General features: G+C 44.4%; 7 protein-coding genes across 18 annotated transcripts; 4 read left to right on the top strand and 3 right to left on the bottom strand.

The window, feature by feature from the left end:
- The first annotated feature begins 5,799 nt into the window (after positions 1–5,799).
- Positions 5,800–30,425, top strand: RHEB (Ras homolog, mTORC1 binding). The gene is made up of 8 exons (XM_073581557.1): positions 5,800–6,087; positions 20,816–20,887; positions 22,744–22,811; positions 24,190–24,272; positions 26,944–27,000; positions 27,071–27,118; positions 27,293–27,374; positions 29,870–30,425. The coding sequence occupies exons 1-8, from the start codon at positions 6,036–6,038 to the stop codon at positions 29,960–29,962; spliced, it is 555 nt and encodes a 184-aa protein (XP_073437658.1). The 5' UTR covers positions 5,800–6,035; the 3' UTR covers positions 29,963–30,425.
- Positions 30,426–158,028: 127,603 nt separating this feature from the next.
- Positions 158,029–209,483, top strand: CRYGN (crystallin gamma N). The gene is made up of 5 exons (XM_073582249.1): positions 158,029–158,353; positions 176,549–176,772; positions 205,441–205,689; positions 207,532–207,677; positions 209,254–209,483. Exons 1-5 carry the CDS (start codon positions 158,029–158,031, stop codon positions 209,387–209,389), a joined length of 1,080 nt encoding a protein of 359 aa, XP_073438350.1. The 3' UTR covers positions 209,390–209,483.
- Positions 209,484–324,017: 114,534 nt separating this feature from the next.
- WDR86 (WD repeat domain 86) lies at positions 324,018–408,387 on the top strand. Of its 2 annotated transcripts, XM_073581555.1 has the most exons (8): positions 324,019–324,304; positions 326,651–326,725; positions 330,887–331,198; positions 340,666–340,807; positions 342,607–343,027; positions 392,984–393,119; positions 402,874–402,977; positions 403,153–408,387. In XM_073581555.1, exons 3-8 carry the CDS (start codon positions 330,970–330,972, stop codon positions 403,360–403,362), a joined length of 1,242 nt encoding a protein of 413 aa, XP_073437656.1. In that variant the 5' UTR covers positions 324,019–324,304; positions 326,651–326,725; positions 330,887–330,969; the 3' UTR covers positions 403,363–408,387. The 2 variants fall into 2 exon arrangements, with proteins under 2 accessions (XP_073437657.1, XP_073437656.1); XM_073581556.1 differs by lacking the exon at positions 326,651–326,725 and having other exon boundaries at positions 324,018–324,304.
- Positions 408,388–410,859: 2,472 nt separating this feature from the next.
- Positions 410,860–555,804, bottom strand: NUB1 (negative regulator of ubiquitin like proteins 1). The gene is made up of 15 exons (XM_073581545.1): positions 555,665–555,804; positions 550,198–550,315; positions 549,422–549,589; positions 519,692–519,750; positions 510,075–510,145; positions 494,923–495,117; positions 487,054–487,142; positions 471,547–471,653; positions 469,859–470,045; positions 455,198–455,305; positions 450,990–451,142; positions 450,284–450,430; positions 428,747–428,836; positions 424,233–424,407; positions 410,860–415,390 (listed from the first exon to the last, which is right to left on the bottom strand). The coding sequence occupies exons 2-15, from the start codon at positions 550,312–550,314 to the stop codon at positions 415,236–415,238; spliced, it is 1,821 nt and encodes a 606-aa protein (XP_073437646.1). The 5' UTR covers position 550,315; positions 555,665–555,804; the 3' UTR covers positions 410,860–415,235.
- On the bottom strand, positions 444,165–445,822 carry LOC141095518 (uncharacterized). The gene has a single exon (XM_073581544.1). It carries the CDS (start codon positions 445,813–445,815, stop codon positions 444,250–444,252), a length of 1,566 nt encoding a protein of 521 aa, XP_073437645.1. The 5' UTR covers positions 445,816–445,822; the 3' UTR covers positions 444,165–444,249.
- Positions 530,420–862,118, top strand: XYLB (xylulokinase). Of its 10 annotated transcripts, XM_073581549.1 has the most exons (23): positions 555,915–556,069; positions 581,151–581,302; positions 612,150–612,313; positions 612,855–612,949; positions 616,710–616,827; positions 619,850–619,932; positions 624,357–624,426; positions 625,811–625,891; positions 630,352–630,438; positions 630,524–630,652; positions 636,780–636,845; positions 644,800–644,872; positions 645,812–645,930; positions 648,795–648,876; positions 651,676–651,716; positions 673,218–673,333; positions 677,241–677,356; positions 677,774–677,847; positions 681,289–681,385; positions 817,332–817,390; positions 840,307–840,394; positions 855,375–855,469; positions 861,978–862,118. In XM_073581549.1, the coding sequence occupies exons 5-23, from the start codon at positions 616,780–616,782 to the stop codon at positions 862,047–862,049; spliced, it is 1,596 nt and encodes a 531-aa protein (XP_073437650.1). In that variant the 5' UTR covers positions 555,915–556,069; positions 581,151–581,302; positions 612,150–612,313; positions 612,855–612,949; positions 616,710–616,779; the 3' UTR covers positions 862,050–862,118. The 10 variants fall into 10 exon arrangements, 9 of the variants coding, with proteins under 9 accessions (XP_073437649.1, XP_073437651.1, XP_073437652.1 ...); XM_073581550.1 differs by lacking the exons at positions 555,915–556,069; positions 612,150–612,313 and adding an exon at positions 530,466–530,567; XM_073581547.1 differs by lacking the exon at positions 612,150–612,313.
- Positions 584,773–601,565, bottom strand: CUNH9orf152 (chromosome unknown C9orf152 homolog). 2 transcript variants are annotated; one of them, XM_073581543.1, is made up of 3 exons: positions 601,478–601,565; positions 600,876–601,399; positions 584,773–587,094 (listed from the first exon to the last, which is right to left on the bottom strand). In XM_073581543.1, exons 2-3 carry the CDS (start codon positions 601,111–601,113, stop codon positions 586,577–586,579), a joined length of 756 nt encoding a protein of 251 aa, XP_073437644.1. In that variant the 5' UTR covers positions 601,114–601,399; positions 601,478–601,565; the 3' UTR covers positions 584,773–586,576. The 2 variants fall into 2 exon arrangements, with proteins under 2 accessions (XP_073437644.1, XP_073437643.1); XM_073581542.1 differs by having other exon boundaries at positions 600,876–601,549.
- Positions 862,119–1,125,175: the final 263,057 nt, after the last annotated feature.

Below are 1,125,175 nucleotides of genomic sequence, written 5' to 3'. Positions count from 1 at the left end.
CTTAAACCTGTGACAGTACACCCCCCCGCCCCCCTTTTTAAGAGAAACCTCAAGGCCAGGTCTATCAGAGTGTGCTGCATGAAAAACTGGATCAACCTGACCACATTGACGTCAGATGCTGATACCCACATTCTCTGTTCAGGACAGTAACCCCTCCAGTGTACCAGATATTGAAGAGACCGATGAACCAAGTGAGAATCAACGATCTTAACTATCTGAAAGTCCAAATTCCCATCAATAATGACCAGGGATGGAGGTGGTGATGATGGTTCAGAGGACCAACTTATTTTTTGAGTGGAGACTGGGGAAACACATTATGAATCCTAAAAGTTGGTGGCAAAGCAAATCGGAATGCTACAGGATTGATGACAGCCACTATCTTATAAGGACCGATATATCTGAGTCCCAGTTTCCAAGAAGGAACCTTCATCTTGATTTTCCTCTAGGACAACCCCACTAAATCACAAACACACAGGTCCAGATCCATCATAGAATGGTAGAGTTGGAAGAGACCTCCTGGGTCATCTGGTCCAATCCCCTGCTCAAAGCATTATTCACTAAATCATCCCAGACAGATGCATGTCCAGCCTCAAACGTCTCTGATCAGCCATACACTTACATTTAGACCCCATCCTCTTGATGAATCCCCAAACGAGCGCAAAAAGCCACCACCATGGGCCTTGAATCATCTTGTGATCATCCTTAAGCATCTATACCCCTCATGAACATACCAGCCTCCTGATGAACGACCGAAGGAGAAATGCGTCGAGGCAGAGATGCATCTGATTTCCATATGCATCAGCACGATAAGTAACCTCTATATTTACCACATGTAAACCCAGTCTCTCGTCCCCACCTTTAGTCTAGTTGATCATTGTCTAGCCAAGGCTCCCAGCACATATATCAGTACAGGGAGGGCAGTGAGTGAGGGAAAGCCATCGTAGAGCGGGGGGCGCCAAAACATTGGTTTTAGGGTGCCAACCTCCACTGGCAGGTAGGGATGACAGTGAACACGTAGGGTTTCCTAGGCCATGTGTGGGTGTACATGGGAACTACCGTATTCCAATAGAAATGATCTAATCCGCATTGTGCCCCCTGCCCTCCCACAGGCCTGACATCCCCGGCCCACGGAAGGGAGGAGGAAACAACACAGTGGCTCTCTTTTTGGAATACGCGTTAGACTGCATAATAAATAAGATGTATCTGAGCAGTCACATGAAATATGTGATATATCGTTTAATCCATCACAATTGTTGTGCACTTGGGTTTTCTTTTGGTGTTATTTTTATAACTGTTGTAATAAAGGTACTTTTTAAGTGTTATATGTTCACACTCCCAATCCCTTAATATTATTTATATACCTTCTAGCATTGAAATTCCAAATTCCCATCAATAATGACCGGGTATGGAGGTGGTGGTGATAGTTCAGAGTACCAACTTGTTTTTTGAGTAGAGACTGGGGAAACACATTATGAATCCTAAAAGTTGGTGGCAAAGCAAATCGGAATGCTACAGGATTGATGACGGCCAACATCTTATAACACACAGGTCTGATCAGCCATACACTTATATTTGGACCCCTTGCTCTTGATGAATCCCCAAACGAGGGCAAAATCTTTCCAAAAATTTTTAACAAATTTCACCCCCAAGTCATAAACAATGTCGGTAGCAATCTCATGTAATATCACGATTTATTTGATAAAAATTTGCTTCAAGGTCTTGGCATTGGGCAAAGCAGGTAGCGAAATTAAATGAGACATCTTGCTGAATCTGTCCGCCACCACCAAAATAACTGTATTACCTGCAGATATGGGTAGATCAGTGATGAAATCTACAGACAAATGAATCCAAGGTCTGCTGGGACTCGCCAATCCTTGACAAGACACAGATGGACAATTATGAGGACTCTTAGAACGCACACAATCACAATCTGTGTACCCCAGACCACCAAAAACGACAAGTAAGGTGATATGTTGTGGCTTTACTACCAGAATGCCTGGCCGCCAAGACCGAATCATGATGTTAACTTAAAACTTTAAGACAGAGAATCACAGGTAGAAACAGTTTACATAAAGGACAGGCAGCATGGGCATCCCCCTGAGCCAAGATCAGAACATACAGCGAGATCTCATCTCCCGAGATCTTGGTGACGAGAGCTCCATTTGCGTATGCGCAGTCCCAGGCAGCCACTTTCCTGGAGTCCACCGCATAGGAAATCATGGAACTGCGGGGGCTCTGGCCTTTCACAAAATGTCGGCAGAGCCCCCGCAGCACCGGAGACACTCGAAGCACTGGAGACACCCGCAGCGGTGCGCCGCACATCCGAACACCCCTTCATCCCAACCTGCGGCCTGCAGCAACGCTGCACTCTTCCCTCCTCCAGCAGCATCCCTGGGACCCTGCTTCACCGCGGCCACCACCCCCGGTAAGCAATAAGACGCATGGACTATAAGAAGTATCAACATTTTATTAAAAAGTTTTTTTTCCTATTTTTATCCTCAAAATTTAGGGTACATCTTATAATCCGGTGCATCTATAATTCGCAAAATACAGTATGCCCCTTTGGGAATGTATCTACTAGAGGTGTCGTGATGATTTTGACTCTGTGGGTGTTTTCCAGAAACAAACAGCAATTGATGTTGCAGTGAAAATTGCTAACTGCTGTTGTAGTGACTAAGGCTGTGTTCACACGTAGCGGGTTTTTTGCGGCGATTTTGCTGTGCTAATGCTGCGGATTTTTCCGCGGCGGAATTGCATCGTGGAAAAATAGGCAGCATGCTCATTCTTTATGCGGAATCGCGGGAATTCCGCACACATAGGAATGCATTGTTCCGCTTACTTTCCGCATGTGGCTATGCCCACCATGCGCAAAGTAAGCGGAAAATGTGCGGATGGTACCCATGGTCTGGAGGAGAGGAGATTCTCCTCTAGGCACCATATCCCTGTAAAAAATAGAATTAAAATAAAAAAATCTTCATATTCTCACCTTCCGATGTCCCTCCCAGCGTCACCAGGCCTCAGCGATGCTCCCGGCAGGTCCCGTTCCCAGTGATGCATTGCGACAATGACCTTTGATGACGTCGCGGTCTCGTGAGACCGCAACATCATCAAAGGTCATTGTCGCAATGCATCACTGGGAATGGAACCTGCCGGGAGCATCGCGATGATCGGGAACGCTGCGTGGGACGCCGGAAGGTGAGAAAAACACCATTTTTAATTTTTTTTATTTTTAACATTAGATCTTTTTACTACTGATGCCGCATAGGCAGCCTCAATAGTAAAAAGTTGGTCACACTTGTCAAACACTATGTTTGACGAGTGTGACCAACCTGTCAATCAGTTCTCCAAGCGATGCTACAGATCGCTTGGAAAACGCTAGCATTCTGCAAGCTAATTACGCTTGCAAATCGCTAGTTTTTCCGCGGGAAATAGGCGGGAATTAAAATGCGGTTTTCTCGCATATTTCCCGTGGAATCGAATTCCTGCGGAAATTTCCGTGGCAATTCCGCAACGTGTGCACATAGCCTAATAGAGATGAGTGAATTTGTTCGGGTTGCTTACCGAATAAGCTGCAGAGGGAACCCGGCTTCCTGGATCGCAGCGGCTGAACAGCTGTCCAGAGCCACTGCTGCATGTGTCGCGGCTGTGTCAGTCACAGCACTTGTTTGGAGAGCGAACACATAGGCTCTCCATGCATGTGCTGTGACACAGCTGCGACACATGCAGCAGTGGCTCTGGACAGCTGTTCAGCCGCTGCGATCCAGGAAGCCGGGTTCCCTCTGCAGCTTATTCGGTAAGTGCTATAGCTTGCCGGATAAGAAGGAACCCGAACAAATTTGCTCAACTCTAGTAGTGACCAGTACATTGTGCCCAGCATGTGCTTCTGGGGACACGCACCTGTAAATTAGACAGGCTCACATTACTACAGAAATGCCAAAAATGTGGATATTAAAAGTGGATTGGGCACACTGAGGCTCAGAAGGGAGGGGAGCATTGGATTTGGGAGCACACAATTTGCTGAATTTCTTTTGGGGGGGGGGGGCGAGGATCCATTTCACTTTTCCAGAGCCTTTGTGCTACCAGTAACGTGGAAACCATTTATAGCGAACCTGTCACCAGGTTTGGCCAATTTACGATACGGCCAGTGCCTTTCAGGGCTTATCTACAGCATTGTATAGAGCAATACCTTAAGGCCCCGTCTCACTAAGCAATCTCGGTAGCGAGATCGCTGCTCAGTCACAACTTTTGTGACGTAACAGCGATCTCACCAGTGAGATCGCTATGTGTGACAGCGATCAGCGAGCGGCCCCCCTGCCGGTATCGCTGATCGCTGGAAGAAACCTCTGGACATTTCTTTGGTCGCTGGTCTCCCGCTGGCCAGCACGCATCGCTGTGTGTGACAGCGGGAGACCAGCGATCAGGTGTAAAAAATAATAAAAAATATAGTTATTCTCACCTTCCAATGTCCCGTTCAGCCATCCTGCCTCTCTCCACGCTCCAGTCCCAGTGATCCTTTGCACGAATGACTGCGAGACTTTGTTATCCCTCGAGACTGTGACATCTCGCGGTCATTCGTGCAAAGGATCACTGGGACCGGAGCGTGGAGAGGCAGGATGGCTGAACGGGACGTCGGAAGGTGAGAATAACTATATTTTTTATTTTGATTCTATTTTTTACAGGGATGGCCAGCGATGCCGGGCGCTCGGCATCGCTGTGCTGATCGCTGGTGAAGCTGTCTGTGTGACAGCTCACCAGCGATCACATAGCGACTTACTAGCGATCCTGACACCTTGATATCGGTGTCGGGATCGCTGGTAAGTCGCTTAGTGTGATGGGGCCTTTATAGCCCGTCAGCCCTGCAGACACAAGTTAGTTAGATCATAACTTGCTAGTGCCTGCTTACCCGGATGTCATCATCAGGTCACCATGGCAAAGATCGGGACTCCATAATGATGTTCCATGGTAAGAGGGGCTTTTTTCCCTCTGCCTGCTCTCTATATGCAGCAATCGCAGCATTTAGGGGGTTAAAGTGCCGGGAGTGGTGCGGGCACAGCTCCTGACACTGAGAGTTGGGTGTTAGCTGTCAGATTCAGCAGACACTTGCCGACGCAAGCGGTCGCCATGACGTACATATACTGCATTGGTCGGGAAGGGGCTACAAATAATGGCTGCTTTCAGGCCATTTTTATGCAATCTAACCCCATTTTCCAGCACAATGAACAGCAAAATGAATGGTGTCATTCAAAACTACAACTTATCCCGCAAAAACAAGCGGTCAGCCGGAGAAAGTATGCTTCTTGGGAGGAAAATGAAGTGTCCTGGTCCTCACAGGGTTGCCTTCCTGTAGACTACAAACGAAGGGTCAGTCGCGACCCCAGGCTCAGAGCCGTGCAAGTGACTGTCCGCCCGGCACTGCGTGCAAAACCCCATGGTCACCTTCACCACTGCACGCCGGCACTGACATTCCTGCCACAAATACACGACGGTGTCTCCGTTTGTGGAGCCATTTTGTCGGAGCCTCCCCCATGCGCGCAGTGCACCTCGGTCTCCAGAAACATGTCCGCGCCGCCGTCAGTCACCTCCACGTTTCAGAAGGCAGCCACGTGAGCCGTTACGTAGCCACACACCCAACATTTCAGCATCCTGTCAGAAAGGCACAGGCAGTGTCCAATAGAAGAGCCGCACTTGATATACGCTCCGCCCCCTGCCACAAGTATCCACCAATCACACTGCTCCCCGCCACAGTGCTCGGCCTGGGATGACGCAGCGAGTATTTTCCGTACAGCCGGGAGGGCGGGCAGAATAATAAAAACAAATCCGTGCCGAGGACGGAGGAGGCGGGATATAAAGCAGAGCTGACGCCTGACGTGTGCACGCAGCAGCTAGCGAGGCCGTGGGCGGGAGTGAGTGCAGGCTCTCCACACCGGTGAAGTGCAGCGTGTGCGCGGCTCCCGGCGCTCCTCTCCCTCAGCAGCAGTCGGTGGATGCAGCGCCTTCGGGTCTGAACCAAAGGCAAAACAGTGGAGGCGCCAAAGATGCCGCAGCCCAAGTCGCGGAAGATCGCCATCCTCGGGTACCGCTCCGTGGGTGAGTGTCCGGGGGAGCGGCGACCTGTACCCCACGCACTGCAGGAGTCACGTGTCCCTGAGGGGACGGCCCCTCTCCCGTGCTGTGGCCTCCGCTGCTGGAGCCCGTACAGGCAGAGCTGGAGGGGTGGCACTGCCAAGAAAGCCCTGTGCCGGCTCCTGCCTGATCGGCAGTGGATGGGGGGGCTGCCCTGCACATGTGCCCAATGCACCCGCCTCAGGAGGGGAGCCCACTATGAGCCAATGGCCGTGTGCCCTGTGCGACCTGCTCGTGTACTTGGACTGGACAGACTGACTTGCAGGACTCTGGTGTATCGTCCCTGTCGGTCTCTGGCTGGCCTGGAGGCCTCTCTGACTCCCAGCTCTTCTCTTGGTTAGCCGGCTGGCCTATTGTCATCTGAGTCATTCATTGTGCCAGCCCGGCTAACCAAAAGCTGTGCTGTTCTGCAAGGTAAGACATTTGTGATCTGCCTATCTCTAATACCGGTCACCTGTTCCAGATCGGAGCATGTACAATCAAACTTCATCAGAAGAGGAGGCTAAGGCTGTGTGCACACGCTGCGGAAAAGGTGCGGATTCATCCGCGCAGATTTTGTACAATCCGCAGGTGAAACCGCAGGTCAAAAGACCTGCGGATTGCTCTGCGGTTTTTCATCTCAATGGAGGAGATGGCAAACCGCAGGAGAATCCGCAGAAAGAATTGACATGTCAATTCTTTCTGCGGATTGAAAACCGCAGATAATCCGCGCGGAAAATTCCGCACCATCTGCACTGCGGTTTTTGATTCCCATAGGGAATCATTGTACTGTACACCACAGCAGAAACTGCTGCGGGTCCGCAGCGGCCAAAACCGCTGCGGAACCGCAGCAAAATCCGCAGCGTGTGCACACAGCCTTATGTTTCCATGTGGCTATATGCAGCGTCCAGATGTTACAGCACAGTGGAGGGACTTTTACGAAATCCCATGTGTACAAAGACGCGAGCGGCGGACCTGCGTATATGCACATGCAGCGTGTCTATTTATCTTGCGGAGCTCCGCGATTAATAGCGCAGTTCTATGTATAGGATGTGGTGATTCCGCATGGTTCAATGAACACATGCCGAATCACTGCGCGTACAACAGGGGGCAGTGGTCTGGGCGGGGTATCCGCTGCATTTAAACCACTGACAATCCAGAACGTGGAGACATGACTTTACTAGAAGTTGGGAACCTCAGGGTTGGCAGCCAAGCTTGGTGGTTTTTTTTTTTTTTGTGGATTTTTTTTTCTAGTAAATCACCCACCCTTCTTTCACTGACGTTCAGCAATGGATTAGTTAATAAAATGTGAATGGGATGTGCTCTGTCAAATGACACAGATCTGTCACAAGTGCTGTCTTAGCTGTACTGGGATGCTGCAGATGGGGTACTGCTTGTTTCAAGTACAGTATATCACAGGGCACATACAGGGCTGGCTAAGATGTCAGGGCAGGATGTTATAGAGCAGTTTCTACCAGGTCTGTGGAGTCTTTAAACCGAACTGACTGACTCCTCAATTTCCCTGACTTCTGACTCTCCAGCCCTGGTCACTACTGAGCATGTACATAAAGTGCAGCACAGATTCATCTCATCTATGACCCCACAGTACTGGTCACTACTGAGCATGTACATAAAGTGCAGCACAGATTCATCTCATCTATGACTCCACAGCACTGGTCACTACTGAGCATGTACATAAAGTGCAGCACAGATTCATCTCATCTATGACTCCACAGCACTGGTCACTACTGAGCATATGCATAAAGTGCAGCACAGATTCTTCTCATCTATGACCCCACAGCACTGGTCACTACTGAGCATGTACATAAAGTGCCGCACAGATTCATCTCTTCTGACTCCACAGCACTGGTCACTACTGAGCATGTATATAAAGTGCAGCACAGATTCATCTCATCTACGACCCCACAGCACTGGTCACTACTGAGCATGTACATAAAGTGCAGCACACATTCATATCAACTAAGAGCCAAGATCCTTAGATCAGCAACAGACATTTATAGGACATCTCATAACATTCCCAAATTCTCATGAAAACCTTTACAGCACTGTACTACTGTACCCAATGAACTTATTTTAGGATTCTGTCCATTTTATACCAATTTTGACTCCACCAAAATGGATTTTGTGCCTGCAACTTTAGTTATCTCAGGTACCACGTGGGGTAAAAGGAAGTAATGCTCTTTACAGTCTGACTAGACTATACCTTTCTATTAGGGTGGTGGTTGCTGTATGTACTCTAATGGTTTGGGGTATGACGGTGGAGACCACTGTGGTCTCAGAACTGCAGTGCCTGACCCCAGTCACCAGGTAATGACAAATGCCATTGCTCAATTTAATTCTGCAATAAAGTGGAATTGTTTGGTTGCATGTTTCTTTGGGTGAAAAAAAAAAAGCTGAAGGAATTGACAAGCTGCAGATATGAAAAGGCAAACTAAATGGAAGTGCTAATAAAAAGTAGCGTGAGTTATCGCTCAATATGCTAATTGGCCCTAAAGGAGGTTTCAGCCAGTAACCATCAATCTAACAGTGTTTGCTGTTCTGTTATATTGGGTAACCAAATGTGACTAAGAGGCAGACCTGTATTGTCTGTTAAGTAGACTAGCAAAAGATCTGGTAGGCCCTGTTAAGTGTAGCTCCCTGGTGCCCCACACAGCTGAGGCCTTGCAATGATGGCAGTGCATACAAATAATTAGTACCATATTTTAGACATTCTCTAAAATCGCTGCCCACAGTACATAAAACACTTATGGGGTGGTTGTAGGGACACATTTCTGCAAGAAAACCATTAATAATGGCACATGCCTCACTACCTGTAATTGGGTAAGTCTGCTTTCCCTTTAGGTGACTGTTGGTTCAGTGTGGTTTTTGTGTGGAGGTCTTTCTTTTCTCTTCCCAGTAGGACTGTGGAGTGGGTGTCAATTTTGGTGAAGTTGGTGTAAAATGGAACAATGCCTAAAATATAATTGGGCACAAGAGTTCAGTGCGGGATATGCTATATATATATATTTATTTATTTATTTTCCTGAATGAGTAAATTATAAAGTGTTCAGTTCCTGATCTAAGGATCTCTGCTTTTTAGTTGAGACTAAAGGGGGTTTTACACTAAGCGATATCGCTAAAACGTCACTGGTTTTGTGACGTTATAGCGATATTGCTAGCGATATCGCTATGTGTGATACTTACCAGCGACCGGCTCCCCCGCTGTCCATCGCTGATCGCGCGAGAATGTCCGGCTCCATTTCTCGTCGGGCGCTTCCTGCTGAGACTTCCTGCTGTGACGTCCAGCGACGCGTGGAGGCGGGCGGGAGGACGCAGGATCGCTGTGTGTGAATGGTAAGTATCGTGCGCTGCGTCGCTGCTGCATCGCTGTGAGATCTTTCTGTATGAAAGCTCACTAGCGATCATTTAGCGATGCACCAGCGATCCTGACCGGGTCGGATCGCTGGTTGGATCGCTGGTGCATCGCTAAATGTAAAAGGGCCTTAACCTGTGTTGCACTTTATGTACCTGCTCAGTTGGGAGTCAGGGAAACTGAAGTCGGAGGTTTGGCTTGCTGACTCCACAGCCCCAATTACCAGATTTTGGTCCTCTTGCATGGGTGTGAACCTAGTCTAAAGGGCATGTCGCACTAAGAGATATCGCTATAACTAGTGACGTTATAGCGATATTGCTAGCGATATCTGTGTCTGATACTTACCAGCGACCGGCTCCCCCGCTGGTTATTGCTGATCGCGCGAGAACGTTCAGGACTGTTTCTCGTCGTCAGCTTCCTGTGGCGCTTCCTGCTGTGAGGACGAGCGACGCGTGGAGCCGGGCGGGAGGACGCAGGATCGCCTGGTGTGACAGGTAAGTAGCGATCCCCGTCCCCAGCGATGTCGCTAGTGAGATCTGCCTGTGTGGCAGCTCACTAGCGACCACTTAGCGATGTACCAGCGATCCTGACCGCGTCATATCGCTGGTCGGGATCGCTGGTACATCGCTAAGTGTGACAGTACCTTAACTGATTTATACCATTAGCTTTCAGTTATGTGGAAGATATGTAGTTTAATTGATCTGCATGTCTGAATAACTTTCAAGGAGTGATCAGCTTACAGCCAATTTTAAGGGTTGGCAGTATAGTATTGGCACCCTAATGATCTGCTGATTAAAAGGACTAGGGCCACTTGCTTTTGTTTCAACACACCTACGGTAAGGACTTGTAGTAGTTGCTGTGCTTGGAAATGAAGCCTTAGGAGCCTGGAGCACATGGTCTGAGAACACAGATGTGCACATACCCATTCATTTGAATGGGTCTACTTGTCAGTGTCTCTAGTAGGTGTGAAAACTGTCACCACACATAATGGAGAGACACTGTGAAAGAGGCCTTAAGGAGGCTATCAAGGACTATATGGACCTGTTGTCAGGATAAGCCATAAACCTCAGACAAATACCAGTGGCCGTCTGATTTGTAAAGAAGTAGTCCACTTCTTGGACAACTTGTCATGCCCCAATAAAATAAGGCTTGTACTTGCCTCCTGTGCCATTCCCATGGTGTCAAAACTCGCTCTCCCCGGGGCTAACATGCGGCTGGAACCTCCGGCACCCAGTCGGTGCTGGTCATTCTCCCTGTCTTCTGTCGAATTAAGCATTAAGGCCTTCTTTACACGTACTGGAGACACTTTTGCACGTAGACCCGTTCAAGTTAATGGGTCTGTGTACATGTCAGTGTGTTTCCTAAGACTGTGTCCGTGGACATAATACACTAGTTTTTTGTTTTGTTTTTTTTTTTTTTACGGCGAGGGCTGCAAAATGTCCCCAACACAGATGTCCTCTGTGTGACACGAAGCAGCAGTACAGGTAGCACTGTTCCCCAGTGTTGGGAACTGAAGGCTGCTTGCATCATTCTCTCCTACTCTGCAGGTGATGAGCATGAACAGGGGAGAATGAGTTATAGTTAACTGATAACAGTGAGAGCAGGTGGTGGCTGATGGGAGTATTAATCACCTGCTGGCTGTGCAACAAAAAAATCCAGCATGGGTTCCCCTTTTTTTTTTTTTTTTTTTTTTTTTTTTTTTTTTTTTATAACCAGGCTAAACTGACAGCTGGGAGCTGCAACCCTAAGCTGTCAGCGTTAGCAAGGCTGGTTATCTAGAATAGAGGGGTCCCTACACTATTAAACTAATTGGTGGCAAGTGGGGTTGATGTCACCTTTTACCCTTCGCCACGACAGCACCCACTGGAGGTATCGTATCTGCCCCATCTGGAACAGGAAACCCTACAGGAAGATAAAATGGGGCGGGCCGCCTTTCCTCCTCAGTTTTGGTTTCCTGTTCCCAGGGAACCTCAGGACTAATCCTTCAGGAAGACTTATCTGGATTTGCTCGCCGCCTGCGCAGTATTCATGAGAACGGCAGGTACTGCGATCTGGAAGCAGCGTCAGGGGAGACTGTTAGATGGCTCCCCCCTCGTCTGATGGCTAAGAGGTGATGACCGGGTCCGGGAAGGGCCGCCCGGTCTCGCCTAGGAGTGTGCCAGGGGCACCAAACGCAGGAGCCGCCGCTGCAGGGAGTGGTAAGTATGCCTATGGCGCAAAGAAAAAAGAGCAGCGATGGCGGCAGCGTGGGCCGCATACAGGAGCGGTGGTGTGGTAGCCGGCCGGTGCAGAGGCTCCTGAGCCCCGGAAGTAATGAGTGAACTTCTGGGGCAGGATGGCTGAGGAGCATGACGGCGCATGTGCGGGAACCCGGGGAAGAGGAGCAACTTCCGGGGGCAGGAAAAAAGGAGCAATCTATTTAAACAAGTGCCGCAGCTGAGCGGCAGGAACCATGTTGTCCCCAACAGAAGTGCACGCTCCAGCAGGAGACTCTGCGGGGGGCAGCTCCTCCAGGGACCGCACCACCAGGACAGACACCGCCCGCAGGAGCGAGGTGGGAGAGTCAACCTAGGACGGGATCTCAGCCATCTGATCTGGTAATATAAAGCTTCACTGGGTGAGTGTGCAATGTATATACTCTGCCTACTAAGCTGACCTCTCCCCCCCCCCCCTCTCCTTTCGCCATGTCTCCCCTCTCCAGGCGAAGAAAAAAAAAAATTCAAGCATAAAGAATGCGCTTTATGCGCTGAACCTCTCCCTGACTCCTACCCCAAAAAGCTCTGTAAATGGTGCACCAGAGACTAGGCAATGGTCGGAAGTATCATCAAAGGACATTCGAGCCATAATTGGGGAGGAAATACAGGCTATCACCCATGCCAGTACTCCCTCAGAGGCTAGGAGCAAAAAACAGGGGACCCTCAGTCAGAGGAAGAACAGGGGTTAACCTCCGATTCCTCACATCCTCTTCATCGTCAGACATGGAGGTACGGTCATGTTTTCCCCTGGATAGTGTGAATAATCTGGTCAAATCTGTGAGGAAGCAAGGGGTGCCCAAACCGCACAAGAAATAATGTTGGCAGAAAAGAAAATGAGAGCGTTCACAGTAATACCGGCAGTTAAGGCTCTAATAAAGAGAGCGTAGGAAAAACAACGATCAAAGAAACTTTCTCCCATCGGCCTCAAAGAGAAAATATCCATTTAGCGATGACGAGCTATTAAAATGGACCAAAGTGCCAAAGGTTGATGCCGTTGTAGCCTCTACCTCAAAACAGTCTACTATTCTGGTAGAGGATGCAGGCTTGTTGGCAGACCCGCTAGACCGTAAGGCGGAGTCGTCATTGAAAACGTCTTGTGAGTCTACCACGGGAATTTTTAAGCCAGCACATGCACCTCCAGATCTATGCTCGAATGGTTGGATCAACAAATCGAGCAGAAAGTGTCAAGAGGAAAAACTACGGGCCGCTATTCCATTAATCAGAGGGGCAGCAGCCTTCATGGCCGATGCATCGGCAGACACTCTGCGGCTGGCAGCGAGATCGGCGGCTCTTGTAAACAATGCCAGGCGAGGCGGGCGCTGTGGATGAAGAGCTGGAAGGGGGATGCGCAATCAAAATCCTAAGATTTGCGCAACCCCGTGCGAGGGTGAGTTTCTCTTTGGGAAAGCCCTAGACGACATACTTGCCAAAGCAAAAGAAAGGAAGAAGGCCTTCCCTGATTCTTCTATCCCTTTCTACAGGAGAACCTTTAAAAGGCAGCTGTCTGGAAGGAGACAAGCGGATAGATCAAATAGATGGCCCACAAAGGAGGAAAAGCAAAAGGGTAGCATGTTCAGGGATTCAACATTCCGGAAGGAAAATATATAAGAATTAGACCCACCAGTAGGGGGTAGATTAATTTTTTTTTTTTTTTTTTTTTTTTTCAAAATGGGAACAAATGACTTTGAGCCCATGGATTCTAAGTACTATTAAAGAAGGAATGAAAATGGAATTCCTTCAAACCCCTTATGATTTCTTTATCATAACCTGCCTAAAACTCTATAGTTCAACAAAAGGCCCTCGAAGAAATTCAGAGCCTACTATCCAAGGGGGTTTTAGTAGAGGTCCCAGAGGGACAGGAAGGTAGAGGATTCTACTCTCCTTATCTTTAATTTCCAAACCAGATGGTACATTTAGGACAATTATGAATTTAAAGATGCTTAATGCGTTTATAAAAAAAAAAAAAAATTTGATTCCATCTTAAACTTAATCAGCTCCACCATTTTAAAGCTTCTTTCCAAACTGTGTAATGGCGGGGATTGACTTGAAGGATGCTTACTGTCATCTTCCTATTCATAAACACCAAAAGTACCTAAGGGTCGCGGTGGTATTCGAAGGCAAGATCCGTCACTTTCAGTATACAGCCATGCCCTTCGGCCTCTCTACAGCACCAAGAATCTTCACCAAGGTGATGGCCTATCTTTGTCAAAAAGACACTCTAATCGTGCCTTACCTAGATGACTTCCTACCAGACGTGTTGCTGACGTGATCTCATCTTTGCTGGATCATCAGTGTCCAGACTCGCTCCACATTCCCTTCAGATGTTCTTAGGGTTCCAATTAGACTCCACAACCCAGAGATGTCTAATCCCTCAGGTAAAGATTGCACTCAAAAGAGAAAGTAGAGGCAGCCATAAGTAGACCACGCATGTCTGAGAGGGGCAATGTCGCTATTGGGGTCGCTCAGTTCTTGTGCCCCGGCAGTCTGGTGGGCCCATTATCATATCTGCACATTTCAGCATCAGATCCTCAGAGGACAGGTGACATGGTGGTCACCTGGAGCAAGATAACCTTATCACAGGAGGTCTTGACTTCTCTAGAATGGTGGCTAGATGATAACCATCTATCCTCAGGAGTCCCATGGGTTATAGTACCATCTTGTATCCTAACCACGGATGCTAGCCCCCACAGCTGGGGAGCCCATATGGGGAGTAGCTTTTATCAAGGAAGGTGGAATAGAGATGAATGGGGATACTCGGCTAATTTGAAAGAGCTGACGGCGGTATATTATGCTCTACACCATTTTCTTCCACAGCTCCAACAGAAACATGTCAGGATCTTGTCGGACAACACCACTACAGTGGCCTACATAAACGGGGAGATACTCTATCAGAGACTGATGTCTTCTGTGGCAAGAATCTTAAACTTGGCCGAAAGTTATTTGTTGTCCCTCTCCGGCTCTTCATATCAGGGGAGAGAACAACCAAGAGGCAGACTTCTTAAGCCGACACACCCACTTCAGCAAGGGGAGTGGTGCCTCAATCGCCGCGTCTTCAAGGACATAGTAGCCTTATGGGGGCAACCTCAGGTGGACCTCTTTGCCACAAAGGAGAACAGACAGATAAAGGTGTTTGCTTCCCTGTCTCCGTCAGATCACCCAGACATACTGGATGCCCTCCAGGCCACATGTAAGTTCAACCTGGCATATGCCTTCCCTCCGATAATTCTCCTGCCACAGGTCATTCGGAAGATCAGAGAGGACAAGGCGAGAGTGATTTTGATACCAAGTGTTATTGCATCATATTCACTAAAAAAAGGGAAGAACATTGACAACTTAATAAATCGCTGCTGAAAAAAGTGCAGCGTGCATATACACAAAAACCACCATATACAATCATAACAAAGAATAAGTGACTCAGAAGATCACTGCCATATAAAGCGCAGTGTGCATGTGCAAAGACCATAAACATTCATAAACCACAGTGACTCTTTATAAAGTGCAAAGATAGAGGATTGCATAATCCCCCCCCCCGACCCTGCACCTTTGAGGCATAAATACCTTTTTCAGGTTGGTGGGGATGCATGCAAATTGCCACGGTCCAATGGGTGTGGCTTACTAGTCTTCCCCCACCTCGACTTGCTTCACATAATCTCTGTGAATACCACAGACGCCGTTGGTTTCTGCACTTGCACAATGTAAAGGCGCCTGTGCAGTATGCTATGCCCCGGAAGTGTCCTGCATGTGAAGACTTCCGGGGCATAGACCGTGCTGGAAAATACTGGCGCTTGCACAGTCACAATTACATGCTTTTCCCACCAGGGCTGTGGAGTCGGAGTCTGAGTCGGTGCTCATTTTGGTGGAGTCAGAGTTGGAGTCGGTATAAAATGGACCGACTCCAACTCCTAAAATATAATAAATTGGGTACAGTAATTCAATGCAGGATGTGCTGAATATTTTTTCATAGGAGTTTGGGAAAGTTATGAAATGTCCTATAAATGACTGTTATATTCCTGATCTAAGGCTACATTCACACACAGCATTTTTCCTGTGTTTTTTGAGGATATGTTTTTCAGCTGCAAAAACTGATCTTTTTAAAAAAAACCATCACCTGAAAGGTTTTTGAGCTCATAGATAATGTTTTCAATAGCAAGAGCATCTATCCATTTATCCATATCTGTCTATCCATATCGTATCTGTACCAAAAAGAATGAAAACCGGGTAGTACACCAATATATATTCTGTTCTATCTAAATATCTTGATTATTGGATCATAAAAATGATTAAATGTCTGAGGTTCACATAGTACTACAATAAATTTTTCACTTAAATATAAGCAATATGTGTGGGAGGTGGAGTCGGAGTTGGAGTCGGTGTAAGGGAAATTGAGGAGTAGGAGTCGCAGGGGGGGGGGGGGAGACTAGTAAGCCACGCCCACCAGACCGTGGCAATTTGCATGCATCCCCACCAAGCTGAGGTGCATGGTCGGGGGGAGTCAAAAGCCCTCATAGTGCATCCCATAAGGATTCTATTTAGTGATATCTTTACATGATATCACTAAATATGGGTGACAGATTCCCTTTAAGGCCCACTAACACTGGCAGACCCTGGCTGTCGAATATCTGACAGTCTACGACAATCTGAATTTGTCATTTAAAGGGGGTTATGGCCTCTTAGGCTGAGTTCACACGTTGCATTTTTTTTCGCATTTCCGTGGCGGTTTTAACCGCGCGATTTTGCTGCGAAAAATAAGCATCCCATGCATTCCTATGGGATTCCGCAATGCTGTGCTAATGCTGCGGTTTTTACCACGGCAGAATCGCTTCACGGTAAAAACCACAGCATGCTCATTAATTTGCGGAATCGCGGAGATCCCGCACCCATAGGAATGCATTGTTCCGCTTATTTCCCCGCATGTGGCTGTGCACACCATGCGGAAAGTAAGCAGAACAGTTGCGGATGGTACCCACGGTCCGGAGGAGAGGAGACTGTCCTCCGGGCTTTGGGTACCATATCCCTGTAAAAAATAGAATTTAAAATAAAAAATATTGTTATTCTCACCCTCCGTCCCGCGCAGCCTTCCCGCTTCTCTTCACGCTCCGGTCCCAGTAATCCTTTGCGAAAATGCTCGCGATGACATCCGTTCTCGCGGGATCGCGGAGTCTCTCGGTCATTCGCGCGACGTCATCGTGAATTACCACGAGACGTCGCGATCCCACGAGAACTGACGTCATCGCGGGCATTTTCACAAAGGTTTACTGGGAACGGATGCACGGGACGTCGGAGGGTGAGAATAACACTATTTTTTTTTTTTTTTTTTTTTTTCATTCTATATTTTACTACTGATGCTGCATAGGCGGCCTCAGTAGTAAAAAGTTGGTCACACTCATCAAACACTATGTTTGACGAGTGTGACCAACCTGTCAATCAGTTCTCCCAGCGATGCTACAGATCGCTTGGAAAACGCTAGCATTTTGCAAGCTAATTACGCTTGCAAAATGCTAGTTTTTCCACGGGAAAATCGCGGGAATTTAAAATGCGATTTTTCCCGCGGACTGGAATTCTCGCGGTAATTTCCGCGAGAGTTCCAGTACGTGTGCACTTGGCCAGTCCAGGTAACAGTGTAAGGCTATCAATATGGAAGTCCCACAACCCCTCTTAAACATTCATTTGACTTCTGCTAAATCAGGCTTCAAAACTTAGTTTTTCTTGTGAAATGTGTTTAGAGGCTCACCTGTGAGTTCATCTAGATTCAAAGTGAAGTACAAGCTACACTATAAACCATTCTATCTAGTACTGCATTGGCAGTGTTTGAACGTGTTTTGTATGGAAGTGATTCACTCATACATGATTATGGATATGAGCCAGGTAGGTCTCTTGGTAAGTGCATGGGGTGGGTGTTTTTTTTTTTTTTTTTTTTTTTTTTTTAAACCTTTTCTGTACACTTCATTTTAAGAACCTTCCACACAACAATGGTAATTCCACATTGTCATGTTTCCTGAACAAAGGCTGCAGATGACATTTCAGGTCACTTTGCTGATCCTGGTCTGGAAACATCCCTGCAGTACTTCAGTGATTCCACCCCTACATGGCTCACAGGCTGTTCTGTAGCTTTGTAATGCTGACCTCCCACATCAGCTAGCTGTCCAGGGCACAAACACGTGCACAGAAAGTTCCCCCAAAGTGCATTTTACCATACAGAACAAAAACCAGGGCAGTTCATGCTCTACTAATGGTTAGGTCTGGGTAGCTTACTTCCCACATTGGGACATAGTGCTTTGTAAACAATTCCTTGGAATTCCAACAGCTTTTAGAAAGTGGCTGTGGCAGATCTGAATTTGAAGTTATCAATTGTGGGAAAGTGTGAGCCCGCAGCTGTGATTGGGGGTATAAAGTTTACTTCTGGTCACTGGAATGAGCTAATGGGATTACTGCTCCCATCAGCCAACACTTGCTGCTGCTAAAAACAGCAAGAGCAGGAGCTGCTGATGGTGGCATTCATCAGCTGGCATCTGTGCTCTAAATAAGAAAAAAAGTATCTGCTGCATTTTTAATAACCAGCCAAACAAAACTGATTGGGGGGGGGCTGCAACTCTTAGCGGTCAGCATTAGCAAGGTTGGTTCTCAAGTAGAGGGATCCCCATGTGCCCTTCTCTTTTAAATCAAAGTGTGGGTTCCCTACCTCCTTGACAACCAGCTTTAATAATGCAGACAGCTGGGTATGGTATTCTCATTCTTGGAAGGGGCTGTGAGTATTGCCCCCAGCCTAAGAATAGCTCTCTAGGTGGCTGCTAATCTGTTGTGCTTATTCCGACACTTTGCCCAGCTCTTCCCATTTGTCCTGTAGTGATGGCAATTGGGGTTCATATTTGTGGGGTTGATGTCACCTTTGTATTGTCCAGTGACATCAAGCCCACTGCTTGGTAAAGGAGGTGTCTATAAGATGCCTATCATTACTAATCTTAGTTTTATTGTAAGAGACACAGCAAATATAAATCTTTATATTTGAAATAAAACTAAACACTTTATTTTTAAATTAGAAAGTTATGCTCTCCACCCATTCTCTTTGAATACCTCATCTCCTGGAATAAAACTATCCCTCACCTGTCCAACATCCTGTCCCATGCTGTAATCCATGTCTGGGGATAAATGGTTTTTCAGCCTGGATGGTGCCAGGCTGAGAACCAGCTGGGCCAATGAACTACAGTGACCTCCCTCCGATGAGATCAGAGTCTCTCCATACAGAGGTGCGTTCACCACAGTGAAACTCCCAGTGAACTCGTAATAAAGGAACCACAGTACTCGTCCTGTTCATTTTGTCCAGACTCCTTTAAAGGGAACCTATCACCAGGTTAGGCCTGAGTTACAGCCACCATCTTTCAGGGATTATACACAGCATTCTATAATGCTGTATATAAGCCTTCAACTCTACCTGTGAGAAGAAAAATAACTTGTACTTGCCTGCAGGGCAGTCCGGTCCTGAGGGTTGTCCCTCGTTTTGGTTCGGCACCTCCAATCTTCGTTCAGTGCTGCCCTCCTTGGTTTGTGTGGATGACGCATCCCTGCATTACTCTTTTACAGGTCAGGTTGTGTGTGTATATATCAGACCTGTAAGGGGGTGGCCGTATCTCATCTTGGCCAAACCTGGTGAAAGGTTCCCTTTAATGAGATCCCCCCCCCATGGCTAGACTTCCCTCTTCCTCCATGGAGCCTTAGCATCTCAACATCCGCTCAGCCTGTGAGGGGGTCCTAAGCGGTGTGGTGACTGACATGTGCTGTTCTGCCCCTGTCCCGGTGCCAGTGTTCAAATAGTTTCATGTCTGATAGGCTCGACTACATTTGAGTATAGGAAGAAGGGAGCTGTCTCCAGCGCTCCAGGCCGCACATTGCTTGGTGGGCCATATGTTGTGCAGGCTTGACCTAGAGATTGGTGGAATCCTTAGTGGTCAGGCTTGTATCTCCTGATCCTAGATGGGTGTAAAGGCCCCGTCACACATCACAATCTCGCTAGCGAGATCGCTGCTGAGTCACAACTTTTGTGACACAACAGCGATCTCACCAGCGAGATCACTGTGTGACAGCGATCAGCGACCGCCCCCCCCCCCCCCCCCCCCCCCGCCGGGATCGCTGCAAGAAACCTCTGGACATTTATATTTTCGTCGCTGATCTCCGGCTGGCCAGCGCACATCGCTGCGGGAGACCGATCAGCTGTAAAATAATAAAAAAAAAAAAAAAAATTTTATTCTCACCTTCTGACGTCCCGCGCAGCATTCCCACCTCTCTCCACGCTCCAGTCCCAGTAATCCTTTCCAAGAATGACTGAGACTTTGCGATCCCGCAAGAACTGACATCATCGCGGTCATTCTCTCAAAAGATTACTGGGACCGGAGCGTGGAGAGAGGCGGGAATGCTGCACGGGACGTCAGATGAGAATAACAATATTTTTTTATTTTAATTCTATTTTTTTACATGGATCCATGGCATCAGCGCTAACTAACACAGCAATGCCGCGCGCTCAGCATCGCTGTGCTAATAGCTGACGAAGCTGTCTGACAGCTCACCAGCGATCCTGACACGTTATCGTTGTCGGGATCGCTGGTAAGTCGCTATATGTGACTCCAGCTTAAGATGTACAGTGTATTAAAACATCTTGATGTCTGAGAAGGTTACCTCTACTTTATCCTGTGATCACTTTTGTGCTTGGTGAGGGCTGGCTGGGGGCACTACCTATTTTGACTACTGGTGGTGAGAACAAAGCTTTGTGATCTCTAGCCCTAGCTCACTTTCCCAGTTTAGCATATACTGGGTATAGTGTTCTGCCAGCATCTAATCCTGGAAAACATTAGTACAGGCCTCCTGCAAACTCAGTCTATTACTGATCCCAATCAGGACTGACCACTGCTATAATGGGTATCTGTAGGCTGCATTTTTTTTTTTTTTTCCTAGCAAATGGGGTGCTTTGACAAATAATCCTATGGCTTCAGATATCCTCCCTACTGATCAGCAACTGTATGCATAGATTATATAGAAACTTGGTTCTAAATCTGTCCAGTGACTGCAATTTTTTTTATTTTTTTCTTTTCTCCAGGAAAGTCTTCACTCACCATTCAGTTTGTTGAAGGACAGTTTGTGGATGCTTATGATCCAACTATAGAAAACAGTAAGTGACCCCTAATTTGTTTTAACCTCCAAATTGAAGTTTCACTATAACCAATCAAATATTCCTAGTGTCAATTCTCTAAGCTCTGCAGACTTTAAAGGGCATGTAAGGGTTAGCTAATATAAAGATCACTTGTGCATGCTCCCATGTAATATATATCAGTATGTATTGGGCATGTGGGAGGTACCAAGTGGAAACCCACACACAGGGAGAACATATAAACCCAGCATTGCAAAGCTCCTATGCTATCCACTGGGCTGATGTCTGACAGATGGGCTCACAATCTGTGTGGGTGAAGATCTCCAAATGTATAGGTAGAAGTCTATGTAGCAGAAATTCATTATCTGCATATAACAGCCCTCAGTGTATGTTTGCAAACTACCAAAGTCTTTGAGTAGTTTTTTTTTTTTTTTTTTTATATAGATTTTATAGTAAATCTGATGCTCATTTGTTACTAAATTACACCAAAGTATTCTGTCCTGTAGAATGTATTCTGAGGCTAAAGAAACACCTTTTTGGGCTTTAGTAACACATCATATCTTATATGCTAAAACCAGGAGTCTCCAAGAAAATGCAGACCCGGTGTCAAGCTTTCGATTAGCTTTTCTCAAGTGCCACTCCTGGTTGTGGCATGTAAACACCGATGCAAACTCCTTGCGTGTGAATCAGCCCTTACACTGAGGGTGAGCAGCATGTTATTACAACCTGACCCCTCTGAACTTGTATTATTCCATGTTCTGCTCTCAGCCATCTGGCTGTTCTCCCTACTCCGTGCAATAAAAAGGAAAATGCTGAACTTGGTTCTGTTTCATTATTGAAACTCCTCGCTCCTCTAACATCGCTTGGAAACTGAAGTAGATTGGAGGGCACTGCGATAATTAGCTGTCCATAGGTTAGTCCAGCTTTAGTTGTGTTGAGAAGTAAAGTTAATAAAGGCATCTTCTTATATTATAATATTTTTTTTTTTTTTTTTTTTTTTTTTTTCAAACCTAGTGAGACTTGTGACTGAAGTGATCTGTAATCCCTACCTTACTGGGGATCATACCTGTCAGTATAGCCTCCTACAACTGCCTCTAAAGCTATGTTACTCTGAAACTACGTGTATTACTTGGTGGTACCCCAATCTGCTGGCTTAGTTTTGCTTATCATGTCACTTGTAGAAACAATCCAATACACTAATCAGACGCCTTTGGCCCATCAGTCTTGTGTGGCTGATTACTGCCATAACAGATGCTAGCTGTAGATATCCTAATGGTTGTGGTCTAGCTCTGCTCCAGGCAGTATCATCTGAGGAAACCACAGCTAGCATCCCCTTGTGACAGACTTCCATAACTTTCTGTACACTGCCGGTTATTGATGACGGGTGTCTCACTGATCCAATTGGGTTGTCCCTGCTCTAACGTTGACTTGCCCTTAGGATAGGTCAGTGTCTGGGTGTGCGATCAGCTGTACTCGGTGGTGCTCGGTTACAGAGCAGCTGAGTCTGATTGTAGCTGAGGCCAGGTACTGCACATCTGGCTGACTTGAGTAGGGGGTAGATGTGCAGTACTTGACAGCTCCAACTGTTCTCAGTGCTGGAAGTGCTCAGTTAATTGGGGATGCTGGGTGTTGCACCCACACCTATCAGGCATTGATTTATCTAAGGATAGGTCATCAATATTAAAGTGGCACATCCCCCTTTTAATTGTTCTGTAGAAGGTAATCAAATGGAAGTGAGGCAAAAACCCTCTAGTGGTGAGCATGATGGTAGAAGAGCCAGAGATAACTGATTATCATTAGATTGGAGAAACCAAGCTTTGGTATCTTAATATTCTCAAGTAATATCTTCTGCTTGACACTCTCTCTATATTTTCTAGCATTTACAAAACAGATATCTGTAAACGGCCAAGACTACCAGCTTCAACTAGTGGATACTGCTGGTCAAGTGAGTATAGAAGTAATTGGGAATGTTTCTTCGTAAAAAAGGTTCAGTGGGATAATTTTGTCCTCCTATATATATATATATATATATATATATATATATATATATATATATATATATATATATATATATATATATATGCATCCTATTACCCCCTTAAATCTACATCCAAAGAAATGAAGTATACAAATCAGGTTGGAAGTGCACTAGGGCATTTAACTACACCTGAAAGAAGCATATGCACTTTAAGGTGATCTCAGATCATAACTGGCACATATTATCTGTACAAAAATGGTGTAAGTGTTTTTAATATGGATGAAAAAGACCTCCTGCAAGGGCTATAGCTTTGTTAGTTTTTTGGGGGGGGGGTTTTTCCCATAACTGTATGAGGGGTGTGTTTTTTTTTTGTTTTTTTTTTTGAGATTACACCTCTCTTTACCAAATGTACTGGAATTTACCGACTTATCTCACTTCAAGTGTTCTGGGGTGGACTGCCCCCATGTTGCATTCTAGGAGGCTGGTGAATGTCTGATCACTTTACTAGCAGTACTTAAAGCTTAAACTGCAGCGGTCAGAGCAAGCTGTTTGCACCCAGCCCTCCCTACCTCATGTTGTGAATGTTTAAGATTAACATTGGCAATTTATATAAAGTTTCAGAACTGAATGTCTGGTATGAAGGGATGTGTAGAAAAGTCACGTTCTCAAAGCTTTGTTTTTCCATCTTGACATGTATGGAGGCTTTTTGCACTGTCCAGCAAAGGGATGACTGGAGGTCACCTTAAAGGGTTGTTTCTTTTAAGTAAATGTTAAACAAAACTGCTCTGTACATGCCTTCTTGGAGTCTGAACCACAGCTGCCTGGCACTGACTGAAGTTGTCGACAGCGCAGCATCCCATCCATGACCTCTGTCTGAATGGGACGTTCCCATGTAGAATAAACACAGAGATCACAGGCTGTGGATACTCTCGCCACTGCACCCGGAAGGTAAGAACATGGAAGTTTGTTTCTTAAGCCAGGGTCACACTTGTAAGTGTTATGCGAGAAACTCTCATCAATACCCAGCACTGCTGCCGGCACTCAGGACCAGAGTGTTCAGATGCATAGAAATACATGCAGCCACTCCGGTCCCGAGTGCCGGGTATTGATGCGAGACTTGTGAGTTTCTTGCATCACACTTGCAAGTTTCACCCCGGCCCTAGAATAACCTGCAGCTGAGGATTGACACTTACTGAAAGAACAGCCTCTTGGCTCACTGCTGTAACATTCAGTAGCGTGGAACCAGTTGATCTCTTGGATCCAGTGCACATACTTGTTACTATGAATTCATGTGAAACCTTTTAAATTATATGCATATGTGATGTCTTTGTAAACTCTTTTCTAGGATGAATTTTCCATTATTCCTCAGACATACTCCATAGACATAAATGGATACATCCTTGTATACTCCGTTACCTCCATCAAAAGGTATAGTCAAAGGGTGGTGTCATGGCAGATAACAAGAAATGTGACCCTCTCGTGTAGCTGCAGTTGGGGGCAGCAGAGGTTGTGATTTGGAGACATATATTACACACTAAATGGAGGCCCGATGCTATCACATCGGGAGGGCACAGCGCTCTGCACGCGGGATTTCCGTTACAAACAGATACTTGCCTTCCGACGGCGCCCGATCTCTCCACGCTCCCTGCACTTTCCGGTCCCAGTAATGCTTAGCGTGAAGGACCAGAGATGACGTCACTCTGGCGAGGGCGATGTCATCAGCGGTCTTTCGCTTAAAGCATCACTCGGACTGGAAGATGCCGAGCGCATGGTGAGAGGAGGGAAAGAGTCTGGGGGCTGTCAGAAGATGAGTATATCACAATTTTTTTTAATTTTACAGGTTTATGGTACCCAGGGCCTGGAGGACAGTCTCCTCTCCACTGGACCCTGGGTACCATCCACACATTGAGCGCTGAGCCGGTCATCTCCCAGCTACATTGCCGCTGACCCGCGGCAACCATAAAGATCAGCGGCTAGTGCCGCAGATCTCCTGGCGGTGGCATGCGTCCGAATGCCGCACCAATTCGCAGCCGGACTGCGCCTGTTGCTGATTAGTCGTGGCCGGCCATGAGTAATCAGCGACGTGGGATTTGTGAGACAGAATTAGACAATTATTTAGTAGATTTATATATTACTGCGCCACATGAATTTCCCCAACTGGCTAAGATTCTCAGGATTTCCCTAGTATTGTATAGAATTCTTGCCTGTCTAGGTGACACAACTATCACCTGGGCAATACTAAGGAAATCCAGAAAACATGACCTGTTGGTGTCTCTTAACCCCTTAGTGACAGAGCCAAATTTTTTTTAAGTCTGACCACTGTTATTTATGTGGTAATTTCAAAAATCTTCAACATATCCCAGTGATTTTGAAATTTTTTTTTCATGACACATTATACTGTATAATGGTAAATTTAGGTCTGTTTAAAAAAAAAAAAAAAAATCAGAAATTTGACAATTGCAAAAAAATTAGCAATTTTCAAACTGATTATCCCTTTAATCGAAATGGTCATAACAAACTTTAACATTTCCCTCATCTGCTTTAAATCGGCACCATTTGTAAAATATTATTCTTTTAGCACTTCAGAAGGTTTAAAAATGTAGCAGCAACTAATTCATTTTTCCAAGGGAATTTGAAAAACTTATGTTTTAGGCAACTATGCAGGTTTGAAGTGATTTTGGGGGTCCTATATATTGGACCCCCCCCCCCCCTTCAAAAGTGATACGATTATAAAAACTGCACCCCTTGACATATTGAAAACTGCGGTCAGGTAAGATTATTTACCCTTCAGATAATTTTCAGGAATTAATGCAAAGTGACATAACAGGAATGAAAGTGTATTTTTACCATCTGAACATGTTACTATAGCCGGTAGACTCTAAGGCTGCTATTTAGTCAGGAACTGCCATGGCAAACATCAGGGACACACAATCATGATCTCAGGGTGGTGATGGGGATAAAGAGGGAGCCCCCCACTCTGTTAACTATTTATGTGATGGTCATTATTGACAGCAGCATCTGGGGGGGATTAAACAAGTATGGACAGTGCAAACACTGATCAGGGCTGATGCAGCAAGTTGCTGCTATAGTGTACAGCTGCTGGATTGTCACCTGTAGGGGGAGGCTATTTTCTCAGATCAGTAAAGACATATTGGCTGTCTTCATAGGGTTAAGGACTAGAGTTGTGGGGGGCACTGATGTAGAGGAACATGACGACTACTAATGCCACCGACACGTGTCACAACAGTAAAATCGAGGCAGTGATATGTGATGTATTTGGGGAAGCCTTGGGAGCACATGCTGCGTTTGGTTCACACCTTGCGGTATTAGAAGGCTGAAACAATGTACCTTTATTGATGCTGCAGTCAGGTAAAACTATTTATTATTATTATATATTTTTTTTTTTTTTTTTTTTAATCAACTTTTGCTAAATAAGCTTAAGTGGTTCTTTTGGAACTTGGTGATGTAAAAAAAAAAACTTGCCACTAGTCCAAAGATAAGTAGCCATCATACTCCTGTTGTCTGCATCTTTCATGTTTTAGTGATCTTTAAAACAAACCTGTCTGCCTGTAGTCTACTTGGCAATATCCTGCTTTGTCATATTGGTGCTGTTGGTGATTACAATGATACCTGGGGTGAAGAAATCCATCTTGTGCAAACCGGAAGATCTGACTCTCCCTACAGTCCCGCCCAAAAGCGCAGGCATCTCATTAAGGCCGGGATCACACACAGCGAGATACGGCCGAGTCTCGCAGGTTAAAACCAAGCTCTGGTGCCGGCACTCCGGAGCGGAGCGTGCGGCTGCGTAGAAATAAATGGAGCCGCACGCTCTACTCCTGTGTGCTGACAGCAGTGCCGGGTATTACTATGCGAGACTCGGCCATATTCCTCGCATGTATGATCCTGGCCTAACTGAAAATGTAACACTGATTATACAAGAACTACAAATCCGATTTCTTCACCCCAGCTATCACTTTAATCAGTGTCAGCCTAGTGCAGGACATTAAGTTCTAGCACACTTCCTAGAAGAGCTTTCCATGAGTGACCTGTGAATTTCCCATTATTGCATGTATTGTAACCTGTGCTGCTTCTCTTCCAGCTTTGAAGTAATTAAAGTTATTCATGAAAAATTGTTGGACATGGTGGGGAAAGTCCAGTAAGTCATAGCTTCCTAAAATCTAAGACTGCATGTGTGATCACCACCTCTAACCACACCTCTCTTGCAGGGTTCCTATAATGTTGGTTGGAAACAAGAAAGACTTGCACATGGAGAGGTTTGTGATGTCTGTTATGTTTTTAAGTCAGTATTGCGTCCAGATAAGGTCTTTCTGTAGTCTGCCTGGAGCAGCAATACTAGCAGTTAATTTTTTATTTTTTTTTTTTTTTCCCCCTTTGCATCTTGGCTACTTTAACCGTCTTAATGCACTATGTCCTGGACTGTTTTGCAGAGTGATCAGCTGTGAAGAAGGTAAAGCCTTAGCAGAGTCCTGGAATGCAGCGTTCTTGGAATCTTCAGCTAAAGAAAATCAGGTCTGTTTTCTGGGTTTAGACTTTTTATGCTGAAGGGTCCTAGATTTCTAGGGACTTTTCTTTAGTGGAGTGTTTCCCTCTTGCCTATAGTAATGGTGCTCAGGGCCTTTTGTACATCTCTTATCCACTAACAAGCCCAAGCCATTGTAAATTTAGGTTCTGTCTCTAATGTCGCTACATGCTGACTAATATGTGAGACTAATTGTATAATGGATTATGTCCTTGTGACTGAGCTGTATTGACTACTCATAAATGACATGGGGCTGGGAGCTGAGGTCATAAGAGTAATGTCTACAGCTGTAGGTACCTAATGCAATTTTATGTTTACAGCTGCTCTGATGTGATGCTGGTTCTTTTGCTCGTTTCAGATTGTGAAACTTGGCAAATGTTTATTTGAAAGTCTGTTGGGTTCATATAACTAAGGCTAGTTTCACACTAGCGCTTTTGAGCGCAGCGACGGCCTGCGCACGGCTGCTGCTAAGCCCCGCCTCCGCCAGTAGCTCCGCCTACCAGCGCATGACGCTGCATGCGTCCTGCGTCCCCTATCTTTATCACTGGGGGCGCAGGCCGTGCGCAGTATGCGTTTGGCGGCACATGCGCCTTCTTGACGGTGCGCCGAGCACAACCAAACTGCAGCAGGTTGCGTTTGGCGCAGGTCGGCGCGCAGTCAAAAGGACGCATGCACCGCCAAATGCATACTGCGCACGGCCTGCGCCCCCAGTGATAAAGATGGGGGACGCATGCAGCGTCATGCGCCGGTAGGTGGAGCTACCGGCAGGGGGTGGGGCTTAGCGGCGGCCATGTGCAGGCCGTCGCTGCGCTCAAAAGCGCTAGTGTGAAACTAGCCTAACGTAACAATTTTCAGCTATGTTTCATGACTGAGCGGTCAAAATGATGTTATGGCAGTACAGACCAAAAGTTTGGACACACCTTCTCATTAAGAGTTTTCTTTATTTTCATGACTATGAAAATTTTAGATTGACTCTGAAGGCATCAAAACTATGAATTGACAAAAAAAGTGTGAAGCTGAAAATCTGTCTTATATTCTAGGTTCTTCAAAGTAGCCACCTTTTGCTTTGCACACTCTTGGCATTCTCTTGATGAGCAAAGCAGTAATCAAAGCAAAAGGTGGCTACTTTGTGAAACTGAAAATATGTCTTATATTCTAGGTTCTTAACTTTGTTTGTTAATTATATAATTCCACATGTGTCAATTCTTAGTTTTGATTCCTTCAGAGTGAATCTACAATTTTCATAGTTATGAAAATAAAGAACTCTTTGCATGCAAAGGTGTGTCCAAACTTTTGGTCTGTACTGTATATCCATATGGGGTCTGTATGTTTCCCATCTTGTCTGCATGTGGCCATCATGACATTGACTAATCATCACTGGAACGTGATCGTCAGTATCTTGTGCAATACTGCTCTGTATAGCACACCACGTTCTTGTATGAGCACCAGACAGAAGCTAGCATTCACAGGAGTACAGTCATGACAAGCGCAGGTCTTCAGCAGACCACAGCTGTCATTGCAACTAATCAGTACCCCACAGTCGCATAAGGGTGTCAGTGAGACACAAAATGATTCACCACCACCAGTGCACAGTAAATGCTGCTGTCTGACAGTGGCATTTAACAAGATAACAAATCCACTCTAACCACTGGTAGATGAGGCCTGGAAATATCATCCATCATATGCTGGGAAAGAATCGGGCTCAGTTCCTGAGCCCACATGGGTCTTGGACCTGGCCTATCATATCTGTACATCATGTTGGTAAGGGGTTAAAGAGTCATCCCCCCCCCCCCCTCCAGCGACTTATGCTGTAGGAACAAGAGGAGCGCAAATGGGGTCTTATCCGATAATACTATATATCTACATATATTTTATCAACTCACCCCTTGCAGGAAAGGTAAAGCAGGGATGTGCAGCAGCTGATGATTTACAAGGGCCAAACCAGTGACCACCGATATATAAAACCATACAGAACTTCTTTTATGGACTTTGTGCACTGCCGAACAATAGACACAATTCCAGTTATAATTGTTTTATTCCCAACGTGTTTCTAAGTAATAGTTACTTCTTCCTCAGGGGATGACAATACTTCGAAATAAAACAATCTTTTATTATAACTGGAATTGTGTCTATTGTTCGGCAGCGCACAAAGTCCATAAGTTCCGTATGGTTTTATAGATTTTCCCCCCCCCCCCTTTTTTCTTGGGACAAAAGCCAATGCAGTTTTGATGGGCGCACAACTGTCTGCCGTGAAGATGGACACTACACTTTACTTGCCAAGCCATGTTTCATAAGGGCTATAACTCTCCCCTGGAGTGTGTAGACATCCCTAGAGTATGCTGCAGTGGAGGGGTAATGTCTGCCTAAACCTCATATCCTCTTGACTCTCGAGCACCTAAACTGCCATGTATGAAACCAGCCATATGGCTGTATCTCTTCTAAAGCATTCTAGTCTTATGCTAAGTTTGTAACGCTTGTTTTCCAGACTGCTGTTGACGTCTTTAAAAGAATAATTTTGGAAGCAGAAAAAATCGATGGTGTAGGTTCACAAGGGAAGTCGTCCTGCTCTGTAATGTAATTCCACTACTCAAGCTGCGGACACTGGGAATATATTCTACTTGAATAAGCAAACTGCCTGTTCTACGTCAAAACTAGGCTTTTCTGTTAACTATTCCCCTCCCAGCAGATGTTAATGCTAGTAATGCCTTGGAACATTTCCTGGGACTGGAGAGTTTACACGGATGTTAAAATAGGGATGGTCACAGCCGCCTTTTTGTTTTTTTTTTTTTTTTAATCGATTATCCGAATATCTGACTTCTGTGCAGATGCCATCATAATCTTCAATCACACATTCAATTTGTATATCATATTTCTTAATATGGCCGATACTTTTACTGGCATTAATTTTTCAGTGTAGATTGTTTATAATGTAATCACTAATGATGCTATTGTTACATTGCCCTTTACTTACCCAGGCTTGAACGTCAGTGTTTCTTTCATTGTTCAGTGTAAACTTGTAAATAAAACTGCTGCAGACCTTGTCTTCATGTCTTCTGTTGTATTTAAAGCAGGGCTGTGGAGTCGGTAAGCCACAGTTGCGACTCCGACTCCTGGATTTTATCAGGCTCCGACTCCTTCATAAATGGCCAATTCAGAACAACAAATTTACTGTTGTAATCAGACCACTTAGAGCAAAAACTACATTTATTAGAATACAATTAGAATATAGCAAATAACTTATAAACTTTTCTAAACTGTAAGTAAATATGCAATAAATAAACACTTTTATGCAGTTAATAAGAAGAAATCTATAAATTTGTCCTCAGAAAAAGTATTGCCTCTGTCAGATCCTCCTTCATGGATGCCCTCAAATCTGATCTAATTATTTTGAGAGCAGAGAACAACCTCTCTACACTAACTTGTGTTGGTGGCAAAGCAGTAACCACTCGGGCAACATCTCTGACAATGTCAGGATACAGAGGAATCGCTTGTTGCACTGTTATTTTTGATGAACGGTCAAATTTCTCAATTTCTTTTAGTGCACATGAAAAATTCTGCTGAAATGTACTGGCTGTGTTCCTTGATGGGGATGACTCTTCTATGCGGGAACGCTTTGCACGGTCCTTGTGATCCAATATTTTTCGAAATTAAATTCTACATCAGTTGAGGGTGAAGATGTGGCAGGACGACCAAATTCTTCTTGTTCCTCCTGACTGTTCTGCAACCCTTTCATCCTTACTGCTATTTCAAACAGAGCTTCTTTTTACTCTTTGCCACGACAGCACCCACTTGGAGAGAGGGATCCGCCCATAGGAACAGGAAACCTATAGAGATAAAAGAGGGCGGTCCGCCTCTCCCCATCAGTTGGTTTCCTGTTCCGAAGGGAAACCGCCGGATACGCTACAGTCTTACCTGGGCCAAGGAACCGCCTGTGCAGTGTCTGCGAGAACGGCAGGGGTTCCGGTCCAGAGGCAGCGACGGGGGAGTGCTGGAATCTGGCTCCCTCCTCGGCTGGTATGGATGACGGGCAGAAACCCCAGTACCGGGTGGCGCCGACCGGGGTTCTTCTGTGGACAACATGACACGGGGCGGGAGGATCCATTCCGGTCCATGTGGGGGCGCAGGAACCGGAGAAAACGGCAGCCTCCGGCGTTCCTAAAGGGCTTCAGCGTCTAGGAGGACGCACAGGCAGCGTGGCAGGAAGTGGTAAGGAGGCACTTCCGGGTTACCGGAGGTTCCTCGGCTCAGAGCGCACGCGCGGCTGGGCGGCGCTGCAAGCATAGAGGCGCTCCCCGCCCCCTCCAGAGAAAAAAAGGAGCGACTTGATCTGCAGAGCTCCGGGCGGCTAGTCTCGGCGCTGTAGCGAGGAGCCGCAAATAGGCGCACCTGGAGGGGGAGGTACCAGGTATGAAGGGGCTTATAAAAGGCCTGGGGCACAGAAATATGGCGTGCAATCATGTCTTCACCAAGGCAGGACACATCCCCAGGCAGGCGACGCAGCAGCAGCCAAGGACCACGCAAGACGAGGGTCCTCGGATCATAGCCACAGAAGCCATGCCAACAAGCCTCCTCAGCCTCCTGAGCCGGTACCTGCAGCTTCTCTGGGTGAGTGGACGACACTCTTCCTATCAAGCTGATAAAATGTCTCTCTCCCCTCCGTCATGATGTCTCTATCTCAGACTAAGAGGAAGGAAAAATCAAAAAATAATGTGCCCTGTGTACACGTCTGCTACCGGACTCTTACACAAAAAGACTGTGCAAAGGATGCATAAACGAAACGGCAAAGCAGGCGTCAACATCAGCCGCAGACATAAGGGCTATAATTAGGGAAGAACTACAGGCCCTAAATCAGTCTTGCAGGCCTACTAATATCGAAACAACTAGGCCAGCAGATGCCGTAGACACCGATGAGGGCGAAATAGCCTCGGATAGTTCTAATGCATCTACATCGGCATCCTCCTCAGAGATGGAGGGCCGTTGCTGTTTTCCATTAGATCATATGGATAATTTAGTTAAATCCGTGAGGAATACAATGGGTTGCACAGATACAAAAGAGCCACAAACGGCTCAGGAAATTATGTTTGCAGGTCTAACAGACAGAAAGAGGAGAGTTTTTCTGGTTATTCCAGCAATAAAAGCTCTGGTTAAGAAGGAGTGGGAGAGACAGGACCAGAGAGGGTATCTTCCCTCAACTTCAAAGAGAAGGTACCCCTTTAACGACGAAGACTTGTCGACATGGGTCAAAGTCCCGAAGGTAGACGCGGCAGTGGCCTCCGCCTCAAAGCAAACAATCTTACCAGTGGAGGACTCTGGCGTGCTAAAAGACCCTCTGGACCGTAAAACTGACGCCTCATTAAAGAGGGCATGGGAGGCAGCTACCGGCACGTTTAAACCGGCAATAGCTAGTACTTGCACAGCTCGCTCTATGCTGGTCTGGATCGACCAACTAGACCAGCAAATAGACCAGAAGATCTCCAGAGACAAGCTACGTGCCGCCATACCTCTAATCCGCGGCGCAGCGGCATATATAGCAGATGCTTCGGCTGATTCCTTACGTTTGGCAGCCAGAACAGCAGGGTTGGCTAATAACGCCAGATGTAGCCTATGGCTAAAAAGCTGGAGAGGTGACACCCAATCCAAAGCAAAGCTTTGTACCATTCCTTGCGAGGGTGAGTTCTTATTTGGGAAAGCCTTAGATGAAATCCTTACGAAGGCAAAAGAAAGGAAAAAAGGATTCCCTAACCCTCCTCTCCCATTTTATAGGAGGGCGTTTAGGAGAAGACCATTTGGCCGAGGAAGACCAGCAGAAAATCAAAACCGCTGGTCCACAAAGGAAGGAAAGGGAAAAGGTGCCATGTTTAGGGGATCCTCCTTCCGCAGGGACAGGAACTGAGGAGCCAGTCCCTCCAGTAGGGGGGGAGGCTAAAAAATTTTTTTCGAGAATGGGAGAAAATTACGCTTAGCCCTTGGGTCCTGGGCATTATTAAAGAAGGGTTAAAGATAGAATTTCATCAAGTACCCCATAATTCGTTAATCATAACATCCTTCAGCTCGCCAATTCAACAGCAGGCCCTGGAGGCTGAGATTTGGAGCCTTCTGGACAAAAAAGTTTTGGTCCATGTGCCTAAAAGGCAGGAAGGGAGAGGATTTTACTCCCCTCTCTTTCTGATACCTAAACCAGACGGGTCATTCCGGACGATAATCAACTTAAAGAAATTAAATTCATTTATAATAAATCATAAATTTAAGATGGAATCCATAAGATCCACGAATAAGCTCCTCTTCCCTAATTGTATGATGGCAGGCTTGGATCTGAAGGATGCTTATTATCATATTCCCATCCATTGCAGATATCGGAGATACCTCAGAGTGGCGGTCCTCCTCGATGGCACCATACAGCATCTCCAGTTCACAGCCATGCCATTCGGCATTTCCATCGCACCACGAGTATTTACAAAGGTGATGCTGGAAGTGATGGCTTTTTTACGCCAGAAGGACAAACTAATAGTACCCTATCTGGATGATTTTCTGATAGTAGGGAATTCAATTCGGCAATGTAATGAGCGGGTTGCTGATACAATCTTGTCCCTACAGGCCCTAGGGTGGATAATAAACTTCAAGAAGTCCAGAATCGAGCCGCAGTCTGTTCAGTCCTTCCTAGGTCTCGAGCTAGACTCCATACACCAAAAATGTCTACTGTCTCAGGTAAAAATTTCAGCAATTAAAAAGAGAGGATAGCACTACATCGGCCACACATATCTTTAAGGGAAGCAATGTCCCTCCTGGGATCCCTTACTGCCTGCATCCCCGCAGTTCGCTGGGCCCAGTTCCACACGAGGGAACTACAACACCAAATTCTCTTAGAGGAATCCCGGGATCGGGGTAATCTGACAGAAAATCACGCTATCCCAGGAGGTCCTAACCTCCCTTACATGGTGGCTAAGGGATGATAACTTAGCAGGAGGAGTACCTTGGGTTATAACACCCTCCCGTATAATTATCACGGACGCTAGCCCCACAGGATGGGGAGCCCCTATGGGAAATAGTTTTGCCCAAGGCCTATGGGATATAGGCGAAGATCAGGATTCGTCAAATTTAGAGGAACTAAAAGCAGTCTATCATGCATTGTGTCATTTTCTTCCGCAGTTACAAGGGGAAAACGTGAGAATCCTTTCGGACAACACCACAGTAGTCGCATATCTGAACAGACAAGGCGGAACTCGATCAGTCTCCTTACTGTCTTCCGCAAGAAGGATTTTATCCCTAGCAGAAAAACAATTTTTTGTCTCTCTCAGCCCTCCACATAAGGGGAAGAGACAATTGGGAGGCAGATTTTCTAAGTCGCCATACACTGCGACAAGGAGAGTGGTGTCTAAGCTGGGAGATATTCACACGCATCGTGGCACTATGGGGTCGTCCCCAAATAGATCTCTTCGCCACCAGAGAGAACAGACAGGTGCGAAGATTCGCCTCTCTAAATATGACAGACAATCCGGAAATTCTGGATGCCCTCCAGGCCCCGTGGCAATTCAAACTGGCATATGCATTTCCCCCAATCATACTTCTACCGCAGGTGATCAGGAAAATCAGAGCAGAGGAAGCACGAATAATCTTAGTAGCACCATTCTGGCCCAGGAGGCCTTGGTTTTCTTGCCTGCAAGCAATGTCAGTGACAGACCCGTGGGTGCTTCCTTCAACCCCCAGGCTCCTCTCACAGGGGCCATTCTTCCATCCTCAAGTGGACAATCTCCACTTGACGGCTTGGAACTTGAAAGGGAAATGTTGAGATCAAGAGGATTCTCGGAGGGATTAGTCAATACACTCCTACAAAGTCGAAAAGTGACAACGACAAAAATTTACACCAGAGTATGCAGAAAATTCCTAGAGTCCCACGCAGAGCCGGATTTCAGAGAAATTCCGATTACAGCGATCCTAGAGTTCCTACAGAAAGGGAAGGAATTAGGGTTAGCTGTTAACACACTAAAAGTACAGGTGTCGGCTCTAGGGGCCCTCTATAGTTATAACGTGGCAGGCAATAGATGGGTAAGCAGATTCATCTCGGCCTGTGAGCGGAGTGAGCCGGTGCACATACCTAGAGTTCCTCCTTGGGACTTAAACCTGGTTCTGGAGGCTCTAACACGTCCTCCCTTTGAACCTTTAGATTCAATATCCCTTAAACACCTATCCTTCAAAACAGTACTGCTAGTTGCACTAACCTCAGCCAGAAGAGTTAGCGACATACAAGCCCTTTCAATAGAACCCCCTTTTCTGTTGACATTTCAGGATCAGTTAATATTAAAACCAGACCCCTCATACTTACCAAAGGTAGCAGGGAAGTTTCATAGATCACAAGAGATCCACCTCCCTTCATTTTTTAGTAACCCTTCTACTCCAGAGGAAGAAAAGTTCCATACACTAGACGTTAGAAGAGCTGTATTACAATACATCGAGAGGTCTAGCAGCTGGAGGAAGAGTAGGGCTCTGTTTGTTTCCTTCCAGGGCCAAAAGAAGGGATATGAAGTCACAAGGGGTACTTTGTCTCGGTGGATCAGAGACGCAATTGGGCTGGCATACTCCGAGCAATGAAAATCCTCCGGAGGGTATCAGAGCACATTCCGCCAGAGCTATGGCTTCCTCCTGGGCAGAGAGGGGAGACGTTGCAATCGAGTCTATATGTAAGGCGGCAACCTGGTCTACACCCTCTACCTTTTATAATCACTATAGGCTTGATTTATCATGCTCATCCGACCTAGCCTTTGGTAGAGCGGTCCTCAGCACAGTGGTCCCTCCCAGGTGAAAGTCTCTGAAAGTCTCTCCAAGTGGGTGCTGTCGTGGCGAAGAGTAAAAAGCCGGATTACTTACCGGTAATGCTCTTTTAATGAGTCCACGACAGCACCCGTTCACTAGCCCTCCCTAGAAGTTAACATAATGTATATACACCTTCTTAGTTGTAAAGTTAATAAATTTAGAATACTGGATAATATAATGGCCTAATAATTGGCGGTCCTCCTGGTACTCTGAAATCCAACTGAGGGGGAGAGGCGGACCGCCCTCTTTTATCTCTGTAGGTTTCCTGTTCCTATGGGTGGATCCCTCTCTCCAAGTGGGTGCTGTCGTGGACTCATTAAAAGAGCATTACCGGTAAGTAATCCGGCTTTTCCTTTACTTAGCTGTTGATCATCTAGAAGAATCCGATGCATTGGGTCTACATAAACAGCTGCCAAAAATGTTATTTTGTAATAGCTCCTCTCTCCGTTTCATTGATGTAGCAATGCCACTTGCAATTAACCGTCCTCTTTGGGACAGGCGAAACATCAGGTTCTTCCACTCCTTTAAGAAAATACCTGGAGTTAAGTCCTCTGCTTGTAATTTTTTAGTCACTGTAAATGGGTGCTCTAGCAATTTTTCCAGCTCAGTCACCTGATTCCACTGACTTTCATTTAGCGTCAGTTGAGGGTTAGCCATGTCTACAAGAAAGGTTTTCAGTTCAACCAAGCGCTGAATCATTAAGTAAGTACTGCCCCATCGTGTGGCTTGATCAATAATTGCCCCTTTTCCAGCACATCTCTTCAAAATTGAGTCAACTTTAGGGGTTCTGGCAACAGTAGCCAATTTTCTCACCTTGCCAATCAGTGCAGCAGCATGTCCTTCTTGCAGTCTATCTCTTATAGCCAGCTGTAGCGTATGTACAACACAGCGCATGTGATGAATGAAAGAACATATTGACACAGTTTCAACAAGATCATCTAAACTATCATGTTGCTGTTCATCTGAAGCAACTCCAGTTTGCTCCTCAGTTACAATACTGTGTTCCTCTATTTCAAACATTTCTGTGTCTGTGGACCCAGAATGTTCTTCTAGCTGCTGGTCACCATCATTACTCTCATTCATTAGCTTAATAGTACTTATCATATTTGAAGCATTGTCAGTTACGACAGAAAGAACTTGCTCTTTTTTAAGTTCATAGTCTTGCAGAACCTTTTCCACCAAGACCTGGAGACGCACTGGTGTGATGAGCTTTGGTGTCTTTTACTGCCAATGTCTTGGTAACTATTTCATTTTTGTCACAAATCGGACATTGATGGCAAAATAGTTCACTCCAGTGACGTGTGCAGGCATCCATTTTAAGAAACAGAAAGCGTCCCTTGAGAGTTTTTTTAAGTTCTTCCTTTTGTTTAAAAGCTTCTTCGATTACTAATTTTCTAATACTCTCTCTCTCCAGAGAAACACCAAGCTTGCGGGCCATTTCCCCATTCAGACACATAAAAGCTGGTCGTGAAAATAATGAAATGGGCACACTATCCTTTACAACAAGCTCTATGATCTGTTTTTTAAATGTATCTACTGTCATTGTCACAGTAACTTTGTCACTGACAAAATATCTTGCAACTGATGGCTGCAAAGTTCTCTGCTCCTTTGTTTGGCTGGAAGAGCTGGGCACTGGTTCATTGGTTTGGATGCAGTCTTTCTCATCCCCTGCTTCCAGAACTTCTAGATGAAAGCGCTGTAAATGTCTCTTTAGATTAGAAGCTCTGGTAGGAGCATTTTTATCTTTGCCTGAATATGCACTCATCTTGGCTTCACAGCATTTGTTTTCGTCTGGATCATTTGTCATACACTGACAGACATAATGTTTTCTATCTTGAGTGATGTTGAAATGTTCAAATACAGCTAATTTAGTGTGATGCTTCTTTGACATTCTCAGGTTTTTAATTCTGCATTCACAATCCAAATGACAATTGTTTTTCCTAAAAACAATTGTACAAAATTATTGCCAGGTTGTACAACTGATATAGTGGTCAGTAATACTGTTATTATTCCTCATGTACTCACAGTTAACTGATGCAAAGTTTGTTGAAAGGATAATACAGTCTTCCTCTTCTGAGTAGCAGGCAGCTGTGAGATGCTTGGAAGACGCACACCTAGTATGATCTAGTCTAGAGGAGGAGCTTTACTACTAAGAATTTGCAACACATTTTCACTTTCAGTTTCATACATTGTAAGTAGGGGGGTTGGGGCAGCATGAGGTTAACCAAGTATAAGATTAGATAAGGGCAGTGGAGAACAGTGACACACAAGAAGTAAGAAATGTCTCTATCTCCAGCAGAACTGCTTATCACTGTTCATAGTTTGATAGAACATATATATTTGAGTAACATTTATAAAATTCATATGAAAGTTCAATTATGAAATATTAATACATTTTTTTTAAAGCTGGAGTCGGTACATTTCTACCGACTCCAACCAAAACTAACTCCTCCACAGCCCTGATTTAAAGTTTGGGGATACTAGAATAAATCATGGCAACTGACTTCTAGAAGAGAACATACACTTTTGTCAAGGAGTAATATGTATTCTAATATAAAAAGTATCTGGTGCCATTCAGTGACCTGGTTACACTGATGGGTTGATTCATCACTTCTGATCCCGCAGTCTCTCATCCCCAAGTCTTCATAAGCATATGACAAGACCCACAGGTAACCTGCATTGGAGGCTATAGTTGGACTGAGACAGATGTTGGAGTCCAGCATTACTTTTTATTTTTATTTTTCTTCAGGATGACCTCCAACTTGATGGATTTCATCAACCAAGGTATCATTTTAATCAGTATAACTGTACCAACATGACACTGTAGGTTGTGCTGAAGTACAATTGCACTAAATTATTTACAATTGTGGCCTTTAACATTGCATTTGCAGCTATTCATCCAAAGGATGACCTTTCACAAGTTTTGTGCCAGAGCAAAAGGGCTAAGAAATGGTGTGGTCTTGTAAGGCTACTTTTACACTTATCGCTGTCTTTGCAGGCCGTATCACTGCATTTTTTTTTTTTTTTTTTTTTAAGATCGCCGCAATAAAGGGCCACACAAGCTTGCGGATCGCCTTTTTTTCCCAAAACTATTGAAATGGTATGGGGGGGTGGAGGAATGGCCTTCCACAAAACCAGAAGTCAGTGGGGCTGTGTCCATACGCCATATAAAAGATTGAGCAAGCTTTTTTTTTTTTTTACGGCCGTGTGGTAAAGTGTGGTAAAGCAGACTTACTACTTGGAGCAATGTATGTTGGAACTTGCAACTGCTGAATGTCTTCACTTCTCAGTTGTCTAGCTTATTTTGCGTGTGCAATGCGAGAAACTTGCGCCTCACTACCCGGCACTGCCGCCAGCACTCGGGACCAGCAGAGTGTGTGGCTGCAAGTATTTCTATGCAGCAGCACACTCCAGTCCGAGTGCCGGCAGCATTGCCGGGTATTGATGCGAGTTTCTAGCATTGTACATGGAAGTGTGACCCTGGCCTTAGACTGATTTCCTTTAATCTGCTTGGGCATTGTTTGGATATGCTATTAAATTTCCAGATGCAAAAAACCCTAAAATCCACTTGAGTGGTGCTGATATCGGTGTGCAGCCTTATTCAAAAAATTACATAAAGGGGTATTAAGTCTTAGTTACCCCTATCCATGGAATGAGGGATAACTCTCCAATTTCTTGAGGTCTGGCCACCAGAATATCACGTCAACCAAGTTGCAAAAAACAAACTAGTTCAGACTGTTGTGGCATCTATCATAATGTGGGCCCGATTCACCTATCTTTGGCTATATTTAATGTGGCCAAAGCTGTCATCTAGCTCCCAAAGTTAAAGGTGTTCTTTCAACTTTTTAACCCCCCCCCCCCCCCCAAAAAAAAAAAAAAAAAAACCTAACTGTGGCCCATGAACATTGTTCAGATGCGCTATACAATATCCATTGCCACTGCACATCTATGTAACCACAGTGGGCAGCACCACAACAATACTGCAATCAGCTGGAGCCCCACAGTCCATCACAAGTGGGCTCATGCCAATCAAGCATTGGACAGTCCTCTCACTTAAAAACATTAGTCAGCTTCAGTAATTTATAAAATAGAGGGTGGCATTTCAGTAAAAAAGATTACATACCTCCCCAAAAAATACCATATGTAGGGTGATTCTATTTTTTACTACACAGAATAAAATGTGGAGCCTGTAGGCATGTCAGTATTGGTTAACATTACTTTCCTAGATGCAATAGACAGGCCTTATGTAGTATCACATTATTGCCTTATGTTAATCGAGGTAGATGGTGTTGACCATATAGTCAGGGGGCTTCAAACAAGCCATCGAGCCCCTGAAGGACAAGGCCTGCAAAACCTTCTATGCCATCCGAAGGAAACTACTATCAGCTGCCAGTGAGGGTCTGGCTAAAAATCTTTAATGCCATAATCACCCCAATCCTCCTTTACAGCAGTGAAGTCTGGGGCCCTCTCACATACCCAGACTGGTCAAACTGGGATTCCAGTCCAACAAAAATATTCCACCTGGAATTCTGTAAACTCCTCCAGGTCCATCAGAGCACCACCAACAGTGCCTGCTGGGCAGATTTCCACTGCACCTAGCGGTACTGAAGAGGGCACTGTCCTTCCAGGCTCACCTACAGAGTAGCAACCCAAGCTCCTATCACCATAACGCCATGCTACATATAGGTCTCCACAAACCAGGACCCCTGGAACAGCTCACCCAACCCAACCTGATCGAACCTTCGACCATAGGAACCTGACAAAAGCCAGAATCGGGTAGATGAGGGGCAGGAGAGGTACGTAAGTGACTGGAAGAGTGAGATCAGCAGCTCTAAGAAACTGACCATGTACCAGAGACTACAGTCTGGCTCCATATCTGGAGAAACTCTCGGATCCCAGAGACCACAAGATCCTGAGCCGGTATAGACTCGGTGCCCACAATCTGGCCATCGAGGTCGGCTGGCACAAACAGAGCTACGTGCCCAGGGAAGACAGACTGTGCCTACACTGTGACCTGGAGGATGAGACCCACTTCCTGCTACACTGCACCAAATACTCAAGGCCCTGTCACACATAGCGATCTCTGCTGAGTCACAAGTTTTGTGACACAACAGTGATCTCACCAGTGAGATTGCTGTGTGTGACAGTGATCAGCGACCAGCCCCCCTGCCGGTATTGCTGATCGCTCTGGGAAACCTCTGGACTTTTCTTTGGTCGCTGGCCAGCACGCATCGCTGCGTGTGACAGGCGGGAGACCAGCGATCTGCTGGTAACTAACGTACACATCTGGTATACAAGGGACGCACGTCCCTTGGATACCCAATGTGTATGTTAGTTACCAGCTTCCTGCATCAGCACGCTGGTAACTAACGAACACAGCGACGCCACGCTGATCGCTGGTGAAGCTGTGTGACAGCTCACCAGCGATCCTGACACGATATCGTCGGGATCCCTGGTGAGTCGCCATGTGTGACTCCAGCTTTATTAGCAGGGAGGGACACTCTCCTCAGGAGACTATCCAATCTCTTCCTGGATTTCAGCTCCATGAAGGAGGAAGAGAAAACATCCTGCTAGGGGAAGAAGAAAGTGCGGTGGAGATAGCGCAATAGGCTGCGAGAAAGACAACCATGATATGCCATGGACTTCCTTACCCCCACCCTGTACCCCATCCATCGTTCCTACAGTCCCCATTCCCTACTGGACACATGCTTTAGCAAAACTAATGTTTATTTGGTCCTGCCAATAAAACTTCTTTGAATTGAATAGTGGCTTTGCTTATCTACTCCAGAGTGACATGGGTAGATTCTCGCTAAGAAGCTGCTGTGCACTGTATGGAATCTGCTTTTACAATAGAGGTTGAGTGCCCTGTTTGTAGCAAAAGATGATGGACTCTTTCAGCTGGAGAGGGAAACTACTTCTTGACCTTCAATTTTTTTTTTTTCCATGGAACTATATTCCATGTAATGGTGGTATGTTAACACTACCCTTGTAACGTCCTCACTAGAGATTGAGAAGGCCTCTCCCAATATCTTGGCTCATATAGTCAATTGACAAATTATTTGAGAGAAAACGTGGCATGGTTTGAAGAACCAGTCATCCAAGTCTTGGAGCTAGGGCTCTCTACAGGATAGGACTTGAATTTCACTGACCTTTTGCTGATGAGATGGCCAATACAAATAAGGTTTTCCAGGAAAAAAAAACTTTAAACTAGTTTCTAATAGTGCCTCAAATGGAGAGTTCAACAGGACCCCTAATGCGACTAAAAAAAATCTCATGAAGGAATGGGCAGAAAAAATTAAGCTGATGCTTTTCACTGCTCTGAAAAATTGTCTGACCAGTGGATAGTCAGAAAAACAGCCATCTAATTTTGCACTGATCTCAGAAAATTGAACTTAAAGGGTGTTATGTTTTGAGACCCCTCTCCAGACAGTTGGAGATGGGAATCTGGCTATAATAAAAAAAAAATTAAATTCTAGTGGCTGCTATGGTCTCTTCAATTTCCTCCAGTCCCTCCTTTACAAGAAGTACTAGTTTATACTCCATGCTGAAAGGTGAAGTTTCAGGTTGAAGTGGCACCAACCTTTCAAGTTAGAATGTCATAACTGAATGGAAGCGTCCAATATCTGTTTTTTGATATAGCAACATGAACAGGAGCCAGGTTCTGTGGGGCTAAAACATAAGTGACTAGGGCCTTGCATTGTTTCCTTTTTTTTTTTGTTCAAAGTTCTGGGAATCGGAATCGGCAGAAATACGTACACAAAGATGTTCTTTCAGGACACCAAAAGCCAATCCATCGAGATCTTGGTGATTTAGAGAAAATACTTGCAAGGTTTATCCTTTACACAAGACCTCTACCTGAGGTTAGCTGAACTTAACTTGAAGCTGAGCGAATACTTCTGGGTTCAGACTCCATTCTCCTGGATATTGCTGCTCATCCCTTTATATGGATTGCCGAGGTACCAGCTAGGCTGATCTTGCATTTTACCTTTAGGGGGAATGAGGATTGGCCTTCTATGTGTTGAGGTAAAAATCAACAGCTTATCCAACTGTACTACTTCCACACTTTGTAAGAGTGTAGGAAAATTGAGTGCTAGTTTGACCACACATACTTCTCTGAGTTTCGAGGACAGGAACTTTTCATGGGTTGACCACATGCTATGAACCCATGTATACAGGACATGGGCACCCCAGCTGAAGGCTGAGGCATAAGTAATATCTTCCGACAGGGACTCAGAGATTGACTTTGGGATACAGGTGTTTCTCACAAAATTAGAATATCATCAAAAAGTTAATTTAATTCAGTTCATCAATACAAAAAGTGAAACTCATTATATAGAGTCATTACAGAGTGATCTATTTCAAGTGTTTCTGTTAATGGTGATGATTATGGCTTACAGCCAATGACTCTATATGAGTTTCACTTTTTGTATTGAACTGAAATAAGTTAACTTTTTGATGTTCTAGTTTTGTGAGAAGCACCTGTAGATTCTTATCGCTTAACCGCAACTTCAGGTACTGTCTGGTCTGAGAAGTCTGAAGATGGACATCTAAGGAACTGAGAGGTTTGCTCTATGATGACAGAATGTTGATCTGGAGACACCAGATGTGAGCGCGAGCCCAAGGAACCACATGTACCGAAGAGGTAAGGGAGCCAGCACGCATCGCTGCGTCTGACAGGCGGGAGACCAGCGATCTGCTGGTAACTAACATACACACCTGGTATACAAGGGACGCACGTCCCTTGGATACCCAATGTGTATGTTAGTTACCAGCTTCCTGCATCAGCACACTGGTAACTAACGAACACAGCGACGCCGCGCTGATCGCTGGTGAAGCTGTGTGACAGCTCACCAGCGATCCTGACACGATATCGTTGTCGGGATCGCTGGTGAGTCGCCATGTGTGACTCCAGCTTTATTAGCAGCGAGGGACACTCTCCTCAGGAGACTATCCAATCTCTTCCTGGATTTCAGCTCCATGAAGGAGGAAGAGAAAACATCCTGCTAGGGGAAGAAGAAAGTGCGGTGGAGATAGCGCAATAGGCTGCGAGAAAGACAACCATGATATGCCATGGACTTCCTTACCCCCACCCTGTACCCCATCCATTGTTCCTACTGTCCCCATTCCCTACTGGACACATGCTTTGGCAAAACTAATGTTTATTTGGTCCTGCCAATAAAACTTCTTTGAATTGAATAGTGGCTTTGCTTATCTACTCCAGAGTGACATGGGTAGATTCTCGCTAAGAAGCTGCTGTGCACTGTATGGAATCTGCTTTTACAATAGAGGTTGAGTGCCCTGTTTGTAGCAAAAGATGATGGACTCTTTCAGCTGGAGAGGGAAACTACTTCTTGACCTTCAATTTTTTTTTTTCCATGGAACTATATTCCATGTAATGGTGGTATGTTAACACTACCCTTGTAACGTCCTCACTAGAGATTGAGAAGGCCTCTCCCAATATCTTGGCTCATATAGTCAATTGACAAATTATTTGGGAGAAAACGTGGCATGGTTTGAAGAACCAGTCATCCAAGTCTTGGAGCTAGGGCTCTCTACAGGATAGGACTTGCATTTCACTGACCTTTTGCTGATGAGATGGCCAATACAAATAAGGTTTTCCAGGAAAAAAAAACTTTAAACTAGTTTCTAATAGTGCCTCAAATGGAGAGTTCAACAGGACCCCTAATGCGACAAAAAAAATCTCATGAAGGAATGGGCAGAAAAAATTAAGCTGATGCTTTTCACTGCTCTGAAAAAATGTCTGACCAGTGGATAGTCAGAAAAACAGCCATCTAATTTTGCACTGATCTCAGAAAATTGAACTTAAAGGGTGTTATGTTTTGAGACCCCTCTCCAGACAGTTGGAGATGGGAATCTGGCTATAATAAAAAAAAAAATTAAATTCTAGTGGCTGCTATGGTCTCTTCAATTTCCTCCAGTCCCTCCTTTACAAGAAGTACTAGTTTATACTCCATGCTGAAAGGTGAAGTTTCAGGTTGAAGTGGCACCAACCTTTCAAGTTAGAATGTCATAACTGAATGGAAGCGTCCAATATCTGTTTTTTGATATAGCAACATGAACAGGAGCCAGGTTCTGTGGGGCTAAAAACATAAGTGACTAGGGCCTTACATTATTTCCTTTTTTTTTGTTCAAAGTTCTGGGAATCGGAATCGGCAGAAATACGTACACAAAGATGTTCTTTCAGGACACCAAAAGCCAATCCATCGAGATCTTGGTGATTTAGAGAAAATACTTGCAAGGTTTTTCCTTTACACAAGACCTCTACCTGAGGTTAGCTGAACTTAACTTGAAGCTGAGCAAATACTTCTGGGTTCAGACTCCATTCTCCCTGATATTGCTGCTCATCCCTTTATATGGATTGCCGAGGTACCAGCTAGGCTGATCTTGCATTTTACCTTTAGGGGGAATGAGGATTGGCCTTCGATGTGTTGAGGTAAAAATCAACAGCTTATCCAACTGTACTACTTCCACACTTTGTAAGAGTGTAGGAAAATTGAGTGCTAGTTTGACCACACATACTTCTCTGAGTTTCGAGGACAGGAACTTTTCATGGGTTGACCACATGCTATGAACCCATGTATACAGGACATGGGCACCCCAGCTGAAGGCTGAGGCATAAGTAATATCTTCCGACAGGGACTCAGAGATTGACTTTGGGATACAGGTGTTTCTCACAAAATTAGAATATCATCAAAAAGTTAATTTATTTCAGTTCATCAATACAAAAAGTGAAACTCATTATATAGAGTCATTACAGAGTGATATATTTCAAGTGTTTCTGTTAATGGTGATGATTATGGCTTACAGCCAATGACTCTATATGAGTTTCACTTTTTGTATTGAACTGAAATAAGTTAACTTTTTGATGTTCTAGTTTTGTGAGAAGCACCTGTAGATTCTTATCGCTTAACCGCAACTTCAGGTACTGTCTGGTCTAAGAAGTCTGAAGATGGACATCTAAGGAGCTGAGAGGTTTGCTCTATGATGACAGAATGTTGCTCTGGAGACACCAGATGTGAGCGCGAGCCCAAGGAACCACATGTACCGAAGAGGTAAGGGAGCCTAAGGCTCACTGTCATGTGTAGGTGGTGAAGAAGGGATGAAATTTGGTAAATGATCTTCTGAACACGGATTGATGACAGTCTCACACATCTGCTGTGAATTCAGGATGTACCCCCATGCACTGGATTATCCGAGAGGTTAACTAAATTTTGCAGTTGATCAGAAATCAATGATGCTGCAAAAGATTGAGATGATTTGAGATGAGAGATTAATAGACATTCTGAGGAAGCTTTCATGATATGGAATGACTATGATCCTTTCATGCTCAGAGCTGCTGTAGAGACCACTGTGATTTTCGTAAACGCCCTCAAAGCTTCTGACAGGCCAAAAGGGAAACATTTGTACTGATAATGATGTACTTGGTCTTTGTACATGACCGCAATCCTGATAGATTTATGTGCTGGGAGAATCGGGATATGGAGGTATGAATCGGAGTCATGAGTCTATTGAAGTCATGAAATTTCCACATTGGAGTAGAGTCAGAAACAATTGCTTCCATTTTGAAATGCTTTTTGGCTAGAAAATTTCTTCAGAAATGTAAGTTCTATCACGAGTCTCCATTTCTTCTTAGGTTTGGGGACTAAGTTCATGGAGTGAATCCCTTGTCCCTTTTAAGTCTGAGGGACCAATTCCAAGCCTCTTTTGGAATCAAATTCTTGAACCATTTCCCAGACTTGCAGGTTGAGGGGAATATTGAGATGAAACTTGTCTGTAGGAGGGGGACACAGACTCCAGAAAGTACCCTTTTAGAATGACTGAATGCACCCACATATTATCGAAAGTTTGTAGCCCTGCTGGTGAATAGGCAGATAGCCTTTCCCAAACCTGGAGTTTGATTTCATAAATCCATTTTTTTTATTAGGGGTCAAACTTCATTCTAAAGAGGTTAGTAAATGTGGGTTTCATTTGAGATGATGTTTCTGAGTCTGTTTGCCAGGTCTAAAGTTTCTATGGGTTCTAGGCAAGCTCCCAGATGGATGAAAATTTCTAAAGCTTGACCTCCTCCGTGAAGGGAACGCAAGTCCTTTTTCTTCATACAGTTAGGTCCATTTATATTTGGACAGAGATAAAAAAAAATTCTAATTTTGGTTCTAGACATTACCACAATGAATTTTAAGCAAAACAATTCAGATGCAGTTGAAGTTCAGACTGTCAGCTTTCATTTGAGGGTATCCACATTAAAATTGGATGAAGGGTTTAGGAGTTTCAGCACCTTAACAAGTGCCACCCTGTTTTTAAAGGGACCAAAAGTAATTGGACAATTGACTCCAAGGCTATTTCGTGGACAGGTGTGGGCAATCCCTTCATTATGTAATTCTCAATTAAGCAGATAAAAGGCCTGGAGTTGATTTGAGGTGTGCTTCCATTTGGAAGGTTTTGCTGTGAAGGAAACATGCAGTCAAAGGAGCTCTCCATGCAGGTGAGACAAGCCATCCTTAAGCTGCAAAAACAGAAAAAACCCATCCGAGAAATTGCTACAACATTAGGAGTGGCAAAATCTACAGTTTGGTACATCCTGAGACAGAAAAAGCACTGGTGAACTCATCAATGCAAAAAGACCTGGGCGCCCACGGAAGACAACAGTGGTGGATGATCGCAGAATAATCTCCATGATGAAGAGAAACCCCTTCACAACAGCCAACCAAGTGAACAACACTCTCCAGGAGGTAGGCGTATCAATATCCAAATCTACCACAAAGAGAAGACTGCATGAAAGTAAATACAGAGGGTTCACTGCACGGTGCAAGCCACTCATAAGTATCAAGAATAAAAAGGCTAGACTGGACTTTGCTAAAAAACATCTAAAAAAAGCCAGCACAGTTCTGGAAGAACATTCTTTGGACAGATGAAACCAAGATCAACCTCTACCAGAATGATGGAAAGAGAAAAGTATGGCAAAGGCGTGGTACAGCTCATGATCCAAAAGCATACCACATCATCTGTAAAACACGGCGGAGGCAGTGTGATGGCTTGGGCATGCATGGCTGCCAGTGGCACTGGGTCACTAGTGTTTATTGATGATGTGACACAGGACAGAAGCTGCCGAATGAATTCTGAGGTATTCAAAGCCATACTGTGTGCTCAGATCCAGCCAAATGCAGCCAAACTGATTGGTCGTCGTTTCATACTACAGATGGACAATGACCCAAAACATAAAGCCAAAGCAACCTAGGAGTTTATTAAAGCAAAGAAGTGGAATATTCTTGAATGGCCAAGTCAGTCACCTGATCTCAACCCAATTGAGCATGCATTTCACTTGTTAAAGACTAAACTTCAGACAGAAAGGCCCACAAACAAACAGCAACTGAAAACCACCGCAGTGAAGGCCTGGCAGAGCATCAAAAGGAGGAAACAGCGTCTGGTGATGTCCATGAGTTCAAGACTTCAGGCAGTCATTGCCAACAAAGGGTTTTCAACCAAGTACTAGAAATGAACATTTTATTTACAATTATTTAATCTGTCCAATTACTTTTGGTCCCTTTAAAAACAGTGTGGCACATGTTAAGGAGCTGAAACTCCTAAACCCTTCATCCAATTCTAATGTGGATACCCTCAAATGAAAGCTGAAAGTCTGACCTTCAACTGCATCTGAATTGTTTTGTTTAAAATTCATTGTGGTAATGTCTAGAACCAAAATTAGAAAAACGTTGTCTCTGTCCAAATATATATGGACCTAACTGTACATATTCTTCAAAATGTTGGTGAGTTGAGTTTCAAATGGCTTTCTGGAAGTGAACAAACATGTCTTTTCTTAGAAGAAATGGGAGAAGACTGGGACATCTAAAAAACTATGGAGACCATAAGTACTGATATACAAATAAACCATAAGCATAGTGTGTATAAGGCACTCATATGTAAGTAACATCAAGGTACAACTCCAATACTATTAGGTAGAAAGAACATTGCAGAGCCACATGCCTGAATATATTCTCATACATTGGCACAAATTCTTTGTACATTTCTGAATCCGCTGTCATCAGTCACCTGATGCAAGAGAGAAAATGTGTGAATCACTTAAAGTGTAGGAGACTTACAAGATACAGTCTCACGCATGTGCAGACGGACCTTTCAATGGCCTGATGATGGCTCCTCCTGGAGCGAACATGTTATCCAAACTGCGTCACAGTCATGGACAGCGCACCATGGCTAGCCCAGCCTGAAACCCTCCGAAGTATGAAATGTGCAATGACTTTACAATTTAGTGCAGCCCATGTCAGAAATCACTTCCAGACAGTGGGGAGGACATCCACCACAAAACCTTCCCATCTTAAGATCACTCTTAGGGTCTGTAACCAGATTAGAGATCACGCTCCAAAATGAAGGATGATATTCCAACAACAAAATGGCACCAGAGGACTACCACAGGTTGTCTCTTCATTCAAAACAGTAGAAATAAAAACTCAAGCCTGGTTTAATGTCATGGCCTTATATAGTATTAATTGTAATTGCTGATAATAATTGCTGATTAATTGTCTCTTCAGTTGTATCCACGGAAGTAATCTTAACCCATAGTGTCCCGCCATATGACATCCAGGAAGTTATAATGTGAAATCTGGCTGAAGTATATTTTAATATAAAAAAAAGTGACTCAGCTACATTAAGGCCTTGTTTAGACATTTGCGAGTCATGTTCTAGCTGTGTTTTTCCCAGAACCCATACTCATTTTATTTTATAAGGCTATTTTCACATGTCAAAGTCACAAATCAAAAGTAGCCATACAAGTCCATGTGTCTGTGAAAATCACGGATGGCATACAGATGGCTTCAGTGTGTAAAATGCGATTAATATCTCAAGGGATAGGAGAAGCGTTGCTGTTTTTTTTTCATCAATGAAACTCTGATGGTAAAAATTGACGCCCTGATGAAACGCTGATCCAAAACACTAATGAATAATGCATATATGCATGAGAAAGTCACAGATGAGGCATTTGGATGTATCAAACTGTGCAAAATGTGTCCAAGGGGAGTCTGTCTATATATCCTGAATAATGTTCTCTTTATTCCATTCTTTGCCTTTGACCACAATGCGAACATGGCTCAATAGTGTTTAGTTATATTGCAGTTTTTGCTGCTCTCAGATCTTTAAAAGTTTCCCTGAAGGCTATTTCTCGAAAAACAGGGTCATGAATATTCTGATTTCCGAGCATAATCTGGTGCATATGGGGTGTAGATAGGAACTATTCGCCCACATCATATTTGTTTGAGGTCTGAGATGCATTTGGACTTTATTTGTCTTCTACAAGTCTGATTACCAAATGCCTTCAATAGCAAATGTTTTATACAGAGCACATTTACTTTGGAAACTCAAACAAGGGTAAATCAACAGATCGTGATAACGAAAAGTCTACGCTGTTTCCCTTCACACAGGATCCATCGTGCACCTGAATAAACTGCTTAGTAAACCGAGCGGTGCATACTGGGGCAGAGCTGGAACAGCTTCTCTGCGCTCTTAGGAATTTGTCCCATTCGAGAAGACACTGGCCTGTGGGCTTCTAACAAGCCTTTTGAGATTAGTCAGTATTTAGGCTAGTTTCACATTAGCGTTTTTTTGCGCAGCGCATCGTGCGCATAAAAAACGCAAAGAAAAACGCAAAACAAACGCGCGTTTTTTTAACGTCATGTGCACGCTGATGCGTCAAAAAACGCAGCGTTGCTTGCGTTTTACATGCGTTTTTGCATGCGTTTGCGGTTTTTATGCACATGCGTTTTTAGGTGTGACATTTTTTCCATTTTCTAGAGAACATTCTAGACTTGTTTCACTCAAAAACGCATGCGCAAAAAAACGCAACCGTGCGCAAGACCATGCGCACGCATGCGTTCCCATAGACTTCAATGGGGTTTTTTTGCGCATTCCGTGCGCAAGCGTGCGCATGCGTTTTTTTGCCGCGACAGGGCGCACCAAAAAATGCAACATGTTGCGTCTGGCGCGCCTGGCGCAAAAGACAAAAAACCGCATGCGCACGAAAACGCAAGTGTGCGCAAGACCATGCGCACGTCATGTTAAACACAGGTGCGCAGTGCGCATGCGCACGGACGCGCACGATGCGCTGCGCACAAAAGCGCAAATGTGAAACCAGCCTTAGCGCACCTAAATCAGTAAAGCACATTTCCTGGCAATTGTATGGCAGCACAAGAAAGGTTAAGCTTTCTCGTGCCCTAAGACTAGGGTTATACGGCAACATTGAGATTGTAGCGTCTCATTGCTACCTATAGTGACTGCATCTGATAAGAACCACATTAAATGGAGTCTGCAAAGTATAAAAAATTAACTTATTGAAGAATATATTTACAACTATCTTAATATAATATGCGGATATTCACAACAGCCCACCCATATAATAAGGTAAATACTTAGTTGTAATATCACCATGCAAGGTCCCAATTCATCAATACCAACGATTTTCTCGTTTGTCTTCCTGATCGGGTAAGTGGAGTTAGAAACTAGAGTCAAGCACATGCCTCTTCATGAATCAGAAGCATCTGATGAGCGGTGTGCTCCTCTGTGCGCCGTGCCAGAAAGAATACAACAGGCACTGATGGGTATAAGACTTGTAGTGAAGGTAACGCCAAGGCTCATCATGAATTAACTGAGTTGCGTCATCACATGCCCACCATGCCCCCGTCATGCCCCAACTCCGCCCATTTTGTTGTAGCTGGGAAAAACTGGCATGAAAACACCAAAAATCACAACATTTTTGCGACTTCAAAGTGGCAAACATTGCTTTGATAAATCGAGGCCAGCAGACATAGAATGGAGAATAAAAAAAAATCAATACCACATGATGAATAACAGATACTTATGTGCAAATAGCAGAGATCAAAGGGCTGACGGAATAGGATGACCCAAGATGTTGCGCTGTCACCAAGTGCAGCTTCCTCATAGCTAACTCTAAGAGTGAAGGTTGTACCTTTATATATTGCCTTTAATTAGAAATAAACCAATAGAGAGAGTTAATCAGAATAGCTATGTAAAGCCCCGTCACACATAGCGATCTCGCTAGCGACATCGCTGCTGAGTCACAAGTTTTGTGACGCAACAGCGATCTCACCAGCGAGATCGCTGTGTGTGACACTTCTCAGCGACCGGCCCCCCTGCCGGTCATCGCTGATCGTCCTGGAATGGCCAGGACATTTTTTTGATCGCTGGTCTCCTGGCCAGCACGCATCTCTGCGTGTGACAGGCGGGAAACCAGCGAGCTGCCGCTGGTAACTAAGGTAAACATCGGGTTTCTAAGCGGTGCGCAGTGCTTATAAACCCGATGTGTACCTTAGTTACCAGCGTGCTGGTGCAGGGAGCTGGTAACCAAGGTACAAATCGGGTTTCTAAGTGCCGCGCACCGCTTAGAGACCTGATGTGTACCTTGGCTACCAGCTCCCTGCACCAGCGCGCTGGTAACTAAGGTACACAGTAGGTAACTAAGCGACGTGCGTCGCTTTACCCACGTCTCGCTGGTGCTGATCGCTGGTGAAGCTGCCTGTTTGACAGCTCACCAGCGATCATGTAGTGACACACCAGCGATCCTGACAAGGTAATATCGTTGTCGGGATTGCTGGTGCGTCGCTATGTGTGACGGGGCCCTTAAGCCCTGCCCATATGAGGACTCCTGGTAAACTGGAAGTTATATTGATAACAGCAAATAGACCATGTTAGCACCCTTCTGTTGGCACCCTTGTTACTGTTCCAGAAAACAAAAAATTTCTCCCAGAAAATTATTGCAATTTCACATGTTTTGTTATACACACACGTTTATTTCATTTGTGTGTATTGGAACAACATAAAACATACTGAGGTAAAAAAGGCAAATTGGACATAATTTCACACAAAACCCCAAAAATGAGTCAGACAAAATTGTTGGCACCTTTCCAAAAAAAGGGGGTAAACAACTGTTTAAAGCATGTGATGCTCGTTTAAACTCACCTGTGGCAAGTAACAGGTGTGGGCAATATGCAAATCACACCTGAAACCAAATAAAAGAGAAGTTGACTCAGTCTTTGCATTGTGTGTCTGTGTGTGCCACACTAAGCATGGAGAACAGAAAAAGAGAAGTGTCTAAGTACCAAAATTGTTGAAAAATGTCAACAATCTCAAGGTTACAAGTCAATCTCCAGAGATCTTGATGTTCCTTTGTCCAAGGTGCGCAACCTAATCAAGAAGTTTACAACCCATCGCACTGTAGATAATCTTCCTGGACATGGAAACATTTATGAAAAGTTGCAAAGCGGGATAGTCCAGAAGGGGGACAAGCAGCCCAACTGAAGTTCAAAAGAAATTTAAGCTGTCCTGCATGCTCAGGGTGCATCAGTGTCAGCACGAACTACCCATTGACATTTGAATGAAATGAAATGCTATGGCAGGATGACCCCACTGCAGACACAGAAAAAGAAGCTAGATTGCAGTTTGCCAAAATGTACTTGAGTAAACCAAAATTCTATTAGGAAAGCATCTTGTGGATGACTGAGACAAAGAGTTTTGTGGTAAAGCACATCATTCTGCTGTTTACCAAAAATGCAATGACCAATAAAGAGAGTTAATCAGAATACCTCTGTAATGCTCTGCCCACATACGAGGACTCCCTGTAAATAGGAAGTGATGTTAATAACAGCAAATAGATCATGATAGAGTCAATAATGTCCGCTATTACCCAGTACCCAAATCATAGATGGCGCCCGCACATGGGCAATACAAGCAAATAAAAAATGGCTCCTGATCAAATGTGGTATTGGTTTTTTTAAACCCCAGTCTTTGCCTGGAATTACATTGATGTTTCCATCTAAAAGCCAATTGCTTTTCAAAATCCATTTTATTCCTGGAAAATGTAGAAGTTTTTTGTCAGGAGATAATATATTTTTAAAACTGATCTAAAATATCCTCAAATTGTCCAGGACTTTTTTTTTTAAAAACTATGGACCTAAATACTAACAGGCAGGTAGTTGCTAAAAGAGGCATCTAACTACCTGTTCAACCCAGCGCCAGCTCAGAGCAGTCACAAACCTCTCCTGACAGCAATTCAGCAGCTCCACGACAATAGAGCAGCTCTTCTTGTGGGCTGCTCTGTCGATGTCATGCTGATTGACAGCTGGCTTCCTGCAGTTAGCAGGAATCCAGCTGTCAATCAGCATGATATTCGCGGTCACGCCCTTGTAGGGTTCTAGCAGGTTCGCAGGATGCAGTGACGAGACACGAGACTCAGTGTGGTTTGTGGAAATAACTTTTATAAACTGTAGCCGCTGGGGCTATATTGAGCAACCAAAAAAAAATAACAGCAACCAGTCCACGCAAGGACTCAACAAACCTAACAACACTTTCTTATGGGTAATGCGACTAACCCGGCTGGCCCGGGTGCTATAGGCCACGTATGACCAAACTGTGGGGTCCTTATCTCTTATAATAAACTTATCCTTCCAGGGGTCTGTCAGGATCACAGGCGTGGCCGCGTAGAGGTCGCTGATGCGGCTGTCTTGATGCCTCGATATTCCAGGATGGAGCTGGGTGCAACAGGCCCTGAAGAAACGTCGGTGGTTCGCAACAGGCCCCGAAGAAACGATGACGGTGGGGCGCAAAAGGCCCTGAAGAAACGATGACGGTGGGGCGCAACAGGCCCTGAAGAAACTGTGACGGTGGGGCGCAACAGGCCCTGAAGAAACTGTGCCGATGGGCGCAACAGGCGTCTCAGGCGTCTCCTTGCGGCTCTCATCTCACCGCGGGGTTATGACGCAGTCTCAAAATATAACCGTTCACCAACCTCTGCTCAGGGTCCCTGAGCAAACCGGACGGGGGCCTCTACTACCGCCTGTAGCGAAGTGGCGCCCCCTGGGGCCGGTGATGACAGGGCCGCAGCTGTGGGAGAAGGCAGGGGGGCAATGTCCTGACCGCTGTAAAGGAATGGTCTGTCGTCGCTGCGGTCGCCTGAGGTAGCCGCCTTGTCACAACAGGGTGGGAAGCAGTGGGAGTCGCTGTATGGGTCCGTATGCAGGGAGCGGCCGCCGGTGCAAGTCTCTCGCGTGTCACTAGTCGGTGAGTCCGCAGCTTTCCTTTCACAGGCCCCTGTCGGTCTCTCCACAACACACCGTCTGCTCCCTCGGTCCTCTCTGTCTCACACGGCTTCCTGTCTGTTGTCCTGCTCTCTGTCAACTGCCACTTCAGCATGCCCCCTGCTCCTTTTAAGCTTGCCCCGCCCCGTTTCCCTGACAACTTCAGTCAAGTCTTTCCTTTTACTGTCTTCCCAGTATTGTTCCCTCAGGAACCCTGATGGCGATCCCCTGGGTACCTGTCCTTTCACTGTCTGGGAGTCCTCCTCCCCACACACCCCCACCCTGTAAGCTCGCCAGTCCTCAGGCGAGGGCCTTAGTCTATTGAGATTGGTCTGTAGAGGTTTCAATGTTCGTTGCCATATGAATTGATCTTGCTCATATCGTTCAGGGGGTTTGCCGGCTGTTGACCGCTCAGAGCATCTAAGTTCGACTGAGGTAGAGTTGTCTGGGGTGGTGGACATCGGTGGGCTGGTTGGTGCGGGCGGGCTAATTGTGTCAGATGATTCATTACTGAGTGGAGGGCCTCCGGGTCCTGGGAGACAATCTTCGTCGTCGTCCGGGTCCCAACATACAGAAGACGGTTCAGATGTCGACGGGATAGGCTCTGGTTGCTTCGGGTCGAGGGAAGTACATGGGCGTAACATATTATGATGCACAACATGAGTGGGCAGTGTTTCATCCTCCTCGGGTCGTATTTCGCACACTGGTCCGTCCGGATGGATACGGCGTAAGAACCGATAAGGACTTTCTTCCCAATGCGGCTCCAGTTTGTTCTGGGGGCATTGATCTAGTACAAGCACCCGATCCCCGCTTTGGAGGTGAGGAGGCGGGGTTGCATTCTTCCTTGGGTGCTCCCAGTCTCGGAGCTTGGTGTACAATTCGGTGAAGAGTTTGCAGCCGATGGCGATGATTTCGGACTCAAGACAACACTCCAGTCCAGGGCTGAGGGTCTTCGGGGTCTAACTCCAACTCCGTGATCCCTTTACATTCTCGCCCAAACAACAGGGAATAGGGGGTATAGCCAGTCACTCGATGTACCCTATTGTTATAGACCCAAACTAATTCGGAAACATATTCGGGCCAATGGGCCTTCTTGTCACTCTCCAGAGTGCGCAGCATCTGAATCAATGTCCGATTAAATAGTTCACAAGCCCCATTCCCTTGTGGGTGATACGGTGTGGTCCGGGATTTGTCAATTCCATAGAGGTGATGTAGTTCTTCCATGACTTTCCCCAAAAAACATGCTCCCTGATCAGAATGTATTTGTTGAGGACAGCCGTATACTTGTATAAAGTTTCTACAAATGGCAGAGGCAGCTGACTCTGCAGTCTGATCCCGAGTGGGGGTGACCGCAGCGAACTTGGTGAAATGATCTACCATAACGAGACAGTGTTCATATCCCTGAAATGAGGGCCCAATGGTCAGATAATCCACCGTCAGGAGCTCAAGGGGCGCTGAGGTCACAATAGTCTGTGTTGCGGCTCGCTGAGCGTGTGGTTTGGCTAGTTCACACAAGCGGCAGGTCCGGCAAATTTCGTCCACAACAGCCGGCAAGCGCGGGTGGTAAGCTTTTCTGTTGCAGCCATTGCAAAGTTTTTTTTTGTTCTGAAATGGGCCCCTTTTTCGTGAGCCTTCCGAGCCAGTATGTGAAGTTGGGCTCCTGGCGTAACCACCTGCCAAACCGTCATTGAGGTTGTTTGTGATGTTATTTTACGATACAATAATCCCTTTCGGATAACCAACCTCTCCCATTGTCGCAGCATAAGCAACAGGTCTTGAGTCAAATTTTGCCATTGAGAGTCAGGGGGTAATTGCCCAGCGGCGACCCATGTCCTGAGAAAGCCAACCTCTTTGTCTTCTTGTTGCTGTTGTATCCACTTATCCCGGGATTATTCTAATATGCCCCTTGGGGTCTCAGAGGAAGATATTTTTTTATTGTCAGTTGTGAGCACGGCAGCAGTGAGAGCGAATGGTATTTCCTCTCCTTCTAATTCTTCGTCTCGATTTTGTCCTGGAGTTGTATGTAGAATCCTGGAGAGGGCATCTGCATGGACATTCTCGGCCCCTCTTTTGTAGATAATCTTATAATTGTACTTCGCCATCCGGGCCACCCATCGCTGTTCCAGAGCCCCCAATTTGGCGTTTTCCAAATGAACCAGCGGGTTGTTGTCAGTTCGCACTACCACCTCGGAGCCCGCTAGGTACTCTGCGAATCTCTCCGTCATAGCCCACACCACTGCGAGGAGCTCGAGCTTAAAAGAACTGTAATTGTCAGGGTTACGCTCGGAGACATGGAGTGAGCAACTTCCATATGCGATCACTCTCTCCCGGCCATCCTGAACCTGTGACAACACAGCCCCCAGCCCGTGAAGACTCCAGTCAGTGTGCAGGATGAACGGTTGGGAGAAATCTGCATAAGCCAACACTGGGGCATCCGAGAGCGCAGCCTTGAGGTCTCGGAAGGCCTCTTCCTGAGGGTGTTGCCACTGGATTTTTCGCCCATTGGCCCCAGCGGAAGCCCCCTTCAGCAGGTCATGCAGGGCTCAAGCTCGACATGCAAAATTCTTTACGAAGCGACGGTAATATCCGGCTAACCCCAGAAAAGCCCGCACATCTTTCACCGTCTCGGGGGTAGGCCATTCCTGGATAGCAGCAACCTTCTCCCGGGATGGCCTCACACCCTCTGCCAAAACGACATGACCCAGATACTCAATCTGAGAGCGAAATAGGTGGCATTTCTGAGGCTTCACCTTCAACCCGTACTTTTGCAACCGGCTGAGTACCTGTCCCAACCGCTTCAGGTGGTCCTCAAAGGTGGCGGCATAGACGATGATGTCATCCAGATAGATCAACGTAGCCTCAAAATTGAGATCTCCCAGACACCGCTCCATCAATCGCTGAAAGGTCCCGGGGGCGTTGGCCAGCCCAAACAACATCCGATTAAACTCAAACAGTCATTTGGGCAATATGAACGCCATCTTGGCTCTATCTTCTTCTGACATGGGCACCTGCCAGTACCCACTGGCCAAGTCCAGGGTTGAAAAATATGTAGCTTTTCCCAAGGCGGACAGGGATTCTTCTATGCGGGGCAGTGGATATGAGTCTTTAATAGTGCAAGCATTCAGTTTACGATAATCCACACAAAATTGTAGTGTACCATCTTTCTTCCAGACCAACATGATTGGGGTCGCCCAGGGGCTTTGACTTTCCCGTATCACCCCTTTTCGCAGCATTTGGGCCAGCAAAGTTTTCACCTCTTGATAGAGTTGTGGCGGAATCTGTCGATATCGTTCCCGGATAGGGGCCGCTCCTGCTGTGGGGATTTCATGAGTGATGGCGGTGGTACACCCAAAATCATCCTCATGACTAGCAAATACTTCATGGTACTGTCCCAGCAATGTTTTTATCTGTGAGAGATGGGCTGCAGTTATTCCAGAAAGCTCGGCCCGCATCTGCTCCAAAATATTTCGGCCCTTCTCTTGTGCCGAGACTTCGTGGGCCTGTAAGGTTCGTATTGTTACTTCCCAAGGATCCTCGGGGTGTACTTGTAATTGAACCGCAGGAGCTGGCAGCACTTCTTCTAAAGGCCTTACTAGTTTGGCCAGCACAGTCCATGCTTTCAGAACGGTGTCTTCGTATTCAAGGTTAACGCAGCGCACCAGGACGGCTCCTTTTTGCACCATAGCCAGGGAACGGGCCACCAGTATGCCAGGAGGTAAGCGCTCCGAGTGACATGGCTCCACCTGCACCTCCACGCCCTCCAAGGGTATCGGGGCTCAAATGGGCAGGGCCACCACAGTCTGTCCAGGAGGTAACACAAGCAGGGGAGTCGCTGGCGTGATGACCTTACCCAGAGCCTCGCCTTCCTGGCGGTCCTGATATACCCGTGCTCCCCGCACCAGCTGCTGGAATACCTGTCCCTGGGCTGTGCGAGAGCCCCACTGCTTCAGAATCCTCTGTGTAGGGTCATTGAGCAGTAGGTTGCCGAACTCTCGTAGAACATTCATGCCTAGGGTGACGGGGTGTTGCTTATCAGCTTCTCCTTGAGTCAGTACCACCCCTCTGCGACCAAGGGATTTGCCGCACAGCGTCACTTGCACCCACACCACCTTGGCAACTGGGATCGGTAGTTGGTTGGCAGCTACTAGTCTGATCACGGGCCCCCACTGAGGTCTTGCTGCTTCCGGGAAGTTCTGCTGAAAATACGTTGCGGGCATAGTGGTTATTTGTGACCCCGTGTCCACCAGGCACCGGACGGCCCGGCCCTCCACTTCTGCCCAAACCACCGGGCATTTTGCTACCAAATCTTCAGGACTTCCACCACCCCTAGTTGTGGGTTTTGGCTCCAAGCGGCGTCCCCCCAGCCCGGAGCCCTTTAGTTTAATGGCAGCCGGGGTGGGTATCTCCCATGCCGCGGACACTCTCGGGCAAAGTGGCATGGTTCTCCACACTCAAAACACCGGGCCTGTGTAGGTTGACCACCCCGCGGGGAGCGTGATCCCCAGAAGCTGGGGTTAAAGCCAGGTCGTCCTGTCCCGGTCTCGGTTCTTCTCTTTACTTCGGCCAACTCGCCCTTAATACTTTTCAGCTCTTGCTTCATCTCTTCCACTCACTGAGGCTCCTTGACTACATTCGCGGAGGCCTCCACACCTCGGACTTTCCCCATGGGGACCGCCATCCCCTGCTCCTACTCTCGAGCACGTGCCTGACTTCCCACCTCTGAAAAATCTATTCGGGGATTCATCCTGATCTATTCCCGCAGTGCCTGTCTGACTAATGGATCTTGCAAACCAGTCACCATTATGTCACGTAGGGTAATGTAAACAGGTCCTGCTCCTACCCCGTCCTTTCTTTCTATAGCCGTATGCAATTCTTGGAGGACATTCATATACTCTGTGATCGTCTCCCCCTCTACTTGCATCCGACTAAACAATCGGGTTCTTAACTCTCCCACATCAGTAGGGTCCCCATGGGTCTGTTCTACTATCTGTAACACTTTTTCAAAAGTGTTGCGGTGACCCGGAGGTTTCAACATCACTGACCTCCGCGCCTCCCCGTTCAGTGCAATGAGTGCCACCTCAGCCTCCAGATCAGGGGTCATTGGGTGCATCCAAAAGAGCCCCCGCATCCGCTCTGTCCAGCTCCATAACATAGTATTGGAGCCGGAAAATCTAGGCAGGTTGTTCAGCATGGTCCCCAATGATATACTGGTACGAGGACCCTTATCATTTGTAGAGTCTACAGCTCTACCCTGATCTGGGGCACCACTGTCTGTGCTTGGAGACTGCATCCTGCCGACGATGCCAAGTGTAGGGTTCTAACAGGTTCGCAGGATGCAGTGACGAGACACGAGACTCAGTGTGGTTTGTGGAAATAACTTTTATAAACTGTAGCCACTGGGGCTATATTGAGCAAACAAAAAAAAGTATTAACAGCAACCAGTCCACGCAGGGACTCAACAAACCTAACAACACTTTCTTATGGGTAATGTGACTAACCCGGTTGGCCCAGGTGCTATAGGCCACGTATGACCAAACTGGGGGGTCCTTATCTCTTATAATAAACTTATCCTTCCAGGGGTCTGTCAGGATCACAGGCGTGGCCGAGTAGAGGTCGCTGATGCGGCTGTCTTGACGCCTCGATATTCCGGGATGGAGCTGGGCACAACAGGCCCTGAAGAGACGATGACGGTGGGGCGCAACAGGCCCTGAAGAAGCGATGTCAGTGGGGAGCAACAGGCCCTGAAGAAACTGTGACGGTGGGGCGCAACAGGCCCTGAAGAAACTGTGCCGATGGGCGCAACAGGCGTCTCCTTGCGCCCATGCGCTCTCGTCTCACCGCGGGGTTATGACGAAGTCTCAAAATATAACCGTTCACCAACCTTTGCTCAGGGTCCCTGAGCAAACCGGACAGGGGCCTCTACTACCGCCTGTAGCGAAGTGGCGCCCCCTGGGGCTGGTGATGACAGGGCCGCAGCTGTGGGAGAAGGCAGGGGGGCAGTGTCCTGACCGCTGTAAAGGAATGGTCTGTCGTTGCTGCGGTCGCCTGAGGTAGCCGCCTTGTCACAACAGGGTGGGAAGCAGTGGGAGTCGCTGTATGGGTCCGTATGCAGGGAGCGGCCGCCGGTGCAAGTCTCTCACGTGTCACTAGTCGGTGAGTCCGCAGCTTTCCTTTCACAGGCCCCTGTCGGTCTCTCCACAACACACCGTCTGCTCCCTCGGTCCTCTCTGTCTCACACGGCTTCCTGTCTGTTGTCCTGCTCTCTGTCAACTGCCACTTCAGCATGCCCCCTGCTCCTTTTAAGCTTGCCCCGCCCCGTTTCCCTGACAATTTCAGTCAAGTATTTCCTTTTACTGTCTTCCCAGTATCGTTCCCTCAGGAACCCTGATGGCGATCCCCTGGGTACCTGTCCTTTCACTGTCTGGGAGTCCTCCTCCCCACACCCTCTCAACAGAGCAGAGCAGAAGAGAAGCCGCTGCTTTGTCAATGTGACGTTAAGCAGAAGCCACTGAACAGCCACTGGCAGGAGATCGGTACCACGTACAACAGGCAGGTAGATAGCAACTGTTAGTTCTTCGGCTCATACTGTAAAAATGTAATAATCCTGGACAACTCCTTTAACCCCTTCATAACATTTACCATAAGTTTACATTATGGTCGAGAAGGGGTTCCCACAAAATTACGTAAATTTACATCATGGCGAACATGCGGGTCTCCAATGTTTTAGACTGCAATTTCAAATGTGTATGTAATATATGATCATGACTTATCTAAACACGTACATTGTAAAAAGGAGATTCAGAATGGAAACCATGTGATCTGTACTGACAGTCATCCAATACGGTGATTTTTTAGCAATATAAACCTCCAAGACACACATCTGCATATTCCAGTCCTACCAGCCCACAGATGATTTCTTCGGAGATACATCAGTCTAGAGGAAATCTTTAAAACCTACTTGCAAGCAACATGTCATAGTTCAGTCAGACAACATGGCAACTGTATGTTATATAAACATACTAGGGGGATCAAGGAGAAAGGTCCAATCTCAAGTATGCAAACAATGTCATTGGAAGAACATCCCTTCCTGTTGCTGCATGTATAAGGGTCATTGAACATCAAAACAGACTATATCAGTCAATATCAATCAGAAAGAATGGAGTCTCAATCCAGAGGGTTTTTTTCACAGATAACTAGACAAGATTTTTTCATTGAATGGACCTGATCAGCCACTTGCTTTGGACCATTTGTCAATCAGCTCGGAGTGAAGATTTATGTTCATTAACCCCCCCTCTTCTCCATGTCTTCTCATTCCATGTGTCCTGGAGAAGATCAGTCCCAGATCTTTTTTCCAACCATATCCAGCCAGACTACATCTGACTGAATGGAAACTGAGAAGAGGGTATTGATGGACTTTGATCTTTCCTCGGAAATTGTCAAGTCTCTTCTTGCACCTAAGAAGCCCAGCACCAATAAAATCTACAACAATAAAAATCAATTTTTTCCTGTTGCTCAGTGAATTGTTTCATCTCCTTCTGTATCTTCTATTTTGCCCTCATTACAAGATGGTCTAAATAAGAGTCTTAAATTGAATACTTATAAAGTTAATTTTTCAATCATTGTCTTGTCTTTGGTGGGTAGCTTTTCAGGCCATCCATTAATCAATTGGTTATTTAAAACAGTAGATAAAAATATGACCGAGTTTTAATCCTACTGTTCCATCCTGGGATCTCTCATTAGCGCTGAAGACTCTGGATAATCAGTAATTTGACCCCAAAGATTCTGTTGCTTCGAAGTTTGTATTCTGGAAGGTTTAATTTTTACTTGCTAGAATTTCTGCCAGAGGTACAAGTGATACCTAAGCCTTACCCTATAAAGGGCGTTATTTTTGGGTGACTGTAAATTCTGTAACGTGGAGAACTATGCCAGGTTTCCTTCAAAAGATCTGCTCCAAGGATAATATTCACTAAGGGAACATGTTGCTATCTTTTGCTGGATCATCTGAGAATGAAAATCTTCACTTATTAGGTAGGCTATACTTACCTATCTATCCTTAGAAAATCTGAAGCCCTATTCTTACAACATCAGAGAAAAAATAAAGGGCTCAGGGATAGTAAACCATTTCTGGCCAGATGGATTAAATCTGCTATTTTCATCTGCTATCAAGCAGAAAGCCTGGATTCCAATGCGAGAGCACATACCACCAGATCTTGAGCTAAGCAAACCTTCATGCCCCTGGACCAGATCTGCAAAAGCTGCAGTATGGTCATCCTACTCTACATTCACCAAATATTACTGACTTGATATGGCTGCCAATGATAAAGCAGTTTTTGACAAAAAGTTGATGGAGTTGGCTGCTTCATAAAAAATTTTCCCTTTGCTTCTTCTTAAGTCCGATTTCTGTGCAATTTACTTGGACAACTTCTCCTACCCTTCACTTGGTCCCGATAAAATAATAAAGTTTATACGCACCTCCCATGCTGGCGCAGTTCCCACAGTGTCGGCACTCTCTCTCCCCGGGGCTCCAGTGCTGTTTTAACACGTGACCCCGCCACGGTTTCGAAAACCTCAACACATAATTTGAGTACAGATTGTCCTCAGATTGGATAGTGATTTGGCCACATAATTCATGACGAAATCTGTGTCAAATTTGACCCTTTTAAACATGGCCTAAGAAGCTAAACAGCTAGAGTTGTATGCTACCACCTAGTCTTTATAAATCTGGACTCGGTACAGTTAAGTGTTACAATTAATCTCACAAGAATGTGTTTTATTTTGTAATCCATGGATTTTAAACTTTATCTTCCTAGTTGAAAAGTTAAAATTACTCTGCACATTCCTAGCGTTCCCAAAGCATTAGAAGACCTACTAATAAATAATTTTTTTTGTGGCGAGATGCTAAGGGCAGTAATAACAAAATCCTTTTCATAATCGGCACATTGTGTTATGTATTTGTAGCAACACGTGCAGCAACATATTTTATTTAAAGGCCCTGAGACTTAGGAAAGATTTAATTAGAAGGAGATGTGTGTAAGAGGAGGCCATATGTTTGCCGGGTACAGCTGTTGCCTATTTTTATTCTCCTACTTATCAAAATAGTAATGATTTAGAGAAAACTATTACCTATAAAGGCTGAATAGAAGCAAATGTTATACAAATCTAAGCTGATAGTGGGCATTTAATGGGTTTTCATACGTGACTTACAGTGGGGAAAAAAAGTATTTAGTCAGTCAGCAATAGTGCAAGTTCCACCACTTAAAAAGATGAGAGGCGTCTGTAATTTACATCATAGGTAGACCTCAACTATGGGAGACAAACTGAGAAAAAAAAATCCAGAAAATCACATTGTCTGTTTTGTTTTCATTTTATTTGCATATTATGGTGGAAAATAAGTATTTGGTCAGAAACAAGCAATCAAGATTTCTGGCTCCCACAGACCTGTAACTTCTTCTTTAAGAGTCTCCTCTTCCATCCACTCATTACCTGTAGTAATGGCACCTGTTTAAACTTGTTATCAGTATAAAAAGACACCTGTGCACACCCTCAAACAGTCTGACTCCAAACTCCACTATGGTGAAGACCAAAGAGCTGTCAAAGGACACCAGAAACAAAATTGTAGCCCTGCACCAGGCTGGGAAGACTGTATCTGCAATAGCCAACCAGCTTGGAGTGAAGAAATCAACTGTGGGAGCAATAATTAGAAAATGGAAGACATACAAGACCACTGATAATCTCCCTCGATCTGGTGCTCCACGCAAAATCCCACCCTGTGGGGTCAGAATGATCACAAGAACGGTGAGCAAAAATCCCAGAACCACGCGGGGGGACCTAGTGAATGAACTGCAGAGAGCTGGGACCAATGTAACAAGGCCTACCATAAGTAACACACTACGCCACCATGGACTCAGATCCTGCAGTGCCAGACGTGTCCCACTGCTTAAGCCTGTACATGTCCGGGCCCGTCTGAAGTTTGCTAGAGAGCATTTGGATGATCCAGAGGAGTTTTGGGAGAATGTCCTATGGTCTGATGAAACCAAACTGGAACTGTTTGGTAGAAACACAACTTGTCGTGTTTGGAGGAAAAAGAATACTGATTTGCATCCATCAAACACCATACCTACTGTAAAGCATGGTGGTGGAAACATCATGCTTTGGGGCTGTTTCTCTGCAAAGGGGCCAGGACGACCTATCCGGGTACATGAAAGAATGAATGGGGCCATGTATCGTGAGATTTTGAGTGCAAACCTCCTTCCATCAGCAAGGGCATTGAAGATGAAACGTGGCTGGGTCTTTCAACATGACAATGATCCAAAGCACACCGCCAGGGCAATGAAGGAGTGGCTTCGTAAGAAGCATTTCAAGGTCCTGGAGTGGCCTAGCCAGTCTCCAGATCTCAACCCTATAGAAAACCTTTGGAGGGAGTTGAAAGTCCGTGTTGCCAAGCGAAAAGCCAAAAACATCACTGCTCTAGAGGAGATCTGCATGGAGGAATGGGCCAACATACCAACAACAGTGTGTGGCAACCTTGTGAAGACTTACAGAAAACGTTTGACCTCTGTCATTGCCAACAAAGGATATATCACAAAGTACTGAGATGAAATTTTGTTTCTGACCAAATACTTATTTTCCACCATAATATGCAAATAAAATGAAAACAAAACAGACAATGTGATTTTCTGGATTTTTTTTTCTCAGTTTGTCTCCCATAGTTGAGGTCTACCTATGATGTAAATTACAGACGCCTCTCATCTTTTTAAGTGGTGGAACTTGCACTATTGCTGACTGACTAAATACTTTTTTTTCCCCACTGTATGTTATTTATAAAATAAACCAAAAACATCATATACTGCAGGTGGCGGGTGTGACGACACAGCATTTCTTAATTATCCCCAACGTAAATTAAGTAGGCCTAGAATCATAAACTGCTATCTGAAGTGTTGACTCTTCTTGTAGGACGAATATTTGCCTCTATTATAGTATCTCCTACAGTTTATCTTCAGCTATCTTTGCAAAACAGTAAAGGGCCCGTTACACATAGCAATATCGCTAGCAATATCGCTATAACGTCACTGATTTTGTGACGTTATAGCGATATTGCTAGCGATATCGCTACATGTGATACTTACCTCCGTCCGGCTCCCCTGCTGTCCATCGCTGATCGCGCGAGAATGTCCTGGGCCGTTTCTCGTCGGCCACTTCCTGCTGGGCTTCCTGTGGCGCCGACGAGTGACGCATGGGCGCGGGCTGGAGGACGTCAGGATCGCCTCGTCTGACAGGTAAGTAACGACCCCCGACCCCTGCTATGTCGCTGGTGAGATTTGCCTGTTTGGCAGCTCACTAGCGACCACTTAGCGATGCACCAGCGATCCATATTGTTGTCAGGATCGCTGGTGCATTGCTAAGTGTAACGGTACCCTAAGGCATGGCCACTGAGCAATGATGTGTGCTGATATCTTGATTACTTACATTGTTTATGCTAGCCAGTTCCTTGGCATTCCCAAACAGAGGAGGAAAAACTATTCAAATAGATTAGATAATTGAGCAATGCAGGTTGGCCTCATTTGCATCTCTCTCTGACCTCTGGATGCTGGTTGAAGGCCAGTTGAGAGACTTTTTCTTCTGGTCAGTGTGACTCTTCAGGATCTCAGCTTAGGGTACTACGGACCTGGCTGGAAGGACACAGGACTTCTTCATTGACCATCATTGAAATCCCAGCAACATCTTAAAGAATCCAGGTTGCGACAGTCAGGTCACCTGGCCACATACCTTACTGCTCTCGGTTAGCTTCTTAAACTTGTCACTACATCTTTGCTCTGGGGACCAATCAAAAGCGGGTAGCCACTGGAAGGAGTATGCAACACTGGCAGCAGCTCTAATCCTGGTGAGTCAGCGGAAGGGTAAGATGTTGTAATTTGCACCATCTTGGGTATTTGCTGGGAGGGATCTGTATGCTATTGTGTGTCGGTGGTTCAATAAATTATTGCCAAACTGTTTTACCCTCCCCTGTGCTCTGCCAACTTGGAGAGAGAGCGGGCGTTCAGTGGTGCGAGTCCATACAGTCTTTCTAAAGACTGCCGGGCCAGTGGTCAAGAACACCCACTGACCGTGGCTCCCCAGCGGATATTTCTCTTATAGGGAATGTGCCATTTTTTTTATTATTTAATACAGTTGTGGCCAAAAGTATTGATACCCCTGCAATTTTGTAAGATAATACTCAGTTTCTTCCTGAAAATGATTGCAAACACAAATTCTTTGGTATTATTATCTTCATTTAATTTGTCTTAAATGAAAAAACACAAAAGAGAATGAAGCAAAAAGCAAAACATTGATCATTTCACACAAAACTCCAAAAATGGGCCAGACAAAAGTATTGGCACCCTCAGCCTAATACTTGGTTGCACAACCTTTAGCCAAAATAACTGCGACAAACCGCTTCCGGTAACCATCAATGAGTTTCTCACAATGCTCTGCTGGAATTTTAGACCATTCTTCTTTGGCAAACTGCTCCAGGTCCCTGATATTAGAAGGGTGCCTTCTCCAAACTGCCATTTTTAGATCTCTCCACGGGAGTTCTATGGGATTCAGGTCTGGACTCATTGCTGGCCACCTTAGAAGTCTCCAGTGCTTTCTCTCAAACCATTTTCTAGTGCTTTTTGAAGTGTGTTTTGGGTCATTGTCCTGCTGGAAGACCCATGACCTCTGAGGGAGACCCAGCTTTCTCACACTGGGCCCTACATTATGCTGCCAAATTTGTTGGTAGTCTTCAGACATCATAATGCCATGCACACGGTCAAGCAGTCCAGTGCCAGAGGCAGCAAAGCAACCCCAATACATCAGGGAACCTCCGCCATGTTTGACTGTAGGGACCGTGTTTTTTTCTTTGAATGCCTCTTTTTTTCTCCTGTAAACTCTATGTTGATGGCTTTGCCCAAAAAGCTCTACTTTTGTCTCATCTGACCAGAGAACATTCTTCCAAAACGTTTGAGGCTTTTTCAGGTAAGTTTTGGCAAACTCCAACCTGGCTTTTTTATGTCTCGGGGTAAGAAATGGGGTCTTCCTGGGTCTCCTACCATACAGTCCCTTTTCATTCAGACGCCGACGGATAGTACGGGTTGACACTGTTGTACCCTCGGACTGCAGGGCAGCTTGAACTTGTTTGGAAGTTAGTCGAGGTTCTTTATCCAACATCCGCACAATCTTGCGTTGAAATCTCTTGTCAAGTTTTCTTTTCCGTCCACATCTAGGGAGGTTAGCCACAGTGCCATGGGCTTTAAACTTCTTGATGACACTGCGCACGGTAGACACAGGAACATTCAGGTCTTTGGAGATGGACTTGTAGCCTTGAGATTGCTCATGCTTCCTCACAATTTGGTTTCTCAAGTCCTCAGACAGTTCTTTGGTCTTCTTTCTTTTCTCCATGCTCAATGTGGTACATGTTGTGAGTTCATTTTCCCCTTCATTACTGAGGCCCGAGGAACTCCCTCTTCTGGTAAAGAAAGGTAGTGAGCCTGATTATCAAACACCTGAGGCTGATGATGATGACTGGCTGAGTGGAGTTACTGACTGGATATAAGGCTGCCGACGCCCTTCTGCCCTGCGGGTGATTTCTCTGTGGGATCCTTGGAGACCAGTCTGAATTCCTGCTCCTCTAAAGCTAAGTTTGCTGCTCGACCTTTTGCTTTGGTGCTTTGACTTTGTTTTGCTTTGTTTTTCTGGATTTCTGCCATTCCCTGCTGGGGTGTGCTGAATTCATTTAGCTCTGTCTTCTGAAAATACCTGAGTGCTGATTTAGTTTTTGAAGCCTAGCTGCTTCAGGGCCTTTTTCATATCAGCTTGTTGGCTTATGTCTTTGATAGGGTTTTGGCAGATTGCAGACAGCAGCCTTCCTGTCCTTTCCTATCTAGGTAGTTTTGGGCCCCGTCTTTGCTCAGTCTATCTTTCTGTCTGTGTTAGTATTTTCATCTTGCTTCACCGTCATTATATGTTGGGGGCTGCCTATTGCTTTGGGGTCTGCTCTGGGGCAGTTTAGATTTCCCCTTTCTTTCTTTAGGCCTATGTAATTCTCCGGCTGTGATCGAGGGGTCTAGGGCATCGTAGGAACCCCCCCCCCGGCTACTGCTAGTTGTGTTGATAGGTTCAGGGGTCTGCAATCTGATAGTTGCCAACTTCTCTGGTTTTCTGGACTTAGCTTGTATTTCTGCTTTTGCCTCCTACGGTGACTCATTCATAACAGAATCACCCGCCATACCGCAGATTCTAGGGTACTCAATAGCAGGAAAGAATTGTAAAAAAAAAAAAAAAAAGTGTATATTTTTTCCTCTATATCTCTGAGGCCGTAGGGAGAATTTTTTTTTTCTCTCAATGGAGATAAAGCAATTGTCTGATCGTGTGGAGCAGCTCGCTGCGGAAGTGCAGGGAATTTCCGCCTACCTTGCTCATTCACATGCTGCTGAACCAAAGATTCCTACACCTGATGTATTTTTTGGGGATCGGTCTAAATTTTTGAATTTCAAAAATAATTGTAAATTATTTTTTGCCTTGAAGCCTAACTCGTCAGGGAGCTCCGCGCAGCAGGTTAAAATTGTCATCTCTTTGCTGCGTGGCGATCCCCAGGATTGGGCGTTTTCTTTGAAACCAGATGATCCTATTCTGACTAATGTGAACGCATTCTTTCAAGCTTTGGGGTTGTATGACGAACCTAATGCCATTGATCAGGCTGAAAAGACCCTGCTGGCATTGAGCCAGGGTCGTGATTCTGCAGAATTGTACTGTCAAAAATTCCGAAAGTGGGCAGTACTTACTACCTGGAATGATAATGCCTTGGCTGCTCTCTTTCGGAAGGGGTTGTCAGAAGCCGTAAAAGATACTATGGTGGGATTTCCTGTTCCCTCTGGTCTTGACGATTCTATGTCATTAGCCATTCAGGTTGATCGGCGTTTGCGCGAATGCAAAGCTGCACGAGAGGTGTTGCCACCTGTTGAACAAATGTCTGAACCTATGCAATGTGAGTTTTTTTCCAGAGAGCAGCGTCAGGAGTTCAGAAGGCGTAATAAGTTGTGTTTTTTCTGTGGAGATGCCTCGCATATTATTTCTGTCTGTCCTAAACGAGAGAAACGCTTTGCACACACGTTTTCTGTTAGGTTGAACACCCCCAAGTTTCTTCTGGCTATTACTCTGATCTGCTCCCTGTCCACATTTTCCGCCAAGGCTTTTGTGGATTCGGGAGCAGCCCAAAACCTAATTGACTTGGATTTTGCTAAACGTTGTGGATTTCCGATGACACCTCTGTAGACGCCTATCCCTTTGAGGGGGATTGATGCTACTCCTTTGGCTAAAAATAAACCCCAGTTTTGGACCCAGGTGGTAATGCGGGTTGCCCCAGACCATCAAGAAAATTGCAGATTTTTGGTGTTACATAATCTGCATGATACTATTCTTCTGGGGTTTCCCTGGTTACAGATTCATAATCCAGTTTTGGATTGGAAATCTGTGTCTGTGGTGAGTTGGGGTTGTCGGTGTGCCTTTAGTGAGGCTCCGGTGTTTTCCACCTCTCCTCAGTCGCATGATGTTCCTGATTATTTGGCGGACTTTTATGATGTATTTAGTGAGAATGAGTCTGCGTCTCTGCCTCCTCATAGGAGTTATGACTGTGCAATTGAACTGAGCCCGGGGTGTAAATTTCCCAAGGGTCGGCTCTTCAATTTATCTGTACCCGAGCACGAGGCTATGCGATCCTATATTAAGGAGGCGTTGGAGAAGGGTCACATTAGACCATCCTCGTCACCCTTAGGTGCCGGGTTTTTTTTTGTAGCCAAAAAGGATGGATCATTAAGACCTTGTATTGATTATCGTGCCCTCAACAAAATTGCTGTTAAATATCAGTATCCGTTACCCCTGATTTCTGATCTATTCTCCAGAGTTAAAGGTGCTTGCTGGTTTACCAAGCTTGACCTCAGGGGGGCGTATAATCTTATTCGCATTAAGCATGGGGATGAATGGAAGACGGCGTTTAATACTCCGGAGGGACATTTTGAGTACCTGGTGATGCCTTTTGGGCTCACTAATGCCCCTTCTGTCTTCCAGTGCTTCATGAACGATATTTTCCGAGATTTTGTGGATAAATTTTTGATTATCTATCTGGATGATATTTTGATCTTCTCCAAGGATTGGGATTCTCATGTGGAACATATTCGGACTGTGTTCCGGATCTTGAGGGAGAATTCCCTGTATGTCAAAGGATCTAAATGCCTTTTTGGAGTACAGAGGATTTCTTTTTTGGGATTTATTTTGTCCAAGTCAACTATTGAAATGGACCCGGCCAAGGTGCAGGCCATTCACGATTGGGTTCAGCCCACTTCTTTGAAGGCCCTCCAGAAGTTTTTGGGTTTTGCTAATTTTTATCGGAAATTTATAGCAAAATGTTCTAGTATTGCCAAGCCATTGACTGATTTGACTAAAAAGGGTGCTGATGTATTAAATTGGTCTCCGGAGGCTGTTTCTTCCTTTCAGGAGCTGAAGCGAAGATTCACCTCTGCCCCGGTTTTGCGGCAACCTGATGTCTCACTTCCATTCCAGGTAGAGGTGGATGCTTCTGAGATTGGTGCAGGAGCTGTTTTGTCCCAAAAGGATCCTGTAACATCTAAAATGAATCCCTGTGCTTTCTTTTCCCGAAAGTTCTCTCCATCTGAACGTAACTATGATGTGGGGAATAGGGAACTGTTGGCCATGAAATGGGCATTTGAGGAGTGGAGACATTGGTTGGAGGGAGCTAAGCATCAAGTCGTGGTCCTCACTGACCACAAGAATTTGATTTACCTAGAGTCGGCTAGGCGCTTGAACCCTAGACAGGCTAGGTGGGCCTTGTTTTTTACACGTTTTGATTTTGTGGTTTCTTTTCTTCCTGGAACAAAGAATGTCAAGGCAGACGCCCTCTCTAGGAGCTTCTTTGCTGATTCTCCTGTGGTGACCAAGCCTGCTACCATCTTAGGCGAAGGGGTAGTTCTTTCTGCCATCTCGCCCAATTTGAGACGTGCTCTGGAAGAGTTCCAGGAGGACAAACCTGAGCGTTGTCCCAGTGGAAAGTTGTATGTTCCGGACCAGTGGAAGAAGAGAGTGATGTCTGAAGTTCATTGCTCTGCTTTGGCTGGTCATCCAGGTATTTTTGGTACTAGAGATCTGGTGAGTCGGTTTTTTTGGTGGCCCTCCTTGTCTCGTGATGTCAGGAATTTTGTGCTGTCCTGTGGGACGTGCTCCCGGTCTAAATCGTGTTCTCGCTCTAGTGGGTTGTTGATGCCTTTGCCTGTCCCCAAGAGGCCATGGACCCATATTTCAATGGATTTCATCTCTGATATGTCTGTCTCTCAGAGGATGACTGTTATTTGGGTGATTTGTGATAGGTTCTCTAAGATGGTTCATCTTGTACCACTCCCTAAGTTGCCGTCTTCCTCTGAGTTGGTGCCCCTGTTTTTACAACAGGTGGTTCGTTTGCACGGGATTCCTGAGAACATTGTATCTGACAGAGGAGTCCAGTTTGTGTCTAGATTTTGGAGAACTTTCTGTTCCAGGCTGGGAATTCAGTTGTCCTTCTCCTCTGCTTTTCACCCTCAGACCAATGGGCAGACAGAGAGAACAAACCAGACCTTGGAGTCATATTTGAGATGTTTTATTTCTGCTGATTAGGATGATTGGGTTTCATTTTTGCCCTTGGCCGAATTTGCTTTAAATAATAGAGCTAGTTCTGCCACTTTAATGTCACCTTTTTTTTGTAACTTTGGGTTTCATCCTCGATTTTCTTCAGGGCAGGTGGAGCCCTCTGCCTGCCCAGGTGTTGACACTGTGGTGGAGAGAATGCACCAGATCTGGGACCAAGTGGTGGATAAGTTATCTCTCTCCCAGGAAAAGGCCCAGCGGTTTTCCAACCGACATAGGACCATTGGTCTCCAGTTTAAGGTTGGTGATATGGTGTGGTTATCATCAAAAAATATTGCTATGAAGGTGGCTTCTCCTAAGTTTAAACCTAGATTTATTGGACCTTTCAAGATTGTGGAGATTATTAATCCGGTCTCTTTTCGTTTGGCTCTTCCTGTCACATTTAAAATCCATAATGTGTTCCATAAATCTTTGTTGAAGAGGTTTGTTGAACCTGTTGTTCCGGGGGTGGCACCTCCAGATCCTGTATTGGTTGAAGGTAACATGGAATATGAGGTAGAGAAAGTACTGGATTCCCGTCTGGCTAGACGGAGACTCCAGTATTTGGTTAAGTGGAAGGGTTATGGTCAGGAGGATAATTCCTGGGTCTCTGCCTCTGATATTCATGCCAAAAGATTGGTGCATGCCTTTCATCGGGCTCACCCTGATCGCCCTGGTGGCGCAGTTGAGGGTTCGGTGACCCCTCCTCAAGGGGGAGGTACTGTTGTGAGTTCATTTTCCCCTTCATTACTGAGGCCCGAGGAACTCCCTCTTCTGGTAAAGAAAGGTAGTGAGCCTGATTATCAAACACCTGAGGCTGATGATGATGACTGGCTGAGTGGAGTTACTGACTGGATATAAGGCTGCCGACGCCCTTCTGCCCTGCGGGTGATTTCTCTGTGGGATCCTTGGAGACCAGTCTGAATTCCTGCTCCTCTAAAGCTAAGTTTGCTACTCGGCCTTTTGCTTTGGTGCTTTGACTTTGTTTTGCTTTGTTTTTCTGGATTTCTGCCATTCCCTGCTGGGGTGTGCTGAATTCATTTAGCTCTGTCTTCTGAAAATACCTGAGTGCTGATTTAGTTTTTGAAGCCTAGCTGCTTCAGGGCCTTTTTCATATCAGCTTGTTGGCTTATGTCTTTGATAGGGTTTTGGCAGATTGCAGACAGCAGCCCTCCTGTCCTTTCCTATCTAGGTAGTTTTGGGCCCCGTCTTTGCTCAGTCTATCTTTCTGTCTGTGTTAGTATTTTCATCTTGCTTCACCGTCATTATATGTTGGGGGCTGCCTATTGCTTTGGGGTCTGCTCTGGGGCAGTTTAGATTTCCCCTTTCTTTCTTTAGGCCTATGTAATTCTCCGGCTGTGATCGAGGGGTCTAGGGCATCGTAGGAACCCCCCACTGCTACTGCTAGTTGTGTTGATAGGTTCAGGGGTCTGCAATCTGATAGTTGCCAACTTCTCTGGTTTTCTGGACTTAGTTTGTATTTCTGCTTTTGCCTCCTACGGTGACTCATTCATAACAGGTACACACAAGGACACAGGACAGAGGTTGAGTCAACTTTAATCCATGTCAACTGGCTGCAAGTGTCATTTAGTTATTGCCAACACCTGTTAGGTGCCACAGGTAAGTTACAGGTGCTGTTAATTACACAAATTAGAGAAGCATCACATGATTTTCTGAACAGTGCCAATACTTTTGTCCACCCTCTTTTTTATGCTTGGTGTGGAATTATATCCAATTTGGCTTTAGGACAATTATTTTTGTGTTTTTTCATTTAAGACAAATTAAATGAAGATAATAATAACAAAGAATTTGTGTTTGCAATCATTTTCAGGAAGAAACTGAGTATTATCTGACAAAATTGCAGGGGTGTCAATACTTTTGGCCACAACTGTAAATATATTTTTTTTTACATAACGTTGCTTTAACCTGTGCTTTATTAAATTGTATTTATTTTTTTTTAAAAAAAATAAATATTTAATGCAGCCACTGGGGACGGCCATTTTACTTTGCAGGTTTGTAAATACAGCAGACCCCGGGCATAGGAGTCAGCGGTCGGACGCTGACCCTATTGCTTGCATTATAACCACATCAACAGTGAGCTGGGCACGTCTCTGAGGGATGCCCAATTAACAGCTGTAGGTGTTGCCGGTCGCCACTCTATTGTAGCCCAGCACTACCTGCTGAGATCCACTTGCCCTTTATCGCCAGGACCTGTAACAGGAATCTGCACTGTTCACTTCCAGTATAACGGGTCCTGGGCTGCGAGGAAATTAGAGGAGCTGTGGAGACCGGAGGAGCAGCAAACAGCAGTGAAGATCGTGGACCATAGGAGCAGCAATGACTCCATTTATTGGTAAGTATCGGGGCTGCGGTGGGGAAGGGACAGGCATGGAGCTTTTATGCAGAGGTAAAAATATGAAGGAGAGGAAACATGCATAGTATGGAAAGCGCTGTGGGCGGAGAGACGTGAAAAGTGCTGTAGGTGGAGGGACATATTCTCTGTGGTGTAGTGACCACTGTGTCCCCTAGGGGGCGCTGTGTGGATGTCCCAGGACGAGAGTATAAGCATTTCCAGTGTCCTGATAGGTGTAGGATACTGAATGACCGCTATGTATCCCAAGGTGGGTGGCCTTGAGATGGAGACATATGTGTGTGTGGATCAGCAGTGATACTGCTGAGGTGCTGTTTCAATGTGTCAGGGATCAGTTACCTACAAATCCACCCAGGTGTGTGGTTAAGAACGCTATTGTAAAATGTGTATGAGTGGTTCAAGGACCTGTGATGAGGTCATAGCCATGTGACCCGGTGGGCGTGGCTATGGACCATATAAGGTGGCCAGGGTAGGTCACAGGGGTGAATGCAGGGACCTGGTTGGTCCGTTTTGGAAGGCCCCATCTGGGAGAGATGGGGGCTGTCTTCCTGACAGCAAGGAATGCTGTGTTTAATGGCTGCACTGCCTAATGATTCCCTGGAGGGAATGGACTTCTGCAGCATGGTGAAGGAACCATGAGGAGACCCTGACGTGGGTGAGATAACTGAGGCTGAAGAGCCTGTGTATGCATAACCTGTGTGACCACAGGAGTTACAGAGCTGAACTCTGTCATGGACGCTATGCTGATGCAATGAAGTTTATGTTGCTGCTGTGGGTTTATGATGCTAAATAAACCACATGGACTATGATTGTTTATGGAAAACCTGTGCCAGATCTGGTTTTGTGGCGGCTAAGCGAGTATCCCCTATTTGAATAACAGCGCTACCTTACAATTGGTGGAGAATGCTATGGGCAGTGTTGTAGCCTTGTTGCTAGGGGCAACGGACGAGGACTGCAAAATTCATAGAAAGAGACTGTGGATTGCTATAGGGTGGCTCTGTGGATACGAGGTACCTGAGAACCTGTGTGGCCGACACAGGTAACGGACAGATGTTTGTACTGACCTAGGTCAGTTGGAAAGACTGTGTGCCTGGAGGGTTCAGTGAGCAAGGTCCTGGAGGGTCAGTGTTAGGAGGTTCTGGGAGAAGAATCGGATCCCTGGAGCATGTGGTATGACTTTGGACCAGGTGAGGCGTGAGTGTTGGGCAGTCTCAGGCAGAGACAGATGTCCTGAAGAGCACCCGCTGAGGCCCTGGACCTGGTGAGGCCGGTGTGTTGGGAACCCCTGGGAGGGTCGGCTCCCTGAATAGCACCCGGTGCGCCCTGTGTGTTAGACAGTCTCAGGCGGAGACGGAACGTCCTGAATAGCACACAGACAGGACATGTGAGTTTTGTGTGGTGTTTTTTTTTCTTTTTCTCAACTCAGCCTGCGGTGGCTCAGTGGGAGTCAAGAAGGTGACAAGCGGCTTCCTGTAAGTCAGCGGGGTTACGAAGGGGACAAGCAGCTTCCTGTAACTCGGCGGGGTTGCGAAGGGGACAAGCGGCTTCCGGTAACTCGGCGGGGTTACAAAGAGGACACCAGCAGCTGTGTGTGAACAGCAGCCGGTGGTGTCAGTGATCGGTGACAGCAGGAGCTGTGGTTGTGCCAACAAGGACTTGTGTGGTATCGTAAGAAACATAAACTGTGTGGTGTGAACTGTAGTCTGAGAAGACCTGTATAACGGACATGGGGAAATCCCGAAAGGGGGCAGTGGCCCAAATCGGGGTGGTAGCCCAAAAGGGGGTGAAGTCCCAAATTGGGTTGGTAATCCAAAAGGGGGTGGAGTCCCAGAGGGGGGCGGTGACCCAAGTTGAGATGGTAACCCAAAAGGGGGTGGAGTCCCAGAGAGGCGGTGGCCCAAATTGGGGTGGTCCAGAAAGGGGCCGGTGTGTCAAAAGAGGAAATGGCAGCACTGGTTGCCTCAGTGGGTATGTCTGGGAAATCGCAGTGTGTGTGTGTATGTCTTTTGAGGAGTGCGGCATGTATTTTCCTGATAATGACTGGCCACAGGTGTGTACCGTGATGCTGCACCGGGAAGGAGTCTCTGGTAGACTGGACTCAGAGTCAGGTGACTCTGACAGGAACTCCTCTCGTTTTATCTCTGGCCAGGAAAAACGTCAGGGTTCGCTGTAAACACGGGGTCACGGTGAACTATGCCGTAGACAGAGTAATGTTCGAGGGGACCAAAGGTGGTGAGTGCCAAGGGGGCAGGATACCATGGGACTTAGTCTATGCCTTGGAAAGGGGCCGGGACTTTGTTTTGTTTGATGACGTATGGTTGGACGATGGAGACGTTTGGACTGTGGGGCCAGCAGACACTGAAACGGTGACACCTCCTAAAGTGGACAGGTCAGAGGTAGAACTGACCGGAAGAAGAAGTACATCTGCCCAACGTACAGACCTGACGTCTCGTGACATGACCAGGCACGGGCTGGGCCGGGTGGCAGGGAGGCATTTGCCCCCCGGGCCGGTTAATTGGCAAAAGACAGGGCAGCCCCGCTCGCCCGCCCCGCAGCGTGTATGTACATACATATTTATGACAGAGTCAGTCAGCATCACAGCAAACATGGTGGCCGTGGGCCGGCCATGTCAGAGGAGACAGGAGGAGAGCGGCTGCACTACCAGACACAGGGGGGGCCGGGCGGGTGGGCGGGCCGCGACACACACATAGCATTAGCTGACACAGGGCTGCCGGGCGGGTGGGCGGGCCAGCGGGCCGCCGTACACATAGCACTAGTAAAGTCTGCAGACATATGGGGGAGGGGTGCGCGGGGCCGGGCAGGTGGGCGGCACTCAGTCACTGCACAGACTGCAGGCTGAGACCGCAATGATGTGGCAGCCAGCGGCACTCTGTGATTGGAGGATCTGGCTGGGGTCCAGAGAGGCGGGCGGGTCATGTACAGCGTGCTACGTAAGCATGCCTCTGAACCCCAGCCAGATCTGAGTGAAGAGGCAGAGAGCAGCCGCCATTGCTCACACAGTGACAGCCTCAGCCAGGCCACAGTCCACTCGCTCCACCGAGTCAGTGCACTGCTGATTGAGTCAATTGCTGCTACTTAACTCACCTCACACAGGGGTCCCGACGTGTGTCCTCCAGCCCAGGCAGGCTCCTCCAGCAGCAAGTATGGGAAAATGTGTTTTATTCATCGCCACAGACATCAATAATGTGGACGTGGCCCTCTAAAATGTTGATGTGATGTGTCCCTCTAAGGCTACTTTCAGATTTGCGTTCGGAGGCGCAGGGCCACCGCTAAGCTTTGCCCCCGACTGCGCCTCCTCCGGTCAGCTCCTCCTCTGATTGCATGACGCTGCATGCGATCAGCGTACCCTATAGTTAGCTTTGGGTACGCTGTCGTGCGCTGGTATACTTTTGCCGGTGCTTGTGCCCTTTTGGCGCTGCGCCGAGCGCACAAAAACGTGTCGTATTGCATTTTTGTGCACTCGGCGCTGTGCCGAAAGGGCGCAAGCGCCGGCAAAAGTGTACCAGCACACGACCAGCGTACCCAATGCTAACTATAGGGTACGCGGCTGATCACATGCAGAGTCATGTGATCAGAGGAGGAGCTGACCGGAGGAGGCGTCGCCGGGGGGCGGAGCTTAGTGGCGGCCCTGCGCTGCACCTCCGAATGCAAATCTGAAAGTAGCCTAAAATGTGGATGTGATGTGGCCCTCTAAAATATGGATGTGAGTCATGTGACCCTCTAAAATGTGACACTCAAAAATGTGGATGTAGGTGACATCCACATTTTAGAGGGTCACATGAACATTACAAGACTAGAAGGATACAACTTATTTGCAAGAAACAGACTTGATAAACGAGGAGGGGGTGTCGCATTGTATGTTCGAAACGCGTATATCTGCACAGAGATTGAAGCTTCAGAGACTGGGAGTTCTGTGGAAACTGTTTGGGTAAGAATACAAGGACACAACAATGGAAAGGACACCATTGTAGGCATTTACTACAGGCCTCCTGTGCAAGCTGAAGATATAGATGAACTCTTTATGCATCAGATGGCCAAGTTCTCCAAAAAATATGACATAGTTGTCATGGGAGATTTCAACTATCCAGACATTTGTTGGGAATCTCTCTCAGGCAAAACTAACAGGTCAAGGAAATTCTTATCCTCTCTTGCTGACAACTTTATCTTCCAAAAGGTAAGGGAGAAAACAAGGGGAACTGCTACCTTGGATCTAATCCTTATAAACAGGGAGGAAATGGTTGAGGAGGTAAAAGTGGCTGGGACCCTAGGAGGTAGCGACCATGCTATTTTAGAATTTTGGATTACTAGAGGTGGAAGACCTGTGAAGACTCAGACGTCAAGGTTAGATTTCAGAAAGGCAGATTTTAAGGGATTCAGAAAGAGAATTGGAGGGATCCAATGGCTGGATATCCTTAAAGACAAAAATGTCCAGGAAGGATGGGAAATTTTGAAAAATGAAATTCTCAAAGCACAGTTGTTAACAATTCCGAAAAGAGGGAAGAATAGGAAGCATTTAAGGAAACCAGGATGGATGAACACAGAACTTAAGCACATGCTAAAAAGGAAGAAAAAAATGTTTATAAAATGGAAAGAGGGAGGCATATCTAAAGAAGAATATAATGCTGTCTGCAGAACCTGCAGGGCACAAATCAGATTAGTAAAGCTGAAAATGAACTGAGGCTTGCAAGAGATGTCAAAAGCAATAATAAAGGATTTTGGGATATGTCAAAAGTAAAAGAAAAGTCAAAGATGCTATAGGATTTTTACAGGATGAAAATGATGAAATGGTAAGACAGGATGTTGAGAAGGCTGAACTTTTAAATTCCTATTTTGCATCTGTTTTCTCTCAGAAAGGAAATGCAACATCAACTGTTATTCACTGTCCTATTAAGGGAATAGAAGAATCCAGGATATCTATAAACAGAAAGATAGTGAGGAAACACTTAGCTAACCTAAATGAATTCAAGTCTCCAGGTCCAGATGAATTACACCCCAGAATACTGAAGGAGATAGCAGAAGAAATTTTTGAACCCCTCTCCATAATCTTTGAAAATTCTTGGAGAACAGGAGAAGTGCCAGAAGACTGGAGAAGAGCAAATGTTGTTCCTATCTTCAAAAAGGGGAAGAAGGTGGACCCAGGCAACTATAGGCCGGTGAGTCTGACTTCTATACCAGGAAAGATCTTTGAAGAAATTATTAAACAACATGTATGTCAATACCTGGATAAGAATGAAGTGATTAAACAGAGTCAGCATGGGTTTCTAACTAATAAGTCATGTCAGACTAACTTAATTTCCTTCTATGACGGTATCACTGATTGGGTGGATCAAGGAAATGCTGTAGATATAGTATATCTTGACTTCAGCAAAGCATTTGACAAAGTCTCTCATACAATCCTTATTGAAAAAATGACTAAGTATGGAATGGACAAGGCAACTGTTAGGTGGATTCATAACTGGCTTAGTGATCGGACCCAAAGAGTGGTCGTAAATGGCTGCACATCCAGTTGGAAGAATGTCTCAAGTGGGGTACCACAGGGCTCTGTCCTGGGCCCTGTATTGTTCAACATCTTTATCAACGATTTAGATGAAGGAATTGAGGGTAAACTGATTAAATTTGCTGATGACACAAAGCTAGGAGGGATAGATAATACTAGAGAAGAGAGAGAGAGGATTCAAAAAGATTTAAATAAACTGGAGAAGTGGGCAGCAACTAACAGAATGGTTTTTAACAGGGAGAAATGCAAAGTACTACATCTGGGCAATAAAAATGAAAAAAGCATATATAGAATGGGAGGAATAGGGCTAAGTGACAGCACATGTGAAAAAGACTTGGGTATACTAATAGATCACAGACTGAATATGAGTCAACAGTGTGATGCAGCAGCAAAAAAGGCAAATGCAATTCTAGGATGTATTAACAGAAGCATACAGTCTAGATCACGTGAAGTCATTATTGCCCTCTACTCCTCTTTGGTCAGACCTCATCTGGAATATTGTGTCCAGTTTTGGGCACCACATTTTAAAAAAGACATCAACAAACTGGAGCAAGTTCAGAAAAGAGCGACCAGAATGGTGACCGGTCTGCAAACCCTGTCTTATGAGGAAAGGTTGCAGGATTTGGGAATGTTTAGTTTGCAAAAGAGAAGACTGAGAGGAGACTTAATAGCTGTCTACAAATATCTAAAGGGCTGTCACATTGTAGAAGGATCAACTTTATTCTCATTTGCACAAGGAAAGACTAGAAGCAATGGGATGAAACTGAATGGGAAGAGACACAGATTAGATATTAGAAAAAACTTTTTGACAGTTAGAGTGATCAATGAGTGGAACAGGCTGCCACGAGAAGTGGTGAGTTCTCCTTCAATGGAAGTCTTCAAACAGAGGCTGGACAGACATCTGACTGGGATGATTTAGAGAATCCTGCTTTGAGCAGGGGGTTGGACCAGATGGCCCAGGAGGTCCCTTCCAACTCTACGATTCTATGATTCTATGATTTTAGAGGGCCACATCCACATTACAGATTCTGTGATGTGGCCCTCTAAAATGTGGATGTGACCCTCTAAAATGTGCATGTGACGCTCAAAAATGTGGATGTAGGTGACATCCACATTTTAGAGGGCCACATGCACATTTTAGAGGGCCACATCCACATCACAGATTCTGTAATGTGGATGTGACCCTCTAAAATGTGGATGTGATGCGACCCTCTAAAATGTGGATGTGAGTCATGTGACCCTCTAAAATGTGGATATGGCCAGGGTGTGGATGTGGGTGACATCATCCACATTGCAGAGGGCCACATCCACATTGTAGAGAGTCACATCCACATTTTAGAGGGTCACATCATGTGACCCTCTAAAATGTGGATGTGACCTTCTGTAATGTGGATGTGACCCTCTATAACGGGTGGGCAATTAATTTTCCTGGGGGCCACATGAGAGATCATGACTGTCGTGGAAGGCCGAACCAATAGGCCAAAATTAATTCTTCTCAATATTAATATTGATATTTTATTCTTATACTATTGATAATTTTATTAATATTAAGAATTTAATATATTGAGCAGAATTAAGCATGCAGACACCCCCTATATATCGTTTGAACCCAAGCACAACCCCTTCTGTACATTTTATGAGCCCCCCAACAGCCTCCCTATATACACTGTATGAGCCCCACACAGCTTCCCTATATACACTGCATGAGCCCCACACAGCCTCCCTATATACACTGCATGAGCCCCACACAGCCTTCCTATATACACTGCATGAGCCCCACACAGCCTCACTATATACACTGCATGAGCCCCACACAGCCTCCCTATATACACTGCATGAACCCCACACAGCCTCCCTATATACACTGTATGAGCCCCACACAGCTTCCCTATATACACTGCATGAGCCCCACACAGCCTTCCTATATACACTGCACGAGCCCCACACAGCCTCACTATATACACTGCACGAGCCCCACACAGCCTCCCTATATACACTGCATGAGCCCCACACAGCCTCCCTATATACACTGCATGAGCCCCACACAGCCTCCATCCATATATATGGCATGAGCCCCACACAGCCTCCCTATATACATTGCATGAGCCCCACACAGCCTCCCTATATACACTGCATGAGCCCCACACAGCCTCCCTATATACACTGCATGAGCCCCACACAGCCTCCCTATATACACTGCATGAGCCCCACACAGCCTCCCTATACACTGCAAGAGCCCCACATAGCCTCCCTATATACACTGCATGAGCCTCACACAGCCTCCATCCATATATATATGGCATGAGCCCCACACAGCCTACCGCATATGTGGCATGAGCCCCACACAGCCTCCCTATATACACCATGTGCAGCAGCAGCACCATATCACCCCCTCATGTCACCCCAGATGTGCAGCACCATGTCATCACCCACCCCAGGTGTGCAGCACCATGTCGTCACCCACCCCACGTGTGCAGCACCATGTCGTCACCCCCATAGCTTCCCCATGCCCACCCAAATGGCCCATACACATATGGAAAAAAAACACCACATACTCACCTCGTCCCGTTCCCTGTCACTGTGCTTCTCTCTCTGCTTCCGGTGCGCGGACTCTCCGGAGTACACTGCTGATGCGATGACGTCATTTCATCGTGTCAGCTGTTTCACACACTGGTGGAGAAAGTGGCCGGAGGCCTATCCTCCATCAAAGTAGTCAGTAGAGCCGCGACGTACATGGAAACAGCGAGAGGCCAGGCGGGCATCGTGCGGCTCGTGGACCTCTGATTTTCAGCCTCACAGCTGTCTTGTTCCAGATGTAGCCCCCGGGTCTCACTTTGCCCAGGTCTGCTCTATAATGTGGACGTGACCCTCTGTAATGTGGATGTGACCCTCTGTTATGTGGATTTCAACCTCTGTAATATGAATGCGACCCTCTATAATGTGGATGTGACCCTCTAGGTTACAGTGTGCCACAGCTCTATAATGTGGACGTGACCCTCTGTAATGTGGATGTGACCCTCTGTAATGTGGATTTCAACCTCTGTAATATGAATGCGACCCTCTATAATGTGGATGTGACCCTCTAGGTTACAGTGTGCCACAGCCCACAGGCCAGTCTGAGTCCCACTCCTACTCCAGTCCCTGCTGCCCAGTGCCTGCGCCCTGCGGTAAGTGGTGTCCATGTCCAATATTATCCCTATTTGATAAATGGGTGTTATCCCTGAGGGTGCTTCAATACTGTAGCTCATAGCACACTATAGCTGATTGTAAAGAATATATATACAGTATATACATCTCTGGAAAAAATTAAGAGACCACTTTAAAATTTTCAGTTTGTCTGATTTTTCTCTTTGTATTTTTGAATAAAATGTAAATTGCTCTTTTATTCTATAAACATCTGACAACATGTCTCCAAATTTCCAAGCAATACATTTTGTATATTTTTTTCTGAAAATGAGAAATAGTCAAAATTAGAAAAAAAATGCAGTGCTTGCAGACCTCAAATAATGCTAACAAAACAAGTTCATAATAATTTAGAAACAACAATACTAATGTTTTACCTCAGGAAGAGTTCAGAAATCAATATTTTGTGGAATAACCATGATTTTTAATCACAGCTTTCATGCGTCTTGGCTGCTTTCCACCAGTCTTTCACACGGCTTTTGGGTGACCGTATGCCACTCCTGGTACAATAATGTAAGCAGTTCTTCTTTGTTTGATGGCTTGTGACTATCCATCTTCTTCTTGATTACATTCCAGAGGTCTGGGGTTCAGGTCTGGAGAATGGGCTGGCCATGGCAGGGATTCGATGTGGTGGTCTCTAATTTTTTTTTCCTTAAAAAAAAAAAAAATAAAAAAAATAAAAAAATAATATATATATATATATATATATATATATATATATATATATATATATATATATATATCCAACAATGTAGACCAGCTCACTCCTGTGAACCACCTGGAACCTCAGCTGACCTGGTTAACTCCGTTGTGCCCGGATCTGGCTGTAGGAGTCCATCCATACAAATGTGAACAACGACAAAGCAAAGTCCAGCAATAACGTGAGCAATCCAGGATGCTGTTAAAATTTTTTTCCAGATTCTGGACCGTGAAGAAGGCGGATTCTACCGCTGAAACGCGTAGTCCTATCTGCACGACTTTCCTGCGTTATTGCTGTTTTGAACTGCTTGGACCATTGCATTTTAATGGATTTATGAATAAAAAGAAAAAATTTTTTAACAGCATCCTGGATTGCTCACGTTATTGCTGGACTTTGCTTTGTCGTTGTTTATATATATATATATATATATATATATATATATATATATATATATATATATATATATATATATATATATATAACCACGCTGAGAATATGGGCCTGAGATATCTGCTGGTTGTATAGGCGCTACTACAACCACTACCAATGATTTAGTAAAATTACAGTAGTATTACCATGTACTGATATTGGTGGTGTAGCGTGCCGAGGGTTCAGAGAGCTGGACCTGCAGCAAGGCAGGATTTGTGCTGATATCAATGTTATGGTATGCTGTGGACCCCTGGCTGACACGCTGATATGAAGCAAATGAGAGAAATAAATTTGTTAATTGAGCACTTACTTAAGTTTTCGGTGGCGATACTCTAACAGAGCCTTTTTTCTATTGATAAGTATTTATTGTTCCTCAACCATCTTTATGAAATGGGTTGTTAGAAGGTGTACCTCTGTCACACATGTGCTATACTCAAGTGCTACTACAGGAGACCCAAACCTTAAAGGGAATCTGTCACCTCTTTCTTCGAATATGAGCTGCCGGCACCGATATCAGTATCAGGGGCTTATCTTCAGCATTCTGTAATGCATTCTGTAATGCTGCAGAAAAGCCCCCGATGTAACCTGAAAGATAAGAAAAATATGTTAGATTATACTCACCCAGGGGCGGTCCGGTCTTGGTCCGATGGGTGTTGCGGTCCGGCGCCACCCATCTTCATGCTATGCCGTCCTCTTCTTTCCTTCCTGTCATGGCTCCGGCACAGGCGCACTGCCCTCAACAGGGCAGAGCAGTGCGCCTGCGCAGGAGCCACAACAGGAAGGAAAGAAGAGGACGTCACCGTTAGAAAATTGGAGGCGCCGGACTGGATCGCGACACCCATCGGACCCGGACCGCCCATGGGTGAGTATAATGTAACTCATTTTTCTTATCTTTCAGGTTACTTCGGGGGCTTATCTACAGCATTACAGAATGCATTACAGAATGCTGTAGATAAGTCCCTGATGTCGGTGCCGGCAGCTCATATTCGAAAAAAGGGGTGACAGAAGGGCCGCGGCCCGCGTCACAGTGGGCCACTGCATTGTGTTTGCCCCCCAGGCTAAAATTTGCCAGACAGCCCCTGGACATGACGGATGGTGGGCTGGGAGATGAGACGACTGGACTAGACACACGGTCAGAGTGTAACTGTAGGGTTCACTCGACTGACAGGACTGACCCAGTTGTACCCTTTGACAATATAATTAAAGAGGTATTAGTGTGACACGTGCTGGCCCAAAGAGAACAAGATCATGAGATACAGTTAATAAAGGAGACAGTGGAAGGACATCTCGAACGAGAAAGAGTCCTGAGACAAATGGTCGTGCACAGAGTTGAGGAGCTCGAGAAAGAAGTCTTGGAGCTCAAAGAAACTGTAAGTGGTCTTCTGCGGGAGAAGAGCTTGGACAGTGAAGTACAGCGGCTGGGTCCGATTGGTGGTGGGACGAAGCTGCCGGTGCCCATCTTGGCAGAGGGTCATGAAGCGATGAGATCTCGAGAAGTTGAGGAGCTGAGAACTGAAGAAGACAGTCACCCGGTCGGGTCAACTGTAGTGAGGGAAGTGTCCGTGGTAAAACCAGAGCCTCCTGGCCTGGAAGAGAGCAAGGCCACGACCTTCGAGTTTGTGATTGATGTACCAGAAGACATGCAATAAGCTTGTGCTGAGGAAGGTTTGCATGAGGCTTTCAAAGAGGCGGTCAAAGCGTGTAAGGTGCACTGGGCGCCTAAGACTCAGCAGTTGGTGATAATATCAGCCGGGGAAGACAGCAAAGCAGGTGGCTGTCCTGGAAAACATGCATCTGCAATGTCTTCACACCAAACAGCTGGTTAGGTGGAGTAATATGAAAGCTGCTCAATGCCTAGAGTTAGCAAGTGAGGCTATGGATCGGCTGGGTTTGCGGAAAGATGTAGTTCCGGTACCGAAAGGTCTGATTGGGAGAATCATTGGAAGATTCAGGAAGGTAATGCAAGACCTTGAGAATATCTCCGGTGTGGTGAGGGTGAGGATCCCTCCTGATGATGAAGACCAGGTATCCAGTGAAGAGGGTAGGATTCCCATCATGGTGGTTGGCTCCGTGGAAAGCCTGAGAAATTTTTGGATGCTCTTGGAGTATCGAGTGGGGTACCTGCAAGAGATTGAGCAGTTGAGGCTGGACCGTCGGCGAATCAATAAAGAAGTACGGAATACCAGGTGGCAGCCGCCTGCAACCCAAGATGTAAGGACCCGAAGGGTTCCTCCAAGTAGTGACATGGCAGATGGCCGAAGAATGTCAGCGATTGGCAGTTTGACGGGCCGTACGAGGCTGAGAGACCTTAGTTCCTGTGAGACGCTGAATGGATCAGACTCAGGCCAGACAGTAGGCTCGATTAAGACTTATGACCGCACCAATCGGATGAGTCGGTCAGCGAGAGAGAGGAATGTGGTGACTAAACAGTGTCTGATGACGCAGACAGGCTGTGACTGGAGGGCCAAAGATCAGGGCCGATATTCTGACCGCTGGGGGCGGGGGAGGCCTAACGTAGAGATGAGACCATATGACAAATGGAGATGTTCTCTCGACCTGTGGGGCAAGGTGTAATGAGTGCCCGGTCGCGAGATCCTGGGGTAAAGTTGTGTGTTCAACCCCACAAGTTTGAACAGAGGGGGGAGGTATGTGGTGTAGTGACCACTGTGTCCACTAGGGGAGCGCGGTGTGGATGTCCCAGGACGAGAGTATAAGCATTTCCAGTGTCCTGATAGGTGTAGGATACTGAATGACCGTTATGTATCCCAAGGTGGGTGCCCTTGAGATGGAGACATATGTGTGTGTGGATCAGCAGTGATACTGCAGAGGTGCTGTTTCAATGTGTCAGGGATCCGTTACCTACATATCCACCCAGGTGTGTGGTTAAGAACGCTATTGTAAAATGTGTATGAGTGGTTCAAGGACCTGTGATGAGGTCATAGCAATGTGACCCGGTGGGCGTGGCTACGGACCATATAAGGTGGCCAGGGTAGGTCACAGGGGTGAATGCAGGGACCTGGTTGGTCCGTTTTGGAAGGCCCCGTCTGGGAGAGATGGGGGCTGTCTTCCTGACAGCAAGGAACGCTGTGTTTAATGGCCCGCACTACCTGATGATTCCCTGGAGGGAATGGACGTCTGCAGCATGGTGAAGGAACTATGAGGAGACCCTGACGTGGGTGAGATAACTGAGGCTGAAGAGCCTGTGTATGCATAACCTGTGTAACCACAGGAGTTACAGAGCTGAACTCTGTCATGGACGCTATGCTGATGTAATGAAGTTTATGTTGCGGCTGTGGGTTTATGATGCTAAATAAACCGCATGGACTATGATTGTTTATGGAAAGCCTGTGCCGGATCTGGTTTTGTGGCGGCTAAGCGAGTATCCCCTACTTGAATGATAGCGCTACCCTACATCTCATATTCCATGTCTTTTTCCACCCCTCACATTCTTACCTCTGCTGAAAAGCACAATGCCTGGCCCTGATACACCACCTCACCAATGGTCCATGCTGCTCCTCCGGCCAATTAGCACATGTAGATCACAGTGCAGTCGCCAAAAAAAGGCTCTGCACTGTGATTCTTGTCTTTTTTCTGTATTGAGCACTAGATGGGACACATTACACAGTATGGTGCACTATTAGTGGTCCATTGTACTATATGAAGGACTATATGGGAATCTAGGGGGTTCAATACAACCAAAAATACTGCAAAGTTATGAGATATGCTCTTCTGTGATCCCGCCAAATATTTTTTGTTTTTGGGGTGGGGGGGTGTCAATAAATGTGTGACCCTACTCTGTCCACTTCTATGGATGCAATGGTGTAATGTGTGACCCTGTCTACTTCTGTGGGAGTAAAATACGGATTAAAAACACATGTGACATGCACAAATGTGAACAAGTCGGTAGGACAGTGTTCACACCACCCACTGACTGAAACACAACAAGAAAGCACAGAATGACAAATTTGCAAAAATACTCTGCAGTAAAAATATGACAATAATCAGCAAGTGCTGGATAACAAATACAGGGTATTTAAGTCGATATGTTTTTTGCAAAAAATGTATATCAAGCTGCTCCACCTCGTCACGGTAACCCTTAACGGAGCAGTCCCTATCTAATGTATTTAAAACCTGAACATATGAACAGTGTCTAAATGGACAGGATTCAGACAGGCGCTTCCTAGTATGGGCTCGTGGTGTAAGACAGCTCTTTATATGCATGTCACACAAGAGAGGGGTGGGGTCTCCCAAACCATGCTAAGCAAGGAAAAAACGGATTAAAAACACATGTGACATGCACAAATGTGAACAAGTCGGTAGGACAGTGTTCACACCACCCACTGACTGAAACACAACAAGAAAGCACAGAATGACAAATTTGCAAAAATACTCTGCAGTAAAAATATGACAATAATCAGCAAGTGCTGGATAACAAATACAGGGTATTTAGTCGATACGCTTTTTGCAAAAAACATATACCAAGCTGCTCCACCTCATCACAGTAACCCTTAACGGAGCAGTCCCTATCTAATGTATTTAAAACCTGAACATATGAACAGTGTCTAAATGGACAGGATTCAGACAGGCGCTTCCTAGTATGGGCTCGTGGTGTAAGACAGCTCTTTATGTGCATGTCACACAAGAGAGGGGTGGGGTCTTCCAAACCATGCTAAGCAAGGAAAAATCGGATTAAAAACACATGTGACATGCACAAATGTGAACAAGTCGGTAGGACAATGTTCACACCACCCAGTGACTGAAACACATCAAGAAAGCACAGAATGACAAATTTGCAAAGATACTCTGCAGTAAAAATATGACAATAATCAGCAAGTGCTGGATAACAAATACAGGGTATTTAGTCGATACGTTTTTTGCAAAAAATGTATACCAAGCTGCTCCACCTCGTCACGGTAACCCTTAACGGAGCAGTCCCTCTGGGAGTAGTAATGTAGTGGACGAAGCGGGGTCACACATTACACCACTGCTTTGATAGAAGTGTACAGATAGGGGTCACACATTAATTGCCCCCAAAAAATAATATTCAGCAGGGTCACACATTGCACTACTGCTCCCTTAGAGATGGGTGTCCCCGCTCCGTCCACTTCTATGGGATCAGTGGTGTAATGCGTGACCCCGCTCCGGCCCTTCTATGGAAGCAGTGGTCTAATGTGCGACCCCGCTCCCTCTACTTCTATGGGAGTAGCAATATAGAGGACGGAGCGGGTTCACATATTACTCCACTTCTCCCATAGAAGTGGACGGAGTGGTGTCACACAATACATACATTAGATACTGCATATCTAGTCTAATCAAATCCTCTGTGATACACTTTCCTGAGCTCAATATCTAATCCTATCATGTGATACACATTAAGCGTATCTAGTCACGTATGTGATACACTTCACATATCTAACCCCAGCTTATGATACAGCGAGCAGCACCAACTAACAGAATCGGTGCTGCCGGCCATTCTCGGTGACACTGCCTACTTGTCAGTATCACTTTGCAGTCACCAACAAAATGGCTCCTCACTGTGATCCTGAGCTTTATCTCTCTCATCCTTTTACAAACACCCAAAAGGGGAGGAGAGGAGACATCACACCCATGTGAGCAGACTCCGCCCTCATTTACAGCAGTCGTAATGTGAGCTAGTTGTACACTAGGTTTTCATGGTAAATTGCAGCAGGTGCCCCCCCCTAGTGTTTAAAAGTGGAAATATCAAACCTTTTTAAAACAATTTTCATATTTTACTTAATTAAAAACAAATTAATATTTTTTTACAAAATTAAAACATTAATACTATACATTTTTTTAATTGTTGGAAAAACATTTTTTATGGTACCTTCTCTTTAAATTTCTATATTTTGGAGAAAGGAGTTAACACCAATGTCACGATCCCGCCGCTGACACCGGTATGTCACGGTCGGAGGGACGCGACACACTGCAGACACATGGCTATCAAAGGCACAGGGGGCTTATCTTAGTTATCCCACTGCTGACATCATGTGATAAAAAACAGCAAGCTATTCTTGCCCTAACAATTTACCACAGGGGGGTTTATTTTGGTTATCCCACCACTGCCTCAATATGTTACGAACTGTGGGGATTTATGAGTAACCCACTTTCTCAGTTCCACTTTGGAACTCGCAGCTCTCCGACGCCCCCCCTTATCCTCAGGTCAGTCAGGGAACTACACCTGGGATAATTGGTTGCCGGACAGGCTGCTTGTTGTGTACTGGCGATTAGGCCACTGTAGTGAGGGAATTATAAATGCTTTGGGTGCAGCCACACAATCAGCTTATAAAACCCCTTTCTGTCACTGCCAGCCAGTCCACCCGGCCAAATCACACTTCGCTGCCACCAGCTACGATTCTCCTAATCAATGACTTAATTAAGAGGGTCCATAGCAAACCCCCAAATTAGTAGCATAATTATCTTAAAGGCACGTAAATTCATTTTTAGAGCGTGAAGACAAACTAATAAAGTTATAATTTATTCCCAAAAGACAGGCAATGCTTACAGAGATAAAAAGATCTTACAAAGTTGAGACATTAGATTTGTACGATGCAAATATAAAATAAAAGGTTTAAAAGCAGAAATCAACACTTACATTTGCTTAGATGGTCTTAGGCTAACTGTGGCGCCCCTGAGGCTCAGTCGCCACAAAGGTACTGCACCTCCTCCTGAGGTGTGGTGCCCCACCATCGAGGCTCCAGACCACGCTCCAACACTCGCACCCCATGCAACAGAGTAGTTCAGCAAAGCCACATTGCGGCTCCCTGCTTGGAGTGTAGCAGAGCACCTTTGGTGGCTCCCTGCTTGGAACACGAAACGTGCTGGGAGGCAGGTGGAGTTGAGAATACATAAAAGAGCGGGAATGTTTAGGATTACAGGTCAGTCTGGGGAGGAAGCCACTCAGAGGAGTGAGGAAAGAAGATCCCTGAGAGAGGAATGGAAGAAGGAGGTGCTGCAGCAGACCTCAGTGACCTGGGTCTGCTGGCACGGGAAAGGAAAGAAGGAGAAAGACATTGAACTGAAACCTGATCTTCCATAAGAGAGAGAGATTAGTATGGAACGAAGGAGAAAAAGGGAACAGAGAGGACGTGGGTTAGGAGAGAATCCTGCCTAGAAGTTCTAAGCGCGATGCTGGGGCCCGGTCCCCGAGGTTGTATGGATGCTAATGGTCCTGCAGCAGACACCGGTGGAGTAGTGGGCTGTAAATGCACTACTCCCATCTAAGACTTGGGGGCACAACAGCAACTTGGATAGAGAGGCGGGACTCAGGAGTGAGGAGTCCCCGAAGCAGGCTACAGCTGTCTGACGTACAAGTAGAGTTCTTGGGAACATCTGTCAGGAGGAACTCCAGTGTAACTCAGTACTAGGAGATCTTCACACAAAAAGGCGCTATAAGAGGAGACGTTCAGAAAGGTACATGTTGGCGGAGCGTTGGAAGGGAGCATTCCATCTGACCTGGAGGTTGATTGAGCCTCTGACCCGGAGGACACGGTACGGAGGCAGGCACCTGTGTGTACTACAGACTGTGAGTAAAGCTTTGGAACTACAAGCCCTGGTGTCCTCCATTGATTCTTGCGCCAACACACCCAGCACTGCTACATCTGGATACCAGCTTCTACACTGCTTGTGCCTCTCCTCTAACTCCACATCTACACTGCCCTGGGGCTACAGCTTCACCTGTGGGGAGCTTCACCATCTTGGCTACAACACACCACCAGCCCCAGAGGATCTGCAAGCAATGTCGGCTTAACATCTCGCTTGCCGAACACCACAGGTAGCGTCACAAACTATTCCATTAACTACATTCCACCATTCAAACTCCCCTTATTAATTGGGCGCCCAGGGCCACGGACCGGGTCCCCGCTGCTGTGACACATCCCGCTTACACCGGCCCGGTACCGAGTACCCCATGGCCCTGGGGGGGGCGACCCATAACCATGTGGGGAAAAGGTGGAGCCAAACATCTCCACTCATCTGAGTTCCTTTTGGCATGGAATATCCAGCTCGAATGACCAATTTTAGGGAGGGAATACCTTATCCCTTTGGGTTTGTGACATTACTAGAGGAGCAGTCTGATGAGGGTCCTCCACCTGCTCTAAGTACAGATGTGGGTCTGGAAAACTTATAACCATCATATCTGGACGTGAGAACCTAGCAGAGTATTGGCAGGAACATCATTCATCTTATATTGAAATTAGCTTTGTAATGAAATCAAACACCAGCTGCTTATTCCACGCTGTATAGGAGAACTCCGTTTCTCTGGTTCTGTCAGGGCTGGAACTGTGAAAATTATGGGCCAGAACGCTGGTTCGGCGCCCTACGCAGATATGCAATTTTCATACCTCTGCCGCGTATGGTTTTCAAGATCTGGCCTCTTTAATATTTCCCATACTTGTCCAGGCACATGTTTGAGGAGAACAAAAGAAATCCTTTCCTGGCTAATTAACCTTCCTAGCAGTGGGAAGCAGAGGGGGGGGGGGGAATCCTCACTGGAATCTCAGATTACACAGGGCTGCACAGTGGGACACTGGTTGTGTGAGCCATGGGTGAAGAAGGGGGGGTTGCAGCTGTGTGACAGGCAGGGTCTCATCTGTAGTTTAGAGAATGGAAGATTCTGGAATATTCCAGAGAAGTCATATCTTACTTATCATTACAACCAATACCATTTTTGCTACTCTGACATTAAGGGGAAAGATGACTATACAGTATACTGTCACTCTCCCTGTTGTTTATGTGAGTAGTAAATCACTTGTATTTTTCTCCTGTTTCCTGCTATTTGGCCATCCCAAAAATGGGACCCTTGCTAGTCAGACATTTATAACATACACTGTTCAGCCAAGAAAACTAATGATAGATGACAGCTGGGTCACATTATTTCCAGAACGCAATTGTTACTACCTACTAAGAGTGATCCAAAGGACACCTGGTAATTGGACAAGTGAGTTATGGGTGCCACAATTTATGAATGGACATGGTGGGGGGGGAGGTAGCCGGTCTGGTCTGATCCTACAGAGGAGCTAATGTACAGTTGTGGCCAAAAGTATTGACACCCCTGTAATTCTGTCAGATAATACTCAGTTTCTTCCTGAAAATGATTGCAAACACAAGTTCTTTGGTATTATTATCTTCATTTAATTTGTCTTAAATGAAAAAGCACAAATTACTGAAAAAGTAAATGTTGGTTACTGTTCAAAATAGCTACCACACAGTGCTGTTCAGAAGTGCAAAGGCCTACAGGTATGCACCCCCCAAAATGCTGACCATGGGCTCAGGAGTCAGAATTGTACCATGGAGAAATAAGACGAGGGCTGCCTGACCTGAATTGTCCTGGTTTTCTTTATACAATGGGGATGGCCAAGTGCTTGTGTGTCACTTCTCTGTGGTAAAAAGCAAGGATGAAGGCAAAGTCAATGGAATCTATCCTGCTAGAACATCTGGCATTTATGTGGATGTTGCTTTATCTTGTATTACCTACCTAGACATTGTTACAGACCAAGTACAAACTTTCATGACAACAGTTAACCTAAATGGCAGTGACCTCTTTAACGTGGATAATAGTTCCTGCCTCCAAGCAAAAAAATGTTGGTTTTTGGAAAAATAATTGTAGAACTGACCACTTTTGTTATGGCTGCTCTCCTGCTCCATAGTCTCCCATCACACAATTATCTCACAAGGGCTGAGTTAGATCCTGCTGCAGCTACTTTAATACTAACAAGGATCAGTCTTTGCCAGGACCTTTTTTGGGGACTGCTCGATACCTCTAGCCTATTTTCCTTCTCACTTACAGGGGACCTCCATTTCCCATGTGGCTTCAGACCCACACTGACTCACTTCCTGTTAGCAGCTCCCCTTACAGAGCCTCCTCCTTGTGACTGCTACAACAGAGCCATCTAGTGGTACCCAGTCAAGCAATGAGATAAAAGCATCAAATATTTCCCATATCCAACTGATTTATGCAAAAATATTTAAAATTTGGATAGACATACCGTATTTTTCGGACTATAAGACGCACCGGACCATAAGACGCACCCCAATTTTCAGAATGAAAATAGGGAAAAAAATAATGTGTCAAATGGGGGTCCGTCTTACAGTCCGAATTCAGCTTACCTGGGAAGGGATCCGGCACAGGTGGAGGGGTGGTCACAGGGGTCATTCAGTGCTCCAGGCTGGTGCGGTAGCAGCAGCTCTATGCTGGGGCAGGTGGGCTGTGCTGGGGCAGGTTGGTTGTGCTGGGGCAGCTGAGCTGTGCTGTGGCAGCTGGGCTCTGCTGGGGCAGGTGGGCTGTGCTGGGGCAGGTGGGCTGTGCTGAGGCAGGTGGGCTGTGCTGGGCTGGGGCAGCTGGCCTGGGCTGGGGCAGGTGGGCTGTGCTGGGGCAGCTGTGCTGGGGCAGGTGGGCTGTGCTGGGCTGGGGCAGCTGTGCTGGGGCAGGTGGGCTGGGCTGAGGCGGCTGTGCTGTACAGGTGGGCTGTGCTGGGGCAGCTGGGCTGGGGCAGCTGTGCTGGGGCAGGTGTGCTGGGCTGGGGCAGCTGTGTTGGGCTGGGGAAGGTGGGCTGTGCTGGGGAAGCTGTGCTGGGGCAGGTGGGCTGTGCTGGGGCAGATGTGCTGGGCTGGGGCAGCTGTGCTGGGGCAGGTGGGCTGTGCTGGGATAGCTGTGCTGGGGCAGGTGTGCTGGGTCAGGTGGGCTCTGTGGGGTTAGGGTGGCGGTGGGCTGTGCTCCGGTGCAGGGGCGGCGGCTCCGCCGGCATTTCTTCGAAGCCCGGAGGCCCCCGCACATCCGTTGCTGGCTGCTGCCATGTTACGGTGGCCTCTGGGAACATGGACGCCGGGAAGATGGCTGCCGTTCCGGGGACAGCGCATGCGCAGGTTCAGATCTCGTCCCGAGATCTCGGGGGACGAGATCTCGTTGCCGAGATTTGAATCTCGTCTCCCGAGATCTTGGGACGAGATCTCAACCTGCGCATGCGCCGTCCCCGGACCGGCGGCCATCTTCCCGGTGGCCATGTTCCCGGAGGCCACCGCAACATGGCAGCAGCCAGCAACAGACGTGCGGGGGCCTCCAGGCTTCGAGGAAATGCCAGCGGAGCCCCCCACGGAGCACAGAGAGCTGCTACCCCTGCACCGGAGCACAGCCTGCTGCCACCACCACACCACAGAGCCCCGCAGCACCCGCACCAGCCTCTAGCCATGATCGGAGGTTAGTATATTGCGACCATAAGACACACCTTATGGTCCGAAAAATACGGTATATTGTAAGGGAAAATATAATTTTAGTATACGCCTGATAGTTAACTTGGTACAAAGTGCCATCAAGTCTGTTAATTTTTTTTTAGCAGGTCATGAAGATAACAGGAACTCAGAGCCAAGGGGGGTATCCCTAGGAGTACAGAGACCGTCAATCCTGACACCTAGGGCCTGACATTATCTATTCCCTAAAGTAAGGGGAGAATGCTGAAGAATAAAGTATTTAATATTTAATGTACATGCCACCTTATTCACTCTCTGTCCAGTTACAGATTTGAGATTTCCATATTAAAATGCATTGCCATCTTGGCAACTTGAGACCAGGACTAGGAATAGAAAAAGATGGGGTGATCAATTGGAAACGATTCACATTTTGGGGGTCCGACAAATCTAAGTGTGATTCATAACTCCCTCTACCCTCACGGAACAGAATAGCAACTATAGATGTAGATATTCTGACACTTTCTTCCTTTTTTTTAGAACTGTTTTGCATATTTGTGTGTCGCCTTATTTTCTATTTTACTTTTTTTTTAAAGTTCTGAACTTTTTATATTAAAGCTTAAACTGCGCTATCCCCCCTCTCCCCTGCAGCTTCCTGGCCTAAATTTAGTCCCCGGCTTCTACTACGGCCTACAACAGCACTAGGCCACCCCCCCCCACAGGCTGCCCAATCACACACGCTGCAGCTCCGCTCTAGCTCCGTCCACTCCTCCCAGCTCCGCCCACTCCGGCCGAACGAAAAATCTGCGCACCTCTCTCTCCTGATCCCGGCGTCACAACGTGTCGTGCATGGAGAGCGGGGCTGTGGAGAAAGGTAGACAGCGGGGCTGTAGAGGGAGAGAGCGGGAGAGCAGGGCTGTGAAGGAAGAGAACGGGGCTGTGGATGGCGAGAGCAGGGCTGTGAAGGAAGAGAACGGGGCTGTGGAGGGAGAGAGCGGCAGAGCAGGGCTCTGGATGAAGAGACCGGGGCTGTGGACGAAGAGACCGAGGCTGTGGAGGGAGAGAGCGGGACAGCAGGACTGTGGAAGAAGAGGAGAGCGGGGCTGTGGAGGGACACCGGGACACGGATGTAGAGCGCAGCTGCGGAGGGATAGAATAGGACGGCGGGTGGAGAGCGGGGCTGCGGAAGGAGAGAGCGTGATGGCGGGTGGAGAGCGGAGCTGTTAAGGAAGACAGCGGGACCCACAGTTATGTACTATGCCTGGGCAACGCCGGGCTATTCAGCTAGTACAGATATAAAGAAAAAAAATCTCCACGTTAATTAATTAATTAATCGTAGTAATTAATTTACTATGATGGAGACCATGTAATTACTGTCATATGGAACTATGCTTTGTTTACCACAATACAGGTATAAAAAAAAAAAAAATATCCACGTGAATTAAATTAAATTTATCATTTTCTCTATCAGAATCATTCTTTCCCATGAATTGTCCTTATTAAAGTACATTATTTCTTCCTGGGTCTAGCGGTTGACACAACACTTACCAATAATTTGTACTCTGTCAGACAGCAAATGTTAACATGAAATATATCAAATTCTGTCATCTTATTACCTGACTACACAGGGTAAATGTGTCCCGTCCTGAGAAGCTACCGACATGCAGTGTCACTTGTCAAAATACATTGGCAAAGTGACACTAGAACGTGAATGGGAATTAACAATTGTGCTACATTTGTATGGAAACTTTCACATGACTAGGAGGCCACAGAAATATCTCGCAACTATTCAAGAACCTAATTTATGAAAGCATACAGGTACGTTTTTCATATATAGAGTTACAATTAAAAGTATTTAATGCCTACTGCAAATTACATTCTCTTATTATTGCTCCCACAATTGATTTCATCACACCAAGCTACTTGCCTATTGCAGAGTCAGTCTTCCCAGCCTGGAGCAGGGCTACAATTTTGTTTCTGGTGTCCTTCAACAGCTCTTTGGTCTTCACCGTAGTGGAGTTTGAAGTGTGACTGTTTGAGGTTGTGGACAGGTGTCTTTTATACAGGTAATGAGTGGAGGACAAAGGAGCCTCTTAAAGGGAACCTGTAACCTGTTTTGGCTGCTATAAGATGCGGCCACTGCCTTTCAGGGCTTATCTACAGCATTCTATAATGCTGTAGATAAGCCCTTGGTCCGACCTGAAAGATAAGAAAAATAAGTTTTATTATACTCACCCGGGGGTGCGGTCTGATGAGGTCTGGTCCGATGGATGTCGTAGGTCCAGGTCTAGCGCCTCCTATCTTCTTGTGATGCCGTCCTTCTGCTTGCTTCAAGGCTCCCGGCATTGCGCTTCTTCGCAGGCATACTTATCTGTCCTGTTGAGGGCAAAGCAAATTCCTGCAGTGCGCAGGCGCTAGGCCTCTCTGACCTTTCCTGGTGCCTGCGCACTGCAGTACTTTGCTCTTCCCTCAACAGGGCAGATAAGTATGCCTGCACAGGAGCACGATGCTGGGGAGCCATGAAGCAACAGGAGGTCGGCCTCGCAAGTAAATGGAAGACGCCGGACCCAGACCTGCGACACCCATCGCACTAGACTCCCCCGGGTGAGTATAATAAAACTTATTTTTCTTAAGTTGCAGGGCATGGGCAGGGCAGCTAATAATGAGGGCAATCTGGCCGGTTTCTCCGGGCCTGAGGCTCCGGGGGGGGGCACTGGCCAGATTGCCCTCATGTGCGGCGTGCAGGGAGGGATCTCAGCAGCTCCGCTGCCTGCAAGAGAAAGTAGCAGGAGCGGAGAAGCAAGGATCCGTCCTGCTTCCTGCCCGGTGCGCCCGCGCTTCCTTCTCTGACACAGAGAGCAGCGCCACTGGATGACGTCATCATTCAGCGGCTGGCTGTGCCAGAGCGAGGAAGCACGGGCGCCGGTGATGCTGCAGACAGGTGAGAGGTGCTGTGTGTGTGTCTGCATGTGTGTGTAGGTGGAGGCAGGGCTGCCACTAGGAATTTCGGGGCCCCATACTGGCAAAATATTCGGGGCCCCCTTGAGACTCCGCCCAGGCTCCACCCCAGAACGGTCCACAGTCCCACGGCTCTCTCTTGGAAAAACTCCACTTCTCACCAATCACATACTGTATTAACAGGTCCCATCTCCAGATCACACACATAGCCAGCAGCTCTTGTTTTGGCCAAAAGATTTTTTAAATCTGCCACCACGACAAGGTAGACTCTTTTGGCCAGGCCCTACTCTACTCTATCCTATTAAACATTTGTTAAAATATCCAATACAATTTAGGTATATATTTTATTTTTCAATTTTTAAAATGACCAATAATATCACGTCAAAAAGGGACAAATACCACCGCACCATGTCCAGACACCATATTACCAACACATGGTGACCAATAATAACACATACAAGAACAAATACAGCTACACCATGACCAGGCCACAAATTACCACCAGTGACAGAATAATAGCACATACAAAGGACAAATACCACTGCATCATGCCCAGACCACATATTATCACCACAGTGACAGAATACAACAATACTGATCATTAATAAAAAAAAAAATAATATTATCACCATAAGTGTCATTATACACAGGAGATCTGTAACTTAGTATGCAGTGTCTGTGTACAGGTAATACAGTGATCACCGGTGACATTATACACAGGAGCTCTGTATATAGTGCCAGTGTACGGGTAATACAGGGATCACCGGTGACATTATACACAGGAGCGCTGTATATAGTGTCAGTGTACAGATAATACAGTGATCACTGGTGACATTGTACACAGGAACTCTGTATATAGTGTACAGTGTCAGTGCACAGGTTATACAGTGATCACTGGTGACATTGTACAAAGGCACTCTGTATATAGTGTCAGTGTACAGGCAATAAACTGACTCACCAGTGTCGTGTCTAGGTGAAGTCCTTTATCTTCGCTTTTCATCTTTCATTCAGCACAGAACGCCATCACGTCTTCCAGCCAGGGCTTGTCTCTGCAGGAAATAACACAGTTATCTAGAGCTCCACTTGCAGAACACATTACTTAATTTTTTTCCCAACTTCTACTCTACACCAGATGAAGAAAAAAAGGTGACAGTGTCGCTCTGCACAGTAACAGGACCCCCCCCCCATTTAAAACAGTATCCTCAAAAAAATAAAATAAATACATCACCGCAGTAATAATATCCCTTAATTAGCCCCTATGGTAATAATATGCCCCATACTAGCCTCCAATATCCCCCATCCTGTCTCATTCCTGACTCCAGCCATATTTTCTCTCATCTTGCCCTCATGAGTATCCTTTCTGCCCCATATGATCTCCCGATCCTGCCCCATCTGTCTACATCGTATCCATCCTGCCCCATGTGTCTCCCATCCTGCCCCCTCATGTGTCTCACATTCTGTCCCCGTATCCATTCTGCCCCTCCTGTGTCTCACTGTCACATTCTTCCCCCCCGTGTCTCATATTCTACCCCCATATCCGTTCTGCTCCCTTCTGTGTCTCACTGTCACATTCTGGCCCCGTGTCTCACATTCTGCCCCGTATCCATTCTGCCCCTCCTGTGTCTCACTGTCACAATCTTCCCCCCGTGTCTCATATTCTACCCCCGTATCCATTCTGCCCCTCCTGTGTCTCACTGTCACATTCTTCCCCCCCGTGTCTCATATTCTACCCCCGTATCCATTCTGCCCCTCCTGTGTCTCACTGTCACATTCAGCCCTCATGTCCATTCTGCCCCCGGCCCCCTGTGTCTCACATTCTGCCCCCATGTCTCACATTCTGCCCCCATGTCTCACATTCTTCCCCCGGGGTCTCATTCTGCCCCCATGTCTTACATTCTGCCCTCATGTCTCACATTCTGCTCCCAGCCCCCCGTGTCTCATTCTGCCCCCATGTCTCACATTCTGCCCCGTGCCTGCCCTGGGGCCCTGTGGCTGTGGTGGGACTCCTGCCGTGCGGCTGGCTGCACAGGGCCCCCCCTGGCCCCTGCCTGTTCTGGGGACCTATGGCTGTGGTGGGACTGCTGCATTGTGGCTGGCTGCGCAGGGCCCCCCTGGCCCCTGCCTGCCCTGGGGCCCTGTGGCTGTGGTGGGACTGCTGCCATGCGGCTGGCTGCAACGGGCCCCCCCTGGCCCCTGCCTGCCCTGGGGCCCTGTGGCTGTGGTGGGACTGCTGCCGTGCGGCTGGCTGCACGGAGCCCCCCCTGGCCCCTGCTTGCCCTGGGGCCCTGTGGCTGTGGTGGGACTGCTGCCATGTGGCTGGCTGCGCAGGGCCCCCCCTGACCCGCCTGTTCTGGGACCCTGTGGCTGTGGTTGGACTGCTGCCGTGCGGCTGGCTGCACAAGGCCCCCCCCTGGCCCCTGCTTGCCCTGGGGCCCTGTGGCTGTGGTGGAACTGCTGCCGTGCGGCTGGCTGCACAGGGCCCCCCCTGGCCCCTGCCTGCCCTGGGGCCCTGTGGCTGTGGTGGAACTGCTGCCGTGCGGCTGGCTGCACAGGGCCCCCCCCTGGCCCCTGCCTGCCCTGGGGCCCTGTGGCTGTGGTGGAACTGCTGCCGTGCGGCTGGCTGCACAGGGCCCCCCCTGGCCCCTGCTTGCCCTGGGGCCCTGTGGCTGTGGTGGAACTGCTGCCGTGCGGCTGGCTGCACAGGGCCCCCCCCTGGCCCCTGTGGCTGTGGTGGAACTGCTGCCGTGCGGCTGGCTGCACAGGGCCCCCCCTGGCCCCTGCTTGCCCTGGGGCCCTGTGGCTGTGGTGGAACTGCTGCCGTGCGGCTGGCTGCACAGGGCCCCCCCCTGGCCCCTGCCTGCCCTGGGGCCCTGTGGCTGTGGTGGGACTGGTGCTGTGTGGCTGGCTGGGCCCCCCTTGCCCTGAAACTACTCACCTGCTCACTCGCCTGCTGCCTCCACGTCTGGTCCGCTGCGCACGCCGCCGCCTCTTCTCTCCTGGTGTCTGCCGCCTGTCCACCGCTCCCAGCCACCCACGTGCACACACGCTGCACGCTCTGCTCCGAATGAGGAAGTGGAGCAGAGCTGCAGAGCAACGTGTGACGTCACAGGAGGCTGGCCGGATGGGACCCATAATGCACTGGGGCAGGCCGTAGCTTAAAGCGCCTGCTGCTGCCTGAACAAATCATCGGGGGGGCCCGAGCGCGCGGCCCGGGCTGCCAGCGTGCTCGGGCAGCCGGGCCCCCCCAATTCATGGGGCCCCATACACTAGTAAGGGCTGTAATGCCCTGATGGCGGCCCTGCTCACCAGTGTCGTGTCTAGGTGAAGTCCTTTATCTTCGCTTTTCATCTTTCATTCAGCACAGAACGCCATCACGTCTTCCAGCCAGGGCTGGTCTCTGCAGGAAATAACACAGTTATCTAGAGCTCCACTTGCAGAACACATTACTTAATTTTATTCCCAACTTCTACTCTACACCAGATGAAGAAAAAAAGGTGACAGTGTCGCTCTGCACAGTAACAGGACCCCCCCCCATTTAAAACAGTATCCTCAAAAAAATAAAATAAATACATCACCGCAGTAATAATATCCCTTAATTAGCCCCTATGGTAATAATATGCCCCATACTAGCCTCCAATATCCCCCATCCTGTCTCATTCCTGACTCCAGCCATATTTTCTCTCATCTTGCCCTCATGAGTATCCTTTCTGCCCCATATGATCTCCCGATCCTGCCCCATCTGTCTACATCGTATCCATCCTGCCCCATGTGTCTCCCATCCTGCCCCCTCATGTGTCTCACATTCTGTCCCCGTATCCATTCTGCCCCTCCTGTGTCTCACTGTCACATTCTTCCCCCCCCGTGTCTCATATTCTACCCCCATATCCGTTCTGCTCCCTTCTGTGTCTCACTGTCACATTCTGCCCCGTATCCATTCTGCCCCTCCTGTGTCTCACTGTCACAATCTTCCCCCCGTGTCTCATATTCTACCCCCGTATCCATTCTGCCCCTCCTGTGTCTCACTGTCACATTCTTCCCCCCCGTGTCTCATATTCTACCCCCGTATCCATTCTGCCCCTCCTGTGTCTCACTGTCACATTCAGCCCTCATGTCCATTCTGCCCCCGGCCCCCTGTGTCTCACATTCTGCCCCCATGTCTCACATTCTGCCCCCATGTCTCACATTCTGCCCCCATGTCTCACATTCTGCCCCCGGGGTCTCATTCTGCCCCCATGTCTTACATTCTGCCCTCATGTCTCACATTCTGCTCCCAGCCCCCCGTGTCTCATTCTGCCCCCATGTCTCACATTCTGCCCCGTGCCTGCCCTGGGGCCCTGTGGCTGTGGTGGGACTCCTGCCGTGCGGCTGGCTGCACAGGGCCCCCCCTGGCCCCTGCCTGTTCTGGGGACCTATGGCTGTGGTGGGACTGCTGCATTGTGGCTGGCTGCGCAGGGCCCCCCTGGCCCTTGCCTGCCCTGGGGCCCTGTGGCTGTGGTGGGACTGCTGCCATGCGGCTGGCTGCAACGGGCCCCCCTGGCCCCTGCCTGCCCTGGGGCCCTGTGGCTGTGGTGGGACTGCTGCCGTGCGGCTGGCTGCACGGAGCCCCCCCTGGCCCCTGCTTGCCCTGGGGCCCTGTGGCTGTGGTGGGACTGCTGCCATGTGGCTGGCTGCGCAGGGCCCCCCCTGACCCGCCTGTTCTGGGACCCTGTGGCTGTGGTTGAACTGCTGCCGTGCGGCTGGCTGCACAAGGCCCCCCCCTGGCCCCTGCTTGCCCTGGGGCCCTGTGGCTGTGGTGGAACTGCTGCCGTGCGGCTGGCTGCACAGGGCCCCCCCTGGCCCCTGCCTGCCCTGGGGCCCTGTGGCTGTGGTGGAACTGCTGCCGTGCGGCTGGCTGCACAGGGCCCCCCCCTGGCCCCTGCCTGCCCTGGGGCCCTGTGGCTGTGGTGGAACTGCTGCCGTGCGGCTGGCTGCACAGGGCCCCCCCTGGCCCCTGCTTGCCCTGGGGCCCTGTGGCTGTGGTGGAACTGCTGCCGTGCGGCTGGCTGCACAGGGCCCCCCCCTGGCCCCTGCCTGCCCTGGGGCCCTGTGGCTGTGGTGGGACTGGTGCTGTGTGGCTGGCTGGGCCCCCCTTGCCCTGAAACTACTCACCTGCTCACTCGCCTGCTGCCTCCACGTCTGGTCCGCTGCGCACGCCGCCGCCTCTTCTCTCCTGGTGTCTGCCGCCTGTCCACCGCTCCCAGCCACCCACGTGCACACACGCTGCACGCTCTGCTCCGAATGAGGAAGTGGAGCAGAGCTGCAGAGCAACGTGTGACGTCACGGGAGGCTGGCCGGATGGGACCCATAATGCACTGGGGCAGGCCGTAGCTTAAAGCGCCTGCTGCTGCCTGAACAAATCATCGGGGGGGCCCGAGTGCGCGGCCCGGGCTGCCAGCGTGCTCGGGCAGCCGGGCCCCCCCAATTCATGGGGCCCCATACACTAGTAAGGGCTGTAATGCCCTGATGGCGGCCCTGGGTGGAGGAGAGGGGAATGATGAGGGTGATGGGGAGAGGGCAATGATGGGGTGATGGGGAGAAGGCAATTATGGGGGTGAAGGAGAAGGCAATGATGGGAGTGATGGGGAGAAGGTAATGATGGGGGTGATGGGGAGAAGGCAATGATGGGGTGATGGAGAAGGCAATGATGGGGTGATGGAGAAGGCAATGATGAGGTGATGGAGAAGACAATGATGAGAGTGATGGGGAGAAGGCAATGATGGGGAGAAGGCAATGATGGGAGCGATGGAGAATGCAATGATGGGAGTGATGGGGAGAAGGCAGTGATGGGGAGAAGGCAATGATGGGGGTGATGAGGAGAAGGCAATGATGGGGAGATGGAGAGGGCAATGATGGGATGGTAGGAGAGATGGCAATAATGGAGGTGGTGGAAAGGGCAATGATGGGGTGGTGTGGGAAAAAGAAATGATGATGGGGTGGTGTAGAAGAATGCAATAATGGTGGTGGAAAGGGCAATAATGAGGGTGGTGGGGGAGAAGGCAATGATGAAGGTAGTGATGAGGGCAATGATGGGGTGGGGGAGAGGACAATAATGGGATGCGGGGGAGGAGGACAATGAGGGATGTGGGGGATTGGGATGGGAGAAAGGGGGACTTATAAAGGCCTTAGGAACAGGGGGAGGTGGAGGAAGACATTATTGCTTATTATGTCTAACACAGTCCCTTAGTATATAGTGTATTCACTTACTATGTCTAACACAGTCTCTTAGTATATAGTGTATGTACTTATTATGTGTAACACAGTCCCTTAGCATATAGTGTACGTACTTATTATGTATAACACAGTCCCTTAGCATATAGTATACGTACTTATCATGTATAACACAGTCCCTTAGCATATATTGCACTCAGTAATTCTCTATAGCATCATCCTTAGTTATATAGTTTCCTCTTTTATTATGTATAACACCATCTCTTATTATGTACCATCCTCTCTAGTTATATATGGTGCCGTCCCCTAATATATAGCTTCCTCTGCTGTTATGTTTAGTGCTGTCTCTTACATAGTGTATTCTTGTTAATTTTGTTATTCACAGCGCCCTCTTTTATTACATAGTCCCTTCTCTTTTTAGATATAAAATGACTGCTGAGGAGCCGGTGACCAGACTACCAGTCCATCAGCTCCTCCATTAGAAAGGAAGCTTTCCCATGCTCTCTCAGCCATCATTGCATTATACAGCTAACAAGACAGGACGGTATGTAATAAAAAACAGGGCTCTATATAATCCAATATGCAAGGGACAGTACTGTACATAACAAGAGAGGGCACTGTAAAAGGGACAGCAATATACAGAATAAAGGAGACTAAGTAATATATATACATGTATGTGTGTGTAAATCAATGAACATATTGATCTTACAGTTGCTAAACTATTGATATGATCAAGAAGTGTCAAGCACAAGATAATAATAAAAAGAAATATTATTGAAAATAGCACAAAATGAACACAAAAAGATAAAAAATATTAGTTGGTGCCTCAAACCAGGCAAAAAATTAAGGAATTAGGTAAAAGGGAAACAAAACACACCAAAATCCTCAGGGAACAGGGTATACCATATCATGCATGCATATCATTACATTGCTCAGTATATTACACAAGGTGTGCCTGTTGGGCTAAAAGACCTCAAAAAATGAGCCAAATGTGGCGCCTCTGAGGGTTCAGTCGCCACAGAGGTACTGCACCTCACCCACAGGTGTGGTATCCCACTTCCCAGGTAAGGGAGAGACACCCAACCACACTCAGAACACCTGACAAGTGTTCTGACACTCACCTCACACTTACACTATGGCCAGACAGGGATTGACTTGCCCTGTTTGGATAGGAATGGGTGCTGGGAGGTGGGTGGAGCTTGTAGGCTGAGCGGGAGAGCAGAAGGGGAAGTGAGGGAGATTCTCCTTAGGGGGAGGAAGTGAACGGACGTGTGGTCCAGCAGCTCCTATGCTGGAGGAGCTGCTGGGGGAAGATAAGGACGGAAGGAATGTTCCCTGGAAGAGGGAAGAGATACTAGAGGCACGGGATAGGCAGAGCCCACCCGTGGGGCTCGTTCCACGCTGATAGCCATCAGGTGGAGGAATCAGGTCGCAGTAGAGACTCGGCCCCTTAGCCTAGTGGAGTGGAACTAAGGACCAGTGGCGGATCTTAATAGGGGCGGATGGGGCGGTCGCCCCGGGCCCAAGGTTTTTAGGGGGCCCACCCGCCCAGGCAGGGGCCAATCCGGTCGGTCGGCATCGCATCGCATATGATCTGAGACTGTCATGTCACTGCTCACTGTGTGAGCCGCCCGCCGCCGCCCAGTGGCGTAGGAACTTGGAAGGGGGGCGGGCAGTCCCAGGCAGGAGCAGAAGTTCCTTCCTCCTCTCTCTGTGTGCTGTGGGCGGTCAGGACTGAGAAGCGTGGAGGCGGCGGCCGGCCGGCCGGCCGACTGGCAGAGCACAGTGAGGAGGACTCGGAGAGAAGAGAAGAGGCTGCAGGGAGGTGGGTCACTGACAGTCTGACTCTGACACTCACCGTCGGTCGGCGTCACCATTTGGGAGGAGGATGCTCTGCCTCTCCCCAGCCTCCCTGGCTGCTCCCTCGGCTCGGCTCGGCTCCTGGGGCCTGTATATGATGAAGGGGGGGTGACTGGGGCCTGTATATGATGAAGGGGGGGTGACTGGGGCCTGTATATGATGAAGGGGGGGTGACTGGGGCCTGTATATGATGAAGGGGGGGTGACTGGGGCCTGTATATGATGAAGGGGGGGTGACTGGGGCCTGTATATGATGAAGGGGGGGTGACTGGGGCCTGTATATGATGAAGGAGGGGTGACTGGGGCCTGTATATGATGAAGGAGGGGTGACTGGGGCCTGTATATGATGAAGGGGGGGTGACTGGGGCCTGTATATGATGAAGGGGGGGTGACTGGGGCCTGTATATGATGAAGGGGGGTGACTGGGGCCTGTATATGATGACGGGGGGGTGACTGGGGCCTGTATATGATGACGGGGGGGTGACTGGGGCCTGTATATGATGAAGGGGGGGTGACTGGGGGCTGTATATGAAGGGGGGGTGACTGGGGGCTGTATATGATGAAGGGGGGGTGACTGGGGGCTGTATATGATGAAGGGGGGGTGACTGGGGGCTGTATATGATGAAGGGGGGGTGACAGGGGCCTGTATATGATGAAGGAGGGGTGACTGGGGCCTGTATATGATGAAGGGGGGGTGACTGGGGCCTGTATATGATGAAGGGGGGGTGACTGGGGGCTGTATATGATGAAGGAGGGGTGACTGGGGCCTGTATATGATGAAGGGGGGGTGACTGGGGTTGTACAGGATGAAGGGGGTGAGTGGGGGCTTCACAGGATGAAGGGGGGATGAGTGGGGCTGCACATGATGAAGGGGGGGTGAGTGGGGCTGCACATGATGAATTGGGGGTAAGGGGGACTGCACATGATGGTGGGGGTAAAATTAACTGCACATGATGATGGGGTAGTGGGGCTGCACATGAAGTTGGGGGGGAAGGGGACTGCACATGATGAAATGGAAGGGGGGATAAGGGGCTGCAAATGATGAAGCGGCACTGCAGATGAAGTGAGTGGGTGATAGGGGACTGCAATGGATGAAGTAAGGGGACTTCAAATTAAAGTGGGGACATTAAAGTGGATCCCCTATGGCCAGGATCACGTTGGGCGATTTTGTGCGTATTGGCCGTAGGCCTACAGCTTATGTGCAACGTCTTTTTAGGCCATGTCCACACGTGGTGGAATGGTGGCGGGTTTTCCGTATGGACCCGCAGCAAACCAAGTGCTGCGGTCCGTACGGCTGTCAATTCCCGCACTGGGACCGCAGCGCTCAGGTGGGAAGGGGGGTACAGGGGCCCAGGTTTTATGAACAGCCCCGGGCCCATAGTCCACTTAATCCGCCACTGCTAAGGACTTAACTAGCAAAGCCGACAGCTGTGGTCACTTTAGGGGCCACAGCCACTATCCACAGTTATCTCGCCGGAAAGGCAGCAAGGAGTAGGATCAAGGAAACGAATCGTGCACGTTATCCGGCAGGATCCGCAGCTGCTAGCCTGGGACACTGACTGTGAGGTGTTGCGTAGGAGAAGGCGGGAAAAGCAACACAGTGAGACGGCCAGGAAAGGTACATATTGAGGGGAGTGCTGGAAAGGTGTACTCTATCCGTCTGGGAAGTTTGTTGGACTCCTGGCCTGAAGGACGCAGCACCAAGTGGGCATCTGCATGCAACTGAGCTGTGAGTAAACTATCGGAACTGCACTCAGCTGTGTCATTGCCTTCTTCCTGCGCCAACCCACTCAGCACTGCTACATCTCTGTGCCTAACACTACACCATCTACCTCTACTCCTTCTAATACTGCCCTGGGACTACAGCTCTACCTGTGGGGAGCTATTACATCTCTGCTGCCTTATACCATCTGTCCCAGAGGATCTGCCCTGCAGCGTCGGCTTAACACCTTCATTGCCGAGTACCACAGGTGGCGTCACGTATCATCCACCTATAAACTTTATTAGCCACATTTCACCCCTTTTGCATGGATGCCCAGGGCCACAGACCGGGTCACCGCCACCATGACACGTCCCTCTGAGACACCGGCCCGGTACCGAGTAACCGCACTGCCCTGGCGGGCGATCCATTTTTGGCGTCACGAACAGGATTTACGAAGCCCGGTGCCACCAGGTCCTGTGTTCCGAACATTTGACTGATTTGTGAAATGCTGAACCTAAAACGTGCAAAGGAATTGATTTACTGAACTATGACTTTGACTGTAAAGATGGCCACCATGGCGGTGAAGTAGGGTGTGTCTTCGTGGGCGGCACCCAAGAAAGAGCGCGAAACAATATGAACGCCCCCTGCCTTTACTTCTACATGACAGCATCATGGCCGACAGTCGGAGGGGTCCGCCTCCTAGCCGGGTCTGGCGGCAAAGAAAAGAGACACCACACAGGGAGGGCGGAGAGAGGCCCCATGGCGGGAAACAGGGCAGAAGAGAAGGGAGAGCACCAGGAAGACACCATGGTGAGCGGTGAGAAGATGCCTGCTGGGCGCGAGGTCAAAGCTGGAGGCTCCCCCGGCCAAGAAGATGGAGGCTACAACTGGTCATCGGTAGATGACCTGGCGCTCCTGGAAGGAGAAGTTGAGGAGCTGCAGACGCAACTGACAGCGGTGTCGCAATCATAATAATAATAATTTTTATTTATATAGCGCCAACATATTCCGCAGCACTTTACAATTAAGCGCAATCGAATGAGTCCGGCGCCTGAGGAATGCAGGTAACCGGCGATGACATCATTGCTGCAGATGATGACACCCTGGTGGAACCCCTGACACCCCCACCAACACAGTGCACACCAGACACACAGACACCGGGTGTGGAATCCATGATCCTGTTGCTAAGCAATGTGCCTATGGACAGAAATGGTCCTGTGCTTGCACAGCCATCAAGTGGCAGCACCCAAATTTTACCATGTAAGCGACCAAAACCTGATGCTTCTGATCAATAGAGCAATGCTAATCAGGAGAACTGAACTGACTTGCACTAATGTACATAAGTTACCCAGGAGGGTTTTTGCACGTTTCCCATTAAAGTGAACCGTACTCTTTTTGCAAAATTCTTGTAAATAGTTAACCCCAGGAAAATAAGATTTCCATCATTGCACAACAATGACAGACCTGAAGAAAAACCCGTTAGGTGTGGCTGAAGATGAGGTCTAATGGGGAAGGCCAGTTATGTCTTGCAGCCCACCTAAGACCACCATTGGAGGTTTGGAGCGGGTCCTCCACACACTACAAGGACATTAGAAGATACCCCAGCTGGTAGAATATCTGCCATTTACCATTGCTAATCACTGTTTCTTATTGTAATCAATAAAAATGTTAATATATCTGTACATGTAAATTGATAGTATACAGTATTGTAAGATAGGATTGATTATGTCTTATAGGGAAAAATAGGAATGTTTTGATATATTTGTAGTATTGTATAGCACTAGGAAGTATAGCGTGCCGTCTGTTATAATGTATATAATAGTATAGAATTTTTGAAGTGATAGTAGCAGCACTTAGTGGAAAGTGGAAACAGTGTTGCGGGGACGGTGTGTCCAGATCTGGTGGCGAACCTGATAGGAAAGCGGTTGCCCCAGTAGCACTTTAAGAGTAATGACAATGTGACAAGAGTTAGATAACACTTAGGGGATAAGAAATATAGGATAGGTATTGGCATAGCGTAAATAATGTAAGATAGTATATGGGACATAGATTGTTGTTAAAATGTAACATTCAAGAGAAAGTGCCTCCCATAAAGGGAAGTTGAGTTGAAAATGTTTTATCTGATGACACCTGTTAAAAATATTTTTGTATGTTCCAGTAACATCATGTTTTCTTACTTTGTTTCAGCCCGCGGACGTGTTGCGTTTAACGGGGGGGGTATGTGGCGCCTCTGAGGGTTCAGTCGCCACAGAGGTACTGCACCTCACCCAGAGGTGTGGTATCCCACTTCCCAGGTAAGGGAGAGACACCCAACCGCACTCAGAACACCTGACAAGTGTTCTAACACTCACCTCACACTTACACTATGGCCAGACAGGGATTGACTTGCCCTGTTTGGATAGGAATGGGTGCTGGGAGGTGGGCGGAGCTTGTAGGCTGAGAGTAGAAGGGGAAGTGAGGGAGATTCTCCTTAGGGGGAGGAAGTGAACGGACGTGTGGTCCAGCAGCTCCTATGCTGGAGGAGCTGCTGGGGGAAGATAAGGACAGAAGGAATTTTAGAGGCACGGGATAGGCAGAGCCCACCCGTGGGGCTTGTTCCACGCTGATAGTCATCAGGTGGAGGAATCAGGTCACAGAAGGTACTCGGCCCCTTAGCCTAGTGGAGTGGAACTAAGGACTTAACTAGCAAAGCCGACAGCTGTGGTCACTTTAGGGGCCACAGCCACTATCCACAGTTATCTCGCCGGAAAGGCAGCAAGGAGTAGGATCAAGGAAACGAACTGTGCTTGTTATCCGGCAGGATCCGCAGCTGCCAGCCTGGGACACTGACTGTGAGGTGTTGCGTAGGAGAAGGCGGGAAAAGCAACACAGTGAGACGGCCAGGAAAGGTACATATTGAGGGGAGTGCTGGAACGGTGTACTCTATCCGTCTGGGAAGTTTGCTGGACTCCTGGCCTGAAGGACGCAGCACCAAGTGGGCATCTGCTTGCAACTGAGCTGTGAATAAACTGTCGAAACTGCACTCAGCTGTGTCATTGCCTTCTTCCTGCGCCAACCCATACAGCACTGCTACATCTCTATGCCTAACACTACACCATCTACCTCAACTCCTACTAATACTGCCCTGGGACTACAGCTCTACCTGTGGGGAGCTATTACATCTCTGCTGACTTATACCATCTGTCCCAGAGGATCTGCACTGCAGCGTCAGCTTAACACCTTCATTGCCGAGTACCACAGGTGGCGTCACGTATCATCCACCTATAAACTTTATTCAGCCACATTTCACCCCTTTTGTATGGATGCCCAGGGCCACGGACCGGGTCACCGCCACCATGACACGTCCCTCTGAGACACCGGCCCTGTACCGAGTAACCCCACTGCCCTGGCGGGCGATCCACAATCATTCATATATAATTCAGAAAGTTTAACTGCTGGTAGGCAATAAAGTGCATATGCATAAATTAAGGTGCAATGATTACACCACAAGTCCAGATCGGACTAACAAAAATTATTGCCATAAGCCCTAGCTAGTGATGCAAGCCTATCGGGCGTTCAATACACCAATGTGCTCCATAACCACATCAAGGATGAAAAACGCAGATCAAAATCATAATACCTGAGATGGCGTTTCCACAAACGTATAGTGTCAAGTGACACGCTGATCCTCCAGACCCCAAATGTATGCATGATATCGTATACCCTGTTCCCTGAGGATTTTGGTGTGTTTTGTTTCCCTTTTACCTGATTCCTTCAGTTTTTGTCTGGTTTGAGGCACCAGCTAATATTTTTTATCTTTTTGCGTTCATTTTATGCTATTTTCAATAAAATTTCTTTTTATTATTATCTTGTGCTTGACACTTCTTGGTGTGTGTGTGGCTATATATATATGTAGCTATGTTGCCATAAAAGGAAGGGGCTCAGACACATTTCTTGCACAGGGGCCCCAAGCTGTCAGTGTTCGCCCCTGATGCAGGGATAGTCTGTTTGTTAGACAATCACTGCATGTGTTGCGGCTGTCGAACAGGCGTGAGACTTGCAGCCTCGGGGTCGCAAACATATTATTTGAGCACGCCGAAGACACTCGGTTGGCACCCGAGCATGCTCGGATAACACCTTATGCAAGCACGTTCGCTCCTCACTATTTACCAAGTCCCCTTTGTTATTTACTTGTACTATTACCATTTACTTACTACAGGGCTCATGCTCATTTTGGGTTTTATCCATACTGCATGGTCTGTGCCATTGTGCCCTCCACAAAGAATTGCCATAAAATTATTTTTTCACATTGCGACCTGTATGAAATTATTGCACAAAAAGTCTACAGAGTAGTCAATGCTACAGCCGTGCCAATAATTATGCCGGGGGCAAACTGATCTTCTTCGTGGTCCTGTACTGCATAAACTACCATTACTGGAACTTATATTTAGCAAGTTAATTAGTAGCACTATGCTTGTAGGCATCCTTTCTGACGCTGATCTGCTCAGTCAGTGAACTCCATCAAGTCAGTGATGTATGTGACATGGTATATCAAAGCTCCAGTACAATATTTTATGGCCAGTATATCAGTATTGAAAGGGCATGTGAACATCATATAGAGGAGTTTGCTTCATTGTTAACCTCCAGCTATGAGCGGACGCATAGAGAGGCTCTAGCTCTGGGTGGTCTGGCCCTTCCATGACTGACATGGATGGTCCTTTATTTGGGAGGCTGACATGGAATATAACATTTCCCCATCATTGGCTGCTGATTTTTGGACCTGCATTAGTATGGAAAGACTTGTCATGTGTTCGTCTTAACATGATATGACAATTTTAATGTTTCGGAGTCGTTGCTGTCTTCTGACCTTGACACCGGAGCTTCAACCATACATTTTAGGCATTCACTAATGAAAAATATGCCATTGAAAGGTACCACTTACGGCAGAGAACTTACTCATCATGCACAGATGGATCACAGAACAATCTCTGGGTTTTATTTTTTTTTTTCTCGGAGCCACCTCAGCAGGACTGACAAAACACGTACTTTTCAACAGATGGGAGAACTGTGACGAGAAAACATTGACTCAGACCCGGCAGTCACATTCAATAAATACTTTGAGTCACTCGTGATTAAGCAAATTCTTGAAGCAAAGCCATGTATAGATCCCCAGAATTTATTGGTTAACTTCTTCTTTTCTCCAATAAGTGATAATATTCTATGATGTTATGGAGACACTACCTGCATTGCAATATTAAAATGCTCCTCGCATAATATCTCAATGTTTCTTTGCTGCCATAATCTATGATAACTGCATGGAATACTTGTATCATTGTTATTTCCACCCATTTTTGCTCCTGCATAAATATTAAATAACATGTATTGTACTGCTCCTCTAATGTAAAGCGAGCCCAGGAGCTCTATTTTTTAACATGTGTATTATATACAGTAAGTTATTAAGTATCAAAGTTCACAAAAATGGCAATATAATGCGTTTTAGCCTAAAGAATTTCAAGATTGTCCCCCATCCACGACTTTTTCTAATTTTATAGAATAATATACTGGTAGTCCAATAGACATAGCTAAAATGGGGCAAATTAGTCTGTAGTCAAATAAAGAATAGGATAGAGAGCAAACTCAGAGGTTTCAGTGGACCGAGGTGGAGAGGTTGCCAATTTGCCAGAGGCTGAGGCCAATTAGGTGGAGAGTGGATTCCCCCTATAAAGAGGCTGAAGAACAGAATTTCCTCACATCAAGAATAGAGACGTCTATGGAGAGAGAAACCTCCAGAAGGAGGTGATTATGGCCTGGGGGGGGATTGAAAACTCAAAGGTGACAGATAGCACAGACTAAGTTCAGAAACAGATATGCGAAAAGTCAACTGTAAATACAATAAAAAGTCACGATGAAAAGACCCACAGGTACCGCATTCCTGGTTTGTAGTTGTACACAAATCTGTCACTTACTCAAGAAAAAAATTAAATGCCTTGTAAAAATCCCCGAGGTCTCCTGATTCTTTTGTTATTTTTCTTTTTGCACTGCGTCGCTCCATTGCAGAGATATTCACATATGTTTCTTCTGGAGCACAGGATGTGAAATCTCTGCTTGTAGTGCAACTGAGCGTTTTTATAGAGCCTTCGCTGTGGGCATGTCTTTTCACCTCTCTCTCCCAGACACGGCTAATCACAGCTAGATGTCATCTGATAGTGGTAGATCAGCTGCCTAGCTGGCTGGGATTGGCAGCATTTGGGAGTAAAGCACACACCCCACGAGAAGACTGAAGAAACGCTCAGTTGTTCTGCAAGTAGAAATTTCACATAGTGCGTTTAAAAAGCAAAAAAGTAAATATCTCTGTATTGGGCGATGCAGTGCATAATACAAATGAGTGGCAGAATCAGGGGAGCCCAGGGATTTTTAAAAGGCATTTAACTCTATTTTTTGTGCAAGTGACAGGTCATTTTTAACCTCTTCGTGGCCGATGACATAAATTTACAGAATCAGCCGTGTCCCTGCCTTTGATGCTGGCTGGCATGTTTCCCTGCACTTGATAGCTAATTAAATTCAAGTCTCCTAAGGGGACTATTAAATACAATAAAAAGTAAAAAAACGGGTTTTAAAAATATCAAAGAAAATAGAAAACACACAAAAGTTCAAATCACCCCCATTAAAAATAAAACAATTAAAAAATACACATATTTGGTATAGCCATGTTCAAAAATGTCCTATCTATCAAAAAATGATAACTTTATGGGTCTCTGAAAATGGCAACAAAAGCAAATAATCTTTTTAGACAAATTTCTGAATTTTTTTCACCACTTAAATAGGAAAAAAAAAAAAAAAAAAGACACAGAAACAGAACACAGTATGACAAACGTGCATAAATACTCTGCTGTAAAATATATGTAACTGTAAGTAGCAAGTGTGTGTTCTGTTTCTGTGTCTTAGTTCTTGGGTGGTGTGAACAGGGTCTTATTGACCCGTTCAGTTTTTGTGTACGTGTCATGTGTTCTGTATCCATTGATTTCTTGCTTATGCAAGCTTTGGGAGATCCCCGCCTCTCTCCTTTGGGACATGCATAAAAAGCCATTTTGCCCAGCGAGCCCATACCGGGCAGCACCTTTCTGAACCCTGCTCATGAAGGTATTATTCACATGTTCAGGTTTTTAAATATATTAGATAGGACTGCCCCGAGAAGGGTATGCCTTGACGCGGCGGAGTGGCTTAGCGTACATTTTTTTTGCAAAAAAACGTATCAACAAAATACCCTGGTTTTGTTAACATCTATCACTAGCACTTGCTACTTACAGTTACATATATTTTACAGCAGAGTATTTATGCACGTTTGTCATAGTGTGTTCTGTTTCTGTGTCTTAGTTCTTGGGTGGTGTGAACAGGGTCTTATTGACCCGTTCAGTTTTTGTGCATGTGTCATGTGTTCTGAATCGATTAAATAAAAAAAACTATACATGTTTGGTATCTGTGTACTCATACTGACCTGGGGAATCATATTTTTAGGTCAGTTTTACCATATATTGAATAAAATAAAAATTTTTTTTTGCAATTTCACCACACATGGAATTTTTTTCCCGTTCTCCAGTACACTATGCGGCAGAATGACTGGTCCCACAAAAAAATCAAGCAGTCATATGGCTGGAAAAATAAAGTCATGGCTCTTGGAAGACAGGGAGGAAAAAAACAAACAGAAAATCGTTCCTGGGTGAAGGGGTTAAGTGTTCTGCCTATTGAAAATCGTTGCACTTTTGTGCCTAATTGACAAAAAAGAACTCTGCAACTAATTGATCCTGTGTTCTCAAACCTCTTGTGGCAATAATCCCGGTTTCCCAACCATTGCAGAACTACTGAATCTGTAACATCCTCTGCAGGCGGACCATTCCCAATATGACTGGCAAGGCACCAGTCCTGGACGACACGTTCAATCCTGTGAACCTTCCAGTTACGTTACCTTTTCTGCCCTATGTCTCATTTTTCAAATCAGAGTTTACTTTGTTGAATTGATAATTCCCCTTTAAGTTTTTTGGGATTTTCTGGTGTGTAGTGCTGTTATAGTAACACAGTAAGTCATGTCACTGGGATCGGAAGAGATTGGATTAGGCCTCAGATGTGGCTTCATAACCACATTAATGTAGTGGATGTCAGGCCTCTTCCCCCTGGACATTGTGGAGCGGCAGCAGGTTCAGGAGAATAATAACAACACTTGCGCTGACGCCAGCACTTCAGCTGTTTTTATTGCTGACTGAACTTTCTGAGCCCTGTATGTTCATTTTATTTTCCTGATAAAAATCATGGACGCTGGTTCCAGAAATAACATTTGCTGAGCGTTTCTCTTTTGCCCTTGGCATTTCTTAGTCCGGACAGCGTCCTCTTTGTTTACCTTTGTCCTGATATCTCAGGTCTGAATTGTTTAGCACATCAAAAACTTTTCATTTACCAGACGACGCTTTAACTTATTCTCTATCCATGCATCCCACCATAAACACTACAGCCCTCTCCTGCCATAACGCTTCAAAAACTCCTAAAGGGGGTGTCTAGCAATATAAAAAAGTTTTGTGTAATGTTTTGCAGAGGGATATTAGGTAAACTTTCTATTGACGGATACAGGCTAGGACTGGCCCACAGGGTAACAGGGGAATCCCCCGGTGGGCCCCAGTGCAGACCCGTGCCCCCAACCCCACTGTATGGGCAGTACATGGCATAATTCACTTGACTCACTTTGTACAGAAAAAAAAGAAAAAAAGCAGCATCTCATCATTCGGTAACCAAGCTATCTAGTTTATTATTATATAGAAACTAGCTGAAGAGCCCGGCGCTGCCCGGGCATAGTGAGTAACTACGGTTAGTTATAACAAATTATAATGATTATATCTATACAGGGGTGGATTAAGGGTAGCCAGGGCCCGGGGCAGTTCAGACTCTGTGGGCCCCCCTCGTCACGTGACGGGGGTCACGAATCGTAGAGCCACACTCTACATAGAGAATAATGGGGCCTCCAGCACCGACCTCCACCTGCAGAGCCGCACTCCACATAGAGAATAATGGGGCCTCCAGCACTGACCTCCACCCGCAGAGCCGCACTCCACATAGAGAATAATGGGGCCTCCAGCACCGACCTCCACCCGCAGAGCCGCACTCCACATAGAGAATAATGGAGCCTCCAGCACCGACCTCCACCCGCAGAGCCACACTCCACATAGAGAATAATGGGGCCTCCAGCACAGACCTCCACCCGCAGAGCCGCACTCCACATAGAGAATAATGGGGCCTCCAGCACCTACCTCCACCCGCACTCCACATAGAGAATAATGGAGCCTCCAGCACCGACCTCCACCCGCAGAGCCGCACTCCACATAGAGAATAATGGAGCCTCCAGCACCTACCTCCACCCGCACTCCACATAGAGAATAATGGAGCCTCCAGCACCGACCTCCACCCGCAGAGCCGCACTCCACATAGAGAATAATGGGGCCTCCAGCACCGACCTCCACCCGCAGAGCCGCACTCCACATAGAGAATAATGGAGCCTCCAGCACCGACCTCCACCCGCAGAGCCGCACTCCACATAGAGAATAATGGGGCCTCCAGCACAGACCTCCACCCGCAGAGCCGAACACTCCACATAGAGAATAATGGGGCCTCCAGCACCTACCTCCACCCGCACTCCACATAGAGAATAATGGAGCCTCCAGCACCGACCTCCACCCGCAGAGCCGCACTCCACATAGAGAATAATGGAGCCTCCAGCACCTACCTCCACCCGCACTCCACATAGAGAATAATGGAGCCTCCAGCACCGACCTCCACCCGCAGAGCCGCACTCCACATAGAGAATAATGGAGCCTCCAGCACCTACCTCCACCCGCAGAGCCACACTCCACATAGAGAATAATGGGGCCTCCAGCACCGACCTCCACCCGCAGAGCCACACTCCACATAGAGAATAATGGAGCCTCCAGCACCTACCTCCACCCGCACTCCACATAGAGAATAATGGGGCCTCCAGCACTGACCTCCACCCGCAGAGCCGCACTCCACATAGAGAATAATGGAGCCTCCAGCACCGACCTCCACCCGCAGAGCCACACTCCACATAGAGAATAATGGAGCCTCCAGCACCGACCTCCACCCGCAGAGCCGCACTCCGCATACAGAATAATGGAGCCTCCAGCACCTACCTCCACCCGCAGAGCCACACTCCACATAGAGAATAATGGAGCCTCCAGCACCGACCTCCACCCGCAGAGCCGCACTCCACATAGAGAATAATGGAGCCTCCAGCACCTACCTCCACCCGCAGAGCCACACTCCACATAGAGAATAATGGAGCCTCCAGCACCGACCTCCACCCGCAGAGCCGCACTCCACATAGAGAATAATGGGGCCTCCAGCACTGACCTCCACCCGCAGAGCCGCACTCCACATAGAGAATAATGGGGCCTCCAGCACCGACCTCCACCCGCAGAGCCGCACTCCACATAGAGAATAATGGGGCCTCCAGCACAGACCTCCACCCGCAGAGCCGAACACTCCACATAGAGAATAATGGAGCCTCCAGCACCGACCTCCACCCGCAGAGCCGCACTCCACATAGAGAATAATGGAGCCTCCAGCACCGACCTCCACCTGCAGAGCCGCACTCCACATAGAGAATAATGGAGCCTCCAGCACCGACCTCCACCCGCAGAGCCGCACTCCACATAGAGAATAATGGAGCCTCCAGCACCGACCTCCACCTGCAGAGCCGCACTCCACATAGAGAATAATGGAGCCTCCAGCACCGACCTCCACCCGCAGAGCCGCACTCCACATACATGGCTGCTCTCAGTGCTCTGTGCTGTGCGCACAGGACCTGTGATGAGGTCACAGGAGGGGAGGAGACAGGGGTCACATGATCGGGGGCCCTGACACCTTCCCTCCTGTGATCTCATCACAAGCCTTTGCACGCTACCAGCAGCACCAGCGTTCACGCTACTTGTAGATGCTGCTGGTAGCAGAGCACATAATGCCGCCCCCACGGTCACTCACTTTTAGGTGGGGAGAAGATGGAGTGCCATTGCAGCAGCCAGCAGGAATGTGGTGGGGGCCCCCTTAGAAGCTCTTGTGGTGGGGGCCCCGGGGCTGAAGCCCCGCCTGCCCTGCCTATAATCCGGCCCTGCGCGGTGGCGGATTATAATGGGGCAATTTACTGGACTGGGCTGTGGGCCCCTTAACCCCACTGGGCCCGGGGTAACTGCCCAAATTGACCTCATTATAATCCGCCACTGTATCTATATATATAAAGCTGAGTGTCGAGCCCTGCCCACTCCGCATAGCCACATTCACTATAATATCCCACATCATCCCATCAGCCAGAGCCACCGGACTACTACCCCTAATATTCCACATCGTCCCGTCACCCAGAGCCACCGAACTACAACCCCTAATATCCCATATCATCCCGTCAAAGCCACCTGACTACTACCCCTAATATCCCACATCATTCCATCAGCCAGAGCCACCAGAAAACTACCACTAATATCCCACATCATCCCATCACCCAGAGCCACCGAACTACAACCCCTAATATCCCACATCATCCCATCAAAGCCACCTGACTACTACCCCTAATATCCCACATCATTCCATCAGCCAGAGCCACCAGAAAACTACCACTAATATCCCACATCATTCCGTCACAGCCTCCGGACTACTCCCCCTAATATCCCACATCATCCCGTCAGAGCCACCGGACTACTACCCCTAATATCCCACATCATCCCATCAGCCAGAGCCACCGGACTACTACCCCTAATATCCCACATCATCCCATCACCCAGAGCCACCGAACTACAACCCCTAATATCCCACATCATCCCATCAAAGCCACCTGACTACTACCCCTAATATCCCACATCATCCCATCACCCAGAGCCACCGAATTACAACCTCTAATATCCTATATCATCCCGTCAAAGCCACCTGACTACTACCCCTAATATCCCACATCATCCCATCAGCCAGAGCCACCAGAAAACTACCACTAATATCCCACATCATTCCGTCACAGCCTCCGGACTACTCCCCCTAATATCCCACATCATCCCGTCAGAGCCACCGGACTACTACCCCTAATATCCCACATCATCCCGTCATCCAGAGCCACAGGACTACTAACCCTAATCTCACATCATCCCATCAGCCTGGGGTCAGAACCAGAGCGCTGAGTGGAACGGTCCTAACTTCCATACCGGGGATCCCTTTAAGAGAGGCCTGGCGTCAGAACCAGAGCGCTGAGTGGATTTGCCCTGACTTCCATACCAATGATCCCTTTTATAGAAGCCTGGGTGAGAATCAGAGCGCTGAGGGATTTGCCCTAACTTCCATGCCAGAGATCCCTTTAAGAAAGCCTTGGATCAGAACCAGAGCGCTGAGTGGATTTGCCCTGACTTGCATACCAATGATCCCTTTTATAGAAGCCTGGGGTGAGAATCAGAGCGCTGAGGGATTTGCCCTAACTTCCGTACAGGAGATCCCTTTAAGAGAGCCTGGGGTCAGTACCAGAACATTTGAAGGCAATTGCCCTGACTTCCATAGCGGGGATCCCTTTAAGAGAGGCATGGGGTCAGTACCAAAATGCAGAGTGGATTTGCCCTCACTTCCATACCGGGGATCCCTTTAAGAGAGGCATGGGGTCAGTACCAAAATGCAGAGTGGATTTGCCCTCACTTCCATACCGGGGATCCCTTTAAGAGAGGCCTGGGGTCAGTACCAAAATGCAGAGTGGATTTGCCCTCACTTCCATACCGGGGATCCCTTTAAGAGGGGCCTTGAGTCAAAACCAGAGCGCTGAGTGGATTTTGCCCTAACTTCCATACCGGGGATCTTTTTAAGAAAGCCTGGGATCAGAATCAGAGCACTGGATGGATTTGCCCTGACTTGCATACCAATGATCCCTTTAATAGAACCCTGGGGTCAGAATCAGAGCGCTGAGGGATTTTCCCTAACTTCCGTACAGGAGATCCCTTTAAGAGAGCCTGGGGTCAGTACCAGAGCATTTGAAGGCAATTGCCCTGACTTCCATACCGGGGATCCCTTTAAGAGAGGCATGGGGTCAGAACCAAAGCACTGGATGGATTTGCCCTGCCTTTCATACCGGAGATCCCGTTAAGAAAGGCCTGGGGTCAGTACCAAAACGCTGAGTGGATTTGCCCTAACTTGCATACCAATGATCTCAAAACCAGGGGAAGAGTCTTGAGGAGATCATTTGCATATTCCCAGTGCCTTCTGGGATAAGTGAAGAGTCTCCGCGAGCTCAACGATCACTGGGTTTTGGCCGTTGCAGCTGAAAAGAGGAAATCGGAAAACCAGGGGAAGAGTCTTGAGGAGATCATTTGCATACTGTATTCCCAGTGCCTTCTGGGATAAGTGAAGAGTCTCCGCGAGCTCAACGATCACTGGGTTTTGGCCGTTGCAGCTGAAAAGAGGAAATCGGAAAAACCGCGACATTTTGGCTCATCTTTCATCATTTTTAAGAAATCTCAAGATGGAAGAGGCCAGGAGCCATTTGGTGAGCTGCATTTCTTGCTACATGTTCACAGATTTACCAGTGGAAAAGCCAAACTTCACATGCCACAAATGCAAGCTTGTGTCCCTGTTGGAGGAAAAGTTGCAAAATCTCGAAGAGAGGTTGGCTACGTTGAAGATCATTAAGGAAGGTGAAGAGTTCTTGGACAGAGCAGAATTATCTCTTCATGTTACAGAAAGAGAAGAAATTCGAAGTGCACCTGAAGAAACAGAGGAATGGAGACATGTGACCCAGAGAAGCAGGAGGATCAGGAGGCAGTCAGCACCCATACTGCTCAGAAACCAGTACCAGGCTCTCACGCAGGAAAACGATGAAGGAATACATCAGGATAAGACTTTGCCCACAAACAGCAACCTTGTACGCCTTCAGAGTCCTCCTGGATGGAGAAAGAAAAATGTTGTGAAGAAGAAACGGAGAGTGGTGGTCATGGGGGATTCCCTGTTGAGAGGAACAGAGGCCGCTATCTGCAGACCGGATATAACTTCAAGAGAAATGTGTTGACTTCCAGGTGCAAAAATTAAAGATGTGTCTGACATGATAGCAGGACTCTTCAGACCTACAGATGACTACCCATTCCTGCTACTACATGTGGGGACAAATGACACCGCAAGAAACGACCTGGAAACCATCTGCAGGGACTTTGAAGACTTAGGCAAGAAAGTGAAAGAACTGGGAGCGCAGGTGGTCTTCTCTTCCATCCTCCCAGTGGATGGCCATGGAACAAGGAGGTGGAATAAGATTCTGCAGGTGAACAACTGGCTACGTCGATGGTGCCATCAGCAACGATTTGGATTTCTGGATCACGGAGTGAACTACTTATACGATGGACTACTTGCTAGAGATGGGGTGCACCTTACAAAGACTGGAAAGCATGTATTTGGAAGTCGCCTTGCTACACTTGTAAGGAGAGCTTTAAACTAGAACAACATGGGAAGGGAAGCAAAAGACCAGAAAAAGCCATACACCTGACAAATGCTATTGAGAACTCTGCTATTAGAAGTGGAAAGGAAGAACAAAGACGAAAGAATCTAATTAATAAAAATATTGGAGAAAGAGAAACCAATCACAAACTAAAATGTTTCTATACTAATGCACAAAGCATGGGCAACAAACAAGGAGAATTGGAACTACTAACACAGGAAAAGAAATATGATGTCATTGGAATCACTGAAACTTGGTGGGACAATACACATGATTGGAATACAAGACTAGAAGGATACAACTTATTTGCAAGAAACAGACTTGATAAACGAGGAGGGGGTGTCGCATTGTATGTTAGAAACACGTATATCTGCACAGAGATTGAAGCTTCAGAGACTGGGAGTTCTGTGGAAACTGTTTGGGTAAGAATACAAGGACACAACAATGGAAAGGACACCATTGTAGGCATTTACTACAGGCCGCCTGTGCAAGCTAAAGATATGGATGAACTCTTTATGCATCAAATGGCCAAGTTCTCCAAAAAATATGATATAGTTGTCATGGGAGATTTCAACTATCCAGACATTTGTTGGTTATCTCTCTCAGGCAAAACTAACAGGTCAAGGAAATTCTTATCCTCTCTTGCTGACAACTTTATCTTCCAAAAGGTAGGGGAGAAAACAAGGGGAACTGCTACCTTGGATCTAATCCTTATAAACAGGGAGGAAATGGTTGAGGAGGTAAAAGTGGCTGGGACCCTAGGAGGTAGCGACCACGCTATTTTAGAATTTTGGATAACTAGAGGCGGAAGACCTGTGAAGACTCAGACGTCAAGGTTAGATTTCAGAAAGGCAGATTTTAAGGGATTCAGAAAGAGAATTGGAGGGATCCAATGGCTGGATATCCTAAAAGACAAAAATGTCCAGGAGGGATGGGAAATCTTGAAAAATGAAATTCTCAAAGCACAGTTGTTAACAATTCCGAAAAGAGGGAAGAATAGCAAGCATTTAAGGAAACCAGGATGGATGAACACAGAACTTAAGCACATGCTAAAAAGGAAGAAAAAAAGGTTTATAAAATGGAAAGAGGGAGGCATATCAAAAGAAGAATATAATGCAGTCTGCAGAACCTGCAGGGCACAAATCAGATTAGCTAAAGCTGAAAATGAATTGAGGCTTGCAAGAGATGTCAAAAGCAATAATAAAGGATTTTGGGGATATGTCAAAAGTAAAAGAAAAGTCAAAGATGCTATAGGATTTTTACAGGATGAAAATGATGAAATGGTAAGACAGGATGTTGAGAAGGCTGAACTTTTAAATTCCTATTTTGCATCTGTTTTCTCTCAGAAAGGAAATGTAACATCAACTGTTATTCACTGTCCTATTAAGGGAATAGAAGAATCCAGGATATCTATAAACAGAAAGATAGTGAGGAAACACTTAGCTAACCTAAGTGAATTCAAGTCTCCAGGTCCAGATGAATTACACCCCAGAGTACTGAAGGAGATAGCAGAAGAAATTTTTGAACCCCTCTCCATAATCTTTGAAAATTCTTGGAGAACAGGAGAAGTGCCAGAAGACTGGAGAAGAGCAAATGTTGTTCCTATCTTCAAAAAGGGGAAGAAGGTGGACCCAGGCAACTATAGGCCGGTGAGTCTGACTTCTATACCAGGAAAGATCTTTGAACAAATTATTAAACAACATGTATGTCAATACCTGGATAAGAATGAAGTGATTAAACAGAGTCAGCATGGGTTTGTAACTAATAAGTCATGTCAGACTAACTTAATTTCCTTCTATGACGGTATCACTGATTGGGTGGATCAAGGAAATGCTGTAGATATAGTATATCTTGACTTCAGCAAAGCATTTGACAAAGTCTCTCATACAATCCTTATTGAAAAAATGACTAAGTATGGAATGGACAAGGCAACTGTTAGGTGGATTCATAACTGGCTTAGTGATCGGACCCAAAGAGTGGTCGTAAATGGCTGCACATCCAGTTGGAAGAATGTCTCAAGTGGGGTACCACAGGGCTCTGTCCTGGGCCCTGTATTGTTCAACATCTTTATCAACAATTTAGATGAAGGAATTGAGGGTAAACCGATTAAATTTGCTGATGACACAAAGCTAGGAGGGATAGCTAATACTAGAGAAGAGAGAGAGAGGATTCAAAAAGATTTAAATAAACTGGAGAAGTGGGCAGCAACTAACAGAATGGTTTTTAACAGGGAGAAATGCAAAGTACTACATCTGGGCAATAAAAATGAAAAAAGCATATATAGAATGGGAGGAATAGGGCTAAGTGACAGCACATGTGAAAAAGACTTGGGTATACTAATAGATCACAGACTGAATATGAGTCAACAGTGTGATGCAGCAGCAAAAAAGGCAAATGCAATTCTAGGATGTATTAACAGAAGCATACAGTCTAGATCACGTGAAGTCATTATCTCCCTCTACTCCTCTTTGGTCAGACCTCATCTGGAATATTGTGTCCAGTTTTGGGCACCACATTTTAAAAAAGACATCAACAAACTGGAGCAAGTTCAGAAAAGAGCGACCAGAATGGTGACCGGTCTGCAAACCCTGTCTTATGAGGAAAGGTTGCAGGATTTGGGAATGTTTAGTTTGCAAAAGAGAAGACTGAGAGGAGACTTAATAGCTGTCTACAAATATCTAAAGGGCTGTCACATTGTAGAAGGATCAACTTTATTCTCATTTGCACAAGGAAAGACTAGAAGCAATGGGATGAAACTGAATGGGAGGAGACACAGATTAGATATTAGAAAAAACTTTTTGACAGTTAGAGTGATCAATGAGTGGAACAGGCTGCCACGAGAAGTGGTGAGTTCTCCTTCAATGGAAGTCTTCAAACAGAGGCTGGACAGACATCTGACTGGGATGATTTAGCGAATCCTGCTTTGAGCAGGGGGTTGGACCAGATGGCCCAGGAGGTCCCTTCCAACTCTACGATTCTATGATTCTATGATTCTTTAAGAGACCCTGGGGTCAGAACCACAGAGCTGAGTGGAACGGTCCTAACTTCCATACCGGGGATCCCTTTAAGAGAGGTCTGGGGTCAAAACCAAAGAGCTGGATAGATTTGCCCTGCCTTCCATACCGAAGATCCCTTTAAGAGGGAAGATGTGCCTATGGGATGGAGGAAGTGTGATGGGGATATGGGCAGGGAGGGGGGATTCATTTCTGTCATGTGCTCTGTGCTCCTGTCTGGGGGGCAGACAATGGCTGGGAGCTTATGTTCCCAGGGATGCTGAGGTGTTGTCAAGTGGGAAAACTTGCTCATAGCAACCAATCACAGCTCAGCATGTTTTAACCAGCTCTGGTGAAATGAGAGATGCTTAGTGATTGGTTGGTGATACACACATACATACATACATTCAGTTTTATATATAGAGATATAGGTATATTTGTGAACAAGGGTAGTGTAATATTTGTATGCAGATGAAAAGTGGGCCCCCCAAAGTCAATATTACTGGAGGACCCTTGGCACCCCAGTCTGACGCTGGACGGATAATTTCACCAATGTTCTGATTTCAGATCCTCTCTCACACATGGTCAGTGCTTCGTCCCCTTTATATTGGCGACATACTTGCAAGATTCTGTCTGTCTCTGTAGATCAATAACTAAGCCAGTCCACTGTGCATTACTTTTATGGAGCAAACATTCAAGGGGTTAAGCATTACTCACTCCATTGCAACTCATTTTCTGCAATATATTTTAAAGAGAACTTGTAATATTCTTGATCACTCAGGGTCCCAAAATTTATACCTTCCCCAATCATGGGGAAGGGGTTCTGAAGTTTCCCATTTGAAATAATAGCACAGGTGTGCCACCACTCCATTCATTGGCAGTTGCGTTCACAATAAATGGAGCGATGCACAGCTATTGCTCAAATGGGGCACGTCACAGGGTAGGTGGGGGTCCCAGTGATCAGCAGATCATCATTTATCCTGGGAATGGGAAATAACTTGCCAAATTGGGACAACCGCTTTTATAAAACACTTCCTATCATTTTGTGTCTACATATCCTTTGCAAATGTACAGAAAAGGAAAGAATTATTTGATCCCTGGCTGATTTTGTAAGTTTGCCCACTGACAAAGACATGAACAGTCTATAATTTTAAGGGTAGGTTAATTTTAACATGGAGAGATAGAATATCAAAAATAAAATCCAAAAAATCACTTTGTACAAATTATATAAATTTATTTGCATTTTGGGTGAGAAATAAGTATTTGATCCCCTACCAACCATTAAGAGTTCTGGCTCCTACAGACCAGTTAGACGCTCCTAATCAACTCGCTACCTGCATTAAAGAGAGCTGCCTTACATTGTCACCTTTATAAAAGACTCCTGTCCACAGATTCAATTAATCATTCCGACTCTAACCTCTACAACATGGGCAAGACCAAAGAGCTTTCTAAGGATGTCAGGGACAAGATCATAGACCTGCACAAAGCTGGAATAGGCTACAAAACCATAAGTAAGACGCTGGGTGAGAAGGAGACAACTGTTGGTGCAATAGTAAGAAAATGGAAGAAATACAAAATGACTGTCAATCGACATCTATCTGGGGCACCATGCAAAATCTCACCTCATGGGGTGTCCCTGATCATGAGGAAGGTGAGAGATCAGCCTAAAACTACACAGGGGAACTTGTTAACCCCTTTCTGCCATGTGACGTACTATCCCGTCCATGTGCCCCGGGACTTAATTCCCAGGGACGGGATAGTACGTCACAGCGATCAGCGGCACCCACGTGTTGAGCGCCACTGATCGCGGCCGGGTGTCAGTTGATTATCACAGTTGACACCCGGCAATATGTGTCAGGGGTGGTCACAGACCGCCCCCGACATGTTAACCCCTTGCACACCGCGATCAAACACGATCGCGGTGTACCGGGGGTTTAGGGAAGCATCGGCAGGGAGGGGGCTCCCTCCGTGCTTCCCTGAGCGCCCCACAGCAGCGCAATGTGCAGCGCTGCTGCGGGGGGCTCTATCCCTGCTGGTCCCGAATCCAAGATGGCGACGGGGACCTTCGGGGGCCTGCAGGGAGCTGGCTTCCTCAGTGCCTGCAAAGTGCAGGCACGAGGTAGCCAAGTGCAGTGCCAGTGACAGATCGCTGATCTGTCACAGTGATCTGTGATGTGACAGATCAGCGATCTGTCACATGACAGTTATGTAACCCCCTGGGACAATGTTATAAAGTTAAAAAAAAAAGTGTAAAAATAATTTAAAAAAAAAATCGCTAAATAAATAATAATAAAAAAAAAATATTCCCTAATAAATTCATTTTTGGAAATAAAAAAAAACAGTAAAAGTACACATATTTGGTATCCGTAATGGCCCGCTCTATAAAACTGTTCCATTAGTTAACCCCTTTAGCGAACCCCTTAAAAAATAAAAATAAAAAACGAAGCAAAAAATTATTATTTATTATCATAGCGCCGAACAAAAAGTGCAATAACGCGCGATCAAAAAGACGCATATAAATATCCATGGTACCGCTGAAAACGTCATCTTGTCCTGCAAAAAAAGAGCCACCATACAGCATCATCAGCAAAAAAATTAAAAAGTTATAGCTCGCAGAATAAAGCGATGCAAAAATAATTATTTTTTATATAAAATTGTTTTTATTGCATAAAATCGCCAAAACATAAAAAAGGACCTAAATGAGGTATCTCTGTAAGCGTACTGACCCGAAGAATAAAACCGCTTTATCAATTTTATCGCACGCGGAACGGTGTAAACGCACCCCCCCAAAAGAAATTCTTGAAACGCTGGTTTTTGTTCATTCTGCGTCCCAAAAATTGGAATAAAAAGCGATCAAAAGATGTCACGTGCCCGAAAATGATACTAATAAAAACGTCAACTCGTCCCGCAAAAAATAAGACCTCACATGACTCGGTGGGTCAAAATATGGAAAAATTATAGCTCTCAATATGTGGTGATGCAAAAACTATTTTTACAATAAAAAGCGTCTTTTAGCGTGCGACAGCTGCCAAACATAAAAACCGCCATAATAGTAAATCAAACCCCCCCGTTATCACCCCCTTAGTTAGGGAAAAATAATATTTTCCCATAGGGTTAGGGCTAGATTTAGGGCCAGGGCTAGGGTTAGGGCTAGGGCTAGGGTTAGGGCTGAGATTAGGCTTAGGGGTGTGTTGGGGTTCGGGTTGGAGTTAGAATTGGGGGGTTTCCACTGTTTGGGAACATCAGGTGCTCTCCAAATGCAACATGGCGTGATCTCAATTCCAGCCAATTCTGCGTTGAAAAAGTCAAATGGTGCGCCTTCCCTTTCAAGCTCTGCCATGCGCCCAAACAGTGTTTTACACCCACATATAGGGTACCAGCCTACTCAGGACAAAATGCAAAACAACTTTTAGGGTCCAATTTCTCCTGTTACCCGTAGGAAAATAAAAAATTGGGGGCAAAAAGATCATGTTTGTTGAAAAAATACGATTTTTTTATTTTCACGCCCTGTTATAAACTTTTGTGAAGCACTGGGGGGTTCAAAGTGCTCACCACACATCTAGATAAGTTCCTTGGGGGGGTCTAGTTTCCAAAATGGGGTCACTTGTGGGGGGTTTCCACTGTTTAGGTACATCAGGGGCTTTCCAAACGCACATGACACCCGCAGACCATTCCATCAAAGTCTGCATTCCAAAACGTCACTTCTTCCCTTCCGAGCCCCGACATGTGCCCATACAGTAGTTTTCTCCCACATATGAGGTATCAGCGTACTCAGGACAAATTGGACAACAACTTTTGGGGTCCATTTTCTCCTGTTACCTTTGGGAAAATAAAAAAATTGGGGACTAAATGATCATGTTTGTAGAAAAAATGCGATTTTTTAATTTTCATGCCCAGGCATTATAAACTTCTGTGAAGCCCTTGGGGGTTTAAAGTGCTCACCACACATCTAGATAAGTTCCTTAGGGGGTCTAGCTTCCAAAATGGTGTCATTTGTGGGGGGTTTTCACTGTTTTGGTACATCAGGGGCTTTCCAAACGCGACATGGTGTCCGATCTCAATTCCAGCCAAAAGCGTCAATTGGCGCTGCTTCCCTTCTAAGCTCTGCCATGCGCCCAAATAGTCATTTACACCCACATATGGGGTATCAGCGTACTCAGGACAAATTGCACAATAACTTTTAGGGTCCTGTTACCCTTGGGGAAAATAAAAATTGGGGGTGAAAAGATCATTTTTTTGGAAAAAATGATTTTTTAATTGTACCGCTGTACATTATAAACTTCTGTGAAGCCCTTGTGGGTTCAAAGTTCTCACCACATATCTAGATAAGTTCCTTGGGGGGTCTAGTTTCCAAAATGGGGTAACTTGTGGGGGGTTTCCACTGTTTAGGTATATCAGGGGCTCTCCAAACGTGACATGGCATCCGATCTGAATTCCAGCCAATTTTGCATTGAAAAAGTCAAACGGCGCTCCTTCCCTTCTGAGCACTGCCATGCGCCAAAACAGTGGTTCTCCCCCACATATCAGGTATCAGCGTACTCAGGACAAACTGCACAATAACTTTTGCAGTCCAATTTCTCCTGTTACCCTTGGTAAAATAAAAAAATTGAACCTGAAGTATTTTTTTTGTGAAAAAAAGTTAAATGTTCATTTTTTTTTAAATATTCAAAAAATTCCTGTGACGCACCTAAAGGGTTAATAAACTTCTTGAATGTAGTTTTGAGCACCTTAAGGGGTGCAGTTTTTAGAATGGTGTCACTTTTGGGTATTTTCTATCATATAGACCCCTCAAAGTGGCTTCAAATGTGATGTGGTCCTAAAAATAAAATGGTGTTGCAAAAATGAGAAATCGCTGGTCAACTTTTAACCCTTATAACTTCCTAACAAAAAAAACTTTGGTTCCAAAATTGTGCTGATGCAAAGTAAACATGTGGGAAATGTTACTTATTAAGTTTTTTGTGTGCCGTATCTCTGTGATTTAAGGGCATAAAAATTCAAAGTTGGAAAATTGCGAAATTTTAAAATTTTTTGCCAAATTTCCATTTTTTTCACAAATAAACGCAAGTTATTTGAATGAAATTTTACCACTAACATGAAGTACAATATGTCACGAGAAAACAGTGTCAGAATCACCGGGATCCATGGAAGCGTTTCAGAGTTATTACCTCATAAAGGGACAGTGGTCAGAATTGTAAAAATTGGCCTGGTCATGAACATGCAAACCACACTTGGGGGTTAAGGGGTTAATGATCTCAAGGCAGCTGGGACCACAGACACCAAGAAAACCACTGGTAACACATTACGCCATAAAGGTTTAAAATCCTGCAGTGCCCGCAAGGTCCCCCTGCTCAAGAAGGCACATGTGCAGGCCCGTCTGAAGTTTGCCAATGAACACCTGGATGATTCTGTGAGTGATTGGGAGAAGGTGCTGTGGTCAGATGAGACAAAAATTGAGCTCATTGGCATTAACTCAACTCGCCCAAAGAACACTGTCTCCACTGTCAAGCATGGAGGTGGAAACATTGTTTTGGGGTGTTTCTCTGCTAAGGGCACAGGGCTACTTCACTGCCTCAGTGAGAGAATGGATGTTCTTCCCTTCGCCAGGACATTAAAAATGGGTCCTGGATGGGTATTCCAGCAAAACAGTTGGAGCGCCCTTCAGGGCTGTGAGTTACTCGATACCCGGCCGGTCAGTTCTTAAAGGGGGATGTCACGGCAGCAGTGACCCGGTCCGTGGCCCTGAGAGTCCAGTAAAATTAATAAAATATGATGATGATAGGGTAGTTTGTAGAGGAAATAGTTTGTGACACCACCCGTGGTATTCGGCAAGGGTAGCCGACGCTGCAATGCAGATCCTCTGGGATGGTGTTAGGGCAGCAAATATGGTTAAGCTCTCCACGGGTAGAGCTGTGTCCAAGGGCAGTTAGGATGTTAAAAGCGATGATAGTGGCAGTTGTGGTGAGTGCGGTGCAGGGCAGGTGAGACCTAAATGACTCAGGTAACACAGCAGGGTGCAGTTTCCAATGCTTTACTCACAGTTCACTTGTGCTTAAATGCCCACTTAGTGCCATGTCCTCCAGGTGAGGGGTCCAGCAAACTCCCAGATAAATTGGGATACACCTTCCCAGGACTCCCTTTTGTGTGCTTCCCTCCTGGCCGTCTCACTGCGCTGGTTTCCGCTCTCCTGCCCAGCACCTTCACAAACAGTGTCCCCAAGGCAGCAGCTGCGGACCTTGTTGGGTGGCGTGCTCTGAGCCCCCTTGATCCTATTTAGCTGCCTTTTTGGTGAATGAATGAGGTTGTGGCGGAGGTACGTACAGCTACCCCAGCCTCCAGTTTGCTAGCTGAGTCTTGTAGTCCTCCACTAGTCTTAGGGGCCGGCTCCCCCACTGCGACCTGGTCCTTCTACTTCTGGATATGGGCCCCACAGGTGGCCTCCACACTTCCCGTGCCCCAAGGACCCCTTCTGTCCTCCCGGGAGCTTTCTTGAGGCTCCCCTCACAACTCTTTCTCCAGCTCTTCCTACTGCACTCCTTCTCCTTCTCTGTCTCCTCACGTTCTCATTAATTCTTCCCAGACTCTGTCAGCCCTCATTCCTTCTCTCACTCCCCTCTGACTGACTGACTGACTCTTTCCAGAACAATCTTCTTACCTCAGCACTAACTCCTCCCACCAGCTGCCACTGCTCACTCACTCTCACCTTCTAAGCTCCTCCCCTTTTTCCTACCTTCCCCACTGACTCCCCAACACCTTTTACTAGCCAGCCTGGGATGAGGCCATCCTCCCCAAGGGTACACCCAAATGCCCTGACTAAACTGGTGTGAGTTGGTTGCAAGTGTTAGAGTCCTGGGTAGTGCTCCCTCCTTACCTGAGAGTTGGATACCACACCTCTGGATGAGGTGCAGTACCTCTGTGGCGACTGGACCCTCAGGGGCACCACACAATGACCCAAAACAGACAGCCAAGGCAACAAAGGAGTGGCTCAAAAACAAGCACATTAAGGTCATGGAGTGGCCTAGCCAGTCTCCAGACCTTAATCCCATAGAAAACTTATGGAGGGAGATGAAGCTCCGAGTTGCCAAGTGACAGCCTCAAAATCTTAATGATTTAGAGATGAACTGCAAAGAAGAGTGAACCAAAATTCCTCCTGACATGTGCGCAAACCTCATGATCAGCTACAAAAAATGTCTGACTGCTGTGCTTTCCAACAAGGGTTTTGCCACCAAATATTAAGTCTTGTTTACCAGAGGGAACAAATACTTATTTCGCACTGAAAATTGCAAATAAATTTATGAACAATGTGATTTTATGGATTTTATTTTTGATATTCTATCTTTCAATGTTAAAATTACCCTACCGTTAAAATTATAGACTGTTCATGTCCTTGTCAGTGGGCAAACTTACAAAATCAGCAAAGGGTTTAATAATTATTTCCTTCACTGTATGTATCTCCATAGTAACAGACTACATACAAACCTTGTGTAGTCAGGACTTGCAGTCATACTCCTCCTTTCATCTGTTCCCTACTTTTTACTAATCTACTAAATGTATTGTAGGAAGAGGGAAGAGATAGCAGGGGACAGATACAACGGAGTATCGCTACAGGATCAGAATAACAGGGTTTAGTTGTCTGTCAGTAAAAGTATGGATAAGTCTGCATATGAATTGTATAGATAAAAGCCTAGCGTGTTCTTGTCTATATGTTTTGTAAGATAAGCCCTCACTCTTCCCCAGAATACCTCCAAAGTCCTCTAGAATCTTAAACAATTGCAAGGGTATTCTCAAGTTTGAAAGTTATCCCTTATCCATTGAATAGGGAATAACTTCTTGATCACTAGGGTTCCAACTGACAGGACCTCTACTGATCCTGAGAACTGGGGTTCTAAAGAGCCTCATGTGAAAGGAGTTGTGATTAATCATGCGCAATTCCATTCATTCCTAATGTGACTGCCAGAGACACCCGAGCACTGTGCTTGGCTGGTCTTCCGCATTCCCAAAAGAATGACTGGAGCGACAGTGCACATGATTGCCCATAGCTCCATTCACACAGGTCCTCGGGATCTGTGGAGGTAATAAAGTGGGACCCTCAGAGGTTGGGAAGCTATCCGCTATCCCGTTGATAGGGGATAACTTTTCAACTTGAGAATACCCTTTTAAAGGGAATCTGTCACCCTTTTTTTCGCCTTGCAGCTGCTGGCATAGACATCGGGGGCTTATCTACAGCATTCTGTAATGCTGTAGATAAGCCTCCGATGTAACCTGAAAGAGAAGAAAAACACGTTATATAATACTCACCGGGGTGGGCGGTCCGGTCCGGTGGGCGTTGCGGTCTGGTCCGACGCCTCCCTTCTTCATGCGATGACGTCCTCTTCTCCCGTCCTGTAATGGCTGCGGCGCAAGCGCACTGCTCTGCCCTGTTGAGGGCAGAGCAGAATTCTGCAGTGTGCAGGCGCCGGACCTCTCCAGACGCCTGCGCACCGCAACGCCCACCGGACAGGACCGCCCTCCCCGGTGAGTATAATATAACGTGTTTTCTTATCTTTCATGTTACATCGGAGGCTTATCTACAGCATTACAGAATGCTGTAGATAAGCCCCCGATGTCTATGCCGGCAGCTGCAAGCCGAAAAAAAGGGTGACAGATTCCCTTTAAATGCTTTTCAATAAAAGTTTCATAAAATACTGCTGTCCTCACTCTGAACTACAGTACTTAATGCTGGATAAGAAGACACCTTGTTCATTTTGATCTGTATGATAATTACATATATGTATTATATTTTAATAATGTCCAGACAGGACACATATCTCCTTAGTTATCTTCTATTATTTTTTAAATTGTTCCAAAATTTTCCTGCAAACAAAGACTTGTCATTACTGGGAACAAGTCCTCGTCTGAACTGTGACCAAATCCAATATATGTGAATGAATTCCCAACATGACCTCAGCAAACATTTGATCCAATCTAGGATATTTATAGAGAGACGTGTCAGTTTGCCAGCTCTAATTTTAGGATTTACTTTACAATGGAGAGATTGTGTTATCACTGCAGAAATAGCAGCCATGCTTACACTTCTACTGTATGTGTGATTCTTCTCCAGTGGAAAGATACTATAATAATATTGGATCACAGTGGTTCCACAACATGGGACAGCAAACAATGGAAACAGCCACAGGCTGAATGGTTCAGCAGAACAGAGGATGACTATGTAAGGTGATGGACATATTGCCTTGCTCCCCCTTAGTGACGTCAGTGCTGTGTATAATGTGATGTGTAATGTGAATAATGTCATGTGTCTGTGTACATATTGAGTCATGTGAAGTGTAAGATGTTTGCCTATGTAATGTGATAATGGAAGGTGTTATAATGTATAGTGATGTGATGCATAAAAGACACAGGTTAGGACTTAGGACATAAGGTAGTTTTTTCATAGAATGTAGGTGAAAGGGTATGTTTACCCAGCAACAGACTGCAGGTAAAGCCCCCGTCACACACAGCGATCTCGCTAGCGAGATCGCTGCTGAGTCACAAGTTTTGTGACGCAACAGCGATCTCACCAGCGAGATCGCTGTGTGTGACACTTATCAGTGACCGGCCGCCGGCCCCCCTGCCGGGTATCGCTGATCGTGCTTGAATGGCCTGGACATTTTTTTTGATTGTTGGTCTCCCGCTGGCCAGCATGCATCACTGCGTGTAGCAGGCGGGAGACCAGCGATCAGCGAGCTGGAGCCTGGTAACTAAGGTAAACATCGGGTTTCTAAGCTGCGCGCGGTGCTTAGAAACCCGATGTGTACCTTAGTTACCAGCGCGCTGCTGCAGGGAGCTGGTAACCAAGGTGCACATCGGGTTTCTAAGTGTCGCGCGCCACTTAGAAACCAGATGTGTACGTTAGATACCAGCGCGCTGGTGCAGGGAGCTGGTAACCAAGGTAAACACTGGGTTTCTAAGCACCGCGCGGCGCTTAGAAATCAGCTGTTTACCAGCTCCCTGCACCAGCGCGCTGGTATCTTAACGTACACTGCAGGTAACTAAGTGACGTGTGTCGCTTGTTACCCGCGTGTCGCTGTCCTGATCGCTGCTGAGATCTGCCTGTTTGACAGCTCACCAGCAATCATGTAGTGACACACCAGCGATCCTGACAAGTTTATATTTTTGTCGGGATCGCTGGTGAGTCGCTATGTGTGATGGGGCCCTAAAGGAGAGAGTTAATGTTGGGACCAGCCCACAGGGGGAGGGTTTAATGCTAGGACAAGTGACCTGCTTCCTGAAGTTAGTCAGAGAGAGGAGTTAAGACCCCGTTACACATAACGATGTCCCAGCAATCCCACCAACTATCCGACATAGATGGGATCACTGGTACATCGTTAGGCTGATTGCTGGTGAGCTGTCACATAGATGTGGGAGGAATGGCCCCCGTAGAGTGTCCGGGCCGGAACCAAGGGAGCCGTCATCTGGGTTCCGGGGGAAACTGTCCCCAGGGGACAGAGTTCGGGGACGGACCGTTGTGACAGACAGATGGGCTGGGGGAGGGACCAGTATAAAGGAGGCTGGGAATTCCCAGGACGATGAGTCAGCAGACCGGGACAGAGGCAGCAGGAGCCCGTGGGAGCGACTGACAGCTAGAGCGACTTACCAGTGCCAGGGAAGATGCTCACTGAGGACTCCAGAGGGACGGTGCCAAGGCGATCATCCGAGACTTGCTGCCCTGCTCCAGCCCGCGGCCACTGCGGCCCCAGTTCGAGCCGCTGCCGCCTAACCTCAGCCCGCGGGTAGGCTGCCTACCCGCGGCCGCCCACGGCCGCTGCGTCTCGTTCCCACCCGCGGCTGCGGCCTGTTCCCCGCCACCCGCAGCCGCCCAGCTCTCACCAGCGGCCGCGGTAAGTACAGTGCCGTCTGCGGCCCCAACTGTCCCGCTCCGGTCCACAGCAGGGGCCGAGTCTCTGCTGGCCGCGGACTCCTCGTCGCAGCCGTTAGCTGCACAGGTGGCCTGTCATCCACCACCCCACATCGCTGCCGCTTGCCCCAGTCCGAGGGTTGCGGCCCATCCGTCCAAGGACTCCGCCGGGGCCTGTGGGGCTCCAGTGTCATCGGCGCGCCGGAGCATGCGAAGACTTCTCCAACGCCTCAGCAACTAGGCCCAGCGACTACTACGCAGAAAGACCACCATCTCGAACGGTGAGGGACGACTGGACGGCTAAGTTGACTATATAATTAAGGACCCATAGTTGGCCATACTGCGGCCCTATAGTGACAGGCTATTGACGGAAGTAGTCATGTTCTACCCATTTGTGTTTGCTTGTATAGAGCCCCTGCGAGGGCAACCCATGTTACCCCTTTTGTTGATCAGGCAGTGACTGAGGAAAGTCCCCTCTAGTCTTATAAACGTTATTCTAGAAAGCACCAAATTGTCTCGCGACTCGTCACTGCATCCTGCGTACCTGCACCACCACATAGCGAGCCCCTCCAGCAATCATGGCCAGCGAGCAAGCTGGTTTCGGGTATCTAAAAGCTGCATGGCTCCTGGATACCCGCTGTTTACCTTGGAAACCAGCGTGTACGCCGGTTTCCAAGGTAAACAGCGGGTATCCAAGAGCCGTGGCTCCTGGATACCTGATGTTTACATTAGAAACCAGCGTCCAGTGTCGCTGATCGCTGGTCTCTCGCTACCACACTCAGCGATGCGTGCTGGCCAGCGGGAGACCAGCGATCAAATAATGGCCCAGGACGATTGAGTGATAGGGAGAGAGTTAAATTAACCCTTCACGGTTGAGCCAGTGATGTCCAAATTATTCCACAGAGTGTTGCTAGCAACACAAAACGCAAACGGAGACGTGTCTCTGTATGGGACGATCCAAAGAGATCGGTAACCCGTTTATTGTAGTCACTTCTTTTATAATATTTTGCTTAACTATGCAAGGTTCTCAACTATCAATAAAATCATTTCACTTTATAAGCCAATAATATTGCAAGAAAACTGGAAACTACATATATGTCCGTATATAGATAGCGTAGAAAGTAGTATAATGGCATATTCTTCAGAGTTTTACACTCCCGCCTCCCTTATCTTTGCACCTGATGAGAACAATCTGGTTTCATGACAGCCCATGCCAATTACAAAAATTTATCTTACAGCAACAAAAATTAAGAAACTAAACCTACAGAGAAATGGAGAAGTGAAACTTAAGCTCTGATTTTAGTATTAACCCTTCACATGAGCACGATCAGCGATACCCGGCAGGGGGGCCGGTCGCTGATCCCCGTCACACACAGCGATCTCGCATTTGGCGTAGTCAGCAGGATGCAGTCTCCGAGCGCAGATGGCGGTGCACCTGATCAGAGTGGGGCTGCGGGCGCTGATGATGATGTGGGCCCCCGCTCCAGCATCTCCCTGGGGGCTATGCTAAGTAACTTGCCCCGGTTTTCTGGCTCCGATACGCTGTTGTGGAGCTGGACAGAACGTATGCGGGGCCTTTTTCGCATGCACCCCATGACCCCCGATTTAGAAGCTGAGGTGACCCTTATGGCGCTAGATGGGGAAGCCCGGAAGTCGGTAATGTTGAGACCCCCGGGGCGTCGCAACACCTTCTCCAGGGTCTTGCAGATCTTGGAAGAGATCGACGGGGATCCAACAGACGTGGGGGAGTTGAGAACCCGGTTGTTCAGTCGGATGCAGGGGGAGGGGGAGACCATCACCCAGTATATGAACACCCTCCAGGAGCTATACACCGCCATAGAAAGGAAGGACGGAATAGGGGTGGGGCCCATCGACATTACCCTGCGTGACCTGCTAGTGACTGGACTCCGGGACCCGTAATCAAGCAGGCATTGCGGGAACAGGTCCGAGTGAACCCACGTTTAGCCTTTTCCGAAGTGGGGAGTCAGGCCCGGGTGCGAGAGCAAGAGCAGGGGATGACGGCTCCTGTGGGGAAGACCCGGAGCATGGAGTCTTCCGTAAGTATTGTCAAAGAACCTCAATAGATTGAGGAAATGAGACAAGAACTGAAGAGTATCCGGGGAGAGCTGGCTGAAGTGAAGAAGAGAACGGAACCCGCGCCCGGCCGACCTGGCCACAATTCCAGGCCCTGGGGGCCTCGCAATACCCGGGGTGGCCGAGCCTCACCGCCCCGGTGTTATGAGTGTGGAGAACTGGGCCACTTCGCACAGGAGTGTCCGCGGTATGGGAAATACCCAGCCCGGCGGACATTAAATTAGAGGGCTCCGGGCATGGGGGACGCCGCTCGGAGCCAGAAGCCACAACAAGGGGTGGTAGAAGTCCCGAAGAACTGGTCGCTAAGTGCCCTATAGTATGGGCCGAAGTCGAGGGTCGTGCTGTGCAGTGTCTAGTGGATACAGGGTCGCAGGTAACAACCATGCCGGCAACGTACTTCCGGCAGCATTTTCTGGAAGCGGCAAGGCCCCAGTGGGGGCCCATGATATGGCTAGTGGCCGCAAACCAACTGCCGGTACCTGTCGTCGGAGTGGTGTGGCTTCAGATGACATTGTATGGTAAATCCCTCGGCCGCCGTGGAGTGGTCCTAACCCAAGGAGAGACTAACGTCCGACATCCGATCATCTTGGGCATGAACATACTGCGGGAGTTCAGCAATCTACTCCTCAACGATTCCAAGCAGGAGACCCTAAGTCAGTGGGGTTCTCGCACGGCCCAGGGGCAGGTATTCCAGCGGTTGGTGCGGGGGCGCGAGTGCTCCAGGAGTGTCAGGAGGGCAAGGCGCTGGGCAAGGTCATCGCGCCAGCGGCCCCCCCCGCTCGTGCTTCCTCCGGGGCAGACGGTAGTGGCTCTGCTGCCCCGATGCCACTGGAGGGCATGGAGGTGCAGGTGGAACCATGTTACTCAGAGCGCCTGCATCCTGGCATCCTGGTGGCCCGCTCCCTGGCCACAGTGCGGGAAGGGACCATCTTGGTACATTGTGTCAACCTGGAAGATCATGATATCGCCCTGAAGACCCGGGCCGAAATGGACAAACTAGTAAGGCCCTTGGAGGAGATGCTGCCGGACCCTGCAGTACAGTTGAGGGTGCAACCCGAAGATCCCTGGGCAATAACGGTATGAACCCAACAGACTGCCGCATCCTCGGCTCAAGAAAAAGGGCGAGTCATCCTGGAGAAAATGCGGGCTGAACTTTCCGGTCTAGCGCCAGCCCAGCTTCTCCAGGTAGTGACACTTCTTGGACAATTTTACAATGTCTTCGCCAGCCACGAGGATGACTTCGGATGTACCACGGCCATCACGCATGGGATCCCCATGGCAGGAGCTGCCCCCATCCGGGAGCGATATCGGCAAATACCACCGCAGCTATACCAGGAAGTGAAAACTCTATTAGCCCAAATGCTCCGGAAGGCGGTCATACGAGAAAGCCAGAGCTCTTGGTCGGCAACTATTGTCCTGGTTCGGAAAAAAGATGGCACTCTGCGTTTTTGCATGGATTATCAGAAGTTGAACGCCTGCACCATCAAGGATTCGTATCCATTGCCCCGCATAGAGGAGTCTCTGTCTGCCCTGGGGAACGCGACGTACTTTTCAACCCTAGACCTAGCCAGTGGGTACTGGCAGGTGCCGATGTTGGAGGAAGACAGAGCCAAGATGGCATTCATCCTTCCCATGGGACTGTTCGAGTTCAATCAGATGCCGTTTGGGCTGGCCAACGCCCCGGGAACTTTTCAGCGGTTGATGGAGTGGTGTCTAGGAGACCTCAACTTTGAAGCCACGTTGATATACCTGGACGATATTATCATCTATTCCGCCACGTTCGAGGACCACCTGAGGTGGTTGGGGCAGGTGCTCAGCCGGCTGCAGAAGTACGGGTTAAAGGTAAAGCCCCAGAAATGCCACCTGTTCCGCACCCAGATCGAATACCTGGGGCATACCGTCTCGGCAGAAGGCTTCCGACCATCCCTGGAAAAGGTCGCTGCCATCCAGGGGTGGCCTACTCCCGAGATGGTGAAGGACGTGTGGGCCTTCTTGGGGTTGCCAGGCTACTACCGTCGGTTCATGAAGAATTTTGCATGCCAAGCTCGAGCCCTGCAAGACCTGCTGAAGGGAGCTCCCACTGGGGCGAATGGACGGAAGATCCAGTGGCAGCAACTGCAAGAGGATGTGTTTCAAGATCTCAAAGCTGCCCTCTCAGACGCCCCGGTATTGGCGTATGCGGATTTTTCGCAACCGTTCATCCTGCATACCGACGGAAGCCTCCAGGGACTAGGAGCTGTGTTGTCACAGGTGCAGGACGGCCGGGAGAAAGTGATCACCTACGGTAGCTGGTCGCTGCATGACTCAGAACGCAACCCGGACAATTACAGCTCCTTTAAGCTCGAGCTCCTCACGGTAGTGTGGGCAATGACGGAGCAATTCGCACAGTACCTGGCGGGCTCTGAAGTAGTAGTGCGGACCGATAACAACCCGTTAGCCCATTTGGAGAATGCCAAACTGGGGGCCCTAGAGCAGCGGTGGGTGACTCGGATGGCCAAATTCAATTATAAGATCATCTACAAACGGAGAGCTGAAAACGTGCACGCCGACGCGCTGTCCAGAATCTGACATACCACCCCAGGAAGAAGTCGAGACAACGAATTAGAAGCAGACAAGACGCCGTTCGCCCTCACCACCGCCGTGCCTACAGTCAACACGCAAGAAGCGCCTCATACGGGACTCCTAGGAGGGATGCTGGAACAGCCCCGTGACAAATGGATTCAGCAGCAACAGGAAGATACAGAGATTGGGCTCCTGCGCCGATGGGTGGCCACCGGTAAATTGCCCATGGGCTCACAGAGACTGACTTTGACCCAAGATATGTTGCTGATGTTGCGCCAGTGGGAAAAACTAGTCATCAAAAAGGGACTTTTATATCGAAAAGCATTGTCACGAACCACGTCAGCTGCGATATGGCAAGTCATCGTGCCCGGAGCCCACCAACTGGCCCGGGAAGCCCATGAGAAGGGGGCTCATTTTGGTGCTCAAAAGACTTTACAATGGTTGCAGCAGATAGTGTACCACCCACGCTTGCATGCTGCTGTAGAAGAAGTTTGTCGAATCTGCCGCCCGTGCGAGCTCGCTAAACCCCCCGCGCAATGAGCCCCGGTGCAAACTATTGTAACATCAGCCCCTCTGGAGCTTCTTACGGTGGACTATCTGACCATAGGTCCGGCCTATCAGGGGTATGAACATTGTCTCATTATGGTGGACCATTTCACCAAGTTCGCCGTGGTCACCCCCACCAGAGACCAAACTGCGGAGTCGGCCACCTATGCGATTTGTAAGAACTTTATTCAAGTGTACGGCTGTCCATAACGAATACATTCGGACCAAGGAGAGTTCTTCCTAGGAAAAGTCATGGAAGAGCTACACCATCTTTACGGTATTGATAAATCGCGGACTACGCCGTACCACCCGCAAACGAGCCTGCCAACGATCCAATCGTACGCTAATCCAAATGCTGCGCACCCTGGAGAGCGACCGCAAGGCCTGCTGGCCTGAATTTGTCCCCGAGCTGGTGTGGGTATATAACAATCGGGTGTATCAAGTGACTGGTTACACCCCCTACTCATTGCTGTTCGGACGGGAAGGCAAAGGAATTACGGAGGTGGAATTGAACCCAGAGGAACCCCAACCCTGGACCGGGGTATCCTCGTGGGTCCAAAACCACCGGCACCAGCTGCAGACCCTCCACTGTATCGTCCATACGAAGCTCCAGGATCTAGAACACCAGGGGGAGCACTGCCCCCACCCATTGACTTTCAGACTGGGGATCGGGTACTCGTACTTGATCAACGTCCCCAAAACAAGTTAGAACCACGGTGGGAGGTGAACCCATACCGAGTGTTGCGCCGAATAAGCCCCAACGGGCCTGTGTACGAAATACAATCTGAAGGAAACAACGCGCTTCTCACTCGGGTTGTGCACCGTAACATGTTACGGCCTTGTATGTCTACCGATCCCCTGCGGCTCTAGCCGACCCTCCAGGTCCCCGGCCCCCCACCCACGGTCTGGGACCTGGATGACGAAGAGGACTTCCCTGTCCGCATCTGCGAGTCGCCCCAGTAGTGGCCCTACAGTAGACCCGGTAATCTCATCAGAACCAACTATTCGACCACCCTCCACCACCCCAGAAGACTCCACTACACCCGAGCTTCGACGCTCTAAGCGGTCAACAGCTGGCAAACCTGAACGTTACGAACAGGACCAGTTCATATGGCGACAAGGACTGTCATCCCAAAAAACTAACCCGAGTCTACGAAAAACCTCGCCGGAGGACTGGCGAACATACAGGGCGGGGGAGTGTGGGAGGAACGGCCGCCGTCGAGTGTCCGGGCCGGAACCAAGGGAGCCGTCATCTGTGTTCCAGGGGAAACTGTCCCCGGGGGACAGAGTTCTGGGACGGACCGTTATGACAGACAGATGGGCTGGGGGAGGGACCAGTATAAAAGAGGCGGGGAATTCCCGGGACGATGAGTCAGCAGACCAGGACAGAGGCAGCAGGAGTCCGTGGGGGCGACTGACAGCTAGAGCGACTTACCAGTGCCAGGGAAGACGCTCACTGAGGACTCCAGAGGGACGGCACCAAAGCGATCATCCGAGACTTGCTGCCCCGCTCCAGCCCGCGGCCACTGCGGCCCCAGTTCGACCCGCAGCCGCTGCCGCCTCACCTCAGCCCACGGCTGCGGCCTACCCGCGGTCGCCCACGGCCACTGCCGTCTCGTTCCAGCCCGCGGCTGCGGCCTGTTCCCCGCCACCCGCAGCCGCCCAGCTCTCACCAGTGGCCGCGGCAAGTACAATGCCGTCGGCGGCCACCACTGTCCCGCTCTGGTCCGCAGCAGGGGCCGAGCCTCTGCTGGCCGCGGACTCTCCGTCACAGCGGTTAGCTGCGCAGGTGGCCTGTCATCCGCCACCCCACATCGCTGCCGCTTGCCCCAGTCCAGGGGTTGTGGTCCATCCGTCCAAGGACTCCGCCGGGGCCTGTGGGGCTCCAGTGTTATTGGCGCGCCGGAGCGCGCGAAGACTTCTCCAACGCCTCAGCAACTGGGCCCAGCGACTACTACGCTGAAAGACCACCATCCCGAACGGCGAGGGACGACTGGACGGCTAAGCTGACTATATAATTAAGGACCCGCAGTTGGCCATACCGCGGCCATATAGTGACAGGCTATTGACGGAAGTAGTCGTCTTCTACCCGTTTGTGTTTGCTTGTATAGAGCCCCTGCGAGGGCAACCCATGTTACCCCTTTTGTTGATCAGACAGTGACTGAGGAAAGTCCCCTCTAGTCTTATAAACGTTATTCTAGAAAGCACCAAATTGTCTCGCGACTCGTCACTGCATCCTGCGTACCTGCAAACACCACATAGACAGCCCTTCCAGCAATCAGGGCCAGCGAGCAAGCTGGTTTCGGGTATCTAAAAGCTGCACGGCTCCTGGATACCCGCTGTTTACCTTGGAAACCAGCGTGTACGCCGGTTTCCAAGGTAAACAGCGGGTATCCAAGAGCCGTGGCTCCTGGATACCCGATGTTTACATTAGAAACCAGCGTCCAGTGTCGCTGATCGCTGGTCTCTCGCTACCACACGCAGTGATGCGTGCTGGCCAGCGGGAGATCAGCAATCAAAAAATGGCCCAGGACGATTGAGTGATAGGGAGAGAGCTAAATTAACCCTTCATGGTTGAGCCAGTGATGTCCAAATTATTCCACAGAGTGTTGCTAGCAACACAAAATGCAAACGGAGACGTGTCTCTGTATGGGACGATCCAAAGAGATCGGTAACCCGTTTATTGTAGTCACTTCTTTTATAATATTTTGCTTAACTATGCAAGGTTCTCAACTACCAATAAAATCATTTCACTTTATAAGCCAATAATATTGCAAGAAAACCGGAAACTACATATATGTCCGTACATAGATAGTGTAGAAAGTAGTATAATGGCATATTCTTCAGAGTTTTATACTCCCGCCTCCCTTATCTTTGCACCTGATGAGAACAATCTGGTTTCATGACAGCCCATGCCAATTACAAAAATTTATCTTACAGCAACAAAAATTAAGAAACGAAACCTACAGAGAAATGGAGAAGTGAAACTTAAGCTCTGATTTTAGTATTAACCCTTCACATGAGCACGATCAGCGATACCCGGCAGGGGGGCCGGTCGCTGATCCCCGTCACACACAGCGATTTCGCTGGCGAGATCGCTGTGGCGTCGCAAAAACAGCGATCTCGCTAGCGAAATCGCTGTGTGTGACGGGGCTTTTAGAGTTTGAAGAAGTGTCAAGTGTGCAGTGCTGTCGTTTGGGTGTAGTACAGCAAAGTAGACCATGAGACAATGAGATGGCGCAACTAGAAACTGACAGAAGAGACAGAGGGGCCTTCTGCCTTAAATGGGTCCTTGAATAGGACGACATGTCACGAGAAATCTTGAGCTTGATAAATGCCAAAGGCCCTAAAGAGGACTGAGACTGTTGGACTAGTGAGGGTCATGAGCGGTAGATCCAAGGCGTCCATAGCCATAGGACACGGAGCCGCTGAAGGCGCATAGAGAAACTCAATAGGACTGTGGTGACAAGCTAGGCTGTGATGAAGTAGGGCAAAACTGTGTACTATACCGGCCCTGGAGTAGACTACAGTGGAAGGAAACAATGTCAGTGAAAAGGCTTCTTGCTGTGAATGAAAAGAGCTTAAGGGTACCGTTACGCTTAGCGATGCACCAGCAATCCCGACAATGATATGACCCAGTCAAGATCGCTGGTGCATCGCTAAGGGGTCGCTAGTGAGCTGTCAAACAGGCAGATCTCACCAGCGACATAGCAGCGGTTGGCGGTCGCTACTTACCTGTCAGTCGAGGCGATGAAGACGTCCTCCCGCCCGCGTACACGCGTTGCTCGTCACCACAGCAGGAAGCCCAGCAGGAAGCAGATGACGAGAAATGGCCCAGGACGTTCTCGCGCGATCAGCGATAACCAGCGGGGGAGCCGGTCGGAGGTAAGTATCACATGTAGCGATATCGCTAGCAATATCGCTCCTGTGTCACAAAACCAGTGACATAACCTTCATCAAGTTCAGTAAAGTTTCCATGTTTGCACTCAAGTCTCCTTTACTAATCTGTTGAACTCATGGTCCTGGCCAGCCAATACCATCAGCTACAGACAGCCTGCACGGGCACAAGGCCCTTACAACACTAACACCCAGACAGCTGAGGTGTCGTACACATGACACTTGCCTGCGGCTACCACCCTGGGAACCGGTACAGCTACACCAAAGCATTCCACAGTTTTACCACTCTATCCTACCACTTCCACTGTAGGGGAACCACTGACATCTGGACCTACTCACAACTCTTTTAGTTGTCAGTTCCCATGGGACAAGTTTGTTATAGGAAATATTGAGGTGGACTTTAAACAAAAAGGCTCTGATTCATCAAGACATGCATTGTCTTCTCTGGTTTTGATGAAGGATGTGGTAAAGTCAGAGATGCCTGAATCATACCTCTATAAATCAGGTTTGTCTTAAAAGTGGCGTTCACCTCCATGCTCTTTGCCACAAATATCACTGAAGTAAGAGACAAAAGGAAGATTTTTGGTGTAAAGTACACTACAACTTGTCATGAATCAGATAAGTGAGTGTCCACACGCCCCATCCCTATCTCTGACAACTAGTAAGGCAGACACCACCAACCATGTACAAGGAGATCAAGCCTATGCATATATAGCTGCTTCTCATGAAATTAGAATATCATCAATAAGTTGACATCTGTCAAGTCAGCGGTCTTCCCTATGATTGTGAAGCCTACTGAAACAGACTAAGGGACCTTTTTAAACACTTAGTAAGCCTTTGCAGGTGTTTATTGTTAATTATTCTAATTTACTGAGATAACGACTTTTGGGTTTTCATTGGCTGTAAGCCATAATCATCAACACTAACAGAAATAAACACTAGAAATACATCACTCTGTTTGTAATGACTCTATATAATATATGAGTTTCACTTTTTGTATTGAAGAATTGAAATAAATTAACTTTTGATGATATTCTAATTTTGTGAGAAGTACCTGTAAATTAAATCTAGTGAATAAAGAAAGAAAAAAAAGATATGCATAATTAGGGATCTCACAAAAATGAAAATATTTATTTTATTTAAAATGCAATTCATAAGCTGACTACAAAAAATGTAAAAGCAGTTAAAAAACCCACAGACCAAACAACCCTTAATAAAGTTGTGGAATATCCAAACGTATTAATAGACAACAGGTATAGAATTATGTAAAGTCAAATAGCGGGCCATTAAAGCAGGATACAAGATCATAAAGTCATTCCTAATGCCATAAACCTGATGTAAGCAATCAAGGGATGAAGAAATAACCAGATACTAAGGCTAACTAAAATTAATGATTAACTAATCCCTATATAAAGTGCATATGAATAAACAAAGTGCAAATGTGTAGACGTGTGCAAATACACACATCACTATAAAAAATACATTATGGTATAGAAAACCTAAGTGCCAATAAATGAATGAGACCTCCTGATAACAACCGGCTAACCTGCGAATGGTTGATCCATAACCTCAATACAAGGTGAATACTCTGCATAGGTATATAATAAACCTATGTGAGAACCTGGATCAAGGATTGTGGACTTGATATTCCACCATTTCAAATGAGTTCATGTAAAACCTGTGTCATAAGGTAAGGGTGGAGGGAAGACCCCACAAGTATTGCTGCAACTGGTGCAGCTTCCTCAGGGGCAATAGTAATTACTATTACTGCTCATCTGAAAAGGTGGATGTAATGGGGATGGAAACGGAAGCAGAGGGGCGCCATTTATTTTTATGGTGTCTGTCATGGTTCCATTATGTAAAAAAGTGTTTGAATTTTATTTCACACAGATTATCCACTGTATATGATATGAATGACGTTTTGGCCAGTTATATGGCCTTCTTCAGAACAGGGATACCTCGGTATTGTATTTGATAGCAAAAGGGGGACTGCGCTGGAGAGGTGCCGAAGAATGGCCAAAACCTCAACCATATTATATACAGTGGATAACTTGTGTGAAATAAAATTCAAGCACTTTTTTTGCAGCTACTTTGGAGTGGCAATTTTATATTTCATACTGTTTGTGGAATGGAATCCTATTTGTGCACCCATAATTAGTAGTTCCACTCTGCCTTTTTTAGCCTGGTTCCATTATGTGTCTGCTTTTAGCATGGAAGAAAAAACGCAGCATGCTCTTTTTTTTCCAGTTCTAAAACTGGAGACAAACCTTACAACAGTGCCTACCACCATTCCCCCCTACAGACAATATCTCCCCTTAAATTAATGCCAGTGTCTACTACCTGCGTAACTTTTTCCATTCCTCTAGGTGTAAAAGCACCCTAAGGCCTCTCATACAGTAGAATATAAATCAGTATTTTGCATCAGTATATTTGTAGGGAGAATAATATATTATACGGTTATACCTTTCTTTTCTCGTTCATCCCGGTGCCATATATTATCAGAGTAGGTATATTTGTTAATATATAATGGTACTGCTACACTGATATGTGTATTACCGTTTCTTGCTAAATGTATATATGTGTAAAATGTTATACTGTTGTAATGCTGCTCTGTTTAATACGGTAAGTGCAGTTACAAAATTGGCCACTAGATGGGGCATAGAGTTCAGGGGAGTGTATATAGTATAGTAGGAATAAGAAACCAGCATGGGAATAGTTAAACTGTAGGAGGGGCTGCTGTGTGGTAAGGAAGGAGAGATGAGAGATAGAGTGAGAAGACCCCGGGCCACCCAGAAGTGTCCACATGGGTCATAGGCCCAGGATGCCACACCAGACCTGTAACGTTAGAGAAACAGTGAAGCCCAGCAATCCGGGGATCCTTTCGGACAGAACTACAGTATTAAGTATCAGTGTTGTAGCAGTTTGGAAAAGAAGAAAGAAGGTGGTCCGGGAAGAGTACAGATTGTCCAATATGTAGCAGGTCATTGCGTGGGCTAATGCTCTTCGATCCGGGGCGAAACGGACAAGGGGATCCCCAAATACAGTGAGTCTGGACAAGGAGGATGCTGCGGTACCGCCAAAGGCGCTATTATCCCGTAATGTACTGGAGGACATGGCAAGTAGTGCAGGGAAAGATAAAGATACATCTGATGTGCAACCTGTGATTAATGCAGTGAAATACTTGGATGTGCTGAGAAATGGAAACAGTAAAGATGTTCAGTTTCAAGTTGAAATGGACTGTGTCTCAATTTTAGCTAAATTGTCTGCTGACTGTTTTCAGTGGCACAGAAGACAACCTGATGATGCTGGACCTGGAGACACAGGTATGCTGACTAAGGGACACTATGATTATGTGAGGGGAGGCCAGGGTGTGATGGAGCAGAAGTCCTCAGCCACGACTACCACTCTGGCCGAACATTACATATTAACCCAAAAATAGTAGTTGATCCAAAGAACAGAGAAGGTGCAACTATTTCCATGTTTATATTTTTCTCTTGGTTTTAGCTTACAAATAATGATGAAGTATACTGATCAAAATACTGCCATGTGAGGGTGTTCCCAGTAAAGGGAAGCTGTGCTGGTCGCCCCGATTGATCTCTCCTGGTACAGTGCATATTTCTTCTGCTTACAGAGATCATTAAGCAGCGCTGAACCAGGATACAGCAAATCTCTGCTGATCTGAGCTTATCCGGCTCTACATATACATCGTGCAGGCACTTAGCAGCTGCAGGATGTCAATACCTCACTGTGTCTAATACCTGCTGCCACTTCCTTTCCTGATAAAGCGATCATCTGTCAGACTTATTATTGACAAAGGATTACCAACAGGAAGAACAAATCAGGTGTACACAGCCCCAGAGGCTCGGATTTGTCTTCTATGAATGATAGCAAAATGTAAATAATAAGTGTGTCAGTGCTGTAGAGAAAAAATAATATAGAAAAGGTGTTGTGTTGAAAAATAAGAAAATGCTCCTTTTTTTCCTTTGGCAACTGTAAAAATGCACACACCGATTTTTCCTTGGACAGGGTTTATCAAAAGAAAACAGTCAAAGTGGGTCACCCTCCCAGGGCTGTGGGATACTCGGTACCGGGCCGGTGTCAGTGGGATGTGTCACAGCAGCGGTGACCTGGTCCGTGGCCCTGGGCGCCCAAGTAATGGGGAAATGTAATGGTGTAATGGAATAGTTTGTGACGCCACCTGTGGTGTTCGGCAAGGGAGATGTTAAGCCGACGCTGCAGACAGCTCCGCTGGGACAGATGGTGTGGTGCAGCAGTGATGGTATAGCCCTCCACAGGCAGGGCTAATGTCCCAGGGCACTGTAGATGTGGTTGGCATGGGGATGTAGCAGTGCCAAAAGGGTAGGAAGCAGACAAGACACAGCGGGGTGCAATTTCTGTACCTTTACTTGGTAACTGCAGTTCAGGGTCCTGATTACAGATGGTAATGGAGCAGGCTAGCCTGGAAGCAATTCAGGGATTCTCTCTCACAGACGGGCTGTGCAGTCTCCTTCCTAGCGCCTTGTGGTGTGAAGCACTCCAGTACTTAGTTACTCTAGAGTTCCTCCTGTCAGATGTTCCCAAGAACCTCACTTGCACGGCAGACAGCTGTAGCCTCTCTCGGGGACTCCTCTCTAGTCCTGGCTCTCTATCCAAGCTGCTGTTGTGTCTCAAGTCTTAGATGGGAGTAGGGCATTTACAGCCTCCTACTCCTCTGGTATCTGCTGTAGGACCTTTATTATCCGTACAGCCGTGGAGACCAAGCTCCAGTTCGTGCGCTCTCAGCTGAGGGAGCTCTCCTTCCTAGCTCAACCTCCAGCTTCTTTCCACACGTCTGCACACTTCACCCTCTGCAGACTAACTGACCACTCCTTCCTCTTGGCCCTCAGAGGGCACCCCTCCCCTTAATCCTGGTTCAGAGTTCCCCCTGGTGGCCTGGAGTGGCACTGTGTTGCATGTATGGATTGACTGCGAGAGAGACCAATCATTGCCTCCAAGACTGGCATTACCCTCCCTTGGAGGAAGGCAAAGCCACTGTGGCGACCGTACTCCTGGGGGCGCCACAGAAGCATGCTTGATTTGCATCCGATATTCACATTGTACCTGGCCATGCAAGTCAATAAGTCCACTGAAAGAATTGGACTGCACTCAGATGACATATGAGTGCAGTCCGTTTTTCATGGACTGTCCGAATTGGGAAGCTTCGTCCCACTGAAAGGAACCCTGACAATTACAGCTCCTTTAAACTGGAGTTCCTCGCCATAATCTGGGCTGTGACCGAGCAATTCAAACACTACCTAGCTGCGGCAAAGTTTACCATCTTCACGGACAATAATCCGCTGACTCACTTGGAAACCGCAAAGCTAGGTGCGCTGCAGCAGCGATGGATGGCCCGGCAGTCCAACTACGAGTTTACCATCAAGTACCGAGCGGGACATAAGAACGCCAATGCTGATGCGCTGTCCAGAATGCTCAACTTGCCAGATGAGAAGATTCAGAAACACCTGAAGAAATAGAGATAACAGCCTTTCACTGGCCAGTTGTGGCCCAACGCGTCCAAGGGGTGAAAAACAAGCGCTACTTCGTGAAAGAGGCCACGTTAAACCCATTGCCCCACCATGAGTGGGCAGAGATGCAGGATAGCGACCCAGCAGTCTGCCTGGTAAAGGAGCTACTGACACAAGCTGATTCGCGCCCCGGTCCAGATGCTCCGCAAGAGACCCAACAGTTGTGGAAGGAGAAGGGCAGGCTGTTCATCTACGAGGGAAAGCTGTGTCGGAGGAGTGTCAATGCCCGAACTCAGGAGCTGGTCTGGCAGGTGGTAGTCCCGAAGCAAGATGCGCCAATGATCTTGAAAGCGTACCACAATGGAGCTGGACACTTCGGATGGAAGAAGTTGGAGGCTCTTCTCCGAGAGAGATTCTACTGGGCTGGTATGAGGAAGGCCATTGAAGATTGGTGCCGAGATTGTGGACCATGCAACCTGCGCAGGAAGGACCGTAACAGCCTGCGAGCCCCATTACAGCCAATAATCACCAAACAGTCGCTGAGTTGGTAGCCTTAGACCATGTGAAGCTGGTCTCAAGCCGTTCAAGCTATGTCTACGCCCTCACCATCGCTGACCATTACTCAAGATTCTTGGTAGTAATGCCTGTCAAGGACCAAACAGCAAAGACAGCTGCCATTATAAGGGATACACAGCAGAATCACCCGTGTAACTCACCGTCGTAAGAAAAAATGGGGAAAAAAATATAATAGTAAAGCCACAAAACAAACACAGTATATAACATATTAAGGACGCGTAAAGTGACACTAGTATGATAATAGTATAATGTAGGGCAAAATGCAAAATACCAGATTTGATGAATCACCCACCAAAAAGTGCTGATAGTTAAAGTGACAATAGTACAAAAATTATATGTAAATAATTAAAGATTAATCAGAAAAAAGCTATACAAATTGGGATAAAAATATACAGCACACAAGAACACAAACATAAATAAATATATTGCAAGAAAATTTGAGGCAAAGAAGTGCCAGAAGGAGCAGATGGAAAATAGGTCCGGAACGAATAGAAAAAATCCAAGGTCCAGAGGTCAACATAATATAAATACAACACTACAAAAAGAGACATATACAAATTAAAAATAAAAAAATAAAAACAAGGTGGAAAAAGACTCATATTCAGGAGCAGAACAGATTAAAACATGAGACCAGATAAGCACTGCAAGACGGGCGAAGTGGTGAGGAGACTGCCGACAAGTATTTATACTGTTTATGTGCACATTAAATATAGAAAGGGGGCGCACACCTATAAGAAGGGGACAAAGCTCAATTTCTCGTTGAGTCCCTTAGGGGACATGGTGTCAAGAGTCACATTCCACCTATACCCTACACTCACGTTGTGCCAATACCTGAATCAGATTGCCACCCCTGACACCACCATGGATCCTATCAATGCCCCTCACCTTTAAGCCACCGGGATCACACCAGTGACAAACCCTGAAATGTTTAGGGAAAGTCTTAAGTGCCGATATATCTTGCACATCCCTGATATCCAAAATGTCCCGTACGTGCTCCTAACCTTCAATTCCCTATATGTGACACCCACATATATAAGAGAGCAGGGACAGGTCGCATAGTAGATCACATGTGTGGAGTTGCAAGAAATATAATCGCAAATCTTATATTCCCTGCTCCCATCTGAAGAAGTAAAGGTCTCACATCTAAGGATTTTAGGGCACGCGACACACGAGCCTCAGGGAAACAACCACGTTTGGGTCCCCCTAAATTAAACAAAGTATTCGACTTGGCAACGTAGTGGCTCTTTACCAAATGGCCCCTCAAATTTTCCCCCCTACATTGCATCATTCATGGGTATGGGGACAGATGGGCCACCAGGGTACTGTCAGTGCGTAACACTGACGAGTGTTTCATCAGGATCTCACGGATCCGATCCCAGCGGCAATTAGAGGTGGAAATAAACCTCGGGTCATAATAATCATGCTGCTTATGTTGTTACCTTTTGGAGCCCAGTCAGACACCTCTCATACAGCCAAACCAAATCTCACACTTTACACTGATGAGGGGCAGTACCCAGAAACACATTATCCGCAAACTGAGGTTCTGGTTTGACCTTTTTCTAAGTCATGTGACAAGGCTCCTTAAAGGGTTGATATTGACTTTTAGAATTTCTACTTCCTAAAGGTGGCACTAGAGTTCTAATTCTGTTTGTTCCTCACTGAAGAGACAATTTGTATATAAACCGCAGATGGCATACATCTTTGTGATTTCTGTAGTGATGAGAGACCACTTAATTTGCGGGGATCATGTCTCCAGAAGCATGAGGTGAGCACAATATAGGGGTACTACAATGTATGGGCACTACAACGTCCAAGCAGTGAATGTTTCAACGCTGCTTGTTTCAAGAAAACACCCATGGAGTCAAAATCGTCACTGCACCTGTAGATAAATTCCCACAGGGGTGTAATTTCCAAAATGGCATCACTTGAGGAGAGATTTTGCTCTTCTGGCACTTTGATGCTCTCTATATGGAGTCTGTAAACTATTCTGCCACAATTTGTTCTCCAAGAGTCAAATAGCGCTCTATCCGTTCTGAGTCAAACTGTGTGGCTAAGCAGCACTGTACAGCCACATATGGAGCATTGCCGTGTTCAGCAGAAATTGTGTGACAAATTTTGGTGCAATGTTTCCCCATTTCCCCATGTGACAATGTAAATTCTGGGGCTAAAACAAATTTTTTGTGATACAAATGTAATTAGTTTTTCTTCACCGCCAAATGGTATAAAATTCTTTGACACACCCGTGGTTTAAATATGACCACTGCAGCTCTAGATTAATTCATTGAGAAGCGTAGCTTGTAAAATAAGTTCACTTATGGGAGAGGTTCCACTGTTCTGGTACCTCAGGGGCTCTGCTAATGTGACATAGCACCCTCCAGCCATTCTATCAAAATGTGCACTACAATAAGGCGCTCCTTCCCTTCTGAGCTTTGCACTGTGCTGTAAAGTAGTTTTCGACCACATATGAAGTATTGCCATACTCAGGAGAAATTGCGTAACATACTTTGTGCTCCATTTTCTCCTATTATCCCTTTTGAAAATGAAAACTTGAGGCCAAAATAACATTTTTGTGGGAAAAATGGTAATTTTCCATTGCCTCAGCCCAATGTTATGCAATTCTGTATCTAACGCTTGAGAGTTAAAAATGCTCACTACACCGCTAGATGAATTCCTCAGAAGGTACAATTTTCCAAATGAGGTCACTTGTGGGGTTTATGCTGTTTGGGCATGTCAGGAGCTCTCCATATGTGACATGGCATCTGCAATCTTTCAGCCAAAATTACGCTGCAGAATTCAATTAGCGCTGCTACTCTTTTGAGCCATTCTGTAGTTTTCCACCACATATGGATTATTTACACTCACTGGCCACTTTATTAGGTACACCTGTCCAACTGTGTGTTAAGACTTAATTTCTAATCAGCCAATCACATGGCGGCAACTCAGTGCATTTAGGCATGTAGACATGGTCAAGACAATCTCCTGCAGTTCAAACCGAGCATCAGTATGGGGAAGAAAGGTGATTTGAGTGCCTTTGAACGTGGCATGATTGTTGGTGCCAGAAGGGCTGGTCTGAGGATTTCAGAAACTGCTGATCTACTGGGATTTTCACGCACAACCATCTCTAGGGTTTACAGAGAATGGTCCGAAAAAGAAAAAAAATCCAGTGAGCGGCAGCTCTGTGGCCGGAAATGCCATGTTGATGCCAGAGGTCAGAGGAGAATGGGCAGACTGGTTCGAGCTGATAGAAAGGCAACAGTGACTCAAATTGCCACCCGTTACAACCAAGGTAGGCAGAAGAGCATCTCTGAACGCACAGTGCGTCGAACTTTGAGGCAGATGGGCTACAGCAGCAGAAGACCACACTGGGTACCACTCCTCTCAGCTAAGAACAGGAAACTGAGGCTACAATTTGCACAAGCTCATCGAAATTGGACAGTAGAAGATTGGAAAAACGTTGCCTGGTCTGATGAGTCTCGATTTCTGCTGCGACATTCGGATGGTAGGGTCAGAATTTGGCGTAAACAACATGAAAGCATGGATCCATCCTGCCTTGTATCAACGGTTCAGGCTGGTGGTGGTGGTGTCATGGTGTGGGGAATTTTTTCTGGGCACTCTTTGGGCCCCTTGGTACCAATTGAGCATCGTTGCAACGCCACAGCCTACCTGAGTATTGTTGCTGACCATGTCCATCCCTTTATGACCACAATGTACCCAACATCTGATGGCTACTTTCAGCAGGATAATGCGCCATGTCATAAAGCTCGAATCATCTCAGATTGGTTTCTTGAACATGACAATGAGTTTACTGTACTCAAATCGCCTCCTCAGTCACCAGATCTCAATCCAATAGAGCATCTTTGGGATGTGGTGGAACGGGAGATTCGCATCAGGGATGTGCAGCCGACAAATCTGCGCCAACTGTGTGATGCCATCATGTCAATATGGTCCAAAATCTCTGAGGAATGCTTCCAGCACCTTGTTGAATCTCTGCCATGAAGAATTGAGGCAGTTCTGAAGGCAAAAGGGGGTCCAACCCCTTACTAGCATGGTGTACCTAATAAAGTGGCCAGTGAGTGTATGTACTAGGGACAAATTGCATAGCAAATTGTATGGTTCATTTTCTCCTGTAACCCTTGTGAAAATGAAAAATTTGTAACAACATTTTTGCTGGAAAAATTTATTTTTTCATTTTCATGGCTCAACATTATAAAATTCTGTGAAGCACCTATGTGTTCAAGCTGCTCGCTACACCTCTAGATAAATTCCTTGAGGGGTCTAGTTTCCAAACTTGGGTCATTAATGGGTGGTTTCCACTGTTTTGGCATATCAGGAGCTCTGCAAGCACAAGATGGCGTCTGCGATGTATTCCAGCCAATTTTGCGTTTCAAAATTCAAATAGCTCTCCTTCCCTTCCAAGCCCTGCCATGCACCTAAGCAATATTTTTGTCCACATTTGGGGTTTCGGCATACTCAGGAGAAGTTGCAGAACAAATTGTGTGGTTCATTCTTCCGTTACCCTTGTAAAAATGTAAAGTGAACATTTTTGTCGTTTAGGATGAAAATCATCATTAGCTTTGGACCACCCCATTAAGGCTGGGGTCAGACTTGCAAGAAACTCTGACAAGTCTCGCACGTCAATACCCGTCACTGCCGCCAGCACTCGTGAGCGAAGCGTTCGCCTGCATGTATTTCTATGCGGCTGAACGCTCCGCTCCCGAGTCCCGACGGCAGTACTGGGTATTAAGATGCGAGACTCGTCCGAGTTTTTCGCATGTGTGATCCCGGCCTAAAGTGCATTTACTGCACTTAAATGTACCTCTAAAAGGGAACCTGTCAGCTGCCCTAACTCCATAACTGCCACCATAACTGTATTGCACCATATTTCTTTATTTTCATTAGCTCCTTTTTGCTGCTTAGTGATTGATGATAAATCGATATACCTAATTTGGACGTGCCCATGTGTCTGTGCACAATGAGAAATCCACAGCCTAACCGTCTGTCTGTGCACAATGAGTCATCCACAGCTCAACAGTAATGTAGGTATCCATAGTTACTACCACTAGCAGCTAACTGACTATATATGTGGGCGTAACCATTGATACCTAAGTACTGTAAGGCCCTGTATAGGAGTTAAGTGACATATCTAATAAGGAGAGTAGCTCTCCCTGGTGACGAGTGAAGGCATAAGCCTTTTTTGAACGTTAGCCTGTGAGGCAACACTGTGAGGCAACATTGGGAGGCAACACTCAGGCAACAGTGTGAGGCAACATTGGGAAGCAACACTCAGTCAACAGTGTGAGGCAACATTGCAAAGATTGATCAAATTGATCGCGCTGCTGCACGTAGAGAAGCGAATCGCATACGGATGCATAACCTGTGTCTTAATGAAACAGGAGACGAACGAAATTGTCGAAGAACTGCTGATGCAGCCCGACAGAGGGCGGCCAGAGCAAGAGAAACGAATGAAGTAACTGAATCACGTAGAACATCTAATGCTACACGACAACGAGCAACACTCAATGCACAAAGTGATACACAAATTTCACAAAGACGAGAAAAAGATAGAAGACATGTCCAAAATGCAAGAGCCACTCGACGACGGCAAGTTACATTTGCCGCTAGAGGGCTTCCTAATCAAATTGATGAGACACGTATTGAAGAGCACAATGCTGGCGAACTGACATTTCGAAGTCAGTTCTGCCAATCTAAAAATTTCAAAGACAAAATGGCGCAGGACAAAACATTTCCTTCCTGCTGCAAGAGAGGGTGCATCCAATTACGTCCCATTTATATGGATGATCAATTAGTCAAGTTGATGAAAGGAGATGTCATGGTCACGCGTGGCTGGACACAGCGCCTCCAGCAGGGCGGATTTAGATGACACATATGACCCTGGATACACCGCCTCCAGTTGGGCGAATTTAAATAATAAAACGTACAGCTGGATACGCCGCCTCCAACAGGCGAATTTCGGAAATACTCGTATGTATGGAAACCCCGCCTCCAGTAAGGCGAATTTAAACAATAAAAGGGAAAACCTGGGTAACAATAATAATGGTGGCCCTGTGATAGGGAACGGGGACGTGGAGACCTCCTGCACTCCCCTAAGTCAGTGTCTCTACACTCCTAACGTTCCCTAGGCTGGTTCCGCACCGGGCGCCAATCAGGAACCTAAAAACCCTGACTCGCCCTGCACCTAAACCCTCACTAGTGAAGTGGACGGTGCGGAAACTAATTCCACCACTGCACTAAAACACACATAAGGAAAAGAGACAAAACACCACTTAGCTTTGCTCTGTTGCTTACGCTCCCAGCAACAGAGCCCACCACCTGCGTGCATCTTTTCCTCCGACCGGATCAAACACCATAGTGCAGCCTTGGAGCAAACAGAGTCCACCACCTGCGTGCAGCTGTCCAGAAACAGAGTCCAGCATATGAGTCCAGCTTTCCAGCAAAAGAGTCCAGCATCTGGAGTCCAGCTTTCCAGCAACCGAGTCCAGCATCATGAGTGCAGCTCTACACCATAGCTGCCACTTCACCAACCCATGCAAGAACTCCTTGCTGACACCATAGCTGCAACTCCACCAAGCCATGCCAGCCCTCCTCGCAGACACCATAGCTGCCACTCCCGGACTCTCACTGAGCTGCACGGAACTCTCCTTCAGCTCCATCATTCACCCAGGCTTTCTTGTAACTGAGGACTATCACCAACAGTGATTACCACACCTGACACTCTTTTATAGAGAAATCACACCTGTTAATAATTACGTGCACAAAACTAAAGTAACCAAGTGCAATGATGCTTACCACCACCGGGGGGCAAATTTAGAACAAAAGACACCACAGTGCAATAATCCTAATGGCCACCGGGGGCAAAAACCAAACCTAAGCACAGAAAAAAAGGTTACCTGTGCTTTATCTCTGTCATATCCAACCTGGATCGTGACAGGAGAGCATCAGCACTCCAATAACTTTATGGCTAATATAAGGCAATACAATAGTTCTCTTGCTTTGGCATCAATGGCAGCACAAGTAGCGCCACCTCCTGGGCATGGTCCATACTGTTTTCGAGTTCATGGGCAAATTTACCACAGAAATGCCCCACTGCATCCTGCTGTGGGTAGTACTCCTAAGTATGCCCTGATTTATATCATGGACAGTGAAGAAGCATTAAGCACAAGAAGTCAAGCAAATAAAAAGTGCCTCCCAGCACTGCTGTCATCTCTTGGAGAGAAAATGAAAACATTTAACCCACTCGCAAGAGCCTTCACAAATTGATGAGGGAATTTGAAAGAGAGGAAGAGAGGATTGCTGAATTAGAAAATCGCGATCCACTCGAAATGACAGTGTCAATTATAAATGACTACAATGTTGACCAGAGGTGCTAAAATGCACCAAGGTGCAATGAAGTAGCTATAATTTATCAAAATGCATTGGGTGAACCCCCATTTAATAGGGACATCAGAGTTCACCTGAAAAGTGAAAACCAAACAGTTCAAATCAGCTTTCTTCACAGAAAGGGTGATGCAATTACATATCCACTTCTATTCCCATATGGGGACAGTGGATGGACAATAAATTTGACAACTCCAATTGCCCTAAGTGTGCAACATCAAGGAATTGGTTACATTGATCTTTCAGGCAGGGCCTTGGGGGCAGATCCCAAGTGCGCGCAACCATGTGAAATAGCTTACGCTCAGGAACATTGAGGGATAGCGCCATCGGATAGCTCTACCCATTCATTTCCTTTAGGAATAGAGCTATGAGATAGCTCTACCCGTGCACTTTCTTCATGGATAGCGCTATCGAATAACTGTACCCAAACAGTGTTAACTGCAGATCTTTTTCATACACAAGGTAGGAGTGGCAGTAGAGGTACACCAGGTATTCATGTTTGCGGTTAGTTTGCACATACTCCAGTCTTGTGTGTGGTTACACCCCATTGTGAGGTCAGTCTGATGCGTGGTTACACCCCATTCCGTGGTTCGTAATCCCAGCGGTCGCCCGAAAGGTGAGCAATCACTCGTGTAAAACTAACCCCTTAATGTCAAAAGATGGGCAGAGTCCGTCATTGGACGCCTCCCCCTGTTTGGTGTGGGCTCCGACGATGAGCCCGCACCTTTTCCGGCACATGACAGCTGATCTGATCAGTTGACATGTGCCCCTAACAGCCGCGGGTGGAATCGCGATCTATCAAACTCTGACATAGGCATTTAGCATGCATGAGCAGGAAGCGTGTCATTACCTCCTCCCATCGGCGCCCGTGTCACATGACCGTGCATCGCCGATGGGTTGACATGACAACCCGTGGTCAGCAGGAGACCCCTATGGTTGTCATAGCAGGATAGCTATGCGCGCCACCCAGCGATCGGCCCTCATAGCAAGTGAGCATATCTGCTAAATAGAGCAGGGCTGCAGCCCTGCTTTATGAAGCACAAGTGATCGGATGATCGCAGCTTCTAGTCTCCCATGAGGACTATTGAAGCAAGTAAAAAGTAATAAAAAAGTTTTTAAAAAAATATAAAAGTTCAAATCACCCCCCTTTCGCCACATTCAAAATAAAGCAATAAAAAAATCAAATATACACCTATTTGGTGTTGCCGCATTTAGAATCGCCCGATCTATCAATATATAAAAGAATTAATCCAATTGCTAAACGGTGTAGAGAGAAAAAAAATAAAAATTCCAGAATTATGTTTTTTTGGTCATTGCAATATTGCAATAAAATGCAATAACAGGTGATCAAAAGATTGTATACACACCAACATGGTATCAATAAAAATTTCAGATCGGAGCGCAAAAATTAAGCCCTCACCTGGCCCCAGATCCCGAAAAATGGAGATCCTATGGGTCTCGGAAAATGGCAACTTTTTTTTTTTTTTTTTATAAACTTTGGAATTTTTTTTCACCACTTAAATAAAAAATAACCTAGACATGTTGGTTGTCTGTGAACTTGTAATGACCTGGAGAATCATAATGGCAGGTCAGTTTTAGCATATAGTGAACACAGTAAAAAAAAATTCAAAAAACAATTGTGGAATTGCACTTTTTTGCAATTTCACCGCATATGGAGTTTATTTTCCCGTTTTCCAGTACATGATATGGTAAAATCAATGGTGCCATTCAAAAGTATAACTCCTGCAAAAAACAAGCCCTCACATGGCCATATTGATGGAAAAATAAAAAAATTTATGGCTGTGGGAAGAAGAGGAGCAAAGAATGGAAGCGCAAAAACGGAAATACCCCTAGTCCCTAAGGGGTTAAAGTGGTTGTCCACTACTCGGACACCCTCTTCTCAATCACTGTTATTTTATTATTTCCAGTAAAATAATGGAACTTATACTCACCTCCGGTGCCAGTGCTGTTCCATGCGATTCCTGCGGCACTTCAGTGACTGCTTCTCTCTCCCCTCCTTTGGACATAACTGACATCCAACGGAGGTGAGAAAGCAGCCACAGCTCTAACTTTCTCTAGATGTCTGGATTTGTCCAAAAGTGAGGAGACTAAAGCCAGCAATGATTGGCCACAGGGATCTCGTGACATAACAATGTTATGCTATCCCCGGAAGAGCCAATGCTGACAACGCTAGAACTGCCCTCTGCCGCGGAGGTGGATATAGGTTTTATTATTTTACAAGGAGAAACATTGGGATTGAAAAGGGGTTAAATGTGCTTTTGAGCTACGTAAATCAGTGGGTGACTAATTAATCAGGGGCACTGATTTACCTGGACTATTCCTCCTTCTCGTTGCGAAAGCACAACCCTGTGGGAGTGAGTGATAACGTTTGGACCAAACAGCAGGTGGAAAGATAGCTTGACCAAAGGCTGGGAGCTCAATAATGTCACAAGGAAGGATGTGCAATGCCAGGTTTAAGTTGGGGTTCAATCAGGAGATTACAGGATAGACCCAATCAGGAACTCAGGGTGGAGACAATCAGGAACAAAACAGGTACTAGTATCTGGGTTAGCAAGGAACTGTCCAGCGAGCTAAATAGCACAGAAGGAAAAGCTGCTGCCTGGCACACAAGAGCTGCTGGGATCAAGTCCTGACACAGCCTCTTATATTGTCCACATTGCCAGCCTCTCATAATGTCCCCGCAGCCAGCCCATCTCTCTTGTATCCCCACAGCCAGCCACTCAAAACGTTCACAAGGCAAGCCCTTCATAATGTTCCCAGAACCAGCCCCTCAATGTCCACACAGTCTACACAAAAAGCCCTTCATAATGTCCCCAGAGCCTGCCACTCTTATGCCCTCACAGACAGCCCCTTTTATGTCTACATAGGCAACCCCTCTTAAGTCCACACAGCCAGCCCCTCAATGTCCACACAGCCAACCCGTCATAATGTCCCCACAGCCAGACCCTCTTCTGTCCCCACAACCAGCCTCTCATAATGTCCCTACAGCCTGCCCCACAAATGTCTACACAGGAAGCCCCTCTTATGTCCACACAGCCAACCCCTCAATGTCCACTCAGCCTGCCCCTCACAATGTCTCCACAGCCAGCCCCTCTTAAGCCCCCACAGCCAGTCACTCTTATCTCGCCACAGCCAGTCCCTCTTATGTCCACACAGCCAGCCTCTTATAATGTCCCTACAGCCAACCTCTTGTATGTCCCGCACAAACAGAACCTCTAATGACGCCACAGCCAGCTTCTCATAATGTCCCCACAGCCAGCCACCCATAATGTCCCTACAGCCAGACCCTCAATGTACACAGAGCAAGACTCTATTGTGATAGCTCCTATTTATTGCAAAATAAAATAAGAAAAATAAAAAACTCATACTTATCTAATTCAGGCTAATTCCCCGTCCATTGCAGCCTCCATCTCCTCTCTTGTCTAGTTCAGCAGTGTGCATTGGATGTCGATGACGTCACTGTATTGCTTCATACAACGTCCCTGTGGGCATTGTCTCCTTCAGTGTGCAGTCTGGGAGTGGCCTGTATGCTAAGGGAATTCCCGGAGGAGCAGAGGGCTGATTCAAGATGGGAATACAATTGCGTGTAGGGAGGGAGTGATGGTCAGGGTGCATGTAGAGAGAGGGATGAGTGGTGTCAGTGACTGACACTGGTCCCCTGTGTGGCCACACCCCTTGCTTTTACTGTGCTGAATGCCTATGGCTGTATATTGTCAAAACACAAACAAATACAGAAAAAAGGCAAATTGAGCATAATTTCACTCAAAACGCCCAAAATGGGCAGACAAAATTGTCGGTAAACAACTTTGTTTCAAGCATGTGATGCTTGTTCAAACTCAACTGTGTCAAGTAACAGGTGTGGGCAATATGAAAATCACACCTGAAGCCAAATAAAAAAGGGGAGAAGTTGACTCAATCTTTGTATTGTGTGTTTGTGTGTGCTACACTAAGCATGGAGAACACAAAGAGGAGAATAGAACTGTCTGAGGACTTAAAGGGAATCTGTCACCACTCTTTTGGCATATCATGTAAAAATATCATTCAATTTAGTGTCAGCTCTGCATTATACGAGTACTTTTTATATCCCTTGACTCCCCACCAATATTACATAAATACCCTTTTTATTCCTCCCGCGATGTATGTAAATATGCTCGGTCTGGTCCAATGGGCTTATTTTCCGTCTCTCCCCCCCTTCTTGGTTGCTATACGTATTCGTTTCTGTGAAATTAAATGATATTTTTACATGATATGCCAAAAAAGTGGTGAAAGATTCCCTGTAAGAACCAAAATTATTGAATAATATCGTCAATCTCAACATTACAAGTCCATCTCCATAGATCTAATATACAATGACAAAAAATTAGCTTGGAAGTGCCAATCAGTTTTTTTGTCATTGTATATTAGCTCTCTGACCGAGCACTCCACCCTTCAGCATGTGGTGGATTTTAATTGCAACAGGGTCCTACCTATCCATAAAATAAGACTTGGAAGAGAGGTATTCACATCTACCCAGGACTTCAGACTCCAGTCTTAGAGAGTTATTCACACTAGACATGTTAGGACCCATCAGTTTTGATACCACCTTGTCGTTGGTTGATGAGCATGCATGAATTGGCCAAATTATGTGCTAAGCATCTCTTTTTTTCACAGTATCCAGAAGCAGTATTGCTATTCATATTTCATATATTTCCCATTGACATGCTTTAGGACTACAGAGTGCAACTTTTTTTGTTTATCATCTCCAGAGATCTTGATGTTTCTTTGTCCATGGTGGGCAACATAATCAAGAAGTTTACAACCCATGGCACTGTAGCTAATCTCCTTGGACATGGACGGTAGTGAAAAATTCATGAAAGACTGCAACACATTATAGTCTGGATGGTGGATAAACAGCCCCAATCAAGTTCTGAAGAAATTCAAGCAGTCCTGCAGGCTCAGGATGCATCAGTGTCAGCGCAAACTATCCGCATACATTTGAATTAAATACTATGGCAGGAGACCCAGGAGGACCCCACTACTGACACAGACAGAGAAAAGCTAGACTGCAGTTTGCCAAAATGTACATGAGTAAGCCAAAATCCTTCTGTGAAAGCATCTTGTGGACAGATGAGACCAAGATAAAGCATTTTTGTAAAGCACATCATTCTACTGTTTATCAAAAACAGAATGAGGCCTACAAACACAGTTCCTACAGTCAAATATAGTGGAGGTTCAAAGATCTTTGTGGTTGTTTTGCTCACTCTGTCACTGGGTTCCTGAAGTCTGAAGATTACCAAAGTATTTTAAGTCGCAATGCAGTGCCCAGTGTCAAAAAGCTTGGTTTGTGTCTGAGGTCATGGGTCTTCCAGCAGGACAATTATTCCAAACATACTTCAAGAAGCACCCAGAAATGGATGGAAACAAAGCACAGCAGAGTTCTGAAGTGATCAGCAATGGGTCCGGATCTAAATCCCACTGAACACCTGTGGAGAGATCTTAAAATTGCTGTTGGGAGAGGGCAGGGCTGCCACCAGGAATTTCTTGACCGCACACTTGCTAAATTTTTGGGTCCCCTTGAGACTCCACCCAGGCTCCATCCCAGATCCTCTTCCACCCATTGAACCTTCCACAGTACCTCTGCCCACTCTTGTAAAAACTCCACTTCTGCACCATGTCCTCATCAATCCTACATTAACAGTTTCCATCAAACACAATATCACATACATAGCCATCAGCTTTTGATTTGGGTGAAAGATTTTTTAAGCCTGCCACCACCACCATCTTCATCCTGTTATACATAGCCCCCATCCCCATTCTGGTATAAATGGCTACCATTCTCATCCTCATATAAATGGCCCCCATTCACCATCCTGGTATACATGGCCATCATCCCCATCCTGGTATACATGGCCCCCATCTCTATCCTGTTATATATGGCCCCCATCCCCATCTTGGTATACATTGCTCCCATCCTGCTATATATGGCCACCATCTCCATCCTGGTATACATAGCCCACATCCACCATACTGGCATACATGGTCCCTTCATCCCCATCCTGATATACATGGTATATATGGCCCCATCCCCATCCTGGTATATCTGGTCCCCCATCCTTGTATACATGGCCCCCTATCCCCATCCTGGTATATATTACCTCCCATCACCATCTTGGTACACATGGCCCCATCCTGCTATATATGGCTATTATCACCATCCTGTTATAAACGGCCCCATCTTCATTCTGGTATACATGGCCCCCATCCACCATCCTGGTACACATGGCCATCATCCTCATTCTGGTATACAGTAGTGGCCAAAAGTATTGACACCCCTGCAATTTTGTCAGATAATACTCTGTTTCTTCCAGAAAATGATTGCAAACACAAATTCTTTGGTATTATTATCTTCATTTAATTTGTCTTTAATGAAAAAACACAAAAAAATTGTCCTAAAGCCAAATTGGATATAATTCCACACCAAACATAAAAAAGAGGGTGGACAAAAGTATTGGCACTGTTCGAAAAATCATGTGATGCTTCTCTAATTTGTGTAATTAACAGCACCTGTAACTTACCTGTGGCACCTAACAGGTGTTGGCAATAACGAAATCACACTTGCAGCCAGTTGACATGGGTTAAAGTTGACTCAACCTCTGTCCTGTGTCCTTGTGTGTACCACATTGAGCATGGAGAAAAGAAAGAAGACCAAAGAACTGTCTGAGGACTTGAGAAACCAAATTGTGAGGAAGCATGAGCAATCTCAAGGCTACAAGTCCATCTCCAAAGACCTGAATGTTCCTTTGTCCACCGTGCGCAGTGTCATCAAGAAGTTTAAAGCCCATGGCACTGTGGCTAACCTCCCTAGATGTGGACGGAAAAGAAAAATTGACAAGAGATTTCAACACAAGATTGTTCGGATGCTGGATAAAGAAGCTCGACTAACATCCCAACAAGTTCAAGCTGCCCTGCAGTCCGAGGGTACAACAGTGTCAACCCGTACTATCCATCAGCATCTGAATGAAAAGGGACTGTATGGTAGGAGACCCAGGAAGACCCCACTTCTTACCCCGAGACATAAAAAAGCCAGGCTGGAGTTTGCCAAAACTTACCTGAAAAAGCCTAAAACATTTTGGAAGAATGTTCTCTGGTGAGATGAGACAAAAGTAGAGCTTTTTGGGCAAAGGCATCAACATAGAGTTTACAGGAGAAAAAAAGAGGCATTCAAAGAAAAAAACACGGTCCCTACATTCAAACATGGCGGAGGTTCCCTGATGTTTTGGGGTTGCTTTGCTGCCTCTGGCACTGGACTGCTTGACTGTGTGCATGGCATTATGAAGTCTGAAGACTACCAACAAATTTTGCAGCATAATGTAGGGCCCAGTGTGAGAAAGCTGGGTCTCCCTCAGAGGTCATGGGTCTTCCAGCAGGACAATGACCCAAAACACACTTCAAAAAGCGCTAGAAAATGGTTTGAGAGAAAGCACTGGAGACTTCTAAGGTGGCCAGCAATGAGTCCAGACCTGAATCCCATAGAACACCTGTGGAGAGATCTAAAAATGGCAGTTTGGAGAAGGCACCCTTCTAATATCTGGGACCTGGAGCAGTTTGCCAAAGAAGAATGGTCCAAAATTCCAACAGAGCATTGTAAGAAACTCATTGATGGTTACCGGAAGCGGTTGGTCGCAGTTATTTTGGCTAAAGGTTGTGCAACCAAGTATTAGACTGAGGGTGCCAATACTTTTCTCTGGCCCATTTTTGGAGTTTTGTGTGAAATGATCAATGTTTTGCTTTTTGCCTCATTCTCTTTTGTGTTTTTTCATTTAAGACAAATTAAATGAAGATAATAATACCAAAGAATTTGTGTTTGCAATCATTTTCAGGAAGAAACTGAGTATTATCTGACAATACTTTTGGCCACAACTGTACATGGCCTCCATCCCCATCCTGGTATACATGGCCACATCCCCATCCTGGTAGACATGTCCCTCATCCACCATCCTGGTATACATGGTTATCATCCCCATTCTGGTATACATGGCCATAATCCACCTTCCTGGTATACATGACCATTATCCCTATCTTGGTATACATGGCCCCCCATCCTGGAATACATGGCCCTCATCCCCATCCTGGTATATGTTTGACACATGTTGCATATATCGTATAGTGTACAGGTAATACCATGATCACCAGTGACAATATACACAGGAGCTCTGTTTATAGTGTATAGTGTACAGGTAATACAGGGATAACCAGTGACATTATACACAAAAACTCTGTATGTCAGCGTACAGGTAATACAGTGCTTACCAGTGACATTATACACAGGAGCTCTGTATATAATGTCAGTGTACAGGTAATACAGGGATCACGGGTGACATTATACACAGGAGCTCTGCTTATAGTGTATACTGTACAGGCAATATAGTGATCACCAGTGACAATATACACAGGAGCTCTGTATATATTGTGTCGTACACAGATAATATAGGAATCACCAGTGATATTATACACAGGAGCTCTGTATATATTGTTTAGTGCACAGATAATATAGGAATCACCAGTCACATTATACACAGGAGCTCTATATATAGTGTACCATTTGCTGTTCTCCACCCCCAGTCTCAATTCATCATCATTTGCTGTACCCAGTTCCAATTCATAATCATTTGCTGTACCCCACCCCCAATCTCAAGTCATTGCACAAGTGTGGGAACTGCTTGGAAATTGAGATGATGTTGGGAGCAGGGAAGCGAAGGAATTATAATGTGATGGGTGTGGAGAATTTGAAAAGGTATATGGGGCAATTATCAAAGTATAAAAAGTGATTTTTGAGATAAATACTGGGACCTTTTGCTTGAGATAATACATGTTAGTGATGCAATGTGCATCACTAACAATACATTGGGGCAGTTTAATAGCAAAAATGGAAGTGACCCTTTAAGTTGAGGGTACCAACAATTTTGTCTGGTCCATTTTTTAGGGTTTGGTGTAAAATTATGTTTAATTTGCCTTTTTTTCCTCTGTTTTTTTTGTGTTGTTCCAATACACTCAAAGGAAATATTAATAATAATTTTATTTCTATAGCGCCAACATATTCCACAACACTTTACATTTTAGAGGGGACTTGTACAGACAATAGACATTAAGCATAACAATAATCACATAGATCAACAGATACTTAGAGAAATGAGGGCACTGCTCACAAGCTTACAATCTATGAGGAAATAGGGGAGACATGAAAGGTTGATGGTAATGATTGCTTTCGTTATTCGGAGAAGCCATAATGTAGGAAATCGGGTGTTCATGTAATGCTGCATGAACCGGTTATCAGCCAGAATACATAAAAGTACAGACACAGAAGGCTATTAAATGCATAAGGCGTATGAGAACATGATACAAGGATCCTCGTTATGGTAAAAATGTTGAATGGACAACACAGGGATAGTTAGATTAATGTGTTGAGGCAGTAGGCCAGTCTGAAGAAATGCATTTTTAGTGCACACTTAAAACTGTGGGTATTGGGGATTAATCGAGTTAACCTGGGTAGTGGATTCCAAAAAACTGGCGCAGCACGTGAAAAGTCTTGGAGTCGGAAGTGGGAGGTTCAGATTAATGAGGATGTTAACCACAGGACAATAGCAGAACGGAGGGCACAGTTAGGGTGATTTACTGAGATGAGGGAGGAGATGCTGGGTGGTGCTGAGCTGTGGAGTGCTTTGTGGGTGAGGGTAATAAGTTTATATTGAATTCTGGAGTGGATAGGTTACCAGTGTAATGACTGGCACAAGGTAGAGGCATCGATGTAACGGTTGGTGAGGAATATGATCCTGGCTGCAGCATTCAAGACAGATTGGAGAGGGGAGAGTTTTATAAGATGGAGACTGATTATTAGAGAATTACAATTGTCCAGACGAGAATGAATAAGAGAAACAGAGTTTTTGCAAAGTCGAAAGTAAGAAAGGGTCGAATTCTAGAAAGGTTTTTGAGGTGCAGATGACAAAAGCGAGCCAGTAATCGGATGTGGGTGGAGAATGAAAGCTCTGAATCAAGTATGACCGTAAGACAGCGGGCGTGTTGCTGGGGAGTAACTGTAGAACTACACACGGAAATATCAATGTTGGGCATTGGTAGGTTAGTAGAGGGAGGAAGCACAAGTAGTTCTGTTTATTGCTAGGTTCAGTTTAAGATAGAGGGAGGACATGAAGTTGGAGACAGCGGTAAGACCATCACTGGTGTTTTCTAAAAAGGCAGGTGTAATGTCAGGAGAGGAGGTATATAATTGGGTGTCATCAGCATAGAGATGGTACTGGAAACCAAATCTACTGATTGTTTGTCCAATAGGGGCAGTGTACAAACAGAAGAGGAGGGGGCCTAGGACTGATCCTCGAGGAACCCCAACAGTAAGGGAAGATGAGAGGAGGAACCAGCAAAAGATACAGTGAAGGAGCGATCAGAGAGGTAGGAGAAGAACCAGGAGAGAACGGTGTCCTTGAGGCGAATGCAACGGAGCATAGTGAAGAGGAGCTGATGATCAACAGTGTCGAATGCTGCAGAGAGATCCAAGAGAATTAGCATGGAGTAATAACCATTAGATTTATCTGTAAGTAGATCATTAGAGACTTTAGTGAGGGCAGTTTCAGCAGAGTGTAAAGAGCGGAAACTGGATTTAAGAGGTTCGAGAAGAGAGTTATCTGAGAGTTAGTGGATAAGACGGGAGTGGATCAGGCCTTCGAGGTGTTTAGAGATGGAGGGAAGATTAGAGACAGGTCTATAGTTAGCAGCACAGTTATGGTCGAGGGATGTTTTTTTAAGTAATGGATGTATGACAGCATGCTTAAATGAGGAGGGAAAGATACCGGAAGAGAGAGGTTGAATATTTTTGTTAGGTGAGTGGGGACAGCAGGGGATAGGGACTGGAGGAGATGTGATGGAATAGGGTCACTGGCGCAAGTAGTAGGGCGAGAAGATGTAAGGAGCCTGATCACTTCTTCTTCTGTGACTGGTAAAAAATCAGAGAGTGAGCTAGATGCAGTGGGGGAGGGAGGACAGTGCATGGTATGAGGGGATTGGGAGAAAATTTCCTGTCGGATATGGTCAATTTTTTGCTTGAAGTAATTGGCCAGATCGTCAGCTCGGAGATCCGTGGTTGGGGCCTGCACTCTAAGGTTGAGTAGGGAATGAAAAGTGTCGAAGAGATGTTTAGGGTCATTGGATAGTGAGATGACGAGGGTGTTGAAATAGGTTTGTTTGGAGAGGTGAAGGGCAGTGTTGTATGTTTTAAGAAAAACTTATTATGGATGAAATCTTCGGGTAGATTTGATTTTGTCCTCAGGTGTTCGGCGCACCGGGAGCACCGCTGCAGGAAACGTGAGAGGGAGGAGATAGGGGCTACTGATGACTGCAAGTATTTAATAAGTTTCTGGGTGTTAATGACCTGTATATTTTTTTAAGTATGGAAATTGGTGGTGACCTGAGCAGTATGGCAGTTCTTGATAGAGACTGAATGAAGGTTGTGGTCAGAGAGTGGGAGAGGGAGTTTGTGAAATCATCCACTGAGCAATGCCGGGAGAATACCAGATCAAGGGAGTTTCCGTCTTCATGCGTAGGAGAGTTAGTAAGCTGCGAAAGGGCGAAGGAGGAGGTTAGAGATAAAATGTGAGTAGCAGTTGGGGAGAGGGAGAAACCAATGGGGATGTTGAAGTCTCCCAGGATAAGGGTGGGGACTGGGGATGTCACAGGAGAGATAGTGTGGAAGCCAGGTGGCAAAGTGATCCAGGAACTGATGGGAAGGACCCGGAGGACAGTACACCACCTCCACTCGCATTGAGAAGGAGATGTAGAGTCTGACAGCATGGACCTCAAAAGACAGGAAGACAAGTGAGGGTACTTGAGGGATAACCTAAAAGGTACATTTGGGTGATAGGAGCAGACCAACGCCTCCACCTGCACTGTTGTCCGATTTGGGAGTATGAGAGACGTGTAGTCCACCATATGAAAGAGCAGCAGCAGCGGTAGTGTCTGACTGCTGGATCCAGGTTTCAGTAAGAGCCAGAAGGTTAAGAGAATCAGAAAGGAAGAAGTCATGAATGAAATAAACGTGTATAACAAAACATGTGTAATTGTAATAATTTTCTGGAAGAAATACTTCATTTTCTGGAACAATTTTAAGGGTGCCAACACTTTCATCCATGACTGTATATGTTAACCCTTTATGTGGAAGATGCTGCAATTGTAATTCCATACACATATTTTAGTAACTTTACAGTAAACCTAAAGGAAAGAATGAACATTGTATTTTGCTATAGCAAACACGTTGCTGTGTGTATTTTTCAGTTATACGATTGCCATTATATATCTGGTATAGTTTAATAATGATGATAATAATAATGATTATAATAATTATTATAATTGCAGCTAAAATAACTAATCCTCATTACCATTAGTTCGATTTTATGTTAGCTCCATGCACATCTCTTGATAACCTGAAGGTGTCAGCAGAGTGCAATGCAGTAAACTAAAATCGGAGGCTTGCTCATGTCAATCATTTACCAGCAGTTACATTTAACTTTGTAAAAGTGTGAATTTGTCATGGGGTGAGTTTTTGATGTCAGTTTTGTGTTTTGACATTGACATTATTTGCGCATAATTCATCAAATTGTCACGGCATGTTTGATAATGTGACGCATCTTTAAAGGGAATCTGTCATCAGATTTTTGCTATATCATCTTGGAGCAGTATAATGTAGGGGCAGAGATCTTGATTGCAGCAAACTTAGGGTATCTGCACACATTAAGTATTTTCTGCAGTCATTTCTGAATCAAAAACAAGTCTTTTAGTAGCAAAAATGATGCATAAAAAACATTGGTTACAACAGTTTTGTTTAAAAGACATTTTATCTGCTGCAGATATACCAGTTCTCTGAATGCTCAGCTCTGTAGAACCTCGCCCACCACTGATTGGCAGCTTTCTGTCCATACTGGGCATAGGCAGAAAGCTGGTAATTAGTGGTGAGAGTGGGGTTGGGCAAATTGCCAGAAGGTAAACTAGTCCTCTAGTAAATAAAATTCTGAGATTTTATTAAAACTGCAACAATCAGCCCAATAAATGACAGATCACTGGAATCTGGGTCTCTATCTCTGCGTCATGCCACTTTCAGAATAGGTGGAAAAAAGTGATGACAGATTCCCTTTAATTAAAATTCGGTGTAGCAAAGAAGATTTTCCACTTTTACACTACCCTCCTATTTGCCTAATTTCCCCCATATTTAATGAAAAAAAATTCACACAAAATAGCAAATAATAACATACCATGAGGTTATGAGAGAGTACTACAACATGCCCCCCAAAATATTAGAAATGGAGGATGGGATTCAGGCCTCGAGATTACACATTATAACAAAATCATATATAAAATCTTAAAACTTTATTCCCATCTGGGCATCTCATGGCGTAACTGATTCTAGGCTTGGCCATGAAAACAGACGAGCACAGCTGCGCTGCACTGTTTGCACAACTCTCATTGAAATGAATGAGGGCTATGGAAACAGAGCAGCACATAGATGTTGTTGGCGTCACTCTAAAGTTGTAGAATCATCATTAGTGATGAGTGAGTATACTCGTTAATCGAGATTTCATCTCCGAGCATTTGGATGCGCTTGGAGATTTAGTTTCTGTCACCGTAGCTGCATGATTTGTGGCTGCTAGACAGCCTGAATACATGTGTGGATTTCCTAACAAACAATCCCCACATGTATTAAGGCTGGCTAGCAGCCGCAAATCATGAAGCTACGGGGACAAAAACGAAATCTCTGAGCACATCCAAACTACTCGGAGAACACCTGAGCATGTTCGGGTAATCTTGAGTAACGAGTATACTCGCTCATCACTTATCATCATTGCTAGCTGTGCTACACTGTTTCCGTAACTCCTGTTTAATTTTTATGGTAGCATTCGGTTATTTCCAGTGGTCTCATTAAGAATGAATGGAGCAGCAGCGCACATGATCGACTACCATTCCATTGATATGGGAATCTTCCGAGCTTTGGATCTCAGGATCACTGGGTCCCCGCCAGTCAGGGCTGCCACTAGGAATTTCGGGGCCCCATACTGGCAAAATTTATGGGGCCCCCTTGAGACTCCGCCCAGGCTCCACCCCAGTTCCGCCTCCACCCTAGCTCCTCCTTCACCATGCGATCCTTCCAAAATCCCTCCGCGCTTTCATCGAAAAACTTTACCGTGCAGACGGTGCAGATTCTGCTGCAGATACGCAGCAGAACTGCAGGTGATGTACAGTACCATTATTGGCTATGTAAAACAAAATCCGCTGTGCACATGCTGCAGATTTTTCTGCACGGATTTTGTGCGGAATTAAAAGAAGCAGCATGTGACTTCTTTTGGGCGGTTTTGCTGCAATTTTCCACCTGCTCCATTCTTGAAATCCGCAGGGAAAAACTGCACAAAAACTGCAGTAAATCCGCACAAAATATGCACTAAATCCGCAGGAAAAATGCTGGTCATTTGACCTGCGGATTTAGTAAAATCTGCGCAGAAAAATCCGCAGCAGAATCCGCACCGTGTGCACATAGCATTATATAGTCAGAATTCAAAAACTCTTTTGGCTATGTTCCCACGGTCAGTAAACGTTGTATAATAGCAGAACAGGGAGGGCACCATCAGGAAAAACAAACCAAATATATCAGGGATCCAACCGCTGTATGTCAAAAAGTAGATCCAAATAGAAAAAAAAGAAAGCAAAGTAGACATACACACATGCAGGGATCACCCTTATAAAGTTAATTTTTAGTACATATAGATGTGCAGAAAAACACCACAAATGATAAAAACATGTAAAATATATGCAGGTGTCACCAAACGTGACCTGTATATAAGGGAGCGGCTAGACGGTCCTGGGCAATATATACAGTAAATGTATAACAATATTCAATAAAAGTTCAGTATTCTATGTAGCATGCCAGAGCAACAAGTATATAATAAACACATATATTCAGTGTATTCGTTGTGGCCAATGAAATCCTCCGAATTTCAAATAACTCTACAATCAAAAAAGTCTTATGCTTATGATCATATTACAACAAGCCACCTTATAAACAACAAACAGCCATGTTAGCAATAGGATTGGCACCTAATAAAAACCAAATACAAGCGGATAGTATGTTAATCAAAAGCCCAAGACAATAGAAAAGGCTTTGTATTACCCTTTTCTTATGATAAGCCACCCTTGCTACTAGTAGAACAAAGATATGCTCACTGAACATGAAGAGCCATAATGAATGCCCTGGTCCCAGGAAAGGGATGCCACTCTTGTTACTTGACACGTTTTGTCACTAATGTGACTTCATCAGGAGTGGAAGAAGTCACTTTTCATAAGAAAAGGGTATTATCATAGTATTTCTAGTAACCCTTTTTTTTCTACTCTATCTTTAACCCTGTTTACAAAGCAGCCTTTTCTATTGTCTTGGGCTTTTGATTAACATACTAACCGCTTGTATTTGATTTTTATTAGCTGCCAATCTAAAATCTAATCTTATTTTCACAAAAATGATCTTTTCACCCCCAATGTTTGTTTTTCCCCAAGTGTAACATGAGAAATTGGACCCTAACAGTACTTGTGCAATTTGTCCTGAGTAGGCTGATACCCCATATAGGACTACAGGCTGAGCTGCAGGTGGAGACAATGTGCCTACTAATCTTGGCACTGGAGATCTGTCCCCCTGGGCCCTGGCTCACCCCATCAGCTGGGCCTCCTGGGTCCCCCCCCATCATCAGCCCCTCAGACCCCCCCTGTGAACAGCCAGGCCCTCCCCATCATCAGCTGGGCCCCCCAGACCCCTCACGGACAGCCGGGCCCCTTGGTGCCCCAGACCCCCCAACGGACAGCCGGGTGGGCCCCCACGGACAGCCGGGCGGGCCCCTGGGTGACCCCCCACGGACAGCTGGGCGGGCCCCTGGGTGACCCCACACGGACAGCCGGGCGGGCCCCTGGGTCCCCACCATCATCAGCTGGGCCCCTGGGTGACCCCCCACGGACAGCCGGGTGGGCCCCTGGGTGACCCCCCACGGACAGCCGGGCGGGCCCCTGGGTCCCCACCATTATCAGCTGGGCCCCTGGGTCCCCCAGGCCCCTGGGTGACCCCCCACAGACAGCCGGGCGGGCCCCTGGGTCCCCACCATCATCAGCTGGGCCCCTGGGTCCCCCAGGCCCCCCACGGACAGCCGGGCGGGCCCCTGGGTGACCCCCCATGGACAGCCAGGCAGGCCCCTGGGTCCCCCACCATCAGCCGGGCCCCTGGGTCCCCACAGGACCCCCAGACTCCCTCCCATGATATGACACAACTGGGCCCCCAGAGACTCCCCACAACAACCGGCCCCCGGCGCCGGGGCCCCCAGAGACTCCCCCCAACTTCAGACTGAGACAACAGGCCCCCCTCGGCCCCCAATGTCCCCATCCCCATGAATCATGATCAGCAGGCTGCAGCCAGACAGACATAAAAAGAATTCACTTACCTGCTCGCTGGCCGTCCACTCCTCCACAGCACCGTCAGACCGTGACCCGCCGTCCCCGGGACCCGACGTCGTCTTCTGCTCTGGTGCAGGCCTGCAGCCGCTCCCACGCTGACACCACGTGCATACCGCTCTTCAAATTTCTCAGGAATGAGGACGTGAAGAGGCAGCGTGTGAAGTCACATCACGTGGTGAGCCGGGGGCGGTGCTGGGAGTGACCATGATCCAACCATGGTGCACTGGGGACTGGGGAGGAGGAGCCAAGCGCTGGCCGGCTGTCCTGTCACAGTCAGACTGAGTGAACTGAATGTACAGGCAGAGGCGCAGAGGCCTGGGGGAGAACGGGGGGGCCCGAACCGCTGAAATATTTGTAGGGGGGGCCCGGCCGGGACCCGAGCGGCGAGCGCGGACCAAGCTGCAGCGCCCAGCTTGCTCAGGCGCCGCCGCAGCTGCCGGGCCCGGGCGGGCCCCCGGGGCGGCGGGGCCCCATACAGGTGTAATGCCTGTCATGCCCTGATGGCGGCCCTGCCGCCAGTCGGATCCCCAGTGATTGGACATTTTAAACTTTAAGCAATGGAGCTCCCAGTGAATAAAGTCACCACTAGGGATGGGCGAATCTACTCGTTAGGACTCGTTACTCTGTGAGTAGTAGGGGACTCGCAGGAGTCGGTACTCTGCGAGTTTCCAAGCGATTACTCGCACAGTAACGAGTCCAATGCAAATGAATGTCAATCCTAGTTTTTGCAGAGTTTCTTAGCGATTTTGTGTCAGTAGCTGGACACAAAATCGCTAAGAAACTAGGATTGCTTGTATTAAACTGTGAAACAACTAGCTAGGAGTTCTCTCTCTCTGTTTTGCAGCAATTCCTGTGCTGGGGGATTCCTGTGCTGGGGGATTCCTGTGCTGGGGAGGAGGAGAATGGGGATGCGAGTTTTGCAGCGATTCCTGTGCTGGAGGGGAGAGAGAGAGAACTCCTAGCTAGTTTTGTGTGTCCTAGCTGGAGACAAAATCGCTAAGAAACTAGGATTGCTTGTATTAAACTGTGAAAAAACCAGCTAGGAGTTCGTTCTCTCTCTCTCTCTCCCCATTCTCCTCCTCCCCAGCACAGGAATCGCTGCAAAACTCGCATCCCCATTCATTAACATTGGACTCGCTAGACGTGCAACGAATAGCGAGTTTCCAAGTCGGACTCGTTACAGCCTAGCGATTCCGAATATTTCAGGATTCGCCCATCCCTAGTCACCACTTTTTGATTTGGTTTTGTGGCCTGGCCTTTTCACATTTTCCCTGAGTGGGGAACCATCTCATACCAATGGGCCTTTTCATCTTGATCACCTTTAATGGGAACTAGTGATGAGCGAGTATACTCAATGCGCGGGTTTTTCCGAGTATGCTCAGGTGTCCTCCGAGTATTTTGGTGTGCTCAGAGATTTAGTTTTTGTCGAAGTGGCTGCATGATTTACGGCTGCTAGACAACCTGAATACATGTGGGAATTCCCTAAAAAACAGGCATTTCTCACATGTATTCAGCCTGTCTAGCAGCCTCAAATCATGCAGCTGAGACGACGAAAACTAAATCTCCAAGCACGTGAAAATACTTAGAGGACACCTGAGCATGCTCGGGAAAACCCGAGCAATGAGTGTACTCGCTCATCAGTAATGGGAACCTATCAGGTTCCCCATGCCCTCCAACCCATCATCATTCACATACATATGACTAAATTTTCTGCCTAACCAGCCCTGTATAATGTTATTCAGTTTAATTAATGTTTAAAAAAAGCATTTATAACCTCCTCTTTTCCTATGCTAATTAGGGCTTCGACTAGTCCATGGGGCATTGGTTTCCCCCACTAGCCAGCTATATCTCCATGTTATAACGCCCGTGTGGGTATGATAACATAACTTGCACGAACCAACGTCATATCCAGCTCATACAAATCTCGCGCATGCGCACCGCTCATTTTGGCAGTGTCACTGTGCCTCTGTAGCTCTGATGGCTCTTCTGAACTTCTGATCATGGGCAATGCTCCTCTGAAGCTGGGAAGCGTACACCCAGCTACAGAGGCGCAGTGATGCTGCCGAAATGAGAGTCACGCATGCGCAAGAATTGAATGAGATGGCAATGATGCCATCTCATGCAAATTATGTTGGAGCGTGACAACATGGAAAGAGTGTGACAAGTCTTGGGCAACTAACGCCCCATTGACTAGTCGAACCCCTTCTTAGGAAGAGCGTATCTTATAAATGCTTTTTTACAACATTAGTTAAGCTGAATAACATTATACAGAGCTGGATAGGCAGGGAATTTACTTATATGTTTGTGAATTCTGCTGGATTGGAGGTCATGGGGGACCTGACAGGTTCCCTTTAAGGGCACACCTCACCACCCACCCATGCAAACCCTAAAATGTGTATTGAGAAGGTTATTTGCCATTCTATTTTTTCCTCTCTTTTCCTTAATCAGATATCAAACCTGAAAATGTATTAAACAAATAAGAAATGAAAACAGAACGCGCTATATAGAAAATGGGCTCCAAGTTGTCAGCTGGAGGTTATCTTCAGGATTATACTGATATGGAGAGTGAGTGAAGTAAAGCCATGCCAGGATATTACAATATGCTCATACCAAGAGTAAGATCAGATGTGGCAGAATTGCAACACAACCCTGATGGTGATAATATAACCCACATTGACAATAAACACTGGAAGCAATTAAGTAAATATCCTCAGATTTAGGACTTTCTCCTATCATAATCTCCTGCAGGCATTGCTATAAGGAGGCTGCTAACAGCAAGTTTCTGTAGAAATCACAACACATCATTCATGAAGGTCAATGTTCGTTACTCCTTACTCATGTCCGGTGCAAGAGGTCTATTAAGGAATTTTATGATTTAATGGATTTAGCTTATTTCTTTTTTATAATGGGGTTCATGTTCATGTATGCAGTCTACTGGACCGCCATGAATGCTGATAATGGCATTTTGGGTATTTGTTTGATAATACACAAAATAGGTGGTAACTTGCTGTTGCTGGGGTCTGAGCCCTGGGGCTGGCACCAATCACAAGAACGATCAGCCATTTAATACCTATCCTGTGCTAAGCTAAATAAGGCTAAGTTCACATTGCGTTAGGGGCATCTGTGTAACAGATCCTTTAAAAGGATGCGCTAACGCAGATGTCAGTTTTGAGATCTTTTGTGCACCTAGCGCTAACGTATGCGCTATCGTGGAGCGCCCCCACAGGGTCTTTGGTTACTCGGTACCTGGCCGGTCAGGTTCTTTAAAGGGGATGTGTCACGGTGGCAGTGACCCGGTCCGTGGCCCTGGGCGTCCAGTAAAGATGGATATTTAATGAAGGATGATGGATGACAAAGGGGAAAAGATGATGGGAAAATGGGAGGGAAAATGGAGTCGTGACACCATCTGTGGTTTTCGGTCAGAGATGACTGGCGCTGCCAAGCAGATCCTCCGGGGCCGATGATGATGCAGCTGAGTTGTTACCGCTCTCCACAGGCAGAGCTCTTGTCCCGGGGCAGCCAAGATGTTACAATTGAATCGGTGTTTGTGATGGTGCGTGCGGTGCAGGGCAGGCGAGCCAAGAATAACACAAGGGACACAGCAGGGTGCAGTTTCACAGTTTTTACTCACTGTTTTAGTACAGTTACCCACTTGGCACTGTGTGTTCCAGGTCAGAGGGCCAGCAAACTCCCAGGTAGTTTGGGAAGCACGTCTCCAGGACTCCCTTTAGTGTCCGCCTTTCTTGGCCGTCTCACTGCGCTAAGCTCCACCTCTCCTACCCTGCGCCTTCACAAGCAGTGTTTCCAAGCCAGCAGCCTTGGACCTTGCCGGATGACGTGGGTCAGGCCCCGGGATCCTTTATCTCTATGGCTACCTTTTTGAGGAACGTTTGTGGCTGTGGCTGAGGCACTTAAAGCTACCTCATCCTCCGGCTTGCTAGCTGAGCCTCGTTTGTTAATCTCCAGTAGATTTAGGGGCCAGCTCCCTCACTGCGAACTGGTCCTTCCTTGGATATGGGCCCCACAGTTGGATTGCTCACTATCTGTGCCCCTAGGACCCCTTCTGTCCTTCCGGAAGCTTCCTTCAGTTCTCCTCCCTCCAACTGACTCCTCCACTCTGCCCTCACCATTCGACTGACTGGATCTTTCCAGAACAATCATTTCCTCCACCTTAACTCCGCCCACCAACTGCAATTGATTGGATACCCTCTCTCACACCACTAACTAAGCTCTGCCCCTTCTCTACCTTTCCCACTCACATACCAACACCCTTTCCTAGCCAGCCTGGGATGAGGTCATCCTCCGAAGGGTACACCCAGATGCTGTGGCTGAACTGGTGTGTGTTTTGTGCAAGTGTTGGAGTCCTGGGTGGTTCCCTGTTGTGAACACTCTTGACCTGACTTCTGAGTTTGGGCTCCCTCTGGTGGTTGCTGCACGTAGTGGAGCTGGTCCGGTTGACAGAAGTCCATCACCTGAAGACAATGAGTGGAAGTCAGGTGTTACAGACTGGGAAGATTTAAGTGAGCAAGCTTTCCTCAGTTGCTGCTGGTGATTTGGTTTTCTTCCTGTGCATCTTGAAGTCCGCTTGTCCCCTGCTTGGTTCTGCATCATTCCGATAAGTTATTTGTTTGCTGGAATCTTTTTGCATTTTATCCAGTTTTGCCTTTCTCTGCTTTCTGCTTTGCTGTGTGGGTTCAGCATTGTTCCCTGCTGGGACCGGTGCTGGACCCTGTTCCATATGCCACAGCTTATGTCAGTCCGTTCAGTATTGCTAGTCCATTGTTATATGAGTGTCTTTTGTTTTGCTTCCAGTTCACACCATAATGCTGATCTAGTGGGGGAGAGGTCGTTTTTTGCATATCAGACGTGGTGGATTTTTTTGGTTTTTTTGCGTGATTGCAGACAGTGTCCTTTCCTTTCCTGTTCTATCTAGACAGTCTGGGCCCCATCATTTGCTTACTCCATTTTCTGTCTGTGTTTGTACCTCATCTTGTCTCACTGGCAATATATGTTTGGGGGCTATCTATTCCTTTGGGGTTCTGCTCCGGGGCAGTTTACCTTTCCCCTTTCTTGCTTTAGGCTTAGTTAACTCTTTGGCTGTGCCGAGGCGTCTAGGGCATCGTAGGTACATCCCACGGCTAGTTCTAGTTGTGTTGTTAGGTTTAGGGGTCTGCAATCCGCTAAGTTACCAACCTTTCTGGTTGCCTAGCTTATTTCTTGGCTATCCTCCTCGGTGACCTAATGATAACAGTTCCCCCTCCTTACCTGAGGGTGGGATACCACACCTCTGGATGAGGTGCAGTACCTCTGTGGCACCTGGACGCTCAGGGGCGCCATAACCACATGGTAGCACTTTGCTACCATGCGTTAGCCATACAGGTCTATGCACGCATCCGCTCGCTATGCGTTAGACCCGACGCACCAGAAAACGCTGCAGACCGCGTTCTCGGGTGCATCTCAAAGTAACGCATCATCGCTAACGCATCTGTTCTCTACCCAACCTCAAAACCTCTCCCTTCCCCCTATCTGATCACCATCTAATCACCTTCTCACCCTTGTCCTTCTCACCTGCCCCCCATGTCCAGCCACTAGCACATCCTCGCAGAAACCTCGCACAGCTAGACATTCACAGACTCTCAGACAGTGCCCCCGCTTTCTACAACGCCACCCTCACATCAGCCATAGACTCAGTTGCCCCTCTCATGCATGGCAAAGTGCGACAAATCAATAGGCAACCCTGGCACAGCAACCTGACCAAAAAACTTCGACAAGCATCCAGGGTCGCGGAGTGGCATTGGAAGAAAACACGCCTGCCAGACGACTTCACTGCTTTCAAACAAGCTACACTTGCCTTCAAATCAGCCCTAACCTCTGCTAAACAGACCTATTTCACAAACCTTGTATCTTCATTATCCCACAACCAAAACAACTGTTCAGCACATTTAACTCTCTCCTCCGTCCACCACTGCCACCTCCAACTCCCCTCATCTCTGCTGAGGACTTTGCCACCTACTTCAAAAGCAAGATCGACCAAACAAGGCAAACCTTTACTGTTCCACCACCCCAACCACTCCACATGCCTGACCTCTGCCTTTCCCTAATAACCTCCCTCTCCAAAATAACTGAAGGAGAGCTTACTTATCTCCTTTCCAAATCAAACCTCACCACCTGTGCACTTGACCCCATCCTTCCCACCTGCTCCCCAACCTCACTAACATAATCATTCCAGCCCTAACCTATCTCTACAACCTATCCCTATCTTCTGGTACCTTCCCCTCTGCCTTCAAACATGGCACCATAACACCCATCCTCAAAAAATCAAACCTTGACCCAACTGCTATGCCCATCTATCGCCCCATATCACTGCTCCCGTTTGCTTCCAAACTCCTTGAACAGCATGTCTATGCTCAACTTTCCTCCCACCTCTCATCTAACTTCCTCCTTGACATCCTCCAGTCTGGCGTCTGCCCCCATCACTCCACTGAAACTGCCCTGACCAAAATTACTAATGACTTACTCACAGCCAAAGCTAACAGACAGTTCACCATCCTCCTCCTTCTCGACCTGTCTTCTGCCTTCGACACAGTCGACCACTGCCTACTGCTACAGATTTTTTCTTCCCTTGGCATCAAAGACCTTGCCCTGTCCTGGATTGCCTCATACCTTTCTGACTGCACATTCAGCGCTTCCCACTCCCACACTACCTCCTCATCCCGCCCTCTCTCTGTTGGAGTCCCACAAGGCTCTGTCCTGGGGTCCCTACTTTTTTCCATCTATACTCTTGGCCTAGGACAACTAATAAAGTCCCATGGCTTCCAGTACCACCTGTATGCAGACGACACTCAGATCTACCTCTCTGGCCCAGATGTCACCTTTCTGCTGTCCAGAATCCCGGAGTGTTTATCAGCCATATCCTCCTTTTTCACCTCTCGCTTCCTAAAACTCAATGTAGACAAAACTGAACTCATTATCTTTCCTCCATCTCACGTATCTTCCCTACCCAATCTATCTAGTATGGTAAACGGCATCACGCTCTCTCCCGCACCTAAAATCCGCTGCCTCGGAGTAACTCTCAACTCTGCCCTGTCCTTCAAACCACAAGTCCAAACTCTTGCCACCTCCTGTCGCCTCCAACTCAAAAATATTTCCAGAATCCGTCCCTTCCTCAGCTCTCAATCTACTAAAACTCTTGTACATGCCCTCATTATTTCCCGCCTTGACTACTGCAACACTTTCCTCTGTGGCCTCCCTGCTAACTCTCTTGCACCACTCCAGTCTGTCCTCAACTCTGCTGCCCGACTAATCCACCTGTCTCCTCGCTACTTCCCTGTCTCTCCCCTCTGCAACTCCCTCCACTGGCTCCCACTTAACCAACGAATCCAGTTCAAACTAATAGCACTGACCTACAAAGCCATCCACAACCTGTCCCCTTCTTATATCTCTGAAATAATCTCCCAATATCTTCCCTCACGTAATCTTCGATCCTCCCAAGACCTCCTACTCTCCTCCACACTTATTCGTTCCTCACACAACCGCCTCCAAGATTTCTCCCAAATATCCCCTATCCTCTTGAATTCCATGCCTCAACACGTCCGATTATCCACCACCCTCGGATCCTTCAAACGGAACATGAAAACCCATCTTTTCAGGAAAGCTTACAGCCTGAAATAACCATTCTGCCGCCTCACCACCACCCGAGCTGCCGCCTCGAAACCACCAGAGCTGCTGCACCCCCGACCTTCTGTCTCTTCCCCACTATCCCACAGAATGTATGTCCGCAAGGACAGGGTCCTCTCCCCTCTGTACCAGTCTGTCATTGTAAATTTGTTTACTGTAAAACGATATCTATAGCTTTGTATCTAACCCCCTTCTCATATACAGCACCATGGAATTAATGGCGCTATATAAATAAATAATAATAATAATAATAATAATAATAATGTGAACCCAGCCTAAGTGAGGACTGAACTTTATAAAAGCTGAACTACCTGGTCATTGCAGGAGAAATTTAGTTTTACCTACTATTCAACTATACAAATGCATGATCATGTTATATTCTGACGTGCTTTAAAGTTTGTGAACTCCTCAGAATTTTCCAGATTTTTAGCGTGCAGTGTGCATGCTGTAAGGATTCAGAAGTCTGCAGTGACAGCAGACTTTCATAGGAAAACTCAGCGCAGGAGACAGGAGAGCATGCACACAGCGCAGAGTAGATTCAGTGAATAGAAAGTCATAGTTCAAATCTATATATATAAACGCCTTATCGTGTCTGTCTGTAACCGAAATCGCGGGCCGCTGATTGGTCGTGGCCGCCAGGCCCCGCCAGGCCGCAACCAATCAGCGACAGGCGCAGCCGTTTGTAACGGTAAGCTGCGCCTGCCGCTGATTGGTCGTGGCCGCCAGGCCGCCACCAATCAGCGGCAGGCGCATGCCTTAATCTGTAAAAAAGAGAATTCAAATAAAAAAAAGTTATTCTCACCTTCCGACGGCCCCCTGTCTTCTTTCCACGCGCCCGGCCTCGTGTTCCCAGTAATGCTTTGCGGCTTAGACCGCTGATGACGTCACTCTCGCGAGAGCGAGAAAGGAGACCGTTGTCACTCTCGCGAGAGTGAGAAAGAAGACCGACGTCATCAGCGGTCTAAGCCGCAAAGCATTACTGGGAACGCGAGGCCGGGAGCGTGGAAAGAAGAAAGGAGGCCGTCGGAAGGTGAGAATAACTTTTTTTATTTTTTAATATTATTTTTTGTACAGGGCCAGTGATTGGTCGCGGACAGAGGGCCGCGACGCTGATTGGTTGCGGCTACATGGAAAGGGGGGTGAGGGGACCATGCATACCAGGAAAGGGGGGTGAGGGGACCATGCATACCAGGATAGGGGGGTGAGGGGACCATGCATACCAGGATAGGGGGTGAGGGGACCATGCATACCACAAAAAGGGGGTGAGGGGACCATGCATACCAAGAAAGGGGGGTGAGGGGACCTTGCATACCAGGAAAGGGGGGTGAGGGAACCATGCATACCAGGAAAGGGGGGTGAGGGGACCATGCATACCAGGATAGGGGGGTGAGGGGACCATGCATACCACAAAAAGGGGGTGAGGGGACCATGCATACCAAGAAAGGGGGGTGAGGGGACCATGCATACCAGGAAAGGGGGGTGAGGGGACCATGCATATCAGGATTGGGGGTGAGAGGACCATGCATACCAGGACTGGGGGGTGAGGAGACCATGCATACCCCAAAAGGGAGGTAAAAGGACCATGCATACCAAGACTGGGGGGTGAGGGGACCATGCATACCAAGAAAGGGGGGTGAGGGGACCATGCATACCAGGATAGGGGGGTGAGGGGACCGTGCATACCACAAAAAGGGGGTGAGGGGACCATGCATACCAAGAAAGGGGGGTGAGGGGACCATGCATACCAGGATAGGGGGGTGAGGGGACCATGCATACCACAAAAAGGGGGTGAGGGGACCATGCATACCAAGAAAGGGGGGTGAGGGGACCATGCATACCAGGAAAGGGGGGTGAGGGGACCATGCATATCAGGATTGGGGGTGAGAGGACCATGCATACCAGGACTGGGGGGTGAGGAGACCATGCATACCCCAAAAGGGAGGTAAAAGGACCATGCATACCAGGATTGGGGGGTGAGGGGACCATGCATACCAGGATTGGGGGATGAGGGGACCATGCATACTAGGATTGGGGGGTGAGGGGACCATGCATACCAGGATTGGGGGGTGAGGGGACCATGCATACCAGGATAGGGTGGTGAGGGGACCATGCATACCAAGAAAGGGGGGTGAGGGGACCATGCATACCAGGATAGGGGGGTGAGGGAACCATGCATACCAAGAAAGGGGGGTGAGTGGACCATGCATACCAGGATAGGGGGGTGAGAGGACCATGCATACCACAAAAAGGGGGTGGGGGGACCATGCATACCAAGAAAGGGGGGTGAGGGGACCATGCATACCAGGATAGGGGGGTGAGGGGACCATGCATACCACAAAAAGGGGGTGAGGGGACCATGCATACCAGGAAAGGGGGGTGAGGGGACCATGCATATCAGGATTGGGGGTGAGAGGACCATGCATACCAGGACTGGGGGGTAAGGAGACCATGCATACCCCAAAAGGGAGGTAAAAGGACCATGCATACCAGGATTGGGGGGTGAGGGGACCATGCATACCAGGATTGGGGGGTGAGGGGACCATGCATACCAGGATTGGGGGGTGAGGGGACCCTGCATACCAGGATTGGGGGGGGTGAGGGGACCATGCATATCAGGAAAGGGGGGTGAGGGGACCATACATACCAGGAAAGGGGGGTGACGGTGAGCATACATACCAGGATCGGGGTGTGAGAGGACCATGCATACCAGGATTGGGGGGTGAGAGGACCATGCATACCATGATTGGGGGGAAGGGGACCATGCATTCCAGGATTGGGGGGTGAGGGGACCATGCATACCCCAAAAGGGGGGTAAGAGGACCATGCATACCAGGAAAGAGAGGTGAGAGGACCATGCATACCAGGATTGGGGGGTGAGAGGACCATGCATACCATGATTGGGGGGTGAGGGGACCATGCATTCCAGGATTGGGGGATCAAAGGACCATGCATACCAGGATAGGGGGTTGAGGGGTAGCATGCATATCAGGATTGGGGGTGAGAGAACCATACATATCAGGATTGGGGGTGAGAGAACCATACATATCAGGATTGGGGGTGAGAGAACCATACATATCAGGATTGGGGGGTGCATTATTACATTATTATTGAATCTTCAAAAATAAACTGCATATATATTATAGAATACCCGATGCGTTAGAATCGTGCCACCATCTAGTGTTTAATAAAGCTCCTGCCTAGGTCCAAGCAGTACTTTGATACCTGTATGGTTCACAAGTCTGATGATACCTGGTAACAACAACTTCAAGCAAAAGGAAAAAAATTTCAAGTGCGGTGAAATTGTAAAAAAAAGTGCAATTCCACAATTGTTTTTAGGATTTCTTTTTCACCATGTTCACTAAATGCTAAAACCGACCTGCCATTATGATTCTCCAGGTCATTAAGAATTCACTGACACCACACATGTCTAAGGCTGGTTTCACATTAGCGCTTTTTAAGCGCACGCACGGCCGGGGGTAGCTCCGCCCCCGAGCCGGCTCTCTGCCCGGCGTGCCCGCCCCTTGCTTGTAGCGCCGCCTCCTAGCGCACAGCGGCGCCTGCGATCGGCGCACCCTATCTTTAGCATAGGGTGCGCAGATCGTGCGCAGGCCGTGCGCTAGTTGCGCTTTGACCTGCGCTGCGCACTTTTGACGGTGCGCCGTGCGCGCCAAAATCCGAAAAGTTTGATTTTGGCGCGCACGGCGCACCGTCAAAAGTGCGCAGCGCAGGTCAAAGCGCAACTAGTGCACGGCCTGCGCACGATCTGCGCACCCTATGCTAAAGATAGGGTGCGCCGATCGCAGGCGCCGCTGTGCGCTAGGAGGCGGCGCTACAAGCAAGGGGCGGGCACGCCGGGCAGAGAGCCGGCTCGGGGGCGGAGCTACCCCCGGCCGTGCGTGCGCTTAAAAAGCGCTAATGTGAAACCAGCCTAAGTTCTTTTTAATTTAAGTGGTGAAAAAAAAAAATCAAAATTTTGTAAAAAAAAAAAAAGTCTCCATTTTTTGTGAGCTGGGTAAGGGCTTATTTCTTGCGCGACGAGCTGATGATTTTAATGATACCATTTTGGTGGATATATGATCTGTTGATCACCTGTTATTGCATTTTAATGCAATGTTGCAGCCGCAAAAAAAAACGTAATTCTGACTTTTTGATTTTTTCATCTTGCTATGTCATTTACCGGTCGGATTAATTCTTTTTATATATTGATAGATTTGGCAATTCTGAATGTGTGCATATTTGATTTTTTATTGTTTTATTTTGATTAGGGCAAATGGGGGGTTTTATGAACTTTCATATTTTTTAATTTTTTACATATTTTTAAAAACCTTTTTTTACTTTTTACTTGCTTCAATAGTCCCCATGGGAAACTAGAAGCTGAGATTTGCTTTTGCTACATTGTACAGGGCTGAAGCCCTACTCTATGTAGCAGAAATGCTCACTTGCTATGAGGGCCGACCACTGGGTGGTGCTCATAGCTATCCGGCTATGACAACCAAAGGGATCTCCTGGAGACTCCAAGTTGTCATGCCAACCCATCGGCGACCCGCAGTCATGTAACACGGGTGCCGATGGGAGGAGGTAAAGATGAGCTTGACAGCGGCATTTAACATGTTAACAACTGAGGGTGAATCACAATTCCACCTGTGGCTGTTAGGGGCACATGACAACTGATCAGATCAGCTATCATGTGCCGGAAAAAGTGTGGGCTCATCGCCGGAGTCTGCACCAAACAGGGGGAGGCGTCCAATGTCGGATATATCCATCATGTTAAGGGGTTAAGGACATAGTGGGAGCTGTAGGTTAATGCGATACAATTATAGTTGGGGGTGACCTGACACTACAATTGATTGCTATACTAAGCTTAGCAATATATTCAAGTTCTGGTGATGTATTACTGTATTGACGGTGATTCTGATGATGTTTTACTGTACTGATTGTGGTTCTGGTGATGTATTACTGCACTGACAGATGTTCTGGTGATATTTTACTGGACTGACAATGATACTAGTGATATTTTACTGCACTGACGGTGGTTTTGGTGATGTATTACTGTATTGACGGTGGTTCTGAAGATGTTTTACTGTCCTGATTGTGGTTCTGGTGGTGGATTACTGCACTGACGGTGGTTCTGGTGATGTATTACTGCACTGACAGAGTTCTGGTGATGTATTACTGCACTGACAGTGGCTCTGGTGATGTAATACTGTACTGAATCATAGAATCATAGAATTGTAGAGTTGGAAGGGAACTCCTGGGCCATCTGGTCCAACCCCCTGCTCAAAGCAGGATTCGCTAAGTCATCCCAGACAGATAACTGTCCAGTCTCTGTTTGAAGACTTCTATTGAAGGAGAACTTACTACCTCTCGTGGCAGCCTGTTCCACTCATTGATCACTCTGACCGTCAAAAAGTTTTTTCTAATATCTAATCTGTGTCTCCTCCCATTCAGTTTCATCCCATTGCTTCTAGTCTTTCCTTGTGCAAATGAGAATAAAGATGATCCTTCTGCAATGTGACAGCCCTTGAGATATTTGTAGACAGTTATTAAGACTCCTTTCAGTCTTCTCTTTTGCAAGCGAAACATTCCCAAATCCTGCAACCTTTCCTCATAAGACAGGGTTTGCAGACCGGTCACCATTCTGGTCGCTCTTTTCCGAACTTGCTCCAGTTTGTTGATATCTTTTTTAAAATGTGGCACCCAAAACTGGACACAGTATTCCAGATGAGGTCTGACCAAAGAGGAGTAGAGGGCAATAATGTCTTCACGTGATCTAGACTATATGCTTAATACATCCTAGAATTGTATTTGCCTTTTTTGATGCTGCATCACACTGTTGACTCATATTCAGTCTGTGATCTATTAGTATAACCAAGTCTTTTTCACATGTGCTGTTGCTTAGCCCTATTCCTCCCATTCTGTATATGCTTTTTTCATTTTTATTGCCCAGATGTAGTACTTTGCATTTTTCCCTGTTAAAAATCATTCTGTTAGTTGCTGCACACTGCTCCAGTTTATTTATATCTTTTTGAATCTTCTCTCTCTCTTCTCTAGTATTAGCTATCCCTTCTAGCTTTGTGTCATCAGCAAATTTAATCAGTTTACCCTCAAATCCTTCATCTAAATCGTTGATAAAGATGTTGAACAATACAGGGCCCAGGACAGAGCCCTGTGATACCCCACTTGAGACATTCTTCCAACTGGATATGCAGCCATTTACGACCACTCTTTGGGTCCGATCACTAAGCCAGTTATGAATCCACCTAACAGTTGCCTTGTCCATTCCATTTTTTCAATAAGGATTGTGTGAGATAGTTTGTCAAATGCTTTGCTGAAGTCAAGATATACTATATCTACAGCATTTCCCTGATCCACCCAATCAGTGATTCTGTCATAGAAGGAAATTGAGTTAGTCTGACATGACTTATTAGTTACAAACCCATGCTGACTCTGTTTAATCACTTCATTCTTATCAAGGTACTGACATACATGTTGTTTAATAATTTGTTCAAAGATCTTTCCTGGTATAGAAGCCAGACTCACCGGCCTATAGTTGCCTGGGTCCACCTTCTTCCCCTTTTTGAAGATAGGAACAACATTTGCTCTTCTCCAGTCTTCTGGGACTTCTCCAGTTCTCCACTAATTTTCAAAGATCATGGAGAGGGGTTCAAAAATTTCTTCTGCTATCTCCTTCAGTACTCTGGGGTGTAATTCATCTGGACCTGAAGACTTGAATTCATTTATTTTAGCTAAGTGTTTCCTCACTATATTTCTGTTTATAGATATCCTGGATTATTCTATTCCCTTAATAGGACAGTGAAGAATAGTTGATGTAAGATTTCCTTTCTGAGAGAAAACAGATGCAAAATAGGAATTTAAAAGTTCGGCCTTCTCAACATCCTGTCTTACCATTTCATCATTTTCATCCTGTAAAAATCCTATATCATCTTTGACTTTTCTTTTACTTTTGACATATCCCCAAAATCCTTTATTATTGCTTTTGACGTCTCTTGCAAGCCTCAATTCATTGTCAGCTTTAGTAATCTGATTCGTGCCCTGCAGGTTCTGCAGACAGCATTATATTCTCCCTCTTTCCATTTTATAAACATTTCTTTCTTCCTTTTTAGCATGTGCTTAAGTTCTGTGTTCATCCATTCTGGTTTCCTTAAACGCTTCCTATTCTTCCCTGCTTTCGGAATTGTTAACAATTGTGCTTTGAGAATTTCATTTTTCAAGATTTCCTATCCTTCCTGGACATTTTTGTCCTTAAGAATATCCAGCCATTGGATCCCTCCAATTCTCTTTCTGAATCCCTTAAAATCTGCCTTTCTGAAATCTAACCTTGACGTCTGAGTCTTCACAGGTCTTCCTCCTCTAGTTATCCAAAATTCTAAAATAGCATGGTCGCTACCTCCTAGGGTCCCAGCCACTTTTACCTCCTCAACCATTTCCTCCCTGTTTATAAGGATTAGATCTAAGGTAGCAGTTCCCCTTGTTTTCTCCCCTACCTTTTGGAAGATAAAGTTGTCAGCAAGAAAGGATAAGAATTTTCTTGACCTGTTAGTTTTGCCTGAGAGAGATTCCCAACAAATGTCTGGATAGTTGAAATCTCCCATGACAACTATGTCATATTTTTTGGAGAACTCGGCCATTTGATGCATAAAGAGTTCATCCATATCTCCAGCTTGCACAGGCGGCCTGTAGTAAATGCCTATAATGGTGTTCTTTCCATTGTTCTGTCCTTGTTGTTAGGCATCAGGTTTCTGCGTCTGCTCTGCAGGAATTCAGAGCCTCACATTCTGCGGTCTCCTGCTGTCTATCTACTGCAGAGAAGATTACCTTGCAGCAGACCGCTCCAGAGACTAAGTTCCTCTGTGCTCATACTGGGCATGCTCATGAGACGATCTCCCATTGGAGATCGGGAGTCATGTGCCCAGGTCTTGCTCCAGATCTCATTGGTCCATCTCGGAGATCTGGAAGGTCCCGCACGGCTATAAAAAGCGCGCATGACCGTTCGGCCATGCGCTAGTATAGACTATACTTGCTATGTGTGAATGGTGACGGATGCATGATTCTGGTGACTGACTCATTTGAAACCCCATTCCCTTTGATAATACGCATGTGGATAGGGAATTAGTTTAGCAGTCAGCGCCAGTCAGTGGCAAGCCTTAAGCCACTGTGCTCACCGCACCGCTATGCTAGCGTCCGACATCGCGCTTGCATTCTGGCTTTGTCGTCGAGCGGCAGTGTCCTACGCTGCGCTGCAGTTGCAGCCCTCCTTGGCGTCCGCAGAAGCGACGCTGCACACACGGTAGGTCTAGAGGGACGCAGCTCCTCTGTCTTGGGTCCTGCTCCTGTGACCAGATACCGTGTGTGCATCTACCTGAAGCCTGTGTCACTAACAGGTTCAGCGTTTTGTATGTTTTTTGCTGCGGCACCTCTGTGTGTGAACAGAGGCCACTCTGAGCACTCCGGGTGAAGTTGAACCCATGTGCATCATACCGCCATATTGCTTGTCTGCCACCACTTAGCAGCGGTTGTAACACCTACTGCACGGTGGACCCCGAGCGGCGAACGCACTTTATTATTATTTTTATTTTGCGCGTTCCGCCGTTCCTAACATTATACTAGCGCCAGGGTCTGGCTAGTGATGGCAGATCAGCAGCAACTCCTTCAGTGCATTCGCCAGCTAGGGGGCCGTTTTGCTACTCTTGAGAGTGTCATCGCAGCGGCGAAGTCTTCGGAGGCTGCTGTACAGGCGATCGCCGAGGCGGTTTCCCGTATGTCCACGTCCTCCCACGCGCCGACAGTTACCCGCCTCCTGTTGCCCGATAAATTTTCTGGCGATGGCGCCTCCTGTAGGGGTTTCGTCAGCCAGTGCTCTATCCAGCTGGAGTTACTGGCTGTGCGATTCCCTACGGAACGGGCCAAGGTGGGGTTTATTGTTTCCCTTCTGTCGGGCAAGGTGTTGGAGTGGGCTACGCAATTATGGGAGCGTGGTGACCCAGAGGTTCGGACCGCTGCTCACTTTCTAACAGCTATTAAGCAGGTCTGCCTAGGACCACGGGTCACACACGACACCTCTCTGCAGCTACTTGCTTTGACTCAGGGCTCCCTCTCGGTTAGTCAGTATGCCGTTCGTTTCCGGACACTGGCTTCCGAGCTGGAGTGGTCTGACAAAGCCCTCATCCCTGTGTTCTGGAGTGGTTTGGCGGAGCATGTTAAGGATGCTCTCTCTACCAGAGAGGTTCCTGCAAGTTTGGAAGAGCTGATTGCTATTTCCACCAGCATTGATATCCGTTTTTCGGAGCGCGGCCTGGAGCGTGCTCAATCCAAACGGAAGGTTACCTCGGCTCCCAACTTTTTTGAGCCTCTGGAACCACCCCAGCCAGAGACTTCACTCCCAGAGCCCATGGAGGTGTCTCGCGCCATTCTCAAAGCGCGTCTGGCACAAAACTCCATCTGCGGTTGTCATTGTCAACACTCTGTCCCCCAGGATAACGGGGTCCCGTAATGGCCAAACTCTGTGCCGCCGGGCAAAACCTTTGTCCCCCTCACCTTCGGCCGAAGGCTCTCGCGTGGGCGCACGCGTCCAGGGCGGGTGGTCACTGTGGCTACATGCTGACCACAAAACTCCTGGCAGGGTCTTATTGGTGGCCGCACAGGGCTCAGGACATTAAAAAATATATTCGGGCATGCGCCTCATGTGCTCGGGATAGCCTCCTTAAACAGAGAGTGGAAACGTTCGCCGACACACCGCGGCGTTCCACTTCAACCTATGCTCCGGGCGATTTTGCAGATCCCGTTGTCTCCCATGTGTCCCTTCTTAAACCTGGCAATCTTGCCGCCTCTGATACTTTCCACGTATCCCGGTTTTCCGTGTCACCTACCGGGACATCAGACTTGCCTTTGGACGAGTCTGAGGCCTATGCCTCTGATGGGCACAAGGTGGTGGATTGGAAGGCTCAGAGGGGAGGGGGCCCTAGGAGGGGGGGTAATGTTAGGCGTCAGGTTTCTGCGTCTGCTCTGCAGGAATCCAGAGCCTCACATTCTGCGGTCTCCTGCTGTCTATCTACTGCAGAGAAGATTACCTTGCAGCAGACCGCTCCAGAGACTAAGTTCCTCTGTGCTCATACTGGGCATGCTCATGAGACGATCTCCTATTGGAGATCGGGAGTCATGTGCCCAGGTCTTGCTCCAGATCTCATTGGTCCATCTCGGAGATCTGGAAGGTCCCGCATGGCTATAAAAAGTGCGCATGACCATTCGGCCATGCGCTAGTATAGACTATACTTACTATGTGTGAATGGTGACGGATGTATGATTCTGGTGACTGACTCATTTGAAACCCCATTCCCTTTGATAATACGCATGTGGATAGGGAATTAGTTTAGCAGTCAGCGCCAGTCAGTGGCAAGCCTTAAGCCACTGTGCTCACCGCACCGCTACGCTAGCGTCCGACATCGCGCTTGCATTCTGGCTTTGTCGCCGAGCGGCAGTGTCCTACGCCGCGCTGCAGTTGCAGCCCTCCTTGGCGTCCGCAGAAGTGACGCCGCACACACGGTAGGTCTAGACGGACGCAGCTCCTCTGTCTTGGGTCCTGCCCCTGTGACCAGATACCGTGTGTGCATCTACCTGAAGCCTGTGTCACTAACAGGTTCAGCGTTTTGATAAGCATAAATGAGAGACCGCAGGGCTGAGACAGAGTAACATCATATGATATTTGTTAATAAATTCGGAAAGTAAGAAACACTAAAATCAGCCCATAGCAAATCAGTGCAGGACACACTGCAAATAGACATAAGCAAAGAGGAGAAGAACCAGTGCATAGACGTCCAATATAGTGAAAAAGTCACACAGCTTTTATTGAAAAACAGGTTAAAATTGGCACAATGGCAGGCAAAGGGTGACACAAAAAGAAGCAGAGCTAAAAGGTACACAGTATCTATAGGACCCTCATATCCAGAATTATGTATTATAACACCTGGTAAAGTGGGTGGAAATAGTTAAATCTGTTTACCTGATAACTAATAGTAATGATCTAATGGCCACAGCACATAATAAATAGCAGGCCAGTTTATACTGCAATATAGGGTATAATCCCCAACAAGACTGCTATACTCAAGGTGATCAAAATTGCTGAGACCAAAAAATACATAGACACATACCAGGAGGGGAGGACACTGAACCGCAAGCTCTGTTATAATACATAATTCTGGATATGAGGGTCCTATAGATACTGTGTACCTTTTAGCTCTGTTTCTTTTTGTGTCACCCTTTGCCTGCCATTGTGCCAATTTTAACCTGTTTTTCAATAAAAGCTGTGTGACTTTTTCACTATATTGGACGTCTATGCACTGGTTCTTCTCCGCTTTGCTTAGGTTCAGCGTTTTGTATGTTTTTTGTTGCGGCACCTCTGTGTGTGAACAGAGGCCGCTCTGCGCACTCCGGGTGAAGTTGAACCCGTGTGCATCATACCGCCATATTGCTTGTCTGCCACCACTTAGCAGCGGTTGTAACACCTACTGCACGGTGGACCCCGAGCGGCGAACGCACTTTATTATTATTTTTATTTTGCGCGTTCCTAACACTTGTATTCTTACCCAAACAGTTTCCACAGAACTCCCAGTCTCTGAAGCTTCAATCTCTGTGCAGATATGCGTGTTTCTAACATACAATGCGACACCCCCTCCTCGTTTATCAAGTCTGTTTCTTGCAAATAAGTTGTATCCTTCTAGCCTTGTATTCCAATCATGTGTATTCCAATCATGTGTATTGTCCCACCAAGTTTCAGTGATTCCAATGACATTATATTTATTTTCCTGTGTTAGTAGTTCCAATTCTCCTGGTTTGTTGCCCATGCTTTGTGCATTAGTATAGAAACATTTTAGTTTGTGATTGTTTTCTCTTTCTCCAATATTTTTATTATTTAGATTTTTTTGTCTTTGTCCTTTCCTCCCATTTCTAATAGCAGAGTTCTCAATAGCATTTGTCAGGTGTATGGCTTTTTCTGGTCTTTTGCTTCCCTTCCTGCATTGTTCTAGTTTAAAGCTCTCCTTACAAGTGTAGCAAGGCGACTTCCAAATACATGTTTTCCAGTCTTTGTAAGGTGCACCCCATCTCTAGCAAGTAGTTCATCGTAAAGGTAATTCACTCCGTGATCCAGAAATCCAAATCGTTGCTGACGGCACCATCGACGTAGCCAGTTGTTCACCTGCAGAATCTTATTCCACCTCCTTGTTCCATGGCCATCCACTGGGAGGATGGAAGAGAAGACCACCTGCGCTCCCAGTTCTTTCACTTTCTTGCCTAAGTTTTCAAAGTCTCTGCAGATGGTTTCCAGGTCGTTTCTTGCGGTGTCGTTTGTCCCCACGTGTAGTAGCAGGAATGGGTAGTCATCTGTAGGTCTGAAGAGTCCTGATATCCTGTCAGACACATCTTTAATTTTTGCACCTGGAAGACAGCACATTTCTCTTGAGGTTATATCCGGTCTGCAGATAGCGGCCTCTGTTCCTCTCAACAGGGAATCCCCCATGACCACCACTCTCCGTTTCTTCTTTACAATATTTTTCTTTCTCCATCCATGACGACTCAGAGGGCGTACAAGGTTGCTGTTTGTGGGCAAAGTCTTATCCTGATGTATTTCTTCATCATTCTCCTGTGTAAGAGCCTGGTACTGGTTCCTGAGCAGTATGGGTGCTGACTGCCTCCTGATCCTCCTGCTTCTCTGGGTCACATGTCTCCATTCCTCTGTTTCTTCAGGTGCACTTCAAATTTCTTCTCTTTCTGTAACATGAAGAGATAATTCTGCTCTGTCCAAGAACTCTTCACCTTCCTTAATGATCTTCAACCTAGCTAACCTCTCTTCAAGATTTTGCAACTTTTCCTCCAACAGGGACACAAGCTTGCATTTGTGGCATGTGAAGTTTGGCTTTTCCATTGGTAAGTCTGTGAACATGTAGCAAGAAATGCAGCTCACCAAATGGCTCCTGGCCTCTTCCATATTGTTATTATTAAAGAGATTTCAAAGCAATGAAAAATGAGCCAAAATTTACCTCTTTTCAGCTGCAATGGCCAAAATCCAGTGATCGTTGAGCTCGAGGAGACTCTTCACTTATCCCAGAAGACACTGGGAATATGCAAATTCTCTCCTCAGGACTCTTCCCCTGACAGTGGTTCTGGTGAGATTTTACTGTACAAACGGTGCTTCTGGTGATTTATTACTGTACTGATGGTGGTTCTGGTGATGTGGTCATGTAGATGCTTTAATCTTTAATTTATGAGACTTGAAACTAAAACATTATAAGGTCAGTGTGCTGGACTAAAACTACAACAGTCTGAATGTCTGTCAGCTGAAAAAGAAATTGACATCTACCATATGTTACCTACAATATCTCTAGCTTAGCTGTAAAAAAGGACAGATAAACTAAAAGATCTCAAAAACAAGTAAGTACAAAGAAAAACTTATCTGTGGTCACTGTATGTGGAAATGACCAACCATGAGTCACCATGAAACATGTATTTTAATGGTAATTTTATTTTCAGACTTCCCGTGTTGCCAATAAAAAAGTGGCCACACGTGATAACTGACCATCATATGCACTGAACAGCCATAACAGTAAAACCACCTACCTTTTTTTAAAGGTCCATATTGACAATATTATATTTCTGACCTATTGAGGAATGGACAGCACTTTTTCGAAGTGTCATGTTGTATGTGTCACCAAGATGTTACCAGCAGATCCTTTAAAAGGTTATTCCCAAAATCACAATATTGTCTTTTAGTAACGTACACATATATTTATTAATTTGTGCCAATATAACCCATTTTTAAATCTTCTTATTTTGCATATGTAAAGATATGGACCACATTTCCCTCTTGAAGAAACAAGTTCATTACTGTAAAATGTTATGTGATGCAATGTGAACTGTGATGTATAGTGGGACTTGTGATGTGTGTTAAAGGTGTTAGCAATACTGATAGTGTGTGTAGTTTGACAATAGGAATAGTAAGAGTTAATGTTTGGGACTAGCCCAGAGTGAGGGGTCCTGGGTTGCATGGAAAGAGACAATTTCCTGTCAGAGGGTTAGATAGGGCCTGGAGTGCATAGCGAGTGCACCTAAATGTCCAATGTGAGCAGTGCCGCATTTTAGGTTGTTCCTAAGTGAAAGTAAACCAAAGTAGAGGGATAGCGAGATGCCGAAAAGAAGTGACTAAGAGACAGAGTGACCTCCTGGAGATGAGTCTTTAGAGAGGACACCTAGCGGAGAGGCCTAGAGTTGATAGCTCGCAATGTAACGGACCTAGACAGGACTGAGTAGGAGAGTCGAATAGATTGCCCCCAGGGGGAGTTCCAGAGCGTCAGAGAGCTTAAAGCTAAGTTCAGACATACTGGAACCTAAAGGGGAAGGAAGACGTGGAATCCCGGGGTAAGCAAAGGACTCTTGTTAAGCAGAAACTGGAAAGTTAACACTGGGTTGTGGTCAAGTAATGAGAAACAGTGGACAGAGAGAGCAATAGAGAAACTAAGGAAACTGTGTAGAAAATGAGTAGAAAAGGAAACGTTCATAAGACTGTGTACCTGCCATCTCTTGTATATATTACCTACTAAGTTTCCGTTCAGTAAAAAGTTTATTTTTGAATGGTGGTCTCCCTCATTGAACTGTGAAACATCTGGTTTTGGCAAACCAGCAACGTCCATTACATGCGGCCTGCACGGGAGGAGCGCCCCCACAGCACAAATTCACACACATAGCCAAGTCCCGCACTTTCATATAGCGTGCTGGAGTGTGACAAACGAAAGCCTCACTCATGGCTTCCCCTGCCACGTTACAAACATACCAACCCAGTTTTAGGATGACTTTTCAGGGTCTAGTTATCCTCCGTTTGCCATTAGAACCGCACTGTAGTAATTCCAGTGTTTATGATCAATCAAGTGCAGTGCAGTCTTTCTCTCAGCTGGATTTCCCCAGCATAGTTGTGCTCTGAGATGTGTGTAGAGTGCAGTTTATAATGTGAGGAATAATGTCACAAGAAGGAGCAGAGCCTCCTTCATTACACTGTTGGAGCTCATAGCAGGAAGCATTGTTGCCTGTGTGCTGTCAAGAAAGAAGAGCCATGTACTGCAGGATGTAGCTCCATACAGGGGCCAAGAGGAAAGCTATCCTGCAGGATGGGGCTGTATATAGGGTACACAGAGGAAATATATACCGCAAGAGGGGTCTGAAAAGAGCGATATATTGCGGCAGAGGTATATCTAGGTATCCTGACACCCGGGGCAAGAATTCAGTTTGGCGCCTCCGCCCCCCAAGCACATATGCCATTTCACACTTAGTCACGTGCTGACGACCTGCTTGCCCTAATTCAATGTTCAGTGAAAAACTGAGAGAAGCAGAAGAGAAGATCATTGTCACATAACAGTGTAAGTATGAAAATCGCATATGAGTGAAGCAGCGATGTGTTGACTACTGGAACCTGCATGCACTGCACATTTTTAGGATTCTCCATTGCACAAGTATGTAATTTGTACACTCCTTGCCACATTCCAACTAGATGTGCCTGGCCTCGCTCAATTAATTTTCATTGAGTGAGACTACGCATGTCTAGTCAGCAAGTGACCGCATGTATGCAAATCACCAGCAAGAAAGAATCCTGACATGCAGTGTGGACTCTGAAAATTCAGAAGTCTGTAGAATGACTGCAGACTCATCGCAAGCTTGGACAACCCCTTTAATGCTACTAGCAAATCATAATATGTGAATTGTAAAATTGTAAATAAAAAGTTAATAGTCTCCAAAGCAGAGGACCATCATCTAGAGATATCCAGAATCTTGTCGAAAAAAACTCGAGAATTGATCAAGATTTTATCCTTATAGTGTTACCCTGGAGTAATTTATTTTTCTCTTATGGGCCTAAAAAGTTACAGACAATTAGTTGCTAACTACCTGTCTGATTTGTCTGCTGCCGATCTCTGCTAGCTTAGAGTGGTCATGAATTACTCCTGCCGGTGATTCTGTTGCTTTCAGTGACATTGTTAGTGTTGATGTTGATGTCATGCTGATTGACAGCCGGCTCCCCACTGCATAACTTCGAGGAGATGGCTGTCAATCAGCATGACATCAGCAGTCACACCACATTGACAAAGCAGCCCAGAAGAGAAAGAGCTGCTCTGTTAATGTGAAGCAACAGAATCGCCAGCACGAGCAGTCAATGATTGCTCTGAGCTGGAGGCAGAACAGGCAGGTACTTAGCAACTACTTAATTCTTAGCCCCATGAAAAAATAGTCCTGTATAACCCTTTTAAATTCTATTTTTGGAGATGTTTTATTTATGTAATATATTCAGAAGAGGATTCTGAAATACGGACATATTTATTACATATTTATTACATTGTACATCTTTATCAATTGATAAAGTTGATATTGTAACAGTAAAATTTCTATTTTTGACTTTCAGAATTTTTTTATGCTTTTTTTCCCCAGAATATTTTCCTTAAAATTGGCTTTAGAGTAATGTGCACAATTAATGTTACACTGACAGCAGGTTGTGAACTTGGATTCCTGTTTCTGTGCCTCATTCCCAGGATTTATTAGTGGATTCATGTGTATTTCTATAAGTTATTCGCAGCCTATGGTAAACTTCTCTAAAACTCCCGTGATACACACTGAGCAGTTCGCCACTATATGCTTTATGCTCTATACATAAAAGGCGCAGCGACACTGCCATTCTCATCAGCCAAATTCCTGCAGAGCAAATCTTTTGTCTGCATGTCTACAATATGGTGAAAGTCTGGGATCAGCAGTGTTAGATAGAGGGGATTGTGTCTACCAAGCAAAAATGTTAAACCTTCTATAGTTGCTGTATTGTTCTATGGGGCTCGCGATCTCAGCCTCTGTCTGAACTGTCATATATATTGGAGTGTCCAATTTTTCTGCTGGTCACATTAGTTGGCTCCTGTGTTCGTTTGGACACTGTCCAGTACAAAGATGTCTCAGTATTCTGGAAAAGTAAGTAAACGCTTCTGCTATACACGGGTGTATAAGTACAGGCACACGTACACACATAAATACACACGTATGCAAACATACCATCAAATACACACATATATACAAACACACACACATGGATGCTGAACATAACTGCTATCAGTTATAATAAGTCCTACTATTACTAAGCTAGTAGTTTATGGTTAGGTTGATAAAGAAGTTAAATCAAGTAAAATTTAGTAATTGGTGGAATAAAGCCAAAGTACAAAATTTACAATTAGACTTTGGAAATTGTTGCTTGATTTTTGCCATAGTCTTACTTTACTTTACAGGGGAAATATATATTTGTGTAAAAGGCAAGAGGACATGTTGTATTATCTATTTTTTTTAGAAAAGCTATTTCGTGACATACTGTATATATAATGATAATAATAATTACAATTCTATGTATGTATGCAATAACTATATATATATATATATATATATAAAAAATAATAAATATATGTATATATACTATATGTATATATATATATATATATATATATATATAGTACAGCTTTGGCAAAAATTAAGAGACCACCACATCACAACCCTGTCATGGGCAGCCCATTCTCCAAGACCTGAACCCCATTGAAAACCTGTGGAATGAAATCAAGAGGATGATGGATCGTCACAAGCCAGCAAACAAAGAAAAACTGCTTAAATTTTTGCGCCAGAAGCAGCATCAAAGACTGGTGGAAAGCATGCCAAGACGCATGAAAGCTGTGGTTAAAAATCATGGTTATTCCACAAAATATTGATTTCTGAACTCTTCCTGAGTCAAAACATTAGTATTCCTGTTTCTAAATGATTATGAACTTGTTTCCTTTGCATTATTTGAGGTCTGAAAGCACTGTTTGTTTGTTTTTTTAATTTTGACCGTTTCTTGAGGTCTGAAAGCACTGTTTGTTTTTTTTTTTTTAAATTTTGACCGTTTCTCCTTTTCAGAAAAAAAACAAACAAAATTTATTGCTTGGAAATTCGTAAACGTTGTCAGAATGTTTGTAGACTAAAAGAACCATTTACATTTTACGCAAAAATATACCTATAAAGAGGAAAATCAGATAAACTGAACATTTGAAAGTGGTCTCTTAATTTTTGCCAGAGGTTTATGTATACGTTATTATTTTTTTTTTTTAATTCCTAAATTGAATCCCCACCTCAATGATGAATTGTATAACTGCCTGATCCAGTCATCATTCATGAACACAATTTCAGCTTCATGCTCATTTTTTATGTATCACTACAATAAAAGATCGGAGAGGAAAGTCAATGAAAGCCTATCACACTGTAAACAATGAAAGATAGATTTTTGCCTTCAGCCAGCATGTATGCTTAGATACACTTCTATTAATGTCAGTATGTTTGCACTGTGAGAGGTAAGAATAAGAGACTTTCAGGATCATCGAGAAAGTCTCATTGGTCCCAATGCAAAATCTCCAAAAGGACCTCCAACTATCAAAGGTCTTGAATAATATTGGCCTTTTTGTATGGTCCAATGAAACTTTTCGGGCACCCTAGGCTACGGGAAAGGAAAGTCAACAAAAGCCTATCACAATGCAAACATCCCTAGATCTGTAGCTCAGATACATCTAGGTATGTATATATATACTGTATACTTTTCAGGCATTATTTGTTTTATTGAGGTAAGACATGTGAGAACATTGATTCAACAATTGTAGGAAGATAGCTGTGTGCCTGCAGCCAGCGTCATGCCCGGATACACTGCTAAGTATTAGGCCTCTTTCAGACATCCGGTGTCAGGGGTCCGGCGGCCTGCGGCGAATAGCCGGGCCGCCGGATCCGGCCTGCAGCGGTGACACCGGATGTACATGCGGCCCCTGATGCGGCTTGGAGGACATTTAAAGGAGCCGCAGCACCGGGGGTCGAGAGAGCCAGCCGGAGAGAGATCGGGAGGCGAGAGAGCAGCCAGAGAGACAGCGGGGGACAAGAGAGCAGCCAAAGAGACAGCGGGGGACGAGAGAGCAGCCGAAGAGAGAGCGGGGGACGAGAGAGCAGCCGAAGAGAGAGCGGGGGACGAGAGAGCAGCCGAAGAGAGAGCGGGGGACGAGAGAGCAGCCAGAGAGACAGCGGGGGACGAGAGAGCAGCCAGAGAGACAGAGGGGGACTAGAGAGCCAGCCAAAGAAAGGTATGGAGCGTATGGAGAGAGAGAGAGAGAGAAGGGGAGGGGGAGAGAGAGAGAGAGATGCGCGCCGGGCACTTGTGGGGTTAAAACTCATAGTGCCCGGGCATGCGCAGTTGAAAAAGCCGCTCCGGCGCTGCAAAAAAACGTTGCAGCCAACATTTTTTGCAGACGCCGGACGGCGCATGTTTGCCGTATCCGGCAAAACCCGGAGGCGCCGCATGTCCATCCGGCATGATGCGGCGATCATTATATTCTATGTGAAAAAACCGGATCCAATTCCGGATCCGGTTTACACAAATTTCGCCGCATCATGCCGGATTTAAAAAAACGGATGTGTGAAAGTAGCCTTAGAGGTAAGAGAAAGAGACTTTCAGGATCCTAGAGAATATACAAATTCCATGCTGCCATGAATGAACTATAAACTAAAAAATGATAGTGTTGGCCCCCTCAAAAACAGTCTGGGCGAAACGGTGGAAAAGGATGATGGAAAGGCCAATCTGCTAAACTCCTTCTATACTTTAGTTACACAAGAAAATCCCACGACAGGTGACATGATCAGGGATACCATAACTTTTTAATGAAATGTCATCTACTTATCCTAGCAGGAAGTACAGAGTCGCCTCAAAAACACTAAAGTAGACAAATCCCCGGGCCCAGATGGCACCTCCGAGTACTGCAGGAATTAGGTATAGCGATAGACAGACCATAACAACCATTAAAAAATGGGTCAAAACTGTGTCTGGAGACTACAGGCTTATAACCTCTATTGTGGGTCAAATCTATGACAGTTCTTTTAGAGATGGTATCCTGGAATATCTCCATAATTAATAATCTTATGATCCAGTATCATGGGATTATGTGGGATCAGTGCTGTCAGACTACGCTTATCAGCTTCTGTGGGCAGGAGGTTTCAGACTGGACCAAGGTAAGGTTGTGGACACTATGTAATTGAACTTTTCAAAGGTATTTGATGCAGTGCCACACAAAACGTTAAAACTAGGAAACGACAAACTACTTGATGAACGGGCCTTGTAATATACTAGGTCATCTTGTATCGCCTTGTACTCTTTGTGTGTTTTTTTAGCAAAATATAATTCTATAATTTTCTTACAGTTTGATTCATTGCATTAAAACCCACTGTATCCTATTAGAAATCAGTCTTTGCCCTATTGACGATGATGCACTAATGTTGATACATCATATCATTTATTGATGTCACCACATCCCTGAAGTAATATTTTCCATTTGGTCTTTCACTGCCAGTTATGATAATCATTAGTGCAATCATAAACCAGAAATGTAACTAATTATGTAATATATTGTATAGGATTTACAATATAAAAATACTAATCAAGAAAACATCAAGCACTGAGATCCATACAAAGATGTGGGAAGTTTCCAAGTCACTAGCTGTTGCTTCTCTTCATCTACTTCCCTTGGTCAATCATACAACATGCATTACTCAGCAAACACTTCTCGGAATCAATGTCTTTATCCTTGAATTTAAGGTTTATTTTACCATTGGTAATAGGAGTTGTGACTGGAATTGCTTTTTATGTTTTGATGATGGTTGTCCCAGGGGCTATGATGAAATATATATCAGCACAAATGACTATATGACTAATAATGACCATTTTCTAAGACATCCAAATGTTGAAATATTTCTCCTAATGTCCTTGGGAGCTTCCCAACATGAGTTCATGCGCAATGATGGGGGTAGATATTAGTAATTCATTATCATTTTTTAAGATCTGAGTATATATGTTGATAAATATTTGGGTTTGTGTGATTTCTTTGGTAAATCCTTCAGAGACATTAAACATTTTTATTTGACAGAAGCATCTGCAAGTCATTTCCTAAAAAACAAATCTTCTTTCTTCACAGTTTCGTTTTATATACCAATCGCATATATTACATTTCCACAAGACGAGCAGTCAGTGCCACCTATTACATTCTTGGCCGTATATGTAACGAGATTTTCTCTCTTTTTGTGTTAGATCATTTTCTACGAGGGAAAATGTTTCACGGGAAGGAAACTGGAGGTCTTTGGAGACTGCGATAACTTTCAAGACAGGGGATTCATGAATCGTGTCAATTCCATCCGTGTGGAAAATGGAGCCTGGATCTGTTATGACCATCCTGACTTTAAAGGACAGCAGTATATTCTGGAACGAGGAGAATATCCAGACTTCCATCGCTGGAATGGGCATAATGATCACATGGGATCCAGCAGACCCATCAGAATGGTTTGTTATCTTTCATACTTTTTCTTAGTAACCATTTTGTTTTTTACTATTTGCTGCCCATGGTCCAAGTCATACTCATCATATGTCTTTTGTTCATGTAGAGAAGTTATAAAGGGGATTAATCACTCATAAAAAAGCCTCTCCAATATGCAACTGATCACTGTGGGTCCAGCTCTGGAAATCCTAAGGCTACGTGCACACGCTGCGGAATGGGGTGCGGATTTGGCCGCGTGGATTTTGTAAAATCCGCAGGTAAATCTGCAGGTCAAAAGACCTGCGGTTTTACCTGCGGTTTTGCCCTGCGGTTTTTCATCTCTACAATGGAGGAGATGGCAAACCGCTGCGGATTCCGCAGAAAGAATTGACATGTCAATTCTTTCTGCGGTTTCAAAACCGCAGAAAAACCGCGCGGAAAAAAACGCACCGTCTGCACTGCGTTTTTTTATTCCCATAGGGAATAATGGTACTGTACACCACAGCAAAAACTGCTGCGGACCCGCAGCGGCCAAATCCGCTGCGGAACCACAGCAGAATCCGCAGCGTGTGCACACCCCCTAAATGTTCACCATACAAATGAATGGCTGCCATGTAATGAGTAGGCCCTGTCTGTCCAAGTGGGGACTGCTCTTACTTGGAAGGTTTCTGGTATAATTCATACCTCCCGAGTGGAGAAATCCCTTTACCATACCCATACAGTATGTAGCATTTCTTAATAAGGCATAAGGCTTTACAGACACATTGGAAAACCAGAATAAATCACTATAATTATCAATGATACATGTCCATAATTCTGATATGTAGACAACAGCTGCATTCACTGTGAACTGTGAGATGATAATTATGGTCAAAATAAGCTGTATACATTTCTTCAGCTTAAAAAACATCATGGATGCCTTAAACTGATGCCTTAACGTGCCCTATTTTTTATTGACTGTCCTGGAATTTCTGCACGGTTGGCAACCCAGATGTAAGGGTATGAGCACATCTGAATTAGGAATTACGTTTTCGTGTTTCATCATAGGGACAGAAGAATGGATGTCATGCAATGGATAAATCCATCACATGTAGGCCTGTAGCAGTGCTAGACAGAATATCATTATCATATCATGGGATCCATTGAATTTCCATCATGTCAGTCAATATTTTACTGGAAAAATTTAGTAGGATACTGTTATTTCATCCATTAAAACTGATTGAATCTATGACTGAGCCACCGACAAATGTGGGAACAGATCCTTGTCCCACGCTTTTATTGTCTTACCCACAATGACCAATATTAATGACTTTTCTCTATGGTGGATATATGTGGAAGATGATACCTGCAACTCATCCAGTTAGTTTGGTTTATTTGAAAATCATATTATTTGGTGGCTACAAACTTGGCAATTTTGCCGGGGCCTTCAGATAACCTTTCATCTACTGATCTAATGTTCAATCTTAACTCTTAAAGATATATCTCATCTACAACACATGATACGGTTACATGTGTTTTTCATAGATGAGGTCCTGTAGCCATGAAATAGGTCTCCAGAAACATTATACACTGCTCAAAAAATAAAGGAAACACTAGACACTCTTACTGAACCGACTCATGGATGTTAGTGACCTCCCTATCATTTTCATTTGTTGTTTATTCCATTAGCACAACAGCAGGATTAATTGAATCACAATCAGTGCTGATTTCACAGTGTGACTGACTTGGAGTTACATTTTGTTGTTTAAGTGTTCCCTTTATTTTCTTGAGCAGTATAAAATTAAAACTATATAACAAAGAAAGTTTTGCTGGACTGGATAAAAGCACGGCTGTATTTGCTCCTTCAGACTTTTCTCTGTGTTTTGTAGCATGGAGAACATTACAGACTGGAGCTGTTTGAGGGATGTAACTTTACTGGTCAATGTATGGAGTTCTGTGAGGACTGTCCTTTCCTCCAAGGACGGGGATGGAACAAGAACTGTGTAAATGCCATCAAGGTCTATGGTGATGGAGCGTGAGTATCACATTAAGAGGAGCGTAATGCAGACAACAGAGTCCTCCTAGAATGAGTGTAAAATACTGAAGGAATAGTCATTGCATGTATACAGCAATATGCAATTCTAAAACGTCTTGGTGGCCTGGTTGCAGGATCTGTATACATGTATACACAGGAGCGGACACACACAGAAGTGGCACCTGTGCAAGAACAGTATATGGGCCCTCTGCCATCCAGTAACCCATCATATGGCACAATTCCCCCTGCTTTGGACGTAGAAGTGGGCCCCCTTATTTCTTTGGCCGCACAAGCTGCATCAATAATATTTCTACCCCTGTGCATGCATGGAAACAGCAGATTCTGTTCTGAATTTTTTTCATGGAGGCCCACAAAGTGAAGAAATATGCTTGTGGCCTGTTAGTAAAAAGTCAAGAGGGCCCCATACATGTAAAGTTAGAAATTAGAAAATGGCATTGTGATAACTTGTTGATCAATGGGGGTCCGATTGCTGCTGCCCATACCAATCGGCAGAACAGGGAACCTTTATTCCCTCCTCCTCCATTCTCCATTAATTTGCTATTGGTGCTGCTAAGGCTGGTTTCACACTTGCCTTGGGCAAAGCTGCGGAGGGCGGCATACTTCCTCTGTTAACCCCTGCCCACTGCCACACCTCTTCCATTCAGCTCCGCCTAGGTCTGCCTGCGTCCTGCGTACCTATATTTAACATTGAGTACGCAGGCCATGCTGATGTATGCAGATGCCTTCGCTTGCGTCGTTTTGACGCTGCGCTGACCGCAACAAAATGCAATATGCTGCGTTCAACACAGTTCAGTACAGCGTCAAAATGACGCAAGCGGAGGCATCTGCATACATCAGCATTGCCTGCATACCCAATGTTAAGGATAGGTATGCAGGACGCAGGCAGATGTAGGCGGAGCTGAATGGAAGAGGTGCGGCAGTGGGCGTGGCTTAACGGAGGAAGTACGCAGCCAAGTGTGAAACCAGCCTGAGTGCTGCACTCGGCTTTCTCTTGGCAGCCCCATAGTGATGGGAGGGATCCTCTGTTGGGTGTCTGACCTGACTCATCATTTTGTAATGAGGATAAACATTTTGATCTGTGCGGGTCCCAGCCATAGGACGCCCACCCAGAATCAAGCTATAACCTATCCTACTGATAGTTTATAACTTATTTAACTGGACAACACATTAAAATTTTGCTTTGGGGTCCTATGATTTATGTGTCCGTGACTCCCTGTGACTGCCATGCTTACATTTGCTATGCAATTACTCGCAACTACTAGATGCCATTCTTGAGGTAACGTTATTACAAAATCTCGTTACTAAATTACTAGATTGGCTATAGATCTACAGATTTATGCTGACTGACATATTTAAAGTCGGGAAGCAAATTTATTGGCTTTTGACCCATGGGGTTTTCTTTTGCTTTTCTCGGGATTAACATTACAGGAGGGTAAGCTAAACCGAATTAAGTGGACAAACGTTTTTAGAGTTACAAACTACGCTACCATAAGTTTCTGTATAAGCAAAATTAATTAGTTCAAGTTAATATGTATTTTTTATATGTATATTTTAGCTGGGTACTGTATGAAGAGCCCAACTACCGTGGACGTATGTACATTGTGGAGAGAGGAGACTTCCGCACATTCAATGAATGGCAGGCCCAGAGTGCGAATATCCAGTCAATCAGACGGGTCGTAAACTACTTCTAAGTGCTGAATTTCAGCTCAGTGAAAGGGACAATCGAACTCTTAATAACATTTACCTCTTCTTTATGAAACATGCTCAATAAATTCCTAAATTGTGTGTGTGTCATCTTCATGATTTATTTCCTTTGAATTAATATGTTCTCTGCAGGATGTGTTGCTAGCAGATTGTGATGGTAAAAGGTGTGATATTTGCACATTTACAGGATTGTCTTGTTAATTCCGAAGCGTTTCACAATGACTCACTTTCTAAATGTCAATATTCACGTAGCTAAGTGGTTAACCTTAGATTATAGACTTACCCTTTCTCACCGTAACCAATTTTAATTTTTGCGCTTTTGATTTTTCCTGCCTTTCTTCCAAGAGTAATAACTTATTCAAATTTCCATTGGATGAGAGCTTGGTTTTTGTGGGATGAATTGTAGTTTTGATTGACATCATGAATTTTAATATACAATGTATTAAAAAAGCAAAACTGTGATAACAAACCTGTATAGGTTTTATTTAATTTTGACCAGTTCATTTTAATCATTGCGATAGACCCTATCACAGTGATCAAAATAAAAAAAAAATAGTAAATTAAACTTCCCCTTGACACCCCCTTAGTTAGGTAAAAATAATGAAATAATGTATTTTTTCCATTCTTTGCAGTTAGAGTTAGGCCAGGTTCATACTGCGTTAAGGCAGCCTGTTCAACGCATAGTGTTGACGGGCTGCGTTAATGCTATAGCATAATGCGATCGCGTTATGCTATACCGCTAGTGTAGATTCTTCATCTGAACTAGCGGTGACGGAGCCTCAGACACTGCAGCCTGCGTCCAAGGCTCCATCACAGAATGATGGCACATCACTAGCACATGCCGATTATGGCATACGTTAGCGATGCGCCCAATAATAGGGGTTAATGGCAGCGTTAACAGACAGCGTTACACCGCGTTATGCTGCGGTGTAAAGCAGTCCATCTAATGGACTGCCATAACGCAGTATGAACCCAGCCTTAGGGTTAGGGTTGGGGTTAGAGCTAGGGTTCGGGTTAGCTTTAGGCTTAGAGCTAGGGATGGGGTTAGGTTTAGGCTTAGGGCTGGGGCTAGGGTTAGTGTTGGGGCTAGGGTTAGGCTTAGAGCTAGGGTTAGGGTTGGGCTAGGGTTAGGGTTGGGGTTAGAGCTAGGGTTAGGGTTGGGGCTAGGGTTAGGATTGTGCTGGGGTTAGGGTTGTGGTGTTGGGAATAGAGTTGTGTTGAGGTTATTGTTGTGGTTGGGGTTGGGATTAGGGTTATTGATGTGTTGGGGTTAAGGTTGGGGTTAGGGCTGGCGTTAGAATTGGGGGGTTTCCACTGTTTAGGTACATCAGGGAGTCTCCAAACACGACCCTTGTAAAAATAAAATGCTTGGTTCCAAAGTAAATTTTTTGTGAAAAAAGTAAAATGTTCATGTTTTCCACATTGCTTTAGTTCTCGTGAAGCACCTTATGGGTTAATAAACTTCTTGAATGTGTTTTTGCGCTCCTTGAGGGGTGCAGTTTTTAGAATGGTGTCATTTTTGGGTATTTTCTGTTATACTGACCCCCCAAACTCACTTCAAATGTGAGGTGATCCCTAAAAAAATGGTTTTGTAAATTTTGTTACAAAAATGAGAAATCGCTGGTCCACTTTTAACCCTTATAACTACCTTACAAAAAAATTGTTTCAAAAATTGTGCTGATGTAAAGTAGACATGTGGGAAATATTATTTATTAAGTAGGTGGTGTGACATATCTTTCTGATTTAAGGGCATAAAAAAATCAAAGTTTGAAAATTGCAAAATTTTTGCTACATTTCCATTTTTTACATAAATAAATGCAAGTCATATCGAAGAAATTTTACCACTATCTTAAGTACAATATGTCATGAAAAAACTCAAAATCTCAGAATCAGTGGGATCCGTTAAAGCGTTCCTGAGTTATAACTACATAAAGTGACAGTAGTCAGGATTGTAAAAATTGCCTTGGTCATTAAGTACCCAATTGGCTATGTTACTAAGGGGTTAAAGGTTATAGTTCAATGTGATTTTTTTTATTGAATTACATAAACTTTTAAAAATAAAACGGATTTGCAATTGTTTTATTTTCATTAGATTACATAGTTTGCAGAACTTGCATATAACAAACTAAATTGCAGACTGGCCAATTCTGTTTAATTTTGCCCTTAGCTCACTGTCGGCTCAAACCTGTATCCCCTCACTGACCACTTCTACAGCTAAGCTAAGCTCAAATCCCATTCAATTTGTTTTGTTATATTTTTGCACCATCTGTGAGCAGTCTGACTGAATGTGCTCTAAATAGGATTGTGTTGCCTGCATTTTGCTACATTTCATGCAAGTTCTACAAGAGAAGCCAGATAAAAGTTTAATGAAAATTTAACGCTAATCTGTTTTATTTCTAAATTTGCATACGACCCAATACAAAATAAGTTTAAGGGTGCATATAGTCTTTAAGCCAGGTGTGGGATTCAGCCAGTTCTTATCGGTTCAGAGGAACCAATTGTTAAAATTACAGCCGTTTCCCCCAAACCGGCAAGAAGCAGTTCCCTGATCCAATTCTAAAGACCGCAGGACGCCGGTAACAGTGCTGGTGGTAGCTAAATGTATTGCAGTGCACAAAGCTATTGGCTTCCCGCACTGCAGTAGTTAAAATGGCCTATTAGTGACACATGACTGAAGAGGCGGAGTTGCACTGAGGCCCTGCCCCTCCTGCTCAGAACTTCCTGATTCCATCACCATGGAGACTGAAGCCGCCTGTTGGTCCTGCAGGAGCTGAGTGTGAGTTTTGGGGCCGGTCATTTAGGGCTAACTCACACTAGTGTATAAAGTGGACGAGTTCAATGCAGGAAAAAAATCAGATTGCACTCAGACCAATGTGATACTCTGAGACAGTGCAGATCAACGTATTTTTTTCTCAGCTGTATTTGGCATAAGCAAAAAAATCGCAGCATGCTAGGATTTTACTACTAGATCTGATGGGTGTGAGAAAAAAAATTGCATGCCATATAGACCATCAGTATGGCATTTGATTTTTATGGATACATTACAATTCTGTAACATGGAAAACTGTAAATGGTCCTGTAAATGATTAATAGCTGCTGAGCAAAAAAAACAGACAACATATGGACAGCACACGAACAGCACACAAATGACATGTGAGAAAAAAAATCATCCCACTCTCCAGGATGAGAATGGGACAGATTTCTTTTATATGCTAGTGTGAGGGTGTTCTTATCGTGAGGTCTGCAATGACAACACCCAGTGTGAGGAGTGGATAGGTGCACTGCTGCTGTTGGAACTGCTTCTTTGCAGTGTCACCATTACATCCATCTACATGACATGTACTTCTACATAGGGAAATAGAATCTAAATTATACATGTGTGGGTCAGTCTAATATTCCACATTCCTGTGTGTGGCAGTCCCAGATGACCCATACCTTTGTGTGCCAATCCCAGATGTCTCCATACATGTGTGTGCCTGTCCCAGATGCTCCATACCTAGGGGTTCATTTGAATTAAATGAAACATTATGGCAGGAGACCCAGCAGCCTCCACTGCTGACACAGAGACATAAAAAACTAAATTGCAGTTTGCCAAATTGTACATGAATAAACCAAAATTCTTCAGGGAAAGCATCTTGTGGACAGATGAGACCAAGCTAGAGCTTTTTTGTAAAGCACATCATTCTACTGTTTACCAAAAATGGAATGAGGCTTGGAAAGAAAAGAACACAGTACCTACAGTCAAACATGGTTGAGGTTCAAAGATGTTTTGTGCTTGTTTTTCTGCCTCAGGCACTGTGTGCATTGACTGTGTGCAAGTCATCATTAAATCTGAAGATTACCAAATGATTTGGGGTCATAATGTAGTGACCAGTGTTAGAAAGCTGGATTTGCGTCCTGGGTCTTCCAGCAGGACAATAACCCCAAGCATAATTCAATAAGCACCCAGAAATGGATGGAAACACCCATGAAAAACTCTGAAAATGATGCAGTTATGGGCTCAATTGATGAGATTCTTTAAGGTATAAGTCAAGGTGAACAGCATTGATTGGAGGAGATGATGCTGTGCATATGGATATGCTGGATAGATTGTAGATAAGCAAGGACCTGGAATGCAGGTGATGCAGGATGGCAAGTGGGCAAGCAAAGCTAGATGCAGCAGATAAGTTTATTAATATTATTATTTACTTTTAGAGCACCATTTATTCCATGGTCCTGTACATGTGAGAAGGGTTTACATACAAAATACAAATACAAAATTGTAATGAGCAAACTAACAGAGGAAGAATGGTACAGAAGGTAGAAGGCATTGCCCTTGCTGGTTTACAGTCTACAGGGTGATGAGGAAGGAGACAGTAGGTTGGGGGGTTGCAGCACCTCTGGTGGTGGTGAGGTGACAGTGGGTCATTGCAGACTGGAAGCTTTCTTGAAGAGATGGGTTTTCAAGTAACGCCTGAAAGTTCTGGGTGTGGTGGATAATCGGAAGTGTTGGGACTCAGAATCCCAGAGTATAGGAGATATTCAGGAGAGGTCTTGTAGACAATTGGATGGGAAACGGACAAGTATGGAAGAGAGAAGTTCTTGGGAGGACATGTGGGAAGATATTGGAAGATTAGTCTAAATGTATATGGAGGACACAGATTATACACAGCCTTGTTGGTCAGTATTACTAGTTTTTTAATTGGATACATTGGGGAATTGGAAGCCAATAAAGGGATTTTTAGAGGGGAGAAGTAGAGGAGTAGCAAGGAGAGAGGTTGGTTACTCAGGCATCAGAGTTAAGGACGGAATGGAGAGAGTTAGCTGGGAGACCACCAAGGAGGATATTGCAGTGGTAGAGGCAGGAGATGATGCCAAATGCAAGTGTGAACCCGGCCTTAGTCCAGGTCCACCTATTTCTTCTCTTCTGCATGACCTCGACCATTACTTCCCCGTGATCAGAAATGCCAGTCACCATCAACGCCCGTCACTGAAGCTGCAGAAGCTCACTGTGTACTGGTTTTCAGCGTGAACGGTTGCATCATGGCGCTGTTCATTTTGAAAATCAGATGTTACACAGATGGATTACAGCGTGGGACAGTCTTGATTATCCTCACTTTGGACAGGTGAGGGATATGGTTGTTTATTATTTTTGTTTTTTTATAGCAGACATGGGCTTCAATGGATTTTAGAAATAAATGTGTAAAGCAAGGTGATGAGTTTTATTTAAAATAAAGAACTTTATTCTGGCTGTGTATTTTTTACAATATGACTATGGGATTAGTAATTGAGGCGTCTTATAGACGCCTCTGCATTACTAACCCTTGGGCTTGATGTCACCTGACAATACAAAGGTGAAATCAACCCCAAAGCTATTACCCCTCTTGCCACTGCTAGAAGGCGAGTGGGAAGAACGAGGCTAAGCAACATATTTGGCTCATCTTATGGGATGGCTGAGAGCTGATGTTGGCAGCCTATGAGGGGTGGCAATATCACTGGCCCCTTCCCAGGTTATTAATATCAACCCACAGCTGTCTGTTTAGGCTTTGGTGGTTTGAAATTATAGGGGGAACCTAGGTAATTTTTTTCTGTGGTCCCCTATAAATTCACCAGGAAAGGCTAAGCAAACAGCTGTGAGCTGTTATAATTGGCCTGGGAACCTTTTGGGATATTGCCCCTTTTCCCAGATTATTAACATCAGCCCTCTGCTGTGAGCTTTACTTCTGCTTGCTATGAAAATGTCACTGGAGCCCATGCCATTTTTTTTAAGAAGGTGGGGGAATGATAACAGCATGCTTACTGTATACTAAGGTCTGATTACTCACAGACATCAGCGCCGCCCCAATGAATGGAAGAGAGCAGCTGCATTGAGAGCATAATTCCATTTTCTCCCTGCAGATGCGCTTCCAATTTGACATCTGCACATGATTAAAAAGGACCTGTCATTTGCAATCCCCACAAAAAATTGTTAAATAACTTAAATAGCTCACCAAATTATGTTGCTATTTTCCATTTTTTTCACTCCATTGCGAAGATAGTGAAACTCTTTGCTCTTGGACCGTAGTAAGTGAAATCTCTGCTTGCTGACTAACTGGGCTCTTCTTCAGTCATCTCTGGGGGGCATCTGGGGGCCTCCTTCCCAGGCACTGCCAATCACAGGTCAGCAGTTGATCTAGCGGTATCAGATGATGGCAATGTCTAGAAGGAAGGTAGGTCTGCTGGCAGACATTTAACATGCTCCAAAAACAACAAATGTGAATCTCTGAAGTGAAGCTGCGCAAAAAAAGGAAAAGAGAGTTAGAATCAGAGGAGCTTGGGGATTTTCTTAGAGTTTTTAACTCATTTTTTAACAAGTGACAGGTCCACTTTCAAATGACATGTACATAAAAATTAGCATGTTTAAGGCTAAAATTGTCTTGTTTTTTAAGGTGCTAAATAGCATATTAGTTAGAAGGTATATGTATGAAAGAAAATAAGATGTTGCCTTTTATTTTTGATGGAAAAAAAATGATTGGAACAAACTGAAATATACTGTTTTACAAAATTTTTATGTGGTTTTCCCAACCACACTCAACATCACTGTGTAAACTTGGCCTAAGGGCTTCTTTATTCAGCTACAGTTTTGGTTCTGTTTTGTCCACATACTTCTAGCCAAAAACCTGAGTTAACCCCACTGGGAAGTAGGATAATGGTTTTCCTTGTTAACTCTCTGTATTTATGTTTTTTTTCCAAAATATTTTGCAAGGTTAAAAAAGGATATAAATCCATCTAGTTCAACCTATTTTAATGCAGTATTTAGTCTGAGGAAACTAGAATATGCTCTTTGAGGTCTTTGCTAATGATCATTAGTTAAGAGGCAAATTAGTAATTTCATAAATGCCCACAAATATGAGAATTAGCTATGAAGGTGTGAGAATGAAAATATACTGATAGTCTCAGAAAAAAGGAACCTCAGAGCATAATTTGGTGTTAGTGCTCGCTCCCGCTTGTGATTAAATCGGTTGAATGTAATCCGATAAAAAAATCAGATTGCATTCGTACCAATTTAATCCTATGCTTGTGAAATGTTATTTACCTTAAGATTATCCCTAAGGCTACTTTCACACATCAGTTTTTTGCCGTCAGGCAGGATCCGGCTATTTTTAGAAAAAACGGATCCGGCATAAATTTTGGAGAACTGTAGAAACGGATCCGTTTTTTTGCTGGATCCGTCTAGCAGGTTATATCTGTTCCTGGGGGCTGGCCAATTGGATCTGAGCATGCGCAGACTTAAAAAACCGGATCCGGTGGCTGGATCCGTCTTTTTCTGGATCCGGCGCATTCCGGCGCCCATAGACTTTCATTGTAGCAAAAAGCTGGAAGCGCCGGATCCGGCGCTTCCGGCTTTTTCGCCGGAGACAAAAAACGTTACAGTAGCCGTTTTTTCCAGACGCCGGAATGAGACAAGTTGCCGGATCCGGCAAAAAACGGATGAAACGCAATGCCATCCGGCACGATCCGGCGCTAATGCAAGTCAATGGGGAAAAACTGGATCCGGCATTGCATTTTGCCGGATCCGGTTTTACAAAAAAAAGCCGGATCGCGCCTGAAGGCAAAAAACTGATGTGTGAAAGAGGCCTAAATCTACAGGTAAATAGCATTTTTCAAAGTGTAAGAAAGGAACATAATGTGAAGGCCATTTTTTTTTTATTTTTCCCTGGAGTGTTCTTTAAAGCGCCTTAAAATACATTTAATCAATAGTTCTTGGAATAAAAATAAGTTCCACAATTGGATGTATTAAAAAATGTTCCTGTGCTGAGATAACCTTATAAATGTGCCCCTATTGCGTACTGTTATTTGCTGTGACTGAGCATGCAGAGCTGCTCTAGTTCAAGGGCAGAACATAACAAAGATTCTGGCTGGGGGGAGCATAAGTAAATTATGATAAGTGAGTATACACAGGGTTGGACTGCGGTGTCTGGGGCCCACCAGGAGAATGGACTCTAGGGACCCACCCTACAGCTATATGCGAATATCTGTCAGTCGTTATCCCCATTATAGTGGAGCATTGGCTGCAAAACACAGGCGGCTCCTGCACATCTACTGTGCGCCCCCATAACTGGGATGTATAATTACGGTGGTTTACATTAATGGGGTTCTTTAGTTAAAACGAGTTATCACCGATCCATGGGCTCCACAGGATAAGTGATTGCTTAGGTCCGACCATTAGAAACTGCACTGATCAGAAGAATGAGGAAGTTTTATCGTTGATAGGACATTTATACCCATTTTAAAATGCTGCGGCAGGTGGGATATCAGACTGCAGCTCCATTCTTTGGGGCTTCTATAAAAAAAAAGTGCAGCCACTGAGGGAATGAATGAATCAGTGGTCAAGTCGGACATGACACTCCAGTGTAATGGGGATAAAAAGTTCCACATTTTGCTGAATGGGTCCAAGTAGTTAGACCTCCACCAATCAATACGTTATCAGTCACTTATCCAGTGGATAGATAACTACCTTTTTCCACAGGAAACCCCCTGTAAGTGCATCTCTGCCACTGTGTACAAAGTATTTAAACTCTAATGGAAATAAAGAATCTTCTCCTAATTAATATCAGAGAGAACAAATGACCGCCACACACAAAACAATCCCCTATACCACCACATACAGGAAGAAATACCACCACTCCAAGACGAGACCACATAGTGACCAAATAATACTACATATAACGGACAAATATCGCCACACCATGACCAGACCACATATTACTATCACATAGTGACTGAATAATATGACATTACCAGCATATAGGGACCAAATAATACCACATACAAGGAGAAATACTGACACACCGTGACCAAACCACAAATCACCACCACATAGTGACCAGATACTACAATACTGATTATGAATAAACACCACAATACTAACAACACTGTTATTACCACCAGTGACTTTATACACAGTACCTCTGTATATAGTGTCAGTGTACAGGTAATACAGTGACCCCGAGTGGCATTCTACACAGGAGTTCTGTATATAGTGTTAGTATACAGGTAATACAGTGATCTCAGGTGACAATATGCACAAGAGTTCTGTATATAGTGTCAGTGTACAGGTAATACAGTGATCACCAGTAACATTATACACAGGAGCTCTGTATATAGTGTCAGTGTACAGGTAATACAGTGATCACAGGTGACATTATACACAGGAGCTCTGTATACAGTGTCAGTGTACAGGTAATACAGGGATCACCAGTGATATACACAGGAGCTCTGTATATAGTGTCAGTGTATAGGTAATAGAGGGATCACGAGTGACATTTTACACAGGAGATCTCTATATAGTGTCAGTGTACAGGTAATACAGGGATCACCAGTGACATTATACACAGGAGCTCTGTATATAGTGTCAGGTTAGAGGTAACACAGGGATCACCAGTGACATTATACACAGGAGCTCTGTATATAGTGTCAGTGTACAGGTAATACAGTGATCACAGGTGACATTATACACAGGAGCTCTGTATACAGTGTCAGTGTACAGGTAATATAGGGATCACCAGTGATATAAACAGTAGCTTTGTATATAGTGTCAGTGTATAGGTAATACAGTGATTACCAGTTGCATTCTACACAGGAGCTCTGTATATAGTGTCAGTGTACAGGTAATACAGTGATCACTGGTGACATTATACACAGGAGCTCTGTATATAGTGTCAGTGTACTGGTAATACAGGGATCACCAGTGAAATTATGCACAGGAGCTCTGTATATAGTGTCTGTGTACAGATAATACAGTGACCACCATTGACATTATAGACAGGAGCTCTGTATATAGTGTCAGTGTACAGATAATGCAGAGATCACCAGTGACATTATACACAGGAGCTCTGTATATAGTGTTGTGGCGCCCCTGAGGGTTCAGTCGCCACATAGGTACTGCACCTCCTCCTGAGGTGTGGTACTCCACTATGCAGGTAAGGTGGAGACTCCTGACCACGCTCCAACACTTGCACCCCCCACACCACAAAGTAGTGTAGCAAAGCACCTTCGGCGGCACCCTGCTTGGAGTATAGCATAGCACCCCTTGGTGGCTCCCTGCTTGGAACACGAAACGTGCTGGCAGGTGGGTGGAGTTTAGTTCACATAAAAGAGCGAGAAGAGTTGGGTTAGTCAGTCAGTCATTCACTCAGTCAGAGAGTGAGGATGTAGACGGATGGAGTGTGAGACAGAGAAGATCCTCGGGAGAGGGATGGAAGAAGGAAGTGCTGCAGCAGGCCACAGTGATCTGGGTCTGCTGGCACAGGAAGGAGACAGAGAAAGGAAGCTTGATTCTCCATTGGGAAGAAGGATTAGCACGGAATGTGAGGAGAATAAGAGAACAAGGACCAGGGTTAGAGGAGAACCCTTTTCAAGTTCTAAGCGCAAGGCCGGGGTCCGGTCCCCGAGGTTGTACGGATACTAATGGTCCTGCAGCACACACCGGAGGAATAGAAGTAGTGACCACTTTATTCCCACACAAGACTTGGGGGTACAACAGCAACATATTAGTGAGCTGGGACTTAGTAGCAAGGAGTCCCTGAAGCAGGCTACAGCTGTCTGCCGTACAAGTAGAGTTCATAGGAACATCTGACAGGAGGCACTCCAGTGTAACTCAGTACTGAGAGTACTTCATTCTTAGGCGCTATAAGAGGAGACGTTCAGAAAAGGCACATATGTTGGCGGAATGTTGGAAAGGAGTACTTCATCTTGTCTGGAAGTTGGCTGGGCTCCTGACCCGGAGGACACGGCACGGATGCGGGCACCTGTACCTGCAACAGACTGTGAGTAAAGCTTTGGAACTACATGCCCTGGTGTCCTCCGCTTATTCCGGCGCCAACCTACCCAGCACTGCTACATCCCTTGTGCCTGACACTACACCATCTACGTGTCACTTCACTTACACTGCCCTGGGACTACAGCCCTGCCTGTGGAGGGCTATAACATCACTGCTGCACCACACCATCTGTCCCAGAGGATCTGTCTGCAGCGTCGGCTTACATCTCTATTGCCGAACACCACAGGTGGCGTCACGAATTACTTATAAACTTTCACCACCATAAGCACACTGAAACAACCCCCTTTGCAATGGAGCCCCAGGGCCACGGACCGGGTCACCGCTGCCGTGACAACCCCTGTTGAGAAGATCAACCGGCCTGGTACCGAGTACCCCACGGCCCTGGTGAGTGAGGTTGCTCCAGTGTCAGTGTACAGGTAATACAGTGATCACTGGTGACATTATACACAGGAGCTCTGTACATAGTGTCAGTGTACAGGTAATACAGGGATCACCAGTGAAATTATACACAGGAGATCTGTATATAATATCAGTGTACAGGTAATACAGGGATCACCAGTGACATTATACACAGGAGATCTGTATATAGTGTCAGTGTACAGGTAATACAGTGATCACCAGTGACATTATACACAGGATCTCTGTACACAGTACATAATGTACAGTGTGCGTGTGCACATAATACACTGACTCACCAGTGACGTCTGCAGTTGAAGTCCTTCATCTTCACTTTTCTTCTTCAACCAGCATAGACCGCTGTCATTTCTTCCAGTCAGGATTTGTCTCTGCAAAAAAATAACACACAGTCATCAATAGGTGATTGCTTCCAGAGCACGTTCCCCGCTTTTTTCCTGACTTCTACACTATGTAGATAATAATAATAATAATCTTTATTTATATAGCGCCAACATATTCCGCAGCGCTTTACAGTTTAACAGTTTCAAAACACAAGTCATAAGTAACAACGTTAATAATACAATAATTAAAGCAAAATAAGACGACCCTGCTCGTGAGAGCTTACAATCTACAATGAGACGAGGGAGATACAAAGTACAGGTGTGTATTTACAATTGTGTATTTACAATGAAGGTCCAGCCATCTTGTGGGAGTGAAGGATGGATGGAGATAGTGAATGGGCTACACACGCACACTTACACATAGAATGACTTTGATTAGTGAACGTGATAGGCCGCTCTGAACAAGTGTGTTTTGAGGGAGCGCCTAAAACTATGCAATTTGTGGATAGTCCTGATTTCTTGGGGTAGAGCATTCCAGAGGATAGGAGAAGCACGGGAGAAGTCTTGGAGTCGGGAGTGGGAGGTACGGATTAGTGCAGAGGTTAGTCAAAAGTCGTTTGCAGAGCGCAGCGACCGGCTAGACCGATAGACAGAAATGAGGGAAGAGATGTAAGGGGGTTCCGCACTGTGGAGAGCTTTGTGGGTGAGAACAAGTACTTTGAATTGGATCCTATAATGAATGGGCAGCCAATGTAAGGACCGGCGAAGAGCGGACGCGTCCGAGTACCGATTAGCCAGATGGACGATCCTGGCCGCTGCATTAAGTATGGACTGGAGAGGGGATAGTCGAGTGACAGGGATGCCAATTAATAGAGCGTTGCAGTAATCCAGGCGGAAGTGGATCAATGCAACAGTGAGCGTTTTGTTGTTTCCATAGTGAGAAAAGGGCGGATTCTAGAGATGTTTTTTAGGTGTAAGCGGCAAGAGCAGGCAAGAGATTGTATATGGGATGTGAAGGAGAGATTGGTGTAGATGAAGATGAAGAAGAAAAGCAACGTAGTGCCGCCCTGCACAGTAACAGGAACTCCCTGTTGTTCCTTCCATGGGAAACCATTTCCTAAAAAGTAAATTATATTACAGTAGTAATAATGTCCCTAATTGGACCCTAAAGAAATTATGTTCTCCACTTGTCACCATAAACTAATATAGCATGGTTCTCATTCTGGCCCTCGAACACTAATTAAGTCCCTCATCCTGGCCCCCTTTATTTAATAATCTCGCCCAGCCTTGCCCCTATATTTTATAATATGCCCCAGCTTGGCCCCCTTTATTTTATAATATGCCCCAGCCTGGCACCCTTTATTTTATAATATACTCCAGCCTGGCCCCCTTTATTTTATAATATGTCTCAGCCTGGTCCCCTATGTCCCTTGCCAAGCCTGGCACCCAGATATCCAGATAACCATCCCTCTTCCTCAGTTATACATACTGGCCCTCATATGTCCCTTCTCCTGCCCCACCATATATTTCTCCTGGACCCTTGTCCTGTTCCCCCCCATATATACGCTTCCTGGTCTCTTATTCTGCCCCATATATCCATCCTGGCCCCACATATATGCAACCTGGCCCCCCTATATATTTCCATCCTGCCCCCTCATATATATGCATCCTGGTCCCTTGTCCTGCCCCCTCCCCCATAAAACTACCTTGGCCACCATACATGTGCATCCTGGCTCCCCATATATCCATCCTGGTCCCTTGCGCTGCCCCTCCCCATATATCCATCCTGGCCTGCTCATATACATCCATTCTGCCCCCTCCATATATCCATCCTGGCCTTCCCATATATCCATCCTAGCCACCCCATATATGCATCCTGGCCCGCCATATATATGCATACTGGTCCCTTGTCCTGCCCTCCATAAATCCATCTTAGCCCACAATATATATGCATCCTGGCCCCCCATATGTATCCATCCTGGTCCCTTGTCCTGCCCCCCCATATATCCATCCTGGCCCCCACCATATGTATCCATCTGGCCCCTTGTCCTGCCCCCCATATCTCGATCATGGCCCCCCATATGTATCTATCCGGCCCCTTGTCCTGCCCCACATATCTCCATCCTGGCCCCTCACGTGTATCCATCCTGGCCCCTCATGTGTATCCATCCAGGTCTCCTGTCTTGCCCCTGGACCCCCGTATATGTATCCATCCTGGCCCCCCGTATGTGAATCCATCCTGCCCCCCCGTATGTGTATGCATCCTGGCTCTTAGCCCCCTGGATGTGTATGCATCCTGCTCCCCCATATGTGTATCCATCCTGGCCCACCATATTTGTATGCATCCTGGCCCCAAGTTTGGACTGGGTAACAGGAGAATCCCCCAATGGGCCCCTGTGCAGATCTGGGCCCCCAACCCCCTGTATGGGCAGTACTTGGCATAATTCACTTGATTCACTCAGTACAAAAAAAACAGCGTCTCATCATTCATTAACCCCTTTCTGATATCTGACATACTATCCCATCCATGGGACTCGGGCCCCTATGCCCATGGACGGGATAGTACGTCATAGCGATCAGCGGCGCTCACAGGGTGAGCGCCGCTAATCGCGGCTGGGTGTCAGCTGATTATCACAGCTGACACCTGGCACTATGTGTCAGGGGCAGTCACGGACCGCCCCCGACACGTTAACCTCTGGCACACTGCGATCAAACACGATCGCAGTGTACCGGGGGTTTAGGGAAGCATCGGCAGGGAGGGGGCTCCCTCAGTGCTTCCCTGAGCCCCCGCAGCAGCGTGATGTGCAGTGCTGCTCCAGGGGGCCTCCTTCCCTGCAAGTCCCAGAATCCAAAATGGCGGCGGGGACCTGCAGGGAGCTGGCTTCCTCATGCCTGCAAAGCACCGGCATGTGGAAGCCTCCAGCACTGCCTGTGACAGATCGCTGATCTGTCACAGAGATCTGTGATGTGACAGATCAGCGGACAGTATAATAAAGTTTAAAAAAAAAGTGTAAAAATAATTTATAAAAAATCGCTAAATAAATTTAAAAAAAAAATCCCTAGTAAATCCATTTTTTGGAAATAAAAGAAAAACAAAACAATAAAAGTACACATATTTAGTATCACCGCATCTGTAACGGCCCGCCCTGTTAAACTGTCCCTTTAGTTAACCTCTTTAGTGAACCCCTTAAAAAATGAAAATAAAAAACAAATAAAAAAAAAGCTTTATTATCATACCGCCGAACAAAAAGTGCAATAACGCGCGATCAAAAAGATGGATATAAATAACCATGGTACCGCTGAAAACGTCATCTTGTCCCGCAAAAAAACGAGCCACCATACAGCATCATCAGTGAAAAAATAAAAAAGTTATAGCTCGCAGAATAAAGCGATGCAAAAATAATTATTTTTATATAAAATTGTTTTTATTGCATAAAAGCGCCAAAACATAAAAAAAGACATAAATGAGGTATCGCTGTAATCATACTGACCCGAAGAATAAACTGCCTTCTCAATTTTACTGCACTCTGAACCTTGTAAACGCACCCCCCAAAAGGAATTCTTGAAATGCTGGTTTTTGTTCATTCTGCGTCCCAAAAATCAGAATAAAAAGCGATCAAAAAATATCATGTGCCCGAATATGGTGCCAATAAAAACGTCAACTCGTCCCGCAAAAAATAAGACCTCACATGACTCGGTGGGTCAAAATATGGAAAAATTATAGCTCTCAAAATGTGGTGATGCAAAAACTATCTCTACAATAAAAAGCGTCTTTTAGCGTGTGACAGCTGCCAAACATAAAAACCATCATAAATAGTAGATCAAAGCCCCCCCGTTATCACCCCCTTAGTTAGGGAAAAATAATAAAATTAAAAAAATGTATTTATTTCCATTTTCCCTTTAGGGTTAGGGTTAGGGCTAGGGTTAGGGCTGAGATTAGGGTTAGGGGTGTGTTGGAGTTAGGGTTGGAGTAGAATTGGGGGGTTTCCACTGTTTGGGCACATCAGGTGCTCTCCAAACGCAACATGGTGTCTGATCTCAATTCCAGCCAATTCTGCATTGAAAAAGTCAAACGGTGCTCCTTCCCTTCCAAGCTCTGCCATGCGCCCAAACAGTGTTTTACCGCCACATATGGGGTATAAGCCTACTCAGGACAAATTGCAAAACAAGTTTTGGGGTCCAATTTCTCCTGTTACACTTAGGAAAATAAAAAATTGGGGGCAAAAATATCATTTTCGTGAAAAAAATTTATTTTTTTATTTTCACGCCCGGGCGTTATAAACTTCTGTGAAGCACTGGGGGGTTCAAAGTGCCCACCACACATCTAGATAAGTTCCGTGGGGGGTCTAGTTTCCAAAATGGGGTCACTTGTGGGGGGTTTCCACTGTTTAGGTACATCAGGGGCGTATCTAGGGGGGGGCAGCCGGGGCAGTTGCCCCGGGCGCAGCCGGCAGGGGGCGCAGTCCGGGCCGCCTAATGCAGCGGTCCACAGTGTCCTCCCCGGCGGCTGCGTTCTGCCGCCCCCCCTGGCCTGAGAGTCGGCGGTTCTCTCTGTCAGCTGTCAAGCTGACAGCTGGCGCAGAGAAGGTGCGCGTACCGGCTCCCAGGGAACAATTGTACTGGCGTCTGTATAGACGCCAGTACAATTGCAGCTCTGACCGCCGGGCCAGAGCGACATCAGCAGCGTGACATGTCATGTGATCACACTGCTGACGTCACTCCCCGGTGCCCAGAGTGAACGCTCAGCGCTGGTGGTAATTGAAACCACCGAATATGGGGGGTGTTAATGTGTGGCGATGGGGTTAATGTGTAGTGGGGTTAATGAGTGGGGATGGGGTTAATGCGTGGGGGGGTTAATGAGTGGAGATGAGGTTAATGTGGGGATGGGGATTAATGTGTGTGGGGGGTTAAAGAGTGGGGATGGGGTTAATGCGTCGGGGGGTTAATAAGTGGAGATGAGGTTAATGTGGGGATGGGGATTAATGTGTGTGGGGGGTTAAAGAGTGGGGATGGGGTTAATGGATGGGGGTTAATGAGTGGGGATGGGGTTAATGTGTAGTGGGGTTAATAAGTGGGGATGGGGGTTACTGTGTGGGGGGTTAATGAGTGGGGATGGGGTTAATGTGTGGGGGGTAAAGAGTGGGGATGGAGGTTAATGTGGGGATGGGGGTTAATGTGTGGCGGGTTAATGAGTGGGGATGGGGGTTAATGTGTGGGGGATTTGGGAGTATGGACAGGGGGTTATTGAGTGGGGATGGAATTGAGTGGGGATGGGGGTTATTATTTGGGGGGTTAATGAGTAGGGATGGGGTTAATATGTGGGGGATTTGGAGTGGGGGGTACATAATGTGTGGGGGGATTTGGGAGTGGGGATGGGGGTTATTTAATGTGTGGGGATTTGGAGTGGGGATGGGGGTTAATGAGTGGGGATGGGGTTAATGTGTGGGGGGATTTGGGAGTGGGGATGGGGGTTATTTAATGTGTGGGGGATTTGGAGTGGGGATGGGGGTTAATGAGTGGGGATGGGGTTAATGTGTGGGGGATTTGGAGTGGGGGTGTGGGGGGGATTTGGGAGTGGGGATGGGGGTTATTTAATGTGTGGGGGATTTGGAGTGTGGATGGGGGGTATTTAATGTGTCTGAGGGATTTGGAGTGTGGATGGGGGTTATTTAATGTGTGTGGGGAGATTTGAGGACACAGAGTATGTATGAGGAAACAGTATGGGGGTTGGGTGCAGACAGTATGGGGAGCGAATGGGTTAATGTATGTGGGCACAGTATAGGGAGTTGGGGATATGTGTGAGCAGACAGTATAGAGAGTGAGGGGGTAAATATATGATGAGACAGTATGGTGAACAGAGGGATGTTAGAGGAGGGAGGGAAATAGTGTGAGGCCACAGTATATTGCAGATATTTTTATTTAGGAGCATTATAATGACACTTCTATCTTTAAGGGTATCATGTGGAGATTTGCTGCAGAAGACTGGAGAAGATGGACGTCTACAGAGACAGCTGTGGATGAGAAAACTCATCATGGGGTCTGGACAAGAAGAAGAAAAGGAGAATGACTGCAGAGACGTCATCTATAAGGTACCTGGATGTAAATGTTATTTGTGCTACTGACTTATTCTCATGTTTTTATTTGTTAGGAACATTAAAGGGGTTGTCCAGGTTTGTGCTGAGTCTGCAGTCATTCTATGTGACTGCAGACTTCTGAATTCTCACAGTGCTCACTGAACGCTGTCAGGATTCTCTCGTGCCAGTAATTTACATACATGCGGTCACATGCTGACTAGACGTGTGTGGCCTCACTCAATGAAAATGAACGGAGCGAGGCCGGGCACATCTAGTCGGAATGTGGCCAGAAGTATATAAATCACATACTTGTGCTGACATGACTGTACACCGGCAAGGGAGAATCCTAAAAGTGTGCAGTGCATTCGTTGTGAGAATTCAGAAGCTGCAATGTCAGGATTCAGCATTGCAGGTTCCAGTAGTCATCACACGGACACTTCACTCATATGCGATTTTCATACTTGACAACGAGCTTCTCTTCCTGCTTCTCAGTTTTTTACTGAACATTGAGAGCATTAGGGAGAGCAGCTCGTGGGTACATGGCTAAGTGTGCAAGTTGCATATGTACTTAGTGTGGGGGGGGGCGCCGAACCAAATTCTTGCCCCGGGTGCCATTAAGCCTAGATACGCCTCTGTCAGGGGCTCTCCAAAGGCAACATGACACCCGCAGACCATTCCTTCAATGTCTTCATTCCAAAATGTCACTACTTCCCTTCCTAGCCCCGACGTGTGCACATACAGTAGTTTTCTCCCACATGTGGGGTATCAACGTACTCAGGACAAATTGGACACCAACTTTTGGGGTCCAATTTCTTCTGTTACCCTTGGTAAAATAAAAAAATTGGGGACTAAAAGATCATATTTGTGGAAAAAATATGATTTTTTTATTTTCACGCCTGGGCGTTATAAACTTCTTTAGAGCACTGGGAAGTTCAAAGTGCTCACCACACATCTAGATAAGTTCCTTAGGGGGTTTAGTTTCCAAAATGGGGTCACTTGTTGGTTGTTTCCACTGTTTAGGTACATCAGGGGCTCTCCAAAGGCAACATGACACCCGCAGACCATTCCATCAAAGTCTGCATTCCAAAACGTCACTATTCCCTTCCAAGCCCCGACGTGTGCCTATACGGTAGTTTTCTCCCACATATGGGGTATCAGCGTGCTCAGGACAAATTAGACAACAACTTATGGCGTCCAATTTTTCCTGTTACCCTTAGGAAAATAAAAAAAATTGGGGAATAAAAGATCATGTTTGTGGCAAAAATATGATTTTTTTATTTTCACACCCGGGCGTTATAAACTTCTGTGAAGCCCTTGGGGGTTCAAGGTGCTCACCACACATCTAGATAAGTTCCTTGAGGGGTCTAGGTTCCAAAATGGTGTCATTTGTGGGGGGTTTCCACTGTTTAGGCACATCAGGGGCTTTCCAAACGCGGCATGGTGTCCAATCCCAATTCCAGCCAAAAAAAGTCAAATGGCGCTGCTTCCCTTCCGAGCTCTGCCATACGCCCAAATAGTGGTTTACCCCCACATATGGGGTATCAGCGTACTCAGGACAAATTGCACAATAACTCTTAGGGTCCTGTTGCCCTTGGTAAAATAAAAATTAAGGGTGAAAAGATCATTTTTGTGGAAAAAATATGATTTTTTAATTGTACGGCTGTACGTTATAAACTTCTGTGAAGCCCTTGTGGGTTCAAAGTTCTCACCACATATCTAGATAAGTTCCTTGGGGGGGTCTAGTTTCCAAAATCGGGTCACTTCTGGGGGGTTTCCACTGTTTAGGCACATCAGGAGCTCTCCAAACGCGACATGGCATCCGATCTGAATTCCAGCCAATTTTGCATTGAAAAAGTCAAACGGCGCTCCTTCCCTTCTGAGCTCTGCCATGCGCCGAAACAGTGGTTCCCCCCACATATCAGGTATCAGTGTACTCAGGAGAAATTGCACATTAACTTTTGCTGTCCAATTTCTTCTGTTACTCTTGGTAAAATTAAAAAATTGGACCTGAAGTAATTTTTTTGTGAAAAAAAGTTAAATGTTCTTTTTTTTAAAAAATTCAAAAAATTCCTGTGACGCACCTGAAGGGTTAATAAACTTCTTGAATGTGGTTTTGAGCACCTTGAGGGGTGCAGTTTTTAGAATGGTGTCACTTTTGGGTATTTTCTATCATATAGACCCCTCAAAGTGACTTCAAATGTGATGTGGTCCGTAAAAATAAAATGGTGTTGTAAAAATGAGAAATCGCTGGTCAACTTTTAACTCTTATAACTTCTTAACAAAAAAAAATTTGGTTCCAAAATTGTGCTGATGTAAAGTAAACATATGTGAAATGTTACTTATTAAGTTTTTTGTGTGCCATATCTCTGTGATTTAAGGGCATAAAAATTCAAAGTTGGAAAATTGTGAAATTTTTGCCAAATTTCCGCTTTTTCACAAATAAATGCAAGTTATTTGAATGAAATTTTACCACTAACATGAAGTACAATATGTCATGAGAAAACTGTCAGAATCAGTGGGATCCATGGAAGCCTTTCAGAGTTATTACCTCATAAAGGGACAGTGGTCAGAATTGTAAAAATTGGCCCAGTCATGAACGTGCAAACCACCCTTGGGGGTAAAGGGGTTAACCAGAATACCCAGTGTATTATTATATAGACATATAGGTAAATTTGTGAATGAGGGTAGTGTAATATTGGTATGCAGGTGAAAAGTGGGCCCCCCAAAGACAATGTTACTGGTGGGCCCTTGGCACCCCAGTCCAACACTGCTTGGCCCCCCCGTATGTGTATCCATCCATCCATCCATCCTGGCCCCCCCATATGTGTATCCATCCTGGTCCCCCCGTATGTGTATCCATCCTGGCCCCCTCGTATGTGTATCAATCCTGGCCCCCCATATGTGTATCCATCCTGACCCCCCCCTGTATGTGTATCCATCCTGTTTTGCCCTTCTCCCTAACACACCCCGTGACCTGCCACTCCCTGCATAGAGTATACTTGTTAATAAACCTGTTAACTCTTGATCTGCCTCCAGTCCGTGATGGCATCCCACGTACCTGCGATATCTACATATCCATCCTGGCCCCCTGTATGTGTATCCATCCTGGTCCCCCCTTATGTGTATCCATCCTAGCAACCCCCTATGTGTACCCATCCTGACCCTGCCATATGTGTATCCATCCTGGTCCCCCCGTATGTGTAAGCATCCTGGCCCCCATGTATGTGCATCCATCTTGGCCCCCCGCATGTGCATTCATCCTGGCCCCCCCTGTATGTGCATCCATCCTGGTCCCCCGTGTGTGCATCCATCCTGGCCACCCCCCCGTGTATGCATCGATCCTGGCACCCCCTGTATGTGCCACCATCCTGGCCTCCCCCCGTATGTGCATCCCTCTTGCCCCTCCCGGATGAAAGAGAGAGAAGAAAAAAAAATTGCTCTTACCTGCCTGCGCTCCCGGCAGCGTCCTCCTCCTCTGCAGGTCCGGCGCGCTCATAGTAAAATGGCCGCCGACCTAGCAGAGGTCGGCGGGGAATGTGTGCACCCGTCGCATGAGGTGCATGACACTGACATCATACGCTGGTGATGACGGGCGCACACTTGCCAGTATCGATCAGACATGCTCCGTAGCAGTTCAGGTAATGAACGCTGTGTGCGCGCGCTCCTGCACATATGTGGCCTGCGCTTTTAATGGGCCCGCGCCCCTAAAACCTGCAGACTTTTTTCTTCCTTCTCCTCCTCCTCCTCTCCTTCCCACAGGCAAGTGCCCACCAGGGATTCCCTTCGTAACCCGCCTGGCCAGTCCGACCCTGAGTACAGAGACAAAACAGCAGGGGATCGCAGGTGCTAAATCCTGAAGTAACACACTTTTCTGTTTTGTCACAAGTGAGAGTATTTCTACCACATCTCCGGCCCTCTGAGCTCATCATATATCAAGTCAGTGACCTAGGTGCACTATTGACTGCTGAGTTTATATGTCACTGACTTGATTTATGATGGCGCTCACAGGACTGGTGACACGGCAGCAATACTCAATCCTGTGATGAAACACACACAAAAAATGTGTTACCTCAAAATGCAGCAGCTACAATCCCCTGATATTTTGTCTGTATACTTACTTATCATAAATGATTTATGCTTCCCATTGGGCCAGGAGCTGTAGTGTGTGCCAACTATGAACTGTAGCACCTCTGCATGGAAAGACACAGCCATTACACAGCAGGGCACATGTATAAGATTATCACAGCATAGGAACATCTTTATTTCACACATCCAATTGTAGGATGTATTTTTATTCCCACACCTATTAATTAAAATGTACTTTTCTCACGGGGCAACCCCTTTCAGTTATTTTACTTAAAAAAAACATATGGAAATACATAGTACATTAATTGTGCAGCATAAACAGCTCTTCCCTATGTTTTCTTGTATACAGGAAATGGTGATTAATCTTCACCAGTCGCGTAAACACAACTCGAAATTTGGGGACACTCAACTTTGGCTTGTTAACGTTTGTGAAGCAGTGAAATAAACCATGTACAGTTTATAGTTGTTTAATGTGATAAGCCAGTAATTGATGTAATAGTGCAGTGTGCTAAGTGTTCTTCAAGATTATTGACTCCAGACTGAAGTTATTTATCATACTTTGTCAAGCATATTTAAAACTTTCGTAATCAGTCTAATCCTTCAGGGACAGTCACATCTGTTTACCGCAGTAATTCATAGATTCCTCTAATAAAGCTGTTTTATATTAATTGTAAACTTAATCTACAGCTCAGAGTTTATTAGGAATCGAAGACAACGCTAGAACAATAAAGCACATGTAAAGTGTATGCTGGACTGATAAAAATAACGACATATTTGGACATACAGTGGGTACGGAAAGTATTCAGACGCCTTTAAATTCTTCACTCTTTGTTTCATTGCAGCCATTTGGTAACTTCAAAAAAGTTCATTTTTTATCATTATTGTACACTCTGCACCCCATCTAGATTGAAAATAAAAACAGAAATGTAGAAATTTTGCAAATTTATTAAAAAGGAAAAACTGAGTTATCACATGGTCAAAAGTATTCAGACCCTTTGCTCAGACACTCATGTTTAAGTCACATGCTGTCTATTTCCTTGTGATCCTCCTTGAGATGGTACTGAGATTGCAGTCCAGCTGTGTGTAATTAAACTAATAGAACTTGATTTGTAAAGGTTATCTTTATTGATTAAAAAACCATATGCAATGGTCATGACCTCATTGTAGTTATAAGTTGGTTTAGCATTGGTACTCATCTGTGTCATTAACAATTGGCATTAAAGAGCAGTATCTATTGCAGCAGTTTTTTGAACTCAGTCTGCATGCTTAGAAACCACTTCCATTTTATACACGTGGTTAATGATGGGGTTATAACTTCTTTTGGGCAACATCATGCAGCATTTTTTGTCACATTTGAAATGTGGCATTGTTGGTCTTTTTGTTGCTATTGGAAAGAGTGTGAACATACACTGCATGCTTAGAAAACACTGATTTAACCAGCATTAGTTTTTTCCTACAGTGACCACATCTGAGTTGGTTCTAATAGTTTTCTGAGCACCATTTTTTCATCTATGCCAAATATTAGTTGGCAGTGTAAGCATTATCTAATTTCTGTAGCAACTTTTGAAATTTAGTCTGCATGTTAAGAGACTACAGTCTATTTTGGAAAACCAAGGGCCCAAACCCCTGGAGCATTGTTATCCTTTGACCACGTTGTGAAATTATGTCAATCGTCACCAATTGCCTATTGTGTTCTTTTTTGTTTTTAATTGGGGTCTAGGGTCCTCTTAGATATAGGATCGTCTATGTCTATTGATAGGGGTTCCTTTAGGCCATCGAGTAGAAGGGTTCCCTTAGTGGCTGTAGGGTGTTACAGGGCTCCCAGGGTCAGCCATCGTGGAGCGGGGGCGCCACAACCTTCCCCCCTAGGGTGCCAACCTCCGCAGCCAGGAAGGCAACAGCCTAGTTTACAAGAGGGACTTCTAGCTTACCCATTTTTAATTGGTAATTTTGGAACACAGTTGTTTTTGTTTGTGCACTTTTTTTGGTGTGAACCATTGCATATGGTTTTTTAATCAATAAAGATAATTTTTAGGGATATATATGATTTAACAGTTGGATACCCTTTTTGAATCAATTTTTGATAATTTTTTGATTTGTAAGGGTATGTGCACACGTAGCTTTTTAGGTGTGCGGATTTTTCAGAGAAAACCGCAGAAAAATCCGCAGGACAAAAGTCCTGCGGTTTATCTGCAGTTTTGCCTGCAGTTTTGCCCTGCGGTTTTACACCTCATAATGGATGAGGTGTAAAACTGCAGCGTTTCTGCACCAAACAATTGACATGCTGCGGATTGTAAACTGCAGCAAAACCGCGCAGAAAAATCCGCAGCATGTGCACAGCATTTTTTAATTTCCATAGGAAATAAAGGTACTGTACAATGCAGCAGAATCTGCTGTGGACCCGCAGCTGCAGAAACGCTGCGGAACCGCAGCAGAATCCGCACCATGTGCACATACCCTAAAGGCACACACCTGTCTATATAAGACCTCACAGCTCACAGTGCAGGTCAGACCAAATGAGAATCATGAGGTCAAAGGAACTGGTCAAGGAGCTCAGAGACAGAATTGTGGCAAGGCAGAGATCTGACCAAGGTTACAAAAGAATTTCTGCAGTACTCAAGATTCCTAAGAGCACAGTGGCCTCCATAAACCTTAAATGGAAGAATGTTGGGACCACCAGAAATCTTCCTAGACCTGGCCTTCCAGCCAAACTGAGCAATTGTGGGAGAAGAGCCTTGGTGAGAGAGTTAAAGAAGAACCCCAAGATCACTGTGGCTGAGCTCCACAGATGCAGTAGGGAGATGGGAGAAAGTTCCACAAAGTCAACTATCACTGTAGCCCTTCACCAGTCAGGCCTTTAAGACAGAGTGGCCCGATGGAAGCCCCTCCTAAGTGCCAGACATATGAAAGCCTGCATAGAGTTTGCTAAAAAAACACATGAAGGACTCCCAGACTATGAGAAATAAGATTCTCTGGTCTGATGAGACAAAGATAGAACTTTTTGGTGATAATTCTAAGCAGTATGTGTGGAGAAAACCAGGAACTGATCATCATCTGCCTAATACAATCCCAACAGTGAAACATGGTGGTGGCAGCATCATGCTATGGGGGTGTTTTTCAACTGCAGGGACAGGACGACTATTGCAATTGAAGGAAGCATGAATGCGGCCAAGTACAGAGATATCCTGGATGAAAACCTCTTCCAGAGTGCTCTGGACCTCAGACTTGGCCAAAGGTTCACCTTCCAACGAGACAATGACCCTAAGCACATAGCTAGAATAACAAAGGTGTGGCTTCAGAACAACTCTGTGACCATTCTTGACTGGCCCAGCCAGAGCCCTGACCTAAACCCAATTGAGCATCTCTGGAGAGACCTGAAAACGACTGTCCACCAACGTTCACCATCCAACCTGATGGAACTGGAGAGGATCTGCAAGGAAGAATGGCAGAGGATCCCCAAATACAGGTGTGAAAAACTTATTGAGATAACAGAAAAAGGAACCAGCTCACCAGTATGCCAGGGGTGCATGGAACTCCGCAAGATCAAGCGTGTTGCAGCATAGAAGAAAGAAAAAAAAATTTTTTGTTCCAGCTCCCATAAAATCTTCAATTTTATTTTTCCATTAAAAGCATCAGGTAAATCGGCATGCTCACTGCATCAGCTCAAAACTGGAACGAAATATTTTTTTTTTCTTTCTTCTGCGAAAAACTTGTTTCATCATTCCCAAGAAGACTCATGGCTGTATTAGCTCAAAAGGGCGCTTCTACTCAATACTGAGCAAAGGGTCTGAATACTTATGACCATGTGATATTTCAGTTTTTCTTTTTCAATAAATTTGCAAAAATGTCAACAATTCTTTTTTTTTCTGTCAAGATGGAGTGCAGAGTGTACATTAATGAGAAAAAAAAGAACTTTTTTGAATTTACCAAATGACTGCAATGAAACAAAGAGTGAAAAATTGAAAGGGGTCTGAATATTTTCCAAACCCACTGTAGCACCATGTACTTACAATTGCTCATTTTGCCTTTTTACCCAAATAATTATTTTCTTTTCCATTAGGTATTTTTTGGTGAAAAAGAGGGTTACTTTATGGGTCTTTGTTACCTTAGTCTTTGACCCATTCCTTTACTTGGGTGGTAAGGGTCCATCACCTTAATCTGACTAGGTCACCAAAATACCTTGTCCCGGCCCTGAGCGTGTGTATCACATTTCTAAAATCTTACAGCTGTTGCTGGTACTGTAAAATACAGCAAAAATAAAACTAAGCAAAAAAAAAAAAAACCTCTACTGCAAAAATGCTGCTTGTGAACATAGCCTTAGGAGAACATGCACACATTGACTATTTGCAGCAGATTTTTCTACAGCAAAAACAAGAGTATTGGCATGAATAATATGTGTATTTTATGTGTTTTTGCATGTGTTTTCTTCCCATTCAATTGAGTGGGTGAAAAATTCAGCAAAAACACAGAAAGAATTGAGATGATACAGATATGAAAAAAATGCTTTGATGTTTCAAATTTGCAAGAATAAAATAAGTAGCATGTGCAGAGGCATAGCTAGGGTATTGGTTCTGGGTCTCTGATTACAGCTATAGTGGCGTAATTTAATAGAGGATGTAGAAAAACCTCAGCAGATGACCGTGCTGCTACTATAATAAAAATGCAAAGACCAACACTGATAGTACCATCATAGAGTGACCATATAGTAGTAGATACCAGTGCTGCAGGACATATAAGTGATTACCATCCAGTTATAGGTAGTGACTTACAGCTGATGTTCTTTCTAGTGGAGTTGTTTCCTTTCCCGTCTTTTCCATCTGGCCCAGACTGACATGACAACTTCTCCATCCAGGACTCAGCTGCAGAGATTGCAGCAAAGACACATCTGACTTCATAGCCAAACAAACCACACATCCACGATTTGATCACAAAATACAGTTTAAACATTAATTTTCATAAACATGCAGTAAGGAAAAATGACCTGCAGGTGGCACTACAGTACCCCAAAGCACATTACCAACACATTTGTAAACATGCAGTACTTTTTCGCTGATTACTTCGCCCCACACACACACATGATACACCATTTGAAAGGTAAACTTGCTCCCTTCAGCAAGAAAACAGCTAAACAAACCACATTCACAATTTTATCACTAAATACAGTTTAAACATTCATTTTCATAAACCTGCAGAAATACACAATGATCTTCAGATGGCACCTCAACCAGAAAACATTTCTCGGCCTCTGCTTATCAAAACAATTTATTGTATTACCAATCTACATATATAAATACCTGTCTGTGTTCATCATCTCATGAAATACATTTACATTTGACCAGCTTTCTTTTTCTGAAAATTGCCTCTGCCCCCGATGACCAATGTGCCAAAATTTTGCACGGGCCAAGCTAGTATAGTATATTGCACACTCCATAGACTTCAACCCAGTATTATGCACACCCATAAAAAATTAGAATACTCATCACTCCTCCGCTGCTCTGAGCACCCGCATATCTCAGAACAACGGGGCACCATGAACTGACATCATGAGACTACAAAAAAAAAGAGGGCACCACCTCACAATAATCATGGATCATCCTGTCACATACAGAAGAGGTACATGAAAAATGCAAGTGAGAAAGACAGTATGTAATGACAGAGATCACCAAATGCAAGTAAATATTTTATTAACAAAAACAAAATGAACAAGACATTAAAAACAATTAAAAAACATAGATACCTAACAAGTACTCAGGACAACAACATTATAAGGTAGTAAATCCAATCCTAAGATTTGCTAGATGTCAAAAAGTAGGTTAACAAACCAATTCATCCACGATATATAGGAGGCTATAAGTGCATAATTTCATGTTAGATATGTGCCCCCCAAAAACATACTGTATGAACGATGTTGGATATACTAGTTAGCCAAGATTACCAATCATATAGCATAAACATATATATAATGCAACTATATAGGGCTCCTAAACAAGCAGCAAAATAATCACATGCAATCCAAAATATCAATTCAGAATTGCCTCATAAAGTGCTACACATGCATATAAAGGTAGTAAATGCTGCTAACACAATAGTAAAGAGACAATGGAAAAAAAATATATAAAAGAGGATGTTGGAGATGCATCAATGAGCGGGGAAGGAAAAACAACCCGAACCCCACACGTATCGCCACTCAAACTTTATCAGGGGTGGCATGGAATGATGGGAGAGGGAGCAGGACGTTCTCTGTGTCATCATTGCTTTCAACTGTATTGGCATCCAGCCGATACAGTTTAACTTTCGATGACGGGTGGGGGGCCCGGTGCTGGACCCGCCCCCCCTCCTGCTCAAGGGCCCATAGTGGCCGAGTAGCCATGTAGGGAGATCAAATCTCCCTGCTCTGCTGCAGAGTGTAACTGTATGAACGTACTGCGCATGTCTTTATAGTTACAGTAGCGTAGCTCCGGGTGGACCACCCCTATGCCCCTCCAGTAGCTACGCTACTGAGCATGTGCATGAGATTTCAGAAATCTCATTCACTTGGCTGGTACTGTAAATGCTGTGCTGTTTACAACTAGAAAATGCGCTGAAAAGAAGCAGCAAAATGCGTGAACTAAGTCCTAAGACCAAAAATGTAGATGTTAAAGGTGAGGATGGTGATTATGGTGCAGGGCAGGTGATGCAGGAATGGTTCAGAAGACACAGCAGAGTGCAGTTTCCTTTGCCTTTTATTGAGCAGTGCAGGTACAGTCCAGGGCTCAGGTTACAGAAGGTTCTGGAGCCGGTCAGCCTGGAAGCAATTTGGGAATTTCCTTAATCAGGTGGGTTATGAAGCCGCCTTTCTAGCGCTATTCTCTGAGGTACTTACTGCTGTATACTCTATTAAAGTCCCTCATTCTGTCTGATGCTTAGGTACAACTCCACTCGCATGACAGGCAGCTGGAGCCTGCATCAGGGATCGCTCCTGTCTGGCATCTCCGGCTCACACATGCTGCTATGTCGTCGAGTATCTGATCTGTGGTCTTCTGCTCTCCGGATTCTGCTGTCTGGACTTTAGTACCCACACAGCCTCGGGCTCCGGTGCCCGGTCACTGGTGCTCAAGCCTGGGGTGAGCTCAGATGGAGCTACTATCCCCAGTTCCTCTCCACACTTCCTCTCTCAACCTTGTTCAGGCTCTAACTCTCTCCACTAACTTCCTCCTCCTGACCAGAGAGAGCAGCTACCCTGAAGTCAGATTTAGAGCTCCCCCTGCTGACCTGGAGCAGGAACTGTGTTGTATGCTGGATCTACCTGGTAAGGGGATTCCTTCTTTGCTTCCAGGCATGACATCACTCCCCCTGGAGGGAGGCAAGGGCATTGTTGCAACTGAACTGCACGGGGTGCCACACATGCAGGTCATAGGAAATGAATAAAATGATATCTTGATTACAGAGAAATCAACGTTTTTCTAATGTCACGGTCACGTGTGTCTGGACGCAGCGAGAACCGCAAGCGAACCCATATGACACACGTGACCCTGGATACACCGCCTCCAGTTGGGCGAATTTAAATAATAAGACATGCAGCTGGATACACCGCCTCCAACTGGCGAATTTAGGTATTACACGTATTTATACACTAGTCTGGAAACCCCGCCTCCAGTAAGGTGAATTTAAATAATAAAGGGGAACCTGGGTAACATTAACAATGGTGGGCCCTGCAATAGGGAATAGGGACGTGGAGACCTCCTGCACTCCCCTGAGCCAGAGTCCCTGCACTCCTAACGTTCCCTATGCCAGTTCCGCACCGGGCGATGCACAGGAACCTTAAAACCCTGACTCGCCCTGACATTAAACCCTCACTAGGGAATTGGTCGGTGCGGAAACTAATCCCACCACTGCACTAAACACACACAAGGGAAAATGACAATACAGGGGAAACACCACATAGGTTTGCTCTGTTGCGTACACTCCTAGCAACAGAGCCCACCACCTGCGTGCATCTTCTCCTCCACCCGGATCCATGACCAATATCGGATCCACCAAAATAGTGCAGCCTTGGAGCAGAGTCCACCATCAATTGCAGAAGTCCAGTAACAGAGTCCCAAAGATCAGTTCAGCTCCTGCCCAAAAAGTCAAGCATGCTTGAGTCCAGCTCTCAGCAACCAAGTCCCGCATGCTGAGTGGAACTCTCTCCATAGTCGCCACTCCACCAAGCCATGCAAGCACTTCCTGCCGAGACCATAAACTGTGACTCCACCACGCCATGCCAGCCCTTCTTGCAGACCACATAGCTGCCACTCATCCCCTCTGGCTGGGCTGCGCAGGACTCATGTTCAGCTCCTTCTTTCACCCAGGCTTCCTTGTGAATGACTAACACACAATATCACCAACAGTGATTGAACACACCTGACTCTCTTTTATAAAGCCTAACACCTGATTTGTAATTAAGTGCACATTAAACCAAAGAAACTAAAGTGGCATCATATGTACCAATAAGCCTGACCACACTATCATCAGATGGATTCTCCTTCTTTGAGAGACGGAGTGAAGGCCTATCTGCTGCGAATGCTTCATGTTGCGGTCCATCCAGAATAAGAGGAGGATAGCCTCTCATCCTAAATCTGCTGTATAGATCATTTGCCTGCCTCCTGAAGGTACTCAACTCAGAGCAATTCCTCTGGATCCTAAGGAATTGCCCCTTAGGTATCCCCTTCCTCAAGGGTTCTGGATGGTGGCTTGTCCATCTCAGCAGACGATTCATGGCAGTTGGTTTCCTATAGGTACATGTACTGATGCCCCATCAGCCTTTTTAGAGATAGTCAGATCAAGAAAGTTGATACTTGTAGTGCGGCACTCAGATGTAAACTTTAGTCCTACCACGTTCTTGTTAATACATTCAATAAAACGGAAGAACTCCGCCTCTGGGCCAGACCAAAATATCAGAATATCATCGCTATATCTGGCCCAGAGGTTAATAAACGGAGTCCACCATTCCTCTTCCCCCCCAAAAAATATGGGTCTCCTCCCACCAGCCCAGGAAGATGTTCGCATAAGTGGGGGCACAGGGGCTCCCCAGTGCGGTCCCCCTGAGCTGGTGGAAGTACTTGGAATCAAGCAGGAAGTAATTTCTGGTAAGGACAAAACTCAATATTTTTTTAATAAAGAGATTGTGTGTCCGACATTCAACTGCTCTTGTTCGTAAAAAATGAGCCACTGCTTTGGAACCCCACTCATATGGAATGCAACTATATAGTGCCTCCACATCAATCGATGCCAACAGGGTATTTTCCTCCAAGGTGACCCCTTCAAGCAAATTCAACAAATGTGATGTATCACGCACATATGATGGCACTGTAATCACAAAAGGTCTCAGAATCTTATCTAAGTATATCCCACTGTTCTGGGTCAAAGAATCAATTCCAGAAACAATGGGACGACCTTTTAATGGTTCGAGACCTTTATGCACCTTTGGTAGTGCGTAAAAGGTTGCTGTCACAGGACAGTCAGGCAATAGGAATCGATATTCATTATCCGAGATCACCTTATTCTCCCTTGCCTCATTCAAAATAGACAGTAATTCATTTTTATACCCAGATGTTGGGTCACCCCGCAGTATCTCATAAGTGCCTTCATGATTCAAAAGTGCATAACACATAGCCCGATATTTTTCATGGTCCATGAGCACCAGATTACTGCCCTTATCTGAGGCTTTAATGATTATATTAGAATTTTTTTCAAGGCTCTCAAGAGCCTTCTCCTCACAAGGAGAAAGATTTGATGGATTATTCCGATTAATATTTGGAATTTTACGGAGATCTTCCTCCATCATCTTAATAAAAATATCAATACTCATAACCTCATTATTAGGCGGCATCCTGGTGCTCCTATTTTTTAGCGTAGTAAATGGGCCTAGACCTCATGGTTGTTCATTCTCCCTAAGGAGACTCGTCAGGGCTTCCAGGCCCTCCATATCCTCCTCTGATAAACCTAAACGGAGGCACTGTTCTCGGTCATGCTGTTAAAAAAAGAGCTTCCATTTCAAATTTCGACCAAGCAAGTTCAAATCTTTAACCCAGTTGAAACAATTAAATGTATTAGTCGGCACAAAATTAAGACATTTCTGCAATAGAAAATATTCATCACCTGACAGAGCATGTGATGACAGATTAATAATTTGTCCCTGTTCAATCACATTCTTTTCCTCAGGTCGTGTCCCACTGTTGGACCTTTGTCCAAAAAAGATTGCGGTGCAGATGAAGAGGACCCTGAGGATGATTGTTGCACCCCCCTTCCCGTACCCCTTTGTCTGTAATAATTTTTTGGTTGACGCCATCTTGTTCTATTTTGTCCACCCCTCCTCCGGAAACTACTGGAATTGTCCACACGTTCAGTATCAGATGTATCAATATCTGAGGAGGAAACCTCAGTCTGATTTCCACCTTGGTACTCGTATGCCCTGTTATCTTTAAACTCCGCTAAATCGCGTGTAAATTGTGAATGCTTCCGGTCCTTAAGTTTAGTTTGAAATTTTTCGACGGATGCCTGGAGGATATCCTCCCTTCGCACAAAATCAGGGTCAGTTTTAAATTTCTGTACCTTTTCAATTAGACCATTCAGCCTCTTGGTGGAATCCTAAAATAATTTTTTCTCCTCAGTCAAGAGGAGCACCATAAACCGAGTAGATGACTCAATCGACTCCTTTGTCCAGGCTGCTAAAAGGTGAGGACTAGCAGTACGGGGCGAAGGTTGTATATTAATGCTTAAACCTTTGGGTACAATTTTATTCTTAATGTAACTCTCCAGACCTCTTATCTCCCACCAGGATTTTATATTCTCCTTGTATGCATAATACAGGTCTTTAAAAAGAGTCTTCAAGAAGGGATTATCAACACTCTCTGGTGATGAATTAATAGAAAACACCTGATTGGTATCTTGAGCCCACAACTGAGTATTGATGGGGGCCAACAGGAAACTGGCCATATCAGACAAAAATTATTTATTTAGAAGAAAACTAATATTGAGGAGATTTAGAAAAAAATATGTGAACATGCAAGTCCCCTTTAAAAAACAATTTATTTGGATAAATGTTAAAAAACACCTTCCCAGTGAAAAAAATGGCCAATGCCAATAATATACAAAAAAACCCTAATCTAGAGTGCTGCACAGCCCTAAGATAAGGCCTCAACTGATACCTTACTAGCCGTGGAGGTTGGCGCCCTATAAGTACGATATTGGCGCACCCACTCAACGAAGGCTATCCCTCGCTCCCCTAACGATCCCTGGTACAATAGAGAGAAAAACAATATTCAAATAGTGCAGGGATGAAAGGATCAGACTGCCCTAGAGCTAGTGCAGATACCCAGAAAAAACAACAGTTAAAAATATGATACCCACATCATGAAAACATGTGACCCAAGATATGCTGCCGAAGCCAATCCCACTAGGGGGAAATATGCACTTGAATAAACCAAATTACATATGGGTAGTCACTTATCATGTCTGTGGAGAACCCTTAACGCGTTTCCCCGCCGTGGCGGTTCATCAGAAGGAGTGACCAATGCTGCTAATGATGCTGTTGCCACCTCATGTCTGATGTCACGATGTTACTTGATGGCACACAGACATGTAACTAACACAGGACAGCAGAACTGAGCTGTCTCCTTACACACATATTTCCTGCAGCTCTCACAGCTCTGATGTATTGTACTGTCTGCCTCTGAACTGGAAACTGAGAGGAACCTGCAAATGTGTCAGTTATAATCATACACAGCTCTGCAGTGAGATCAGGCTAGCAGAGAGCGGCCATCACACATCACACTGGTAATGCCGCCTTTTATTTAAAATAATCTCTGTAGTCAGATTCACCAGGAGATCTATGTCCTGCACATAGTGCTGTACAGCTCATTTGCATATGATAAAAATGTGGATCTCTCTGGAATAAGACATTGGATCGCAGATATCAATGTATCATTTTATGCAGATTCCTATGACTTACATGCCTGTCTACATGGCCTAGATGGGTTGATCCTACTGACCGATGCCCTTTAATTATTTTTTATATACACATATTTTTATATTATGCAAAAAATGAAAATGGCGGCTCCCCCACAAAAAATAACTTTATAAGAGAGCATACTGAAGTGATGGATGATCCCACATCGAGAAATGCATTTAACTTCTTTGCTACTTGAGCAACTTCTGAGAACAATAAATGAAAGTAATACATGTATAACAATGCAGAATAAAGATGATCAGTTTACAAGCGGCTTGGCTTGAAAACTCAATGATGAGTCAGGAAGATTTAAGCCAGATGGATCTCGCTTTGACCCCTTGCATCCTTTAGTGTACATTTTTCCCAGTGGTTTGGCTAAGAGCTCTGTAAATAAAGCCAGATCCCTCTCATTCTGACTGCAGTGCAATCCTCACATTTCTTAGTGAGTGGGGAATTACAGAAAAAAAACATCCTCACTTCACCACAGCAGAAACCTTGTATACAGTGTCACTTAGGTAGAGAGGGGGGAAGGAAGAACTCCAACAAAGAACAATTGATGCAAATAATATAGAAAAAATATATAAAACTTTATTAGAATATGGAGGACAGATAAAAAATGGCAGTAAGACACATGAGTATTAGTAAACCCTCACAAACAAGGGCAGACTAGGTCCACATAGAGATCAGACATAGGCGAACAATAGCCTATATATATATATATATATATATATATATATATATATATATATATGTATATACAAAACCTCATGAAGATAGTAAAAGACTAAGAGTAATTGCCTATATTCATGAATGTAATGTGTAGGTCACATTCATAATGACCAAAATAAGGTCATGGCGGTATAAGAAGGTAAATTAGCTGAAATGGAGGTACTCAGAGTCTGATAACAGAGGGCCTGCCTGCCACCCCTACGTACGTTTCGGATGAATGCTCCTACATCAGGGGTTGGTTTAACCTGAAAGTGAATCCTAAACAGAAGAAAAGTGTAAAGGAAAGACATGTTTTTGATTTTTGAATACATTTACTGTTTTGGGCAAATCGGATTGCACTCAGACCAATATTATTCTTCGGGGCAGTGCACGTCTGATTACTCGGACTGACTCGGTCCAATGAAATAAATCGCAGTATGTATGAGCTGCATCTGATCGAATCGCGCTCGGCCATTCAAGTCTATGGGTTTCTGGAAAACGTCGGACCACAGTCAGATGACATTTTCGTGCAGTCCAATTTTGATAGACTGAAAGATTGTAGAAGATGGAGAATTAGTTTTTTTTAGGCCACGTTCACACATTCAGTATTCGGTCAGTATTTCACATCAGTATTTATAAGCCAAAACCAGGAGCAGTTGAAAAATTTTTCTATTACACTTTTCAACAATATTCTTTTTATTTGGGGGATTTTTTAACAATTTTTGGGAAGGGGATTATAGCTTTAGTCAATAAGCTGAGTGATAAAACATAGAAGAGTAATCTAAATCTAAAACTTGTTCAATTAAACGAGTAAGTAAGAAGATATATCCAAAGAAGAATCAACAGAGAAAAAAAATGTTAATACAAGGAAAAGAAAATAATGTGGAAGGAAAAGTTAGGAAAGGTAGAGGGGAAGGGGAAGGAAAGAAAAGGGCATAGGAGAGGGTTGGATCAGATAAAATACTTTGTTAAATATGTAATTGTACTTGTACTTCTTGGCTTATAATAAGGATTGCTACCTAAAATGGGGCATTCCGAATTGAGGAAAGAAATAGGTTCCAAGACGACCATGTGGAATAGCATTTTGTTTAAGAATTATTTATTAGAGCGCAAGAATGTTCAAAACAATTATGGGTAGACATTCTTTTCATTATTTCTGAAATGGAGGGAGCATCTATTTATTTCCACCTAAATGTTATAAGTATTTTTGTTACAGCAAATAGACGGATTGTGAAATATTTAATTTTGTTGGGAGAGTCTATTTGAATCAAGCGAGAACAAAGCCAGTTGAGGAGACAATGCAACTACAGAGTTGTTGATATTGCTCAATACATTAGCTACTTCTTTCCACAGGTCAATTATTTTAGGACGTAACCAGAAAATATGTAATTTGTTAACTTTTTGAGTACAGTTCCTCCAGCATAAGTCCAATCCGTCCTCAAAAATCTTCTTTAATCTGACATCTGTATAGAACCAACGAGACAAGATTTTAAAATAATTCTCATGAATATTAGCATTTACATTTGATTTGTATGTTAATTCAATTGCTTCTTTCCATGACTCAAGTGAAAAACATATATTCGTATCTTCTTCCCACTTAACCATGTGTTTTGATTTTTCAATAGTTATGTCACTATTGAAGAGTGTATACAGATTTTTAGTGTTCCAATACTATTTTTTAAGGGATTTTCCAGAAGAGATATAATAACTCTTGGAAGAGATATGGGGAGAGAGAATTTCATCCTAATATATTTCCTTAGTTCTAAAAAGTTATATATTTCCACTTTTGGAAGGTTGTGCGATAGAGTCATGGATAGAAAATTTATGATTGGATCTTTTTTAGGTTCGGTAAATAAAGCCGAACAATTTGTTATACCATTCTTTCTCCATTTAGCTATAGGGAAGTCGGGAAGGGCAGGGCGGAATATAAATAAAGAAAGTTTTTCTAATGGGTTACTAATTTGGTTGTTGTAAGAAATGTTATATAATTTGCGCAATGTCATAATTGTAGATTTTATTAGTATATTCCTTAGTAGAGGGAGAGATTGGTCTAGTAAATTCGCACCAATAAGAGCGTCTAAGGGAGAATTCTCATTGTAAGATTTTTCCATTTCTGCCCAGCTGGTTTTGGCTTCATCTATTATACTTTTCGGAAGATTGTTCCACTCCTGATTTTGGCTTACAAATACTGATGTAAAATACTGATCAAGTATCGAACGTACGAGCATGGAGTTACGTACTCTCCACATCGGAAAATCAGATCACACTGTGATCACACTCTGATCAAACTCCAATCAGAGTGTGATTTACAAATCAGACCGATTTTCTTATATGAGAGAAAATATGGTTGTGGGGCCCTAACCTAAGTCTCAGGGCATGAGGGTGTCCAAGAGGTCTCTGCTCCATATGAGGATTCAGGTGAAATAAACAAAATGTACTACAGGAACGCAGTCTGGCTACAAGGCCAGGTTCCCAGGTGGAGTATATTCTGCGTTTTTCTGCAAATCGGCTGCATTTAACTGTCAAGTGCATGTGATTTAAAAAAATTATGCCCACTATGTATTCAAAGATGCTGCTGAATTGTGCATTTTTTCTTTATGAGGAAGATTGAAAAAAAAACGCATATGAAAAAAATGCTGTTACTCTTCGGTATCCAGCGCCGTTCTTCTTCGACTCTCAGTGGCGTCACCGTTCCGCTCCTCGGAGTCTCCAGATCACGCCGCATTCTGCATCATTCGGAAGTGACTTTTACAAGGTACTGTAAGTCTATGGAGCATAGAGTGAGCTGGCTAGTCAGAATTGTGGTTAATGTCACTGAGAAGAGCCGAATGGCACTGGACACTGGAAAAGCAGCGGTAGTAGAGTATATTAATACACTCACACTACACTACATGCAAATAGAGACAAATTTAATAAAAAAAAAATATACACAGGGAGGGCTTCTTTACCATAAAGATCCACTTTGGGAACTTTTTAAACTTTTAAGCTCAAGTCTAATTATGGCCTTGATGACCAAGCAAAATTGTCTTAATTGCTTTGCATTTAACAATTTTTTTTTGCTGGTTTTACGGTGATCAGATTATCAGTCATGTAATTATCGGGATCAGTAGAGGCAGATCAGATTATCAGTCATGTAATTATCGGGATCAGTAGAGGCATGGTGGTGGGAAGCCACATATGGGCTTCTTTAAAGCAGCTCCTGACACTTCTTCCTCATGACAACCATATGTCCATGACTCATTTAGACTGTCCTGGATTTCTGGCACTTTTCTGGAATGTCACACATCATGATAGGAGAAATAAATCATAGTTTGCTTTGCCAAATATTATTCTCACTGTATAGAACGGAAGAGGAAAAGATGAAGGCATTCTAGTGACTACTGACTCAGCGCTTAAGTGGAAATGCTCTACAGAAAAGTAACTAGCTGTGTAGACTCACGAAGAAAAACAAAATAGTATATTTGATACATGTGGATCAATGGATGCTGTTATATACTCTACAGTCAGGATCGGGCAGCTCAGCAGAGTCCTGAAAGGAAACATTTCAACAAAATTTTATTAGAACTCTTCCATAAATTCTTTGCCTTGACCTTCTCTGCACCACTCCCCTTAACTCTCAATGGTGGCTACACTCTCACAGGCAACCGGTCTTTCATACCCGGGACAGTCACAGAAACATGCAAGCCATCAACATTGTGCCTGGCACCCACCTGCCCATCGTGGGCTATCTTATGCTGCATGGGACCCACCTGCTGCTCAAACCTTCTGCATATGATCCTAGACTGTGGTAATCACACTGCTATAAGCTCTCAACCCAATAACACACCCCACACAAATGAGTCATGTGCCTACCTAGTTCCAATCAACTCAATGTATTTTTGCGCCACTCGGTCATCTTGTACCCCAACTCCCATGTGTACTAATTGGGTCATCTTTGGCTCACCAACACACTCATATAAGACTAGTGTCAGGAGACAGGTGCCATCCATGCTCATCTTTCACTCATCCCATTCTCCCAATGTATATCTCCAAGTATCGCACAATAACAAAACGTTAGTGTGAAACATCATGGAAATATATTGGATACCATCAATGAATCATGCACAAAATATTGGTTGGCTTTAAACTAACTTTTTTGCACCAAACTTGACAAAATGTGCCAAAATTTTAAAATTAACGTTTCTCCTTTAAGTCATGCCCTCTTGTCTTTTGAGAAACAAAGGGTCAAAAACACCTAATAAATGTGCCACATGTTGTTCTTTTTGCTCTTCAATAGACAAAAGGCATGGCTAAGACAAAAAAAGTGGAATGACTTAATGGAAAGGGCATAACCTAAAGGGAACCTTTTATAGATTTATGTTATCCGAACCATGGGCAGAATGAGTTAGAGTCTGGCTGTTTATTTACAACCAGGGATGTTTAAAACGCTGGCTGGGAACTACACGGAGAGACCTGACAAGTCCGGTGTGGTTCCTGACCAGCTTCTCCCCACCACTCTCCAGTTGGGAGAGATAGCATCCAGGTATGTCTTTCTCAAAAAAGTTACTGCGTTTCAGAGAGAAAATAGTCTAAAAAATCTCTAGTGAAAAATCACTCCATAGCTTTGGTGCAAAGCGCTGGTCTAAGGTTAAGAAAACCAAAAGGCGGCATAACGTTTGACAATGTTGTGTAAAGTTGTGCAAACTTTATCATCCAGCATGAGCCTTTGTGATGAATTTGGTGCAATTGGTCTAATTCTAAGCTGTCAAAATTTAAGTGATCACTGTCATTTCAACAAACCATATAAGATACTTTGTGGTTTCAAATATCTGCTTCTTTCTCCACGTATTAACCACTTCATCACCTCTCCTTTGCCTCCTGAACCTACCATCAACATTGAAAACACAGCTCAGATACTTCTTAGTCAAAGCAGACTGTCAGTACAGTGAGGTATCAGGTTACACATCCTAATATATGGAAAGGGGGAGGGTGGATAAGGAGTGAAAAGCACTCAGCACAGTGAGGGACAGGGCAGACATAAGCAGATTGAGTAGAGTTGAGCGACTTTTGTTTTTTTAGGGTCGCGTTTCGTTTCGTGAAACCCGACTTTTCCAAAAGTCGGGTCGAGCAAGATCGTCCGATTATAGGGAAAAGTCGGGGTCGTACCGAAACACGAAACCCAATGTAAGTCAATGGGGAATAAAAGTCGGCAGTGAGAGGAGGACAGGAAACACACCAACAGTGCCCATTTGAATGCCAAAAGCATTAATTCTTCTTACTTAAGCTTGTCAACCTTAATTAACTTCATAATACAAGTTACGCACTAAAAAAAATGGGGGTTATTTGGCTACAGTTGTGGGGGGGAGGGCTGGCTCCTGGTTTTCATGTGCCCTGGGCGAAAGAGCGCCCCTTTAACACATACCACAACTCATCATGCTCCGATACGGCAGAGAAATAGCGGTATAGTACAATGAAAAATACTTCACTTTTTACATCTCATGACGAGGCCCATCTATTTCTCCATACAGAATCATTGGTCCCATATAATGTTTGAAACAGTATATGATGAGCTCCACATAATGCTACAGTATATGTTGGTCCCCATGGATGAAGCTCCACTGTCTTATGGGCCCAAATAATGCTCCAAACATAATGGGCCCCATTTCTAATGCTCTAGTGTATAATGGGCCCTGTAAATGCTGCTCCAGTGTCTGATGTCCACCTTTGGAATGTTTGAGTGTATGGTGGGCCCCATCTATCATTCTCCAGAGTATAGTGCTCCCCAAAAATTGCTGTCCCAACATTGAAAACAATCAAATAAGTCTCCTCGCTAGGGAATCCCTGTACTTGTCTGGACTCCTCGTCGTCCCCATCTTCCATCTCACTGCACAGTATTTCAACTTTGCAAGTGCTGTGATCCTGAGCAAGCAGGGGGGGCCCACTCGTTGGCGACGGCACTGGCACAGGGCCCCTGATAGTACGGTGGTGTGTCTGATGGCAGGTGGGCCGAACCTGCACTTTCATCTGCAGCTTCCTCTTTGTCACCGTGTAAGATGGAACTGTATATGGGAAGGGTAACCTGAGTTTCATCAGGGTCAGATTCAGGCCGTGTAGCGTGCGAGGGGAATGTAGTGGTCTGGGTCAATGTACCAGCAGATTCATCGAGCAGTGGCTGGGCATCAGTGCACTTGTGTCGCCCCCAGGAGTACGGTCGCCACAGTGGCATTACCTTCTTCCTAGGGAGTGTGATGTCATGCTTGGGAGCAACGAACGATCTCTCTAGCAGGTTAACTGATTGGGCGGCGTTATTCCCACGAGTCATGACTCTCCAAACAGCGTTCATGAAGGCAAAGTGTTTGTTTTACGTGGGCAGTATGGTTGCAAAGCTGAACCTTAAAGGAATGTCCAGAAGGGCACCACCAGGAGTGGAGCCTACGGTTAAATTCGACTCCACCTGGGAAACCTCAACCATGCCAGCTACAGAACAGATGCACACATTGCAAGCTTAATTCCGTTAACGAACGAGACTCCGTCATGCCCCGTGGTCCGAGTCCGGCTTACTAGAGGGACACGTGAGGCTCTGGCACATGAGATTGGCCAATAACTGGTGTGTCATGCCCTTACATGTCCGTGGCTGCATGTGCGCTACACTGAAAAGGCCAGCGTTTGTCGCTTACAGGTGCAGATAACCCGCTGAACAACGTTAGTGATGGGGATCACTGATTACAATTATTACCCGCGAACAATGATTTCCCAGTAAGTGCAGGTCAACCGCAGTTCCGGAATTAGGCCTAACCGTCATTCCTGAAAAAATGAAAAACTTACGTATGCAAACCACAGGTGCTGTAGCTTGCTTAACAGCTCGCCAGCCGTTCTCACGCCCAGTATGGATTACACGTGATTGCACAAAGGTGAGAAAGGGTACCGTATCCCCAGATAACATGTATGGATAGCGTACACATTCAAAATATATGTCTATACATCAGGAGGCAGGCTCAGACGGTGTTAGGCCCAGTATGGATTGCACGTGATTGCACAAAGGTTAGAAAGGGTACCGTATCCCCAGATAACATGTATGGATAGCATACACATTCAAAATATATGTCTATACATCAGGAGGCAGGCTCAGACGGTGTTAGGCCCAGTATGGATTCCACGTGATTGCACAAAGGTTAGAAAGGGTACCGTAACCCCAGATAACATGTATGGATAGCGTACACATTCAAAATATATGTCTATACATCAGGAGGCAGGCTCAGACGGTGTTAGGCCCAGTATGGATTGCACGTGATTGCACAAAGGTTAGAAAGGGTACCGTATCCCCAGATAACATGTATGGATAGCGTACACATTCAAAATATATGTCTATACATCAGGAGGCAGGCTCAGATGGTGTTAGGCCCAGTATGGATTGCACGTGATTGCACAAAGGTTAGAAAGAGTACCGTATCCCCAGATAACATGTATGGATAGCGTACAAATTCAAAATATATGTCTATACATCAGGAGGCAGGCTCAGACGGTGTTAGGCCCAGTATGGATTGCACGTGATTGCATAAAGGTTAGAAAGGGTACCGTATCCCCAGATAACATGTATGGATAGCGTACACATTCAAAATATATGTCTATACATCAGGAGGCAGGCCCAGACGGTGTTAGGCCCAGTATGGATTGCACGTGATTGCACAAAGGTTAGAAAGGGTACCGTATCCCCAGATAACATGTATGGATAGCGTACACATTCAAAATATATGTCTATACATCAGGAGGCAGGCTCAGACAGTGTTAGGCCCAGTATGGATTGCACGTGATTGCACAAAGGTTAGAAAGGGTACCGTATCCCCAGATAACATGTATGGATAGCGTACACATTCAAAATATATGTCTATACATCAGGAGGCAGGCTCAGACGGTGTTAGGCCCAGTATGGATTGCACGTGATTGCACAAAGGTGAGAAAGGGTACCGTATCCCCAGATAACATGTATGGATAGCGTACACATTCAAAATATATGTCTATACATCAGGAGGCAGGCTCAAACGGTGTCAGGCACAGTATGGATTTGACGGCCCAGACTACACAGCGGAGGAGCAGGGAGAGGTAAAGATTGCAAATGCTGGGGCCCTGCCCAAGCAAGGGGGGCCCACTCGTGGGCGTCGGTACTGGCACTGGGCCCCTCATAGTACGGCGGTGTGTCTGACGGCGGGTGTGCACCACCACCATCAGAGACACTTGATTGCACTATGAGGGACCCTGTGCCAGTGCCCGCGCCCAAGAGTCGGCCTACCCACCTGTCCAGGGCAACGGCACTCGCACGGTGTCGTGCGCTAGGTGGTGACCCCGGCCATGGGGGGGGAGGCAGCACAGTTAGGGAGTATTAGAAAGTGGCATATGTTGATGTTGGACATTCAGCTGATGCAAAAGGTGAAATAGGTCAAGTCCCGGGAAGAGGTGGACCAAAGCAAGCCATTTTTCTGTCACCCTATGTGTCATCAGGGGAAGGTGGGACAAAATCCTTGGAAACCCATGCGTGGTTCATTTTAATGAAGGTTAGATCATCCACATTTTGGGTTGACAGACGGGTCCTTTTTCTGTCAGGATTGATCCAGCTGCACTGAAGACTCTTTCCGATAGCACACTTGCAGCTGGGCAAGCGAGCTCCTGTAAGGCATATTGTGCCAATTCAGGCCAGGTGTCCAGTTTAGCGGCCCAATAGTCAAAGGGGAATGACCTGTGTGGGAGAACATCGATATGGGAGGAAAAGTAGTTTGTAACCATAGTTGACAACTGCTGTCTCCTGTCACTTTCCATCGATGCAGTATTACCAGTTGTGTGAGCGTTACTTGAAAAATCAGTCCACAACATTGTCATGAAACCCCTGTCTCCAACGCCACTTCTGCTGTGTGCACCACGAACACCTCTGCCAAGCTGACCCCGGCCCGTACGGCTCGTGTGAGAACCATCACCGCTGCTGTGTGCAGTGGCGGATTAAGTGGACTATGGGCCCGGGGCTGTTCATAAAACCTGGGCCCCTGTACCCCCCTTCCCACTTGAGCGCTGCGGTCCCCGTGCGGGAATTGACAGCCGTACGGACCGCAGCACTTGGTTTGCTGTGGGTCCATACGGAAAACCCGCCACCATTCCACTACGTGTGGACATGGCCTAAAAAGACGTTGCACATAAGCTGTAGGCCTACGGCCAATACGCACAAAATCGCCCAACGTGATCCTGGCCATAGGGGATCCACTTTAATGTCCCCACTTTAATTTGAAGTCCCCTTACTTCATCCATTGCAGTCCCCTATCACCCACTCACTTCATCTGCAGTGCCGCTTCATCATTTGCAGCCCCTTATCCCCCCTTCCATTTTATCATGTGCAGTCCCCTTCCCCCCCAACTTCATGTGCAGCCCCACTCCCCCATCATCATGTGCAGTTAATTTTACCCCCACATCATGTGCAGTGCCCCTTACCCCCAATTCATCATGTGCAGTCCCCCTTACCCCCAATTCATCATGTGCAGTCCCTCTTACCCCCAATTCATCATGTTCAGTCCCACTTACCCCTTAATTCATCATGTGCAGTTCCCCTTACCCCCAATTCAACATGAGCAGTCCCACTTACCCCTTAATTCATCATGTGCAGTCCCACTTACCCCTTAATTCATCATGTGCAGTCCCACTTACCCCTTAATTCATCATGTGCAGTCCCACTTACCCCTTAATTCATCATGTGCAGTCCCACTTACCCCTTAATTCATCATGTGCAGTCCCCCTTATCCTCCACTTCATCATGTGCAGCCCCACTTATCCCCCACTTCATCATGTGCAGCCCCACTTATCCCCCACTTCATCATGTGCAGCCCCACTCACCCCCCCTTCATCATATGCAGCCCCACTCACCCCCCCTTCATCATGTGCTGCTCCACTCACCCCCCTTCATCATGTGAAGCCCCCACTCATCCCCCTTCATCCTGTGAAGCCCCCACTCTCCCCCTTTCATCATATACAGCCCCCAGTCACCCCCCTTCATCATATACAGCCCCCAGTCACCCCCCTTCATCATATACAGCCCCCAGTCACCCCCCCTTCATCATATACAGCCCCCAGTCACCCCCCTTCATCATATACAGCCCCCAGTCACCCCCCCTTCATCATATACAGCCCCTGGGCCCGGGTGCCACTGCCAGCTGGAGCTGCCGCAGCAGGAGCCGCCGGCACCACCACTCACTGTCTTGGAGTTGGAGCAAGGACTGATGAGCCTCACTCAGCGAGCCGCAGTGCCAGCCACTCACTAGGTGTCAGGACTCAGGTCAGGAGATGTGCGACAGTGCGCCGCCCGTCGCTGATGTCCGGTCACCGCCCGGTCCCTCCATGTCCAGAGAGAGGCGCGCAGCACGCTTCACAAGCTCCTGCTTCCTCCTTCCGCCCCGTCCTGTCTCCGCCTCGTCACTTCCTCCCTGCGTCGCACACGTGACAAGAGACAGGGGAGGGGAGCTCTCCACGGTCTCCACCAATCAAACGACACTCCTGGGCTGCTGCTGGACTGCGATTGGCTAATGGCACGCGTCTCCTGCCGGCGCCACTGATTCAGATTCAAGGTCGCATTCCCCAGCAGTCAGACAGTGTGTCACCGTGTGTGGGCCCTTCCGTCACGCCAGGGCCCCGGCACTTGCCCGGGTACGCCGGGTGCTGACGCCGGGCCTGAGCCCGCCCCTGCCCCTGGGCCCCCAAAAAACCTTGGGCCCGGGGCGACCGCCCCATCCGCCCCTATTAAGATCCGCCATTGGCTGTGTGCTGGGAATGCCTCAAGCAACCGATTTACCAGAGTTGCTTGTTTATTAGCCAATATTAGGTCAAGGTTCTCCTGTGGCATGATGTTTTGTAATTTGCCGTTATAGCGTGGATCCAGGATGCTGGCCAACCAGTAGTCGTCATCGTTCATCATTTTGGCAATGCGGGGGTCCCTTTTTAGGATCTGCAAGGCATAATCTGACATGTGGGCCAATGTTCCCGGTGTCAATGATGCACTGCGAGTGCTGGTTGGAGGAGCACTTTCTGGCAAATCCACATCCCTCCAGTCACGCACAAACCCTGTACCAGACCTTGCCACGCCAACATTTTCACTTGCCCCACGAGATGCATCCTCCTCCCCTAAGTAATCATCCCCATCATCCTCCTCCTCCTCTTCTTCCTCCACCTCGTCCAGGAGAGGTCCCTGAGCAGACAATGGCTGAATGTCATCAAGGATTCCCTCCTCCTCTTCCTCCTCATCAACATTGGCTGCAGAAGCCTGCTCCTTAAGGTGCGTCAAAGTTTGCATGAGCAGACGCATAAGTGGGATGCTCATGCTTAGGATGGCGTCGTCTGCGCTTACCAGCCGTGTGCATTCCTCAAAACACTGAAGGACTTTACAGAGGTCTTTCAGCTTCGACCACTGCACACCTGTCAACTCCATGTCTGCTCTCAAAGTGCCTGGCCATGTATCCTCCCACAAATGCATTATGGCCTGCCTCTGCTCGCACAGCCGCTCCACCATGTGCAGGGTGGAGTTCCACCTTGTTGCAATGTCGATAATGAGGCGGTGGTTGGGAAGGTGGAGCAATCGCTGCAGCTTCTGCATACGAACAGAGTGTACAGGCGACCGGCGGATGTGCGCGCACAGTCTTCGCACCTTCTGGAGCAGGGCTGTTAACTCCGGATAATTTTTGAGGAAGCACTGCACCACCAGGTTCAAGGTGTGAGCCAAGCAAGGTATGTGGCTGAGTTTTGAAAGGGCTATGGCTGCCACAAAATTACGGCCATTATCACTAACTACCTTGCCTGCCTCAAGATGTACACTGCCCAGCCATGACTCAGTTTGTCGCTTCAAGTACTCGGCCAGCACCTCGGCGGTGTGTCTGTCGCCCAAACACATCATCTGCAACACAGCCTGCTGACGCTTTCCACTAGCTGCTCGATAGGGGGACACCTCATGTGCAACAGTGGCAGCTGCAGATGGAGTGCTCGTACGACTGCGCTCTGTGGACGAGCTTTCGCTTCTGGAGGAGGAGGAGGGTCGAACGCCTACAGCCAACTGTTTCCTATACCGTGGGCTAGGCAGCACTGTCCCACCACCGCTGTCCCCTGTGGACCCTGCATCCACCACATTAACCCAGTGCGCAGTGATGGACACGTAACGGCCCTGGCCATGCCGACTGGACCATGCATCAGTTGTGAGGTGCACCTTTCCGCTCACTGACTGCTTGAGTGCATGGACAATGCGGTCTTTCACATGATGGTGGAGGGCTGGGATGGCTTTGCGAGAGAAGAAGTGGCGACTGGGTAGGTCATAGCGTGGTACTGCATAGGCCATGAGTTCGCGGAAAGCTGCGCTTTCCACCAACCGAAAGGGCATCATCTCAAACGAGATTAGTTTGGCAATGTGGGCGTTCAAACCCTGTGTACGCGGATGAGAGACTGAGTACTTTCTTGACCTACTCATAGTGTCTGGGAGGGTGAGCTGGACTTGAGAGCTGCATATGGTGGCAGTAGCGGTGGACAGGGCGGACTGAGAGAGGGTTGATGATGGTGATGGAGTTGGTGTTCTTTCTGATGGCCTAGAATCAGTCTTTCGTTGATACAACAGTGGGATTCCCTGACTGCTGTGGCCTTGCAACGACACCTCAACATTTGCTGCTGTGCTAACCGGTGGGCTTACAGTGGGGGAAACAATGTAGCGTTGCTGACTACCTTCGTTGTGATCAGTTGCACATGTGGCACTTGAGGTTTGGTGTTGTGTCCACGCTTGCAAGTGCATGGTGTTTAAATGTCTAAGCATGCAACTGGTATTCATATTTTTCAGATTTTTCCCTCGGCTAAAGGTCTTTGCGCACTTCTTACAGATAACCTTGGCCTGATCATGAGGATTTTGTTCAAAAAAGTGCCACACTGCACTCTTCCTACTTTGGCAGACATTTTGCGGCCTAGCACGCTGTGATCTTTTGACCCTCTGGACAAGCTGTCCAGCAACTCTTTTGATTTTTGGAACCTGTCTTTGGAGTGCTCCGGGCATGCCAGATAACAGCTGTTGCGATGTCGATGTCTGCTGTGGATGCTCCTCATCTGAGCTATTGGAAGCAGCACCCTCTTCCCCCAATGGATGCCAATCTGGGTCAACAACTGGGTCATCCATCACCTCCTCTTCAATGTCACGTGCACCTTCCTCTGTGTCACCGTGCATGGTGGTATAGTGTGCGGGAAGGGGCACCTGAGTCTCATCAGGGTCAGAATCTGGCTCTGTACACTGCGAGGACAATGTAGTGCTCTGAGTGAATGTACCAGCAGAATCATCCATCAGCGGCTGTGCATCAGTGCACTCCATGTTAGATTCATCTTGGCCTGGGTAATTCACCATTTGACTTGATAATCCAGGCATGGTATGTGAAAACAGCTCCATGGAGTAATCAGTAGTATGGCCTGCGTCATCCTTCAATCTTGGTTGGGGTGAAGGACACAAGGAAAGGTGTGGTTCATGAACATGAGCCTCCAATGACGACTCAGTGTTTTTACTTTTTACAACTGAAGAAGAGGAGGCGATAGAGCTGGAGGCTGAGTCAGCAATGTAAGACAAAACTTTTTCCTGATGCTCTGGCTTTAAAAGCGGTTTGCCAACTCCTAGAAAACTAAGCCTTCGAAGCCTTATGGAGCCAGACGATGACGCAGGCTCAACACCTCCTGCATTCGGTCCTATTTTGCTCTTGCCACTACCATCAGATCCACCACCAACACCATCATTACCAGCTGCCAACCCCCGCCCAATTCCACGGCCTCTTCCACCAGCCTTCCTCATTTTTGGTAGAAATGTAGACAAAATCCAACAAACTATATAGTAATGTAAAACAAGGTACAAGGTGTCTATAGGACAGGGGAGATTTTGAATTTCTGCTCACACTAGTGGACACTGGACACTTTTGGATTGTGTGAGGCCCACTGAATATCTGAGCGCTATGTCACAGGCTCGATGGCACAGCTGTGACCAAAGAGACTAGAGGATAAGTGAGATTTTGAATTTCTGCTCACACTAGTGGACACTGGACACTTTTGGATTGTGTGAGGCCCACTGAATATCTGAGCGCTATGTCACAGGCTCGATGGCACAGCTGTGACCAAAGTGACTAGAGGATAAGTGAGATTTTGAATTTCTGCAGACACTTGTGGACACTGGACACTTTTGGATTGTGTGAGGCCCACTGAATATCTGAGCGCTATGTCACAGGCTCGATGGCACAGCTGTGACCAAAGTGACTAGAGGATAAGTGAGATTTTGAATTTCTGCAGACACTTGTGGACACTGGACACTTTTGGATTGTGTGAGGCCCACTGAATATCTGAGCGCTATGTCACAGGCTCGATGGCACAGCTGTGACCAAAGTGACTAGAGGATAAGTGAGATTTTGAATTTCTGCAGACACTTGTGGACACTGGACACTTTTGGATTGTGTGAGGCCCACTGAATATCTGAGCACTATGTCACAGGCTCGATGGCACAGCTGTGACCAAAGTGACTAGAGGATAAGTGAGATTTTGAATTTCTGCTCACACTAGTGGACACTGGACACTTTTGGATTGTGTGAGGCCCACTGAATATCTGAGCGCTATGTCATAGGCTCGATGGCACAGCTGTGACCAAAGTGACTAGAGGATAAGTGAGATTTTGAATTTCTGCTCACACTAGTGGACACTTTTGGATTGTGTGAGGCCCACTGAATATCTGAGCGCTATGTCACAGGCTCGATGGCACAGCTGTGACCAAAGTGACTAGAGAATAAGTGAGATTTTGAATTTCTGCAGACACTTGTGGACACTGGACACTTTTGGATTGTGTGAGGCCCACTGAATATCTGAGCGCTATGTCACAGGCTCGATGGCACAGCTGTGACCAAAGTGACTAGAGGATAAGTGAGATTTTGAATTTCTGCAGACACTTGTGGACACTGGACACTTTTGGATTGTGTGAGGCCCACTGAATATCTGAGCGCTATGTCACAGGCTCGATGGCACAGCTGTGACCAAAGTGACTAGAGGATAAGTGAGATTTTGAATTTCTGCTCACACTAGTGGACACTGGACACTTTTGGATTGTGTGAGGCCCACTGAATATCTGAGCGCTATGTCACAGGCTCGATGGCACAGCTGTGACCAAAGTGACTAGAGGATAAGTGAGATTTTGAATTTCTGCTCACACTAGTGGACACTGGACACTTTTGGATTGTGTGAGGCCCACTGAATATCTGAGCGCTATGTCACAGGCTCGATGGCACAGCTGTGACCAAAGTGACTAGAGGATAAGTGAGATTTTGAATTTCTGCTCACACTAGTGGACACTGGACACTTTTGGATTGTGTGAGGCCCACTGAATATCTGAGCGCTATGTCACCGGCTCGATGGCACAGCTGTGACCAAAGTGACTAGAGGATAAGTGAGATTTTGAATTTCTGCAGACACTTGTGGACACTGGACACTTTTGGATTGTGTGAGGCCCACCGAGTATCTGAGCGCTATGTCACAGGCTCGATGGCACAGCTGTGACCAAAGTGACTAGAGGATAAGTGAGATTTTGAATTTCTGCAGACACTTGTGGACACTGGACACTTTTGGATTGTGTGAGGCCCACTGAATATCTGAGCGCTATGTCACAGGCTCGATGGCACAGCTGTGACCAAAGTGACTAGAGGATAAGTGAGATTTTGAATTTCTGCAGACACTTGTGGACACTGGACACTTTTGGATTGTGTGAGGCCCACTGAATATCTGAGCACTATGTCACAGGCTCGATGGCACAGCTGTGACCAAAGTGACTAGAGGATAAGTGAGATTTTGAATTTCTGCTCACACTAGTGGACACTGGACACTTTTGGATTGTGTGAGGCACACTGAATATCTGAGCGCTATGTCACAGGCTCGATGGCACAGTTGTGACCAAAGTGACTAGAGGATAAGTTAGATTTTGAATTTCTGCAGACACTTGTGGACACTGGACACTTTTGGATTGTGTGAGGCCCACTGAATATCTGAGCGCTATGTCACAGGCTCGATGGCACAGCTGTGACCAAAGTGACTAGAGGATAAGTGAGATTTTGAATTTCTGCTCACACTAGTGGACACTGGACACTTTTGGATTGTGTGAGGCCCACTGAATATCTGAGCACTATGTCACAGGCTCGATGGCACAGCTGTGACCAAAGTGACTAGAGGATAAGTGAGATTTTGAATTTCTGCAGACACTTGTGGACACTGGACACTTTTGGATTGTGTGAGGCCCACTGAATATCTGAGCGCTATGTCACAGGCTCGATGGCACAGCTGTGACCAAAGTGACTAGAGGATAAGTGAGATTTTGAATTTCTGCTCACACTAGTGGACAATGGACACTTTTGGATTGTGTGAGGCCCACTGAATATCTGAGCGCTATGTCACAGGCTCGATGGCACAGCTGTGACCAAAGTGACTAGAGGATAAGTGAGATTTTGAATTTCTGCAGACACTTGTGGACACTGGACACTTTTGGATTGTGTGAGGCCCACTGAATATCTGAGCGCTATGTCACAGGCTCGATGGCACAGCTGTGACCAAAGTGACTAGAGGATAAGTGAGATTTTGAATTTCTGCAGACACTTGTGGACACTGGACACTTTTGGATTGTGTGAGGCCCACTGAATATCTGAGCGCTATGTTACAGGCTCGATGGCACAGCTGTGACCAAAGTGACTAGAGGATAAGTGAGATTTTGAATTTCTGCTCACACTAGTGGACACTGGACACTTTTGGATTGTGTGAGGCCCACTGAATATCTGAGCGCTATGTCACAGGCTCGATGGCACAGCTGTGACCAAAGTGACTAGAGGATAAGTGAGATTTTGAATTTCTGCTCACACTAGTGGACACTGGACACTTTTGGATTGTGTGAGGCCCACTGAATATCTGAGCGCTATGTCACAGGCTCGATGGCACAGCTGTGACCAAGGTGACTAGAGGATAAGTGAGATTTTGAATTTCTGCAGACACTTGTGGACACTGGACACTTTTGGATTGTGTGAGGCCCACTGAATATCTGAGCGCTATGTCACAGGCTTGATGGCACAGCTGTGACCAAAGTGACTAGAGGATAAGTGAGATTTTGAATTTCTGCAGACACTTGTGGACACTGGACACTTTTGGATTGTGTGAGGCCCACTGAATATCTGAGCGCTATGTCACAGGCTCGATGGCACAGCTGTGACCAAAGTGACTAGAGGATAAGTGAGATTTTGAATTTCTGCAGACACTTGTGGACACTGGACACTTTTGGATTGTGTGAGGCCCACTGAATATCTGAGCACTATGTAACAGGCTCGATGGCACAGCTGTGACCAAAGTGACTAGAGGATAAGTGAGATTTTGAATTTCTGCTCACACTAGTGGACAATGGACACTTTTGGATTGTGTGAGGCCCACTGAATATCTGAGCGCTATGTCACAGGCTCGATGGCACAGCTGTGACCAAAGTGACTAGAGGATAAGTGAGATTTTGAATTTCTGCAGACACTTGTGGACACTGGACACTTTTGGATTGTGTGAGGCCCACTGAATATCTGAGCGCTATGTCACAGGCTCGATGGCACAGCAGTGACCAAAGTGACTAGAGGATAAGTGAGATTTTGAATTTCTGCAGACACTTGTGGACACTGGACACTTTTGGATTGTGTGAGGCCCACTGAATATCTGAGCGCTATGTCACAGGCTCGATGGCACAGCTGTGACCAAAGTGACTAGAGGATAAGTGAGATTTTGAATTTCTGCTCACACTAGTGGACACTGGACACTTTTGGATTGTGTGAGGCCCACTGAATATCTGAGCGCTATGTCACAGGCTCGATGGCACAGCTGTGACCAAAGTGACTAGAGGATAAGTGAGATTTTGAATTTCTGCAGACACTTGTGGACACTGGACACTTTTGGATTGTGTGAGGCCCACTGAATATCTGAGCGCTATGTCACAGGCTCGATGGCACAGCTGTGACCAAAGTGACTAGAGGATAAGTGAGATTTTGAATTTCTGCTCACACTAGTGGACACTGGACACTTTTGGACTGTGTGAGGCCCACTGAATATCTGAGCGCTATGTCACAGGCTCGATGGCACAGCTGTGACCAAAGTGACTAGAGGATAAGTGAGATTTTGAATTTCTGCAGACACTTATGGACACTGGACACTTTTGGATTGTGTGAGGCCCACTGAATATCTGAGCGCTATGTCACAGGCTCGATGGCACAGCTGTGACCAAAGTGACTAGAGGATAAGTGAGATTTTGAATTTCTGCAGACACTTGTGGACACTGGACACTTTTGGATTGTGTGAGGCCCACTGAATATCTGAGCGCTATGTCACAGGCTCGATGGCACAGCTGTGACCAAAGTGACTAGAGGATAAGTGAGATTTTGAATTTCTGCTCACACTAGTGGACACTGGACACTTTTGGATTGTGTGAGGCCCACTGAATATCTGAGCGCTATGTCACAGGCTTGATGGCACAGCTGTGACCAAAGTGACTAGAGGATAAGTGAGATTTTGAATTTCTGCTCACACTAGTGGACACTGGACACTTTTGGATTGTGTGAGGCCCACTGAATATCTGAGCGCTATGTCACAGGCTCGATGGCACAGCTGTGATCAAAGTGACTAGAGGATAAGTGAGATTTTGAATTTCTGCAGACACTTGTGGACACTGGACACTTTTGGATTGTGTGAGGCCCACTGAATATCTGAGCGCTATGTCACAGGCTCGATGGCACAGCTGTGACCAAAGTGACTAGAGGATAAGTGAGATTTTGAATTTCTGCAGACACTTGTGGACACTGGACACTTTTGGATTGTGTGAGGCCCACTGAATATCTGAGCGCTATGTCACAGGCTCGATGGCACAGCTGTGACCAAAGTGACTAGAGGATAAGTGAGATTTTGAATTTCTGCAGACACTTGTGGACACTGGACACTTTTGGATTGTGTGAGGCCCACTGAATATCACAGCGCTATGTCACAGGCAGAAATTGGCTTGTGTATCACAAACTACAAGGTGTATGTAGAATTGGGCAGAGTAGGAATCTCCCTAGAGTGCAGGTCTGTAAGAACGGAACATGTCCTCGACTTATTCTCACAGAGTGACACAGATAGCTTCACTGTGGCTGTGATAACAGCCGTTACACGGTACTGTGTGAGGAGCGTACACCGCTGTATGGTATGAAAACATGCACGCTCAGTACCTCAGCAGGACAAAAAAAAAAAATTGGGATTGCTTTTAAAAAAGTAGTTTGCAGCTCAGTACCTCAGCAGGACAAAAAAAAAAATTGGGATTGCTTTTAAAAAAGCAGTTTGCAGAGCAGTGGGTAAACAGCAATGCAGCTGTCAGGAAGCCTTAGAAGGCAGCCCAACAACCAACACCACTGATACACCACAATATAGCCTCCCCTTGCACTGCACACACAGTGACTGGTGTGTTGTACAGGCACAATCGCTAGCAGCAGAAGCAGTTTTTTTTTCTTCTTCCCTGCCTAACACTCTCCCTACAGAATCAGCAACCTCTCCCTATGCTAAGATCGGCAGAAGTAAGATGGCGGTCGGCGTGCACGCCCTTTTATACCCCCTGTGACGCACACCAAAGCAAGCCAATCACTTGCATGCCCTTCTGAAAGATGGTGGTGACCCGTGCCTATGTCATCACGTTGCCCACAGTGTCCGTGGATCATGATTGGATGAAAAAGAGCGCAAAACAAACTTTTGAAACGCGACTTTGGCGCGTAAGTCGCCAACCTCATCCTAGGGTCTGGTTTCGTTTCATGAAACCCGACTTTGCCAAAAGTCGGCGACTTTTGAAATTTTTCGACCCGTTTCGCTCAACTCTAAGATTGAGCTGCCGATTCCAGTTAATTGATTTCAGTTAAGTGCTGGATTCACTTCTACAAAGCTGAATACTGATGTATCATGACTTACATGCTACTGCTACTTATTCTGTGTGTGTTCTACAGAGATAGAAGAGCAGGAATCTCTCATTTTGTGCTGTGAAAATATCATATCAAATTGTCTCTATCCACTAGCTCAGAGACAATTGACAATTAGAGCTACAGCCTGCAGAGTGGGGAAACCCTGTGAAAATGTAGGTTACAAGTATATAATAGTCATGAAAAGTGCTATACCTTCTGTATAACAGCTTCAGAACAGTTACCTGAAACAACAAGCGCAGTTTAAATCAGGATTAATAGATCTGCCCCATTATTTTTCTTCTTCAGGCTTCTATCCAGTGAATGATATGATGATTAAATACTACATTCCCTTCACGTAAAAATACATTCCCTTCAAGTAAATTGTGGATAATTTATAACTTCTGAAGTCTACAAATCTTGAAACTAAAATACATTCAGATTTATGACATATTCCCTTAATTTTTAATTGTTTGGACTCAAGTATCTGCACATTAGAGTTCTATTAGTTGACTCTTCCTATTTCAATAACACATGTTTTAAATTGTTTGTGGGAAGCCTTAAACTCTGTGGTCTGGATTTCACAGACTGACTTCCTAGCCGTATTCTGACCCACTTCAGCTAGTCTGCTGCAGAATGCTTGTCTGGGGCTTCATTCAATACTTGTTGAACTTGACCAAAAAGAATGTGTTTCATGCTACAGTCGAGTGCGATAAGGTGATTGTTTCATCTTTTCCATAGTCAAGTAATGTCATCTATTCAACCAAAACGAAAGAAGAATAAACACAGAGGTATATTTAGAAAATCACAAACTAAATAGTGAATATAAGCTTTGAGATCAAATGATCAGATTAAAAAAGAAGAAAAAATTGCAAATTGTTTCATTCATGAGCAAAATGGAATGAGAGGACTTACCAAATTTCTAAAGCAAATGCAAGATTTTCAAAGTGTGCTTTATCTTGTGTCCCATGCACAATTTATGCCTATGCCATTCCACTCATTTGACATACAATATACTGTACATTTTGGCTTTCTGGAACAATTTTTGGAAATAGCAGTTATTAAAGTCTGAAGAAAAAGCTTAGAAATACATCTCCAGAATTTAATCATTATGACGCAGGCTACATTCCCATGATGAGATTTTGATGTTGCAGAATTTCTGCATTATTTCTGCAGCTATTATTTAAATTAGGTTAATTGTGTTTTTTCATTGCGTTTTTTGTGTGCTTTTTTTAACATGCGTTATTATGGCGTTTTTGACGCTGCGTTTTTTTTGTCCCTTTGTGGGTGTGTCATGCTTTAAATAGCAACAAAGAAATGGGTGCACCACCGAAAGAATAAAGGGGATCCAACCTAGACCTAAATAGTACATATGTTTGACAAAAAGGAGAGAAAGAAATAGGCCATGAGCAGGGGATCACCCTGAATAGGACATAGCATATATAATGCACATTTTATTAAACACAGCAAACAGCAAAAATTCTTAAAAACATTAAAAATGGTCACAAATGTGACACATACACAAACAATACAGTACAATGCTCATAATAGAGCAACCCACCTGCTACCAACTATCACCCTCACTGAGAATGATGCCTATATCCCTAGGTCCATGTAAACAGGATTATCAATAGGAGAAGATCTGTATTAGAGTGTGTTAGCCCCGCCCACTTGGCTGAGCATAAAGATCTTTATCATTTACATACCGTAACTTTTTGTCCACACTTGCTCACGGGGTATTTTTGTGTCTGGGGACGGGCCGTTTACTTTGTATCTGGTCGGTTTATCCAGCCACTGCCTAGCTGGCTATTTATTTTACCAACCTAGCTATGAGTGTGACTATGTATACTGGTATTTGCGCAGTAGCGCCTTGTCTCTATTTCTAGAACTGACTACTGTTAGAAATGTTCTTGTGACTAATTTTAGTTTAGCATGTCTATTATCTTAGCGCCTGTGCACCAGTGATGAGGAGCTCTTTCATCCTTTTATTTGTGGTCATTTTTAAACATTTTTAATGTTTTTAAGAATTTTTGCTGTTTGCTGTGATTAATAAAATTTGTATTATATATGCTATGTCGTATTCAGGGTGATCCCCTGCTCATGGCCTATTTCTTTCTCTCCTTTTTGTCAAACATATGTACTATTTAGGTCTAGGTTGGATCCCCTTAATTATTCTTTCGGTGGTGCCCCCATTTCTTTGTTTCTCATTGCTATTTTTGTGGTTGCTTGTTCCTCCGCTACTTCTGGGCGTTGGCACACGACTAAATATATAGATATTTATATATATATCTTATACAATTTTGATCTCTTTTTACGATATGGATTTAGCGGCTAGGGAAGCTGCGTGGAATAATCAGGCCAGTGGGATATTTGACGATAGCCCGGCTGTTACAGCTAGTGGCGTTACAGGTGATGTGGGTTTTCAGAGTGTTTCCAGGGAACTAACTGGTTTACATAAGTCATTAACTAAAACATGGTGGAACGTTAAGACAGTAGAGGAATACAAAAAGTGTGGTTTGGTTCCTAGAGGACTTAGGATACAATTTTTTCCCTCCTGGGAGGTGGATGAGGCTTTCCAAAAAACCTGGGAGAGTGGTTTATTTCGGTGTTCTGCCATCATTATGGAGATGCTTATTGAGCATGATCGTGCGATTTTAGTTACCATTAAGGATAAGATCAAAACCATTGAGGGTGATTTGGGTAAATTTGCTAAAAAAAACCTTAGTCGAGCCTTTTCAGATCCAACTTGAAACTATAATTGATAACTCTGAAAAAGAGGTGATTGGGGGCAAAAAACAAAAATTTAAAAGGGATCAGAATGATTTTAAGAGTGGACGGGTGTACAGATGGGTTCATAGCGGTAACAAAAGGACCTCGGGCCCAACTATGGCACCAGAGAAAAATATAGCCTCTTTACATGAACTCCCATCTAGCAATTTTTTATCGTCCGAGCAAAGCGACGCCGAAGGCGCAACAGGAGGGGCCGACAGAAAAGACACTTCACAAAAGAAACGCACTCGGAATTTCAGGACGTGGTCTCCCAGGTACAAACGGGAGACGCGGCAGAACAGGAGGCATTAAATCTGACAGCTTCGGCCCATTCTGACGTTTCCCCTGGTGTTGGTAAGCTACAAATTATTAATTTGTCATCTTATGTGCTCTCTGATTTGGAGGTTAAAGTCCTGGAGAAGGGTCTTTCTTTTTGACCAACCAGTTGCCTTGACAAGTTTACGCTAACTAAGGATGTCTATCTCTTTTGTAGACAGCTCACATTCAGACTACTATATCACCAGCCATCCACTATTGATGACCTCCCCTTAATTGAAAGACAGGCTTTTAGAGATCTATTGGATCTGTTGGATGAGAATGAAGAAGGGTTTACAAGGAGGAAGAGATTCTCCGGTAGGTTACCGTCCCAGGCCACACCCTCCTTCTCACTATTTCTAGCAATGCAGTCCTTCAATACAGTGTGTAGTGAAATAAAAGTTTTAAGGTTAGATTCTAACAGAGACAGGAATCTAAGTAAGCTTGAACAGGCTACTATTGCTAGGTTGGGGTTAAATCGGGAATTTGTCATCCGTGAGGCTGATAAAGGGGGGAATCTGGTTATTTGGCCTATCAAATTATATCTTGATGAAGCTAAAAGGCAATTATCAAACTCTAACTGTTACCAGGTTCTCCCCTCGGACCCCTCTTGTGCCTTTAAAGCTAAACCGGACCGCCTATTGGACTCGGCATTCACCTGCAACATTATCAACAAGAGGGAAAAGGAGTTTATGACGAACCACCATCCCAGGACACCGACCTTCTATATGTTACCCAAGCTACATAAATCTTTACAGGTGCCGCCTGGGAGGCCTATCGTGTCTGGGATGGGTGGTTTATTGGAACGACCGTGCATCTATGTTGACTTTTTTCTTCAGCCACTTGTGCCCTCCCTCAATTCTTTTGTAAGGGACTCCACTTTTCTCATCCAACAGCTACGGGATCTTGATGTCCCTCCGAACATCTGGCTTGTAACGCTTGATGTTGAGTCATTGCATACGTGTATACGGCATGACTTGGGGATCCAGGAGGTCTCTTTCTTTTTGGACCAAAATACATCGGGCGATCGAAAACATGACTCCTTCTTGCTGGACTTGTTACATTTTATACTCGACAAAAATCATTTTGTCTTCGATCGGGTCCACTACAGCCAAGTGACTGGCACCGCGATGGGCGCACGTTGTGCGCCCACGTATGCAAATCTGTTTTTGGGGTGGTGGGAGCTCACCAGGGTGTACTGTCTTGAGTCCTTCTCCACCCATGTCAATAGATGGTATCGTTACATTGATGTCATTTTGTTTCTCTGGACAGGCACCCTGGTTGAATGTCAGCAGTTTGTTGAGACATTAAACAACAATGTTCTGAACATACGACTTACCTCCCACTTCTCCAAAACAGAAGTGGAATTTCTGGATCTGAAGCTTCGTTTGGATGGTTCCCGCATTTTGTCTACCCTATACCTTAAACCGACGGCTACTAACAGTTTACTGCATTTTACCAGTTTCAATCCACAACACCTTAGGAATGGCATCCCTAAGGGGCAGTTTTATCGTGTCAAAAGGAACTGTAGCACGCAAGAGAATTTTTTGGCCCATGCACGGGACCTAACAACGCGATTCAAGAACAGAGGCTACCCCAAAAAGGTACTATCATGAGCCTTTATGGCAGCAAGGGATGCTGATAGGGATGATTTGCTTGTACCTCGGGTGAAGGGACCCCCTAAACCACTTGGGGTCATTACCACATATAATAACCAATGGTGGGATGTTGGAAGAATTCTTACTAAACATTTTGGATCCTCCGAAGCGATCCAAGACTAAAACCCCATAACTCAGCACAACCAAGTTTGGTTGCAAGAAGGGCCACTAATCTTAAAGACCGTCTGTTCCATAGTCTCTTTAGATGACCGGTTACTAGATTGAATAGAGGGGTACGCTTGACTGGCACGTACCCCTGTGGCAACTGCAACATTTGTCCATTTACCATGGGCTCTAATGTTCTTACCCTGTTTTTCCATTCCAGGTCACTACACGGAGCTATTTTAATTGTAAATCTCGTAATGTAGTATATGCTCTGGTGTGTCCGTACCCGAGGATTTATGTTGGGCAAATGACGCAGGAATTGAGGATGAGGATACAACACCATTTCTCGGGTATTACAACAGCCAAAAAGGTTTTGGAGAAGGGCAAAACACTCACTTCGGTAGCATCGCACTATTTGGATCTGCATAATTCTCGGTGGAATGGTACCAAAATCCTAGGACTTGAGACTGTTCAAATGGACATAAGGGGAGGAGATATTACTCTTGAACTTTTGAGGCGAGAATCAAAGTGGATCTTCAATCTCGGAAGTCTGACTCCTTCAGGCTTAAATGAGGACTTATTATTCACTGGCTTTTATAAACAGATCTGATCATGCGCGGTCCAGATGTCTTGTTTTTCACCCTGGTCCATGTAAACATCAATAGTACGGCCCATGTCTAAATATCATCTACTTTCTGACTACTTTTCTTTACAGGTTTCCTGTGGTGGCTACATGACAGTGGGGCGTGATTACCCATATCTATCCTTTTTCCGTCCACCCTTAAGATGTTTAGTTCTTGACTTACTATGTGGGGCCTCTGCTTTATCAAGGTGATTACTCGCTTAGTATTCCTTACAGGCGTTTTTACTCTTTTTTTTGGGGCCCTGGGTGTGGAACTTTCATTCTTCCACGCTGTCTCGATCTTTTGGGTGTGCGTGAGAATAATAATAAAACGTGAACTGATTATGACTATATCTGTTTTACTTTTGCTTGGTCCCTTTATCCTGATTGGGACTAGCAGGACGTTCTGGTACAAGTTGGGCATGGCTGCGCTCATTCTAATGTCGCGATCTCTATCATTTATATGTCGTTACTTGTTGTCCATACTTGTGCACCGTGCAATTGTGCGTTTAGGGATCGGCCGTTTACTCTGTGTTCGATCGGCTTATTGAGCCACTGCCTAGTTGGCTATTTATTTCACCAACGGAGTTATGAGTGATATTTAGTGTTGAGCATTCCGATACCGCAAGTATCGGGTATCGGCCGATACTTGCTGTATCGGAATTCCGATACCGACTTCCGATATTTTTTCAATATCGGAATTCGGCATCGGAATCGGAAGTTCAAAGTTGATTGACAGCCTGACGTCATCATGATGCGCGGTGTGTGCGCATCATGATGCGCCGTCATTTCGGGCCTTCCGGGGGTCTCTGCCGGCCTGCCGGGGGGCTGTGCCGGCCTGCCGGGGGGCTGTGTGGACTGACCGGGGTCTGTACCGGCCTGCCGGGGGGCTGTGCCGGCCTGCCGGTGGTCTGTGCACCCTGTGGGGGTCTGTACCGGCCTGCCGGGGGGCTGTGCCGGCCTGCCGGTGGTCTGTGCACCCTGTGGGGGTCTGTACCGGCCTGCCGGGGGGCTGTGCCGGCCTGCCGGTGGTCTGTGAACCCTGTGGGGGTCTGTACCGGCCTGCCGGGGGGCTGTGCCGGCCTGCCGGGGGGCTGTGCTGATGTCCGGGGGTCTGTGCAAGCATCGTCCGATGGGACTACAAGTCCCATCTGGCGATGCCTGCTACCATGACAGTGATTGACACATTAGCCAATGATGGGACAGTAGTAGTCCCATCATCCGGCTAATGTGTTAAATGTTAAAAAAAAAAAAAAAAAAATACTACATACATACTACATGCATGCTACATACATACTACATGCTACATACATACTACATATATACTACATACATACTACATACATGCTACATACATGCTACATACATACTGCATGCTACATACATACTACATACATACTACATACATACAACATGCATGCTACATGCATGCTACATACATACTACATGCATGCTACATGCATGCTACATGCATGCTACATACATACTACATGCTACATACATACTACATACATACTACATACATACTACATACTACATATATACTACATGCATGCTACATACATACTACATGCTACATACATACCACATACATACTACATACATGCTACATACTACATACATACTACATACATACTACATACATACTACATACATACTACATGCATGCTACATACATACTACATGCATGCTACATACATACTACATGCTACATACATACCACATACATACTACATACATACTACATACATACTACATGCTACATACATACTACATATATACTACATGCATGCTACATACATACTACATGCTACATACATACCACATACATACTACATACATGCTACATACATACTACATATATACTACATACATACTACATACATACTACATACATACTACATGCATGCTACATACATACTACATGCATGCTACATACATACTACATGCTACATACATACCACATACATACTACATACATACTACATACATACTACATGCTACATACATACTACATATATACTACATGCATGCTACATACATACTACATGCTACATACATACCACATACATACTACATACATGCTACATACATACTACATATATACTACATGCATGCTACATACATACTACATATATACTACATGCATGCTACATACATACTGCATGCTACATGCATGCTACATACATACTACATACATACTACATGCTACATACATACCACATATATACTACATACATACAATACATTCATACAATACATACATAGACATACAGTACATATAACATAGAGTAACATACTTACCAATACTTGTCACATTGTTCCCCGAAGCCATTGTCTTTTCCGGAATAAATATTAACATAACAAACCACAAAAATACTCACCCACGATCCGAAGCAGTCCACGAGTGTGTCCCACGACGATCTTGGGTAGAGAACTGCAGCATCAGATGATGCTGCCGTTCTCTACGGGCTGCAGGAATCCAATGACGGAAGGTAGGTATCCTTCCGCACTGTATTCCTCCGCCACTTAAAAAAAAAAAAGTCCCTAGTCTCACTTTATGCCATTGCTGCGTGGGAAATTCCCACACAGCAATGGCATAAAGTGAGACTAGGGACTTTTTTTTTTTTTAAGTGGCGGAGGAATACAGTGCGGAAGGATACCTACCTTCCGTCATTGGATTCCTGCAGCCCGTAGAGAACGGCAGCATCATCTGATGCTGCAGTTCTCTACCCAAGATCGTCGTGGGACACACTCATGGACTGCTTCGGATCGTGGGTGAGTATTTTTGTGGTTTGTTATGTTAATATTTATTCCGGAAAAGACAATGGCTTCGGGGAACAATGTGACAAGTATTGGTAAGTATGTTACTCTATGTTATATGTACTGTATGTCTATGTATGTATTGTATGAATGTATTGTATGTATGTAGCATGTATGTAGTATGTATGTAGTATATATGTGGTATGTATGTAGCATGTAGTATGTATGTAGTATGTATGTAGCATGCATGTAGCATGCAGTATGTATGTAGCATGCATGTAGTATATATGTAGTATGTATGTAGCATGTAGTATGTATGTAGCATGCATGTAGTATATATGTAGTATGTATGTAGCATGTAGTATGTATGTAGCATGCATGTAGTATATATGTAGTATGTATGTAGCATGTAGTATGTATGTAGCATGCATGTAGTATATATGTAGTATGTATGTAGCATGTAGTATGTATGTAGCATGCATGTAGTATATATGTAGTATGTAGCATGTAGTATGTATGTAGCATGCATGTAGTATATATGTAGTATGTAGCATGTAGTATGTATGTAGCATGCATGTAGTATGTATGTAGTATGTATGTGGTATGTATGTAGCATGTAGTATGTATGTAGCATGCATGTAGTATATATGTGTTATGTATGTAGCATGTAGCATGCATGTAGTATGTATGTAGTATGTATGTAGTATATATGTGGTATGTATGTAGCATGTAGTATATATGTAGTATGTATGTAGTATATATGTGGTATGTATGTAGCATGTAGTATGTATGTAGCATGCATGTAGTATATATGTAGTATGTATGTAGTATATATGTAGTATGTATGTTGCATGTAGTATTTATGTAGTATGAATGTAGCATGTATGTAGTATGTAGTATGAATGTAGCATGTATGTAGTATGCATGTTGTATGTATGTAGCATGTAATTATTTTTTTTTTTTTTACATTCAACACATTAGCCGGATGATGGGACTATTACTGTCCCATCATTGGCTAATGTGTCAATCACTGTCATGGTAGCAGGCATCGCCCGATGGGACTTGTAGTCCCATCGGACGATGCCTGCACAGACCCCCGAAGCCTGCACAGACCACCGGCAGGCCGGCACAGCCCCCCGGCAGGCCGGCACAGCCCCCCGGAGCCTGCACAGCCCCCCGGCAGGCCGGCACAGCCCCCCGGCAGGCCGGCACAGCCCACCGGAGCCTGCACAGACCACCGGCAGGCCGGCACAGCCCCCCGGCAGGCCGGCACAGACCACCGGAGCCTGCACAGACCCCCTGGCAGGCCGGGACAGCCCCCCGAAAGGCCCGTACAGACCCCAGAGAGGCTGTACAAGGGCAGGAAAGGGTTTTTCTTATTCCGATACCGGAAGTCCCATAGACTTGAATGGGACTTCCGGTATCGGAATCGGCGATACCGATACTTTTTTTAAAGATCGGCCGATACCATCCGATACGATACTTTGAAGTATCGGACGGTATCGCTCAACTCTAGTGATATTATGTATACTGGGTTTTTTTTGTGCTTGTGACAATATCTGAGCGCCTGCGCACCATTGATAAGGAGTTCTTTTACCCCTTTATTTGTGGTCGCCGTTACTATTACTGATTGTAGCACTAGGACTAACAAAAAGGTCAACAGTTACCTTCTGGTCTCTTTTGTATAAGATTTGTATTAGAGTGTGTTAGCTCTGCCCATTTGGCTGAGTATAAAGATCTTTATCATTTACATACCGTAATTATTTGTCCACACTTGCTCACTGGGTATTTGTATGTCTGGGGACTGGCCGCTTACTTTGTATCTGGTCGGTTTATCCAGCCATTGCCTAGCTGGCTATTTATTTTATCTACCTAGCTACAGTATGAGTGAGACTATGTATACTGGTATTTGCGCAGTAGCGCCTTGTCGCTATTTCTAGAACTGAGTACTATTAGAAATGTGCTTGTGACTAATTTTAGTCTAGCATGTCAATTATCTTAGCGCCTGCGCACCAGTGATGAGGAGCTCTTTCATCCTTTTATTTGTGGTCGTCGTTCCTATAACTACAGATTATAGCACTGGGATAGACAAAAAGGTCAATAGTTACCTTCTGGTCCTTCTTTTATAAGATCTGTATAAGAGTGTGTTAGCTCCACCCAGTTGGCTGAGTATAAACAGTGTCCCGTGTTAGCTCCGCCCACTTGACTGAGCATAAAGTGTCCTGTTTATTTAACTGATCATCAGGGCAACTGAGCCCCGGACCAGCACGGTCTTTGTTTAAGTACAGGCGCTTTAGATCACAGGTATTGCGCCTTATCATTGTTTTCTCCAGCGAGGTGTATCTATTGGTGACTATGGCAGCTGCATGACTAGTAATACAGTGGTGATCTACGCCTCGCTCTGGCTGGGAGCGCCTATGGGGGAGTGTTTTTGGTCATCGCCTACTCAGATAATTACTACGGTGAATGTGCTGCATATCTTTAGAATGTCCCCTTAATTGTGTTTCTTCACCTATTTGTGACGCGCGCTTTGTTTATTATACACCGACGCTTGCGCAGATAATCATCACAGCAAGTGAGCTGTATATCTTTGAGGGTTAATCGGTCACATGACCGCAAGCGTCCCCTTGATTGGTCTTTCTCATTTATTCATGACGCCCGCTTTGTCTACTATACGCCGACGCCTGCGCAGTAGCAATATTGAGCTCTCTCTCACTTCCTGTATTCAGGATGTGTGCCTTTTCTCCCGGACTCCGATGCTTGCGCAGTTGGCATTCTGTGACGTCACATGCCGCTGCTGTGAGCTGTCAGCCATAGCTATGGATCAGTGACTAACCGCTGACTCTCAGGTATATTGGATGTTAACCCTGTCATGGTAAGCAGCGGCGCAGCTGCTCCCTATCTACTAATTATGCAACCATAATATATATTGACACAGCTGACTGGCAATCTGTACCCCTGACGAAGCCACCTAGAGTGGCGACACGCGTCGGGTCTCTGGCTCTACCTGCCCCTCTTCACTTCTCATGGGACTTGTATTGTGCTGATTTGTATGTGTGGTTATCATTTGGGGTGGTTATGGAGATTTTCTCTGTCCACTTAGACCCTCTCTAGCCCCTAATGGTCTGGCTGATCTGGTCTTTGATGTTCCCTATGCCTGATCTTGGGCTGGGGTACCTCTACGCATATATGAGGTCTATTTAGTGTGCATTTCTATCTTTTTTGTACACCTCATAGTGATCATCATCTTCTTGGGTTTACATTATCCCTTGTACTGTTTTTTGTAATTATTGGGTTGGAATTGCATTATTTTTTCATTGTATTTGTATATTATTGGTGTTTCTGACTCATATGCTCCATATTACCTATGTGTGAGCTTACTAATTCTCCTATTGAGAATCCTGTTTACATGGACCTAGAGATATAGGCATCATTCTCGGTGAGGGTGATAGCTGGTAGCAGGTGGGTTGCTCTATTATGAGCATTATATTATTTGTGTATGTGTCACATTTGTGACCATTTTTAATGTTTTTAAGAATTTTTGCTGTTTGCTGTGTTTAACCCCTTAGCGACAAAGCCAGTTTGCAGCTTAATGACCAGGCCAATTTTTACATTTCTGACCACTGTCCCTTTATGAGGTTATAATTCTGGAATGCTTTAATGGATCCCGCTGATTCTGAGAATGTTTTTTCGTGACATATTGTACTTCATGTTAGTGGTAAAATTTCTTCGATAAGTCTTGTGTTTATTTATGAAAAAAACGGAAATATGGCCAAAATTTTGAAAATTTTGCAATTTTAAAACTTTAAATTTTTATGCCCTTAAATCAGAGAGATGTGTCACAAAAATGTCTTAATAAATAACATTTCCCACATGTCTACTTTACATCACCACAATTTTGGAAGCAACATTTTTTTTTTTTAGGAAGTTATAAGGGTTAAAAGTTGACCAGCGATTTCTCATTTTTACAACAAAATTTACAAAACCATTTTTTTAGGGACCACATCATATTTAAAGTCATTTTGAGGGGTGTACATGACAGAAGATACCCAAAAGTGGCACCATTCTAAAAACTAGACCCCTCAAGGTGCTCAAAACCACATTCAAGAAGTTTATTAACCCTTTAAGTGCTTCACAGAAACTAAAGCAATGTGGAAGGAAAAAATTAACATTTAACTTTTTTGCAAAATATTTTCTTCAAAACCAATTTTTTTTATTTTCACAAGTGTTAAAAGAGAAAATCAAAAACAAAATTTGTTGTACAATTTCTCCTGAATACGCTGATACCCCATATGTGGGGGTAAACCACTTTTTCAGCACACGGCAGAGCTCGCAAGGGATGGAGCGCCGTTTGACTTTTTCAACGCAGAATTGGCTGGAATTGAGATCGGATGCCATGTTGCGTTCGGAGAGCCCTTAATCTGCCTAAACAGTGGAAACCTCCAACAAGTGACCCCATTTTGGAAACTAGACCCATTAAGGAACTTATCTAGATGTGTGGTGAGCACTTTGAAACTTCAAGTGCTTCACTGAAGTTTATAACGTAGAACCGTGAAAATAAAAAATCCATTTTTTTTTCCACAAAAATGATCTTTTCACCTCCAAATTTTTATTTTTACAAGGGTAACAGGAGAAATCATACCCCCACAGTTGTTGTGCGATTTGTCCTGAGTACGCCGATACCCCATATGTGAGGGGGAACCACTGTTTGGGCGCATGGGAGAGCTCTGAAGGGAAGGAGTGCCATTTTGGAATGCAGACTTTGATGGAATGGTCTGCGGGCGTCATGTTGCGTTTGCAGAGCCCCTGATGGGCCTAAACAGTGGAAACCCCCCACAAGTGACCCTATTTTGGAAATTAGACCCCCCTAAGGAACTTATCTAGATGTGTGGTGAGCACTTTGAACCCCCAAGCGCTTCACAGAAGATTATAAATGCAGAGCCGTGAAAATAAAGTCTTTTTTACTTCCACAAAAGTGATTTTTTTTAGACCCAATTTTTAGACCCCCAAAGTTGGTAAATAGTGGAAACCCCTCAATTCTTGCTCCAACCCTAACCCCAACACGCCCCTAACCCTAATCCCAACCCTAACCTTAATCCCAACCCTAATCCCTAATCCTAACCCTATTCCTAGCTCGCCCTAACCCTAATTCTAACCCGAGCCCTAGCCCTAACCCTAGCCCTAACCCTAGTCCAACCCTAACCCTAACCCTAGCCCTAACCCTAGCCCAACCCTAACCCTAGCCCAACCCTAACCCTAGTCTAACCCTAACCCTAGCCCTAACCCTAACCCTAGCCCAACCCTAACCCTAGCCCTAGCCCTAACCCTAATGGAAAACTGAAAAAAAAAATATTTTCTTTATTTTGTTATGTTGGCCCAACTAAGTTTATCATCATGATCAAAATGAATGAATGGAATCTGCCAGCCGGAGCCGGCAGATTCCCGGCGGGCGCACTGCGCATGCGCCCGCCGTTTTCCCCAGATCCAAGATGGCGGCGCCCACCGGAGGACGTCGGCGGGACGCAGGACCACCGGGAGGGGACAGAGGACCACGGAGAGGTACCGGGGGGGATCGGGGACCCTCTCTCTCCTCGCGGCTTTTTTTGCGGTCGCCGTTATAGGGTTGATAACGGCGAGCGCAAAAGCGGGGTCGGTAAAAACCGACCGATTCATGTTCTCTGGGGTCTCGGCTACCCTCGGCAGCCGAGACCCCGGAGAAAATCCGACACTGGGGGGCGCTATTCACTTTCTCCACGGCGCTGTAGTTTTAGTACCCTTAATTACCGCCGTTAAAAGGCATATCGGCGGTCGCTAAGGGGTTAATAAAATTTGTTTTATATATGCTATTCAGGGTGATCCCCTGCTCATGGCCTATTTCTTTCTCATGCTTTAAATAAACCCGCTTTGCTTTTTATGCTTCTTGTTTTTTTCTTTTACAAAACTTTATTGCTATACTACGGCTATATGCCGTTTATATGCATTTTTGATGCGCTTCCAATATGCACTAAAAACCCATGTGCGCTTTTTTGCTGCGGATTTTCCATGTAAGTCTATGGGGAAACTTGACATGCTGCGGATTTCAAAAAACACACCACAGTTAAGTTTACACAGCATTAAAAAGAAGCACAGTGGGTAGGAGATATCTATAAATCCCATCCATTTTGCTAGACCTGTAAGACGCTGCGCTTTTGAGGCAGAAAAATCAGACAACGTTAGAAGCTCATTGTAGGAACGTTTCCTGAGTCCTGACTGCATTCTGCTTCACTTTTGCATTTGGAATTTCAAGGCATGAGACCATCAACCATTCCAGTCACTATTTCGGCTTACCACTAAGTGTTAATGCAGAAATCCTTTACTTTATTCCATGTAACCTTCAATGTTCACAAAAAGTGTTCTGTCATTTTTTCCTTCCGCATTGAATGATTTTTACTCTCTGTTGCCGCTTAATATGACATTTATGTCTTTTTCAATTTTCCAAGTCAGGATAAAATTGTGCCCTCAAAGTAACCAAAGTCATTTAAAATATCAACCTGACAACAGCGCTAATATTCACATTTAGGTGGACAAGGACAAGGCTCGGGTGTTACTCTTGTCTCAAATTTCCAGTGAATGTTTTCATATTAACAGTTAATGTCATATCCATAAAGTTCATAAAGTTCACAGTAACATTAACTAATAAAAAATGACAGCATAAAGCATAAGAGCAAATTCTGTACAAATCCAGTAGTTTCAGGGTACAGAGAGTGGCCATGATGGGATCAAACTTAACAAAACCTCTACTTTGGTTAGTGCCAATACTACAGATTGTTAGAAGGCAGCATTTTTAGTTATCAATATACTTTAAAAATCCATGGATTTTTGGATGACATTAGGGATGAGCGAGTAGTGAAATACTCGGACTCACTGTACTCGTTACGAGTAGCTCCTAATACTCGGGTACTCGTAACGAGTCCAATGTAAGTCTATGGGAAATGCGAGTAATGGGCAGAGAATGTGTGAGGGCGGAGACTATGTGTGCGTGGAGAATGTGTGTGGGGGTCTTTGGGGCTGTGTGTGTGTGAGGGCTGTGCCGGGCTCTGCCGGTGCTGTGCGGGGCCTGTGCGGGCTGTGCCGGCTCTGTGTGGGACCTGTGTGGGCTGTGCTGGCTCTGTGCAGGGCCTGTGTGGTGGCTGTGCGGGCATCGTCCGATGGGACTACTTGTCCCATCCGGCTATGCCCGCTACAGTGACAGCATTAGCGGATGATGGGAAAGTATTATTCCCATCATCCGGCTAATGTGGTGAATTTAAAATAAAAAAAGACACACAGAACATGCAACACATAACATACAGTATATAAACATAACATACAACACATAACATAGAGTACACACTCACCGCACACACCTAATTCCCCAAAGCTATTGATCACCTGTAAAAAAATTAAAATAATAAAGCAACCTATACTCACCTTTCTGCTGTAATCCCATTAATAAGAGGGTCCCACGTCGATCTCCCATGGAGAGCAACCGCATCAGCTGATGCGACCACTCACCAGGGGCTCCAGCAATACAGTGACACTGCGCGGCCAGCCAATCACAGTAATGCCACAAAGAAGGCGGCGGCTTTACTGTGATTGGCTAACACAGGCCGGCGGGAGATCCGAATATACCGAGGCGAGTAGTAAAATTTACTCGCTAGGATTCGAGTACCGCGAGTACCTCATTACTCGCCGAGCACCGAATCCTAACAAGTATACTCGCTCATCCCTAGATGACATGCATCTTTGCTAAGTGCCAAAAAATGGTTTGGCCCATTAATAAGTATTAAGGACACTTTGTACTGGACATTTATGCAGAACCTTGCTTAAAATACTGAAAATATCTAAAGGGCCTGTTCAAAGGTTTCCTAAAACACATTTGCTTTTCCATAAATACGCCTACTGTCTGATCCAGTTTAGATTCATGAGGCAAAGTTAAAGTTCAAAAATCCCACATTTTTTGACTCTATAATACAGATAGGCACGCAGGTGGCTTTCTTGGATTGTAGAATTTCAGAAGTCAAGTTTGAAGAACGTCTGTTTAGTATATTGCTTTTTTCCAGGGTAAAATGCCACACTAGCTAAACAGAGAATGTTTTTCTTCATTTCCCTGTTTGTTTTTGCATCCTACCAATGAAATGTAAATTGATATTTTCACTTACTCAACATCTGGTCACTGACCACAAGCTTTGTTGATTCAGAAGTATGGTACTTGAGAAATCCTTTGAATGATACATCAGCTTTTCTATTGCAGTAAGTAAATATTCCTTATGAGGCACTCATCCATTTTTTTTTCACTACCAGAAATGGACTTCATGATCCAAAAGTGGCATCTAGAACCTGCAAAGCCAATTACCACAAAACATATTTACTATGAAAAGTCTAGAACAGCCTGAACTAAAACAGTATTCAGTGGAAATAATTCTTTATAAAAAAAAAGTCTAGGTCAGTCCATCATCTAGTTGCTCATCAATGCTAAAGCCAGAGACATGTCATATCTTCAAAAGAAGTATCTATGTGGCACAACTCTAAAGAAAGGTGTGAACATACTGCTCAAAAAAATAAAAGGAACACTTAAATAACACAATGTAACTCCAAGTCAATCACACTTCTGGAAATCAACCTGTCCAGTTATTAAGCAACATTGATTGTGAATTAATTTCTCCTGCTGTTGTGCAAATGGAACAGGCAACAGGTACAAATGATAGGAAATTAGCAAGACAACCCCTATAAAGGGGTGGTTCTTGTAGGGTGACCACAGACCATTTCCCTGTTCTCATCCTTTTTTGGTTGTTGCTTTGGTCACTTTTGCATTTTGCTACTGCTCTCACCCCTAGAAGTACAGTTGCCTGAGGCAATGTCTACAACCCACAGAAGTTGCTCAGGTAGTGCAGCTCATGCATGATGGCACATCAATTCCAGCTGTGGCAAGAAGGGTAGCTGTGTCTGTCAACACAGTGCCTAGAGCATAGAGCAGATACAGTACCAGGAGACAGGCCAGTACACAGGGAGACTTTGAGGGGGCTGTAGGAGGACAACCTAGCAGGACCACTGCTACCTCCTCCTTTCTGCAAGGATGAACAGGAGGAGCAGTGCCAGAGCCCTGCAAAATGACCGCCAGCAGGCCACTAACATCCATGTGTCTGCTCTAACTGTCAGAAACAGACTCAATAATGGTGGTATGAGGCATTTCTATGGAGGGCCGCACATTGTGAGACCATATGCAGGTGCAGTGGGCCCTGGGTTCCTTCTGATGTACAACAAGGCGAGGCCTCATGTAGCTGAAGTGTGTCATCAGTTCCTGGATGATGAAGGCATTGATACTATGGACTGGCCTGCTCATTCCTCAGACCTGAATCCAATAAAGCACATCTGAGACTTCATATATCTCGTTCCATCCACCAGCGCCATGTTGCACCACAGACTTTCCAGGGGTTGACTGATGCTTTAATCCAGGTATGGGAGGAGATCCTTCAGGAGAACAACTGCTTCCTTCATCAGGATCATGCCCAGATGTTGTAGGGAGGCTATATAGGCAAGTGGAGGCCACACACACTACTGAGCATTATTTCCTTGTCTTGAGGCATTTCCACTGAAGTTGGATCAGCCTGTAATTTGATTTTCCACTTTGATTTTGAGTAACATTCCAAATCCAGACCTCCATGGTATATTAATTTGGATTTATATTGATTATTTATTTGTATGTTTTAATTTTCTCAACGCATTTCACTATGTAATGAATAACGATTTGCCACTGGAATATTTAATTCAGTGATATCTAGGATGTGGTATTTTAGTGTTCCCTTTTTTTGAGCAGTGTATTTACACTGAAAGCGTAATTGTCATTTTCATTTTTATTTACTAAATCGATTGCCTAAGAAACTTTGTAATATTTTTTATTAGAGAAATCTGCTTCTTTCTCTTTCTAGACTGATCATTCATTCTCAAAATTCTCAATCCTGGGGTAAAATCTATATGAAGTGAAGACAGACTTTTAGATTATTGAAAAAGGAGATGACAGTTGTTAGTCATAACATCCAATGTAATTAGGAGGGGGTGGGGGAGGGAGAAGCTCCCCTCTATATAGAATCTTACCAGTATCAACTGTTATCTCCTCTTTCAATATTGTCAAAATCTGTCTTCACTGAATACAAATTTTATTTGTGAATTGACGATTTTGAGTATGAATGATCAGTCCTGGTGGAGAAAGAAGCAGATTTTTCTGATAAGATATATTACAAAATTGTTTTTTTTCATGTGTACTATTGATTTTGGAAATACTAATTAAAACGATGGTTATTCTTTAAAGATACTTTTAATTCAAAAGAAAAAAAAATGTGAATGGTCGACTAGCAGGTATATTCCTTGCTTGGAATCCAACTGAAAAGGACATTTGAGTGAAGTATTCTGAACAGCTGCAATAAACCATTCAGATATGCCCAAAGTGTTTCCAGCAATTATGATTGGCTAAGAGCAGCTTCTCTTTTAAAAAAAAAGTTAATTTCAGTAGTAAGCCAATAACTGTGTACAACCTACCGGATTCTGAAATATCAGTGCCTAACAAATGTGACATGATCTAACTTCTTGTGAACTGGAAATGAACATCACAATCTAACCTCAAAAAAATAATATGTGAAATTTGAAATTCCCAAAGTCCCAAGTTATTCCGAGAAAGCTCCTGTAGCGTATTCCAATAATAACATTCTATTAGAGGATTTCTATACATTTATGTAATATATCTTTATATTCTTTAAAGAAACTGCAAGTAAATTTCAAAATTCAGTTTGGCTTTAGCTGTTCCTCCCGTTATTTTTACTGTATCTGGGCCTTATGATTCCAGTGTCTGTCCTGTCACAGTGGTACCACCCTCCTTGGCCCTGGTACAGTCAACTGGCTTGTGCCATGAAATGAAGCTTTGAATACTGTAGTTTCCAATGAGTTTAAAGGGAATCTATAACCAGTCTTTTCCTACCTATTCTGAGAGCAGCATAATGTAGGCAAAGAGCCCCTGATTCTATGCATCACTTAATGAGTTGCTTGCTGTAGTTTGATCACTGTTTTATCAAGAGATTATCACTAACTTGGACTAATAAACCTGATTCCAGGTAGTCCATCCCCCACCACTGATAGACAGCTTCATATTTTATCTATTGACAGTGGTGTTTAAATCGTTAACAGCTTAATGCCGGAGCTCATTTCCCATCACATCTGTTAAGGGCATGTCACACTAAGAGATATCGCTAGCAATATCGCTATAACTAGTGACGTTATAGCGATAGTGCTAGCGATATCTCTGTGTCTGATACTTACCAGCGACCGGCTCCCCCGCTGGTTATCGCTGATCGCGCAAGAACGTTCAGGACCGTTTCTCGTCATCTGCTTCCTGCGGCGCTTCATGTGGAGAGACGAGCGACGCGTGGAGCCGGGCGGGAGGACGCAGGATCGCCTGGTGTGACCGGTAAGTAGCGACCCCCGTCCCCAGCGATGTCGCTAGTGAGATCTGCCTGTGTGGCAGCTCACTAGCGACCACTTAGCGATGTACCAGCGATCCTGACCGCGTCATATCGCTGGTCGGGATCGCTGGTACATCGCTAAGTGTGACAGTACCTTAGAGACAAATGCTGGCTATCTATAATAAATGCTACGTTTCGTGTGTAGAAAAAGCTCAGCTCCCAAGTCCTGTCCACGCACTATCAACCCTGCAATCATGTACATGTACGTAATGTTGCGTGTCGGAGTTATGGTTACAGGTGAAAAATTGGTTTTATGTGTGCTTTATCCTGACGGCACCAGCTTGTCAGACATCAGGAATTTAGACTTTAATGATATATTAAATGCAATAGTATTTGAAGACTAAAATTATTCTGGTTTTTTTTTATGCAGCACAATAGAAATATTAAAGATTCGTTCAACGCACTTCACCATAACATCCAATTAACTAATTCATTGTGATAACTCTAAATATTCAATTAAGTGGCTAATGACCGTGTAGCTGAATTTCTCTACATCTGGATTTTAAACTGTTTGTTTTGCAATGGTTTATTCCTTCAGTCGTTGTTTTCCAAAAGCCTCTGATATTTTCCTGTCCAAATCGTGAAGTGTCAGCTTTTACAACATGTTTCAATTATGTATAAACAAACAAGAAACGTTTCCATATGACCCTATTCGTGGCCAACTCTGAATATATGTTTATTATTCCTTCCTCTTTTCTAACCATGGTAGAGGATTATCTAGCCATGGGCCTGAATCGCAAATTGTTCTCCATGACCATACAGCCTTTCCATCTACATTAGATTAGTTCATCATGAATGCTGTTCCAATATCAAAACACTTCATTTTTCCACTAACTTTTAATCTTTCACTAGCCAATATCTTACATTACCTTGAGAAAATATACAGTTGTGTGAAAAAGTGTTTGCCCCCTTCCTGATTTCCTATTCTTTTGCATGTTTGTCACATTTAAATGTTTCAGATCACCAAACTAATTTAAAAAAGAAAAGTAAACACAAAATGACTTTAATATTAAGGAAAAAAGAAATCCAAACCTACAAGGCCCTGTGTGAAAAAGTGATTGACCCTAAACCAAATAACTGGATGGACCACCCTTAGCAGCAACATCTGCAATCAAGCGTTAACGATAACTGAGCCTTTTACAACGCTCTGGAGAAATATTGGCCCAATCATCTTTGCAGTATTGTTGTAATTTAGCCACATTGGAGGGTTTCCAAGCATGAACCGCCTTTTTAAGCTCATGCTACAGAATCTCAATCGGATTAAGGTCAGGATTTTGACTAGACCACTACAAAGTCTTAAGTTTTTCTTAAGCCATTCAGAGGTGGACTTGGTGTGTTTTTGGATCATTGTCCTGCTACATAATCCAAGTGTGCTTCAGCTTGAGGTCACAAGCAGATGGCCGGACATTCTCCTTCAGGAATTTTTGGTAGACAGAATTTATTGTTTAATTTACCACAGCAAGTCTTCCAGTTCCTGAAGCAGCAAGACAGCCTCAGACCATCACACAACCACCACATTTTACTGATGGTATGATGTTCCTTTCCTGAAATGTTGTGTTACTTCTACGCCAGATATAATGGGACATACACATTCCAAAAAGTTCAACTTTTGTCTCATCAGTCCATAGAGTATTCTCCCAAAAGTCTTGGAGTTCATCAAGATGTTTTCTGGCAAAACGAAGATGATCCTTTATTTCCTTATTGCTCAGCAGTGGTTTTTCATCTTAGAACTCTGACATGCAGGCCATTGTGCCCAGCTTCTTTCTTATGGTGGAGTCATGAACACTAACCTTAACTGAGGGAAGTGAGGCCTGCAGTTCTTTGGATTTCGTTGCGGGGTCTTTTGTGACCTCTTGGATGAGTCATCGCTGCGCTCTTGGGGTAATTTTGGTCAGCTTTTCTCTCTTGGGAAGGTTCACCACTGCGCTATGTTTTTGCTATTTGTGGATAATGGCTGTGACTGTGGTTCTCTGGAGTCCCAAAGTTTTAGAAATGGCTTTATAATCTTTTCCAGATTGATAGATCTCAATTACTTTGTTTCTTATTTGTTCAGATATCAGATATTGCAAAGCAGAAAAGTAATCAACAATTGAAACAAAAGCAGGGCCCCGCTTGCAAAAACTTACAATCAGTGACATAAAGTTTAAAAAGAGCTGATTTTTTAGAATAGTACAGACATCTATTTATATAATTGCCTTGTAATGTTTTAATTTCCTGTTCTGTTCAGATGTCACCGTATCCCAGAATTCCAAGCGGAGGAAGTTCTCCCGACCTCCATATTGGAACACCCAAGTGATGGGTGTCTCAATATGGAAACTGCTGCTGGTACCAACCTATTGCGCGGTACCACCAGCGGAACACCGTCGCACCACACACAAACACATGCACTCTATACGCCGTATGCACCAAACACTCACACACTCATACTCATGCAGCCTCTTGCACGGTACCACCAGCGGAACACTGTCGAACTGCGAATCATTCGGCAAATGCGCAATGTGTCTACAGACAGAGAAAGCCAGTCACATCAAAGGGGTTTTCCCACGAACGAAAGTTCATTTTAAAAATTGTCTGTGTCTGACCATGTACGGAGCATACCACATCTCCTGGGCAGGGGAGGAAGCAAAAGACAATACTGACATTACAGCAGGGGATCACAGAGGATTCATTTTGTGAGGTAAAATATTTCACTGTTTTTAAACAATAGTTTACCTCACAACATGTATCCTCTGCGATCTCCTGCTGTAATGTCAGTATTGTCTTTTGCTTCCTCCCCTGCCCAGGAGCTGTGGTATGCTTTGCACGTGGTCAGACACAGGGGTGAGAGAAACAGAGCACAGTGGGGAGACAGCTCAAATGGGACAGCACATGAGGGGAGAACACAGCACAGGAAGGAGAGAGACAGGAGACAAGGGGGGGATAGCACATAGGGTAGACAAGTCAAAGAAGAGAGCACAGATGGGAGAAGTCAGCACATGGGGAAAGAGAGAGTGGATAGGTGGGTGAGCACATGGGGGGAGATTCTCAACGCTACAAAGCCTGCCCCCATTGTGACATTACTGCCCTCCTGATGCGATAGCATCGGGTCTCCATCTAGTCTTTTATAAAAGTAGGGTAATAAACATAAAGCTGCAGAAACCATTGATACAGCTAGTAACTGTGTATGTACTGACCTGAAGTGCATCTGAGTGCATGGAGTATTGGGTTGCTGTTAGATTAAGGGATGATATTAATGATATTGATATTATGTACTGTAGATGGTTGGATATTCAAAGTCTTTACAATTTTACGTTGAGGAACATTTTTCTGAAATTGCTCCACAATTTTTTATATGCAGTTGTTTGTTCACAGATTGGTGAACCTCTGACCATCTTTGCTTCTGGGAGACTCTGCCTCTCTAACATGCTCTTTTTGTACACAGTCATGTGACTTAGTTGAAAATTTACCCTTCATCTGTTTTTCATTTGTGCTACTTACTTTTCCAGCCTTTTGTTCACCTTGTGCCAAATGTTTTCAGATGTGTTGCTGCCATAAATTTCTAAGTGAGTTAATTTTTTTCAAACAAAATGGAAAAATGTCTAACTTTTAACTTCTGATTTTTGTTACATGTTCTCTTGTGAATAAAATATGACTTAACAAGATTTCCAGATCATTACTTTCTTGTTTTCTTTACATTTTATACAGCCTCCCTACCTTTTTGGAAATAGGTTTGTTAAAAGGGGGCCAATAGAATAGAAGTTAGAATAGGGATGGTGAACTTAGAAGACTTAGACTAAGGAATTTATTGAACTGCTGAAAAAAAGAGATGTGTTCAGGGCACACCTAAAACTGAATGTTGAGAAGTAGGTTGATTGTCTGTGGAAGTGTATTCCAGAGAACAGGTGCAGCACAAAAAAGTCTCGGACATGGGAGTGGCATGTTTATAATATAGACGATATACTGTAATACTTGGCTCATTGACAGAACATACAGAGTGGATAGGAGGGTGGTAGATAGACATAAGAGATGAGATATAAGCAGGTGCAGCACTATTGACCTCTTCATGGGTGAGAGTGATACATTGAAATCATATTTATATAACAGATAGGTAACTAGTGCAATGACTGGCACATTGTATAGATATTGATGTCGGGTGGGTAACTAGTGCAATAACTGGCACATTGTATAGATATTGATGGCTTTTTGACAAAAAGCTTCCATGGCTTCTACATTCAGGATGGAATAAAGAATGAATGGTATATTGTAAGACTGCTTCTACAGGAAGCAAATAAAGATTTGAGATAAAATAAGAGAAATACTTGATTACTCTACAAATATGTGAGGAGTCTAATATGTACTAGATTCATTTTTACATGTCTATCATGAATACTAATATTGTGACTGGAAGCTTGGAAAATTACGTCTGTCAGTGTCAGTCTAACTGATATAACAATAACGTCAAAGCTTGAAGGTAAATTACTAGAAAAGCTACTAAATGTCCCTAGCATTCGGAACCGAGCTGCAGTACCAGACACAGTCATCTGGACGAGAGTGGCATAGTGCCTGACATTACAGTGATCCTCCAGTACAGAAAATCCTTGGGCTCTGTAGGGAGATCAGGGAGACATAGCGGCACCAGTCACAAATTTGTTCATCTATTACAATAATATTTTCAGAATTGCTTCCTTTATGTGTGATCATGCCAATATGACACAAGAACAACGCAGTAAATTGCCGACCTGGTGATGCCTCTGTCAGCTGCTTAGCCAAAAAGGGTTCTTCTGATCAGCTCATCCAGAAGATTTAGCAGGAGGGACGCACTACAGTATAACGAGGATGCACTCCTGAAGCTCCTCTCTTCACCCATCTGGAGTTTTGAAAGTCCATAAAGTAGCTGTATGCATTAACTACTCTACTTAGAAAATTAGATGGATATTACTATTGATAGATGGATAGTATTATGAGACGTGTTTGGTGACTGATTCTCGATGATGGTGGACAACATTGCTAAGTTTATTATTGCTGTTTGTGGGTGGGTTGCCCTTTATCTGTAAGTTACCGTGCCTTTGTAGACTAGAGTATTGTTACTGTGAAGTAATAGAAGTATGCTTTATTAGTAACATTCATACCATTAAAATAAATATCTCAGGATTTATTCCTCTCCATTTTCCTGTAACAATGTTGTCTGTGTCCAGTTAGTGGCTGGGAGCTGTGTGTGATGTGACTAAATCACTTTAATGCAAGAGGCTTCTGGTAAATATATACAGGACTGCTAGGCTGCACTCACTGCAGCATCTGGTATTAATTTGTTCAGCGATGTATGTGGATCTTCAGGATTCAGAAATTAGATTATGCTTCGTTCATTAGAAAGATGTATTCTAGTTGATTCGCTAGAAAAACTGTAATTGATGACTTACTATGACGAAAGTCAGCTTTTTAAATAATTTAGTTGCCTCACAAGACAGTGGAATTGAAAGGATAGCATGCATGCCCGGCCATTGCTTCATTCACATCAGATACTCCCATTCTGGAGATGAGCTGGGAACCCAGTGGACAGACCCCCATCTATCTATTAATTATTATCTTACTTATCCAGTGAAAATTGTGATTATTCTTTACAACCAGAATACCAATTTAAAGGAAAACTGATATGTCCAGAAGCGCTATTAACCAGCAGATATGGGGTTTGTCTGCAGATAAATAGCATTCAAATCCTGCCTAACTTACTGGTGCAGTGGATACAGGGAGAAAATCAACTTAAAATATTCTCCCTGCAGCTGCTCTCTTTCAGTCACCGGAGTAATGGAGGGAGCAATTGTAGTCACATCCACTACAAAGTGAGAGTGACTGTAATCACGTCCTGGTGCTTTGATTAAGGCCTTCTTCACATTTCCATTTTTTATGTCCATATGCGGTCCGGTTTTTAAGAACACACACACACGATTTATTCAATAGTGGTGCGCACATGTCAGGACCTGCAGACATACCCTTTTTTTTCCAGCAGCATGTAGGAATTGCCTGCTGCACACTTGCACATTGATGACACGCGGATTATATCTGCGTCTCATCAGTGTGACATATACCCGCGTCTGGGAAAAGCTTGACAATTATCACTGTTTCCAGTGGCTGAATGCTGATTCCAACTAGTATCATTTTCGCCTGGTCTTCCTGCGATCAGCGAGATCAGTTGACACTGATGAGTCTTGTAGCCAGCATCCACTGTGTATCGTGCATATTAAATAAATGAATAAACTAAAGAAATATGGCTTGGAGTCACCCTTAATTTTCCTAACCAGCTGAGGGAAATCTGACATCTTAGGGCTAGCGCTAATATTCTGGGAAGGGGTCAATATTTATAAAGGTTCCCAGACTATTAATAACAGCTCACAGCTGTCTTTGTAGCCTTTACTGGTTAGTAAAAAAGGGGACCCAAGAAAAACATAACTTGGGGTCCCCTATATTTGCTAACCAGCAAAGGCTAAACAGACAGCTTGGGCTGATATTAATTGGCTGGGAAGTGGCCATGGATGTTGGCCCCCTCTCTAAGAGCATCAGCCCTCAGCTGTCCCAGAAATGGTGCATCCATTAGATTCACCAAATCTGGCACTTAGCCTTGGCTCTTCCTACTTGCCCTGGTGCGGTGGCAAGTGGGAAAATATTTTTGAGGTTGATGTCAGCTGTTTTATATCTACTTACATCAAGCTCAGGGGTTAGTAGTGGAGAGGCATCTATCAGACACCCCTCATTCCTACCCTATAGTCAAAAGTAATAAAGACATGCAGAGAAGTCCTTTAATTGAATTAATTGAAAAAAAGACTCCCCCACAATAACCCTCTTTTACCCATATTTTTACCAAAAAATAAAAATAAAAAATCAAAGTAATCCTCACCTGTCTGTTGATAATCCATAATGCTGATGTCCCACAACGATCGCCAACTCTGCTACATCTGAATGATTTGGTGAATGTTCACATCAGTAATGCAACTACTCACCACGTCAGCAGGAACACACTTAGCTTAGCGTGAGAAGCACTGACTGTAATCTTACTGACATCACCGCCAGTCACAGGTAGAAACGTTCTCACTCTAATCTCAGTGTGTATTCCAGATTACGTTGGAGCGCCTCACCGGGCCGTGGGTTACACGGTACTGGGCCGGATGGTTCTTAATGGGGATGTTGCGGCAGCAGTGATCCGGTCCGTGGCCCTGGGCGTCCAGTAAAATTAATAGAAGATGATGATGGAGTAGTTTATAGGGGATTTAGTTGTGACGCCACCCGTGGTATTTGACTAATGTAGCCGACGATGCAATGCAGACCCTCTGGGATGGTGTTAGGGCAGCAAAGACTGTTAAGCTCACCACAGGCAGAGCTGTGTCCCAGGGCAGTTAGGATGTTACAAGTTAAGATGGTGACTGTGGTGGTGAGTGTGGTGCAGGGCAGATGAGATGCGAATGACACAGAGGTCACAGCTGGGTGCAGTTTCCAGAGTTTTACTCACAGTTCTTATGTACACAGGTGCCCGCTTAGTGCCATGTCCTCCAGGTGAGGGGTCCAGCAAACTCCCAGGTAGATTGGGATACACCTTTCCAGGACTACCTTCTATGTATTTCTCTCCTGGCCGTCTCACTGTACTGGTTTCCACTCTCCTGTCCAGCACCTTCACAAACAGTGTCCCCAAGTCAGCAGCCACGGACCTTGTCGGGCGATGTTCTCTGAGTCCTCTTGCTCCTATTTGGCTGCCTTTTTGGTGAATGGATGTGACTGCTGCTGAGGCACATACAGTTACCTCAGCCTCTGGCTTGCTAGCTGAGACTTGTAGCCCTACACTAGTCTTAGGGGCCGGCTCCCCAACTGCGACCTGGTCCCTCCACTTCTGGATACGGGCCCCACGGGTGGTTTTCGCACTTCCCGTGCCCCAAGGACCCCTTCTGTCCTCCTAGGAGCTTCCTTCAGGCTCCCCTCACAACTCTCTCTTAAACTCTTACTACTGCAGACCTTCTCCTTCTCCGTCTCCTCACCAACTCCTGAATCTTTCCAGAACAATCTTCTTACCCCAGCACTAACTCCTCCCACTAAATGTCACTGCTCACTCACTCTCACCTTCTAAGCTCCTCCCCTTTTTCCTACCTTCAACACTCACCCCCCCACACCCTTTCCTAACCAGCCTGGGATGAGGCCATCCTATCTAAGGGTACACCCAGATGCCCTGACTGAACTGGTGTGTGTTGGGTGCGAGTGTTAGAGTACTGGGTAGTGCTCCCTTCTTACCTGAGAGTGGGATACCACACCTCTGGATGAGGTGCAGTATCTCTGTGGCGACTGGACCCTCAGGGGCACCACAACTATACCTTTTACTTCTCTGTAGCTGAGCGAAACTGAAAAGCATTAAGTATATAGTCTATTGTGGGGATCTCAAATGTGGCTGGGTACATTGGCCACATATAGAAAAAAAATTACATTTGGGGGGCCGCAATCTTTGAAGGACAAAGTTACATCTTTAGTGATACCATTTTTTTTCTATACACTGTGACAAAGTCACTGGTAAAGTACTGGAGGGGAGATATGTGTCACAACGCTTAATGACGTCAGTGATGTGAAACCCAGAGCATTTTCCTCCAGCACATTAAGTGTTGTGAAGATTAAGCTAAGTTGCATAAATGGGCTGGTTTTTATGCGGACATACATACTGTGGGTGGGAGGATGTCCACCTAATCTCCACCTGCAGACCCGACACCGTCGTGTGCTGACAGGACCTGTGTTCAGTCACATGGGGGAGGAGTCACATGGTCTGGGGCTTAAATAGTTGGACTTCAGGGGCAGTCTTTGTTCTGCAAGACTGGAGAGAGGATCTCCAGTGGTTTTGTGTTCTGGGGAGGAAAGACTGAACCTGTGTTGCTTCAGAGCAGGCTGCTACCTGCATACGTATGGACTGTGTTACAGCGTTTTGTCTTTTTTGTTGTTTTCCTCTTTTTGAAGGGCCGTGTTTACTTTCCCCTTCTTGTTGGTTTATGCCGCCACATAATAAACCAACTGAAAACTTAAAGAGACGGTGTTCCTGTTTTCTACCTCCATGTACGGCCATGAGTTGAACTACCACAACACCTTTTGAACATTTTTGCCATGTTTATTTTATTGTTATAGAGCTTGGGTCATTATGGATGTGGTGATAACAAATGTGCACTCATATTGTAGTTATGTCCCCACATTATAGTTATATCCCCTTCCAGGTCCTTAAATTGTAGTTATGTCCCCATATCCAGGTCCCCATATTATAATTATGTCCCCATCCAGGTCCCCATATTGTAGTTATATCCTCATTTTGGAAACAAGTCCTGTGCACCGATGAGGTTAAAATAAAACTCTTTGCCAAAATGATCAAAGCTTTTGTGCAGAGAAAAAAGGTCACAATTTAAGGAAAAGAACATCTCACCAACCATTAAGCAAGGGGGTAGATCTATCATGCTTTGCAGTTGTGTGGCAGCCATTGTCAGGGGGAACATTTCACGGGTAGAGGGAAGAATGGATTCAATGACATTTCAACAAAATCTTGATGCAAACAAAACACCATCTGTAAAAAAGCAGAAGTTGAAAAGAGGATGGATTCTATAAATGGATAATGATGCCTAAAAACAAGTCAAAATCTACAATAGACTACCTCAAAAGGTACAAGCTGAAGGTTTTACAATGGCCCTCACAATCCCCTGATCTGAACATCATTGAAAATCTGTGGCTAAACCTCAAAATAGCAGTGCATGCAAGACAACCCAGGAATCGCACAGAACCGGAAGAATTTTCCAAGGAAGAATGGATGTAGATCCCTCAAACAAGAATTGAAAGACTCTTGTCTGGCTGTATAAAGCTTTTACAAGCTGTGATTCTTGCCAAAGTGGGTGCTACTAGGGACTAACCATGCAGGGTGCCAAAACGTTTGCATTGGCCCATTTTCCATTTATTTTCCATTTTGTAATTTTTAAAATGTAAAATATGAATATATATATATATATATATATATATATATTTTGCCTAAATTACAATGCAAATGTGTCATCTTTAACTTTAGGCCTTTTAGAGATTATTTTATCTTCAACTTGCTTAACTGTTCACAGTAACAGTAATTTTGAACAGGAGTGCCAAAACGTTTACATGCCACTAAAGATATTGACAGACAGATCAACAGAACCAAAACATTTTCTGAGCCCCAATGGGCAATTAACCCCTTTAACCCCAAGTGTGGTTTGTATGTTAATGACCAGGCCAATTTGTACAATTCTGACCACTGTTCCTTTATGAGGTAATAACTCTGGAACGCTTCCATGGATCCTGGTGATTCTGACACTGTTTTCTCATGACATATTGTACTTCATGATAGCGGTAAAATTTCTTTAATATTACTTGCGTTTATTTGTGGGGGAAAAAAACAGAAATTTGGCAAAAATGTTGAAAATTTCACAATTTTCCAACTTTGAATTTTCATGCCTTTAAATAACAGAGATATGTCACATAAAATACTTAATAAGTAACATTTCCCACATGTTTACTTTACATCAGCACAACTTTGGAACCAAAATTTTTTTTCGTTTGGAAGTTATAAGGGTTAAAAGTTAAACAGCCATTTCTCATTTTTACAGCACCATTTTTTTAGAGACCACATCACATTTGAAGTCACTTTGAGGGGTCTATATGATAGAAAATACCCAAAAGTGACACAATTCTAAAAACTGCACCCCTCAAGGTGCTCAAAACCACAGTCAATAAGTTTATTAACCCTTCAGGTGCGTCACAGGAATTTTTGGAATGTTTAAAAAAAATAACATTTAACTTTTTTTCACAAAAATTTACTTCAGATCCAATTTTTTTTTATTTTACCAAGAGTAACAGGAGAAATTGGACCCCAAAAGTTGTTGTGCAATTTCTCCTGAGTACGCTGATACCCCATATAAGCAGGTAAACCACTGTTTTCCTGCATGGCACAGCTCGGAAGGGAAGGAGCGCCATTTGACTTTTCATTGGAATATTGGCTGGAATTGACATAGGACGCCATGTCGTGTTTGGAGAGGTCCTGATGTGCCTAAACAGTGGAAACCCCCACAAGTGACACCATTTTGGAAAGTAGACCCCCTAAGGAACCTATCTAGATTAAGATCCTTGCAAAATCCAAAAACGAATATATTCAGCTCACCTTTTTTACTTGTTACGTTGGAGGCAGTTCTTTGATGAAGGTGCTAAGAAATGTCACAAGCTGACATAAATACAAAGATCCAAATATTCCAGCACATCTTCTTACTTAAAAATAGAATCTTTATTGAGAAATCTTCATTAAAAATCCAAAAGTAGGATACAGGTTAAAAAACCATGGTGAAGACAGGCATTTACGCGTTTCGACTCGACAGAGTCTGAGTAAGACACTGTCGAGTCGAAACGCGTAAATGCCTGTCTTCACCATGGTTTTTTAACCTGTATCCTGCTTTTAGATTTTTAATGAAGATTTCTCAATAAAGATTCTATTTTTAAGTTCGAAGATGTGCTGTAATATTTGGATCTTTAGATCCTTGCAAAAGTATTCAGTCCCCTGGAACTTTTCAACCTTTTCCCACATATCATGCTTCAAACATAAAGATACCAAATGTAAATATTTGGTCAATAATCAACAACAAGTGGGACACAATTGTGAAGCTGATCGAAATTTATTGGTTATTTTAATTTTTTTGGGAAATTCAAAAGCTGAAAAGTGGGACGTGCAATATTATTCAGCCTCTATACTTTCAGTGCAGCAAACTCACTCCAGAAGTTCATTGTGGATCTCTGAATGATCCAATGTTGTCCTAAATGACTAATGATGATAAATATAATCCACCTGTGTGTAGCCAAGTCTCCGTATAAATGCACCTGCTCTGTGATAGTCTCAGGGTTCTGTCTGAAGCACAGAGAGCATCATGAAGACCAAGGAACACAACAGGCAGGCCCGTGATACTGTTGTGAAGTTTAAAGCTGGATTTGGATACAAAATGATTTACAAAACTTTAAACATCCCAAGGAGCATTGAAATGGAAGGAGTATTATACCACTGCAAATCTACCAAGACCTGGCTGTCCCTCTAAACTTTCATCTCAAACAAGGAGAAGACTGATCAGAGATGCAGCCAAGAGGCCCATGATCACTCTGAATGAACTGCAGAAATCTACAGCTGAGGTGGGACAGTCTGTCCATAGAACAACAATCAGTCGTATACCGCACAAATCTGGACTTTATGGAAGAGTGGCAAGAAGAAAGCCATTTCTCGAAGATATCCATAAAAAGTGTCATTTAAAATTTGCAAAAAGCCACCTAGGAGACACACCAAACATGTGGAAGAAGGTGCTCTGGTCATATGAAACCAAAATTGAACTTTTTGGCAACAATGCCAAACGATATGTTTGGCGTAAAGGCAACACAGTTCATCACCCTGAACACACCATCCCCAATGTCAAACATGATGGTGGCAGCATCATGGTTTGGGCCTGCTTTTCTTCAGCAGGGACAGGGAAGATGTTTAAAATTGATGGGAAGATGGATGGAGCCAAATACAGGACCTTTCTTGAAGAAAACCTGTTGGAGTCTGCAAAAGATCTGAGACTGGGACGGAGATTTGTCTTCCAACAAGACAATGATCCCAAACATAAAGCTAAATCTACAATGGAATGGTTCACAAATAAACGTATCCAGGTGTTAGAATGGCCAAGTCAAAGTCCAGACCGGAATCCAATCGAGAATCTATGGAAAGAGCTGAAAACTGCTGTTCACAAACGATCTCTGTCAAACCTCACTGAGCTCAAGCTGTTTGCCAAGGAAGAATGGGCTAGAATTTCAGTCTCTCGATATACAAAACTGATAGAGACACACCCCAAGCGACTTGCAACTGTAATCACAGCAAAAGGTGGCACAACAATGTATTAAGTTAAAGGCGCCGAATAATATTGCATGCCCAACTTTTCAGTTTATGAATTTCCACAAAAATTTGAAATAACCAATAAATTTTGTTCAACTTCCCAATTGTGTCCCACTTGTTGTTGATTCTTCACCAAAAATTTACATTTGGTATCTTTATGTTTGAAGCATGATATGTGGGAAAAGGTTGAAAAGTTCCAGGGGGCCGAATACTTTCGCAAGGCACTGTATGTGGTAAGCACTATAAACCCCCAAGTGCTTCACAGAAGTTTATAATGTAGAGACGTAAAAATAAGAAATCATATTTTTTCCACAAAAATATTCTTTTCGCCCTCAATTTTTTATTTTCCCAAGGGTAACAGGAGAAATTGGACCACAAAAATTGAGTATGCTGATACACATATGTGGGAGTAAACCACTGTTTGGGAGCATGGCAGAGCTCAAAAGGGAAGGAGCGCCGTTTTACTTTTTCAATGCAGAATTGGCTGGAATTAAGATCAGATGCCATGTCGCATTTGGAGAGCCCTTGATGTGCATAAACAGAGGAAACCCCCCACAATTGACACCATTTTGGAAACTAGACCCCCTAAGGAACTTATCTAGGTGTGTGGTGAGCACTTTGAACCCCCATGTGCTTCACTGAAGTTTATAACATAGAGCGTTAAAAATAAAAAATCATATTTTTTCCACAAAAAATATCTTTTTGTCCCCAATTTTTTATTTTCCCAAGGGTAACAGAAGAAACTGGACCCCAAACGTTATTGTGCAATTTGTCCTGAGTATGCCGATACCCAATATGTGGGAGTAAACCACTGTTTGGGCACATGGCAGAGCTCAAAAGGGAAGGAGGACCAGATTTTACTGTTATGTTTTGAGGGTGCCATGACCCACTGGGAGAGCCCATGAGGTGCCAAAACAGCAGAACCCCCCATTAGTGACCACATTTTACGAACTTCACCTCTCAATGAATTCATCTAGGGGTGCAGTGATCATATTGACACCATGGGTGTGTCACAGAATTTTATACCATTGGGCAGTGAGGACAAAATAACTACATTTTTACCACCAAAATTTTGTTTTAGTTAAAGATTTTACATTTTCACACAAGAAGTTTGTAAAAATGGCAACAAAATTTGACCCACAATTTCTTCTGAACGTGGCAATACCCCATATGTGGCTGTGCAGTAGTACAGACTCGGGAGGAACGGTGTGCTATTTGCCTATTCAAGTGAAAGAGTCTGTGCACATGTCAGTGTGTTTCCACGGACTGTGTGTTCATGGGCAAAACACACTGACATGTCTGCTTTTTTATGTCCGCACGGGCCACAAAACATCCAACACACGTGCATACACATAACACACATAGATATCATCCATGCGACATGCATCGGTGCTGGGGAAGAAGTGTTACAGTAAGCGCTATTCCCCGGTGCCGGGTGCTGAACACACCTCTCATCATTCTTCCTTGCTTGTGCTGATTGCTGGCAGAGCAGAGGAGAATGATGAAAGCCATGTTCAACACCCGGCGCTGGGGAACAGTATGCTGTAAGGCCGAAGTCACACAAAACGTATAAAAATATGGTCCGTTTTTTACGGACAAAATACATAGAAATGTTCCCTGAACAGTGATCGTATGTCATCAGTTGGCAATGCGAGGATGTGATTTTCTTGCATCCAGGCCCGGATTGGCAATATAAGCAACCGGGGATTTTCCCGCTGGGCCGCTGTCATGTGGGCCGCGGGTGGCAGCGCCCGATCATCTGGCCGCTTGCCAGCTGCTGCGGCCACTGTTGCTCCTGCCGCCGGCCCTCTGTGGGCACGGCGGTGATAGTTTCCAAGTTCCTCCCGCACTGCAGGGAGATAAGCCGCCACGCCCCCCCCATGCACCCCATCCTCGCCTTAGCATGAGACTCCCCCCCCCCCAGCCACTCACAGCGTCGCACTCGCTTGCCTGCTCGCTCTGTTCGCAGGACCTGTGATGAGGTCACAGGAGGGGAGGAGTCAGGGGGGTCACATGATCAGGAGCCTTTGTCCAGACCCCCGATCATGTCACCCCTGACTCCGCCCCTCCTGTGACCTCATCACAGGTCCTGTGCGCTCAGCCTTGCCTCAAACCGTCTGCAAGACTCTGCTGTGCTGTTGTCATGGTGCTGGTTGAGGTAAGTATGTGTGGATTGTCAGGATTTACAGGGTGGATGTAACAGAGCTGTGTGTTTACGAGGTGTACGGAGCGGAGCCGTGTGTGTACGAGGTGTACGGAGCGGAGCCGCGTGTGTACGAGGTGTACGGAGCGGAGCCGCGTGTGTACGAGGTGTACGGAGCGGGGGCCATGTGTACGAGGTGTACGGAGAGGAGCCGTGTGTACGAGGTGTACGGAGAGGAGCCGTGTGTACGAGGTGTACGGAACGGAGCCGCGTGTACGAGGTGTAAGGAGCGGGGGCCGCGTGTACGAGGTGTACGGCGCGGGGGCCGCGTGTACGAGGTGTACGGAGCGGGGCCGCGTGTACGAGGTGTACGGAGCGGGGCCGCGTGTACGAGGTGTACGGAACGGAGCCGCGTGTACGAGGTGTACGGAGCGGGGCCGCGTGTACGAGGTGTACGGAGCGGGGCCGCGTGTACGAGGTGTACGGAACGGAGCCGCGTGTACGAGGTGTACGGAGCGGAGCCGCGTGTACGAGGTGTACGGAGCGGAGCCGCGTGTACGAGGTGTACGGAGCGGAGCCGCGTGTACGAGGTGTACGGAGCGGAGCCGCGTGTACGAGGTGTACGGAGCGGAGCCGCGTGTACGAGGTGTACGGAGCGGAGCCGTGTGTACGGAGCGAAGCCGTGTGTACGAGGTGTACGGAGTGGAGCCGTGTGTACGAGGTGTACGGAGAGGAGCCGTGTGTGTACGAGGTGTATGGAGAGGAGCCGTGTGTATGAGGTGTACGGAGAGGAGCCGTGTGTACGGAGCGGAGCCGTGTGTACGAGGTGTACGGAGCGGAGCCATGTGTATGGAGCGGACCCGTGTGTACGAGGTGTACGGAGAGGAGCCGTGTGTATGAGGTGTACGGAGAGGAGCCGTGTGTATGAGGTGTACGGAGCGGAGCCGTGTGTATGAGGTGTACGGAGCGGAGCCGTGTGTACGGAGCGGAGCCGTGTGTACGAGGTGTACGGAGCGGAGCCGTGTGTACGAGGTGTACGGAGCGGAGCCACGCGTGTACGAGGTGTACGGAGAGGAGCCGTGTGTACGAGGTGTACGGAGCGGAGCCGTGTGTGTGTACGAGGTGGAGCCGCGCGTGTACGAGGTGGATGGAGAGGAGCCGCGCATGTACGAGGTGGACGGAGTGGAGCCATGTGTGTACGGGATGTACGGAGCGGAGCCACGCGTGTACGAGGTGGACAGAGTGGAGCCGTGTGTGTATGGAGTGGAGCCATATGTGTACGGGATGAGCGGAGCCAAGTGTGTACAAAGCATACAAAGCGGGCTTTTCCCATGGACACAGGAGTACACGGCGGAGCCCCGAGGAGCATTTTAAAACACACACATGACGTTCCACCTGAAGTGATGTGCTGGAAGCTGACCGGAAATGAGATAATTTCTTGAGGAGATTGTGACGGAATCAGGAATGCTTCAGATCCATCACCGTGTTCTCCTCCGACAGCGCAGACAGCAGGATCGCCTTGGAATCGGGGATGCCGGCCATGTGAGCGGATCATGATAGGTCCTGCACCGGGAGGCTCAGGTGGGCACTACAATGGGAGCCGGGCTGCTATAGTATCTTTATAGAATCTTTCTTTATTTCTTTCTCTCTTTCTCTGTTCTTTCATTCTCTGTTCTGTCTTTCCCTCATTTTCTTTCTCTCTCTGTTCTTTCTTTCTCTCTCTGTTCTTTCTTTCTCTCTCTAATCTTTCTTTTTTCTCTCTCTGTTCTTTCTTCCCCTCTTTCTTTCTTTCTTAATTTCTTTTTCTTTCTCTCTGTTCTTTCTTTTCTTTACTTCTTTCTCTCTCTGTTCTTTCTCTGTCTCTCTCTGTTCTTTCTTTCTTTCCCCTCTTTCTCTCTCTCTGTTCTTTCTCTGTCTCTCTCTGTTCTTTCTTTCCCCTCTTTCTTTCTCTCTCTGTTCTTTCTCTGTCTCTCTCTGTTCTTTCTTTCTTTCCCCTCTTTCTTTCTCTCTCTGTTCTTTCTCTGTCTCTCACTGTTCTTTCTTTGTCTCACTGTTCTTTCTTTCCCCTTTCTTTCTCTGTCTGTTTTCTTTTTTCTCTCTCTCTCTGTTTTCTCTCTTCCTTAGTGCCAGTCAGTGTGCCCATAATGCCAGCCACTGTGCCCTCAGTACCAGTCAGTGTGATCAGCAGTGCTAAATGGGTGCGATTAGGTGTGGACATGGGTGTGACTAGTTGTGAAATGGATGTGGCCAGGGCATGGCCAAAATTTGCAGCGGCGCGCTGTGCGCGCCTCAGTCCTTCTCCATCTTTCCCTTCTTCAAAAGTTGGGAGGTATGATAGGGGCGGCTATGACCAGGGGGTCTGGTTGCCCAATAGAGAGCAGTTCTGCCAGGAATTCTGTCACCGTGCATACAAAAGGGACAGAGCTTTGGGAGGAGTACTGTACCTAAAAGCAATAAATAGGACTGAGCTGAAATACTGGGCACAGCTGTGACTACATGTTATATAGTCGTGTTAATCTCCTCTCACTTCTTGTAAACTACAAGTGTACAAAGATATTATATAGTCACCATGTGACTAGTGGGCCTGTGTAACTTCAAATGCCAGGGCTGAATTTTAGTCCCAGTCCGGCCCTGCTTGCATCTAAGCATCCGTGTGACATCCGTATGGCATCCGTACGGCAAGATTTTCTGGCCGGCTTGCAAAATAAACATATAATGGGTCCATAGCCTCAAATATTCGTGAAAACATACATACAGTCTATATATATATAAAGATATATATGTCAGTGAGACACATATATATACATATACTAGCTGAAGAGCCCGGCGCTGCCCGGGCATAGTAACTAACTGTGGTTAGTTATAGCAAATTATAATTATCCTCCATCCCATAGTCCCGTGCCCATATACCCATCATACATATCCTCCATTCCATAGTCGAGTGCCCATATACCCATCACACATCCTCCATCCCATAGTCCCATGCCCATATACCCATCATACATATTCTCCATCCCATAGTCCCATGCCCATATTCCCATCATACATATTCGCCATCCCAGAGTTGAGTGCTCATATACCCATCATACATATTCTCCATCCCATAGTGCCATGCCCATATACCCATCATACATATTCTCCATCCCATAGTCCCGTGCCCATATACCCATCATACATATCCGCCATTCCATAGTCCCGTGCCCATATACCCGTCATACATATTCGCCATCCCATAGTTGAGTGCCCATATACCCATCACACATCCTTCATCTCATAGTCCCAAGCCCATATACCCATCATACATATCGTCCATCCCATAGTCCCGTCCCCATATACCATCATACATATCCGCCATCCCATAGTCGAGTGCCCATATACCCATCATACATATCCTCCATCCCATAGTCCCGTGCCCATATACCATCATACATATCCGCCATCCCATAGTCCAGTGCCCATATACCCATCACACATCCTCCATCCCATAGTCCCGTGCCCATATACCCGTCATACATATCCTCCATCCCATAGTCCAGTGCCCATATACCCATCACATCCTCCATCCCATAGTCAACCATTACGACATCATAATGAACGGCGGGGCTTGCAACCTATGATGGCAACCATTGTAACATCATAATGAGGGGCGGGGCTTGATACGCACACACTTTTCCCCAGTATGTAGATAGGGGTAAAATTGTTTAGTGAATTGGAACGCACGGAGTTAAAATTTCACCTCACTGTGCCAAATTTTGTGGCTGTAGCTGCGACGGTGCGGATGCCTATCCCGGACATACACACACTTGAGCTTTATATAATAGATATTTATATTTCATAGAGATCTAGAGAGCAGAATAGGTGAAAAATCAATTGTTGGCATCTGTAAAATCATTACAGAACCCGACAGGATATGAGACATGGTTTACATATAGTAAACCACTGCATATCAGGGTTTTTTTTATATGTCACTCACTAATAATGTTAGTAGTGTATGTGTGTAAAATTTTGGAGCTGTAGGTGTTAAATTAAAAGATTAATTCACGGAAAAACTGGCCCAAATTTCTCCCCCAGAGAGGGCAAGCCAGTGACTGAGGCAGATATTAATAGCCAAGAGAGGGACCATTGTCTTTGGCCCCCCCGGCTAAAAAAAATCTGCCCTCAGCCACCCCAGAAAAGGCGCATCTGTAAGATGCGTCAATTCTGGCACTTACCCACTCTCTTCCCACTGTCGTGTAGCGGTGGCATATGGGGTAACAAGGGGTTAATGTCACCTTGCTATTATAAGGTGACATTCAGCCTGGTTAATAATGGAGAGGTGTCAATAAGACACCTATCCATTATTAATCCACTAGTCAGAAAGGGTTAAAAAACCACACAGATATTAAGATAAAAGACTTTTAATTAAATAAACACACTTTTTCCCATCTTTATTACACTCCCAATGCATTCGAAGCAATCGTTCTCCTGAAAAATTTTTTTAAAAAAGCAACAATATCCATACCTGTCCGCCATACAGTCATGTCCCATGCCGCAATCCATCTGAAGGGGTTAAATAGGAATAACAGAGAAGCTGCCTGCACAGCCTCCCCGCCTGACCGGAGATGACCTGATTAGCGTGGGAAAGTTTCTGAATATTTTCCCATGCTGTCAGTTCACCGCGGGTCAGGCGGGGAGTCTGCGCAGCCTCACCTACTACCGCTGACGTCACTGAGGCTGCGCGGAGTCCCCAGCTGACATGAGGTGAACTCATGAACGTGGGAAAAAGTTCAGAAACTTTCCCACACTAATCAGATCATCTCCGGTCAGCCGGAGCACCTGTGCAGACATGATTTAATTCATTCTGCAGTGGTTTACAGCCGGGCCGGTCATATTAGCATCGGTCAAGGTTGTAAACTAGTTAACCCCTTGTGATGGGTTGCAGCAGGGGACCTGACTGAACTGCGGAGAGGTATGGATATTGTTTTTTTATTTTAAATTTTTATTACAGGAGAACAATGGCTTCAGTTGGATTGGCATCATAAAAAATTTGGTCAAAAACTTTGTGTCATTATTTCATTAAAATAATTTTTAATTAATGTGTGTGTCTTTTTTTAACCCTTTACTACTATAGGATTAATAATGGATAGTTGTCTTATTGACACCTCTCCGTTATTAACCCAGCTTAATAACATTAACCCCTTATTACCCCATATGCCACCGCTACAGGGCAATGGGAAGAGAGAGGCTAAGTGCCAGGAAAGGCGCATCTTACAGATGCGCCATTTCTGGGGTGGCTGGGGGCAGATGTTTGTAACCAGGGGGGCCAATAACCATGGTCCCTTCGTAGGCTATTAATATCTGCCCTCACTCACTGGCTTTCCCTCTCTGGCGGAGAAAATTGCGCGGGAGCCCACACAATTTTTTTCCGCGATTATAGCCTTAAATTTAATCCCTAGAGTTCCAAATTTTTCCTAGCACAAACTAATAAATTTATTAAACACTGACATATATAAATCATTTTGATATGACATGGTTTACTATATATAAACCATGTGTCATATCATGTAGGGTTCTGTAATGATTTTACAGAAGCCGGCAATTGATTTAGCGGCTATTATGCTATGTAGAACTCTATGAACTATAAATATACATATATATATATATATATATATACTGTATGTGTCTGAATGACATGTACTGTATACTTCTCTTTGACACTTTTAATTCCCTACTTAGTCCAAGAGTGCAGGCCCCAACCACGGATCTCCATACTGACGATCTGGCTAATTATTTCAAAGAAAAAATTGACCATATCTGACAAGAAATTATTTCCCAATCCCCTCATACCAGGCACTGTCCTCCCTCCCACACTGCATCTAGCCACTCTCTGATTTTGAACCAGTCACAGAAGAAGTAATCAGGCTCCTTGCATCTTCTCGCCCTACCACTTGCACCAGTGACCCCATTCCATCAAATCTCCTCCAGTCCCTTTCCCCTGCTGTCACCAATCACCTAACTAAAATATTTAACATTTCTCTGTCTTCCGGTATCTTTCCTTCCTCATTTAAGCATGCCATCATACAGCCATTACTTAAAAAACCATCCCTCGACCAAAACTGTTCCGCTAACTATAGACCTGTCTCTAATCTTCCTTTCATCACTAAACTCCTGGAACGCCTGGTCCACACCCGTTTTATCCGCTATCTCTCAGATAACTCTCTCCTCGACCCTCTACAATCCGGTTTCCGCTCTCTACACTCTACTGAAACTGCTCTCACTAAAATCTCTAATGATCTTCTAACAGCTAAATCTAATGGTCTCTACTCCATGCTAATTCTCTTGCATCTCTACGCAGCATTCAACACTGGATCATCAGCTCCTCCTCACTATGCTCCGTTCCATTGGCCTCAAGGACACCGTTCTCTCCTGGTTCTCCTTCTATCTCTCTGACCGCTCCTTTACTGTATCTTTTGCTGGTTCCTCCTCCTCTCATCTTCCCCTTACTGTTGGGGTTCCTCAAGGATCGGTTCTAGGCCCCCTCCTCTTCTCTTTGTATACTGCCCCTATTGGTCAAGCAATCAGTAGATTTGGGTTCTAGTAACATCTCTATGCTGATGACACTTCTCTTGATATCACGCCTGCCTTTTTGGAAAACACCAGTGATTGTCTTACCGCTGTCTCTAACATCATGTCCTCCCTCTAACCTGTCAAAAACTGAACTCCTCATGTTTCGTCCCTCTACTAACCTATGTATGCCCGACATTGCCATTTCCGTGTGTGGTTCCACCATTACTCCCCAGCAAGCTCGCTCTTGTTATCTGTACCTCAAAAACATTTCTAGACTTTGACCCTTTCCTACTGTCGACTCTGCAAAAACTCTTACTGTTTTTCTTATTCATTCTCGTCTGGACTATTATAACTCTCTACTAATCGGTCTCCCTCTTACCAAACTCTCCCCTCTCCAATCCGTCCTGAATGCTGCAGCCAGGATCATATTCCTCGCCAGTCGTTACACCGATGCCTCTACCTTGTGCCAGTCCTTACACTGGCTACCCATCCACTCCAGAATTCAGTTTAAACTTATTACCCTCACCCACAAAGCACTCCATGGCTCAGCACCACCCTACATCTCCTCCCTCGTCTCAGCCTACCACCCTACCCGTGCCCTCCATTCTGCTAATGACCTGAGGTTAACATCCTCATTAATCAGAACCTCCCACTCCCGCCGTCTCCACGACTTTTCACGTGCTGCGCCAATTCTTTGGAATGCACTACCCAGGCTAATACGATTACTCCCCAATCCCCACAGTTTTAAGCGTGCCTTAGAAGCGCATTTGTTCAGACTGGCCTATCGCCTCAATGCACTAACCTAAATATTCCTGTGTGGCTAATTTCAAAATTTTTTACCATATCTAGGTTCCTCGCATCATGTTCTCACATGCTTTTTGCAGTTAATAGCCCTCTGTGTCTGTATTGTTACATATTTAAACTGTTAACTGGTTCATGCAGCAACAGGAACACCCAATTCTTACACTAGGGCTGGTCCAAACAATAAAAACAGTAAAAGCAATTGTTACCACCCACCTTTCGTGTCTCCCTTTTCCCTTATAAATTGTAAGCTTGCGAGCAGGACCCTCATTCCTCTTGGTATCTGTTTTGATCTATGTGTTTATTGCTATGCTATGCCGTAATGTCTATTGTCTGTAAAAGTCCCCTCTATAATGTAAAGTGCTGCGGAATATGTTGGCGCTATAGAAATAAAATTATTATTATTATTATTATATATGTATTCTATGTGTAAATATCTATTCTTTCGATTCTTTATTAAACCTGTCAGTGTGATTTTACTGTACAGCGCACTGAATTGTCGGCTTTTCTAAAGGACACCGGTGCATATTTCTCGCAAGTCACACATCTGGTCTGTGTGTAATGCGTATTTTTCTCGCCCCCATAGACTTGCATTGGCGTTTTTCGGGCGTAACACGGTCAAGAAAAAAATCGGCTGATGGGAACTGCCTCATAGATTAACATTGGGACGAGTGCTATGCAATTTTTTTGCGCATAGCAGTCGTCTGTATTACTCGCTAGTGTGACTCGGGCCTAACACTTCTTCCCTGGTGCCCGTCCTTGTGGTACTGATGCGGCACACGCATGCCTCACGTGTGTCGCAAGTATTGCACACACGGACACTGACATCTCCGGTACTGGAAATATCAGGATGTGTGAAAGAGGCCTTATAGCGGGTTTTTATATTTGGCTTCTGTCACCCACTAAAAGACGCTTTTTATTGCCAAAAATAGTTTTTACATCACCTCATTTTGAGAGCTATAGTTTTTCCATATTTTGACCCACAGAGTCATGTGAGGTCTTGTTTTTGCAGGACGAGTTGACGTTTTTATTGGTACAATTTTCGGCTACGTGACATTTTTTTGATCGCTTTTTATTCCGATTTTTGGGAGGCAGAGTGACAAAAACCAGCAATTTATGAAATTATTTTTTGGAGGGTGCATTTATACCATTCCGTGTGTGGTAAAATTGATAAAGCGGTTTTATTCTTTGGGTCAGTACGATTACAGCGATACCTCATTTATATAATTTTTTATGTCTTGGTGCTTTTATACAATAAAAACTATTTTATATAAAAAATAATTATTTTTGCATCGCTTTATTCTGCAAGCTATAACTTTTTTATTTTTCTAGTGATGCAGCTGTATGGGGGCTCGTTTTTGCGGGACAAGATGATGTTTTCAGCGGTACCATGTTTATTTATATCCGTCTTTTTGGTTGCGTTTTATTCCACTTTTTGTTCGGCTGTATGATGATAAAGAATTTTTTTATGGTGTTCACTAAAGGGGTTAACTAGTGGGACAGTTTTATAGGTCGGGTCATTACCAGTGTTGAGCATTCCGATACCGCAAGTATCGGGTATCGGCCGATATTCGCTGTATCGGAATTCCGATACTTAGTTCCGATACTTTTTTTCATATCGAATACCGGAATCGGAAGTTCCCATAATGCTAGGAGCCCGCTCGATTTGATTCAGCCAATGGGGATCCTCAGAAGTGTGGGCACATCCTGTTAGGCATGTTAACTACTGGCATGGCTGTGATTGGCTGCTGAAATCATGTCATGATGCACTATAAAAACCGCTGCAGCCGCCATTTCGGGTTCACTCTGCTGTGAATTCAGTTAGGGACAGGCTGCTGTTGAAGACTGTGAGGGACAGTTAGAAATAGCGATCATCAAACATATCTATTGCTCTACCCAGGCTACACAATCCACCACTGTAGCATTTTTTTAGTCCAGCAGCGCTGTTTTAATAGCTGTCTGCAAGGGTTGTGTTAGTGCAGACCCACGCTGTGTAGTGTGTCCTGCAGGCACGTCTGCTTGTAGGCCGCCCAGCGTGTGTCTCTGCCTCATACACATTTTTCTTTTATTGCTGCTTTTTTTTTCTCCTGTATAGTGTGCTTCCATACGTATCCATATACGTTGGTTGCAAACACTACAGGAGTGGACAGTGGAGCCTTTCAGCAGCCTTTCAGTGCTATAGCCCATTTCTCTGCACTGTTTTTGGCTGTCTGATAGGTCTCTCTGTGTGTGAGTGCAGCTCACGTTGCAGTGTGCTCTACAGCCACCGCTGGTTGTAGTCCGCTCATCGTGCGTCACTGCCACATACATAGTCCTTTTTTTGCAGCTAATTTGTCCAGATTTTTGCTCCTATATTAGTGCGCTTCCATCCGCATCCATTGTCATTGGTTGGTTGCAAACACTATATAGGATTAGATAGAGGAGCCTTTTTGCTGGCTTGTGCCCTTCAGGGCCAGCCAGACTAGTATCACCCTATTTTTGGAGCCTCATCAATTGCATTGTAGGCTAGCTTCCTGCATTGTAATCGCTCCAAAAAGTTTGTGATACTATAGCTTTCAAACTTTGGTCACATCCTTTTATTTCCCCCCCCCCCCAAAAAAAAAAGGAAATAAAGTTCACCAAACACTCCACTTTAGAGTTGTGTAGGCCACATTAGATCATATTAAAGTGTAGTACACACACTCTTAGCAAAATCAGTGTTTCTTATTCCGGTTAGCAGGTGTTCAGGAATAAGAACACTAAGCCCCCCCTTTTTTACTTTTCTGCCTATCTTTATCAGTCTACCAAGATGAAGAAGGCAGGGAGTAAGGCACGTGGTCGTGGCGGTGGAGTTTCAGCAGGGAGAGGACGGGGGGATTCAGCAGGGTGAGGACGTGGGGATTCGGCGTCTGCTGCGGCCACCAGTGAACCGGCATCCCCCCCTTTTACCAGGCAACAGTCCTTCATGCGCAGCTTTGTAGGACCTCGCCGTACCCCACTGCTGCGTGACGAACAAATTGAAGCCGTTGTCGGATGGATGGCAGCTAACGCATCCACTTCAATGACTTCCGCATCCTCCCAAGGCCAGAGCACTGAAGAGCAACCATCTGTCTCTTCACCACCTGCCAAATTGCCCAGGCAGTCTGAGAGCCCTGGACAGGAGCCATCTCAATCTTTACTTCTGTTCTCAGAATCTGTTGGCTTGGAAAGAGGTGGCCAGCCAAGCAGCATTCTAGAGCGTGAAGAAGAGGGAGTATGCAGTGATGAGCAACTGCTTTGTCCCTCTGAATCTGAAGAGGCGGGTGGGCCAGTGCCTATTGTCAGCACACCTCAGTACTCATCTGATGATGATGATGAGACTCAGTTGCCAATTTCTGGTGCGTACGGTGCTGGCGAGACAACCCAGGACCAGCCGGTGCTTGAAGAGGGGAGTGGAGATGATGAGGTCCTTGACCCATCATGGCGTCAGCCACAGGAAGGTGGTGGGAGCAGCTCTGAGGAAGAGATTCCCCGAACGGCCAAAAGAGGAGGGAGAGGGCGGGGGCAGACTTGGTTGCCTGTAGCCTCCACTTTGGCACCCGTGAGGAGCAATCCTCTTCCAAAACACAAAACGGGCGCTCCCAGGACTTGCAGTGCATGGTCTTTTTTTGACACAGTTGCAGATGACATTTGCTTTGTCAAATGCAAGCTGTGTCATCAGAAAGTTAAACAAGGGAAAAATGTGAGCAACCTCAATACCACAAATATGTGGAAACATGTGCATACCCAAGCACGAGGTGGAGTTACACAGACACACTAAAGATATAGGCCAACCTTCAGCAGCACCTACCACCTCTTCAGCTCGTGTTGGGGCCTCTTCCTCCAGCTCACACACAGCTGGTTCGGCTTCCTCACTGGAAAGCCATGGAAGAACCTCTGCCACTGTTGTCCAGAGACCCAGTGAAATTCCACCCACTGAACCACGTTCTCAGTCATCAGCACACTCCCAGGCCACTCACCAGCAATCGGTAGCACAGGCATGGGAGAAAAAGCGGCCATACTCGGCAAACCATCCCCGAGCACTGGCTCTGAATGCCGGCATTGCCAAACTACTGGCCCTTGAGATGCTGTCATTCAGGCTGGTGGAGACTGACACCTTCTGGAACTTGATGTCATTGGCAGTTCCACAATACAATGTGCCTAGCCGCTTTTATTTCAGCAGGCAAGCCGTCCCTGCCCTGCAAAAGCATGTGGAGGGAAAAATTAAAAATGTGCTACTAAACGCCGTCAGTAGCAAGGTCCACCTGACCACCGATACGTGGACCAGTAGCCATGGACAGGGACGATACCTTTCCCTCACTGCCCATTGGGTCAGTGTTGTGGAGCCGGGTACAGATCTGGAGAGTGGCTCTGTACGTATTCTGCCAACTCCAAGGATTGCAGGAATGCAGTCTGTACATACTGAGTCCTCCTCCTACTCTAGTTCCTCGGAATCAGCACTGCATGAGCCTGTTAGGCCAGATATGAGCACAGGTGTGGCCAAACGTCAACAGGCCGTCCTTAAATTAATTTCTTTGGGGAATCGGAGCCACACAGCACAGGAGATCTGGAATGCCATCAAGCAGGAGAGTGATGTGTGGTTTGTGCCAGTGAATCTCCAGCCAGGTTTGGTAGTGAGTGACAATGGCCGAAATCTAGTGGCAGCTCTTGGCCTAGGCAACCTCACTCACATACCATGTCTGGCACACGTGCTCAATTTGGTCGTGCAGAGCTTTCCGAGGGACTATCCGGATCTTGATGCACTGCTGCACGAGGTTCGCCTAGAGTGTGCTCACTTGCGGCGTTCCAGCATGGCAAGACCGCGCCTTGCATCTCTGCAACGCCGATTCCGCCTGCCAGAACATCGCATCATATGTGACCTCCCCACCAGTTGGAATTCAACGTTACATATGTTGGAGCGGTTGTGTGAGCAGCAGGCAGCAGTAATGGAGTACCAGCTGCATCAGGCGCAAACAAGTCGCACTGTGCGCCGGACACACTTCACCACCACTGAGTGGGCCACTATGAGGGACATCTGCCAAGTTTTGCGTGCCTTCGATGACTCCACACGGATGGCCAGTGCAGATGATGCACTAGTCAGCATGACTGTCCCCCTTATCTGTCTGCTTCAAAAAACCTTACAATCACTAAGTGAGGAGGTTTTTGAAGAGGTCGAGGATGAGGAGTCAGAAATGCCATCTGCTTCAGGCAAGTCTGCGCAACGTGCTTCCACACAAAGGCCCAGGCAGGGGACACTTAGTGAGGAGGATGACGAGGAGTCAATGGAGGAGGAGGAACACATCTCTCCAGAGGAGGGAGGTACAGAAGGCTCTAGTAGTGTGTACAGCGAGGGTGGGGTGATGCTGAGCAGGCTGAGATGCTGCCTCAAACTGGGGACAGCGTTTCCGGTGCAGTTGGCAGTCTGCAGCACATGGTTGATTTCATGCTGCAGTGCTTGTTAAATGACCGCCGCATCGCCAACATTCTCCACACAGCTGATTATTGGGTGTACACCCTCTTAGATCCTCGCTACCGGGACAACTTACAAAGACTCATACCACAGTTGAACCGGGAGCGTAAAATGCGGGAGTACCAAGACCATCATGTTCTCCATTCCCCCCGCAAGTGTTGCTGGTAGTGCTTTTCAAAGCAGCCATGTGGGTAGAGGCAGTGGAGGAAGCTCTGCACAAAGAGGTAGCAGAGGCAGTGCCGCAGGACAAGGCAAGGCCAGTATGGCCCAAATGTGGAAAAGTTTTGTGGGACCGCCACAAACGGCTACACCATCACAGACGGCTCCAGTCAGCAGGAGGCAACGTTTCCGTCAGATGGTGACAGACTACTTGTCTTGCCCTGTTAGTGTACTCCCAGACGGCTCTTCCCCATTCAAGTTTTGGGTCTCTAAGCTGGATACATGGCCAGAGCTTAGCCAGTATGCATTGGAGGTGCTGGCTTGCCCTGCTGTCAGTGTATTATCGGAACGTGTTTTTAGTGCTGCAGGTGGTGTGGTAACAGACCGTCGCACGCGACTATCCGCCGATAATGTTGACCGGCTTACTTTTGTGAAAATGAACAAGGCCTGGATCTCACCTGAATTTGCCAGTCCTCTTCCAGAATAAATAATTGGCTGGCAACAGGATCCAGGTCTCCTGTTGTGTTCATGTTTCTATGACCTGAACTTTTTTCCTGGGCTACAGCAACGCCCGTTGTTGCTCAGAAGTGCTGTCCACACAGCCAAAACATTCGCTCATGTGTAAGTGGGGTTTGGTAATGTCAGCTGATCCCCTGCTGTGTGTATGGCAAAGTGTCCTGCTCCCTCCAAACTCAAAGTACCTCAGATTTACACCTGGCTCCAAGTAGGCCTCGGCCTACTACCTGATTTTCCCTGGGCTCCGACACCGCCAGTTGGTGCTCAGAAGTGCTGTCCACACAGAAAAAACACTTGTTCATGTGTAAGTGGGGTTCAGTAACGGTAACGTCAGCTGATCCCCTGCTGTGTGTACGGCAAACTCTCCTGCTGCCTACAAATTCTGACTACCTCTGATTTAATATGTTCTCTGATTTGCCCTCTGTCTCCACTCTGTTTTGAGTATTTCCTCCGGCCTACAACACCGCCTGTTTCTGCTCTCAAGTGCTGTCTGCACAATCCACACTTGTTCCTGTGTTACCTGGGTCCTGTAACATGTGCTCATCTCCAGAGGTGAGTCCGGCAATGTCTCCTGCTTTGTCTACATTCCCACTACTTGTAGTGGAAAAGTGGACAGAGCAGGAGACATTCCCTGACTCACCTCTAGGGAGAAGCTGCTGTTACAGAACCCCAGTAACACAGGAACAAGTGTTGGTTGTGCAGACGGCATTTCAGAGCAGCAACTGGCGTGGTTGGAAGCCAGAGGAAATACTCGAAACAGAGTGAAGCCAGAGGCCTAATTGGAGTATGTTGACAGTTAGTAGTAGTGTAGAAACAATCTAAAACTGCCACCAAGTAGGCCTCAGCCTTCTACCTGATTTTCCCTGGGCTCCGACACCACCAGTTGGTGCTCAGAAGTGCTGTACGCACAGACAAAACACTTGTTCATGTGTAAGTGGGGTTCGGTAATGTCTGCTGATCCCCTGCTGTGTGTATGGCAAAGTGTCCTGCTCCCTCCAAACTCAAAGTACCTCAGATTTACACCTGGCTCCAAGTAGGCCTCGGCCTACTACCTGATTTTCCCTGGGCTCCGACACCGCTAGTTGGTGCTCAGAAGTGCTGTACGCACAGACAAAACACTCGCTCATGTGTAAGTGGGGTTCGGTAACGTCTGCTGATCCGCTGCTGTGTGTATGGCAAAGTGTCCTGCTCCCTCCAAACTCAAAGTACCTCAGATTTACACCTGGCTCCAAGTAGGCCTCGGCCAACTACCTGATTTTCCCTGGGCTCCGACACCGCCAGTTGGTGCTCAGAAGTGCTGTACGCACAGACAAAACACTCGCTCATGTGTAAGTGGGGTTCGGTAACGTCTGCTGATCCCCAGCTGCGTGTATGGCAAAGTGTCCTGCTCCCTCCAAACTCAAAGTACCTCAGATCTACACCTGGCTCCAAGTAGGCCTCTGCCTACTACCTGATTTTCCCTGGGCTCCGACACCGCCAGTTGGTGCTCAGAAGTGCTGTACGCACAGACAAAATACTCGCTCATGTGTAAGTGGGGTTCGGTAACGTCAGCTGATCCCCTGCTGTGTGTACGGCAAACTCTCCTGCTGCCTACAAATTCTGACTACCTCTGATTTAATATGTTCTCTGATTTGCCCTCTGTCTCCACTCTGTTTTGAGTATTTCCTCCGGCCTACAACACCGCCTGTTTCTGCTCTCAAGTGCCGTCTGCACAATCAACACTTGTTCCTGTGTTACCTGGGTCCTGTAACATGTGCTCATCTCCAGAGGTGAGTCTGGCAATGTCTCCTGCTTTGTCTACATTCCCACTACTTGTAGTGGAAAAGTGGACAGAGCAGGAGACATTGCCTGACTCACCTCTAGGGAGAAGCTGCTGTTACAGAACCCCAGTAACACAGGAACAAGTGTTGGTTGTGCAGACGGCATTTCAGAGCAGCAACTGGCGTGGTTGGAAGCCAGAGGAAATACTCGAAACAGAGTGAAGCCAGAGGCCTAATTGGAGTACGTTGACAGTTAGTAGCAGTGTAGAAACAATCGAAAACTGCCACCAAGTAGGCCTCAGCCTACTACCTGATTTTCCCTGGGCTCCGACACCGCCAGCTGGTGCTCAGAAGTGCTGTACGCACAGACAAAACACTTGTTCATGTGTAAGTGGGGTTCGGTAACGTCTGCTGATCCCCTGCTGTGTGTATGGCAAAGTGTCCTGCTCCCTCCAAACTCAAAGTACCTCAGATTTACACCTGGCTCCAAGTAGGCCTCGGCCTACTACCTGATTTTCCCTGGGCTCCGACACCGCCAGTTGGTGCTCAGAAGTGCTGTACGCACAGACAAAACACTCGCTCATGTGTAAGTGGGGTTCGGTAACGTCTGCTGATCCCCTGATGTGTGTACGGCAAACTCTCCTGCTGCCTACAACTTCTGACTACCTCTGATTTAATATGTTCTCTGATTTGCCCTCTGTCTCCACTCTGTTTTGAGTATTTCCTCCGGCCTACAACACCGCCTGTTTCTGCTCTCAAGTGCCGTCTGCACAATCAACACTTGTTCCTGTGTTACCTGGGTCCTGTAACATGTGCTCATCTCCAGAGGTGAGGCCGGCAATGTCTCCTGTTTTGTCTACATTCCCACTACTTGTTGTGGAAAAGTGGACAGAGCAGGAGACATTCCCTGACTCACCTCTAGGGAGAAGCTGCTGTTACAGAACCCCAGTAACACAGGAACAAGTGTTGGTTGTGCAGACGGCATTTCAGAGCAGCAACTGGCGTGGTTGGAAGCCAGAGGAAATACTCGAAACAGAGTGAAGCCAGAGGCCTAATTGGAGTACGTTGACAGTTAGTAGTAGTGTAGAAACAATCGAAAACTGCCACCAAGTAGGCCTCAGCCTACTACCTGATTTTCCCTGGGCTCCGACACCGCCAGTTGGTGCTCAGAAGTGCTGTCCACACAGAAAAAACACTTGTTCATGTGTAAGTGGGGTTCGGTAACGTTTGCTGATCCCCTGCTGTGTGTACGGCAAACTCTCCTGCTGCCTCCAAATTCAAACAACGTCTTATCTTAAACTGCCTCCAAGTAGGCCTCAGCCTACAAAATGACTATCCCTGGGCTCCAACATCGTCAGTTGTTGCTCGGAAGTGCTGTCCACACAGAAAAAAAACACTCGTTCATGTGAAAGTGGGGGTCAGTAACGTCAGCTGATCCCCTGCTGTGTGGAGGGCAAACTGCTGCCGCCTCAAAATTGTAACTACTTCTGATTTAAACATTCTCTGATTTGGCCTCTGTCTCCACTCTGTCTCTAGTATTTCCCCTGACCTCCAACACCGCCAGTTCCTGCTCACAGTTGCCGTCCACGCATTCCACACTTGTTCCTGGTGTTCTGTTACGTGAGCTGATCCCCCAATGTGTGTCCGGCACTGTCTCCTGCGCTGTCCACCTTCCCACTACAAGTGGTGGGAATGTGGACAGAGCAGGAGACATTGGCAGACACACATCAGGGGATCTGCTGACATTACAGAACCCCAGTAACACAGGAACACGTGTGGATTGGGCAGACGGCTACCGTACGCATAAACTGGCGGTGTTGGTGGTCACGTGAAATCCTGGAAACAGAGTGGAGACAGATGCCTAATTGGAGCATGTTGACAGTCTGTTGTAGCCTACAAACAATCTAAAACTACCACCAAGTAGGCCTCGGCCTACACCATGATTGTTCCTTGGCTCCAACACCGCCAGTTGGTGCTCGGAAGTGCTGTCCACACAGAAAAAAACAGTTGTTCATGTGAAAGTGGGGTTCGGTAACGTCAGCTGATCCCCTGCTGTGTGGAGGGCAAAGTGTCCTGCTCCCTCCAAAGTCAAAATACCTCCGATTTACACCTGGCTCCTAGTAGGCCTCAGCCTACACCATGATTGTCCCTGGGCTCCAACAACGCCAGTTGGTGCTCGGAAGTGCTGTCCGCACAGCACAGAAAAAAACACTCGTTCATGTGAAAGTGGGGGTCGGTAACGTCAGCTGATCCCCTGCTGTGTGAAGGGCAAACTGCTGCTGCCTCCAAATTGTAACTACTTCTGATTTAAACATTCTCTGATTTGGCCTCTGTCTCCACTCTGTCTCGAGTATTTCCCCTGACCCTGCACCGCCAGTTCCTGCTCACAGTTGCCGTCCACACATTCCACACTTGTTCCTGTGTTCCTGGTGTTCTGCTATGTGAGCTGATCCCCCAATGTGTGTCCGGCACTGTCTCCTGCGCTGTCCACCTTCCCATTACAAGTGGTGGGAATGTGGACAGAGCAGGAGACATTGGCAGACACACATCAGGGGATCTGCTGACATTACAGAACCCCAGGAACACGTGTGGATTGGGCTGACGGCTACTGTGCGCATAAACTGGCGGTGTTGGTGGTCAGGTTAAATCCTGGAAACAGAGTGGAGACAGATGCCTAATTGGAGCACGTTGACAGTCAGCTGTAGTCCAGAACCGATATAAAACTACCACCAAGTAGGCCTCGGCCTACACCATGATTTTCCCTGGGCTCCAACAATGCCAGTTTGTGCTCGGCAGTGTCTTTGGCACGGGTACTCCCTGTTGCCCAGCCTGGTTCCAGCACGCCAGCTGTTTCCAGGTAGTGTCAATTTCAATTTGCCACCAATCCGTTGTCCTGTCGTCTTGCGGCCGGGTTAGCCGACTCTATGGTGCCTGCAGTTTAGGTGACTCCTATGTGGACTGCGGGATCTGGCACTGAAGGCTGGATCCATAGTGCCAATGGGACATGGACCCCCTGTAGGACTGTGGGTTTCAGTAACTGCGGACGGCTTGCGGCCTGGCTACTTTGCTTTGGATGGGTACCTTCTGCTACCCGGGTTCCAGCACTGTCAGCTGGTTCTCGCCAGAGCCTTTGGCCTAGGTGCCTCCATCTCGGTATCCGAAGGTCCAGCACCATCAGCTGGTCCTTGGTAGTGCTTTCTAGCACAGGTACCTCCTGCCTAGTAACCGTGGTCCAGCACCGTCAGCTGTTCCTCGGTAGTGCCATTGGCTCTTGTAGCTTTTGCTACCCATCTGGGTTCCAGCACCGTCAGCTGGTTCTCGGCAGTGTCTTTGGCACGGGTACTCCCTGTTGCCCAGTCTGTTTTCAGCACGCCTGCTGTTTCCGGGTAGTGTCAAGGCAACTATGCCACCAATCCATTGTCCTGTCGTCTTGCGGCCGGGTTAGCCGACTCTACGGTGCCTGCAGTTTAGGTGACTCCTATGTAGGCTGCGGGAACTGGCACTGAAGGCTGGATCCGTAGTGCCAATGGGACATGGACCCCCTGTAGGACTGTGGGTTTCGGTAACTGCGGCCGGCTTGCGGCCTGGCTACTTTGCTTTGGATGGGTACCTTCTGCTACCCACCCGGGTTCCAGCACTGTCAGCTGGTTCTCGCCAGAGCCTTTAGCCTAGGTGCCTCCATCTCGGTATCCGAAGGTCCAGCACAGTCAGCTGGTCCTTGGTAGTGCTTTCTAGCACAGGTATCCCCTGCCTAGTAACCGTGGTCCAGCACCGTCAGCTGTTCCTCGGTAGTGCCATTGGCTCTTATAACTTTTGCTACCCATCTGGGTTCCAGCACCGTCAGCTGGTTCTCGGCAGTGTCTTTGGCACGGGTACTCTCTGTTGCCCAGCCTGTTTTCAGCACGCCTGCTGTTTCCAGGTAGTGTCAAGGTCACTATGCCACCAATCCGTTGTCCTGTCGTCTTGCGGCCGGGTTAGCCGACTCTACGGTGCCTGCAGTTTAGGTGACTCCTATGTGGACTGCGGGAACTGGCACTGAAGGCTGGATCCGTAGTGCCAATCGGACATGGACCCCCTGTAGGACTGTGGGTTTCGGTAACTGCGGCCGGCTTGCGGCCTGGCTACTTTGCTTTGGATGGGTACCTTCTGCTACCCATCCGGGTGCCAGCACTGTCAGCTGGTTCTCGCCAGAGCCTTTGGCCTAGGTGCCTCCATCTCGGTATCCAAGGTCCAGCACCGTCAGCTGGTCCTTGGTAGTGCTTTTTAGCACAGGTACCTTCTGCTTAGTAACCGTGGTCCAGCACCGTCAGTTGGTCCTCGGTAGTGCCATTGGCTCTTGTTCCTTCTGCTACCCATCCGGGTGCCAGCACTGTCAGCTGGTTCTCGCCAGAGCCTTTGGCCTAGGTGCCTCCATCTCGGTATCTGAAGTCCAGCACCGTCAGCTGGTCCTTGGTAGTGCTTTTTAGCACAGGTACCGTCTGCTTATTAACCGTGGTCCAGCACCGTCAGTTGGTCCTCGGTAGTGCCATTGGCTCTTGTTCCTTCTGCTACCCATCCGGGTTCCAGCACTGTCAGCTGGTTCTCGCCAGAGCCTTTGGCCTAGGTGCCTCCATCTCGGTATCCGAGGTCCAGCAACGTCAGCTGGTCCTTGGTAGTGGTTTCTAGCACAGGTACCTCCTGCATAGTAACTGGGGTCCAGCACTGTCAGCTGTTCCTCAGTAGTGCCATTGGCTCTTGTTCCTTCTGCTGCCACTACGGGTTCCAGTACTGTCAGCTGGTTCTCGCCAGTTTCTCAACCTTCTTGTACCTTCTGCTACATTTCCAAGATCAAGCTTTTTGAAATTGTCTTTGGTAATTCTTATTGATCTCCATGACGACGTCCCTGATGACGACGACCCTGAAGACCACACCAAAGAAGACCAGAAATATGAACCTAAATAATATGACCAAGAGCACAAAGAACATGAAGACAACCACCAAGATACAGAACAAAAGATAGAAGAACAAGAAGCAGAAGAAGCAAAAGCAGAAGAACAGAAAGCAGAAGAACATTAAGCATAAGACTAAAAATCAGCATAGAAGATATCAAAATTATAAGCAGAAGAAGACTAAGCAGTAAATGGGGGTGAGTCCGTTCCTCCTCGTGGTGCCCCTGGAAAATGCCTGCTGCTGCAGGCCAAACTGAACGCGGACAAATCCTGTTGTAAATCTTTTGTGACAGGCAGAACGTAAGGTGTAATCTTATATCTTTTATAGATAATTACAGGAATGCCTGTCACCATAAGAAAATGAAGAAAAAGAAGAATAGGAAGAAGATGAAGAAATAGCATATGAAAACTAATAATAGCTGAATAAGAAAAATATGAAGAATGGAAAAAAAAATTAATGGGAAGAAGGTGAAGAAGAAGAAGATGAATAAGGTGAAGAAAAAGTTGATGAAAAAAATGCTACTGCTGCGGATCATGAAGGAGAAAGTGTGGGAGAAGTACAAAAGAAGGTGAAGAGCATGGAAGTTGTGAAACATACATATCTGACAAAATATAAAAAAGTTAACATAGTCAATATCTTTTTAACTCCGAACGTCTTGAAAAAAAAAATTGGAATTAATGCTATGCCATGTGATTTGAATAAACCACTATGCCTTTAATGTCTCCTCCACCTCCCACAATACATTCTACATGATTCTTATTTGTTTTCAATTATGTAGAATTAGCCAACAAGGAAATAAAGGGCTTTTTTTAATTCCGATACCGGAAGTCCCATTGACTTGAATGGGACTTCCGGTATCGGAATCGGCGATACCCGATATTTTTTTCGTATCGGACGATACCATCCGATACGATATTTTTGGGTATCGAACGGTATCGCTCAACACTAGTCATTACAGACGCAGCGATACCAAATATGTGTACTTTTATTGTTTAAATTTTTTTTCCATTCAAATATTTATTTAGTGATAGAATAAATATTGATTTTACCATTATTATTATTTTAATATTTTGACAATTATTTCAAAAATTTGTTTTTTACTTTATTCTTACTTTTACCCTTTGTCCCACTATGGGACAATCATTTTTTGCAGGGTGATCACTTCTACAGCATGCAGATGAAGCATCTCCATGCTATAGAAGCTGTCAGCGCTGCACTGACCTGAGAGGCTTCCTGACAAGCACTGCGCATGACAGCAAGTTTCTTAGCTCTGGTAACCCGATTGTCGTCATGACGACATCGGGTTACCATGGCAGCGATCGAGACCCCACATCACGCAGCGGGGTCTCCAATACAAAGGCAGAGGGGCTGTCAGCCCTCTGCCTGCTCCGGGAATGCTGCGATCGTGTTCGATCGTATCATTTCGGGGGTTAAAGTGCCGAGAGCGGTCTATGACTTAGTGCCAGGTGTCAGCTGTGAGAATCAGCTGACACCTGGCCGAGATCGGCCGTGCACGCCCCGTGCGTTTGGGCGATCGCTATGATGTACTATACAATTCATGGTCAAATTGTGTCGGTCACATGGACGGAATAGTACGTCAGATGTCAGAAAGTGGCTAAATCACAGTATTTCCTAAATTCTTGATGGAGTGCTGCTTTCATTTTATTTTAGCTATCTGGCGGTTTGGTAATTGCCTGAAAGATTTTGCACCCATAGTGACTTTATAAAGCCTGCTCGTGCTGCTTCTTTTTTTCTTTTGATAGATAGATAGAAGGAAAAAATGGAACAGCACCATATAAATTAATTCAGGGTGCAGGGCCCTCCAAACAAATATCCATTTGTATAAATAATAAAAAAGAAAAAAGGAGGCAGCACTCCAATAAATATTGAAAAAAGTGGTGTGGCAATGTTTCGGCTGTGACCAGCCTTTCTCAAGTCAATAGATAGATAGATATACTGTATACTGGATAGAAAGATAGATAGATAGATAGATAGATAGATAGATAGATAGATAGATAGATAGATAGAGAGAAAAAAAAACCTGACCAATGTAGGTAGGGGTGACCCCTTTCCTCGCTGCGAACAGACTGAGACGGAGACTGAAGTGCGTCCAACAGGTCCTCTTTATTGGCCGTCCTCTTGACGACCGCAGCAACATACAGCAGCAGCTAGACACGCTCCGCACACAGGCCCGGGTACCTTCGCTTCCTCCTTACTTCTATATGACGGCCCTCGCGGCTCTTTCACTGCAGCTGCCCTAGGCCTAAAACTACAGCGCTTTGCCTGCCTGAGTCCGTCCGTCTAGTGGTACCTCCAGGCTCTCTCAGCCTGCGGCTTCTCTTGTCTCTTCGTCTGCAGCTTCTTTTGTCAGGGCCACCCCCCCTGACTGTCTCAGATGTCAGTCCCTTCTGGAGCTTCTCCACTGTACTTCTCTTCCTCAGGTCTACTCTTCTCCTCAGCTCCTCTCCCTGGACTGACTGATTCTAGAACTCTCTACCTGCTTTTTATCCCCCTTCTTAAGGATTCCTCCCAGAGTTTCGGTAACCCCGCCCCCCATGACTGAGCGGTTTCGTAGCCATAAGCTGATGTTAAGTCCATTGCTCACCACTCTCTCTACTCCCATCTTGTGGCCAAACTTCAGTATTGCACCCATCTCCACTATTTCAGCTGTCTCCCATCTATAAATGCAACAGTCCACCTAAAGCACACTATACCTTTACCTTCCCACTGCAGACAGGTCCGTATGTCAGTCCACCTCCCCTACACCAGCACCTCCTAAGTGTGAACAGATGTAAGCTGCGAAAGCTGCATTATATAGAAAAATGAATCCTTATGGATAATAAACTTTCTCGGACTTGCTGTGCGCTACTAGACAAAGTTCAATTCAACACTGCATATGAAGTTTAACTGTTTAATTCCCAACGCGTTTCAAAGTATAAAACTTCTTCTTCAGGGGATGACATAAAACTTTTTGACATAAAATAAAAGTTTTATGTCATCCCCTGAAGAAGTTTTATACTTTGAAACGCGTTGGAAATTAAACAGTTAAACTTCATATGCAGTGTTGAATTGAACTTTGTCTAGTAGAGCACAGCAAGTCCGAGAAAGTTTATTATCCATAAGGATTCATATTGGCGGTCACAAAGTGGACCTTCGGACGTGCAGCAGACTGACATTTGGTTCCTATGCCTTTATTTCTCCTAATTCAGGTGAGTGGATTTCTTACATTTATTTGATTCACCACCCAGATAAGACCCTATTGCGCCTTCTTTTTCCTCAGCTTTTACAATATTATATAGAAAAAGAAACTCTATATAAGCCAAGATATATATATATATTAGTCTTATACACAGTGCTGATGTTTTCTTTTCCTAGATAATAGATAGATAGATAGATAGATAGATAGATAGATAGATAGATAGATAGATGGATGGATGGATGGATAGATAGATAGATAGATAGATAGATAGATAGATAGATAGATAGATAGATAGGGAGGAGAGTCCCCGCTATGTAACTGGGCCAGAACCAAGGGGACTGTCACTAAGGTTCCTAGGGAGACTGTTTCCGGGGGACATAATTAGAGGACAGACCGGAGAGAGTTCTAGAAGGAGTGGGGGCGGGGCCAATATAAAAGGAGCTGAGGACGCTAGGGCTTGGGACTCATCCGAGTAGGAGGGAATGAGCAGGAGGGCTAGAGGGCGCCAGAGAGCCAGAGCTAGAAGAGAGCAGTGACTGGAGGAACTGGAGAGGGACTCACCGCAGATAGCAGAGAGACGGCACCGAGCCGTCCAGCAGAGAGACACCGACTGCCCGACCGCGCTGCTCGCGGCCGCCACCGCCGACTCCAGCACGCGGCTGTGGCCTGCCCGCTGCCGCCACAGCTCCACTCCAGCCTGCGGCTGCGGCCTGCCCGCTGCCATCGCCGCCCGACTCCAGCCCGCAGCTGTGGCCTGCCCGCTGATGCCGTAGCTCCACTCCAGCCCACAGCTGCAGCTTGTCCGCCACCACCCGCGGCCACTGCTGCCGGGCCCCAGCTTGTGGCTACGGCCTACACACCCCGGTCCCCGGGCAACGCCGTCCCGCCTCCACCGGGAGGCGCAACGCAGAGGAACTCTACAGGGGCCTGTTGTGCCCCCACTCCGCCTGGGAGTAGGAACGCCCAAAGCCTGCTACAGATCCTCGTCCGCTGGGCCCAGTGGCTGAAACGCCGAAGCATGACCGACCACCACTCTGCCGGATGTCAGAGGAGGATAAGTGACACGTTGTCGTTAATACCCTGTAGTTTCTCTGGACCCGTAGTCGGCCGTACCGCGGCCCTATAGTTACCAGTCTCGACCGGGTAGTCGTGTTCATGTTACCAGTGTATTCTTGTTTTGATCCCTGAGATGATAACTGCTATTAACTTGTTGGTTACTCAAGACAACCCCTATAGGTATATGTATAAATAAAAGTTACATCCTAAGTTCATCCTGTCTCCCGTCTCTGCATCCCGCGTACCTGCGATCCCTACAGATAGATTATAGATTCTTACAGAGTACATACAGTAAATGTAGTTTACCTTTTTCTTGTCATCTTTTCGGACCAGCCAGCCACCATTACACCTCATACATTTTGTGGCCCTCACCACCCTGAGCCTCACTGTAACCCCAGCACCCCTGCATGACACACAGGGAATAATTCTGCAATATATTTAGGGATTTAGATGAAATTGCATTCAATTCAAATGTCTGATTAAAATGTTCACCAATAATTCCGAGCACATGTGGATAAAGATGGCAGTGACCCAGTGGCAGTGCTGTGAGAACAATCTCCAGGGGAGGGTGTTGGGGTCTTTGTGCCAGCACTGCCCCCCCCCCAGGATCATCCTGGTGCAGCCCCCTCTCTCTACACACGAGGCTGCAGCTGAGCCAGCAGTCAGTCAGTGTCAGCCAGGCTGCAGCACATGGACCGAGGACACGTCCTGCTCACAGCTTCCAGGCATCAGGGAGAAGCAGCTCAGCGGAGACAGATTGTGAAAGGAGGTGTCACCCCCCGCACTGTACATGTGTGACCCATTACACCGGGGGTGCAGCTTCACATTCACACTCTGCTGGGGGAGCCTCTGCCTCTGCTGGGGGAGCCTCTGCCTCTTCTGGGGGAGCCTCTGCCTCTGCTGGGGGAGCCTCTGCTGGGGGAGCCTCTGCCTCTTCTGGGGGAGCCTCTGCCTCTGCTGGGGGAGCCTCTGCCTCTGCTGGAGGAGCCTCTGCTGGGGGAGCCTCTGCCTCTTCTGGGGGAGCCTCTGCCTCTGCTGGGGGAGCCTCTGCCTCTGCTGGTGGAGCCTCTGTCTCTGCTGGGGGAGCCTCTGCCTCTGCTGGGGGAGCCTCTGCCTCTTCTGGGGGAGCCTCTGCCTCTGCTGGGGGAGCCTCTGCCTCTTCTGGGGGAACCTCTGCCTCTGCTGGGGGAGCCTCTGCCTCTGCTGGGGGAGCCTCTGCCTCTGCTGGGAGCCTCTACAGACATTACATGGGACAGGAGCCCTAATTGGGAAAACTTCAAAGCCCATCATCTGTCTCCTGCTGGGAGATCTGGAGGTAAATAGTGAGGTGCTATTAGCAGATGTGTGTGCAGTGTCACCCCCTGTGTATTGTGTGGCTGTGATGAGTGGATGTTGCACTTTCTGTTATCTTCCTTATTATTTATTGCTATATTTGTATACTACTGGGCTCATAGATGTCCACGATAGCCTAATGCTATTTTGCCAGTGAATGGAAAGGGTTAGACAAGGGCATGTTCTGATCACACGTTTTTATTTGCATTTTCTGGATCTAGATCAGTGGTCAGAAACCTATAACTCTCAAGCTGTTGCAGGACTACAACTCCCAGCATGCCCTGATACCTGTACGCTTGGAATGGTGATTACTAGTGCGGTCGTCACATTGTAGTTCAGGGAATGAAGTAGGAGATTTCAGCGCTGCACAAAAGTAGTTGTAGGAATTTTTCAGAGAGCTGCGTCTTTAGTCCACGTTCACACGTTCAGTATTTGGTCAGTATTTTACATCAGTATTTATAAGCCAAAATCAGAAGAGGAACAATCAGAGGAAAAGTATGATAGAAACCCGTCACCACTTCTGGATTCATCACCCACTCCTGGTTTTGGCTTACAAATACTGATGTGAAATACTGAAGGTGTGAACGTGGCCTTAAAAATAATTCTCAGAAGACGATCATGGCCAACAGAGAATGTATTCATTTACAGGACACTTTCTACTGAAAATTTGGGATGCAGTGACAGTTCAATTATCTGATCAAACCCTATGTCTTTATCATCTCATAAACTGGGCAATGATTGCCTTAAAGGGTCATTGTTATTAACAGTCATTGCTCGGTATAAGGCTCGGGTCACACCAGCGTATTTTCTGTCATCTGAGAAAATTGGTCCAATTATGCTATCAGGATCAGAGTGTGATCTGATTTTTTTCTAATGAGAGGAAGGAAAAAAAAATGTCTCCATTCTGGCAATAGATAAAGTCAGATTGCACTCAGATGTCATCTGAGTGTGGCCCGATTTTTTTTTTTTTTTTTTACGGACCCATTCTCTTGCCTGGCCAAATACGATCTGATTTCTGGATGCAAATTGGGCAATGCTGTGATTTTTTTTTTTTATCCTTGGATAAGGTCGGTCAGAGGAAAAAAATTGGAAATGTGTATGGCCACATAGAATAATATTGGTCCGAGTGCGATTTGATGTTTTGTCGGATCAAAAATATGCTCGTCTGCACGAGCCGTAATCGCGCCCAACAATCAGTCGACAAATAAGGGTAATTTGCTCGTTTGTCGTTGGTTCCACCTTTTTTGGAGACATAAAAGTCATCGTTTGTCGGCAGCACGTCCCGTCGTGTATACGGTGTGTTCCGCTGACAATGATGTAAGCTGTATAAGAGGAGGGATAAATAAAGGAGCGCACAAAGGACCATTCCTACCGCTCTCTAATATTAATTGCAACAAGTAAACATTAGTAAATGAGAAGCCATCGATTTGCTACATGTCGTCTGTCCATACCCGGACTCCTAAACTGAATTGGCAGAGGTTGCCTGTATCTGGAGCAGAGTTCTGTGTCTGTAGTTCCAGCTCCGGTGTATGATTCTTGGAGGGCTGAGATTGGAGCTGTGCTGACGCTGCAGTCCTGGCCTCCCAGCCCCCCGCATAGAGAGCATTGTTCTGGAAACTCTTCCTGGGGCAGGACAGCATAACCATGGACCGCCGCTGCTCCCAGATCAGGACCTCTCAAAGACTGACATTGCGGTATGTGACTTTAATAGAATATATCATAGAATGTAGAGGGATTATAAATTCTTACAAATGTCACTTGAATCTGTCATTACAGCTGAGAGAGAGAAAGGAGTGTGACCATACCAACAACTGCCACCGCTGATAAAGTATACCTTCTGGCATCTTATACAGATGTCTCCTGAAGTGCCTTCCTTCATCGAGTGCTGAGCACGTTGTCCTGTCTTGGGCTCGGTTCTCACCATCCAAGAGAATCGGACCGATTTTGCCAATCGCACTCTGATTAGAGTTTGATCATTGTGTGATCCGATTTTCTCGGATCAGAAAAGAATGTCCCATCCTCTCCATTCTCTCAGTCCATGAATATTGGCCCGCACTCAGATGTCATCCGAGTGCAGTCCGATATTTTTGTCAGACCCATTGACTTGCATGGCGAGAGTGCAATCCGATGTTTTGTCGGATCGCACTTGCACCAAAATGATGGTAGTTTGCAAGAGCCCAAATCGGCAGCCACCCCTCTCTATTTGCTTGAGACTGAAGGAAACATCACTTTCTGATATCTTTTTTCTTTTATTGTTTATTCTTGTAATTAATAATAGCCAGCAATAGAAGGACAGGAGCGACACTCATTGATACGTTTCCTTCTTTAGCAATCCTTAACCAGCAGTGTGCAGAAAGCAGGTCTCACAAGGCCGCAGCGGTTTCCTTGGACCCCTTAGGCGTCAGTAAGTTATCCTTTTTTTCTATACTTGTTCTGTGTTTTGGACAGAACATGTTCTCATTGTAGTCTATGGTGCTATTCGTGTGTCTATGTTTTTTTGATAGCATCTGCAAACAAAACCCTCCCAAAAACCAGAGACTTGCCTGATTTTTGATTTAAGTCACGGATCAAGCTCTCCCATTCGAATTCATCCATAAAAAACAGACAGTACATGAACATGGTCATCAGTGTCCCCCAAGTGCTAGCCGGTCCGTTTTTTTACTATTTATTGGGTAGAAGAATTTTGGACTTTATTTTTTCTTATGCATGCGAGAATAATTGATTCCAAAGTGACGGCAACAACAGATACATGGAGCATTAATGGATACAAATCTGAAACCGCCCACTGATGAGAATTGGTCCTTTATGTCTTGTGTGCAAAAATACAAACTATTATAGCTGAATGAGGCTTTATGCCAAGGGGCTGGTGCCTGATGATACATGCCCTCTAGGTTATTCTTACGGCACATGCACATGGTCAGTAAACGCTGCGGGTTCCACACTGCGTACATCCACAGCATCCAGATGTTACAGCATAGTGGATGGGATTTCAAGAGTCTCCATGTCCACTATGCGTGCACCGACACCCGCAGCTTCTCTGCGGAGACGGACATGTGTGGAGCGTCTTTCCAGACCGCAGCATGTCTATATATGTAGCAGAGATGTGAGTCTCCTCAAGATAAATCTTACATGTACAATTCAGTGATCACATGCGGAATCGCCAGCGTTCAAAAGGCGGCAGCACTGTGGCCACAGCGGACATGTGCTGCCAATTACTGACCGTGTGCACCTACCCTTACACTGCACCCTACCTCTTCCATCAAGGCTAATAAACCGTGATGACAGTGCCACCAGTTATAGAATTATTAGATTGCAAGTGAGGGTCCATCCTTCCATAGGCATGTTGTTGGCACCCTACTACAGTAGTATTGTACGCACTTGTGTAGCACCATTAATTCCACAGCGCTTTACAGACGTCATCACTGACCCCATTGTGGCTCACAATCTACATGCCCTATCAGTATGTCTTTGGAGTAAACTCATGCAAACACAGATGCATGATGCAGATATTGTCCTTGGTGGGATTTGAACCCAGGACCCTAACACTGCAATGCTAACCACTGAGCCGCAGAGCTGCCCTATATTCTTGAGTAATGCTTATATCAGAGACTGCAGTTTCTCCAGAGTTTCTCTATGAAACAGTGTTTTTCTGTGAGTCCTATATTGGACTTGTGTAAAGCTATAATATTGTGCGCATGGGGCCCAGAGGACAGCGGGTAAGCATCAGTCTGTAGGATTACTACAAAGTTATGGCATCTAATAAATCACAGTTTGCATAAATGAAGCAGCGATCACACAATCAGAGCAACATGTAAGCACTAGAGACGGAGGAATAGGTATCGAACAACTCTCTCATATCAACCTATTCTGCATGAGGGCGCCCGAGAATAGGAGAAATGAAATCGGCAACACGTTTACAAACTTAGATTATGAAATTTCTTATAGTATTGTATTGTATTGGATGGAGGCATCATTTCTTATAGTATTGTATTGGATGGAGGCATCATTTCTTATAGTATTGTATTGTATTGGATGGAGGCATCATTTCTTATAGTATTGTATTGTATTGGATGGAGGCATCATTTCTTATAGTATTGTATTGTATTGGATGGAGGCATCATTTCTTATAGTATTGTATTGGATGGAGGCATCATTTCTTATAGTATTGTATTGGATGGAGGCATCATTTCTTATAGTATTGTATTGTATTGGATGGAGGCATCATTTCTTATAGTATTGTATTGGATGGAGGCATCATTTCTTATAGTATTGTATTGTATTGGATGGAGGCATCATTTCTTATAGTATTGTATTGTATTGGATGGAGGCATCATTTCTTATAGTATTGTATTGTATTGGATGGAGGCATCATTTCTTATAGTATTGTATTGTATTGGATGGAGGCATCATTTCTTATAGTATTGTATTGTATTGGATGGAGGCATCATTTCTTATAGTATTGTATTGTATTGGATGGAGGCATCATTTCTTATAGTATTGTATTGTATTGGATGGAGGCATCATTTCTTATAGTATTGTATTGTATTGGATGGAGGCATCATTTCTTATAGTATTGTATTGTATTGGATGGAGGCATCATTTCTTATAGTATTGTATTGTATTGGATGGAGGCATCATTTCTTATAGTATTGTATTATATTGGATGGAGGCATCATTTCTTATAGTATTGTATTGTATTGGATGGAGGCATCATTTCTTATAGTATTGTATTGTATTGGATGGAGGCATCATTTCTTATAGTATTGTATTGTATTGGATGGAGGCATCATTTCTTATAGTATTGTATTGTATTGGATGGAGGCATCATTTCTTATAGTATTGTATTGTATTGGATGGAGGCATCATTTCTTATAGTATTGTATTGGATGGAGGCATCATTTCTTATAGTATTGTATTGGATGGAGGCATCATTTCTTATAGTATTGTATTGTATTGGATGGAGGCATCATTTCTTATAGTATTGTATTGGATGGAGGCATCATTTCTTATAGTATTGTATTGTATTGGATGGAGGCATCATTTCTTATAGTATTGTATTGTATTGGATGGAGGCATCATTTCTTATAGTATTGTATTGTATTGGATGGAGGCATCATTTCTTATAGTATTGTATTGTATTGGATGGAGGCATCATTTCTTATAGTATTGTATTGTATTGGATGGAGGCATCATTTCTTATAGTATTGTATTGTATTGGATGGAGGCATCATTTCTTATAGTATTGTATTGTATTGGATGGAGGCATCATTTCTTATAGTATTGTATTGTATTGGATGGAGGCATCATTTCTTATAGTATTGTATTGTATTGGATGGAGGCATCATTTCTTATAGTATTGTATTGTATTGGATGGAGGCATCATTTCTTATAGTATTGTATTATATTGGATGGAGGCATCATTTCTTATAGTATTGTATTGTATTGGATGGAGGCATCATTTCTTATAGTATTGTATTGTATTGGATGGAGGCATCATTTCTTATAGTATTGTATTGTATTGGATGGAGGCATCATTTCTTATAGTATTGTATTGTATTGGATGGAGGCATCATTTCTTATAGTATTGTATTGTATTGGATGGAGGCATCATTTCTTATAGTATTGTATTGGATGGAGGCATCATTTCTTATAGTATTGTATTGGATGGAGGCATCATTTCTTATAGTATTGTATTGTATTGGATGGAGGCATCATTTCTTATAGTATTGTATTGGATGGAGGCATCATTTCTTATAGTATTGTATTGTATTGGATGAAGGCATCATTTCTTATAGTATTGTATTGTATTGGATGGAGGCATCATTTCTTATAGTATTGTATTGTATTGGATGGAGGCATCATTTCTTATAGTATTGTATTGTATTGGATGGAGGCATCATTTCTTATATATTGTATTGTATTGGATGGAGGCATCATTTCTTATAGTATTGTATTGGATGGAGGCATCATTTCTTATAGTATTGTATTGGATGGAGGCATCATTTCTTATAGTATTGTATTGTATTGGATGAAGGCATCATTTCTTATAGTATTGTATTGTATTGGATGAAGGCATCATTTCTTATAGTATTGTATTGTATTGGATGGAGGCATCATTTCTTATAGTATTGTATTGTATTGGATGGAGGCATCATTTCTTATAGTATTGTATTGTATTGGATGGATGCATCATTTCTTATAGTATTGTATTGGATGGAGGCATCTTCCACGATCCTTCGATGGACAAATGGCTTCTACTTGTGAGTTAGTGAAGCAGAACTAGAATACTTTCCCTACAGGCGTGTTCTCAAATATCCGAGCAATCAGTCCTCCGTTATGTTTATGTTATGCCAAGTGTCATGTAAACCTCGAGTTATATGATCGGGTTTGTAGGGTTAGTAATGGAGAAGGGAACGTGACATTGCGAGGGGTTGATATAATAATATACTGTATGTATTTGTAACAATAAACACAAAGAGGAACATTTTCGTTGGCCTAACAGAATGGTGCTGTGGTTTTTTTTTAAAGCACTTCCACTGATTTTGTCTTATTGAACACCCTTTAGGAACCTTCCATAAATTGCTCACAATGTAGAAGACACCAAGTGTATACCTTGTCCTTGACCTGTGCACCTGAGTGGTGAAACCCATGAGTCCTCCTCCCTTTGCCAGTGCCCATGCTGGGCTCCAGAGAATGGGGAGCGGAAGCTCCAATTGCGGTACAACCAATCCTTTGATCAAAATCTGCACGGATCACAAAGGAGGAATCAATTGGCTTTGTGTGAGCCCAGATGGATGCCACCTGTTGACCGCCAGTGAAGATTGCACTGCTCGCCTATGGAGGACGTCTGACCACCAGTGCTGCAAGTTGCTGCAAGGTGAGCGTGCTATTCACATAACAATTTGTTAAGCAGAAAACGATTTATTTGTGCAAACGTCCAACGTAATTACATCGGTGGTGCCCGATATTGTATTATAGAAAATGGGCCTGTAGAACTCATTGCAGGCCACCAGACTGTTCTCCTTCTAACTTCTACACAAAAGTTGTAGAAATGTATCCTCAAAGGTCCATGATTCATGTTACCTGTCACTTCTCCTTTTTAGTTAAAGGCTAAAATGGATTAACGAATTAAAAAGGAATCTGATCATTGAGTGCACTGGACATTTTAATGAGCTACATGCAAAGAAGCTTCACCCATAAGGCCCTAGTTCCCCACCAACTTAGGTTCTACAAGAAAAAAAAAGTGAATTAGTCCTGTGTTTTGCACTATGATCCTTTTAAACCTTACATATACTTTTATTTTCCTTGACGATTTGACCATCTAGCGTGGCATGGTGCGATGCTGTGGCACACTGGGTCCAATTATCTGATCTTGTGCATGGTACTGTCCAGGTGGGGCACAGGTGCCATGTTACCTGTGCCACTCAGTGTGCAATAGTGTTGTATCACACCAGATTTTGCGAACGCTCGCGAGAACAACAGTCAGAAATGCCCCCCATTATACATTAGATGGCACTCTCTCCCGTCTCCCCCATAGACAGGAATGCTTGACTCAACCGAGGGCTCCTGTGTTCTCTATGAGACCACCACTGCCAGGATTGGGGGTTGGAATTCAAGCTTGACGATTTTTCACTCCCTCAACATCATCTGTCAATGCGCGTGTTGTGAGGAGTCACAAGTCTGCAGTCACATAAAGTGACTGTAGACTTGTACCATAAGGCCAAACAACCCCTTTAAGCAATGAATTGATTTATATTCCTTCCTGATCTTATGTGGCTAGATGTAGTAACAATTGTCTTTTGGAAAAAAATAAAATCTTTTACTGTGATCTGCGATATAGTTACGTTGCCTTTACACATAAGGAAGGTGTTTCCTTGTGAAGTCTGGAATCTGGCAGTTCTCGGCACACAGTATTTATAGGCTACAAGGATACTGTTTATTGTCCATGTAGTTCAGCATTTTAGAAATTTAATCTTTTATTTTAGAAGCTTTTTCCTAATTGAAACCCAAGTCCATGCTATCTCAAGTGTGTCACTAGCTAAATATTATACAGAGGACGATTCAAGGTGCTAATCATACAATGGGTGCAAAAATTTGACACAAAAATACAACTTTCATGTTTGACGTTGAGATTGTATGTATAAATTCACCTGTCTACTCTTTTGGATCTTCGCCGTTCCTTTTTCGTTATTTTGGGGATATTTTCTGTCCAATCATTTGCCAGTTGTCACTTCTTTTTAATTAACAGGAATTATATAATGCAAACATGTCTTTTATATCTTTATTTAACAAATTCACATCTTTTTGATGTGTTTAATGAGACGATAATACCCAAATGAAAAGGGTTGTCCAGCTGAAAAAATTGCTAAATGTGCTCAACTTAGTTATGTAATATGATAGTTCCCATTTATAAGGTGCCCCGATCTGAAGCTAGATTTTCTGGTACCCTAGCAAGTTGTCTTCTAGGCACTGTAGGAAAAGGAAAGTGCTTCTCAATATATCTGGGTGTTCAATAAGTGAATGTGGACTGATCACCTGTTTAAGTTGGGCAGAGGAGTTACAACACCAAAGGTGTAGATGGATCCACAATGGGCGGCCAAAGCTCCGACCACTGGTTCCTAGACTCGTCAGTGCCGGAGCTAAAGAGAAGTCACGGAGTGAAGACAAAATCTTGCAGGATAATCCAGGCACTGCCAGTAGATATGTTGTGTCCGGAGACAGGTGGGAAGAAAGGTCTTATCGAAACAATGCATTTTGGAGTTGATCCAACTCCTTCATTAGGTACCTGATGTTGTCTTCACTCCGTAGTTTCTTCCAGGAACAGGTCAACGTCTTCCATCTCAGCACATGATTGGAGCTGTGTTTAATAAGGGCTGGATGAATACTCATCTTTAATAACTAAGCCATCCCTCTTGTCTATCTGATAAGTGAACTGGCATAACTAGTGGATTCAGCAGTCGTATACAACTTTGGCCTCATTACAGAAACGGGAAATGCTGACCTGCCTAAGGCACAAACTGGAAGAGGACACCTTTCAGATGGGTACATTTTTAATAAGTTCTATAACTTATTAAAATAAACTAATTTAAAGAGGTTATCCAGGACTATTTATTTTTTTGTTTTACAATTTTTTTTTTGCTACCTACCTGTCTGTTGTGCCCAGCGTAGATCTTGCAGCTCTTGCCAGCGATTCAGCGACTTCCGTTGACGTTATGTCAACAGAGCAGCTGCTTCTCTTCTCTGCTCTGTTGATGCTCTACGGGGAGCCGTCTGTCAATCAGCATGACGTTGTAAAGAATCCGGAAGAGAAGAAAAGTGGCACTCGTAGGTCAGTGGAGCGTACTTCTTCTTTTATTTGAAAAAGATTTACATTCCACTGACCTCCGAGTGCCACTTGCTCTTTTTCTTCTCCTCTTGATTCCACGCAACTCTGTTCCGCTCCAGTAAAGCGCCACGGTCAGAGAAGCCATAAGGACAGCCGGTTCCTGCTGCAAGCTGCAAAAGGTATTTCTTAATTTGTTTGGTGCTGGTTTCTCTCACCCATATGATGTTGGAAGTCAAACCCCATCGACAAAGCAGCCTGGAAAAACGAAGAGTTACGCAGTTGATGTGGAACAACTGAATACCGGCGGTAGGAGCAGTCTGTGATCACTTTGAAACGGCACCTGGCAGAACAGGTGGGTAGTAAGCAACTACCTATCTATTAATTTTTAGGCCAATATTAAAAAATATAAAATATTCCTGGATAACCTATTTCATGCCATGTGCACACATTGAGTATTTGGTGAGTTTTTTACCTCAGTATTTGTAAGCCAAAACCAGGAGAGGAACAATCAGCGGAAAAGTATAATAGTAACACGTCACCACATCTGTATTTTTCACCGACTCCTTGTTTTCTTACAAAATACTGATGTTAAAAAATTAACCAAATATGCATGTGTGTACGTGACCTAAGGGTGGGTTAATTCTGAGAATTTTTGGTGCAGATTTTGAAGATCTTTAAAATCCGCTCTGAATTAATTCATTGTGAACAACACGATATGCCTAAGACTCCACGATATAGGACCATATCAGCTCTGTCTGACTTTACTGTGTGCATAATTCCTTAAAGGGAATCTGTCACCTCATTTTTCCGATATGAGATGCGGTCTCCGCAAACAGGGGCTTATCTACAGCATTCTGTAATGCTGTAGATAAGCCCCCAATGTAACCTGAAAGATAAGAAAAACGAGTTAGATTATACTCACCTGGGGGTCCGGTCCAGTCTGATGGGTGTCGCGGTCCGGTCTGGCACCTCCCATCTTCTAGCGATGACGTCCTCCTCCTTACTTCTGCCGCAGCTCCTCCTATTGAGGGCAGAGCAGAGTACTGCAGTGCGCAGGCGCCAGGAAAGGTCAGAGAGGTCCTGCGCACTGCAGTACTTTACTCTGCCCTCAATAGGGCAGATATTGTACGCCTGTGCAGGAGCCGTGGCAGAAGTAAGGAGGAGGACGGACGTCATCGATAGAAGATGGGAGGCGCCGGACCGGACCGCGACACCCATTGGACCGGAACCCCGGGTGAGTATAATCTAACTTGTTTTTCTTCTCTTTCAGTTTACATTGGGGGCTTATCTACAGCATTACATTACATTACAGAATGCTGCACATAAACCCCTGATGGCGGTGGCCGCATCTCATAGGGCAAAAATGAGGAGACAGATTCCCTTTAAAAACATTGAAAAAATCCAGGCAATGAGCTAAAAATGATAAAATGAAGCATTTACCTCAAGTTTTCTACATTACTCCTAGGGGTAAGGTTATCGCATACATTTATTTTTTCTGTTGTAAAGCCATCTAAAAAGATCTGTACATGGCACTAACCATAGCGGCACAAATTCATCACAATACTTGTGGGAAATTTTCAGGAACCTTACAACTGATTGAGAAGTGGTGGGATTTGATCTCCGTAATATAAATGTGGTATATATATCAGCAGCATTCATGTGTGCCAGTAAAGCCCTGGTGGTCTAATTCCTAATTTAACATTAGGTAATACTGTGAAGTATTAGGAGAGGACACTGTGGATTTCTCATTATGTTGGGCACCAGACAGTCTCAGTTTCCTTAAGGGATTAGTCCTGAAATTAAATTTCTTGATAATGCTTCCACAAACTGCACGTTAAATACAAGATTTTATAGAAGAAAAAGGGTTCAACCAGTTCTGTCGCCAAATCTTACTCTCTTCGTTTTCCAGCACTGACACCAGAGCCCAGTTTGATGACTGAGCTTATGCTCCAGCGTAATTTCTCTGATATTTGAATAATCCGTGGACGTAAATGGATCAGCGGCTCAAAAAAGGAGCAAGCAAGGGCTGGCAAGTGCCAACATGTAACTTGGCAGCCAGTGAAAAGGGAACAGCTTTTTTTTTTTTTATATACAGCAAGAGAAGCGTAACTTAAGTAATCTGCTATTCTTGAGAATCGGCACACTGCTTGAAGCAATAGTGGGTAAGGCCTGTTTCACACATCAGTCTTTCACCATCAGTCAAAATCCGCCGTTTTGCAAAAAAAACGGATCCACCATTTTTCTTGGCGGATCCGTTTTTTTCCCCATTTACTTGCATTATTGGCGGATTTTGACTGAAGGTTGCCCGTCCCATCCGTATTTTTGCGGATCCGCCAAAATTTTGGCGTCCGCTGACATCACAGGACGGACAATGCAACGTTTTTTGGGCGGCCGGATCCGCATTTTTGCCTTTTGCTACAGATTTAACCCTAAATCCAATGTGGCTGCTGGACAAAATTCTCTCTCTCTCTCCTCACCGCGTGACTGCCTATATCCCAAACGACATTGCGGCGACCCGACATCTTCATCACGACCATTTGCCATTGACATTCCCGCGATAACCCGGCCTCTTCCCGCGGTAGCCCATCCTCTTCATCACGGACATTCCTGCGATAGCCCGGCCTCTTCCCGCGATAGCACGCCCTCTTCCCGCGATAGCCCGCCCTCTTCTTCGCGGACATTCCCGCGATTGCACGCCTTCTTCCCGCGATAGCACGCCCTTTTCTTCGCGGACATTCCCGTGATAGCCCGCCCTCTTCCCGCAACATCGGCGGTATTTTTATTTCAGCGCGGTTCCTTTAACCTTCCCTCATCAGCGGATCCCGGCGCACCAACGGTCCGGTGGCTCCCGTTGGTGTTTCCACGGCTACGGATCCGTTCTCCGCCTTTTTCGCGGATGACTACTGACACAAAAAACGTAAGTGTGAAACAGGCCTTAGGAATAAATAGACGTTATATTTCAGGTTACATCCGAGCCACAACGCTCACTTAAGGCTCATTCACACGTCAGTATTTGGTCAGTATTTTGCATCAGTGTTTGTATGCCAAAGCCAGGAATGGAAATTACCGAGAAAAAAATATAATTGAAAGACTGACTCCTGTTCCTTATTTTGGAGACACTCCTGGTTTTGGCATACAAATACTGATGAAATACTGATCAAAAATACTGATGTGTGAAAGAGGCCTTATACAGATCTGCCATTTGAAAGAAAACTGATTTATAAATTGCTGCTTTGTCTGAGAATATTCAGCAGTTGTGCAGCAATAGATGATGAGGAACCTTTATCTGCAAACCCCCAAAGCCAAGCTACATCAGAAAAGCGCTACACTATAAGTGTTTAATGCAAAGATACATTGCCCTATCATAAAAAAATACATTTACACAAGATGTAGCTGATTCCAATGTTCACTGTCATTTCAGTCTTTGTTAAATAAAACCAAAGCGGACTGCCTGTAGAGTGAGGTATCAGGTTACAGCTGTTATTTTCTCTATTGAGTGGGGAGAAATGAGGAGCACTCAGCACAGTGAGACACAGAGCAGATAGCGCTGAAGGTTCAAATTACTGTTTTACCTCATTACAAAGCTGGATTCATAGCTACACAGCTAGGTGACACTGTATAATGTTCTGCTGAAACCTTATAATATGTCTTATCGGAAAAATCTGCTTCTTTCTCCAGTTATGAGCCTCTTCTTAATACCACTACCTCTTGAACTTATCCAAAATGAAAGAAAACTTAGGTCAAGCACAGTGAGGTATCAGGTTACAGCTCATATTCTCTCTATAGTGTGGAGGAGGAGCACACAGCACAGTGAGACACAGTGCTGCAGCTTCAAATTACTGTTTTACCTCATTACAAAGCTGGATTCATAGCTACACAGCTAGTTAATGCTGTATAATGTTCTCCTGAAACCTTATAATATGTCTTATCAGAGAAATCTGCTTCTTTTTCAAGTTGTGAGCCTCTTCTTTGTATACCACTGCCTCTTGAACTTATCATCAAATATGAAAGAAAAACCAGCTCAAAACAAATTTGGTTAAAACAAAGCAGACTGTCAGCTCAGTAAGGTATCAGGCTGCAGCTCATATTTTCTCTACAGTGGGGAGGAGTGAGGAGCATTCAGCACATTGAGACAAAAGGTGAAACTTGGATTGGTGGTGGTGCAGCTTCAAATAACTGCTTTGCCTCATTAGAGAGCTGGATTCATAGCTACACAGCTAGGTGATGCTATGTAGTGTTCTGCATGCCTCAGCTGCTTCTGAACATGTATTAAACAGATAAAGAAGAGCAGGAATCCCTTAGGCCCGTTTCACACTTCAGTTTTCTGGCATCAGTCAAAATCTGTCATCAGCACAAAAAAAAACGGATCCGACGGATTTGCCTGGCGGATCCGATTTTTCCCCATAGACTTGTATTAGTGATGGATTGTGACGGATGGCCTTCCCTTTCGTCTGTCGTGCAATGGATCCGTCGGAAAATAGGTGTCCGTCGGCCGAAAAAACCGTCTCTAGGAATGTTTTTTGTCTCAGTCAAAAAGGCGGACAGTGACGGATCCGTCGCCATCCATTGTCAGCTAGAATAGACGCCTATGGGCGGCGGATCCGTCGCTGTCCGTCAAAAAACAGATCCGTCGTCGGATTCCGTTTTTTCATTTCTGTTCCTTTAATTTAACCCCAAAAGCCTTTCTGGCACCAAAAAATTTTCTCTCTCTCTTCGTGTTCCTTTAAATTCCAAAATCTGCAGTTTTGACGGATCCGTCAAAAAAAGCGGAAGAAACGGATTAAAAAAACGGATGCGACTTATTAAACGGATCCGTTTTTTCGGAGGATCCACTAGACGGATCCGTCGAAAAAACTGATCCGTTGCATCCGTTTTTCACTATTTTTGACGGACTTTGACTGACGCCAGAAAACTGAAGTGTGAAACAGGCCTTAGTTGTTTGAACTGTGTATAGGATTTATCATAGCAGCTGATCTCCAGCTCCAGCTCCAGCTGTGAGACAACTGAAACATAAAAAAAGAGCCTTCAGAGGAGAGGACTAGTGAAAGCGCTAGATAGTAGTCGTATAATATGGCTAGAAATAGTGTTATTCCTCATGTACTCACTGGACGGCTTACTTTTAAAGGTTACCTGAAATAAGGTACACTTAAATGCTTAATTTACAGAAAATTAAAATTACTAATCATTTTTCCGATCTTGTTGTAACATTTCTAATGAGCAAGATAGGATGCTTCTGATTATGACGAAATCGATGTGCCCTAAGATATGACTCGATGTTAGTCTCTTTTTTTTGGATTGAGAGTAAGGCTAGTTTCACATTAGCGCTTTTGAGCGCAGCGACGGCCTGCGCACGGCCGCCGCTAAGCCCCACCCCCTGCCACGCCTCCGCCGGTAGCTCCGCCTACCGACGCATGACGCTGCATGCGTCCTGCGTCCCCTATCTTTATCACTGGGGGCGCAGGCCGTGCGCAGTATGCGTTTGGCGGCGCATGCGTCCTTTTGACGGTGCGCCGACCTGCGCCAAACGCAACCTGCTGCAGTTTGGTTGCGCTCGGCGCACCGTCAAAAAGGCGCATGCGCCGCCAAACGCATACTGCGCACGGCCTGCGCCCCCAGTGATAAAGATAGGGGACGCATGCAGCGTCATGCGCCGGTAGGCGGAGCTACCGGCGGAGGTGCGGCAGGGGGCGGGGCTTAGTGGCGGCCGTGCGCAGGCCGTCGCTACGCTCAAAAGCACTAATGTGAAACTAGCCTAAAACAAGGATTTTATAGAACTTTATACTTCATGAGATGACATGAGTCCATTTGATCAGTAGGTTTTGGAAAAGGTGGAAACCTAAGATAATGATAGGCAGCTTGCTGTAGCAGAAGTTTTCCTAGAGGAGACCGAACATGAGTAAGATTACAATAAGTTCCCGCAATGAGTTTTTGACGCTGCGTATCTTTTCTGCGCTAAAAATGCAGCGTCTTACAGTTCTAGCAAAATAGATGAGATTGATAGAAATCGCATGGCCACTGTTTTAACATGACGTGAACTGACTTTGCAATCTGCAACATGTCAATCTCTCTTGCGGCTGAGTTTTATGTGCAAATTTTCCCCATGGAATTGCATCAGATGAGGAAAATCCACAGATAAAAAAAACGCATATGCGAAATGCACTAAAAATGCATGGGATTTACATTTTACTATATCCGTAAGGTGTTGTCAATGCCAAACACCAGGAAGTATCAAAAGCAAAGAAGCTTTGTTTAAAACATGATATACTAAAGAGAAGCAAAAACCGAGATGTCAAAAACCGTGATAAAAGCGCATGTAAATAAAACGCACTCAAAAACGCAATAAAAAACCTGCAATAACGTAGTGGGTGCATAAAATACGCAACATCAAAAACTCACTAAATACTCATTGTGGGAACATAGTCTTATGGGTGTAGGAGGCTTAAATTTAATCCATGAGATTGAAGTCATTCTACCGTAAAGTGCCTACCTTACCGCCGTGTGCCTTTATTAATCTTCGGCTACTAAAGGGCATGTCAAACTAAGAGATATCGCTAGCAATATCGCTATAACTAGTGACGTTATAGCGATATTGCTAGCGATATCGCTGTGTCTGATACTTACCTCCGACCGGCTCCCCCGCTGGTTATCGCTGATCGCGCGAGAACGTCCTGGACTGTTTCTCATTGTCAGCTTCCTGCGGCGCTTCCTGCTGTGACGACGAGCGACGCGTGGAGCCGGGTGGGAGGACGCAGGATCGCCTGGTGTGACAGGTAAGTAGCGACCCCGACCCCAGCTATGTCGCTGGTGAGATCTGCCTGTGTGGCAGCTCACTAGCGACCACTTAGCAATGTACCAGCGATCCTGACCGCGTCATATCGCTAGTCGGGATCGTTGGTACATCGCTAAGTGTGACAGTACCTTTAGGTTGGCTACTTATATAGTATGTAGATACCAATGTACATGGTGAGTTGAGAGTCCAGTTCTCATCTGGGGTTTCTGTTCTTTTGCCATGGCCACAGGACATAGCAGCTACATTACATTTTGTCACCTGGAGAATGAAGCAGCTTTCACATGCAGCGCCGATCACACTGTGAGGAAATGGGAGGTGTCGACAGGACAGTGTCACACTGTGTACACTGGACACACATCAATTGTGAACAGGTGGGTAATGGCCTTCTCAGAAACTTTCCTGCAATGAATACTGTAGACGAAGTTTTGATTGTCATTCTCCATGTGCGTTCTCCTCTCACACATTTATTCATGACAGATCTCATCCATTTTGCCCAAGAAGACCAAGAAAATGTTATGTTCTGTACATGAAAAATTACATAACTGTACAGTTGTGCGAAAAAGTGTTTGCCCCCTTCCTGATTTCCTATTCTTTTGCATCTTTGTCACACTAATGTTTCAGATCACCAAACAAATATTAGACAAAGATAGCAGAAGTAATCATAAAATGCAGTTTTTAAATGTTTGGATTTCTGTATCCCTTAATAATAAAGACCTTAATTTAAAAACTGCATTTTGTGATTGTGTTTTTATCTTAAATTTGTTTGGTGATCTGAAACATTCAAGTGTGACAAACACGCAAAAGAATAGAAAATCCAGAAGGGGGCAAACACTTATTCACACAACTGTATAAATGCCTTAAATTTTTAGTGGATGTGGATCCCACCAATGTGACCTGCATCTATGTCAATAACGAGGTGCGGACGTACCCCAGTGTCGTTGATGAGGAGGTCGGAGCGACTCTTCATTTGTATGAGAATTCCAACCACCTCTGCACTGGAAGCAGCACGCAACAGGTCACTGATCTCAAGCAGGGCCGCCATCAGGGCATTACTGCCCTGACTGGCGTATGGGGCCCGGCGGGCAGAGGGGGCCCGCATCGCTCTCAAGATAGAAGTGGGTCCCATTGGCGGGATCTCTAGTACATATCCTATGCATTTATGGTATGTCCTGTGGATATGCCATAAGTGTATGAGATGAAAATGCCCCTTTAACGGCAGTAGCAATACTGAAATGGAACAACAGTCTATATACACGGTGGCTCAGTGGTTAGCACTGCAGCCTTGCAGTGCTGGGGTAGTGGCTGCAGAGATGAATAAAACTTTTTTTTTAATTTCACCTCTTCATTGCGGAGATATTAGCAATCAAAGTATTTGGTGCCTAATGAGTTAACTTTTGTTAAGTCCAAGTGGGTGTTATCAGACAGTTTTCACTGATAATTACTCCTGTATGACGTTGACCAAACATAAGCAAGCTTCCACTTTCAGGAGAAAGAAGAACACGCCCCACGTAGCTTAGAGCAGGTTTCTCAGTGTGTAAGATGTATGACAGACAGCCCTGATCGATCTCCTTGTCTATCCTTGTGTTTGTCTTGTGAAGACTACTACATTGATTCCTCCTTGTAGATCTAGCCCAGAAAATGATCCTGTATATTACAGGTTTATTCTAAAGATGGGGAATAAGTTAATTGGTTTGGTGATAGCTTACTGATTACTGGGGATTTGACCACTGGGACCGCCAACGATTCTAACAACTAGACTCAGGAGCCTGAGGATCAACGTTCTGCAGAGTCCTTTCTTGAATTGAGTGCTGGTGTGACCTTGATTCTATTCACTGTCTATGGGACTGTTGGAGAAAGCCATTTCCAGTAGTCTCCTAGACATAGAATAGAGCAGAGATCGAGCATGCTTACCTCCGCTACATTCCAGAAGTAGTTCTGCTGAACTTGATTCTAGATCCCCTTACTTGGCATCACTGGAGGTCTCAACAGTTGGACACATAGTGATCAGCAAGATATTCCCTGTCCTGTTGACAGGTGATAACTAGCTGTCTTGGGACTAACCTGTTAAATAGGTATGACCACAGTTATATAGATTTCTGTTTAGAATTTGTACTGTTTGCTTCTCTCAAAAATTAATTGTTTATGAATTTTTCATGTAAATCTCCCACAGGATTCTTGTGGTCAGGAACTTGCTCTTCAGTGGATCTTATGACAGAACTGCTCGCTGTTGGGACACTGACACGGGGAGACCTCTTCAGGAGTTTCAGGGTCACAGAAACTGCATCTTGGTCTTAACCCATTTTTCATCCAGTGACATCCTAGAGGAATCAGACATTGAAGGCAAAGAAGTGAAAGAATTCCTGGTGACTGGAAGCACAGACTGCACAGTGAAAATCTGGGAAGCATTTAGCGGGTGCTGCTACCAGACATTGAGGGGGCATTTAGGTGCCATACTGTGTATAGTGCTAGACACCCCCAACAGCGAGCTGTTTTCAGGCAGTACAGACTACACCATCCGGAGGTGGAACATGGTTACTGGTGACCAGCTGAAAGTATTCAGAGATCATCAAGGATCTGTTATATGTCTAGAGGTAAGTGAGTCAATTATTTCATACTAAAGTTAATTCTTTATAGGTTTACCTATACAAATACATAGAATTAGGTGTTGCTTAAAGTCTAGCTGTCCATTCACTCCAACTCTGTAGAAACACGTTAACTGGCTGCCCTCATCTCCAGAACAAGGTGGATCTGCTGTTTGTGGACATACTAGTCAAATATGTCCAGGCACTGTTCCGATTTCACATGTTTTATAATTTGCCAATTACTCTTTTCAGCAAGCAGCTCATCTTTAACTGCCAGCACTATAGGTGCTAGAACTGCCCGTCCCTCAAAGCAAAGTTAGACAGAAAGAAAGTGACTCTTTGGGGAGTAAAACATCATTTTTAAGTACGATTATGAGTATACTCACCTGGGTCCTGTAAATCAATTTGCTTCTCTGTAACTCCTATTCTTGGGAACAGTGGTGACTTTGTGTATTGCATGGTTCCATAGTGGGATTTCTTGTGTTTTTGTGAAAGTAGAATATTTATTAGGTGTATGATACAGATGAGATACGTCTGTATGTTTGCTGTATACACTGAATATTATCAGTTTTTGGCCTCTTCTATATCTGTTATACTCTCCTGATGGACAGCAAAACTAATCACATAGGGCCTCGATAAAGGGTCAGTCTGAGGGCAGTTTCACACGTCAGTGTCTCTGGTACGTGTAGTGACAGTTTTCTCACGTACCGGAGACACTGACACGTGTAGATACATTGGAATGAATGTGTCTATGCAGATGTCAGCATGTTTTCACGGACCGTGTGTCCCTGTGTAAAACACGCTGACATGTCCGTTTTTGTGCAACAGCACGGATCACACGGACCCATACAAGTCAAAGCATCCGTGTGCGTTTTTAAAAGTCAAAGGGTTAACATTGAAAATAATTTTTCAAAAACACGGACACGGACAGCACACGGATGGTACACAAGGACATACGGATAGCACACGGATGTCACACGGATGGCATACATATGCACACGGACACGGATATCTCCGGTACTGGTTTTTCCGGTACCGGAATTATCTGGACGTGTGAAACTGCCCTGAGACAACATTATATCAAACCCAATTAGAGTCATGAGTCAGGAAACACGCAGGAAACATGGAGGGGTTGTCATCCCAAAAGGTTAGAAAACATCTGGTGAGTGTTGGGGGCTGGGTAATTGCAAAGCTTGGTGTACGATTACTAATATGTAACAGAGTTCCCAGGATATCACAAATACTCGCTATACCATAAAATAATGCATTGTCATCTCTATGTAATTCCTCCATGTTTTATTTTTATCTATATAGGTATTTGTATTATTCATACTGCAGAACTTCAGTTATTATTATTATTATTTATTATTATAGCGCCATTTATTCCATGGCGCTATACATATGAGTTAGCTTTTGGTTGAATATTTAGAGAGCTAGTAAATGGAGACTTGTTCCACATTTATTAATTATTATGTTAGACAGCTAGTCCGAGATGAGAGAAAAGAGACATATCTAGTACTGGTTGGTCAAAATCAGCTGCACTATTTTTTGTAGAGATCTTAAGGCTATGGGCCCACGTAGCGTTTTAAAACGCACAGTGAAAACCGGACTCCTTCCCAGAAATCGCCCGTTTTTTTCTCAAGCACTTTCCAAGCGATTTGAAGCATCGCTTGGAAAGTGATTGACAGGTTGGTCACACTCGTCAAACATAGTGTTTGACAAGTGTGAGCAGCTTTTTACTATTGAGGCCGCCTATGCGGCATCAATAGTAAAAGATAGAATGTTAAAAATTATAAAAAAATAAAAAATCGGGGTATATTTACCTTCCGGCGTCCCGCGCTGCCATCCCGGGCCTCAGCGTTCCCAGTAATGCCTTGCGAGACCTGTGATGACGTTGGTCTCGCGTTACTGTAGGGATCTCGCGAGACTACGTCATCACAGGACCTTGCCGCAAGGCATTACTGGGAACGCTGAGGCCCGGGAATGCAGCGCGGGACGTCAGAAGGTAAATATACCTCGATTTTTTTATTCTTTTTTTTACAGGGGTATGGTACCCAGGGCCTGGAGGACAGTCTCCTCTCCTCCACACCGTGGGTACCAACCGCACATGAGATGCTTAACTTCCCGCATGGTGGGCATAGCCACATGCGGGAAGTAAGCGATTCTCATGCATTCCTATGGGTGTGGAATCGCGGCAATTCTTTGCGATTCCGCACAAAAGAATGAGCATGCTGCGATTTTTTTCCGCAATGCGATTCCGCCGCGGAAAAAAGCGCAGCATTAGCACAGCATGTGCGGAATGCCATAGGAATGCATGGGGGGCGTCGTGTACAAGATTTTTAAACGTTTTCGCAGCGTTTTCGCGCCGAAAATCGCGGCAAAAACGCTTAAAAATCGCATCGTGGGCACACAGCCTAAATGTGTTTTGCCACTTATCCATGTTGTGTGGTACGAAAACTTTTAGGAACATTTTTCCTGCTACTGTACCTGCCCTAACATTCATAAGAGCTATGGAAGCACCTACCATGGCTGGTGAAAGGTCCTCTGGATTTTTTTTTAAACAAATCTAATTCATTTTGATTTATGATGCAAAATAACCTTTAACCTTTTTAAAGTGGCCGATAGAGTGGTAGTCGTGATCGAGTTGCTGTGTGGTTGCACTCTGGCACTTTACAGACAAGGAGTGTCCCAGTCTCAGTGTGCTGAGGAGTGTGGGGTGCATCACACTCACTTAGGGCAGTTTCACACGTCAGTGTCTCCGGTACGTGTAGTGACAGTTTTCTCTCGTATCGGAGACACTGACACACGTAGACACATTCGAATGAATGTGTCTATTCAGATGTCAGCGTGTTTTCACGGACCGTGTGTAAAACACGCTAACATGTCCGTTTTTGTGCAACAGCACGGATCACACAGACCCATACAAGTCAATGGGTCCGTGTAAACACGTACCACACACAGATGCTGTCCGTGTGCTGTCCGTGTGCGATCCGTGTGCGTTTTTAAAAGTCAAAGGGTTAACATTGAAAATAATTTTTCAAAAACACGAACAGCATACGGACAGCACACGGATAGCACACGGATGGCATACGGTATGCACACGGACACACAGACACGGATAGCTCCGGTACCCGAATTATCTGGATGTGTGAAACTGCCCTTACAGGCGGCAAGCCTCCGCTGTCTCCATCCTCAGGAGCCGCCGCACACAATGCATGAGACACCTGAACTGAACATCATTGAAAATTTGTTTCTAGACTTCAAAATAGCAGTTCATGCAAGACAACCCAGGAATCTCACCGTGTCTGCAAATTGAGATTCTGATTTGGCTTTTATCCTAAGTCTCTCTGAAGAGGCAATTTGCATATAAAATTTCCCAGAGGAGCATTGCACGGCGAATAAGCCTCCTTACCTTGACAAGCCAGAGCTGGTATGTCACTCTCCACAAGGAGAAACCTTACCCCTTAGACCTCAGTCCAGAGCCTCTCACCTAGCCAAATCAGATCTCATACTTTGCACTGACGAGAGCCAATAGCTCGAAACACCGTGTCTGCAAATTGAGATTCTGATTTGGCTTTTATCCTAAGCCATATTACAAGACTCGTTAAAGGGTTGATTGTAACTTGTAGGATCGCTACTACCAATAGGTGGCGCTGTAGAGTAAAAGTCCTCTTTCTCTCTGAAGAGGCAATTTGCATATCCCTGAAACAAGAATTGAAAGACTCTTGGCTGGCTACAAAAACTGTTTACAAGCTGTGATACTTGCAAAAGGGGATGCTACTAGATACTAACCATGCAGGGTGCCCAAACTTTTGCATCGGCCCATTTTCCTTTTGTGTAGTTTTTAAAATTTTAAAGATGAAAATATATATTTTTTGTCTAAAAGACAAAGGAAATGTGTCAGCTTTAACTTTAGCCCTTTTAGAGATCATTTCATCTTCAACTTGTTTAACTGTTCACAATAACAGTAATTTTCACCAGGAGTGCCCAAACTTTTACATGCCACTGTATGTGTACATACAAATAAATAAAGGGAACACTTAAACAACACTCTGTAACTCCAAGTCAGTCACACTTCTGTAAAATCAACCTGTCCAGTTATGAACCAACATTGTTTGTGAATCAATTTCTCTTGCTTTTGTGCAAAAGGAACAGGCAACAGTAGAAAAGACAGGCAATTAGCAAGACAACCCCTATAAAGGGTTGGTTCTGCAGGGGGTGACCACAGACCATTTCTCTGTTCTCATCCTTTTTGACTGTTGTTTTTGACAATTTTGCATTTTCTTATTGCTCTCACCCCTAGAGATATAGTAGCATGAGACAGTGTCTACAACCAACAGAAATTGCTCAGGTAGTGCAGCTCATCTAGGTTGGCACATCAATGTGAGCTGTGAAAGAAGGGTAGCTGTGTCTGTCAGCACAGTGTCCAGAGCATGGAGTAGATACCAGAAGACATTCCAGTACACCAGGAGACATGGAGTGGACTGTAGGAGGGCAACAACCCAGGAGCAGGACCGCTACCTCCTCCTTTGTACAAGGAGGAACAGGAAGAGCAGTGCCAGAGCCCTTTACAATGACCTCCAGCAGGCCGCTAACATCCATGTTTCTGCTCAAACTGTTAGAAACAGACTCCATGAGGGTTTTATGAAGGCCCGATTTCCACAAGTGGGCGTTGTGCTTACAGCCCAATAAGGTGCAGAGTGATTGGCATTTGCCAGAGAACACCAAGATTTGCAGATTCAACATTGGTGCCCTCTGTTCTTCATGGATGAGAGCAGGTTCACATTGAGCAGATGTGACAGAGACACCGCGGAGAACATTTTGTTGCCTGCAACGTCCTCCAAAATAATGAGTTTGGCAGTGGGTCAGTAATAGTGTGGTGAGGCATTTCTTTAGAGTGCCGCACAGCCGTCCATGTGCTAGCCAGAGGTACCCTGACTGCCATTAGGTACCGGGATGAGATCCTCAGACCCATTGTGAGACCATATACAGGTGCCCTGGACCCTGGGTTCCTTCTGGTGCATGACAATGCCAGACCTCTTGCGGCTGGAGTGTGTCATCAGTTCCTGCATGATGAAGGCATTGATGCTATGGACTGGCCTACCAGTTCCCCAGACCTGAATCCAATCGAGCACATCTGGGACATCATGTCTCGTTCCATTCACCAATGTCACGTTGCACCACAAACTGTCCAGGAGTTGACTGATGCTCTAATCCTGGTCCGGGAGGAGATCTGTTGTGAACACTTGTTATCTGACTTCTGAGTTTAGGCTCCCTCTGGTGATTGCTGCTGGTAATGGAGCTGGTGGGGTTGACAGAAGTCAATCACCTGAAGAGGATGAGTGGAGATCAGGTGTTACAGACTGGGAAGATTTAAGTCAGCAAGCTTCCCTCAGTTGCTGCTGGTGATTTGGTTTTCTTCCTGTGCATTTTGAAGTCCGCTTGCCCCCTGCTTAGTCCTGCATTGTTCAGATAAGTGATTTGTTTGCTGGAATCTTTTTGCATTTGATCCAGTTTTTGCTTTTCTCTGCTTTCTGCTTTGCTGTGTGGGTTCAGCATTGTTCCCGGCTGGGACCAGTGCTAGACCCCGCTCCATATGTCACAGCTTATGTCAGTCTGTTCAGTATTGCTAGTCCCCTGTTATATTAGTATTGTTTTCCAGGACGTCCCTCCTGACAGCACCAGGGAGGACGTCCCTCGCCTCCTTCCAGGGACAGGAAGAGCACACAAGAGGTTAAAAACAGTCTCCACCCCCATTCCCTCAGTGTTTCTTCCTGTCCCTGCATGGAGGGACGCACAAGAGGAGTCGGCTTACCGGAGGGGTCCAGGGGGATCGGGCGGCCCTGCCAATCCTTCATCCTGTGAAGCGGCCCCGGCGCTGAAACCCTCCTGGGTGGGGGACCCTCAGCCACAGAGACCAGGGGAGGACGAGCCCCCTGGGTAGAGCTGCTTCCTCCCGCAGCGGAGGCTCTCAGCTCCAATGCCGGCAGCAGCGCGGGGACCGGAAGTCGTGTGCAGGGAGACTGCAACGCACTTCCGGTGACGTCAGAGCGCCGCAAATACAGGCCGCCGGAAGGAGCAGAACGCGGTATCAGCGAGACAGGCAGCACCCTCCTGTCCTGACCTCGCAGAGGCTCTCAACAGCGATGGAGAACCAGGGCAGAATCGACCTGGATGGGGTAAGTGCGCATAGCGTAGACTTAACTTTAGCCCTTTTAGAGATCATTTCATCTTCAACTTGTTTAACTGTTCACAATAACAGTAATTTTCACCAGGAGTGCCCAAACTTTTACATGCCACTGTATGTGTACATACACGTGTATATACTGCTTAAAAAAATAAAGGGAACACTTAAACAACACTGTAACTCCAAGTCAGTCACACTTCTGTAAAATCAACCTGTCCAGTTATGAACCAACATTGTTTGTGAATCAATTTCTTTTGCTTTTGTGCAAAAGGAACAGGCAACAGTAGAAAAGACAGGCAATTAGCAAGACAACCCCTATAAAGGGGTGGTTCTGCAGGGTGTGACCACAGACCATTTCTCTGTTCTCATCCTTTTTGACTGTTGTTTTTGACAATTTTGCATTTTCTTATTGCTCTCACCCCTAGAGATATAGTAGCATGAGACAGTGTCTACAACCAACAGAAATTGCTCAGGTAGTGCAGCTCATCTAGGTTGGCACATCAATGTGAGCTGTGAAAGAAGGGTAGCTGTGTCTGTCAGCACAGTGTCCAGAGCATGGAGTAGATACCAGAAGACATTCCAGTACACCAGGAGACATGGAGTGGACTGTAGGAGGGCAACAACCCAGCAGCAGGACCGCTACCTCCTCCTTTGTACAAGGAGGAACAGGAAGAGCAGTGCCAGAGCCCTTTACAATGACCTCCAGCAGGCCGCTAACATCCATGTTTCTGCTCAAACTGTTAGAAACAGACTCCATGAGGGTTTTATGAAGGCCCGATTTCCACAAGTGGGCGTTGTGCTTACAGCCCAATAAGGTGCAGAGTGATTGGCATTTGCCAGAGAACACCAAGATTTGCAGATTCAACATTGGTTCCCTCTGTTCTTCATGGATCAGAGCAGGTTCACATTGAGCAGATGTGACAGAGACGCCGCGGAGAACATTTTGTTGCCTGCAACGTCCTCCAAAATAATGAGTTTGGCAGTGGGTCAGTAATAGTGTGGTGAGGCATTTCTTTAGAGTGCCGCACAGCCGTCCATGTGCTAGCCAGAGGTACCCTGACTGCCATTAGGTACCGGGATGAGATCCTCAGACCCATTGTGAGACCATATACAGGTGCCCTGGACCCTGGGTTCCTTCTGGTGCATGACAATGCCAGACCTCTTGCGGCTGGAGTGTGTCATCAGTTCCTGCATGATGAAGGCATTGATGCTATGGACTGGCCTACCAGTTCCCCAGACCTGAATCCAATCGAGCACATCTGGGACATCATGTCTCGTTCCATTCACCAATGTCACGTTGCACCACAAACTGTCCAGGAGTTGACTGATGCTCTAATCCTGGTCCGGGAGGAGATCTGTTGTGAACACTTGTTATCTGACTTCTGAGTTTAGGCTCCCTCTGGTGATTGCTGCTGGTAATGGAGCTGGTGGGGTTGACAGAAGTCAATCACCTGAAGAGGATGAGTGGAGATCAGGTGTTACAGACTGGGAAGATTTAAGTCAGCAAGCTTCCCTCAGTTGCTGCTGGTGATTTGGTTTTCTTCCTGTGCATTTTGAAGTCCGCTTGCCCCCTGCTTAGTCCTGCATTGTTCAGATAAGTGATTTGTTTGCTGGAATCTTTTTGCTTTTCTCTGCTTTCTGCTTTGCTGTGTGGGTTCAGCATTGTTCACGGCTGGGACCAGTGCTAGACCCCGCTCCATATGTCACAGCTTATGTCAGTCTGTTCAGTATTGCTAGTCCCCTGTTATATTAGTATTGTTTTCCAGGACGTCCCTCCTGACAGCACCAGGGAGGACGTCCCTCGCCTCCTTCCAGGGACAGGAAGAGCACACAAGAGGTTAAAAACAGTCTCCACCCCCATTCCCTCAGTGTTTCTTCCTGTCCCTGGAAGGAGGCGAGGGACGTCCTCCCTGGTGCTGTCAGGGACGCACAAGAGGAGTCGGCTTACCGGAGGGGTCCAGGGGGATCGGACGGCCCTGCCAATCCTTCATCCTGTGAAGCGGCCCCGGCGCTGAAACCCTCCTGGGTGGGGGACCCTCAGCCACAGAGACCAGGGGAGGACGAGCCCCCTGGGTAGAGCTGCTTCCTCCCGCAGCGGAGGCTCTCAGCTCCAATGCCGGCAGCAGCGCGGGGACCGGAAGTCGTGTGCAGGGAGACTGCAACGCACTTCCGGTGACGTCAGAGCGCCGCAAATACAGGCCGCCGGAAGGAGCAGAGCGCGGTATCAGCGAGACAGGCAGCACCCTCCTGTCCTGACCTCGCAGAGGCTCTCAACAGCGATGGAGAACCAGGGCAGAATCGACCTGGATGGGGTAAGTGCGCATAGCGTAGACCAACCGACTGACACCCGGAAGGCCCAGATCAGAGCCTGACTGTTCCTCTCTTGCACTATGCAGGAAAAGGCACAACCGACTGCGCCCATTCCCGCGACCAAACAGGCGGAGAAAGACCCAGGGAAGCCCAATAAGTGTCCCGTATGCAGAGTTAAGCTTCCCAGCAAGCATAAGAAGTTGCTGTGTGACACTTCTACGGCCAAAGTAATGAAAGGCGAACAGCCGTCCCTCTTATCGGAGATGAGATCGCTGATTCGAGAGGAGGTCCAGGCTTCCGTGGCCACCTTGTCCCAGCCACAGCTAGCCAATCTAGGCCCCAGTGCTAAGCGAACCAGACAGAAGATGGAGCTTAGTTCGGAGGAAGGTTCCTACTCCTCGGAGTCGGATCAGGAAGAAGGCGAGCTGGGCACTAGCGAACCGGAGTATGGGAAAAGATACCTCTTTTCCTCGGATGATACAGACAATCTGGTTGAGGCGGTCAGAGACACAATGCAGATTGAGGAGGTCCAGAAACCTCAGTCCAGGCAGGACATGATTTTCGGGGGCCTTAGGGCGCAGAGGAAAGTAGTATTTCCAGTGAATGACCGTGTGCGAGCTATGGTCCTTGAGGAATGGGCGGAGGCGGAAAAACGTCTTGTGATATCCCGGGACTTTAAGAGACGGCTCCCCATCGACCCCGAGGACATTAAAGAATGGGAGGTAGTTCCCAAGATTGATGTCCCTGTGGCAAAAGTAGCCAAGAAAATAACGATCCCTTTTGAGGACGCGTCTAGTCTGAGGGACCCCCATAGATATGAAGGCGGATAACCTACTAAAGCGGGCCTGGGAAACATCAGCAGCATTAATTAAAACAAACGTAGCAGCTACTTCGGTAGCAAGGTCTATGTGGTTATGGTTGAGCCAGTTAGAGGAACATTTAACTAATAAAACCCCAAAGGAGGAAATTATAGATTCCCTTCCGATCATGCCACAGCCTTCCTAGCCGATGCATCGGCAGAATCTGACTCATATATAAATCCCTAAAACAATACTTTATTATTTAAAAACCACAGATGTGGTACACACCGGAAAAATGTGACAGTAATAGAAAAAATGAAAAATAGGTGTTCAAAATTAAACCCACACTAGGGTAACCCCTACGAGTCCCTATTAGGTAACTATGCTGTACCCTGCCTGGCTGCGGAGGTTGGCACCCTAAGGGGGGGACGTTGTGGCGCCCCCGCTCACGATGGCTATCCCTGGGGGCCCTGATAAACCCTACAGCCACTAGTGGTCCCTTCTACCCAATGTAAGGGAACCCCTCGTTCTAGACAGAGATCAGACCTGCTCTATAGAGGACCCTGTGTCCCAAAAAGAGAGGTTAAAAACAAATTAGAACACACATGGCATAGAGTGGCATATTTGAAGTCCCACAGAAAGATACAGGCAAACTTCAAGGCAGACCAGTGGGGTATCTCAGTTCAGATCATGCCTAATTCTTATATACACAATAAGGAGATGCCATCAATAGTCTCCCACTAATGAAAATATATGGGAAACGCAGAGCTGCAACAGCGGTACTTATCTGCGTTTTTCGCCACCTGCCATCAATTTATGAATGCCTCAAACAAATTAGAACACACATGGCATCGAGTGGCATATTGAAGTCCCACAAAAAGATACAGACAAACTTCAAGGCAGCCCAGTGGGGTAAATTGATGGCAGGTGGCGAAAAACGCAGATAAGTACCGCTGTTGCAGCTCTGCGTTTCCCATATATTTTCATTAGTGGGAGACTATTGATGGCATCTCCTTATTGTGTATATAAGAATTAGGCATGATCTGAACTGAGATACCCCACTGGTCTGCCTTGAAGTTTGCCTGTATCTTTCTGAGGGACTTCAAATATGCCACTCTATGCCATGTGTGTTCTAATTTGTTTTTAACCTCTCTTTTTGGGACACAGGGTCCTCTATAGAGCAGGTCTGATCTCTGTCTAGAACGAGGGGTTCCCTTACATTGGGTAGAAGGGACCACTAGTGGCTGTAGGGTTTATCAGGGCCCCCAGGAATAGCCATCGTGAGCGGGGGCGCCACAACGTCCCCCCCTTAGGGTGCCAACCTCCGCAGCCAGGCAGGGTACAGCATAGTTACCTAATAGGGACTCGTAGGGGTTACCCTAGTGTGGGTTTAATTTTGAACACCTATTTTTCATTTTTTCTATTACTGTCACATTTTTCCGGTGTGTACCACATCTGTGGTTTTTAAATAATAAAGTATTGTTTTAGGGATTTATATATGAGTTTGATTTGAGAACCCTTAAGGATTATAATTTTCATATTGTATCGGCAGAATCTGTTAGAATTGCCGCCCGGAATGGCTCTTTGTCAAATTCGGCACACAGAGCCATCTGGTTAAAGACCTGGACGGGGGATGGAGCCTCTAAAAACAAGCTCTGTGCCCTTCCCTTCTCTGGATTAAAAGTCTTTGGCCCGCATTGGATGATATATTAGAAAAAGCATCCGATGTAAAGAAATGGTTCCCTGAGGAAAGGAAACCTAGGGACCAGCCCTTTCGTAGACCCGGGGGATATAGAAGGCAGCAGTACTATAGGTACCAGGGGAGCTCTCAGAGGGGTTCCTACGGTAGCACCCACTCTAGAGCTGGAAGATCTAGAGCCCCCCCTTCTGGATCACGTACTAGATCCAGGAGAACATGACTATACCAACATAGGGGGTCGCCTCAGAGAATTCAGTTCCCAGTGGTCTCAGATCACAAAAAATCAGTGGGTACTGAGAACAATAGCAGAGGGTTACCAAATAGAATTTTCATCCCCTCCCCCCGAAAGGTCCATTTCTCCCCGCAGGATAAAAGACGACTCCCAGATGTGGGTCGACGTGACAGAACTGGCAAACTTAGGGGTGGTAATTCCGGTTCCCCGGGCAGAAATTGGGGCAGGCCACTATTCGTCCCTATTTGCCGTCGCAAACCCATCCGGAGAATCCCGTACCATTATAAATCTGAAACCCTTAAATGCCTGGGTCACGTACAAAAAATTCCGAAAGGAGTCAATCAGATCCACAGTCCATTTGATAGACAAGAATGCCCTGATGTGTACCCTGGACCTGAAAAGTGCCTACTATCAGGTGCCAATTCACCCAATGTCACAGAGATTCCTGAGGTTTGCAGTAAGACTTCAGAATCGGACCTGCCACTTTCAGTTTCAGTGTCTTCCTTTTGGTCTCGCCTCGGCGCCTCGAGTTTTCACGAAGCTAATTGCGGAAGTGGTGGTGTTCCTAAGAAATCGCGGAATAATCATCATTCCATAGCTAGACGACTTCCTCCTGGTGGCGAGATCGGCAGAAGAACTACGGCGACACAAGGAGAAGACAATAGAGGTTCTAGAGTTTCTGGGCTGGATCATAAACAAAGAAAAATCAAACCTAGTACCAGAAAGAAGAAAGATTTTTTTTGGGGGGTACTACTGGATTCCAGAAGCAGAACTTCTTTCTTACCACCAGAAAAACAGACAAGGATATGGGACAGCATGAAGGAACTTCAAAAAGGCCGCGTTTCCATCAGAATAGCCATGCGCGCTCTGGGCCTCATGACATCCTGCTTCCCTTGTGTCCGATGGGCACAGTTCCATGCGAGAACCCTTCAACAAAAGAATTACTGGCCGCCTGGGATCATCACCAGACCTCACTAGACAAGAAAATGGCCTTGTCTCCAGCAGTAAAAAGATCCCTGGTGTGGTGGATGCAGCGACAATACCTAAGGAAAGGTGTTCCCTGGATCTCTTCCCCATGCTTCATAATCACTACGGACACCAGCAAATGGGTCTGGGGGGCTCATCTGGAAGGCAGAATTCTTCAGGGAGAATGGCCGGCAAACATGCGGTCCACCTCCTCCAACTACAAGGAACTTTACGCCACATGGGAGGCCCTAAGAAGAAATCAAGACAAACTAAGAAATCAACACGTCAAGGTTCTATCAGACAATGTGACGGCGGTTTCCTTCCTCCGGCATCAAGGAGGAACAAGGTATTGGGCAATCCAGGACCTGGCAAAAAAGATCTTTTCCTGGGCAGAAAATACGGTTCTGTCAGTAACAGCCATCCATTTCGAAGGGTCGCAAAACACAGTGGCAGATTATTTAAGCAGGCAGAAGATCTGTCCCGCGGAATGGGAGCTGAACACAGAGATCTTTCCGAACTTATGCCAGCTCTGGGGAAGACCGCAGATAGACCTCTTCGCAACCAGAAAGAATACGAAGACGTACAGGTTTTTCTCTCTGAATCCGATGGACAATCCAGAAGGGGTAGACGCTCTAAGCCAAAAGTGGGGGCAGACTCTCTCATATGCATTTCCCCCGATAGCTCTCATTCCAGCCATCCTCAGGAAGATTCAGGAGGATCAGGCAAGGGTGCTACTGATTGCACCTTATTGGCCGAAAAGGAGCTGGTTTCCACTCCTGGGGATTATGGCAGAAGATCGACCACTCCTGCTTCCACAGAGGGAAGACATTCACCAAGGGACAGTGCTTCACCAAGATCCAGGGAGACTTCACCGGTCAGTCTGGATCCTGAACGGCAGATCCTGAGGGCTCGAGGCCTGTCAGACCAGGTCATATCGACTATTCAGGCCAGCAGAAAACCTGTAACTTCTGCGATATACCACAAAATTTGGAAAAGATTCTGTCTGGATTGAGGCAGGCCCGACTCAGCGGAAGGAAAGCCAGACATCCCAAAGATACTGGATTTTCTTCAGGCAGGCTTTAATAAAGGACTTAGGCCTAGCATGCTGAAGGTCCAGATCTTGGCATTATGCGCCTTTCTGGACTACCACTTGGCCTCCCATCCCTGGGTAATAAGATTTATCAGGGCAACTCAGAGGTTACGTCCCACAGTCAGGAGGTCAGTCACCCCATGGGATCTTAGTCTTGTCCTGCGGTCCCTTTGCTCAGATCCCTTTATCCAGAGTCAGGAGATGCCCATCTCACATCGAACCATGAAGGTAGCATTCTTAGTGGCGATCACCACTGCAAAAAGGATAAGTGAGATACAGGCGCTATCTATCCGAGACCCATATCTCCGAATCTGGGAGGATCGAATAATCATGAGATTAGACCCCACCTTTTTGCCCAAAGTTGCGTCAGTCCAAAACTTAAACCAGGAAATAATTTTACCTTCCTATTGTGAGAACCCATCAAATGACAAAGAAAGGGCCCTGCACGAATTAGACGTACGCCAGGCAGTTATTGATTACATCAGGACCACGCAGGGTTGGAGACAGGACCATAACCTATTTTTACTCTTTGGGGGGAAAAACAAAGGGAGAAAAGCCTCAAAAGCTTCCATCGTGAGATGGATAACATCGCTAATCAGTTTAGCCTATGTCTCTCAGGGGGTTCCTCCCCCAGAAGGGTTAAAAGCTCACTCAACACAAGCTTTATCAGTTTCCTGGGCGGAAAGAGCAGGGGCTTCAGTAAACCAAATCTGTAGGGCCGCAACCTGGTCCAGGTTGGACACATTCTGTAAGCATTACAAATTAGATGTGTTATCTAACCAACAGACTGCTTTCAGGAGAATGGTTCTCTAGGCAGTCATCCCACCCTAAGGGGATACTTTGGTATTCTCCCTGGTGCTGTCAGGAGGGACGTCCTGGAAAATAGGCATTAGACCTACCGGTAATTATGTTTCCAGGAGTCCATCCTGACAGCACGGATAGTTCCCTTCCCGAATTAATGATGTCATATGTCGTAATATGATTCTGTAAATAAAGTGTTCAGTTGCATCATCCACGGTGTGGTACTTGGAAAAACACTGAGGGAATGGGGATGGAGACTGTTTTTAACCTCTTGTGTGCTCTTCCTGTCCCTGCAAGGAGGCGAGGGACGTCCTCCCTGGTGCTGTCAGGATGGACTCCTGGAAACATAATTACCGGTAGGTCTAATGCCTATTTTGCTTCCAGTTCACACCAGAATGCTGATCTAGTGGGGGAGAGGTCGTGTGGCCTCAGTATTTTTGCATATCAGACGTGTTGGATTTTTCTTAGGGTTTTTTGCGTGATTGCAGACAGTATCTTTCCTGTCCTGTTCTATCTAGACAGTTTGGGCCCCATCATTTGCTTACTCTATTTTCTGCCTGTGTTTGTGCCTCATCTTGTCTCACTGGCAATATATGTTTGGGGGCTATCTATTCCTTTTGGGTTCTACTTCGGGGCAGTTTAGCTTTCCCCTTTCTTGCTTTAGGCTTAGTTAACTCTTTGGCTGTGCCGAGGCGTCTAGGGCATCGTAGGTACGTTCCATGGCTAATTCTAGTTGTGTTGATAGTTCAGGGGTCTGCAATCCACTTAGTTACCAACCTTTCTGGTTGCCTAGCTTATTCCCCGGCTATCCTCCTCGGTGACCTAATCATAACAGAGCTCCCTAAGGAGAAAATCCGTCATCTCATCAGGAGCATGCCCAGGTGTTGCAGGGAGGTCATTCAGGCACGTGGAGGCCACACACACTACTGAGCATCATTTCCTTGTCTTGAGGCATTTCCACTGAAGTTGGATCAGCCTGTGATTTGATTTTCCACTTTGATTTCGAGTATCAATTAAAATCCAGACCTCCATGGGATATTAATTTTAATTTATATTGATCATTTTTATGTTTTATTGTTCTCAACGCATTCTACTATGTAATGAATATAGAGTTGCAACTAGAATATTTCATTCATTGATATCTAGGATGTAGTATTTTAGTGTTTCCTTTATATTTTTTGAACATTGTGTGTGTATAGGTTATATGTATATAATAAAGAGGCAGCACTCCATTAATAAACAAAAAGGATGGCCTTTATTAGCCCATGTGCCGACGTGTTGGTCCTCTCACAGAACTTTTCTCAAGGGACAACTTGAGAATACCCCTTTAATCATGGAGATACATTTTACAAACATTTTCAAATTTGCTAACTAGACATTATTTATTTTACAGACCCCTTGCATGGTAAATTATAGGCTACTGAATATTTTAAGATTTTTTTTTTTTAAAGTTTTAAAATGACATCTTCAAACAGCTTTGGCATTAACCAATAATTCTAGCCATGTCTCTCTCCGATAATATATTTGGGGAGAGCATGCTTTGCTTCATTTACTATCTTTACATTCAGAAAATATTTAAATAATTATTTTCGCACAGTTTTCTAATAGGATGAAGTTTAGTTGCCTTTATGAGAGAGGTTAATTCGGCCATGTGGCATTTCTCCTCTTAATGTACATTGACCTCCCCTTGTATCTCGTGAGGCCAATGTACTCTGGGGAGGCTATTATAATTCAGATACTTAAAAGGGAATGTGTCTGCGTTCATCTAAAGCTAAGTCATGTAGGAAGGAATAAGACTTTAATCTTGAATGTTTCACCTCCTGAAATATGCTTTCATTTTAGGGATATAAAACTTATGTTACATTGTTTAGTTATTTCTGTTTATGTCAAATAAAGTTGGTTGAACTTAGCATTTTATTTGTGCTTCCTGGATAATATATTTTCTTTCATCCAAAAATGCAGTCCCTAAGAGGAATTTTAGGGACTTAAAGGGGTTGCTCATTATTCATGGATATATGGTTCTACATAACTTTGAAAACATCTGTAATTACCTTCCAGATGGACTGTATCACTACTCAACTCTCATCCCTTCTTACCACGCTGGTGTCACTTAACTGCTACAGCCAATCATCAGCTGCTGATTGGCTGCAGTCTTTACATTTCACAGTGTTTCTTCTGCTAATGTGGTATCCCACAAAGTGGCCATTTCTATGGGATACCGGATATATAGTGTGTTTTCATATAAATGCTGTGAATTTTTATGTGGACTGTGCATTTTAAATTAATTGTGAGACCTGCTGACAGGCAGCTCAAAAAGGGTTAATCCTCTCACAGGCTTGATCAGGTGACCCAGCTCTGTTTTAATATGCAGAAGGTTCTGGAAAAATGCCTCAGCGCAGTCAGCCAATGACTGCAGTTCTACAGTCACATAGAAGGGGAGGAGCCAAGTCCTGGGGGACAGTTTTTAATTTGAAATGGCAGTTGGTGGTCATACATCTTGAGAAGAGGAAGCCATTTTGTAGGTGAAGGAATTACCTACCTTCTCCCTGCCTGCTTTGTGCTTTGCTTAAAAAGGGGACTGACACACGATAAGGGGAGTTAATAATCTTCATATGATGAAGACTACCATTGCACCTCTAGGAGGAAGAATTACCTCAAGGCAGAAACAGAGCACAGTGCTGAAGTACAAACATTAAGACTTAATAAAGCCAGAGGTTACTAAGATCTACCTGTCTGCAGGTACACAGCAATCATCAACCGGGAGTGTAATCCTGTACCTCAGTTTCCTGCTGTTTGTAAATAATAATTTAATAATTTGCCCCATTACCTTCAGTAAGAAAAACTTCTGTTTTAAATTCTTACGGCTGCTTCATGACTGGGCCTCAAATGCGCCAACTACTACCACCATCATCATCTTCTGCCTAGAGGCAGTTACTGTGCAAACATTATATTGTGGAGTTTCCCGTGTGTGTGTAATTTGTGTGTGTATGTAATATCAGAAGGAAAGTCTCTTCTCCTGATAGAAAGCTTGGCCACCGTAAGATACATCATACCCTGTCAGGAGTACAACTCTCAGTCATACACCACATGAGAACTCCACACTAAGATGGAATAGACAACTGACATGCTCAGTAGATCAAGGACTAGCCCAGCTCCTGAAATGACAGAGGCTCTAACAGTGACCGCAGCCTTTGTCTCCTGATGCCGTCTCATTTGAGTATCCCAGAATGCATTGGGGATTCTCAAACAAATCGCTGTCAGGCTATATGAAAAATGCACTTAATTTTAAAACCACTTTAATATCTAGAAAATGATCTGTGAGTAGAAAAAAGGGTCACGTTTTTTATTTACAGAAACTTCTTGGTTTATGCCCATGGATTGTAACTGTTATTATAGTATATTTCCCTTTTTTCTCATTAAGTGAATAGGACTGAGTTGAAATACCTGACATAGGACGTGGCCAAAAATTCCATTATTTGCAGGTAAAAGGCGCTAAAATTCTAGGATGCTCGTTACTCAAATCAAGCAATTCCTAATGCTCAGATGCTCATTTCGAGTAACGAGTATAATAAGAGTCAATTGGAAAGCCGAGCATTTTTCGGGCAGATCCTACAAAGAGGTCTGGGGGGGCAATGAAAATGATGAAATGGATGGTTAAAGTGCTGAATAGAAGAACAACATGGGGAAGACCCCTAGAAGCATCTCTGACTTTCAAATCACTGCTGACAACAATGGTATCACTCTTTTACTCCACATTAAGGCCCGACAACAAAACATTGAAAATAGAAGAGAACTTGGAGTTTACAGGAAAAAAATATGTTAAGGAACATCCTTTCCTGTATAATGACATGTATATAAGGCAACATTTAAGAAGGATTTAAAAAATATAATAATTTAAGTAAATCCAAATGTATTTTTATTACAAAAATTGAAAATTTATGAAGGATTCAAGATGTGCCAAAAATTAGGGACTCAGAAAACCCCTGTATTAGACATAAAGGAGGGCCTCATACAAATTCTGTTAAAATTGTCATGTCGCATAAATGCTATGCACTAACTGCAAAGCCTGCCAAAAATTACAAGCAGGGTCTTCTATACACCTTACAAGGTACCAACTGTAGTGCCTCATTTAAATATTAATAGTGTAGTTTTGGTACTTCTACACTCAGGAATGCTCTGCACACAGTGCAAAGCCAGAAAGAAATTGTAAGGAGGTTCATCCATACACCCTTGAAGGCACCAACTGGAGGGCATCATTCAAATATTAAGGATTAAAAACACTTTATGTACTGCTGTAATCTGGTGGTGTGAAAAAGTGGAGACTAATCTAGGCTTTTTATCAGAGTCAGCCTGGGCTAGGTATTATCTCCCTGTGTCATGTCTTCCTCCATCTCCACCTGGTCCGCATGCAAAGCTTCATGTTTAGTTGTCAGCATCGACTGTTTTAAGAAGGCACAAAAGCGGGAACGTTGCGCTGATGATTTTGTCTCCGGCGCTCACCATCTTTGTGGAGTCCTCAAAGTTTTGGAGAACCGCGCAAATGTGGCCAGAATACTAACAGGCATGTTGGAGCTGGTATTCCACAACTGTCCTCTGCTGGTCACAATGCCTTTCCAGTATGTGCAGTGTGTGGTGTTCCAGCGTGTAGTGACGTTGTAAGGGGATGCCAGGATTGTAGTCATGGCCAGAGACACTGAAGCATCTGTGTCCCGACCTTCCCTCACAGAAAACTGTATTCCACTGCTCAGCGTACCTGCGTCTCCAGGTTCAGGTCCCCCTGGGCACTGCCCAGGCAGCGACGGCCCTTCTCCCAGGCGACCCCCAGTAATGGAGACCCAGTCCAGAATAACTTGAACGTCGTTTTCTTTACTTAGAACTTCGCACATTACATCCACAGTTGGCACATCATGGAATTCACAATCAACTTTACTTGCTTCCTCAGCTTTCCCTACTTTGCTGGCGCTTCTGTACAGCACAGGTCCGGACCGGACCGTCTTAGACTGCTTCCCAGCTTCTTCCTGGCCTAACCTCGCCATGATGACAATTCCTTTTGCCTGTTTCGCCCCAGACTTGAAATCATCAGCCACCCAGTTTGGTTGCCTCTGGAAAAGTATCTGACCCAGCTCCAACTTTCTTCTGTTCCTCACTCCAACCAACTTCTGCCCCCCTAAAGCTGTCCGCCCAGGCAAAGAGTCGTCACATCTTCTTCTGATGCCCAGTGGCCGTGGATAACGTGGGGTGCCGCTGCTTAACATTGCGTGGCTGCCGAGCCGTCCTGGGCCTATAGCCCATGTGGACACTTCGGGCACCCCGGCCCCATCTGACTAACTTCCCTTCTGCTCTAACCTTAACTCTTGGCAGCCCCTCCTAAACTTAACCCTATACTATTTACTAACTGTTCTGTATACTAGAGTGCCCCCCTCTAGTGTCCAACTAAGAGCACTATGCTTTCCCTATACTGTACACAAAACATAGTAAACATTGTATATAGTGTGATAATGAAGAACATGTAGACAAAGCAATGGTAATAACCAGAAGGGGTAGCAGTACCATATCATACATGAGGCAGTACATGTAACATGTAGCAATACCAGTAAGCAAAATAAAGCATAAATACAACAATGAACATTATTAACTTAACCTCTTTACAACGTCACACACCAGTTGGTAAACTGGCACTTGCATTTGCTGCTGCAGCACTGCCAGAGCGGTGGTAGCTGTAGCTGACTTGTGGAAATGGGTGCTGACATGGCGTACCTTGACCAGAAGCTCTGGCAAATCTGGGTAGATTTTCAGAAATTGCTGAACTACCAAGTTGAGCTCGTAGGCCAAGCATTGTATGTGTGTGAGCATGCCAAGCTTCACAGATGCCACCAGGTCCTCAAACAAGAGATTTGCAGGTCTCCAGTCAAGCTGCACATGCCACTGACCTGTACACTGGACCGGAGTCCCATGAATCTATCCACTTATCTCTATCGATAACCTATCCTGGGGATAAGTCATCAATATTGCAAGGCTGGACAACCTGATTAAAGGGGTTATCTAGGACTAATTTATTTTTATACTATGGGCAGAAGAACTCACAGACAATGGGTTGCTAACCGCCTGCCTGTTCTGCCCACCACGATCCGTGTTGGCTCAGAGCAGTCACAGACCGCTCCTGTCAGTGAGTCTGCAGCTTCCACTGACATTATGCGGACAGAGTAACTACTTCTTTCCTGATCTTCTCTGTTGACAGGGCCTGACTGTAGATGTCATGATGATTGACAACCGGCTGCCCGCTGCCTAACTGCTGGAAGAGCTGCTCTCTTGATCTGATTCAGCAGAATCGCTCTCAGGAGCGGTCTGTGTTTGCACTGAGCTGGCATTGGTAGAACAGGAAGGTATTTAGCAACTACCTGGCTGGCTGTTAGTTGTTAGGCCCATAGTAAGGCTATGTTCACACTTCAATATTTGATCAGTATTTTACATTACTATTTGTAAGAAAAAAACAGGAATGAACAATCAGAGGAAAAGTATAATAGAAACACGTCACCACTTCTGTATTCATCATCCACTCCTGGTTTTGGTTTATAAATACTGATGTAATATACTGACCAAAGACTGAACGTGTTCTAAACAAAAACATTAAATAGTCCTCTAAAACGCCTTTAATGTTAATTGCACTTTTGTCAAGTTCTGTGCCTTTTTAGTTCACCTTAAACTTGTGAATGAGCAAACTTCATTCCTGGATACATTACAATGCACCAAAAGCAGAAATCCCTCCAGGGACATTATCACTGTTTGTACATAATTGTTGTGAATTTAGAGTCCTTGTATCTGGGATTAGCAATTCCCTCATTCAGAGATCTGGGATTGATCTTTTTTCTTTTTTTTTTTTTGTGGTCGTCAAAATGCCTGTGGCTTTTCCATTATATGTTCAAGCATTTTCCCTCTTATTGTGATTGTTTTACTTTATGTTTTCTTTATATTTACTGTTCATCTTAAATGGTAACAGTACCTTTTTATGGAGATTACTTCTTCTTTGACTTTGCTCCATGCACTAAATGAAAGATTTCATGACAGATTTTATACCTCTTTTGAACACATCCTAGTTTGGGACTTGAGAATTTTTTTCTTTCATCTCCGCATTTTGAAAAACATACATTTTTTGTTTTCTGGCAATGTAGCCGTGATGGCTTTATTTGTGGGACAAGTTGTATTTTTTAATAACAACATACTCAGTGTCCTGTGCTCCTGCATCCACTGTTAGGCCACATGCACACATCCAGTATTTGGTGAGTTTTTTACCCCAGTATTTATAAGCTAAAACCAGGAGTGGGTGAAGAGTGCAGACGTGGTGCAAATGTTTCTATTATGCTTTTTCTCTGACCGTTCCACTCCTGGTTTTGGCTTACAAATACTGGGGTAAAAAACTCACCAAATACTCATATGTGTGCACATGGCCTTAAAGGGAATCTGTCACCCTTTTTTTGCCCTATTAGCTGCCGGCATAGACATCGGGGGCTTATCTACAGCATTCTGTAATGCTGTAGATAAGCCCCCAAAGTAACCTGAAAGAGAAGAAAAACACGTTATATTATACTCACCGAGGTGGGCAGTCCGGTCCGATGGGTGTTGCGGTCCGGTCCGACGCCTCCCTTCTTCATGCGATGACGTCCTCTTCTCCCGTCCTGTAATGGCTTCGGCGCAAGCGCACTGTTCCGCGCTGTTGAGGGCAGAGCAGAATTCTGCAGTGCGCAGGCGCCAGACCTCTCCTGACACCTGCGCACTGCAGGACTCTGCTCTGCCCTCAACAGGACAGAGCAGTGCGCCTGCATCGGAGCCATTATAGGACGGGAGAAGACGACGTCATCGCATGAAGAAGGGAGGCGTCGGACCGGACCGCAACACCCATCGGACCGGACTGCCCACCTCGGTGAGTATAACATAACGTGTTTTTCTTCTCTTTCAGGTTTCATCGGAGGCTTATCTACAGCATTACAGAATGCTGTAGATAAGCCCCCGATGTCTATGCCGGCAGCTGAAAGGCCAAAAAAAGGCTGACAGATTCCCTTTAAGCTGCATTTATATTGAAAGATAATCGCAGTCCTGGAGTACTATTTCTCGCCCCTTCTAAGATTTTGTTACTGAACCCTGGTACTGCACTGACAACTGGCCTTCTTGATCTGCTATTGTTTCTCCCCAAGGTTCCCAACTTCTAGACTGCCATTCAAGTGACTGTATCGCTTCTTCTCCATACAAAGCTTGCTCCACCTATTCTCTGCCACCAGTCAGTGCAAACAGTGGTATCTGGATTCTCCTGCAGAAAATACCAACCATACTTTACGGTGTTGGGGACATTTGTGCAGATGAGAGAATCCTTTACATTTTGTAACCTACTCTCATGTGTTTTCGTCTCTGCCTGCAAGGTCGTGCATTATAGCGCTGCGTCGTTTTTGTCTGTGGTATGAGTTGAACAACAGTTTTTGGATAACTTTTCTCATTTTTCTATTCTATTTTACGACATTCACCTCTGGAGAAACTAGAGTTCTACGAGCCCCAGACCAACAGTGAGGCCTGATTCCCCCCTAAAAAAAAAAAAAGTACCGGTAATACAAATGCAATTAATAAATGTGACAAAAAATGCAATAAGAAAATTTTCTAAGTAATGCATCCAAATAATCCAGTCAAATAGTTACAGAATTACAAATATTATCCCCATACTATTACTGTGCAAAGTCCTATATACCAAGACTAATACACCAATAATAACACATACAAGGAAAAAAAATAATGCCGCTACAGCATGACCATATTTTACCACCACAAAAGCTATCTTTTTTTGTGAATTGGATTATGATAGGTTTGCTGTCACTTTTGCGGTACCAATGGTGTTTTTTTTTTTTAGTGGAGGCCACCCAAAAATGATCGTGCTACTTATTTTAATTGATTCACAGTTTCTGAAAAATTAATTGGTTAAAATGAGTAACAGTAGACTAGTCATGTGTCTCTTTAACTTCACTGTTCATTTTTTTGCGGCTTTTTCAAGTGGTTTCCAGGCAGAATCTGTCTGAAAGAAGACATTGTGTTTCATCATTATTTGGTCAGTTTTTTATATTAGTGTTTCATCAGTGATTTTCTCACATGAAGAAAAACAAATAAATTGAAAATCATCTCCTACCCATTACAATGTAAATTATGGACTCGCCTACACTTCTCACGGATGACAGTGTGAGATGTCAGTGATTTTCATGGACTTGTAGCCTTGTAAGGATAATTATATTCTGGAAATGTCTCAATTTTTATCAATATATTTTGTAATAATAAGGTTGCAAAGGTCTTGAGAGAGCTCACTGGTTTTACTCATTATGAATCTGTTGAAACAGCAGATTATTTTTCAATAAGTGGCAGGGTTGCTTTCTAATTACTGATAGATTTCAGCTGATGTCATGAATTTCCATGGCTTTTTGCACCTCTCTTTCTTCAAGTGTTCAATACTTTCTCTCTGTGTCATTTCTCACTATTACACATAACTTAATTTATGGACATCTAAGGTTTGATTTCTTTGTGTGGATTGGATGGGTTGCAATATATATTATTGCTGCTTCTTTGAACAAATTACTCTAGTTTTTATGCCGTCCCGTTACTGGAGTGAATTTGTGAACTTTTTTTGGGCAGGTGGAAATTCACAAGTCACTAATCTGTCTAGAAACATCTGCATAGCTAAAACATGTCCACTTTATCTAAAATAAACCCAACTGTCGAAAATGGAGATAAACATGGAAATTTGTTGCACGGCTATAAGAATTTTGGCATACACACTAACAAAAACTACAGCAAATTGTCGTATTTTGCACTAAATAAATGGAGAAAAAGCAATAATACATGGCCCCCATATTGTGTGAAGGCACCTTTATGACCATCTTCAAATAGATTTGTCTTTGGTCTTTAAGGGGTTAAGTGAGGACATCACTATTTGTTCATTTCCCTAATATACTGGAATGTGAACTCACAATCCATGGACGCTTCCAAACGCTTTTGTAAATTAAAACAATGTTTTTAATATGGGGTTGTCCAGCTCTTCCAGAATTCCCATACATAGTAATACAAACAACTTACTGTAAGTGATTTGCTTTTTCTGTGTGGACATACATGTATATTTGGATGGAGATTAATTGACAGTCTCTACACACAGATCATATGAGCCCGAAGTTTATGTGAGGAGAGAATCGAGACGGCTATGTTTGTTTTACCTTCTTACTGAAATAAATGGATATGCTGACAGATCGTCGGAGAGTACTGCAGCCAATATACAATCTGATATGTGCAGGGGAACAAGGAGAGAAGAAAGGTGCTCACTTTTCCAGGACTAAAAGAAAATGCAATTCCAATGTACAAGCGAATATTGAATGTGACTTTTGTGACTTTCTGCAATGTGAAGGTCGTTTCATCATGTATAAAGCGAGAGACTGTATTAATATACTCACGTACCGCCATCTTCTCAAGTACCCGGCGCTGTTCTGCTCCTCTTCTGAGCGACCTCACTACTCTAGCCAGCTCGCTTTATAGCACTCTTACCCATGATATTCTATGGGGCTGCGCGCACGTCCAATTTGTTTCCCCCGGAACAAGTGGTCTGTGGAAAAAACATGGAGACTAGTGATGAGCGAACACATTCGGCACTATTCGTTACTCGCACGAATAGTACGGTATTCGGGCTATTTGTTGCTCGGCAAGTACGGTAATTAGCAGTGGCGTAACTACAAAGTTATGGACCCCGGTGCGAACTTTCAAATGGGGCCCCCCATGCCAAAATACACACACATCTACGCTCCGTACACCTCGTACACGTGCGGCTCTGCTCCGCACACCTCGCACACGTGTGGCTCCGCTCCTCACACCTCGTACACGCGCAGCTCCGCTCCGTACACCTCGTACACCTCGTACACACGCAGCTCTGATCCGTACACCTCATACACGCGCGGCTCCGCTCCGTACACCTCACACACGTGTGGCTCCGCTCCGCACACCTCGTACACGTGCGGCTCCGCTCCGTACACCTCGTACACACGCAGCTCTGCTCCGTACACCTCATACACGCGCGGCTCCGCTCCGTACACCTCGTACACGCACGGCTCCGCTCCGTACACCTCGTACACGCACGGCTCCGCTCCGTACACACACAGCTCCTCTCTGTCCACCTCATACACATGCGGCTCCGCTCCATACACTTCGTGCACACGCGGCTCCGCTCCGTCCACCTCATACACACACGGCTCCTCCGTCCACTTCATACACAAGCGGCTCTGCGCCGTACACCTTGCACACACGCATCTCCGCTCCGTCCACCTCATACACACGCGGCTCTGCTCCGTCCACCTCATACACACGCGGCTACGCTCCGTACACCTCATACACACGCGGCTCCGCTCCGTACACCTCGTACACACGCGGCTCCGCTCCGTCCACCTCATACACACGCGGCTCTGCTCCGTACACCTTGTACACACGAGTCTCCGCTCCGTCCACCTCATACACACGCGGCTCTGCTCCGTACACCTCGTACACACAAGCTGCGCTCCATACACTTTGTACACACATGGCTCCGCTCCGTACACCTTGTACACACATGGCTGTGTTATATCCACCCTGTAAAACCCTCCTGACCCCACACATAAACTTACCCTTATCCAGCACCAGACAACAGCACAGTAGAATCCTGCATACACAGAGGCTCCTGATCATGTGACCCCTGACTCCTCCCCTCCTGTGTCCTGTGACCTCATCACAGGTCCTGTGCGCAGAGAGCAGCCATCGCATCAGTCCAATTGCAGCCTAGCGGCCAATCAAAGCACGGAGCTGCACAGCCAATGAGCGGCTGCAGCTCCGCGATCGGGCCCCTAAGCACTCCGGGCCCGTCATAGCAGCGACCGCTTGACCGTGGTAGATACGCCCCTGGTAATTAGGTATTCGCCTTGGTATAGTCAAGTGACCCGCACAGCATGTTTGGTGCTTTATTTGCAGCCAATGAACATGCTGGGCTGGCTTGCCAATCACAGTAATGCCGGAGTATCATAAAGACTTTTTAAAGGCTGCCGGCGCCATCTTGCGCACATTGCAGCCGGAAACAGCGTAGGGAGAGCGTAGTTTCAGCGTAGGGACAGTGAAAGTTATCATGAGCTATTTATTCCAAAAAGCTCTTTTAAGAGCTGAAGATTGTCAAGATTAGTTGCTAGGTGGGTATTTAGTAGGGAGATGGGAGGGAGGGTGGGTGACAGGCGGGCATCTGGGTGTCCTCATCATTGGAAGTACATGCTGCAGATCTCTGCTATTTTCCACTTAAAATACCTAATATTTGTCTAGAAGTTGTGCGACTGTTGCAATTTGGGTAGAGATAATCGTACGTGATAATTTAGCAGCAATAATCTTCATTACACCACCGATGGAGTGTGTCAGCAAGGCAATCAATAGGGAGTACAAGTTTCACCATTGAACAATGTGCCAAGTTTTCAAGTACAAAACATTAGCCACATGTGATGTCATGTGAATTCATGAACAAAATGGGTTTGGATTGGAAGGGATGGATGTTAAGACGACTTCCCAAACAAAACATTTGGGCTGCATTTACATTACGTTGCTGTTATCCGTAGGGCTTACAAAGTCGACGGAAATCCAGCCCTTGTTCAATGTTTGAAGAGTCAGCCTGTCTGCATTTTCTGTTGACTGGCGTGTGCCTATCCATTATGAGTGAACCAGCCAAACTAAAAACCCGCTCAGACAACACATTTGCAACAGTTTATGGCAGCACCTCCAATGTGTGGAAGGAATCATAGAATCATAGAATCGTAGAGTTGGAAGGGACCTCCTGGGCCATCTGGTCCAACCCCCTGCTCAAAGCAGGATTCGCTAAATCATCCCAGTTAGATGTCTGTCCAGCCTCTGTTTGAAGACTTCCATTGAAGGAGAACTCACCACTTCTCGTGGCAGCCTGTTCCACTCATTGATCACTAACTGTCAAAAAGTTTTTTCTAATATCTAATCTGTGTCTCCTCCCATTCAGCTTCATCCCATTGCTTCTAGTCTTTCCTTGTGCAAATGAGAATAAAGTTGATCCTTCTACAATGTGACAGCCCTTTAGATATTTGTAGACAGCTATTAAGTCTCCTCTCAGTCTTCTCTTTTGCAAACTAAACATTCCCAAATCCTGCAACCTTTCCTCATAAGACAGGGTTTGCAGACCGGTCACCATTCTGGTCGCTCTTTTCTGAACTTGCTCCAGTTTGTTGATGTCTTTTTTAAAATGTGGTGCCCAAAATTGGACACAATATTCCAGATGAGGTCTGACCAAAGAGGAGTAGAGGGAAATAATTACTTCACGTGATCTAGACTGTATGCTTCTGTTAATACATCCTAGAATTGCATTTGCCTTTTTTGCTGCTGCATCACACTGTTGACTCATATTCAGTCTGTGATCTATTAGTATACCCAAGTCTTTTTCACATGTGCTGTCACTTAGCCCTATTCCTCCCATTCTATATATGCTTTTTTCATTTTTATTGCCCAGATGTAGTACTTTGCATTTCTCCCTGTTAAAAACCATTCTGTTAGTTGCTGCCCACTTCTCCAGTTTATTTAAATCTTTTTGAATCCTCTCTCTCTCTTCTCTAGTATTAGCTATCCCTCCTAGCTTTGTGTCATCAGCAAATTTAATCAGTTTACCCTCAATTCCTTCATCTAAATCGTTGATAAAGATGTTGAACAATACAGGGCCCAGGACAGAGCCCTGTGGTACCCCACTTGAGACATTCTTCCAACTTGATGTGCAGCCATTTACGACCACTCTTTGGGTCCGATCACTAAGCCAGTTATGAATCCACCTAACAGTTGCCTTGTCCATTCCATACTTAGTCATTTTTTCAATAAGGATTGTATGAGAGACTTTGTCAAATGCTTTGCTGAAGTCAAGATATACTATATCTACAGCATTTCCTTGATCCACCCAATCAGTAATACCATCATAGAAGGAAATTAAATTAGTCTGACATGACTTATTAGTTACAAACCCATGCTGACTCTGTTTAATCACTTCATTCTTATCCAGGTATTGACATACATGTTGTTTAATAATTTGTTCAAAGATCTTTCCTGGTATAGAAGTCAGACTCACCGGCCTATAGTTGCCTGGGTCCACCTTCTTCCCCTTTTTGAAGATAGGAACAACATTTGCTCTTCTCCAGTCTTCTGGCACTTCTCCTGTTCTCCAAGAATTTTCAAAGATTATGGAGAGGGGTTCAAAAATTTCTTCTGCTATCTCCTTCAGTACTCTGGGGTGTAATTCATCTGGACCTGGAGACTTGAATACATTTAGGTTAGCTAAGTGTTTCCTCACTATCTTTCTGTTTATAGATATCCTGGATTCTTCTATTCCCTTAATAGGACAGTGAATAACAGTTGATGTTACATTTCCTTTCTGAGAGAAAACAGATGCAAAATAGGAATTTAAAAGTTCAGCCTTCTCAACATCCTGTCTTACCATTTCATCATTTTCATCCTGTAAAAATCCTATAGCATCTTTGACTTTTCTTTTACTTTTGACATATCCCCAAAATCCTTTATTATTGCTTTTGACATCTCTTGCAAGCCTCAATTCATTTTCAGCTTTAGATAATCTGATTTGTGCCTTGCAGGTTCTGCAGACAGCATTATATTCTTCTTTAGATATGCCTCCTTCTTTCCATTTTATAAACATTTTTTGCTTCCTTTTTAGCATGTGCTTAAGCTCTGTGTTCATCCATCCTGGTGTCCTTAAATGCTTCCTATTCTTCCCTCTTTTCGGAATTGTTAACAACTGTGCTTTGAGAATTTCGAGCCAAATGTGGAGCTTGGTCAACCAATAGTTAAAGGGAACCTATCACCAGGACTATGCACAGTAACCTACAGACAGTGTCAGGTCGGCGCCGTTTTACTGATTGAAATGATACCTTGGTTGATGAAATCTGTCTTGTCGTTGTTGTTTAATCTTTATTTTCAGTTTTCAGTTAATGAGACTCTCATGCTCCGGGGCAGCCTGTGGGGGGTCTGATTAGGTATTTGTAGGGGAAGTGGACTGACCTATGGACCTGTCTGCAGCAGGAAGGTAACTGTACAATGTGCTTGATGTGGACTGCTGTATATGAATGTGGGAGACAGCTGGAGATACCGTAGTAGAGAAGATGGTGAAGTACTGGGTTTGGCCACTAGGGGGAAACCAAGGACAGCAGAAACAGAAAAAGGTGTAGTACTGTAGTATGGCCACAAGATGGCAGCAGAGAGCAGTGAGGAAAGGGCTTAACATCAGCTTAAGGCTAGGAAACCGCAGAGTCAAGGGGGACGGAGTTACAAGAGCTCTAGAGGGGAATTCCCAGAGAGAGGGAATATAAGAAGGGGTAGAGAGTTCCAGAAGGAGCCAGTCCAGGGAGAGGAGCTTAGGAGAAGAAGAGACTGAAAGGAGGAGACGGACAGAGAAGAAGCTCCAGCAGGGACTGAGGAGGAAGACAATCAGGGGTGGCCCTAACAGGAGAGCCGCAGGACAACAGAGAATGCCCGGGGGTACCAGACGGACGGATTCAGACGGGTGAAGCACTGAGGTGGTAGGCCTAGGGCAACTACAGTGAAAGAGCCGCGAGGGACGTCAATTAGGAAAAAGGAAGAAAGTGAAGGTATCCGGACCTGTGTGCAGAGGTTGTTGTGCAGCTGCTGTGTGGTGCTGCGGTCGTCGAGAGGACAGCCAATAAAAAGGACCTATTGAATGCACATCGGTGTCTGTCTCAAGTCTGTTTGCGGCAGGAAATAGGACCACCCCCCCGGTCGGCTCACGTACCTACATTTTCATAATGCAGTCAGCTGACAGGTCACTGATTCCTCACTGTCCGCCCCCTAGTTTACATAATGAATATCTGTACATACTTAAAAGAAAAGAAAACCTTTGGCAGGCAGGTGCCAGCCGTGACACCTGCTCTGCAGCATGATCGCATGTTTCATGTGCCAATAATACATTTTCTTCATGTTATTCAGCTAGAAAAAAAAAATCAATTTTAAAATGGCGCCCGCCGCCCCTGCGCAGTAGCAGCTATTGGTGTCTATAGCTGTGATCCGATAGCTGCTACTGCACATGCACCAGCGGCACCATCTTACTGGAGAAAAAAAAACTTCCAAGATGGCGCCGCGCGCGCCTGCGCAGCAGCAATCGGATATAGCTGTTCCCATTTAGTTTTAGCTCTTTCCCATCCATTTCAGCTTTTTTCTCAGGCCCCCAGACCTGTTTGTTTGGGTCCAGCAGAAAAATATTCGGCTTTCCCATTGACTTGCATTGGATTTGTTATTCGGTATGAATACACGGATATTAGAAATTATTTGTGCCGATTTTCCCAAATCCGAATATTTCACTATTCGATCATCACTAATGGAGAAGTCTAAATATGAGCTGAGTGTCAGATCAAAAATGGCAATTCAAGCTTATGAGTCCGTGAACAAAATCGGACGACATCCCAGTGTGGGTCGATTTTCACCGACTGACATAATGGAGATGGAGAAACTTTCTTTTTCTCTAAAAGTCCGAAAAAAATTCAAAGTCTGATCGCAATAATTGGACCGCTATTTATCTGAGCACTGTGTGGCATTATCTTGACGCTTACATCCAGTATAGGTATGAGTAGTATTGTATTTTATACAATGTGTGCATTTTTATCTGGACACCATTGGGGAGTTGGATGACAATACTTTGCCGTCATGTAGAATAAGCAGGACACCATTTATCTGGGCCAATATTACTTTATGTATAGCAAGATTCACTTGAGCATTGTATGTCTGTACATCGATATGGCTACAGCAGCATCACATCTAAAGCCCCCGTTACACACTGCGATATCGCTAGCAATATCGCTGTAAATTCACCGATTTTGTGACGTTGCAGCGACATTGCTAGCGATATCGCTGCATGTGATACTTACCTCCGACCGGCTCCCCCGCTGGTTATCGCTGATCGCGCGAGAACCTCCTGGACCATTCCTCGTCGGCCACTTCCTGCGGCACTTCATTTGGCGCCGACGAGCGATGCGTGGAGCCGGGCGGGAGGACGCAGGATCGCCGCGTCTGACAGGTAAGTAGCGACCCCCGACCCCTGCGATGTCGCTAGTGAGATCTGCCTGTTTGGCAGCTCACTAGCAACCACTTAGCGATGTACCAGCAATCCTGACCGCGTCATAACGTGGTCGGGATCGCTGGTGCATCGCTAAGTGTGACGGGGCCTTAAGTGACTTGGCGTGTATTTACTTTAGACAATTATCAGGAATAAGTGTTATCACTTGACAAACAAGCAAAACACTTGTGCGTCAGGTGACAGGATTTTTAAGCTTGCTTAACTTTAACCCTTTCCAACATTGGGCGTAGTAGTGCCGATGTTGGACAACCTCCCTTTCATGTGGGCTCCGGCGCTAAGGCCACATCTTTTACAGCACGACAGCTGTTTTGAACAGCTGACATGTGCCCGGAATAGCCACGGCTGGAATCGCGATCCACCCATGGCTGTTAATCAGTTAAATGCCGCTGTCAAACTTTTTAACATGCGCTTCCGGGAATCATGCTGGATATCCCACCCACCGCGGGTTGCCGATGGGTTGGCATAACAACCAGCAGTCTCCGGCAGACCTTTATGGTTGTCACTGCCTGATTGCTATGAGGACCGCCCGGTGGTCGGCGCTCATAGAAAGTGAGTAATTCAGCTACATACAGGCGATCTGAGCATCGCCTGTATGTAGTAGAGCCGATCGGGTTATGGCAGCTTCTAGTCTCCCATGGAGACTATTGATGCATGCCAAAATTTAAAAAAAAGTTTTTAAAAATATTTAAAAAAAAATAAAAAATTATAAAGGTTAAAATCACCCCCCTTTCGCCCCATTCAAAATAAAACAATAAAAAAATCGAATATACCCATATTTGGTATCGCCGAGTTCAAAATTGCCCGATCTATCAATATATAAAAAGAATTAATCCAATTGGTAAACAGTGTAGTGAGAAAAAAAATCGTCAGCTCGGCTTGCAAAAAATAAACCCTCACCCAACCCGAAATCCCAAAAAATGGAGACGCTATGGGTATCATAAAATGGCACAATTTTTTTTTAACAAAGTTTGGATTTTATTTTCAGCACTTAGATAAAAAAGAACCTAGACATGTTTTTGATATCTATGAACTCGTAATGACCTGGAGAATCATAATGGCAGGTCAGTTTTAGCATTTATTGAACACGGTAAAAAATCCAAACAAAAAACAACTGTGGGATTGCACTTTTTTTTGCAATATCACCGCACTTGGATTTTTTCCCCCCATTTTACAGTACACGATATCTTAAAACCAATGGTGTCGTTCAAAAGTACAACTTGTCCCACAAAAAAACAAGCCCTCACATGGCCTTTTTGACCAAAAAATAAAAAAGTTATGGCTCTGGAAAGAAGGGGAGCAAAAAACGAAAACACAAAAACGAAAATACCTCCGGTTCATGAAGGTATTAAAAATCATCATTCTCGGCAGCACATAATCCTGTGTAAACAGATCATGTGCTGCTGAGAACAGTGGCAATCTATGTGCACAGAATGATTGTATTAACGATCTTTCAGTGCCCATGACAGTGCGGTCCACCAGTCTAAACAGGCTACTAAATGACCACCGATCTGCTTACATGTAGCCAATTGACAGCTGATTAACAGCTGTGAATGTGAAGTGTGACAGTGGTCATGTAATAAAATAATATGGTTTTATCGTTCGCCAACTAGCGATCTCCAATCACATATGCCCACTCAATGCTTCTAGTGTACAAATACTAGGCTCTATTATGACCCATTGACAAATTTGCCTGGGGGTTAATGAAGGATGTCTTTTCAGCAGTGGTCAACAAGACCAGTAGTAGAAATAAACATTGTCTAGAAACGAGCGCACTGTTTTGTCTGTGCATAAAGCCATTTTTGCTAACAGTGCAGAAGTTTCGCAGTGCAGTTTGCTAAACATGACATTCCACTCAGACCACCGATTCTCAATCCCTATGTTTTTCCCCAGTAAAATAATAACATCTCTACTCACCTTCAGTGCCGGCACCGATCCAGCAGTGTTGGAACTGGCTCTCCCAGGGATGTCGGTATAACCATTTTCTACTACATGTTTATAAAGCGCTTTTCTGCAGTCTCCCATCACGTAAAACCAGGATCTTAAATCTGTAATGAAATATTTTCACAATCTTTAGCATTTTATTTGCCAAATAATTGTTTTCATCTTTTTATTAGAGTGTAATCAAGTTTACACACAAGTTCCCTGAAAGCCCTAAGCAAAGGGGAATATGAGGTTGAAGGGTTGGCCACTACTCGGACAACCCCTTTTCAATCCCTGAGTTTGCCTCCAGTAAAATAATAACTCACTTCTACCGGATGTATGTGATTTGTCTGAAGACGGGGAGAGTAAAGCCACCGCTGATTGGCCACAGGGATCGCATGACATAACACTGTCATGCAATCCCTGGGAGAGCCAGTTCGGACACTGGTGGATTGGTGCCAGCACCGAAGATGAATATAGATGTTATTATTTTACTGGGGGCAATCATAGGGATTGAGAAGGGGTGGACTGAATAGTGGACAATCCCTTTTAGATGGGGAAATCTAGAACACCTACAGTTTAGTCTGTGTAGTTGCAGAGAGATAAGCGATGGTGGGTCTGCTGTAAGCGGAAGTGTGTAACTAGTGTGTTACTAGGGGAAACGTAATGTCTGTTCCTGTCTCTTCCGTTTCTAGCACCTTTGGCCAGAAAAACTGGAGGAATAATTTCCCCCAAATCCTCCCTGTTTTAATCACTACAAATGTTTATTTAATCATTTCCTATTTATTAATGCATGTATTACTATGTGTTATTTATGATTTATTCTATATTTGTTACCATGTATGATAATTACTTAATATTGCCCTTGTTTTTCTAAGCCCCAGTGAAGGGCAATCCTCCAGCCATAGTTTCCTCAATAAGGGGCAGCCTGTTCTGTATGCTGTATGGTGACTTTTCGAGTCAAGGGTTTGCTGTGGTTTTTTTACAGCTTCTGCCGTGATATTTAGTTTTTAAATTATTTCTTTATGGCATTAATTTAAGTGTATGAAAACAAGAGAGAAAGTGTTACATGCATAGAAAATGTCTTAAACATACGTTACCTCCCGCACCAGTGATGTCGGTCTCTCAGTGCTCGCATAACATTGTATGTTGTATGAGCGCTGTAGCCAATCAGAGGCTGCCGCTGCACTCTACACATTGGTTGTCTGACTTTCATCCAAGGGAATTGTGAGCGCTGCAGCCCATCAGTGGTCGCTGATTGGATGCAGCGCTCATGTTGCATAACAACGTCACACTAGCATCAGGAGACCCGGCACCAACATCACTGGAACGGTGCCAATGCGGGAGGTGAGAATAAGGTATATTTTATTCTACAAGGACTACCATAAGGAGGGTCTTTCCAAGCAATGAACAACCCCTTTAAGCTTCATGTTGGTTAAGAGGCTGAGCTTTGATAATACCCTAGTTAAATAGTAGTTGTTTTTTTCATCTATGAGAGGGCAGGGTGATCAGACCCTGGAGTGAGGATCTACAGTTTCATTGTTTTACTTAAAGGGAATTTGTCAGCAGGTTTTTCATAAATAATTTGAGTGCAGCATGATGTAGGGGCAGAGACACTGATTCCAGGGATTCGTCACTTATTAGACTGTGTGTTGCTGTTTCAATAAAATCAGTGTGCTATCAACAAGAGATTATCACTAGAGGGCTAGGTCTCATGTTCTTACTAAACAATTGCTTTGTGTAAATCCTCCCCTCCACTGATCAGCAGCTTTCTGCCTATGCACAGTGTACCCAGAAGCTGTCAATCAGTGGTGTGGGCAGGGTTACACAGGGCTCAGCATTGAGAACTGGTAGATCTTCAACAGAAAAAAATATTGATTGTATTAAAGTGACAGAAAGCACAGCTCCGGGGATGAAATGAACTTTATTTGTCCCGGCAGCGTTGAGCTTTCAGTCATTGACGTGCAGCTGACGCGGCTTCAGTCAGTGCTCAGTACATGGTGGGCCTCGGCTCGGCACTGACTGACAGCCAGCTCAGTAATATTGCACTGCATAGCTGTCTCTCAGTCAGTGTCTCTTTCTTGTTTTAAATATTACATAGAAATATATAAGTTCCACTGTAACGAAATTATTTTGCAGCACATTATATATTTATTATTGGGCCTCATGATTTTTAATCACTACAAGTTGCAGCATTCTTTGCAAAGTAGTCAGACGCTCCCGATTCATGTCCTTACGAACATTGGATAAGTGGGATAAGTGATGTACACCTTGTGTCAAATCCTACTCCAGTCTCTACTAGAGTAAGATTTGTGGTGTATTGAATGCCAGCGCTTGTCATGAATTTCCCAAGCGTCGATTGCCAAGTCCTTGCCCCAGTGCAACCCGCTATGTCAGAGCTGAATAAAAATAGCTTGTGAACGCCAAAAGTGGCAAAATTTAACACAGCCTCGAGTTGCGCCAAAATTAGGCAACTTTTCAAAGTTTTTTGCACCAGGATGCCGGCATAAAAGATTTGAGGAATCCGGCCCTTTCTTTTCCAGTTTATTGATGCAGATTAATGAAAGGGTTTCTCTTATATTAATTCAAAATTTATTTAAAATGTGTTTCTGAAGACAGACAGTAAATCTACGTGAGTGATAAAAATCCCCCACGAGAGATGAAGCACAGAGATCCTGGGTCTTTCTATGGTGAAACCCTTAGTTTGAAGTTGAACTTCCTTTGATATGAGCAATACTATAAGCATCCAAAGAAAACACGTGGATGGGATTGTCTCTCGCGTCACCTTTAGGTCCTGGCACGTTACCATCTGTAATTCTATCACCAGATTACTTTAAACAATAAAAAGGAAAATAAAAAACAATCATTCCCGTGGATATTCCGCCACTTAGAACATTGAGGCCGTTTTCTCGTGTCGGTCTCCTAAAATCACTTGCACTTAAGCTCAGATGTTATTGGATGAGAGGATCTTTGTCTTGGAAAGGAAAATAAAACAAGTGATGTGTGTGACAGCATGTAACGCGGGATAATATTGACAGATCCATGGCTGGAGTATTGACACACGCTGACCTGAACTCTACTTAATCTGACAAAAGGTTGAAAGAAGAAATGAGAACATTTTAACATATTTTTCTTGGTCCAGTTTTGCTGGATTATATCATCGACACGCTCAAATTTTCTACAAATTACCGTTACACAAAACAAAGCTCATTATTGAGGGCACCAGAAGGACATTGCTCACATCAGTGTCATCTCTTTACTTTCCCCAGATCTTCCTTGCATCGCCCTATTCATCACTTGGCAAAGTCATGTGAGACGTGTTTTGTGGTTATATTTCACTAAAACTTGTTCATTCTAGCTATATTTTGTATTTTAATATTGTCAAATGACCCATCTAACCCCATTACCCCTTCCCAAACATCTCAGACCAGATCTCTACCTAGTGGCTTCTTTGAGCTCCTCTTAGGAGGTAATGTACTGTATGTGACTCACCTGCTGGGCTTCCTACCCGGTGATTACACTATCCTCCGCTCCTTCTGCCACCAACATCTCAGAAGATTTTGCCAAATCAATGTTTCCAGAAGCTTCAATGCTTCTCCTTCAGGAGAAGAGACTCTTATTTTCGGCACTAGTAGTCGTTTCACTTGGATTTTTCTTGTTGTATGTTAAAAGAGGACCTGACCAAATCCCCGGCTGCCTCTTTTGGTAAAGCTTTGCCAGCTCCAGGACAGAGGCCATTGCTTTATTATCAGTACTATTGGATTTATTTAGTAGTAGATGACACTCTAGCCGATCACAAGAAACCTGGGGAAATGCAAAGCTGGAGGTTTGAGGCTTCACTGCTGGCGGAGGTGGAGCATGGCGGCTAACTCTAGACTGCCTTTGGAGCCTCTGTCAGGTGCATACACTCAGGATGGATGCCGAGGTATCCATAAACTATAGGAACCCATTATAAAGAAACGTATACTGCATGGCACACATTTCTTTGTGGTGGCTCCCTGTTTAGGAAAGTGCAGTCTGTTGTAATTTAATAAAATGTTGAATATATGGTATGCCGGTGCCCAACATCCTGATGGAGGATGGAAGAACACAATTATGGACTATCTGTGGGGAATGGTCATTTATGGCAATGTTACAATATACAGCTCTGGCAAAAATTAAGAGACCACTGCACAGTTTTCAGTTTGTCTGATTTTTCTCTTTATAGGTATATTTTTGAGTAAAATGTAAATTGATCTTTTATTCTATAAACTACTGACAACATGTCTACGAATTTCCAAGCACTAAATTTTATATTTATTTTCAGAAAATGAGAAATGGTCAAAAGAACAAAAAATCCAGTGCTTGCAGACCTCAAATAATGCTAATAAATCAAGTTCATAATCATTTAGAAACAACATACTAATGTTTTAGCTCAGGAAGACTTCAGAAATCAGTATTTTGTGGAATAACCGTGATTTTTAATCACAGCTTTCATGCATCTTGGCATGCTTCCACCTTATGCCACTCCTGGTAAAAAAAATTTCTTTGTTTGATGGCTTGTGACTATCCATCTTCCTATTGATTACATTCCAGAGGTTTTCAATGGGGTTCAGGTCTGGAGATTGGGCTGCCCATGACAGGGATTTAATGTGGTGGTCCTTCATCCAAACATTGATTGACCTAGCTGTGTGGTATGGCGCATTGAAGACTCTTTTTTCCAGCAGGACAGAGTTGGGGAACATTGCCTGAGCAGAAGGAATCAACTGTTTTTCCAGAATAACCTTGTATGTGGCTTGATTCATACGTCCTTCGCAAAGATTATCCTGCCCAATTCCAGCCTTGCTGAAGCATCCCCAGATCATCATCGATCCTCCACCAAATTTCACAGTGGGTGCGAGACACTGTGCCTTGTATGCCTCTCCAGGTCTCCGTCTAACCATTAGACGGCGAGGTGTTGGGCAAAGCTGAAAATTATCTTCTCATCAGAGAAGATTACCTTACTCCAGTCCTCTATGGTCCAATCTTTATGGTCTTTGGCAAACTTCAGCCTGCTCTCCTATGCTTCTCATTGATGAAAGGCTTTTTTCTAGTTTTACATGACTTGAGCCCTGCCTCTAAGAGCCTGTTATGAACTGTTCTTGCTGTGCACTTCACCCCAGCTGCCATTTGCCATTCCTTTTGTAGGTCACTTGATGTCATGCTGCGGTTGCTGAGTGACATTTGAATAAGATGATGATCATCCTGGTCAGTGGAGAGTCGTTTTCGCCCTCTGCCGGTCTGTAGCTTTGTTGTCCCCAATCTCTGCTCCTTGACCTTGTTGTAATGAACTGCCGTCTTAGAAATTTTAAGGATGGAGGCAACATGACGCTCACTGTATCCCTCTGCTAGTAAAGCCAGAATTAAGCCCTTCTTTTCCTCACTCAAGACTTTTCTGTTCAACTCTTTTGGCATGGTTAAAAGTTCTATTTTCATTCCTATTACTTTTGGGATATTACTAGCACTTGTTTTGCCATCCAGCAAGAAGATTGTGAACACAGCAAGGTTTTTTATACTTTCCTTCATTAATTAAAATTTGGTTCAGGTGATCACCTAATCAGAAGCACATTAAGTAGAAAGAGGTGTAGTCTGGTTGGAATTCAACTGACATTGGAATGGGATGGCTGTCAGACATGTAGAGAAGCTGATTTTTATAAAACTGTGCAGTGGTCTCTTAATTTTTGCCAGAGCTGTATATTATAGGAAAAGCTTCCAACATATACTGTAGGCTAGGGGCACAGACACAGTGCACACTTAGCCTGACAGGACGGAGATGCTGCCAAGTTGCTGGGAGTCATCCTGTATAAAAGACTCTCTCCCTTTGGGAGTTACCAAGTAATGAGTTGAGACGTTAGGTAGTTGATATTCTACCAGTGCAGTTGTTAGGTCCCCTGATCCCGGTGCGGCCAGTGTCCTGAACCTGAATCCATAGTCCCGGTGCGGCCAGTCCTGTTCCCGATATCCTCTGGTCCAGATGTGGCCAGTGCCTGAACACATCCTAGACCGGTGTGTCTGAACATAGCCCTAATCAGTGTCAACAGCTGCAGTACCGAGTTCTGTCTATGTGTGGTACCTGGCGGCTACCTGCAACCCAGTCTCTCTCCACCATCAGGAGCTCCAGTGAACACCTGGTAGCCACTTAGCTATGCCCCTTCCTAGGCAGGCTCGGCCCTGTGGTTCCATAAATTAGCATGCACCACCATTGGGCGTAACAGTATGCCTTACAGTGTCCTATAGTGTATGCCATTATTCTGTGTCCTTGGTACTTTTCCAAAATGACAGTGATTGAAAACAAGCATCTGTTGCATTTCTGAAGAAGGGTGAAAGTGATTCAATGGCCAAGTGTCTCCTGATCTGAACCCAATCAAACACCTTTGTAGAATTCTGAAGAGACAAGTTGAGCATCACTCTCCATCCAACATCCAGAGGCAATAAAAGAGGTCGCTCTTGAAGAATGAAAAAAGACAGATGTTGTAATATGTCGCCAACTTGTTCATTCCATGCTAGAGGTCATACAAAATAATAGTTGAAATACTGTAGTTTTGTTTTTCTTTTATTTGGGGTGTATTTATTTTTGCATCAACTAATTTAAGTAAAACTGAACGTTTTGTAATGGAAGTTATCCTATTAACCTTACTGTCATGTTGTGAGTTAAAAAATGTTCTATGAACCTCAGTCTTGTCAAAATTTGGGAAATTGTTCTTGTTTTCAGTGAAATATTGATTAAAATCTTTTCATTACTTACTTTACTTCTCCTTTATGCTGAGCACTGCATATATTTTTATAAACAATATCCTTTTGCATACTTACCCACATACTGACCAGGTTGAGGCCAAAAGGCACTCTTTTGGTCTATACCTGGCAATTTAAGCTTGTGGACAAGTTTAATGTGTACATGAAGACAGCGTCAGACTGGAGCACCTTGGGCCCACCAGAGAAAATCATTTTTGGAGCCCACTATGTAGCTACATAGAAATAAATACAAGGCCACCAACTATGCGATATAACACGCTAATATCAGAGCAAAACATAAGGTTGTACATGTCTTAATGATATAGCAGGGGTTGGCGCCCACATTTTGGTTCAAACTCAATGATAAATGTCCCCTGGTGTTTATTAACCACTAAGCCAAGGTGTTATAGCACCAGTGTAGTGGAGGGGATATTATGACATCTCATCTATACGCTGAGAAAATCCACGGCGGGAATTGACCGATGCAGATTTAATATATTCACCACTGATTTCATGCTTTGCAATACAAAGAATCAGGTCAGTGGTAAAGGGGAGGTGGCACAGTCTGAGTGATACAGGGGGAGGTGGCGCAGTCAGGGTGATACAGGGAGAGGGGACACAGTCAGGGGTGATACAGGGGGAGGTAGTTAGGTCGGAGGTGATACAGGGGGAGGTGGCCCGGCCAGGGGCATTACAGAGGGAGGGGACACAGTCAGTCAGGGGTGATACAGGGGGAGGTAGTTCAGTCGGAGGTAATACAGGGGGAAAGAGGCTCAATCAGGATGATACAGGCAGGGCCGGTTTTAGGCAAACTGGGGTCCTAGGCAAAGTTTAAAATGGGGCCCCAAATGCTAAAATATTGCACATCACACAGAAGTATTTCGGTTGTATTTACATGCGCTGAGTTAAGGACGCTAAATGAGTGTGATCGACAATATTGAAGTCGTTCAACACTTGTTTCCCGGCCTCTTTCCACCCTTCAGGGACCTGGAGCAGTTTGCCAAAGAAGAATGGTCTAAAATTCCAGCAGAGCATTGTAAGAAACTCATTGATGGTTACCGGAAGCGGTTGGTCGCAGTTATTTTGGCTAAAGGTTGTGCAACCAAGTATTAGGCTGAGGGTGCCAATACTTTTGTCTGGCCCATTTTTGGAGTTTTGTGTGAAATGATCAATGTTTTGCTTTTTTGCTTCATTCTCTTTTGTGTTTTTTCATTTAAGACAAATTAAATGAAGTTAACAATACCAAAGAATTTGTGTTTGCAATCATTTTCAGGAAGAAACTGAGTATTATCTGACAAAATTGCAGAGGTGTCAATACTTTTGGCCACAACTGTAGCCCCTCCATAGAATACAATGTAGCCTTCCTCATATAGTATAATGCATCCCCCATAGAATATAATGTTGCCCCCTCATAAAGTATAATTAAGCCCCCATACAATATAATTTAGCCCCCCATAGAATATAATGCAGCCCCCCATAGAATACAATGTAGCCTCCTCATATAGTATAATGTAGTCTCATCATAGAGTATGATGCAATCACCCCCATAGAATATAATAAATATAATACAGCCCCCCATAGAATATAATGTAGCCCCAAATAGAATATAATACAGCCCACCTCCCCATAGAATATAATCTAGCCCCCCATATTATGTAACAGCCTCCCCCATGGAATATAATGTAAAATGTACCCCCATGGAATATAACACAGCTGCATAGTATATAGACCAGCACCGCATAGTATATAGCCCAGCACCACATGGTATATAGCACAGCACCACATGGTATATAGCGCAGCACCACATGGTATATAGCCCAGCCCCACATGGTATATTGCCCAGCATACCACATGGTATATAGGACAGCCCACCATGGTATATAGAAAGCCCATATGATATATAGCCCAGCCCACCATTCTATATAGCAAAGCCCACATGTTATATAGCCCAGCCGCACATGGTATATAGCAAAGCCCACCATGGTATATAGCACAGTACCACACTGTATGTAGCACAGCACCACATGGTATATAGCACAGCCCACCTTGGTATATAGCACAGTACCACAAGGTATATAGCACAGCCCACCATGGTATATAGCACAGCACCATGGTATACAGCACAGCCCCACATGGTATACAGCACAGTCCCAAAATGGTATACAGCACAGCCCCACATGGTATATAGCCCAGCACCGCATGGTATATAGCACAGCCCACCATGGTTGCAGGGAGTCCTCTCTCTCCCTCTGCTGCTTACACTGTGGGGGAGGGGCATTATAGATGACAGCAGCTCATTGCCTGAGCTGTGCTGTATGGCTGGAGAGAAGAGGACACAAACAAAGCTAACACTGATATGTTGCGCTGCGGCCAATCAGTGTTAGCCTTAGCAAGAGCTGCTCCACTCTCCCTGCTTGCTCATCGCAGGGAAGAGCTGTGACACAAAAAGTCATCACTTCACAAGAGCACTGTAAGGCTGTGTTCACACACAGCGTTTTTTTTTTCGCGTTTTTCCCGCGGATTTACCAAAAAATCAGCTCAAAAATCGTTTAAAAGAAGCTTCCCATTCATTTTAATGCATTTTGCACTTTTTGTGCATATTGATGCGTTTTTTGCCGCGAAAAAACGCTTTGCGTTAAAAAACGCAGCATGCTCATTAATTTTGCGGGAAATTCTGCATTTCTGGCTATTTTCTATGTGTCTGGGGACGCGCGGAAAAAATCACGGCAAAAACGTGCGTTTTCTGGGAAGGAGTCCTGTTTTTATGCAGAAATTTTCTGCATACGTGTGCACATAGCCTAATACTTACAAATAGTGCTCTGCAGTCTGCAGGAGCCTAACATGTCTGCTGTTATCAGTGAGGCTCGCACAGCTCTCTGAGTAGCTCTGAGCAGGGGAGTAGTGGTGACATCATGCTGGGAGGAGTCCTGCTCTCGGCTCCTCCCACAGACCAGTGAATATTAATTTTTCTTTAGCAGCGGGGACAGCAGCAGCCGCCTTCAGCTTGCTGTCACCCACTGCTGCGCCGCTGGCACCGGGGGCCCACATAGCAGCTTCCCACTGGCTGGGGGCCCCAGGAGCAGTGGGGGCCCTAGGCAGCTGCTGGCCAGTATGCCAGCAGGTGTCAGTGCCTGGGCCCACCGGAGAATCCTCCAGTCCGACCCTGCATGAAGAACCTTACCAGTAACAGGGTAGATCGAAAACATACAAAAAAATGAGGTGTGAATACGACTCAATCTGATTTATCAGCTAGAGATGATCAAAACATATTTTCAGTCACTAAATGTAAAAAATGAACTTTCCATTGACAGGAATCGGACATCGCCACAAAATTATAACACAAAGGTGGTAATTTATGGATTACAACGGAAGCAAGGCTAGCGAATAAACACCAAAAGATGCAACATTTTTGCCGTGCTGTATGTTGTCCTGTCAACTAAGTTAGGCCTCTTTCACACATCAGGTTTTCGCCATCAGGCGCGATCCGGCGCTTTTGACAGAAACCGGATCCGGCGAAATGCAATGCCGGATCCGGTTTCCCCCCCATTGACTTGCATTTGCGCCGGATCGCGCCGGATGGCCATGCGTTTCATCCGGTTTTCGCCGGATCCGGCAATGTGTCGCGATCCGGCGTCTGGAAAAAACGGCTACTGTAACATTTTTTGTCTCCGGCGAAAAAGCCGGACACGCCGGATCCGGCGCGTCCGGCTTTTTCACACAATGAAAGCCTATGAGCGCCGCAATGCGCCGGATTCGGTTTTTTGGTCTGAGCATGCTCAGTAGCTCTGCCCACTGGAGATATATAAAAGCAAGACAATGGGACCCTCAGCCACACCTAACATGCCACCCAAGCCAAGAACCAGGAGCAGGAGAAGGCAGCAGACATCTGCAGCAGCAGCACCATCAGCACCACCCCAAATGGAGCAGCAAATGGAACATGCTGAGGAGGGGAGTCCAGAAGCAGATGAGAGACGGTAATTATCAAATCCCCCATTCCTCCAAACTAGGGCCATGGACTATCAAGATATTCATTGGCCCTTTGTTTCTCTTTATTCAACAGCCGCCAAAGAGATGCAGCAGCAGCAGCAGCAGAAATGGCATCACTGGCAGCAGCAACAGCAGCAGCAATACCCACAGCCATGGAGTCTGGCCATCAACAGGACAGCACATCTTCTTCTGGGAGCCCTCCCTCGCATCGTCAGCGTTTGACGGTAAGTTTTTATTTCCAAAATCCATCATCTCTGTAATATATGTCTATTCATTGCCTTTTATTTCAAAACAGGAATCACAAGATGAAGAGGAGCTCCCAGAAGAAGAAGGAAGGGGTGGACAGACACCTGGAGTGGGCTCACAATTGGTAAGTTTTTTGCATCAAACGCAGAAACACAACATCACACTACACACAACACATAGAAAACAATGTTCTGCAGACCACACACAGCAAACAAATGCCTACATCCAAAGACATAACATTTTTTGTTTTCTTCTCTAGTCTTCCCAATCTGGTGCTCGGCCAAGAGGTCCTCGCAGTGCCTCCCAGGGTCGTCGGCGACAGCAACGCGGCGGTCACCAGCGTGTAAGTATAAATATTTTGCTTTGTTTTTTTGCACTTTTTATTTCATTTCTTTTGTGGAGGCTAATGTTATTTTTGTCTTTTTCTTTAACAGCCTTCACAGCGTGCTCCCGACTCTGACGGTGAGGATGGAGGACTCGATGTGGACCACCTCATCGATCTCGTCAGACAAAGGGAGCCGCTCTGGAATATGGCTGACCGCCGCCACGCTGACCTTATCGTTACCCGACGACTCTGGGAGGAAATCTGTTCGCTCCTTGTGGGCCGCTGGGAGGACCTCGATGTTCGGGCCCAGATTAAAGAGCGTAAGTATATACAGTACCGGTTGCTTGATGTAAACCAGTGTTTCCCGAACTCCAGTCCTCGTGGTCCCCACGGATCATGTGTTCAGGATTTCTATTTACTATGGAAATCCTGAAAACATGACCCCTGGGGACCATGAGGACTGGAGTTTGTGAAACACTGATGTTGTATACTAACCACTCCTTTCTCGTTTCAGGGAACAGAATTGTGAATCGGTGGCGGTCTGTGAGGGATCGTTTCAAGAAGGAGTTCAATAAAGAGATGCGGGCCCCGAGTGGATCTGGAGGACGCAGGAGCAAGTACAAGTACGCACAAGCCCTGTCGTTCCTCCGGGAAACAATGCTCACCAGAAGGTAAATATTACACACCATATGTGAAAAAAAATGTTAGATGTAACTTTTTTTTTCAGCCAGGGCCATACCATGTCAGTATTTTAATTGTTTTTTTTTCTCTTTATTCCACAGCACGGTGAGCAGCACTCGGGAGCCTGCACGATTGGACCCTTCTGAGGCGATCCCTGAGGAGACCGGCACCGAGGGACACTTCGACCGCCCCGGTACATCTGCACCTTCCCAGCCTTCCCACACATTCGACCCATCTGTCCCATCCACCAGCACAGGAGCATCGTGGCCGCCTACATTACATGAAGCTGCTGGTGAGGAGATCGCTTTCCCTTTACCCCACCCTTCTGCCCCTGCCACCTCTAGTACACCTGCGGGTACTGGGCGGCAGCGGCAGAGGGGTCAGGAAAAGAGTTATGCGCAAGAGTTCTTGCATCTGAATGCATCTTTCCAGAACTGTCTAAAAGTCTTGTCAGAGCAAATCTCCGCAGGCTTTCAGCAGATCAACTCCAGCATTCTGGAGGTGAAGACACTTCTGCAAACCATGCATTCAGAAGCAAGATCTTCGCCAAACCACACCTTTTTCAGGTCTGTTGTGGAGCGCATGGCAACACTATCTCCTACCCAGCAGATGCATGTAATGCATTCGTGCCACGGTGCTCTACAGCAGGTTACCTCCCAACCTCCACCTCCCACCACTGTAGTTCCTCCACCTGCACCCCCTCCAGCCACTTTCCATCCTCCCCCTCCTATTACATCTGCACCCCCTCCAGCCACTTTCCATCCTCCCCCTCCTATTACATCTGCACCCCCTCCAGCCACTTTTCATCCTCCCCCTCCTATTACATACCAGCAACCTCACCAGTACCAGCAACCTCCCCAGTACCAGACATCTCCCCACTTCCAGCAACCTGCCCCGTACCAAACTCCTTCCCCGTACCAAACTCCTTCCCCGTACCAAACTCCTTCCCCATACAACTTTCCATCAACATCATCTGCTCCTACAGTCCCTGCCCAACCCTCCACTCCACCGCCCACCACCTCTTCTGCCGCCAACATGTCCACCCATTCTGTAGCTTTTTCCACACCTTCACCTCTAACTGTTCCTTCCCCACCACGATCCCAGTCCTCTCTCCACACACCCAGTGTCGAAGTGTCCCGCAGCCCCTCCAGCAGTATTTCCACCCCACACTACACAGATTTGTAATTTTTTTTTTTGTAATAAAAATGCCCATTGGGTTTAAAACCTTTATTAAAAAAGTTTTTTGCACTTTAAAAACATTTTACAAAAAAAAAAAATTTTAAATAAAAGTTAAATTATCGTTTCACAATGGTTGTCTGTCATTTCTTTCTGCGGCGAACTATGTTTAAAAAAAAGGTTAAATACAGGGTATTTCAAAGGTAAAAAGGTATTCAAAACCAGGTATAACTGTGGGTAAATTTTAGCTTTTTGCCACAGTTGTGTTCCTGGTTGTGTTTGAAGCAAAGTATTTCACCTAAAAAGTTGTGTTTATTGTTGGTGATTTCCTAACAATGTACACAACTTTTGTTAAAAGGTGAAATACTTTGCATAAAACACAACCAGGTACACACCTGTGGCCTAAAGCTAAAAATAGTAGACCATGACAAGATAGCCAACTTTGGTTGGCAAAGGTATATACTGTTGGTCCAGAAGGTACACAAGTTTAGGGCACAAATCTTTCACACTCTGTCATCCTGCCAGTGTACTCTGCCTTGAGGGTCAATTTTAAAAACCGGATCCGGCGTAATCCGTCGAAAAACGGATAGAAAAACGGATGAACCGGATGAGACGGATCCGGTTTTGTCTGTCAAGAACAAGACGGATCCGGCAGAAAACCGGATCCGGCACATCACGTTTTACAAAACATTTGCCGGATCCGGCATTCCGGCACGACGCCGGATCGCGCCTGACGCCGAAAACCTGATGTGTGAAAGTAGCCTTAAATAAATCCATAGAAAGTTGAAGTGAAGTTTAAATAGGCAATATACAATACTCTGCAAAAAGGTTTGGGCAGGTGAGGAAAAAGTTCTGAGAAATCTAGATGACACCAATATTTGGTGTAGGGCAGGGAGGTTGTTCCAAACATCTGGGAGAATTGACCACAGATCTTCTGTGGATGTAGGCTTGCGCCAATACTCCTGTCTCCTCGTGTAATCCAAGACAGAGTCGATGTAGAGATCAGGGCTCTATGGGGGTCATATCATCACTTCCAGGACTCCATGTTCCTTTTTACGCTGAAGATCATTCTTAATGACATTAACTGTGTATTTTTTGGGGTCGGTTTCCAGCTGTAGAATAAATTTGGAGCCAGAAACCTCCCTGAAGTTACTGCATGATGGATAAGTATCTGCTGGTATATCTCACCATTGAGGACACCGTTAATCTTGACCAAATCCTCAACTCCAATTGCTAATATGCAGCACCAAACTTGCAAGAACCCTCCACCATGCTTTATTGCTGTCTGTAGAACTCATTATTTAACCGCTCTCCTTCCCTACTCCGAATAAATTACCTTCTATTACAGACAAATGCATAGTTGAGTCGCTTGGCTTTGTTTCCATGTTAAAGGTATGTTTTTTGGCTGCAAAATCCATGAAGACCACATCTGGTCAGATTTCTCTGCACAGTAGATGCACGGAGCTGGGTCCCACTGGTTACTGTCAGTTCTGAGCTGATGGCACTCTTGACATCTGAGCTTGAATGGAGATAAACATGATGCACTAAGTTTCCTTGGCCGACCTCTGCATCTACGATCCCCAACGTTGCCATTTGTTGGTGTCGTCAATGCTGAGAAATACAGGCAGATACTTATTGATCATGCAATTCCATCAGGTATGCATCTGAATGATTCCAAATGTATTTTGCAGCAAAAAAATGACCCCAAACATATGACCAAGAACTATCCTCAGTGTAGAGAAGAACAAGGAGTCCTGAAATTGATGATGTGGCCCCCACAGAGCTTTAATCTCAACATGGAACCTGTCTGGGATTACATGAAGAGACATAAATATTTGTGCAAGTGACATCCACGGAAAATTTGTGGTTAGTTCTCCAAGATGTTTGAAACAACCTTCCTGCTAATTCCCTCCAGTAACTGTGGCAAGAGTTCCTTGAAGACTTAATATTTTGAAGACAAAGGTTGGTTACACCAAACATTGATGTGATTTTAGATTTTGCTTTTATTCATTCACTTTGCATTTTAATTAATAAAACCAAACTATTAACATTTATATTTTTGAAAGCTTTCTTTGCAGCATTTTTTACATCCATGTCTAAAACTTTTGCATAGTACTGTACGTTGGAAAAAATGTACAAATCCTAGATATAACAAAAGTAAGTGTTAGAGTGATATGTGTCATGATCCAGGTTGGATTATGACAGATATATGCACTAGTAACCTTTTTTTTCCTTCAAGCCTTTGGCTTTAAGGTAGTTTTGCCCCCCGGTGGCAATTAGGGTCATTGCACTGTGGTGATTTCAGTTCTAGTTTTGCCCCCCGGTGGCCGGTAGGGTCATTGCACTCTGGTTACTTTAGTTTAGTGCACGTGATTATCACTTACAGGTGTGATTGCTCTGGTTTAACTATATAGGTGTGTCTTGTTCTCTCACTCACTGTTTGGTGATATTGCTCATTTCCAACCAAGACTGGTGAAGGAAGGAACTACAGAGAGCAGCTCAGGGGAGCTCTGGTGTAAAGTCTGGTGAAGGAAGGAATTACAGAGAGGTGTTCCTTGCAGCTCTGACTAAGCTTGGTGAAGCAGCAGCTATTCTGGAGGAAAGCTGTACTGAGGTTCTGGACTCTGTTGCTGGGAGCAAGAGCAACAGAGCAAAGCTAAGTGGTGTTACTCCTGTTTTGTAACTTTCCTTTTGTGTGTTTCAGTGCAGTGGTGGGATTAGTTTCTGCACCGTCCATTTCATTAGAAAGGGCTAGGTGCAGGGCGAGCTAGGGTTCTTAGGTTCCAGCTCGGCGACAGGTGCGGAGCCTGTATTGGGACTGTTAGGAGTGTAGAGACTGGCTCAGGGGAGTGCAGGAGGTCTCCACGTCCCGGTTCCCTATCGCAGGGCACTCCGTTGTATCAGTTTCCCTGGTGTTTCCCTTTATTATTTAAATTCGCCCTGCTGGAGGTGGTGTATCCAGTTATACGCGTAATACTGAAATTCGCCTGCTGGAGGCGGTGTATCCGGCTGAATTCGCCCTACTGGAGGCGGTGTTTCCAGGGTCACGTGTGCCATAGAAATTCGCCCTGCTGGAGGCGGTGTATCCAGTCACACGTTGACCATCACAATATGTACAAAACTCCAAAAAATACAATTTATGTAAAAACCTGATCTTACTACAGCAATGACCTGGGAAAATATCAACTTTACAAATCATATCCATATTTCTATCTAAGTTTTGAACAACACAGTGGTCTAAACCAAATGTCTTGAAGATACTTAGTTATTATTTACCTTTACTTCGCTAGTGGGTGGTCACATCAGACAAGTTTCATGTAGTGGGTCTCTTGGGCCCATCATTTACATAGTTTCCATCTTAATTGAGGCTTGATCCTTTCTCCTATGTGTGAATATTTTGGTTTTTGGCCACACATGCTATGATATTGAATCATTCGTGCAGTGGTAATATTGGATAGAGCTACGCTGGTTTGGAATATTATAGTTCATGAATCATATGTGATCTCATCTAAGGATAACCTCTCATCCTGTAAAGACCTTGTTTTGTTGCACTGACCTTCAGCCGTCAGTAGTGGTTACCTAGAATGATAGCGTAACAGTGTTCTTCTTCTTACAGATGGCCGGGCGACATTTATATTCTGGCAGCGCTGACCGGACTGCAAAATGCTGGTTGTCCGACACTGGTGAATGCGCCCGAACATACAAATCTCATAAACACAGCGTTAGCACTTTGAAATACCATAATGGAATATGTAAGTCTGCTTCATGTTTGCTTTCTATTCTTCATATTCTGTTATTTAAAGGAGCCCTGTCAGCACAAAATGACTGTTCGAACCAAGTGCATCATGGTGTGGGCCAAACAGAGCACTTTCTTGTAGGGAGCCACGGCTGAGGCACCAGATGATGCAGCTGGGACATGTAGTTCCACTATCAGAAGTTGGTAATGTCACAGTAGCTGAAGTGGGCTGCTCGACCCCTAAACCCTTCCCTCTCATCCACAACAATTCACAATAGTGCGAGGTTGCACTTATGGAGATGGTATAGGACCGCCCGAGTGCACTCCTGTAGAGGTGGTGTCTGGGTGCAGAGCACTCGTGATATTAGAGCAATTAGGAGCAACCAGACACGTGTGACCTTACAAACATAACACTTTACTGTAGGAAATAACAGGTTCCAGTTATTGATGCGCGAGTGTACTGGCAGAAGATGTTATCTGGACATGCTTGTGTGCCGAGTATCATGGCATGCTTGAATAATTTATGTTCCAGTCCCCGCAGATGCACGTCTCGCGGTTGATCAACAGCTACAACACATGCGGGGATTGCATGTTTGTTAGGCAATCCCTGCATGTGTTGTGGCTGTCGAACAGCCGGGAGACGTGCATCTGCGGTGTGCGAGACATGCAGCTGCAGGGACTGGAACATAGTATTAGAGCACGCCAAAGACCCTCTATGAGCTCACGAGCGTACTCGGATAAGACCTTATCGGAGCATGTTCGCTCACTACTAGTTACAGTCTCTCTTAAAGGTAAAGTGTCTGTACTTCACAGCGTAGGATACGCTCAGCATTTTGCATATGACAGGAGTTTTCATCTCCTTGTGACGCACCAGGTTTAGGGCCTGTCGGAGGCTGCAGCACAGTTCACTACATTCTAGCACTGGAGGAATTGTTATCAGGTAACTCTATGCTGATGGAGGGTCCTTCACAGGTCGGCTGCACGTGGCCGCACACAAGTGTAGTATGGGGTTCGTCACGGTTTTGGGCGCTACTATTCTCAATTGCAGGGGGTAGGGCGGACAAAGTTTGCGGCGTTGAAGTCATGTTGCACTTACTCCTGATGAAGCACATAGGAAAACCAGCAGCATGTAGCACAACACTTGTTCAGCGTTATCTCTCCTGACTGTATGAGGCTTCACTCCTTATGGAGGTAATTGTGGAGAATGTTGTCCCCTCAGCGTGGACTGGAATAGAGATCCTGGGAGTAGTAATGCTTCCTTCCTCTCCTAGGACTAGACAGGACTGGTTTGTACCAGCTGACAGGAAGTGTGTCAGCATGGAGCTGTGTGGCTTCTCCCAGCCATCTCTATGGAAGCTTGTTGTGAGGAGATGAATTTCCTGACTTTAATATGCACACATCAGCCAGCAGAGGGCAGCAAAGTACAATGCACATCTATGAATCATCAGTGTACGCACATATATTGTATTACATCTCCGAACTCCCAAGAACAAACCTACTGCCACACAACAACTGTGTCACTCAGCAGCACTAGACTGGGTACTGGGCTACCATCTTCCCAACTGCTTGTTTTCCATCTTTCTCCACATTCCACCCCCTCCTTTGATTGACAGCTCAGGCTTCATAGAGCCAGAGTAGGACAGAGATAGATGGTAACCAAGCAGGAGGGAAGGTGTATATAAATGATTGGCCCCACTGTGAAGCACTGAGCGCTTGTGCTTGGTTTGACCAGTCAGTCTGTGCTGATGGAATACCTTTAAAGGGAAAGTGCTGTGATTTTTTTTATTACTAATTAGTGATTACATAATAAATTATTTTAAAACAAAATTAAATGGACTACATTAATTTATTCTTCAGCTACTGGAGGCTGCCGTTTGCATTTGCATGAGTACGACACTTACACACCTCAAATACGGCTGCACTTGTATATGGGAGAGTGCGGTTGCTCTCCGACCACATCTCCTGCATTGCGGCTACCTACAGCTGTGACCACTCCACCCCTCCTGGGCGGTCAAGGTCACAGCTGTGGGAGATGGGCACCACTCGCAGGTATGCTGGGAGCTTCATTTTCCCAGTCACTGCACACAGGGCTCAGTGAGAGCAGTGACAGGAGGTACAGGGATGCGGAGGTTCTGGATGAAGTGAGTATCTGCGGCAGTGATCAGTGTTCGCAGCTTGACAGAAGTACAATAGTAAGTTGCTGAACACTGCTCTCCGCCGCAGTGTTCAGAGCACAGCAGGGTAATCGTCACGCTGATGTGCTCTGATCACTGACTTAGCGCTGCTCTATCATTGTAAGTCTCTGAAGGAGGCAATAATATAACAGACCATGTATCTAAGCCTCACAGCTGTGTATCTAATGCCATCATGCATGATATGCCCCAGAGCCTTGAATCTAATGCCGATAATGCGTGATATAACCCAGAGCCATTTATGTAATGCCAATCACATTACACCCCTGCTCCCATAGAAGTGGATGGAGCGGGGGCCATATATTACACCACTGCTCCTATAGAAGTGGATGGAGCGGGAGTCCCACATTACACCACTGCTCCCATAGAAGTGAATGAGTGAATGGAGCGGAGTCACACATTACACCACTGCTCCCATAGAAGTGGATGGAGCGGAGTCGCACATTACACCACTGCTCCCATAGAAGTGGACGGAGCTGGGCACGCATTACACCACTGCTCCTATAGAAGTGAATGGAGCAGTGGTGTGTGTATGATAGGGATCTCATAGTCCCCCCCACACACTGTATAATAGAGATGCCATAGTCCCCCCACACATTGTATAATAGAGATCCCATAGTCCCCCCCACACACAGTATAATAGAGATCCAATAGTCCCCCCACACACTGTATAATAGAGATCTCATAGTCCCCCCCCACACACACTGTATAATAGAGATCCCGTAGTCCCCCCCACACACACTGTATAATAGAGATCCCATAGTCCCCCCCACACACTGTATAATAAAGATCCCATAGTCCCCCCCCACACTGTATAATAAAGATCCCATAGTCCCCCCCACACACTGTATAATAGAGATCCCATAGTCCCCCCCACACACTGTATAATAGAGATCCCATAGTCCCCCCCACACACTGTATACTAGAGATCCCATAGTCCCCCCCACACACTGTATAATAGAGATCCCATAGTCCCCCACACACACTGTATAATAGAGATCCCATAGTCCCCCCACACACTGTATAATAGAGATCCCATAGTCCCCCCCATACACTGTATAATAGAGATCCTATAGTCCCCCCCACACACTGTATAATAGAGATCCCATAGTCCTCCCCACACACTGTATAATAGAGATCCCATAGTCCCCCCACACACTGTATAATAGAGATCCCATAGTCCCCCCCACACACTGTATAATAGAGATCCCATAGTCCCCCCACACACTGTATAATAGAGATCCCATAGTCCCCCCACACACTGTATAATAGAGATCCCATAGTCCCCGCCACACACTATATAATAGAGATCCCATAGTCCCCCCCCACACACTGTATGATAGGGATCCCATAGTCCCCCCCACACACTGTATGATAGGGATCCCATAGTCCCCCCCACACACTGTATAATAGAGACCCCATAGTCCCCCCAATACACTGTATAATAGAGATCCCATAGTCCCCCCACACACTGTATAATAGAGATCCAATAGTCCCCCACACACACACTGTATAATAGAGATCCCATAGTCCCCCACACACTGTATAATAGAGATCCCATAGTCCCACCCACACACTGTATAATAGAGATCCCATAGTCCCCCCCACACACTGTATGATAAGGATCTCATAGTCCCCCCCACACTGTATAATAGAGATCCCATAGTCCCCCCACACACTGTATAATAGAGATCCAATAGTCCCCCCCACACACTGTATAATAGAGATCTCATAGTCCCCCCCACACACACTGTATAATAGAGATCCCGTAGTCCCCCCCACACACACTGTATAATAGAGATCCCATAGTCCCCCCCACACACTGTATAATAGAGATCCCATAGTCCCCCCACACACTGTATAATAGAGATCCCATAGTCCCCCCCACACACTGTATACTAGAGATCCCATAGTCCCCCCCACACACTGTATAATAGAGATTCCATAGTCCCCCCCCACACTGTATGATAGGGATCTCATAGTCCCCCCACACACTGTATAATAGAGATCCCATAGTCCCCCCCACACACTGTATAATAGAGATCCCATAGTCCCCCCACACACTGTATAATAGAGATCCCATAGTCCCCCCCCACACACTGTATAATAGAGATCCCATAGGCCCCCCACACTGTATGATAGGGATCTCATAGTCCCCCCACACACTGTATGATAGGGATCTCATAGTCCCCCCCACACACTGTATAATAGAGATCCCATAGTCCCCCCCACACACTGTATAATAGAGATCCCATAGTCCCCCCCACACACTGTATAATAGAGATCCCATAGTCCCCCCCACACACTGTATGATAGGGATCTCATAGTCCCCCCCACACACTGTATAATAGAGATCCCATAGTACCCCCACACACTATATAATAGAGATCCCTTAGTCCCCCCCACGCACTGTATAATAGAGATCCCATAGTGCCCCCCCGCACTGTATGATAGGGATCTCATAGTCCCCCCCACACACTGTATAATAGAGATCCCATAGTCCCCCCCACACACTGTATAATAGAGATCCCATAGTCCCCCCCACACTGTATGATAGGGATCTCATAGTCCCCCCCACACTGTATAATAGAGATCCCATAGTCCCCCCACACATTGTATAATAGAGATCCCATAGTCCCCCCTACACACTGTATAGTAGAGATCTCATAGTCCCCCCACACACTGTATAATAGATATCTCATAGTCCCCCCACACACTGTGTAATATACTGTAGATCCCATAGCCCCCCCACACTGTATAATAGAGATCCCATAGTCCCCCCCACACACACTCTATAGTAGAGATCTCATAGTCCCCCCCACACACTGTATAATAGATCTCTCATAGTCCCCCCCACACACTGTATAATATAGATCCCATAGCCCCCCCACACACACAGCATTATGGAGATTCCACAGCTCCTGCACACAAAGTTTGACCCACAGCTCCCCCACTCAATGTATAATGTAGACCACACAGCCCCCCATACACAGTATTATGGACCTCACAGCTCCCCACACACAGTATTATGGACCCCACATCTCTCCACACACAGTATGACGGACCCTCCACACACAGTATTATAAACCCCACAACACCCTACACACAGTATAATGGACCCGACACACAGTTTTATGGACCCCACTACTCTCCACACACAGTATGATGGACCCCACACACACAGTATTATAAACCCCACAACACCCTACTACACACAGTATAATGGACCCCACACACAATATAATGGACGCCACAGCTCCTCACATGCAATATGATGGACAGCACAGAATCATAGAATTTTAGAGTTGGAAGGGACCTCCAGAGTCATCATGTCCAACCCTCTGCTCAATGCAGGATTCACTAAATCATCCCAGACAGATGTCTGTCCAGCCGCTGTTTGAAGACTTCCATTGAAGGAGAACTCACTACCTCTCGTGGCAGCCTGTTCCACTCATTGATCAACCTCACTGTCAAAATTTTTTTTCTAATAGATCCTTACACACAGTATGATGGACCCCACAGCTCCCCACACATAGTATGATGGATCCCACAGACCCCACACACAGTATGATGGACCCCACAGCTCACCACATATGATGGACCCAAAAGCCCATAGTATGATGGATCCCAAAGCTCCCCACACACAGTTTCACGGACCCCACAGACAGTATGATGGACCCCAAAGCTCCCCACAGACAGTATGATGGACTCCACAGCTCCCAACATATATTATGATAGATGCCACAGTTCCTCACATACAGTATAATAAATCCCATACCCCTACACACAGTATAATTGTCCCCACACACAGCAGTCACACAGCTGTCAAAGCATCTAGTTTGCATAGATGATGTTAGCCACACAGCTGAGCAGAGTCGGTGGCTGTACAGGTGCAGTGCTTTGCTGGCTGTGTGGATGAAGTTGAAGATATCCATGTCAATCATGAGTGAAATTTAGTGTTGCAAGGTAGAGATGGGTCTCTGAGCACTGTCTGGAGATGCCCATAAGACTGCTTGATGCCCATTAGAAAATGGCACAATATAGCTTCAAACCTTTTTTTTATAAGATACTAGCTGAAGAGCCTGGCGCTGCCCGGGCATAGTAACTAACTACGGTTAGTTATAACAAATTATAATGATTATATGTGTATATATATATAAAGCTGAGTGTATAGCCCCGCCCACTCCGCATAGCCACATTCACTATAATATCCCACATCATCCTGTCAGCCAGAGCCACCGGACTACTCCCCCTAATATCCCACATCATCCCGTCAGCAAGAGCCTCCGGACTACTACCCCTAATATCCCACATCATCCCATCAGCCAGTGCCACTGGACTACTCCCCTTAATATCCCACATCATCCCGTCAGCCAGAGCCACCGGACTACTACCCCTAATATCCCACATCATCCCGTCAGCCCGAGCCACCGGACTACTACCCCTAATATCCCACATCAGCCCGAGCCACCGGACGACTCCCCCTAATATCCCACATCATCCCATCAGCCCGAGCCACCGGACGACTCCCCCTAATATCCCACATCATCCCATCAGCCAGAGCCACCAGACTACTACCCCTAATATCCCACATCATCCCGTCAGCCCGAGCCACCGGACTACTCCCCCTAATATCCCACATCATCCCGTCAGCCAGAGCTACCGGACTACTACCCCTAATATCCCACATCATCCCGTCAACTTGGGATCAGAACCAGAGTGCAGAGTGGAACGGTCCTAACTTCCATACCGGAGATCCCTTTAAGAGAGGCCTGGGGTCAGTACCAAAGTGCAAAGTGGATTTGCTCTAACTTCCATACCGGAGATCCCTTTAAGAGAGGCCTGGGGTCAGTACCAAAGCGCAAAGTGGATTTGCCCTAACTTCCATACCGGAGATCCCTTTAAGAGAGGCCTGGGGTCAGTACCAAAGCGCAAAGTGGATTTGCCCTAACTTCCATACCGGAGATCCCTTTAAGAGAGGCCTGGGGTCAGAACCAAAGCGCAGAGTGGATTTGCCCTCACTTCCATACCAATGATCCCTTTAAGAGGGGCCTTGGGTCAGAAGCAGAGCACTGAGTGGATTTGCCCTGACTTGCATACCAATGATCCCTTTAATAGAACCCTGGGGTCAGAATCAAAGCGCTGAGGGATTTGCCCTGACTTCCATGCAGGAGATCGCTTTAACAGGGCCTGGGGTCAGTATCAAAGCGCAGAGTGGATTTGCCCTAACTTCCATACCAATGATCCCTTTAAGAGACCCTGGGGTCAGAACCACAGAGGTGAGTGGAACGGTCCTAACTTCCATACCGGGGATCCCTTTAAGAGAGGCCTGGGGTCAAAACCAAAGCGCTGGATGGATTTGCTCTGACTTCCATACCAATGATACCTTTAAGAGGGAAGATGTGCCTATGGGATGGAGGATGTGTGATGTGTATATGGGCACGGGAGCGGGGATTAATTTCTGTCATGTGCTCTCTGCTCTTTTTTGGGGGGCAGACAATGGCTGGGAGCTTATGTTCCCAGGGATGCTAGAATTCTACCACCATGTCAGTGTCTGCTGAGGTGTTGTCAATTGGGAAAACTTGCTCATAGCAACCAATCACAGCTCAGCTTCAATACTTTTGGCCACAACTGTACACAGTGGCGGTGCACACAGGACACTTACACAGTGTATTTTCAGTCTTGATTTTCTGGACAGAAAGTTTGCTGCGTATTACTGTGTACAGTGGTTGAGATTTCATGGTCTCATTCACACACTGCGGAGAAAACCTGCAGCATTAATTGACACACACTTTAGATGTAAGGCATGTCAATTGATGCTGTAAATACTGTACGTTTTATTGCAATATTATTATTCGCATACCATCATTAATTCCAGTTACTGCATCCAATATCACTGCACAATTCTTACTTTCTGTGGGCAGCACAGTTGCTATGCCGCTGTCATGTACACGGATGAATAACCAAACTACACGGCAGTTAATGAACCTTATAAAATGACTGGGAGTCACTGATCAGTGAGTTGGTTTTGCTTGGTTTTGCTTTGGCAACGAACCTGCTAGTCCTCATCCTGATTTATATGGTGGCTTTGTATTATGGCCTCTTCAGAAAGGGTTTTTCTGTGGCAGCACGGACTTCATATTGGCGCTTGGCTCACTGGGCACTCACATTTGTCCAGTTCTGCTTCATCTTTTTTGATAGCGACAAAATTAACTGCTTGTATTTCTAACTGGCGCAAAACGTAAAAAGATTGTAGAAGTTGATGTTTACATTTTGAGATACAGTTGAATTTCATCTTGGTGAATCTGTCTCTAAATGGACGGCTCGGGTGTTTGTTATTTTGGCATGAGCATAATCGGGGCCCATGGCCATGTCCAATTTTGGATATGCAAAAAACAGATTTGTGAATGGCGGATGGCACAAGGGTGGCTTATGTTTGCAATCGTTTTGTTTTTTAAATTTCTGTAGAGTTGAATGGCAGACTTTGATCTGCAGAAACAGACCAGGTTAGGACATGCCATGAGTGAGTGTTTTATAGGGTTGGGCATGCGTGTTTGTGAAATTTGCTGTAGGGACTGGAGCACAAAGTTGCACATGATGCCAATTACATTGGCAATTTACAGAGGAGTCTAGTATACAAGTGGTTTCTCCAAATTCAACCCAAAATGCCATTTCTACTGACTAATGCAGTCTCAGAAATATTCAACTCTTCAATTCCTTCATGACAAGCTTTATAGTTAGTAACATGCTCTCTGGCTGTTATGACCTGCTGCAATTGTGATGCATAGCCAGACACCAGCTTCTGGCAGTGTTCCTGAGTAGTTATGAGCGAGTATACTCGTTGCTCGGGTGTCCTCCGAGTATTTTGGCGTGCTTGGAGATTTAGTTTTTGTTGTCTCATCTGCATGATTTGCGACTGCTAGACAGCTTGAATACATGTGTGGAATGCCTGTTTGTTAGGGAATTCCCACATGTATTCAGCCTGTCTATAAGTTACAAATCATACAGATAAGATGACGAAAACTAAATCTCCGAGCACGCCAAAATACTCGGAGGACACCCGAGCATGCTCAGGAAAACCCGAGCATGAGTATACTCGCTCATCACTATTCCTGAGGAATCATAGCCTATTCCACATGGGCAATCACTCCTAGTTCACTAACATTCTTGGGTTTGCTTGAAGAAACTGCTTTCTTGAAAGCCCACCAAAGTTTTTCTATGGGGTTCAAGACTGGCGACTATGATGTCCAGTCTAGAATCTTTCAGGACTTCTTCTGAAACTAACCCTTGGAGGACCTTGGGATATGCTTGGGTTTATTGCGTTGTTTAAAGGTCCATTTACACCCAACCTTCAGCTTCTCCACAGAAGGAATTCCTCATAGTAGGATTTCCTAATGAAATATATTTTGCCCTTCACACTCTGCAGATTTCAAGTGTCAGAGAAAGCAAAGCAGCCATAGAACATCACTGAGCCACCACCATGCTTCATTGTAGGCAGGATGGTCTTTTCAGAGTGTACCTCTTTCAGAAATACTGCTGATCTATAGGCCTAAAAAATTGTGTTCTGTTCTCTGTCAGTGTTTACAGGAAGCGGTGATGCTTGTGCCAGGGCCTTTAATACAAAGTCAGGAACCTTACAGCAAGTCTTCCAAGGACATACTTTTATCATTAACTGTATTCAGGTATGTTATTAAGTCCCCCTTCGTGTACCCATTATGGCATGCATGCTTTGCATTCCCCGACCCGGGGAGGCCGCTGCTCAATCAGTGTCAAGTCTTAGAATTTCTTCCAGTAATGACACAGATGTGGACGATTATTTATGCTCACTTCTAACCTTTGTTTTATTGTCATTTGCAGATACATAAAGATGTTTTCTATACAGCTTCTCATGATGGATCTCTCAGAGTCTGGGACATTAAAGGGATCTGTTCACAGACTAAACACCAGAAGAAGTCATCAGTTAGAAGCAGGCACTCTCAGAAGGGGAGCATGCCTCATATCTTTCACAACAAAGTTGGCTGCTCACTAGAGGCCACTGAAGACTGTGAACCCGGAGAACTCATGTGAAGTTTGGAAAACTGGAAATTTAGCATTTTATACATTTAGTACAAAAGTACATTATGCTCCAGTATTGGTTTTACAGTTGTAAACATCATCGTAGTCAAAGCATCTAACTGTAGGGTATTTGGTGATTGCTACAGGGTAACATTACTTGGCAGATGTGGAGATTGCTCCGATCCAAACAGGGGACTTGCCTCTATGCCCTGGTTGCACAACCCTTTAATTGTTGTAAAATGACAAGTTCTGCCATGCTGTATTTATGTTTCAGAATATTTCATTGTCGTCAGTGAATGGGAGCATTCTTGTTCATACACTGAGGTGTAAAACCTGCATGGACTTAAAGGGAATCTGTCATCAGGTTATTGTTTCCATATGTGAGAGCAGCATGATGTAGGGGCAGAGACACTGATACAGAGATATATCACTTACCGGGCCACTTGCTGCAGTTTAAATGACTGTTTTCTCTGCTGTAGACATAGTAGTTCTCTGAATGCTGAGCTCTGTATAACCCCGCCCACACCACCGATTCTGTGTACACTGTGCATAGGCAGAAAGCTGCAATCAGTGGTGGGGTTACACAGAGCAGGAGGACCACACAACATGAGACAATTAGTCCTCTAGTAATAATCTCCTGCTTCAGATCAACTCTGTGACCATTCTTGACTGGCCCAGCCAGAGCCCTGACCTAAACCCAATTGAGCCTCTCTGGAGAGACCTGAAAATGGCTGTCCACTAATGTTCACCATCCAACCTGACGGAACTGGAGAGGATCTGCAAGGAAGAATGGAAAAGGATTCCCAAATCCAGGTGTGAAAAACATGTTGCATCATTCCCAAGAAGACTCATGGCTGTACTAGCTCAAAAGGTGCTTTTACTCAATACTGAGCAAAGGGTCTGAATACTTATGACCATGTGATATTTCAGTTTTTCTTTTTTAATAAATTTGCTAAAATTTCTACATTTGTTTTTTTTTCAGTCAAGATGGGGTGCAGAGAGTACATTAATGAGAAAAAAAATGAACTTTTTTGAATTTACCAAATGGCTGCAATGAAACAAAGAGAGAAAAATGTAAAGGGGTCTGAATACTTTCTTTACCCACTGTAATCACTATCTCTGCCTCTACAATATGATGCTCTCTGATGAAATAGAAAAACTTGCTGACACATTCCCTTTCCATTTTTTCACATAACTTTGCTACAGTTCTATCCACTCTATGCAACCCCCTGTAAATACAGCAGAGCCACATGCAAGACTCTGCACAGAGGGACACAGCGCCATATGGAATAAGGAACCCAAAAGAAAAAGAAAACATTTACTTACAGAGGTGCAGTCATGAATCTCTATAAGGGTTTTGTACAAAACAGAGACATGTGCAAAGGCAAAATCATGTCAGTCCATACAAGTATTTCATTATTAGTTTCCAGCATCCGGAAGAATGAAGAATCATTCCATTCTGAGTCAGAAAACAGTGACAATGACAACGGGGAACAATTAAACCAGAAAGTTGCATCACTTTGAATCATATAATGATTAAAGGGAATACGGGCGATACATGGTGACCAAACCGTGGACAGCATGCACGGGCCACTGGCTGAACGATCACAGCCATGTATGGTTGTCTCTGAAACACTGGGACATATCAGAGAACAGACTGAGGGACTGAGCTGCTCTGGGCGCTAGTCATACAAGCGGGTCCTGGCGGATTCTCTCCGCCCGCTGACAGTGACTGGCTGCCTATATACGCGTGTAGGCAGATGCTTGCTAGTAACTGTCAGTGAGCGGGGAGAAGCCGCCGGGGATCCACCTGTATGACAATAGCACGGCTAGGTCCGTGGTGACTGTAAGGCTGGAGTCACACACAACCATTAAAAAAACGGTCCCATTTTAACGGTCCGAAATCGCACAAAGGGATCTTAACCATTGATCCATTTTTGATGAGATTTTTCTTAATTGATGCGATTTTAATCGCATGTAAGGATCCGTTTGACATCCGTCTGGTGAGATTTTCTCGCAGGATAGCTAAATGGACATATAATGGAGCCCAATGACAGGTTTCCCCACACAAAGAATGAATAGATCTAGACACACACACATATATATATATATATATATATATATATATATATATAGTTATATATATATTTTTTTTTTATACATGTCATAGAGACACATTAATATATATTACAAATTCATACAGTTCATCATAGCAGAATAGCCGCAGAAACATTTGCCGGCTTTTGTATAATTATTCTCCTGCCCGACATGAAATGACACATGGTTTACATATAGTTAACCATTTCATTTCATGTTTTTTTTGTTATGTCTATCACTATTAATTAGATGAGGGTTTGTGGGTAAAATTTGGGACTTGTAGGGGTTAATTTAAGGGGTTAATTCATTGTATTAAATTGCAGGGACTCCTGCTGACGTCACTGAGGCTGCAGGGAGTCCCCGTAATTTCATACAACGAATTAACCCCTTAAATTAACCCCTACAAGTCCAAAATTTTACCCACAAACCCTGTGTGTCTAGATCTATTCATTTTTTATTTAACCGGTCTCTGTGATTTTACTGTATTTGAAGAATTGCCGGCTTTTGCTAAAGGACACCGGGTGCGATTTTATCGCAACTCACACATCAGGTCCATTTTTAGTCCCATTTTTTCTCGCCCCCATAGACTTGTATTGTCGAATCCGATCCGAAAATCTGTGACAATCGCAGCATGCTGCGATTGTCTCGGTCCGAGGATCGGATCCGATCAAAAATCGCATGATGGGAGCAGCACCATAGAATAACATTGGGACGAATGCAATGCGATTTTTTATCGCATTGCATTCGTCCGATTTAATCGCCAGTGTGACCCCGGCCTTAGAAGCATGTTTTTAAAAAGCCGCCAGTGGCTGAAACATGCTGTCCACGGTTTGGCCACCATATATTACCTGACAGGTTCCCTTTAAAGTAAGTCTGCCAAATGGTTTTTGACTACTAAACCATATACAGTGGCAGGGAAGATTGGTAAGGCATTTTCAAATATACCTGTGACCACAGACTGTTTTATCAGTGTAGAAAAAAATAATTTATTCCATTAAAAGACTGGCTGCTACTTGGAACAACCCCTGCTGAATCCCCATGTTCCCTTCCCCAGTAAAATCATATATATTACATATAATATAATAATATACTCCCCTTCGGTGCCGTCGCTGTTCCAGAGGTGTCAGCACTGCTCTCCCAGGGCTCATGTAACATTATGTCAAGTGATTCCTGCAGCCAGTCAGCGGCTGCTTCACTCTCAGCTCCTTCAGACATATCAAGACATCCAGAAGAAGTGATAGGGCAGCTGCAGCTCTTCGCTTCCTCCGGATTTCAGTTACATCCGTAGGAGAAGAGAATGAGGCCAGCACTAATTGGCTGCAGGGATTGCGTGATATTACAATGTCTTTGATCCTGAGCAGAACCAGTGTGACACTGCTGGCACCGGAGGTGATTATAAGTGTTATTATTTTACTGGGAGGAAACATAGGGATTCAGAAGGAATTGTCCGAGTAGTGGACAACCCCTTTAAGTAAATGAGCAAGTGCTCTTATTGTGACCACAGTTCAGGGAAGTGCTCCACCTCTCCACACTTAATGGGGCTGTCTCAACGTCTTAAATGAATAAAATTGCAAAGTGCTTGAAAAATAAGAAATTTAACTCATTAAAAAGCCTCTCAATTCTCACAAATGCAGAGATTTTTGATTACATAGTTTACTGTTCATTGCATGGGTTACTGGCCACCTATGTAGTCTTATCAGAGGCAGTCGGTTTCTTTGGCATGGTGTGTATGCAAACCTGCTATTTGCTATACAGCTTGAAAACCCAGCTCTGAAGGTGGCTGGATTTGGCCATTTTATCTCCATTCACTACTATGACGCTGCAGTGGCCTCTGCTTGCAGCGTGGAAGAGGGCACAGTTCAGACTAGTGCATCTATGCTGCTGGATTGAGTATTCCCTTTCATGAACGCACTGCCACCTCCCGTCACGCAGAAATCAGAGGAGCAGTGCGCTCCTGAAGAAAGAATAGATCACTTCTCCAACCTTGCATTATTGTCCTTGATGGGCGGCTCAATGATGACATTTCACCCATGTTCACTACTGCAGCCACTTTTCTCTACATTAATCAGTAGTCTGTCAGCACATGACTGTTCAAACCAAGCTTAGGCGCTCGGTACACCTTAGGTAGGGCCAGGCAGTTCAATGCACCTGCCTAGCCACTTGTTTTCCATCTATCTCCAACCTCCTCGTGTAATTGCAAAGCTGTCAATCAAAGAGGGTTGGGAGATAGGTGCAAAGTAAGTATGTGACATTGAACTGTTTGGCCATGCCTAGGGCACACAGGGCACCTGTGCTTGGTTTGAACAGTCATTTTGTGCTGACAGACTCACTTTAACAAGTTTATCTGCAGCCAGAGTTATGTTTCAACAAATCTGAACATCCAATAACCTGGAACTGTAGATGTAATAGTAGGCAGACACATTCACTTATTTTTTTATAAAACCAGAAACCCCTTTAATAAGGCCTTGCAGGGGCCATATAACCACACTGCTTAGCAATGCCATGACATGGTATATTAATCAGTGCTTAATGATATCAGTAAGTGCCTTTAAAATTGCATTGTCATTAAATTGATCTTCCTCTTCACTGGAGCTGTATTTTTTTTGTACACCAGCAACTGGCAATAGCGACATCCGTGTGGTTTGATTTTCCTGGATTTTCTGCAGCTGTAAGTCTGATTTCATATCAACTCTTCAAGTGTTCCAACAACCTGACTGTGAGCGATCGTCTTCAGGGGAGACATTCATTTTACTGCCAAAAAAATCTATTTGAGTTGTACAGTAATATGGGAACCTTCACTAATCAGAACGGACTTCTACTTGAAATACCGGATAAAAATTAATCTCCTAACTTAGCAGAAATTTACATACTGTGGTTGTGTAATATATAGGACTGCTGATAATTAACTAGTCAATAAATTGCTCTTACTCACAAAAAAAAGGCCCATAAACCTATCACTGTATGTTATTTAAAGGAGATTGAATTTCTGGAAAATATTAAGCAAATGTGCAAGAAATTGACTACAGATCAGTTGTACTTTTCATGCCGCACAATATTGTAACTAGGACATTCTTAAAGCAAACCTGTCTGCAGGATTTTGCTAAGTAAACTACAGGCACTGTCAGGTTGGCAGTGTTAAACTGATTAAAATGATACCTGGGGTGAAGAAATCCATCTTGTGGTTCTTTTGTAATCAATGTTACAATTTTTCAGTTAACGAGATGCCCGTGCTTCAGGGCGGGACTGTACACAGAGTCTAATCTTCCTGCTCTAAGCCAGAGAAACCAAAGAAAGACCTGCCCACAGGCCACCCCAAAGCAGTAGGTCTGTCTCTCTCTCTAATGAAAAACATGTTTGTGCTTCGGGGCGACCCGTGGGTAGGTCTTTCCTTGGATTCTCTGGTCTAGAGCAGGAAGATAAGGCTCTGCCTACAGTCCCGCCCCAGAGCACGAGCATCTCATTAACTGAAAACTTCTAACACTCATTAGACAACAGCAACAAGACGGATTTCTTCACCCCAGGTACACTTTAATCAGTATAACAACGCCAACCTGACAATGTCTGTAGATTACTTAGCAAATTCCTGCTGACAGGTTCTCTTTAAACTCATCCTGTGTTCAATCCACCCTAAAACCATTGATTGCCATAATGAAGACCAATAATTTGGATTGCAGTTACCACTTTTTCACTTTCTCCTATGATAAATTAAAAGTAATACAATTTTATATCTAAGCCCCACAAATTTACAGTCAGGGTTTTTAAATGAGTCAATGTGTAAATGGGTACTTTTATATACAATTAGGCAAACCCCTCTTGAGTAATTAGAATGAAATGGATGTAAGGTTTACCCCATCCAGGACCTGTGTATCTGATTGATAGTGTTGTTTGTTAGATGGGTGTCCTCTAGCCCTATTACTGCTGGTTTGACTTTTAATACAGTATAGTCAAGGATTGTGAATCTTTTGGAATTGATGCTCAACCAACGAATATTCCAAGAAATAAAATCAATCATAATCATCTTTAAGAGCACTCATGAAAGAAGATGATCCTCGTGAGTTTATCGTTCTCCCGGCTGTGATAAGAATCCAAATTTTTTGCAGACATTCTAACCCCCCCACCAACTGTGACCGTATAACCCTACCCCCTTTATGTTGTAAACTTGCCCTTACCAGTAAGGATGGGACTCAATCAAACCTTTCACCTTTAGGTGCATGGATCTGCGAATGAAGACACAATATACCATTCTGTTAGTGTCTTGGCGGAGGACAAGTAACACAGAGGTTTGAACCATAAATATCAGCCACAATAGTATTAATTCCGCATAGTAGCATTAAGTGAGGCCTCAGTCCTGCAATGGCGAGACCTGCTGGAGATAAGAGGTAGTGTGAAAAGTGATTTTTCAGCCTCAGCGAGTGGTAGGACTGTCTCGGGTCCTTCTGGCTCCTCCTGCATTTGTTGCTCATGACTGTCCAGCCATCTAAGTGCGGCATCTTTTGAGGACTCAAGATATGGTAGTGCCAAGGGCAGCCACCCTGAGCTTGGCTGGGTAAATCATCAAAAATTACAGGTCCAGCACCCTCATCCTTTTTTTTGTCCACAAACAGACCTTTTGCACTGGACCTCCACTGAGACATTTGGGGAAAAAGGAGATTTTCTGTTCCACGAGCTTAAAGGGAACCTGTCACACCCCAGGGCGTTTTTAAGTAAAAGAGCCATTTTCAGCAGCACTAAGGCTGCATTCTGTGAAGGTGGCTCTTCTGTTTCTGACCCCTAGTAACACTGAAATATAGACTTTTATAACTAGGTCGTCATACCTGTATTGCGCCCCGTAGGTACGGTGTGTCCCCCTGTATCATCCGCCTCTCAGCCATCCATCATGCCCCTGTCTTGCTTCTGGGCACCGCCTCCAAGCCATCCATCATGCCCGTCTTGCGTCTGGGTGCCACCTCCCATCCATCCATCCATCATGCCCGTCTTGCATCTGGGCACTGCCTCCAAGTCATCCATCATGCCCGTCTTGCGTCTGGGCGCCGCCTCCCAGCCCTTCATCATGCCCGTCTTGTGTCTGGGTGCCGCCTCCCAGCCCCTGTCATGTGTCTGGGCGACGCCTCCCATCCTTCCATCATGCCCGTGTGCTGCCTCCTCCTGTGTTGTATGTCAGCGTCTGCGTTGTGACAACAGTTCTCGGGCATGAGCAGAGCACGCTGGCCGGGAATTGACATCAGGCCATCCAGCCTGTGTGTTTTGCAGTCCCCCGATTCCCAGCCCCGCAGTGTGAATACTTCATAACACATTGTTAAATGATCTGTTCAGGATGAATGCCGCGGATGCTCAGGGAAGGCACGTCTCACTGCTCCGCCACACCCCAATAAAGAGAAAATATGTAAAACAAAACAACACAACCAAAAACAATAAAGTTGTCTTAATAATTTATTGACATGCTCCAACAAGATTTCAAAAAGTTATTCCAACATAAAGGAAAACATTGAGAAACAGTTGTATACAAAATCTGTATTTCATGGTCTATGTAGTGTATTGCTGGCTCAATTACCATTTTCAGGGGTTCCATTGTTTGGGGGCTTTTTTTTGTAAATATAGGTTAAAAAAAATGCATAAATTGTATGTTAAAATTCAGGCCAATTACATGATCTGCAGCTCTATGGTGGAAGAATAATGATGATTTCCATAGAGATCATCCATGCTGCAGGATCGGCATTTGTCTAGTGTCATGGACCAGTGCTGAGGGGGTGCATGTAAGAAATGCATTGTTCAGCAATGACCCCTGATATTAGGGCTCTGAGATGAATTAGCTAATACCAGAGCTGTAACTTAGCAATTACAAAAAGAGGCCCCAGACTACAGAACCTCTATAAACCAAGACCAAAAGTGCTAGACATGTCGTTAATAGGTGTATTATACAGAGAGGTGGTGGTTTTCCAGTATCTATGGTCTGAGATTTGTTACTTTGTTTTTTTTTTTATATAATCTCAGCATTGAATAATGCACTTCATGTGAGTGAATTTTCCATTAGTTAAATGGATGATAAAGACAATATAGAGAATATATACAAATGCTGGTGCTAGAACAGTAATAAAGCAAATAGAAAGTGGCAGGACGATCAAGGCTACCATGTTAGCCTTAATAATAAATTATGATCCCTACTTTATAAAATGAGTCAATGTTCAGTTCATCTCTTATGATGAGTGTAAATCCCCGCTATCCCGGACATGGTCATCAATACTACTGCAGACAATACAGATTGGGTCACACACAGACAGTGCTCTATACAGAGAACTACATCGAGGTTTCCTCCTGAATCCCCGAAAAGCTGTATTCCAACAAGAACACCGCACTGCTAATCACTTGTGGAGTCGCTGTGGACACTGTCTTGGTTTCTTTTTTTAAGGCATACACAATAATGTGATTCCGACGGAAACAAAACCCCAAGGCATGCGTAAAGCATCGTATAACTGTGGACCTGGATTTCCAGGCTTTGGTGGCTAATAGCCACATGATTTCATTTGTAATATCTTTGTTTACCTGCAGAATCATACTGTGATCGGCCACAGCAGGCGCCTTGTGCTGTGCCTATGGTCTGTGCCGCGTCAGCTCCAGACCCACCACTACCAATACCTAAAAGGAAGTTATCATTGTCTGTCATGTTACAGATCGTGGAGCTGCAGCCCAGTCACAGTCACTCTGTCTACAACCCTGCTTGCCCACATCACATTTACCACTTTCCTTCATTAGTACACCCCTCCTCTTATTATGAGGAGCCATTTTTAACCCTGCATTGTGCTTTAAAACTATTGGCTGTAGGAAGCCATTACTTTGGATGGATCAGACCAGTGACCAAAAACAAAATTCTAGACTCCTAAAACATATGAGCACATTTCTGCCTAGTGACCCGTAAAGGGTTTGTAGACCTGCTGCTGTTCACACTTATTTATCCAATGACCTTACATAACACAGAACTTTACAAAAAGTCTTGTAAAAATACATCCTACTGTTTTGTGAATGTGTCTCTATACTTACATACTACAAACAGGGCTGTGGAGTTAGAGCCCATTTTGGTGGAGTCGGTGTCATGGATATTGAGGAGTCGGAGGTTTGGCTTACCGACTCCACAGCCCTAGCTACAAACCTACATCTAATCTGGTCCAATTGACGTGTTAATCTCTGGCCTCCTCTTGCTAACATGTAAGGTTATTGGCAGGGAGAAATGAGAGGGGAAAGGACCATAACACAAGATTACTCCCCATAAGCTAGAGCAGATCAACTATACCAGTCTGTTGGCACGCATTCAAAGGCTTGTTCACACAGGACAATGTAATTTTATCAGCATTTCGCCCCCATACTCGGGATGTGCTTTTGACAATATGTCTTCTTTATGGGGACAGAGCGATCACACATGGGTCAGTGATCAGGACCGAGCGTTTCTGCTCTTTTGCTGGTAAAGTGCACGTGACACAGACACACTGAGGTGTGCACATCAGCAGTACACAGAAACATTATGTTTATTCCAAAAACTATTTTGCAATGTTGCTTTATTTTCCCCATCTTACAAACAAAGAGATGGCAGCATTTGTGAACAAACTCTTTAATTTTTTTTTTTAACTGGATGTTTTACAACAAATTTTACTTAAAAGTATATGGAAATCTACAAGACAGTGCAAATGTAGGTCTAGATATCTAGAAGAAGGCACTTCAGGGATTCGTATATGTACATTGTTATGTTAACAGGCGTGCTTTCTAACTAACGAGCACACTATGGGAAAAGTAACTATAAGGGCGCGATCAGACGGCCGTATAATGCGGACGACCATCGCATTGCTCAGACTGACCCGAGCGGGACAGCCTGTATTTCTATGTCATACTCGAGTCAGGAGAGCCGACGACCAGTCCGAGCATTGTGATGCGATCATCGTCCGTCTGACTGCGCCATTAGCATGTGTAAAGATGGTAAATAAACAGAAAAAACCCATCCTACATGGCGCCGATAGTTCTGAATGGGAGGTACTCATTTTGACTTGCTTTGACTAATTATCTAATTTTTGCACTATACATCTTGGTGGAACTTGACTCACTGACTCCACTTATAAGTCGGGGTGTTCTATTAGGTGTTACGGTTTTCAATCCTGCAATCAATCCCTCACATCATCATTGATGCAGGGCCTCTATATGGGTTTCTATATAATAATCAATGTAATTCAGCACCTCCTTGTGTCCTGTATAAGTAATGGTGGAAGTGTTCATTTAAAAGGAATCTGTCAGCAGGTTTTTGCTATTAAATCCGAGAGCAGCATAATGTAGGGACAGAAAGCCTGATTACAGGGATGTGTCACTTGCTAGGCTGTGTGCTGTAGTTTCGATACAATCAGTGTTTTATCAACAGGAGCTTATCACTGCAGACTAGGTGTCACGTACAAGTCAGTCGGGCTCATCTGTGTAATCTCGCTCCCCACCACTGACTGGTAAGTTGCTGACAATGTACAGCAATGTACAATTCTGGCAGCAACACTTTCATAGATAACACAGGAGCACCCAGCCAAGTCGGGAGAGATATCAATCAGCCGGACGATCGTTTAGGCAACAACTATTCTACTGTGTTTGAGGCTTTAAGGCTCTATTCGTACTTATATGCATTGGGAATTCTGTTTTGCACCAATGCAGATGTGAACAGAGCCTAAATAGTAAATATGGAAATCTGTTAGAACTTTATCAGATCTGTTCAATCTATGTGATACACATTGCCAACTGTTCTTAGGGCAGTAATGTTATCAGTAAAATAACTAAAATAATTACTAGTAAACACACAATAATGGATTATTCACAAGACAGGATAACTTCCTATTTACAGGATAGGGGAATATTTACTGATCGCTGGGGGTCCGACAGCCCGGACACCAGTGATCCTGAGAACAAGGCTCCAGAATGCAGGAGCCGGTCTCTGCAGCGTCCGATCTTGTATGGAGCACAGGTGTACATGCTCCACCTCTACTCCATTCATGGTCTATGGGACTGCCAGGAATAGCTAAACGCTGTACTTGGCTTTCTCTTGCAGTCCCACAGAAAATGAATAGAGCAGAGATGGAACATGCACACCTGTGCTCCATACAAGACTGGACTCTGTAGAATCCGGTGCCTGACTTCCAGAGCTTGGTTGTCAGCTTTTCCAGGGTCTCAGCAGTTGGGCCTCAACTAGTTATCTAGAGAATAACCTTTTACGAAAAAGTGCATTGAGTGTTACCCACAAACTTGTGTGGTCATTAGCCCCTGCATGTGGGCAATGTATTCTGCCTCATGTGGTCGTCAAACCATTGGACCCTACCATCAAAAAAAAGCAAGAAACATAAGTGCCACCATAGTGACATCATACAGAGTAATGAAGAAAGTTTGGCATCCCCAAGTTGATCTATTCCAAATGGTGAGCTATGATTAAAAGCTCACATCAGATCAAAGTTATTACAGAAGAAATTCTGTAGTCTCCAACCATAACGTACAAACCCTGTTAAGATGCTGGTGTAGGAAGAATACGTTTTCTCCCTGCATTGCACAGCTAGTGGCTGCCATTATAGATACTGAGGGGACACAATAATCAGACCCCTCCTGGTTAGACATTGGTGGGGATTCCTAGCAATTTGTCATGAACATCGTAAATTAAACAACATGTTTAAATTAATGAAAAGTCAACTACACAAACAGTAAAACATCATTAAGATAAAGTGCTTTAAAAACTAATAAGAGTAGAATTCTTCCGAAGAAAGTGAAGAACAAATACCAACATATCAGATCTTTTCAAGGTAAGAAAGATATTCCACAAGAACAAGCCCTTCTTCTTCTAAGGTTAAATCCAGGTAATCTTCTTCATGTTCAGGAATGTCTTCCAAAATTTCTTTAACAGGATCAACATCGGGCTCGTTAGAAGATGTCTTACTTGACCCTGAATAAAAAGAAACAGGAATAAGAAGGAAAATTTAGAGAAAAACATGCAAAGTGATTGTACTATTCATCGTGGATGAGACAGAATAACTTGTGGCTGCATTTTCTAAATGAAAGACGACTAAAGCGAAAGATGAACTGTGAAAAGAAAGTTACTATACTCAGGGTGGACAATTACGCCTGGGCTATATACACTAGGGTGATGCAGAATTAGTAAATTAATATTGTTAAACCAAAATGTGTGAATAATTGTTAAGGTGGTCACAAAATCCTCAATACTTTATTAATCTACCTTCTCCATTACATTTGGGAAAAGATATCGAAAAATATGGAGACACTAAGTCAGTTCAATCTCCTAAAATGCAAAAGTCTGTGGAAAGTAAGATATGGTTTTGCTTTATTCCAGGTGCGTAAAGTGATAACGCGTTTCGGATCTGGTGTACAGTTGTGGCCAAAAGTTGCGAGTTTGATACAAATTTTGTCTTTCACATTTGCTTTCAAACTTTGCTTGCGATTATCTTTTAGTCAGATGTTTCTACGGTTAATAAACTACAGTTATCAGCATTTAATAAGTTTAAACTTTTATTAACAAATACATCAAGTTTATACAAAAAATCAATATATACAGGGCTGACCTTTATTTTTCATCTAAATGGCTCGGTGAACAAAACATTAAAATTTTGGGTCCATTGCCAGGAAACTCTCCAGATGTTAATCCCAATTGAAAACCTGGAGTCAATCCTCAAAAAGAAGGTGCACAAACAGAAACGGTCATAAACTCCAAAGACTGATTAGAAAAGAATGGGTTGTCATCAGTCAGAATTTGGCCAGGAAGATGACATCCAGCTGCCAGGGTGAAGGGCAGAAAGCTTGAAAGTTAAATGTCAGTCCTGTAAAGCTTGAGTCTTTGCAGAAAATTGATGTATTTGTCAATAAACGTGAAAAACTTATGAAATTCTTATAATTGTATTTCAATAACCATAGAAAAATCTGACTAAGGCTACTTTCACATATCAGTTTTTTGTCGTCAGTCACAATCCACTGGCTCGACGGATCCGTCGCAAATTGTGAAAAACTGATGCGACGGATCCGTTTTCTCGCCGGATCCAACTGCCCTACCTGGTAATAATAATTGAAGCATGCACAATTTAAAAAAACGGAATCCGTCGCTGGATTCCGGCATTTGACAGACAGCGACGGATCCTGTGCCCATAGGCTTCAATTCTAGCAAACGACGGACGGCGCCGGATCTGTCGCTGTCTGACTTTTTGACGGAGACAAAAAACGTTACTTTGTCTTTCGTTTCCGGCCGCTGGACAAACAATTTCCGATGGATCCGGCGAACGATGGATGAAACGTGAGGCCATCCGTCGCTAATACAAGTCTATGAGAAAAAAAAGGATCCTATGCCGGATACGGTTTTTTAAAAAATTGCCGGATTGCAATATGTAAAAAAACTGATATGTCAAAGCAGCCTAAAAGACCTAAAACAGGGATTTTTGTGATAAACTCACCGTAAAATCCTTTTCTCCAAGACGCTCATTGGGGGACACAGATACTGTGGGTGTATGCTTCTGCCGCTTGGAGGCTGACACTAACTGGAAAAAAAGAGGTTAGCTCCTCCGCTGTATACACCCTCGCCCCCATTGCGGGCGGAAATCAGTTTGGTGCCAAAGCAGTAGGAGGACAACAAAATCAGCCTTAATACAGGTACAACATGTCCACAAAAAAGACCACCCTTATATCACATAAATAAATGCGTATAAATTAAAAATAGAAGCCAACTTGGCTAATAGGGTAGGTGCAGTGTCCCCCAATGAGCGACTCGGAGAAATGGATTTTACGGTGAGTTTATCACAAAAATCCCTATTTCTCCTTTGCCTCATTGGGGGACACAGATACTGTGGGATGTCCTAAAGCAGTCCCTGGGTGGGAGATTGACTCACCGATCCAAGCTACATGCACCTCTTGTCTAAAGGTGCGCCACCGCTGCTTGGAGAATCCTTCTACCCAGGGTCGTATCCGCCGAGGCCTGAGTATGGATATTATAATGTTTGGCAAATGTGTGCAGGCTGGACCAGGTTGCTGCCTTGCAAACCTGTTCCGTTGAAGCCTGGTGCTGAAGCGCCCAAGAGGTGCCCACTGCCCGAGTAGAGTGCGCTCTGATCCCTGCTGGAATCGGCGTGCCTCTAAAGCGGTAGGACTCCTGAATAGTCAAACGAATCCATCTGGCTATGGTCAAGTTCGAGGCAGCGAGTCCCTTCCTGCGCCCTTCGGGGAGCACGAACAGCGTGTCTGTCTGACGAAAGGGTGCCGTCCTTGACACGTACTTCCGGAGGTCTCTTACCAGGTCTAATGTGTGAAGAGCCTTTTCCACACGGTGCATCGGTGCTGGACAAAATGAAGTCAAGACAACATCCTCATTAATGTGACATGAGGACACGACTTTTGGCAGAAAAGGAGGGGCTGGCCTGCACACCACCTTATCCTTATGGAAAGTGAGGAACGGAGCCCTGCAGGATAGGGCCGCCAGTTCCGAAAGCCGCCTGATGGAAGTTATGGCCACTAGGAACACCCTAGTACCGCAAAGAGACATCTTGTAGTGGTTCAAAAGGAGGTTCCTGCAGAACACTTAGGACCAGGTTAAGGTCCCAGGCGTCCATAGGCGCCTTATAGGGAAGTACCAAGTCGGAGACTCCGTGGATGAAAGTCTTCACCTGCAAATTGGTAGCAATTCTGCGCTGGAACAGGACGGACAGAGTCGATATTTGTCTCCTGAGGGAGCTTGGGGCTAACCCTGAGTTTAGGCCAGACTGGAGAAAGGCCAGGATGTTGGGGATAGAGAATCCCAGTGGAGAACAACCACGGCCCCTACACCAAGCAAAGAACACCTTCCAGGTGTGATGATAAATACGTGCCGAGGCAGGCCTCCGGGCGCTAACCATTGTAGCGACCACCTTGCGCCCAAACCCCACCTGGGTTAGAATTCAAGATTCAACGGCCCTGCCGTCAAACACAGGGCCCCTGAGTTCGGGTGGCAAATCGGCTCTTGAAAAAGTAGATCTGGGCACTCTGGTAGACGCCAAGAGACGTCGGCGAGTAGCTGCATTAAATCTGCGTACCCCGCTCGACGGGGCCAGTCTGGGGCCAGCAGAATCGCTAGAACCCCTTTCGCCCTTATCCCTTTGATGACTCTCGGAAGTAGTGGCAGCGGGGGAAATAGATATGGGAGGCGGAATTGGTTCCATAGCAGAACCAAAGCATCCACAGCAATTGTCTGCGGGTCCCTACCCGCGCAATATATGTGGGCACCTTGGCGTTCCTCTGGAAGCCATCAGGTCCACATCTGGAGTTATCCACAGTTGACAACTCTGCTGGAAGAACTCGGAATACAATGACTCCTCTCCGGACGCAAGACCCTGCTGGCTGATAAAGTCTGCCGCCCAATTTTCCACGCTCGGGATATAGACTGCCGAACTCACCGCGTGGTTTGCTTCGGCCCACTGAAGCACATGCCCCACCTCGCGCATGGTTACTCTGCTGCAGGTGCCCCCTTGGTGATCTATGTAAACCACCGCTGTGGCGTTGTCCGATTGAATTCGAACGGGGCGGCCTGCTAAGAAGTGATGAAACTGTCGCAGAGCCAGCTGAATTGCTCGTATTTCCAGTAAGTTGGTCAGGAGGCGGGCCTCCTGTGGAGCCCATCACCCCTGGGTCGTGTGGTGGCGAAAACACTGCTCCCCAGCTGAGGAGACCGGTGTCGGTTGTCATTGTCAACCAATGGTCTGGGGGGAAGGGTTTCCCCTGGGTCAGAGAGGAATTGGTCCTCCACCACCCAAGTGACCGCCTGACTTGAGGGGACAATCGGCACTGCCGATCGAGCGTGACAGGATTCTCGTCCCAGGATGACAAGAGGGCGTGCTACAGAGGGCGAAGATGGAACTGGGCGAACTGTATCGCTTCCATTGCTGCCACCATTTTTCCTAGAATCCTCATCCCGAACCGGATGGCATAAGGGTACTGGTTGGTGAAGCATCCCAACTCCCTGCCGGAGAGCTAGTGCTTTGTCCTGAGGGAGAATTACCGACCCTCGACAAGTGTCGAAGATAATTCTTGAGAAGGAACTCCTCTGAGCTGGCACAAGTGACGACTTCTTCACATTGACCAACCACCCTAAGCGGGCAAGAGTATCTAGCGTGATGTTGACATTCTTCCCCACATGCCCATATTGAAGGGCCCTTGACCAAGAGGTCATCCAAGTAAGGCAAGATGACTATGCCTCGAAAATGCAGTAGGGCCATGACAACTGCCAAAACTTTTTGTGAACCTCTGGAAGTCGTGGCTAGCCCGAAGGGTGACGCTACAAACTGAAAATGACGACCGTTGATGGCGAAACTTAGAAACCTTTGATGAGGAGGACCAATGGGAATGCAGATAAGCATCCTGTATGTCGATCGAGACCAAGTATTCTCCCTGCTTCATGGCCGATATGACTGAATGGAGAGACTCCATCCGGAAAAGTCTGATCCTGATAAATCTGTTCCGAAACCTCAGATCCAAAAACCGGTCCGCCAGGCCCATCCTTTTTGGGAACCGCAAACAGGTTGGAATAAACCCCCCGAGCCCTTTTGTGCTCTGGCACGGGAACAATGACCCAGTTGTGCTGGAGCGATTCGATGACTCCTAACAGAGCTATTGCTTGGGTATCCACCCTGGGAAGACGAGAAAGAAAAAACCGTCTTGGAGGGTATCTGACAAATCTTATTTTGTAACCTGAGGCCACCAACTCCTTTACCCATGTGTCGCGTGCGACCCTGAACCAGACATGGCGAAACCAGAGTAGTCGGCCGCCAACATTGCTGGTGTCGTAGGTCAAACGCCTTGAGTCATTTGGCTGACGATCTTTGGGATCTGGATCCCCTCGATCTGAGCTGCTGAGCACGCATTCTCCCCAATAGGTTGGTACTATAAGAGACCTGCCGCTCCCTATCCTGGTTGAGGCGGCTTGAAGCGGCGAATTGGCCGATGTGGTCCACCCGGGGTTGCGAAAGGCCCAGAAACGTGCCTGAAACGGGTGGCGAAAAGGTGGTTTAACCTTTTGTTGAAGGAGAAAATCGCTTTTTCCTCCTGTGGAGTTGGAGATAAGTTGATCTAACCTTTCTCCAAATAGACGGCCGTACTGATAAGGCAGGGAAATCAAGGACTTCTTGGATGTAGAATCCTCCCGCCATGTCCTTAACCATAGAGCTCTTCTGATAGAAAATTGCGTCAGCAAGTGCCGCGCAATTGGCTGCATCCACAGATGCATTGATTATATAGTCTCCGGCCATCGCGATCTCCGATATCTCTGCAGGTAGATCTTGCCCCTGCACGACCCTGTTCCCAAGTTGCTGCGTACGAGGGAGAGAGTGCTGATCCTGACGCCTCCTATACTGAGCGAGCCAAGCTCTCTATGAGGTGATCCGTGGGATCCTTAATAGGGGAGGGCTCCTGGGCGCGTTCAAACTCGCAGGCCTCGCATAATCGCTTGCTCTGTGCCCGCGGGAACGCAGCCCGACAAGAGATGCATGCAGCGTAAAAAAAAAACAAAAAACGTGTGCATCTGTATCTGTCTGCTGCTTCAGGAGGTAGCACCTCGTCTTTCCTGTAGCGTGGCCTTCCGCAGCACTTACCACGGGGTCCTGTGCCCCCACACGTCCTGGACGCCTCTTCAACTCAAAATTGCGGGCCTGCCAGTATATGGACCGCTCCAGGGCGGTACTTCCAGCTTTGCGGCCTAGCCGCGCTCTGAAGCCGGGGAATAAATGTATTCACTGCTGCCCAGGCCTGAGAGGTGGGCCCCCGGAAGTGACGTGCGGCCCAGAGGCGGGACTTCCGGCCGCAGCCTAGCTCGGGCTAAAGCCGCGGCCTTAATTTACACACTGCCCGCGACGGGGGGGGGGGGGGGGGGGCGCGCGGACCTTCCATGGTGCCGAAAACTGGCGCGGACTACCCACAGCGCGCCCGCCGGCTAAGGGCTCCACCTGTTGATTTGCCGGCACTTTAAGCTGCTAGCAATTGCACACCTGATGGGAGCAGACACGCGGAGCCCAGAAGCCCAAGCCATCTTCCTGACGATCCTCTTCAGCTTCTTGAGCTCAGGTATGTGAGGGGGGCCTCGAACCATAGGACGGCGCAGGCACCCTAGATCCATCTAACCCCTTCAGGGGGTGAGGAGAGGGACCGTCCGCCGCCTTGCAGCACCGCCGTCTTGCGTTGGTGGAGCAGTGGGGGGCCGCTCGGACTGTCTTGTGCCTCTGTACAGCCCATGGTTTCAATACCTAGGGGTGGTCAGGGCTAAGTCCGGCATCATGTCCCACGTCGCGGGAGAGGATACGTGGAGGGACACTCGCACGTGCTCGCCCGTTGATGTTTTGGGGAAATCGGACCCTTGCAATAGGGTCCGTTGCCCCTATCTTATCTTCATAGAAAAACAAAAAAAGTCTGGGAAAAACGACCCAGATATGTCCCACGGTGCGGGAAAGGATACGTGGAGGCGATACTCACATGTGCTCGCCCGTTGTTGGTTTGGGGAAATCGGACCCTTTCAATAGGATCCGTTGCCCCTTGTCTCATCTTCGTGGGAAAAAAAAAAAAAAGTCGAGAAAAACAGATGTGTGTGCCTCCAAAGGACACAAAGCAAAAAACTGATTTCCGCCCGCAATGGGGGCGAGGGTGTATACGGCGGAGGAGGAGCTAACCTCTTTTTTTCACTTAGTGTCAGCCTCCAAGCGGCAGAAGCATACACCCCACAGTATCTGTGTCCCCCAATGAGGCGAAGGAGAAAACACTGAAGCAGCAAACTTTGTGAAAGTTTGTGTTGGACTCAAAACTACGACGACTATGTTAGCGCCGCTCCCGCTGCCATACTCACCGCTCCTGCTTCTGCCCCGACTCTCTCCTCTGACGCGTCCTGCGCGCGCGCCTCCGCTCTCCTTGCTTTCCGGCGGCCGGCGTCCCGACGTTCTCCTCCACTTCCCTCGGCCGCGCGCACTGTGCCTCTGCGCACGCGCCGGAGGGATAAGCCGCACGCTCCTACCGGCAGCCACCTGTCTGCCGTGACCTGACCCGGACCGGCCCCCCGACCTATCAGAGGCCACCACCAGGTATTTCAGGCCGCCCTCCCTTAGTGGAGGCGCCTGACTATTGAGTTGCCTCTCGGTTGTCTAGGCCGCGCTCCCTGCTGCTTGTTCCTTGCTAGCTGAGCTCTAGTTTATTCCTTGTGTCTTGTGCCTCCTGTTAGTTCCTGTGTCTTCTGCCTGTGTCCTCAGTGTTCCTCTGTCCCTCCGGTCCGTTCCTCCTGCCTAACCCCTGTGTCTCCTTCCTTTTCAGTTCGCCTCTTCCTGGACCCCCGCCTTCCTCCGTCCTTCTTCCTCTTCCGCAGCCTCTGGACCCTGGTCACCCTGGTTCCTCTCTGGACCTTCCTCTGTTCCTCATCACTTGTTCACCCTCCTGAGCCGACCCCTGGTCCTGTCTGCCGTGGCGCTAGAACTTCCCGAGTCTGTTCCCTAACGGTCCCTGTATAGGGGTCGGTCCACTTGGTGCGCTCGCTCGGGGAGAGCTCGGCGCCACGGTCCAGTGGGTCCACTCTCGTCACCTGTGTCCACAGCGTAACAGACTATATGTTATTTAGTGATGGGGAAGGTCCAACTCCAAAACATGGAACTCTGAGCACCTGGAATACAGCAAGAAAATGCTGAGGCTGGGAGCCCACGATCCAGAACTAGCAGCGCTTTGGACTAAGTGTATGTTCGCTGCGTCCAAAGCGCTGCCGTCTACTGAACGCAGGTGAATCTGCATGTGTTCCCTGAACAATGGGGATTCACGGCGTCCAATACATTCTATTGCTGAAACTTCTCTTGCACTCTGCAAGAGAAATTAACATGCTGCGGTCTGGAAAGACACGCCGCATGTCCGTCTCCGCAGGGGAGCCATGGGCGTGTCTGGACGCATAGTGGACATGGGATTTCTTGAAATCCCATCCACTATGCTGTAACATCTGGCCGCTGCAAGTTTGACGCTACATAAGTACGCAGCGTCCAACCCGGATCGTGGGCACACCCCCTCAAGGCTTATGAATAATTGGGTATCGCGGTGACCCGTGATAGCTTTGCTTTTTTCACCTATGTTCTGCAATAATGGTTCCTAATCCCTAAAGGCATTCTGAAGGAGGTGTGGCAGCGGCTCCAGCTGAGAACATGGCTGCTCACTTAAAGACATTCTGTGTGTGTTGTGCCACAAGCATATTCTTGTCTGTGGAATTATGATGGAAGTATGACATTTTCAGAATAGTGATGCTCTATGAAGTGAAGAAGAAATAATGGTAATCAGTGAGGACAATTCAGTGTGAAAACTACTTGAATTTACATGGGAATGCAGGAACGCATGAGGCTGGTACCCAGGTCAGAAATGGGAGAGAAGGTCCATGAGGATTGGGCTCCATCATCAATGAAAAAATGTTAAAACATAACTTTTACAGTGCAATTAAAAAAATAGGGAGAAAAAAAACAAAAAAATAAAAAAGATGAAGGAACCATAAGCCTACACGTTTTGGGCTTAAGTTCTGCAATTATCTAAACCAACCCAATCCAGAAAAATGGAAAGGATTTCCAGTTGCAGAAATTTCGACAATAAATAGGCAGCATAGAAATTCACCCTAATTATCCCATGGCAATAACCTCACAATTTCTTTTTTATTGGGGGTAAATATAGAAAGTAGCAGAACATGAAACACAGGTTGCATCTGGTGTATGATAGAAGGGAGATTGTTGCACAAGTCTCTTTAAAGCCTTATTTATAATTACCTGCAGATTCTGAGGAAGATGCATGGGACTCCTTTGACTTTTCCAGGTCTTGGAGGATGTGTGGCGGGATCATTCCTTGGTGGTGAGCCAGAATCTGAGACGCTAACTCAACATTACCCATGAAAAGCTGGAGAGCTGCCTTAGCGGCCTCAGGAGTAAACCCAATATACACCAGCTAGGAAACAAGGAGATTTAGAATTTTACTGGGTTTTTTTTTTACATATAACTGTTCAGAAAAAGCAAACATTCCTTCTACCAAAGGTTTATCTGATGGAAGCTAGAAATGATCATGTTTAAATAGAGTTACTTAAAGTGTAACATAAATGTATGCAGACAAAACTGTATATTGCAATAGGGGACCAGGTACATTATTTTCTTCAATTAAAAGGGAAGGTTCAGCATGAAGACATGTCAGAAAATGTCATCAGAATGGTCTGGGCCCCCCCCCCAACTCATCGCTGGATTTCTGATGCTGGCACATGTCATGACCCTACATCCTACTCCAGTGCACCCTGGATCAAGACTGGCATGCAAAATGCCAGTGTTGAAGAATTGACCCCATTGTATGTAGGTATGGAAACTGTAAGAAAAAGAGAAAAAATAGACGAACATCCAAACAATCGTATGGAAAACCTCTCAACAATTGCAACATTTGCGTATAAGTAAGCGCTGATCGGCGCTCATTATGGGATTTAAATGCGCTTGTAGAAGATAATTCTGTAACGTAAAATAGGAAACAAATCAACAAGAACAAGAAAAAGAATAAAAAACGATGGGGCTCTGTCACAGAGAAAAGATGGACACAGTCTACCTTTAGCCAAGGATAATAATTCCTTGACTAATCCGCTTTGATTTTTTCCTTATTCTGCAAGTAATAGCCGAATAGTCTTTATTACCTCCATATGTGTATTTACAATGCCATATTTATCAGCACTTTCTCTAGCTTTCTGCTACATCAGCATTTCTGCAGACGCGATCCACTGTCCTGATGTGCAGAGACGTACAGCTTGGGAAGAATGATGTTCTGGATTGTAACATCCAGGTGTTTGCTGTGCAACCTAAAACCGTGTTACATGATAGCTCAGAGCCGGAGAGAATACACGAGCTCACTGCCAAATACTATGGGAGACCATTATGCCGTAAACGTGTGCCTAGATAAGGCTTTCTTTAATGGTGTTTTGGAAAAAGAAATACATCAATGTTTCTTTAATCCAATATAAAGGAGATCTAATAGATGATAAATCAATATGTTCTGGTTTATTGGGCAGTCACAGATAAAAGTATGTAAAACGTTTGGTTTGGAAAGGAGTGGGAAGACGGTGGAAAATGTAATGCTAAGAAACTTGTGCAGTATTAGGGTATGTGCACCCACCTTTTAAACTTGGGTGCATCCATCGAGTTTTTCAAGAGCAAGACGCTTTAAGAAAGGACCAGCGATGTTTTTCTTGAAGTGTCTTTTTTGGGCATCTTTTATGCCCTCTTGTGGCCTTTTTTTATTCTCATATACAGTGGGGCAAAAAAGTATTTAGTCAGTCAGCAATAGTGCAAGTTCCACCACTTAAAAAGATGAGAGGCGTCTGTAATTTACATCATAGGTAGACCTCAACTATGGGAGACAAACTGAGAAAAAAAAATCCAGAAAATCACATTGTCTGTTTTTGTTTCATTTTATTTGCATATTATGGTGGAAAATAAGTATTTGGTCAGAAACAAGCAATCAAGATTTCTGGCTCTCACAGACCTGTAACTTCTTCTTTAAGAGTCTCCTCTTTCCTCCACTCATTACCTGTAGTAATGGCACCTGTTTAAACTTGTTATCAGTATAAAAAGACACCTGTGCACATCCTCAAACAGTCTGACTCCAAACTCCACTATGGTGAAGACCAAAGAGCTGTCAAAGGACACCAGAAACAAAATTGTAGCCCTGCACCAGGCTGGGAAGACTGAATCTGCAATAGCCAACCAGCTTAGAGTGAAGAAATCAACTGTGGGAGCAATAATTAGAAAATGGAAGACATACAAGACCACTGATAATCTCCCTCGATCTGGTGCTCCACGCAAAATCCCACCCCGTGGGGTCAGAATGATCACAAGAACGGTGAGCAAAAATCCCAGAACCACGCGGGGGGACCTAGTGAATGAACTGCAGAGAGCTGGGACCAATGTAACAAGGCCTACCATAAGTAACACACTACGCCACCATGGACTCAGATCCTGCAGTGCCAGACGTGTCCCACTGCTTAAGCCTGTACATGTCCGGGCCCGTCTGAAGTTTGCTAGAGAGCATTTGGATGATCCAGAGGAGTTTTGGGAGAATGTCCTATGGTCTGATGAAACGAAACTGGAACTGTTTGGTAGAAACACAACTTGTTGTGTATGGAGGAAAAAGAATACTGAGTTGCATCCATCAAACACCATACCTACTGTAAAGCATGGTGGTGGAAACATCATGCTTTGGGGCTGTTTCTCTGCAAAGGGGCCAGGACGACTGATCCGGGTACATGAAAGAATGAATGGGGCCATGTATCGTGAGATTTTGAGTGCAAACCTCCTTCCATCAGCAAGGGCATTGAAGATGAAACGTGGCTGGGTCTTTCAACATGACAATGATCCAAAGCACACCGCCAGGGCAACGAAGGAGTGGCTTCGTAAGAAGCATTTCAAGGTCCTGGAGTGGCCTAGCCAGTCTCCAGATCTCAACCCTATAGAAAACCTTTGGAGGGAGTTGAAAGTCCGTGTTGCCAAGCGAAAAGCCAAAAACATCACTGCTCTAGAGGAGATCTGCATGGAGGAATGGGCCAACATACCAACAACAGTGTGTGGCAACCTTGTGAAGACTTACAGAAAACGTTTGACCTCTGTCATTGCCAACAAAGGATATATCACAAAGTATTGAGATGAAATTTTGTTTCTGACCAAATACTTATTTTCCACCATAATATGCAAATAAAATGAAACAAAAACAGACAATGTGATTTTCTGGATTTTTTTTCCTCAGTTTGTCTCCCATAGTTGAGGTCTACCTATGATGTAAATTACAGACACCTCTCATCTTTTTAAGTGGTGGAACTTGCACTATTGCTGACTGACTAAATACTTTTTTGCCCCACTGTATACACTAGTGAGTGGCTTCCTAGCAGAAGCCACCTGAAAAATGGTCAGATCACTTTTTTTAGCCACCTTCTTTCGAAGTCTGGAGCAGTTAGGGTCTGTGCACACGTTGCGGATTCTGCTGCGGATCCGCAGCGGATCAGCAGATCTGCAAGTGATTGTAGCCAATGTTTAAAAAAAAAAAAAAAAACGCTGCGCACATGCTGCGGATTTAAATCTGCAGCATGTCACTTCTTTTGTGCAGGCCTCAAAACGCAGGGGAAATCCACACAAAAACTGCAGAAAATCCACAGTAAATCCGCGCAGAAAATTCCACAGCAGAATCCGCAACGTGTGCACATACCCTTGTAGCTAAAACATACTGAAAATGTGCACTGTAATGCCAAAACTACTTGCCATGCTTATGTTCAACATTTTCAACAATTTTTAAGTGCTTCTTAGGTAGGTTTCAGAGCAGACCCACATGAAAAAGACACTGTGTGTACAGTGCCCAGCAGAAAAAGACTGGAGAGTTCTTTGGGGGGGTTTAGACATGGTAGGGTATATTCACAAGGGTCGGATATGCGGTGGATTTTCTGGCAATTCCAAAACAAAGATGATTTTATGCTACAAACTTACACTATATATTTCAACTTTATAAAACTGTAAATGTAATCTGTCAGTAGGATCAGTCCTCTTTAGCAGTCTATTTGGACATGCAGGTCATAGGAAGCTGAATACAATGACACTTTGATATCTGTGATCCAATGTTTTATTTCAGAGAAATCCACATTTTTCTCAATATGTAAATGAGCTGTTAAGATGGACATAGATCTCCCTGAGAATCTGCCTCCAGAGCTTTTTGTAAATGAAAGATGGCGATACCATCGTGTATATAATGACTGACAGTCCTCTCTCCTGATCTACATGTCTCACACTGGTAATGCCACCTTTCATATAAAATAAGCTCTGAAGGCAGATTCTCAGGGAGATCTATGTCCGGCCCATAGATCTTAACCCCTCATTTAAATATTAAGAAAAACATGGATTTTTCTGAAAAAAACCCCCCATCAGATCGCAGATTTCAAGGTATCATCTTATTCAGCTTCCTATGACCTACAAACCCATATAGACGACTTAGGAGGGTTAATCCTACTGACGGATTCCCTTTAACTCCACAGCAAAAAAATAAAACTGCAACATAAATTGACAAATCTGTACGACCAGTCAATTCCTGCAATGTTTTTACGCTTCAAGGTGTTGATGAGACTTTGTAAAATGCTGGTGTTATATGTTGCACACTGACCATCAAGAAATTCCACTGCATACCTGTCCCGTGTGGACGCCATCCATAGCGTCTTCTAGTTATTTTTAAATAATATGGAATTTAATAGAAGCAAATGAATAAAAAATTACATTCTCACCTGATCAATACTCTCTTGGGACACACTGTATGAGCTAACGTCAGCTGGATTATCACAGGGGATCAGCAGCTCCGGGTTATCAAGGAGAATCTATCATGGTAAACAAGAAGAACTTTTCATCTCCAAGAAAAAAAGTGACAAAAAACAAGTAAAGTTTAAGAAAAAAAACTTCACAATCTCATCTATTCAGAACTTCCAGAGAAACCCTCTTATTTCACTTCTTTCCATTTTCTTTTCTTAGTTTATTACACTTGCACTTACAATTGTTGGAGACTTTGGAACATAACAGAACAGATGACAGCAAGATGACCACTTGCTGCACTGGAAGTCACACAACGACCTCCCTCATTCACAAAACAAGCCAACGCAGGCACGAATGCCTGGAAATGGAGTAAGGAAGACATGGAGCTCAGCCCAAATAGGTTTAATTAGAATACAAAAACTGGGGTTTGTACAGCAGAATAAAAACTGTCAGAAGGGCGGCATAGTACGTTCACAAACTTAGAATGGGGTTAGTATTGGAGGAGTCTTATAGGCGCCTCGCCATTACTAACCCTTGGACTTGATGTCACCTGACAATACAAAGGTGACATCAATTCCAACCCTACTACCCCACTTGCCACCACACCAAGGTGAGTGTGGCTGGACACTAGGGTGACCGGATCTCATATGGGGGGGAAAAAATGTCAGAATCTTGTTCGTCTGGACCCCACAAAACGATTCCCCTTTCCAGATATTGAGATAGCCAAAATTTGAGCTCGATCAAACGACGTTAACCCGTGCCGCTCGTTGCTCAAAGTTTGAAAAAATCCAAATTGAGGTATTTTAAGATTTAGGTATTTTGCATAGTCTGTTAGACTATAAAGAATGTGACAACAACATTGCAGAAATAGCCCTGACCAAATTTTCGAACCATTTGTGGTATTTGAATGCAGAGTTGGTGGGATTATCGTTTTTTGATCCCACCATTACAGACAATGAAAAGTTGTTAATGGCTAATAAATTGCTCAGTAGCACAGATGAACCATCAGAGCACGCTAACCTACATGAGTTGATAATTTTACATAGTTATCTAATCTATTCTAGAGCTTTTGTTAAAGTAGTTTTTGAAACGTCAGAATATAATGCTCGGCATTTGCTTACAACTTGCAGGACATATTGCTTTTGTTCTTCATCTTTTGTCAGAAGGTCGTTAAAGTCGGTTACTTCCTACCTCTTTTAATTTTTCTTTCCTAACATTTGGATTTACAACCCTAGCGTGCTCTGATGGTTACATTGAGGAGTGACTTCCGTCCGCCCATGCACTACTTTGGTCACGAAGTGCAGAACAGGACCGGAGTTGCGTCGGGAACAAAAGACTGCTACCAGCAAGTATTTTTTTAACCACAAGGATACCTATCTAATGGTGAAATAAAAATACCCTCAAGTGGTACACTAAATCCACCATACGGTAGCAGAAATACAGGCTTTGTATTAATGGAGCGTTGCTCACAGAGTAACAATGCAGAGTAGCCAGAAAACACTGTGAGCAACATCCTCTTGGAAAAGACCAAATAAATTAGCACTAAGTAGGTCAATCTCTAGAGAACTGTATCTGTATGGTGAGAATAAAAAACAGAAAAAAAAAAACACTCGGAGAAACAAAATTGGGAAAAAAGGGAAAATAAGAGTGAAATTTAAAAGTCAAATTTCACACAGGCACTCTGAATTAGAAAGATAAGAGAGAAGTTTTCTGTCAAGGATCATTAAAGGGCTTGTGTCATGACGACATAAAGGGCTTGTGTCATGACGACATAAAGGGCTTGTGCCATGATGACATAAAGGGTTTGTGTCATGAAGACATAAAGGGCTTGTGTCATGAAGACATAAAGGGCTTGTGTCATGAAGACATAAAGGGCTTGTGTCATGACGACATAAAGGGCTTGTGTTATGAAGACATAAAGGGCTTGTGTCATGAAGACATAAAGTGCTTGTGTCATGACGACATAAAGGGCTTGTGTCATGAAGACATAAAGGGCTTGTGTCATGAAGACATAAAGTGCTTGTGTCATGACGACATAAAGGGCTTGTGTCATGAAGACATAAAGTGCTTGTATCATGAAGACATAAAGGGCTTGTGTCATGACGACATAAAGGGCTTGTGTCATGAAGACATAAAGGGCTTGTGTCATGAAGACAAAGTGCTTGTGTCATGACGACATAAAGGGCTTGTGTCATGAAGACATAAAAGGCTTGTGCCATGACGACATAAAGGGCTTGTGTCATGACGACATAAAGGGCTTGTGTCATGAAGACATAAAGGGCTTGTGCCATGACGACATAAAGGGCTTGTGTCATGAAGACATAAAGGGCTTGTGTCATGACGACATAAAGGGCTTGTGTCATGAAGACATAAAGGGCTTGTGTCATGAAGACATAAAGTGCTTGTGTCATGACGACATAAAGGGCTTGTGTCATGAAGACATAAAGGGCTTGTGTCATGACGACATAAAGGGCTTGTGTCATGAAGACATAAAGGGCTTGTGTCATGAAGACATAAAGTGCTTGTGTCATGACGACATAAAGGGCTTGTGTCATGAAGACATAAAGGGCTTGTGTCATGACGACATAAAGGGCTTGTGTCATGAAGACATAAAGGGCTTGTGTCATGAAGACATAAAGTGCTTGTGTCATGACGACATAAAGGGCTTGTGTCATGAAGACATAAAGGGCTTGTGTCATGACGACATAAAGGGCTTGTGTCATGAAGACATAAAGGGCTTGTGTCATGAAGACATAAAGGGCTTGTGTCATGAAGACATAAAGGGCTTGTGTCATGAAGACATAAAGGGCTTGTGCCATGACGACATAAAGGGCTTGTGTCATGACGACATAAAGGGCTTGTGCCATGACGACATAAAGGGCTTGTGTCATGACGACATAAAGGGCTTGTGTCATGACGACATAAAGGGCTTGTGTCATGAAGACATAAAGTGCTTGTGTCATGACGACATAAAGGGCTTGTGTCATGAAGACATAAAGGACTTGTGTCATGAAGACATAAAGGGCTTGTGCCATGACGACATAAAGGGCTTGTGTCATGACGACATAAAGGGCTTGTGTCATGACGACATAAAGGGCTTGTGCCATGACGACATAAAGGGTTTGTGTCATGACGACATAAAGGGCTTGTGTCATGACGACATAAAGGGCTTGTGTCATGAAGACATAAAGTGCTTGTGTCATGACGACATAAAGGGCTTGTGTCATGAAGACATAAAGGGCTTGTGTCATGAAGACATAAAGGGCTTGTGTCATGAAGACATAAAGTGCTTGTGTCATGACGACATAAAGGGCTTGTGTCATGAAGACATAAAGGGCTTGTGTCATGAAGACATAAAGTGCTTGTGTCATGACGACATAAAGGGCTTGTGTCATGAAGACATAAAGGGCTTGTGTCATGAAGACATAAAGTGCTTGTGTCATGACGACATAAAGGGCTTGTGTCATGAAGACATAAAGTGCTTGTGTCATGAAGACATAAAGGGCTTGTGTCATGACGACATAAAGGGCTTGTGTCATGAAGACATAAAGGGCTTGTGTCATGAAGACAAAGTGCTTGTGTCATGACGACATAAAGGGCTTGTGTCATGAAGACATAAAGGGCTTGTGCCATGACGACATAAAGGGCTTGTGTCATGACGACATAAAGGGCTTGTGTCATGAAGACATAAAGGGCTTGTGCCATGACGACATAAAGGGCTTGTGTCATGAAGACATAAAGGGCTTGTGTCATGACGACATAAAGGGCTTGTGTCATGAAGACATAAAGGGCTTGTGTCATGAAGACATAAAGTGCTTGTGTCATGACGACATAAAGGGCTTGTGTCATGAAGACATAAAGGGCTTGTGTCATGACGACATAAAGGGCTTGTGTCATGAAGACATAAAGGGCTTGTGTCATGAAGACATAAAGGGCTTGTGTCATGAAGACATAAAGGGCTTGTGTCATGAAGACATAAAGGGCTTGTGCCATGACGACATAAAGGGCTTGTGTCATGACGACATAAAGGGCTTGTGCCATGACGACATAAAGGGCTTGTGTCATGACGACATAAAGGGCTTGTGTCATGACGACATAAAGGGCTTGTGTCATGAAGACATAAAGTGCTTGTGTCATGACGACATAAAGGGCTTGTGTCATGAAGACATAAAGGACTTGTGTCATGAAGACATAAAGGGCTTGTGCCATGACGACATAAAGGGCTTGTGTCATGACGACATAAAGGGCTTGTGTCATGACGACATAAAGGGCTTGTGCCATGACGACATAAAGGGTTTGTGTCATGACGACATAAAGGGCTTGTGTCATGACGACATAAAGGGCTTGTGTCATGAAGACATAAAGTGCTTGTGTCATGACGACATAAAGGGCTTGTGTCATGAAGACATAAAGGGCTTGTGTCATGAAGACATAAAGGGCTTGTGTCATGAAGACATAAAGTGCTTGTGTCATGACGACATAAAGGGCTTGTGTCATGAAGACATAAAGGGCTTGTGCCATGACGACATAAAGGGCTTGTGTCTTGACGACATAAAGGGCTTGTGTCATGACGACATAAAGGGCTTGTGCCATGACGACATAAAGGGTTTGTGTCATGAAGACATAAAGGGCTTGTGTCATGAAGACATAAAGGGCTTGTGTCATGACGACATAAAGGGCTTGTGTTATGAAGACAAATAAATTGCTTGTGTCATGACGACATAAAGGGCTTGTGTCATGACGACATAAAGGGCTTGTGCCATGACGACATAAAGGGCTTGTGCCATGACGACATAAAGGGCTTGTGTCATGACGACATAAAGGGCTTGTGCCATGACGACATAAAGGGTTTGTGTCATGAAGACATAAAGGGCTTGTGTCATGACGACATAAAGGGCTTGTGTCATGAAGACATAAAGGGCTTGTGTCATGAAGACATAAAGGGCTTGTGCCATGACGACATAAAGGGCTTGTGTCATGACGACATAAAGGGCTTGTGCCATGACGACATAAAGGGCTTGTGTCATGACGACATAAAGGGCTTGTGTCATGACGACATAAAGGGCTTGTGTCATGAAGACATAAAGTGCTTGTGTCATGACGACATAAAGGGCTTGTGTCATGAAGACATAAAGGGCTTGTGTCATGAAGACATAAAGGGCTTGTGCCATGACGACATAAAGGGCTTGTGTCATGACGACATAAAGGGCTTGTGTCATGACGACATAAAGGGCTTGTGCCATGACGACATAAAGGGTTTGTGTCATGACGACATAAAGGGCTTGTGTCATGACGACATAAAGGGCTTGTGTCATGAAGACATAAAGTGCTTGTGTCATGACGACATAAAGGGCTTGTGTCATGAAGACATAAAGGGCTTGTGTCATGAAGACATAAAGGGCTTGTGTCATGAAGACATAAAGTGCTTGTGTCATGACGACATAAAGGGCTTGTGTCATGAAGACATAAAGGGCTTGTGCCATGACGACATAAAGGGCTTGTGTCTTGACGACATAAAGGGCTTGTGTCATGACGACATAAAGGGCTTGTGCCATGACGACATAAAGGGTTTGTGTCATGAAGACATAAAGGGCTTGTGTCATGAAGACATAAAGGGCTTGTGTCATGACGACATAAAGGGCTTGTGTTATGAAGACAAATAAATTGCTTGTGTCATGAAGACATAAAGTGCTTGTGTCATGACGACATAAAGGGCTTGTGTCATGAAGACATAAAGGGCTTGTGTCATGAAGACATAAAGTGCTTGTGTCATGACGACATAAAGGGCTTGTGTCATGAAGACATAAAGTGCTTGTGTCATGAAGACATAAAGGGCTTGTGTCATGAAGACATAAAGGGCTTGTGCCATGACGACATAAAGGGCTTGTGCCATGACGACATAAAGGGCTTGTGTCATGACGACATAAAGGGCTTGTGTCATGACGACATAAAGGGCTTTTGTCATGAAGACATAAAGGGCTTGTGTCATGACGACATAAAGGGCTTGTGTCATGATGACATAAAGGGCTTGTGTCATGACGACATAAAGGGCTTTTGTCATGAAGACATAAAGGGCTTGTGTCATGAAGACATAAAGGGCTTGTGTCATGACAACATAAAGGGCTTGTGTCATGAAGACATAAAGGGCTTGTGCCATGACGACATAAAGGGCTTGTGTCATGACGACATAAAGGGCTTGTGTCATGACGACATAAAGGGCTTGTGTCATGACGACATAAAGGGCTTTTGTCATGAAGACATAAAGGGCTTGTGTCATGAAGACATAAAGGGCTTGTGTCATGACGACATAAAGGGCTTGTGTCATGAAGACATAAAGGGCTTGTGCCATGACGACATAAAGGGCTTGTGTCATGACGACATAAAGGGCTTGTGTCATGACGACATAAAGGGCTTGTGTCATGACGACATAAAGGGCTTGTGTCATGACGACATAAAGGGCTTGTGTCATAAAGACCCATCAGCTCTATTTGGTCTCTCTGACTTAACAGCAAGTGGAAATCCCTCACTTTAGTTACCTAGAACTGAAAGTGGTATTGTAGGAGTGGCAGCCCGATACATCCTAGCATTACATGGATGACTATTCATCAGAATGACTGCCAGGTAATAACTTTTTCCCTGTCTGACTAGCTGTGACTTCCCCCGTCTAAATGAGGTGTGTGGAAGTATTGTTGGAAGCAGAACCCCGGATCTTGTTTTAGAAAAGGCTGCATGTATAGATATGAGCCCTATAACTGTTTATGCTTTACATCTGTGTTCATGTGATTTCATAGTGGAATAGTGGTGACAGTGGTGGGTAACTTAAGGTGTTTCGTAATTTGGTACGACAGCTCCACTTAAGGGATGTTTCTGCTCCATCAGCATTCCGACATCATGAATAAAAGCAAACGCTTGGTTTTTTATCATTGCATCATATACAGGCCTGGATCGCTATGAAAATCTATAGCGCATAAATTCCAGTTGGAATTGTCGGATATCAAGTACCATGATTTCAATTCCAGACTGAAATGCAATGACGGTGGAAGGTCACAGGTCAGTCCAGCACTTGCAGGCATCACCATCTTCTGACTTTTCCATTGAATAATTTATGTTTTTACAAGATATTATCCTGTAAGTAAAGCGATGGAGAGCAGAGGCGAAGTACTTAAGATTTTATCTATAGTTTTTCTAATCACTTGATACTCATAATACGGATGCATTCAGTAACACAAATACTTCATATTTACACCCACAAGGCGGTAACAGGGAGGTCATCTCAATGGCGGCATATAATGTGAAAATACAGCTGCAGATATATTAAATGGAGGTTTATTCCTAGTGGGTGCCAACAACAGGATTTATTATTTTCACTTTAAGACCTACTAATTAGGTGCATCGCGTATTCATTATGTAGAAGACACATTGCAATATGCATGCTCATCACGGCTCAAGGGCTCTTTGGCAGGAGACAGCAGAAACGAGCATGTCAGACGAGCTCAGTGGCTCAGTGGTTAGCACTGTTGCTTTGCAGCACTGGGGTCCTGGGTCCTATCCCAGCAAGGACAACGTCTGCAAGGTGTTATATGTTCTCCCCATGTTTGCGTGGGTTTCCTCCAACACTCCAAAGACATCCTGATAGGAAATCTAGATCGTGAGCCCCAATGGGGACGTTGATGATGATGTTTGTATGTTTGTAAAACGCTGCAAAATATAATGGCGCTATATAAGCAAAGCATAATAGTAATAAGCTCTTTTCACATATACGACAGCTTTGAAGTATAGAAGTTTATTTTTTAGGACCCAATCAGTTTGCTTATAAGCATATGAAGCCATTGACATAGGCGGCAAGTTTACATTAGACCTAGCAAGTCCTCTCAAGGCAAACAGGTACACAAGAGAAACATATGGGAGCCAGGATCTTCTCAATTAGCTGTATCAGATTCTAAAAAATAGTCGTCCATCTGAGACAGTCGCTCTGAAGGCTACCTGTCGTTTTAGGTACATGAGAAATAACCATTCCTGACCACATTAGGCTGGGGTCACATATAACTGTTGCATCAGGCGCAATCTTTTCAGCTTAGAGTAACTAAGCCGAGAAACTGTTGGAAAAATGCATTTTTTTCCTTCTCTTTAGGGCTCATACACACACCAGTGATTTTCCCCATACGAAAAAAAATTTGATCCGAGTTTCAACAGCGTTTTTTATTATCAGTGCTTCATCAATTTGACTCTTGGAGAAAAAGTTTCTGCTCCTTCTCCAATATAACAGTTTGTGTAAATGCATGGCATCCAAGTGCTGTCTGATTTTTTTTCACGAACCCATTCATTTTCATTCCCGAGATTGAATGCAGTGATTTTGCATGGACAGCTTGGTCTGCAAAAATCAGAGATGTGAACAATTCCATCGACTATCATCGGTATGAGGGGTATGGGTGAAGACCACAGATAGAACTCATATGTGAAAAACTGACGTGTTAACGAGCCCTAACTCCCAGACCTCGGTCCGGATCACAAGGATACATGAAATATGGTTCGCATCCAGACCAGCACTTGCACCTGTCCAGTGCAACAACTGATGTGCAAGACAGGTGGGAAGAATCCCATTGCAAACAATAGGAACAATTCCTCCAGGCAATTTAATGAAATGTCAGATGGAAACAACACACTAACAGCAAACAAGTGTAAACCCAGTCTTAACTGTATCCTTAATTTCTATTTTTTTCCCCATGGCTAATAGTAATATTCCCTGACCTCAGCTCCAAAGTGAACAGAAAGTAGCTGCTATGAGGAGTCCTATACACATTACACAGAAAACTGGAGCTCATTCTCCCGTCGCCATTGAAGCTCACCCTCAAAAGCAGCAGCATGGAGTACATGGGATGAGATGAAACACTTACTAATAAGAGCATTGTCTGTGTGACTATGCCCCGCTCTCTTACCAGCTGCTCCCTTCTTCCCATCTCCCCTCTTGTGAGAGAAAAAAAACCAGAAGGTGCAACCTGTTGGAAGGTTGGTCGCTCACCTGAACAGCCGCGTGGCACAACTACGTGAATAATGATGTATAGTCGAATTGTGGTTGCTGCTACGGCCGCTGTAGAGGACATATCAAGTAAAGGAGAATGATGGATCCCGTGCTTGCGGAAGGAGTGGGTTCTACTCAGGAAAGCGCTGCAATAATTTGGACGTTTTTCATACTTACCGCCTGGATTAACCTTTGTCGGCAGCGCCCGGGATCCACCGAACTCCTTTAGGAAGACTTTATTGGGCAGCAGCTGTAACTTAACCCCTCAGTGAAGCTAATAATTCTTCTCAACACTTTGCCTCTCAAGACAAATGTTACTAGTAAATTTGAGAATGAGCGAGGCACAGGGGAGGAGAATCTGATGAGTGGAAAAAAAGGCATTTATATTATTTACAGCCTCTCCTTTAAAACTTCAGAGATTTCAAAATCTTTAATTTATTCATTCATCCGGCCCTGCTGACAACACTGTACTTTTCCACAGTACCGTAAAAATAAAAATAAGCAAATCTCTCTGGTTGACTTACAAGACATGGAAGCCCTTACAATAATTTATCACAGTAAAAGCAGATGGAGGCTTGTCTTTACACGATCAATAAATACAACCCAGGCGGGAAGCAGATCACCATTCTGAAAGATATCATCCCATAGAAAAAGGGTTTAGAAAGGAGAGTTGTATTCTGAGCCATTGGGGATAAAAGCGTGTGCTCCTCTGCATCAGATCTCGGAAGAAGGTCAGATTGTCATTTAATGTCAACTATTCGGCAAGTGCATAATGCTATAAATCCTATATATACAGCTCTGGCAACAATTATGAGACCACTGCACAGTTTTATAAAAATCAGCTTCTCTACATGTCTGACAGCCATTCCATTCCAGTGTCAGTTGAATTCCACCAGAGTAGACCTCATTCTACTTAATGTGCTTCTGATTAGGTGATCACCTCAACCAAATCTTATATAATGAAGGAAAGTATAAAAAAAACCCTGCTGTGGTGTTCACAATCCTCTTGCAATAGGACAAGCTGGGTAGGAAAACAAGTGCTAGTAATATCCCAAAAGTAATAGGAATGAAAAAATAACTTTTAACCATGCCAAAGGAGTTGAAAAGAAAAGTCTTGAGTGAGGAAAAGAAGGGTTCAATTCTGGCTTTAAAAGCAGAGGGATGCAGTGAGTGTCATGTTGCCTCCATCCTTAAAATTTCTAAGACAGTAGTCCATTACAACAAGGTCAAGCAGCAGATATTAGGGACAACAAAGCAACAGACCGGAAGAGGGTGAAAACGACTCTCCACTGACCGGGATGACCGTCATCTTATTCGAATGTGACTCAGCAACCGCAGGATGACATCAAGTGACTTACAAAAGGAATGGCAAATGGCAGCTGGGGTGAAGTGCATGGCAAGAACAGTTCATAACAGGCTCCTAGAGGCAGGGCTCAAGTCATGTAAAGCTAGAAAAAAGCCTTTCATCAATGAGAAGCAAAGGAGAGCCAGGCTGAAGTTTGCCAAAGACCATAAGGATTGGACCATAGAGGACTGGAATAAGGTAATCTTCTCTGATGAGCCTAATTTTCAGCTTTGCCCAACACTTGGTCGTCTAATGGTTAGACGGAGACCTGGAGATGCGTACAAGCCACAGCATCTTGCACCCACTGTGAAATTTGGTGGAGGATCGGTGATGATCTGGGGATGCTTCAGCAAGGCTGGAATTAGGCAGGTTAATCTTTGCAAAGGACGTGTGAATCAAGCCGCATACAAGGTTATCCTGGAAAAACACATGTAAGAAAAATGGAGTACCAATCCACTTGATAAAATCAGATCACTAATTTATTTAGTAATAATATCATACAAATTTAGAAGAACAGAAAATATCATGAGAGAATGATGACAAGAGACATCAGTGCAACACAAATACAGCACCACAAGTATGGCAGCAGGGTTCTCTGCTACTTGGATTTTGCATTATCCTGGAAAAACAGTTGATTCCTTCTGCTCAAGCAATGTTCCCCAGGTCTGAGAATTGTTCTTTCCAGCAGGACAATGCACCATGCCACACAGCTAGGTCAATCAATGTGTGGATGAAGGACCACCACATCAAATCCCTGTCATGGCCAGCCCAATCTCCAGACCTGAACCCCATTGAAAACCTCCGGAATGCAGTCAAGAGGAAGATGGATAGTCGCAAGCCATCAAACAAAGAAGAACTGCTTACATTTTTGTACCAGGAGTGACATAAGGTCACCCAAAAGCAGTGTGAAAGACTAGTGGAAAGCAGCCAAGACGCATGAAAGCTGTGAATAAAAATCATGGTTATTCCACAAAATATTGATTTCTGAACTCGTCCTGAGTTAAAACATTAGTATTGTTGTTTCTAAATGATTATGAACTTGTTTTCGTAGCATTATTTAGCAAGCGCTGCATTTTTTGTTATTTTGACCACTTCTAATTTTCTGAAAATAAATACAAAATTTAGTGCTTGAAAATTCGGAGACATGTTGTCAGTAGTTTATAGAATAAAAGAGCAATTTACATTTTACTCAAAAATATATCTATAAAGAGAAAAATCAGACAAACTGAACATTTTACATTGGTCTCTTAATTTTTGCCAGAGCTGTAGCTCTGGAAAAGGGAATGTAAGGCCCGATGGGGCCTGAGGGGAGGACAATGCCCTCGAGAATGTCATGTCCCATTCAAGCAGAGGCTCAGAATTTGCATCGGGGCTCAGAGGCTATTGGTCTGCAGCACATGTGCACCGCAATATACTTTTCTCTCTTAGTTATCACAATCAGTGTGTATACTGTATTATGCAGTTGGTCAGTGTTTCTTAGAACTAGCGCTTTTACAGCAAAGGCTTGAATGACATGAATAATAAACACTACCCCTGTGGCTGAATCTGCTACACATTCTACTAAACCTATCCTTTTATCTGTAAACTATCAGTCTATGGCATCCTACTTTTATGAAGTGTAGGTTACATATACTACAATTTACCCTAGAAATAGCTCAGGATTTGTAAATTTGATTTCCCATGAAATATTGTGCCATCAATATATGGAGCGGGCTCAAGAGTCGACCCCACAGGCTATTTAACTACATAAATGCTGCTGTCAATTGCACGGTGCTGATAGGCTGCCAAAGCAGCCAGTGGCCATCTGAAGACCCACCTTGCTGCTACCATAGTTATACACCTATGAAGCCCAGCCATTGCTCATTTCACTATATACTGCAATATTGAAATGCTGCAGTATATAGTAAAGCCAATCAAGTAGCCGCAGGTTCAAAAATATATTGTGAAAAAAGAGAGAGGAGAAGAGGTGGTGAAGAAGTTAAAAACTGTTAATAAATGTTATTTTTTTCCTTCCTAGCTTCCTTGTCAATTTATAATGATTCTGTGTTTTGAAATATTTGTTTTCACTGTAATGAAAAAATTATACCAAATAATCGCAAAGAAACTAAAGTGATGCACAATTCTGGCTTATCCAAACTCTTGGCTCACTTAGTTCTGCCAAAATCCATTCTAGAAACCACTTAATGTACTTGGCTCCTTGGAGGTGATTTAACCACATATGAACACAGGGTATTTTAGTAGATTTGGAAAGTGTAACACATCAGTGTTAGGTAAGGTTTACTTCATGTTCTCAAAGGGTTATTCCAACAATGGCAATACTTTTTAAAAAAAACACAGTATCTGCATGACTATTAATAATTTACCTTACCAGCCCAAGATAAGGTTTCATCCTTGTACCCTTGTGTCTTTTTTTCCCATCTACATTACTTCTGTCCTTTTGTGCATCCAGCTTCACACAGATAAATGGCAAGTCCTCATATGGGAAAACTACATTTCCCAGCAGCTCACTGCTTCCACTCAGTGCTTCAGGCCCCTCTCCTCTCTTGTGTGCTTCCCGATAGAGATAGATGGAGCTCAACATTGGCCATTTTTATTTACATTGGTGGTTTGTGGGGTTCTTAAGAGCATCCCTAACAGCACAACAGTACTGAGCATAGAATGGCTGAGCTACAGCCCAGCAGTGAGAACAATGAAGTTTTACAGTGGGTACGGAAAGTATTCAGACCCCTTTAAATTGTTCACTCTGTTTCATTGCATCTATTTGATAAATTCTAAAAAGTTCATTTTTTTTCTCATTAATGTACACTCTGCACCCCATCTTGACTGAAAAAAAAATGAAATGTAGAAATTTTTGCAAATTTATTAAAAAAGAAAAAACGAAATCTCACATGGTCATAAGTATTCAGACCATTTGCTCAGTATTGAGTATAAGCACCCTTTTGAGCTAGTACAGCTGTGAGTCTTCTTGGGAATGATGCAACAAGTTTTTCACACCTGGATTTGGGGATCCTCTGCCATTCTTCCTTGCAGGTCCTCTCCAGTTCCGTCAGGATGGATGGTGATCGTTGGTGGACAGCCATTTTTATGTCTCTCCAGAGATGCTCAATTGGGTTTGGGTCAGGGCTCTGGCTGGGCCAGTCAAGAATGGTCACAGAGTTGTTCTGAAAACACTCCTTTGTTATTGTAGCTGTGTGCTTAGGGTCATTGTCTTGTTGAAAGGTGAACCTTTGGCCAAGTCTGAGGTCCAGAGCACTCTGGAAGAGGTTTTCATCCAGGACATCTCTGTACTTGGCCGCATTCATGTTTCCTTCAATTGCAACCAGTCGTCCTGTCCTTGCAGCTGAAAAACACATAGCATGATGCTGCCACCACCATGATTCACTGTTGGGATTGTGTTGGGCAGGTGATGAGCAGTGCCTGGTTTTCTCCACATATACCTCTTAGAATTATCAGCAAAAAGTTCTACCTTCGTCTCATCAGATCAGAGAATCTTATTTCTCACAGTCTGGGAGTCCTTTATGTGTTTTTTTTTTTTTGCAAACTCTATGCAGGCTTTCATATGTCTGGCACTGAGGAGAGGCTTCTGTCGGGCCACTCTGCCATAACGGCCCGACTGGTGGAGGGCTGCAGTGATAGCTGACTTTGTGGAACTTTCTCTCATCTTTCTACTGCATCTCTCGAGCTCAGCCACAGTGATCTTGGGGTTCTTCTTTACCTCTCTCACCAAGGCTCTTCTCCCACGATTGCTCAGTTTGGCTGGACGGCCAGGTCTAGGAAGACTTCTGGTGGTCCCAAACTTCTTCCATTTAAGGATTATGGCGACCACTGTGCTCTTAGGAACTTTGAGCATTGCAGAAATTCTTTTGTAACCTTGGCCAGATCTGTGCATTACCACAATTCTGTCTCTGAACATCTTGGTCAGTTCAATTAACCTCATGATTCTCATTTGGTCTGACATGGACTGTGAGGTCTTATATAGACAGGTGTGTGCCTTTACAAATCAAGTCCTATCAGTTTAAATAAAGAGATGGACTCCAATGAAGGAGTAGAACCATCTCAAGGAAGATCACAAGGAAATGGACAGCATGTGACTTAAATATGAGTGTCTGAATACTTATGACCATGTGAAATTTCAGTTTTTCTTTTTTAATAAATTTGCAAAGATTTCTACATTTCTGTTATTTTTCAGTCAAGATGGGTTGCAGAGTGTACATTAATGAGAAAAACAATGAACTTTTTTGAATTTACCAAATGGCTGCAATGAAACAAAGTGAAAAATTTAAAGGGGTCTGAATACTTTCCGTACCCACTGTATTATAGGGTCATCAGGTGTATCTGCACATGCTTGACCAGCAGAATTAAAACTACTGTAGGATGAATTCAATAGCAACTGAAGGTAGAGAGAGCCCCTAAGGTGACATCATTAGAAAGGCGATAGCTGCAAATCAGTGTACATTAAAAAAGAGGGATTTTGGGTTCTTACCGTAAAATCTCTTTCTTGGAGCCTTCATTGGGGACACAGATTACCATGGGTGTATGCTGCTGCTGCTAGGAGGCTGACACTATGCAAAACAAAAAACTTAGCTCCTCCCCGGCAGTATACACCCACCGACAGGCACCAAGTACCTCAGTTGGTGAGAAAGCAGTAGGAGAAGCAACCAAAAACTATCAACATATGTACCAACCCAACAAGGGACTCGAAGACCCAACACGGTACAACTTAAACAGGGAGGGTGCTGTGTCCAACAATGAAGGCTCCAAGAAAGAAATTTTACGGTAAGAACCAAAAATCCCTCTTTCTTTATCGCCTTATTGGGGGACACAGATTACCATGGGACGTTCCAAAGCAGTCCCTAGGGTAGGAACAGCCATAAAGGAACGAAAGAAGGAAGGGCTTAGGTCGGTCGATGTGCTACCGCCGCCTGCAGAACCTTCCTACCAAGAGCTGCATCAGACGAGGCCTGGGTATGAACCCTATAGAACCTCGCAAAGGAGTACAAAGACGACCAGGTCGCAGCTCTGCAAAGTTGTAAGGCCGAAGCCTGGTGTCGCACAGCCCAAGAAGCCCCTACGGCCCGGGTGGAGTGGGCTCTCACTCCCAGAGGGGGCCGTTTTTCCTAAAGTTGGTAGGCCTCCAGAATGGTAGAACGAATCCAGCGAGCAATCGTGGATTTGGATGCCGGAAGTCCTTTCCGGCGACCTTCAGAGATGACAAGCAGGGAATCGGATTGGCGAAAAGAAGCGGTCCTGGCAAGGTACACACGCAAGGCTCTCACTACATCCAGTTTGTGGAGCGACTTTTCCAGAGGATGAGCAGGCGCAGGACAAAATGATGGAAGGACGATATCTTCGTTAATGTGAAAGGGGGATACCACCTTTGGAAGGAAGGAAGGAACTGGCCTGAGAACGACCTTATCTTGGTGGAGGATTAGGTACGGGGAACGACAGGATAAAGCCGCCAGCTCAGAAACTCTCCTGATGGATGTAATGGCGATTAGAAAAGCCACTTTCCATGAGAGAAGGGACAGAGGAATGTCCTGGATTGGTTCGAACGGCGCCTTTTGGAGAGCACCAAGAACAAGATTGAGATCCCACGGATCTATCGGAGAATGATGAGGAGGAGCCACATGGGCGACTCCTTGGAGAAAAGTCTTCACCTGCGGTAAGGAAGCCTGATCCTTCTGGAAGAGGATTGCCAGGGCAGACACCTGACCTTTGAGGGTACTGAGAGAGAGGCCCGCATCCAAACCGGACTGGAGGAAGCCACATATGGATGGAATGGAGAAGGACAATGGAAAAACATCGTTATCATTGCACCAACGGAAAAATGCCTTCCAGTACCTATGGTAAATGTGGGAGGAGGCCGGCTTCCTAGCTCTGATCATGGTTTGAATGACCCGGCTGGAAAACCCTGATTCACTCAGAATTGCGGCCTCAACAGCCATGCCGTTAAACTCAGAGACTGAGAATTCTGGTGGTAAAGGGGGCCTTGTGAGAGAAGATCTGGACGGTCTGGAAGCCTCCAGGGGACGTCCGCGAGCATGTTCACCAACTCCGCATACCAAGGACGTCTTGGCCAGTCTGGAGCCACCAGAATGACTGGGATGCCCTCTGACTTTACCTTTTTGACCACCCTTGGGATTAGGGCAAGGGGAGGAAACAGGTAAGGTAGTTGGAACTGGAACCACGGAATTACCAGGGCGTCGCAACCGACGGCTAGAGGATCCCTGGACCTGGCTACAAAGTGAGGAACTTTGTTGTTCATCCGAGATGCGATGAGATCGACATCCGGGGTGCCCCAACGCTGGCATATCTGATTGAAGACTGTGGGATGAAGGGACCATTCGCCTGACGCTAGACCCTGGCGACTGAAGTCGGCTGCCCAATTCTCCACCCCTGGAATGTGAACGGCGGAGATCGCCGGAACGTGACGCTCTGCCCAACACAGTATCCTTGCCACTTCTGACATTACCTGCCTGCTGTGAGTACCGCCCTGGTGGTTTATGTACACCACGGCCGTGGCGTTGTCTGACTGAATGCGGACTGGTTTGCCTACGAGGAGAGGCTGCCAACGAAAGAGAGCAAGGAAGATTGCTCTGATCTCCAGAAGATTGATGGGAAGAAGAGCCTCCTGGGCGTTCCAGCACCCTTGGGCCGTTTTCCGATGGTAAACCGCCCCCCATCCCAGGAGACTGGCATCAGTGGTGATGACTTGCCACTGAGGCAGAAGGACCTTCCCTGGAGAACTGACGCCGGCAAAGTCCACCAAGTCAGCAATTGTCTGACTCTGAGTGGAAGGAGGATGGGGCGGTCCAGAGAAAACAAAGTCTTGTCCCAGACTGAAAGGAGGAACAGCTGGAGAGAGCGAGAGTGAAATTGTGCGAAAGGCACTGCTTCCATGGAAGCTATCATCTTCCCCAGGACCCTCATGCAGGACCGAAGGGGCATGATCCTCGAGCATTTTAGGGATTGGATTGCCTTGCAAAGGGTTGAAAACTTGTCCCTCGGTAGAAACACCCGGGCTAGAGTCGTGTCGAATTCCATGCCCAAAAAGGTCAGACACTGGGTAGGGTGCAGGATGGACTTCTCCTTGTTGTCTATCCATCCGAGGCGGCCGAGAGCATCCAGGGTTATCTGAAGACTTTGAAGACAGTCTTGGCGGGACGAGCCCTTGATCAGGAGATCATCCAGATAAGGGATGATGAGAATCCCCCTGGATCGAAGGGTGGCCATGACTGCTGCCATTACTTTCGTAAAGACAAGGGGAGCGGAGGCCAGGTCGAAGGGAAGGGACGCAAACTGATAGTGATTGTCCTGAATCGCAAAGCGGAGGAATCTCTGATGTTGCAGTCAAATAGGGATGTGGAGGTAGGCATCCTGTATGTCGACAGAGCAGAGGAACTCTCCGGGTTCCATTGAGGCTATTACCGAGCGCAGGGACTCCATCTTGAAGTGGAGGACCCTCACATGGCGGTTGAGCAACTTGAGGTCCAAAATTGGTCGAACAGAGCCGTCTTTTTTCGGGACGGGGACGACAACCCCGGCGGAAAGAAGGGAGGAGACGGCCTGAAGGAACCCTGGAATCTGGGACCGCTGTCTTGGGGGTCGAGACAGGAAGAAGCGACTGTTTGGGAGGGAAGAAAATTCGATTTTGTAACCGGAAGTGATGATTTCCCTGACCCAAGCGTCGTTGACAACAGACAGCCAAGCGTCCTTGAAAAAGGAAAGTCTGCCTCCCGCCCTGGAAAAATCTCCAGGTGGGGGTGACCCGCCACTTAGAGGAAAATCTGCAGGACCGGGAGCCTGAAGACCTGGTGGGCTGGCCTCTTGACCTCCAGCGGGGAGCGGGTTTATATGATGGTTTCCTCCGGTCCCTGGAAGCGGAGGGCCGGTCCTGCTGGGATGAACCTTTTGTGGAAGCGAAGGGGCGAAAGGACCTAAACAGCCGAGCAGCCTTTTTGTTGAAAAACCTTCTAGGCCGGGACTGAGGAAGAGAGGTACTTTTACCACCAGTGGCATCCGAAATTATCTGATCCAGCTTGGCGCCAAAGAGCCTAGAGCCGTGAAAAGCCAGGTTGGTGAGCGACTTTTGTCCGTACTCCACGACTTCAACCAAAGGTTGCGGAGTATGGCTACTATGTTGCTGTTAGCTCTTGCTACACACCCGGCCGCGTCCAAGGAGGCGGCCAAAAGGTATTTACCTGCATGACTAATTTGATCTGCCAAAACTGCCAGCTCGTCCTGAGATGCTGCCGCTAAGATGCCCTTGCGAAGAATTTTTGCCCAAGCTGAAATGACCTTGGCCACCCAGGTGGAGGCGAAAATAGGACAGAGGGAGGCGCCGGATGCCTCAAAAATTGACTTAGCCAGAGATTCTATTTGCCTGTCCATCGGATCTTTAAGCGAAGCTCCGTCCGGGAGGGATAGAACCGTCTTAGAGGAAAGACGGGAAACTGGAGGATCTACCTCAGGAGCTTTGGTCCATTTCGTGACTAGATCCGCCTCAAAGGGATATAGCACATCTAAGTACTTGCGGCCTGAAAAACGTTTCTCAGGGTGTTCCCAGTGATTGGCTAAGGAGGTGTCGAACTCCTTGTGATTAGGAAAGGTTCGAGGGGGAGGCCTCGCTCGCTTAAAGGAGACAGAGCATGCCTGAGGAGGTGCCTTATCTTCCTTTATTTTGAGGGTTTGGAAGATAGCTGATATGAGACAATCTACCATGTCCCGAGTTCTAGCCATGTTGTCCGCCTCTGAGTCAGATCCGGATTGGGAATCATCGTCTGACCTATGGTCGTCTGCTGATGAGGGAGACGAGGAGCGTAGCCTGGGTGAAGCGGAAGGACCTTGCGAGCTGGAAGAGCCAGACAGAGCCCGCTTTCTAGAATCTCTACCCGGCCTGTCTGCTTGAAGGTCGCGGTCAGGTGCAGGCGACTCACCGTGAGGGGCGGTCGGCGCACAGGTGGCTGTGGATAGCTGAGGTAACCGTTCTAAGACCTGGACCAGAGACTGAGAAAGTTTAGTCAAATCAGAGACTGACTGAGACATTGCAACAGCCCACTCAGGGGGTGGCGTGCTCTCATTTCGGAGCTCGGAGTGCTCCTGGGGGGCAGACATGGTGGAAGGGCTGCAGGACGGGCAGAAAGGAGACGACTGACCTGATGCCCACTTCTTTTTACAGCGTGCGCAGGCGTAGTGAATAGCGGTGGGTCTGGAACAGAGAGCCCTTGCAGAGTTGGGCATAAGTTTATGTGGCAGTAGCACTAAGCTGACAGGGAACTGCCGTGGGGAGCTAAGTGTAGCGTCAAACTATAGCAGCGCCGAGCCTACCGAGGTTCAGATGCGGAGCAAACACGTTGTGTCCCCCAAGAAGAGATCCGGAGAAGGGAGAGAAAGTGATCTCTCAGAAATGCCAGAAAAACGCTAGCGGTGGGCGGAGCTTAATGGCTGAGCCGCGTGATTGGATGAAGACCGAGGGGGGGCGCGGCTAGAGGGGGAGGCTGATGGCGCTGAAGAGAAAGCAGCCCCGTGATGGGCTGAAAAAGGCGCGAATAAAGCGCACGCAGAGAGGAAGAAGCTTGCCAAAGTGAAAGTGAAAGCTAAAGCGCGTCTCCCCCCGAGGCTAATGTCGGACGGCGTACCCGGCGCCCGCGATGCTGCGGACATATGAAAGAAGGTAGCTGTCGCCTGCCGAGAAGAAACACCGGTGAACTCCCTCAGAGCAGAGCGATGGCAGGGGAGACGCGCGCCCGGGGGAAAAGGGGGCGGGAAATTCAAACTGGCTATTATAGGAGCCAGTCCTGAAAACTGCCATGTGAAAAAAACGCAGGGTGGGAGATTCAAACAGGGGCCAGCTCCCCCAGTGACTGCTACTAGATGCCTGTGTCACGCTGCGGTACTGAGGGGGTCAGCATAGGTCCAGGTGAATGCGGGGCTGTAGGGGACATTCAGACAGCTTACCTGATGTCCCTGAGGAGGGTGACCGCAGGGGCCCACGAATAGAGAGCAGGCCGCTGGGCGCGAAAGTCCTCTGTACCCGCACCATGTCCCTATAGTGCAGAAGACGGCGCCATTTCTTGCTGGAAGGAGGAATGTCACCGCTGGTGACCGCCGTCTTCTTTTCAGCCCTGTCCCGGGAGAGGGGTGAGGAGGGAAATTGGCTAGGACCGGCCACCGTCATCAGCCCATAGCACCCGAGGGTGATAGGGGAAAAGTCCTGCCTGCGGTCATGAGAGTTGCGATGTGGGCACTACCACATTGCTCGCTCAGCCGCCTGGTATGGGAAAGCAGGGTGAACTTACACCTTGTTTCCTGATACTGAATCTGAAAAATAAACGGAAAAGATTAATACACACACAACTAAAGCCTAAAAAGAAATCGTTAAGTGCGGATCTGGGAGATCCCGATCCGCCTCCTACAGACACTAAGCACAAACTGAGGTACTTGGTGCCTGTCGGTGGGTGTATACTGCCGGGGAGGAGCTAAGTTTTTTGTTTTGCATAGTGTCAGCCTCCTAGCAGCAGCAGCATACACCCATGGTAATCTGTGTCCCCCAATAAGGCGATAAAGAAAATAGATTGTATGAACAAACACGATTAATTTTACATGTAGAAAAAAAAGAGACCACATTACGATTTTGGAGGTAATCCTGGACAGTTGTATTTTTTGCTATAGGGCTGAGCATTTATTGGCAGGAAGATGTTAACTACCTGCCTGTTCTGCCCAGCGCCGATCTCTGCCGGGCTCAGAGCAGTCACAGATCGCTTCTGCCGGTGATTACGTGGCTTCCCGAGATGTCATGTCGACAAAGCAGTGTCTCTTCTTCTGCTCTGTATATAGGGCGTCACTGCCGATATAATGCTGATTGACAGCAGGCTTCCTGCTGCCTAAATGTAGGGAGCTGGCTGTCAATCAGCATGACATCGGCAGTGACGTCCTATCGACAGAGCAGACCAAAAGAGGAAGAGCTGCTCTGTAGACGTGAGGTCAAATGAAGCAGCAGAATCGCCGGTAGCAGCGGTCTGTGAAGGCTCTAAGTTGGCAGAGATCGGCGCCAGGCTGAATAGGCAGGAAGTAGGCAATTAAGTTCATAGCCCCATAAGAAAAAAAAATACAAAAGTACCCGATAACCCCTTTAACCAGTGAATAATGTACCTGAACTGCTCGGTCAATATTTCCTTGAGCTCGACTTAGTGCTTCTGCTGCGGCTGCCTCAGAGTACCCCATCCCCCTGAGAGTATTAATCTTATCCAGCCTCTTCTTCCTCTTGTCCCGCTCTTCTTTTCGTATCTTTGCTTTCTCCTAGAAGACAATGAAAATTTTTTTTATAGAATGATATACAGTATATGTTCACTGTATAGACTCATTAGCAAGTTAGTCTAGAGTTATACCAAAGAGAAAAGCAATGCAAGCCATTTAAAATCATTATGCAAATCTTTATTAATACATGTAGACAAACAGTCTAAGACATGTAAAAGAACGTAACACCACAGCTAATGGAAAAAACGGGGGACACCGGCCAGAGAAATGAAACCATAATTAATAATAAGTAAAAAAATAAAAGAGGAAATATATTTAAATATGGGTAACCATAACAGAAAGCTTGTTATAATAGTATGCCTAAGTAGGCCTCCTGTTTATCATACCAGACACTTATTAAGGACAAACAGCAGTTAACATAATAGGTATACAGAAGATTCCAATGTGGTGGAAATGCTCTATCAAGGTATTGGTAGCGTCCCACTGCACCCAACGCGCGTTTCCCAGGACGAAGCATTTCCTGCAAAAATGTCCATCGGGTATGGTGGGTCTCTGCCATCACCTTCTCAGTGTCCCTCCATTTTGTGCCTCCTGACTGTACCTCTTGTTTATATGCGATATGATTTGCGGCATGTTCCACATTCCCATCACAGGCTCTCAGTGCCAGGCGAGCCTCCTGTGCAGAGCATCCAAGCTGTACGAGAGTCTCCACTTTTGTAGGGTCGATGGATAGTTCATTATATAGTCTATTTGCCTGGAAGCACAAAATAGGAATAATTTATGCATTTCAGTATCACTCATCCTACACATTTATGTGGTTAAAGGGGTATTCCCATCTCCAAGATCCTATCCCAATATGTAGTAGGTGTAATAATAATATTAGCAAATACCTCCAATTAAAAATGTAGTATAATTCTTCTGATTCACTATGTCAGTTACCCTTTGCGCGGTGCACATTGCATCTGTTTAGGTATCGATGGTTACGCCCACTAAGAACTAACTAAACGTTACTAAGAGCGGTCATAACCATGGATATGTAAGCTACTACAATAAATATATTTAGACATATATATATATATATATATATATAGACATAGTGAATCAGAAAAACTATACTACATTTCTAATTGGAGGTATTTACTAATATTATTACAACTACTACATATTTGGATAGCATTTTGGAGATGGGAATACCCCTTTAAATTCCATCTTTTGGACCATAGATCTGCATCACCACACTCACTAAGCCACATGCATTGAGCATCAATTGTAACCAGTTTTTCCATCATGAAGGTGAATGGAGTTCGGAAAGTCAAAGTAAAACTACCCAACAAAATCTGGCGGTTCTGTTCACGTCACATTATTAATTTAGTTTTTGCATATATGCCAAAAAATATTCTGACCAAACTTACCTATAGATCCATTCGCCTATCTGAGGCCAAAACACTGTACTGTTAGCCTCCATCAAGTTTGTATTGGCATAACTTTCCCACTGTGTTATGGACTAGCTCCGTACACTATTCTATACAAAGGCACTCAGTATTTCATAATTTTATTTTATTTTTTTACAATGGTATTGCTGTATTCCAAAATATATATATTTTTAAAGGGTTAATTCTCCATGTAGTAACAAAATAAAAATATGAACAATAGCAATCATTAGATTCTTACAAATGATGTATTAAGTATCATTAATGACCATTTTGAAGCCTCTTCAATAAGATGGAAGGTGAACACACCAACAGAATAATAATGTCAATAACAGACTTCTGATTTATACGGATATTGTGAAGCGGTGCTCAAATGTAATTGATGCAATAGGCTTTTAATGTGATTTGAAAGAACTAGTTCTGGTTCAGATGAAAATAAAATATAGCACAATGCGCAGGTACAAAGAATGGGAAATAAATGTCATTTTAGAAGGAGTTTCTCCAGCTGTGTTTTGAGGCTTGTTCTAAATTAGCCTTTTAAAAGGAATCTGTGAGCAGGTTTTTCTTATGTAATCTGAAGACAGCATGAGGTAGGGGATAAAACACACATTCTTATTAAACTCCTGCTGTTGTTTACTAGGTATGATTATTTTAGCACCAGGAGCTTATCATTGCTCAGACTACAGCAGTGCTGTGCCTGGTATTCCCACATGCCCCCTCCTGTGATAAGCAGCTCACTGTCTATGGACATTGTATACACAAAGCCTGGTGCGGGCAGGGGCAGCGTTCTCAGCTGTATTGCCAAATCTAAAAACTCTGTGTCAGAGCCGTTGGATCCAGTAATCTAAGTGATACATCATTGGAATCAGGGTCTATTTGCCTACACCAGATGAGGTAGCAAAAACCTGCTGACAGATTCCCTTTAACACCTTCTTGAAATCGCTAATTTCTGTCCCCATAGATATACAAGGGCTACCGTATATACTCGAATATAAGCCGAGATTTTCAGCCCAAAAAATTGGGCTGAAAGTCCCCCTCTCGTCTTATATTCGAGTCATATACAAAGGGGGTCGGAGGGGGAGAGGGGGCGGGGGTGTCAGGTCATACTTACCTGTCCTGACGCTGTGTCTTTAGCCCTCAGCTTCTCCCCGTGCTCTCCTGAGCATATGCGCATATTCATGAGTTTTAATGAGCGGTACCACATGACCGCTAAAGGCAGGAAGAGAGAGCACGGGGAGAAGCTGGGGGCTCAAGACACAGCGTCAGGACAGGTAAGTATAGCGATACTCACCTGTCCTGCGTCCATGGCTGCTTGCTGCTGTCTGTCATCGGTCAGTGACTTCAGACAGCAGAGGGTGTGGTGACGTGGTTAGTGCGTGCCGCGCCCCCTGCAGTCTGAACGTCACTGACTGATGACGCGGCAGATAGCGGTGAGCAGCCATGGACACAGGACACGTGAGTATCTCAGGTGCCAGCAGTGACACCGGCACCTGACACCCAGCGACGGAGAGGTGAGTATGTCATTTTTTTTATTTTTACATGCAGCAGCAGCATGGGGGCAGCATATGGGGGAATAGTCTATGGAGCTTCTTCTGGCGTCAACATATGGGGGAACAATCTATGGAGCTTCTTATGGGGGCAGTATATGGGGGAACAATCTATGGAGCTTCTTATGGGGGCAGTATATGGGGGAATAATCTGGAGCTTCTTCTGGGGTCAGCGTATGGGGGAATAATCTGGAGATTCTTCTGGGGTCAGCATATGGGGGCACAATCTATGGAGCTTCTTATGGGGGCAGCCTATGGGGGAATAATCTGGAGCTTCTTATGGGGTCAGCAGATGAGGGAACAATCTATGCAGCTTCTTATGGGGTCAGCATATGGGGGAACAATCTATGGAGCTTCTTATGGGGGCAGCATATGGGGGAATAATCTATGGAGCTTCTTCTGGGGACACTATATGGGGGAATAATCGATGGAGCATTTCCCACCCTAGGCTTATACTCGAGTCAATAAGTTTTCCCATTTTTTTGTGGCAAAATTAGGGGGGTCGGCTTATACTCGGGTCGGCTTGTACTTTTCAATAACACCATTCACTTTATCACATAATGTACTGGAAAACGGGAGAATAAATCCAAGTGTGGTATTCTATCTTAGAATAGGTCATGTATATCAGGTTGGTGGGTTTGCAGCAGCTGCTGGATGAGATCAGTTGAGGAGAAGAGCACAGGTCAGTAAACTGTACAGTGACCGGGTAGTGTACATCAAATGAGTAGGAGAGGATCTGCAGTACCGCACTGTGGCCAGGAAAAGTGTGTTGTTTTTTAGTTCAAATAAAAAATACTTTAAATTTGCTTTGCCTTTATTTACATTATAACAACTCTAGGATTATTAATGGACAGGTGTCTTATAGGCACCTCTCCATTACTAAGCCGTGATCTTGATGTCACCAGACAATACAAAGGTGACATCAACCCCACAAATATGAACCCCACTTGCCACTGCCACAAGGTAAGTGGGAAGAGCTGGGAACAGTGCCAAAATTGGCGCATCTAATAGATGAGCCTTTGCTGGGCGGCTGCGGGACACTATTTTTAGGCTGGAGAGGAAGGAAATATCCATGGTCCCTTACCAGCCTGAGAATACCAGCCTTCAGTTGTCTGCGTTAGCTTAAATGGGGAGGAACCCACACCATTTAAATAATTAAAAAAAAACAACAACGTGGGGACCGCTGTATTCTTGATAACCAGCCTTGCTAACGCTGACAGCTGAGGGTAGCAGCCCGCAGTTGTCAGTTTTGCCTGGCTGGTTATCACAAATACAGCGGAACCCACACTGTTTTTTCTTTTTTTAATTATTCATTTAGAATGCAGGCTGATGAATACTCACATCAGCTGTTATTAGCTGCAGCAGGCATAGGATGATGAGAGCAGGAGTTCTATCAGCTGACGCCAGTGACAGGAGGTAAAGTTTTTACCTCTGATCACAGATGCGGGCTCATGCTGTCATTTGGCAGCGTAGGAACCGCGGCTGTTTGACCGGCGGTAATGATTTTACCGCCGATCAGAGGCACTGTTTGCCGCACTGTCATGCACATGACAGAGTGAGAAACGCCCGATGTTCAAACAGTAACACGGACTTCCTGTTGAAATCCGTGTTTGGGGTCCGTGTCTGAACAAGTAGGTGATCGGTACGGACGCCGAACTTTACTGATCGGGTTCGCCACCTCTACTCATAATACAATAGCAGAAGAAAGTTTATACTTATCAGACAATACACAGAGGAACACAACTGACCATCACCCAGCAGAATTGTAGGTATATAATTGTTCACGTATGATGCACGTGATCGCATTCTACACATGATCTGCAGTATCTCACCTCAGACAGCTTCTCCATCGCCTCTCTGGCCTTACCGTTGTGGTAACTGACTATACCCTGGAGCAGGTAAAGCCTCAGGAACAGCACCTTCTCTCTCCCGTAACTCCCCTGCACCAAGTAACATTACAAAAAGTCACCGTCAGAAATTAAAAAGTTATCAAGAATGCAATAAACTGAAGGTGTAACATTTCAATTTTATATGGTTTTTATTTGCTAAAAGGTATCTGCAATCACAAGCCATCTGTAGAAACAAGAAGTGTCCGGCCTTGATAAGCCCTTGTCCCACCAATGTTTATGTAGACCCATGGCCTCAGTTATAATAATAGACCATTTACTAATAAAAGTCTGACCTGGCAGCATAGGAACACCAAAATAAGTGAGACTTGCATTAATGTCACAGATACACTAGAGCACATTAGAAACAGCCTCCTGAATTTTTTTTTGATTTGCCAAACTTTTCTTAAAACGCATATTGTTATACGCTCCAAACTAAACACTTAGAAGAATCCTTTCCTTTCCAGAAAACCACTCCTTCTGCAGATTAAGTCACTTCTGATAGGTAATAAGAATGGTAAATAGTATTGTGGACATTAAAATACACCGTGGACGTAAAGCTTACCGGATTTAAAGGGTCACATGGCTTTGTCAAGGGACAATAATTCCAGGACACCTAAAGGTGCGTTCACATTGCATTTACACGCAAAGTTGGATAAAATCATACCTTGATATCTGCAATCTGATGTTTTATTCCAGAAAAATCCACATTTTTCCTACACATAAATGAGCTGTTAAGAGCTACGTGCCGGACAGTGACCTCCCCAAGAAATTGCCTCCCGAGCTTATTGTAAATAAACGGGGACGTTACCTACCAGTGTGAGACATGTATTTACTGACAGTCTGTACTCCTAATCACATACCGGTGAGATCAGAAACAGCACAGGACAGCAGAAGTGAGCTTTGTCACATTGCAAACATTTGCATCAGCACTTGCACTATCAAAGTGCTATCAGCTCTGCTGCAGAGCTGTGCCAGATTATAACTAACACAGGAAAACAGAGTTGAACCTTGTCTCATTACAAGAACAGCTAGCACATTTGCAGTGGTCTTCTCTCAGAGCCGTTAGCTCTTCTGTACTGTCCTTCCCTCACACTGGCCCCATGAGAAATGGAAGCTGAAGCACTGTGAGAAGGAAGACAACTGCGAATGCGTTAGTGCTGATCTCACTCTAGAGGTCTATGTGATTAGGGAGCAAAGTGTCAGACTATACACATCACACTGGTAACGTTCCCCTTCACTTAAAATAACCTTTAGAGGCACATTCTCAGGGAGATCTATGGCCGGCCCATAGTCCTGAACAGATCATTTGCATATAAGAAAAACATGTACTTCTCAGGAACAAGACCTCGGATCAGATATCAAAGTATCATTTTATTTAACTTACTATGACCTGCATCCCCATAGAGACGGCTTAGGAGAATTGAACCTACTGACAGATTCCCTTTAAATAGGGATTTTTGTGTACCCACCGTAAAATCCTTTTCTCCAAGCCATTCATTAGGAGACACAGAGACAGTGGGTGTTATGCTGCTGCCACTAGGAGAACACTAAGCAAACCAGAAAAAAAGTTAACTCCTCCCCTGCAGTATACACCCCGTTGCTGGATGAGATATCTCCAGTTCAGTGAAAAAAGCAGTAGGAGCTTAAACAGTCAACAATAACGAACTATGTCAAAACCTAAGAATGCTACAAATGAGCCAGTAGGCTAAACAGGGCGGGTGCTGTGTCCCCCAATGAATGGCTCGAAGAAAAGGATTTTACGGTGAGTACACAAAAATCCCTATTTCTCCTACGCCTCACTGGGGGACACAGAGACAGTGGGAGGTCCTAAAGCAGTCTCTGGGTGGGGAGCATACATCTGCTAATACTCCATGTACCTCTGAGTTAAGACTGAGGTACTGCCGATTGCATGATGCGTCTGCCGAGAGCTGCATCTGCAGAGGCCTGAGAATGAATTTGGTAATGTTTTGAAAAGGTATGCAGACTGGACCAAGTCGCAGCCTTGCAGACCTGTTCTGCCAAGGCCTGGTGCCGAATGGCCCAAGAAGCGCCCACTGACCGGGTAAAGTGCGCCTTAATCCCCGCTGGGACAGGTGAATTCCTGACACGGTACGATTCCTGAATCGCTATGCGAATCCACCTGCTAGCGTTGCTTTGGACGCGGCTAGGCCCTTCCTATGCCCCTCAGGAAGTATGAACAGGGCATCTGACTTGCGGAAGGGAGCCGTCCGTGAGATGTACCGTCTCAGCGCCCTAACCACATCCAGGGTGTGGAGGGCCTTCTCAATGCGATGGACTGGCGCCGGATAAAAGGAAGGCAAAACAATTTCCTCATTGAGATGGAAAGAGGAAACGACCTTGGGCAGGAAGGACGGGGACTTCCTGAGAACTACCTTGTCCTGATGAAAATTCAGGAACGGAGAAAGGCAGGACAGAGCTGCCAATTCCGAAACTCGTCTGATTGACATAATTGCCACTAGAAAGACCACTTTCCAAGAGAGGATGGTCAATGACACGTCCTGCAGCGGTTCAAAAGGATCCTCTTGTAAGGCCCAGAGAACCAGGTTAAGGTCCCATGGTTCTAATGGCCTTCTAAAAGGAGGCGTCACATGGGAGACTCCTTGAATAAACGTCTTGACCTGAGGTTTGGTGGCAATTCTTTGTTGGGAAAGCACTGACAAGGCCGAAATTTGGCTTTTGAGCGAGCTAAGCGCAAGGCCTGAAGAAACTCCAATATGCCCGGAATGGAGAACACCAGAGGGGAACGACCATGGTCCTTGCACCATGAAAAGATTTTTCAGGTGCGGTGATAGATACGTCTGGATACAGGCTTCCTAGCACTAATCATGGTGGAAATGACATAGAGAGAGAATCCAGCCTGTGCTAAAATCCAGGATTCAACGGCCATGCCGTCAAAGACAGGGCCCCGGAGTTCTGGTGGTAGATTGGGTCCTGAGAAAGCAGATCCGAGCGATCTGGAAGTCGCCAGGGGATGTCGGCGACTAGCTGTATTAGTTCTGCATACCATGCACGGCGCGGCCAATCTGGCGCGACTAGGATCACTGGTACCCCCGCCCCTCTGATCTTCTTGATGACCCTCGGAAGCAAGGAAAAAGGGGGAAAAATGTACGGGAGCCGGAACCGGTGCCATGGCAGAACTAGAGCATCCGCTCCGATGGCGCATGGATCGCGCGATCGGGCAATGAACCAAGACACCTTGTTGTTCAGCCTGGAGGCCATGAGGTCCACATCCGGAGTCCCCCAACGAAGACAGATATGGTGAAAGACTTCCGGATGAAGAGACCACTCTCATGAGGCAATGCTTTGGCGACAGAGAAAATCTGTCGCCCAATTTTCTACGCTGGGGATGTGAATTGCTGACATGGGTGAATGGTTGGTCTCGGCCCAATGGAGGATGTGTGTTATGAATGAGTCACCGAAGGAGGAAAAAACAAAAATACAAGCTAAGTACAGAAAACCGGAGAGGTTGGTAGCTATCGGATTGCAGACCCCTGATCCTATCCACAACAACTAACAGTAGCCGTGGGGGTTCCTACGGTGCCCTAGACCCCTCGATCACAGCCGGAGAACTAAATAGGCCTAAAGAAAGAAAGGGGAAATATAAACTGCCCCAGAGCAGACCCCAAAGCAATAGGCAGCCCCCAACATATAATGACGGTGAAGCAAGATGAAAACACTAACACAGATAGAAAGATAGGTTGAGCAAACGATGGGGCCCAAGTTAACTAAAAAGGACAGGATAGAAAAGCTGCTGTCTGCAATCCGTAAAAAACCCTACCAAAAAAAGTCCCAACCGTCTGATAGGAAAAACAGGCCCTGAAGTCGCTAGGACTTCAAAAAGACTATATCAGCACTCAGGTAAATTCTGAAGACAGAGCAAAGAGACAAACTGATCAGAGACAAAAATGGAACACAGCACACCCCCGACCGGGGATGGCTGAACTCCAAAAAACGAGGTAAACAAAACAAAACTAATAAGATCAATAGCAGAGCAAAAACTTATCTTTGGGAAGCAGCAATCAGACTAGTCTCCAAGAATCCAGCAGAGAAATCACCAGCGACTCAGAAGGGCGTCGGCTGCCTTATATCCAGTCAGAATTTCCTGTTACCCAGTCATCATCTACCAGATCAGGTGTTTGGTAATCAGCCTCACTACCTTCCTTCACCAGAAGAGGGAGTTCATCAGACATCGACGGTGAAGGGAAAAATGAACTCACAACAGTACCTCCCCCTTGAGGAGGGGTCACCGAACCCTCATCCACGCCACCAGGGCGATCAGGATGGGCCCGATGAAAGGCACGAACCAATCTTTCGGCATGAATATCGGATGCAGGGACCCAAGAATTATCCTCCTGGCCATAACCCTTCCATTTAACCAAATACTGGAGTCTCCGTCTAGCCAGGCAAGAATCCAGTATCTTCTCAACCTCATATTCCACATTACCTTCAACCAATACTGAGTCAGGAGGTGCCACCACAGGAACTACTGGCTCAACAAACCTCTTTAACAGAGACTTATGAAACACGTTATGGATCTTAAATGTAACAGGAAGAGCCAATTGAAAAGAGACTGGATTAAGAATCTCCAAAATCTTGTAAGGTCCAATAAATCTAGGTTTAAACTTTGGAGAAGCCACCTTCATAGCGATATTCTTTGATGACAACCAAACCATATCACCCACCTTAAACTGGGGACCAATGGTCCTATGCCGGTTGGAAAACCGCTGGGCCTTTTCCTGGGAGAGAGACAACATATCCACCACTTGGTCCCAGATCTGGTGCATTCTCTCCACCACAGTGTCAACACCTGGGCAGGCACCTGCCCTGAAGAGAATCGAGGATGAAACCCAAAGTTACAAAAAAAAGGTGACATCAAAGTGGCAGAACTAGCTCTATTATTTAAAGCAAATTCGGCCAAGGGCAAAAATGAAACCCAATCATCCTGATCAGCAGAAATAAAACATCTCAAATACGACTCCAAAGTCTGGTTTGTTCTCTCCGTCTGCCCATTGGTCTGAGGGTGAAACGCAGAGGAGAAGGACAACTGAATTCCCAGCTTGGAACAGAAAGTCCTCCAAAATCTAGACACAAACTGAACTCCTCTGTCAGATACAATGTTCTCAGGAATCCCGTGCAAGCAAACCACCTGTTGCAAAAACAAGGGCACCAACTCAGAGGAAGATGGCAACTTAGGGAGTGGTACAAGATGGACCATCTTAGAGAATCTATCACAAATCACCCAAACAACAGTCATTCTCTGAGAGACAGGCATATCAGAGATAAAATCCATTGAAATATGGGTCCATGGCCTCCTGGGCACCGGCAAAAGCATCAACAACCCACTAGAGCAAGAACAAGGTTTAGACCGGGAGCAAGTCCCACAGGACTGCACAAAATTCCTGACATCACGAGACAAGGCGGGCCACCAAAAAGACCGACTCACCAAATCTCTAGTACCAAAAATACCTGGATGACCAGCCAATGCAGAACAATGAACTTCAGACATCACTCTCTTCCTCCACTGGTCAGGAACATACAATTTTCCAATGGGACAACGCTCAGGTTTGTCCTCCTGAAACTCTTCCAGAGCACGTCTCAAATCGGGCGAGATGGCAGAAAGAACTACCCCCTCACCTAAGATGGTAGCAGGCTTGGTCACAACAGGACAATCAGCAAAGAAACTCCTAGAGAGGGCGTCTGCCTTGACATTCTTACTGTCATGATCTGACAGTTTTAAATTGCACTGGGTGAGCTTTTTTTACTTTGGAAAGTTCCAAGGTGTCTTGACTGTCCCCGGTTGTGGTTAGTGGTATTGCACTTTAGGTTTTTGTGCACTTAATTATGTATCAGGTGTGACACCCTATAAAGGTGTGCTAGGGTTGTGCAATCACGGCCTGTGATATTGTGAGATTGTGTTCATTCTGAGTTTGAAAGCCTGTTGGAAGGATGGAGCTGGAGAGGAGTCCTGCTCTGCTTAGCCAGGGGGGATGTGTTTCAGCTATGGTGTCTGGACGAAGGGCTGGCATGGCGTGGTGGGGTCGCAGTGATGGTGTTGGCGGGAAGTGTCTGCATGGACTGGTGGAGTGGCGACTATGTAGAGTGGCACTCACCATGTGGGACTTGGCTGCTGAGCTGGACTCAAGCATGCTCGACTTCGTGGCAGAAGCTGGACTCATCTTGGGGACTCTGTTTCTAAGCAGCAGCAACTGGTGGTGGACTCTGCTCCAAGGCTGCACTAAGGTGATGGATCCAGGTGGAGAAGATGCACGCAGGTGGTGGGCTCTGTTGCTAGGAGCGCACGCAACAGAGCAAAGCTAAGTGGTGTTCCCCCTGTATTGTCTCTTTCCTCATGTGTGTTATTAGTGCAGTGGTGGGATTAGTCTCCACACCGACCCATTCCCTAGTGAGGGTTTAGGGTCAGGGCGAGCAAGGGGTTAAGGTTCGCGTGCGGCGACAGGTGCGGAGCCTGTATAGGGAATGTTAGGAGTGCAGGGACACTGGCTCAGGGAAGCTTAGGAGGTCTCCATGTCCCCATTCCCTATCGCAGGGCCCACCATTGTAAATGTTTCCCAGGTCCCCCTTATTATTTAAATTCGCCGTACTGGAGGCGGGGTTTCCAGAATTATTGTATAACGTGTAATACCTAAATTCGCCAGGTGGAGGCGGCGTATCCACCTGCACGTTTTATTATTTAAATGCGCCCCACTGGAGGCGGTGTATCCAGGGTCACGTGTGTTATGGGTTCGCCTTGCGGTAACATCTGCGCCCAGACACACCGTGACCGTGACATTTAGTGCCCGGAAGAAAAGAGACCACAAAATCAAAACGTGTGAAAAACAAGGCCCACCTAGCCTGTCTAGGATTCAAGCGTTTGGCCAACACCAGGTAAATCAAATTCTTGTGGTCAGTAAGGACCACGACTTGATGTTTAGCTCCCTCCAACCAATGTCTCCACTCCTCAAATGCCCATTTCATGGCTAACAGTTCCCGATTCCCCACATCATAGTTACGTTCGGATGGGGAGAACTTTCTGGAAAAGAAAGCACAGGGATTCATTTTAGATGTTACAGGATATTTTTGGGACAAAACAGCTCCTGCACCAATCTCAGAAGCGTCCACCTCTACCTGAAACGGGAGTGAGACATCAGGTTGCCGCAAAACCGGAGCAGAAGTGAACCTTCGCTTCAGCTCCTGAAAGGAAGAAACAGCCTCCGGAGACCAAGTCAGCACATCAGCACCCTTCTTAGTCAAATCAGTCAATGGTTTGGCAATACCAGAAAAATTAGCTATAAATTTACGATAAAAATTAGCAAAACCCAAAAATTTCTGGAGGGCCTTCAAAGAAGTGGGCTGAACCCAATCATAAATGGCCTGTACCTTGGCCAGGTCCATTTCAATAGTTGACGGAGACAAAATACATCCCAAAAATGAAATCCTCTGTACACCAAAAAGGCATTTCGATCCCTTGACATACAGGGAATTCTCCCTCAAAATCCGGAACACAGTCCGAACATGTTCCACATGAGAGTCCCAATCCTTGGAAAAGATCAAAATATCATCCAGATAGATGATCAAAAATTTATCCACCAAGTCTCCGAAAACATCATTCATGAAACACTGGAAGACAGAAGGGGCATTAGTGAGCCCAAAAGGCATCACCAGGTACTCAAAATGTCCCTCCGGAGTATTAAACGCCGTCTTCCATTCATCCCCATGCTTAATGCGAATAAGATTATACGCCCCCCTGAGGTCAAGCTTTGTAAACCAGCAAGTACCTTTAACTCTGGAGAATAGATCAGAAATCAGGGGTAATGGATACTGATATTTAACAGTAATTTTGTTGAGGGAACGATAGTCAATACAAGGCCTTAATGACCCATCTTTCTTAGCCACGAAAAAAAACCCCAGCACCTAAGGGTGAAGAGGATGGTCTAATATGACCCTTCCCCAATGACTCCTTAATATAGGATCGCATAGCCTCGTGTTCGGGTACAGATAAATTGAAAAGTCGACCCTTGGGAAATTTACACCCAGGGCTCAGCTCAATTGCACAGTCATATCTCCTATGAGGAGGCAAAGACACAGACTCATTCTCACTAAATACATCATAATAATCAGCCAAATAGTCAGGAACATCATGCGAATGGGGAGAGGTGGAGAAAACAGGAGCATCACTAAGGGCACACCGACAACCCCAACTCGCCACAGACACAGATTTCCAATCCAAAACTGGATTATGGATTTGCAACCAGGGAAACCCCAGAACAATGGTATCTTGCAAATTATGCAACACCAAAAATCTGCAATTCTCTTGATGGTCTGGGGCGACCTGCATTACCACCTGGGTCCAAAACTGAGGTTTATTCTTCGCCAAAGGAGTAGCATCAATACCCCTCAAAGGGATAGGCGTCCGCAGAGGTGTCATAGGAAATCCACAACGTTTAGCAAAATCCAAGTCCATCAGGTTCAGAGCTGCTCCACAAAAGCTTTAGCGGAAAATGTGGACAGGGAGCAGATCAGAGTAATTGCCAGAAGAAACTTAGGTTGAACACAATCCACAGCAAATGTGTGTGTAAAACGTTTCTCTCGTTTAGGGTAGACAGAAATAATATGCAAGGCATCACCACAGAAGAAACACAGCTTATTACGCCTTCTGAACTCCTGACGTTGCGCCCTAGACAAAACTCTATCACATTGCATAGGTTCAGACATTTGTTCAACAGGTGGCAACACCTCTCGTGCAGTTTTGCGTTCATGCAAACGCCGATCAACCTGAATGGCTAATGACATAGAATCGTCAAGACAAGAGGGAACAGGAAATCCCACCATAGTATCTTTTACGGTTTCTGACAAACCCTTCCGAAAGAGAGCTGCCAAGGCACCATCATTCCAGGTAGTAAGGACCGCCCACTTTCGGAATTTTTGACAGTACAACTCTGCAGAATCCTGACCCTGGCTCAATGCCAACAGGGCCTTTTCAGCCTGATCAATAGCATTAGGTTCATCATACAACAACCCCAAGGCTTGAAAAAATGCATTCACATTAGTAAGAATAGGATCATCAGGTTTCAAAGAAAACGCCCAATCCTGGGGATCGCCGCGCAGCAAAGAGATGACAATTTTAACCTGCTGCGCGGAGCTCCCCGACGAGTTAGGCTTCAAGGCAAAAAATAATTTACAATTATTCTTAAAATTCAAAAATTTAGACCGATCCCCAAAAAACACATCAGGAGTAGGGATCTTTGGTTCAGCAGCATGTGAATGAGCAAGATAGGCGGAAATTCCCCGCACTTCAGCAGTGAGCTGCTCCACACAATCAGACAATTGCTTCATCTCCATTGAGAAAGAAAAAAAAAATTCCCCCTACGGCCTCAGAGACATAGAGGAAAAAATATACACAAAAAAAAAAAAAAAAAAAAAAAATTCTGACAAACTCTCTCTCTCTTTTTTTTTCTTCTTTTTTTACAATTCTCTTCTGCTATTGAGTACCCTAGGATCTGCGGTATGGCTGGTGATTCTGTTATGAATGAGTCACCGAAGGAGGAAAAAACAAAAATACAAGCTAAGTCCAAAAATTGGAGAGGTTGGTAGTTATCGGATTGCAGACCCCTGATCCTATCCACAACAACTAACAGTAGCCGTGGGGGGTTCCTACGATGCCCTAGACCCCTCGATCACAGCCGGAGAACTAAATAGGCCTAAAGAAAGAAAGGGGAAATCTAAACTGCCCCAGAGCAGACCCCAAAGCAATAGGCAGCCCCCAACATGTAGTGACGGTGAAGCAAGATGAAAACACTAACACAGATAGAAAGATAGGTTGAGCAAACGATGGGGCCCAAGCTAACTAAAAAGGACAGGATAGAAAAGCTGCTGTCTGCAATCCGTAAAAAACCCTACCAAAAAAAGTCCCAACCGTCTGATAGGAAAAACAGGCCCTGAAGTCGCTAGGACTTCAAAAAGACTATAATCAGCACTCAGGTAAATTCTGAAGACAGAGCAAAGAGACAAACTGATCATAGACAAAAATGGAACTCAGCACACCCCCGACCGGAGATGGCTGAACTCCAAAAAACGAGGTAAACAAAACAAAACTAATAAGTTCAATAGCAGAGCAAAAACTTATCTTTGGGAAGCAGGAATCAGACTGGTCTCCAAGAATCCAGCAGAGAAATCACCAGCGACTCAGAAGGGCGTCAGCTGCCTTATATCCAGTCAGAATTTCCTGTTACCCAGTCATCATCTAACAGATCAGGTGTTTGGTAATCAGCCTCACTACCTTCCTTCACCAGAAGAGGGAGTTCATCAGACATCGACGGTGAAAATGAACTCACAACAGATGTGACTCACTTCGTGCATGGCCATCCTGCTCCGGGTACCTCCCTGGCGGTTGATATACGCTACAGCCGTGGCGTTGTCTGATTGGATCTTGATGGGGTGACCTGCGAGGAGATGGTGGAAACTCCGTAGAGCAAATCTGATTGCTCGTATCTTCAAAATGTCGATGGGGAGACATGATTCTCGGGTTGACCAATGACCCTGTGCCGACGAAAGACTGCACCCCAGCCGAGAAGACTTGCGTCGGTGGTTACTACCAACCATCTTACTGGGAGAAAAGACCTCCCTTGATTCAGGGAGGACCTCAGAGTCCACCACTTGAGGGCTTGCCTGACCCGCAGGGACAGAAGGATCCGACGGTCCAGGGAGAACGGGTTCTTGTCCCAAGCTGACAGCAACGCGTGTTGTAAGGGACGGAGATGGAACTGTGCAAACGGAAATGGTTCCATGGCAGCCATCATTTTCCCTAGAACTCTCATGCTGAAACAAATGGAGTGAAAAGCTGTACGGGAAAGAGTCCGCACTGCCTGTTGTAAGGCTTGCGTCTTTTCCGCAGGGAGAATGACCAACCCGCAGGAAGTGTCCAAGATCATCTCTAAAAAGGAAATTTGCTGAGCCGGTTTCGGGGAAGACTTTGTGAAGTTTATCTTTCACCCCAGGCGTGAAAGTGTATTTACTGTTATCTCCACAGATTCTTCGCAGACTGAAAGGGACGGACCCTTGATGAGCAGGTCGTCCAGATACAGTAACACTACTACTCCCCAAGAGTGGAGAATGCCCATGACAGCCGCCATGACCTTAGTAAAAACCCTGGGGGTAGTGGCGAGTCCGAAGGGCAAGGCCACGAACTGGAAGTGTTCCTCGTGAATTGCAAAACGCAGGAACTGCTGGTGCGACGGGCAGATCAGAATGTGAAGGGAAGCGTCCTTGATGTCGATGGAAGCTAAGAACTCTCCTTTTACCATGGAAGCGACCACTGACCGGAGAGATTCCATTCGGAATCGCCGAACCGTGACAAACTGATTTAACAGTTTGAGATCCAGAATGGGTCGCATCGTGCCGTCTTTCTTTGGAACCACAAAAAGGTTTGAATAAAATCCTCTGAACCTCTCGTGATGAGGGACCGGAATGAAGACTCCGTCCCTTAAGAGGGCCTGAACAGCCCGAAGGAAGGCTCTTGTCTTTCCCTTGGGTGGAGAGGAAAGGAAAAAGCGACTTGGAGGGGGAGCAGAAAACTATCTTGTATCCGGAGGACACCAGCTCCCTGACCCACTTGTCATGGACGACCGCGAGCCAGGAGTCGGCATCCGCCGGATACCGCAACAAGTCATTGGGTAGATCTATGAGACCTGGCTCCCTTGGAACCAGAAGCCCTAGGTCTGAGTTTCCAAGGGCGGTTAGGTCTGTACGAGACCTGGGAGCCTCTGTCTCCGCGCAGAGACGGACCTGATCCGGAAGAGAAGGTAGAAGATGACCAACCGAGGTTGTTGTGAAAGGAACGAAAGTGCCTCGGCTGTTGGTTGCGAAACGGCCGAGCAGCTTTTTGTTGAGGGAGGAATTTACTTTTCCCCTGGTAGCATCAGAAATGAGCTGATGAGCTCCAAAAAGACGACCCGTTTGAAAGGGGAGAGAAGTCAAGGATCTTTTAGATGCGGCATCCGCCCGCCAGTCGCGGAGCCATAGGGCTCTTCTAATGGAGATCGCGTTAGCGGCAGTTTGAGCAGCGCAATTGGCGGCATCAAAAGAGGCGTCCACTACAAAGTCCGCTGCGTGAATTATCTGCCTGGCGACCGTAGTTGCTTCCGGAGGAAGACTGGTGCCCTGGAAGGAAGTAATGAAGACCTCTGCCCAAGCGGCCATTGCTTTCGTGACCCAAATTGCCGCGAAAGATGGAAAAAGCGCTGCTCGTGAAGCTTCAAAAACAGAACGGACAATCTGACGATCGGAGGGGTTTCTGATCGAGGAACCCTCAGACACGGACAGAAGCGGTTTTGAAGCCAGACGCGATACAGGCGGGTCCACCGGAGGGGACTGTAACCAATCTTTCATTAGGTCTGGATCAAAAGGGTATTTAGCCTGAGTAGACTTTTGCCCTGTGAACCGCTTATGCGGACGATCCCTATGTTGCTGGACAATTTCCTTAAAGTCCGGATGGCTGGTAAATACCTGCGCACACGCCTGGTTTTTTTAAGTGAAATAGGATGTGCTGGAGCGGGAACATTATCCTCATCCAACTTCAGAATCCTGTTAACTGATTCTATAAGAGAGTCAAGCGACTCTTGATCAGTTGGGGGATTCTGAGGGGTAGACGTGTCAGAATCAAATTCAGAGTCGTGCTCGCTTAGAACTCCAGGAGAGGGAGAGCGAGAGACAGGAGTCGCAGATGAAGAGGCATGAACGGGGCTAGGGGAAGCGTCATGGGTCCGCTTTCTAGAGCCCCGACCATCCCTTGAACGAGTACGGCCCCTGCTGGTGGATGGTTCCCGCTCGACGCCAGAGCCTTCCTCGGGGGGTAAGGACGCCTTCTGGCTTAAAGAGCCCTCCTGAAGGGAGAATATAGCCTGGGTCAGAGACTCCATCGACTGTGACAGGGACGCAGCCCACTCAGGGGTACTAAACGCAGGAGACCCGTCAGCAGCGGCGGCGAGGGGCGATTGAGCGCAGGTCGGGGCGCAGGCCGGGTCGCAATCAGTGCATAACGGATTAGTCTGTGCACTAGGTAAGGCAGACTTGCAAGAGGTACACACAGTAAAAAAACGCAGTGTGCTTTTTAGCAGCCCGTTTCGCTTCCTTAGATTGAGGCATAGCGCTCCTGAAAGGGTTAACGGCACAGTCTGCTGCAGCTGCAGGGAACGTTCTGGGAATTGGTTAAGCTTTAATCTGAGGGTAGATGCAGCTTACCCGGTCCTATGCTGTTGTCCCCCGGGAGGAATAGCGGTGTCTCTGCGGTGTCACCCGGTATCCGGTCGAATGCTCGCCTCACAGCTCGTATCCAGAGCAGGCTGAGGTAAAAGGATATGGCCCCCGAGACTAGGATTGCGCGTCTCGTCAGGATGAGAGGCGCCAAGGCGAGGGGGCAGCGCCAATAGCGCGGGCGGTGCTATTCAAATTGCGGCCTAGTAGGCCGGAAAAGCCAGGGGCTAAATTTTTGAGCCTACCCGAGGTAGGTGCCGGTGGACGGGCCAGGGCGGCGATATTTAAATTGCGGCCTAGCAGGCCGGAAAGCTGGGGACTAAATTTTTCGGGCTACCAGCGGTAGCGCCGAGGGAGGGGGGACCCGCTGCACCGCTGCTGACGCTACATCAGCGCTTCTCCCGGGGGACAGGACCCGACCCCATACCTCTACTCCAGTGCCAAGTGCTGTCCGGCCATCCATGCAGGCTCTCATCCTCCAGGGCTGATGTAGCAGAGCTGGAGGAGTTCTTAAAGGGGCCATGCTCAATCGATCCTCCCTATGATAGGGGGATGGAGAGCTATGGGGCTGATTCAGGGCCTACGTAAGCGCTGTCCAGTCTTCTCCGTTACATGCGCCTGCCCTCATAATCTGGATTACCGGACTCCGGACGCAAGCTGCTAGAGGAATCAGCCCCAAATGTCTCAGGAAAGTGTGCGTGAAGGGTTACTCCACGTGCTTGCCTGTTGTTGGTTCGGGGGAGAGCTGGCCGTAGAAAGGAACTGTCGCCCCTTCACTCCGTTAATTAAAAAATAAAACTTTACAGAAAAATTCAAAAATAAAATAAAAACGGTGGGGTCTGAAACCAGACCCAAGTGCCTCCTACAGACACTAAGCATGAACTGGAGATATCTCATCCAGCGACAGGGTGTATACTGCAGGGGAGGAGTTAACTTTTTTTCTGGTTTGCTTAGTGTCCTCCTAGTGGCAGCAGCATAACACCCACTGTCTCTGTGTCCCCCAATGAGGAGTAGGAGAAAGAAGATTTATCACAATACAAGCTGTAAGCATTATTAAATTGATCTCTCAGACCTGAAGAGGCTGGAATATTTACTTTGAAAAGCTGGAACAGAATGGCTTGAACAATCTTGAAACAAAAATGAGCTGAACTAAAAAAAAAAAAACCCTCATTCTTTGATGGATTTTACAGCCCTTCTGATATGAATGTTCAAAGCAAGTACACCAGCCTCAACAGGAGCAGTAGACATATTTAATAATGTGTGCAATTAATTCATGAAGCTGATTGGTCACTTGATTTCACAATACAAAGTTACAAAGTGGAGTTTCCAACATACTTTAATGTTGACCAGTCTTTCGTGATTTTCTCCATAGCATTTGTTGAAGCACCTCTGGGAGATATTGAGCTTTGAGTCGGCATCATCCAGGCAGTCTAATTGCCCCAAGCGGAAGTAGCACCACACAATATCAAGTTGCAGGACAGCATAATTATCCACTGAATTTATTAGATCTGTTCCGCAATCACTGAAAGACACAAAATAAGGGAGATAGCATTTCAGCAAGAGGAAGCAAGAAAGCCGCTTATTAGAGAGTAAGGCTATGTGCACACGGCACATTTTTGCTGCGGTTTTTCCGCTCGGAAGTTGGCCAAAAACACTATAGAATCCTTCTGCAAGCTAATTCAATGACAATCCTGAAGTATTGTGCACATGATAAGTAATTCTCCTTTATTTGCAGTGCGTTCTTTGTCAATTCTTTGTGCGTTTCTGGAGCGTTTTTCACCCATTGACTTCAACTGAGTCAGTCGAATCCGCAGCAAAAACGCAGGTATAAAAATGTTTGCGGATTTGCTGAGTTTTCGTTTGCACCGTCTTCCTATGGTGTTTCCTACGCTGTCAACTGTGTGACAGCGTGGGAAGCGTGATGGTTCTTATCAGCAGTAACGCTACCACCGACAAGTCAGTCGGTCAGAGCGCTGCGGGGTAATGCTGTCAGATGTCAGAGTGACCCTGCAGCGGTACTTTAATGTTTCTTATACTAGTTCTAAAGAACAAAGTTGAATGTCATATTGTTCTTCTATTTAGATAATAGGGTTGGTGTCTAGAATAGTAAGCCTTTTTATTGGATAAAAAGCCCACTTTAGTCCTGAAAAGCTACTATCCAGAAGAAGACCCTTAAACAGGACCTGTCACCAGGTCTAAAGTGACCAGTTTTTGCTCTTATTTTCATCTCGCTGCACCAGAGTATTACAATGCTTTTCCAATCTTAAAATTGGCTCCAGAGCTACGACCCTTTGTATTTCGTGCGCCCAATATGTGAAATTTTATGGCCTTTACAAAGGGGGTGTTGCATACAGGATGATCTGGGTGATATTTTTTGACAGTTAGAGTGATCAATGAGTGGCTCAGGCTGCCACGAGAGGTGGTGAGTTCTCCTTCAATAGAAGTCTTCAAACAGAGGCTGGACAGACATATGTCTGGGATGATTTAGCGAATTCTGCTTTGAGCAGGGGGTTTGACCAGATGGCCCAGGAGGTCCCTTCCAACTCTACGATTCTATGATTCTATATGACACTTGGTTGCTCAGTGTCATTATACCGTTAATAACATGGGCTGACAGAGGGAGTGATCTCCCTCTGTCAAAATTCTCACATGCTGCTGTCACTATTGACAACAGCATACCAGTGGTTAAAATGATAGAATCTAGCTAGCTGTAGTCAGTGTCCTCGCCGTGCCTGTGATGTAAGTTTATGCACTAATGCGGTAACTTACACTTAATCAGGATGACGACCAATAGAGGTGGTTAAGAAAAGAGTGAGCGGCGCATAGGACAGGATTCTAAAATCAGACAAAAAAAGAGCCCCTCTAATACTTTATTAGATTTTCACCATCATAATTAGTTTATGAACTAATGTCTGTCACTTTGTTTCAGCGTTCCTTCATCTCAGAGGGTATTAAAAATCTTACAGAAAAAAAAACATAACAAAAAGCTAATAACATTGTAAATAGAATGAATCAGTTTTTACCAGAAATGTTTGTCTGCGTCCAGTAAGAAAGGCAATGCGGAGGCATATTCTGTTCTCTTCAGGAATGCTCGTCCCCTTTCGTGGTATCCCATAGCCAGCATCAGAGCCTGGGGAGAAGTTTTGCAACAGAGCGGTCAGAAATGTTCATTTTTTTTACATTGGTGATAAGTGGAAAAAAAAAATTTGTAAAAAATAAAAGAAAATACAAGGAAAAACAGAATGGACCCTGGACGGGAAATTTTAACTATTACTCAGTGTTTAAAAGGTAAAAGTTTGCCATCTCGAGAGCCTAAATCTTGTTCCGCTGTTGGACAGGATCAAACAGAAGGTTAAGGCCTGGGCAAAGCTACACCTTTCTGTTGTGGGAAGAGTGAATCTGTTGAAGATGGTAGTTATGCCGCAACTCTTATATGTCCTCCATAACTCCCCTGTCTGGCTTCCCCAGAACAGGTTCCATAAAATTAATATGATTTTTAGAGAGCTCATCTGGCTAAAACAAGGCGCGAGAATTAAACTTGAACACTTGCAAAAACCTAAAGAAGAGGGGGGACTTGCGTTGCCCAACCCATGGCTTTATTTTCTGTCTTCCCAATGCCAGCATGTAGCGGGAGGAATGGAGGGCGAGTTGGTGGATTTGGTGGGAGGTCGGAAGATCCTTCAATTCCTGGTGGGGCGGGGATCACTGGTGTCGAGTCTGGAGTCGGGTAGATTTCGATCCCTTGCACTCAGGTTCCCTACGGTGCTTCTAATGGTTAGGGTATGGGATAAGCTGAGGCAGCTGAGAGGAATACGCGGTCTTACAAAGTACTCCCCCATATGGGACAATCAGCATTTGCCATGCATGAAAACGCTCAGAGGCTTTGCTCACTGGAGGCGGATTGGCATATGGTGGGTGTCGCAGCTGGTGGAGGGAGGGGTTTTTAAAACTTTTGAGCAATTAGGACGGGAATTTCCCCTCCAACGCTCCATGTTTTATCAATATTTGCAGCTGCGTCACGCGTATATGGTGCAGAGTAAAAAAGTTGACCTAACTGTACACCACGACGTCATTATCCATAGGCTTGGTATGCAGGGGTCCACCAGGGGGCTGATTTCGATGGTGTATGGTGGCTTACTTGGACGGGTCCTGTCAAGGCATCCTATTGGTGCACTGACAAAGTGGGAACAACAGCTGGGTACGATATCAGCGGAACAGTGGGACTCGATTCTACAGATGATTCCCCGATTATCCCTTAGTAAGCCTGGCCGCCTGTCTCAGCTATATATCCTCTATAGGGCATACAGGTCTCCCGAATGGTTGTTCAATAGAGGGTTACGGTTGGATTCGAGGTGCCCCAAGTGCACGATAGATAATGCGGACATTTTACATATGATGTGGACATGCTCTTGCCTGCAAATATTCTGGATCGTGGTCCTTAGCCTTATACACTTGGTCACGGGACAGGATATTCCCAGGGACCCCACGATTTGTGTTTTGGGTTATGTTGATGAGGTGGGAGGGGATAAATACCTTAAAATTGCTGTGGCCAGAATGCTGTTTGTGGCCCGAAAGTTGATAGCTTATCACTGGATTTCTGCCAAAATCCCCTCAAAAAAAGAATACATCAATAGGTTGAACCAAATATTATATAGGGAAAAGTTTGTGTACCTCAGGAGGGGTGTGCCGCATATTTTTGGGAAAATATGGGAGGGATGGCTGAAGGTTCCCGGCCTGGCTGCCTCAAATCTCCTAGATTAATGAGTGGGCCCTGGAGGTGGTCTCCTGTCGGTTGTTAATCGTCATTTCTCATATGATATGGTTGTGTGATGGAATTGGGTTTATTCGCTATGTACCAGTTCATATGCCATCGGACAAGGGGAGGGGGGTGTTATGGGGGAAGGGAATGTTTGACAACATGTTGTGAGTTGTACATGCCTGTCATTTCTAAAACTTTTAATAAAAACTATCTGATTAAACAAAAAGTTTGCCATCTCTGAGTACTGATATATTGTGAGTAATTATTTGGTCACTCTTTCCAGGCTCGGAAAGTCTGCTAGGTACTTCATTGTATCAAATTTCCATAAGTGCTATAAGGAATGAACAGTGTAAAAAAGATAAAATATTAGATCTTGCATAAATGTGGAGAGCAAAGGAATGCAGCTTTACACATAGTAGCTTCATACGCACATCGCCTCTCTGTGATCGGCTTGTGAATGGTCTCAGACTACTGATGATAAGCCCTCCTCATTATTATTCCATAGACCCGTGTAACAGAAAGTGAAATCAAGTTGTAATGAGATCTCGGGGATGCTCATAACGCAGTGATAATAAATTTGAATTATTACGCTACAGTTAGTAAGAATATTAAAATACAATAACGTTCTTTGAACGATAGCACAATTATTCCCCATGTTGGAATTATATTGTTCCAGTGTATTTAGTTTTTTCATAAACATATCACAAAGATAATATGAAGAAAAATTAAAATAGTATTGTTTTTTTATTAAAAGCACCACTCCAGCGGTTTTTATTATTTCAGCTCTGGAGTGGTGCCACTAATATGAAGCAGCACTCCAGCATTTTTTTTATTGCACCTCTGGAGTGGTGCTTTAAATGTAATTCACCTGCTGCTGCCTTCATCCTTTTCCAGAGTCACGCCAGTCTTTCTCCCCAGCAAAAAGTGACCTGCCGACAGCTACAGTGATTCATGGAGCGCGTTAAAGGTCACTTTTCAATACATCCCTATGAGAGCCTCGTTCTGAGAGCTTGTGAAGTAGCTTCCGACTTCCGGACAGTCAGAAGTTATGGACAGAGTATTTTGCCACGGGACCAGAGTGGCGTCAGTAAAAGGTGAAGCCACTGGAAAGGAAGTAGAAGAACGGTGGCTGGAGGCTTAGAGTTAGGCCGGGGGTCATCTTAGCAGATAGCATATGATGGGAGATACTAATGAAACTCGGTTCAAACTCTGCTGTGAGCGTGATAAGAGTGCCAGGCTACTGAGCTCTGACCCTGTCACATGAGAGAATCGGATCACACATGTGAAGAAGAAGGAGATTAATCTCTCCATCGCCTATCTCTGCGTATAACGGAACCGCACTCAGATGACATCCAAGTGCAGTCCGATGTTTTGACTTGAATGGGAGCACACCATGCGAAACACCTTGCCAATCGCAGCATGCTGTAATTTTTTTCTTAAGCTGAATCGGCCTCAGAAATAATTAGCAGCTCTGCATTGCCTCATTAATTATCATTGGTCAGAGTGCAGTGTTCTTGCATTGCACTCCTCCGTATTACACTCTCGTGTGAGTGAGCACTTAAAGCGCCACTCCAGCAGTGAAAAACAAACAAAAAAGCTGGAATGGTGCTTTAAGTTCCCTCACCCTAGTATTATAGTTACCAGACATCGTCTTCTGCTCCTCTAAGAGTCGCACACTGCCATCTTGTGACTGCAGCTCCTGACTGACCGGAAGTCAACAGTCACAGGCTCTCAATTTAAGTCTATGAGACTCTCGTTCTGGTTCTCACAGACTTACATTGATTACTAACTTTCGAATCACCCAGCGATTCGGCAAGTCACAACCTGCAGAAGACCGACCGGATCAGCACCGATAACAGATGAAGGAGGTGGCTGGTGAGTATAATGCCAAGTGCAGGGAACTTATATAGTGACACCACTCCAGCAGTAAACAAAAAAAAACAAAACACTTTAATGAGGTTGTCCACTACCCTGACTCAGTTACTGGTTTTAACATAAAATCCTAAGGATAATGCCCCTAAAGATACATTTTCTGACAGTTGTCATAATGTTTCATGCCATTATTTTGCTTCCTCTGAGCTGGCATCGGCTATGCTGTAACTGCCATCACTTCCCCTATAGAATACTCTGCACCCTCCTGACTACATAGTTCTTCATGTATGAACTGATGAATGGGTGAATGGATGGATGGATGGCTTGGTGGATGAGGACATAGCCAAAATAGAGATTTTTGTGTACTCACCGTAAAATTCTTTTCTCCGAGCCAGTCATTGGGGGACACAGAGACCATGGGTGTTATGCTGCTTGCCACTAGGAGGACACTAAGTAAACACTGAAAAAAGTTAACTCCTCCCCTGCAGTATACACCCTCTCGCTGGCTGGGAGTTCCCCAGTTCGGTGAAAAAAGTAGTAGGAGTATTAAACGAATGACAATCATAACTCTGTCAAAACCTAAAAATGCTACAGTGAGCCAATAGGCCAAACAGGGTGGGTGCTGTGTCCCCCAATGATTGGCTAGGAGAAAAGGATTTTACGGTGAGTACACAAAAATCCCTATTTCTCCTACGCCTCATTGGGGGACACAGAGACCGTGGGACGCCCTAAAGCAGTCCCTGGGTGGGGAACATATTTCTGCTAATATCCCATGTACCACTGAGTTAACACCGTGGTACCGCCAACTGCAGGCTGCGTCTGCCGAGAGCTGCATCCGCAGAAGCCTGAGAATGAATTAGGCAATGTTTGTAAAGGTAGGCAAACTGGACCAAGTCGCAGCCTCGCGGAAAGGCCTGAGAATAGCTTAGTTACTCACCGATAACGGTTGTTTCTCGGAACCCATGACAGCACCACGGAGAGAGGGGATCCGCCTTTCAGGGACAGGAACCTACAGAAAAAGGGCGGTACCTCTACTCCGCCTTTAGTTGGTTACAGAGCATCAGAGGGTCTCCAGGTTAGTTAGACAACAGAAATACATACACAATATTATAATACTGCTTACTTATCAAAGCACCGTGCCTAAACGGAAACACTCTACTAACAATAACACGTGCTCACCATACTCGTGAAGGGGAGGGGAATAAGCGGGTGCTTTCTTGGTTTCCAAGAAACACCGTTATCGGTGAGTAACTAAGCTATTCTCTCTCACCCATGACAGCACCACGGAGAGAATTTCAGAGATTGGTAGCTTAGGGAGGGACCACCGCCTGAAGGACCCTTCTCCCGAAGGTCAGGTCAGATGTAGAGGCTAGATCTAATCTATAGTGCCTAAAAAAGGTCGAAGGTGATGACCAGGTGGCCGCCTTACAGATTTGTTCTATTGATACCTCAGATCTTTCAGCCCACGAGGTCGCCATTGCCCTTGTGGAATGAGCTCTCAGCCCTTCTGGGATGGTATTCCCGCTGGATGAGTATGCCAGGGCAATCGCATCCCTTATCCACCTTGCCAGGGTACTCTTGGATGCTTTGAGCCCCTTCCGAGGACCCTGGAAACATACAAAGAGAGAGCCTTCCTTCCTACACTTTTTGGTGGCCTCTAAGTACTGTACTAGGCACCTTTTAACATCTAAAGTGTGGAACTTTTCTTCCCCCTTATTTTTTGGATTTGGGCAGAAGGAAGGAAGGACTACTTCCTGGGACCTGTGAAAATGTGATGACACTTTGGGCAAATAGGCTGGGTCAGGTTTTGAGATAACTCTATCCTCTAGGATTTTTGTGAAAGGAGGCCCCGCTGACAAGGCTTGAATATCGCTCACTCTTCGGGCTGATGTTAGTGCCACCAAAAGCATCGTTTTAAGAGATAGGATTTTTAGGGATGCCGAGTGAATTGGTTCAAACGGAGGGCCTGTCAGTGTTGAAAGTACAAGATTCAGGTCCCATGATGGTAATCTTTGACTGGCTATTGGCCTTGATCTGGTTGCGGCTTTAATAAACCGTGCTACCCAGGGGTCACCTGCCACATCATGGTTATAGAGGGCGCCTAATGCCGCTATTTGTACTTTTAATGTGTTGACCGCCAGACCCTGTTCTAGGCCCACTTGTAGGAATTCTAGGATCTTATCAATCTGAACCCCGTCCTGAACCTTTGCCCTAGAGGTGGATAGAAATTTTTTCCATATTCTACCATAAGCTCTCATTGTAACCGGTTTCCTACTCTTTTGTAGTGTAGTTATCAGGTTTTCTGAAAAACCCCTGTCCCTCATCAGTGCCCTCTCAAATTCCATGCTGTTAAATGGAGGTTCGGTGCCTGAGGATGTAGCACTGGGCCCTGCGATAGCAGGTCCGGGAGATCCGGTAGGACCCATGGGTCGCTTACTGAGAGCATTCTTAGCCAGGAAAACCAGGTTATTTTGGGCCAGAAGGGGGCTATCAGTATCATTCTTGCCCTGTCCTGCCTGACTTTCTTTAGGACTGCTGGAATGAGCATGATTGGGGGAAAGGCATATGTTAGATTTTGTGTCCATGGAAGCATAAATGCGTCCAGAGTTAGAGGATTCCCCCTGGGATCTAGGGAGCAGAAGGCGTCTACTTTTTTGTTTTTGAAGTCGGCGAACAGATCCACGTCTGGGGTCCCCCACATTTTTACAATCCGCCGAAAAATGGACTGCTTTAGTACCCATTCCCCGTCGCAATTGGGTGCGGCTCAGAAAGTCTGCCCTTTGATTCTCTGTACCGCGGATGTGTAGGGCTGTCAGAGATAATAAGTTTGCTTCCGCTAGTTTGAGGATTTTGGCGGATGTGTCCATTAGGGTTCGGGACCTGGTTCCCCCCTGGTGGTTTATATAGGCCACTGTGACCCGATTGTCCGAAAGGATAAGGACATGGTGGTTCTGGAGTAGGGGTAGGAAGTGTGTTAGGGCATAGCCTACTGCTAGAAGCTCCTTTTGATTTGAGGAGGCTCTTAGTTCTTGATTTCCCCATTCGCTCTGAGTAACCTCGTTGTTCATGTGCGCTCCCCATCCTGTGGGACTGGCATCTGTTGTCACTACGTGTGTTATCTTTGGTGCCCAGGGGATCCCTTTGGACAGGTTCTCCTGGTTTCCCCACCAAGCTAGGGAATGAATAGTGCTTGAATTTAGGGTAATGCGACCCTCTAGGTGTCCCCCTACTACTGCCTGGTTGGCCAATACGTCCCACTGGAGATTTCTCGTGTGTAACTGAGCCCATTGAACTGCTGGTAGGCAGGCAGATAGTGAACCCAACAGTGACATGGCCTTCCTTAGTGTCATGGAGGGATTTTGGATTGCTCTTGCTGTAATTTGAGCGATCTTCTCCTTTTTGTGGTTTGGGAGGCGACACTCCTGAATGCTTGAGTCTAGTGTTAGGCCCAAGAATTCTTGTACCCTGCTGGGCTCCAATCTTGATTTTTTTAGATTTAGAAGCCAGCCCAGGTCTTGTAGAGTGTTCATCACCCTGTCTCTCTGTTCCCTGCATTTTTGAGCCGAGCTGCCCGCTATTAGGAAATCGTCTAGATACGGGATTATTATTATATCTTGTTCCCTTATATGAGCCATCATTTCCGCTACTATTTTGGTGAATACTCGCGGGGCTATCGATATTCCGAACGGCAGGGCTCTGTACTAAAATTCTTTGACCTTGCCTTTTATTGAGACGGCTAACCTCAGATACTTCCTGGAGTCTTTGTGGATAGGGACGTGATAATAAGCGTCGCTGAGGTCCAACACCGTCATGTAGCAGTTTGGGAACAGGACTTTGGTGGTAGATTTGATCGACTCCATTTTGAAGCTCTGGTTCTTGACGTATTTGTTTAGCTTTCTCAGATTTATAATTGTACGAAAGGTGCCGTCTGGTTTGGTCACTAGAAAAAGAGGGGAGTAGAACCCTCTGCCCATATCCTGCAGGGGGACCTCCTGGAGGACTCCTTTTTTTACTAGGCCTAGAACCTCGCTTTCTAGCGCTTCCTGTTCTCGCATGCTGGATCTCAGCGGCGTTGTTACATATTTTTGAGGCGGGAGAGAGAAAAAGTTTATCCTTAGGCCCTCCTGGATTAGGTTTATTATCCAGGGGTTTGTTGAAATTCTCCTCCAGGCTGGAAGGAAAAAGGAAAACCTTCCTCCCACCCTTGGCGTACTGTCACTTGGAGGGCTTTTTGTCCCGGGGAGAGTTATTAAAAAAGAAGCCTCTATCTCTTCTTTTATCATCCCACTTTTGTTCCCTTGGTGGTCTTCTCTGAAAAAACCTCCTATTCCGAAAGGGTCTTTTAAATGCCGCTGGCCCTAAATTTGGTAATCCTTTTTTCTTGTCCCATGCTTTCTGGAGGATGTCATCCAACGTTTCCCCAAAAAGGAATTTTCCTTCACAGGGGATGGAGCATAACTTCATTTTGGTCTGAAGGTCCCCTGGCCAACTTTTAAGCCATAGTGTCCTTCGGGCCGCGTTTGAAAGTGCTGCTGTTTTGGACGACAGTCTGACTGAATCGGCCGATGAGTCTGCTAGGAATGCAGCCGCTCCCCTTATTACTGGGATAGAATCTAGAATTTTATCTCTAGGTGTCCCTTCCCTCAGCTGTTTCTCAAGTTGGTCCACCCATACCATTAGGGCTCTTGAGGTACATGTCGCCGCTATCGCTGGCCTGAGGTTACCGCCTGCAGACTCCCAAGCCCCCTTTAGAAAGGTATCTGCCTTCTTATCTAGGGGGTCCCTGAGGGTGCCCATGTCCTCAAAGGGGAGGGCGAATTTCTTTGAGGCTTTAGCGACTGCCACATCGAGTTTCGGGGCTCTGTCCCAAGACGTGGATGCCTCCTCCTCAAAGGGATATTTCCTTTTAAGGGAAGGGACTGTAGTATTTTTCCTGTCTGGCTTGTCCCATTCCCTTTTGATTAGACCCTTGACGATTTCGTTTAGCGGAAATACTCTCCGTTTTTTCTGGCCTAGCCCCCCGAACATTATGTCCTGGACTGTCTTATCCGGCCTCGGGTCCAATACCCCCATGGTAGACCTTACAGCTTTCACCAGTTTGTCTACCTCTTCTAGGGGAAAACAATGGCGTCCTCCTGTTTCCTCGTCTGAGGATGAGGAGCCGGATTCTGAGGATTTAGTCGAGATTTCTCCCGATGTGGAAGAGTCTGACTGGGAGGTTTCTACCGTGTATTTTTTCCTCGTTTTATCCTTATGTTTAAGGGATTCGAGGGCACTCTGGACCTCTGATTTAATTGCGGCCCTTAGGTCAGATGCGAAATCCGGAGTCTCCTGACAAACAATTTCTTTTGTACAGGACTCGCATAGTTTTTTCTCCCATGATACCGGTAGGGGTTTAGCGCAAGTGGGACATTCCCTGTTCTTCTTTTTAGCCTTCTTCTTTCCCTAATAAGGGAGAGGGATTGCATTACAAGGGTGACATTCACGAAGATCACTTACCCCAAAAAAAGGCGCGCGGCTGCAGGTACCGGTTCGGGAGACGGAGTCAGGTCCTGTATAGGCTGATCTCCTGGTGGCGTTTTGCTCCTCGCTGCTGACGTGCTACGCCGCGTGGAGTGACTGCTGGAACGGCACTCTGTGTTTCGTTCCTTTTGTCGGTGGTGGTGTTGGTGGTGCTGCTGCTGCTTCAGCTGCTGCCTCTGCTCCTGTTGCTGGTCGCTATCCTCCATTATTAGGATCGCTTCCAGCCAGGAGTTTCTGCACCTCACCTTTTTTAAACTTGGCGCCGCGTGACGTCACCGCTCCCCCTGCACGCGCTGGTCGGGAAGCGCGCTCCTGCGCATGCGCCCGGTTCCGGGACCCGGAAGTCGTTGGTCTACTTCCGGGGCAGCGGCCATCTTGGTACTCTCCGTACCATGGCGCTGCCCATGCTCCACCGGGTCCCGCTGAGCCCCAACCTCCTTTCCGGAGCGGCGACTCCGGCGTCTCCCCCCCCCCGCTCACTCGGCAGCCCGCATCGGCCCCGGCGGTGGCGGCTTCGGGCACCGCACCTGACGCGACAGGGGCCTCCCCGCTGCCGATACCCGGACAGGCCGGCCCCGGACTCCTCTCAGGTACGCCGTACTGTGGGTCCCTCCGTCAGGGACAGGAACCCAACTGAAGGCGGAGGAGAGGTACCGCCCTTTTTCTGTAGGTTCCTGTCCCTGAAGGGCGGATCCCCTCTCTCCGTGGTGCTGTCTTGGGTGAGAGAGAATGAATTTCGTAATTTCTTGTAAAAAGTATGCAGACTGGACAAAGTCGCAGCCTTGCAGACCTGGTGTGCCGAATGGGCAAAGAGGCGCCCACTGACTGGGTAGAGTGCGCCTTAATCCCAGCTGGGACAGGCGCGTTCCTGACACGGTGGGATTCCTGAATCGCCAAGCGAATCTACCTTGTTAGCGTTGCTTATGACGCGACTAGACCTTTCCTTTGCCCCTCTGGGAGCATGAACAGGGCATCTGACTTGTGGAAGGGAACCATCCGCGAGGTGTACCGTCTCAGCGCCCTAACCACATCCAGGGTGTGGAGGGCCTTCTCGATGCGATGGACTGGCGCCGGAACAAAAGGAAGGCAAAACAAATTCCTTGTTGAGATGGAAAGAGGAGAGGACCTTGGGCAGGAAGGATGGGGACCATCCTGAGAACTACCTTTTCTTGATGAAAATGGAGAAAAGGAGAACGGCAGGACAGGACTGACAATTTCGAAACTCATCTGATTGACGTAGTTGCCACTAGAAAGACCACCTTCCAAGAGAGGATGGTCAGTGGCACGTCCTGCAGCAGTACGAAAAGGAAGGCCCCGAGAACCAGGTTAAGGCCCCATGAGTGGCCTTCTATAAGGAGACACCACAAGGAAAACTCTTTGAATGAACGTCTTGACTTCAAGCCTGGTGGCAAATTGGGAAAGCACTGACAAGGCCGAAATTTTGCCATTGAGCGAGCAAAGCACGAGGCCTGATCTAAATACAGATTGAAGGGATTTCAATATGGCCAGAATGGAAAACACCAGAGGTGATTGACCATGAACCTTGCCCACGAAAAAGAAGTTTGTCCAGGTGCGGTGATATATGCGCATGACCACAGGATTCCTAGCACCAATCATGGTGGAGATCACGACGTGAGAGAACCCAGTCTGAGTTAAAAACCAGGATTCAACGGCCACGCCGTCAAAGACCGGGCCTCGGAGCTCTGGTGGTAAATCGGGCCCTGCGAGAGTAGGTCCTTACGATCTGAAAGTTGCCAGGGGACGTCGGCGATCAGTTGTATTAGTTCTGCATACCATGCTCGACGCGGCCAATCTGGCGCGACTAGGATCACTGGTACTCCCTCCGCTCTGATCTTCTTGATGACCCTCGGAAGCAAGGGAAGAGGGGGGAAGATGTACAGGAGACAGAAACAGTGCCATGGCAGAACTAGAGCGTCCGCTCCGATGGCGCATGGATTGCGCGATCGGGAAACGAACTGAGGAACCTTGTTGTTCAGTCTTGAAACCATGAGATCCACTTCCGGGGTCCCTCAACGAAGACAAATCTGCTGAAAGATTTCCAGATGAAGAGATCACTTCCCCGAGGCAATGCCTTGGTGACTAAGAAAATCTGCCTCCCAATTTTCCAAGCCCGGGATGTGGCTTGCTGAGATGGGCGAATGGCTGGTCTCGTCCCCATAGAGGATGTAACTCACTTCGTGCATGGCCATCCTGTCCTGGGTTCCTCCCAGGTGGTTGATAAATGCTACAACCGTGGCGTTGTCGGATTGAGACCCGATGGAGTGAGGTGGAAACTCCGTAGAGCTAATGTGATTGTTCGTGTCACCAAATGTTCATGGGGAGACGTGACTCTCGGGTTGACCAATGACCTTGTGCCGTGTGGCGACGAGAGACCGCACCCCAGCTGAGGAGACTTGCGTCGGTGGTTACTACCAACCATTTTAGTGGGGGGGGTAAAGACCTCCCTTGATTCAGGGAGGACCTCAGTGTCCACCACCTGAGGGCTTGCCTGTCCCGCAGGGACAGAGGAATCTGATGATTCGGGGAGAACGGGTTTTCATTCCAAGCTAACAGCAACGCATGTTGTAAAGGATGGAGGTGGAACGGTGGAAAACGGAACTGCTTCCATCTCTGTCACCATCCTTCCGAGAACTCCCATAGTGAAACGGATGGAGTGAGAAACTGGTCGAAAAAGAGACCACGCTGCTTGATGTAAGGCTTGGGTCTCTCCTGAGGGAGGGTGGTGAACTCGCGGGAAGTGCAAGCCGGTCCTGGGAAAGACCTTTCACAGTCCATCTTCCACCTTAGGCAAGAAAGTGCATCTACTGTTATCCACAGATTCCTCAAGGGCTGGAAGGGACAGACCCTTGATGAGCAGGCATCCAGATACGGTAACACTACCACTCTTGGAGAGTGAAGAATGGCCATGACAGCCGCCATGACCTTGGTAAAAACCCTGGGAGCGGTGGCGAGTCCGAAGGACAAGCCAAGAACTGGAAGTTTTTCTCGTGAGTTGCAAAACGCAGGAACTCCTGAAGGGACGGGCAGATTCGAACGTGAAGGTAAGCGTCCTTGATGTCGGTGGATGCTAGGAACTCTCCCCTTTGCCCCTTTGCCATAGAAGCGACAACTGATGAGAGAGCTTCCATTCGGAATCACCGTACTTTGAGAAACTGATCTAACAATTTGAGATCCAGAATGGGTCGCATCGTCCCGTCCTCTTTTGGAACCACAAAAAAAGGTCTGAATAAAAAAACCTAAACCTTTCGTGAAGGGGGAGCGGAATGATGACTCCGTCCTTTAGCAGAGCCTGAACAGCCCGAAGGAAGACTCTTGTCTTTCTCTGGGGGGGAAAAGGAAAGTAAAACCCCCGGGTTGAAGGGGGAGAAGAAATTCTATATTGTATCCGAAGAACACCAGCCTCCTGACCCAATTGCCGTCATTGGGTAGCTCTATGAGATCTGGCTCCCCCAGATCCAGAATCCCTAGGCCTGGGTTTCCAAGAACGGTTAGGTCCGTATGATGCGAGAAGATCGAAAACGTGTCGGCTGTTGGTTGCGAAACAGCCGAACAGCCCCTTTTACTGAGGAAGGAATTTACTTTTTCCCCCTGGTAAAATCAGAAACGAGCTGGTCTAGTCTCTCTTCAAAGGACGACCCTTTTGAAAGGGGGGGGGGTCAAAGATCTTTTCGATGTGGCATGCGCCCACCAGCCGCGGAGCCCTGGGGCTCTTCTAATGGAGATCGCATTAGTGGCAGATTGAGCCGCGCAACTGGCGGTATCAAAAGAAGCGTCTACTACAAAGACCGCTGCGTGAATCATCTGGCTGGTGACAGTGGTTGCCTGCGGAGAAGATTGGTGCCCTGAAATGAAATAATCAGGACTTCTGCCCAAGCGGCCATTGCCTTGGTGACCTAAACTGCCATGAAGGATGGAGAAAAAGACGCTCCTGAAGCTTCCAAATATTGAACAGCAGGTAGTCAATTTTGACGATCGGAGGGGTTTCTGACTGAGGCACCCTCAGAAAACAGATAGGAGCGTTGTAGAAGCAAGACGCGGTACAGGAAGATTCACCGGAGGGAACTGTAATCAATCCTTCAATAGGTCTGGAGCATTTAGCCAGAGTATACTTTTGCCCAGTGAGCCACTTATGTGGCCAATCCCTATGTTACTGGACGCTGGTAAATAACAGCGCACACACTTGTTCCATAGATGAGACAGAGTGTTGGAGCGGGAATAATTTCCTCGTCCAACTACAGAATCCTGTTGACTGATTCTATAAGAGAATCAAGCGACTCTTGATCAGTTTGGGGATTCTGAGGGGCTGACACGTCAGATACGAATTCAGAGGCATGCTCGCTGTGAACATCAGGAGAGGCGAGCGAGAGACAGGAGTCGCTGATGCTGAAGCGAGAACGTGACTAGGGAACGCGCCATGTGTCCGCTTTTCAGAGGCCTGACCATCCCTTGGACGAGTATGGCTCCTGACTTAAATAGTCCTCCCGGAGGGAGAACAGCCTGGGTCAGAGACTCCACCGACCGTGACAGGGCGCAGCCCACTCAGGGGTACCAGGCGCAGGAAGCCCGTCAACAGTCGCTGCGAGGGGCGTTGGAGCGCAGGTCGGGGCGCAGTTTGGGCGCAGGCCGTGCATAACGGATTAGATTGTGCACTGGGTAGGGCAGACTTGAAAGTGGTACACACGGTTAAAAACACGCTGTATTTCTTAACAGCCCGTTTAGTCTCGTTTAAGAGATATGTAGAGCGCTCCAGAAAGGGTTAACGGCAGAGACTGGCTGCAGCTGCAGAGAATGTGCCGGGAAGTGGTTAAGCTTTAATCTGAGAGCAGATGCAGCTTACCCTCGGTCCTGTGTTATGTCCCCCGGGAGGAAAAACGGTGGCCCTGTGGCGTCGCCCGGTATTCGGCTGCTCCTGCAAGGGTTAACTGCAGCAGAGGTAACAGAAATGGCCCCCGAGATTAAAATTGTGCATCTCGTTAGGAGCGGGAGGTGCCAAGAGGAGGGGGGCGGCGGCAATAGCGCGGGCGGCGCTATTCAAATTGCGGCCTAGTAGGCCGGAAAGCAGGGGGCTCAATTTTTGGCCTACCCGCAGTAGGCGCCGGGGGCGGGGCGGCGCTAGTGGGCGGCGCTATTGAAATTGCGGCCTAGCAGGCCGGGGAAAGCCAGGGACTAAATTTCTGGGGCCATCTGAAAATGCTGAGCGCGCGGGGGGGGCCGCGATGAGGAGCTGGTGCGCCGCCGCTAAGTCAGCGCTTCTCCCGGGGGCAGGACCCAACCCCATACCTCAACTCCAGTGCCTAAGTCAGCGCCGAAGTCCATTCTTCTTATCCTCCTGAGCTGATGTAGCAGAGCTGGAGGAGTTCTTGAATTGGGGGATGCTGAATCGGTCCTCCCTCTGGGCAGGGGGACGGAGAGCTTAAAGAGGTATGCTCAATCGGTCTTCTCTCTGGGTAGGGGGACGGAGAGCTTAAAGAGGTATGCTCAATCAGTCCTCCCTCTGGGTAGGGGGACGGAGAGCTCTGGGGCTGATTCAGGGCATCCGAAAAAGCGCTGTTCAGGTCCTTCTCCATGCACTCCTGTGCGATCTTGTTGCGCTTGCCCTTGTATCCGTTCGACCATCATGGGAACCATCGTCAGAGGAATCAGCCCCGTTCGTCGTAGGAAAGGTACGTGAAGGGTTACTCCACGTGCTTCCCTGTTGTTGGTTCGGGGGAGAGCGGGCCGTAGAAAGGAACCGTCGCCCCCTTCACTCCGTTAATTAAAAAATAAAAATTTACAGAAAATTCAAAAATAAAATAAAAACGGTGGGGTCTGAAACCAGACCCAAGTGCCTCCTACAGACACTAAGCAAGAACTGGGGAACTCCAGCGAGAGGGTGTATACTGCAGGGGAGGAGTTAGCTTTTTTCTGTGTATACTTAGTGTCCTCCTAGTGGCAAGCAGCATAACACCCACGGTCTCTGTGTCCCCCAATGAGGCATAGGAAAAAATAAATGTAATTATATTTAATATATACACAGCTGTATACACACAGACAAGGGGGAGTTACATCTGCAGGGAAAGCTGTGTCTACAGCAGCATGCACAGGACTGGGGTGAGCTCTGCTGAATGGAGCCACGACAATCCCCGGAACTCATGGTGATTTGGAGGTGACATTACAGGAAGTCAGAGGATTCTCAACCAGAGGTCATGAGACGAAGAGAGCAGCTCAAATCACAGAAGGATTTGGGAAAGCAAAGTACTTAGTAATGTGCTTATCTATGGCAGATCACAGGAAAGAGACTTGTAAAGTACTGGTCAACCCCTTTACAGTCTGCTGCTCCGTCCGGTGTCCTTTTATTGTTGGAGGTTGCCCCTACCTTTTTTGCCGCTTTAGGCATATTGATGGAACGTCCAGTTTGGTTTGCGATTTCCAAGTACGGCATAGTATCAGGATCTGAGCTTTCCCCTGTTGAAAAACAGCGTATGAGTGACATCATTTCAGGAGTCCTGATTTACCTTGTAACTACCGCCATTAACAACTCTAGCTATTGGTAATGCGACAAACACATTGTCTCACACACTGGACACCGAGCTCAGTGACAGAAGTTACCATTTCCTATGTTGCTAAACACTCCCTGGTGTAAAAGCGATGGTCGAGAACAAATATTAGTAGCTGAGAATGTTTTTTGGGTTCCCAAAGAAACAATAAATGATGTACTGTATAGGTTTTTTCATCCTTTATTCTCAATGGGAGATGTGTTGAAAAGTATATCAATATGTTTCAATATGTATATGTTTTCCTGTCTGTACCATATAACGCAAGTTGAGAAAGCAGTAATAAAACATGGATATGTTTAACAAAAACAAACAAACATGTATAGACATATACAAAACAAGAGATAACAGCAGCCCCTCTAAGCGCTAGGATGTATGCAGACATTGAGTATGAGATTTGAATTGCATTACTGCTATATTAATATGCTTATAAAAATGAAGGTACTTAGAGCATGAGTTGGCCAATTCATGAGAGCCCATCAACCATGACAAGGTGATCTTTCTTTCATGGGACCCCAATAGTGATGAGTGAATGTGCTCAGATAAGGTCTCATCCGAGCATGCTCCTGTGCTAACCGAGTGTTTTCGGTGTGCTCATAAAATATGTGCAAGTCCCCGAGCCTGCTTGTCTCGCGGCTGATTGACAGCTGCAAGACATGCATGGATCGCCTGTTTGTTAGGAAATTTCTTGGTTTTCATATACAGTTAGAGGACATAGAAGTGGAAATTCAGACAGACGTAGTTTGATGTATGGCACACACTTGCATACACTTTCTATGCGTATGTCATGTCTGCAGACATGACACATGTGAATGAAGACTAAAAAATGTAAAGTAGAGGTGTAGTTTCTACGTTTTGTGATGACTTGTGGATGTTTTCCGGTTTCAAAAAGACACTGTTGACACAGGGAGAGCCACATGGGTGAAAAGTTATGCCTACTCCATCATGGCCTGTCATATTTCTATGAGGATTGTAATACACCGCTGCCTTTGATGCAGCACATATGGATGTACTCGCAGCGTGATGAGTTCTACAGCGCCAGTACTCCCACAGTGCACACAATGCTTGATAAAGGCCCTAAATAGGCTGAAACTTCGACAATTTTTGCAAAATAAAATACTAAGATTAGCAATATTTTCTTTACCGTGTGTCGAAGAATTTTTCGTGCTCATTTAATACAGTTAAGGGACAATGGACGTAAATCTCGTTTTGTTTGTATCACCTCGGGAAAGACCAAAACCAATTTAAACAATTAAAATACTGCAGTTTTTACATTCAGACGGAGAAGTTCACAGCAAAAAAGTAAAAGTCAAATTACACACAAATGAGCCACAATAGCAACAGATCAAACATGACCTATTGTTTAAATCTGGTCATTTGTTAAATGTAAGTTTTAGAAATGCTTTATTTAACATAGGTAGTGGTATGAAGAAAAAAAAAAGTCTTGCAGATTTTAGCCAAGCCACAAAGTCTAATATTAGACTTTTAATCCCTGTGCTTCACATGGACAGTAGCAACAAGAGACTGACCCAAACCCGATTCATTTTAGTAGAAGCATTTTCTGAGCATGCTGTAGTCTGGGCAAAGGTCATTATGCAGGGAGGGGATATAGGCGAGCTGTGATATTCACCTATTAACTTCTCTATATGAAGGGGTTACCGGTTATTGTAATTCTGTTTGTGATGACAATGGAACTGCTGAAAAATCATTTGTTCAGAAGCAGCGTTAGCACTAGTAGACAGAGTTAAAATATCAAGACTTCTAATCAAAAACAATAAAATTACAATGTAACCATTTCAAGACCAGACACTTTTTTTTTTAAATACATGCGGTTTAAAGGGAACCTGTCAGCAGTTTTGGTCGATATAAGATACGGCCATCACCTTTCAGGGCTTATATACGGCATTCTATAATGCTGTAGATAAGCCCCCCACCCGACTTGGAAGAACTGAAAAATAAGTTTTATTATACTCACCTGCCGGGTGGTCCGGTCTGCTGGGCATCGCAGATCTTGGTGCGGCGCCTCCCATCTTCTTGCAATCGCCGCCCTTCTTGCTTCTTGTGGCTGACGCGACCCTGCATCATCCACACAGGCTGCCCTGCAATGCGCTCTTGCGCAAGCGTACTTCTCTGTCCTGTTGAGGGCAGAGCAAAGTACTGCAGTGCGCAGGCGCCGGGAAAGGTCAGAGAGGTCTGGAACCCGCACACTGCAGTACTTTGCCCTGCCCTCAACAGGACAGAAAAGTACGCCTGCGTAGAAGCGGTGATGTCGCGATGCGTCATTCACAAGAAGAAAGCAGGAGGGCGGCGATCAGATGGGAAGTGCTGGACCAAGATCTGCGACACTCATCGGACCAGACCGCCCCCCCAGGTAAGTATAATAAAACTTATTTTTCAGTTCTTCCAGGTTGGTTTGGGGGCTTATATACAGCATTATAGAATGCCGTATATAAGCCCTGAAAGGTGATGGCAGCATCTTGTAACGGCCAAAACTGCTGACAGGTGCACTTTAAAGAGATGTAAAATGTTTTCTAGTTCAGATATTCAAATAAATTTTGCATCTGGCTATATAGTAGAGCTGACTGTATTCTATGACCCCACAGCACCTGTTCCCTTCTCACACCCGGCGATCTCATGACCGCTGTGTATGGGAGAGGTAGTGCCGGTAGCGCTTCTGCTTTCTGAGAACACAGCGCTTGTTCAGCACTGTGTATACAGCAATATGGAGGGAAGACAGTAATAATCCGTCTCTGCCTTCACTATGGGAAGTCAGGCTGTGTCTGACAGCTAGCTCCGTGCTTCCGCACCATCACATGCAGCTGCTCTGCTATGCAGTGACGTTTTAGAAAATCACCGCAGAGTAGAACGTGGAATGCCTGGACGTTTATCCTCCATGGGCGGAATAGAGGTAGTTAACATGAAACATAAATTTAAGTAAAAGGTTATTTTTCCTCTAACATATACAACACGAATAAAATGTACTAAGTTTTTCTTTCTGTAGATATCTGATGTTCCTTAAAATCTACTGGCAATTCCTCTAGGGAATGGATAAATATACTAAAATGACAAAAACTAAGCAAGTTGTTGCCAACAATTACTGAAATATTCAAGTTGACTCCAGAAACAGGTCTAATACGAGCCTTTCCCAGCAGAACATGGCGATCTCCACTTACAAGTTTAGTTACTTTGTGCCCCATGAAGCTAAACAGTTTACGAACAAGCACATGATAAAGTGGTATAAACGCTTGACTACACTTTTCAGACTGAATTTATCACAATAAAGCAAAAACCTGGCAGAAATTCTTACTACTGACCTGCCCTAAGTTTATGTGTACTATGTATTGGTCCTAGATGACTTGCAATATGTTACACTCTTATTACACTTTATTGATAAGAGAAAGCCAGCATTAAAATTGCTTTGCTGCCAGATTTCATAAGCCTTCTGCACAATTAAATAGACTAGCCAGACCAGGTGAAGCTGGTGTATTTACTTTGCAAAATCAATGTCAGACTGGCTGTATAGCCCTTAAAGTGAAATAAGCATTTAGAGCAGGAATTGTCTTAATATTAAGCAGGGAAACTTTCAAAAAGGATTTTTACAGCCATTCTGACATGGACCTTCAGATTAAGTACACCAGTCTGGTCATATTTAAGATCTATTTAATAATGTATGCAGTTTGTGTTTTGAATTCTGCTGACAGATCGGGTTTTAAAGATCATATTAGCAGAAAAAAAACACTATTAAGATGTCAAAATTATTTGCACAATTCAATTTACGCAGCCCTGTCCGGCAACCAGTCCAGTCGTACATGGCAGTCGGTGATCAATTCCGCACCATCATCCTGGAAGCCTCTGGTGAACGCTAGGCCTTGCAATGGCATGACACTGTTGGGTCTACTAAGCACATGAGCCCCCCCCAGAATACAGGATAAGAAAGACCGGCTGCCATACAGAACTGTACCGGACACCGGATCAGGGCAATGTGAATTAAACTTTTCATCTTAAGTCAAAATGTGCACGAATAACCCAATTGTTTTTTACACTAAAGCCACATAATGGTTTGTCGCTCTGACAGAACATATATTACCACCCTAAGGGTTCATACTCACATGCGAGAAACTTGGACGAGTCTCACGTCAATACCCGGCACTGCCGCCGGCACGCGGGACCGGAGTGTGCGGCTGCATGTATTTCTATGCAGCTGAACACTCCAATCCGAGTGCCGGAGGCAGTGCCGGGTATTGACGTGCGAAACTCGTCCGAGTTTCTCGCATGTGAGTATGAACCCTAACATTGGTCATCCATTAGGGATCTCAGAATGACAAATCCCTGATGAATCTTTGTGATAATCTGTGGCTTAGGCCGGCTGCTTATTGATGGGATGCAGATAATCCATTTGGCATGGGTGCCTTTGCTATTAAATCCAATATTGCAGATCTGCCTTCAGTCAGCATTGGTCACACCTGTGGCATGAAAAGCACTGGAAGTTGCATAAAAATATATATATTGATGTAAATTGGTATAACCAGTACCAATCAAACTTTTGGACACATTGGTTCATGCATGCATTTTCCTTGTTCTTACTGGAATGTGCATATTGTCAATTCAGACTGAAGGCAGCAAAAATTAAGGAACACGTATGGAAACAAGTGGCAAAGAAACTTGTGAAACAAACTAGTGTTAAACTTGAGAGTCTTCAATGTACCCCCCTTATACTCTCATGACAGTTTTACACACCCTTGGCATTCTCTCTCAAGGAGCTTCATCACGTATTTACTCTTAATGGCATCCAACGAAAAGGTTTGCCTCATAAAAAAAGTTAATGTATGGAATTACCGGCCTTCAAAAAGTGTTTGCGACAATCGGTAGGCGTATTTTGCAGAGGCAGTTTTGGTACAAATTTCCATATATTGCTGAGCCCCATCACACTACTGTTCTAAGCCAGAATATGACAAGTACCACTCAAATGAGTGAATAAAAATGACAGTCAATCATTACTTTAAGACATTAAGGTCAGTCAATCTGGAAAAATTCTAGAACCTTGAAGTTATGAAAGCCTTCAATTGCAATGCTAAAAGTGGCTCTCATGAGAACAATCAGTAAATAAAACCTTAGAAAGGCCTAGATTTACCTCTGTTGCAGAGGATAAGGTCATCAGAATTATCAGCCTCAGAAAACACAAATTGACAGCACCACAGATAATAGACCTCAAAAAGGATGCACCGACAACAAGTAAAAGATAAATCTCAACATCAACTTTATAGTCGAACTGCTGCAAAGAAGCCACTAATGAGGACTGCAAACAAGAAGTGACTTGTAAGAGGCAAACAACACAAAGTCTAAACATTAGATCAGTGAAAATCTGTGCTATCTTAGAAGTCAAAATTTGAGATTTTTTTTTACAAAGCGCTACGTATTTGTGAGATACAGAAAAAGTGAGCGGATATGTGTGGTGACCAGCTTTAAGAGGGAGGTGTGAGATTGAGTGGGTACTTTGCTGGTGACACTGTTGATTTTATCCATATTCCAGGCACATTTACCCAGCATGGCAACCACACATTCTGCAATGACTTGCCTTTCTATCATGTTTATACTTATTAATAACATCATATTTGTTGTAACACGGCAACCCAGAGCACAGCTCAAGACATGTAAGGGCTATGTGACCAAGTAGAGTGATGGAGGGCTGTGTCAGATGATATGGCCTCCACAATCACCAGACTTCTACTCCATTGAAATGGTTTGTGAAGTTGGACAGCAAGGTGAAGTTAAAACAGCCATGCGTACCCAGGATATTTGGGAACTCCTTCAAACCTACTGAAAAGCATTCCAGGTGAGGTTGTGTACCCATCACAGTAAAATAAAAGGGGATACTTTGAGGAATCTAAGCATTAACACATAATATGGTTTGCTTCACCTTTGTGGCTTTACTGCCTTCAGTCTCAACCTGCAATGTGCACATAAGAACAAAAAATTGCACTGCATGAATAGGTCCAAACTTTTGACAAGGCCCTACTCCCTAACTGCCCTAACTAAGGCCACCAATGACCTACTAGCCGCCAAGGCCAAGCGACACTACTCTGTCCTCCTCATCCTGGACCTGTCCTCTGCCTTTGACACAGTGGACCATTCCCTATTACTACAGACACTCTCATCTCTTGGTATCACAGACTTGGCCCTATCTTGGATTGCGTCATACCTAGCAGACCGGACATTCAGCGTCTCCCATTCGCACACCACCTCCTCACCGCGCCCCCTATCCGTCGGAGTCCCGCAAGGTTCAGTCCTAGGGCCCCTGCTCTTCTCCGTTTACACCTTCGGCCTTGGACAGCTCATAGAATCTCATGGCTTTCAGTATCATCTCTATGCTGATGACACACAGATCTACATCTCTGGACCAGATATCACCTCCCTACTAAACAGAATCCCTCAATGTCTGTCCGCTATTTCATCCTTCTTCTCCGCTAGATTTCTAAAACTTAATATGGACAAAACAGAATTAATCATCTTTCGCCCATCTCACGTGACCCCCCCAACAGACCTATCCATTAAAGTAAACGGCTGCCCACTCTCTCCAGTCCCACAAGCTCGCTGCCTCGGGGTTATCCTTGACACTAATCTCTCTTTCAAACCACATATCCAAGCCCTTTCCGCTTCCTGCCGACTTCAACTCAAAAATATTTCACGGATCCGTACATTCCTCAACCAAGAATCTGCAAAAACCCTAGTCCATGCCCTCATCATCTCCCGCCTTGACTACTGCAACTTCCTGCTCTGTGGCATCCCCTCTAACACTCTCGCACCCCTCCAATCTATTCTTAACTCTGCTGCCCGACTAATCCACCTGTCCCCCCCCCCACTATTCCCCGGCCTCTCCCCTCTGTCAATCCCTGCACTGGCTCCTCATTACCCAAAGACTCCAGTTCAAAACCCTAACCATGACATACAAAGCCATCCACAACCTGAGTCCTCCATACATCTGTGACCTAGTCTCCCAGTACTTACCTGCACGAAACCTCCGATCCTCACAAGATCTCCTTCTGTACTCCCCTCTTATCTCCTCTTCCCACAATCGCATACAAGATTTCTCCCACGCATCTCCTCTACTCTGGACCTCTCTACCACAACATATCAGACTCTCGCCTACCATGGAAACCTTCAAAAAGAACTTGAAGACCTACCTCTTCCGACAAGCCTACAACTTGCAGTAACCACCGATCCACCAAACCGCTGCACGACCAGCTCTACCCTCGCCTACTGTATCCTCACCCATCCCGTTGTAGATTGTGAGCCCTCGCAGGCAGGGTCCTCTCTCATCTTGTACCAGTCGTGACTTGTATTGTTTAAGATTACTGTACTTGTATGTATTGTGTATACCCCTCCTCACATGTAAAGCGCCATGGAATAAATGGCGCTATAATAACAAATAATAATAATATTAATACTCCGCTGTAAAGAATACAAGTTTCAAGCTGAGAAATATCTACAATAAATCTGCTACATACAAAAGTGCAGCTACAGTCAACTTAAAAAACACTAGCAAAGGTATCTGCAGCCCTGCCACTTCAGAAACTGGATGGGACAATTTTCAGTATGTCAGGGGTGTGGGCCTTTTTCCCCCCCATTTGTTAATACTCTCACCCACGAGGACAAGTAACCGGAGAGTATTCATGGTAAATCACTCTATATACCTCTGTCTGCGAGGATCTCCAATCCTCTCCTTGTGCGCATCATCTTTTTCTTCACACTCTCATCCTTTTGTGACGCCTCTTGTCTCTCTTTTTCTTCATTGTGCACACGTTTCCTGGCTTCTTCCTCAGTGTAGCTGAGTTCTAGGACTAAAATCTTGAAATTGTGGCAAACACCTTGTTCTTGAAGAGTTTTATCTGAAGGATTAAAAAAAGTTGAATAAAATGAATTCAATTTGCTAAATAAAAATTAAGCTCTTGTCTTTGCAAATATTAAGCATATTACTGAGTTAAATTCCACTCAACCTCACTAAGTTTTTACAATTCTTAATGTGGTGTGCATTAAAAAAAGAAAGAAAATAAGCTTTCCTAGGATTCTCTAGTATGCTATAGTCTAAATTTGATAGAAAAAAAAAAAGACCTGTAAGAAAAACAAATACCGTCCACAAACTGGTTATAGACTGATGCACATAGGGTACACGGACAGTTTGCTGTTTTTATTACATAGAAGACACTAAGACTGCTGTATATACATCATACAGGAGACACTGAGACTGTTGTAAATACATCACATAGGAGACACAGACTGCTGTATACAACACACAGGATACACTGGAAATGCAGTATATATCACATCGTAGACACTGAGACCACTTTACATACATCACATAGAAGACATTGAGACTTGTCATGTGCATTATTTTTTAAGTGACTTTTCTTCTTTTTTTGTTGCTATTTTTTGCACCAAATTCTTCAAAATGGAACATGTGGGGGAATAAATTTTAAACTAAATCAAAGATGCTCTTTTCTCTGTAATTTAACCCCTTTTTTGCCATCTTACTGCAAAAGGTTGAATGATTCCTTAAAAAGTCGCATGGTAGTCTTCAAGTTTGCAAAAATGAAATTCAACAGATTTTGCATTTCACTAAGTTACTGGAGAACACATAGAGGGGGGGGGGGACAAAGGCAAAAGTAAGCAACATCAACTGAAAAAAGGCGCAAAGTATAAAATGAATTACACGCAGACATAGAAGTCACCAATAGGCCGGGGTCACACATGCGAAAAACTTGCACGAGTCTTGCGTCTCAATATCCGGCACTGCCATCGGCACTCGGGACTGGAGTGTGCGGCTGCATGTATTTCTATGCAGTTGAACGCTCCGGCCCCAAGTGCAGGCGGCAGTGCCGGGTATTGAGACGCGAGACTCATGCAAGTTCCTTGCAAGTGTGACCCCGGCCTTACAAGCATTTACTTCCAAAAAAAAGCCTGAAAGATTGATGAGTCACGCCTCCATCATCTTTAGCCATTATTCTTTGCTTATTACCACAACCTCGGCTGCCAATAGCTTCTACTTCCCAGAAACAAAACTCAACCGATTCCCACCAATAAAATAGAAATTAATTATACAGACTTCATACCATGTGCATTTAAGCCGTACTGACAATGATAATGGAAAATACTATTTATCTTCCTGGAAATTGGTAACAGATCTTGTTTGCCCAACCAGTGACCTACAAGTCTGTTTTTGATAGTAAACATTTAAAGAATGCTAAGTGCTTAATGATCTGCTTGTCTCCGTCACTACATCAGCCTCCCCTGGCCCGAAACGCTAAATAGAGAACATGCCAGAGAAGCTTATACTTATGAGATGACAACCTTAGGTTAATATGCTAAGTAAATTAATAAATAGACATATTAGCTAAATACTTATTTACACTAATTGTTTGAATCTAGCAGATGTCTAAACCACACATTAAAGGAATTATCTAGTTCCCACCCAACCCCTCAAAAAATAAACACTGCCAAAAAGAGATGTCAATGCTGTAAAGCAGGAAAATAAATAACCCCACAGTACTCATATCTTTTCCTTGCTGTTAAGGGTGTGTGCACACGCTGCAGATTCTGCTGTGGATCCGCTGCGGTGTACAGTACTATTATAATCAATGGAAAACAAAAACCGCAGTGCACACAGTGCAAAATTTTCCATGCGGATTTGCTGCGGTTTCAAAACCGCAGCATGTCACTTCTTTGTGCGGAATCCGCAGCGTTTTACACCTACTCCATTGTCCAGGTGTCAAATCGCAGGCAAATCCGCAGGACTTTTGACCTGCGGATTTTGCAAAATCTGCGCGGAATATTCCGCAGCAGAATCCGCAGCGTGTGCACACACCCTAACTGTGAAAATGCTCAGGAGGTCCTTGAATGTGACGGCTTCCATCGCTGAATGATGATGCCAGTAAAATACGCCACGTGACGGCTGCGGTGGCGGCTTATAGGCTGCAGGTGTCACCTTATTCATGTCAACAAAGACCTGGAGGACCAATGGAGTGTGCTGCACCAGAGGGGTAAAAGAAGAGGACCTAGCGTCAAAAAGAACCCTCAGCGATTACATCTCTACTGCAGTAAATGTCTAAATACCAATAATTCTATATTATACACACACAGCTCTTCCTACATTAATGGACAACAACAATTGCTTCTCCTTGATCATTGTTAATGTCTTTTACTCCATGGCAGACCAGCAGAATGTAAAAACATCTGCTTTTATAGAGGTGGTGACACTTGATGAATATAATTAAAAGAGGTGATCTGTTGACTAAAATGTCCTTTCTAAGTATCTATATTTACATACTGACCACATGTGTATTTAGATTTATTACACAATATCCTACACTTCTCTTTATCAATCTAATCCCTAAATGTGTCTTTTTACTGTTCTTCCTGGGATGTTTCATTTGAGCGGAGTTTCAAATGAGATGTCACAGGAGGCTGGGGCGGCACTCACTTTCCTGCGCCATCCATTGCACCTCCTGCATCAGGATATCATAGATGGCAAAGCTAGTTACTACAGTTTCTAGAAATGACGCCCTCTGAAGAAGATGTCCTGGATCCTTGGTCAAATGAATCATCACTGCGCTGGTGTTACTCACTGCTTGTATCTCCGACCCCTGGCGACATCTTGTTTCAAAGACACAAGAGCGGAGATGTGGGGGCGCTGCACTCACATCTCCCACAGCTTCTATCACTATGGATCCAGTACATTGTTAGAGGGCAACGATGCAAGAAGCTTTAGGAAGTACCATATTTTCCGGTGAATAAGATGACTGGGCATACAAGACGACCCCCAACTGTTCCAGTTAAAATATAGAGTTTGGTATATACTTGCAGTATAAGGCTGTGTTCACACGTTGCGTTTTTTTTTGCAGATTTACCAAAAATCCACTTACAAAAAATGCTTAAAAGAAGCTTCCCATTCATTTTAATGCATTTTGCACTTTTTGTGCATATTGATGCGTTTTTTTTCCCGCAAAAAAAAACGCAGCATGCTCATTTCGCAGAAAATTCCGCATTTCTTGCTATTTTCTATGTGTCTGGGGACGCGTGGGAAAAAAAACGCATAAAAAAACGTGCATTTTGGGGGCAAAAACCGTGAAAAAAACATGCAGAAAAAAACGTGCGTTTTCTGGGAAGGAGTCCTGTTCTTATGCAGAAATTTTCTGCATACGTGCACATAGCCTAAGACTATCACTCTTCCGGTGTTTGCTGCGCTGTCATGTGCATGACAGCACGGCAAACACCGCTTCTGATCAGCGGAGAAATCATCCCCGCTGGTCAGAGAGCCGCGGTTCCCACGCTGTCAAATGACAGCGTGAGCCCGCAGCTGTGATCGGAGGTATAAACTTTACCTCCGGTCACTGGTGTTAGCTGATGGGACAACCGCTCCCATCATCCGACACCTACAGCCGCTAATTACAGTGAGAGCAGGAGCGGCGGATGGGAGTATTCATCTACCGCTCCTGCGCTGTAAATAAACACAGTAGTTAAAAAAAAAAAAAACCTGGCGTGGGTTCCCCCCTTTTTTGATAACCAATGCTAGTGGTGAAATCCCCACTAGCACCATGAGAAAAACCAGCCCCCAGATGTCAGTTTTAGCAAGGTTGGTTGTCAAAAATGATTGGGACCCCACGCCGTTTTTTTATATTATTATTTAAATAATGAAAATAACAGCGTGGGAACTCCTCTATTCATGACAACTAGCCTTGCTGAAGCTGACAGCTGAGGGTTGCAGCCCACAGCTGTGAGTTTTGTCTGGTTGGTTATCTAAAATAGGGGGGAACCCACGCCGTTTTTTTTTTTAGCTACCGTTTTTATTTACAGCGCAGGAGCGGCTGATGAATACTCTCACCCCCCCGCACCTGCTATCGCTGTTATTAGCGGCTGCAGGTGTCGGATGATGGGAGCTGTAGTCCCATCAGCTGACAACAGTGACCGGAGATAAAGTTTATACCTCCGATCACAGCTGCGGGCTCACGCTGTCACACGCGGGCAAATGAGAGAACGACAAACACCCGGTGTTCGGGCAGCCGAACCTGAAGAGTACGGAACTTTACTGTTTGGGTTTGCCCATCTTTACTGAGGACTACAGTGAAGTGGCGCAGGACGCTCTCTCTTTTCTATACCTCAGGCGTCCCGGATGCCTGCAGTCTGCTTCACTAAGGCCTCTTTCACACATCAGGTTTTCGCCGTCAGGCGCGATCCGGCGCTTTTGACAGAAACCGGATCCAGCGAAATGCAATGCCAGATCCGGTTTCCCCCCCATTGACTTGCATTTGCGCGGGATCGGGCCGGATGGCCATGCGTTTCATCCGGTTTTCGCCGGATCCGGCAATGTGTCTCAATCCGGCGTCTGGAAAAACGGCTACTGTAACGTTTTTTGTCTCCCGCGAAAAAGCCGGACACGCCGTATCCGGCACGTCCGGCTTTTTCACACAATGAAAGCCTATGAGCGCCGCAATGCGCCTGATCCGGCGAAAGCCGGATCCGGTGGCCAGATCCGGTTTTTTTGGTCTGAGCATGCTCAGTAGCTCTGCCCACAAGACATATATAAAAGCAAGACAGTGGGACCCACAGCCACACCCAACATGCCACCCAAGAAAGCAACCAAGCGCAGCAGGAGAAGGCAGGAGACCACTGCAGCACCATCAGCACCACCACCACCCCAAATGGAGCAGCAAATGGAACATGCTGAGGAGGGGAGGCCAGCAGCAGATGAGAGACGGTAATTATCAAATCCCCCATTCCTCCAAACTAAGGCTATTGAATATCAAGATATTCATTGGCCCTTTGTTTCTCTTTATTCAACAGCCGCCCAATAGATGCAGCAGCAGCAGCAATGGCAGCAGCTGGAACACCACCCACAGCCATGGAGTCTGGCCATCAGGAAGACAGCACATCTTCTTCTGGGAGCCCTCCCTCGCATCGTCAGCGTTTGACGGTAAGTTTTTATTTCCAAAATCCATCATCTCTGTAATATATGTCTATTCATTGCCTTTTATTTCAAAACAGGATTCACAAGATGAAGAGGAGCTCCCAGAAGAAGAAGGAAGGGGTGGACAGACACTTGGAGTGGGCTCACAATTGGTAAGTTTTTTGCATCAAACGCAGAAACACAACATCACACTACACACAACACATAGAAAACAATGTTCTGCAGACCACACACAGCAAACAAATGCCTACATCCAAAGACATAACATTTTTTGTTTTCTTCTCTAGTCTTCCCAATCTGGTGCTCGGCCAAGAGGTCCTCGCAGTGCCTCCCAGGGTCGTCGGCGACAGCAACGCGGCGGTCACCAGCGTGTAAGTATAAATATTTTTGCTTTGTTTTTTTGCACTTTTTATTTCATTTCTTTTGTGGAGGCTAATTATGTTATTTTTGTCTTTTTGTTTAACAGCCTTCACAGCGTGCTCCCGACTCTGACGGTGAGGATGGAGGACTCAATGTGGACCACCTCATCGATCTCGTCAGAGAAAGGGAGCCGCTCTGGAATATGGCTGACCGCCGCCACGCTGACCTTATCGTTACCCGACGACTCTGGGAGGAAATCTGTTCGCTCCTTGTGGGCCGCTGGGAGGACCTCGATGTTCGGGCCCAGATTAAAGAGCGTAAGTATATACAGTACCGGTTGCTTGATGTAAACCAGTGTTTCCCGAACTCCAGTCCTCGTGGTCCCCACGGATCATGTGTTCAGGATTTCTATTTACTATGGAAATCCTGAAAACATGACCCCTGGGGACCATGAGGACTGGAGTTTGTGAAACACTGATGTTGTATACTAACCACTCCTTTCTCGTTTCAGGGAACAGAATTGTGAATCGGTGGCGGTCTGTGAGGGATCGTTTCAAGAAGGAGTTCAATAAAGAGATGCGGGCCCCGAGTGGATCTGGAGGACGCAGGAGCAAGTACAAGTACGCACAAGCCCTGTCGTTCCTCCGGGAAACAATGGTCACTAGAAGGTAAATATTACACACCACATGTGAAAAAAATGTAACTTTTTTTTTTCAGCCAGGGCCATACCATGTCAGTATTTTAATTGTTTTTTTTTCTCTTTATTCCACAGCACGGTGAGCAGCACTCGGGAGCCTGCACGATTGGACCCTTCTGAGGCGATCCCTGAGGAGACCGGCACCGAGGGACACTTCGACCGCCCCGGTACATCTGCACCTTCCCAGCCTTCCCACACATTCGACCCATCTGTCCCATCCACCAGCACAGGAGCATCGTGGCCGCCTACATTACATGAAGCTGCTGGTGAGGAGATCGCTTTCCCTTTACCCCACCCTTCTGCCCCTGCCACCTCTAGTACACCTGCGGGTACTGGGCGGCAGCGGCAGAGGGGTCAGGAAAAGAGTTATGCGCCAGAGTTCTTGCATCTGAATGCATCTTTCCAGAACTGTCTAAAAGTCTTGTCAGAGCAAATCTCCGCAGGCTTTCAGCAGATCAACTCCAGCATTCTGGAGGTGAAGACACTTCTGCAAACCATGCATTCAGAAGCAAGATCTTCGCCAAACCACACCTTTTTCAGGTCTGTTGTGGAGCGCATGGCAACACTATCTCCTACCCAGCAGATGCATGTAATGCATTCGTGCCACGGTGCTCTACAGCAGGTTACCTCCCAACCTCCACCTCCCACCACTGTAGTTCCTCCACCTGCACCCCCTCCAGCCACTTTCCATCCTCCCCCTCCTACTACATCTGCACCCCCTCCAGCCACTTTCCATTCTCCCCCTCCTATTACATCTGCACCCCCTCCAGCCACTTTCCATCCTCCCCCTCCTATTACATACCAGCAACCTCACCAGTACCAGCAACCTTCCCACTACCAGCAACCTCCCCAGTACCAGACATCTCCCCACTTCCAGCAACCTGCCCCGTACCAAACTCCTTCCCCGTACCAAACTCCTTCCCCATACAACTTTCCATCAACATCATCTGCTCCTACAGTCCCTGCCCAACCCTCCACTCCACCGCCCACCACCTCTTCTGCCTCCCACATGTCCACCCATTCTGTAGCTTTTTCCACACCATCACCTCTAACTGTTCCTTCCCCACCACGATCCCAGTCCTCTCTCCACACACCCATTGTCGAAGTGTCCCGCAGCCCCTCCAGCAGTATTTCCACCCCACACTACACAGATTTATGATGTGTTTTGTAATAAAAATGCCCTGTTGGTTTCAAACCTTTATTAAAAAAGTTTTTTTAACTTTAAAAACAGTTTACAAAAAAAAAATATTTTAAATAAAAGTTAAATTATTGTTTAAACTGGTTGTCTGTCATTTCTTTCTGCGGCGAAATATGTTTAAAAAAAAGGTTAAATACAGGGTATTTAACAGGTAAAAAGGTATTCAAAACCAGGTATATAACTGTGGGAAAATTTTAGCTTTTTGCCACAGTTGTGTTCCTGGTTGTGTTTGAAGCAAAGTATTTCACCTGAAAAGTTGTGTTTATTGTTGGTGATTTCATAACAATGTACACAACTTTTGTTAAAAGGTGAAATACTTTGCATAAAACACAACCAGGTACACACCTGTGGCCTAAAGCTAAAAATAGTAAGACCATGACAAGATAGCCAACTTTGGTTGGCAAAGGTATATACTGTTGGTCCAGAAGGTACACAAGTTTAGGGCACAAATCTTTCACACTCTGTCATCCCAGTGTACTCTGCCTTGAGGTGACATAAAGTATAGTGCAAAATTGTCCCTCATTACTGAAACCGTCACAGAACTTCTAGTGGTAATATTTCCAATGACAACATCCATCTTCGCCAGTAACTTGCTCTTCTCTCCAACCTGCACTTTCTCCTCTACAACCTGTCAAAGAAGGGCTGTAGGAACATGCTATATATAGTTTTCCAGTAGCCAATCCCGTTCGGAAGGCCACAAGGGTCAATTTTAAAAACCAGATTCGGCGTAATCCGTCGAAAAACGGATAGAAAAACGGATGAACCGGATGAGACGGATCCGGTTTTGTCTGTCAAGAACAAGACGGATCCGGCAGAAAACCGGATCCGGCACATCAGGTTTTACTAAACATTTGCCGGATCCGGCATTCCGGCACGACGCCGGATCGCGCCTGACGACGAAAACCTGATGTGTGAAAGTAGCCTAAAGACGACACCAGGCGTATAAGACGACCCCTGACTTTTGGCAAGATTTTCAGGGGTTAAAAAGTCATCTTATACGCCAGAAATTACGGTAAATGCAGCGCTGCACCTTGTTGATGTCCTGTTCAAGGAGGAGCAATAGACACTGTAAAGGAAGGAGTGCAGCACCGCCTCCTGTGACATCCTGTTTGTGATTCCTCTCAAAGGAAACGTCATATCAAGGGCAGTAGAAAAGAAAAAAAAACACATTAGAAAAGTGGTAAGGGTGTAAAGATATTTAGAAAGGACATTTTAGCTAGCGGTCCAACGCTTTAATTCTTCTAGAAGCCTAAAGGTGTGCTTAATTTTTCACATACTGCTTCTGCATTTTTGCCTAGTTTTTGTTAATTAAATAATGACACAATGTTATTTGGTAATTGTCATGCGTTGGTCTGAGGTTGTATTGACATTTTCATTTTAAGACCTTCTAAAACTCAGATGTTTTTTCATTATGACCCAATAAGCAAAACCATAGAATTCAAAGAGAAAAAGGGAGGGAAAGGGAAGGAAAGCATGAGAAAGGGAGGGAAAGAGAAAGATAAAGAAAGGGAGGAAAAGAAAGAAAAGGAAGGAAAAAGAAAGAGAAAGAAAGGGAGGAAAAGAGAAAGAAAAGGAGGAAAATAGAAAGAAAGGGAGGGAAAGAGGGAAATAGAAAGAAAGGGAGGGAACGAGAAAGAAAGGGAGGGAAAGAGAAAGAAAGGGAAGGTAAAGGGAAGGAAAGAGAAAGCTAGGAGGGAAAGAAAAGAAAGGGAAGGGAAAGGGAACGAGAAATCGAAAGGAAAAAGAAGGGAAAGGTAAAGGGAAACAAAAAGGGAAAGGAAAAAGAGTGAAAGAGAAAAAGCTAGTACATGAGATCTCCTCCATGTAAGGAAAATCCATACAACTCAGAGTTCACAAAAATGGATAACAAAATATTGAAACAAGAAGCAAAACACCACAAAAATGGCTCCAGATGTACTGTGCCTAGTAGCATCTGTCCAGGTAGCATGACTGTGTAATGCCACGCTTAAACTGTTGTCTTCATTGGTTTATACCTAAAAGCAGAAGAAATACCATAACAAGGCACTGTCATTTACACACCTACTGTATGTTGGTAAACTGTGACGTGATCTGTCCCTGCTGCAGGATTTTTACTATTTGATAATAGATTTGTAATACATAGATGGACCATGTCTCTGCTTAATAGATAGGCCCAAGAGGGTCACCTCCTTTTATTGCAAGAATATGCAAAACCTAAAGGTGTTGAGAGGCAAACCCTTTCACTCTAGAAGAAAGTATCATGGCTCAGACATGAGCCTCAGCGTTGGCAACGAGAATGTCACCGATTTGACAAAACTAATGAAAATGCGAGTATGAGATTCATCATCAGATGCGGAGCAGGAACAAATTGTAAAGTGTTACAGGCTCATGACAATATGCCACTGAGAACAATGCCAAATTGGGTCATGTGCAATACACAGCGGGGGCCTGGAAGGCTCTTAGTAAAAACAGGAATGAATAAATTATTTTGAACACTGCTGTCAAGTAACAAAACACAGACACATGATGGGGAAAATGGATGCAAATAAGTAATTACTGTTCACTGCAAGTGTTTTTCTGATAGCAACAATGCCAGAAAGACCATCTATCTGAAGATAGAAAAATAAAAAGGTTTATACCCCTCCAAACCTCAGTGACCAAAAGGAGTAAAAAAAAAAAAAAAAAGGTAAGAGACAAGACATAATGTCCCATGAAGATGGGCTGATCCCGGCCCAGTAACCTCAAGCCCTGATCAGCTATATACAAGTTGATTACTGGCCTGCTTACACAGCACGACGAAAACCAGTGGGGACAGACGGATCCTTATTACAACTGTTCTGTCCTCATACAGTAACATATTGCTCGCAGCACATCTCATTTACACCAGGCAATGCGCTGCTGCTGCTTTTTATGATGGCATTAACAATATGATTGCCAGCATGTTTACATGCAGGGCCAGACTTAAAAGAGTATGTGTGAGTGTCTGTGTGTGTTGGGAGGTGGGTAATGAATTGGGCAATTGCCCACGGCACCCATTACCAAAATGGCTTTCAGCTGCTTGGCCGTCCTGTGCCCACTCACAATGTGGGGCCCACCCGGATCATCTGACACTTACAACTGTATAAGCATGTACAGCACGTCAGTCTGAGGTGGAACAAAGAGGACACAATCTCCCTGCCCTATTGTTAGCACCACGCCGGATCCCTGCTCTGACAGGCGGGGTCTCCGGCGTGTCTCTCCACTCACCCGTACTGTGGTCATTGCTTGCCTTCCCCATGCTCTGCATGCTTCCATCCGGTCCTCTAGCTATGTTCTTAGGGAACGCGCGTGTGCACTCCTGCCCCCTTAACGACCAAGCCATTTTGTAGGTTAATGACCAGGCCTTAATTTTGAAATCGGACCACTGTCACTTTATGAGGTTATAACTCTGGAACGCTTGAATGGATCCCGCTGATTCTGAGATTGTTTTTTCGTGACATATTGTACTTCACTTTGGCTGGAATCGAGAGCGGACGCCATGTCGCGTTTGGAGAGCCCCTGATGTACCTAAACAGTAGAAACCCCCAACAAGTGACTCCATATTGGAAACTAGACCCCCCAAGGACCTTATCTAAATGTGTGTTGAGCACTTTGAACCCCCTAGGGCTTCACAGAAGGTTATAACGTAGAGCCGTAAAATTAAAAATATCATATTTTTTCCACAAAAATGATCTGCAATGAGCTATAATTTTTCCATATTTCGTCCGACAGAGTCATGTGCGGGCTTGATTTTTGCGGGAAGAGCTGACGTTTTTATTGGTACCATTTTCGGGCATGTAACGTTTTTTGACCACTTTCTATTCTGATTTTTCTGTTCATTTTTTGAATGAACAAAAACCAGCAATTTAGGAATGCTTTTTTTCCCCCCCTCCGTTCCGCATGTGGTAAAATTAGTATGGCAGCTTTATTCTTTGGGTCACTACGATCACAGCGATACCTCATTTATATCTTTTTTTATGTTTTGGTGTTTTTCACACAATAAAAACTTTTATAGAAAAAATATTTTTGCATCACTTTATTCTGCGAGCTATAACTTTTTAACTGTTTTGCTGATGATGCTGTATTGCGGCTCGTTTTTTGCGGGACAAGATGACGTTTTCAGCGGTATCATGTTTATTTATATTCGTATTTTTGATCGCGTGTTATTGCACGTTTTCCAAGCGGTATGATGATACTGCTTGGAAAAAGTATAATTTGCTACTTTTTTGTGGTTTTTTTTACGGCGTTCACTGAACGGGTTAACTAGGGTGATACTTTTATAGATGGGATTTTTACGGACATGGCGATACCAAACATGTGTATTTTTTTGTTTATTTTTTACATAAAAATGTGTAATTTTTAGGGGATTTTTTATATTATTTTTTAATAATTTTTTCTAAAAAATGTTTGTTTTTTTACCTTGTCCCTTTATTGGACTTTCACTTTCGGTATAATACATTACAATGCTCCAGCATTGTAGTGCATTATACCAATGCTGAGAGCTGCTGACACATGCTGTGAGCATGATCTCACCCGCTCTCCGTAGGTAGGTTGTCATGACACCTCCGGGTCATCAGGGCACAGGTCGGGCCCCGCGATTACATCGCAGGGACGCCGACCTGAGGCAGAGGGAGCCCCCTACCCTCTGCCTCCCCCTCTGAACGCTGCGATCACGCTCGATCGCAGCAGTGAGGGGGTTAACAGCCAGGGGCGGTGGGGGTCCGTTCCTAGCTGTCAGTGCAGGACGCTCAGCCACTGTAGCGCTGGGCTCCTACACTGATCAGGCAAGGAGAAGCTCAGATTTCAGCTTCTGCTCGATCGCTGCTGTGTTTAATCTGTCAGATTGACCGACCAATCACAGCGCTGTGGGTGCAGGGACCAAGTGCAAGGGTCCCTGCCCCCCTTCCTGTGCCTCTCAGCTGTCATAGACAGCTGTCGGCACTGAACTGAAACTGCGTGTTTACACGCAGTGACAGTTCAAAGGCAGGACGTGCAGAGTCCGTCATGGTGCTGAAAGTTACCTCCTGCCATGACGGACTGTGCACGTCCATAGACATTAAGGGGTTAAAGGGTCAGCACGTGCACTTGCTTTCCTCCCAGCCAATAGCTGTGGGACATTAGGTATATATTGCTTCCTCCACACTGGGGAGGTGCCTGAGGAACCTTCCTGTTTCAGTCTAAGTTCGCATACCAGTACAAGTCCTGTTTGCTATACTCTAGTGCAAATCCTGACTGCTACACTCAGATACAAATCCTGCCTGCTGCACTCAGATGCAAATCCTGCCTGCTGCTCTCTAGTGCAAATTTTGTCTGCTGCACTCGGATACGAACTTGGTCAGCTGCACTCTGATGCAAGCTCTGCCTGCTGCTCCATCCAGCCTGTCCTTCTGGGTCCAGCTGCTGTGCGACCGTTGGTCTGCACTGGTGAGGCACCTGGCGTTCATTGGGAGCCAAGTCTAACCTCACCATCAGAGGCTCCAGTGAATAGTCAGGTGATTGCTTAGTCACGCCCCTCCGCGGTCCATGACACAGTGGTTCCACAAACCATGATTGTGACACCTATCACCCTCCATCCTGTAGACCGCAGATCGCTTTAAGCCTGTGGCCTCCAGAATACCAGGAGCATGGAGCATGCATAGGACATTAGCGTCCCGATGAAGGTGGTGTTATGACGTCACTGTGTCACTCCATCCTCGATGGAACACTGGTGAGCTGTGGTGGCCATCATACTGTGTAAGGGTGGCTTTGGAAATATCATACTAAATACAACATGGTGTTGGGACACCATAATGAATATAAGGATCTATGGAGTCCATCATACTATGTGTGAGAGACTGTGGGAGACAAAATACTGTGTATAGTAAGCATCATACTGTGATTATAATAATAATCTTTATTTTTATATAGCGCTAACATATTCCACAGCGCTTTACAGTTTGCCCACATTATCGATGGTGCTCACAATCTAAATTCCCTATCAGTATGTCTTTGGAGTGTGGGAGGAAACTGGAGAACCCGGAGTAAACCCACGCAAACACGGGAAGAACAAACAAACTCCTTGCAGATGTCGTCCTTGGTGGGATTTGAACCCAGGACTCCATGACTTAGGGGGCTAAGTGGCCACTGATTTATGTATAAGGCGTTTTGGGTGCCATCATACTGTGTATGGGAGGCTGTGGTGGCATCATAATGTATATAGAGAGGAGAGGGACGGGCTGTAGGGACATTATGCTGTATATATAATGGAGTGAGTGCATCATGCTATGTATAGGGAGTTATGGTAGACATCATACTTTATATGAGGGACTGTGGAGAAATCATATTGGTATTACTACAGGGCAAAATGAGAGCACTATTTCTTTCTAGGATACTTACAAAGAGCATGGCATTAATAATTTCTATGGGGCAATGTTACCATCTAGATGGCATTTTACAATGTAAGGGTACAGTAGTGGGCATATACTGTACCCTATACAGTACTGGGCATTATGAGGCAGTAAGAGGAGCAGTTCAGCAGAAAGACAGAAAGAAAAGGAGATTGAGCAGGCTAGGATTAGATGGAGACTGTGCTGGAAATGTGAAAAATCAAATATGTCTTTCTTTAAAATTTTACAGATGAGTTTGTAGGTAATAAAAAAATTGGGTCTAGATCAGCATCACTGCTAATCCAGAGACTGTCAGCAGCGGTGACGTGACATCACATCTGTAGCCATACCAACAAAGGATGGAGGCAGCAGCAGGTTCGCAGAGTTAGAGCGACAGTGGGTAACAGTTGTATTTGTTATTTTATGGACAAAAAGCTGTATAATACTAATGATTTAACAAAATGTAAAAACAAATGGTGAATTTCTGATGCCATCTTGTGGTCAAAGAAGAGATGGCAGCAGTGCAAAATTCATCAGTGTAGGTCACTTTGCTCCAGAAGTGGAGCAGAAGGGGAGTCTGTCACCTCTGAAGTCTGTAGTAAAGTGGGAACTGCTTCTTTTCTTGTAGGAAACCTTGCAGTAGAAGATTTTTCACCATCAAAACTAGGAAGAATGATGTATGATTTGGGCAGCACTTTCCAGTGCTACGAGCATTATTTGTATATTACAGTAAAAAAATAATAATTTTCTCAAAAACTGTCCAGTGGATTTTTAAAAGGCAGAAATGGGATTATTCTTGTTCTCATTGGTTCTACCTGCGAACCGGTAAAACCAAAGCAGGCCGATCCGGCACCTTGCTATCTGGATTGCCAGGTCTTTAAGATGCAAATGCAATTGAAGATATGTGTGTGTCAAAGGGTAGGAGCACTATTCAGCTCCCGGCCCCGACATGCAGTACCAAGCCCTGGGACATAGTATAGGCTATTTTAGTTTCCATGGGAATATAATAATTGAAAAGGAGTTGTCTGCGCAGTGGAGAACCCCTTTAATAAGCTCCAAGTTACTACTAAAACCGAAACTAGAAATGAACACAGTTCCATCTAAATAGGGCAAATCTGGTGGCATTACTGTAGTCATCTGGGTGCTGCCAGCCCGATCCATTCTGAGGTAATGTTATCTCAGGAGGAGCCTATATAATAGATTATAAGTAGTGAAGACATCTTTCTATAAATTAATCCAGTACAGAAAAAATAAAAGCTGAAACTTACCAGTCTCAAGTTGCTTCCGGTTAGCTATTATCTTTAGATGACTTTCTTCTAGTCCGAATTGTTGTGCAATTCTAAAGCAAAGTCAAAATAAGGAGAGTTGGGTGAAATTCTCAGTAAATACTTGTGTCTGACATTACGGCTGAATGTTAGCACTGGAGGATGCATCTCACTTATTTCAGTACTTCAGCAAGTATGGAGAGTGGATCCTGCATTGTGGATGTCTGCATTGTGATTGCTATAAGTGTGTGCTAGAAGTGTGAAGATTAATTTAAGAATTAAAACCAGAATTGAACCAGAAGGGAACTGAAGGTAACTGTACACAGTCACTGTAAACAATGTTTCTGTTTGTTGTCACTTTCACCCCAATAATCCTTCACTTTCTGCTAATTCCCCTAATCCCTACTCCTAGTAAGGAACTGTTCATCTCTTCTTCAATCCTCCCCATCCACCTCACCTCCGCCTCAAAACTGTTCCTTAACATACAATCCTCTGTCTCCAAACACAGACAGCCCCCTCATGCCCTCTCCTGCTCCCACCTGGTAACACTTTCTCTGCTCCTTCTCACTGCTGGTGATATCTCTCCAAATCCTGGTCCTCCTCACCACATTCCCACAGTCATTTCTACCTCCCATCCACGCTCTATCACAACCTTCCGTAACCTCTCCAACCTTATACCCATTCACCCAGCCCCCGCTTCCCCAGTCCCACTAACAGGAGCTCTGTGGAACGCTCGCTCTGTCTGCAACAAGCTTTCCTACATCCATGATCTTTTTGTTACTACCAAACTCTCCTTCCTCGCCATCACCGAAACCTGGCTCACCCCTTCTGACACAGCCTCTCCTGCTGCACTTTCGTATGGCGGCTTCCACCTTTCTCACACCCCCCGCCCCAGCAGCAAACATGGTGGAGGAGTTGGTTTTCTCCTGTCAGATACCTGCTCCTTCACCCCAATCCCACTGCCACCCTCTGTTACCCTCCCTTCCTTTGAGGTGCACTCTGTGCGCATCTACTCCCCCTCCAACCTCCAACTGGCTGTCATCTACCGCCCCCCAGGGCCAGCCACCACCTTCTTTGACCACTTCACCACCTGGTTACTTCATTTCCTTTCCGCGGACATCCCTACTATCATCATGGGCGACTTCAACATCCCCATTGACACTTCCCTCTCAGCTGCCACTAAACTTCTATCTCTCACTTCCTCCTTCGGCCTCACTCAATGGTCTTCTACAGCCACCCACAAAGATGGCCACACACTGGACCTCATCTTCACCCGCCTCTGCTCCCTATCTAACCTCTCTAACTCACCTCTTCCTCTCTCTGACCACAACCTGCTCACATTCTCTTCCCTCTTCACTCCATGTCTACAATCCCCACCCCACAAACTTTCACACCCTCGCAGGAATCTTAAACACCTTGACCTACACTCATTCTCCGAATCCCTCCTCCCTCTTACAGATATAAGTTCCTTACACAATGCGGATGACGCTACCGCTCTATATAACACCACAATAGCTGTAGCTTTGGAATCCGCTGCCCCACTTACACATACCAAAACTCGCAAAATCAACAGACAGCCCTGGCACACCAGCCTGACCAAAGAGCTGAGGCGAGCTTCCAGGGCTGCTGAGCGCAGATGGAAAAGATCCCACTCCAACGAGCATTTCATCGCATTCAAACAGTCCCTCACTACTTTCAAGACCACACTCGCCACAGCTAAACAAACCTACTTCTCATCTCTCATATCCTCCCTGTCTCACAACCCTAAACAGTTATTCAACACCTTCAATTCTCTCCTCCGCCCCCCAGCACCTCCTCCCTCCCCACTCATCTCAGCTGAAGACTTTGCCTCATTTTTCAAGCAGAAAATTGATAACATCAGGGACAGTTTTGGTCAACAACCCCCAGAGCCCTTCCTCCCGACTTCCCAGCCCTCCACCTTCAAAACCAACTTCTCCACCATTACAGAAGATCGACTCTCCACTCTACTCTCAAGATCACATCTCACCACCTGTGCACTCGACCCGATCCCATCCCACTTCATCCCACACCTCACCACAGTCTTCATCCCAACCCTAACCCATCTCTTCAACCTATCACTAACAACTGGTGTTTTCCCCTCAAGCTTTAAACATGCCTCCATCACACCTATCCTCAAAAAGCCCTCTCTTGACCCATCCTCTGTATCTAGCTATCGCCCTATATCACTTCTCCCATACGCCTCCAAGCTACTGGAACAACACGTCTACCTTGAACTGTCCTCCCATCTCTCTTCTTGCTCCCTCTTCGACCGCTTACAATCTGGCTTCCGGTCACACCACTCCACTGAAACTGCCCTTACTAAGGTCACCAATGACCTCTTAACTGCCAAGAGCAAGCGACACTACTCTGTCCTCCTCCTCCTGGACCTGTCGGCTGCCTTTGACACAGTGGACCATTCCCTATTATTACAGACCCTCTCATCCCTCGGCATCACAGACTTGGCCCTCTCCTGGATCTCATCATACCTAACAGACCGGACATTCAGCGTCTCCCACTCACACACCACCTCCTCACCTCGCCCCCTATCTGTCGGAGTCCCACAAGGTTCAGTCCTAGGGCCCCTGCTGTTCTCTATTTACACCTTTGGCCTGGGACAGCTCATAGAATCTCATGGCTTTCAGTATCATCTTTATGCTGATGACACACAGATCTACATCTCTGGACCAGATATCACCTCCCTACTAACCAGAATCCCTCAATGTCTGTCCACTATTTCATCCTTCTTCTCCACTAGATATCTGAAACTCAACATGGACAAAACAGAATTCATCATCTTTCCCCCATCTCACGTGACCCCCCCTACGAACCTATCAATTACAGTAAATGACTGCCCACTCTCCCCAGTCCCACAAGCTCGCTGCCTCGGAGTAATCCTTGATGCTGATCTCTCCTTCAAACCACATATCCAAACCCTTTCCACTTCCTGCCGACTTCAACTCAAAAATATTTCACGCATCCGTTCATTCCTCACCCAAGAATCTGCAAAAACCCTAGTCCATGCCCTCATCATCTCTCGCCTTGACTACTGCAACCTCATGCTCTGCGGCCTCCCCTCAAACACTCTCGCACCCCTCCAATCTATTCTAAACTCTGCTGCCCGACTAATCCACCTGTCCCCCCGCTATTCCCCAGCTTCTCCCCTCTGTCAATCCCTTCACTGGCTCCCAATTGCCCAGAGACTCCATTACAAAACCCTAACCATGACATACAAAGCCATCCACAACTTGTCTCCTCCATACATCTGTGACCTCGTCTCCCGGTACTTTCCTGCACGCAACCTCCGATCCTCACAAGATCTCCTTCTGTACTCCCCTCTTATCTCCTCTTCCCACAATCGCATACAAGATTTCTCTCGCGCATCACCCCTACTCTGGAACTCTTTACCACAACATATCAGACTCTCACCTACCATCGAAACCTTCAAAAAGAGCCTGAAGACCTACCTCTTCCGACAAGCCTATAACCTGCAGTAACCACCGATCGACCAAACCGCTGCACGACCAGCTCTACCCTCGCCTACTGTATTATCACCCATCCCTTGAAGATTGTGAGCCCTCGCGGGCAGGGTCCTCTCTCCTCCTGTACCAGTTATGACTTGTATTGTTTAAGATTATTGTACTTGTTTTTATGTATACCCCCCTCACATGTAAAGCGCCATGGAATAAATGGCGCTATAACAATAAATAATAATAATAATAATAATAATAATCCTCCGCTTTCTGAACATGTGGTATAGGCTGTGGGTAGAAGGTTGTAAACAGCTGGATGTAAGCGGTATACAGTGCAGCACAGATCCATTCACTGTATAGTGGCTGTTATCAGCTTAACCCCTTCACCCCCAAGGGTGGTTTGCACGTTCATGACCGGGCCAATTTTTACAATTCTGACCACTGTACCTTTATGAGGTCATAACTCTGGAACGCTTCCATGGATCCCGGTGATTCTGACATTGTTTTCTCATGACATATTGTACTTCATGTTAGTGGTAAAATTTCATTCAAATAACTTGCATTTATTTGTGAAAAAAATGGAAATTTGGCAAAAATTTTGAAAATTTCGCAATTTTCCAACTTTGAATTTTTATGCCCTTAAATCACAGAGATACGGCACACAAAAAACTTGATAACTAACATTTCCCACATGTTTACTTTACATCAGCACAATTTTGGAACCAAAATTTTTTTTTGTTAGGAAGTTATAAGGGTTAAAAGTTGACCAGCGATTTCTCATTTTTACAACACCATTTAATTTTTAGGACCACATCACATTTGAAGCCACTTTGAGGGGTCTATAGGATAGAAAATACCCAAAAGTGACACCATTCCAAAAACTGCACCCCTTAAGGTGCTCAAAACCACATTCAAGAAGTTTATTAACCCTTTAGGTGCGTCACAGGAATTTTTTTGAATATTTTAAAAAAAATGAACATCTAACTTTTTTTCACAAAAAAAATACTTCAGGTTCAATTTTTTTTATTTTACCAAGGGTAACAGGAGAAATTGGACTGCAAAAGTTATTGTGCAATTTGTCCTGAGTACGCTGATACCTGATTTGTGGGGGGGAACGACTGTTTCGGCGCATGGCAGAGCTCAGAATGGAAAGAGCGCCGTTTGACTTTTTCAATGCAAAATTGGCTGGAATTCAGATCGGACGCTATGTCACGTTTGGATAGTCCCTGATGTACCTAAACAGTGGAAACCCCCTACAAGTGACCCCATTTTGGAAACTAGACCCCCCAAGGAACTTATCTAGATATGTGGTGAGAACTTTGAACCCACAAGGGCTTTACAGAAGTTTATAACGTACAGCGGTACAATTAAAAAATCATATTTTTTCCACAAAAATGATCTTTTCACCCCAATTTTTATTTTCCCAAGGGTAACAGGACCCTAAAAGTTATTGTGCAATTTGTCCTGAGTATGCTGATACCCCACATGTGGGGTAAACCACTATTTGGGCGCATGGCAGAGCTCGGAAGGGAAGCAGCGCCATTTGACGTTTTTGGCTGGAATTGAGATCGGACATCATGTCGCGATTGGAAAACCCCTGATGTACCAAAACAGTGGAAACCCCCCACAAATGACACCATTTTGGAAACTAGACCCCCTAAGGAACTTATCTAGATGTGTGGTGAGAACTTTGAACCCCCAAGGGCTTCACAGAAGTTTATAACATAAAGCCGTACAATTAAAAAATCATATTTTTTCCACAAAAATGATCTTTTCACCCTCAATTCTTATTTTTCCAAGGGTAACAGCACCCTAAAAGTTATTGTGCAATTTGTCCTGAGTACGCTGATACCCCACATGTGGGGGTAAACCACTATTTGGGCGCATGGCAGAGCACGGAAGGGAAGCAGCGCCATTTGACGTTTTTGGCTGGAATTGAGATCGGACACCATGTCGCGATTGGAAAACCTCTGATGTACCAAAACAGTGGAAACCCCCCACAAATGACACCATTTTGGAAACTAGACCCCCTAAGGAACTTATCTAGATGTGTGGTGAGCACTTTGAACCCCCCAGTGCTTCACAGAAGTTTATAACGCCCGGGCGTGAAAATAAAAAAATTCGTATTTTTTCCACAAACATGATCTTTTAGTAACCATTTTTTTTATTTTCCCAAGGGTAACAGGAGAAATTAGACCCCAAAAGTTGTTGTCCAATTTGTCCTGAGTATGCTGATACCCCATATGTGGGAGAAAACTACTGTATGGACACACGTCAGGGCTCGGAAGGGAAGTAGTGACGTTTTGGAATGCAGACATTGATGGAATGGTCTGCAGGTGTCATGTTGCATTTGGAGAGCCCCTGATGTACCTAAACAGTGGAAAGCCCCCACAAATGACCCCATTTTGAAAACTAGACCCCCTAAGGAACTTATCTAGATGTGAGGTGAGCACTTTGAACCCCCAAGGGCTTCACAGAAGTTTATAATGCCAGGGCATGAAAATAAAAAAATCGTATTTTTTCCACAAACATGATCAATTAGTCCCCAATTTTTTTATTTTCCCAAGGGTAACAGGAGAAATTGAACCCCAAAAGTTGTTGTCCAATTTGTCCTGAGTAAGCTGACACCCCATATGTAGGAGAAAACTACTGTATGGACACACGTCAGGGCTCGGAAGGGAAGTAGTGACGTTTTGGAATGCACACATTGATGGAATGGTCTGTGGGTGTCATGTTGCCTTTGGAGAGGCCCTAATGTACCTAAACAGTGGAAACCCCCCACAAATGACCCCATTTTGAAAACTAGACCCCTAAGGAACTTATCTAGATGTGAGGTGAGCACTTTGAACCCCCAAGGGCTTCACAGAAGTTTATAATGCCAGGGCATGAAAATAAAAAAATCGTCTTTTTTCCACAAACATGATCAATTAGTCCCCAATTTTTTTATTTTCCCAAGGGTAACAGGAGAAATTGAACCCCAAAAGTTGTTGTCCAATTTGTCCTGAGTACGCTGATACCCCATATGTGGGAGAAAACTACTGTATGGGGACACGTCGGGGCTCGGAAGGGAAGTAGTGACGTTTTGGAATGCAGACTTTGATGGAATGGTCTGCGGGTGTCATGTTGCCTTTGGAGAGCCCCTAATGTACCTAAACAGTGGAAACACCCACAAATGACCCCATTTTGGAAACGAGAACCCCTAAGGAACTTATCTAGATGTGTGGTGAGCACTTTGAACCCCCAAGGGCTTCACAGAAGTTTATAATGCCCGGGCATGAAAATAAAAAAATCGTATTTTTTCCACAAACATGATCAATTAGTCCCCAATTTTTTCATTTTCCCAAGGGTAACAGGAGAAATTGGACCCCAAAAGTTGTTGTCCAATTTGTCATGAGTACGCTGACACCCCATATGTGGGAGAAAACTACTGTATGGACACACGTCGGGGCTCGGAAGGGAAGCAGTGCCATTTTGGAATGCAGACTTTGATGGAATGGTCTGCGGGTGTAATGTGCATTTGGAGAGCCCCTAATGTACCTAAACTATTGAAACTCCCCACAAGTGACCCCATTTTGGACACTAGACCCCCCACGGAACTTATCTAGATGTGTGGTGAGCACTTTGAACCCCCAAGTGCTTCACAGAAGTTTATAACGCTCGGACGTGAAAATAAAAAAATCATTTTTTTCCACAAAAATGATATTTTTGCCCCCAATTTTTTATTTTCCTAAGGGTAACAGGAGAAATTGGACCCCAAAAATTGTTTTGCAATTTGTCCTGAGTAGGCTGAAACCCTACATGTGGGGGTAAAACACTGTTTGGGTGCATGGCAGAGCTTGGAAGGGAAGGAGCACCATATGACTTTTTCAACTCAGAATTGGCTGGAATTGAGATCAGACGCAATGTTGCATTTGGAGAGCCCCTGATGTGCCCAAACAGTGGAAACCCCCAATTCTAACTCCAACCCGAACCCCAACACACCCCTAACCCTAATCTCAGCCCTAACCCTAGCCCTAACCCAAGCCCTAACCCTAGCCCTAACCCTAGCCCTAACCCTAATGGAAAAATGGAAATAAATACATTTTTTTAATTTTATTATTTTTCCCTAACTAAGGGGTTGATAACGGGGGGTTTGATTTACTATTTATGGCGGTTTTTATTTTTGGCAGCTGTCGCACGCTGAAAGACGCTTTTTATTGTAAAAATAGTTTTTGCATCACCACATATTGAGAGCTATAATTTTTCCGTATTTTGACCCACCGAGTCATGTGAGGTCTTATTTTTTGCGGGACGAGTTGACGTTTTTATTGGTACCATTTTCGGGCACGTGACATTTTTTGATCGCTTTTTATTCCGATTTTTGGGAAGCAGAATGAACAAAAACCAGCGTTTCATGAATTTCTTTTGGGAGAGTGCGTTTACACCGTTCCGCGTGCGGTAAAATTGATAAAGCGGTTTTATTCTTCGGGTCAGTACGGTTACAGCGATACCTCATTTAGGTCGTTTTTTTTATGTTTTGTCGGTTTTATGCAATGAAAACTATTTTATATAAAAAATAATTATTTTTGCATCGCTTTATTCTGCGAGCTATAACTTTTTAATTTTTTCGCTGATGATGCTGTATGGCGGCTCGTTTTTTGCGGGACAAGATGACATTTTCAGCGGTACCATGGATATTTATATGCGTCTTTTTGATCGCGCGTTATTACACTTTTTGTTTGGCGGTATGATAATAAATCATTATTTTTTGCTTGTTTTTTTTTTAAATTTTTTAAGGGGTTCGCTAAAGGGGTTAACTAATGGGACAGTTTTATAGGGCGGGTCGTTACGGATGCGGCGATACCTAATATGTGTACTTTTATTGTTTTGGGTTTTTTTTATTTTCAAAAAATGAATTTATTGGGGAATATTTTTTTTTTTTACTAATTTATTTGGCGATTTTTTTAAAATTATTTTTACACTTTTTTTTAATTTTTTTTTTACTTTATTACATAGTCCCAGGTGGGACATCACTGTCCTGTGACAGATCGCTGATCTGTCACATCACAGATCACTGTGACAGATCAGCAATCTGTCACAGGCATTGAAGAAGACTTCCTCTTGCCTGCGCTTTGCAGGCACTGAGGAAGCCAGCTTCCTGCAGGCCCCCGAAGGCCCCCCGTCGCCATCTTGGATTCGGGGGCCTGGAGGAAAGGAGCCACCCGCAGCAGCGCTGCACATTGCGCTGCCGTGGGGGGCTCAGGGAAGCACGGAGGGAGCCCCCTCCCTGCCGATGCTTCCCTTTAACTCCCGGTACACCGCGATCATGTTTGATCGCGGTGTGCAAGGGGTTAACGTGTCGGGGGCGGTCCGTGACCGCCCCTGACACATTGTGCCGGGTGTCAGCTGTGATAATCAGCTGACACCCGGCCGCGATCAGCGGCGCTCACCACGTGGGCGCCGCTGATCGCGGTAGACGTACTATCCCGTCCATGGGCATAGGGGCCCGGGTCCCATGGACGGGATAGTACGTCTCATGTCAGGAAGGGGTTAATGTTGTGCAGCATCCTACCCGAAACCTGAAAGATCTGGAGAAGATCTGTATGGAGGAGTGGGCCAAAATCCCTGCTGCAGTGTGTGCAAACTTGGTCAAGAACTACAGGAAACGTCTGACCTCTGTAATTGCAAACACATGTCTTTGTACCAAATATTAAGTTCTGTTTTTCTATTGTATCAAATACTTATTTCATGCAATAAAATGCAAATTAATTATGTATAAATCATACAATGTGATTTTCTGTTTTTTATTTATAGATTCTGTCCCTCACAGTTGAAGTGTACCTAAGCCAAAAATTACAGCCCTCTCCATTCTTTGTAGGTGGGAAAACTTGCAAAAGCAGCAGCGTATGAAATACTTATATTTCCCACTGTACAAGTCAATTATGCTTGAATAAAAAGCACGCACATAAATGTCCACATGTGAAAAGGCCTGCCGTGCCAGAGAGGATCCTCTGCAGCTTTGGGTAGGAGACCCACTGAATTCTATAATCTCCAGAGATGCAGGTAGAATATCTGTGTATCTGGACATTTTGTGTCTGAGGTGTAAGGTTATTGAAGTGCTATATAATTATGAAAAAAAGCTGTACTTACTGGTATCTCAACTCCTTCCCTGTGATATTTAGGGACGTTTCCATGAAGTTTCTGGATCCCTTAAAAACACAACACAGAACAGTTTAGGGGATTTAACCACCTCAACAGTCATATCTGAAATGATAAAGAATAGTGGAAGAGTAAAAAAAATCACTCATCAGCACGACCCCATTAAATACGGTAACGCTGGTCTGAGTGCAATCCGATAACGAAAATTGTATCACACTCGTCCGATGAATGCAGCGGTAAGAGCGAGCCCTTATCCAAATTATATATTTGATCATTTCTTATTTATAGCAAACTTCATTTACTTTAGTTTAACTTTTTTTGGAGCTTCGGAACCAATTACTATTTTATGATAGTCACATTAACCCCTTAACACCCAGGGGTATCATTAGTTTTGCACTTTTCCCTCACCTTGTTCCCAGAGCTATCATTTTTTTATTTTTCCATCAATTGGCGGGACGAGATGTACTTTTGAACAATACCATTGCTTTTACCATGTCCTGTACTACACGGGAAAAAAATTCCAAGTGCGGTGAAATTGCAAAAAAAGTGCAATCTCACACTGGTTTTTTGCTTGTTTTTTCTGCTAGGTTCACTAAATGCTAAAACTGACCTGCCATTATGATTCTCCAGGTCATTATGAGTTCATAGACATCAAACATGTCTAGGTTCTCTTTTATCTAAGTGGTGAAAAAAAATACAAAATTTGTTAAAATAAAAAAAAAATTGAGCCATCTTTTGAGTCCCTTAGCGTCTCCATTTTTCGCGATCTTGGGTTGGGTGAGGGCTTAATTCTTGCGCACCAAGCTGACGTTTTTAATGATTCATAGAAAAAGGAAAGTCCAGCTCAAGGAGTAAAATCCAGAATTTTCTTTATTTATTTCTTTAAAATACAAGCATGGTTGCTATAGTCATCATTGCGGTTTTTACCCTGACATGGGATAGCCGCACAGAAAGTGCCCACGATACCACTTTTGTGCAGATACAGTGCCTTGCGAAAGTATTCGCCCCCCTGTAACTTTTCAACCTTTTCCCGCATATCACGCTTCAAACATAAAGATACCAAATGCAAATTTTTGGTGAAGAATCAACAAGTGGGACACAATTGTGAAGTTGAACGAAATTTATTTTTTTGTGGAAATTCAAAAACTGAAAAGTGGTGCGTGCAATATTATTCGGCCCCTTTAACGTAATACTTTGCTGCACCACCTTTTGCTGCAATTACAGCTGCAAATCGCTTGGGGTATGTGTCTATCAGATTTGTACATCGACAGACTGAATTTCTTGCCCATTCTTCCTAGGGAAACAGCTCGAGCTCAGTGAGGTTTGATGGAGATCGTTTGTGAACAGCAGTTTTCAGCTCTTTCCACAGATTCTCGATTGGATTCAGGTCTGGACTTTGACTTGGCCATTCTAACACATGGATACATTTATTTGTGAATCATTCCATTGTAGATTTTGCTTTATGTTTGGCATCGTTGTCTTGTTGGAAGACAAATCTCCGTCCCAGTCTCAGGTCTTTTGCATACTCTAACAGGTTGATTTTCTTCAAGAATGGTCCTGTATTTGGCTCCATCCATCTTCCCATCAATTTTAACATCTTGCCTGTCCCTGCTGAAGAAAAGCAGGCCCAAACCATGATGTTGCCAACACTGTTATGATTGAGTCACCGTAGGAGGCAAAAATAGAAATGCTAGCTAAGTCCAGAAAACCAGAGAAGTTGGCAGCTATCGGATTGCAGACCCCTGAACCTATCAACACAACTAGCATTAGCCGTGGGGGGCTCCTACGATGCCCTAGGCCCCTCGATCACAGCCGGAGGACTACATAGCCCAAAGACAGAAAGGGAAATCTAAACTGCCCCAGAGCAGACCCCAAAGCAAAAGGCAGCCCCCCACATATAATGACGGTGAAGCAAGAAGAAAGAACAAAACACAGACAGAAAGATAGACTGAGCAAAGATGGGGCCCAAGCTAGCTTAGATAGGAAAGGACAGGAAGGCTGCTGTCTGCAATCCGTGAAAAACCCTATGAAAATAAGAGCCAACAAACTGACAGTAAAAAAAACCCTGAAGACGCTAGGCTTCAAAAAAGGCTATGTCAGTACTCAGGAATATTCTGAAGACAGAGCAACAGGCAAAAGGAGATTCAGCTCACCCCAGCAGGGAATGGCAGAATCCAGAAAAGCAAGGAAAACAAAACACTAATGCAAAAGGGCAAAGCAGAAATCTTAGCTTTAGATGAGCAGGAATCAGACTGGTTTCCTAGAAGTCCACAGAGAAATCACCCGCAGGCCAGAAGGGCGTCGGCAGCCTTATATCCAGTCATTAACTCCACTCAGCTAGTCATCATCATCAGCCCCAGGTGTTTGACAATCAGGCTCACTACCTTTCTTCACCAGAAGAGGGAGTTCCTCGGGCCTCAGTAGTGAAGGGGCAAATGAACTCACAACAGTACCTCCCCCTTGAGGAGGGGTCACCGAACCCTCAACCACGCCACCAGGGCGATCAGGGTGAGCCCGATGAAAGGCACGCACCAATCTTTTGGCATGAATATCAGAGGCAGAGACCCAGGAATTATCCTCCTGACCATAACCCTTCCACTTAACCAAATACTGGAGTCTCCGTCTAGCCAGACGGGAATCCAGTACTTTCTCTACCTCATATTCCATGTTACCTTCAACCAATACAGGGTCTGGAGGTGCACCCCCGGAACAACAGGTTCAACAAACCTCTTCAACAAAGATTTATGGAACACATTATGGATTTTAAATGTGACAGGAAGAGCCAAACGAAAAGAGATCGGATTAATAATCTCCAAAATCTTGTAAGGTCCAATAAATCTAGGCTTAAACTTAGGAGAAGCCACCTTCATAGCAATATTTTTTGATGATAACCACACGATATCACCAACCTTAAACTGGGGACCAATGGTCCTATGTCGGTTGGAAAACCGCTGGGCCTTTTCCTGGGAGAGAGATAACTTATCCACCACTTGGTCCCAGATCTGGTGCATTCTCTCCACCACAGTGTCAACACCTGGGCAGGCAGAGGGCTCCACCTGCCCTGAAGAAAATCGAGGATGAAACCCAAAGTTACAAAAAAAAGGTGACATCAAAGTGGCAGAACTAGCTCTATTATTTAAAGCAAATTCGGCCAAGGGCAAAAATGAAACCCAATCATCCTGATCAGCAGAAATAAAACATCTCAAATATGACTCCAAGGTCTGGTTTGTTCTCTCTGTCTGCCCATTGGTCTGAGGGTGAAAAGCAGAGGAGAAGGACAACTGAATTCCCAGCTTGGAACAGAAAGTTCTCCAAAATCTAGACACACACTGGACTCCTCTGTCAGATACAATGTTCTCAGGAATCCCGTGCAAGCGAACCACCTGTTGTAAAAACAGGGGCACCAATTCAGAGGAAGATGGCAACTTAGGGAGTGGTACAAGATGAACCATCTTAGAGAACCTATCACAAATCACCCAAATAACAGTCATCCTTTGAGAGACAGGCATATCAGAGATGAAATCCATTGAAATATGGGTCCATGGCCTCTTGGGGACAGGCAAAGGCATCAACAACCCACTAGAGCGAGAACACGATTTAGACCGGGAGCACGTCCCACAGGACTGCACAAAATTCCTGACATCACGAGACAAGGAGGGCCACCAAAAAGACCGACTCACCAGATCTCTAGTACCAAAAATACCTGGATGACCAGCCAAAGCAGAGCAATGAACTTCAGACATCACTCTCTTCTTCCACTGGTCAGGAACATGCAACTTTCCACTGGGACAACGCTCAGGTTTGTCCTCCTGGAACTCTTCCAGAGCACGTCTCAAATCGGGCGAGATGGCAGAAAGAACTACCCCTTCGCCTAAGATGGTAGCAGGCTTGGTCACCACAGGAGAATCAGCAAAGAAGCTCCTAGAGAGGGCGTCAGCCTTGACATTCTTAGTTCCAGGAAGAAAAGAAACCACAAAATCAAAACGTGTAAAAAACAAGGCCCACCTAGCCTGTCTAGGGTTCAAGTGCTTAGCCGACTCTAGGTAAATCAAATTCTTGTGGTCAGTGAGGACCACGACTTGATGCTTAGCTCCCTCCAACCAATGTCTCCACTCCTCAAATGCCCATTTCATGGCTAACAGTTCCCGATTCCCCACATCATAGTTACGTTCAGATGGAGAGAACTTTCGGGAAAAGAAAGCACAGGGATTCATTTTAGATGTTACAGGATCCTTTTGGGACAAAACAGCTCCTGCACCAATCTCAGAAGCATCCACCTCTACCTGGAACGGAAGTGAGACATCAGGTTGCCGCAAAACCGGGGCGGAGGTGAATCTTCGCTTCAGCTCCTGAAAGGAAGAAACAGCCTCCGGAGACCAATTTAACACATCAGCACCCTTCTTTGTCAAATCAGTCAATGGCTTGGCAATACTAGAAAATTTTGCTATAAATTTCCGATAAAAATTAGCAAAACCCAAAAACTTCTGGAGGGCCTTCAAAGAAGTGGGTTGAACCCAATCGTAAATGGCCTGTACCTTGGCCGGGTCCATTTCAATAGTTGACGGGGACAAAATAAATACCAAAAAAGAAATCCTCTGTACTCCAAAAAGGCATTTAGATCCTTTGACATACAGGGAATTCTCCCTCAAGATCCGGAACACAGTCCGAATATGTTCCACATGAGAATCCCAATCCTTGGAGAAGATCAAAATATCATCCAGATAGATAATCAAAAATTTATCGACAAAATCTCGGAAAATATCGTTCATGAAGCACTGGAAGACAGAAGGGGCATTAGTGAGCCCAAAAGGCATCACCAGGTACTCAAAATGTCCCTCCGGAGTATTAAACGCCGTCTTCCATTCATCCCCATGCTTAATGCGAATAAGATTATACGCCCCCCTGAGGTCAAGCTTGGTAAACCAGCAAGCACCTTTAACTCTGGAGAATAGATCAGAAATCAGGGGTAACGGATACTGATATTTAACAGTAATTTTGTTGAGAGCACGATAATCAATACAAGGTCTTAATGATCCATCCTTTTTGGCTACAAAAAAAAAACCGGCACCTAAGGGTGACGAGGATGGTCTAATATGACCCTTCTCCAACGCCTCCTTAATATAGAATCGCATAGCCTCGTGCTCGGGTACAGATAAATTGAAGAGCCGACCCTTGGGAAATTTACACCCCGGGCTCAGTTCAATTGCACAGTCATAACTCCTATGAGGAGGCAGAGACGCAGACTCATTCTCACTAAATACATCATAAAAGTCCGCCAAATAATCAGGAACATCATGCGACTGAGGAGAGGTGGAAAACACCGGAGCCTCACTAAAGGCACACCGACAACCCCAACTCACCACAGACACAGATTTCCAATCCAAAACAGGATTATGAATTTGTAACCAGGGAAACCCCAGAACAATAGTATCATGCAGATTATGTAACACCAAAAACCTGCAATTTTCTTGATGGTCTGGGGCGACCCGCATTATCACCTGGGTCCAAAACTGAGGTTTATTTTTAGCCAAAGGAGTAGCATCAATCCCCCGCAAAGGGATAGGCGTCTGCAGAGGTGTCATCGGAAATCCACAACGTTTAGCAAAATCCAAGTCCATTAGGTTTAGAGCTGCTCCCGAATCCACAAAAGCCTTGGCGGAAAATGTGGACAGGGAGCAGATCAGAGTAATAGCCAGAAGAAACTTAGGTTGAACACCACCAACAGAAAACGTGTGTGCAAGCCGTTTCTCGCGTTTAGGACAGACAGAAATAATATGCGAGGCATCTCCACAGAAAAAACACAACTTATTACGCCTTCTGAACTCCTGACGCTGCTCTCTGGAAAAAACTCTATCACATTGCATAGGTTCAGACATCTGTTCAACAGGTGGTAACACCTCTCGTGCAGCTCTGCGTTCGCGCAAACGCCGATCAACCTGAATGGCTAAAGACATAGAATCGTCAAGACCAGAGGGAACAGGAAATCCCACCATAGTATCTTTTACGGCTTCTGACAACCCCTTCCGAAAGAGAGCAGCCAAGGCATTATCTTTCCAGGTAGTAAGTACTGCCCACTTTCGGAATTTTTGACAGTACAATTCTGCAGAATCACGACCCTGGCTCAATGCCAGCAGGGTCTTTTCAGCCTGATCAATGGCATTAGGTTCGTCATACAACAACCCCAAGGCCTGAAAAAATGTGTTCACATTAGTCAGAATAGGATCATCTGGTTTCAAAGAAAACGCCCAATCCTGGGGATCGCCACGCAGCAAAGAGATGACAATTTTAACCTGCTGCGCGGAGCTCCCTGACGAGTTAGGCTTCAAGGCAAAAAATAATTTACAATTATTTTTGAAATTCAAAAATTTAGACCGATCCCCAAAAAATACATCAGGTGTAGGAATCTTTCGTTCAGCAGCATGTGAATGAGCAAGGTAGGCGGAAATTCCCCGCACTTCCGCAGCGAGCTGCTCCACACGATCAGACAATTGCTTTATCTCCATTGAGAGAAAAAAAAATTCCCCCTACGGCCTCAGAGATATAGAGGAAAAAATATACACACTTTTTTTTTTTTTTTTTATATACAATTCTTTCCTGCAATTGAGTACCCTAGGATCTGCGGTAAGGCGGGTGATTCTGTTATGATTGAGTCACCGCAGGAGGCAAAAATAGAAATGCTAGCTAAGTCCAGAAAACCAGAGAAGTTGGCAGCTATCGGATTGCAGACCCCTGAACCTATCAACACAACTAGCAGTAGCCGTGGGGGGCTCCTACGATGCCCTAGGCCCCTCTATCACAGACGGAGGACTACATAGCCCAAAGACAGAAAGGGAAATCTAAACTGCCCCAGAGCAGACCCCAAAGCAAAAGGCAGCCCCCCACATATAATGACGGTGAAGCAAGAAGAAAGAACAAAACACAGATAGATAGACTGAGCAAAGATGGGGCCCAAGCTAGCTTAGATAGGAAAGGACAGGAAGGCTGCTGTCTGCAATCCGTGAAAAACCCTATGAAAATAAGAGCCAACAAACTGACAGTAAAAAAAACCCTGAAGACGCTAGGCTTCAAAAAAGGCTATGTCAGTACTGTATGTTGATCCAGAGGAAGGCAAAAAAAAACCCATGTGGCAAACAGTAAGCTTCACATTGGGGAAAAAAATTCCTTCCCGACTCCACATACAGCAATCAGACTAGCTCCCTGGATCAGCGCAATATTAAGGAAACTAGTGTATATACCCTGTAATATTATACTTTTCAAGAAAGGCATCCAGTCCCTTCTTAAATTTTAGTAGGGAATCACTCATTACAACATCATATGGCAGAGAGTTCCATAGTCTCACTGCTCTTACAGTAAAGAATCCGCGTCTGTGAGTATGCTTAAACCTTCTTTCCTCCAGACGTAGAGGATGCCCCCTTGTCCCCGTCACAGGTCTAAGAGTAAAAAGATCATTAGAAAGGTCTTTGTATTGTTCCCGCATATATTTATACATTGTAATAAGATCACCCCTAAGCCTTCGATTTTCCAAACTAAATAACCCCAAGTGTAATAACCTGTCTTGGTATTGCAGACCCCCTAGTTCCCGAATAACCTTGGTCGCTCTTCTCTGCACCCGCTCCAGTTCAGCTATGTCTTTCTTATACACCGGAGACCAGAACTGTACACAGTATTCTAAGTGTGGTCGCACTAGTGACTTATATAGAGGTACAATTATGTTCTCCTCATGAGCATCTATGCCTCTTTTAATGCATCCCATTATTTTATTTGCCTTTGCAGCAGCTGCCTGACACTGGCCACTAAATGTGAGTTTGTCGTCCACCCATGCACCCAGGTCTTTTTCAGTGACAGTTTTGCCCAGTGTTTTACAATTAAGCACATAATTATACATCTTGTTCGTTCTACCTAAGTGCATGACCTTACATTTATCCCCATTAAAGCTCATTTGCCATTTATCAGCCCAAGCTTCTAGTTTACATAAATCCTCCTGTAATATAAAATTGTCCTCCTCTGTATTGATTACCCTGCAGTTTCGTGTCATCTGCAAATATTGAAATTCTACTCTCTATGTCCACTACAAGGTCATTAATAACTATGTTAAAAAGAAGCGGGCCCAAAACTGACCCCTGTGGTACCCCACTGCTAACCGTGACCCAGTCCGAGTGTGCTCCATTAATAACCACCCTTTGTTTCCTATCCCTGAGCCAGCTCTTAACCCACCTACACATATTTTCCCCTATCCCCATTGTTCTCATTTTATGTATCAACCTTTTGTGTGGCACCGTATCAAAAGCTTTTGAAAAGTCCATGTACACCACGTCCACTGCAGTCCCTTGGTCCAGTCCTGAACTTACCTCTTCATAAAAGCTTCTCAGATTAGTCTGACAGGAACGGTCCCTTGTAAACCCATGTTGATATTGGGTCATGAGGTTATTCTTCTCCAGATACTCCAGTATAGCATCTCTTAGAAGACCCTCCAGGATTTTACCCACAGTTGAGGTTAAACTTACTGACCTATAATTTCCGAGTTCAGTTTTTGTCCCCTTTTTGAATATTGGCACATTTGCTATACGCCAGTCCTGTGGTACAGACCCTGTTATTATGGAATCTTTAAAGATTAAAAATAATGGTCTATCTATGACTGTGCTTAATTCCTGCAGTACTCGGGGGTGTATACCATCCGGGCCCGGGGATTTGTCAATTTTAGTGATTTTTAGACGGCGCCGTACTTCCTGCTGGGTTAAGCAGGTGACATTTAATGGAGAATTTTTATCCCTGATCATGTTATCCGTCATGGGATTTTCTTGTGTAAATACTGTTGAAAAAAGTCATTTAGTATATTGGCTTTTTCCTCATCCACCATTTCACCCAGACTATTTTTAAGGGGGCCAACACTATCATTTTTTAGCGTCTTACTATTTATGTAGTTAAAGAATATTTTGGGATTATTTTTACTTTCTCTGGCAATGAGTCTCTCTGTCTCAATCTTTGCTGTCTTGATTTGCTTTTTACAGAATTTATTTAATCTTCTGTATTTATTTAATGCCTCATCACTACCTACTTGCTTTAATTCTCTAAATGCTTTATTTTTATCTCTTATTGCGCCCCTTACAGCTCTATTTAGCCATAGTGGTTTCCTCCTATTTCTAGCATGTTTATTCCCATACGGTATATATTGTGCACAGGTCCTATTCAGGATGCTAATAAACGTTTCCCATTTTCTTTGTGTATTTTTATGTCTCAGGATATCGTCCCAGTTAATTGCACCAAGATCATCTCTCATCCGTTGGAAATTTGCTTTCCTGAAGTTTAGTGTCCTTGTAACCCCTCTACTACACATCTTATTAAAGGATACATGAAAACTTATTATTTTGTGATCACTATTACCCAAGTGACCCCCAACCTTTACATTTGATATGCGGTCTGGCCTGTTGGTTAATATTAGGTCTAGCAGTGCACCCCCTCTTGTTGGGTCCTGAACCAGTTGTGAAAGGTAATTGTCTCTCATAGTTGTCAAAAACCTATTACCTTTGCTGGAACTGCAGGTTTCGGTTCCCCAATGTATTTCAGGGTAGTTGAAGTCCCCCATAATAATGACTTCTCCTTGAGTCGCTGCTTCATCTATTTGCTTTATGAGGATATTCTCTGTAGCTTCCATTATTTTTGGAGATTTATAACAAACCCCTATCAGTAATTTATTATTTTTCCCCCCTCCCCTTATCTCTACCCACAGGGACTCTACATTTTCATTAGATTTATATATATTATCACGAAGGATAGGTTTTAAGGATGATTTTACATATAAACACACACCTCCCCCTCGCTTATTTGTTCGGTCATTTCTGAACAGACTATAGCCCTGTAAATTAACCCCCCAGTCATGGCTCTCATCCAGCCATGTCTCAGATATCCCCACCATGTCATAATTATGTTCCAACAACATTAACTCCAATTCCTCCATTTTGTTGGCGAGGCTTCTGGCATTAGTATACATGCACTTTATGTATCTCTCTGTACCTCTATTCTTTCTTAAATTATTAACTGTTCTAACCCCACCCCCCATGCCCCCCCTCCCCAATTTCATTATTTGTGCCCAGGTCTCTATGTGCACTGCCTTCCCCTCCTATAAATACCCTCCCCCCCCGTCCCTAGTTTAAACACTCCTCCAACCTTCTAGCCATTTTCTCCCCCAGCACAGCTGCACCCTCCCCATTGAGGTGCAGCCCGTCCCTAGCGTAGAACCTGTAGCCAACTGAGAAGTCGGCCCAGATCTCCAGGAACCCAAACCCCTCCTTCCTACACCAATTCCTGAGCCACTTATTAACCTCCCTAATCTCCCATTGCCTCTCTGGCGTGACACGTGGTACAGGAAGTATTTCCGAAAATACCACCTTGGAGGTCCTTGCTTTAAGCTTACAGCCTAATTCCCTGAAATCATCTTTAAAGGAAAGGTGCCGCAATTTTATATAATTTGCAAAAAAAGAGTAAGTAACAAAACATGTTGTTTCAGCAAATGTTGTACTAACTAGGATTTATGGTTTGTTTGTAATAATGTTTTAATGTAGCCACTGGGCGCTGACATCTTGATTTGCAGATCTGCGGAGGACTCATACAGTCTGCAAACATGGCCGTCCCTGGACATAGGAGACTGTGGTCGGCTCCCGACCCCACCATGCAGCCTCATTAGCAGAGAACTGGGCACGCCCCTGTGGGCTGCACCATTCACTGCTGTAGGTGTGGCTGGGCGCCATTTTACTGTAGCCCAGTGCTATCTGCTGAGCTCCACGTTCTGCACCGTGCTTCCTGCTCCAGCTCCCCTGTCCTCCTGCTCTGGCTCCGCCTCCTCACTCACACACAGCCCCAGTGATCTCCGGTAATCTGACACCTTTGCTTTTATGAGAGCTTTTATGGCTGTCTGAGGAGGACAGTGACATATACAGCCCATAGTCTAGTGTATAATTGGGGGGGGCTGGAAGTTTCACCAGTGTGGGCATATCTGTAATACTGTCTCCTGTGATACTGCCTGCTGAGCCGTGTATCTAATCCTCTCCTGTGTGATACTGACTGCTGAACAGTGTATCTAATCCTCTCCTGTGTGATACTGACTGCTGAACCGTGTATCTAATCCTCTCCTGTGTGATACTGCCTGCTGAGCCGTGTATCTAATCCTCTCCTGTGTGATACTGACTGCTGAACCGTGTATCTAATCCTATCCTGTATGATAATGTCTGCTGAACCGTGTATCTAATCCTCTCCTGTGTGATACTGCCTGCTGAACCGTGTATCTAATCCTCTCCTGTGTGATACTGTCTGCTGAGCCGTGTATCTAATCCTCTCCTGTGTGATACTGACTGCTGAACCGTGTATCTAATCCTCTCCTGTGTGATACTGACTGCTGAGCCGTGTATCTAAACCTCTCCTGTGTGATAATGCCTGCTGAACCGTGTATCTAATCCTATCCTGTATGATAATGTCTGCTGAACCGTGTATCTAATCCTCTCCTGTGTGATACTGCCTGCTGAACCGTGTATCTAATCCTCTCCTGTGTGATACTGTCTGCTGAGCCGTGTATCTAATCCTCTCCTGTGTGATACTGACTGCTGAACAGTGTATCTAATCCTCTCCCGTGTGATACTGCCTGCTGAACCGTGTATCTAATCCTCTCCTGTGGGATACTGTCTGCTGAGCCATGTATCTAATCCTCTCCTGTGTGATACTGACTGCTGAACCGTGTATCTAATCCTCTCCTGTGAGATACTGACTGCTGAACCGTGTATCTAATCCTCTCTTGTGTGATACTGACTGCTGAACCGTGTGTCTAATCCTCTCCTGTGTGATACTGTCTGCTGAGCCGTGTATCTAATCCTCTCCTGTGTGATACTGTCTGCTAAGCCGTGTATCTAATCCTCTCCTGTGTGATACTGACTGCTGAACCGTGTGTCTAATCCTCTCCTCTGTGAAACTGTCTGCTGAGCCGTGTATCTAATCCTCTCCTGTGTGATACTGTCTGCTGAGCCGTGTATCTAATCCTCTCCTGTGTGATACTGACTGCTGAACCGTGTGTCTAATCCTCTCCTGTGTGATACTGACTGCTGAACCGTGTGTCTAATCCTTTCCTGTGTGATACTGACTGCTGAACCGTGTATCTAATCCTCTCCTGTGTGATACTGTCTGCTGAGCCGTGTATCTAATCCTCTCCTGTGTGATACTGCCTGCTGAGCCGTGTATCTAATCCTCTCCTGTGTGATACTGCCTGCTGAGCCGTGTATCTAATCCTCTCCTGTGTGATACTGCCTGCTGAGCCGTGTATCTAATCCTCTCCTGTGTGATACTGCCTGCTGAACCGTGTATCTAATCCTCTCCTGTGTGATACTGACTGCTGAACCGTGTATCTAATCCTCTCCTGTGTGATACTGACTGCTGAACCGTGTATCTAATCCTCTCCTGTGTGATACTGACTGCTGAACTGTGTATCTAATCCTCTCCTGTGTGATACTGACTGCTGAACCGTGTATCTAATCCTCTCCTGTGTGATACTGTCTGCTGAACCATGTATCTAATTCTCTGCTCTCCTGAAATACTCTGTGCTGCTGTCACCCTGCTGGTTTTATGTGTGATCTACATGGTGGTATTGTGTATGATCTATATGGCGGCATTGTGTGTGAAGTATATGGCGGTATTATTTGTGAGCTGCTAAAAGGGGACCCATTCTGGGGTGGTTCTGGCTGAGCACCTGCACACGGGTCAGGGGTAATAGGTGCAGTCAGGGGAGGGCTGGGGAGGCAGCTGAAGAGAGGGGTCTCATTTTTATCGTTACTGTATGGCTCCATTCCCCCCCAGCCTGCTTCCCAGCGTCACCCCGGACTGCGCCTGTCGCCTCGCTTTCACACATCGCCAGGACAGGATCTGAGGAAGGGAATGGGGTCTTTGCCTGCAAAGTCTGGATCAGAACAGGCCATCAATCAGCAGAAATGTTTCCTGGATTTCTGTGCTGCTGTCTCCCTGCTCCTCCCCCATATATCTCCCTCTGTGCCCCCCCATAGACCAGCGCACTGCTCTCCTGAAATACTGTGTGCTGCTGTCACTCTGCTCCTCACGCATACATCTCCCTCTGTGCCCCCCATAGACCAGCACACTGCTCTCCTGAAATACTCTGTGCTCCTCCACCATATATCTCCCTCTGTGCCCCCATAGACCAGCACACTGCTCTCCTGAAATAATCTGTGCTGCTGTCACCCTGCTCCTCCACCATATATCTCCCTATGTGCCCCCCATAGACCAGCACACTGCTCTCCTGAAATACTCTGTGCTGCTGTCACCCTGCTCCTCCACCATATATCTCCCTCTGTGCCCCCATAGACAAGCACACTGCTCTCCTGAAATACTCTGTGCTGCTGTCACCCTGCTCCTCCACCATATATCTCCCTCTGTGCCCCCCATAGACCAGCACACTGCTCTCCTGAAATACTCTGTGCTGCTGTCACCCTGCTCCTCCACCATATATCTCCCTCTGTGCCCCCCATAGACCAGCACACTGCTCTCCTGAAATACTCTGTGCTGCTGTCACCCTGCTCCCAGAATCCTTGCTGCCTGCCATCCTCAGTGACCGAAGACCCCATTCCTCTCCACAGATCCTGTCCTGGCGATGTATGAAAGCGAGGCGACAGGGGCCTGATATTTGGAGGAAGGAGCAGGGTGACAGCAGCACAAAGTATTTCAGGAGAGCAGTGTGCTGGTCTGTGGGGGACACCCTGTTCGGTGCCAGGGATTGTACATAGAGCGCTGTGTTTTATACACATGGATGGACCGTCTGCTTGTCTGCTCCACAGAAATCCAGGACACATTTCTGCTGATTGGTGACCTGTTCTGATCCAGACTTTACATGAAAAGACAGCCAGTAACTTTGCAGGCCCCATCAAAATGGCTGCTCACTGTGTCCCTAGATGTCATCCTCTCTTTTCCCTTAGCAAACACCCAGAAGGGGAGGAGAGGAGTGACACCACACCCATGTCAGCAGATTCCGCCCATACAGTGTCCATTTTAGGGCATGATCATATATCAAAATCAAACATCATGGACACTGTATGCCCATAATTACTGCAGGACAGTAATGTGAGCTAGTTGTACACTAGGTTTTTGTGCCAAATGTCAGTATCTGCTCCCCCTAGTGTTAACAAGTGGAAATGCCAAACTTTTTAAAATTATTTTTCATATTTTACAAAATTAAAAACAAATGATAATATTTTTTAAGAAAATGTAAACATTAATAATTCTTTACATTTTTTCAATTGCTGAAAAAATTTTTTTGGGATGGCACCTTCCCTTTAAGGACCTTCCACCTACCTCTAACTTTGTCATTTGTGCCAATGTGCACCATGACCGCTGGATCCTCACCAGCCCCTCCCAGTAATCTGTCAACCCGATCAGCGATGTGTCGAACTCGAGCACCAGGTAGGCAGCACACCGTTCCACGATCCCTGTCTTTGTGACAGATTGCCCTATCTGTTTCCCTAATAATTGAGTCTCCCACTACCAGAACCTGTCTGGCCTGCCCTGCTCTCCTATTTCCCCCCTTACTGGAGCAGACACTCCTCCGGCTTTCAGAGGACATGCCTTGCTGCAGCAGTGCTACCCCTGCACTGACACTCCCCTCATCTGCCAACTCAGCAACCTTATTGGGGTGTGCCAGATCAGGACTAGCCTCCCTGGCGCTCTTCCCTCTACCCCGCCTTCTAAGGCTATGTGCCCACGTTAGCGTTTTTAAACGCTCAGGAAACTGATCCCCTTCCCAGAAAACGCGAGTCTTTTTTCCGCGTTTCTTGAGCGTTTTTTGCACAAAAGACGCGCATTTTTGACGTTTTTTTTGGTGCGTATTTTCTGGGAACATTGGGGAAGGCTAAAAACGCTCAGCAATGTGGAAATTAATGAGCATGCTGCGTTTTTAGACGCTAAGCGATTCCTGAGCGTTTAAAAACGCATGCATTGGCACAAAAAGCCAAAAACGCATGTAAATTAATTTGAAGCTTCTTTTAAGCGTTTCTGCAGCGTCTGAGCCGGCACAAACGCTGCGGAAACGCTTAAAAAAACGCAACGTGGGCACACAGCCTAACTGTCACCCAGCTAGCTGCTTCACTATCCTGCAACTCCAACCTAGCATCCCCCCCTCAGCTATCCCATTGAGCATCTGCTCAGTGAGCAGAAGACTCCTTTCCATATTGTCTATGGATCTCAGTGTTGCCAGCTGCACATTTAGATCCAGTATCTGGGCTTCCAAATGCACAACGTGCTCACATCTCACACAGCAGTATGTACACTCGACCGGCTGTTCAAGGATTTCATACATGCGGCAAGACGTGCACTGGATGGCATTGGCTATAGTGGAGCACATCCTAATGGGATTGTACCAGACAGAAAAGATAAGCAAAAATAAATAAAATGCATTAATAAAATATAACAGCACTTCAGTAATACCTCCCTTGGAAACTCCCTGAATCCAAAGTCACTGAATCACAAGTCACACACTTACCACAGTTCGCACTTATGCTCCGGTCACACTCGGTCAGGCAGAAGATTTAAAAGTTTTTTTTTTTTCCCTTTTACCAGCACACCACCTTGCTGCTCAATACACTTCCAAAAGGAGTTGAGCCCCAACCAGTTGCCCCTTATAAACCCTTAATTATGAACTCCCACCCTTAATTAACCCCTTGTGAATATAGTTACACCTCAAGATTTAAATGCAATATAGTTGTCATGATCCCAGTGCAGGTTTTTGGAGCTGCACACCGGGGGTTAATGTCTGGAGCTCTGTGCAGGTTTTGACCTGCAAACCTGGGGTTAATGATTGTGGCCTCTTTCTGGTTCTGGGAGAGCTTCATAAACCCCTGGGTAGCTTCAATCCCTGCCAGTTATACTTTTGCCTTTGGCCTAGTGTGCTGACCCCCGTGTGCCTGTGTTGCTATAGCTTGTTTATATGGTTCTGACCCGATTCTGTTTCCCGTTGTGAGTTTGCCTGTTGATTTTGTACTGCGTTATTATCTGTGTATGACTCATTGCCTGTGACCTGACTACTCTCTGCTCGCCCCTCTTGTACCTTGCAGCTATCTGTGTATGACTCATTGCCTGTGACCTGACTACTCTCTGCTCGCCCACTTTGGTACCTTGCAGCTATCTCTGTGTGTGACTCAGTGGCTACGTCCTGACTATTCTCACTGTCTATGCCCCTGGGTAACTTTGTCTCGCAGTTACTCTGCTAGGAATTGTCTTGCAGCTCCTAGCTCTGTGGAGTTTAAGCCACGCCTCTAGCAGTCACGTGCTTCAGGTCCTGCGGCTCTGAAGTACGCATCTATTCGGTTGCTGCCCGCTCCACAGGTAGCTTTGAGCACAGTTCACTTTACTCAGGACACGCGCACTGGCTCAGTGAGCAAGTTCAGTGCGGTGTCTCTGACATTATAACTGGCCTACAATTTTTTTTTTTTCTTCTCTCCTCACTGCTGCAGCATGGACCCAATGTGTGCTTTATCTGAGCAGGTGAAAAGCTTGACTCAGTCACTGCAGAAGCTTAGTTTGGAACACCCAGCTCTGGCCCAGTCCCAACGGCGGGTTGAGGACTCAGTTCAGGGGGTACTTTCTGCAGGCTTCCAGCAGGTGGGGAATAGAGATGTCATTTTAGTCCCACCTGAATCCCCGGTTAAATTGCCAGATATATTTTCTGGTAACAAGGATGATTTCAGGGCATTTAAGGAGGGCTGTAAGCTTTTTTTTTTCTTTGAGACCCCGCTCCTCTGGGGATGAGAAACAGAGGGTGGGGGTGGTGATGTCCCTGCTTAGGGGGACCCACAAGCCTGGGCATTCTCGCTTTCCTCTTCTGCCCCTGAGAGAATGTCTGTGGATGCATTTTTTGAAGCCTTAGGGCTTATTTATGATGAGCCTGATAGAGTGCGGTTGGCTGAGGACAAAGTCATGAGTGTCTGTCAGGGGGAGCACTCGGCCGAATGGTTCTGTACTGAATTCAGACGTTGGGCAGCCGAGATTTCCTGGAGTGACGCCACCCTGCGGGGGCTGTTCCACAGAGGCCTGTGTGAACGTCTGAAGGATGCTTTGGCACTTCATCCTCCGCCTGACTCCCTGGAGGATGCCATGGTCCAAGCGGTTCGCATGGATCGCAGGCTGCGGGCTAGAGGCATTATGCAACGGGAAACGCCCTTATTTTTCAGTGGAGATGAGACCCAGACTCTTCCTATGGCTATGGAGGTGAGCGCTGTCACCTGTGAGGGAAAGGAAAGAAGACGCCGTCGGGAAAAGCAGTTGTGCTTCTATTGTGGGAAATCTGGACATTGGAAGAAGGACTGCCCCTCCTGTCCGTCATCCTCCAAGATGGCGGGAAACGACTAGGTCTGGGTAGTAATCGAGGAGGCTACCCAGACCTTCAGGTACAATTTTCCTCATGTGCAAAAATGGTGCTGCAGGTGGAACTGGAACTTGGTTATGGTCCTGTTCAGACTACTGCTTTTATTGACTGCGGTTCGGCTGTGAACCTGATTGATACCAAGGTTATGACTCTTAATAAGATAGGGACAGTCAGGCTTCACGATCCTGTTAAACTTGTGGCAATTGACTCGTCTCCTCTTACCCAAGACGGTATCTGTTGCAGGTCTGAACTTTTTTCTCTAAAAGTGGGTTCCACTCGTGGAGAAAGTAAGTTGTCTGGTGGTAGATAACTTGCCTGCAGGACTGGTACTGGGGATGCCTTGGCTTCAACGCCATAATCCTACCATTGATTGGGTTACAGGGGAAATCACTCAATGGGGATGCAATAATAAATGTGGTAACCGGGGACATCTTGTTAACGCTGTTAAATCTGTGTTTGTGTCGTCTGTCGATCTGGAAGGTATCCCGGAGTACCTGAAAGATTTCGAAGACGTTTTTTCCGAAAGTGAGGCTGAGGCGCTGCCACCACATAGACCCTATGATTGTGCCATTGATTTAGTACCTGGAGCCAAGTTACCTAAGGCTCGATTGTTCAATTTGTCTGGGCCTGAGCGCCAAGCCATGAAGGAGTACATAGCTGAGAGTCTCCGCAAAGGGCATATCAGGCCTTCTGTGTCACCTGTGGCAGCAGGGTTCTTCTTTGTGAAGAAAAAAGATGGTGGTTTGCGGCCGTGCCTCGACTTTCGGGAACTGAACAAGATAACGGTTAGGAACTCTTACCCGCTTCCCCTCATCTCAGACTTATGTAACCAGTTAGCTGGGGCCCAATGGTTCTCCAAGTTAGATCTGCGGGGGGCCTACAATCTGATAAGGGTTCGGGAAGGGGACGAGTGGAAAACGGCATTCCTCACATCAGAAGGACTCTTTGAGAACCTGGTAATGCCATTTGGGTTAACTAATGCACCTGCTATTTTCCAAAATTTCATCAATGTTGTGTTTTCTGATCTGATAGGCCGTTTTGTTATTATTTATTTGGATGATATTTTGGTGTATTCCCCGGACAGTCAATCTCACTTGCAACATCTAAAGACAGTTCTCCAGAGACTCAGGGAGAACCAATTGTTCGCCAAATTGGAAAAGTGTTCGTTTTTTGTACAGGAGCTGTCTTTTTTGGGGTTGATTGTGTCCTGTGAGGGGTTTCGTATGGATCCTAAGAAGGTGCTGGCGATCGCTGACTGGGTTCAGCCTCGAGATCTTAAGGGGCTCCAGCGCTTCTTAGGATTTGCGAACTATTACCGGAGATTCATTAAGGCTAAGTGCACACGTACCGGAACTCTCGCGGAAATTACCGCGAGAATTCCGGAATTCCAGTCCGCGGGAAAATCGCATTTTAAATTCCTGCGATTTTCCCGCGGAAAAACTAGCATTTTGCAAGCGTATTTAGCTTGCAAAATGCTAGCGTTTTCCAAGCGATCTGTAGCATCGCTTGGAGAACTGATTGACAGGTTGGTCACACTCGTCAAACATAGTGTTTGACGAGTGTGACCAACTTTTTACTACTGAGGATGCCTATGCGGCATCAATAGTAAAAGAAAAAATGCAAAAAAAAATAAAAAATGGTGTTATTCTTACCTTCCGACGTCCCGCGCATCCGTTCCCAGTAATCCTTTGCGAAAATGCCAGCGATGACGTCCGTTCTCGCGGGATCGCGATGTCTCGCAGTAATTCGTGATGACGTCACGCGAATGACCGCGAGACTTCGCGATCCCGCGAGAACGGACGCAATCGCGGGTATTTTCGCAAAGGCTTACTGGGACCGGGAGCGTGGAGAGAAGCGGGAAGGCTGCGCGGGACGTCGGAGGGTGAGAATAACAATATTTTTTATTTTTAAATTCTTTTTTTTACAGTGATATGGTACCCAAAGCCCGGAGGACAGTCTCCTCTCCTCCGGACCGTGGGTACCATCCGCAATTGTTCTGCTTACTTTCCGCATGGTGTGCACAGCCACATGCGGGAAGTAAGCGGAACAATGCATTCCTATGGGTGCGGGATCGCCGCGATTCCGCAAATTAATGAGCATGCTGCGGTTTTTACCGCGAAGCGATTCCGCCGCGGTAAAAACTGCAGCATTAGCACAGCATTGCGGAATCCCATAGGAATGCATGGGATGCTTATTTTTCGCGTTTTCGCGGCAAAATCGCGCGATTAAAACCGCCGCGGAAACGCGAAAAAAACGCCACGTGTGAACTCAGCCTAAAGGTTTCTCACAAGTGGTTAAACCACTCACGGATCTTACCCAGAAGGGAGCTGATGTAAAAAATTGGTCTGTCCTCGCTAAGGAATCCTTCTCAGCGATTAAGAAATGTTTTATGTCTGCCCCGGTGTTGGTGCAACCTAACCCGTCCAAACCATTCATTGTGGAGGTGGATGCTTCTGAAGTAGGGGTGGGGGCTGTGCTATCCCAGGGTCCGGCCACCCTTACCAATCTCAAACCCTGTGCCTTCTTCTCCAAGAAGTTCTCTTCAGCTGAGAAAAACTATGATGTAGGCAATAGAGAACTTGTTGCGGTCAAGCTGGCGTTTGAGGAATGGAGGCACTTTTTGGAAGGGGCGGCTCACCCTATCACGGTTGTCACGGATCACAAAAATTTGGCATACCTTGAATCTGCTAAGAGGCTTACTCCTAGACAGGCCCGTTGGTCACTTTTTATTTCACGATTTCAGTTCTCAATTACTTTTCGACCGGGGTCCAAAAATGTTAAAGCGCATGCCCTGTCCAGAAGTTTTGATCCAGTGTCTCCCCCTGAGCCGCCGTCCTCCATTCTACCCCCAGGGGTGGTAGTGGCGGGGGTCTCAACTGAGTTGGAACAAGAAATCCTAAGGGCTCAGGCCCTAGCTCCGGCAACCAGGAGAAGCGATAAACTGTTTGTTCCAGATTCATTGCGGCCTAGACTTCTGCAGGAGTTTCATGATTCTAGGCTGAGTGCTCATCCAGGTCTCACAGCCACTAGAGAGGCAGTAGCCAGGGGTTTTTGGTGGCCTTCATTAAGGTCCGATGTCAAGGAATTTGTTTCTGCTTGTGGCATGTGTGCCCGTTCCAAAAGCTCGCATAACCGACCGGCTGGGGAACTCCTACCTTTACCGGTTCCTGATAGGCCATGGACTCATCTTTCCATGGATTTTATTACCGGCCTTCCACCTTCCAGGGGCAATACCGTGATCTTGGTGGTGGTGGATAGGTTTTCTAAACAGGCCCATTTCATTCCCTTGGCAGCATTACCTTCAGCAGAAACGTTGTCAAGATTGTTTGTGCAGCATGTGGTCCGATTGCATGGGGTACCCCTGAATGTTGTGTCTGACAGAGGTGTGCAGTTTGTGGCCAAATTTTGGAGGGCGTTCTGTATGAAATTGGGCATCTCACTCTCCTTCTCGTCGGCATATCACCCGGAGAGCAATGGTCAGACAGAACGCACCAATCAATCCCTGGAACAAATTCTCAGGTGTCTGACCTCCGCCAGACAGGAGGATTGGTGTGATGCGTTACCGTTGTCTGAATTCGCTTTTAACAACCGGGTGAGTCAGTCCACCAACATGTCCCCATTCCTGATTAACTATGGCTTTAATCCGCATTTTGGGGAGTTTTATCGGGTGTATTCCGGTTGTCCAGGAGCAGAGGGGTCCGTTCAATGGTTAAAAAACCTCTGGGCTGAAGTCCGGCGTAATATCTCTCGGGCCCAGGGGAGATACAAATATTTTGCGGACAAAAAGAGAGCCTCGGGAGACATGTTTCAGGTGGGAGAGAAGGTTTGGCTCTCCACGCGTAACATCAACTTAAAGGTACCATCAGTTAAGTTGGGACCAAAGTTCATTGGTCCGTAAGAGATTATGGAGATAGTCAACCCAGTGGCATATAGGTTGCATCTCCCCACCTCCTTAAAAATATCTAATGTGTTCCATAAGTCTCTGTTGAAACCAGCAGGATCTGTCAAAGAGAACTCTGAGACTGTTGTTCCTCCAGTGCTGGTGGAGGGTCAATTGGAGTATGAGGTCAGACATATCGTGGACTCTCGGTGGGTGCGCCGCTCTTTGCAGTACCTGGTCCATTGGAAGGGATATGGACCAGAAGAGCGCTCATGGGTCCCTGCTCGCTCGGTACATGCAGATCGCCTGGTTCAGGCGTTCCATGCCAAGTACCCGGGGAAGCCTGGGGGTCCAGAGGCCCCCCGTTGAGGGGGGTACTGTCATGATCCCAGTGCAGGTTTTTTGAGCTGCACACCGGGGGTTAATGTCTGGAGCTCTGTGCAGGTTTTGACCTGCACACTTGGGGTTAATGATTGTGGCCTCTTTCTGGTTCTGGGAGAGCTTCATAAACCCCTGGGTAGCTTCAATCCCTGCCAGTTATACTTTTGCCTTTGGCCTAGTGTGCTGACCCCCGTGTTCCTGTGTGTTGCTATAGCTTGTTTATATGGTTCTGACCCGATTCTGTTTCCCGTTGTGAGTTTGCCTGTTGATTTTGTACTGCGTTATTATCTGTGTATGACTCATTGCCTGTGACCTGACTACTCTCTGCTCGCCCCTCTTGTACCTTGCAGCTATCTGTGTATGACTCATTGCCTGTGACCTGACTACTCTCTGCTCGCCTCTCTTGTACCTTGCAGCTATCTGTGTATGACTCATTGCCTGTGACCTGACTACTCTCTGCTCGCCCACTTTGGTACCTTGCAGCTATCTCTGTGTGTGACTCAGTGGCTACGTCCTGACTATTCTCACTGTCTATGCCCCTGGGTAACTTTGTCTCGCAGTTACTCTGCTAGGAATTGTCTTGCAGCTCCTAGCTCTGTGGAGTTTAAGCCACGCCTCTAGCAGTCACGTGCTTCAGGTCCTGCGGCTCTGAAGTACGCATCTATTCGGTTGCTGCCCGCTCCACAGGTAGCTTTGAGCACAGTTCGCTTTACTCAGGACACGCGCACTGGCTCAGTGAGCAAGTTCAGTGCGGTGTCTCTGACAATAGTTAACCCTTAAAAACACAGATAGTAAAATAAGAGATTAACCCTATTAACCCATATGATCGCTTGCACAGTGCTCCTTGGGATGTTTAAAGTTTTGGAAATCATTTTGTATCCAAAGCCGGCTTTAAACTTCTCCACAACAGTATCACGGACCTGCCTGTTGTGCTCCTTGGTCTTCATGATGCTCTCTGTGCTTCATACAGAACCCTGAGACTATCACAGAGCAGGTACATTTATATGGAGACTTGATTACACACAGGTGGATTATATTTATCATCATTAGTCATTTAGGACAACATTGGATCATTCAGAGATCCACAATAAACTTCTGGAGCTGAGTTTTCTGCACTGAAAGTAAAGGGGCCGAATAATATTGCACGCCCCACTTTTCAGTTTTTGAATTTCCACAAAAATTTAAAATAACCAATAAATTTTGTTCAACTTCACAATTGTGTCCCACTTGTTGTTGATTATTCACCAAAAATTTACACCTGTTATCTTTATGTTTGATGCATGATATGTGGGAAAAGGTTGAAAAGTTCCTGGGGGCCGAATACTTTTGCTAGGCGCTGTACATTCTTTTGATCGCCCGTTATTGCACTTTAATGCAATGTCACAGCGACCAAAAAACGTAATTCTGACGTTTTGATTTTTTTTTTCCAGCTACGCCGTTTAGCAATCAGGTTAATCATTTTTTTTTCTTGACAGATCAGGCAATTCTGAACGTGGCGATGCCTAATATGTGATTTTTTTTTTTTTTTACTGTTTTATTTTGAATGGGGCGAAAGGGGGGTGATTTAAACTTTTAGTATTTTTTCATATTTTTTAAATGTTTTTTTTTTAACTTTTGGCATGCTTCAATAGCCTCCATGGGATGATAGCAACTGCCATAGCATGATCGGCTCTGCTACATATAGGCGATGCTCAGATCGCCTATATGTAGCAGAAATAAAGCATTGCTATGAGCGTCGACCACAAATTAGGCATCAACAACCATAGAGGTCTCCAGGAGACCTCTGGTTGTTATGCCAACTCATTGCTGGCGATGTGCGCATTTCCGTCCGTGGGGTCGGAAGCGGTTAAATGCTGCTGTCAAAGCGGGGGAGACGTCCAATGACAGACTGTGTCCGTCATTGGACATTAAGGGATTAAACGGTTATTCCCAACTTGGCAAGTTATCATCTATTCGCTGGATCATTAATACTCTACTGACCGCTCACGGTCCTGCTGAAGGAACCAAGAACACAGCCCTAACACATCCCTGGAAAATGGAGTGAGGCCACACGTGCAAGCTCAGAACTCGGCTATCTCCGGCAGTCCCACAGACAATGAATGAAGTTCCGTTCTCCTAATTGTCGCAGTCCCAGCAGATACACAATTTATCACCTACCTCGAGAGTAGGTCATAATCTGCCGATGTAAGAGAAATCCAATATCTGCATGTGAATATAATATTTCATGCAGCACAATCTCCATTTTGTTACATCTTTTGTCTTCTTACATAAATCTCTATTTTGACCAATTGATTTGACTTTATTCTCACTTCTGCTTTTAAATATCATAATATCACCGTGTGTCTGTGAATTTTGTGTCTCCTACTGGCTGGTCACTGCCTAACATCATAGGGAGATAACTTTGCAGTGCAACACAATGCTCGGACTGGCCATCGGCTCTCCTGATCAGATCCTGACAGCTTTTATTTCTATACAGGAGAGCCGCCAGCCAGTCAGGGCATTCTGTTGTGATCCTCGGCCAAGTTATATGGCCTTCTGACTTTGCCCTTATAATTCGGAATCCACAGACCACAGGCTTTAGGGGGCTTCGTAAAAATACTATTTCTGGAGCCCACTATATTTCTGCAACAACTCCACGTTGGGAATAGAGGAATTTTTTGGTTCTTACTGTAAAATCTCTTTCTTGGAGCCTTCATTGGGGGACACAGATTACCATGGGTGTATGCTGCTGCTAGGAGGCTGACACTATGCAAAATAAGGAAAAACTTGGCTCCTCCCTGGCAGTATACATCCACCGACAGGCAGGAAATACCTCAGTTGGTGAAAAAGCAGTAGGAGAAAAACAACAACTCTTAACATGTACCAACCCAACAAGGCCCAACACGGTACCACTTAAACAGGGAGGGTGCTGTGTCCCCCAATGAAGGCTCCAAGAAAGAGATTTTATGGTAAGAACCAAAAAATCCCTCTTTCTTTATCGCTTCATTGGGGGACACAGATTACCATGGGACGTTCCAAAGCAGTCTCGGAAAGACAGGATAACGCCGCCAACTCAGACACTCTCCTAATGAATGTAATGGCGATCAGGAAAGTTACCTTCCACGAGAGAAGGGAAAGAGGAATGTCCTGTGTAGGCTCAAAAGGCGCCTACTGGAGAGCGCCAAGAACGAGATTGAGGTCCCACGGATCTATCGGAGAATGAAGAGGAGGAGCCACGTGGGCGACCCCCTGGAGAAAAGTCTTAACTTGCGGTAATGGGGCGAGATCTCTTTGGAAAAAAATCGACAGGGCCGATACCTGGCCTTTGAGGGTACTGAGAGACAGGCCGCATCTAAGCCGGACTGGAGGAAACCAAGTATGGATGGAATGGAGAACGACAATGGAAAAACATTATTATCGTCGCACCAACGGAAAAAAGCTTTCCAGTACCTATGGTAAATGCGGGAGGTGGCTAGTTTTCTAGCTCTGATCATGGTCTGAATGACCTGGTTGGAAAAACCTGATTGTCTTAGAATCGCGGCCTCAACGGCAATGCCGTTAAACTGAGAGACCGAGAATTCTGGTGGTAAAGGGGACCTTGTGAGAGAAGATCTGGATGGTCTGGAAGCCTCCAGGGGACGTCCGCGAGCATGTTCACCAGCTCCGCGTACCAAGGTCGTCTTGGCCAGTCCGGAGCCACCAGAATTACTGGGATGCCATCTGATTTTATTTTCTTGACCACCCTTGGGATCAGGGCAAGGGGAGGGAACAGGTAAGGAAATTGGAACTGGGACCACGGAATTACCAGGGCGCCGCAACCGACGGCTAGAGGGTCCCTGAACCTGGCTACGAAGCAAGGAACTTTGTGGTTCATCAGAGATGCCATGAGATCAACGTCCGGGGTGCTCCAATGCTGGCATATCTGGTTGAAGACTGTGGGGTGAAGGGACCAATCGCCTGACGCCAGGCCCTGGCGACTTAGGAAGTCGGCTGCCCAATTTTCTGGAATGTGAACGGCGGAGATCGCCGGAACGTAACGCTCTGCCCAACGCAGTATCTTTGCCACTTCTGACATTACCTGCCTGCTGTGAGTACCGCCCTGATGGTTTATGTACGCCACGGCCGTGGCGTTGTCCGATTAAATGCGGACTGGTTTGCCTACGAGGTGAGGCTGCCAGCGGAGGAGGGCAAGGAAGATCGCTCTGATTTCCAGGAGGTTGATGGGAAGAAGAGACTCCTGGGCGTTCCAGCGCCCTTGGGCCGTCTTCCGATAGAAAACCGCCCCCCATCCTAGAAGACTGGCGTCGGTGGTGATGACTTGCCACTGAGGCGGAAGAAAGGACCTTCCCTGTAGAACTGACGCCGGTATTGTCCACCAAGTCAGAGATTGCCTTACTTTGAGAGGAAGGAGTATGGGACGGTCCAGAGAAGCCGAAGTCTTGTCCCAGGCAGAAAGGAGGGACAGCTGGAGCGGACGAGTGTGAAATTGTGCGAAAGGCACTGCTTCCATGGAAGCTATCATCTTCCCCAGGACCCTCATGCAAGACCGAAGGGGAATGGGCCTCGACCGTTTCAAGGATCTGATCCCCTTGCAAAGGGCTGAAAATTTTTCCCTCGGAAGAAACACTCGGGCTAGATTCGTGTTGAATTCCATGCCTCAAAAGGTCAGACGCTGAGTAGAGTGCAGGATGGATTTCTCTTTGTTGACTATCTATCAGAGACGGGAGAGAGTATCCAGATTAATTTGAAGATTTTGTAGACAGTCCTGACAGGACGAGCCCTTGATCAGCAGATCTTCCAGATAAGGGATAATGAGAATCCCCCTGGAGCGAAGAATGGCCATGACTGTTGCCATCACCTTCGTAAAGACACGGGGAGCAGAGGCTAGGCCGAAGGGGAGGGCCGTGAACTGATAGTGATCTTCTGGAATCGCAAAACGGTGATATCTCTGATGTTGCAAACAAACAGGGATGTGAAGATAGGCATCCTGTATGTCCATAGAGCAGAGCAGAGGAACTCTCCGGGTTCCATCGAGGCTATCACCAAGCGCAGAGACTCCATCTTGAAGTGGAGGATCCTCACGTGGCGATTGAGCAACTTGAGGTCCAAGATTGGGTGAAGGGAGCCGTCTTTTTTCGGGACTACGAAGAGATTCGAGTAAAACCCTGAAAACCGTTCGTTTGAAGGAACGGGAACGATAACTCTGACGGAAAGAAGGGAGGAGACGTCCTGAAGGAACCCTGTGGTCTGGGACGGCTGTCTTGGGGGTCGAGTAAGAAAGAAGCGACAGTTTGGGGGGGAAGAAAATTCGATTTTGTAACCGGATATGATGATTTCCCTGACCCAAGCGTCGTCGACCACGGACAGCCAAGCGTCCATGAAAGAAGAGAGCCTGCCTCCCAACCTGGAAGAAATTCCAGGTGGGGGTGAACCGTCACTTTGAGGAGAATCTACCGGAGCGTGAACGTGAGGACCTGGAGGGTTGGCCTCTTGATTTCCAGCGGGGAGCGGGTTCATACGATGGTTTTCTGCGATCTCTGGAGGCAGAAGGCCGGTCCTGCTGGGCTGATCCTTCTGCGGAAGAGAAGGGGCGAAAGGACCTAAACGGTCGAGGAGCCTTTCTGTTGAAAAACCGCCTAGGCCGAGACTGAGGAAGGGAGGTACTTTTACCGCCAGTGGCATTGGAAATTATCTGATCCAGCTCGGCGCCAAAGAGTCTAGAGCCGTGAAATGCTAGGTTGGTGAGCGACTTCTTGGATGTGGTGTCCGCACTCCATGACTTCAACCAAAGGATACGGCGCACAGCTACTATGTTGCTGTTAGCTCTTGCTACACACCCAGCCGCATCTAAGGAGGCGGCCAAAAGGTATTTACCCGCATGTTTAATTTGGTCTGCTAGGTCTGCCAGCTCATCCTGAGGGGTGGACGATAGGATGCCCCTGCGAAGAATTTTTGCCCAAGCTGAAATGACTTTCGCCACCCAGGCAGAAGCGAAAATAGGGCAGAGAGGTGCGCCGGATGCTTCGAAAATTGATTTAGCCAGTGATCCTATTTCCTTGTCTGTTGGATCTTTCAGGGATGCCCCGTCCGGAAGGGACAGAACCGTCTTAGAGGAGAGACAGGAAACTGGTGGGCTCAGGGGCTTTAGTCCATTTAGTAAGAAGGTCCGCATCAAATGGATACAGGATGTCTAAGTACCTGCGGCCTGAGAAACGCTTCTCAGGGTGTTCCCAGTGCTTGGTTAAAGTAATCTCAAACTCTTTGTGATTAGGAAAGGTTCGGGAGGGAGGTTTCGCTCGTTTAAAGGGGACAGAGCCGTCCTGACGACTCACTGTGAGAGGCGGTCGGAGCACAGGTGGCTGTAGATAGCTGAGGTAATCGTTCTAAGACCTGGACCAGGGACTGAGAAACTTTAGTCAGGTCAGAGACCGACTGAGACATTGCAACAGCCCACTCTGGGGGAGGGGGAGTGCACTCATTCCGGGACTCGGGGTGCTCCGGTGGGGCAGACATAGCGGAAGGACTGCAGGACGGACAGAAGGGGGACGACCGACCTGACGCCCACTTATTTTTGCAGCGCGCGCAGGCATAGTGAGTAACTGAGGGTCTAGGGTAAGGAGCCCTTGCAGGGTTGGGCATAAGTGAAGCCTGCAGTATTACTGCGGCAAGTATCTGTAAGGGGAGTACTGCCGAGGGAGCTCAGAATAAGGGTCTCAGAAATATAAGAGCCTACCGTGACCAGCACCGATATCTGATGCGCAGCAGACAGCAGCTGTGTCCCCCAAGCTGAGATCCGTGGTGGGTCGCACACGAGGTCTCAGAGGGGCGCAGGACCTTAGAGATGGGCGGCAGCGCTGCGCTGTGGATTGCGGGGGGGGCGGGTCAGAAGGAGCTATGAACAGAAAGAAACCCTGCGATAGGCTAATAAAAAAAAAAAAAAAAAAAGCGCCAACCAAGCGCGGGCTCTGCAGAGGGCGAGACCCGGAGCTTAAGTGAAAGTGAAAACGGGCTGCGCCGGCTTCTGCCCCCGGAGTCTGGTCCTGAAGCGATGAGTCCCTGGGCTGCCCGGTGCCTGAGACGCCGCAGGTATGAGGAAGAGGACCCGCTGACTGCTTCTTCAGAGTAGCGCACCCGGCGTGTGGGAGCTGAGAGGCGTGCGCCTCCAAGCGAGTGGGTGGGAAATTCAAATTGACACTGTCTGCTAACAGCGGCACCAACCTCACAGACTTCTATGTGGGGCGAGCATGGGACTGATGGTAGCCTTCAGCAGTGCCTCAGGCTGCTTACCTGGCGTCCACATGCTCCCTGAAGAGGATGATCACAGGGGCCCGCGATGAGGGGGGCCGTGAAGGTCCTCTGCCCCGCACTATCTCATGATAGTGCAGAAGACGGCACCAACCCTTTGCCCGCAGGGGAGAGTCACCGCCGGTGACCGCCATCTTCCTCTCAGCCCTGTCCCGGGAGAGGGGTGAGGAGGGGAATCGGCTAGGACCCGCCACCTGTAGTCAGCCCGTAACACCCGAGGGTGGTAGGGAAAAGGTCCTGCCTGCGGTCCTGAGAGTTGCGATGTGGATAACACCACATTGCTCGCTCAGCCGTGTGATATGGGAAAGCAGGGTGAAAATTTACCCCGTTTCCCGGAGTTGAATCTGAAAAATAAATGGGAAAAGATTAATACACACACACAAAACCTAAAAGAGAAAAAGGGAAACGTTAAATGCGGATCTGGGGAGATCCCGGTCCGCCTCCTACAGACACTAAGCACAAACTGAGGTATTTCCCGCCTGTCGGTGGGTGTATACTGCTGGGGAGGAGCCAAGTTTTTTCTTATTTTGCATAGTGTCAGCCTCCTAGCAGCAGCAGCAGCATACACCCATGGTAATCTGTGTCCCCCAATGAAGCGATAAAGAAAACAATTTAATACTGAGACTTGAGGGGGCACTGCACTTAGGAATTCCTGTATAATCCTATATTGTATTGTATACGCACACATTAGTAAGACATCTCCAGATAAATCTCTGAGCCCAAAAATTACCATGAAATACGGTCGATCCCTTTCAGATATTAAATTATTGCTTACCTTGTTAAGTTTGCGAGGCAAGAAAACCTGTAATGACGCCAGCCCCTTTGTTTTAAATGCTTCATTTCCAATGCCACGTTGTATTGCGGAGCAGCGGATTTCTTCCAATGCACTGGCTATATCTTCCAGGCTATAGTTCAGTCTTTCACAATATTTCAGAGACAGTTCCTGAAATTAACATAGAATGTGATGCTTTAAAAATAGGTGATAAAATATTAGATGCTCAGACAACCCCTTTAAATGCTTTGGTGCACCGTCCTATACAGCGGAGCCTCAAAGACCGGACATGGAGACCAGCAACCATGTCACCAAGAAAGTTTCTTGTACGACGCGGCTTACACGTCATGCCGTTACTCCAGTCACTTCTAGTTTGTAGCAATGACAGAGTGCTTCCCCACCTCCTCTCGGTGATGGACAGGTTGTTGCAGTGTATTCTTAAAATAATTCTAATGAACCTACATTTCTAACAAATTCAATACTGTAAAGTAATAAAAAAATGCAATAAAATCAAATGTCACTAGTTAACTTGCAAATAAGCCAAGTAATATCTTTGGATGGAAACCAGTCTGGTGTCCACCTCTTTCGTATTAGGTCAAGGCTGTAGCTGCAGGGTGGACTGGGCATCGCATCAGCAGGTTACAATGCTTGGAGCAACGCTCTCATAGGACACAGATATTACTGGGTCTTGTGTTATGCTTGACTTATTATTGGCACAGTTACACCAGTAATGTCATGGCTAGAAATGTGCTCGTGTATCTACAACGCCCAGCACCCACTTTAAGCTCAGGTCCAGCTTCCTGCTTCTCTGTGGTATACGGGGATTTCCAGAGTTGAACACGATCCTCCCTTAGGAAATTTGTCAGCTGGGAAACCAGGAATTTTTTTTCCGCCATCCTAAAAGAAGAAAACAAGAAATAATGCATCAATGATGTTCTTAAAACTGAGGCTTCCTAAAATCCATTAAGGGTATGTTCACACAATGTCTTTTACAGGAAAATTCTACCTGGAATACGCCTGAAAAATTGCCCTATAAAATGAAGATAAAAAAACGACATTGCGGTGTTCTGTCTTATGGCACGTTTTTTAACTGCTTCAAAGCTCGGAAACGCTGCAGATGTTAAAAGAAGCGACATGTTCATTCTTCTATAATAAGGGTATGTGCACACGTTGCCGATTGTCCTGCGGATTTTTCCGCGCGGATTTTAACAAAATCCGCAGGTCAAAAGACCTGCGGTTTATCTGCGGATTAGCCTGCGGTTTAGCCCAGCGGTTTGACACCTCTACAATGGAGAAGGTGTGAAACCGCTGCGGATTCTGCACAAAGAAGTGACATGCTGTGGATTAGAAACCACAGCAAATCCGCAGCATGTGCACAGCGTTTTTGGTTTTTCATTGATTTTAATGGTACTGTACAACGCAGCAGAAACTGCTGCGAATCCGCAGAGCCAAATCCGCTGGGAATCTGCAGCAGAATCCGCAGCGTGTGCACATACTCTAAGAGTATAGAACAAAGCAGCCGCCTCAAGAACGACGATGAAGCAGCTGCAGGAAAACTAGACTGTGCAAGCATCTACAGGACACCATGTACACATACTCCTCCACACTAGAGGCATAATTACACACAGATAATGGGCTAGAAGTGTTTTCTTCTCCAGACCTGAGGATTCATCCCGGTACAACTGGAGTTAGTTGTGAATTTTGACTCCCCGCTGCAGCCAGTGAGAACATTTGAAACTGATCTGCTGAAAGAACTGACGTCCTAGGGATTTAAGATTCCAACTTGAATATTACTTTGGCTCTACGTGGCGGTGTCATTAACCACATCAGGGTTAGACACTGGAGGCGCTCTATACTTTTGCTTGTGCCTACCAAGAAATGTTTGTAATTGATCAATAACATTTTCTATTGTCCAAAGCCTGATACAGCCGCATCAGTGAAAAATTAAAAGGTTAAGGCTGCTGAAATGCTGAAAGGTAAAACCAAACTGAGGCGCTGATCACAGGGGCACTGAGCCCCGCCGGCCGGCCCAATTACTGGTTAGTTTGTGAGCAGGCGCTCGTGTTTGACTGACAGCTCAGTACAGCAGAAACGTCGCAGTGGACTAACAGCTGCACTGGAGGAGGTGACCACTGCGAAGGCCCAGGAGCCGCTGTATGGATGCCTATGAAGGTGGGAAGAGGTGACACGGTTACAAACTGAGGCAGCAGTTCTTATCAAGAACGAGCAGTCGTAAAAAAACTCATTTCCCAAGAATCACACTGTCTATATAGGCCGCCAATCACTCATAGAACAACAAAAATTATTGTTCATAGTGTGAAATGATCTTTTAAGTTTTCGAAAGAAAACAAACATTCATTTTTTAAGCAGCACGTCGTCCTGTGTAAACATGACGTGCTGCAGAGAATAGTTACATTCTGTGCACATGAAAGTGTAAGTAGTCTGTTTAAACAGGCCATTAAATGACTGTAGACCGGCCTGTCCGGTCACTGCCCATAGACTGCAGCAGAGGCTGGTCGCCGTGTAAATAATGGGAGAAGTTAAAATGACTTTCTGGTTTCACCCTGTCCCCTGCTGCAGTTTGCTTAAAACCGAAACAAAACTGCTTTACTCCCTCTTCCCCAGTCCAGCGCTGACTCCCCGCTGCTGCTCCTCCTGGTGCAGGTTATTGTCTGCAGCACTGACGTCATGTCAGCAGCGCTGCTGCCAATCAGCTCAAGTTGGGCAGAGTGGCTGAGCTCACTGATTGGCTGCAGCACTTTCAACATGATGTCAGTGCTGCAGACACATATAGACACTACTGAGAGCAGCGTCAGAGACTCAGTGCTGGACCTGGGGAGGATGTGTAAAGCAAAGGAAATATCTGTCTTTACAATAGATAAGTGCACACTCCACATGAGTAGCCAACACTGTGATTATTGTCCCATTCACCACTACAACCTGCCATGCACAAGCACATATACACTATATACAGGAGCTCATCTCCCCTCGCCCGCCGCGCACTGTATATACAGGAGCTCATCTCCCCCCGCGCACTGTATATAAAGGAGCCCACCTTTCCTATATATACAGGAACTTGTCTCTCCCTCTACTGTATATACAGCTCACCTCCCCCCTGTACTGTATATACAGGAGCTCAACTCCCCCTGTACTGTATATACAGGAGCTCACCTCCCCCTGTACTGTATATACAGGAGCTCACCTCTCCCCTGTACTGTATATACAGGAGCTCACCTCCCCCCCGTACTGTATATACAGGAGCTCACCTCCCCCTGTACTGTATATACAGGAGCTCACCTCCCCCTGTACTGTATATACAGGAGCTCACCTCTCCCCTGTACTGTATATACAGGAGCTCACCTCCCCCCCGTACTGTATATACAGGAGCTCACCTCCCCCTGTACTGTATATACAGGAGCTCACCTCTCCCCTGTACTGTATATACAGGAGCTCACCTCCCCCCCGTACTGTATATACAGGAGCTCACCTCCCCCTGTACTGTATATACAGGAGCTCACCTCCCCCTGTACTGTATATACAGGAGCTCACCTCTCCCCTGTACTGTATATACAGGAGCTCACCTCCCCCCCGTACTGTATATACAGGAGCTCACCTCCCCCTGTACTGTATATACAGGAGCTCACCTCCCCCTGTACTGTATATACAGGAGCTCACCTCCCCCCCGTACTGTATATACAGGAGCTCACCTCCCCCCCGTACTGTATATACAGGAGCTCACCTCCCCCCTGTACTGTATATACAGGAGCTCACCTCCCCCTATACTGTATATACAGGAGCTCACCTCCCCCCTATACTGTATATACAGGAGTTCGCCCTCCCTCCTGTACTATATATACAGGAGCTCACCTCCCCCTGTACTGTATATACAGGAGCTCACCTCCCCCTGTACTGTATATACAGGAGCTCACCTCCCCCTGTACTGTATATACAGGAGCTCACCTCCCCCCTGTACTGTATATACAGGAGCTCACCTCCCCTTATACTGTATATACAGGAGCTCACCTCCCCCCTGTACTGTATATACAGGAGCTCACCTCCCCTTATACTGTATATACAGGAGCTCACCTCCCCTTATACTGTATATACAGGAGCTCACCTCCCCCCTGTACTGTATATACAGGAGCTCACCTCCCCCCTATACTGTATATACAGGAGCTCACCTCCCCCTGTACTGTATATACAGGAGCTCACCTCTCCCCTGTACTGTATATACAGGAGCTCGCCTCTCCCCTGTACTGTATATACAGGAGCTCACCTCCCCCTATACTGTATATACAGGAGCTCACCTCCCCCCTGTACTGTATATACAGGAGCTCACCTCCCCCCTATACTGTATATACAGGAGCTCACCTCCCCCCTATACTGTATATACAGGAGCTCACCTCCCCCCTGTACTGTATATACAGGAGCTCACCTCCCCCCTATACTGTATATGCAGGAGCTCACCTCCCCCCTGTACTGTATATACAGGAGCTCACCTCCCCCCTATACTGTATATACAGGAGCTCACCTCCCCCCTGTACTGTATATACAGGAGCTCACCTCCCCCTGTACTGTATATACAGGAGCTCACCTCCCCCTGTACTGTATATACAGGAGCTCACCTCCCCCCTGTACTGTATATACAGGAGCTCACCTCCCCCCTATACTGTATATACAGGAGCTCACCTCCCCCTGTACTGTATATACAGGAGCTCACCTCCCCCCTATACTGTATATACAGGAGCTCACCTCCCCCCTATACTGTATATACAGGAGCTCACCTCCCCCTGTACTGTATATACAGGAGCTCACCTCCCCCTGTACTGTATATACAGGAGCTCACCTCCCCCCTGTACTGTATATACAGGAGCTCACCTCCCCTTATACTGTATATACAGGAGCTCACCTCCCCCTTATACTGTATATACAGGAGCTCACCTCCCCCCTGTACTGTATATACAGGAGCTCGCCTCCCCCCTGTACTGTATATACAGGAGCTCGCCTCCCCCCTGTACTGTATATACAGGAGCTCACCTCCCCCTGTACTGTATATACAGGAGCTCACCTCCCCCCTATACTGTATATACAGGAGCTCACCTCCCCCCTATACTGTATATACAGGAGCTCACCTCCCCCCTACACTGTATATACAGGAGCTCACCTCCCCCCTGTACTGTATATACAGGAGCTCGCCTCCCCCCTGTACTGTATATACAGGAGCTCACCTCCCCCCTATACTGTATATACAGGAGCTCACCTCCCCCCTATACTGTATATACAGGAGCTCGCCTCCCCCCGTACTGTATATACAGGAGCTCGCCTCCCCCCGTACTGTATATACAGGAGCTCGCCTCCCCCCTGTACTGTATATACAGGAGCTCGCCTCCCCCCTATACTGTATATACAGGAGCTCACCTCCCCCCTGTACTGTATATACAGGAGCTCACCTCCCCCCTATACTGTATATACAGGAGCTCACCTCCCCCCTGTACTGTATATACAGGAGCTCACCTCCCCCTGTACTGTATATACAGGAGCTCACCTCCCCCCTGTACTGTATATACAGGAGCTCACCTCCCCCCTATACTGTATATACAGGAGCTCACCTCCCCCCTATACTGTATATACAGGAGCTCGCCTCCCCCCTGTACTGTATATACAGGAGCTCACCTCCCCCCTGTACTGTATATACAGGAGCTCACCTCCCCCCTATACTGTATATACAGGAGCTCACCTCCCCCCCTGTACTGTATATACAGGAGCTCACCTCCCCCCTGTACTGTATATACAGGAGCTCACCTCCCCCCTGTACTGTATATACAGGAGCTCACCTCCCCCCTATACTGTATATACAGGAGCTCACCTCCCCCCTATACTGTATATACAGGAGCTCACCTCCCCCTGTACTGTATATACAGGAGCTCACCTCCCCCTGTACTGTATATACAGGAGCTCACCTCCCCCCTATACTGTATATACAGGAGCTCACCTCCCCTTATACTGTATATACAGGAGCTCGCCTCCCCCCTGTACTGTATATACAGGAGCTCACCTCCCCCCTGTACTGTATATACAGGAGCTCACCTCCCCCTGTACTGTATATACAGGAGCTCACCTCCCCCCTGTACTGTATATACAGGAGCTCACCTCCCCCCTATACTGTATATACAGGAGCTCACCTCCCCCCTGTACTGTATATACAGGAGCTCGCCTCCCCCTGTACTGTATATACCGTCTATATACCTCCAGTGTTCTCTCCGTTGCAGTCTGTGTCGGTGGCAGTTTCGTGTATTGTATATGGAAAGAAAACACAGTCACGCTTCCATGTCCACCCACGGTCTCCAGGCCGGCCAATCACTGAACAGCTCTGATGAAGTGTAGCTAATACAAGGGTAATGATTGGTTATAATGGAGACATACTGGCGCTAGGGTAGGTTGTGGTTAGTCCCCTCCATACATACAGCGTGTGGATGAGGAAGTTTGCCCGCACGTCACCGCTAAAAAAGAAAGCGGAAGCGGCTGAGGTGACAGGTGAGGCACCTGCCTAATGTGCCCGCAGGGGGCGCCACAGTCAGTGAAGCCATGGAACTCGCACCCCTGCAGACCTCAGCGTCTGAGAGCTGGGAATAGACGTGACAGTGGTGTGAGGTATGATGGGCATACAAGCAGATGTCGGGCTGGCTTCACATCCTGCGGTTTTGTGTCGGTTTTTCCTGACAATTTTATTCCTTTTTTTCCTCCATAAAGGTTCGCAGCTGTTGCTATTAGCCAGTCCTGTGTCAGGCTCAGGAGTGCGTGCAGCCACACTATGGGCCACCGTGCTGTGTTACTTTTTGTGTAAGGCTAGTTTCACATTAGCGTTTTTTTGCGCAGCGCATCGGGCGCATAAAAAACGCAAAGAAAAACGCAAAACAAACGCGCGTTTTTTTAACGTCATGCGCACGCTGATGTGTAAAAAAACCGCAGCGTTGTTTGCGTTTTACATGCGTTTTTTGCATGCGTTGGCGTTTTTTATGCGCATGCGTTTTTAAGTGTGACGTTTTTTCCATTGTCTAGAGAACATTCTAGACTTGTTTCACTCAAAAACGCATGCGTAAAAAAACGCAACCGTGCGCAAGACCATGCGTACGCATGCGTTACCATAGACTTCAATGTGTTGTTTTTGCGCATTCAGTGCGCAAGCGTGCGCATGCGTTTTTTTGCCGAGACAGGGCGCACCAAAAAATCCAACATGTTGCGTCTGGCGCACCTGGCGCAAAAGACAAAAAAACGCATGCGCACGAAAACGCAAGTGTGCGCAAAAACATGCGCACGTCATGTTAAACATAGGTGCGCAGTGCGCATGCGCACGGGTGCGCACGATGCGCTGCGCACAAAAGCGCAAATGTGAAACCAGCCTAAGATAATCATTTATCACTTGTGGAACAAGTTTTGAAAATTTGGGCAAAAAACCAGCAGCATCATGTGAACATTTAGGAAAAAACCCTGATCCCCGGCTGCAATTTGTTTTTTTTACTCTTCCCCAATGCTGAGCCTCTGCTACTGCTCCCGGCGTCTGTGATTGTCGACAGCGCTGCAGCCGATCAATGAGCTTAGTGTCTATGTCTGCACAGGGACATTGGCGCTGCAGCCGATCAGTGAGCTTAGTATCTATGTCTGCAATCAGTGAGCTAGCAGCTCTGTCTGCGGAGTGACGTCAGCACTGCAGCCAATGAGTGAGTTAGCAGCTCTGTGTGCGGAGTGACATCACCGCTGCTGCTGATCAGTGAGTTAGCAGCTCTGTCTGCGGAGTGACGTCAGCACTGCAGCCAATGAGTGAGTTAGCAGCTCTGTGTGCGGAGTGACATCACCGCTGCTGCTGATCAGTGAGTTAGCAGCTCTGTCTGCGGAGTGACGTCAGCACTGCAGCCAATGAGTGAGTTAGCAGCTCTGTGTGCGGAGTGACATCACCGCTGCTGCCGATCAGTGAGCTTAGTATCTATGTCTGCAGAGTTACAATCAGTGAGCTAGCAGCTCTGTCTGCGGAGTGACATCACCGCTGCTGCTGATCAGTGAGTTAGCAGCTCTGTCTGCGGAGTGACATCACCGCTGCTGCTGATCAGTGAGTTAGCAGCTCTGTCTGCAGAGTGACGTCAGCACTGCAGCCAATGAGTGAGTTAGCAGCTCTGTGTGCGGAGTGACATCACCGCTGCTGCTGATCAGTGAGTTAGCAGCTCTGTCTGCGGAGTGACGTCAGCACTGCAGCCAATGAGTGAGTTAGCAGCTCTGTTTGCGGAGTGACATCACCGCTGCTGCTGATCAGTGAGCTTAGTATCTATGTCTGCAGAGTTACAATCAGTGAGCTAGCAGCTCTGTCTGCGGAGTGACATCACCGCTGCTGCTGATCAGTGAGTTAGCAGCTCTGTCTGCGGAGTGACATCACCGCTGCTGCTGATCAGTGAGTTAGCAGCTCTGTCTGCGGAGTGACGTCAGCACTGCAGCCAATGAGTGAGTTAGCAGCTCTGTCTACGGAGTGATATCACCGCTGCTGCTGATCAGTGAGCTTAGTATCTATGTCTGCAGAGTTACAATCAGTGAGTTAGCAGCTCTGTGTACGGAGTGACATCACCGCTGCTGCTGATCAGTGAGTTAGCAGCTCTGTCTGCGGAGTGATATCACCGCTGCTGCTGATCAGTGAGCTTAGTATCTATGTCTGCAGAGTTACAATCAGTGAGTTAGCAGCTCTGTGTGCGGAGTGACATCACCGCTGCTGCTGATCAGTGAGTTAGCAGCTCTGTCTGCGGAGTGACGTCAGCACTGCAGCCAATGAGTGAGTTAGCAGCTCTGTCTGCGGAGTGATATCACCGCTGCTGCTGATCAGTGAGTTAGCAGCTCTGTCTGCGGAGTGACGTCAGCACTGCAGCCAATGAGTGAGTTAGCAGCTCTGTCTGCGGAGTGATATCACCGCTGCTGCTGATCAGTGAGTTAGCAGCTCTGTCTGCGGAGTGACGTCAGCACTGCAGCCAATGAGTGAGTTAGCAGCTCTGTGTGCGGAATGACATCACCGCTGCTGCTGATCAGTGAGCTTAGTATCTATGTCTGCAGAGTTACAATCAGTGAGCTAGCAGCTCTGTCTGCGGAGTGACATCACCGCTGCTGCTGATCAGTGAGTTAGCAGCTCTGTCTGCGGAGTGACATCACCGCTGCTGCTGATCAGTGAGTTAGCAGCTCTGTCTGCGGAGTGACGTCAGCACTGCAGCCAATGAGTGAGTTAGCAGCTCTGTCTACGGAGTGATATCACCGCTGCTGCTGATCAGTGAGCTTAGTATCTATGTCTGCAGAGTTACAATCAGTGAGTTAGCAGCTCTGTGTGCGGAGTGACATCACCGCTGCTGCTGATCAGTGAGTTAGCAGCTCTGTCTGCGGAGTGATATCACCGCTGCTGCTGATCAGTGAGCTTAGTATCTATGTCTGCAGAGTTACAATCAGTGAGTTAGCAGCTCTGTGTGCGGAGTGACATCACCGCTGCTGCTGATCAGTGAGTTAGCAGCTCTGTCTGCGGAGTGATGTCAGCACTGCAGCCAATGAGTGAGTTAGCAGCTCTGTCTGCGGAGTGATATCACCGCTGCTGCTGATCAGTGAGTTAGCAGCTCTGTCTGCGGAGTGACGTCAGCACTGCAGCCAATGAGTGAGTTAGCAGCTCTGTCTGCGGAGTGATATCACCGCTGCTGCTGATCAGTGAGCTTAGTATCTATGTCTGCAGAGTTACAATCAGTGAGTTAGCAGCTCTGTCTGTGGAGTGACGTCGGCACTGCAGCCGATCAGTGAGTTAGCAGCTCTGCGGAGTGACATCGGCACTGCAGCCGATCAGTGAGTTAGCAGCTCTGTCTGCGGAGTGACGTCGGCACTGCAGCCGATCAGTGAGTTAGCAGTTCTGTCTGCGGAGTGACGTCGGCACTGCAGCCGATCAGTGAGTTAGCAGTTCTGTCTGCGGAGTGACGTCGGCACTGCAGCTGATCAGTGAGTTAGCAGCTCTGTCTGCGGAGTGACGTCGGCACTGCAGCCGATCAGTGAGTTAGCAGTTCTGTCTGCGGAGTGACGTCGGCACTGCAGCCGATCAGTGAGTTAGCAGTTCTGTCTGCGGAGTGACGTCGGCACTGCAGCCGATCAGTGAGTTAGCAGTTCTGTCTGCGGAGTGACGTCGGCACTGCAGCCGATCAGTGAGTTAGCAGCTCTGTCTGCGGAGTGACTTCAGTGCTGCAGACAATAAGGCTGTGTGCACACGCTGCGGATTGTCCTGCGGATTTTTCCACGTGGATTTGTCAAAAATGCAGGTAAATCCGCAGGTCAAAAGACCTGCGGTTTATCTGCAGTTTTTCTGCGGTTTAGCCTGCGTGTTTCCCCTGCGGTTTGACACTTGCCAAGGAGCAGGTGCCAAACCACAGCGGAATCTGCACAAAGAATTGACATGCTGCAGTTTTGAAACCGCAGCAAATCCGCACGGAAAAATCCACACTGTCTGCACTGCGGTTTTCATTGATTATAATGGTACTGTATAACGCAGCAGAAACTGCTGCGGATCCGCAGGGCCAAAACCACTGCGGTTCTGCAGCGTGTGCACACACCCTAACAGATGCTGTGAGATTGGGAGGGTGAGTGAGGCACAGTTTGGTTGGTTGCTTTTTAAAGCAAACTGCAGCTGGAAGAAAAAGCTTTTCTGAAACTGGAACACCCCTTTAAGCCCTCAACTTGGTGCTGTCTCCAAAAAGCCCTTTGGGATTGTTCAGGAAAATCATTACTGGGAGATAAATAAAACACAACATTAGGCCTCGTTCAGATGTTTGTATTGCGCATACATGTTGTAGCCGCATTTTTCCTGGATCGTTCCTTATAGTCTTTGGAGCTGTTCACATGGCAGAGGTTTTTTCTTCAGCAGAAGATGCAGAGTCGCCTGCAGGGGTGATCTGTGACTGCTCTCAGCTGGCAGATTGGCAGTGGGCAGAACAGGCAAGTTGTTAGCAATAACCCGCTTGTTAGTTTTCAGGCCCGTAGTAAATAACAAAAAAAATGGTAAACCCCTGGTGTGGCCGCCGCCTTTCAGGGCTGATATGCAGCATTCTATAATGCTTTAGATAAGCCCCCGATCCGACCTGCAAGATAAGAAAAATAAGTTTTATTATACTCACCCTGGAGGCGGTCCGATCTGATGGGTGTTGCAGGTCCGTGTCCGGCGCCTTCCATCTTCTTGTGACGCCGCTCTTGCTTGCTTCATCGCTCCTCGGCATCGCGCTCCTGCGCAGGCGTACTTCTCTGTCCTATTGAGAGGAGAGTAAAGTGCTGCAGTGGCCAGGCGCCAGGCAAGGTCAGAGAGGTCTAACGCCTGCGCACTGCAGTACTTTGCTCTGCCCTCAACAGGACAGATCAGTACGCCTGCGCAGGAACGCGATGCCGCGGAACCATGGAACAAGCAGGAGGGCGGTGTCGCAAGAAGATGGGAGGCGCTGAACCTGGACCTGCGACGCCCATCGGACCGGACCGCCCCGCAGGTGAGTATAATAAAACTTATTTTTCTTTCCTTGCAGGTCAGATCGGGGGCTTATCTACAGCATTATAGAATGCTGTATATCAGCCCTGAAAGGCGGTGGCCGCATCTTATATCGGCCAAAACTGCTGACAGGTTCCCTTTAAAGTTAGTTTTTCAACTGCAGGATCAAAACAAATCCTGAGTTTGCATATTTTAGTGCTGCCATCTAGAGGCCAATGTAAATACTACATGGATATTTTACGATGTGTCTGATCGCTATCGAGTAAATATGAGAAAGAAGTTCAGCTAATAATAAGCCTACTTAAATGAAATAATTGTTACAGCTTAAAGAAGCAATACCCTTAAGACCCAAATTCATTATTACATTTGTGCCCTTTTTTTGTCTACATTCTGATGTTTTTCGCCGATTTCTCATTTATGCCTTATTTGTGCTTTCTTTAGAGAATATTTTATGTGTTTGCCTGCATAAAGAGCATTTTTGATAGTGTGCAAGATTCATGGACTGTGTGTGCTATTTTGAAGAACTTGGTGCAAAAAAACCTCATTAATGAATACAACAAGATCAAAAAAGAAAAGTGATTTCAAAAACCTGCAAATGATGAATCAGGTCCTAGGTCTTCTTCTCTGATGGTGGTGATGGTAGAGTGAGCGATACCGGCAATATGAATGGCCTGGTTACAAATTGTGTGCTGAGTGCAAACTCTGGGGCACGAAGTTTATAGATAAAATCACAGATGTAATAGTACATAAAATGGCCAATTTATGTGTACCTGGAAGCCACGGTAAGGCATTTCTCGTTTTCCAGGACCCTAACCTAATGCCAATCCTCACATGTAAATTTACATAGGTTCCCATTCTGATGAAGACCAGTTTAAGTGAGGATTGGCATTAGGTTAGGGTCCTGGAAAGCGGGAAATGCCTTACCGTGGCTTCCAGGTACACATAAATTGGCCATTTTATTCGCTAAACTTTCTCAATTTTTCATACTTCTAATGCAGTAATCAGGGCTGTGGAGGTGGAGTCGGAGTCGGAGCTCATTTTGTCGGAGTCGGTATAAAATGGACCGACTCCGACTCCTAAAATATATAATAAATTGGGTACAGTAGTTCAATGCAGAATGTGCTGAATATTTTTTCATAGGAATTTGGGAAAGTTATGAAATGTCCTATAAATGGCTGTTCTATTTCTGATCTAAGGCTACATTCACACACAGCGTTTTTGCTGCGTTTTTTCAGGATACATTTTTCAGGTGTAAAAGCAGATCAGCTTTTTAAAAATCCGCATCACCTGAAAGGTTTTGAGCTCATAGATAATGTTTACAATAGCAAAAGCAGATTAGAAAAATGCCACACAAACTGACATGCTCATTCAGCCCAAAAACGGATCCTCACAAAACAACGTGTCTGAATGTCATATCTTGAAACCCATTGCCTTTGCTGGGATGCCCAGAGTCGCTGCATTTTACTGCCGAAACTCTGTGTGTGAATCATGGCCGTAGCCAGCGAGGGGCAGGGGTTGGCAGCTGCCCCCCCTAGAAGCAGGGGCACCCACCTATCAAAACTCACTTATATGCTGCAGTGCTGCCGACCTGCACCGACTCCAGACTGCAGGGGGCAATCTCCCCTCCTCTGTCCTGTCTTCTGCCGTCATCACCAGAGAGAGGAGGGGAAGAGGTGCCTGCCCTGCACAGGATCCGATTCCTGGGCCCCGAGCTGGAGAAAGTGAGAAAGTTGTGCACACGGTGCAGCTGGCAATAAGAAAGAGTCTGCAAGAGGGACATGCTGGAAATCTGATTGGAAAAGTGAGGAAATTAGTTATTGCCACCAGAACCCCTAAAATTGATTCCATCTTGAAGAGACGTGCTGGGAAAGGGGCAATTGTCGATCAAGCCACTCAGTAGGGAAGCACTTATTTAATGATTGAGCGATTGCTTGAACTAAAACTGTTTCTTATAGATATGGCGAACCCTCAGGTAACCCTAAATGAAGGTCAATGGACACAGGTGGCTTTATTGAAGGAATTGCTTAATCACCCATTAGTGTGACTAAAAAATTACAAGCTGAGGATTTAACTCCTGGCATTTTCATAAGGGAGTGGAATAACTTGCTATTTTGCCTGTCCCAAAGAAGGTTTAATTGCAGATGGCATTTTTGCTTCAATGAAACGGAGAGAGACATAGCTATTGGAAAATAAAATTTTTCTGGCAGCTGTTTATGTGGACCCAAGTCATCGTATACTGCTTTATGATCAACAGCTTACTAAAGGAAAAGAAGCTCTGACTGAGGTAGCAGTTAGGATGAGTGGCCTACAGGAGGACTGCCAGGCGCAAGAGGACTTGGGTCCTGACAGTGCTATTGCTGCCATATCTTCATCCTCATCAGATGAGGAGTTTGACTTTGACAAGTATTTGGATGACATGGAGCAGGCAAAGCGTTGCCGCAAGAAAAAAGATTTCACTCCGTCTCCTATAGCAAGCAGATTGACCATATTTCAGCCAAATGTTTCACTTGCTCTCAAAGAAAAAGAAAAATTCAACCGTTCATCAAAACTGACTGCATGAGGCAATTCCTTTATACCCGGAAATTGTTAGAGATGTTGCCCATGTGGTTACGGCTTTGCCTCCAACCCAAGTTAGTGTAGAGAGGATGTTCTCTAGCCTTAAAATTATTAGGTCAGATTTGAGGTAATCTATGAAGGAGGACCTGATGGAGGCAGTTCTATTTCTTAGAACAAATTCATAGACTGCACAAATGTTATTTAGTATGTTTTTGTTGAAAACTGTTTTTGCCACTTACATAGTTTATTACATAGTGTTTTTTATATATATATATATATATATATATATATACACACACACACACACAGTGGGGAAAAAAAGTATTTAGTCAGTCAGCAATAGTGCAAGTTCCACCACTTAAAAAGATGAGAGGCGTCTGTAATTTACATCATAGGTAGACCACAACTATGGGAGACAAACTGAGAAAAAAAAATCCAGAAAATCACATTGTCTGTTTTTTTTTCATTTTATTTGCATATTATGGTGGAAAATAAGTATTTGGTCAGAAACAAAATTTCATCTCAATACTTTGTGATATATCCTTTGTTGGCAATGACAGAGGTCAAACGTTTTCTGTAAGTCTTCACAAGGTTGCCACACACTGTTGTTGGTATGTTGGCCCATTCCTCCATGCAGATCTCCTCTAGAGCAGTGATGTTTTTGGCTTTTCGCTTGGCAACACGGACTTTCAACTCCCTCCAAAGGTTTTCTATAGGGTTGAGATCTGGAGACTGGCTAGGCCACTCCAGGACCTTGAAATGCTTCTTACGAAGCCACTCCTTCGTTGCCCTGGCGGTGTGCTTTGGATCATTGTCATGTTGAAAGACCCAGCCACGTTTCATCTTCAATGCCCTTGCTGATGGAAGGAGGTTTGCACTCAAAATCTCACGATACATGGCCCCATTCATTCTTTCATGTACCCGGATCAGTCGTCCTGGCCCCTTTGCAGAGAAACAGCCCCAAAGCATGATGTTTCCACCACCATGCTTTACAGTAGGTATGGTGTTTGATGGATGCAACTCAGTATTCTTTTTCCTCCAAACACGACAAGTTGTGTTTCTACCAAACAGTTCCAGTTTGGTTTCATCAGACCATAGGACATTCTCGCAAAACTCCTCTGGATCATCCAAATGCTCTCTAGCAAACTTCAGACGGGCCCGGACATGTACAGGCTTAAGCAGTGGGACACGTCTGGCACTGCAGGATCTGAGTCCATGGTGGCGTAGTGTGTTACTTATGGTAGGCCTTGTTACATTGGTCCCAGCTCTCTGCAGTTCATTCACTAGGTCCCCCCGCGTGGTTCTGGGATTTTTGCTCACCGTTCTTGTGATCATTCTGACCCCACGGGGTGGGATTTTGCGTGGAGCACCAGATCGAGGGAGATTATCAGTGGTCTTGTATGTCTTCCATTTTCTAATTATTGCTCCCACAGTTGAATTCTTCACTCCAAGCTGGTTGGCTATTGCAGATTCAGTCTTCCCAGCCTGGTGCAGGGCTACAATTTTGTTTCTGGTGTCCTTTGACAGCTCTTTGGTCTTCACCATAGTGGAGTTTGGAGTCAGACTGTTTGAGGGTGTGCACAGGTGTCTTTTTATACTGATAACAAGTTTAAACAGGTGCCATTACTACAGGTAATGAGTGGAGGAAAGAGGAGACTCTTGAAGAAGAAGTTACAGGTCTGTGAGAGCCAGAAATCTTGATTGCTTGTTTCTGACCAAATACTTATTTTCCACCATAATATGCAAATAAAATGAAAAAAAACAGACAATGTGATTTTCTGGATTTTTTTTTCTCAGTTTGTCTCCCATAGTTGAGGTCTACCTATGATGTAAATTACAGACGCCTCTCATCTTTTTAAGTGGTGGAACTTGCACTATTGCTGACTGACTAAATACTTTTTTCCCCACTGTATATTCGATATTACGTAGTGTATTACACATTTACAATTTATTATTTTTTTGTGTTCTAAAGTTGTATTCCAATAAATATATATTATGTTCTATCGAAATATCTTGATTATTGTATCATAAAAATGATTAAATGTCTGATGTTCACATTGTACTACAATACATTTTTCACTTAAATATAAGCAATATATGTGGGAGTTGGAGTCGTTGAGTTGGAGTCGGTGTAAGGGAAATTGAGGAGTCTGAGTGGCAGGTTTGGCTTACCGACTCCACAGCCCTGGCAGTAATGCAATTCATTTTTCATATTTCATGTTTGCATGTTATGGCAATACAGTGTACTTCCTTTTTTGCTTGAATGTATATGAGTCGGTGACTCTAGGGGTTAAGCACCTGTTCACACTATATTTATGCTTGGATGTGACGGTCAGTTTTAGAAATTTTTATTCACAGATGTAATAGTGTCATGAAACCACAGACTACAGTATTCACTTGCACTCAGTTGTATTATTAGTCAGTTTTTTGCTGTCATAGGCCCGCCATAGAGGTGCATGCATCTCTGTCTCATGCTGTATTCTGTGGCTGGTATATAAAGCCTCAAGTGGGGAGAGAAGAATGGGCAAACATGAATTTAATGGAAATCTGTCAATAAGATCAATTGCCTCCCACCCCACCAAAAAAAGTGTATATGGGCATGCAGGTTTTTTAAATTTAAATCCATCAACACCTTTACATCTTCTATCTGCTGCATTCCTGACAAATAAGCATTTTTTTTTTTTTAATTTAAATGCACATGATCCATTAGGTGCTCATCCTGTGACAGAGCACTTAACAAGTCTCAGCCTTACAAGGTTATTTTCTCACCCAGCACTAGTCTCTTTATCATATAAAGGATCCAGGCAAGGAAATCAGACAGTAATCTATCAAAATGCATAAAAATGAAGACGATAATTTCGCCAGAATGCAGCAACAAAGAAAACATCTAAAAGTGTGGATGGATTTACATTTCAAGGACCTGCATGCCCATATACCGTAAGCGGTTTTGGGGGGAGGTGTTGATTTTACTGACAGATTGCCTTTACATTTTCTATAGAATGTGACTTTAAAACTTGGTGATGTTATATCAAAAGGAGAGGGGGATTTGGAGCTCTGTATCAGAAAATAAAGTTGTAGCCCCTATACCAGTTCCCTCTTAAACATCCCAATCTTGAAGAGAGGTTTTTTTTTTTTATTTTCAGAAGACCCCTGTCTCCAGATGCAGATGGCTTAAAAAAACAAACAAACTGTCCTTTACTCACCCTTCCTGGGTCCAGCATTGTGTCTCTGCTGCTACTTCTGGTGTCTGTGTCTGCAGTGATAACAATTTTGACAGCGCTGCAGCCAATCCGTGAAGTCCGTGGCTTGCTCCATCAGTATGGGTTGTCCATGTGATGTCAGTGCTGCAGAGTGCAACAGAAACTGAGCGCTGGACCCAAGGAATGTGAGTAAAGTACTGTTTTTGATTAGTTTTTTTCTTTCAAAACAAACTATACCTAGTGATAGGCAGGGGTTTTCTGAAAAGGGGAAGTGTGTTCTGACAAAACTCCAGGTTTCCAGATAGGTCTTTTCTTAATTTAAAAGGTGCCGAATCTCTCCTGGTTGCCCCATGCAGAGGTCACACTATGTATTTTACAGCAGGGCAGCAGTTCACCTCATCCCTTTTTTTGAGAAGTATTTTTAGTCAAGGAGGAGACCACAATTTGTCTAATTTGTAATACACTGCCATACAAAATGTTAAGCGCTTGCTAAGGCGTTATATAAGCATGCTCTGTGCTAACTGTGTGTCTTCGGCGTGCCTGAATAATATGTTCAAGTCTTCGCAGCTGCATGCCGCAACACATGCAAGCATTGCATTACAGGCCAATCCAACCCCGACAGGACAGTGGCATTACCAGCCCCGCATAAACCATAGCCAGGACAACAGCACCCACCATAGCGACCCCAGTCAGGGCAATAAAACCTACTTGTACACCAGCATCCACCAAGGCCACCAAACCAACCCACGGATCACAAGTAAATAGTGTGACCGATAAATGTGTAGTTTCCATACACCTAGGTGGATGAACCACACACCAATGCAATTGGTCATACAACAGCTTGGAAGCCACAAGGGTTAGGTTTAGGGTTAGGACTAGGGTAATAAAGTGTTAAAAAATGTGGAAGAAATGTTAGAACAATGTATAACTTTTTTAAATAAAATACATTTTATATAAGATTCCAGATAAAAACAGAAAAATACTAGAGGGCAAACTCTAATTACATCTGGTGGTGGTGCTGGTGGGGATAAAGGCCCCTGTGTTTGGGACACAAAATCCTTGCCTTGCCCAGGGTGCTGGCAAACAATGCTGCACCACTCTCTGCAGAATATGTTGGCCCTATGTAAAAACAAATGTGTATAATTTATTATTGTTATTACCACTACTATTACCAAATAATAGCTGATAATATTCTTTCAATTTCAGATTGTTATATTTTCTGTAATAATTATGTTTTACTTTTAACCCTGAGCTGTTATAAATTCTTAGAGATTGATCTGCCTAGAACCTGGTCTGCCATTGCAAGGATGTCATTATAAGGATAAATATTGAAATATGCCAGAAATGAGCCAGAAGTGACCAGAAGGTATGCCAAAACTCTGTTGCAGAAACCTTGCACATCTAGACACTCGCACGCTCTCTGACTCTATCCTACCACTGTCCTCCATATCTTCACTCCACGACACAGACACTGCCACTAGTTTCTACAATGCCACTCTTGCATCAGCCATCGACTCGGTTGCCCCTGTCAAGCATAACAGAGTGTAACGAATCAATAGACAACCCTGGCGCAATAACAACACTGAAAAGCTTCGGCAAGCATCCAGAGTTGCTGAACGGCGCTAGGAAGAGAACGCATTCCCAAGACGACTTCACTGCACTCAAACAAGCAACGCTAGCATTCAAATCAGCTCTCACCTCTGCTAAACAGGCCTACTTTACATCCCTTGTATCTTCCTTATCCCACAACCCCAAACAGTTGTTCAATACTTTTAACTCCCTCCTCCGCCCACCACTGCCCCCTCCAACTTCCCTAATCTCTGCTGAGGACTTCGCCATGCACTTCAAAAACAAGATAGGCCAAACACAGCAAGTCTTTAATATTCAACCACCACAACCCCTTTGTATACCATACCAATGCCCAAACCCTATAACCTCCTTGTCCAACATCACTGAAGGGGAGCTTGCTCATCTTCTCTCCAAATCACACCTCACCACTTGTGCACTTGACCCCATTCCATCCCACCTCCTCCCCAACCTCGCCACCACTCTTATCCCATCTCTAACCCACCTCTTCAACCTATCACTAACTTCCGATATCTTCCCTTCTGCTTTCAAACATGCTACAATCACACCTATCCTCAAAAAGCCAACCCTCGACCCAACCGTTATGTCCAGCTATCGCCCAATATCACTGCTCCCATTCGCTTCCAAATTCCTGGAGCAGCACGTCCACGCTGAACTCTCCTCCCATCTCTCATCTAACCTGCTCTTTGACAATCTACAATCTGGTTTCCGCCCCCATCACTCCACCGAGACAGCTCTGACCAAAATTACTAACGACCTACTTACAGCCTAAGCAAACAGACAATACTCTATACTCCTCCTTCTAGACTTGTTCTCTGCCTTTGACACAGTTGACCACTGCCTCCTACTACAGATCCTCTCTTCCTTTGGCATCAAAGACCTCGCCATATCCTGGATCAACTCATACCTCTCCAACCGCACATTCAGCGTCTCCCACTTCCACACTGCCTCCTCATCCCACCCTCTCTCTGTTGGAGTCCCCCAAGGCTCTGTTCTAGGACCCCTACACTTTTCAATCTATACACTTGGCCTGGGGCAACTCATAAAGTCCCACGGATTCCAGTACCATCTTTATGCCGATGACACTCAGATCTACCTCTCTGGCCCAGACGTCACCTCTCTGCTGTCCAGAATCCCGGAGTGTCTATCAGCCATATCTTCCTTCCTCTCCTCCCGCTTCCTCAAACTGAATGTGGACAAATCTGAACTGATCATCTTTCCCCCATTTCACACATCCTCCTTACCTGACATATCTATAACAATTCGACATCTCGCATTCCCCCGTACCGGAGGTCTGCTGCCTCGGAGTAACCTTTGACTCTGCCCTCTCCTTCAAACCACACATCCAAGCTCTCTCCACCTCCTGCCGCCTCCAGCTCAAAAATATTTCCAGAATCCGTCCCTTCCTCAACCCTCAATCTACTAAAATGCTTGTGTATGCCCTCATCATCTCCCGTCTCGACTACTGCAACATCCTTTTCTGTGGCCTCCCTGCTAACACCCGTGCACCTCTCCAGTCCATCATTAACTCTGCTGCCTGTCATGATACCAGTGCTGGGTGACCGGCACTTCTGGGGTTAATGTTCTGATCGCAGTGCAGACTCTCACCTGCACACCTGGGACCTATTAGGGTGGCCTCTCATTGGTTCTGGGGAGGCTTCTTATAGCCTCAGGAAGCTCCCATCCCCCGTCAGTTATACTTTCGCCCTTGGCATTGTGTGGTGACCCCTGAGTGTGTTAGTGCTGTGTTCTGGTTGCTTGATTCCCTGTGTATGACTCGGTCTGTTCTCTGGATATCGCTTTGGATTCTGCTTGGTACCTTCTATGTCCGTTTGGTTTTTGATCTCTGCTTGGCCTTGACTGTCTGTTCTGTCTCATCCCTGGTACTGTACTGATATCTTGTGTATGACCTTTGGCTTTTTCTGACCTCCCGTCTGTTTATCCCTCCTGTACCTCGCTTGCCTGTATTGTGCCTGACCTCTGCTTTGCCCGACTCTGAGTTTTCTTCCTCCTCTGAAAGCAGGATGCTAAGCCCCGCCCCCTTGCAGTCACATGACTGTTCACATGACCGTAGGTCCTGTGCCGGCTTTCTAATCTTCTACATTCAGGTCCCGTGCATCTTTATTGTCTGGCTGTTCTTGTCCCCAGGGGTCCCTACGGTGCGGGTGAGTCCCTGCTTAGCGGAGGCTGTACGCCGGCGCTGTTAGGACCCTGACACTGCCCTACTAATTCATTTCTCTCCTTGCCTTCTCCCCTCTGCAGATCTCTTCACTGGCTTCCATTTCCTCAGCGTATCCAATTCAAATTACTAATACTGACCTACAAGACCATCTATAACCTGTCTCCGCCATATATCTCTGAATTAATCTCCTGATATCTTCCCTCATGTAATCTCCAATCGTCCCAAGACCTCCTTGTCTCCTGCATACTTATTCGCTCCTCACCCAACCGCCTCCAAGACTTCCCCCGAATAGCCCCCATCCTCTGGAATTCTTTGCCCCAACACGTCCGGCTATCAACCACACTCGGATCCTTCAGACGGAACCTAAAAATCCATCTCTTCAGGAAAGCCTGCAATGACCCCGCTGCCCCCTCACCGCTACTGGTGCTACCGCCTCACCATCACTGGAGTTGCTACAACCCATCAGCCTACTGTCTCCTTCCCCATCATCCTGTAGAATGTAAGCCCGAAAGTGCAGGGTCCTCTCTCCCCTCTATATCAGTCTGTGATTGTTAGTTTGTTTACTGTAAGTGATATCTGTAATTCGTATGTAACCCCTTCTCATGTACAGCACCATGGAATCAATGGAGCTATATAAATAAATATTAATAATAATATCCCCTTTTTACCATGTATCATCTCGGTCTCTGAGCTTTGTGAGGCAGTAAAACAATATAATACACGCTACATATGCAGTGATGTTAATCGTTATTTCTGTAGTGCGGAATATAAAAACGATCACCCTGTGTATATCACATAACTCACAGCACCGTACACCTACATACGAGTGAGGAACATTAGAAACCAGGGGAAGAGTTTTGAGGAGATCATTTGCATATTCCCAGTGCCTTCTGGGATAAGTGAAGAGTCTCCGCGAGCTCAACGATCACTGGGTTTTGGCCGTTGCAGCTGAAAAGAGGAAATCGGAAAACCAGGGGAAGAGTCTTGAGGAGATCATTTGCATGTTCCCAGTGCCTTCTGGGATAAGTGAAGAGTCTCCGTGAGCTCAACGATCACTGAGTTTTGGCCGTTGCAGCTGAAAAGAGGAAATCGGAAAAACCACGCGCCGAATTTTAGCTCATCTTTAATCGTTTTTAAGAAATCTCAAGATGGAAGAGGCCAGGAGCCATTTGGTGAGCTGCATTTCTTGCTACATGTTCACAGACTTACCAGTGGAAAAGCCAAACTTCACATGCCACAAATGCAAGCTTGTGTCCCTGTTGGAGGAAAAGTTGCAAAATCTCGAAGAGAGGTTAGCTACGTTGAAGATCATTAAGGAAGGTGAAGAGTTCTTGGACAGAGCACAATTATCTCTTCATGTTACAGAAAGAGAAGAAATTCGAAGTGCACCTGAAGAAACAGAGGAATGGAGACATGTGACCCAGAGAAGCAGGAGGATCAGGAGGCAGTCAGCACCCATACTGCTCAGAAACCAGTACCAGGCTCTCACGCAGGAAAACGATGAAGAAATACATCAGGATAAGACTTTGCCAACAAACAGCAACCTTGTACGCCTTCAGAGTCCTCCTGGATGGAGAAAGAAAAATGTTGTGAAGAAGAAACGGAGAGTGGTGGTCATGGGGGATTCCCTGTTGAGAGGAACAGAGGCCGCTATCTGCAGACCGGATATAACTTCAAGAGAAATGTGCTGTCTTCCAGGTGCAAAAATTAAAGATGTGTCTGACAGGATATCAGGACTCTTCAGACCTACAGATGACTACCCATTCCTGCTACTACATGTGGGGACAAATGACACCGCAAGAAACGACCTGGAAACCATCTGCAGAGACTTTAAAGACTTAGGCAAGAAAGTGAAAGAACTGGGAGCGCAGGTGGTCTTCTCTTCCATCCTCCCAGTGGATGGCCATGGAACAAGGAGGTGGAATAAGATTCTGCAGGTGAACAACTGGCTACGTCGATGGTGCCATCAGCAACGATTTGGATTTCTGTATCACGGAGTGAACTACCTATACGATGGACTACTTGCTAGAGATGGGGTGCACCTTACGAAGACTGGAAAGCATGTATTTGGAAGTCGCCTTGCTACACTTGTAAGGAGAGCTTTAAACTAGAACAACATGGGAAGGGAAGCAAAAGACCAGAAAAAGCCATACACCTGACAAATGCTATTGAGAACTCTGCTATTAGAAGTGGAAAGGAAGAACAAAGACGAAAGAATCTAATTAATAAAAATGTTGGAGAAAGAGAAACCAATCACAAACTAAAATGTTTCTATACTAATGCACAAAGCATGGGCAACAAACAAGGAGAATTGGAACTACTAACACAGGAAAAGAAATATGATGTCATTGGAATCACTGAAACTTGGTGGGACAATACACATGATTGGAATACAAGACTAGAAGGATACAACTTATTTGCAAGAAACAGACTTGATAAACGAGGAGGGGGTGTTGCATTGTATGTTAGAAACGCGTATATCTGCACAGAGATTGAAGCTTCAGAGACGGGGAGTTCTGTGGAAACTGTTTGGGTAAGAATACAAGGACAGAACAATGGAAAGGACACCATTGTAGGCATTTACTACAGGCCGCCTGTGCAAGCTGAAGATATGGATGAACTCTTTATGCATCAAATGGCCAAGTTCTCCAAAAAATATGACATAGTTGTCATGGGAGATTTCAACTATCCAGACATTTGTTGGGAATCTCTCTCAGGCAAAACTAACAGGTCAAAGAAATTCTTATCCTCTCTTGCTGACAACTTTATCTTCCAAAAGGTAGGGGAGAAAACAAGGGGAACTGCTACCTTGGATCTAATCCTTATAAACAGGGAGGAAATGGTTGAGTAGGTAAAAGTGGCTGGGACCCTAGGAGGTAGCGACCATGCTATTTTAGAATTTTGGATAACTAGAGGCGGAAGACCTGTGAAGACTCAGACGTCAAGGTTAGATTTCAGAAAGGCAGATTTTAAGGGATTCAGAAAGATAATTGGAGGGATCCAATGACTGGATATCCTTAAAGACAAAAATGTCCAGGAAGGATGGGAAATCTTGAAAAATGAAATTCTCAAAGCACAGTTGTTAACAATTCCGAAAAGAGGGAAGAATAGGAAGCATTTAAGGAAACCAGGATGGGTGAACACAGAACTTAAGCACATGCTAAAAAGGAAGAAAAAAATGTTTATAAAATGGAAAGAGGGAGGCATATCTAAAGAAGAATATAATGCTGTCTGCAGAACCTGCAGAGCACAAATCAGATTAGCTAAAGCTGAAAATGAATTGAGACTTGCAAGAGATGTCAAAAGCAATAATAAAGGATTTTGGGGATATGTCAAAAGTAAAAGAAAAGTCAAAGATGCTATAGGATTTTTACAGGATGAAAATGATGAAATGGTAAGACAGGATGTTGAGAAGGCTGAACTTTTAAATTCCTATTTTGCATCTGTTTTCTCTCAGAAAGGAAATGTAACACCAACTGTTATTCACTGTCCTATTAAGGGAATAGAAGAATCCAGGATATCTATAAACAGAAAGATAGTGAGGAAACACTTAGCTAACTTAAATGAATTCAAGTCTCCAGGTCCAGATGAATTACACCCCAGAGTACTGAAGGAGATAGCAGAAGAAATTTTTGAACCCCTCTCCATAATCTTTGAAAATTCTTGGAGAACAGGAGAAGTGCCAGAAGACTGGAGAAGAGCAAATGTTGTTCCTATCTTCAAAAAGGGGAAGAAGGTCGACCCAGGCAACTATAGGCCGGTGAGTCTGACTTCTATACCAGGAAAGATCTTTGAACAAATTATTAAACAACATGTATGTCAATACCTGGATAAGAATGAAGTGATCAAACAGAGTCAGCATGGGTTTGTAACTAATAAGTCATGTCAGACTAACTTAATTTCCTTCTATGACGGTATCACTGATTGGGTGGATCAAGGAAATGCTGTAGATATAGTATATCTTGACTTCAGCAAAGCATTTGACAAAGTCTCTCATACAATCCTTATTGAAAAAATGACTAAGTATGGAATGGACAAGGCAACTGTTAGGTGGATTCATAACTGGCTTAGTGATCGGACCCAAAGAGTGGTCGTAAATGGCTGCACATCCAGTTGGAAGAATGTCTCAAGTGGGGTACCACAGGGCTCTGTCCTGGGCCCTGTATTGTTCAACATCTTTATCAACGATTTAGATGAAGGAATTGAGGGTAAACTGATTAAATTTGCTGATGACACAAAGCTAGGAGGGATAGCTAATACTAGAGAAGAGAGAGAGAGGATTCAAAAAGATTTAAATAAACTGGAGAAGTGGGCAGCAACTAACAGAATGGTTTTTAACAGGGAGAAATGCAAAGTACTACATCTGGGCAATAAAAATGAAAAAAGCATATATAGAATGGGAGGAATAGGGCTAAGTGACAGCACATGTGAAAAAGACTTGGGTATACTAATAGATCACAGACTGAATATGAGTCAACAGTGTGATGCAGCAGCAAAAAAGGCAAATGCAATTCTAGGATGTATTAACAGAAGCATACAGTCTAGATCACGTGAAGTCATTATTTCCCTCTACTCCTCTTTGGTCAGACCTCATCTGGAATACTGTGTCCAATTTTGGGCACCACATTTTAAAAAAGACATCAACAAACTGGAGCAAGTTCAGAAAAGAGCGACCAGAATGGTGACCGGTCTGCAAACCCTGTCTTATGAGGAAAGGTTGCAGGATTTGGGAATGTTTAGTTTGCAAAAGAGAAGACTGAGAGGAGACTTAATAGCTGTCTACAAATATCTAAAGGGCTGTCACATTGTAGAAGGATCAACTTTATTCTCATTTGCACAAGGAAAGACTAGAAGCAATGGGATGAAACTGAATGGGAGGAGACACAGATTAGATATTAGAAAAAACTTTTTGACAGAGTGATCAATGAGTGGAACAGGCTGCCTCGAGAAGTTGTGAGTTCTCCTTCAATGGAAGTCTTCAAACAGAGGCTGGACAGACATCTGACTGGGATGATTTAGCGAATCCTGCTTTGAGCAGGGGGTTGGACCAGATGGCCCAGGAGGTCCCTTCCAACTCTACGATTCTATGATCTCAGACTTACACCATGGTGCACTTTCAGCAGATACACCAGGGCAATCTCCCAGTAAATATGCTGAATATATTTACAGTTACACCCCTTTGGCATCCATTGGGCAATTTGGTGTGAACATAGCCTTATTGCCTTCTTTGTTTGGGAACCTCCCTCCGCTGCAGTATGTGAACACATCTTTAGGCACTTGGCTGTATCATGGCTCTGCTAAACTCCGCCGTTGCAGCTCTATTCACTGAAATGTCCTTCTCTTCTTAACTGTCTATTATATAATATACCAACTTCCCTTTGTCAAGATAATTATGCAAGAACTAGAGAGCCAACGAGTTTTAGCAAAAACCAAATATATTTTATTACAAAAGAATTAAAAACAGAGCATCATTGCTAATGCAGGCATAAGTAACAACAATTGCACCGTAACAAATGTAAGCAATCAGTAAAACATCTTATTATAGCACACCAAAGAAGTAATGACAAAAAATCCCCTATTTAATATTATAGCCTACTATCGGCAATTTAACAAGTGAAAAACAGGGGATAAAGTATCTGAGTGCTAAATAGAGTGCATCTGTGCTATATTATATATGTAGCTCACTAATTAACAAGATTAACATACAGTTGTGGCCCAAAGTATTGACACCCCTGCAATTCTGCCAGATAATACTCAGTTTCTTCCTGAAAATGATTGCAAACACAAATTCTTTGGTATTATCTTCATTTAATTTGTCTTAAATTAAAAAACACAAAAGAGAATGAAGCAAAAAGCAAAACATTGATCACTTCACACAAAACTCCAAAAATGGGCCAGACAAAAGTATTGGCACCCTCAGCCTAATACTTGGTTGCACAACCTTTAGCCAAAATAACTGTGACCAACCGCTTCTGGTAACCATCAATGAGTTTCTTACAATGCTCTGCTGGAATTTTAGACCATTCTTCTTTGGCAAACTGCTTCAGGTCCTTGATATTAGAAGGGTGCCTTCTCCAAACTGCCATTTTTAGATCTCTCCACAGGTGTTCTATGGGATTCAGGTCTGGACTCATTGCTGGCCACCTTAGAAGTCTCCAGTGCTTTCTCTCAAACCATTTTCTAGTGCATTTTTGAGCAATCTCAAGGCTACAAGTCCATCTCCAAAGACCAGAATGTTCCTGTGTCTACTGTGCGCAGTGTCATCAAGAAGTTTAAAGCCCATGGCACTGTGGCTAACCTCCCTAGATGTGGACGGAAAAGAAAAATTGACAATAGATTTCAACGCAAGATTGTGCGGATGTTGGATAAAGAACCTCGAGTAACATCCAAACAAGTTCAAGCTGCCCTGCAGTCCGAGGGTACAACAGTGTCAACCCGTACTATCCGTCGGCGTCTGTAGGAGACCCAGGAAGACCCCACTTCTTACCCCGAGACATAAAAAAGCCACGCTGGAGTTTGTCAAAACTTACCTGAAAAAGCCTAAAGCGTTTTGGAAGAATGTTCTCTGGTCAGATGAGACAAAAGTAGAGCTTTTTAGGCAAAGGCATCAACATAGTTTACAGGAGAAAAAGATAAGATAATCCTTTAATCGTCCCACCATGGGGAAAGAAAAGAACACGGTCCCTACAGTCAAACATGGCGGAGGTTCCCTGATGTTTTGGGGTTGCTTTGCTGCCTCTGGCACTGGAGTGCTTGACCGTGTGCATGGCATTATGAAATCAGAAGACTACCAACAAATTTTGCAGCATAATGTAGGACCCAGTGTGAGAAAGCTGGGTCTCCCTCAGAGGTCATGGGTCTTCCAGCAGGACAATGACCCAAAACACACTTCAAAAAGCACTAGAAAATGGTTTGAGAGAAAGCACTGGAGACTTCTAAGGTGGCCAGCAATGAGTCCAGACCTGAATCCCATAGAACACCTGTGGAGAGATCTAAAAAATGGCAGTTTGGAGAAGGCACCCTTCTAATATCAGGGACCTGGAGCAGTTTGCCAAAGAAGAATGGTCTAAAATTCCAGCAGAGCATTGTAAGAAACTCATTGATGGTTACCGGAAGCGGTTGGTCACAGTTATTTTGGCTAAAGGTTGTGCAACCAAGTATTAGGGTGAGGGTGCCAATACTTTTGTCTGGCCCATTTTTGGAGTTTTGTGTGAAGTGATCAATGTTTTGCTTTTTGCTTCATTCTCTTTTGTGTCTTTTTTCATTTAAGACAAATTAAATGAAGATAATAATACCAAAGAATTTGTGTTTGCAATCATTTTCAGGAAGAAACTGAGTATTATCTGACAGAATTGCAGGGGTGTCAATACTTTTGGCCACAACTGTAAGTAAAGAGTGCACACAATTGCAGGGATTAGCCTACTATTATAAATGTAAAGGCAAAAATGCCATAGACAAGGAGCGCATAACATAGTGGGAATTATCCACCATCAAAAGCATAACATGTATAGAGAAAGTCAAATAATTGAGGTGCTAGCGTTAACTTACATGAAATAACAGAGAGTGCTGCCCCAGCCTGTCGCCCCTACGCGCGTTACGCCGTAGCTTCTTCAGGAGGGACAGGCTGGGGCAGCACTCTCTGTTATTTCATGTACGGTAAGTTAACGCTAGCACCTCAATTATTTGACTTTCTCTATACATGTTATGCTTTTGATGGTGGATAATTCCCACTATGTTATGCGCTCCTTGTCTATGGCATTTTTGCCTTTACATTTATAATAGTGGGTTAATCCCTGCAATTGTGTGCACTCTTTACTTATGTTAATCTTGTTAATTAGTGAGCTACATATATAATATAGCACAGATGCACTTTAGTTAGCACTCAGTTACTTTATCCCCTGTTTTTCACTTGTTGTTAAATTGCCGATAGTAGGCTATAATATTAAATAGGGGATTTTTTGTCATTACTTCTTTTGTGTGCTATAATAAGATGTTTTACTGATTGCTTACATTTGTTAAGGTGCAGTTGTTGTTGCTTATGTCTGCATTAGCAATGATGCTCTGTTTTTAATTGTTTTGTAATAAAATATATTTGATTTTTGCTAAAACTCTTTGGATCTCTAGTTCTTGCATAATTGTCTTGACAATGGGAAGTTGGTATATTATATTGAATCTTGAGTTGTGCTACTAATTTTGGTTCCCATGATTGGGGGATATTTTTGTGCTTACTGTCTATTATATAGTAGTATATGGGTCTTACTTATGCCTGTTTAGTGAAGAACATATCCAAAATATAAACTCATAGAGAACTGCATTTTGCGTGTCTATAGCTACTTATGACAGAGCCATAGGGACTCCATGTCCCGCCGTACAGCATCTCCACTCTTCGACGTGCATAAGGACTTTTTAGTTACAGAAAGTTTTAATTTTCTTTCATCATGCAGAAATGTTATTTCCCATAATTTGTCAATTTAGAAATAATTACCGTAACCTTCACTTATGGATTCGCACCTTGTGTCTTTCCGTTGGACATAGTGCTGTAGTCAGCTCTCACTAGCTAATATGGCAGGTATAGAAGTGCTGAAGTGCAATTTCATAACCTTTATAATAATCGAGCAATACATTATAATTACTTCTCCTTGCAGCGTATTAGTATCAGGGACAGGATTCGGCTCATGAAAATGCAATTAGCCTAATTATTATTCCAGTATGAAATGCGTTTCATTGCATGAGTGCTACGCTAGATTTAAAGAAAACGCGAATCTTTAACGACATAGAATGTTATTTGGCTTGGAAATACTTTATTTTACCCGTCGAGTGCTAAATTCACTTGTAACCTCGTGATACAGTGCATTGTGGGGGCTCGGATGATAGTTTCTGTAACGCTCGTGCCCTGACTGGTTGGCGCGAGCGAGGGGAGTGGCCCCACTGTGCCACAAACCAGACTACCCTGCAAGGGGTGTGACTAAGCAGCTACCTTGGTGTTCACTGGAGCCTCTGATGGGGAGGTCAGGCTTGTGTGGCAGGTAACTGCCAGGTACCACTCCAGGGTGCTGTCTGGCTGTGGCTGCTGATCCCACAAGGGACAGAATACTAAGTGAAGAGTGGACAAGTACAGATGGGTATGACACTGGCAGACAGGCGGGCACGGCTGAGACACTGGCAGACAGGCGGGCACGGCTGAGACACTGGCAGACAGGCGGGCACGGCTGAGACACTGGCAGACAGGCGGGCACAGCTGAGACACTGGCAGACAGGCGGGCACGGCTGAGGCACTGGCAGACAGAAACTGACTTGGGAGGCACAGGAACACGGGCAGGTATAAATGGGACAAGGGAACAGGTAGGGACCTGTTCAGACTGGAGAAGCTGGGGCTGGTTTAGGAAGGACCGAGACACAAACTGGAATGAGAGATATATGGGAACAGGTAAGAGTAGTGTGTGGGAACAAGTAGGGACCTGTCCAGATTGGAGGAGCAGGGACAGATAAAGAGCCACAAGAAGCAGAACCGCAAGGTTGCAGAGCGTAGAGCAGAACAGAGTCGCTGGTTGCAGTGCAGCGAGCTGAACCGCAAGGAGTGCGGAGCATAGTCTGAGCCTCAGGAGTGCGGAGCATAGTCTGAGCCGCAGGAGCGCGGAGCATAGTCTGAGCCGCAGGAGCGCGGAGCATAGTCTGAGCCGCAGGAGCGCGGAGCATAGTCTGAGCCGCAGGAGCGCGGAGCATAGTCTGAGCCGCAGGAGCGCGGAGCATAGTCTGAGCCGCAGGAGCGCGGAGCATAGTCTGAGCCGCAGGAGCGCGGAGCATAGTCTGAGCCGCAGGAGCGCGGAGCATAGTCTGAGCCGCAGGAGCGCGGAGCATAGTCTGAGCCGCAGGAGCGCGGAGCATAGTCTGAGCCGCAGGAGCGCGGAGCAGGTGCAGAGCAGAGAGCCACAGGTAGGCGGAGCAGGTGCAGAGCAGAGAACCGCAGGTAGGCGGAGCAACTGCATAGCAAGGAACCAGAGCAGGCAGACGGACAGGGCACAAGAATAGACACAACAGGGAAAGGAGCCACAGACAAGGAGACCAACAGACAGAGGTTAGGACTGAGAAGAGACAAGGTCAGTTACAGGACCAGGATAAGATGCAGGAATAAAACACAGTACACACAAGGGCGGACACAGAGAAAAATACAGGACAAGGACACAGGCCTGAGTATGCAGCCTTCAGGAAGGCGGAAACATAAGACACAAGCGCATGGAAACATATCTGGGAATGCAGTCCCCAGAGAAAGCAGAAACAGGACAGGACCTGGCACCTCAGCAGCAAGACACTGAGATAGTGTTGCTCAGGCATCCTCCTATGGGCGAGGTGCCTTAAATACCAGAGACCTCCTGGCAATTGGCTGGGAACACCTTAGGAAGATGTACTCTGACTCTATAAGAACCAGAGAGTGCCGGCGCTGCCCCCCTATGCACACAGCCAGGAAATTTGCAGAGAGCAGGCAAGAGGCATAGAGCCAGCAGAAGACAGAACTCGCAGCATGGCCCTGAGTAGTGAGTAAGGCAGGTGGGGGATGGGAGGCCATGCAGTGATGCCGGCAGGGTTGTTACATTTGCATAGTAAGGGCAAGTGCGTACACCGCATCACACTCATACCAATGATATTCTATGTTCACATGTCCGATTTTTCTTTTTTCCTCAGAGACAGTAAAAAAATCCATATCCATTGAAAAAATCAGACTGCACTCAGAAGACGGACTGACAGAATGGAGTAATTGGAGAAATTTTTTTCCCATCGTCTCCTTATCTGAGAAAATTGAATCACGAGTCATGACTCTGTTGTCGGATATCCAGGTACCAGAGTCTCCTTCCCTGTCCATAACGCTAGGGGTGCTCTAGCTCACGCTGTTTCTTAGATTACTTCTGATGGTGAAGATGCCGTGGTCACATAACCTTGCCTTAGCTCCTGAATCTGCCCTCAGTCTATAACCTTCCTCCACCCAGGGAAAAGGGGAGTAGTAGTGGACCGTAGTACACCAACCAGACTAACAAGGTAATACGAACAGGGATAATTTTAATACAATGGTGAAGTGCTATTTAGCGGAGGAGTAGGAGAAATCAGACGCTGTGGTCTTCTGGCTTCTCTCTGTCATGACCTGTGACACAAACTCTTATCACAGTCTGATTTGCATAAATGGCATGATTTTCTCTTATTAGAGACTATACGGTTGTCTGCACCTGCCCTTAGGTCAGGTTCAATCGGAGGAGGCAAATTTGGTTTTCAAGTCAAAACCTGGAGAGGATCCTAAGGATGTGTGCACATGTTCAGGTTTTTTTGCTGTTTTCCCCTGCAAAAAACACTTAAAAAATGCATACATTAAGCATCTTATTAGAATGCATTCGGTAAATTTTTGTGCCCATGATGTGTTTCTTTCCGCAAAAAAAAAAAAGTATCGCGGAAAAAAAACGCAGCATGTTCATTAATTTTGCAGAAAATCTACGGATTTGCCACTTTGTTCATTGTAGTAGGATGCTCCGGAAAAAACGCGAAAAATCTGCAAAAAACGCGATAAAAATGCGGATTTCCTGAGGAGTCCGATTTTTCTCAGGAAAAATATGCTTACTTGGGCACATAGCCTAACAAGTAGAAATGAACCGGGCAGGATCATATATCTTCTAAATTGACCCTCTTAAATCTGTAACAAAATACAGTATACTAGATGCCTCATTCACATACAGAGTAAAAAAACTGCATCAGATTCTAGGCATGATGCGGATTTGAAATTTGTGGCAAAGTTTTGGTACAGTTGTCACCCATCATCATACAAAAAAATGATTTTGTTGCAGATCTCCATCCGGTTGAACCGTTTTATTTTCTACAGTATGATAGAAACCTAATCTAATGGAAATAAAGGGAACCTGTCACCTTGAAAATGCAATCTAATCTGCCATCATGTTATAGAGCAGGGAGAGCTTTTTTGTGAGAAAACATTCAGAAGAACTTGTGTTTTCATCATTTAATCCTTTGCTATTTCTGGGATTTTTGGTCCAGTGGGCGGTCCTATCACTGACTGACAGCTATCTCTGCATGCACTTGTCAGGGATGACAGCCGGGGGGGGGGGTGTGGAGGTCAATTGGCTAACAAATAATGGACGAGGCATGCTTTCACTACTAGACTGGTTCTTGGTGAACTAACAGTGAGTGTATGGTGTATACAACTCCGATTCAAATGCATGGACCATGCGCTGACGTGTGCCAAACGCACCGTGTTGCATTTTGGTGCGCTCGGCGCACTGTCAAAAGGGTGCATGCGACAGCAATAGCATACCAGCGCGTGGCCTGCGTACCCAATGCTAACGATAGGGTACGCAGGTCGCATGCAGCGTCATGCACCCATAGGAGCTGACCGAAGGGGGCGCGGCAGGGGGCGGAGCTGCATGGTGGCCGTGCGCTGCACCTAACGCAAGTGTGAAAGTAGCCTAAGGCGATTAAATAAATAATTTAACCTTAGGCTGCTCTTTTATCTCGATTCACGAATCCACATGTCCGTTTCTTGTTTTAACTTTCTATGCTACCGGGGCTGGTTTCTGGCCCGATATAAACCTGGTCCGATATAAGCCTGGTCCGTTAACAGGATTATATCTAACGAGGAACTGGTGGCAGTTTTACCGGACTGGCAGCGTTGTGTTTCACTCATGCTAATGAAAGGGGCCTGCCAGGGTTGTGAGTGAGTGTGGTGCCATGTCAGTGATTTCGTGGGCCACATCCTCTCACCACCCCGGTTCCTCCCTGGGCTCGTGTGGACAGAGGGCGTCTTTGTAATACTGTACCAAGCTGATCTTGCGTGTCCCCAGGGAATGCAGAATGTCATGTTGGCGAAAGTGGGGAGAGCACGTTACGTGATCCTTCTGACGTAATGAAGACGTCAGGCGGGGTGCAGGTTCATCACACTCCTCAATACATAACGTTCCCATGTAATATCACAAAGTACATTATATCCCCATTTAGTACCTCACAGAACATGGCCTTAACGTCTCCCATCTAATAACACCTCACCAATTCTCTTCCCCTCCCCTAGTTTCCTCTCATTGTGGTCCTGATTGAAGTGGATATAGTAGTCCATGGGGACTCTACTATTCTCTGGCCGGCTGGATGGATTCAGTGCAGGCCAAGGGGATGTGCATTGCTGACTTCTGGCTCCTGCCTCTGGAAGTTTCATGTGTGAGAGGTAGAGCTAATCTTTCTGCACCAGGACAATGTGTGGCACCAAAAAGCAGCAGGACTGTCATGGCGACCTCTTTACTAGCTACAAGGAAATAAAGTTTTGACTAATGCCTCATTCAGACATTTTTTGGGGACTGAGGTGAGCCAGTTGAAAAGCTTATCGTCATTCTGAATAGGACTGAAAGAGGTTAGCAAGTCTGGAAATAAAATTATTGTCCCCCGGGGATCAGGTTATAAAGAGTTGGAATGGAAAGCCATAGCCATGATTAGAGAGGACCTGTCACCAGCCCGAAAGTGTCCAGTTTTTGCTCTTGTTTTATTTCCACTGTTACACTGATTTTTATTTATTTTTTTTAATTTTATAGTAAATCCGCTATACAGTATGAGAGAGAGACTTTTTAGCCAGTACTGATTTTTATGGTCTTTACAAGGGGACGTTTCTTTATTTTTCTCTGTATTATTACCCTGCCCTCCTTTGTAAAGACCATAAAAATTAGCAGTAGATAAATAAGGCTCATATCAATAAGTGGCTGATTTATATAAAAAAGAAACCTCAACGCTCCGGAGTGGAGGGAATAAAATAAGAGCCAAAAACAGGTCACATTTTGACCTGGTAAAAGGTCCTCTGTAAGTCAGTGGATATGTTCAGATTAGATTTGGTTCTGAATACGATCAAAATCGAATATTTGTTTTGCAATATTCGTCGAACACAGCCGAACGTCATTAGAGTCAATGGCAGTAGAAATTACCGAATGTGTTCGGAACTGAACATAAAACATATGTTCAGCCCGAATATGGCACGAATATGTCAAAATTAGATTCGGGGCCAAAATCTAAACAAATTCGTTCATCTCTAGTTCAGATTTCTAAGAGCATCCTTAACATTGTTCTTAGATTTAGATAGCTACATAGAGAAGTGTCCACTAAACATACCAGAGAAAACAGTAAATAAAATAATTAGTTCATATGTAAAAGGTTGACTCTCACCATTGTATCAATGGAAATTTGATACAATTTGACTATTTAGGCATTTAGATATGCATCGCTAGGTAGATGGAGAAAAACAAATGACAGTTTTTCTTTCTCTGAATCCAAATAATTTGATTTTTTTCATGTGATTCTGCATATTTTATTGAAGTAAAACATCAGTACATACTGTATTATAACTTTGATTTTTTATTTTACTAGATCTTCAATTACCATAATTGACTTACTATACTATTAAAGGGGTTGTCCGATGAGCAAAGTACATTTTAATCCATAGATCTTGGAATAAAATTAAGTTCCACAATTGGATGTGTTTAAATAAAATGTTCCTGTGCTGGGATAATCTTATAAATGTGCCCCTGCTGTGTACTGTGTAATGACTGTGTCTGATTCTGCAGAGCTGCTATAGTTCATGGTCAATACATACCAAAGCTCTTATGATAAATGAGTATACTGATAAAACAATAGGGGTTCACAACTGCTGATTTCTGAGATAACATGATTCACTGCATGTTTTATCATAGGAGCGGGTGTCTCTGCTGCCTGCCATTCCTGTGAGCTCATCATAAATCAGGTTAGTGACATAAAAGCTCAGCGGGCCACTGGAGCTCCTACATCCCTGACTTGATTTATGATTAGTTCAAAGGGTTGGAAACGCAGCAGAAAACATTCACGCCTGTGATAAAACAAGCAGGGAAATGTGTCACCTCAGAAAGAACCAACTGTGAGCCCCTGCTGTTTTGTGTGTATACTTCCTTATCATAGGTGGCTTATGTTTCCCCTCTTGCAAGGAGGCGTGGCGTGTGCTGACCATGAACTGGAGCAGCTGCGCATGGCTGCAAATGGCAAATAAAAGTACATTGCGGAGGCAGCATTATAAGATCATCTCAGCACAGGAACTTTTTTCAAAACATTCAATTGTGGAACTTACTATTCTAAATCTATTCATTAAAATGTACTTTGTTTGTGGAACAACACCTTTAACGCTCTAAACTATCAAATTTTAAAACGACTTCATTTCAATTAATACACTACACACAAATGGCTATTCTTAAGTGTCAAGTGAATGGAGATCCACTAGAAACAAAGACATTTCAACATTGTCTCTCGATTAATTCTGACAACTTTTAGATTTCACAAATCAACAATTCGCCAGTCAAATTCTTCAAAAGTGGCAGCATTTCTTACAGCAGAAATGTTACTCTAGTCTCAGACTGGAGTACCATTTCTGCTGAGGCTCATGAAGGCGCACACCACTGATAAGATGCTCCAAAGTCATTGAAGGGTATTGGCCTCTTAATTAATTTGTCGCATCTTATTCCTGCACGACCCTCATTATAACTTGTGTACAAACCGGGGTTGTCCACTACTTTTATATTTTTTAATATCTGATCAGTGGAGGCCCAACATTCGGCACTACCACCAATCAGCTGTTACCACTTCCAGCAATGTCTGGGTGTAAACTGTGTTTGGGTGGAGGCCCACGGCTCGGTACACTGCTTAGTGGTCTTCAGTACCCGATAGCAGCCACTAAACAGTGTCCAGAGCTGTGTTGGTCTGCTCCGAACACCGTTTACATTCAGGGATGTGGTGATATCTGACTGGTGGGGGTTCCGGGTGTTGGACCTCCACCATTGTGATATTGGTGACCTATCAACGTCATTAATTGAAAAGTAGTGGAGGAACCCTATAAGGCGCAGTTTAGTACAGCTACTTGTCTTGGTATATCAGATACCGGTAGGTGCTATAATTTTATGTACTCGCCCTAGTAACAGATGCTCTTTAAACATAGTAACAGACATATTATTCATCAGTCCAAAATCAACTATTCACTCCAGAAAGTAAGGTGCAAGCAGATATGAAACTAGTTCGAATGAAGGTCACATTGCTGTTTCACGGATTTCCAAACATTGACTTTAGTGTGTTACATATAAACCCAGCTTCCTGGCAGCTTCTGAAATGCGGGGATTTTTCTTCTGAGGGAAAGGGTAGTAGACCAGTTTCTCTGTAGGAGAAGTCGGCTTGGAGATCGGGAGTGAGTACTGGCTCCATGATGCAGGAATCGGGTTCTTAAGGGAAGATTTCCTGCGGACACTACTAACAGAGTGGTGATCTCCGTTCAGTTCTGTCATTTCCAGCGTCTTGGCACTGTGCGCTGGGACATTTATCGGCACACTTTCTGAGCCCAGGAGTCGATCAAACAGTACAGTTTTGTCTGGCGTGCTTGTTTCAAGACTACTCAGCTGCACCATTCGATGAATATTTAGATGTGCGTGCCAAGTGCCATTTTTGTCCTTCAGATAGTTCTTGTCGGACAACTCTAGAGTGACCTTTTTAACCGGGATGTGGTCCGTAAAGGCCTTTTGTTTTCTGACTCTCTCGTTGACTTGGACAGTGTTCACATCTGGTTCTCGTAAAATCAGTTCATTGTCACCTGCAAAAGAAATTTAAATAAAAAATAATTATTTTGTAATTGGATTCTTATTACTTTTCAAGATTTTTACTGTAAAAGTTAACCAGCAAGGAACCAAAGGCCCTTACCTCTAGAAATTATACCAAAATATTAGTGGTTATCCTGTCTTCCTGCTCTCTAAGTCTTAAAGGGAACCTGACAGCACGTTTTTACATATGGAAGTAGTGGTATGGCTGTATAAGGCTGGTTTCACACTTGCGTTTTTTTTCCGCGGTATTTTAGCGCTAAATAGCGCATGCGTCTTTTTTTCCTATACTTTGCATGGGATGCGCTTAGGTGCGCATACACATGCGTTTGCACACGTTTTTCCGCGCATGCGTTTTTTTGCGGTATGCGCTCGGGCGCACAAAATGCATCCTGTTGCATTTTTTGGGCGTACGACTTGCCTCAAAAAAACGCATGCGCGCGCAATGCGTTTTTTTACAGCAAGACACCCATTATAAGTCTATGGGTGCGCATATGTGCGCATTGGCATGCTTATGTATGCGTTTTTTTGCACATGCGTTTTTTTTGTTAACCATGGAATTTAGGGGTTTGGGTTAGAGTTAGGGTTAGTTAAGGGGGTTTAGGGTTAGGGTCAGGGTTAGGGTCAGGGTTAGTTAGGGTTTAGGGTTTGGGTTAGGGTTAAGTATGGTTTGGTTAAGGGTTAGGGTCAGGGTTAGGGTCAGGGTTAAGGTTAGGGTTTAGGGTTTGGGTTAGGGTTAAGTATGGTTTGGTTAAGGGTTAGGGTCAGGGTTAGGGGTAGGGTCAGGGTTAGGGTCAGGGTTAGGGTTAGGGTTAAGTATGGTTTGGTTAAGGGTTAGGGTCAGGGTCAGGGTTAGGGTTAGGATCAGGGTTAGGGTTAGTAAAGTCATGGTTTGGGTTAGTGTGAGGGGCCACCTAATGTTGGGAAAAAACGCAAACGCGGTAAAAACGCACTAAAGACGCATAAAAACGCTGCGTTTTTTTCATGCATGCTCATAAAAATGCTTGAAAAAAACGCAGCAGTTGTATGCATTTGTATGCGTTTTTTCAATGCGTTTTTTTGCGGGAAAAACGCGCTGCAAAAAAAAGCAAGTGTGAAATTAGCCTAAGCACTTCTTCTTAAGGAAATATATTACTTTTTTTGTATCAATCCTATATGTCAGTCATGAGGAATCAGATGTAGAACCTAATGCAAATCAGGCTGGAAGTGCTCTGGGGTGTGTCATTGCACTTGGTGAACTTCTTTCAAGTGCATTGACACGCCCCCAGTGCACATCTGGTCTGATTTGCACGACTTCCAGACTAGATTTGTCATGTCTGGCACATCACATCACTACAAAAAAAAAACTATAACGTGTATTGGCAGACAAGCATTTATACAACCCTGCCAATGTGCCTACAGAGGATCCCACTTGGCGCAGTGGTTAACCTTGTGGCTCAGTGGTTAGCCTTCAGCTCGGGGGTCCTGAATTCAAATTTGATCTAGGTTTATCTGCATGGGGTTTGTGCTGATGTGAAGAATGACAATCTGTCTACAGCGCCATGGAATATCTCAATGCCATTAGTACAGTAGTAAATGTCTGTTAAAGCTGTAAGTGCTGCTTTTCCTTTGTCCAGGTTTCTCTTTGCAGCATGGGGGTTAATTGAACACTGTTTACACAGCCGCCTTGGCACATCCAGGTTTATATGCAGTAATTTAGTACACGTGGCAGTGGGCTTTGTGTTTTGGAGGAAATCCAGTTTCTAGATTAAACAAGTCAAAGCTGATGTGTCTGTAGGTGCTGTACAGCTTGCGTGCGCTGCTCTTCACAATGTCAACGCAAAACTAAAAGTATCCAGAACCATTTTATAAACCAGCAGGTACTGAACTGTTATTTTATATATATATATATATATATATATATATATATATATATATATATATTATATATATATATATATATATATATATATATATATATATATATATATATATATATATATTATATTAGTCCTGGCTGTAGAGAAGGATTGATGTATTGAAGTCTGGGAAAGCTGAAAGAAGCTGGTACGGTTAATCAAGTCAGAACAGTCCTGTTGCACGCCCTATTGTAATTAGTAGTGATTAAATCCGTAAATATTCTCAAATGTAATAAAAATAAGCTGGGTGTGATTAATGTCGGCGCAGGAGTTTCTCCTCCGTGCAGGGTGTGCCGGATTCACCAATAAAACGCACAATCTCTTGCTAAATCAGCCTTGGTGTTACACCTCCACCAGGACCTGCTCCTGTGACGTCTTCCTCTGTCGCCAGCGGCTGCCGTATTCATTTTGCGGGCAGCATCGGTGATAGAAGAGACGTAGGAACCAGGAGCTCTGGACGGAGCAGACTAGGGTGGCTGGGATCTGCAGTACCATCCTGTCTGACAGTATGGGTGTGTGGCCAGTTGGAGAGCACCACACCCTACTTAAACTTCCAGCTTACTGCTGAAAGCTGCCAGATATGGTCTTTCGCTCCTCTGGATTAGTCCTGCCTGTTCAGCGCCTAGTAGTATTCCTTGTTTTCAGCTTGACTTCTTAGGCCCAGAGGACTCTAACCCCTGTACAGGGGTTAAAGGGTGAAGGACAAGGCAATCCCTGGGATCTGGTAATTGGAGTTGCTTGTGCTAAGCTGTCCATGGTAGCTATTTTAGAAATGCCAGGCGATCACTGCCAGAATCCTGTAACACTTAGACTACAAATAGCAGAAAAGTGAAGGAAAAGGAGGTTATATGGTCTCACTGTACTGATGGACAACTTGTGCAAAATAGACAATCTGCAAATTTATTTAAAAATTAAAAAATACTTTCCATTTAGTGCCAGCAAGAAGACAATTGTCTCCTGTCTAATGTTGTCCACTATCTGTTGTCAGTGTGTAATGTATCTCTAGTGGTAGAGCTACTGGGACAGATTATAGCAGGGAATGGGTTTCCTAGTCTTTAGTCTTTGTTCCTGCTCTGCTGTCTGACAGATTGCTTACAAGCATACCAGAGAGGCGGAGCAGGCAAGCAAGTGGGCAATAGCAGGTGCAATGCATGCTGAAAAGTGAAGAAAAGAAAGTTCCAACATCTATAGTGCTGGAGCTAGAAAGAGAACCACCTAATGAGTGGATGGCAAGTTACAGAGCATGAGAAATGTACAGTTCTTGGACATATTAGCATGAGATGTATAACAAAAGCAGTTGCAGAATATGAACTATAATTTGCATCTTCTAAGACTACTGCATCATAAAGAAATGGTGAGCAGGATCCTGACAGAAGCAATAACAGATCTCCGCACCATTGAGTTCTCACAGAATGAGCTTCTGGCTAGGCCAAGTTCACTTTTACATTTAAACTTTCTGGTGTTTGGTCTGTTAGAGGAACAGACAAAACGGAATTAATGTGCGAAATGGATCTGTCCATATTGCCGGAGTCAGACTTGCGAGAAACTCGGACGAGTCTCGCATGTCAATACCCGACACTGCCGCCGGCACTCGGGCAGGAGCGTTCAGCTGCATGTATTTCTATGCAGCCGCACGCTCCTGTCCAAGTTCCGGCGGAAGTGCTGGGTATTGACATGCGAGACTCGTCCGAGTTTCTTGCAAGTCTGATCCCGGCCTAACTGATGAAACTGAAGCTGAGGGGCCCCACTGATTATCATGGGACACATCTGAGATCTGTAATGCATCAGGTTTTACAACAGAATAAATAGTTCTACTTGCTCATTATTTTCTTCTGTTCTAAAAACTAACACAAACCTGAACCCAAATGAACTCCATAATAACACTGTGTTACCAAGGTTTTGTCCCTCGGACAATTTTGAGTCTTCCTGATAGATTTTTTTCATGCTGATTTCAGAAATGACTTCAAATTTTTCCTATCGCGTAAGGTTTTAGAGAAATGATAATATTATAACATTATAATATTCTGTTATAATTCTAAAAACTCATATATGAACTTTTACTGAAACAGCATATTCTGAATTTTCCACTGAAATAACATAAATCGCTGATCTACACATATGCAAGCACTTATTATGCGAGTTCCGCGCCAGCACAGTGAATAATTCGGCTGACCGTGTACGGAGCATACCACATCTCCTGGGCAGGGAAGAAATCAAAAGACAATACTGACATACTTAGAGCATGGCTGAATGGATCACGAATTTCAATTCCTTTCGCTGTCCCAATGATATGGAGAGAGCAGAGATCATGTAACAGATTGCTACTTCTGCCTTACAAATGTAACAGGATATTCAGCAAAGAACAAGAAGTCAATAGAATATCCTAATCTTCCTTCAGCCATAAGACCAGGGCCACACGCTGAAAGTCTTTATGTTCCAAAGCCGCCCAAAGTATGGACAATGGAGGACGACAAAGATGAACCAACAATGTCAGTGGAAAATGAAACTGCTGCAGACCCAGACTTTGAGCCTTCTACATCTAATCCACATCTGTTCAGTCAAGCTGATCTGAGTGACTTGGTCAGAGATTTGAAATTGTCAAAGAGGCAGGCAGAATTATTGAGATCAGGGCTACAAGAACGGAATTTCTTATTACCAGGAACAAGAGTTTCTGTTTTTTGCAGTCGTCAAGAAGACCTTAATCAATTTTTCAACCATGTTTACAGTTTATCCTTTTACAATGACGTCTTGGTGTTGTGTGGTGCTCTTGGATGCGAACATGACATGAAGGAATAGCGACTGTTCATTAACTCATCAGTTTAAAGTCTGAAGGCTGTTTTACTACACAACGGAAATATCTATCCTTCTATACCTATTGGACATGCCATACACATGAAAGAAATGTATGAGAATATGGAGTTACTGTTGACCCACATTAATTATAGAAATTATAACTTGAACATATGTGGTGATCTAAAAGTTGTTGCACTTCTTCTTGGACTGTAGCTTGGATATACCACGTATTGTTTCATTTGTGTGTGGGACAGTCGTGCACGAGAAATACACTATTTCAGAAAGGACTTGCCACTCCGCGAAAACCTGGTTGCTGGACAGAAGAATGTTAAACATAATCCTCTCGTTGATCCAGCAAAGATATTTCTCCCTCCTTTGCATATAAAACTTGGGCTTATGAAAAATTTTGTCAAAGCAATGAACAAAGAATCGGAAGCCTTTTCTTACTTGTGACAGAAATTTCCAAGAATAAGTGATGCAAAGATTACAGAAGGTATTTTTATTGGTCCACAGATCAGAGATATAAAGAATGACCGTAGCTTTGATGGTCTTTTGCAAGGTGCTGAACAAGTGGCATGGAGAGCCTTTAAAGATGTGACCTTCAACTTCCTTAGGAACAGCAGGGCACCGAACTTTGAACAACTCGTGGACAACATGCTCACAGCATATCATTTGATGAAATGCAATATGTTACTAAAAATGAATTTTCTTCGTTCTCATTTGGACTTTTGTCCAGCCATTCTTGGTGCCGTTAGCGATGAATACGATGAAAGATTTCACCAAGACATTGCGCTGATGGACAAAAGGTACCAGGGAAAGTGGAGTATGTCAGTGCTGGCTGACTATTGCTGGAATTTTATTCTAGAAGCATCTGACATGGATTATAAACGAAAGTCGTCTGCAAAACACTTTTGAACATTTGATTCTGCTACTGACATCGATGCACATGTATGTAGCGTATCGGACGTCATAAAGTAGACTATAAGCTGTTGTTTCTTAAAAACCTTACGTGATACAGACTTTTTGAGCACATATTCGTGTTCGGCATATCACAATCTATAAGATACAATAACATTTTCTCAGGGGACAAGAACATTTGTTGTGCAGTGTAATTAATGGGGACTGTCTGCTTACGGTTGTATCCATTAAGCAACAGATCAGTTTTGTGCATGATTTCCTTTTATCTGTTACTCTAAACAGACCACACAAATGCAATGTGCAAAATGGAAATGTGAACTTAGCCTTAATAGTTGCTTGACATTTTCGCCTTAAAGGGAATCTGTCGGCAGGTTTTCACTATGTAAACTGACAACTGCATGATGTAGGGACAGAGACCCTGATTCCAGTGATGCATAAACTTGTTTTACTGCGTACAGCAGTTATGATAGTCACAGTTTTATCTGCTACAGATCTAGCAGAGCTCAGTTGATGAGCCCTGAATAACCAAGCCTACACCACAAGACCACAGCTCTCTGTGTACATTGTATAGTGTCAGAAAGCGGCTAATCAGTGCTGGAGGCGGGGTTGAACCAGAAGGCATGATGGCAGTCATCTTGTTGTGATCTCTTGCTAACAAAACGCTGATTGTACTGAATCAGTAAAATACAGTTCAGTAAGTGACACATCTTTGGATTCAGGATCTCTACTCTTACATTATGCTGCTCCCATATTGCATAACAAAAACCTGCTGACAGATGAAATTTAATTTAGTCTTTGGTAAATGTAAAGTTTATTGCCAGTGTAAATGCACCCCAAGTTTGCAGTGTCTAAAAATTAGAAAGGATTAGTAAATCAGCCCGAGACCTTGGTCGGGATCCAACCCAGGAAGTCAGTGCTGCAATTAACAATGTTAGCAATGCTAACCATAAATAAAAATGTTGCCATTACGATGACATTGCAGATCCTACACATAAGGGTGCCACACTTATACTAGAGTAAAACAAATTATTTATTACATTTGTTTAAAACATATATTCCATCATATTAAAAGCATAAATACATCTATGTATACCGAGGAAATATCACACACATGAGCGGACATATTGGGGTAGGGGTGTCATAGGAAACTTGGTCATGTGGTCAGTAAATAATGAATTCATGACTCTCTGCAAGGGACACAATAATATTGAACATAATGAAATGAATATACAGTAGATATTTTTACTAAACTGCATATCATATGTAAATATCTAAGCACGGTATCATATACACTTTCACATGATCCGTAATGTAATAAATAGTTACCCCAATCAATACTAAAGATCCCGGCTCCCCAATGCTCGTTTCACACACTTCTTTCTCTTTTTTTTTTCTCCTCTCAGGTGTTTGATATTTCCCCGGTATACATATATACAGTATATGTTTTTTAACATGATGGACTATGTTATAAGCAAATGTAATACATTAGATATTTTACTCTTGTATAAATGTGCTGCCTTTCTGTGTAGGATATAGGATTTATTGGCATACACCTGTTTATCTTTTTTTTTGTCAATCGGTTTTCCAATATTATGACATTGTCAAAGTGCTGACTACAATTTTAGATTTTTGGTGCCTTGATTCCCCCCTTAAGGCCCCGTCACACACAGCGAGATCGCTGATTTTATGACGCCACAGCGATCTCGCCAGCGATCTTGCTGTGTGACACACATCAGCGACCGCCCCCCCGCCGGGTATTGCTGATCGTGCAGGATCGTCCTGGGCCATTTTTTGATCGTTGCTCTCCCGCTGGCTAGTGCGCATCGCTGCGTGTGACAGCGGGAGCCAATGATCAGCGAGGCTCCCAGCACTCTTAGCAGGCGCTGGGAGCTGGTATCTAAGGTAAATATCGGGTTACTAAGCGGAGCGCGTCACTTAGTTACCCGATGTGTACCTTAGAAACCTGCGTGCTGGCAGCTCCTGGCGCGAGCACGCAGGTTTCTAAGGTACACATCGGGTAACTAAGTGACGCGCGCAGCTTTAGTAACCCGATATTTACCTTAGATACCAGCGTCCTCGCTGGTGCTAATCGCTGGTGAAGCTGCCTGTTTGGCAGCTCACCAGCGATCATGTAGCGATGCACCAGCGATCCTGACAAGGTCGTATCGTTGTCGGGATCGCTGGTGCATCTTTAAGTGTAGCGGTACCCTTAAGATGCATGCACACTGTTTAGATAAGATGCATGCCCACAATTTATATATGATGCATGCACACAGTTTAGATAAGATGCATGCTCACAGTTTATATTTCTGGTTGGGGTTATTTATGTGAGATAATAACAGACCCACCCACCAGATTCAGTGCTGTGTAAAACACTCATGTCTTCAGACAGATTAAACAGTTAAACAGAGATGTCTGATACGGAAAAGTAGCTGAAATGGAGTGAACATTTTGCCAAAACAAACCTCCAAGTTCCTGAGTGCTGGATACTCCTCAGGTATAGCGATAAATGAAATAATGGAGCATTGTATAGAAAACAAACCAAAGGCAGGATTGTGGGTCATACAAGTGGTTCACAGACCGGTATGGCACTATGTCAACTCCCCAAAAGTTATAGTCGGAGATAAAAGCCCCATTACATCATTATCGGCTCCCTGAGAGGCTTACACATCATTAACAGAGCCACTTAAGTGTTCTTTCTCTTTACTTTTTTTCAGTAGTTTACAAAGGGTATAAATTACCCTAATCATTATGCTATCTGTATTTGTCGCATATACAGTATATATTCCCACATTATATGCACATGCTTTTTTATGTGAGTCAGTGGACAATGTATGAGTGTCCATCTGTCATCCTATTATATAAGTTGAACTACGGACAGCAGGAAGAAAGTTTATTTTTGCCAATTGTGAACTCTTTAATATGGTTATCTATTTTCGAGTAGCTTTTAATCGAGATGATCAAATTGAATTTGAGACTAATGTTATGAAATTTGCAGGTTCTTGTGAACTCAAATAATATGCAATTTTATTGCTGCAAAATCACAAAAACTTGCCTGCCACCTTTTTAACACATAGCGAAACATTGCCTCTGTCACAGAAGGCTGACATGACCTCAGGCGCAATGCAGCGGGCCACACTATAATGCATTGTAGCTATCAAATCACATGGTTTAGCACAGCCAATCAAGGAATGGTAGTAGCCTTTAAAAAAGCCAAGGCAGGGAATGCAGCAGCTCTTTTTAGGGTGATTTAGAATATTGAGAGGATATCAGAGCGTACAACTCAGCAATAGAGAAAGTCTTAAAACATTGAACAAATACTATAGATTGTAATATATTCTATAAATGCAGCATAGAAGATGACAAGTGTAGTAGTCTCCGAATACTACACAAAATTCTATTAATATGGAAAGAGCAAGATAGAAGAAGTGCCAGCAGCAATGACAGCTTTAATGTCATTGATCAGTGATACAATGTAGTGGATGTAATGCTAATGCCGGCACCCCTGTATGGTTTCCTTTCCTCCTACATGCAGGGATGCCAACATATTCATCGCTGCAGCCGCGCGGTCACCCCACTGTCTCGACACGTCTTCCTGCTGTCTGTGCACGCTGCACAAACTTCCCTGTGGCATCGCTAGTGCATGCGCGCATCCCTACTCTTAAAGGGGCAGCACACGTAGTTTGAAAATGCCTCTAGCCAATAGCTGGAAGACATCTTGTATAATAGGCATGGTCCTCAATAGGGAGGAGCCTAAGAAACCCCTATAATTTCCTGAGTAGTGTTTGTGTGCAACCATATGTTGCCAGGTCCCTCGTTCTAGTATCCTGTGTAGTGAGACTTAACCTAATGACCTGTTCCTTACGCAGCCAGTGCCTGAACCTGAACCCCTGGTCCTTGTGTGACCAAGGCCCAAACCCAAAGCCGCCCCTGGCAGTCCTTGAACCTTAAAGCTGCACCTGCCAGTCACTGAACCCTGAAGCCGCACCTGTCGGTACCTGAACCCTTATAAGCATCACTTGCAATACCTGGACCTTGTAACTGTTCCGTCAGTACTTGAACCTACACTTGTGTCAGTCCCGTTTAGTGTTCCTGAGTCCGTACTGTCGGAGCATGTTCCAGTATCCAAATCCAGCCCTGACTGTGACTCCACGTTAGTATGCATTCTGTCAGCTCACTCAGAACCTGACTAGTTTGAAGAGAGACCAAATCCTGTCTGTCACTGATTCAGAGTCTTTATCTGTGTCTGTGAACCTCAGCAGCTGGAGTAGCGGTGACTGCCTAGGAGTGGTACTTGGCGGCTATCTGCAGGTCAAGCATGACTCCACCATCAGGAGCTCCAGTGAAAACCAGGTAGCCCCTCCTAGGTATGTCCGACCCTTTGGCATAGTGGGTCCACGAACCACATGTGCCACATGTGGGCATGACAGTGGCATCTGTCCTGCTGCATTTGAATTACAAAAAATATATTCTTCATTTTGAATGCACTAGAAAGCAGAAGCAAGACAGCACACTATTGTTTCCCAGGAAAAAAATAAATCTGAAATCAGCGTCAGTCAGAGATGTTGTTCTTGCTTGTCACAGGTGACTCTGGTAAAATTCCCTAAAATCCATAAACTTAACTGCGGCTGTCTAACAAAGTGTACTTGTCGCAAACAATTTTTCTCATCAATTTTACATTCGTACTTGTCTGCCGCACCAATACAGCACTCTTTTGCACCTGGTGGCTTTTTAGTTGTGTACCTTTGTACCTTATTTTGTCATTTTTGGGAAGGCAGTTGGAAAAAAAATAGAAAACAATGTAGACCTACGGTATATTTGTGCATGTCTGTTTTGCACATCAGTTTCCTAGTCTAATTTCATAACTGTACACCCCAAACCTATACTGCAACCTGCTGCCACATTTTGCTTTCTAATAAATAATAATCTTTATTTTTATATAGCGCTAACATATTCCGCAGCGCTTTACAGTTTGCACACATTATCATCACTGTCCCCGATGGGGCTCACAATCTAAATGTATTTATCGACTTAGGATTTCTTATTGCTTCTTTTTTGGAAAGGGTTGAGTAATTGGTGTTGAAAAGATCGTCAACGTTTAGTTGTCGTATTGTACAAAATGTTTGGTAGAAGAAAAAGTGGCAATGGACAATTCATACGTTACGTGCATTGAATAACCTTATCTAGCAGTGATGATCGCAGCGGTATTTATAGCCGCTCATGTCATTGCAGAGAAGTAGGGAAGTCGCATATTTCACCCTTCACTTTGCAAAGGGTGACATTCACACCTGCAGCTGATATCAATTTACTCTTCAAATATATTTGGCAGGATGTGTATAAGATTTGTTAAACCGATGCACTTTGCAGGCACGGTAAAAAGTTGTGACTGTTTTTTGCTGTGCATTTACTCTCTGGGAACATCGCAATATGCATAAGCTGCACATAAGTACCATATGTTTGGAAATATATACTTGCTACTTCCTTAGGTTGATGTAATAAATATCTAGACTTACTGAAGAATGTATTTGTTTAAATCTTAAACTGCATTTCATGTGTTAAATGTAAAATGTCAGTGTGCTAGCCAAAGAAGATTGCTTTATGTGCCCTGATCCTGAATAGGAGCAGTTCATAGATGCTTTGCTTACCTTACAATTAACATTCAAGAGTGATTATACGCTTTTATTGCATCTACTTATGACTGTTAACCCTTAACTGCTTAGACAGGTCAATTTCACTTCCATGTGCACAGATTGACTGCTAACACAATTGTTGTGTGCGCAGTGCCTGTCAGTGTTCTTGGCAGCATATGTTATGTTTACACAGGATAATGTGCTGTCGAGAGACAATTTTTAAGCAATTGTAATAAAAAATCGTTTCACCTGACAATCAAGCATTTTGTTTGTTCATCGGGTGACTGCGTTCCTGGGAATGTTCATTTCCTACTATTACCCTGTGTAAAAGCAGTCAAAGTTCCTTGATTTAAATAAATGTAAAGAAGCCTAAATGGGTTTTCCAGGACTTTGATTATTTTCCCTATGGACCTTAGAACTTACAGGCAGGTACTTGCTAACTACCTGCCTATTATGCCCACGGCCGATCTCTGCCAGTTCGGAGTGGTCACCGATCACTGCTGCCGGTGATTTTGCGACTTCCCATGACATCACACTGACAAAGCAGCTGCTTCTTCTGCTCTGCTGACGGGGCATCTCAGCCGATGTCATGCTCCGTGACAGATGACTCCCTGCTGGGAAGCTCCGGGATCCTTGGTGTTCACTTACGGCTGGGATCGGTCTCAACTTCACATCCGGAAGCAGGTGAGAGATGGACTGACCAGGAGCGCGGAGGTTGCTGACGGCCACGTACAGTGCCCTTCTGGGTTGCGAGGACACGCTCCCCAACTACCATTTACGTTCACACCGTAGTTGTGCAAGGGTGGCACAACCCTGTAAGGTGAGCACCCTGTCGATTCAGTTAGGGAATTTAAACACAGGTACACTCATTGCGCCTCTCTTTGCATTTTATTTTTGATGTCATGCTCAGTGACAGATGACTCCCTGCTGCCAGTCGGCATGATGTCAGTAAAGCCCTGTCGAAAGAGCAGACCCAAAGAGGAAGAGCTGCTTTGTTGGACATAAGGTCAAAATGAAGCCGGGCAAACACTGAGCCGGTAGAGATTGGCGCCGGGCAAAACAAGTAGGAAGTTGGCAACTTATCTGCCTGTAAGTTTTTAAGCCCATAGAGAAAAATAATCAAAGTCACATATAGCCCCTTTAAAATCCTATAAGGTTAATTTTTTGCCTTTAATCTGTAAATAAATGGTATTTATATAGAAAAATATAGTAAAATTTCACCTTACATAACAACCATTGGACCAATTCATAGTTTTATCAGGGGTTGTGCGAAATTAAAAAACATGGCTGCCTTCTTCCCCCTGTGTAGGGCTGTATATGGCAGGAGAGCTGTAAATCCTCCATTTACTACCCGAGTACTGAGGATATATTCTTAATGAAACAGGCAAACTTGTAGGCATTTACCATGAGTGGACTCATTGGGTTATTTATGGGACTGTGTAGAACCCAACACTGGTTACTTTCCTGGTCACTAATGAGCCGCGAGGTGATAATGCTTTAGGCTATGTGCACACGTTGCGGATTCTGCTGCGTTTCCGCAGCGGTTTTGGCCCTGCGGAAACGCAGCAGTTCCGCAGACATGGTACAGTACCATGTTAGCCTACGGCATTTCAAATCCGCTATGCTCACGCTGCGTTTTTTTCCATGCGGTTTTTCTGTGGTTTACAAACCGCAGCATGTCAATTGTTTGGGCGGATTCCGCAGCGGATTCACACCTTTAACATAGTAGAGGTGTGAAACCGCAGTAAAACCGCAGGCTAATTCGCAGGAAAACCGCAGGTCACTTTACCTGCTGTTTTACCTGCGGATCCGTGCGGAAAAACCCGCAGGTGAATCCTCAATGTGTGCACATAGCCTTATTTGGCCGCAGAAGTGACAGAATCTTGGCTGCCCACTGCACGGGCAACGATAGCAGTCGTCATAGTCCCTTTCCATATGCGAATATCATAAGAGGTCCCCAGCTTTGGATTCCTCATTTTATGCGTTTCTGGCAGAGTGGCCTGTCCTTGTACATATGAATGACCGCAATTTAATATTACTTTTCCCTACAGCTGCTCCCAGCTCATCACTTTTCTGGAGTTTCTGGAGCTGCAGCGATCATCTGATCGCCTGGCCGGTTTTACCCATTACTTTTAACTCCTTCAGTGATCATGATGTACAAAATGAATAATTCACCTCTTCTACACGAGTTTCTTACCTTTGACATACTGGATATATAAAGGATAGCCTATATCGGTGCCCGTGTAATCTGGGCTTTGGGACCACGTTATGGAGGGTGTGTTAGAAAGCGTCAGCTAATGCTGCACGGTGCAGCTAACTTTTATACTGGGGCTATGGACCTTCTTTAGGGAAGTAACATATTTCTTTCACACTTTTTCTGGGGCGATATGTGACGATTCGACAACATTTATTCCAGAAGCGACTTTAGTGATTGCTATGGAAGTTCTGAGCTGCACAGTCCCAGCACTGTATCACTAATCACCTCTTACAGATCGCACGTCTCCAGCCTCACAATTCAGAACTTACATTCCCACGTACCTGGTTTGAAAACAATGATGTGTGTCCGCAGCTTTTGCTTCTCCTTGATGCCATTGTACTGCTCCTCGAGACGATGAATGTCCATTTTGCTGAGCTTCCTGGTTCCGTCAGCAGGTTCCTTGTCAGCGTGAGTCACTGGTAATATCTCGCTCATATATTTATACGCCTTCAACATCTGTTCCCACAGCGAGAACTGCTCCAAGCAGCCGCAGCACATGGCCATCTCTCCCTCTCCCATGGAATCAAGCACAGGGAAGTTCAATACCGGCCACCGGCAATTAACTTCGCCAACTTGGAACGGATGGAGGCTGTGTCCTCGCTGCCTGGAAGACTCGGACTTCTCTACTGGCGGATCATAATTTGCTACACGTATTTCAGGTTGTCCTGGATGTCTTGGTTCAGAGTAAATGATAAGTACTGCACACACAGATTATTGACTTAAGGTAGCGCTGAAATCGAAGCCAAGGGATCCTAATGGGACATAATGCAGCCAGCGGAGAAAGCACGCAGCGTAGAAAAGGAGCCTAAAGGGGAAAGTGACATCAGGAAATGACACAAAAAGGAGAAAGATGGCAACCAGCTCACCGCCGGGTATAGAGTACCTGCTCCACGGCGCACAGAACCCACAGCGGCCAGGTGTCCTCACTAGTAGAGTTTTCTATTCCAGCTCCTGGGAAATATAGATCATCCAAGTTTATTTGATTAATGAAAATTCCATCATCCAAGCAAAAGGATACATGTAAAGAAGCAACGCGTTTCCATCTCAGCGGGCATTCTTAGTCAGGGCTGGAAAATTACATTGATTTGTTATTGTGTTCCAGTAGATGTATTTTTGAAGGGAAGTCTGTAATCAGAAAATTGCCTGTTGATTTAAATCAGGTTTTTGTGTTTTTTTTTTTTTTTTTAAATGTATGTTTAATTTTTTTTTTTTTTACATGATCTGTATTAAAAATTAAAAAAATAGAAATCTTGCCATTTTCACCCTGACCTTTGGCGCTGATTTTAGAGACCCATTTCCATTCATTTCAGTAAATAACACACGCACATTAGCCACACTGATTGGATCCCAACCCTATCGTTTGTGCTGGTGTCTAATGAGCGTGTGCAAAGGTCATTGGGAAGGGGAGCAAGGGAGTTATGACATCACATAGGTGGATCTGATTTATGGCGGCCCTTTATAGACAAAGTCATTTTTTGTTTTTGCATTTTCATTTGTTCCTCCCCTTTTTCACACAGCTATATCTATTTTTATTTTTCCTTTAACATAGCTATAATGAAAGCTAGTTTATTTGCAGGACAACTTGTGTTTTTATGAATGACTCCATTCATTTTACCATATACTGTCTCCAAAATAGCAAAAAAAAATTCCAACTGCTGTGAAATGGTGAAAAACAAATTACGGTAAATTCCGCCATTTGGCTTTTTGCAGTGTTAGTAAAAATGTCCTCAGAAATCTGGTTTGTGTCGCCATTTTCTGAGACCCATAATATTTTAGTTTTTGCTTGGATGGAGCTGCGTGAGCACTTGTGCTTTTATTGATGCCATTTTGGGGTAGGTGCAATGTTTTGATCACTTCTTGAATATTTTTCTGTGTTGTATCTGGCAAAAAGTTAACATTTTTTACTCTTTGATTGAAATGTTATGGACGCTGCAATAGCGTTTTTTATTGTTTACATGTCTTTATTTTGACCTGGGCAAAAAGGGGAAGCGATTCAAATTTTTATATTGAGGCTATGTGCACACGTAGCAGAAAATTTCTGCTTAAAAAACGGACTCCCTTCCCAGAAACCGCGCGGTTTTTATGCGTTTTTTTCCGCGCGGTTCCAGACCCATAAAAATAGCCAGAAATGTGGAAAAATCCGCAAAATTAATGAGCATGCTGCGTTTTTTACCGCGAAGCGGTTTTTTTGCGGTAAAAAAAGCATCAATATGCACAAAAATTTAAAAATGCATAGAAATGAATGGGAAGCTTATTTTTAGCGTTTTTATAGCGGATTTTTTGGCAAATCCGCTAAAAAAAACGCTGTGTGCACACAGCCTTAGGGTTTTTTAAAAGTTTTTAATAACTTTTTTTTGTTACAACTTACTGATTTGATGGCTTGTACTATATACAGCAATACTAAAGTATAGTATTGCTGTATATAGTAAAAATAATGGTCTTATATATTTGTCAAAGAGCGTTAAGGGGTTAAAGATTTGGAATATTTTCTTTTCATATCACAATCTTTATTTAAAAACATAATCTTTTAATTTTCACACTGGTCACCGGGGCTTTGTTAGATTCCTATACCTGTGCCTTCTGGAAGAGTTTACAGTAGTTTCCTTATCACAGACAGAATTACAGCGACAGGTAATAACTCTATACAAAGCTGATAACACAGGATCCACTGTTCACAGTAGGTGACATCACAGCTCACCTTCTCCCCCTCCCTTCACAATGACATTTGCACACTCTCATTAAATGCTTCAAAACCAGAACAAAACCAGAGATTGGGTTAGAGTGGACAATGTTTATTGCTACTAATGTACAGTTAGGTCCATATATATTTGGACAGAGACAACATTTTTCTAATTTTGGTTCTAGACATTACCACAATGAATTTTAAACAAAACAATTCAGATGCAGTTGAAGTTCAGACTTTCAGCTTTCATTTGAGGGTATCCATATTAAATTGGATGAAGGGTTTAGGAATTTCAGCTCCTTAACATGTGCCACCCTGTTTTTAAAGGGACCAAAAGTAATTGGACAGATTAAATAATTGTAAATAAAATGTTCATTTCTATTACTTGGTTGAAAACCCTTTGTTGGCAATGACTACCTGAAGTCTTGAACTCATGGCCATCACCAGACACTGTGTTTCCTCCTTTTGATGCTCTGCCAGGCCTTCACTGCGGTAGTTTTCAGTTGCTGTTTGTTTGTGGGCCTTTCTGTCTGAAGTTTAGTCTCTAACAAGTGAAATGCATGCTCACTTCTTTGCTTTAATAAACTCCTGGGTTGCTTTGGCTTTATGTTTTGGGTCATTGTCCATCTGTAGTATGAAACGACGACCAATCAGTTTGGCTGCATTTGGCTGGAGCACACAGTATGGCTCTGAATACCTCAGAATTCATTCGGCTGCTTCTGTCCTGTGTCACATCATCAATAAACACTAGTGACCCAGTGCCACTGCCAGCCATGCATGCCCAAGCCAGAACACTGCCTCCGCCGTGTTTTACAGATGTGGTATGCTTTGGATCATGAGCTGTACCTCGCCTTCACTATACTGTTCTCTTTCCATCATTCTTGTAGAGGTTGATCTTGGTTTCATCTGTCCAAAGAATGTTCTTCCAGAACTGTGCTGGATTTTTTAGATGTTTTTTAGCAAAGTCCAGTCTAGCCTTTTTATTCTTGATACTTATGAGTGGCTTGCACCGTGCAGTGAACCCTCTGTATTTACTTTCATGCAGTCTTCTCTTTATAGTAGATTTGGATATTGATACGCCTACCTCCTGGAGAGTGTTGTTCACTTGGTTGGCTGTTGTGAAGGGGTTTCTCTTCACCATGGAGATTATTCTGCGATCATCCACCACTGTTGTCTTCCGTGGGCGCCCAGGTCTTTTTGCATTGATGAGTTCACCAGTGCTTTCTTTCTTCCTCAGGATGTACCAAACTGTAGATTTTGCCACTCCTATTGTTGTAGCAATTTCTCGGATGGGTTTTTTCTGTTTTTGCAGCTTAAGGATGGCTTGTTTCACCTGCATGGAGAGCTCCTTTGACCGCATGTTTCCTTCACAGCAAAACCTTCCAAATGCAAGCACCAGTCCTCAAATCAACTCCAGGCCTTTTATCTGCTTAATTAAGAATGACAAAACGAAGGGATTGCCCACACCTGTCCATGAAATAGCCTTGGAGTCAATTGTCCAATTACTTTTGGTCCCTTTAAAAACAGGGTGGCACATGTTAAGGAGCTGAAACTCCTAAACCCTTCATCCAATGTTAATATGGATACCCTCAAATGAAAGCTGAAAGTCTGAGCTTCAACTGCATCTGAATTGTTTTGTTTAAAATTAATTGTGGTAATGTCTAGAGCCAAAATTAGAAAAATGTTGTCTCTGTCCAAATATATATGGACCTAACTGTACATTTGAATATCCTGAAACAGGAAGTTAGCTTATAAAAAAAAAAAATAGCCCTAGTGGTTGGTGTGAAAACTGCAAGATTTCTATGTTTTGTTTTTTTATTTAGATATTGGAAAAAAAAAAATGACAGCATTTTTTAAACAATATATTTAACACAAACTTTTTCTAAAGATAGCTTCCCTTTAAACCCCTAGCAACTATTATGCACGTCATGGGCAGGTGTCAGTTCCGGCATCGTGACGTGCTATACATGTCATGTAATTGAACAGTCACTGTGACACCTCAGTGCCAACAGCGGTCACTGACAGCTAACTGGCACAGCTACGAAATCCCTGCTCTCTGATTGCTGTGATTGGTCAGTCAATCTGATTAACCGATCACAGCACTTCCCTGTATGATCACTGCCAGGAGCTCGGCTCAGCCAAGCTACTACGGTAACAGACAGTACTGAGGCACCGGCCATGGCTGATTAATCCACCAGATGCCACGATTGCGGCATTTAAAAATTTGTGAGAGGGCTCCCACTCTCACCCCCATCAGCAGCCCTGTGGCGAAGTCACTGGCAGTTGAAGGTGGATGTGGCACCTGGAGGTCAAACAATGACCTCCTGATGTGCCAGGTATGGAGCCTGTGACTCAGCTATAGGCAAGGTGTAATATTCTAGGTCTCATGCATTGCAGTGCTGATGCTTTGCAATGCATGAGGACAGTTATCAGACAAATAAAAGTTAAAGTCCCAAAGAGGGACTAAATAAAATAGATAAGAAGATTGAAAAAAAATTAAATATGAATAAAAAGAAACATGCACAGTAATGGACTATAAAAAAATACACCAATAAATACATATATTTACCTAAAAACAAAAAGGTGTACTTATTCGGTACTAGCTGAAGAGCCCAGCATTGTCTGGGCATAGTAACTAACTGCGGTTAGCTATAACAAATTATAATGAAAATTGTGTGTGTGTGTGTGTGTGTGTAAATCTGAGTGTATAGCCCCACCCACTCCGCATAGCCACTTTCACTATAATATCCCACATCATCCCATCAGCCAGAGCTACCGGACTACTGCCCCTAATATCCCACATCGTCCCGTCAGCCAGAGCCACCTAGTATCCCACATCATCCCGTCAGCCAGAGCCACCGGACTAGTACCCCTAATATCCCACATCATCCCGTCAGCCTGGGGTCAGAACCAGAGCGCTGAGTGGAATTGCCCTAACTTCCATATCAATGATCCCTTTAAGGGACACTGGGGTCAGAACCAGAGAGCTGAGTGGAACGGTCCTAACTTCCCTATCAGGAATTAAGAGAGGCCTGGGGTCAAAACCAAAGCGCTGGATGGATTTACCCTGACTTCCATACCAATGATCCCTTTAATAGAAGCCTGGGGTCAGAACCACAGAGCTGAGGGTTTGCCCTAACTTCCATACCGGGGATCCCTTTAAGAGGAAAGATGTGCCTATGGGACGGAGGATGTGTGATGGGTATATGGGCAGGGAGGGGGGGATTAATTTCTGTTATGTGCGCTCTGCTCCTTTCTGGGGGGGCAGACAATGGCTGGGAGCTTATGTTCCCGGGGATGCTAGATTTCTCCTTCCTGGTCAGTGTCTGCAGAAGTGCTATCTGGAGTGGGAAAACTGTTGCTCATAGCAACCAATCACAGCTCAGCTTCTTTTAAACAGCTCTGGTGAAATTAAAGATGCTTCATTATTGGTTGGTGATACACACATACATTCAGTTTTATATACTGTATATAGATTAACACTTTCAGAAAGACCTGATCTATAAAACTGTCACACTATTTAACCCCTACTATAAACACTAAAAAATAAAAAACATGACAAAAAACAATGGTTCATCAAACCGTTGGAAAAAAGTGGAATATAAAGGGACCAAAAAGAAAAATGTAAATTAAAATGATATAGCTGAAAGCGTCATCTTGTCCCTCAAAAAAACATGCCGCCATACAGCTCCGTCCGCTGATAGGTAAAAAAGCTATAGCCCTCAAAATACAGCAAAAACAATATTTTTTTCTATAAAATAGTTTTTATGGTGTGTAGAAACGGCAAAAAGCAAAAAAAAAAATATAGAAATGTGGTCGCTGTAATCTTACTGACCCAAAGAATAACGTTGTCTTATCACTTTCACCACATGATGTATGGCATAACACCCCTCTTCCAAAATAAAACATCCTCTGAGTTGCTGTTTTTGGTTCCTTCTACCTCACACAGATTGGAATAGAAAATATTATGTGCCCAAAAATGGTACCAACTCTAACTGATCTGGTATCACTGTAATCACACCGACCCAAAGAATAAAGTCGTCTTATCACTTATACCGCATGAGGAACGGTGTAAAAACAAATAAAATCAGTTCTTCACCTGCTGTTGATTTGTTCATTCTGCCTTCCAAAGATCGCATTAAGGCTCAGCTCACAGTTATCCTGCACTGAGCGCTTACAAAGAGGTTTCCGTGGAAATCTCTGAAATATGTGATTTACATGGAACCTTTGGTGGAAGATTTCCTATAATGAGGCAGATGGGGATGCTGTCTGACCTGTGATTCGGCAGTGCCCATCTTTTTAGGTGTGCAACAAAGCGCAGGTGCGTTTTGTGCACCTTCTAAAAGTCTGATAGTACTTCTGCTGCCTCATTAGTGAATTAATCCCTCGGGATTTCATCCCAATCATGTATTTTGTAGATTTAGATGGAAACTCAAACAAGTTCCCACTCAGGTCCGCCAAATGTTAACAGAAATATAGGGGGCTTCCACATTACTGGTAGCACAAGGAGAAGAGTGATGTGGCTCCCACCAAATAAAATCCACAAGATCTGTGCCCCCAAATTCAAATGTTCCCTCCTCCTTAGCCCCACAGTGTGCCTAAACTGCAGTTAGCATCCACATATTTGGCATTAATGTAGCGAGGAGAGCCCACTTAATTTACGGGGTGTGTCTTCAATGGCATATTTTTATTTATTTATTTATCATCACTGTCCCTTAATTCCCTATCACTATATCTTTAGAATGTGGGACAAAACTGGAGAACCCGGAGGAAACACACGCAAACACGGGGAGAACATACAAACTCCTTGCAGATGTTGTCCTTGGTGGGATTTGTACCCAGGACCCCAGCGCTAACTACTGAGCCACTGTGCTACCCATTTACATTTTCACTCTGCAATATCCATTGCTGCTTGTTTCTGAAAAGCACTCATGGAGTCAAAATCATTACTACACCCATTGATGAATTCCCGGAGAGGTGTAATTTCCAAATTGGGGTCAATTGTGGGAGGTTTCTGCTCTTCTGGCACTTAGAGGCACTGTATATGGAGTCCACAAAAAATTATCTGAAAATGTGTTCTCCAAGCACAGTATAGCACTATAATGCATCCCGTGTGAACAGAGGCCACAGTTTACAGAACCATTTGAGCCCAACTGCACCCTGAAGAAAATATAAACTGTAAACTGTGTCCTCTGTTCACACGGGATGCATTATAGTTGGCACTGGGCAGCCCCCCTATATGGTGTTACTAAGAGGCTGTGAACCATATGCTCTGCCTTCCCTGTGTGAACATTGCCACATAAGGATTATTTTTTTGCACTGTTGTGCCACACGGCCAATCCCTGATTGTAGGCTGGCTGTCTCATTAGGTATTATTGCACCTGTGCAGCTGCCATTTTTCTTGGGTCCGCTGCACCCTGATAGTGCAGTTGTATTGAGGCCTGTTTAGACAGATAAGCATCTCTGCCTGTTTCTGGTTTTTTAGTGTCTTACTCTGAACATGCCCCCTGATCAAGACCGGCTTGAAAATGACCGGTCTTGATTAAAGGGAATCTGTCACCCCATTTTTGGCCTATAAGCTGTAGCCACTGCCATCAGGGGCTTATCTACAGCATTCTCTAATGCTGTAGATAAGCCCCCGATGTAACCTGAAAGATAAGAAAAACGAGTTAGATTATACTCACCCGGGGTCCGGTCCGATGGGTGTCGCGGTCCGGTCCTGCACCTCCCATCTTCATACGATGCCGTCCTCCTTCTGCGGCTCCTGCGCAGGCGTACTATATCTGCTCTGTTGAAGGCAGAGCAGAGAACTGCAGTGCGCAGGTGCCGGGAAAGGTCAGAGAGGTCCGACGCCTGCGCACTGCAGTATTTTACTCTGCCCTCAACAGGGCAGATATAGTACGCCTGCACAGGAGCCGTGGCAGAAGTAAGAAGGAGGATGTCATCGCTAGAAGATGAGAGGCGCCGGACCGGACCGCGACACCCATCGGACCGGACCTCCCTCCCGGGTGTACATAATATAACTCGTTTTTCTTGTCTTTCAGGTTTCATCAGGGGCTTATCTACAGCATTACAGAATGCAGTAGATAAGCCCCTGATGGCGGTGGCTGCATCTCATAGGCCAAAAATGAGGTGACAGATTCCCTTTAATTGAGGGCCATTATTGTGTTTTATTCTTAAGTGTGGTATTGTATTTTGTGTTAAAACTAACGAGTATTTTATTTCTCCTTTTTATTCTAATAATTTTTAATTAATTTTTAACTTTTAGCAAAAACAAACAAAAATACACCCAGAAAAGAGAGCGAATATAGGGGGGGGGGGACAAATTTTAATGGGAAGGAAAAGAGGGGGCAATGTATGGGAAAAGAGGGAAAATAAAACTAACTATGCATAGTGCATTCCTTTCAAGCCTCTAGAATTTCGGAAGCTTACAGACCAGTATTCTTTATTATGGTACATTTAACTAAAGGTCACATGAAGCAAATAAACAGGTATTAACAGTTACTGTGTCCATGCCAGATTGGCTGCTCTCCTAAGCTACTTTTCCTATTGTTTTAATTGCCATGAAATGCTTCCTGAAGGCATATGACAAAAAAAACAGCCACCTGCGTCCCAGCAGACCCGGCACCATGTCCTTACTAAATGCCATAAAATCTAATGCTGCAGAGCAGGCTAAGGCTCTCCACCATGAGGTCCTCACTGTTCTATTGCTTATACCCTTTATGTACGGTAACGGGGAGGTTATTATTATGGAAGATTACAGATTGTATGAAGAATTTGCAGCAATACGGCATCATACTTAGAAGTAGTTTGCTGACGCGTTCCTAAGTACTGTTGCAGTTAGTTCTTGGGTAGCCTTTACTAACGTACTGCAATAACTCAAAAATAAAAAAATTTAATTCATAAGGCTTCTACGACTACATGAGACGCCTACAGGGAACCTGTCATTGGGTTTTCCTTATAAAGGCCACGGCCACCACTTTCTGCAGCCTTTTAATATATTCCTAGCAAGTCCACTATATCTCCCAGGCACCGTCCCACAGCTTATAAAAAATCACCGACGTTGTCTAATGCCAGTCATGGTGGAGGGGTGGTGTTACCAGGTAAAGAGGAGATGCCCATCAGACTGCTTAGTGCTCATTGGAAAGTCGATATGGACAACTTAAATGGAATCTGTCACCGTGTTTTTGCTAACTAATTATTTTATTTTATCCAATATCCGTGTGAAAATAAAAGAAACGTGTGTCTGTTTTCTACATTTTTTTATTATCTCAAAAGGACCACTGAAATACATTTAAAAATGTATTCTCCTGTTCATAACCATTTTTTAGTATATCAGGTACTTTTTTATTAAATTATTTATTTTTTAACTACCGGTATTTTTATTTTCCACTTATTTCCCTTATTGTGTACACGTAAGGTCATAAAAGCTTTGGGAGCCATGTTCCTATTTTAAATACTTTTTTTTTTTTTTTTTTTCCTGATTTCCCCTGTAATTGGGGCTAGTATGTTCACCCCAGTTACAGGGAAAAGGTAGCCTCCTAGTTGCTTGACAGAGCTCAAGGGGTTTCCTAGGACCCAGCACTGCAAAAAATGATTTTGCAATATGCTTCAGTGTTAATAAAAAAAAAAATTGTCCCCCAAAAGGTGGACCACCCTTTTATAACTTTTATTATCATAGTCACACTTTGTATACATGCCCATAGTGTTATCTCTTTAGTACAGTGTTTTTTTTTTATTCGGTTTATTCTTTCTGGACATCTTGGCTTAGGAAACTACAAACAAAAGAGCATTCAAATTCATACATGTCCTAATGGTTTCTTGTTCGCCTGTTATCCACATGTCAGTCATCTGGATCGACAGGTTATAATCAGTTGGTAAGGTTTATTTTCCTTCGCCTCTAAGCTGAGTTCCCACAGAACATATTTACTGCAGACCTTCTAAGGCAGAGGACCTACTTAATATCCATAGCGGTATTTAACACTCCGGATATCTTTGTGAAGGAGGTGGAGACCTACACATTTCATTCCTTACGTTGTAAGGGGTGACTTTTCCACTGACATCCGCAGCATCAATTTACATGCTATGTATCGTAAACCTGCAGCGCTTATGAATTGTAATAAAGTAGGTGAGAAAGCAGACAGGGTAGACACACACTGACTACAGTGAAGCTAGTCAGTCTCTCCACCACGCCATGAGTCTGAGTAGTCGAGGAGTCCAAGGTCACAAGCCAGGAGGGTACGTCACAAACAGAAGGAAGAAACAAATGTGTACCAGTACGATAGCAGATCAGAGCAGAAGGGGTTAAACAGACAGACAGATGGTCAGAATGAGGTCCAAAGTCAGGCAACAAAAGATCAACATACAGAACCCAAGGCACACAGAGAACAAACTACACTTAGCTGAATGTACATCTGGCAGAGGTCTGGGAGAAACAGCTCAGTTAAGTAGCCTGGCAATCACCTGGGATAATGAAAACTTGGAGACTGTTAGCACCTTCCAGTCTCAGATTGGATGGGCGAGCTGTCAATTAGCACACTGACAGCTCAGCACGCCCCTGCACCAGACTGGATGACTGAGCTGTCAATCAAAGTACCGACCGCTTCCGCATGCCCCTGTACCAGATTGGATGGCTGATCTGTCAGTAACTATATCCCAACTTCAAAAACTGACCGTCACATCCAAGTTACTAACTCATATACATTCAAGAAAAAAAGGAAGCACACTGTAGCGCCAAACCATGCAAACATGAAAAATTAATAATGAATTGCATCACTGCATTAGAAATATGAAATATTGAGAAAGTTTAGCACATAAAATGGCCAAGTTATATGTACCTGGAAGCCACGTTAAGGCATTTCTCGTTTTCCAGGTCCCTATTCTATGCCAATCCTCACTAAGACTGTAGTCTCCATCTGAATGGGAGCCTATGAAAAATCCTCTGTTAGGACTGAAGTCTATATCTCTGTGGAGGGGAAATGGCCCTGGTTTGATTAAAAACGCCTGCAGCTAACAGGTGGAGTGCTCAGTCAGAAGGTAAATGAATACAAATTTTAAAAACTGCCCGTCACATCCAAGCATAAGCATAGTGTGAACAGGTGCTTAACCTAGAGTCACCAACTCATATACATTCAAGCAAAAAAGGACGCACACTGTAGCGCCAAACCATGCAAACATGAAAAATGAATAATGAATTGCATTACTGCAATAGAAATATGAAAAATTGAGAAAGTTTAGCGCATAAAATGGCCAAGTTATATGTACCTGGAAGCCACGTTAAGGCATTTCTCGTTTTCCAGGTCCCTATTCTATGCCAATCCTCACTAAGACTGTAGTCTCCATCTGAATGGGAACCTATGAAAAATACTCTGTGGCTTCCAGGTACACATAACTTGGCCATAATTGTTGTTTGTTTCATAAATGTGAAGCTCATGTGTGAGACGTTACAGGTGGTCTATACACGTGTGACACGTTACAGGTGGTCTATACACGTGTGAGACGTTACAGGTGGTCTATAAATTGTCTGTTTTAATGCAGTTTGTCACAATATATTAAAACAGTTTTTTTGCCTTCACAGTTCTTCATCGCTCTTCACTGACCGTGTGCCAGAAAGTAAACCGATACATCAGGGGAACCATATGAGGTCAGGGGGTCTGCGCTGGGAAAGTATAGGTAAGGATTCAAAATTCAATTACTCGGGTCAGGGACCGATTCTCACTTATTCAATAAGGAGCAAGCAACCTACGCTGATAATCCATAGCGCCAAATACTGTGTATTAAACGAAGCAGCGCAGGTGTTTTTTATGTGATATGACAGCAGCATGATGTAGAGACGGAGACCTTGATTCCCGCAATATGTCATTTAGTTTACTGGGTGCAGAAGTTGTGATAGAATCACAGTTTTCTCTACTGCACATTTAGGCCTCTATAACCCCCTATGCACATGACTGAGTGGCATTTTTCTGTGTACTCTGCGTGGCTGGACCAGGAAGCACGTGGGCAGCCAATAAGTGACACATTGTTGAAATCAGGCTCTCTGTCCCTACATCATGCTACTGTCAGAATAAATGGCAAAAAACTACCAACAGATTCCTTTTAACGCTTCATAATCAAAAGGTCATTATAAAGGTCAGTGAGTGCAGGGCGCTCACAGTGCAGGCAGGAACCTTTAGAACTTTGCAGTTTGCTGCAAAGGAGCCACAGACCAGCACTATACATAGAGGGGAGGTAGAGAGTGAAATATCCCACACTACATGTGGAGGATAAATACACAGTGACAGACTCCACATGGAAGTCAGAGAGTGACAGACACCACACTACAGATAGAGGACTGGTACTGAGTGACGGTTGCTGCAGTAAACATGGAGGGCAAGTAGAGACTGACAGACCCCTCATTACACATGTAGGGCAAGTAAAGAGTGACAGACTCCACACAACACCTGGAGGACAGGTAAAGAGTGACGGACTCCACACAACACATGGAGGACAGGTAAAGAGTGACGGACTCCACACAACACCTGGAGGACAGGTAAAGAGTGACGGACTCCACACAACACCTGGAGGACAGGTAAAGAGTGACGGACTCCACACAACACCTGGAGGACAGGTAAAGAGTGACGGACTCCACACAACACATGGAGGACAGGTAAAGAGTGACGGACTCCACACAACACATGGAGGACAGGTAAAGAGTGACGGACTCCACACAACACATGGAGGACAGGTAAAAAGTGACGGACTCCACACAACACATGGAGGACAGGTAAAAAGTGACAGACTTCACACAACACATGGAGGACAGGTAAAAAGTGACAGACTTCACACAACACCTGGAGGACAGGTAAAGAGCGACGGACTCCACACAACACCTGGAGGACAGGTAAAGAGCGACGGACTCCACACAACACCTGGAGGACAGGTAAAGAGCGACAGACTCCACACAACACCTGGAGGACAGGTAAAGAGCGACAGACTCCACACAACACCTGGAGGACAGGTAAAGAGTGACGGACTCCACACAACACATGGAGGACAGGTAAAGAGCGACGGACTCCACACAACACCTGGAGGACAGGTAAAGAGCGACGGACTCCACACAACACCTGGAGGACAGGTAAAGAGTGACGGACTCCACACAACACATGGAGGACAGGTAAAGAGCGACTGACTCCACACAACACCTGGAGGACAGGTAAAGAGCGACGGACTCCACACAACACCTGGAGGACAGGTAAAGAGTGACGGACTCCACACAACACCTGGAGGACAGGTAAAGAGTGACGGACTCCACACAACACCTGGAGGACAGGTAAAGAGTGACGGACTCCACACAACACCGGGAGGACAGGTAAAGAGTGACGGACTCCACACAACACATGGAGGACAGGTAAAGAGTGACGGACTCCACACAACACATGGAGGACAGGTAAAGAGCGACTGACTCCACACAACACCTGGAGGACAGGTAAAGAGCGACTGACTTCACACAACACCTGGAGGACAGGTAAAGAGTGACGGACTCCACACAACACCTGGAGGACAGGTAAAGAGTGACGGACTCCACACAACACATGGAGGACAGGTAAAGAGTGACGGACTCCACACAACACCGGGAGGACAGGTAAAGAGTGACGGAGTCCACACAGCACATGGAGGACAGGTAAAGAGCGACTGACTCCACACAACACCGGGAGGACAGGTAAAGAGTGACGGACTCCACACAACACATGGAGGACAGGTAAAGAGTGACGGACTCCACACAGCACATGGAGGACAGGTAAAAAGTGACGGACTCCACACAGCACATGGAGGACAGGTAAAGAGTGACGGACTCCACATAACACATGGAGGATAGGTGATGAGCGACAGACTCCACACAGCATTTGGGAGGACAGGTAAAGAGTGACGGACTTCACACAACACCTGGAGGACAGGTAAAGAGTGACGGACTCCACCGAATAATTTTAGGTCAGGTAAAGAGCAACAGACACATGGTATTCCAAGCGTGATTGGGCAGTCACATGACTGCATAATGCAATTTGTATACTTGCAGTCACAAGCAAAATAGAAGAAGATTGAGAGACCTGCTGAGTATAGTCGGCATGTGACTGCAAGAATGCAAATTGTATAATGTACACAGTTTTTTTTTTTTTAAGGAACTTGGCAGAGAGATTATTCCAAACATGTTGGAAAACTAACCAAAGATCTTCTGTTGATGTCACTTGTGCAGATCCTCCAGTCTCTTCATGTATTCCCAGACAGACTTGATGTCGTTTATTGATTCCACAGAACCCTGATCTCATCACTTCCGGAACTCATTGTTCTTTGCTCTGAAGATAGTTCTTAATGACATTGGTTGTGTGTTTGGCATTGTTGTCCTGCTGTAGAATAAATATGGAGCTAATTATGCGCCCCCCTGATGGTATTGCATGATGGATATGTATCAACCTGGATTTCTCAGTATTGAGGACAACAAGAAATGGGCAACGTTGATGACTGTAGACGCAGTGGTCGGCCAAGGAAACTTAGTACAGCAGATGAAAAACACATCACGTATACTCTTCTTCAAAATCAGAAGATGACAAGAGGTGACGTAAGTAACGTAAGGAAGTTGTCAGATTTGTCTCCAAATTTATTCTGCAGCTGGACAACAGCCCCAAACATTCAGACATTGTCTTAAAGAGATATTGGATAGCCCTGAAAGCGTGGCTGCTGTGAGGACATCATAGCGGTGATAGAGGTGGTCTGGCGCGGCTTCAGTCTCCTTCAAGGACATATTAGGGGCAGTGGTAAGCACGACTGGCATATTGACTGACAGCTGCCTCTGCAGGGCATCATTCCAGAGGTGGCTGTCAGTCAGTGCCGGGGCGTGCTTAATATGTACTGAGCGGTGACAGAAGCTGCACCGACCGCGCCTCAATAACTGAAAGCAGGAGGAATAAAGTTAGTTTTTTCCCGGTAGTCGCACTTTCAGTACAGCGGCCGCACAGCTTTGGAGCGCTTTTAACCTGCAGAGTAACCCTTTATCTGTAGATTACTAATGTGTAAGGGTGAACTAGGAGTCCTGGAAGTGATGATGTGGCCTCCACAGAGCCCTGATCTCAACATCATCGAGTCTGTCTGGGATTACATGTAGCACAGAGGAATTTATCATCTTGCACCCCTCCACTGCACCTAGTTTCCCTCCCTCAGGAGCAGTATGTCCATGAGTAGCTATGGTGAACCTGGAGCGTGCTCCGGGCACCGGTGCTATCCTCCATTATTGCATTACACTGACATGTGAGCAGGAGGAAGGAAGCTCTGCGCAGGAAAGGAGGGCTCATGGCTGCCGGCAGACCCTGCTGCTGCCTGGGTGTCACTTCAGAATGAAGCATTTATGTCATCCTTTAACTTAAACTGGAGCACAACTGGTTAATGATTTACTGTATTGTAGTGACCCCAGAGTACAGGACGGGGGGAACGCACAGAGGAATCTGCCTGCTCTGCTGCAAGGATCCTGTCCCATGGACTCTGCTGCACATTACCTGGGGTTTGACTTCAGCACTCAGCAGGTAATAGGCCTCTTCAGTGTTATATCATGTGAGCCAGACCTTGGCCCCATGCATTGGGGACTGCACATACATATACTGAGTTGTCACAGTGCACTGACAACCGTACACATTCAACTCTGCTGCATCTGTTATCTGCATACCCCGCATAACATGACACTTCTGTAGATCGTGCGGCATTAGGGAAAACTGCCGCTCCAGAGTGTTTTTTTCAATACTTTTTACACCTCCTACAACTGCAGTGTGAATGTTATGGCCTCATTCATACTTGCTTATAACTTTGATCCAGAATATCCTACCTAATACAGAACCATTCAGGTGGATCCCACCTGAAAAAGTGCTGAAAAAATACCAAAAAAACAATGATCATAATGCACAGCAATGTCAAAGCAACTTGTGCGCATGCTCCATCTTTCTTCACTTCTTTTTACAGCTTCAGTCTTGGAAAGCTGGGTAACGGCTAAAAGACGTGAGCTGTCCGTTCTTCAGACAGCTTTGGCTTGGAAGCCACCTCCATGGCTTATAGGTGGAATAGAAAAGTAAAAACGCCGGCATCAGAGCAGTGCTAAAAGACGTCCGGAAAAGAAATTTCAGGAAAAGACACAGAGGACAGTTTCCTGAAACGTCTTTTGTTTAAAAATGTTGCGAGTACGCAGGTGTCTAAAAGACTTGGTGTGCACATGCCCTAAGGATGCTGCCTTCCAGAAATGGTCAAATCACAGCTTTTATGATGAAGTAAGGACTGCGGTGTGTTGTGAGCACTTGTATAAAATGACATTGACTCCGTATTTTGCAGTTCCTCCACACAGGCTTAAAGGGAATCTGTCACCCCTTTTTTTCGACTATCAGCTGCCGGCATTGACATCAAGGGCTTATCTACAGCATTCTGTAATGCTGTAGATAAGCCCCCGATGTAACCTGAAAGATAAGAAAAACACGTTAGATTATACTCACCGGGGGCGGTCCGGTCCGATGGGTGTCGCGGTCCGGTCCGGCGCCTCCCATCTTCATACGATGCCGTCCTCTTCTTTCCTTCCTGTCGTGGCTCCGGCGCACTGCTCTGCCCTGTTGAGGGCAGAGCAGAGTCCTGCACTGCGCAGGCGCGGGGAGAGGACTGCAGTATTCTGCTCTGCCCTTTCAGGTTACATCGGGGTCTTATCTACAGTATTACAGAATGCTGTAGATAAGCCCCTGATGTCGGTGCCGGCAGCTAATAGTCGAAAAAAAGCGTGACAGATTCCCTTTAACGTGGACCCCAAAAAATTCTAATTAACAGAAAATTGGATAGTTGCTTGATTTCACAAGCACAATCCAATTCTGCTCAATGAAGATGGAAATAGCCCTTTAAGAGGAAGCTGTTGCGGGTTTTTAGCTGGTTTGGGGTCTGCAGCACAGCCTGAGAGCTCGCTCACACTGACATATGTTCTTTCATGCCAGAAAATCGGGCCAATTATGCTGCTGACACTCTGCTCAAACGCTGTCAAAGTTTGATCCCAGTGTCACCTGAGTGTGATCCGATTCTCTCGCATAAGAGAATCGTATCACTGGTGCGGAAAAGATGGAGAACCTAGTCTCTCCATCTTCTCCATTGTCTATGTGAGCGTACATCGGACTACACTTTTATTTTTTTTTTTTTTATTGAAACGTTTCAAATTTTACAAGGAAATAAAAAATAATTAGGCATTTTAGAGTTTTCACTATCATTTATATTTTGACAACCAATCTGGACTGCACTCTGATGACATCCGAGTGCAGTCCAATGTTTCACTCGCACCTATAGACTTGTATGGGTACACATGATCCAAATATCGGAGCCACTCGATTGTTTTCTCATTCCGATTCGACATGAGAAAATAAGAGCAGATTGGCACTGCCCCATAGAATAACATTGACCCGAGTGCTATCAGATAAACCATCAGATGGCACTTGGCAGTGTGAACAGCTACCTGAAGACCGTATTTCATGCTTCATTTACTTACCGCAATACATGGACCGGCCGCGGATCTCCTGAGCCGTAATGATAGCCTCATATCTGCTTATAAGCCTGCGTATTGGGTTAGGAGACCTCTGGCCTTTCTCTCCAAGGTGATCCATGTACGGACCATAACATATGCTCATCTGAAGGTGGCCTAAGCATGTTGGGATGGGGTATAAGGGTTAAATTCACTGCTCCCTTTACAAATACTGTTTACTGAATTGCTAGTACAAAAACAGAGTCCATCCACTTTCCCGGAACCTCCAGAGCGCCAGGAACTGCCAAAATGGGTTTAGAATGAATCAGCCAACCATGACGACTCTCCCTGTACTGATGAAGTAGGCGCTGCCCTTCTGCTATTCCTCCGACTGCATGCTACACCCGGCTGCCATATGCAGCATGCCAAAGGAAGCAAACCTGTTTGCTAGGTCTGATACTCTAACCTACAGTATGAGGTGGCATAATTTGTGTATACAGTAAATGGCTGGCTGTTATTTCCCCAGCATACATTATGTGCACTGTATGGTAGTATAATTTATACACACTGTATGGTGGCAATATTTATTCACTTTCATACCAAAGGCACTTACAGTTTCATCGAAGTGCGTGTGTTACGGTGCGTGCTCAACACATTCATACCCATGATATCACCCCTTGTCAAAATTCGGTGTACACCCCATGCCAATGTATCTGTCTTGGAAAAGGCCAACGTATGGTGTTACTGCAGTCAAACAGTTTATAAATTAGATTACATCCCCAACCTTTTAACTTTTGGATATGAGCCTCCAAAAAATAATATGCAAAAAAGAAATGCAAATGAATGCCAACTCTGTAGCCATTTTGATGGATGAATGTGGCAAATGTATTGTTCTCTCTATGCACCATGTTATTGTGTCTTACTTTGTTTTTTTTTTTGGCTATTTACTAATAGAAATGTAAACAAATCTGAATTGTTAAATGTAAATTATTCAGCGACAAGTCATAAAGAATAATAGATTTGAGGCCTTTTAATAAGCTTTTGTTTTATTATTTTTTTTTTTTATCTTACAGTTAAAGGTTATCGCAGTCAATGAACAACTGCTCGTCGTCTATGAGGACAATGTTCACTTTGATAAAGATCTTCCTCAATTTGGGTGAGCAAAGCTTCTTATTTGAAGATCAGGAAAACAAAGTCTAAAATATTATTGGATAAAACGTTTACAGATTAGTTAAGAGGTTGTCCTGGAATGTTACATCGATGGCCTATCCTTTTGGCTAGGTCATCAATGTCCGACCGGTGGCACACCCAGTTCAGCTATGCCCGGCGTCGGCAGTGTCCAGAACTGCTCACTTACAACAGAATAGTGACTGTGGCCAGGTGCTGCTTATCTGCCCCCTATTAATTTGAATAGGTCGCGGATGTACAGTACGCGGTCGCGGCCACTATACAGACGATGGAGCAACTCCATAACTGAGCGGTTCCCGACCCTGCCGACACCCGGAATAGCGGATCAGACATTGATGACCTTTTCTAAGGATAGGTCATCAATGCTAAAATCTGGGACAACCCCTTTAAGGAAATCTTGATATTGCACTGCCAAGGAAATATCAACGCACATGAATAAATTAGCAAAGTAAATCTCAAGGCAAATAATATCATAAGACCTGAGTCACGTGGACTGAGCTCCTCATAGTGGTGGGTGCGAGCAGACCGAGATTTATTACGCTGTAAAGAAAAGCCGGGAATGTGGAGTCTTTGTGCACTTTAGTAATGAATGCTGTCAAGTTTACTCCTGCCCTTTCCGTGATGACCATAGTCCAAAATGTATTTAAAGAAGTCTAATTTGTTGCTGCAAAGTCTGTGGCGGCAGTGGACTTTTGTATTCTGTAGCCTGGTCTGTGCAGTCCGTACGCATCATAGTTTCTCTATACGTTAAAGTAACTAAACTGTTTTTTTTTAAATTTAATTAGTGATCAGTCTGCAAAGTTATAAACCTTTGTAATTTTCTGCATTACCTTATCTTGCTTCCTTTTCTCTTCAACTTCCTGCTGAAAGTGCTGTTTACACTGCCTTGTTCACGCATTTACAGTAACTGTTTTGAACTGCAGATCTAACAAATATCCCTACTCCAGAGTGTGAGATTTTCTGCTGCCCTTGTCCATGGTCGGACACAAGTTACACACAGGGCTAGGGGGGTATTTCATAAATCTGTAGTTCAAACCATCTTGTCTAACTGCATGAACAAGGCAGTGGAAACAGCTCTTTGTGCAGTGAGTCTGAGGGAAAGGGACCCAGAATAAAATACAGAAGCTAATTGCAAGCAATAACTGATTACTTATTGAAAGAAAGAAAAAAAATGGTTTAGTTACTCTTTAAAGCGAGCCTGTCAGCAGGATTTTGGTAAGTAATCTACATGCTTTGTCAGGTTGATGATGTTACACTAATTAAAATGATATCTCTGGTGATGAAATCCGTCTAGTGGTTCTTGTGTAATAAGTGTTAGAAGTTTTCAGTTAATGATATGACCGTGCTCCGGTGCAAGACTGTAAGCAGATTTGAATCTTCCTGCTCTAAGCCAGAGAAACCAAGGAAAAACCTGCCCACAGGCCGCCCTGAAGCACAAACTTGTTCCTCATCATAGAGAGAGAGACTGTTTGAGCTTTGGGGCGGCCTGTGGACAGGTCTTTCCTTGGTTTCTCTGGCTTAGAGCAGGAAGACCCAACTCTGCTTACAGTCCTGCCCTGGAGCACGGTCATATCATTAACTGAAAACTTCTAATACTGATTACACAAGAACCACAAGACGGATTTCTTCACCCCAGGTATCATTTTAATCAATGTAACAGCGCCAACATGACAATGCCTGTAGATTACTTAGCAAACTCCTGCTGACAGGTTAGCTTTACCTGCTTCCAGCATTTGGCCATGCATGTACACTGAAAGTAGGACTCCAATGTGAATGATTGCAGACTGTCTAATTGGCTGTGAAAACAGACTATGAACACTGATCAGTGTAATCAAAAAAGTGATACCAGTTGTCAGACGTAATAATGGCATTCAATTACTCAGATTCCCAAGGCTTTCCTTTGCTAGCACCTACCAAGGCCACCTACACGATTGCATGCACATTTTAAATTTGGTGGAACACAGGTTTATATGAGACACCCCATCGAATGTCGTTAATGAGTGTACGTCCCTTATCTCAGATACTGGTCAAGAAAAAAATCATCAGACGGTGCAGTGATGTATCCAAGATCCCAGGCATTAGTCAGCAGAGAAAATGCAGCTATATACACCGGTTTAACTAATCAGCTAGTGTACCATAATCAAAGGCACCAAATCGTCACATTCATCAGTCTAACATTTATGAAAAACATGATACATGTCAGATACTTAGTCAAGCAGTCACTAAGGTGTATGTAAATGCTTAAAATATCAGTAGATCTGTCACTAGACGTTTGTTTGGAGCAGCTCATTGATTCTTAAATGAGACCCTCTTGTTTTCCTTCTATGGGTTGACACACGGGTTTTTGAATACTGTGTGTGCGTTTTTCACAGTAGGTTATGATAATATTATATAGGGGTGCTGCAGGGTTTTCAGGGCTACCGACGTGGAGCTTGGCCGCCATTTTGCCGGTGATTAGGGTGTCATCCTCCGCTGTCAGGTAGGGCGACTATTCGGGCTTTCTAGGGATAGGTTAGCCGCCTTTAAGATAATCTATTTTTTTGTATGGACCATGGTTCAACATACCCTGATCTGCCCTGATTGGTTGCACCTTGTGCAACACCATTTTTAGAAGTTTGTCATGAATAATCTACTTTTAGCCAATTAATCAAAGTTCATTTTAGGGGTCTATTTTTTGATTGTGGTTCCTAATAATATTGAGGCCCTGCTGGTCAATTTTTGTTGTTTTTTTGCACTTTTTTTTTTTAAAGTCTCGAATATCCCCTTTAGTATTGATGTGTGTGTGTGGGAGTTATGAACAATAGTCCTCGTTCTGTAGACACCGACGACCGTATATCATTATCTGAGTATGGTCCGCACTTCAGGACAGATTGCGAATCTGCTGACCCAAACTCATCGTCCTCCTAGGCATACTGTATATGAGGCTGAGGAGTATGGTCAGACCCGCAGTAAGTCCTGAAGTTGCGGCCCATATTTGGACTCTGATATATGAAGGTCTGAATTTGGCCTTAGATTCAGTCCTTCGTCATCAGATGTTTATGGCAGCTGACATCGCATGGCAGGTCGCTGCTCATGTTACTGTTTCAGGTTGCTATTTTTGTTACTTTTATATATTCGTGAACACACTGGCTTGTAGTTCCTATTCAGGTGTGGAATACAATGTCAAGCGTGGGAATCGCTGACTTCATTTACTGCTGTAATCACTAAGGCCGTGTGTAAAGATATTGCAGACAAGCCATCATTCATATTTGTCATGTAATTAATGAAAGCCAAAGGTTGTAAGCAAATAAACGTGCAGAAAATGGTGTTGGAAATGGCACAGACATGTGTACCAGATAAAGAAGAGAACATTCCCAGATATTTCATGTGCAGCATTTTCAGTTGCACTAGACAGACAAGCTGAATACTTTGTTAATAAGTCCCATACAATATATCTCAAATGGGTTCTTAGATTTTTTTTTTTTAAGATCTTTTATGTGACACATTAAAGGGAATCTGGTTTTTGCCACGTAATCTGAGGACAGCATGAGGCAGGGGTTAAAATACGGATTACAACGATGTGTCACTTATCAGGCTATGTGATGTTGTCTACTTACAATGAAGGTTTTATCAATGGGACATTATTACCATTGCCCCCTTCTGTGATAAGCAGCTGACTGTCAATCTCCAATGTACGCAGAAAACTGTGGTCGGACGGGAGCAGCTTTACCAGATCTGCTGCACTCTGCATCTAAGAACTCTGATTGTGTCACAACTGCGTCACCCAGTAATCTAAGTGATACATCACTGGACTCAGGGTCTCTTTTCCTACATCATGCTTCTCTCAAATAAGGTAGCAAAAACCTGCTGACAGATTTCCTTTAAGACTTGCATCTGAAACCATCTCATGTTAAATTAAAATGCGCCAAATGTATCAGTGTCAGTATTTTTTAATCAGTTTTTTGCTATTATCTGGCGATTCTTTTGAAATCTGCACTTTTAGCACAGATTGGACCAGATAGGTGCCATTCTCTGCTCACTGACGACACTTGCAGGTAAGGTGCACATCAAGACCCCACCCAATTAGCAGCGCTCACTTTTGTAAAATGTTGATGAATGCAGAGTAAACATTGATATTTTGGTGAGTTTTCGCACCAGTTTTTCGTACTTCTCTTTAAAAACTAATTGCAATTGGATCATAACTTCCCCCCCGATAATATCTATAATCTAAGAAATTGGGATGAATAAACCATTCCTTCCTGCAGACAGTCCTATGTACAGGAGTGATATCACAGTCTCTGCCTCTCCTCAGTGCGTCAATGATCTTTGTGCACAATATGGCGAGGTTCAGTGCGAGCAGTATAATAATCCATCTTCAGCAGTTGTCGGACTGATTTGTCTCTTTATTTGCAGAACACAAGGTGGTGTTCATGTCCATAGTGACAAGCTGACAGTAACGTCTCCGGTCGTAATGTGGCTTCTGGTAAGTCTTTATTATTGTTGTGGTTATATTTTCTGGTGAGCTGAGTAATAAACTTTAAGGCTGAGAACACGCTTGCATTTGGAGTCCCGCTTTTCTGTTCCATTTTAGGAACAAACGGCACCAGATGGACCCAATTGACTAAAATTGGGTCTGTTTACGTTTTAGAGGCTGCGATTTTACGAGAAAAAAAAATAGCAAAGTATGTTTGACTGAGGCTTTGACAAAAATGTGTGAATCCAGTCTAAAATATAAAAGGAAATAACATAAATAAAGGCAGCGAATCCGCAGTCCGAGCACCAGAAGATGAATGTTAGCAACTTGACCATTGATCCACTGTCCCTTAAAGGGAATCTGTCACCTCACTTTGGCGCAGTATTTAAATGACTTGGGTCCGGTCCGATGGGCGGTGTTTCAGGTCCTTTCCTCCACCCCTCCTTGGCCACTGTCCACAATATTTCAGGGAATTTCCATACTTGGCCTCCATATTACTTGTGTGCGCATTGCAATCTGGACTCGTGCACACGCAGTATGCTTTGCCCAACTGTGGGCAAAGCCGAAAAGCATTATTGCGCATGCGCCGGTGAACTATGTCCCGGAAGTATTTCACTGTGTTGCGGGACATAGTTCATTGGCGCATGCACACCAATGGTTTTTGGCCTCGCCCACAGCTGGGCAACGCATACTGCGCATGCGCGAGTCCAGATTGCAATGCGCATGCGCGTTATATGGAGGCCAATTATGGAAATTCCCTGAAATATTGCTGACAACGGCCAAGGAGGGGTGGAGGAAAGGACCCGAAACACCATCGGACCAGACCCAAGTAATTTAAATACTGCACCAAAATGAGGTGACAGATTCCCTTTAAATTAGAGAAATGAAGAAAACTCCTAAATATCTATTGAATAAATGTAAAAGTCTCTGCAACATTCAGTACATTTTAGCTGTCAATGTGCCCCTTTCAAGCAAAAAGGGTCAGAATTTAGTGCAGAGACACGGTACTGAATATCAGTCACTACTGGCCGTGACATCTAAGGGGGTTGATGCAGTAGTGTTGTGTCGCTGTGGCTTCATGTTGCCCCCTAATATATAACGCAGAAGTAATCACTGGGCTCAGCAGCACAATCGGGCTCTGAAGAATTAACTTTGAGAGGATATCTGAGTTGTGATTCAGTTTTTCTGTTCCCTCCTACAGATAGCTTGAAATACGAAGTGTGAACAGTACAACTTTTCTTGCAAAAATAGAAGTTATTATTTCCAGCCTAGGAGCGTCCAGCTGCAATTTATAATCAGCTGTAGTCACGCTTTAATCTGTTAATTCATGCACTGTACCTGTAAATCCACCTTGTCCTCTCTGATTACGTGGTCGTTCTGTCGCTCTACACAGGCTCTAGATTGCATCCTGGATAGAATGAAATCTTGTGGGTTCAACTTTTCCAAAGTCAAGGCTTTATCAGGAACTGGTCAGGTAAGGGACCGCATCAGTGTCCATTAGTAGCACAGGGACATTATTACTTGTGTATGAAACATGCCTCTATCAATGACAGATAGTCTATTTGTAGCACAGAGAACATCTAGTGCTGTGTTGTATTAAAGGGAACCTGTCCGGCGATCCATCCTGCCAAAATCACAGGCAGTATGAATCACCGCCTGGTTGCAACCATGCTCTGGCATTGCAGAGAAAATATACTTTGAAGATCCGGCCCGGGACCGTAGTAAGAGATGATTGACAGGTTAAAACTGCTCCAGCGTCTTAAAGTTAGATGGGTTCCTCTGGTGAACAGCAATGTTCAAGTCTGACCACAGATTCTAAATTGGATTAAGGTCTGGGCTTTGACTAGGCCATTCCAAGACATTTACATGTTTCCCCTTAAACCACTCAAGTGTTACTTTAGCAATTTACTTTGGGTCATTGTAATGTAAGGCGAACATCCGTCCACGTCTCAAATCACTGATAGGCTGAAACAAGTTTTGCTCAAGAATATCCTTTTATTTCGCACCATTCATCTTTCCCTCAACCATTTTCACTGTCACTCCTGCTGAAAAACAGCCCCACAGCATGATGCTGCCACCAGCATGTTTCACTGTGTGGATGGTGTTCTTGGGGTGATGAGATGTGTTGGTTTGGCACCAGACATAGTGTTTACCTTTTGGTGGATAAAAATTTCAATTCCCTCCATGCGTTTGGATAGTCTCCCACATGTCTTTTGGCAAACTCAAAATGAGCTTTATAATTTTTGTGTGTAAGGAAAGGCTTTTTTTCTGCCCACTGTTCCATGAAGGCCATCTGTATGGAGGGTACAGCTTATTGTGGTCATATGGACAGATAGTCCAGTCTCTGCTTGGGAACACTGCAGCTTCTTTAGGATTACATTTGGTCTCTATGCTGCCTCTGATTAATGCCTTCCTTGCCCGGGCTTAGTGTTTTGGTGGGCGGCCCTCTCTTGGCAGGTTTGTTGTGGTATCATGTTCTTTACATTTGATGATAATAGATTTGATGGTGCTCTGGGGGATCATCAGAGATCGGGATATTTTTATAACCCAACCCTAGCTTGTACTTCTCACCAACTTTGTCCCTGACTTGTTTGGAGATCTCCTTGGTCTTCATGGTGTTTGGATAGTGGAGCCTCTTCCACAATGGTGTTGCAACCTCTGTGGCCTTTCAGGAAAGGTGTGTGTATATACTGAGAGACCAAGTGACACTTAGATTGCACACAGGTGGACGTCCTGTCACTAAGCATGTGATTCATGAAGGTAGTTGTATGTGCCAGAATTTTTTAGGGGCTTCATAGCAAAAGAGGTGAATACACATGCCAATTTTTAGTTATTTGATCCCATAAATTTAATTTATTCCTGTATTTTTCTCATTTCACTTCACCCACTTAGACTATTTAACGCAGATGCGTCACGCCCAAATCGTATTACAAAAGTAATGTTACAAAATAGGTAAAAAGCCAGGGGGGGGGGGGGATACTTTTGCAAGCCGCTGTACATGAGTGCAGTTGTGAAGCCAGCCTGCGATTCATGCTTCTAGCAGTTTTGGCATCATTAATCACTTGGCAGGTTCTCGTTAAAGGGGTTGACTATGCTATCTTTATTTTAGCAAATATGTTGGGGAAATAATTCTGTGGCACTCATTTATATGCAAGTATTATAGATTCTCCTCCTGCACTGTGTCAGCCTCCATTATAGGGATAGTAGACATAAATACAGCTAATTTCTATCACCAAGGAATGTTTAGCTAAAATTGGTGACTTGTTTTTTTTTTTAATACTTGAGATATAGAAAATAATTTTATAGCAATAAGACAAGTTCAACATTTCACAGCATCATGAGACATGTAGGGGGTCACCCACCCTCTGACAATGCGCAATGTCTTTGTATGAGTACAGTATATGGTGTAACATGTTTTTTTTCTCAGCTTTATTATGAACTTTTATTGCATTCGATATATTAGCTGATTCCATCTCTGTATGTACCGTAACATAACAAATCACGGTCTGGAAATTGTATGTCATGGTCAGATTGACCCTCACCGTGCATTTTGGATGGACTTTTACATTATCTGGGCATTGGGCGACAAGTTAATTTATTATTATTATTTATTATTATAGCGCCATTTATTCCATGGCGCTTTACATGTGAGGAGGGGTATACATAATACATATAAGTACAGTAATCTTAAACAATACAAGTCACGACTGTTACAGGATGAGAAAGGACCCTTCCCTCGAGGGCTCACAATCTACAAGGGATGGGTGAGGATACAGTAGGCGAGGGTAGAGCTGGTCGTGCAGCGGTTTGGTGGATTGGTGGTTACTGCAGGTTGTAGGCTTGTCGGAAGAGGTAGGTCTTCAGGTTCTTTTTGAAGGTTTCCATGGTAGGCGAGAGTCTGATATGTTGTGGTAGAGCGTTCCAGAGTAGGGGGGATGTGTGGGAGAAGTCTTGTATGCGATTGTGGGAAGAGGAGATAAGAGAGGAGTACAGAAGGAGATCTTGTGAGGATCGGAGGTTTTGTGCAGGTAAGTACCGGGAGACGAGGTCACAGATGTATAGAGGACTCAGGTTGTGGATGGCTTTGTATGTCATGGTCAGGGTTTTGAACTGGAGTCTTTGGGTAATGGGAAGCCAGTGCAGGGATTGACAGAGGGGAGAGGCCGGGGAATAGCGAGGGGACAGGTGGATTAGTCGGGCAGCAGAGTTTAGAATAGATTGGAGGGGTGCGAGAGTGTTATAGGGGAGGCCACAGAGCAGGAGGTTGCAGTAGTCAAGGCGGGAGATGATGAGCGAAGGACTAGGGTTTTTGCAGATTCTTGGTTGAGGAATGTACGGATCTGTGAAATATTTTTGAGTTGAAGTCGGGGGAAGTGGAAAGGGCTTGGATATGTGGTTTGAAATAGAGATCAGTGTCAAGGATAACCCGGAGGCAGCAAGCTTGTGGGACTGGAGAGAGTGGGCAGCTGTTTACTTTAATGGATAGGTCCATGGGGGGGTCAAGTGAGATGGGGGAAAGATGATTAATTCTGTTTTGTCCATATTAAGTTTTAGAAATCTAGCGGAGAAGAAGGATGAAATAGCGGACAGACATTGAGGGATTCTGTTTAGTAGGGAGGTGATATCTGGTCCAGAGATGTAGATCTGTGTGTCATCAGCATAGAGGTGATACTGAAAGCCGTGAAATTCTATGAGCTGTCCGAGGCTGAAGGTGTAAATGGAGAAGAGCAGGGGCCCTAGAACTGAACCTTGCAGGACTCCGACGGATAGGGGGCGCGTTGAGGAGGTGGTGTGCGAATGGGAGACGCTGAATGTCCGGTCTGTTAGGTATGAGGCAATCCAAGATAGGGCCAAGTCTGTGATACCAAGAGATGATAGGGTCTGTAATAATAGGGAATGGTCCACTGTGTCAAAGGCAGAGGACAGGTCCAAGAGGGGGAGGACAGAGTAGTGTCGCTTGGCCTTGGCGGCTAGTAGGTCATTGGTGACCTTAGATAGGGTAGTTTCAGTGGAGTGGTGTGGTCGGAAGCCAGATTGTAATCGGTCAAGGAGGGAGCAAGAAGAGAGGTGGGAGGACAATTCAAGATGGATGTGTTGTTGCAGTAGTTTTGAGGCATAGGGGAGAAGTGATACAGGGCAATAGCTAGATACAGAGGATGGGTCAAGAGAGGGCTTTTTGAGGATAGGTGTGATTGAGGCATGTTTAAAGCTTGAGGGATAAACACCAGTTGTTAGTGATAGGTTGAAGAGGTGGGTTAGGGTTGGGATGAAGACTGTGGTGAGGTTTGGGATGAAGTGGGATGGGATCGGGTCAAGTGCACAGGTAGTGAGATGTGATCTCGAGAGTAGAGTGGAGAGTCGATCTTCTCTAATGGTGGAGAAGTTTGTTTTGGAGGAGGAGGGCAGGGCAGTTAGGAGGAGGGGCACTGGGGGTTGTTGACCTAAACTGTATCTGATGTTATCAATCTTCTCCTTGAAAAATGAGGCAAAGTCTTCAGCTGAGATGAGTGGGGAGGGAGGAGGTGCTGGGGGGCGGAGGAGAGAATTGAAGGTGTTGAATAACTGTTTAGGGTTGTGAGACACGGAGGATATGAGAGATGAGAAGTAGGTTTGTTTTGCTGCAGTGAGTGTGGCCTTGAAAGTAGTGAGGGACTGTTTGAACTCAATGAAGTCCTCATTGGAGTGGGATCTTTTCCATCTCCGCTCCGCAGCCCTGGAAGCCCTGGAATTTCCGACATATTGCAGAGTTTAAGGCAATTCGATGCTGCGGATGTATTTTAAATGATTAATGGATGGGGGACCATTATAAAACAATTCATCATCTGTACAGTATATTGTGGCCGATTATTCTTCAGCCCTTCACACCTCCTTTATTTAATCAGTTCTGGGTACATGGCTTTCGAAGGCGTTTCATCTTTTCTTTTCTTGTTGCAGCAACATGGCAGTGTGTATTGGAAAACCGGTTCCAGAGAGACATTAAATAATTTGCCCGCTGAGCACCCTTTGCACATTGCGCTGCAGGTAGGTCCCTGTACGGCACTGTGTCATTAATCATTGATTTTGGCTTAATTGGTTTAAAACAACAAAAAAACTTTTTATTTTCTAGACTTGTTTCTGTATCCAAGACTGCCCTATCTGGATGGACTCCAGTACAAGTGCTGAGTGCCACCGTCTAGAAAAATCTGTTGGAGGGTCACAAGCACTGGCTGATATCACTGGGTCTCGAGCGTATGAGGTTGGTGCTAAATAGTGAATTTATTAGTGTAATATGGGAATGTGATGGGGGCAACTGACTGTCAGACATTTGGGCTGTTGCAAAGGGTCCGGAAGGCCCATGGACCCCATAAGTGTAACCCCATCTGAAAATGGTCAGTGGAGCCGATGACTTTCCACAGCACTTGAAATTTTTTTTTAACATTCAGCCGGTTCGAGATGCCGCTCCTCTCGATTGAGACTATATGAACATTGCAGAATCACAACAGTGAGTTCATTGCATATTGTTAGGATTCTACAGTTTACAATCTCTCATTAGTTTATTGCATATCTAAAAAAAAAAACCCCCTTTAATTGTAAAAAAAAAAAAAAGCCTCATAAAAGTCAATATGGCCATGTGAGGGCTTGTTTTTTGCGGGACAAAACTTCCAATTTTTTTACCATGTTTGCGAAATGCTAAAACTGACCTGCCATTATGATTCTCCAGGTCATTACGAATTCATAGACACCAAACATGTCTAGGTTCTTTTTTATTTAAGCGGTAAAAGAAAATCCAAAGTTTGCTTAAAAAAAAAAAATAAAAAAATTGCGCAATTTTCCGATACCCGTAGCGTCTCCATTTTTCGTGATCTGGGGTTGGGTGAGGGTGTATTTGTTGCGTGCCGAGCTGACATTTTTAACGATACCATTTTGGTGCAGATACGATCTTTTGATTTTAATGCAATGACACTGCGACCAAAAAAACTCAGCTGGCGTGTCCCGGGAAAGATGTGGGCTCACTGCCAGAGTCCTCATCAAAGGGGGACACATGACATGTGCAGTACTAGTACGACGCGTGCCGTGAAGGGGTGCACAATAGATTAAATATGAGAAAATCCATAAGACAAAATTAAGGGAATGTAGACCTACCCTGCATTTTTCACTGCATGTGTTACTGAGTTCATTGGTCAGTAGTTCATCCTCGGGGAAAGGGCCAGCATCTTTGTGCTTATTTACATTTATTAAATTAACTCATTCTTTTTTTTATATTTACATTCCCAACCTATAGTATTGGTGGCAACAGTAATAGCTGTAAGCCACAAGCTGCACATTGTACTTGTACATAGAGCTACATATTTATATAAAACTGCATTTCTATGTATCTGTATTCTATAAGTCATATTTTTTAAAATTACTGAAAAACAACTTGAATATCAACCTTTTTTACTGCATATTTGTTACAAAAATAAACATAATAAATCTGCTATTAACAAACATATTTGGTATTCCTGTAATTGTAAGGACAATGCAGTTAAAACATTGTTTTTTTACAGTGATTGGTAAATGGTATAAAAAAGCACGATTTTTTTTTTCTTCATTAAACCTATAAAAATTTAACACCTGAGATTGCTGCTTTTTATCTGTATATTTTTTGCAGATGTCTGCACCAAACTAATCAATAACGATCTTCTCCAACTATTGTGTTTTCACTGTTTTTTTTTCATGCATTTTCATATTCTTTGCTCCCCATACAAGCCAGTAGAGAAAAAATGCATGAAAACCATAGACTTCTTAGACAAAACAGTGAGTATGACTTTTCCAAATCCACTTTACTTGCACAGCTAGGCCACTTCCACACACAGCGAAAATGCTGCAGCGTCTTTTTTTTTTTTTTTTTTTTAACCTGTTCAAGTCGTGATTTCGTGAAAACTCCTGTCCACTGTGCAGCTCAAGACACTGTGGAAATGTGCAGTTTTGTGTTTATTCTCTATAGGCCTGAAAAAAAAAACACATTTTAAAAACTCATGTAATAAGCAGCATGTAAAAAAAGAGTTTTCATAAAAACTCAGTTGCTTTTTAAGTGCAGAATCAAAGTTTTTCTGTATTATATAAACACATTAAAACAGTTCTTCAAAAATGCATCAAATAAGGGCAAAAAAGCATAAAAAATGCGAAAAAATGCAATAACCAGAGATGATTGTTCTTGAGTAGTTTGATGTGGACACCTGCAGATAAAAAGCAGCAGAAAAAATTACAGCTCGTATAATAAAGTAGTAAGGCTAGTTTCACACTAGCGTTTTTGAGCGCAGCGACGGCCTGCGCACGGCCGCCGCTAAGCCCCGCCCCCTGCCGCGGCTCCGCGGGTAGCTCCGCCTACCGGCGCATGACGCTGCATTCGCCCTGCGTCCCCTATCTTTATCACTGGGGGCGCAGGCCGTGCGCAGTATGCGTTTGGCGGCGCATGCGCATTTTTGACGGTGCGCCGGCGCAACCAAACTGCAGCAGGTTGCGTTTGGCGCAGGTCGGCGCACCGTCAAAAGGACGCATGCGCCACCAAACGCATATTGCGCACGGCCTGCGCCCCCAGTGATAAAGATAGGGGACGCAGGGCGCATGCAGCGTCATGCGCCGGTAGGCGGAGCTACTGGCTGAGGCGCAGCAGGGGGCGGGGCTTAGTGGCGGCCGTGCGCAGGCCGTCGCTGCGCTCAAAAACGCTAGTGTGAAACTAGCCTAAGAACTCGTATATTAAAGCTTACATAGTATTGAAAAGTTCTTTCTGCTACAGCTATGAATGAAGGAAAAATAAATCCTTAGGTCCCAGCATCCTGGGAAAACAGACCCAGATTTAGGTTTTGGTCCTGCTGCCGTGGGTGGTCTGCTGAATGTCCCTCACTGCCACCATGACAATGCTGACATCTCCTCCTGCCATGGCAGAAAGAAATAGCAAAGGGGTGTGCTTCCAAGGGGCACATAAAAACCCATACAGTCTGTCCCTCTCTCTTCTGTAAAAGTTGGAAGTTATGCTATAGGCCAGATCATCTCCCCACCTCAGGAGAAAGTCAGGGGGCCTCCATGCACATTAGACTGTCAGCCAATACCAGCAGGTTCAAACCAACTTCAGTCTAATGTGAATGGAGACCTTAACAATAACACATACATAGCCATCAGTAAGAATTGTTTTATTGCATAAAATGAAATTATTCTAAAGAGACTGAACAGGTAAAATACTTTTAGGAGAAGTGTTACTGCCAGGAATGGATAATGAATTTAATAGCGTTTTTTCCGTGCGGATTTTATCTGTGTTCCTAGCATGATACAGGCGGGATTTATGTGTTTCTTCTATATGTACAGAATGCCACCTAGTGGTCATACTAAGGTAATTACTAGGTCCTTTGTGCTCATTTGGATGAGAGCATAAATCTATCACACTTAACATTGTTCCTATCTGAGCATGGGGAGATGAGCATATATCTATCTATCTATAGTTGGGTCCATATATATTTGGACAGAGACAACATTTTTCTAATTTTTGTTCTAGATATTACCACAATGAATTTTAAACAAAACAATTCAGATGCAGTTGAAGTTCAGACTTTCAGCTTTTATTTGAGGGTATCCACATTAGAATTGGATGAAGGGTTTAGGAGTTTCCGCTCCTTAACATGTGCCACCCTGTTTTTAATGGAATCAAAAGTAATTAGACGGATTAAATAATTGTAAATAAAATGTTCATTTCTAGTACTTGGTTGAAAACCCTTTGTTGGCAATGACTGCCTGAAGTCCTGAATTCATGGACATCACCAGACGCTGTGTTTCCTCCTTTTTGATGCTCTGCCAGGCCTTCACTGCGGTGGTTTTCAGTTGCTGTTTGTTTGTGGGCCTTTCTGTCTGAAATTTAGTCTTTAACAAGTGAAATGCATGCTCAATTGGGTTGGGATCAGGTGACTGACTTGGCCATTCAAGAATATTCCACTTCTTTGCTTTAATAAACTCCTAGGTTGCTTTGGCTTTATGTTTTGGGTCCAATTACTTTTGGTCCCTTTAAAAACAGGGTGGCACATGTTAAGGAGCTGAAATTCCTAAACCCTTCATCTAATTCTAATGTGGATACCCTCAAATGAAAGCTGAAAGTCTGAACTTCAACTGCATCTGAATTTTTTTGTTTAAAATTCATTGTGGTAATGTCTAGAACCAAAATTAGAAAAATGTTGTCTGTGTCCAAATATATATGGACCTAACTCTATCTATCTATCTATCTATCTATCTATCTATCTATCTCATATATCTCTATATCTATCTATCTATCTATCTATCTATCTATCTATCTATCTATCTATCTCTCTCTATCTCATATCTATCTATCTCATATCTCTCTATATCTATCTATCTATCTCATATCTATCTGTCTATCTTTCTATCTATAGACGTTTTGTGGCACAGAAGTCCATGAAACTCGGTCCAGGTACGAGTCACAATTTACAGACTGTCCGCAGGTCTCCCAACCTGAACTCATCAGCTCCTTGTACGTCAATAGTTCCAAAACTTTTCCTTCTTGGTGTTATAATTTCAGTGTTGAGGTGTATGTATGTATGTATGTATGTATATATATAAAAGTGTATGTGTGTGTGTGTGTGTCACCAACCAATCACGAAGCATCTTTCATTTTACCAGAGCTGTTCAAAAGAAGCTGAGCTGTGATTGGTTGCTATGAGCAACAGTTTTCCTTGCAACCAATCACTAAGCATCTCTCATTTCACCAGAGCTGGTTAAAAGTAGCTGAGCTGTGATTTGGTTGCTATGCGCAAGTTTTCCCACTTGACAACACCTCAGCAGACACTGACATGGTGAGAGAAATCTAGAATCCCCGGGAACATAAGCTCCCAGCCATTGTCTGCCCCCCTGAAAGGAGCAGTGAGTGCATGACAGAAATGAATCACCCCCTCCCTGCCCATATCCCCATCACACATCCTCCATCCCGTAGGCACATCTTCCCTCTTAAAGGGATCATTGGTATGGAAGTCAGAGCAAATCCGTCCAGGGCTTTGATTTTGACCCCAGGCTTCTCTTAATGGGATGCCTGCTATGGAAGTTAGGACCGTTCCACTCAGCTCTGTGGTTCTGACCCTAGGGTCTCTTAAAGGGATCATTGGTATGGAAGTTAGGTCAAATCCACTCTGTGCTTTGGTACTGACCCCAGGCCTTTCTTAAAGGGATCTCCGGTATGGAAGTCAGGGCAAATCCATCCAGCGCTTTGTTTCTGACCCCAGGCTCTTTTAAAGGGATCCCCGGTATGGAAGTTAGGGCAAATCCCTCAATGCTCTGATTCTGACCCCAGGGTTCTAATAAAGGGATCATTGGTATGCAAGTCATGGCAAATCCACTCAGCGCTCTGGTTCTGATCCCAGTCTCTCTTAAAGGGGTCATTGGTATGGAAGTGAGGTCAAATCCACTCTGCGTTTTGGTACTGACCCCAGACCTCTCTTAAAGGGATCTCCAGTATGGAAGTTAGGCTAAATCCCTCAGCTGTCTGATTCTCACCCCAGGCTTCTATTAAAGGGATCATTGGCATGGAAGTGAGGTCAAATCCACTCAGCGCTCTTGTTCTGACCCCAGGCCTCTCTTAAAGGGGTCCCCGGTATGGAAGTTAGGCTCGTTCCACTCAGCGCTCTGGTTCTGACCACAGGCTGACGGGATGATGTGGGATATTAGGGGTAGTAGTCCGGTAGCTCTGGCTGACGGAATGATGTGGGATATTAGTGATAGTAGTCCGGTAGCTCTGGCTGATGGGATGATGTGGGATATTAGGGGGAGTAGTCCGGTGTCTCTGGCTGATTGGATGATGTGGAATATTAGGGGTAGTAGTCCGGTGGCTTTGGCTGACGGGATGATGTGGGATATTAAAGGGAGTAGTCCGGTGGCTCTGGCTGATGGGATGATATGGGATATTAGGGGGAGTAGTCCGGTGGCTCTGGCTGACGGGATGATGTGGGATCTTAAAGGGAGTAGTCCGGTGGCTCTGGCTGATGGGATGATATGGGATATTAGGGGGAGTAGTCCGGTGGCTCTGACTGACGGGATGATGTGGGATATTAGGGGTAGTAGTCCGGTGGCTCTGGCTGATGGGACAATGTGGACTATTATGGGTAGTAGTCAAGTGGCTCTGGCTGACGGGATGATGTGGGATATTATAGTGAATGTGGCTATGCAGAGTGGGTGTGGCTTTACACTCAGCTATATAGATAGATAGATAGATAGATAGATAGATAGATAGATACATATATATATATATATAATCATTATAATTTGTTATAACTACCCATAGTTAGTTACTATGCATATATATAATAAATATATTTTAAGACTTTTTGACTTTTTATTTATTTTGTCAGCGTTTTACCGGAAATCAAATTGCAAAGATTTATAAAGAGAAACCAGAAGAATATTCTCGGTGTGAGGTGAGTGAACTGAACGTTTGCCCAAGTGTAAGCTGGAAAACCCGAATAACATTTTTTCATAATGTTGCATATACACAGTGTGCACAAGTATTAGTGGGTATTTTGACCATATCATTATTATTATGGTGATTTTCCACTTACAAGCTGTATAACATTGACTGCTTATTGGATGAAGCAAAAATCCAAAAGGAGAAAAAATAGGACCAAAGAGCAATAAATACCGTATATACTCGTGTATAAGCCGAGATTTTCAGCCCATTTTTTTGGGCTGAAAGTCCCCCTCTTCGCTTATACGCGAGTCATATACCGGGGGGTCGGTGGGGGAGGGATAGCGGTGGTGTCCGATCATACGTTACCCCCTCCTGGCGCGGTGTCCGCAGCCCTGCCGCTTCTCCCAGTCTCAGGCTCCTTCCTGCAGCGGTCACGTGGTACTGCTCATTAAAGTCATGAATATGCGCATATTTATGACTTTAATGAGCGGTACTACGTGACCACTGCAGGAAGGAACCTGAGACCTGGGAGAAGGGGCTGCACAGAGACCGCGCCAGGAGGGGGTAAGTATATGTTATATTTACCGAGCCACGGTCCATCGCTGCTCTGCTGTCTTCCGTCCTCTGTCTATGATGTTCAGGTCAGAGGACGCGGTGACATACTTAGTGCGCGTCGCACCTTCTGCCTGTGCGTCACTGACTGAGGGACCCGGCAGACACGGGTGCGCAGCAATGGACGGAGGATCTGTAAGTATCGCCAGTGCCGGGGTCCTGAGCCAGCGGTGACCCCGGCACCTGGCCCCCCACGACGGAAAGGTGAGTATTTCTTTTTTTCTTTTTCTATTTGTGGTGGCAGCTGCAGCATATGGGGGTATACTATGGAGCACCTTATGGGGGTAGCATATGGGGGGTATACTATGGATCATCTTATGGGGGCAGCATATGGGGGGTATACTATGGAGCACCTTATGGGGCAGCATATGAGGTGTATACTATGGAGCACCTTATGGGGAAGCATATGGGGGGATTCTATGGAGCACCTTATGGGGCAGCATATCAGGGGGGTATACTATGGAGCACCTTATGGGGCAGCATATGGGGGTATACTACGGAGCACCTTATGGGGCAGCATATGGGGGATTCTATGGAGCATTTTATGGAGCAGCATATTTGGGGGTATACTATGGAGCACCTTATGGGGCAGCATATGGGGGGTATACTATGGAGCACCTTATGGGACAGCATATGGGGGCATAAACTATGGGTCATCTTATGGGGCAGCATATGGGGGCATAATCTATGGAGCATCTTATGGGGCCATAACCTTTATGGAGCAGCATATGAGGCATATTATTCTATGGAGCATCTTATGGGGCCTTATTAACCTTTGTGCAGCATTATATGGGGTGTATTTTGTATGGAGCATCTTGTGGGGCCATAACCATTTATAAGGCATCTTATGGGGCATATTTTTTGGAGCATCGTATGGGGCCATAACCTTTATGGAGCAGCATATGGGGCATATTATTCTATGGAGCATCTTATGGGGCCATAACCTTTATGGAGCAGCATATGGGGCATATTATTCTATGGAGCATCTTATGGGGCCATAACCTTTATGGAGCAGCATATGGGGCATATTATTCTATGGAGCATCTTATGGGGCCATTATTATCCTTTGTGCAGCATTATACGGGGTGTGTTTTGTATGGAACATCTTATGGGGCCCATCATGAACTGTATGAAGCATTATATGGGGCTCCTGATTCATATGGATATTCAAAAACATTTAACCTACTGATGTCTCAATTAATTTTACTTTTTTTGGTATCTTTTTTTATTTTTGAAATCTACCAGTAACTGCTGCATTTTCCACCCTAGACTTATATGCGACTCAACAAGTTTTCACAGTTTTTTGTGGCAAAGTTAGGGGGGTCGGCTTATACACGAGTATATACGGTAAAATAATAAATTTTATTGTTTACAAAAATTGAATAAAATAAGTAATATATAACAATATGAAAAAGGGAATCAGCGACCTCTAGATGCCACATTCAGACTAGGTCTGGTATATGAAAGGCAAGTTAGTAGGTTAAATCCATATACAACATATACCCAAAAAATATACAATTGGCCATAAGAGAACAGCAATATAAGTAAACAAACAATAGCCGCCAGATAAGAAAATTATGAGTAGTTAAATAAGCAAATATCTCTCAATTATTAAGTATAAAGTGCAATGTAAGTGGTCCAAAATACGGATCTACAAAAAATAGTGCATAAGAGAAAATATAGCCTGACGGCGAAAGTAGCCCTCAGTAATACCGGCCATAAGAATACATAGAGGAGGTATATGGAGGTAAGTAAAGAGATGTATGCATATAGTGCCAAAGACCAACCTTGCTGAAATGTGGGCAGGAGGACCTCAATCCGCATTTCGCTTCTTTGCTTCTTCGGGGGGTGAAGCAGATCAGGTGATGTGTATTTGTGTAATGAGGGAGGATGTGGTAAACCTTTATCAAGGTGTGCAGAATTATTAGGTATTTTGTTTTCCTCATGCAAATGCTCCAAAAAAAAAGAGAAAAAATCTGACTCTGAAAAGTCACAAATTGTTACAAGTCATACAGAGGGATGTAAGGAAGGAGATGTACGGCTGATTAGACAGACATCAGGTGATGAAGGCGGATTCACCGCCAAAAATCTTTGTGAGGGCATAATGACCAAGTAAAGAAGTTTCTTTTCTATCTAAAATAAGTGTCTGTCTTGGTCTGAGTGCCCTAATCAGCCGTACTTCTCCTTCCTTGCATTTTACATCCTTCTGGGTGAGCGGCTTGGTGCAGCATGGACCCAGCAGACTTTCAACCATCCTGCAATACCTGAAAGACGGAGGACGTGTGGTGGCGTCAGCATCACGTGACACTCCACGTGACCGGCTAACCTCTGAACCCGGAAGTCAGGACGGCGAATGGTACACAATAAGCACCACAGGCTCTGAAAACGTGGTTCTGCCGGCAGCATAACCATGGCAGGTTAGTGTACTTTGTTCTTAACCTCCTCCACGTGACTATCCGGTATCACACCAGGAGCGCCCCCTCATCTCTCCTACTTTGTTTCTAATACAAAGGGATGTGGCACTCTTGAAATTGATAAGATATTGGGGCGCAATCACAGAATCATCAAAGGTTTTGTTGCAAATACTCAGCAGGGTTGTAAAAAAAACGTTGAGAAAAACAGGCCCACAGTAACTGTCAAATATTTGAGACGAATCAAACATGAAGCAACCAGGAAGTGATTACGATTCAGTGCTGTCATATTCTAGAACTGCAACCTCCCGGTTGTGCCCCGAAGTACAAGGTGTTCAGTGCTCAGAGTCATGGCCGAGGTGAGGAGGCTGAAACCAACCACCACTGAACAAGACACAGAAGGTGAAACATCAAAACTGGGTCAAGATTTTTCTGAAGACAGATTTTTCAAAAGTTTTATGGACTGATGAGATGAGGATGACTCTTGCTGGACCAGGTGAATGGGCTTGTGGCTGGATCAGTAATGAGCACAAGCGTCCATTATGATTTAAAAGCCAACATGATGGAGATATGATACTGCTATGGGCTGGTATTTTTAAAGATTAGCTAGTTGGACCTCTTTGAGTTGAAGATGGACTCAAAATCCATTCCCATACTTATTTCTTGTTTTTAGAAGACCCTTTCTTCAAGCAGTGATACAGTAAAAATTCTGCAGCTTTCAAGAAAACCATGATTTTTATGCAGGACTATGCTCCATCGCAGGCAATGAAGTCTCCACTGCTTAGCTTCCAGTAAAGGCCTTAAAGGGAATCTGTCACCCCATTTTTCGAGTATCGGCTGCCAGCACCAACATCAGGGGCTTATCTACAGCATTCTGTAATGCTGTAGATAAGCCCCTGATGTAACGTGAAAGATAAGAATAATGAGTTAGATTATACTCATTGGAGAGCGGTCTGGTCTTGGTCCGATGGGTGTTGCGTTCCGGTGCGTCCCATCTTCTAACGGTGATGTCTTCTTCTTTGCTGCCTGTCGTGGCTCCTGCGCAGGCGCACTGCTCTGCCTTGTTGAGGGCAGAGTAGAATACTGCAGTGCGCAGGCGCCGGACCTCTCCCAGGGCCTGCGCACTGCAGTACTCTGCTCTGCCCTCAACAGGGCAGATAAAGTACGTCTGCGCAGGAGCCACGACGGAAAGCAAAGAAGAGGATGTCACCGTTAGAAGATGGGAGGTGCCGGACCGGACCGCAACACTCATCGGACCAAAACTGGACCCGGACCACCCATGAGTGAGTATAATATAACTCATTTTTCTTATCTTTCAGGTTACATCAGGGGCTTATCTACAGCATTACAGAATGCTGTAGTTAAGCCACTGATGGCGGTGCCGGCAGCTGATACTCAAAAAATGGGGTGACAGTTTCTCTTTAAAGGGAACCTGACATATAAAAAAAAACTAATAACCTGGAGCTATTTGGTTAATCTGCAGGCTAATAGCGTTCTGAACCTTTCCAGCGCTCGCACTAAGAGGCCTGCTGCTGGCTGTCAGTCAGTGCTGGACGCGCGGTTACAGCCGCGCTCACTGTATAATGAGCAGTGACTGAAACCTTGCCGAGCACCCCCTATCATTGAAAGCCAAACTGCTGCAACTCTATTGTTGGGTGACCCAGGACCAGGCGCTCCTTCCCTGTCCTGAACGCTAGGGGCTCCCTAGCTCGCCCTGTTCCCCGGATTGTTTCTGATGGTGAAGACGCCAGAGATACGTACCTTGCCTTACCTCCTGAATCCGCCCTCAGTCTGTACCCTTCCCCACCACCCAGGGAAGAGGGGAATAGTAGTGTACCATAATACACAAACCAGACTAACAAGGTAATACGAACAGGAATAGTGAATAATAGCAAACATTCAAATGTACTTACAAACAACAGGCATTAAACTGGGAGTGGAGGAAGGGGTTAAACCAGAGTTTTAGAAGTAAGGGAATTATCACACACTCAAAGCCTAGCAACAGTCACAGATAAATCTACCAAACGCTTTCTCCAATAACAACCACCAGCAACCTCCAGAAATATCGCATAATCTTTCCTCTGACAATGAGTGCTAGCCAAGGCCCAGATTATATAGAAGATGGGAGTGGCTAACAGTGAACAGCTGAGAACCTTAATGTAGGAAAGCTTCCAGGAGCTCTCAACTGAGCAGATTAACCCCGGAACTGCTAAAATAAATTTACACCATTTAATAAGAAGGTGAACTGCTTCTAATCAGTGCAGGAGTAGGAGAAATCAGACGCTGTGGTCTTCTGGTTTCTCTCTGTTGTGATAAACCTGTGAAAAAAATGCTGCTGGAAGGAAAAAAGTTAGTTTTTTCCTGGAAACAGGGCTCTCTGTGCAGGCAGGTTCACAACGCCATTAACCTTGGGATTAAAGTCAAATCTACTGGTTAATAGAATTTTTTGTATGACAGGTTCCATATAAAGTTGGGCCCTTTCTCACCATATTGAGAACTTGTGGACCCTTCTTAAACGGGAGATTTATGATGAAGGAAAAACATACACCTGTCTGACCAATGTCTAGGAGGCTGTCCAAAAAGTTGATTGTCAACAGATTAAGAAACTGACAGACTCCAGGGAAGGAAGGCTCATGACTGTTATTGAAAAGAAGGCTGGCTATATTGGTCACCGATATTTATTTTTAAATGTCAGAAATGTATTTTGTACAATTTGAGTTGTTTGGTTATTCTCACTGTAACAGATGAAAATAAACGATTGAGATTAGAAAATGTAAGCTTTTCCTTTTCATTTCCCAATGTTTCTGCACACATAGATATTCTCCTAAGAAAGACAAAACCTCACTTTGACTTTCTACGGCTTATTAACCTTTTGGATTGACCAACAACATTCTCTACTTGTTCAATAATAAAATTAATCATCAAAAATACAAATTGCCTAATAATTGTGCACTTAGTGTAATTTGCTCTTAAAGTAACCAAACATATATCGACAAGTCGGGGATTACCGGTATATATCAGAATAATGAAATACTCTTTACTTCCTCTATAGGATAATTTAACTCAAAACTAAGATATGAAATTGGTAACAAAAAGTGGACCTGCTTCATGGAGATGTTTTACAAATGGAACATGGTCCCCATAGAGATATAGGAATACATACTTATATTAGGCTAGTCCAGTCTATTCAAAGACAGCAAATGCATAACCATGGGTGCAAATGCAAACAGTTCACAGCGTCCTATAATTAAATATGAAGTCCTGTTGTTTGCCCTCCCAGAAGGAGACATTACTCTGCAGGCATAAACTTTGGATTGGGTTAAAAGTGTGAAATAATACTGGCAAAAACATGACATTTCGTAGCTGTAATGTTCGGCCGGGAGTTTCAGTAAAGTTTATGCTTACAGGGGCACTCTTGTTTAGTTGTGCGGCTTTATATGATTGTTTAGATGGGTCATTCTAGGCTCCACGTTACTAAAATTCCTATTCCCTGGATAATGTGTGACCGCTTCCTGATGATCCTTCTCTCACCAGTTGTTGAGAAGTCTGTACCAACTTTGCAATAAACCATTGATAGATGTACTGTATGTTGTACGCTGCAGACAATAAGAGGAGCTACAGCTGTAGGTGGAGGGGGAAATGTTTGTCAGGTGCTGTAGGCTCAAAAAGGCTATCTCGGACAGACTTAGCGCTAGCCATTCTGGCAGATCCTAGAAGAACCTTGGCCTTCCTTATTTAACCCTTGTACAGGGCTTTGGTCTTCCAAATGGGTCCACCAAATGGGTCCACTAGATTGCTACCTTGGAAAGGATGCTAGTTGGAGGAGAGAACCAGAAGCGAGAGAAGTCAAGGTAGCAGATTCAGAACAAAAAGGCAGCAAAGGTACAAAATCAGAAAACTGAAGAATGGTCAGGAAACAAGAGTTCAACAAGCAACACAGGACCAGATGTCACTGGGAGAGAACCATGGAAGAATTTTAACTGGTAGTGAGAGTCAGAGGTTCAGGGGTTTAAATAGATGACAGCCCTGCCAGTGCTCACAGAAAGGAGCTAGGGATTAACCTCATGCTTTCTGACTGAACTGCAGTAAAGGACCCAGGAATTAAATATGACTGCCTTTTGCTGCTCTTCGTTGCCCAGAACAAAGGCGTGCCACAGAGATGCCACAGTGCAGCAAATGTAACCAGAGGGGATAGGTACTGGCCTGAATGTTACAGTGGGACAGCGCGGCAGCCTCAACCAATGATATGACAGGGGGCATGTCTCGGACAACGTCAAACGCCTTCTGGACACTGTAGCTCAGCTGCAGTCCTAGATCACAGCTCTGTTATAATGGAGTTCAGCTACACAACAGACAAGGATCAGGATCTGAAGAAATCAAATGACAAGGAAATCTCACCGATAGGTGCTGACTTTTTAGTTGAAATTCAGAGCTTTATTTTTAAAATCCAAGATGAATGTCCAGTACAGTCCTGGGTAAATCTGCACCATATGCAGGTTATCTTGCAGAATTGCTGCAGATTTGTTGTGAACTCCTAGTGATAAACGTGTATGTGTGTGTGTGTGCCCGCCGCTCTTCTGAAGTTTGGGACAAATAGCTCATTAATGCTTCAGAGCCACAATTAATTTACTCAGGGAAGGAAAATCCCATGAGAGCGGCGGTTCTGCAATGTCAGGAGCCGACACAACAGATCCTTGTTCTTTATAGTTAGCATAACATGGATGGAGCATGATATTGGGGTGAATGGCAGAGTTATTTGGAATTTTTTAGCCTCATAGTAGAGATAGGCTTTACTTGGGCATTTTTCTCATACTAATGTTGGATTTTACATATACATGAAATGTACTACTTGTTCATTAATTTGCTTATTTTACATTTCTCCCTTTATATACCATGATATATGCTTAATTCATTTGAGCTGACTATATTTCTTTTTTCCAGAGAATTTCCTTGGTCAGCAGTTTTGCGGCGTCCCTCTTTATAGGGGATTATGCTCCTATAGATTACAGTGATGGTAGGTGGTTCTCTCTATATTGTTCAGAGTCCATACTGTGTGTTTTCTGAATGTAATAAGTGGCGTAGCTGGAAGCCCACAGGTTGCAGATGACTACTTATCCATTGTTGGCTCTGGTACCTGAGGAAGTCTAATAATGCATCTGCAAAAAAAAGCCCACCAGCCCAAAGAACCCCATGCAATAATCCTCATACAGATTTTCCATATCTTCTAGCGAATAGCAATGTGACTTTCTAATTACCAGCAAAAGTAATTGTAGTTTGCTTGAAGACCACGTGGAGAAAATACTTCTTTGTACATGACAAAAAAAAAAACACTTTTAGTAGAAAAAAATCCAGCTGACCGCAGTAGAATCCAAGGGTCGTGCTCGGAAAGAAGTTCATGTTAGCAGCAAACGAGCAGTATCAGAGAAGGGAAGGTATCCAGCAACAGATCCATCGGTGAACAGCTATTTAAATTATGGCATAAAACCATTAGTTTAGAAAAAAAAAAGCAAGTAACCCGGGAAACCATCCCACCAGCGTCAAGGTGTACCACAGTCGGGATGGTCCTAACCTCTAGTACCTTGCAGTGTGTCAATGTGAATAAGGGCCGAGCAGCATCGGGTCCCGAATATAGATATCCAGTAAATGGGAAGCTAGATAAATGTAATGTCCAGCTGAAAGAAAGCGAGGCCACACTCGCTATAGCCGAACATGTTGAAAAATTTGTTCCCGACTCCACATACGGCAATCGGTTTATTTCCTTGGATCAACGTCACATCACAGAATCTAGTGCCCATAACCTGTAATATTATATTTTATTAAGAAATACATCCAGGCTTTGCTTGAAGTTTAGTAGTGAGTCAACCATACAACATCATGTGGCCGAGAGATGCATATTCTCATTGCTCTTGCAGTAAAGAATCTGCGTCTGTGATTATAATAAAAACTTTTTTAGGAGCTGGAATGAATTTATTGGATATACATGAAAAGACTTGGAATGAGATATGTCTTAATGCGTGTGCTCCTGACCTTAAAGAGAGGCTGGGCTCTGTTGTCCCATCATCTTCCGTATTGGTAAGTCTGTGATTGATAAAGCCAAAAAGAAAGTATTAGTACCCAAATGTATATTGATATACAATTAATATTTCTGACTATAAATATGTTTTTGTTTAATGTGTGTATGTATGAAATATGTGTGTGTATACATGTAGGGTATATAAAAATCTATTTAATTTACCACCGGAGTCCAGGACTGAATGCATGCGGATGCCATTATGCCCCAACAGTTATGTTGAAAATTTTGTGCAGGGTCTTATTGAAATGTGTTGTATACAGTCTCCTACTGGACCCGTGAGTGTGGCGTGAAGAGTGATTATCCCTGCTGCTTGCAGAGAGAGTACACGATTCATCTTAAGGCCCCCATACACATTAGACAGCCATCTCTCCTCACTCCCCCATACACAAACGTTCAGCTCAGCCACTGGCAGAGGCTCGTCTCTGCACCAAACGAGAGGATCAGGCGATGAAATGCCAATATCTGGATCCTTCTGTCTCTGACATCTTCTGTTAGTTGAGTCAGGAGGCCCCCATACACACTAGACGGCTGGTTGGTTCCGGCAATATTGGCCAACTTTAGTCTGATGTGTATGAGGGTCATTACTAGTCTCTTGATCTGTTGTCTTTGGAAATTCCTGGAAATCTGTTACCTAAGTAGATTTATGTTTGCTCCAGAGTAACTGTAAGAAAATGTTCACACGTTCAGTATTTGGTCAGTATTTCACAACAGTATCTGTAAGCCAAAACCAGGAGTGGGTGATAAATACAGAAGTGATGACGTGTTTCTATTATACTTTTCCTATAATTGTTTTGGTTTACAAATACTGATATAAAATACTGACCAAATCCTCAACGTGTGAACGTGGTCTTATTGATCTACTCATGGGTTCTGAATGCATAAGCACAGGAGCGTGATAGACAATCGCCTGCAATTGTCAGAGAAATAATAGACAAAAGACAATAATGAAAGGCAACTAATGCAGCCCATATGCGGACCTACAGTTCTCAGCATAAAGTACACACCATTAAAAAAATTAGATTTAAATCAATATATCACTGAATGTAGAAACATTTTCCAAAATTTTGACAAGACTGGGTTTCAAAGAACATTTTTTTTTTATCTCATAACATGAAGGTAACGTTATTATAACTTTCATTACAAAATTTTCAGTTTTACTCAAATTAGTTGATGCAAAAATGAATACAACCCACATCAAAACTACAACACCTTGTATTTTGTATGACCTCCATGATTTTTAAGGACAGAACCATTCTTCTAGGCATGGAATGAACAAATTAGCAACATATTCTAGCATCTCTCTTTTTCCATTGTTTAAGAACAACCTCTTTTTAGAGCCTGGATGCTAAATGGAGAATGATGACAATTTGTCTCTCAAGAATTCCCCATAGGTATTCAGTTGTTTTCAGATCAGGAGACACTTGACCACTGAGTCACTTTCATCCTTGTCACGAGTGTGTCACGTCCTCCTGGGAGATCTGGGGTTAGAAAGTCAATACGTATTGTGAATCGGAGGTCATCCATTTAGCCTGTGTGTTTGTGTCCCATATTAAATGGATTTTGTTTCCTTTCATGCTGAAGAGATTAACGACCCTTTCCATGCTGGTTAGAAACGTAACAGCTCTATCTCTCTCAGCTGCTCCTGATTTAGTCATTCCCTCTCTCTATAAAAACTGGGTAGACGTTGTCTTCCTCGCCAGTGAAAGTTCTACTTCCTGGGTCCTTGGAGTTGCTGTGCTGAGTTGGAGATCGTTTGTTGCTGCTGGAGATTGTTGTATGCTGTTTTTGGGTGTATGCTTTTCTCCTTCTCCTATTCCTATTTATTTTTTACATTCCTCCCCTTCCCTAAATACCTCTCTGCCTTTGGTGATTGTTTTTGTATGTTAGTGGCTTTTCTGTTATCCCTGTTTTTCTTGTGTTGATACGCTAGCTTTTTTATCCCGGGCCTCCTGGGGTAGTGGGAAAGGACAGCTTAGGATATAACAGGAGAACAATGAGGCAGGAGGCCCAAACCTCCTCACCTTCAGAGGTATCTTTTGAGAACAGGGATAGTTAGGACCCCAGCCTGAAGGACAGTGAAGGGCCCATTTCCCTATCTCATGTACAGTCGCAGGATGACAATCCTGTTCTTCATAGATGCAATATTGGCCGTAGATGTATGTTTGTGTTTTGGATCATTGTCATGTTAATAAATTAAGAAAATAAGTTACAGCTTCCTAAAATTACAAATTTTATTTAAAAAAAATTTGGATTTAATAATATTTCTCAATCTTTGATGTCACAGAAGGAGCAACATGTTTCGAACGTACACATAAAATGACAGCAATACATTTATATAGCCAGGCGCCAATAAGTGCATGAGAAACTATCACATGACAAAAGCTAAAATCAAAAATTGGCAAACGTGAAAAAAACAACAAAATTACATGCAAGAAAATAGATATGAGCAAAAGCCACAAGAATTAAACCATTTTAGTAATGAAACATCAATGCTGTACGCATGTTCAATCCGTTCGGATTACATGTGTCCAGATTATATATCCAATATGCTTCACGATCAAGCAAGCGCTTCGTTATGTCTCCGCCCCTTGAACTTGCTGGCACCCTTTCTATGCCAAATACCTGCAGAGAGGAAGTCTCGTGATTATGCTGTTGGATGAAATGCCTGGATGTATGAGAAATCTCACGGTAAGTGTCAAAAGTATTATAAATATCAGATAAGGGCTCAGAGATTTGATTTTAGGTTTTCTGCTTCTTGGTGTGTGATGTGTTAAGTTTGACTGTAATATTTGCTGCATTTGTTGCATGTTAACTGTAGTTGTAATAAGAATACATATTTTAAATTTCACTTTTTCTTCTGCAGGGAAATGTGTCTTCGTACTACGTTCAACGCTATGGATTTAGTCCTCTCTGTAGGGTTATTGCATTCACAGGCGATAATCCAGGTATGTACATTCTTATATCACGTTAATGCCATGTTCACATTTTGTGTTGTGTCATCAGGGTTGTCACCAGGAATTTGAGGGCCTATACTGGCAACATTTTCTGGCTCCCTTGAGACTCCTCCCAAGCACCACCCCAGCTCCGCCTTCACCCCTCAAACCTTCTACAGTCCCATCGCCCACTCTTGGAAAAACTCCACTATGCACCATGTCCTCACCAATCACACATTCACAGTTCCTGCTGAACTCCATATCAAATAAATAGCCATCAGCTTTTCTTTTGGCCAAAAGATTTTTTAAGTTGCCACCATGCACCATGACAAAGTAAACTCTTTTGGCCAGGCCCTACTCTACTCTAACCTATTACAAATTTGTTAAGTCATCTAATAATCGTTTTAGGTATATTTTTATTTATTTTTCTTCATCGGAATGCGTTACATACGTTTTTAAAAATGACCAATAATACCACATACAAGGAACAAATACCACCACACCATGGCTGGACCACAAATTACCACCACAGTGATCGAATACTACAATATTGATCATTAATAAAAAATAAAAATACTAATATTACACTATACACTGTATACTAGGCACTTATGGTAAGTGTACAGGTAATACATTATACACGAGCTCTTAATATAGTATATAGTGTCAGTGTACAGGTAACACACTGACACACCAGTGACATCACTAGTTGAAGTCCTTCATCTTTGCTTTTCTTCTTCATCCAGCGCTGACTGCCATCACTTCTTCCAGCCTGGACTTGTCTCTCCAGAAGATAACACACAGTTATCTAAAATACCTCTTCCAGAGCACATTCCCCACTTCTTCCCCAAGTTTTACACTACGCCAGATGAAGAAAAAAACGACATAGTGCCGCCCTGCACGGTAACAGAACACCCCCCCCTTGAAAATCGCATCCTCAAAAAAAAAAAAAAATGTATAGTAAAGTAATAATGTCCCACATCCTGGCCCCCATGTGTCTCATTCCTGGTCTCCATGAGTCTAATTTCTGGCCCCCACTTGTCTTTTTTCTGGCCTTCACGTATCTGTTTCACATATTGCGGCTTTTCAGTGCAAGCAAATTAAAAAAAAAAAAAAAAAGTTTATTTTTATCTGACCGCGGTCCCGCAGCATCTTCCTTCATCCTGATATGCAGCATGGATGCGACGGCGCATGGAAGTGACGTCATACACCGGCGATGTGTGTGCCGACATCAGCTGCCAGCCTCCGAGGATGCACGTTCAGATTGATACATACCCACCTCTTCTCCTGGGGCCCAGTCAGCAGAAGGAAAAGAGGCGGCCCCCTCTTTGCTTCTGCTCACAGGGCCCCATACACCAGTAAGGTTAGAAATACCCTGATGGCGGCCCTGTGTTGCACCATTACTGTATAAGGCTGGGGCTACACAGCGACTTCATCTGTGACCCAGGTTGACTGACCAAAGATTGCTCTGTGCTGCTGCTACATTGCAGTATAATGTTGTAGTCAACAAAATACTGCAAATGAAAGAAACATTTCACAAACTGGTTGTGACTTGCATGTCACGATCTCTGTACTTTGTAGGTCTTAATATGGCCCTATTCACCTGCATTATGCTGTGAAGAAGCAGCGGCATACAGCAGTCTCTGGCTGTGCGTCTTTTGTAGCAGCCAAAGTTGCCATTTAGTCCCAGCATGACTTGTCTATACAGTGTAAGAATAAAAGAAAAATAGCAACTATAGTTTTTTTTTTCTAACGAGGGTAATGGGATGCCACCATGAAAAAATGCCACCTACCATTAAAGAGAAACTGTCATTACGATTTTGCATGTTAAAGTATAGGCATGGCCATATTGTTACTGTTATATAGATTCAATAAATTCCTTCAGTGAAGAAATCCACCTCCTAGTTGTTCTTTAACCTGCATTTTAAGTTTGGGTGTAATAATCTTTCGGTGCACAGGGGCAGTAGGGTCTTTGGCTCTGCCCCAGCCCCTCCGCTTGCCTCTGTTATCTGTATCTGCTTCCTTTTTTAAAGTTCTCATTGGCGCCGTCCTCACCACAGGTGGGGTTTGTGCAGCTTCATCTCCCAGCAGTCTTCAGTAAAATAGTTCTGGTGGCGGCACATGCGCAGATTTAGGTCTTGGCTTGTCATTGAGCCGAGATCTAAATCTGCTCATGCATCGACACCAGCACCATTTTACTGAAGACCGCTGATAGGTCAGTCTGCACATGCTGCGCCACCAGCGTCGTTTTACTGAAGACCGCCGGCACATAAATCTGCACAAGCTCCACCCGTAGCCAGGATGGGGATGGTGCAAACGTTAAAAAAGAAGGCAGATAGAGATACTCGAGGCAGGCTTAGAGGCCAGAGTAGAGCCGAGAACCCTACCCATATTCACGCCCCCTATGCACCAAATCTTATTACACCCAAACTTAAAATGCAGATTAAAAAACAACCAGGATGCGCCATTATGGCCGTGTCTTTACTTTAACATGCAAAATGGTGATGACAGGTTCTCTTTTAAACTGGACAGTCCTGTTTCAGATAATGTGAACGTGGTCTTAGTGCTACATCCTGAAATCTGTCCACCGAATCTTAGGACAAGAAAGCAGCAAAACAGATCAATCCTTAGTCTTCTCTTTGAGTCAGAAGCACTTCAATTACCCGTCACTGCCACAATTAGGAAGAAAATGTTCCCGTCTTGTGGTAGATCCATAAAGCCATGTTTTTTGTGAATATGAAAGCTGCAGTTACTGAATTAATACGTATACAGTGGTCGCACTATTGTACTAACACGATGTGTTCTTCACAGCATCTCTGGCCGGTATGAGACTAGAGGAAGGAGACATTGCAGTAAGTGTATTGGCAGCTTCTATTGTGTGCACACGGTTCCACTTTTCATCCGTTTTAGTTGTTGTAGAGCAAAAAGCTGAACACTTCAAAATACACGGAGAGCAATTGTAAAACTGCAATAAAAAAGCTCCACCAGACTACCTCTGCCTACAACTTATTTCCTTTTGGAACAAAGTATGACACAGGGTAAAGGGGTACTCCGGGAGTAGAAAAAAATAACTTAAGGAATTTAGGTCTAAGGCTGTGTGCACACGCTGCGGATTTTGCTGCGGTTCCGCAGCGGTTTTGGCCGCTGCGGACCCGCAACAGTTTTTGCTGCGGTGTACAGTACCATGATTCCCTATGGGAATCAAAAACCGCAGTGCAGACGGTGCGGAATTTTCCGCGCGGATTATCTGCGGTTTTCAATCCGCAGAAAGAATTGACATGTCAATTCTTTCTGCGGATTCTCCTGCGGTTTGCCATCTCCTCCATTGAGGAGATGAAAAACCGCAGGGCAAAACCGCAGAGCAATCCGCAGGTAAAACCGCAGGTCTTTTGACCTGCGGTTTCACCTGCGGATTTTACAAAATCCGCGCGGATGAATCCGTACATAATCCGCAGCGTGTGCACACAGCCTAAGGCTGCGTTCACACGTGGCGTTTTTTTCGAGTTTCCGCGGCTGTTTTAACCGCGCGATTTTGCCGCGAAAACGCGAAAAATAAGCTTCCCATGCATTCCTATGGGATTCCGCAATGCTGTGCTAATGCTGCGGTTTTTACCGCGGCGGAATCGCTTCGCGGTAAAAACCGCAGCATGCTCATTAATTTGCGGAATCGCGGTGATCCCGCACCCATAGGAATGCATTGTTCCGCTTACTTCCCGCATGTGGCTGTGCACACCATGCGGAAAGTAAGCAGAACAATGGCGGATGGTACCCACGGTCCAGAGGAGAGGAGACTGTCCTCCGGGCTTTGGGTACCATATCCCTGTAAAAAATAGAATTTAAAAATAAAAAATATTGTTATTCTCACCCTCCGACGTCCCGCGCAGTCTTTCCGCTTCTCTTCACGCTCTCGTTCCCAGTAGTCCTTTGCGAAAATGCCCGCGATCACGTCCAGTCTCGCGGGATCGCGAAGTCTCGCGGTCGTTCGCGCGACGTCATCGCAAATTATCGCGATCCCGCGAGAACGGACGTCATCGCGGGCATTTTCGCAAAGGATTACTGGGAACGGATGCGCGGGACGTCGGAGGGTGAGAATAACACCATTTTTTATTTTTTTTTACATTTTATCTTTTACTACTGATGCTGCATAGGCGGCCTCAGTAGTAAAAAGTTGGTCACACTTGTCAAACACTATGTTTGACGAGTGTGACCAATCTGTCAATCAGTTCTCCAAGCGATGCTACAGATCGCTTGGAGAACGCTAGCATTTTGCAAGCTAAATACACTTGCAAAATGCTAGTTTTTCCGCGGGAAAATCGCGGGAATTTAAAATGCGGTTTTCCCGCGGACTGGAATTCCGGAATTCTCGCGGTAATTTCCGCGAGAGTTCCGGTACGTGTGCACTTAGTCTAAGGGGTAAGGTTTCTCCTTGTGGAGAGTGACATGCCAGCTCTGGCTTGTCAAGGTAAGGAGGCTAAATAATATGCAAATATGGTACTACCAACAGGTGGCGCTATAGAGTTCAAGTACTCTTTTTCTCTCAAGAGGCAATTTGCATCCAGGCATCTCACCTAGCCAAATCAGTTCTCATACTTTGCACTGACGAGAGCCAATAGCTCGAAACACCGTGTCTGCAAATTGAGATTCTGATTTGGCTTTTATCCTAAGTCATATTACAAGACTCGTTAAAGGGTTGATTGTAACTTGTATGATCGCTACTACCAACAGGTGGCGCTATAGAGTTCAAGTCCTCTTTTTCTCTGAAGCGGCAATTTGCATAAAGGAATTTAATATTTATAAATAAACTAGTAGAATACCCTCGGCTTCACTCGCGCAAAATGTGTGATGGTTGTATGGTGTTTGTGAAATGTTTGTGTGTTGTGTGTGGTGGTGCGGCCCCTTTAGCAGCGACTCTTTGGCGCTGTCGCTATAATCCGTCCCTGTCAGTCACAACTGTTGTTTTCCCCTCAGCACTTTTACCTTCATATTTCTCCATTATATGTATAGGGCCTAACTTCGAAGGTCCCAATCTCATGACGGAAGGATGCTAGCGAGATTTAACGTGCGCAGTATTCTGCTTCTGTGGGTGGAGAGGGGGCGTGCCAAATTTTCCCTTCACCCATGACAGCACACCTGAGAGAGGGATCCACCCCACCAGGACAGGAACCTACTGAAATATAAGGGGTGGCACCTCTCCCCTGCTTCAGTTGGGTTCCTGTCCTGGAACAGAATCCCAGTCTGACAGCGGCGGTGCCTGTCATGGATGAAATGGACCCATGGCCATCCCGTCGGTTCCTGGAAGCACAGTCCCCGGGGATCCTCCTGCAGGCTCCAGGTTCGTGCGGGTGCGGCTAGGTGGCCTTTGTAGCGGGGCACTCCTCCGTTCCTCCCTCCCCTTGCGCGCTCCCGACCCTTCTCCCTCGGACACAACAGGGAGAGCCGGAGGCGGTTTCCGGCGTCTGACGTCAGCGGCGCGGGGCACCCTGGGAGCGTGCTGGCTGATGTCACAGACTCGACGGCAAGATGGCGCCTGGTCCGACACCGGCCGCATTAAGAAGAATGGCGGCGGCCGGCGGTCGCAAGGGGGAGGGGAAGAGAAAACGCTCACCGGACGGACCTATTTAAAGGAGGAAGGGCGGCAAGGCGGCCAGGTAATACAATGGGGTCACAGCAGGAACGTTCACAGTCTCCACCATCTCTGCCCCATCGCAAACCTCCGCTCGTAAGCATGGCAGCCGTTCAAGCGGCAAAAGCAGCAATCGCCCGAGCCACAGATCGAGAGATTCCTCGAGGTCGAGAGAGCACAGGCCACATGCTCCAACACAGCCTCCGAGTCAGGTACCCGACTTTATGGGTGGTGAGTGATCTCCGTGAATGCTAGACTAATGTTAATAGGGTCCTTCTTGTGTTATTTTTCCTTAGGGAAAAGCCAAAAAAGCAGGGAGCAAGAGAAATAATAGGGAGTGTGCCATATGTCAGAGTCCCCTAGCGAGAGATTGGCAAAAGGACCTTTGCTCCAGCTGTATCCAGCGAACTATGGCGGAGGAGGTGCCGAGCTTTGCAACTAACCTCAGATCAGTCATCAGGTCTGAGGTGGAAGGCTCACTTAAAGTTTTATTAAAGAAAAAGAGTAGGAAAGACTCCCCTAGTTCTTCATCAGACTCCTCCTCGGCTGAATATCAGGCCGAACACCTGTCCTCCTCCTCCTCAGATAGTGACACTGGTGGCAAGCCGTGTTTTCCGGTAGAGGATACGGATGCTCTCCTTAAAGCCATTAGGACAACCATGGGTCTACAGGAGGAGGAAACGACTAAGTCCCTAGAAGACGTCATGTTCGGGGGGTTACAGGAAAGGAAAAAGCACACCTTTCCAGTCAATGAGAAAATCCAGGCACTCATTGAAAGAGAATGGAAGAAGCCTGAAAGATCAGGAAGCCTTCCTTCCTCCTCTAAAAGGAGATACCCCTTTGAGCCTAAAGACATGGAAATATGGGACAAGGTCCCAAATATTGACGCAGCAGTGTCTAGATCGTCCAAAAAATCGGCCTTGCCCCTGGAAGACTCAGGTGTACTGAGAGACCCGCTAGATAAGAAAGCAGACTCCTACCTAAGACGTACATGGGAAGCAGCGACGAGGAGGATTGAAACCGACAATAGCTGGCACATGCACAGCACGATCCTTAATGATTTGGCTACAGCAGCTGGAAGAGAAATTCACATCCAAGGTCTCGAGGGAAAAAATTCTGGCGGATATGTGTCTTCTACATGGAGCAGCAGCTTTTTTTGGCAGACACCTCTGCCGATTCCATGAGACTGACGGCGAGGGCAGCAGGATTATCAAACACCTCAAGGCATGCATTATGGCTTAGAGGTTGTCCAGGAGACCTACAATCATAAGCGAAGTTGTGCTCTCTTCGATGTGATGGACAATTTCTATTTGGAAAAAAGTTAGATGACATCCTGGAAAAAGCAAGTGATAGAAAGAAGGGCTTCCCCAGATTTCCAGGAGATCAAAGAAGGCCGTCTTTTCGGAGAGGAAAATTCAACAGGGGCCGTCCTCCGGGGGATCGGAGAAGATGGGAGGACAAAAGGAAGGCGGAGTCTGGATTTATGTTCGGCGGAGCCACCTCATCTGCAAAAAAATCCCCTCAATGACGCCGGGATCCCGGTAGGGGGGAGACTGATGCTCTTTTGTCAGGCCTGGGAAGGTATCTCTTCCAATGCCTGGATCTTAAACATTATAAAAAAGGCCTCAAAATCCCGTTTTTTCAACGGCCGAGAGCATCATTTGTGGTGACCCCCGTCAGGAAAGGGATAGAAGAGCAGTTCGCCCTGGAGTCAGAAATCTTAAGTCTGCTAGACAAACACGTCCTGACCGAAGTAACAAGCGGACAGGAGAGAACGGGGTTCTACTCACCCCTCTTCCTAATAAAAAAAAGCCGGACCAGTCATTCAGGACGATTATAAACCTCAGAGGCCTCAATCAATGGATAGAAAACCAGACCTTCAAAATGGAGTCGGTAACTTCGGCCATAAAACCATTTCACCACAATTGTTTTATGGCCGCAGTCGATCTAAAGGATGCCTATTACCACATCCCGATCCATCCAGAGTATCAAAAATACTTAAGAGTAGCGCTCTACATCCAGGGCAATCTCAGGCATTTTCAATTCAGAGCCCTTCCATTCAGCATATCCATAGCCCCGAGGGTGTTTACAAAAGTAGTAGCGGAGATGACAGCCTTCCTCCGAATCCACAACACAATTATAATACCCTACTGGGACGATTTTCTAATATTGGGCAACTCGGAACATCACTGCACAGAGCAGGTAGAAAGGGTAACAAATACCCTACAGAGACTTGGCTGGATGGTGAATATCAAGAAGTCAAGACTACAACCCCTAAAGAAGCAGATATTTCTAGGGTTCATCCTGGACTCGGAACAACAAACTTGTCTGTTGCCAGAAGCCAAGGTGGGAAAGGTGAGGAATATGACCTTGGCAGCCCTAGACCAACCTCACACGACCCTGAGGGGCGCGATGTCCTTACTAGGCACCCTGACAGCTTGTATTCCAGCGGTCAGATGGGCACAATTTCATACCCGTCAACTGCAGGCAGAAATCCTATCAGCACAGAATTCGCTAAGAGGGCGTTTGGAAGGAAGGCTAGAGCTTTCCTTAAAGGTCAAAAACTCTCTCAGATGGTGGTTAGACAGGACAAACCTGGTAGCAGGAACGTTATGACACAGACCAGTGTCCGACGTGATCCTGACGGACGCAAGTTCCTCAGGGTGGGGGGCGCACCTAAGGGGACAGGCAGCCCAGGGACCCTGGGGACCCCAAGAGCAAAACGCATCCTCCAACCTAAGAGAACTACGGGCAGTAAACAAAGCCTTAAAAATCTTTATTCCCAGCCTAGAAGGCCGCAATGTCCGGATCATGTCGGACAACAAAGTGACAGTGGTGTATATCAACCACCAGGGAGGGACAAGGTCACGCTCCTTAATGAACGAGGCCAACAAAATCTTTCACTGAGCAGAATGACATCTACTCTCCCTAATGGCACTACACATAAAAGGGGTAGAAAACATACAAGCCGACTTTCTAAGCCGCAATACATTGAGGCAAGGAGAATGGGCCCTAAATCACTTAGTGTTCCAGAAGATAGTACAACTTTGGGGAGAGCCGGTAGTAGACCTCTTTGCCAACAAAAGCAACAGACAGGTAGAGAGATTTTGTTCGTTGAACCCAAAAGAAAAACCATGGGCGGTGGACGCATTGCAAATTCCGAGGAATTTCAAACTGGGTTACGCCTTTCCTCCAGTAGCTCTAATCCCAGCAGTGGTGAAGAAAATAAGAGAAGATCAGGCCAGAGTGATCTTAATAGCCCCGTTCAGGCCGAAAAGGCTCTGGTTCTCGCTACTGCAAATGATGTCCCTCTCGGATCCATGGGTGCTACCAGAGATCCCAGATCTGCTAGCTCAGGGTCCAGTATACCACACACAAGTCAAGGGGTTCCATCTGATGGCGTGGAATTTGAAAGGTCACTTTTATGAAATAGAGGGTTCTCTCCTGGGTTGGTGGCTACGCTGATGAAAAGTAGGAAGCCAGTAACAACTAACATATACGGTAGAACATGGAATAAGCTTCTGCAGTTCCTGGGGAAGCCGTTAGACCAAAAACCCCCAATTAAAGCCATCTTGGAATTCTTACAGGCAGGACTACAGCTAGGGCTAGCGGTAAATACCCTTAAAGTGCAGGTGTCAGCACTAGGCGCTCTATATAACTGCAACATGGCAGCAAACAGATGGGTAGCCAGATTCATTAAATCCTGCTATAGGTCTAGACCAATTCCATTACCAAGAATAGCCCCGTGGGATTTAAACCTGGTGTTAGAGGCTCTTACGAAAGAGCCATTCGAACCAGTTCAACAACTGCCAGTAAAATATCTTACCCTAAAGACCATTATTTTAGTGGCCCTTACATCGGCCCGTAGAGTAAGTGACTTGTAGGCCCTCTCAGTGAATCCACCTTATACCCAGGTATACCAGGACAGGGTTGTCCTAAAGACAGACCCTGCTTATTTACCGAAAGTGGTGTCAGATTTCCACCGTAGCTAGGAGTTTATCCTCCCCTCCTTCTGTGAGAATCCAAAAAACCCAGGGGAGGAGAAATTCCACATACTAGATGTTAAAAGGGCCCTGTTAGAGTATAAATCAGTGACTAGCCAGTGGAGGATGTCCCAGTCCCTATTTGTAGCCTTCCAGGGTGCCAGGAAGGGCTATGGAGTATCAAAAGGGACTATTGCCAGATGGATTAGGGAGGCCATTAGTGTAGTCTACTCAGCTAGTGGTGTTCCGATTCCTGATGGCATCAAGGCTCATTCCACCAGAGCCGTGGCGACCTCCTGGGCTGAAAAGCCAGCGGTATCGATTAAGCAAATCTGTAAGGTCGCTACCTGGGCCTCGCCATCAACCTTTTTTAAGCACTAATAGATTAAATCTATCCTCCTCTGCTGACTTAACCTTTGGTAGAAGGGTACTGCAAGCGGTGGTCCCTCCCTAAGGTTTTTCGAAGTCTCCAAAAATCTCTCAGGTGTGCTGTCATGGGTGAAGGGAAAACCACAATGGTTACTTACCGGTAGCCGTTTTTTCCGGAACCCATGACAGCACCCATATATCCCCCCCCCTTTTTCACCGTATGGGTGTGCACGTTAGTAGGGTGTATTTGTGTGATGTGGTTTCGGATAAACATGTGACTAACTGGGAAGTCCTCTCAATGCTCTGTAACCAACTGAAGCGGGGGAGAGGTGCCGCTCTTATATTTCAGTAGGCTCCTGTCCTGGCGGGGCGGATCCCTCTCTCAGGTGTGCTGTCATGGGTTCCGGAAAAAACGGCTACCGATAAGTAACCATGGCGGTTTCACCCAAATTGGGCGAGAGCTGTGGATTTGTATAGAGCGGGCTACTACAGATTATGAGATAGAGATATATATAGGCATCAAAACTATGAATTAACACATGTGGAATTATATAATTAACAAAAAAGTGTGAAACAACTGAAAATATGTCTTACATTCTAGGTTCTTCAAAGTAGCCACCTTTTTCTTTGATTACTGCTTTACACACTCTTGGCATTCTCTTGATGAGCTTGAAGAGGTAGTCACCGGAAATGGTCTTCCAACAGTCTTGAAGGAGTTCCCAGAGATGCTTAGCACTTGTTGGCCCTTTTGCCTTCTGCGGTCCAGCTCACCCCAAACCAGGGGTGGGATTCAGCGGGTTCTCCCCGGTTCGGTTGAACCGGTTGTTAAAAAAGCAGCCGGTTCCCCGAACCGGGGAGATTCACAGCCGCGATCCGGTACTTTGATGTTCCTGCAGCAGCCGACAAGGAGCAGGAGCAGAGGAGGACTCTTGCTCTGCTTCCTAGTCCCGCCGCGCCGGATACCGCGCACTGATACGTGCAGCCGGCCAGCCGCAGAGACTGAGCACACCCCGCCGGACCCCAGCGGCCCCCGCGCACTGATACTAACCAGGACGAACCGCGCGCCGCTACCCAGTGTGAGCTGCGCGTGGTCTGCGGCCTGCCTTCCTAGTCACCCCGGGCCTGGCCTGCCATCTTCATCATCCTGGACTGGTCACACCGGTGCTGCTGTGTCAGGTCAGTATGTGCTGCTGCTGCCTAATGGGGACCTGCTGTGCTGCGTAATGGGGACATGTGCTGGCTGCATATTGGGGACCTGTCCTGCCTAATGGGGACCTGTCCTGCCTAATGGGGACCTGTGCTGCATATTGGGGACATGTGCTGCCTAATGGGGACGTGTGCTGCATATTGGGGACGTGTGCTGCCTAATGGGGACATGTGCTGCCTAATGGGGACGTGTGCTGCATATTGGGGACGTGTGCTGCATATTGGGGATGTGTGCTGCATATTGGGGACGTGTGCTGCATATTGGGGACGTGTGCTGCATATTGGGGACGTGTGCTGCATATTGGGGACGTGTGCTGCATATTGGGGACGTGTGCTGCATATTGGGGACGTGTGCTGCCTAATTGGGACGTGTGCTGCCTAATTGGGACGTGTGCTGCCTAATGGGGACGTGTGCTGCATATTGGGGACGTGTGCTGCCTAATGGGGACCTGTGCTGCATATTGGGGACCTGTGCTGCATATTGGGGACCTGTGCTGCCTAATGGGGACCTGTGCTGCATATTGGGGACCTGTGCTGCATATTGGGGACCTGTGCTGCCTAATGGGGACGTGTGCTGCCTAATGGGGACGTGTGCTGCCTAATGGGGACCTGTGCTGCATACTGGGGACCTGTGCTGTCTAATGGGGACGTGTGCTGCCTATTGGGGACGTGTGCTGCCTATTGGGGATGTGTGCTGCCTATTGGGGATGTGTGCTGCCTATTGGGGATGTGTGCTGCCTATTGGGGATGTGTGCTGCCTATTGGGGATGTGTGCTGCCTATTGGGGATGTGTGCTGCCTATTGGGGATGTGTGCTGCCTATTGGGGATGTGTGCTGCCTATTGGGGATGTGTGCTGCCTATTGGGGATGTGTGCTGCCTATTGGGGATGTGTGCTGCCTATTGGGGATGTGTGCTGCCTAATGGGGACGTGTGCTGCCTAATGGGGACGTGTGCTGCATACTGGGGACGTGTGCTGTCTAATGGGGACGTGTGCTGCCTATTGGGGATGTGTGCTGCCTATTGGGGATGTGTGCTGCCTATTGGGGATGTGTGCTGCCTATTGGGGATGTGTGCTGCCTATTGGTGACGTGTGCTGCCTATTGGTGACGTGTGCTGCCTATTGGGGACGTGTGCTGCCTATTGGGGACGTGTGCTGCCTATTGGGGACGTGTGCTGCCTATTGGGGACGTGTGCTGCCTATTGGGGACGTGTGCTGCCTATTGGGGACGTGTGCTGCCTATTGGGGACCTGTGCTGCCTATTGGGGACCTGTGCTGCCTATTGGGGACCTGTGCTGCCTATTGGGGACCTGTGCTGCCTATTGGGGACCTGTGCTGCCTATTGGGGACCTGTGCTGCCTATAGGGAACAATGCTGCCTATTGGGGACCTGTGCTGCCTATTGGGGACCTGTGCTGCCTTTTGGGGACCTGTGCTGCCTATAGGGAACAATGCTGCCTATTGGGGACCTGTGCCTGCCTATTGGGGACCTGTGCTGCCTATTTGGGAACAATGCTGCCTATTAGGGACCTATGCTGTCTATTAGGGACCTGTGCTGCCTATTGGGGACCTGTGCTGCCTTTTTGGGACCTGTGCACTGTTCTGATCTCATTCCAATTTATTATTTTTTTTAACTGTTTGACTGCGCCCCTACTTGTATATGTTTGAGGAAAAGGTGCGTGTAAATGGGTGTGGCTTAAAATGGGTGTGGATTAAAAATGGGTGTGGCTTTCCTACACACAAACACAGAACCTGTTGTTAAAAATTTGAATCCCACCACTGCCCCAAACCATCTCGATTGGGTTCAGGTCTGGTGACTGTGGAGGCCAGGTCATCTAGTGTAGCACCCCATCACTCTCCTTCTTGGTCAAATAGCCCTTACACATCCTGGAGGTGTGTTTGGGGTCATTGTCCTCTTGAAAAAGAGATGATGGTCCAATTAAACGCAAACCGGATGGAATAGCATGCTGCTGCAAGATGCTATGGTAGCCATGCTGGTTCAGTATGCCTTCAATTTTGAATAAATCTCCCAACAGTGTCACCAGCAAGCACCCCCACACCATTACACCTCCTCTTCCGTGCTTCACGGTGGGAACCAGGCATGTAGAGTCCATCCGTTCACCTTTTCTGCGTCGTACAAAGACACGGTGGTTGGAACCAAAGATCTCAAATTTGGACTCATCAGACCAAAGCACAGATTTCCACTGGTCTAATGTCCATTCCTTGTGTTCTTTAGCCCAAACAAGTCTCTTCCGCTTGTTGCCTGTCCTTAGCAGTGGTTTCCTAGCAGCTATTTTACCATGAAAGCCTGCTGCACAAAGTCTCCTCTTAACAGTTGTAGAGATGTTTCTGCTGCTAGAACTCTGTGTGGCATTGACCTGGTCTCTAATCTGAGCTGCTGTTAACCTGCGATTTCTGAGGCTGGTGACTCGGATGAAATTATCCTCCGCAGCAGAGGTGACTCTTGGTCTTCCTTTCCTGGGGCGGTCCTTATGTGAGCCAGTTTCTTTGTAGCGCTTGATGTTTTTTGTCACTGCACTTGGGGACACTTTCAAAGTTTTCCCAATTTTTCGGACTGACTGACCTGAATTTCTTAAAGTAATGATGGCCACTCGTTTTTCTTTACTTCGCTGCTTTTTCTTGCCATAATACAAATTCTAACAGTCTATTCAGTAGGACTATTAGCTGTGTATCCACCAGACTTTTGCACTACACAACTGATGGTCCCAGACCCATTTATAAGGCAAGAAATCCCACTTACTGAACCTGACAGGGCACACCTGTGAAGTGAAAACAATTTTCGGTGACTACCTCTTGAAGCTCATCAAGAGAATGCTAAGAGTGTGCAAAGCAGTAATCAAAGCAAAAGGTGGCTACTTTGAAGAACCTAGAATATAAGACATACAGTAATTTCATATTTTCAGTTGTTTCACACTTTTTTGTTAATTATATAATTCCACATGTGTTAATTCATAGTCTTGATGCCTTCAGAGCGAATCTACAATTTTCATAGTCCTGAAAATAAAGAAAACTCTTTGAATGAGAAGTGGTGTCCAAACTTTTGGTCTGTACTGTGTGTGTGTGTGTGTGTGTGTGTATATGTATGTATGTATGTATGTGTATATATATATATATAAATATATATATATATATATATATATATAGTATATATATATATATACAGTGCCTACAAGTAGTATGCAACCCCCTGCAGATTTAGCAGGTTTACACATTTGGAATTAACTTGGCATTGTGACATTTGGACTGTAGATCAGCCTGGAAGTGGGTTGAATACTACTTGTAGGCACTGTGTGTGTATATATATATATATATATATATATATATATATATATATATATATATATATATATATATATATATATATATTACTAAATAACATTTATTAGCAATCATGCTTGTTTTATCTAGGAAGGTAATCAGTGCAGTACATTGTAATGGTCTCTGCCTTGTTAAACTGTCAGAGAGGTGAAGTTTAATAGGATCGGTGCCTGTGAGCATGTGCAGTAGGAGGTGTTAATAGGATTGGTGCCTGTGTGCAGTAGGAGACATTAATAGGATCATTGCCTGTGAGCATGTGCAGTAGGAGGCGTTAATAGGATCGGTGCCTGTGAGTATGTGCAGTAGGAGGCGGGAATATGATTGGTGCCTGTGAGCATGTGCAGTAGGAGACATTAATAGGATCGGTGGCTGTGAGCATGTGCAGTAGGAGGCGTTAATAGGATTGGAGCATGTGCAGTATGAAGCTGTGCTGCTGTGACCTGGACTTAGTTTGACAGTGCATAGTATAAGTAAACTCCAGGTCACAGCAGCAGATTTCAGACATTTTAAAGTATTTCAGTGATCGCACTTAGTTTGTTTAGGGAGGTAATTTGCTAGTTAAAAGTTTTAAGACATTTATTTATAACTAGCTGAAGAGCCCGGCGTTGCCTGGGCATAGTAGCCAACTGTGGTTAGTTATAACAAATTATAATGATTATATTGCACTTAAAAACCGTGCATCTAATCCTATCCTGTGTGATACTGACTGCTGAGCCGTGTATCTAATACTATTCTGTGTGATACTGTGTGCTGAGCTGCGTATCTAATCCTATACTGTGTGATACTGTCTGCTGAGCCGTGTATCTAATCCCATCCTGTGTGATACTGACTGCTGAGCTGTGTATCTAATCCTATCCTGTGTGATACTGACTGCTGAGCCATGTATCTAATCCTATCCTGTGTGATACTGAGCTCCCCCTGCAGTCTGTGTCAGAGGGTGGTCTGTGTTAGCACGGTAATAAATTGTGTTATTTCCAGCTTTACAGAAGGACGATAACACCATAGAAATGATAAGAATAATAGGCCTCAGTTACCACAACTGTCTACAAAGAAAACTGTTGCTGATAGCAACCAATCACAGCTCATTTTTCATCCTTTAAACAGCTCTGGGACAGCGTGGCGAGCTTCGAGTGGCGACTTTTGTGTTTCGACTTTTATCTGGCGAGGTGGGTGTATGTGTGGTGAAATGTGTGCTGAGGGTGGTGTATGTGTTGAAGCACGTGGTAGTGTGTGGCGCATTTTGTGTGTGTGTTCATATCCCCGTGTGTGGTGAGTATCCCATGTCAGGGCCCCACCTTAGCAACTGTACTGTATATACTCTTTGGCGCCATCGCTCTCATTCTATAAGTCCGCCTTGTTCACATCTGGAAGCTGTCAATTTGCCTCCAACACTTTTCCTTTCACTTTTTCCCCATTATGTAGATAGGGGCAAAATTGTTTGGTGAATTGGAACGCGCAGGGTTAAAATTTTGCCTCACAACATAGCCTATGACGCTCTCGGGGTCCAGACGTGTGACTTTGCAAAATTTTGTGGCTGTAGCTACGATGGTGCAGATGCCATTACATACATACACTTTTTCCCCATTATGTAGATAGGGGCAAAATTGTTTAGTGAATTGGAACGCGCGGAGTTAAAATTTCGCCTCACAAAATAGCCTAGGACACTCTCGGGGTCCAGACGTGTGACTGTGCCAAATTTTGTGGCTGTAGCTGCGACGGTGCGGATGCCAATCCCGGACATACACACACACCCACCCACATTGAACTTTATATATTAGATGACATTTTCTTTAGTTATTTCTTTTTTTTTTTCTTATTCCCAGAAAACCCTATAATATCCAATATTCACTTCTTAGGCTCAAGAGGCCACCACATACACATCTTAAGCCGATCCCTGGCCAGCTTTTTAGTTTGTGTGGTTAGTATAGCACCTATATATGTGATATATTTGTACGGGTGGTTACTGATGATTTTGCAAAAATCCCCAAGTTTGGCAGAGGTGACAATTTGACTGGGGAAGAGAGGATGAGGTTAAATTACCTTAGAAATTTGACGGATGTGGTGTTGAAGCCGGCTGATAAAGGTGGTAATGTGGTTATCTGGCCGACACAAATGTACGAGAGGGAGGTATTTCGGCAGTTAGACAATCCAGTCTGCTATAGAAAACTCACCTATAACCCCCTCTCGGCGTTTGTTGCCAAACTAGACACTATTCTTGATAAAGCCATGTCTAACGGCATTATCACCAAACAGCTGGCTTCATCACTCACCGTCAAAGAACCCACTATTTCTACATTCTACCTCTTGCCTAAAATTCATAAGAACATTAATTGTCCACCCGGCAGACCAATAGTATCGGGGAGGGGGAACTTTCTCGAAAATGTCAATAAATGGATCGACCATCTTCTTCAGCCGCTGGTCATTTGTTTACCCTCCTTCCTCAAAGACACGGGTGATCTCTTACGTAAGGTCGACGGACTATGTTTGGAGAGTGATACTCTTCTGGCTTCCGTGGATGTTGAGTCTCTATATACAAGCATTAGACATCTGGATGGCCTGCGGGCAGTCCAATTTTTTCTTAGTACATCCACGATCCCGTTGGGTCTTAGAGACCTCATCCTGGAGCTATTAGAGTTTACTCTCACGCACAACTTTTTTGTGTTCAAGGGGTCGTTTTACCTGCAGCTCCAGGGGACTGCCATGGGGGCGGCCTTTGCGCCATCCTATGCCAACCTCTTCCTGGGGCTGTGGGAGAGGGACCTCTTCTTGTCTGATGAACAGGGGTCGATTGACCGTGTTCCTTTTTGGGCACGCTATATCGACGACATCTTGTTTCTCTGGCAGGGTAGTTCCGTCGACCTTATGGAATTCGTGTCTGTTCTGAACCTCAATAATTTTAACATCAAACTTACCTTGACATGGGATTTATCTAAAATTAACTTTCTTGATGTTACTATCAGGAAAGATGTGGATGGGGTTATTCAAACATATATTTACCGCAAGGATACAGCCACTAACTCTCTCCTCCACGCCTCCTCTTGCCATCCGGATCATCTCATTAAGGCTATCCCTGTGGGGCAGTTCTTGCGGTTACGTCGAATTTGCTCTTCAGATAGTGATTTTCATATGAGAGCTAAAGATTTACAAGCACGTTTCTTGTCACGCGGATATAGTAAACGCTGTGTCAAGAAAGCCTACCAACGCGCGAGATATTCGACTCGCAATGATCTTCTCTACAGAAATACATCAGTTAAGACACGTAAAAATGAGAACACTGTGAGGTTTATTACCTCGTTCCATCCGTCTCATGGGATGGTCCGCACGGCATTGAGGAAGGCGTGGCCGATTTTACAGGCTGATCCTATCTTAGCTAAAATTATTCCTAAGTTTCCTTCCATTACATTTAGGCGGGCCAGCAATTTACGAGATAAACTTGTGACTAGTCACTATGTCCATCGTCCGATGCCCACTTTCTTGGATGCGTTTGCAACTGGGCATGGTTGTTCACCATGTGGGAGGTGTGTGGCTTGTCCAAATATTGTACAGTGCAATTCGTTTGTTAACCATGATGGTACAAAAACATTTAAGATCAAGTGTCGGATATCATGCACCTCTCGATACGTGATATACCATGCTACGTGCCCTTGTGGACTAATTTATGTGGGTATGACCACGAGGCAGCTGAAAGTCCGTACAAGGGAACATGTACTAGGTATACAGGCTGCTCTGTCTTGCACTGATGACTCCCTTCTAAAAACATTGCCTAGACATTTTAAAGAGTTTCACCAGTGTAATTCTGCATCACTTAGAGTTCGGGGTATTGATTCTCTTAAAATAAACATAAGGGGTGGTAAATTGTCTGGTCGCCTAGCTCAACTTGAAACTCGGTGGATATGGAGACTGGGCACTATGCAACCAAACGGTCTGAATGAGAACATATCCTTTGCTCCATTTCTGTAGTTCCCGCCTGCTGAACATTCGATCTATCATTGTGGCTTTTTTATTTTTTATTTTATTTGGTTTTAACTTTTTTCTTTATATTCAGACGTATTCCATTCACTATTGGATTGTTCATGATGCTATCTTTGGAGGAAGTCTTCAATAGCAAGATGTTTTATGGATGGAGTAGAACTAATGAAGATTCTTTCGTGTGAAGACACTTATTCATCTGGGAGGCTGACGCAGTTTGCCACATGGACATTTACATTGTAATTTTTTATGCTATGTTTTTGTTCAAATTGGCGTGGCTATATTGGTGTCCATATATAACTATTGCTTCTTCTAGTTAGGTCCCTTTTGGGACATTCATTTTGTTCAGATGTGTATGTACCATGCATGTGCGTGTAGCGGCGTGCGTGTTGTATTATATATGTGCCAGTAGGGACATGCTCGCTTGGGACAACATTGTGCCATATGTGAGTTTATTGTGGTATGCCCCTATTTTCTTTATATATCCTTTAAGCAGGGTTTCCACATATAGTTGCTATTTTTCCTTATGGTGCCCCTTTGATTTATGTCAATCTGTTATATATATATATATTATTAAATAATTACACAGGTGCACTATATTTGGTTTGCATTTTGGGCATTAGTAAGTCCAAATTATCTTACTGGTACTGCTATATAACGTTTCATGTGGTTGCTACATGGTCTCTTTTATTGTCACACATCGACTTAGATGTAAAGTGTTTTTCTCTCCACATTATGGGGACCAATCTGAGTTTTGATTATGAACATTTCCTTACATGTGTTTTTGATTTTTGTTTTTTTGTTTTCTAATTATGCTTCTTATATGTCTGTATAGTTATCTTGTTTCTATTCCCTTCCATATTCCCTTTTCCAAAATGGCGGATATTGTACTTCCTGTCATGCGCAGTTGCCGACTGGTCGGCCCGATGGCTGGTTTCTCCCTCTCTCTGACGTCCCGGATCACGTGGGGCCCGCGTGTTTCCGGTTCGCCGGGAGGGGGCGCCGCCTCGGACATGACAGCCAGGCGGCGCATCCAATAGTTTCGGCTGTGGTATGATATAAACGTCACATACTGACGTTGCTGGTCACGCCCCCTGAGGAAGGAGCAGCACGCTCCGAAACGCGCGTCGGGGTCCGGCCGCTGCATGGTTTAACCCCATTCTGTCCAGGTAACATTACAGATCCCTTGTAGGTCTAGCTATTACGAATATCTTGTCTAGATACCTCTATTTAAAGTGAGCTCTCTGAGTCTTGGCACAATATGCAGATATACATTACAATTACTTAATCATATGACTACTATATGTGCTGTTTTGTGGTACGACCACATGGGATTGTATTCCTGGGAGATGGGGGTGCCATGCTAGGCCCTCTTTTTTAGCCATTTGTGGGTTCCGTTTTTTTCCCCCTTCCCTCTCCCATGTACCTATGTCTTATTATATTATTTAATTATCCATAAAATATTGCATTTTATATGACATTTTGACTGCTGGCCTTTCGTTTTTGTATATTTATATATTAGATGACATTTTCTTTAGTTATTTCTTTTTTTTTTTTCTTATTCCCAGAAAACCCTATAATATCCAATATTCACTTCTTAGGCTCAAGAGGCCACCACATACACATCTTAAGCCGATCCCTGGCCAGCTTTTTAGTTTGTGTGGTTAGTATAGCACCTATATATGTGAAAAAGAAATTGTTTATAAATGGAAAAATTCAGTAAAAGTTTTCTCCAAATATCATAGATGAATGTGAGAGAGTCTGTGGCCTCAGCTCAGCAATGATTTTCAGAATAAAAGGATTTTATAAAGTATTGAATGTTGATCAAGACTGATCGGCACCCGGGACCAGAAGAGAAAATGTTTCCTTTTAAAGCGTATTGGTTTCTACCCTATGGTGATGACACCGAAGAATCCGGATAGCGCTTGCTGTTTGTGCTGTGATGACTCACAAGTCTGCAGTTACATAGTGACTACAGACTTTCATGCCAAACCTGAACAATCGTATTTTTTTCAACCCAAAAATCCAAGTAGAAAAAAAGTATTAAAAAATGTGGGGCTTTGGTGTGTTATTTGGGGCTGATTTTGTATATATATGTAGTTTTTCTTTGCTTCCATTTAATTTCTTTGTCAAATTTCCCCTACATATGTACATGTCATTTTGTTCCACATGTTAGAATGAAGCATGCGTCAAGTAGTTTTTGTGAAGAGGTTTATAGAATGGATTTTTGCAAGACTAATTTTCAAAAAAGCTTTTCAAGAGGTTTTATTGAAAAATTCCATGAGATATAACAGTAGGGGCCCTTGCTGCTCATGTGTCCTGGTGGACCTTACGTCTGTGTCATGCTCCTGGGTTTGAACCCTGTGTTCTGTGGTCGGCTTTTCTGTCTGCCGAGTCACGGCAGACACATCTTTTCTCTGGGTGCTTGAGTTCTGCTATTCTGGCTGCAATCTGTTTAGCATAACACAGGTGTTTTCATTGGTCTGCCCTATGACCTTTCAGGTGCAGCTTAATATTCTTTCCCCCTCCTGGCATTTCCTGCTGAAGATAGTGTCTTGTGGGTTTTCAGCCATTCTCCTGTAGCATAAAGTCAGTCAGTGAAGTTCCAGCTATAGTTTAACTCCTTGCTGTTTCTGTACTTTACTCTGCACCTACGTTTTTGTTTCTTTTTAGTAGGCAGCTTATAATCTAACAGTACGTACTTTATTATGTATTTCGTGGTTTACTTTACTCTTGCTGGCATCTTTCTTTTTTTCAGCACACTTTCTCTTTTGTAGGTAATTCACACTCTGCTCTGCCCTCTGATTCTTTAGGAGGAACGTGAAGTGCTCAACGGCCATTCAGGGAGCGTAGGTCTGAGCTGCCATCTTCTAGTCTGTGATTAGGGCTGTCTCACGCAGGAACCATTAGGGACTGCCTGCGGGTCAGGATCTCTAGCCTGTACAGGAATCGGCAGGGTCAGTTGCAGTTTTTAGTTTGTTACGTACTGCTCCGAGTGGCCTCTCTATCATAATGAGCTGCTTCATATTGAGGAGGGACCTTGTTACAATTTTTACATCATCGCCAAAGTTCCGCCAGCAAGTGTGACCTTTTTATAGTAATGCACATTCTTTCTTAAAGGGGTTGTCCTGGCTTTTCACATAATCTCAGTACATATCTGGGCTGCAGAATTATGACAATAAGTAATTTACTTTCTGTCACTAGTTTGCACAGTTTTCTAGATATTCTGAACAGAACGTCCAAGGGGGGGTTGTTATGGCATTGAAATGAGTACTAGTCGTAACCTCCTACTGTACTCCAAACATGCCCTCCCCGTCCACATGAAGCAGCCCTCATCACACAGTAACAAATTCTTCCCCTCCAGCAGCCTCAGTGCAGAGAGTTGCTCCTCCCCCAGACACACACTGAACAGTTATCTATGGAAAGGGAAAGTGAAACTAGTGAGGAGTGAAAATCGTCCTGTATTGTGGGCCACTCCATGATTGCAATACATAACTCATTATCAGTAATTCCTTCCCTCACTGTCCCAGGCTGCTGGAAGCAGTGATAAGACTGTGTGATGGCCAGTGATGGGGGTCTGCAGCTTCTAATCTGCACAGGGGATGGCACTCACTGATGTAATCTGTTCTGTGACAAAGACTCTGCTGTGTGAGACAGCTCTGTGTCACTGATGTCTTCACACAGCAGCAGATTTGGTGCAGTGTATGTGCGAAGCTCCACCAAACTCCCAGCAAGCTCCAGTGACCAGCACCACCCACTCATTGGCTGGCAGTAAACTGCACCAGCACTCATCTTTATCATTATTCCAGCGTTGGAAAGAACACAGCAGCGATCCTGTATTTGTGAAAGCAGCACAATACATACAGTACATACATACACCCCCCAACACTTCACACTGTTACATCTGCTGATTGGACAGGCTGCCCCCATCAGTATTTGTATCATTAGAGACACAGTGCTCACACATACACTGCACCAAATCTGCTGCTGTGTGAAGACATCAGTGACACAGAGCTGTCTCATTCACACAGCAGAGGCTTTGTCACAGAACAGATTACATCAGTGACTGCCATGCCCTGTGCAGATTAGAAGCTGCAGACCCCCATCACTGGCCATCACACAGTCTGTTCTCACTGCTGCCAGCAGCCTGGAACAGTGAGGGAAGGAATTACTGATAATGAGTTATGTATTGTAATCATGGAGTGGCCCAGAATACAGGACGATTTTCCCTCCTCACTATTTTCACATTCCATAGATCACTGTTCAGTGTGTATCTGGGGGAGGAGCAGCTCTCTGCACTGAGGCTGCTGGAGGGCAAGAATTCGTTACTGTGTGATGAGGGCTTCTTCATGTGGATGGGGAGGGCCTGTAGCTATGGAGGGTGGGGTTGTTGCTATAGAGGGCATGTTTGGAGTACAGTAGGAGGTTACGACTAGTTCTCATTTCAATGCCATAACACCCCCCCCCTTGGACGTTCTGTTCAGAATATCTAGAAAACCGTGCAAACTAGTGACAGAAAGTAAATTACTTATTGTCATAATTCTGCAGCCCAGATATGTACTGAGATTATGTGAAAAGCCCGGACAACCCCTTTAACTCCAATCTTCCATACATTCTCAGCAGGGCACATCTAAAATTACTGATCAGGCTTCAAGAAGAGCACATGTATTCTCTCTATGGAATATCCCCAAATTATGACCTATTGGGGAAACTTAAAGAATGAAGTTTAGAAATATTGCTGTGACATAGGGCGGCAGCTTGGATAGTATTTAGAGGAGTGAGATATAAAGAAGTATTCATCACAAAAAAACCTTGTAATCAGCAAATGCATAAAAAATGATTGACAGTATAGATCCTATTTTAAGGGATAAAAAGGAAGTAACAACAATTATACAAACAATACTATACAATTTTTTTTAGATTAGAGCTGATCCAACTCTTGCCTTGTAACTTCCAAGAATGTATTAATTTCATAGTTTTTTAGAATAGACAATTGGAAGTAAAGGATGTAATCCTGATGGAATAATAACCCAGTAGATCCCATGAAAACTTGTTTTCCACCCTATAATGAAAGCAGTATTTAATAGACGTGGACATAATAGTGACCTTAGCACTTGAGCCCGCACGATAAGCCACCGGACATATTTTTCTTCTCCATTTTGCCCAGATTGTCTTTCTCGTATTTATTTGCAGCCGTGCACATTTTATAGCCTGATGGAAATGTCATTATGGCCAGAGGTTATACGCATTGACTCTTTAATGAGATTCAATATTATAAATGCAGGAATATTTACAAGAATAGAAAAATATAATGATGCCTTATCCAACTCTTCATTCTGTACATGCAGGTGTTAGAGGTTAACGGTTTCTCTTCCAGAGTTCGCGGTTCATGTCGTCATGTCATCGGCATCGTTTATAAACCTTCAAAGATATTTATTTCTGTCCAAATCACACTATACAATGAAGGATATGTATGTGATTAAAGGTCGTGGCATGAACAAGACCCTCGGGTCTTTTGACACTGCACATTTTAGTAAATCATTTCATTTTCCATAAATTAATAATTGCCTATTGAACTTTCCATTGTGAAATTCCTCCTGGAAATATCAGAATACATTATTGCCATTTCCATTTACAAAATATTTGCTCTCTACATTATCTGAGAGACTGGACCTAACCAATATTTTTTAATTTATTGTCTATTTCCTTTAGCACACAGAGCACGGGCATCACCAGCTTTGTTCCCGCTGTATACCATCTCATCTGTTCTCTTCTATAACTTCTATATGTATGGGTGTTTGTTCTATGGGATCGTTTTCCACTTTTCTGGTCATTCTTATGCCGTGTATACTTTTTGATTTTACAGGTCAGCCTAGGCACCAGTGACACTCTATTCCTCTGGATAAAAGAGCCTACTCCTGCTTTGGAGGGGCACATATTCATCAATCCAGTGCAGTCTCAGGACTATATGGCTTTACTTTGGTGAGACAATCGACTGTTATTGCATGTGGAACTCCCTTGCATATGAACAAAATATTTAAAGGGAATCTGTCAGCCCTTTTTTGTTTTGCAATCTAGGAGCATTATGATATAGGGGCTGAGACCCTGATTCCAGCTATGTGTCACTTACTGGGCTCTTGCTGTCATTTTCATACACTCACGGTCTTCTCTGATGCAGATCAGGCAGTTCTCAGAATGCTGAGCCCTGTGTAACCCTGCCCACACAGTTTTCTGTTTACACTGTGCGTTCACAGTAAGCTGATAATCAGTGGTGGGATGGCGTTACACAGAGCAGTGGAATAGGAGTCACGAGACATTGTCCTGTAGTGATAATCTCCTGCTGATAAAAGACTGATTTTATTGAAATGGCAGAACTCAGCCTGGTACAGTGCTGTGCAAATTAATTGGGACAAAGCATTTTTTTAAGTAAAATCGTAAGTTGGTTACCAGTCAGTGGTTCAAACCAGTTTTAACTGCTTTGAACAGGTGTGAGTGCCTGTTCAAAGCAGTTAAAACTGGTTTGAACCACTGACTGGTAACCAACTTACAATTTTACTTAAAAAAATGCTTTGTCCCAATTAATTTGCACAGCACTCTAAGTGACACATCCCTGTGATCAGGCTTTCAGGCCCTGTATAATGCTACTCTGAGATTACATAGCATAAATCTTCTGACAGGTTAAAGAATAACCTTCATTTTAGTGGTGTTTTTTTACATAAATCAATAGTATACTCAAAAATATGAAACAATCTGCTTTTTTCTTCTCCTGTACCGATCATCCATTCTCAAAAATCTCAATTCATGGATAAAATCTGTCTTCAGGGACTAGGCTGTCCCATACTGAAATAAGAGATGACGGTTGGTGCTCATAAAGTTCCATGAGGAACAGTACCTGTGGTGTCAGGAGAATGTGCAGCAGAAAGTCTGTGTTAGCCTTAGCTCCTCCCCTCTCAGTAGAGTATTAAAAGCACCAACTGTCATCTCCTATCTAAGTAATGGGAACATCAGTCTACACTGAATATAGATTTAATCAGTAAAGGAGAAGAAAGATGCTATTTACTGCGGAGGACATCTGGAAGAAGTCAGAGACCAGCAGCGACGTTCACTTCTCTCAGGTGTCAGTTTTTTCTGAAGGAGCAATAATAAAAGATAGTTTGTAGTCACAGCTCACCCCTTCTAATATATGTATGTTCACCATGATTTCCCGGGCAGTCCACTCCACCATGCACTGATAAAGCTTGCGACATATCAAGCAGCTTTATTCAAAGCTGTGAAAAGAGGTTTTCCAATCCAGCAAAGTGAGTTAAAAGCAAAGATATACCTTAATACATAATGACTTCTTTAAAAGAGTAGCATGGGCATAAAAAATATATCTGACGCATTTCGAATCTAGCTGACTCGTAGATAAAACCACCAGCTACACGTTGTATGGTTGGTTCTGAAATGGCATCAAGCTTACTTTGTCACTTAGAAGAAGAAACCGAGGCCTCCATGCAACCAAAGTCGTGCATGAAGTTCAGCAGCAGGTCACGAGTAGCCCCCAAAATCAGCTTGAAGTCTGACTCAGCAAGTCCGTGTATCGCGAACATCGTGCCAGTGAGGGCTGAAATCGCCGAACCTCAGACTGTACTGAATAACATGTGTTGGACCTGGAAGTAACTGACAAAGCTAAACACGTAAATGATTGTACATGGTGGCTGACCATGAGAATGCAACTGAAGTTTCGCCTGGATGGACTTCTTCCAGGGCATGAATGAAAATTAGAGTTGAGCGACTTTGGTCGGATCGGGTTTCATGAAACAAAATTTGTTTCAGATGAAACTGGTCTGACTAGGGCAAAAAAAAGTCGGAGTTTCGTCCGAAACCAGACCCCAATGCAAGTCAATGGGGAATAAAAGTCGGCATTGAGCGGATGACATTCATCCACTCAATGCCGACTTTTGCAATATGAGACCGTGGAGAAGCCAGGCTGCAGAGACCACGCCAGGAGGGGGTAAGTATAGCGATATTCACCTGTCCCGGGTCCATCGCTGCTCACCGCTGTCTGTTGCATCCTCTGTCAGTGACGTTTAGCCAGCAGAGGGCGCGGTGACGTGGTTAGTGCGCACCGTGCCCTCTGCTGCCTGAACGTCACTGACAGATGACGTGGCAGACAGCGGTGAGCAGTGTGGGAACGGGGGACAGGTGAATATCTCAGGTGTCGTGTCCTGAGCAGGAGAGGCGAGTATGGCATTTTTTTTTTGCAGCAGCATATGGGGCATAATATATGGGGGCATATTCTATGGAGCAGCATATGGGGGCATATTCTATGGAGCAGCATATGATATGGGGGCATAGTCTATGGAGCAGCTTATGGGGGCATAGTCTATGGAGCAGCTTATGGGGGCATATTCTATGGAGCAGCATATGGGGGTATATTCTATGGAGCAGCATATGATGTGGGGGCATAGTCTATGGAGCAGCTTATGGGGGCAGCATATGGGGGTATATTCTATGGAGCAGCATATGGGGGCTTATTCTATGGAGCAGCATATGGGGGAATATTCCATGGAGCAGCATATGAGGGCATAATCTATGGAGCATTTTATGGGGGCATAATCTGTGGAGCAGCTTATGGGGGCATATTCTATGGAGCAGCATATGGGGGTATATTCTATGGGGCAGCATATGGGGGCATAATCTATGGGGCAGCATATGGGGGCATAGTCTATGGAGCAGCATATGGGGGCATAATCTATGGTGCAGTATATGAGGGCAAAATCTATGGAGCATTTTATGGGGGCATAATCTATGGAGCATCTTATTGGGGCATAATCTATGGAGCATCTCATGGGGGAATAATCTATGGAGCATCTTATGGGGGCATAATCTATGGAGTATGTTATGGGGACATAACCTTTATGAAGCACTATATGGGGCATATTCTATGGAGAATCTTATGGGGCCATTATTAACCTTTGTGCAGCATTATATGGGGTGTATTTTGTATGGAGCATCTTGTGGGGCCCATCATGAACTGTATGGAGCATTAAATGGGGCTCCTGATTCAATATGGATATTCAAAAACATTTAACCTACTGATGTCTCAATTAATTTTACTTTTGTTGGTATCTGTTTTTATTTTTGAAATTTACCAGTAGCTGCTGCATTTTCCACCCTATGCTTATACACGAGTCAAAATGTTTTCCCAGTTTTTTGTGGCAATATTAGGGGGGTCGGCTTATACACGAGTATATACGGTAAGACACCAAAATATCAAAAATTATCAGAGAAAACAAGTGTATATAACAGCAATGGTGTCCACAAATGTGCTGAGGAGATAAAGTACAAAGTGCTTATTAAATACCAATAAAATGCCTATGCAAGCATGCCATATAAACAGAAGAATATATGAGCAAAAGACTGAGACCAAGGCTAAAGTGCATAAGTGTAAATAAATAAATGGCACAATAATCAGAAATTACTTACAATAATGATATGGTCTCGATCTCCTAGATGGTGCCCTCCCCAACGCGTGTTTCGGAACGCTGCCTTCGTCAGGATTTATATTGGCCACTTTTGTTAGTTTTTTGTCTTGTTTTGGGAAATACATAAATAGGACTCGGCCTATAAATACAATTCACAATGACTATTAACCAAGCCTATAAATCCCCTCAAATGTAATCTCTAATTTTGTTCTAATCATCTTTTTCCAGTGGATCATCTTTCATGATCTAATCATATTTTCACCGTCACAATCTCACAATTACACGTCCATGGTTTTTTGGTCTCGAGAAACAGATGCAATTTTGGAATTTCTTTAGTTTTTGAAGCCAAACCGAGGTCACCACTTCACTACATAGTGCAGCGATTGTATAAAACTACTTTATGTTCTCTCTTTCTTTCCTAGTTTTAAAAATGGCTCGCTGATGAGAGAGAAAATCCGAGACAACTGTTCCTCTGCCTCCTGGGAAGAGTTTTCTAACATTTTGACATCGACCCCACCTGGAAACAATGGACATATAGGTACTAACAGAAATATACTGCACAATGCCCATATACTGCAGCCTGATTTGGGGACCGTCTCGGAAATCTTTGTTTTACTCTGTTATTTTGTGGAACTGCCCCATATAGTTGTAAATAAGGGTAAAATTCATATATGTACTGTATATAAAGCTTTGATTTAGTAAAATTGTAGTAATTGAAGTGAATTTGTGTTATCTTCATACACTGTTCTATGACGTTTCTGATATTTATTATAGCCCCATTTGACACTTGTTTTATAGTGTGCAGAACCACTCTCAGCCACCAGGTGGCACTGTAGAGCTGCCATACGGAACACTTACGGAAAATCCAGATTTATGTAACGTCTTCAGCAAACTGTCAGTTACTTCTTATGTTATTTATGATACAATTATTATTTTTTTTTTTTTTGCTTCTTAGGCTTTTACTTTGATGTTATGGAAATCACACCACAAGCTGTTGGTGTTCACAGGTTTGATACAGAAAACCAAAAGGCAAGTTAAAATGAGCAAGATGCTTAGGCTGACTTTCACGCTGGGGGAAATGACACACGGGGTTTGTTTACAAGTGGCAGATTCCATGAAGAAGTTCTCTGTGACTTAGAATATCTATTCCAGACATGTGAAATGAGTTCTTTTTTTCTGTAGTATTAACATTGATTTCTCCAGGTTCATGTAGAGCAATTGATTTTTGCAACAAATATGCCGTGTGACCTGGCGGGAAACAATGGCCATGTATTTCCCCTTCACAGCCACACTTGTAAATAAGACATAAACTGCATAGATTTACTGTTCCCTACCTCCTCAGATATTATAACCCTGGAATATTAGGCTGACGTAAGTGTTTATTATGGGCATGGTGGCTCAGTGGTTAGCACTGCAGCGCTGGGGTCCTGGGTTCAAATCCCTGCAAGGAGTTTGTATGTTCTCCCTGTGTTTGTGTGGGTTTCCTCCCACATTCCAAAGACCTAGTGATAGGAACTCTAAATTGTGAGCCCCATCGGTGACAACAATGATAATGTGTGCAAACTGTAAAGCGCTGTGGAATATGTTGGTGCTTTATAAATGAAAAGATTATTATTATTTCTTATTATTTAAGTGATTCATTTTGGGGTATGTACACACAATGTTTTCTTCAGGTGATTCAGCATTGAAAACTGCCTGAAAAAGCACCAGCTAAACACAAAAAAAATAACATATGCATTTGTATATCTTTTCAGTCTTTATCATTATTATTATTATTATTATTATTATTATAATACATTTTTATAGCGCCATTTTTTTTTCCCTTGGCGCTTTACATGTGAAAAGGGGCAAATATACAGTACAATAAACATGAGCAATACAAGACACACACAAGTACAGAAGGAGAGAGGACCCTGCCCGCGAGGGCTCAGTCTATATGGGATGGGTGAGGACACACTAGGAGAGGGTAGAGCTGGTCGTGTGACGGTTTAGTAGACTGAGGATCACTGCAGGTTGTAGGCTTTTCGGTAGAGGTAGGTCTTCAGGTTCTTTTTGAAGATTTCCATGGTAGGCGAGAGTCTGATGTGTTGGGGTAGAGAGTTCCAGAGTATGGGGGATGCACGGGAGAAGTCTTGTATGCAGTTGTGGGAAGAAAAGATAATAGGGGAGTAGAGAAGGAGATCTTGAGAGGATCGAAGGTTGCGTGTGAGTAAGTACCGGGAGACCGTGTCACAGATGTATGGAGGAGACAAGTTGTGGATGACTTTGTATGTCATAGTTAGGGTTTTGAACTGGAGCCCCTGGGCAATAGGAAGCCAATGAAGGGCTTCGCAGAGAGGAGATGCTGGGGAATAATGGAGAGACAGGTAAATTAGTCGGGCAGCAGAGTGTAGGATTGATTGGAGTGGTGCCAGAGTGCTAGAGGGGAGGCCAGAGAGTAGGCGGTTGCAGTAGTCGAGGCGGGAGATGATAAGGGCATGCACTAGTGTTTTTGAGGTTTCATGGTCAAGGAATGCACGGATTCGGGAAATATTTTTGAGTTTGAGATGGCAGGAGGAGGCAAGGGTTTGGATATGTGGCTTGAGAGGGCAGAGTCTAGGATCACCCCGAGGCACCGAGCATGCGGGACTGGGGAAAGTGAGCAGCCATTGACATTGACGGATAGGTCTGGTGGAGGGGTAGAGTGAGATGGGGGAAGGATTATGAATTCTGTTTTGTCCATGTTCAGTTTTAGAAAGCGAGCAGAAAAGAAGGCTGAGATAGCAGACAGACATTGTGGGATTTTGGTCAGTAAGGAGGTGAGGTCAGGTCCAGATAGGTAGATCTGCGTGTCATTGGCATAGAGATGATACTGCAAACCATCTGATTCTATGATCTGTCCCAGGCCGAGGGTGTAGATGGAGAAGAGAAGGGGTCCTAGAACTGAGCCTTGAGGAACACCAACAGGCAGGGGGCGAGGTGAGGAGGTGGTGTGGGAGAGGGAGACACTGAATGTTCGGTCTGTTAGATATGATGAGATCCAGGATAGGGCCAAGCCTTTGATGCCAAGAGATGAGAGAATCTGTAGCAGGAGGGAATGGTCCACATTGTCGAAGGCAGAAGACAGGTCAAGGAAAAGGATGACAGAGTAGTGTCGCTTGCTCTTAGCGGTTAGTAGGTCGTTGGTGACTTTAGTTAGGGCATTTTCAGTTGAGTGATGCAGTCGGAAGCCAGATTGTAACTGGTCAAAGAGGGAACAGGAGGAGAGGTGGGAGGACCGTTCAAGATGGACATGCTGTTCCAGTAGTTTTAAGGCATAAGGGAGATGAGATATCAGGTGATATCTAGACACTGAGGATGGGTCAAGCGAGGTCTTTTTGAGGATGGGTGTGATCGAGGCATTTTTGAAGGATGAGGGGAACGCACCATTTGTGAGAGGTTGGAGAGGTGTGTTAGAGTAGGGATGAAGACTGTGGCGAGGATAGGGATGAGGTGGGACAGGAGGGGGTCAAGCATGCAAGTGGTGAGATGTGATCTTGATAGGAGGGTGGAGAGCTGATCTTCAGATTGTCTTTTAACTGCTTGATTTTTCCAAAGAGCAGTTAAAAGGTGAGCAGACAGTTCTACAGGCGTTTTCCGCTCTGAAGACTCTCTGTGCTTTACAGTACAAGTCAATGCGAAGGCTCAAAAGACGGCAGGAAGATGCACAAAAATCTTTTTAAGCATTTTTTAAAACAGTTTCTTCATTGTTGGATGGAGTTTAAAAAAAAATAACAGTGAAAAAGACGCAACATAAAAGGCTAAAAAAGAAAAAACAAACTACAACTTAAAAAAGATGCTTCTTGAACAAAAAAGCGAGCGTTTCCTGAAGCATCTTCCTCTTGAAAAAATGGCGTGTTTCACTCATTGGAAAGAGACCCCATCTGTACATAACCTTAGGGCCTTTGGCTCTAAGCTCTAAGCCATTTGGCTATATAGAAGAATATTGGCGGTCATTTACTGGTCAGTGTAGACTGGCCAGTCGGCATTCTTTGCACACAGAACAATTGTTAATATGATCGTTCTGTGTGCATAGAATATCATGTTCGGCAGCACACGTATTCTTTCCACTGGCCAATGTGCTGCTGATAACGGCCATTTTTAAACATATCTTAAATATTTTCGTACCTGATGAACAAGCGTTCTGCTCGTTCGTTCGGTGTTTACCAGCCTGTTTTAAGCTGGATGATTATCTTTTTTTTTTTTTTTCCTGTTTCTTCTTCATCCAACAGCCGATACCACCCTTGTGTAGTTTAACTAACCATCATGTTCTCTACCTGACAAAGACTGTAACTGGAGAACGAGATCACAATCAGACAAAACATCATGACAACGTTATCCCTGCCCTGACATAAGCTCACTGAGACGTCACAACTGTCTGTAGTCTTTTCCAACCATGGATGCTAAAGTGATAACCGTTTTATGACTCTTCCATCTTGTGTTATGTGTTAGGTATCAGAATTCCCAAAAGATGTTGAAATCCGAGCACTGATTGAGGGGCAGTTTATGGCTAAGCGGATCTATGCAGAAAGACTTGGGTATAAGATATGTAAGTACAACTTTTTGTCTTTCATCTGTCACATTGCACACCCAGTCCTGTCTGTGGGCTGCACGGTATAGATCAAATAGAAAATATAGGAAGAGATTCAGTACAACTTCAATTTTATGCATTTACCTGGGTTATTTGGCTCCGCTCACTTCCACATTGGGAGGGTCACGTCAACACATACTTGCCTCTTGACGACACAAGCTGAAAGATTACCCCTCTTAAATCCGTGCTCATTCAATGATAAGGATTTCAGGGAGCAGTCTCACGAAGTGAATGACAGCTATCTCTGCATGTACAGAGGCCTCCCACTGGACTCCTGAGCATAAGGTCTCCCACTGGACTCCTGAGCATAAGACCTCCCACTGGACTCCTGAGCATAGAATGAGCAGGGATTTCCATGAATAAACTACAAGTAATTATAATTATTTTCCCATCATACTTTATATTAATCTACTCAGCTCCTCCTGCCCATGTCATGTTAAACATGGGCAAAAATATTAAAGGTTTTTTTTTCACGGTGGGGCCCCTGACAAGAAGCTGATCCTAGAGTTTCTTGTTGGAAATCTGACAGCAAGTGTTGAGTTCCCCATCAGTGCCACCACAGAGAAAATGGAGGATGGCCTTCTCATTAAAACGAATGGGTTTACTCATGTAATAGACAGACGTATGATAATAACACGCGCTGTCACCCTTACAACTTTTACTATGAATTGAAATATGTAGTTTGGATGTTACACGTGAGTGTGTTTTATTTCTTTATGTATTGTGATAGAAAGTTTAATATTCCTCTGCTTTTCATACAGTTTTTATCCTTGAAATATAACCTTAATTTCAAATAACTTTTATAAATATAATAAGAGGTTGTATATTGCTGCAGATCGGTGACGGTCCAGACCCTGAGACCTCCGAGATTGGTCACACCACCTCTCTACATGTGCTGAACGTATGGAGTGGTGTACAGCCTCCATAACAAGTCTGTGCGGTTAGACACCACTCTCACAGATTAGACATACGCGATCACTACTGATCCAAAAGACAGACTGTTTTTTCCTTCCAATCATCCAAGTAGTGTTGGTCCTCATTAGTCTATTGAAATGACTGAGAGGTTTGGACAGCATTAAGTTTGTTTCTGAAGCTGTCTGTCATTCTTATTGAAATAATTCTAATTGCCTGTCATTCACTTTATGCACTATGATCAGAGAGCGCTGGAAATCTCTCCGATTTAGGGCTGCTAGACCAGATAGAAACTCTGTATAATGAAGTGTGATTTTTATTATAACTGCGTAACCTTGGTCGTTGGACTTAGATGACATGCGTCTTCAGCTGCCCAGAGATCACCAACAGTTAAATGGTAGCCAGAGATATAAAGCCTTGTCTTTACTAATTAAAGACAAAATTGTTTTAATTACACTTTTTTCGATAAATCAACAGTACAAGCGAAGATTACAAACAACTTGATAATATATCTTATTGGAATAATATCAGTCCTTTTTCACTTATTAGTCATTTCTCTTCACTAATCATTCACTTTCAAAAACTGCTCAAATCTGTGTACAGATCTGTCTTCAGCAAGTGATAAAATTATACTGGAGTAGAGAGAGAGAAAGTGTCTCCTGGGAGATCTGGGGTTAGGTGATCTCTACGTACTGTGAATCGCAGATCTTCCATTTAGCTTGTGTGTTTTGTTCCTCATATTAAATGGACTTGAAGAGGTTAACGACGCTTTGTATGCTGGTTAGAGACATGCAGCTCAATCTCACAGCTGTTCTTGACCTGCTCGTTTTCTTTCTCTGTAAAAAAAATTCTCATCCATGCCTAGTAAAATTTTTCTTCCTGGCTTGCTGGAGTTGGTGTGCTGAAGTTGAAGTTTGTAGTTGCTGCTGGAGAGTATCTGTTTTGGGTGTATGCTTTCTACATTATCCTATTCCCATTTGGTTTGTACCTTCCTATCCTTCACTTTATTCCTCTTTACCCTTGGTGAGTGTTTTTCTATGTAAGTTGCTTTTTGTTACCCCTGTTTGTTTTACGAGTATTTAGACGAACATATCTGTCCTAGGCCTCCTGGGGGAGAGAGAAGGGACAGCTTAGGACTTGAGTTGAGCGACTTTAGTCGGATCGGGTTTCATGAAACAAAATTTGTTTCAGATGAAACTGGTCCGACAAGGGCAAAAAAAGGTCGGAGTTTCGTCCGAAACCCAACCCCAATGCAAGTCAATGGGGAATAAAAGTCGGCATTGGGTGGATGAATGTCATCCGCTCAATGCCGACTTTCTCCTTCGCCTCATTGGGGGACACAGGTACTGTGGGTGTATGCTACTGCCGCTTGGAGGCTGACACTAAGTGAAAAAGAGGTTAGCTCCTCCTCCGCCGTATACACCCTCGCCCCGATTGCGGGCGGAAACCAGTTTTTTGCTTAGTCTCTGTTGGAGGCACACGTCGGTCTGTCTCAAGACTGACCATTTTTTTTTTTTCTTTCCCCATGAAGATAAGACCAACAATGGGCGAGCACGTGCTAGTGTCCCTCCACGTATCCTCTCCCGCAACTTGGGATATTTTCAGACCACGGAGGTGAGATACGGGTGATGGACCCTATTGAAAGGGTCCGATCTCCCCAAACCAACAACAGGCGAGCACGTATGAGTGTCCCTCCACGTATCCTCTCCCACACCGTGGGACATGATGCCGGACTTAGCCTTGTTCACCTGAGGGTATGGAAACGCCAGGCTGCACAGAGGCACAAGCCTAGTCCGTGCGGCCCCACTGCCCCACAAATGCTAAAGACTGCGGGGGGCAAGGTGGCGGACCGTCCCTCTCCTCACCCCTGCAGGGGGTTAGATGGAGTTAAGGTGCCTGCACCGTCCTGATCGTTTAGGGCCCCCCTCCCCTCTACCTGAGCTGGACACAGGTGGATGGCCAGGGAGGGCTCCTGCAGCGTCCAGGGATCCGGTTCCAGAGCGTTTCGGGAGGTCCGGCGGTTTCACCCGCCCCCCCCCCCCCCCCCCCCCCCGAGGAATAAATCGAGGCCCCGGCTTCAGCCAGCGCCTGGGCGGGCGCCTGAGGAAATTTAATCCCCGGCTTTAGGCCGGAACTAGGCAGCAAAGAAAAGACTGCCCCCAGGATCCTTCCTTTTCTTCCGGGGGACAGCCTGCACTACTGGCGCGCAGATTAAAGCGGCGCCTTGCACGCTGAGGACACAGGACTGGGGTAAGTGCTGCGCCCCAGCCCCACGGACAGGCCGCGCTATCTGGAGCAAAGAGCGCCCTCCCCCAGCGGTTTTGTTCGTCAGCACTGAGACCTGTCAGGTACAGCATGTCAGGAAAATCTAAGACACATACGTTCCTTTACGCTGCATGCATCTCCTGTCAGTCGGCTTTTCCGCGGGCACAGACCAAACGGGTATGCGAAGCCTGCGAGTCCGAACGCGCTCAGGAGCCCTCCCCTGCGACCGAGCCCAGTGTAACAGGTCCCCCGTAATGGGCATTGTCACTGTCGCAATGTATGGCGTCACTTACGAGAGCAATCGAGTCCCTTCGAGCCCCAGATAGGGGCAGGGACAGTGGCTCTCCTGTCTTAGAGGGGTCCTCTACCTCACACGAGCCTCCGGCCTGCAGGGGCCGCTCTCACTCCAGGCAGACCTGGGGGAAACGAACCCGCTCAGCGTCTCCCGGTCCATCCGGTGCCTCGGCATCCATGAGCTCTGCTTCTCGCTCCCCGTCACCAGCAGTCGATAGCGAACAAGGCTCGGACTATGACTCGGATATGCCCCTGGACCTAGGTACGCCAGGTGGTCAGGAAACGGTTGACAGTCTCATAGAGGCCATCAACCAGACTCTGGGGATTGAGGATGATTCCACTCTGGCTGCGGGCCATAAGGTGTCATTTAAGCGTGTCAAGCGTCCCCATAGAGTATTTTGCACTCACCCTGAATTTGAGGACATAGTGCAAAAACACAGAGAACGGCCTGACAGGTCAGAAGGCACTCAAGGCGAAGTACCCTTTTCCCCCGGATCTCCGTAAAAAGTGGACGGAATCCCCAACGGTGGACTCACCGGTGTCGCGCTTGGCTACTAGACCTTTACTGTCTGTGCCTAGTGGTTCTTCTATTAAGGATCCCACTGATCGTCTCATAGAGAACTTGGCTCGCTCAATGTTTGAGGCATCAGGATCAGTGCTTTCTCCCTCGTTCGCAGCAACATGGGTAGCCAAGGCCATGATTTCTTGGTCAGAAACTTTGAATAGAGCCTTGCAGGACCTAGGTCTGCCAGTGGAGGTATCCGAAATACCGAATCAGATAGCCATGGCGGCGGACTACTTGATTAATGCATCTTTAGATGCGGCCAACTGTTCTGCACTTGCAGCCGCAAATGCAATCTCCATTAGGAGAGCGCTATGGTTAAGGACATGGCGGGCTGAGTCAGCCTCAAAAAAGTCCTTGACAGCGCTACCTTACCAGTGTGGCCGCCTGTTCGGAGAGAGGCTAGATCAGCTCATCTCTGACTCCACAGGAGGCAAGAGCGGCTTTCTTCCTCAGCAAAAGGCCAAACAGCCGTTTTGTCACCAGTTGCAGGCGCGATTTCGGACCTTTCGCAACCCCGGGTGGACAACAGCGGCCAACTCCACCGCATCAGGGCGTCCCAATCGCAATAGGGACCGACAAGTCTCATATAGAGCCATCCCATTGGGGAGGATGCGTGCTTAGGTCGAGGGGATCAAGGTCCCAAAGATCTTCAGCCAAATAACAGGGCGTTTGTCAGGCCAGTGGGGTAGGCGGCCGCCTACTCCGGTTTCACCACGCCTGGCTCAATTTCACGCACGACGCATGGGTGAGAGAGCCGGTGTCCACAGGGTACAAAATAGAATTTGTCAGGTACCCCCAAGACGATTTTTTTCTTTCCCGGCTCCCCAAAGTAGATACCCGGGCAAGGGCTCTACTAGAAGCCATTGATTCGCTCTCTTGCAACGGAGTTATCATTCCAGTACCGGAAAACGAAAAGATGCAGGGCTTCTATTCCAACCTGTTCGCAGTTCCCAAAAAGGACAGGACGGTCAGGCCCGTTTTGGATCTAAAGTTCCTGAACAGATTTATCAGGATCAGACATTTTCGGATGGAATCTCTCCATTCAGTCATAGCGGCAATGAGGCAGGGAGAGTATTTGGCCTCTATCGATATCCAGGACGCCTATCTGCATATCCCCATTTTCCCTCCGCATCAAAGGTTTCTACGCTTCGTCATCAACGGTCTACATTTTCAGTTTGCAGCGCTGCCCTTCGGGCTAGCCACGGCCCCCAGAGTGTTCACAAAGGTCATGGCAGTCCCTATGGCCATCCTGCACTCCCGGGGCATAGTAGTATTCACCTACTTAGACGACCTCTTGGTCAAAGCCCCTTCAAGGCAGGCATGCGAGGAAAGTGTCAGCATTACGCTAGATACTCTTGCCCGCTTAGGGTGGTTGGTCAATGTGAAGAAGTCATCCCTTGTTCCAGCTCAGAGAATTTCCTTTTTAGGGATGACCTTCGACACTTGCCGAGGGTTGGTAAGTCTCCCTCGAGACAAGGCCCTAGCCCTCCGGCAGGGGGTGCGAGTCCCGCGCCAACCAGTCCCGCACACCATCCGTTTCGGCATGAGGATTCTGGGGAAAATGGTGGCAGCAATGGAAGCGATCCCATTCGCCCAGTTTCATCTTCGTCCCCTGCAGCACGCCCTCTTGTCAGCCTGGGACAAGAACCCATTCACGCTCGATCATCGGTGCTGGTTGTCCTCTCAGGTCAGGCAGTCACTAGAGTGGTGGACAATTAGTTCCTCCCTGCTTCAGGGGAAACCCTTCCCCCCAGATCAGTGGCTGGTGGTCACAACCGACGCCAGCCTTTTCGGCTGGGGAGCGGTTTTTCGCCACCACACGACCCAGGGACGGTGTTCTCTGCAGGAGGCAACCCTTCCGATCAACTTGTTGGAGATACGGGGGCGATCCCACTGACTCTGCATCGATTCCATCACCTTCTAGTAGGCCACCCCGTCCGGATTCAGTCGGACAACGCCACGGCGGTGGCTTACATAAATCACCAGGGGGGCACCCGCAGCAGGGAAACCATGCGCGAAGTAGGGCACGTGCTTCGCTGGCCCGAGAGGAACCGCTCGCTGATATCGGCGGTCCACGTCCCGGGGATAGAGAACTGGGCGGCAGACTTTCTCAGCCGGCAGGAGCTTGCGTCCGGAGAATGGTCACTTCACCCAGAGGTTTTTCAGCAGATTTGCCAATGGTGGGGAACTCCGCATGTGGATCTGATGGCGTCCAGGGTGAATGCCAAGGTGTCCATGTTTTTCGCGCGGTCCCGGGACCCGCAGGCAATCGCCGTGGATGCGCTGGTTCTGTCATGAAATCAGTTTTGCCTCCCATACCTGTTTCCCCCGCTGCCTCTGCTTCCAAGGGTCATCAAGAAAATCAAGGCAGAGGGGGTGCCAGTGATTCTGCTGGCCCCAGACTGGCGTCGTCGGGCGTGGTACGCAGATCTAGTGCAGCTGCTCATTGACGTGCCATGGCGCCTGCCAGAGCGTCCAGATCTACTGTCTCAAGGGCCGATCTGCCACCCGAACTCAGGGGCCCTGTGTTTAACGGCTTGGCCGTTGAATCCTGGATTCTGACACAGGCGGGGTTCGGGCGCAAGGTGGTTGCTACGATGGTTAGCGCCCGAAAGCCTACCTCGGCACGAGTTTACCACCACACCTGGAAGGTTTTCTTTGCATGGTGCCGGGGCAACGGTTGTTCACCACTGAAATTCTCCATCCCTAATATCTTGGCGTTTCTTCAGTCTGGTTTAGAATCAGGCCTGGCTCCCAGTTCTCTGAGAAGACAGATGTCGGCTTTATCCGTCCTCTTTCAGCGCAGGATTGCTACCAACTTGCAGGTTAAAACTTTCATCCATGGGGTCTCTCACTTGGTACCTCCCTATAAGGCACCTTTGGACGCCTGGGACATTAACCTGGTCCTAAGTGTTCTGCAGGAAACTCCATTTGAGCCGCTGCAGGATGTCTCTTTGTCATACCTTTCCTGGAAGGTGGTGTTTCTGGTAGCCATAACATCGATCAGGAGGGTCTCGGAGCTGGCAGCATTATCTTGCCGGGCCCCGTTCCTGACCTTTTACAAAGACAAGGTGGTTCTTAGACCAGCTCCCCCTTTTTACCAAAGGTCGTTTCCTCATTTCATATTAATGAGGATATTGTCTTGCCCTCTTTCTGTCCAGCACCGGTACACCGTGTGGAAAAGGCTCTTCATACGTTGGACCTGGTGAGAGCTCTCAGGAGGTACGTGTCGCGGATGGCACCCTTTCGTCAGTCAGACGCGCTGTTCGTGCTTCCTGAGGGTTGCAGGAAGGGACTTGCGGCCTCAAAATCGACCATAGCCAAATGGATTTGTTCGGTTATTCAGGAATCCTACCGCGTCAGGGGCGCGCCGATTCCAGCAGGGATCAGAGCACACTCTACTCGGGCAGTGGGCGCCTCTTGGGCGCTTCGACACCAGGCTTCGGCGGAACAGGTTTGCAAGGCAGCAACCTGGTACAGCCTGCACACGTTTACTAAACATTACAATGTCCATACTCAGGCTTTGGCGGATGCGAGCCTGTGTAGAAGGATTCTCCAAGCAGCAGTGGCGCACCTTTAGACAAGAGGTGCATGTAGCTTGGATCGGTGAGTCAACTTCCCACCCAGGGACTGCTGTAGGACGTCCCACAGTACCTGTGTCCCCCAATGAGGCGAAGGAGAAACATGGATTTTTGTGATAACTCACCGTAAAATCCTTTTCTCCGAAACGCTCATTGGGGGGACACAGCACCCACCCTTTTAGCCAAGTGGCTTCTGTTTATTTAATTAATATGCTTTCGGTATGAAAGGGTGGCTATTTTCTAGACATGTTGTTACCTGTATTAAGGTTGATGTTGTCTGATTTTTGTTTGATCTCCTACTGCTTTTGCACCAAACTGGTTTCCGCCCGCAATCGGGGCGAGGGTGTATACGGCGGAGGAGGAGCTAACCTCTTTTTTTCACTTAGTGTCAGCCTCCAAGCGGCAGTAGCATACACCCACAGTACCTGTGTCCCCAATGAGCGTCTCGGAGAAAAGGATTTTACGGTGAGTTATCACAAAAATCCATGTTTTATTTCCCATTGACTTGCATTGGGGCCGGGTTTCGGACGAAACTCCAACTTTTTTGCCCTAGTCGGACCAGTTTCTTCTGAAACAAATTTTGTTTCATGAAACCCGATCCGACTAAAGTCGCTCAACTCTACTTAGGACATTGACAGGAGCATAATAAGATTGGAGACTCGAGCCTCTCTACCTTAAGAGTACCCCTGGGACACGGATAGTTAGGTTCCCAGTTCTAGGGACAGTTTGAGGCCCTCCTTCCTTACCAAAGACTGTCATAACCTGACATAAAGTGAAACTGCTGCGGCTTCTAGTGCATAAGGAAAAACTGCTAAAAAATGTCTAATACAAGTTTACTTTCCCTTTCTTCTGTGTTTTTTCCCGGTTACTATATAGGTATATCATCAGGCTTAGGTAGGAGAAAAAGTCATCAAATGGTCTCATTCCACTGGTTGCATTCAACATACTTACACTTCAGTGGATTGAAGTCTATTTCTCCAACCAGTCGTGATCAATAGGATAAGCTAATTTTCATTTTTGGCTGTGTTTATGCAGTGTTTGTGATGCACCTTCTGTCTATATACCCTTGTAACGTGTATGGAAGTCTGCATCAGACTTAGCTATACATGTATAGCTTACAGTTTGCCCAAATATGCTAAGGAGTGTCGTTTGTGAGCCAGATTATTTTTGTGTAAAAGTATTGAAAGCCCACTCTTCAGTTCAGGGAGATCCTTCAATGGAAGGCAAATATAGATGAATAAATCTGATATTCAATTATATACATCAGGATTATTTGTGTGAACTGAGATAATTGAAAGTAGAGATGAGCAGAGTCTTAAAATTCGGATTTGCATGCTTCGATGAATTTTTCCCAAAGATTCCATTCACGGTAAATAAATTCACATGAATCCCAATACTAGAAAGCTTGTAATTGCACGGAAAATAAATGTGGGTGAGGGGAGAGAGAGAGCCATGCTGACCATAGGAGCTTACACTCTACAGGAGAGAGAGAGGACCGCACTGGCCACAAGAGCTTACACTCTACAGAAGAGAGAGAGGAACCCGCGGTTCCATGACAATTGTGTACAAGATAATTGTGTACGGACAATTGTGTACAGAAAATTGTGTACAGGCCAATTGTGTCCAAGGACAATTGTGTACAAGGACAATTGTGTACAGGGCAATCGCCTTGTACACAATTGCCTTGTACACAATTGTCATTGTACACAATTGGCCTGTACACAATTGTCTGTACACAATAGTCCGTACACAATTATCTTGTACACAATTGTCCTGTCACCGGAACCCGCTGACCAAAAGAGCTTACACTCTATAGGAGAGAGAGAGAGAGGAACTCGCTGACCATAAGAACTTACACTTTACAGAAGAGAAAGAGAGAGGAATTCTGATGACCATATGAGCTTATACTCAAAGGAAAGAGAGAGAGAGGACCCCACTGGCTACAAGAGCTTACACTCTACAGAAGAGAGAGAGGAACCCGCTGACCATAAGAGCTTACATTATTCGGTCGTCCATGACAGCACCACCTGAGAGAGGGGATCCGCCCTTCAGGAACAGGAACAACCTACAGATACATAAGGGCGGCGCCTCTCCCACGCATCAGTTGGGTTCCTGTTCCTGAAGAACGGGATTCCCTACAGATCATGCCGTTATGGACGTTAGGGGTTCCCAGGCCGGCTGTCCAACCCAGGTAGCGAGGGGATCTCCTACCTCGGGCAGTGCGGGGTCCCTGGAAGCGCCGCGGTGGGTCCGGGTAAGGCTCCATGCCAGCGTGCGAAACAGGTGCGGACGGGGTCCGGAGGACGGCCGTTTTCCGATGCCAGTACCGGTAAGTATTCCCCAACCCTCCGGCCTCCGGGTCTGCTCCCTGCGGCGTCTCCCATCTGGGCCGTTCTGCTGCGCCGGCCGAGGTGGCACGGGGGGAGGGTAGGCCGCGCCCAGTCGGCCGCTGCGCCGCTGTCGGCCTGCGTGTCCCCGCGCGTTGCTGGAGGCCGAGAACGTGAGACGTGTTGGTGGGAGCGGGGACGAAGGCGCCGGGCCGGAAGTCGGGTGCCAGCCGGCTTCTCCCTCCCGGTGTGCGCCAGGCAGCGGCGGTATGGTTGTCGGCAGCGGGGGGGGTTCCCGTTGGGGGTGGGGACATAACCCCTGGCACACCCCTGCTAGCCGGACGTCCGGGGGGATAAAAGGTCGCAGGAAAGCTGCAAGGCTGCGGTTGGCCCAGTACAGCAATGGTTGAGCCAGAAGCTCCAGCAATCCAGCAGGAACAGGAGCAGGAGTGTTCCTCAGAGAGGTCCCACCCAGGCTCCCAGGTGAAGAACCGAGGACGAAGCGCGCAGCCTAGCCGCAAGAGTTCCTTCAGACCGAAGGATTCAACTTGCTCCCCCCGTGATCCGGTACCTATTCTTCTGCCTGGGTAAGAGATCTTCGTGAATGTACCCTGATACAGTGTTCCCCTTATATTTTGTCTCTTAGGGGAAGAAATGCTCTGGTAAAAGGAAAAACAGGGAATGTGGCCTTTGTAGTGCTCCCTTGCCAGAAGCCTACCCTAAAAAATTGCATGCATGCGACAGACGGTAGGGAAAAAAAAAAAAAAAAAGAGGGAGGATCGGCGGGTTAAAATACAGTATATAGCCCCTTATGTTTTCCCCGCCCCTACAGGTGGCGGAAGAAACCCCTCACTTCACCACGAGCCTCAGGGAGATCATTAGGACCGAGGTGAAGAATTCCCTAAAATCCCTATCCCAGGGTGAAACCTCGAAGAAGAGTAGAGCTGCAAAAGTCTCAGAATCAGACTCCTCAGCTGCCCCGGGGAGAGGCGAATATTCCTCAGCGCCCACGACTTCCTCCTCAGCTTCATCTTGAGAAGAAGACGCTAACTGCTTTTGGTTTGCCCTTGATCAAGTGGACCGTTTAGTCAAATCTGTAAGGTCCACCTTGGGAGTGGCTGACACTAAACCCGATTTGTCAGCGCAGGATCTTATGTTCGGGGGCCTAGACCCGAAAAAACGTAGGTCCTTCCAATTGAATGACAAGGTTAAAAACCTGGTAGATAGAGAATGGAAAAAGTCGGAAAAAAGGGGGCTCCATTCCACCGGCCTTTAAAAGGAGATATCCTTTTGATGACTCCTTGGTGGACAGATGGGACAAAGCGCCGAAACTTGACGCAGCCGTAGCCAAGGCTTCCAAAAGTCCTCCATCCCTTTTGATGACATGGCCTCTCTAAAGGACCCGTTGGATAGGAAGGCGGACTCCTTTCTGAAAGGGACATGGGAGATGTCGGCTGGCGCTTTGAGACCAGCTGTTGCGGCCATCTGCATGGCCAGTTCCATGATGGTCTGGCTGGATCAGCTGGAGTCCCAACTTGAGGATGGTGCCTCTAGAGTCCATTTCAAGGTCCTTAGCATCGATTCAGAACGCGGCCGCTTTTCTAGCCGATGCTTCGGCAGACTCGGCAAGGATGGCGGCCTGAGCTGCGGGCCTATCCAATGCCGCAAGAAGGGCTCTATGGTTAAAATGTTGGTCGGAGGACATCCAGGCAAGGTCTCGTCTCTGCTCCATCCCTTGCGAGGTTGAATATTTATTCGGGCCAGTGTTAGACGAGCTGTTAGAAAAAGCAGGAGTTGATAAGAAGAACTTCCCTTCTCTACCAACCCCTTCCTACAGACGTCCCTTCACCAGGAGACGTTGTCCTCGTAGAAGGTCGTCCAGGGACCATGGCAGATGGGATGACAGAAGAAGAAGAGGTACTGGCTTCATGTTTAGAGCAAGGGGACACCAGGAGGGGGTTTCCCGGGAGGCCAAGAAACTGGCCCGATGACTATCAGCCTTCTACCCGGCTTGGGCCCTCATTTCCAGTAGTAACTGGATCTTGGATGTAATAGCCACGGGGCTCTGATTAGAATGTTCCCGGGTTTCCCAAAACAAGTTCACGATCACTCCTCTCATGTCTTCTCCATCAGAGCAGGCTGCTCTGGAATCGGAAATTCGGGTCCTATGTAATAAAAAGGTGCTGCTACCAGTGCCGGAGGCAGATAGGGGTAGAGGGTTCTACTCCCCTCTGTTTCTGGTCCGCAAACCGGACGGGTCCTTTAGGACTATTATTAACCTGAAGTCCCTAAATAAATAATTTTCTCATTACTCACCCGTTTAAGATGGAAACCATCTACTCTGCAATAAAGTTGTTGTTTAAAAACTGCTTTATGGTGGTGTTAGATTTAAGACGCCTACTACCATATTCCCATTCACGCAGCTCATCAGCGTTTCCTCAGGGTCGCAGTTCACTTAGATGGGTCAGTCCAGCACTTCCAATATGGTGCCCTCCCCTTTGGTATTGCAGTCGCCCCATAGATTTTTACCAAGGTTGTTTCAGAGGTTGTGGCTCACCTGCGTGAATCAGATATCCTAGTGGTCCCCTACCTAGATGACTTCCTCATTGTAGGCAAGATGGCGGATCATTGTCTGAAGCAATTACGCGACACAATGTCTGCCTTGGAACGGCAAGGGTGGATGCTAAATGTCAAAAAGTCTCGTCTTCAGCCAAGAAGAATCCAGCAATTCTTGGGCCTAATCCTAGATTCCCAAATCCAGGAGTGCCGTCTGCCCCCAGAAAAGTTAGTTTGCCTACAACAACAGGTCCTGAACGCCTCCAACAACCCCACCATGTCCCTCAGGAAGGCCATGTCCCTGTTGGGTTCCCTTTCGTCCTGCATCCCAGCGGTCCAGTGGGCCCAGTTCCATACATGGGAATTACAGGCTGAGGTTCTAGCATATGAGAAAATCCTTGGGGGTTGCCTAAAAGGTCAGCTAACCTTATCACGAGGCACTGTAGAATCCCTCAATTGGTGGCTTGATGAAAATAATCTATCTAAGGGGTGTCCATGGGAATATGAGGTAACCCGCATAGTCACCACGGACGCAAGTCCCTCCGGTTGGGGAGCACATATGGGGGAGATTTTAGTCCAGGGTCTATGGGAGCATCATCAGATAGAAATGTCCTCTAACCTGAAGGAGTTAACAGCAGTGGAACAGGAGCTTAAAGAGCTCCTTGTGTATCTACAGGGTCATCACGTACGAACACTCTCCGACAATCAGGTCACCTTGGCTTATATCAACCACCAGGGTGGGACTCGTTCCTGACCCCTGAGGAACGTAGCAGATCGTATGTTCAAACTGGCAGAGCAACATTTTCTGTCCTTATCAGCCCTGCATATAAAAGGGAGAGAAAACATCGCAGCAGACTACCTAAGTCGCAATCCCCTAAGGCAAGGGGAATGGTCCCTAAAACCCGCCATCTTTGACCTGATTGTGCAAAAGTGGGGGCAACCAGAGGTGGATCCAGGGAAAACAGGAAAGTGACACAATTTTGCTCACTAAATCCCCGGGAGAGTACCCTGGCGGTAGACGCTCTGCCGGTAAAATGGAACTTCAAACTAGCGTATGCCTTCCCTCCCCTGTCCCTGCTACCCCTCGTACTAAGGAAAGTCAAGAAGGACAAAGCAAGGGTCATAGTGATCGCTCCGTTCTGGCGCAGGAGGGCATGGTTCTCGTGCCTCAGGACGATGTCAGAGTCCGATCCATGGGTCCTACCAGAGGTCCCGGATCTCCTATCCCAGGGCCCAGTTTACCATCCTCAGGTGGCTGGCCTACATCTGACGGCATGGATTTTGAATGGACACTACTAAAAGATAGAGGTTTCTCTCCAGCCCTGATTAATACTCTACTCAAAAGCAGGAAAACTATTACAACCCAGATTTATGGCAGAATCTGGAAAAGATTCCTTCAGGAATCACGTGTAGTGGCTGGTCAAGCAGCCCCGATTAATCAGATTCTAGAGTTTCTCCAAAAAGGCCTGGACATGGGGCTTTCCAGCAGTACCCTTAAGGTGCAGGTGTCCGCCTTAGGGGCCCTCTTTAACTGTAGCATCACCGGTAATTACTGGGTCAACAGGTTCATTAAAGCAGCAGATAGATCTAGGCCAGTATGTAAAGAGAGGTTCATGGCGAGGGATTTGAACCTTGTCCTCACCGCTATGACAGAAGCTCCGTTTGAACCTATTGCAGCAACCTCCATAAAGACTCTGTCCCTCAAGGTAGCCTTCCTGGTAGCACTGACATCAGCTTGCCGAGTAAGCGACATCCAGGCGTTATCTAGGCTTCCCCCTTATACTCAAATGATAGGGTAATACTGAGACCTGATCCAGCATACATACCGAAGGTAGCCTCCAGGTTCCATAGGACACAGGAAATAGTTCTTCCATCTTTTATCCCTAATCCAACTAATGAGAAGGAAAGGAAATTACATACCCTGGATGTTAGGAGATGCCTCCTGGAATACCTGGCGGTTACGGAACCCTGGAGAAAAGATAATGCCCTGTTTGTCTCCTACCAGGGCACTAGGAAAGGCCTTAGGGCATCAAAAAGCTTGCTAGCTAAATGGATTAGGGAAGCCATTTCATTAGCATACACCTCGAAGGGCAGGTCGGCTCCTGTCAAGCTGAGGGCGCACTCCACCAGAGCCATGGCTACCTCGTGGGCAGAGAGATCAGGAGTCTCAATCAACCAGATATGTAAGGCAGCTTACGTGGTCCTCTCCGAGCACCTTTTACAACCATTATAGACTAGACTTGGGTGCTTCCTCAGACCTCTCCTTTGGTGTAAGGGTTCTGCAGGCTGTAGTCCCTCCCTAAGTAGTTATTACTCTCTGTAATTCTCTCAGGTGTTGCTGTCATGGACGACCGAATAAAGTCTTAGTTACTCACTGGTTAACGGTATTTTACGGAGTCCATGACAGCACCCATAGATTCCCCCCCTTTCATTTGGTTTGGGCGTGCACTTCTTCCTCTTATGTACACTGGTAATTAATAGTCAAATAGTAATAGTGTTGTACTTAAATCATGTCATTAACCTTGGTGGTCCTCTTGGGCTCTGTAATCCAACTGATGCGTGGGAGAGGCGCCGTCCTTATGTATCTGTAGGTTGTTCCTGAAGGGCGGATCCCCTCTCTCAGGTGGTGCTGTCATGGACTCCGAAAAATACCGTTAACCGGTGAGTAACTAAGACTTTTTACAGAAGAGAGAGAGGAACCCGCTGGCCATAAGAGCTTACACTCTACAGAAGAGAGAGAGGAACCCGCTGACCATAAGAGCTTACACTTTATAGAAGAATGAGAGGAATCATGATGACCATATGAGCTTACACTCTATAGGAGAGAGAGAGGACCCCATTGGCCATAAGAGCTTACACTTTATAGAATAACGAGAGAGGACCTCACTGACAATAGGAACTTACACTCTATAGAAGAAAGAGACTTACCCATTGTCTCTGAAGATAGTAAATGACACTGCCGTACAAACTGTGCTCCACTTAGAACCGCTGATCTGTTATGTCTCAGGTACTGACAACCACTGTACAAGGTATGAGAATCCGCTAAATGCCATAGTTGCAGGACATTATAGGAAGCCGCACAGCCATGCATAAACACATTAGCCCGCTCTCTTATGCCTCTGCAGTGTTGGAGATGGTGCTGGGTTGAGTGCTCTGATTTTTTATTTTGTTTTTGCAAATTGTGAAGGGAATAACAGTGTTCGAATTTCATCAAACTGGATCCTCCGCTGTTTGATCTGCTCTTCTCTAATTAAAAGTTCATGAAAAAATGTACAATCTCCGTATTTTGCTTATTTTAGACGCATTTCTGATGTCCACCTAAGCTATAATTCAGGTAATCATTCAGTAACATTCTTTGGAAAGATGGGAAATCAATCTTCAGCCTTTATGAGAACCGTGCTCAGCACAGAGGCTGCTCCTTGCCTGTGTCTGATACATTGCTGTAGGGATTATAAGTACATTGTTTCTTCATAAGGCAGAAAGTTTGCAGCAGTTTTAAAGTTTGTATCTAGATCCTTGTGGACTCAATAAAACAAAATTGGACAGGGAGCTCTGGATAGACAATTTAGATCTGCAGCACAAATAGAAAATACACAAAGAGTATATGTTAGAAGAGCAATAAAACGCAGCTGTTTTTTGTACTGGATTAGGCTTTGTTCACATTATGTTTTAGCTCCACGTCTGTGGCTCTGTCATGCTCTGACAAACAAGATTCGCCAATAGGTCCATGGACTGTAATGAAGCAAACGAAGTCTCTTTGTTCTGTTGGACATAATTTTTGGCAGTATCCGCCTATTTAAAGTTAGAGATGAGTGGATCAGTTTCTGGGACTCCAGTCCGGCATCCATGTCAGTGGTACCTGGCGGATAGACGGATGTCACGGTTTACTGTGACAGAGAGGGGCCAGAAGACCACAGCATCTGATTTCTCCTACTCCTGCACTGATTAGAAGCACTTCACCTTCATATTAAATGGTGTATATTTCTTTGGGCAATGCAGGGGTTAATCTTCTTAGTTGAGAGCTCCTGGAGCTAAGGCTCTCAGCTGAGCACTGTTAGCCACTACCATCTCCTATATAATCTGGGTCCTAACACTCATCATCCAAACTAGCTTATGCTGCATGGCTTGGAGGTTGTCGGTGGTTATTTGAGTAGGCAGTTGGTGTATTTATCTGTGACTGTTAGGTTTTGAGTATGTGATAATTCCCTTTCTTCTCCTACTTGGGTTTAACCCCATCCTCCACTCCCCAGTGTTCACCTCTGTTACATGTTTGAGTATATTTGGTATTTTCTGTTATCCCTGTTTATATTACCTTGTTAGTTTGGATGGTGTTTTAAAGGTACACTTCTACTCCCCTCTTCCCTGGGTGTACAGATTGAGGGCGGATTCAGGATCTAGGGCATTGTAAGTGGCCCCGGCGTCTTCACCATCAGAAGTAATCTGGGAAACAGGGCCAGCCTGTAAAAATAAATAATATATTCTGGTCACTCATTACCTGGAGCAGTTCTCACCCGCATAAGCCGGGGCCGGCGGGTGGACCATTGGGATTCTGTTGGTGAACTGCTCCCGGTAATGAGTGACCAGAATATGTTATTTACCTTTACCATTTATCTCTAAGTATTACATTTTATTTGACCATTAGGATTTCTGGTACCTCATCCTGACACCATACTGCTGATCATACTTTCCATTCTATCCACAAATCATATAGAGGATTTGTACCATGATTACTATGGAAGTTATGTGTGTAAATGACATAATTTGCTCATATGGTCCCATGTGCCCCCTGTATGAATAGTTGTGTGTTTATCCAATTTTAACCCACGCCTATTCATGCCTGTTTACATTACTTAAATATAGCTACTTTGTATTCACAAATATGGACTATTAGATTGTCTTTTTTTTGGTTCCCCCCCCCCTATTTTTTAGTAGGAAGTAAAGATCATAGAGACAATTTCCTGGAGTTTCTGCAATCTAATGGAAGAATACTTCATTCTATCCTTAATAAACAATGATTGTTTATAGACATTTGATTGTAATAAACAACATAGTAAAATTCAATGAGATCCCCTATTGTTTCCCGATAAGACTTCCATTGTTCTGCTATTCACTTGTATACAGGGCCACTTCTACACATATGGCAGTAGAGGGCGATATACTCTCAGAAATATTTTCTAGTGTAACAAGCATTCACATTTTGGAATGGCAAACTATGCTTTAAATTTTTCCTTCTCCAACACCTAATGAGCACGTTTTTACATGAGGCCAAATGTTTGGCAATTGCAGCCATGACATATATATATTGATGACGTTGTGGAGATATTTATCATCAATGAAGCACTGTAAGATTAAAAATGGCATCAGCACATACTGCACAGCAAATTAATGGTGATAAACTGTGGGCATGTTGCAAGTTAAGCATTTTAAAAACGGCACATTCGCAGCTTACATTATTTGTGAAGAGGCTAGGAAGTAGTCTTTAAACATTTAGAGAGAGTCAGCATACATGAGTAGCACAGTCCCTACTCTGTCTGCGTTTCCACAATTATGATCTAACTGGTAAACAAAAAAATGACATCTTAGTTTATCACCATAACAGTTGTGACCCCTAACTCAGGCAACCAAGAGACGTCTTTGCTGTGTAATGTGCTGAATATCCAACCATCTTTGTCGTTTGCGATAGAATAAGTGTTAAAAAGTATTGGTCACTTTATCTTTAATTTAGCAAATGTGTTGGAGACATGATTTTGTGGCACTTACTACACTATATAAGTATTACAGGTTTTCCTCCTGCACTTGTTAGTACAGCCTTCCGCAGTGACTGCACTGCTCTCCTGTCTAGAGATGACTGCTGATGGATATCTGACCAGACCTGTCCTTCAGTCGCCTCCATGTTAAAGCCTGTGCAGACAAGTGTAAAAGTCGGATGAGTGCCATCTGTCATTTTGATGCATGGCACTCATCCCCATGTTTTTATGTGGCTGTACACATGTTCAATTTTTTTTTTGGTTTGAGGAAAAAATCGCAGCACGATTTGCCTCCAATAATCAGATGGCAGTCGCCCATTCATGTCTATGGGTCCATGGAAAACATTGGACCGTACTCAGATGACATCCAAGTGCACTCTGATTTTCACAGACACACTACGTGGAGAAGACGGAGAAACTTTTTTTTTTTTTTTTTAAATTCTCCACATCCAGAAAATCGGATCACACTCTACTCGTATAAGAATACAGTAATTAACCAGAGCCAGCATGGGTTTGTAGCAAACAAGTCTTTCCAGACTATACTATTATGGAATCACTGACTGGGTGGATGAGGGAAATACGGTAGCTATAGTATATCTCGACTTCAGAGAATCATTTGATAAAATATCTCATACTATCATTATTGAAAAAAATCACCAAGTTTGTGATTGAAGAGGCCACAGTTACTTGGATTCATAACTGGCTCAATGATCGTACTCAAAGAGTGGTAATAAATGGTTGTACATTTATTTGGAAGAGTGTTTCAAGTGTGGTACCACAAGGCTCTGTCCTGGCCCCGGTGTTGTTCAACATTTTTATAAATGACCTAGATACAGTGGCATTTAAAAGTTTGGGCACCCCTGGTCAAAATTACTGTTATTGTGACCAGTTAAGCAAGTTGAAGATGGAATGATCTCTAAAAGGGCTAAAGTTAAAGATGACACATTTTCTCTGTATTTTAGGCCAAAAAAATTACATATTGTCATTTTTTACATTTTAAAAATTACAATAAGAAAAATAGGCCAATGCAAAAGTTTGGGCACCCTGCATAGTTAGTACCTAGTAGCACTCCCTTTTAAAATATCACAGCTTGTAAACGCTTTTAGTAGCCAGCCAAGAGTCTTTCAATTCTTGTTTGATGGATTTTCATCCATTCTTCCTTGGAAAATTCTTCCATTTCTGTGAGATTCCTGGGTCGTCTTGCATGCACTGCTATTTTGAGGACTAGCCACAGATTTTCAATGATGATCGAATCGGGGGACTGTGAGGGCCATTGAAAAACCTCTAGCTATCGCTTTTTGAGGTAGTCTATTGTGGATTTTAATGTGTGTGATCATTATCCATTTGTAGAAGCCATCCTGTTTTCAAATTCAGCTTTTTTACACATGGTGTTATGTTTGCATCAAGAATTTGTTGAAATTTCATTGACTCCATTCTTCCCTCTACCTGTGAAATGTTCCCTGTGCCATTGTCTGCAACACATCTCCAAAGCATGATTGATCCATCCCCATGCATGAACCTGCAGGGCACAAATCAGATTACTAAAGCTGAAAATGAATTGAGGCTTGCAAGAGATGTCAAAAGCAATAATAAAGGATTTTGGGGATATGTCAAAAGTAAAAGAAAAGTCAAAGATGCTATAGGATTTTTACAGGATGAAAATGATAAAATGGTAAGACAGGATGTTGAGAAGGCTGAACTTTTAAATTCCTATTTTGCATCTGTTTTCTCTCAGAAAGGAAATGTAACATCAACTGTTCTTCACTGTCCTATTAAGGGAATAGAAGAATCCAGGATATCTATAAACAGAAAGATAGTGAGGAAACACTTAGCTAACCTAAATGAATTCAAGTCTCCAGGTCCAGATGAATTACACCCCAGAGTACTGAAGGAGATAGCAGAAGACATTTTTGAACCCCTCTCCATAATCTTTAAAAATTCTTGGAGAACAGGAGAAGTGCCAGAAGACTGGAGAAGAGCAAATGTTGTTCCTATCTTCAAAAAGGGGAAGAAGGTGGACCCTGGCAACTATAGGCCAGTGAGTCTGACTTCTATACCAGGAAAGATCTTTGAACAAATTATTAAACAACATGTATGTCAGTACCTGGATAAGAATGAAGTGATTAAACAGAGTCAGCATGGGTTTGTAACTAATAAGTCATGTCAGACTAACTTAATTTCCTTCTATGATGGAATCACTGATTGGGTGGATCAAGAAAATGCTGTAGATATAGTATATCTTGACTTCAGCAAAGCATTTGACAAAGTCTCTCATACAATCCTTATTGAAAAAATGACTAAGTATGGAATGGACAAGACAACTGTTAGGTGGATTCATAACTGACTTAGTGATCGGACCCAAAGAGTGGTCGTAAATGGCTGCACATCCAGTTGGAAGAATGTCTCAAGTGGGGTGCCACAGGGCTCTGTCCTGTGCCCTGTATTGTTCAACATCTTTATCAACGATTTAGATGAAGGAATTGAGGGTAAACTGATTAAATTTGCTGATGACACAAAGCTAGGAGGAATAGCTAATACTAGAGAAGAGAGAGAGAGGATTCAAAAAGATATAAATAAACTGGAGAAGTGGGAAGCAACTAACAGAATGGTTTTTAACAGGGAGAAATGCAAAGTACTACATCTGGGCAATAAAAATGAAAAAAGCATATACAGAATGGGAGGAATAGGGCTAAGTGACAGCACATGTGAAAAAGACTTGGGTATACTAATAGATCACAGACTGAATATGAGTCAACAGTGTGATGCAGCAGCAAAAAAGGCAAATGCAATTCTAGGATGTATTAACAGAAGCATACAGTCTAGATCACGTGAAGTCATTATTTCCCTCTACTCCTCTTTGGTCAAACCTCATCTGGAATATTGTGTCCAGTTTTGGGCACCACATTTTAAAAAAGACATCAACAAACTGGAGCAAGTTCAGAAAAGAGCGACCAGAATGGTGACCGGTCTGTAAACCCTGTCTTATGAGGAAAGGTTGCAGGATTTGGGAATGTTTAGTTTGCAAAAGAGAAGCCTGAGAGGAGACTTAATAGCTGTCTACAAATATCTAAAGGGCTGTCACATTGTAGAAGGATCAACTTTATTCTCATTTGCACAAGGAAAGACTAGAAGCAATGGACTGAAACTGAATGGGAGGAGACACAGATTAGATATTAGAAAAAACTTTTTGACAGAGTGATCAATGAGTGGAACAGGCTGCCACAAGAAGTGGTGAGTTCTCCTTCAATGGAAGTCTTCAAACAGAGGCTGGACAGACATCTGACTGAGATGATTTAGCGAATCCTGCTTTGAGCAGGGGGTTGGACCAGATGGCCCAGGAGGTCCCTTCCAACTCTACGATTCTATGATTCTATGCTTAATGGTTGGAGAGATGTTCTTTTCCTGAAATTCTATGCAATTTGTTCTCTGCACATACCTTTGATCATTGCGACCAAAGAGTTTTATTTTAACTTCAATGATTCACAGGACTTGTTTCTAAAATGCATTGGGCTTGTTTAGATGTTCTTTTGCATACCTCTGATGCTACATTTTATGGTGAGGGTGCAGGAGAGGTTTTCTTCTGATGATTCTTCCATGAAGGCCATATTTGATAAGGTGTCTCTGAACAGTAGAACAATTACCACAACTCCAGAATCTGCTAAATCTTTCTGAAGGTCTTTTGCAGTCAAGTGGGGGTTCTGATATGCCTTCTAGCAATCCTACAAGCAGCTATCTCTGAAATTTTGCTTTGCCTTCCAGACCTTATCTTGACCTCCACTATTCCTGTAAACTGCTATTTCTGAATTACATATTGAACTGAGGAAAGGACAACTTGAAAATGCTTTGCTATCTTCTTATAGCCTTCTCCTGCTTTGTGGGCCTCCACCATTTTCATTTTCAGAGTGCTAGGCAGCTGCTTAAAAGAACCCATGGTGGCTGTTTTTTCGCACAAGGTTAGTGGAGGCTATGTGTTTCTAAACCTGTGGAATCTGCATCAGCTGGCATTTCCTAACATTGAGGGTGAACAAGCCATATCCCTTACAGGCTAATTAAGGTCTGAAACCTTGGTCAAAGTTATCTGAGCACACAAATCTCCAAAGGTGCCCAAACTTTAGCATCGGACCATTTTTCTTTTTGTAATTTTTAAAATGTGAAAAAATTACAATGTGTATTACTTTTTAGCCTAAAATACAAAACAAATGTGTCATCTTTAACTTTAGGCCTTTTAGAGATCATTTTATCGTCAACTTGCTTAACTGTTCACAATAACAGTAATTTTGACCAGGGGTGCCTAAACTTTTGCATGCCACTGTAAGCTAACTGAAGGTAAACTAATCAAATTTGCAGATGATGCAAAGCTAGGAAGAATAGCTAACACTAGAGAAGACCGAGAACAAATTCAGAAGGCTCTAGATAAGCTTGAACAATGGTAAGCGACTAATAAAATGATATTTAACAGGGAGAAATGCAAGATCCTACATCTGGGCAAGAAAAACGAAAATGACATCTATAGAGTGGGAGGAATAGAATTAAGCAACAGCACATGTAAAAAAAAGACTTGGATATACTAATAAATCACAGACTGCACATCAGTCAACAGTATGATGCAGCAGCAAAAAAGACAAACACAGTTCTGGAATGTATTAAGAGAAGCATAAAGTCCGGATCACTTGAACTAATTATTACCCTGTACTCCTCCCTGGTCAAACCTCATCTGGAATACTGTGTCCAGTGATGGGCACCATATTTTAAAAAAGGAGTTAAAAAAACTGGGACGAGTTCAGAGAAGAGCTACCACGATGGTGAGCGGACTGCAAACTATGTCCTGTGAGGAGCGGTTAAAGGATCTGGGAATGTTTAACTTTCGAAAAAGGCTAAGAGGAGACTTAATAGCGGTCTACAAATATCTGAAGGGCTGTCACATTGTAGAGGGATCATCTTATTCTCATTTTTACATGAAAACATGAGACGCAATAGAGTGAAACCGAAAGGGATAAGATACAGATTAGATATTAGAAAAAACTTTTTGACAGTGAGGATTATTATTGAGAGGAACAGACTGCCACGAGAGGTGGTGAGTTCTCCTTCAATGAAAGATCTGTCTGCGATGGTTTAGTAAATCCTGCATTGAGCAGGGTGTTGGTCATGATGACCCTGGAGGTCCCTTCCAACTCTAGCATTCTATGATTCTATTAGTCTAATCATAGTCTGATCAGAGTGTAATTCGCATGATAGGAACAATTTTCTAGGAGGAGAGAAAAATGATCTTTTGACCCAAGCCTTAGGCTCACCTGGTAATGTGGATATACAGTCCCAGGGCATTGGTTTAGTAATCTGAAAGGCATGTGGAACCACAAGGACTTGGACACATTGGAATCCACAGGATCGGGAGGGCATAGAAAGAGCGAAATGGCAAGCTTAAAGCCACACACAGAGGAAGGTAGATGAGCCCCAGGAGTTTTGCAAGATTAAATGCACAATATGAACAGAGTCTAATAATAGTTAGTAACACTTACTGCAACTGGTGATTAACCAGGAGGTAGCAAAGAGATGGTTAATCAGCAGATCTGAGAGGATTCAACGATCACAGGAGTTTAGCAAAGATGAATGCAAAATGTGGACGGATGGTGGAGCTCTCCAATTAACAGCGAAACAAGGCTTACAAGCCAAAGAGAAAATGACCACTGTATGATACTGTATGCACACCACTTGTAATCATAAAATTAACAAACTTTATTGACACACATAACAATTAAAACACAAGTAAAAACAAATGGGCCCCCCCCATACAGTATATGGCCCTGATATTGCACCCCTGTCACTGATATATTCTTATGGTAGTGCGTCTTGTGCATTTATATATTTTTCGAAACAATGCTAAGACACGGATGTGTGTTTTTAAGGTACCTGAGGTCTAAGGGGTAAAGTTTCTCCTTGTGGAGAGTGACATACCAGCTCTGGCTTGTCAAGGTAAGGAGGCTTATTCGCCGTGCAGTGCTCCTCTGGGAAATTTAATTGTATTTTAGTAAGTTTCACAGTATTCTGTCCTCAACATATTTCTTCAAATAAAGAAACATTGGCCCCTTCAGACTATTTTGTGACGAGTGAGCACACTTACTCAACAATTTTCAGAAGTCATGTATAAGTGACTGGAGAGAGACATGCATATGCAGCATTTCTCCATTCCTGATTGCTGTCTGGGAAAACCAAAATAATCTTGTAGTTATGATACCTTTTAATGACTAGCACAAATAAAATAAATTATGTTACAAAGCAAGATTTCTAGACTTCTTATAGGTCTCTTTCTCATGCATGGCATAACAAAATAGAGTTTCTGATGAAACACAAATATATGCACAAAAAAAACAAAAGAACAGAGTTATGGCATAATAAATGGACAATTAAATAAACAAACTGAGCTCAGAGAATGAATCCTTAATTGAAATTGGTTAGTGGTGTGAAAGTTTTAGATTCCCATTATTCAAGTAAGATCAGAGACCTGGTGCCCTCAGTGTCTCTGGATCAGATTCCCCAGATTCTGTAGCGGGTAGGGATGGGTGAACCCTGTAAAGTTCGGGACCGTACCGAACACAGTGTGCGGTCACACGGTCCCTAACACGGGTTTCCATGGGAAACCCGTGTTACAGTTCGGGTCCAGTTCAGCCTGTAAAAAAAAAAGCAGAAAATTAATAATAAACATTATAATTATACTTCCTGTCCAGTGAACAGTGACGTCACCGCACGAACACTGCCGGAAAAAAGCGAAGACTGCCCAGTGAAGTGAATACTGCCGGCAGTTAATGAGCGGCCCCGGAAGCAGATGCGGGCAGGAGACATCAGGACGGGAGGACGCGTCGCTGGACAGGTAAGTATAATTATAATGTTTATTATTAATTTTCTGCTTTTTTTTTACAGCTCCCCCCCACCCCATGCTATATCTGTAAAGTCCGAGTTCGGGGTTCGGACGCAAGTTCGCGTCATCTCTGGCCCCGAACTCGAACTTTACAAAAGAAAACTCGGCTCGGGCGAACCCACCGATCCCGAACATCAGGGGGTTCGCCCATCACTAGTAGCAAGTCAGAAGTCCTCCTGACAGATTTAGTCCGGTGTGGAGGGAAACAAAGACTGGAATAATTTTTTTATTCCCAAAGCCTTCAATGTTTTTGTGTTTTTAAGTTGCCTTTGACTATGATAACTTTCATATTGTTTGTGTTGTGTCCTAGACCTCAGACATTTTTGGCCACCGGTAAATTTTTTTAAATTATTTTTAATCGTGTAGCGATGAGAACTCATCCTTGGTCTCAGTTTCTGTCCTGTTTCTCCTACATAGAGGCCCCCAATAGGACATATAATGCATAGAATTAAGTACACCACATTGGAAGAGGAAAATGTGAATTTCCCGGGTATCTCATAGTCTTGCTGTGTGTTGGGAATCTGTATCCTGTCTTTGGTCTCTACATGAGTGCTGATTTTGCAGCTCTTCATATTGCAAGGATAAGTTCCTCTTGGTGTATCCGAGGGCATTGAACTTCGGATCATTATATTTCTTAAATTTGGAGGGGCTTGGAATATTGTCTTTAGTTGGTCATCCTTGTGTTGGATGTTGTGAAGTTTTTTAGCAGTTTTTCTCAGTACCTGAAGCTGTGGGTTGTAGGTCACCACAAGAATTACACAATTATTTTCCTCTTTTTTTCTTCGTATTGAAGTAATTGACTTCTATAGATCCTTGTGGCTCTAATGATCTGATCATCAATGGAGGTGGAGATAGCCTTGGTTTAAAAATGTCTTTTTAAGATGGGTAAAGTGTCCATCCCTGTTCATCGGGCTGGAACAAATACGATTATATATAAGGGCCTCGCTGTAGATGATTGACTTTTTAATGTGTAACAAGTGGAAGCTGTCCCATCTGAGGTATGTAGGACAGTCAATTGGTTTCCAATACACCGATGCCTGGATTGAACCATTTTGAATTTTTATGGTGGTATTTAGAAAGTTGATTTCTGTTGTTGAGTAGTCCAATGTTAAATTTATGGTGGGATGAAATGTATTGAATTTCTAATGGAATTTTAGAAGTTCTTGTTCAGACTCAGTCCAGATTATTAAGATGTCATTGATGTAGCGGAAATAGACCAAGGGTTTGATGGAGCAGGATGTTAAAAAGTCATTTTCCAGTTTAGACATGAAAAGGTTTGATACTGAGGTGCCATTTTGTCCTAGATGTGAATAGAATAAATGAACACTGCTAAACAACTCTTTAAAGAAAGAATAAATGAACATTGCTAATACCATGTTAGGTTATTTTGAATAGGAGTCTACATGGTGCCTATGAATCCAGTACAGCTGACCTTGCTCCCTCTGTTTAAATGTATTCTTTTCACAAGCTGAATACATGTGTCTTGTGTCAGTTTATGTCTGCTACATGATTTCTACAGTTAATATAAAAAATCTCCAATTCATCATACCTCATTAGTGGTGGAACAATACCACCATGTTCAAGCATGAACATATAAGCAACGACTCTGAATATAATTGGAACAGATGGAGAGAAATGAGTCTAAGCTAATATACAAGAATACTAAATTTTCTTTATTAATAAAAAAGTTGACATGTACAGACATTGGTACTAGCAACATTAAATAACAGACATGAGCAGAACAGAGTAGAGATGGGTCGAGGATCAATCCTCAATGTAGTGACCTATACATCCTAGAACGTAACAAATACCCTACCTATGGTAGAAACACATATAGGACGGGAAATATGTCAATAGATTATATCAGTTGTCTGTATGCAGGAAAAATAAAGTATAAAGAGTATAAATCACCCTAGTCATAAACCGCATATTCAGAACAAACCTGATAGAAGAAAAGTAACTAGATGCAAAAGTACAATTGATTACCTGTCATAATGTGGTTCCCAGGGGCAGGGAAAAAGACCCCAACACACGTTTCGGTGTAGATGTCCTTCTTCAGGGGTAATGGCTTTAATGAACCCACATTCCCATTTAAATACCCACTACATATGCCATTTAGCCAATCAGCGCATAGGTAGCAAATGACGCTGCTGTGTCATCATAGGTAAACGTCTCCCATATCTATGTTGGCCAATGAAATTAAGTAAACATCGGCATATCCTCCAATAATATACTAAAACGTCATTGGCCATTTCCCGGGAGGTCAGGAAGCAGAGGAACAATACCTCCTATTGCCAGCTTAGTGCCGCAACGTCACTTCCGCCCTCAATGGGGCGGGAGGACGTCGTTACCATCCGGGAAAGCGGGTCATGTGCGGCGACTAGCGCCTATTAAAAAACAGGGAGGCGATAAACTCCTGTTGCCAGCTTAATGTCATAACGTCACTTCCGCCCAAGAAGGGGCGGGAGGACGCAATGTTAGAAAAAGGAAATAAAGTGTCCTCCGATGGCAGACCGACGCGTCACTACCGCCCGGGGAAACCAAGTCACGTGGGACGGCCGGCGCCTAGCCGTAACCAGGCAACATGGCAACAAACACGGGTAGCAAGTGCACGCCGGAAATGCCCGGGGGATCTAGTGCATATACACTGAGTCATATAGAATCAGGTAATAAAAAGAAAAAAAAAAGGCAAAGTACAGCGGGCACAAGGAGTGATCGACATATATATCGATATAATCATGATAAAAAGTCTCTATATATAGTGTAATAAACAATGGACTACATAGGTATAAATTGTTATAAATACAATTCTATAACAGTCAGTACATAGATCAGACTAGAAATTAATCAAATCTGATAATATACTGTATCATCCTTAAGTTGGATATTCATATACATAAGTCTATATGCAAAATAGATCCAGACAAAATAGACATCTAGTAGGCTTAGACTATACAATATATTAAACAAACGGTATGATCAATACAACATACAATAGTACATTATGTAGATGGCACTAGTTCATAATGCTCAAACTAAGTCCAGTTTATAGAGTATGTATAGAGGCTATTCAAAGTTGCCAAATCTTGATAAGATGTCCACAGACTCTTGATAGCAGCAGATAGTAGCTTGTTAAGGGACCGTCAATGGGATAGGGGATAAGATGGGGATATGTCATTAGAAAGAATACACAACAAATGAGACACATATAAACACCAACATTACATTAAAAACCAATTAAAATTCAGGCAAGGCAGTTTACGGATAAATGGAGAACGTCATAGGGGAACACGAGATTGAGGCACAGATGGTTTATAGAAACGAGGCAAAGCCCTGTGACTCATTTAGACCCTGTGGACACATGGTTCCAAGGATAGTAATCCATCTGCATTCTTTCTGTGCTAACAAGCGCTGTATATCTCCACCTCGTATTCCACTATGAACGTGTTGGATACCCCTAACCAAAAATGATTTTGGGTTGCATTGGTGGAATGCTTTATAATGTTTTGGTATGGTCTTAAGAGTCGAGAGGTCTGTGGCGGTAGCTGCCGCCATAATGTCCCGTACATGTTCCCGTGTACGAGTTCGAAGTTGACGTGAAGTTAGGCCGATATAGATTTTGTTACATCCACAAGTAGCATAGTATATCACGTGTGTCGTGCTACAGGTAATATATTGTCTAATTGAAGATTGTTGATGACCATCAGACGACGTAAAGTTATTGGTACGTATAATGTTTTTGCAGGACATACAATTTCCACATGGAAAACATCCCTGGGGTGGGCCTTTGGAGTTGAAAATACTTTTTATTCGTGGGGCGTAATGACTATGTACCAGTATATCAGATAGATTATTACCTCTCCTAGCTGTCATGGAGGGCCTTTCTGGTAAAACAGTTGCTAAAGATGGATCAATTTTGAGAATATTCCAGTGCCGTTGTAGACACTCCCTCATAGTTGACCATTCATTGTTATATGTCGAAATAAATCTGATATGACTATCAGTTTGTTTGCTTTTCCTGTTCTTTGAATGCAGGAGGGAGGTCCGATGACTCCTCTTGGCCCTCTCATAGCCGAACTTAATATTCCTATTACTATAGCCCCTCATCTGAAATCTAGATTTGAGGTCCATAGCCTGATTTTCAAATCTTTGGTCCGACGAGCAGACCCTCCTTAGTCTGAGAAATTGTCCTGTAGGAATGGCCCTGATGGTGGCCTCTGGGTGGCAGGAACTGGCATGGAGTAGTGAATTTACTGACGTAGATTTACGATATATATCTGTTTGTAGTTGAAGATGTTCATCAACTAAGATCTTAATATCAAGAAAATCTACCTCGGTCTTGCTGACCGTATAGGTTAATTTAATATTAAGATTATTATAATTTAATTTCTCCATAAACTCATGCAGATGTTGTTCAGTCCCCTGCCAGATGATGAATACATCGTCTATATATCTTAGCCAGCACTGCACATGGTCAGCGGCCTGGGCCCCCTCCCCCCCAAAGACCTCCCTCTCCCAGAATCCCAGAAAGAGGTTGGCGAAGGAGGGCGCACAGGCCGCACCCATTGCAGTGCCGCATCTCTGTAAATAAAAAGATTCCTTGAAAACAAAGAAATTGCGAGTCAGAATGTATTCAAGTAACTCTAAGATCAAATCACAGAGGGAACCATCAAGGCCACTACTAGATAAAAAGAAGCGACAAGCTTCAAGGCCATCCTGATGGCGAATGCATGTATAAAGTGCCTCGATATCAGCAGTCACCAGAATCATATCATGTTCCAACGTCATGCCATCGATCCTAGCTAGGACGTCCATTGTGTCTCGGGCATAGGAGGGCAATGCCCCAACCAGGGGCTTAAGGTAGTAATCGATGAATTTGCATATGGGTTCACATAGCCCCCCTATGCCCGACACAATAGGGCGTCCCGGTGGGTCGGTGGCATTTTTATGAATTTTTGGAATGAAATATATCGTTGGAATTTTTGGAAATTTAGTTAGTAAGCCATCTAATATCTTTTTAGGAATAATGCCTTTATCAAAGGCTTGATTTAGAATGATTTCTAGTTCTGCTGAAAAGGCCTTTAAAGGACTATGATCAAGTTTGAGGTAGGTGTTTTTATCTTTAAACTGTCTGTATGCCTCCTTTTCATACATATCCTGCGGCCAAATCACTATGTTTCCCCCCTTGTCTGCTGGTTTGATTATTATATCATCTAACGAACGTAATTCTCTCAAGGCCCCACGTTGTGCATTCGTGAGATTATCTTTTTTACGTCTATGAGAGATTTTCTTGAAATCTTCTACAACCAGTCTAGTAAAAATGTCCACTGAGGGACATAAAGACAAGGGGGGAAACCTAGTGGAACGTGGGCAGGACGAATGAGGAAACATACCTTCAGGCAGCATATCTTGTTCTTTAAGTAGTTCTTCCCAAGCCTGTAAGGCTTCTTCCTCCACATACATTAATTGTTTTTGATCAATATTTCCTTTTGTGTGTAGCTTCTTAAGGACCAATTTTCTTGAGAATAGGTATAAGTCCTTTATTGCTGTGAATGAGTCATTTAGGTTAGTGGGAGAAAATGTGAGGCCCTTAGATAATACCTCAAGTTGAGCTATAGTGAGAACATGTTCAGATAAATTAATTACCTCCAAATTAGTCTTTCTATCCCTCTTATCTTGTTTGTTCGGAAATGTAAATTTCCTTTTTGTTGCCTGCATATCTCTTGTAGGAAGTGAGGCAACAGAATGAGGTTTAACTGGCATGGATTTGGAGGATTCCTCACTAGAAGCATAAGATGTATAAGAGGTAGATCTCTTTCTGGGTGGATTTCGGGCCCGACGTGATCTCCTACTCCATCTATACATAGTGTTAGATTGTTTGTCACTAGTGTCCCGTTGGAATTTTGAGGTTTTATTGGCATAAATTTCTTTCTCCCACTTTTGAAATTCCTTGTCGATCTCCTGGTTTATTGTCTCCAAATCACCAGCGGAGATTTCCTGTTTGAGGTTCTTTTGGATACCCTCTATCTCTTGATCCAGAGCATCAATTATTTCCTGATTTTGAGCCGCCAAGAGTTCCATAAAGCCCTTCGAACAATTGTTCGCCAGGTCCTCCCATTTACTTCGAAACACTACATCCTCCACCTCAAATGAAGGGAACACTTGGACACGCAGACCTCTTGGTACCAGACCTCTCTCAATATATTTGATTAAAAAAGCTCGATTCCACCAAATGCGTGTACGTTTATTTAGGAGGCTCTTAAGTCTCCTAATCATATCCTTTGTGTCCTTACCACCATTTGTTACTGATACTGTGGGTTGGTCACTAAAGACCTCATTAATACGTGTCAACCACATCTGCTCACGCGTCTTAAAGTCCATTGAATTTTTGGAGAGAGTAACTGTGAAAAACACAGAAAATACAGATAATATAAAAAATCTCCAATTCATCATACCTCATTAGTGGTGGAACAATACCACCATGTTCAAGCATGAACATATAAGCAACGACTCTGAATATAATTGGAACAGATGGAGAGAAATGAGTCTAAGCTAATATACAAGAATACTAAATTTTTTTTATTAATAAAGTTGACATGTACAGACATTGGTACTAGCAACATTAAATAACAGACATGAGCAGAACAGAGTAGAGATGGGTCGAGGATCAATCCTCAATGTAGTGACCTATACATCCTAGAACGTAACAAATACCCTACCTATGGTAGAAACACATATAGGACGGGAAATATGTCAATAGATTATATCAGTTGTCTGTATGCAGGAAAAATAAAGTATAAAGAGTATAAATCACCCTAGTCATAAACCGCATATTCAGAACAAACCTGATAGAAGAAAAGTAACTAGATGCAAAAGTACAATTGATTACCCGTCATAATGTGGTTCCCAGGGGCAGGGAAAAAGACCCCAACGCACGTTTCAGTGTAGATGTCCTTCTTCAGGGGGCATGGCTTTAATGAACCCACATTCCCATTTAAATACCCACTACATATGCCATTTAGCCAATCAGCGCATAGGTAGCAAATGACGCTGCTGTGTCATCATAGGTAAACGTCTCCCATATCTATGTTGGCCAATGAAATTAAGTAAACATCGGCATATTCTCCAATAATATACTAAAACGTCATTAGCCATTTCCCGGGAGGTCAGGTAGCGGAGGAACAATACCTCCTATTGCCAGCTTAGTGCCGCAACGTCACTTCCGCCCTCAATGGGGCGGGAGGACGTCATTACCATCCGGGAAAGTGGGTCATGTGCGGCGACTAGCGCCTATTAAAAAACAGGGAGGCGATAAACTCCTGTTGCCAGCTTAATGTCATAATGTCACTTCCGCCCAAGAAGGGGCGGGAGGACGCAATGTTAGAAAAAGGAAATAAAGTGTCCTCCGATGGCAGACCGACGCGTCACTACCGCCCGGGGAAACCAAGTCACGTGGGACGGCCGGCGCCTGGCCGTAACCAGGCAACATGGCAACAAACACGGGTAGCAAGTGCGCGCCGGAAATGCCCGGGGGATCTAGTGCATATACACTGAGTCATATAGAATCAGGTAATAAAAAGAAAAAAAAAGGCAAAGTACAGCGGGCACAAGGAGTGATCGACATATATATCGATATAATCATGATAAAAAGTCTCTATATATAGTGTAATAAACAATGGACTACATAGGTATAAATTGTTATAAATACAATTCTATAACAGTCAGTACATAGATCAGACTAGAAATTAATCAAATCTGATAATATACTGTATCATCCTTAAGTTGGATATTCATATACATAAGTCTATATGCAAAATAGATCCAGACAAAATAGACATCTAGTAGGCTTAGGCTATACAATATATTAAACAAAAGGTATGATCAATACAACATACAATAGTACATTATGTAGATGGCACTAGTTCATAATGCTCAAACTAAGTCCAGTTTATAGAGTATGTATAGAGGCTATTCAAAGTTGCCAAATCTTGATAAGATGTCCACAGACTCTTGATAGCAGCAGATAGTAGCTTGTTAAGGGACCGTCAATGGGATAGGGGATAAGATGGGGATATGTCACTAGAAAGAATACACAACAAATGAGACACATATAAACACCAACATTAAATTAAAAACCAATTAAAATTCAGGCAAGGCAGTTTACGGATAGATGGAGAACGTCATAGGGGAACACGAGATTGAGGCACAGATGGTTTATAGAAACGAGGCAAAGCCCTGTGACTCATTTAGACCCTGTGGACACATGGTTCCAAGGATAGTAATCCATCTGCATTCTTTCTGTGCTAACAAGCGCTGTATATCTCCACCTCGTATTCCACTATGAACGTGTTGGATACCCCTAACCAAAAATGATTTTGGGTTGCATTGGTGGAATGCTTTATAATGTTTTGGTATGGTCTTAAGAGTCGAGAGGTCTGTGGCGGTAGCTGCCGCCATAATGTCCCGTACATGTTCCCGTGTACGAGTTCGAAGTTGACGTGAAGTTAGGCCGATATAGATTTTGTTACATCCACAAGTAGCATAGTATATCATGTGTGTCGTGCTACAGGTAATATATTGTCTAATTGAAAATTGTTGATGACCATCAGACTACGTAAAGTTATTGGTACGTATAATGTTTTTGCAGGACATACAATTTCCACAAGGAAAACATCCCTGGGGTGGGCCTTTGGAGTTGAAAATACTTCTAAATGAGTCACAGGGCTTTGCCTCATTTCTATAAACCATCTGTGCCTCAATCTCGTGTTCCCCTATGACGTTCTCCATCTATCCGTAAACTGCCTTGCCTGAATTTTAATTGGTTTTTAATTTAATGTCGGTGTTTATATGTGTCTCATTTGTTGTGTATTCTTTCTAGTGACATATTCCCATCTTATCCCCTATCCCATTGACGGTCCCTTAACAAGCTACTATCTGCTGCTATCAAGAGTCTGTGGACATCTTATCAAGATTTGGCAACTTTGAATAGCCTCTATACATACTCTATAAACTGGACTTAGTTTGAGCATTATGAACTAGTGCCATCTACATAATGTACTATTGTATGTTGTATTGATCATACCGTTTGTTTAATATATTGTATAGCCTAAGCCTACTAGATGTCTATTTTGTCTGGATCTATTTTGCATATAGACTTATGTATACGAATATCCAACTTAAGGATGATACAGTATATTATCAGATTTGATTAATTTCTAGTCTGATCTATGTACTGACTGTTATAGAATTGTATTTATAACAATTTATACCTATGTAGTCCATTGTTTATTACACTATATATAGAGACTTTTTATCATGATTATATCGATATATATGTCGATCACTCCTTGTGCCCGCTGTACTTTGCCTTTTTTTTTTTCTTTTTATTACCTGATTCTATATGACTCAGTGTATATGCACTAGATCCCCCGGGCATTTCCGGCGCGCACTTGCTACCCGTGTTTGTTGCCATGTTGCCTGGTTACGGCTAGGCGCCGGCCGTCCCACGTGACTTGGTTTCCCCGGGCGGTAGTGACGCGTCGGTCTGCCATTGGAGGACACTTTATTTCCTTTTTCTAACATTGCGTCCTCCCGCCCCTTCTTGGGCGGAAGTGACGTTATGACATTAAGCTGGCAACAGGAGTTTATCGCCTCCCTGTTTTTTAATAGGCGCTAGTCGCCGCACATGACCCGCTTTCCCGGATGGTAACGACGTCCTCCCGCCCCATTGAGGGCGGAAGTGACGTTGCGGCACTAAGCTGGCAATAGGAGGTATTGTTCCTCTGCTTCCTGACCTCCCGGGAAATGGCTAATTACGTTTTAGTATATTATTGGAGGATATGCCGATGTTTACTTAATTTCATTGGCCAACATAGATATGGGAGACGTTTACCTATGATGACACAGCAGCGTCATTTGCTACCTATGCGCTGATTGGCTAAATGGCATATGTAGTGGGTATTTAAATGGGAATGTGGGTTCATTAAAGCCATGCCCCCTGAAGAAGGACATCTACACCGAAACGTGCGTTGAGGTCTTTTTCCCTGCCCCTGGGAACCACATTATGACGTGTAATCAATTGTACTTTTGCATCTAATTACTTTTCTTCTATCAGGTTTGTTCTGAATATGCTGTTTATGACTAGGGTGATTTATACTCTTTATACTTTATTTTTCCTGCATACAGACAACTGATATAATCTATTGACATATTTCCCGTCCTATATGTGTTTCTACCATAGGTAGGGTATTTGTTACGTTCTAGGATGTATAGGTCACTACATTGAGGATTGATCCTCGACCCATCTCTACTCTGTTCTGCTCATGTCTGTTATTTAATGTTGCTAGTACCAATGTCTGTACATGTCAACTTTTTTATTAATAAAGAAAATTTAGTATTCTTGTATATTAGCTTAGACTCATTTCTCTCCATCTGTTCCAATTATATTCAGAGTCGTTGCTTATATGTTCATGCTTGAACATGGTGGTATTGTTCCACCACTAATGAGGTATGATGAATTGGAGATTTTTTATATTATCTGTATTTTCTGTGTTTTTCACAGTTACTCTCTCCAAAAATTCAATGGACTTTAAGACGCGTGAGCAGACGTGGTTGACACGTATTAATGAGGTCTTTAGTGACCAACCCACAGTATCAGTAACAAATGGTGGTAAGGACACAAAGGATATGATTAGGAGACTTAAGAGCCTCCTAAATAAACGTACACGCATTTGGTGGAATCGAGCTTTTTTAATCAAATATATTGAGAGAGGTCTGGTACCGAGAGGTCTGCGTGTCCAAGTGTTCCCTTCATTTGAGATGGAGGATGTAGTGTTTCGAAGTAAATGGGAGGACCTGGCGAACAATTGTTCGAAGGGCTTTATGGAACTCTTGGCGGCTCAAAATCAGGAAATAATTGATGCTCTGGATCAAGAGATAGAGGGTATCCAAAAGAACCTCAAACAGGAAATCTCCGCTGGTGATTTGGAGACAATAAACCAGGAGATCGACAAGGAATTTCAAAAGTGGGAGAAAGAAATTTATGCCAATAAAACCTCAAAATTCCAACGGGACACTAGTGACAAACAATCTAACACTATGTATAGATCGAGTAGGAGATCACGTCGGGCCCGAAATCCACCCAGAAAGAGATCTACCTCTTATACATCTTATGCTTCTAGTGAGGAATCCTCCAAATCCATGCCAGTTAAACCTCATTCTGTTGCCTCACTTCCTACAAGAGATATGCAGGCAACAAAAAGGAAATTTACATTTCCGAACAAACAAGATAAGAGGGATAGAAAGACTAATTTGGAGGTAATTAATTTATCTGAACATGTTCTCACTATAGCTCAACTTGAGGTATTATCTAAGGGCCTCACATTTTCTCCCACTAACCTATATGACTCTTTCACAGCAATAAAGGACTTATACCTATTCTCAAGAAAATTGGTCCTTAAGAAGCTACACACAAAAGGAAATATTGATCAAAAACAATTAATGTATGTGGAGGAAGAAGCCTTACAGGCTTGGGAAGAACTACTTAAAGAACAAGATATGCTGCCTGAAGGTATGTTTCCTCATTCGTCCTGCCCACGTTCCACTAGGTTTCCCCCCTTGTCTTTATGTCCCTCAGTGGACATTTTTACTAGACTGGTTGTAGAAGATTTCAAGAAAATCTCTCATAGGCGTAAAAAAGATAATCTCACGAATGCACAACGTGGGGCCTTGAGAGAATTACGTTCGTTAGATGATATAATAATCAAACCAGCAGACAAGGGGGGAAACATAGTGATTTGGCCGCAGGATATGTATGAAAAGGAGGCATACAGACAGTTTAAAGATAAAAACACCTACCTCAAACTTGATCATAGTCCTTTAAAGGCCTTTTCAGCAGAACTAGAAATCATTCTAAATCAAGCCTTTGATAAAGGCATTATTCCTAAAAAGATATTAGATGGCTTACTAACTAAATTTCCAAAAATTCCAACGATATATTTCGTTCCAAAAATTCATAAAAATGCCACCGACCCACCGGGACGCCCTATTGTGTCGGGCATAGGGGGGCTATGTGAACCCATATGCAAATTCATCGATTACTACCTTAAGCCCCTGGTTGGGGCATTGCCCTCCTATGCCCGAGACACAATGGACGTCCTAGCTAGGATCGATGGCATGACGTTGGAACATGATATGATTCTGGTGACTGCTGATATCGAGGCACTTTATACATGCATTCGCCATCAGGATGGCCTTGAAGCTTGTCGCTTCTTTTTATCTAGTAGTGGCCTTGATGGTTCCCTCTGTGATTTGATCTTAGAGTTACTTGAATACATTCTGACTCGCAATTTCTTTGTTTTCAAGGAATCTTTTTATTTACAGAGATGCGGCACTGCAATGGGTGCGGCCTGTGCGCCCTCCTTCGCCAACCTCTTTCTGGGATTCTGGGAGAGGGAGGTCTTTGGGGGGGAGGGGGCCCAGGCCGCTGACCATGTGCAGTACTGGCTAAGATATATAGACGATGTATTCATCATCTGGCAGGGGACTGAACAACATCTGCATGAGTTTATGGAGAAATTAAATTATAATAATCTTAATATTAAATTAACCTATACGGTCAGCAAGACCGAGGTAGATTTTCTTGATATTAAGATCTTAGTTGATGAACATCTTCAACTACAAACAGATATATATCGTAAATCTACGTCAGTAAATTCACTACTCCATGCCAGTTCCTGCCACCCAGAGGCCACCATCAGGGCCATTCCTACAGGACAATTTCTCAGACTAAGGAGGGTCTGCTCGTCGGACCAAAGATTTGAAAATCAGGCTATGGACCTCAAATCTAGATTTCAGATGAGGGGCTATAGTAATAGGAATATTAAGTTCGGCTATGAGAGGGCCAAGAGGAGTCATCGGACCTCCCTCCTGCATTCAAAGAACAGGAAAAGCAAACAAACTGATAGTCATATCAGATTTATTTCGACATATAACAATGAATGGTCAACTATGAGGGAGTGTCTACAACGGCACTGGAATATTCTCAAAATTGATCCATCTTTAGCAACTGTTTTACCAGAAAGGCCCTCCATGACAGCTAGGAGAGGTAATAATCTATCTGATATACTGGTACATAGTCATTACGCCCCACGAATAAAAAGTATTTTCAACTCCAAAGGCCCACCCCAGGGATGTTTCCCTTGTGGAAATTGTATGTCCTGCAAAAACATTATACGTACCAATAACTTTACGTCGTCTGATGGTCATCAACAATCTTCAATTAGACAATATATTAACTGTAGCACGACACACGTGATATAGTATGCTACTTGTGGATGTAACAAAATCTATATCGGCCTAACTTCACGTCAACTTCGAACTCGTACACGGGAACATGTACGGGACATTATGGCGGCAGCTACCGCCACAGACCTCTCGACTCTTAAGACCATACCAAAACATTATAAAGCATTCCACCAATGCAACCCAAAATCATTTTTGGTTAGGGGTATCCAACACGTTCATAGTGGAATACGAGGTGGAGATATACAGCGCTTGTTAGCACAGAAAGAATGCAGATGGATTACTATCCTTGGAACCATGTGTCCACAGGGTCTAAATGAGTCACAGGGCTTTGCCTCGTTTCTATAAACCATCTGTGCCTCAATCTCGTGTTCCCCTATGACGTTCTCCATCTATCCGTAAACTGCCTTGCCTGAATTTTAATTGTTTTTTAATTTAATGTTGGTGTTTATATGTGTCTCATTTGTTGTGTATTCTTTCTAGTGACATATCCCCATCTTATCCTATCCCATTGACGGTCCCTTAACAAGCTACTATCTGCTGCTATCAAGAGTCTGTGGACATCTTATCAAGATTTGGCAACTTTGAATAGCCTCTATACATACTCTATAAACTGGACTTAGTTTGAGCATTTTGAACTAGTGCCATCTACATAATGTACTATTGTATGTTGTATTGATCATACCGTTTGTTTAATATATTGTATAGCCTAAGCCTACTAGATGTCTATTTTGTCTGGATCTATTTTGCATATAGACTTATGTATATGAATATCCAACTTAAGGATGATACAGTATATTATCAGATTTGATTAATTTCTAGTCTGATCTATGTACTGACTGTTATAGAATTGTATTTATAACAATTTATACCTATGTAGTCCATTGTTTATTACACTATATATAGAGACTTTTTATCATGATTATATCGATATATTTGTCGATCACTCCTTGTGCCCGCTGTACTTTGCCTTTTTTTTTTCTTTTTATTACCTGATTCTATATGACTCAGTGTATATGCACTAGATCTCCCGGGCATTTCCGGCGCGCACTTGCTACCCGTGTTTGTTGCCATGTTGCCTGGTTACGGCCAGGCGCCGGCCGTCCCACGTGACTTGGTTTCCCCGGGCGGTAGTGACGCGTCGGTCTGCCATTGGAGGACACTTTATTTCCTTTTTCTAACATTGCGTCCTCCCGCCCCTTCTTCGGCGGAAGTGACGTTATGACATTAAGCTGGCAACAGGAGTTTATCGCCTCCCTGTTTTTTAATAGGCGCTAGTCGCCGCACATGACCCGCTTTCCCGGATGGTAACGACGTCCTCCCGCCCCATTGAGGGCAGAAGTGACGTTGCGGCACTAAGCTGGCAATAGGAGGTATTGTTCCTCCGCTTCCTGACCTCCCGGGAAATGGCTAATGACGTTTTAGTATATTATTGGAGGATATGCCGATGTTTACTTAATTTCATTGGCCAACATAGATATGGGAGACGTTTACCTATGATGACACAGCAGCGTCATTTGCTACCTATGCGCTGATTGGCTAAATGGCATATGTAGTGGGTATTTAAATGGGAATGTGGGTTCATTAAAGCCATGCCCCCTGAAGAAGGACATCTACACCGAAACGTGCGTTGGGGTCTTTTTCCCTGCCCCTGGGAACCACATTATGACGGGTAATCAATTGTACTTTTGCATCTAGTTACTTTTCTTCTATCAGGTTTGTTCTGAATATGCGGTTTATGACTAGGGTGATTTATACTCTTTATACTTTATTTTTCCTGCATACAGACAACTGATATAATCTATTGACATATTTCCCGTCCTATATGTGTTTCTACCATAGGTAGGGTATTTGTTACGTTCTAGGATGTATAGGTCACTACATTGAGGATTGATCCTCGACCCATCTCTACTCTGTTCTGCTCATGTCTGTTATTTAATGTGGCTAGTACCAATGTCTGTACATGTCAACTTTTTTATTAATAAAGAAAATTTAGTATTCTTGTATATTAGCTTAGACTCATTTCTCTCCATCTGTTCCAATGTTTTCTACAGTGATGCTTGAAAGTTTGTGAATAGTGACGAGCAAACCCCTGGATGTTCGGGTCCAGCGCGTTCGGCCGAACAGTTAAAAGAAAGTTTGATTCGGGTACCAGAACAGTACCCAAACCCGAACCCTGACTTTATTCACTTGCATGGAGGACCCGAACATCCACTGTTTGCCACACTGTCATGTGCATGACAGCGCGGCAAACACTGTCTCTGATCGCCAGTAAAATCATTTCGGCCAGTCAGAGAGCTGTGGTTTCCACTCTGTCAAATGACAGTGTGAGCCCGCAGCTGTGACCGATGGTAAAAAGTTTACCTCCGAACACAGGCGTCAGCTGATGGCATTACTACTCCCATCAGCCTATGTCTGCTGCCACTTATAGCAGTGAGAAAAGAAGGCGGCTGATGGGAGTATTCATCAACTGGCACCTGCGCTCTAAATAAATAATGAAAAAAAAAAAAAAAAGCATGGGTTCCCCTGTATTTTTTTTATAACCAGCCAGGAAAAACTGACAATTACGGGCTGCAACCCTCAGCTATCAGCTTTAGCAAGGTTGGTTATCAAGAATAAAGCGGTCCCCGCGCCATTATTTTAAAATTTTTTAAATAAATAATTTAAAAAATGATGTGGGGTCCCCCCATTTTTGACAACCAGACTTGCTAAAGCACACAGCTGGGGGCTGGTATCCTCAAGCTAGTAAAGGGCCATGGATTTTGCCCCCCCCCCCAAGCTCAAAAATAGCAGCCTGCAGCCGCCAAGAAAAGGCGCGTCTATTAGATATGTCCATTCTGGCGCTTTGCCTGACTCTTTCCACTTGCGATGTGGCGGTGGCAAGTGGGGTTCTTATTTGTAGGACTGATGTCACCTTTGCATTGTCTGTTAACATCAAGCCCACGGCTTAGTAATGGAGAGGCGTCTATAAGACACGTGTCCATTACTAATCCTATAGTTATATTTTTAAATAAACACACAGCCAGGATAAATTTGTTTATTTGAAATAAAAAATTTTTTTCAGATTCCCCCTTATTCGGCAAGCTATAGCGCTTACTAAGTAAGCTGAAGACGGAACCTGGCTTTCTAGATCATGCCAGCTGATCGGCACCGCGGCTGTGTCACTGACACAGCACATGCATGGAGAGCCTGTTTGTTGGGCTCTCCATGCATGTGCTGTGACCGTGACACAGCCGCGACACATGCAGCTGCTGTGCCGATCAGCTGATCGGCTGGCACGATCCAGGAAGCCAGGTTCCCTCTGCAGCTTATTCGGTAAGCGCTATAGCTTGCCGAATAAGGGGGAATCTGAACATATTTTGTTATTTCAAATAAACAAATTTATTCTGTTCGCTCAACTCTACTCCAGACCACCTCCTAATCAAGTGTGGCATGAATATCGCATGTCTTGAGGAATCGGAGCCATAATTTTGCAGGGGATTTAGTCTCTATAAAAATTTGCACCTTTAGTGTTTAGTTTATACATAATGGAAGAAGCAATTAGAAGTTTAATGAAATATACTAAGTAGGATGCTCAGTGCTCCATTCCTTTCTGCCCACTGACTTTTCATGCCCCACTTCCCTCATAGGTAATTGACAGTGCTGGCTTGCCTGTGTTAGCACTGCAGACAGTGATCGCTCCAGGAAAACCAGTGCTGTCAATCATCATTGAAGGAGATGCGGGCATGCAACACCAATGGGTGAAACTCCGCACGGAGCCTCTTGGCAACATCAAAGGTGCACCGAGCACCCTAATTAGCACGTTTAATTAAATTTTTAGTTTCTGCAGAACAGAGACAACCATGAGAGTACTAAAGGTGCAATTTTTTTAGGAGTTATATGTCCTACAGGACTATGTATTTAGTTTATATAGTCAGTTTGGGCAGACAGACTCCCTTTAATGCTTGATATGTGCTGGATTGATGTATGTTAGAACTGTACTCGTAGTTTTCATGCGCACACAGAGCCTTTAAAAAATTATGTTAATACATTGTGGAAAAAAAGTGAGCTTATGGCGGCTCAATATTATGTCATTTATTCATTTACCCTTTGAATCTGTTACATCCCGCACCATTGCTATACAGTAATACAAAGAAGCAATATGGAAAAGCTTGTGTAATGATACAGCCTCATGTGTCAGCCAGGCCCCTTAATCATTGATGGGTTTGAGAATCACAATATTCGCTTTTCTTTCCTGACATGTTGAGAAAATGGTGTCACAACCAATTGCCTCAAGTGTTTAGTCAGCAAACGATCAAATATTTAAACAGTGTTAATTCCCAGTAAGGTGTGGAAAGACGTTCTCGGCTCTCATCAGCCGCATCTGCCCGGAAATGTTACGATTTTCAGTCACAACTGTCTTACATGTTCTGCAGAACGCAGTGATGGCGAAGACAGAACCAGGATTCCTCATCCTCTCTGTTATCTTAGAGCCGTAATAGAAGGAATAAGCTATCGGTTTCCATTCTCCGTAGCAGAAAATGCTTAACTCAAACTCATATCGAACTCTCTGTAAGTTTGAACTTTTCCAATAAAGGTGGAATACAGAAGCGCTGCAGAATACGGGCATAACAAATTAGTATGTACACAAGAGAAGCGGCAGAAATTGATGTAATGAATATAGCATGACTCCATCAATATGTATACCAGATGCAATGGAAACCGTAACATTAGGATGACACAACGGGAAAACGCACAAAGAGAAGATTGAAAGGGGGGAAGAAAGTAAAGGGATGGGTTGGGGGAGACATAGATCTTATTGAAGACCTACTGCAGGGAAAAGAAAATGAAAAGAATCATTATAAAACCTAAGGTGCAGTAAATTCAAGTATACAACTACAAGATTATATGAAGTAGAGCCACAAAATAATGTTAGTAAGGCTAGGGTCACACAATAGAATTATTTCTCATCTGAGACTGTGATTATAGTGTGATCCGATTTTCTCGGATGTAGAAAAAAAATTCAGTCTGTCCGTGAAAATTGGATATCATCTGAGTGCCGTCCAATGTTTTCCACACACCCATACACTTGAATGTCCCAGTACGATCCAAATATTGGATGCATATTGCGTATGCTGCAAAGTTTTTTTTTCTACTCGGTTCATGGAAAAAAATCGGACATGTGCATGGCCCCATAGAATAACATTGGTCCAAGAGTAAGCCAATGTTTTGGCGAGTCACAAGACTGAAAATACGTTTGTCTGCACGAGCCCTGTATAGAGTCATTACAAACAGAGTGATCTATTTCAAATGGTTATTTCTGCTAATGTTGATGATTATGGCCATTGAAAACCCAAAAGTCATAATCTCAGTAAATTAGAATAATTAACAAAAGACACCTGCAAAGGCTTCCTAAGCGTTTAAAAAGGTCCCTTAGTCTGTTTCAGTAAGCTCCATAATCATGAGGAAGACTGCTGACTAGACAGATGTCCAGAAGGCAGTCATTGACACACTCAACAAGGAGGGTAAGCCACAAAAGGTCATTGCTAAAGAAGCTGGCTGTTCAGAGTGCTGTATCCAAGCATATTAATGGAAAGTTGAGTGGAAGGAAAAAGTGTGGTAGAAAAAGGTGAACAAGCAACTGGGATAACCGCAGTCTTGAAAGGATTGTTAAGGAAAGGCCATTCAAACATTTGGGGGAGATTCACATGGAGTGGACTGCTGCTGGAGTCATTGCTTCAAGAGCCACCACACACAGACATATCCAGGACACTGGCTACAAGTGTCGTATTCCTTGTGTCAAGCCACTCATGACCAATAAACAATGCTAGAAGCGTCTTACCTGGGCCAAGGAGAAAAAGAACTGGACTGTTGCTCAGTGGTCCAAGGTGTTGTTTTCAGATGAAAGTAATTTTGCATTTAATTTGGAAATCATGGTTCCAGAGTCTGGAGGAAGAGTGGAGAGGCCATAGTCCAAGCTGCTTGAGGTCTAGTGTGAAGTTTCCACAATCAGTGATGGTTTGGGGAGCCATGTCATCTGCTGGTATAGGTCCACTGTATTTTATCAAGACCAAAGTCAGCGCAGCCGTCTACCAGGATATTTTAGAGCAATTCATGCTTCCCTCTGCTAACAAGCTTTTTGGAGATGGAAATTTCATTCTTCATCAGGACTTGGCACCTGTGCACACTGCCAAAAGTACCAATACCTGGTTTAAAAATAACAGTATCACTGTGCTTGATTGGCCAGCAAACTCGCCTGACCTTAACCCCATAGAGAATCTATGGGGTATTGTCAAGAGGAAGATGAGAGACATCGGACCCAACAATGCAGACGAGCTGACGGCTGCTATCAAATCAACCTGGGCTTCCATAACACCTCAGCAGTGCCACAGGCTAATCAATCTACTCCTTTCCCCCTGCTTTATTTCATGATGCCTGCAAATTGGACTGCGTTTTCATGATGCTGTGTTCATGTTAAGATGGGATGCATCACAGTAATATGCAACATTTTTATATGATGCTCAAGTGGTTTAGTTTTTTTTCAAGATCTGGCATTAAGAAAATATACCTGGCCAACGTTTCAACCTATATGTAGTTCTTTCTCAGGGACATCTGTATGGTGAGAGCTGGGCTGGAGATGAAGGTTGAAGTCCTGGGCAGTTAAGTGGTGGGCAGAATTGCCCCCTTTAAGATGCTGTCATATTTGTACCTTATGGTTCCATAGTATTCAAATACTGTACCTGACTGACCATTGCTCTCTGAGCTTTAATAGTCGCTATAGATCATCTTTTCTAGAATTATGAAAAACTTCGTAATGCCTTGGCTGCCCACATGAACATTGAGTTGCATAAATTGTATTTAAGTTATGTGCTGGCAACATCTTTTTTTAGGTGGACAAAGATGTTTCAAGAAACGCCAATGTTTTTCTCCTGAAGTCTTTTTTTAGTGGTTTCTGGTCATTTAATATGCACTTTTTTTTCATTTTTTTTTTGTTTATTGTTTTTCCAGCTTTTTTGTGGCTTTTTTTAATGATTTCTTTCCGTTGTTTTTTTTTTTTTTCCATTCAAGAATAAAGAAACCGCTAGCGTTTCTTCAAATAAAACATTGGCAAAATGGTTTGATCGATCGGTGGTTACTGCAGGTTGTAGGCTTGTCGGAAGAGGAAGGTCTTCAGGTTCTTTTTGAAGGTTTCCACGGTAGGCGAGAGTCTGATATTTTGGGGTCTGATATTCCAGAGTAGGGGAGATGCGTGGGAGAAATCTTGTATGTGATTGTGGGAAGAGGAGATAAGAGGGGAGTAGAGAAGGAGATTTTGTGAGGATTGGAGGTTGCGTGCAGGTAAGTACCGGGAGACGAGGACACAGGTTGTGGATGGCTTTGTATGCCATGGTTAGTGTTTTGAAATGGAGTCTTTGGGTAATAGGGAGCCAGTGCAGGGATTGAGAGATGGGAGGGGCCGGGAAATGGCGGGGGGACAGGTGGATTAGTTGGGCAGCAGAGGTTAGAATAGATTGGAGGGGTGTTAGAGGGGAGGCCTCAGAGCAGGAGGTTGCAGTAGTCAAGGCGGGAGATGATGAGGGCATGGACTAGGGTTTTTGCAGATTCTTGAATGAATAATAATAGAAAATTCCTTAGGGTTCGATTCTTAATGGAGACACAACAGTTATGACTGATCCATTATCCAACAGATCACTGGATCTTTTTATCTCTTTGGCTTAAAAATATTTCCTAAAAGTGTCACATGGGGAGATGGCAATTTTGACGTAAAGAATTACAATTGAAATACAATGAAAAAGGGTAAAACACTAGATCAGAATAGGAATAGGACACTCTGACCTTGAGCACTCTTCAGAAATGTGAATGTGTCCATGTGGAATAATGATTATAAATATTATTGTCCAATTACTTGGAGATATTACTCACTTTTTTAACATGACAAGTTCAGAGAAGAGCTACCAGGATGGAGAGCAGACTGCAAACTATGTCCTATGAGGAACTGTACTGTTAAAGGATCTGGGAATGTTTAGGTTGCAAAAAAGAAGGCTGAAATGAGACTTCATAACTGTCCACAAATATCTGAAGTAATGTCACAGAGTAGAGGGATCGATCATCCCTTTTCTTATTTACACATGGAAACACGAGAAGCAATGGAATGAAATTGAATGGAACAAAATACACATTAGATATTAGAAAAAACATTTTGACAGTCAAGATGATCAATGAGTGGAACAGGCTGCCACGAGAGGTGGTGAGTTCTCCTATAATGGAAGTCTTCAAACAGAGGCTGGAGAAACATCTGTCTGGGATGTTTTAGTGAATCTTGCATTGAGCAGAGGGCTGGACATGATGACCCATAAGGTCCCTTCCAACTCTAACATTCTATGACTCATATTATTGTTATATCGTATAGGACTGGTGGCAGAGCTATCCATAAACTCACAGTGCAGCTGATTTTTCTATTTTTGTAGCTGTATTGTTATATGAATTTATCCATCAGTAAATCATTCTTCCATACAGTTAGTTGGCGACACGGACAATAACTCTGGTTGCATTAAGAAGTAGTGGAAAATCAGCCTAGAAGATAGTGACAGCCATTCATAAGTTGGTTATTTAACTGCATGCGTCAGTGATAGTTGTTCCTAATGACAACCTCTGGTTACAGAACAGAGGACAGGAAACTTAGGATCAGGTTCCTGCCTGTCTGATTATATGACAGCTGACCTCTACTGAAAACTGTGTTCCTTAGTAAGACAGATAGAAATTACTCAAGTCTGGGTTGGAATCCTTTGAGATTTTATTTCATCAAACCAGTAACTGGCTCCACTAGCAAGGCAAGACCTACGTGTAATCTTTATATACATCACTGCAAGTACAGGAAAACCCCACAGAACATCATTTATAAACTGTCATGGCTGAGGGTCTGCAATATTTCATGCACATAAATGACAATAATGAACTATTTTTTTCTTATTGTATAGGTTTATGATACGCTCAAACCTTCTGAAAAACAAAAACATAAAATCGTACATTTCTGTACAGTTATTTATGACTGCATGCAAGTGTGTCTACATGTGTAGTAGAAAATTTGTAGCTCTCTTGTTGCACTTGAAGAGATTCTCCGAGAATAGAAAAAAGTAAAGTACTGTATATACTCACGTTTAAGTCTAGTTTTTCAGCCCAAAAAATGGGCTGAAAAAGACCCCCCTCGACTTATACGCGAGTCAAGCAAGTTTTTAAGTCAAACTTACTTTTCGGGAGGTGTTGCGGGGACGCGGCAGTCCGGCCAGCACACTGCCAGCACACGGCGATGTCCTCCGCGTTGCTCCGGCGCCATGTCTTCTTTATGAGTAGCCACGGTTCGGCCCGCCTCCCCCGTCAGCTCTGCAGAGCTGTAGTTTTCTCTCTGACTGGTGAATCACCAGTCAGAGAAGGTACAACGAATGTAATTGGCCGCTCTGGGCCGCCTTCCCCTCCGGCTCTGCAGCGCTGAAGCTTTCTCTCTGACTCGTGAATCACCAGTCAGAGAACTTAGGAGAAATGCAATTGGCAGCTCTGGCCCACCTCCCCCTCCGGCTCTGCAGCTCTAACTTTCAATTCCTCTGTCCTGCATTCCCACCCCCCACCCCCTCCCTGCTCTGATTCTCATACGCAGCTGCGTGCTGAAAAGAGCGGAGGTGAGGTGGGTGGCTGGGTTTTCCTCTAGCACGGCCCGTACGGAGCCTGCTATGAGGTTATGAAATACTGTATTAAAAAAACAATAAAGTGAAAGGCTTGTTAGCCTGTCATAAGTTGCCTCTCTCTCTCTCAGCCTCCTGCTGTCTCCCACTAAGGCTGCATTTCCCACCCTCGACTTATACGCGAGTCAATACATTTTTCCCAGTTTTTTGAGGTAAAATTAGGGGGGTCGACTTATACACGGGTCGACTTATACACGAGTATATACGGTAAATAGCATCTTTAGAGTTGTTGAGAATCGATTCGCAGGATCCAGTCCATAGGCGACATCAGTAAGAACCTCCTATCTGATGGTATCTATTGCTCTTTTTTTATTAGCCAGCCTAAAGGAATGTCACATGTGTATCACACTGCTACGATGATGCTGTGCTAGGCAGGCTAATGAAAAGCAGAGCTGCAGATGCTAGGAGGTTAAGGTACTGTCACACTTAGCGATGTACCAGCGATCCCGACCAGCGATATGACGCGGTCAGGATCGCTGGTGCATCGCTAAGTGGTCGCTAGTGAGCTGCCACACAGGCAGATCTCACCAGCGACATCGCTGGGGACGGGGGTCGCTACTTACCTGTCACACCAGGCGATCCTGCGTCCTCTCGCCTGGCTCCACGCGTCGCTCGTCGTCACAGCAGGAAGTGCCTTAGGAAGCTGACGACGAGAAACAGTCCTGGACGTTCTCGCGCGATCAGCGATAACCAGCGGGGGAGCGGGTTGTAGGTAAGTATCAGACACAGCGATATCGCTAACAATATCGCTATAACGTCACAAGTTATAGCGATATTGCTAGCGATATCTCTTAATGTGACATGCCCTTAAGAGGTGGTTTTCAAGGCTCCCGTCTAGCAGCCACAGATTACTGACATGTCTGATGGACTGAATCAATTCCGACCAAGTCTAGTCAACATAAATTCTTAAATACCTTTTAATTAGCAAATCTAATTTGTTTTTTTCCTTCAAGAGGACTAGAGATGGGTGACCCCGAACAGTAAAGTTCGGCGTCCGTACCGAACGCCTACTGTTCGGGCACAGACACTGAACATGGATTCACCAGGAACTCTCTGTTACTGTTCGGGTTTGGCCCCCAAACACCGGGTGTTTGTCATACTGTCAAGTAAGAGTGGCAAACACCGCTTCTAGTCGGCGGTAAAATCATTACTGCTAGTCAGGCAGCAGCGGTTCCCAGGCTGTCAAAAGACAGCATGAGCCTGTAGCTGTGATCAGAGGTAAAAAGGTTACCTCCTATTACTATGCCTGTTGCCGCTAATAACAGCAAGAGCAGGCTGCGGTTGATGGGAGTATTCCGAAACTGGCACCTGGGCTCTAGATAAAAAAAAACAAAAATGTTGTGAGTTCTCCTGTATTTTTGATAACCAGCCAGCAAAACAAGACAGCTTGGGGCTGCAACTCAAATGCAACTTGTTGCATTCCCGTGCGGCCGGCGGGCATCAAAACAATGCATCTGCATGCATCCGCATACATCCGCATGTCCTGCGTACCCAATGTTAAAGATAGGTACGCGGGACGCATGCAGAAGTATGCGGAAGTAGGTGGAGCTTAATGGAGGAAGTACGCAGCCCTCTGCAAAGCCCCCGAACGCTAATGTGAACTTAGCCTTAAGCTTTCATCTTGGTCAGTGTAGTGGGAGGGATTACAAACATGTCTGCAGCTGTAGCTCTCCTCAAAGTGATGTCAGATCAATTTTATTCACTTCCCTCCACACTGACTGGTGTGAGATGAAAGCTGAAGGTGTAATCCCAATCGTCTGTGCTAGAGCACCCTTACCCCACATTGTTTGCCTTGAGATGAATCCTAGAAATTGTAATCACACTCGCCTCTGCTTTATACCACACAGTACTGTATCTGCAGAAATCAGGGCTGGGAACAGTGCTTTCCACCATTACATATCACAGGCAAATGCAGGTTCTTATAATCTTCTGGTGGCATGTTCTTCTTTCCCCGCCATGAGGCTTCCTGCCTATGATTGGTCAATATCATGCAGGGTAAAAGTACACGCCCTGTGGAAGGTTGGCTCACTTAGCTGCTTCCTGAAGGAGACACAGGAACACTTTATATTAAAGTCTGTGGGTGGTTTATTACTTCATAAACCATTAAGCCCAAAATAGTAACAAAAACAGCCTTTCTGGCACAAATAAAAATAAAAAGTCCATACAAAGAACTTCCCAGTATGGCTCCCGCCTTCTCGGACAAATACACATGGCAGCTTGCTATGGAGCTTCAGCCTGGAGGCTTCCTTCCTCAAAGACAGCACAGAAAAAAAAACATTGGCTGGACATTTAACGAGGTGGAGATATGATGAGTAGGCATCCTGCTCATTTCTGACCTACTCACCGAAACCTAGACCCTGGAAACGACTGGTTTACTCTCCGCACATATGATGCTGGAGGGAAACTTATGGGTTTCACATGACACAGAATAACAGCCTTTGCAACAAATATCTCCCATCACATACAGCGCCAGTGATGCTGTCATAGCCCCCAGAGAGGAATCTTTGCTATTGTCACCACAGACTTTTGTCTTATTTTCACAACGGAGAGAAGAAATTAAAGACAAAAAATACATTTTACTCCTCTCTGAAGCTGATGTTCCTTGATGTGTCTGTTTGATATGCTCAAACTGGTGAAAGGTCCTCTTTAAGGAGATAATCACTAAATAATTAACCCCTTAACGACCGCCGATATGCCTTTTAACGGCGGTAGTTAAAGGTACTTTAAAAAAAAAGTATATAGCACATCAGAGGAGAGAGAAATAGGGTCCCCAATCCCCCCCGGTACCTCTCGGTGGTCCTCGGGCCCTCCTGCCTCCGGTGGGCGCCGCTATCTTGGTCCGTGAAGAAAATGGCGGGCGCATGCGCAGTGCGCTCGCCGAATCTGCTGGCTGGCCGATTTCATTCATTCATTCAAAGTATATTTTGATCACTGTGATAAACTCTATCACAGTGATCAAAATAAAAAAAAATAGTAAATAACCCCCCCTTTATCACCCCCTTAGTTAGGAAAATATAATGAAATAAAGAAAATATATTTATTTTCATTTTTCCATTAGGGTTAGTATTAGGGATAGGGTTAGAATTAGGGTTAGGGTTGGAATTAGGGTTAGGGTTGGAATTAGGGTTAGAATTAGGATGAGGTTTAGAATTGGGGTTAGGGTTAGAATTAGGGTTAGGGTTGGAGTTAGGGTTAGGGATTACCATTAGGGTTAGGGTTGGGATTAGGGTTAGGGGTGTGTTGAGGTTAGGGTTAGAGCTAGAATTGAGGGCTTTCCACTATTTACCAACTTTCTAATTTCTCCTATTACCCTTGGGAAAATAAAAAAAATTGGGGGCTAAAAAAAATCACTTTTGTGAAAAAAAAGATTTTTTATTTTTACGGCTCTGCGTTATAAACTTCTGTGAAGTCCTTGGGGGTTCAAAGTGCTCACTACACATCTAGATAAACTCCTTGGGGGGTCTAGTTTCCAAAATGGGGTCACTTGTTGGGGGTTTCCACTGTTTAGGCACATCAAGAGCTCTCCAAACGCAACATGTTGTCTGATCTCAATTCCAGCCAATTCTGCATTGAAAAATTCAAACGGTGCTCCTTCCCTTGCGAGCTCTGCCGTGCACCCAAACAGTGGTTTACCCCCACATATGGGGTATTGGCGTATTCAGAAGAAATTGCACAACAAATTTTTTGGTTCATTTTCTCTTTTAACACTTGTCAAAATAAAAAAAATTGGTTCTGAAGTAAATTTTTTGCAAAGAAAAGTTGAATTTTAATTTTTTCCCTCCTCATTGCTTATTTATTAACCCTTCCTGTGAAGCATGTAAAGGGTTAATAAACATCTTGAATGTGGTTTTGGGCACCTTGAGGGGTCCAGTTTTTACAATGGTATCACTTTTGGGTATTGTCTTTCATGTACACCCCTCAAAATGACTTTAAATATGATGTGGTCAACTTCTAACCTTTATAACTTCCTAACTAAAAAAAATTTGTTTCCAAAATTGTGCTGATGTAAAGAAGACATGTGGGAAATGTTATTTATTAAGAAATTTGTGTGACATATCTCTGATTTAAGGGCATAAAAATTTAAAGTTTGAAAATTGCAAAATTGGTCAGAATTGTAAAAATTGGGCTGGTTAATAAGCTGCAAAATGGCTCTGTCACTAAGGGGTTAAAATGTTCGCCATCTTGTTAAACTGACAGAAACTTATCAAATGTAAGGCTAAGTGCACACGTACCGGAACTCTCGCGGAAATTACAGCGAGAGTTCCGGAATTCCATTCCGCGGGAAAATCGCATTTTAAATTCCCGCGATTTTCCCATGGAAAAACTAGCATTTTGCAAGCGTAATTAGCTTTCAGAATGCTAGCGTTTTCCAAGCGATCTGTAGCATCGCTTGGAGAACTGATTGACAGGTTGGTCACACTCGTCAAACATAGTGTTTGACGAGTGTGACCAACTTTTTACTACTGAGGCCGCCTATGCAGCATCAGTAGTAAAAGATAGAATGTAAAAAAAAAAATAAAAAATAGTGTTATTCTCACCTTCCGACGTCCTGCGCATCCGTTCCCAGTAATCCTTTGCGAAAATGCCCGCGATGACGTCCGTTCTCTCGGGATTGCGATGTCTCGCGGTAATTCGCGATGACGTCGCGCGAATTACCGCGAGACTTCGCGATCCCGCGAGAACGGACGTCATCGCGGGCATTTTCGCAAAGGATTACTGGGAACGGATGCGTGGAGAGAGGCGGGAATGCTGCGCGGGACGCCGGAAGGTAAGAATAACAATATTTTTTATTTTAAATTCTATTTTTTACAGGGATATGGTACCCAAAGCCCGGAGGACAGTCTCCTCTCCTCCGGACCGTGGGTACCATCCGCAATTGTTCTGCTTACTTTCCGCATGGTGTGCACAGCCACATGCGGGAAGTAAGCGGAACAATGCATTCCTATGGGTGCGGGATCGCCGCGATTCCGCAAATTAATGAGCATACTGCGTTTTGTACCGCAAAGCGATTCCGCCGCGGTAAAAACCGCAGCATTAGCACAGCTTTGCGGAATCCCATAGGATTGCATGGAAAGCTTATTTTTCGCGTTTTCGCGGCAAAATCGCGCGGTTAAAACCGCCGCGGAAACGCGAAAAAAACGCTACGTGTGAACTCAGCCTTAATAGGATGGGATAGGATCCTGTGAGCATGTGCAGTAGGAAGCTCCGCTGCTGTGACCTGGAGATTGGCAGGTATCTGCTATGAGTTATCTCCAGGTCACAGCTACTGCACATGCTCACAGGCACCTGACCCAAATGTCTAGATTTCTGTCAATATCCGCAGTCAATTTAATGTATTATGATTATTTATCTAGACAAAATTAATGTGTTTTGCTAATTATCGGAATTTATTAGTAATGTCACTTTACTTATTATAGTGCTTTGAAAAAACCACTATATTGTAATCCGAACGCTGCTAACTACTTCTTATTATTATTCAGTTGATTTCCGCAATTAATGTGGCCCGAACCGCTACATGCACAGACTCCGTTGAGGTGTCGTTTCGAAGCCAGCGTCCACAAGTGGTGTGCTAAGTAATTTTCGTGTCGATCGGATTTGTGGTTTTTGCGCAATTTGCGTTCGAAAATTTTTTTTCCTGTCATTGGAATGCACTGTCTCAATGCATTTCAATGGGAAAATGTTGCCACAGTCAAAACATGCCCTGAGGCGATTCAAATGGCAGTTAAGCTCATTGATATGCGCAGGCAGACCCAGTTACTATGCCAACGACTACGAACTTTACATGACCCCCCCAGGACACAGTTTCTGCCAGATAATTTCAGCTCTTAAAGTGAAACCCACAGCACGAATGCAAATCTAGCTTCATCACATGACGCATGCCCCTGAGAGAGAATGTGCGCCAAAGTCGATTTAGAAGCCCAGTGAGCCAAACTGGCTCTTAAAGGGCCGGCGCGCCAAAGTGATTCTAAAAGGGCCGGCGCACCGAAATGAGTCTTAAAGGGCCGGAGTGCCAAATCGAAAGCTGAGTGACCCCGGTTCCAAATCGGAGGCTGATTGACCCCGGCCTCCAAATCGGAGGCTAAGCCACCCAGGCCTCCAAATCAGAGGCTGATCGACCCTGGCCTACAAATCGGAGGCTGAGCCACCCTGGCCTCCAAATCGGACCCAGAGTGGCCCCGCCCACCAAATCGGACCCTGTGGGGCCCCGCCCACCAAATCGGACCCTGTGGGGCACCACAGGCCAAAGTGACCCCTGAGAGGCACCCACAGTTAAAACGGATCCTGAGTTGAAAGTCTTGCAGGGGCAGCAGGCAAGTCTCTTTTAAAGGGGCAGCCCGGGCACCCTTTCAAAGCACTATCTGTGCTTCCTTCAGGAAATACACATCTAGTTATTATTATTCAGTTGATTTTCCACAATTAATGTGGCCCGAACCACTACACGCACACAATCCGTTGAGGTGTCGTTTCGAAGCCAGCGTCCATGAGTGGTGTGCTAAGTAATTTTCGTGTCGATCGGATTTGTAGTTTTTGCGCAATTTGCGTTTGAAAAAACATTTTCCTCAATTCATTTCAATGGGAAAATGTTGCCACCGAGAAAACATGCCCTGAGGCGATTCAAATGGCAGTTAAGCTCATTGAAATGCGCAGACACACCCAGTTACTATGCCAACGCCTACGAACTTCACATGACCTCTTCAGGACACAGTTTCTGGCAGATAATATCAGCTCTTAAAGCGAAACTCACAGCACAAATACAAATCTAGCTTCATCACATGACGCATGCCCCTGAGAGAGAATGTGCGCCAAAGTGGATTTAGAAGCCCAGTGAGCCAAACTGGCTCTTAAAGGGCCGACGCGCCAAAGTGATTCTTAAAAGGCCGGCGCACCGAAATGAGTCTTAAAGGGCCGGCGCGCCAAATCAAAAGCTGAGTGACCCCAGGCTCCAAATCGGAGGCTGAGCCACCCCGGCCTCCAAATCGGAGGCTGATCGACCCTGGCCTACAGATCGGAGGCTGAGCCACCCTCGCCTCCAAATTGGACCCAGAGGGGCCCCGCCCACCAAATTGGACCCAGAGGGGCCCCGCCCACCGAATCGGACCCTGAGGGGCCCCGCCCACCAAATCGGACCCTGAGGGGCCTCGCCCACAAAATTGGACCCTGAGGGATCCCGGCCACCAATTCAAGCCCTGAGGAGCCTAGGCCACCGAATCGGATCCTGAGGGGGCCCCACCCACCAAATCAGACCTTGAGGCCAAAGTGGCCTCTGAGAGGCACCCACAGTTAAAATGGATCCTGAGTTGAAAGTCTTGCAGGGGCAGCAGGCAAGTCTCTCTTAAAGGGGCAGCCCAGGCACCATTTCAAAGCACTATCTGTACTTCCTTCAGGAAATACACATCTAGTTCTTATTATTCAGTTGATTTCCGCAATTAATGCGGCCCGAACCGCTACACGCACAGACTCCGTTGAGATGTCGTTTCGAAGCCAGCGTCCACGAGTGGTGTGCTAAGTATTTTTCGTGTCGATCGGATTTGTAGTTTTTGCGCAATTTGCGTTTGAAAATTTTTTCCAGTCATTGGAATGTATTGTCTCAATGCTTTTTAATGGGAAAATTTTGCCACAGCGAAAACATGCTCTGAGGCGATTCAAATGGCAGTTAAGCTCATTGATATGCGCAGGCACACCCAGTTACTATGCCAATGCCTACGTACTTTACATGATGCCCCCAGGACACAGATTCTGCCAGATAATATCAGCTCTTAAAGCGAAACCCACAGCACAAATGCAAATCTAGCTTCATCACGACGCATGCCCCTGAGAGAGAATGTGCCAAACTGGATTTAGAAGCCCAGTGCGCCAAACTGGCTCTTAAAGGGCCAACGCGCCAAAGTGATTCTTAAAGGGCCGACGCACCAAAATGAGTCTTAAAGGGCCGGCACGCCAAATCGAAAGCTGAGTGACCCCAGGCTCCAAATCGGAGGCTGATTGACCCCGCCCACCAAATTGGACCCAGAGTGGCCCCGCCCACCAAATTGGACCCAGAGTGGCCCCGCCCACCAAATTGGACCCAGAGTGGCCCCGCCCACCAAATTGGACCCAGAGTGGCCCCGCCCACCAAATTGGACCCAGAGTGGCCCCGCCCACCAAATTGGACCCAGAGTGGCCCCGCCCACCAAATTGGACACAGAGTGGCCCCGCCCACCAAATTGGACCCAGTGTGGCCCCGCCCACCAAATTGGACCCAGTGTGGCCCCGCCCACCAAATTGGACCCAGAGTGGCCCCGCCCACCAAATTGGACCCAGAGTGGCCCCACCCACCAAATTGGACCCAGAGTGGCCCTGCCCACAAAATCGGACCCAGAGAGGCCCCGCCCATGAAATCAGACCCAGAGTGGCCCCACCCACTAAATCGGACCCTAAGGGGCCCCGGCCACAAAATCAAGCCCAGGCCACCGAATCGGATCCTGTGGGGCCCCACCCACCAAATCAGACCCTGAGGGACCACACAGGCCAAAGTGGCCCCTGAGAGGCACCCACAGTTAAAACGGATCCTGAGTTGAAAGTCTTGCAGGGGCAGCAGGCAAGTCACTCTTAAAGGGGAAGCCTGGGCTCCATTTCTAAGCACTATCTGTACTTCCTTCAGGAGATACACATCTAGTTTATTTTATTCCTATAGAACCTTTTTTTAAAATTGACACTAAAAACAAAATGTATTTTTCTAAAATTACCTTGAAATTGAAAGCAATGCTTTTTAGTCTGTAAGCTGACATTTCAAGATGGCCATTTTTATAGACTGGTAGAAAATGGTGTAACACCGCGCAATACTGGGAAACTCAAAAGGGTGAATCAGATTACTCACTTGTAAATAAATGGAAAAAATGGACTGTCCTGAAGCGGTTTGTCTGTACTTGAATATATGTGATGCATTTTACTTAGATGAAAAAGCTGTTAAAATAAAATAAAAATACAACCAGTGATAAATAAATCAACACTAATGTTTGCCTGAAAGTGAGCCCCTTAAGGGTTAAAAACACTGACCTGAACTTGTTCACAATAGTGCATCAGACTATGTAGACGGCATACCATGAAACAGCTGTAGTATGGATATCAGAAAGAAAGGTGCCTCAAAATCTTGATATGATTTAAAATGCTGAGCCAAAATATAAATAATGAATAAAGGAAAATACCACCAAATATTAGTTGACTGGTTAGAGGCTGTATGCTAACCTTACTGGGTGCTATTTTTTAAGTGTCCTCAGTTGAACCAGGAATAGCCTGAATGCTGTGCAGATGCACATGAAGGCAGACCACCTGCAACATGGATGATTATTAGAATTGAGCGACTTTTGTTTTTTTAGGGTCGAGTTTCGTTTCGTGAATCCCGACTTTTCCAAAAGTCGGGTCGAGCAAGATCGTCCGAATATAGGGAAAAGTCGGGGTCGTCCCGAAACACGAAACCCAATGTAAGTCAATGGGGAATAAAAGTCGGCAGTGAGAGGAGGACAGGAAACACACCTACAGTGCCCATTTGAATGCCAAAAGCATCAATTCTTCTTACTTAAGCTTGTCAACCTTAATTAACTTCATAATACAAGTTACGCACTGAAAAATGGGGGTTATTTGGCTACAGACTGTGGGGGGGGGAGGGCTGGCTGCAGGTTTTCATGTGCCCTGGGCGAAAGAGCGCCCCTTTAACACATACCACAACTCATCATGCTCCGATACGGCAGAGAAATAGCGGTATAGTACAATGAAAAATACTTCACTTTTTACATCTCATGACGAGGCCCATCTATTTCTCCATACAGAATCATTGGTCCCATATAATGTTTGAAACAGTATATGATGAGCTCCACATAATGCTACAGTATATGTTGGTCCCCATGGATGAAGCTCCACTGTCTTATGGGCCCAAATAATGCTCCAAACATAATGGGCCCCATTTCTAATGCTCTAGTGTATAATGGGCCCTGTAAATGCTGCTCCAGTGTCTGATGTCCACCTTTGGAATGTTCCAGTGTATGGTGGGCCCCATCTATCATTCTCCAGAGTATAGTGCTCCCCAAAAATTGCTGTCCCAACATTGAAAACAATCAAATAAGTCTCCTCGCTAGGGAATCCCTGTACTTGTCTGGACTCCTCGTCGTCCCCATCTTCCATCTCACTGCACAGTATTTCAACTTTGCAAGTGCTGTGATCCTGAGCAAGCAGGGGGGGCCCACTCGTTGGCGATGGCACTGGCACAGGGCCCCTAATAGTACGGTGGTGTGTCTGATGGCGGGTGGGCCGAACCTGCACTTTCATCTGCAGCTTCCTCTTTGTCACCGTGTAAGATGGAACTGTATATGGGAAGGGTAACCTGAGTTTCATCAGGGTCAGATTCAGGCCGTGTAGCGTGCGAGGGGAATGTAGTGGTCTGGGTCAATGTACCAGCAGATTCATCGAGCAGTGGCTGGGCATCAGTGCACTTGTGTCGCCCCCAGGAGTACGGTCGCCACAGTGGCATTACCTTCTTCCTAGGGAGTGTGATGTCATGCTTGGGAGCAACGAACGATCTCTCTAGCAGGTTAACTGATTGGGCGGCGTTATTCCCACGAGTCATGACCCTCCAAACAGCGTTCATGAAGGCAAAGTGTTTGTTTTACGTGGGCAGTATGGTTGCAAAGCTGAACCTTAAAGGAATGTCCAGAAGGGCACCACCAGGAGTGGAGCCTACGGTTAAATTCGACTCCACCTGGGAAACCTCAACCATGCCAGCTACAGATCAGATGCACACATTGCAAGCTTAATTCCGTTAACGAAAGAGACTACGTCATGCCCCGCGGTCCGAGTCCGGCTTACTAGAGGGACACGTGAGGCTCTGGCACATGAGATTGGCCAATAACTGGTGTGTCATGCCCTTACATGTCCGTGGCTGCATGTGCGCTACATTGAAAAGGCCAGCGTTTGTCGCTTACAGTTGCAGATAACCCGCTGAACAACGTTAGTGATGGGGATCACTGATTACAATTATTACCCGCGAACAATGATTTCCCAGTAAGTGTAGGTCAACCGCAGTTCCGGAATAAGGCCTAACCGTCATTCCTGAAAAAATGAAAAACTTGCGTGTGCAAACCACAGGTGCTGTAGCTTGCTTAACAGCTCGCCAGCCGTTCTCACGCCCAGTATGGATTACACGTGATTGCACAAAGGTGAGAAAGGGTACCGTATCCCCAGATAACATGTATGGATAGCGTACACATTCAAAATATATGTCTATACATCAGGAGGCAGGCTCAGACGGTGTTAGGCCCAGTATGGATTGCACGTGATTGCACAAAGGTGAGAAAGGGTACCGTATCCCCAGATAACATGTATGGATAGCGTACACATTCAAAATATATGTCTATACATCAGGAGGCAGGCTCAGACGGTGTTAGGCCCAGTATGGATTGCACGTGTTTGCACAAAGGTGAGAAAGGGAACCGTATCCCCAGATAACATGTATGGATAGCGTACACATTCAAAATATATGTCTATACATCAGGAGGCAGGCTCAGACGGTGTTAGGCCCAGTATGGATTGCACGTGATTGCACAAAGGTTAGAAAGGGTACCGTATCCCCAGATAACATGTATGGATAGCGTACAAATTCAAAATATATGACACAAAAACAGAACACAGTATGACAAACGTGCATAAATACTCTGCTGTAAAACATATGTAACTGTAAGTAGCAAGTGCTAGTGAAAGATGTTAACAAAACCAGGGTATTTTGTTGATACGTTTTTTTGCAAAAAAATGTACGCTAAGCCACTCCGCCGCGTCAAGGCATAACCTTCTCGGAGCAGTCCTATCTAATATATTTAAAAACCTGAACATGTGAATAATACCTTCATGAGCAGGGTTCAGAAAGGTGCTGCCCGGTATGGGCTCGCTGGGCAAAATGGCTTTTTATGCATGTCCCAAAGGAGAGAGGCGGGGATCTCCCAAAGCTTGCATAAGCAAGAAATCAATGGATTCAGAACACATGACACATGCACAAAAACTGACTGGGTCATAAGACCCTGTTCACACCACCCAAGAACTAAGACACAAAAACAGAACACAGTATGACAAACGTGCATAAATACTCTGCTGTAAAACATATGTAACTGTAAGTAGCAAGTGCTAGTGAAAGAGGTTAACAAAACCAGGGTATTTTGTTGATATGTTTTTTTGCAAAAAAATGTACGCTAAGCCACTCCGCCGCGTCAAGGCATACCCTTCTCGGAGCAGTCCTATCTAATATATTTAAAAACCTGAACATGTGAATAATACTTTCATGAGCAGGGTTCAGAAAGGTGCTGCCCGGTATGGGCTCGCTGGGCAAAATGGCTTTTTATGCATGTCCCAAAGGAGAGAGGCGGGGATCTCCCAAAGCTTGCATAAGCAAGAAATCAATGGATTCAGAACACATGACACATGCACAAAAACTGAACGGGTCATAAGACCCTGTTCACACCACCCAAGAACTAAGACACAAAAACAGAACACAGTATGACAAACGTGCATAAATACTCTGCTGTAAAACATATGTAACTGTAAGTAGCAAGTGCTAGTGAAAGATGTTAACAAAACCAGGGTATTTTGTTGATACTTTTTTTGCAAAAAAATGTACGCTAAGCCACTCCGCCGCGTCAAAATACCCTGGTTTTGTTAACATCTTTCACTAGCACTTGCTACTTACAGTTACATATGTTTTACAGCAGAGTATTTATGCACGTTTGTCATACTGTGTTCTGTTTTTGTGTCTTAGTTCTTGGGTGGTGTGAACAGGGTCTTATGACCCGTTCAGTTTTTGTGCATGTGTCATGTGTTCTGAATCCATTGATTTCTTGCTTATGCAAGCTTTGGGAGATCCCCGCCTCTCTCCTTTGGGACATGCATAAAAAGCCATTTTGCCCAGCGAGCCCATACCGGGCAGCACCTTTCTGAACCCTGCTCATGAAGGTATTATTCACATGTTCAGGTTTTTAAATATATTAGATAGGACTGCTCCGAGAAGGGTATGCCTTGACGCGGCGGAGTGGCTTAGCGTACATTTTTTTGCAAAAAAACGTATCAACAAAATACCCTGGTTTTGTTAACATGCATGTGTCATGTGTTCTGAATACATTCAAAATATATGTCTATACATCAGGAGGCAGGCTCAGACGGTGTTAGGCCCAGTATGGATTGCACGTGATTGCACAATGGTTAGAAAGGGAACCGTATCCCCAGATAACATGTATGGATAGCGTACACATTCAAAATATATGTCTATACATCAGGAGGCAGGCTCAAACGGTGTCAGGCACAGTATGGATTTGACTGCCCAGACTACACAGCGGAGGAGCAGGGAGAGGTAAAGATTGCAAATGCTGGGGCCCTGCCCAAGCAAGGGGGGCCCACTCGTGGGCGTCGGTACTGGCACTGGGCCCCTCATAGTACAGCGGTGTGTCTGACGGCGGGTGTGCACCACCACCGTCAGAGACACTTGATTGCACTATGAGGGACCCTGTGCCAGTGCCCGCGCCCAAGAGTCGGCCTACCCACCTGTCCAGGGCAACGGCACTCGCACGGTGTCGTGCGCTAGGTGGTGACCCCGGCCATGGGGGGGGGAGGCAGCACAGTTAGGGAGTTTTAGAAAGTGGCATATGTTGATGTTGGACATTCAGCTGATGCAAAAGGTGAAATAGGTCAAGTCCCAGGAAGAGGTGGACCAAAGCAAGCCATTTTTCTGTCATCAGGGGAAGGTGGGACAAAATCCTTGGAAACCCATGCGTGGTTCATTTTAATGAAGGTTAGATCATCCACATTTTGGGTTGACAGACGGGTCCTTTTTTCTGTCAGGATTGATCCAGCTGCACTGAAGACTCTTTCCGATAGCACACTTGCAGCTGGGCAAGCGAGCTCCTGTAAGGCATATTGTGCCAATTCAGGCCAGGTGTCCAGTTTAGCGGCCCAATAGTCAAAGGGGAATGACCTGTGTGGGAGAACATCGATATGGGAGGAAAAGTAGTTTGTAACCATAGTTGACAACTGCTGTCTACTGTCACTTTCCATCGATGCAGTATTACCAGTTGTGTGAGTGGTATTTGAAAAATCAGTCCACAACATTGTCATGAAACCCCTGTCTCCAACGCCATTTCTGCTGTGTGCACCACGAACACCTCTGCCAAGCTGACCCCGGCCCGTACGGCTCGTGTGAGAACCATCACCGCTGCTGTGTGCTGGGAATGCCTCAAGCAACCGATTTACCAGAGTTGCTTGTTTATTAGCCAATATTAGGTCAAGGTTCTCCTGTGGCATGATGTTTTGTAATTTGCCTTTATAGCGTGGATCCAGGATGCTGGCCAACCAGTAGTCGTCATCGTTCATCATTTTGGCAATGCGGGGGTCCCTTTTTAGGATCTGCAAGGCATAATCTGACATGTGGGCCAATGTTCCCGGTGTCAATGATGCACTGCGAGTGCTGGTTGGAGGAGCACTTTCTGGCAAATCCACATCCCTCCAGTCACGCACAAACCCTGTACCAGACCTTGCCACGCCAACATTTTCACTTGCCCCACGAGATGCATCCTCCTCCCCTAAGTAATCATCCCCATCATCCTCCTCCTCCTCCTCCTCCTCCTCCTCTTCCTCCACCTCGTCCAGGTGAGGTCCCTGAGCAGACAATGGCTGAATGTCATCAAGGATTCCCTCCTCCTCCTCCTCCTCATCAACATTGGCTGCAAAAGCCTGCTCCTTAAGGTGCGTCAAAGTTTGCATGAGCAGACGCATAAGTTTAATGCTCATGCTTAGGATGGCGTCGTCTGCGCTTACCAGCCGTGTGCATTCCTCAAAACACTGAAGGACTTTACAGAGGTCTTTCAGCTTCGACCACTGCACACCTGTCAACTCCATGTCTGCTCTCAAAGTGCCTGGCCGTGTATCCTCCCACAAATGCATTATGGCCTGCCTCTGCTCGCACAGCCGCTCCACCATGTGCAGGGTGGAGTTCCACCTTGTTGCAATGTCGATAATGAGGCGGTGGTTGGGAAGGTGGAGCAATCACTGCAGCTTCTGCATACGAACGGAGTGTACAGGCGACTGGCGGATGTGCGCGCACAGTCTTCGCACCTTCTGGAGCAGGGCTGTTAACTCCGGATAATTTTTGAGGAAGCACTGCACCACCAGGTTCAAGGTGTGAGCCAAGCAAGGTATGTGGCTGAGTTCTGAAAGGGCTATGGCTGCCACAAAATTACGGCCGTTATCACTAACTACCTTGCCTGCCTCAAGATGTACACTGCCCAGCCATGACTCAGTTTGTCGCTTCAAGTACTCGGCCAGCACCTCGTTGGTGTGTCTGTCGCCCAAACACATCATCTGCAACACAGCCTGCTGACGCTTTCCACTAGCTGCTCGATAGGGGGACACCTCGTGTTCAACAGTGGCAGCTGCAGATGGAGTGCTCGTACGACTGCGCTCTGTGGACGAGCTTTCGCTTCTGGAGGAGGAGGAGGAGGAGGGTCGAACGCCTACAGCCAACTGTTTCCTATACCGTGGGCTAGGCAGCACTGTCCCACCACCGCTGTCCCCTGTGGACCCTGCATCCACCACATTAACCCAGTGCGCAGTGATGGACACGTAACGGCCCTGGCCATGCCGACTGGACCATGCATCAGTTGTGAGGTGCACCTTTCCGCTCACTGACTGCTTGAGTGCATGGACAATGCGGTCTTTCACATGATGGTGGAGGGCTGGGATGGCTTTGCGAGAGAAGAAGTGGCGACTGGGTAGGTCATAGCGTGGTACTGCATAGGCCATGAGTTCGCGGAAAGCTGTGCTTTCCACCAACCGAAAGGGCACAATCTCAAACGAGATTAGTTTGGCAATGTGGGCGTTCAAACCCCCCTGTACGCGGATGAGAGACTGAGTACTTTTTTGACCTACTCATAGTGTCTGGGAGGGTGAGCTGGACTTGAGAGCTGCATATGGTGGAAGTAGCGGTGGACAGGGCGGACTGAGAGAGGGTTGATGATGGTGATGGAGTTGTTGTTCTTTCTGATGGCCTAGAATCAGTCTTTCGTTGATATAACAGTGGGATTCCGTGACTGCTGTGGCCTTGCAACGACACCTCAACATTTGCTGCTGTGCTAACCGGTGGGCTTACAGTGGGGGAAACAATGTAGCGTTGCTGACTACCTTCGTTGTGATCAGTTGCACATGTGGCACTTGAGGTTTGGTGTTGTGTCCACGCTTGCAAGTGCATGCTGGTTAAATGTCTAAGCATGCAACTGGTATTCAAATTTTTCAGATTTTTCCCTCGGCTAAAGGTCTTTGCGCACTAATTACAGATAACCTTGGCCTGATCATGAGGATTTTGTTCAAAAAAGTGCCACACTGCACTCTTCCTACTTTGGCAGACATTTTGCGGCCTAGCACACTGTAATCTTTTGACCCTCTGGACAAGCTGTCCAGCAACTCTTTTGATGTTTGGAACCTGTCTTTGGAGTGCTCCGGGCCTGCCAGATAACAGCTGTTGCGATGTCGATGTCTGCTGTGGATGCTCCTCATCTGAGCTATTGGAAGCAGCACCCTCTTCCCCCAATGGATGCCAATCTGGGTCAACAACTGGGTCATCCATCACCTCCTCTTCTATGTCATGTGCACCTTCCTCTGTGTCACCGTGTATGGTGGTATAGTGTGCGGGAAGGGGCACCTGAGTCTCATCAGGGTCAGAATCTGGCTCTGTACACTGCGAGGACAATGTAGTGCTCTGAGTGAATGTACCAGCAGAATCATCCATCAGCGGCTGTGCATCAGTGCACTCCATGTCAGATTCATCTTGGCCTGGTTAATTCAACATTTGACTTGATAATCCAGGCATGGTATGTGAAAACAGCTCCATGGAATAATCAGTAGTATGGCCTGCGTCATCCTTCAATCTTGGTTGGGGTGAAGGACACAAGGAAAGGTGTGGTTCATGAACATGAGCCTCCAATGACGACTCAGTGCTTTTACTTTTTACAACTGAAGAAGAGGAGGCGATAGAGCTGGAGGCTGAGTCAGCAATGTAAGACAAAACTTTTTCCTGATGCTCTGGCTTTAAAAGCGGTTTGCCAACTCCTAGAAAACTAAGCGTTCAAATGCCTTATGTAGCCAGACAATGACGCAGGCTCAACACCTCCTGCATTCAGTCCTATTTTGCTCTTGCCACTACCATCAGATCCACCACCAACACCATCATTACCAGCTGCCAACCCCCCCGCCCAATTCCACAGCCTCTTCCACCAGCCTTCCTCATTTTTGGTAGAAATGTAGACAAAATCCAACAAACTATATAGTAATGTAAAACAAGGTACAAGGTGTCTATAGGACAGGGGAAATTTTGAATTTCTGCAGACACTTGTGGACACTGGACACTTTTGGATTGTGTGAGGCCCACTGAATATCTGAGCGCTCTGTCACAGGCTCGATGGCACAGCTGTGACCAAAGTGACTAGAGGATAAGGGAGATTTTGAATTTCTGCACACACTTGTGGACACTGGACACTTTTGGATTGTGTGAGGCCCACTGAATATCTGAGCGCTCTGTCACAGGCTCGATGGCACAGCTGTGACCAAAATGACTAGAGGATAAGGGAGATTTTGAATTTCTGCACACACTTGTGGACACTGGACACTTTTGGATTGTGTGAGGCCCACTGAATATATGAGCGCTCTGTCACAGGCTCGATGGCACAGCTGTGACCAAAGTGACTAGAGGATAAGGGAGATTTTGAATTTCTGCACACACTTGTGGACACTGGACACTTTTGGATTGTGTGAGGCCCACTGAATATCTGAGCGCTCTGTCACAGGCTCGATGGCACAGCTGTGACCAAAGTGACTAGAGGATAAGGGAGATTTTGAATTTCTGCACACACTTGTGGACACTGGACACTTATGGATTGTGTGAGGCCCACTGAATATCTGAGCGCTCTGTCACAGGCTCGATGGCACAGCTGTGACCAAAGTGACTAGAGGATAAGGGAGATTTTGAATTTCTGCACACACTTGTGGACACTGGACACTTATGGATTGTGTGAGGCCCACTGAATATCACAGCACTTTGTCACAGGCAGAAATTGGCTAGTGTATCACAAACTACAAGGTGTATATAGAATTGGGCAGAATAGGAATCTCCCTAGAGTGCAGGTCTGTAAGAACGGAACATGTCCTCGTTTTATTCTCACAGAGTGACACACTGATAGCTTCACTGTGGCTGTGATAACAGCCGTTACACGGTACTGTGTGAGGAGCGTACACCGCTGTATGGTGTGAAAAAATGCACGCTCAGTACCTCAGCAGGACAAAAAAAAAATTGGGATTGCTTTTAAAAAAGCAGTTTGCGGAGCAGTGGGTAAACAGCAATGCAGGAATGTCAGGAAGCCTTAGAAGGCAGCCCAACAACCAACACCACTGATACACCACTATATAGCCTCTCCTTGCACTGCACACACAGTGACTGGTGTGTTGTACAGGCAAAATCGCTAGCAGCAGAAGCAGTTTTTGGTGTCTTCTTCCCTGCCTAACGCTCTCCCTACAAAATCATCATCAGCAGCAGCTCTCTCTATTCTGAGATCAGCATGAGTAACATGGCGGTCGGCGTGCACGCCCTTTTATACCCCCTGTGACGCCCCCCAAAGCAAGCCAATCACTTGCATGCCCTTCTGAAAGATGGTGGTGACCCGTGCCTATGTCATCACGTTGCCCACAGTGTCCGTGGATCCTGATTGGCTGAAAAAGAGCGCAAAACAAACTTTTGAAACGCGACTTTGGCGCGTAAGTCGCCGACCTCGTGGCCGACCTCATCCTAGGGTCGGGTTTCGTTTCATGAAACCCGACTTTGCCAAAAGTCGGCGACTTTTGAAATTTTTCGACCCGTTTCGCTCAACTCTAATGATTATCAGTAACGGCCTGTGCCCGCTAACGTGGTGCAGGAATATGTGGCACTTACTTGGCTGACAGGTGATCAATGGTGCCGGCGTGAGGGTGATAGCAGCTGCTGTTAAATTGTGAAGCAGTGGGAGCCGCCGCTGCCTCGCGTGCTCCGGCCGTGAGCAATGCTAAGGAGATCGGCGCGTGGTGGGGGCGGGGTGTAGCATGACGTCACACTAGGGGAAGGATGGTGGCTTGCAAGTGGCACAAATCCGACGCGTTTCGAGAGAAGACTTCTCTCTTCATCAGGGATGTGCCTCCCAGTGTGTGAACCATCCTTATATAGCATTCTAAGCCTATATAGAATGATCACCTGACCCATAGGAGCCTGGCTTGAACTCCTCCTATCTTATATAAAGAGACTAGTGTGTCTGCACAAATAAAGTTGATTGTGGCTACTTGTGGTTAACCCTTGGTCAAACAAAGAGGGCTTGAAGATAAATCATATTGGTTCCAAAACTTTTTTGTAAAATGGACATGAAAAAATAAAAAATGAAAAATACTAAAAAAATGGGTAATAATCTTTATTCAGACACATATAAAAAACTATGACTGAAAAAATAAAAAATGTACTAAAAATGTATGTGCACGTATCAACGCCCAATCATAGCGAGCAGGGTGCCTTGTTGAGAACTGAATTTGAATCCATGCACACCATACATGGGCTAATCTTGTAACCGGATGCTTGCAGAATACTGGAAATATATTCAACCTTCAGATATTAAATTCAGTTTGAACACTGTTAGTTTGCTCGATAGGTTCAAAATGTCATAAAAAATGTATAATTATACACTGGGAAAAAAAAATCTTTTGGAAAAAAAAAAGTTTTTCTGTGCCTCACACTTTGGCTGCTCCACAATGGCTTTTGAAGCCCTCAGACAGGATATGGAATATTGCAAGTCTTTTTTGAACACACAATTCAATGAACCAAGTAATTCCTTGGATGAATTCAATCAAGCTAGGGTCCTATTAAAATCCCTAGAGAAACAGTTAATGAATGAGATGCGTGACATGTGGGAAATTGCCTCCTTAGAAAAATATGCACAAGTGGGAACTGTACCCAAGGGTCTGTCAATCTATAAAACCCTGGCGGGTGACTTTGGCAGCCCAGAAATTCAAGCAGAATGGGACAACCTTTTTTCCAATTTTTCTAATCAGGTGCTACATTTCATCATTAACAAGCGTAAAGCTAACCTACGACAAACTATCAATGTATTATTTGATCAACTGAGCGGTTATAATAATGTAGATGGATTAGATAATTTAATCTCAAACATTCTGTATAGACTATAGGAAAAAGAAAAAGAAATCATCACTAAAAAGATGCGCAAATTTGCAAGGGACAATATCCCCATCTCAGAAACACGTCATAATGATAATTCAGGGGTACAGGGGAGACTCAACAGTTCTAATACTAATAACTTTATCACGCTGGATGAGTATCATAGGTCCCCAACGATGATCTCTGATACATCATTAGTATTTTCTACTTATTCCAATTTTACCCAGTATACACCTGTTTCAACACTTACGGGCAACCATATGAGACCCCAACCTAGTGGCTCTCCAGGAGTTACTAATCCTCTTGAAGTTTCACAAGTTACAGAACATGCACCATCAACACCACTAGGCTCAATAGAACAACCATTTATTCCTATTAACAACAGATATTCCCATCTTTCAACCCTGGTTGAGGAGCCAAGCGTAGATAAAAATTGGGAACAATCGACTCCATCAAGCAGTACACAGACTCGTAAACAAATGTTTAGCAGAAATAATACTGCGCATCCAAATTCCAACAGACAAATTAATTCATATGCTAAGCAGGTTCAAAAAATGAACCATATACAACCCAGATTTCAGAATAAACCAAATACTAATACACCAGTGAAACCTAGGACACAAATATCCATTAACAAGGATTTTTTTCGTATCCCAAACAAAAAAACAAAAAGAGATAAAAGAGGTGGGGCACTCTCCAAAAAGAAAATAAAAATAAATACAGCTATTGACAATCCACAACATGTACAAAAGATTTTCAACCTAAGTTCTCACCAACTAACACCGAATGAGACTTCATTACTTCAAAAAGGCCTCAGATTTGCTCCATCAGTCAATTCTAAACGATTCAATATGTATATTAGCTTTAAAAAATATTTACGTAATTTGGCTCTTAAAAAATATTTTCTTAAAAGAGGTGACAATCTCTCTAAAACCATTTATTCCAAGAGTTCAGATTTCATTCACTCTGGTCTCTCATTACCCTCTTCATTCAATAAACTTTGGTATCAACAGATATAAAAAAACTAGTCACCAGAAATAACCGTAAAGCACGGTATATGACATATAATCTAACAGCTGGTGAGAAAAAATCTATTATTAACCTGCAGGCAAATAACAACCTGATTATTCGACCAGCCGATAAGGGTGGGGGTATTGTAGTCATGGATCACAGCATGTACCACAGTGAATCTATGAGATTACTGAGTGATCCGGTCACATATAAACAAATCCGAGACCGAACAGACTCATTTTGCATTAAACTCAATTCTTTAGCTCTTAAGGGGAAATCTATAGGTATCTTAACTAAAAAAAGAATACCAATTTATTAACAACAAAACACAGTATTTTATCATATCCCCAAAATCCATAAAAATGTAACAAACCCACCTGGTAGGCCTATCATATCGGGCATTAACTGTCTCACAGCTAACTTATCTAAATACGTGGATAACCATCTACAGAAATGTATGGCCTTGTTGCCGGCTTATCTAAAAGACACCACTCGTACCCTGCAGGTCTTGGAACCGTTAGAGTGGAACGACAATTTCATTCTAGCTACTTTAGATATTAAATCTTTATATACTGTTATTGATCCTCTCAAAGGACAAATGGCTGCACAATTTTTTCTAGAGGCCGTAAGAATCTACAAACCTGCACAGATTAAATTTATTCTTGAAAGCATAGATTTTATCATGAAACAACTATTTTACATATGAAAATCAGTTTTACATACAGACCCATGGCACCGCGATGGGTACTAGATTTGCGCCTAGCTTCGCAAATTTATATGTAGGTATGTGGGAACACGAGCATATATACATCAACGGCTTCCTACACAAGAATATCAAGCTATGGCGACGCTTCATTGATGATATTCTGTTTATTTGGGATGGTTCATTGAATGACCTTAATCTATTCATTTCGAGATTGAATATCAATGATTTTGGATTAGAATTCAGACCCACGGTTAATAAATCCAGTATTAATTTTTTGGATCTAACCATCTGCATTGAACAAGGTAAACTAACCACAAAAAGCTACCATAAGGAAGTAGACTCTAACAGCTATATTCATATCACTAGCTGTCATTTACCCATATGGCTGATCAACATCCCAAAAAGCCAGTTTATGCGTATCAGACGTAATTGTACAAATACAACTGATTATCATAAAGAAACACAATATCTAATTAACCAATTTGTAGCAAAAGGGTATAATATAGAACTACTTGAGAGAACTAGGCAGCAGGTAGAATCTATGCCAAGATTTTCATTGATCCATAAACCCCCTTTAGTTAACGATCCAGCTACGATTCACGAACAAATTTATAATCTACCCATCATCACCCAGTTTCATGCAGGCCATAAGGCTTTTAACAAAATCATTTGTAAACATTGGTCACATTTACAAGGTGATAAATATGTGGGTGATTTGCTTCCAAATAAGCCTCGATTCGTGTATACTAAAGCACGAAATTAGGCCTACTATTGGCACCCACGACCAAGATGTGTGGCTCTAGCACAAATGTTAATCAAACAGCCCGTGTAAGCTCAAATCCACAAGGTTTCCAATCTTGTGGAAAATGTGCGTGCAGCATTAGAACAGCAACTTCTAAAAAACTTCATCATTGCTTCACGGACTCATCCAACATGAATACTTTTTATATTAGAGATAGCATTTCTTGCCATACATCGAGTGTCATATACATTTTAAAATGTCCTTGTGGTAAAATCTATGTTGGAAGAACTAAGAGACCCCTACAGGTCAGAATCAAGGAGCACCTTGATAATATTAGAAAAGGATACAAAGGACACCCACTATCTCGTCATTTTGCTGACATTCATAAGCGATCATGTAGCGGAGTCTCCTTTATGGGCATGCAAATAGTCCAGCCAAACCTCAGAAGGGGTGACTATCTCAAAGCTATGTCTCGAGTAGAATCCAGATGGATATACACCCTGGATAGTTTGGCCCCAATAGGCTTGAATCATGAAATAGAACTATATGCGTTCTAGTTCTTCCGCTTTTTTAGCTTTTTTTAGCTTTTTTTTTTTTTCCTTTTTTTATCTTTTTCACCTTTTTATGTTTTGCACACCTATTCTAAGGGCATTACGCCATATTAATATTTACGATTATTTAGGTTCCCTTTTTCTCTCGCAGGGTATTTTTATGGATGTTTTAATACATATTTTTGATATGTTTTGTATGTTCACACTTCTTAATCCTTAAACATGATCTGTCAACCTCATGATATGGCAAATAATAATAAAAAAAAAATTTTTTTCCCCTCAAAAAAATTTTTTCCAAAAGTTTTTTTTTTTTTTCCCAGTGTATAATTATACATTTTTTTATTACATTTTGAACCTATCGAGCAAACTAATAGGGCTCAAACTGAATTTAATATCTGAATGTTGAATATATTTCCAGTATTCTGCAAGCATCCGGTTACAGGATTAGCCCATGTATTGTGTGCATGGATTCAAATTCAGTTCTCAACAAGGCACCCTGCTCGCTATGATTGGGCGTTGATACGTGCACATACATTTTTAGTACATTTTTTATTTTTTCAGTCATAGTTTTTAATATGTGTCTGAATAAAGGTTATTACCCATTTTTTAGTATTTTTCATTTTTTATTTTTTCATGTCCATTTTACGAAAAAGTTTTGGAACCAATATGATTTATCTTCAAGCCCTCTTTGTTTGACCAAGGGTTAACCACAAGTAGCCACAATCAACTTTGTTTGTGCAGACACACTAGTCTCTTTATATAAGATAGGAGGAGTTCAAGCCAGGCTCCTATGGGTCAGGTGATCATTCTATACAGGCTTAGAATGCTATATAAGGATGGTTCACACGCTGGGAGGCACATCCCTGATGAAGACAGAAGTCTTCTCTCGAAATGCGTCGGATTTCTGCCACTTGCAAGCCACCATCGTTCCCCTAGTGTGACGTCACGCTACACCCCGCCCCCACCACGCGCCGATCTCCTTAGCGTTGCTCACGGCCGGAGCACGCGAGGCAGCGGCGGCTCCCACTGCTTCACAATTTAACAGCAGCGGCTATCACCCTCACGCCGGCACCATTGATCACCTGTCAGCCAAGTAAGTGCCACATATTCCTGCACCACGTTAGCGGGCACAGGCCGTTACTGATAATCATCCATGTTGCAGGTGGTCTGCCTTCATGTGCATCTGCACAGCATTCAGGCTATCCCTGGTTCAGATGAGGACACTTAAAAAATAGCACCCATTAAGGTTAGCATACAGCCTCTAACCAGTCAACTAATATTTGGTGGTATTTTCCCTTATTTATTTTTTGGCTCAGCATTTTAAATCATATCAAGATTTTGAGGCACCTTTCTTTCTGATATCCATACTACAGCTGTTTCATGGTATGCCATCTACATAGTCTGATGCACTATTGTGAACAAGTTCAGGTCAGTGTTTTTAACCCTTAAGGGGCTCACTTTCAGGCAAACATTAGTGTTCATTTATTTATCACTGGTTGTATTTTTATTTTATTTTAACAGCTTTTTCATCTAATTAAAAGGCATCACATATATTCAAGTACAGACAAACAGCTTCAGGACAGTCCATTTTTTCTATTTATTTACAAGTGAGTAATCTGATTCACCCTTTTGAGTTTCCCAGTATTGCGCGGTGTTACACCATTTTCTACCAGCTTTTCTGCTTTTCCAAACAGGCACCAGCACAGAGCCTGTTAATCACCTGCTGCATCTGGGAATATTGCACTCCCGTTTCCTGGTCTAGTGGATTTGCGCCAGTGTGTTATTATCTTATCATTTTTATAGACTATTGACAGAGGTTGCAAAAATTACAGGTGCACTGCTTATCACAAAATTAGAATATCGTCAAAAAGTTGATTTATTCCAGTTCTTTAATACAAAAAGTGAAATTCGTATATTATATAGAGTCATTACAAACAGAGTGATCTATTTCAAGTATTTATTTCTGTTAATGTTGATGATTATGGCTAACAGCCAATGAAAACCCAAAAGTCATTATCTCAATAAATTAGAATAATTAACAAAAAAAACCGCCAAAGGCTTCCTAAGCGTTTAAAATGGTCCCTTAGTCTGTTTACGTAGGCTCCACGATCATGGGGAAGACTGCTGACTAGACAGATGTCCAGAAGGCAGTCATTGACACACTCCACAAGGAGGGTAAGTCACAAAAGGTCATTGCTAAAGAAACTGGCTGTTCAGAGTTCTGTATCCAAGCATGTAATGGAAAGTTGAGTGGAAGGAAAAAGTGTGGTATAAAAAGGTGCACAAGCAATCGGGATAACCGTAGCCTTGAAAGCATTGTTAAGAAAAGGCCATTCAAAAATTTGGGGGAGATTCACAAGGAGTAGCCTTCTGCCGGAGTTATTGATTCAAGAGCCACCACACACAGACATATCCAGGACTTGGGCTACAAGTGTTGCATTCCTTGTGTCAAGCCACTCACAACCAATAGACAACGCCAGAAGCATCTTACCTGTGCCAAGGAGAAAAAGAACTGGACTGTTGCTCAGTGGTCCAAGGTGTTGTTTTCAGATGAAAGTAAATTTTGCATTTCATTTGAAATCAAGGGTCCAGAATCTGTAGGAAGAGTGGAGAGGCACACATTCCAATCTGCTTGAGGTCTAGTGTGAAGTTTCTACAATCAGTAATGGTTTGGGGAGCCATGTCATCTGGTGTAGGTCCACTGTGTTTTATCAAGACCAAAGTCAGCGCTGCCATCTACCAGGAAATTTTAGAGCACTTCATGCTTCCCACTGCTGACAAGGTTTTTGGAGACGGAAATTTCATTCGCCAGCAGGACTTGGCACCTGTCCACACTGCCAAAAGTACCAATACTTGGTTTAAAAACAACAGTATCACCATTCTCCCGATGGTTTGATAGCTTGAGGGTGAGTTGGGCAATTCTTAAGAAAATGTCCAGAGAGACCACAGTATAGACAAAGTCCAAAATCTTGTCTCCGTCTTCTCTCCGCAGCTCGAAGACTGGCAACTCTAACCTCTGGTAAATGGACCTGCTCCGGGGGAGTAGTACATGCGGCCTGCTGTTCACTATGTCCCACGGATTCTGCGCTCCAATTGTATGGCCTCAGTCATGGCCTCCATCAGAGAACAGGGGGCATCATGGAGGACCAGAGCATCCTTGAGTGTCTCAGAAAGGTCTCTTTGGAACTGGCACCTGAGAGCAGCATCGTTCCATAGAACTTCTGTGGATCACTGCTGGTACTCTGTACAGTAGTCATCAGCTGTTCAGCTGTGCGACCCCCCCCCCCCACCCCCGTGCCAGGTTCATGATCTTAGCCTTTGCGCCCTGGATTCTGTCTGGTTCGTCATATATCAGACCTAAACTGTCAAAGGCATCAACAGAAAACTGTTCTGGGGCTTATGGGGATAAAGAAAATGCCCAAGTCTGAGGACCCCCTCACATTAGGGACATCATTATTCCCAGAACTCCTCCCTTGACCGGGGGCGCAGGGTAAAAAATAACTTACAGCTCTCCCTAAATACCCTAAACTGGTCTTTCTCTGATTGCATTGGAAAATTTGTTGTGGTTTACCTCGATAACATTTTAATTTTCTCGCCAGGCTTGAACACACCAGTTACATGTCTGTGTTGTGTTACAGAGGCTAAAGGAGAACTCTGTGTTTGCTAAATTAAGAGAAATGTGTTTTTTCTGTGCCAGGAATCTTTCTTGGGGGTTTATCTTGACAGCGGAAGAGTTTGAGATGGACCCTGGGAAGGTGCAGGCCATAACTGATTGGGTTCAACCCCCTGATCTTAAGGATTTGCAACGTTTTGTGGGATTTGCCAGCTATTACAGAAATTTTATCCAGGGTGTTTTCACAGATTGCTAAACCACTTACTGACCTTACACGTAAGGGGGCAAATCTCAAGGTTTGGTCACCGGGGGCTATCAGGACTTTTCAAAGATTAAAAGAGTGTTTTATGTCAGCACCTATTCTGATCCAGCCTGATCTTCAAGAACCATTCATTGTAGAGGTGGATGCTTCAGAGATCGGGGTGGGGCAGTCTTATCGCAGGGGCCCAAAAGTCTCACTAACCTGTATCCATGTGCTTTTCTTTCTAAAAAAAAAAATTTCACCGGCAGAGAGAAATTATGATGTGGGTAATTGGGAGTTAATTGCTGTCAAATTAGCCTTTGAGGAATGGAGGAATTTTTTGGAGGGGGCGGTTCATCCAGTTATGGTGATCACGGATCACAAGAATTTAGCTTACATTGAATCGGCTAAAAGGTTAACTCCTAGACAGGCCAGATGGTCCTTGTTTTTCTCTCGATTTAATTTTTTGATTACATTCAGGTCTGGGTCTGAGAATGTGAAAGCTGATGCTTTATCTTGTAGTCTAGATTCCATTTCTCCTCCAGAACCCCCATCCTCCATTATTCCTCAGGGTATGGTGGTGTTTATGGTAACCTCAGAATTGGAAGAGGAGATTCATAAAGTCCAGTCTTTGGCTCCTGCCCCGGAGTCCACATTAGTTGTGCCTATGTACCTAAGATTGCGGGAGTTACAGGAATTTCATGATTCCGTTTTAAGTGGTCATCCTGGGGTTACTGCCACAAGGAAAGGCATTGCTAAACTTTTTTGGTGGCCGTCCATGCATAATGATATTAAAGATTTTGTATCTGCTTGTGAAGACTGCGCAGGCGCCAAAGTCAGTCATAGCTGGCTGGCTGGGGAATTAGCTCCATTGCGTATTCCTGAAAGAGCATGGAGTACAATTTGTATCTAAATTTTGGAGAGCATTTTGCAGTAAACTAGGGATTGACTTTTCATTTTCATCTGCTTATCACCCTGAAACCAGTAGTCTGACTGAGAGGACAAATCAGTCTTTGGAACAAATTTTAAGGTGCTTTGTGACAGCGCACAGGAAGACTGGTCTTCCTGTTTACCTCTAGCTGAGTTTGCTTTTAACACTCGAGTAAATCATTCTACCAGAACCTCACCATTCTTCTGTAATTATGGTTTTCATCCCCATTTTGGTGAATTTTCTAGGATCAGTTCAGAATGCCCTGAGGTGGAGGTTGCCGTACATAGACTTGGGGATGTCTGAAGGGAGGTTTAGAAGAATATTGGGACTGCTCAGATTCGCCAAAAACGAAAGGCCGATAGATGTTCAGTGGGTCCTGTTTTTAATATTGGGGATAAGGTTTGGTTGTCGTCTAGGAACATTAAACTTAAAGTGCTGTCAGCGAAGTTGGGTCCAAAGTTTATTGGTCCATATGAGATCCTAGAGGTGGTCAATCTTGTGGCATTTAGATTAAAGCTTCCTCCATCCTTTCGCATCCCTAACAGCATAATCCATATATCCCTATTAAAGGAGTATGTCCCTTCTGCATTGTCTCCTTCATCCCCGCCTCCTCCGCTTTCAGTAGACGGTGGCCTGGAGTATGCGGTTCAGAGGGTTGTGGATTCTCGGAGGGTCCGTAATTCCCTCCAGGTACCTCATCCACTGGAGGGGATATGGACCAGAGGAGAGATCATAGATGGCTCGAGATGTGAAGGCCAATTGGATAGTCAGGGCCTTCCATCTAAAATTTCCTGGGAAGCCTGGGGGTCCAGTGGCCCCCCTAGAAGAGGGGGTACTGCCATGGTTCCACCCCTCGTGGTGTCTGGAATGCAGTTACTGACAGCTCGGCCGTCCATTCTGGTGCAGGGGCATGCTGAAGCTGTCAGTACTTTGATGCATGGCCATCCAATCTGGTACAGGGGCGTGCTGAGCTGTCAGTGTGTTGTTTGACAGCTCGACTAGTCAATCTGTGACTGGGAGGCGTCGGCTGTCTCAGGTATTCACTTTCCCGGGTAATTGTAATGCCTACTTAACTGAGCAGCTTCTTCCAGACCATTGCCAGACGTACATTCATCTTGTGAGGTTTGTGCTCTGTGCTCTCCGGTTCCTTGCCTTCTGTTTGCTTGATCTGTTGAGTCACTTTGGACTTCATTCTGACCATGCACCTGTTTAACCCCTTCAGCTCTGATCTGTTAACCTCCCGGCACTCTGACCTCGGAACGTTACCTGACTATGCTTTTGTCTCTTCTTTCTGTTTATGACGTGCCCTCCTGGCTTCTGACTCACAGCTTGGCCGTGAGAAGTGACTAACATCACAAACTGTCCATCCGGAGCTTTGACGATCCATCTCACCAGATGATAACTAACACCTTGTCTCAGTGTTGCAGATAGTAGCAGAGAGTGTGGTTGTTGTGCACAGATCCCAATAATGTGGAGAGGGGACAAAGCATGCAGCAATCTTATGGATGGCAGAGTCAACAGGCAAAGGAGGAAAGCGCATGTAAAGAAAATAAGTGCAGGATAAAATATATATGAAGATAAGTAGTACCCCAAATACACACAGACCACTAATGCTCTAATTCAGCAAAATGGTGGCACCATCTTGCTCAACAATGGAGGGCCGGCAAAGAGGTTAAAAAAAAAAAAAAATCATACTCTTCTCGTGATCCCTTTGATGGCCAATCCCACTGCTCCCTGCCCCCCTGTCTTGTCCTCCTTGCCTTCTCCAGTCCAGTTTTCACTCTAGGATGGGGCTTCTGGCCTTGAACAGGCCTTGGAGTTCACTAATCATGCTTGTAACCAGAAGCCTAAGGCCGGGGTCACACTTGTGAGATACTCGCAAGAGTCTCACGTCTCAATACCATGTTTATATATGCAGCTGAGCACTCCGGTCCGAGCTCTGGCGGCAGTGCTGGGTATTGAGATGCGAGACTTGTGCGAGTTTCTCGCAAGTGTGACCCCAGCCTAAAGTTAACACCGGGTCGGAGATGTGATGAAATCAAGGTGCAGAGGACTGAACCACAGGCAGAGATGGCTGGAAAAGTTAGGGAAATATTTTTTTTTTTCTCTTTTTAAGCCTTTACCTTTCACTTAGCTCTCTGGCCACCCCAATTGTTCCCTTTATGCTGTTCAGTCTTCCGTCCCTCCGTTGCACTGATCTCTGGCCCAGTGTTCATTTTAGGCTAGCACTTCTGGATGCGAATAAGGCCTGGAGTTCACTGCGCATGCTTTGGGGGACTACTTATGGTTGGAATAAACAACCAACTTACATACATTAATCGCTTAGAATGGACCTGGTGGATCTATTAAGCCATACATGATACAGTATTATAACCTCACTGAAATATCTACTATTTTTATGGGAAACCAGTTGGAAAATACACCTAGAGCAATGCTCATTTGGAAAAAGATGCAGATACTGTAGCTCTCCTCCAAAAAAGAAAGTTTTCTGTGTCATTTACATGCCTGTCCTGTAAGTCATGGACTATTTCCAGACTCACATCACTGAAGTAATCTGTTTCTGTCTTTTGAATAAGGATACAACTGATTTGTAGGGAGAGATTTAATATCTGTCCCTTCCTTCATTACTTGTTAAAATCTTAATTAGACCTTGCTTCTTAAATGATGCTGGATAACGCATTGTTTTCAATAAAAAGGAGAAGGTCAAACAAATGAAGGATGGGGGACAAATCTTGGCATTTCCAGTTCCACTCAATATTTTCGTAGGGGGCTTCCTTTAAATGAGGTGTAAATAACTGTCGGCACATAATGCATAAATGATTTATACATGGGCCTACCTGTCATGTCACATGCTGAGAGGTGCTTTAATTGGCTTATAAACATTTATGCTCATTATAATATTTGTGGTGCCACATAGACATGCCTGTAACAGCCAAACCAAAGCATCCATATATTACAGTTGAGATATTTAATATTTCTGGTTGGAGTAAAATTAGCCTTCTCGTTAAAGAGATGCAAATTGTGTGAACTGAACCCGTGATGTGGATTTTTCTCCTGTCACTTACAAAGACTAGTGGGGTGGAACAAATTGCAATTATATATCATCTGCTTTGATTCATGACTTGAGATATAAAACATTGCATTCGATCTATGTGTAAACCACAGTGTCGGAGATAAACAGAACAGCCTTGTCTATCCATTTTTAATCGCTTCTTTGTAAATGATACTTGAACTGACTCTTTGCATGTAGAAAGCTTGATTGAAGAAGCACACAGAGGACAATATGAAGGACATTGGGTAACCAGCAATTATAAGAGCGGCAATATGCGCCATATGAAAGAAGACCACAATGTGCAGAGGAAATAACATCTTGAAAATGTATTATGCCCTTTGAATCAAAGTAATTCCAGATGTTCTCCTCAAAGTGACGCTTCCATCAGTGGATCATTTTGATCACTAAATACCTAATTGTGGCAAATCTCGTTCTTTTTCATTGGTCCCCTTGCACATTAAGTAGTTGGCAGACGGGTAATACATATTCAGGGTTACTGGATGCTAGCCTGAATCTTGATTTTTATGGACACCAAGCATTTGTGACAAATTGGAAAACTGGATTAAATTTTATGGGCCTGATGTTTTTGATTTTCACAAAATTTTTCTTTACGTTTGTACCTTTTTTGAAGTCTATTTTATTTATTCATCTGTTGTTTTTTTTAATGTTCTTTTTTATTTAAAAAGGTGCAAAACAAGTTAAAGGGAACTTGATAGATTCCTGCTGCGCACACCACCTACAGCGTAAATCACAGCCTGGCTGCACAACTGTAGACGGATATGTTTTTCTCTGAAACACCCAATAAAAGCTTCAACTCAATCCACAAAAAAGCAAGTCCCCACTCAGGTCCGCCATCTATCAATGGAAATATTGGGGGCTTCCACGTTACTGGTAGCACAAGGGCTCTGGAAATGTGCTATGGCTCCTCACCCCCAAAAGAAATCCAGAAAATTCAGCAGTCTTAATGCCCCTCCCCCTTCTGAGTCACACAGTGTGCCTAAACACACCTAGTGTCCACTTGTTTGGCAATTTTTTGGCGATGAGAGCCACTACAATGTTCTGGGCACTACACTGTCAGATTTGTGATTTTCACTCAGCAACATCCACTGCTGCTTGTTTCTGTAAAACACCTTGGAGTCTAAATTATCACTATACCTGTAGATAAATTCCCAGAGGGTGTAGTTTCCAAAATGGGGTCACTTGAGGGGTAATTCTGCTCTTCTGGCACTTAAGGGCTCTGTGTATGAAGTCTGCAGACAATTCTACGATAATTTGTTTTCCAAGATTCAAATAATAGCGCTCTTTCCCTCCTGAGTCTCGCTGTGTTGAGGTATTTTCATGTTCATCAGAAATTGTGTGACTATACGGTGGTTGTAACTATGGTTGTCATTGTTTTGACTTGTTTTCTTGTTCAACCTCAATAAAAATAATTGAGAAAAAAAAAAAAGAAATTGTGTGACAAATTTTGGTGCCATCTTAACCCATTTCCCAGTGTGAAAATGTAAAATCTGGGACTAAAACAATTTTTGGGGGATAAAAATTTAATTTTTTATTCACTGCCCAATGGTATAAAATTATGTGTCAATATAATCACTGCACCCTTAGATAAATGAATGTAGCGCTGTAGTTTGTAAAATGGTGTCACTAATGGGGGGTTGTACTGTTCTGGCACTTCAGGGGCTCTTCCAGAGAGTTATGGCACCATCAATCCATAACCGCAATATCTGCACTCCAGTATGGCACTCCTTCCCTTCTGGACTTTTCCACTGTGCCTGAAAAGTAGTTCCCGATTACATGTATAGTATTGACACACTCAGGAGACATTACACAACAAATTGTGTGGTCCCTTTTCTCATATTAACCCTTTAAAAATTAAACAACTTGGGGCTAAAACAAATTTTTGTGGTAAAAATATAATTATTTTTTCTTCACCACCCAATAGTATAAAATTCTGTGAGGCACATGTGGTGTCAAAATGAATTCATTGAGGGATATAGTTTGTAAAATGGGGTCACTTATGGGGCTCTGCCAATGTGACATAGCACCTTCAAACCAGTGCAACAAAATCTGAACTTATGGCACTCCTACCCTTCTGAACTTTGCACAGTGCCACATATGGAGTATTAACGTACTCAGGAGATGTTGCGTAACAAATTGTACCATTCGTTATCTCCTATTATCCCTTTTGAAAATTGAAAACTTGGGGCCAAAGCAACATTTTACTGGAAAAAATGGTAATTTTCCATTGACTCAGTACAATGTTATACAATTCTGTGAATTGCCTGAGGGTTAAAAATTCTCACTGCACTCCTAGATAAATTCCTCAAGCGCTGCAGCTTCCAAAATGTGGGAGTTTCTGCTGGTTTTGCATGTCAGAGTGTCTTTAAATGTGACAATCTATTCCAGCTAAAACTGCTCTCCAGAATTTAGTTGGCGCTCCTTAGTTTCCGACCTTTGCCTTGCACCCAAACAGGAGTTTTCCACCACGTATGGGGTATCGTTGTACTCAGTTAAATTTGCACAACAAATTGTACTGTCTATTTTCTCCTGTTACCCTTCTGGGGCTAAGCCAACATTTTTGTGAGAAAAAAAATATTTTTTAATTTTCACGTTTCAACATTATAAAATTCTGTAAAGCACCTGCAGATTTAAGGTGCTATTCACAGCACTGGATAAAATCTGAGGGGTGTAGTTTCCAAAATGGGGTCACTTGTGGGGGATTTCCACTGTTTAGCCACATTAGGAGCTCTGCAAGCTTGGCATGGCTTCCGCAATCTATTCCAGCCAAATTTGAGCTCCACAAGTCCAATGGCGCTCTTTCCCTTTCAAACCCCGCTGTGCCCAGAAACAGTAGTTTTTACACACATGGGGAATCGTCATGCTCAGGAGAAATTGCTCAACAAATTGTATTGTCCATTTTCTCCATTTTTTTCCTTCCACATTGCTTTAATTTTTGTGAAGCACCTAAAGTGTTAATAAACTTCTTGAATGTTGTTTTAAGCACTTTTATGTGGGCAGATTTTAAAATGGTGTCACTTTCGGGTATTTTCTATCATATGGGCCCATCAAAGTCACTTCAAATGTAATGTGATCCCTAAAAAAATGATTTTGTAAATTTTGATGGAAAAATTAGAAATTGCAGATTTAAATTTCTAAAGTGACACTGATATGCAAATTGCCTCTGAAGAGAAAAAGAGGACTTGAACTCTATAGCACCACCTGTTGGTAGTTCAAGTCCTCTTTTTCTCTGAAGAGGCAATTTGCATATTATTTTCCCAGAGGAGCATTGCACGGCGAATAATCCTCCTTACTGTCATGGTCTATTCAGAATGCTGGGCAGGCGGTGTGGGGGTTAATTGGTAGAGCCTCCTTCTGGGTCTGGGGAGGGTTTTTATAGCTTCAGGTGAGGACCCTCCCCTGTCGTTTATACTCCTAGCTTGAGTGTGCCCGACCCTGTTCCGTTTGTGCTCTCGCCTGTCCTGGTACGATTGTTTGGTGTCTGATCTGGTTTGAGCTCGGTTTATGTCTCTTGGATTCTGATTTTGTACTTGTGTGTCCATCCCGTGTATGAGCCCTGGCTTTGTCCTGACCTCCCTGTGATCGCCCATCTGGTACTTCTGTCTCCATCCCGTGTGTGAGCCTCTGCTACGCCTGACTATTCTCTGCCTCACGATTCTGTACCTCGTTTGCCCGACTGTATGACCTCCGTTTTGCCCGACTCTGAGTTTTCTACTATCTCTGAAAGCAGAGAAAACCAAAAACAAAACACAAAACAAATATCCTGGAATAAAAAAGTAAAAAAATATATTGCAAAAATTGCAAAGGTCATGTGTTCATATGCAATTACATTTTGCATGCATATTAATTTACTTTTTCTGCTCAGACCCAGTTTCTCATTTGTTTCATTGTGCATTCTGTGCATATAAGGGTGTGACCGCCCTGTTTCTGAGTTGGAAAATCCATCCTGTCTGGCCTACACTATTACTGGTGGTTCAGTCCCTCTGTCCTTGTTCACATTTACGTCACTTGACAAGTGGAAAGGTTTGAAATACAAGAGTTAGGACTGTCCCACAAGGGTTGCCGTGACGTGGCGGGATGGCTTCTACATTATTTTGATCAAAATTATGTTACCGAAATACCCTTATTACTACTTTCATGCAATTTTTGCAATATATTTTTTTACTTTTTTATTCCAGGATATTTGTTTTGTGTTTTGTTTTTGGTTTTCTCTGTGTAAAGGTCATGTGTTCATATGCAATTACATTTTGCATGCACATTAATTTACTTTTTCTGCTCAGACCCAGTTTCTCATTTGTTTCATTGTGCATTCTGTGCATATAAGGGTGTGACCGCCCTGTTTCTGAGTTGGAAAATCCATCCTGTCTGGCCTACACTATTACTGGTGGTTCAGTCCCTCTGTCCTTGTTCACATTTACGTCACTTGACAAGTGTAAAGGTTTTAAATACAAGAGTTAGGACTGTCCCACAAGGGTTGCCGTGACGTGGCGGGATGGCTTCTACATTATTTTGATCAAAATTATGTTAACTAAATACCCTTATTATTACTACTTTCATGCAATTTTTGCAATATATTTTTTTACTTTTTTATTCCAGGATATTTGTTTTGTGTTTTGTTTTTGGTTTTCTCTGTGTAAAGGTCATGTGTTCATATGCAATTACATTTTGCATGCACATTAATTTACTTTTTCTGCTCAGACCCAGTTTCTCATTTATCTCTGAAAGCAGGACGCTAAGCCCTGCCCCCTTGCAATCACAAGACCGTAGGTCCTGTGCCTGCTTGCTAAAACTTCAGAGTTCAGGTCCTCTGCATCCGTACTTTCTGGCTGTTCCTGTCCCCAGGGTCCCTACAGTGCGGGTGAGTCCCTGCTCAGCGGAGGCTGCACGTCGGCGCTGTCAGAAGCCTGATATTATAAACGACCATACAGTTTTTTTTTCCTCTCCTTTCTCCTCTGCTCCTTTTGAGCGAAAGGTGGTGTCTGTGTGGCTGGATCCGCTGTAGTCATGGATCCTATGCAGGCTCTATCTGAGCAAGTAAAGCAGCTCTCAAATGTTCCAAAAATTAAATGTGGAACAACTCATACCCAGCAACAGCTGGTCAACACTGTACAAGAGGCTATAGGTCCCGAGAATAGGGATGTGTACCTTTCTTCTCCAGAATCTCCGGTTAAATTACCCGACTCCTTTTCTGGGGACAAAAGGGAGTTCAGGGCCTTTCGAGAGGGATGTAAATTATTCTTTTCACTGAGACCTCGTTCTTCCGGGGGAGAGTTCCAGCGGGTGGGGGTAGTTATTTCCCTGCTGCGGGGTGCCCCACAAGCCTGGGCATTTTCTCTAGCACCTACAGCCCCAGAACGTATGACTGTGGATGCATTTTTTGAGGCTTTGGGCCGCATTTATGACGAACCTGACAGGGTTCGCTTGGCGGACGACATGGTGATGAGTGCACGTCAGGGTCGGCACTCTGCGGAGTGGTTTTGTTCTGAGTTTCGACGGTGGTCGGCCGAGATCTCCTGGAATGATGCTTCTCTCAGGGGGCTATTTCATAGGGGCCTGTCGGAACACCTTCAGGACGCTCTGGCCCTGCACCCACCTCCTGATACTCTGGAAGAAGCCATGACCCAAGCGGTGCGAATGGATCGCCGGCTGAGAGCCAGAGGAGTGATGCATTCTGAAACTTCCTTGTTCTCTGGAAGTAAAGAGGTGAAGTCCAATCCTGTGCCTATGGAAATTGGCACCACCTTGATTAGAGAGAAAGAAAGGAGACGCTGCCTTGAAACGCAATTGTGTTTTTACTGCGGGGAATCAGGACACTGGAGGAGAGACTGCCCGTCCTGTCCTACGACTTCCAAGCCGTCGGGAAACTACTAGGTCTGGGTAGTGACCGAGGAGGCTGCCCAGACCCTCACGTACTTTTTTCCTCATGGTCTAAGTTTTTGCTGAATGTCGAACTGGTAGTAGACAACTGTCGTTTTATTTCTACAGCCTTGGTGGACTGCGGTTCATCCCTTAACTTGATCAGTTCCAGTACCGTCTCCAGGGTCAAGATAGGGACAGTCAGGTTGGTGGCTATTGACTCTTCCCCTCTCACCCGTTCGGTGATTCGTTATGTTACCAACAATTTTGTTTTACATGTGGGTTCCTCCCATGTGGAGGAGATGACATGTTTTGTTATGGACAATCTGCCCGAAGGGCTGGTATTGGGAATGCCGTGGCTCCAACGGCACAACCCAGTTATTGATTGGGAGAGAAGAGTAATCGTTAAATGGGGTCCAAATTGTATGGACTGCTCCTATAAATCTGTGTTCTATGTTTCACCCGCAAAACCTGTCTCTGAGTCTTCTGTCTGTCTGGAGGGTATTCCGGAATACCTGAAGGAATTTGAGGACGTGTTCTCCGAAAGCGAAGCCGAGGCATTACCCCCACATAGGTCATTTGACTGCTCTATTGACCTAATCCCAGGGTCCAAATTGCCCAAAGCCTGTTTATTTAATTTATCAGGGCCTGAGCGTCTGGCTATGAAAGATTATATAACGGAAAGCCTCCGTAAGGGGCATATTAGACCATCAGTTTCTCCGATAGCAGCAGGATTTTTCTTTGTCAAAAAGAAAGATGGTAGCCTGCGCCCCTGCCTCGACTTCCGAGAACTCAACAAGATTACCATCAAGAATGCATATCCCTTACCCTTGATCCCAGATTTGTGCAACCAACTCTCGGGGGCAAAATGGTTTTCCAAATTGGATCTCAGGGGGGGCTTATAATTTGATAAGAATCAAAGAGGGGGATGAATGGAAAACGGCTTTCCCCACCACTGAGGGGTTATTTGAAAACCTAGTGATGCCGTTTGGCCTCGCTAACGCACCAGCAGTTTTTCAGAACTTCATCAATGTGATATGTGCAGACATGATTGGGCGTTTTGTTGTTATTTACCTGGATGCTATTTTGATCTACTCGACTGACAAACACTCTCATTTGGTACATGTGAAAACTGTTCTTCAGAGGCTCAGGGAGAATCAATTGTTTGTCAAATTGGAAAAGTGTACATTTTTTGTCAAGGAGTTGACCTTTCAAGGACTCATTATTTCTCCACAGGGGTTTCAGATGGATCCCAATAAGGTGCAGGCCATTGCAGAGTGGATTCAACCCCAGGACCTAAAAGGGCTGCAGCGCTTCTTGGGATACGCTAATTATCGAAAATTTATCAAGGGCTTCTCACAGATAGTAAAGCCCCTCACCGACCTCACGTGTAAAGGGGCCGATATCAAAAATTGGTCTCTCCCGGCTAAACAATCCTTTTTGGTTTTGAAGAATTGTTTTATGTCTGCTCCGATACTGGTGCAACCTGACCCATCCTTGCCATTTGTTGTGGAAGTCGATGCTTCCGGGGTGGGGGCCGTTTTGTCTCAAGGGCCAGCTACTTTGACTAATCTTAGACCTTGTGCATTTTTCTCCAAAAAATTCTCTCCAGCAGAGAGAAATTACGATGTTGGGAATAGAGAGCTCCTAGCAAGTAAGTTGGCATTTGAAGAATGGAGGCATTTTTTGGAGGGACAGAGCATCCGATTACGGTTATCACGGATCACAAAAATCTGGAGTACATTAAGACAGCAAAAATATTGACTCCCAGGCAGACTCGGTGGTCACTTTTTTTTTTTCTCGGTTTCAGTTTTCTATTACTTTCCGACCTGGATCTAAAAACGTAAAGGCAGATGCTCTATCACAAAGTTTTGAACCATTCTCTGCCCCCGATACGCCGTCATCCATTTTTCAACCCGGGGTGGTTACTGCAGAGCTATTGTCGGAGTTGGAGCGGGAGATTGTGGGGGCTCAATCTTTAGCTCCAAGATCCATACCGGCTCATAAATTGTTTGTACCGCAGCATTTACGTTCTGATCTCTTACGAGAATTTCACGACTCTAAGTTGGGGGCTCACCCAGGTATTGCAGCCACATGTGAGGCAGTAAAAAGACTTTTTTGGTGGCCATTAATGTCTGCAGAAATTAAGAATCGTCACAGCCTGTGGGGTTTGCGCCCGTTCAAAGAGCTCTCATTGCCAGCCGGCCGGGGAATTGGTACCTTTGCCTATTCCTAGAAGACCATGGACTCATCTGTCCATGGACTTCATCACCAATCTCCCTCTATCCCGGAGTAACACGGTAGTTTGGGTAATTGTGGATAGGTTTTCTAAAATGGCACACTTCATACCCATGGCCAAGTTACCGTCAGCTGAGGTTCTTTCGAAACATTTTCTTTCCCAAATCGTTCGTCTCCATGGTGTACTTATGAATATTGTTTCTGATAGGGGGACACAATTTGTAGCAAAATTCTGGCAGGCTATTTGCAGGAAGTTGGGGATATCTCTATCTTAGCTTACCACCCAGAGAGCAATGGACAAAGGTAGCGCACCAATCAGTCCCTGGAACAGATCCTCCGGTGTTTGACTTCGACGTTGCAGGATGACTGGTGTGACGCGTTGCCGTTGGCGGAGTTCGCCTTTAACAACCAAATTAACCAATCCACGGGTAGGTCACCTTTTTTTATTAATCTCGGATTAAACCCGCATTTTGATGAGTTTTCACGCCTGGATTCAAACTGTCCGGGGGCCGAAGATTCGGTCAGCAGGATGAGTGAGCTTTGGTCAAAAGTTCGAGAAAGCATTGGCAAGGCACAAGAGATATACAAGCACTTTGCTGATAGTAAGAGGGACCCGGGTCAGACTCTACATTGTGGGGATAAGGTATGGCTCTCGACATGAAACATAAGTTTGAAACTGCCAAATTCATTGGTCCCTATGTGATAACGGAAGTGATTAACCCGGTGGCTTATCGCTTACTCCTCCCATCATCTCTGAACTTGCATAATGTTTTCCATAGGTCCTTACTCAAACCTGTATATGACAGTCACAAGCAGAAAAGAATAGGCCACAAATCGGGGATCACCCTGAATAGGAATAGGAATGACGAAGCCACCTAGAGTGGCGACACGCGTCGGGTCATTAGTCCAGCCTGCCCCACTCCACTTCACTTCATATGTGATGTATTGGGTTCGGTGCATCTATGTATATTATTTGAAGGTGGACATGTAGATGTCCTTTGGTTGTTTGCACTCTTTACAGCCCATTTCTCGTCTGAATGATCTGGTCTGCTCTTGGAGCCTGACTTCAGGCTGAGGTATTTCCAAATGGGGTTTATTCAGTACATTCCAGAAACGTTTGTTTTTTATGTACCACATTGTGAATAAGAGTATGCCAGAGCTATATAACTAATTGTATGCACTGTCTCAAGGCATTATTTGAGCTTGTGATAACATCCATTTAAAATTTATCTGCATCACTGATATCCATGAATCATTTGTGATGGCTACAGTGTATTAGTGTGCTTTCAAAACCTTCTAATTGGGTATTAGTTTACATGGACCTTGGGTATAAGACACTTTCTCCACCAAAAGTTGTAGTGGTTATCAGGTTTGGTTCTCTATTATGAGATATGTATATCTTTTGAATGTGTCACATGTGTGACCATTTTTTAATGTTTTTAATGTGTTGTTGTTGTTTGCTGTGCTTAATTTAAATAAAAATTGTAATATTTTTGCTAAATTCCTATTCAGGGTGATCCCCGATTTGTGGCCTATTCTTTTCTGCTTGTGACTGTCATATATAGGTTGTAGGCCAGGGTTGGATCCCCTTTTTATATTTCGGTGGTGCCCCCGTTAGCTTGCTTTACTCAAACCTGTAGGTTCGATGGTAGAGGAACCCTCATCGTTACCGCCTCCAGTATTGGTGGACGTTCACATGGAATTTGAAGTACAAAACATTGTGCAGTCTTGATGGGTTCGCGGTTCACTGCAGTATCTCGTCCATTGGAAGGGGTATGGTCCGGAGGATCGATCATGGGTACCGGCCAGGTTCGTGCTCGTGGACCGCCTGGTCAGAGCGTACCATGCTCGATATCCTGAGAGGCCTGGGGATCCTGAGGCCCCCCGTTGAAGGAGGGGTACTGTCATGGTCTATTCAGAATGCTGGGCAGGCGGTGTGGGGGTTAATTGGTAGAGCCTCCTTCTGGGTCTGGGGAGGGTTTTTATAGCTTCAGGTGAGGAACCCTCCCCTGTCGTTTATACTCCTAGCTTGAGTGTGCCCGACCCTGCTCCATTTGTGCTCTCGCCTGTCCTGGTACGATTGTTTGGTGTCTGATCTGGTTTGACCTCAGTTTACGTCTCTTGGATTCTGATTTTGTACTTGTCCATCCCGTGTATGACCCCTGGCTTTGTCCTGACCTCCCTGTGATCGCCCCTCTGGTACTTCTGTCTCTATCCCGTGTGTGACCCTCTGCTACGCCTGACTGTTCTCTGCCTCACGATTCTGTACCTCGTTTGCCCATACTGTGTATGACCTCCGTTTTGTCCGACTCTGAGTTTTCTACTATCTCTGAAAGCAGGACACTAAGCCCCGCCCCCTTGCAGTCACATGACCATAGGTCCTGTGCTTGCTTGCTAAAACTTCAGCGATCAGGCTCTGTGCATCCGTACTTTCTGGCTGCTCCTGTCCCCAGGGTCCCTTCAGTGCGGGTGAGTCCCTGCTCAGCGGAGGCTGCACGCCGGCGCTGTCAGGAGCCTGATACTTACCTCGACTAGCCAGAGCTGGCATGTCACTCTTCACAAGGAGAAACCTTATCCCTTAGACCTAAAGTGACACTAGTCATAATTGAAAAATTTGGCCTGGTCATGAAGGTGAAAACAGGCTTCAGGATGAATGAGCTAAAGGCTTGACTGTGGAGTGCCTGCAGTAAAAACTGTGGCTGATATCACTGCTATTGGAGCCCTAAAACATCAGCAGTAGCGTCCATATGCTACTTTCTCCTATCATTGGTTCTTTAGTAGATCTTCTAAGTAATGCTCCCCATACTTTCCGTTCTGAAAAGTTTGGCAACTTCCGATCTGTGCAGGAACCAAGAATTTAGTAAATTGTCCTGTCTTGCTTTCACCCGTGTTAATAATGATGGATTGAACAAAAAAAACACAACCTGTTTAAACCACCATTATCTTAGCATCTTGAGTAATTCAGAAGATTTTTTTTCCTTCCACTGATCTTGAAACCTTCTGTAATAAAGGTATCTTTTCACATGAGCAGAATTAAAGAAAACCTGACAGAATTCATGTTGCCCAAACCATGGAAACCATAAATCAGATACTGGCTCCGTTATTGCAGCCATGTACAATTTTGAAGCATTTCAGAGAAAGCATACTTTGAAAGGCCAGCCTATTGCTCTTGGATGGCTAGTCCAAGAGGCCGGTCCCCGATTGCTTCTTCTTACTCCACTACCCAAGACTGACAGATCTGTAGCTATACATACATATAGGGAGAGACCTGTTAGTCTAGGGGAGCAGGAAGGTCAGAAACCTTCTATTAATTATTTCAGATGCATAGTCCTCGGAGGGCTGTAACAAACTACTGTAATAATGCTGCTGGTGTCTGATTACTGCTGCCCAATGTTCCCTAATTTCCCAGAATTTAAGTAAAACAAAAGGCTGCTCTTTGATTTGACACATTACTGTAGACACTGTTACCGACCATGTATAAAGTAATTATAACTATCATGGTTATTACATAGGTGAAACCATTTGTCAAGTTGATATTTCAGAATATGTCAGTATTGATGGTGAGCTCTAATTGAATGGCAGTCTGTTCTGTGTGCTGCTAAGACTTTATAAATTGTCATTGGATGTCAAGGAGCCATAGAAACGACTTAGGTCGATATAAATGTCTCACACGTTAAAGTTTATGTCAAGTAAATGAAACGTGGGAAAAAAAATCAACTTCGCTTAGCTTTGTTCTTACAAACTTTAAAAAGTATTTTATATGTATATGTGGCTGAATATTTATATGTATCAATGCCTTATATTACATACACAGGGATACTGGAATGTAAAAAATTCTTATCTACTTAATACATGGTTTTTCCCTAAGGAAAAAATAAAAAAAAATACATATTTACATGTTATATTGCACAATTATGTAAAACACTGCTTGGATACAATAGTTTCCACTCTAGTGGGAAGACTCTCTTCAAGATTTTGGAGAATTTCTGCAGAATTTTTATGTCCATTCAGCCAGAAAAGCATTTGTGATGTCAGAGACACTGATGTTGGATGAGGGGGTCTGGCTCACAATCTCCATTTTTATTCTAAGATCTTAAATGAGATCTAGATTATGGCTCTGTATGGCTGGTCAAGTTATTCCATATCAAACTCCCCCCAATAATTCCTTTTATGCAACTTGTTTCAACATCGGGGCACAAAAAAACAGCTGTATTTACCAACACCAGGTTACAATACTAAATACCAAATATGTCCCGCAGTGTGAATATATTTGATGGGTGGGTCCCCCTGAGTATATTTGGTCCGCGACCTAGGCGGGTCTCCCGCTCAGCGTCGTATTTTCACCAGGCATTGTACTTTCAACTATATCGACATTTCTAGCTGACATTATGGTTGAAAGCATCATTTTCCATCTGTGTCTGATATCTCAGCACAGCGGGCACTATGAGGTCATTGCAACGTGCCCGTTGTACCAAGATGTGCATAGGATCTGAAGAAACCATGAATAGACTAGAGCAGCAGGGGAGCGGGCAGAGGTGGGGTCATTGTACTGTGTGGTGCACTATGTGAGGCCTTTAATACTGTATAGAGCACTATGTGGGGCCCTTTATACTGTATGGAGCACTGTGTGAGGCCATTATACTGTATGGAGCACTATGTGGGTCCATTATACTGTATGGAGCACTATGTGGGTCCATTATACTGTATGGCGCACTATGTGGGGCCATAATACTATATGGAGCACAATATGAGGCCATTATACTGTATGGAGTACTGTATGGGGCCATTATACTGTATAGAGTACTATGTGGGGCCCTTTATACTGTATGGAGCACTATGTGAGGCCATTATACTATGTGGAGCACAATATGAGGTCATTATACTGTATGGAGTACTATATGGGGCCATCATACTGTATAGAGTATTATGTGGAGCCCTTTATACTGTATGGAGTAGTATGTGGGGCTCTTTATACCGTATGGAGCACTATGTGGGGCCACTATGCTGTATGGAAGACTATGTGGAGCCATTATACTGTATGTCAGGTAATACAAGACCTGTTATACTGTATGGAGGGCTTTGTGTTGTATGGAGCAAAGAAGGTCAAAGAAGAGAGCACAGATGGGAGAAGTCAGCACATGGTGAAAGAGAGCGTGAATAGGTGGGTGAGCACATTGGGGGAAGAGATTCTTAACGCTGCAAAGCCTGCCCCCATCATGACATTACCGCTCTCCATCTAGTACTTTATATGTATTGTACATTTGATATATTTAGTACTTGGTTATTTTGACTTTTTAGTGTTTTGAAGTTTTCAGTGTTTTGAAGTCCTCCTCATCTGCTACTGTTCTGTATGTCTGAATTTGTGTGCATAATACTTTATTATCTGTATTGTTCAAGGTTTTTTATCTTTTGTCATTACATGTTTAAATTAGACCATATGTTTTTTACTGTTCATACATAACATTATATAATTTCAATATTTTATTCTAAGATTTATTCTTTAAAATGTCCTTTTTTCATGGGACAACCCTTTTTTGTTTCTGTATGAAAACGCTCATCGCTATATTTGATAAGGAAAAACTTCCTCAATTGCAGACTCTTTTTTTAATAAATATCAAGGTTGGCCCTCGACTTTGTCTAAGCTACACTATAAGGTGACGCCCCTGTGATAAGGGCAGAGGCATCGGGGTACAATCAGTTTGAAACAGGAAAGAGTCTTCCCGAAACTATTTCCACAATGTTGGAAACCGTATGCTGAAGCCCATTTGATGAAGCTTCCGGTGCTGATGTTAGTGCCAGAAGGGGTTTGAAACTGTGTAGTTATTGGGTTCAGCAGAGTGTTGGCAACTTCTAAACATTTTGCACCTCAGCACTCGGTGACCCCGCTATGTAACTTTTTATTTCCCACCACTTTGCTGTGGTTCCACAACACTTTCACTTTTCAATGATACTTTCCAAAGTTGATCTTAAAATATTTAGGAGGGAAGAAATTTCACAAACTTATTGCAATAGTGGCATTGTATCACAGGACCACACTCAAATTCAGTGAGTTCATTATTTAGACCTACCCTTTCACAAATATTAGAAAAGGCAAAGTACATCGTGAGAGATAGGATTTTATCCAACTGTGGCAATGGGTTTGAATGAAAAACTTAAAGTCAGTGATTAAGTGTCACGAATGTGCTGTGACCTTTGGGGTATCTGGGATCAGAAGGTCGAAGCGGTTAGCGGATCTGAGGTCCTCTTTGGAATTCGCTTGGTGTTTAACTTGAGTGATGCAGATTGATTTTCACCTGGCGTGGAAGGGGTTAAAAGTTCCTTTTTGATCCTGCTGGGATTCTGTATGGCTATAATTTCAGCTGCTGCATCTACAGCCACTTCAATCCATTATTTAAATTCTCTCCTATGCCAGTTATAAGTTTCCTGTGCTGACCTCCCTGGAGAAGTTGTTCCTGTTTAAGCGGTGGAGTTCTATTTCTTGTTTAAAGCGAACCTGTCAGCAGGTTTGTCCGATACGAGTTACGGCCACTGCCTTTTAGTGCTTATCTACAGCATTCTATAATGGCCTCCCATCTTCTTGCGATGCCTCCCTCCTGCTTGCTTCACAGGCTTCCCGGCGTCAGTGGTGTAACTACAAAGTTATGGGCCCCGGTGAGAACTTTCAAATGGGGCCCCCCATGCCAAAATACACGCACATCTCCTCTCCATACACCTCGTACACATGCAGGTCCTCTCCATCCACCTTGTATCCACGCGGCTCCGCTCCATTCACCTTGTACCCTCGTGGCTCCGCTCCGTATACTTCGTACCCACGCGGCACCGCTCTGCACACCCCGTACACACACGGCACTGCTCCGTACACACACAGCTCCGCTCTGCACACACACAGATCCGCTCTGCACACCCCGTACACACACGGCTCCGCTCCGTACACACCGATCTGCTCTGCACATCCCATACACGGCTCCTCTCCGTACACCTGGTACACACACGGCTCTGCTCCGTACATCTCATACACACACGGCTCCGCTCTGCACACCCATACACACACTGCTCTGCTTCGTACACACACAGCTCCGCTCTGCACACCCCATACACACATCTTCGCTTCGTACACCTCATACACATACAGCTCCGCTCTGCACACCCCATACACACGGCTCTGCTCCGTACACCTCATACACACATGGCTCCGCTCTGCACACCCCATACCCACATGGCTCTGCTCCGTACACCTCGTACCCACACGGCTCTGCTCCGTACACCTCGTACCCACACGGCTCTGCTCCGTACACCTCGTACCCACACGGCTCTGCTCCGTACACCTCGTACCCACACGGCTCTGCTCTGTACACCTCGTACCCACATGGCTCCTCTCTGTACACCTCATACACACACGGCTCTGCTCTTCATACCCCATACACACATGGCTCTGCTCCATACACACACAGCTCCGCTCAGCACACCCCATACACACATCTTCGCTCCGTACACCTCATACCCACACGGCTCTGCTCCGTACACCTCGTACCCACACGGCTCCGCTCCGTACACCTCGTACACAGCTCCGCTCCATACACCTCGTACACACACGGCTCCACACACGACTCCGCTCCGTACACCTCGTACACACATATAGCTCCGCTCTGCACACCCCATACACACACGGCTCCGTTCCGTACACACACACATCCCATACACACACATCTTTGCTCCGTACACCTCGTACACACAGCTCTGCTACATCCACCTTGTAACCCCCCCCGACCCCACACAGAAACTTTACTTCATCCTCCAGCATCATGACAACCAGCACAGCAGAGTCCTGCAGACGAGGCTCCTGATCATGTGACCCCTGACTCCTCCCCTCCTGTGACCTCATCACAGGTCCTGTGCGCACAGAAAAGTGCTTCATTACAGGCAGGAGGGTGAAGATGGGGGGGTGGCGGCTCAATGCGGGACGCGGGGGGGGCAAAAACGGGACTGTCCCGCGAGAATCAGCACGGTTGGGAGATATCACGGTCTGACCTGCCGGGCCCCTCACTCCCCCCGGGCCCAGTGCGACCGCTGCGACCCTGGTAGTTACACCCCTGACAGGCGTACTTATTTGCCCTGTTAAGGGCGGAACAAAGTACTGCAGTGTGCAGGCGCTGGGCTTCTGACCTTTCCTGGCACCTGCGCACTGCAGTACTTTGGTCTGCCCTCAACAGGTCGGATTGGAGGCTTATCTACAGCATTATAGATGAGTGTTTAGGGGTTTCCCTTTTCCCCTTTCCCTATTATCAGGGCACCCTTCATCTTCTTTCAATTGCACTGCATGCTGGGCCTTTCCTTGCGTCTAAAGGTCACAGCACGTGTTGCTGTGATCTTACCTTTTTTTAACCTTTTGCTGGCACTCTATGGTACAGCTGGATGCCATTTTGCTTAATTTGCACCAAGTGAATTATCAAAAATATGCATTCTAGTTGTGTAAGATTCCAGTAGAATATAATTTCCACTCGATTACATTCACCCATTCATCCAACTCTAATTTGTTCAGACTGGCCTATCGCCTCAACGCATTAACGTAAATATCCCTGTGTGGCTCATTTCTAAATTTTTTACCATAACCAGGTTCCTCGCATCATGTTCTCACATGCTTTTTGCATTTAATAGCCCTCTGTGTCTGTACTGTTACATATGTAGACTGTTAACTGGTTCATGCAGCAAAAGGAACACCCGATTTTTACACTAGGGAAGGTCCAAACCATAAAAACAATAAAAGCAATTGTTACCATCCACCTTTCGTGTCTCCCCTTTTTCCTTATAGATTGTAAGCTTGCGAGCAGGACCCTCATTCCTCTTGGTATCTGTTTTGATCTATGTGTTTATTGCTATGCTGTGCTGTAATGTCTATTGTCTGTACAAGTCCCCTCTATAATGTAAAGTGCTGCGGAATATGCTAGCGCTATAGAAATACAATTTATTATTAATTCCAGGTGTAGCTGAATTAGTAGTATAATTCTGGTCATGAGACTAGGCAGAAGATGAGGATTAAATAATAGCATAACGCATACAGTATGTGCAAGAACTAGGAGTCACTGACCTGTAACCAGTCAAGACTAGATTTTCAATTTCAGATCAGCAAATGTCCCAGTTCCTCCGCCGAAGAGTGTAATATATCTTTCATGTAACGGCCGCCAATTAAGCTGCCAGTATTTCCATATGAAGTTTGACGCGCACACATACTTAGAGCTAATCACATTAGATGGATCTCCCGCATTTTACAAGTTCATTTACATCACCTTGAACGTTTTTAGCTGAAGAATTGTAAGAAAGAAAGAGGGGAATGTTCTGACCTTGTCTTTCAAACAAATGTGTCGCAGGGCGGCTTTTTTCCCTGCTGGATTTCAGGTTGCACTGGGTGTAGCTGACATGTTTCATTACTTTTGACAAATGGAGAATGCTTTTATCTTCTAGTTTAACTGTAGTTTGCCCTTTGTCTGAGCGCAGTACAGGCGTACAACACACATGAGGATTTCAACAATCTGACAGCTTTTAAATCGCACACAATGCTGGAACAAGTTAGCTATATAATACATTGGATGATGAGGTTTAAAGAGACCAATTCTGGAATGATAGACACCCCACAAGTTTAGAGGTCAGTATGCTTTCCATTGCTGGATTTTATATGGCTTTAAAAAATGTAGAAATGAATGTATTTTATTGATGTAGCAGATATGGATTGGCCAATTGTACTCAATAAAGACCTGTAATCTCTACCACCTGTGCCACAGATAGAGCAGACTCTAGTTGCCTGCTTGCTCTAAGGTGACAGAGTCACAATTGGCCACTTTCTATTGGATTATTTGGATTATGGCTTGACAAATGTAAATCCAATTTACAGGGCGTCTGTTAGTGCAAAATGACTGTTCAAACCAAGCACAGGCACTCGGTGCACCCTTGGTGTGACCAAACAACATTTAAGTGCCCGTTTCCAGCTACTTGTTTTCCATCTATCCCCAAACCCCAATAAAATAATCTTATATAAAGCACGATAATACAAATTCTAGTTACACTATAAAGGGGTTGTCCAGCCCCAAATTATTTTTAAATAAAATTCGAAAAAAAGTAATTAAATATGCCCTTTAGGCCATGTTCCCATAAGCCAAAATGTTGCTTTTTTCATCTGCATTTTTTCTGTAAGTGTCCACTTCAAAATACACAACAGCAGTCTGGTGTGATTATTTTGTATTTGCTGCATTTTTTGTATTTGCTTTACCTTTTTTTGTGCATTTTGATGCAGGTTTGAAACAATATTTTTTAATATGTTTTTGTGCTGGGAGTATACGCTTAAAAATACAACCGAATTATTTGCGTGCAATTATTCGGGTTCCCCTTAACTGTCTATAGAGAAGAATATGCACAAATAAACGCACAGTTAAATAGCGTCTTTAAACGCACAGTGGGCATGAGTTTTCTTTAAATCACTTACACTTGAACGCAACAGATTTTCCTCAAAAAAATCTTAGTGGAATAAAACACAGCATTTATGTTACATGGCAACCTGGCCTTACTACTCCTTTCCATGTACTGCCTGGGTGCCTCCTCTGCCTCTGTACTTCCTATTCTCTCTGGGCAGATAAGTGACCACTGCAGCCAGTCACTGACTGGTTCATAACTTCATTCTCATGTGTCTAAACTGAGCAGAAACTACAGAACTGTTCTCTACACTTTTTGTTTCATCCAAATGTCAAGAACACTGCACTTGCTCACTGAGCCAGTGCGCGTGTCCTGAGTAAGACACACTGTGCTCAGAGATACCTGTGGAGCGGTCAGCAGCAGAGAAGGTGCATGCTTCAGACCAACAGGACCTGAAGCACGTGGCTGCTGGTGGCGTGGCCTAGACCTCAGAGAGCTAGGAGCTGCAGGAAAACTCCTAGCAGGGTAACGACGGGACAAAGTTACCAAGGGGCATAGACAGGGACGTAAACAGATCAGGCCGGGGTTAAAGCACGAGATAGCACTACAAAACCAGGGGTTTAGACAGAACGGATAGTCAGGACGTAGCCAATGAGTCATACACAGAGAGGTTAGCTCAGTACAGAATCAACAGGCAAACTCACAACGGGAGACAGAACCGGATCAGAACCAAATAGCAAGCTAGAAGATAATGCACAGGCACACAAGGGTCAACACACTCTGCCAAAGGCAGACACCTGAGAATTTGTTCCAGGGATTGATTGGTGCGCTCCGTCTGACCATTACTCTCTGGGTGATATGCCGACGAGAAGGAGAGTGAGATGCCCAATTTCATACAGAATGCCCTCCAAAATTTGGCCACAAACTGCACACCTCTGTCAGACACCACATTCAGGGGTACCCCATGCAATCGGACCACATGCTGCACAAACAACCTTGACAATGTTTCTGCTGAGGGTAATGCTGCCAAGGGAATGAAATGGGCCTGCTTTGAAAACTTATCCACCACCACCCAGATCACGGTATTGCCCCTGGAAGGTGGAAGGCCGGTAATAAAGTCAATGGAGAGATGAATCCATGGCCTATCAGGAACCGGTAAAGGTATGAGTTCCCCAGCCTGCCGATTATGCGAGCTTTTGGAACGGGCACACACATCAAAAGCAGAAATTAATTTCTTGACATCGAACCTCGGTGAAGGCCACCAAAAACCCCTGGCTACTGCTTCTCTAGTGGCCATGATACCAGGATGAGCACTCAGCCTAGACTCATGAAACTCCTGCAGAAGTCTAGGCCGCAATAACTCTGGATCAAACAATTTATGCCCTGGCCTGGTTGCCGGAGCTAGGGACTGAGCCCCTAAAATTTCTTGTTCCAACTCTGATGAGACCCCCGCCATTACCACCCCTGGGGGAAGAATAGAGTACGGCGGCTTGGGGGGAGACACCGGGTCAAAACTTCTGGACAGGGCATCCGCTTTAACATTTTTGGACCCCGGTCGAAAAGTAATTGAGAATTGAAATCGTGAAAAAAAAAAAAGTGACCAACGGGCTTGTCTAGGAGTAAGCCTCTTAGCAGATTCAAGGTATGCCAAATTTTTGTGATCCGTGATAACAGTGATAGGGTGAGCCGCCCCTTCCAAAAAGTGCCTCCATTCCTCGAATGCCAGCTTGACCGCAAGAAGTTCTCTATTGCCTACATCATAGTTTCTCTCGGCTGAAGAGAACTTCTTGGAGAAGAAAGCACAGGGTTTGAGATTAGTAAGGGTGGCCGGACCCTGGGACTGCACAGCCCCCACCCCCACTTCAGAAGCATCCACCTCCACAATGAATGGTTTGGATGGGTCTGGTTGGACCAACACCGGGGCGGACATGAAATATTTCTTAAGAGCTGAGAAGGACTCCTTAGCGAGTACAGACCAATTTTTTACATCAGCCCCCTTCCGGGTGAGATCCGTGAGTGGTTTAACCACTTGTGAGAAACCTTTAATGAATCTCCGGTAATATTCGCAAATCCTAAGAAGCGCTGGAGCCCCTTGAGATCTCGAGGCTGAACCCAGTCAGCGATCGCCAGCACCTTCTTAGGATCCATACGAAACCCCTCACAGGACACAATCAGCCCCTAAAAAGACAGTTCCTGTACGAAAAGCGAACACTTTTCCAATTTAGCAAACAAGTGGTTCTCCCTGAGTCTCTGGAGAACTGTCTGTAGATGTTTCAAGTGAGACTGACTGTCCGGGGAATACACCAAAATGTCATCCAAATAAATAATAACAAAACGGCCTATCAGGTCAGAAAACACAACATTGATAAAATTCTGGAAAATAAAGGGGGCATTAGTTAACCCAAACAGCATTACCAGGTTTTCAAAGAGTCCTTCTGATGTGAGGAATGCAGTTTTCCACTCGTCCCCTTCCCGAACCCTTATCAGATTGTAGGCCCCCCGGAGATCTAACTTGGAGAACCATTGGGCCCCAGATAACTGGTTACATAAGTCTGGGATGAGGGGAAGCGGGTAAGTGTTCCTAACCGTTATCTTGTTAAGTTCCCGAAAGTCGAGGCACGGCCGCAAACCACCATCTTTCTTCTTTACAAAGAAGAATCCTGCTGCCACGGGTGACACAGAAGGCCTGATATGCTCTTTGCGGAGACTCTCAGCTATGTACTCCTTCATCGCTTGGCGCTCAGGCCCAGACTAATTGAACAATCGAGCCTTAGGTAGCTTGGCTCCGGGTACTAAATCAATGGCACAATCGTAGTGTCTATGTGGTGGCAGCGCTTCAGCCTCACTTTCGGAAAACACGTCTTCGAAATCCTTCAGGTACTCCGGAATACCTTCCAGACCGACAGATGACACAGATGCGGTTTTAACAGACTTAACAAGAGGCCCCAGGTTACAACATTTATCTTTGCATCCCCATTTAGTGATCTCCCCTGTCACTCAATCAATGGTAGCATTATGGCATTGTATCCAAGGCATCCCCAGTACCAGTCCTGCAGGCAAGTTATCTAACACAAGACAAGTTAATTTTTCCACATGAGTGGGACCCACTTTCAGAGAAAAAAGTTCAGACCTGAAACCGATACCGTCCCAGGTAAGAGAGGACTAGTTAATTGCCACAAGTTTAACAGGATCCTGAAGCCTGACTGTCCCTATCTCATTAAGAGTCATAATCCGGGCATCAATCAGGTTAACAGCAGAGCCACAGTCAACAAAGGCGGTAGTCTGAACAGGACCATCACCAAGTTCCAGTTCCACCTGAAGCACAATTTTTGCAAGTGAGGAAAAAGGTACCTGAAGGTCTGGGTAGCCTCCTCGACTACTACCCAGACCTAGTCGTTTCCCGCCATCTTGGAGGATGATGGACAGGAGGGGCAGTCCTTCCAATGTCCAGATTCCCCACAATAGAAGCACAACTGCTTCTCCTGGCTGCGTCTTTCCTTCTCACAGGTGACAGTGCTCACCTCCATAGCCACAGGAGGAGTCCGGGTCTCCCCTCAACTGGAGAATAATGATGTTTCAAGTTGCATAACCCCTCTTGCCCGCAGGCTGCGATCCATACGAACCGCTTGGCTCATGGCATCCTCCAGGGAGTCAGGTGGAGGATGAAGTGCCAGGGCATCCTTCTGATGTTTACACAGGCCTCTACAGAACAACCCCCGAAGGGCAGCATCACTCCAAGAAATCTCAGCTGCCCAACGCCTAAATTCAGAACAGAACCATTCAGCTGAGTGCTTCCCCTGACAGACACTCATCACCTTGTCCTCAGCCAAACGCATTCTATCCGGCTCATCGTAAATATGCCCTAAGGCCTCAAAAAACGCATCCACAGTCATTCTCTCCGGGACAGAAGAGGAAAGAGAAAATGCCCAGGTTTGTGGGGCCCCTCTAAGCAGGGACATAACCACCCCCACCCTCTGTTTCTCATCCCCAGAGGAGCGGGGTCTCAAGGACAAAAAGAGCTTACAACCCTCCTTAAATGCTCTAAATTCATTTTTGTTACCAGCAAACGTATCTGGCAATTTAACCGGGGATTCGGGTGGGACTAAAATGACATCTCTATTCCCCATCTGCTGAAAGCCTGCGGAAAGCGCCCCCTGAACCGAGTCTGCAACCTGCCATTGGGACTGGGCCAGAGCTTGGTGTTCCAAACTTAGCTTCTGCAGCGATTGAGTCAAGCATTTCACCTGCTCCGATAAAGCATGCATTGGGTCCATGCTGCAGAAGTGAGGAGAGAAAAAAAAAAGTTCACGGTCAGTTATAATGTCAAGAACACCGCACTGCACTTGCTCACTGAGCCAGTGCGCGTGTCCTGAGTAAAACAAACTGTGCTCAGAGATACCTGTGGAGCGGGCAGCAGCAGAGAACGTGCATGCTTCAGACCAGCAGGACCTGAAGCACGTGACTGCTGGTGGCGTGGCCTAGACCTCAGAGAGCTAGGAGCTGCAGGAAAACTCCTAGCAGGGTAACGACGGGACAAAGTTACCAAGGGGCATAGACAGGGACGTAAGCAGATCAGGCCGGGGTCAAAGCACTAGATAGCATGACAAAACCAGGGGTTTAGACAGAACGGATAGTCAGGACGTAGCCAATGAGTCATACACAGAGAGGTTAGCGCAGTACAGAATCAACAGGCAAACTCACAACGGGAGACAGAACTGGGTCAGAACCATATAGCAATCTAAAAGACAGTGCACAGGCACACAAGGGTCAACACACTCGGCCAAAGGCAAAAGTATAACTGACAGGGATTGGAGTTTCTCAGGGCTATAAGAAGCTCTCGCAGAACCAAAGAGAGGCCACAATAATTAACCCCAGGCGTGCAGGTCAAAGCCTGCACTGAGCTCAAGACATTAACCCCTGATGTGCAGGTCAAAACCTGCACTGGGATCATGACACCAAATTAACCTATTAACACTTCAGCCTGATTGGCTGCTGCTAGTGATTGGCTGCAGTGGTCACATGCCTGTCCAAACTGAACAGGAAACACAGAGTCTGATGTGACACATAGGCAGCATTGGCGCAGCAAGGGATCGGTAAGGTGAGCATTATTATAGCAATCCAAGTGCTGAAGAACTGCTTTAAAGTAACATAGCTTTCATAATATAATAATAATAATAATATAGTACATCATACAGTCAAATTATTTACCTCTGCATACGTTTTTCTATCCTAAAAAAAGAATACGTTGGTCTGTAATCAGAATTTTAACAAAAATAACACCTATATCCCAAGATTTAAAACCTTGTTCTCCGCTTGCCATGAAAATTGGCAGGATAATTCCACAAAGAAGGCACGGTTGGCCGATATGCAATGCATGCTGTTATTCCAAAAACATGAATTTACCCTAAATTGTCTTCCGGGCAATGTATCTGCAGTATAAATTGACGGATGATCTTATCAGCAGATGTGCTGTACCTAAGCTGATTTCTCTGCAACATTTTTCCTCCTGCTAAATATATTATCCAAGGATATTTCAAGTTGACTTAACAGTGAAGGGAGGGGAGAAGGATACAAGAACACAAGTCTTAGTTATCTGCGGTTTCTTTACATGTATTTTATTGTATTGATATTTCCATTGCAGTATCCCCAGGTTTACTGTTATAGCTGTGTATATTATAAGGCAGTATGCGGTGTACGTAATATGATGTTTTATACCTAAGGTATAAATCTTATCGGAATGACAATAAACACTTTGTGGTAGCTCAGCTGTCATCAGACACCATTACACCATTATTCTGACTGATTTACCTCTCACATATTATTAATGTGTGGAGGAAATAGGCCGCCAGATACGTACAACTATAGATTAACCCCGCGGCCGTTTGAAACACTTAGTCGTATAGAAACAATATTTACAGTTGCCGAGGAATAGGTGCAAGTTATGAATTATACGGAGCATTTATTGGACGTCTTGACTAACAATCGTAGTGTCACATTAAAGTGAGTCTTGCATGGTTTGAGAGCCAATACCGCCATTTTATTGCGTATAAAGGCAGGATTTATATTTCCGTTACACCCGTGAACGTCCAGTATTTGTCAAGATCGCTGGCACATTTTAAGGCTCTGTCAGCGCCGTAACACAACTTAAGGTATCCCCGCTGTCACCATGATTTCCCCCAAATGTTTTCCCATGAGGTTAATAGAACAAGCTCCCCTAATCAGGCAGAAATAATTCTAGCACTGTACAATTTCTCTGCTTTAAAGCGAGACAAAAGCGCCTATTAAAATATCAAAAGGCTGATATACGGTAAAGTAAAATACAAAACGCCGTCCAACGGAACCATTTACTCACGAAATGCACCATTTTGTTAACTACCAGTTGGAGGAGAGAAAAATTGGGTCCCCTCTCAATAACTCACAGCAGTATTTTTGTGAAGCTGCAGGAAAAAAGTATGTCACAAGTTCTCCGGGCGGTGTAAATAGATTATAGGGCTTATAGAACGAAGAGGAATACGTACTACGTTATTCTTGAGAAAAATATTGCTGCAATGTAAAATGTCTTTAAAGTGATCACAACTTTAAGTAATATTATTACAGGGGTTGTGTTGGATTTTCTGAAAGTTTCCGAAGAGCTTGAAATGTTAAACAAAAATATTGATCTCATCAGTATTTTCATCGATTCATCATGGATCCATCACAATGAATATACCGTTTCAGAAACCTTTTTAACAGGTGTCTAAAAAAAAAAAAAAAAAAAAAAAGCAAAATGGTGAAATTTTTTACTCTGATCCTTGTTTGCTGAACAGACTCGTAAATGCAAAGTGGAAAAAAAAAAGGGTAACGTTATGTTGTCTGTACTTTACTATTCAATAGGTAGGAGAAGCTAAAATTTTTTTATTTACTTCTTACGAGACAAACGAATGAAACAGTGATTGTAAAAACTGACACACAAACCAAAATTGGGTCCAGCACGCTGAAATAAAATAACACAGTTTTGCATGTATGAGAAAAAAAATGGACCTGTGAAACTGATGTTACTCTTCAAATAAATCTGCTTAAATTCCTGCTTTGGTGTTCACCGCTTTTCCGATAAATCCTACTAGCCAGAATGTATTACTGATGGATTCACACGGGCCATAATTTTTCTGCTACTGACAAATCCTGCACAAAATCCACATCCTTACATTCTTATTTTTTTTATAGGATTTGTATGCAGAAATGCTGCGACTTTGTTTAAGCAATTCTTCAGCATTTGTGGGGCAAATTTGCAAGTAAATCTGTAGGTACCGGTATTTGTTAGAGACTTCGTGGAAATGAGGAAATCTGCACCAATTATAAGTCAAATCAGCTTTAAATCTGTATGTGTGATGCTTCAATTTTATGGCAAAAGTGGTCCTGGAATTTAAAGTCTGTATGAATCCATACAAAGGCCGGGGTCACACTTGCGAGTGTGATGCGAGAAACTTACGCATCAGTACCCGACACTGCCGCCGGCACTCGGGACCAGAGAGTGCGGCTGCATAGAAATGCATGCAGCTGCACACTTCGGTCCCGAGTGCCGGCGGGAGTGCCGGGTATTGATGCTAGAGACTCGCGCGAGTTTCTCGCATCATACTCACAAGTGTGAGCCCGGCCTATAGGGTAGAATACCCCTTTCTCTAAAAATATCCAGTCCAATGTTGTGAAAAGCTGATCTCAGACTGGATTCTGAAAGCCCTGACTGGGCATTATTTACTCTGTAGGGACAAAGTACCATTACATGGGTTCATATAAAGTGGGGTTCCAGTCTGGCATCCCCTTCTATTACTTCCACAGGTCATATTAATCACTTTACTAAAGAATATTAATAATATAAAGACTATACAAGGTTATTGTGCTTGTTGCTATTCTTCATTTTCAACTATATCATTTGCCCGTTTTTATAGTAGATAGAATTACTTTGAACATATTGCGTTATGTCAAAGTTCAAAACTTTTTCCACTGATATTGGTGAATGTCATCTCTTATTCAATATTACCTTTCTTTTCGATATATAATTATTTCTTAAGTATACATAAGCGTATAACCAGACGTATAGTATCATACGCTTCAATTTTTGACGGTGTTTGAATAAAGTTTTCATAATCACAGGAATGTCTGTCACGTGCGGGTAATGAAAATGTACAATAGCCCCCCGAGCATTTCGTTCTGAGTTGTTGTTCGATATAATGTGTGGTTGAAATTAACATGCTGGGCGAGAGCGGCCCGCTTTCCTCTTGTGAACCTGTTTATTATATATGTGAATTTCAATTTACACTTCATATAAAAGAACATTATGTTCTTAAGTGGGCAGAAATACAGCTGGAAGTCAATGCTAAATGTTGGGATCCTAATGAAAGAATATAAATGGGTCTGGGGACAGATAATCAGAAGGATACTGAATAGGAAGTATAAAGAGTTACTCTCAAAAAAGTCTCTGTATGGCGAAATAATGTTCCAGCGTTATCAATAATGCAATCAAATGTATCACATTGAAAGTTTAAAAAATAGAATGTTTTACTTTATATATAAAAAAAACCTTAAATGTATATCTGATGAAATAAATAAGTAGCTAGATTAAGGAAAAATAAATATCTGAGCCGTGAACCCACTTAAGTTTGCTTGAAAGAATACGTTTAGGGGCCGTTTCATAAAACATTTTCCAAAAATAGTATTGAAAAAAATGTCGGGACTATGGATAAGGGACTTCTGAAACAATAAGTGTTTTTGCTTCCTATGCCATATTCAAGATGGTTATGTTTGATTTCTGATATCATATTGGATAGGGGAATTGTATGATGCCATATATGTTATGGTGGAAATCTCTGATATCAGATTGGATGGTAGAAATATCTGATACCATGTGGGATGGTGGAACTCTGAAATAAGGATCACTTTTGAAGTTTATACTTTAAAGACACCATATTGATGTTGCCTTTCTGATACCATACTGTTGGTTGCTGTACATAGGGGTGGTACCCCATGGCATTCATTTAACAGGGACATTGATGTGATGTTTATACCTGCATGCCCTTGCTATGCTTTGATATCAAGAGCCCGCTAATGCTGGTGTATAATATGGGAGCAAATATTTATATGTATTCCATATTTAGGGAAAATATACATTGGTGATCCTCTGGAACGCCACTATTAGAGATCTCAGATCCTCTACTACACACAATTATGCATCTACGTTGTGTATTTCAGACGTTTCCATCTACGTACAATATATGTTCATATCCTGGAGATTCCTTTGGAACTAGGTTGTCTTCACAACGATACCCAGCAGACCTAGTTAGGGACCTTGATGCACTTACATTATAATATTTCTTTCCCACTTTCTATCTGTTGGGTGTTCACTTTGGGCTAGGGTGCAATAGGGTGAGTAGGGACACCGATGTTGAGCGAGAGCGCGACGGAGTGCAAATTAGGGGGCCAACCTCCGCTGTCAGGAAGGGAGATAATTTAGGAAGAGGTAGGGACCCATCAGGTCTACGTATCTACCTCCTGTAATTATTTGGGTGATCCTAGACACCGCCCAGTACACCCAAGTGTTTTGTCCTTATTTGTGCTGTTGGTCACTAGCCTTTTATGCTTTTAGATAAAGAAATAAGTTAATTTTTAGGGGTCAATTTTTTCTCGCGGTTATAATTTTCACAGTTTATCAATACCAGCATACAAAATACCTGCTTTGATGAATCGATGTCTGCATCTTAAAGGGGTTGTCGTCCCTTAAAGGGGTTTTCCATTTTTAGGCTGAAAGTCTGCATTCCCTTGATGTGACTGCAGAATTGTGAATCCTCAGATCGTGTGCACGTAGCACTATGAGAATTTTCCAGTGCCAAGAATGGACATGTAACCGTAGGTGTGTGATTTGAATACATGTGGTCACATGCCGACACAGTTTACAGAATAAAAAGAGAAATCAGTAGCAATACAACTCCATTATAAATAACATATTTAATCAAAATTGCAAACATTTCATCTAAATATTCTTAATTTGCAGACATTGTGCTTCCTTTTTCTGTTAATTTCATACTAAAAAAAACCCACATAGTCGTAGAGTTCTGAAAAAAGTGATCAATGCAAAAACTGACTCAAATTAAAAAACATCTGAACTCTGTGTAATTTACTGTGTATTATTATCATTATTATTATAGCATCATTGATTCCAGGGTGTAGTCCATGTGTAAAGGGTTAAACACTTATAATTTATATATGAAATGCAGTGCAACAAACAGTGACATAACTGATATAGATGGGGAGAGGACCCTGCTCTCATGGGTTTACAATCTACAGGGTAGAGGGGAAGGAGGAAAGTGTTCGGAGGTGTTCGAGCATCTGCGGTGTTGAGAAGGCAGCGGGATTATTGCAGGCATTAGACTTTCCTGAAGAAATGAGTTTTCAGGTGGCGTCTGAAGGATTGAAATGCGGGAGACAATCGGACTTGTTGAGGCAATGAATTTCAGAGGATGGGGTTGCTCTGTAAAAAACCCGGACAGATACAGAAGTATGAATATGGATCAATACAATCAGTTCCGAGGGATGCTGGGATCAGTGGTGCTGGGCGAAAACAGACATACCAGTGAATAAGACGAATCAAAAGGTAGTGATGGTAAAATGGAAGAAAATATTACATGAGATTGTATTTCTAATGTGCGCTTAAGAAGCTGTACTTTGAGGAGCTGCATGCATAGACCACATACAGAAAGTACTAGAAAGGTCCATGCCAAATTGTCAGGTTTTTCTTTTTAATTCCTCAGTATTTCACTGTGTGTAGTTGTCACGACACTGCTGTCGGGTATCCTGCGACCAGGGGCTCCTTCTCTGCCCTAACCAGAGGGGGCGCCCTATCTCTCCCTATTCCACGGGATACTTCTAAAGGTGAAGATACTGGGGCCTCTGCCCTTGCCTTATCTCCTGAGTTAGCCATCCATCTGTTCTTTTCCTCCACCCAGGGAAGAGGGGTGCTACTGTGCATCGTAGTACACCAACCCAACAAGCAAGGCAATACAAACAAGGGTTAACAAAAAACTCCAGGCATACAAAATGTTCACTCACATATAACAGAGGAATGCATCCGGGAGTGGAGGTAGGGGAATAAACCAAAATAGAGAAGGATAAGGAATTACCACACATACAAACCAAGCAACAGTCACTGATAACTCCTCCAACTCTCCTCATATGAACTTCTCTCCCTCTGTTAGCCATGCAGCAATAAAGCTAGCTCTGACAAGGATTTGTAGCAGAGCCCAGATTATAAAGGGGAAAGGAGTGTCTAACCAAGCTCAGCTGTGAACACAGGAGTTTCCAACATGGCCGGTTAACCCCTGTTCTGCCAGAAGAAATAAACATTTAAAATGAAGGAGAAGTGCTTCTTCTCAGCGCCGGAGTAGGAGCAATCAGATGCTTCTTCTGGCTCCACAATGTTGCAGTAACCACGTGACAGAAGTGTTTTTCATTAGCTTCATGAACAGTTCTGTGTCCAGACTAAGAAAGAAATAGCCTTTCCATCCTTTCTCCCACCTGGAAGTCCCATCAGCATTTCAGGAACTAGTTAGCAACTGAATTTTGTCCAGCTGGTTAGTTGCATGTGTTCAATTGATTTACATACAGTATATCAACCATTGGTACAAGTTACAAGTCTTGGAAAGGTCTAAGGGGTAAGGTTTCTCCTTGTGGAGAGTGACATGCCAGCTCTGGCTTGTCAAGGTAAGGAGGCTTATTCGCTGTGCAATGCTCCTCTGGGAAAATAATATGCAAATTGCCTCACGGCGAATAAGCCTCCTGTTGATTGTGACTTGTAGGATCGCTACTACCAACAGGTGTCGCTATAGAGTTCAAGTCCTCTCTTTCTCTGAAGAGGCAAGTCATGGAAAAGAAACTGAGGGATCATATTACAATTGTTGCTTGTAGAGGTCAGAGAGAAAGCGGAGGAGTAAGAAGCTAGAGACCAAAGCAGAGAATCCTTATATATGATTATTCTGTGGAAAGCCGTGTGGGTTTTGTTGGATCTGCACAGTGCAATGTGTGAAGTAAATTGTTTTTACCATCTTTTTATTGTTTGTGTTTTACTTCTGGCTTGTTTAATTCTAAAAGCATTTTGTTGCACTCTGTTCATTGAAGTATAGAAAATTGCATATTATGATTGCTTTGTCTTATCTATTTCCCGTGGCATGAAACATGTACCCAATCAGAAGTCATTTCGCATTCATCTTAGTTTGGAATAATTAGTTGACTATTTTACATGAAAAGGGACATTAACAACAAAAGATGTGTCCTTGCATGACTTTTCCTGGTAATATTGTTTCCATAAATTAAAGCAATTTCTGAAGGTCAATTACATTTTGCTTGTAGCCTGGTGTCAATGGAGCATTACCATACCTCCTACTAATATAGCAAGCATGTATTCCATTTTCTAAGAGACAATTATAAAACAATATATTTATCTATATTTTTTTAAATCATTTTAAACCAACCATACAAAAAGACATCAGGACCTGCCAAAAACATGATGTGTATCAGCTTCAGCAGTGCTTTTCTAAAGCTGGGATTAAAGCAGATTAGATGTTAAGATGTGTTCATGCTTCCCAGGTTTAGTGGAAAAAAGGCAGGAAGTACTGACTTATACAGTGCTGTGAAAAATTGTATTTTTTTTCTATTTTTTTTTTTTGCTAATTTGTCATATTTAAACGACTCATTTCATTCAACTAATTTTAGTATTAATTAAAGACAACACAAATGACACAAAATGCCTCTCTAGATTTATTCATATAACCTATATCATCTATGTGAAAAAAATTACGGTACATTTCTAAATTCAGTAGCTTCTTGTGCCACCCTTACCAGTAACAACTATTGTTTGTGGTAACTTGGGATGACTCACATCGCTTTGGAGATATTTTGGACCAGTCTTCTTTATAGGAGTATTTATTTTGCCTATTGGAGGAGTTCTGAACTATTTGTTTAGGGTCTTGCTAGGTCAGCCATTCAGAGGTGGTCTTTTTTGTGTGCTTCAGATCATTGTATTGATGCATGACCCATCTATGCTTGAGGTCTGGGTAATGAAATGATTGGGGTGGATATTATCCTTCAGGATTTTTTGATAGAGCAGCAGAGTAGCTCAGTTGCTTTTCGACACTGGGGTCTTTGGGTCAACTCCCACCAAGGGCAACATCTGCAAGGAGTTTATATATTGTTTGCTCCCGTCATCCAAAGACATGTTGATGGGAAATTTAGATTGTGAGCCCCAGTGGGGACAGTGATGGTGTATAAAGCTCTCTGGAAATTAATTGTGCTATATAAGTGAAATTATAAATGGCAAAAGTCATGGTTTCTCCATTATGATGACATGTTGTTTAGGTCCTGTTGAAGCAAGTAACCTCACAGTATCGCAATACTACCCCCATGTTACTGTTATAATGTTCTTATGATGGATTTCGGTGATAGCGTTAGACCATTCTTAAAAAAATTGAAGTCTTCCAAAAAGTTCCATGTTGGGTTACTCAACCTAATATTATCCCAAAAGTCATGGGGGATGGATAGATATTTTTGCTAGAGAAGCCTTTTGGTCAGCAGTAGCTTGCGCTTTACAATTCTCCCTGTGAATGCAATATTTGCTCATTGTGGAATCAAGAGAATTATCCTTATCCTTAAAGGTGTTGTCCACGATTAGGACAACCCCTTTTTAAAGTAAATGTTCAGCCCTAATAAAATAATAAAGCCTATACTCACCACCTGTGCCGGCGCAGTTACCACGGTGTTGGCACTCGCTCTCGCTGGGTCTGTAACGTGATGCCGGCATCCAATCTGCGCTTGTGTCTCTGCCTTCGTATGAACTGAACATGAAAAGGAAGCCAGGGCTGCAGCTCATCCTGGACTTCCTCTTCATGTTCAGTTTGTCCGAATGCGGAGACAGTGATGTCATCAGTGACTGAGCGCCAGGCATCATGTGTCATTCCACCACATCACGTGTATAACACCGCATCACAGCCCTGGGACCGCAAGTGTCGACACCGTTGGAACGAAACCAGCAAGGGAGGAGAGTATAGGCTTTATTATTTTATCGGGGCCAAACATTTAGGTTAAGAAGGGGTTGTCCTAACTGAGGCAAGTGAGCACTGCAGTTCCTTAAATGGTAAACTGGATTCTTTAAAATTAAACAAACCAGAAGTAAAACACAAAAGTAGATTGATGGTAAAAACCATATACATCAATCACTCATTGCGCCGTGCAGAACAAATGCAAACTCAAACAACTTTTCAGCAGACTAACTATAAATAGCGGTGCAAACCGAAGGAACGACTGAGGGTCTGGATGACTTGTTGTTGCCCTCTTAGTGAAGTTTTGGATACACTTCTCACTCCTTGTAAAGGTCACCACTGTTTCAAGTTTTCCCTATTTTTGGATAATAATAGTTTGTAAATCTTTCAAGACTGGTATATTTAATTTAATGTGTTTCTCATTTGTATTTGAATGTCCTAAGAAAGTGGCAATCTGTGCTGATTCACATTGCCAGATCGGTGCTGTAGAAGTAATTTTTTAATATTTATTAGGTCTGGCAGTAATCATTGCTCTGAGACTAACAAATACTGTCCTGGGCCCTGTATTGTTCAACATCTTTATCAACGATTTAGATGAAGGAATTGAGGGTAAACTGATTAAATTTGCTGATGACACAAAGCTAGGAGGGATAGCTAATACTAGAGAAGAGAGAGAGAGGATTCAAAAAGATTTAAATAAACTGGAGAAGTGGGCAGCAACTAACAGAATGGTTTTTAACAGGGAGAAATGCAAAGTACTACATCTGGGCAATAAAAATGAAAAAAGCATATATAGAATAGGAGGAATAGGGCTAAGTGACAGCACATGTGAAAAAGACTTGGGTATACTAATAGATCACAGACTGAATATGAGTCAACAGTGTGATGCAGCAGCAAAAAAGGCAAATGCAATTCTAGGATGTATTAACAGAAGCATACAGTCTAGATCACGTGAAGTAATTATTTCCCTCTACTCCTCTTTGGTCAGACCTCATCTGGAATATTGTGTCCAATTTTGGGCACCACATTTTAAAAAAGACATCAACAAACTGGAGCAAGTTCAGAAAAGAGCGACCAGAATGGTGACCGGTCTGCAAACCCTGTCTTATGAGGAAAGGTTGCAGGATTTGGGAATGTTTAGTTTGCAAAAGAGAAGACTGAGAGGAGACTTAATAGCTGTCTACAAATATCTAAAGGGCTGTCACATTGTAGAAGGATCAACTTTATTCTCATTTGCACAAGGAAAGACTAGAAGCAATGGGATGAAGCTGAATGGGAGGAGACAGATTAGATATTAGAAAAAACTTTTTGACAGAGTGATCAATGAGTGGAACAGGCTGCCACGAGAAGTGGTGAGTTCTCCTTCAATGGAAGTCTTCAAACAGAGGCTGGACAGACATCTAACTGGGATGATTTAGCGAATCCTGCTTTGAGCAGGGGGTTGGACCAGATGGCCCAGGAGGTCCCTTCCAACTCTACGATTCTATGATTCTATGATTCTATGATTCTAAGGAGATAAATCACCATGAGCAATTTGCTTATGGTTAAATAAACTAAAAGTAAAGTCACAGTGTGAACAAATGCAGTATAGAGCCACACACATCTGCTAGCAAACATGCATAATTTAAGTGAAGACAACAATAGCTTAGCAAAGGAGCATATATGTAAAAAAAAAAAAGTCCACCTACTTCTCTCAAAATAAGAAATACGCAAAAGTGCCTACTTGCCTAACTTAATAACAAAATGGAGAGAGTGCATGCACCATATGCTGCAGACAACAAGCATAGGCTATCAAGACTCATGAAGATGGTCTCAAGACACATAATAGTGTCAGGGAACAAAGATCAAAAACTTTTGGATATAATGGTGAGTTCCTATTTCAATGGATGGTTGGAGGAGAGTAGCACCATAAGGTGCCTGACGCGTGTCGCCACAAGACCTGTGGCGACATCAGTGAGCTGTCAATTGGGACCTCTCCATGATAAGGTTTTTGATCTTTGTTCCTTGGGGTTAGAGGGGTCCTTCTTTTCTCTCTCTCCTGTAGAGTGTAAACTGTTATGTTAAGCAGCGTTCTCTCTCTCCTCTCCCCCACATGTAATTTCCGAGCAGCTACAGGCTTTCCAGCATTGAGATTCGTGTGAATTTATTCACCGCAAATCAAATTTTGGGAGAAAATTCGGCGAAGGTGGCAAATCCAAATTTCAAAAGATCCGTTCATTTCTATTTTCAATATTTACCCCTAAATTCCATGCATCTTTGACTTTGTCATCTCCCCTTCCCCAGTTGAACTTAGACATTTTTTTTAACCCTACTAATTATATGACTATTTTAAAATAAGACAAATAGTTGCCAAAAGAGTCTATTGCTGAAATCTTTTAAAATAATTTTCCCAAAAGCAACGTAGCAGCCTAGGCAAGATATTCTGTAATATTATTTTATTTTCAAGATAGGGGAAATGTTGTATTTGTAAAGAATAACCGTTTTATTAAAGATGCGGTACAATTCAACAAGGTAATTTCAATGACTATTTTTCAGAGCTATTCTCACTTCTTTAAACACGTTAACCTTTCCTTAATTATAACAAGGACAGATTACTTAGGTTATGCATTGATTTAAAATATGTTCCCATTTACAAGCACCTGAAAGCCTAACTGAAGTCCCTGGGCATTATTGGCAATATATTGTCTGAAGCTTTATGGAAGCATTGCTAAAACATAGCACAATGTAAATCTTGTAAAGAGAGAACAGATAAGAGGTGATGGTAACACTGCAAGGAAATGAAAAGAGGTTTCTTTGCTGTAGACTAATTAAGTGTACTAGAGTAGAACACACCGGAAAAATGGCAAAGGGATTAGAAGAAAGAAACAGACAAATGCATAGCATGTCTAAAGTACTGATATAGAGGTGGGATTCACTATGCAGTGCTAGTAGATTAGGTGGTTTTTTCATTGTTATAAACCATTGATTTTGCAAGAGAGCTAAACAGCAGAGCTTTAAGGGGCATTTAACGGCTTATGGTGAAACATGCTCCTAGAATGCCGGTAAGTGGTGGCTAATTTATAACATGCAGTGATTTTTTTGTAATTTTTCCAATACTTTGCAATCTATTTTTTTATATTTTTGTAATATAGTTGAAAATATGTTTTACTTTAAAAAAAAAATAATAATTTTATCGGAATATTAGAACACGATAGGTAGAACTTGAAAACTAAACTGTGAGTACCTATATTTATCCTACTATATTTTATCTTTTAAGCGTTTCATACACATTGATATAATTTTTGAAGAATGTTACTTTCAGGAGGTGATGCCGCTCACTAAATTAATACACCTAGAAGTACAGCGTGCGGTGTCGGGGAACAGGAAGCAGAAATCGCCCAGCCAATGTGTGCGCTCATGGCTGTACAGACGCTGGCAGGAGTCACAGTGCTTGTTTTGGGAACCGCGCACTTTCAATCTGAAGCAAAGGAAGGGCCCCAATATGCAAATGAGGAGGAATAACGGTGCACCAAACTCTTGGCCCACACCAAGCGTGCACTAACATTTTTTTTCGTAGGCACTGTACCAGTAACAGATACAATGCAAGTATGACTGTTATAGCAGCTAAGTCTTCTCCAACATTGTACAGCCCATTTAAAATACATTTTGGGGATGAAGGATCCCTTTAAATGTATTATCTGCTTTTCTCTAGAAAGTACCCCACTGTTGTCCATGGGCTATCCTTGTCATTGATGCACAGTCTGGCGTTTGAGCTGAAATACAAAACATAGCTTATGGGTATGAGCGGTGTATTTCCGGGAGAAATATTTTCCATTCCTTAGTCTCCGCCAGCTGTCATCGTGTTTCAATTTTTCTTATAACACTACTTGCTTTTATATTACTCGAAAAATACTTCCAACAGCTGTAAATTTGCAAATGAGGTCCCCAGACAAGTTATTTCCTATAAGTGAGGGACACACAGCTATCTGGAGTTTATGGCTATAAATACTTAAAAGTGGCCTAAACCATGTTACTACCACCACCATGTTTCACAGATGGTATTAGATTTTTACATTCTAATGCAAGAATATTTAAAATTGAGAGTCCTTGATACTGAGGACTCTCAATTCTAAATATTCTATCTACTGGCTAACACGGTACAAAGATATATATCTTTCCTGTATCATACATTCTAATGCAGTGTTTTTCTTTCAACAAACATGTTCTCATTTAAATTAAAAGGCTTTATTGTGGTCTCTTCCGTTTACAAAATATTGTTCCAATATCCTTCTGGCTTGTCCAGTTGAGCTTTAAAAATTGCAGATTGGCAGCAATGTTATTTTTGGAGAGTGGTGGCTTTCTCCTTGCTGTCCTGCCATGCATATCATTGTAGTTCTGTTTTCTCCTTATGGGACTCATGAATATTAGCTAATGTAAGAGAGGCCTTTAGTTTTTTAGAAGTTACCTTAGGTTCCTTTGTGATCTCGTAGACTATTATATGCCTTGCTTTTGGAGCAATCTTTGTTAGTCAACCACTCCTGAAAGGTGTAATAGTGATCTTGAGTGAAGTCACCTCTATTCAGACTTTCTGGCCCACTCTGTGTTCTATGCGTGAACCAAAAGTCTCTTTTACAATGTAAGTAAATGGATCGTCGTTCTTATGCTCCATAGGCTAATATTGTAAAAGTTTCTTCCAGGTCACGCAAAGCGCAGTGTGACCCGGAGTCTGAATTGAGTCTGAATAGCGGTGGCGTCACTTAGAATAGGAACGGACTGGCCCTGGATATCAGAGAATTGAGTATATTAATATACTGACAGTACATTGCATAAACAATGAATCTTGAATTGACCTTTGTGCCACTACACAGTAACCGTGCCTAGAGGGAAGATAAGTCATAAATTAATGGTTCACTGATGGATACTTGCAAGGCAATCTATAGTTTGTTTTTTTTAACAAATCCAATTGCTAGCTAAAAATACATGGGTTTAAGTAAAAATGAATGTTTCCAATGGCGACTGATAAACATGTATATTGAAAAAGTGGTTTATTATTAAACAAAAAGGCATTTCAGTGGATAAGTTGAATTAACTTTTGGGCTATGTCACTCTAAAAGAAACTTTTTAGCTGGTTACAGTATTTCTACCAAAAATATAAAATAACCAAAAACCCAGACTCATATTGAATTGTGAGTTAAGTGCAATCCACTAAGCCACAACAAAACGACTCCAAAATTGGCATCTTAAAAAAGGAGACACATAGGAGTGTTTTTTTTATAAAAATACAAACATTTCTTTATTCACATTTAAAGACAATACACAATGTGACATTCATTAAAAGTGTAAATCATGACACACAGCAAGAGTTATTCTGCAATATACAGTAAAAATATCCATATCTACTTGTAAGATGCACCATGTAATTTAACACTGCTCCTATGAAACGTCTCTAATGACGGGTAATAAGATATCAAACTCTAATATCAAAAAATCCCTAATATATAAAGAGTCCCTACACTTCCCGAGGCACAGTCCCAAGGTCAGGTCAAAAAAAGGTTGCACACAGAATTTTCATGTAAAGCCATTATAAGTATGTACAGTAGCGTGAACATGGATTACCTTACCAATTGCAGAGTCCACCCCAAACAAAGAGAACAACCCCGACGTGCGTTTCGCCCTCTAAATCGCCATGCTTTCTCAAAGGGAGGTGTTCTCCGGTTTCCCTGCCAGGACTTTTAGTATCCTTAGTGACTGGTCACATGTTAGATCATGTGACTGGATCCTAACTGATTGCGTTGTAATGGCGCATGCGCCCTCGGCCAGCCGCCCTGCACCCACGTGAACCGGCCAGACCTCCGGCAAGCAGAAGCACAGTAATTGCTATGACTCCCAGTTGCGGGCCATGGATGCCAAATTGCTGTATGACGTGGGGCAGAAGCAGGGGGCAAGCGGGCACATGCACACCACAACCAAAACAAATCAATGTGATTCTACCGCCATCTACTAATGGAAATACATAGGGCATAGGGGTGGAAAAAGGTAACATATAAATTTGTCATCTCCCAATCCGGTATAATTCATCCATATTCCGGTCCTCCATCCAAGTGTTCATAAAGCCATAATTCTAGCAGCAAGTCTTCATAATCACATTGATGTAAATTAGCTTTTTTCTTATGCCGTGGAACATAAAGTGGATCAGAAGGTACAATTATGGGAACCAAATATAATAAAAAAAACTGTGAATGGGAATTAACAATATAAAACATATATTTAACAATACAACCATGCAATTTGAAAAAAAATAGCAGTAGGAGGGTTTTAATAGTGTACATCAGATACATGGTCTTTTTTTTTATAGAAAAAGAGCGAAGTTTAGGGACTCATTCAGTCCATCCGGTTTTACTGTTCCCATGGCCACAATCCATTCCAGTTTGTATTTGACCAGGAGCTGTTTGATATTTTCACCTCTTATGCCAGTGTGCGCCATAAATCACTCTAACCATAAACCCTTTATTGACAGCTCTAAAGTGTCTAGGGATGGTCTTTGGTTCAGAGGGATCGACCACTGTCCTGGCCGCGCCAATGTCCCGCACATGCTCCCTAATTCTAACAGTGGGTACGGAAAGTATTCAGACCCCTTTAAATGTTTCACTATTTGTTTCATTGCAGCCATTTGGTAAATTCAAAAAAAGTTCATTTTTTTCACATTAATGTACACTCTGCACCCCATCTTGACTGAAAAAAACAGAAATGTAGAAGTTTTTTGCAAATTTATTAAAAAAGAAAAACTGAAATCACATGGTCATAAGTATTCAGACACTTTGCTCAGACACTCATATTTAAGTCCACATGCTGTCCATTTTCTTGTGATCCTCCTTGAGATGGTTCTACTCCATCATTGGAGTCCAGCTGTGTTTAATTAAACTGATAGGACTTGATTTGTAAACGCACACGCCTGTCTATATAAGACGTCACAGCTCACAGTGCATGTCAGACCAAATGAGAATCATGAGGTCAAAGGAACTGGCCAAGGAGCTCAGAGACAGAATTTGTGCGCTGGGCGCAGCGTCAGCAAAATCATACCAGCGCACGGTCAGCATATCCAACGCTAAATATACGGTACGCTGATCGCATGCAGCGTCATGCAATCCTAGGAGGAGCTGACTGGAGGGGGCACGGCCGGGGTTGGAGCTAAGTGGCGGCCCTGCGCTGCGCCCGAGAACGCTAGTGTGAAACTAGCCTTACAAGTAGATATGGATATATACTGTACTTGAATATTTTTTAACTGTTTATTACAGATTACCACTTGATGTGTGTCTTGATTTACACTTTTAATGAATATCACATTGTGTATTGTCTTTAAATGTGAATAAGGAAATTTTTGTATTTTATAAAAATAACATTCATGTCTCTCCTTTTTTAAGACAAAAATATAAAATCTATCTCTTGAATCTTTTGTGTTGATAAGAAGTTAAAACTGTGGATATAGATCAGAATTATTAGATTCCAGCTTGAACCACCAGTGCTGGGTAAAACATTTGCTCAATTTCATGGTCATTAATCTTGGTATGGTCTTGTATGTCTTCATTTCATTTCTGTTATAATTTATTTAGAAACCATAATATTGAATTTTTATGGCCAATTCTTATCCCTCCCCCCCACTTTTTTCATCATCCTATACCGAATTTTTCGGACCATAAGACGCACTTTTTCCCAAAAAATTTGGGGGAAAAATGGGGGTGCATCTTATGGTCCAGATGCACTTACCAGGAGACACCATCCGAGGCTGATGGGTGGCGATTTGGCAGATGGTCGGTGTTGCGGGGGCTCCGCTGGCATTGGTGCATTATTTTCCTTTGTGATTTCTTGTCTTGGTCCTGTTGTTCTGTCTTTTTTTTCATGACATTCCTAAAAAAAAAAAAAAAAAAAATAACAAAAGTCCCAATAATGATAACGTCCTTATAGCCTTGACTTTATTCATGCTTTATTCAACATAGTAAAGCCTATAGATGAAATATCCAACTTAATTTAAAAATCTAGATATCTCTATGCGTTAATCTCATACTTTCTATCGCTCTTGGTGCGTTTGAAAGACTTGGGGTAAGGATAGGTTCACAGTATAGTGACACAGTGACATCAGTTCATCACGGCTGAGTGCATTGGAGGACAAGGAGGCGAGCATCACTGCTCATGACTGGAGCGGAGTAAGTAGAGTTTCTTTTTAGCATAAAAGAATTGGAAGGTGGACACTTGTTTTGTGTGGGAGCACAAATAACGGAAATTATCATGTGGAGGCACAGTTAACCTTTACATATTCTTGCAAATTTCCATTTTTGCTCTTTCATATTTTCCTCCCCTTATTGCAAGAGCCATAACTTGTTTATTTTTCCTTCCCCATAGCCATATGAGGGCTTGTTTTTTTTTTGTGGGACCAGTTGAAAAAATGAATGGAGTACATATGTTGCTTTGAAAAGCAGGAAAATTATTCCAAGTACGCTGAAATTGCAAAAAAAAGTGCAATTCCACAATTGTTTTTTTCTTTTTTTATTTATCATGTTCACTATATGGTAAAACTGATTTTTCAATATGATTTTCCAGGTAAATACGATTATGCAAATACCAAACGTGTTTTTTTTAAGTGGTGAAAAATAAATCGTAAATTTGTAAGAAAATTTTCTTTTGCTTATGTTGCCATTTTCCGAGACCAGAAATGTTTTATTTTTTTATGGGTCTGTGTGAGGGCTTATATTTTCTGTTCAGAGCAGACATTTTGATTGATACAATTTTGGGGTAGATACAATGTTTTGATCGCCTCTTACTGCATTTTACTGCAATGTTGCAGCAGCCAATTCTAGTGGATTATTTTTTTTTATATTTTGATTGATTGGACATTTCTGAACGCAGTGATACCAAATATGAGTATTTTTTATTTTTATTGGGGCAAAAGGGGGTGATTTGAACTTTATTGTATTGAATTATTAACTGTATTAAATAGTCATCTTAGGGGACTTGAAATTAAAATCATCCAATTGCTTGTTCTATACATAGGGTCAGGCTGGTGTTCACAGGAATATCATAAAAACAGGCATGGGGGATCATTAGCAGACCCCCGCCTGTCATGACAACCTTTTGGTGATCACATGACTGGGGCGCTGATGGGCAGGATGAACGATGCGCTCCCAGCTGGTGTGTGTTAACTGGTTAACAGCTACAACCGGAAACCTCTCCACCTGCAGCTGTTAAAAACATATGATGACTGATTAAATCAGTCATCATGTGTGACAAAAGATGTGGGCTCGGGAGCCTGCATCAAAGACAAAGACACAACATATGATGTAAACGTACATCAAAAGTCGCAAAGGGGTTAATGTTGTGAGGGGGCATTATTATAACTACTTGGGGCACAAAAGCATTTTTAATATGTGGGGGACATAAGGTATTTGTTACCATATGGCAGCACATCTTGCTGAGGGCCAGAGGGTGCACTTATTATGTGGAGGCACAGAGGAAGCATGATTACCATCTGGAGGCACAAAAATAAGGTATTGTTTCTAGGTAGTTCACCCTAAGGCATTATTACGACATTAAATGAATGTTAAAACCTAAATTAAATAAGGAAATAAAACGTGAATAATCTGCACTGCTGGTATGTAGAAATGCAGATCCACGATATACAAGAGTATGATTGCAGTTTTTATTAGTGGATGAGTTTCAACGTTTTCATACTTCTTCCTCAGGGCATAACCACGTGTATTTGTGTCTCTATATTGTTGTGTGAACACAACTCTATCAGATTAACAAAACCTTTTTTTAACCTTTTAAATTAAAACCAGATAAGACCATATTTGTGCTTTTGTGCTCGCTAGCTACTTCACCAGAACCTGAATTTTCGTAAGACCACATATTCCCCATTGTCTGCAGTACATATTGTTAATCTTTATGATTTTTTTAATGAGGCCATTGCTTGTTGCTCATGTAATGTTATTAACGTTACTTCTAACAACCTATATGAATAGCGTGAAAATAATTTTGCACAAGCTCCTGGAACTCATCAGCTAGAGACCTGGATTGTAAAGAATAGAAATAGGGATTTTTTTTTAGACTAACCTCTCAGATCAATTTATACCTACATTAAATTTCTCTGGTCTCCAATAAGCAAATCTGTTCACATCAAGAATGGTGCCGTATACATTGAAATGATAGAAAGGGGCAAGATGCAAACCTTGGAACAAGATACAGACTTTTATGCCATTAATGATAAATGAACTACATGGAGTTCTGCATATATTGTTCCCAGATCTCCACTATGGGTATCTTCATTCCATGTTTCTTTCTTGCCCTCCTTATATATTTTTTGAATGACCTCTGTGATTCCTGTTGATATAGGGTGTAGTTTGCAGTCAAATTTTTACGACAAATTAAAGGTTATATTTTCGTCTCCAGTTACCTAATGAAGCTTCCCTGAACTGGTTAGGTCTTTGTGCTAAAAAGATTTAATTTAATGGTTTGGCGGGAGGTACTAAAGGTTGCCGAGTACAAGAACATTTCAAACTAGTTTCCTTTAGGAAATATGCCCTAAACATACACTTGTTCTAACTCTGTAAAGCTCTGTGCCCCTCTTAATTTTCTGTGTGTATGTGTATATATATATATATATATATATATATATATATATATATTTATATTTATTGGGGTTCTAGAAGGGGTTTATGAAAGTTCGAATTAGACTAAGAACAGTTGAGTTAAAATGAGACCGCAAGATGTAGTAGGAAGTTTGTAGTGATGAGCGAGCATGTTCGCCACTACTCGGTACTCGCCCGAATATCGCTATACTCACGGTACTCTGCGAGCATCAAGCATTTTCGGGATTGTCGGGAGCTCGGGTCTCTGACCTGCAAATTTGTCGCTCTTTAGAGCGCAATTAACATGCAGGGATTGTCTGCCACGCACTGTAATGTTGCAGCCTTCTTTGTTGTGGTATTACAGTGACTGGCTGGCTGCACTGCTTCATCAGGTCTATATCAGACCTGGCACCGCCCTCCTCGGCCCAGTCTGCAGAATCAGATAGTGTAGGTAGAGTTGCTGCTGAGATAGGGAGAGATTTGTGCTTTTATTAGTTAGTGTGGGTATACCATCGTTGAATCCAGATATCCAACTAAACCAACAGTCATTCTAAGGACTAATTACGGGATATATACACTCACTGGCCACTTTATTAGGTACACCTGTCCAACTGTGTGTTAAGACTTAATTTCTAATCAGCCAATCACATGGCGGCAACTCAGTGCATTTAGGCATGTAGACATGGTCAAGACAATCTCCTGCAGTTCAAACCGAGCATCAGTATGGGGAAGAAAGGTGATTTGAGTGCCTTTGAACGTGGCATGATTGTTGGTGCCAGAAGGGCTGGTCTGAGTATTTCTGAAACTGCTGATCTACTGGGATTTTCACGCACAACCATCTCTAGGGTTTACAGAGAATGGTCCGAAAAAGAAAAAAAATCCAGTGAGCGGCAGTTCTGTGGCCGGAAATGCCTTGTTGATGCCAGAGGTCAGAGGAGAATGGGCATACTGGTTCGAGCTGATAGAAAGGCAACAGTGACTCAAATTGCCACCCGTTACAACCAAGGTAGGCAGAAGAGCATCTCTGAACGCACAGTGCGTCGAACTTTGAGGCAGATGGGCTACAGCAGCAGAAGACCACACTGGGTACCACTCCTCTCAGCTAAGAACAGGCATCTGATGGCTACTTTCAGCAGGATAATGCGCCATGTCATAAAGCTCGATTCATCTCAGATTGGTTTCTTGAACATGACAATGAGTTCACTGTACTCAAATGGCCTCCTCAGTCACCAGATCTCAATCCAATAGAGCATCTTTGGGATGTGGTTGAACGGGAGATTCGCATCAGGGATGTGCAGCCGACAAATCTGCGCCAACTGTGTGATGCCATCATGTCAATATGGTCCAAAATCTCTGAGGAATGCTTCCAGCACCTTGTTGAATCTCTGCCACGAAGAATTGAGGCAGTTCTGAAGGCAAAAGGGGGTCCAACCCGTTACTAGCATGGTGTACCTAATAAAGTGGCCAGTGAGTGTAGATTGCAGTGCTAGGTAGGCAGGGAGTGTATGTGGCTATATGCACATCAGTGCAAGGCATGCAGGCACTGTATGTGTGTATATAGATATCATTACATACATCAAGAGGGTCCATTCCATTACTGCTACCTATTACATATACAGCTCTAGCAAAAATTAAGAGACCATCACATCAAAACCCTGTCATGTGCAGCCCATTCTCCAGACCTGAACCCCTTTGAAAACCTCTGGAATGTAATCAAGAGGATGATGGATAGTCACAAGCCATCAAACAAAGAACTGCTTAATTTTTTGCGCCAGAAGCAGTGTGAAAGACTGGTGGCAATCATGCCAAGAAGCATGAAAGCTGTTTTTAAAAATCCTGGTTATTCCACAAAATATTGATTTCAGAACTCTTCCTGAGTTAATACATTAGTATTGTTGTTTCTAAATGATTGTGAACTTGTTTTCTATGCATTATTTGAGATCTGAAAGAACTGTTGTTTTTTTTTTAATTTTGACCATTTTTCTTTGTCAGAAAAAAAATACAAAATGTATTGCTTGGAAATTCGCTGACATGTCAGAAGTTTATAGACTAAAAGAACAATTTACATTTTGCTCAAAAATATACCTATAAAGAGAAAAATCAGACAAACTGATCATTTGAATTTGGTCTCTTAATTTTTACCAGATCTGTAGTGACCATATATATAGCCCCAGGTATCAGTGGGTAGGTATAATTTTTTTGGCATCTTAATCCTGATTATTTTATTCCAAAGCAATCCAGAGCTTCCTTTTTTCCTCCAATTGCTTGTTGACACAGCAGAATACAGCCAGAGCTTTTGCATAGTACAGCGTGAAAATCGAACTATTTTAAACGGGGTTGCCCATCCCTGCCATCACATCTGAGTGTGCAGAAAATTCTGACATTTTTGTGGTACTGTAAAATTTCTCTGGTGTGTCTTATAGAACTTCTTGACATCATTTTGCTGCCCAAAAAATACTTAGATGCCAAAAAAATTTTAGGTACAGGACAGATATTTTACACCTTGTTTTGTCCGTCACACAGATCGCATATCATTGAGCTCAAAATTGTGCCATTTCAGGCCTCCATTCTCCTTTTTTGGCTGTGTCTTTTTATGTTGTGTCTTATCTTAGCCTAATTGTTGACACAATTTAGCTGTGCAAAAAAATACAGGCCACATATTGAACAGTGTGGCATCTCCGTCAGATGCCTGATCTATCTGTGGGCTACAAATTGTGACATTTCAGGTCTCCTTTCTCCTTTTTTGGCTGTGTCTTACCATAATTATATGTAGTATTTTTCTGTAAAAAAACAAACATACAAGCCACATATTGAACAGTGTGGTATCTCTGTCAGACGCCTGATCTATCTGTGGGCTACAAATTGTGACATTTCAGTCCTCCATTCTACTGTATTTGCTGTCTGTTACTCTAAGTCTATACACTATTTTGGGGTAAAAAATAAATAAATACAGGCCACATATTGAACAGTGGTAACTCCGTCAGAGGCCTGATCTGTGGGCTACAAATTGTGGCATTTCAGACCTACTTTCTAATGTTTTTGCTGTGCCTTACACTAGTTATTGACACCAGTTTGATAACCAAAAATAAATTTTTACCTACAGTCCAGATATTTAAGTGTGGTTTTCCCGCACACGGATCACATACACGTTCGCTACCAATTCAGCCATTTGTAGTGAACATGGAAAATATTGTAGTCCATTTAAAATGGACAAGTCGCATGGCAAGGAACGGGGAAGTGGACGTGATGGTGATGGTGCATGCAGACGCCGAGGCAGTGGGCAATCTGAAATTGTGCCACAACAACCACCCACATCTTCTCGCCCGTCCTTCATGACCCAATTACTAAGGGCCTGCAGCAGGACATCACTTTTGAAACCAGATCAGTGTGAAATGGTTGTTGGTTGGTTAGCAGATAATGCTTCCGGTCAGTTTGCCACTACCACCCTGTCTTCCACACGGTCAAGTCTAAGTAGCTGTGAGTCAGGACTACATATTCCTCACCCTGATCCTCCTTTCTCCCACCATGCCAAGTGCCTGGAGACAACTGATCCCACACTTGGACACTCCAAAGAATTGTTCACTTTTCCATTTATAGATTTGGGCCCCTCGAAGCGGGGCAAGATGAGATCGCATGTAATGATGCCCAAATATTTGAGATTTGTGCAGTCATGGTCACATGAAGGCGGCGATGGGAACGTGTCACAAGAGGTGGACAATGATGTGACACAATTGCCAGCAAGTCAGGAGGAGGACAAGGATGCAGAAGTGGAAACCGAGATGGTGGATGATATAGTAACTGACCCAACCTGGCAGGAGGACATGCAGAGCGAGAACAGCAGCACACAGGGGGAGGGAGGCGTAGCACCCCAACAGGCAGGAAGAAGCAGTGTGGTGGGTGACCGTTACTCGTAAAACCAACAGGACGTAAGTTGGCAGTCCATCTGTTAGGTCTTCCTGAGTCTGGTAGTTTTTTAAAGACTACCGATAACCCCAAACAGGCCATTTGAACCACCTGCCATTCCCGCATCAGCAGGGGTAGCAAAACTAACAGCCTGACCACCACTAGCATGATGAGGCACATGGCAAGAAAGCACCTGACTTTGTGGGCTGAACCCCAGGCTCCAGGAACAGTGTCTGTGGGTGAAAACACTGCATCTTCCACTGTTGTGCGTGCAAGCCAATCCCCTGTCCACGGTACATGCAAAGATGCCTCCTGCCTTGCACCTATCATTGTCCACACTCAACTACCACTATCATCAAGCACGTCCTTGTCCCAGTGCAGCCTTCAGTTGTCCATACCCGAGTCATTGGAACGCAAGTGTAAATACGCAGCCAACGCCCCACAGCCCGCAGTACTAAAATCACACATTTCTCGTCTGCTTGCGGTCGAAATGTTGCCTTTTAGGCTTGTGAAGATGGAAGCTTTCCGCAACCTGATGGCGGCTGTCCCAAGGTACTCGGTCCCCAGCTGCTACTATTTCTCCCAATGTGCCGTCCCGGCATTACTCAAGCACGTGTCCCTCATCATTACCCGTGCCCTGACAATGCTGTTACGGGGAAAGTCCACCTAACCACGGACACGTGGACAAGTGCTTGTGGGCAGGGATGCTACATCTCGCTGATGGCACACTGGATTTAACATAGTGGAAGCTGGGACCCAGATTGACCTTGGAATGGAACACGTCCTCCCAATGCCGAGGATTGCGGCCCTACGTCAATCAGGGTTGCCCCCACAGTCAACAGTTCCTGCACCTCATCCTCCTCTTCAGCCTTCATCTCCGAAGTGACCACATCAGTCACAAGCTGGAAGCACTGTTGCACTGCCTCAGCCAAGCATCAATAGGCTGTACTGAAGCTAATATGCTTAGGTGACAAACCGCACAATGCTGAAGAGTTGTGGACAGCTCTGAAAGAGCAGGCAGATGTGTGGCTGACACCGCAGAACCTACAGCCAGGCATGGTCGTGTGTGACAATGGTCGGAACCTGGTGGCGGCTCTGAGGCGAGGCAAGCTCACACACGTACCATGCCTGGCCCATGTGCTTAACCTCATTGTTCAACGGTTTCTCAAAAGCTACTGGATCTGCTGTCAAAGTATGCCGCCTGTGTGCCCATTTTAGAAAGTGAGCTCCAGCTTCTGCTGCCCTTGCTGTGCTTCAGCAGCATTTACAGCTTCCAGCTCACCAACTGGTGTGTGATGTCCCCACTCATTGGAACTCAACACTGCACATGTTGGAAAGGATTTGTGAGCAGAAGAGGGCAGTTGTTGACTGCCAGCATCAACAAGGCCGTTGGTATTAAGTTCAGAATCCACACATAAAACCTCAGGAGTGGACATGGATTTCAGACCTATGTACCATCCTACAAAACTTTAAGGAGTCCACCAAGATGGTGAGCGGCAATGATGCCATAACTAACATAATCATCCCGCTTCTCTGTCTTCTGAAATGCTCTCTGCTCACAATCAAAGAGGTGGCATTGCAGGCTGAGCACAATGAGATGGAGCAAGGAAGCATGCAGGGTAATTACACACAGCCGAGCCTCATTTCATCCCAATGTGGATTGGTTGACAATGAGGAGGAGGAAGAACAGGAGCTACTTTAATGCGCTATAGACGGTACTACAAGCACAACTGTCATACCGTCTCTTCACCGTGGATGGCCTGAGGACAGGGAGGATGAAGAGAGAATGGTCAGTCGTACTCTTGGTGAGGACATGGAAGTCTTGCCTGTTAGCAGTCTACCACACATGGCTGACTTTGTGTTGCACTGAATTTCCCTTGACCCTCTTATTGTCAAAATTTTGGCTGACTGTGATTACTGGTTGGTGACACTTCTAGACCCACGCTACAAGGAGAGATTTCAATCTCTTCTTCCAGAGGCAGACAGGGGTACTAAAATGGTGCAGTACCAAAAGGCCCTTGTTGCGGAATTATTTAAAAAATCCCATCTGAAAACGCTGGCGGTCAGAGGTCACAGTTCGTTGGACAACGAAGGAGTACAGGTGAGAGAGACACAAAGTTTTGGAAGATGGTGAGGGAGTACCTTGCTGACCGTACCAACATCCTCCAAGATTCCGCTGTGCCTTTTAATTATTGGGTCTCAAAGCTGGATACGTGGCATGAACTGGCTCTCTACGCCTTGGAGGTCCTGGCCTGTCCTGCCGCTAGCGTTTTGTCAGAGCACGTTTTTAGTGCCGCTGGTGGAATTATAATTGATAAGCGCATCCCCCTGTCAACTGAAAATGCGGACAGGCTGACTCTTATAAAAATGAACAAGGACTGAATTGGGGCAGACTTCTGTACACCACCGCATGAGAACAGTGAAACCTAACCTCAAATCCAGTATCTTTTTTTGTAAGGTACATTCCCATACACATCTTCACATCCACACATGGGTATACACTTCCTGATTTTGGATATTTGCTGTTATTCTCCACCTTCTCTTCCTCATCATCCACCACCACTAGATCACCATGGTGACCGTGGTCCATGATGCAACAGCCACTCGAAATTTTTGTAAGGGTGCTTATGATGCCCGTTCCAAAAATGTTTACACTCTAAGCTGAGGTGTCTCCCCCCAGGGGAAAATGTTTTTCAGCTTATACACTTAGTGGTATGGGCATTACAAGTATAGGAGACCTGCTCCTGTAAACTGGGAAAACATTTCTCGGAGGCCATACTCCACGTCTCTTCAGACACCACCACTAGAACATGAGGGTGAGTGTGTTCCGTGATGCAACTGCCACTATACTTTTTTGCCAGGGTGTTTATGATATTTACACAGTAGGTTGATATGTACTTCCCAGGGGAAAATATTTGTCAGCCCATACACTTAGTGTATGGGCATTACAAGTATAGGAGACCCACTCCTGTAAACTGGGAAAACAGTTTTAGTAGGCCATCCTCCACATCTCTTCCGACACCACCACTAAATCACCAGGGTAATCGTGGTTTGTGATGCAACAGCCACTATACTTTTTTGCAAGGGTGTTTATGATGGCCGTAAAAAAAATATTTCCACAGTAGGTTGATGTGTACCCCCAAGGGGAAATGTTTGTCATGCCCTTAGTGTATGTGTGGTAATTGCAGGTACACAGGATGCAATGACGAGTCGCGAGACAATTTGGTGCTTTCTAAAATAACATTTATGAGACTAGAGGGAACTTTCCTCAGTCTTGGCCTGATCGCCAACAGGGGTAACATGGGTTGCCCTCGCAGGGGCTATAGACAAGCAAACACAAATAGGTAGAACACGACAACTTCCGGCAATAGCCGGTCACTATAGGGCAGAGGTATGGCCGTCTACGGGTCCTTAATTGTAAAGTCAACTTAGCTGTCCATACATCCCTCGCCGTTCGGGTTGGTGGTCTTTCGGCGTAGTAGTTGCTGGGTCCAGTTGCTGAGGCGTTGACTGAGTCTTTGCGCCCTCCGGCGCGCTGGTGACACTGGGGGCCCACAGGCCCCGGCGGAGTCCTTGGACGGGTGGGCCGCAGGCCCCGGCCTGGGGCAAGCGGTAGCGATGGGTGGTGGTGAATGACAGGCCACCTGCGCAGCTAGCGACTGCGACGGGGAGTCTGCGGTCAGCAGAGGCCCGGCCCCTGCTGCGGACCGGAGCGGGGCAGTGGTGGTCGTCGACGGCACGGTACCTGCCACGGGCGAGAGTGGGGCGGCGGCGGGTGGCAGGGAACAGGCCACTCCCGCAGGCTGAGGGGAGGCGGCCGCGGGTGACTGCGGGTAGGCTACAGCCGCGGGCTGAGAAGAGGCGGCCGCGGGTTGAACTTAGGCCGCAGTGGCCGCGGGTTAGAGCGGGGCAGCAGGTCTCGGCCGGTCACCTTGGCACCGTCCCTCTGGAGTCCTCGGTGAGCGTCCTCTCTGGCACTGGTGGGTCGCTTTAGCTTCCAGTCTCTCCCACGCTCTCCTGCAGTCTCTGTCCTGGTCTGCTGACTCATCGTCCGGGGAATTCCCCGCCTCCTTTATACTGGTCCCTCCCCCAGCCCATCTGTCTGTCAGAACGGTCCATCCCCGAATTCTGAATTCTGTCCCCCGGGGACAGTTTCCCCCGGAACCCAGATGACAGCTCCTTTGGTTCTGGCCCGGACACTCGACGGGGGGCCGTTCCTCCAACATATAGGCATTACAAGTATACGAGACCCTCTCCTGTAAACTGGGAAAACATTTTGCGGAGATCATCCTCCACATTTCTTCCTTGGGGGAATGAAGTGTGTGCAAATTTTAGGCAGACCTTGTATTCACTTCATTGGCAAACTTTAGGTGACTTAAAAATATCAGAATAATGGGAACTTTGGTTTCATGTTGCCATCCAGTACGTGTGTTCAAAGGCTTATTGGGGTGCGTGTTACTTTGGTGCAGGGCAGGCCTTGCATTTAATACATAAGCAAACAGTATGGGAGTACCAAATGAATACTGGGAATTATGGTTGCATTTGGTCATCCATGACGTCTGATCAATGAGTTGTTGGGGTGCGTCCAAATTTTGGGCAGCCCTGCCACTCGCTGCATACACAATAACAGTTTAAGAGACCAAATGTTTAATAATGGGAACAACAAAGCATAGCCAGCTGATGCCCCTCTAAAAATAGACTTTGACTTTGAGTCCCTCCTTCATAAATGAAACAGGAAGTGTCTGATGATGTGTCACACACCCACACCACATGGCCAAAGAAGGTTGTAAACTGTTAAAGTGACATTTCCCAGTGAATGCATTTGTATTGGTTGAAAGCAATGCTAAAGTTGAAAAACGCATCAAAAACACTACGTGTGAACATAGCCCAAGTGGTGGAGGAAAATTTTTGTTATGGGTTAATTATTTTGCCTTATATAAAAGTCATTACCCGAGAAAGGATGTTCCTTAATATATTTCCCAGGAAAAACCATTTTGGTTTCGTTCTTGTATGTTTTTTGGTGTGCCTGTAAAAATGGCGTAAGACTCTGTCAACATTGTTGACTTTAGAAAGACCCCCGGGGGGGGGGGGTGGCAGTAAAAATACTCAGTTTTCCCATAGGCTTACAGTGGGCTCGAGCCAAGTACCGGAGTATTCCAATTTGCTTGACCCTAGCAATGAGCACTCAAGCATTTTAGTTCTCGCTCATCACTAGAAGTTTGCTCTCCTGTCATCCTGCTCCTGCAAATCAAGGAACCCCCAGTTGAAAGCATGGAGGCTGAGCATAATGAATACTTATTTTTATCGTCTGGTATATAGACCATTATCATTTTAGGAAATTGTATTATTTCATGATTATTTTCATTTTTGGAAAAAAAGTGATTTTCCTATGTCATTTTGGAAGTAGTTGTGACTTCCACCTGTCAGACATTTTAGTACGATCCAGTGGATGCTAAAAAGTTTTGATCTATATTTCTGTAATAATTCAAATGAAAAAATAAACCTTTACACTCCAGCGGACAAAATCCAGGATGCAAAATTTAAAAAGTTTTTTCTTGCATTAACAAAGATTTTTATTATTAAAGTCCATCATAAAATAAATCCACACTTCTGGACAATAGATAAATAGATTAGGGGAAGGGGGGCGTTAGCCGAATTAACACCTTTTCCCATATGTATATTTGTATATTTGTTAACTGATTTTTCATATGTTTTTTCCATGTATTACTATTGATTGGGGTTTTGTCATCATAGGGTTAAAGTATGGGAGGACTTACTCTTGATTTTAATTCCTTTTTTCATCCCTTCCCCCCTCTTCCTTATATATTGGTAGCTTAATCTTCAGTTGGACAGACCATGTAGAAGGCGTTAATTCGCGGAAACGCGTAGTCTGAGAGGCTAACCCCCCCTTCCCCTAATCTATTTATCTATTGTCCAGAAGTGTGGATTTATTTTATGATGGACTTTAATAATAAAAATCTTTGCTAATGCAAGAAAAAACTTTTTAAATTTTGCATCCTGGATTTTGTCCGCTGGAGTTTAAAGGTTTATTTTTTCATTTGAATGTTTCGTGGCTGGCTCCTGCTCTGGTCTCCGTGCAGACTTTCTCCTGGATTGATACTTGGATCTCACACACCGGGGTGTACGGGTAAGCTGGCTTTGAAAATCTAGAGTTTTTTTATATTTCTGTAATAGTCTCAATCATTTAAGAAAATGCAAATTAACATAGCTGATGTACATGATTAGTGAAAATGGCTGATTTCTTCCAAAAATAGTGCCGCATGTGCCCAAGTTGTGTGGTTTTACCTTTCTATCCAATTGACTGTAATTAAAGGGAACCTGTCAGCAGGATTGTGCTCAGTAACTTACACTGTCTGGTTGGCGCCATTATACTGATAAAAATGATACCTTGGTTGATGAAATCCATCTTCATAGAATCATAGAATCATAGAATCGTAGAGTTGGAAGGGACCTCCTGGGCCATCTGGTCCAACCCCCTGCTCAAAGCAGGATTCGCTAAATCATCCCAGTCAGATGTCTGTCCAGCCTCTGTTTGAAGACTTCCATTGAAGGAGAACTCACCACTTCTCGTGGCAGCCTGTTCCACTCATTGATCACTCTAACTGTCAAAAAGTTTTTTCTAATATCTAATCTGTGTCTCCTCCCATTCAGTTTCATCCCATTGCTTCTAGTCTTTCCTTGTGCAAATGAGAATAAAGTTGATCCTTCTACAATGTGACAGCCCTTTAGATATTTGTAGACAGCTATTAAGTCTCCTCTCAGTCTTCTCTTTTGCAAACTAAACATTCCCAAATTCTGCAACCTTTCCTCATAAGACAGGGTTTGCAGACCGGTCACCATTCTGGTCGCTCTTTTCTGAACTTGCTCCAGTTTGTTGATGACTTTTTTAAAATGTGGTGCCCAAAACTGGACACAATATTCCAGATGAGGTCTGACCAAAGAGGAGTAGAGGGAAATAATGACTTCACGTGATCTAGACTGTATGCTTCTGTTAATACATCATAGAATTGCATTTGCCTTTTTTGCTGCTGCATCACACTGTTGACTCATATTTAGTCTGTGATCTATTAGTATACCCAAGTCTTTTTCACATGTGCTGTCACTTAGCCCTATTCCTCCCATTCTATATATGCTTTTTTCATTTTTATTGCCCAGATGTAGTACTTTGCATTTCTCCCTGTTAAAAACCATTCTGTTAGTTGCTGCCCACTTCTCCAGTTTATTTAAATCTTTTTGAATCCTCTCTCTCTCTTCTCTAGTATTAGCTATCCCTCCTAGCTTTGTGTCATCAGCAAATTTAATCAGTTTACCCTCAATTCCTTCATCTAAATCGTTGATAAAGATGTTGAACAATACAGGGCCCAGGACAGAGCCCTGTGGTACCCCACTTGAGACATTCTTCCAACTGGATGTGCAGCCATTTACGACCACTCTTTGGGTCCGATCACTAAGCCAGTTATGAATCCACCTAACAGTTGCCTTGTCCATTCCATACTTAGTCATTTTTTCAATAAGGATTTTATGAGAGACTTTGTCAAATGCTTTGCTGAAGTCAAGATATACTATATCTACAGCATTTCCTTGATCCACCCAATCAGTGATACCGTCATAGAAGGAAATTAAGTTAGTCTGACATGACTTATTAGTTACAAACCCATGCTGACTCTGTTTGATCACTTTATTCTTATCCAGGTATTGACATACATGTTGTTTAATAATTTGTTCAAAGATCTTTCCTGGTATAGAAGTCAGACTCACCGGCCTATAGTTGCCTGGGTCCACCTTCTTCCCCTTTTTGAAGATAGGAACAACATTTGCTCTTCTCCAGTCTTCTGGAAACTTCTCCTGTTCTCCAAGAATTTTCAAAGATTATGGAGAGGGGTTCAAAAATTTCTTCTGCTATCTCCTTCAGTACTCTGGGGTGTAATTCATCTGGACCTGGAGACTTGAATTCATTTAGGTTAGCTAAGTGTTTCCTCACTATCTTTCTGTTTATAGATATCCTGGATTCCTCTATTCCCTTAATAGGACAGTGAATAACAGTTGATGTTACATTTCTTTTCTGAGAGAAAACAGATGCAAAATAGGAATTTAAAAGTTCAGCCTTCTCAACATCCTCTCTTACCATTTCATCATTTACATCCTGTAAAAATCCTATAGCATCTTTGACTTTTCTTTTACTTTTGACATATCCCCAAAATCCTTTATTATTGTTTTTGACATCTCTTGCAAGCCTCAATTCATTTTCAGCTTTAGCTAATCTGATTTGTGCCCTGCAGGTTCTGCAGACAGCATTATATTCTTCTTTAGATATGCCTCCCTCTTTCCATTTTATAAACATTTTTTTCTTCCTTTTTAGCATGTGCTTAAGTTCTTTATTCATCCATCCTGGTTTCCTTAAATGCTTCCTATTCTTCCCTCTTTTCGGAATTGTTAACAACTGTGCTTTGAGAATTTCATTTTTCAAGATTTCCCATCCTTCCTGGACATTTTTGTCTTTAAGGATATCCAGCCATTGGATCCCTCCAATTATCTTTCTGAATCCCTTAAAATCTGCCTTTCTGAAATCTAACCTTGATGTCTGAGTCTTCACAGGTCTTCCACCTCTAGTTATCCAAAATTCTAAAATAGCATGGTCGCTACCTCCTAGGGTTCCAGCCACTTTTACCTCCTCAACCATTTCCTCCCTGTTTATAAGGATTAGATCCAAGGTAGCAGTTCCCCTTGTTTTCTCCCCTACCTTTTGGAAGATAAAGTTGTCAGCAAAAGAGGATAAGAATTTCCTTGACCTGTTAGTTTTGCCTGAGAGAGATTCCCAACAAATGTCTGGATAGTTGAAATCTCCCATGACAACTATGTCATATTTTTTGGAGAACTTGGCCATTTGATGCATAAAGAGTTCATCCATATCTTCAGCTTGCACAGGCGGCCTGTAGTAAATGCCTACAATGGTGTCCTTTCCATTGTTCTGTCCTTGTATTCTTACCCAAACAGTTTCCACAGAACTCCCAGTCTCTGAAGCTTCAATCTCTGTGCAGATATACGTGTTATTGTTTAATCTTTATTTGTAGTTAATGAGATTTTCGTGCTCTGGGGTGGCCTCTGGGGGGGGGTCTTAATGTGGGGCTCTGCTTACATATTCATACTGATGGCTTATGACAGGTCACTGATCCCTCACTGACCTGCCCCCTATTTTACATACTGAATATAATATGTTTTTGAAAAAAAAATTCACATTCTGTCCATGAAATTATTTTATTCAGTAATAAACATGTATTCAGAAAAAAATCTCTCTCAAAATGGCGCCGGCCGTGACTGCTTAGTAGCATCTATCGGCGATCCTATAGATGCTACTGCGCAGTCACCATCTTGGTGGAGACAGTTGTTTTTTCCTCTAGCAAAATGGGGAGTGGTAGCATCTGTTGGCGATCCGATAGATTCTACTGTACAGGCGCCAACTTGAGACAATTTTTTTGTTGTGTTATTTAGTTGTGTTAAATGGATACAAATGCTAAATAAAAATAAATCTTTATTTCTAGTGCCACAAACAAAGATATTGGCAACTGGAGGAGCTTCGTGCAATCAAGATATTTTGCAGGTACATTATTTCTACCTTACGAGATGCCTGTGTTTTATATTGGGTTTAGAGATGACTATTTTGAGGACACTACACTGTTACAATCAGTGAAGTGATAAACCATTCATGATGATATTAATCTTTAAAAATAAGTATATACGTAAGATTTATTCCGTCATTTAATTTATTTATGGAAAAGTAACTAAGAAATATGGTAAGATCAGTGAAGGTATTTGTTTTGCAAAGTTTACAAAAAATAAAACATCTGTGTAAATCTCAAGTGTATTAACACATCTCTAATGATTTTTAAACCATTGCTGTCAAATTTACATAATGTATACACTCCTCAAAATTGGAATTGCAATGCTAAGAAGAAGAAGAATTATAAAAATCACAGGATGGATGGACATGTTAATAATATTCCAATTATGAAAAGAGAAACTACATGTTCAAAACATTTTTATTTAGTATCAAAAGGGTGACACACAGAAATCCCTGCACTTACATGCCTTGGCTGCGATCATTGAGGTTATTATTGGTTGTCTGAGGAATGTTCTGCCACACTGAATGCACTTCAGCAGTCAAATGATCAAGATCCGCTGCTGGCTGCTTGATTAGCAATTGCCAACCGATGATAATCCCTGATGTCCTTGATAGAAGACAAGTTCAGAGATGCTGCATTCCATGGTTGCACGTTTATGCCTCACAGTAGCATAAGAAAGATATGGTCTGCTATTATTTTGAAAAATGGCTCCTGAGACACTTTGGAGGACCAAGCTTGAAACGTCAAACAGTGTCTACACAAACCATGAGTGTCACGATCCATGTTTGTTTGTGGTCCTCCTGGTTCCTCTCAGTTTTAAACTTTTTTCCTTTTAGGCCATCGGGGGTTAATGTCAGTTTTTCCTCCCGCTGGCCTGCTGGTGTAATTGCTTTGCTGCTGGGTTTGCTGATGTTGAGTGACCACTCCCACATCCTTTAAAAGGTCACCTGATGCATCAGCTGATTGTTGGTGATACATGTCCTCTCTGGAGACCAACCTAGCAGGAGCAGTTCTCTGGAGTCTACCACGTTTGGTGTTGAATCCTGTTGTAATCTGCGGTGTGGAGGTTTGCAGCGGTGCATATAAGCTAAGTGCTGTATTTTTGTTACCTCGTGCCTTCTGTGTCTGTTCCCCTCCACCTGTGTTTCTTATCAGTAGTGGCTAGGCTAGCGCCCTATGCCGGCCAGTGCACTAGCGAGGGCAGTTTAAGGTGACAGTTTAGGGACGAGGTATCCCGACGTCGGCAGGGGGAAGGAAATGCATAGGGTGTTAGGTGAGATCAGGGACAGGCTCAGGTTGGAGCTCAGGAGGTGACCGTCCCTGATTCCCTATTGTCAGGCCCTCCCTTATTCCATCGGCGTTGTGGTGCTGTGGTGTTTAGTGACCGACCAATCATTGTATCGTGTCACACTGGGCCAGTCACTCCGTGACAATGACAGTGTGTTTGCACATCTGGCTACAAGTGTTCCATTGAGTGCTATTGTGGTACAGAGCAAAATGGTAGTGTAGGTTGGAATGGGAGGCTATCATCTTTATTGATGAGTCCTTCTTTTTTCATGGATGCAGTGATAACTAGAGAGGTCTGGAGATCATGTGGGCAATACCATGAAGAGGCCCTCATGAAGGAACGTCACAACGATCTTACTCCTAGGTTATGGTGTGCAGTGTTATATTGTACTGTGGTCAGAGTCCTGTAGTTACAAATTCGGTTATACTAACATCTCAGCATTACATTTATTGGTACGACAATTAATCTATCATGTCCCAGGAGCCATTGTCTCTCGACTTGTCTTTCAGCGAGCATATTTGGGATTTCATTGGTTCATATTTGCAACAGGAGTTGTCAATAGAGGATCTTGTTGATTTGGATGCCCAAGTGCATTCAACATGGTAGAACATTCCTCAGACAGACATTAATAACCTAATTAATAACAAGCAAAGGTGTATAAGGGCATGTATTTTTGGGTGGGCTTCATAATGAATAAATCAAGATTGTTTGAAAATTTTGTTTTCAGTTTTTCATTACTTACATATCATTAACATGTCTATCCATCCTGTGATTTCCATAATTCCATAACTTTTCCTTCTTGGTGTTTCAATTTCAGTGTTGAGTGTATAAATAATGTGTGAGTAAATAAGGAGTGCTTGGCCCTAAATCCCACAGTAACACCATAGACCTAGTTCTCCAGACTAAACACTACTGTTCTTGTATTAGTATATTGAAGATGACAGTGAAACTTTAGGCAAAATCTTAAAGTTCTATTTTGCCTAGAGTCAAACTTGTCTCCGAGCATGACCCTGAATTTTTAGTTATCCAACTTACTGCAGTTATATTCTGCTCATGCCTTCTAAGTGGCATCATCGTGAGCCACCTGGACATCTGCTAAAAATTAATGCTTGTGCTGAGTCCCATGCTTACCAACAGTGGAAATAGTCTGAAGATGCCTGGAGGGCTCTTGATCATGCTGCATGGATTACGCTCCTTGGCCAGCATAAATGTGATGCTGCATGTGGCCATTTGACTGTATAACTTGGCCAGTAAGTCAGATGATGTAAAATTCTATTTTTATTCAGCATGAAGAGGAAAGCTTTATTTTTGACCCTTCTTGTAGCAATATATGATATGCTTTGATACACTCTTCATGTTTTTGCACTTTTTGTTTACATACCATATTTTGTGGATTATAAGACACACCAGATTATTGTCATGATCCAGGTTGGATGATGACAGTTAAAAGCACATGTAACCTTTTTTTTCTTTAAGCTGTGTGCTTAAGCATGGTTTTTGCCCCCGGTGGCCATTGGGATTGTTGCACGTTGTGTCCTTTGTTCTAAGTTTGCCCCCGGTGGTGGTGAGCGTCATTGCACTCTAGTGTCTTTAGTTTAGTGCACATGATTATTACGCAGGTGTGATTGCTGGCTCTGCTATAAAAGAGTCACAGGTGTTGCAATCAGTGTTGGTGATAGTATTCATTTCCAACCCTCCCTGGTGGAGGAAGGAGCTGGAGAGAGCTCCTTGCAGCACGGTCAGAGCCCTGGTGTGGAAGGATGGAAGGAGTCTGAGAGGATTTCCTTACAGCTCTGACAGAGCTTGGTGGCAGCGTTTCAGCAGGAGAGCTGCATTCTCGTGATGGACTCTGTTGCCAGGTGCAAGGGCAACAGCATAAAGCTAAGTGGTGTTCCCTGTTTGTGCCTTTCCTTTATGTGCGTTTCAGTGCAGTGGTGGGATTAGTTTCTGCACTGGCCATTTCACTTAAAAGGGGTAGGTGCAGGGCGAGCTAGGGTTTAACGGTATCCTGAGCGGCGACCGGTGCGGAACCGGCCTAGGGATCGGTAGGAGTGTAGAGACAGGGGAGTGCAGGAAGTCTCCATACCCCTGTTCCCTATCGCAGGGCCCACCATTGTTATTGTGTCCCTGGTGTTTCCCCTTATTATTTAAATTCGCCCTGCTGGAGGCGGTGTATCCGGTTTTACGTGTATTTCTGAAATTCGCCTGCTAGAGGCGGTGTATCCGGCTGCACGTCTTATTATTTAAATTCGCCCTGCTGGAGGCGGTGTATCCAGGGTCGCGTGTGTCCTAAATTCGCCCTGCTGGAGGCGGTGTGTCCAGCCACACGTAACCATTACAATTATAAGACACACCCCAAATTTTGAGGAGAAAAATAGGAAAAAAAATGTTTTAATAAAATGGTAGTGCCTCTTATAATCCACATGTCGTATTGCTTACTGGGGGTGGTGGCTGTGGTGAAGCGAGGTCCCAGGGTTGCTTCTGGAGGAGACAAGAGTGGCGTGTTGCCGCAGGCTGCAGGCTGGGATAAGGGGGTGTTCTGATGTGCGTCGCTGCAGGTGAAAATGTCTGCAGTGCTCTGTAGTGCGGGGGGCTCCGCCGGCATTTTGTGAAAACCCGGAGCCCCCCTGCACATCCATTACTGAGATGCGGTGGCCTGGGGGAAAATGGCCGCCGGGGGTGGCGCATGCTCAGATTGAGATCACGGCAACGAGATCTCGGGTGCCCGAGTTCTCAATCTGAGCATGCGCCGCCCTGGCGACCATTTTCCCAGAGACCACTGCATAGCAATAATGGATGTGCAGAGGGCTCCGGGAAGAAGGCAGCCGGGGTCGATGCATGCTCATATTCAGATTTAGGCAACGAGATCTTAGGTGCCGAGATCACTTTGCAGAGTTCTGATTCTGAGCATGCGCCGCCCATGGCGGCCATTTTCCAGGAGGCCACCGCATCGCAGTTAATGGATATGCGGAGGGTCCCCGGGCCTTCACAAAACGTCTGCGGCCTGCAGCAACACGCCACTCTTTCCTCCTGCAGCAGCTACCCTGGAACCCTGCTCCACCCCGGCCGATAATGTTTATCCTTATTAGAAGACTCACCCCCATTTTCCTCCCAAAATTTTTTGGGAAAAAGTGCGTCTTATAATCATAAAAATACGGTAATTGCCAATTTTTGTAATTTATTATGCTATTTTATGGAAAAAACAATGCAAAAAGAGTTTTCTTTAAGTCTTATGTTTTTTTCTGGACTATAGATACTTTAGAAAAAAATATCAATTGCAGATATCGAGGCTCATGTACACAGTTGAAATATATTTATTTTTTAAGGTGTTAGCTCTTGTGTTCTCCATCTAAATGTTGTATCGTGTAATAAATTAAAGTACCTTTCCATTGTTTTTGTTTTTTTATTTCAGCATTTGCTAGCCATTATTAAAAGTTGTTCAGTGTGTGCACTAAAATACTAACCGGACTTCTGTCTTCTGCTGTTTCTAGATCCATTCCAGTCCTCTCTTATATCATGTGGCCACAGTTGTACCTAGCCCACTCTCTACATCTTAGCCTGTCTTCTGTGTGAACCACAAGTCACTTTCTCAATGTAAGTCAATGAGACTCAGAATAATTCTCTCATGCACTTACATTTGTCTGCCATGTGATCCGACAAGAAAGTGCTGCTGTCACATGATGCATGAGAGGGATCGCAGCAGTGCTAGAAACTAGAGAATACATTGACCTATGAGTATTTTAATGCACACACTGATCATACAATATATTACTGATAGCTGAAATGCTGAAACGAAAAAAAAAGTTGGAATGTGGCTTTAATTTGTACTAAATACAGAGATTCAGGATCCAATTTCAGATTTATCCATATGAACATATTGGAGTCTGTGTAATGTTATTTATCACAAAAGCAGCCATTTATTTATCAAGCCATTTATGTTTAGTTAGAAAAGCTTCAAACAAAAAAAATAAACTTTGAGGATTCGTGGCATATGCTTGTTATATGCTTATGTGAAAAACCTCTTTCTTTCTATGAAAGCTATTGCAATTGTAGAACACGGTGCAAACAATGTGCAAATTGGTATGAAAGTTCTTTTTTATTTTGGTACAAGTTGTTAGCACATATGCAGTGGCATGTAAAGGTTTGTGCACCACTGGTCAAAATTATTGTTACTGTGAAAAGTTACGCAAGTTGAAGATGAAATGATCTCTAAAAGGCCTAAAGTTAAAAATGACACATCTCCTTTGTGTTTTAGGCAAATAAATTAATATAATCATTTTTTACTTTTTAGAAACTATAAAAAAGAGAATGGACTGATGAAAAAGTTTGGGCACCCTTGGAGATTTGTGTGATCAGATAACTTTGACCAATGTTTCAGACCTTAGTTAGCCTCTTAGGGTTATTGCTTGTTCACTATAATCATTAGGAAAGGCCAGGTGATGCAAATTTCCCAGCTTTATGACAACCCAGCATCATCTAACCTTGTATCAAATATCAGCACCTGTGGGTTCTTCTAAGCATCTGCCTAGCACTTTCAAAATGAAAATAGTGGAGGCCCACTAAATAGGAGACGGCTATAAGAAGATAGCAGAGCATTTTCAAGTTGCTGTTTGCTCAGTTTGAAATTTAATTAACAAATCGGAGTTAACAGTAATTGTGGAGGCCAATATAAGGTATGGGAGAACAAGCTAAATTTCAGTGAGAGCTGCTCGTAGACATCTACACAAATATGATCTCATGGAAGACTCATTAGAAGAAAACCTCTCCTGTGTCCTCACCATAAAATTAAGTGTCGTAAGTATGCAAAAGAACATCTAAACAAACGTGAAGCAATTTGGAAATACGTCCTGTGAACCGATGAGGTTAAATAGAACTCTTTGGCCACAATGATCAAAAGTGTGTGGGAAAAAAAAGGCACAATTTCAGGAAAAGAACATCTCTCCAACCATTAAGCATGGGGGAGGATCAATCATGCTTTGGGGTTGTGTTGCAGCCAATGGCAGGGGAAACACTTCACAGGTAGCGGGAATAAATGAATTCAATGAAATTTCATCAAATTATTGATGCAAAATAACACCATCTGTAAAACAGCTGAAGTTGAAAAGAAGATGGCATCTACAAATGGTTAATGATCCTAAGCACGTGTCAAAATCCACAATAGACTAGCTCAAACGGCGCAAGCTGAAGGTTTTACAATGGCCCTCACAGTCCCCTGATCTGATCATCTTTTCTGTGGCTAGACCTCAAAATAGCAGTGCATGTAAGCTGAGCCAGGAATCTCAAAGAACTGGAAGAATTTTCCAAGGAAAAATAGATAAAAATCACTCAAACGTTAATTGAAAGACTGTTGTCTGGCTGCAAAAAGCGTTTACAAGCTGTGATATTTTCAAAAGGGGGTGCTACTAAGCACTAACCATACAGGGTGACCAAACTTTGGAATTGGTTCATTTTCCTTTTTGTAATTTTTTAACTGTAAAAAATGACAGTATATATTAAATGGCTTAAAATACATGGGGAATGTACCATCTTTAACTTTAGCCCTTTTAGAGCTCAATTCATCTTCAGCTTGCTTAATTGTTCAAAATAACAGTAATTTTGACCAGGGGTGCCCAAATTTTTACATGCCTCTGTAGTATGTAGAATTTAAGAGAAACTTTACATTTTTCATATCTTGCAGCAGTGAACTTGAAATGTATGAAATGCCAGTCTTAATAATTTCCCACCACCCGCATGTTTTCAGTTCAGAATGCAGTCTTAGTGAGCTGCTTTGAGATATATCGATGTTTTCTAATCTCTAGATTGTACAATTATGATAAGTTTTGAGACTGACACATATTTGGTTTTCACAAAGTTTGGAGCTTCAGTTTTTAAAGTTGCAATTCACATTAACTCTAAATTGTTATGAAGCATGATCGGATGGATTGTAATAATAAATGGTTAGTCATTTCTTGCTGTAAAAATTAACTTAACAAAACCCTCCAATAAACTTTCTTTCCCTCATAGACCTAAGTAAGTATATGTGTATATAGTGTAGTGTCAGTGTGTTAATATACTCACATATCGCCATCTTCTCCAGTATCCAGCTCTGGAGGCAATCTTACAATCAGTAATGTCCTTGCCTATAAAGCCCTTTCAATGCAGAGCAATGATGACTGCACGTGTTTCCTTGAAAGTAGTTACCATGGTTAACAGAAAACAATGATTTGAAGCACCAGCCCCAAGCTAATGAGATCATTGAAATTATTTAATCAGGTAATTTTGATGCAGGTCTGAAATTCAGTGGAAATGTGATTTTTGCAATTAATATTTTTTCCTGTACATCTGTGTACATGTGTATGTAGTGTAGTGTCAGTGTGTTAATATACTCACCTACCACTACTCTCTCCAGGATCCAACGCCATTCTGCTCCTTTTCTCTGTGACGTTAACGCACTTCAGACTCTCCAGGTCACACTGAACTGTACATGACCCTGAAGCGATATTTACAATGTTACTCTGTGGAGCGTCATAACAGGACCCCATAGACATACATTGTAAAAAACAAGTCTGGCTCACGCATAGAGCGATACAAATCATTTGAAGAGTGGTGCCGTCACTGAGAAGAGGAGCAGAATGGCAATGGATACTGAAAAGAGAGAGCAGCGGTAGGTGAGTATATTAACAGACTGATGCTACACTACATTCACATACACACAGATTAAGAGAAAAAAGTTAATGGGAGTGCTTCTTTAATTACAAAAATTACACTTCCATTGAAATTCAGCCCTGCCACAAAATATCAAGGTCAACCCTGGGGGACTTGAATTTTGAAGCAACACTTATCTACCTCGATGACATCATCGTCTACGTGGCCACTTTTGAAGAGCACCTTCAGCGGCTGGAACAAGTGCTAAGTTAACTGCAGAGCCATGGCCTGAAGGTGAAGCCACAAAAATGTTGCCTCTTTCGCAAGCAAATTGAGTATCTGGGGAATGTTGTATCCTGTGAAGGAGTGAGGCCTGCGCATGAGATGGTAGCGGCCGTACAAGAGTGGCCCACCCCAACAACAGTGAAAGATGTTCAGGCCTTCTTGGGCTTATTGGGTACACCGAAGATTCGTAAAAGATTTCACCCGCCTTGCCAACCCCTTAGGCTGGGGTCACACTGCATTAATGCAGTCCATTTAACGCATAGCGTTGAGGACTGCATTAACGCTATAGCATAACGCGTTTGCGTTATGCTATACCGCTAGTGCAAATGCTTCATCTGCGCTAAAAACAACGAAAAAACACCAAGAAAAAATGTCCAAATTTTAATTTATTACCAATTAACACATATATGAATTAATAAATTGTGTATATAAAATATATGTATGTATATATGTATAAAATAAAAAATATATGGTAAGGGGGTCAATGCCAAAGGGCACAACCGGGGACCAAAATTAGCAGCAATAAAATTTCATATGAAAACAAAAAATACATATATAAATAGGTACAATAAGTGAATAATATAAATATATATAAAGTGACCGTGCTAAAGTGAATATACTGAACAGATATAAAATGCAAAAAACAATAAAAATAATAAATATATTTTTTATATATAAGTGCAACAAAACAATATATGGGAGTGTTAAAATCAATATGTCTATACACTCACTGGCCACTTTATTAGGTACACCTGTCCAACTGTGTGTTAAGACTTAATTTCTAATCAGCCAATCACATGGCGGCAACTCAGTGCATTTAGGCATGTAGACATGGTCAAGACAATCTCCTGCAGTTCAAACCGAGCATCAGTATGGGGAAGAAAGGTGATTTGAGTGCCTTTGAACGTGGCATGATTGTTGGTGCCAGAAGGGCTGGTCTGAGAATTTCAGAAACTGCTGATCTACTGGGATTTTCACGCACAACCATCTCTAGGGTTTACAGAGAATGGTCCGAAAAAGAAAAAAAATCCAGTGAGCGGCAGTTCTGTGGCCGGAAATGCCATGTTGATGCCAGAGGTCAGAGGAGAATGGGCAGACTGGTTCGAGCTGATAGAAAGGCAACAGTGACTCAAATTGCCACCCGTTACAACCAAGGTAGGCAGAAGAGCATCTCTGAACGCACAGTGCGTCGAACTTTGAGGCAGATGGGCTACAGCAGCAGAAGACCACACTGGGTACCACTCCTCTCAGCTAAGAACAGGAAACTGAGGCTACAATTTGCACAAGCTCATCGAAATTGGACAGTAGAAGATTGGAAAAACGTTGCCTGGTCTGATGAGTCTCGATTTCTGCTGCGACATTCGGATGGTAGGGTCAGAATTTGGCGTAAACAACATGAAAGCATGGATCCATCCTGCCTTGTATCAACGGTTCAGGCTGGTGGTGGTGGTGTCATGGTGTGGGGAATTTTTTCTGGGCACTCTTTGGGCCCCTTGGTACCAATTGAGCATCGTTGCAACGCCACAGCCTACCTGAGTATTGTTGCTGACCATGTCCATCCCTTTATGACCACAATGTACCCAACATCTGATGGCTACTTTCAGCAGGATAATGCGCCATGTCATAAAGCTCGAATCATCTCAGATTGATTTCTTGAACATGACAATGAGTTTACTGTACTCAAATGGCCTCCTCAGTCACCAGATCTCAATCCAATAGAGCATCTTTGGGATGTGGTGGAACGGGAGATTCGCATCAGGGATGTGCAGCCGACAAATCTGCGCCAACTGTGTGATGCCATCATGTCAATATGGTCCAAAATCTCTGAGGAATGCTTCCAGCACCTTGTTGAATCTCTGCCACGAAGAATTGAGGCAGTTCTGAAGGCAAAAGGGGGTCCAAGCCCTTACTAGCATGGTGTACCTAATAAAGTGGCCAGTGAGTGTATATATACAGTGGGGAAAAAAAGTATTTAGTCAGTCAGCAATAGTGCAAGTTCCACCACTTAAAAAGATGAGAGGCGTCTGTAATTTATATCATAGGTAGACCTCAACTATGGGAGACAAACTGAGAAAAAAAAATCCAGAAAATCACATTGTCTGTTTTTTTTTCATTTTATTTGCATATTATGGTGGAAAATAAGTATTTGGTCAGAAACAAGCAATCAAGGTTTCTGGCTCTCACAGACCTGTAACTTCTTCTTTAAGAGTCTCCTCTTTCCTCCACTCATTACCTGTAGTAATGGCACCTGTTTAAACTTGTTATCAGTATAAAAAGACACCTGTGCACACCCTCAAACAGTCTGACTCCAAACTCCACTATGGTGAAGACCAAAGAGCTGTCAAAGGACACCAGAAACAAAATTGTAGCCCTGCACCAGGCTGGGAAGGCTGAATCTGCAATAGCCAACCAGCTTGGAGTGAAGAAATCAACTGTGGGAGCAATAATTAGAAAATGGAAGACATACAAGACCACTGATAATCTCCCTCGATCTGGTGCTCCACGCAAAATCCCACCCCGTGGGGTCAGAATGATCACAAGAACGGTGAGCAAAAATCCCAGAACCACGCGGGGGGACCTAGTGAATGAACTGCAGAGAGCTGGGACCAATGTAACAAGGCCTACCATAAGTAACACACTACGCCACCATGGACTCAGATCCTGCAGTGCCAGACGTGTCCCACTGCTTAAGCCTGTACATGTCCGGGCCCGTCTGAAGTTTGCTAGAGAGCATTTGGATGATCCAGAGGAGTTTTGGGAGAATGTCCTATGGTCTGATGAAAACAAACTGGAACTGTTTGGTAGAAACACAACTTGTCGTGTTTGGAGGAAAAAGAATATTGAGTTGCATCCATCAAACACCATACCTACTGTAAAGCATGGTGGTGGAAACATCATGCTTTGGGGCTGTTTCTCTGCAAAGGGGCCAGGACGACTGATCCGGGTACATGAAAGAATGAATGGGGCCATGTATCGTGAGATTTTGAGTGCAAACCTCCTTCCATCAGCAAGGGCATTGAAGATGAAACGTGGCTGGGTCTTTCAACATGACAATGATCCAAAGCACACCGCCAGGGCAACGAAGGAGTGGCTTCGTAAGAAGCATTTCAAGGTCCTGGAGTGGCCTAGCCAGTCTCCAGATCTCAACCCTATAGAAAACCTTTGGAGGGAGTTGAAAGTCCGTGTTGCCAAGCGAAAAGCCAAAAACATCACTGCTCTAGAGGAGATCTGCATGGAGGAATGGGCCAACATACCAACAACAGTGTGTGGCAACCTTGTGAAGACTTACAGAAAACGTTTGACCTCTGTCATTGCCAACAAAGGATATATCACAAAGTATTGAGATGAAATTTTGTTTCTGACCAAATACTTATTTTCCACCATAATATGCAAATAAAATGAAAAAAAAACAGACAATGTGATTTTCTGGATTTTTTTTTCTCAGTTTGTCTCCCATAGTTGAGGTCTACCTATGATGTAAATTACAGACGCCTCTCAACTTTTTAAGTGGTGGAACTTGCACTATTGCTGACTGACTAAATACTTTTTTTCCCCACTGTATATATATAAGTATATAAAAAATAAATAGTGACTCAAACGTAAAGCAAGCTCTATAATATTATGCTCCCAGATGACAACGTGATGCACAAAAATGCCCACAAATAAAGAGTGAAAAAGGACAAATAATGAACGCTATGTGCAGTACCTTTATGCTGCAAGGGTCCCCGGGGCTGGCACATCCCGGGGACCCTTGCAGCATAAAGGTACTGCACATAGCGTTCATTATTTGTCCTTTTTCACTCTTTATTTGTGGGCATTTTTGTGCGTCACGTTGTCATCTGGGAGCATAATATTATAGAGCTTGCTTTACGTTTGAGTCACTATTTATTTTTTATATATTTTTATATATATATATATATACATATTGATTTTAACACTCCCATATATTGTTTTGTTGCACTTATATATAAAAAATATATTTATTATTTTTATTGTTTTTTGCATTTTATATCTGTTCAATATATTCACTTTAGCACGGTCACTTTATATATATTTATATTATTCACTTATTGTACCTATTTATATATGTATTTTTTGTTTTCATATGAAATTTTATTGCTGCTAATTTTGGTCCCCGGTTGTGCCCTTTGGCATTGACCCCCTTACCATATATTTTTTATTTTATACATATATACATACATATATTTTATATACACAATATATTAATTCATATATGTGTTAATTGGTAATAAAATAAAATTTGGACATTTTTTCTTGCTGTTTTTTCGTTGTTTTTATCTTAATTACCGAGTGTCCTTTATTATTCCATGTGTGCTAATCTTTTACCATAATAACATCTTTATATTGCACTTTTTCCTTGAGTTTATTTTAATTCATCTGCGCTAGCAGTGACGGACCCTCGGCTGCTTCAGCCCGCATCCGAGGGTCCGTCACAGAATGACTGCACATCGCATGCGTGCGCTATGCGCCCGATAATAGAAGTGAATGGCTGCATTAACGGATTGCGTTACATCGTGTTATGCCGTATTGTAACGCAATCCGATAAATGGACTGCATTAACACAGTGTGACCCCAGCCTTATTAGAACTGCTGAAAGGAGTGCTGGCCGACTAGAAGAACTTAACTATTCAGTGGGGAAGCAGTCAAGAAGAAGCTGTCAGAGCCTTGAAAATGGCCTTGACAGAAGCCCCAATACTCGCTTATGAGGATTTCTTGCAGCCCTTCTTCCTCCACACTGATGGAAGCCTACATGTTCTGGGGGCAATTCTATCACAAATGCAGGGAGGAAAGGAACGAGCGATAGCCTACGTGAGCCAGTCTCTTCACAACTCAGAGCAGAACCCAGACAATTATAGCTCCTTCAAGTTGGAACTGCTAGCGTTGGTGTGGGCGATGACTGAGAATTTTGCAGAATACTTGTCTGGGTCAGAATTCCACGTGCAGACAGATAATAACCCCCCTGGCCCACCTGGAAAATGCAAATTTGAGGGCCTAAACGTGGCTTTACACATAGCGATATCGCTAGCAATATCGCTAAAGCGTCACCGATTTTGCTAGCAATATCGCTACATGTGATACTTACCTCCGACCGGCTCCCCCCGCTGGCTATCACTGATCACACGAGAACATTCTGGGCCGTTTCTCCGACGCGTGGACGCGGGCGGAGGACATTATCATCGCCGCATCTGACAGGTAAGTAACGACTGCTGCTGCGTCGCTAGTGAGATCTGCCTGTTTGGCAGCTCACTAGCGACCATTTAGCGATGCACCAGCGATCCTGACCGGGTTATATCGTGGTTGGGATCGCTGGTGCATCGCTAAATGTAACGGGGCCCTTAGAACAACGATGGGTGGCCCGCATGTTGAAATATCGCCACTAGATCGCCTACCAGGCCAGGGCTGATAACACCCAAGCTGATGCCCTCTTGAGGGTGACTCATGAGTGACCCAAACGTGACTGAGATGAAGAGCTGGAGGTGGAAGAGATTCCTGGTTTCCGGGACTTTGCCATGCCAAATCATTGGTGGCGACACAGGGACAGATCAGAGAGACATCTGGAGAACAGGTGCTGGGATGGTCCTGGGAAGACTGGGTGCGACTTCAGCAGACAGATAAGGAAATCGCCCAGCTGTGACAGTGGGTGCCCCTGAAGCAACTTCCCAGCCATCCAGCGAGAGAGAGGCGCTCTGCCTCCAGGAGCTCTGTGGTTCTGAGGCAGTGGGAGAGGCTCCAGTTGAAAGATGGGTTGCTATACTGGAGAGTACAGCTACTACTAGAATTGGGGGTCACTTGACAAGTAGTGCTCCTGGGAAAATTGATCAGTGTAGTGGCTACAGAGACCCACAAGAGAGGGACACACTTTGGTCCGGAGAAGACGTTTCAGTGGTTGCAGAAGCTGGTGTATCACCCACAATTGAGGGCTGCGATGGAGGAGACCTGCCAAAAATGTCGGAGCTGTAAACTAGCCAAACCACAGAACAGGAGGGCCGGTACAGACCATTGTGACTTCTGCTCCCTTGGAGGTACTGATGATCAATTGCTTAACTGTAGGCCCAGCGCATCTCAGGTATGAACATTGTTTGGTGATGACTGACCATTTCACAAAGTTTGCCCTAGTGACTCCGACCCGAGACCAGACTGCTGAATCAGCTGCATAGGCCATTTGCCAGGATTTTATCTGGGTGTACAGTTGCAAAAAGGATCCACTCCGACCAAGGCACCTGCTTCCAAGGCCGAGTGTTGGAGGAGTTGCACTGTTTATATCAGATTGAGAAGACAAGAACTACTCCTTACCACCCTCAGGAATGGGGCCTCTGAATGCTTCAACCGGACGCTTATCCAGAAGCTTTGAACTTTAGGAGATCGGAAAATATGATGGCTGGAGTTTTTGGCTGAGTTAGTGTGGTTATACAACAATCGAGTGCAGAGTACGACAGAGTTCATTTCGTACACCTTGCTGTTCGGGCGGAAGGGGCGAGAGATCACCGAGCTGGAGTTGGACACAGAAGAGGACTACCCACAGACAGGGGTGTCTTCTTGGATCTGAGAACACCGACATCAACTGCAGACCTTCTGCCGGCTGGTGCAGATGAAATTTTAAGAACTCAAGCATCATGAAGCGGCACCTACTTGAGGGACAGCTCTGAGATCAGGGGACCGGGTGTTGATCCGGAACAAGTGGCCCTGAGAAAAGCCGATGGGAGAGGACCCCACATCGAGTTACATGTCGAGTTGGTTCTGACTGTCCCATGTATGAAGTCCAGCCTGAATGGGCAGAAGTCAGCGCCTACCCGGGTAATTCATCATAGCATGTTGCGGCCCTGCCTGTCCAAAGGGCCTGACGATGGGGAAGAATTGCCAAAAGTTATTAAGGCGCCCACTTCGACGGTTCTCGACTTTGATGAAGAAGAGATGTTGGCCTCGCCCCTAGACCTCAACGGTTCACTGTCTACCGCTCCCAGGGAAGAGAGCACTGAAGTGGCAATGCTTGAAGCTACAGGCGCGACTGACTCATCGGATCAAAGTAGCTCTTTACCTCCCATCAGTCAACCTGGATTACGCCGATCCTAGTGCACGACAGCTGGAGTGCCCCTCACCCATTATGAGCAAGGTCAATTCATTTGGCAATGAATAATTCAATAAGTGAAAGTATGTGAACATCTGGTGAAGGAGCTCTCGCCTGCCCGTGGAATCACGAGTTAAAGGAGAATGGGGGTGTAAGGGAGAAGATTGGGCTGTGGGAGCTGAAAGGGCACCAGGTCCGCAACTGCTGGTGCCGAGCCTATTGCTGCAGGGGGGAAGGAAATTGAGAATGTAGGAGACCCATGACCTGCAGAGCGAGGACGTGGTGAGCCAGAGGAGTATAAGGGTTTTTGCGCGGGAAGTGAGAGGGGGTTTGCGTCAGAGAGAAGTGAGAGTGAGGACCTGCGTTGCGCTGCAAGTAAAAATAGGTTTGGGTGCAGAGAGGACCTGGGGGACATTGTTGGGTGTGCTTCAGAGTGCACGCCTACCTGTGAAAGACTCCTGGCTGCAGAGGAGCGTGACTGGCTAGGGGCTCCCCGGGTCAGACCGGTGACCGCCAGCTGCCGCCAGAAGAAAGAAGACTGATTTGTTAGGTGGGGAATCCGGAAGATCTCAGCATCGGCCTCAACTAGCATCAAGCATTCATCCCAGAGGAAGTGATATGCATCAGATTCATGCTAAGTGAAACAGACATAAGGGCCCGTTACACATAGCGATATCGCTAGCAATATTGCTGTAACATCCCTGGTTTTGTGACGCAGCAGCGATATTGCTAGCGATATCGCTACATGTGATACATACCTCCGACCGGCTCCCCCCGCTGGCTATCGCTGAGCGCGCGAGAACGTCCTGGACTATTTCTCGTCGGGCACTTCCTGCTGGGCTTCCTGTGGCAGCGACGCGTGAACGCAGGCGGGAGGACGCCAGGATCACCGCGTCTGACAGGTAAGTAGCGACCCCCGACCGCTGCTATGTCGCTGGTGATATCTGCCTGTGTGGCTGCTCACTAGCGACCACTTAGCGATGCACCAGCGATCCATATCGTTGTCGGGATCGCTGGTGCATCGCTAAGTGTAACGGTACCCATACATATAAACTGCCACCTTAAGTTGTTCCGATCTTTTGTAATTTATAGCATTAATCTGATTTATCCCCTGTTGCTCTCTGCGAGGAGATTTTTCCCTGTAACGATTAAATCAGACAACTGTTTACTAGTGTTGAGCATTCCGATACCGCAAGTATCGGGTATCGGCCGATACTTGCTGTATCGGAATTCCAATACCGACTTCCGATATTTTTTCAATATCGGAAGTCGGCATCGGAATCGGAAGTTCAAAGTTGATTGACAGCCTGACGTCATCATGATGCGCGGTGTGTGCGCATCATGATGCGCCGTCATTTCGGGCCTTCCGGGGGTCTCTGCCGGCCTGCCGGGGGGCTGTGCCGGCCTGCCGGGGGGCTGTGTGGACTGCCCGGGGTCTGTACCGGCCTGCCGGGGGGGCTGTGCCGGCCTGCCGGTGGTCTGTGCACCCTGTGGGGGTCTGTACCGGCCTGCCGGGGGGCTGTGCCGGCCTGCCGGTGGTCTGTGCACCCTGTGGGGGTCTGTACCGGCCTGCCGGGGGGCTGTGCCGGCCTGCCGGTGGTCTGTGCACCCTGTGGGGGTCTGTGCCGGCCTGCCGGGGGGCTGTGCTGATGTCCGGGGGTCTGTGCAAGCATCGTCCGATGGGACTACAAGTCCCATCTGGCGATGCCTGCTACCATGACAGTGATTGACACATTAGCCAATGATGGGACAGTAGTAGTCCCATCATCCGGCTAATGTGTTAAATGTTAAAAAAAAAAAAAATACTACATACATACTACATGCATGCTACATACATACTACATGCTACATACATACTACATACATACTACATATATACTACATGCATGCTACATACATACTACATATATACTACATGCATGCTACATACATACTGCATGCTACATACAGTCATGGCCAAAAGTATTGACACCCCTGCAATTCTGTCAGATAATACTCAGTTTCTTCCTGAAAATGATTGCAAACACAAATTCTTTGGTATTATTATCTTCATTTAATTTGTCTTAAATGAAAAAACACAAAAAGAATTGTCCTAAAGCCAAATTGGATATAATTCCACACCAAACATAACAAAGAGGGTGGACAAAAGTATTGGCACTGTTCGAAAAATCATGTGATGCTTCTTTAATTTGTGTAATTAACAGCACCTATAACTTACCTGTGGCACCTAACAGGTGTTGGCAATAACTAAATCACACTTGCAGCCAGTTGACATGGATTAAAGTTGACGCAACCTCTGTCCTGTGTCCTTGTGTGTACCACATTGAGCATGGAAAAAAGAAAGAAGACCAAAGAACTGTCTGAGGACTTGAGAAACCAAATTGTGAGGAAGCATGAGCAATATCAAGGCTACAAGTCCATCTCCAAAGACCTGAATGTTCCTGTGTCTACCGTGCGCAGTGTCATCAAGAAGTTTAAAGCCCATGGCACTGTGGCTAACCTCTCTAGATGTGGCCAGAAGAGAAAAATTGACAAGAAATTTCAATGCAAGATTGTGCGGATGTTGGATAAAGAACCTCCACTAACATCCAAACAAGTTCAAGCTGCCCTGCAGTCCGAGGGTACAATGGTGTCAACCCGTACTATCCGTCGGCATCTGAATGAAAAGGGACTGTATGGTAGGAGACCCAGGAAGACTCCACTTCTTACCCCGAGACATAAAAAAGCCAGGCTGGAGTTTGCCAAAACTTACCTGATAAAGCCTAAAACATTTTGGAAGAATGTTCTCTGGTCAGATGAGACAAAAGTAGAGCTTTTAGGGCAAAAGCATCAACATAGAGTTTACAGGAGAAAAAAGAGGCATTCAAAGAAAAGTACACGGTCCCTACAGTCAAACATGGCGGAGGTTCCCTGATGTTTTGGGGTTGCTTTGCTGCCTCTGGCACTGGACTGCTTGACCGTGTGCATGGCATTATGAAGTCAGAAGACTACCAACAAATTTTGCAGCATAATTTAGGGCCCAGTGTGAGAAAGCTGGGTCTACCTCAGAGGTCATGGGTCTTCCAGCAGGACAATAACCCAAAACACACTTCAAAAAGCACTAGAAAATGGTTTGAGAGAAAGCACTGGAGACTTCTAAGGTGGCCAGCAATGAGTCCAGACCTGAATCCCACAGAACACCTGTGGAGAGATCTAGAAATGGCAGTTTGGAGAAGGCACCCTTCAAATATCAGGGACCTGGAGTAGTTTGCCAAAGAAGAATGGTCTAAAATTCCAGCAGAGCATTGTAAGAAACTCATTGATGGTTACCGGAAGCAGTTGGTCGCAGTTATTTTGGCTAAAGGTTGTGCAACCAAGTATTAGGCTGAGGGTGCCAATACTTTTGTCCGGCCCATTTTTGGAGTTTTGTGTGAAATGATCAATGTTTTGCTTTTTGCTTCATTCTCTTTTGTGTTTTTTCATTTAAGACAAATTAAATGAAGATAATAATACCAAAGAATTTGTGTTTGCAATCATTTTCAGGAAGAAACTGAGTATTATCTGACAGAATTGCAGGGGTGTTAATACTTTTGGCCATGACTGTACATACTACATACATACTACATACATACATGCTACATACATACTACATATATACTACATGCATGCTACATACATACTACATACATACTACATGCTACATACATACTACATACATACTACATACATGCTACATACATGCTACATACATACTACATATATACTACATGCATGCTACATACATACTGCATGCTACATACATACTACATACATACTACATGCATGCTACATACATACTACATGCTACATACATACTACATACATACTACATATATACTACATGCATGCTACATACATACTACATATATACTACATGCATGCTACATACATACTGCATGCTACATACATACTACATACATACTACATACATACATGCTACATACATACTACATATATACTACATGCATGCTACATACATACTACATACATACTACATGCTACATACATACTACATACATACTACATACATGCTACATACATGCTACATACATACTACATATATACTACATGCATGCTACATACATACTGCATGCTACATACATACTACATGCATGCTACATACATACTACATGCTACATACATACTACATACATACTACATACATACTACATACATACCACATACATACTACATACATACTACATACATAACACATATATACTACATACATACTACATACATACTACATAAATACTACATATATACTACATATATACTACATATATACTACATGCATGCTACATACATACTACATACATACTACATGCTACATATATACTACATACATACTACATACATACTGCATACATACTACATGCATGCTACATACATACTACATGCTACATACATACTACATATATACTACATGCATGCTACATACATACTGCATGCTACATGCATGCTACATACATACTACATACATACTACATGCTACATACATACCACATATATACTACATACATACTACATACAATACATTCATACAATACATACATAGACATACAGTACATATAACATAGAGTAACATACTTACCAATACTTGTCACATTGTTCCCCGAAGCCATTGTCTTTTACGGAATAAATATTAACATAACAAACCACAAAAATACTCACCCACGATCCGAAGCAGTCCACGAGTGTGTCCCACGACGATCTTGGGTAGAGAACTGCAGCATCAGCTGTTGCTGCCGTTCTCTACGGGCTGCAGGAATCCAATGACGGAAGGTAGGTATCCTTCCGCACTGTATTCCTCCGCCACTTAAAAAAAAAAAAAAAGTCCCTAGTCTCACTTTATGCCATTGCTGTGTGGGAAATTCCCACGCAGCAATGGCATAAAGTGAGACTAGGGACTTTTTTTTTTAAGTGGCGGAGGAATACAGTGCGGAAGGATACCTACCTTCCGTCATTGGATTCCTGCAGCCCGTAGAGAACGGCAGCAACAGCTGATGCTGCAGTTCTCTACCCAAGATCGTCGTGGGACACACTCGTGGACTGCTTCGGATCGTGGGTGAGTATTTTTGTGGTTTGTTATGTTAATATTTATTCCGTAAAAGACAATGGCTTCGGGGAACAATGTGACAAGTATTGGTAAGTATGTTACTCTATGTTATATGTACTGTATGTCTATGTATGTATTGTATGAATGTATTGTATGTAGTATGTATGTAGTATATATGTGGTATGTATGTAGCATGTAGTATGTATGTAGTATGTATGTAGCATGCATGTAGCATGCAGTATGTATGTAGCATGCATGTAGTATATATGTAGTATGTATGTAGCATGTAGTATGTATGTAGTATGTATGTAGTATGTATGTAGCATGTAGCATGCATGTAGTATGTATGTAGTATATATGTGGTATGTATGTAGCATGTAGTATGTATGTAGCATGCATGTAGTATATATGTAGTATGTATGTAGCATGTAGTATGTATGTAGTATGTATGTAGTATGTATGTGGTATGTATGTAGCATGTAGCATGCATGTAGTATGTATGTAGTATATATGTGGTATGTATGTAGTATGTATGTAGTATATATGTGGTATGTATGTAGCATGTAGTATGTATGTAGCATGCATGTAGTATATATATAGTATATATGTAGTATGTATGTAGCATGTAGTATGTATGTATGTAGTATGTATGTAGTATGTATGTAGCATGTAGTATGTATGTAGCATGCATGTAGTATATATGTAGTATGTATGTAGCATGTAGTATGTATGTAGCATATATGTAGTATGTATGTAGCATGTAGTATATATGTAGTATGCATGTTGCCTGCATGTAGTATATAAGTAGTATGCATGTTGCATGCATGTAGTATATATGTAGTATGTATGTTGCATGTAGTATATATGTAGTATGTATGTTGCATGTAGTATATATGTAGTATGAATGTAGCATGTATGTAGTATGTAGTATGAATGTAGCATGTATGTAGTATGTAGTATGAATGTAGCATGTATGTAGTATGCATGTTGTATGTATGTAGCATGTTATTTTTTTTTTTTTTTTGTACATTCAACACATTAGCCGGATGATGGGACTACTACTGTCCCATCATTGGCTAATGTGTCAATCACTGTCATGGTAGCAGGCATCGCCCGATGGGACTTGTAGTCCCATCGGACGATGCCTGCACAGACCCCCGAAGCCTGCACAGCCCATCGGAGCCTGCACAGCCCCCCTGGCAGGCCGGCACAGCCCCCCGGCAGGCCGGCACAGCCCACCGGAGCCTGCACAGCCCCCCTGGCAGGCCGGCACAGCCCCCCGGCAGGCCGGCACAGACCACCGGAGCCTGCACAGACCCCCTGGCAGGCCGGCACAGCCCCCCGAAAGGCCCGTACAGACCCCAGAGAGGCTGTACAAGGGAAAAACAGGATTTTTCTTATTCCGATACCGGAAGTCCCATAGACTTGAATGGGACTTCCGGTATCGGAATCGGCGATACCGATACTTTTTTTTAATATCGGCCAATCCATTCCGATCCGATACTTTGAAGTATCGGACGGTATCGCTCAACTCTACTGTTTACCCTTGTTAACCCTTGCTCTGCTCCTGTGTTGCTGCATCCAATTACGTGTTACATATCACCCAGGTCGTTATTGTTTTATTAAGATGTAGATAAGTGTGCAGCAATGTAATCAGTCTCCAAAAAGATAATTTACTGTACAAAATGTTTTCTTTATAGGACATTTATTGTTTTCTCTGAAAGTTCTATGACCTGCTGAATCCAACAGTGATACTAGACAACTGTTAGAAAAGTAACTATAAGAGAGGGGGACCAAGAGGTCGATACCATCTAAAGTAGCTCCAGAAATACTTTATATAATAATAATAATAATAATAATAATAATAAAAAAAAAAAATCACTTTAGTCAGTCTCTTTTTGTTATTTTTTTTAAATGTTTCTTTGTTATATTCTGTGAGAGTTTGGTGGGAGGCTTTCACACAGATTTTTCTGAATAGCACTTACGTTCCATTATGCATGATGGCATATTTGACATTATTAGGAAGCTGGGAAATGCAGCCCATAGTGAATGCTAAGAGTTTTGCAAAAAAACATATTATCAAGAGATTTCAAAACCGAACAATGAATGTATTTTTAGATTTTTTTTTTGTTATTATGATACAGGCAATTTCCTTTAATTTTACCATATAATGTATAAAGCTTTAACATTAATATTATACCCTTTAGACTGTGAGCCCTCGCGGGCAGGGTCCTCTCTCCTTTTGTGCTTGTGTGTGCCTTGTGTTGCTCATGTTTATTGTGTTGGTCTTTGTATGCCCCTTTTTCACATGTAATGCGCCATGGAATAAATGGCGCTATAAAAATAAATAATAATAATATTGTGGCTGTAATATAAAATAACTACGAAAATTATACAAATTCACAAAGAACCATATAGAATCATGTGGCAGTGACGATAAGAAAAAAAATCTGTTTTATATAATTGCAATTAATCGCAGAGAGAATGTTGTGATCCAAACTAATGTTATTTCACATTTCTGATACATGCCTAGGTTTTGTCAGATGTTTTCAATGCCCCGGTGCACACAATTGCCACAGCTAACTCTGCCTGTCTGGGATGTGCGTATCGAGCAGCTCATGGTAAGGAGGCTCATTAAAAATTACTGACTCTCTTACTGCTATCTAATCCTTCTGCAGTACACAGCCCTCTTGTTACGCTTGTCACACCAGCAGATTTCAGTCAGTCTTTTGTGCCATATCTGTTTTCCTAGTCTAAATATGTCTGGAAATGACAAAAAGACCAAAATGAGCAGCATTGTTTGTTCTGAAGAAAACGCATAAACTATGCGGAGAGAATGGTAATTAACTGATGTTTGCTGAGAAATTAACAATGTAATGCATGGTTACTGTTGGAATAAATTGATGTTGTATTAAATACAAGGTTGAGATTAAAGAAGGAGTTTGATTACAAGAATGATACATAGAGATGAGCTGATCTTTTGAAATTTGAATTTGCCAAATTTTCTCAAAGAAATTTGATTTGCGGCAAATAATTGCACGGCAATCCAAAATGACATTGGCCGCCTCTCTGATGCTTCAGCAGTGTAGGAAATGGTGCCAGGCAAGTTTCTTGAAAACTGCAAATTATGAATCAAATCTCATTCGAATTGATGGGAAACTTCAAATTTCAGGAAATTCAACTGGAACTGTAGCCTACAATTTATCGAAGACACGTGTTAAGATCCTATTCACTACCTCAAGGATATTTCAAGGGTAAAAATAATACAATTTGACAAATACTCTATGTATCAGTCAGTCTAATTTTTTATGTAGGTTATTGCAACCCTAGAAAGTTCCTATAAACTGTGGTGCTATTTATTATAACCCATTGGACTTAGCATTATACACCTGCTCCTTTGTATGACATCATGTGCCATGCCCAGTGATGCCGCCCATATAGGTCACAAGCGCAGTTTCAACCTTTTAACATTTTGGGGGATTTAAGTACATCTTTTATTAAACGAACCCTTGTCCATATGGTCTATTGGGAAATATAGATGTATTGGAAAGGGGTCTATATTAGTTTTTGCCAAAGCAGAGAGTTGCTATGTAAAAGCACCTTCCGGTTTTACAAATTCAACCCGTCAATTTAAAGCACCACTCCAGGAATTTTTTTGCCGGAGTAGTGCTTCAAATCCAAGTCCCCTGCCCCCAGAGAATATATTTTACTCCCCATCTGGCGTCTTCATCTGTTATCACCACCACTCCTGTCGATCTGTGGCAGTTTGTGACTTGCTGGCAGCTCTAGTGTTTCATGGAGCCGTGATCACTCTTAAATACAAGCCTATGAGAGCCTTTTTCTGGCTCTCATAGACTTGGCTTGAGAGCTTGTGACATAGCTTCTGACTTCCGGGACTGTGCAGGACCTGAGCGACACCGAAAAACGGTGATTAGGTGAGTGTGAGACAGGGGGCAGTGTGCTTAGGTTAATAGCACCACTCCAGCTCTGAAAAAAAAACAGAAAACTCTGGAACTGTACTTTAATAGATTATTCAAATACCTGGCATGTAATTCAACATTTACCCTACAGCATCTGCTGTATGGCCAGCCATTTCTTTATGGGAGAATCCCAATAACCAGCCTTTAACATGTATCTGATCAGTACAATAAGGCACCCCAGTCCCTCATCTCCCTGTACATGGAACATTTGTTGTTGTATGGAATGGCATATTACAGAAACAGCTCAGGGCTCTTTAACAAAAAGTACATTAGGCTGATGCATATTTCCTAATTCTACTCTGTTATGTCGATTCAGAGTCCTAGTCTCAGGGTCGCTGGGTGTCCTAATGTTTGGCTCCAAGTGATCAGAAAGTTATCTCCTGTACTATGAACAGGGGATAACGTTCAATTCTGCATGCAAATCTTTTTCTTGCATTCTATAAACTGACATAAAACAGATGGACTCCATAATAATCAGCGGGATGACCTTTTGCTTCCATTTGCATTTGTAATGCAACAGATCCCTTTTACGCTTGATATCTATTTTGTCCATTTCTCTAAATAGAACAAACAGAATGTGAAATGAAAATCTTAACTTATCCTAATGTACCTTATTTAATTAAAAATAGCCTCTTTTACTACATATCGTTCACTTCTTAGCTCACCCTGTATTCTGCACTGAACATTTAGGCTGTGTGCCCACGTAGCGATTTTTAAGAGTTTTTGCCGCGATTTTCGGCGTGAAAACGTTTAAAAATCATGTACAGAACGCACCCCATGCATTCCTATGGCATTCCGCACATGCTGTGCTAATGTTGCGCTTTTTTCCGCGGCGGAATCGCATCACGGAAAAAATCGCAGCATGCTCATTCTTTTGTGCGGAATCACAAAAAATTGCTGCGATTCCGCACACATAGGAATGCATGAGAATCGCTTACTTTCCGCATGTGGCTATGCCCACCATGCGGGAAGTTAAGCGTCTCATGTGCGGTTGGTACCCACGGTGTGGAGGAGAGGAGACTGTCCTCCAGGTCCTGGGTACCATACCCCTGTAAAAAAAAGAATAAAAAATGGGGTATATTTACCTTCCGGCGTCACGCGCTGCATTCCCGGCCTAAGCGTTCCCAGTAATGTCTTGCGAGACCTGTGATGACGTAGTCTCGCCAGATCGCTATAGCAACGCGAGACTACGTCATCACAGGTCTCGCAAGGCATTACTGGGAACGCTGTGGCCCAGGATGGCAGCGCGGGACGCCGGAAGGTAAATATACCCCGATTTTTTTATTTTTTTTAGCATTTTAACATTCTATCTTTTACTATTGATGCCGCATAGGCAGCCTCAATAGTAAAAACCTGGTCACACTTGTCAAACACTATGTTTGACGAGTGTGACCAACCTGTCAATCACTTTCCAAGCGATGCTTCAAAGTGAAAAGTTGCTATATGGAGACATAGCTAAAGACTATATGGCAAAACTGCTAAAAGTGTAGAATACAAGCCACATAATTTCCAAAAAGAGCGTTATACCTCGTGTACACACAAATAGCGTATTCCGAAAAGTCGCCTGAAATGTAAGGGATACGTTAAACAATTTGAGAACACGACACATAAATTAAATATGTTTATATAGATGTAAAAGGCTCTAGTAATGTGCTCTACTTATAATTGTGTAGTTAATTAAGAGACTTGGGAACATTGTATAAACCTATGTGACTCAAACACAAAGATCTGTATTGAGGCAATAAGTTATAATTGAGCATTCATTGCATATGTCTCATTGTTTTTATGTCATTTTGCCCCATAATAGATTGAAGAGTTGGCATGATTTATATATTCATAGTGTTCTATACTTGCTATATTTTAATTGTTGTTTTAGAAGTGGGGATTTTCATCACATTCATTTCCTGTCGTTTTCCTGCCCTGTTTGCTTTGACTTTTGAATTCAAGATTTAATAATGGGCTTTGTGAAATACTAATAGAATGTTACTGTGCATACAGGATCAGGACGTGTGGAACAATGTGTGTATTACTCCTGCTTCGAATAACATTGTGATTTATTGTCCTTGGAGAAATAAGGTGACCTTGACTTTGTGTTGTCAATATTTACTTCTCCCAATCAATCTTCACTTCTACAATATTTTAAAATGGATCAAGTACAATTAACTGTTTCGCAGTGATCTACGATTCAGAAACAAGGTTAAACTAAATCAGATTAACGCATAATTATTGTGGTTGACTGAATTTGGCATTATGGGAAATGGGTGTCAAATGTAACCTTTTCACAATCAACAACCATTGGAAAATGAACTGTGACTATTAGAATATCCAGAAATATCAGACGTCTAAAATAGCAATAATTTTAAAAGGGTTCTCCACATGTAAAAATCTCTTGCTGTGCAAGAAAATAAGCTAATCTAAGGCTACTTTCACACATCAGGTTTTCGGCGTCAGGCGCGATCCGGCGTCGTGCCGGAATGCCGGATCCGGCAAATGTTTTGTAAAACCTGAAGTGCCGGATCCGGTTTTCTGCCGGATCCGTCTTGTTCTTGACAGACAAAACCGGATCCGTCTCATCCGGTTCATCCGTTTTTCTATCCGTTTTTCTATCCGTTTTTCGACGGATTACGCCGGATCCGGTTTTTAAAATTGACCCTTGTGGCCTTCCGAACGGGATTGGCTACTGGAAAACTAGATATAGCATGTTCCTACAGCCCTTCTTTGACAGGTTGTAGAGAAGAAAGTGCAGGTTGGAGAGAAGAGCAAGTTACTGGCGAAGATGGATGTTGTCATTGGAAATATTACCACTAGAAGTTCTGTGACGGTTTCAGGGACAATTTTCCACTATACTTTATGTCACCTCAAGGCAGAGTACACTGGGATGACAGAGTGTGAGAGATTTTTGCCCTAAACTTGTGTACCTTCTGGACCAACAGTATATACCTTTGCCAACCAAAGTTGGCTATCTTGTCATGGTCTTACTATTTTTACCTTTAGGCCACAGGTGTGTACCTGGTTGTGTTTTATGCAAAGTATTTCACCTTTTAACAAAATTTGTGTACATTGGTAGGAAATCACCAACAATAAACACAACTTTTTAGGTGAAATACTTTGCTTCAAACACAACCAGGAACACAACTGTGGCAAAAAGCTAAAATTTACCCACAGTTATACCTGGTTTTGAATACCTTTTTACCTTTGAAATACCCTGTATTTAACCTTTTTTTAAAACATAGTTCGCCGCAGAAAGAAATGACAGACAACCATTGTGAAACGATAATTTAACTTTTATTTAAATTTTTTTTTTTTTGTAAAATGTTTTTAAAGTGCAAAAAACTTTTTTAATAAAGGTTTTAAACCCAATGGGCATTTTTATTACAAAAAACACACATTTACAATTCTGTGTACTGTGGGGTGGAAATACTGCTGGAGGGGCTGCGGGACACTTCGACACTGGGTGTGTGGAGAGAGGACTGGGATCGTGGTGGGGAAGGAACAGTTAGAGGTGAAGGTGTGGAAAAAACTACAGAATGGGTGAACATGTGGGAAGCAGAAGAGGTGGTGGGTGGTGGAGTGGAGGGTTGGGCAGGGACTGTAGGAGCAGATGATGTTGATGGAAAGTTGTATGGGGAAGGAGTTTGGTACGGGGAAGGAGTTTGGTACGGGGCAGGTTGCTGGAAGTGGGGAGATGACTGGTACTGGGGAGGTTGCTGGTACTGGGCAGGTTGCTGGTATGTAGTAGGAGGGGGAGGATGAAAAGTGGCTGGAGGGGGTGCAGATGTAATAGGAGGGGGAGGATGGAAAGTGGCTGGAGGGGGTGCAGGTGGAGGAACTACAGTGGTGGGAGGTGGAGGTTGGGAGGTAACCTGCTGTAGAGCACCGTGGCACGAATGCATTACATGCATCTGCTGGGTAGGAGATAGTGTTTCCATGCGCTCCACAACAGACCTGAAAAAGGTGTGGTTTGGCGAAGATCTTGCTTCTGAATGCATGGTTTGCAGAAGTGTCTTCACCTCCAGAATGCTGGAGTTGATCTGCTGAAAGCCTGCGGAGATTTGCTCTGACAAGACTTTGAGACAGTTCTGGAAAGATGCATTCAGATGCAATAACTCTTGCGCATAACTCTTTTCCTGACCCCTCTGCCGCTGCCGCCCAGTACCCGCAGGTGTACTAGAGGCGGCAGGGGCAGAAGGGTGGGGTAAAGGGAAAGCGATCTCCTCACCAGCAGCTTCATGTAATGTAGGCGGCCACGATGCTCCTGTGCTGGTGGATGGGACAGATCTAACATTTTTTTCACATGTGGTGTGTAATATTTACCTTCTGGTGAGCATTGTTTCCCGGAGGAACGACAGGGCTTGTGCGTACTTGTACTTGCTCCTGCGTCCTCCAGATCCACTCGGGGCCCGCATCTCTTTATTGAACTCCTTCTTGAAATGATCCCTCACAGACCGCCACCGATTCACAATTCTGTTCCCTGAAACGAGAAAGGAGTGGTTAGTATACAACATCAGTGTTTCACAAACTCCAGTCCTCATGGTCCCCAGGGGTCATGTTTTCAGGATTTCAATAGTAAATAGAAATCCTGAACACATGATCCGTGGGGACCACGAGGACTGGAGTTCGGGAAACACTGGTTTACATCAAGCAACCTGTATATACTTACGCTCTTTAATCTGGGCCCGAGCTTCGAGGTCCTCCCAGCGGCCCACAAGGAGAGAACAGATTTCCTCCCAGAGTCGTCGGGTAATGATCAGGTCAGCGTGGCGGCGGTCAGCCATATTCCAGAGCGGCTCCCTTTCTCTGACGAGATCAATGAGGCGGTCCACATCAATCCCTCCATCCTCACCGTCAGAGTCGGGAGCACGCTGTGAAGGCTGTTAAAGAAAAAGACAAAAATAACATAATTAGCCTCCACAAAAGAAATGAAATAAAAAGTGCAAAAAAACAAAGCAAAAATATTTATACTTACACGCTGGTGACCGCCGCGTTGCTGTCGCCGACGACCCTGGGAGGCACTGCGAGGACCTCTTGGCCGAGCACCAGATTGGGAAGACTAGAGAAGAAAACAAAAAATGTTATGTCTTTGGATGTAGGCATTTGTTTGCTGTGTGTGGTCTGCAGAACATTGTTTTCTATGTGTTGTGTGTAGTGTGATGTTGTGTTTCTGCGTTTGATGCAAAAAACTTACGAATTGTGAGCCCACTCCAAGTGTCTGTCCACCCCTTCCTTCTTCTTCTGGGAGCTCCTCTTCATCTTGTGATTCCTGTTTTGAAATAAAAGGCAATGAATAGACATATATTACAGAGATGATGGATTTTGGAAATAAAAACTTACCGTCAAACGCTGACGATGCGAGGGAGGGCTCCCAGAAGAAGATGTGCTGTCCTGTTGATGGCCAGACTCCATGGCTGTGGGTATTGCTGCTGCCAGTGATGCCATTTCTGCTGCTGCTGCTGCTGCATCTCTTTGGCGGCTGTTGAATAAAGAGAAACAAAGGGCCAATGAATATCTTGATATTCCATGGCCCTAGTTTGGAGGAATGGGGGATTTGATAATTACCGTCTCTCATCTGCTTCTGGACTCCCCTCCCGTTCAGCATGCTGCTCCATTTGGGGTGGTGCTGATGGTGCTGCTGCTGCAGATGTCTGCTGCCTTCTCCTGCTCCTGGTTCTTGGCTTGGGTGGCATGTTGGGTGTGGCTGAGGGTCCCATTGTCTTGCTTTTATATATCTCCTGTGGGCAGAGCTACTGAGCATGCTCAGACCAAAAAAACCGGATCCGGCGCATTGCGGCGCTCATAGGCTTTCATTGTGTGAAAAAGCCGGACGCGCCGGACCCGGCGGGTACGGCTTTTTCGCCGGAGACAAAAAACGTTACAGTAGACGTTTTTTCCAGACGCCGGATCGCGACACATTGCGACACATTGCCGGATCCGGCGAAAACCGGATGAAACGCATGGCCATCCGGCGCGATCCGGCGCAAATGCAAGTCAATGGGGGGGAAACCGGATCCGGCATTGCATTTCGCCGGATCCGGTTTCTGTCAAAAGCGCCGGATCGCGCCTGACGGCGAAAACCTGATGTGTGAAAGAGGCCTTATGTTGTCTAGTTGCTTAGGCCTGTTACACATTTCCGTTTGTTGCCATCAGTAAAAATCCGCCGTTTTGCAAAAAAAAAACGGATCCGCCATTTTTTTTGGCGGATCCGTTTTTTTCCCATTGACTTGCACTATCGGTGGATTTTGACTGACGGGTCGTCTGTTGCATCCGGTTTTTGACGGATCCGTGAAAAATTTAGCGGTTCCCGGGCGGACCAGACTGACCCTGAAACGTTGTTTTGGATTGACGGTCTGCTATTTTTAAGTGCGCATGTCTGGGAGATTTGCTTCGGGAAACATTTTAACCCTGAAATACTGTCCTGGAGGCGGCGAAATTCTCTCTCTCTCTCCTTTTTCCAGGCTTGTGTTCCTTTAAATTTCCACCACTAGCTGATAATGCGGATCCATCAAAAAAACGGATCTGGTGGCCTCCGTTTGTGCCACAACGGAAACGGATCTGTTTTTTCACATTCTGGCGGATTTACACTGACTTCAAAAAACGGAAATATGAAAAAGGCCTTAGACCCCTGCAATATGCTATAGTCTATGAGGAACCCTGGAAGCAAATTTCCACTCAATCCCATCTTACCCACCAGCTAAACCATCAAGGAAATTGAGTTTTCCAAGGTGCACATCATGAGAGATGCTGATCATAGCTACTATTGCCCTAATCGATGAGGGCCTGAATTAGGTACTACTCTCTATTAAAGAGCTTGTCTCCTCTTCATTATCGGGAAAAATTGCAAAGCGCTTGTAAAAATAAGCAACTTTGCAATTTACTTATTAAAAATCCTTACTGCTCCTAAGAACAGAGGGATTTTTAATTCCATGGTTTTAAGCTTAGGTTATCGACCACCTTGCTGTCTCAGAGTGGCCGGTTACCTAAGCAATAGAATGTGCACCTCTTGCAGACTCTATGCTGTAAAGCCTGCAAACACTGCTCTGTAGCTGGCTGAATCCGTTCACTGTCCGTGCCCCTGCACTTCTCCCATGCTGCGAAGTCTAAGCCTCTACTAGCAACCTTAGAGAGCACTCAGTTCAGACGAGCAGTGTGACCACAGACCGAAAAGGGCCCCTGTGCGAGAAAAGTGTATGGGCCCTTTTTTAGTTTAATATCTCATCACAATACACAATTCCACCTGATTTCGATGTATAAATGGGCTCCCTTGCCTTTTGGGCCCCTGTGCATCTGCACAGGTTGGTCCAATGATCTGTCTGCCCCATAGTGCGACCATGGCGCTGGTCCAAACTATCAATTTTTAGGAAACCGCCCCAATCTCAGCTACTAGAAAGCCGTGTAGCAGAGGTGCAATCCTGATGAAAGAAAATGAGACAAACCCTTTAACTCAGATAATCAAAAATGTGTTACTGCCGTGTCATAATTTAGAAATATGTATTTAATAGATCAGTTTTCCCGGATTTTGGAAACACAAAGATGTGTGAAGCCTGAATAAATTTCATGACTGGCAAATTTGTTTTATTTTTCTGCTAAAAGTGTTATGCAAGAAGTGAATTAAAATGAGTGTGTGGTATATGGTGCAAAGTGATTAACTAAATGTGACTTGGATATATGCATCCTGGCTGTAAAACTTATATCAATGCATGGACAGGTGTAAATTTAGGGAAATCGACAGCTTTGGCGTTATTCTGGGAGGAGTAAGCACATCAGTGACAATGACTAAAGAAGTAGTAGTCTTTTGTGTAGTAGGAATGAGGAATTGCTTGAAAAAGGCCAGGTTATCTCTCTTCTTAAACAGCATCCTAATTTCCAAGTAACCTTGCTTGCTATTCCCTCATTAATGGTGTCCTTCTAGCAGAAGTTCCTTTAATCATTCCGATTCCTAGTGTTATTTTCGACAGTCAGCAGAATAGGTCAATATGGTCAAAGAATAATAATTTATCAGAAGTATCCAAATAACAAGGAAATAAGGCTCAACGAGATACATCTGCATAGGATTTCACATTTCTTGACTTGCAGATTGTTGTGACAAATATATTATGACCCTATATGCTACTGCTGCCAGTTGTCAATTTACGTATTAGAATCATAATATGACGGCTATTTTGTGTGTCCAATTATATCATCTGACTTGTCGTATCCTGACTGCTTTCCTAATATTGACCCTTGGTGCTATTCCAGCTTACTGCATTTGTGCCACGACTGCCAATCATTTTGTTTCTTCCCACAGTAAACTTCGTATCTTAGAAGGGTTAAAAAATTATTCTCAACGTTAAAAGTTTGCACCTATTTGGAAAGGTGAACTTGCTGATTTGTGTGTTCAACCACTGGAACTTCAACCGATCCTGAGAATGAGACTTTGAAATTCCCATCTGAATAGAGCAATAGCCATGAATGCAGAATAACTTGCTAAGTTAGGAATAATCCTTTAAACATAAATTCTCTAGCAATAGTGCCCTACCCTGGGCTGTGCCAAACATAGCACCAACACCTGTGCTCCATGTGCTCCACACTGAATACTATAAAAACCATGTTTTTTTGTGACTCACTCCTTTAGCTAGGCGACATATCGTGGATTGTATGGGTTTTGACCGATGGGATCTCCTCTAAGTTGAAAATATGGTTATGAAATGAGTCATCAATGGAACTGCCAGAGATTACAGAGTTTGTCACTGTATTTTTTTTCCAGCAGTCCAATAGAGAATAGATGGAGCAGCAACTCACATGCACAGCCACTGCTCCATTCCAACAGGGCATTTTGGAGCCATGTTCTCAGAAAGAGTGGAGGTTTTCAGTTGCATCAATAGAAAATTAGGAGCATCTCGCCAAGTTAACTTGATATACTCTGGAATTTGTAAAATCATCACTGCCTTTGGTTGCGGTTTTACTGCTCCTATTAAGCCTTAACTAAGGCATATTCCAATACAATGCTTACAGTCATAAGACACTGCAGTATATAAGTAGTGCATTGTATTTTTTGAGTGATCAAGCTCACTGAATCTCCATTCCCCTAGAGGGACTAAAATAAAAAAGTAAAAAAAAACACTAGAATGTTTAAAAATATATATTGTATATAAAAAATTAATTAAAACACAAAAAATTGTTTTTCCGATCATAAAATTGTTTTATAAAGTAACAATATAGAAAGAAAAAAGATATGAACATTATAGGTAGTACTGCATCAATAAAAATTTGAAATATTCCATTAAATTATTATTATTATTATTATGTAACCCAAGCAGGGAAATCTGGTAAAAGAAATAAATAAAAAACAATGCCAAAATTGTTTTTGTCCCGTCACTGAATTAATAAAAGTCAATAAAAAACGCTATGTATCCCAAGATGGCACACATAAAATCTACAGCTGGTTCCATAAATAACAAGACATCATACAGCTCCGTCGACAGAAAAAGAAAATGTTAGACATTCCTGAATGTAGGAAAACAAATAAATTGGTCAATGTTAAAGTAAATGTAAAAACTAAAATGTAATTGTGGTATTGTCATAATTGAACTGACCCATGGAAATAAAGTCAACACATTTATATTGCTAAAAAACAGTGGCAGAATTTCATTTAAAAAAAAAACTAAATTAAAAATTAATCAAAAAGTCATATGTATCCTAAATTATACCAATGAAAATTTCAGTTCTTCCCCTTCACCGCACAAATAAATAACCCTCACACGACTTTGTTGATAAAGAAATAATAAATTATATCTGTCAAAAAATGGCAAGTTATAAAATCAAAAGATTTCCTTTGCAAAAACTTTTTCTTGTGCAAAAGTAGTTCAGCACAAAAAAGTATCCAAATTTAGTATCACCATAACTGTAATGACTTACAGAATAAATATACCATGGTATATAAACAGAATAGTGAACTCTGCTACATAATGCAAGATATAATGATGCAGTTGTTGTTTTTTGACCATTTTCTCCCAGAAACAGTTAATGAAAAATGGTTTATAAGATCCCCAAAAGGTGTAATTGAAAAATAGATAAATCAAAACCCTACACAGCTATATTTATGGGAAAAATGAAAATATTATGGCTCTTGATATGACCCAAATAAAAAGCTAAAAAAAAAATAAAAAGTCCAAATAGACCCCAATAGGTTTCTCTTTAAGGAATTGAAATCACCTAACTAATTTTGTGCACTCTGCATCTCCTCAGATGTCCTCTATACACAGTAATCTGCTCTGACACCTTTCTTTCATAGCCAGCATTAAATAGGTTGTCCATAGTGATGAGCGAATGTACTCGGATGTTTTCCAAGTATCTTTGGCGTGCTCGGATAATATGTTTGAGTCCCTGCAGCTGCAATGTTTTTCTGCTGTTCAGCCGCAACACATGTGGGGATTGCCTGTTTGTTAGACAATTCCCACATGTTTTGCGGCTGTCCAATAGCAGAAGATCATGCAGCCATAGGGACTCGAATATATTATCCAAGCACACCAAAGATGCTCGAATAACACTCAAGCATGCAGCATGCTCGGATAAAACGTTATCTGTGCACATTCACTCATCACTAGTCGTCCACTACTTTATCGTTGAATACCTATCCTTACAATAGGTCATCAATGTCTGATTGGTTGGGGTCCAGCACTTGGCTCCCCGATCAGCTGTTCCTGTTGGCCGAAAATTCTCAATTGCAGAGCTGCTCTGTCTTCTGACAGGAAGTGGATGCCGCGGCCACTATCAGAAAATGGAGCAGCTCCGCAATTGAGCATTTACACAGAGAACAGCTGATTGTCGTGGGTGCCTAGAGTCGTACCCTGAGCTATCAGATATTGATGACCCATTCCTGTTCTACAATAGTTTTACTGTGGAATCAGCAGACATTTCAACCTTTTAATTCTCACACTCATCACTGGGCCCTAGATAACCGTGGCATATCACTGTTTTACTGGTTGTCTTATAGTTGGCCGCGTTTGTTGGGTACCGAACACCTCATACTGGTAACACCCAGAAGACAAACTGCTTTGAAAGTGCTTGACATTCTTCATCAACTTCAATAATTTACTGGTCACTCATTGCTTATATGTTCCTCCACTTGACAGGTCCCATTATCACAAGTTTATTAATTGACTTCACTTGTCGGTTATGGCTGTTTGGTGTATACCAGAGAAACTCATACCATGCTAATCTGTGTTGTACGTTAAAGGAGTTTTCTAGCTTTTTAAAATATTATATAAAAATACACAGGAACACCATCTGGATAAAAGAACAAAAGAAGCTAATCTCAGTCAGGAAATCCAGTTCCCCAACAGTGCTGTCGCTGTGTCTCCACGGGACTGCTAGTGATTATGGCCAGACCACCAGTCTCCTTACCCTGCAGCCAATCGGTGGCCTTCTAAGCAGCTGTACTTGAGTAGAGGAGCGAATTTGTTCAAATTAGGTTCCAAATATGATCGGTAGCGAATATTGTTTTTGCAATATGTCAATAGGAGTAGAGATTACCGAATATGTTCGGAACCGATCATCAAACATACATTCGGCACAAATAAGGTACCCATATGGCACGAATATGTCAAATTCAGATACAGTAACCGAATCCGAACAAATTTGCTCAACTCTATACTTGAGCAAAGAGTGGATTCGCGAGGTGAGTATTGCTTCCTTTGTTCATTTATCTCGATGGTCCCCTTCATTTTTTAATCTCCTTCAAATTGAGATATTTATAGATAGAGCTCTTAAACATGAAGGGGGTAATCCTTTTAAAAAAGTTTTCTCATTCTAGCTCAAGTCATAAAACACCTATCAAATATCATACAAGAAAACTTTTATAAAGGATAGTGCAGCCATTCTGAAAGATTTTCACAGTGAGGATACCAGCTGCATCACGACTCAGATCTTTGTAATAATATATGAAGTTTGTATAGTGAAATTTGGTGAGAGATTCTTTTCAATATCATGAATGTGTCCCCATGTACAGTTTTCTTTACCTTGAAAGTATAGAATTGGCTAGGATAAATTGTATTGTTTAGTAATTAGTGATGAGCGAGTGTTTTGGCGTGTTCGGTGATTTAGTTTTCATCGTCTCATCTGCATGATTTGCAGCTGCTGGACAGGCTGAATACATGTGAGGAATGCCTGTTTGTTAGGGAATCCGCACATGTATTCAGGCTGTCTAGCAGCCGCAAAACATGCAGCTGCGGCGACACAAACTAGATCTCTTAGCACGCCAAAATACTCGGGGGGGAAAACCCGAGCAATGAGTATACTCGCTCATCACTGTTAATGTAATTCAATTTTACATCACCACTATTTTACCCGCTCTGTATATGTCCACTCTATAAAGGTTTCAAGAGAACAAATTATCATTATATACATGATATATAACTCCTTCCCAGCATGGCCCATTTTCATTTTTGCATTTTTGTTTTTTTCCTCCCCTTTTTTTTAAGAGCAGTAACGCTTTAAATTTTTCTGTCCACATAGATGTATGAGGGATGGTTTTTTGACAAGTTGAACTTTTGAATGACATTCAATTTACCACATAGTGTAATGTGAAATTGGAAAAAAATTTTAAGTTCGGTAAAATTGGTAAAAAAACAACAAAAAAAATGCAATTCTGTCATTGTGTTTTAGGAATAGCTTTCACGGCATGCATATTGTGGTAAAAATGACCTGGCAGTATGATTCTCCTCATCAGTACAATTGCAGCAATAACAAGGTTGTCCAATTTTTTTAAATAATTTTAGTGGTGAAAAAAAATTTGAAATTTTGTAAAAAAAAATTTTAAAAAATGGTTGCTTGATTGTGTTTCCATTTTTCGAGACTCTTAACATTTAAATTTTTTCGTCTATAGAGTTGTGTGACTGCTTAGTTTTTGTGGGGAGAGACAACTTTTTATTGACACCATTTTGAGATAAATATGACATTTTTATAGCTCCTTAAAGCATTTTTATCTTTTTACAGTATTGCGGCAGGCAAAAAACTCAATTTTGGCTCTTTGAATTTTTTTCTGTTTATAGTGTGTACCGATCAGGTTAATTATTTTTAAATGTTGATAAACCTTATGATTTGAACTTTTTTTTTCATGTTTTTTAATAGCTTTTTTTACTGTATTTCTTAGTCCATGTGATCATATAATCGCTTGTGCTATACACAGCAATTTTACAGTATTGGTGCATATAGTAAAACTCAGTCTCCTTTGAAACCCGGCCACAGACTGTGGTTCAAAGGAGCCTTGTCATGACAGTCCTTAATAGACCCCATTTATAATAGCAATCTACCGCCATCGCATCATAGGAATGCTTATAGGTGCATAAAATGATGCGCCCCAATGCTCGCGTGCTGCTAATACCCCTGCCAGTGTTTGACAGTAGTAATTTACAGACTAATAATCACAGGTGGAGCTCCCATTATATGCTGGTATGCTGGGTGTGAGTCGGGCTAACGACTTGTACTGTACATGTACAACGGATGTCAGTAGGGGATTAACTTTCCTTTAAGTTAGGGCCACATAGTTTCATAATGTGCACATCATATTTGATCAGAGAAATAGTGGTCATTATTTATGGTTATCCACAATACCTGGACAATTATTTATTTTTTTTATCTATTTCAGGACTAGCATCGCTTTCTTCACCCTCGAGTTTTGCAGAAATTCTACAAGCTCCTCAGCATAAATTAGTTGTCACTCCAAGACCTGAGGCTGACAAGGTACCTGAAATAATACACACATATTAGAAATTGTTTTATATCCGAAATCTAAAGAGTTGAAGTGGAATATACATTAAGTTGGTATACATGCAATGCATAGTATGTGGAATAATAATATTGAATGAAAATGATATAAGGTACTTAGTTAACATAATTTGATCATAAAAACATAACCATTCCATCACGTCAAAGTTACCCTATTTGAGACTATCTTAACCAGGGCTGTGGAGTCGGTAAGCCAAGCCTCCGACTTCAACTTCGACTCCTCAATTTCCTTGACACTGACTCCAACTCAGACTCCAACTCCATGACTCAGACTCCCTCATACCAGGGCTGTGGAGTCGGTAAGCCAAAACTCCGACTCCCCAATTTCCATAACTCTGCATCTGACTCCGACTCCAGGAAAATGTGCTCCGACTCCACAGCCCTGGTCTTAACCTCTAGAATGGAAGACCAAGCAAAGTTTCAGTGAGAGCTGCTTGTATGATTGCTAGAGAGGCAAATCAGAACCCCCCTGTTGACTACAAAAGACCTTCAGAATTATTTAGCAGACTCTGGAGTTATGGTACATTGTTCTACTGTTCAGAGACACCTGCACAAATATGGCATTCATAGAAGAGTCATCAGACGAAAGCATCTCCTGCGCTCTCACAATAAAATTCAGCTTCACAAGTATGCAAAAGAACATTTAAACAAGGCCGATGTATTTTGGAATCAAGTCCTGTGGACCGCTAAGGATAAAATAGAAGTCTTTGGCCACAATGATTTAAGTATGTGTGGAGGAAAAAAGGGCACAGAATTTCAGGAAAAGAACATCTCACCAACCATTAATCATGGGGTAATGTTGTGAGTTCATTTTCCCCTTCATTACTGAGGCCCGAGGAACTCCCTCTTCTGGTAAAGAAAGGTAGTGAGCCTGATTGTCAAACACCTGAGGCTGATGATTGTGACTGGCTGAGTGGAGTTACGGACTGGATATAATGCTGCCGACGCCCTTCTGCCCTGCGGGTGATTTCTCTGTGGGATCCTTGGAGACCAGTCTGAATTCCTGCTCCTCCAAAGCTAAGTTTGCTGCTCGGCCCTTTGCTTTTGTGCTTTGACTTTGTTTTTGCTTTGTTTTTCTGGATTTCTGCCATTCCCTTCTGGGGTGTGCTGAATTCATTTAGCTCTGTCTTCTGAAAATACCTGAGTGCTTATTCAGTTTTTGAAGCCTAGCTGCTTCAGGGCCTTTTTCATATCAGCTGGTTGGCTTATGTCTTTGATAGGGTTTTTGCAGATTGCAGACAGCAGCCTTCCTGTCCTTTCACCGTCATTATATGTTGGGGGCTGCCTATTGCTTTGGGGTCTGCTCTGGGGCAGTTTAGATTTCCCCTTTCTTTCTTTAGGCCTATGTATTTCTCCGGCTGTGATCGAGGGGTCTAGGGCATCGTAGGAACCCCCCACGGCTACTGCTAGTTGTGTTGATAGGTTCAGGGGTCTGCAATCTGATAGTTGTCAACTTCTCTGGTTTTCTGGACTTAGCTTGTATTTCTGCTTTTGCCTCCTACGGTGACTCATTCATAACAGGGTAAATCCAATCATGCTTTGGGATTGTGTTGCAGCCAATTAAATTTCAATAAATACTTGATGCGAACGTAACACCCCTTTAAAAAAGCTGAAGTTGAAAAGAAGATGGCTTCTTCAAATGGATAATGATCCTAAACATATGTCAAAATCCACAATAGTCAACCTGAAAAGGCGCAAGCTGAAGGTTTTAGGCTGTGTGCACACGATTCAGATTTGCAGCGGATTCGCAGCGGATTTTACTATGCAGAAACGTTGCATATCCGCATTGTGATGTACAGTAGCCTTAAAATCAATGAAAAAAAAAAACGCTGTGCAGACGCTGCGGATTTTTCCGCGCGGTTTTCCTGCGGTACAAAATCCGCAGCATGTTACTTCTTTTGTGCGGTTTTCCATCTCCCCTGTCACCAAATCCGCAGAGGGAAAACCGCAATGGAAAACCGCACAAAAACCGCAATAAAACCGCAGGAAAAATGGAAGAAATCCGCAGGAAAAATGCAGGTCATTTGACCTGCGGATTTCTTCCATTCTGCGCGGAAAAATCCGCAGGGCCAAACAGTCTGCACTCAGCCTTACAATGGCTCTCACAGTCCCCAGATCTGAACATAATTGAAAATCTGTGGCTATGCCTCAAAATAGCAGTGTATGCAAGACAACCCAGGAATCTCACATAACTAAAATAATTTTCCAAGGAAAAATGCATGAAAATCCCTCAAACAAGAACTGAAAGACTGTTGGCTGTCTACAAAAATCGTTTACAAGCTGTGATATTTGCAAAAGGGGCTGCTACTAGGTGCTAACCATGCAGGTTGCCCAAACTTTTGCATTGGCCATTTTTCTTTTTGTAATTTTTAAAACGTAAAAGATGAAAAAAAAAATGTTTTTGCCTAAAATACAAAGGAAAGGTGTCATCTTTAACTTTGGCCCATTTAGACATCATTTCATCTTCAACTTGCTTAACTGTTCATAATAACAGTAATTTTGAAAACTTTTACATGCCACTGTATATAAATGTAATGCCCAAATCAAGGAAAAGGGAAGCCACACACTTATTTGCAAAGAGCGTAAAAACCTGAACCAAATATCTACAGAGATGAACTGGAATATAAGTTGGTGTGCATGCAGCGTGTAGGCGCATGTTCACACTGGCCACTAAACAAACCAAACCTAAAATAAAAACAAATACCCTGCAGTAAATAAATTGCAATAGTGCATATAAATAACACAGGATACTTAGTTTTGATCAAAATTATGTTATCTAAATACCTTGTGTTCTTTTTAGTGAGGATTTAGTGCAGTATAAAAATCTGGCAGTAATTCTTGATGGAGCAGATCTTATTTTCATACATATGGGTGATGTCCAGCAGCCAAAGTGTAGTTGGTGCATATTTTTGGGCTCATTCAGACACCAGATTTTCTCTTTCAAGTTCTATCTTTGGTTTTAATTGTTCACTTGTCTGTGTATTTTTGATGACCAAGGAAAATAAAATTTGTACTGATGACTTTGTAAACTGCCCTCCTTGGAAGGAGTCTCTGGCTTGGTGGATATTAGAGCTAATTTGTCAACTGCTCTCTACAATCTCAGTTGATATTTTTAAGAGTCATACCAAAACATATCCAAAAGTTTATTTTCCCACCCTCATTTGAAGGTAATCTGAAACCAGGTTTTGCCATTAAATCTGAAAGCAGCATAATGTAGAGAAAGGGGCCCTGATTCCTGTGATGTGTCACTTGCTGGTTTGTTTTCTATAGTTTTGATAAAATCCCTGTTTTATCAGACAAATAAACCGGCTACCATGTAGTTCTCCGTATTCATGAGCTCTGTATAACCCCGCCCCCACCACTGATTAGCAGCGTTTTGCCTATGCACAGTGTAAACAAGAGCTGCCAATCATAGAAGTGGGTGGGGTTATTCAGTGATCAGCATTCAGAGAACTGCTAGATCTGCAGCAGAGAAAACAGGTTTTAATCAAATCTCTGCCCCTAGATTATGCTGCATTCTGATAGGGAGCAGAAACCTGACGACAGATTTCCTTTAAAATATTGTGTCTCAGGAAACTGATTCTTCTAGTCTTGTGTGCAGGAAATTAAATGGGTCGTAGTTTGGTCTAAAGCCTTGTGCTTCCTTCATTATTGTACAAGAATTATCCTGACATTATGATTAAATATAACAATATGATTAAATAAAACTTTAGTAGGCTCTTCGTTTCTTGCCAAAAAATCTTTTTCGTGTGTGGCAGTATTATGGGACTGTTTAGGCTAGTTTCACACTAGAGTTTATTCGACGCAGCGCACGGCGCCGCTAAGCCCCGCCCCCTGCCGGCTCCCTGCCCGCCCCACGCGGTCATCGCCGCCTACTATCGCACATGGACGCTTGCGATCTGTGCACCCTATCTTTAGCATAGGGTGCGCAGATCGTGTGCTGGCCGTGTGCTAGTAGGATTTTGGCATGCGCTGCACACTTTTGAAGGTGCACCGTGCGCGCCGAAATGCAACATGCTGCGTTCGGCGCGCACGGGCGCACCTTCAAAAGTGCGCAGCGCACGCCAAAATCCTACTAGCGCACGGCCAGCGCACTATCTGCGCACCCTATGCTAAAGAAAGGGTGCGCAGATCGCAAGCGTCTATGTTTGATAGTAAGCGGCGATGACCGGATGGGGCGGGCAGGGAGCCGGCAGGGGGCGGGGCTTAGCGCGCCGTGCGCTGCGTCGAATAAACGCTAATGTGAAACTAGCCTTAGTTGTACAATATAGATAAAATATTTTGTTGTCCACAATATCATGAACATATCTAAGTTATGTTCTGAGACTGGACTCCCGTGACCATATGGAATATGGATATACTCAAGAATAATGTGCTGATTTATATGTAAACAGACTGACAAGTACAGCTTAGTTTGTGAATGCAGAATTACCTGTCATTGCTACATCTAAATGATAAGGAGAAAGATTTCTAAGACCAGGGGGGCTGTCACAAGTCTCAGGATGGGGTACGAATTTATTAGCACTTACTGGGAACAGATCAAGGTGATGTGAGAGATGACAGAGAAAGATTCACACTGATGCTCCACATTACAGCGGGGAACATTTACTTGTGTGACATTTCCACTATTGGATCAATCTCTAATTGAATTCATATTGAAAATGTAATATTAATTGTGTTTTGCCCAATTTTTCCAACATATAAAATGTTCTAGAAACTAAAATATAAAAAGAAAAAAAAAAAAATCACATAATAAAAAATATAAAATATTTACTGAAAACCTGCATAGCGTGAAAGAGATCTAGCAATGATAATCATTTCTGGTCTACTATAAAAAATATATCAAACTCAACATCTCACATATTTGTACGTATTATCTACCATATTATTTATTAAAAATCATTATTTTTTCATTGGACAAACTTAAATGTAAGTAGGATACTATACATAACCCTGTATGACACAGACCCAGCACATAATTGGACCTCCATAATCTCTCCATGGAGCCCCATTTTTTGCCTTCATGCTGCTCCGGACTTTCCTTAGGAGTATGGTCTGTAGTTGAAAATACCCTAAAATTAAGTTCAGCAAAGTATCAATCCCAACTACCCCAGGATTAGCAATTATAGCAGTACCAATAATCCACTGCTTGCGCATAGTGAAATTAGCTGCAAACATTTTATGAAAACACCCACATAAATGATATCTAAGACACTATAAAGACGCAAACTAAAATTTATTTTACTCACTTATATAGCGCCATTAATTCCACTGCACTTTACAGACATTATCAGCACTGTCCCCGATGGGGCTCACAATCTACGTTCCCTATCACTATGTCTTCGGAGTGTGGGAGGAAACTGGAGAACCCGGAGGAAACCCACACAAACACAGGGAGAACATACAAACTCCTTGCAGATGTTGTCCTTGGTGGGATTTTAACCCAGGACCCCAGCGCTGCAAGGATGCAGTGCTAATCGCTGAGCCACAGTGCTGCCCACAATCACATATAAGTGGCACACTCCAATATGAAGTATGTAGATGTGGAGTTAGGTAGGTATTTGTGATTCTAATTTGAACTCAATGATGCATCCTTATTATACTCACCACAAACTAGCCTTATTTTGGATAACACTCTTCTCTTTATACTTTTGGTGGTAGTTTGACAATGTAGGAACAATAGACTCTCTTAGAAGTAGCAAAACTTAAAGCAATTGTCCACTTTCTAAAACGTAGGCTCAAAACTCTGTAAAATACTGAAAATAAACTCAGTAGGTACTCACCCCTGATGTGTTCAGCGCCAGCTCCACACCGCTGCTCCTGTTCTGGTGTTCAGGCTGTAGCGGTAACGTCCCGTCAAAAGCAGTTGTCACCGTTGTAGCCAGTCAATGAGCTCAGTGGCACATGTTGTCAACCTAGACAGCTGCAGAGCTCACTGATTAGCTAGAGTTGTCATGTATTCCGTTGTCTTGTCATCACCGCTGCAGCCAAAACACCAAAACTTATCCAGCGGTGGGGCACCGATGCTGGACCCCAGGAGTTTGGACCTAGACCTGCTGAGTATGTTAGTTTAAGTATTTTCAAAAATTTGGGGGCAAGTTACTTGAAAATTGACAATCCTTTAAATAATATCAATTTTTAGTAATCCCCAAAATGTAGCACATCTGTCAAATTGCAGGTGAAAATGATGACTTTATTCCATGCCTATGCCAGCAGCAGCAGCAGCAATTTTTCAATTTCAACATGGAACTTTTTCAAGCCTGTTGTAAGAACTGAAATACTGGTGCTTATAAAAAAAAACGTGGACCAATTTCACCATTTTTCCTGCCATTGAATGGATGTGCTGCCTATATTGTTTGATCCAGTGGCCAAGGCATCGTGAGCCCTCCACCCAATGGATTTGAGTTTGTGTTGCATTGTCTTTTTCTCTTTACATTAATTCTTACCTATATGTCTCTTCTAGATTTACCGGCCTCTACTGAAGCGATATGCTGAGTGTGAGAGTGCAGTCCTTCAAACAACCAAGATCATGTGAAAAGTCATAACTATTATTACATGTAATGTAAAACGGAAACTGCATAGAATAAAGTTCAGTCAAAGTTTAGTGTGTGGAACCTTAATTGTGAGGAATTCATGAGCAAAACATTTCATTCTGAAACTTCTATTCAGATTCTGTATTCATGTACAGTTGTGGCCAAAAGTATTGACACCCCTGCAATTCTGTCAGATAATACTCAGTTTCTTCCTGAAAATGATTGCAAACACAAATTCTTTGGTATTATTATCTTCATTTAATTTGTCTTAAATGAAAAAACACAAAAGAGAATAAAGCAAAAAGCAAAACATTGATCATTTCACACAAAACTCCAAAAATGGGCCAGACAAAAGTATTGGCACTCTCAGCCTAATACTTAGTTGCACAACCTTTAGCCAAAATAACTGCGACCAACCGCTTCCAGTAACCATCAATGAGTTTCTTACAATGCTCTGCTGGAATTTTAGACCATTCTTCTTTGGCAAACTGCTCCAGGTCCCTGATATTAGAAGGGTGCCTTCTCCAAACTGCCATTTTTAGATCTCTCCACAGGTGTTCTATGGTATTCAGGTCTGGACTCATTGCTGGCCACCTTAGAAGTCTCCAGTGCTTTCTCTCAAACCATTTTCTAGTGCTTTTTGAAGTGTGTTTTGGGTCATTGTCCTGCTGGAAGACCCATGACCTCTGAGGGAGACCCAGCTTTCTCACACTGGGCCCGACATTATGCTGCAAAATTTGTTGGTAGTCTTCAGACTTCATAATGCCATGCACACGGTCAAGCAGTTCAGTGCCATGCCAGAGGCAGCAAAGCAACCCCAAAACAGGGAACCTCTGCCATGTTTGACTGTAGGGACCGTGTCCTTTTCTTTGAATGCCTCTTTTTTTCTCCTGTAAACTCTATGTTGATGCCTTTGCCCAAAAAGCTCTACGTTTGTCTCATCTGACCAGAGAACATTCTTCCAAAACGTTTTAGGCTTTTTCAGGTAAGTTTTGGCAAACTTCAGCCTGGCTTTTTTATGTCTCGGGGTAGGAAGTGGGGTCTTCCTGGGTCTCCTACCATCCAGTCCCTTTTCATTCAGATGCCGACGGATAGTACGGGTTGACACTGTTGTACCCTTGGACTGCAGGGCAGCTTGAACTTGTTTGGATGTTAGTTGAGGTTCTTTATCCAACATCCGCACAATCTTGCATTGAAATCTCTTGTCAATTTTTCTTTTCCGTCCACATCTAGGGAGGTTAGCCACAGTGCCATGGGCTTTAAACTTCTTGATGACACTGCGCACGGTAGACACAGGAACATTCAGGTCTTTGGAGATGGACTTGTAGCCTTGAGATTGCTCATGCTTCCTCACAATTTGGTTTCTCAAGTCCTCAGACAGTTCTTTGGTCTTCTTTCTTTTCTCCATGCTCAATGTGGTACACACAAGGACACAGGACAGAGGTTGAGTCAACTTTAATCCATGTCAACTGGCTGCAAGTGTGATTTAGTTATTGCCAACACCTGTTAGGTGCCACAGGTAAGTTACAGGTGCTGTTAATTACACAAATTAGAGAAGCATCACATGATTTTTCAAAAAGTGCCAATACTTTTGTCCACCCTCTTTTTTATGTTTGGTGTGGAATTATATCCAATTTGGCTTTAGGACAATTCTTTTTGTGTTTTTTCTTTTAAGACAAATTAAATCAAGATAATAATACACAGCCCACCTGCCCCAGTCCAGCTGCCCCAGCACAGCCCAGCTGCCCCAGCCCACCTGCCCCAGCCCAGCTGCCCCAGCACAGCCCAGCTGCCCCAGCCCCAGCACAGCCCAGCTGCCACAGCCCAGCTGCCCCAGCACAGCTCAGCTGCCCCAGCACAGAGCTGCCACCGCATGAGCCTGGACCACTGAATGACCCCTGTGACCACTCCTCCACCTGTGCCGGATCCCTTCCCAGGTAAGCTGAATTCGGACTGTAAGACGGACCCCCATTTGACACATTATTATTTTTTTCCCTATTTTCCTTCTGAAAATTGGGGTGCGTCTTATGGTCCGGTGCGTCTTATAGTCCGAAAAATACGGTACATTTCAAACTGAGGAAAGGGCAGCTTGAAAACACTTTGCTATTTTCTTATAGCCTTCTCCTGCGTTCTGGGCTTCCACGATTTTCATTTTCAGAGTTCTAGGCAGCTGCTTAGAAGAACCAACTGTTTTTTGGCACAAGGTTAGAGGAGTGTGAGTTTTTTTAAAGCTGGGAAACTTGCATCACATGGCCTTTCCTAACGATGATGATGAACAAGTCATAACCCTAACAGGCTAATTAAGATCTCAAACCTTGGTAAAAGTTATCTGAGAACACAAATCTCCAAGGGTGGCCAAACTTTTGCATCGGCCCATTTTTCTTTTTGTAATTTTTAAAATGTAAAAGATGAAAAAAAAAAAATATATATATATATATATATATATTTTTTGCCTAAAATACAAAGACAATGCATCATCTTTAACTTTAGACATTTTAGAGATCATTTCATCTTCAACTTGCTTAACTGTTCACAATAACAGTAATTTTGACCAGGAGTGCCTAAACTTTTTTATGCCAATATATATGTATTTTAAGAAATTTGTTAGTAAAAGTGTTTATTAAAGCAACTCAAACAGTGTTGTACCTTATTTTTCCCATTGTATTTTATTTTTTGATTATGATCACCTTCCACTTGCTATTCTCCAATATGAAATTGAAGCCTTACAATGTTATATGACAATAAAAATCAATATTATTTTAGGTCAATTATATTTCCCATAATATATAACACATTCAGTAAAAAAAAACCCTAACCACTAAGAATTTTACCATGAACCCCTTCCCTGCCTTAGATCATAAGGAATAAAGTGTAACTTATTAAGTACCAAGGAAAACCAATAAAAGATTCTTCTCCCTTGGACACAGAAGCCAGCATTAGTTCCTTAGCTACCTTTTTCCACCATGAGGAACATATAGTTCTGACCCTTTATTAGACATCTTCAACCAACTGGAATACAAGAAAAACAGCTGAAGTTTAATGGGGTTGTCAAGTACTCGATTTTTTCCTGCCCTTTATTATAGAAAGAGAAATATTATAAATGAGAAAAAGTAGGATAAAGAAAAGTTTACCAGCAACATTAAACTGTTTATAATAAATAATAAATTTTATTTCTATAGCGCTGACATATTCCGCAGCAATTTACATTTCAGAGGGGATTTGTATAGACAATAGACATTACAGCATAACAATAATCACATAGATTATAACAGATACCAAGAGGAATGAGGGCCCTGCTTGCAAGCTTACAGTCTATGAGGAAAGAGGTAGACACGAAAGGTGGGTGGTAACAATTGCCCTGATTGTTTGGACCAGCCATAATATTAAGTGTGTAACAGTACAGACACAGAGGGCTAATGGATGCATAAAGCATGTGGGATTATGATGCTGGGAACCTGGATATGGTAAAACTTTTGACTGTGCCACCCAGGGATAAATTAGGTTAATGTGTTCAGGCGGTAGGCCAGTCTGAATAAATGCATTTTCAGGGCACGCTTAAAATTGTGGGGATTGGGGACTAATCGTATTGACCTGGGAAGTGCATTCCAAAGAATTGGCGCAGCACGTGTAAAGTCTTGTAGACGGGAGTGGGAGGTTCTGATTATTGAGGATGCTAACCTCAGGTCATCAGCAGAACGGAGGGCGCGGGTAGGGTGGTATACTGAAATAAGGGAGGAGATGTAGGGTGGTGCTGATCCATAGAGGGCTTTGTGGGTGAGGGTAATAAGTTTATACTGAATTCTGGAGTGGATGGGTAGCCAGTGTAATGACTGGCACAATGTAGAGGCATCGGTGTAACGATTGGTGAGGAATATGATCCTGGCTGCAGCATTCAAGACAGATTGGAGAGGGGAGAGTTTGGTAAGAGGGAGACCGATTAGAAGAGAGTTACAATAGTCGAGACGAGAATGAATAAGAGAAACAGTAAGAGTTTTTGCGGAGTCAAAAGTAAGAAAAGGTCGAATTCTAGAAATGTTTTTGAGGTGATCGAATGTGGGGGGCAAAGGAAAGCTCGGAGTCAAGTATGACTTCAAGACAGCGGGCATATTGCTGGGGAGTAATAGTGGAACCACACACGGAAATGGCAATTTCGGGTATAGGTACATTAGTAGCGGGAGGAAACACCAGGAGTTCAGTCTTTGACAAGTTCAGTTTCAGATATAGTGAGGACATGATGTTAGACACAGCGTTTAGACAATCGCCGGTGTTTTCTAGAAAGGCTGGCGTGATGTCAGGAGAAGAAGCGTATAATTGGATGTCGTCAGCATAGAGATGGTACTGGAAACCAAATCTACTGATTGTTTGACCAATAGGGGCAGTGTACAAAGAGAAGAGGAGGGGGCCTAGGACTTATCCTTGAGGAACCCCAACAGTAAGGGGAAGGTGAGAGGAGGAGGAACCGGCAAAAGATACAGTAAAGGAGCGGTCAGAGATAGGAGGAGAACCAGGAGAGAACGGAGTCCTTGAGGCCAATGGAACGGAGCATAGTGAGAAGGAGCTGATGATCCACAGTGTTGAATGCTGCAGAGAGATCGAAGAGAATTAGCATGGAGTAGTGACCATTTGATTTAGCTGTTAGTAGATCATTAGAGACTTTATTGAGGGCAGTTTCAGTAGAGTGTAAAGAGCGGAAACCGGATTGGAGAGGGTTGAGAAGAGAGTTATCAAAGAGATAGCGGATAAGATGGGAGTGGACTAGGCGTTCCAGGAGTTTAGAGATGAAGGGAAGATTAGAGACAGGTCTATAGTTAGCGGCAACGTTTTGGTCGAGGGATGGTTTTTAAGTAGTGGATGTATGATGGCATGCTTAAATGAGGAGGGAAAGATACCAGAAGAGAGAGAGAGGTTAAACATTTTAGTTAGGTGAGGGGTGACAGCAGGGGAAAGGGACTGGAGGAGATGTGACGAAAATGGGTCACTGGTGCAAGTGGTTGGGCGAGAAGATGCAAGGAGCCTGCTTACTACTACTTCTGTGACTTTTGTTTAATAACAAATACAGAATTTTACATTTGAAACTTACATTAAGGCTGGGAAAATCTTGAATATTTTCCAGGAAGTAAACTGGGGATGCAACGTAGCTAATAACATCTGATTTCCAATAAGTTTGTGCTAGCCTTAGGGCGCAGATTCCTTATGATGTTATCAGCATAGCAATCAATCAGACAAAAGGCCAGGTCACTCCGAATGACAGAGCTGGGTGACAAGCACAGAGGGTGTTTATGAGCAGGTCATCCTTCTAATACGAAACTGGAAAAAAAACCCTTAACAACAGGAATTGACTGTGCAGAGTACATGCAACCAAGATGCAACTGTATGCTTGTCAAATTGTTTGTATGCGTATATGTACGTGTGTGTATATACTAGAAGGACAAAGGTATTGGGACATACGTCTTCTTAACCAATGAATTCAGGTTTTAATTTATTTCCATTACCAAAATTGTATGAAATAAATCAATTATTCATGATGTCTGCCTGTAGTAACATTAGGGAAAAAAATGGGTCATGTTAAACACCTCACTGATATTGGTGGAATTCTGTAATAGGGTGTCACCAATATAACAAGTGAGTTTATGAAATTACTGTATTATTTATTACTAGCTGAAGAGCCCGGCGCTGCCCGGGCATAGTAACTAACTGTGGTTAGTTATAACAAATTATAATTATCCTCCATCCCATAGTCCCGTGCCCATATACTCATCATACATATCCACGATCCCATAGTCCCGTGCCCATATACTCATCATACATATCCACGATCCCATAGGCCCGTGCCCATATACTCATACATATCCACGATCCCATAGTCCCGTGCCCATATACCCATCATACATATCCTCCATCCCATAGGCCCATGCCCATATACCCATCACACATCCTCCATCCCATAGACCCATGCCCATATACCCATCATACATATTCTCCATTCCATAATCCCATGCCCATATACCCATCATACATATTCGCCATCCCATAGTCGAGTGCCCATATACCAATCACACATCCTTCATCTCATAGTCCCATGCCCATATACCCATCATACATATCGTCCATCCCATAGTCCCGTGCCCATATACCCATCATATATATCTGCCATCCCATAGCCCCGTGCCCATATACCCATCAAACATCCTCCATCCCATAGTCCCGTGCCCATATACCCGTCATACATATCCTCCATCCCATAGTCCAGTGCCCATATACCCATCACACATCCTCCATCCCATAGTCCAGTGCCCATATACCCATCAGACATCCTCCATCCCATAGTCCAGTGCCCATATACCCATCACACATCCTCCATCCCATGGTCAACCATTATGACATCATAATGAGCGGTGGGGCTTGCAACCTATTATGACATCAGCGTCGCCAAGGCAACCATTATAACATCATAATGAGGGGCGGAGCTTGACGCGCACACTTTTTCCCCAGTATGTAGACAGGGGCAAAATTGTTTGGTGAATTGGAACACGCGGGGTTAAAATTTCGCCTCACAACATAGCTTAGGACACTCTCGGGGTCCAGACGTGTGACTGTGCCAAATTTTGTGGCTGTAGCTGCGACGGTGCAGATGCCTATCCTGGACATACACACATACATACATACATACACACTTTGAGCTTTATATATTAGATAATGCCATTTATTCCATGGCGCTTACATGTGAAAAGGGGGTATACATAATAAAAACGAGTAAAGTAATCTTAATGAAATGTCTTCTTTTCCAAATATATAATTTTCCACCATCAACTATGCGTAGTGTTATTGAAAAGTGGAAGAGTTTAGGAATCACAGCATCTCAGCCACGAAGTGGAGATCACATAAAGTCATAGAGTGGAGTCACTGAGTGCTGATGACCATAGTGCATAACAGTCTCCAATGCTCAGAGGATTTTCAAACCTTCCCTACATTAACATCAGCTCAAATTGTGCACCCTGAGCTTCATGATAAGGGACATTGTCCTCTTTCCCAGATTAGTAATATCAGCCCCCGTATATGGGCATTCCCTCTGCTGGTTATCAAAATTACATGGGAGCCCACGCCATTTTTTAAATTCTTTATTTTACACACGATGTACACAGCAGGTGCTGATTACAACTCCTATTATTGTTGCCTGGTCGCGCTGATCAGAGGGAGACCACGCGACAATGATCAGAGCTGTATTCAGGAGTCAGCGCCTGGGAACAACACAAACTGCTTTTTCCCAGGCGCCAGTACGTGTCACGCTGAATGCACACAGATATCATCTGTGTGTCATCAGTGTGCACATTTGCGACACGCATTTTGTCTGTGATGCGCGTAAAAAGCTGACATACTTACGTGGTCCTTGTGAAAAACCTGACGTGCGCACCTTTATTGAATACAATGGGGGTGCGTGTGTCCGTATTTTCAGTCCTTAAAAAATGGACCGCATACAGGCACAAAAAACAGAGATGTGAAAGAGGCCTTACTACATGCTCTCTTGGTATCTGAACCTGGAACGTTTGATCATCCAGTCTCACGCCCTGTCCTAGCGTCACAGTTACCTGGTCAGGTGTTGACTTAGGAATAAACAATGAGAAATCTTAAAGCTTTGGTATATCAAGGAGACATTTTGGCACTTGTATGTTTACACCTTTGTGAGAACAGTTTGGGAAAGGCCCTTTTTTTTCTGTTCCATCATGGCTGTGTTGTAGTATACAAAGTAAGTTCTCTAAAGGTATGGTTGGGTGATTTTTGTGTGCAAGAACTTGAGTGGCGGCACAGAGCCATGACCTCAATCCCTTCAAGCACCTTTGGGATGAACTAGAGCATCCTCTCCTCCAATATCAATGTCTTAACTCACTAAAAGCTCTTCTGGATGAATGTTCAAACATCACCATATGAAATAGTCAGAGTGAGACAGATATATGGAGTGCCAGGCTGACAGGTCTCAGTGCGCTGGCAAAAGTAATCCGATGTTGCTCCTGTCGAGTGCCTCTAGAGAGGATATAAACATGGGAAGCAGGGTAACCCGATCGCAGGGGAGCACAAAGGAAAGGGAGAAGCTTTCAAGCTTCTCCTTTTCCTTTGCGCTTCCCTGCAATCGGGTTACCCTGCTTCCCAAACATTACCATAGACATGCTCAATAATGAGTAGAAAGTTGTTCCCAAAAGAATGGAAGTTACAAAGGGAGAACCAACTTCTTACTAATGTCTATGAATTAAATGTGGATGTTATAAAAGCCCCTGAAGGTACCAGTTATAATTTAGAGCAGTGATGTTGAACCTATTGCATGTGTGCCAGAGGTGGCACTCAGAGCCCTCTCTGTAGGCATGGTCACCATCACCCCCAGCACTATGACAATTTGTGTTTGGCGGTTCTCTGAATCATCTGTCAAGCTGACAGCCGGCTCACAGAAGGTGCAGCGTGCTGGCTTCCAGCAATCAATTGCACTCACGGCTTTCAGACGTCAGTACAACTAATACCCTGACCGCCGGGTCAGGGCGACGTCAGCAGCATGATCAGGTCATGTGATCACACGGCTAACGTCACTCGCCGGGTCATGTAGTCCTCTGGGAGCGTTGCTGTATGAGGAATCGCAGGAGCAGGAACTTTATTTGCAAAGAGGCTGCGTTGAGTTATCTGCCTGTCCTTCTGGAGCTTTACCATAGCGTTGCTGTGTTCTCTTACCTGAACCTGTGCCCACGACTTAAATACTATTGTGTGTGTCACATCACTGACCTTCCCTAGCTGCGGACTTATAAAAGTCAGCTGCCTTGTATCTATAATGTGCTGCTCACAATATTAGGAATAACACAGTTAAATGAAAGGGATTCTGGTATCTGACTGCAATTCAGTCCATAATCAGTGGGATGCTCAGTCTAAATGAAAACCGCTCACATTGTCCATAGGAACCAATCACAGTACAGCTTTCATATTAATAGTGCAGTTTGAAAAATGAACGCTGTGATTGGTTGCTTTAGGCTGCAAAAGCAATGAGAGACATTTACTAATATTGTCTATGGTCGGTTTCAGATATCGACTTTCAAGGTCTGAGTACAGATTGTGATGTCCGGATTGGCCGCAGGTCTCCTGACCCAAACTCAACCACCTTGTACTCATGCATAAGGGTGTTAAATAAGGCCGGGAGATCTGCAGCTGGTCCAGACATCACAGAAAAATATCTGAAATCAACCTAAAGCCACATTCAGTATTTGGTCAGTATTTTACATCAGTATTTGTAAGCCAAAACCAGGAGTGGAACCATCAGAGGAAAAGTATAATAGAAACACGTTCACCACTTTTGCATTTCTCACCCACTCCTGGTTTTGGCTTACAAATACTGAGGTAAAATGCTGAATATGTGAACAAGGCCTAAGGGTATGTGCACACAAGGTCTTTTTCTGGTGGATTGCACTGTGAAATTTGGGGAGCGAAAGGGTGGAGAAATTTAAGGACACCGTTTGAGGAGCGAGGGAGGGTTGGGTGCAGACACAGTATGTAGAGCGGGGGTAAGAGGCATGTATGGGGAAAAGTATGAGGGGGTGGATGCTGACACAGTATGGCAAGCGAGGGAGGACATGGGTGCTGACAGGAGGAGCGGGGGGAATGTATGCAGACACAGTGTGAAGGAGAATATATGCAAAGTATGGGGAGGGAGGGGGATGGGTGCATACACAGTGTGAAGAGTGGGGGGATGGGTGAGGATACAGTATGGAGAGGGAGGGAGTAAATATGTGAGGATACAGTATGGTAGCAGGGGGATGTGAGAGAAAACTGTATGAGGGAGGATGAATTGTGTGAGGAAACAGTGCCATGACAGGGAAGTGTGTGGGTCATATCTTGTGGAGTGAATATAGTGAGAGGTGAGTATTTATTCAGGGACTTTGCATATGCCTGATATTTTTTATTCAACAGCATTATAATGACACTTCTGTTTTTAAGGGGATCATATCAGGAGGTGCTACAGAAAACAGGGGAAGATTGAAGTGTCCAGAGACAAGCTGTGGCTGTGAAAAGTCATCATGGCGTCTGGACAAGATAAAGAAAAGAAAGAGAACAACTGCAATAAGAGATAACGTCATCTATAAGGTACCTGGATGTAAATGTTTGTGTGATCCTGCCTGCGCCTCATCAGTACTGAGGTCCCTGTATGGTCCACAGTCTGATAATGACTGATAACAACAACTCCCAGCATTTTCTTACTATTGTTAAGGACATACTGGGAGTTGTAGATTCATGTGAAACAAATGTATATGGGGCTGACTGGACTTTACAATTGACGTACCATGTACAGTTGGTTCTGGTGTTGTATTTCTGTACTGCTAGTGGTTCTAGTGATGTATTTTTGTTCTGCTGGTACATCTGTTGAGGCATTCCTGTACTGATGAGGTTTGTGATGCTGTATTTCTGTACTGATAGGGGTTCTACTGATGTATTTCTGTACTGCTGGTGGTTCTGGTGATGTTTATGTTCTGTTGGGGGTTCTAGTTGATAATTTAATATGGCTCCCGAACTAAGTTATAAATATTCAAATAGCGCTTGGCAGCGAATAGGTTCCCCACTCGTGGTCTAAAGCACAAGCTGCTTAAATGGTGTCTATTAGGACAGGAAGTAATGACAATCATTCTTTGGTCACCTAATCACTAAGACCTCAGGTGTCTGAAACAAAACATCATCAGATGTGTTTCTGCGGATGCCATGTTTCAGTCCTAAGTAGTCAAGTGGCCAAATAATGAGACATTATTACTCCATGTCTAGCCAGAACCAACCTCAGTGACTTGGGCTAGAGCGAGAGACAGTATACGGTGCCTTCTGAAGAGTACCTATAACACAGTGCCTTCCTGAGAGTACCATAACACAGTGCTTTCCGAAGAGTGACTATGACTTTTCAAGGAAGCATATCAAAATTAGGAAATGGTTGCACTCATCAATAACTAGTCTGGATTTAGTTACATCCAATCACATTTGGTTCAGACCTTCCTATAAATATAGGCTTTACCAAGTTATTAGCCAGAGGTAAGTGGTCACACTAGGTAATTAGGTCAGTCACCCCTCTGATCCATAACATTTTTTGGCCAAATTCTGTGCTAAGCATCTCATGTTTTTCCTAAATTTCAAAAGCCATTATGCTATTCACACTTAATATATTTCACATTCACATGCCTTAATGCAATTGAGTGCAACCATTTCCTAATTTTGATATGTAAGCTGTTTTTTGGTATGCACCTGTTCAGACGAGTTCTTGATGTGCCGTCAGTTTTCTGTTGTTTTCAAAGAAGCATGCCAAATACATACTTTTACTTTTCAAGAAAAAGTTGTTTGTATCACTGAAAGTTCTGTTATTGTGTTTTTCATTCAGACAAAAAAAAAGTTGTTAATGTAGGAGTTATTTTTCTAAACTAAAACCTCAGTATTCAGGTTAAATTGCTGTGTTGGCACTTGGAGATAAATAAGTGGGTGTTGGGTTGCAGTTTGCGCATTCGGTCTCTAAAAGGTTCGCCATCACTGACCTAGAGTCTGTGTCTTTATGAACTAGATGCTGCAATCATTCTCAATTTTTCTATATTAGCTGTTTATACACAGTTCACAAACTGTCCCTATAAAACTTGCCAGAGTGCTAGCCTTATAGAGGATATGTAATGAGAATTTGCTGTACTCTTTACAACATTGTGACAAATGACACAAAATTACTGGCCAGAAGTCAGTAAAAAAGGAATATAACAGTTATGAGTTTGCTATGTACGTAATTCTGTGACCACCTGATCATCTCCCATGTTTTCCCCAATGGTTGATGGATGTGGATGAATGCTTTCTGTGTATGCAGGTACATAGATCAACAATATTCTTTCTTAAAGGGAATGTGTCATCACATTTGATTTATCTAAACTATTAATATGGGCAAACAGGTTATAGACTTCTGAGAAGAGTGATACTTGTATGCCTCATATCACATGCATGTCGAGAAATCATCTTTTATCACTTCATATGTATGACCTTGTAACATGATTGTTCATTATGCAGTAAAAAAATGTTTTGGGTTGCCATTTTTGAGACCCATAGCTTTTTTTTTTTTTTTCTCTTCTGTATGGCGGATGCTGGGAAGGCAGAAATAGCCAACCGCACATGTCATCATAATATGCTGGTCTTAAGATTAAACATGTCCACAATATCCTGTGCTGTATCTGGTGTCAATTTATGTTTTGAAGTACGCCATCTATAATACACTATATTGCTATAATAAACTTAACTCCGACTAGTCAATCAAAGGAGCGGAAGCTTTATGTAGATACACTAACCCCAGTGTCAGTTCGAAGTATGCTTTTCCTAACTTGATTGCTGTTTTTTGCTTATACTACCTGACCTTTTTCCTGTTCCTGTTCCTGACCATAATAAGAGTGTGTGCATTTTAGACCCCGGCATACCTGTTGAGTTTTTCAAGCATAAGGCCCATCATGAAAACGTAGGCAGTGTTTTCTCTGAAGAATCTTGTATAGCATCTTAAATGTAATTTTTTGTGTGGCTTTTTTACTTGTACTGTTTGTATGAGATAGTGAGTGACTTCAAAGCGGAAGTCGTCCGAATAATGGTCAGGTCACTTTTAATCTCTTTGAAGTGGTTAAGAGACTCTCAAAAGAGTGACTATATGCACTACAAGTCACTTTTACATTACAATACATACTGTATATTCATTTTAATAAAAAAAAACCTCACCATTCGCCTCTTTGGCCACATCCGCTGCTCACTCTTCCCCGTATGGTAATAGCACCTCTTCTTATTGCCGCCATGTGCCGAAATCCTGGGCATCTTTTTGTCTAGGCCACGATTTCCAGCCACACTAGGCCAGGGATTTCCCAGGCCTAGCCCCGGCTTGAAATCCCAGCCAAGAGTGCACGTTGTAGGGTTGGGTCGCATGTCATGATATCCCGATGAGCGCTGTGACCTTGGGACATGCATTCTGGGCCAAGCTTTCTGGCCGCGACTAGGTCATGAAAGATGCATGGGGTTTCAGAGCAGTGGTAAGATGAGGTGCCAAAGAACATACAAGGGACAGTGACCATCAGAGGTGAGTGGTAAGGTGAGTATTGGTTTTTTTCTTTACACATTGTGTTTATTATGCCCTGGACCCCATAGCATAATAAGGGACATTTAATTCACAGAGAATAAATTTGCTGCAAATCGAGTTTTCTAGTAAAATTAGTGCAATTGAGTGAATTAGAATCTCGTCATATCCACTCATCTGTACTAAATATTTCTTAAATACAATTTATCAACCTGCTCATGTGAGATAGAACTGAGCACAAAATTTTGAAGAAAAACTAAGCTGCAGTCAATGCAATGCATAAATAGATCAATCAACAATAAAACAGCTATCATACATGATCTATTCGAATGCCATTATTTAACCTTTATTACTGAAATGTGGCTCAATGTGTGGCTCAAAGGAAATGCAGGCCATATACTGGCAGCTAGAATACCCAATAATTATCATTACTTTGCCACAAGAGACAAGGGACGGAAGGAAGGTGGGGTGCTATCTGTTTAAAGTCCACTTTAAAGGTATTCCTTGATGCAACCCACTCAGTTGAATGTATTGATGCTCAAGTCCGTACAAAAAAAAAATCAACATTTTTCTCATCCACTGATCCCCAATAATAGATCAGCATTTCTTAAAGAATTTGTAATACTGTCCGTCTATCTTAACTATAGAATTTGAAACATGGATCATTATTGGAGATTTCACTATTTCGATGTATGGGTAGGTGTCTCAGGAACAAAGCAATTTATTACCATGGATGAGCTTGGCTTCTTTCAAGCAGTCCACCTAGCCACTCACAGAAAATGTTACACTCTGAATTTGATATTTCACACACTACTGGACATCTCAAATGTACTGTGTCAATAAATCCAGCTACATGGTCAAACTATCAACAGTGAAAACACCAGTCCCCATAGATCAAAGACTGATTGGCTCTCCACCTCAGGAATGATTGATAGACCAAAACATGAAAAATTGACCTTTCTTTCACGAGTGATAGCAAAGGCAAGCAACAATCTATAACAGCTATTCCGGACAATAAATACATTCTGTATTGAGCACTGCTTAAGAGCTACTATTCTATCATCACAACAATTCTGAGAAATATTGCCAATTGCTTCATGGGCAAAGTTTCTGCTATCGATTCTAACATTTGAATAATCAGCAAAAAGTTACATCAAATACATTATTAACACACTTTTTCCATGGGTAAAATTTGATCTGCTGGAAAAATCTGAGATCACAAACATCTGTCAATCTGTTCGTAGATCAGCATTCGACATGGACTCTGGCCTGGAGTCACTGTAATGTCCTGACATAGTTAACTCTTCTCCACATTGTGTGATCTTTCCAGATCTATTGAAGGAAGCAGTCATTGAAACTCTTCTAAAGAAGCTCCCATGGAACCAGATGTTACAGACCTATCACTTCCCTGTTCCTCCCAGAGAAACTTATAGAAAGGGCTATTTTTATCCAAGTAAATTCTAAATTGTTAGTTGATAGTATCATTAGATAAAACAATTTTCTATCCTATGTCAATAATAACCATTTATACTTAAAATGTGTCAATAACCCATCTTCAGCTCTGAACTCTTGCTTAGCTAAAGAACAAAAATAAATGAAAGTATTCTGGCGTAAAAAGCTTTTAAAAGGCGTATAATGTTTGGCACAACTGGCAGCTGCGCTAAAATTATGCGACTTTGGTGTTTTCACGCCATTTTCTCCCAGCGTCAGCAAAGTGGGCAAGATTGTGACATGTCAACCGCTTCTCATCAAATGCATGACGAGAGGTGGCTTTCGCTGCACCACAAATCTTACTATACCACAAATCTTCACTACAGCTCATCAAGAGAGGAGTGAACAACGGTGGTTGATGTACCTAAATATTCTATTAAACATGTTTACTTTTACATGTTCCTTGTCAGCACACTTGTTTTTTTTTAAATAGCTGAAAATGTGGGCAACATCAAACAGACATATGAAAACCTCTTTACGGACAAATCTGAATACCTTCTGTCTATACAAATTTATCATCCAATACTTCCTTTGTAGCGTGCAAATAGCCTCTTCAGAGGGGAATAGTACAGAAACTCTAATGCCATCCATTGCATGTGTAAGAGGTTACTAAGTCTGGAACATGCTCCTACCCCTTTAGGTACATCCTGTTAAATGTGATTTCTTATTACTGTATAGTTTTACCCGTTGATGTATCCTATTATATATAGGGAAAGCGTAGTGTTCATGTTTGGCCACTAGACGAGGGCAGTTTACTCTACTCAGTATTAGATAGGAATTCCACATATTGTTTATAGTAAATAGTTAACATAGGAGGGGCCACGGCGGATAAGGCAGGAAGGACTTCCTGATAGTCAGTTGGGGCCAGGGCGCCTGTACAGCTCGGGTGGGCTAATAAGCCCTGATCAACACCATGCCACACAACGTTGACAAGAACAAGGCCCAGCCATCTAGTACTGGTGGCTAGGACATCATCAGAGGAAGCAGCGGCAACAGTGCTAGCAGTGCAGCTTTAGTGGGAACTGCAGTTGCTAGGGAAGACTAAGCAGTACGGTCAGGTCACTCACCATGTGGCAGCTTATTGCATGGGCTGATGCCCTCAGGACTGGGGCGAGAAATGGTCAAGGGAATGCCCAAACGGAGTAAGCCTGCATAGGGGGGACACTGAAGAACCGAAAGGTACGGTCCATCCCGGAAGCGAGCTTAGTGACACAGAGAGAAGGACAGGGACAGAGGAGGAGTTGCATGTTGTGAAGACTGATGCTGATGCTGGAACGAATATAGATGTGCTGTGTATGAAGATCAGTAAAGTTGTTTATTTGAAAGTTGATTTGTACTGTGGCTCATTTTGTGAACAACCGGATCGAGGAAGCCTTCAGAATCGTGCAGAGGGCCCTGATGGTGAAGGCGAAGAAAGCACAGGTATGCAGTGCTATGGACAGTGTGTGCATGTGATGGGAGGTCAGGGCGCACTAACGCAAATGCTCTCAGCCACGACTACCGCCTTGTACTTCCTCACACATGTAGCAATTTTAAAAGTCAATATTGACTTTTTAAAGGGCCCTAGCTACATAACCTAGGAAAAGTTTACCCTTCATCATTGCAAAGCAAGAGAACTGGTTTGTTTGCAAATGGAGTTTCTGTTTTGGCTTCTTAACTTAAGCCCCCTTCACACATAACGAGATCACTAGCGATATCGCTAAAGCGTCACCGATTTTGTGATGCAACAGCAATATCACTAGCAATCCCATTATATGTGACACGTACCTGCGACCCGGCCCCTGGATATCGCTGATCGCGCATGAATGTCCTGGGCCATTTTCTTCTCTGAGATCTGCCTGTTTGGCAGCTCACTAGCAACCATTTAGCGATGCACCAGCGATCCTGAACGGGTCGTATCATTGTCGGGTTCGCTGGTGCATCGGTAAATGTAACGGGACCCTTAGGTTATGTAACAAGGCCCTTCAAAATTTATTTTTAGGCTTGCCACCTCCAATAGATGGCATTAGAGTTCCTGTCCTCTTCCTCTCTGAAAAGGTTATTTACATTTTTAAATTCACAGAGGAGCTTTGCATGGCCTATTAGTCTCCCTATGCTGATTTGGCATTCTTCAAAAGGAGAAACCTTACCTGTTCAATTCACTTTGTAGTGAAATGTAACTCCTGAAAGTATTAGTACTTACAATTCTACATCAAATAAAATCAGATTTATATGGATGTACTGCATCAAAGTAACATCTACAGTACCCAAAGGTTTCTCAGCAGAAATTGCCAAGTGCATCACACTGTATCTGCTATCTTGTTTTCTTTCTTAACCCCTTCCTGACATCCAACGTACTATCCCGTCCACGGTACCCGGGCCCGTATGACAGTGGACGGGATAGTACGTCTACCGCGATCAGCGGCGCCCACGTGGTGAGCGCCGCTGATCGCGGCCGGGTGTCAGCTGATTATCACAGCTGACACCCGGCACAATGTGTCAGGGGCGGTCACGGACCGCCCCCGACACGTTAACCCCTTGCACACCGTGATCAAACACGATCGCGGTGTACCGGGGGTTAAAGGGAAGCATCGGCAGGGAGGGGGCTCCCTCCGTGCTTCCCTGAGCCCCCCACGGCAGCGCAATGTGCAGCGCTGCTGCGGGGGGCTCCTTTCCTCCAGGCCCCCGAATCCAAGATGGCGACGGGGGCCTGAGGAAGCTGGCTTCCTCAGTGCCTGCAAAGCGCAGGCATGAGGAACCTTCTGCAGTGCCTGTGTCAGATCGCTGATCTGTCACAGTGATCTGTGATGTGACAGATCAGCGATCTGTCACAGGACAGTGATGTCCCACCTGGGACTATTTAATAAAGTAAAAAAAAAAATAAAAAAAGTGTAAAAATAATTTAAAAAAAATCGCCAAATATATTAGAAAAAAAAAAAAATATTCCCCCAATAAATCCATTTTTTGGAAATAATAAAAAAATAACAATAAAAGTACACATATTAGGTATCGCCGCGTTCGTAACGACCCGCCCTATAAAACTGTCCCATTAGTTAACCCCTTTAGCGAACCCCTTAAAAAATAAAAATAAAAAACGAAGCAAAAAATAATGATTTATTATCATACCGCCAAACAAAAAGTGTAATAACGCGCGATCAAAAAGACGCATATAAATATCCATGGTACTGCTGAAAACGTCATCTTGTCCCGCAAAAAACGAGCCGCCACACAGCATCATCAGCAAAAAAATAAAAAAGTTATAGCTCGCTGAATAAAGCGATGCAAAAATAATTATTTTTTATATAAAATAGTTTTCATTGCATAAAACCGACAAAAACATAAAAAAACGACCTAAATGAGGTATCGCTGTAACCGTACTGACGTGAAGAATAAAACCTCTTTATTAATTTTACCACACGCGGAACGGTGTAAACGCACCCCCCCCAAAAGAAATTCATGAAACGCTGGTTTTTGTTCATTCTGCGTCCCAAAAATCGGAATAAAAAGCGATCAAAAAATTCCACATGCCCGAAAATGGTACCAATAAAAACGTCAACTCGTCCCGCAAAAAATAAGCCCTCACATGACTCGGTGGGTCAAAATACAGAAAAATTATAGCTCTCAATATGTGGTGATGCAAAAACTATTTTTACAATAAAATGCGTCTTTTAGCGTGCGACAGCCGCCAAACATAAAAACCGCCATAAATAGTAAATCAAACCCCCCGTTATCACCCCCTTAGTTAGGGAAAAATAATAAAATAAAAAAAATGTATTTATTTCCATTTTTCCATTAGGGTTAGGGCTAGGGGTGTGTTGGGTTAGGGTAGGGTTAGGGCTAGGGTTAGGGCTAGGGCTAGGGTTAGGGGTGTGTTGGGGTTCGGGTTGGAGTTAGAATTGGGGGTTTCCACTGTTTGGGCACATCAGGGGCTCTCCAAATGCAACATGGCGTCTGGTCTCAATTCCAGCCAATTCTGAGTTGAAAAAGTCAAATGGTGCTCCTTCCCTTCCAAGCTCTGATATGCACCCAGTGTTTTACCCCCACATGTAGGGTATCAGCCTACTCAGGACAAATTGCAAAACAATTTTTGGGGTCCAATTTCTCCTGTTACCCTTAGGAAAATAAAAATTTGGGGGCAAAAATATCATTTTTGTGGAAAAAAATTATTTTTTTATTTTCACGTCCGAGTGTTATAAACTTCTGTGAAGCACTTGGGGGTTCAAAGTGCTCACCACACATCTAGATAAGTTCCGTGGGGGGTCTTGTGTCCAAAATGGGGTCACTTGTGGGGAGTTTCAATAGTTTAGGTACATCAGGGGCTCTCCAAACGCACATGACACCCGCAGACCATTCCATCAAAATCTGCATTCCAAAACGTCACTGCTTCCCTTCCGAGCCCCGACGTGTGTCCATACAGTAGTTTTCTCCCACATATGGGGTGTCAGCGTACTCAGGACAAATTGGACAACAACTTTTGGGGGTCCAATTTCTCCTGTTACCCTTGGGAAAATGAAAAAATTGGGGACTAATTGATCATGTTTGTGGAAAAAAATACAATTTTTTTATTTTCATGCCCTGGCATTATAAACTTCTGTGAAGCCCTTGGGGGTTCAAAGTGCTCACCACACATCTAGATAAGTTCCTTGGGGGGTCTAGTTTACAAAATGGTGTCATTTGTGGGGGTTTCCACTGTTTAGGTACATTAGGGGCTCTCCAAAGGCAACATGACACCCGCAGACCATTCCATCAAAGTCTGCATTCCAAAACGTCACTACTTCCCTTCCGAGCCCCGACGTGTGCCCATACAGTAGTTTTCTCCCACATATGGGGTATCAGCATACTCAGGACAAATTGGACAACAACTTTCGGGGTCCAATTTCTCCTGGTACCCTTGGGAAAATAAAAAAATGGTGACTAAAAGATCATGTTTGTGGAAAAAATACGAATTTTTTATTTTCACGCCCGGGCGTTGTAAACTTCTGTGAAGCACTGGGGGGTTCAAAGTGCTCACCATACATCTAGATAAGTTCCTTGGGGGGTCTAGTTTACAAAATGGTGTCATTTGTTGGGGGTTTCCACTGTTTAGGTACATTAGGGGCTCTCCAAAGGCAACATGACACCCGCAGACCATTCCATCAAAGTCTGCATTCCAAAACGTCACTACTTCCCTTCCGAGCCCCGACGTGTGCCCATACAGTAGTTTTCTCCCACGTATGGGGTATCAGCATACTCAGGACAAATTGGACAACAACTTTTGGGGTCCAATTTCTCCTGGTACCCTTGGGAAAATAAAAAAATGGTGACTGAAAGATCATGTTTGTGGAAAAAATACGAATTTTTTATATTCACGCCCGGGCGTTGTAAACTTCTGTGAAGCACTGGGGGGGGTCAAAGTGCTCATCACACATCTAGATAAGTTCCTTAGGGGTCTAGTTTCCAAAACGGTGTCATTTGTGGGGGGGTTCCACTGTTTTGGTACATCAGGAGTTTTCCAAACGCGACATGGTGTCCGATCTCAATTCCAGCCAAAAACGTCAAATGGCGCTGCTTCCCTTCCGAGCTCTGCCATGCGCCCAAATAGTGGTTTACCCCCACATGTGGGGTATCAGCGTACTCAGGACAAATTGCACAATAACTTTTAGGGTCCTGTTACCCTTGGAAAAATAAGAATTGAGGGTGAAAAGATCATTTTTGTGGAAAAAATATGATTTTTTAATTGTATGGCTTTATGTTATAAACTTCTGTGAAGCCCATGGGGGTTCAAAGTTCTCACCACACATCTAGATAAGTTCCTTAGGGGGTCTAGTTTCCAAAATGGTGTCATTTGTGGGGGGTTTCCACTGTTTTGGTACATCAGGGGTTTTCCAAACGCGACATGGTGTCCGATCTCAATTCCAGCCAAAAACGTCAAATGGCGCTGCTTCCCTTCCGAGCTCTGCCATGCGCCCAAATAGTGGTTTACCCCCACATGTGGGGTATCAGCGTACTCAGGACAAATTGCACAATAACTTTTAGGGTCCTGTTACCCTTGGGAAAATAAAAATTGGGGTGAAAAGATCATTTTTGTGGAAAAAATATGATTTTTTAATTGTACCGCTGTACGTTATAAACTTCTGTAAAGCCCTTGTGGGTTCAAAGTTCTCACCACATATCTAGATAAGTTCCTTGGGGGGGTCTAGTTTCCAAAATTGGGTCACTTGTAGGGGGTTTCCACTGTTTAGGTACATCAGGGACTCTCCAAACGTGACATGGCGTCCAATCTGAATTCCAGCCAATTTTGCATTGAAAAAGTCAAACGGCGCTCCTTCCATTCTGAGCTCTGCCATGCGCCGAAACAGTCGTTCCCCCCCACATATCAGGTATCTGCGTACTCAGGACAAATTGCACAATAACTTTTGCAGTTCAATTTCTCCTGTTACCCTTGGTAAAATAAAAAAAATTGAACCTGAAGTATTTTTTTTATGAAAAAAAGTTAATGTTCATTTTTTTTTAAATATTCAAAAAAATTCCTGTGACGCACCTAAAGGGTTAATAAACTTCTTGAATGTGGTTTTGAGCACCTTAAGGGGTGCAGTTTTTAGAATGGTGTCGCTTTTGGGTATTTTCTATCATATAGACCCCTCAAAGTGGCTTCAAATGTGATGTGGTCCTAAAAATAAAATGGTGTTGTAAAAATGAGAAATCAGTGGTCAACTTTTAACCCTTATAACTTCCTAACAAAAAAAAATTTTGGTTCCAAAATTGTGCTGATGTAAAGTAAACATGTGGGAAATGTTAGTTATCAAGTTTTTTGTGTGCCGTATCTCTGTGATTTAAGGGCAAAAAAATTCAAAGTTGGAAAATTGCGAAATTTTCAAAATTTTCGCCAAATTTCCGTTTTTCTCACAAACAAACGCAAGTTATTTGAATGAAATTTTACCACTAACATGAAGTACAATATGTCACGAGAAAACAATGTCAGAATCACCGGGATCCATGGAGGCGTTCCAGAGTTATGACCTCATAAAGGTACAGTGGTCAGAATTGTAAAAATTGGCCCGGTCATGAACGTGCAAACCACCCTTGGGGGTGAAGGGGTTAATGCATCTTGGCACTTTTTTTTATGTAAACAAAATATTTGTACCCTGGCTGTCCACATGATATAAAAAACACAGTTCATGGAGCCAGGCTTTTTACAATTTCTCCATGGTCCAATTGTGATGCTTATGCAACTATTGTATGCCCCTTCACCAATGAAAGGGGGTCAATATAAGCACTCTGCAATAGCCTCTACTCTCCATGTGCTTGAATGAGCCTTGATCAACCATGACCTTGTTTTTGGTTCTACAGTAGTCCTTTACCAGTATATTTTTATTAGGTACTAATCACATTTTACTAGTAACACTCCATGTTATGTTTTGAAAATGGTTTAACCTAATTGAGTAGTCATCACAATTTGGCTCATGTCAAAGCTGCGGAGATCCTAACGTTTGACCCTTTGTCCTTTTTTCAACAAATCGACTTCAAAAACTGACTTTTCAATTGCTGCATAATGCTTCCCTAGCTCTTGACATATGCCATTTAACCAATAAATGTAATGCTATTTACTTCACCTGTCACTGATTTGAATATTATTACTGATCTGTGTCAGTAAGGCTCCTTTAACATTGTGTTTTTGCCCATGATCAGTGGTCCTGTCGAGGCTTGCATCAGAACTCCAGGCAAAATGGGATTCAGGCTTTTGCGTTCATGGGGCCACAGACTATAATGTTGCTGACACAGTCAACGTGTGCTCTGTCGTGCATCATTTTTGGGCATATTCGCCTGCTGTAGGCAGACACTCAGACGCAGTCTACTACATCTGAGTGTATACAAATCCATTAAGTGTTTATGCCCGAAAATGATGCATGACATATCACACATTGAATCTGTTGGCACCATTATAGTCTATGGCACATACGCCCGAATCCCGTTTTGTGGGGTGGTTCGGATACAAGCCCAGATGGGACCACTGAGCACGGGCAAAAACGCAATGAGAAAGGAGCCTAACAATATACTTGATGTTTTATTTCATCTCTAAATTATAACATCACAGAGTTAAACTTGCCATTTAAAAATAAAATATAGTTTTATTTTTTGGAAATTGGAAATGTCTGACATTTAATATATCTGCCCTATCTTTTAAATTGTGAATACTTGTTTTTTTACACAGGATTACTTATTGATTGTGGCAGTGGAATTCCAGCTGTACTATCATCTTCATCAACTTTCTAAGATTTTTGTAACATTATTTCTTACTTCTCAAAGTGACGTAGTCTTTTGGGATTGTTATAAATGAGCAATGTCTGCTATCAGGCCCTGACATATCACATCGGCTAGATCTTTGTTCTATTTCAAGAATTTTGCTTAAAAAAAGAGTCGGAGATAATTCAGAGGAAGATAATTTATAGAAAGCAAAGAACATGTTGGGTGAACTCTTCAGCTATTCTGTCAAGATGACTTACAGAAATATTTAAACGTCTTCTATCAAGGTACACTTGGAATCCAAATCAACTTGACATCTTACGATTTCCTTTGAAATTCTAAAATGAATTCAGTTTTGTTAAGACAGATAAGTGGAATTAAAAATGACACATTCACCAATGAAAGCAGTGGAGATTGGTTAAGATCTAGGTCGAGATGCAGTTGATAACATCCTTGGTAATAAAATTTGATAGCAATAGACTGTTCAATCATAGCCTAGAATCACCACTCATATCCAAGTGTATTTTCTCTGTCTCCCACTAACAGCCACATAATTATATCTAATTTAACATAATAAAGCTGACCAAAACCAGGGCAGTTCTTTTAGATAAGATTTGATAAAGCTGTTGAAACAGCACAACTAAATAAAAAAAATAAGGTTTATAGCATAGTGTAAAATTTGTTATTTCACACGTGAGCAAAATAAATGACAAGCCACCAGGAATTGAAAAACTTAAAAATGTAATCATCAATATGCAATTATTTATTTTGCATTTTTTCATCCTTCCTTTCAAAGTATTGCATTTTTAGAAATACACATCATAAAGAGAGATATATTTCCTTTTTGGGAATCTGTTGAACTATCAGAATATTACATGTTATTTAAAGGAGTTCCCTGGTATAAACATATTTTTAAATGTTTCTGTGGTGATTTTGTTAATATATTGTAAATGTCACAACTCTCCTTCCCTGTCCATAATGCTAGGGGCACCCTAGCTCACCCTGTTCCCCGGATTACTTCTGATGGTGAAGACGCCAGAGACACATACCTTGCCTTAGCTCCTGAATTCGCCCTCAGTCTGAATGTCACTACTCTGTTGTCAGATGTACAAGGGGCTTCTTCCCTGTCCCTAATGCTAGGGGCTCCCTAGCCCACCCTGTTCCCCAGATTACTTCTGCTGGTGAAGATGCCGTGGTGCCACGTACCTTGCCTTAGCTCAGTCTGTACCCTCCCCCCACTCAGGGAAGAAGGGAGTAGTAGTGTACCATAATACACCAACCAGGCTAACAAGATAATAGCAGGGATAACGAAAAATGCCAAACATTCAAATATACACACATACAACAGAGGAATGCATCAGGGAGTGGAGGATGGGGTTAAACCAAAGTTGGAGAAGAAAGGGAATTATCACACATTCAAAACCTAGCAACAGTCAAAGATAAATCCACCCACTGCCTACTCTAATAATAACCAACAACAATCACCCGCCATGCAGCATAAGCTATCCTCTGATAATGAATGCTAGCCAGGACCCAGTTTATATAGGAGATGGGAGTGGCTAACCGTGCACAGCTGAGAGGCTTAATGCAAGAAAACTTCCAGGAGCTCTCAACTGAGCAAATTAACCCCTGCACTGCTAAAAGAAACTTGCACTGTTTAATATAAAGGTGAAGTGCTTCTAATCAGTGCAGGAGTAGGAGAAATCAGACACTGCTGTCTTCTGACTCCTCTCTGTTGCGGTAAATCCATGACAGTAATTTCATTAGTTTTAAAGTTCTGTGACAGAACACAGGTTTATTGGACTGGAGGGCTATAGAACGATATTTAGTCTGTACAGTACTTGTTTCTATTTGCCTTTAGCATTATATAACTATTGAATTTTGTACTATTAAGGGCAACCTATGTTTTCCATTTCCCATGACATTTAAGGTATTTACAGAAACCACACGATATTGGTTTATGTTAACTACCCATAACCCTAAACAGCTCATGTATCATTAGAATACTGGTAGAGTAGATGTAGACTAAACCAGCAAACATCTCAATTGTCCAATTAAATATTCTCATAAATCATTTCTTTCCTTGTTTGGGACAAATTAGTTGCAACTTCCTTGAAATAAATATTGTTCAATGCAGATAATTCTTTTCAACCTTACTTGCACTTGAAATTTGTTTGTGAAGCCATCTGTTCTGTGTGCAATGTTTTTCTCTCATTAGATGGTATATCTGAATACCAAGCTAATATTATAATTGCAAAATGTTTTCAACAGATTTATTATATAATGTGTAGTCATATGGCTTTAAGCATTTCGAAAAGTTATATATTAACTGAAAATAAATTAAAATTAATTATGTACAAACAGAAGATTAGGTAACTTAAATGGTATCCTGCATTCTAACATAACATTATATTTTCAATGACCTAACACAACTTTATGGTCAATTCCAGAAATACTGGCACTCTTTGAGAAACAAGTTAAAGACATCTTAAACAATACAGAGCTCCATAAAAAAAACTTCTAACAGCCAAAAAATGCTATAGTTTGACCAAATGTTAAGAGTTGTATCTCAAAATCTGTTTGCCACTTCTAGAATTCTAAGACTAGAGTTTGGGCATAGTGGAGCCATTTTCCAAGATGACCCAAAACACACTTCAAAAGTTGCACCTTTGAATCTAATGAAAAACCAGTAGTGCATATTGAAAAGGATAGTTCACATGTGAATAATGTGTGGATGGGTAGTGGTTTGACATGATGTTTGGCTGATGTCGAAGATTCGTCTGTTGTAGAAAAACCACAAGACAATTACCATCCGAAAAGTATGCCTTATACTGCCATGTCTACTCTTGATTCATGAGCTATATAGTTACATATAGTTACGTAGGTTGAAAAAGGCCCTAGGTCCATCAAGTTCAACCTTTCTCCACCAATTGTGCATTTTGTCACAAATTTAACTATAACCCGCAATGTTATGTGTATAAAGAAAATAATAATAAATAATAATAAATTTTTTTTCTTTAGCGCCGACACATTCCGCAGCACTTTACATTTCAGCGGGGATTTGTACAGACAATAGACATTACAGCATAACAATAATCACATAGATTATAACAAATACCAAGAGGAATGAGGGCCCTGCTCGCAAGCTTACAGTCTATGAGGAAAGAGGTAGACACGAAAGATTGGTGGTAACAGTTGCCCTGATTGTATGGACAAGCCATAATGTTAAGTGTGTAACAGTACAGACACAGAGGGCTGATAGATGCATAAAGCATGTGGGAACATGATCCGGGGAACCTGGTTATGGTAAAACTTTTGGCTGTGCCACACAGGGATAGATTAGGTTAATGTGTTGAGGCGATAGGCCAGTCTGAATAAAGGAAATCATCCTGCCCTTTTTAAAAAGCTGTTATAGTGTCTGCCATTACTACCTCCTGTGGTCGGCATTCCACAGTCTGTCTGCTCTAACTATAAAAAACCCTTTTATAACCCGTCTTTGGACGGAATAAGTCATGCGCCAGTCCTTTTGCATTGACCACACATGTATTTATACTTGTAAATGTCATCCCCTCTGAGGCGTCTTTTTTTCTGAGCTAAACAAGCCCAACTTTTCCAACCTCTCATCATAGGAGGGGCCTTCCATCCCTTGTGATAATCCAGTTGCCTGACTTTGAACTGAATCTATCTTTTGAATATCCTTTTTAAAATGTGGAGCCCAAAACTGGATCCCATATGCTAGATGTGGCCTAACCAGTGATTAATAAAGGGGTTACAATATGTTGGGATCGCAGGATTTTATCTCTCTTTTTATACACCCTAAAATTGTTTGCTTTTTCCGCTGCTGCTTAACATTGAATACTGCTGCTCAGCTTACTGGTAATCAGAATATCTAAGTCCTTCTCCTGTTCTGTAGTCCCATGTATACTACCATTTAATATATATGCAGCAATAGGATTACTCCGTACTAGGTGCATTACTTTACATTTTTCTACATTAAACCTCATTTGCCAAGTGTTTGCCCATTCAGACTTCTTATCCAGATCATTTTGCAATATTGTAATGTCCTATTTTAGATTGTAATATCCTACATAGTTTGGTGTTGTCAGCAAAGCCTGACACTTTACTCTTAATCCCATCCACAAGGTCATTAATAAAGAGGTTAAAAAGAATAGGGCCTAGTACAGATCCCTGCGGTCCCCACTGCTGATTATATCCCATTTAGAGAACTTACCATTTATGATGACATCTTTGTTTCCTTTCATACAGCCAATTCCTTACCCTTCTGCATATAGTTTTCCCTAGTCCCTGCTTCTGTAGCTTCAGTATAAGGTTGTTGTGTGGTACATTATCAAATGCTTTTGCAAAGTTCAGATAAGGATTTGCACTTACCTCCCCACAGAAACCCAACATGTTAGTTTCCTGGGTGCTAGGAGCAGCGTCGTGCTGCAATGATCCCAGTCCTGGGATTGCATTCCTAATATTAGCCAAATAGGCATATTTACTAGGTTGTGCCAGATCACAATTGGGCTCCCTGGCACTTTTACCCCTACCCCTTCTTCGAACTGTTACCCAGTTGCCTCCTCCACATCACTGACCCCAGCCAGTGCATACTCGGTGAGCTCTAAACTCCTCTCCAGGTTTGCAATGCTGCTGAGTGTTGCAAGTTGCACATTTCGATCCATTATCTGGGCTTTCAAACATGTAACTCGCTGGCTTCGAGTGCAGAAATATTCATCCTGAAGTGTCTGTTCAAGGTATGCATACTGTACATCTCACAAGATACACACATCACAGCATTGTCTATGGAGCACATACTAATGGGGATAAACAGTACAGATGAAAGCAGAAAAATGATGAAAAACTAGTAAGGAAGACATCAATCTATGCCCTTGTGTTAAACTATGGTATTGTGTTTAACTATACACTTACCTGCCGCCCTGCACTAAAAATGCAACCCTCGCTCCGCTCAGCTGCCTCGCTAAGCGTATCTGGCACTTGTAGTCTGACAGCCCCTCTGCCTTTGGATCGGAGACCCGCGTCATGACGCGGGGTCCCGATCGCTGCCATGGAGACCCGATATTGTCATGATGACATCTGGGTCTCCAAAGCGGAGAGACTTCCTGTTATGCGCAGTGCATGTCAGGAAGTCTCTCAGGTTAGTGTTATAGAAGCTGCAGCGCTGACAGCTTCTATAGCATGCAGATCTGCATGCCATATAAGCGATCAGCCTGCACAAAATGAGTGTCACATAGTGGGACACAGTGTAAAAGTAAGAATTACATTTTTTAAAAAAATTAAATAATTGTAAAAATATTTAAAAAAATATATAATAATAAAAATCAATATTTATTCCATCAATAAGTAAATATTTAATTAAAAAATCTAAACAATAAAAGTACACATATTTAGTATTGACACATTCGTAACGACCTGCCCTATAAAACTATCCCAACAGTTAACACCTTTAGTGAACACCATTAAAAAAAGGCAAAACACAATGCTTTATTATCATACCGCCGAACAAAAAGTGGAATAAAACGCAATCAAAAAGACAGATATAAATAAACATGGTACCGCTGAAAACGTCATCTTGTCCCGCAAAAAACAAGATGCCATATAGCTCCATCACCAGAAAAATAAAAAAGTTATAGCTCTAAGAATAAAGGGATGCAAAAATAATTATTTGTTATATAAAATAGTTTTTATTGTATAAAAGCGCCAAAACATAAAAAATGATATAAATGAGGTATCACTGTCATCATATTGACCCAAAAAATAAAACTGCTTTATCAATTGTACCATACGCGGAATGGTATAAATGCCCCCCCCCAAAAAAAAAAAAGAAATTCATGAATTGCTGGTTTTTGTTCATTCTGCCTCCCAAAATTCAGAATAAAAAGCAATAAATAAATGTCAAGTGCCCAAAAATGGTACCAATAAAAATGTCAACTTGTCCCGCAAAAAACAAGACCTTACATGACTCTGTGGGCAAAAATATGTAAAAATTATAGCTCTCAAAATGTGGTGATGCCAAAACTATTTTTTGCAATAAAAAGCGTCTTTTAGTGTGTGACAGCTGCCAAACATAAAACCCCACTATAAATAATAAATCAAACCCTCCTTTATCACCTGCTTAGTTAGGGAAAAATAATTAAATAAAAAAATATTTATTTCCATTTTCCATTAGGGTTAGGGCTAGGATTAGGGTTGGGGCTAAAGTAGAGGATTACGGTTGGGGTTAGGGTTGGGATTAGGGTTAGGGGTGTGTTGCGGTAAGGGTTGGAGTTAGAATTGTGGGGTTTCCACTGTTTAGGCACATCAGAGGTTCTCCAAACGCGACATGGCGTCTGATCTCAATTCCAGCCAATTTTGCAGTGAATAGTTAAACTGCGCTCCTTCCCTTCCAAGCTCTACCATGCACAAAATAGTGATTTACCCCCACATATGGTATATCAGCATACTCAGGACAAATTGCACAACAACTTTTTGGTCCAATTTCTCCTGTTACCCTTGGGAAAATAAAAAATTGGGGGCGAAAAGATCATTTTTGTGAAAAAAATATGATTTTTTTTTATTTTTGCGGCTCTACATTATAAAATTCTGTGAAGCACTTGTTTCAAAGTGCTCACCACACATCTAGATAAGTTTACTAGGGGGTCTACTTTACAAAATGGTGTCACTTGTGGGGGGTTTCCACTGTTTAGGCACATCAGGTGCTCTCCAAACGTGACATGGCGTCTGATCTCAATTCCAGCCAATTCTGCATTGAAAAGTCAAGCGGCATTCCTTCACTTCCGAGCTCTGCCATGCGCACAAACAGTGGTTTACCTGCATATATGGGGTATCGGCGTACTCAGGACAAATTGTACAACAACTTTTGGGGTCCAATTTCTCCTGTTACCCTTGGTAAAATAAAACAAATTGGATCTGAAGTTAATTTTTTGTGAAAAAAAGTTAAATCTTCATTTTTTTTTAAACATTTCAAAAACTCCTGGGAAGCACCTGAACGGTTAATAAACTTCTTGAATGTCGTTTTAAGCACCTTGAGGGGTGCAGTTTTTAGAATGATGTCAATTTTGGGTATTTTCTATCATATAGACCCCTCAAAGTGACTTCAAATGTAATGCGGTTCCTAAAAAAAATGGTTTTGTAAATTTTGTTGTAAAAATGAGAAATCGCTGGTCAACTTTTAACCCTTATAACTTCCTAACAAAAAAAAATGTTGGTTCCAAAATTGTGCTGATGTAAAGTAAACATGTGGGAAATGTTACTTAGTAAGTATTTTGAGTGACATATCTCTGATTTAAGGGCATGAAAATTCAAAGTTGGAAAATTGTGACATTTTCTAACTTTTCGCCAAATTTCCATTTTTTTCACAAATAAATGCAAGTCATATCAAAGAAATGTTACCACTTTCATGAAGTACAATATGTCATGAGAAAAAATTGTCAGAATCACCGGGATCCATGGAAGCGTTCCAGAATTATTACCTCATAAAGGGACAGTGGTGAGAATTGTAAAAATTGGCCTGGTCATTAACATGCAAACCACCCTTGGGGTAAAAGGGTTAATGACATCTCCCTTAGGCATCCATGTCCTATATTCATTCATTTATGTGTATGCTACCTTTATTAATGTTCAGTTTTCATGCCTTTGTGTAATCACATCATTATATTGTGGTATGCTAATCATGCTTTATTATATTAGTATCAATATAACTATTGATATCTTTCCTGTGTTGGCATCACGAGCGAGTACCGCACATGCACTGCTGTGTTGTGGTGGAGATGCTCTCTCACTGTGCTTTGTATCACCTTGGTAACTGGCCCGATTAGTTGACCAGATCATGCGCCTGGGTGACGGGCGCATTGAATGCCGTCTCCTCCGTGATGCAGTAACATGGCGAGGATGCGCCAGCACACATGCACGACAGTTCAAGCAATCACATACACTATAAACAACTGCGCTGTACTACCTCCTGACAAAACTGCAATCGGTGGTGAAACGCGCGTCGAAGTGCTAGCAGCGTGGACATCCCTTCCATTATGTCCACAGGTAACTAATTATATTAGTAACTATAAACGTAATGTATTATGACCAACCAGCATGATTAATGATATGCACCATAGCACATAAATCGATTCTTACCTGGACCACAGGCAATGCATACTGTGGTAGTAATTAATTGTGCTTCTCTTTGGAATATGGGCAATGTTTATTGATATATAGCAGTCTGTTGTGACATCTTATGATACAATTACCTTACTATAATATACAACTAAGTTCTTGTATCTTTTTGTTGTGTTGATATAGTTCACCATATAGGATTTTCCTGCCATTATGTTGGATTTAGCAGTAAGTAGCAACTTTATTCTATAATAGACAATGTACTACTCATATCGTGAGTGCAACATGACTTTCATCTTGAGATGTTTAGCCATGTTTCTGTTTTTTTTTGTATCTTTGCCCTACCTAACATACAGGCCATTAACACCCAGAAACTTATGAAGAACTTGCAGTCTTCATTGGCCCCTATCTCCTCCCTCTCATGTTCTGATTCTGCATTGAAGCATTACAATGAAACACTTCAAAGTGCCCTGGATGAATTTGCTCCTCCTATACATAGAACACCACAACACAGACGGCGACAACCCTGGCACACCCTGCAAACACTTTTCCTTCAGCGGTGCTCCAGGTGCGCCAAACGTCTATGGAGAAAATCCAACCTACCCGAAGATTTCATCCATTTTAAGTTTATGCTTAGAACATACAACACTGCCCTCACCTCTCCAAACAAGCCTATTTCAACACCCTCATCACCTCACTGTCCAATAACCTGAAACGTCTCTTTGACACTTTTCATTCTCTACTCAACCCAAGAGTACAGGCTCCAACCATGGAGCACCGAGCTGACGATCTGGCCAATTACTTCAAAGAAAAAATTGACCAGATTTGACAGGAAATTATCTCCCAATCACCTCATACTATGCACTGTCCTCCCTCCCCCACTGCATCTAGCTCACTCTCTGATTTTGAACCAGTCACAGAAGAAGAAGTAAGCATGCTCCTTGCATCTTCTCGCCCAACCACTTGCACCAGTGACCCATTTCCGTCACATCTCCTCCAGTCCCTTTCCCCTGCTGTGACCACTCACCTAACTAAAATATTTAACCTCTCTCTCTCTCTTCTGGTTTTTTTCCCTCCTCATTTAAGCATGCCATCATACATCCACTACTTAAAAAACCATCCCTCGACCAAAACTGTGCCGCTAACTATAGACCTGTCTCTAATCTTCCCTTCATCTCTAAACTCCTGGAACGCCTGGTCCACTCCCGTCTTATCCGCTATCTCTCAGAAAACTCTGTTCTCGACCCTCTCCAATCCGGTTTCCGCTCTTTACACTCCACTGAAACTGCCCTCACTAAAGTCTCTAATGATCTGCTAACAGCTAAATCAAATGGTCATTACTCCATGCTAATTCTCTTGGATCTCTCTGCAGCATTCGACACTGTGGATCATCAGCTCCTCCTCACTACGCTCCGTTCCATTGGCCTCAAGGACACCATTCTCTCATGGTTCTCCTCCTATCTCTCTGAACGCTCCTTTACTGTATCTTTTGCCGGTTCCTCCTCCTCTCACCTTCCCCTTACTGTTGGGGTCCCTCAAGGATAGGTTCTAGGCCCCCTCCTCTTCTCCTTGTACACTGCCCCTATTGGTCAAACAATCAGTAGATTTGGTTTCCAGTACCATCTCTATGCTGATGACACCCAATTATACGCTTCTTCTCCTGACATCACGCCAGCCTTTCTAGAAAACACTGGCGATTGTCTAAACACTGTGTCTAACATCATGTCCTCACTATATCTGAAACTGAACCTGTCAAAGACTGAACTCCTGGTGTTTCCTCCCTCTACTAATGTACCTATACCCGACATTGCCATTTCTGTGTGTGGTTCCACTATTACTCCCCAGCAACAGGCCCGCTGTCTTGGGGTCATACTTGATTCCGAGCTTTCCTTTGCCCCCCACATTCGATCACTGGCTTGCTCTTGTCATCTGCACCTCAAAAACATTTCTAGAATTTGACCTTTTCTTACTTTTGACTCTGCAAAAACTCTTACTGTTTCTCTTATTCATTCTCGTCTCGACTATTGTAACTCTCTTCTAATCGGTCTCCCTCTTACCAAACTCTCCCCTCTCCAATCTGTCTTGAATGCTGCAGCCAGGATCATATTCCTCACTAATCGTTACACCAATGCCTCTACCTTGTGCCAGTCATTACACTGGCTACCCATCCACTCCAGAATTCAGTATAAACTTATTACCCTCACCGACAAAGCCCTCCATGGCTCAGGACCACCCTACATCTCCTCCCTTGTTTCATATACCAACACCAATGAAAATCAGTGTAACAAGTCCAATGTAGAAATAAAATCACAATCTTTATTATAAACAGATGAGGCACAATACAGCTAAAAAGTGACACTACATAAATGGCAATGTATAGTGGGCCACACATGAATAAGTAGTATATATATAGGTAAAGTAACAAGTTGGTATTGTGAACACCAGTGTTGAAAAGGCAAGGATAATATATAGAAAGGCCATCAAAAATGAAGGGAAAAATCCCTGGCTAAACAATCAGGGGTGGAAATATTGCCTAGACATAAGTGGTAAAATCACATACCTATTGAAATATGCAGCACAGTATACACAGCCGTGCCCCAACGCGCGTTTCGGAAAAGTTCCTTCCTCAGGGGGCATGTGTAAGGGCCGTTTTTAGTTCAATTTATAGTGTACTAGTAGGGACCATTAGTAATGTCCGGTGTGTATGAGACCATCCCCCCATCCCGACATGGCAACCGCCGCTGACGCTGACACACAACGGGGCCCCGTGATGTCAGACGCCAGACAGTGGGCGGAAGGGAGGAGGAGACCGGTGACAACATCCGGCGATTGGACCCGCGCATGCGCAAACCGCAATGGATGCAGCCGTGGCCATCTTGGAAAGAGGCATATCAATACAAAAAACAACAACGACATATAGAAACCATATATCGCCTTGCAAAATAGTATAATCAAAAAGCGGATATCTAGGATGCAAATGAGATTACATATAGAGTGACATAAAGGATAATAAAAGTATAAATATATGACCTCATCCTGCACGTCAAGGCCGCGCATGCGCAGACCGCAATAATACAGCCGCAGTCATTTAGACAGAAGCAGACCCAAAAAAGATGAGGCAGCATAATAGATAACAGGCAAATATCGTCATAGAACAAAAAGCAAAAAACATCATAAGCAGGTATTAAAGCCAGAGATATATGAATGATAGTGATAAGTAACAAATATCATAAAGAGTCACATTAGTGGAACAAGAATAAGGGCATATTAAATTGATAACCCTTTGAGACCAATGAGTATTATATGAGTATACAAGTAGAAATAGCAGTAAAAACACATTGTATCCACTAAAATAGTCAAAGATATAGTGTAGTATATATCAAGAACGAAGTATACATATTATCACTATCAAAAATATTTATTGATAACAGTAATGCAGAAGACTTAGAAATAATGTCCATAAATATGTTTGAATACACCAAATAACGGAAAACCACGGATTCGGTAAGTGAGCATGGGGAACAAACGAGGGCAGGTGTCTATCAGATCCATCCCAGAATTGAACAGTCATCGGCCAAAATAGAAACAAAGGTCACTAGAATAAAAACACAAAATGATTAAAAAACACACACTAAAAAGTGTCACATAAGTGAATAAGTAGACAAAGGATTATAAAAAAGGAACAAAAGAAAGGCATTCATTAAGTCCATGTGGATGGACTGTCTTAAGCTGCCATATCCATTTAGATTCAAGCTGACCAAGTCGCTTGGATAAGTTACCACCCCTAATATCAATATTTAGGACATCAATGCCCCTAACTTTCAACTGGGTAGCATCACAAGCGTGATGATCCTTGAAGTGGCGTGGAATGGTCTTTAAAGTGGTAGAGTCCTCATGTGTGCGTGCTGCCAGAATCCCCAGCACATGCTCCCTAACCCTCACTTTAAACTGACGCGTAGTAAGACCGACATAAATCAAATCACAGGGGCAGGTAGCATAATAGATGACATACCTTGTGGTACAAGTAATGTGTTGGCGAATGGAATAGGTTTTAGAACCACTGGAATTGGAAAAAGAACTACTACGTAGTATATTGGGGCATGCCACGCAACCACCACATGGGACACAACCAACCCTAGGGGTAAAATTGTTCAAAAATGTAGTCGGCTTATCTACAGAGTAGTGGCTGTTAACCAAATGATCTCTAAGATTTTTGGCACGTCGGAACGACATAGATGGCTGGTCTGTCAAAAAATTCTTCATGATAGGATCTATCAGTAGGATAGGCCACGCTTTCTTTAGTGCTTTAGAAGGGGTCCTTCTACCTGCAGCTCCAGGGGACCGCGATGGGAGCAGCCTATGCGCCCTCCTACGCTGGTCTTTTCTTGGGGCTGTGGGAGAGGGATCTCTTTATGTCAGACGAGGGTATCTCAATGTGCCGTGTCCCCTTTTGGACGCGGTACATTGATGATATTTTCTTCGTTTGGCAGGGCACGCCCGTCGACCTTGATCAGCTAATGATCTTCCTGAACACCAATGACCGCAACATTCACCTTACTTTTATACATAATACTAAATCTTTGGACTTCCTTGACGTTACCATTTGGAGGGTACTACACTATATCTTTGACTATTTTAGTGGATACAATGTGTTTTTACTGCTATTTCTACTTGTATACTCATATAATACTCATTGGTCTCAAAGGGTTATCAATTTAATATGCCCTTATTCTTGTTCCACTAATGTGACTCTTTATGATATTTGTTACTTATCACTATCATTCATATATCTCTGGCTTTAATACCTGCTTATGATGTTTTTTGCTTTTTGTTCTATGACGATATTTGCCTGTTATCTATTATGCTGCCTCATCTTTTTTGGGTCTGCTTCTGTCTAAATGACTGCGGCTGTATTATTGCGGTCTGCGCATGCGCGGCCTTGACGTGCAGGATGAGGTCATATATTTATACTTTTATTATCCTTTATGTCACTCTATATGTAATCTCATTTGCATCCTAGATATCCGCTTTTTGATTATACTATTTTGCAAGGCGATATATTTTTTCTATATGTCGTTGTTGTTTTTTGTATTGATATGCCTCTTTCCAAGATGGCCGCGGCTGCATCCATTGCGGTTTGCGCATGCGCGGGTCCAATCGCCGGATGTTGTCACCGGTCTCCTCCTCCCTTCCGCCCACTGTCTGGCGTCTGACATCACGGGGCCCCGTTGTGTGTCAGCGTCAGCGGCGGTTGCCATGTCGGGATGGGGGGATGGTCTCATACACACCGGACATTACTAATGGTCCCTACTAATACACTATAAATTGAACTAAAAACGGCCCTTACACATGCCCCCTGAGGAAGGAACTTTTCCGAAACGCGCGTTGGGGCACGGCTGTGTATACTGTGCTGCATATTTCAATAGGTATGTGATTTTACCACTTATGTCTAGGCAATATTTCCACCCCTGATTGTTTAGCCAGGGATTTTTCCCTTCATTTTTGATGGCCTTTTTATATATTATCCTTGCCTTTTCAACACTGGTGTTCACAATACCAACTTGTTACTTTACCTATATATATACTACTTATTCATGTGTGGCCCACTATACATTGCCATTTATGTAGTGTCACTTTTTAGCTGTATTGTGCCTCATCTGTTTATAATAAAGATTGTGATTTTATTTCTACATTGGACTTGTTACACTGATTTTCATTGGTGTTGGTATATATATACATACAGTGTGTCCTGCACTGTCCCATGATGTGCTGGAATTTTGATGGTGGTCACCAGTACATTCATTGTGAACATGCGGTTGACTAAGTTTTCCAGCTCATCTTGCTACCAATTGTTCTTATTCTCCCTTGTTTCAGTATACCATCCTACCCGCGCCCTCCGTTCTGCTGATGACCTGAGGTTAGCATCCTCAATAGTCAGAACCTCCCACTCCCGTCTCCAAGACTTTACACGTGCCGCGCCAATTCTTTGGAATGCACTTCCCAGGTCTGTACGATTAGTCCCCAATCCCCACAATTTTAAACGTGCCCTGAAAACGCAGTTATTCAGACTGGCCTATCGCTTCAACACATTAACCTAATCTATCCCTGTGTGGCACAGCCAAAAGTTTTACCATAACCAGATTTCCCGCATCATGTTCCCACATGCTTTATGCATCCATTAGTCCTCTGTGTTTGTACTGTTACACACTTAACATTATGGCTGGTCCATACAATCAGGGCAACTGTTACCACCCACCTTTCATGTCTACCTCTTCCTCATAGACTGTAAGCTTGCGAGCAGGGCCCTCTTTCCTCTTGGTATTTGTTATAATCTATGTGATTATTGTTATGCTGTAATGTCTATTGTCTGTACAAATACCCTCTCAAATGTAAAGTGCTGCGGAATATGTCGGCGCTATAAAAATAAAATTTATTATTATTATTACCATGTGTAAGTGATTTTTATTAGTCCTTCTAGTATGTATTATTTTTTTAATATATTTTCAATAAAATTTTATATTTTGCTATACTTCTTGATCGTATCGCTCCTTCATGGTCGCTATAGGTTTGTGATACACAGAAAATGAAACCCAAAAAAGGGAAGTACCAGACAAAATAAAATTATTAAAGTTTTATTACATACAATTAAAAATTAATTATCACAAAGTTATTCAGAACATAGCAGAGTGTGCTCCAGAGTGTGCTCCCCTTGATAAAGCTACCGCGAAACACGCGTCGGGGTTTCCTGCCCGCACCCCAAGGTAAATATGCTCTAGCAGCCGTTACTTTTTACCATCTGTTTGGAGATATGTACTGGGTTTTTATTACTTCTTTTTTGCATAAGCACATATTGATTCCATATAGCTCAGCACTCAGTTATCTTCAATTTGGCTCTTTTATTGTCCTATTTTTTCATATGCATATAATAGCCGTATAATTATATCCAGCATACTTATGTACCATTTTGGTCCAACTTTAGGCTTTTATTTGTATTTAGGCTTGTATGCATATGGCTCTTTTTTGCAAAAACTTCTATAAGAGCATTTCTATCGTTGCATATATATGTAGCATTGCTGTTTACCCCAAGGTGCGGCTACCTGTTTGTTATGTCCTCCATTTTATCAGTAACATGTTTTTCTTGAGATATTTTATAATGTTCTAATAAAGCTTGAATTTTTAGACATTGCTTCATCTTTTTTCATTTTGGATGTAGTATTCAGAACATAGCAGAGTGTGCTCCAGGCAGCCAAAAAGGATATAAAGTCAAGTGGACAGTATAAGTACAGAAAGTCACTATGGTGGTTAAAAATAGACCCCTGACCACTATATTCACAACTATAATAGATCCATGTGGGTGTAAATGCAGTGAACTAGGATCTATATAGAACAAATCGTATACATGAAATTACAGTATGTCATATATAGTGCATAATGCTTAATATTACAGTGTTCTGAATTCATGAATTATTACAAAATTTGTACCAAAGTGCATCGTGCTATAAGAATAATTATAAACCCATGAGCCCAGGGAATATCCCAGTTACAATAAATTCAGCTGTGCCAAGCAACAGTGCTATAAAGTGCATAATGTGGGGGCAATTAAGCATAGGCTAGCTAGGCTTAGATAGCAGAGTCCAGTGTATACCAGTCAATTGGTGGCATAGAGATGGAAAACCCCGACGCGCGTTTCGCTGAGTTGCTTCTTCCAAGAGGGTTTTTTTGTGTTACAGAGAGTAGTAGTCTAGGAAGCACGAGTCACATAGTCCTGTAGTGATAATATCTTGCTGATAACACAGGATTTTATTGAAACAGCAACACACAGCCTAGTAAGTGACACATTGTTGGAATCAGTCTCTCAGCCCCTACATCACACTGCTATCAAATTTCATAGCAAACACCTACTGACAGATTTACTTTATAGGTTAGTAACAATCTTTTAATAGATTTTATTTGCAAGATCCAGTTGTCCTTACTGTGGGCAGCATGTCTAAAGATATTGTACACATTAGAGAAGAGTTGTCTGAACTCACAGACTATTAATAGGTTCTTCCCTGACACATCGGTATTACTCATCAAAAAAGTGACAGGTGCCGCACACCTTTTTGTTAGGTGATTCTTTTCCCTTTTTTATATGTGCTGTCCTCTCACTTTTTGGTAATGATAATTTCTATACAAATATTGAATTATGGCCCACCCTCTTTTATTCTGTAATGATAAAGCATGTTCTGCAGTCTCCATAATTTTTTCTACCTTTACTGCTCATAAGCTTATTATCTTATGTGTTTCCCCCTTAACAATAATTCTAATTCCTCCTGCAGATAAAGTAGTATACATTATCCTTTATTCTATACTAGATGGTGGCCCGATTCTAACGCATCGGGTATTCTAGAATATGTATGTAGTTTATTTATGAAGTTTTAATAATAATGCAATAATGCACCCCCCAATCCTGATATGCATGGTCCTCTCACCCCCCAATCCTGGTATGCATGATCCCCTCACCCCCCTTTCCTGGTAAGCATGGTCCCCTCCCCCCTATCCTGGTATGCATGGTCCCCTCACCCCCCAATCCTGATATGCATGGTCCCCTCACCCCCCAATCCTGATATGCATGGTCCCCTCACCTCCCAATCCTGGTAAGCATGTTCCTCTCACCCTCCAATCCTGGAATGCATGGTCCTCTCACCCTCCAATCCTGGTATGCATGGTCCTCTCACCCCTCTTTCCTGATAAGCATGGTCCCCTCACCCCCCTTTCCTGGTATGCATGGTCCCCCTCACCCCCTTTCCTGGTATGCATGGTCCCCCTCACCCCCCTTACCTGGTATGCATGGTCCCCTCACGCCCCAATCGTGATATAAATTGTCCCCTCACCCCCAATCTTGATATGCATGGTCCTCTCACCCCCCAATCCTGATATGCATGGTACCGCTCACCCCCAATCCTGATATGCATGGTACCCCTCCCCCCAATCCTGGTAATCATGGTCCCCTCACCCTCCAATCCTGGAATGCGTGGTCCTCTCACCCCCCAATCCTGGTATGCATGGTCCTCTCACTCCTCTTTCCTGGTAAGCATGGTCCCCCTCACCCCCCTTTCCTGGTATGCATGGTCCCCCTCACCCCCCTTTTCTGGTATGCATGGTCCTGTGACCCCCCTTTCCTGGTATACATGGTCCCCTTACCTCCCTTTCCTGGTATGCATGGTCCCATCACCTCCCTTTCCTGGTAAGCATGGTCCCGTCACCCCCCTTTCCTTGTATGCATGGTCCCCCTCACCCCCTTTCCTGGTATACATGGTCCCCTCACCCCCCTTTCCTGGTTTGCATGGTCCCCCTCACCCCCCTTTCCTGGTATGCATGGTCCCCTCACACCCCAATCGTGATATGCATGGTCCCCTCACCACCCAATCCTGACATGCATGGTCCTCTCACCCCACAATCCTGATATGCATGGTTCCCTCACCCCCTTTCCTGGTATGCATGGTCCCCTCACCTCCCTTTGCTGGTATGCATGGTCCCGTCACCCCCCAATCCTGGTATGCATGGTCCCCTCACCTCCCTTTCCTGGTATGCATGGTCCCCTCACCCCCCTTTCCTGGTATGCATGGTCCCCTCCCTTTGCTGGTATGCAGGGTCCCGTCACCTCCTTTCCTAGTATGCATGGTCCCCTCACCTCCCTTTCCTGGTAAGCATGGTCCCCCTCACCCCCCTTTCCTGGTATGCATGGTCCCCCTCCCCCCCATTGCTGGTATGCATGGTCCCCCTCACCCCCCTATCCTGGTATGCATGGTCCCCCTCACCCCCCTTTTCTGGTATACGTGGTCATGTCACCCCCCTTTCCTGGTATGCATGGTCTCTGTTAAAATAAAAAATAGTTATATACTCACCTTCCGGCTGCCCGCGATCTCCACTCCACGTGCCCGGCCTCGCGGTCCCAGTAATAGAGTAGAGATCGCGTGCAGTCGGAAGGTGAGTATAAACTTTTTTATTTTAATTCTATTTTTTACAGATGCACTGCGCCCGATTGCGCCTGCCGCTGATTGGTCGCGGCCTGGTGGCTGCGACCAATCAGCGCCGCAGGATTTCAGTTACAGACAGACAGACATGATAAGATGATTATATATATAGATATAATCAACCCCTTCCTCTCTGTACCTCAATAGCAGGTAATCCCGGGCTCCCAAAGACGAAACCTCTTCAATCTAGAAATGGAATGAAAATGGGATAGAATGGCTATGTGTAATTTTGAAGCCTAAAGTTTTGCACTCACAGGGTGTCTTCTCTGTTCTTGTAAGAGGGAACATTTCTGCTTGGGGAGAGTGCCAAGGTGGTGCAAGGAGGCTTATAGGCCATGCAGGTGCTCCTCTGGGAACTGAAATATGCAAATAGTCTCTTCACAGAGGAAGATTGAAACGCTAATGCTGTCGTCCCTGTATGTAACCTCTCCATCCACCCAACAGGGACACCAACATACTCATTGCCCCGGTTGATCGACAGTGTCCTCGTTCCCTGCCGTGATTTCCCTGGGCCTGCAGGTCACAATCTGTGGGAGACCGACATGGGTGGCTGTGATCACAGATGAAGACAGCGGAGAGTGAGTACAAGACAAGGTAGCAGATGACTTAGATATAAAGCACCACTCCAAAACTGCAATAATAAACGCTGGAGTGGAGCTCTCAGTAATCTGTGTTTTAATAATTTAGTCAAATGCTTAAATATGTTTAAAACTCATAGTGTCTTTTTATTACCAATTAATAGTAGATACTAATACCATACCTTCTGTATTTGTATTTAAATATACTATTATTTTATGCATGGTATGTTAATGTTAGATACTGAATATTATGTTTTCTATGTTTGTGGTTTAACCCCTTCACCCCGAAGCCTGTTTTCATCTTCCTGAACAGGTCATTTTTTTCAATTCTGATCACTGTCACTTTATGAGATAATAACTCTGGAACGCTTCAATGGATCCTAGTGATTCTGAGATTGTTTTCTTGTGACATATTGTGCTTCATGATGGTGGTAAAATTTGACAGAAAATACCCAAAAGTGACACCATTTTAAAAACTGCACCCCTCAAGGTGCTCAAAACCACATTCAAGAAGTTTATTAACCCTTCAGGTGCTTCACATAAATTATTGGAATGTGGAAGGAAAAAAATAACATTTAACTTTTTTTCACAAAAATGATAATTCAGACTCAAATTTAGTTTGCATTTACAGAGGTCAGGTGTTTCCTTCAGTTCTTGACCAAGTTCGCACACACTCCTCCATACAGATCTTCTCTAGATCTTTCAGGTTTGGGGGTTGTCGCTGGATAACATTGATTTTCTTTTGGGTTCAGGTATGGAGACTGGCTACGCCACTCCAGGACATTGAAATACTTCTTATAGAGCCACTTTTTGCCCTGGCTGGGTGTTTCGGGTCATTACCATGTTGGAAAACCCAGCCACGACCCATCTTCAATGTTCTTACTCAGGGAAGGAAGTTGTTGCCCAAAATCTCACAATACTAGACCCCATCAATCCTCCTTTCAATATGGTACAGTCATCCTGTCCCCTTTGCAGAAAAGCACTCCAAAAGTATGATGTTTCCTCCACCATGCTTCATGGTTGGGATGGTGTTCTTGGGGTTGTACTCATCCTTCTTCTTCCCCCCAAGCACGGCGAGTGGAGTTGATACCAAAGAGTTCTATTTTCGTCTCATTTGACCACATGACCTTCTTCAATGCCTCCTCTTGATCATCCAGATGGTCTTTGGTGAACTTTAAACGGGTCTGGACATGTGATGGTATGAGCAGGGGGACCTTGCACGACTTGTAGGATTTTAATCCATGATGACGTAGTGTGTTACTAATAGTAACGTTTGAGACTGTGGTCTCAACTCTCTTCAGGTTATTGACCAGGTCTTCCCGTGTAGTTCTGGACTGATTCCTGACCTTTCTCAGAATCATCCTTACCCCACGAGGCGAGATTTTGCATGGAGCACCAGACGGAGGAAGATTGACAGTCATTTTGTGTTTCTTCCATTTTCTAATAATTGTGCCAACAGTCGTTGCCTTCTCACCAAGCTGCCTGCCTATTGTCCTGTAGCCCATCCCAGCTTTGTGCAGGTCTACAATATGTCTCTGGTGTCCGTAGACAGCTCTTTGGTCTGGGCCATGGTGGAGAGGCTGGTCTTTTATACAGTTGTTTTTTATACAGGTAACAAGTTCAAACAGGTGCAATTAATAGAGGTAATGAGTGCAGAGTAGGAGGGCCTCTTAAAGAAAAACTAACATGAATTCTTGCTGGTTAGTAGGTGATCAAATACTTATTTGATGCAATAAAATGCAATTTAATTTGTAAGGATTGTACTCACTCAGCTGCGTAGGAGGAAACAGGAGGCACATTCTCTTCAACGTCCATGTGAGTTTATTTGCTTCATAAACCATCAAATCCGCAAAAAAGAGGTAAACAGTCTTTACATCAGGCATAGACACAGCATCAATGTCCATAGCAGGACTGTATCTGGAGCCACAGACACAGGAAGGCTTCTCCCTCTCTGCACACAGACCACTCTGTAGTGTCCCGCCTGGACACATGGAAGCCTGTGCACACTGCCAGACTCCCAAACACTTATACCCATGTGCTAAACATGTATCGATTACATAGCCTGTAACCACACCCACAAGTGAGGTATGGATCACATGGGCTAGTCACATGGTCATGACCTCACTGCAGGTCCTGAAACTCACGACCACACACACAGGGAAAAAGGGGTACAGTTAGCACCCTCACCCAGAGGTGAGGTAATTTGGGTAGCCAGACCCTCCCATCTCTCATAGCTGCCTGCAACCCGGACCCAGGTGCACTAAATGACATATTAGTGCTCACATGCACTAAACACAAAATACTCATCCATCCCTGTGACATATACCTCCCATTAACCATGTGACCACCAGTCACACCACATATTCCCCCCCTCTGTTCAAACCTGTGGGGTTGAACACTAGTTCTAAACTGAGGGCCTCGAGACAGGGCACCCATACCACCTTGCCCTACCTGTTGAGAGGATCTTCCCAATTGGTTTTGAGCGTCAGCTCCTGAGACATAGTCCGTCACTGTCAACACATCCCTGTCTGTGAACAACATGCTATCAGACTTTGTCGCCTCATGTTTCAGTGTCAGAAATCTATAAAGCCTTCCCCGCCCCCATCGATCAGTATGTAGGCATAATTTCCTTGCACCCATACGTCCTGTCTGGTCTGACTCTGTCATTTTGTCCGCTACAGAGTTTCCCGCTTAGGTCACTCAGCCCTGAGCTAATCGATGCATCACTGCTTCTACCTCTTCCATCCGGCCACCTTCTCTTATCTTCTTCCCATTTCCTGCAGCTCTCTGTTGATTTGCTCCCTCTCAAGTCTTAGCTGTTCTACTTCCTTCAGGTATGCTATGCGATACTCCAGGAGCATCCGGATATTCCCAAGGCTCTCCATGGATCTGACAATGAGGAATGGAACCATCCCATCTTTGCCCACATCCTGGGCTTCGTCATCAGCCGGAATCCTCACTCTCATCACACCGGACCTATTCACCATCTCCTGCATCACTTTCCCAAGTCTTCCGATGACTTTCCTCACCAGACCTCTAGGCACTTGAATGATGGCTTCTGCAATGCCCCCCTGACTTTGAACTTTCCTTGCACGCTCTAGACGTCGATCGGCTTCCTTTTTCTTCAACAGGATCATCTGCTTCATGCGGAGGCATTGTAGATGCATATCCCTCAGGACAGCCGCCCGCTTCACTGTGACTTCCCTAGTTGACAGTATGACCAACTGTTTCGTCTCTGGTGCACAGTTCACACTACATGCTTCTATAGCCTTTCTAAAGGCCTCATGCACATCCTTACTTGTGCATAGTTTGACACACTGACAGGTGACCTCTGAGCTCAGAGACTTCCTTCTCCAGCTCATCCACTCTGTGCTCAGCTGCTTGTCTCAGGACACTTTCTCTCTCTACATGCTCTTTTACTGTCTCTTTAACCCCTTCACGACCTATGACGCCTACGTAGGCGTCATGAAAAGCAGTGCCCAAACGACCTATGACGCCTACGTAGGCGTCATGCTATAAATAGCCCCCCTGCGGGTCGGGTGACCGGGGTCACTGAAAGGTCACCCGACCCGCACACAAAGGACCCTTCAGAGTTAACACCTGGGGGTGTGGCTTAGCCCCCACGTGCCTACGATCGCTCTGATTGGCTGTTAAAAGTGAAACTGCCAATCAGAGCGATTGTAATATTTCACCAATGAAAATTGGTGAAATATTACAATCCAGCCATGGCCGATGCTGAAATAGCATCGGACATGGCTGGACACCGAGACCCGACCCCCCCCACACCGACTGACGGCACCGATCGGCTGCCGCCACCTTCTGACGGCACCGATCGGCAGCCGCTGTCATGATCTGCCCCCCCGCCTTCTCTCCGCCCCCCCAGCCCTCCGATCATCCCCTCTCACCCTCCGATCACCCCCTCACCCTCCTTTGTGCCTCCGATCTCCCGCTATCCGTCCCGGTGTCCTGCCGTCCAGCGTCATGGGCGCCGCCATCTTGCAAGATGGCGGGCGCATGCGCAGTGCGCCGAATCGAATCTGCAACGCTGCAGATTCATTCATTTATTTTGATCACTATGATAAACTTTCATAGTGATCAAAATAAATAAAAAGTAAATCACCGCCCCCTTTATCACCCCCATAGGTAGGGACAAATAATAAAATATATATTTTTTTTTTTCCATTAGGGTTAGGTCCAGGGCTAGGGTTAGGGCTAGGGTTAGGGCTAGGGTTAGGGTTAGGGTTAGGGTTGGACTAAGGGTTAGGGTTGGACTAGGGGTTAGGGTTGGACTAGGGGTTAGGGTTGGACTAGGGGTTAGGGTTGGACTAGGGGTTAGGGTTGGACTAAGGGTTAGGGTTGGACTAAGGGTTAGGGTTGGACTAAGGGTTAGGGTTGAATTTAGGGTTAGGGTTGAATTTAGGGTTAGGGTTGGAATTGGGATTAGGGTTGGGGTTGGGATTACGGTTAGGCTTGTGGTTAGGGTTAGAGTTGGGATTTCGTTAGGGGTGTGTTGGGATTAGGGTTGTGGTTAGGGTTATGATTAGGGTTGGGATTAGGGTTAGGGGTGTGTTGGCGTTAGGGTTGGAGATAGATTTGAGGGGTTTCCACTGTTTAGGCACATCAGGGGCTCTCCAAACGCGACATGGAGCCACCATTTATTCCAGCCAATTTTGCGTTCAAAAAGTCAAACGGTGCTCCCTCCATTTCGAGCCCCGACGTGTGCCCAAACAGTGGTGTACCCCCACTTATGGGGTATCAGGGTACTCAGGAAAAATTGCACAACAACTTTAGGGGTCTAATTTCTCCTGTTACCCTTGGGAAAATAAAAAAATGGGGGCTAAAATAATTATTTTTGTGGAAAAAAAAGATTTTTTATTTTCACGGTGCTTCTGTGAAGCACTTGGGGGTTCAACGTGCTCACCACACATCTAGATAAGTTCCTTGGGGGGTCTAGTTTCCAAAATGGGGTCACTTGTGGGGGGTTTCCACTGTTTAGGTACATCAGGGGCTCTGCAAACGTAACATGACGCCCACAGACCATTCCATCAAGTCGGCATTTCAAAACGTCACTACTTCCATTCCGAGCCCCAACGTGTCCCCGAACAGTGGTCCCCCCCCATATATGGGGTACCAGCGTACTCAGGACAAACTGGACAACAACTTTTGGGGTCCAATTTATCCTGTTACCCTTGTGAAAATAAAAAATAGTGGGCTAAAAATCACTTTTTGAGGAAAAAAAAATATTTTTTTATTTTCACAGCTCTGCGTTATAAACTTCTGTGAAGCACTTGGGGGGTTCAACGTGCTCACCACACATCTAGATAAGTTCCTTGGGGGGTCTAGTTTCCAAAATGGGGTCACTTGTGGGGGGTTTCCACTGTTTAGGTACATCAGGGGCTCTGCAAACGTAACATGACGCCCACAGACCATTCCATCAAGTCGGCATTTCAAAGCGTCACTACTTCCCTTCCGAGCCCCAACGTGTGCCCAAACAGTGGTCCCCCCCCCATATATGGGGTACCAGCGTACTCAGGACAACCTGGACAACAACTTTTGGGGTCCAATTTATCCTGTTACCCTTGTGAAAATAAAAAATAGTGGGCTAAAAATCACTTTTTGAGGAAAAAAAAATATTTTTTTATTTTCACAGCTCTGCGTTATAAACTTCTGTGAAGCACTTGGGGGTTCAAAGTGCTGACCTCACATCTAGATTAGTTCCTTAGGTGATATAGTTTCCAAAATGGGGTCACTTGTGGGGGGTTTCCACTGTTTTGGTACATCAGGGGCTCTGCAAATGTAGCATGACGCCCACAGACCATTCCATCAAGTCTTCATTTCAAAGCGTCACTACTTCCCTTCCGAGCCCCAACGTGTGCCCAAACAGTGGTCCCCCCCCACTTATGGGGTACCAGCGTACTCAGGACACACTGGACAACAACTTTTGGGGTCCAATTTATCCTGTTATCCTTGTGAAAATAAAAAATAGTGGACTAAAAATAATTTTTTGAGGAAAAAAAAATATTTTTTTATTTTCACGGCTCTGCGTTATAAACTTCTGTGAAGCACTTGGGGGTTCAACGTGCTCACCACACATCTATATTAGTTTCTTGGGTGATCTAGTTTCCAAAATGGGGTCATTTGTGGGGGGTTTCCACTGTTTAGGTACATCAGGGGCTCTGCAAACATAACATGACGCCCACAGACCATTCCATCAAGTCGGCATTTCAAAACATCACTACTTCCCTTCTGAGCCCCAACGTGTGCCCAAACAGTGGTCCCCCCCACATATGTGGTACCAGCGTACTCAGGACAAGCTGGACAACAACTTTTGGGGTCCAATTTATCCTGTTACCTTTGTGAAAATAAAAAATAACAGGCTAAAAATTTATTTTTTGAGGGAAAAAAAATATTTTTATTTTAACGGCTCTGCGTTATAAACTTCTGTGTAGCACCTGGGGGTTCAAAGTGCTCACTATTCATCTAGATAAGTTCCTTAGGGGGTCTAGTTTCCAAAATGGGGTCATTTGTGGGGGAGCTCCAAAGTTTACGCACACAGGGGCTCTGCAAACACAACATGGTGTCCGCTAACGATTGGAGCTAATTTTCCATTCAAAAAGTCAAATGACGCTCCTTCCCTTCTGAGTCATGCCGTGCGCTCAAACAGTGGTTTTCCCCCACATATGGGGTACCAGTGTACTCAGGACAAACTGGACAACAACTTTTGGGGTCCAATTTATCCTGTTACCCTTGGGAAAATAAAAAATAGCGGGCTAAAAAATCATTTTTGAGGAAAAAAAATTATTTTTTTATTTTCACTGCTCTGCGTTATAAACTTCTGTGAAGCACTTGGGGGTTCAAAGTGCTCACCACACATCTAGATAAGTTCCTTCGGGGGTCTAGTTTCCAAAATGGGGTCACTTGTGGGGGAGCTCCAATGTTTAGGCACACAGGGGCTCTCCAAATGCGACATGGTGTCCGCTAACGATTTGAGCTAATTTTCCAATCAAAAAGTCACATGGCGCTCCTTCCCTTCCGGGCCTTGCGGTGCGCCCAAACAGTGGTTTATGACCACATATGAGATATTGATGTACTCAGGAGAAATTGCCCAACAAATTTTAGGATCCATTTTATCCTGTTGCCCATGTGAAAATGAAAAAACTGAGGCCAAATAAAATTTTTGTGAAAAAAAAAGTACTTTTTTTTTTTTACAGATCAATTTGTGAAGCACCTGGGGGTTCAAAGTGCATACTATGCATCTAGATAAGTTCTTTGGAGGGTCTAGTTTCCAAAATGGGCTCACTTGTGGGGGAGCTCCAATGTTTAGGCACACAGGTACTCTTAAAACAAGACATGGCAACCGCTAAACATTCAAGCATATTTTACATTCAAAAAGTAAAATCGCGCTCCTTGCCTTCTGAGCCCTGCCGTGCGCCCAAACAGTGGTTTATGACCACATATGAGGTATCAATGTACTCAGGAGAAATTGCCCAACAAATTTTAGGATACATTTTATCCTGTTACCCATGTGAAAATGAAAAAACTGATGCTAAAATAAAATTTTGGTTGGAAAAATTAAAATGTCCATTTTTTCATTCCATGTTGCTTTAGTTCCTGTGAAGCACCTGAAGGGTTAATAATCTTCTTGAATATAGTTTTGAGTAGCTTGAGGGGTGCAGTTTTTAGAATGGTGACACTTTTGGGTATTTTCTGCCATATAGACCCCTCAAAGTGACTTCAAATGTGAGGTGGTCCCTAAAAAAAATGGTTTTGTAAATTTTGTTGTAAAAATGAGAAATTGCTGGTCAACTTTTAACCCTTATAACTTCCTAACGAAAAAAAATGTTGTTTCCAAAATTGTGCTGATGTAAAGTAGACATGTGGGAAATGTTATTTATTAACTATTTTGTGTCACATAACTCTCTGGTTTAACAGAATAAAAATTCAAAATTTGAAAATTGCAAAGTTTTCAAAATTTTTGCCAAATTTCCATTTTTTTCACAAATAAACGCAAAAATTATTGACCTAAATATACCACTATCATGAAGCCCAATATGTCACGAAAAAACAATCTCGGAATCGCTAGGATGCGTTGAAGCGTTCCTGAGTTATTACCTCATAAAGGGACATTGGTCAGAATTGCAAAAAATGGCCAGGTCATTAAGGTCAAAATAGGCTGGGTCATGAAGGGGTTAAGCAGCCCTATCTCGTGATCCTGTTCTTTTTTGGCCAGCACATGTCGCACCATCAGTTCTTTAATTAGATTTTCAGATGGGCTCTCTTGCCCACCCACACTCTGCCTCTTCAGAGTTCCACCTGTTCCTGTATCCACAGGTTCAACTCTCTCGACTCTCAGTAACTTCAGAGAACTCCAGCTCTTCAGCATCAGGTACTCTGGAGCCTTCATCATACTGAGCCATCTCACCCTTTCCAGGTATTGCAGATGTGGGTCTACTACAGGTCTGTTTTAATTCAAGCCCTACCTCTGTGCTGGGATGTGTCAGAGATAAAGTGACCTCCTTATGAAGGACAGTAACCTGATCTGTACCTGACCTTGACTATTCCTCATCTCTCTTCTCAGAGAGTGTAGCCAGTCCTGCCTTTCCGCGGCCCCTGCGACGAGGGAAGATCTATCATTTTTACTCGGCTCCACCTTACTGCACTCTCTTTCCCTTGCGTTCAAGTCACAATCTGAATTAGTCACCCTCACTCACTCTTCCTGGAACAGCAAGTCCCCGCTTAAACAGGTGTTGGACCCCTTTCCTGGAGCTACCCCGTTTCCCACGGTCACACGTTTGGTCACCCCAGCTAAGTCCCCGAGTTGGTCAGACCCACACTTTCTCCCGGTCACCCGGAACTCTGGACTATTGACCTTAGGTGGTGCTACCTCCTCCTTTGAGCCACCCCACACTTCATCAACTTCCCATGCATCTTCAAACAACACAAAGTCCTGACCCCTCTCAAAAGGGGTACAATAAGTTTGGTGGTATACCGCCATCTTAGGACTCGACACTTTTGGACATATCAATCATCACTCTGTCCACAGTATAGTCCACAGTGACCCCATGGATGCAGCGAACCTTGACCTTTTTCTCGGTCAGAAATAGAACAAGAGGAGTTCCCATCAGAGTCACCTGACTCTGAATCCAGCCGTCCAGAGACTCCTTCACAGTGTAACATCACGGTACACGCCTGCAGCCTGTGGTCAAACAGAAAGTCTATGCCGCACTAGGAATAAGTACAACACAAGCAATGTTGTTCCCCACACGTCCACTGAGGTAATCGGTGCTGCCCCTTTTGAAAGTTCTGTCCCTTTTTGGGCCACTATCCTCTTTTGGAATTTCCCCATGTCCCCTCTACAGGCCTGTGCACAGCAGTCTATCTGCCCCAACAGTACTACAGTACACTTAGGTCTTTCTGGGCTTCTACTGACCCTTTAAGAGTTTGTGTGACCTGGTTCACACTGTCCTCTTATGATACCTCACCAGTTCCTGCTGGCACTGCCACAGCTCCTGTTACGGCCACAAACCACCGGCACCTCCAGATGCCGATCACCAGCCGCTACTGCTGCAACTGCAGCTCCTGCTGCTGCAGAACCTCTTGCTGCAACTTTCAACTGCAGCTCTGGCTGCCACAAGTCCCTGCATGGCTCCGCACCACAGACTTCGTAGACCCGCCGATCCACAGCAAGCTTCGCAACCCCGCCGAGTTACAGCAAACAGCTCACAAGTGTTTTAAAAAAAAAAACAGTCTCTCACTGACCTCGGTCAGCACAAAACGGACTCCTGTCCGTTACCTGTTGGTGTTGGCCACACAGGTACCCGAATGCCTCTTATCCTCAGAGGCATCCCACATATATTTCTCACTGACCTCGGTCAGTAACACTCACGGTTGTCAGACCGCCAATCCTCTGGCTCAGACTAGCCAGCACTGGTACATGTGCTTCTTGGACCTTTGCCCGCAGTCTAGCTCCAATTGTAATAATTGTACTCACTCAGATGCGTAGGAGGAAAGAGGAGACACATTCTCTTCACCGTCCATGTGGGTTTATTTGCCCCATAAACCATCAAATCCACAAAAAAGAGGTAAACAGTCTTTACATCAGGCAGAGACACAGCATCAATGTCCATAGCAGAGCTCTATCTGGAGCCACAAAAATAGGAAGGCTTCTCCTTCTCTGCACACAGACCAATCTGTAGTGTCCCACCTGGACACATGTAAGTCTGTGCACACTGCCAGACTTCCAAACACTCACACCCATGTGCTGAACACACCTCGATTACATAGTCTGTAACCACACCCACAGGTGAGGTATGGATCACATGGGCTGGTCACATGGTCATGACCTCACTGCAGGTCCTGAAACTCATGACCACACTCACAGGGAAAAAGGGGTACAGTTAGCACCCTCACCCAGAGGTGAGGTAATATGGGTAGCCAGACCTTCCCATCTCTCATAGCTACCCGCAACCCGGACCCAGTGCACTAAATGACATCTTTAGTGCTCACATGCACTAAAGACAAAATACTCCGGTTTGCATCGCAGGGAGCATCCATTCCTGTGACATATACCTCCCATTAACCACGCGACCACCAGTCACATCACAAAGTATATAAAAATCCTTTATGTCTAAGAATGGTTGAATTAAATAAATTGATCAATACTCCATCATTCACTTTTTTTTTTAGAGCTAAGGCGGTAAGACGAGGTGTAAAAATGCTGGTGAGCACTAAACAGTCATTAGCAGCTAGAAAAAGCAGAGAGGGTCGGCATGACCTAGAAAATGTGGCCAACGCAGAGCATCCTGTGCAAGTGCTACAATTTCAAGATAGACCACTAGAAAGTAACAGCGTTACGTTACAAAGTTCACAAAATACAACACAGTATGAAGGAGACGGAGGCATGTAAATTTTACTATTATTGTTGACCATATGGAGAGCGCTGGTGAAAACTGTGAAAAAGAGGAAACTCTTGCTAAGCACATTCATCACACAAATCATAACAATTTCTGCCTAATACAAGGCATATTTTGCCAGGATGAGAATAGCAGATCGATAAATTTCATCACCCAATACACGATCCTTTTTAATAAGCCCTGTGATAAATTACAAGTTATAACGTTTTCGAGACAAATGTATCCTGGAAGATCACACTTCTTCTAAGAAGATTTTGAATATACCACACAAGAATATTATGGGTATTTGTTACTATATTTAAGAGTCAATATCCCAGAGCATCTTTGTTTAAAGGGAATCTGTTGTGTCCATAAATGTTAGTAATTTTCTGGTATAGAGTTAATCTGCAGGTTTAACCGCAGCTACCAGGGGAAAATGAACTTTGTTCCTCACGTGAACCTCCGACTTTCAGTCATAAAGGCATGCCCGAGCCCCTACAGTCATCGTTCAGTGCAGAGTGGGATGTGCCTGTAAGCACGCCACTGCATGTTGACCGGAGCATACAGTACATACATCTGCTTCTATGACTGAAAACCGGTGGCTCCTGGGAGGTGAAAAGTCAATTTTCTCTCGGTAGCTGTGGCTTGAGTAGTGTATCCTGACTGCATTGTAACGCATTTAACTTGCAGATTAACCCTATGTAAACAGTTTAATAGCATTTGGGTACATGACACAAATCCTTTAAGGAAACAAATGCTTCCACCATGTCTAATAATGTATATTCAAGAGAAAAAACACTCAAAAATGTTTTACAGCATAACACACAGTATATAGTGCTGTCGAGATGTCCGAAAGATTCTAGCACAAATGCACTCTGTTTAAAAGGCAATCCCTTTTGTCAGAAAGTCTATTTTGCATAATGCGATCAACGATTTAGTTTCAGCCACGGGTGAAATTGGCCAAAAAGAAATACTAAAGAAATTGTATACGCTATATTACTACTGAGTGATAAAAGAAAAAAGGCCATAAAGAAGAAACAATTAATGAATTAAGCCGGTGGGTTTATAGAACCTCTTTTGCAATCCCAATAATAACAAGCCTGTTTGCTAAGGTCTGTTTCACACTTCAGTTTTTTGTCAGTCCAAATCTGCCAAAATAGCGGAAAACGGATCCGCAGGCGGACTGAAACGTGTGCCAGAGGATCGGCGGATGTACGGATCCGCCAATGGTGAAAATTTAAAGGAACCGCGCCTGGGAAAAAAAATGAAAAAATACCGGTGCTGTAGTGTTCTCTGGGAGCGGCCGTGATCTCGCGGGAGCCGGGGTGGGAGCAGGAGCAATGTCGGGGGCATGATCTCGCGGGAGCCGGGGTGGGAGTAGGAGCAATGTAGCGGCCGTGATCTCGCGGGACCAGGTGACATGAGTATCGCGGGAGGGATATACTGAGCACCAGCCGTGATGTGGGGGTTTCGCTGGAAGGAGAGAGAAAATCCAGCAGCCAGACAGAATTGCGGGTTAAAACACAGAATAGCGGATCCGGAGGCAGAAAAAACGTTACAGGGTCCATTCGGTCAGGTCAGCGGACGCCAAAATATTGGTGGATCCGCAAAAATGCGGATGTTACGGACGGCCATCAGTCAAAATCCGCCAATAATGAAAGTCAATGGGGGAAAAAACGGATCCGCAAAGAAAAATGGCGGATCCGTTTTTTTCCAAAACGGCGGATTTTGACTGATGGTCACAAACGGATGTGTGAAACAAGTCTAACAAATAGTGGCGTATATAAAGAAAATGGATCGAGTTCCCAAACATGAGATAAGCTAAGGCATCCTTCTACAAGTAACACACGAGAGAGTATTCTCCGGTGTCTTGATGAGGAAATTGGTAATATTTTACATCACAATGACTTCCTAGATGATATGAACATGAAAAGATACACTGAAGTGTTACAGAAGTACATGGTTCAGGAGCTTGTGTTTTTAAAGGAACCCTCACAGGTGACCTTGCTCCCCTAAACCTCCACCATAGCTGAATTGTATTTTATTCCTTCTTACCATGTAAGACAAGTATAAAGCCAACTTTCTAGGGTTTGACAGTCTGCAGAAGTGAAATGAAGAAACTTCTTCAAAGGGACTAGGAAGTGGTGGCAGAAGTTTAGAAGGTGAAACCTAATGACATTTCCCTTTAAACATATTCGATTATGATCATCAAACATCTTACGTCGTCCTGTCCATGGAAAAGTTATTATCTTGGTGATAAGTTTCCTCTATAAAATGTAATTATTTCCCATTTCTAATGATATCTAATTGCAACATTCAATTTATCCACCCAAAAGAGCAATCCTAAAATAAATATTGTTCTGCGAATGCGAAGATATGATTTCATCCTTGTTCGCCCTTGAGATTTGTGTAGACTGGCCATCTGTTCAATGCAACGTATGCACGGTAATCACAACCGAGCTTCTGTTACAAAAATGAATCTAGGTATCTCAGAAATAGCATATAAATTGCTCAGTGAACACTAGTCAGAGCTGTCACTTATTTCCTTTGCAGAACGGATGGTTTTTTATTACATTACTCTGCAGTTCATTGAAGGACTTTCTGAATCGATACATACCGCAGATCTGTATAGTTTCATATTTTTCTCTCAGACACGACAATTTAAGTGGAGTAACACTTTCATGCTGTTTAGTTAAATACAGGAAGATAGCAAATGGTCCATGGCTCATCTGAACAAACAATAATGGAGACGGGTAGGAAAGCCTGTCATATAGAGAGAATGGGGGTCAGGGTTTATACCACCACTGGAAAATATTCTTCTGCTTCTACTAAATGGCTAACAATTCTCAGTTCTGTCAATATCATATAAAGATTATCATGCCCGCACGACCAGGGGGCGAGGTTCATGCACCGATCGCACTAAGACCAGGGATTTCTGGTTCAGGACTGGCTGCACAAGGACCAGGGGTTCAGGATCAGGATTAAGGATACTGCTGAAGCGGCCACAGGATCAATGTAGACACTATATTAGACTAATGGAATGACACAGGAAAAAGGGAATAACTATAACTGACTAAGGATGGGGGATCTGGCAACATACAGTTGCACACACCAACACCACTAACTAACTTTACGGGTTGCTTAGGCACCTTTCCATTGGGGAGGGTGCTTTATATACAGTACAAGATGTCTCCCAGTTATTGACTGGGAGCCATTTTGCAGGTGTACTTTTTTACTAAAATGTCTCTCAGCTGTTGGCTGGGGGGCTTTATACTATGTGCGCGAGCTGCCCCTTTAAGAGCAGGGGAGTGCGCTCTCGCACTAGGCGTGCCACAGAGAAGGAAGGAGGAGCATGAGGATGCTGCTGCAGCTGTGACAGTGAGTACGACGGTATCCCCCGCATGGAGGCAAGAGGAGAACCATGCAGGGGCTTCGGTCATGGACATTACAGTACCTATCTTTTACGCCCCCTCTTCTTCAAGACCACAAGGACCCCATGCAGAGAAAATGGAGCCAGATTCTTCCTCTCAAACTCCCACAACCTCTCATTAGAAACATGTTATATCCGAGCAACTGGAAGAAATATTACATCTTCCACCTTCTTGGTTAGGATGCTTCTCACGAGCTGGAAATCCGCAGAAAAGATGGGAGCGGGTTTGGAAACAGGAACCTTAATTTGCTGAGTCTCCCTTAGTCTGGCAAGAGTAGCTATCCCCTTGCAAGAAACAAAGATTGACTGGGATTCCTCCTCCTTCTCAGTAGGCAGTAGAGACTCAGAAGATGCCTCTGTCTTGATGTTGTAATCCTGCGAGCGACTGAATCTAGAAGATACCTTCTTTAGTTTGATCTTCAAATTGGTCTGATCCAGGATACGTCCATGAGGAGGGGGGTTTTCAGGAAACAGGTCATTGTAACAATCTCCTGGTGGGGAATATGGCAGTACTGGTGGCCCAGCTGGAAGAACAGAAACCAGACACTCTTGATACAAGTGTCCTCATCAAAGCACCTCAGTGGAACTCCAATTTAGCATAAAAAATAGCCAGCAGAAAGAACTGTTTTCTCCAAATGGAGTTTTCCTATCTGGAGTTCTACAGGTTCAGTGATGAAAGACTTCGGGTAGGTCCTTCCCTTCAACGGATGATACCCTCAGCAGATTCTGGAGGCGTTGAACAGGAATGTGATACCTATTCCCCAAGGCCTGCTGTAAGAATTTTCCCACCAAACTGGAATCAAGATAGGCTGTTTCGTTGAACCATATATTTCCACAGGACAAGAATACATTCAAAGTCCGTAGTGAAGAATTTCCCCTCTCACCTTGGTTAGCTTCACCCACAGGCCCTAAGTTTAGAGCTTTTTAGACCTCTCAGGACAGCCACAAATTAAGTGCTTTGCACTACGGCAACTGAAGAACACTCCCTTGGTATGATCATTTTCTTGCTGCCACTCTACCAGCCTAAGACGATCAACCTGCATGCATTCCGCAAGTACGGCTGTCTCAGGAAGCTGAGGAACAAGCAGTCTTTGGAAAGATGGAGCCAGACGCGACTGTTTCCTTTCACAGGTCATCTTTTTGTTCTACTCGTGAAATCTGAGTTCAATTCAGATTGCCAGGGAGATTAATTCATCTAGAGTGGCAGGGATGTCTTGTCTAGCCAACTCGTCCTTGATCCTTCTGGATAATCCCTTCCAGAAGGCGATTACCCATGCTTCATCATTCCATCCAAGTTTGGAAAACATGGTGTGGTACCATATAGCATACTGGGCCAATGGACAATTCTCTATAAGCTCCGCGCAGCTTATTCACAACACCGCGATGTAACAACCTTGCTGGCATCACTGCATGGCCTCCCATCCCTCGTACACCAACTTACATTCTGCTTCAAGCCATGCTGTTAAATCTGTCGCCAGTCCTGTGCTTCTGCTCTCCATGTTTCCTGACTGTGTGCATAGGGGGGCGGCGCCAGAGCTCTCTGGTTCTTATGCAGTCAGGGTGCACCTGTGCAATATGTCCCTTACCAATCACCTAGAGCCCTTGACTATTTAGTTTCGCCACAGCCACTGCCCTTTGCCTGTGCAATGTCTAAACTCAGTTAGCTCCTTGCTGCTGAGCTAGCCAGGCCCTGTCCTATGTCTTGCATTCTCTGAAGGCTCTTACTGCGTATTCCTGTGTCTTGGTACCTTGCCTAGCAATTCTCTGTCCGCCTGCCAGGAGGCAGAATATCCTGGCCCTTGAGTCTTGTTCCCAGTACCTTGTCTGTTCTCTGTCCGCCTGCCAGGAGGCAGAATATCCTGGTCCTTGTGTCTTTGTCCCTGTGTCTCTGTCTGAACTCAGTCTTACCTCTGTCTGTCAGTCTCCTTGTTTGTGGTTCCTTCTCTGCCGTGTCTTTCCTTGAGTCCTCCCTGTCTGTGCATCTGCACCCTTGCAGCTTTATCTGTGCATCTGCACCCTTGCAGCTTTATCTGTGCATCTGCACCCTTGCAGCTCTATCTGTGAATCTGCACCCTTGCAGCTCTATCTGTGAATCTGCACCCTTGCAGCTCTATCTGTGAATCTGCACCCTTGCAGCTCTATCTGTGAATCTGCACCCTTGCAGCTCTATCTGTGCATCTGCACCCTAGCCGCTCTGCCTGCACGGTTCTATAGCCGCTCTGCCTGCACGGTTCTCTAGCCGCTCTGCCCGCTCGGCTCCCTAGCCGCTCTGCCTGCCCGGCTCCCTTGGAGCCCAGCCTACCTGCACCTCCTGTGTGAACAGGTCCAAATCTGTTCCTTCATATTCCACTCCTTCCTGCCTATATCCATACCTGCACTTCCTGTGTGAACAGGTCCAAACCTGTTCTTTCATATACCACTCCCACCTGTCCTGTGTCTCCAAGCCGTGCCCGCCTGTCCTGTGTCTCCAAGCCGTGCCCGCCTGTCCTGTGTCTCCAAGCCGTGCCCGCCTGTCCTGTGTCTCCAAGCCGTGCCCGCCTGCCCAGTGTCTCCAAGCCGTGCCCGCTTGCCCAGTGTCTCCAAGCCGTGCCCGCTTGCCCAGTGTCTCCAAGCCATGCCCGCTTGCCCAGTGTCTCCAAGCCGTGCCCGCTTGCCCAGTGTCTCCAAGCCGTGCCTCCAAGCAGTGCCTGCCTGCCAGTGTACCAAGCTGTGCCTGCTTGCCCAGTGTCTCAGCCTGCCTGTTAGTCACACCTGTCCAAGTGACTTGTCCCCGAGTGGGATCAGCAGCCACAGCCAGACACCACCCTGGAGTGGCACCCGACAGCTACCTGCCGCACAAGCCTGACTTCACCATCAGAGGCTCCAGTGAAGACCGAGGTAGCTGTCGTAGTCACGCCCCTTCCAGGGTAGTCTGGTTTGTGGCACAGTGGGGCCACAACAACCGGCTCGCGCCATTCAGCCAAGGCGCGAGCGTGACACGCGAGACACTGATGCGATATGACGCACATCTCAGTGTCTCTGCTGGATGGCAGGCTGAATGCTCGCATCATGCCAACATTCAGCATGCAATCTAGATGTAGCAGAGCTAGACTTGTCACGGGACAACTGGATTATCTTCTTGTCGGACATGTGAGGAATATGGTTTTTATGAATTTTTGTTTTTTTACAGGGGAAATGGGCATTGGAGGATTATCTTCACATCAGACAAGTTAGGGATATGGTTGTTTATTATTTTTGTTTTCTTACAGGACATCAATGGATTAGACGTGAAGGTGAGTATAACTTTGCTTTTTTATTTCAAATAAAGAAGTCAGTGTCTTTATTTAAAAAAAAAGATTTTGTTCTTGCTCTGGGTTTATTTCATAACTTACTATGAGATTAGTAATGTGGGTGTCTTATAGATGCTTTCCATTTACTAACCCCTGCGCTTGATGTAAACTGACAATACAAAGCTGACATCAACCTCAACCCAATTAGCCCACTTGCCACCACCAAAGGGCAAGTGGAAAGAGCGAGGCTAAGCCTCAGATTTGGCGCATCTTATGGATGCGCCATTTCTGGGGTGGCTGAGGGCTGATGTTTTTAGTCTGGGAGGGGACCAATCTCCATAGTCCTTTCCTAGTCTATTAATATCAACCCGCAACTGTCTGTTTAGCCTTTGCTGGTTATTGAGTATAGGGGGCCAAAGTCATTTTTTTGATGATGGGTCTCCCCTATGATAAAGTAACCAAACATGAAAAAATCCCAAATATTAAAATGTAACTTTTAATTGTAATAATTAAAAAAACACACAATGTGACACACATTAAAAATTGAACAACTCCTAATCTATCCCTTCTCGATGCCTTTTCTGGTTGCCTGCCTAAGGCCAGGATCACACATGCGAGGAATACGACCAAGTCTCGCATGTTAATACCAAGCACTGCCGTCGGCGCTCAGGAACAGAGCCTGTGGCGGCATGTAATGCTATGCGGTTGCACGCTCCAATCCGAGTGTCGGCAGCAGTGCCAGGTAGTAACATGCGAGACTCAGCTGTATTCCTTGCATGTGTGATCCCGACCTAAGAGTGAAGGTTGGCACCCTTAGAGTTCGACAGACAGTGACGCCCCCAATCCTCAGGGGCTGTACCTCCTTTCCCTAGTATGCACTTCGTAAATGATAACACTAAACCAAAGGCAATTTTTGACCAGGTACAACAACCTACCAATCATGCCAGATTGGCTGTAATGATAAACATATATTACCAAAAACATATAGTTACTGTCGCCTTCCAAAACGAAAGGAAGATGGAAAAAGTAACAACACATAGGAAAGCAGAGGATAAACAGTAGCGGAGTTAAACAATAACTAAATACTAAAGTTAAATAATAATAAACAGGTATATAGATACCGTATTTTCCGCTTTGTAAGACGCACTTTTTTTCCCCAAAATTTGGGGGGAAAACAGGGGTGCGTCTTACAAAGCGGACATGCCTTACCTAGGCTGTGATCGGGGGCGTCCGGCGGTTGCTGGCCGCTGCTGCGGGTGTGTCCGGTGCCGCGTTGTGTGCCCGTCGATGCCCGGGGCTCTGCCAACATTGTGCGACAGGCCAGAGCCCCGGCATTTCCTCAGTTCCCTGTGTGCCGGTAAAAAGATGGCCGCCGGCGCGTGCGCAGATGGGATCTCGGGACCCAGTTCTCGAGAGATGAGATTTGAAATCTCATCTCTCGAGAGGTGGGTCCCGAGATCCCATCTGCGCACGCGCCGGCGGCCATTTTCCCTGGGTTCCCTGTGTGCGCGCGGTGGTGCCTGCAAAAAAATGGCCGCCGCGCGTGCGCAGATGGGATCTCGGGACCCAGCTCTCGAGAGATGAGATTTCAGATCTCATCTCTCGAGAACTGGTCCCGAGATCCCATCTGCGCACGCGCCGGCGGCCATTTTTTTTTTACCGGTACTTCAGCGCACATATACAGGGAACCAAGGAAATGCTGGGGCTCTGGTCTGTCAAACAATGTCGGCAGAGCCCCGGGCATCGATGGGCACACAACGCCGCACCGGAGCACCCGCAGCACCGGCCTCCAACCGCCGGACAAGTGGAGAAACCTGACACCAGCACAAGACTCTGCAGCAGCAACAGCACACATCGGAGCGCCCCCTCATCCCTGTGCGGCCTGCAGCATCACTCCACGCCTGCCTCCTCCAGCAGCGAGCCTGGGACCCCTCTACACCGCAGCCACCAACCCCGGTAAGCAATAAGATGCAAGGATTATAAGAGGCACCACCATTTTATTAAAAAATATTTTTTTCTTATTTTTCTCCTCAAAAATTGTGGTGCGTCTTATAATCCGGAGCGTCTTATAAAGCGAAAAATACGGTAGATAGATGGAACAGAACCAAGATAAGCAATACAGTATATCCAACTATCCCTAAACTCTGAATAACCTGCCAGACAGCGGAGGTTGGCACCCTAATGTTTGCGTATATGGCACCTCCGCTCTACTGTCCCTGAATCACCCTATTCTATCTTAGTAATGCAATTATGAATGCACTGCCAGTGGGACACATCCAATAAGCAAATTGGCCACTCTGCTCTATGCTAAAAATGCCCAGATGGTCATACCCATGGAGCTAAAATACTGACTAACCAAAAGATACATTGATAAAGTAAAAAAATCAAGACAATACAGTCCAAAGATAATCCCATCATTACTATGAGCATGTCTATATAGTCCTTCAGCCACATACAAGGGTCCCCTTTTGAAAACATTATCCAATACATTCAATTGATATGTAATATTATGATATTAGACGGCATGGATCAACTGATAAAACATTAGTTAGATACTTGTTTTGATAATGAATAGGTAACTTCTCAGTGATCCTTTAAATACAGGATATCAACATGCTATGACAAGACATGGAGTCAATATACAGGTATTAATTCGGAGGGAATGTTTGGTACTTATCCAGATAAAGTTGTAATTCACCGAAGAAATGAACCAGCTCACCCTGGACGGCTGATGGCATATGGAAGCATGGAAACGTGTGTCCACTTGTAAAGATATCCAAAGAAAGGGTAAATCCAGCTTCTCAAATGCAAAAAAAACCTTTATTCTTCAAAAATGAAAAACTTGACAGCAAGGATTTCATGGTGATCTGCAAGCTACCAAACATATTCATAGGATGCCAATTAGCTTGTCAGTATAGTTTTAGTGGCCGCCAAAAAGCCTTTTTAAGGTGGATATTGAGGTGCTTTATTCTGTAGCACTGTGGTACTATGGTTAGGTATGGTTGTGTGGTGCCTATCTGTTAAAGATATCCACAAGAGAAGGAAGACATTTTTTTATTGTTTACCATTTCTGTGTTCTTTATTGCTTAAGGCCTCATTCATTTGCAAGTGATTTTTCTGATATTCGATAAACAGGCCAATTTCATCAGTGTTTTGGATCCAAGTTTCATCACTGGTAACTGTTTCAGTTTTTACTATCAATGTTTCTTCTGTGATTTTCTCTTTAAAAAAAAATAAATTATAAAGCATGTGACAAAATCACTTGTAAAGTGCTAGAGAGGAGATACATTTCACTGAGACTACTGGCCTCCTTCAGCACACTAGGTGTTAAAAACCATAGAATCGTAGAGTTGGAAGGGACCTCCTGGGCCATCTGGTCCAACCCCCTGCTCAAAGCAGGATTTGCTAAATCATCCCAGACAGAAGTCTGTCCTGCCTCTGTTTGAAGACTTCTATTGAAGGAGAACTCACCACCTCTCATGGCAGCCTGTTCCTCTCATTGATCACTCTAACTGTCAAAAAGTTTTTTCTAATATCTAATCTGTGTCTCCTCCCATTCAGTTTCATCCCATTGCTTCTAGTCTTTCCTTGTGCAAATGAGAATAAAGATGATCCTTCTACAATGTGACAGCCCTTGAGATATTTGTAAACAGTTAAGTCTCCTCTCAGTCTTCTCTTCTGCAAGCTAAACATTCCCAAATCCTGCAACCTTTCCTCATAAGACAGGGTTTGCAGACCGGTCACCATTCTGGTTGCTCTTTTCTGAACTTGCTCCAGTTTGTTGATGTCTTTTTTAAAATGTGGCACCCAAAACTGGACACAGTATTCCAGATGAGGTCTGACCAAAGAGGAGTAGAGGGCAATAATGACTTCACATGATCTAGACTGTATGCTTCTGTTAATACATCCTAGAATTGCATTTGCCTTTTTTGCTGCTGCATCACACTGTTGACTCATATTCAGTCTGTGATCTATTAGTATATCCAAGTCTTTTTCACATGTGCTTAGCCCTATTCCTCCCATTCTGTATATGCTTTATTCATTTTTATTGCCCAGATGTAGTACTTTGCTTTTTTCCCTGTTAAAAACCATTCCGTTAGTTGCTGCCCACTGCTCCAGTTTATTTATATCTTTCTGAATCCGCTCTCTCTCTTCTCTAGTATTAGCTATCCCTCCTAGTTTTGTGTCATCAGTAAATTTAATCAGTTTACCCTCAATTCCTTCATCTAAATCGTTGTTAAAGATTTTGTACAATACAGGGCCCAAGACAGCCCTGTGGTACCCCACTTGAGACATTCTTCCAACTGGATGTGCAGCCATTTACGACCACTCTTTGGGTCCGATCACTAAGCCAGTTATGAATCCACCTAACAGTTGCCTTGTCCATTCCATTTTTTCAATAATGATTGTGTGAGATACTTTGTCAAATGCTTTGCTGAAGTCAAGATATACTATATCAACAGCATTTCCCTGATCCACCCAATCAGTGATTCTGTCATAGAAGGAAATTAAGTTAGTCTGACATGACTTATTAGTTACAAACCCATGCTGTTTGTAACTTGAGCGGGGTTAGTCGGCCATTTTAAGAGCTGGGTTTTTGTGGACATCCAAAGAGTGGGTGGGAGGTTGTCCACCTTATCTCCACACAGGGGTGTGGTCTGGGTTTGAATAGTTAGCCTCCAGATGCATTCAGTGTTCAGTGGGTCTGGAGCTGACAGCTCCAGAACAGTGGTTTTGTTTATGTTCACTATACTAATCCTGGCTGTTATATCCTGGGCGAGCGGATCCCCGCAGCTACAGAGACTGTATACCATTTTTTTTGCCTTTTTTGCCTGGATTGCCATGTTTATTTTCACTTCTTGTTGGTTTATGCCACATGTTTAATAAACCAGCAGAACATTTAAAAAGAAAGTGTACCTGTGTCTACCTCCGTGTGCAGCCGAGTGAGCAGATCTACCACAAACTTCTCTTAATCATTGCAATGTTTAAAAAGGAGATCACCTAGACTACACACACGGATTGTAATGTGTGCTGTCAGTGATTTTTCACAGACCCATAGACATGGTTAATTTTAATCCATAATTTGTTTTTAAAACAAACTTGTCTTCATTTTTTTGGACCGGCCCATACATAGTCATGTTGACAGCCTTATAGATAAGAATGGGTATGTGTTCTATACGTGAGACACAGAGTGATCAGGCATGTGAATCACAGACGGCTGAATACACTGAGCTTATATGAGTGCTGTGTATGCAATAGAAGCAACTATGTATGCTTTTTACTGGGTAAAAGATCACATAACCATGCTGCTACTGCGCCTAAATTAAACCCAGCAGAATTGGTTTAACTCTGACAATACCAGTGAAAAGTTTGGACACACCTGTTCATGCAATCGTTTTCCTTATTCTTGTTGGAATATGCACAATGTAGAATCTGAATGAACACAGAAAAGGCACACAGAAACACATCGAAACGAGAAATAAATAAACGTGTGAAACAAATGAGAATATGTGTTTAGCAGTCTTGAAAGACTTCCCAGAAGTGTTGAGCAATTATTGTCTGCTTTGGTTTTAATTTGCAGTCCGGCTCATCCCAAACATCTCAGTTCTGTCATGGTCAGTTGATTGTGGAGGTAACTTTGTCTGGCGCAGTAATCTATCCCTCTTCTTGGTCTCATAGCACTTACATAGCCTAAGGCTATGTGCGCACTTTGCGTATTTGCTTGCAGAAATTTCTGCAAGGTTTCTGCATCTCTTGGCAGAAAAATGCAGCGGAAAATACGCGCGTTTTTGGTGCGTTTTTTGCATTCGTTTTTGTCCTGTCCATTCAATGGGTCAAAAACGCAGGCAAAATGCACAAAGCGCATAAAAAAATTGACATGCTGCAGAAAATAAAATGCTGCAAGTACGGACTGAAATTTACTGATCATGTGCACAATTCAGGATTGTCATTGAATTACCTTGCATAAGTATTCCATTGCGTTTTTGGACCATTTACACACGTAAAAAAAAAACCGCAGCAAATACGCAATGTGCGCACATAGCCTAAAGGTGTGTTTTGGGTCATCATCCTGTTGTAACACACATGATGGTCTTACAAAGTGCAAATCAAATAAGTTGGCATGTCATTGTAGTAAGTGTACCTTGATTTTGGAATAAATTTCCCATAATGTGACTAGTAAAACACATCCACATAATCACACCTTCCCCTCCATGCTTCATATGAGAACCACACTCGTAAAAACCATCCGCTCACCTCTTCTGCATCTCACAAAGACATGATGGTTGGTATCAAAAATTTTTTGACTCATCAGATCACAGTACAGATTTCTACAGATTTAATGGCCAGTCCTTGTGTTGCTCGGCCCAAATAAGTATCTTATTCTTGTTTGCAGTGCTCCATAGTGCCTTCTTTACAGAAATTTAATCATAAAGTCCTGCTTTTCATAGTTTGCTCTGGGCAGTTGATGTTGAGGTGTGTCCACTATTTTATGTCTTTGCATCATTTATGATGGCTGGTATATGAAGTGCTGTGATGTTGTGGTTTATGAAGCCACAAACTCTCATGAACTTATCCTCTGCAGCAGAGGTAATTCTTGGTGAATATGACGATTCTGTATACATCGAAAAATTTCCTTCAAGTATTCAAGTTTTCTAATTTTATCAGGTCATATTTTATATTTTTTTTAAGTTGCCCATCATCTTTACTTGACAAGCATCTTCCATAGTGCTGTACAGTAATTGTCACCACTGACATTAGATTTTTAGCTAATGTATGTATTACTTTAGTTTTCTTGTAGAACCACACTATGACCCAATTACTTTGCCATTATGTTTTTAAAATGTGGATGGAAAACCGAGAAAACATCCACAATCACTATGAGAACATACAAGCTCCATGCAGGTGTTGCCTTTGGTAGGGTTGAAACTCAGGACCCGAGTGTTGCTAACCACCATCATCATCATATTGCCCATTATTTTCCTATCAAACTACATATTGTGCAGTTCATATACCATAACTTCTATTAAAGTTTTCTGGAATTTTCAAATCACTAAGGATGTACCCGACCTTCTATCAACATGTTGCACTTTTGTTGAAGATTTATCACTGAATCCATGTTATTTGGTTTCTCACTGTGAAATAAAATAGACTACAAGGCAATGCAGAACATTAATGGGCTGCACAGCAGCAAAGGAATTAAAATTTCAAAAGCCTTCTTATAGATCTAATAATATCTATTATTGTTCTGGATTTTATGCCAGTTTTATTATTTATGACTATTGAACATAAGAAGTACATTCAGTTGAAATATCTGCGAAAATAATATTTGAAGCACTGAAAATATGTCCTGCAATACCAAATCTTCCAAATGCACAAAAAAGCTTTAATATTTGGTAATTAACAGCAAGGGTAATAAAGCGCTCTTAACAGTACTTATTACTGCTCAGTACAATTCAACATGATAATGTATCTGTCAATGGATTCTGTGATATATTATTAGCAAAAGAAAAACACTGCAGTCTATAGGACTACGAGAAAAGATTCCTAGAAACTTTTGTTTAAATATAGTAAAAATACAGGACATGTATTCATTAATGGTAAATATACATTTATATCCTTAATAATTATGTTTTTCAATTATTCTTTGGACTTTCTTAAAGGATGTTCCAAGTATATACATTACAAGCCTATCTTTAAAGGCATACCTCCCAACTTTGAAAGAATGGAGAGACATATGAGGGGCGTTCATTAAAGATTTCCCCTGACCTACTTCTGTTTATCACAGGACGCTGAAACTGCACGTTGTGAGAATCATGTGGGAATAGTGGATGAGGGCAGGTATATCTCGCCCAGATACCTTTCCTATGTGGCCTAGTCTGGTCAGTGTCTCACCTGGTTACTAATGAATAATGGGAGACGGATATAAAAGGATGCCAGGTGGTTGTGTGAGTGTCTCAGCCTGGGGACACAGAGAGCCTGTCTGTGTGAGAGACACACGTGAGTGAAAGCAGTGCCCACTGCAACTGTGGTTTGGCTGGACGGGAGAAGCCCGCCAGTTGGTAGTTAGGTTGTACCTTGTTTAGTGCCGGACAGGCAAGGATTTGTTTTATGTTTTATTTCTTTTATGCATTGCTTTCACCTTTAAGAAACCTGACCCAGTGTCAGTTATACCCGGACCCCGGCTGTGCGCCTGAGTTTCATGCTGAACGCACGTGACCTTTGACCCCAGCAAAGGCGATCCCGGAGTGTTTTATGACAACGTGTAATGAAGTCTCTATACTGTAGGTTACGTGCCAATTTGCAACTCAGAACTGATCACGGTCTTGATTTTACAGGTGCTGAAGTGGTGAGAGGTTTGATAATGGACCCAGTGGAATACAGAGCAATCATCAAGTTCCCTTACTTGAAATGCCGCACACCAAAAGAGACGTTCAATGAGATGAAAGAGGCTTATGGTGATGATTCCCCATCATATGATGTAGTCAATAACTAGTATCGTCAATTCAAATGTGGTCGGACTTCAGTGCAAACATCTCCAATTCCAGGGCGACCCCATTCTGCTATTGATGAGCATACCATCCAGCAAGTGGAGGTCACCATTTTGGAAAATCTACTCGTAACCATTCGCCACCTAGCCCAGAATGTCAAGATTAGTGTGGGGTCCATGGAAAAAAATCTTGCAAGACCATCTTCACACGCATAAGGTATCCACTCACTGGATTCCCTGGCTGCTCACACCTATCCAGAAGCAGGAACAAGCTGAATGCTCTCAGGCTCTATTGACAATGTGCCATGAAAACCAGGAGGACTTTTTCAACACACTGATCATACAGGATGAAAGCTGTGTCCATCTCTATGATCCTGAGACTAAAGTCTAGTCGATGCAATGGAAACATCATGACTCACTGCCTCCAAAGAAGGCACGTGCCCAACCCTTGACAGGCAAGGTCATGCTCACAGTATTTCGGACCAGCACGGAGTAGTATTGATGGATTTCCAAGCAAACAGTAGCATGATCACTGGGGCATACTATGCTTCACCGCTGCAGATATGCGGGAGGCCAACAAAACCAAGACACATGGCATGCTCACCAGATATTGCCCAAATGGAAGCATGCTCTTGTGGCTTTGAAATTCTACTGCATCCCCCATATTCACCTGACCTTGCACCATCGGACTTCCACCTCTTTCCAACAATTAAGTTATTTTAGAAGGGCAATCATTTTCCAGATGATTTCTGAAGTCACAACGTGGCTTTTGGAGCAACCTGTCAACTTCTATAAGCGAGGTCTTTACAGTCGCTTAAAGAGATGGGAGAAGTGTGTGTCCCTAGGTGGCACCTACGTGAAGAAGGACTAATACCTGTGCCAAGTTTCATTACCTTCAGTCCACAAGAAGTGGGTCAGGGGAAATCTTTAATGAACGCCCCTTGTACTGTCGCGTAAGCCACTTCCCAAACTTCGCCCAGTCCTTTTATATGTGACTGCACAGAAGTATTAATCCTATTGAAGCCCATTAGTGTTCTCTCACAGTATGGCACTGATTTCATGGCTCCGTACAGTGCCCCCGTCTCACACACAGTATGATATCCCCTACAGCACATTCCCTCACACATGGTATGATATTCCTTCACCCAGTATAAGGTCCTCCCACATTCCTCCAACACAGTATGTTGCCTCGATAACACCCATCATACAGTATGATGCCCCCGCAGTGCCCTCTACCCAGAATGATGCTTGATTCACATACAGAATATGAGAGCGCTATATAAGAAATGCATAATAAATAAATAAAATAAAAAGGATCTTTGAAGGACCTTCAAGGCAGAATGGTGAAGTAAGGACCTGTGGGCTCCTTTCTGCAGCATTGTACCATGGACCATGTAAAATGACGCTGTGTCCTTAGGAAATTATCAACAAGCTGCAGTGATGTGGAAAAATGGATAAGAATTTTTTATTCTTCAACTTGAGAGAAGCAGTAAATGATCAAGAATCCAAGATTAATGGAAGAATCATCAGTGACATTTTATAGGTTTAAACAATCACAAGAAAAAGTAAAAAATTTAAAAGGTAAAACTTACAGTTAAATAGGCAGACTAAAATGAGAAAAAAAGGATTGTCTTCTAATTAGAGAAAGCTCTAATGTCATCCATTGGTTATGCTAAGACTTACAGCTTTTCCCATTCAAGAAAATAGGGCAAAGCTTCAATACCAAACCAGGCTTATGCTCATGTGTGTAGCTCTTTATATAAAAAAAAAGCTCTTTTCTAAACCTGAACATTACCTGTATGATGCAAAAAAAATCAATGTGGATCATGTTAGTAAGTTAATTGACTTCCAAGGAAATTGGCATTAGTCCATGTTCAGACAGACATATTTCATGAATAGGAGGGTCCTGGCAGCTTGACCTTGCCCACTCATCTGGAGTGATGGGCTTCTCTCTGCCTGTGTATAGAAAGAGATCTGTCAGTCAGTGGCAGTGGTAGAGGGGAACCCACCGGTCTGACAAATCTCCCATGCAGCTCGGTCATTGGCGGCTTTCAAAGTATGTTTTTCTGGCTGAATTCATACAGCCGGTGTCTGATGAATGCTGCTCGTGGATGGGCCAGCATGTATTTGCTGTCAGGTTCTCTTTAGAAAATTTTTTTTAATTTTGAAATAAATAAAAATTCAGTTTGTGTCACAATTTTACAAAACCTGTATGGGGTCATTTTTTTGCATGACGATCTAGTGTTTTAATTTCTACCATTTTGGGGTACATGTTATGCTTTGCTTTATACTGCATTTTTTTTAGCATTATTGCGGTGAAAACCATAGCTGTGATATTTAGATTTTTTTTCTCGCCGTGGCGTTTACCAATCAGCTTCATTAATTTTATATTTTGATAGATTAGACTTTTCTGGATGCAGCTATATTAAATATGTATATATTCTTTATTGCTTAAATTTCTTTATTGTAAACTGGGAAAAAAGGTGATGATATTAGTGATGAGTGAGTATACTCGTTGCTCGGGTGATCTCCGAGCATTTGGATGTGCTCGGAGATTTAGTTTCTGTCGCCGCAGCTGCATGATTTGTTGCTACTTGACAGCCTGAATACATGTGGGAATTCCCTAACAAACAATCCCCACGTGTATTCAGGCTGTCAAGTAGCCGCAAATCATGCAGCTGAGGCGACAGAAACTAAATCTCCGAGCACGCCAAAATACTCGGAGGACACCTGAGCATGCTTGGGAAAACCTGAGCAACGAGTATACTCGCTCATCACTAAATGATATACTTTTTTAGATTTATTTATTTTTTACTTTGTTTGCTAGCACTTGTGGCTTTGATCGCTTGTACTAGAATACTGCTCTATATATTGAAAATTAGTCTTTTTTGACTCCCAGCTACAGGATGGGCATAACAGATCACATGACGGCCCTTGGCTCTCAGAGCTCTCCATGATTCCTTGTGGAATGCTGCTGTTAGAGGCAGATGCCATCTATATAATGCATCTGCCCTGTAGTGTGGGCTCAGATTCTGAACCCACTCCGAAGACTCTGACATATCCCATTACGTAATAGTGCGGCATGCAACATGAGATGGTTAATATAACTATTGCTACTCCTCATAATGCTAATAATAACATAGCAACATATGAATATAACTGCTATAGTGCCTCAACAAGAACAACATCTTCAAGGAGTTTGTATGTTCTCCCCGTGTTTGCGTGGGTTTCCTCCGGGTTATCCGGTTTCCTCCCACACTCCAAAGACATAGTGATAGGGAATGTAGATTGTGAGCCCCATCGGGGACAGTGCTGATAATGTATGTAAAGCGCTGTGGAATATGATGGTGTTATATAATAATACATAATGATTAATAAAACTACTACTTGTGTTAATTATAATGTGAATATAATTACTACTACTATTAATTATAACATGTGAATATAACTACTACTTCTAATAATATTAACCTAATTGTACATGAATTCTCTGTAACTACTACTCCTCTTAGCCACCCAGAGACCTACTTTGAAATACCAAGTACTATACACTAGAGAAGTTAAAGGACCACGAGATGGAGTATTATTGATTCTGCGCTATAGAAATTGTAAAATATGCCAGAAGCTATAGAGGCCAAAGGTTTTGATGACAGCGTATGGCAAGTAGGAGATCTGACACAGATCCCTCATTAAATTGTGCCCAGAACAAGAATATAAATGTGAACCTTAGACGTTTGTGTTGTTATTGCCTGAGACAGAGCATTCTGCAATGTATGATAGTGGTCAGGTGAAATCAGGATAGGGTTTGGATGACAGAGGATGATAGACATTGGGAAATGGCAGAGTAGACAGTAAATCCAACCTGATAAACTTGTTCACGTAGTTTCACCCTGAGATTGCTAGCAATAATCTGCAGAGGAACCTCGTATCGCATATTCAGCTCCCACTGCAGCACCCCCACTGGGGGAATCAGGCATTGCATGTCAACCACTGAAGTTAGTAGGTCAACCATTTATTGCCTGGACAGGTAATTTCCTCAAGACAGAGAGATACTCTCTATAGCTGCTGTCCAATAGTGCTAATAAATGTAGGTCCTGAAATATTAACTACCTCTACAAACAGGGTTAAAGGATATTTATAAATCTCTTTTTAACTTAAAACCTTTGTTGTGTTGTGTGGAAATGTAAAGCCTTGCCTGGGTTCATCTAAACCAGCACCACTGCTTTCCTTGAGTTGCTTCTAATATTAGGAAATTAGGCTGAGCAGCAACACAAATCGTTCTCAGAAGAAAAAAAAGCCACGTTTTCTAATTATGTACAGCTCATTTAATAATAGAACAGAATATATCAGATATGCATATTTATTGCAATGTGGTGGAAAGCCGGGTATATATAGGATGCCTACTGATGACTAATATTGTGCCAATGCTGCAAATCCATCTGACCATTACAAGCTCTCAGGCAGTGTTTGGCTGATCACTTAAGGCTTACAAACCCCTGAACAGAAGAAAAGAAAGCAAAGAAAAGGACCAAATGCTGCATATTAGGGCTCATACTCACTTGCGAGAGACTCGCACGATTGCCGTGCTAGCCTCTCGATTGAAACCCCGGGACTGCCGCCGGCACTCAAACCGGAGCGTGCAGCTACATGTATTTCTATGCAGCCGCACGCTCCGGTCCCAGTGCCGGCGGCAGTTCCAGGCTTTCAATCGAGTCTCTCGCAAGTGAGTATGAGCCCTAAGTGTCTAATCTGTGTGTGTTATACATTTCATGTGAAGATGTTAATCCAATATATTATTGTCTAGGAATAATTTTAACAGAAAGCAAATGTTAACAGGAACCTGTCACTAGATTTTTGCTACCTCATCTGAGAGCAGGAAAATGTTGGAAAAGAGACCCTGATTCCAGTGATTTATTTATTTTACTCAATTATATAGCGCACAGAGCCTTATAAACATTGACTGTCCCCACTGGGGCTCACAACCTAGAATCCCTATCAATATGTCTTTGGAATGTGGGAGGAAATCCACACAAGCATGGGGAGAACATACAAACTCCTTACAGATGTTGTCCTTGGTGAGATTTGAATCCAGGACCCCAGTGCTGCAAGGTTGCAGTGCTATCCACTGAGCCACCGTGCTGCCCAGTGATGCATCAATTATTTTGCTGGGTGCAGCAGTTGTGACACAGAGTAATTAGGACTCATCTCCCCTGTCCTATTCTATCCTGTTATTTACTCCTTGCCTTCTCATTTATTGTCTATACAGTAGCTATGATTATACTATGATTGTTATGTTACCTCTGTCGCTCAAGCTCATTTGCATTTCATATATTTTGATCTACCCGTGTCTATTTTGAGGTATACAGGTTATCTGTGCCTTTGCATTTGCGTAGACATGGATAGATTTATTTATTCATTTTCTTTTCTATTGTACACAACTAAGGGGTAATTAATTATATGTCACTTTTTTAGGCAGGGGATTCTTTCTGTGTCTCATTCTCCCTTTTAAGCATTTTATTGTTCTTTTATAATTAATAAAGCTTTGATTTTTTCGCTGTTTGAGATTCAGCACCATGGGTCTGCTCCAGACGTAATCGGCTCCATCTACTTCACAATCCATATTTCAAAGTACATGTTTCTAAGTACTCCTGGTCCTCCTCAACACATCCCCACACTCATTTCTAAGATCCTGCCACGATCCTCTACACTTTTTTGCAACCATGACAACCTCATACCTATTCATCCAGCCCCTACTCCCCCGGTCCCCCTACCTGGAACACTATGGAACTCACGCTCTGTCTGCAACAAGCTATCGTTTATCCATGACCTCTTTATCACCAACAAACTCTCCTTCCTTGCCATCACTGAAACCTGGCTCACTCCCTCTGACACAGCCTCTCCAGCTGCGCTTTCCTATGGCGGGTTCCATCTCTCTCACACCCCTTGCTGTTGTGAGCTCATTTTCGGGTTTGCCTCTGGCTTCTGGTGAGGGTTATGGAGCTGGCTGTGCTGACAGAGGAGTAGTGAGTTCTCTATCTGGGCTCCCTCTGTTGGTGAAGGGAGGTAATGAAGCTGATCTAAATGGCAGAGACCGGCCACCTGAGGAAGAGGACTGCGATTGGACATCAGGAGTTTCTGATTGGATTTAAGGCAGCCGACTCCCTAGTTTCTTGCTGGTGATTTTTCCTGACTGTGGCTCCTGGTTTCCAGTTTGGTTCCTGCCTTCCTAAAGCTAAGTTTTCTCTGCTATTGTTCATATGACTTTTTGTCTGGTTTACTTAGTTTTGTGATCAGCCAGCACTGGCTGGGACAGGGCTGAATCCCCATTTTGTCTCTGATCAGTTGATCTCTTTTGCTCTGTCTTCAGAATATACCTGAGTGCTGATATAGTGATTTGAAGTCTAGCGACTTCAGGGTCTTTTTCTATCAGACGTGTTGGGCATTCTTTTTGGCAGGGTTTTTTGCGTGATTGCAGACAGCAGCTTTTCTTTCCTGTCCTTTCTAGTTAGCGAGGGCCCCATCGTTTGCTCAGCCTATCTTTCTACCTGTGTCTGTGTTTTCATCTTGTTTCACCAACAATACATGTTGGAGACTGTCTATTGCTTTAGGGTCTGCTCTGGGGCAGTTTAGATTTTCCCTTTCTTTCTTTAGGCTTATTTAGTTCTCCGGCCATGACGAGACATCTAGGACCACCGTAGGCACGCTCCACGGCTACTGCTAGTTGTTGTGGATAGGATCAGGGGTCTGCAATCTGTTAGTTACCAACCTCTCCGGTTTTCTGGGCTTAGCTTGCTTTTGGTTTTTTCCTCCTCGGTAACTCATTCATAACACCTTGCCCCAGCAACAAACGTGGTGGAGGAGTTGGCTTGCTCCTCTCCAATACCTGCTCCTTTAGCCCAATTCCTTTGCCACCCTCTGCTACTCTTCCCTCGTTCGAGTGCACTCCGTCCGCATCTATTCCCCCTCCAACCTCCAACTGGCTGTCATCAAGTGCCCCCCAGAACTAGCCATCTCCACCTTTCTTGACCACTTCACCACCTGGCTACTCCATTTCCTTTCTGCTGACATCCCCAACATCATCATGGGTGACTTCAACATCCCCATTGACCTTCCACCCCAGCTGTCTCTAAATTTCTATCGCTCACGGCTTCCCTTGGCCTCACTCAATGGTCCTCTGTGGCCACTCACAAAGATGGTCACACGCTAGACCTCATCTTCACCCGTCTCTGTTCCCTCACTAATCTCAATAACTCACCCCTCCCCCTGTCTGACCACAACCTACTGACATTCTCTTCCCTCTCCTCTCCTACTGCGCTACCCCTGCTCCATAAACTCGCTCACCCTCGCAGGAATCTCAAACACCTCAATTTACAATCACTCTCCGAGTCCCTTCTCCCTCTTACAGACATAGCTTCCCTTCATGACACAGATGCTGCTGCCACTTTTTATAACACCACAGTAACAGCAATACTTGATTCGGCTGCCCCCCTCACGCAGAGCAAAACTCGTACAATCAACAGGCATCCCTGGCTGACCAGTCTGACCAAAGAACTGAGACGGGTTTCCAGGGCCGCTGAGCGGAGATGGAAGAGAACCCATTCTACTGAGCACTTCAGCGCATACAAGCAGTCCCTTGCCAGCTTTAAGTCCACGCGCTCTGCCGCTAAACAAACTTACTTGGCATCTCTCATATCCTCCCTGTCTCACAACCATAAAGAACTCTACAACACTTTCAATTCTCTACTTCATCCCACAGCACCTCCTCCCCCTCCTCTCATTTCTGCTGAAGACTTTGCCTCCTTCTTTAAGCAGTAGATCGACAAGATCAGACAAAACTTTGGCCCGCAGCCCCCAATGCCCCTCTTAGCCACTCAGCCCTGTTCTGCAAAAGCCAACTTCTCCACCATGACAGAAGATCAGCTCTCCACCCTTCTGTCAAGATCACACCTCACCACTTGTGCCCTTGACCCATTCCTGTCTCACCTCATCCCTAACTTGGCCACAGTCTTCATCCCATCTCTAACACACCTCTTCAAGCTTTCACTTACAAATGGTGTATTTCCCTCATCCTTCAAACATGCCTCAATCACACCCATCCTCAAAAAGCCCTCCCTTGATCCATCCTCTGTGTCTAACTATCGCCCGATATCTCTTCTCCCTTACGCCTCAAAACTACTGGAACAGCATGTATATCTTGAACTGTCCTCCCAACTCTCCTCCTGTTCCCTCTTTGACCGGTTACAATCTGGCTTCCGACCGCATCACTCAACTGAAACTGCCCTAACTAAAGTCACTAACAACTTAATGACCGCCAAGAGCAAGCGACACTATTCTGTCCTCCTTCTCCTGGACCTGTCCTCTGCCTTCGACACCTTAGACCATTCCCTCCTGCTACAGACTCTCTCATCTCTTGGCATCACAGACTTGGCCCTATTCTGGATCTCATCGTACCTAACAGACCGAACATTTAGTGTCTCCCTCTCACACACCATCTCCTCACCTTGCCCCCTGTGTTGTGAGTTCATTTTCCCCTTCGTCACTGAGGTCTGGTGAACTCCCTATTCTGGTAAAGGTGTGTGTATATTCTTTCCTCTATATCTCTGAGGCCGTAGGGGGAATTTTTTTTTTTTATTCTCTCAATGGAGATAAAGCAATTGTCTGATCGTGTGGAGCAGCTCGCTGAGGAAGTGCGGGGAATTTCCGCCTACCTTGCTCGTTCGCATGCTGTTGAACCAAAGATCCCTACACCTGATGTATTTTTTGGGGATCGATCTAAATTTTTGAGTTTCAAAAATAATTGTAAATTATTTTTTGCCTTGAAGCCTAACTCGTCAGGGAGCTCCGCGCAGCAGGTTAAAATTGTCATCTCTTTGCTGCGTGGCGATCCCCAGGATTGGGCGTTTTCTTTGAAACCAGATGATCCTATTCTGACTAATGTGAACGCATTCTTTCAAGCTTTGGGGTTGTTGTATGACGAACCTAATGCTATTGATCAGGCTGAAAAGACCCTGTTGGCATTGAACCAGGGTCGAGATTCTGCAGAGTTGTACTGTCAAAAGTTCCGAAAGTGGGCGGTCCTTACTACCTGGAATGATAATGCCTTGGCTGCTCTCTTTCGGAAGGGTTTGTCAGAAGCCGTAAAAGATACTATGGTGGGATTTCCTGTTCCCTCTGGTCTGGACGATTCTATGTCATTAGCCATTCAGGTTGATCGGCGTTTACGTGAACACAGGATTGCACGAGAGGTGTTGCCACCGGTTGAACAGACGTCTGAACCTATGCAATGTGATAGAGTTTTGTCTAAGGCGCAACGTCAGGAGTGTAGAAGGTGTAATAAGCTGTGTTTTTTCTGTGGAGATGCCTCGCATATTATTTCTGTTTGTCCTAAACGAGAGAAACGCTTTGCACACACGTTTTCTGTTGGTGGTGTTCAACCTAAGTTTCTTCTGGCAATTACTCTGATCTGCTCCCTGTCCACATTTTCCGCCAAGGCTTTTGTGGATTCGGGAGCAGCGCTAAACCTAATGGACTTGGATTTTGCTAAACGTTGTGGATTTCCGATGACACCTCTGCAGACGCCTATCCCTTTGAGGGGGATTGATGCAACTCCTTTGGCTAAAAATAAACCTCAGTTTTGGACCCAGGTGGTCATGCGGGTCACCCCAGACCATCAAGAAAATTGCAGATTTTTGGTGTTGCATGGTCTGCATGATGCCGTTGTTCTGGGGTTTCCCTGGTTGCAAATTCATAATCCAGTTTTGGATTGGAAATCTGTGTCTGTGGTGAGTTGGGGTTGTCGGTGTGCCTTTAGTGAGGCTCCGTTTTTTTCCACCTCTCCTCAGTCGCATGATGTTCCTGACTATTTGGCGGACTTTTATGATGTATTTAATGAGAATGAGTCTGCGTCCTTTCCTCCTCATAGGAGTTATGACTGTGCAATTGAACTAAGCCCGGGGTGTAAATTTCCCAAGGGTCGGCTCTTCAATTTATCTGTACTCGAGCACGAGGCTATGCGGTCCTATATTAAGGAGGCGTTGGAGAAGGGTCATATTAGACCATCCTCTTCACCCTTAGGTGCCGTTTTTTTTTTTTTGTGGCCAAAAAGGATGGTTCTTTAAGGCCTTGTATTGATTATCGTGCCCTCAATAAAATTACTATTAAATATCAGTATCCGTTACCCCTGATTTCGGATCTATTCTCTAGAGTTAGAGGTGCTTGCTGGTTTACCAAGCTTGACCTCAGGGGGGCGTATAATCTTATCCGCATTAAGCAGGGGGATGAATGGAAGACGGCGTTTAATACTCCGGAGGGACATTTTGAGTACCTGGTGATGCCTTTTGGGCTCACTAATGCCCCTTCTGTCTTCCAGTGCTTCATGAACGATATTTTCCGAGACTTTGTCGATAAATTTTTGATTATCTATCTGGATGATATTTTGATCTTCTCCAAGGATTGGGATTCTCATGTGGAACATATTCGGACTGTGTTCCGGATCTTGAGGGAGAATTCCCTGTATGTCAAAGGATCAAAATGCCTTTTTGGAGTACAGAGGATTTCATTTTTGGGATTTATTTTGTCTCCGTCAACTATTGAAATGGACCCGGCCAAGGTACAGGCCATTTATGATTGGGTTCAGCCCACTTCTTTGAAGGCCCTCCAGAAGTTTTTGGGTTTTGCTAATTTTTATCGGAAATTTATAGCAAAATTTTCTAGTATTGCCAAGCCAATGACTGATCTGACTAAGAAGGGTGCTGATGTGTTGAATTGGTCTCCGGAGGCTGTTGCTTCCTTTCAGGAGCTGAAGCGAAGATTTACTTCCGCCCCGGTTTTGCGGCAACCTGATGTCTCACTCCCGTTCCAGGTAGAGGTGGATGCTTCTGAGATTGGTGCAGGAGCTGTTTTGTCCCAAAAGGATCCTGTAACATCTAAAATGAATCCCTGTGCTTTCTTTTCCCGAAAGTTCTCTCCATCTGAACGTAACTATGATGTGGGGAATCGGGAACTGTTGGCCATGAAATGGGCATTTGAGGAGTGGAGACATTGGCTGGAGGGAGCTAAACATCAAGTTGTGGTCCTCACTGACCACAAGAATTTGATTTACCTAGAGTCGGCTAAACGCTTGAACCCTAGACAGACTAGGTGGGCCTTGTTTTTTACACGTTTTGATTTTGTGGTCTCTTTTCTTCCTGGAAATAAGAATGTCAAGGCAGACGCCCTCTCTAGGAGTTTCTTTGCTGATTCTCCTGTGGTGACCAAGCCTGCTACCATCTTAGGCGAGGGGGTAGTTCTTTCTGCAATCTCGCCCGATTTGAGACTTGCTTTGCAGGAGTTCCAGGAGGACAAACCTGAGCGTTGTCCCAGTGGAAAGTTGTATGTTCCTGACCAGTGGAAGAAGAGAGTGATGTCTGAAGTTCATTGCTCTGCATTGGCTGGTCATCCAGGTATTTTTGGTACTAGAGATCTGGTGAGTCGCTCTTTTTGGTGGCCCACCTTGTCTCATGATGTCAGGAATTTTGTGCAGTCCTGTGGGACTTGCTCCCGGTCTAAATCTTGTTCTCGCTCTAGTGGGTTGTTGATGCCTTTGCCGGTCCCCAGGAGGCCATGGACCCATATTTCAATGGATTTCATCTCTGATATGCCGGTCTCTCAAAGAATGACTGTTATTTGGGTGATTTATGATAGGTTCTCTAAGATGGTTCATCTTGTACCACTCCCTAAGTTGCCATCTTCCTCTGAGTTGGTGCCCCTGTTTTTGTAACAGGTGGTTCGCTTACACAGGATTCCTGAGAACATTGTATCTGACAGAGTTCAGTTTGTGTCTAGATTTTGGAGGACCTTCTGTTCCAAGCTGGGAATTCAGTTGTCCTTCTCCTCTGCTTTTCACCCTCAGACCAATGGGCAGACAGAGAGAACAAACCAGACCTTGGAGTCGTATTTGAGATGTTTTATTTCCGCTGATCAGGATGATTGGGTTTCATTTTTGCCCTTGGCCGAATTTGCTTTAAATAATAGAGCTAGTTCTGCCACTTTGATGTCACCTTTTTTTTGTAACTTTGGGTTTCATCCTCGATTTTCTTCAGGGCAGGTGGAGCCTTCTGCCTGCCCAGGTGTTGACACTGTGGTGGAGAGAATGCACCAGATCTGGGACCAAGTGGTGGATAAGTTATCTCTCTCCCAGGAAAAGGCCCTGCGGTTTTCCAATCGACATAGGACCATTGGTCCCCAGTTTAAGATTGGTGATATGGTGTGGTTATCATCAAAAAATATTGCTATGAAGGTGACTTCTCCTAAGTTTAAGCCTAGATTTATTGGACCTTACAAGATTTTGGAGATTATTAATCCGGTCTCTTTTCGTTTGGCTCTTCCTGTCACATTTAAAATCCATAATGTGTTCCATAAGTCCTTGTTGAAGAGGTTTGTTGAACCAGTTGTTCCTGGGGTGGCACCTCCAGACCCTGTATTGGTTGAAGGTAACATGGAATATGAGGTAGAGAAAATACTGGATTCCCGTCTGGCTAGACGGAGACTCCAGTATTTGGCTAAGTGGAAGGGTTATGGTCAGGAGGATAATTCCTGTGTCTCTGCCTCTGATATTCATGCCAAAAGATTGGTGCGTGCCTTTCATCGGGCTCACCCTGATCGCCTGGTGGCGTGGTTGAGGGTTCGGTGACCCCTCCTCAAGGGGGAGGTACTGTTGTGAGTTCATTTTCCCCTTCGTCACTGAGGTCTGGTGAACTCCCTATTCTGGTAAAGGAAGGTAATGAGCCTGATTATCAGGCACCTGAGCCTAATGAGGATGACTGGCTGAGTGGAGCCACGGACTGGATATATGGCTGCCGACGCCCTTCTGCCCTGCGGGTGATTTCTCTGTGGACTTCTAGGACACCAGTCTGATTCCTGCTCCTCTAAAGCTAAGTTTTCTGCTTTGCCTGTTAGCATTTGTGTTTTGTTTTTGTTTTCCTTGCTTTTCTGGATTCTGCCATTCCCTGCTGGGGTGAGCTGAATCTCCTTTTGCCGGTTGCTCTGTCTTCAGAATATTCCTGAGTACTGACATAGCTTTTTGAAGCCTAGCGTCTTCAGGGCCTTTTTTCACAGTCAGTCTGTTGGCTCTTATTTTCATAGGGTTTTTCACGGATTGCAGACAGCAGCCTTCCTGTCCTTTCCTATCTAGTTAGCTTGGGCCCCGTCTGTGCTCAGTCTATCTTTCTGTCTGTGTTAGTGTTTTCATCTTGCTTCACCGTCATATGTTGGGGGCTGCCTATTGCTTTGGGGTCTGCTCTGGGGCAGTTTAGATTTCCCCTTTCTTTCTTTAGGCCTATTCTCCGGCTGTGATCGAGGGGTCTAGGGCATCGTAGGAACTCCCCACGGCTACTGTTAGTTGTTGTGGATAGGATCAGGGGTCTGCAATCTGATAGCTGCCAACCTCTCTGGTTTTCTGGACTTAGCTAGCTTTTCTGTTTTTGCCTCCTACGGTGACTCAATCATAACACCCCTGTCTGTTGGTGTTCCTCAAGGCTCTGTCCTAGGACCCCTACTATTCTACATCTACACCTTTGGCTTGGGACAGCTCATAGAATCCTACGGTTTGCACTATCACCTCTATGCCGATGACACGCAGATCTACTTATCTGGACCCAACCTCCCCTCCTTACTGACTGAAATCCCACAATGTCTGTCTGCTATCTCAGCCTTCTTCTCTGCTCGCATTCTTAAGCTGAACATGGACAAAACAGAATTCATCATCTTTCCCCCATCTCACTCTACCCCTCCACCAGACCTATCCATCAATGTCAATGGCTGCTTTCTTTCCCCAGTCCCGCCCGCTCGGTGCCTTGGGGTGGTCCTCGACTCTGCGCTCTCTTTCAAACCACATATCCAAGCCCTCGCCTCCTCCTGCCGCCTCAAACTCAAAAATATTTCCCAGATCTGCTCATTCCTCAACCACGAAACCACAAAAACACTAGTGCATGCTTTTATCATCTCCCACCTCGACTACTGCAACCTCCTACTCTCTGGCCTCCCCTCTAGCACTCTGGCTCCACTCCAGTCCATCCTACACTCTGCTGCCCGACTAATCCAACTGTCTCCCCGCTATTCCCCAGCCTCCCCCCTATGCCAGGCCCTTCACTGGCTTCCTATTGCCCAGAGGCTCCAATTCCAAACCCTAACCATGACATACAAAGCCATCCACAACCTGTCTCCTCCATACATCTGTGACATGGTCTCTAGGTACCTACCCGCACGCAACCTTCGATCATCTCAAGATCTTCTTCTCTACTCCCCCCTTATCTCTTCTTCCCACAACCGCATAAAAGACTTCTCCCGTGCTTCCCCCATACTCTGGATCTCTCTACCGCAACACATCAGACTCTCACCATCAACGGAAACCTTCAAGAAGAACCTAAGACCCACCTGTTCCGACAAGCCTACAGCCTGCAATGATCCTCGGTCAACTGAACCACCGCACAACCTGCTCTACCCTCTCCTACTGTATCCTCACCCATCCCTGTAGACTGTGAGCCCTCGCGGGCAGGGTCCCCTCTCCTTATGTACTTGTGTGTCCCTTGTCTTACACATGTTTATTATACTTGTCTATATTTTCCCTTTTCACATGTAAAACGCCATGGAATAAATGGCGCTAAATAAATGCATAATAATAATAATAATTCCTTACGTTCACTTTTTTTAGTTTGCTTTGTTATTGAAAATGCTCTTACTCCATGTTTTTAGATGTAGTGTGTAGCAGAGCTCAGAAGACTGACCCCACCAGACCACTGATTAGCATCATTCTGTGTACATCGCATACTGACAGTAAGCTGCTAATCAGTGCTGGGGGCGTGGTCGGACTAGCAGACATGGGCGCTCTAGTCCTGTAGAGTTAATCTCCAGCTGGTAAAACACTTGTTGTATTGAAACCACAACACATGGCCTAATAAGTGACACATTACTGAAATCAGTGTCTCGGTTCCATGCTGCCTTCAGATCAAATAGTAAAATCCTGCTGACAGGTTCCCTTTAAGGGTTCTTTATAATATCATTAACAACAATATAATATAGGATTACTCAACATCAAATAACAAATGTCCACATTCTCAAACAGCAATATACGCTGACTATAGAGGCAAAAAAAAAATGTTAATCGTTATATTGAACAATTGAGTAAATGATTGAAAAGATTTTATTTCCATAGTTTACCACTAGAGGGCAGAAGCTTTCTATAGTCCTTGGAAATTGAAACAAAGTAACAAAAAAAAGAAAAACAACAAAATTGGAATTTTAGGGCGTTAAATAAAAGCGGCTTCATTTAAACTGGATGTGACGTTCTTCAAAATGATTTCACATCAGGACTAATTTGATGTTGCATACCTTCTGGCTCGGATTTTAATAACTTTACTGTAGAGATTTTAGATATGAGCTTAGGAAGAATCATTGGTATGCTGGTCACAATGTGTCGTAAATTAAGACTTTGTATTAATTCTGTTAAATGCATTGCAGAAAGTTCCCCATGAAGCTGGCTACCTTTCTCTCTTTATTCTTTTGTGCTTTTGTAATTTACCAATTAAGGAGCACAAAGGATTATATTCCCCATAATGAGCGCAATAACAGCTTCTTGTGGTCTGAGAGATGATCATTAAACCACTTGAACTTCACTCACACACAAATGATTTCAGCCACTAGACAGAGTTGCTTCCTTGTTACACACGGAGCTCACTTCTTTGTTCCCAATTAACTAATATGCTAATTTTATTACTTTTCAACTTTTGCAGACTGGAGAAATGGAATATTCTGCTACAAACATCATCTTCTCCTTTAATTTAAATCATTACATCATTTATTTTTTTCACAATCCAGGAATGAGATTAAAAAGCAGCGAGTAATGCAGTAAATTTAATCAATAAAACTTGAAAAATAATAAAGACGCGCAGTAACAAATAAAACATGGCTCTAAAGAGACAACAAGCACCAAGCAATATCGGAGAACAATCAAAATGTAGACGACTGTCCTAAGGCCACTTTAGGAGCATTTCATATTCTATGACTGGTGAGGATTATTGCTCTTGTTTCACCAAGGAGTCACCTAGAAGAAAGTGGAGACGGGTATAACACTTTCTAAACTGTCTAGATCTCAATCATTCTATTTAGCTTAGGTTCTTTATTTTGGCAAGTAATTGTTTCATAATATAGAAAAATGACCCCATTAGTGGTTTCGCCTTATTAGAAATCTTATTTTTTCCCCTAGTCACATCTATGCAGAAACTAGTCTGAACAGGTACATCTACAGTTGTGTGAAAAAAGTGCTTGCCCCCTTCCTAATTTCCTATTCTTTTCCATGTTTGTCACACTTAAATGTTTCAGATTACTAAACAAATTTAAATATTTACAAAGATAACACAAGTAATCACATAATGCAGTTTTGAAATTAAGGTCTTTATTATTAAGGGAAAAAGAAGTCCAAACCTACAGGACCCTGTTTGAAAAAGTGATTGCCCCCCATACTTAATAATGAGTTGGGCCACCCTTAGAAGCAACAACTGCAATCAAGCATTTGCAATTAAGGACAATGAGTCTTTTACAATGATCTGGAGGAATTTTGGCCCACTCATCTTTGTAGATTTGTAATTCAGCCTCATTGGAGGGTTTCCGAGCATGAACCGCCTTTTTAAGGTCATGCCATAGCATCTCAGTCAGATTAAGGTCAGGACTTTGACTAGACCACGCCTAAGTCTAATTTTGTTGTTCTTAAGCCATTGAAAGGTAGACTTGCTGGTGTGTTTTGGATCATTGTCCTGCTGCATAACCCAAGTGCGCTTCAGCTTGAGGTCACAAACAGATTGCCAGACATTCTTCTTCAGGATTTTTTGGTAGACAGCAGAATTCATGGTTCCATTTACCACAGCAAATCTTTCCAGGTCCTGAAGCAGCAAAACAGGCCCAAACCATCACACTACCACCACCATGTTTACTGTTGGTATGATGCTCCTATTCTGAAATGCTGTGTTACTTCGACGCCAGATGTAATGGGATATACACTTTTCAAAAGGTTCAGCTTTTGTCTTATCAGGCCACATAGTATTCTTTCAAAAGTCTTGAAGATCATTAAGATGTTTTCTGGTAAAATCAAGACTAACCTATACGTTCTTATTGCTCAGCAGTGGTTTTCATCTTGGAACCCTGCTATGCGGGCAATTTTTGCTCAGTCTCTTTCTTATGGTGGAGTCATAACTACTAATCGTAACTGAGGCCTGCTGTTCTTTGGATGTTGTTGTGGGGTCTTTTGTGACCTATTGGATGAGTCGTTGCTGCTCACTTGGGGTAATTTTGGTCAGCGTCCGCAATCCGCAGAAATGTGGGTTTCCCCATAATGTCTTGTAGAACTCACAGAGAATGCCATAAAACAGTCAAGATACTATATATAGAGTGTATTATAGAACAGCAGTGAAGAATGGTTACCATAAATTTACCCAGAGCCGCATATGAGTTGAGGTCACGTTGACATTACAAAGGCTGGATTTGTGTTAAAGAACTGATGATGATGATGATGATGATGGTGATGGTGATGATGATGATGATGATGAAAGAGAGAAAAATTTGGGAGTTCAAATTTATAAATATGTTTCAATCTCTAATCGGGGAAACTAAGCAAAAACTACAAACAACGATGAATCTGCATAGACATACTATTAAAAATGAGCTGGACATGCCTGTAGGGATACACTTCTCTAGACCTGGACACAGCTTGGCAGATCTAAAAGTCCTAATATTGAAAGGTCATTTTAATAGTGACAGAGAAAGAAAAATTTGGGAGTTCAAATTTATAAATATATTTCAATCTCTAACAATAGGACTGAATTTGACACATGGATTCATGACTCATTACATGGACACAGTTCACACCTCCACAAGAAGGTCTTAGGATCTCTAATAGAACATTTCCTTCTCATTTGCATGTGTAACAAAAACCTTAAATTGATTTCCTTGGCCTGTATCACCTCATGTCCTGTTGTAACTCCTATTTAAATGGTGTCATCTCTTCTCAGTAATTCACTTGTAATGCAGCCCGATGAAGGGGCCTTCTAAGCCCTGAAAGCTTGCAAATATACAATCATGGCCAAAAGTATTGACACCCCTGCAATTCTGTCAGATAATACTCAGTTTCTTCCTGAAAATGATTGCAAACACAAATTCTTTGGTATTATTATCTTCATTTAATTTGTCTTAAATGAAAAAACACAAAAAGAATTGTCCTAAAGCCAAATTGGATATAATTCCACACCAAACATAACAAAGAGGGTGGACAAAAGTATTGGCACTGTTCGAAAAATCATGTGATGCTTCTCTAATTTGTGTAATTAACAGCACCTGTAACTTACCTGTGGCACCTAACAGGTGTTGGCAATAACTAAATCACACTTGCAGCCAGTTGACATGGATTAAAGTTGACTCAACCTCTGTCCTGTGTCCTTGTGTGTACCACATTGAGCATGGAGAAAAGAAAGAAGACCAAAGAACTGTCTGAGGACTTGAGAAACCAAATTGTGAGGAAGCATGAGCAATATCAAGGCTACAAGTCCATCTCCAAAGACCAGAATGTTCCTGTGTCTACCGTGCGCAGTGTCATCAAGAAGTTTAAAGCCCATGACACTGTGGCTAACCTCTCTAGATGTGGCCAGAAAAGAAAAATTGACAAGAGATTTCAATGCAAGATTGTGCGGATGTTGGATAAAGAACCTCCACTAACATCCAAACAAGTTCAAGCTGCCCTGCAGTCCGAGGGTACAACGGTGTCAACCCGTACTATCCGTCGGCATCTGAATGAAAAGGGACTGTATGGTAGGAGACCCAGGAAGACTCCACTTCTTACCCCGAGACATAAAAAAGCCAAGCTGGAGTTTGCCAAAACTTACCTGAAAAAGCCTAAAACATTTTGGAAGAATGTTCTCTGGTCAGATGAGACAAAAGTAGAGCTTTTAGGGCAAAAGCATCAACATAGAGTTTACAGGAGAAAAAAGAGGCATTCAAAGAAAAGTACACAGTCCCTACAGTCAAACATGGCGGAGGTTCCCTGATGTTTTGGGGTTGCTTTGCTGCCTCTGGCACTGGACTGCTTGACCGTGTGCATGACATTATGAAGTCTGAAGACTACCAACAAATTTTGCAGCATAATGTAGGGCCCAGTGTGAGAAAGCTGGGTCTCCCTCAGAGGTCATGGGTCTTCCAGCAGGACAATGACCCAAAACACACTTCAAAAAGCAATAGAAAATGGTTTGAGAGAAAGCACTGGAAACTTCTAAGGTGGCCAGCAATGAGTCCAGACCTGAATTCCATAGAACACCTGTGGAGAGATCTAAAAATGGCAGTTTGGAGAAGGCACCCTTCAAATATCAGGGACCTGGAGTAGTTTGCCAAAGAAGAATGGTCTAAAATTCCAGCAGAGCATTGTAAGAAACTCATTGATGGTTACCGGAAGCAGTTGGTCGCAGTTATTTTGGCTAAAGGTTGTGCAACCAAGTATTAGGCTGAGGGTGCCAATACTTTTGTCCGGCCCATTTTTGGAGTTTTGTGTGAAATGATCAATGTTTTGCTTTTTGCTTCATTCTCTTTTGTGTTTTTTCATTTAAGACAAATTAAATGAAGATAATAATACCAAAGAATTTGTGTTTGCAATCATTTTCAGGAAGAAACTGAGTATTATCTGACAGAATTGCAGGGGTGTCAATACTTTTGGCCATGACTGTAATTTCTCTGGTTAGCCCATAAAGGTATCACTCCTTGAATACTTTTCTCAATTTTTGGGGGGGACATAAGTATTTACATCTGTTAAAGAACTTGAAAGGGGTTCAGTAAAGTCCTAAGAAACGTCAAACTTGCTTATTTCTAATGTACACCTATTCTATACAGTGGCACAAAGAGTTCTTTTGAGTCTGTATTATAGAAACATAGATAATCCTCTGGGAGAAAGTCTCTCATATACTGTAGTAAGAATGCAGCATATAAAGGTACAGTATGAATCTCTTACGTCTGTACATTTTGTACTACTGTTCAACACAAGGATCTGTGATACAGCAGTGTAGAAAATTTTGTATTTTACAGATATGGATAGACATAAGCAACTTTTACTAATTTTTACCAATCTGTTCTCCTTAAATTTAGTCCCCAGTTCATCTGCCAATAATTGTACTTGAAATAGCACAAGTTAATCTTCTGTCTTATATCATTGAAAACTCATTAATTTCACTTTACAAATATTGCATAAATCACATCCTTACAAGTCCATGCCCAGAATCATCTTCTCAGATTTGCTGGATATTGCATTACTTCTACACAGGCTCTGGACTTCCTCAGCTCCATGCCCTCACATGTCTGCCGGTCATCTTTCCTCGCACACTTCTCTGTCTGCTTCTTAGGCTGGAGTCACACACAACGTATTAAAATACTGTCCGTTTTCTACGGCCCAGAATCACAGAAATATTCCCTGAACAGTGATCCGTATGTCATCCGTGTGCAAAGCGAGGATGCGATTTTCTCGCATCTAAGCATCCATGTGACATCAGTATGGCATCCGTAAGTGACATCAGCGGTAGTCACTGAGACTGCGCAGACTCCCTGCCTGACCCGCACTGAACTGACAGCGTGGGAAAATGTTCAGAAACTTTCCCACGCTAATGAGTTCATGTCCAGTCAGGCAGGGAGGCTGCGCAGGAGATTTTCCTTCATTTCTTCGGGGTTTACACCCTGGCCGGTCCCATTAGCGCCGCTCCCGGTTGTAAATTATTTAACTCCTTGAGATGGATTACAACATGGGACATGACTGTACGTCGGATAGGTATGGGATATTGTTGCTTTTTATTTTGGATTTTTTACAGGAGAACGATGGCTTTGATTGGATTGGGAGTTAAATAAAGATGGAAAAATGTGTGTTTACTTCATTAAAAGTCTTTATTCTTAATATGTGTGTTTTTTTAACCCTTTCAGACGAGTGTATTAATAATGGAGAGGTGTCTAATTGACACCTCTCCATTATTAACCACGTTTAATGTCACCTTACAATAGCAGGGTGACATTAACCCCTTATTACCCCATGTGCCACCCGCTACAGGGCAATGGGAAGAGAGAGGGAAAGTGCCAGAATTGGCACATCTATTATAATATAGTGTATTATATTACTCATATTGAAAGTAAGAATTATATTTTTTGGTTGTATAGAAAACTAGTATTGTATTTCACTCAGTGTAGCAAGTAGAATACATACTATTAAACTGTCTTATACTGCAGGATTGGCGCTGCAGGCGATGTGACAAATCTTTCCTCGTAAATAAACTATTTTATGAAATGTCAAGTCAGCTTTTCAGGCCCTGGTTTCTGCTTTCCTTTGCTGTTGCTTACCACTATACATCTACAAAAGATCTTATTATGCCTTGGCAATGTGGTGATTTACTTATAATAAAATGGGGGTCTCTCTTATATTTCGAATTTATGATAGCTTACCGGGGGAGAGGGGGGTGGCGGAGCAAGGTCACAGGAGATAGGGTCACTGCTGCAAAAAGCCGGTGGCAGCAGGAGTGCTGCGAAGCTGCGGGACCGTGGCTGGGGGGGAGGGATGTCCCAGTGGTGCAAGGCGGCAGGCCCTGAGCTTCAAGAAAATGACAGAGAAAGGAATGGAGTCAATTGGTTTTTCGGCTGTGGGCTTCAGGAGAATGGCTGCTGGAAGCTACCCATGCACAGATTGAGATATCGGCTTCCTGCCGCCGGCTTTCTGCAGCAGTGATCCTACATCCGCCTTTCCTTTGGTGTAGGTGCTGTGTGGCGGCCATTGTTGCTGTGGTTTTGTGCTGGTGAGGCGGTGCGGTCTGGATTCATGAGAACTCAGTCTTGCACCATGGGTGGTGTGAGGCACAAGGCCGTCCACCCTGCCGGTGCATTGTTGTGCGGCAGTGGTCAGCACATAACTCTGCTCCATTAGGGCGATAGGGTCCCACTAAGAGGTTTGCCATGACATGGCAGTGGGCTTCATACAGTCTGATCAGAATGTTTAACTGAACATGAGGTTCTTAGTTTTATATATTTTTGCCTAGCAGCATTAGATCAATGGTCAGCATGAATCAGAGCTTCATTGCTTGATTGCAGCTCAGGTATATTTTTTCTGAAACACTCCAGAGTTTCAGAGAAAATATAGTTTGAAGAGCCTTTTCCCTGTGCCACTCCAGGTGATGGATAGAGCTCTTCCATTTGAATAAAGAGTGAATGATCTGTGTGTATGACATACAGTGTTACATGTGTGTAGAATCTACATTTATTATATTCCCTTAATAACATTTGTCTCTCTTCTTTGCACCCATTATATTTTACCTATGTCCTTATTATACACTTCATATAGTGATGATGGTTCTGGTACCATATTCATGTACTGATGGTAGTTCTATTGATGGATTCATGACATGAAGGTGAAGGTTCTGATCCCATACTCACATACTGATGGTGGTTATGGTGATGTCTTCATGTACTGATAGTGGTTCTGATCGTGTACTAATCATAAATCTGATAGCCTTGAAAATAGATAATTATAGGGTCAACATACTGTACATTGTACATGGGCAACAGAAAGACTGAAAATACATTAATCTGAAAAAGACCATATATTTCAGCCAAACTAGTTTTTGGTTAAAGCTCCATTTATACTTTAGATAGCTGTCAGTGAAACGATGGTTCATCAGATTGTTCAGCTGGCAGTTTTCTGACTCATACACAGGAACACCCATTCTGCAAAGTGTTTCTGTGTTCTCTATGAGAGAGCCACTGCCAGATATCTCTGTGGCTTATTTCTTAGAGATAAAAAAATATCTGCAGTCAAAATTGGAGCATCCTTACCTTCACCTACAACCTTCTGTCAGGGGTACCCATACATATTAGACTATTGGTTGAATCTGACGATATCGGTAAGTTCAGCCAACACTAGCCTAATGTGTATTGGGATCTTAACTACTAGTTAAGTGTATGGGCACTTTTAGTCTGACTTACCATTAGGGGGCATGACCACTAAAGCGATTAGGGCAACATGAACCTCAAATGCAGTCCTGGTAAAGTGAATATTTTGGGTTTTTTTCTCCACTCTGTACTGTTTCTTAACTGTGATTTCCCGACATCTTGTGCTGTATGTGCTGTTTTTTCCTGGAATGATGTCAGAGTTCTGATGTGGGCTCTGACCTATCCGCTTCCCTTCCAGCTACCTCTTTCTCACTGTATAAGTCTCATTTAAAGGCTGAAGTCTAGATACTGTAATGTTATCCCCATAACATAATATTCTCTGGACATACACATGAGATATACATAAATGCTTGGCTTGGTAGCTGGCCCTGATGTGGAAATGGTGGACCACTCACACCACTACCGCTGGGGGCCCAGTTATAAGTGGCGTAGTTGGCAGGATTCAAATGTTTCAAGTGGAGAAGTTGGGGAACTTAATATCTGTAATGCAGACAAGATGGCAGACAGCTGCATGAGCTCCAAGATGGCGAATGGAGGCATGATCCACAAGATGGTGGATGGCAGCGTGAGTCCCATGATGGTGACAGGTGGTGGCCTGAAGCGAAAAAGTCCAACCCATCGTGGGAGTGGATGGCTTTTAAAGGTGCGAAAACAATGTGCCCAGCCCACCTGAGTGATGACCTCAAAGAGGAAGTGTGCCAGAGCCAAGGTCTGACCCAGAAGAGGTGGATTGTAACGGAAGGAAGCGCAATCTAGCAAAGGAAGAAGAAAGAATGCCAAGTGAAGGAAGGCGGCCCATCGGGTGAGAAATGCTGATTGAAAAGGGCGTGTCTGGAGGTGGAATCACGTGGAGTCACGGAAGACTAGTGCGACCTCTGGAATGGCGGAGTCAATTGGGTGGGAAACATGCAGTGAGTGACTGGCCAGCGCCATTTTGTTTACAGCTCAAGACCTCAGCAGACATCCCAGATAATACCACAGGATGTACAGAAAAAGCTATGTTGCGGAGGAGATGGAGATATCCTTTGATGAGATGATTCACCTCACAACCACCAACACTTCTGCGACAGAAGAAGAGAAACCGGAAGGTGCGACCGCAGGACGGGCAACGGCACTTCAAGTGTCCATCATGTGGCAGACAACCCCCAAGCCCGAAGTGAAGCTTTAACAGCATGATGTCTGGATACATTATTGGAGCAAGATGCCTGCTGAAGACCAGATGAAAGCCCTCAAAGAGATTTCCACATTAGGTCAGTTTGTCCCTGCTTGTCCGTCCTCATCCAAAGTGGTCTGGAAAAAGGGGAGGAGGACAAAAGGGAAGCCCTGAATCTTGCACCAGTACCTCCAAAGCTCGCACGGCCCGAAAGGTTCAACTGGAAGTGGGTGAGGTGGGATCCCCCAACCACTGTAAATGTGACCTCCTGAGGAATCCTATGGCCGTGAGTAGAGGCCAATGTAATTGAGGGCCAACTAATATGGGGAAACGAACACCTTATTGACCAAAAGCATAATTAGCATAGGACAAGTGGAGAATATAAATACTTTTTTAAACTTGAATGTAAGTGAATACCATTATAAAGAGGTGGTTAGGCTGGAAATTGTGATACATATGTGAAAAATCAAAGTTCACATATTGAAAAAGTGTAAAACGATATAAGACTGCACATATACAAATATCTTGTACATATAATCGTTCAGGTTTATAAGTTTACCTTTGCATTTTGATTCTTCTCATTTATTTCTACTTCATTGGGTCCTGGCCTGCCATGACAAGAGGCAGCATGTAGTCTGCAAAGATATATCTTAAAGGTAATCGCACAGACACCCAACTTAGAGACCCCCCCGGCATTACACAATGTCACCAGCAAAGCATCCACAAACCATCATACCTCTTCATCCATGTGTCATGTTGGGAATCACACATGTAAAAACCATTTAGTAACTTTTTCTGCATCTCACAAAGACATTGCAGTTGGTGCCAAAAATCTCAATTTTTTTTTAAACATGGATTTAATGAATAACATTATAAAGGGCTGGTTAGGCAGAACATTTAGTGATACATATGCGAATGCTGCTGGGTCGGATGGTATGGGGGCCTGACAGGTTCCCTATAAGTATAGTCATATGTTAAAGTTTGGGCACCCCTATTAATGTTAACCTTTTTTCTTTATCACAATTTTGTTTTTTGCAACAGCTATTCCAGTTTCATATATCTAATAACTGATGGACGCAGTTATATTTCTGGATTCAAATGAGGTTTATTGTACTAACAGAAAATGTGCAATCTGCATTTAAACAAAATTTGACCAGTGCAAAAGTATGGGCACCCTTATCATTTTCTTGATTTGAACACTCCTAACTACTTTTTACTGACTTCCTGAAGCACTAAATTGGTTTTGTAATCTCATTGAGCTTTGAACTTCATAACCAGGTGTATCAAATCATGAGAAAAGGTATTTAAGGTGGCCACTTGCAAGTAGTTCTCCTATTTGATTCTCCTATGAAGAGTGGCATCATGGGCTCCGCAAAACAACTCTCGAATGATATGAAAACAAAGATTATTCAACATAGCTTTTCAGGGGAAGGATACAAAAAGTTGTCTCAGAGATTTAACCTGTCAGTTTCCACTGTGAGGAACATAGTAAGGAAATGGAAGAACACAGGTACAGTTCTTGTTATGCCCAGAAGTGGCAGGCCAAGAAAAATATCAGAAAGGCAGAGAAGAAGAATGGTGAGAACAGTCAAGGTCAATCCACAGACCACCTCCAAAGACCTGCAGCATCATCTTGCTGCAGATGGTGTCACTGTGCATCGATCAACAATACAGCGCACTTTGCACAAGGAGAAGCTGTATGGGAGAGTGATGCGAAAGAAGCCGTTTCTGCAAGCACGCCACAAACAGAGTTGCCTGAGGTATGCAAAAGCACATTTGGACAAGCCAGTTACATTTTGGAAGAAGGTCCTGTGGACTGATGAAACAAAGATTGAGTTGTTTGGTCATACAAAAAGACGTTATGCACGGAGGCTAAAAAACACAGCATTCCAAGAAAAACACTTGCTACCCACAGTAAAATTTGGTGGAGGTTCCACCATGCTTTGGGGCTGTGTGGCCAATGGCGGCACCGGGAATCTTGTTAAAGTTGAGGGTCGCATGGATTCAACTCAGTATCAGCAGATTCTTGACAATAATGTGCAAGAATCAGTGATGAAGTTGAAGTTACGCAGGGGATGGATATTTCAGCAAGACAATGATCCAAAACACCGCTCCAAATCTACTCAGGCATTCATGCAGAGGAACAATTACAATGTTCTGGAATGGCCATCCCAGTCCCCAGACCTGAATATCATTGAACATCTGTGGGATGATTTGAAGCGGGCTGTCCATGCTCGGTGACCATCAAACAACTGAACTGGAATTGTTTTGTAAACAGGAATGGTCACAAATACCTTCATCCAGGAACTCATTAATAGCTACAGGAAGCGACTAGATGCTGTTATTTTTGCAAAAGGAGGATCTACAAAATATTAATGTCACTTTTATGTTTAGGTGCCCATACTTTTGCACAGGTCAAATTTTGTTAAAATGCAGATTGCACATTTTCTGTTAGTACAATAAACCTCATTTGAATCCAGAAATATAACTGAGTCCATCAGTTATTAGATATATGAAACTGAAATAGCTGTTGCAAAAACCAAAATTGTTATAAAGAAAAAAGGTTTTAACATTAATAGGGGTGCCCAAACTTTAACATATGACTGTACATGAGAATGTTTCTGTTTATATTAGATATCTATTTGCCAATAGCTCAGTATGCCTGTAAAATCAGCAACACTGTGTCATGTTGTGGGACAAAATTTGGGGATTAATATATTGTATTTCTGTAGATATCGTAGTCTTAATGACACCGTAATAATTTAGATCTTATGCCTTTAAAATGGTATTTATGTGTGGATAATGTGTCACTACTGTCCAATTACATCTTCAGCAAAATGCCTATTTTTGTAAATATCATTTTAGTAATATAAATATTTTTTATGGATATTTTTTTCATCCATTTAATTACACTGTAATTTTTGGGAATTTCAATTGTGTTCCTTAACCCCTTGTTACCCTGGTCAATTTTTGCTCTTCATTTTTTTCTTACTTTTCTTCTAAGAGTAATTTTTTTTTTTACCTATATAGTCTTACAAGGGCTTATTTATTGTAGGACAAGTTAGAATTTTGAATTACACAATACATTTCACCATATAATATATTAAAAAATAAGTGCAAAAAAATTGTGAAGAAAAACAACACAATTCTTCCACTATTTTGGAGTATCAATTTTATCTTTTTCATTGAGCAATAAGAATTAGTTAGGGATGAGCGAGTAGTGAAGTATTCGGACTCGCTGTACTCGTTACGAATACCTCCTAATACTCGGGTACTCGTAACGAGTAGCGAGTCCAATGTAAGTTTATGGGAAATGCGAGTAATGGGGTGTGTGTGTGCTGGGCTGGGCAGGGACTGTGCGAAGACTGTGCGGGACTGTGTTGGCCTGTGAGAAGACTGTGCCAGGCTGTGCTGGCCTGTGAGAAGACTGTGCTGGCCTGTGAGAAGACTGTGCCAGGCTGTGCTGGCCTGTGAGAAGACTGTGCTGGCCTGTGAGAAGACTGTGCCGGGCTGTGCGGGACTGTTCTGGCCTGTGAGAAGACTGTGCCGGGCTGTGCGGGACTGTTCTGGCCTGTGAGAAGACTGTGCGGAACTGTGCTCACATGTGAGAAGACTGTGCCGGGCTGTGCGGGACTGTTCTGGCTTGTGAGAATACTGTGCGGAACTGTGCTCACCTGTGAGAAGACTGTGCTGGGCTATGCGGGACTGTGCTGGCCTGTGAGAAGACTGTGCCAGGCTGTGTGGGACTGTGCTGGACTTTGCAGGTACTGTGCGGGGACTATGCCGGCTGTATGGGACTGTGCTGGCCTGTGTGGGGGACTGTGCTGGGCTGTGCAGGTACTGTGTGGGGACTGTGGCAGGCTGTGCGGGACTGTGCTGGGCTGTGCGGGGACTGTGCCAGACTGTGCTGGACTGTGCGGGGACTGTGCTGGGCTGTGTGGGGACTGTGCGGGGACTGTGCCAGGCTGTGCGGGGACTGTGCGGGCTGTGCCGAATATTGCGAGGCGAGTAGTGAAGTACTCACCAGGATTCGAGTACCGCGAGTACTGCATTACTTGCCGAGTACCGAATCCTAACGAGTATACTCGCTCATCCCTAGAATTAGTTTTTTTTTCTTTTTTTGTCTTAAATTCCATCGATGGAGCTGTCGGAGGGCTTGTTTTCTCGCACAATAAGATGTTTTTTTTTTTCACACATTTATTATATGGGCTAAATATTTTTATATTTTCAAGGATTGGCATTTTACAGATATAGCAATACTACAAATGTTTACTTTTTATTTATACATTTTTTTTTAAAAAGTAGTATGTTTTTACTAGTTTTTGAAAGACTTTTTTATTATTTATGTTTTTTTTTCTCCTTAAGGTACTTGAAATTGCAATCGTTTGATTGCCTGGGCAGCATACTGTAATACTTTTGGATCGCAGTATACAGTAAAAATCACATCTCCAGGCTGCACTTTATAGGAGCACAAACAGCAACAGGAACCTTCAATAGGCTCCTTGTTACCATGACAACTCATTGACACCCCATGAACACATTGTACGGAGGAATAACAGATACTCTCTATTTCCTCACTACTTAAATGCTGCTGTCTTCTCCCCACCACTGCCTCTCTTTTATTGCAGTGGTTTGAAGAGGTAAATCATATTTACTAAGGGCACAGTCAGTCGGCCAAATAAATCAGCACAAGATCGCAATGCAGTGCATCACCCTCACATTGAACATATGAGATTAATCATAACTGGTGAAGTGAGAAAGGGAAGACACTTCAACCTCCATTGAAGTAGGACTTCCTACCATGAACAGTTAATTACAACAGTGGATCTTTTGAGAACCAGCCACCAAGCCTTGGATTCGTATACTCAGAGGTGGAGAAGTACAGGGGCTTCCTCTGTTCAAAAGAATTATCTCAAGACAATTTGGAGCCAGCGGTCAGTGATGAATATTGAGGTTTGCTTTGATCCATTAGTTATGGGAAATATACAGTGGGGAAAAAAAGTATTTAGTCAGTCAGCAATAGTGCAAGTTCCACCACTTAAAAAGATGAGAGGCGTCTGTAATTTACATCATAGGTAGACCTCAACTATGGGAGACAAACTGAGAAAAAAAAATCCAGAAAATCACATTGTCTGTTTTTTTTTCATTTTATTTGCATATTATGGTGGAAAATAAGTATTTGGTCAGAAACAAGCAATCAAGATTTCTGGCTCTCACAGACCTGTAACTTCTTCTTTAAGAGTCTCCTCTTTCCTCCACTCATTACCTGTAGTAATGGCACCTGTTTAAACTTGTTATCAGTATAAAAAGACACCTGTGCACACCCTCAAACAGTCTGACTCCAAACTCCACTATGGTGAAGACCAAAGAGCTGTCAAAGGACACCAGAAACAAAATTGTAGCCCTGCACCAGGCTGGGAAGACTGAATCTGCAATAGCCAACCAGCTTGGAGTGAAGAAATCAACTGTGGGAGCAATAATTAGAAAATGGAAGACATACAAGACCACTGATAATCTCCCTCGATCTGGTGCTCCACGCAAAATCCCACCCCGTGGGGTCAGAATGATCACAAGAACGGTGAGCAAAAATCCCAGAACCACGCGGGGGGACCTAGTGAATGAACTGCAGAGAGCTGGGACCAATGTAACAAGGCCTACCATAAGTAACACACTACGCCACCATGGACTCAGATCCTGCAGTGCCAGACGTGTCCCACTGCTTAAGCCTGTACATGTCCGGGCCCGTCTGAAGTTTGCTAGAGAGCATTTGGATGATCCAGAGGAGTTTTGGGAGAATGTCCTATGGTCTGATGAAACCAAACTGGAACTGTTTGGTAGAAACACAACTTGTCGTGTTTGGAGGAAAAAGAATACTGAGTTGCATCCATCAAACACCATACCTACTGTAAAGCATGGTGGTGGAAACATCATGCTTTGGGGCTGTTTCTCTGCAAAGGGGCCAGGACGACTGATCCGGGTACATGAAAGAATGAATGGGGCCATGTATCGTGAGATTTTGAGTGCAAACCTCCTTCCATCAGCAAGGGCATTGAAGATGAAACGTGGCTGGGTCTTTCAACATGACAATGATCCAAAGCACACCGCCAGGGCAACGAAGGAGTGGCTTCGTAAGAAGCATTTCAAGGTCCTGGAGTGGCCTAGCCAGTCTCCAGATCTCAACCCTATAGAAAACCTTTGGAGGGAGTTGAAAGTCCGTGTTGCCAAGCGAAAAGTCAAAAACATCACTGCTCTAGAGGAGATCTGCATGGAGGAATGGGCCAACATACCAACAACAGTGTGTGGCAACCTTGTGAAGACTTACAGAAAACGTTTGACCTCTGTCATTGCCAACAAAGGATATATCACAAAGTATTGAGATGAAATTTTGTTTCTGACCAAATACTTATTTTCCACCATAATATGCAAATAAAATGAAAAAAAAACAGACAATGTGATTTTCTGGATTTTTTTTTCTCAGTTTGTCTCCCATAGTTGAGGTCTACCTATGATGTAAATTACAGACGCCTCTCATCTTTTTAAGTGGTGGAACTTGCACTATTGCTGACTGACTAAATACTTTTTTTCCCCACTGTATATTTCCCATAACTAATGGATCAAAGCAAACCTCAATATTCATCACTGACCGCTGGCTCCAAATTGTCTTGAGATAATTCTTTTGAACAGAGGAAGCCCCTGTACTTCTCCACCTCTGAGTATACGAATCCAAGGCTTGGTGGCTGGTTCTCAAAAGATCCACTGTTGTAATTAACTGTTCATGGTAGGAAGTCCTACTTCAATGGAGGTTGAAGTGTCTTCCCTTTCTCACTTCACCAGTTATGATTAATCTCATATGTTCAATGTGAGGGTGATGCACTGCATTGCGACTGACTAAATACTTTTTTTCCCCACTGTATATTTGGTGTTGTAGTGAAGGAACGAACATAACACATTCACTCACATCACCATGAGGCCGGCCGAACAACTCCAAGTTAATATCGGTAAATAGATGATGCTATTCATGTCATGTTTCATCTGTGTAGAAAGGTAAAATCATGATAGGAAGCACAATATCTCCTGCCTGGGACCTCCAAGCACGAAGATATCCTGAAAGTTGGGGATCTCATAATCTTCTAGAGACCTAGCACATGCCACGACCAGCCCCCCATATGAGCATAGCAAGGGGAGGTATGTGGGCATAACCTTGATATAATAAAAATCAGAGTTTGAGTTTTTATGATTTGCCAGTCCAGAAAGATGCAGTTTACTGTGGTTCTGTACATTTTTCTAAAAAGAGTAGCTCCTCTGCTAAACTTTGAGCCATTTCCGTGACACAGGTTTAATACTTTTCTTTTGTTATCCCTTTTACTGTATGCGATTGTATATACTGTATTGTTTTGTTAACATTTTGTAGCATTTTTGTATGTAAATAGCTCTGTTCCTCTTGCTCTGTAAGCCGCACCCCTGAAGCCATATTCTATTTGTAATGGGTGTTCAATAGGCCTGTATAAATGATTGGTGGTGGCAGATAATTAATTTTGTTATTGTGGAGATGCAGTGACCCTACTGAGGTATGTATGCACGTTCCATGCGTTGGAACAGAGGTGTATATACCATATGCTCACTGTGAGTACCCCAATAACTGGCCTAGTGGCGAAAACAGCCGTGGCCCTGTCTATTACTCGCCAGTCATCTCGTAATTGTCCTGACAATTGAAGGCAGCGGAGTTGCATACCCTGACAGAAGACATGAAAGAAAACACATGAACTGTCCACTGAGACTTCTTTGTTTTTAATCCTTGACACAGATCAAACTCTCTAATTGAAATCTAGGGATTCATGAACAAGTCAGACAGCACTAGGATGCTAGAAGCTTATTTTACATGAAGAGGAGTTACCAGTGTAATGTGTTATGGCTGCTCTCTGCTCTCCTGATCTCACTGCAGAGCTGTGTGTGATTATACCTGACACATCTGCAGGTTCCTCTCAGCTTCAGCTTCCAGCTCATAGACAGACAGGGTTGCAATACTGTTGCAATAAAGCAGAGCTCAGAGAGCTACAAAAAAATCTTTCGCAAGAAGATAAATTTAATTTCCCCTGTTCTGTGTTATTTACTTGTTTCACACTGGTAATTGCTCCTATTATTTATAATAATCTCTGGAGGCAGTTATATTCCAGACAGCGTCCTCCCCAGAGCCTTGAAGAGGTCATTTACATATAAGAGAAATGCGGATTTCTCTGAAAAAAGACAATCAGATCACATATATCAAGGTACCATTGTATTCAGCTTCCTATGACCTACTTGCCTGTATAGATGGCTTAGGAGGTTCATTCAGTGGACAGATTCCCTTTAACTACTTCAACAACAACGGACTGACCGTCCTAATCCATTGCTTTGTTTCTTCAAATTTATGTCAGTGCCTTAAATCATCAGGCACTTGGCAGTGTAATAAATAGAATGTGTTTTAGTTAAACAGAACAGTTGGGGGCTGTGTGGTAGCAAGATCGCTTGTGTTTCAAGACTACATGTGGGCATGTTCTTTGTGCACTGTGAAACTGTAACTTAATGGGGTTATCGGGGCCTATTTTTCTGGTGGGGCTAAGCACTTATCTCCAGGTAGTCATTAATTGCCTGCCTATTTGGCCCTGCAACAATGTCTCCTGGCTGAGAGCAGCCATTCCTGCAAGCGATGCTTTTGCTTCCTGTGATATTACATTAGCAAAGCAGTTCCTTCTCTTCCTCTCTGCTCTGTTGATGGGACATCACTGCCAACATCATGTTGATTGAGAGCCAGCTACCCGCTGCCTAACTGCGGGTAGCCAGCTGTCAATCGACTTGATGTTGGTAGTGACATCCTGTCGACAAAGCCATCAGCAATGAAAGCACTTATTGCTGATGTCACTTGCAAAGCTTACAGCTGCAGGTAAATAGCGTTTTTGCATGACAGGTTCCCTTTAATATAATAAATACATTTTGCAATGCATTGGGCACATTGATAGCATCTAGATTTCATGGAGGATAAGAAGCAGAAAAATATGATAGTATTTTACTAAAATAAAGAGCATAGATCAGCAAAACTAGCTTCTGAGCTTGCATAATGCCTCCAGGGAAAGATTTACAATAATTCACTGCTTTTTTTTCCTTTAGCTCTTAGGTTTTCTCCCCTCACACTTTTCAAAACAGCAAGTGAAAAAAGATAAGCTGATGTCTAAAAAGCTTGAATTGAATTTTTCATATTGCTACTGTAGAGTCTACAGTTCTGTAACTGGGAGCTGCATTTTCCTTTCCTGCATCTTTCCAATAATATAGGACTCAAGAGGGGCTGACGGCAAACAGAAGGGTTTTTGTATATTTAAAGGGACTGCTGAATAAAAAAGTGAGATAAATGTGCTTACAGTTATGCAGCTGAGGCCTCACTCAGATCTCCATATTCTATCCATGTTTTTCACAAATAGACCATGAACCCAATATAGACTTTGGGGCTGTTAACACTATTTTTTTCAGTTTGTGTGTTCCAGTAAAAAAAAGACATATCCATTTTTCATCCACGTTTTGGATCAAACTCACTAATGCAAATCTATGGATCCATGAAAAAAATGGAAATCACACAGATGTCATTCGTTCATGCCAGTGTTCCTTCCCCTGATGAAGCCGCACAAGAATTGAAACGCGGGGACGCAAGCTTTAAACAGCAATTGTCCTATTCTGCTACATAAATGGTGGCACCTCGAGGTGTCATTAGATCAATTCATATACAGTGCCTTGTGAAAGTATTCGGCCCCCTGGAACTTTTCAACCTCTTCCCACATATCATGCTTCAAACATAAAGATACCAAATGTAAATTTTTGGTGAAGAATCAACAACAAGTGGGACACAATTGTGAAGTTGAACGAAATTTATTGGTTATTGTCAACTTTTGTGGAAATTCAAAAACTGAAAACTGGGGCATGCAATATTATTCAGCCCCTTTACTTTCAGTGCCGCAAACTCACTCCAGAAGTTCATTGTGGATCTCTGAATGATCCAATGTTGTCCTAAATGACTAATGATGATAAATATAATCCACCAGTGTGTAATCAAGTCTCCGTATAAATGCACCTGTTCTCTGATAGTCTCAGGGTTCTGTTTGAAGCACAGAGAGCATCATGAAGACCAAGGAACACAACAGGCAGGTCCGTGATACTATTGTGGAGAAGTTTAAAGCTGGATTTGGATACAAAATGATTTCCAAAACATTAAACATCCCAAGAAGAACTGTGCAAGCGATTATATTGAAATGGAAGGAGTATCATACCACTGCAAATCTACTAAGACCCGGCCATCCCTCTAAACTTTCATCTCAAACAAGGAGAAGACTGATCAGAGATGCAGCCAAGAGGCCCATGATCACTCTGGATGAACTACAGAGATCTATAGCTGAGGTGGGACGGTCTGTCCATAGGACAACAATCAGTTGTACACTGCACAAATCTGGCCTTTATGGAAGAGTGGCAAGAAGAAAGCCATTTCTCAAAGCTATCCATAAAAAGTGTTGTTTAAAGTTTGCAACAAGCCACCTGGGAGACACAACAAACGTGGAAGAAGGTGCTCTGGTCAGATTAAACCAAAATCGAACTTTTTGGCAACAATGCCAAACGATATGTTTGGCGTAAAGGCAATACAGCTCATCACCCTGAACACACCATCCCCACTGTCAAACATGGTGGTGGCAGCATCTTGGTTTGGGTCTGCTTTTCTTCAGTGACAGGGAAGCTGGTTAAAATTGATGGGAAGATGAATCGAGCCTAATACAGGACCTTTCTTGAAGAAAACCTGTTGGAGTCTGCAGAAGACCTGAGACTGGGACGGAGATTTGTCTTCCAACAAGACAATGATCCCAAACATAAAGCAAAATCTTCAATGGTATGGTACACAAATAAACGTATCCAGGTGCTAGAATGGCCAAGTCAAAGTCCAGACCTGAATCCAATCGGGAACCTGTGGAAAGAGCTGAAAACTGCTGTTCACAAACTATCTGTCACGGTCACTGTGTGTCTGGACGCAGATGTTACCGCAAGGCGAACCCATAACACACGTGACCCTGGATACAGCGCCTCCAGTGGGGCGAATTTAAATAATAAAACGTGCAGATGCATACACCGCCTCCACCTGGTGAATTTAGGTATTACACGTTAATATACATTCTGGAAACCCCGCCTCCAGTACAGCGAATTTAAATAATAAGGGGGAACCTGGGACACATTAACAATGGTGGGCCCTGCGATAGGGAATGGGGACATGGAGACCTCCTAAGCTCCCCTGAGCCAGTGTCCCTGCACTCCTTACGTTCCCTATACAGGCTCCGCACCTGTCGCCGCACGCGAACCTTTAACCCTTGCTCGCCCTGACCCTAAACCCTCACTAGGGAATTGGGCGGTGCGGAGACTAATCCCACCACTGCACTAATAACACACATGAGGGAAAGAGACAATACAGGGGGACACCACTTAGCTTTATGCTCTGTGCTTATGCTCCTGCAACAGAGCCCTCCACCTGCGTGCGTCTTCTCCTCCACCCGGATCCATCACCATAACAGGATCCCTCACCATAGTGCAGCCTTGGAGCAGAGTCCACCACCAGTTGCTGCTGCTTAGTAACAGAGTCCCAAAGAGGAGTTCAGCTTCTGCCACGAAGTCAAGCATGCTTGAGTCCAGCTCAGCAGCCAAGTCCCACATGGTGAGTGCCACTCTCCATAGTCGACACTCCACCAGTCCATGCAGACACTTCCCACTGACACCATCACTGCGACCCCACCACGCCATGCCAGCCCTTCGTCCTGACACCATAGCTGACACACTTCCCCCTGGCTAAGCTGCGCAGGACTCCTCCTCAGCTCCATCCTTCCACCAGGCTCTCACCAACTCAGAATCAATGAATGAATCAATATCACCAGCCATGATTGCACACCCTGAGACTCATTTATAGAGCCCCACACCTGAATCATAATTACAGAGAACTTTAAACTGAAAACCTAAGGTGCGATACCACTAACCACCACCGGGGACAGTCAAGTCACCTTGGCAACTTGCCAAAAGGAAAAAAAGTTCACTCTGTGCTTTTAAAACTGTCAGATCACTTCAGATCATGACACTATCTCCATCCAACCTCACTGTGCTCGAGCTGTATGCCAAGGAAGAATGGGCAAGAATTTCAGTCTCTCGATGTACAAAACTGATAGAGACATACCCCAAGCGACTTGCAGCTGTAATCGTAGCAAAAGGTGGAGCAGCAAAGTATTAAGTTGAAGGGGACAAATAATATTGCACGCCCCACTTTTCAGTTTTTGAATTTCCACAAAAATTTAAACTAACCAATAAATTTTGTACAACTTCACAATTGTGTCCCACTTGTTGTTGATTCTTCACCAAACATTTACATTTGTTATCTTTATATTTGAAGCATGATATGTGGCAAAAGTTTCAAAAGTTCCAGGGGGCCGAATACTTTCGCAAGGCACTGTAGGTAGTAACGTAAAAGTCAATGACATAGGCAGATTAGGGACAGCATTTTAATACCCGCTGTGCATTTTAAATGTAAATATTAATAAAAGCTAAGTTTAATAGCCTAGTAGAGAGGGATTTCTTTTTGGGCGTTCTCCCCATTTTGTTAATAATTAATATATTCTTCCATGGCCATATTTGTTCTCATTCTAGTTTGTCACACAGATGTCGTCAGTCAGATTTTTCTTTCTAGTTGCTAGTCCATACCTAGAATATTCCCTTCTAGTCTTATATTTTCTTTTTCTGAATGTGCGATGTAATCATTCCTCATACTAAAGATGGAAATGCACCACATCATTTTTCCTCTTCATGATAGACCCGAAGTATGGGACAACTGCTGTGAGGGATATCATGATTGTGTGTCGATTGAGCGGTCATGAAAAACCATCCCTCTCAATCTCTATCATGAGGTGTTAAGGGGGATCCTCTAAATCTCTGGTCCAGGGGGAGTGGTGCATACATTTCCTGGGCATTAATGCAGCAGGAAGACAAGTATGCAGTCAGCACTGGAGGTCGCAGGCAGACTGGACACGGGAAAGCGTGTATGCAACAAGGACATGAAACACTGGAGGCCTCAGGAAGACAAGATGCAGGAAAGTCCAAAGCAATGCAGGCAGAGTCAGGTCAGGAGCAGGTAGTCATGCACAGAAAACAATCAGACTCTTAATACCAAGACACAAGTGTGTGCCTTGGTGGTGTTATGTAGGTCTAGGCAGATGATGACATGGAAGTACGCCGGGCCACTGGTAAAACTTGGTGTGGAGCACAACTGAGGGCAGCGACCAAAGGGGATGGTGATAAAGCCTTGCCAAGCCGAGGCAGATGTATAACAGGAGAACTAGGAGGAATGTCAGGATTCAGAAAATTCTACGTTTAGTAAGTGAACCTATGGTTATTTCTTTTTTAGATTTGTTTTTATCTTTTTGTTTTACATTGATTTTAGAAATGCTGCATAGGTTAAATACTTTGTGTCCACCTTCCACCACTATTCATTTTTAGGTTATTTCTGCCAATAGCTTTTATTTTTGTTCTTGGTGGGCTTTGCCAATACACCATGTTGTAAATATAATGTCAATTGTTATTGATTTAGACAATATTATACTTCATTTATCTTTCAACTGTTGAATTTGTGACTCAGAGATGGAGAAGTGTAGTGATCACTTTAGACAAGAGGTTCATGAGAAGAACAGTGGCTCATTGGAAGAAAAAAATCTAAAAGAGGCCTTATATTTATTATCGTATTCTGTCCCTTAAGTCTGTTACGGAACTATATCTGTGCTTTATTTGTTCAAACTTGTTATTCCAAACGTTTTACGTTTTGTCATAATTTTCCATGCTGATAAGTAAAAAAAATGTTGATTTTTTTACATATTTAAAAAAGTTGAATCGACTTTTGAAATGTGTGCAATTGAAAAATGTAATAAAAAGAAAAAACTTTGCAATGATCTAAATAATGGTGAGATTTATTATTGTAAACTTTAATGTTCTTTGGCATGGACACTTCTGAAGATTATCAACATTGGCTGTAGCACGAGGCAAGAAACATGACAGCTCTTACAAGCTCTTTATTATACAGCTTGTAAGCTCTACTCTGAAGCTGGCTGGATTGGAGGATTTGACAAGCTTTGGTACCCCTTGCTCCTTTTATGTTGCAGAAGAAAATTTGCAGTAGTTGAGAAAGCACACTTATTAGACCTAGGCCACCGCTATGCCACTGGTCCCATAAGGGGCGCAATGCCCACATCAAGAATTAACATTCTTCACATATTGTTTACTAAAATAATCTTAATATTAACATTTCTTATGAGCACTGAAGGTACTCTTGATAAAGATGGAGATGTTGAGGAAGAAGGGCCCGACCCATCATCGGATGGCGCTACAGCTACCACACAGAACCTAGTTTTACTGGTGATGTTCAGGGTAAAGATAAGCAATAGTCACAGCGCCAACTTCTTCTACTTTGAGGTGCTAAATATTATTTGGATGTGGTAGAGTTTACAGTAGGAAGAGGGAGATTCTTGACCTGTTTGCCACACATGGACATCCATCCAAAGAATGAGTTTAACAAATGTGTTAGGCTATGTGCACACGCTGCGGATTTTGCTGCGGATCCACAGCGTTTTTGGACGCGTGGAATTGCATCAAATCCGCAGTGTAGTGCACAGCCAATGTTAGTCAATGGTAAATTAAGAATTGCTGTGCACATGGTGTGGAAAAATCTGTGCAGATTTGCAGCATTTTTTTTCCGCAGCATGTCAATTCTTTTTGCGGATCTGCAGCAGCGTTTTCAGTCTGGCACATATATTCATTCTCTCTCTATCCACCTAACAAATCCTCACAGCAAACACTCATTACAATCGGCAAGAAATCCGCATCAATTCCGCAAGAAATCCGCAAGCGTTTTGCCCTGCGTTTTCTGCCAAGAGATGCGGATTCTGTGCAGAAAATTCCTCAGGATAATTTGCAACGTGTGCATATACCCTTAAAGAGAACCATGAAAATGTCATCCAATCTGCAGGCACCATGTTATAGAGCAGGGGGTGCAGAGTAGGTTGACATATACAGTAGTTTTGTAAGAAAATATTCAGTATAAGGCTAATTTCACACTAGCATTCTCGGGCGCAGCGCAGGGTCGCCGCTTAGCTCCGCCCCTGGCCACACCCCCTCCGGTCAGCTCTTTCTAGGATTGCATGACGCTGCATGCGATCAGCATACCCTATATTTAGCGTTGGGTATGCTGACCGTGCGCTGGTCTGATTTTGCTGGCGCTGCGCCCAGCGTACAAAAATGCAACACAGCGCGATTTTGTGCGCTGGGCGCAGCGCCAGCAAAATCAGACCAGCGCACGGTCAGCGTACCCAACGCTAAATATACAGTACGTGGATCGCATGCAGCGTCATGCGATCCTAGGAGGAGCTGACCGGAGGGGGTGCAACCAGAGGCGGAGCTAAGCGATGGCCATGCGCTGCGCCCAAGAACGCTAGTGTGAGACTAGCCTAACTTGTGTTTTAATCATTTAGGCTGGAGTCACACTAACCTGCGCAAAATACGCTCCGTATTTTACATGCATAATACGGATGAATGACCACTAAATAGTGGTCCGTAGGTCATCCGTAAGCAAGGTGAGGTCGCGTATTTTGCGCATGTGTGTATCCGTATGTAATCCGTGTGTCATCCGTATGAAATCCGTATTGTGAGATTTTCTCGCAGCCTTGCAAAATGGACATTTAACGGTTTTGAGGCCTGCAAACAATTTAAATCATTAGCCTGCACCCTATTTAGACACTCAGAAACAGGTGGCTGCCTCCATTCTGTACATTTGTCACCTTGCTTTCACGAGGTGTGTTGGTGTTCTTTGTGCAGCATGGCAGAGGGTCTGCGATTCAATACAACTGAGCAGGTTCTCTTTACCTGGCTTTTGTCACGGCGCTTTGGGCAACCATATCCTGTGATAGTGGATCCGCGGAGGAGGAGACGCATGTGGGTACATCCACTTTTGAGGCAACGACTCACAAGAGGTCATTTTCACCGCCTCTATTCTTCTCTGCGGGAGCATCCGGAGAAATTTTACCAGTACTGTCGTATGAGCATTTCCACATTTGATCGCCTCTTGGAGACAGTGCGCCCTGGGATCACCTACCAGGACACAAGGATGCGCAAAGCCATATCTGCAGAGGAGCGACTTCTACTCACAATACGGTATGTACTACACAACCACATTCTCTATGTTCATAATGTGTGTGATAATTTGTTTTTTGGCCTTCTTGGACAAAGTTTAATAATACCCTCATATTACTCAAAATATGTTTCACCTGACACACCAGAATGTTACATCTAATATGTCCTGCATATCACTTAGTCATTGTGCCACCAAATATGTGTGTGTTGTTCTCTCTCATTTCCTACCAAGTTTGGTCGGCATGTAACTGATTTTTTTTACTTAAGCCATTCTAAACTGTACTATTTCTGTTGTTCTACAGCTTCCTGTCCACTGGCCTGTCTTATGCCGCCCTCCACCATGAGTTTCTCATTGGAAAGTCCACCATTTCAGGCATAGTGAGGTCTACATGTGCACAAATCTGGACAAGACTCCATCAAGTGGTCATACCCGAGCCCAGGATGGAAGACTGGTTAAGGATTTCAAGGGACTTTGAGGAGGACTGCCAGTTTCCAAATTGTATTGGGGCCCTGGATGGCAAACATATCAGGGTGCGTAAGCCGCCGAACTCTGGCTCCCAATTCTTCAATTATAAACAATACTTTTCTGTTGTATTGTTGGCTCTGGTAGACCCTCAATACAAGTTTATAATTGTTGACATTGGGGCCTATGGAGTCTTCAATACTTCCATAATGGGTCGGCGGCTACGCACCAACCAGTTGGATCTACCACCACCACGTCATCTACCAGGCTCCCCCGAACAATCAGTCCCTTATGTCCTTGTGGCAGATGAGGCCTTTCAGTTATCACGCAATGTTATGTGGCCATATCCCCGGCGCAACCTTGACCACAGGCGCAGAATTTTTAACTTGCGCCTATCACGTGCTCGGCTACTGGTGGAGTGTTCCTTTGGGATTCTTTGTGCCAAATGGCGGGTACTCCAGTCTGCCATTCAGTTGAGTGAGCAAAATGTGAATGAAGTTGTGAAAGCCTGTGTTGTTCTGCATAACTTCACCAGGATACATGATTGTTCCTCCTCTGATGGTGTTGTGCGTAGGCCGGACAATGTGCGCAGGGTGAGACCACCTATCAACCCTCAACGTAGACTGCTCTCTGGCCTCAAAGTGCGTGATATTTTCACGAATTACTTTATCTCACCTGAGGGGGCAACTTCTTGGCAAGAGCATGCTGTGTCTATGTTATAATTTGTTTCTTTAAGTGTGTCTAAATATATATTACTCAAGCCTTTTTGATTCTATGAGTGTTTCTTTGCATTGGTTGGTGTCTGTTAGTATGTTGTGAGGGATTGTGAAAAATCACACAGAGACGTTAACTAGAGTAGACAATTTTTTAGTTTTGCCTTTTTTTTTTTGGTTTTGCTTAAAGGCAAACATAATATTGCCATAACACAAATTTGGCAATGGCCAAAATGACCCTTTGTGCCTTCTTAAACTTGGTGTAACATTAACATTACAGAAAATAACTGCAACAAACAATATGCAATAACAACATTGCTGCATGCCTAGATTAACCTTGATTAGGCAACAAAAGGTGAGCTCCATCACCTAAATAAAGTCAACAAGATAACACTCACATTTCCTCATAATGTTATCCAATCATAGAAAGATTCCACCATGACAGGCAAGGCTACCTCACATCTTTCACACAGATATTACCTGTCTGTAGAACAGACAATATTTAAGCATGCTATACTGGAAAGGATGAAAATACAAAACTCACTTGTTAAGACATAGAGAGAGCGTGATATTCTGAATGCTGGTCGCCTCAAAATTTTTGACTAGAGATTGCTAACAAAAAAGGTGACTACTTAACTAAGGCAAGCACGCCTTTCCTATGCGTTAGCAAGTGAGTAGTGTATCTTCAGCCTTTCATTTAACAGTATAGCGCATTTAAATATTCTCTTTTATACACACATGTAATATCTGTGTGAAAGGCGTGAGGTAGCGTTGCCTGTCATGATGGATTGTTTCATATGTTTGGAAAACATTGTTTAAAAATGTGAGTGTTAAATTATGTTCTAAATGTTGGTGAAGGAGAACACCTGTTTTTTGGTCTAGATTAGGAGCACCAGTTTCATGTCACTGGACATCTCCAAACATTAGAATCATAAATCCTCATATGTAGGGGAAGGGGAACGTGGATGAGCAGCCTGTGGTTGCTGCTGGACATTGTGGCCAACATCGCCCTGTGTGGGGCCATACTGTTGCCCATGATGCTGTAGTTGTCCAGCCTCCTGGGCCTGTTGGGGATACTGGCCAGAGTAATGATGATGGTGAGGGGCTTCTTGTTGGCTCTGGTAGGCCCGTGGCTCATACCCACCAAGATAGCCAGATTGTCCCCAACCAGGTTGGGACCAGCCTCCAACACTGGGTGGGTACAAGTGGCCATATTGGTGGGGTGGTCTTGAGGAAGACATTTGGGGCTGCGGAATAGAAGGATGGGTAGGGGGAGGAAGGGCTTGAGGTGTTGGCCCACGTATTAAGGGCTGTTCAGACCCTGCTTGAGCAAGCATCTGTGTGGATGGTCTCATGCGCATTAAATTTCGTGGTGAGAGCTGCCACCTCTCCAGAAATTCAAACACCTCATATGGGGTATTTGGGGGGGTGCTTGCATCAAGCAGGATCTGAATACATCCCCTAATACGGAGCCTGACCTCACGGGTAAGGGCACGGAGATAAAGGGTGAGGCTACGTGCATAGGCCTCCTCACCATCATCTGTCGTGACTCTGGACAAATAATTCAGCACCCCTGTGTCCACATTGGTCCTGCTCTCTTGAATGGTGACCTGGCGCCTTCTTATTTGCCGTGATGCTAGAGCAACCTGTGGGGAGGACCTGATCTGGGCAGTTGGGCTGCTGCTCAAGTTGCCCGGCTCTTCCAGGATGGGTGAGGTGGCAGCAGCAGACCGTCCTGGTGGTGTGGTGTGTAGGGCAGCCATTGTGTGTTCTTGTGATGCCTCTTCTTCAGCCATCCTTCTTGTAGGGGGAGAAGATGGGCCAGCCACCTCATCCCCTACAGGATCTATAATGGGCTCTGCCTCTGAGGCCGTTCCTCGATCAGTAATGTTGGATTGAGTTCTGTTATGAAATAGAACAGAGGCAAAAATACATCAATATTTTTGTCCCTGTAAAGTATTTGTGTAATGTTTTTGTGTCATGTGGTGTGAGGTATGTACTTACGGTCTCAGAGCCAGAATTGGGGCGAGGAAGTTCAGCCGGTCAAAGTATATATATTTGCGTTTGACATGTCCAGCATCCCCTCTCCTGGACCGCTGCTGGCGTTCCCGGCGGTACTGGTCCCGGATGCTTCTCCACCGTTTCATCACATCTTCCACTGCAATGTGACAGGAAAGATTGTCAAAATCACATATTTGAGAGGTCACATTTTCTACCAGTAGTCTAGGCATGGGGCCTTCTGGGGGTGTGCGTTTTACCCATGGTGGCATATGTAATTGGGCCGATACACAGGGTCTCATTAGCTCCACTGAAACTAATTTTAGTGGCTAGGAGGATGAGGAGCTTGTGGCCTAACCCCTAATTATGGCTGTGTGAAGCCACGTGTCACATCCTAATGTAACGGCCTCATGAGGCTAATAAAAGTACATGCACAGGAAGGGGGGGGGCTGATTGTAGATTCATTTTATAGCGCGCGCTAAGGTTAATTATATTTTTATGGTTGCACTTACGAATTTTATGCTGCTCATCACGTGGTCTGTCACCAAAGTCATGGTACATCTGGCGACAGAAGCGCCTCCATGACGCCTCCTTTCTTGTGCGGTTCGCATAGTTTGCGTCGCGTGGGTCCCATATTTCTGGACGCTCCTGCACCAGCACAATGAGGAGCTCTACATTAATGTATGTGGACGCCATGCTGCTGCTGTACTCCGTGGAGGCGTACTTCCTGGATGTCTGGAGCGCTTTTTGAGCTCATTTGCATGTCTAGGCTTCCTGATGATGGATTGGCCCATTTCCTGTCACCAGCCATAAGACCTGCGTATTGGTCGCAGGTCACACGTGTATTCCGTGTGTAATCCGTAATTTTTGCGCACCCATAGACTTGCATTGGCGTACCTACGGGCGTAGCCTGCTGCGAGTGGCACGGAGCGTAGGATACGGAGGAGAAATATACGCCTGGTGCGAGTGACCCCATAGAAAATCATTTGTCCGTGTCTAATGCGTGCTTTTTGCGCCTCTCACTCTCCCGTACTCCTCGCCAGTGTGACTCCGGCCTTAAACCTCTGTTCTTTCTTGGATTTTCGGTCCAGTGGGCGGTCCTATTAGTGACTGACAGTTATCTCTCTATGCACGCTTACACAAAGTCACTCGCTAGTCAGTCACTAGAAGGACGACACACTGGATTTTACTAAGGTAAGTAAAAATGCTAAATTTATTATAATGTGTGTTTGTGTTGTTTGTCATTGGGGACACATTTTTAAATTTTGTCTGTACTAGCAGGAGGATAGGTGGTCATGTGTGGGAGACCACTATGCAGCACATACTGTATGTGGTGCACATAATTCAATACTATTGCTGCCTATGCAGAGCACAGCAGTTAAGATGACAATGCTCACCTCATTATACTGAGAGTTTTGTTGTCTGAAAGGCCACCAGATAGGCATCCACTTACAAAAATAAGATCCTCAGTCAGTGTAGTTGTAGTCCAGGATCATTTGACAGTGGCGATGGGGTGAAATTCTGTGCTCCCCGAGAATTTGGCATCTGCCCCTTTCTGCTCACACACATATGTGAACACCACTGTACATAAATCAACAAAATATTAGTGCGGATATTAATTGAGGGAAAAAGTCAAAGGAATATCAGACGAACTGATCTGGATAACAAGGTGACAGGTTTTCTTTGTTCGGTGACATACATCGTACAGCCTTAGTAATTTTTTATGGCATCATTTTCAATTGCTTTTCTTGTGCATAATAACAGTACTAGAAATAAATGTGCTATGTTGAATTTGCTCACATATGTATTCATGGAAAACCCAGCATCTGTCAAACAGGACAGCGTTCACATTGTGCCGTAAACATCCTTTGTGAAGAATAATGACTTTAATTGCAATAATAAATAGAATCTATGTATCACCTCAGCTGCACTTTGTGTGACTCATATAATTTACCTCACAGCTTTACGTGCTGCCACATACTTCTCAAAAGACGCCAAAAATACCTGCTGAATAGAGAACTGTACCCATCAAATGAGGACAAACTCACAGGTGACTGGAGTTATATTGCTGTGTTCAGTGACAGACGAGCTGGGCAGGATGGTCCTGAATTAGAGGAGATTTATGATTGTGTGTTTCCTTTACATGATTTGCTAATTCTCTAGCACTGTGAACTGTACGTAAATACGTACTGTATATAGTCAGCGCTGGTTTTATAGAAAATGGAGTCTTGGCCAACAAACAAAGTAGGAGCCACCCACTCACCTGTTATAGTCAGATTTTCTTGTCATTTATAAAGTTTCTAAAAAAATTACCATAGTTTCCTCATAATACTGACATATTGATCACACGGTACTGCTATTCACTGCATAGAAAAAAAACACAAAAATTGAGCTTGATTTAAGTTGGTATACATGCAGCACATAAATGCTTGTCCTCTTTGGCCATTAAGCATACAAAACCTACAAAAATCAAAATAAACCTAAACCCTACTGTAACTAAGTAAAAAGCAAAAATGCATATAAAGGGAACCTGTCACCCCCCAGGGCGTTTTTAAGTAAAAGAGCCACCTTCAGCAGCACTAAGGCTGCATTCTGTGAAGGTGTCTCTTCTGTTTCTGATCCCCAGGAACGCCGAAATATTAACTTTTATAAATATGTCCCCCATACCTGTAATACGTCCCATAGGTTTGGAACGTCCCCCTGTAGCAGCCGCCTCCCCTCGTCAATCATGCCCGCCCTGCGCCGCCGCCTCCTGCTTTGCTGTCGCCGTTACATGGCACAGCACATGCGCCCACCGGCAACAGTTCTCGGGGATGCGCAGTGCGCGCTGCCTGGGAACTGACATCAGGCTATCGCGCCTGCGTGTTTCGCAGGTGCCAGATCCCGCCCCGCAGTGTGTTATGATGTATTCACACTGCGGGGATGGGAATCTGGAGCCTGCAAAATGCGCAGGCGCGATAGCTTGATGTCAGTTCCTTGGCAGCGCGCATTGCGCATGCCCGGGAACTGTTGCCGGTGGGCGCCTGCGCTGTGCCATGTAACGGCGACAGCAAGGCAGGAGGAGGCGGCGCAGGGCGGGCATGATTGACGGCGGGGAGGCGGCTGCTACAGGGGGACGCACAATACCTATGGGACGTATTACAGGTATGGGGACATATTTATAAAAGTTAATATTTTGGCGTTCCTGGGGATCAGAAACAGAAGAGCCACCTTCACAGAATGCAGCCTTAGTGCTGCTGAAGGTGGCTCTTTTACTTAAAAACGCCCTTGGGGGGGTGACAGGTTCCCTTTAAATAACACAAGGTTCTTAGTAATACTGATTTTGATAAAAAATAGCATAAAAGCCATCCCACAATCGACAAGGTGACCCTGATCGGGATGTTCTTCGTTGTCTAATATTAAGAACCGTACCATGTGTCAGTGTGTGAATAAAGGCAGACAAAAGGATCAGATTTCGACCTAAGGACACCAGTCTACTGTAGGGAAGCCATTAAATGTAATTATCAGCTCAGGAGAGGGAGGCCACACCCCGGCTTGCACAGAATGCAAAAATACAAAGAAAAAAAAGCACAAAAATTGAGCTTGGTTTAAGTTGGTATACATGCAGCACATAAACACATGTTCACTTTGGCCATAAAGCATACAAAACCTACAAGAAGCAAAATAAACATAAACCCTGCTATAACTAAATAAGTAAAAATGCATTTTAATTAGCACAGGGTTCTTAGTAATAAAAGCCATCCCACCGTCGACAAGGTGACCCTGATCCGGACAGTCCTACGCTGTCTAATATTAAAAACATTACCATGTGTCAGAGTTGACCTCAGTGTGTGAATAAGGCCAGACAAAAGGACCAGTTACCAACCTGTGAACACCAGTCTAGGGAAGCCTTTAAATGTTATTTCCAGCTCAGGAGAGAGGGAGGCCACATTCGGCTTGCAGAGAATGAAAAAATACAAAGAAAAAAAACACAAAAATTGAGCTTAATTTAAGTTGGTATACATGCAGCACATAAACGCATGTTCACTTTGGCCATAAAGCATACAAAATCTACAAGGTGCAAAATAAACATAAAACCCTACTGTAACTAAATAAGTAAAAATGAAAAATTCATTCAAATAATACAGGGTTTTTAGTAATTCTGTTTTTGGTCAAAACCAGCATAAATTCACTGTATGTATTAAACTGCACAAAAGCTGTCCAAATCATGCAGTCACATACAATATATACAAAATGGTCGCACATACAACCCACATGGACGAGTGTAGAGCAGAAGACCCTGAAAACTGATTTAATAACAGTTCAGATGCTGAGCATAATGCTCCATGTATGTGGGCGCTATGCAGGCTTCGCTTCACTCTTGAGTTGCTCTGAGGAGTTCTGTCCTTTGGGTTCTATATACAGTGGCATGTAAACCATTGGGCACCCTTGGTCAAAATTACTGTTATTTTGAATAGTTAAGCAAGTTAAAGATAAAATGATTTCTAAAAGGTTAAATATGACACATTGACATCAGATGCTGGTAGACACATTCTCTCTTTAGGACTGTAACCCTTCCACTGTACCACATAGTGAAGAGACCGCTGACCCATGCGAGAATCAATGATTTTAGCAATCTGAAATTTTAAATTTCCATCAATGATCACCGGAGATGGAGGTGGTGGTGATGGTTGAGAGGACGCAACATTTTTTTTAAAGTAGAGACCGGTAAAACACATTATAAATACTAGAAGCAGGTGCCAATTCAAGGCAAAGTGCTACACCCAGTTTCCAAGAAGGCACCTTCAACTTAATGTTCCTCAAGGACAAGCACACCAAATCACCAACACACAGGTCTGGACCCACCAAACATCTCCAATCAGCCACAATCTTGTAAACCAATACTCCTACTTTTCAGACACAAAACACCTAGGATAAGTCATGAGATTCTGGTTAACACGTCCAGTTTGTCAATTAGACTGTGGATGAAAGGCTGAGGAAAACGACAAGTGGATCCTCAAAGGGGAGTAGAACGCTTTCCAAACTTTAGAAATAAATTGCACCCCCGATCAGAAACTGTTCTGTCCAGCCGTTTAATGCATAGATTCTAGTTTAATTTGCAATGTATTGTGGGAATTGTTCCTGTTACATCATAGTCTTGTTTATTACACTGTGAGGGGAACAGCAGCCATTATCCCTCCATATGTCTTAGGAGAAACTACATCATTCGTGTTCTTCATGCTTCTTAAACAGCCTGCTCTAAGCATAGTTGGTAAGCACTATCTAGGTGTTATAATCCTGTGTTTATAACGTTGTTGTATTAAATAGGTAATCATCAGCTATGTATTACCTCATGGTACATATGTATTACCTCATGGTACCTATGTATTACCTCATGGTACCTAAGTGTTAGGAGTCAGATTTCTGCCCTGACTATGCAGGAATCTAGACCCTCACATCCTGCAGTCTCCTGCTCTCTTTCCACTGCAGAAGAGATTGCAGAGGAGATTGCTTTACAGCAACTCTCTCCGTAGGCTAAGTCCTTCATTCCATCTTCTGAGCATGCTCGTGGGGCGATCTCCCATTGGAGTTCAGGAGTGAGGTGCTCAGGTCCTGCTCCTGATTCCATTGGTTCATCTCAGGATTCTGGAGACTTCCGGAAGGTCCCGTTCGCTATAAAAAGTGCGCATGGCTGTTCCGCCATGCGCTAGTATAGTCATACTTGCTGCTGTGTGTATGTTGATGGAAGCATGTTCTGGTGAAATACTCATTTGAAACCCAATTCCTTTGATAATACGAATCTGTGAGGGATTGAGTTTAGCCAGTACCAGCCCCAGCGCGCTATTGCTCCACGGACACACCTGCTAGCGTCTAACATCGCGCCTGCGCTAATTGCGGTGTTACTCTGCGGTATTCTCTATGCCGCGCTGCGGTAGCAGCTTTCACGTGCACTTGCAGTTGCAACGCTATGCACACGAGTATTACGGTAGGTCTAGACGGAGTTAGTACCGCCATCTAGGGCTTCTCCTGTGACCAATTACCACGTGTGCGTTGCTGGACCCTGTGCCTCTAACAGGCTCAGCGACATTATATTTTCTCTTTTGTTTATTGTAGCTCTGTGAGTTCAACAGAGTTTTGCTTAGTGCACCTGGGTGACATCTAACCCTGTGCACATTACCGCCAGATTGCTTTGCCACCACCTAGCAGCGGTTTTAACATCTACCGCACGGTGGACCCCGAGCGGCGAACACACTTTATTTATATTTTTTATTTAGTGTGTTCCGCCACTCATAACACTATGTATTACCTCACGGAACCTATATATTACCTCATGGTACCTATGTATTACCTCATGGTACCTATGTATTACCTCATGTTACTGTGTATTGTAGACTATCTGTATTTTATGCTCTGTGCAGTTATATATTCTGAAATGCTCCTGTTATTGCATCCTATAGTTTCACCCTTTCCTGTCACATCTGCAATCAATAAAAGAAGGTTACAATTTTACAGCCTCTTTTTCTTAAAGAAGACAGGGGGTTTAGCTACATGTCTCATTGCACACCCTGCTAACGTGTATGAGGACAGTATAATGAAACAACTGCTGAGAACAAGCTCAGAAGATCTGACGTTACAGAGCCTGCCATTATCCAAGCATACGGTTATTGCATACGGATATTGCAGCAACCTCCTAAAGGTCGGACCGTATAATCGGACCATACGGAGCCCGCCATTATCAACGCAGAGCCGACAAAGGGATATCACAGCGGTCGCCTAACTGTTGAATCATGTCTCAAGGACAAGCATCCTCTTTCAAGACGAGATCACGAGTTGGTTCCTCCAAGACATCATCCGTCAACAATGCCGCCGCTATTGCCCACGCAAAGGCTGAAGCGGCAAAAGCAAGAAGCACCTTTGCTGAGCAAGAGATAGAATTGAAACTACAACAAGCATCCCTGGATGCGGAAAAAGCGTCACTGGATGCAGAAAAAGCACGCCTTGAAGCAACATTACAGAAACTTTCTATTGAAAAAGAAACAGCAGCTGCCATAGCAGAAGCAGAAGCCTTAGAAGCTGCCGTATAGTCTGGCGATGAACACAGCAGACGCAGCAGTGTGCTAGGCCTACAGCAAGTTACTCACGATCCATTGCAGCGTACTGCAGAGTACGTCCATCAGCATTCCAAATCAAATGACGATCCAGACCCACAGGCAAAGACAGAGCATTTTGTCAACAAGTCAAGCCAACCAGAAAATTTGGACCCCCAGAAAGCCAACTATCAGTGTCCCTTCCAAAAGCAAGGAAATACACTTTGGGATGATACTGACTACAATAATCTTTCTCCAGAACAGAAGATCCGGAATCTGTCCCGGCTTAAAGAGAATCCCTTCGCTTCAGAAAGGTACTACAGCAGTTGGACCAAACCAGAGACATCTAATAGGTATGAACGCACAGCACACATGTACTCTGACAACACTCCATCAGCTGGCATCAGTGACAATCAAGCCACAATGGACTTTGCCAAGTTCCTTGCTCGACGTGAGTTCTTCACTAAGGGACTTGTAAAGTTCAGCGATCGCGCTGAAAACTACAGGGCTTGGCAAGCCTCCTTCAAAAATACCATAAGAGACATAGGTCTATCATGTAGTGAAGAAGTGGATCTCTTGGTAAAATGGCTAGGAAGTGAGTCTGCTGAACACGCAAAGAGAATCAGAGACATTAATGTAAATTATCCAGATGTCGGCCTCAAAAGAATTTGGAATAGACTGGATGAATGCTATGGCTCAGTAGAGGTTATAGAAAGTGCCTTGTTTAAAAGAATAGAGGACTTTCCTAGAATAGCGAACAAGGATTTTTCAAAGCTCAGAGAATTAACTGACTTGTTAATGGAGTTGTGTGTAGCAAAAGCGGGAGGAGATCTTGTAGGGTTGACATATCTCGACACTGCTAGAGGTATGGGTTACATATGGTTCTAGGCATAAACAGACTTACAATGTAACATTTCCTCCATTCAATGTGTTTGTAGATTTTGTCTCAGAACAAGCAAAAATTAGAAATGATCCTAGCTTTGATTTCATGCTGTCATGTGCCAATAACTCTGTTAGTAAACCTCATAGAACAACTGTAGAGGTCCACAAAACTAACATTTCTTCCACAGGTTCAGTTTGCAAAGAGTTCAGCTCCGGTCAAGGAGAAGACAATTCCAAGGACCCAAGCAGGCAGTGTCTCTTACACAAGAAGCCACATTCCTTACTTAAGTGCAGAGCTTTCAGAGAAAAGTCATTGGAAGAAAGGAAGGCCTTCCTTAAGGAGAACCGCAACTGCTACAAATGCTGCTCTTCAACATCCCACTTCGCCATGGACTGTGAGGTTAGTGCAAGGTGTACCGAATGTGACAGCACCGAACATAACTCAGTTCTACATCCTGGACCACCATCGGATGCTTTTCCCCATGAGCATAGCGGGGAGCTGAAGGACTCAAATACTGACACTCCAGCCATTACTTCTAAGTGTACAGAAGTTTGTGGAAATCTCATAGGAGGCAAGTCCTGCTCTAAATTTCCCTAGTGAGAGTTTACCCGGCAGACGAAAAGGACAAAGCCATCAAAGTATACGCGATTTTAGATGATCAGAGTAACAGGTCATTAGCCAAGTCTGCCTTCTTTGATAGATTTATTTTCAGAGGACCCAGTGCCCCCTACTCTTTGAAATCTTGTGCCGGTATAGTAGAGACAGCTGGTAGAAGAGCAACAGGCTACATAGTCGAGTCTATAGATGGCCAAATGTGTCTGCCCTTACCAACCATATTGGAATGTAACCAGATTCCTGACAACAGGTCAGCGATACCAATGCCTGAAGTGGCATCGTATCATTCTCATCTGAAGCGTATAGAACGCCTGATTCCCAACCTCGACCCAGAGGCTCAAATAATCTTGCTCCTAGGGAGAGATATTCTACAAGTTCACAAGGTTAGACAACAGATCAATGGCTCACACAATGCTCCATATGCTCAGAGACTCGACCTTGGGTGGGTCATTGTAGGAGAGGACTGTTTAGGAGAAGCACACAAACCGAAAGTGGTTAACAACATGCTTACCAGTACGCTTGATCTCTCTCTCCTTTAACCATGTGAAAATCACTACTTCATAAAGGAGTTGCTACACAGTTCTTCAGCACCAAATATCTTAGCGAGTCATGCCAATGATGATTGCATTCAGAATTGCGACCAAGATCACCTTGGGTGTACGGTCTTCCGCAAGACCAAAGAAGATAAAAGTGCAGCAATGTCATTTGAAGATAGACTGTTCCTAGAGATGATGGAGCAAGGAATGGTGCAGGACAAAACGAAGAGCTGGATTGCATCTCTACTAGTGTTGAGCATTCCGATACCGCAAGTATCGGGTATCGGCCGATACTTGCTGTATCGGAATTCCGATACCGACTTCCGATATTTTTTCAATATCGGAAGTCGGCATCGGAATCGGAAGTTCAAAGTTGATTGACAGCCTGACGTCATCATGATGCGCGGTGTGTGCGCATCATGATGCGCCGTCATTTCGGGCCTTCCGGGGGTCTCTGCCGGCCTGCCGGGGGGCTGTGTGGACTGCCCGGGGTCTGTACCGGCCTGCCGGGGGGCTGTGCTGGCCTGCCGGTGGTCTGTGCACCCTGTGGGGGTCTGTACCGGCCTGCCGGGGGGCTGTGCCGGCCTGCCGGTGGTCTGTGCACCCTGTGGGGGTCTGTGCCGGCCTGCCGGGGGGCTGTGCCGGCCTGCCGGGGGGCTGTGCTGATGTCCGGGGGTCTGTGCAAGCATCGTCCGATGGGACTACAAGTCCCATCTGGCGATGCCTGCTACCATGACAGTGATTGACACATTAGCCAATGATGGGACAGTAGTAGTCCCATCATCCGGCTAATGTGTTAAATGTTAAAAAAAAAAAAATACTACATACATACTACATGCATGCTACATACATACTACATGCTACATACATACTACATACATACCACATACATACCACATATATACCACATACATACTTCATACATACTACATACATACTACATACATAACACATATATACTACATACATACTACATGCTACATACATATTACATACATACTACATGCTACATACATACTACATATATACTACATGCATGCTACATACATACTACATGCTACATACATACTACATATATACTATATACATACTACATACATACTACATGCATGCTACATACATACTACATGCTACATACATACTACATATATACTACATGCATGCTACATACATACTACATGCTACATACATACTACATATATACTACATACATACTACATACATGCTACATACATGCTACATACATACTGCATGCTACATACATACTACATACATACTACATACATACTACATGCATGCTACATACATACCACATACATACTACATACATACTACATACATACTACATACATACTACATGCATGCTACATACATAACACATATATACTACATGCATGCTACATACATACTACATGCTACATACATACCACATACATACTACATACATACTACATACATACTACATGCATGCTACATACATACTACATGCTACATACATACTACATATATACTACATGCATGCTACATACATACTACATACATACTACATACATACTACATACATACTACATACATACTACATGCTACATACATACTACATATATACTACATGCATGCTACATACATACTGCATGCTACATGCATGCTACATACATACTACATACATACTACATGCTACATACATACCACATATATACTACATACATACTACATACAATACATTCATACAATACATACATAGACATACAGTACATATAACATAGAGTAACATACTTACCAATACTTGTCACATTGTTCCCCGAAGCCATTGTCTTTTACGGAATAAATATTAACATAACAAACCACAAAAATACTCACCCACGATCCGAAGCAGTCCACGAGTGTGTCCCACGACGATCTTGGGTAGAGAACTGCAGCATCAGCTGTTGCTGCCGTTCTCTACGGGCTGCAGGAATCCAATGACGGAAGGTAGGTATCCTTCCGCACTATATTCCTCCGCCACTTAAAAAAAAAAAAAAGTCCCTAGTCTCACTTTATGCCATTGCTGCGTGGGAATTTCCCACACAGCAATGGCATAAAGTGAGACTAGGGACTTTTTTTTTTTAAGTGGCGGAGGAATACAGTGCGGAAGGATACCTACCTTCCGTCATTGGATTCCTGCAGCCCGTAGAGAACGGCAGCAACAGCTGATGCTGCAGTTCTCTACCCAAGATCGTCGTGGGACACACTCGTGGACTGCTTCGGATCGTGGGTGAGTATTTTTGTGGTTTGTTATGTTAATATTTATTCTGTAAAAGACAATGGCTTCGGGGAACAATGTGACAAGTATTGGAAAGTATGTTACTCTATGTTATATGTACTGTATGTCTATGTATGTATTGTATGAATGTATTGTATGTAGTATGTATGTAGTATATATGTGGTATGTATGTAGCATGTAGTATGTATGTAGTATGTATGTAGCATGCATGTAGCATGCAGTATGTATGTAGCATGCATGTAGTATATATGTAGTATGTATGTAGCATGTAGTATGTATGTAGTATATATGTGGTATGTATGTAGCATGTAGTATGTATGTAGCATGCATGTAGTATGTATGTAGCATGCATGTAGTATATATGTAGTATGTATGTAGCATGCATGTAGTATATATGTAGTATGTATGTAGCATGTAGTATGTATGTAGTATGTATGTAGTATGTATGTGGTATGTATGTAGCATGTAGCATGCATGTAGTATGTATGTAGTATATATGTGGTATGTATGTAGCATGTAGTATGTATGTAGCATGCAGTATGTATGTTGCATGTAGTATATATGTAGTATGTATGTAGCATATATGTAGTATGTATGTAGTATGTATGTAGCATGCAGTATGTATGTAGCATGCATGTAGTATATATGTAGTATGTATGTAGCATATATGTAGTATGTATGTAGCATATAGTATATATGTAGTATGCATGTTGCATGCATGTAGTATATATGTAGTATGTATGTTGCATGTAGTATATATGTAGTATGTATGTAGTATGTGTGTAGTATGTATGTGGTATGTATGTAGCATGTAGCATGCATGTAGTATGTATGTAGTATATATGTGGTATGTATGTAGCATGTAGTATGTATGTAGCATGCAGTATGTATGTAGCATGCATGTAGTATATATGTAGTATGTATGTAGCATATATGTAGTATGTATGTAGTATGTATGTAGCATGCATGTAGTATGTATGTAGCATATATGTAGTATGTATGTAGCATGTAGTATATATGTAGTATGCATGTTGCATGCATGTAGTATATATGTAGTATGTATGTTGCATGTAGTATATATGTAGTATGAATGTAGCATGTAGTATGAATGTAGCATGTATGTAGTATGCATGTTGTATGTATGTAGCATGTAATTTTTTTTTTTTTTTTTTTTTACATTCAACACATTAGCCGGATGATGGGACTACTACTGTCCCATCATTGGCTAATGTGTCAATCACTGTCATGGTAGCAGGCATCGCCCGATGGGACTTGTAGTCCCATCGGACGATGCCTGCACAGACCCACGAAGCCTGCACAGCCCCCCGGCAGGCCGGCACAGCCCCCCGGCAGGCCGGCACAGCCCCCCGGATCCTGCACAGCCCCCGGCACAGACCACCGGTGCCTGCACAGCCCCCCGGCAGGCTGGCACAGCCCCCCGGCTGGCCGGCACAGCCCCCCGGCAGGCCGGCACATCCCACCGGAGCCTGCACAGACCCCCTGGCAGGCCGGCACAGCCCCCCGAAAGGCCCGTACAGACCCCAGAGAGGCTGTACAAGGGAAAAACAGGATTTTTCTTATTCCGATACCGGAAGTCCCATAGACTTGAATGGGACTTCCGGTATCGGAATCGGCGATACCGATACTTTTTTTTAAGATCGGCCGATCCATTCCGATCCGATACTTTGAAGTATCGGACGGTATCGCTCAACTCTAATCTCTACCCTTCAAGTCTCAAAGACAACGCTTGCCTAACAACAGAGAACAAGTTTACAAACACTTTGTCTCCCTCATGCACAGCTTCTGTAGTAGACCAAAGATGAAAGACCATTTCTTAACCTTCATGGAGAAGATATGTAAGAACGGTCATTCAGAGTTAGCACCTACACTTCAAGACATTGAGGACCACTGGCACCATGGTAAACATGTCCACACAGCTCTACAGCTAGAGCAGTCGAAGAATATAATTATCCGAGCTGTACAACGGGAAAACTATGCCAAAGAAATCAACTGTTTAACCAATCAACGACCAATACCAAAAGATAGTGTTCTGATTAAACTCAGAGCAGCAAGAGAACTGCAACTCTCTTCCAACTTGGATATGAAGGACGTAGAAAAATATCTAAGTGTACATGGGTGTACTTGGACTTTTAACCAACCACATTCTTCGCACATGGGAGGTGTATGGTAGAGAATGATAGGTGTCGCAAGGAGAATCCTCGATTCAATCTTCTTACAGGAAGGATCTGCAAGACTGACACACGAAAGCTTGACAACATTCATGGCCGAAGTGTCAGCCATCTTAAATGCCAGACCGTTGGCTCCAATTTCCAGTGATCCTGATGACCCAACTGTTCTCACCCCAGCCCTGCTGCTTACGCAGAAGACTGACCCTCATTGCTCTCCACCTGGAGAATTTAATGTTGAAGACCGTTACAGGAGTCGATGGAGACAAGTACAGAGTCTCTACAATGCCTTTTGGGACAAGTGGAAAAAGCAGTACCTGCGTACTTAAACAGCAGAGGAGAAAGCAGCAAACCAGCAAGCCTAACCTCCAGCCTGGCGATATAGTACTAATGAAAGACTGTCAGTCTCGGAGAAATGAATGGCCATTTGGTCTCATTACCCAGACATTCCCAAGTAAGGATGGAATCGTACGTAAGGTGGAAGTAAAAATAGGAAAACAAGGCGAGACCAAATTGTTCCTCAGGCCAGCAGGGGAACTCGTTCTGCTGTTCTCGTCCAATAAACACAATAGTGACGTCGGCTGACGTCAAGCGGGGAGTGTTCTGTCCAGCCATATAATTGCTGTCTAGAAAGTCATTTTTGTGTGTATTAATCCTTCATATATTTCATACTGTAAGGTAACATCACCACCTGATGGCCGTTTAATGCATAGATTCTAGTTTAATTTCCAATGTATTGTGGGAATTGTTCCTGTTACATCATAGTCTTGTTTATGACACTGTGAGGGGAACAGCAGCCATTATCCCTCCATATGTCTTAGGAGAAACTACATCATTCGTGTTCTTCATGCTTCTTAAACAGCCTGCTCTAAGCATAGTTGGTAAGCACTATCTAGGTGTTATAATCCTGTGTTTATAAAGTTGTTGTATTAAATAGGTAATCATCAGCTTTGTATTACCTCATGGTACCTATGTATTACCTCATGGTACCTATGTATTACCTCATGTTACTGTGTATTGCAGACTATCTGTATTTTATGGTCTGTGCAGTTATATATTCTGAAATGCTCCTGTTATTGCATCCTATAGTTTCACCCTTTCCTGTCACATCTGCAATCAATAAAAGAAGGTTATAATTTTACAGCCTCTTTTTCTTAAAGAAGACAGGGGGTTTAGCTACATGTCTCATTGCACACCCTGCTAACGTGTATGAGGACAGTATAGAAACCATATTGCTAGGAATTCCATGTAATTTTACATTTTCTTTGATGAAAATTTGTGTCAAGATCTTGGCATTTGGTAAAGTGGATATCACAATGAAATGAGACATCTTGCTGAACCTGTCCACCACCAAAATAACTGTATTAACTGCAGATACGGGTAGATCAGTGATGAAATACATTGATAAATCAGTCCAAGGTCTAATGGGAACTGCCAATGGCTGGAGAGACCCAGATGGACGAGCATGAGGCGGTCTTAGAAAGTATGCACAAACTATAGGCAGCTACATAATCCCAAACAACCTGATGCACCCCAGTCCACAAAAAACACTGACTACGAAGATCTATGGTAGCTTTACTACCCAGGTGTCCATCCAAGACTTAATCATGATGTTCACTTATAACTTTGAGACGGAGATTCACAGGTACGAACCATTTACCAAATGGAAAGGCAGCAGGGACGTCCCTCTGAGCCTCTATCACCACTTTCTCAAGATTGGAACTTATTGAACCAATAACTACCCTTTTCTGTAGTTTAGGAACCAGTTCACAATTATCTCCACCCTCAGTAAAACAGTAGGACAAGGCATCAGCCGTAATATGCTTATTCGTCTGCTTATGTGCCACAAAAAAGTTGAATCAGGTGAAGAACAAGACCACCTTCCCTGTCTAGGCGTCAGACGTTTTGCAGATTCTCAGTATAAAAGATTTTTATGATCAATGATTAAAATGATCAGATGAACTGCCCCTTCCTGAAAATGTCACCATTCCTCTAAGGCCTACTTAATTGTCAAGAGTTCCATATTACCAATGTCATAGTTTGTCGCTACAGATGACAGTTTCTTAGAAAAATATGCGCACAGAACGCCATTTACTAGGAGATGCAGTCCCCACCCCCAATTCAGATGGATCAACTTCTACAATAAATGGCTGAGAGATGTTAGGCTGTATAAGTGAAGCGATGGCCGGGGGACCACCACAATGCAGGGAGACTACGGTACAGAAGATGAGGTGCAAGCAACAAAGAGTTAATATATTTTCAGGCAAGGAATGCAGTGTATAAGAAAATGCAGAATCTGGGGTATGCTATGCAAACAGACAATTTACAAGGATAATATTCTTTAGCTGGGCCGTCAAACAGCACGGAGCACCAACTATAACAGCTCAGTGTATTTATCCAACTGGCAAGACAACACAGTAAAGTAATGTATGATGCTACACTAACTATAACCTCTCTGACCTTTTCTAGCCAGGCCACACGGCTGCCGTGCTCTATCTATTGCAGCCTATCCTAAAACCCTAGCATGTGCATAGAAGAGATTAACACTCACAGTAGCGTTGGTATCTCAGTCCAATCCCGGGGCTCCTGCAGCTTTGCAAGATGGTGCGCACGTCTTCGTGAAAGCTCTGTGCAACGTGGTCTTTTCCTTGTGTGCAGGTCCAGTGATGCTCCTAGAAATGGTGGATTCTCTCCTCTGGATTCCTTTCTTGTCTTTTCTTCGTGGTTTCTCATGGCAACACAGGAAAGCCACCTTTTTATCCCCAGAATAGTTTACAAAGTCACAGTCTCAGACTAAACATTCTTTTCCTCACAGCTCCAGGCCGGCACATCTCCTTCCTGCAGAAATCTCGGGTCTCTCCTCACACACAGAACAGCAGCCCCTCCCCTCTCCAGTACTGGCAGAAGACACCAAACAGTCTTTACAGCAGGGAAGCGCAGAATGTCCCACTGCTCTAACCAAGGGGGTGCTGTCTCTTAAAGTGGCAGCCTGTTTCTACGGTCCATAGCAACGCCACCACCTTACATAAGGATTTGTAGAGAAGCAAAACATCCCTTTAAGTTATCAAAAGCCTCCCTGCCCGGACTAGACCATTTGGAAAAGTCTGTCCCCTTCCTGGACATATCCGTCAGAGGTTTGTCCAATATTGAAAACTTTTTGATGAACTAACAATAGTAGTTGGTGAAACCCAAAAACCTTTGTAACATATTTAGGTCCTCAGGATGATTCCAATCCAGCACCACCTGGACTTTCGCCGGTTCCATGTAAACAATAAAAAATAACCCCAAAAAGGGATTTCCTGAATCAAGAACATGCATTTTGTTTGGCAAATAATTTATTTTCCCTGAGTATCTGTAGGACCTGCCTGGCGGGGGGACGAAGGATGCTGATCCGAAACGTGCGTCGGTGAGTGCTCCGCACACCGGTGGCCTGCCTTATCTTATCCAGGTATACTATTTTACCCATTTTTGCTCAGCCTACTTATTTCAGTGGGGAGGACTTTCATCCATGGTTTTCTATATATATGACCTGCTGCCATTTTTCTATTTATCCTATGGTGACTATTTACCCACGGTGCAGTGTCATAACTTTTTTGTGTTTTATGTCCTTCCTTCTATGTATGGCTATTTAGCAAACAGTTTAGGATAGGGCCACCATATATATCCGTACATATACCCATATAATACATTTATCATTGTTATTATATTTTTTTGATTTTTTGTTTATGTATATAATGTACATGTTTTAGTTTTGCACTAATTGCCACATTTTTGTATCAATAAAGGCATTTTTACTTCACTCTTCCTGCCTCTATAATTTTATATATATATATTTGTAGATATATTTATATTATTAATAATTATTATGGGTGAATATATTATTTCTGCAATCGCTATGTGATTTGTATATGTGTATAGGTATATTTTTAAATATACATATGGTCTGCACTTTTTTTTATATAATATTCATATATTCATCTTTTGGATTATTTTAGTCATTTATTCTTGATTTGTATATTCACTCATTTTTTATTTAATTTTTGCACTTCTCCGATAGTTTTCCATCCTAATTTTGGTGGTGTTTTAAATATGTCGTTAAGGTAGATCACAACAAACCTACTTGCCAGGTGACTAAAAATGTCATTAACAAAGTGTGGAAAGATGGCGAGAGCATTAGTCAACCCAAATGGCATCACAACAATTTCATAGTGTCCCTCAGACATATTGAAGGCTGTCTTCCTCTCATCCCCCTCCTTTACGCTCCTATGATTTGATTACAGAGGTCTGGGATAAGAGGGAGAGGGTATGAATCCCGGACCATGATCAGATTCAGCTCGTGAAAATCTAGGCGAGAGTGTAAACCCCCCACGTCTTTTTTCTTGTCAAGATGAAGACGGTCTGCTATGATCCTTTGCCAGACTTTCAGCATATAGTCCTTCATGGTCTGCCTCTCTGGACCAAAGATATTGTATATCCTGCTTTTTGACAGCTTGGCCCCACGAATAATATTAACAGCACAAGCTTTTATGAAGAGGTAAGTTCCGGACTGGACCAAGTAAATGCAGTGGGCGTGGTGTACATGGACTTTTCAAAAGCTTTTGATACGGTGCCACACAAAAGGTTGATGCATAAAATGGGAACAATGGTGATAGGGGAAAATATGTGTAAGTGGGTGAAGAGCTGGCTCAGGGATAGGAAACAAAGGGTGGTTATTAATGGAGCACACACTGACTGGGTCACGGTTAGCAGTGGGGTACCATAGGGGTCAGTATTGGGCCCGCTTCTTTTCAACATATTTATTAATGACCTTGTAGGGGGCATAGAGACATAGAGAGTAGAATTTCAATATTTGCAGATGACACTAAACTCTGCAGGGTAATCAATACAGAGGAGGACAATTTTATATTACAGGAGGATTTATGTAAACTAGCAGCTTGGGCTGATAAATGGCAAATGAGCTTTAATGGGGATAAATGTAAGGTCATGCACTTGGGTAGAACAAACAAGATGTATAATTATGTGCTTAATTATAAAACACTGGGCAAGACTGTCACTGAAAAAGACCTGGGTGTATGGGTGGACGACAAACTCACATTTAGTGGCCAGTGTCAGGCAGCTGCTGCAAAGGCAAATAAAATGATGGGATGCATTAAAAGATGCATAGATGCTCATGAGGAGAACATAATTTTACCTCTATACAAGTCACTAGTGCGACCACACTTAGAATACTGTGTACAGTTCTGGTCTCCAGTGTATAAGAAAGACATAGCTGAACTGGAGCGGGTGCAGAGAAGAGCGACCAAGGTTATTCGAGAACAGGGGGGTCTGCAATATCAAGACAGGTTATTACACTTGCGTTATTTAGTTTGGAAAATCAAAGGCTTAGGGGTGATCTTATTACAATGTATAAATATATGAAGGGACAGTACCTTTCTAATGATCTTTTTACTCTTAGACCTGTGACGGGGACAAGGGGGCATCCTCTATGTCTGGAGGAAAGAAGGTTTAAGCATACTCACAGACGCGGATTCTTTACTGTAAGAGCAGTGAGACTATGGAACTCTCTGCCATATGATGTTGTAATGAGTGATTCCCTGCTAAAATTTAAGAAGGGACTGGATGCCTTTCTTGAAAAGGATAATATTACAGGGTATATACACTAGTTTCCTTGATATTGCGTTGATCCAGGGAGCAAGTCTGATTGCCGTATGTGGAGTCGGGAAGGAATTTTTTTCCCCAATGTGAAGCTTACTTATTGTCATATGGGTTTTTTTTTGCCTTCCTCTGGATCAACATGTTAGGACAGGTTACGATAGGATATGGGTTGAACTAGATGGACTTCCTTCAACCTTAATTACTATGTAACTATGTATAAGGACAATGTGAAGGTAGTACTTGACACCCCTATTCTGAAAACATATCCCTGAAGTCATACAGGTATTCAGGCAGAGATTGGTTACCCACCCTGGCTAGCTGGGTGTCTAAGCAGTGTTCTTGGCAATATTTCCTCCTTTTTACCACCTCTCGAATCTGTCAGTCTACCACAGGATTGTTCAGTGTATGCCAAGGTAGTCCAAGAACCACATGAGAGGGCAAGGCCTCTAGCACATAGCAGTCCAAAAATTCTGAGTGCATGACCCCTACCTGTAAACGCAACATACGAACAAGCTGAGTAAAGTACCCCTAGCTCAAGGATGCAGAGTCAATGGCGACTGTGGGTATAGGTACAGAACACTTATGTGGTTTGTGGCCATAGGCCCGGACAAGTCTAGCGTAGATCAAATTAAAAACTGCCCCACTGTCCAGAATGACAGAAATGACCACCATATTTTTGCCAAGATGGATCTTGGCAGGTAATAAAATGTGACCTACGTACGGAGGAAATAAGTACACCCAGGTTGTCAACATCCCCAAAGTCTTGGCTCTTTACTTTTCCGGAAGCTGTTTTCGATGTGATATGGAAGTGCAAGTCTTCGCAAAATGACCCTTTCCACCACAGAAGAAATACACTCTCTCTTTACTCCGAACTACAGTTGTCCAAGAGAACGTGTGGCTCCAGGCAGCTGCATGGGTAAGTTGGTTTACTCAGCTTCCCTTGACCCCAGGCCCCACGCAAATTGAAGTGTGATGGTGAGGTGCTCCTCTTCAATGAAGGAGTGCGGGAAATCAGACGCTGCACCTCTATTGTTGCGGTAAACTCGTGACAGGAAGCTCTTAGATGAAATACTCTGTTATAATCAAACATAATTATGCCATTTGTAACTGAGCCTCTGTCTTTGGGCAGAGTCAGACGACCGTATAACTCGTGCGAGATTCGCATCGCACTGCACGGACTGGCCCGGCACCTCTCCTGGCCTGAGCAAGACAGTGTGATGTATTACTATGCAGTTGTTAAGCTCAGGTCAGGAGAGCCGACAGCCAGTCTCGCTTGAGAAATACGGCCGTCTGACTCTTCCCTTAGGCCGGGGTCCCAAGTCTCTCACATCAATACTCGGCACTGCCGCCGTTGGTTCGAACCGGAGCATTCGGCTGCATAGAAAGACATGGCCGCACACTCCGGTCCCGAGTGCCGGCAGCAGTGCTGGGTATTGATGCGAGAGACTCGTGCAAGTTTCTTGCATTGCACTCGCAAGTGTGACTCCGGCCTTATGCAGAAGAATTGCACAAGAAAATATGTGAAATATGTAAAATGTTGAAGATCTGGTCCAAGAGTTCAAGTAAAGAAGTTTTAATCTGTTTTAAACAGTTGTTTACCTCCCTGATTTGTCACATACTGTCAAGGTCCTCATACCATCATCCCACTTGTGGCCTACGAAGGAGTAAGTAGCAAATCCCCACAAAGGACACTCAGGGGTACTGCAACAGGGTGATTAAGAAGGGTGAAGCAAACCTCGTCTCCACGGATCCCTCACACTTCCTTGTCAGTACACTTATTGGGGCTAATAAATAAAGTTTACATGGGATGGCTTTTTACTTTTAGTGAACACATTTTATATAAACTTATAACTAAAAAAATTTTTTGGGATGAGTCAGATGAGATATACTTCATCAACACACATGTCAGTCATTGAAAACAGGCTTTTAATTTGGTCTCATTACCAAAGATGCCATGCATTGCCACCAAGCCATGCAGTCTGCTTTACAAACATTTGTAAAATAATGGGTCATTCTAAAGAGCTCACTGAATTCGAATGTGGTCTTATTATAGGAATAACATCATTGTAAAAAGTCAGATTGTGGAATTTTCTCCCTCCTATATATTTCACACTCAGCTGTTAGTGGTATTATTAAACAGTTTGTTTTTTTGACCTCGAGAAAGGCGTCAAAACTTTTTGGTACTAATGAAAACCTTATCTGATGCTCCAAGGCTCCTTATTTCCTGCAGTGCCCCTGTCTAACATGACTCTCTCCAGTCTAGTAGATATACATCTGGAAGATATCGCCTACAGCCATAGGGCAGCAGCATTTTTAAACAGGTGTTGTCATTGTGCCTTCACATAACACCCTCATGTGAGCGCAACCACCTCTTCAGTAGTGTTTTTTCAATATGGTACTGCACTATTGTGTGTGATTTTGCCCCTCTTTAAAGTTCTTAATTATTAAACAGAGTAAGCACTTAGGAATTGGGTTAACATGATGCTGCAGAGCGGGGTCAAAAATTCCTAAGTCATATAGTGCATAAAAGTTGCCAATGCCCTGCTGCTTCAATACCTACAGAGCTTCAAATCTCCTTTGGCATTAGCATAAACAGAAAAGTTTTGTGGTGGAAGCTTCATGTCCGAGCAGCTGCCTCGAAGCCTTAAGCCCCCGTTACACATAAAGATGTCCCAGCGATCCCACCAACGATCCAACATGATGGGATCGCTGGGAGATTGTTAGGCTGATCGCTGGTGAGCTGTCACAAGACAGCCCCTCCAGCGATCAGGACCAGCGACGCTGGACGCTGGTTTCTAATGTAAACATCGGGTATCTAAGAGCCGCGCGACTCCTGGACATCCGCTGTTTACCTTGGAAACCAGCGTGTACGCCGGTTTCCAAGGTAAACAGCGGGTATCCAGGAGTCGCTGTTCCTGGATACCTGATGTTTACATTAGAAACCAACGTCCTGCGTCGCTGATCGCTGTTCTCTCACTGCCACACGCAGCGATGTGTGCTGGCCAGCGGGAGACCAGCGATTGAAAAATGGCCCAGGTCGATCGAGCACGATCAACGATAACCGGCAGGGGGGCCGGTTGCTGATCCCCATCACACACAGCGATCTCGCTGGCAAGATCGCTGTGGCGTCACAAAATCAGCGATCTCGCTAGCAAGATCGCTGTGTGTGACGGGGCCTTTACCTTAACAAGTACAATGCCGAGCGTCAGATAGAGTGATGCAAAGCATGCCAGCACTTCACTTTTGAGCAGTAGAAACGTGTTCTGTGGAGTGAAGACTCAATTATCTGGCATCTGATGGACGAGTTTGGGTTGTTTTTGGGTGGTCAGCCTACAGTCATAGGCCCTTTAGTGTCAATGAAATGAAATCAATGCTTCAGTGCACAAAGACATTTTGGACAACTGAAGCTTAAAGGGAACCTGTCACCCCCCCAGGCATTTTTAAGTAAAAGAGCCACCTTCAGCAGCACTAAGGCTGCATTCTGTGAAGGTGGCTCTTCTGTTTCTGATCCCCAGGAACGCCAAAATATTAACTTTTATAAATATGTCCCCATACCTGTAATACGTCCCATAGGTATTGTGCTTCCCCCTGTAGCAGCCGCCTCCCCGCCGTCAATCATGCCCGCCCTGCATTCTGTCAAGGTGGCTCTTTTATTTAGCGCCCCTTCCACCGCCGAAATAAGCGTTTTTAAAATTAGTCAGAATTTTGATTGCTTATGATTTATTCACACTGCAGGGCTGGGAATCTTGGGCATGAGAGCCGCAGAGAACTACAGCGCATGCCCAAGATTCCCAGTCCCACAGTGTGAATAAATCATAAGCGACTGCGGGGCGGGATCTATGGCAGCTCGTCCACGCAGGCACGATAGCCAGGCCATGAAGTGATGTGAGAGAACGGGCAGCACTAACTGCGCATACCCAAGAAAATATTTTACAGCGCAGGCGCCAGCATTTGAATTGAACACAGAGGAGGCAGAGCAAAGACATAAGGAAGAAATGAATGATGAATGCGAGGCGTTGGTGTCAGAGGGGGAAAGACCTGCCCCCCGGTCAAAATTCTGGTATGTCTGACTAAAGACGCTTATTTCGGCAGTGGAAGGGACGCTAAATAAAAGAGCCACCTTGACAGAATGCAGCATTAGTGCTGCACAAGGTGGCTCTTTTACTTAAAAACACATGGGGGGGTGACAGGTTACCTTTAAACTTTAGTAGGAAGGAATAATTTGGACAAGTTGGGGGCTTTTTTCTGTTCCAGCATGACTGTGCCCCAGTGCATACAACAAGGTCCATTAAGGCATGGTTGGGTGTGTTTTTAGGTGCAGAAGAACATAACTGGCTCCATAGACCCTTGATCTCAACTCCATCCAAACATCTTTAGGATGAATAAGATTTTGAGCCTGGACCTCTTATCCAGCATCAGTGTCTAATCTCATAAATGCATTCCAGATAAATGTGAAAAAACTTCACACCGACTCCCTCCAAAGTCTTATGGAAAACCTTCCCATAAGATTGGAAGCTATTTTATCTGCAAAACAGGTGAACTACTCTTTCTTAATGTCTATTGATTGAGAAATGGAATACATAAAAGCTTCTGTACATGTAATGTGTAGGTGCCCTATACTTTTGTCCATAAACGTTATATTGGTGGGATCTCCCTGTCATTCTACTATAATTATCAATTATACTCAGCGCTTATACAGAAGGGTTGTACAAAGGAGATACAACATTTCCAAGGTTATGCTGTTTAGACATAAGAGAAGAAACAGGGCTTATGCTTTGCCCACATTCAATGCTCTATGTCCATTCAGTGAACTTTGAAAGATAAAAATAAACTATATAGCAAAGTACTTAAGTTATCCGTCTAGAAAGTTGTAAAATGATTGAGAGAAAAGGGAAACAAAGAAAACATTTGCTAATATTAAAGAGACCATGGATGAATCATAAAGCACTTCCTGGAAAGACCAGAAATACTTTTTATAGACCTATGTCTGTATATTATAAAAATTACAGGAAATGTCCACTTAATTTATCTGGCTTTAAAAATGTATAGAAAAGATTCTTATATTAATAATCAGTGAAGGCCACCATCAAGTCAATGTATTACTAACCGTCTCCCTCTAATAGTGAATCTACATTTACATTACATTATCATGGGCTTTTACTCTGCTTATTTTCTTTTATATATTTACTTTCCAGATATCTTCATGTAAAATATGAAAAATGAATTACAGGCATTGCAAAAAGTTATCCCATAAACAACATTTATCACTACTCCACAGGACAGGAGACAAATTTATGATTGCTGAGGGATCAAACTTACCTTTGTAAATTAAGCATGTGCGTACACAGCTCCATTAACTGTGCACATACTCTGTACAGCTCCATTCATCCGGGGACTTAGGACTCCCAGGTCTCAGAGTTTGGTGAATGTATCTGTCACACAGTGACTGTACATGATTTAGGAAAGGGGTCCTGAACCATCCCTAGGACTGGGGCCTTAACTATCACTACTCCCAAAGGTACCTCTAAAGGTGAGGAGGTTTGGGCCACCAGCCTTACTGTTCTGTTATTTCATAAGCTGTCCCCTCGCCCAGGAGGCCTGGGACATAAATCCTAGTGTATTAACATGTAAAACAGACAGCGATAACATAAGGCAAACATACAAGAACACTCACCAAAGGTATAGAGGTATATAGGGAGGGATAGGAATATACAATCAGAAAAGCATACGTCCCAAAACATCATGCAACGATCTCCAGTAGCAACACTGATCTCCAATTCAACACAGCATCTCCAAGGAGCTAGGAAGCAAAACTTTCACTGACAAGGAAGAGACGGTCTTACCAGATTTTATAGGGAGAGGAAATGACCAGGTCAGAAACAGCTGTAAGATGGAGCTGCAAGTTTCTAACCAGCATAGAAAGGATCGTTAACCTCTTCAGTATCAAAGGAAACTAAATCCATTTAATATGAAACACAAACACATTGGCTAAATGGAAGATCTGTGATTCACAATACGTTGTGACTTTCTAACAACAAATCTCCCAGAAGGCTGTTACCAGCTTGTGACAGTATCAGAAACCAGACCCTCAGAAGTTATACGTTTAAAATTTACAAAAAAAATTGTCTTTCTGGGGTGTGAGAGCAGGATTTATTTATTTATCTTGACTCCATTTTGGTTATTCTCCATTTTGCTGCATCTGGAGTGGGATGGTAGTGGTAACCTGGGTGACATGCTAGTTGAGCCAGAAAAGGAAATTGATTGTGTACAATTAATGTCCCAGGAAATAGGGGGTTTCAGTCATGTTACTGATGTCCCACTAGATAACACAGACCATGAGCTTTTTGTGGATGGACCTTGGTATGGTGTGGATGCCCGATTCTACACTGGATATTCTGTTGTTTCCCTCCATGAAGCCATAAAAGCAGAACCACTGCCCCCACATGTCCACCCATGAATCTGAACTCTGTGCCCTAGAAGAAGCCTGCAGACAAGCTAAATACCAAACTGCCACGGTTTATATAGACAGCCTTAATGCTTTTGGCATAGCTCACGACTATGGACCTATATGGACAGCTCGATCTTTCCTCACAGTGTCAGACAATAATCAAGAATAATAAATCCGTCCAATGCTTGATGAATGCCCTACTTTTACCTGAGAACATTACCATAGTGAAAGTGAAACTTCATGCAAAAGGATGACTCAACCACAGCTGAAAGCAACCGCCTGGCTGACCAGGCTGCAAAATCTGCATCTTACTACCAAGAGGCATCCATCAAAACACTTTTAGCACACACACCAAGACCCTTGTACCCATTACAGCATCTTCCGATAGACTACATTCAACTTCCCAAGGTGCAAACCTACGAGTATGTACTTGTGCGTGTTGACCTCTTCTCAGGATGGCCGTATGTAAAGCCACCACCAAGGCTTCAGCGAAGAAACTAATCTCAGAAGTTGTCTGCGGATACAGGGTGCCTGAGACTATAGAGCGTGATAGAGGCACCCACTTTACTGAAGAAGTGATGCAGGAAATTATAACCGCCTTGGGAGTGGAACAGGCCTTTTATATTATGCACAATCCACAAAGTATCTGTAGAGTAGTGAGATTGAATGCGACCCTGAATCTGAAAATCCAGAAAGCCATGGCTGAAACAGGCAAACCATGGACAGAATGCTTGTGAAACAGGCCTCAGAGCATGTGAGGTGTTACTTGGGTCAGCCCCTTGGCTAGGGTTGTATTTTTAACAGCAGCTCAAGATGCAACATTATAGGGAGTCTTCTTATGTTAGTGCACTCACAAAACACTTGTCTGACATATACTCTTCTCTTTCAGATCCAGATTCTGTGGAATAGAGCTACCCACTGCAGCATGGAGACTGGATGGTGGTGAAAACACACGTTAGAAGAGCCATTGAGCCTCAATTTGATGGGCCCTTTCAAATTCTGCTGAGAACTGAGTCGGCTGTAAAGCTCGAGGGAAATCCAGACTGGATCAACGCCTCACACTGCAAGAGGACAGCTGAACCCAAGAAAGCTAACAAGTGATGTGGATGCACATCATGTGACTTATCCTTTTTGCCTTGGTAAATGGGGGCCCATCAAGGACTATGTCCCGAGAGAGAAAGTTACCACTTTTTGGTTTAATACCGTGGACACAGTAGTCAGTTATAAATTTGTCCTGTGTAACATAGTCTCCTTCATTAGGGTGGAGTGGCAGCGTGGTGACACATTTACACTCACCCAGATGTTTATAAGTGTCACCACCACCAACACTGGCTATAGGTCTGATTGTGAGTCCTGGAGTATGAAGGGGTGGAGCACTGGGGAAGATGGGGCTTACAAACTTTTCGTAGAGCGAGAGAAGACAGAGAGGAAAGGGTAGGAGCCTCTTTATTAGAATTATTCTGTTACAACCAGAATACGTGTCCAAACACTGTTCAGTAGGGTTCTGTCTTCCACGTAAGTCTGGCAACTGTCCCGGGGGACACTGTCCGATTAGGACACTTTTATCAGGGACAGAGCTATTCTACATAAAACTGAGACACCACAACGCAATACTTCCAAAGACTCATTCCTAGTGACCCTAACCTATGAGGAGAAACTATCTGTGGAAAAGCGATACTCTGAGACCAATTATTAGAATGGGTAAAGTACTCTGCACTTGCTATGAATAAGAAAGATTTTATAGTCTGCAACCTATCTAGACCTCATCTAGGCATAGTGCCCTTCCCTATAGTGAAACAGTCAAGGCCCATTGCTTTCTCCTGCTTAATTCACCCATTTTCTGCCACAGAAAGAGAAAATACTTCAGAGTGTAATCTGCTCTGACAGTTTTATCCCCCATAAAATCTAAACATGAAAAAGGCCAATGGAGCTAGCCCCTATCCTGAGAATTACATTTGTTTCCAGAGTAGAACATGTACCATTGACCTAAAGTATTTAGATTCCTCATACTGTAGACTCACCATGACCACCACCACCACCACCACTAACTTGGTACGAGGTCATGCCCTCCTGAATCAGGCAAAAGCTAGTGCTGACTTGTGGTGGTTATGTGGAAATGGCGGCTTTTATCCAGTACTGCCAGTTGGATGGAAGGGTACATGTGTTATTGTTAAATTCCTGATACCATTCCAGATTGTGATTCCAAATACAAACAAGTTCTATGAATATGCAATGGAAAACCAGAGACACAAGCTTGACACCAGCATTCCTACTTCCTTGGACCCTCACATGTTCATCGATGTTATTGGAGTCCCAAGTGGAGTCCCAGATGAGTTAAAAGCCAGAGATCAAGGAGCAGAAGGGTTTGAATCATTATTCCCCAATGTTACAGTGAATATCTATATAACCAACAGAGATTTGTTAACTTTAGTAGGGATAAATTTGGTGCCATTTCTGTTTGTCTTCGGATAACCACATCAGTTTGAAAACTTAACAACTTCTTTACTTTCAGTAATAGTTAAATACAGAGAATAACATGTGACAGTTTCGTTTTTCTTCTTTCACATACAGTGGCACTTTCTCAGTGATTATAAATGCAGACACAGTCCTTGAAATCAAGATTAGCGCAGATTGCTTCAAACCTAAGGGCAACTCCATTTTTTCTCTGGAACCTTATGTAAAGGAGCTCCTGCTACAACTCTACTGTTTCGATTACCTGACTGTCTAGGATCCACCTTGCAGATAAGGCTGTCCCAGTCCCGGAACGTTTATGGAGTCCCCAAATTGCCCTCTTTGGGTAAGTTTGTTCTGTTGCCCTTGTTGTTTCTATTCTTCTGCATGCACCACACACACCCTTACCTTGTTCTTGCTTAGAACATCTACTCTGCTTCTGACTGAGCCTCTCTCACTAACAGCCTGAACTAAGATGGAACTTAAAATCTCTCATTATTATGCACTCCCCATAGGCAGACTCTATATTGTATAATGCACTCCCCATAGGCACACTTTGTATTGTATAATGCACCCCCTATAGACCTCTGTAGCGTAATGAACCCCTATAGGCAGACTCTATATTGTATAATGCACACCTATAGGCAGACTCTATATTGTATAATGCACCTCCATAGGCAAACTCATTATTGTATAATGCAACCCCATAGTCTGACTCTATATTGTATAATGCACCCCCATAGGCAGACTCTACATTGTATAATGTACTCCCATAGGCAGACTCTATATTATATAATGTACCCCCATAAGCAGACTTTATATTATATAATGCACTCCCATAGGCAGACTTTATATTATATAATGCATTCTCATATGCAGACTCTATATTTTATAATGGACCCCATAGACAGACTCTATATAGTATAATGCACCCCCATAGGCAGACTCTATATTGTATAATGCACTCCCCATAGGCAGGCTCTATTATTGTATAATGCACTCCCTTAGGCAGACTTTATATTATATAATGCATTCTCCATAGGCAGACTTTATATTGTAAAATGTACTCCCCAGGGCCGGATTTAAGAGGTGGGTGGCCCGGGGCCCATTTTGGAGGGAGACCCATTTTTCAAGATGTTGCAATATGTAATGCAAAAACACAAAATGAAACGAAAGCAAGTTTATTTACAAAAATCATTTACGCAGAGTAATTCAGGTAAAATCATTCATTTTTTACAATCCAGGCAATTTCCTTGATTTTCGTGCTGCAAAATCACTAATGATGTCACTCAAGTCCAATTCACGCAGTATATCTGACTCGATGCTCATGATAGCCAAATTTACAAGTTGTTCCTGCTTCATGGATGTCCTTAATCGGGTTTCAGCTAATTTGAGTTTTGAGAAGGAATGCTCACCACTGCAGTTTGTTACCATCAAAGTTAGATATATCCTTAGAGCCATCTCAATATTTGGGAAAATGTCCCGCTCTCTCTTTTCCATGATAAGCTTGTACATGAAAAGTTCAGTGCTGATATCTTTTGGCTCCTCGTCTGTGAATAAATTGGCAAATGTTACAAACTGACACAGTTCATCGATAAATGTCCTGTCCAAATCATCTGAATAAGACCTGACGAGCTGCTCTGCTGAGGCCTTAAGCTCGTCTGAAGACAGTTCTTTCAGAAGGCTAAAAAAGCTAAATTTGCTTGATATATCTTTATATGCTTGAAGACGTTGGTCAAGAGAAGCGATAAACTGATCAATGATAGGCAAGAAAGTTTCTGTTCTGTATTTTTCACAGGGGCTGAGTTGTACTTCTTCTTGGCCATAATCCAATGGATTGAGACACGTTTCGGCACCTGTGTTGAGTTATCATCTGAACATACTCAGATGAACCAGACAGCTCTTCACCTTGCTTCTCATAAATTTTGAAGGAGTCATGCTTTGATGCGACATAGTTTTTTAAGCTGGTCAGTAGAGATGAGCGAAACAGGTCGGTCAATTTAAAAAATCGCTGACTTTCGCCAAAGTCGGGTTTCGCAGATCGAAACCCGACCCTAGCGTGAGGTCGGCCACGAGGTCACCGATCAGCACGCCAAAGTCGCGTTTCAAATGATGCTTTCAGCGCCTTTTCTCACCCAATGATGGAGGACGCACACTGTGGGCAACGCGATGACATGCGCAGCGGGCTTTGTGTGGCGTCACAGTGGGTATAAAAGGCTGTGAACGCCGACCGCCATATTACTTCTGCCGATCTTACAATAGGGGGAGGTGCTTCTGCTGATTCTGAACAGGGAGAGCGTTAGGCAGGGAAGAAGAGAAAACAAAACAAAAAAAAACTGCTTCTGCTGATAGTGCTTTTCACTGTACAGTTAGTGTGCAGTGAAAGGGGAGGATTTTTGCTGTGTGCAGCAGCGCTGGTGGTGATTAGGCTGCCTTTTAAGGCTACCTGCTAGCTACATTGCTGTGTGCACACTGCTGTTCAAACTGCTTTTTTCAAAGCACTCCAATTTTTATTATTTTGTCCTGGTGAGTTACTGAGTGTTCATTTTTTCACACACCGTCTAGCGGTGTACACTCCTCACACACTACCGTGTACCGGCTGGTATCACGGACAAATAGAAGCTATCTGGGTGTGACTCTGGAAGAAAAAGCCGAGGAGTTTGTCCATTTTTCCAGACCTACACCTTAGAGTCGTGTCCGTTTTTCAAACAGTTTTGTATATCTGCTGTTTGATTACTGTCAAAACTAGACAGAGACAGCGTGTGTCAGTCCGTATACAAATACACGGAGCTTGACAATTTTCCATACAGACACCGTCTAGCAGTGTACGCTCCTCACACACTACCGTGTACCGGCTGGTATCACTGACAAATAGAAGCTATCTGGGTGTGACTCTGGAGGAAAAAGCCGAGGAGTTTGTCCGTTTTTCCAGACCTACACCTTAGAGTTGTGTCCGTTTTTCAAACAGTTTTGTATATCTGCTGTTTGATTACTGTCAAAACTAGACAGAGACAGCGTGTGTCAGTCCGTATACAAATACACGGAGCTTGACAATTTTCCATACAGACACCATCTAGCAGTGTACGCTCCTCACACACTACCGTGTACCGGCTGGTATCACTGACAAATAGAAGCTATCTGGGTGTGACTCTGGAAGAAAAAGCCAAGGAGTTTTTCCATTTTTCCAGACCTACACCTTAGAGTCGTGTCTGTTTTTCAAACAGTTTTCTGCTGTTTGATCATGATCAAAACTAGACAGAGACAGCGTGTGTCAGTCGGTATACAAATACACAGAGCTTGACAATTTTACATACACACACCGTACAGCGGTGTACGTTCCTCACACACTACCGTGTACAGGCCCGGATTGGCAATATAACCAACCGGGCATTTTCCCGCTGGGCCGCTGTCATGTGGGCCGAGGGCGGCAGCGCCCGAACATCTGGCCGCTTGCCAGCTGCTGCGGCCACTGTTGCTCCTGCCGCCGGCCCTCAACGGGCATGGCGGTGATAGATTCAAGTTCCTCCCGCACTGCAGGGAGATAAGCTGCCACGCCCCCCATCCTCGCCGTAGCATGAGACCCCCTCCCCCCCGCAGCCACTCGCAGCCACTCACAGCCACTCACAGCCACTCACAGCGTCGCACTCGCTTGCCTGCTCGCTCTGTTCGCAGGACCTGTGATGAGGTCACAGGAGGGGAGGAGTCAGGGGGTCACATGATCAGGAGCCTTTGTCCAGACCCCCGATCGTATCACCCCTGACTCCGCCCCTCCTGTGACCTCATCACAGGTCCTGTGCGCTCAGCCTTGCCTCTACCGTCTGCAAGACTCTGCTTTGCTGTTGTCATGGTGCTGGTTGAGGTAAGTATGTGTGGGGTCAGGATTTACAGTGTGGATGTAGCAGAGCTGTGTGTGTATGAGATGTACGGAGCAGAGCCGTGTATACGAGGTGTACGGAGCGGAGCCGTGTGTGTACGAGGTGTACGGAGCAGAGCCGTGTGTATGAGGTGTACGGAGCGGAGCCGTGTGTGTACGAGGTGTACGGAGAGGAGCCGCGTGTGTACGAGGTGTACTGAGAGGAGCCGTGTGTACGAGGTGTACAGAGAGGAGCCGTGTGTATGAGGTGTACGGAGCGGAGCCGTGTGTGTGTACGAGGTGGAGCCGCGTGTGTACGAGGTGTACGGAGCGGAGCCGCGTGTGTACGAGGTGTACGGAGCGGAGCCGCGTGTGTACGAGGTGTACGGAGCGGAGCCGCGTGTGTACGAGGTGTACGGAGCGGAGCCGCGTGTGTACGAGGTGTACGGAGCAGAGCCGTGTGTACGAGGTGTACGGAGCGGAGCCACGCGTGTACGGAGCGGAGCCGTGTGTACGAGGTGTACGGAGCGGAGCCGTGTGTACGAGGTGTACGGAGCGGAGCCGTGTGTACGAGGTGTACGGAGCGGAGCCGTGTGTACGAGGTGTACGGAGCGGAGCCGTGTGTACGAGGTGTACGGAGAGGAGCCGTGTGTACGAGGTGTACGGAGCGGAGCCGTGTGTACGAGGTGTACGGAACGGAGCCGTGTGTACGAGGTGTACGGAGCGGAGCCGTGTGTACGAGGTGTACGGAGAGGAGCCGTGTGTACGAGGTGTACGGAACGGAGCCGTGTGTACGAGGTGTACGGAGCGGAGCCGTGTGTACGAGGTGTACGGAGAGGAGCCGTGTGTACGAGGTGTACGGAACGGAGCCGTGTGTACGAGGTGTACGGAGCGGAGCCGTGTGTACGAGGTGTACGGAGCGGAGCCGTGTGTACAAGGTGTACGGAGCGGAGCCGTGTGTACGAGGTGTACGGAGAGGAGCCGTGTGTACGAGGTGTACGGAGAGGAGCCGTGTGTGTGTACGAGGTGGAGCCGTGCGTGTATGAGGTGTACGAAGCGGAGCCGCGTGTGTACGAGGTGTACGGAGCGGAGCCGTGTGTACGAGGTGTACGGAGCGGAGCCGTGTGTACGAGGTGTACGGAGCGGAGCCGCGTGTGTACGAGGTGTACGGAGCGGAGCCGTGTGTACGAGGTGTACGGAGCGGAGTCGTGTGTACGAGGTGTACGGAGCGGAGCCACGCGTGTACGGAGCAGAGCCGTGTGTACGAGGTGTACGGAGCGGAGCCGTGTGTACGAGGTGTACGGAGCGGAGCCGTGTGTACGAGGTGTACGGAGAGGAGCCGTGTGTACGAGGTGTACGGAGCGGAGCCGTGTGTACGAGGTGTACGGAGCGGAGCCGTGTGTACGAGGTGTACGGAGAGGAGCTGCGTGTGTACGAGGTGTACGGAGAGGAGCCGTGTGTACGAGGTGTACGGAGCGGAGCCGTGTGTACGAGGTGTACGGAGCGGAGCCACGCGTGTACGGAGCGGAGCCGTGTGTACGAGGTGTACGGAGCGGAGCCGTGTGTACGAGGTGTACGGAGCGGAGCCGTGTGTACGAGGTGTACGGAGCGGAGCCGTGTACGGAGGTGTACGGAGCCGTGTACGGAGGTGTACGGAGCGGAGCCGTGTGTACGAGGTGTACGGAGCGGAGCCGTGTGTACGAGGTGTACGGAGCGGAGCCGTGTGTACGAGGTGTACGGAGCGGAGCCGTGTGTACAAGGTGTACGGAGCGGAGCCGTGTGTACGAGGTGTACGGAGCGGAGCCGTGTGTACGAGGTGTACGGAGAGGAGCTGCGTGTGTACGAGGTGTACGGAGAGGAGCCGTGTGTACGAGGTGTACGGAGAGGAGCCGTGTGTATGAGGTGTACGGAGCGGAGCCGTGTGTGTGTACGAGGTGGAGCCGCGCGTGTCTGAGGTGTACGGAGAGGAACCGTGTGTGTACGAGGTGTACGGAGCTTAGCCGCGCGTGTACGAGGTGTACGGAGCTTAGCCGCGCTTGTACGAGGTGTACGGAGAGGAGCCACGCGTGTACAAGGTGGACGGAGTGGAACCGTGTGTGTATGGAGTGGAGCCATATGTGTACGGGATGTACGGAGCGAAGCCAAGTGTGTACAAAGCATACAAAGCAGGCTTTTCCCACGGACACAGGAGTACACGGCGGAGCCCCGAGGAGCATTTTAAAACACACACATGACGTTCCACCTGAAGTGATGTGCTGGAAGCTGACCGGAAATTAGATAATTTCTTGAGGAGATTGTGACGGAACCAGGAATGCTTCAGATCCATCACCGTGTCCTCCTCCGACAGCGCAGCAGGATCGCCTTGGAATCGGGGATGCCGGCCATGTGAGCGGATCATGATAGGTCCTGCACGGGAGGCTCAGGTGGGCACTACAATGGGAGCCGGGCTGCTATAGTATCTTTGTAGAATCTTTCTTTATTTCTTTCTTTTTCTTTCTTTCTCTGTTCTTTCATTCTCTTTCTGTTCTTTCTTTCTCTCTAATCTTTCTTTTTTCTCTCTGTTCTTTCTTCCCCTCTTTCTTTCTTTTTCTTTCCTCTCTTTCTCTCTGTTCTTTCTTTCTTTTCTTTACTTCTTTCTTTCTCTCTCTGTTCTCTCTGTCTCTCTCTGTTCTTTCTTTCTTTCCCCTCTTTCTTTCTCTCTCTGTTCTTTCTCTGTCTCTCACTGTTCTTTCTTTGTCTCTCACTGTTCTTTCTTTCTTTCCCCTTTCTTTCTCGCTCTCTCTGTTTTCTTTTTTCTCTCTCTCTCTGTTTCCTCTCTTCCTTAGTGCCAGTCAGTGTGCCCATAATGCCAGCCACTGTGCCCTCAGTACCAGTCAGTGTGATCAGCAGTGCTAAATGGGTGCGATTAGGTGTGGACATGGGTGTGACTAGTTGTGAAATGGGTGTGGTTGGGCGTGGCCAAAATTTACAGCGGCGCGCTGCACGCGCCGCAGTCTTTGTCCGTCTTTCCCTTCTTCGAAAGTTGGGAGGTATGATAGGGGCGGCTATGACCAGGGGGTCTGGTTGCCCAATAGAGAGCAGTTCTGCCAGGAATTCTGTAATCATGCATACAAAAGGGGACAGAGCTTTGGGAGGAGTACTGTACCTAAAAGCAATAAATAGGACTGAGCTGAAATACTGGGCACAGCTGTGACTACATGTTATATAGTCGTGTTAATCTCCTCTCACTTCTTGTAAACTACAACTGTACAAAGATATTATATAGTCACCATGTGACTAGTGGGCCTGTGTAACTTCAAATGCCAGGGCTGAATTTTAGTCCCAGTCCGGCCCTGACCGTGTACCGCCTTCTAGCACGAACAAATAGAAGCTACCTGTGTGTGACTCTGGAAAAAAAACGAGGAGTTTTTCCGTTTTTCCAGACCTACACCTTAGAGTCGTGTCTGTTTTTCAAACAGTTTTGTATATCTACTGTTTGATAATGGTCTAAACTAGACAGAGACAGCATGTGTCAGACCGTATACAAATACACGGAGCTTTACAATTTTACATACACACACCGTACAGCAGTGTACGCTCCTCACACACTACCATGTACCGCCTTCTAGCACGGACAAATAGAAGCTACCTGTGTGTGACTCTGGAAAAGAAAACCGAGGAGTTTTTCTGTTTTTCCAGACCTACACCTTAGAGTCATGTCCGCTTTTCAAGCAGTTTTGTATATCTGCTGTTTGATCACGGTCAAAACTAGATAGAGACAGCGTGTGTCAGCCTGTATACAAATACACGGAGCTTTACAATTTTACATACACACACCGTACAGCTGTGTACGCTCCTCACACACTACCGTGTACCACCTTCTAGCACAGACAAATAGAAGCTACCTGTGTGTGACTCTGGAAAAAAAAAACGAGGAGTTTTTCCGTTTTTCTAGACCTACACCTTAGAGTCGTGTCTGTTTTTCAAACAGTTTTGTATGTCTACTGTTTGATAATGGTCTAAACTAGACAGAGACAGCGTGTGTCAGTCCGTATACAAATACACGGAGCTTTACAATTTTACATACACACACCGTACAGCAGTGTACGCTCCTCACACACTACCGTGTACCGCCTTCTAACACGGACAAATAGAAGCTACCTGTGTGTGACTCTGGAAAAGAAAACCGAGGAGTTTTTATGTTTTTCCAGACCTACACCTAAGAGTCGTGTCCGTTTTTTAAACAGTTTTGTATATCTGCTGTTTGATTACTGTCAAAACTAGACAGAGACAGCGTGTGTCAGCCCGTATACAAATACACGGAGCTTGACAATTTTACATACACACACCGTACAGCGGTGTACGCTCCTCACACACTACCGTGTACCGCCTTCTAGCACAGACAAATAGAAGGTACCTGTGTGTGACTCTGGAAAAAAAACCTGAGGAGTTTTTCTGTTTTTCCAGATCTACACCTTAGAGTTGTGTCCGTTTTTCAAACAGTTTTGTATATCTGCTGTTTGATCATGGTCTAAACTAGACAGAGACAGCGTGTGTCAGTCCATATACAAATACACGGAGCTTGACAATTTTCCTTACACACATCGTATAGAGCTGTCCGATTCTCCAACAGTATTGTATATCTGCCGTTCGCATTACAGTCACTTTTATGCCTAGTCAGCGTATGTGTGTGACACTCCGTAAATACATGTACGGAGATTGTTAGTTGCACAAAAATTGTATACAGCTGTACACTTCTGATACAGTTCCGTATATCTGCTTGTTGGATTACGGTCCAATACATACTGTGGGAGCGTCTGTGACTAACATAATATATACGTTGATTTAATTTGTTTAATACACCTTACACAGCTGGACGCTCCTCATACAGTACCATCTCTCTGCTGATATTTTTGGTACATTTTCCCAAACATGAGGAAGTATGGTGGAAGAGGCCGCGGACGTGGGCAGGGGGGCGCAGCTGGTACTGATGGTGGTGGTGCATCGGCTGGTTCTGGCAAAAGCACAATAGCAGCTAAGGCAGGAGGTGTTGAGCCTGCATCATCCTCTGGCCAAAAAAGGCCTGTAAGGTTGCCTTTTCTTGGAGTAGGAAAACCGCTTTTAAAGCCGGAGCATCAGGAACAGGTTTTGGCGTACATTGCCGAAACAGCCACCAGCTCTATTGCCTCCTCTTCTGAACGGTCGAAACCTGCAAGCACGGAGTCGTCAGTGCAGGGTTCTGGTCATAAAAAACCCTTTTCCTTGAGTCGTTCACCCCCACCAAAAGTTAAGGATGCGGCAGCCCACACTTCAGATTACTCTATGGAGCTCTTTTCACATACCATGCCTGGGTTATCCAGTCAAATCCTGAATTCCCCAGTCCAAGATGAATCTTACATGGAGTGCACTGATGGACAGCCACTGCAAGATGATTCTGCTGGTACATTGACCTACAGTACTACATTGCCCTCGCAGTCTATTGAGCCATAATCTGACCCTGATGAAACCCAGGTGCCCCTTCCCGCATACTATACCACCTTACACGGTGACACAGAGGAAGGTAAAGAGGAAGGTGCAGATGACTTTGAAGAGGAGGTGGTGGATGACCCATTTCTGGACCCGGATTGGCATCCATTGTGGGAGGAGGGTGGCGCTGGCAACAGTTCAGATAAGGAGAAGGATCCGCAGCAGGCATTGACATCGCAGCAGCGGTTATCTAGCAGGCCTGTAGCTGTCCTAAAACATGGAACAAAAACTAAAAGCGTTGCAGGACAGCTTGACCAGACGGTCAACTTACCACAGCGTGCAAGGCCAGAAAATGTTTACCATAGTAGGAAGAGTGCAGTGTGGCACTTCTTTGTCCAAAATCCTACTGATGAGGCAAAGGTTACCTGTAAGAAGTGCGAAAGGACCTTTAGCTGAGGTAAACAACTCAGAAATTTGAATACCAGTTGCATGCTTAGACATTTAATCAACATGCACTTGCAAGCGTGGACGGACTACAAAACCTCAGGTAGCACATGTGCACCTGCTCCGACTGAAGGTAGCCAACAACGCTCCATCGCTACCCCCACTGTAAGACCACCGCCACCATTAAGCACACCACCAGCACTAAATGTGGAGATGTCGTCGCAAGGCAAAAGCACTCAGGGAATCACAATGGTTTTGCAACACAACACTGAATCTAGCCCATCACCACCAATACCATCACTAACCCCCTCTCACTCCATCCGGTCCACCGCTACTTCCCCCATATGCAGCTCTCCAGTCCAGCTCACCCTACCAGACACTCTGAGTAGGACAAGAAAGTACTCATCCTCTCATCCGCGTACACTGTGTTTGAACGCCTACATTGCCAAACTAATCTCATTAGAGATGATGCCCTACCGTTTGTTGAAAGCAACTCTTTCCGTGACCTCATGGCCTACGCTGTCCCACGCTATGACCTACCCAGTCGGCATTTATTTTCTTGAAAAGCCGTCCCTGCCCTCCACCGGCATGTGAAAGACCGCATTGTCCATGCACTAAAACAGTCAGTGAGTGGAAATGTACACCTCACAACGGATGCATGGACCAGTAGGCATGGCCAGGGCCATTACGTGTCCATCACTGCACACTGGGTTAATGTGGTGGATGCAGGCTCCACTGTGGACAGCGTCGGTGGAACAGTGCTGCCTAGCCCACGGTATAGGAAACAGTTGGCTGTAGGCTTTCGCTCCTCCTCCTCCTCGTCTATCAGCGAAAGCTCGTCCACAGAGCGCAGTCGCACGAGCACTACATCCGCAGCTGGCAGTGTTGCACACGAGGTGTCCCACTATCAAACAGCTAGTGGTAAGCATCAGCAGGCTGTGTTAAAGATGATGTCTTTAGGCGACAACAGACACACCGCGGAGGTACTGGCCGACTACTTGCAGCGACAAACAGAGTCATGGCTGGGCAGTCTACATCTTGAGGCAGGCAAGGTAGTCAGTGATAACGGACGGAATTTTGTGGCAGCCATAGCCCATGCAAAACTCACACACATACCTTGCCTGTCTCACATTTTGAACCTGGTGGTGCAGTGCTTCCTTAATAATTATCCAGAGTTAACATCTCTGATCCATAAGGTGCAAAGACTGTGCTCGCACATCCATCGCTCGGCCGTACACTTCAGTCGTATGCAGAAGCTGCAGCGATTGCTCCACCTACCCAAGCACCACCTAATCATAGACATTGCAACAAGGTGGAACTCCACCCTGCACATGGTTGAGAGTCTGTGCGAACAGAGGCAGGCTGTAATGCATTTGTGGGAGGATACACAGGCAGGCAGTTTGAGGGAAGACATGGAATTGTCGGGTGTGCAGTGGTCAAAGCTGAAAGACCTCTGTAAAGTCCTTCAGTGTTTTGAGGAATGCACACGGCTGGTAAACACAGACGACGCCATCATAAGCATGAGCATCCCACTTATGCGTCTGCTCATGCAAAGTTTGACGCACATTAAGGATCAGGCGTCTGCAGCGGAGGAGGAGGAGGAGGGAAGCCTTGATGGCAGTCAGCCATTGTCTGGTCAGAGAACTGTCCGGGACGAGGTGGAGGAAGAAGAGGAAGATGAGGATGAGAGGGATGATTATTTTGGGCAGGAGGATGTTTCTCAGGGGGAAGAGAAAATGTTGGCGTTCCAAGGTCAGGGACAGTGTTTGTGCGTGACTGTAGGGATGTGGATTTGCCAGAAACTGCTCCTCCACCCACCACGGGCAGTGCATCATTGACACCTGGAACATTGGCCCACATGTGCCATTATGCCTTGCTGATCCTAAAAAGGGACCCCCGCATTGCCAAAATGATGAGGGATGACTACTACTGGCTGGCCAGCATCCTAGATCCACGCTACAAAGGCAAATTACACAACATCATGCCACAGGAGAACCTAGAGATAATATTGGCAAACAAACAAGCAACTCTGGTAAAGCGTTTGTTTGAGGCTTTCCCAGCACACAGCAGCAGTGCTGGTTCTCCCACGAGCCGTAGTGGGCACAATGGAAGAGGTGTTCGTGGTGCACACAGCAGAAGTGGTGTTGGAGACAGGGGTTTATTGACCATGTTGTGGAATTATTTCTCAAGTACCGCTCACACGACTGCTAATACTGCATCGATTAAAAGTGACAGGAGGCAGCAGTTGTCAACTATGGTTACAAACTACTTTTCCTCCCATATCGATGTTCTCCCTCACAGGTCATTCCCCTTGGACTATTGGGCCTCTAAACTGGATGCCTGGCCTGAATTGGCACAATATGCCTTACAGGAGCTCGCTTGCCCTGCTGCTAGTGTGTTATCTGAAAGAGTCTTCAGTGCTGCTGGATCAATCCTGACAGAAAAAAGGACCCGTCTGTCGACCCAAAGTGTTGATGATCTAACCTTCATTAAAATGAACCATGCATGGGTTTCAAAGGATTTTGTCCCACCTTCCCCTGATGACACATAGTTTACCAGAAAAGTGCCTCGGTTTTTTCCTCCTCTTCCTCGGACTTGCCCAATTACGCCCTTTGCAGCAGCTGAATGTCCAGCCAACACATCTACATATGCCAATATTTAAACCTCCCTAACTGGGCTGCCCACCCCTCCCCCAACGGCTGGGGTCAAGACCTGGCGCACCCGGGCAAGTGCCGCTGCTCTGAACAGGTGGATGGGCCCACTGATGGCCGATGGCAATGGCACAGGGCCCCTCATAGTACAATACAGTGTCTCAGATGGTGGGAGGGCCCACTTGCCGTCAGACACACCAGCGTACTATGAGGGGCCCTGTGCCAGTACCGTCAACCACGATTGTGCCCCTCCTGCTTGGTCATGGCCACAGCACTTGCAAATTGCAATACTTACCGTACCTCTCCCTGCTCCACCACTGTGTAGTCTGGGCAGTTAAATCCTTCACAGGGACGGCCACTAGAAATTTGGTGTATTGATCAATGATGGTTAAGATGTAGCTATGGCCTGTCCTGCTGGCCTCTACCTTCAGATGATCAATGGCTACCATTTGAAATGGACATCAACTTACAAGCGGATGCAGTGGTGGTTTATGATCACCTTTCACAGTTGTGATAGTCACAGACGTGTGACATTTCTGCCACCATTTTTCAATGTCTCCTCTCATGCCAATCCAATAGAATCGCCTACGGCCTGTGGCTTCTGTCTTTTGCACTCCAAAATGACCAGACACATCATGATAGGCAGTGAGGACCATGGGTACATCTCTCCCTGTGATCACAATTTGATGGAGACGAGTAACGGTGATGTGATCCACGCTACTGCGATAAAGCAATCTTTCTTCACAAAGAACCTTTTTCGCTTTCTCCACAGACACAGTAATTGAGGGTCTGCATCGCCTCTGCAACATCTACCGGGAGGTTTTCCCGTGATGAGTAAATTTTTGCTAACTCTCGACTTTGCGTCTATACTTGTATCCATGTAGTTTCCAGTAGCGGAGATTCTTGACTGGCTTACTGAGATTGAAATACATACGAAGATTTAAAAGTACCACAACACTGTATACTGGTGTACGCTATGAATACCTTTCCATTTTTCAACTTTTTTAATTATGGTGTAATACATAGTGAGCCTGTGAGTGTCTGTGTCTGACTCCGGAAGTATAGACGGAAATTTAACTCTACTGGACTCACCTGGTATGTACTGATACAGTACCTTGTTTCAAAAATTTGTATTAAGGTATCATCTGTAGGATATCCAACTGTGGGGGGGACCCTCTTCTTGCCGCAAGCAAGCATGAGACTGAGACAGAGTTTGTATTGAACAGGTCCGTTTTTAGTGCCCATCCTTCTGTCGACAACAGCAATTCACCACAGCTGTTTCACATTTCTCTGTACACAGGCCCCGGTTCCTTTGTAACTATAATCGTGGCGTCCTCTGTGGCTCTTCCACTGTGGCTGGCCTAGGCCCAACCACCACAGCGCTGCACCAGTCTGAGCACACCGTCCGTATGATAGCCCCAGGCCGTCTTCGTCTGCGGCTACCGTCCTCTGGGCCACCCCCCCGTGACCGCCTCAACTGTCAGTCCTCTCTGGAGCCATTCCACTGTCTCTATTTCCTCAGCAGAATTTCCTCTTTACTGTGCTCCCTTCGCTGACTGACTCTTCCAGAACCTTCCCTCAGCCATTTATACTTCCAGTTCTGGTAACTCCACCCACCATCACCTAACAGTTTTTCTGACCAATGGCAGTTATTCAGTCCCACTCCTACACTCTCCACTGCTCTCCAATGGGCAAGCTAAAACGCTGCACCCTTTCTCTTTATCTTAGCGGTTTCACACCTACACTGCGCTACACCTCTGCTTCTCACTACAGGCTGGTTTGTCTGTCAGTCCACTTCCCTACATCATCCATAGTGAATGAGTGTGTGTGGGTTACGCCTTCTATATATACGGTGAATCGGAGAAACAAATTTTTACACTATACTCGATACAGCTTGTATCTTGTTATACAGTACCTTTGTTCGACATTTAGCATTACGGTCAAATCCATACTGTGCAAGCGTCTGAGAGTGACTACGGAACTATTTATACGGAGATTTCAATTGTACCCTAAAAAATATATACTTGCTATCTTGTTATCCAGGACCTTTTTTACAACATTTTTTATTATGGTCAAAACGAAATTGAGTGAGCGTCTGAGGGTGACTACAGAAATATATACCGATATTTTCAATTTGGCCAACACTGTATACAACAGAACGCTTCTGATACAGTAACCTTTTTAGCTATTTAGATTCTGGTGTAATCCATAATGAGCCTGTAACTGTCTGTCTGTTACTCCGGCAATATATTTGGAACTTTAAGATTACCCCAACACTGTATACAGCTGTACGCTTGTGTTACATAACCCATTTACAGCTTTTCATATTCATGTGTAATCCATACTGGGCCTGAGAGCATTTGTGTCTGCCTCCTGAAATGTATACGGAGAATCAGAATGTTTACACTATACTATATATATACACAGTACCTTGTATCTGGTGATACTGTACCCTTTTTCAACTTGTTATTTTATTGGGTAATCCATACTGAGCCTGTGAGCATCTGTGTATGCCTCATGAAATATATACGGAGATTTACTCTTATCCATAGACTGTATAGAGCTGTACGCTTCTGATACAGTACCATATATCTGCTTGTATTTTGGGTCCATTTTCAAAAACATGAGGAAGTATGGTGGAAGAGGACGCGGATGTGGGCATGGAGGGCCACCTGGTACTGATGGTGGTGGTGGTGCATCTGCTGGTAGTGCCAAAAACACAATAGCAGCTAAGGCAGGAGGTGTTGAGCCAGCATCATGGTGTACCTCTGGAAGGCCTGTAAGGCTCCCTTTTCTGGGAGTAGGCAGACTGCTTTTAAAGTCGGAGTATCAGGAACTGTTTGTGGCTTACATTGCTGAAACAGCCTCCAGCTCTATCGCCTCCTCTTCTGAAGTTGTAAAAAATGCAAGCACTGAGTTGTAACTGCAGGCTTCTGGTCAGGAGCAACCCCTTTCCTTGTGTCCTTCACCCACATCAAAAGTGAAGGATGTGGAAGCACACATCTCAGATTACTCCATGGAGCTCTTTTCACATACCATGCCTGGGTTAATTAAAAATAGGGCCCATCATGTACTGGAGCAATGCAAATGGGGCAGATCAGACACTGGAGCAGCATCTAAGGGGCCCATTATACACTGGAGCATTACAAATGGGGCCCATTATATATGTAGCATTATTGGAGCCCATCATACACTGGAGCATCATCCATGAGGCCTATCATGTACTGGAGCAATGTAAATGGGGCAGATCATACACTGGAGCAGCATCTAAGGGGCCCATTATACACTGGAGCATTACAAATGGGGCCCATTATATATGGAGCATTATTAGGGCCCATGATACACTGGAGCATCATCCATGAGGCCTACCATGTACTGGAGAATTGTAAATGGGGCAGATCAGACACTGGAGCAGCATCTAAGGGGCCCTGTTGTGAGTTCATTTTCTGGTCCACCAGTTGTGAGTTCTCCTTCCAGGCTCCCTCTGGTGGTAACAGGAGGTAGTGAGGCTGATTTAATCAGTAGAGATCTGCCACCTGATAATGAGGATGACGATTGGACCTCAGGAATCTCAGACTGGATTTAAGACAGCCGACGCCCTATTCTGGTGCTGGTGATTCCTTCTGGATTGTCAGGTCTTGGTTTTCAGCTCTGCTCCAGTCATCTAAAGCTAAGTTTTTCTGCTAATGTTCACACTTGATTTTGTTGGTCTATTCAGTCTTTTGTGTGGTCAGCCAGCCCCGGCTGGGGCTGCGCTAAATTTCCACTCTTATTTGTCTGTATTTGCCAATTTGCTTTTTGTCCCTTATTAGATTGGCCTCTTTTTGCTCTGTCTCAGAATATTTCAGAGTGCTGATATAGTGGGAGAAGTCTAGTGACTTCAGGGTTAATTTTGCTATCAGAAGTGTTGAACTTTATTTTTGTAGGGTTTTTTGCAGATTGCAGACAGTGTCTTTCCTTTCCTATCCTTTCTAGTTAGTTTGGGCCCCATCGTTTGCTCAGCCTATTTTCCTGCCTGTGTTTGTGCTTTCATCTTGTTTCACCGTCAATACATGTGTGGGGGCTGTCTTTCCTTTGGGGTCTGCTCAGGGGCAGTTAGTTTTCCCCTTTTCTTGCTTCAGGCTTATTTAGTCCTCCGGCTGTGACGAAGCGTCTAGGACCATCGTAGGTACGCTCCACGGCTGCTGCTAGTTGTGTGGTTAGGATCAGGGATCTGCAATCTGCATAGTTACCAACCTCTCTGGTTTTCTGTGACTTAGCTTGTTTTGTTTTTTTCTCCTCAGTGACCCATTCATAACAGGGCCCATTATACACTGGAGCATTACAAATGGGGCCCATTATATATGGAGCATTATTGGAGCCCATCATACACTGGAGCATCATCCATGAGGCCCATCATGTACTGGAGCAATGTAAGTGGGGCAGATCAGACACTGGAGCAGCATCTAAGGGGCCCATTATACACTGGAGCATCATCCATGAGGCCCATCATGTACTGGAGCAATGTAAATGGGGCAGATCAGACACTGGAGCAGCGTCTAAGGGGCCCATTATACACTGGAGCATTACAAATGGGGCCCATTATATATGGAGCATTATTAGGGCCCATGATACACTGGAGCATCATCCATGAGGCCCATTATGTACTGGAGCATTGCAAATCAGGCAGACCAGACACTGGAGCAGCATCTAAGGGGCACATTATACACTGGAGCGTTACAAATGGGGACCATTATATATGGAGCATTATTGGAGCCCATCATACACTGGAGCATCATCCATGAATCCATGAGGCCCATCTTGTACTGGAGCAATGTAAATGGGGCAGATCTGACACTGGAGCAGCATCTAAGGGGCCCATTATACACTGGAGCATTACAAATGGGGCCCATTATATATGGAGCATTATGTGGAGCTCATCAGATACTGTATGGAACGTTATATGTGACTAATTATTGGGTATGGAGAAATATATAGTGCTCATTATTCTGTATGGCACACAATGTGGTGGCCATAACACTATGGAGTAATATACTGTCCTGTTTTTGAGCTATTGTACAATTTAAAATAGATCAGTCATGTCATGTAAGCAGTGAAGTATGTGTCATTGTACTATACCTATATTTCTGTGGCATATCGGAGCATCATGAGTTGTGGTATGTGTTAAAGGGGCGCACTGACACTCTTTGGCCCAGGGCACACGAAAACCTGGAGCCAGCCCAACCCCCCCACAACTTTAGCCAAATAACTCCAGTTTTCAATGCGTAACTATTATTAGGAAGTAAATTAAGGTTGACAAGCTTCAGTTATAAGAATTGATGTTTTTGGCATTGAAATGGGCACTGTAGGTGTGTTTACTGTCTTCCACTCCCTGCCGACTTTGCTTCCCCATTGACTTGCATTGGCTTTCGTGTTTCAGTTGGCCTCCGAATTTTCCCTATAGTCGGACGATTTTGTTCGACCCGACTTTTGCGAAATTCGGTTTTCATGAAACCCGACTCTACCCGAAAAAAGGCAAAGTTGCTCATCTCTACTGGTCAGTGATGCCACAGCAGTGTTTAGATCGAGTTTTGTGTGTTGTAGATTTTTAATATTAGCATCTGTTCTTTGCAGGATATCATTACAGAAGGTGGTGTTAATACCAATTTCAAGCTGATTTATTTGTCTTAACAGTCCTTCTGCTTCACACCGCACACAGCTTTTTTTCTTCAAAGTCATCAGCAATCTGTTTAAGTACATCTTTAATCTGCTGATAGTCATGCTTAAGGGCCTTAGTAGCGTCAGCTCTGCAGGACCAACGCGTTGTTGTGACTCGTTTGAGAGTCAATGCTGTTGCTGAGTCAATATTTTTCTAAGCCCCAGTCAGGAGCTGATGCCGATGTGTTGAAACTGTGAAGAAGAGGAACAGCTTTTCAAGGAAGTCAAAATAATGTACAGCACTCGAGCAGCTTTCTACAGCATTTTTAGCAACCAGATTTAATGAGTGTGCCGTACAAGGAATACAGGATGAAAGATTGTTCTTCTCTCTCACTTTGGCTTGCAGGCTGTTGTATTTGCCACTCATTGCAGATGCATTGTCATAACTTTCACCGCAGCAATTTCCCAGGTCTAGGTCATGTTTCTTCAAAAATTCCAACAAGGCATTGAATATGTCTTGAGCGCCATGGCCTTTGTTTGCCATGAATGTTACATAGCATTCCACAGGGCCATCTTTCTCCATATACCTCAATACAAGGGTTAGTTGGTCAACGTGAGCTGCATCAGGTGTGGAGTCCACAGAGATGGAGTAGTATTTTTATTTGTTAACTCGAGAATTAATTTTTATGAGGACTTGTTCGTCCATTACATTGATAATTTCTTCCATAATTGTAGATGACAGATAGTTTTTATGACCCTTGCCGTAATTGGCTTGAGTTTGATATGCTGTGCAAGAAAGTCATCGTACTGGGCGATGAGTTCAAGAATGCCCATAAAGTTTCCATTTCCAGGTGATCCAACCAATTCGTTATCTCCTCTAAATGCTAAGCCATGCTCGGCAATAAACTGAATAACATTTACTACTTGTTTCAATACTGACCTCCAATAATGCCACTGAGCCTCGACCTGTTGTGTTAGCTCCGTATCAATTCGCCCAATCGCTTTTAACCTCACACTGAAAGCAATTGAAATTGTAGAGTTCAGATGTTCCGCTGACTGCTCATGACTTTTTATACGTTCTTGAGAATGTTTCCAATCACAGAATTCATTAGATGAAAACTGAGAAGACTCAGATGCTGTAATAAAGCACATTATCAATCTGCACCTAAAGCAGTAGATGCGTCCTTTAGAGGGAGAGAAGCATAACCAATTCCTCGTTATGACTTCTCCATTATGATTTTGATGACGGAAAAGCCCAAGTATGAACACTCTTGGAATATTGCAGTCCTTTCTAAGTTGCTGAACCGAGTGTACAATGAACAAACTTTTATCACAGTGCTGGATTGTTGATACACCCCTTTTCAGCCAGTAATCTCGCATCTGTTCCGAAATAATGGATGGCCAAAGTCCAATGTCATCGCCCCCTTGTGGGCCCCCAACTTCACCTTCTTCATAAGATGTGCCACTATCAGTCTCCTTTTCTTTGTGTTCTTCAGTTGTACAAGTTAAACTTCAGCCTTTTCTTTGCCAGGATCAGCAACCATTTCCACTGAAGCATTGTCAGGTTGATCAGATTCTACAAGGTCATTTCTCCTTTCCGACACTTGCCTTGAATGAACAGTGAAGAACTCGTCCAATTTTCCCATCTTTGCTATCTCTTCTGTTGATTTCATTGTTGCTTCTTTTGCCTTATGTCTTTTAGAAGCCTCAGACTCCTAAATTCTTGTGCGATGTCTGTGCCTATCTCCTTCACGATTGTCCTTGATGGTAGTCTAAAAGTAGCAAAATGACCTTGTTAACCCTTGAAGTCCTGAAAGGGAATTAAAGATTAAAATATGTACATATGTATGTACAGTATATTGTAGAAATTTGCGTAGTCTATATCAAAGACTGCTGCTGGGCTCTATATGTCAGAGGCTGCTGCTGGGCTGTATATGTATGAGAAGCTTCTGCTGGGCTGTATATGTATGAGAGGCTTCTGCTGGGCTGTATATATATGAGGGGCTGCTGCTGGGCTGTATATATATGAGGGGCTGCTGCCGGGCTGTATATATCAGAGACTGTTGCTATGCTGGCTGTATATAGAATAGAGGCTGAGGGGCTGTATAAAGTGTATACACAGCACTATACTGTAAACAGGCCCACACTATATACATACAGTATACACAGACACACTGTAATGGAGGATATAGGGTGGACCTGTATATACAGTATGGTACTGTGTAGGACAGGAGCTGCAAGAAAGACACACAGACAGACACATAGACACACAAAGACAGACAGAGATCATACTTACCCACGCGACACTGTGAAGACTGATCCACTTCACCTCTAGATCTTCAGTGACTGAAGATTCATTCCAGAGTGAAGTCCTGCCGCGTTCCACAGTGGAGAATCCTCTTCTAGCGCTGACATCGTGGCTCCGCCTTCTTCCTTGAAGGTAGCTGAACAAACTCTCATCTGATCTAATCCGAGGGAGCGATATAGCTGAATAGGTAGCGCCTAGAAGCTTCTGTTGGGATCGGAGAAGGCTGCCGCATGCCATATGCTAAGCATTAGGTACAGGGTACTAAGGATGTCTGGCTAACCAGGTCAGTGGATACTGACGCAGGTCAGATGCCTTGACTCTGCCGCTCTACGCTAGCCACTGAGATGTAGGACCGTAGCCAGGTCCCTACACTTTCAATAGTTTCTCTTTTGTTAAAGGTTCCTTATCATTAGAAACAGTTCACAGCAAAGACACGTATATTTTACATGTTTTGAGATATTTATCCCCCCAAATCCGGGCCTGGCACTCCCCATAGAAAAATAATAATTAATAGAATACTCACCTTTCCTCCTTGTTCCCCTGCTCCTCCAACCGCCAGCACATCTCAGGATAGTGGGCGGCAAGTAAATATATGGTGTATATTTACATAGTTTTGAAGGCTGAAGGAAGACCTTATGTCCATCTAGTTCAGCCTATTTTTAGTGCACCTGTTCTGCATTGTTGAGCCTAGGGAAGGCAAAAAACCCACAGAGCAGAAGCCAATTTTCTCCATAGGGAAAAAAATTCCTTCCCCTAAGCTGGGTCAACCATATACCTATAATATTCTGTTATTCGTAACCTTCTATACTGTTACTCACAAGAAAAGCATCCATTCCTTTCTTAAATTCATTCAATGAGTTGGCCATCACCACTTCCTCAGGAAGAGAATTCCAGAGCCTCACTGCTCTTACCGTGAAGAACCCTCTTCTATGCTGGTGCAGAAATTGTCTTTCCTCCAAACGAAGAGAATGCCCCCTTTTTCTTGTCACAGTCCTTGGTACAAACAGTTCATTGGAGAGATCTCTGTATTGCCATCTGATATACTTGTACATATATATTAAGTCTCCCCTAAGTCTTCTCTTTTCTAGAGTAAATAGACCTAATTTTGATAACCTTTCTGGGTATTGTAGTGAATCAACTCCATTTATCATTTTAGTAGCCTGCCTTTGAACCCTTTCAAGTTCAGTAATGTCTTTCTTGAGCACCGGCGTCCAAAATTGCACACAATACTCCAAGTGTGGTCTGACGAGTGATTTGTACAGAGGGAGAATTATGTTTTCATCTCGTGTCCCCAGACCTCTTCTAATGCATCCCATGACCCTATAGGCTTTGGTGGCAGCTGCCTGACACTGGGCACTCCAATTTAGCTTCTTATTGACTAAGATGCCTAAGTCTTTTTCCATGTCTGATTTCCCCAGCAGTTTCCCATTTAGTAAGTAATTGTAGCATCTGTTTCTCCTTCCCATGTGCATAACCTTACACTTATCTGTGTTAAACCTCATTTGCCATTTTTCAGCCCAATTCTCCAATTTACTCAAATCTGTCTGTAGTTGCAAACTGTACTCCTTTGTGTTAACTGCCTTACATAGTTTTGTATCATCTGCAAATACTGATATTTTACTGTGTAAGCCATCCACTAATAATAATAATCTTTTATTTTTATATAGCCCTAACATATTCCGCAGCGCTTTACAGTTTGCACACACATTATCATCACTGTCCCCGATGGGGCTCACAATCTAAATTCCCTATTAGTATGTCTTTAGAATGTGGGAGGAAACCAGAGTACCCGGAGGAAACCCACGCAAACACAGGGAGAACATACAAACTCCTTGCAGATGTTGTCCTTGGTGGGATTCGAAACCAGGACCCCAGCGCTGCAAGGCTGCAGCGCTAACCACTGAGCCACCGTGCCGCCCTAGATTATTCACTAGATTATTAATCCACTTTACTAATCCAATTATTAATCCATTATTAGATCCACTAGATTATTAATAAATATATTAAATAGTAGGGGGCCCAATACAGAACCCTGTGGTACCCCACTAGTAACCCTGGCCCAATCTGAGTATGCACCATTAATAACCACTCTTTGTTTTCTATCACTAAGCCAGCTACCTACCCATCTACCCACATTTTCCCCTAGCCCAAGCTTTCTCATCTTGCTTACCAATCTTTTATGTGGGACAGTGTCAAATGTTTTAGAGAAGTCGAGATAAATGACATCCAATGATTCTCCTTGGTCCATTTGAGAGCTTACATCCTCATAGAAGCTGATCAGGTTAGTTTGACAGGATCGATCCGACCTTCATTAATCCATGTTGATATGGAATTAAACTTTTATTAACATTGAGATATTCCATAATGGTATCCCTTAGAAACCCTTCAAAAATTTTACCCACAACAGATGTTAAGCTTACCGGCCTATAGTTTCCAGGTTCCCTTTTACACCCCTTTTTGAATATTGGTACTACATTTGCTTGCCGCCAATCAAAAGTAACAGACCCTGTTTCTATACAGTCTTTAAATATAAGGAATAGAGGCCTGTCTATCACATTACTTAACTCCCTTAATACCCGAGGGTGAATGCCATCAGGGCCTGGTGATTTGTCAATTTTAATCTTACTAAGGCGGTTCTGCACTTCTTCCTGGATTAGGCAGGTAATACTTAATGGGGAGGTTACATTATCACTCTGCATTTCCCCTGGCAAATCCTTTTCCTGTGTGAACACTGTTGAGAAAAAAGTATTTAAAACATTTGCTTTTCCCACATCGCTCTCTATGATTTCACCCTCATTGTTCTTTAAAGGGCCGACACCATCAATTTTAATCTTTTTACTGTTTATATAATTAAAGAATAGTTTGGGGTTTGTTTTACTTTCCTTAGCAATGAGTCTCTCAGTTTCCACTTTTGCTAAATGTATTTGTTTTTTTTACACATTTTATTTCATATACTCTTCTCAACATTGACATTCTAACACCAAGAAGGAAAAGTAATTGAATTGTGGAAAACTTGGGGTCGAAAGACATGTTAATGAAATGAAAATGCTGAAAAAAATGGAAGCAAAATTTTTAAAAACATTTTGATGTTTTCAGTATTTAGTATGAGCACCACACAAAGAAATACATGTACTTCATGCCTTGGTTACTATAAGTGACATTGTTAATGGTTGCCTGAGGAATGTTCTGCCATGAGGAATGCACTTGGAGTCACATAATCCAAATCTGCTACTGGCAGCTCCCTTTTGCAATTGTCAACCAATGACATCCCATATGTGCTCGATAGGAGACAAATCCAGAAATTCTCTAGTCCATGGTAGTGCTTTTAGACCACATTGGCTGTTCACAGTAGCACGAGCAAAGTGTGGCCTGGTGTTGCCATGTTGAAACACAGTGTGAGAAGCTGGTCACAGATTAAAGGCTATGGGACCAATGGACATAAAGGGGAGCCCATGGCTCTAAGGGATACAGACTTTTTTCAGTACTGATACGTTGATATTATTGTTGTGCTTTATTAGAGACTTAAGGCCCCGTCACACTAAGCGAGATCGCTAGCGATATCGCTTAAGCGTCACTGATTTTGTGACGCAGCAGCAATATTGCTAGCGATATCGCTAAATGTGATACTCACCTCCGACCGGCTCTCCCGCTGGCTATCGCTGATCGCGCGAGAACATCCTGGGCCATTTCTCATCGGCGACTTCCTGCTGGGCTTCCTGCTGGCGCCGACGAGCGACGCGTGGACGCGGGCGGGAGGATGTCTTCATTGCCGCATCTGACAGGTAAGTAACGACTGCCGACTGCTGCTGCATCGCTGGTGAGAACTGCCTGTTTGGCAGCTCACTAGTGACCATTTAGCGATGCACCAGCGATCCTGACCGGGTCGTATCGTTGTCGGGATCGCTGGTGCATTGCTAAATGTGACGGTACCTTTACTTGCTCATTAGTTTAAGGTGCACAAATCTCTCTTGGAAAGTGTTGAGCCTCACAAACCAATGTTTCCATCCAGTGACAGTAAGTACAGGAAGATGGGCAAGCTGGATCTTATGTATACATAAGGCCTACATTAACATTTCTGTCCTGCATCTGGTGGGGGCATGTGTGTCTTTGTTCCTCTCTGCAGGGGGCATCCCTAATACACAACCCTGCAGACAGGCTGGAGACTGGGCTTCTGCAACATTCTTCAGCAAATGTTTAAGGGGAGGGTGTGAACATTTCTGCCCATAGAGGAGCCTGATCCTAAAGGGCCCGTCACATTAAGCGATATCGCTAGCAATATCGCTATAACGTCAGTGGTTTTTGTGACGTTATAGCGATATCGCTAGCGATAACGCTATGTCTGATACTTACCTCTTACCGCTCCCCCGCTGGTTATCGCTGATCGCGTGAGAATGTCCTGGACCATTTCTCGTCATCAGCTTCCTGCTGGGCTTCCTGCTGTGACGACGAGCGACGCGTGGACGCGGGCGGGAGGACGTCAGGATCGCCTCGTCAGACAGGTAAGTAACGACCCCCGACCCCTGCGTTATCGCTGGTGAGATCTGCCTGTGTGGCAGCTCACTAGCGACCACTTAGCGATGTACCAGCGATCCTGACTGCATCATATCGCTGGTCGGGATCGCTGGTACATCGCTAAGTGTGACAGTACCTTAAGAGAAGGAGAATGATAAGCCACAGGTTTAGTGAGTGAGTTGGTGCAGTGACATCAAGGGGCGAGGAGGTCCTGGTGCTCATGTATGGATGGCCTATGTGCATTAGAGATTGGTTGTCAACTGGAGCTGAATACATGTGCTACGGTTGTGGGATCTGTCGTCTGGATTTGAAGAACTATCCTAAGGATTGTTATTGCCAGCTGGAGCTGGATAAATGGAGTACGGTCATGGGATCTGTCACCTGGAGGAGTATGGAATTGACTACAAACTAGATTGGCAGGAGATACAAAAGCTGTGGGCCAACAAAAAGTTGGGAGACAGTGGGTATCACCTAGAATAGGGCAGTGGAACTTCCGGCCCCGTGTTGGGACTTTTTGGACTGGGGGGCATTGCATTGTGGCCATTTACCCAGAAATTCTGTGGAATACAATGGATGTAAGGAATACAAAAATAGTTGCATCATTAACCTGCCTAAGTGATTATTTCAACCCACAACCTCAGATGCTCACACACTGCTCCTGTGCCACTCTGAAGAAATAGCCATATTACTGGTTCCACAGCTAATCAGTGTAACATAGAGCTGTTTTTGTACGTGGAATAAAGAGCAAAGGGGTTCAGCTTCCGTACTTTATGCTACCCCACCTCATAATCCCTGTAGTACGACTGGTGTAATGTTCCCTTTTGAGGGCCTCACACATGCCCACATGTACTCCAAACCATTCTTTGGCTATCACTGCATACAGGACAAAAGCGGGATTCATCCCTGAAGAGGATTTAACCTCATTCTAACCTCCATTGCCGTCTTGCTCTGCACCATGATATCCTTTGAGAGCTGAAAAAAATGGAAACAAATTTTAAAAACATCTTGATTTAATCAGTATTGAGTATGAGCTCCACGCGAAGAAATGCATGGACTTACATGCTTTTGCTTGCTATAAGTGACTTTATTAATAGTTGAGCGTGAGGTCAATTGAACGCCTGTAGCTTGACTTATGGCTCATAGCCCAATGTCCTGCAAACACCTTCTGATGTCTTCTGTAGATGGTGTTTGATGATGTTTGGTATTGGTATGTGACATCCAATTTCACTTGCAATAAAGAAAAGCTTGTTACACACCATTCTCCTAATCTAACAATCTGTTTGCTTCTTGCTGTCACTCCAGTACATCGTTGTTCCCCACCGCTGGGACAAGCAACGTTGAATAGTGATGACATCTCAGCCCACGCATGTAGAGATCTGCCGGAACGATAAAACAAGGTCTTGCAAGTCAAGTTTTCTGTTCCTTTCAGTTACTAACAAATAGCAATAACTGGAAAATCAAAGAATAGGAGGCAACGCACAATCTTCCCTGAAGACTGGATCCAATTTTTGAGGTTTTAAATGTCTAAAAAAGTGCCTTCAATTTGACTTCTATACCTCTCCCACATGCCACAGATTGGAGCTAGGGATTGAAAATGTGATCATTTGCAGATTTTAGAGATACATGCTATTTTGATTTGTATAACCTCATGGCTTGTACTTTTTGGTCTTACAATTTCATTGTTGAGGAATTTCAATGTTGAGGGTTATGTATAGTGGTGTTTTTGAAAGTTTGTGAATCCTTTGTGACCCCTTCAAAATTTTCCACACGTCTGTAAAAATTTGACCTAAAACTGCATCATATCTCTATATATATAAACGTATCCACTGCACATCAGACCTTTGTATAGTACTATATACTGTATATCTATATCTACATATACTGTATATTTTCTACATATTCAAGACAAAACTAACCATTCCACAATTCCAGGTTCTTTTTGAATTGTCCTCCATATGTTTTCTTTGTCTACTTCAAATCTTCATATTTTTTTTTTATCTTCTCTATCACTTGAATCTAGAAGATTTTTTACATTTTCTCCAAGTTGAAAAGATGCATTTTCTGAGCAAGGCACCGTTAGGAACAGATCAAATATGTCAGCTGTGAAGTCATTCAATGTTCTGTGCCAGAGGCATCAACCTCTGTAGAAAGCTTAATTCACTGCTGCATTAAACTATCATTAAACCACCTGGCACCCAGAATTTGTCCTTAGATCACCCATCAGGATATCATGAGAACACATACAAAACTCTTCTTCAGATTCTATATGAAAGCAGGACCATTTTCTAATGTGAATCCTTTTAACATGTCCCAATAGCTAAATGTCAAGCCAAAGGGATACTTTATTTTTTTATTTTGCTTTGCTAGACATTATACATATAGTTAGTCGTTTTTTTTACAAAAAAATCTAACTGCACAGCTGAAATTTCAGAATAAGTAATATGCCATAAATTTGCAGTTTCAGACCCCGATTCATCAATGCCTGGATAACCCATTCTCATTCCTCATGTCTGGTCTCATTAAAATAAAAACACCTATACTCACCTCCAGGACCGATGCTGCTCCAGCATTCTAGTTCCAGAGGTTTGTGAACAGTTAAGCAAGTTGAAGATGAAATGATCTCTAAAAGTAAAAGATTTTACATTTCCTTTGCATTTTTTTGGAAATAAAAAATATAGATTTTCTTTGTTTACATTTTAAAAATTCTAAAAAGGAAAATGAGCCAATGCTAAAGTTTGGGCACCCTTCATAGTACCTAGTAGCACCCCTTTTTGAAAGTATCAAAATTTGTAAACGTTGTTTGTAGCCAGTCAAGAGTCTTTCAGTTCTTGTTTGAGGGATTTTCTTCCATTCTTCCTTGGGAATTTCTTTAAGTTCTGTGAGATTTTTGGGTCATTGCTATTTTGAGGTCTAGTCACAGATTTTGAATGATGTTCAAATCAGGGGCCTGTGAGGGCCATTGTAAAACCTTCAGCTTGTGCCTTTTGAGGTAGCCTATTGTAGATTTTGATATGTTTTTAAGATCATTATCTATTTGTTGAAGCCATCCTCTTTGCAACTTCAGCTTTTTTAAAGGTGGTGTTATGGAACGCCCGTCAGTGCTGTGGGGTACTCGGTACCGGGCCGCTTCTTAAAGGGGCAGTGTCACAGCGGCAGTGACCCAGTCCATGGCCCTGGGCATCCAATAAAAGGGATATATTTACAAGGGATGAAAGTAAAGAGTTTTTGTAATGAGTGTTCGTGACGCAACCTGTGGTATCTGATCAGAGGGGACCAGCGCTGCAGTGCAGATCCTCTGGGACTGATGGTGTGATGCAGCAGAGTTGGTATAGTTCCCCACAGGCGGAGCTTTGTCCCAGGGCAGAGGAAAGATGTTAAGGAGGATGGTGATGTAGTATTTAGCAAGAGATGTAGCAGTGCTGAGAAGGTGTTGCAGAAAGAATTCAAAGGACACAACAGAGTGAAGTTTCCTTTACCTTTTACTGTGGTTGGTAGGTATAATCCAGGGCTCAAGTTACAGTTAGTACAGGAGTCAATCATCTTAGAAGCAATTTGGGGAATCTCTCTATACGTGGGTGGTGAGCTCTCCTCTCTAGCGCTATTCTCTAAGGTACTTGCGGTTCTGAGCTCCACTCAAGTTCCTCTTTCTGTCTGTTACTTAGGTAGAACTCCACTCGAATGACAGGCAGCTGTAGCCCCCTTCATGAACCGCTCCTAATGGCGTCTCTGGCTGACACGTGCTGCTGTGTCATCGAGTCGCAGTTGGGAACAGGGGATCTGCAGCCTCCTGTCCTCTGGATTCTACTGTGGGGCCTTTAGCACCCACACAGCCTCGGACACCGGCGTCTGGTTTCTCACGATCAAGTCTAGGGGTGAGCTCCTCTATAGCTCAAATCCACCAGCTCCTGTTCCACATGTCCTCTCGCTTCCCTGCTCGAGCTCTAACTAACTACTATTTCCCTCCTCCTTACCAGAGAGCGCAGCTCCCCTGAAGTCGGGATCATAGCTCCCTCTGCTGGCCTGGAGCAGGAACTGTGTTGTATGCTGGAGCTACCTGACAGAGAGATCCTTTCCTTGCTTCCAGGCATGACATTACTCCCCCTTGGATCTGCTCCACTGTTAGGGCTGGCGGAACGCACCAGATTATAAAGTAGTAGTAGGTGCGTTCGCAGCCCGGGGTCCACCGTGCAGAGGTGGTACACTGCTGTTAGACAATGGCGGAAGAATAGAGTGGCGTGAAACAGTCACACGTGGGTTACATCACCCAGTGTGAACAGGAGCCGACACTGTTATTTCACAGAACCGCACAGCCGCTGAAAGTGGATGCTGGAGCCTGTTAAGCTCACAGAGCCCTGCCCAAAAGGCGCACAGCAAATGGCCACAGAACTCTACCCCAAGGACACGGGGTTAGAGTCCTTCTAGGCCCACTGGGCGCACGGCGTCGCTACCACGAATGCCGCTATAGACGCTGGCTATGGAGTGTGGAGCACTTGCACTGAGGCGTGCTGAGTCACTGATGATGACTAATGCTTGACTCAGACTCAGACCTACCTACACCTAAGCCTGGGTGCTAGCAGGCTAGGCTGCACAACACATGCGTACCAAGGGTAGGGGTTTCATAATGAGTCAGTCACAAGAGACATTCATACGTGCATTCATCACTCACTCCTTATAGTCTGAAAATACAGTCTATCCTAGCGCATGGCCTTTTATAGCCGCGAGCGTCCGGGACCTTCCTGGCTTCTCGGATGGGCTGAGAACAGGAGCAGGACCTGAGCATGTGACCTTCGAACTCCAATGGGAGATCACTCCACGGGCATGCTCAGTGGCCCGACATGAGGACTTAGTCCCTGGAGAATCTCGCTGCTGAACAGCATGTATTGCCGTAGCTGTGCCAGAGGTGGCAGCAGCAAGCAAACCCACGGAGCTGGTCTGGGCAGAGCTCAGAGACCGACGAGTTTGCTGAGCAACCTCCTCCGTGGCTGGAGAGGAATGGGAGACCAACGGAAGTAAGGCTCGAGATTCCCACTGTGCAGCGACCGGAACACGACGTCTAACATCCACTGACCATCACTGAACCTACAAAGATGTTTGGAGAACCCAGGTTGAGGCAATCATGTCACCTGGCCACATACATCACTGTACTCAATCAGCTTCCAAGGCTTGCCACCAGCTCCTTTTTGTGGGTGCTCTCCAAAAGCTGGGTGCTACTGGTTGGAGTACTTGGCCATGGATGCCCCAAAGTTGCAGATTTTCTAATCCCCGGCAAGCCAGCAGAAAGGTGAAACTCTGTTATTTGCAACATTGTGTATATTTGCTGGGACTGTACTACATGTTGTTGACTGTTGGTGAGGAAAGTATTACCGCAGTGTGTTACCTTCACCTTGTGTTGTCTGAGTAGTTATCTGCCCACAAGGAGGAGTACAGAGTACATAGGGTCTTTCTAAAGACAGCACCCATTGACCCTCGTATCTCCATAGGTGTTCATAGGTGTTTTTATTTTAGTGGGGCCAAACATGAGGAATGAGAAGTGGTTGCCTAGTAATTCACAACCCCTTTAAGGTATGTCCACACAGGACATAATTCTTCTGCAAATTTTGGTGAAAATACTTAGAATTTTGCATGCTTAGAATTTTGCATTGGAGGCCAATTTCCATAAGAATTGTTTTGCACATGGTATGTTTTTGGTTGAATTTTTTTTAGTTCAGGTTGACTAGCAGCTAATTGTCTTCATTTGTTATCTAGGTGGCTGCCATTTCAATTATTTCAATTACTGCATGTTCTACATGAACGAAAGTAGTTAGAGGACATTTCTTTAGTATATAATGTCTCATCTGTTTGTGCTACTCTGACACATATTAGGTCCCTTTCTTTTACTGTACTGTATGTAATAGAATAAAATTAGCATAATAAACAAGAAGCCATGAAGCTTAAAGGATAACTGTGCTGTCAAGTAACTTTCAGAATAAGCTGTCCCATGTGTGTGTACATGAGGAATAACACTATTTTTTGGCCATTATATGACTTGCATCCTACAATTTCCCTCTGCATGCTCTATTTCTAATTTGAAATAATTCTGATCTGGGATGAAGAGACTAGCTGCTGTGATCTCTACTATACACAGCTCACAGAGATGGATTACTGCGCTTCATTCCTTTTTTAGAACTCAAAAACATGTGGAAGCATAGGAGAGATTGCAAAGTAGTAGTGATCAATGATTATATGAAAACAGCCCTGGATTGAGGTAAAAGACTTGTTAGAAAGCTCTGCACAAGCTTTTTTTGTTTTCCTTAGCTTGTTTCCTCACTCTGCTCCTCCCCTCTCTTCCCCTTCCCATAAGGTATAATGCAAAGGTCCCCAACCTTTCTGACCTTGAGAGCCAAATTCAGCTATGAAAATGGGTTGCAAGCCACATTCAGCTCCTGCCCCACTCACAGTAGTGACACCCAGAGCCCCTTATTACCAGTATTATCACAGCCAAAGCTTTTCCACTGCAATCACACCAAGGTTGTATGCTAAGCTCCAGGGTTTCCTATCTTATCCCCATTCAGATCTGCTCTTCTGTGCAGGGTTCCACACAAAAGTCACCATCTAGAGATCTACTCTTAATAGTCATTTGCTACATCTAGTACTAATGCACCAAGCTGACAGACAGCTGCGAGCCACATATCATGGGCCCACGAACCACATTATACCAGAGGTTGGGGACCCCTGGTGTAATGGGCTCTGGCATTTGACTGTACTGTATGCTGGCTAGTCTAAGCAAGATGGAGTTTATGTTTTTTTTTATTCAAAGTTTGGAAGGTGATGACAGCTTTACACACTCTTGGTATTGTCTAATGCTGCTTCATCAGGTAGTCATCTGCAATAGCTTTCCAACAGTCTTAAAGGAGTTCCCATAGGTGCTGAGCATTAGTTGGCTGCTATGCCTTCCAAATCATTCCAAACTATCTCAATTGGGTTAATGTTGGATGATTGTGGAGGTCATGACATTTGACACAACATGACAGCTCTGCAGTTAAGTAAACAGTGACTGACAGTAACCACTGTACCGCCAGTGCTCAAACAGCAGAGAGACTTAACAAGTGATTATACCTTCATTTATTATTTTATTCCATTCCACCCCTGTCATTCCACTTAGTAAGGTTTAAAGTGTACACCATTTAACCCCCTATAAGGAATCTAGTTTTTGCTGCAGGGGCTACCATATTGTGTTTGAGGTGTAGTTGCTTATGGAAACCGAAGAAGTCGGTGTAAGAAAAAAAAATCAGAAATGAGGACAAAATCAGATGCAGAAATATAATCAAGTATGTGGTCTTCTCCCGGATTCAGGCTCCCAACCTCTAGCATGATAGGCAAGAAACTTAAAAGTGACAAACATGCTGTACCGCTAAATATGGGAGGATTTTCTCTGCCTAAGATCTAAATTGTAGTTTTGCTCTTTATAGCATAATTTCCTAGCTCATAGAGATACATCTCAATGTACCATTACAGCTCTGTATACATACAGGTGCTTCTCACAAAATTAGAATATCATGAAAAAGTTACTTTATTTCAGTTCTTCAATACAGAAAGTGAAACTCATTTAACATATACTTACCTTGTAATGTCTTCACATCCTGTTCCGTCCAAATCCCAGAATTCCAAGCGGCGGAAGTTCATCGATTGCCATATTGGGACACCCAAGTGATGGGTGTCTCAGTATGGAAACTGCTGGTGGTATCAGCCTCTTGTGCGGTACCACCAGCGGAACACCTTCGCACCACACACACACACTGTATACACCGTACGCACCACACACACACGCACATACTGTATACGCCATACGCACTACACACACACTGTATACGCCATACACAAACACACACTGTATAAGCCGTACGCACCACACACACACACACACACACACTGTATACGTCGCACACACACACATGCATTGTATACACTGTACACACCACACACACACTCTATACGCCGTACGCACCACACACTCTGTATATGCTGTACTTACCACACACACACTGTATATGCCGTACGTACCACACACTCTGTATATGCCGTACGCACCACACACACACTGTATACACCGTATGCAGCCTCTTGCGCGGTACCACCAGTGGAACACCGGAGAGGGGTGAGTGCACATACGAAAGAGGACACACAGGGGGGAGACAGCTCAAATGAGAGAACACATAAGGGAAGAAGACAGCAAAGTGGTGGAGAGAGACAGAGCAGACAAGGGGGATTGCACATGGGGTACACAGGTCAAAGAAGAGATGACATGAGAGAAGACAGCAGATGGGGAGAGAGAAAGCGCACAGTGGTGAGAGAGACAGAGCACAGGGGGAGACAGCTCAAACGGGACAGCACATGAGGGGAGAACACAGCACAGAAAGGAGAGAGACAGCAGACAAGGGGGATAGCACATAGGGTAGACAGGTCAAAGAAGAAAGCACAGACGGGAGAAGTCAGCACATGGGAAAAGAGAGAGTGGATAGGTGGGTGAGCACATGGGGGAGAGATTCTCAACGCTGCAAAGTCTGCCCCATCGTGACATTACCGCCCTCCCGATGCGATAGCATTGGGCCTCCATCTAGTATATTATAAGGAGTCATTGCAAACAGAGTGATGTATTTCTAGTGTTTATTTCTGTTAATGTTGACGATTATGGCTTACAGCCAATGAAAACCCAAAAGTCATTATCTCAGTAAATTAGAATACTTTACAACACCAGCTTGAAAAATGACTTTAAAATCCAAAATGTTGGCCTATTGAAATGGATGTTCAGTAAATGCACTCAATACTTGGTCGGGGCTCGTTTCCATCAATTGCGGCATCAATGCGGCGTGGCATGGAGGCGATCAGCCTGTGGCACTGCTGAGGAGTTATGGAAGCCCAGGTTGCTTTGATAGCAGCTGTCAGCTCATCTGCATTGTTGGGTCTGGTGTCTCTCATCTTCCTCTTGACAATACCCAAGGTCAGACAAGTTTGCTGGCCAATCAAGCACAGTGATACTGTTGTTTTTAAACCAGGTATTGGTACTTTTGGCAGCCAGCTTGTTTAGCAATGACCATTTGTGGCTTACCCTCCTTGTGGAGTGTGTCAATGACTGCCTTCTGGACATCTATCAAATCAGCAGTCTTCCCCATGATTGTGGAGCCTACTGAAACAGACTAAAGGACCTTTTTAAACATTTAGGAAGCCTTTTCAGGTGTTTTTTGTTAATTATTCTAATTTACTGAGATAATGACTTTTGGGTTTTCATTGGCTGTAAGCCATAGTCATCAACATTAACAGAAATAAACACTTAAAATAGATCACTCTGCTTGTAATGGCTCAATATAATATATGAGTTTCACTTTTTGTATTGAAGAACTGAAATAGATGAACTATTTGATGATATTCTAATTTTGTGACAAGCACCTGTATACAGTACAGGCCAAAAGTTTAGACACACCCTCTCATTCAAAGAGTTTTCTTTATTTTCATGACTATGAAAATTGTAGATTCACTCTGAAGGCAGCAAAACTATGAATTACCACATGTGGAATTATATAATTAACAAAAAAGTGTGAAGCAGCTGAAAATACTGTGTGTCTTATATTCTAGGTTCTTCAAAGTAGCCACCTTTTGCTTTGATTACTGCTTTGCACATTCTTGGCATTCTCTTGATGAGCTTCAAGAGGTAGTCACCGGAAATGGTCTTCCAACAGTCTTGAAAGAGTTCCCAGAGATGCTTAGCACTTGTTGGCCCTTTTGACTTCACTCTGCAGTTCACCTCACCCCAAACCATCTCGATTGGGTTCAGGTCTGGTGACTGTGGAGGCCAGGTCATCTGGCGTAGCACCCCATCACTCTCCTACTTGGTCAAATAGCCATAAAACACAGCCGGGAGGTGTGTTTGGGGTCATTGTCCGGTTGAAAGATAAATGATGGTCTAACTAAACGCAAACCGGATGGAATAGCATGCCGCTGCAAGATGCTGTGGTAGCCATGTTGGTTCAGTAAGCCTTCAATTTTGAATAAATCCCCAACAGTGTCACCAGCAAAGCACCCCCACACCATCACACCTCCTCCTCCATGCTTCACGGTGGGAACCAGGCATGTACAGTCCATCCGTTCACCTTTTCTGCGTCGCACAAAGACACGGTGGTTGGAACCAAAGATCTCAAATTTGGACTCATCAGACCAAAGCACAGATTTCCACTGGTCTAATGTCCATTCCTTGTGTTCTTTAGCCCAAACAAGTCTCTTCTGCTTGTTGCCTGTCCTTAGCAGTGGTTTCCTAGCAGCTATTTTACCATGAAGGCCTGCTGCACAAATTCTCCTCTTAACAGTTGTTGTAGAGATGTGTCTGCTGTTAGAACTCTGTGTGGCATTGACCTGGTCTCTAATCTGAGCTGCTGTTAACCTACGATTTCTGAGGCTGGTGACTCTGATGAACTTATCTTCTGCAGCAGAGGTGACTCTTGGTCTTCCTTTCCTGGTGCGGTCCTCATGTGAGCCAGTTTCTTTGTAGCGCTTGATGGTTTTTGCCACTGCACTTGGGGACACTTTCAAAGTTTTCCCAATTTTTTGGACTGACCGACCTTCATTTCTTAAAGTAATGATGGCCACTCGCTTTTCTTTACTTAGCTGCTTTTTTCTTGCCATAATACAAATTCTAACAGTCTATTCAGTAGGACTATCAGCTGTGTATCCACCAGACTTCTGCACAACACAACTGATGGTCCCAACCCCATTTATAAGGCAAGAAATCCCACTTATTAAACCTGACAGGGCACACCTGTGAAGTGAAAGCCATTTCCGGTGACTACCTCTTGAAGCTCATCAAGAGAATGCCAAGAGTGTGCAAAGCAGTAATCAAAGCAAAAGGTGGCTACTTTGAAGAACCTAGAATATAAGACATATTTTCAGTTGTTTCACACTTTTTTGTTAATTATATAATTCTACACATGTTAATTCATAGTTTTGATGCCTTCAGAGTGAATCTACAATTTTCATAGTCATGAAAATAAAGAAAACCCTTTGAATGAGAAGTTGTGTCCAAACTTTTGGTCTATACTGTATATTAAAGGTAAAATAAAATTAATTACTTTTCCTGTAAAATTTACTAGAAATAAAGTAAAAATAATTAAAATAATCATATTTTTGATGCACTTTTAAAAACAGATTGTTCCAAATCAGTACATAATATGGACATATTTTTCATGATTATCTTATGATTATCAGTCGTTGGCATAAAAAATGTCATGATTGTTTTTTTTTCCTCAAATAAACCCATATAAAAGTTAACACGTGCATATTTTATATATGTGTGCCTACTGTGAATATTAAAGTAAATGTGCATGTGTATAGTCAGTTGGGGTCTGACTGAGTTGAAGGGGATGAGTAGACACAAGTCTTGCACAAGGATCCTTCCCAGTTTGATCCCATCCCTGGAGAGTGGTATTCATTGTCCAAAAGACCCAATACTGCTTTGTGCTAAATGGCACAGATGTGAGTGCAGCCTAAATTGCACCAGCATTTACTTTTCAACAATCGTTTTCCTTCAAAAAAACAAGACATAAATGTTGGTTAGGACACATCATATCTTATCCCAATACACATGGATACTCAATGAATACATTATTTTTGGATTGGTTAGAGTACAGCTTTTTCTTTTCTATAGTTAGCATATGCAGTGTTTACCAAGCTTACCTTCCCCACAGTTTGAATAATGTGTTCAGCATTTGCATTGGCTTTTGACCTTAAAGAGAACATTTTAGAATTCCTTACACAAAGATAATTACCTAATGTTTTACAGTCATGGCTGGTAACCGCAGACTTTACCACCTAAAACTTTCAGCAGAATACCAAAATGTAAGAAGGCATATGACTTGTTTACTAATATTTTTTCCAAATCTATATTTGGTGACTATATGTTAAAAAGAAACCTTCATGGTTAATACGATTATTACATTCATTGTTGTACTAGGAAGACAGAGGCATTAAAATATTGTCATAGTTGTAGAGTGTAGTAAAAATGAATTTACTAATAATTATTGAAATATTTTGAAAATCAAAATTGCCTGCATTGCTGAAATTTTCAAGGATATTCAGTTACTGGATAATCAACTTGCAATAAATCAAAAGGGCTGCAGAGCATGGGCACAGATCTCTGGGGCCTGCTTGTTGCCACACGCCCCTGCCTAGAGTGAACACCGGGCTTGAGATGGAAGGCAATGGAGGTGCAATCCAATCATCTCACCAGCGAGATCGCTGTGTGTGACAGTGATCAGCGAGTGGCCCCCCTGCCGGGATCGCTGCAAGAAACCTCTGGACTTTTTTTTCATCGCTGGTCTCCCGCTGGCCAGCACGCATCGCTGAGTGTGACAGGCAGGAGACCAGCGATCAGCTGTAAAAAATAATAAAAAAAAATAAAAAATATTGTTATTCTCACCTTCCGACGTCCCGCGCAGCCATCCCGCCTCTCTCCATGCTCCCGGTCCCAGTGATCCTTTGCACGAATGACCACGAGACGTCGCGCTCCCGCGAGACCGTGACATTCTCGCGGTCATTCTCGCAAAGGATCACTGGGACCGGGAGCGTGGAGAGAGGCGGGATGGCTGCGCAGGACGTCGGAAGGTGAGAATAACAATATTTTTAATTTTAATTCTATTTTTTTACAGGGATGGCATCAGCACTAACGAACACAGCGATGCCGCGCGCGCGGCGTTGCTGTGCTAATCGCTGGTGAAGCTGTCTGTGTAACACATCACCAGCGATCACATAGCGACTTACCAGCGATCCTGACACATTGATATCATTGTCGGGATCGCTGGTAAGTCGCTATATGTGACTCCAGCTTTAGTCCAAAAGGTGTGCAGGTCCTTTGATGATTGAAAGTGTCAACCTTGACGTCTGATATATATGTAACTTGTTTTTCTTTATGACTGTACAGAACAAAGAAATCCTTAATGCAGACAATGTAAAAATTAATTAAACTGTTTTGTATAGTGAAGGATCAGAAATTGTCACAAAATGTTCTTATAGGAAAATACCATATATTATCATCAGGGGTAGGAGTTTTGCAAATCTAGAAAACCACATTGGCTTTTTTTTCTTCAGAAACATTATCCCACCTGTCTTGTGTACCATATACAAAATGTGGTCGCCATTGCTCCTAATTTTTGGAGAAAATCAGCTACATTTTATAATTCTGCATAAGCCTCTAAAAGATGCTATACATATATGTGAGGAGCTGGCCACGGACTAAAGATTATTGGACCCGTGGATGTAGAGCGGTTCTAAGAAATGCAGACTTTTTCCAGCACGGTGCAGCGGTTATGTTGATTTTATTGTTGTGTTTTATTAGATATTTGCTTGCTCGTCAGTTTAAGTTGCACAAATTTCTCCTGGAATGTGTTCAGTCACAGGAATTGATGTTTCCATTCAGTGACAGTAAGCAGATGGCGTTGTGTGGGCTGGATGTTATGTATACATAAGGTCAGACATGATATTAGTAAAGGTAAGTCATTGTTCTCCCAGTCACTGGTCCCACTGTGGGGATGGGGGCAGTAGACCTAGTGGAGTTGTCACCATAGAGGGTTCACAATCCCAGGTGAGGGAATCAGCCACAGGAAAATAACTCAGCTAATGCACAGTTAGGTTTAATGGGGGTGTTTCCCGAAGGCAGGGCTCAATACATTTTTATTTTTCTGTTTTCTATGTCTTCCTCCGCATAACTCTTAATCTCTGCTATTGAGAGCCAGCTGTTGCGTAGTTTCACATGGCACATTTATCTGTTTTCTTATCTGTTTTTTGTCCGATAGTCCCAAAACCCTTTGATGCATTTATAAAAGGCTCAGTTTTGGGTGTGTGGCTTAGGAGCCTCAATATTGTACCTTTCATTGGCACAGTGACTCACACAAACACTGAAGATTTCAACTGGAACAAACCTTCATTCACTATGAGGCAAGTAGCTTAGCAGTTACAGTCTTTCAGTTTTGGAAGTTACACACAGTATTGAGATGAAAAACTAGGCATGTAAAACCAGCAATAGGAAAAGTCCCTTAACACATTAAACATTAACTCGTACCGTCAGTAATTAAAACGTTACAGTGGTGGTTGCACGGCTTACAGATTGGCTAGGTCACAGTCTTACATCATTAATCCAGATCTCAGCAGGTACTCTACTAATTATTTTCCAATAATTTTTATTAAATTTTAAAATTTTAACAGGAAAGGAAGGTAGGAAGGGAAGGGTTAGGAATAGGAAAGAAATCCCCCTGTGAAAACAGGGAGACCCCCAGATGGGGGATAGACAGGCAGACATACAAAAAGTAGCAAAATTATATTATTATCAAAGGTAATGTACTTATTAGTAGCACATAATATTACAGTATTTATAAACCTTTCTAGGATAAGCTTAATACATATACCGAAACAAAACACACAAAAAATTAGTAGCTATACGTGTATGGTTACCCGTCCGTACCACTATAAGTGGTACTAAGACCAGTTTGGAGGCAAGAAAAAAAGGTTCAATCCAAATCTACAAAGCGGGATACTGTTATTTTTACCCCTACTAAATATTAATCTATCAAAATATAATATACTCAGATAATTTACCCTGGAGCAAAGAAAGAAAATAATAACGTAAGCATAAAGACCAAATCCTAGCAATATTCAGATATATGAAAAAGGGAGGACAAGACCGCCACTATCATCTAAAACCTTACCGTCTTTAGATACTTTCACGTAGGATTAAAGTCAGCTTTAGAGCGTTTGGAAAATTCAGGTACATCTTCCGGTGGTATTATTCCAATGTTCCTCAAAAAAACAATGCCTTCCTCCGGTGAAGGGATGACAGTCATTTTTGCGGCGAATTTGACCTGTAGAGAAGAATGTTGAATCCAGTGGTAGGGGATATCAGCACGGCGTAGTTCCTTTGTTATAGTATAAAATGATTTTCTTTTCTGCCAAGTGTCCTTAGAGAGATCCTTGTAGAAAGATAAGTGTCTATATGAAGATGAAGCAAATGACGGTTCCTTCGCAATATTTAGAAGCGAATTTCTTATCCAGTTGGGATAAAATGTCACAATGACGTCTCTGGCAATGTCAGATGGAAGGGAGGTCTGCGGATTCTAAAGGCTTTTTCAATCAGATTTGTTTCTTCAGCATGGGGAAGGATTTGTTGAATCATTGACGAGATATAACTTTTTAATTGAAATGACGGAAACTTCTCGGGGATCCCTCTTATCTTAATATTATTTCTTCTTTTAAAATCTTCGTATAAGACCAAATTGTCTCTAAAAAGGTCTATATCCTTTTGCAATTTTTCCAGGGATTCTGTGACAGTGGGTAAACTCTTAATTTCTTCAAAGCATAAACGACCAGATTCTGAATAATAAGGCTTATCCGTTTCAGCATTATGAGGAGGGATGGCCGAGGATTCAATAAAATTGAGATGGAAGTCTTCCTTAAAAAAGGACAGCGTCTTTTGGAAAAGTCTTTTAATAGAGGCCTCCGATGTTATCGTTAGATTAGAGTCTAATATTTCAGTTTGCGATTCCGACAGTACTGCTAGCTTTTGGTCTGTGGTGCGGTTTCCCCAAATTATTTCTACGGACTTAATCAAAGCTTTGAACATTTTAAGTATAAAGTCATCTGTAAAATGTCTATCAGTAGCAGGTATCATGTCAATTAATGATGTAGTGGAAGTATTGTAATTTTCCTTATCGCAAATATTACTAAATTTTTCTCCAGTATCAGAAACAGAGCACCCATCTCCCCCATCCTCTGAGAAGGAGTCTGAGGAATTGTATCTCCCAGACTCCATGTCAGCAGATGAATCACTACTCCCAGATTCAGATGTTCCCACATCCAGAAAATCCCCAGAATCTATACTTTGCAAGTCTTCAAGCGAATTAAATGAATTATATGTATGGTCTGATAAACTAATTATATTATTATTGAAATTATAGAAATCAGAGTCAAGTCCATTAATCTTCTCTCCTTCCCCTGACCTGTAATGATCATTCCCTATTTTCCCTGGGACAAACATTGGTGCATCATGTCTAAGTCTACCATCTATAGCTGATTTAGATAGTAAAGATCTACAAGAACTACGTCGTGTTGGAGATTCGTCATATTGATATTCCTCCCCCGAAACTACCTTTCCACACAAAGAAAAATGAACCCCTAGGCCATTAAAAAGATTTGGGACTTCCCTTTTAGTATTATTTCCTCCCATGCACCTATCTGTTCCCGCCAAGTCTAAAGAACCTTCCTCGATGTCTTCCCCTGTTCCTGAAGTTCCCATAATGTCCATTAAGATGTTAGTCTGCTCTTCTGTAATTTTTCTTATTGTCTTATCTAGGTCTGCTGCTGCATCATTTAGAATATTAATAATTCCCATATTTGTTGCTGACAATTTACCGTCTACTCCTGCAGTCATTTTTAAATTTGCCGCCATTTCTTCTGAGCTTCTGGTTGCTCCTGCAGCCACTGAAGGAATCACCATTGTTTCTCGCATAGTACCAGTTGTTCCTGTAACCTCATTCAAAATTGCCGCCACTTCTCCCGATCTCCTGTCCTCTGGATAAAAAACCACAGCCTCCCCCAGGCTCCCGGCCTCTCCTGCAGCCAATTTCCTGGCTGTTCCTGCGTCCTTTGAAAAAGACCCCACAACAGAAGATACCGCCACCTCCTTTAAGTCCTTGGCTGTTCCCACCACCGCTGATAGACTCCCAGCAGCCTCTCCTGGACATGCACTCTTCCTCATAATAACCAACAGGGTCCCCGCCGCCTTTCTTTGAGTTTTGTACACTTCCGCAGCCCCCAACAGGTTCCTCGCCGCCTCTCCTGTACCTGGAACCTCCTCCGCATCCACAGGCAGGTCCATCGCCGTCTCCTCCAGGTTCCCGGCCGCCCCTGTAGCCGCCGAAAACACCGCCGCGTTCGTCGGGTTCACAGCCAACCCAGTGGCAGCTGACAAACCCAGCGCAGCTACTCCTGGGCTCCGGATCTCCCCGGAGGCCTTCAACAATCCCACCGCTGCATCTCCCGACCTCCTAGCTGTTCCCGCAGCCGCTTGACATGTCACCGCTGCTCTCTCCGGGTCCCGATCTGCAGCTGCCACTGTCTGCTCAGGAAACGCTGATTCATCCCGGCGTCTTCCTTTCCCCGCCGGCACCGCCACTGCTCCCGTGCCCGCCGCGGGTCTCTTAGGTGTAGTCTTGCCTCCCACTTTACACTCTCCTCTGCTACGGACCAGCGCCGACCCCGGGAAGGAATTTTGTATAACCCGCGGTCTTCCTGCTTTGAAGCTCCCCGCGGTTTCCCGGCGCTGCTGCAGATTTGGCTCCTCTGGTATTAGAGCCGCTGTATATACATCCTTCTGCATATTTACCGCTCGGGTAGTCCCAGGAGCCTGCAGGGTCATCTCTCTCCCCCTCTCCAGGGAGGACACTGGAACTCCAGATCGCTGCTTTGCTGTAGAAGGGAGGCCTGCCGCAGGACTTTTCCGAGGGCTTTTGAAAGCATAAATAAAGTCTTTCTTCGCTGGATCCAGGATTTCTTTGTTTCTCCTTATGCCAGGCATGTTCTTAGCAAAGTTAAAAGTCCAGATTTCCGCTTTTTAGTAAGATTTTGTAAGCTTAATTAGGGGATAAGCAGGAGCTCCTGGTAAACAGGTCTGCTCGCTTCCCCTGCAAACCACGCCCCCCGTACTCTACTAATTAGACCAGGTTCACATAACGTTTTAGTCACACATCAGAGCTTCTATTAGGGCTTCAGTCTGAAGCCATGAAAAATTGGATTGAGGTGTATCCTGCAATGGGAACATTGATTTTAATAAGGACAGATCGAGTCACTTTTGTTCCGAGTCTATCCTCAGTTTCACCAATGTTCACCTTTTCAAAACGGGCATAAAAAATGTGGTCGGCAGCATTTTTTTTGCCTGTCTCAATTCTTAATATGAGGTCAGACAGAACCCAAAGAAACTGCTTCTGTAAAGTCGGTGACCCCTTGAAGGATATGCCTCAATCCCGTTTCTCAGGGCTGTAGACTGAAGACTCCACAGGGTCAATGATGTGAGGCTCAAACCAGAAATGAACCAAGTCTTTTTGGCAGTATGTAGTCTGCAAACATTTACAGTATTCAAATGTAATCTACTACAACTAGCCCAAATGTACAGAGAGTTACAATAATATTGTGGCAAAGGATAAAATCCACACTGAGGAATGAGGATGCAGTAGTGGGAGAAGTGACTGCTAATGCACATTCACCAGCCTTCAGTCTAGAAGGCAAACCTGCAAATTTGCATGCAGTTTGGAGACCTGGAGGCACCATACTATGTAAATAAATCTTTGTTTTTTAATGTGTAATGGTGGTGGCATCTCACAGATTGCTCTTAGACCCCCAAGGGTTAAATGTGTTTTATGTACTTGTATGTGGTACAGGTAAAACACCCCATGGGGCTGCAGTTAGCTGGGGCAGGGTTAACTGCAGTGGACAGCCCAGATGGGAGTGGGAACTGAGTGTTCGAAACAAAGGCAGGAAGTGACAGTAAGTTAATGCGAGGGCAGCAGCGAGTATGCAGCGGGACTTTTGGACTGCTAGGGACAACGTGGGCGTACTACATTCGGGGCAGCAATACCCTTCATATGATTCTGTCTAATGGCCAAGGGCAACATCGAGATGGACGTCGAGGGTCAGGAGCACACTTATCTTGCACAGCTACAGGAAAGAATTGGACTCAGACCACAAGGGGCGGAAGATATTGAAATCCAGAACTGCTGCAAGAGGTGAGAAAGAGTCCCAAGGGCTAGGAAAGCCAGAGAGGGGGATATGCCACCTATCCCCAGAACCAGGGCTAAAGTTGTATCCGGTACTTGTTCGAAAGATGACAGCCCGTTGGGCCTTATCCTTTAAACATGCTTGTAAATACTGTACAGACTGTCATTCTCTAAGTAAAAGTTTGGTTTTTATCAGCCACGTGTCTCCTGTATTGTTTGTTGCCCTAGTTCCAGAAGAGGGATTCCTGGACTCAGAAGAGGTCTGCAGGCCATAAATAGGTGGGAAGTACCACATACTCAGCAGCACACCAGGACTGACACACACCTTGTCTGTAGGATGCCAGAGGGAGTGGGGACCAAAGCTCGCCCACGACTACCTCGCTTGGGCATCTTACAAATTCTTGTAAATTCCAAATATTTTTATGCTATGTACATGCCCTATAGTTGTGATCATCCAAGTATGATATTGTTCTTATGCAAAAAAAAAAAATCTTGAGATTCTTTGATAAACTTCAGCTTACAATTACTGAAGTCATGCTACAGCTACTTCCATTGGATCTAGCGTTTGCCTTCTCACCATACAGTGTCGCTGAGAGCACTCAGCCCGGGGTTACAGCTGTTGTAAATGTCTTATAAAGCAGACGTCAGACAACAATAAAACTATAGTAGTCACATGGCTGTTTAAAATGCAAATGAAATTGTTTCACAGCAGCATCGTAAAAATTTCATGGCACATAAACTGTGAGTATTGTAATAAATCACCTTGCACTATTAAAGTCACTCCTCTTGTTCACAGTATAAATTCTTGACCTACCTATATAATTAATGTTGAACACACTTTGTTGTAATAAATATCCCTGCACACATTGACTTAGATTTGCACTGTAAAAATCAGATAGAGAAACGAAACGCACCGTTACATAGTAGAATGGAAGTTGTTGACTCATTATTGTTTATCTATAAAATTGATGACGGAACTTAAATGACAAATTCTATTGCTAATGTACAGTTATTGACCATGTGTTTTTTTTTAAAGGAATACTCTAGTCCTTAAATCATTTTTCCCTTTACATACATTTAGCCAGAGTAGACTAATTTGCAATATTTGGAGGTACGATCCTGGTCATTTTTCTGTATGGTTGTGGTTTATCTACATAGTTTCTCTTTCTTTTTTATGATTTTCCTTGGTACCAGCAAGACACCCAATTAGCAAAGTTTTTTTTCAATTGTCAGTTCTCTATTTGTCGTCTGAAGCTACATGTAAGGCCGCCTTCACATATCAGTGTTTCTGGTACATGTTGGTGTCATTTTTCACACGTACTGGAGACACTTACACATGCACACCCATTATAAGCTGTGTGGCTGCGCAAATGCCTGTGTGTCTGAGTGACCCACGCGTAGACATATCTGTTTTTTTCATGGTTGAATGGATGACAATACGGATGACACATGCAGACGGGTGACATAAAGTGTGACATCTGTGTGCACTATTCGTGTGACACATACTGTTCTAGAATATAAAATAGAAATGACAGATGTTTAGGTGTTAAAAATGTGCAAAGATATAGATAGACAGATAGATAGTACAAAAAAGATGAAGACAGCACTCTTTCTTTTAAAAAAATATATGGTGGTTTATTATGGGCTCATGCAACATTTTGGCTCAAGGTATGAAACCCCATTTCTAACACAGTAATAAAAAAAACAAACATGTAGGTACGTTTGCCGACTGGGGGGTGGTCCCTTTTTCACCGCGAACAGACTGGAGACAGAAACTGATGTGTGTTCAACAGGTCCTCTTTATTGGCCGTCCTCCCGACGACCACAGCAACACAGCAGCAGCACGACAGCTTCTACACACGGGCCCGGGTACCTTTCACCTTCTTCTCTGTCCTTTACAGTGACGTCCCTCGCAGCTCTTTCACTGTGGCTGCCTTAGGAGCACCACCAGTGCTTCACCTATCCGAGTCCATCCGACTGGTACCCCCGGGCTTCCTCTGTCCTGCGGCTCTCCTGTCATGGCCACCCCCCTGACCGTCTCTCCTTCCAGTCCCTCCCGGAGTTCTTCCTCTCTGTCTCTTCCTCCTTCAGTTGCTTTCTCTGCTGAACTCCTCCTCCTGGACTGGCTGGCTTCTGGAACTCTCTCTGCCTATTTATTTCCCTCCCTGGGAATTCCCCTCTAGAGCTCCTGTAACTCCTCCCACCATGACTACGCAGTTTCCTAGCCTTAAGCTGTTGTTAAGCCCTTTTCTCATTGCTCTCTGGCCCCATCTTGTGGCCAAACTCTAGTACTGCACCGTCTCCTTTTCCAGCTGTTCTTGGTCTCCACCTAGTGGTCAAAACCCAGTACTTTACCTTCTTTCACTTTCTCTCGCTGTCTCTCCACATACATATTCACCAGTTCACGTCAAGCACTTTTACGGCACATTTTGCATTCTCCTTCCTACTGCAGACAGGTCCACAGATCAGTCCACTTCCCTACACACACATACGCAAAAAAAGGACTTTATTTGAATAAAGACTCCCCAACACTTTCCTTCGTCTACAAATTTAGTTGTCCAGTGTTCCCCGAATCTGGTCCGGGTTATTGTGAATAGCAATAATGATAACACTCATCAGAGATGCTGAGACTCACAAAGGGCAGTGTGATTCAGTGACTCTGATGAATGTGATCACTATTGATGTCACTGCTTTTCAGAGTGGTTATATCAGTTACCGTCGAATGTAAATAGCAGTAATTCCACTGCTATTCACAGTCGCCAGGGCCAGATTTGGGGAACGCTAGGCTATATCAGACCTGTGTTGGGACCCAGGGGCATAAAGGTCACAACCGTGACTGGGTCTTTGTGGATGAGGGGTCTCCTGATGCTTGCACAGATGTCAGCTGAATGTGCGTCCTTGGATGTGTGTCCATGTGATAACCATGGACCTTCCCAATCTGATAATATAAGCTCACAGCTGTCTGATTTACTTGTGCTGATCATCAAAAATGGGGGACCACATCACTGTTCTTCATTTATTTATTAGCTCAAAACATGTACACTAAACTGCACATGCAAGGCACTAATTATATATCTCACAAATAGGATTTTATCTGTAGTTAGCTGAAGGTATAGGATAAGACACAGTTAATGTTTGGAATGAGCCCACAATGGGAGGGAGATATTGATAGTGAAAAGCAGGCACTTCCTGGTAGTGACTCAGATAGGGAAGTGTAGTAACAAGGCCAAGTTCAAGGGCAGTGGGCTGCTAGGGCCAGCATGTACCAATAGTTCAAGGCAGTTGAAGGCTGGACTAGAATCCTGTGTGGACATTACAGCAATGTCAGGAGCCCAAGGCTTGGCGTGGGGGCTAATGTGTGCAATGCACCCTCTGGGTCACAGGGGAAGATGGATGGGGAACAGTGTGAGTGGAAGGTAGCAGATCCCAGGAGCACTGTAGAGGTCGACCAGAAATCCCTAGGGCTGGCGGAGTCCAGAAGGAACTGATGGTAGGGCTGAAGATGTATTGAGCTGAGAAATTAAGGAATAAGAAGTGTTGTGACCTATCCCACATGTTACAGCCTTATGAACCTGAACTTCTGTTTGTTGAAAAAAAATTGGTATTGGTATCCACTGAGTTGTATGTAGTGGCTCTTGAAGATGGTGGCCTGGAGATGACTAAAGCTACCACCTACAAATGAGCGTGACTCACCCCACACCTGACAGCACACAGGGACTAGGACACAGTGTTCCTGTTAAGTGCAAGGGTATTATGGAGCAGCATCTCAGCATGTATTCTGTATTGGAAGAGGGGAGTAATCCATTGCCACACAGCTCTTCATGGCTTCATATGTAATAAGTACTAACAGACAAGAGCTCTAATCCCTTTATTCTTAGTTGTGTTACTCTTCCTAGTAAAGGGGATTGCAAGCAGGTCTTTTGTGTCCATGCATCCGATTATGAAAGCTCATTTTTGCCTCCCCTTCTTCCAAAAGCTATTTTTAATTTTACTGTCAACATAGCCATATGACGGCTTGGTTTTGGCTGAGAAAGATATAGCTTTAAATGACACCACTTACTTTACCATACAATGTAGTGGAAGACGAGAAAAATATTTCAAGTGTGGTCAAATTACGATATAAGAAACAATTTTATTGTGTTTTAAGGTTTTGTTTGTATGGCATTCATTGTGAAATAGAAATTACTTTACCAATGATTTTCCAGGTAAGTTTGGTTACAGCAATACAAAACTTTTACATAGAAAAAAGTAGAAAAGCCTCAATGTGCGATTTGCCGTAAAGCCGCTACTATCAATGCACACTTAAGTCTAGAGCCGCTGACCAATGGCAATGAGCAAGGCAAGATGTGAAAAACCGGATATTTCAGAAATGTGTCAGAGTGTTATAATGGTTTTATTTTTTTTTTTCTGGATATCTTTTTTAACCCAATGGAATAAAGATTGAAATGTTTTATCTACGGACGTGCTTATCCAGTTTTTCACATCTCGCCTTGCTACAAAAGTTTTATAGTTATTTTTCTTAAAGTGATAAAAAAAATCTGAAATTTGTAAAAAAAAAGTTTGTTTTGCCATTTTCATAGACCTGTAACATTTTCATTCTTCCATTGATGGTGCTTTGCTAAGGCTTGTTTTTTTGCATGGCAATCTTGGATTTTCTTCACATCATTTTGGGGTACGTGCAGTGTTTATATCACTTTTTATTTCATTATTGGGGTTCAATTTGGTGTTTCAGGGTTTTTTTGCATTAGTATTTAGCTTATAGGTTAAATAGTTTTATATTTTGATTTTTTTACGGATGTGATCTTTTTTTGGCTTTATTTTAAAACTGAGAAAAGCAAAAGCTGTAACATTTTATATTTTTTTATTAATTATTCATTTTATTATTTTAGTCTCTTTCGGGAGACTTCACCCTTCTGTTCTCTTGCCCATTTGTTCTGTGTACTTCAATACCATAATTAGAGCTGAACGAATTTGTTCAGATTCTGTTCTGAATATGATCGGACTCGAATATTGTTTTTGCAATATTTGTCGAACAGAGCCGAACGTCATTAGAGTCAATGTCAAAATCAGATTCGGGGTCAAAATCCGAACAAATTCGCTCATCTCTAACCATAATAATACCGTATAAAGCAAAAGTGATGGTCTCCTATGAAGCCCAGGAGTACCAAGATTGAAGCCATGGGGGTCTTCACTGGCTTTGGATGACATTATAACCCATCAGCATTGTGTGACTGTTTGACATTGACAGTGTCATTCATGGAGTTAACAGCAGCAATCATAGCTATCTCTGGTCGCTGCTGTTAAGGGCAAATGCTTGCTGTAAAGCACAGCCACCATTGAACGCATATAGAACATACAGCAATGATATGCCTATGTCACAAATCAGGAAGGTGTTAAATATTAGGACATCATATCATTTCTAGAGACAAAAAAAAGTTCAATATAGATTTTTTGGTGGCACTAATTACAGTAGTGTCTGACAAACTCTTTTCTATATCTGCACACAAGACGGGTGCATGATATTAATACCGACATTTCTACATGTATTTTATTTACAATGTGAGCAGGTAGAAAGATGCAGTAACGGGTCGGAGGCAGAGCAAACGTTAACGTTGGGTTTAATTTAACAGGTATACTCCTTGAAGGGAGAAAACAGATAAAAGAGTATAAAGGAACACAGGGCACGTAACTCAGGGGAAGCGGGTGTGAAGCATATGGTAGGAGGTTCAAGATTAGCAAACTTATCAGTCAGACGACTTCAGAATTCAGTTAGTTCAGTATGTGGACGTTGGCGCCAAAGCAGTGGCGCGTAAGATGTCCAGTTTGATCCTGGGAAGATTGCATCCTGGATCCTGGTGGTGATGATGATTCCTCATGGTCCGATCGGTGATCGGTGTGTCAGGAAACGACGAGCCAGACAGAGCACGGTCTTTCCCCCTGTCAATGTACAGGGAAAACTAGAGACTCGACTCAGGAACAAAGGGAAATCCCTCACAGCGGGTGTCCCAATTCTCCCATTGGTCCGTACACGCGCTGATGTCCTGACTGGGCGTCATGTCACTCACAGTCAACGTTGTCAGCGGGGACCAGGTACGTCGTTGTCGGCAGTCTCTGTTAGTAGCTTTTTGCCTCTGCTCATTTTGGCCCTCCCTGGCAGTTGGTATATTCGTAGAAGCCCTGACACTGCCCTCCTGTGCGCTGCACCTTCCCGCGGCAACCAGCTGATTTTCTGCATGCTGTCGCCCTTTTATCTTAGCCACGCCCCTACTCCTAGGTGCAGAGGTCGGCCTTAAGCTTTCCCCCGTGAAACCTGGGTGACAGTCCCGACAGTTCCGGGTACGTCATGCAGTAGGTAGGCCTGGTTCGGGTCTTCGCCTTACAACAACACTAATACATATATTTTAATTTTCCTGCTAGATACATTTTGACTGAAATACACTACAAATAAATGATTTCAAGATAAAGGCAAATATTGATGCCAAAGCATAAAGTATTTGTACAAGTCATATTTCTAGGTCATTGATCAAATAAATGATTCAGCCAATGTGAAAGTACAGAAAGAGTGTCATTCTGTTACAAACAACTTAATAAGCACTCCACTCCCCGAAATATGAAAGTGATACCTTGCCTGATGTTGAGATTTACAATCACAATATTTTCAGTGCAAACAGAATAACCAATACTTTTAATAGCTACTGCCGAGTTGAGAGGCTGTAAACTAAGAAATATTCTCAGATGGCAGAGTTGCCTTTTTGAATGGAGCATTTCATATTGTATTTGTACAGATTACCAATAAAGGGAAATAAGATCAGGATTTCTCTTCCATAAAATTAGAATTTAATGAAGTGGCCTTGTGAAGTACAGTATTTAGATGCACGGGACATCTTGTTCTCAAAGACTCCATTTTTGTGCTTGCGACACCATTTTGTTGTTCACGAGTTAAATTTTGTAACTAGGGGAAAGTACACGGCTGTATTGAAACAAGACTGTCCCAGTCCGAACAAGATATTATATATGAGACCCTGATGAATGTGCTATTGTTATGTTCTCTACGTCACGTAGCTAGGGACATATTCCGATTTTCTTGCAATACTATTGGCTTATAAAGTAAATGTGTCATGATGATGCTATTGGTAGCTGAGTACTTTGCATAATTAAGCAAAATACTATAAAACAAGGTGACATAATAAACGGGGTTAGTGATCTGCCTTGATCCTCCCATACAGAGGCATACGTCTCCATCTGGTCATCATTCCCAGTTGCTAGCAACTCCCTGTGGATTAATTTGGAAATCACTTGGTCAACCGTGAAGGGTTAATTTAGCCCTCCCTCAATAGCTACCCCAACAGCATCATTTCAGTTTTTCTCCTTTTCCTGTGTGCTCTAACATAGATTGGCCATAGATTGGGTGTTTTTTTAGTATATTATACTAAACAAGGCTATAAACAGGATCGACCAATAGCTAACCCAACAGCTAGCTGCCCAAAGTGGGGCCCCTGAATAGGGACGCCTCTGCCCCCGGAGGACAACAAGACAAAGGACCCTCGGACCGGACACAGGCACTGGAAAATTGGGATTGATCATCCCCACGACAACCACGGTAAGTTGGCAGTTATACTGTTCAGACTGACCGTTGGTGTGGTTTTCCTGTGCGGTTTGTCCTTGATGGTGGGGTGATTCTTGGGAGGAATCATATAGAGGTACAGTCCCGTTGGGGGCCCAGTGTTTGAACTGTATCTCATAAGGGATGGACACCCCAGATTGACCAGTGATTGTGACTCTCTTTATCGTCAAAATATCCTGAAATCCTGGTCACTGTTAGAATCGGGCGTGGTGAGGTGATCGAAGATTGGGTAGGATACGTAACTCAGGTATATATAGATACTAGCTGAAGAGCCCGGTGCTGCCTGGGCATAGTAACTAACTGTGGTTAGTTATAACAAATTATAATTATCCTCCATCCCATAAGCCCGTGCCCATATACCCATCATACATATCCGCCATCCCATAGTCAAGTGCCCATATACCTATCACACATCCTTCATCTCATAGTCCCATGCCCATATACCCATCATACTTATCCTCCATCCCACAGTCCCGTGCCCATATACCCATCATACATATCCGCCATCCCATAGTCCCGTGCCCATATATCCATCATACATATCCTCCATCCCATAGTCGTGTGCCCATATACCCATCACACATCCTCCATCCCATAGTCCCATGCCCATATACCCATCACACACCCTCCATCCCATAGTCCCATGCCCATATACCCATCATACATATTCGCCATCTCATAGTCGAGTGCCCATATACCCATCACACATCCTTCATCTCATAGTCCCATGCCCATATACCCATCATACATATCCACCATCCCATAGTCCCGTGCCCATATACCCATCATACATATCCACAATCCCATAGTCCCATGCCCATATACCCATCATACATATCCACCATCCCATAGGCCCGTGCCCATATACCCATCATACATATCCTCCATCCCATAGTCCCATGCCCATATACCCATCATACATATTCTTCATCTCATAGTCCCATGCCCATATACCCATCATACATATTCTCCATCCTATAGTCCCATGCCCATATTCCCATCATACATATTCGCCATCCCATAGTCGAGTGCCCATATACCCCTCACACATCCTTCATCTCATAGTCCCGTGCCCATATACCCATCATACATATCCTTCATCCCATAGTCCCGTGCCCATATACCCATCATACATATCCGCCATCCCATAGTCCCATGCCCATATACCCATCATAGATATCCTCCATCCCATAGTCCAGTGCCCATATACCCATCACACATCCTCCATCCCATAGTCCCGTGCCCATATACATATCCACCATCCCATAGTCCCGTGCCCATATACCCATCATACATATCCTCCATCCCACAGTCCAGTGCCCATATACCCATCACACATCCTCCATCCCATAGTCAACCATTATGACATCATAATGAGCGGCGGAGCGTGCAACCTATGATGAATCAGCATCGCCATGGCAACCATTATGACATCATAATGAGGGGCGGGGCTTGGTACGCACACACTGTTTCCCCATTATGTTGATAGGGGCATTATGACATCATAATGAGGGGAGGGGCTTGACGCGCACACACTTTTTCCCCAGTATGTAGATAGGAGTAAAATTGTTTGGTGAATTGGAACACGTGGGGTTAAAATTTCGCCTCACAACATAGCTTAGGACGCTCTCGGGGTCCAGGCGTGTGACTGTGCCAAATTTTGTGGCTGTAGCTGCGACGATGCGATTGCCTATCCCGGACATACACATACACACATACATACATACATACATACATACACACTTTGAGCTTTATATATAGATATATATATATATAACCAGAGGTGTCCGGAGGGATAGTCTGAGATGCCCTCCTCCTTTCACTGAGTACCGCATTGAATTTTGGGCATCCCAGAGGGGGATAGACCCAGTGGAACAGACTGAACAGCAGCTCCAGTACTGTGCACAACTGAAGTAAGGATATTTAGCTTTAAAGGAGAGAATCAGGTTTCCGTGGAAGAAAAAGAAGAATTCCGTGGCTTGGCACATGAATTGTGTGATGAAGGTGTTAGGAAAAACAGAGGAAGTGAATTATGATTTTTTCTGTTACTGCTATGTTGAAGAAGGAAAATTGTCTATTATTATGACAAGGACTGGATGTTTTGTGGTGCAAGAAAGTGACTGTGGTGTGAGAAAGTGATTGATTAAGAAGGAACTGAGAGTAATGTGCCAGAAAGACTCCAGACGATGATTAAAAGTAGAAAAAAAAGTTTTCAGAAGAATTTAATCTGCTCTACATTAGCAGGAAAAAAAAAGTAAACCAGCAGCTGCAGCTGCTCCAGTTCCCCCTCCAATCTCAGCCCCCACCACATCCCCCACTGCCCCCACCGCAGCTGCAGGCACATAGCTCATTTATTGTCAGTAGCACATACAGCAAACTCCAACTCCCGAGCTCCAACCATACACAAATTCAGCTCCCTACTCCAATATCTCTCCCAATCCTATGACTGGGAACCTTACTCCCCAGCTCCGCCGCGCCAATTCTCATCTGCAATGCTGGCGCTGTGGCCGACTTGGTCACTTACAGAGAGATTGTCAAACCCCCGTTGTTTTAATCGGAGTAGATGGCAGACCAAATAAACATACTCTTACAAAACCGATCCCTGTGGGACCTTTCCCCGAGGTTACTGCTCAGGTCGTAATCTCTCCTACATGTCCAGTAAATTTACTAGGAGCAGATTTATTATCGCAGTTCCGCTCCAGAATACAATTCCAACATGATGGTCAGATGGTTCTTACGTTATATAACCCTTATGCAGATGAAGACAGTGAGGAAATTTGTATTTTGCAGGCCTTTTTTATAGTTATGATGGCCCTGATAGGCCCAGATCCACCCCCAATATTGCTTGAGGATTAACGACTCACCCCATACCTCTCAGAGACACCATCTAAACTTTGGTAAAAAAAAGGGCCAAATGATATAGGGAAAATGCCTGTAGATATGCTGATGAGTTTGGTAGATTCCACATGGGATATGCTGTTAAAGTACCGTTACACTTAGCGATGCACCAGCGATCCCGACACCGATATGGATCGCTGGTGCATCGCTAAGTGGTCGCTAGTGAGCTGCCACACTGGCAGATCTCACCAGCGACATCGCAGGGGTCAGCGGTCGCTACTTACCTGTCAGACACGGCGATCCTGACATCCTCCCGCCCGCATCCACGCGTCGCTCGTCGGCGCCACAGGAAGCCCAGCAGCAAGCGCCAGTCGAAAAATGATCCAGGACGTTCTCGAGCGACCAGCGTTGAGCAGCGGGGGAGCCGGTCACAGGTAAGTATCAGACATAGCGATATCGCTAGCAATATCGCTGCTACGTCACAAAATTGGTGACATTACAGCGATATTGCTAGCGATATCGCTATGTGTAACAGGGGCTTTACCACGGAGGACACTGTAGTGCACGCAGCTGCGCTCCCGCCCTCACAGTCAGCACAACAAGCAGAACTTCAGGCTCTGTCTACTGCAAGTATTTTGGCCAAGAACAGGCGGGCTAATATATACATGGACTCATGGTAAGCATTTGGTATTGCTCACGATTTTGGGGCTCTATGGGCCAATCGAGGGTTTATTACTACTGCTGGAAGCCCAGTAAAAAATGCTGAAGCTGATAAACCCTCATGGATTCGATCAAATTACCTACTCAGGTGGCTATTATCAAAGTTAAGGCACACGGTCGTAGGAACAGTCCACAGACTGTTGGCAACACATTTGCGGATATGCAAGCAAAAGCCGCTGCTCTTTTACCCGTTGAACCATCCATACCAACTATGGTGACCACACGCTCTCAGCGTAAACAGTTATAAGAAGCATTGACCCTACAAGAACCTGATGATCTACAACAGACTGAAGTTTTCTGTCGGACCCCGCGAGACCGCTTAATGACGATGCAGAGAATGTCTCCAAAGGAAGAGGTGAAGCAATGGAAGACTGATGGGGCACGTATGGATAATGATCTCTGGAAAAAGGACCAACTGGTGTGTCTCCCTAAGCGGATGTACCCTGCTATTACCACAGGGGCACATGGCCTTTCACATCGAGGAAAGAATCAGGCCCTCGCACTGGTGCAAAAATTCTACTGGGCCCCTGAAATTTCCACAGTTTTGACAGCGCTCAACTGTGCCTGTAATATCTGTCAGACCTGCAATCGCGGTCAACTTCAACGTGTACCCCCGAAGCATCTTGCTAAGCCTGACTATCCTTTCCAAAGGCTCCAGGTGGACCATATCACGTTACCTGAGTCTGGAAGGTATGAATACTGTTTGGTTGTTGTTGACATGTTCTCCAGTTGGCCGGAAGCATTCCATGTTACCAACATGACTGCAAAACCACAGCAAAGAAATTGGTGATGGAAGTCATATGCAGATATGGGGTTCCAGAAGTTGTTGAAAGTGATCAAGGTCCGGCCTTTTCTTCTCATGTGTACTAAGAAGTTCTGACAATGCTTGGATCCACTGTAGCCCTCCATACTCCGTACCACCCACAATCCAGTGGGAAAGTTGAGAGGCTGAATGGCACACTGTATGGACAATTGACCAAAATGATGCAGGAGACTACGGCTCCATTGCCAGAGCTCCTACCCATTGTACTATACCATATTTGTAACTACCCCTATTGCAAAATATGGCCTGTCCCCATATGAGATATAGCTTGGTGCTAGGCCCCCAGTTGCAAATTTCCAGCCTCAGCAGTTATCAGAAGAAACTGACCGTGCTGTTCAATATGTTATTCAGCTTAGTAAAAATCTTGCTAACACCCATGCTCTAGTTTCTTTTTCTCTTCCAGTTTCAGTAGAAACCAACACCTGTCATAATCTGAAGCCTGGTGATTTTGTAGTCGTGAAAAGGCATGTCAGAAAGCATGCACTAGAACCCTTGTATGACGGTCCCTATCAAGTCCTCCTCATCACCCAACAAGCCAATAGCAAAAAAGGGGGCATAATGTTTTGGTTTTTCACATTTTCCATATTATTTTTGGTAGAAGTTAAAGTTAAAGTTAGAAGACATTCAAAGACTCAGAGATCAATATGATAAAGACAATGATCGTAATAAGGACAGTTGGTGGTCAGACACCTTCTCCTTTCTCAGTTCAGCCAATTGGTTTAAGGGAATTGGGGGGCTGGATAGCTGGGATCTTGCCAAGCTTGTTACACATTGCTGCCTGTACTCTTGTTGCATATGTGATACTAAAATTTGTTCTTTGGTGTTTTTCTATATGTATTAGGAAATTCTGTACTAGGACAGCTAATGATGATACCAAAGGTGTCGTTGCCCCTGCTCTTCTCTGCACCGATCTCAAAAGGCTACTTGATGAAGATTTTGAAGCCAAGCGCATGACTACCTTCAAAAGATCTCCACCACTGTCATCAAAAATTGTTATTCGAAAATTGCACCATACAGGGGGGATGGGTGCGCCTCAACAGCCATGACTGATAACACTGCATCAGCCATGTGAAGACCAGTACCCCTCGAGCTTATGGCTTGGGATAGCACCTCTGATGCTGCATATTAGTTAACAAAATTTATCTAGGGGGGATTGTGAAGTACAGTATTTAGATGTACAGGACATCTTGTTCTCAAAGACTCCATTTTTGTGCTTGCGACGCCATTTTGTTGTTCACGAGTTAAATTTTGTAACTAGGGGAAAGTTCACAGCTGTAATGAATCCAGACTATCCCAGTCCGAACAAGATATAAGATATGAGACCCTGATGAATGTGCAATTGTTCTATTCTCTACGTCACATAGCTAGGGACATATTCCGATTTTCTTGCAATACTATTGGCTTATAAAGTAAATGAGTCACAGTGATGATATTGGTAGCTAAGTACTTTGCATAATTAAGCAAAATACTTTAAAAAAGGTGACATAATAAACGGGGTAAGTGATCTGCCTTGATCCTCCCATACAGAGGCATACATCTCCGTCTGGTCATTCCCAGTTGCTAGCAATGCCCTGTGGATTAATTTGGAAATCACTTGGTCAACCGTGAAGGGTTAATTTAGCCCTCCCTCAATAGCTACCCCAACAGCATCATTTCAGTTTTTCTCCTTTTCCTGTGTGCTCTAACATAGATTGGCCATAGATTGGGTGTTTTTTTAGTATATTATACTAAACAAGGCTATAAACAGGATCGACCATACATTGGAGAGTATTCTGTGTCCCACCCCCAAAAGGGTGTACTGCCACAGTGTTTTCAAATAAACCTACCATACAGTGCTTAATAGAGTTGAGTCAATAAGATTTTTTTGACTCTGGTGCAGCGATCATGTCAGTAGTGTGGCTGCCTGACAAGATCTGTGCAAATATTGGCCCTGCAAAACTTTTTTCTGAATTCTAATGCTTAAGTAGCTGATCCATACAGTAAGGTGCACATATACGTAACAGTGCCATACAGTACATCAACCAAATGACACACACTTACTGAAACAGAAACGCTGTACAGCTCTGGCAAAAATTAAGAGACCACCACATCAAAACCCTGTCATGGGCAGCCCATTCTCCAGACCTGAACCCCATTGAAAACCTCTGGAATCTAATCAAGAGGATGATGGATAGTCACAAGCCATCAAACAAGGAAGAACTGCTTAAATTTTTGCACCAGAAGCAGTGTGAAAGACTGGTGGCAAGCATGCCAAGATGAATGAAAGCTATTTTTAAAAATTATGGTTATTCCACAAAATATTGATTTCAGAACTCTTCCTGAGTAGTGATGGGCGAACCCTCCGATGCTCGGGATCAGCAGGTTCGCCCGAGTTTTTTTTGTAAAGTTCGAGTTCGGGGCCGGAGATGATGCGAACTTGCATCCAAACCCCGAGTTCGGACTCTACAGATATGTGATGGGGCTGTAAAAAAAAGCTGAAAATTAAGAATAAACATTAGAATTATACTTACCTGTCCAGCGATACGTCCTCCCGTCCCGTTGTCTCCTGGTTGAATCTGCTTCCGGGGACGCTCATTATCTTCCACCGGTATTCACTGCACTCGGCAGTCTTCGGCTTTATCCGGCAGTGTTCTTGCGATGACGCCGCCACATGAACACTGCCGGAAAATAGCAAAGACTGCCGAGTGCAGTAAATACCGGCGGAAGATAATGAGTGGCTCCGGAAGCAGATGTGGCCGGGAGACAGTGGGACGGGAGGACGCTTCGCTGGTCAGGTAAATGTAATCATAATGTTTATTATTAATTTTCTGCTTTTTTTTTTACAGCCGGCCCTGAACCCGAACTGGACCCGAACTGTAACACGAGTTTCCCATGGAAACCCGTGTTTGGGACTGTGTGACTGAACACTATCTGTTCGGTTCGAGTGCCGAACTTTACAGTTTGGGTTCATCCATCCCTATTCCTGAGTTAAAACATTAGTATTGCTGTTTCTAAAAGATTATATACTTGTTTTCTTTGCATTATTTGAGGTCTGAAAGCATTGTTTCTTTTATTTAATTTTGACCATTTATCATTTTTAGAAAAAAAATACAAAATTTATTGCTTGGAAATTCGGAAACATGTTGTCAGTAGTTTACAGAAAAAAGAACAATTTACATTTTACTCAAAAATATACCTATAAAGCGAAAAATCAAACAAACTGAACATTTTGCAGTGGTCTCTTAATTTCTGCCATTTTTGTATGTGAATTTATGATACCATCAATAAAATGTAGCTCCCCGACTCCAGATGCACTCATGCAGCTCCAAATAAGGACATTGCCACCACCATGTTTCACTGTAGGCACCATGTATTTTCCTAAATTCAACTTAGTGATGTATGTGTACTATATTGAAAGTGGAGATGCTGTCATCACTCCTGGTGCAAAAATATAAGCAGTTCTTCTTTGTTTGATGGCTTTTGACTATCCATCATTCTCTTGATTACATTTCAGAGGTTTTCAATGAGGTTCAGGTCTGCAGATTGGGCTGGCCATGACAGGGTCTTGTCAGAATTTATTTTGGAGAATATGGATTTTTTTTGTAATTTGATCTGCAAGATTCAGCAAAATGGGGGCTAGTTGTGGAGACAATTTTTCTGAACAGGTTAAAAAAGGTATAAAAAAAAGCCATTCTCACCTCATCACTCACCCCTCTCAGGCTGCCCCTGCTGCCCCCTGCCCACTGTCCGTGCTTCTATCACATCATCTCTCTGGCCTGGTTTTCACTCTTGGCTGAAGCTTCCAGCCATGAGCAGACCCTGGAGTTGACTGCCCATTCTCAGGGGCCTCATGGCATTTGGAGGACTGGACAGCAGGCAGAGAGCATGATAGCTGAAGGGTGAGCGTTGAGTATTTTAAAGGATGCCTATCCTATTGCAGATTTTGTATTAAGCAGTCCTATGTTACACTGATTTTCTGTGCCATTCATGACCACACATAAATGTGGGCAAACAAAGATGGCATCAAATATGTATTCTATATGGTACCCAGATGGAGCAACACATGGAAATGCAAAAGAATGGCTTTTGTATGGGAGACGGAGACTCTCATACTAAGAGTGGATTAACTTTGATGCCTACGTGTGACAGTTTTATTTTTCTACACCAAATATTCTTTCTTGTGGATGTAAGCAGTACCTAACCTGCTACAAGCTCAGCACAGTCTCTCCTGCTCAGCATGAATTACCCAGATCCAGGGAGAGCCAATCAGCTGCTTATTTCAGCAATGAGAGCACAGCGCTTATGAATGCTCTAGCCTATGATTTGAGGAAGCAGGCAGGGAGGTCTGGCATTGCTGACCTTACTGATTGCGGACTATAAGACACACACAAATTTTAGCAAGATGTTATCTTATTGAAAAAAAGTCTTATAGTCAGAAAAATATGGTGATACAGTCTTAAAATAGATTACTGACTTTTTGCCCCAAGTGAATAAAACCTAACTTTATCTTTGTATCCTGAGGACTCTCTGTTCACAATAGAAAAATAGATAGGGGATAACTTACTTTCTTGGGAAAACCACTTTAATAAATTCCCTAGTGCAAAAGTTTAAAAATGGTCAGCTATTATCGTATTCCTGCTGTTCCCCTGAGTATTCCGCTGTTTTTCTTTTTTAAATCCACCATACTGTTCCAGAGATATAGGCCCTTATATTTAGCGTGCACAGCCTGCAAATGTTTACAACCTTTACAAGTTGCACTCAGTGAGATTATGCAGAGTCGCCTAGAGACATGCCCACAGAGAATCCTTTGAGTAACGCCCACTTAGTAGGGACCATAAAACATTTCATATTAGGAGTACTAAGTGAAAAGACCCATATCTCTGCAGCCATATGATGGATTTAAAAAAGAAAAAGAGTGGAACACTCAGGGGAGCATTGAGAATAAAATAAGAACATAAAACTGGTCACCTTTGACCTAGTGAAAAAGACTCTTTAAATTATCATATAATTGCAACTTTATATCTTTTTGCTTTGATTGCGGAACTATTTTTAAAAAATGAGTGGGACTGGTCAAAGGGGAATGGCCAACAGCCACGTGACAAATCGTATATCGTAGCTGAAATCTTTTCCAACTCATGTCTGGAGAAGATTTCATTTTTTTGGTACACGGACATCCCAAAGATGTTTCAAATCTATTAATAAATTTGATGCACCTTTCTCTAAAGGGCTTTTGGCTTAAAGCTGACATATGAATCGCCGGTGTTGATTACATTTTCTCCATAAAGTGCTGAAATTCTCTTTAATACCCAGACAGACAGTAAACTTGTTATTGACCAATAATAAACACTCAGATGATAAAAATAACAATTTCTTATACAGATGGGTTGTGCTAAAACCGTAACTTTCTTTCCAGGAGTTTTCATAGCAGGAGATTTTCTTGTTAGCCTATTGTGTACATAAAATAGACATTACTATGCCGTTAATAGAAATCACGGTGCGCACTAAATGCAGGTTATCTATTTCTTTATTAGGTTCCCAGCGCCGTTCACCCCATGATGACTTGTAATAAACAGGATTTTGCTCGCCTCCATTCTTACTCGAATAGCTGAGGTATTAGCTGAAGGATAGCTGTCATAGCTGCGGAGGGTTTACTGCATTCAGACGAAGAAATGATTCCATGTGAGACACCTTGGGGAGCTGTGCTGAGAGCTGGAATCTTTAATATCTTTTTAAAGTGTCATTACAAATGGTCTGTAAGGAAAAAGTGTCATTTGGTAGATGACACAATGATACACAGCAAGGTTGGCATTTCAGTGGTGGTGAACAAAGTGATTAATGATTTATGCTGTGATATGAATGACACCTGGATGAGGGGAAAATACAACAAACGATGCTTTCAAGTAATACTTCAATATATTTACTGTATGATAATATTCTTTAAAATTCTCATTAGTCCCTTAAAGGGTTTGTCCACTGCTTGGAATAATAAATAATAAAAACACTTATACTGACCTCCCATGCCGACGCTGTTCCAGAGGTGTCAGAACTTGCACTGCGCCCAATCAGCGCTGGCGTCACTGTCAATGCCTTCAAACAAATTGAACATCAAAAAGAAGTCAGAGAACAGTCACAGCTCTAACTTCTTGTTGATGTTTGATTCATCCAAAGGCAGGGACTACGAAGTCGGCGCTGATTGTGCGCAGGGCTTGAGTGTAGTAAGAACCTCACATGAGCTCTGGGAGAGTTAGCGACGACACAGCTGGAACTGTTATTCCAGATAGATTCTACAGCGCAGGCACAGCCATTGCCATCTTAGTGGAGACAATTTTTCTTTTCTCTAGCAAGATGGCACCGCAGGCGCATGCACAGTAGCATCTATCGGCGATCCGATAGGTGCTACTGCGCAGGCGCTGGCGGTGCCATCTTGGAGAAGACAATTTTTTTTCTCTAGCGAGATGGTGCCACTGGTGCCTGTGCAGTAGTAGCTATCGGATGACTGATAGCTGCTAATGTACAGGTGTGGCCGGTGCCATTTTGAGACTGACTTATTTTTAATGAATTTATGCATACCATCAAATTAAATAATGAAATACACATTATAGATCCGATAATGCTGCAGCATAGGTGCCAATTTTTTTTTTCAATATATATAATATTCATTATGTAAAATAAGGGGCAGGTCTGTGAGGGATCAGTGAACTGTCAGCAGGGTGTATTATGAATAGCTAATCAGACCACACATGAAGACTCCCCCACAGGTCGCCCCAAAGCACAAGCATATAATTAACTGAAAACTACAAATAAAGATTAACCCCTTAATGTCCAATGACGGACACAGTCCGTCATCAGACATTTCCCCTGCTTTGATGAGGGCTCCGGCGCTGAGCCCGCATCAAAGCCGGGACATGTCAGCTGTTATGAACAGCTGACATGTCCCCGCAATAGGCGCGAGCAGAATCGCCGTCCGCCCACGCCTATTAACTAGTTAAATGCCGCTGTCAAAGCTGACAGCGGGCATTTAAATAGCATTTCCGGCCGCCGGGCCGGAAATTACGTCATCGCTGACCCCCGTCACGTGATCGGGGGTCGGCGTCATGTTGCCTGGACAACCAGAGGTCTCTATGAGACCTCTATGGCTGTTCCAGGCATATGGCTTTCAGCGCCACCCGGTGGTTGGCGCTGAAAGCACAGCAGTAAATCTGCTATATATGGGCGATCTGCTCATCACCCATATGTAGCAGAGCCGATCGGGTTGCGCTTGCTTTTAGCCGCCTATGGAGGCTATTGAAGCATGCCAAAAGTAAAAAAAAAAATGTTTAAAAATAAAAAAAAATAAAAAAACCTAAAAGTTCAAATCACCCCCCTTTCGCCCCAATCAAAATAAAACAGTAAAAAAAAAATCCCACATACACATATTAGGTATCGCCGCGTTCAGAATCGCCCGATCTATCAATAAAAAAAAAGCATTAACCCGATCGCTAAACGGCGTAGCGAGAAAAAAATTCAAAACGCCAGAATTACGTTTTTTAGGTCACCAAGACATTGCATTAAAATGCAATAACGGGCGATCAAAAGAACGTATCTGCACAAAAGTGATATCATTAAAAACGTCAGTCTGGCACGGAAAAAATAAGCCCTCACCTGACCCCAGATCAGGAAAAATGGCGACGCTACGGGTCTCAGAAAATTGCGCACATTTTTTTTTTTTTTTTTAGCAAACTTTGGAATTTTTTTTCACCACTTAGATAAAAGAGGACATAGACATGTTTGGTGTCTATGAACTCGTAATGACCTGGAGAATCATAATGGCAGGTCAGATTTAGCATCTAGTTAACCTAACAAAAAAGCCAAGCAAAAAACAAGTGTGGGATTGCACTTTTTTTTGCAATTTCACCGCACTTGGAATTTTTTTCCCGTTTTCGAGTACACGATATGGTAAAACCAATGATGTCATTTAAAAGTACAACTCGTCCTGCAAAAAATAAGCCCTAACATGGCCATATAAACGGAAAAATAAAAAAGTTATGGCTCTGGAAAGAAGGGGAGGGAAAAATGAAAATGTAAAACCAAAAATACCCCTGGTCGTTAAGGGGTTAAACAGCAACCACAAAACGGATTTCATCAACCAAAGCATCATTGCAATCAGTATAACAGCACCGACCTGACACTGTCTGTAGGTTACTGTGCACAATCCTGCTGACAGGTTCCCTTTAAACAATATTCTTTTAATAGGCGTTTAGCTGATCACACTACTAAGAACCTCAATAAGTCACTTGTAATTTGTGGTAGAAATTAGCAAAAAGTGTTTACACAATTTTATCAATAGTGTGTCAATAAAATGTGTGAACATCGAGGAGCTCTTTATACGACTTCTCCACTCCAGCTGATAAGTAATAAAATAGAGATTATATAAGAAAAGTACAATGCAAAACTGCAAGGAAACATTTTATTGAATAGTGAATTGGAGTATTTGCTGACATCTGTTAGACCTTAGTACCAGTAAATCTTTTTATGGAACTAAATGCACTCATTCTATCTCTGTCATTATTCCACTGCTTAACTAAACTATGGATAAACTAATATGGCTTTAATACACTATTCCTGCCAGAAAGTGAAGCCTGATTTACAGTGCTGCCCTGGAGAATGTCCGCAGAGATAACCACTTATCACTTGTAAACTATCTGGATCGGTGTCATAGGAAATACAGACATTTCTTCTTTGATCACATTGCATTAAGCTCCTTCCCGTCTGCTAACTATCATATATTACCTAATTCTTCACTTCATATAATTACTTAGAAATGTGAGTATGTACTTGTGTAAGACATGTCTATTTGAATACAGCGCTGTTTAAATATTAACATTTTGTGAAAAAGTGAATATAAAATTAATGTTTCTTGGTTGACACAAGCTGGGATCTTCAATGACTTTTTGCATAGTGTAGTGTTATTTGACCAAACTTTTGCAAGAGAACCTTCATTACAAACTGAGCCCTTCTCACCATCCTGATTTTCATGTTTCAACAGCCCTGAGGATAGAAATCTGAGGATATTTGCACAAGATGGCTTTTTCAAGTGGATTCATCTTGAATTGCTAAAACTTCAAAAAGAACAGACATACGCACAGCAATGTTAAAACAATTTGCTGTGGACTTGTTAGTCTTTTTACCCTTCTTAGCTTCAGTCTTCGAAAGTCATGAAGTGGCTAAAAGATGTAACCTGTTCATTCTTCTGGTTGGCTTCTTCTTGGAAGCCACCACTAATGTACATATAGAATAGTTAAAAATCAAGATGTTCACAAGAAAGATTTAAAAAAATGCTCCATAAAGCCATCACAAAATGAGGCTTCAAGTAGATGCTGTCGTTTTCCTGAAGCCTTTTCACTTTAGAAAACTTTGCAGGTATGCTGGTGTTTAAAAGATGTTGTATGCACATACCCTATAGGGCCAATTCATGTAATGTTCTTTCAATGTAACAAACGTTTGTGCAACTCTGAGAGTTTGGAAAAAATTTGGTAATATTTCATGTTTTTCTTCTAGTCTTGGCCACTTCTACTAGCTTTTTGAAAAGTGGTCTGAGCTTAAACAGGACGCAGCATGGACAATTGTGCCTGACCAAATTACACCAAAAAAGTAGCGTTATGACAGAAATTTACTCCAAACACTGCCTAGCATACATATATGATGAAAGACGTGCCAGATTCATTTAAGAGTCACATCCCTCTTAATGAATTTGGTGCCTCTTACTCCAGCACTCCCTTCATTATGAAAACAACACTCTTAATAAATCAGGGTCTGAGTGATCTTTGGATTAATTTAGTACTCTAGTTTAGTAACACCATAGTTTTAAATAGTATCAAAGGTTCCAAATTTGAGTCCTAAAACTTAACGGGAACCTGTCACCAGGTTTGTCCCATGTGATATAAGGCCACCACCTTTCAGCCCTGATATACAGCATTCTAATGTGCTGTATATATTGTCCCAAAACCGGCCCTCAAGACAACAAAAACACCTTTTTATATTACTCACCTACAGGGTGGTCGGGTCCGATGGGCATCACTGTCTCAGTCTAATGTCTCCTTTCTTCTTGAGATGCTGTCCTCTTTCTTTGCTTTGTGTGGATGATGCATCCTACATCATCCACACAAGGGCATTTGCATCATGCTCCTGCACAGGAGTAGTTCTCTGCGCAGGGTAATGTACAACACTGAGCAAGCTCTGGGGCTTTTGAACCTTTCCCATCGCTTTCGCACTGAAGTGCTTTGCTCTGCTCTTGACATGGCAGAGAAAAATATTGCTGCACAGGAGCGGGACACTTAGTGGATGATGTATGATGCGTCTTCCACATGAAGCAAAGAAGGAGGACGGCATCGTAAGAAGAATGGAGGCAGCAGACCAAGACAGCGACAGCCAATGGACCAGACTGCCCCATAGGTGAGTCTAATAAAAGGTGTTTTTCTTGTCTTGCAGGCCAGATTGGGGGCATATATACTGCATATTAGAATGCTGTATATGAGGGCTGAAAGGTCTTTACCCATTTCTATCTTCTGACATGTCATAGCTCAAACCATAACCTGCTCCTTTTAATGTCAGGTGAAAAAACTTTCAAAAAAGTTTATACAGTCATTCTTACATGGATTTTCAAAATAAGTATCCAAGCTCAACAGGGCTAAGATTACAATTTCAAAATGTATGCTGTTTGAAATCAAGTGAAAATAAGGCATTTTCTAACCCGAAAGAAGAACCTCCAAAGACAAGAGACAAATGAGTTAATCATCTTTTAGGTTTGGCAACTAACTTAACCCTAAAGTCATGTGTACATAGTGCACATTATGTGCACTATACATCCTGATTTCTAAATCCAAACTCAGACAAAATACAAACAATATGGTAAAGAAGTCTTAAATACAGTATAAGGCCGGCGTCACACTAGAGAGGAATACGGACGAGTGAGAGGCGTTAAAAAAACGCATTGCACACGGACCAATGATTCTCTCTGAGGCGGCTCCCATCAGCCATATTTTTGTCACGGATTTTATACGGTCCGTGCCAATCGCAGCATGCTGCGATTGTCAGTGTATTACGACCGTAGTACGCCAATGCAAGTCTATGGGTGCGCAAAAAAAATGCATTACACACGGATCACCCGTGTGACTTGTGAGAAATACACAAGACTTCTGGTGACAGGAAATGGGCCAATCCATCATCAGGAAGCTTAGACATGCAAATTAGCTCAAAAAGCGCTCCAGACATCCAGGAAATACACCTCCACGGAGTCCTGCAGCGTCATGACTGGCTACATTAAAGTGGAGCTCCTAATTGTGTTGGTTCAGGAAAGGCCCGAATTTTGGGATCAACGGGATGCCCATTATTCTGACCGGGGCCGCAAAGAGGCGGCATGGAGGCGCATCTGTGTGCACATGTTCCCAGACTTAGCCCAACGGCCACGTGAGGAGCAACAACAAATTCGTAAGTAACTGCCATTTTTACCAATCAGCTTAAAGGCCAGAAGTGAGCTTTTTTAAACGTAGCCCCTACAATCCTATGCTGTGGATGTAGGTCTCCCTGTTTGCTAAAGAAAAAATTACCAAAAAACCACCCCCTACTAGGCCACGTGACTATGTGAAATGTTAGGAATATTGCTTGGCACATTTCACAAAGGTTAAAGTCCATTTTCCCTTCACATTGCAGTTGAGGATGTGATGAGACGCTGGCGCAGCATCCGCGACCAGTATCGGCGGGAAAGACAGCAGAGGGCCAGGAGTGGGGCAGCAGCACCGACCAAGCGGAAATACATCTATTTTGACCGCTTTTCATTTTTGGCACCCAGTATGGATCTCAGACCGTAAGTACAGACCTCACTCCACATGACACATATGCTTTTTAGGGTCAGAGCTACATTTTGTTATTTGTACATTTCCTAACAGAACTCAGTCCAACCTCACAGAGAGGGAGACAGGGTCGGATACTGAGCCCATTATAGACCCGGACGGGGATGTGAAGAGGTGGCTGGCCCATCTTCTGACCAGAGCTTTTGTAACCCCCAAGCTCCACCAGCATCAGGACCAGCATCAGGTTCTGGACCTGGTCCAGAACCAGCAGAGCCACCAGCAGCCGGCAACTTAGAAGACACTGGCAACAGCAGCAGCCCTACTGGCCGTGTTGAGGGGTCCCCCCAGCCTGCAGCCGTAGGCCGCCGTGGGAGACGGAGAAGGGACAACACTGCCTCTGATACCCGGAGGCATGTAGACACAGGTGTCCTAAATTACCTGTCCAGGGCTGCCCAGGATGAGGGTGAAGAGGCATATTCCTGAAGCCTGGCCCGGTACCTCCGTCCTCTACCCCGTGAGGTGAGGCTATGTGTGCAAGGATCCATTCAGATCCTAATTGATGCATGCACACACCCCAATAACCCATATGAGTTGTTTGAGTATCTTGAGAGGTGGCAGCTCTTAACCCGTAACTGTCTCCGCCTTGTCCGACAACCAGATGTGCATGCTCAATTAGGATCTGAGGGTCTGCCTGCATGTGTGCCTACACCCCCACCCATTCCCCCCCAAATCCAACCTTGGCAACAACATGGCCATATGGCAGCCTATAACCAACCTGCCCAATATGGTCACTTGTACAGACCTGGTGTTGGAGGCTGGCCCCAACCTGGGTTTGGACGATATGGTCATATTGGGGGTATGATGGATGTGGCTACAATCAGCCACAGGATTATAATCGACAGTATCCTTATGGTCTCTTTGGTGCGCAGCTGCATGAACATGGCCACATATTCCCACAGGGCCAAGATCATCCACCCCAACAGGGTGATGGTCAAGCTGGACACCCCAACCCCCAACAAAGAGATGAAGGCCTCCCGCCATCACCTCCGCCAAGCTACCAGCAGTTATAAAATACAAAATGGTGTTCTTTTTTTGGTTTGGTCCTTATTATTTATTGTTACCTATTTTGGTGTTTAAATATGCTAATGTTCTATACCGACAAGGCTAAATGGCCTGGGCAATATCTGCCATATGACAAAAATATGGTAAACAGTTTTCTAAGATATTTTTTGCATTTATAAAAATATGAAAATGCAACTTTGGCCCGCTTCTTGATTTATTTTAGGCATTCGATTAAGTAAGTCAACTTTAGCACATATAAACCGACCACACAAATCATTGAACATAAAAGATTTAGATACACACACATAAGTACATCACAACATAGATACAGCCTGATCTTGCCAGGTAGTAGCACCATGAGGTGACACAAAATACTGGGTGAACACATCACGTACTTTGAGTCCTGAGAGAGGATGCCGTGAAGGGAGCACATGTGGCCTAGGCCTATCCCCATTGTCCACCACACCTTCAGTCACATCAGATGAGGAGCAATCATGCAGTCTAGTGAAGTTATGGAGGACCACACAAGCTTTGATGACCTCATTGACATTGGCTTCACTCAGCTGAATGGCAGACTGGAGGGGACACGCCATTTGGCACAAAGAATGCCGAAGGTGCACTCCACCAGTCTTCGGGCACGTGAAAGGCGCCAATTAAAAATCCTGCGCCGGTGGTCAAGGTTTCTGCACGGGTATGGCCTCATGACATGCCTGGTCAATTGGAATGCTTCATCCCCCACTAGGACATAAAGCACCGCTTCCTGATTTGAGCCTGGCAGCTGACGTGGTGGTAGGTCCAACAGGTTATTGCGCAGCCGCCGACCCATAATGGAAGAATTGAAGACTTGAGAGTGTCCAGTTCTTCCATAAGCCCCAATGTCTACAATTATAAACTTGTAGTTACTGTCAACCAGAGCCAACAAAACTACAGAAAAATGATGGGCTTCCCATCCAGGGCTCCAATACAATTGGGGAATTGGCAGTGCAACTCAAATCCCCTGGCAATCCTCAACCAGTCTCCCATCTTGGGGTCTGGCATGACCAGATGATGAAGTCTGGACCAGATTTCAGAACATTTAGCACGAGTGATGCCGGATATTGTCGATCGCCCAATCAAAAACTCCAGATGGAGTGCGGCATAAGAAAGGCCAGTTGCGAGGAACCTACCATTAAACAAATGTTGAAAATGTATACATTAAAATACATGCTCAAGGATGCACACATTACATATAGATCACCAGAACAGTGTGTAAGTAAGAAGCTAGGCGAACAATACATATACACATGTCCCACAGCTATGTAATGTGGAATAACACATCAAAGTGTTCTAACTCTTAGAGCATATATTTTGTAACAATTCATAATGTTTCTTGCCCAAAAAGGGATTTTACTGAGTAACAGAATTATTTGAGAAACTAATCATCTACATACATTCTGTAGCTTAAAAATGCATACCGTAACGTAAGAAGGCGCTCCTCCGCAGAGATACATTTGTGCATCCTGGTGTCCTGGAAGGTGATTCCTGGGCGCACTGTGTCCAACAAAACATCAAAGGTAGAAACGGTCATCTGACAATAGAGGAAAAACTTGTCAGGATGTGTCCTCAGAGCTGCATAAAGCCTGTGAAAATGGCCTTTATTGAAGCGTTGTCTCAAATGTGGATGCACCCACATTCATCTCCTCTCCCTCGGATCCACAATCACTGGGTATGGCTGGCCAAAGCATCGGGACAAAACCCAGTTGAACAGAACACGGTCAGTTGGGGTGAACTGAAGTGTGTCTGACATGTTTGCTAACAACCACCAACGCAAGCACAGCAACAAAATGGGCAGATTGTAGGCTGCCACCTGATGTTGAGGCAATAAATAGGGTTGGTGCTGATGATTTAAATTATGTGCAGGCCTCAAAACCGTTAAATGTTCATTTTGCAAGGTTCCGAGGAAAAAAAGCTATACGGATCACATACGGATGGTTACATAAGAAAAATACGCGGCCACACCCTGACAGCGGATGACATATGGAGCACTATTTAGGGACCATTTATGCGTATTACGGCCGTAAAATATGGTCCGTATCTCCCTACGTTGTGTGTGACTCCAGCCTAAAATAGTAAAACAGAATCTACCAAGTGAGAAATTTATTTCAAAGTATGCACAGGAAACTTTAAAAATGTATGGTCCTGTTTTGGAGAAAAACATCTTTAGGTTGAAATTTTTAATGAGATTCTCAGAGGAATAATTTCCACTGCTATTTTACCCCCTCTCTGCATTAGTTGACAGTGATTGCTTGACTTGAAATAATTTGTCTTGAATAAAACAATTCTGCACATGCATCAACAATGAGATGATTGACGCATGCGCAGGATTGCAGCTGATAAAGTCTTGGCTGGAAGGGGTTGTACCTCCATAAAGAATTCATTTAACTAAGCAGAAAAGGTGGAAATAAATGGTTTTGTCATTTAAAGTTATTAAAAATTATGCTCCATTCAAAAAATATCAAGCTTGCATCTGGCGTTATTCCATTCCGTCCTCCCAGTGGCCGATCAGCTAGCTGAGCATGCGCAGTTACTTTCATCATAAGAGTTGCTGCCTGCGCTCAACTCACATAGGTCTGACAGCAAACGCAGGGAGCATATTGTTGAGAAGCACAGAAGTGTGTCAGTGATTCTTCTCCCTGGGCTCACATAGGTCTGACCTATGAAGATAACGTCATCAATTAATACAGTGAGGAAAGAGAGAGGTGATTAAACTGTTGAAAGGTTACTTAAGACCTTGCGTCCCTGTCCATGGTGCTCTGAAAATCACATTTGCATTTTAACCAAAAAAGGGTGTTTTCTAAAGCAAGACCATGGATTTTTACACTAAACAATTGGCTCCTCTTTGTGAAAGGTCCCCTACTAGTGATGAGCGAGTATTCTCGTTACTTGGATGAGCGAGTATTCTCGTTACTTGGTTTTCCAAGAGCATGCTCGGGTGATCGCCGAGTATTTTGGAGTACTCGGAGACTTAGTTTTCCTCGCAGTAGCTGCATGATTTGCGGCTGCTAGACAGGCTGAATACATGAGGGGATTCCCTAACAAACAGGCATTCCTTAAATGTATTCAGGCTGTCTAGCAGTCGCAAATCATGCAGCTGAGGCGACAAAAACTGAATCTCCGAGCATGCCAAAATGCTCGATCACCCGAGCAACGAGTATACTCTCTCATCACTATCCCCTACAAGAACCTGTGCTTACTTTGAAATACAGACTCATGTTAAATAAAATGTATAATGGTAATTTTAAAATATCAGGAAACTTTCAGAGACTTAATTTAATCTCTGTGTCAAATATAGGTTTTAGGGGATGGTCTTTGTAAAAGGAATCAAGAATGTATATATTTAAAGATTTCATGACTATTGGGAATACTGTGTTACCTTTTTGAACTGCTAGACCTTTATCCTTGTCACAAATTCAGCGATTAATAATGACATACCAAATGTCATAAACAAGGCATGGCAAAATTAGAAGTGATGTAGCTAGGATACAGCTTTCTTGGAGTTGAGGTGGTCATGACACTCCTGAATCATGGATGGTCATAGTTATAAATGGATAATACCTTTGCAATGGAAGTCTTTTATCTCCAAAGCTCCAGAGACATTGGCTTACAATATCTTTTCTCCAGCACGGGCAGAGACAAAGAGCAATGACATTAGAAACCCCAGAGCCCTCTTGCCTTCAGCGTTCCACATTTGATAGATTAACATCTCATAGTCTGACATGGACATGGTGAGCAAGAGAGAAACCTTAAAATGAAAAATTCCCGAGGGAGTTTGACACATGCAGAGCTATTTATCACACTTACTTTGATTGCTCAGCAAAGCAGAGAATTTTTCTTACTTTGGAAAGTGACAGAGGTCTGAAGAATGGATAAGTACAAATTCATAAGGAACTGCATGCATTTACTTTTCCATACACAACAAGCGTGCATTTTGCAGACTCTAAACAAAACTTGTGCGTAGTAGAGAATGATAATGCAGTACATGAAATCAAAGAAAATACATGCCAGATCACCGTATGATGTCCAGTGTGCACGGAACACCACGATCCAACTGCTCGTGAAAAATATAGAGAAAAAAAGTAGTTTCCAGCTCTTAGTTGAAATCAGTAGAAAAAAACTCCAAAAATCCAATAAGGATATATATCCCAAGACAGACAGTACAAGAAACAAGCAACGCGTTTCGAGCAAGATTGTTTTTTATTCATCTCTTGATATACAGTGGCATGTAAAGGTTAGGGCAAAATTACTGTTATTGTGAACAGGGCAGAGAAACAGTTGAAGTTTAAATGATCTCTAAAAGGCCTAAAGTTATAAATGACACATTTCCTTTGTATTTTAGGCAAAAAATGCAATTATATTTTCATCTTTTACTTTTTAAAAATTACAAAAAAAGAAAAATGGTTCCATGCACGTTTCCTCATGGAACACACAGCTTTGATGTTCTCAAAATTGCAGTTGATGCAATGTGATTTGACCTGACCTGCTCATCAGCCTCCTCCAAGTCCAAAACAGATTTCCCATGTACAATATTTTTCCACTGGATGTGATTGATGGACCTGTTAGGCAGTGGCGTAACTAGAGTTAAATGAGTCCTGGTGCAAAATTTGGACCGCCCCCCTCCCCACAGGTTGGTTAGCTGTATGAGGCCTTGTAGCATTCTAAATCCTATAAGGACATCTGTGTTGCCCCCCTCCTCCATTATGTAGTAATATCCCAATCCTGTGCTAATGTCCCCCATCCTGGTCCCCTTCCAGATATATATGTCCCCCATCAAGGGCCCCTTCCTGGTATATCTGTCCCTTATCCTGTGCCCCTTCATGGTATATATGTCCCCCATCCTAATATATATGTCTCCCATCCTAAGACCTGGTATATATGTCCCCCATTCAGGGCCCATCCTGATATACATGTCCCCCATCCTGTACCCCTTCCTGGTATATATGTCCCCCATCCCTGTATATATGACTCCCATACTGCTCTCATCCTGATATATATGTCTTCCATCCTATGCCCATCCTGATATACATGTCTCCCTTCTCGCTATATGTGTCCCCTGTCTGGGCAAATCCTGGTATATATGGCTCTCATCCTGGTATATATGTCTCCCATCTGGGCCCATCCTGGCATATATGTCTCCCATCTGAGCCCATGCTGGTATATACAGTATATCCCCCACCCAGGTATATATGTCCCCCATCTTGGCCCATTCTAATATATATGTCTCCCATCTGAGCTCATCCTGGTATATATGTTCCCTACCCAGGTATATATGTCCCCCATCTGGGCCCATTCTGGTATATATGTCCCCCATTTGGGCATATCCACATTTATAAGTTTCTCATCCTGGTGTATATCCACTATCTGGGCCCATCCTGGTATATATGTGGCTCATCTGGGCCAACCCTTGTATATATGTTTCCCATCTGGGCACATCCTGGTGTATAGCCGAAATCTGGGACCATTCTGGTATATGTGTCCCCATCCTGCAATATTCTGTATGTCCCCATCCTATCATATGTGTCCCCCATTCTGGTATATATGTCCCCCATCTGGGCTCATCCTGGTATATATGGCCCTCATCCTGGTACATATTTCAATCATCCTGGCATATATGTTCCCCACCCTGGTATAAATGTTTCGAATCTTGGTTCCATCCTGGTATATATATCCCCAATCTGGGCCCATCTAGTATATATATGTCCCCCATCCTTGTATATATGTCCCTTATCAGATCCCATCGTTCTATATCTATCCCGCTGTTTTTTAACGCAGAAAAAAGTAAACTATTCTAACCTTCCATCTGCTCCCTTGCTGTGCAACTGATTTCTGCGTGCCAACATTGGGCAGCACTTGACATCACTGTCATGCTCAGGCTGTGACTGGCTCGCCGACATCACCAGCTGGCCTCTGATTGGCTGGTGGCATGTGTTGCAGCACAGGGACCCGCTGGGGCTCTATGCTGCAATACACTTCAGCTGAATGTGTGTCCTCAGACGCACATCCAGTTGAAGTATGCACTGGTGTCGGCGGGAGCCCATTCCGCATGAGTCAGGTCGCGGTGGCACTCTCTGCCCCTAAGTCTAGGTACATCTCTATCCATCAGCTATCATTTTGAGAAGATGAGAGTTGAGCAGCCCGAGAAGAAGGCTGCACTTAGAAATTTACTACTACTATATTACCACAAAATCATGTCTTAACACATTTGTTAAAATAAACATAAAATGACCTACCAATTGAATATAAATTAATTGTTTTTATGCTTAAATGTATAAGCCACAATGGCACCCAGATCCTCATTCAACGATGTTGAAAATTAAATTTATTTCTGGTATTGTAAGGGGCAAAAAATATTCTACCTACCTTGACAAGTACAGCATCTAAATTTCCAGAAGAAAAAATATTAAAGTATAAATTTATATAAATGTAACATTTATATAAAATTGTATATATATTGTATAAATATTGTATATATATATATATACATTGTATATATTAATATAAATGTAGCATTAAAATAAAAAAGTATTAAATTATTGGTGTATAACTGCTTCTCTCCTTAGGATAAGTTTACAAATGCTGGTTTTATTTGCTATTCTTTGGCAGAAATGAAACAAAAAATTTAACAAAAAAATGTAAAACAATGTCGCATTTATAATTGCATAATATACTGGATGGATTAAAGAAGTCATAAGAGGGCCCTCTGTCATTCTATCGCTAAAGACTCATTGATGTATCCCTATAATCAGAAGCGTAGCTAAAACAAGTACCGGGATTGCAATCGCACCCGGACCCTGGTGCCTAGAGGGGCTCAAAAAGTCCCTTTGGCCTAAAGAGACTATTTCTATTAAAGACTTGCAATCATTGGGGGCCCTTTAGAGCTTTTACATTGGGACCCATGAGCTTCAATTTACACCACTGCCTATAAGTATAAGTATATGACTGCACATATGATGATCTTTTGCTTCCTGTCACCTATCAGCCTCCTAGTAAAATAAACTGATATAAACACTTTCTTAATGACTTTCTAAATGAGTAACATTTTGATTGCACAAAATACTTCAAAGCCAAGGTGATGAGCTCTGATTGTACAGTGTTGGCAAGGATGAAAGCGACACCTTCCAATTCAGGGTACAAGAGATGTTAAACATTGCTATTATCTGGAGACTCATTTCCATGATTTAAAAAAATATATTGAGATTAGCAATTTTAATTGCAGACATTAAAACTATTAACATTTATGGTCTTGACAACTGTAGGTCTCTGGTAGCATAGCACTTGTGATTGACTTCTGTTTTAATTTATTGCAAAATTATAACTAGAGACATTTTCTCAGCAATTTGTTCTAATGGTAAATACAGGAATGAGGAAAAGTTTTATGCAGGTGTAGAAAAATTGCTGAAAGTCAAGAATACTTTAAAATATAGCAGTGTCACTTAGAATTGGTGCAAATCGATTTGCTCGACCCTCTGTGGCTGCGGGATGGGAGTATGGCCCCTTTCCTGCCAGTGTCCACAGCTCTTCATTTCGTTAGCCAGCCTGACATGACATCATTAACCCCTTCCCGACCTGTGACACAGCGTATGCGTCATGAAAGTTGGTGCCAATCCGACCCATGACGCATACCCTGTGTCATGAATTCAAAGCCCCCCTGCAGGTCGGGTGACCGGGGTCAATGAAAGGTCACTTGACCCGCAGATACAGGGGGCTTTGTAATTCACCACAGGGGGCGTGGCTTCGCCCCCACGTGGCTACGATCGCTCTGATTGGCTGTTAAAAGTGAAACAGCCAATCAGAGCGATAATAATATTTCATCAATGAGAATTGATGAAATATTACAATCCAGCCATGGCCGATGCTGCAGTAGCATCGGACATGGCTGGAGACACCGATTCGACCCCCCCACCGGCGATCGCCCCCCGCCACTGAATGACAGCGGCGATCTGCCGCCGCTGTCATCATCTGCCCCCCTCCCATTCCCTCCGCTCCCCGCCAGCTTCCAATAACCCCCTCACCCCCTCTCACCCCCCGGCACCTTCTAAGTCCCCCTGTCGCTCCCGGTGTCCGGTGGGTCCGGTTCATGGGCGCCGCCATCTTGGAAAATGGCAGGCGCATGCGCAGTGCGCCGCCCGAATCTGCCGGCTGCAGATTTCATTATTTCATTTTGATCACTCTCACAGTGATCAAAATGAAATAAAAAGTGAATGAACCCCCCGATTATCACCCCCATAGGTAGGCATAATTAATAAAATGAAGAAAATATATATATTTTTTTTTTTCCATTAGGGTTAGGGTTAGGGTTGGAAAGAGGGTTAGGGTTAGGGTTGGAAAGAGGGTTAGGGTTGGAAAGAGGGTTAGGGTTACGGTTGGAAAGAGGGTTAGGGTTAGGGTTGGAAAGAGGGTTAGGGTTGGAAATAGGGTTAGGGTTTGAATTAGGGTTAGGGTTGGAATTAGGGTTAGGGTGGAATTAGGGTTAGAGTTGGAATTAGGGTTAGGGTTGGAATTAGGGTTAGAATTAGGGTTAGGGTTGGAATTAGGGTTAGGGTTAGAATTAGGGTTAGGCTTGTGGTTAGGGTTATGGTTAGGATTAGGGTTAGGGGTGTGTTGGGGTTAGGGTTATGGTTAGGGTTGGGATTAGGGTTAGGGATGTGTTGGGGTTAGGGCTGTGGTTAGGGGTGTGTTGGGGTTAGGGTTGAAGTTAGAATTGATGGGTTTCCACTGTTTAGGCACATCAGGGGGTCTCCAAACGCGATATGGTGCAACCATTGATTCCAGCCAATTTTGCGTTCAAAAAGTCAAACGGTGCTCCCTCCCTTCCAAGCCCCGACGTGTGCCCAAACAGTGGTTTACCCCCACATATGGGGTATCAGCGTACTCAGGAGAAATTGCACAACAACTTTTGGGGACTAATTTCTCCTGTTACCCTTGGGAAAATAAAAAATTGGGGGCTAAAAAATTATTTTTGTGGAAAAAAAATGATTTTTTTCATTTTCACGTCTCTGCATTATAAACTTCTGTGAAGCACTTGGGGGTTGAAAGTGCTCACAACACGTCTACATAAGTTCCTTGGGGGGTCTAGTTTCCAAAATGGGGTCACTTGTGGGGGTTTCCACTGTTTAGGCACATCAGGGGCTTTGCAAACGTAATGACGACCGCAGACTATTCAATCAAAGTCTGCATTTCAAAACGTCACTACTTCCATTCCGAGCCCTGACGTGTGCCCAAACAATGGTTCCCCCACACATATGGGGTATCAGCGTACTCAGGACAAACTGGACAACAACTTTTGGGGTCCAATTTCTCCTGTTACCCTTGTGAAAATAAAAAATTGCGAGCTAAAAATTCATTTTTTGAGGAAAAAAAGATTTTTTATTTTTATGGCTCTGCGTTACAATCTTCTGTGAAGCACTTCGGGGTTCAAGGTGCTCACCACACATCTAGGCAGGTTCCTTATGGGGTCTAGTTTCCAAAATGGGGTCACTTGTGGGGGGTTTCCATAGTTTAGGTACATCAAGGGCTCTGCAAATGTAACATGATGCCCGCAGACCATTCCATCAAAGTCTGCATACCAAAACGTAACTACTTCCCTTCCGAGCCCTGACGTGTGCCCATACAGTGGTCATCCCCCATATATGGGGTATCAGCGTAGTATGGACAAACTGGACAACAACTTTTGGGGTCCAATTTATCCTGTTACCCTTGTGAAAAAAAAATTGCGGGCTAAAAATAATTTTTTTTGAGGGAAAAAAATGATTTTTTATTTTCACGGCTCTGCGTTATAAACTTCTGTGAAGCACTTGGGGGTTCAAGGTGCTCACCACACATCTAGATAAGTTCCTTGGGGGGTCTAGTTTCCAAAATGAGGTCACATGTGGGAGGTTTCTACTGTTTAGGCACATAGGGGCTCTGCAAATGTAACATGACGCCCGCAGACCATGCCATCAAAGTCAACATTTCAAAATGTCACTACTTCCCTTCCGAGCCCCGACGTGTGCCCAAACAGTGGTTCCCCCACATATGGGGTACCAGCGTACTCAGGACAAACTGGACAACAACTTTAGGGGTCTAATTTATCCTGTTACCCTTGTGAAAAAAAAATTGCGGGCTAAAAATCATTTTTTTAGGAAAAAAATGATTTTTTATTTTCACGGCTCTGCGTTATAAAGTTCTGTGAAGCACTTGGGGGTTCAAGGTGCTCACCACACATCTAGGTAAGTTCCTTGGGGGGTCTAGTTTCTAAAATGGGGTAACTTGTGGGGGGTTTCTACTGTTTAGGCTCACAGGGGCTCAGCAAATATAACATGATGCCCGCAGACCATTCCATCAAAGTCAGCATTTCAAAATGTCACTACTTCCCTGCTGAGCCCCAACGTGTGCCCAAACAGTGGTTCCCCCCCACATATGGGGTATCAGCGTACTCAGGACAAATTGGACAACAACTTTTGGGGTCCAATTTATCCTGGTACCCTTGTGAAAATAAAAAATTTCTGACTAAAATTTTTTTTTTTAGGAAAAAAAAAGATTTTTTATTTTCACTGCTCTGCATTATAAACTTCTGTGAATCACCTGGGGGTTCAAAGTGCTCACTATGCATCTAGATAAGTTCCTTAGGGAGTCTAGTTTCCAAAATGGGGTCATTTGTGGCGGAGCTCCAAAGTTTAGGCACACAGGGGATCTCCAAACACGACATGGTGCCCGCTAACGATTGGAGCTAATTTTCATTTCAAAAAGTCAAATGGTGCTCATTCCCTTCTGCGCCCTGCCGTGCGCCCAAACAGTGTCCCCCCCCACATATGGGGTACCAGCGTACTCAGGACAATCTGGACAACAACTTTTGTGGTCCAATTTCTCCTGTTACCCTTGTGAAAATAAAAAATAGCGTGCTAAAAAATCATTTTTGAGGAAAAAAAATGATTTTTTATTTTCACTGCTCCAATTTATCCTGGTACCCTTGTGAAAATAAAAAAATGCTGACTAAAAATTTTTTTTTTTAGGAAAAAAAAAGATTTTTTATTTTCACTGCTCTACGTTATAAACTTTTGTGAAGCACTTGGGGGTTCAAAGTGCTCAGTACACATCTAGATAAGTTCCTTAAGGGGTCTAGTTTCCAAAATGGTGTCACTTGTGGGGTAGCTCCAATGTTTAGGCACACAGGGGCTCTCCAAACGCGACATGGTGTCCGATACCGATTGGAGCTAATTTTCCATTCAAAAAGTCAAATGGTGCTCCTTCCCTTCCGGGCCCTGCCGTGCACCCAAACAGTGGTTTATGACCACATATGAGGTATTGGTGTGCTCAGGAGAAATTGCCCAACAAGTTTTAGGATCCATTTTATCCTGTTGCCCATGTGAAAATGAAAAAACTGAGGCTAAAAGATAATTTTTGTGAAAAAAAGTACTTTTTTTTTCTTACGGATCAATTTGAGAAGCACCTGGGGGGTACAAAGTGATCAGTATGCATCTAGATAAGTTCCTTGAAGGGTCTAGTTTCCAAAATGGGGTCACTTGTGGGGGAGCTCCAGTGTTTAGGCACACAGCGACTCTCCAAACGCGACATGGCAAGCGCTAAATATTCCAGCATATTTTCCATTCAAAAAGTCTAATGGCGCTCCTTCCCTTCTGAGCCCTGCCGTGCGCCCAAACAGTGGTTTATGACCACATATGAGGTATCGGTGTACTCAAGGGAAATTGCCCAACAAATTTTAGGATCCATTTTATCCTGTTGCCCATGTGAAAATGAACAAATTGATGCTGAAAGAAAATTTGTGTTGGAAAAATTAAAATGTCCATTTTTTTCTTCCACATTGCTTTAGCTGCTGTGAACACCTATAATCTTCTTGAATGCTCGAATGTGGTTTTGAGTAGCTTGAGGGGTTCAGTTTTTAGAATGGTGTCACTTTTGGGTATTTTCTGCCATATAGACCCCTCAAAGTGACTTCAAATGTGAGGTGGTCCCTAAAAAAAATGGTTTTGTAAATTTTGTTGTAAAAATGAGAATTCACTGGTCAACTTTTAACCCTTATAACTTCCTAACAAAAAATATTTTGCTTCCAAAATTGTACTGATGTAAAGTAGACATGTGGGAAATGTTATTTAGTAACTATTTTGTGTCACATAACTCTCTAGTCTAACAGAATAAAAATTCAAAATTTGAAAATTGCGAAATTTTCAAAATTTTGGCCAAATTTCTGATTTTTTCAAAAATAAACGCCAAAATTATCGACCTAAATTTACCACTATCATGAAGCCCAATATGTCACGAAAAAACAGTCTCAGAATCGCTAGGATGGGTTGAAGCGTTCCAGAGTTATTACCTCATAAAGGGACACTGGTCAGAATTGCAAAAAATGGCCAGGTCATTAAGGTCAAAATAGGCTGGGTCATGAAGGGGTTAATGTGGTGTGACACACACGTAACATTGTGCTAGGCCAGCTAATCAAAAGAACAGCCGTAGTCACTCCTGTCTAGAGGCCACTGACCATCATGCACCATGGAATGGGACATGCTAATAAATTCACACCAACTCTAGTGTTACTAGCTTAGTTTTTATCAATTAACAAAATGTAAAGTAAATAAACAGAAGAGAAATCTAATTTAAATCAATTTTTGATGTGACCACATATTGCTTTCAAAACAGCATAAATTCCCCTAGGTAAACTTGCACACAGTTTTCATCCCCTACACGACCATATATTTTCACCATAGGTCGTGTCTCTGCCTTTGATGTGTCCCCACACATGATGACTGACTAAATCAGTCATCATGTGCCTTTAACAGCCATGGGTGAAGCGGTGCTCCACACACGGCTGTTAACTAGATAAATCTCACTGTCAATCACTGACAGCAGGATTTAGAACATGCCGGCCGGAAACACGCAATTCATCCCACCCATCATTGCCCCAGTCATGTGATTGCGGGGTGCTGATGGGTTATCATGACAGACATTCATAGGAGATCATAAATTCTGTTATACATAGCAATGCACTGCGGTGTATAGCACAAGCAATTGGACGATCGCAGGTTCAAGTCCCCTAAGAGGACTGTTCAATAGAATAAAAAGTGAGAATTTTTTTAATATGGTAAAAAAACAAAAAAATTCAAATCACCTTCCTTTTCACCCACTAAAAATAAAACAATTAAAAAATACACTTATTTGTTATTGCTGCATTTCCCCTTCATTTGCAATACTCTATATATCTTCGTGAGAGGAGCGTTTTATTTTCACAGATTCTAATCCTTTCAGTAAACATATCGTATGGTATGAAAGATATGTGGACGATGTACTGATTGTTTGCCAAGGAGACGTGTCTATAATCCCTAACTTTGTACAGTATGTCTATATTAATGAGATTAATCTCTATTTTACTCTTGTTGGAACTAAATAAAATAATAGACTTTTTAGACCTCACATTGGAAGGTAGCTCAGATTTCAGGGATATAACTTGTAAAATCTATCGTAAAGTTGTCAGCGTCAATACGACATTACATGCTGACAATTGTGATCCCATTCATACGATCAATTCTATCCCTTTTGAAGAATTTGTTAGAGCAAAAAAGATATGTTCTATCAATGAAACATTTCAGAAAGAAAGCAACAATTAAGGAAAGGTTGAGGAAAAGAGGTTATAAAGAGCAAAACATCCCAAACTCTTTAAGTAAAGTGGAAAATATGTCTTGACAGGACATGTTGTATGTGTCACGGTCACGCGCGGCTGGACACAGCACCTCCAGCAGGGCGGATTTAAATGACACACGTGACCCTGGATACACCGCCTCCAGTTGGGCGAATTTAAATAATAACACGTGCAGCTGGATATGCCGCCTCCAACAGGCGAATTTAGGTAATACACGTAAGGCTGGTTTCACACTTGCGTTTTTTTCAGCGGGATTTTAGCGCTAAAAAACGCATGCGTTTTTTTTCCTATACTTTGCATGGGATGCGCTTATGTGCGCATACACACACGTTTGTATGCGTTTTTGCGCGCATGCGTTTTTTTGCGGTATGCGCTCGGGCGCACAAAATGTATCCTGTTGCATTTTTTGGGCGTCCGACTTGCCTCAAAAAAACGCATGCGCGCGCAATGCGTTTTTTTACAGCAAGACACCCATTATAAGTCTATGGGTGCGCATATGTGCGCATTGGCATGCTTATGTATGCGTTTTTTTGCACATGCGTTTTTTTTTGTTAACCATGGAATTTAGGGGTTTGGGTTAGAGTTAGGGTTAGTTAAGGGGGTTTAGGGTCAGGGTTAGGGTTAGGGTTAGGGTTCAGGTCAGGGTTAGGGTTAGGGTTAGGGTTAGGGTTTAGGGTTTGGGTTAGGGTTAAGTATGGTTTGGTTAAGGGTTAGGGTCAGGGTTAGGGTTAGGGTCAGGGTTAGGGTCAGGGTTAGGGTTAGGGTCAGGGTTAGGGTTAGGGTTAGGGTTAGGGTCAGGGTTAGGGTCAGGGTTAGGGTTAGGGTTAGGGTCAGGGTTAGGGTTAGTTAGGGTTTAGGGTTTGGGTTAGGGTTAAGTATGGTTTGGTTAAGGGTTAGGATCAGGGTTAGGGTTAGGGTCAGGGTTAGGGTTAGGGTCAGGGTTAGGGTTAGGGTCAGGGTTAGGGTTAGGGTCAGGGTTAGGGTTAGGGTTAGTAAAGTCATGGTTTGGGTTAGTGTGAGGGGCCACCTAATGTTTGGAAAAAACGCAAACGCGGTAAAAATGCACTAAAAACGCATACAAACACATAAAAACGCTGCGTTTTTTCATGCATGCTCATAAAAATGCTTGAAAAAAACGCAGCAGTTGTATGCTTTTGTATGCGTTTTTTCAATGCGTTTTTTTGCGGGAAAAACACGCTGCAAAAAAAAGCAAGTGTGAACTTAGCCTAACACGTAAATCTGGAAACCCCGCCTCCAGGAAGGCGAATTTAAACAGTAAGGGAAAACCTGGGTAACAATAACAATGGTGGCCCTCCAATAGGAAATGGGGACGTGGAGACCTCCTGCACTCCCCTGAGTCAGTGTCTCTACACTCCTAGCGTTCCCTAGGCCGGTTCTACACTGGGCGCCGCTCAGGATACCTTTAAACCCTAGCTCGCCCTGCACCTAAACCCTCACTAGGGAAATGGTCAGTGCGGAAATTAATCCCACCACTGCACTAAACACACATAAGGAAAAGTGACAAAACAGGGGGACACCACTTAGCTTTGCTCTGTTGCTTACGCTCCCAGCAACAGAGTCCACCACCTGTGTGCAGCTGTCCAGAAAACAGAGTCCAGCATAAGAGTCCAGCATTCCGCCAAAGAGTCCAGCATGTTGAGTCCAGCTTTCCAGCAACCGAATCCAGCATCATGAGTGCAGCTCTACACCATAGCTGCCTCTCCACCAAGCCATGCAAGAACTCCTTGCTGACACCATAGCTGCAACTCCACCAAACCATGCCAGCCCTCCTCGCAGACACCATAGCTGCCACTCCAGGACTCTCACTGAGCTGCCCGGGACTCTCTTTCAGCTCCATTCTTCACCCAGGCTTGCATGTAACTGAAGACTAATCACCAACCGTGATTGGCACACCCGACACTCTCTTATAGAGCAATCACACCTGTAACATAATTGCGTGCACAAACCAAACTAACCAAGTGCAATAACGCTCACCACCACCGGGGGGCAAATTTAGAACAAAAGACACCATAGTGCAATAATCCTAATTGCCATCGGGGCCAAAACCCAAACCTTGGCACACAGCCAAAGGAAAAAAAGGTTACTTTGTCCATTTAATCTGTCAGATCCAACCTGGATCATGACAGTATGCCAATAAGAACAAAAATAAAAATGTTTCTAAAGGAAGGTCCATGTTTAGAAAAAATAATATGATGATTTTCAGTACTCCGTATAATTTACAATATACAATTATATTGAAATCAAAAAGATTATTAATAAGTATATACCTGTTCTTTTCGAGGACCCAGTCCTTTCTGAAATTTTGTCAGAAGGATATAACTGTGTTGCCAGAAGGGGTAAGTCCTTTGGTAACATCCTCTCACCTAATTTATACCAAAAAATGCAAGCTAATAAGACCTGGCTTTCAATGAAAGGCTTTGTAAATGTGGCGGCGCAAAATATAACATTGGCCAATAAGGCATAAAACAAACAAGATCAATGACATACAAAGTATCAATTCATTTATTAATTGCAACACCATGTACAGTCATGGCCAAAAGTATTGACACCCCTGCAATTCTGTCAGATAATATTCAGTTTCTTCCTGAAAATGATTGCAAACACAAATTCTTTGGTATTATTATCTTAATTTAATTTGTCTTAAATGAAAAAACACAAAAGAGAATGAAGCAAAAAGCAAAACATTGATCATTTCACACAATACTCCAAAAATGGGCCGGACAAAAGTATTGGCACCCTCAGCCTAATACTTGGTTGCACAACCTTTAGCCAAAATAACTGCGACCAACCGCTTCCGGTAACCATCAATGAGTTTCTTACAATGCTCTGCTGGAATTTTAGACCATTCTTCTTTGGCAAACTGCTCCAGGTCCCTGATATTTGAAGGGTGCCTTCTCCAAACTGCCATTTTTAGATCTCTCCACAGGTGTTCTATGGGATTCAGGTCTGGACTCATTGCTGGTCACCTTAGAAGTCTCCAGTGCTTTCTCTCAAACCATTTTCTAGTGCTTTTTGAAGTGTGTTTTGGGTTACTGTCCTGCTGGAAGACCCATGACCTCTGAGGTAGACCCAGCTTTCTCACACTGGGCCCTAAATTATGCTGCAAAATTTGTTGGTAGTCTTCTGACTTCATAATGCCATGCACACGGTCAAGCAGTCCAGTGCCAGAGGCAGCAAAGCAACCCCAAAACATCAGGGAACCTCCGCCATGTTTGACGGTAGGGACCGTGTACTTTTCTTTGAATGCCTCTTTTTTCTCCTGTAAACTCTATGTTGATGCTTTTGCCCTAAAAGCTCCACTTTTGTCTCATCTGACCAAAGAACATTCTTCCAAAATGTTTTAGGCTTTTTCAGGTAAGTTTTGTCAAACTCCAGCCTGGCTTTTTTATGTCTCGGGGCAAGAAGTGTAGTCTTCCTGGGTCTCCTACCATCCAGTCCCTTTTCATTCAGTTGCCGACGGATAGTACAGGTTGACACTGTTGTACCCTCGGACTGCAGGGCAGCTTGAACTTGTTTGGATGTTAGTGGAGGTTCTTTATCCAACATCCGCACAATCTTGCGTTGAAATCTCTTGTCAATTTTTCTTTTCCGGCCACATCTAGGGAGGTTAGCCACAGTGCCATGGGCTTTAAACTTCTTGATGACACTGCGCACGGTAGACACAGGAACATTCAGGTCTTTGGAGATGGACTTGTAGCCTTGAGATTGCTCATGCTTCCTCACAATTTGGTTTCTCAAGTCCTCAGACAGTTCTTTGGTCTTCTTTCTTTTCTCCATGCTCAATATGGTACATACAAGGACACAGGACAGAGGTTGAGTCAACTTTAATCCATGTCAACTGGCTGCAAGTGTGATTTAGTTATTGCCAACACCTGTTAGGTGCCACAGGTAAGTTACAGGTGCTGTTAATTACACAAATTAGAGAAGCATCACATGATTTTTCGCACAGTGCCAATACTTTTGTCCACCCTCTTTTTTATGTTTGGTGTGGAATTATATCCAATTTGGCTTTAGGACAATTCTTTTTGTGTTTTTTCATTTAAGACAAATTAAATGAAGATAATAATACCAAAGAATTTGTGTTTGCAATCATTTTCAGGAAGAAACTGAGTATTATCTGACAGAATTGCAAGGGTGTCAATACTTTTGGCAATGACTGTATGTGGTATACTGTGTCCAATACAAGACATGTAATATTAAATATATAAGCTGCAAGATACTAAAAAAGGAAAAAAATATTTCAGAACACTTACAGAATATTAGCAATAAAAATAGAACATATTCAAGTGTTTCCAAACATTTTCTAGAAGTACATGGAGGAAACATCAAATATCTTATTTTTTTTTTTAGTTGAGAAGGTTAATTGTCCAGATGGGGTGGCAACTGGAGGAAAAAAAACTGTTGCTCAGAGAAACCTTTAGGATAATTGAATTAGATATCATACAGCCATGGGGAATGAGTTTTCGAAATTACACTATGTTCCCATATTAAAGGGGTATTCCCATGTCCAAGATCCTATCCCCATATGTAGTAGGCGTAATGATAATAATATTAGCAAAAACCTCCAATTAAACATGTAGTAAAGTTTTTCTGATAAGCTATGTCACTTACCGCCTGTGCAGGGCATTGCAGAACCTTTGGTATCCATGGTTACATCCACTGATATAGTGACAGCTAGTTGTTAGTGGTCATAACCATGGATACCTAAGGTCCTGCAATGTCTGCACACGAGGAGAGTTAGGGTGTGTGCACACGTTGCGGATTCTGCTGCGGATCCACAGTGGATTTGGCCCTGCGGAAACGCAGCAGTTTCTGCTGCGGTGTACAGTACCATTTAAGGCAATGCAAAATGAAAAACGCAGTGCCCACGGTGCGGAATTTTCCACGCGGATTTGCTGCGGTTTTAAATCCGCAGCATGTCACTTCTTTGTGCGGATTCCTCAGCAGTTTGGCACCTGCTCCGTGACAGGTGTCAAACCGCAGCCTAATCCACAGAAAATCCACAGATATACCGCAGGTCTTCTGACCTGTGGATTTACCTGAGGATTTAGACAAATCCACGCGGACAATTCCGCAGCAGAATCCGCAACGTGTGCACACACCCTTAGCAAATTAGAAGAACTATACTACATTTCTAATTGGAGGTATTTGATAATATAATTATTATAAACCTAATCCATATTGGGATAGGATCTTGGAGATGAGAATAGCTTTAATAGCTTTTCGCATATTAATATTTATATATCAATGATTTAAGCATAAAATTATTGAATACTTATTTGTATTATATAAGATTTATGTATATGTAATTATTTCACATCCTTTATTTCATGTCTACCATCATGAATGTTTAACTTTTATGTTTTGAAATAAAGATTTCAAGATTTTATCTTGTGCCCGACACTCTTAATTTTTCTTTATATTTTACCATGGGTCAGCGCTTCTTCCTGAAGTGACAATGCAACATTGTGAACCGTTCTAATATCAAATAACACGGTGAGGCATAAAATTTTTTCTACAATTATATCGAATAAGTTAATCTTCCAAAATTATCTTTTTTGGCAGCGGCAACATTGCAATAAAATGCAATAAGATGTGATCAAAACATTCAATCAATAAAAAAAACATCAACTCATGGAGCAAAAAATAAGCCCCATATCCCGAAAAATGCAAACGTTGCGAGTCATATGAGATCGTGATTTCTGCTATACAGAATGCTGAAGCATTGTAATGTATAGCCTAGTCAATCGGATGAAGTCCCCTAAAGCGACTATTAAATTCAGTGAAAAGTACAAAAAAAAGCTTTAAAAATGTGTAAAAAATAAAAAAACACAAAAGTTTCAATCACCCCCTTTTTCAACATTAAAAATAAAACAAAAAAAATTGTTATTGCTGCGTTTGTAAAGTTTGATTTATCAAAATATAAAATAAATTAATCCGATCATTAAACGGCGTAAGAGGAAAACCAATAAAGATGCCAGATTTACATTTTGTTTTGGCAGCTGTAATATTGCAATAAAATGCAATAAAATAAGAGGTGATCAAAACATTGTATCTACCCCAAAATGGTATCAGTGAAAAAAACAGCTCAGGGCGTAAAAAAAATCAGCCCTCTAAGGGTATGTGCACACGCTGCAGATTCTGCTGCGGATCCGCAGCGGTTTTGGCTGTGCGGGTCCGCAGCAGATTCTGCTGCGTTGTACAGTACCTTTATTTCCTATGGAAAAAAAAAAAACGCTGTGCACATGCTGCGGATTTTTCCGCTTGGATTTGCCGCGGGTTACAATCCACAGCATGTCAATTCTTTGTGCGGTTTCCGCTGCGGTTTCACACCTTATCATTATGAGGTGTGAAACCGCAGGGCAAAACCGTAGGCTAATCCGCAGATAAACCGCAGGACTTTTGTCCTGCGGATTTTTCATCAAAATCCGCACAACCAAAAAACTACGTGTGTACTTACCCTTACAGCTTCATATCCTGAAAAATAAAAACTTACGGGTCAGAGAAAATGTTGACATGAGCAAAAAAATTTCATGAGTTATGCTTTTGAACGACACCATTGGTTTTACCACATAGTAAACTGGAAAACAAGAAAAAAAATTCAAAGTGAGGTGAAATTGCGAAAAGAAGTGCAACTCTACAATTGTTTTTTTTTACCATCTTCATCAAATGCAAAAACTGACCGGCCATTATGATTCCACAGGTCATTTTGAGTTAGTACATACCAAACTTGTATGGGTTATTTTTTATTTAAGTGGGAAAAAAAATCCAAAGTTTGTGAAAAAAAAAATTGTGCCATTTTCCAAGATCCGTAGCGTCTACAATTTTCTTGATCTGGCACTGGATGAGGGCTTAATTTTTGTGTGACTAGTTGATGTTTTTATTCATAGAATTTTGGTATACAGCAGATACAATGTTTTGATTGCCCATTATTGCATTTAAATGCAATGTTGCATAGTAACATAGTTTTGAAGGCTGAAGGAAGACCTTATGTCCATCTAGTTCAGCCTATTTTTAGTGCAGCTGTTCTGCATTGTTGCGGCAGCCAAAAAAACATAATTCTGGTATTTTAAATTTTTTCTCCTTACGCCTTTTACCGATCGGATTAATTATTTTTATATACTGAATTTTTTTATGAATTGTTTTATTTTAAATGGGGCGAATGGGGGATGATTTAAACTTTTATTTTTTTAAATTTTTTAAATATTTTTTAAAACTTTTTTTTTACTTTTTGCCTGCTTCAATAGTCTCCATGGGAGACTAGAAGCTCTGATCATACGATCTATCTATCTATCTATCTATCTATCTATCTATCTACAGTATCATCTGTCTATTATCTATTATCTGACGGACTATCTTTCTATCTATCAATCTACCTATCATCTATAATAAATAAAATAAATAATCTTTATTTTTATATAGCGCTAACATATTCCGCAGCGCTTCACACACACATTATCATCACTGTCCCCGATGGGGCTCACAATCTAAATTCCCTATCAGTATGTCTTTAGAATGTGGGAGGAAACCGGAGTGCCCGGAGGAAACCCACGCAAACACGGGGAGAACATACAAACTCCTTGCAGATGTTGTCCTTGGTGGGATTCGAACCCAGGACCCCAGCGCTGCAAGGCTGCAGCGCTAACCACTGAGCCACCTCTATCTCTCTGTCTGTCTATCTATATTATATATATATATTATATATATTATTAACACTTAAAAATCAGTAATTTCTTGAATACATTATATTGCAGTTTGTGTCACATGGACGGCACATGGATGTCATCCATGTGCGGTACATGTTTTACACGTACTTATAGACTTGTATTGGCCCTTGTTATCCGTAATGCTGGTAAAAAATGGACATGTCTCCTTGTAGTTCACACATACACACGGTCTGTGTGAAAACACGGACATGTGAACAGCACCATAGATTACAATGCGTGTGCATGTGTACGTGTCTCTAGTACATGTGAACATGGACAGGACATATGAAGGGGACCTTAGATGCAGAAAATTATGCAGCATCAAAAACTGATTGTAGCCCAAAACATCTGGTGAAGCATGCCTTGATTTTTTTAAAGTCAGAATTTGTATACATTTAACAGAAAAAAAACAACTTATTGTCATACTGTAGTTGTAATCAGTAGTTTAGCTCTGTTGATTAAATTTGAAGTCTGCAAAGATGTAGCCTAACCTAAAATAATTTTATGGGTGAAGAACTTCAGCTGTATGAAGCTGTGTTAGGACTTGCACTCAACTGTGTAAATAAAATTTTTCCCGTATAGTATGTGCAGCTGCATAGGCACTCCGACAAATTTTTTGATCACTGCCGAATGACACACCTTTGACTGACTACTGGAGCAGCTTCGGCCTTACTTTTTAAAACACATGGTTTCACAGATGTATTTCTGTACAAGAATGACTGTTGCTGAGCTTGATGTAAGATTGCAGACTTTTAATTTGTAAATTATTTCCCCTTTGCCTAAATGTACTAAATACAGTCTTTATTTAGGGATGGATTTACCCGTAGTCATTCTGGTTCCTAGTGTTTTGTAGAACTTGTGTCCAAAGTTTGGTTCAGATATCCGAACATGACCCCAGACCCGACCCCCATATAAGGCAATGGGGACCCAAACTTTGTTCCTGAAAAATGGTTGCAAAATAGTCATAGTAATGGCTAGGGGGGACTGAAAAAGCATGCAAAATGGTAAGAACAGAATAACATTTGCATAAGAAAAGGATTAAAAATCTACACATTTCTACATTTCTCATAAAAAATTAATCCCAGGAGGCGGATGTCCAAGTGTCCTTGTTAATAAAATATATATATTTTTTTAAAATGGGGTAGGGTCCCCCTTATTTTTAGCAAAGCAGACAGCTTGGCGCGGGTATTAATAGTCTGAATGTGGGCCAATAACCATGGAGCTTCCCAGTCATTTCATATCAGCTCACAGCTGTCTGTTTAGCCTTTACTGGTTCTTAAATAGGGACAAACCTCCACAGAAACAAAGTGAGGTCCCCGTATTTAATAGCCAGCAAAGGCTAAGCAGACAGCTGCGGGCTGATATTTATAGGCTGGAAACATCCATGAATATTGGGCCCTAGCCAGCCTAATAAGTCCAGCCCTCAGCCACCCCAGAGATGGCACACCCATTAGTTGCACCAATTCTGGCACTTGGTCTCAGCTCTTTCCAATTGCCCTGGTGCCTTGGAAATTGGGGTAATGTTCTTGGGATTGATGTCAGCTGTGTAATTACCTTTGAAATGAAGCCCAGGGATTAGTAATGGAGAGGTGTCTGTCAGACACCCCCATTACTAATCCCGTATTAAAAATAAGCAACCACACAGAGAAAATTCCTTTATTTGTACAAAGCACTCCCTGACACTTACCCTCTTTTATCAATTTAATACAAAATATCAATTAATCCATATGGTCCCGTGTAATCCAATCAAGGTCCATGACGATCCCCGCCTTAGGGAGTATTTAACCCCTTATCATTGGGGGTGACCACTATAAGGTCCACTTGGGACCTGTCCTTGTTAGGACAGGAGCAATACTGGGGCACGACAGGGAGCTTAGGGAATTATCATACACTCATATCTTTTTCCCCCTTATTTTCTACGTATGAAATGATGCTGGGACTGCTTGTTCATCATTAATGGTGAAACCAAACCATTTTTAATTTAGCACTGGTTTGCACGAGCACTTTATGTAATGTCTTTGTGCGTTCTGTCTTTTTAATAGTTGATTAAAGGTTATGTTTTATTCATAATTGGGGAGCCCTCCTGACTATATTCAATATTTAACCTCTGAGGGTCTTTTGAATGGTGGTAAGGACCATACACCATAGCTGATTTTGTTAAAGTGTTGTGGCAAATTTGGACCGTCTGTGAATTTTGGTCCAGTTGTCAAGGGAAAATCGAATATGAAGTTGGCAACCCTGGATAAATGATGAAGACAGAGGCTAGTAAATGTGAATGTGATACTAAGGGTAGGGAACTTACATTAATGACATCATTCCAGAGGTGAAATAGAAAATACTCCAAACACTGGAGTGGTTGGTTTAAAATAGCTCTGTCACCTCAGTATGTAAAATGATGCAGTAAATTATTCATCTGTCAGAGGCTTCAGCAGCCATCACACAATATATTACCGTATAAAATAAAGTTTTATTTGAAAGCTTTCAGATTAGCCAGGATAACATGGAGCATGTGTAATCAAGCAACTCTAAGCAAGACTTCAAAAAATGAATACTTCCAAATTCCTAGGTTAAATGATCCTGTCTGTATACATAACTCCCTGATTGGTCAATCAGAGCACATTTAAAATGTAAGCACTATTCTGTAATAGACTATTAGCAGTAGGCAAATATATGAATCTAGCAGAGGGATGAATACTATGGAATTATAGCGTACATATGCAGTATGTTTTGTGACACAGTGAGGGGTATGGTGCCGGATGGGAGATATATTCTTCCAGCAAGTGCCTTTCACACTGGGAAACAGCAGGCAAGGAGGTCAAGTCCTGACCTGGACCTTTCTGCTATCCTGGTTTTTGGGGGGCAATGCCGGATTGCACAGCTGCAGGTCTGAGGATAGCATAAATAGATTACCAGAACTCCTCAGTGGGTTTTGGTGGGTGTGAAAGAGCTGAGCAGTGATTTGTGGCAACATCAGACCTGTATGGACTGGCGTGTCCAGGCCCTATTCTATCTTGTTTAAGCAAGATGGACTTTTGTTCTGTCGGATGTAAGACTGCTTTTATTTTCTGCTACCAGTGTGAATAAAACACTGGTAGCAGCTTGAACTGAAAACCTGTATGTGCCTCTTTGCTGCGTTCCTGCCATTTCCTACTTAATTCGCTTAATTATTGCTACTTCACACACATGATATACAGTATAAATGCAAACGGTACAATTCATACACTCTATCTATCTATCTATCTATCTATCTATCTATCTATCTATCTATCTATCTATCTACAGAAGTCTGTGAAGACCAGACATACAGAAACAATGGAAACATTAACTCCAAAGTGTATTATTATTCATTAATATGTACTTGCAATAAAAGCGAAAGATCTTAGCGCATAAATTGGCAAAATCATATGTGCCCATAAACCACGGCAAGGTGACAGTTCTCTGATGGGTCCTATCGTACCCCTTTCCTATCCTACTAAACATGCCACTTTTGCACTAAAACGCTTACAATAATGAACAAACCTGTCTCTCTTGGGCTATAAGCCTGCAATTTGAATGGGAAAGTAGAATTGGTTGAGAACACCTGTAGGTTAATGGGAGGAGTGCAGTGTCAGACTAGAGGCAGTCGCAACCTCTAATAATAGACTATACTGAAAAACCTGCCAAGCACCTCCTTAGTGTGAATAGGTACAAGCTGCAATAACTGCACAATGTGTATAAAAAAAGCACAGCAGCACTCTGTGAAGCACTCTGTGAAGGCCAAGGCATACAGAAACAATGGCAATGTTAACTCCAAGCTCTATTGTTACTCAGTAAGATGTACTTACAATAAAGAGACAGGTTTGTCCATTATTGTAGGCGTTTTAGTCCGAATGTGGCATGTTCAGTAGGATAGAAAAGGGGTATGATAGGACCCATCAGAGAAGTGTTACCTTGCCGTGGTTGATGGGCAAACATGAATTGGCCACTTTATGAGCTAAGAACCTTAGCTTTTTTTGGAAGTACAACTTACTGAGTAACAATACAGCTTGGAGTTAATGTTTCCATTGTTTCTGTATGTCTTGGGCTTCACAAAATGCTGCTGTGCTTTTTATACATATTATTATTACCATTATTTATTTTTATTGCACCATATATTCCATGGTGCTGTATACTTTCTACAGCTTCATCATAATCAGATCAAACGGTGTTATTCATTCCAAAATAATTTTATTGATTGCAATCATATGGAAAGTCTGTAATGCTACAATGCAATAAAATATTTAGCAAATTACATATAATAAAAGACATATTACAATAATAACAATATCTTAGTTTGCACACTGTGACAGCTAAAAGTAAAAATAAAAAATATCATGGTAAGTTAACAGATAATGTCAAGAACGCCAAAGACCACTGGAGTTTAGAGAGGATTTTTCCCCAGTTTTAGCACATCATAGAATAGTAGCTGCAGAGCTGAATAAAACATAATTTTATTTTTTTAATTTCATATTATCATTGCGGAGATATTTGCATGTAAAGTTTAGATTCTAATTTTTGCGAAGATCAAGGGGGCGCTAGCAGACATTGTACTGTACTATTTTTTCCTGTATGAGCAGGAAAGCTCAGGCAGGGTAAATGCAAACAAACACGCTCCAGAAATAATCACATCCAGCTTTCTCGGTGTGAGACATACAAATACACATAACCTTTCCATCCTCACTGGTCTCAATGCCAGAATATACTGTAATTAGGCTAGTTTCACATTAGCGCATTTTACATGCAGCGCACGGCGCCGCTAAGCCCCGCGCCCTACCCGCTCCATGCCCGCCCCATCTGGTCATCGCCTCCTACTATCTCACATGGCTGCAGGCGATCTGCGCACCCTATCTTTAGCATAGGGTGCGCAGACCGTGCGCTAGTAGGATTTTGGCGTGCGCTGCGCACTTTTGAAGGTGCGCCGTGTGCGCCGAACGCACCATGGTGCATTTTGGTGCGCTTGGCGCACCTTCAAAAGTGCGCAGCGCACGCCAAAATCCTACTAGCGCACGGCCAGCGCACGGTCTGCGCACCCTATGCTAAAGATAGGGTGCGCAGATCGCATGCAGCCGTGTGCGATAGTAGGAGGCGATGACCGGATGGGGCGGGCATGGAGCAGGCAGGGGGCAGGGCTTAGCGGCACTGTGCGCTGCATATAAAGTGCGCTAATGTGAAACTAACCTTACAAACAGGGAGGAGAATAGAGCAAAGCTTTGTGTCATAAACACCTCTGCATCTGCAGCGCTTAACCCACAGCACTGTCAGTGTGCTGTAGAGGGGAAAATAGGCAGAGCTAGCATCATTCCACCATAGAAAACCATAGCAGAAAAAGCTACCACACAGTATACATGTTTTTACGATGGCCCATTGAAACTTAATGTGGAGTCTCGGCTTTTCTATACAGCTAAATAAACAGTATGCATTTGGACACTTTTTTGGCCTTTTTGGTGAATGGTGACCTATGAAAACTTCTATGGATGTGTCAAAAGCAGCTTTTTCTAGGGCACACCTTTGCCTAAGCACACAGACACAATATGCACTTAGCTTAAACCATACATACGCTGTGGGCTCCAGCATTTATATTTTCACAAAATATTTGGAAGTATCTTTTATTTTTTCTGGCTTCCAGTAATTTTGCAGACAATTTTCACTAGATGATATGCTGTCAGTATCTTTCTTTGTTCAGTTTCTGCTGACTTTTATCGGCGTTAATGGAATAGTATTAGCTGTAGTCTATATCTCTGAAAAGACAGCTATAGGCCCGTAAAGTAGAGGGACGGTTGGTGGGTTTTTGTCAATAGTGCTTTTCTTGAGCTGATGACAGTCTCAAAAGAACAGTTTATATCCAGAACTGAGAGTGTAAGCAAAGTGAAACCATCTAAACGAAATGTTAGATAAACAGAATACAAAAGAAGTTAAGAGGTTTTCTTTGCAACCATGAAATCACCTCTTCATGAATGACTGTTTTGTGTCGAGAGACTCTGTGATACATAGAGACACAGCGCTACATAAACTGAATGACCTTTGAGTTAAATTGCCATGAAGCCCTCAGTCTGAAGGTTATCTGTTGGTCAACCAACTTATATGCTGTAAAAATGCCATTCAAAAGACGTTAATTACATGGGTACAGTTACAACTAAGTACATCTTTCCTGTGACTCTAACTGTAATTAGGAAACTGAGACTAATGGAGGTTTAGAAAGAATCACTATGGATGCAAGAGACTTGAAAACAGGTTTAAGACATTGTTTCTAGCAGCTGAAAATATTTTAAAGTTCAAATTGAAGGAATTTATCTGTGACTTGGAAAACTTGGTCACAAAAGCTTTGGAGAGTGTATGTAGCGCTTGTGTAAGTTTGCATCCTAAAGTAATCTGTATTAGATACTTGTCTACCATTTTGTAATTTGTGATGTTTCCAATGTGATGTTTTCTATGTGTATATAGTAAATTGGGAAGACCTGGATGGGACAAACACACACAGATAGTGCAGTACTGTTAGAAACAAGATGGGGGTGAGGGTGATGGTGGTGCATATCTGTAACGATTGCGTGTGGACACAACGTCTGTAGAAGGCTGGTGTGCCTTAGATTCAGCTCCCATGGCTGGAGAAGAGTTTCACCCAGTTTGCAGTTTGGTAAAGCGGAGACTATCACAATGTGAAGGCTGCTCTCAAGTAAGAGATGAGATTTGGAAAGTATAAGAAAAGTTTTTTATTTGGACCAACTTGTCTCGGCGCTGGACTAGTGCGTATCTTAAGGTAAAAGAAAACAAATATGACAAAGGTGCCAGGTCGAATTCCAGATCTCATCCCGAGCGCATCCTGAATACAGTGATAATTCTGCTTTTCTAAATTATATAGTAAATTGGGCTTCACATGATTATTATGGATGGAGGGATGCATGGAACGCCTGCATTGTGTGTGCACAAATAAGGTTCCACACCGAAATCAAGAAATATAGAGAAATTGGCATTGATTTTGTATTATACAAATTTTGAGCTTTATAATGAAAACAATCCAAAAGTGCTAATCAAAGTTTTGATCTTTATATAATCAGACCTTCTTCAGAAACAGATTGCTAGTGAAGGACAGGGAAGATAAAGAGTTGGTGGCTAAGCAGTCCTCTGGATAATGTGAATCCTCACTTGCGTGTGGTGCGGAGTGAGTGGCATTGCTTAGCCACCAATGCGTTATCTTCACTGTCCTTCACTAGCATTAATTTCTGTTTCTGAATAAGCTATGTTTATTTAAAGGCCAACATGTCATATGATTACCTGTGGATTTCTTTCAGAATAAAGTTAAAAATTGGCATCACAGAAAGGAGCGCCAAGTTCTCTATATTACTTTATTCCGCATGACTAGTAGAGTGAAATCAATTGCAGATCCAAAAATAACTTGTGCTATACAATACCTCATAAAACCAATACTGCCACTCTAAACTCTACAACAAAAGAATGAGTGGACAGAAACAAAAACACAAGGACCAATAAAATAATTCTTAAGAAACTGCAATTTTATTTATTAAATATACACTAATAAAAATATGAATAATACATCAGCAAATGCCTATCCAAAAATGTTTAAAGGAACATTTTAGGCTAAGGACATCATTAAACACACTTAAAAAACAATCATAGTGCCTTTTTATAACAAAGAGCCCTATTTTACATAAAATTAGAGGCGCTTTATAGACCCACTAAATTGAGGATAAAACACCTCCAATAATGTAATCTCTGCTTAATTACTTATACTAAAGTGTAAATAATGTAGTGAAAAAAAGCGCTTCCAAAAATAAGAGGGACAACAATGAATAAAATAGCTGCATAAGCGCATCCCGAACACAGCGATAATTCTGCTTTCAGAGAGACGGAGCAGAGGGGTGGGCGTCAAGGGCACGGGTTTAACGTTGGAGAGATTGCGGAAGTTCATATTAGATAGGGAGCGATAGGAGGGGGTATTAATGAGAAGTATTAGCTGTGGGGGTCCAGGATTGGGAGATATGTCGCCAGCAGTAAGGAGAAGGACAAAGAAGGAGAGCAGATGGGAGAAAGAGAGTGGCCTTCATGCTTTATGTTTACATACTTACATATTTACATATACCTTCTCTCTCCTGCCGTCCTCTAAAATAAATCCATTACCCCTCGAAGGGTCAAAATACCAGATCACTCCGCAGGCCATCCGGTCGGACATTTCCCCTCCAGCGGGGTGCTGCAATTCTCGTAACACGAGGCATTCCCGATGCTTCTTCTCCTGGATGACTCCCCGGATCCACCGAGCCTCTTCAGCAGTGGGCACCCGGGGCTCCTCCACATATGCACCACTTGGGTCAGCTTGAACAGGCATGGGCCAGGAAGACACAGGCGCCACCATCACCGGGGACAACAGTGGAGTCGGGAGCCGAGATGCGACCGGAGAGGATGGCAGGGCCACAGGGAGTGAGGGAGCAGAGGCCGAGGTGACAGAATGGCCGGTCGGGAACTCTCTATTCACCACTTCTGCTCCTGGTGACAGTCCCCGGTGCGGCTACTGATGCCAGTGGTCGTGGCCGCAACAATTCCCCTCAGAGCAGCCTCTAGAGTCTTCCGGTCTCCTTCCGGTTCCCGTCGGAGCATTGTCAATCCCCCGAGCTCCTCATTTTCCACTGGCTACTAGCCCGCTCGCCAAAATCGGTGCCATTCTTCCAGCTCCTCTGACCACCAGGCCTTGAAGCGCAGGCCCGTCTCTGCCCGGGCCACGGATCACCTCCAGTCCTGACGGCCGATGCCGCTGTGGAACAACATACTGCTACTCTCCATCGTATCCAGCAATAGTGTCTCTTCCATCAACAGGTAATCTGTCTCTATCGGGCTCCTCCCGTTCATGGGTGGGGTCATTTCCTGCAGCTCCACCCATTTCTCCAGACTCTGCTGTAGGGGTGGGAGCTCTCTCTTCACCCGCACCCATTTCAGGTGGGCATTCAGCACAGCCGGGTGCAGATTCCTTCCCAACAATATGATCAATTATTTCACACCCCAAAAAATTGAATGTGGTCACGAGCAGTAGCTATATATGTAGCAACGGACAGAAAGCCCTAAGCCCTGTATTCTGCCACAGTTTCTGCTCCTGCAACTGCACGTAGGCTAAATACAGAATGTATCTGATACAAACAGCAAAGCACAGTATTAGTCCTTAGATGGACTGATAGTATGATGGTTCAGCATCAGTACCAGTTTCAACAGTAGAAGACTGATTAGTTGAACTGTGCACACATAGGTCTGGAAAACTGTTCTCTCCCTCCAACCAGAACAGTCCCTGTGCTGTGCAATAGTGTCAGTGAGCCAAGTGCAGTGGTGCCTGTCCTTTTATAATCACTGATGAGGTAATGCGGCCAGCCAATCACAATAATGCCACTACCATGATTGCTACAGCATTAGAGTAACTGGTAGGAAATCCCTGCATGCTTATTGGCTGTGTAATAGGTGCAAGACATGCGGAGTGGGGATTCAAGCTTCATATCCGAGCACCAGACAATGCTCGTTAAGTGCTGAGCATATCTGAGCACCCAGATACTCGAGTGATATCGGAGTACCACCGAACATATTCACTCTTCCCTAGTTATTGCCAATGAGTGAGTGAAAACTGAATTGATCAGTCATTCTTTAATTGCAAATTTGTTCTAAGGTTCTTTGGAAACTCTAGAAGAACTGAATCTGAGAGTCCAACTTCCATCACTAAAGAAGCATGGCATTTTAAATACATCATATACATTATATAAAATGTTGTTAGCACTGTGCACACAGGACATATCATCAAGGGTAAAAATTATATTTGGGATTCAACTAAGATAAGAAACAAATCCTTACAGAAAGTGTTTGATTTCAAGATAGGTTGTAAAAATAGCGCTGTCATTTAGCTGGAAGTTTGGTGTCCATTTTTGTTAAAGAGCCTTAGCCAACGTATGATATTATATTGGACTGGTCCAACTTTGCTCAAATGGTTTACATCAAAGTAGAGTGAAACTTGGAGGTTTCTACCATATCTCTTTTTTTAGCTGGTTCAGACATGAACACTCTTGACCCAAAGATTAGTATGAATGTAATGGTATGAGCCAGCAAATAGAAGAATATTTCCACCAATGCCCAAGCAAAGATAGCATAACTTAAAAGTCTGTGTGGATTTTACTCTGGTTGACTTCAAAATTCAAATGCTAACAACAATGAAACTGGAATTTCAACTGTAAACCTTATAATATGTAATATTATATAACATCAATCATATAGTTTATTGGGGTTTCAATTCACAATTTATTAAATCACATGTATGCTTATGATGTACTGTATAATGGCTCTCGGAGGTAAACATGCATTTTCTTGTATTTAATTAACAATTATGGGTTCCCATTAATCATTTTTTTGTACTTCTACAGGTTTAGGAATGGCAGACATTGATGAATAATCTTCTTGAGGCCGATTGGCCTGTCTGCCGCACAGCTGTATACAATTAGCAGTATGGACATATTAATCAAAGAGAGTGAATTGCAATCAATCCAGAGGAAGCTTTCATAGTGTTGCAAGCTGTGAATTATGTTTTCTTTGTATATAAATTATTTTAGTCTTTGAAAATAAAAATGTATATTTTCAACAGTGTTCAACAAACTTTTACAACGCAACAGTTTTCTTTTGAGTCATTATTATTTTCATGTCATTTTGATGGCAATTATTATTTGAAAATCTGAGACTCTACAATTGGAGGTAAGTTTGCCCCATCGTTTGCCAATATATTTGTATACGACCTGTCTGAAGAAACATTATTTGCTTCCAGATAAGCTGGGGGAGATCCATGGACAGTGTGGTGCTGCCGCTACATCAATGACCTATTGTGTATATGTGATGTCGATGTGGTGGTCATACCGAAATGCTTCAAGTACGATGATTATAATTCCATGGGACTTAAATTGACAGCCTGTATAGTGTAACAATATATTAATTTTCAGGATTTATCTTTAAGTAATGATCCTACAGTAGGTAGCTTTACATCTTGTACTTATCACAAGGAGACCACTGTAAATCGTACTTTCCATATAGCCTTCTGCACTGGCGGACACAAACAGAAAAGGGCCCCTGTGCAAGAACAATATATGGGCCCAAGAGCTCCTTAAAAAAATGCGAAATCGCACCAGCTTTGGAAGTAGAAACGGACCCCATACCTCTTGGGCCCCTGTGCGGCTGCACAGGTTGCACCAATGATATGTCCGCCTCTGGCCTTCTGCCATCATTTACATGTAATTACATTATACCAGTAAAGGAACTGATAGGAGACAGCAGAAACTGTATCACTGATTTTGCATTTAGAAATGAAGCAGATTTAATTTCAAAATGATTATCCAATGGAGGTCACCCTAAATGATCTCTTAATGATGCACCCAATATAGCTTTAACCTCTTCACCCCTAAGCCTGTTTTCAGCTTCATGACCAAGCAAAATGTTACAATTCTGACCAATCTCTTTCTATGTGGTAATAACTCTAGAACGCTTCAATGGATCACGCTGCATAGAAATACATGCAGCCGCATGCTACGCTCCAAAGTGCCGGCGGCAGTGCCGGGTATTAAGATGCGAGACTCGTCTGAGTTTCCCGCATGTGTGATCCCGGCCTAATTCTGAGAATGTTTATTGTGACATATTGTACTTCATGATAGTGATAAAATCTCTGAATTTGTGAAAAAATCAGAAATTTAGCAAAAATGTTGAAAATTATGCAGCTTTCAAACTTTTAATATGGTTAACAAAATAACATTTCCCACATCTACTTTACATCAGCACAATTTTTAAAACATAATTTTTTTGTTAGGATGTTAGAATAGTTAAAAGTTGAACAGCGATTTCTCATTTTTTCAACAAAATTTACAAACCATTTTTTTAGGGACCACATCACATTTGAAGTGACTTTGAAGGGTTTATGTGACAGAAAATACTCAAAAGTGACACTGTTATAAAAACTGCAACCCTAAAGGTACTCAAAACCACATTCAATAAGTTTACAAACCCTTCAAGTGCTTCACAGGAACAGAAGCAATGTGGAAGGCAAAAATTTTACTTTAGCCCTGATTTTCCATTTTCACAAGGATAACAGGAGAAAACAGACCCCAAAATTTGTTGTGAAATATCTCCTTAGCACACCAATACCCACTATGTGGAGGAAAACTACTGTTTGGGCGCATGGCTGGGCTCCGAAGGTAAGGAGCACAATTTGAATTTTTGAATGCAAAATTTGCTGGAATAATTAGTGAACGCCATGTTCTGATGTGCCTAAACAGTGGAAACCACCAACAAGTGACTACATTTTGGAAACTAGACCCCCTCAAGCAACTTATCTAGATGTGAAATGAACACATTGAATGCCCATGTGCTTCACAGAAGTGTATAACGTTGAGCCGTGAAAATAAAAATTCAAATTTTTGCCACAAAAATGTTCTTAGCCCCAATTTTTTTTATTTTCACAAGGGTAACAAAAGAAAGGAGACCACAAAATTTGTTGTGCAATTTCTCCTGAATACACAGATTCCCCATCAAAACCTACTTTTTAGGCACAGTGCCAAGCTGGGAAGGGAAGAAGCGCCATGTTGGAGTTCAGATTTAGCAGGACTGGTTAGAGGGTTCCATGTCACATTGGTAGAGCCCCTGATGTACCAGAACAGCATGACCCTCTATAAGTGACCCCATTTTACAAACAACACATCTCAATGAATTAATCTAGGGGTGCAGTGATCATATTAACACCACAAGTGTATCACAGAATTTTATACCATTGGGCAGTGAAGAAGAACTAATTCCATTTTTAACACCAAAGTTTTGTTTTAGCTCCAGATTTTATATTTTCACACTGGGAAATGGGTAAAAATGGCACCAAAATTTGTCCCACAATTTCTGCTGAATGAGAACAGGAGAATCGCACACAGGAGAATTGCACACACAACTGAATATACAAACAAAAATCCTTATTAAATAATTAGAATACAGAATTAAAAAGGTAGGGTAGGTGAGAAGTAGCTGCTAACCAGTAAAAAGTGCACCACAGATTGGCAATGTACAGAAACTTACACTGTTCAAAAAAATAAAGGGAACACATAAAAAACACAAAGTAACTCCTAGTCAATCACACTTTTCTAAAATCAACCTGTCTAGTTATGAAGCAACAAGGATTGTGAATCAATTTCTCCTGCTGTTTTGAAAGTGGAACAGACAATAGGTAGACATGATAGGCAATTAGCAAGACAAACCCTTAAAGAATTGGTTCTGCAGGTGGTAACCGCAGACCATTTCTCTGTTCTCATCCCTTTTGGCCGTTTTTTGGGTCACTTTTGTATTTTATCATTGCTCTCACTCCTAGAGGTACTGTACAGTAGCATAATGCTGTGTCTACAATCCACAGACATTGCTCAGGTAGTGTAGCCCCTCCAGGATGGCACATCAGTGCAAACTGTGGAAAGAAATGTAGCTGTATCTGTCAGCACAGAGTCCAGAGCATGGAGCATATACCAGGAGACAGGCCAGTACACATGTGGAGGGGGCTGTAGGAGGGCAATAACCCTGCAGCAGGTCCGCTTCCTCCTTCTTTGTGCAAGGAGGAACAGTAGGAGCAGTGTTAGAGCCATGCAAAATGATCTCCAGCAGGCCATTAACATCCATGTGTCTGGTCAAACTCTAAGAAACAGACTATATGAGGGTGCTTATGGCCCAATGCCATGCAGGAAGATTGGCATTTGCCAGAGAACACAAAGATTGGCAGAGTTGACATTGGCACCCTGTGCTCTTCATGGATGAGAGCAGGTTCACACTGAGCACATGTGACAGATGTAGCAGAGTCTGGATACGCCGTGGATGACGTTCTGCTGCCTGCAACATCCTCCAGCTTGACTGGTTTGTAAGTGGGTCAGTAATGGTGTGGGGAGGCATTTGTTTGGAGGGCTGAAAAGTCCTCCATGTGCTAGCCAGAGGTACCCTGGCTAACATAGGTATCGGGATGAGATCCTCAGACCCATTGTGAGGCCATATGCAGGTGCAGTGGACCTTGGGTTCCTTCTGATGCATGATAATGCTAGATCTCTTGTGGCTGAAGTGTGTCAGCAGTTCCTACATGATGAACGCATTGATGCTATGATGCTATGGACTGGCCTGCCCGTTCCCCAGATCTGAATCCAATCAAGCTTACGTGAAGGCCACACATCATTTCCTTGTCTTGAGGCATTTCTACTGAAGTTGGATCTGCCTGCAATTTGATTTTTCATTTTGGGTGTCATTCCAAATGCAGACCTCCATTGTAAATTCATTTAGATTTACAAAGGGTACGGAAAGTATTCAGACCCCTTTACATTTTTCACTCTTTGTTTCATTGCAGCCATTTGGTAAATTCAAAAAAGTTCATTTTTTTTCTCATTAATGTACACTCTGTACCCCATCTTGACTGAAAATAAACAGAAATGCAGACATTTTTGCAAATTTGTTAAAAAAGAAATACTGAAATATCACATGGAGTTAGGAAGGAATTTTTTTCCCCAATGTGGAGCTTAGTGTTTGCCGCATGTTTTTTTTTTGCCTTCCTCTGGATCAACATGTTAGGCTATGGGTTGAACTAGATAGACTTAAAGTCTCCCTTCAGCCTTAGATACTATGTTACTATGTTACATGGTCATAAGTATTCAACATTTCAATGTTCACCGAACATATCCGAACCCCACTGAATTCAGTGGGAGGCAAAACCAAATGCATAGACATCACCAAAACAGCTCAAATTAGGAGCCGACACCAGGAAAAGTGGCATCAATTGGCCCAGAGTATAAATAGTAGAATTGTGCAGCATTGATACATGTGACTGGGCTTGGACCAGCATTTCTAGCTTAAATGTTGATCAGTAACAGGTGGATAAGTGACAAGTATAGGTCTGGTGTTCTTAGAACCCTGTCAAATTCAGGCAACACACAATATTGAGTTCGAGATACTCCTGCACTTTCCTCTCAAGTCGTTCACAACGTGTTAGACTTATACTGTGTTCTGCTGGTGCATGGGCTGGTCTAAAAAATGTGTTAAGTGACTCACAGAAATTGCTTCCGCCAGTTACACTGCTGCTGCTAATGATTTTGCATTGAGGACACAACGTTCCCGAGGTTTTGGAAGTCTATAACTCCGATGCACACTGTGTGTCTCACTGCTGTCTTTGGAAAAACAACAGTTTAGATTGTCTAAAAATGTGTTTTGTTACTCCAGCATGCACACGTCCCTTTCCAGAGGTGGCAGCATCTGGCAAATCTTTACTCTTGGATCTAACAGAGTGGCAACAGAGTAGTTAGCACCAGGGCTTTTTTTGTAAAAAAATATTTGCCAGTACGCAATATTTGCCCCCGACCTCCTCTGTGCAGCCCCGACCTCCTCTGTTCAGCCCCCGTCCTCCTCTGTGCAGCCCCCGACCTCCTCTGTGCAGCCCCCGTCCTCCTCCTTCATACTCACCCGGCTGTGCCGTCGCTGAACGTCCCTGAATCCTCCGTTGTCCAGCGCTGACAGCTTCTTCCTGCCTTCAGCAGTCACATGGTACCGCTCATTAAGCTCATGAATATGCTTCCACGTCCATGGGCATCCATATTCATGAGCTTAATGAGCGGTACCATGTGACCGCTGAAGGCAGGAAGAAGCTGTCAGCGCTGGGACAAGGAGGATGCAGGGGACATTCAGGGAGGCACGGGAGGGGTGAGTATGACTTCCCAGCCACCACCGCTCCCCCTCCCCCTGAAGCACCTTCAGATTTCCGGTACACCGTACCGTCGCGCACCGGCGCAAAAAAAGCACCGCCTTCACTAACAGTTTGTCTGGTACCATGAGCCCCCCTCAATCGCTGTAATCCACCCTCCCATAGCACCCGCCTGTGCAACGTCAATCCAGAACTTAGAGATATTGTTATCCTTTTCACATCCTCCTCTGTTTCCTCCTCTTCATTAGGGAACACCACCTCCTCACGCAGACTATTCAAAGTGTGATCCAGCATGTAGGTGACTGGAATAGTGACTCTGATGATGGCATCACCAGTGCTAACTATCTTAGCAGCCATTTTGAAACTGTGCAGAAGAGTGCAGAGGTCCTTCATCTGTGCCCACTCCACAAGCATCATTTGCACCACGTCAGTACCGTGTTGGCCCAGGCTATGCAAAAGGACATACTGAACCAGGGCTCATTGCTGCTACTACAGTTGCTGCAACATGTGCAGAGTGGAATTCCACCGTGTCAGTACATTGCATATCAAAGGGTTAACCGGTAGGACAAAAGACTTCTGCAGCGATGCAGTCGATGACCTCCGAATGTTTGAAGTGAGCATAAATCCACCATGTTTTCTGAAGCAGCACATCCAGGCCGGGATAGTGGCTGAGAAATTGCTATACCACCAGGTTGAGGATGTGAGCCATGCAAGGCACGTGTGTGAGTTTGCCCCAGCATAGGGACACCACCAGGTTCACACTGTTATCGCACATGGCATTCCCTGGCTCCAGGTTCAGTGATGACAGCCATTGCTCAAACTCAGTCTGGATAGCGGTTCAGAACTCTTGAGCAGTGTGACTGTGATCTCCAAGGCATATTAATTTTAACACTACCTGATTGGGGTGAGCCCTGGCTCCACTGCACGGAGGTGGAAGGGATTCTCTCAACACTACTGACTCATTCAGGTAGATGTTAAGGGCGCAGGTGGAGGCCCTAGATGAGGTGGAGGAGGCAGAAGCAGTGGAAGAAGTGTTAGAGCCTCTTGTCTGCCCCCACAGCTACCAGAGTCACCCAGTTCCCAGTCAGCGGGATGTCTCGCCCCTGCTCATGTTTGCTCATTCAGGTGTCAGTGGTGAAATGCACCCTGAAAGACATAGATTTGTTTTAGGGAATGGGTGATGTTGTCTGCGACATGCTGATGTAGTGCAGGCACAGATTTTTTAGAGAAGTAATGATAACAAGGCAACTGGTATTAGGTGACTGTGAAGGCCACCAACTTTTGGAAACCATCTGTATCCACAAGGCAAAAGGGTAGCATTTCTATGGACAACAGATTGGAGATGGTGGAATTTAAGCTCTTAGTTTTGGCATATGTAGGAGGAATATTCTTTTATGTGACCACAACTGTGGGACCAAGGGCTGGCTGCTGTCCTGACAGAGGGTGGAGTAGGGTGAACTGGACAAACTGCTGTACTGTGAGTGAGGTGCAGGCAGAGATGTTATGGTTGTTGAGAAAGATGCGTTGTGTTGGGTGAAACAAAAACAGCAGGCATGTCGACTTCCATAACAGTTGACAATATCTCACTCACCCCGACTGTAGGGGGTAAACAAGTGGAGCTTCTGCAGCCAGAGACCAGTGTGAGAGCACATATCACAGTGATGGAGGTGAAAGAAACAGCAGATGTGGTTGATGGGACGGACAGTGGTTGGCGAAGCCCTCAAGTCCACATTTTAAGAACAGAAAGATTCCCAGACTAAGGCATGTTGATCGTGAATGTTCCAGTTCAAGCATGTAGTAGTCAAATATTGCAATTTTTGCCTCTACTGAGTCTTTTTTTGCAAATTTGACAGATAATGTGAGTTGGGTCATGCTTTGCAGTCTCAAAAAAGCAAAGCATAGGCCACCCTCATCATCATCGTCTCTGTTCTCCCACTCCTTGCCTTGTGAGTCACTCTCCTCCTCTTCCTGCCCTGACACCACAGTACAGTCCACGTGAGCCTCTGGTGTCTGAGTCTCATCAGGATCACCTCCACCCCCTGGTGATTATGGTCTGGTGACAAGGGTCTGGATTTTGCTTAGTCCCTACTTCGTCTGTCCCCGGATCCAACATGAAAAAACTTTGGGCATCGGTGCAAATGCTTTGCCGCTCTGGATTGGGTGACTCTTTGGAGAAGACCTCTGATTCCCATGGAATAGAATGTGTGAACAGCTCTCCAGACTGGCCCATCTGTGGTTCCCCACAGTCTGTTGGGCAGTTGGAAATTTGTGATGCTGAGTGAAACAAGGGTGATTGGGGTGCCATCTCTGAGCATTGCACTACGTGTGTGTGGTAAGGTGGAGAAAGAGGATAGGCCACTAGATACAGCGCTTGATATCCACTGGAGCACATGCGCTTTCTGAGCCTCATCTACAAGGTGTACCGCTGTGCAGCTGCCAAAGAAAGGGAGTCGAGTAGCCCATCCAGCAACAGATGTTGTCAGTTGTCTTTGAATAGGACAAGATGGCGTTTGTTCTGTTGAACTTTCATTAACATCAACACCTAACCCATGTACACGTCAAACACCAAGCCTATTCCCCTTCCACCATGTCCTCGCTTTTTGCCACTCTTTCTGTAGTTACCCTTCCTCTTTTAACCTGCTGTTTGACAACCTTAAGGCCCCGTCACACACAGCGAGATCGCCAGTGAGATTGCTGATTTTGTGTGACATGGATCAGGGACCGGCCCCCCTGCCGGGTATCGCTAATCGCGCTCGAACGTCCGGAGCCATTTTTTGATCCTTGGTCTCCCGCTGGCCAGCACGCATCTCTGCGTGTGGCAGTTAGAGACCAGCGATCAGTGACACTGGACGCTGGTTTCCAATGTAAACAGCGGGTATCTAAGAGCTGCGTGGCTTTGAGTAAAAGTGCTCAGGAAAACGAATGTGTTACATTCATGCCAAATATGAGATTGGCGAATGTTTTCTGAACAAGTTTGCTCATCTCTGCTCAAGGCTGGTTCACACTATCAGCACAAATGATTTAGATGCTTGAAGGTCGATTTCACACACGATCCTATCTGAACTATATGACTAGTAGCAGCAGCTGGAGCAGCCTCTATGCGCTGTTACACTGATAAAATGGTGTAAAAACAAAATGTCCACTTTTTATATGGAGAGGGACATGTGACTTCAGCCAATGACAGAAGCCCTTGTGTCTGGACGTTGTGGATGGTTTCTGCACCCTGATTGGCTGCCAGAATCTCCAGAGATAAAGTTAATAAAACAAAAAATACAATCGACCGCTACTCTGACCTCTCCACACTCCCTCATCAAACACGCCCCCCCCCACTCATCATACAGCACCACTATCCTAGCCAAAGTCCTAACAAAGGCATTAGTGGAAACTTGATCATTTACCGAACTTTGTCTGAATTTTGCCAATTTTGAGAAAAATGCTCCGATTGTTTTCAGAACAATTTCTCTAATTTCTACTTATATACGAACTACAGTTGTAATTTTTGGAGGTAACTGAATAATTTGTCTTCTAGCACATGGCCACAGAGCACCAGTAACTCACATTCCTGCAGAGGTAATGGTGCTAGCTCTCGGTTGATCGGCACTGCGGTGATGGTTATTTCTCTAGACACACCAATTACAGGGAAACGTCTTCTTGTGGAGAGTGCAATGTCTTCATAAGGAGACTTATAAGCCAGTCAGAAAAAAGAGAACAGGAAATCTAGTGCCTCCTATTGAATAGAGCAATCCTGACAGTCAATATTGATCCTTTAAAGAGATATGCCCCAAGTCTTGTAGTCATGTGTTTCAAGGTGTTTCCCCTCATAAGTACAAAGAGAAAGATCTAATTTGTTAGTGAAATGCTTTTAAAATTTGCAAAGGGGTAAAGTTTATCTTTATGGAGAGTACCAAGTCAGCATGAGAAGACTTATGAGCCATGCAAGGCTCCTCTAAGAATTAAAATATGTTAATATCTTCTTCGAAGAGAAAGAAGACAGAGACTCTAGTGCCACCTATTAGATGTAGCAATCTTATCCTAAGTCATGTGGAAAGGCATATTATAGGATCAATATTGAAGTTTAGGATTGCTGAGGCAAGTAGGTGGCACTTGTTTTCTCTCTTTCTGAAGAGGCCATAGTCATGGCTTGGTTTGGGGATTTGATCTGGTGACCTATTGCTTCATGGTCTGGCCTTCTGTCTTTTTCTTCCCTGTCCAAATGCTGATTGTTCCTATTGTCTTTACAGTATTCTCCCTTATTGATTTTCTCTTTTCCAGGTGTTTTCCATTTTCTCATTTTGGTTTGTCCATCACATTTTGGGTGGAGCTTCATAGATTGTACTTTCACTGCACTTCCTTACTGGCTATACTTCAAGGTGGATTTATGCTAAGGAATTCCAACCCTTTAGTGAAGGGATTTACCCTGCTAGACTTACACCTTTTATATTTTTGCTGTGTTTGTCAACCTTCCCAGTAACTTTATCATTTACAACTTTTAGGTTTTTGGGAGGTTATTCAAGATTCGTTTATTTTTTGGTTTGCCTTATTATTCCCTATGAATGTGCTTTAAGTTTCTAACCCTGGGTCTGTGTGTTCACCTGCACACCTTCCTCTCCTTCTGTTGGCAGTGTATTGCGGCCTCCTCTCTGGTTCCTCATGAGGCATGATACAGGAAAGATGTATATCTTTGTACCGTGTTAGCCAGTGGATAGAAAAATATTCAGGATTGAGAGTCCTCAGTAGTTGATACCTTTTAATGGCTAACTGAAAAGATGGTAACACATTGCAAGCTTTCGAGACTACTCAGGTCTCTTCATCAGGCTAGATACAAATCTGATACAAAATCTGAAGTCACAAACATAAATATAAACATTGGACCAGTTCATAGATAAATCCTTATCTATGAACTGGTCCAATGTTTATATTTATGTCTTTCCCTCTCCCATATTGATAGTTCTGCTTCACGTCACTTGTCTTATCTATTGCATTTTTTCTAGGCTGTATTGTGCATAAATATGTGACTTCAGATTTTGTATTAGTCTAGCCTGATGAAGAGACCTGAGTAGTCTCGAAAGCTTGCAATGTGTTACCATCTTTTCAGTTAGCCATTAAAAGGTATCAACTACTGAGGACTCTCAATCCTGAATATTTTTCATGAGGCATGAGAAACCCATCAACGGCATTTTAAGGAGTCAGGTTTGAAGGTGGTGTTTTTAGTTGTGCGGTTAGAGATTTGCTAGCCTGTACAGGGACCAGTTGGGTGTAGGTGAGGCTTCTCTCTATTGTAACTCTTCCTTACTCCCTTTACCAGTGAGTGAATTTGGCATGTGCATAACAGTCATTTCCATATTTAAATTTCCAGAGGAACAGTTCATGGCTTTTTAGTCTTATTATGCCAGCACAGTAATCTTCAAAGGGGAATCTTTACCCCTTTGCCCAGACAAATCAGATCTCTTAGTTTGCACTGATGGGGAGAACATATTTCTGCAAATGAATTTTCTGGTTAAGCTTATTTTTTGTAGTCATGTGTCAAGGCTCTTTAAAGGTTCATATTATTTGTATGATTACTACATCCAGCAGGTGGCATTTATCTCCTTTTGCACAAAGGTAGTCTTCTATCAGTCTACCTGTTCTGGGACCTTGCAGGGCTAGGTCTAAGCTTTAGATTATTCCTGGTCCTACCCCCCTCTAGTGGCCTAGGATAGCAGGCACCTCTACTTCCTTGGCTATATACAGTAACTTGGAGGACCTTGCTTGAATTTTAGCTTTTTTTTTACTTAAGTGTGCTGTAATATGCAGATACCATTACCAAGAGAGTCACTGTCTAGTCTTAGACCCAGGAGATGGGATGTTTTCCAATGAAATTATTGACACAGTAATCCGTATACAAACATATTAAACTATTATATCCAGGACAGTTGTGCCTTCACACCATCAGTTCACATTTATCAGTTGGTAAGGATGGTAACTTAGTGGTAACCACTGCTGCTTTTCAGCACTGGTACCCTGGATTCACTTCAAGCCAAATGCATGAACTGTCTGGAGTCTAAATATTTGTTCCGTGTTTTGGTAGGTATCCACTTTTGATATTTAATTAAGTTGTTGAAAATTGGTCTAAGTTCAATTGTACCTGGGACAATCTCTGAAAAGTGCTGCTGAAGATGTTATACAATAGTACAGTATGTAAAAGTTTGGGCACCCCTGGTCAAAATGACTGTTATTGTGAACCGTTGAGCAAGTTGAAGATGAAATGATTTCTAAAAGGCCTAAAGTTAAAACTGAAACATTTTCTTTGTATTTACCGCTCTAGCAATCCTACATGCAGCACTCACTGAAATTTTTCTTGGTCTTATCTTGACCTCCACTGTTCCTGTTAGCTGCCATTAATTACATATTGAACTGAGCAGGGCAACTTGAAAATGCTTTGCTATCTTATAGAATTCTGCTGCTTTGTGGGCATCCACCATTTTCATTTTCAGAGTGCTAGGCAGGTGATTAGAAGAACACGTGGCTGCTGTTTTTTGGCATAAGGTTAGAGGAAGTTGGGTTTTTATAAAGCTGGTAAATTTGTATCACCTGGCCTTTCCTAACAATGATTGTGAAGAAACCATAACCCTAATAGGCTAATTAAGGTCTGAAACCTTGGTCAAGGTTATCTGAGCACACAAAGTGCCAAAGGTGCCCAAACTTTTGCATTGGTCTATTTTACTTTTTGTAGTTATTGAAATGTAAAAAATGACTATACATACAGGTGTGCTGTGAATTCGCTTTCTGGTCTACCTCTGGTTACTACTGAAGGTAGTGGAGCTGGTCAAATTGACAGAGGGGTTGCGAGTTCTCTTTCTGGGCTCCCTCTGGTGGTTACTGGAGGTAATGGAGCTGATCTGATTAACAGAGGCAGGACACCTGATAATGAGGACGACGACTGGAGATCTGGGGTTTCAGACTGGATTTAAGACAGCCAACTCCCTCTATCCCTGCTGGTGATTTTCTTCCTGCCCCCTGAGGTCTTAGTTTCCAGCTCAGTCCCTGCATGTTCAGCTAAGTGTTCATCTGCTATTCTTTTTACTTTTGTACCAGTTTGTTTTTGTCCCTTATTAGATTGGCCTTTTTTTGCTCTGCTTTCAGAATATACCAGAGTGCTGATTTCCCCTTTCTTGCTTTAGGCTTAGTTAGCTCTCCGGCTGTGCCGAAGCGTCTAGGATCATCGTAGGCATGCTCCATGGCTACTACTAGTTGTGTGGATAGGATCAGGGGTCTGCAATCCGCTTAGTTACCAACCTCTCTGGTTTTCTGTGGCTTAGCTTGGGCTTGCTCTCCTCCTCGGTGACCCAATCATAACACAGGTGCTTCTCACAAAATTAGAATAACATCAAAAAGTTAATTTATTTCCGTTTTCAATGCAAAATGTGAAACGCATATAATATATAGAGTCATTATAAACAGAGAGCTCTATTTCAAGTGATTATTTTTGTTAATACTTCAGTGCGCAGGCGCCAGACCTCTCCCGGCGCCTGCACACTGCAGGACTCTGCTCTGCCCTCAACAGGGCAGAGCAGTGCGCCTGCGCAGGAGCCACGACAGGAAGGAAAGAAGAGGACGGCATCGTATGAAGATGGGAGGTGCCGGACCGGACTGCGATACCCATCGGACCAGACCCAACGCCAGGGTGAGTATAATTTAACTCTTTTTCTTTTCTTTCAGGTTACATCGGGGGCTTATCTACAGCATTACAGAATGCTGTAGATAAGCCCCTGATGTTGGTGCCGGCAGCTCATATTCGAAAAAAGGGGTGACAGATTCCCTTTAATAGTCTATGCAGAAGAGTGTGCATCAGCACCTAGCATGGCATATGATGAATCATGCCATAATTTTTATTTTTTGTGGATTCCAAATGAATACAAGATGAAAACCTGTTGCTTAAAATTAGAAGCACTTGGAGCAGCCATGTACATGAAGCATAGAGCCTTCACTGAATGTAATACATGTTTATGATTTTGAGTAGCGTCAAGCCTGTCTTAAAAATCAATACAAAGTGTGAAAGCAAAGAGCAGTTTATGTAGTGAAATATAATCTTATTATACATTAGTGAATGAAAATAAGTCACTTATTTATGCCACTTGTTAAATAAATGCCACTTGTATGAGACATAATGTCTTTTTAAGTGATAGGAACAACAACATATTAAAGTAAGAAGTAATTTAGTTGTTATGTTGTCAATCAGCATTACATTATAGCAGAGGGTTTTCAACCTCCAAAACATAAGTAACTGCTGAAGGGTTTCTGAACTATGATACAAAGTGCATTAAACAAGTCTCATTACAAGGAACTGTAGCATACTTTGTTTTAATGGAAGTGTGAAAATGATAGTCTCCAAATTAGATCTTTCTTTAGAAGAAGAAAGAGGCATCAACTGAAAATAGCCACTGAAACACATTATTCCTCAGAAATGTTAGACTGTACTTGAAGAAGCTCACATTATAGAACCAGTTGTAGGATATCTGTATTACTGTTTTAACATTTAAGTATAATATTACCAATTTATTAATGTAGAATGTTAAGTTTATTTTTCTCAAATTCTAAAATTCTTAATAAAAGATTGTTATTAATATTCTTGATGGATTCAGTTCTTGTCCAATGTCTCAATGCATTCTTCAGTTTCAAAGAACTTCTGATACGTCAAAGAGACAGTTTTATTTGATCCGGGTTGATGCACTGTGACTTCTAACGATTATCAGAGCTAATGGACTGTGATGCATGTTGGCTCCATTTGCTTCTCTCAGCATCACTCAGAGTGATTAGATGAGCCATTAGACTGAGAGAATCCCTGTGCCATGCCGTGTTCCAGACTTTCACTAGGCATAAACAAATTTCTGTAGAGCTGTAGTTAGGCATTACATTTACCCATAGAATAATTTAGTGTGGTGGTGATGCATCCCAGCTCACACTCACACAGAACCTAGCTAAGGAGCAAGTAGTCCTGGGTAGAGATGAACGAATATTTCAATTTTCGGTTCGGCTTACGATTGCCAAATTTGCAATATTCACCAATTTAATTGCCAATTTATATAGCTGAATATAGCCGAATGCCATATAAAGCACAAAAGCCAGTGTTTCCCATGCTGTGTGACAGCGTAGGACCAGTTGTAGGATATCTATATTACTGTTTTTAACATTTAAGTATAATATTACCTATTCATTAATGTAGAATGTAAAGTTTATTTTTCTCAAATTCTGACATTCTTAATAAAAGATTGGTATTAATATTCTTGAGGGATTCAGTTCTTATCCAATGACTCAATGCATTCTTCATTTTCAAAGAACTTCTGATACGTCAAAGAGACAGTTTTATTTGATCCGGGTTGATGCACTGTGACTTCTAACGATTATCAGGTTAGATTTCAGAAAGGCAGATTTTAAGGGATTCAGAAAGAGAATTGGAGGGATCCAATGGCTGGATATCCTTAAAGACAAAAATGTCCAGGAAGGATGGGAAATTTTGAAAAATGAAATTCTCAAAGCACAGTTGTTAACAATTCCGAAAAGAGGGAAGAATAGGAAGCATTTAAGGAAACCAGGATGGATGAACACAGAACTTAAGCACATGCTAAAAAGGAAGAAAAAAATGTTTATAAAATGGAAAGAGGGAGGCATATCTAAAGAAGAATATAATGCTGTTTGCAGAACCTGCAGGGCACAAATCAGATTAGCTAAAGCTGAAAATGAACTGAGGCTTGCAAGAGATGTCAAAAGCAATAATAAAGGATTTTGGGGATATGTCAAAAGTAAAAGAAAAGTCAAAGATGCTATAGGATTTTTACAGGATGAAAATGATGAAATGGTAAGACAGGATGTTGAGAAGGCTGAACTTTTAAATTCCTATTTTGCATCTGTTTTCTCTCAGAAAGGAAATGCAACATCAACTGTTATTCACTGTCCTATTAAGGGAATAGAAGAATCCAGGATATCTATAAACAGAAAGATAGTGAGGAAACACTTAGCTAACCTAAATGAATTCAAGTCTCCAGGTCCAGATGAATTACACCCCAGAGTACTGAAGGAGATAGCAGAAGAAATTTTTGAACCCCTCTCCATAATCTTTGAAAATTCTTGGAGAACAGGAGAAGTGCCAGAAGACTGGAGAAGAGCAAATGTTGTTCCTATCTTCAAAAAGGGGAAGAAGGTGGACCCAGGCAACTATAGGCCGGTGAGTCTGACTTCTATACCAGGAAAGATCTTTGAACAAATTATTAAACAACATGTATGTCAATACCTGGATAAGAATGAAGTGATTAAACAGAGTCAGCATGGGTTTCTAACTAATAAGTCATGTCAGACTAACTTAATTTCCTTCTATGACGGTATCACTGATTGGGTGGATCAAGGAAATGCTGTAGATATAGTATATCTTGACTTCAGCAAAGCATTTGACAAAGTCTCTCATACAATCCTTATTGAAAAAATGACTAAGTATGGAATGGACAAGGCAACTGTTAGGTGGATTCATAACTGGCTTAGTGATCGGACCCAAAGAGTGGTCGTAAATGGCTGCACATCCAGTTGGAAGAATGTCTCAAGTGGGGTACCACAGGGCTCTGTCCTGGGCCCTGTATTGTTCAACATCTTTATCAACGATTTAGATGAAGGAATTGAGGGTAAACTGATTAAATTTGCTGATGACACAAAGCTAGGAGGGATAGCTAATACTAGAGAAGAGAGAGAGAGGATTCAAAAAGATTTAAATAAACTGGAGAAGTGGGCAGCAACTAACAGAATGGTTTTTAACAGGGAGAAATGCAAAGTACTACATCTGGGCAATAAAAATGAAAAAAGCATATACAGAATGGGAGGAATAGGGCTAAGTGACAGCACATGTGAAAAAGACTTGGGTATACTAATAGATCACAGACTGAATATGAGTCAACAGTGTGATGCAGCAGCAAAAAAGGCAAATGCAATTCTAGGATGTATTAACAGAAGCATACAGTCTAGATCACGTGAAGTCATTATTTCCCTCTACTCCTCTTTGGTCAGACCTCATCTGGAATATTGTGTCCAGTTTTGGGCACCACATTTTAAAAAAGACATCAACAAACTGGAGCAAGTTCAGAAAAGAGCGACCAGAATGGTGACCGGTCTGCAAACCCTGTCTTATGAGGAAAGGTTGCAGGATTTGGGAATGTTTAGTTTGCAAAAGAGAAGACTGAGAGGAGACTTAATAGCTGTCTACAAATATCTAAAGGGCTGTCACATTGTAGAAGGATCAACTTTATTCTCGTTTGCACAAGGAAAGACTAGAAGCAATGGCATGAAACTGAATGGGAAGAGATACAGATTAGATATTAGAAAAAACTTTTTGACAGTTAGAGTGATCAATGAGTGGAACAGGCTGCCACGAGAAGTGGTGAGTTCTCCTTCAATGGAAGTCTTCAAACAGAGGCTGGACAGACATCTGACTGGGATGATTTAGCGAATCCTGCTTTGAGCAGGGGGTTGGACCAGATGGCCCAGGAGGTCCCTTCCAACTCTACGATTCTATGATTCTATGATTCTATAATGGACTGTGATGCTTGTTGGCTCCGGCTGATGAGAAACTACTTCTCCCATCAGCGTACATCTGCTGTCACTGACAACAGTGACAGCAGGAGTCGCTGATGCGAGAAGTTGTCTCTCGTCAGCCAGTGCCTGTGGTCAAAGTTAAAAAAAAATGTAAAAACGTTGCCGCTGTCAGAGTGCTGTGGGGTTATGCTGTCAGATGTCAGCGTGACCCTGCAGAAAAACTGTGACCTGCAGCGGTGACCCGCAGTAAAAAGCTTACCGCAGGTTGGCAGGCTCTGGCTGATGAGAGACGACTTCTCCCATCAGGCTATGTCTGCTGTCACTGATGACAGGAGGGGCCACTGATGGGAGAAGTCTCTCGTCAGCCAGAGCCTGTGGTCAAAGTGTAAAAAAAATGCAAAATTATTACATACATACTGTATTCAAATAAAAATAAGTAACACATTAAACTCACCTAACACCAAACCCCCAACTTCCTAGTCTCCTATATAAAATGTAACATAAAAAACATTTACTCACCTTAATGCCCAATCCCCTATGCCCATGTCTCCTAGAAAAAAAACAAAAATAATAAACCACCATATAATCACCTGTCCGCCATAGTCCATGTTATCCCAAGTGTCCCATGGCAATCTCATGTGTAGAACAGTCACATAGGGAGATATGACTGCTCTACCTGGCCGCCGGCAATACACTGACAGGAGGTAATCGCTCCCGCAGTGTAAAGTGCTGAGCTGCTGTGAGAGAGGTCACACAAGTTCATGATAAACTCCAGTGAACTTTCTCACGCAGCGATGGTGCCATCAGATCACTGGAGCTCCTCAGCTGATAAACTCTTGTGATCTCTCTCACGGCAGCTCAGTGCTATACACCGCAGGAGTGATTACCTCTTGTGCTAGTGTATTGCCGTCTGTCTTTGAGAGCAGTCACATCAAGATTGTCATGGGACATTATGGATTATTATCTTTTCGGTGGACAGGTGAGGAATATTGCAGTTTATTATTTTATTTATGTTGCAGGAGACGTTAGCTTCAGTGGATTAGGCAATCGGTGAGTATTGTTTAATTTAGATTCAATAAAGGAGTCTGGGTCAGTATTTCAAATAACGGACTTTATTCTGAGTGTGTTTTTTTATAATATCACTATAGTATTTGTAATGGAAAAGTATCTTATAGACGGCTCTCCAATACTAAATGGTGGTGTTGATGTCATCTGACAATACAAAGGTGACATTAACCCCCTCAAACATCACCCCACTTGCCATCACTTCAGGGCAAGTGGGAAGAATGAGGCTAAGTGCCAGACTTGGCACATCTTATAGATGCACCTTTTCTGAGGTGGCTGAGAGCTGATGTTTTTTGTCTAGGAGGGGGACAATATCCATGCCCCCTTTGTAGGCAGCTAATATCAGCCTGCAGCTGTCTGCTTAGTCTTTGCTAGTTAGATTTTATAGGGGGACCCTATGTCAATTTTTTTCTGGGGACCCCCTGTAAACTAGCCAGTAAAGGCTAAGCAAACAGCTGTGAGCTGATATTAATAGTCTGGTAACTTTTATGGCTATTGGCTCCTTCCCAGAATATTAACATCAGCTCTCAGCCATAGGCTTTCCCTCTGCTAGTTCTGAAAAGTACCCGGGAGCCCACACTCTTTTCTTTACAATTTTTTTTAGTAAAAATTAACAACTGCTGTTTGGTTATAGCCTATGTAGGTTCATTCTGTTAATGCTCCTTCATAGGCTGGTTACAGTGTGTGTGTGCACTTGTGTGCCTGCGTGTGTATGTTTATTTACCTGCTTAGTAATGAGGGTGTCTGGCTGACATCTTTTCATTCCTAAACCTAGGGCTTGGTGTCAATGACAGCTGCTGACACCAAGCCCTAATCACATTACCCTGATACCACTGCATCAGAATGAAAAAGAAGGTGGGAACGCAGCCTCTCTGACTGGCGGTACCTCGATGATGTCACCGCTAGTCACTAAGGCTGCACTCACAGCAGCTCATTCACCAGTGGTTCTCAGCCTGGACGATCACATCTTGGCACCATCCAGATTGAAAACTGTTTGTCTCCAGAGGTGAGGGCTTATTTGAATATGAGTGTTGCTTGTTTGAAAGCAGTGAAGTCATCTTGTGAATGTGTTTTCTTCCAATGCTGCTTCGCAACACTGGACACTTGCCAAATCTTTTTAGTGAAGTTATTGTGCCAGAGTTCTCTATTGCTTTGTCACAATCTGCCATGCACGAGAGGGGCAACCGCATCAATAGCTGATACGAGAGTGGCTTTGTAGAAAGCAGTGGCACTGTTTGTGACGTGGAGTGACGATATGGATGCTAGTGGTAGAATAGGGTTAGAGTGTGTGAGTGTCTAGATGTATGCGGTTTCTGCGGGGGTGTCCTAGTTGTTGGACATCGGTGACATAAGAGGAGGACAGGGATGAGAAAGTGAGTATATGGGGAGATAGGGGTAGAGGGGAGGTTGTGAGTTTAGATAAGGAGCATAGACAGGTGAAGAAAAGGTTTAATGTATATCCGTCTGTGTGTGTGACTGAGGAGGACCCCTGACTTAGCCCAAAAGATGAAGTAAGGAATTTGGAGGCTGCTGACTGGCAGTTGTAGGGATATTGAAGCCACCCTTGATGATGGTGGGATTGTCAGCAGAGAGAAAGTTAAGAATCTAGGTGAATAATTGATCAATGAAGGCAGTGGCTGGTCGGCATATGACGGCCACTTGAAAGTTGGAGGGAGAGTAGATACGGTCAGAGTGCACTTTAAAAGAAGGGAGGATAAGGAAAGGTAGAGATATGATTGGGTTTAAGGTACAGTTGGTAGAAAGGAGAAGACCCACTCCTCCACTATGTCTGTTACCAGGGCAAGGAGTGTGGGTGAAGTGGAGGCAACTGTAACACAACGCAGCTGGGGAGGCAGTGTCAGAAGGTCTCAGCCATGTTTTGGCGAGGCCCAGGAAGGAAAAAGGAAAAATTGTGATAGGTAAACAGGTCATGAAACACATGGAGCTTGTTGAAGACAGAGTGGGGTTTCCAGAGTGCTCCAGATAGAGGGAGCAAGGGTTTGGTTGTCAACGTCATGGGTTTCAATTACGAGAGATTGCAGTAGTTCATATTAGGTTGGCAGTGATAGGAGGGTGAATTAATGGGAAGTATCGGCTGTGAGTGGTCCAGGATTGGGAGATATGTTGCCAGCAGTGCGAAGAAGCTTAGAGAGGGAGAGTAGGTGGGAGAAGGAGAGTGGCTTGCCTGTTTAATGCTTAAGTAGGATAAGAGAGATCTATGGTTGAGGAGCAAGTCTGCAGATGAGGTTAGGTGGGGAGATATGAGGGAAGGAGAGATAACTTTGTCAGTCATGCGCACTGCCACGTCATTCATTCGTAATAAAAAATACTGAGCTGCACCATAAGCTGGTGTATGTGCAAAGTGTAGGAGCACATTCACACTGTGGCTGTTTCATAGACAAAACACAAGAAAAAAAACAAAGGAAAGAAAATGAGCATAAAAATGAGAATTCACCCTACACCAAGTAAATTAGTAAATGGTAATAAGTACATGTAAATAACATAGGGTCCTTAGTTAATTCTATTTTGATTTAAAAAAAAAAAAAACATAAAAGTCATCCCACCATGTCAAGGTGTACCCATTTGGATGGTGCTAACTAATGAGTACACCTTGACATGGTGGAATGGCTTTTATGCTTTTTTGTTTAAACAAGTGTTGACTAAGTACCCTATGTTCTTGACACACACTATTACTATTTACTGATTTACTTGGTGTAGGATAGATTCTCATTTTTATTTTTGGGGTTTTGCTCTTTCTTTCTTAATGGGCACTCCAGAGATTACCAAGTGAGGTGCCCGGGCGGTGTTTGGCACTACCACTGCAATTAATGGAGCTGCTGTGCACATGATCGACCACTGCTCCATTTAACTGGGGCTCTTCAATTGCTGGGATTACTGAGGGCCATTACAATAAGACTCCACAATCAAAAAGTTATTCCCTATCCCGTGAATAGGGGATAACTTTTAAACTTGAGAGCACCCCTTTAACTGAATCGGTCTCACACCATACATTGCAGGTTGCGTTACACAACTGGCATTTCCCTCTAGCAGCAGCAATTGGAGCTGGATCAATGCTGTTTAACCACCTAAATGCCACGATCAATCTCTGACTGCAGCATTTAAATGGTGCGTTAAGGGTCAAGAGTTTTTTCTAGTGTCTGCAATCCCTACTGAAAGCTTCCATCACTGCCATCTTTGACCTTCTATACAGATCAACCTGTTTATAGAATATACAATACAAATAAATTTGTAGTATTGGCACATTTGCAAAATTGGCTGTGACGGAAGAGGCTATGGTTCAAAACATGGCAGTGATGGGTCAATTTTTACTATGATCCAAAATTTAATAATGATAGGCACATTACATTGTACATTATAGCATCTTTATTTATGGGAGGAGGGGCTTCTCCAATGCCAAACCCCCACTTTTCATAAGGTGATGGCATAACTTAGAGATATGCCATTTCTTTACAAGAGGTGAATACACCTTTTAAGATATTTTTCAATTAATTAATATAAGATGCTTGGTTCTTCAAAGGTAAGCAACATGCTGAGTTACAGCTCTTCAAATCCATCAATAAGGCATGTCGTATAAATGTCTGTAATTATTTCCAATATTTTTGGCCTTTAATCAAACTGCTCTTACTGCTCTTAAATTTCAAAGATAATTTAATTAAATGTAATTAAATTCCAAACTCTTTTACATCTATGTCAATATGGGAGGCTTATATAATTCCCTTCCTTTATAAAATATGGTCTTCTTCATATTTGCTTAAATTTAATTCTGCATAATTTCAGAAACAGAAATCAGGACATTCATAATCCATAAAGAAGCAAAAATGATTGACAGTAAGAAAAGCTTTATTGGTAAGGAAAAATTATCATATAGGAACCAAAGTTATGTTCTAATTATGAGATTTGTGCTTGTTTTTTTTAGAGCAACTCAATATGATTCGGCTTTTTGGGAGATGGGATCGGAGAACTTCCAGCTCTCGAAAAGGAAAATGGAGGAAAAAAAACAAGTCAAAGCTGGCACATCATATTTCACTGTATACCAACAAGATACATTCTACTGAGTTTCCAGACTGCATCTGCTGTTTTACACTTTCTTGTAGAAAAAAAAGGAATTCAACTTGTAATTTGACGAACCAAAGCACCACTTCAGAATTTTATTTTATTTCAGCGCTGAGGTGGTGCCACTAGTGTGAGGTCCCTGACCCTAATATTATATTTACCGTCAGTCATCTTTAGCTCTTCCCACTGCCGCTCCGGACCGGAATCGCCATCTTGTGACCCCCAACTTCTGACTGACTAGAAGACAGAGGTAACAATCACAAGCTCTTAATGTAGGTCTATAGCAGCCTTGCTCTGGCCTTATTCTGAATCTCGTAGACTTACACTGAGTCGTGACTTCCAGCTCGCTCAACAACAATGGGGCGATCTGGCAGGTCACAACCTGCAGAAGACCGATTATAGCAGTGCCAATAACAGAAGTAGACAGCAGCTGATATGTATGATACCCTAGCAGGGAGCTTAGATCAATGACATCACGTCAGCGGTAAAATAAAAAGAAACTGGAGTGGTTCTTTAACATACAATATTTTTCTTATTTATAGACCTGACTCATTTTATTGCAATTTGTTGAAGTCGCATTTGTTTTATTGTTGTCTGGTATTTTCTAACAATTTTCTGTTGTAACTGCTAACCAAATTCTTCAAAACAGTGCACACGGCTCATGAATTTGCAAATTTGCAAAATAAAAAATGCTATTTATTTTTGTCTTTCACCGTTTTTCGCAACTTTTTAGCACCAAAAATCACAAATCCTTTAAGTCACAAATCCTTTATAAATTTGCACATTATTTAAAAAATGTGCCACATTGAAAATACCACGGTAACACCTTTAGGCCACGCAGGCTTCTCAAAGTAGCATGAGTGACATGTGGCCTGACATTCACTGTGATCCAATGGTTTATCACACTGCTGAAAGTCCCCATTGCTGCCATCTTGGTATGAATATGAAACACAGCCATGGTCTAAGCTTCATAGGACACTGTGAATTTTATTATATACTGCACTACAATCGTATTGCAGTATATAGCATAAGCTATAAGACAATTGCAGCTTCAAGTCCCTTGAAAGGTCTGAAAGATAATAGTAAAAAAAAAGTTTAACAAATCATAAATATTCAAATCGCTCCTCTATTTCCAAATTAAAAATAAAGAAAAAAAAATAAAAATATCTGTTTTCACTGAGTCTATCAAAATATAAAATTCCTTAACCCATGAAGTAAACACTGGAAAGACGAAAAAAGTCGAAAGCCCAAATTGCATTTTTCAGGCCCCGCATTTCTCTAAAAACATATAATAAGCAATCAAAATGTCAGATCTGTCTCAAAATGGTATAAAATAAAACCGTCAACTTGCCTTACAAAAAACCTTTTTGAGTGACGAAAAAATAGAAACATTACGGGTCTCAGAAAACCAAATTTCCCTTTTTAGACATTTTTTCAAGTTTAGTATCACCGACATGTAGAATTATGTTCTCAGGTCATTTTACCATAAAAATAAAACAAACAAAAAATGGCAGAATTGCATTTATTTCATCATTTCATCCCACTTGGATTTTATTCCCAGTTTCCAGTACATTGTAGGGTAAAGTGAATGATATTCAAAA

The sequence above is a fragment of the Dendrobates tinctorius genome, unplaced genomic scaffold, assembly GCF_039654945.1.
Source record: "Dendrobates tinctorius isolate UK_male_01 unplaced genomic scaffold, ASM3965494v1 ptg000070l, whole genome shotgun sequence".
In the NCBI taxonomy this organism is placed as follows: domain Eukaryota; kingdom Metazoa; phylum Chordata; class Amphibia; order Anura; family Dendrobatidae; genus Dendrobates; species Dendrobates tinctorius.
The sequence above is the reverse complement of the archived record's forward strand: the minus strand, read 5'-3'. Positions and strand labels throughout refer to the sequence as shown.

Bases quoted from the DNA above. Each gene is read 5' to 3' on its own strand.
- CUNH9orf152 (XM_073581543.1), bottom strand. From the start codon at position 601,113: ATGGGAGAGGGAGAGATGGCCATGTGCTGCGGCTGCTTGGAGCAGTTC. The intron at 587,095-600,875 runs GTACGTGGGAAT...TTTCTTTTGCAG, and splicing joins CATCATTGTTTTCAAACCAG to GTGACAATGAACTGATTTTA.
- WDR86 (XM_073581556.1), top strand. From the start codon at position 330,970: ATGAGTCCTCCTCCCTTTGCCAGTGCCCATGCTGGGCTCCAGAGAATG. The intron at 340,808-342,606 runs GTGGGTAATGGC...AATCTCCCACAG, and splicing joins CACACATCAATTGTGAACAG to GATTCTTGTGGTCAGGAACT. The intron at 393,120-402,873 runs GTAAGTCTGCTT...GTTCTCTGTCAG, and splicing joins GAAATACCATAATGGAATAT to TGTTTACAGGAAGCGGTGAT.
- NUB1 (XM_073581545.1), bottom strand. From the start codon at position 550,314: ATGGCGGAAAAAAAATTCCTGGTTTCCCAGCTGACAAATTTCCTAAGG. The intron at 519,751-549,421 runs GTAAGCAATAAT...TGTGTTTTTAAG, and splicing joins TGCCTCGCAAACTTAACAAG to GGATCCAGAAACTTCATGGA. The intron at 510,146-519,691 runs GTAAGTACAGCT...ACTTTGCTTTAG, and splicing joins GGGAAGGAGTTGAGATACCA to AATTGCACAACAATTCGGAC.
- CRYGN (XM_073582249.1), top strand. From the start codon at position 158,029: ATGCATAACCTGTGTCTTAATGAAACAGGAGACGAACGAAATTGTCGA. The intron at 158,354-176,548 runs GTCAGTTCTGCC...CATGATCAGCAG, and splicing joins TGGCGAACTGACATTTCGAA to GCTGCAGCCAGACAGACATA. The intron at 207,678-209,253 runs GTGAGTATCACA...TGTATATTTTAG, and splicing joins AAGGTCTATGGTGATGGAGC to CTGGGTACTGTATGAAGAGC.
- XYLB (XM_073581548.1), top strand. From the start codon at position 616,780: ATGGACTCTGCTGCACATTACCTGGGGTTTGACTTCAGCACTCAGCAG. The intron at 636,846-644,799 runs GTGAGTGAACTG...TCTTTTTTCCAG, and splicing joins AAGAATATTCTCGGTGTGAG to AGAATTTCCTTGGTCAGCAG. The intron at 673,334-677,240 runs GTGAGACAATCG...TTTCTTTCCTAG, and splicing joins GACTATATGGCTTTACTTTG to TTTTAAAAATGGCTCGCTGA.
- LOC141095518 (XM_073581544.1), bottom strand. From the start codon at position 445,815: ATGGGGGGCGGTTTACCATCGGAAAACGGCCCAAGGGTGCTGGAACGC.
- RHEB (XM_073581557.1), top strand. From the start codon at position 6,036: ATGCCGCAGCCCAAGTCGCGGAAGATCGCCATCCTCGGGTACCGCTCC. The intron at 27,119-27,292 runs GTTTGTGATGTC...ACTGTTTTGCAG, and splicing joins AAAGACTTGCACATGGAGAG to AGTGATCAGCTGTGAAGAAG. The intron at 27,375-29,869 runs GTCTGTTTTCTG...CTTGTTTTCCAG, and splicing joins CTTCAGCTAAAGAAAATCAG to ACTGCTGTTGACGTCTTTAA.